Here is a 1066111-nt window from a genome sequence, read left to right as displayed (position 1 = left end):
GTTTGCTGTTACACTCGGCGAGTCGCTTAACACCGTGCCAAGCAAAATCATTTGCCTCAGCTCAGGGATAACAAGATGAAGTCTAACCTCTCTCTGCTCTGCTGCCTCACAACTCCCGTTTCAGACTCAGGAGTATAATCTGTTGTCAAACAGGGTTAGGGTGGATGCCCTATACGTGTCCTCTAGTACCTCCAGTGAGGAAATTCCTTGCAGAGATAAATTTTGGAGCTTCTTTGACTAAGTCTAGGCAACACAATATGTACCTATGAGGTTCTGTCAAATCAGACCTACGTATCTGACAGCATACATTCAGATATCATACTAGTTTGTTAAGATGATGTGAGCAAAGTACAAAGAAAAGGGAGAAGCCATTTGACACCTCTGCTAGTTAGAACCCACCCAAGACTGCTGGTTTTTATTCGTAAGGTGACATAACTTCATGAAGAAACCTATAGCGAAGTAATTCAGCCTCTTCAAGTCAGACTAGAATGTGGAGTCGGAGCTGCTAGGCTGTGGCCCTCAGGCGGGTGCAGTGACAGAATATATATTCAGTTTAATAGTAGAAGACAAAAAAAGGCAGGCTTTTCATCAGAGTTTAGATTGCCTTTCTAATAATTCCGTAGCATTTTTGTGGGGCAACAGGAGAACTACTTTGAATAAAGAAATCCTGACCTCCCAAACCTGCTTTATCCCTGCTTTACAAAAGGAGCCATTCCAGGAAACAAATAGCTGAACCTTTGGGTTGGGAGGTTTCAGTGCTTTTGGACACCTGTTACAGGACAGAGGAGCTGAGAAAAGGCAGTAGAAGAGAAGGCTCACACCCCTCTCCTATCGCTTTTGACCCAGATGAGAGGACAATCAATTCAAGACAATATTAGCACTTTAACCAAGAATTTGTCTGGGAAGCAGCCATGTGAAACGATACTACCACCCAAACCAAAAAGAAATAAAAGGCAAGCACATAAAAATACAGCCCTATATCGACCGTTCCAGTTTAGGAACTTAGCAATTCGGTCCTGCAGTCACCAGAAAAAGAAGCTGAGTGCACCAAGAAATACAGAAATTGTTATCTGAGTGATTGCATGCAGAAGGAGAAGAGCATCTGAAGGCCATTGTAAAGGCTGGAATCAATCCACTCGGGTACCACATTATTAATCCCCCTTGAAAGACTGGCTGATCTTTGCAGGTAGCGTAAATAAGCCTGCAGTCTTCTCCAGGCACGCTTGTTGGTTCCTCTGCATATAAAGAGGCCCCTTCTTTGACTTCCAGCCAGTAAAATAATGTTTTTTCCAGATAATGAGCCACTTTACATGAAGAAAATACTGTAGCATCCTGGACCCGTCTAAATAGCTTTCCACGTTCTCCCGGCTGCTCAACACCCACACACGGTTATTTCCAACGCTCGTTCCATCGCATCTCAAAAAACTCAGTGTGATTGTGATCTTCTCTCAGCCAGCTTTCACAGTTGTAACTAGATGGAGGCCAAATCATAAGACACAGGACTTTTGAGAAATGAAACTTCAAATATGCATTCATCAGCCGTTGCCAAAATAACCACCGGTAGTAAATCCCTGCAAGGTTTTGTCTTTATTCTTTAAAGATGGAAAGTGAGATACATGCGTACTGGGTACACACTGGCCATTGTAGCAGGATAGTCATCTCCCCATCAACCGCTGTGGGAAATCAGGAAACCAGGACTCACAGAAGAGTGGCTTTCAGAGTCAGAGAACATTTCTCTTCACGCCCACACAAAGCATGGTGCAGATTTAAATATGACAATTTAAAAGTACATATTTTGGCAAAATGGGCCAAGTTGGTGACTAAGTAAATCCTGGACTAGGTTTTCTCCACAGGTTTTATCATTCACTATTTTTATGGGTTTTGACCTGCATGGTTGCTTTCTGCAGCTCTCCACGGGTAATGACTTAGTCCAAACCAAAGTTGTTTTATTGCACTAAGGTGTGATACAATTTCAGTAGGGCAGACTTCGCAACATCCTTCTCTTCAAATTCTGTGATACTGATCCAAGTGCAACAAAGAGAGTTCAGGATACTTAAATTCACTGAAAAGCTATAAGAATAACTGGCAGAATCATTCTCTTATGGGAGAAGTTCTGATCTGCAGGATATAAAATGAGGAGAAAAAAAAATATCCATTCTCATCCCTCCAACTAGCTTGTGGGCTCTATCGGCAAATTTGTGTTTTGGAGAGGTTGAGATCGATACAAAAATTGATGCAGGTTTATTTCAGGATGGAATTTACACTTTTTATCTATGACTTTCAATATGTGCATTTCAGTTCATCACTGTTACCCCTCTTCTGTATATTGTACCTTACACCTTTCAAAAACTTGACTTATGGCAAAGGCAGCCATTCTGTGACAAACGCATCTTTGCTTAACGAGGCAAATTTGCTATCAGATGTACATTTTAGGCCCCTTAAGAAAGCCAGCTAACTTCACATCGTGATATGTTTCTATTCCTTTTATGCGTCACTGGTCTGCTGCACCTGTTTTGATGCTAATACAAGCGTGTTGCAAGTAGGTCTGTAGCCATCGCCTCGTGCGGCATCCCCTTGACTTGGTAAACTCCGCAGAGCACACTGCCGTCCGCTGCTAACAGTTAGGACGTGTTTTGAAGTGGTCAGGCTGGTCTTCTGGATTGAGAAGGTGACGATCCATACGTGAGGCAGATGGGCTTCTGTGAAGCATAAGAGTTGTGGGTTTTATTGCATTAGAATAAATTAAAATTGAAAATCCGCTAACAAAACAGGTATTTTGCAAAGTTGAGCACTGGACACCAAAATATAGAGTAATGAAGACTGCTCCCTTCATGGCATTTTCCTGTCAGAGCACAGCTCAAAGAAAAGCATCCGTTGTAACTGAAACAAATGCCAGAGCTGATTTCGCACGTACCATGCTTGATTTTCTCTCTGACATAGTTTCGGTTCCTAGGTATTTGTATTTAGTTTTCTCATACAGAGCTCTAAAATTCACCAAGTGAGAAACACTTGGAAAAAAAAAAGTGTAACTTGCGGTCAGATTGGGAATTACTGATCTTCTTTCCCACCTCCGGCTGTAAGGACACCCTTCAGAACAACTCTTGGTCAACGCCAGCGGTGTCGTTTGTCACCACACATCTTCTCAAGGCTCTCTCCCTGCTGGTGCTGCTCCGTCATCGTCACTTTTGCGTAACTCTTTAAGGAACAGGACCGGCGGCTCAGGCTGTCCTGCCCTGCCCCAAAATCCCCCTAAAGCCCAAGGGGCCTGTTCTTGGGGCAGCTCATGCACCCGCTCCCTCTTTGAGTGCCTGGGCACTAACCTAAGGGGTGAGGTAGATGGGGGAATGAGGAAGGGAAGCAGCTTATGCTTAGGGGCTTTGCACTCCACAGAAGTGATTTTAACTCTTAATCACCTGTAGAAATGTGAACCAGGCACTTTGCTATTCTTAGCCCTTTTGGTAACCGCTTCTGGTCAGACTTCTATTTTCCACAGACAAACTGCCAACCCATTTGAGCAGCGGTTCAGCCACACACGTTGCTGACTGCAGCAGGCAGTTTTTCTGTTCAGACTTACAACGTCCATCTTTGACTCATGCTGTCAGACGTCAATACAAACCCTATCTGCCTCAATTGTCCTTTCCCTCCTTCCTCATCCCAGAAATAGAGAGAGGAAGGTCTAAGCGCCTCGGGCAGGATTTCAGCGCAGCACCAAGGGATTCGTGCAGTGCCAAGGAGTGCGTGGGACGCAGTCCAAGAGCATTTGCCCATGAAAACGTGGCAACCAGCCTTTGGATCGGGTGTCTCAGAGAACGGGACAGGAGCGAGGTTTGCCAGCGCGCTCACTGGAGGCTAGGAGCAATGTTGTTTGAGACTTACATAGCTGTGCATGGCTGAAATAGAGAGCTGGAACAGTGCTGAGCACGGATTACTCATAGGCTGGTGATGAGGAGGATATAAAGTAATAATGACCTTAAGTGACATTAATCTAGATTGGATCCAGAACCCAGACAAAAAGATTCTCGTTTGTAACACTGTATGCCAAGCACAGAAAAAATACACAAGACAACAGACCTTCCTGCCACCTTGTCCTGCTTCTTACAGGAACACAGTAACATAGTCCTGTGCATGACAAGGTCCAGTTTTACATTAGGAAGGCTGCAGCTTTTTTAAGGTATTCTACAAAATAGAGAATAAATAAAATTACTGAGCCATCAGAACTACTACTTTCATTGTTCCTAGCTACAAAACTGAGGCTGAGGTATTTAACTCATGACTTAAGACAAGTGCAAAACCACCTTATTACTCTAGCAGTTTTAAATAAGTATAACATAAGTTTCTAGGACTTTCTTTAAAATAACCCACAGTATTTTAGGTGGTTGTTTTGTTTGCTAAAAAAAAATACATGACAGCACGACTTACTGTTGTTCTTGGACTCCACTGAAATATGAAAAGAACAAAAAGCCAACTGGCTGTTAATTGGAAATAATACATTTAATTTTTAGAAGGAAGGAATAATAGAAAACATACGCAGCTTTTCATCTCTGGTTGTCTGATCTTTCTCGGTTTTTAAATAAATCAAACCCTCTTGTGATTTCCACTTGTAATATTAGATCTTTAAATGTCTGGCTTACACTGTAGCATGAGCTCTGGTGGCTGCCAACTTGGAGACAAACTACTTTATACCAGACCTCCATAAGTTGTTAGAAAAATTAGTTGTGTCTCACTTTTAGCAGTCCTGGGTTTTAATGTGTATTTTACTTAATTGCTGTCATTTTTGCTAGTTACATGACATTTAGTGAAAGGGAAAAAACAAAATCATATTTTAAAGTTCAGAGGTTAGAGCTTCTAGGTCCTATTTTCATGTTTGAAAGGATGAGATGGTCAAAAACATCCTTTGTTTTGTTTACACCAAGGGCAACGAATTGCGAGGAATTCTAGATGAGACCTGACCACTTCTTACCAGGCTTCTGAGATGTGCTTCTGCTGAAAACACAGAAAGAAACCTAACTTCAGATTTTGTTAGCCTTGTTCGGGAATTATGGAGATTAGATGATAGGCTTTGAGCCATTAGCAATTAGTAATTAATAACTTGATTAAAAAAAGGGGGGGAGGGGGAGAAGAAGAGTTAGACCTCATCGTTTTATAAACAGACCAAAAATTTCCCATCGAAGATGCAGGCTGGGACAGACCCTGCAGTTCTTCCCAACCAAGATGCCCCTTCAGGACTCAGCAACTCGAGAACAAAACCAGCAACAACAACGAAAGAACATCCGATTAGATAAAATTACCATACGTTAAGCATTTACATGATACCAAATACACATTAGCACACAACAGATTTTTTAAACCAATACTTAAAATCACTGTCAAGTCTGCCCTCATATTTTTGTGCATTTTGTACAAAGTACAAAGGACAGGCGAGGCTTCCTAACTGGAAGAAAGAAGGTAGCCAGCACGTGTACACGTGAAGAAGGCACAACATAACTTTTATCATCTAAGTTCAAAAAGAAGTCATCGCTATTTGTGACTTTTTAATTTCATAACCATTTTTTCTTTCAAATTAGTCATTGTGAATATGATAGCAGGCCATGCCTACTGCTAGCGCACAAACAAGGACTGCTCCTTTGTAAGAGCGCGCACATCAAATGCATCAAAACAGAAGTATTTGGTAGAACTTGGCAGGGTTAAAGGATTTAAGAGACAGCGCAGTTTATTGCCTTCATCCCTCACCAAATTTGCTTTTCCATACAAATTATTAAACCAAGTTACAGGAGACTGTGTGTGGACCCGGTGTTAAAACAGAATTTGTCAGTGCACCAACGTGGAATGAAACTGTTGTTCCTACAGCTATAAAAGGGCGCTTTTACAGAGTAAGTGCCTACAACAATTAGTCCTACCCAAGCTGCATTTCTGGAAGAAACAGTTAAAACAATGATGAACTTCTCCACTTCCCCATTGACAAGGTGCAATATTTTAAGCGCACCAGTAGCATCTCCTGTTACTGGGCTAGGTGGAGCCTTCATTTGACTTGGGTTTCTCTTCAGACCCTTTGCTTTTGTTCTCAGCTATCCAATTTTCCACACACTTTACACATAAATTCTTGCCCTTCCGTCACCACTAACGTTCGTATATCCAATCTCTAAATCTCATTCAATTCAAGCTACTGTCCCTAGTGCGTTTCACATGCCTACAACATGTAAGCTGTACAATGAACCACACTTAGAAAAAAACCTGTACAAATACATGGTATGTCTAAATTTTACCCCTTCGGCTTGGTTTCACTACTTTGTGCCTAGAAATCATATCATATGTGCCAGTCTTAAGAAACTGCATTGAAGACAACTACTTAGTTTTCCATCCTGCAAATTTTATTATAAATTTAATATGATCTCTCATTATGGAAGAGGCTTGTCTCCCTATCCACTGCCTGTATCAGATCTGTATATGTACACTCCATGACTTTTGTACGACGCTTAACATTTTCTTAATTAGTAACAATTGGCTCTCCTGTTTGATGCAGGGTCACTTCCCTCAGTAGAAAATTCTGTTTCCCAGAGCATCTTTCTTGCCTCTTTCTTTCTAACTTTGTATCTTGCTGAATACCATTCTGCTGTTCTCCACTGTACACCCATGTTCAGAAGCTTCCTGCCATTTCCAGTGGGACAAGTTTTCCTTGTTCTCCATCACAGTTTGTCAGTTCAAACTACAAAACGTGGGTTTGTTGGGTATTGCTTGAAAGGCTAAGAAGCCACAAAAGCTGGATCCAAGTTATGGACAAAGACTGTAGTACCTCCTCAACTTTTTCTGTTAGCTACTTGAAAATGAATCTGAAGATGTTCAAATGTTTATGAAGAACAATTAGATTTAAAATGCTCAAGGTCTGCAAGTATTCCTCAGGGACATCATTGCAAAGCACTCTTGCAAAACCCATCTCCGCCTGTATTTCTATACTGCATCCCTTAATTTGTCCAGTGCGGCCATCAGCCTCTCATGAGCTACATCTGACTCCATAATCTCCTTTACATATTGAGATATATGTATGTCATATAAACACTAGTTTTGATTACCTATAGTTTCTAACCTCTGTTTTAATAGAATTCTTTGTTTAAATTAGTAGAATGTCTTAGAAATTAACAATACTTCTTTAAAATTACCAATCTTTCAGCTCCTTGTTTCTAAAACTTTCATTCTTTTTTGATACCATGTTGCATGTTGCATTTCCAGTAGTGCTGATCCAGCAAACACTTCAAAAAGCCAACCCAACAAAAAACCCAACTCAAAACTTCAGACAAATAAATCCCCACACTCCAGGGAAGAAAGATAATTTTCTACCTACTGTATTTTCCCTGCAACATCGATACCTTCATCACCGACGCTACTACTAACATTGCCAAACCACAGGGTTTCTAAAACTGTATCATCTAGATCTGCTTTTCACTTCTTTCTTTCAACATTTGCAATGATGGAAGATTTTTTCTTAGTGTTACTATATAAATGTGAATGCAATATTAATAGCAAGAAGTTTAATTCTGACATAATTTCATTTAGGTACAGAGGAAGAAAACACAGCTAAGTGCCCCAAAATTCTTTCAGGCCAATTTAAACCATTTCTTTCCAATATATATTAATGCAACACTTCTAAATGGCAATAATTCCATTAATTAGTTCTATTATCCAGGAAGTCTTCAAGTATTTAAACAAGAAATTAATGAAGCATACATGTAATCTTTTAAAAATATACAAAAAACCTGTATACAAAATTTCTGCAATTTTCAGTTATATTAATACTTTATCAACAGAGATCTGTTTTACAGGCTTCTGTGGAATTAAAAACATTAAGACCACTTAGTCTCAGCAATAAACCTCTGTAGAAGTGTTTTTCTTATTCATAAATACAACCATAATTATGACTACTTTTTGTAGCCATCTTCAGCACTTCTATTATCTTTACGAGACCACGTGATACAAAACAAACTGCCCCGAAATCATCAATTCCTTCCTTACGTGTTTTCAAGGTGTAGTTTTTCAATAATAGTACAAAACAGTATTTGTTGTGGCAGAAAAGAGTGATTATTGCTCTAGTTACTTCAAAACTCACCACCATAATTAAGTGACTTTTGGGAAAATTTTAGGTGGATAGGAATCAGAGCAGGCTGTAGTAACTTTAATACATGTTGCCAGTAAGAAGAGCTGAGACTACAGTAAAGTCTGAGTAAAAACAAAGTTCAGTTATTTGAATTTCTGCTTTTTCCTTGCCTGAAACTCTTCGGTTTTATTTTTGACAGATTTTATTAGCATTGATAAGGCAGGATCTATGGCTTTCTTTGCAACCTCTCCTTTCTTTGCCATCTTGTTCTCCTGCCCCTTAAGATCTTGCTCCTTTTCCTCTCTTCGGCGAGCTTTCTCTTCCAGGATCTTTTCTACTGCTTTTGTTTTCTTGAAATTTGGATCTGAAGGATCCAAATTAAACAGGGGAGAAGTAAACATGGCTTGGAATCTTGTATCGGCAACATTTACCTGAAGGCAGAAAAGAAGTACTTATTTTAGGTAACCTTTACCCGCGATATCAAAGCTTTTAAATGCAATAAAATATGAGCTGCTCAAGGAGTTGTAGCTCATGCGATTGTTCGCCATTCCTGGAACTGCTCCAGTCACAAAATCCCAGTGAGCGTGAAGTAGACAGCCAGAAGATACAATTGGTAAAACAGACAAGTGAATGCTTGTACAAATCCTGTCTGTGCCTCTATCGGCAGACCAAGGAGAGGTTTGTTGTTGAGGACTGGCCAGGATGAAAGAGGCAGTGGGTAACAATAGAACAAACATACCAATGAGTATTTTAGGCAATGAGTTGTACACACCCTTGCATAAAGAGCATCTTGCTATCTTACACAGAGTTTGAATCTGTTCCCTTCAACCTTGTATCAGAGTATTTCTTACTTTTTGAAAACAGCTTGCAACTCCCTAAAAAGGTAGATCTCTCCTTCAGACAGAGTAAGGGAGGAGAAGGATATGAAACCACCAAATTTGTCCTGAAAATAATTGATATTAACAATGAAAATAATTGATATCAACAAAGCTGAGCCTCAAAATCAAGAGTGCGCCATTACCTGGAAGTCATCTTCTACTAATTCCTTCTTTTTCATTAAAAGTTTCTTTTTCTTCTTGCTCAAATTCTGTTGTTCTACAATCTTTTTATAATTAAAATGCTTTCTCGTATCATCCTCATCATCCATCATAAGCAGGGCCATTTCAGCCTGTGAAAAAATAAGAAAGTCACATATACCATGAAATTAAGTTTTCTATGAAAAATTGAGCACCTCGTTAATGAAGTCTTTATGAGTCTACATATATATAAATGAGTTGAAACAGGTTTGTCAGGGCAGTATTATTTCATCCATAACAACATTCTTTTAACATTTTGAGGTGTAATATTAAATACAATAGTTGATTTCCTTTTTATTAGGTATAAAATAAATGCAAATACCTACATTTGACTTTCAAACATACTAATAATTTAATCTGAAAATTGTACACCATAACTTAAAAATGGATACAATTTTATATTGATATTTATATAGGAAAATTAAAATTAACATATACAAATTTAATAAATATATTTAGTTAACTTGTTCTCAGACGGAATGAAAAGCAAACATGCGAAAGCAAACAATTCAGTCTTCAAGGATAAAAGTCTACAGGATAAGGTATGAACACACAAATGTTTCATACAACGCTGATGTTAAAAGTAGACATTGAGCACTGCCCAACAGGCCAACAGACTGGGATAGCTTTGAAGCTGGAGGGACTATCAGCTCAACCGGCGTGGCTTTCGTGCCCTGACATTTCCGTGCTACCTAACCCTCTTGGGCTGTGTTCAACTATGATCTTCCAGAAATACACCATGGCGTAATCCTAAAACATCAAAGTAAGGACCATCTACCACTCTTCTTGGGTAATTTTTGTCCCAAAAGCTCTCGCTATTAAAATGATACAGTTTTCTTCTATTGCTGTCCTATGGAATTTAGTAGTTCCGCTCACAAACACGTAACATTAATATTTGCAGAATTCAGGCAATGCAACATGTGTTGATTCTTAACATTTGAAACCACTTTACCTTTTGTTTTTCAACTTCATCTTCATCTTCTGAGGTACTTTCAACTGATTCTGCCTTCTTCTTTAAACCTAAGTGCAAATATAGGACATGCCCACATTTATTCAAGCTTATGCACAAAAGTATAATTTACCTATGAATAAAACCTCTAAGCGTATCTCATTTTCTTGTAATCAATACTTAAATGTCAGATATGGAAAAAGGCTGAAAAGTTAAGAAAAACCAGCTAGACTTAAAGCAATAAAAACCTGCTGAATATTTGTTTAATTTAAGGAGGTAGCAATATCCAAATGGCATAAACAAGTCATCAAAAAACCAGTTAAAAATTGTTTTACTGTATTTTTCATAGAGAGTATTACTCCACTCCCAAGGCGTTTTAAATAGAAATTAGTTTATATGCTCATAAATGTAATTGAAGTGTCCTTCAGTTTTCAAATTGTTCATTCTTTCTACTTAAGTAGACAATGTAGTAAATACTTAGAATAAAAAGCAAACGTGTGTATCTTCTCTGTATCCAGAATACAAGTCTGCCAGCTGAAAAAGAGTACATCAGCCAAAAAAACCCAAGGACAAACAGGTTTTTAAATTTATGTGCAAGGCTAAAAGACCATGTTGTACTGTTAGCCATGCAAGCACAAAAAACCCCTTGCAAATAAGACCTGAACAGAATCACAGGAATGAAAATATGATCGACTCTGTTCAGACTGAATATTCTTCTGATGAAGCTCTTAGTGTCTTAGAATTTACTTTAGATACAAAGTGCTGATTAGACAGACATAATGAATACTAACAGCATAAACCATTTGTCAAACAACTTTTAATGAAAACAGACCCATTTATAAATCCTACAAAATCAAATTATTCTCTTTGGAATGCCTGTGGACCTTGATTAAGAAGGAGCAGGAAAAGCAGAAGGTTTCCTGACCTGAACCACACACTCTGACCTTTGAGCTTGGAATTACATTCCCAGGCAATTTATTACAGTCCACTGGGGGTACACTTAAGGAAGATATTTGGCTCCATTTTGTTAAGCCACATTTGTAGTCAGACTAGAAATACAAACATGCCAAAAAAACGTCAAGTTACATCACTAAACATACTCTGGAACAGGATATGTTTCTTGAAGAACAGTTTTTCCTCCCTTGACTATTCTCTTGACTATTTCTAAATGGATTCCAAGCTGGAAATGGATTTCTAGAAGAAATAAACCACCACCACCACCAAAAAATAAGCTATCCAGATGCGCAATGTCATCACCTCAAGAACTAAATTGTTGATTTAGTAGTTCCAGAAATGTGCAGGAAAATCAGATTCATATATAATAATGTTACCTAACCTACACAACTTATGTTGATGTGTAGAAGGGAGAAATAAATGTCTTAGATAAGACTTCAACAACTATGAAATCTTTTGTATCTTCCCAGAACTGGCTAAACTACAGAAAAGGAAACGGGGCGCAGAGATACGAATTGGAGACAATTATTCTAGATGTTAAATCAGTAAATTGCTTAGCCTTTCCACCCATCCCTGAAAGAAGGGATCTCAAATCATCTTCCCTTGTCTTTCACTATACGCAGAATCCCAGAGGTGAAGATAACTTTTCTTCATGCCTTCAGAGACTTCTGTTGCTGCAGCTGGGGGTGAACCAGGCACTAGTATCAAACTATTTGCTTCCTACTATGACCCTGTGCAGGTAATGAAAACAGCTTGGTACCCAAAATCACTCTGAGCACTAAAAACTTTGCATCATGCTGAAAGTCATTTGGTTTCAGAATTCACAAATACATCGTTTTCCTCTTTCTCCTGACGTAGTCCCTCTCCCCACACACATTCTGGAAGTCCCTTCCACCTTTTGCACACAGCTGAATGTAAAACCTATGGTAAGAGTCCTCCCCAACTGATTCCAAACCCTCGGATTTTACCTACCACCTGATCCCTGCTGCCATCATTTAATCAGATTTGGTCCACCCTACAGCAGCAGATACTCGTCTTCAATGCTATGCAGAACCAATCGCAGCTACCAGCCAGTGAGAAAAGCTTCTAGTCTCTGCTGCAAACCCCCCTCAAGCTCTTTCTCAGCTCAAGAATTTAGTTTGCAACATTTGCTTTGCACATCAAAAACTTGCCACTGCTAACAGTAAAAGCTAATCATAATTTTGAAGACTTCAAATACAGAGACCGACCCCAGACCAAAAACTCCTCTCATAAGACCTCTCATCTGTCTTACTCAGAAGCTTGAAAGTCATCCTCCAAAGCCTTGCAAAGACATGCAGTATATCAATCAATGTTACAGCTAAGACCTTTATCTTCCAAGTACAGGTCCTACAACTATACTCAGATTTTGCTGTTAACCTCTTATGTCCCCACAGTCGTACTGTGACCTTCCAGCATTAAAAAGCCATCAATTCCTACATATATCATAAATTAGATCACAAGAAGGCATTAAATGGTTTGGAACCTATAGGAGTTGTAATAATGTGTAAAGACATGTAGCCCTTTTCCTCAAAGAAGGATCGATAGAAACTACATTTAATAGTCTGAAGCACTCTGAAACTATTCAGTGATCTCCAAAAGCAGGACATTGCTCTCATGTTAATAAGCAATTACACTATTCAGCTATTAATCTTCCAACAATTTATGCTACAAACATCATTCTAAGTGAACCTTTTCTGAGACTCCACAGAAACAGATGCAGTAAGACTGAAACTGGCCAAGGCCAATGAAAGTTCTACACTTTCTGAAACAACACGTGCATCAAGGTAAAATGAAAGTGACAAATCCCATAACTTCCACTTCTCCTTCTACAGCATGCAAATTTGTTAGGCCGTTTCTCTAACAGCTCCTTACGCCCTTGCTTCCTTTCAATTGCCTCAGGTTGTCAAAAACTAACTTATACAAGACCCAGACACATTACAGCCAACAAGTGAATCCAGCACGGGAGCAAAGACACCACTGCAAAACTCTAACAGCACTGTTGCGTCCACACCATTTCTGCATTGGTCCACCTGAGTCTGCAAACATATCCTGTTATACGCTTTTTCAGCGTAATCTAAGATCATCTGACAGTCAGTTTAAGGAAGGAATTTCAATCTTTCAGGGGAATTGTGGAAGGCTTGTGAAAAATTACAATCATTCAAGTTATTGATGCCTATACCCTAGATACGAAGTTGGCAGAGCTACAACCTAGTTCAAAGAGGATTGTAACCCACTTTCCCCAAGTGGATAAGCTAGCTGTGCTTAAAAACAACTCTAGCTATGAGACAGAGGCTCTTCTGGGTAAACTTGGTGAAAGCTAGACAAAGTTGTGCTGCGTAATCATCGTTAAAGTATCAACTGGCTTTCAGCCAACAACTGTACTCTCCCTTTAAAACTTCTCCAGGGCTAACCACGTTCTGCTTTCTTCCTCTTAGTAGCTTATCAGTAATCTTGCAGATGATAGCTTCACTTTCTTAACCTTTATGTCTATTTTATTGTCCCCAAAGACTCCATTACACACTAAAAGCTTACCCTCTATATTATGGACAAGAAGGTTTAAGAATCTTTCTCTGCTGAGTCCCTCCTCCATGGCACAAAGAATTTCTTATATAATGCAGGAGAAAACATTTTATCAGAGATTTCACATAGAACGCTGAAACATCAAACCTTAGTACGATAGTACCTACATAACCTTCCTAGTTAAAAAAAAAAAAAAAAGTGGCGGAAGGATTGGCAGCTTTACGAGTCCTGAAATAACCTAGACACAACTCAGCAGGAAAGCATGGCAGAAAACAGCATTGCATGGCACTTGAAATTGTGGTATTTTCTATAAAACATGGATAGGACTCACCCTACTGTTCTGTACTTCAGATTAGTAAGACATGTACATATGCACATTAAGACACAAAGAAGTCCACGTTTTGGTTTTTAGTTATTTACTTTCTCCTGATATAAACTTCAGACAATCAGGACAGAAGCCTATGCTGGCTGGTATCAAAATAAAAAAAGTAATTTACTCTTTTTAAATGGAACTTGGATCTGAACTGCTACACTCAAAACCAAAAAACCCACAACCAAAAGAACAGACTGGTGATACTTGTAAATCTGTTGCTATCTTCTTTTTGTTCATTTGTTTTCTTTCTCCTTTTTTTTTTCTTTTCTTCTTTTAATATCCACCAGTGTGAGCCACCCTTAGGTTTTGGCTCCCAAAAGCATGGAAAGCCAGGAACTCACAGTTATTGATTGTCCCTACCTTAAAATTTTAACCAGCAAAATCATACTCAAAATAAATCTGCTGTTACCACAGCAAAAGCTAACTTAAACATCAGACCAAAAAGCCTGTAAAAAAAGTATCCTAAAAATCTAAACTGGACAAGTTATTTCCTAAATTATTACATTTCACTATTTGGGTTTCTAGGCAGCCAGAGTACACTGGTAAAAACGTGTATCTGATTAAGAGAAAAGAAAATTGATTTCTTCTGAAACACAACTTTGTTGACGATGCAAAAAGATTTGACATTTATGTAATTGACCCAAACTTCAGAGAGATCCATACATATCTGGCTCCTCCTATATAAAAGGAAACAGGCTTTGAAAGCAATGAAGTTCTTTCCTCTGGAATATTTAGGGGAGCAGATGGTCAGCTTGTTTCTAACAGCCATCCCCAGAAAGTGGCTAAATAACTGTCTCTGGTAAAAGCTAAGAGAACAATGTTCCCTACCATTCCACATATCACAATATGCCTCATTTTACAAGAAGAGGACCTGCAACCTCAGGCAAATGGCACCTACTTTATTTCACTCTGAACATGCTATCTCTGTGTTTACTCTAGCCCAACTTTGTTTCTAAAGCTCATTATTGAAAGAAAGGGCAGATTTATTGCAGAAGTCACCTGTCTTGACCCACCTGTTTTCTCAAGTTCCTCAGCAAAATATGGGTCATTGAGATCAACATCAGGTGGAAGTTCATCTTCACTCTGTTCTTTCTCAGCAGTAGCCTGTAACAAAGCACAGTCATTATTTCCATCAACATACAAACTACTACTAATGTTTCACTGGAATGAGATGTTCCTTCTATTAGTAACTATGAAGATGAAAACTGTCATACTGTATGCTGAACATCATAAAAGCAGAAGACACTAAAAACTGCTAGTAAAGACAAATCGACAATTTAAAATCTGTTTCACAGATTGAAAGCTTTTTATGTAGCTGAAGAAGGGCTATTTACATCCTCTGAGGATCCTTATGACATGTACCCACAAGCTGTGATGCACTAGCTAACCATACCAACAAATTACAGGATCACAGCATTGTTATACCCTTACTTTATGTTATACCCTTACTTTATGTTCCACAAAAGCTCTACTTGGGGAAAAACTTGAGGAAGGAGCTTCATTTTGTGCTCCGAAATTCAAAAAGATTGAGTTTGGATTTAAAAGAACAAATTTTATTATTGGAAGTATTTTGTCGTACACCTTGCCCCTTGACTTAATTTATCAGACTGAAGAAGAATATTATGCTAGCAGAAGTTGCTCTAGCAACAGTAGAATTGCACTCATCTTCTGTAAGGTTGAAGAGGTTACTCATCAAATGCCAGTTAAAACTTACCGGAACGCACAGCATAACTGAAGTTGTAGCGATTACTCTTAAAAACATTATTCTGCAACATGAATTATAGTCAGAGTAACTGAAGAATTTAGTGAAGCTAGACTCTGTATGCCACATGCTTTTCTCCTAGCATATGCACAAACATTTCATTTATCTGCCTATTTCTGCACATGACTGCTACAGGAGTCAGTTACTTCACAATTACTTTCTGCGTCTGGAAGATGAAGCAGCAGCAATTTTCATGTCACTATAGGACCATTTTGTTATTCATCCACAGAACTATTTACCAAATTTTCTCTTGCAATTTGAAATTTGAGTAGTTCTTTGTGGGTATTAATTCTTTGCCACCGCAGCTTTGGGAAGCAAGTCTGTATTATTTTAGGCTAATAATTTCCAAAACTACAATTATCATTATCATAACAACTTTGAACTGATATGCATACAGTAGCAAAAAGACCCTTCCTAACGCATTCAACAATGTAAATTGAAAAACAACTGTTATTATGACTCATTTATATTTAAAGTAACACAAGTAAATGAAATTTTGTGTAAGCATATTATGTATGATCAGTAGTACCCCGAACATCCTTTAGCTCTGTAAGTTTGATGAGGCACTCTCAGTCTTTCCAAACTAGTGACCGCTGCACATTCAAACCTTAAAATAGTACTGGATGCTATACAACTTTTTATTTAGTTTATCCAAAACAAAATAACAGCAACTTAAGAAAACAAACAAACAACTCCCCCCACAAGTGGTCAATATAAACATTACCTTTCTCTTTTTTTTAAGAATTCTTTTTTCTTTCTTCTTTTCTAGAAATTTTTGCCAGGGAGTTAGGTTATCCTTTCCTTCCAACCTGTTTTTGACCATTTCTTCAGCAGTTTCTTTGAGGCCTAGAACAAAAACGAGTAAGTTAAAGAAATGAGATGAATCTTAACTTTTTTTTCAACCGTTTCCTCCTTTGCAAAGGAATCATCTAGTTTTTCTTTAACAAGTCTGTGAAAACAATATAAATATTGCTTCAAACAACTTCTTTATAAATAAGATCAGTTTACAGGATGTATTTTTTCAAATAAAACATTTCTTCATAATAAACTGTACAAGAGTCAGAAGAAGAGCTTGCTTATGTGATAGCCAATTCCCAACACGCTTGCTGTTTCTCACAAAGGTCTCCTCTCCAGACATCAGTCTACAGATGCCACTTTTTAAGGATGAGAGTAACACAATAAAACCACCACCAACAGACATATACAGAGCCCTTTTATTTAATGTACCTTGCTGTCATTAGTTAAGATGCACAAAACCACCACAAATACCATCCAGTCATTCCCATTTTTCATGCACAGCAAAACAAAGTACAAAAGATTAAGTGAGCTGGTGATTCTGAAATGTTAAATCACTATCAGAATATAGGGTCATCTCACAGCTGGCTTCAACCTCTCTAACTGGTGCTCTCCATTTCACACAGAGCTATTATCTGGTTGTCGCTGCAGCTGTATGCCTCACTCACAATAAAGTTGCCTCACTCACACAATATAGCATCTCCATTGCTGAAACTGTGCTTCTATGACAATGCTGCAGGATCTCCCATGACCAGTGTATTTTTCATCCATCATTGTAAAAGAGAACAAGAATCTATTATTTGAATAAGTTTAAAGTAAAAATGAATTCACAGCTAGAAAGCACAGGAAAACATAAATAAATCTGAAAGAATTTCTTGCATTATGTACTGACATCAAAACATGACATGTATTAAGATAAACTAAACAAGTTATTTTCAAGTCATCTAGCCTTCTAAAGCTACTTAGTACCAGTCTGCCTTAACAACAGAAAACTACCTTAAATTAAAAAGCAGTACACAGCCGGTATGACAGTAAACCTAGATTCAGATTCAATGCTTGATGTAAATAGCTTATTTTTTAAAAAAAAGTATTTCTTAACAAGAAGCAGAGATTAAGGGCATAGACAGCTTGAAACATATCAGCCTCTCAAAGAAACAAAGAAAAAATATTTGAAAGAATGTTTTCTGTTATCACTGATTACCAGTTCAAATTGTATTAACTCCAGATCAAAACAATAAGCAGCGAGAGAAATAAACCATCCTCTTACTTGGTTAGCCACACCAAGTTACCAAAAGTAATTTTTGTATTTAGCAGCTACATGACCTGAAAGATCAAAGGGAAAGAGTACCATTCTCCCACTAGATTTGGTGAGGAACTGTAACTATTAAATCCTTAACTCAGATCTGCATCTCTTCCATATCCTTTTGTTATAGGGATGGTGTAAGAGAAGCCCTCAAGTTTGCATTTCCTGACCTGTCAACAGTTGGGAACAGTGGCTAAATACTTTGCTGAAGGAAGTTTCCTCTTTACTTTCAGAGCATGACAGTTTTCCGAGGGTCCTAGAAAAGTAAACTCCATAGAAGTGCAAGGTATCTGGCTCTAAATAATTCTCACGTAACAAGATCAGACAGTTAGGTTTGGATGTGTTGATTAGGCTTACATTAAATTCCATAATTTCGCACAGACTGCCTCTGTTTCAAAGCACGGACAAGTATGTCCTAACCTTCAATTTAGCCTTTTTGTAAATAAGCATTCCAATAGTTTCTCATCACGTGATCACATTTTACCTTTTCCAGGTGATCTTAACCGTTTGATCATGAACACGTAACTACTTGATATTTTGTGTTACTGGTCAATATATAGCAAGTTACTGAACACAATAATAGCAAAACTACCAAACATAATTGAGCCCTACTCTAGAAACAGAACGGAGTGTTCTATAACATGTATTCTTACAGTATTCAAAGGTGCAAAAACATCACCTTAAAAAAGAATCCATTAAATAACTTGAGCATCCCCATTTGACATCTAGAGTATTTAAATCCAGAATAAGCACTTTATTTAAAAGCAATCTTCATTTTTTCATGAAAAACGCCATACACTTCAGGAATGCTTTTTCAAAAGTCTTTACATCACATAGCACTTGCATGTTATGATGACAAATACTGATTTCAGGTGCAGATTACATGCTTCCAACACCTTCTTCACAGGATGGGCACTTGCAAAAACAAAATTTCACATGTAAAGAGATGAACTGATTTGCCTTGCAACACACTGGAGCAGAATTCAGTGGCAGAAAGACAGAATCCACTTCCCTGGCAGGAGGTAACAGCCTGAGCAATGAAGTATTTTTCTACTATCTGCAAATCCTTGCTTCATTCACTACACACTTTTTTTTTTTTTTAAACTTCTGTAACAAATGAGTCAGAGATCCTATAGTTAACATCCTCTTTTACGACATGGCTGATATATCTTGGGAGCGTGGAGGAATCATGTTTCTGCTTCCCCCCTCCACGCCTGATATTTGCAGTCTCTTCCCCAAATTCTACTTGTTCCAATTGTCTCTCTTCAGCATCCCCTTCTTACCATCCCAGTCCAGCCGTCACCTAACCAAATCCTACTCTCCTGCTCCTCACACCAGTTTTATTGCTCAGAAATCATACTCGGACCTCTCCAGATATCCTAAACTAGATCCCATTCTTTTTCCCAACTCCAAGGTTTCTCAGTTGGCCAGTCCCTGCTCCTCATCATTCCTTCCAGCTCTCCTCAGTAAAGAGGTACTGAAAACAGAATTCATAATGGAAAAAATGGGCAACTTTCATGGACAGTTCTACCCGTCCTCAGAAAAGCAGGCACAACGTTTTTCTGAAAAACTGCAAACACCAATTCCTGTTCTTGCGCTTGTCTACACTCCAAAAATAATTCAAAGGCCGGAGAACTGGTTACAACATGTCTGAAACATGAAGTGTGGACAAGATCTAAAATCATATTAAACCATGCCTTATATGAAGAAAAGAGTGGAGCAAAAAAGAAAGATAAAGCATCCTTCTACCATCCTGGAAAGAAGCCAGAATTAACAGTAAGTGGCAAACCATTACAGCCACAAAAATTGGGTACTAAACCAGCAAACCAACGCAGAGCCTCAATAAAGGAAGGATATTGTATAGGTTCACTAAAAACGTGCCACTAAGAAACCCTCTCATACAACAAGAACAAATATTTAGTTATTTCCAACTGTACCCCTCTTCATCTCCAAAGTCAATGAAAGCAGAGTCGTCAGCTTCCCAGAAACTGAACTACTATTCCTTTGGATATTATTTTGCAGTGGTTTTGTGGAAAAAATTACTGGTCAGGTAGCAACCCTGCAGATTCTCTCTGAAGACAGTAAATGCTGGATTAAAAAATATATGTCACATCTCCAGAAAGAGAGACCCAAAATCTCAAAGGAGGTTACAAGATTTCTTATTTATTTGCCTGGAAAATGGAATCATTTGATCCATCTGGCACAGAAGAACTTGGAGGAAAATACAGCCCTTTCTTGTGGTATTTGGCAGCCTCATGAAAGGCATTAGAGTTTCTCCACAGATTAGAATGGCTTAGAAAGTACTGTCCAGACCACTTCCCGAGAATAAGAGTGTATTTAAGTGGTCAAAAGGCTTTTGATTGCAGAAGGGGAAAGGAATTGTCTACTTTAGTTAGAATTATTAACTGTCCATAGAAAAGGCTAATTTATATCCTTATCAATTTTTTTTTTTTTTGAATGAGTCACACTAGTTTTATTTAATCTTCACAAATAAAGGCCAGGAAAAGAGGGGAAAAAGGTCATCTATATTAGCCTAACACTAAATCATACCTGAGCAAAAGGATTAAGAGTGTGATAAATACTATAACAAACCTAAGTATATTGCTTCTCACACTGGTGGGACAGTGAGGGAGGGTGGGCAGGCCAGAATTTTTACTTCTCTAAACATTTCGTTTTGAAAACTTTTGGAAGTTTAACAGCATGCAACTGTCACAACAATTAGAAGCTAAGAAGATACTTCTCTATTCTCAGGATATCTAAACAAGCAAGTCCATCATGCATGTAATACTTTACCAGAAAAAAAGAAACATCTTGTTGCAAATAGCTAAAAGGAATGGCAGACAGAAATAGAATATTTATATAAATATTATATATTATATAAATATTATATAAATAAATAACATTAGAATTTGTCACCCCCAAAGATAAGACATCTTAACTCAAGACAGTTCTCCTAACATAGCATAACTGCCTGAAAATAAACCTGTATCACCCTTGGTGGCTAAGACGTCGAGCGTGAAGAACTATAGTGCTGAGCTCACGTGCAGCTGAGCACACACTGCTTCGTGCTGCAAGAGCTAAGACTGCTTCAGTCAGAGGACATGCTAAGCAATGATATAGATTGAGATATATATTCCATAGGAGCATTTTCATGCTCCGTATAATCTGTAACAACATACAGTTGGAGTTCACTACGCACTTTACAGAGACATGATTGCCGGCTATTCGACTTCTGATGAAAACAAATTTTAAAGTTTCCTTTAAGCCTAGCTAAATATTTACATCTCATTCTTCCCAAAGGAAGAATTTTCAAGTCCAATTAAAAAAAAAAGCATGAAAAACTGGCTGAATATCATTAAGAAACGCAGTTGTGGTCTTCTCCCTCTTCACCTTGTAAAGGCAGCTTTGGGAGCTGGATAAAGATGTATAGTAATTGTTGCTCAAATCAGATATGATTAAGAAAACAGATGGATGCTTAAATATAACACTGATTTTTGTGCCTAAAAGAAACAGACCAAAGAGAGTTGGAACTACATCTAATTTATTTTTGCTGGCACTGTGGTTTATTTAAAACTATTATGATTCAAGAATAACTGAATCATTCACAAAGTATGCTTTCTATAACCATGTGTAAATATTTGTGCCAAAACTCAAATTCTTAAATTAATTCAAATCTCTGTCTTTCAATTGAAAAGCTCCCTAGATTTAACTGTTGTAACTCTCTGTATATTAAACATTTGGGCAGGAAAAAGATTTTGCAATAAGTCAAGCAGAGCTTGATAATAAAAATATTTCCACAGACATAAAATAGCTCTGAAAAAATTAAGGAGTCTTAAGAGATTATAACAAAAACTATTTTTGAATTCCCAGAATGCTCTAACTGAACATAATTAAATTGTTTTGGAATTTAAATAAGCACATTTGTTCAAGAAAAAAACCCAACAAAACACATAATAACTAATGTATTTCTCTCCCATAAGAAAGCATAGCCTCAACTGCATATATATCGCCAGAGCTATAAACTACTGTTCGGCATGTGCTGACTATGCTCCACTGTAAAAAAAAACCAAACCAAAAAACAAACAAACAAAAAAATCTCCCTTTCAGGTGTGCAGGACCTCCTCTCCAGAAATCACTAAAGGCTAAAATGTTCCCATACATAAGACTCAAAAGCAAAGTTAAGACACTCATCTTCCTTTTAGGACTTTTGTTTTGGACAAAACCATATTCCAAGGCCTAATAGGTAGTAGTGGCATCACCCGACCTCATGGAGGTGAAGAGTCTAACTAGCAAAGGCAAGTGAACACTTCATGATTTCCAGAACCTCTGCTCTTTGATAATACTCTAACTTTTTCAGGGTAAGAAATGAGGAAACACTAACATATACTACAAAATCACAGTTGCTGAACTGACATCGAATACTATAAACTACCAATGTAAACTTCATTGTGCACACATGTACATTCAACCATCATTATATGAAAAAATCTGGGCCAGTGCACAGACATCCAACTGATTCTAGACAAAGTCAGTCATATTTATCAGGATAGGGGGTGAGGGTGTGTGGGGGGTGTTGGTTGGGTTTTTTCCTCTTTTTCTATCTCTCCCTTAAAAGAGATGAAGCTATAGCAAAAGTGCTAGGAGCCCTGCAAGAAAGTGCAGTAAGGAAGGGGTTGGACTAGATGCGATATGGAACAAATCCAATTTTCTAAAGTCAAGTTCAGTAGCAAAGAAACAAGGAGCCCATTTATTAGGGAACTGGATTCCACCTCTACTACAGTTCCTAAATGCTAATATAATTTACTTGTAACATGCAAGGCACAGATTTAAGAGGCAGAGCCTTTCAGAAAACTTCTTGCTCGCCCTGTGCAAGACAGACTAAAGAAAGTTTTCTTTAGTCTCTCTTAAAACAACTTTCCATCTCCTCCAAAGAATGGTTTGCTCTAGAATCCTATGTCACCACCTTATGTTGCTTAGACTTTTTCCATTTACAGAACTTCACTCATACAAGTTGCAAGAATCTGCGGAAGACAGACTGTGTAACAACACCCCCTCCCAAATGTGTTTTCCAAACCAACACAAAAAATGGGGGAGTTTTTCTAACTGTTTAAACAATGCCTGGTCTGTATAAATACAAAACACATTCCCAGCAGCAATCGTTTCAACTGCAGTTTCCACCCTCAGTCTGAAAGGTGGCAACAACAAATCTTTGTAAAAATCTTAGAATAGCTACCTATGTATGAAAACTCAAAGAAGGGAGCCACATCAAGAATGCAAATACTGACACACTGTGGACAGATGAAGTAAAACACGACGATATAGCTGTGTAAGCAAGCACTTGTCCTACCGCACATGATATGTGCTTTCTCTAAAAGGTTTTGGGAGAATTCATATCAGAAATGATTGGAATTATATAAGCACGAGTGAAAGCACACAACTATTTTTAATGCCAGTGTATGCTTTTGAATACAGATCTTATCAAGAACTAGGAATAAAACTCTTCTATTCAGTTCAATCAATTTCACCGACTTGGTACAGACCAGAACGAGATTTAAAAAGTCAGCATTTATATTCAGCCAAAGTTATCTGAGTGAATTCAGAGTAAAATTAGTGAAAATCAGACAATTAGATCAGTATGCCTAGCTGGAATTAACACATCGGTGGTGAAGATCCAGATTTTGCCTTCTTTTCCAGAGTAGTTCTGTCATTTCAGCAAATGAAATCAAGCCTGCAACAAGATCTAACAAGTGCCAGGGCTAGTAAAGGCAGTCAGAATGAGCTCTGGGCCAGCATCAAGGAGGAGAGGCCAGAGTGAAAACCTTTCCCATTTTGGATGTAGCGAGTTGTTAAACTGGCTCATTACATCCCAGAGAAAGCACACACCAATAGACAACATATAAAAATCTGTCTGAACGTCTTTTCATCATAAAGGAAAAAACCCTGCAGACATTGGTTTTCAGATCTCAGGATGAGTTCTACTGAGATGCTATAGGGTGAAGTTATCTTTTTTTTTTTTTAATTTCCAGATGAAAAACTGGACGTCACTAAATACAACCAAATATCCCCCAACTTTTCTTCCTGGTAGCTTGCTTTGCTATAGAGCAGTCTCACCGGAAGGTCAGACTTCTCCCTTCTTTGTTCCCCCAAATCTTCAGCATTATGCAAGCAAGATTTTCAAACCATTCTCCTCTAATTTTATGCTATGTTTCCAAACCATACCGTTTTTTATTTTTAAAAGTGTAGGTATATTTTATGACTCTCTGGCAAACACATGAATTCTATTCAAAAAGATCTATAAAGTGATGAATGAAAAAGCAAGCACAAAAAAACCTGGTGAAACAATAAGCTACAAGGAACTTAAAGCTGAGGAACTGAGTTCAGTCATAGTATTTCTTCTATTTCCCTCATTGTAAACCATCTGGATTTCAATTTGTGGAAAAAAAAAGGTAAGCTTCTACTACTATAAATCCAACACCTTACACTATGTCCCTATTAGCAGGCCAATAGTGCATATCCTCTAAGTTAGTAAAAGAAAAAAATAAAGCTTACCCGGAACCCATTTAATCTCCATTCCTATATCCTTTTCTTCCTGTTTTTTCTCTTTTTCTTGGATACTTTGCAAAAGTTCTCTGTACTTGGCAATTTGCTCTTCATCATCCTTTTGGCTTTTCCTGAGTTTGTCATCTTCCATTTCATGAGCTACATCACCACCTAGAAAGAGAGAGTAAAGCTATCACAGCCTCAAGAAAATGATCAATTGAAGGTAATGGTTAGGACACCTAAGGCACATACATCATCTCTGAAAAACAATCTCAAGTATTTTCATCTATTATTGCCCCAAAAAGTAACCAGTTTTAGAATTGCCCTAGTTAGATGAAATAAAAATAGTATGTCCAGCGAAGGAAATCACTGATCAGACGCAGCATTCTTTACTGCGTTTTAAAATTATTAGTTTCAGAGTCCCTTACAGCAGGGTAGTACCTAAATCTCAAAAAATAGTTGTGTAAAGCATTTTGAAAATAGAGCACTACGTTTTAACAAATAAACCTTGCAAGAGTCTTTAACAGAGATAATTATTCAATGCCTTAATCTTCAGTGACTTGCTGAATTAACTAATGAAGCAAGATGGAAAGAGGTCTTTTTCTTCCTTTTTTTAGAAAAACACAATTACAATGTGACTTGCAATAAGCTTTTCAACAAATGTTTCAGAGAGAACAGGCTTTTAAGGCTTTAAAGATGCTGTATTTCCTTGAACTGCAGAAAACTAGGTTTAGGCAGGCTCCTTTTTTCTTTTTCTCTGGTTGAGCAGTAAAGCCGTGCTTCCTACTGTACTGAGTTGCATGGACAGCGTAACTGATGTCTAGAAAGACAGACCGCAGTTGCAAATTAACAGAGTGACCTCTGGTCTTTGCCTAAAACTTAGGTGTGACACTGTTGTTCTCTTCCACATCCCATCACTGCAAGAAGCTGGTTGTTGGTTGGGAGCAGAAATCTTTACCGCTCAGTTAACTGCAGCTGCTTTTCCACTTTCCCCATCAGTAGCTGGGATCTCTTAAAAGGAAAGCATCCGCTCACACGGCAAGCAAAAGGCATTCCGTTTTGAAGAGTGAGAAGAAAAATAAGCCATTTTGTTGTTTCTTCTTCCTGGTATGATGCAAAAAGGAGAACTACAGCTACACGGGATGGGAACTAAAGAAATCCTTAAGCTAAGAAAGGCTCCCCTGAAACTGGGTAAGTAACAGGCTACTAATTTGTATTTATTACTGTTTTTGCTAATTTCGCTAGGAGAAATTGAAGTGGCAATGCCTATTGTCATACTTTCTCATTTAAATAAAACATGCATTGCTTTTGTGAAATGTTCAACATGGCCTTCAAAAAACCCTTAAGAGCCTTTTCATTCTGTATGCAAATAAAGAACACTTGACAACAGCTGCAAGAAAGGAAAAAGAGCTGAATATGTTCTCAAAGTTTGTTCAGAGTTCAAATAACCTTGTCACTAGCCTTCAAGTATCACGCTGTATGGCACAACGTGAGGAACCACTTTCTGATGGATATTAAGGCAGCAATGCTTTCTGCCAATAGCTTGTTCAAAGACTTTCTGAACAAAACACACAAACAAACCAAAAAGTTCTGGTGCATTAACAGCTGCACTGCAAGACAAATACAATTAAGAGAAAAAAGCTTAACCTGTGAAGGAAGAAAATGCAAAAGCAGATGAAATTTAGAGTATAAAATACAAGTATATTCTTCTTTTTTAAACAGAGAGTAGTAACAGAAGTGCTAAAAGAAAAAAAAAAAAGAAAAAAGTTAAAATCCTGAGGCAGGTCCGAAACTTTCCAATATGATAGTTTGTAGGGTTTGTTTTTTAATTTTTAAATGCTATAATTCATCAAAAATATAAACAAGTGCAGAGGCTCAATATATGAAATTGCTGATTGGCAGCTGTGTTACCTGAGATCACACTCTTGTAATCATAGTGTTTTGACGAGATAGTATTCTTAGTTTAAGAAGATTATCTTGCAATGGCTCACTAGATTTTTTTTTTTAAATTTTTTTTTTAACTCAGCCTTACAGGCTAAAGAGAGTAGAAAAATTACAGCAGACATAACATTTGAAAAGACGACTGCTAAAAAACTGAGTTTCTTCTAAAGATGGAAAGATAAAATTCCCTCTCATGATGTAATGGCACACTAGAAAATTCAGCTACTGATCTGGATGCTCATGGCCATACCATAAAAATGCACTAAATGTCTCAATTTTATCCAGGGTAGTTATTCAAATTCAGACAGATACCAAAAACTCCAACAATGCACGCAGACCCGCAGAATGAAAATAAAAAGCTCTACACTCCAGCACTCAAGAAGCAAGTCTGAGGGAGGCATTATTACCCCATGATAGGAAAAATTAAATGTGTTGACCTTAGTCTTGAGCCAGAAAATAGTGAAAAAGAAAACTTTGGGGTTTAAGCCCACTTTCCCACATTCTCAGCACTCTCTGAACAAGAAGTTGTGCAAATCCCATTAGTTCATCCAAATGATAATAACAAAAGGAAAATTTAGAATTCATGCTATACAAAATAAGCTTATTCAAAGCATATCACAGTAGATGTCTTTTTGAAAGATATTTTTCAGAGAGCACATGGATACTGGAAGGAGAGAATGCGAACAGACAGGTAACAGTAAATGAATGGTAAGTATTACATTCTGGCTTTTTTACGTTTTTGCGTATTTTTTTTTAGGTTGGGGTAGTCTAACCACTTGAGTGGTGTGCACTGGACACAGTTTTTAAAATTCACTTTGCAAACCAGGTGACTGTAGCCACTGCAGCCTTTAAGCACCTGGCTGCACATCAGAGGTGACTGGGCATTGTAGAACCAGGCCTCCGATCCAGCCAGATGTAAGCCAAGACTAACATGCTTGCAATCACAGCTGGCTCCTGTCTAGTCATTTCTGAGTAGGGACACGCTGGCCTGCAAAAGCACACACACAAGTGTTCTTCAATTCTAAGTTTCTAAGTTACTGAGCACCTCCAACAGCTTGTATGAACTTCTTAGAAGGGAAGCTGAGGTGACCCCTGTTCCTGGCCTTTTTATTAAAAAAAACAAACCCAACACAAAAGCTCCTGCAAACATGGTTTGGAAAAGTATCCAACACCTGCATCAGTTATGTCAAGCTTCTGATGCTTCACAGAAAGAAAATAACCAGGTTGTGGTATCTCTATTCTGTCCCATGAAACTCTACCCAAGCTTGGCTAAATTAAACTGCTAACTCCTCTTGCTAGCTTGTCTCCTTCAGAAATATTTTAGCTATATGCCAAAACTAACCCAACAGAACTATTCTAAAAATTCAGATTATTTTCAAAGCAGCAGTTATGCCTGAGAGGGTCCAAAGTAGCTATACAGGAATAAGGGACAGAAGCTAACCCAAATAATATCCTAATCAATACATTTTTTAAACACCCATTGGATTCAGGGACAATATTAAATAATTGCATGTTCTACTGTTGTCACCTTCCACTTCTTAGCCTTCCGTAATAGTTCTAACAAATATAAACACACATGAATACTGTTCCTTTTTAAGACTGCAAGGAGGATTGTACTATCACGTGATAAAACGTTAAAAGATGCATTTAAATTTATATATGTAGTCAATTATTGTGCCAAATAAATTTCAAAATTGTAAAAAGATTTAATAAATGGTCTGATTTTATTTAGCATTAATCACTGAAAATAAGATTAGCAGCATTATTTAAAAAAAAAAAAAAAGTAAAACTCTACCCAACAACTACATGTTCGTTCTTTACACTTGTGCACCTGCGGCATCGATGCAGCAGCACAAATGAAAAGGTCTACTGTCTTTGTAGAATTTCGTACTGGAAGCCCAATACCACAAGAGTCTGTGTTCCCTGCTCCTACTGCGGAGAGCAGGGCTCCACATCGAGTTCCCTACAAGCCTGTCAGTGTTCAAGAAGTCTTTGGACAACTCTTAGATATATGGTTTAACTTTTAGGTTGCCCTGTGTGGAGTCAGGACTTGGACTCAATAGTCCTTATGGATCCCTTCCAACTCAGGACATTCTGTGATTCCGTGATTGTACACCATCGGGAACAGCTAATTAAAAATACACTGATAAAAGTATATTGTTATATAGTCTATCCAGGTATTCTGTGTGGCTGTGCAAAGCAGAACAGCAGAAAAGATGTTGTTCTTGCAAAGATAAAAAAATAGAACGAAACCATAATGCTTAACTTGAAGCATCATTTAAAATGCCATAGCTAAGTCACTGGTGCTCACCGTCAAAATAGCAATTTTGGGCTGGATTTGACGCACACCACAAGCGCTTCCTAACTGGAACAAAGGCATCCAAGTAACAGAAAATTCAGAAGCAACGTAAAGGAGATACTTTGTGCTATGAACCACAACATACCAGGTCACTGAAATACCTGACATTACAAAACTGTTGTATAATAGTAATACTAACATTCATGACACACATTTTAACTTGAAAAATTCCATAAAAAAACAGATTAGATCAGGCCAACAAAAACCTGTTTATAAATAAAACATTTTAATAAGTTAAAAAAATATGACTAAGAGTCCAGAACATTTTTTTCCTTATCACACTCCGACATTTCCATTCAAACAGCTGACATTGATTTCTCCCATTTGTGCATTTCCCACTGTGTCCCATTCCACATAATTCTGCTGGATGGAATCCTGGTTTGTATCACATAACTGCATGGATAAAACGTCAGCAACACATTAAAGACAGGGCAACATAATTCCTCTATTAATAACTTACTTTTCAAAACATCATTCGAATCTAGATGTTTCTAGGTTTAAAATTTATTAGTGTGATAAGATTACTTAAGGTCAATTTCTCTTCCTTCCCAGCAATGGAAGTGTACTTCTTTTCAATTTCTGAAGTGTGGCTAACTTATTGATGTTCGCTTTCATCACCACCCTATTACAGAATGCTATTCTCTAACATAGCGGTAGTCTTGTAGATAAAGTAAGATGGAAATGCTTTCCTCTGCATCTACTGCTCCCATTTAGTTACTTTACTAAGCATTACTAGAGAAAATAAAGCTCACAGAGTTGCAGTTTCTAAGTGCATTTTTATGTAAGATGAGAAACAAATGGACATTAACCCTGCCAAGATATTGCCAAGATGAATTTGCTGCCACATTTCCCAACTTTATAACCAGAAAAATACGTAATGTTCTTTTGCACGCTCCAAACCCATCTCTGATTGCAAGAACCTGCTATAATGCAGTATAAATCGATTTTAACATCTGTTTGAAAGACCCAATTAAGGCTTTATGACATTTTCTTTGCCTTGTAATTTAGGCTATATATATTAATTAAGAGCAGACTGAATTTTACAGAATCACAGATTGGTAGGGACCTCTGGAGATCACCTAGTCCAAACCCCTTGCTAGAGCAGGATCACCTAGAGCAGGTTGCACAGGATTGAGTCCAGGCGGGTTTTGAATATCTCCAGAGAAGGAGACTCCACAATCTCTCTGGGCAGCCTGTTCCAGCGCTTGGTCATCCTCAAAGTGAAGTAGTTTCTCCTCATGTTCAGATGGAACTTCCTGTGTTCCAGTTTGTGCCCATTGTCCCTCGTCCTGTCACTGGGCACCACTGAAAAGAGTCTGGCCCCATCCTCTTGATACCTGCCCTTTAGATGTCAGTATTGTTAGGATCCCCTCTCAGTCTTCTCCAGGCTAAACAGACCCAGATCTCTCTGCCTTTCCTCATACAAGAGATGCTCCAGTCCCCCAGTCATTTCACTTTAGAGTGAAAACAAGCAAAGTAATTCAGGAATTTACATGTTGGTCCACCACACACAGAAGATTTACGTACCTTAAAGTTAGATGACATTCTTTTTATATTCTTAAGAAGTCATGCGAATCAAAAAGCATTTGAAAGATCACAGAATCATAGAATGGTTTGGATTGGAAGGGACCTCAAAGATCATCTAGTTCCAACCCCCCTGCTGCGGGCAGGGACACCCTCCACTAGACCACGTTGCCCAAAGCCCCATCCAACCTGGTCTTAAACACTTCCAGGGATGGGGCCTCCACAACCTCTCTGGGCAACCTGTTCCAGTGCCTCACCACCCTCACAGGGAAGAATTTCTTCCTAACATCTAATCTAAATCGACCCTCCTTCAGCTTGAACCCATTACCCCTTGTCCTGTCACTACACTCCCTGATAAACAGTCCCTCACCATCTTTCCTGTAGGCCCCTTCAGGTACTGGTAAGCCGCAATTAGATCTCCCTGGAGCCTTCTCTTCTCCAGGCTGAACAATCCCAACTCTCTCAGCCTGTCCTCATAGGAGATGTTACTACTACCCTCTAAAGTTCCCTTAAACATGTTCTGCTGAGTACCTTTCCCCTCGCTATCTAAGACCTATAGCTTAGGATTATCAGAAGGCCCACAGCACAGCTTTTCTCCACTGCCACTCACATTCCTCTGGTTACCCAAGAGGAGGAAGTGCTGGAGTGAAGCAGCTCTGTACAATCTACACCTCCCTCAGGACCTTCTAAGGTCTGGAGACCATTCAATGTCCTGTCTAGGCCACACCAACAAGCACAGCCTTAGGGCAGTTTCTTCAGTATCGCCTTGCCCTGCAGAGACTTTAGGATGTGTATAGAGGGCCATGAAGAGGACAAAACACTACAGAAACCTATAAGTAGATTTCCGCAGTGAGCGTTGTACCCAATTCATTTAGTCATTAACCACTTTGCATTTCAAACTAGGACTTTTCCTCTGAAAAGGAAGCACCTCCAGTTCTATTGAAAATGATTTTATCTCAGAAATGAGGATATTAAAGTAGGTATTGCCAAACTTGACAAAGAAATATTAAGGTACCCTGAAAAAAAGAGAGAGAGGGCTAGAAGGGAAAAGAAAAAAAGAAAAAAAGAGGGAAGAAAATTATTTTACACTCAGAGGTGCAAGCTCCTATTCAGAAAGCAGCTATTCAGGCATCAATCATTACGACAACTCCTAATCACCTACCATTTGATAATTTTTGATCGGTGCTACTCAGCCTTCATAGAAAGGCAGCAGATCTTCATTCAGCACTGAATGAACAGAATAGCTACCACATTCAAATGTAGATGAAAAGTAACTCTTCTTTAACAGAATTATCATATCAGCAATAAAGAAAATATGCAATGATCTTGCTACTTGAAATCACTCAGATTATAATCACTATACTTGGGTTAATCAAACATTAATTACACCAGGTAAAGAGATTTTGCAGTACAGAAATGAAAACCAGAAAGCTGTTTTAAAGCTAGGGTGATAATACTTAAGTCAAACTCTCACTAACAAATCTTCTAAGCAAGCTGTAACTCCAAATTGAGCTAACGTACTTTGTATTGAAAAAGAATGTAGTAATTTTGGGGTATTACTAATGGTATTATTTATTTGGTGAATCAGAATCAGGTTGCATAATGAAAATTGTGGCTTTAGAGATACCATTTTAAAAACTTGTACATGTGTTTTCTTATCATGTATTAAAAAAAATCACTGGAAAAGTGTATTTAACTTAAAAAAGAATCAAAGAAAAAGGAATGTCAGGTTCCAGTAAAGAACTCTACAGCTTCCATGTTAACATGCCTAACTTACAAACCTTTTCCAAAAATTTTTTAGCATCTGTCAACGTTCTGTCATCAATCCATTTATTTCCTAATTGGAAAGAGCGAACAAAAAATATGTGCTCACCACCAATTTCCCTCCACCTTTAGGTCACAAATACAAAAAGTAAGTATATGTCACTCTTGGAGATGTTTAGCTCTGGAGGAAAGGTGGGTTATTTGGATAGAACTTGACCATAGCTTTTATACAATGAGCATAATATTGTCCCCGTAAAAGACAACATTCAAAGCATTTTCTAAAGATATGGAATTTACATATTTAAATAACTTGTGTTCAAAACACTGCAGCTAATGACCTTGTGGACATTTGTTAACGTAAGTACCTTGCTGCTGTTCTTCCTCTTCTTCACTAGATGAAGCCAAATAGGCTTGAAAATCCATGTCAAGAAGTTCCTCTTTTTTAAAAGTTCTGCTAAGTGATGTTACTCGTTCATGATCTGTCTCGTCCCATGTGATATCTACCTTAAAAATAAGAATGCCACTTGTAGAAGCTGAAACACTAAAATTAAACATAGTAACTTCTTTTTAGGGAAAATTATTTGATACCTTCCATTTAAGAAACAATGTAAACCTGTTACTGCTGTTCTCTACAACAATTAGCTGTAATAAATTTAGTTACAACTTTTTGGAATTTGTTCGATAATGAGTTTCAAGGAGTTTTAACTACATGAAAGAACGGAGAAGTCTCCTCGTGCACTGAAGGGTTCTTTCTCTAACAGCAGGTCACACAACACAAAATCTCTGTAAGTCAAATTTCCTGTGTGGCAGCAGATACTGGGTGTTGAAGCAGCCACCAACTCCTTTCCTCCTCCAGCAGCAACTCGTTCCCAGAATCGCACATGGACTGCAATGGGGACAATGAAAGTGCACAACTGCACCCTCCGCTGGAAGATGAAAGAGACCTGACTGAGAAATGATCCAGCAGAAATTACTTATTTCTCAACTAATCACTTCTCCAATCTGGTTCACTTCACGGCCAGATGAAAGTTTTGGCTGTCATGTTAGACAGAGCAGGAATGAATAGCTACAGTGAGGGGAAGCAACTGTTTTAAGCCCAGCACTACCATCAAAAAGGCTCTTGTTGAGCCACATACAAATAGCCATTTTAGGCAAATTAGAAGATTTAACTGTGAGTAACAAAGTAATTCCATGTGCAACTTGTAATAGAGGTATGATGAGGTCAAAATGTAGTACTTAATTTGTAATGAAGGAGCCAAATCTCTTTTAAAATCCAAAACTCAAGCTAATTTATGGGGTTGCAACTTGTCACTCTGTAACATGCTTACATCTTTTACTATGTTTGATGTCTTTAATTTCAAATGGTGAAGATAATCAGGAATCTTTTCCCCACTACTTACATCATTTATAAGCTGACAATAAAACTAAACAAATTAGAAAAACATCACAAAAACATTGTAAAGATACCTTTGATGTTCCCATAGCTGCAGATGTGAAGTACTTTGGCTTATACACAGCTACGTTCACTTCTGAGGCTACATCTTTTGGCTTATCATCAAATGTAACGTTATCTGGAATAAATCTTAAAGGCAAATAAAACATGTTATTCTTCAAATACACTGGGAAATCATAGCATAAACACGCTAAGCTTTTCACGAGTATAGTACATCAGCACAAAAGAATTTGCTAAAAGAAAAAGTTGGTAAGCCTGAAAAGGAAACAAAAGAAACAGACAAGTACTCCACACATGTAAGATTAACTGCCTTCTGCACACCTATTCCACAGGTTTTCGATGTTGAACACCACCACATTGGGGAAGTAAACTAAACAAATTTCAGTCTGGTATTGGCAGGGTCAGAGGTGGTGGGGCTTTGGGCATTTTGTTTGTTTTAAGAATAATCTTTTCAGAAAGCTTAGTATTAAAAATTCAGAAGAAAGAGTGAATAAAATAGAATTTGGAAACAGATAAATTAAAAAAAATCAAAACATTTTAGGAAATCCTGGTACATCTTTAGCATTAGAATTAGTAGAGAAAAAATGTTTAAAAGACCAAAGTCATGTGTAACAACAGAGTAAGATAGATAAAAAAACCCCTTTGTGCACTACATGAGAAATAACTTGGGGGTTGTTTTTTTAAAATCATTGCAAATATAATATGATAAATATTATTCAACATTAAAATACAACAAAGTAGAAGATTAGGAAAGGCATTGGAGAATTTTAAACAGCTGTGTCTAACACAGGCCCCAGCAGAAAAATCCAGCTTCTGTCAAAACTTATTATGACCTAGTAACTTCTCTTCTGCTCAGACTAGAAGGCTTTTTGTAAAAGGAAATACTAACAATAAAGCACAACTATAATTTCAAATATTTTCTTTCCCAAATGTGACTTTTGAAATATTAGCGCTTCCAGCTCATTCATAGGGGCTAGCACAGTAATCCATTGCAGCTTCATGACAACAGCAGCAATATTCTTACTCTGTTGTAAGCAATCCTGAAAAAGAGTCACTTCTGGATCCCTGGGGGGAGATAGGAAGAGCAGCACTATGTTGGTTCGTTTTCTAAGTCCTACCACTTCACTTCATTGTAGCAAAAGGTTGAAGATGCAACCAGAACATTTTACCTGACTTCTCTGAGAATAATCTCTCTATGCAGGGATTCTCTCAAACTTTTCATAGGCCAGTAAAAATGCTCAAAAAGAAGAAAAAAAGAATCGAAGGAAAACCAAACAACTCATTGAATGCTAATTCATTGACATATTTTGGTTACAGACTAAAGACAATATAGTTTACTCTGAATGATTTTAAATTGCCTTTTATTCTCCCTCCCTTCCCCAGCCCAACATAGAATAAAGCCACCACTGGAGTTACCTCAGGTCTATGAAAGAGCAGCTACTTTCAAATTCCAGTCCATCGCATTCCTCATAAATTTTATTGGCTGTTTCAGGAGAATCACATTCTACAACTGCATAGAAGTATTTCAGTCGCTTAAATTGGTACTCCCGCAGTTTTTCCCTATAAAGCCTGAAACAGTGGAAAACATCGCAATCAAGGGAGCTGGCTTTAACAACCTTTCATTTGCAAAATATTTTAATTCAGCTCATTAAAAATAGGTGCCAAACACCTCCTACTCTTATAATTAGATGTTAAACAGCAGGAATTTCCACCAATATCTACCCAGTTCTACTCAAGTAAAAAGATTAATTCACACAGTGTTATTAAGTGTACACTTTCTGTATCTGACTCTGCTTCCCACAGGTGTTGTAAGGTTAGAGTCCCTGTGCAGGACATAGAGCAGCATCTCTGTATGCCTCTGCATAGGCCACAGAAAGTAGCATTTAATAATTCCTATCAAATTGTTTGCAATTATCCTGGCTCTTAACAATGTTGATGGAAAGGATGTTCATACATAATAAGGGGACATGTTAAGAAGATAAGAGAAACTGGGAGACTGTAAGGACAGATCCTCGTGCTAGAGAAAGGCAGTGTAGGAGCGATGAGTAAGAAAGCGGTACGGGTGAGGAAAGGAATCAGGATACTAACCTGGGTAGCACAGGTGGTGGTGGTGTCATAGAAGATGACAGCAAGAGAAAAAGAAAAGTGGGTAAGAGATTGAGAAGTGGATGAATTGGTGGAAGGATGCAGGAAAGAGATCGCAGGGCTGAGGTCCTGTCCCATGAATTTAAAGGGTACGTACACAGGTCTCACTGAGGTATCTCTGGGATATCTGGATTTCTGTTTGTTGTATTCCAGAATTTCTAGAGCCCACTGAGTAGTAAATCTAATGCTTCAGGATGTGCCTTGATACACACAGCGAAGCGGACTTCAGCACACGCTGCGAGTTCATCATACAGTTCCCTGATGCACTAAGAGATTTTCTTCAAAGGGATCTGCACTTATTTTAGAAGCGTCCAGATTTTCCAAATATAGGGCAGTCCAGCAGGATGCATTATACAAAAATGGCCCCAGTCAGGCTGCCAAACATCTGGAAATTCTGGAAAAATATAAAAGCAAAACCTCTCAAGTTCCATACAGACTTTCAAGCAGAACAAAAGGAAAAAAAAAAAAAAGACATGCCTGAAGAAGCCTGGACAATGATAGCCCTGAGGAGCTCAGCCTCGTAAGACAGGGCTGCTGCTGGTGGCATTCAAGAAATCTCAAGCCGGAAATTCTTGGCCTAAGTTAAGGTCCCTGTTGGTTACGCAGATAAAAATTTTGACAGTAAGCAACAAAGGGAGTTTACTGCATGAATGGCAATTCGTAGAGGAGAAATGCTATGTTAAGCTCTCCACGCATTTGTTCCATTTATTATTGCAATGAGCTATATAATAAAAATTTTGAACTCAATTATCAAGAAGCACATTTTCTCAAGTCTCATTATAATGCATTTATTCAATGCCTGAATTTTGTAGCTTTTTCAGGGGATATTTTACACCTGATGTTCACAATTGTTCAGGCGTCCACAGGAGACTTCCACATATAAAATTTTGGAAACAGGAGTTGATTGGGATTTGCACTGAGAATTAGACATAGTAAATCTCTCATCTGAAGATAAAGTTAATACCCGTCATTCTCTGTGGTATTCTCTGGAAGATCAAATAATTCCACAGGTCCTTTTTGTTCTTCCTCTTTCAATCTCTCTTTTCCAAATTCCGAAGGATAAATCTACAAATACAACAACATAAAATAAATTTTTAACAGTGGCAGCATAATGTACACCAATTAAGAAAAAACATCTCATCAAGCTTTTTAGACTTTGCCTTTTTTTCCTCTAAAATTAGTAAAGGGATCGACTCCATAAACTTTAATTTACAGAAAAGACAGTAGAATAAACAAACTGCCTGTTAGGAATGAGAATATTTTGGGAGAGATGAAGAACCGAAGGAACCTTGGCTTCATTCATTTCACTGTGGCCCTTTTCAGAAAGGCGTATTTAACAAACATTTCTCAGAAAACTGGAGGTAGACACTAAAATTGGAAAAATATAACTTAACTGATCAGAAGTTAACCAGTTTATTAATAAACTCGAAAGTGGTGAAAACCAAGAAGTGTTGTGCAATGCTAAAGGGCTGGAAAGCATTTAGAAATAGCCGGGTTTAAGGTTGGGTTATCTACCATAAAGACCACTGAAAATTAAACTAGCCAAGGAAACATAGTCTCTCCTTAACAGCACATAGAGCCAACCTCATATAAACAAGAAGTTAACAGCTTTGGGACCTAACTCCACCATAATCATGCCCATTGCTGAAAAGCAGCATGTGTTTATTTCTAACACAGCAAGGTAAATTGCAACACAGTTTCTCATTTATCATATTAATCTCTCTTTTGGTTCTTCTACAGAAATGTCTGTCTGTGGTTTTATTTTGTAATTTTTTTTTTTAATTTTTTTTTATTTCACAGTAAAAGCCACTACTCCTTTTAGAAATCAGGTCTTACCTTAACAGAAAATACCGTTCCTCCTTTGGGTGTGAAAGAATTAAATAGAGCCAGCAAATCTTTAGCCTTCAACCTATCCCAATCCATATTACAAACTGCCAATCTACTTGTAATCTGAACAGAGAGAGGGGAAAAAAAAAAGGACATTAAGTTCATAGGTTTAATTCCTGACTGCTAGGGGAATAAACAATTCTTTAGCAACTATCCTTGGTAAAAATCAGTGTCATCAACAAACTCTGCTGAAAAAATAAAAGCAGCATTTTCCTCAAGACTTTGTATCACTTTAATTAGCAAAGGTCAGCAGCAGCAATCACCGGAGCAGATAAAAAGGACATAAATAGTGACGCAGCGCAGAGCAGACTGCACCAACCACACATTTAGGACTGCAGTTACAACATCAGCACTGTAGGATTTTGTTATCATCACGTGGTTAAGTTACAATAGCAACTAGCATCACAGTACTGGAACAGTACTAGAGTACTGCAATTTCTTATACACTAATTGCGCTCAGTTTTAAAGTCCTACTTCGCTGTCTAATGAGTTCTTGATTTCTCAAAGCGTGAGTTAAAACATTAAAAAAAGTGAAAAAAATCAGTAGCGAACCAAAGCAGTAATATTTAAATTCTGGAATTTCTGAAAAGCTCAATGCTGTTTGTTCTTTCACTTACAGATAGCTTATCTATCTACAGATAAGCCTCTGCTTAAAGAGAAAGGGAGACACCAGAGAAAGCTGCAAGTCTCTCATTCTCGGCTAATTTCATCACATGCATTCTGTAAACCTTTATGAAGAATACTTTCACAAATTGTGTCATAGATGAAGGTCTATAATTAACTCTTAACATTTCTGAGTTTGTCATGTAGCCACTTTTCACATGCAGGAGCATCATTACCTCATCTCCACGAGGGGCATCTTTATCTAGCTCGCGCCACGAATGCTCTATCTCTGGCTCTTTTGGAAATACTTCATTTAAGTCCTCGTCATCCTCTGAGCTCGTTTCAATGTTCCCTATACCTCTAGCCAGATCAGGCCCACTATCACTTTCTTCATCTTCTGAATCACTGTCGTTTTCGCCTGTTTCCCCATCGTCTTCTGGCTCCTCTTCCTCGTCTGTTTCCCCATCGTCTTCTGGCTCCTCTTCTTCCGATTCTGCATGCTCAAAATCATCACTTGCAGAAATTTCTTCCTCTAATTGGCTTTTACTGACATCACGTTGGTCACAGGTGTCTGTGCATACAGTCACTGAAAGATAAACATTAGGTATCTATTTCTATGTTGCAATTATATAGGATCCTTTACAAAGGGGAAAAAAACCTCAAGTTTTCTTCATACAGATTTACAGAACCCACGAAATATATAAGGATGCAAGAACAAATTACATCATGGAAGTGTAAAAAACCATAAATCATCAGTATTGCCTCTTCAGTTCATCTAATCTAATCGTTTTTTAGGCCTGCAATTGTATTATCAATCTCAAACTCTAAAAAAATATTATTCTGTTATTCTATTTATATGTATAGAATCAACAGGTAGAAATTAGATTTCCATAATGCTGGCTATAAGCATGTACAAGCAATATAAAGAAAGTTTTTCTTCAAGTCACCTATTCTCTCCAATGTTCTCTAATATTAATGGCTTGATGCTGCCATCCTTAAACTTTCAGTCAACAAGTGTTGATATGCAGAAACGTTTGTGGTATCAGGCCTTATACTTGCCATTCAGTTTGATAAATACAGTAGTGTATACACTACTATACATTTTACTTTTCTAACTAAACAACAATTTCAGCTCCAGAAATTAAAAGGCCATGGATGTTCACAATCTTGATGAAGAATCAGCACTGATTCTGTAAAGGGCTGACCAACTCTGATTCTTCAGCAACGCTGAATCCGAGTCAGTCAGCTATTGTATGACTGATCATGAGAAAGATTTTCCATAGATAAAACAAAAGCCACAAATCCCAGTAAATGTAGCCAAATTCTATCGTTATTTGAACAACTAACCTGATTCTTTTATTTTTCCTCCTAGGGAGCCGTCCATCCTGGGAGCTTTAGCTGATGTAGTACCACTTGGCTGCGAAGACTTCTGTTCGTTTTGAATAGAAATTGATCTTCCTCGCGATGCATCCCCTTGCTTGTTTTCCCCTTTGCGTAAAAGGCCCTTGTTTCCCTGAGAGCGATCAATTTCTGTTGCAGTTTTCTTAGAGCCCTCTTTCAAGTTCAATTTAGATGTAATTTTTTGTCCTTCATTTTTAAAGTCATTGGGTTTTGTCATCGCTTCACATGTTTGGTCCACTCCTTGTTTGTTCATTTTGCCTTCCTCCCTAGAGAGGCCATCAGCAAGTAGTTTTGCAGAATCTGCTTCTCCTTTAGGTTTAGCTTTTTTTTTCTTCTTTTTCCTTTCAGTATGTTCTTTACTATCATTTTCTGAAAGATCAGAATCAGATTCTGACAGGGCATAAAATTTCCTGAGGTTCTCTGTGGAAGTATAGTTAACAGGGCGACCTCTTTTATCTACTGTATATTTCAGCTTAAACTTCTTGTCATGAAACATAGCGCGGAATCGTTTGTCAATCTTGATTTTACGTTCTTTTTCTGGCATCTCCCAAAATCTGGGATCCCTAGTAACACAGCTAAAACGCCCATCGCTCAGTATTTCCTCTTGGGACGACATTTTTGATGCTGTTGAAGACTTGGACACCTACAATATGAAAAAAAAAAAAAACCCCACTTCTGATTAAAAAAACTGATTAACATAGATTTAGACACATAATTCAAAAAAATTAAAGAAGCAACGTTAGGTTTCTAACCTATGCCTATAAAGTTCTTTCCAAAAGCACGTACAGCATTTAAACAAGTCATAAATAGTTCTGTAACTACCACGGTCTTGGCCACAATTCTTAGCTTCCTCAGATAATGGATACACAGCTAAAAAACCCTACACTGGCTGCAGATACAGCCTTAAGTGACTCCCTATCAATCCCGAACAGACCTCAAGCAGCTTCATTGCAAGTCAAACCTCAGACTTTCACTTCCCACAGGATTAGGATATTTCACATTTTAAAACACCACTTCGGAACGAAGTCAGCAAGAGACCGAGCACTTTGGGAAGCTCAGGCCAGCGCCACCGGCAGCTCAGGCGGAAGCTCAGCGCGGCCCGGCAGCACCACCGCAGCATTAGGGCCTTCCCCAAGGCGCCCGCTACCCCGCACCGAGCCGGCTACGGCACCCTGCTCCCTCCCCGACGGCAATGACAGACACTGCCAGGCCGACCCCAGCCCACCGACCGTTAACGGCCGCCGCCTCCTCACTGCTCCTTCACGCGGACACCTACAACCACAATCCACCACGCGCCGACACAGCCACTTCCGGCGGCGCTATGGCGGCCGCAACAGGACAAACCGCCCCCAACCAATCACACGGCGCGACCGACGGAAGGCAGGTGGCGGGGCGGCAACGCGCATGCGTAAAGAGGAGAGCAAGCAGGGCGCCTCGGGGCTGGGTTTTGTCCGCGCATGCGCTGGGTGTGCGCTCAAGGCCATGGCGGCTGCGGCCGTTGGGGCGCGAGCTCTGAGGGGGACCGGCCGTCCCGTCCTGCGGGCGGGCTGGGGCGCCGGATGGCGCCGGCTCTGGGCGCTGTCAGGGCGAGCAGCGGCCGCCGCTTCTTCTCCTGTTGGCGCTTCGTCGGGTTCAGGCGCTCTGAGCCCCTTCGACCGGCGGCTGAAGCGGAAGCAGAAGAACTGGGCGGCGCTGCAGGCCGAGCCCGCCAAGTGCGACTACCTGCGGGAGGAGGTGGGGGCGGCGGCTGGCGGCCCGGGGCGGCCCCCTCGGCGAGGTCGGGGAGGTACCGGCGAGGAGCGGAGAGGGGTGGTGGGGGCCTGTCGGGGGCCTGGGTGATGCCCCGCGCCGCTGACCGGCGGGCTTTCCCCCTAGGTCGGCAGCAGGATAGCGGACAGGGTATATGACATCACCAGGTGAGTCTCGCCGCGGAGGGAAGCTGGGCAGCACGTCATATCCCACACACTGCTCTGCAGGGGCACGGTCAGGGGACGTGACTCTCGGGAAGGAACGCTGGGTTGTCAGCGTCATTCTCTGCGCTTTGTCGTAGCGGCGGCCGCGGAAGGATGCTCGCTGTGTTTAGGTCGAGAAAACGTTTGGAAATGAGCAGATAAAACTTTATATAGTCTAAAACTTAAATTAGCTTAACCGTGATTACGTTTTGTGTTGCTAAACTTGTTCTTTAGAACATTTCCTCTTGCTTTGGATGTTGGCTCTGGAAGAGGTTACATAGCTCGACATTTAACGAAGGTACCTACTCTTTGTACTTAAAAGCGTTTAAAATAAGTATGTATTTATCCCTCCTTTTTCAAATAAGTCTCTATTGTAACTTGAAGCAATCATCTAAATCTTGATGAGGTACATCTTTTTTTTCCCCTTCATATCTGTAGCCACAGGCCAAAAATGTGCGTTCTGTAGGCTGTTACTCTATATTTATTGTCACTGAAGACTAGACAAATGGTAGGGCAAGGGAAGCTATGTTCTATGACACTTCACCGTAGTCTTGAGGGAGGGATATGCATGGTTTTTGACCAATCTGTTGGATGCATTTGTTAAAGAAAAGTATCACCATGGAGATTTTTCAATGGTGAATAGTTTACCCTTCATGAACCACGGTCTGAGTAAAGGTACTTCGTTGGCTGTTAATTCTTGCTTTATATCTGACTGAACTTACACATAAAAGTGCAGAATGTGTTTTCTGTTACTCCTACCTCAACTATTCTCCCTGGGAGCAATTACTAAGTACCATGTTGGGGGAAAAAATGCTTTCTGCTTTTTACATAAAGTTTTTATTAAATGTTGAAGAGATTCCTTCAAACTTGTTATAAGCATGTTGTAAGCATTTGAAAAAATTACTAATGTCAACTGATAAAACAACTCAAATATTTGATAGACTTTTTGAATTTTCTTTTAGGAAACAGTTGAAAAACTTATTCAAGTTGATATTGCAGAGAATGCTTTAGTAAGTAGCTTTCTGAATGCTAATGTGCTTCAATTCCATAATACAGGAATGCAAAAGTGAGTTTTTGATGTTGTTTTTCTTCTAACCCAACATTAGAAAAATGCTGTAGAATCTGAAATTCCTACGGTCAGCGTTGTAGCTGATGAGGAATTCCTTCCTTTCAAAGAAGACACATTTGATCTTGTTGTTAGCAGCTTAAGGTATGTATTAATCATTTATTTACAATTTACTTTTTTGGTTAAAGATGTTAATGTTATTTGAGAGTAACTTTAAGGGGAAAAAAAAAGATAAATAGTCCATTAAACAGCAATAAGTCGTGCTGTATGAAATGTGCTAGCTTATTTGGTATGAGTATACCTTAGGAAAAACTGCTGTTCTGATGGCTCTTGTTTGTTTATTTTCGTTTGAGACAGTGTAGCTTCTCTCTTTCCTGTGTTTTGACTAACTAGTTTCTAGGACTTGCATCTTCTCAGCTTCAAAAAAAAAAAAAAAACCCCAAACAAAAAAAACCCCAAAACACAATCCAAAACCAAACACACCCCCCTCCTCTCTCCCCTCCCCCCCCCCCCATTTGTATAAACTTTAGTTTTTATTCAGTATTGCTTTTAGGGAGGCATTTCAGAACTTTTGCAGCTTGAGAAACTAGTTTGCTTCTTTGGCTTCTGAAACCTACTTAGATAATGTAACAATTTATGTGCATTCCCTAAATTTTATTTAATATGCAATTATAAAATGTACGCTTCTGTTATTTCAGTTTACATTGGGTGAATGACCTTCCTAGAGCTTTTAGAGAGGTAAGAAACTGGTTTTTAGTACTAAGAATCAATACTTGCCATTAGTTGCATTCAGAGCACTCTATATTTCCAGATCTTATCTAAATAAGAGGCACAGAAATAGCTCATGTTGTGCATAAGTATTTTTTGCAGTACTTTTGGCAGTTTGAGGAGCATCAGTTGATATTTCTACTACTCTACTGTCTCAAATCAATTTGGAATAAATAACTGTGAAACAGCATGTTGGTGTAATATGTCATAGTCTCAACACCTGAGATGGTGGTAACTAATGTAAACTGAGGCAATGCTATTGATTTTTATTGTGTTAGCTCTTACTACTTGTAGTAGAAGAGTTTTTTCTAAGTTTAACTTCTCTAGAACTGGCTTATGGAGATTGTATTATTTTTGTGTCTCAGCTATTTAATTTAAAATACAACTTTAATCAGATAAAGGCTTTTTGATTTTTAAATTAAGTAAATTCTTGTTGAGAACAGAAAACTGAAATTATTAGTGGAATAATCTGATTTTGAATTCTCAGCTCCTTCCTGCAGGTGAAAACCTTTTTCAAATCAGCTGACTTAGGAGCAAGAGCAAGGAATATTTTAACCAGTTTGGGTTTTCATTTGTTTCAAATTGGTCAGTCATTACAGTCATTCTATCACCTGCTGGTATGAGTAGGAGTACTCTACTGTTACAGAAATAATAAAAATATAAATCCAAATGCCTTCAGTATGTACTTTAAAAAAAAATAGCTTGGAAGGAAATATATCATTTTCTCTGGAATGTAAGTGTTCTATGGAGTGTCAAATATTTTTACATCCCCAGTAAAAATAACTGGCACATCGTAATGTCCCACAAAGGGGAGGGAGCTGGGGTTCTTGGCCAACTTTGATTGTGAATGCCTGTTTCCTGTTTTGGGATGGCTTGCTTTAACTAATGGAAACTGCCTTCAGCTGCTTATATTTCTTACCTGTCAGTTAAAGGCTTCTTTATTAGCACAGAAAAGGTAGCTTGATTAATACCTAATTAAAAAGCAGTTTAAAAGATTTTTGTTTCAAATCAGTAAGGTAAGCTGTTTGAAGCTTTTGCTGTTGTCTTAGTTTCATTATGTAATATGGCTCTTCTGAATATCTAAACCAGGGATCGTTGCCAGTTCCTTAGGAAAAAAAATAAAGCATGAATTTGTTGGCCTTCTCAGTAGGAAGAGGGCTAGGACTTACTAGATGAGAAAGCAGCTTGTCAACCTTGGCATTTGAGTCATGATATTGCTCTTCTGGCTACTTAAAAATAAGTAGGGGTAAACATAAGAAGAATTGCATTACTCAATCGTGCCTTCAGAAGTACAAAGACTACTGCTGGAAACTAAGGCCTCCGTTTTTCTTAAATCAAGCCATTAAAAAGTATTTATGCTGCCCTCATCTGAGAAAGTAAAAAATAAGCAGAAGCTATCTTAATCTACCTTCTTTGCAGAAGTAAATTAATTGAGGATACTGTTTTAGGAGTATTGCATTGAAAATAGTTTTACTCTAGATTTCCACAGTGTGTTTTGTGTTTCCTGATTGTAATTTTCAGGGATTCTTTCTTGCGTAAGAACAAATAGTCACTTTTCAGATGGGTTATTTATTTTGCAGTGTTATCAAAACCTTTGGTGCAGCTTGCCTTGTGGAATGCAGTCAATTTTAAAAATCTGTTGTGACTGTTAAAATGATTGCTTTTAAGTTCATTTAAAATGAAATCCTAGAAACTTCTTATATAGACTCAGTAACAAAAAACATTACTTTTTCTCTTTCTCCTGTGTTGTAGATTCACCAGGTCCTTAAGCCGGATGGAGTATTCATTGGTGCGATGTTTGGGGGAGACACTCTGTATGAGCTTCGCTGCTCTTTGCAGCTAGCAGAATTGGAGAGAGAAGGGGGCTTTTCTCCTCACATATCGCCGTTCACTGCTGTCGCTGATTTGGGACATCTGCTGTCAAGAGCTGGCTTTAACACCCTGACTGTGGTAACTATAAATAAGAGAACAATCAGAGGGAACAATCCAGAACATCAGAGTTGCTAGTATATAAAAAAAATACCATTTACAAATGTATTAGTAATGTACTGCTTCCTTCTGTGTGTCATGCACCTTGCTGAGTAAGTTTCTGAAAAAGCCTGGACTGCTTCTGTTCTCGGCTTCACTGTGATTAATGAAGCCAACTGAAATGTATCTTTGGCTAGGGGCCCAGTAGAATTTGGATGGTCGTCTTGGAGAAATGTCAAAGAATGTTAGACCTGCTTGAAAAGACACTCTTACTGTTTCCTTTAAAACCAAGAAGAAATTAATGGCATTTCAGTTAGAATTTCATTGCATGTGGGCTACTAAGCAAAACTTTTTAGAAATGTTAAGACAGTATATTCTTCTGAGAAATATGCAGTTTGAACAGAAGTGGCAGGTGAATAGTTTGTTAGCAGCTCGGAAGGCTAGCACAACGCTACTGTTTTAGCTTGATATGTTCTAAAGCTAAGCTTCTCAATTCTTTTAGGATACTGACGAGATTCAAGTAAACTATCCGGGGTTGTTTGAGGTTATGGAAGACTTGCAAGGCAAGTATATACTTTGTGGAAACGTACATGTTTTCTGTGTCAGTGATGCAGACACAGAAGAGTTTCACTGTGTGTGTTTTAAGTGCAAATCATAGAATGGCTTGGGTTGGAAGGGACCTTTGCAGGAAGGTTGGACTAGATGACCTTTAATGAGCAGGGACATTCTCAACTAGATTAGGTTGCTCAGAGCCCTGTTCAGCCTGACCGTGAATGTTTCCAGATATGAGTTATCTACCACCTCTCTGGACAACCTGTGCCAGTGTTTCACTACCTTCACTGTAAAAAAAAAAAAAAACTTCTTCCTTGAAAAAATAGAAATTAATAATAGATAAAGCCTATTGTAACAGTGGAAGCATTACTTTTTTTTCCTCATCACCAGTGAGTCAGGAGATTATGCCTGTCAGCGGATTTGTGCCTGGAAGCAGAAGTCAAAGATTTGCTACTTTGTGGTCTGCTATGAATTGTCTGCTTTGTTTGTATTCCCATTATTTGTGAAGCCTGTTCAGTGTAAGCTGCTGAAAAGCCCTGAAAGAGAGACAGAAGCATATATCCCGCATACTAACTTTTACTGTGAGCCTTCTAATTATCAGGGCATTCAGGAAACTGCTTCAAAATAAGAATAAATAGACCCTCAAATTGGAGTCATCTGAGGAATGCAAAAAACAATTGAGATGCTTAACAATTGAGTTAGTATTCTGATTGCATTTGTCATGGATTGTATAGTAGTCATTCATATGCAGTCAGCTGTAATAGAGCAATTCAGGGCATCTTCTTACTCTGGGTCAGCTGCTGTTGTTTAGAGTAATTCCCTAATGAAAATAAAACTTTTATTGTCTGCGAAAACATTCAGATGCAGTAAGTGATTAATGACATTAGAATTGTGATTATTTTATTTCTTATTAAAAATCTCTTGGGGTAGTAATTTTGGTACTTATCTGTTAAAAAAAAAAAAACCAACATGTGAGTGATGGGTGTGAAGAAACACTGTGTAGTCATACTTAAATTATACTAGAAAACCTAAATGTTTGTAGACTCAGGCTGAAGAAGTAATAATTTGAAATCATTCCTAGCAATGCAAACTGTAAATTGCAAAGCATTGGCATTAAAAGGCTTGGTTTCTTATAGGTAAGAAACTCACCTAATTATTTGTGGTATGTTGTTCTCTCTTACAGTGAGGTTCAGACGATTCTATACTTACTCTGGTTTAATAAAAATCTGTTGTTAGTGCATGACACTCAACTCATGGCATATGCTATATCTTCTTTTTCTTAAAGCTAAAACATATTTTTAGGTATGGGGGAGAGTAATTGCTCTTGGAATAGAAAGCCTCTGTTACACAGAGAGACAATGTTGGCAGCTGCTGCAATATACCGAGGTAAGTACCTGAGAGGTAATGAGTTAATCTGAAATGACTTTAAGAACATATTTTCTATGTCTTTCTGACCTCAGTGTAAAACCAAAAAACCCACAAACCACCAAGAAAACCACACCAAAAAAAAAACCCCAAACAAAAAAAACCCTCTACATTTTGGAGTAGAACAAAATACCATTATTGTAAAGATATTTTTAACCTTAATTTTAATGACAGGATTTGAACTATGTTGATGCACCAGTATGAGATATTTTTATTGTCCCAAATCTTTCACCAAGAGGCATTATCGTATTTAGTTCTGATGTTCCGAGAACTAAGTATATCTTAGAGCTGATGCTCTGTGTACTTCTTTTTCCTCTCCCTTCTTGCCCTAACAGAAATGTATGGAAATAGCGATGGCTCAGTACCTGCCACATTTCAGATCTTCTACATGATTGGTTGGAAATTCCATGAATCACAGGTAATGTGAAGCTGAACTATTTTGTGTTTGAAGGTACTTTTTAAATCACTGATGCTTTAAAAGCTTTTTAAAAATATTCTAAGTTAAAATTAGCCCTATTTTTTTTCTTAGGCAAGACCAGCCCAGAGAGGTTCTGCAACAGTTTCATTTGGAGATTTGGCAAAAATAGATGGACTTCTTTCAAGAGGGAAAAAATAGTTCTTCATCAGAAATAACAGTTGTTTTGAAGCTTCTATAAAACTTCTCACTGCAGATAGTCTTCACTTGTGCTTATTTTGTGATGACATTCTGAAATTATAATAATCATGCAGGAGGGTTTTTGGATTTTTTTTACTGCCTATGCTACATCATCAGCTATGTAAAATGGTGTTCATTTTTTGTTTCTAAATGAATACATATTGTCCCAACTTCTGATAAAATTGCTGTTCTCAAATGTAATGCTTCTTCCAGCATTTCAGTATCACAGACTGCTCCAGGTATGACTTGCAAATCTTGAGTGTATATCACCCTGTGTTATTTTCTAATTATTCCTGAAGGATGGTAGATCATAATAAAGAAGAGTACTTGGTGGTAGGTGTATTTATAAGACATCCTGTAAGAGAAAATACCAGCAAATACATAGATCTAAATTATTATGGGGTTTGTGGGTTGGAAACTATGGGTAAAAATTTGCTGTCAGTTACTGTTTGAAATTTGAATAATTGTGTATAATGAAGTGGTTTAAGTTCTGTATTATTAAAATATTTCGGGTTGCTACCCTTCACCTACAACCCTAAAACTCAATTACTTCTTCCACCCCCAAAGCTAGAAGTGTTTCTGAACATGATAGAGCTCAGCCATAAGGAAAGTTGGATGCTTCATTGTAGGTTTGACAGAATGTACGTATCATGATTTGACTTAATTTACTGGAAGGAGGGGTAAGCAGAAGGGTCACCTAGCACTGAGATGGACGTGTACATTTCAAATTAAGTAACTAGCTTAGAATTGGCGTTTTCTGGAGTTGGTATTCTTGGAGTTCCAAGGCATTTTCTAACCATTCTTTTAGCTCACAGCATTTGAAAAATTAAAGGGGGTACTTTAAGTTAAAACTAACATTTGCATGTTAGTTTCTGCATTCTACTGTCAGAGGCTGAAAAGCATGAAGTATACTTTTTTCTCCTTAGGTGTGACATGAAGCTATGACTTTTCGTGTTTATAACTGCATTATCAGAAATTGATATTAATTACAAATCTGGCCCATTAACCTGAGATGTTTAGAAAAAATAACCTACCCGATGATTTCGCTTGATTGTAGTACTGAAAGAGAATGGTGAAAGGAAAAGCATGAAGAAGGTATAACAGGGTATGCCATTCAGTCAGTTTTATCGCTGTATCTAGGCGGTGTGTCAATACTGGTGAAATGAGAGCTGCTCTAGGCTTGTTGTAAGAAGATTATCCAGCAGATGGAGTTTGAGGGAATGGTGTGGCACAGACCAAGTAGGCAAGGTAGGCAGAAGCCTTCGTACCCTGTCAAGGATTATTGAATTATGATTCAAAGACTGATACAGGTATTAAGTTACCTCCTACTGCTTAACCAATATTCAATTTTCAAAAATAACAGAAATGGTATTTAAATAAGAAACTACTCGTGCAGTGTTCAGCTGGCTAGAAGATGAATTCAAGAGCCTAATTTGGGGGTTTATTTTACCTACCAGGCTTTGAATAAGAAATGGGCAGAAGAGGTGCAAAACATCCTGATAAGGAGGGAAGGAATCTTCTGTCCTGTTCTTGCTTATAAGCCTAATCCATGATTATTCAAGGAGAATGAGCTTGTCTTTCACTTTCCTTAAGGAACAGTAACCCTAGAAAAAGGGGGAGACGAGTGGTCTGATAATCCTTATAACCCTTAATGTAAGACTAAATCTAAAAGATGAGCTTATCTCTCTGATAGCCTTCATTTTTTTTTTTCATAGTACATCACTGGATTTGATACAGGATACCACATCTCTCTACAGGTCCTCTCTGTCTTTAATAAAATTCATGTATTTCAAGGGGAAACTCTACTTTCCCCAGTGTAGGTTTCTCTGAAGTTGTGTGTCAAATGACTGTGTAACTTTATGCATTTCTGCTTTAGTAGGTTAATTTCCAGTCACTTGAGCTGGTGGTTGTGACTCAGATGTGTTAAGGGAATGAGGAGGTGGAATGTGCTGGGTAAATGTTAATTGGAGAAGTGCTCCTACTGTGCTTGTTTCAAGCACGCAGTTAAGTTACAGAAAAAAGGATGGATTTCCAGCTCTTTGAGTCTATGTTCCATGGATGGAATATATAAACAGTAAAGTAGGTAAGAATTTGTTAATGGGGGAAGGTACCTTCTGGACAGGGAGAAACAGAAGAGTAGTTTTCTTGCTAGCACTCGGAAGAAAAGAAAGTATAGATATTCAGTTAACTTGGAAAAGGGCCAGGAGTAGTAGAAGTAGGGAGTAATACAACATTGGAGCAGTGTTGGTTAGAATTAGAGGGTGTGCAGCTGACAGGCAGGGTGTTCATTTCCCTGAACAACTTCGAATAACTGCCTTTTATGTGTGTCATTAACAACTTGTTTTCTTGTAGTATTTCTTCTTCGAATTCTAGGTTACTCTGGTTTCCACAAGCCACTTTCTTTGTATGACACTTGTATGAATAGCTTTGAAAACAGTTTACTGTGAACAGATGTTTTTGTCGAATCAGACTGTTAAATCTGAAAAAGAGAATCGAAATACAAGTCTTTATAGCTTTCTGAAATTGTAATGAAGAAGAATGTGATTGCCAGTTGCGAGTCTAGAAATTATTTCAAACTCTTAAGTGCATGTTAAAAATCAGCTTTTGCAGAGTAAGTGACTTCCAAAAAGTAGTTGCTAAGGTGACATGATGTTTCTTGTAAGCTTAGTTAGTTTTAAAAATCCTGATGCATAATACAGAATGCTTTCATCTTGATTACAGAAGAAAGGAAGAATACTGAGTGATAATTATTTTGACTAATTGAAAGTTAGGACCCCATAAATAAAAAACCCAAACAATTTTAGAAGCAGCACATTTACACTTAATGAACATCAGTATTTTTGAGCCTCCAAAAGGTTCTGAGGGTCTGAGCATGCTTGTTCAGGGTCTTTGATTACCAGATCTGTCAATGTGCAGTTTTATGCAAGTCATCTTAGGATATAGGGATGAAAATGAGGCCCTACATTTTGTAACCCAAGCATTAGATTTTGCAGTTCCTATGCTTTCAGAAGATTGAGAATTTGTGAAGTTAAAACATGGGAAAGGATTCTTGATTACTTCTAATCTATAAAAATGTCATCAGCAGAAGTTCCAAAGCAAACCTTTAAAAATTAACTGTATTTTTTTTTACTCTGCTTAAAGAAAGAAATATGAATGACACTTTTTTCAGTGTTTTCTGGAAGTGAGCTAAAACTAAACTTTGTCGCTTGCGGGGGCGGAAACACACCAAGCTTTCATACGGTGTTTAACTGGAATTTCCTGATGCAAAGATCTGATCTAGTGGATTAAATTCATTAGAGCATCTTGTTCAAGAAGCCACATCAGGAAAGGTAGCATACATATTAGACCTTTGAAATCTTCATTTGTCTAACCCAAGAACTTAATGTCCACTTCTCAGAGATGTGGTCTATTTTGGTCCAGGTTTTGGAGCCCTTATTTTGGGGGAGTAGTTTGATTGGAATCTGTCTGAGTACTGAAGCAAATGTGGCCTGTATAGCTAGTTGGTTGATTTCCTGAGTATTTTAGGGACCCTCAGGTGAAGGAAAAGGAAAAAGGTGTGGTGGGGGACGGGACGGGACAAGGACACTAAAAGCCTTAGACTGTTAAGTTTTAGCCAAAGGCTGCATATCTTTGTGAAGCAGAAAACACTGAAGAGAGTGCATGTGCGTGTTGTAGGGGAAAACAGCTTGTGGCTTAAATCAAGTTAGATTGTAAGTGGTTTGTTGATTTATTAGTAGCTTGTAATTAACTGTTAGTCCGTGAATGATGCATGCAGGATTAATAGCAGCAATATAACAGATAAATGGCTGTACTAGACCCTTACAAAACCTTAGCAAACACCTTCAGATATCTAAACGTCCTACAAGTTTGCAGTTACATGCTCACCTCTAGCCCTTTAGCAGGAGGCTTGAGTTAAAAGAGCCCTGGTTACTATTTAACGTAGCTGACAGTTGTCTTAATTTTCAGCCTTTCCAGGTTTTGAGCAAGCACTCTATCAGTTTTGGATATTCTGTTCACACTCACTGCACTCGTATTTCTGTCTTAGCAGCTGATTTTTGTCCAGGCTTTTTTGCCAAGAGGCCATGTGGATTTCCCCCACAACTTGGAGCTGTTTCTTGGGGTACAAGGTACACTGATAAAGTGAGACACGCCGTCGTTCTTGGAAAAAATATTTCTGTTTGGAACCTTATGTTGGAGCGGTGATGGTGAATACTGGGGAATCTTATTTGGCCTTAAAGTGTTCGTGATAGGCTGGAATGTATCACAATATACCAGCTTTCTAATGATAATGTGTAAAATAAGGAGGTTTCATTTTTACCACGCTAATGAATCCCAATTCATGCATTTGTTTTTCTGCATTCGATAGGGATTCATAGAATCATTTAGGTTGGAAAGGACCCTTAACATCAAGTCCAACCATTCCCTACTCTTGGTGCAAGTAGCAGTGCAACTTGAAGTTGGGATCTGCACCCTAGGTGTGACTTCGGGTCATTGGCCTATTCTTTTAATATTGCACCTAGAGCTTGTGTGAGTACATCAAGAAAACAGAATAAAACTACCTTTGTGAATAAATGTATTTAGCATGAAATTTTCCATACTTCTCATCAAATATAGTTTCAAGTTTCATGGGTGACAGAACTGCAGGGACAGAAATGCATCAGATGCATTTCTGGTGTATACAAGGCCACCTCTTAGCCACGTGAGCAACCTAAAAAAGTGAATATTTTAATTAATGCATGCATTAATTTAAATGGTTTGAAGCTCTAATCTTAAACTTTTTACTACTCAGGTGAAGTGCCCTCTTACTAAGAAATTATTCTGTAGAAATACTATTCAAAATGAGCTATTTACTAAGGGAATCTAATAGATAACAGGTAATGACATCTAGCAGACATATAATAAGGTAATAACTTCAAATTTTTGTTGATATTGGGATTGCTATACTCTGTTTTCTCCCTGAACTGAGCCATTTACGGATGCATATAACACCCCTTTTTTTTTTTTAGCTCCTCCATCATCTCATCTCTACAAAGTATATGCTGCTTTAGCATCTAGGTGGCAGATGCATCCATTCTTCCCAAAAGGTACTTTAGGGATATTAAGGCTCCTTTTCTACTATGTATTCTGTTTTCTTTTTGTGAAGATGTATTAGTTTGAGTTTTAGAATTATTCACCACTTAAATTTGATGCAGAACTTACTGACACTTGATAGCGGACTTCTGATGTTCTTTCCTAATATCAGAGTTGCTTTCCCTTTGTAACTAAAAGTATAATTCCCATCAAGTACCAGTTTAGACTTGATTATGTTCCCAGCCAGTACCTTTCCTGATGCAAAAGCAGAATGCCCAATATTGCTGTTCTGTGGGAATGGCAGTAGCAAGATTTAGTTGGTGAACTGATGCTGAACTTCATAGGTAGCCAGGTTCAAAATATAAACCCAAGTCATAACTTAGTATCCATGTAACATGCATTTGCATAACATCTCATCCATGCCTAACTTCTTGTCTGTTAATTTCTTTAGTCACCTACAGTTGTTTCTGGAGTTCCAGAAAAGAGTGAAACATAGCTACTACCAAGAAGTTTGGTTAGTCACATCTCAAACCAAACATTTGTTAGATTCTTTTGCCTACAGGAGCCAACTTAGAAGGCATTCTCAGGAGGAGCTCTGGTGCAGTCACAGTGCTGTTCAGTCAACAGACTTAGAGCGCTTGTTTGATGCATGGATGACTGATCTTTGATTACCACCTTTCGCAAAACAAACTAAACCATCTGTTTTATTTATATGTGAGCTTTCCAAGGAGTAGCTTACAGTTATGGTTTGTGGTGGTTCCCCTCAGCCCCCTGCTCAGTGAATCTATTCTATCGAAAGTGTAACTTTGAATGTTGAATGGATCAGGTGATTTGCATCTATATTCAGGACATTTTTACAGCATGGTGTCTGGTACTTTTTGGTAGCAGGGAGTTTATTATCCTTTATGCAGAAGATAGAATTTATAGGTTCTATAACTCTGTGGTTAGCTATCTCAAAGATACAGAATTAAAAGACAACAATATGATTATTTATTGGCCTCCGAGATATGTTTGGAGTAGATTTCATTGTCCCACTTTGGGAAAGGATTCAGATTTATGAACACCAAGGCTTCATAAGTGAAGGGAAGTGTTTCCCTGCAGAGAGTTAATTTATCTTCACAAATATAAAACTACTCTCTCTGCACTCCTTGCTGGTATTTTCTGCTGGACAGCTTGGCTTTGTTATATTGGCTTTCCTAGGTCTCTGAACAGTCACGTAGAGATGGTGCATAATTTTAGAAATCTTGAGCATGGAAGTCTGAGTCCCTTAGCTGTGAAAGGATCTGAGTTAGATGTTACAGTACTGAGCACTGCAGCATGCAGATGCTTCTGTGCACCTATCTTTTCCGATTCTGCTTATGAGTATTGCTGAATAACTCCATTTAACTGTACTGTAAATATTATTTGTTTTCTAGCAGTTAACCATCTTGAAAACACATCAACATGACTTAGTAAGTATAACACTCGAGATGAATTTACAAATGAATCTTGGCATAAGACAAATGTATTTTAACACTGCGGTTTGTATGCCTGCTCCCTGCATATTTATTTTCAACCTCCAGTTGATTAGCTGCTTTGTCTTGTGTACAGAAAGGGCCTGTTTAATGCAGTGGGAAGTCGAGTAGAAGCCAGCATTTGCTAATGGATGCTTAGAACAGGCACAGCCAGACATTTTAAATTATTCTAACTAAGCAGTAATTCTAATTTATTTCTAAAGATAGAAGTATAACAACCCAATTACCTAGTTTCCTCACAGACTGTAATGAGTACAGTTAGCATAAAATTGGTCTGTAAATTTAATGGGCAATTTCTTGTTGTGTGGACGTTGAAAACACTAGCGAAAATGTGGCCAGCCTTGTTACAGTCTATATAGTAACTTGCTCCCATCGGATGCTTCCTTGACAAAATGCATTACTGTAAAATATCAATCAATCAAATCCGTTCAGTACGAGGAGTTTTTAAAGTATTGGCTCGAACAGGGATGGCAGTAGAGTTGAAAATTTCTTCAGGAAAAAACTTCTTTTTTTAATCTGGGTTAGCAGTAGGGGTTTTTCCTTTTTAATGTGGTATTATGACTGTAGATTCAAACTTGCATATATGTCAGGATGTGGCTAGTATCGGGGCAGTTCGGTATGTGCGGCCTCATAAGAATAGTTGGATCAGTTCTTCTAAATGTAGAATATACACCTAGTGATAAAAAATAGATGTTAATACCCTACTGAAAGGGGAAAAGGGTGCTGGAGTCCCACAGCTGATACAGAGATACTCAAACCATGATTTGGGCAGCTGCTGCTGTACACAGCAGTTGTACACTTTGTCGGATATAACCTGGTGTGGAGCACTTGAGAATTTCTAGCTGATAGAATCCAAAGGACACTTTTCCCTCCCTTCTAGAGTTGATTTGTCTATGAGGGGAAATTCTCTTTGTGGCCATATTTTCTACAGTAAGGTAAAGAAAACTGAGAAAGATACAACTAAGTTGCAGTGACCTGCTGAGACTAAAGTGGTGAAAATTATGGGCTGTAAGAACACATACTTAGTAAAAAGTAAAGTCTCTTCCACTTGGCCTGTTCCCTAGAACATGAATAAACAAAAAAAACCCCTGAAGGTTTGAAGAATAGAACCAAGTTTTTCAAAGTATCTTTTCATTATGGACTTTGGATTTCACCTCCTATGCAAGCAGGCATCACTGGAAAGAGGGATGAATGTAAGAGACTTCTCCCTATTGCAGACTTCTCGATCATGAAAATGTTTTAATTACTTCAGCAGTGCATCCATTTAAAAAGTACTTTTATTACTTTGTTCTGTTAAATGCAATGAATAAAATTATAACTGTGACTGGGAAAGTAGCAGCAAGTTATTTCTTGTGCACTAGAACACTGACTTAGTGGCACTGACTTTCCTAGGGACTTACGCCCTAAGACAATTTCTCCTACCTGATAATTTTGTAAGCTCGCTTGCCTGCCTTCCTCTTTTGCCTTAAAATGCTCACCGAGGTAATGGAATAGTGCGGCTGATCCTGGGCTGCTTCTGTAGACTGGTGGGCTACTGTGTGTACTCTCTGGCTAGCAGCCTGCCAGACGAAACAGGCAGTGTGTTCACTTTACTTGTGTTTAGGTCCATTAAATGATGTTTCTTTACATTTCTAGGATTTAACTCATGGCAATTTAAATAATTTTATTAGAATGTATTATTTGCCTTCAGTTCAGAAAGAAATGCGATCTTTCAGTTTCCTAAGTCCATGATGTTGGATGTTCATATTGTGTTTGGATTAACAATTGCGTTCTAGATTACACCCAAAGAATTTTAATCCTGTGGGACTTCTATTTCTTGAATAAACTGAAGTTAGTATTTAGAAGCAGGTATTAAAAGAATATTTTTTCTATGTTTTCTTAATTCCTGAACTCAATGTGACCCCCTCAGCGAGGGGAGAAAAGCATGGAGCAGTCCATTGCTGACCTCCATCAAACTGAGCTGTACTCTTCTAAAATAGAAATTCTTTGCGGGAGAAGTGTACTCAGGCCTTTTGTTCAGAGAGGGTCACTAAAAGGTAGGCCAAAGTTTTAAATAAATCTCTTTAGAGAGTGTATTCCTATCTTACCCAGTAAATCAGTGCATCTCTCTTCACTAGTAGCTAAAGACGAAAGATTTTAATAAAGTGGAAATCAAAACATGTATTCCTTTTGTAGAATGCTTTGAGACTGACAAAATAGAAGTAGGTGTAGGCACAAAGCAAAGCCCTGTTGCCCAAGAAGTTTCAGCTGTAAAAAATGCATGCATGGTGGGTAAGTTTGGAAGCTGCAAGGCCAGGTAACTAAACAAACGTTATTGTTTGTAAGAATATTTGCGTTGCAGTCCAATACTTGATTTTTCTCTTCTGTGATTTTTCTTAGCACAGGTTTTCCCCATCTATGGGAAGTAGAACGCTTGTGCTCTGTAATGAATGTAAATATCTGTTGAAATAGATGTCATAGGTCTGTGCTGTGTCAGCACTGTCTTCCACTTGCCTTCTCTTACGTAACAGAGAAATTGCAACTGAAGAGGGGGACAGTTACTAAATCCCATACACAACTTGAACTTTTAAGTGAAAATGAGAATGTGATGTGAAGGAGACACTGCCTGGGAAAGACACTTCAGTTCTGCAGTGCTGGGAACATGAAAAGAGTTTATGTCCGTATAACTGAGAGTTTTTCTGTAGAGTCATTCTCACAGTTTTTGAGTTGTGTATGAGTTACAGCTCAAGATTTGCAATGTAAACCCCAGCACGCTGCTGTACACACAATGGTCAGCATTCGGATTAGGGACCTACAGTGACCCCCATCAGCCATCTGTTCAGAGTCCTACATCGGTGTGATCTTACTGTTTTCCTAGGAATCATTTTCAGCAGTGTTCTTAGGGAACGGAATTTCTCACCATACTTCATTTAAAAAAAAAAAAAACAAACCAACAACCCACAACCAAAACTCCAATACAGTCCCATTAACTGCCAAATTTTTTAATAAATGGTACACCTGAGAAGAAAATCATTTAACAGTTATGAGGACGTTAAAGTCAGTATTCTATAGGCCACATATGGGCATCTTTAGATTTTTATAATGCATTTTGCAGAAATGTACAATACAATTACTCTTTTTTTTAGTGTCTGTATTTGCAGTTATTGTCACTTGCATGAAGTTGTTCTGCAGCTTGTCCAGCTCTGGAATATAGCTAACTGTGCTGCTGACTAGTTATATTTAACTTTTTTCTCAAAAGGCATAATTATTTTTAAAAGAAAGTATGAAAATCCCTGTGCTGGTAAATTTTACTCAACAATGTGGTATAAATTGACCCTCGGACAATACAATTTGTGATAGAAGGGCAATGTAACTTGAAAAGGTACAGTGGTAGTAGAGGGACGTGTGGGATAACCATGAAGACCTGCCTCTCTCACCAAGAACTATAATAGCAAAGACAAGAGAAGGAAACTAAGGAAAGACGGATGGCTCTCAACTTGTCTATTGAAGCTCACATTCAAAACTAATGACAAAGGTATTACCAACTCAAGATCAAAAAGTAAAAAGTCCTATTTTTCTTTAACCTTATTAAATAATTTAGATTTCCATATGTATTTTTCCATGCCCTGCCTTCCATTTTATATACTGTAGACAACTCTCTGCTAGTTTCTCATTTTCAAGCTGTATTGCTTAGAGGTACTTGATCGTGAATCACAACGGTGTGTTTCTTTCCATTTACTGACTGAGGGAGCGCACGTCATTTCTGGATTGAATGGTAAACTAGGTTGCCACAAATGCTTTGGGTTTAAGACCTTGACATTCATTCCCTCTCCACAGGCATTTATGTCAGGAAAACATGATTGTTTGAGCACTCATGGAAAGTAAATGCAAGAAGTGCCCCAGTATGACTAAGGCAAATTCACTGAAAAATAGAAGTCCATGGATGTTTTTCAGTACTTTCCGCAACAGTCAGAACTAACAACAAACCAGAAATTCCCTAACTGTGATCTGTGGTGGTTTTTTAATTACAAAATGAGTGGATAATGACAATAAAAAAGGTAAAAACTTGAAGATGTGCGGCTACAGAACTGGAATGTGAATAGGCATGGAAATAAGCCTAGTAGCTGGCTTGAGCTCAGGGCTTTTTTATTACTTCTGCAGATAGTAGTGGCACAGTTGCATTAAAATCTGACAGTAGGTCCCGTGAGTCTGGCTGGAGCAGGTCTGGAACTTTGACCTCCAGATTACTGAGTTGTCGCAATCTGTGTTTTCCTTTGCCGAATGAGTTTGTTACTGGTTTTAAAGCTGATGATTACTATATACCACTCAGAAAGGGAATAAAAGGTATAGCTACAAACAGTGAAGCTGGCATTTATGGCCAGTATATAAACAAAATTATTGTTCTAAGCTGCTCCTAGATAGTTACAGGGCTGGAAGTTCCCCTTTAAGGCAGCAGGCTCCTGATGAGTGTGCCTCTGCAAACGAAGAGCAGGAGGCACAAAGAATTGAACAATGAATCTTCCTCGTAGTTTCTGTTTCCCCTTGTTGCTCAGACCCTGAAGTGGAAAACTTGCAAAGTGGCTTGGAAGCTTCTGGTTTTTGCTTTTTTTCCTTTTCCCCAAATGGAATGAAAGTAGCTGTCCAGAGCAGGACATTTGTTAGATTTCTGTGTTCAGTTTGAAAGGAGAGGGACTTCTGAGGGCAAAGGCTTTGTTTTGGGGCAGGACTCAAGATAGCATTTTTGCTTCCTCTTGTTGTTACCAAAAATAAAAAAGTAGTATTAAACCAGCAGCGTTTGCAACTATGCCAGGGAAGCTGCATTGCTCTCGTGGGATTGCACATGTGTAACTACTTGAAACTCAGGGCGGGGAGAACTAAAAGTGGAAGGAGTCCCACTCCATTTATCATAGTTACATTAGCTCCAGAAGTCTAACTGGAGCGAGGATTAAGAAAATTCCCTTTCACCACTGAATGGTAGAGAGAGCACCACAACGCTCCAAATGTCTCCAGAGTGCAACTCTGAATTCAAATTTCCTGGGTTTACAGGACTGTTTTCAACTGCCTTCTCTGCCCTTGCAAATAGCTCTTGGAAGTTTGAGGGGACAGGTGGTTGAGTCATTAGAGATGTCCGTTTCCCCATGTATTTTTCTAGTTTTTAGGCAGCCCAGAGGAAGGCAACTAAGCTAGATTTTATGTAGCTGATGGTACAGGGGTTACTCTGAGATGATCCAATCCCTTTTTGGCTCAATTTATTTAATGCTGACTCGACAGCAATTACCTCATTTCTTAAGGAGAATTGTCAAAGGGAGAGGGATAGTCCATGGAGCGTCAGAGAACCAAGACTGTGACACAACTAATTTTCCTTATGACATGTATTTCGGTGTGTACCTGTCTGTTGTAGCCACTTTATCCTCCCTTTTCAATTTTCTCTCGTGTGGGAGATGGTGCTTTGCCCAGCCTTTTAAAGTATAATAATCATCTGTAAAAATTCAAACTATCAATTACTGGTTTTGTCCTTGTTAATTTTACATATGTTCAGCTTCCCATGTTATTCCTGGAAGGACCTAAACGATGTTCATTGATATGTACTAAACTGAACATGGATTGAGTGCTGCTGTGATGAGCTGTAATATAATCTGTTCTGCAGAGGTAGGAGTGATAATTGCTGATTTCAAATTTAGAAGGTATTTTGGGGGGGGGAAAGTTTTAAACTATGTTTTCTGCAGAACTCACCAAAGTTTTCTTCCTTTTATCTGGAGTTAAAATGAAGATACATGAAGAATTACTCTTTCTATGATAGGAATCCTATGATTTATAATCAATAGGAGAGAGATGAAGAAGAAAGAAAGAAAAGTCTTAACCTAAAATATATAGAGGTTATACCGAACAGAAGAATAGTATTGGATAAAAGTGTCAAAGTACAGACAGAGAACACTATGAAAAGGACTTGGAAACAGGGCATTTGGAGTGGAGAACTCAGACAGCACCATAGGCTAAACTAAAGCCTGAGATATCCATTTAGGTAAGAGTCGGAGAGTTCTAAAGCTGAAAATGAAAAGCCTGAATGTGATGTGAAAGAGAAAGGAATGACAAAACCAGGTGCCAAGGGCGGGGGTTGGTTAGCAGCCATATTCCCAATAAACTGAAGCAAGCAGGGTGACAAGCAGGAAAAGGGGTAATGTCAAAAGTATCTACTATGGTTTCAGGATCAGAGACAGGAAAACAGATTTAGAGGACAAGGTGAAAGGAAAGTAGATAGGATTTAGCAATAGCTTAGCTAAAGGAGGAATAGGTTTGAGTGCTCTGATGATGGAAGAAAAGAAAGTTTGACAGAAGGGAAAAAGGTCTAACAAACTTGAAACACTTTTTGTGTTAGCTAGCTGGAGGTGACAAGGCCCACCTTCGATTCTACTGCTAAAAATGGGAGCTGGGAGTACAGCCAGCAGAGATTTAGATCACTCAAAGGCAAAAATGACTTTTAGAAATACTGAGAATAGGTGATGTCATTTAGGTGAAAGAGACAAAGTGCATCGAAAGAACTCCCCTCTAGGCTGCAGGAAAAGGAAATTTGTCTTTTCTCAGCTTATTCTATTAGATTAAGTTGTAGGAGGAGTAGTGATTACTTCTCCTTTCTTCTTTGTTGTTATATAGATTGATAGGTGCAATCACCGTAAAGATTAAAAAAATATTATGACATAAGATTGGGATTTTGTCAGTGTCTTCGTGGTCACTTGGATAAGTCAAATTTTGGTGAAGGAGAGGGAAAAGTATGCTGTAGATTCAAAAGGTTTAGACTAGTGGAGCAATGGGGATTAGTTCACTATACATAACACTGGGAAAGTTTTGGAGAGGGGTTCACTGGAATGTCTTCAGTAGTGAAGATGAGAGGCTGAAAATGAGGTAAGAGTCAGTGTGAAGAGTGGTGTAGGCTGACTCTGTGTGAAGTTCAGGGTAAGCTCAGTATTTCTCGGCACTGTGAACAAGGTTGAGTTTTAATGCCCAAGAAGTCAGGAGAAAATAAATTTCCTCTCCCAGAGAGGATGACAAGTGACTCCTGTGGCTGCTTCTACCTGCCTGAGAGAGAGTCTGCAGCCATTGCAGACGAGAAGTCAGACGCAGTGCCATGGCAACTGCTAGGAGAGCTAGCAATTCTGTCTCTTCTTGGCGTTTTATGTTACGCTTTTTCCATCCCGTTGGTCTGAAAGGTTGTTTTCTCCCGCCCCGTTAATTGCTCGCTTTGTTAATAAGTGACTGAAAATGAGGAAAGATGTCATACAACTTGTTAGACAAAGGTAAGAACACGCACAGGGATGAAATCACTTGAGAAGGCATCAAGGGCAAAATTGACTTTTTAATGGGCGGATGAGAAAGCATGTTTCTGTTGTCGGAGTAAATATTTTACTATCTAGAAGGAAAAGTTAAGTCCAGCAGTAGGAGTTGTTATTACGTATTAATTTAAGGCTACAGCTGAGGAAGTACTTAAGGATATCTGTTTTCTTCAGGTTGGCATCTTCATATGATACAGTCCATTAGCTTTTGAAGGCTCCAATGGAGTTCCATTTGCTTAAAAATATCTTGGGAGTTTTTCACGTTGATTGGTAAAGCTTTTTGTGCCTAGGGGCTTGGCTACTTCAGGGGCTTAACATCCGACTTCGTGTCATCACTTCATAGGGGCATCATTCTTAATACCGAAGAAGCCTGAATGACTTCAGTAAAGGACCTAAAAAGACATGTAATCCTGATGTGAGAGCTCAAATGCCAGAGAACTTAGCACAGACTGTATTTGCAATGGTTAATTATTCTCATTTTTTTCAAAAGGTGAACCTTACCTTCAGCCTTCAATCTTGAGCTTCCAGCTGTTGAATTGATTATTAATTACTATATAAGACTAGCCCTTCAGAGTCAAACTTATCCAAGAGTGGATGGTGATCAAATTATATTTTAACACACTTGGATGAAGAATCAGGTAAACGTTTTTAGAACTGGTTATTCTTGAAATAGTATTTAATTGAACGAAGTACCATATATTTAACAAGGAACTCTTTTTTTTTTTTACCTGTTTCCCTCGATTTTTTTATGCTTAATATCCTTCAATTCTTTGAGGGAACAAGGCAACACTTTTTCTTTTACAGTTTTACTGATTGTAGATCCGCAGACTGTACATGGTAGATAATTTTTGATGCAAAGAATATTCATGTACGATGATTATGTAAATGAGTAGTATGGTTGTACAACCTGAGGATGTGAAAACCTGAGGATGTCCGTAGCTTTTAATATGCTTAAGGCTTCACATCTGTCTTTGTGAACTGATGCAAGAATAAATCCTTTGATGATGGAATAACTGCAGTTCGCAGTATCAAACCAAATGTGAATTGATTTCACCAATTTGGGAAAGAAAATATGCAGTACAGAGGTTCTTAAAGCAGCTTTCCAGCTCAAAAGAGCTTCGGTAAAGCCGGACAGAAAACTAGCAGTAGAACTAAGTGAGATTTTACACTTCTGCGGCACATCTGAGCAATCAGCCAGACCTAAGTGTTTTAATATGCATAATCTATTCTGTGGTTTAATGACATCTTGAGCTATTTGCTCGGAAGATTGTTAGAACCCTGGTGAACAGCCCTTCAGACTTCGGGCATACAATGAGGATTTGCTTCCGCTTCCAATTCTTCAACTTCTTGGATAGAATTTATTATTTCCCTCAATATAAGCAACTGCTAAAATTCATTATATATTATAGTACCCCTTTCTGCTAGATTTAACTCTGTCTTAAGTGGATTGCATGGTTTCCTCTTGTAATTAAGTGCAGATCAAATATTATGTTGCGATACAATATTAAAAAGGTAAGAAATGACCCCTTTTCAGCTGCCATTTTGAAACTCTTAGACAGAAGTGCTGATTTTTTTTTTTCCAGAAACATCTGGTGAATGTAAAAAGTCTATTTTCTTATAGATGTGATAGTAAAGTCAGAAATATCATAGATGAAATGTGCTCTGTTCTTTCCCACTTGAATGCCATTAAAATTCCTTCTTTGCCTATTTTATGCTTTCAGTGTCTGGGTGATAATGACTGCCTTCAAAGATTTCTGTTGGATATGGGTCATCTGGACACCAGCAAACTTACATACTAGTACAGCTCAGGGAACAGGAAAAAAATTTAAATCTAGTAGGGGCTTATGTATTAATTTGGTATATGTCTTATTTGATAAGAAAATAACCTTTTTATTTCTACTAGCTACTTAGGGTCAAACCAGTCTATGAGAATTACTTATAAAAATTCTCTTGTATGTTTTAAAATTTGATCAAGACACGCATTATGGACCCAAACCTTTCTTCATATGAACCTGCAGAGTTCCAAAACTAAATTTAACCCACTTAACATCAATCACATAACCAAGGTCGTTCAGTTAAGCCTCTGTATAGAACTAAGCGAGGGATTAGTTGTTCGAGCGATTTGATCCCCACCTAAGACTTGCATCACCCTTGAAAGCACCTCTCTCCCTTTGTTGACCGTAAGGCAGTGCAAGGCAGCCACGCTCCTGATCTAGGTGCCCCTGCTAACGCCTGAAGTTGGGGGGATATAAGCTCGGTGGTCTCCACTGAGCTCAATGTAACCGAAACGCTCCATGTAACTTGGTCCTGTATCTTTGGAGTTAAGTAATAGGCAAATATTACAGCATTTCTCTGAGTTTGATTCAGGTATGATTAAACTAAGTGTGTGTTATTAGTTATCTCAATCTGTATCCTAGGGAGATTTCTTTGGATAATACTGTCACTAATTCTAATTTATCTGGTTTCAAACTGAGTCACTAATTAACATGATTTCTGAGAGCTAAATTCTGTTTCCCAGCTCTAAGGGTAAGCAGAGGTGAGAAGAAGGCTAGCTTACTACTGCATGCATAAGAAAACCATTCCCATTACGCATACGTGCTGGCTCTGTTCTGCTCAACTCTGCCCTTTACTCTTTTGTACCTTTTTCCTTCCTACACGGGTGCGACGCAGTGGCAATGGGCCCATTCTGTCACCAGTGCTTGAGTCAAGCGACAGCGTTTTCTCCAAAAGAACAAAGAGCAGGCATCATACTGCTCTTACTTACCTGCGTTAGACCTAGCCATTATGAAGTCCCTAATGATGGCAATTTATCAAATTAGCCTTAAAATAATACATACCTTTTCCCAAATGCCATATCATTAGCATGCTCTATTTTGGCTGTCTTTGTGAAATAGTAGAAAGCTTTCTTTAAAATAAAAGTCTTCCTACCTACCCCCAAAGCTGAAACAAGCTTGATATATTGTACGTTTTTGCTTTATTTTATATGGATTGAAAAGTATTAAAATGCACAAAACTGGGTTGCCCTGGTTAGGTTCTTAATCTGTAATTTCTTGCAAAAATTGATTATTGCACGTGCGGTCCTGCTCAACAGAGATTCGTGAAGACAACATAGCCGTGGTTTAGTGTGGGAGGTGGAAAGTGGCTGAGTTTGAGGTCGTGTGAGAACAGTTACATATTTCAGTTGAAAAGACTTCCGAAAAGCAATCTGAAATGCTTGTTGCAGTGAATTGGTACGTATGGAAGATGCATTGCTTTTTGTGAAAACCTGCATTAGTGTTCGTAAGTATTATCACTTAAAATACATTTCCTGCTCTGCCCAGCTGATGACAGTATCTCTAAAAGCATTTAGCAAAGTATAAAATGTAATCAATAGATATATTTTTATATGTATGCTTTGCTTTATATTTTTGTCTTTTTGAGAGGGCAAGCCTTAGGCATAAGAGAGTACTTGCATCTTTGTTATTTTGCACAGCCTTGCGGACTATGCTGACCTAGAAAGTCAGAAGTTGTTCCATCTCCTCCTCTGACAGAAGGAATAGAAAGAAGAGACTTGCTTCCTGATTTAATTGCTTTTCTTACAGCACTGAAGTGAGAAGGAACTTTTCTCCTAGTTTCGTTCTGTCTGGCAGCCTCAGTTCCCCTTTAGTTGGAGACCTAGAACCTACTTGGATTCTACATTTGCAGGTTGTTACCTTTTTGTCGTATTTCTAGATTTTATAACTATTGCAATGTTAGCAGTTCTAACAATCTAGATTGGGGTCTCGTTATTCTGGGCACAGCAAAAACAAGTGCAAGAACTAACTTCCACTCCAAGAAGTCTTAAAATGCAATCTCCTCTTCTGTGAGCTTTTCACTTCTGTAGGCTCTGTCTGCGTCAGCACGTACCGTGGAGCAGTGGATGTGGATCTGCAGAAACAAACGGGTGGCGTTGCAGGCTCGGTGTGCTCCCTATATGAGTTTTGAAGGGGGACGGGGGGCTACAGCTGGCTAGTGAAGATCTCCTTCTGTGAATTAAATGCTTGCTCTTTGTTTGAAGTGCACTTCCAATTTAGTTTCATCTGAAACTAGTCTAGTTTGTGGACCGTTTTTGGTGTGCACTACGTGAACCAAAGCAGGTAAGTGGGGACAATCAGGAGATTTACTTTGAAAGTGCGTTCTTAAGCAAAATTAACACAGCTATGACTTTTTATGTAAAAGATGCTGTTGTAGTAGGGCAAACACATTTGTCCGGATCCAAGAAGTTCATATCCTGAGTTCCTAATCAATCCATGTATCTGGAATCCAGTTGAAACCAATGGTTTAATACCTTCAAGTGAATTCTGGGTTTCTGTTCTTTTCTGTACTCAAAACACAGGCCCTAATGACTTACAAAATAACAATCAAGGGTTCTTTGTGTATGACAGTGGCTATCTAGAGCAAAACTCAGGAAACACTGTTACAGCAGAAGGCTGAAACACATCCACATAAATAGCCAAACCAGTGTTTACTTCTGTACTGCTCCCTTTTTACCCCACACCCCTGAACAATTTTAACAAAATATTTGAGAGTGTCCCCTAAACCCTCTGTTACCCAACACATAGCTTAGTGGTTAAAGGCTCAACTTTAACTGCTATATCTTCAGTCTTTTTAATGTAACATATAATGTAACATATATAAACTTATAAACTGTAAGACCTACAGTTGAGATGACATAGCAGTACATAGTAACACAAAGATTTCAAAACAGCCGGCTTATGTCAAACGTAATGAAACCGTGCAAAAACTTGTCCGGTAACTAGAATAAATATGCAGAAGAAAATATTTCCAATGCTCTTCATTTCTCCCTTTGGTAATTATTGGACACTTTGGAAAAGCAAGAACAGTATCTTTGTGTAAGATCACTTCTTACCAATGGCAAAATTCCTGAACAAGTCAGCACAAAGTGGGTTGTTTTGGGGGAATGGGGGAAGATAGGTAGATAGGTTTCTTTGTTAAGAGATAGTGTCTTGGCTCTACTATTATTGTTGTAGCGTGATTCAGGATAACTGGCCTGCCTCCGAGCCCTGCGTAGCCAAGTACATTGGTGAAACATGAAAAGCTACCAAAAAGCCTCTAACAAATCATCGTGATTGTTTCGCTAATGGCGCAACAGCAGCTGGATCAAAGAACGAGAGAAGCAGACAGAGCCTCCGCTGTTTTTCCCTCTATGAGGCAAAAGGTAAGAATCAAATGTTGGAAAAAGTCAGAGCCAGGGCTTACGCTGGATATTATTAACAGTTTGCCCTTCGTGAAGCTGCTGATACAAGGCCAACAAGAAGTGAGAAATAATGATCATGTTCACTAAACTGTAGGGTGTTTGTTTCTGTGAGCTCTGTATTTGCTGTTGCTTCGCTAATGGAACTATTTCAAGACTGTTGGTTGGCAAAATAAGATACTTTCATTTTACCATCGCTCATGTAAACTTGATGTTCTGCTGATGTTGCATTAAGGATAAAATTATCTTTTGCAAAAACAAAATAATATAAGAAAACTCAAACTGATTATATTAACTTCAAATGGTAACATATGGTTTCAGCCATTACAAATTCAATTTCTTTTGAAGCTCACTGTACGGTAGAAACAAAGCTAAAAGTAAATATATGTGACTTAAGGTACAACATGGCTACTTTTTTTTTAAGTACACTATAATCTTGTGATTGGGGAAAATTCTAGTTAATACTTAAGTATTAGGGTCAACATTGCTCCTGTCTCTACCCGCCTGCTACCTGCAGAAGAGAGCTCATCACCAGTTCCCCCAGGAAGCTTAGTCAGCTCTGTTAAATAAATTACAATAGTATGGTTTCAAATCGTGTGATGAAACTTAACACTACTCTTGCAGTTAATATAAGGTACAGCCATTTGTAAAGAAAAAAAGTATTTGGGGAACTGGTTACTCAAATGGCCGAGCAGATTTTGCTTATAATGTCAGTGAAGCAGTTTAGGTCTCATGAGCTATGGCTCTGCTGGCTGAGCTTCGTTTCTATGAAATCTTAAACTCTCATGCTTTACAAGACTAAATAGAGTGTAAGCATAACCGAACATGAAGCCATTAAAGCTGCAAAGTTCTACAGTCGGATTAATTTCTTGGCTTAAAGCACTAGTGCGCAGCTGAAATTTGAGATGCAAGTCTACAGTGACACCAAATGCATCAAACTATATCTGGTGGAAGCTCTGCGCATTTTTTTCTTAGTGTATGTCAGCTATTCAAACCAGAAACATTTTTCAGGAAGAAGTATATCCATTTGATTTAGTAAAGATTTCACAGGCACACTTTGGAAATTTTGATGAAGAATGGGAAAAGAGTTAATTGGGTGGTGGTGAAATCCAAGTTCCCCCTCTAAGTCCTCTTCTACATTAAAAAAAAACCAACACAGCAAAACAAACAAATGAAAACCCCCTCAAAAGCTCAAGTTTTTGAACTAGTCTAGAATAAAAACGTTTTTGATACTAAACATTGGCATTATTTCCTGCGTAGGCTACCAAGAACTGGATATAGTCCAGTAAACTGGTGGCAATGGCTCAGAAATGGACATAATCACATAATCGTAAAGGCTGGGAACTCACAAATCAAACCTGCAGTGGAAACTGAGGTAGAATCTGGGTTGTGTCATTTTTGCCGTGTATTCCAAGTTTTTCAGTAGCTACCATCTGGAATTAAAAACATTAATGATGATTATGAGATTAGAAGAATAAAAATCTACAGCAGCTCCTGCAGATATTCTAGCAAAGCTCCTTCCGTGGACCCAAGGGAATAGTACTGTACCACATGTAAAATATTCTCAGAGGTGAGCTGTTTATTTTGATTTAATTGATTTTCCTTTTATATATAAAATGTATTTTTTGTAAGGAAGAAACAGTTGTTCAGAGCCTTTAAAATGGCTGAGGGGGAAAGATGAGTGCGTAATTCATGTACCATTTGCAGCCCATCATCCTGCCAAGAGGGAGGGTTCAGAGGAAAGGAAAAAAAAAAACTGCCAACACCTGTACGGTTCAAAAGAAGATGCTGGGATGTTAAATGAGGAAGAAGTAGAACTTGTCTTCCATAGTTTGAATTCTGAAATGTTAGTTAGGTATAAAGGAAAAACATGCTGAAGCACTTGACAGAACTTTTGACCAAGGCAGCGGAAGCTTCATAGTTCCGAGTGCCAATATCTAAATACAACTGCAACGTGGCACATGGTTTCTTGCAAAGCTGTAACAAACTGCTATCTTAACAGTCTTTTATTGTACAATTGCAGCTTAAATTGTTATCTAGTACAGAACTCCTTGTTGGTCATGGTGTTTTGTTTCTTTTTAATCTTGTCTACTGTAAAACTATAGGAAACGTCTCAAAGGAATCACAGGAAAAGAAATGGGTTTTTTTTCAGGTTCTCTGCAGGAGGCTGGAGCAGCCTGCCAGGCAGGAGTTTAAAAAGAAGCCTTGCTATGTGAGATGCTATGGGAGTGTGGAGCAGCTGAGGAACAGGGAATTACCATTATACAAACCGTCTAGTTCCTGGCTGAACAAGACAGATGTCTTGTAGAAACTGAAGTTACAAGCTAATGCAAATCCCTAATACGTGCGACAATGATGTGACACAGCGAAGCGGGAAAAGGCATCCGGTGTCAGAGCTCTGGCAGGATGAACCCGAGAGGGGCAGCTGTCCCGGGTGTCTGTTTGTGGGGTGCATCGGATGAAATGTAGGTAAGTGAAATTGTTTTACTGACAAAAAAACCTGGTGCTCAGAAAGTGGAATGAGCAGATCTGACTTGTAGGGGCAAGGGAAGGAGGGGAATGGCGCTGGCCAACAGGTGTCTCTTCTTCTCCCCACGTGATGCCATCCAAGGCAATTTGCACCAACCTCTCTGCAGCGGGATGCAGTCACGGGGTAGGTACCAAACTGTGCCAAGTGTGGTATCCCACTCCTTTGATAATGCAAACTTCACGGGGAAGAGCAAACAGAGATCCTGCCAGGCTACTCGGTGGATTCCGTTCAGCCTCAAATACTAGTTTCTTCTGTCTTAAGAAGGAAGAATAAATGGCAAAATGAGTGGAGAGAGCGCCCTCACTTTGGAAAAGAAATTCTTGCTCAATCCAGGAGTGGGCAAAGCTGATACAAATCTTGGTTTGATTAACATGTATATGAGTCATTTAGAGTCATTTGTCTGCTTTTCCCCTAGTGCTTTTGTCCTAAACTTGCTATTTTGCTCTGCAAAAGTGAGGTAGTGATCAGCTGCTTTTCTGTTATCCTTTGAGGGAAGAGTTCTGCAGGTGCCGAATTGCACTCAGAACAGTTGAGAAGGATCGCTGTGACTTACAAGGAGGCTTCAGGTCAATAGCCTGCTGAGGAAGAGAAGGAACAGGTTCTGATCAGAGAAAGGTAACTGCTGCTGCCTGAAAGGTAAACAGGTGCCCTTGAGGGGAGACCATAAAGGGATCACAAGTTCAATCAGCTCCAGAGATGTGGTAATCATTAGATGGGTCATTTACTTAAGTAGTTTAGAGGTAGCAATAACTATTTGTTACTGCAGAGTTATCAAAATTATGGTTCTTTTCTTCCTTCTTTTCATGGGCTTCCTTCCATTCCCAGACTGTATAGAGAACAAAACAGGAAAGCCATTATATTAAATAGCTCTTAAATAAGGTGGAACAATGAGCTTGGTTATAAGTAGTGTTTATAAATGGTACCAAAGAAGAAAAAAATCCACAGAGGACAGTCTATAGCTATTAACACAAATGATTTCCACTCACGGGTTTGGAAAGTTCTCAGTCCAAATTAACCTAACTTCTTATATTTGAGTGAGTAATGTCACAAGAGATTGACAGTCTTTCCGTTTGAGCCCATGAGTAAAAGAAGAAAGATGGGCATTCAAATCAGTGTTATCCGATGAAGGGTAGACTCACGCCAAAGAAATCTGGAAGTTCAAACTGCTTGAGAGACAATCTGGCATAACAGTCAAAACAAGTTATTCAAAGCTGCATGAATAAAGAGGATGGGTTCAAGAGGCTGGGCGGTTGATACTCATTAAAGAGAGAGCTGTTCCTGTGTTGATAAGACTAATCTGTTCGCTTAGACGTTCAGCTGGGGTGCAGAAGATGTATAATCAGTTCCAGGTTTTATAAAGACAGCCCATGCTCCCTGGACAGTTAGTTATTCGACCTCTTCTGTGGATCCTATATGAGAAATTGGTGTCATTGTTCTCTTGCTCATGGTCACGTGCTGGTAACCAACAGAAAAGATCACTGCTAAGGTTCTCTAACCCCATGCTCCATCCACTAAAAGGTAGTTCAGAGAAACAAGAATGGATGTTTTCTTTCTGTAAGCTTTGCTTATGAAATATGTTCTCACTGAAACCCATTAATCAAAGTGTAGTTTGACGCACGGTTATTTGCTTGATCTAATGTTTACTGAAGTCAGCAGAAATCTGTCACTGGATGTCTTCCCCTCCCTGTCTTGCTGTGATGCTGTGGTGGGTTGACCTTGGTTGGATGCCAGGTGTCCACCAAGCCGCTGTACCAATCCCCTCCTCAGTAGGACTGGGAAGGGAGAAAAATAAGATGGAAAAAACCCTTGTGGGTCGAGATAAAGGCAGTTTAATAAAGCAAAAGGCCGCATGCGGAAGCAAAGGAAAACCAAAAGATTTATTCTCTATTTCCCATCAGCAGACAAGGTCCGGCCACTTCCCAGGAAGCAGGGCTTCAGTAAGCGTAGCAGTTGCTCTGGTAGACAAGTGTTGTAAATAACAAATACCCACCCCTGCCTTCCTCCTCCTTTCTCTTAGCTGTTATTGCTGAGCAGACGTCACACGGAATATCCCTTTGGTCACTTGGGGTCAGCTGTCCTGGCTGTGTCCCTTCCCAAGATCTTGTCGTCCGCCCCAGCCTACTGGTCGGGGGGGGAATGTTGGAGGGACAGCCTTGGTGCTGCTCAGAGTAGCCAGAACACCAGAACACCAACTCCTTTTTAACTACCAATACGCAGCACAGCGCTGTGAGGGCTGCTACGGGGAGAATGAACTCCACCTCAGCCAGACCCAATACAGATGATTTATAGTCGGTGGACCAGCTGAAGAAAAATGCTCGAGAGTAAAAGCTTTTGGGATGAGTACTGAGGCAACAAGGATCCAGAAAAAATTAATCTGAAGAGCTACATAGTTTGTAATTTAAAAGTAATTGTAGCCCTACAGTTAAGAGACAGGGTTAGTGTAAGTACTGTTGCAGCCGTGACAGTTAAAAGGTATAAGGGAAACAAGGTTGTTTAAGTTCTAAATTGACTTTAAATGCATTTATTCTTTAATTACACTCATCCCCATAGTCTGAACTGCAGAACAGAGCTCCCAAGAAGTTGAACGCTGACCCAATAAATCCTCGTATTTCATCAGGTAAAGCAATTGAATTTTGACGTTGTAAGTGCCATTGTCTGAACTTCTAGAATTCTTCGCTGGAGACATAATCTTCATTAGATAACGCTGTCTTGAATTTGCCTTCTTTTCCCACAAAGACTGATGATGATAACCTAGAATAAGGTCTGTAGGTAAGGAACAGAAGCAGGAGGAGCACGTGGTACAAGAAAGGCTGTGTCCAGCCGCAGCCCACCCAGCTCCGCTCCAGGACAAATAATGGTTGTCTTAGCAGCTTCCTCGCTGGGGAGATCTCAATGCCATAGCCTCTAAGTGGTGAGATTCCAGCCCTGGGGACACCATACAACCTTAACGTGCAAGGACGTGGGCAATGCTGAGCAAAGCCGGGGAGGTGGTTCCTGAAATTGCAGGATTTTGTCCTGATGGGAATGAGGACCGTTTCAATTTTTGCTTCTCCTAGAAAAAAAAAAAATTTAGTGTAGTCTGCTTTCTCTGCCACTTCTGTTCAGTGATTCACATGTCCTAACTTATTTTGTTATAAATAAGAGCTACATGATAAACTTTTCCAGTCATAATTTTGGTGTGTTTAGCTCTTTACCAAATAAGCACTTGATGTGAAAATACGTGGAACGCAATTTGTAATTACTGGGACAAATTCAGTATGTCCACAGTGGGTTTTAAGGGGATTTATTATAATCTACTTGGGTTTTCTTTCTGCTAATAGTTTCTGGAGTGATTTTTATGCCTCTAAGACAAATTAACTGATGAACCTGGATTGAAAAGTAGTTTGAAAGACCAAAATTCTTAAAAGGTCTTCAAATTCTACAGCTACAGGATTTTTATGAATGAAATAAGGAGCAACACACAAGAGATCTTCAGGTAAGACACTTTCCATAGAATGTGTGGCAAGTGAAAATCTGCCTTGAAACTTCTGCCCTCGCTTAATATTTATTCTACTCTCCATTATGCATTGTCTTTAGGACTATACTTTCTACACCATATTATTGCACAGCGATAAATGTTTCAACAAAATTAAAATTTAGTATAATGAAAAATGGGAATAAGATTCCATACATTTGCTATGACTTGTCTGGTTTGTACAGATAATGAAGTATATGAAATATAATGTTATCAGTTTAATCTGTTTCTTTGGACATAACCATACTTATAGTTCATTAACAGTAACGTTTTTGCTGTGTAGGTTTTATACCAGTTAAGTTGCTTAGCAACCTTAACTCCAAGATAATGATGTCTTGCTGCCTGTGATTAAGGAATGTTTTTTTCCTGTATTCTGTTTATGATATATCTAGCTTACTTATTTTCTTGTTTGCAAACTCCAATCCTCAATTTTCATTCCAAATATAGCAAGGTATGTATACATTCCTTGAATAATTTTATATTTAAAATTCACCGCGGTCACCTACTCAAACGAATGCAAACAGCACAATAGTATTATGAAAAACCCCACACTGTACAGTAATGCGAAGAACATAAAATGGAGAAGCAGTCTATAGAACTACTACTGATACTGCCGAATAAATCCTTAAAAGCTTTTCAGCAGAAGTGCATTGCTAATAACTGTGGATAATGCTCTAGTGCTATGATTTAATTCTCCTCTTAAATAAGTAGAAAGCTATGGAACTCGCCCATATGCAATGCTGTTCTTCGGAATCGGTCCAAAAAAGGTGAAATACTGTCAGTGGTAGCAAATATTTCCTGATACTGCTGGTAGATGGATCAATTAGTTTAATAGTATTTACGGAAGTCCGTTGGACCCCAACACTATCAGTATTCCGAGCTAGTATCTGAAGAGTGGCACACGTGAAATTGGGTGACATTATTTAATATATTTCAAATGATTCTTTTAATTCCTGCAGAGCTTATCACCATGGTTACTGTGACAGGAAATTAAACAAACAGGCAAAATTTCAAATGAATCCATCCTGCATAAGATTCCGATGGAATCTAGAGTCTCATTTAAGCATTGGGAGCCACACTGAAGAGTGACAGCTCTTTGGCTAATAGTATAACCCATGCCCGCTGGAAGGAGGGGTTCTGTCCCAGGATTTGGTGTTTCTACCATAAATTACTTCACAGGTTGTAGGAAGTGGTTGGTTTGGAATGGAGGAATGGATAGGAGCTGCTGATGTAAACTGCCTGCTTCCAATAGACTGGAATTAAACCAACTATACTTCGTGGTGTAGAGATTTGTAACTGACGTACTAATATTGGTATGGATGCCGTATAAATGGAAATACATGTATGTGACAGCACCAGAACTTACAGCAAAGTAAGTGTTACAAGATTGGGACTTGTATTGAACTTTCAGGACGCTGTACCCAGTAGTAACATCGAGGAATACGCGGTTTAAATCCAAATGAGAAAGCTTGCACTCTGATAAGGGCACAGCACAGATGCTTCCTCAGTGCAAGACCTTCTATCCTAAACCCAGGAGGATGGCAAAAAGTTGCAGCATATCACATATGCCAATCCTGTCTTTGTTCCCCAACAGGAAAACATATATTTCAAATAGAATAAAAAACCAAACCCAACCAAACAAAAACCCCCAACCCCCGACAATGCAGAGCGAGCTTAGCTAAGGCTTATGGAGCTACTGGAGTCAAAAGCAAAGGACCAGCTGCCACAATGGGTAAATGGCTGTCTTTGTGCTTCAGTATTACTTTCATTCTCAATTCAATTATCTTTATCCAAGAGAGATGAACAACTCCTGTAGTATGGCTGTTACTTACCATTTTGAAGGGCTTCTAATAAATCAAATTGCTTACAGTTCCTAACTGTTTATTTTTATTTCAACAATTATCATTACTTAGACATACAGAAATTCTGATCTAACCAACCATTTGGAGGAGATTTTTAATTACTGAACTTGACTTTCCCTGCAATGTTGGGTATGTGAGGATGTTACAGAAAGCAGGAGGGGAAGGTATCCGCAATAAACAATTACGTTAATGTCTATAGTGAAAGTACTGCTACAGTAGTTTCTTTAAACTGATGATATAAAATCTCAGCATTTGTGCAGTAAATTCCTGCTGGATCAGTCCGGTATTTCTTGAATATTTTTGTAAAGAATACTTACAAACACAGAGGTGTTACCTGAATAGAAGCTGGAAGTTGTCCCATGTAGGATATAGTCCCTCTACATGAAGCATTTGTTTCAAATGTCTACCTTCCAGATGTATAACAAATTTGAGATTGTGTTTGGTGCTTGGTTTGAACTGGAAACCCTGTCTGCTCGTCCTATTGTTGCCATAGTTGCCATGGGATCTGAGGCAAATTAAAAAAGTATTCTTCACAAGGAAATTCGTGCAACCAAAATGCACAACTGTGATAAGAGCACTACCAAGGCATAACAGGAATACAGTAATGTCAATTAAAATACCCTCTTGAGTGACAGGGAATTCTGCTAAGGTTAGTTCGCATTTACTTTACGCTGTATCTCACACCAAATAAATATGCTTATACAAGTAAATCTTTGGCATCTGGAGATGATCCCCCTTTAACTGACATCAGGCATCAATTAAAACACTTAGCTTATGCTGGACTAAATATTAATCTGTACAAAACAGTACAGTGAGAAACATCCAGGAAGCTATAATTACAAGGTTGAGGCTCTTGTCCACTGATAATTATGAATGAAATTAATAGAATATGGAGCACCTGATTTCTTCTCGTAAGGAGATCCCCAGTGGGGTGCTCACAGTGGTAATGTGGACTGGCTCTGGAGTTGAAGGTACACTAAATTATAGCGAGTCATAATGGGATGTAATCTTGTCTGAATCATTGGAAAACAGCAACTAAGAATAATGTGGTATTTTTAAGGGAATCCCTATAACCCGTGTAGTTAGCGCATATGAAATCACAAAGGAGTTTCGGTTCAAAATTCTTCTAAATGATATCCGGTATGTAAGAAACTTGAGCAAATCAGAAAGCCTGCATTGTGAGAAGTTAAAAATATTTTCTATTTTTTTAAATTATAGCTAAAGTTTTTCCACTGGAAAACATTTCCCACAGGAAAACATTTTGACCTTGGTAGCATTTAAAGACAAACCTATAACTTCAACAGCTAAATGTAGTTTTCAGTGGTAGTGTAGAACATCTGAAATAAAACAGTCAAAACAACTCTCACATTATATACTCACTCAAAGTTCAAGTTGAAAACCTTCATGGGGAATCATACTTAATATTTAGTTAAACATTGCCAATTATCTCTGGAACCACGGAATAAAACAGAGCTCTCGTACTCGTCACAAAAAAGTGACATGGAATGGCCTATTCCAATACGAATGAAGCTCTGAACATAAGTAATCCTTTTAAAGAATAAAAAGGAAATACGTTAAAGGTTCAGTGGCTCTCATTAAAACTAGTTATTCCCAACACTGATCAGGAAATGTGATCCTCTTAAAATTATCTCAGAGCGGGTACTGTCGTTTTGATAATTCCACGTGACCCCAATTTATGCTGAGATTTATGTAAAAGTAAACTGCATCTTACTACTATTCAAATATTGATAAGCTTTCCAGCTGAGCAGTGCTAATTAAAGCTTTATACACTTAAAAAGAAAATTTAAAATAGTGCTTTTAGCTTGGCTTTTATAAAATCCTTCCCCCCCCAAGATGTCATACAGCAGCGGAGCTGCAGTGGCATTGCGTGCAGAAGGCCATCATAACTGGAGGGTAAATCAGGAGCTACTCTTCCATTGCATTCAAATTTCCCATGACTTGTTTTGTTGGCATGGCTAGAGCCTAATTCCAAATTGTGGGGTTCAAACGTAATTTTGAATGTTTCCCAAGGCCTTTAAGAGAAGGCATAGAGAGTGTACAGCACTGATCTGAACACCACTGGCTGTTGTTCCACCGTCTGCGAGCTAACTACAACACGTTTTTTTGGCAACAGAGATCTTGCAAGTTCTGTTTCTCCTCCCACACTCTCAGAGCAGTAGTTACAACTTAATGTGACTATTGGTAACATGAATATTAACAGCAGGTTAGGGTTAATAGCATTAAAGGAATAAAAAAAAATGAACTGGAAGCTAACTTCTAGAGATAAAACGTCTAGTTCAGGCTGACAGAGAGAGAGGGCTCCCGAAGCCCTTTGCACTTACTGAAGGCAGAGCAGGATTTACCCTGGGAGCTGCGCAAACCCAAAGGCAGCCACACCAGAAGAAGGACCAGTAAAATACTGTCAGGTTACTGATAACCCAGATCACCCCTTGTGCCAGGGCAAGGGGAGGATGGCATGGGGTAAGAACAAGGGACCAAGGCAGAGACGAGTGCTTCTTCTGGCACCAATGCTCTTGGTAATACCAGCACTGCCAATTAAAATTTATATGGAACCATAAGCCAGTTGTCTTTGCTGTAAAAGAAATTCTGCTTGAGGATTAAGCAAAAGAGTTAAAAAAACCCCCAACCCTAAACACTTTTCTCCATTCTATCACCAGCAATTCCTCTGGCTGGAAATATATTGATCTGAAACTTAATTTCTGGGTGGAAAGTACATGGTTTTGGAGGCTTTGCTTCTACCAGTCCCATGGAGTTTTCTTTTGAGGAGAAAGAGGAGGGACAGAGTATGTACACACGTGTGCATCTGTGTGTGTGCTACACAACTGCTTTGCACCTTGGTAGTCAGCTGGGGAATCAATGGGGAAGTACTTACTTAAAAAGGAAAAAATACGTGCCCTGAAACTGGTGATTTCAAATGCTTGTCACTAGCTAAACCAAAATGGCTCAGTGTTGTTATTACTTGATAAAGGTGACACTAGGCAATAGTACTGCAAAACTAAGTGGAGGAGTTAGTATTCCTTTCGTAGGGTGCTACAGCCACGAGTGCTCTCTGTAGAGTGCTGTGCATCAGACAGCAGCTCTTTATAGGAAGGTGCCGTAGGTACTGAAAGCTTTCAATGCGCGTAACTTAGATTCTTATTGAGCATACTGGATGCTTATTTTTCCCTGATAAAGATGAGTGAGGCTGTACCACCATAGGTTGGTTCTTGAATTGTTTAGTAGACATTTGTGCTGTGAATGGCTGCTAGAGAAGTACAAATTGCTGCCTTATTATGAAGAACATCTGTCTGTCTTAATCTACCTTCCCTCATCTTCAAGTTCTAAATGAGATTTTCAGTTATTTTGGTGTGTGTTTTTAAGGATTAATAGTTAACTTTATCCTGCATATCTCTTCCTTTGTTTTTGTTATGTTAAAAGCTAGAAGTACTTTAAGGTGCTGCTTATATCAAAGATTAGTACTTATAAACTCAATTAAAGCCAAGTGTAGTATTTTATTCAGGTATTGCTGTGCTTGTTTTAGTTGAATGTCACTGTTTTTAAAAAGCTTTATTTCAATACATAATGTCTTTGATAATGTCTTACTTTTATAGAGCTATTTAACGTGTAATAGTAATGCATCAATGTGATACAAATTAATAGCATTATTTATAATTTGGGCAATTGCATTAATATAACCGCATGAAGTAATGTTATCTTATTGCCATAATATTGTGAAATCATGCATCTCATTATCGCGTTTACTATGCAGTTTATACTATGCTTGACCTTTGACAGTGGTCGTACAGTTCAGGCCACAGGTTCTGTGGTCCCAGACCGCTGCCCAGGGTTCACCTGCTCATGTATACTTGAAGAGAGCAGTGAGTGCTGTCAGGGTGGTCTAGATCTCTTCCAGTTCCCCGTTTTTAACTTTTTTTTTTCTTTTTTTCTTCTTACCTTTTGATCTTCCCCTCCACCTTTTCTGTTTCCTGTTTTCTGTAATTATTTATTTCTTCCTGTATTCCTTAGGGATAACACTTCAGCCTTGGGAGCACACTTCTGCTTGCCCTTAAGAGGAGACTCAAAGGAACGGTGGCCAAATGAGAACGTTTCTGAAAGACTAAAACCAGGGTAAGTGCATAGGATATTTTCTAGCCTTCATCTACGGAGTAGCTCAGAGACTTCTTGACCTAGATATAGTGCCCTGAGTATTTAATAACCCTCAGTGGTTTTATTTTCTATGAAATTGTCCGGTCTCCCCTAGTGCTCCTGTAAGCTTTTGGCACTCACTGTACCTTTTGGCAAGTAGTTCCTTAAATCTGCTCTGTGCTACACAAAGAAAACTCTTTCACTTGTTTCCAGCGAAGCTCCTAATAGCTTAATTTGATCCCCCACAGTTTTTGTTTTGGAAGAGGCAATGAATACTTGGTCTCTATCCAACCTCTCTATACCACTCATGATTTTGCAGACCTTTATCATACCCTTTTTTAGTCATCACTTTTTCAGACTAGAGAAAAATCTGTATGTGAAAAGTTTTTAAAAAAGGAAAAAAAAAGCTTATAAAAATGTTTTTAAGACGTTTCGAAAACACTGCTGCTTATGAAAGGCACCATCCATTCTGTAGAATGACGGGCAGTATTCTGCTTTGCTCTGTGAGTAATAAATAGACAGTTAAGTTCTCTGCTTTTATGCTTGGTATGCCTCTATCCTCACTAGTAGAGGACTGTCCCTTCACTTGCATGGAAGTAATCCTTACCATCACGGAGCTGCTGCGGTCTGCCGGGCTGTTCTGCAGGCAAACAGAACCACCCAAATAAATTACAGCACCAATAATAGGTAAGATTCCCTATCTAATATCTTAGTGAAACAGCCTTAGTGATAGTTAACAGAAACAGACTTTTCAATGAATTTAAAAAGGACTGGCAATCACAATGGAAGTAATATTTTATCTGCTATCCGTAGTTACCGTTCAGAAAACGACACATTCATTGAATCTTCTTATAGACGCAAAATAGGAGTCTTTGCCAAACTTGGAAAGAACCTACGATCTCAGCACACAGCAGTGAAGTAGAAACAAGCAAGCAGACGACATCAACTTGAAATAATCAGAATTGCACTGGCAATGCAGTAGTTGGAAAAATCCAGCAGTGAATTTAAATAAGAAATTATTATTCTTTTTGGATACTTCAGTATAGATTAGATTACATTAAGGGGAAAAATACTGTGATTCTGGCTTTTATGTTTTGTAATAGAGGCAATTGGCTTTTTTTTTTTGTTGCTTAATTTTGTCATAGAATCAAAGAATGGATGAGGTTGGGTGGGACCTCTGGAGATCACCGAGTTCAATGCCCCTGCTTGGGCATGCTCACCCAGAGCAGGTTGCCCAGGACCCCATCAGATGGTTTTAGATAGATGTAGCTAATTCCAAAGCATCCTGTAAATTAGTCTGCCTCTAGCAGAGGTTTCAAGACCGAGTTTTACGGTGCTACTTGTTACTTGAAGAGCCAGAAGCTTAAGAAAAGTAAAATTGCAATTCCCAAACCAACACAATTCTTACTTTGGACCTCAGCTTTCGGAAATGTAGGAAATCTATTTATTTCCAAATTAAGTTTTGCCAGCAAAGCTAATCAGACTCTCCTGGACCTGGTATAGCTGACAGAACACTTAGAAATGGAACGACCCCTATGAAAACTGAAGTAACTTCTTGTGTTAGTGAAACTGTCTGCCCTTCTCTGTAATTTGCCTTTAAAAGAATGCATAATACTTCTGGAGGAGACAAAATGTCATTGTCACTCAATAGCTGGAGCTTATGTGAAACAGGTAGCTTAGTAGAATTAGCTTATAATTAATATAAACTTTGCTAACTAGAAGTAATTGATTTCTGAGCAGGCAGTAAAAGAATATTTGGTATAGATGGTTCAGTGCTCTAGAAGCACGAGGTCAGAAAATTCCTTTGCCTCACAAATCCCTCTGACACATATTCCAGCACTGAAAATTATTATTGACCACAATATAGATCTAAAATTTGTGTATTTCAGAGTTAAAATACACGGAACGTTTAAGAAGTCTTCATGTTTTTTTCTCTAACTGTGACTATTTCTTCATTTCGATGTGCTGACTGTGCATTTTCCCCCACTGAGTCGCTTATATCACGAACCAATCTATATATTTTTCAAACCTTTCTGTAAAATACACAATCTAGTCCCAAATGCAAATTAAGTAAACAATGATGAATTGGGCCCGCATTCAAACAAAAACCACTCATTTAGAAGTTTAAGCAAATGCTCAAACGTTTTACCATATGGAGGTACATTTAAGCATGAATTCAAAATTAACCCTGTATGGGATTAACACGCTGAACTGGGAAAGCAGGTCATGTTTGGAGGGCAAAGATGTGAGCACCCAGAAGCCAAATGTAACCCTTTTTTTTTTTACTGACTGATTCAGTGTCCTCTTTCATAGCGGCAGTAAGGAAGATGCGATTGGGGAGCGGAGTCCTCCACGCTTGATCTGCAGGTGAAGAGGTATCCCCATCTGTACGTATGCTGTACTTGCAGCTTGGAGTTTTTTAGTGCATGCGTGAAATTTTTTATACCATATGTGTGACACGAGAGGCAGAAATGACCTTTTGCTACAGTTTCCATGGTGACAACCCTCATTTTGGTGTAATTACACTGTTCATTAATACTGACTTAACTACAAGGGACATCTGAAGTGGACGTGATGCGACAAGTAAAAGTAAAAGAAAGTGAAACTTTGTTAAAGGTTGTGCTTTAAATTTTTGCCAGACATCTGCTTTAGAAAAGCTTTGCAATTCCATTGTCTTACACTGTCAGCATGCTTTACACAAGGCAAACAGCATGTGGGGAAAACAAGCACTTACAGCCAAGGCTGTTAACTTGCGGAGAGGTTATGTCTCACATTCTTAATCCCTGAATTTCATTCAGTGTGTCCTGGATATGAGAAGAAAAAGATATCATGCACCATTTCTTTCAAAACCATTTTTATTTTTGAGGTATACGTATGTTTATGTGTATTTCTAGGTATCATACATCATTCCAATTAGCAATAACTGAAATAAAATGTCACTCAATTCCCTCCTTTTATTCTTAATATGTAGGGTATAAATTAAACAGTCTTGTTATGCTGCTGTGAGAGCTACTGAGCCGTATTTGCAACATTTGTTAAGACTGAAATCCCATAAATAAAACATCTAAGAATTCAGTTTACTTCTGAGATGGCACAAATATGTTCACATATTGTATGAGCTGAAGGAATCTGGGCTTCTTAAATTGAAGAAAAATAGGTTATAATTAGGAGCAGCAAATAGTGTAATCATCAAGCACACTGTATGCATTGGCTTTTAATAAACGGGAGTAATGGCCCATTCGCTGTTTAGCAGAAGACACTTCAATAAGTATTTAAAGGTTCTGCTTTATTAGCACTAGGAATTTAGTAATAACAGATATGAGAACTCTAGTGTTACCTATGAAATCTCATATTCAATGATATTAAATATTTGTTAGATTTCACAGAAAACAAAAAGCGAAAGAAGGAGCGGTTCTGTAGTAAATACTTATGCCTTCCATTTGTATACTGTTAATAATTTTGCATCTGTGCTTTTTTTTTTTTCCTTGAATTATTCTCATTGAAGGACCTTGCTCTTCTCCAGACTAAAGCATTTGCTCACATTTATGCAGCACAATTATTTCACCCAAGTCAACATGCTTCTAGAATTTGCAAACCTGGAACGAAAGCACGTGTCTCAATAAGTAAGTAAATCTGATAAACTCTTTCCAAGTATAATGTCTGTCAAATGTAATGCAAATACAATTATTTTGCAGGGGCTTTCTCTAAGGAGGGTGGCTCGGTCAAAGTTTACTGCTTAGCAATGTGTTGTGAAATGTTACCATCTCTACACCTAAATTCCAAGCCCCAGGTGAGGCTGTTTCCCATCTCGTTGTAGATGGGCCACCGTGGTGGAGGTTCGTAGCCCTGACCACTCCCAGCAAACCAGACTTCTAGTCCAAGCGCTTGTGGTTAACGTTTGCAGACCTAGAGGACTTTGCTGTTGACCACTCAGCTAAAAGTACGATGTGAAACACCTTCACTTCAGAGCAAGACTTTGTTTTAGAGTATTTTCCAGCATTTCTTTGGCAATTATTAATTTCGCTAAACATAGTATCGAAATAGTCTATTTAAAAGTACAGATTGCTTTTGTTATGAACTATTTTCTTCTGCTTGAAACCACTATGTATCATCTTTTCAGTACCCTGAAGAGTCTCTGTCTTAAACCTGAATAGATCTCATTTTGAGCCACCATAGGGCTGTGAATTAAAATTTCTTAGATAGGCAATTTTTTAAGACAGAATAACTGAAGTCTAGTCTGTTGTTGACTTTTATCAGTCCTTACACGCATGACAGGCATGGCGTGAAAGCTGTTTTTCTTAGGGATGATTGTTCCATCTTATGCTAATGTTGCCCACGTTTTGGTGACATCCTTCACTATATACTTTGAAGAGTCCTACATTCCTGATTAAAACGCATACTTACAAATCCGCTGAAATTCTCTCAAACTATTGTTTCATGTAGTGTAAGCGCTGTGGGCATCGCGATCACTTCGATGCTTTTTCTAAAGGTTTGCCCGACTGTATTTCGCACTAGCCTGACCTAACTTACCCACATCGGAAAGGTCATGCCAGGTTTCATTCCCCGTAAGTCAGTAGAGCCTCTGCTGACAGCCTGGGGATGTATACCCATCTAGGGAAAGCAGTCATGTGCATTGTTCGATTGCTGGATTTTCACCTGTAAGAAGAAACCTTGCTTCAGTTTTTATCCTGCGGAAGCTGTTTCTTAAGGCAAGGAACGCAAATTCTGTTTTCCCCTATAGTTCTTTCTCATAGATGAGCTGACTACTGAAATATTTCTGTGGTTTCTGAAAAGCATACTGTTGTTTCCTTATTTAAAACCACATCATTTCCCACCCCCCTCCACCCACCGAAATATTGTCCGTGACTACTGATATCAGTCTTGTTAGTGCCCCTCATTGTTACTTTGTGTTTGGAGCTATTCTTGATTTACTTTTTCTTCCAGAAGGAAACTCTTATAAGAATCTTTCCTACAAAAGAAGAATCTTGTAATTCTTCAAAGAAATAAAATTTCAGCATCTTCATTATCATTTCATCAGAGTGCAACTTCTTGTGTTAAGGTAGTTCCTTATCCCGTTTTAGTTTTCCCTTTCGAGGTATTACTTGTTCAATTGGAACTTGACATTGCTTTTGAAATGGCATTTATGACCGTGGATGGAATTCGACCATCAGTAAAGGCAGTGGGTGCTTTTGTCTGCAGCAGCTACCCTTTGGGACTGAAAACCTGTTCAGGCTTCTCTCTAATGCTGCTTGGATGCAGGAATACACCATGAGAATCCAACAAGGCTCTAACATCAGACCCATTTTGACAGTTTTATACAGTTTACTTGTATTAGGCATACCGAAAAGAGTCAGGCTAATGCAAATATTATAAACCTGTAGGTATCACTGCCAAATCACTGCAGTATTTCATTTGAATAGCATAATGTGAAACTGCATCTAGAAGGTGATGGCTAATTAAACATAGAAAGAAAGAAAGAAAGAGACAGATCTTGTATGAGGCTGGATAACACATAGGAACAAGTCTCCTGGCAGAGTTGTATCAGTAAATGAATGTTTTGGCAAGAATTGCTGTTATTGGTTCATCAAGCAAAGTCAGTTGTACTAAGAAAAGCACTTTGATATCAGTCTTACTGTGTCTATAGTGGAAGGATACTGGAGAATTAATAAAGAAATAACAAAAATAAAATTCACTAGCGTTTTTATACTGGAACATTTATAGAGTGAGTTTAAATTGATTTTTTGTTAAATAACTACTGCTAGGATTTCTATTTTCTGGGTTTTCATTTCCTTCTACTCATGATTTGCATTCTACTGGCTTCCTTAATCTAGGTTTTAAATAATTTCTATCAAACTAAGATCAAACTACCTCATCTTGGTATTATAATATTAATATGCTTTGTTGTTTTCAGCTTGGCAGTCTTGTTCAAGAATGTACATCATTTATATTCAGGTAAGACTTTATTTGCATGAAGAAGTTCAAGTGCAGCAGCTTTTCTATTTTCCCTGGAACGTTTTTCACATTTTAAACATGTAACCATTCTGGATCACCTTCTCCATAGCTTGTGTAAGTCTATTAAAATCCAGTTTGCTTTAGGCAATAAACCAGCCTAAAGCTGAAATACTGACTGTGACCCTTTGGAAAGACGTAAAGAATTTAGCAGAAAAAAGTGTTGTGTCCCTTTGGCAATGTCACAATTAATTATCCTTGTGACATTGGATATCTAGCATGTATATTGCCATCAAATGGGCAGGGTGAATGAAAATGCATTCTGTTATTCCATATTTCACACAGAAACTATTTTCAAGTTAAGCAGATATTGTTATTATAGAAAGGGGAAAATTGTAAAAAATTACTGCAAAACTCAGCTAAGACAGATGTAGTCATATATTTCGAAGTCCACTGCTACTCTAGCGTTTTAACTTCTCCCAGGTGCTGAGGTGCATACCTTCTGATGCTATCTTAAGCTGTATGGTTTAACCAGAAAAAACAGGAGTAGAAAACACAATTTATCTACAGGTAAATTGTAGCCGATCTCGTGATCGTTGAAGGTGAATTTTACCTGCTGCATCTAGATATATGGCTTAGCGTTGGGGGACTGAGACTCGTTCCGTCAGCTCTACTTGAACTAACCTCATTACTCTTGGATTCTTCCCCGAGGCTATTTCTACCCCATTTTGTACAACTAGAGCAACACGAAGAGACGGAAGTTTTGCAGAGACTTGAGTCTGACACAAACTACTAATTTATCTAACTTTTTTTTTTTGTCTAAGTAGCTGCCTTTCTTTGGATTAGAAACTCACTAAGTTGTCCAATTAGACTGTCAGAAGGAGCATTTTATTATTAAGGTCTGAGAAGGCATGTTTGAGGTTTCTTTTGTGGTTTTTAAATCTGTTATGATGAAATAATATTTTTTGTAACATTTGATGTTACTTCACTTTTAGGCTGAAGTTAAATATGGGAAATGATCAGCAAGTAAGATGAGTGTCAAAACCAGAAATCATCATGAAAACTGTTTTGCTACCTTTACAGAGGCAGTCTATAATGACAACTTTTTTTAAAACTGGAATACATATTTCATACACAGAAAGCTCTTACTATTTCACAAACTACAGAAGCCCTTCATGATGAGCATAGTATTTTTCTTTCTGTTTACCGTGCTAACGTGGTTAGTTAACACTGTTTTCAAATGCAACTTAAGCAATGGCCAAAGAACTAACTGAATTATTTAATAAATACCCACTGGTTTCAGGTGGATTGTATATTGACAAACCTACTTCTTACTCCACATGCAAAGCATCACAAAAAAAGGTTCGGTCTAAAATACGTGTAAGTCTCCAACAGAAAAAGATAAGCAATAAAAAGCTTATGGAGAGCAGCCTACGATAATACTGTTCACAGATAAGAGCCTTCTTTGATATAGCTTCTTATTTCAAATAAAAACATTGAAATGCAACTGGGTTTAGGCATAAAATGAGATAATATTTCAAAAATTCACTACTAAAATAGTTATCTCTGGAAGCAAATATTTGATAAGCACTTCTTACGTACATCCCAGCTATAGCTTCACACTTGAAATTGAACGCATTTAACAAGTGGCATCTTCACAAATCACATCTCTGCGATATTGATTTGGATACTAAAAATGAGCAGATCCAAAATTAATGACCGCTTTGCAAAATGTAGTTGTACTCAAATATTGTGGGGCAACTCCAGCTGTATTTGGAGAATTTCCATGTCCCCCGATTCCTAGTTTAAGAACCTGGACTGATTTATCAGTCTTGGAAGTGCTTTTTAGTTTCTTGCCCTATCAGCAACAAGGTACAAGACACTGACATTATATGCTATTATATAAAACAGCAGCTTATTGCTGTGTAATTTTTCCAATAATAATGATATTTTTCACCGCAATGCTCTATCCTAATTTTAAGAATTTTTTGAAAATTACCACGTTCGACCATCGCATGAGAGAACGCTTACTGTAAGAAACAGTTTTTAAGACTCGGGACTTAAAAATTAGCTCTTATTTGTTCTACCCATTTCAGATGCTGTGCGTTCAAAGGTATGTCATGACTTAGGTACTGGTGCCCAGCTCCCAGAAAGATGGACAGAAGATGAGACACATTTGTGGCTCAGCTGATGACTAATAAGTCCATCTGTAGTAATATGTGCAGTTGTGGGAGGGAGCGTAATTTCGGTGAGGCAGTGGCTATTTACCAAATTCATTGCTGGGGTCTTGGGGACGAGTGCCAGGCAATGTATCCCACTGATGAGCAGGTGACACAGCAGCTGGACTTTGCTGCTGTGTGAAGTGCAGACCTGACATCTCCTGCGAGAAGTCACTTGGGAACGTGTGGCCCCTGACATCTGTGGTGGCCAGGGTTGGACAGCCAAAGAGTGAATGTGGGCGGCTGCGCTCCTAAGCACACAGGCTTATTTCTTTAGCACCTTCTGCACAGGTAAGCTTCTCTGTGGAAGTTGCCCTCTGGAGACTTGTTTAAATTGCCTCCCACTGCTCTGGTCATTTGTAAGAGCTGTAGGTGCCTCCAAGGCTATCATCTGATCTCTCTCTTGTTCCTGTCTGCTGTTTCCCCAAGTATCACCTCGGTGCCCAGACGGGACGGTAACCCTCTAAGTCAGGGCTCGACAAGAAACACGTGTCCCTACGGTGTGTCCCAGAGAGTACCTGGAATTACTGTCATTGCTTTGTAATCTTCCAGCCCTGGCAGGCTCCGCAAGTCGTTCATACAATCAAATATCAACCATGCTGTTTGCTGAAGGATGCCCACATGCAGGAAACTCGGGATGCACGCACCAACTGACCCTCACTGCCTGTTATCGCTCACTTACCTGAATGGCGTATGCTACTTTCTGCCAAGCTTGGCCAACCTCATTACTGTGGTGCCCAGCGGACAATTAAACCAGGTTCTCAGCTCCTGCTGGCCTCCACAGCATTGCTTTGGGTTGCTCCAGATACCACCACAGCTTGCCTTGAGCCTCCTGAAAGCCGCTTCCCAAGTGGGCGCTTAATGCTCCGCCTGGGAAGGTTCCCCAGCAGTGAATGTGTGGGACTGTTGCCTATCCACGCGACCTTGAAATAACTGGGTGGATGCAGGCTGGGTGTTAGTAAAATATAATGGTATTTAAAACAGTTCTTCAAATTTATTGAGAGAGAGAATGTCCCCATTTATAATGGCTATGCAACACAGTTTGTGACTGTGTTGGAGGGACTAAACCTTCATCCTGATAAATTATACTTTGAAACTCATTTACTTGTTTTGAAATGTTATTTTTCTGTGGTTTTTTTAATGTTTTCTGCTTCTGAAAATAAACAGGTTATCAGTAAGAGGGTACATTTTGTTATAAAACTGTTTTGTTTCTATTCAAAGAGAATGTATGTGGGAGACAAATTTTCTTAATTTGCTAACTAATAATGTCATTCTTTTTCTTTAGAGATAATTCTAACACCTTAATAACCCTGTAGGATACTTATTAAAATAGAAGAGATTAAATTTTAATGAGCACACTACAGACCTCTTCTTGAAAGGGCTTCCAGGAAGGGTTCACTATAAGAAAAAATATTAAATTAATTTTCTAACCTATAACAAAAGGCAGAATGTAGTACATAGCTGTAACCACCTCCATGAATAACCATAAATTAAGCATTGTTTCGCTGGTTAGCCAGCCATTTATCCCTTCGACTGCTATGCATGAGCAGGCAGAAGGTCTTCATTGTCCCCAGAAGGGATGATGTGGAGACTTTGCTATATATCAGCCTTAACTGTACCACTTCTTGTACATAAGTACTGATGGATTTACAATAAAGAGGATATCAGGACCTTCGTCAAGCTTATAGGTAACCCATGGAAGAGGATACACGATGCAAACACCTGCTGCGTTACCATACAGCCGGAAAATGGCCTGGGAGGAAGCCAGCATTGTAGAGCTGTGGTGCGAAGGCTACCGGATCACGGAGATCCCCAGAGGAGAATGGCAGTGACCGTCATTGTAGTCCTACCCAGCTCAATGCAGGAGTGAAGCGTTTTATACTCCCTGCTTGCTCTAATACTGTTAGCACCTGGGCTTCGGCTTCACTGTAGTAAACGAAATTCTGTATCCACAGTAAATAATTCACTCTCAGTCAAAATAGAAAGAGAGTTTCCTGGTGAGTTCAGCGTGAGCAGAATACAGCTCATAATATAGTTCTTGACCAACTTGAGAGGGACAATAAAACCAAACGTGCTTCCTGCGCATCAAGAAATGCTCCTGGATTATGGATTACTGATAAAAAGATTTGCACTGATTTGGGCACATTAGGAAAAGCCATTAATATACTCGCAACAAAAAATATTGTAGGGAGGTAAAACACATATTAAAGCTAACAGTGATGAGTACTACAAAAATGAAAATCGGAATGAAAACATTTTGTAAGAATTGTGATGTAAATATCCTACTTTCCTAGTATATCATATACTGTAATGTCAACGATACATTAACATGCTATTTAGTAATACAAAGCAATAAAATACAGTTGATGGGGAGGACATTTTAATTACCAGCATTCAGGTTGAGTATTATTGTGAATATCCTATAAAACCTGTACCCTCAAATTATGAACTAATTTTTGCCAAGTGATACAACATAATTAAACTAAAACCAATACAAAGTGGTGCGATACCCAGGTGATCAAAGGTAAAGCCGTTATTTATATTACATTACTGTTCTCCCCTCACACCAAACAAATGATTTAGAAAAACTTAGGTGAGAGGAAAGTCGTGAAGCAGATATGGGGTATATTGCATTAAGATGAAAGAAAAACATAAGGAAAATGTAGATACGCTTTCGCAGTGCGGGAAGCGTTCTAAGAAAAGGAGCAGGAGTATGTGTTGTATTACAGGGGATAAAAATAGAGTGTACTGCTAATGGAAAGGTGGGCAATAAACAACATGAAAGGTTAGGCAAAGCAAACAGAATGTTAGAGAAGACAAAAGAGTAAAGTAAAATCAGAAAGAAAAATAACCTGGAGAATAACCACGCCATTGCTTCAACAGAGTTGAAAGACATCCCCCACTGTCTTTTTTTTTTTTTTTTCCTCCCATGTTGGACTCTGTACAAGTAAAAGGATACAGTTCTTTTCCTGAAAACCTCACAATCCAGTGGGAAGTCCGAAATTAATGCAGTGCAAGAAAGGTATAGAGTAATGGTCGTACGCTCATATTGTTTTATGTAGTGTGGTACATCAGTTGATCAAACTGAAATTCTTTAAAGTATTTTTTAAAGACTTGGCTCTAGATGCAAATGCAAGAAGGATGGTGATAAACTTCAGCAAATCCAGCAGAAGTTGGGACAAGTTGCCCAGAGAGGCTGCGGATCCGCTATCCCCGCAGGTTTTCAGCACCCCACTTGGAAGAGCCCTGCGCACCCTGATGTGAATTCAGTGCAACCTTGTTGTAGGCAAAAACTCGGACTGGAGACCTCCCGTGGGCCCCCCAGCCACGGTGAGTTTGTCGTTCCTTCATTTTGTACTGGCTACGATTCCGTACGTATCACAAGCACGACCTCGCTAATGTTAATTAGCAGATGTACTTTTGTAACGGAAATGGGCCTCGAGAAAAGATTTGCCTCAAGTCTACAAAAGGTGTATAGGAATTGATGAATTTACAACAGGGTCGATCGGAAATGGTGAGGATAGCCGTGAAGAGATGGCATCGCTTGGAGGGGAAAAAAGCCAAAAAACCTGAAACAACCGAGCAAAGAAAAAAGATGGAAAAGCAAAAAGTTGAAAAATTACTTCAGTTATTTCTCGTTATACATGAACTAAACATATATTTTGAGTGGTGTAATTCCACTGATTTTGATGATACGTGATATCTGTTAAAAATAGTAAGATGCGTAACATTTACATTCAAGATAGCCTAGCTTTTCATCAATAACTATTCTGTGCTCGCTTTACACTATATATAATTTTAAAATTTTGACTTGTCTTTCTAATTCTTACATCTTTTATCTACTCTCTGTGCTCATTCTTTCAACTCTCAACCATATCTCTTTGCTTTTTTTTTCCTGTCTGGCTACAAAGTTGTCGTAAAAGACAAAACAGATAAAATAGCAGAATAATGAAAGTGGATGTCCCCTCTGAGATCTAGATTTCCTCAGTGGAGAATATATGACCTTCTTTCATTTTTGACACTTGAAAGCTTTCTTTAATAATGTCATTTCAGTCTAATTTTATACAGTCAGCACATTAGATGTCGGTTAAAAGTACTCCCATCTTTTATTGTTTTTCAGCAACCAATTAGTTCCCAGCCCAACTAGCCCCAGTTGCTCAGCTGTATACTGGGGATTTGGCAAAGCGTGTTGGAATAAATCACTCGCCTTCTGTCCCTTGAAGTCTTAAGAAATCAAAGCCTAGATGTGAATGTGTGCACTAACAATGGAAGAACCAAAACAACAAAATGCATCTGTTTATCTCTTCTTACAGTCACCCCACGTAAACCTTTCTAATGCCAGGAGGTTGTTTTTCTGGAAAGAAAAGCAGCAGTCATTTAAGGAATTTTATAATTAGGAAATATTTCTACTACTACTGCAGATTAATACAATGCTTTCCTCTGCGAGATGTGGTTGCATTTAATTATCTTCTGTCCTTGCAAAGCCACTTGATGATGTGACTCTCTTGATTATAAGCAGCCGTACACAGCCAGCAGAGGTCAAGTTCCCAACGGTCGTATAGTACGTCACTGGTGCTGGTTGAAGTCAATAGAATTACTTTTATGTACTTGAAGTTCAGGCTCATGGTTGAGCCCTGCTTTTTTTCTTTTTTCTCTATTCTTCTGTATTGAGGTCACTTTGTTTCATTCTATTTGTGCTTTCAATTTCCATTTTTTACTGAGGACATTGTAGGCTGGAATTCCACATTTTCAAGTGGCATACTGAAAAGTGATTTCCTGGTTAAAAGTTTTTCTCTTTATTAGGTGCTTTCTGAAATACATCTTAATTTGTTCTGATACAGAATACGACTAAAAGGTAGTTCTCTTTCCAGCAGCCACCGGCAGTGGTCTGAAAAGGCTTGTGCAAGCACTGCCATTGCTGCTACAAACATCTGAACCGCGGCAAACTCCCCGGTAGCTGAGCCCAGGGTGCCAGCCTGGCATTCCACTCCCCTCTCCATCGAGTCAGCTCCAAGGTGGGACGCTTCTCTTTTCTTCCTCTCTGAGCCAGGAACACTTCCAGGGGCAGAAGATAGTTTCAGTTTAGATCAACCGCTGTTTGGTTTTTCTCTTGTATTTTTATCTCTTCTGTGTGAAGCTGATCCCAGAGAGGAGCCCACGTTGAACATTCCTGTCTTTTTTCTGGCTCTTGGCAGCACATAAAAATTCAGGTGTCTAAGGTTCTTTTGGAAAGTCTGAAAAGCTCCTTCTCCTCTGCGTTTGCAAACATGGATTTCGATCATGGGGTATGGCTGGTGTGAACAGTAGCGTTCACCATTCTGCAGAATTATGGTACAACATGGTAGCCATTGCAGTAATTAAAACATTCATCGTTCTCACACGGTATACATCATCACACCGGATACTTCTGAACTTTAAGTTTTGGGACTCGTGCAAAGCTTGGGAACATGCTCCCCTCGTTTACGTTACAAGACTGAACTGTTAGGATACTGTTATGTTGGAACAACGTTTTCCAAAATTGTTGTCTTAAAATAGGTCTGACTTTGAAGAATCTGCAAATTTCTCTTCTAAAAGTTCGTGATGCTCTAACAAATCAAATATACAAGTGTCTAAGTACTAGAAAAGAAGAATCTTGTCAGAAGTCACTTAATAATGTGCATATATTATTTGAATAATTATCTCAAATTTTTATGTGTTTAGTATTTAATTTCTTTATTATCAAAAATGACCATTTCTAGATATAAGTATAACCTTACTTGAAATGCTATGCATCTGACTACTCATGAAATAGTACCTGTAGTAAATCATATTAACAAACATATCGACAGCACAGAAACATTCTTTTTCTCTTTGTTTGAATAGTTTCATTATCACATTGTTTGATGGACCAAAAAATCTATTTCCCTGACAAAATGGATTAAAATCATAAAGCTGTAAGAAACGCAAGAGTATATTGCCTTTCATCTTTCTCTCCAATCACCCAGTTGGACAAATGGGGCTTGTAGTTACTTGCCTCCTCTTTAGCTCATTTGCCCAAGGCAACAAGCCAGAGAAATTACAGGTAAGGATTTATCAAATGGCTTTAGTCAGTTAACTCCCTCTCTACCTGGCACTAGCCGTCTTTTTATTAACAGAACCTTGACCCAGGTGTGCCAGTAGCTCGGCAGTTCAGAAGGTAGGATGCAACTGCCAAATAAAAGCCGGATTTTATGTGCATTTAATGTTTTAAGTGCACATTAGCGTATCTGAGAGTGAACGCGCTAATAAAAAGTGACATTTTAACAACGATATTGTGGAAGCCTCGTGAAAAGAACTCAGAGCAGTTTTACCATGTGATCGGAATGGACGGGAGGAAAGACTTTGTGGTTAATGTACAGGGGCTGTAAGTTTGCGTTTGAATTTCCTGCGGCGGAAGCGTGCATTAGCACAGGGTTTAATCGAAACCTACAAGACCGCGCATAACCCACAGTTTGCTACATAAGCAAGCTTCGATAAGTCAGAATCATGATGGCTGAAATACATTTTTATTAAATAGAAATCATTTATAAACCCATTTTAGATTTTTATATCGCTCTGTTATTGGTATAAGAAATCAATTTTGTTTAATAGCTACTGAAATCATACGTTTAAAAAGGTACCTTCACATACATGAGGAAGGAATTTTCTCTTAACATGTGAAACTGTCCATAACATTCTGTTGCTTTGTTTTTTTTAAGTGAAGTAGAAGTTGGGGAAATAATCGTAATCTCAATTTAAATTTGCATTTAAATCTTTTATCAATTAATTTAAATTATATATATATTATGAACATTAAAAATACTTAAGATTAAGACATCTTCATTTCATCTTTGCCTTTTTCACTGTATTCAGTGAAAAGTAGAATAAACAGTGTAAATACAGATGAAATAAAGGACTATTTTCCATTGTACAGAATGAAAAGGACTGTTTACTGTCCTTTTCATTTCTCTTAATTTCTTTTTGTTGTTGTTGTTGTTTCATGCCCCAGTATTTAATTTTGTAGCAGTGTAAGAAGCTCTTGAAATGAATCCGTAACCAAGACAGTTTCTAGTTTAAAAAAGAGAGACAAGAAAAACTCAACTATTTTGTGTTAGATGAGATTAAAAAAATCTTTTAGGTAAGAAGATTGAAAAATTGGTTTCTCTATTGTTTCTGTTTGCAGTTTGTGTACTATTTTGTTGGTTTTGATTTTTATAAAATAATAAAGAAAATAAAAATATAAAATCTGAAAAAGGAGGTAAACATGGCCATACAATCATTACCACACATTATTAAAAAACAAATAAAAAAACCCAACGCCCCCAACCCCCCAAAGAAACAAGCATACTTTTTTTTTGGTGTGCTCACCAAATGTTAGCGTTTACTGCAAATAGAAGAGCTCTATTATCTGTTTTTTAAACATGTTTTCGATATGGTTTGTGAAGTATAAGAAAGTAAGACTTTATCCCGGTCCCTCATGTTACATGACCTTTGAGATGAACATACCTTACAGGTTAGGCGTAGTTCGCAGGCATATTTTAAACCGGTTTATGGGGCAGCAGCTTCGAACAGCTGCTTCTGCGATGAAGAAGGTATAAATTTTCTTCTTGTCAAACACTGAGGCTTTTCTCACAAAACTGCTCGGTTTTGTTGCCCTCAGTTCAACGCCCACGACCGCAGGCCCTGGCCCTGCACCGGGTTGTGTTGATGAAGATGGTGCCAGTTTGCCATCTAAGGCCACGTCTAAATGCCCTTCCCTCTTTCCCACACAATTTTTCAAACGTTTTTAAGACTATTAAGATCTGCAAGAGCCGACTTCCATTCCCATCCTCTCCATTTCTTCAGCAACTGGTATTTTTATCCTTCCTTTAAGACCTACATCTCAGACCAACCCTCTCCTTCCTCTCTTCTGGCGTGCCGTGTACCCCACACCACAGTTCACTCCCGTGGAGCCACAACCTGCTTCCTCCAGGGAGGAGTAAAAAGCTGCTCGGTTTTACTCCGCTACAGGCTCAGCGTGGGATCTGCCATGTCACTGCCTTGCTTTCGGTCAAGATGGTTGATGGCAATTGTAACGCTGCGTGTAGGTGCCTTCACGCTAGTTTGGTTGGATGATCCAGCAGTTTGAATTGAAGCTCTGGCTCTCCTTTGGTACATTTATTCACTTCTGTAGTATTCACTCTCGTATTAATTTACATTTCCTATTATAACTGTAACAGGAACTCTCTAATCAGTCATTCATTACTTTATCCATATGTTAAATGTTCATTTTGCAGCCATTAGTAGAAACCTGTATTCTGCCCAGGCTATATATCTCTTAATTGCTATTTATGGACATTTCCCAGTTTTCCTGTCTTCCTCTGTAGAACGTCACCAGCGTGTTCACTAGGCCTTGGACGGACTAAATACACCCAGAGCATGAGACAAATTTCCTATCAGTCTCATTTTCACGCTCATTGTTTCAACAGAACATGTTTAAGCCTTCCAAGCACTGCTTTAGCCTACCGCGTATACAGTTCACTACAGTTTTCGCAGAAAAATAACCTCCTATTTTGCAGCCTGATTGGTTTTCATCCAATTACTGAAATGCTGCTTTTCAGAGAAATTTTCCCACCACATTTGATACTTCCGATCGCATCTCTCAATCGCTTCTCTCTCTCTCCAAGATCACTGTCTTTTACTTACGTGCCTCCCTCCTAGTGCTTCTGCTCTTACCTTTCTGGCCACCGCGCTGGGGGTTTTTGTCTAGACGTGTCCTCCGTTCTGTTCTTCTCCATCAGCATCTCCTGGGATTTCTGTTCATGCTTACTCTAGTCTTTGCCGTAAATCGAGTGCCGTCCTTGAACAATCTCATCCATTTACATGGACAGTTAAGTGTCTGCCTAGAGGCAGAAGTTAATTACTGTATTGTGTATTATACAAATTAGTATTGCGTCTAAGCGTCACTCCACTTTCAGGACGCTAGCTGTTGGGAGATATTCCTTGCTTGGTAACAACGGGCAAACTTTCTACTTCGGGCTAAATCTCTGATCAGCGATGTTATGAACAAGAAAATAAAATGTATTTATATTTAATGTTATGTCCCTGTGCCTGCTAGTCTGTTGCAGGAAGAAAAAGACATAGCCTACAATTTGTTCCCTGCTTTCCTTAGAGTTCATTGCAGTGTGTGAGTCCGCTGCCAGAATCCAGGCAGAGCAGGATTATTATTCTCGTCGTGTGGACGTTTCCTTTCCTCCACTGACTGAGAGCCACAAACTTGTCAGAGAGAAAGTCTGATATATTTGTGCTTTTGTCCCTTTAAAATTAATTCATGGCAGGCGTTACATGTAGTCAACCAGGCAAAAACATCTTTCTTTTTCTAAAGAAATTAGGTGTGTTCCCCAAACAGCATTTCTAACGGCCGATTTCCCGTATATTATTCGAGCTCTGGCTGTGGGAATTGCACGCTTGCAGACAGCTGTGGAATGATTATTCATGTTTCATATCTACAAAGCTGAACGTTTTGTTCCTATTCGGGAACAGTGTGGAAGAGCCAGCCCAAGTTAGCTGGGGAATGACTGATGATTTTTCTTGACCTGGAGGATCAGCGATCTTTGGAAGGTTTAAGGCCTCCAGAATCAACAAGTGTAAGAAGCAAAGGACAGGTCATGCTCAGATTAAGTCAGCGATGTAATTTCTTACTGCTTTGGTGGAATCAATTGTACCACCAGCAACTGGAGGGGGTGGGGAGCAAGTAAAATGCAAAAATAATTTTCTTACTAGAATTGGAACATTTGAAGGTTTCTATTTTTAATTTGAAGCAAGTTTTACTCCAATCTTTCATCTGGTCTTCCATTTTGGTGCCGATGTAAACATCACGCTTCGTAATTTTTTTGCTTTCATATACGTCCATACTTTCTTTACGTATTTTCCAAAATCGTTGCTATTGTAGCGGCTTCTACAAACGAAACCGAAGAATACAGATGCCCTTTAAAGGAAGAGAGGGAAGTTTTCTCTCTCTCCCCTTCTGGTCTGATAAACATTGATTTATAAAATGTGGAACAGATCCCCCAGGACACTAGAATATTCAGTAGCTTGGTAAATATGCAGTGATCTAGGATATGGGTTCAAATATTTGCTCCACATCACACAAGCAAGCATGATTTAAACTAAGATCTCTTTTTTGGGGTTTTTTTTTGTTTGTTTGTTTGTTTTTTTAAAATGCCTCTTTACCTGTTGGTTTCTCTCTCATTTTTATTGTCAAGGTGAGAAAACTGTGCGTGGGCTACCAAAGCACATCACCTGGGCAAAGTGAAGGAATCAAGTAAAGATGGAAGACGATAATGTACCCTTAGAAGCTGATCTAATCTGAATATTAAAATGTGCTTTCTAAAGAGGAATCTTAATCTGATTTTTAACTGGTTAAAAGGTAAACTCCGAGCGCTCCCTGGCATCAGTAAGCGTGACAAGGTTATGGATTTTGCTGTAAGGAAGTGACCTGAGGTTAATGGCAATAGTAGAGGCGCTAATGTGTTTGATATCAGAAACTACGGGAAAAGCAGTGGCTACGTTTCTTTGTTACAGGTCAAGCAGAAGAGCGTATCATCAAAGAAAAGCCTGTTCTTGACCAGAAGGTGTACGTAAGACATTTTCTATGTGATTTAGCTGAGACGGTACATTTTTCACGTGGATCCCTGCCCATGCTTGACTTTAACCAGACATCTCCCTTCCGCCGTGAACTGCTCGTTACAGGTAAAGCTGTGCTGGTTCCCAAGGGTCAGACGAAGGCCGGGAGGATGGCCTCTGCCGCCCCAACCCCTCGCACCTCCCGCGAAGCTCCAAGTTAAGCACCTGCCGGCACCCGCCGCGGTCCGGGACCAAACCCGTTCACCTGCACGAGGAGGGGCCTTCACCTTCACGTGGACACAAGCGAAGCTAAGAGGAGCCGTACAGCTGCAGGGAAGCTTTCGTATTTATTTATTTAGGCTACAGAAGTTTGCGCGTTTGTTTAGACATGGAAAAAATTAATCTCGGTCAGGAAAATGGAGAGCGAAGGAGGCGCCGAGGCGCGTCTTCCCTGAGCTCCGGGCCCCTCCGAGGCGGACCTTGACCTCGGTGGAGGTGCGGGGCTGCGGCAGCAGCCAGCGGCATTTGTCACCGCCGCGGCGCGGGGAGATCGCCGCGCGTACCCACCACCACAGCCCCCCGCTCCCTCTCACCTCACCCCGGTTTTTAAACCCACCGTGGCAGCTCTTTCCCCGTCGTCCCGAGACGCCAGGGCCGGCTGCGCTTCCAGTCCCTGCCGCCCTCCCGGGGGACGATCGCGGGAGGGGGCGCCCGGCAGCCGGGGCCGGTTCCGTCGCCCCCCGCCCCGGCCCCGACCCCGACCCCGACCCGCAGGCCGCGGCCCCGCCGGGCCCCGACGCCGTCGCTTAGCAACGGCTCCCGCCCTCCCGGCCAATCGGCGGCGCGCTCGGTAACGGCCGGCAACCCGGAAGCAGAGGGCGCTCTGCCCCGCCTCCCCCGCAGAGGAGGCGGGGCGGGGGGGGGGGCGGTGGCGGGACGGGGAGGGGGGGCGCCTGCCCGCTCCTTCCCGCGGGGGCACCGAGCGCGGCGACGCCGCCGCCACCGCCGCGCCGAGCGGCCAGTGTCGCACCCAAGCACCCACCGCACCTGCCCGCCCCGGCGGTCCCCCGCAACCCGCCCCCACATAGAACCCACACACAACCCAGCGCCTCCGTCCGTCCGTCCGTCCGTCCGCCGCGCTCAGGCCCCTCCTGGCCGGTGTGTCCGCCGGGCCCGGTCCGGCGGCGGCGGGCGGAGGAGGGGGCTGCTGAGCGGCGTCTGCGGGAGCCAACGGGCGGCGGGGAGGGGGGCGGGCGCTGCGGGGGTGTCGGGTTAGAGCGAGGCGTGACCCAGCTGACGGGCGCCGTGCGGAGCCGGGTGGCGGGCGCGGAGCCGAAGCCGGCGGGGAGCAGCAGCAGCAGCCGCCAGCGGCGCACGGCGTCGGTAGCGGTCGGCTCTGGCGCGGCGTCTCATCCACCCCCTCGTGAGCCTGGGGAACCTGCAGCTCAAAGCCGCCGCCAGCCACACCACCATGTACCCCGGCAACAAGCGCAAAAAGCTCTGGCGGGAGGAGAAAGGTATTACCGCCCTTCCCGCCGCCCCGCACCGGGCCCGGGCCCGCTTCTCCCGCCTTTACCTCACGCTGACCCGTGAGGAGGGGTTGGTGGAGGCGGGGGGAGGGGGGGATCCCGTTCCTTTAGAGCCGCCGCCGCCTCGCCGGGGGGTGCCCGGCGGCGCTTCCCGGGGCTGAGGGGACGGGGTGGGGGAGGGGGGTGCTCCGTGCTCTGCCGTCGCCCCCGGGGCCTCCCACCCGAAACGCCCTGGAGCTGCGCGCACCGGGGTGCCCCCGCCTCTGGGCCGGGCTCTGGGTGCGCTTGTCCCCCGCCTCGGTTATCGCTGACTAACTTTGCCTGCGAGGAGAGGGGCCCTGGGGCGGGGGAGAGAGGAACGGCCCCTTTCCTGAGGGCTGCCCGCCCCCGAGTCACCTTGTGGAAGTATTTCAGGCCGAAAAGTTAAGCACGTGCCGTCAAAACGTGCCTTTTCTTTTTTTATTTTAATGCATATGTTTTCCGGGAAAGTCATGGTTTATTGGTATCATTAGCGTAATGCACTCGAGTTTAGCTTCTAGTGTTGAGCAGCTGGGTGGAATGTTTGGGGTACAGGGGTTCTCAAAACACCCCCCCTCTCCCTCCCATAAGAAATATTTATTCCTTTTTTTTTTTTTTTTTTTTTTTTTTAGGACTCTCACCCTGTGTAGTCTCAGTTTATAAAACCCCAGTGTCAAACTCCAGAGCATGAAAGCTGTGGGACAAGCATTTTATGCAGACCTTGCCATTTTGATACTTTATATTGATCACAGGGAGAGCAATTGAGAGAAATTCACACAGTGGAAGCATAATATTTACATCAGCTGGGAGGAAACTTGCCTGCTATGTTTATATACATATTTCTAGATTATTTATATACAAGGAGGGGAGGAAGAAAAACAAAAACACACCAGCGGGTCATGTTTTAAGTTTTCTGTCTTGTCTTCCATCACCCCTGTGACTGTGTGTTTCAAGCCAAGAAGGCAGAAGACCATTTCGAAGGAGAGAGTTCCCTCTTTTTGTCTGTGGCAGAAAGAGAGTGCACGCTTCTAAGGAGAAATTGTTAAAAGACAAATAAACTGATCTCCCTGTAGGTTAGCTGCTCCTCTCAAACGAAGTGAGTTTTGTTGCATACTTTTTTTTTTCTTTCAAAACTGTTTTACAAAGCATGTTGCTGTAGTGAAGGTGAGGCCACAAATTTCTACTAGATGTTTTAAGTTTCTCTTTTCAACAGAGAAGATAGAGGGAAATCTTCTCAGGCATTGCTTACGTGTGCTCAATTATAACTGACTTTCCCTGTGCAAGTCCTTAATGCTGTACGTTGTTACCTTCAAAAAGGCTGGATTTGTGCTGGGGGCAGATGGGAAGAGGTTTCTGGTAGGCTCTGGTGAGTGTTCCCGTTACTCCCACTTGTCTCTTCCAGCTCCGCTGCTGTCTGTGTGAATTCATAGCACGGTGCGTGAACTCGAACCCCTGGTAAGGACGGGCTGGATGGTGAGCTGGAAACCTGAGCTGCAGGCACAGTTTTGTTGTCTTTCAGCTGTGAGGGTGGTGGTCTCCATCAGTACGGTGACATTACTGAACGCAAACCAAAGCTCACGACTGCTGGTGAGATTTTTTTCTATCCAGGGAAGCATGTTTGTGAGCGCTAGCTGGCCAGAACTCAGTGTCTCTCTGCCTAGTGAGAACGAACAGTGTTTGCCAGTCTTCTGCTCCAGTAACTGCTTTCCAGCACCATGCTGATGATGCTGGCTCTGGGTATTTTGAGTGAGGAGGGCAGAAAAAACTTCTGTGTTTATTCTTGGTATTGCTCTTCAGCTTGTTAGCCCTGCATGACTGTTCTTACCAAGTACCCTCTTCACTGGAGAGGAAAGCTATAGAAGCCCAACTTCTTTCCTTCCTATCCAGATTGTACTTTTGAAATCAAATCTGTTGTTAGGTTTGCCTTTCCCAGGTACTCCTGGCCCCTGTAAAGCCGTCTGTGCTCGCTGGCTCCACTCTTCCCATGAAGCTCTGAGTGCAATCCTTTTCAGTCTTTTATATTCTGAAGAACTTTCTTTTTAAAAAGAAAAAGCGCTAATTGCTAAACATTGAGTTCAAACCCACTGACAATACACTTGCTTTTCTTAATTACTTTCTTGGTAATTAAAGGTTGGCCCACGTTCTCCCAGGGTGGATCTTGCTTGAGGACAGCTGAAACAGAGAAGGAACGGGACTGGAGTTGATTTCAGAGTCTTAGGTATAGGACTGGTCTGCCCGCAAACTTTCAAAGGCACTTCATAAAGCTACAGGTAGAAAACTGTACTTGCAGCTGAGGCATCTTCCAGGAGGTTTGTGTATAATAAAGACTCAGTTTAAGTTCTCGCTGCTGACTCACAAGAGCCAAGTTTTGTAAAACCTTCCTATAGAGAGATATTTGTGTTTTGAAGGCTCAGAACTGGCTCTGTAACCTCTTCAGCAAAAGGTAGTTGAACTTCCTCTGCTTGTCAGTCCCTCAAACCTGACACACAGACACAGGCTCTCTCAGGTTTGCCTTTCTGTAGTACTTGTAACCTGCACGTTAAATACTTGGTGTTTTGTATGCTTGAAGATCAAGTAGTGGAGTTAGGTGCGTATCTGTTGTGCATAATGGTGATCCTAATCACATTAGCTTTACTTTTGCATTTGTAAATATCCAATTGAAATACCAAGCCTGAATAATTGGAGAGAAAAGTTTTTGTCAGCTGAAGAAATTGGTAATACTGTCAAAAATATCAAAATAAACTTATTTTGATAAGGAAGTCTGTGCTCTAAACCTGCCTTTGGTTATTAGACTGTGCTGATTGCAGCCTGCATAATTAGGAACCTTAATTTGGAGGGGGAAAAAAAAAAAACAACCCAAAACCAACAAAATCAAGTGAAAGTGATTTTATTTCTTTTTTTTTTTTGAAGGTTTGATTTGAGAAGCAGTTTCTGTGTTCAACTTGCTCACTGTTCCTTCAACTTGAGATGAAAATATTCTCTTTGTGTCCGTCTAGTCCTTTATGCTAAAGGCAAATACTGTGGGTCTAGCCTTCTCCTACATCCCTAAAAGCTCTTGATTCATCAAAGAGCCTTTATTACTGATTAACGTGTCAAGAAAAACTATTAATATGGTAATAGTAGTACAGTGCCACTGGTAAAAACAGACCCAGAAGCTTGATTAGCATATGGGCATCCTAATATGCTCTACAGCTTCAGTTGTTTCCCCTCACCCTCCTTTTGGAGGGGGAAAAGCTCTGCATCTTGTGCTGAGCTAATAATATTAAGCATTGATGAGGTGCGGAAGGAGAAGAGGACATGGCTGCAAAAATCCGATACAGGGTCTCATGGAAGTGCCAGGTTTGTTAGCACCGTTGGGTTGTTGGGGTGGTTTGTTTTTTTTTCCTTAGAACTTAGTCCATTTATACCAAGGTCTGAAGAAGAGCAAAGTTGGCAGTAACCATCAAAATTGTACAGTCTTAGAGACTTAACTTTTCACTAGATGTCTGAAAAAAACCCCATGGTGACTTTCTCAGGAGAAAAGAGCCATCCATATGTGTTTTAGTGTGGTAGCCGAGCATGTCGGATCAATGCTCAACTAAAAATCTCTAAAGCTTCACCCATGGTGTTCACTTTAAACCCAGGTGCTGTTTTGCAGAGCTTTAAATCCAGCAGGCGCGGTTCATGCTGGTCGTGGTCTGCTTTTCGGAAACAGGGTTGGCTGGTGGACGGCAGTCGGCTTTCCGAGCGCTTCAGGTTATGTTCAGCCAAAGTTTGTCAAGCTTGCATACTTGTATTACCTACTCCTGGGTTACTAACAGATATCCCAGTACCTGCTACAGCTACTGATTTTTTTTTTTTTTTTTTTTTTTTTGCCCCAGACAGGATTAAATACTGCTGGATGTGTGTAAAGGAAATGACAGCGGTTGTCTTGTGCTGAAAGTTACATTGTTTGCAGAATGTAAAAAACCAACCAAACAATAAGGTGGTTCTTATCACCCCAACCATCTCGAAAGTGACATAACGTTTGCTTTAGCTCTAATCTCTTTTGTAACATAGCACTTTGTTAATCTTTTGCCTGCTCCCTGCCTTTACTTGCTTGTATTGGTAAACCCGTTTCAGTAACAATGTTTCAAGTTTGATCTTCCTAGCTTTTTTTTAAAGTTCTGGTTTACAAGTGCAGAACCTGAAGAATAGACTTTGATACCTGCAAAATCCCTATAAAACAACGATTCCCTACGTAACAGACTTAATGCTGTCATCCTTGAATTAAAGTGGCAGGAAGAAGAGGCGCAGTAGCGATGGCGGGGGGGAAGTCTGGACAGTTGAGAGAACGGGGGAGAGGCGTTTCTTTTTGCTGAACTGCGATGTTCAGAAATAGGCGCGTGCAGTTTTTCAGATGCACCGTGTTTAGCTCCTATTCTTTGTGACTCATTGAATCACTCGCGCTCGGTTCTCTCAAATGGGATTTAATTGCATCAAGGACACTGAGTTGGTCACTATTTGGCCAGTGTGCAAGAATATATGAAAGCTTGCAAAACTGTTTTATTTGTCTTTCCCCTAAACAGAGCGTTTGCTGAAGATGACCTTGGAAGAAAGACGCAAAGAGTACTTAAGGGAATATGTTCCCTTGAAAAATATTCCAACATGGATGGAAGACTTAAGTAAGAGCGAAAGTGATGGTAAGTAAAACAGAGGATTTCTTTTTTTTTTTTTTTTTTTTTTTAAATATAGACCATTCTGTTTTTTTCAGTCTGACATTACTTTTAGGAGGGCCGAGACTTTGAACCCATGTTGTTACTAACAGTGGCAGCCTAACATGGGGGCGATGGGGAAAATCCCCAACAAAATTTCCTAAAGCCTCATTGGTGTCCGCTAATTCTGCGAGTATCCCCAGAGTCATAACAACACTGATACCCTTAAGTGTGTGAAATAGCTATTCTCTACATGAGTCTTACTTGCCAGGTGCTCCAGCAGTCAGCCATGCATAATGAACTTTGTCTTGAAACTTAGCGAATGTGATGATATGGGGAATTTGACAAAACAGTGGTGTTCTTGAAGGTGGCTGAAAAGCAGAGGGGAAGTGCGCAAGTTGTGTTGTTTTCTGAAAGTCCAGAAATGGGAGAAGATTGGATTGAAAGCCTCTCTTTCTTATGGTTCTGCCTGCTTGCTTGGGCTGAGGAACATCAGCCTGGCCTGGATTAATTCCCCTTCTCTTAATGCGTGCAGTGTTATCACGGTTTTGGTCACCAGTAGAGTTACCGAAATACTTGCAGTGAAGGCTGACTAAAAATGAGAATCCAATTCACTTAGACTTCTGTATTCTGTATGTAATTCTGTAACAGTGCCTTGTTCTTCATCTAGTTCTTTCATCCACACAAGTGTGTGGAAGAAGGACTACTGAGCTGGCTTCCTCCTCCTTTTTTCTTTCTATGTCTTGTAATCCTACTTGGCTGAAGCTTGTGGTTTTTCAGAGGAGGATCTAACACTCTAAAGTGTTTCCTGCTTGTGCAGATGTCAGACTAGTTTTCTGACCCTTTTGTCATAATTAAGGAGGAATACTGGCCTGTGCAAACAGGTGTGTAGAGTAATCTTGTGGCTGCAGGTGAACATGGTCTTTATGATAATACTCCAGGTGAGGTGAGGCCTGGAAGTAATCAGCTGTTTTTACTAAAATGGGAAGGCTGTAACACTTATTTTAGCACAATCTGGAGGAGCTGATAGATTTGCAGATGCCATTGTCATAAACAACTAATTCTGTCACCTACTTGTAAAAGCATGACTTTTGAAGTGAAAATATGTCAGAGGCTGCTGAGCTCTTCAACACTGATGAGTGGTTGTATTGCAACAGTACCCATAGACCTCTTTCTCCCATTAGAGTAGGTCTTTTATATCTTACAACCTCAAGAAGCCCGTCCATCTAGAAAAATCTAGAAAACAAAGACTGCATAAAAATGAAAAAGATTACCCGACTACTCCAAAGTTCACTTTGGAGGCCTGCAGTGCATGGGGGTATGCAGTATATCATGTGGTTTAACTAGGAGACTCTTTATCCGTTCTAGCCTAAACTGTGTTTTTATTCTAACTATTCTGAGATTCAGTATAACGTGCTAAAATTCACGGATCTTGTATTACTTGGGCTGCTGAACGCGACAAGGTGTGGATTTATGTTGTGATTGCTGTTACACTTCACATAAGCAAAATGTCAATGTCTAATATGTGGGTACTGAATCATGGCAGTGGCGGATTTATTTTCTTGTAGCTGGTCTCGCATTCTTTTTGTTAGTACCCAGTACACAGCAAAAAATGCTGGAAGGCAGAAGTTGTGCTGAAACACTTCTCTGCTACTTGAAGCTTTTGTTATGCTGTACATTCAGGAGAAAAATATCCATAGTCACTTGGGTTTTTTTGATGTATTTCTTGTAAATAAGACGCAGAATAGTGAACTTCTAGAAGGTTAGACTGCTGAAATGCTTCTGCATTTCAACTGATCAGCGCAATTAAAAGAAATATGTACATTAATGTGACTGTTACTGCATCTGTTTCAAATTTTATTTCCCTGAAATGTTGACCCTGCTCTGAAGGTATCAAGAGCGTGTAAGAACTGTCTACCTGAGCTGAAATACTGAAAAAGTAGAATTTAAAATTAGAAGTAGTCTTGCTGATGATAACTTCTGCTCTGTATACTGGGATATATGGTGGGCAACTGGTACAACCTAAACGAGGTTCTGGAGAAAGCAAGTGAAGCCCTAGGTATGATGAAATCGGGGATGACTTGACAGTGCCATGCCCAAGGTCTGATATCTTCTTCAAGTAAAAAGGTACTTCTTGCCATGACAAACTGAATAGGTCTGAAGGGTGTCAGGGGGAAATCTTCTGTATGCCTGACAAGCCAAAGCAGCAATTGATGGAGAATGTGGAAAAAGTTCTTTACCATTTACTTCCAACACTGTATACGGTGGGGCGGGGGGGTGGTGGAAATGACAGATTGATTAGTAAAGTGTGGAGTGGCTGTTCAGGAAGAGTGATGAGGAGAAATCAAGAAAGGAGCCAAGAACAAATAAAGTGAAGCAGGTGCAATCAATCAGCTACTGGAGTAAGAAGCTGTAGGAGAAGGGGAGAGCATCTGGGCTGGCAGTAGTCTCCATAGATACTCCGCTGGAGATTAAGGGTGTTCAGTACTGCACGAATTTTTGTACTGACTCTTAGGAAAAAATGCGTCAACAATACAAAAACTTTATGGTACCCATTTTTAAATGCAAATGACTTGCTGGAGGGTCTTAGGAGATTCCAGTTAGGCATGCGTTTTTGTAAGATGGAAGTTTAACAGAAGATTATTGAAAAGTCTGTGTGCGGAACTGCTGAAACTGAAATGATCTAAAAGCTTCATGTTGGGAAAGAACCAACCTGACCACCATGATACATCTGCAGCTCTTTATTGACAAGTTTGGAGAACATACCTTAGTTTGTGGGGGAAGGTGTTTCTTCTCCATGCTTTTGTGTGAAGTTGTGTTCAGAACTAAATTCTGAAGAAAACCAGTAATGCTAGGAATAAGTTGATGCTGAGGTAGGCTGGAAGCCTTTATATCAGAGGGATGTGTAACAATGTAAAGGCTTCTGAGGAGCGAAATTAGGGAATCTGTAACAACAGCTGACAAGGGCTTTGTCTTTTTTGTTGTTTGAAAACATTTGGAAGCCGAAAGCAGCTGTGTATAGTTTTTGTTTTGCTCTTCTGTGACTAAAACAAAAGCCTACAAGTTTTGCAGGTCTCCTCATATAGACATGACTAGCCATAAGTTGATGTGTGCTTTGGCATGAAGTTTGGGCGACATTTCTGATAACTTTTGATTTGGGGGGGTGGGGCACGGTGCAATGTGGAATGCAGGCACTAAGCCCGGTGCCCACTGCTCTGAACTGAGGGAAGCGAGCCGATGCATTTCCAGAACTACGTTGTCAACATCCCTGGGTGTTGGCTTACGACTTGCCAGGCTGCAAAAGCGGACCTCAGATCAAGTATTGTAACGCTGTCCCTTTTTCTTCCACTGCTATTATTGACAAGTAGCCCTCTTTAATATCAGAGGGGATGGTAGGAAAGGGAAAAAAAAAATCTTGTTCTTGAGGTAGTTCAGTAAATGGAGCTTTCTTTGTTTTAACTACATTTATTAAGGAAATGAAGAGTTGTCCACTTAGGAAACAAAGAATGAGCCCGTCATACAGGGCTGGATAACACGTATATACTGTAATCCATCATTCCTCCCACTTCTTATCCTTCAGATATACCAAAGGCAGATGCATCTCATCTGTTACGTACTTTGAAGTTGAGTTCCTTCCTGACAACATGCAAGTAATGGACTTGTTTTCTGAAGCTCTGGAATTTGTATACTTTTATTTCAATGCTATTTATTATATTCTACTTTATGCTAGGTGCTTATCTTGTACAGCATTGGTAACTTATGTTTTGTGATGCTTGGTAAATAAATTGCCACCATGTAGGCAAACAACTAGAATGGGGTTTTTTTTGTAGTTAAATACATATATTAACTTTTTCTTGGGTACCCAGTTATTCCTGAAGATGTCTTTACTCCTCAGTGGGGAATGTGAGAGATGACTTCAGAAAACTTTTTCTTGAAAGCTATCCGAAAAATCAGGGTCCCAGGAATTCTGTTGTCACTGAGTTTCACCTGTCACTGGTGGTAGAAAAATGTTTTGTTGCATAAATGGGAGAATTCAGAAAATGGAATAAATTAATAGTTTACTTCAAGAAGCTGATGGTCCTGCTCTCTCTCACAGCCTCTGGGATTCATTGGTATAGCAGCGGTGCCAAGAAAACAGCAAATTGAGGTGATGGTTTAAAGATCTTTGCTAACGGTGAGAACTTCTTTTAATTGGATGAAGTTAAAACAGAAGGACAGAGTAGCTGTTGAGTTTTAAATTTTTGTTAAAGATTAAATGACACAAAAGGTTTGCAGGTTTTTTTTTTAAAGCAAGTCTTGAAGTATGTTTATGTGTTTTGGCAGCCTCTGGATTGTTCTTAATCTGCTATATTTTTAGAAAATGATATGGTTCAAACTGTATTCAAATTAATCTACTTTAACACTGAGGGTTTTATGTATAATGGTAAGGTTGGATTTAATAAAAGCATCTTTGTACTATGAATCTCTGGCTTTCTAAATAGTCACAGTGACTTGACACAAGATTATAGGGACAAAGCATCTAGATGAGCCACTTGAAATGCTTCACGCTGAAAAGAAAATGTGTGGTAATACTGAGCTCTGTTGACCAGCGCTTCTTGAAATGGTTAACTAACCATAGGTAATACTGGGTTCCTCAGAGCATCTCCACGTGGCCCCGTTTGATGTGAATATCTGTCCTGTGGGAACTAGGAATCAAGGTGATGATCATCAAACAGTCTTTGGAAAGTAATGCCACTACTAAGCTGCAGTGAAATTCAGCCAGACGTCTACAAGTGAGAAATAGCATCTCTCTAAACCACTCATTATTTTCACTGAGTTATACAGGAAAAAGAAATGTTCTACTAAAACATTAAGATTGTCAAAAGTTGCCCGACAATCAACGAGTTCTGTGTGTAGTAGCTATGTGAAATCGGTATGCTTTGAGACCATCCCCCCCCCCCCCCCCCCCCCCCCCAAAAAGTCCATCAGCTTGCATTATCTTTTTTTCTTATAGTGACTTTAACCACTGTCTTTAGAACAGATTTCTAGCTGAGTGACAAGGATGAAAGTAAATAGAGATGTTTTAGCTCAGTGTGATGCTTGCTATCTGTCAGTCAAAGAAAATGGTGCTTTTGCTACTGAAACTCTTTGTTTGGTGAAGTTCATGGTACAGCCGTTTTTTTGCTGAGTTCACACAGAAAACTGCACTAACTTGCATGCCACAGTTCAGGATCTCCTGCTATTAGCTGTGGCCTTGAATGCGAGTTCCAGCTTCGCCTCAACTCAGTGCTGTATGTAGTTTTGTCCTTACTCGTCATGCCTTGGCGTGCCACTCTGTTGCTCATGCTAAACATCGTATCACAAGGTCTCTCGAAGATGAGTGTGTTTAAGGTTAGAAAGCTGTGCCGTTTAGATGCACGTGGAGATCACTGCTTATTAATTGTGGTGTATAATAGGTGGGGGAGCTCCACTGAAAGACCCTATCTGTGGATTCTATGAATTGTATGAAGATCATGGTAATGAACTGGTATGAATAATTAGGAAATGACGTGCTTTTTGTGCAAGTGGCTATGAATCTGTTTACTCAGTTCTGTTGTCTGTCTATGGTATGCATATATTAAGGAAGCAGTAAAGGAACTGGAGTGGCAAAACCAGCAAACCATGTTAGCAGCTCACTAGCCTGTTGTAAAGGTGTCCAGGATTCAGCGTGCCCGCGGCATAGTGCGGAGTGACTTTAAGGCTGAGGCTCAGAGGCTGCCAGAGCAGTAGGGAGTAACTGGAGCCCTGTGCGCTCTGCTTCTCCCAGGCTCTTGGCTGCCCTTTGGGGATCTGTCCTGAACAGATGCAAAGCTGCAGAGTGGTACAAATCTGACCGTGTGATCTACTGAGCCCACATACCTTTCTGTCTTCCTGAACATATACCTCGGCTATTCTACAAAAATGGCCTTGCACAGCACAGAGATGGGGGGGGGGAAAACTCTTCAGGTGCAAGCTTGCTTGACTGTAAACTGAGAAATAACCTGGGGGTGGGTGTTGGTTTGTTTTTAGAGGCAAGTATTCCTATCTAGTTAGTGACATCTCTGATGTGAGTCGATAAAGCAGTGCGTTTAGTATGGTGGGGGGAAAAACCTACAGTAAACAAAAAGAACCAATATGTATTCAATTGACCTTGTAATTCCCTGATGAGCTGCATGCGTATAACCTTTATAGGATGGATTAGCTGTCAAAGAAATGACGCTTGCGTTACAGTTTTCTTTAAAGTGTTTTGGGGGAAAACAAAAAAATCTTCCTTTCAGCAAGTGAGAGAGATGATTATTAAAAGGCAAAAGATCAGCTCTGTTTATATAGATTAAGAACACATAATCCAGTGTGGCTAATCCTCTCTCTAAGAAAGTAAATCACTTGTCTTTGACTTCTTTTTTTAAGTTGCTGTTCCGTGACTTTTTTAACAAGTTAACTTCCACACAGCGTTAAGCTTATACGGGTCCTTGACGGTTTTAACTTTGTGGCTCTTCTGCGTGCAGCTGAGAGAACCCTCTTGTCTCCAGTGGCAGCCAGCTCCTTGAGGGGCAAGAGTTAAATGCGGGAAAGGATGCCGCGCTCAACAATAAATTACTATCCTTATTGAAGCTCCGCAAGCTCTCAACATGTTTTAGAGAGTAGTAGTAAGTGGAGATGCTAAGGGAAGGTAAGCATGTCTTTGCCAGAAAGGATATTTCTAATGTTTAAGTGCTGGTGATACGAGTCTTGACTAGATTAATACCTCCCAAGCTTCTGTCCCATGCAGTATGAGAAACGATCCCTTTTTTGTAGCTACTGAAGCTACTGTGCACTAAGTTTTGTACAGAGGTCCCAAAGGAAATACTTACCAGAGGTAGAAAGTCCAGATGATGCGGTGTGCTGTCACCTGGTTGGCTCGTTCAGAGTGTGAAGAAGGATGGCTTTAGCAGCAGTGATGCTGTGTCTAAGTTGGCATGTGCTCTTCCTCAGAAATTGCGGAGAAAGCGTAGGGTTTCTAAAGTTCCAACCCGGGTATTTCAGTGGCTGACTTGTCTCATATTCAAGACTACTAAGGGAAAGAAGAAGAATAGTAATTTTTGAGCCAATTTAATATATGTGGAGGAAAAGTAATAGGTTATACATCTTGGTTTCCAGTAATTTGTGTTTATGTACATGTCTGTCTCTTCTCCTTTAATGGTTTTTTTCCTCCCATTTTTTGTGCATAAAGGATGAGCTCCTTTTGAGAACAGGGAACTCTTCCTAAGCGCAGGTGATTGCAAGATCAAATCCCGACATTAATTTCTTGCTCTACAAAGGCAGTTTCAGTAAGTCATCTAGTTTTGCTCAGTATGGTGGCTTGGCTAAAGCCATAATCTATAATTTATGATGGATCGTGGCATATGTCCTCACAGTCTTTTGCAGACAGATGTGAGCCAATGTGTCAGCCTGGCTAGAAACCATGTGTCTATGATTAGGTTGTGGCCAAGATCAAGCTGTTAAACCGTACCCTTGTCGGGGCTTACTCGTGTAGACCTATCGCCGTGTCGACTGGTTACGTGACTTCTGGATATCTTCAAGCGTAGGTGGAAAAAGCTGATGCCTTCCAGCGGAAGATTGGGAGCCTCTTTTGATAAGATGGTAAGAGAATGGTATGGCTTCTCTTAATTTGCTATAGCTTAGATGTGACAGACACTTATGAAGGTGCTGAACTATTGCTTCAACTGGGATTTGCTGCTTGGGGCTAATAAAAATTAGTGATCACATAAGGCAAGTCTGTCAACTGCTGCTCTCTGGATGTGGGAGGCTTGCATCAAATCTGAAAATCCACCATCACATAAGGATACTGGTTTAACTCCCTCAATAAGGTAGGGGGGATCACTGATGCGGTTTAAGCTCACTGAGCTCTCTGTTTGGATCACATGAACCAACTTTCATGCATAGTTGCATTTGCTTCATGCACAATTAAACACTTGATTACACATGTGTTAAAAACCCAATCATGGGAAACCAGGTTTCCCTTTCTCGGCTCACTAGAGCTGAACTGCTTGCCATGTAGAAATGTCTCTTAACAAACCAACTCATGTCTGAATAAGTTGTTAGTACTTCATATGTGAAGTGGTACGTGGCTTTCTCTGTGAGAGGGCATCTAGCTGATGTGCCGTTGGAAAATCTGGTTGACACAGAATTCCTCGGCCCTGTAGCAAGTGCTGCGTACAGATGTGTTTCTTACAGTGTGCAGAAAACGCTCTTCTGCGCTGGAGCGAAGGCTTGACAATGCAGTTTGTATTTAAATTGATAATTTGCACAGCTTTAAAAACTATTGAAATTACAATTGTATGTGTGGTGTCATTTCACTGAAATATTTTTTATTTAAATACGGGGGGGGAAGCATCATGTTTGTGCACAGAAAAGGTACTGAGACTTCCAGCTGTTGCATGTTGGCTTGGCATGTTTGCAGAAGTGTGTTTCACAAGGGCCCTTACCAAAGTTTCCAGATGTGTTTTTTTGCAGACAGGATGCTATAGAATGCACATCTTGCAAAATTAAACCTTTCAGCCTTGTGCTGGTATAGCGTTTATTTCTGAAAGTAGAAGTAGTTTTCTACGTGCACTTTTGCACTAATAGCATCTCTAGGAGTTCATGATCAAACACTGAGTTAGCAAAGACTGCTCTATAGTTTACCAAGGACATCCTGTCCAAAAAGACTTGGTTCATCTGTAATGCAGATATGCAACCAGTTCTATACTTTCTTCATATCTGTCTTGCTTTGAAACATTTACCTGCCTTATCTTGCCCTTTGCTTTTTCACAGAGGCTTAGTTTTGCGTCCATGGGCCTTCTTGATTGTCCCTCTTGTGCTGATGGTTAGTCTGTAAAGGTGTTGTAAGTTACTTGTTTTTCATTTGCTGCACGAATATGACTTGTAGCTGAAGTTCAGCCTGCACTGGATCTATTCCTGCATACTTAATGTCATCATCTCTGTACAAATAAGGTACTCTTTAAAAAAAGACACTGCTCTCAGACAAACATATTGTCTGTTGTGGTGCTATCCTTTTGTGAAAATTCTTAATGAATCTGCGTCAACTGAAAGCAAACCCCAGACTCCACGTAACTATCACTGAGGATATGGATCAGTTATATTTAAGGAAAAAGTAGAGTTCTATTTCTGTTTTTTTCCCTTTTCTGTGTTGCTACCAGAGGTCTTACAGGAGAAGGCTTGTAAGTGTATCTCAAATAACTAAATCCAGAGAGAATAGGTGGTGCACACCAACATATGCCTATATTGACTTAAGGGCTTTGGGGTTTGGTATGTCTCTTTTTTCCAGGTAGGCATGCAGAAGAAGATAGAACTAAATCTTTCTACTAACTGCTAGTGAGTTTGGTAACTGCCTGTGAGTTTATATTACTTTCTATTTTTCAAGTCCTTAAAGTAAGCAAGTATGACTCGCAACACTAATGGGTCTTGGTACAGTCCTCTTCAAATATTGAAGATTTTCTTCTGTACCTTGCTGTTTGGCTTGAAGCCTGTGGTGGGTTGACCCTGGCTGGGGGCCAGGTGCCCACCAGAGCCGCTCTCTCACTCCCCTTATTCACTAAACAGGGGAGAAAAGGCATAACGAAATGCTTGTAGGTCGAGATAAGGACAGGGAGAGATCACTCACTAATTATCGTCACAAGCAAAACAGACCAAACTTAGAGAGGGAATTCATCTAATTTATTACTAGGCAAAACAGAGTAGAGGAATGAGAAAATAAAATCAACTCTTAAAACACTTGCCCCCACCCCTCCCATCTTCCCGGGCTCAACTTCACTCCCGGCTTCAACCTTCCCCCCCCTCAGCGGCACAGGGGGACGGGGAGTGGGGGTTACGGTCAGTTCATCTCACGGTGTTTCTGCCGCTTCTTCATCCTCAGGGGGAGGACTCCTCTCATCGTTCCCCTGCTCCAGCATGGAGTCCCTCTCACGGGGTGCAGACCTTCAGGAGCAAACTGCTCCAGTGTGGGGTCCCCCACGGGGCCACAAGTCCTGCCAGCAAACCTGCCCTGGCGTGGGCTCCCCTCTTCACGGGTCCACCGGTCCGGCCAGGAACTTGCTCCAGCGTGGGCTTCCCACGGGCCGCAGCCTCCTTCAGGTGCCTCCACCTGCTCCGGCGTGGGGTCCTCCACGGGCTGCAGGTGGAATCGCTACACCCCCTCATCCTTCCTCCATGGGCTGCAGGGGGACAGCCTGCTTCACCATGGCCTTCACCACGGGCTGCAGGGGGATCTCTGGTCCGGCGCCTGGAGCTCCTCCTCCCCCTCCATCTGCACTGACCTTAGTGTCTGCAGAGTTTCTTACATCTCCTCACCCCTCTCTCCGGCTGCAAAAGCTCTCTCCCTCTAAGTGTTTTTCTACTTCTTAAATATGTTATCACAGAGGTGCTGATTGGCTTGGCCTTGGCCAGCGGCGGGCCCGTCTTGGAGCCAGCTGGCATTGGCTCTGTCAGACACAGGGGGAGCTTCTAGCAGCTTCTCACAGAAGCCACCCCTGTAGCCCCCCCGCTACCAAAACCCTGCCACGCAAACCCAACACAAAGCCCTACCATTTCTTAGGGGAGCAAATTACCTGTGGTATCTCGGGGAGCAGGGGAAGGGAAATGCCACAAGGTAAGCGCTACCTACCAAGCCTAATGTCTTCATGCGGGAAAACATTATCTTTCATACTTGCATAAAAACTTACCTACCTGTCCCCTGGTAGTAGAAAACTAAAACTCCTGCTCCCATCTGGTAAGCAGTTGTCGCTGTATCTCATGCAGAGAGGTTCTTGAATGACAATACCGTGAAATATTTGCTGACAGTTTTGCAGAAGTTTCATAGCTTGCTGGTAGTAACTTTTTATTTCCAAGCTCCACAGTAAGTACTACAAAAAGGCTGTAATGCTCAACTAGAGAAGCTGTTGCTTAGCAATGGTGTAGGGAATTCAAAAAGCAGAGAATGTAGAGTAAGAATTGTCTGACTGCTTAGTAAGCTAATGAATGAAAACTAATGAATTTGTGGTTTCCCACTATAAAAAGCAATTTTTTTCCAACCAGTTTCTAAAGCTGAGTGAAGGAATACGGTGCTGCCGGTAATGTAAATTTTGGATGAAGGCTCATAGTGATCGGCTGAGGTACTGGATTGATTTGAACGTACCAGGAATAGCTGTAGGAGTACTGTGATATTACTGAGACACAACTCTTGCAGTGAAGGTGATCTGCTTTGTCTTAAAGGAATCTAGAAAAGTAGCATCACCTGTAATCTTATAGCTTTATAGAAAAGTATCAACTTATTTCTGTGAGGCAATGGATGGGAGTGTAATAAATTTTTTTTCTCTCAATTTTTGAACTTCCATTGTTAATTACAAGCTCTCTGTAGTAGAGAGAGGTTATAAAGTAGGAATTGAGTTGGAGATGATGCAGTATAGTTCTTGCCTCCATGTGACCTTGGTTGGCCGTTTAATGTACTTCAGTACAACTCGCGCTGCCATTCTGGAAGAAGGATCTGTATATCAAAATTCTTGGTATGCCTCAGACTGAGGTACTGATAATTGGGCTTGGGCAAGAACTTAGTAAATATGCTGTCCAACAGCATTTTCATTCCAATATATCGTCACAAAGTCTTGAATCCCTCTGAAGGCTTGTTTCGTGTTTTGTTTTGTTTTTTTTTTAAAAAAAAACAAACGAGACAGTGATTGAATGAGTTTCTTCAGATATACAAAGCACAGCTCCTTCAGGGTCACAGCTCAACCAGCAGCCGTTCCTATGGACCCTAAATCATGAAATCTCGAGTCAGTGGAAGTAAGCATAGCAACCACAGCAGCTGGATGCTGACTCACTGAGTAAACACACAAATACCCTAGAGCCTCAGCCCACTTACGTTGTGTCTTTGCTGTCACTGTGCGTGCCACTGAAGTGAGAAGACTTTGATTTATGAATTGACAATTGCATGTCCCTGCAGACCAGGTTGCATCACAAATGAGAATTGCGAATGTATTCCTTTTCTTGTTGTTCTTGTTTGTTATTACTGCTTTCTCAAACTTCGGTCTTCGACACTTTTGCACTCCATACCAAGTCTTACCTTGCTTTACAAAAACTTCAAAAAAAGGGCAAGCTTCTCCATTCTCTGTCCTTCCTCTTCTCCCAGACTTCAAGGGATTTTTTTTGCCACTCAATTTTGTTTTTGGGGGACATACAGAGCTGTGTGGGGTAGACTGAGGAAAGGTTAGAACATCACTCTGTAAGGACTATGCGAGACCTTTGTAACGCAAGAATAATTGCGTTTTGCATGAGCGTTGTGTGGGTTGTTAGGACTGACTGGTTATTTTTTAATCAATTCTCATGGTACACCACTCTTTCTGTCTTTAATGTGTAACGGTCTTCAATGGCTCCAATTCAATCATGTGGCTGAAAAACAGAGGCTTGTATTTACAACCCTGTTCTTAGGCTGCTGATAGCCACATCACTACATTAACTTGGTCCAAGTGAGTTAGTTCTGGGCTTTTTGCAGTAGCTTTAGAGTGTGGTGTAGACCTGTTGAATTCAATTACGGTGTGGTTTGTTGGATGTGGGCTCCTCAGTTAACTGGTGGACATCAACTGATGCTCACGTCCTCAGATGGGGATATTTTGTACCTCCTGAAAACCTTGAATGGGAGACACCATGACCTCCTGACCTGGAAGATGGGGCAGAATGCACCCTCAGCAAACTTGTGAATGGTACAAAACTGGGAAGTGTAGCTGATGCACCAGATGAACCAAAAAGATGATTAAAGGACTGGAATGTCTCTCCTGCAAGGAGAGGCTGAGAGAGCTGGAGTTTAGCCTGAAGAAAAGATGCCCCAGATGGCATGGGATCAATGTCTATAAACATATGATGGGAGGGTGTAAACAAGGTGGGTCCGGACTTCTCAGCGGCACGCAGCGACAGGACAAGAGGCAACGAGCACAAGTTGAAAGAGAAAAATCTTTCTGAGCATAAGAAAACACATACTTAGCGTAAGCATGGCTGAATACTGGAACAGTTGCTCAGAGAGGTGGTAGAGTCTCTGTCTCTGGAGATACTCAGACTCCAACAGGCACAGGGGTCCTAGGCAACTTGCTCTGGGTGACCCTGCTTTGAGCAGGGAGGCTGGACTTAACAATCTCTAGAGGTTCCACCCAACCTCATCCATTCTGTGATTCGTGGTGTCTGTATGCCTCATAAGCTTCGTACTTGGCTGTAGTCCTTGGCCAATCCAATTATGCCACTTTTGTAATTAGCTGAAACAGAGCATATTGGCAGAATGTGCAGCCAGGGAGAAGGTGTTGGTGTTCATCATCAAGTGCCTTCGACTTGCACGTTGTGCTGCATTTTTTGGCTAGGTAGAAAGCGATTTGTCTGCAACAGATGTTTCTTCCTTGTGCTCAGGTTCTGATCTCGTTTAAGTCCAAGAAGTGATAGAGCAAATCTGTGCTACAAATCTGAAGTACTAGAGTGCATCTGTGAATGCTTTCCCCCTGGTGATGGAACATATGGAAATAATGCTTATCTTGATTTAGATAAGCAATTGCCTTTCCTGTACAATCATCCACGGTTAGTAGGAGTAGAAGCAGGCACGTAATGTAACAGATCTTACAATCTGTCTTTTCTAATGCTCCATCAGCCTATGCAGAAACAAATGGAATGGAAAGCTGTGTTAAATGTGAAGTTAGTAATTGCTAATAGTTTGTCATTTTTAATCTGTACAAGACACTTGTAAAAACAAAGCATTAAAAAAAACCCCAAAACCACTGAAGGGAAGAGTGCACAGAGTATGTCGCAGAATAGTTGCGGTACCTTTCCCTGTGGTCAGATGAACCAGCTTTAAGAGTGTAACTCCTTTGTTTTTTTTTTTTTTTTTTTTTTTCAGTAGCTCAATAAAAGTGGAGCAGTGTCCCAATCCAACCTTTTGCTGAGGATTCTTCTGGGAGTGGAAAGGCTGGGTTTTGTCTGGGGTCGATGTTGGGACTCTTGTCCCTTGCTCGGCCTCTCTTCCCAGCGCATTTTCCAGATGGTGTTATAGACTGCTGTCGGAGAAGCTCTCCTTGTGAGGATACGTGTTTTTACTAGTAGCTGTTATAGCAGGGATGAGATAGTGGACAGACTTACTATTTATTTTTAACTTGAAATTAATTTATTTCCTTCAGCTGTGAATTCTCTAGCTGACTATAAATGATGAAATGCTCCCGTTTTCAGCTTTGTTTCTTGCAATTCAGTCTGTTACTCTTGTTTTTGTGAACTAGAGAAAAAAACACCAAGTCATCTGACTTGTTAAACAAGATTCATTTTAATAGCGCAAGCCTGTGAGCCTAGCTGCCGTAAATCCTTTTCACTTGTCCTTTCTTTGATTTCTCCTCTTATCTGCTTTTGCTCATGGAGTGCGAAGAGCCTTTTTCTTTGCCATAGGTACTGCTTTATACTATGGGGTTTTAATAACTATTTTTACTACTTTGTGTGTGCTCTACCCTTTCATTATCAAATAGTTTTAAAATGAAAATGTGTTTTTCACAGAAGCTCTTCCAGTTGTAGATATTTCTCCTCCCTTTGGTTGCAAGCTCTTTGGTATTGCTGTAGGGATTTCTGTAATTGGATGTCTGAGACCTACTTCAAAAATTAAGATACTAAACTTAAAAACCCTGGATATTTTAGCAGTGACTGAGTTTCAGAGTTCATTTTACAATGTTAGGTTTGTGCCGTCCTTTTCCATTGCACCCGCCGAGTGCATCGTGCCCTTTATGGGGGCTCCCTCTAGTGAACTGTTTTGAAAGTCCTGTTTCCACTTGGTCCTGAAGAACCTCACAAGTTTTCTTTCCGAGCACAGTTTTTGTTTACTAAATCTAATGCAGTTTTGTGCCTACGTGTAAGATGTAAGGGTCCTCTTCCTTTGATGCGAACTAGAAGGAATTGTAGGTAAAGCTGAGGGATAGGACTGCCTATTTGCTGTTACTTGGTGTTAAGACCTCAGCTGATGACCTTGATACTGCAGGAAAGATGTGGCTAGGAGGAGCTCAGAGGTGTTGGGAGCGTGGTTAAAGGCCTAGGAGAAAAAAAAACTGAAGGAAATTGAGTTTTGTGTAGGAGGGGTGGAAGATGATGGAGTAGATCTGGAGGGGAAAAATGGTAGTGGGACGAATATTTTTCAACTGTTTACGGTAAAGATTTTCAACTCTTAATATGTTCCTGAGGCTGGGGTTGGGGGTGGGAGGACCTAGAGCATTTGTGGTGTCTCCGCTGTTGTGCGCCTTTAAAACCAGCCTAAACAAAATAGTCGATCCTGTCACATCCTTACCAAAATCTATCTTCTCTGTGTGTGGATACACAGATAATTTAATGACCATTGACTTTGCTTTCTGATAGGAGCTACAGTAAGCTTGTTTGCAATACTAAAGTTTCAAAAAAAGCTATCGTTTTTGTTTGCTGTATTTGATATTTTTCAGTATATTGCTCTGCTGCCTTAGCAGATGATGTTTCTTGATTATTTTTTTTTTTCCTGTCAATATCACCCCAGAGAAGGGTTGGATAAGATCTGAATTAAGGTCACTTAGGCAGAGGAGGAAAGTTTGAGAATTATTTAGGTCAGAAAATTGGCAGAGAGGCTGAGTAGGCACTTGGGGGAAAAAAATCAAAAGTTAATCTTATGAACTGCTTTCACATTGGGTGTTTCCTTAGAGTTCTGTTAGGTCCTCACCTGCATGTGAATGCATATTTTTTGGCGTGCACGTGGGGTTGCTTTACACCTCAGTGTCTCACTTTGCATATTTAATTTCTTTTGAATTAATGGACTTGAACAGACTATAGTTATGCCTACAGTCACTTTATGATTGATATAGCTTCTCTTCAGTGCTGTTAGTGGAATTTAGAATGTCATTTCAAAAGTTTGTGAATATACCGTTTACCCTTCTCCTTAACAGTTTTTTTTATGTGCCAATTGATTCTTTGAATTCATCTGAACCTGAAAGTGCGAAATGGTTGTGAAATCTACCTGTATGGTAGATCATGGCTTTTGATGCTTTTAGTATTGAATTAATTAGGGCCCTTTATTCCAGAGGCAGGGCTGGCGTTAACTGGTCCTGGGAAGTCATCAGGGATGAAGACTCTGGGATTGTACTGTCTCAGAAATCACGTAGCCAGACTTTACGTGTACCTACCTTGTAAAATTCACATTAAACAAAACCAGTTTATTTGCTTTTGACATGCACGCGTGGTTGTAATGAAATACGTGCAATGTTAATGTGACTGCAGTTTGAGTCCACTCATAGTCTCCTCTGTTGACACAACGTACATAAATGTTTGTACAATTGTTGAGATTGAGGAAGAAAAATGAATAACAAAATTCACTGTGTGAGAGCTGGGAGGGGATCGAGGCCAAACTAATGCTGATTATCACTGCTTTGTGAGAGCTTACCATGTTTTTTGGATGGGGGTTTTTTTTTTGAGCGTCTCCCGGTAAAAGCCTTTATTTTTACTCTTTCAATGGAGATGGACGTGGGGTAGAAGGCGGGGCCAGAGTCTTGCTCTGGAGGGAGGGAAAGCCCCAGAAACAGTCTCCCCAGGGATATATAAGGATAAAAACAAAGCAGAAGCTATTGCTCATACTTAATACTGCCACAGTACTATTTCAACAGCTATTTTGGCATTTTACTAACCAGGCTTGATGAAAACTGGTAATCTGAAGGCACCCAGGCTTCTTGCGCAGGTGTTCGCTGCGTGTTGGGTTTTGCTCGTGATCCAGGATTGCTGTGGTGATGGAGGAGATGGGAGCAGTTCCTCCAGCAGGAAGGGAGCCTTCCTTCCCAGGCAGTCTTTGTCTGCCCAGCTGGATCATCTTAAAAATCTTCTAGTGCCTCTTAAATGTTACTATAGCTATGCTGGGATACCTGTGGAGGTACTTCAGAAAATTCAGTCTCTCTTATTCTGCTTGCTTCTTTGTCATGAAAAAGCCTCATATTGACAGCCACAGACGAAACAAAATAGTTTTTTCTCTTGTAGCCTGTGATGCCTCCGTCTCAAACTGAGATGGACTTTGTCATAGCCTTGATGTAGCGTGGGTTTAGTTGGTGGGGTGTTTGTTTTGTTGGGTTTTGGTGGTGGTTGTATTTTTTGTTTGTTTGGTGGTTTGTTTGGGGTTTTTTTTAGGACTGGAATATATCTGAATTATCCTGGCTTTCCAACTGTTCTGCTTTTAAAGTGCATTCCTGACAACCAATGTGGAGACAGACTTGACAGTCTGATTTGCTTGCTCTAAAAACTTAGGCCTTTGAATCTAGGGACTCAACTCCTGTTTTGTATCTTGTATGCAAGACTAGGTTACATAGCAACCACTTCAGAGGACTTATTTCTTGAGGAAGTATGTGAAGCTGTTACACTTAATGAGAGCAGGAAACAGTCTCATTACGCCACAAGTGCAAGGTAAATCTGTCACTGCTAGGATTTCTATTAATGTGCTAGCATGTACACGTGGTGCGCGTGCTTTGCAAAATACCTGATGCCCTGGAATCGCTGGTTTGTCCTTGCTGAGTTATGGTACCATGAATTACAGGATAATACCTACAGCATTTGAGTTTCTTGGCCATATTTGAAGACTTAGTGTACTTATTCACAGATCTGAGATATATCATTACCTTGGGAAGAGGCTTTGAAGTAAATGAGTGCAGCTTTTATTTAATCTGAGAAGCAGACAAAAAAGTGCGTGGTGATGGGAGACAAAGGTGGGAAGCGAGTTACTTGCAACGGCCGGGAATGACTTCACTGTCCCTACCGAGATGACTAAATTGACTAGAGGAGAAGAAAATATCCCAAATCAGATATCAGTTTTGACTTTGTTAGGAAATGTTGTCTGCCAGCTCCGGAGATCTAACAGATGGTAAAAGAAAAACAGTCGTCTCTGCTACAACTATTTGTATGATATTGGGATTACTTTTGTAATCAGCAGCATATTAGTAGACTTGTTGAGTGTCTTTGTGAACAAGACTTGGCTCTCCACGGCTTCTATCAGTGTTGAGCATCCTTCTGTAACAATGAGAAAGAAATAAAATAAGTGCAGGCTCAAATCCTCTGTTAAATCAGACTTTTATTGAAAGAAATGAGGGTAATTATCAAAGATGCACAAGGCAGCATATGCTTTTACTACTGAACTGTATGAAAGACAGCGGTTGTCAGGGCTCTTCCAAGAACTGTGGGGCAGGTAAGGGGCTTGCTGAAGAGGACATGGTAGATCATATCATTGTTATGTTGGTTATTTTTTTTTTTCCTCATGAGGTAGTGAATTTACTAATGCTTTTCCATGGGGAAGGAGTCTCAGGAGACCCACACTCAAATATACTCAGTATGTGCAAAGAGCAAGAGCTAGAGGCAAACTTGTGAAGGCCGTGGAGGATAGAAAATTGGGAGGCAGCGCCGGTGCGCGTAACATCGTGTTGTGTGGCATCTTACAGAAAGAGTTAGATGACCTTGCTGGTGAATCGACTAAGGGACATCTCTGCTTTCCCTCTGACTCAGAAACCAGTGATAATGAAAATTAGCTTTTTTTATTGTGTGGTACTTGTTCTCTTTATGGCTCTTCCTGGTGGATTTTCTTTTGTTACTTGTTTTGGTTTTATGTATTGTGCCGGCACAAATACTATAGGATCAAACTGTACTTTCTGTTCAAATTTAAATGGGTTTAGTTTAGAGATTTTGATGTCTTTTGACTTGATGCTAACTATTGTTGCAGTAACTCAGGCAGGAGGTGGATGGGAAGGATGATGGTGTGCCTTTGAAATTTGGCCAAGCTCCAGCAGGATGCTCACTGGGGAGGGATGGGGAAAACAACTGTCCTACTTGCTGGCAGAATGCAGTTACCATGAAAGCTGATAATAAATCAGACTCTGTAAATCGGTCACAGAGGCTGATTTTTATTTTAATACAGCTCAACAGCTAACTGCAGCGGTTACCTTCTGTGGAAAAATGGACAAACAGTATAATTTTTCGGTTAGAGTGATACAAAGTTCTTAATAAGATACTAAAATCTTGATACCTTTCCATGGAATCGCTTGCTTTGCTTTGGCCAAGACACTGAGGGTGATCTGGTGGCAATGGAATAGCTGCTTTAAGAGCCAAATACAGAAATTAAAGTCCTGAATATGCACACTACCTCTACGCTAGTGTAAGTCGCAGCGACAATGTATCTCTTGCTGAGGGTGGCATTGATTTTGCACCAGGCGTGTGATAGCCAACATAAAGTAGAATTGAATGAGACTGGTTATTTTGGGGTAGTTGAGTTAAACGGTGATTTCTGATACCAGTCCTTTGTGCTGAAGTTAGAAGAGGAACACGGAAAATAAATGCAACTTCCTTATTTCTGCTTACAGTTGATTGTGATGCTGACCAGTTTGAGCAGGTATGCTGAAATTTGTGGAACTCGATTGAAGTGAAGGCTGATGTGAAAACTAGAGGGCCAGATTTGTTTGGACTCCTCGTACCTTTTCACTAAATCTTCTCTTCAGGTTTTTTTTCTTACCAAAATAATTTAACTTGTCTTGAAGATTGAGAGCTTTTTTTCCCCATGTAAATTGTTACTTCAGCAATTCAGTTCTATTTCTGGCCAATATAGGAACCCAAGCCTCTTTAGACTTGGCTTGTCAGAAATAATTAATTTTCTAAACTAATAATAATTAAAAAATAAATTAAGCAATCTTTCCTTCTCTCATTAGTTCTTTGCTAATGATGTGGATGGCTAACAATGCGAGACTCTGTTAAGCTTTAGGCCAATCTGTGTTTGTAGAAGTGTTTAAGGTAACTGTACAGTTATATAGATTGAGTATAATGCAAATGAAGTGCATTGGTGATGCAAAAATTAAGAGTTTACTGGAGTAAGGGACCTATTATAACGTTGTTCAGTAACAAGTATTTGAAAGCTGATGTATGTTGTCTTCACTCCCCTCCTTCTAGTTGAGCAATTAAAGATGGCCAAGCTCCAAGTTGGAATTTGCTGGTGTTTTCATTGAGGTTTTTCCCCTCCCCACTACCTGCTGCCAGGGCTAGTTCTGAATTTTGGGGCTGTTGGCAAATGGCATGCTCATGTGGCGTTGTACGCATTCTGAATCATTTTGGTTTGGGTAAATTATTGCTTCGGTGGGAGGTTGTCTTAACTAATTCTTTTCATTTTTGATAATTTGCACCCTTGTGGTTACCGAAGAAAAGTATTTGATGGTTCTAGCTCCAAAAAAATGTGTATGTGTATACAGTTCTTTAATCAAATGGTATGTGGGCGAGGGATCGGTGCTTCATAGTAGGTTGTACTTGAAAACAAATAAAAAGCAAGCAGTGTGATTTTAGGGGAACGCTGGTGTCTTTGTGGGTTACTGGTGCCCTCTCGAGGCGAAACCGAAAGATGCCGCAGCCTGACGAGCGGCAGTGTCACTGGAACTGCTGATACCGGCTTTGGACTTACAGTGATCTCAGACCCACCTTTTGTAACCTGGTTTTACTGCGTTCTTGTTTTCTAGGTGAAAACGCTAAAGAAGATCTGCAGGGGAAGAAAAGTCTGAGCGAGAAAGTTTCTCTCTATAGAGGTGACATTACGCTGCTTGAGGTTGATGCCATCGTTAATGCTGGTAGGTGGTTAAATGTTTTTACGTTGCTATGTCTCGACAAGCCTTTATAGTGTCACGTTGCAACTTTGAACTTTGAAAAGTAGCGTAAAATTGGTATGTTCTGTGGAAGTCTGTTGGAAACTACAGATTTTTTTTTCCTTATTTCTCTATATTGCATCTGTTCATCCTGCGCCTTTACTGTGAGGAGTATTGCAAAACTGTAATAGCATAGTCACCAAGAAAAAAAAGATCTTGCATCCATCTTTTGACTTAGCTTGAGTAGCTGAGACTTCACACTTGATATTGTAGAAGGCTGAACTTTGGTACTAAACTACTGTGGTACGTTCCGGTCTGGCTTTTATAAATCAAGCTGTCAAGGTAATGTGCAAAACCTTACCAATAAGGTGACAGGAAAACTGCATTTCTGCTTCACGTGGCTTGAATTTTTGCTTTCTTGTAGAAAGGTTGTGTTTTTCAAATTTTCGGTCGTGACCTACAGAGTTCTAAATGTTTTAGTACCTCTTCTCGCTGGGTGACTATATCTCCGTGTATGCAACTGAGGTGAAGAAAGGCACACAGCAGCATTTTGTGACAAAAGAGGAGGGGGGAAATGCCTATGCAATTAACTTCTTTGTGAATAAGGTTATTATAAGCTAATTTGGCTGGCTGGGAAAGACCAATGCAAAGGTTTTCCCCCTACACACAGCTCCCCCCACCCCAGCCAAATCTTGCTTGCACCCCCCGCCACAAAAAGAATATGGTTTACGTATCCTGAGGCTGGAATTTTTTTTTTCTCCCCTAGTATTTGGCTGGCATTATCCTTAGTTGTTAGGATTATTGATTCATTTTCAAGAACTAATTTTTGGTGGTATTTATTTATTGGAAGGAAATATACTGTGGTATCTTCTCTGCGATGGAATAAAGTGCAGAGATTTCCAAGGTTGTATTGGCCAAAATTGATGTGTTGCCTTACCACACTGAAAAGCTGTGTGGAGGTACTGGCTCATGTGTGTAAAGAGTACAGAAATGTTTGCTCGTGCAGTGTAGAAGTTAGTAAACAGTGTCTCTTGGACTGTTTGATGTTTCTCTCTGCCTAACTCTCCCCTTTACAATGAAGATACGCTACTGGATTTTGTCGAGTATAGGTAGAATACTTAGTTATCTCAAAATGCGTTTTTGCACTCCCAACAACTAATGAGGATGGTATTCTCATGCATAAGTCTTTAATTAAAATCTTCTAGTTTATTGATGCACAAATGCTTTTCTGCATTTCAGACAAACAATACAGTAGCATCCATGTAGTAACACGATCCTCTCCTCACTGTGTTGGCAAGGCCTCTGAAGCTTTAATATTTTAATTATTCTCCCTTTGATTCTTTCAGGATGACATTTCCAGTAGTGCTCTTGCTGACTTCCTTACTTTATTACTCTACAGTGAGTCAATATTAGCATACTTCTCTTGATTTATATTTAGAGTCTCTCTGCTCATAGGTCTCCCTTGAATTACAGGCTGGAACTGCTTGCAGATTAGCTTCAGAATGGGAATATTTTGCTTTTCTGGATTTAAAGGGCTTTTCTTCCTTTGTCTAGAAATGTCCAAAAACCTATATCCTAGACTGCCAATGACGTTATCTACCTGTCAGTTTGTCTGCTGTCCTGGTAAGGAATGCATCAGTGGGAACAAAAATAACAGATGTAACCCAGTTAAAATCAATGCATATCAACATGTAATTTTGAGGAAAGACCTCTCAAAACCACACAATAAAACTGAGACTGGAAGACCTTAAGAGGGATGTGAGACTCTTCAAGTGTCTAGAAGGCTTGGCAAAAACAAGGAAGGTGTTTCTACTCATATCTTCCATAAGTAAGTTAAAGAGGAGTTGGATTTAGCTAGAATGAGAGATTTAGGTTAGGTACTGGCAAAACTACTCCCTGGAAGGGGCAGCGATACTCCACTGTGTCAGGCTGATGTGTAGCAGCAGTCCTAGGTCAGGACACTGGTACGAGTGGGCTTTTGAGATTCTTCTAGCCTTTTTCTTATGTAATCCTTTGTAGTTCCTAAAGTGCATAATATATTAACTATTATGAATTGTTAATATGCTTAGATTAAAATACTAACCTATAGTTACCTTGAAAAATCAAATATTCTCTATATGTCAATGTAGTAAACAAATTTTAAGTGTAAGCCTTTGATTTGCTCAGGGTTTCAGTGTCACTTTTTTTTCCTCTTTTGAAGTTAAAACGTTTAAACTTATTGTGGAGGCTAGCTGGAAAGCTAAATGAGAAGGAGGATGTTTGGGTTCAGGATCCGTATTTATGTAAAAAATCTAGTTGTTGCACTTGAGGGTTTTTTTACTTAAATCAAACATACGTTTCTGTGAAATTGTAGTGTCTTCTGGATGGTTTCTAAAAACACATTTCTGCACTCTGATGCTTTTTCAAAGAACCCCATTGTTTTTCCTTCTGCAATTAAAATTATCCCAGCCTTAAAGACATAAAGCAAAAAGTGGTTACGTCCTGTTTCTCCTGCGGAAAGCTCGGTCACGCAGACTGTATCACGGCGTAACTAAGGCAATCCCCACGTTACAACTTCTGTGTGTAAGTTGAACACAATGCAGCCCATGGAACGCAGAATAGGAGACAGGCTTTTTGGAGGTAAACTTGTGCAAGTTCTTTTTCTACGTACATGTAAAGGCTTTTGGCTACCCCAAATGTTAATGGCTGATACTCCCTAACCCAGGGCTTGCAACTGGCAGGAGGAAGGAAGGAAGAGACCTTCTTGAGACTTTCTGTCTGATTTTAGGAATTCCATTCACTGTCGCCTGGAATAAATAGTTTAACACACAGCAAGTTGTAGACAAAGTAAAGCCATAGGAAGATACAGTTGGAATGTTTTAATTTACATTGACCTATGCAAGCAACAAAATACACCTTAAGTAAAGGGAATAGTGTGGCAAATTCTGGGGCTGTGGAAGGGTTCCAGATGGTTCAAATTGTCTCCAGTTTTGGTTACAAACACATTGGCAAAACACACTTATATTTTTCTAACACCTGCCTGTGAGGGGTAAATGAGACATAAATGGATTTATTTGATTAAACAGGGGTGTGAGAATATGTGGGGTAACTTGCCTGCAGCGCTGACTTTTACAGTGATGTCGTCCTCCTCTGGGCATCCAGCTAACATTGTGATTCTGTTCAGAGTACGGCCAAGTTTATTTCTGAGCTATACCACACAAACACTTCCATTAAATTTAGCAGCTTACCTTATGCTCTGAATTCGGTTTCCCCTCTGGATTTCTCATGTATAAATGAGACAGTTAAAGTGATAACTGAATTGCTATTGTTAGGCTAACAAAGGTGTTAATGATGATCTTATGTAGCTAAATACCAAGATATCACTGATGAGCACTGCTACAAAAGGACTTTAACAGACAAACTGAATGTTGCTTACTTTCCAAAAATGTTTTACAAATATTTCATTCTAAAAGAGGACAACTATGGAAACAGTGGAAGTAAAAGGTGGTGTGTCAGCTCATTGTCAAAACAACCATATCTAAAGGGATACTTTGAAATCGTCAGAGTGAGGATCTATTTTCTGCCTTCTGAGGAGTGTGAGAGTTAACCTGAGACACAGCGTGACAGAGGAAGTAGCTGAAAAAGGGAGCTGATTTGCCAGTTTGCTAAAATAGATGTCAATTATCTACCCCTATAAATGTGTTACCCTTCCAGAATGGTTCCCTAAAACCGCCTTGCTATTGATTGTATTGCAGACAGGTATTAGTTTAGCTTGATGCTTTGCCTAAGGCGTCCTGTTACGTTAATTCCTTTCTCCCCTTTTTTTAGGATTTGGGTAAGATTTGTACAAAAATCTTATTTTTACTCTTACATCCTTTTCTGCTCTTTTAGTATTACACTGTAAGAATGCAAACAGGCTGTCCTCGAGGCATGTACTTAGTGTTTAAATCTGTGATAACTGGCCTTTTTAACAAATTAAGTATTCCTGGATGTCACTTCATCCTGATGCTAAAAGTGCTTGAAGCGCCTGGAAGCCAGATAACCACAATTAGCTGACTTCCAAATAACCCATGGGAACTGAGTTGGGGGGGGGGGGGGGATGTTTAGGGATGGAAGAGGGGGTGGTTTAGTCCCTCTGCCCCTCTCAGCTCTCTTAACCCACATTTTATTCATCCTGCAGGCATTTCCTCATAGAAAGCATTTCTGTGGACCAAATGGGATATGTGAGAAAAATAGTTTCAGATCATATAGGAATACTAAAGCCACAACATGTGTGATACCACCCCGAGTGCCTCGCCAGCTCCTGCTACCTTAATGTTTTTGAGCCGCCTTCTCCAAGGTGTAATATGGATTTAGGGAGCAAGTCTTTCTGCTGGCGGTTAAATCAGTAGTAGGTTAAATTAATAGGCAGAAGTCCAAAATAAGTGGTGTAAGTCCTGAGTTGTGACTCTTAAAAATAAATTTGTTTTCCTCTGAGTGTGCTTGCCTGCTGCCTCTGCTTATTTAAAGTCTGGGTGGTATGACGTGATGGTCTCGTGGCTTAAGTGGGTCTGAAGTAGTAACACTGGTCCTCGCTGAAGTTTTCAGGGCCTATTGGAAAACTCGGAAGCATTAGTCCACTAGTCTACCTGTCATGGAGCTTATTCTGCTCACTTCTAGGCTTCTTCAAGTATGTTGTTTTTATAAAGCAGCCAATCCCAAATACAGAAATAAGCAGTAAAAGCCTCAATAAGAATTGAAAAATAAATTGTGCGATATTTACAGTATCAGCTAGGCAGTAAATACTAAATTTGCTCTGTATTTTTAGTAAATATAGGGAAAAATACGTTGCTTTTGATATCATATGTGCAGTAACTTTTAAATCTGAAGTAGATAAAGGGGTTGCATTTTCAGAGCCTATGTACCTGATGTACCTGAAGCTGCAGTTGATCACTACTAACCTCAGGTATTCATTCACTTCTTCCCTGTTAATAAATCTTACTGGCCCAGTTCTGAGATAAGACATGTACTAATGTGCTTGCGAGTGAGTTTAATAGGAGCAAGATTGAGGGGAAAGTATTATGCAGGGGGAAAAAAAGGATTATCCTTATTTTTATTTGGGGGGAGGAGGATGTCTTGCAGAACACTAAAAGAAATGTTATTTCTTCTCAGCTTTGAAAAATATTCTTGGATATCTGTACAAAAGCATGGTACTGAGAACAGAAACATTTAATCTACAGGAAAAAATATTAAGATTCTAATCAAGTAGATATTTCTGGTAATAAGTCTATAGTGTTGCTTCTAAATGGGCAAATAGAAGGTTGCTGCAGTTATAGCAACTAGGTGGCTCCCTTTAAACTGTGCTTCAGTGCTGGAATCGTCTCTAATTGTCCCAAATTTGGGGAGAAACTATCACTTGTTAAAGTGAATATTTTTTCCATATGAGAAAACAAAAGGGAAGTAAAATCTTACTCTGATAAATAGTGAAAAGATTTATTGAAGAAAATAATTAAACCGCTTTTCATATCCCTCTTTTACTAACCTCTGATGCTGGAATTTAGTTCCTGAACCTTGTACTGTTCAAGAAGAGGTTTCCTCTACAGGAAGCCATCTGCATATGTGCAGTGAGTCACCTCAGCTGGGGATGCTGGTTTGGCAGAGACGAGCTGCGCAGGTTTCTTGGCTTCCTTGGCGTATTCTGCAGGGCCAGCCAAGCGAAGGTAGGGGAGGGTCTCTTGGTTGCTTGAAGAGGCAAGGGTATTTTTAGGGAGTGAATTAGATTACGTGACATTTTTAGGGAGTCTTTTTAACAAATTAGTAAGAGTTTGAAATGCTCGTCCTGCTGTACCTCCCTGTCCCCGTACTGGAAGCGTGTGGAATTGGAAAACGTTTGGTTTCGAGTAGGCCGTGTTTGCTTTGCTTGTTGCAGCACTGGTTTCGACTGGAGCCTCTGCATGACTCGACTTAGAGGATGAAATAGCCATTTCCATATGAAGTCTCAACTTTCCCTAATGAAATACGCCTTTCCTCCCTCAGGCTTCTGACTTCGCAAATGTGTTTAAGTATTTTAATGTAACAGTAATAGCTTTCTCAGTTTTCTTAACTGGAGATAGTAGCAGATTTTCTTCAGGACTTTTTTCTTTTCCTTTTTTCTTTTTTTTTTTTTTTCCCCCCTGGCCTTGACCTTGAAGTATAATCCGATTGTTTAATTTTATAAGGCATCCCACTTGTCTCAAGTCCAAAATTGCACATCAAGGTAGAAGTACTAAGTATTGAAACTGGGAACTGAATATATTATCAGTGAATTATGCTTAAACAAGTGTGTAAGTATAGATAGTGGCTGAACTATGCCTTTCCACATAAACAGCTTGTTAATGTGCAATCAGTCACTGCATTTGCCTTGAACTTGGTGCTTAATGAACAGGTGGGGAAAAAGGATGGATTCTAATCTGGAACAGATCTGACATCAGGCAATTTCACTGATTGCTAATCCATTTCATTTGGCAACTTAATTTATCACACAAAATTTTCATCTTGTAGCTTCTGAAGTAGAAATTACTTCAGAAGTGGCCTGTCTGAATATTATGAAGGTATTGGAGTCGCTCGCTGGGCCTGAACGAGTATTGTGTAGATATTGTGTATATATTTACTCCTTTTTATTTTATGGTGACCAGTAGTTCTTACTCTGAAGCTTACTGGAAATTACTCTTCAGCTTTTCATTCACTATAAAAATAACTCCCTTAAAATTGTTCCTGCTATTGAAAGTGGAATCAACAAAATGTAAAACCTGCCCTTAAGATGCTGATAGGATTTTTCATGGGATGTTTGCATTAGTATCATTGATTTTGGGGGGGGGGCTTGTTTTGTTTAATTTTTTTTCCTACTGAACTAAACACACATGGTTGCTTATGCTGGGAGCTTCTTAGCGAGTTCGATGTCTAGTAGTATGTTTTGTAAGCATGTTTTAAATGTTTTATCTCCAGTGTACAGATAGGGAAGCCGAGAACTTGTATTGCAGTCTCTTGCCTGGAGTCATCTGGCATCTGCCTATAACTTTCACTGTTGTAATTTCCTCTAGGAATAGAACTAATAATGCTAACAAATTGTTGCTAATTTGGTTTTCATCTTTAGTGTGAGCAGACTGCGGTGTTAATCAAAGGTTTCTCAAGTTAATTTACAGTTGGTGCAATTACACTTGTGTGTAAAGCCCCAGACTAATTTATATATAGTCTTCACTTTTTCATTAGAAAAGTCAATGTTAATAGTTGAGGGAATCGGTCAGTCTCAATCATGACATCTGTGAGTGAGTTTATTACTGCTTTCTGTGGAAAATACTTTAAGCGCGGCTGGTGAGTGGTTAAACTCACCCTCTGCTTCTGGTCTAATCTGATTTCAGTGTAGTTCTTCCCTTTAGTGCAATACTCATTTGGATGAAAACCAAAAATCTGTGCAAAGTGACAGTGATCAAAAGAACGAAACCAAAGAAAAGTACAGCTTAGAAGTGCAGTTTAATTTAGGTGGATTACTTTAGCTGCTGTCTCAGTCAAATACTTTTTGCTCTAAGGATGTGGCAAAGGCTTAAGATTGAGGAGACTGATTAAGAATGGTACTGCAGCAAGGATGGTCACAAAATACTTTGAAAATATCCCAGGTATAATTAGTATAACTCAGAACTCAAGAGCACGAAAAGAATGGATTGGCAGTCCTGCAGACACATGGCAGGAATGAACTTTTTTTCCTTGTTCTGGGGTGCTTTGGGAGGGGGAAACTAATTGTGGTGAAATATTTTCGGTATGTCAATATATTCCACCAGTGTGCTTACTGCTAACAGAGATGGCTTCTGGGTGGGTCTGTGCCTCAGACATGGGCCTGCCAAATCACCTGCTGTGCCTGGGAGCTGTGAGTCTCAGGTGATGGAATGAAGACCTAAACCTTACATGCCTGCAAGGAAAGCCTTGCCCGTCAGCCTGCCATATGGCCAGCTACTGCAAACGGATAGGCACTTCATGTTAACAGGCAGCGGGATGTGAGGCTTCACTGACTTACTGAGAAGCCATATAAAAAAAAAAAAGTGGTAGAGAAGAAAATATACTGTCCATCAGAACAATGAACTCAAAAGGCTCCTTAAACTAACATAACTGTTGACTGAGGCACAAGACATGTAGCAAGTTGATGTTCAGAGCAATGCTATTTGACTTTCCATGTTATTCCACTCTGGCACAGAAGTCTGAGTAGAGTGAGAAGAGGGTGCAGGATATCTAAGCATTCCATATCTAAAACAGGTTGCCCAGAGAAGTTGTGGACGCCCCGTCATTGGAAGTGTTCAAGGTCAGGTTGGATGGCACTTTGAGCAACCTGATGTAGTGAAAGATGTCCCTGCCCGTGGCAGGAGGATTGAACTAGGTGATCTTTGAAGGTTCCTTCCAGCCCAAACTATTCTATGATTCCATGAAGTACCCTGGCACAAAGTTAGATGGCCAACTCTGACTGAATTCAGCATAGCCTGTTAGTCTTATGATAATCTACCATAAAATGGGCAAGGTAGACATTTCAGTAGCCTCATCTAACCTGATGGTGTATAGTATGTGGATTTATTTAGCAATCTGGTCTTTGTCACTGTTGATGCTTTCAGGCCACTGTCTGTTTTACCTAGACCAATATGTTCTCCTTAGTTCTCTGTGCATCCATTGTTGAACCCATTTATTGTCTCTGATTATTTTTAGGCTCCCTGGGGCAATAATTGTCTACATAAGCATACCAGCAACACATGATTTAGGAGCTTTATGAATACAAATAAAGCGTTTCAAGTAACTCTGATCCTTTCTGGAGTAGAGACAGAAAGGGTGGGATTAGAGGACCCTACTTGCATCATTTGTGACTTGTCAGGTTTAGAAATAACTCACTGTGTTGTAGTGTTTGTGCTTTCGCTTGATGACTTCTCAGGTTTGTGCTTGGCCACTCAAACTTGGCATGTTTTGTCTCCCTAAAGCCAAGGACTGTGCGTGTTGCGAGCAGGGCACTCAGAGCTGTGTGGGCTCTGCTGGAGATCCAGGTTTACATTAGCGCGCAGTAATTAAGGGGAATGGTAACAGGCTGTGAAATGTCAGGCCGTTCACTGTCCCATTTTCTCTTCTAGCTTTTCTGTCCTCTGACACTGCTTTATTTCATCCTTTGTGGCTTGAGGGGGTGGTAACGTAAAATCCTTGCTCCTGTTAGTAGAACTTTTCCTGCGTTCCAGGACCGTAACGTGGACTTTACTAACCATCAGACCCGTGTGATTATTGGTGCTTCATGCCGTGGTTACCTTGAACCTTTTTGTGTGTGTTTGCTTTCTAGAGAAAACTGTCAACATGCTGGGAAAACACCTGCCAAGTTGGATTTCTTAAAAGGCTTTATGTTCCTGCGGTTGTGAAGGGCAAGGTGGCGTGGGATGCCATGAATGCTTTCTGACAGCAGGTGGCAATAGTGCCTCTGTTATTGTGAAACCACTTTTTGCCTCTGTACCTTAATTTTCCTGGACGTAAAATCAGTAATGACTTCAGCGAAGGAAACAAAATGCATGTATTCTAGGACTCCTTGTTGGATAGGCCATCGATACAGCTCATACTTATTAAATGTCTACTCTATTGCATTATGTGCGTTCAGTGTGTGGTTGAAATAGAACAGGAGACAGACATGGCTTGGAAGAACTGTAAGCATCTGTTTCACTTCATAGAGGAAAATATTTAGGAAGGACCTTGCTATCAGCCTGTCTCATCCTACGTTTGATAATGCAGCTGTCATCTTGAGTGCACTGATGGAGCAGTGTGGTGTAAGGAACTACTCAAGGTCGTCTTGAACAATTATGCTTCATTTCATAATATTAAATCCACTTTTAATCAGGACTTGGGGGGGATTATCCAAAGGATTGTGGGGTTTTTAAGCCAATAGTTGCAACAGTGTGTTATCAGTCAAGATAGGCATGCAACATAGTGGGTTTTTTTTTTTTTCAAGCTTTTGCATTTAAAAAAAATGCAAACCAGTCAAGCTAGTAATTGCAAAGTGCTAGGATGCAAAAGACAAGACTTCTTTGAAGTCTCCTCTCTGCAATACCTACACAATCTTGGCAGCAGGTGGTCAGCTGGTAGGCTGAGATTATCCATGTAGTGTTAATATTGCCCCCTCTTATTTCTCTGGCCGGATGTATGTTTGCTCTTTCCTGTGTTGTAACTAGAAACGCAGTGGGTGGATTAGGTTGTTCTGGGTTTGTACGGATATTGGCTCAACATGATCTCAGCCAATGTAAGTAAGACAGTAAGGTTACAATGGGAATTAGTATTTCTGTGTGTAAAATAATCCTGTTAAATATATGCAGTTAAGTATTGAACAGGGGACGGTCTACTTTGATTGGAGCAAGTAAACTTTAGGTTTATCTCATCTAACTGACCAGATGCAGAACACGGGATACCTACTCAACAACGTGGTAATGAGAGTTGATGTTCAAAAATGCTGTTGCGTAGAAGTCCAGCTAACCCCGTCTGTCTCCTCTTCCTTCTCCTTTGGCAGGAGGCATTGCTTTTGCTTAATTCTCTTAGCTGCTGAGTAGAAGACTCGTGCTGTGTCTTCTGCCCTTTGTTATAATTTCAAATTTGTCCAATGTTTTGCCATTTGCTGCAGTTTTTGGAGATGCTTTTCAGAAATGTTAGTCCCTTGAAATATAGTTTCAATTACTTGCTGCATAAATAATTATGGACTGTGAAATGCAGTTTAGGTTTTGTTTTGACCTAAGGCTGTTAGAAGCTGACTTTTCCTGACAAAAGGGAAACATTTCTGTTGCAAAACCAGAAGTTGCTTTCTCTCGGAATTCAGAATGTCTCCCTGTTAAAAATTAGTATTAAGGGTACAACTTAGCTTTAAAATCTGGACTCCAACCCCCTTTGCGTGACCTGCCGTCACTCATAAAAATTAGTAATTGCAGGTCGATACACTTCAAAGCACAGTGGAGACTTGTGAAAGTGGTATTTGCTTGTTAATCCAAGCACAGCGGCGAGTGTCGTTTGCATCGTGTGCAAGTAATAGATGCGTGTATGTTTATACGCCATTGTTCAGAGTTGTTTCTGAAACATGCCGTGTTGTTTGGATGTATGTGGGAATTGTTTTAATTATAGTCTTGAAGATGCTGCGAAGCCCTTTGCGTTCTTCAGAACAGCGTGGCGATGAGCTACCGGCGTTCCCGTACGTCTCTGACTCCTGTGAAATTTGCACTCGGAGGTGATAAGAGTGTTCAAACACGATTTTAATGTCTCCTGCTTGGATTGTCACTTGCACAACATGCTCAAATGGCCCGAGAGGAGACGTGGGTGGTACCCTTCCTTCCCCCTTTGCGGTACCCTGTCCCAAATACTGGCCCCTGGCTGCAGAGGAGCTACTCGGAGCTCTGCTGCTTCCCTCTGCTGTGCTGGAGGGCAGGCTGTCTCATAAAGAAGAGATTACTTGGCTCTTGTAGGAGCTATGTTGTAATGACCCTTGTTCTCAGATGGTTTCAGCACTGATGCCTTGAAGGCTGGGGCTTTTATTGCCTATTGTGTTTGAATAGTAGAAATTTGTGGAAAAAACACTGATTCAGAAAACTTTTTTAAGGATTACTGCTCCTTCTCTCTTTTGTCACTTGCATGTTTACGCTGCAGTAACTTTAATCTGGTGTGCAGCATGAATCGCTTAAGTATGTCTCTGTAGCACCTTGGTTTTATGCTTTAAAGTTAGTTCCTGTGGAGTAATAAATAGCAATAGTTAATATCTGGTATGCCTAGTTGGAGGCTGCCTCAAAAAGATGGTTCTGTCAGCTATATTTGATTTGTATTTAGAATGCTTTGCATTGCAAATCTATGTTAGAAATGCTTTTAAATTTAAAGTGTGAACCATATTGCTTTTTCAAGAGAACTGTTCTCTTGTGTCATGTGAAATAACTTTTTATTTAAGAAAGAGATGGTATTGCTTTCAACTCTATCAAACCAGGTTATAGAGGAGTGTAAGTCTTCCCAGTGACTTGATATGCTAGATAATATTAACTGGCAACTCATTTCCTTTACGTTTTGAAGAATCTGTGGTGTATAACTTATTTCAGAGAAACTCTACTTGGTTTTTCATCCTGTCACTATTGAAGTGACTACGTTGGGCAGCATGGTCCAGGTCACTACTCGACTAGTTCTGAATTTCTGCAAATCTGAGTCCTGATATTGCTCTTTCTGCAATTAAAATTCAATTTTATGATGGCTTCCAGAATAGTCAGTCACTGAAACATGATGGATTTTACCTGGTGGAGTTCACCAAACTATATTGGGGAAAGTAACAGAAATCCAGAATGTATGCACAACTTATTATTTCTCAAGTTCTGTGACAATTTTCATTTAAGTTGGTTATTACCTTCAGAAGTACAGCAACTGAATCTACCCTGGGGGAAGGCTGGACTAGGACAAATACAGCAGTTCTTAGTTTTGCTTTGATTCCTTGGATGAAGGCATCTCCAAATGCTAGAGGCAAGATGATTTTTGCCTTGTGTCACAGCAGAGCTTTGCTTACCGGCAGTTCTAACCTTGGCCATGCCCCAGCTAATTACAGCATTGTTTTGGTTTGTTGGGTTTTTAACTACTGGATGACAAAACCCAGGATTTCAGAGGCTGAGCGATCAGTATTAGGGCTGTTTTGCCACAGAGGGTGATTTCTCTACCTTCTACCTCCTTTCTGGCAAAAATGAACCTGCTTAGGAGGCCTGAGCTTGGTGTTTTGCTAGGGCTTAGAGCCCAAAGGCTCTTTAGGTCAGGAGTTTAGAGCTGCAGAGGCTGCAACTCTAGTTCAGACTAGTCCCCAACCACCAGTAAGAGATTAGATTAAAATAAAAACTGTTTCTTAAATTTAAAGCGAATCCCCTGACAGACAGCACAAGGGGTGTTTTCAGGTGGGACTATTTCTCTCTATTTCTTAGTGCCTCTGTCCCAGGGGTTGAGTTACATCTGGCTTCTCACCTTCCTTCATGCTGCCATCATCAGACCCAAAACAGGACTTGAGCCGGAAAGCACAGCTTCGCAATATCTCTGCCGCCGTCCTCTTCCCTCCCATCCTCTAGTGGCTAGCACCCAGCAGAGCAGCTTGTGTTGACTGTAGCTTCCCTTTTACTCTTTCTACCCTTATCCTTCATGGGGAGAAGGATGGGCGAGGGGAAGCCCGAAGGTGTTGCCTTTTCCCCTTAGAAAGGCCCTTATGAGCTGTATCAGATGTAGCCTCATCACTGCAAATTGGTGTCTCCAATGATGACCTTCAACCTTTGGTTTCAGCAGCCGTGGGCACCAGCAGCCAGTGAAGCTCTGCTCATGTATTTAAAACCACTTATTTGGGCCAGTGCTAATCATCCAGGAAAGCCGAGTTTTGTTCTTCCTTGTCTGCCTCTTTTAGAGATCCAAGGTTGTTCTGCTTTGCCTGGGGGTGAGAGTGAGATGGATGGCTCCTTGGTGTCTTTGCTATAGACACCGTGCCTCGGGAGTCTCCCCTGAGCGCCGCTGGAGTCACTTCATATTTCATAATCCCCTGCTGACAATTAAGTCAATTTGCTGGTGCAGGCGTGATGGAGCTAAGCTAGGACATGTTCCTTTTTTAGCCAGGCCATGGACTAAGAAGTTTACTCTTCTGCTTTGATTTGAATTGAAAACTGAAGCATATCGTTCCCTGTCCCTGGCTTGGAACGTGGATCACGTTTATCAGTGGCATTGCTACCCTTGCTGGACTCCTTACTCGTGAATTTATTTTCCTTTTTTTTTGTTTGTTTAAGGAGAGGAGGAATCAAGACAGGCATGCATTGAATTTGGTGCAGAAGATGGTAAAGCACCACTCCCCAGCAAGAAAGGATCCAGCCATGAGTTGGGCAGCCCTAGCTAAGGACCTGCGTCTGGGAGAGGGGGAAGGACATGACTTTAGGAAAAGGGGACAGACACTTTTCGATCTGTTCAAAGCAAGTAGTCTTTCTTGCCTGGCATGGTGTCTAACTGGATCGAAGGATTATTTTTTAAATTCTCTGGCCAAATGCAACATTTCTCCTGCTAGAAATACTGCTTTGGCTTTTTGTTAACCAACGTTATCTCACGTAGTCTTGCCAAATATATAATTTGGTTAATATTTTCTTGTTCTAGCTTGGGTCTAACTTTTCTGCAGTCCTGGAATGAATACAGTGCTCCAAATTTGGAGTTAGTCTGGTGAAACGGAGAATGATTTAACATTAAGTAGTAGAATTTGGGGTGCTTTTTGGTTGTGATGAAATCAGCTTATGAATTGGTGCTTTTTTTTTTGAGTTATATTATTTTTAGGCACAGGATCTTAGTTGGTGTTTATACACTTCTGACATAGTATTTTGTTCTCACTGCATATACTGCAACACGTAATGCATGTATATATTTGCACTCGTTGTATTTTAATTTTTTTAATTTAGCTGCATTGTAAGTGTTTTTTTTCCAGACTAGCTATATGTAAATAGTCTGCACCATCAGCATTGTATAAATACTGAAGATAAATCCTCTATAATTAGTGAGATTGAAGAGTTTTAAGTTATGATCCTGAATTCTGTGCCCTTGCAATATACCTCTTGTGAGTGCATACGATAAATCTATGAATTAGGTAAGAAAGAAAATGTGCATATAAACTGGAAATAAAAACAGTTGCACAACAGCCCTAGGCTTTAAATCAACTTTTGTTCAAATTGGTCCAGGTATTCCATGCTGGGCTAATTCTTAACAAGGTTGAGGTAAATGTATTAATACAACTTCAGTGCTGCATGTGTAAAAGTACTGGTTTTATATTACAGGAGTCTGTATAATCATTCTTTCAATTAGATTCTTTTAAATGCTCTCTTCTTTTTCTGTATAGTATCATAATTGAACTTCCTGACATGTAACGTGCATGCCTGTGTGAAGACAGCTGATGGGAGAAGGCAATGGAAAGAGATTTGAAAAATTATTTATGGAATTTTTTTTAATAATGATACAAATGGTGGCTCACTTCTTTGTTTTGAAATCCTTGCTGGGAGAAGCCGATGTGTTCGTGGATGTAGGATTTCTATTCTCCAGTTACGTGAACTATTTTAGCTTAAGAATCAGAAAACTCAATCATCTAGTACTTGCAAAGCAACTTTCTTTGCTTTGTCCTAAATGTTTGCTTTTCAAAGCGCACAGGTGACTCTCTTGGGTGCTAACACATTATTCGTCTGAGGCTTAATACCTGCATTGTATATGATAGCTTGCAAGATTTATGACAACGCTGATTTTAAATGAGGCACTTGTGTCACTGAATAGGTTTGAGTTTAAGCCTTGAACCTGGAAAAAGCTGCACAAGTTCTTAAATTCTAGTGTAGGCATAGTCACGTTCACTTTGGAAGGATTGTTCATACTTAAATTAAGGACATATACAAGTCTTGAAAAATGATGTGTTAAAGGGCTATTTCTCATTGAAGTTTTTTTCCCCTTGGTATTTAATAAAAAGGCACTAATTTTCGTTCTCTTTAAAAGCTGCTCTCTAATCACGGTAGTTCATTATTTCAGCTTCAAAGTGTAGTCTGTACAGAGAGGCAATGAGGTGTATCCACATCTAGAAATTAAGCAATAATCATGTAGTTTGGTGTTTCAACAGGCTTTGTTCATTAGTAAGTACAATGATCCATTGTAAGTACTTGCTGTAGTCATGATGTTCTTAACAGTCTGAAACTTAAAGTCTCCAGAATGGTTTTAAAAATATATATATATATATTCCTGACTGAAGCGGTACTACCAGGTGTACCAAATGCAATTGCACTTGTCTTGGTGTAATAGTAGTTGTTCTGCAGAGTCATTACGGAGAGAATATCGGAAACTGTGTGCGTAAAGCGTGTGTGCATGCGTACGTGGTTTTGGATTTACCAATAATTCATGCTGGCACTAAAAGCAAGAACAACAACTATAGACATGGCAGAATGACTGGAAAAGCTTCTTTAAATAAAAAACACTTGAAAAAATTGAAGTAAGGGGAGGAGAAGTGAAGGCACAGACAGCACCGAGGAAAACGGGGAAAGGGGAGAAAATAAAACCGAAATGCCGCAAATTAGCGGGAGGAGGAAGTCGGCACTCAAATACAGGTGGGCACGTGCGGAAGAAATTGTTAGTGCTTTGATGGGTTTGACTTATTGAAGCTCACCTTGGAAGTCCATGGACCCAACTCTTAATGATTAAGATAATGCCTACAGATTGTGAAGTTTGACGGTAAAACCGTAGGATGTGAAGAAACAGATGCTTTTAATTTATGAGAAGATGAGGGAATGGTTAGATGCGCTAAAGAGTGTGAGGCAGTGAGAGAGGGTCACTTGACCAGGGTTTTGTGGGTTGGGGCTGTAATTATACAGCAACTTGGAAGCTTCTTGGTGATAAAACCCAGGAACACTTCACTCTGAGAAGGGACTGTCTCTGTGCTTTAACTCCTCCCCTGGAAACTGCCAACCCCAAACTCTCCAGGGCAAGGGCATGAAAATGTGTGGAGTCGGCCATTCAGTGAAATTTTTTTCACCTTTCCAACCTTAGTGAAGGACTGCATATAAGTAGGTTTTGTTGATAGTGTGTGCAAGGTAATTATGAAATGCCTACATTGCGGGGGCGAGAGGGAAGTAGCCTGTGTTTGTAGTTATTTGTGGTTTGCCAACGGACTGTTCATTACAGTAACCTCCATCTACGAAACTGAACCACCTGTAAAAGCTGCTGACTTTCAGTTATGTTTTACAGTGCGGACCGTACTTGTAACGTAGAAACTGGGCAAGAAGATGCCACAGTGTGGTGGTTTTTGGGGGTGGGGGGACATCCTGGTGCAGCCCCGCTGAAGCTCGTGTGCTGCGTGTGCCGCTGTGGCTTCTGCACGCAGGTACGATGCTGTTCTCAGCCGGTAAGACAGTGCAATGCCATCGCTCGTAAACAATTAACTATCAATGTTTAAATCTGGTCCAAAGAAACGGCAAGCTGTATAATAATCACAGTTGCCTTCACATTATATTGAGAGCAAAAGGTCAGTGATCCCAGACCGATGCTGGTCTATCCTTTGCCTCCTAACAGGCATGAACTGTTTTATAAACCGAGGCAGAGTTCAAATTACTGGTCTTCAGTTTTCTTTTTTCCCAGTGAGTGCAGCACTGGATTTACTCAGGTTTTTATATTGTGGAGGCTTCGGGTCGCTAGAGTGTGCTGCAAGCCCAATCCTGCGCGGGGTGGCCTGACTGCGAGCTCGCCCTGGCGCTTTCCCAGCCGCTGGGCGACCGTGAATTTTTTTCATCATGTTGCTTTGCTGTCGCCTGGGCAACTTGAGTAAATTCCCCTGCTATTTTCTTTGCGTTACACCCTGCTTCCCTGCCAATGAATGACCTGGTGGCTTGTTAGCCTGGTACCTGGGTGCCCCAGGAGAGCATCATGTCGTTAAGCATTATAACGTCTCTACGGCCACCTTTATTTTGCTGAAGAAGGAGCCAATACGAGGTTGCCACGCTGATGGCTTATAAAGAGTTGGTATCAACAGCATTTAATTAAACCCTTTACAGGCGCTGTGTAGTAACGTTTATGGAGTTGGGCTTTTTGAGCTTTGTGGTGGTGAATGTGGGGAAGAAAATGCAGACCTGCTGCATAGGGCTTTGTACGGAAGAAATTGCACGCTGTATACGGTGCTTGGAAATGTATTTAGGTTTTTTATGAAGTTCTGCCTTTTTAGAATAAAAGTGGTCTGTTTTCCATGTTCCTGCAAGTTATTCTTTGATAGCGATGCACAAATTGAAAGTAGTAATTTTTCTTGACATTCAATGCTTTTCTGCTTGGTCAGGAAAACTTTATACAGTTGAATTCTTTTCATATTTTTGGCGAAGGCTGAGGCAGTCTGGATGTCTAGCTTGAGGACAAATCCAAAACTGTAGAAATGTAATTAAAAGATTTTTTTATTACTTCTGCTGTCCTGTCTTATTTTAATTAAGTTCATCCTCTGATGAAAATTGCACTCTGAAATACAGTGGGAAATCCATAATGTCTTCTCTTCTTCTTGGCTGAAGATCATGGTTGACATTTCTCCTCTGGGGGCATACTGTGAGTTTCTGCTGTGAGAGTAAGAGCTCGGCTGTGCAGGGAGTGGTTCTCATAGGGACAGGGCTAAAGTCCTGAGGCTTCATCCAGAAACAAAGGACGACTGCCTTCCATCTGAAGTGTGAGATTAACCGGTCCTCCATGATTGTGAATATGTACTTTTAAAGTGGTAACTTTCCCAAACCAAAAGCCTGCCAAGAAAAAACCCTGTGACATATACATTTCTATACCTATACGTTCTGCAAAGAATGAAACAAATTATAAATGTCTACTTGTTGCTTAATGCTCAACTGGAAGGCAATCTAATACAAGGGTATAAAGTCTATCTGAGCACCCCTGTATGCACAATGGGATTACCAGGAGTTACTGGCATCAGGCTATGGTCAGGACAACCTCTATTTTACCTGCAGCTGTGTGTGCTGTCGCATACTCCAATATTAATTTCAGAACTCGTTCCGCAAAGCGGGCGGGCCACCTTGTGTAATTCAACAGAAAAATGTGGGAAATATGAGTGTGGATTAGGACAGCTAGGAAAAAAATAGTCTGCTGAAGGGTCCCCTTTCCTGCCCCCTTTGATAATTTTGACTTTAGGCAAAAAGAGGTTGTCCAGCTATTTTCTGTCTCCGTTGAGCATGTGGATGAAGCGGGCAAATCAGACTGGCAGAATCTTTAAGTGGTGTTAGTGTTTTATGGCAACGTGATAACATTATTTAATCTGGAAATAGTTACGGCTGCTAATATGTCTGGAATTGGTGCCAGATGGTCATTTTCTTGTCTCGAATGATACAAGCTAAACCGGGAAAAAAAACCAAAAACCCAACAACCAAAAAAACAACCCAACCCTACAAACGGGTCTAGCAGCTTTGCTGTTCATACAATGTGTGGAGCTGTTTTGTCCGGTGTCTGTAATTGAATGCAATGAACATAAGTTTGGCACACCAACTTTCAAAAAAGTTAAAATTATCTTTTCAGGCCAGTGAGGGATGAATGCTTCTTGTTAATTTTTGCTTCACTAATGTGAGAAATAAATTATTTTTTTTTATTATTTTTGAGCTTATATGTTAGGGTTGTAAATTTCCTTGGAATGCTAGCAAATGGAACATGCCTATGAAGAGATTAAAGTAATTATACTGCAATGCTCCACTAGCAACAGAGAGCAGTCTGGGATAAAATTATTTGGAGAGACGCCAAAGCCAAGTTTGGTTCCATTTTAAGCTAAAACTAATTAAAGTTGTCAGGTCTTACAGCGGTCAAAGGTTGCTTAGCTGCTACTTGAAATAAATGAATCTCTTTCTCAATCAGTAACGCTAACAGCTACGTGTTTGCAGCTGTCTTCGTAATACAAAGAGCTCCAAGAACCTTCGAGTTCTTGTATGTTTACCTTTGCCAATGTCTATTTTAGCATGTCAAGTGGTATAGTCTGGCCATAATATGAAGTTACCTGTCTCACCAGCTCAACCTATTACTCTTTTTTTTTTTTTTTTTTTTTTTTTTTTTTGTCTGTGCCTACCTTCTCCTTTGCTATGCCGTTTCATTTGTGGGGAGGAATAGTTAGGAAGAAACTTCATCAGGAGGCTGCTTTAAGACTTTCTGCTTCAGAAAAGCTGCTCTGGGTCATTCTATATATTTAAAACAGCTGTACAAGATTCAGAAGTTATATGGATTCCTAGATTGTAAAGTCTGATAGAATATTAAATTTTCTAAAATATTCTTAATTTTTTCAAATGTCGTATGCTAAATACATTTGACCTCAAAATTCAGTTGAATGAGCTGTTGGTCGTGAAGGTAGTCATAAGTTTGCCAGTTTTAAATGGCGTAACCATCCTGAAACTCTAGATTTTTTTTTTTTTCTTAAATCACGATAAATGTATTCCTCGAGCAAATACTGGTATGTAATCATTGAAAATATGCTTATGGCACTTATGAAAAATGGAGAGCCTATACTCACTATCAGGTTTTTGTGAGAAACTTTGTAGGGGAGCACACTATATATAATAAGAATACATGATCCATATGTTCCTAAAACTCTGAAATGGTTAAAAAAGATCGAGTAGAGATTTGTTTTTTTGCTATCACACGTGCATTGATGTGGAGGTACATGTATATACTTGAAGTAGGATCTCAGCATGTTAAAACTGAAATTTTTGCATTTTGTAGTTTGGAGGTGGAAAGTTTGAAAATGTGTTTTCCAGCGTCCAACTTATACCTTTTGCATACTTGATTCTGGCTTTGTGTGATGCAAAACAGCACAAACCTTTAGAAGCCGCTTCACTTACGCACACATGCGTGTTGGGGAAGAAAAAAAAAAAACTGAGCAAGTCGTTCTTCATGCTTTTCTTATGGGTGAGATGTAAAATTTAAGCACTGTTTTGGATTGGGTTTTTTTATCATAGGAGGGCTCAGGAATAGTGCTGGGCAAATATCTGGGTGAAACTTATGCTTTTGCTTGAAGACCTATTTAGAAATAAATTTGTTTGCTTTACTTGTCCAACACTTTTCCTTCCAACAAGAAAAATATATGTTGATAATTTTTAAGAACTCATTTAAAGTTTTATTAAGTTTAGCTGGATCTGTTTGTACATGGGGAGGAAAAAGATCTGAGAAGATGTGGAGTAAAGAGGCTGGTATCAGCCAGAGCTACTTGCTGAAACGCTAGAGTTATTTCACATTTACATACCATTTCTAATAAATAAACTTTTACCTCTAAAATTTCACCTAACTCTACTGTAGACTTACCATGAAATTTAGATGTCAGGCTTGACTGGCTAAATTCCAACTGGGATAATTAATAATTTGCCCTTGCAAATTCATTTGTGAGGGTTTTTTTATTCCTCTTCCCCTCCTCCCCTGCCCTCAGCAGCTTTGAAGTGGTACGTCTAGGTATACTCTGTGTGTGTGTGTATATATATGTATTTTACCATGTGATAGCTGTTGTGCATGAGCATAATGAGGGGAATTGAGACAAGCTTGAAAGCATGAGTTGGGGTTGGATGTTAGTTGACTTTCTGTGCTTTTGGATGTCTCAATCATGATATTTCATGAAAGGCATTGGGTTAAATTGAGTTTGCATATTAGTCTTAGGAAGTAAAAAAAGCTTAGTGGCTTTTGCAGGTTGCAAAGAGGTGCTTTTATGGCTATTAACTATGTTGGCAAGATATTTTTCATATATGAAAACTGTAAACATATGAGATCAAATAGGTTGCATAAGACTTGCTTTGACTTTATAGCGTCTATGTATAATTTGAGTAATAGTGCTTAAACATAATTATGAAAGAATACTGTTTCCTTTCCTGTGAATTTTTTGTTGTTGTAGAGCTTACCCTTACAGGCGAGTTCATATATCTGTAACTGTTCACAACAAGCTTTCGACAGCAACTACACAGAGGAGACTTACTTAACCGGACTGGAATGGCAATCTAAAGCGGCGCTAACGAACCCCGTGGGATCAGGATAACTCTTAGTTATAGCAGGTGCTCACTAAGCCGGGGTTTAGCAATTTGTTGCCTCAAACTGTGAGGAAGGCAACTCGTCTGACCAGAATGTCAGTTTATGAAACTTCCATAGAGGTGACTCCAGAGTGGTCAATGTGTAATGTTCAAAACTAACGAAACCTTTTTATTAAAAAGGGGAAAAAAAAATACACGCGCGTTGAGAAAAGCGAGGAAGTGCGATTTGCTGTAATTTATTTTTCAGTAAAAGAATCTTAAAAGTATTTATGAACAATAAAAAAAAGTTATAAGCATATTAGACCGGATGCTGTCTTTACATGTTACCCTTCCGAGAGAATTACCCGCTGCTCAGCCGTGGCAGCTCCTCTGCATCTGGTGTTTGACCATAGCGTGCTGTCCTGTGTTTATGGGTGTGGGGAACTTGGGCTCTGGCATCATGCAGCAGCCTCCAAATGCCAACTTTCTTAATGCAAAATGCGTTTTAAATTGCTTGCTGCTATTGCCGTGAAATTCCTGGACCGACTTTTTACCAAACGGGTCTGTTTTGGCCGTCTCGTGCCCTGTGGGAGGGAGGGCTGGCTGCCCCGTAGCCTTTCAGAAGAACGGAGGTAGCTTCAGTGTTAAACTTCTCAACCTCTAAATCTTCTTATTGTAAAAGTGATTAGACAGATTCATAGTCAACGGGTCATAAATGGATAGTGAAAGGACTGGACGTAAATGTCTGCTCTAACATCCTTAATGGAGCAGTTAGGGATGCAGGGGGAATGCAAGGAGAAGGGACCGCAGGCAGTTGCCAGGCTGACGCGTTCTCCCTGAACATCGTCCCCTGTTGCTCCCATCAGGGAGAAAGCGCTGGGCTAGACAGACCATTAGCCTTACCCAGTAAGGCATTTCTTCCTCTTAATAGTATTTTGGAGTAGGTATCTCTCGCTCTTAAAAACTAAACGGCTTGGGCTTCTCAGGACAGGCTCATTTCCCCTCTCTGCCCCTGTCATCAGGAATAAGTTTAAATTTGCATAAAGTATGAAAGAAAAGCTTCTGCACTTATTTCTGATAGCACTGACATCCGGAGCCATTCTTCCCTTGTAGGAATAAATGTCATAAGCTAAGTCCACCTTCTCTAAATATTTTTTTTTTTTCTCTTTTACATTCACAGGTTGCCTTGTAATGACTGACAGTTCAATTATTTCAGCACCATGTAGCTATTTGGGATGTCATGGAGTGGCACGTATATTTATATATATGCACTCTAGTAGTTAAAGCCGAGCAGGGCAGTGATGTGAAGCGGTGTGCTGTATTCCTAGAAACAGGAATATCCAAGGGGCTATAATTGAGTGAGCCAAACGTGGTACCTGTTGGGAATTTGCTGTTGGGTGCATTAATAAGCAATAACCATTAAAATAGAGATGCGCATTCACATACGCACATAAGCTTTTTTTATTACAGCATTTTAATCTAGTACAGGATACGTAGGAGAAAGTATTCCATTGTTTCTGTGTGTATAGCACAGTTAAGACTAGAGTATTGTCTTGCGAAGCTCACAGTAGCTTCCAAGATCTTTTTTTTTTTTCAAAATTTGCTTTCAAAACTGCGCCATGGCAAACTGCACTTGCCAGTCTGAGTTGTTAACAATATCTAAAAACCTTACGTTAATCACTAAAACCCACAAGCCCCTGAACAAGCCAACAAATCAAAGAAGTCATGGATTAGCTTGTTATGCTGTCCTGGATGACTTGTTTTTCAGTATGCGTATGGGGATTGGTTTCTACTGCCCACCAGTTATTTAATCCTGGTTTTAACAAGGAAATTTGGTGGAAAAAGCTACTAAATCTCCTTTTCTAAAACAGAAGGTCTTTAATTGTTTATCATGGAACAATTAAAAGGAATGCGAATATCTGTTTATAAAGGCACTAAAGTTTGCAATAGCTTTCTGGTTTTCTTTGGGGTTTATTTAGGGGGTTTGAGGGCTACGACTGCCAGGTAGAAAATAAAAGACTTTTGAAGCAGAAACTGCATGCTGGGGGTTGAAAATTTTGTTTGTTTTGTTGGAATTTTAGGATTAAATTATGATTGTAAAGGAGTCAAGCCTTCAAATGGTGCCAAAACAGTAACTCTAGTGTTTAATTTAAACATCTTGTTTCATCAGTAAAATTCTTTAAACTTTCAGTAGTTACATGGCAAAAGATAGTTTTTGAGTGACATTGCGTATACATACAGGATGGTTTTTATCGCTGAATAATTCAGTGTAACTATGGACTATTTCACAATGAGAAAGAAAGTGGAGTGGTTTTGTTTACTACTGGTAAATGGTAAATACGCTCTTCATGTTTCATACCAGCGGTTGAGCAAATAAGTATTTACTGCTTTATGATGAAACACCCCCAAAGCTTCCAGGTTGCAGCTGGTGAGAGAGGTCATGTTCGTATCTGAGAGCAGATTGATCGCAACTGCCGACTCTGCTATAATTTGGTTATTACTTACCGGCTGATCGATACCGCGCAAATAGAAAAACCCCTGTAAGTTGAGGCAGAAGTGAAACTCGCGCTTTTCCCGGTCAGCCTTAGCTGAAGTGGCTGCTGTCTGTCTCGAACAGAAATGCTTTTGCTTTCATCTATGGTCTGCAGTCGAAGGACAAAAGGGGAGATTTTCAAAAGCCATAATGAGAATCAGGAGCTGAAATCCCATTGACTTGTAATGAAGGTTAGGGGCAGACGCTTTCGTTGTCCATCAGAAACTTCCCTCTTCTTTCTCAATTTTCTTTCTCCAAGTTGCTGATGGTGGATGAGATGTGCCTGTGCTACCTTCTGGGCTCCTTTAGGAACAAAAGTTGTCTCGGGTCATTTTGTTCGCTATTTTGCCTGAGCTGAAACACAGATCACCTTTCCTTGTTTCCATGAAGAGCGGTCTGTAATCACGCGCACGTCTCCGTCCCCATCCTCTACGTGCTGCAGAGCCATGTCTCTCTATAGCGAAGCCACTTGAAAGATAAAAGCACCGAGAACTTACTGCTTGGTTACTTTGTGCTGGAGCTCTGGCTACCACGAGAAAATAGCGTTAAGATTTTCTGAAGGTATCTTGTTCTGTTGTGCGGGAGAAATCTTACCTGGTGACCTGCAAAAGATGTTGCAAAGTTCTCTTTCAAGCAGTGCTGGAAATACTTTCCATGTACCTCCAGAGGGCTGTGCCTACAGGAAAGGTAGTTTAATAAGTTTAAAATACTGCTTCATTCCCTGAAGGACTGAAAAAGTCACATCCCTTTTCTCTTTGATAATATGTGACGATACTGTCGCAATTTATACATTTTTACAATACTGCCAGTCACAACCTTGGAAAAAATGCTGCTAGCATACAGAAGCATTTTAATTTTTTAATTATTTTTAAAAAACATTTGGATCTTCCTCTTCAGGTGTGCTTTTCCCATGCTGACGGAAGCTGCTCCCATGACGAGGAGTGGTCAGCACATAGACACGCGTAATTTACCCCAAAGTGCCCAGGCAGCTTTCTGTCTCTGGTACTCACAGAGTAGGGTCACAGCCTCCCTGTGTGAAGGGCTGGGGATGGAGGAGTGTTATTGTTTTGGGGAACGTACGGGAAATGCGTAGATTGATTTCTTTGAGCCTTTAAGTTTCTCGGGTACAGTGTGGAATTAAACCTAGTTTTAAATCTTGGTATCTGTGCTCTCCTAATTGTCAGCTGGATCCTCTCTCTCCGTCTCCTCTGTGAATATATTGTGTGTTTTGCGCTATAATCTCTGAGAATTTAGGACTTAAGCCGGCTCATCGTTATTTTTGATAAAATTCTTGATGCCTCCTTTTCTGTTTGGAGATCTTTGTATTTTGTGTGGTTATTATAAACATGAAACTACATTAAACTAATTTAATTATGGGGAGTCTGCAGCGAGTACCTCTATTTCCTGCATTATTTTAGGAATTGAGAAGGAGATGCATCTGTATGTAACCCTTGCTTCTTTTGAAAAAGGTCTGTGGATGCATTATGGATGAAGCTAGAGACAAAGTGCTTTTTAAAATAAGTTTATCTTGCATAGTCACGCTATATATGAATGTACAATCTATACTTATAATGACTAGACGACTGTTGTCCACCTTTTTGCTCGTGGCTTTCCTCCACAATTCAATAATCATCATCTTTTTTTATGCATGTATAAAATGATGAATGATCGCTTTATAAAACTCCGCCAATATAGCGTTGGAAAGCATTGGAAGCGATGTAGGCTCGCCATTTGTCTTGAGTTGGGTTTCACAAATACCCGCGTCCTGCCTGAACTGAGATTTGCCAAAGCTGCTCTTCCACGTGGGCTGTCTGTAGAAAAAAGATTGTTCTTGCAAGTGCATCTGCTTACCTCTGTGTGCGTGCGCGTGTGTGTTGCACGTTGATTTTTGCTTTACCACACCACCTCAGAAAACTCGGTATCGCTAGAAGCTAACATACTTTCTGTAACGTTATGGAGTCATCTACCTCAGTGGCTGTTCTTCCTAAAGGTTAGCATATATTTTTATAACCTGAACAGTTACTACTGGAAAACTAAGCTGAGGTCTCTGATTTTGGCTATTAGTATTACACCCTTCAGCTGTTCTGTCTGCATCTTTATAGTTACGTAACTTTATTTTTCGTTTAATCTTTTCATTACATAAACTTTTCTCGTTTTTAAGAACAGATTCTGAAAGCACAAGTCGGAAGAAACTAGTCTTGGGTGCTTCTGGGAAAAAAACTGAACATAAGGGCAGAAGTATGGGAATATATCACTGATTTTTTTTTTTTTTTTAAAGTTTGGAAGGGAGGGGACAGGGAACGGTTTCAACCACCTGAGCAACGTTTTCTTGGCTATAACCAGTAATGTCTTTATGCTGAAAATGGACAGTAACCTCTGGCATTATTTTCATTATCTGCATCTTATGTAACGTTTGCCCAAAACCTAAGCTGTTTTCTGAGTGTTTTGATAACTGAGAATGTGACAGAAGGTTATTAAAAAGTAGAGATCTTGAAAGTCTCCAGAATAATTAAAATGCATAAACCACAAGTAAGTAGCAGATGGCAAGCAAGTGGTTGAATTAAACCAATAACTCTTTAAATACATAACCTTAACAGCTAATGTACTGACATGGCAGACTGTACTACAATTCCTACCAGCATTGTTCTAATGACGGCAAAAGCTAAAATACAGTTTTAGAGACTATATTAAAAAAAAAAAAAAAATTATTAGCTTAGGGGGTTTTAGGTCTGATCTCATCCTCCCTCCCCTCATTCACATGGATTTTGTTCTTCAGGCTGCTGTTTCACAAACTGTTACATGGGCTGCAGAATGGAGAGGAGTTGGCACCTCTCACTTGTTGGTGTTTAAAAAAATAAAATGAAAGTAGGTTTGCCACAGAGCTTCAGTAAATACGGTCAAGGCTCAAATCACGTTTGTTGTTCAGTGGAGGGAAGAAGCGTTATTTAGGAGGCTCTGGAGTGAGTGTAGCTGAGAAAGTAGTTCTTGCATGTTTTGTAGTATGGACCTTGTCTTAACATAATCCCCATTGTTTGCTTGCTATGAACTGGTGAAATTCAGATTTACAGGGCTGGCAGAGTGAGCCCTAAGAGGGTGTTAGGCTGAGGCTTTATTTTGCTGCCTTTATGCCCACCTGGTTATAGTACCTATGTTCTTACATGTTTGTAAATTGAACTTTTTCTAATTTTGACGTGAGAAGGCAATGAAAAACATTTTCAGCTGCTAGTGTTTGTTATTTCACGGTTTATTTTGGATTTGGACTTTGCACAGTAGCTTTACCAGCTCAAAGATGTTCTTCATGTTTCTGTTCTTTCTAAGATTGGTTAAACCAGCAGCGGTATCTGGTGGATTAATCGATTGCTATGACAGCACGTATGGTATAACTGTTCTCTGCCTCCCCAGCGATGAACATGCAAACGTAACTGTGGTGTACATGTACTTGCAAGTAGGAGAAACAGGGTTTGTTGCTAATTCTTCAGTTTAAACTATAGAAGAAACAGTTAAATGGTATTAGAGCCATTAATAGTGTATGTACATTGTCATGGTAACAAGGACACCTGAGATAATGCAAGTCTAATCTGATTTTTTTAAGATAAATGGTTTAATGGAATATTACTGAATTCTTACTTACCTCCATAGCTTATTTGCTATTTACTCTTTGAGAAAATGCGTTTGCTCAGCCCACCCCCCTATCCCCCCCAAGTCCCCTTTCTTTCCATCCTTGCAGACTCCTTTGGGTATCCATGTCAGGCTGCGCTGTGGTTTGGATCAGCCCTGTGCCGATCTTCAGGACAGACGCTGCGCTCTTTTTATGTACATCACTTTCAGCACGAGGGGAAAGAAGAGGAAGAGTAAAGGAAAGGGTTGTATCTGGCCATGTGTCTATTCATTTGTATGCACGTGAGCATTAACTTTGTCACCTTTCTTTCCTTCTTTCAATTACTTCATTAAAAAAAAAAATCCTTTAAAGAAGTACTGTAGATTTTCCTGACGGTCCATATAACTTTTTTTTTTGTGGTGGTGGTAACTTTATCTCAGCAGAATTCCTTGGACTGATTCCTTGGTGTTCTTTAATGTCATTATTTCTCTGGAAGTGAGACAGGTAGCCAGGGTTTTGGAAGCAGAAATCCTTTATAGGAGAGAAGTTAATGAGACAGAGACAAGGAGAAATGTAGTAGCGGAAGCTTTCTCTGTAGTTCTTAGCAGTTTTCTTTGTGCTAGAGGTGCTCTCTGCTTCCCTTCCAGTGCAGGCTGCTGCACTCAAACAAAGGCAAAATATGGTTTAAACCTCAGGTCCCCTTGTGTTTCTGCCCCTTCTTAGGGAAAGGGGGGAGCTGGGTTGGCTCACTTATTCTGGAGAGGGACTGGCCCAAATTTGTTTTCTGTCTAAGCAATGCAGTTTCATCAAACCAGAGATATTTCAGTGGAATGATAACTTTGAAGACTTTTTTTTTCTTAAAGTTTCATATGACTTAATAAGGCATTTAATATTTCCAAATGAGAACAGGATTTGTGAATTCACATGCTTCTCTTAGTCCAATCTTATCTTTTCAAATTCAGATTTCTCAGTGCTTTTGCAAGATATCAACAACAGAAATGTCTGAATAAATTAAAACCATCTTTAAAGCAATACATGTTATGATGATTTCCTTTTCAAAATCTCTGTAGCAAGGCAAGATCATTCTCTTAGAACTGTAATGCAGAAGTTCAGTAGGATATCGAGATGCTCTCTCTATGGCGTATGTTAACAGAAAAGTAGCACCAGGTAGTTCTTTTGTTATGATACTATTAAAAGTTACGTAAATATTTCCTCTTCTCTCTGATGGAAACTCTTTATTTTTCCTTGCCTCGCAATAGTAATGCTCAACTAGTCATTAGAATATCATCGCCAGATATTTTGAATAAATTGTTTTCCTTGAGAATGAAAATTTATCAACAAATTCAAGAGTGTATTCAGTTATGCCAGATGTACAAGTAAGAAATTTGAATATGCATAAATAATTTCCCTTGGATTGCTAATGAAGTTGACAGGCAAGAAAACAAATGGCATGCATTTTTATTCATTAACCTCATTATTTAATTGAAGAATTATTTAAAACTTACTTGTGATACAATGACTACTTCTCAAACCTTATCTTTGTAGCAGGCTCTTCTTAATTGCTTTTAATTCCCTGTAACTCTTGTTTTCCCCAGCCTTTTAAAGCATTGTGCATGATCTGAATCCGGACGTGTGGGATCCGAGTTACGCTGAATCTGTTCTTCTGGTGTTCTCTGCACTTTTGGCCATATGGGTGTCTTTGTTTTTCTTTTGCGGGTCTACTGAAAAGCCTTATAGCTTACTGTAAACAAGAAAGAAACTTGTTTTTTTCCTTAATGTATTTGTTTTCACTTCTCTAATGATATTAAAATCCAGGCAAAGGGAGGAGAGAGAAAAAGGTTATTCCTATGAAGTAAGTTGGGATGAGGTTACGTGCCATTGAAAGCCCAGGACTCCTAGATGCCCGCCTTGGGCAACCCTGGAAATTGCCCTCTTGGAGTTAGGAAAGAAATTAAATAGTTTAATTTATCTTAGTATACTAAGGAAAGTATCTGTTTGCATTTCAAACATAAATACCTTGATATAGCAGCATTTTATTGAGCTTGTTTGACAGCTGTATACTGACCAGGTTGGGTTTTTTTCTTTAGATCTAATTTTCTTCTTGGCCTCTCTTCCTTGGTGCAGAAATGAAGTGATACATTTATATACGGCCAACATTGCATTGGAATGTAAATACAAAGGAAAAAATTCCTTTAAGACTGAATTTAGGTTTGACATTGCAGTATAATGAAGAGGGATGGGAATAGTGGTAGAACTTGGTCTTTTTAAATGACATTAATTTTTCTTGTAGCTGCTTTGTGCTTAAACATTTTAGCTTGATTAAAATGAAGCTAAAGGCACTCCGTGATTCTCCTTGAAATTTCCTGCTGTGCTCCTGGAAAGCTTTTGTTAACTAACGTTTGGTTAGCTGATAATAGCAAAACTGTGGCTTTCAGGTGTGTGTTAGCAGGCTGTTAGCTGAGACTCAGCGCTCGCTGATCTGCATCAGTAGTAAGCCTCGGGATGAAGTTCCCTGTTGCCTTGGCGGTGATAAATTTCCCTCTGTCGGGTTTTACTTACCTCTTTGTATCTTCAGTATTTCATACAATTAACCAAATTCTTTAGAAATACCTGTGTTTTGAATTCCAAGTGTTTGGAAATCACCATGGTAGTTTTATTCGTAAAATATGCACTTGCCTGGGAGAGGCATCCCTTAGCTGAGACGAGGGTGGTGAAGGTGTGCTGTGGGTGTGGTGAAGCCGGAGCGCACATCCGCTCCTTTCTGAGGGGAGTGCCCGCAAGGAGAAGTTGTGGCTTGGAAATTGGAATAAATTTGAGAGAGCAAAAATATCAACCGGATCATAGGGAAGACTTTGGAGCATTCTCCTGAGCAAAACAGTCGTAGCAGCTGAGCTCGGTAACGCGAAAGAAAATGCAACGCGCTGCCTGCACCAGCTCCGAGCCGAGGCACGGCCCGACCTCGTACAGCTTCTGCCTCTAAAGCAGCCAGGAGGGCTGAGGGCGTTTGCGCTTTCTGCCTTGAACAGTAAGTTATTCAACGCACACGTTTATAATTTTGGAGTGCTTAATAGTAATGGAGTGGAAACTACTTCATGGAATGAAATTTGCAACGAAGCGCTGCTGTTCTAAGGAAGGAAATTCACGTGCAAGACTGTGGATTCACTCATCAATTAACCTGTTACAGAACTGAGCTCACGCTTGATTCAACAGATGAGATGTTCAATAGCCAGGTCTTCATAAAGCGCGACGGCAAGTGACGTTTTGTGTACTCTAAGCAGGAATAGTACCCCTTTCCAGATAACTTGCCAGACTTCTTGTGAGTCGCCGGGTTCTTAAACGAGTCTTGAAACAGAGCAGTGCTGAAGGAATTCATGGGATAGGTTTATAATCAACTGATAATTTTAATTAATGTAGCATCTTAACTACTTGTCTCCAAATTAATTTTTTCCAGATGTTTAGTTTTAATGAAAGTGTCTTTAGAGACTCATGAGGAAGGTAACATCTGGGGAAAGCATTTAGGGCAAGCTTGCACGGAGGTAAAGCAATGCTCCCTTAGTCATTACCTTGATGTCAACACAGGCAATCCTGAGATTTGGACAGGTAATACATATTTTTACATATATATATATATACACACACACATATAAAAGAATTTAAAAAAATACCTGTAAGTAATGTGTTGATTTTTAAAACAAAACAAAAAACCCCCACAATTGTCGCTAGGCAGGTGGTAATCCTAGTTTATGCTGGCGACATTTTTGTGGACTCGGAAAAAAGCACAGAGGTTGTTACGCGCGACGTGCAGAAAGGTCGACTTTCAAAGCAGTCGGCTTGGCCTAAATACAGCTAGGCTTGCTCCTGTGTTATGGCAAGGCTTAGCCTATAAAGCAGGAGAGCTCATCTCAAGTACTACAAATAGGATGCAAACGGAAACAAGGGCAGTTGAGTTTTTTCTTTTGCTGAAAACTTGTAGTTTTATGTGCTTTTACGGTTCCTGTGTTAGAGGTATGTGAGCCGCTCGTCTAGTAGCCTGGATGAGAGCAGACAGCAACTGGGGCAGCTGAGGGCATTGCAAGATGCTTGGCCTGCATCTTCAACGGTCACTTTAGGAGAATTTTTCAGTCATTGTGTTGACTCTGTTCAGATGAAAGACTGAGAAGCAGAGTCTTTATGTCAATTCCTCAGCAAGCTTTTGCTTTCATACTACGCTATAGAATTATAGGACAAGTTACCTGCATTTTCTATTCATATGCAAATACTAAAAAAAAAAAAAAATCCCTTGCAATATTGATTATCAGTCTTAGATGATCTAGCTGCTGTTTCTTCAGTTTGCATGGCAAAGTGATTTTATTTGTATATGTTTCACGTTCTAGGAGAGTAGGTGTTAGAACTTGTAAATGGTAGTGCCCAAACCTTAACAGTAGTAGGAAATGCTTTCCTGAACTCCTGTCCCAGTGGGTGTGTCGAGATGTGTTTAAAGGGTTAATAAAAAATAAAATAATTTTTTGAAAAGTTTATGTTAAAAAGCGTATTTGTCCATATGTTTTAGATAGGCTATCTATATTTTTGTAGAAAACCGATATTAAACGGAAAGTCAAGCTTTGGTGGCTTTTTTAACAAAAGAGATTTGTGGTCCGGAGCTCTGAGGTCCCAGGACGGTTCCATTACTGCAATTCCACAGCGTGAGCTTTAGACGTGTCTGGAGATTTTAATGGATCACATGGGAAGTAAATCTCTTTGTACCTGCCTTAAGCCCTGTGTTACTGATACAAGATGTTGAGCTGCCTATCTCTTTCACTCAGACGCAGCTGTGCGCTTCCATAAGGCTTGGGGTTTTTTTTGAACTCTAAAGGGAAGTTTCAGATTCCATTCTTCTCCCCCGTTATAGGCGATCTGGTGCTTTGCAATTTCAGTTGTGTAATTTTATAGATTTTTCCAGAAGAGGTAATTTTTTGATACATTTCTAAATCTAATGATGCTTTTAAAAATGCTTTATGACTTTTAATGTAGTCACTTCATTCTTTTGTTTCTGTATGCCTTTCCTGTTGTTGATCAAATTTCTTTGTTCTTACTATTTAAATAGCATGCACAAAACCTATTTGCTCCCAATTGATATTGCTGAATATCGATGCAAAGCAAAATTAAACATTAGGTTTAAATAATGGACTTGTTTTTTCGTATTCCTTGTTTTATTGTTTTCTAATATAACTGTAATCAGTGAATATTGTAAACAATTCATATAACTGTGAGACAAATAAAACAGGATTGAAATTTTATGCATGACAGGACACACAGACTGTTAATGTCTAAGATGCAATTTATTTTTAATAAACCAACAATTCCCATTTGCAACTCTAACCACTCTTCCGAATGCTACTTTTGTTTTATTTGTTTTTCAGAAGTCATGCTAGTAACTTCACAGTTCTTTCACGGACACCTTAAATCACTAGTTGAACTCCCCACCCTGGAAACCTGAGACTGATGTTCTCCCTCAATAACCAGGACCTTCTCTGCTGCAATTCCTGGAAAAACTATTTATGACCAGTAATTAGTAAATCTTCAATAGTGAAGGAAGGCTTCTTCCATCCCGAGTATCTTGATAGTAGTTGTAAAGCTAGTCTGTCTCTCTTACATACAAGTGGCATGGGACTTAAGGCAGTTACTTAGTACTCTTTTTATGCTCTTTTTTTTTTTTTTCACTGTCTGAGAAAGACTTTATTTAAAAATGAAAAATGGGGGTGGGGAGGAAGTACTGGGGGAAGTGCTTAGAAATACACTCCACACAGAGCTGCAGGTAGCAGGCAGCTCCTTTCTCAAAAGCATATTTTAAATAGCAAAGAGAAGGAACCTTTGTAGAGAAATTTTGAATTAGAGGGGGAACAGTGTGATGACAGCAGAGTAATTTTTTACTACTTTTTCTCTTGGTAAGGAGAAGATAGTTTTGTTGAGAAGGTATAAGTGAAGAGGAGGAAAAAAAAAACACAAACCGAAAAACAGTGGCGGGGTGGTGGTGGGTATGATGAGGCAAAATGGCCAGCAGAACCGAAGGGTGAATGTTGGTCTGGAGGTTTAGAGAAGAAAAGAGGTTGATGAAACTTACCTGAGTCTTCAGGGTGAGGTTCCTCCAGCCAGGGATGTAAGAGCCCGTTTTTGGTATGACTTCTGTTTCAGGGAATAATGACTAGAAACTTCAGTTTCTGTAGAAATCTTAATTTCTTTTAGCATTAAGCAATATGCAGCTTATCCTTTTAAAAAGAAAATTGATTCAGTTATTACTCCTTTCAGCAAGATGCAAGTTATATGCAGTATTACCAATAAAGTTTATACAAGATGCTCTGTACTCATTGTCTTAGGTTTAATGAGCTAGGCTAATTATACCATGCCATAACTAACCAAGTAATAACAAAATTGATTTTTTTTTTTTCTACAAGATGCTCTGGGCTTGAAGTTCTCGGATTTAATATACCCATGTAATTACACAATGTTGTAGTTCAGCAAGTCATTGGAGAGTATTTGGATTGTAAGCAGTGTTGCAAGAGTGTGCAATTTCTTGTCTACTTTGTCCACACTGAGAAGTCTATACTTTGACTTCTGTGGAAAAGCCTCGTTGACTTAAACTAGACACAGACTTGCTGAATTTCAGTTGTCTGCATGTGGGAAAGAAGCTTTTCTCAATTTCACATTTTCATTTCCTTTTTTATTTAAATGAGCCAAAGGCATGATGTTTCTGTAATAATGTATTTCTTCTGTAGGCAAAATAGCGAGAGTGGAATTTGCCTCCATGTCAACTGTCCAAGTTGGCCCTCTGGTCTTTAAACGATCTTCAAAAGGCAATCCAACCTCTCCTAAAAGAGGTGCCTCACAGCTGAGGTAGATTATCTTTGGAGTTACTGATGGCTCTCCATTCCCTGTAGACAGAGATGGAAAGGGTTTAACCTAAGAGAAATATCTAATTTAGACCTTTTTCTTGGGCTAACTACATTAAACGTAACTTCTTTCACTACTTCACCACCTTTAATGGAAGTTTGCAACAACTGTCTGTTTCAGGCTGTTATTTCCGTTTAGTTGAACTGGGCTTGAGTGGATGTCACTCTCTGTTTACATCGAAATAAGTGCCGCCTTGTTGAGGAACAAGGGCAGCCTTTGAACTGGGACATCTTAACAATGTGCTTCCCGGCACATTCTCCAAGTATCCAGAGGGTAACAGTGGTGTCCCCAGGTAGACTTGGCTGAGCAGATATGGAGGGGTCACCGAGGGACTCAACTGAAGACGTGGCTGGTGGTAACCAGGAGAGCTGTCTGACGCAGCAGGAGTTTTGGAGAACTTGAGTCCGTGGGTCATGAGGCTTGCGGGTTTTTTGGTTTTAATCCGGAAGTCTTCGTTAATTGATGTGCCTTGCGCTGTCGCATTTGAGACAAACGTGTGACGCTCGGTCCTGGTAACGAGCTGTTGCAGAGTAGTTTTGCCATTAGCTCTGCGTGAGCCAACTTAGCTCTTGTGTTTGCTAACATAAAAGTCTTTTTTCTGTAGCTTGGATTAAGCTTAATGATTTTGTCATCTTTTCTGTTACCTTCCTTTAAGCAGGAAGCAAAAAACCCCAATACCTTGTAAAATAACATCTATCTTTATTTCCTTTTAAGTAAAAGAGTTTGTGGAGCAGCCAAAGCTATTTAAAATATATCACAGAAAATATCATGCAGGAAGAAAAGCCACCAAATAAGGGGACTTAGAACCATAATTTGACCAGCAGTGGGTTCCTTTTGAATGTTGACCGATTAATATCAGTTTCAAGTGTAAAACAAAGCAGAAATTGCTTCCTTTTTCTTATTTTGTGTGAAGTGATTTAGGTTTACATTTTTGAACCCACTATATTCCTTCTTGAATGAGATAAAATTAAGCTGAAGGGCAGGTTGGCCATTGTACTTGTCTTTTTAATCAGCTGAAGAATGCTTAATTTTACCAGCAGTATAATTTGTTTGGGTTTTTTTTCCCCACCTTCTGAAGAGTCAGCAGAATATAAATGATGGCTACTCTGCAAATAGGTACCTGGTATTTCACGTCATTAGAACTAACGCCTCTTGCCATAATGTTACAAAAATGCCTTCAATGCATCTGTTTTCCTGGGACTGAATTCCAGATGTTAATTTACGGTCTGCCATCTGCTTGGTTTTGGTGGGTTTGTCAAGGTGCAGGTCAAAAATACGACTTGTTTGCCATCAAGAGAATGCCAGCATTTGCAATGCCCATATCTTATGCTGAACGCTGGTCTGTAATTGCAGTCTAACTTGCCTTTTTGCCTTAACTTGCTAGACAATATGCATACATAGCATGAATCTGTTGTAATTGTATGTGACCCTTCTTGTGCGTGTACAATCTTTGGTTTCTGGCTTGCAGAACTTACGGTCTATGCAGCTCTGAATTTTATTCTTTCTGAGCTTGCGGAGTAAGCACGGTAATGCTGGGGAGCAGACGATGACCTTCTCATCTTGCACAAGTGTCGAAACTCCTCCTCGACACAGCGATTAAAAGCCGGGTGTAATCTCGATTCTATGACTGTAGTAAATGTTGGGTTTATTGCGAAGTGAAAACATTTCCAGCTATTAACTATGGAATTGTAAACTACATCTCCGTGACTGCAAAAATAAATGTCAGTCTCTCCCTTTGAAACATGGCTGAACGATGTGTGCTAACAAATATGCTAGCGTGATTTTTTTTTTCTGAAAGCCTGCCTTTGAATTAATGCGAAATTAGTGACATGTGACCTTTTACTTAAAAACTCATTACAGTTCAAATCATTATCTGATACTTCAGAAGATAAGTACACTTAATCTCTTCTGTGGCCTATGTTGATAGTTGTGTTTTTTTCCCCAGAATTTGTCTTTTTTTTTTTTTTTTCCTCTTCATGATCAGATGAAAAAGTAGTGAAGAAGGGGAATGGTTGGAGAACCAGATGTCTCTGTGCTGCTGGTTTTGCCCCGAGGACACTCGTAGGAGTTTGTGCTGCTCCAAAAGTGCTAAGTTCTGAGGCCAGGTACAGCAGACACACACACACACACACACACACACACTCACGAGCAAAGCACTGCATATGCACAACTAATAGGAGCAGTAACAACTCCTTTAATTTAGCTTATGGGCAAGTCTTCACTGTAATTAATGATATTTGAATTGCAGTAATTCCTGTTGCTGAAGCTCTTTAAAGCTGTGTCATCTGCTGGGTTTTTCACTTGGTACTGAGCGTTGCGCTATACACTTTTTAAGAAGCAACCGACTTCACTTTTGTGAGATTTATGTTTAAATGAATTTCACTTCTGTAATGTACTGCCACAATAACAAATAAACTGCATTTTGAAAATACGGGGTTATAAACACTACAGGTAGTTAAAAATACTTTAGTTCTTCATTTAGCTTCCAGTAACTCGCATTTGCGACATGTCTCTCTTTAGGTGTATTCCTTTCTTTTCTTCTGGCCAGAAATATGTTCTGATATTTTACCTTAGCTTCCCTCTCATCTGAGAGTTGATATTTGAGCCACTCTTTTGAAATGGACAATAGTCTCACTTTGAAACCCTCAACAGTAATCAGTGCTGGTGGACACCTTAACTCAACGGCAGAAGGATTAGTTAAACTTAATTCATATATATTGGTCCTGTGAATGGTGGCATAGAATTTTTTCCCTTCCACTAAAATGCTTCATGTGTAGTGTTACCCTGCAAATGAAATGATGCGAGAGAGAATTTTTTGCATGTAATTGTTTTTTAAAAGGGTAAAAACCAGTAGAACAGCAATGTGCCTCTAATGTATTAGAGAATGTAAGACTGGGTTGCAAGGACTTCTGAAAAGGCAACAAAATACTTCTATATGTCTGCTTTTATAACCCAAATCTGAGTAAATAATTGTTCGGAATAGGAAAGCACTTGCATCAGTATAATTAATGTTTACTTTCTGTACAAGAACCTAAAACTTGTTTTGACATAGTTAAAATGGAAATATATTTTTTTCTGGAAAGGTTAAAACACTGGAAAAAATGGGACTTTGTTTTCCTTCTACGGATTGACTTCCACTCTTCAGCTTCAATCTGACTTTTGTTATTCTTGCTGTTATTCCTATTATCAGGAAACTTTTAAAAACTTTCATAACCATAAAATCATATATGTTGGGCTACACTACCAGCTCAGAACCAAATCTCGCGGCAATCCGGCTAGCAGGCTTCTCGGCTCTACCTCCAGATCTGCCGCTGGTGATCGTCAGGGCTGGGTCCCTGCTTCCTCTCGCCAGGCAGCCACGGCACCGCGCTCCGGGTCCGTCTCCCTCAGCTGGGCAGGTCCCTGACTCCGTGCCTGTCGCACGCTCAGGCTGCACTTCTGGTTTCTAGTGCTGTGCCGAGCGTAACCTCGATCGTCTTAGTCTTCCTCCGTCGAACCTGTAATACTCGCTGTCAGCTTTGCTCTGTTGCACCTCCATGCAGTGGCATCCTGCTAAAAACGCCTGTGGGCGACTAATGGTTTCATGTTAAAAACCCGGCTTTGTAGCAGAGAAGTTTTGACCTGCTGTGGCTTCTCGTGTCCCTGGAAGCAGGTCAGAAAATGAACGTGTTTTCAGGATGGTTTGAGAAGTGTCTTCATATAAACTATGCTCGTGTACAGGTACTGGCACCAAATTCAGATCTCTTGCCACGCATATAGTGGTTTATCCAGATGTACGTATGTTGGTAACTGGCAGCCCTGACTTAATTGCTATTTCCAGATTCTTTAGAGCTAAGATCCACCTGTAATTCTTAGTTATGATAGTTAGAATTAAATTGGGGCTGCTAGTTATCAGGCAGAAAAAAAATAAATTATCTAAGTTTTCAGTTACCTCTGTTAAACAACTGTATGTGCTTGCAACCTCAAATAAGATGAATAAATTCTCCATGTAACTTCCACTTTCCTGCAGCGTTGCAAAATAGCATGAGGCTTCCGGTGTGGTTTTATTTTTCTCTCCTACCGTGTCCTCGCTGTATATGGCATTAAGTGTAAGCGACACTTGTTTAAAGAACTGAAAAACTCCAAGCCCTGGAACTGGAAAAGATTATCCAAAGACATGAGAAGCTTGTTGCAGGGAGTGCTTTTCTTCTGCCACGTTAGCTCTTTTTCTGGAACTTAACTATCCGGTGCTGGGTGGCAGCGCTCTTTCACTTGTTCAGGGTCTCAATGGGGATGGTGGTGGTGAGAAACCCAAGGTGATGGTGAAGGTGGAGAGGTGTCCCTGTCTCTGCTTCCTCTTGCTCCAGTTGTTTAATTTTATTTTTTTTCCCCCCCGGATGCCAGTGGTCCTAGTCCTGCTGGTTTCTGTCAGTGTATGTATGTGCATTGGCAGCCCTGATGCTTGTAACCTTTTCCATGCCTTGTCATGGCCAAGTTCTGGGTCTTGTAATAAAATCTGGTAAAGAAACCTTGTATAAGCTTTAAATAAATTCATACACGAGTAGGCATTTGTTCCAAGTGTTCAAAAACCATTTGAATAATTTTTTCCCCTGCTCCTTCTCCGTAAGTTACTCTTGCTTGTTTTCAACACCTACCAAATACGGTGTCACACAGCAAAAGGCAGACCTTGGAGGACACTGGGAATCAGGGCTTCAGGGTTATTGTGGAAGTGTTTTGCCAAGTGTCTGTGCTCACCACTAATTTGTATGGGATTTCGTATTGGATGTGAAATAGGAATTTGTTAGCCTCTTGTTTTGTATTTTGGTGCTTTTAATGGCATTTTACTTAGTCATGGTGATTTTCACAGATTGCATTTAGGTTTGTTTGGATATTTTGTTTCCTGGAGCTATAATGAAACCAAGTTTTCTTCTGTATCTTGTTACATTGCCAAGTAAGCATAAAAGTTAGTAAACAATTTTCGAAGCAGACAGCTTTTCTCTTGGTGAGCGTGAGCAGAAGTCGTCATCAGGAGCTGATAGAGCTTTTCAGTAGTGATTGTGGCACTTCAAAAACTTCAAAGTGTTCTGGTGAGGTGTTGGGGTTTTTTGGTTTTGGGTTTTTGTGTTTTTTTTTTTAAAAAAAAAAAACAACAAAACCAAACAAACCCCAAACAAGAAGAACTTTTCTGAGAGCTCTTGCTGATATTCCTAATGGTGCTGCTACCAGCCAGGCCATCGTGGTAATAATAAGAGAATCATAGAATGGTTTGGGTGGGAAGGGACCTCAAAGCTCATCTAGTTCCAACCCCCCTGCCATGGGCAGGGACACCCTCCACTAGACCACGTTGCCCAAAGCCCCATCCAGCCTGGTCTTGTGGATGCCCCCTCCCTGGCAGTGTTCAACTTCCCTGGGCAACCTGTGCCAGTGCCTCACCACTCTCACAGTAAAGAATTTCTTTCTAACATCTAACCTAAATCGACCCTCCTTCAGCTTAAACCCATTACCCCTTGTCCTGTCGCTACACTGCCTGATAAACAGTCCCTGACCCTCTTTCCTGTAGGCCCCTTCAGGTACTGGAAGGCTGCTCTAGGGTCTCCCCGGAGCCTTCTCTTCTCCAGGCTGAACAATCCCAACTCTCTCAGCCTGTCCTCATAGGAGAGGTGCTCCAGCCCTCTGATCAGCTTCGTGGCCCTCCTCTGGACTCGCTCCAACAGCTCCATGTCTCTCCTGTACTGGGGCCCCCAGAGCTGGAGGCATTACTCCAGGTGGGGTCTCACAAGAGCAGAGCAGAGGGGCAGGATCACCTCCCTCGACCTGCTGGTCACACCTCTTCTGATGCAGTCCAGGACACGGTTGGCTTTCTGGGCTGCAAGCGCACACTGCCGGCTCATGTTGAGCTTCTCATCGATCAATACCCCCAAGTCCTTCTCCTCAGGGCTGTTCTCAATCCATTCTCCTCTTTGCTGAACCTTCTTCAGATAGAATTTGTGTTAGAAAATCTTGTTTGCTGGTTGTAGTGCATCATAGTCCATTGGTTTGTAGGGACTAGATACATGGTCCTGTCAGCGACTGAGCGTGGAGGAAGAGGAACATCCCAGATTACTTAACATTTAAGCTTCTTTTTCTTTCAAGAAGTAACAAGGGGGATTGAAGAACTTAAAAGTATTGGTGACTAAATCATATTTGTTATGAAAATGTTTGGTTTGTGTATTAATAGAAATATAAAAGTAGTCATTGTTTTTGCATAAAAGCAGTTGGTACTGCTTGATGCCAGAGCGCCTGGTGCCAAAGAGAAGTTCCAGCAAGTCCTACTGAACACAAACAGCAGGGGAGAGAAAGGATGATTCATAGCAACGAAGAAGTTAGAACAGTAATAAAAAGGAAAGGCAGCTCTCCCAAACTCGGGTGAGAACGTTTTCGGGCAGGGATGTTCCACATGGTACGGTGATGCTGATCCCCGTGAAATACCTCAATATCTTTCAGCTTGCGTTGGGAACCCATAGGGAATCCGTTTCACGCCCGTGCATAGGTGGATGCAGTATTTGTCTTTGAAGGGGATAAGACTACATAGTATTAAAAATTCCTTGGCCAAACTGTTTGAGCGTTAGGGACGCGGTTTACGTGTGGTGTTGCCAAGTGCCGTTACAGGTATACATGACTTGGTGTTGTCTGTTCAGAAACACGTTGCTTTAACTCCAAGTTTCTTAGAGTTTTCACAGACAGGTACAAGAAAGGTTGAAGGGAGTGGGTGGCTTTATGGGGGCGGGCAGGGAGGGTACCAAAGTTGGAATTGAATTTTATCAAAATCCCTGAAGACTCAGCGGGGTATTCATAAGATGTGACAGAACAATCCCACGTAGGGTAGGCGCTAGCAAAGCCCTGAAGTGCCGCATCTAGGGAATGTGACAAAACGTGGCAGATTTCTAATAGTCTATAAAAATAGAGCCTGCGAGGCAGCGAGTGCCGGTGGTGGCTGGATCAGTGAATTTCTCCTCCCTTAATACCGGTGCCCTGAAGGCACCACTCAGCTCAGTTTCCAAATGGTCGCGATCATTAAAAGCAACAAGCTGCTTCAAAAGTACATTGAAATTTCGGATGCTCTATTTCAAAAACAAGAAAAGAAATTACAAGGCTGGAGCAAACAAGTCAAGATGTGCAGTATCGGGTTGTAACTCTTCTCCCTTACGAAACGGTCCTTGGTGCAGCTTTTGCGAGTGCAGCCTAACAGCGTACAATTTCATGTAAAGCGTCAGTCGCTAAAGAATACTTTGACGATAATGAAATTATTACCTTACTCGAATTGAAAAATACGTAAGGGAAAGTAGGTTTCTGAAAGACACCGATTTAGGAAAAAAACCAATTTAATGCATTGTGCAATAGGTGACGTTGCACTTGCTGTACAAATGCTGAAATACTGAATTTAGCATGAAATAATTGCATAAAACAGGTGAGTAGAATAGAATGAAACTCTCAGAGGAAATGTGAGCTAAATCAGTGACACACAAGTGACAGCTTATGAAGTGTTTATGTTAGAATTAATGATTCATGTATGTGTGTGTATATATACACAAAAATGTATAACCCAATGGTTGTAATAACCAGAAATTGCATGACGGGTATAAATCTCAGTTAATTGATATTATTGCTTTTGCAATATGAATTTATAAATTTAAAGTGTTTTAAACAGTCACTGGAATGTTCATTTTCACACAAAGTGCAAGAGTACTAATTAGAATAGCAAACTTGGAGACAATTGTTTATATGATGTCAGTATTCATGTTTAAGGCAGTACTATAAATCTGTAAGCGCTGTTTTCTGGTTAAGCCCAATTACTACACGGGCTTGCATCATTTGAAGCGCAGTAGCCTTTTCTACCGTGCATAACTTCTGTTGTACATCTAATTAGCAATAATGATAGATGCGAATCAGCTTTTTTTTTTTTTTACAAATCTGATAGTATTTTTTTGCAACAAATGCAGATAATTTCCTTTAATACAAACATTAAAATTTTCTTAGATGGCATAATGAATTACAGACAGTGCAAGTTTGTTTTCGAGTTTATTAATTGAGTAAATAACGATCGGTTGACTAGTCAGAACTGTTGCCTGTTATATCCGTAGGGTACCAAAATTACCAGCAGCTCGTTGCAGCGCTTCCCCTCTGCGAGAGTGCACGCTGACGATCTCAATTAAGTGAGGCATTTTGATAACGCTTATATAATAAGCGTTGTCAAAAACCATGTGTACAATAGCTTATTTTTACTGTGGTGTCTGTTACTGTTCTAGATTAATAAATTCTCTGGAGTAAGTTCTTCACCCGCAAGTAGCGCGCAGCGGTCACGTGTGACGCTGCTCCTGTGGCACTGCTTTTGCGTCTTTACCCAGGGAATACTACCCCCAGAGACCGATCAGGAGTTGAAGAAGAATCGGTTATCTTACAAAAATAACGCTGAAACTCATACAAACCATCCTAGAAACCTGTGGTATTTTAACTTTCTCAGCAATTAGATTGGAATTGCTATTTTAGCAGTCTTACAGGGTCCTAGGTAGTAGGACTTGGAGTTATGCTCTTTTGATATATCCTGGGCTCTTAAACATGAGAGAGATGTTGACCGTGGGTATACTTTTAATTTACAAATATTTTGGGATTTGTATCTATAAAGTCAGCTTGTTCTATAAACATTTAAAGTTGGTCAACAGTTTGCAGTATGTAAAGGGATGGTAAAATCAAGGTGTAACGGGTAGTATAAAATGCTGCTTTTCTGAGAAAAAGGCAGGAGAAGAAATAGTAGAAGATTGTTTGGGGTTGGTTTTTGTCTTTTTTTTTTTTTCTTGCTCCTGTAGTCCCTAAGCTTGGATTGAGCTTTAGAGAGCCAAACTTGAAACAGGTTAGTTTTCACAGTACTCTTTATGAAAACTTAGTCAAACCTTTGTAAAATACGGATCTTGATCAGATGAAAAAAAATTTCAGTAATGATCTTGGCTAACCTGTTTGAACCTGTTTAAAACTAAAGCTTCTGTTTTGCTCTTCACTTGAGGGGAAGAATCCTCTCAAGCATGAAGAATAGTATTTTTTCTAGTTTCACAGTGTCACAAAACAAGAGGAAACCTGTGTATTTTGTGCTTTATACAGCACAAGAGGGTCACCAGATTTTTTTTTTTTACTGCCTGCTTTTTATCCCCTTCAATGGGCAGTGACCACTAGGAAGGAATAAACCTAATGTCTGTCTTTATTAAACTCAGAACAACTGAGTCTTGGCCTGACAAAGTATTCCATGTATTGCTGGAAGAGTGAAAACAGTTTTCTGATCCTTAATGGTCCAAAATGTCCAGGAATTTCTCTCTGGAGTGTCCATGCAGATGTGCCTTAAGGTAAATCTGTTCTTCTAGCAAGATATCGGGGTGCATCTTTGCCCCCCTGTGTCCCCAAATGCCACCTTTACACCTTTCCTCCTTCTCTTTTTCCCCTGGCTGCTGGCTGGGCAAGAGATCTTGTCTGCCCTGGCTGAGACTGGTGCTTTTTTTTCAGGCAAGATGTTAACCTAGGTCTCTGTAATCCACACCGACTCACTGATCTGTTGCCAAACATCTAACTAAATACCTTTTAATCTCTGTGCCTCTGCAGTCGCTTAACAAGCTCGAAAGTTAGTCCAGGGAGGAATGATCACAAAAGTGATCATTTTTTTCCATAGGAAAAAAGATTACACTGGCAACAATTTTGCCCGTTCTGTGATCTAATACTTTTCTATCAATTGGAAGTATAACCATTTAGTATTATTTTACAAAGTACTAGAGCTCTCTCGGGCAATGATTTTATTTACCACCTTGATTTTAGTTTCGTGGATCACTGTGCAATTCGAATTCTCTCTTTCTGCTCTGCTTTTGACCCTGGTTGCAGCTGAACTTCTGAATGCGAAGGCTTGTTTCAGTTCAGACTAATATTGATTGCTACTGCTCTTCTGTGGTGTACTTGCTTCCAAACCGGATAAAATGAAGGTGGTCGTTTCTTGGGCCTGGCTTATATCTCTTGATACAACCATTTTCAAGAGCGTGATGAAAACCAGCTGGTTTTGGCTCTTGAGCGCTCTTGGCCAGTATCTTCCACATTGGAGTAACTTTAGAGGATGGGACTCCCAAAGACTGCCCGTACCTAAAGTTCTAGAAAATGCAAAAAATAATACGGATTTCATATTTTACTTTTTAAAAGCAAAATAAGGTCATTACTAATAGTTGCTAGTTCTACATTTAAGAACGTGGTTGCTGTTTGCGCAAATGATTTCTGGAATAAAAAGTCATCGCGGTTGCAAATGTGTAACAAAACGCGTGTTGTTAAAAATCTACTGAATACTCGATTGTGTGTGTTTTGCAGGAAGATGAGATTTTAAAAACTTTAATGCTGTAAAGTTCATGCATTGTCCTTGTGGTTTCCGGGCTCTTCCACTCATGCATTTTGTCATTCATCACAATTTCTCATTTCTCTGTAATGTTCTGTAATTCCTAAGGGAACAGGGGATACGGCACTGCCTGTGGCCCTGGGTCTCGTTCCTGCTCGTGCATTGAAATTTCCTTTTCCCTTTCTGAGGGCAAAGTTTATCAGATGTTTTCTGTATTCAGTTAGGGAAATTTCTGATACTTAGTTGTGTTGGGTTTGCGTGGCAAGGTTTTGGTAGCGGGGGGGCTACAGGGGTGGAAACTGGAGCGGCAGGGAGGCCAAGCAGCTAGGTTCCTTGTCTAGGGAAGGGGGAGACCATGGGCGGGTATCTAGAGACCTTCTCACCCCTCCCCCACCAGATTGTTTTCTCCAATGTCATCAACTTTCAAGGAATCTTTTCTCCTCGGTTATTCCTGAGGAGAATCTGTGGGGTTTTTTCAGTAGCTGCGTCAATTTGTGTATCTCAAGACCTTGTATCCCTCAAGCTTGCTTGGTTTTCGTAGTCACGCCAACCTATTTCTCAAGGTAGTTAAGGAATGATTTATTTTTTTTCCACTTCAGAGTTACTTTTATTCTTCTGAGGGGAAAAAGCGAAAGAAACAAAGCAGAGGAAAATTGACAATATTACACAAGCCCCTGAATATAAAACAGCTGCAGCACGTTTGTGCGTTATGGGAACTCTTGGCTTTATGAATTAACTCCTCTACCAAACTGTTGAAGCTGATTTATTACTTATGAGAAGTACTGACTGGGACTGTAAAAATCTGAAGTCTTGTATCTGTAATGCTGTCAAATAGGTGGTTACGAATAAGTTTATGAATTTACCTTTATTTTTACACACACACACCCCCTCACCCCCGGGGCATTCAAAGATAACAGTATGTCTAATTTCTCTGGGTAGCTCTATCTGTTAGGTAGCCCAGGGACTAAAATCCTTAATTTGTTGGCTGTGTGATGTATATAATATCTAGTTTGTAGAAATAGGCTTGTCAATTTAGCAGAAATGGATCCGAGATCATCAATTTTATTCCCTCCCATCTGTTAACCCAGCTTCTTTGTTTACCATGCTATGTCTAGGAAACACAAATGGAAGAAGCTAGAAAACTGATGGAAATCTTATTCTGAATCAAATCCAAGTAACCTAATTCTATTGTTGCACAGGAAATTAAAGCTTAAATCCTGGAGTTCCTAATTGATCGGTGCAAACACGTTTATCCGGGAGCCCCGACTGTAGCGGCAGCAGCGTGTTGTAGCGAAGACGGCTCAATTCCTCCCGCAAGCCAGCATTTCTCTGGACATATGGTGGGACATACGGCTCTCGCAGGACTCCGTGCCGGGGCGTTAGCTGGTGATAGGTGACGAGCTCTGGATGTGCAAGGGGGAGGTGCAAACCGCACCTCTGATGGCTTTTTCTTTCTCCAGACCGGCACGGGAAAGTCTTTTTGAATTCCTCGGTTGCTCTTTTTTTGGTTAGTTGAGAGAGAAGATTGCACCAAGGTAGCTGAGCCCATCTCCGACCCGATGTTGCAGACTGGCTCCGCCAACTCCCCGTGACAGCAGGCTCCGGGGCTCCCTCTGCCCGCTGGGTGAAAAAATTATTTTACCTGTTTTAAATGAACTTTTAAAATTATAGCTTGCTATGTGTAATGTACAGGACTTCAGCAGCATTTATAGTCAGTGTTTGCTGGGAGATAAGCAGCAGACGAAACCTTTTCACCTAAGAAAATCAATGTCCTTGTAGAGCTATATTTTAGAGATTTGTAAAGAATTAAAAAATGCTTTTAATGAAAATTCTCAAGAGATTTCAGATGATGAAAATGTAATGTAAGAGTGAGGCTAAGCCACTCCATGTACGTTTCTCGAGTTATTCTTGAAAAATCTTCTGTGCTGCTAGAGTTCTTTAAAAAAAAAAAAAACCAAACAACCCTCAAATTCATGGAAGTGGTTGGGTTTGACACTAAACCATCTGGCATCTCTATCGTTTTCCCCACCCCAACTTTGCCACACAAGCATTACATCCCTCAGATATTGGATTTTGCATTAATGTGTGCGCAGGAAAAGCTAGGAAGCTTTTTAGGGCCGTTTTCCCGCAGTGTGCTAAAGGTAGACAACTTGTGCAAATGTGTGTCTGATTTACCGCGAGTTGCACAGCTGGGGTTTAAAAGATTAGTTTTGTTTCAGTCTGAAATGTGCCTGCCTTTTGGAGAGTTTTACATCAATTCTTACAACTAGCTTTTTGGGGAGAATTACATTTTTTTTGTCCTTCTCTTGTAAAAACGACTTAAATTTTTTTGTTGTTAAAAGTTATCTCTGTTACGTCCCAATAACCAGGTGGCCACTGGCTGTATCTGGGTAGGCTGCGTGAGCGGAGTTGGCAGGTGACTGCGACAGGGGCGTCTTGACTGTTTTGAGTGAGACTCGTGTGTCGTCCAAGTCAGTGACTTCTCAACTTCCAGCAGAGTTCTGGAGCTGTGACTCTGGTCTTAGGGGTTACCATCGTTGTCCGGTAGTTTTCACAATAATGTTTGATCTGAGCAGATTAGCAAGCACGCTTTTAGCTTTTTGTATCCACTCCTTGGGTTTTTGTATTCGTCTTTTATCTTAAACCGTCTTCCATTTGTCTCTCTTTACTTCCGCTCTTGTCTTGCTGCGTACTTATTCCTCTTCACTATCTTTTTCATTGTCAATGACTTCTTACATTTTCCTGCCCTCCAAGTTATTTTAATCAGACTTTTCATTCTCTGTTTCTTTATAATCTGGCAATTTATACTTCACATTCTAAAACTTTCCCAAAATACATGTTTGCTAAACCTCCTACCGTCGCCTGTGCTCCTTTCACTGTTCATCAGGCTTGAACGTGCTTATATCCTCTCGTGTACGTCGATAGTGCTTTCCATTTTCTAGCTCCAAATACCCTGTTTCGCTCTGGTTCCCTGCTGCTCCGCTCCACTTCTCTCTAATCTTACAGAGGAGCGCCGTTAGATTGGCTTTCCGGGCAAGCTCCTTTCTGTGATTTCTCCCCGAGAGCAGAAATAAAGTCCAGCCTCTCCAGGAACCTCTGCAACTATGGAAAACCCAGCTCAGCTTGAGGACTTGTTATGAAGGTGTTGCTGATGCCCCAGATGGAGAACCTTGCCCTCTAACTCACTTGGTGTGTCAGGTGAAGCTTTTTCCAAACATGCCTGACGTAGGAAAATGTGATACTCTTTGCCATAAAGATGTATTTTACGTAATGGGATATGAAGGTAGCTTCTAGATGATTTGCGTAAAAGTAAAACAAAAACTTGAGAAGAAGAAATCTGCTACCTTTCATCATGCCTTGTTTTAGGATAGGATAGAAATTATCCACAGATCTAGGTAAATTTGAAGTATTCATCACTAAGTAATCGAGTTTTAAAGATGTTTCTCTCCTTTTTCCTCTCATTTTCCTTGTGGTGTTCCATCATAAATTTTCATTCAGATTTTTGGAGACAGTGATACTGAGAGACATGCTAGGTTGCGTTTGGCAGAAATTGCATAACTAACATTAATTTTCTTCTTGAAAACCTACTGAAGTTTAAATGCATTTGAAACTTACCATTAATGTTTGATTTTTTTCTTGGTTTTAGGTTTGATTTTTTTTTTTTTTTAACTAAAGAAGCTGTAGGCATGTTGGCTTTAGAAGCAGCACAGAATCCTGCTGCTGGGCAGAGCTTTGAGGTGGGTCTGCACAGAGCTCCTCTCCAGTGAATGTTGGAAAGCTCCGAAATGGGGGAAAAAGGGAGGTTTTATTATACAATAAACTAGAAAAACTGACTGATCAGACAGAAGTCAAATGATATGGGAAGGTGTAAGAAATTAAGAGGTGCACATACAAATCCTTCCTTGACCGTCGTGTCCTGGCAAGTGGATTCATTCTCCCAGCCTTGACTCGAATTGCTCGCTGACGTCGTGGTGGCAAGCCCTTACCTCAAGGCACGGTGTTCGCTTGTTTTAGTCTCCTAGTTTGTAATAAGGACGCGAGAAGGGTTGTACTGGTCCGTCTATGATCGACTGCAGTGGGATGCTGAGCAGAGTGAGTGTGCTGTAATGTATTTTCCTAGTAGTACTCTTTTAGTCTCCTCCGAGTAGTTCAGAGACTGCTCGAGTACGGGTGGTCTCTCTCGTTGTAGTATTTGTCATTTTTCTGCTCTGCACTTATCCAGTCACTTCTTCAGCCTGTTCAAGCTGTACTATAGTTTAACTATATATACGCCGGTTTCTTTCGAACTTTCTTCTTGCTCGTTTCATTGAATTTTGCCTAATCTTTGCATTGGAAAAGACGGGGAAAAGCAGTCCCTCGCAGTCTCCTCTGTGCTGGTCGCACCTGCAAGACCTTCACCTTTGCAAGTGGAAGATTGCTAGTGCTTTACGCTGAAAACAGTGAACTTCATCACGGCCCTGTTTTACCTCCTCCCCGGGTCACCTGGGAACGGTGAAGAAGACAAGCCCTAGCTCCCACGTCTTGGGATTTGACTGATGATACTTCTCTGGCCACGTGCTCTTCGTTTCTGTCCGCGGTCCGTCTTTCGAACTACTTTGATACCCGTGTGAGGACCTTCTCTATCCCACCGCCACCTCTCTGAGTTCAATTAATTAAACAAGATGATGGGGTATCCAGAAACAAAGTTCTTGCTTTATGCCAGTTTTTACCGATCAGCTGAGGAAAGCGTAAATATTAGTAGACATATCCGATTGTATTCCTTTTGGGGCTTCTGTTTATTTTCCTCTGCTAGATCTTTTTTTTTTTTTTTTGCTTAGCTCTTGAGCTTTTGAAAGGTGGTTTGTTTTCTGTCCACGTTTAACGTGAGTTGATCAGGAAGCGCAGTCATTTGAAAAGGACCGAAAATCAAGAAAACCTAATACGTTGAGACAAAGGAAGGAGAATGAAATCTATTTCTTCTCCTCCTTGCCTCGGCTTTCTACTTCGGTGGGAAATTGCAGTAACAATGTAAAAGTAGGGCAGCAGCGCTAGAAAGCAAGAAAACTAATTGGTGGAAATTATTATTATTTTTGTAAATAACTATGTCAAAGTACAATTCCGAATGGAAAGGCATCTGGTGTCGCAGCAGCAATGCAAATGGCAAAAATCTAATAGGAAATTACAAGACTTCTCTGAGGGATTTGATCCCTTCTCTGTCAAATGCAGGCTGCCGTACGTATTTGCTTTGGAGTATTTTATTCTTGTTAAAATAATTGTGTGTTTAGCGAGTTTTTTTTGCGGTGAAATGGCAGCCTTACAGGCAGCTTTGCAACTGCAGATCAACAGTGTCCGTATTCAGAAAGAATATGTATTTTGTTGCATTTGCTGGAGCACCAATACTGTAATGTGCCCTTTTGTCTCCAGCAGCCTGAGAAGTGCTTAATCGTCCAATTGGTGTATTCAAAGGATAACTGTAGTGCTGAGCAAAGAATTTATTAAACGAACGTAATTTTAAACTCCATTGAAAGGCTTTTAGTGAATATTTGAATCTTAAAATGGTAGGAAAAAGAAATGCCTTTTTCTGATTAAATTTCTATTTATTTTTAATAGCGGAGGGAATAACTCTCTGTTTTTACACGGCAGATACATCGTATTCTTTGCAAATATAAGTACAGCCTTTCCTATTCTGAAACGGGCTCACTGGCTTTGCCACTTGAAATGCATGTTTTGTATCTTCTCTCTGCGCCTCGAGAGAAACGTTTGTGTCTCCAAGTAAAATGGTATATTTTTAAAAGGGTGACAGATAACACTTATTTTTCCTTTAAAAGAAATAATAACAAACCCCCCAACCTATGGGCATTTTTTTTTTTGCCCCACTCTGATTCATATTTGGGAAAGGGGAAAAAAAAATGCACACGGATATCTTCAATGCATCAGTACATCCGATTACGAAGTATCGGACACGTTGAAGCAGAATAAGGGGTCATCTGTGTTTCTGGCCAGTTTCTGGCACTCTTCTCTCAATTAAATATATTAACATAACAAACAACTCTGTGTCACTGACACATGCTTTAAAAATCTTCATCTGGAGGCCTGTTCTTATTGCATTACTTTTCCCTTAAATAGCGGTGCCTAATTACGAGCTACATTAAAGCTGATATAAAAGGGGAAAAATCTGATGCAGATAAAATCAGATTTTCTTTTCATTTTATAGGCTTGCTGGGGGCTACTTTTGAACTGGAATAACAGTAATGGCAATCAAAAAAAAAAAAAATTGCTCTGACTTCAGGGGTCTTTTCTAACCGCGGGAGCTGGACAAATTAGAGTTGAAAGGACCTCTCCAATTAACATGTCGTCTTCTGCTCATGTGTCGGACAATACACTGAGTAGCCAATTAATTACAGATGTTTCAGCTTGTGTGGTTTTAGGTCAGATTGTAGGCTTGGCTCGTGCCTCTCGATGGTTTTATCTCCTTTAATAGCCTAACGAGAAAATAAGCACTCCGGCGAGAGCGGGGTAAGTTAGTGAGACGGCCTTGGATCCAAATGTCACGTTTGGACTATTGGGCAAAAAGGGGTCTGTTGCGCGCGGGAGGGTTTGTGCCGTATGGTGACTTCTTTGCAATGACCTTGTTCCTTCTGGCCAAAGGTTTGAAAAGCAAGGGTAGCACTGAGGGAATTTGGCTAGGTCAGAATCTGCATATTAAAGTGGTTTTTTGAAAATACCACAAAGGGTAATTACTCATTATTTGTCTTCATTGAAAACTTCATATTTTTGCACTTTTTTCATTCTAATAACTTTTGGGTGAAGGAGTTGCCGAACGGATGTAGCAGTCGTACTGCCCTGCCTGTTTGCAACCTCAAAAATGGCTGAACTTTGACAACATTGTCTAGAGGTTTAGAGAAGAATCCAGGTTTCTTGTTGAGGTATGGGGCTTACTGTCAGCCATTTCAGCCTGGGGCGGTATGTGAAATTTAAAATAACGTGAATGAAGGCGATAAGAAAGTAGACTGAATGTTCAAGAAGGTTTCTACGTCTTATTGGCATTTTTTTTCAGAAAGTATCGTTCTCCCAAACTGAGAGCCCAAAATTAAGGCTATTAATCTTTACAGATTTATTGTATGCCCTGCCTCACCCAAAGGCTCTGTCTCAGGAGACATACTTGACTTTTTGTCTTCTTGCAGTATGGTTGTTTGCAAGACCAGCAGTTCCTTTGACTGGATGCTGACTATAGTTTTGACTTGGCCTATAAACTATATTTTGCACCCACAGAGCTGAAATCTGTGCACCTTCTGCACCTAGATACCGTTTCCAACTTTCAGCAGCTAAGACGTTGGTTTTAAAAAAAAAAAAAAAAATGCAGCCATGAAACAGGATTTTTGGGTTTTCTGACTTTAACTTGTGCATAATATTCTCCTCTACCCTTCAAACTTTGAGGAAAGTCTCCAGTCGGTGACAGATGGCTGATTAGGTAGAAAATGCGTGCATGAGCCGTATTAATAGAAATGTTTGTGGCTGAACCGCATTAGTACTAACCTCGCTCGTTGTGATCCTGGGAGAGGTTGATAATGCTTGTTATGAAACGTTGAAGTGACAAATTAGCCATTAGGATTTTATAGCCCATGTTTTTATTAAATGCTTGTTGCAGGGCGTTTTGGCCTCAGAAATTGATGTGCCAAGGGTGTAACGGTACTTCTGTCTTCTGCCACCTGAGAATGTTATTCTTTGGAGGAGGAGGAAAAAATCGGTGATCATCTGATTAGATGCAATATCTTAAAAGTGATGTTTAGGATATCAATAGACACTTCTAATTTTGCTCGATTTAAGGGGCACTTACAACCCATCTCCTGAAGAGACCACTGGGGTTTATTTAGGAGACAGGGGTGAGGAACTCCTATCTTTCCCTGCAAGATTAGGCTAATGGACTGTTAGGGCATGGGGTGAGGGATGTCGAGCGCCAGTTCTGTGGTTGAACCAGAAAAAAACCACAAGTGTCAGAGTTGCTTTTCCCCTCTGTTTCGTCCCGTGGGGTTAGGGAACAGCAGAACATGGCTATGCTATGCTTTGCTGGCCACTGAAACCAAACCCATGTGGATATTTAAAGCTGCCGTGCTCAATAGCGGTTGCAAGCATGTGTTTTCCAAAATGTTGATTACTGTGGTGCTGGTGGAGATCCAGTGGTAATTTGGGGACTTTTTTAGTTCCTTTCTTGTAGTGCATGAGGAGCTGTAAATCTGATGGTCGTAGACACTGGACAAGGCTTGAAGTTCCCAGGTATTAAATAATATCTCTTCTTTTCTCCCTGTAACGGAAAGGCAAGGTAAAGGGCTCAGGCTGGATTCTGGATCTGTAAAATCATACTGGAGCAAATGAAACGCCTCTCAAGTGCGAAATAAATAGGTATATATTGACATCATCTACTGTTAAGCTAATAAAATATGCCTGCTGCTCAAAACCCGTTTCATTTTCTTATGCTGCACCTTCTAAATAGGTCTGGCTTCAATTTATTTTGTTGATGTCAAAAAAAAAAATTGTTTATTTGGACATTAAAAATTGAATTGTCAATTCCATTATCCTCCTCGTGCACTTCAATTTCAGGCTTATCTGCATCGATGAAGAAGCGTTCCAGGAGATTCTCTTTTTTAATTGAAAAAGATCTATTATTACTTGCAAAACCTATGTAGAAAGTTGCACAGTTGCTAACAATCTGGGATTTCCCCAGTGTATATTTTTTTGCTTGCTTAGAGTATTTGCAATTAGAAGTCTCCATCTCGATGGGATAATTAAAAAATAATTTACCACTTGGAAGGAATAGGTCTCTTTGGGCAATCTGCACTGCTATTGGTTAATTATTACTAATTTTTGGTTATCTGATACAGTTCTTCCTGACCTGACATCTGCATAATGTAGAAGCTAATGAGAACAGAAATTAAGCCTGATAGTCGACGTGTCCTCTATTCGATTTGAGAGAGTAAGGTGGAAAGAGATTAAAAATAAAATTGTCAAAGTGGGACTTCAGTATTACTGGAAACTTTATATTACGCACAAAATTTTTATGTAGATGGATATATATGTAGAGAGAGGAAGACACACGTGATTTAGTAACCCTTCAATTGCTTTTTGTCATGCTAGTTGAAATACCGACAACAAAATCTGAATATTACGGTGTACTCTGCATAAGCTTAATACCTAGTTGTTGCGGGACTCGCTGTAAAAATCAAAGTTTTCCTGTTTCTTTGCAATAAATAAACTTTTTACAGTAGCTAGGGAAATATTTCCATTGCATGATATGCAATGATGGTCTTTTATATTATTCACTTAATATATTCTGAGTAACATCTCTATTTGCAAACCGCGTCAGGTTGTGAGACTCTCCTGTTTGCTGTACTCGGTTTGCGAAGGTGAGATCCTGCTGTAGCTCGTTACTCCTCTTGCAGCGGGCTGGTTGTTACACCAAGTGGGTTTTCTACACCTCTCTTGGCTCCAAAATGTTTATCTTTGTCAATATTTATCTTTGTCAAAGTTGAAAGTATTCGTGGAGCTTATATTGAGCCGTGATGGGGGTGGAGATTATGAGATCTAACAATTTTTCAAAATACTCTGTGTGTTTTAACATCCTAGAAACAGGCACGTGAATTTGGGTAAAGGCAGAAGAGAGAGGGTTTTTCAGTCGTTAATGCAAATTTTTGTTCAAAGCAAACCAGGCATTTTTTGGTGGAGTGGTCGGCGTGAAACCTTTCCTCCTCGTTGCTGGCCAGAGGTTTGTGCCCATGCAGAACACGATTTTGCTGTTTGCCCCCCTGGCAAATCACCGCTAGCAGCTGCGGGAGGCACTTTGTGCTAACAGTGCTGCGAAGCCAGGATGCGCCGGGTGTTCTGTGATTTGGGGGCGGGCGAGGGGAAAGGAGGAGAAATCGTCTTCGGTACTTCTATCATATCCACCCCAGCAAACTCCAAGCGTCCGGGTGCCACGTCAGCGGGAGCTGTTGGGGAGGGAAAATCAATGTTCTGGGGTAGCATAGGTCAAGGGGAGAAGCAGAATTTGGGGCCCAAAAATAAATTGTGGTGAGGTGCAGGTTTGGTAGCTAAAGGGTGCATCCTCCCTGGTACGAAAGGGCTTGGAAAGGGTGCAGCGGCGCTTTGCTGAGCGAGCCCGCGGGATTGCCGCCGCTCGACAGATGGGCCTAAGGGGAGCAGAGAGGTTTGCAGAGACCAAAGTGTTACGGTTTCTCTAATGGGAACTGCTCTGTCTTGAAACCGATAGCAAAACTCCTCCTGGTATTTAATTTCTGGGGGTTTATTTAAATTTTGGTATCTAATAAGAGTCTTCAATGGCTCGTGGGCACATGGAGGCCAACGGCATAAATGGAGTTTACATGCGAAATGAACCGTATGTGATTATTTTAAAGCAAATAAAGGTGAGATACATGACAAGACCATTACGGGAAACACTAATCTGATGTTCAGCTTGGTTCTTGCAGCTCTTAGGCAGTAGTAAAAGGTTGTTTTATTTGGCTGAGACCAGGTTATTCCAATTGGTTGTGAACATGGACAGGTTTATTCAGAGACAAAAGGCCACCTAGCACATTTCAGAGGTAGTTTCCCTGTGTAGCTGTGACCTTTACTGATCGAGAGGCATTACTCTGTTCTTAAAAAATGCTCCGTTTTGCTATTGTTGACTGCAGAGCAATAAAATCATGTTACACTTTGAATTTTTCTTAATGAGAAAATAGCCGTATCCCAATTGAGAGGATTATTATGATAAATGAGCAAAATCTGCTCCCATCTCAAAAACTAAATGTGTTTTTTTTTTCTATTCAGCAGCCACACGGCTCACGAAATACGATGACAGATGCAAACAAGCAAGTTAAAAAGCCCATACAATAAGATCGCAGCAGAACTTTTAAAAAAGGGGGAGTGCAGCATATGAAACGAAGCCATCTGTCTCTGCGTTACAAAGCATTCATTCCCTTGGAGGGCGTAATTATGGGTCTGGCTTTTCTGCTGCTGGATTTTTATACAAAATTGTCCCTAAGAAAAATCTAATTGATTCCGAATAATGTAAAAATAACTTACTCGCGCCGCTGTAAATTCGCTGGAGTGCGGCCACAGAGTTATAACTTTGATTGCTGTTCTTCATCTCTGCAATGGCGTTAGGTGAGAGTAGTGCTATCTGGTGGCTTGTCATTAAAAAAAAACTTCTTTCATGTTTTATCAAGAAAAGCATTTAGTGTGTTGGAACAATTCTTTTCGGCACGACAGGTAAATTCTCAGTCCTGCTGCTTTAAGTGATAAATTGCTTTTGGGCTCGCAAAGTATTAATTAAAACTTGTAAATAAAATTGAAAGAGCAACCGAACTGTATTTCTTACTGGGGAAAATTGAGCAAACTTCAGTGTTTAGCTTAGAACTCCGGAATATAATTTTTTTACCTATTTTTAGATAAAATATTACTATTTTGAGTAATACTCATATGTGAATCATTCAGATTAGCAATCTCTTGTTCCACTTAGTCATAAATGACTTATTGAAGAAAATATAAAAATTTAAGATTTAGTGGTATAGAAGAACTGAATCAGGTCATTTTTCCTTGGACCACGGCTGAACTATAGTGCTGTCCTGAAGACGGGAAAGGTGGCGGTCAAGAATTTAGCACTGCTCTGTGTGAACTATTTTATTGCTTATGTAGTTTCACTTATTGAAAAACGATGCTTCTAAAATAAATACAGCGTAGAACAGAATCTTCTCCTGTGGAAATAAGATTGGGTTTATGTCCTTCTATTGGCTGTGAACTTTAGGTTTCCTGATGGAGGTAGCATCAAGTACAGAAGCGGCTCTGGGATGTGTCTTGGCACAAAAACTAATGATGCAGTTAAGGGAAACATTAGGAGGAGTGAAATAGGATGAACCTGAAGTGCTTTTTACTCAGAGAACTTGGGAGCATTCAGCATGTTGTTACAGAATAAAGAAGCTGGTTTATATATTGTATGTACCTATTCCACCTGAATAATTCTGTCGTTGCTCTCTGTGTTCAGGCTGCATCCTGTCGTGGTTTTCTATTCCCAAAGTTTAATGGGCTATCCACGAGAGTCCTACTCCTTGAAGTAATAATATTTACCTTCTTAAATTCCTGCCAAGCTGTTTAGCGAGGTCAGATTTGCCATCGGTTATCTCAGCAGCTTTTTATCAGCTTTACAGCCGTGCACCCTCTGCGCACGTGTTTGCTGCTTGCGCTACTGGGCTAGAGGCGCAGTAAGCCCAGGCAGGTTATGTGGGATGGAGGAGAGAGAATGGGAGGCCCTTAAAATATCAATTAACTAATCCATCTCAAATTCCAGTATCAGCTGCTGCCTGAGGTCAGGCAGACAAACTTCTCTGGGCTTACGGTAAGAAGGCAAATCTCTCTTTTCTCCCCGTACACTCAGAATCTGTTGGCTGCTGTGAAATCGAGAGTTGGCTTCGATCTGTATTTCTAATATTTGCCCACAAGTTTGGCTCTGAAACAATTTCCAAGCTTTGTTTCTTTCCAGTCGCTTGTGAAAGGTCTTTCCTTTGGTCTTGCCCTAACTAGGTTTGGTTTTGACGTCCCTAGCTGCCTTACGGTGGACGGAGAGATGCCGGTGACCCGCAGCCTTCCTTTTCCTGAAGAATTGCGTCGCTTTAGGTAGCATCCGCTTTTCTGCTCTCTTCCAGTCTTCCAGTAGCAGATGCTTATTTTAAAAACAAATATTAATACATTAGTATGCAATGCTCAGAGCGGCAATTTGAGAACACAGTTAATGTAATTTTCCTGTTCTGTAACACTTGTTTTCCTTGTATGCAAACTCTGGTGGAGCAACTGTGACAATCTTCTCAGTCGAAGTTTGAATATTAATTTTGTGCCGGCTATAGGAGCTGGTAACAACGGAGGCTTTAATAAGGCTGGCACTCAAAAGCGCTGATGCGTAACTGCCACCGTCTTGAGAAAAAATGAAAACTCTCTCACGTCACCAAGGGGCAGCTGAAGTCGAGAAGCAGCTTGCCAGCTTTTATTATCTCCTTGACAGTCTCTTCTAGTTGGTTTTGTGGGGTTCGATCGATCTTCGAGAATACACAGGGTTTCTTGCATTCTCTGCTTGAGATTTTCTTACTAATTTCCTGGTTTGTCTCTTTTTTTTTTTAAGAGGCAAAACTCAAACGCCCTTTGTGAATCTAGTGGGAAGCAGTCTCCTGACATCAGAGAACTTGGATAAGGTAGATGCTGCAGAGAACGGAGGATAATTGTTATGTAGCTTCTCCTTGCTGACAGAAGACAAGATCTTCTGTACCGAAGACGTATCAGTAAGGATTGGTGGACGTCGGACCCCATCCCATGCAGGGAAGGCACTCGTTGGAGATGATAGTTACTGTGGTTTTGCACCGGCTAATCTCAATATTTTATTTCTGTGTCGCAAAGCTCACGTTCCAGTCAACAGATAGATAAATTGATGCTTAACAGTAAGCTACATCCTTTAACAGTAAGTTTTGTCCTTTGGTGTGAATTTCCCCAGCAGTTTTTGGTTTTGTTTTGTTTTGGTTTTTTTTTAATCTTGAAGCTATACAGTTATTAATATTCACAACCGTTCTTAAAAAAACCAAAACCCCCAAAACTCCACCCCTACGAGTAAAGAGCCTCCCCACAGTGACCAAAAGTAAATGGCAAAACCCAAACCCCCAGTACTGTTCTTTAAAGGATCTTTTGCAGGCTTTGGCTGGGAGACTTTCAGTGCTACGTGCAATAGAGCTATAATTTTTAGTGCATTACTAGTTGTTTTTTTTTTTTTAAAAAAAAAAAAAAAAAGAAGGTTAATTGGACAGATTTTCAATCTAGCCTGTTAAGGAAACTGGGGCAAGTTCTGCTTGCTTTTCACCATCAGTAATTCCTTGTGGTGACTGGAGCTGCTTATGTGGAGAAAATCGCAAGCAGAATTTGGTCTGTTATGGATAACCACTAAAAACTGAAATGGCTGAGTCTTAGTGAAAACCATTGGGTGCAGATTTGGGTGGGAAAGGGACGGTATTTGCGTGATATCGTCAACGCGTTTTCTACGGGGCATTTGGGACGAGTTGGTTCTTACTCTGCTGAAGCTTTAGCGATGCTCTGATCAGTTACAGCAACGCTTGGGAGAAAACTGAAGACTTGAATTCTTGAGAAATCTGTGAAAGGATTCTCAATTTGAGTCGAATACAGTCAGGCCAAAGGATTTTCTGCACTCTTTGCAGCTTGTATTGATTTCCCGCTGCCCACGTGAAATATGAAAGCTGCAGTCATTTCTTAGTTACGTGAAGTATTGGACTAAATTCAGAGGAGGACAGATGGCTGACAGCGGAGCAGAGCTAAGCTGTACTGTAACACGTAGCTTGCTCTGTACAAAAGCAGACAGGTAAGTGATCCGGTAACATAAGTTAGGAGAAGAGGAGTTGAGGGACTTGGATTCTAACTTGTGCCATATCACTTCAACTTGGAGTGAAATACTGTTTTCATTAAATGAAGGATAAACTGCTCCTGATTTTTGGTGGAACGTGGTTTCATCCTCTGCAGTTTCTTGTGTTGTTTTTTTTTTTCCAGATATGATGCCCAAGTGAAAAAATGATATGATATTGAATATCATCAACATCATTACGCTGCAGAGCAACAAGCAAATAAAACCTGTTGTGGCTGCATGCATTAGGGCTTTCTTTACACTGATGCCTTCCTTGGTTATTGAACAATTTTGCATTTTCTCATTTCCACTTCTTAAAATCCATTGTTTTAATGGCATTTTATTCACTTGTTACTCTTCAAACACAAATTGGCCTGTGGTATTTGCACGCAGAACTCTATTGTAATTGTGTGATGCTGTCCTTTGCTCACTGGGAAAAAAACCCCACCAACTACTGAAACTTTTTTAGGAACTACATGTAGTAAATTACTTAATGCTGTAAGTACATAATTAGTCTTACTGACTATCAGAAAAAAACCCCACTTTAATACATGCTAATCTCTGTACAAGTATTTCCATAGTATGACATGATAAACAGTAGGTGTGGGTTCCCCAAATTAAGGTATATCCAATAAATGGCTATTGAAGATGGTTGAAGAATTGCTGGTGGTGGAGGGTGGAGCTTTGCTTTAGGTTAATCTTACAGCAGCTTATATGACCTTATAAATGAACCCCATCTTTACCTTCCCAGCTCTCCTAGCCTGCACTGCAGTCTATGCAAGTCCAACTGGTCTTTCTTCTGCTCTTACACGTCTCTTTTTAGGCTCTAGCTAACTTTTACAGTATGCAAAAAAGTACTTTTTATTTCTCACAGAGTTGGAAGAACAGGTAGAGAGGAGAGGTTTGCAGGTCACAATCTCCAAGTTTTTTAGAGCGAAAAGAAAGATGTGAATTGTTACCAAGCAATGAAACCATCATCCACTTTTCCCATAGTCTGATAACTTTCAGTTACTGCTAACTATGGCCTGATTTGAACAAGCCACATAAAAGTGAACAATTATGTACAACTATAGAATCATAGAATCACTGAATGGTTTGGGTTGGAAGGGACCTCAAAGCACATCTAGTTCCAAACCCCCTGTCATGGGCAGGGACACCCTCCACTAGACCAGGCTGCCCAAAGCCCCATCCAACCTGGCCTTGAACACTGCCAGGGATGGGGCATCCACAACCTCTCTGGGCAACCTGTTGCAGTGCCTCACCGCCCTCACAGTAAAGAATTTCTTCCTCGTATCTAATCTAAATTATGAACAAAAGGTAGACTATAGTGTTATACATTGCATTAGACTATAGCGTTATATATTGTGTTATAAGTACCTTGAATGGGTGAAATGTGTGTGTACTTCAGAGATCGAGTGGGTGAGAAGGAGGAAAAATAATGGCAGAGAAACTTCTCAGTAGGCAGAACAAAGTCTCATTCCCAGTGTCTTTTTCCAGTTACCTTTATACGTTTTTTTTAAGGCAGCTGCTTTCCTATAATCATGGCTATATAGAAAAACAGAAGAAACTTCAAATGGTTCTGGGCAAAAGCAAAGCTTCTTGATGCCCGTCGCTAACAACTACTGTAAAACTACAACTTTCTCTCTTTCCTTAATGATTTTGTTGGTTGTAGATGCTTGAGCAAAGAGGAAATAAAGAAATATATTTTTTCATATGCATCCGTGGTTGTTACGCACGTGACTTCCAAGCTACGCTCTGTTAAAAGAGCTTACCGGGGCCGACTGTTGCAAAGACGCTTTTACCACAGATGGCACAACTTGTGTCTGAATTCGGAAGCGAGGTTTCTGTAGAGGTCTGAGGCAAACGAGTATTTTCTTTCAAAGTGCCCTGTGGGATTCGTATCTCCCAAAGAGGAGCGTGCTGACAACCTTCTGCGTGGTGGCTGTAACGCTCACCTTGGGAAAAGGGCTGAATGGATTCCCCTGTCCCTAGAGGCGTTTAAACAGTTTTGCCTTTAACTACAGCAACTGGATATAAAATATGTATGAATACGTCTTACTATGCTTTGTGACAAATCGAAGGTCTAAAAGTAAAGCCTACTCAGATAATGGTTTGCTATATCTTAGTTGTAGGGAAAATAAAAGAAAATCCATGAATGAAATTAGTGGGTTTGTATATTTATTTTTTTCTAACTTAAAGGCTAATCTCTTTGAATTGACAACTTGCTACCTCACGGAGAAGAGCTTAGTCTTTTTGAATCCAAGGCCTTAGTCTTAGAGATGTGCTTTAGTTAAATATTTTTCATTTTAAACTATGACTGGAACATTGCAATATGCCACCTAGAGAACAATGCTGGTGCAAATACTGGGTTTTATCAATATACCTGCTGGTATGGCCATATATTGGACTTTGTGTACAGCAATCCTGCACAACTTCAGAGCTCTTTGATGTGCAGCCTTTAAGGATAAGAGATTAACCTCTTTCCCCAGTAGACAAAGAGTTCTTATTTTTCGTCTTTTTATGGGACCTTATCCAAAAGTCATCAAAGTCTATGGAAACCACCCTATTTACTTCAATGGGAATTGAATGAAGAACGTGATTTCTGTGGTCCAGTGTTTAAAAAAAAAAACCAAACCAACAAAAACTTTGCAGTAAAGTCATAATTGCATCCAGATGAGTTTCTCTAAGCAGTTGTGAAGCAGCTGGTGGAAACGCCTTGATCTGCCCAAATCCAGCATGCCACTTGTTTCTGTATGTGGGAAAATCTGACACAATCCGGAAGTAATTAGTCTGGAACCAACAGCCCCTCTGTGAGCAGTCCTTTTTAAATGAGTTGCAAATAAAAAGGCTAGAAAATCCTCAATACAAGGTGTATCATCTGCCGTGCGTTGCGGAAGGTGCTTTTATCGGTAACTTGGCTTCTCTTTTTTTTTTTTAATGTGCTTTTTTTGTGTGCATCAGGCTGTACATGCAACACATTGCACAATGATGGTTGTGTCCTATCGTTCTGTTTTATTCTGCTGTTCCACACGTGATGCAGGTTGTGCAGTCTTCTGGGCTAAAACCTCTTTTTACCTTAATGTAATGGGACACCAGACTTGAATTTTGAAGCAAGACGCTAGTTTGGTGATAAGGGCACGGGAGCCTTTGCTTTGGTCTGGACAATTTTCTGGATGGTAGCTGCGCCCTTTTTTCTATTACTGCTGAGGAACTAAGAAATACAAGCCAAATGCTCATGAATAAAACAAAGAAAAAACCCCACCATTTAAATGGTGAAATGGAAAGGAATGTGTATGCAGTGTTCAACAGCAGGTTTGTTCCTTGTGCCGCTCCTCTCTTTGCGACAGGACGCGTTGTGATTCATTCCCAAGCACAGCAGTCTTCGGGGCAGAGCATCATCCTGCCTCTGACACTGTTCGGTAGCGGCTGTTTAAAGAACACAATAAAAAAAAAAGACAAAAATCTAGTAATAGCTCACCAGAATTATGTTCCCATCTTGAAAAATGAGCCATAAATGTATCTCACCGATTTAAGTGGAATTATTTGTGCTGTTTGGAGTAAGGGAAATATGAAGGCAGCGGCTCTATATCTCTTTTCCGTGAGGTCAGTTCTGAACTGCCGAGCTATTACGGCTTGACCAGAGACCCTGAAAAAATAGGTTGGGGTAAAAGAGAGAAGCAGCTAAAAAATTTAAAACTATATGATTTTTTTTATTTTTTTTTTGAGAGACGGCATACACAAGAATGAAAGCATTCTTGGGTATGCTTTTTAATGCGATAGTATGTAGGAGATGGATTTCATAATGTAAAATGGGAAGAGGCAACAAAAAAGGAATTTGAGAAAAATGCACTGATGGAAAACCAGCAAGATGTAATATACTCTCGAGCTTCTAAAACAGAGAAACAAAATTAACTTTTTTAATTCTGTTATGACTAGCTGAGCTGTAATGTAATATAGTAAATCTCTCAGCATTATGTAATAAAATTAGTCAAAAGATGACAAAAGCATAAACAATGCACTAATGAAAAAGCCTTGCAGGACTTGTATTTAAATTGGATTGTGCCTATTTGATTTATGCTGGTGTGTAAGTACACTGGGCTCAAGTGTTTGTGGCAGCATGGGCAGTATTCTCTCGCTCTGCGTTTGCTGTTTCTTTTCTGTATTTTTTTTTTTTAAGGTTTGGAAATACTTCAGTAAATATTATAACAGCATTGTCAATTATAGGGTACTGGGAATAGATAAGTCTGTTATGCAGTCCGAGAATATAATTAGGAACAAGCAAAAAGCCATATTTTACTGTAACGTGGTAAATGATGGAATTGCTAGATTGTCTTGAGCTCGCTTGTCTCAGATGCACATAAAACCCATCAGCAGAAAACTTTTCACTTGAGCGGTATCAATGCATTTGAAGGGGAAGCATTCCCATGGCGTCGTTTAGATTGCAGGCCAGAGCTCTGCATGTATCGATATTTCAGAAAACAAAATACACGCAAGTATGGGGGTTTTTTCAACATCGTTTCTGATGGTACCTCTGATGCTGCTGTGGTTCTAATGATGGTCGCGACTGCTTTGTTCACGCATAACGTGCGTAAGCCTGCAAGCCGGGCAAACCGTGTTAGCCGCTTTTAAAATAAACCCAAAAGCAAGTTGTATACGTGAATGTTTAATTTATAGCTGTGAAAAATGAGAGGAAACAGAAGCGGCTTATCAAATTCCATACCAGTTCCTTGCCTTGTGTCTAAGCCTTATTTCTGCTCCCTCTGTCTCCTGCTAGAACTACCACTTGATGCTTCGTCAGTACGTTGTTTTCAGCTGTGGCGCGCAAGTACTGTCAACGCCGTAGGTATCCCAAGACGCTAGAGCTTAGCTCTTTGCTGTTTTGATTCGACGCGACAGATAGGTTTGAAACCCCTGTTCTGAACAGAAGCGCACGGATGTCGGAAGCTGCTCTAGAACGCAAGTTATAAAGAAAGTAGCATAACGCAGAGGGAAAGATTAAAGGACAAGTATATTAAAACAGAGTACTTCTTTGCAAAAAGTAATCAATTTAAATGAGGAAAAAAAGAGGATTGAATATAACCAAACGTAATGCTAACTGCTCCTGGATGAAATAGGATGTACTGGGGGCTCGGATGCGTTCCTGCTTTCTGAATCCTGTTTGCCTGCAAAACTATTCTTGGATTTATTTATGCCTTGCTCTCCAGACAGGCCAGGAAGCTCCGTGCGGTAGCAGCAGAGCAATTAGGGCTGCGCCCTCGTCCCTGGTGACGTGGTACGTCTGTAATCCCGTTGCCTGTTGCAGAAGGCACAACCGTGCTTTATTTTTAGGGCTGCATCTCAAACGGAGCAAATATCAGACTCGCCGTTGGGCGCTATTGGCTCTGCAGGAGGTGGGGACCTCTCGTGCCCCAGCACGCCGGGCGGCGCGGCACGCTGGTCGGCATGCCCCGGCACAGCCCATCGCCCGCCGTCTGCAAGGCGGTTACCTGAACGGGAGCGGGTGGGAGGCAGCGTCTGTCTGAAGACGCCTTCTGGAACGGTGCAGGGATGAGGTAACTCTGTAGGGATTAATGGGATCCATGTGACTCGAGTTGCTGATACCAATAAACTGATTTATGTGCTGATGGATATGACAAGCGCCCGGCCTCCTTTGAACCCTCCACCCTCCGTTTCGGAGATGCAGCGAGGTAACGCTCATCCCTTCGTGGTCTCAGTCCACCCACACGCACCATATGCATAATTTTTCCATAAAGGATGGCTGTTGGGATATATACGATCTGAATTTAAGGCAGCTGCACGTACTCTTGTTTTTCACATACAACTGTTTAGCTATATAATTTATCTATCCAAAGCTAATTGTGGAACACCTCAACGAGCTTCTCTGTTGCATTTTGAGAATGCATCATGTGTTATATATCTTTTCTTTTAAATAAAGATCCTGATACCTAGTATCTTATTTGTCTGTTGCTCAATGTCATTAGAAGTCTTGCATTTGTTAATAACAATTCCTGTGAGAGCATTTGTATTAAGTATGGCGACACTGTTTGCATACCGAGTTACAGATAAATGGTTGGCTTTTCAGAAGCACTCGTTGTTGGGTGAAACTCATCTCGTTTAAGTCGCTGGTAAATCCTTCATTAGTATCAAAACCAGTACAGTTAAGGCAGCACATGAGCATTTTTGAAAATCATGCGCTAAGAAGGTGTCTGTCTGCCAGCAGGACTGACAGGATAACAAGCTCATTTCTCCTGTTACAAAACTAGAATTTGGCTATTTGCATAATATAGAGCAGTAACACTTTAATTTACAATTCCTGAATAAGCCTTTCAGACAGTAGTTTCAGACACGCCTGAATTTTGTGAATGCTTCTCAAGTAAATTGCTGGTTTGGAGCACATTTTGTTATTTATCGGGAAGCTGAAATTATACTCAGATGCCCAAGTCCGAAAACAGACCGTAATTTGGCATTTGTGCGTAAATGGTTCCTGAACAAGGATGGTGGGGAAGTACTGAAACGATGCAGTATTTAGTTGTGCATGTAATAAGTAAACTTGGTGCTCGCATTGTAAACATATCGGTTTTGTTAATTAGGTGGCTATAAAGTGAAAAGGCTGCAGTTAATAAGAATGAAATTGAGATAAAACTTTTTTTTGTTGTTCAATATTTACGGGTAGTGCTAGTACTGGAGAAGCCCTGCTTGCTTTAGAGCTGTAAGAAACTCTGGTAGGTTTAAAAAAGGACTTTTGCACGTCCTCTACGCGACTAAAAGATATTGCCGGAGCTTCTCCTGGGGTTGCTGTGCTGGTCTTTGGGATAAAATGTAAGATAAAGCGTGAGGCGGGGTCTGGGAAGTGTCTGGCGGTGGCGTTCGTGGACTGCGTGACCCCGTCTCCCGACAGCGGGACGGTGGTGTTCCCCGATGCCAGGAAAGTTGCGTGAAGCTGAACGTAGGAGTAAGGAGGCAGATGTGCTGACTAAAGAGCTGCATGGGGAGATGAAGAGCTGAAATGTAGATAGAAGGTAGAGTCACGTACGATGTCTGTGATAAACGCGATAAAAACTTGCTGAGGAGCAGCTTGGATTACAAAGGACTTTTTGCCTCTTGCATGTCTCACGACAATTAAGTGGTCCGTTTTTATTCAACTTCTTTCAAAGGGGGTTCTAATTAAGCAATAAGTAATGAAATATGAGATTAAACATCGGCAAATCTCTGGTGGTCAGAGACGTGCCCAGGGCAAAGTCCAAAGCAGTTTTGTAAAATTTGTGTTTGAAACAAAGCAAAAATAGTTGTTATGGAATGAGGAGGCACGTTCTGTGAGTGTAAATGCAGGTTGAATTAATTTTCTCAGTGTTATGCTGAACTGAAAAAAAGTGTAAAATGAAATATGTATCCCTTTAAATGTGGTTGCTATACCATCACCGCAAATTTTTAAAAAATGCATCTGTAACGAGATAAGAAGATGCTATCAGGCACTTATAATTTTAATTAAGGTTTAACCTATTGGAGGAATATGTAGTTAAAGAATTAATTAAAATGCCATTCACTGTATAAGAGATTTCAGTATAGGAAATGAGTTAATTGCGGTATCATAGGGGATCTGTGCTTTGCAAGCTGTTTTGTGATGCTAAAAAAGCATCTTCATGTGGATGATCGGGACCTCTTGGGAGAAGCAGAAGATGATGATGGCCGCCTTCTCGGTTCAGTTTGAATAAAAGTAGTTGCTGGTCTTGCTGCATCTGTGTGTGTCAAACAGCCTTATTTCGGTTTCTGTTTTTCTTCAGGGTGGGTGGCTGGCTGGCACAAATGCTCAAAATACTTGAGATAATTGGGCATAATTCGATTGCATCATGGTAATCCTGTATGCTGCAAGAAAAGGGGCTTTAAGGTGGTTAAAATACCTTTAAAGACTTTCACACTGTCATTCCTGATAACCTTGGATCACCACGAGTTTATTTTTTTTCATTCTGCTGAACATACGAAGTTACTGCTGGAGTTCCTCAAGGATCAAATCATGCCTTTATTTAATATTTTCATTAGCAGCCTTTACAGAAGAATTAGAAGCATGCTAAATAAATTTGCCGACTCCAAAGCCGAGAGACGTTGGCAGGGCCGGGGGAGGACTGGATTATTATGTGAGAAGAACCGCTTTCCTCTGCCGTTAATTGGTTTCAGGAGAATGTCATGTGCTTAAGGACAGATGATATTAATTTCTTCTATAAGCGCAGCCTCATCATTTGGGAGCAGCAAAGAATGAAGGTGTCCTGCTTGTACTTAGGTAGATGAGTACAAGTAGCCTGGAAGAGCTTGGCTTCAGCCTAGAAAAACAAAACCTGAGAGAATATTGCTCTCCATAAGTATATGGAAGAGAAAAAAAAAAAAAGGCAGAGAGTTATTTAAGGTAAAGGATGGTTTTAGAAGGAGGCATCAGGTATAAATACGGAATCCGTTTAGGCTGGCAGGCAGGTTATTTCTAACCCCCCGTTTGGTGTTTCCCCACGGGCACGGTGCCTCGCACGTTAACTAGTCGTGGCAAACCCCAGGGTCGGGTGTTGGAAGCAAGTCTCTTCAGAGCACAGAGATGGGGGAGCTTGCTTAAAACAATTTCTTTGAAAAGAAGGAACAAAGCTTCTAGAGGAGAGGTATTTTTGAAAGGAACGTGATGTATAGGCAGCCCCGTCTTCCTTAAAGATTTACTGCTGCTCTTGGTGGTTGCGTGGACGCGCCAGACTTCTTCCAACACCTCTGAGTAGGTGCCAGTCTGTCAGATTAGCTCAACTAAAATAAACCTTTCTCCCACTCCCTGCTTGCTATCAGCCCTTTGAGAGAGAATTACCTTTTAAAATGTACTGGGGTGTTCGCTGGGCTTTTATTTGGCGGTTTTAAACTAGTTTTTAAATGAGCAGAAAGGAGGTGAAAGATGTCGGCCACTTTCAATACTGTCATTTAATGCTCTCATCCTTTGAGCCAGTGTTTGTGGAGAGATGGCTTATCTTGAGCCGTCCTCTCCTTTCCTTGCCTGTTTTCTGCGAGAACGTCTCCTATTGTGTTAAGCCAATAACCCTTTTTATATAGGTCAGCATATAGTATTAATGAGCTTTTATACCGTGGTTATAAATGTCACACACATTTCTTAGAGTAGGAGCGGGGAATAGAAAATATTGCCTGGATTTGTTCTCTTCTTTCCAACAGTAGATGTGTGAAACAGTTGACCTTCCAGTAGGGGGAAAAAAAAAATTGCTTTGATTAATCAGAACCTTTTAGCTTTTGTCATTTAAAATGCAATCCCAAAGACCAAATGTTGTGGCGCTTGCCTTCAAAAGAACCCGCTTTAGGAAAATTTTGAAAAAATGAAGTTGCTCTGAGATAGGTATTCCCGTAATGAGACAGTCTTCCAGGACAACCTGCAAGTAAGAGTTGAGAGCTTTTATTTGCCTTGTGAACCCGCAGCACGGTCAGGAATGCTCGGCTGCGGCGAACCTCTGCTTGCAGGAGAGCAACCTGAATTGTATCACCGCCTCAAGAGGCAGCAGAATTAGTGCCGATAGAGTTATAAATGTAGCAGGCTCGGCTTATACCGAGAGTGGCCGGTACGTTTGACTCGGTGTGACGTGTCCAAGTCTCTGTACGGATGGCAGGTATCGGAAAACATAATCCATAGCCCAGCAAGCAAAGTACTGGGAAAGGTACATAAGTGGCTCTTAGAGGGGAGGTGGCAGCGGCTCTCCAAGGCTCTCGTTCCTGCCTTCTGGAGCGTCAGGATTGCAGAGCGCCTCAGTAATGTCATCCTTCAGAGTTTCTACTATTTAATTTCCTCCAGCAGCAACCTCTCCAGCACAGCGTTACTCCTGGTAAGATGAGGTAGCCCTGGTGCTGTTGCTTCCATTTCTTTTTCAGCCATGGTTATCTTAGTAAACAAAGGATTGAGCATCTGCAATTTTGCTTATCAAGTGGTCCTGTAATGCTGCAAACAAAGAAAAGGGGAAGCTGAATACATTTGAAAGTAGCTTAATAAATTAGTATTAGTACTGTAAATTGCTCAGTCGTTACTTTTGGATTTTGGCTACTTAGCAAAAATTGCTTGGAAGAGCTATTAATTTTACCGTAAGAATGATGATGCTGTATACAGAGAAATATCTGACCATATGTTTGTATCTTTATCTTAAAGGACAATGACTGATGCAATTTAATTTCAAGGGGAAAATAAATTATTATTATACATTATACTTTTGAAGAAAATGGAGAATAGATGGATTTAGAGCCCTGATTTTCTCATTTGCACTATGGCTGTGCATAATACATGCTTTTGAGAGTTCAGGGTAAGTGTCATCTGAAGAGCATTCTTGAATGGAAAAGTAAATATCACAAATTTTGCAGTGTTAAACAGATGATCTGACATGTATTTGCGTGGATTTCAGTATTTCATAGCTGTTTTCATATCTGGTTAGTAGATTTTATGTTCCTCTGGCATATTGTGCTTATTTCTTCTATTGCTGTTACAGCTGAGCTAAGAATTACTGTCACGTTGTAAGGTCTCTTTCAAGTTGATTACTTGATTTTAAAAATCATTAGTGAAGAAACAATATTACAAAAAAGGACCTAAAAAAGCGTATTTTTAAAAAAGATTTTTCTGGACACAGAAAATAAATACTTCCAGGGTTTTGAGATCAGGTTGGAATATAGAAGTTGGTCACTACGGTAGACAGGAGGTTTTTTACTTTTGAATTTCCTGCCAGTTTAATTCTGATATGAAACACCTGCAATTATCATCATTGCCTTTCAGCGTCTAAGGAATGTTTTTTCTAGGCAGGTACAATGATTACTCCTGCAAAACTGTCAATTTAGCAACAAACCCACCCAGCACTTTGCAGCTTTCAAGGAACCTGCATCATCAGCATATGATCGTGTATCACAGGTATTAAGTAGCGAGCAATTCTTTTACCATTAGAGAAACAAGCAAATTGGGTTAGCCCCCAAGAGAATAAGAGTTTAAAGGTCTTGGACAACTTTCTAGTGCTGGCGTATCAATCGGCCGCTTCCCTGTTGTGCTTCAGCGGTTCAGGGAAACGCTGGCAGTTTTTCACGTGCTCTCCGAGTCCTGCGCTGAGGTCACTGGTCTGCGGGCTCGCAGTGCTGCTGTCAAAAGAAAGAGATGCTTCAGGTTGCCCTACGGTGTCTTGGGATTGATGACGGGGCTGCTCTTTGGATGGCTGTCCTGCACGTGAGCGGGTGATGCGCTATAAACGTATACCATTTACTCACATTGGGATGCATAATGCCCTAAAGTAACCTTGGTGTTCCTCTTAATTTTTCTGTTAACAGACCCAAAAGAAAAAAGAAAATTAAAAATTAAATCTTGTAGGAATTGGGTTTTCTGTCCTGACAGTGTCTGAAAATTGTTGGAGGAGCTGTGGGCCACTCGTCTTCCCGTTCTCGCTGCCATTGAGCCTGTGGTCCTTTTAATACAGGACTAACCTGCTTAGCCAAATGGTCAATGTCACGGAGATACCTTCACGTTTGGGTGTGTTTGGGGTTTTTTTGTGTGAGGTGAAGCAAACTTCAGTAATCCCTCATATGACCATGGAGAATAAATTTGATGCTGCTTTTGGGCACACTTATTCCGTATCCTCTTCCTTACTTGTTTTCAGGACGTAAGTGACACTAATTTGCACTTGCACACTACTTCTACCTTGATTACTGAGCAGGCTGGATGATGTGAAGATTAGCAAGGACGTTTTGAAAGACCGAATGCTTGCCAGTGTCTATAAAATTCCCAAATTTTTCTTCCTTGTCTGATCAAGCCCAGGTTGAGACATCAGAGGCAGCCCCCTACAAATGCAAAAGCAGTAGAAAACGTGGTCCCTGGGTTGTTTGAGATGAAAGTTCATCCTAGGTTTTTTGTTGGCAAAGGAAGTGGTAGGTATGGCTGTCCATTGACCAGACCTAGCGCAGGTATCGGCGCCTGCTGGAGCTTCTTCTGGGCGGGGGAAAAAGATCTTTTCCCCTTCCGTACCGGCATTTTAGCAGGTTGTGAGACATGCGAACAAATGTCTTGGCGGGGCTCCAGTGCCCGTTGACGCCTGGCATGGTTATTTCCCTGTCTTGGGGAATGCTGCTTCAGGCCAGTGAAGGTTCAACCATGTCCTAGATGGGTTCGTCAGTTGATGGTGACAAACCTGAGCACACGCAGACACGAGCTGCTGCTGTATTTGGACATTTCTGTGTTTATTGTCTTTAAGCACCAGTTTATGGCAGCGCTGCGGAGATTTCTATGAATGACTCTGTGAGACTACGCGTTTTATTCACAGAGTGACTCGCAAACCTCAGAGGTGACGTAGGGACTTGACCCCTCATATCTTGCTAGAACTAGTGAGCAAAAAGGACTACGAAATCTTTTTAAGTGTTAGCCGTATTTTGCTTCTCTTGAAAGTATTTTGCCATGGAAATCCTTGCACCAACCGCTTGCTGCAGAAGTTTCACATAATCCAAACCAGGCTTTTGTTAATACTTCACTAGCGTCCTTTCAACCTGCTGAATGCATTTTAATTCATTTGAAGGGATTATATTGAAGGATAAAGTTCCTCTTTATTAGCAGGAGGAGAACAATAGGTAATCTTTAATTTATATTTTTAAAAAAATAAACCAGCAGTATTTAACGTGGCAGTGAGCGTTTTCAGTAGCGTTAGGTATTCTGTGGCGGAAAAGTAAAATACCTGTCAAAAATGTGCTGATTACAGCAGCTTGCCTAGAGCTAAACTCATTGTAATAAAACCTCCCGGACTGGAACAGGGTGCCGTTCGCGCTGTTCGCCTCCTGAGTTGTTTTTGCAGCGCGTAAATCCAAAGTCAACAGCTGTCAGGTCGCAAACGGCTGAAGAGCTGTGCGGCTCCCGTCCTTTGGAGGAGGTGTCAGCCGGGCCCTGGCAACGGCGGCCGGAGCCTGGAGGAGCTGAAAGCGTGGGATTAGAAGAGCTTACATCCTTTGACTTTGTACCGGATCATTGGATTGAAATCACTTTGATAGGTGCTTTTTGAGGATTTTGCAAGGTTGGGTGTGTTTTGATTTGTTTAGGTGGGGTTTTTTGGGGTTTTTTTTGAAGTCTCTGGAACTATACGCTGGGCTTCGTGCCCTCTAGTTTCGCAGCAACACTAGTATCGAGTTTAAAGTGGACATTAAGACAATCAAGTCTATACTTACCGTATCAGCGGGGTGCTCATTCATGGGATGCAGAATATCACCTTCAAATCAGTATCAGAGAAAGAGACTCCCTTCCCCTCCCTTCCCAACGTGATGCGGTTGCTCTGGGAACACGGTGCGTTTCTTGCATGAGCAGCTCCGTGGGTCCTTTTGTCAATATAGCTGGGTTGCTCAAAGTGGTTTGGGGTTTTTTTTATTTTCTTTTTTCCTTTCCTATCAGTAAAACAAGGAATCTACCTGCAGCATACTATAGCACCCTTTTTTACCTAATCAGCATCTTAGTGTAATGTCTCTCCCTCCTTTCCCTTTTCTCCCATCTCTAAGAGCCTAAAAACTAAATTGACAACCCACTCTTTGTGCTTTAAACATTTAACGACTGAAATGATACAAATGTCAAAAAAGTCAGTTGGTAACACAGGGAAAATGGGAAGATGCCGATGAACCGTGCTGCATAAACTTCTATTTATTTCTGTGCCGAATATGGATTGAAATATATTGGGGAGGGGAGGCCGTAATTAAACGGTGCTCATGAGAGCTAACATTGGGTATGAGTTCAAACAGACCAAACCTTTAAATTTTATTTTACAAGTAAAACTGGGCATTATGGGCATTAAATATTATCCATGTTTGAAAGCTGTGTCATTTGTTCTTTGGGTTTCGTTGTTCTTTTGGGTTTTTTATTACACGTAGCATAGGATAGCAATAGATTTCAGAGCTTGGGATAATTTTTTTGGACAGAACCAGTCCCCGTTACTGTTGTTTGGGTGCATTTGGCTCCTCTTAACGCCTCTGTCGGCACCCAGGGAAAGCACTGATCAGTGCAGCCCCGTCACCCGTTGGGTCCCCGGGCCAGCAGATAATGAAAAAGACCTGAGGACTTAAAGCCATGATAAAGCAAGTAGCTATTCTTATTTTCAGTCTAAGTCAATTTTCAGTCGTAGAAATGTTATTTTGTGCTGTTGCATCTCTCCCTCAAAATTCTCTTTCATTGATCGTGTTTATTTGGACTTCATCTGTATAAATAATAGGCCGGAGGAAAACAGCAGCATTGAGAGCAGCTTCTTAGGAACACAGAATTTATTTTCTTTTCTTTTCCCCTTAACATCTCGTATTTTTAAGCTCAGGTAATAGCGGAGATTTCCACAGTAAATATTTTGCGATGTGCCTAACTTGGATTTAATTTCAAACTCTTTAAGGAGAGTTTAGCACCATTCCACTGTGTATCAACAAGTACAATTAGGAACAAAGAGGTTTTTACATGCAAATCAGTCATGTTTACTGAACAAACTCAGTGAGCTTAAAAAAAAAAAAAAAAGAAAGAAAAAGAATAGAAAGAAGACCCTGGAGGTAGTGATGGTCCTGCTAGCGCTCAACCTTCTTGACCCTTCAAGGTACTGACAATTTTCACGTAGTCCAAAGCAGCAAGATACATAACTTGAGAGCTATGGGGTCTGAGACAGCCGCCGTTGAGCAGTTTATGTCCCACGTACCGTTCCATCGCTGCCCTTTCTCCTTTACCGAAGGAAATTGCACGAGGTCAGCAATTTAGCTCCCCCAGCGGTATTCTCCTGTCCCTGACTTCTCACTTCATTTGGCCACTAAGTGCTGAATTTCAGCGGCCAAACCAACTTCCAAGACCTGGGAGTACTGCGAGGGTGGTTTTGTTTGGTTTTTTTCTTAATTTTTATTTTAGTATGCTGTGTGTTATTTCCGTATCAGGGCGAAAAGAAAAGGTTTTCAGTGGATGAAGTAGGTAACATGCCATTAAGGAGTTCTTAGAGTAAAATAATTGCTTTAAAGACATTAGGCGCAGAGATTCTGCATTATCAGCTAATGCCCTAAAATTATGTTTACTCGCCGGGTTGGCACTTTCCCCGTATACGGCTTTCTGTCTGTTAATGAGCTCACGTTCCTTACGGGCAGTATTCTGTCAGGCTTCAAAGAATGAGTGTCTTCAACATCTCTTGTGAAGATTATCGAAACCAGGGTAACCACAAACTCCCCAGATTCTGTAGTTGTCCACATTGTTGTTCAAACCGTGTAGAAAATGAAAACAGACTGAGTTTTGCATTTATTTCCTATTAGAGGAGTGCAATGCAAATAACTTTTGTTTCTGATGAATGTAGTTTAAATAGGGGGTGAGCATCTAATACCCGCAATCAAAAAGTGCATAGGGTTTATACAGGCTTGGGTTTTGCACGTGCTTCTGGACTAAGAGTTATAATGTGACTTCTTGAATCCTTTGTCAGAACATCAGCGTTCCTGGGCAGAAATGTTTACATATTGAAAAAAAAAAAAAATCTATTTATTCACTTTACGTGGTAAAACAACACTTAAGGAAGCCAAATTAACTTCACTTTACACATACAGAGCGGTAGCCTAAGTTGATGTGTAAGGTAAAGACGCTTTCTCTTACTCTCTGTTTGAGCCACTAATGCTTGTTCTAATAATTTAGGAGATGATGTTAATATAGCAGGCTCAGAGTTGGACAAAGGCTTTGATTTGACTTGGTGTGTCACCCAGCCTGGAAGATTTCCATAATTGTGTATGGAAATACAGCTGCTCGTGTGCATCTCGGAATTAAAAAGTCCCAAATTTTGAATAGGATCTTACTGTGGTGAAAAGTGATCTCATTACCCTAGTGCAATTCTTGCAGTAAAAGCAAGACTTCAAGTTAAAATTCTGCAAGGCGTTATTGTGAGGAGAGAGGGGAAAGGAAAGTTTGTGGGGAGATCTTTTTACCCCACCAGCACCTGCCTTAAACATGTGTTGATGTGAGATAGGCGTTCACTTAAAATAATCAACCAATTCACTTTTGCAGCCAATGAAAATTCAAAGATTTGAAATGAAATTATTTATGACTCGGAAAAAAAGAAAAAAAGACAAGAAAAAACCCTGAACTAAATAAAACCAATCCCCACACCCCCAGAAAACATCTGTTTTCATGTGGTAAGCCAGTTGCCTCGTAGGCATTTATCAGCGACTAAGACTACTGGAGGAAATAAGTATTGCATAAATCGGATGTGCATTTCTGATCAAAATAATTTTAAAATATTTTGCATAAATTAAAAAAGTTAAATTATGCATAATATGTGCATAATTACATCCTTTTGTAAATGATGTTCCCACAGTTAATGATTAAAGAACATCACGCAGTCCCTTGATTTTGAACAATTAAACCTTCCGCGGCTGCGTCTATAGATAGATATTCCTCAAGCTCAGCAAGGGGACAGGAGCGCGCCCCAGCACTTGGCTATGATCCGCTCCCTTTTTTTGATTACTTAAGAGGGCTGTTCAGGACAGAGTATCAGCCTATATGAATACTATCAACCAGCCTGAAGAAGCCAGATTATTTAATTAGCCCTATTAAGACGCTTCTATTTTTATAACTTATTTATGAGTGCTCTCGCTAAGCTTAGAAGGTCTGGCTTCAGGTTTCAAAAAAGCGTTTTCAGCTCCTGTTGTTAATCTTGAGGGGTTTTACGCTGTGACTCCACTATGTTTTCAGCCTGAGAAAACATAAGGGGGCTCCGGAGAGCAGTCGAAGTTGGGTAATACACTTCCGCACCCCTGGCCTTGCAGCTTCCAGGTGCAGGACCTTTACAAAGTCCATGCGCGATGGACATTTGCTCACTTCCCAAAACGCGCGTTGTGCGCCTTTGCCTTAGACCACCGATAATCCAGAGGATGGTTATTTAACTCCCATTTTGTTGAAGTGCTTGGTTTCCCCCTAGGGCAGGAGCGTTCCCCAGCCATCACTTCAAGACTACCATAAAATGAGTGTCTTGCTTGATGTCCGGTGCTGGTAAAATGCAGGCGATGCTTGTTTTGAGCTAGACGCTTTTTTGTCACCGGTCTGGTGAGATCCACGTACTTTGTGTGGTTTTTATCTAGATTTTTTTAGAGGAGCAGGAAATGATTTGATGAAATAACTATTAAAATGAAATCAAGCATGCATGTTTACCAAAAGAAAAACCTTTTAAAGCAACTGTGTCCAGAATTGATACCTGTGTCATGGTTGTACCTTCAGAGTGTTTGAAAGGGTTCTAATTTCATCACAAGGGTGGGAGTCCTACTCCGCCATCCCCAAAATTATATTAATTTGCAAAGGAAAAAAAAAAAAGTGTAAAATGTTCACGTCTGAATACGGTCAATGGGCTTTTCCTTTCTGGCTAAACCACTCTGGGCTAGTTTGGAAGAAGAAACTCTCCAGTTACAGAGTGACTTTGTGCTTTGGGAAAAAAACTTCACTGATGGCAAGTGCTGGCTTGTGGCTTGAAGCTTTTGTTGTTCTGGTATCAGTAAAGAAAGAGTTAATTAAACAAAGATCAGTCCCAAGGTGATGGTGAAACAATAGATGGATTTGGAAGCAAGGTTAAGGTGTTTTGAAGGCAGAGGGTATCCGTGCAAATTATGGTTCCATCCAAAACTATCCCAAACAAATGTGGTTTGGATAAATCCAGGCAGATGGCATCTGCCAGCTCACGTTTGAAGATCTTATCCAACTTTAGCTGCAGGTGAATATGCAAAATCGCATCCTCTTACTTAGCAGAGAAGTCTACGTACGTGCTTTAATGCATTATGTCATCAGTGAATTATTTTAATAGCGAATAAGGCTTTATTACTTTTGTTCTTGCTTTATTGCATTTGCTGCTCTACATTCAATATGTACAGCATTGGCACAATATAGCTTGCATGCTAGCTAGTGCATTAGCAGAAGAAATGGTAACCGTGTTCCAAGACCATAATACTTTGATATTGGTACTGCTAAAGCCCGGAGGAAAGGAAAAAAAAAAACAAACCAAAAAACAAAACCCCAAACCAAAACAAACCCCAACAGTTGTTGCATTTCAGGCTGTTGTACAAAGCTAGGAAATAATAGCTTATAAATGAAGCAAATTTAGTTCTGGAAGGTACCAAGATGAGACAAAATTAAATTAAATTAAATTTCCAAAGTACCAGGGGTATTTTTGGAGTAGGCTTTCAGGTTAAAACAGAACTGTGAGCAATTCAGGATAGCAATATAAATAAATAATTAAAAAAAGGGATGATAATAAAGAATGTAAAAAATACTTGGCACAGTATTTTAATATGGAGGATGCTTATTAAATTAACTCTGCACATAGGTTTAGGCAACGCTGAAAAAAATTCCACTCCTTGCTCCACAATTAAATAACAGTACACTGAAATAACAGGGAATTAGAAAATTATTGGAGATAAATTTAATGTGGATTAATGTTATTTTGATAAATGTGTTGAGTAAACTGCTCAATGTAGTAATCCGATTTGCCTACGTATATAACTGTCTAATAGAATGGATTTATGCATGGTGCTAGAGAGCATTGCATGCTGTAACTGCAGCGCTATGATAAGTAGAAGAGTCTTGAAGAGACGGGCATGACATGGAACGGAATAGAAATTTGTATAAATATCCAAAGGAAAAGAATATAGAGAGTTTAGTTTGAAATCAATCTTTCACTTGCCAAATTAATCTTATGCCTGTTGCATAAAAGTTGCTGCAGAACCTACGGGAAGATCTTGTATGCAGGGATGTGCCGTTTTTTCTGTTGACGTCGACTGCGGTAGGAGGACGCCGGCTCTCCCCGTGAACCTGGCCTGGTTCTCTGCAGGGGACAGAATCGCTTGTCCAGGCTTTCACTCTCTTTCTGGTGGAGGTGAACCAGGAACAACCGGCCCAACTTGCTGAAGTTGCTTTGGATTTGCCTACTACGGCCTTGGTGCATAAATTTCACCTCGTGAAAAGTCCTCGTGCTTAAGACTCACATGCAATTAGCTCCTCGAACGGCAACTTTTTTATAGCCCGTATGACCTTTGCGTGGCATCACCTGAGATGCGCAGTGGATGGTACGTACCATTACCAGGCTACCTCCTGCTGAGATGCCTCAGAAGAGGCGTGGGAGAGTACTCTTTGAGTGTTACTTTACCCTTCTCCCCACGCAAATTTGGAGTCAACTAGGAAAGAGATTTTCATGTAAAGAGCTTAAAAATCCAGCAAAACCTATTTAATTTTGTTATCAGAGAGCCAACGGCAAAGAACTGGTCATCTATGGCCAGTGACCCAGCCATTCAATATATCTCCGATATAAGGGGTCCCTATGTGCTTGCTTAGGGGAAAACCAGGTCCATCTTCTCCATCTGTGCTGGTTTTCCTTTCCCGCTTACTGCTCAGGAAGCCTTTTGCACAAGAACATCATGAGGCTCCACATGCTTAGCCTTGGCTTTCTCGCCCTTCCCTAGATTTGTACCTGATGGGAAAATAAGAGCAGAACAGTCTTTGTTTAGTGCGTTACGCTGAGCCGAGCACGTAGCCATTTAGCGTAACGTGCTCCTCTTGTGGATCCCATCACTGATCCATGTGAAGAAGAGGCGATTTGCGTTAAGGTCGGTAGGGAAGCACAAGCGCTGCTCCTCCGCTGCTCAGGAACTGCAGGAGGCATTTTTGAAGGCGAGGTTGAGAAAATTGGACCGCAGCACAGAGAGTGCGGAGAGGAACTTCCCTGGGCGCATCCGGAAAATGAGGATGGAAAGAGCTGCGTGTTACCGGAAGTTTTGGGTTCTGCGCAGTTAGGTGGATCCCTGGCGGGAGAATTGTTTGCTGTCTTGGTGTTTGTCACTGGTTTTTCTTGTCATCTTCCATCCTTTACCACTCTTAGGGAAACGGACAGGCCAAGCACCGCTAAAATTCTCTTAAAATTGCATTGCATTTGGTACGCATTCCTTCTTGTCTCTATTTTCAACAGTTATCTTTTTATTTGCTATTTCTGTTGAAAAAACATCCTATCTCAGAGGGGTGTAACTCCATGACTTCCCTCCCTTTGATTTTTCACACACTTCAAAGTTGTGAAAACACGTTTTCCAAGTAATTAATAATAAAGAAACCCTACAAGTGTGATACTGTCAAGTTGAACCAAGAAAAAGGTGAAGCTCAGGACCTGAAAAGTAGTAGCTTCTGAGTGGGTTTCCTATCAGCATTATTTTGAACTAAGTTTTCAACTTTATTAATCAATAAGACCAATATTTTTCATGGTTAAATGACATATGAAAAAGTGGGTATTTTATTTTTTTTTCCTTTTTTTTCGTTTTTAAAAGCTTGATACATGTAGCGTTGGATCAAGGCACATACAAGACTGGCCAAAGGGCGTACAAAGCACTTTGGTTTTTAGTTGAAGAAACAAATGATTATGGCAACAAAGAGTGGCTTGGGGTTTAAACATGAAATAGCTCATAGTTCAGTAGGAAGGCAGAAAGAAAACATGTTACCTTACAGATTTATCGAGGAATTTCTGGAAACCTGTGACAGTAATGGGCAGTATTCCTGACTGTAATGGCAGTATACTGAACACATACCTGTATACTGTTTGAGTATACACTTTGAAACGGCTGTATTCCCCAACTGTCTGTTTACCTTCGTCACTCGAGTTTTTGAGACCTTGCTTATATTGACTGGGGTTTTTTGTCCTGTTCTTTTTTTCTTAGGAAACTGCACTTTCAGCCCTTTTTCTGTTCAAAGCAGTTTCTAAGCGTTGTCTCCGTCCTCCTGCCCTTGCCTCCCAAATGCCTGTGACCATCCGTCACTGTTTTCTCTGTAATAAGCACACTACTGGTTTTGATAACCAGAAATCTATCCCTAAACCGTATCGACCCCCTTGGTTTCAGAGCCTAGCACATTTTTTTTTTAAATTCCTTGTTAGGAGTTTGATTATGCTTTCTTCCAGAGATCAATTCTTTTTTTTTTTTTTTAAACACGTGCCAACAGCTTCAGTCTCATGCATGTCATCTATTTGATTATTCTCTTTTAAATTGGATTTCACCATTGTTGAATGGATATATCCAGACAGCTGATATTGCCCATTACTACACGCAATTTTTTTGTTTATTGAATATTGTTGTGGTTTACAGATTTAATAGACCCAACATTGAAAGTTCTGTGAGTTTTTGCAACCACTTCTTGATCTTCCTGATTTGCCAGGTTCAACATTATTTTATTGATACCAAAGTGAAAAATGGCCTGTGCTTACACTTACAAGGATCTCAGATGAATGTTCTGACTGCTTGACACGGCAAGAAAATTCACTTTCACAGTCAACAAGTCATCTTACTCAGTAGAACACAAAAGTTAAATGGTCTGTAACTTCAATATTAGCAAGGAAAATACAGTACAAATTACTAAAAAATACTAAAATATAGAATTGTGGTCAGGTATCCCCACTACATTAATCGCAGCAGTAGCCTGAAATTTGAAACTTTTAATAAAAAGTTCTTAAATATAAATTATATGGCAAATGTACAGTACATTGCTTTGTCAGTCTTTTAATCCAGTGTTTTGCAGTAGAACAGCAACCGTTAAGTCAGTCTTTTCTCGTTTTCTTTAAAAAACAAAACAAAACCAAAAAAACCAACAAAACCCAAACCAGTCTTTCGTGTCCTTCAGTATCATGAGTGTGAATGATCTGAATCTGGAATACCACTGTCTCTGTAGCTCCTGTTACTACTGCTTTCACTGTGGCTGTTCTTGTACAGATTCATGCCGTTAGGTGGGAAAATGGTGTGTATTACAAATTCCTCCTTGGACACTTGGTCGTTGGTTATTGGTATCATCTGGAAAGAAGTCTCCCTGATTTCTAGGATGGAGTTATCCTTCTTGGTTCCCGCTTCGGCGTAGTCGTCTTTTCTCCGGCGTCCCTTGCTGTAGGCGCAGTTCCGGGAGAACAGGGACCCGTTTCTGTGGACGTACCAGCAGACCAGGGCCAGCAGCGCTATGGCCACCAGCGCCACCGCGCCGCCGATGATGGCGGCCAAGGGCAAGCTGGAGTTTTTGTAAGGTTCTTTCTCCTGCTCCCGGTTGAGGGTCGTGGTAGGGTTGTACATCTTCAGAGGTGCCGTCTCGGTCTCGATGCATTCGGGCGTTTCGTCGGAGAGATAGATGTTGCTGGTTTCCATGGGAACCATGCATACACGGTATGGCGATTCGGGTTCGAGGGCCGTGAGCAAATAGTCGTTTCTGTCGCCTGTAACTATCGTTTCAGTTATAGATCCAAAGGCAGGGCTGTGACCCATCTTGAGCCAGCTCAGTCTCAAAGCAGTCATTGGTAGTGCAACTTTCCAGGAGATGTGAATGGTCTCCGTGCTTACGGATTTCACAAATATTGTAATGATTTTGCGTACCGGGCTTGCTGTGGTTCTGTAGTTTTTGTTTAGGTTGGGAGTCTTGATGTCTGGTTGTTTGGTCACAGAAACCGGCCAGTGTCCCTGGGCCGGGTATAGCGTGTTTGGTACCGCAGTAGTGATTTGGATGGTGCTTATCACGCCATCGTCCTTACAATCGAACAGTTCCGCGTTGAGGTCTTTGATAGCCATTCCACGTACTTTTTCTGGTGCCTGACACATCAGTCCACGTACGTTAACTTTTAAAGGCAACGACTGCAGCCAGTCACGTACCCATTTCATTTTGCACCCGCAGTGCCAAGGGTTGTTGCGAAGAAACAGTTGTGTTATGTTGTCCAGATCATCGAAGACACCCTGAGGTAAATTGCTAAGATTGTTATTGGACATATCTAGTCGATACAACTGCCTTAAGTAAGAGAAAGCATTGGGTGGCACACGGTTGATGTGGTTTTCTTGAAGATAAAGCTTTCTTAGGTTTGTCCCCGGCAAATTTACCGGCGCGGCTGTGAGTGAATTGCGGACCAATGACAGTTCTGTAAGATTGACTAGATTCATGAAGACTTTGTCTCCTAATCCATGATTATTTAGAAGATTTCCGTCTAAAACAAGGCGTTTTAGATTTGTAAGGTCTTGAAGGGACAGCTCTGAAATCGTGGAAATACGATTATCATCCAAGCGTAGCTCTTCTATCGTTTTAGGCAAACCCCAGGGAATGGTGCTAAGGTGATTTCGAGAGAGAAAAAGAAGTCTGAGATAGATGTTGTCCCGGAAAGCTCCATCCTCGATGCTAACAGCGGAAACGGAATTATCATCCAAATGCAGTTCTTCCAGATAAGGAATTTGTGAAAGCGAATCATAAGTAATGGTCCTTATATTATTCTCCTGCAAATGCAGTTCCTTAACGTACTTAGGGAGGTTAGTGGGGAATTCATCTAGGCTGTTGTGGTATAAATATATTCTTTCCACCCTAAGCAAGTTCTTCAGTTCTGAAGGAATCCCAGCATTATTTATTTGATTGTTCTGAAGGAAGAGGGTAGTAGCATCCTCTGGGATTCCTGTAGGAATAGACGTCAAATCGCGATCATTACAATATATGAAACCCACATCACAGCGACATACTGAAGGGCATGGTTTGGCACTAACAGAATAAGGTGCCATGTCAAGTAATAGCCCTATTTTAGTCCAAACTAGGAAGATGCTCCAGGTTACACTAATCATGGTCAGGAATGATGAGATTTGTATACAGTTCTGATCTTCAACAATCTAAAAAAACCAAACAAACAAAATTATCCAGATCATCATTGAAGAAACTGCAATGAAAATTCAACTTCAACATTACAGAAGACATCTGAAACACGCATATTAAACTAAAATTCAAGCTCCTAGACACATTTTACTTTTATTTTCCTTACATCAATAATCGTACTGCTTCTTGTACCAATTCAATTAAGTTAATAGGTTATTCTGCATAGTAATTGAAAAGCACATAATCAAATACATCTGATCTGTGAGTTGTTTTGCTTAAGCAAGAAGGCCCTTTTCTAAGGATTCCTTCGCATTCCATGTGTAGAGACAGTCTTGGTTTGCAGATAAGTATAGAGCTGAAGTCACACCAGAGTTCAAGTAAATCATTCTATATCTGAAAGATAAGAAGTAATTCCTAAGCCAGCTAACTACCCACGAGCCCTTAAGTGAACTATAAAACCCTTAACCAAACCCACAAGTTTAGTGGTAGCTATTTTGGAGGTTCTAAAAAGTCCTAATGGCAAAGTATAAAATACAGACAAAAGAGCAAGGGCCAGCTAAGGACTTTTTGCCGAGGTTTTCCGAGTGCTCAACGTTACATCGTGCGTCTTACAAACACCGCAGCCTACTCTTCTTGGGTTTTGAACCGGAATGTTTAGAAAGGTGAATGTTACAATTGGTAGGTAGCTAACAACCTGACGTAGCTGGTAGAGCTACGGCTTTCTAGTTGACTGGATGGAATATTTCATTACATGCTTAATTTCATGTTTAAATATTTGTCCTTCTCAAAAGTCTTCCTACTAAGCAGTACACTAATGAGAGACTATTTAGAAGGTTTAACCACATTTTCCCATCTTATTAGTTCAAACTGTGCAGGGTAGGATAATATAAATTAACTCTTGAGACTGAAATTGTACTTTGCACCGGTAGTGTGTTTGTACATTGAGCTCAGGTAATTAGCATTTTTATAGCTTTTAAGACAACATAATTCAATTACCATTGTAATTAGGGTTGTGAGAACTTCTGCAAGATGACCTATGCGTTAAGCGGTGTCACGACCTTTTCTCTTGTGGGTTCATATATTAATTGAACTTTATTCTCTGAGGCACGAAAAGGAAAATAAATTAATATTGATCCTACCGTATTTAAAGGTATGATTAAATTTTGTGCTTGAGGATATCCAGTAAGAGAATGTCTTTCTCGCGAGTCGCTCTTACGGTTTACTCCATGGAGCTGTGTTTTTCTCGGCGGTGTTTACTCAGACGGTCCTTCTCGGTGGTGTGTGTTTCCTGGCTCCTGGCACGGTACTCAATGAGCATTCCAACCAAGATTTATCATGGTACATAAGCACACCAGGCCCGGGCGCAGAAAAGCTTCAGCTTCCCTCTAGTTTTGTCCTCGTGTAAAGTCTGTGAATGAAGAGCCTCTTTTGTTTGGTTTTAATGCCTTTAGCAGGAATTACTTCCTTTGTAACTCTTACAAACGCTTCTGTGCAGCGTAGTAGTCGGAGGTGGTAACTTCAGCGCCGCGTGATGGAAACTATTCATTATGCTGAGGCCTGAAGGATGGTAGCCTCTTCAGGAGGTCAGGAACGGGGCTGCTTTTTCCTGTCCAGAATTATCCGAGTATAAACTTTGTAGAGTAGCTACATCCTGATACATCCACGCCTCTTTGAGAGAACCATTATCCGACTCTCACTTTTTAACACTTCTTCCAAATTTGTAATGCAGGAAAGAATTCCTCCTGCGCTGCAAGGACACGAGTTACGCTACCGTAGAAACGTCAGGCGATTCAGATGGTTTTCTTCATTGGGAAAAAAAAAAAACCAAACCCAAAAAGAACACCCCACACTGCAAAAATATTATTTCCTTCCTGGAAAACTCCCCTTTTAAAGCTTTCCTTGAAATCTTAATTTCCTGCAAAAGTAAAAACAAACAAAAAAATTGGAATTAATAACAACTGGTGGACACTTAAGTATTCAGAGTTGTGTTGCATCCCCAATACAAATCATGCTATGCTTATTGGATAGATGACCAGTGCATCTTGTTTTCCCAAAATATTGGTATTTCAGCAAAATACAGAGCTCTTTAAGAACACGCTTTGCTGTTCGGTCTCATGGTATTGCAGTTTTGCTGGAACTGTCTTTTCCTTTCTTCCAATACAAAATAAAGTTATTCAATTAACAGCCAGTAACAAAAACCTTTGTAAATGACGTTTCCAACCTGAGGCTGAAACGGTTGCTTGCTTTGTGTTCCTGGCAAACTGAGGTAGATGATGATCCTATCCTTGGTTTTAAATGTACAAGGAACCAATTACCATTCAGTTTGCTAAAATATTCTTTTAGTATTTCACATTGGCAACGTGCTGATTCTGAACTGGGGACTAGCTAGGCATCTGCATCAACTCTTATCTGATAAGAGAGATATACAAGAGAGTTTTGTCCATGAAATGTCCTCAACATGCTAAGCTGTCTGAACTTTTAAGCTATTCTATTCGTCATTTTGCATGGTGGAATTGGTGCTTAGATTAGCATTTTATCTGATTTTTCCAATTTAAAAAAAAAAAGAAATATTTTCGATCTTGGTTGTTCTTATTTCTTGAAGGACTCTAATTATTTGGTTATTTTGGAATGATATATTTTAACTCGGGCTGCTTCATATCGCTACTGCAGAAAAGTATCCAGCAAGATAGCAAGTCTGTATTCCCCGAGAGCATGTAGGTACTATCTGCCTGAAACAGAAATAGTTAAATCTGAAATTAAAAAATCCTTAACTTCTACTTGCTTCTCCCTTTTGTGGCTTCATGTTGTCTGCTGAGGTGGGCACAATCCTTGGTACTGACATGCTATGAAGCAGCAGCATGCTGAGTAATGCTTGCTTAGCTCCCCCCCTATGAGCTTAACTAGAGTAGTTTCTGGTCCTTCATAAAATATGAGACCTAAAGAAAAACAGCCTCTGTGTTAAAACTGTCTTTTGCAATTTGAAGCAAGTCCATCATTAAATAGATCGGTAATACTCTTACAGCAACAGGAAATAAGCAATGATACAAAATTATTGACATAAATACAAATTATGCTGCTCCTTTTCATAGAAAAATGTTGACCATTAAAAAAAAAAGCCCCCCCCCCCCACTTTAGAGATGGTGTGACTGTCTAGTGAGGGAATGGTAAAGCCTTTTTCTCTCCTGATGCTGCTTTCGTGCTCATCTGAGCTTTGGCTTTGCACCTTGTTATCAGCAGTTGTGTAATGAAAATAGTTAACTTAAAATGAGAGACCCTCACTCTGGCCTAAATAAGTATTTTAACATGTGCTTTATTGAAGGCAAAAACTCAATCTGCGTGGCCACATTTTAGAATATAAAGGAATGCATGTTTTTTGCTAACTTATGTAACTTGGGTAACTTACACAATCAGTATTATAAAATGGAACAAAAAGGCTCCATGTTCTTGCAGTATCTAGTTTTCTTGGTCTCTATTATTGAAGTGTTTGGGGAAAGAAGTCCAGGCTCTATTCCTGAAACTTTGAAAAAACCAGTTGCTTAACAGCTGTAGAAAAAATGGTATCTCTTAAGAACTAATGTGAACTTCTGATAGACGGTATTTTCTGGAAGTATATTGTGAAGTAGGAATGTAAATTTCTTAAATAGCCCTATGAAGGCTGCAATAACTTTTAAGTATTAAAAAAAAAAAATCATAAATTTTCTTTAGAACTGAGCTGTAAAAAACAGGTTACTCTTAAGCAAAAGAGAGGCTCTAGTATGCATATATTACATATATACATATACACACGAGAAAGTAAGTTTATTTGTTTTACCTTTCTAGCATATAAACTGTTTCCTCTTTGCTCCATTTGATAGTCATCCCTTCATTTATTGCTGCTATTATAATAGCAGTAATGTGTAGGATTAAAATGAAAGCACTAAAGCTCATTAAGTTCTTGGAATTTTTTTTTTTTATCCCTTCTCTCAAAATTACATGAAAACAAGAGAGAGAAAAATAAAAGCAGGTCTCTTTGGAGAAGACGACACTGTTTCAAAAATGTGGATTAAGACTATACCCCCCACTCCCTTTTCTAAACTTAGAATAGTTTTCTTCAGGTTTTGATTGTTTGATATCTCGCACTTCCCTTTTATATCTGAAGCCATAGCTGAAAACAATGTTTTTGCATATCAAAGGCTCCAGTGATCTGTCTACAGAGAAGAAGGGAATCCTGCTGCCATGCTCCAACTTTCCCCCTTCTTGAGCCGACTCTAAATATTCCCTGACATCAAGTCATTATAGCTGATCCGGCAGGATGAAAAGAAAAGTGACCCCCACTGGTACAGACACTGCGCGTCCAGGTTTCTGCAACACCAAATCGGGAGGCTTCATGGACACATGGTTTTGAAAGAAGCCATTACTTTTGTACAGAGCCGATTTTAGAAAGTATGTGCTAAAATTCAGTTTTAAATGCAAAAATGACTTTTTTTTTTTTTTTTTTTGGTAACAGAAGTAACATTGGAGCAACTGAACAGCAGCTTTTTTGCTTATCTTTATTCTGAGTTGAATGTTTTCATGAACTTTGCTGAACTGCATGGTTAAATTACTTTTCCTGGGACACTGTGTATGCAAATGTATTACTACAGATAGCGGTAATGCCTGAGCCTCGCACGTGTACTTATCGCTGTGGTACAGCTAAGCAGGAGGACATCTTATTTTAAAATGTTCAAAGTAATTTGCGCTATACGAGAAAAACGTACCAAAGAAGAACATTGTATTTGCTATAAGGTATGGAGTCCAGCTGGCACTCCCTGTCCTGTAGGCAGGCAACAGCAAAGAAAAAAAATAAACAAAATAGTTTTGGTATACTTAAAAAGTTGGGAGTTCGTCTAAAAACAGTGCCAAAGAGATCTTTTCTTTCCAAGCTGTGATAAAACGTGAATAAAATCAAGACCTGCCTCCCTGGAGGTCACACAATGCTTATTTGAATTTCTAATCTACCTCTGTGTTTTCCGGCAGGAACTCTGGTAGTTCAGTGGCTTCTTTCTAACCATCAAAATAACAGGGGGAAGGGACACAACTCGGTATTTTTAGGTAATAAAATGACAAGAGTATCATTTAAAGGTAACATTAGAATATTCGTATTTGCCCAGCCTAACAATTTTGCTCCATCAGTGCACTTACATTCCAGAATTACCTCCTTATTTGTTTATAACCTGAAATGTATCAGAAACATAAAATGTGCTTATCATCTTTTAAAATACTTGTGAAGTCTATCTGTTGCTTATATTGCCAGTTCAGCTTACAAAGGTCATGCTGCCTCTTCAATAGCTTCACCAACTTAAACAAAAAATATATTCCACAGTGCTAATCTACACTTAAAACAATGCCCAGACTTTGTTTTCTTTAAGTGTATTACTCAGGGTTAGTTGATAGTGACAGCAAAATGCTTTCTAAGCACCCTGTCTAGGAGCTGCAATTTCCACGATCATCATATTTCAGGAAGGTGCCCCAGCCTTTTGTTTGGTGCTAGGCAAGCAGAAGGTCCTCTAGCTGTCTTTCCAAGGGGTAAAGAATGCAAAGGATTTTTGTTCAAGTGAGAGCGAGCCCTTCAGTCAGGTTGTAATCTCTGTGCTTTGGTGAAATTTAGGGGTTTTCTTCTGCTGGAGAAGGTTTTATTTACTGGGAGAAAATGTGCTCCCCCCTCCCCTTGTGTTGTAGTTGAATATAATACTGCTTTTGTCTTCCTCGTTCTAACTCGAGCGTCTTAAAAAAATGCAAATTTTGATGTGATCTTCCCTCAAATGCAAGTGAATCTCACTTAGAAATGGACTCTGAGGAAAAGCTTGACTCCACGCCTAAGATGAGCCAAACCGGTATTTGCTGTAGAGGACAAAAATAAACTACGCGTTTCTTCTGAAGTTCACTTCTAAAACCTTTCCTAGTTTTGAAGATGCTAGGTTGAAAAGATCCAGGCTGTTACGCTAGTCCTCCTCACTCTCTTGTTTTGACTACTCTGCTTCTGCAAAGGTTGCACCTTAAAAAAAGCACTTTGAGGGGGAGTGTTTTGCAATGGCTTTTTGTTTGGTGTTTTTAGTGCTCTTTGAGTTTAGCCAATTATGGCTTCTAGGTTTTCTTTTGAGAGCTGCTGCTGAGGGAACTTGCCCGTGCTTAAAATAAAAGAATAGAGAACAAACGTTGCCATTGTTCAAAAGTAAACCCCCCCCCTTTTTTTTTTCTTCCCTCCTCTTGACAAGTTTAGGTGGAATTATACCTGATTGGGAGTTCCTGGCACAAAACGTTAGGCATGTAAAAGTATTACTTAAACCCTGGATAAAGTTTCAGTAGTTTTGTTTCTTTCCCTTTTTAAAACAGTGGTTTGCTTACTGAATTTGCTCCTCAAAAACTAAGACTTTAAAAATCATGAAGCTGTAAAACTGCTTGAAATCTTACAGCTCCTGAAAGGAAGAACAGAGTTGGTGATGATATATATAATGTATTTACCAAACGCTTCTCAAGATGCCTGCCCTGAGTGCAATTTGGTCACTTATTAAAAATAAATCTAAGCAATCACATATTAATTCTTCTGTGCATTCCTGTGCTTTGAAGTGATTAAAGAAAAAAAAAAAACAAACCCACTTCAGAAATAACTAGCCATTAGCATCCAGGCTTCCTGCTAGAAGGAGACAAAGATGGCCATCTACCAACTGAAGCCACTTCAAATAACTGCAATGCAAAGTTTGCAAACTCCAGCAATTGCTTTGATTAGTCACCGTCGCTTTGCATAATATCTTTCAACTCTTAGCTACTGGTGACAAAGGAAAAACAAAGAATGAATGAAAAAAACCCAAAAAACCCCAACCCAGAAATGCATCTTTTTTTTGCTCTTGCTGTAAGATATATACACTTTACTTCTGGAGATTAAAGCTTGCTGTGAGTTTACTACAGAGTTTTTTGCCCACTGGGGGGTGGTACACGCTACAAAAACTGCGCTTTTAAGAGCCACAAGTCAGATGTTTTTTGCTGCTGTCCAGTTTTCTCTGCTTTAATTACAACAAAGTCTCCTGTTGAGAAAAACAGAGGCAGCCTCCAAAGGAGGGAATTAAATAAAAAAAATAACCACCCCCCCACACACTTTCAGAGAGTTTACAGAATCTTATTTCCAATGCTGATTGTATTAACTACAGTATTTATCTGGTCGTTCTCCAGTTAAAGTAAGATTGTACGAATGTACATTAAAAAAAAAAAAGAATTAGCATTTTAAATATACGCCAAGGGTTGTCACTCTTTCTGGTATATAAGAGAAGCACAGAAGGCAGGAAAAAATACAGCTTTTAGAAGTGATTAAATGTGGATGGAAAAATAGAAAAGCTTGATAGCAGCATGAATAGAAGGATTAGAATAACCTCAGTATATTTTAAGATAATTGGCTTTCTATAAACCCAGGTATCCTTTTGTTTATGAAATATTTGAAAACCGATCTTAAACAGGGCTGCATTGTATGGTTTTGGAATAAATTAAAGGAAACTTGAGGGTGGGTTTTTTTATTTTGAGGGAGGGAGGGAAGGGCACACTACTGAAACCTCTTAAGTATGACCTAATGTGTGGTATATATTGACAAGGAAAACACAGACTGATCTTTCTTTTTTATAGCAGATAATTCTTTTCTTTGTACACTTGAATTGACAAATGCATTTTTCACTCTAATTCAAAGAAATGTTCATTAAGACGCCATATCCCCAGGCAACAGAGGGTGAGCATAATTGATGCTTCTATCTTTTTGGGCAGTGTATTATAGGCAAGGAAATTGGGGTCAGGATAATGACTTGTTTTTTTTAAAGCCTGAACATTTTCAGCCTCTTCTCTCTATACTTTTTCGCTGCATTAAGGATTTACATGGAAATGCAATACGTGAATCTTCTAAGTGGCAGTAAGAAAATGCATTCAGCTGACGTGCTCTTTTGCAGGAATATGTTTTAATTGCGAAGTAATTCTGCGTTTTGGGGTGAATCTGGCGTACAAAATACTGCACTGTATTCAGGTAACTGGCCAGAATTGATCCCTTGAAGAAGGGAAGCCTTCAGTCCAAATTAGTAACCCATGGCTAACAGCACTCCACGAATTAGTTAATTACACGCACTCGTCGTGGCGTTTTGCAACGCTCCTCGCAACTTTGGATGCACTCAAAGAGATTAAAATTTAGGCTGCCTCAAAGAGAAGGACCGAGCCAGAAAGGCAACTGTCTGTGCAAGAGCAGAGCTTTTATTTGCCAAGGGGGGCGAGCGCAAAAAAAAAAAAAAACAACCAAACCTGGGCAGGAAAAAGAAAACAAACCCCAAACCAACAAAACCACCCCCCCCCCTCAAAAAAAAAATGAGAAAGCTGTGGCTAGATGCTGCAAGCTGTGGCAGATGCTGGGAAGCAGGACGGCTGCGTGGGGCGGCGGTGCGCGGGGAGCCGCGGGGGATACGCGGGCTTCGCCTGATCAACTAAGTTGCGGCTCCTAATTGTGTTCGAGGAAATCGGTAAAACGGCAGACTCCGGCACATCCTGCAGTCGCGAAACGGTTTCTCGGGGCGAGAATAACGTAGAGATGAGGTGTGCAAAGGACTAAGTGGAGGAAATATTTATTTGCGAGCCATTTACAAATGCATTTGCCGTGTGCCTGCAGCAGGGCAGACAATCACTCAATAAACTGAAAACAGCGGAAAAGTTGATTAAAACTAGGCGAGGACCTTCTGAATGCCAGGGGGATGATCGGCCGGCTCTTCTTCCCAAAGAAAGTGGGGCGTTTTGGAGGAAATTTGGGCCTGTTGCATTCTTTCTTAACGTATGTGCAACCATTTTGTTCCCCATCTCCTCGCCCGCAGACTTTGTGCGTGATGAGGAGAGGCAGCAGCGGGGAGGGGGCAGAAACGCTCTCGTGGGTTTTTTTTTTAAATATATGCAGCAAGGTGCGGGGGGGGGGGGGGGGGCAAGTTTCCAAACCAGGGGAGAAATGCGGGGTACGGGCAGGAAGCTTCCCCTCTCCGTTAAAACGAGGGGCTGGGGTCCCGGCACCGGCGGAGCTTGGCCCGGCGGAGCTGCTCTGCAGATCCCTCCGGCTTTCCCTCCGCCGCCGCGGAAGGTGGTTTTGCGCTCTTTCTCCCGGGGCCGGTGCAACGCTGGCACCGCGCGGCCAGTTTCGGGAGCAGCGGGCTGGCACCCCAAGTATACGGCCGGTGGAGGGGGGGCAGAGGCCGGCTGCAGCCGCCGCTGTGCCCGCGGGGATGGCCGCGGCGCTCCGCGCTCCTGCGCGCCCAGCCAGCAGCGGAGCTTCCCCGTCGCAGCGCCGTGCCCGCACCCCCGCGGCTCCGGGGTGCCCAAACTTCCCGCCGCATCCTCCTCCTTTAGCTCCGCGCTCCCCCCACACCCCAACCCGCGCAACTCCCGCGGAGAAAGCGCTTCTCCCCGCGCTTACCTGCGGGGCACAGAAAGGGGCGATCCGATCCAGGCTACGCCGCGGTAATTCCACTCGTGGCTGGGGAAGGGCGCGGGGAGACGCCGGCAGCCGGAGCCGGGCGCGGAGCGATGCGCGGTGCTGAGCGCTGCGCTGGCGCGGGGCAGCCGCGGAGCTCGGCGCGCGCCCTCAAGTCGCGGCGGCAGCGGCGAGCCGCGGGGGCGGGGCCAGACGTCACCGGAGGGCGGGGCCGGCGGGAGGGGAGGGGCGGGGCGCGCGGCGGCGTCGCTAGGGGGAGCAGCAGGCGGCGCCATGGCCGGGCGGGGGGCACTCGTACCTGTGGAGAGTTGGGGGCGTGTGTGTGTTTCTCCGTTGTTTTTTAACTTTTTTTCCCCTTTTTTTCCGGGAGAACAGCGGTGGTGCCGCTGCTGGCTGCGCTGGGAAGGAGGTGGGTGCCCCCTCACCCCTTCAGCGTTGGGACTTAAACCCCGAGTGAGCGTTTTGGGTTCCCCGGTTGGGCTCCCGGCTGGGCGGCCAACGCTGGGAAGGGAACCCCGGTTGGCGCCTTCCCCCGGGTTCCGGCCCAAAGATCAGGAGCGGTTGCAAGTTACACAAGCACTTCTGAAAGAAAAAATATGAATAAATCGGTGTCGCTTTCCTCAGCCACTGCAAAGAAATAACCACGAGCACCCTCGCTCCTCTGGCCTCGTCCTCCAAAAGCAGCGGCCGTGCCGTGGCGCCTCGCTTGAGGCATTGCAGGCGACGGTGGCAGCTTCGAGAGGTTTAAGTGTTCTCTTGAGGTATTGTTAATGTTGTTTAAAATCAGCAAGTGGATAAGAGTCACCTGGTTTTCATGCTCCACCCGGGACGGCGTTCGTTTGGAGATACCTTATCGCGCCTGGCAAGACTGGGAGGGAGGATGAGGGAGGCCTGGCCCGTCTGCAGGCTTCAGGGATTTTTTTGTTGGAAAACCAACTTTCTACTCATCTATCAAACCCAAAAGTTTATGGTAGTCACAAGACAAGCAAGAAAATATATTCCCCAGATGTTTTTTTGGAAAACCTAGTTTCCTTTTATTAGCTTACTAACTCACACAAGTAGCGCTGGGTTTGGCAGACGCAGTTGATGTTTACACTGTTGGGGTTGGTTTGGTTTTTAATTTTCCAACAAAATGGGGGTTTCTTTCAAGGCAGACTGCTGCTGCCTTCATGAGTATCCTGTTCTCGTTAGCAGTGCAGAGGGGATCTTGGCCATCTCCTGCTTCGATGTAGCGTTTGCTAGCGCAAGGACCTGATGTCCAGGGGAAGGCGAGCTCCCGAAAACCGTCTCTGCTTGCCCCAGTTGTCCTGCGGTTCCACTTTTTGCTGGTATCAGAAGACAGCAAGGCCAAGCTCCGTTAAGCCTAAAGAGAGCTCGATTTCTTTAAGGCCTATGGAAACCACCAAAAAGTTGCATTTTCTGTATCAATTTTGAATACTTAACATCTCCCTCATTTACCTTTTGGCAAAAACAAACACAGGCAAACTAGAAAGCATCAAACCTCATCCTTTCTCAAGAGAAATTTTAATAGATTTTTGAACGCCGCTCGATGTATTTGGTATTTAGATGTTTGAAATGTTACATACATGCTGTATTTATTCAACTAATTAAAAAAAATATAATCCTAGATTGATTTTCCTTGACAATGAGGGAAAAGGATTTTTTTTTTTATCGCTTCAATTCTAATCGTTCCTTCAGGAAGGTAAAAACTAATAATAAATTGACTTCAAGTTAACGTACAATTGCCTGTATTGATAGTCCTGGCAGAGCTAGCTGTGCCCTAATCATCTCAGTATATACAACTGTACTGTATATGCATCTTAATGTATATATAACAGGCTATATCCATGGCTGTATGGATACATATGTACATGTACTATATAAATATAGGCATGCTTGGTTTTCCAGCGTATCTGTGTCTCATCGTGTGGCACAGATCAGTGGGCTATGGTAAAGCAGAAGACCTTTTGAGATCCTGTGAATATCCTGTAGATTTTTTTTTTTAACTGCCATTCTGTTTTAACTGCCATTTTTTTAACTGCCATTCTGTTAAGGCTATAGTAGCATTTTTCAAAAACATCATGTATTTTGTATTTCTCATGCCTGACTTAGTTGTATTAGTTAACAGATTCCAATGTTATGTGGCTGTGCCATGTTGCTAAGCTTTAACATGTATCTGTGGGATATTCATAAAAGATCTATATGGTGAGCATTCAGCTATCTTTCAGTGGTATTCCAAGGCTGGCCCGGTGCTTATGGCACCGGTTAGAAATTACAGTAAATATTCCTGGAGAATTCCAACGGGCATGTGAGAAATAATTAGATTTTACCAGGTCACAGCTGCTCCGGAGTACTGAAAGGTCTTTAATGTGCTGTTGCAAGCAGATATTTGACTGCATTCTTTTATGTAAACTCCATAAATATACTTCTTAAGAACATGGGTAGCCTTTAAAATACTCTCCACAAAAAACCTGTTGTATATGGAGAGCTTGACCATGTTCTCCATCATCTTCTTAAAATATAGAAATTCCAGGCCTCTTGAGTTCCAGAACAGAGAAACTCTGTTAATACCGATGGAGTTACTCACATGTGGGGAATAAAAATGTGCATATGTAACACAGATGTATCAAACCCTAGGAACAGAATGAGATATTTTAATTGAATTTCTAAGTTAAAATAGTCTTTTACCTGTATTTTGTTTATAGAATTAATTAACGCTCATAACATGGAGATTAAAGTTCTTGTCAGGCCTGTAGGGAAATTACCTTTCTGAAGACGTGGCAATCTTGTTAACACTTGACGGGCTGAGAGAGTTTAAAAGGTGGCAGATGGGGAAATTCAGAGTACTTAGACTACGTAATGCTTTTCAAAGAATTTTAATGCAAGTTTATAATGCATGCTTGTAAGGTGCTATTAGGTCAACGTGATAATGATGATGCTTTTTTGTTGTTGGGTTTTTTTTTTTCCTTTCTGAGTGCCCTGATGATATGATAAGAATCGCAGTTCCTGGAACTCCCTCAGCCAAAGGTTGACCAGGATGACTCTTGCTATGACTTGACAGGTGTTTTGAATCTGCTTTGTCCTGCTGTAAATCAAATTCCAGTCATAAACGTTTCTGGGCAGGACACTTATGAAATGTAGAGAAACCAAACACATTGACTGGGAAGTGAAATTGAATCTGAGATCACTCATGCTCGGTGCAGAGCAAAGAGAACTGTCTTCAAGCATCGAAACTGAACCATTGCTGCTTTGAGCTTCTCAAGGACAGATTTCTTTTAGATAAAGCTGAGCGTAATAGTTTTATACTCAATGAAATACCCTGAAATGAACGTTAGTGGTTTTTAGCTTTAGGCTTTTATCAGGTTATATTGATTTTTCAAAGCAGGCTGTCCCAAATCCAAGCTAGGCATTGGTTGATTTGTAGAGACATCTAAGAAAAAAAAAATACTGTAATAGATGAACTTTAGTGAGATACATGTCCTATAAGGTTTTCTGATATTGACTACGGTTTTTCAGCAAATATGTATTGCAATTTGTATTAGAGTTTAATCTTTAAATGATCTGAACCATTTCAAATTTAGGATCTGATTTTGGATACATTCCTTCAAAAATAAATGCCTGTCAAATTCAGCTTTCAGCATTGTGTATGTACCTTGTCAAAGTTAGTGCAGCAGCTCTGTAACAAATGTAACAAAAATGAGAATGTAATGGTGCAAGACAGACCACAGTAAAGTTAAAAAGATAGGAAGAATCTAAAGCTAAATACTTGTTTAAAATTAGGTGGACTCAAGAGGGCTTCTTTTTTTTTCCCCGACAGAGGAATGTTTGAGAGGTAATAGTTGTAATTGTGATTATTCTTTTGTCTGTCTGTAAAGGCCAAGAGATTAGACTGCTGCACCTGTGTTTTCTGCCGTTCCTCTCCCTTCTCTCCATGCTCTCTCCCTGTTCTTCTCTCAAACTTTCCTAAACAGCCCCAGGGAAAAGCCCTGTCAACTCAGAAACACCCCTGATGCAACCACATCTCTATTTTTCCTAAGGCAAATAAACAGCTTTGCTTATCAGATCATGTGCTATTGATAGCAAAATTAAGTAACTTAATGGGGTGCTTGAAATTGCAAAGCCTATGAGTAAGGTATTTAGATATTAATTTTTTTATTGACAGAACATACAGGATTGGATAAAGAAAGCTGACTGGGTAAAGTCCATACCAAGAAAGTTTTCTCCTAATGCTTAAGGCTGATTGCTTTTTGTATTTAGAAGGCAATTTCCTCTATTTGTTAGATGTCAAACCATGAAGCCACCCCGACAAAATTTTTAGGAGAAACAGAGCTAACTCCTTCACGGCTACGAAGAATACGGAATTTTTACTTGCAAACTTGAAAAAATAAGCGATGCTGTCAGAACAGAGTAGACTTTCCGTACGCTTGACATGGCTTTGAAAGTGTGTTAAAGGAAGGAAGAATAACGTTCCCCCAAAACAACCTTGAGACTGAGATTGTTACTAGTATCTAGTATGTGCGAGGAAGAATCCTATGGAGGACAAAACTGCTGTTCTTCCCTGAGGGTATTTCTTACATTTGCAAATTCCTGTTTTTATGGGTGCAGCCTATACTGAGCCGAACAAAGCGGTAAATGCATTTTTACGCCTGCCTCTATGTAAAGGGTCCCAGTAGTAGAGAAATACTTAAAAAAATAAAAATTAAAACTTCTGAAATGGCAGGAAAAAAAAAAATTGGTGCAGTTTTGGTGTTGGACTCTTTTTCCTGGAGCTTTAATCATTGGTAATGCAACAGCTGCCCAAAGCTGGCCTTCAAGAATAGAGAGAGATGGAAGGCGGTGGTGGTCTGTGGCTTGCCAAGAAGGAGCTTGGGACGGATGACTCCTTTCTGTCCGTGTTCCTGTTTTGCCTGTTGGTGTTTGTGAACTCTTTGCGGCTCCTGCTATTGACTGTTTAGATGCTAAGCAGACATCCGTTTGGTGAAAGTTCATGTTTCTGGTTGGATTCCTTGGGTCTAGCAGGTGTATATCCATTGGAAGATTAAAACTGCTTTCTCCATTACTTGAGGAACCGGGCAGTTTTCAGAACTGAAAAATCTGGGTGCTGGAAGTCAAATAACAAAATATGAAAAAGTTATCATAAGTGCGCTTAGATTACAAGTTATTTTGAAGCGTTGGTTACCTAGATTATTTGACTGAGTGTGATTTTACTTCACAAAATTAAGACCAGTTCTGACATTAAATATCTCAACTCAAAATGAGATTCTCTGAGACAAAGAAATATTTTCGCAGAGAAGTTAATGTTCCCTTGGTGATGGATTTTATGGTGAAGTTTTGCCTCTTCTGAGGTAGAAGTTTAAACAACACATGTAGCTAAAAGAACAATTACATTTCCATATGCAGTTTTCATAAATCTCAGTTCTTCACAGCTTATACAGAAAGCTTGAAAGTCACATTCTTTCTCACAAGTTTATTTTGAGGCCACCAAAATGGTTCCTCTCCTGGTCCTTTCTCTTTGTTTTGATTTACTTCCTGATAGCCCCAGCGTTTTTGCCTCCCCACTCTTTCTTCTCACCGTTGTCAGCCTCTCTCTGCCAGGCTTTCTGCATACGCCCTGCCTCTTACCCACCTCGTCTCCTCCTCCTGCAGCACCCGATAGCTGTCCTGCACGTCAGACCCACACACGAGCCTTTACATTCCAGCTCTTTGTCCATTATCTTCTGCCATGAGAAGCTGCTGCTTCTCCTCATCCTTTGGCCCCCTTTTACATATGAAAGAGTTTCCTATTTTCTTTCCTTCTCCTATTGGTCTCAAATTAGGTGAGCAGTTTCAGAAAGGTCTAATCTTGTAACATTACGGCGGCCAAGTTCTGTGCAGATCTCTAATTTATTAGTTACCCAATTTGACTATTTAGCATTCTTTGCAAACTTAAAGCAACTGCGTGGATATAGTGCTGCTGAAGGCTTTAGGTGGTGATCTGTTATCTCTTAAAAAAAAAAAAAAGGTACACCCCTTGCTTTGCATGCAAATCAAAGCATTAGCATGCTATTTTGGCCAAATGCACCACCCTAGTTGTTTGCCTTGTTTGTGTCTAGTCTGTGTTAACATCTAGTAATAAGCTGGAGTCTGTGCATTTGCTGATTTGTTTGTGTAATACCTGGTTTTGAAATGACAAAAGGCTATGTGCCAGTGTTGAATATATGAATAACTCAAAAGTGTTTATTCTCAGGAAGTTTACATTGCCTGAACAGATTTGTTTAGTCGTAAGTAGAGGTGATTATTTTGTCTTTGTCTATTCAGCAAGAGAGGGCGTTTCAGAAATGGCTTTGCACGACAGCAGTTAATGCCGTTGGCAGAAAGTTATGAGTTGATATGGTGATTAAAAATGAGTTAACAGGAATTTTGAAAATTCCCTGGCCATGAGGAGTGCTGTTACATTTGATGAGATTCTGACTCAGAAAGAGGATATCTATGCAGAAACTTTATCTCAGTTGAGAAGACAAGCCGCTCTTGTACGAGAATCAACTCCACCAGCACCATCTGTGTGAATCAGGGTGGAAGCTGGCTTGTCTTCAGCAGCTGCTGGCTGAATGTACTGTGGAAAGCTCCTTGAAGCTAAATAAAAAAAAAAGTAGTTGTAAGGCATATGTGTATCCTTTCACGTTTGCTTTTCCTAGTTAGACATTATTAATCCTCATTTTACTTTTTACCAATGAAATTTTCTCTAGAATTCACCTGGAATGTAAAGGAGATCCCATTTACAAAGCGTTGGCATGCTCGGCAGAGGCATACTGTTTCCTTCGAGTCTCAGAAGCACATCCACGTTGGAGGGTTTCCTGAGTATTCCTAAAGCGATCCCTCTTTGGTTTTCACCTGTGCCCCAGTTGCAACACCTGGGCAGAATGACTAGGAACTGTGATGAGTGGAGAGAAGCTCTCCCCTGCCAGGTGTCTGCCCAGAGCTTGCTGGTAAGCAGGGAAGTGAGGAGAAGGCCTGACACCTGGGAATTACTTTGACCTGGTGATGGGCACGCATTGTTGAGTTGGTATGCCTTGCCCCTGCTGAGGATGAAATTCCTTGAAATGGTCAGAGGCCAAAGTTTCATGGGAAACAGGATCTGAAAGTCATTTCAAGCTTAGCATCTGGAGCAGTGTTCTACATTTTTTCGTCTTCCTTAATCCACCTTTAATCTCCTTCTTCAACATTTTTGTTCTTTGGCCTTTTGTGAACACGTGCTAATTGCTGCTACCAGTCCCAAGGCCTTGGGGGAAATGTTGGGGATTCTGAAGAGAAACAACCTGCAGAAACCCATAAAAGACCTTCAGCTCTGTGACTCAGGAAAACAAAGGCATTTTGGCTGAGCTCAGGTTGGATACGGCCATGTATGATGTGTGGCATGCAAGACAGAGGTCTCATCTGAGATGGTGATAGCAGAGGCTTTGTTACTGAAGAACAGAGTCTTTCTGACTCCGGATGGTTCAGAGAAGCAGGAGATTACAGAAGGCAGGATGGAAAATTTTGAGGTGCTGCAGCTGTGCATTTGCTGAACACTTTCATCAAGGTCTTGTATTTTATCTGAGTTCCTTGTTTTTCCTCTCACCTGAAAAGTAAGAAAAACAAATGCATCCAACCTTTTACATGCATAGTAGAGCAGGTTTCTGTCTCTCCTAAGAGTCGTCTGTGTTATAGTAGCTTTGTATCAAATTCGTTGATGGGGAAAAAGATTTTCAAAGCTGCTTAACAGTCGCTCTCCCACCTGCTCCTCCACCCTAAACCCCACAACTCCCCACTGAAGGCTTGTGGCATCAATGCCAGAGCCTTCATCTTCATTCCCTTTGGAGAGGAGTTGGAGAGAGGGTCAAAGGCAGGAGTAGGTCCGCTAAGCCAGCAGGTAAAGCAAAAGTGATGCCATGGAGTAGAGATATCAGTGATATCACGGTCTTAAGTGGGTTGGCTTTTCATTTCTTTGCTTGGTAGTCTAGATGGGTTATAAAGCCAGAATACAAATCAATTTCTAATTTTCAGGTATTATGACAAAACTTGTAGGTACGAAACTCAGTTTTGCATGTTGCTATGAAAGCAAAAACTACTCGATGGTGTGACAGGGCTAGTCGGACCTGTGATCTGAGTCAAATATGGTACATCCGTGGTCCTAATTAAAGCGTTAATTTAGCTATTTCTAAATAAGCAGGCTTTCAGATACAGTAATGTGTGTGGGAAATATTTAATTTCCATGTTTTGATGGGGAAAAAAAAAGTGAATGAGAGAAACAGACCAAGTCACCCAATTAGAACTGGAGAAGTTCTTGACCTTAACAATGTTTTTTTAAAAATCACAGAGTTCTAAAACCACCAGCGGTGCCTGAACTAGCATGTTACTTTTAGTTGTTGTTCACCTGATATGTATCTCAGTACATCTCTCGATAGATTAAAAAACACGCAAGATGCTTGTTAGAACAGCAACATGGTTTTATACATAAAACTTCAAACATTTTACATATAAAATGACCGTAGTATCCCCTGAGATACAAAGTATGATTTTTGGAAGTAATGCTTGAAACATTTGCTTTTATATTTTTAAAGCACTAAAACTCGAAGTTTGCCTTGCAAATACCAGCAGATGCAACACCCAAACTCCAAGAGAAGCTCGGGAAGAGCTGTTAACAGCTGCACTGGGAAATTACCTTTGTATTTAAATATGAGCACATCTAAAAATAACCCCAATGAGAAATGAAAACTCTATTTGTTGTTAGCTTGCCTAGCATTTGTCTTTATTTCTATTTTATGTTATTTTACATTATTGTTCGTGGATATAACAAAGCCTATTTCATTTCTTCTTGATCATTTTTCCCAGGGGATGTAGAGAGGCTCTGATTGAAATTGTAAATTCTTTAGCGAACAAGTCATGATTGCTCCGGATTGTTCAACCACAATCATTTCGGGCCTGTGCCGGGTCAGCGCTGTACTCTGTGCACACAGTGGAGCCCAAACGCATATAACAGAAGGGATTCAGCTTATGAGTTCAGTTCCCTGATACTCCAGGCAAGAGCATCTAAAATGGGTTTTAACAATACAGCCGGGCTGTTACAAAGGCTGGCTGCTACCGCAGAGGGCAGCCCCGTCTCCTCTTTTGCATCAGTGCTTGCGTTTGGCCAATCCTTTAGTTAGCTCAGCTGCCAGAAAATCACACTTACCCCCAAAATACCATATGTTCTGCCGGTGCCACTTTTCCATCCAGCTCATGGCGGAGCCGGACAAGCGCTGGTGCTTGCGTCGCTGCAGAAGGAGAGCGGGACCGTTCTCTTCCACGGCAGTTTGGTGGTTAGGTCATGCAGGCTGCGCCGCGGAGCTGAAGTTGGCTTTTGCGGTCGGCTTTAACGGTGCTGCAGGCATCATTTTCAGAAAGATGAAAAGTCAAGTTTCGAGCCTCAACAGGGACTCTGCTTAGTATCCACAGATTTAGTGGAACCTCTCTGTATGTGCATGTGCGTGGAACGGTTTCAAGTCGAATACATCAGCTGGAAGAGCAGATGATCCAGCTCTGAATGACAGCCAGTGACAGCGCACATCACAAATTGCTGCTGGCTCAGTTTCACTTATTTGTTTATTTACTTCACCATTCTGTGCTGCCTGCAGAACAACTGCAAAGCCCTGCTGCCTGCTGTGGTCTTCCACCCACCGTCGCCGTTCAAAACTGACTTCAGCGCTGCATCTGTGAACTACTTCTGCCTGAGAGCTCTCGTATAAACTCGTTCTTAGTAAACGTGCGAGTTTGGCATATGCGGCTATCAACTTTCTTATGGTTTGTGTCACCTGTCATATTACTACAAAAGCAGTTTTCGTCTTTGCTTTTTAATTTCGGAAACTAAAAAATACTCGGTTCTTTCTGTAACCTGTAACGCTACATCTACTGTATTTTAAAAAGTGATAGCTACCATAACATGCCGGAGCTGTTACTGTGGAATTACTTTGTTGTTTTCCTCATGGTCTTAAGGATTTAAATATGTTGGCAAAATGCCTCGTTCAAGGGATTGTGGTATTGGCATGGAAACTGGCACTTTCGTCAAATTGTGTGGCAGCTGTTCATTTTGTCACGACTAGCAACCCTTTGCTCTCTGGCAATATGGTGCTTACGTTACTTAAGATTTCAAGCAGAAACAGTCTCACGTAAGTGTTGATGAAATCTGCAGCATTTGTTCTGGTAGTCACCTGAGCAGCGGGGTTGCTGCTTGGTAGCTACCAAAGAGAGGGCAGTTCGTTAATCCCACGTAGCCAACGATGAAATCCACCTGTCTTCTCTTCCAAAGGTGGTTTGGGTTCTTCTCCCTCTTATTGGCAAAGTTATTAACATCGACCACTAGTTGTTTTTGGAGTAGCTGCTGGAAAAACATCTCTGTAACCATGTAAACCCGGGAAATGCCATGGGGAAATGCAGGGAACTGCCAGTTTGTCCTTCGCCACGAGATCCCAATCTGTAGACGACTGTATCCCAGAGAAACATATTCATATACGCTGGGCCAGAGAGCCGGGAGGACATGGGATGGTTTTGCATTCTCATCTCGGCCAGCAAACACACTGCTGTGTTGTGTTTGTGGCGAAAAGCAGAGGTAGATGAGAACGAAGGCAGCCGTGGCAGCCAAACCATAAGTCATTTACAAGAGTAATGATGAGGCATCGCTGTAACAGGCACTGACCTGTTGCTAGCCTGTGAAGGATTGCACCTTTCCTCTTTGAAGCTCTACAGGTTTACTAGTTTTTACCTGAAAACTTTCTAATTCTGTTGGATAGCCTTATAATACTGTAGATAGATTTACATATATTTTTTATTTGATCTCGTGGCAGGAATACGTTGCCTGGATTATAGGCATCTTTTTGAAAGCGCTAATTAAGGTTCCTTTAAAGTTTTTGGGCTTGCAGACTGAGCTAAGCCTTTTCGAGATTGTTTCAGAAGTGGGTGTTGTAAATTTTGCAGGCGTTAGCGTGTTGTTTGGAGAACAGATGTTATTCGATATCTTGAAATCATCTGACTTTTTCGGGGTTAAGAGGGAGAACGCTGCAGACGAAGAGGACTTTTAAAACCTGCGCTGTCAATTTGGGTGTCCCGTGGCCTGCCGGCTCCTTTACGTCTTTCTGGATGGCTTAGTCATCCACGCAGTTAGTGGTGTGTCTGCTCTCATGTAGGTTACTTGAGGCCTCTATTTTGGGTCTGTCGTTTGAAATGCAGTTAATAGAATATGCCTTTTAAAATTTTAAAACAATTACTTTATAATAGTGCATTGCAGTGATCTGCAGCACAGAAAACAAATTGGTTAGGAGTACAGGAGCAAATAATCTGCTAGAATAAGGAAAAACCCCACATTTAGAAGAATAAAGGAAATAGTTTATGGCTTCTAGAACTTTTTATATAATCGAGTGTGACTGCTTTCTTCCCTGTCTGTGCTCCGCACACATGTGCACATACATTTTTTCCTTACATTCCAAATGTTTCTGATCAGAGCAGCTAGTTTCAGGCAAAAATGTTGTTAGGAAAATACCAACCCTGGAAATGGCAGCTATTGAAAGATTAGAAGTGACTGAAAACAAAATCTTGTAAAAGAATTTCTAATGTAATTGTAACATAATTTGCTGCTGCTCTTGCTCAGCTATGGCATGATTAAGTACTGAATTTGAATCAGCTTTTAAAAGAAAATGCTTAGTTTCATTCCACAGCACAATTGGCAACTAAATAAAAGTTCAGACTGGATTTCCCCCCCCCCCCCAGCCCTCCTTTCACAGAGAAAGAAAAATGTACATAGAGTCTTTTGTATTTTGCAGAGAGGAAGTGTAGCACAATAGACCGTTGGAGGAAAGCAATTCCGATAATCAGTTTTCTGTACTACTTATTACAACTGGTCAGGACTGGGGTTTAATTAAATTTTAGGGATAAAGGACAATAGTGTGTGGTAAGGATGGCGAGTCAGCTTAAACTTAGAATTTCCTGGCTTTTATCCATTCCTCTGCCAACTCAGTAATACTTAAATGTACAACTTCAGATTCACTTGTATAGAAAGTAATAACTGTTGAGGTTTTAGGAGTTTTTCAAAGAATCTCTTTTGATTTCCAGAATAGGTATTTGTTCATGGGTGGGTAACAGGAGTGTGGCACCTGGTAGCGCCCCCCTTCTCTGCCAAGCTTCGGCACTCTGTGTTCGCGCAAGAAGTTGGCGAGTTTGACGGTTTGTCATTATTTTTAAAATAGACTTAAAATACAGTGATTTCAAAAGGGTAGTTTATTAAGAGCCAGTGCTTTTTGGCCCTTAAATGTTTTGTGTCAGGTTCAGAGAGGGTGAAAATAACCTGGTGTGCCATTGTGACATTTAGCGTGACCGTCTGCATAATGGAGCCCAAGGAGCGTTATCTTTTGGTATCGGAGCTGCCACAGGCACAACTTCAAAACCATCTCATCCGCCAAGGTGAAATGAAGAATCTACAGCATATCTTAAATATTAACTGTTGCATGATTGCCCTCCAAACTGCCCTCGCTATTTAACGTCTCTTCTCTCTGGTTTGTGATTTGTCTGGCTTCAGTGGCTTTGGACATTCTCTGCAAGATGAGTAATCCACTTGATAAGAGTTCTCTCACACTCTGGGTTTTAATGGCTGCAGGTAAATCACTCTTAACTTGCTGTTGGGTACGTATATTGATTACAGTCCTCCGCTTGCCCCCATTGAAGCAAATTTTCTAGGTGTTTAATTCCGTGTTGTAGAGCTTTTCTAGTGCTTTTCTAGAGCCATTAACAATTTTTTTTTTCCCCCAAGGTGGATACAGCTGCAGCAGTGATAGCTTCAGATAGCGCTCTACCACCAGACCGTTTGAATTCTTTACTGATAGCGTCCCCACTTTTGCATAATTTTTGCCATGCCTTCTTGTCAGGCTGGCAGTCTACAGACCTTTGTAAACCAGTTTTGCAGAGTTCTGTTTCTCAGACACAGCTAGAGTGTTAAAAAAATGAAAAGCAAAAAGGGCTGTCTTACAGGGTGCGTGGAATTTCGTAATCTTTAATAGTCACAAGTATATCTTAGAAGCTTGATCTGGTACTCCTGCATGTTTGTTAATGAACAAGCACCACTGTTTCGGCATCTACTTCATGGGGCATGATATTTATTAGATAATTGCCCCAAAACACTATATTGATACAGATTTCATTTACCTTCTGTGAAAGAGGACACTGCTTCACAAACTTTCCTTTTATACTTTTGTGGGCAATACACTCAGTTAAACTGGCATGTTATGTACGCGTAGTTTTTCAGCAATAACGTGAGAAATTAAAAAACCAAACAGCATGCTAAGTCAGTACATAACTTAGATCTTTTGTATCTGTCTGCTTTTTAGCTGGTATTATAGGTTAAATTTGTGGTCCTACCCGGTATGGATTGGGATACCTAAAATTTGCAAAGCTTTTAGGCTTAAAAAAATATGGTCGCAAATTAGTTAATTTTAATCTAGAATTAATTTCATTGACTAAATTGTAAACCACTTGAAAATGGAGGCACCTATGAATTTTGCTGACACATCCTTAAAGTGAACACTGCTAGCTTCACAGTACACAACTGTATAAACAATGTTAATAAGCCCAATTATTAAGACTGTAAATATTTGGATTGGTATTTGTCATAGCATTTTGTTAGGGTGAGTTCCTATACTGTGTTTACTCTAAGTCTAAGGCATATGCTGCTTTTGCACAGATGTTCAAAATCAGTATATTCAGGCTGCTTATTCCCACTTACTTTCACAAATCATTTGAAAAGGGAGGATGGAAAATGCTGACAATTTTATCAAATGCTATCACAGAAACACATTAATAAATACTTTCCGCACGCCCCCCAAAGCTTGAATTAACAATAAACCTGATGTGAGAATATGAAATTGATACGTGCTGCCCATTTTTTCCTGTGTTTGTGCTGTAAGTGGTACAGGGAAGGCTATTGAGTAATTTTGCTCAATCATGGGTTACATACTGCTTTTACGGAGACCAATTTTCTACTTTAGACAACAAAAGCTCTACTTTTTATTTATATTTTTTTAAATTCTAATAGCTGAAAAATTATTCCAGCTAGTCTTGCTTATCATATAACTATAAAGCTTTAGGGCAATTGACCTGCTGACCTTAATTCCCAGGAAACTGTCACATTTCTTCTTTATTCCTTTGTTCAGCCTAACAATGTGACCCAAAATACTACCGAGCTTTAAAGTTTCTCAGCGTTGTAAGGTCAAGCTTTGGTCGCTATAGTTACAGTTCAGCTCCGCGGGTCAGAGGGCAAATAGATTAATGATGTCAGACACATCTTTAAATGGTTCTTACACCGCTTCGCCATGCGGTAAGCAGCTGAGCATATTTGATATGACAAAGGCCTTCTTAAGTCTTGCTAATAGGAGGATCTTTGGAGACATCTGATGGAAAGGTCCTTTCTGCTGCCCGCTGGCGTTCAATATCGAGCGGCGGTGGGCATCGGTGGCGGGCTGTTTCGGTTCACCCTGTCAGAAGAATATTGCAAAGAGTGGATAAATAGCCCGCTGCTCCCCTGCGCTTTTCTTTCTGGGCATCCGATTCCTTTGTCCAGGATTCAGTCCAGTGGTTAAAAGCCCCAGAGAGGATGTAAAATAGTAAGCTGGAAGAATATATTAGCATTCTTGATGAAAGACGTGCTCGCTCCTTCATAAGCGGTGAGGTGACGCGCAAGCCAAGAGTAATGCGGTTTGTGTGTCTGCTTTCTGTTAGTTATTAATAAAAGTCCTTCTTCATACGTGTAATAGTTGCACGTATATTAAAAACATATCTAGGTTCTTCCTCTAAATAATGAGACTTTTTAAATTAAAAAAGGAAATATGGCTCGCTTGATGAATTCTATGGGTTTCTCGTGGAATGAGCCTTGGTGGTTTGGTCTCACATAGCACACTTGTATCAGAATGCAACAAGACTAAGCAGCTATATGATCATTTTCATTTACAAGCAAGAAACTTTTTCCTTTATAAGATCTTATTACTCGCACACCTGCGCTATTGCACTTTTTTCAGAGAATGATGCACGTTTGACAAAAATGAGAAGCTGTGGATGACCTTATGTCATCGCTATGTTAGTCTTAAAAAAACCACAAACCAAAAGAAAACCCCCAAACCAAGCAAAGCACTGTCATGTGTGCTGTATCCGAGCATCTTCAGCAACCCCCTGATTTTGAAATGCCATCCGTGTGAACCGTGAATTTATTCTTGAGATGGAAACCCAACTAATGGCATGTGTAAGTCATCAAAATGAATGAAAGGAATAAAAAAGTTTATCGTGAAGTATGTGAAAAAAAATATCAATATTTTTCATTACATATATATTCTATACCCTTCATCAAAATGCATTATCAGTTTATCATCGGGATAGTTGACAGCAGGAAAGTAAAGATCGTTGATGTAAAATGAATTTAGTTGAAGAGTGGGATCAGCTGATGCTGGTAGATGGAAGAGTTGTGTTGGCCTTGGGAGGGCTTTCGGTCACCTGGGGCTGTTTCACAGCCTTTTCTTGCGATCGGGAGAACCATGTAGTATTTCCTTGTCAATCCACTGGAATTAATCATAGCGGAAGAACTTGGAAACCTGATGATCAGCAAAATAAATGTTGAACTGTCAGGGCTTATTCTCTTGTGTCATTCTAGGGGAGTAACAAACAAATATTTATGCTCTTTAAAATAAGGGTCGTGAATAGATCTGCCTCTGAAAGGTGAGCTGTTTGCTTTTTGGGTAGTTTCCCTAAACCTTTTTTATCTCACCATTTGGAATTTAACAGATACCATTCCTTTCAATCTCAAGTTCCGTGAACGCAAAGTTGTTTTTATTCTAATGCTATTGAAGAATAGACCACTCTAATCAGGGTTAAATTTTGTTGTTGCTGTAAGGGGGAAGAAGGGACTCCTCATTTTCCGCTATTACTTCTCCAGCCCCGTAGTATATCTTGCAGCCTCTTTCTTTATAGCGCTGTCATTGACTTGGCCCAGTGCAGTTTCCTTTTCTTCCACAGAAAACTAAGTAGTACTCGACAGTTAAGTGCTGTTCCTCATTTCTCTTGGTTGCAGTTCCCTTCTCTCCCCAGCCCACATTATTTCACTGATATTCTCACATCCGTCCCTGCGAAAGCGTTCTGGTTTGGCACCTGTTTTTTCAGACCCCTCTGGACGTAAGTTTCAATTCCTTCAACTCTTCTGTTGTATAATTTCTTGCAATTTTATTAGAATTTTGGAGGCTTTCAAATGTCAGCTGGGTTTAAAAGCTTAACTGATATTTTTAAAGAGTGTTTCTCTTAAAGAGTAAAACATTTTGTCTTGGCCTTGGGAAAACCACGGAGTTTCATGTGTGACAGACCTGCATGTACTAAATCCCCCACAACTGGGACTTACCCCGCGGCGTACAACCAAAGTGGGAGAGGATATCTAAATGTAGAAGACTAAGGGCAGCGCTGCCAACACAGAAAAACAATTTGCATCGATAGTAAATTGTTGATAGAGCACTGTGTACTAAATGAGTGAGGCACCGCTCGTCCTTGTACTGGTGCCGTCCTGGGACGGGGAGAATTGTTTTCGGTGTTGACCTCTTAATGCAAAGATATTCTCTTCCAAGATGAAGGAAAAGCAGCTGCTGCAAACTCTTTCCACTTGTTTCCCTACAGCTCTGTGTACCTTTCAATGCTTTATTGATAGAACAGCCGAACAAAGATATTTCTTAATGTGGCAAGTACTGAGCTCACAGCACTTGTGTCCTCTGGGACTTGTCAAATACTGTTGCTGGAGTTTGATTTGGCTGCGATCATTGGATGATTGGTAACGAAACTATTCTTCATGGTCATTATTTTATGTGATTGACAGAATCATGTAATTAAGAAAGAAAAACCCCACAACCTTAAGCTTTAAATACTAGGAGCTATCATAATGCGCTTGTGATGTGGGGAAATCTGAACGTTACGTCCTTTTGTATATGGATTGATTTAGACACGGAAAATGTAACCTAGGATCCCTTGATTTCTAGAGCCTTATCGTATGTGCTTCACTAGACAGTATTAGTACCATTAGTACTATTAATATCGCTGGGAACTACGTCTAAAATGGTGTTACTATTCTGTAACAGTGGAAAAGAAAAAGGTAAGACTTAGTTTCCGTGTCCCAGTGATGAAGTGTATTAAAGGGGTTTGCATCTCCTTAATCGATGAACAGTGACTCTCCACTGGAGGCAGACTACTGGGATATAATAGAAGAATTGTAAATCTAATAAAACAAATACTGTAAGAGGAAAAAAAATGTATTGGGGATCTCTGCTACAATTTTGTGTGCCGTATCCTTCCAAGATAACCACTAAAACTAAGGAAATTTGCTAACTTAGTAGTGAGTTTGTTAGATTTTAAGTCACATATTCTGACACATGCTTTATTGTAGCTACGTGCTCTGATGTGTTTCTTCTCTTCATTAAACACCCATATCCGTCACTGGCTTCAGTGCAGCCGCTGCATGAAAAAAGGCAGCGAGCCTCTTTGCAAAACCTCCACGTGAAGCAGCTCCCTTTGCACTGCTTAAGAGGTCCCTTGAAATGACTGTGTTTTGGGTCTGCGTGGCAGGGTTTTGGGAGCAGGGGGGCTACAGGGGTGGCTTCTGCAAGAAGCTGCTAGAAGCTTCCCCCGTGTCCGATAGAGCCAATGCCAGCCGGCTCCAAGACGGACCCGCCGCTGGCCAAGGCCGAGCCCATCAGCGACGGTGGTAGCGCCTCTGGGATAACGTAGTTAAGAAGGGAAAAAAACCCACCAGGAGCAATTGCAGCCAGAGAGAGGGGTGAGGAGATGTGAGAGGAACAACTCTGCAGACACCAAGGTCAGTGCAGATGGAGGGGGAGGAGGAGCTCCAGGCGCCGGAGCAGAGATCCCCCTGCAGCCCGTGGAGAAGACCATGGTGAGGCAGGCTGTCCCCCTGCAGCCCACGGAGGAAGGATGATGGGGAGCAGAGATTCCACCTGCAGCCTGTGGAGGACCCCATGCCGGAGCAGGTGGAGGCACCTGAAGGAGGCTGTGGCCCGTGGGAAGCCCACGCTGGAGCAGGCTCCTGGCCGGACCTGTGGACCCGTGAAGAGGGGAGCCCACACCAGAGCAGGTTTGCTGGCAGGACTTGTGACCCCGTGGGGGACCCCACGCTGGAGCAGTGTGCTCCTGAAGGTCTGCACCCTGTGGAAGGGACCCACGCTGGAGCAGTTGGTGAAGAACTGCAGCCCGTGGGAAGGAGTCACGCTGGAGAAGTTGGTGGAGGACTGTCTCCCGTGGGAGGCACCCCATGCTGGAGCAGGGGCAAAGTGTGAGGAGTCCTCCCCCTGAGGAGAAGGGAGCAGCAGAGACACCGTGTGATGAACTGACCACAACTCGCAGTCCCCATCCCCCTGTGCTGCTGGGAGGGAGGAGGGAGAGAAATGGGGAGTGAAGTTGGGCCTGGGAAGAAGGGAGGGGTGGGGGAAAGGTGATTTTGAGATTTAGTTTTATTTCTCATTATCTTACTCTGATTTGATTGGTAATAAATTAAACTAATTTCCCCAAGTTGAGTCTGTTTTGCCCGTGACGATAATTGGTGAGTGATCTCTCCCTGTCCTCATCTCGACCCAGGAGCCTTTCGTTGTATTTTCTCTCCCCTGCCCAGCTGAGCAGGGGAGCGATGGAGCGGCTTTGGGGGGCACTCGGCGTCCAGCCAGGGTCAACCCATCGCACCCGTCAGTAATCTTTGTGTCCGAGCTTTCATTTACAGTGAAAGTGGAGGCACTGTTACTGGCCCGTGTCCTCCCCTGTCTGAAAATAATTCTTCTTCTTTATGGTCTCTAGGACAGCCTGTGCTAGTCACTTCAAAGGTCTGGTTTCTTTCAGGGAAATAGTTGATAGGGATGGAAATTTCCACAGTCCTTTCCTGATGGTAATAGAGGAGGTCTGATTTATGTGAGATATAATTCTTCTAGTTTTAAGTTTTACAGATCGTGAAGTCGCTTGTGTCCAGGGTATTATTAGATTAGGTATCCATTTTCTTAGTAAAAAACTTGGATAAGAGGAGGCTCAATGCGAAGATTCAGAAAGGGAAGTGTTAAAAAAATACTGAATAATTATTTTTTCAGGATATTTGGTTTTATACTAATCTTACTGTGCAAAATGGAATTGCTCAAGCACAACTTACAGTGACTTTTAGTCTACTTCCGAAGAACAACTTTAAGGTGCTGTAATTAAGCAACTTCAGCTATCTCTGTGTTATCAAGTACTGTGATTTTTTTTCTTTTTTGCCACAGCGAAGCCGATTATCCCGATTTCTTATGTAACAAACCACTGCTGTCCTCATCACTGCATAAAATTAAACCCATTGAACTGAAGTTTTCACGACTTGCGTGTCCCAAAACATTTATTTGGGAAGCTTGAAATGAAGACCTTTTTTTTTAACACGAAGCATGTTGCCCTGGACTTTGTAAGTGGCACAAAAGTAGGTTTTTCACAGTGATTTCCTAAAAAACGGGGTTTGTGCCATTGCACGTGGGGTGCAGGTGCGGTAACACAGGTGCAGTAACTTTTAAGCTGTTTACCAATTTAAGACAAATGTGAATTAAATGATGGGGGAAACTTGTAGTATCCAAATCTACTGACATGCTGCTTTTTTAATATGAAGTTTGAAAAACCCCTTGAGTGTCGTGTCTGATCGGATTGTCTGCCATTATAAATGGTGTCTGGCAGAGTGGATGTAATTTGTGTACAAAAATGAAACGAGCGCTTAAGGGTAGAAAGTACTGCAGCTTCTCTAATATAAACACAAGCATAATGCAAGCTTGCTTGTTGAGGCCTCTCGTTTTTCTGTATTAAATCTCATCCTTTACCGTGCATCGCTACTTAGGTAATGTTTCATTTTAATTCCATTCATAGCTAACGTCTTCATTTTTGTAAAGCATCTGAGATTTCCATTTTGGTCAAGAACTCTTTTCAAGTGCCCAGGAGTACTACTTGCAGCTGCATAAATGTTTTTGCACTGTAATTATGATCCCATTTCTCCAAGGTATACAAGGGGAAAAATAAAAAGGGGGCTTCCCGTAAGCCTGCTTAGATCCAGGAATGGCCAAAACAAATCAGAGACGATCAAAATAATAGTCGCAGATTTAGAGAAAGTCAGGAGTTGGCAAGGAGTTGCGGCAGGTACGTTTCTTTGCAGATGTTTAGAGTAGAAACTAAATAACGCAACATCCCTCGTATTTAAAAACCAATACTTAAAAAGTTGATTTAGAAGCAGAGTAAGAAAGAGGGAGGCATTTTTCCCTTGATAGAACAGGAGATAGGGTAATCAGCTTAGAGAAGGCTTGAAAATCAAAATGCATAAACAAAGTTCAATTTATTGTACATGTGTATCCTTTCAGCTGGTAGACCAAATTATTCTGATTGTTCCTCATCAGATTTTAGTCCTTCTGTTTCATGCTGTTTATATTAACTTCCATTAACCTACATGTTTTGAGTGAAAGTTTAAAATGGGCTATGAAAATTGCTTTCATCACTTCTCAATTTTAAAATAAGCATCACCACTGGATTACTCTGTTCCTATAATAGATTTGTTTTAATCCACAATAACGTAAGCCAGAATGACTGCGTGCTTTTAAATGGAAGTTTGAAAGTTTAATTTTTTATTTTGGTCAGTGATTTTAATAGATTTGCAGCACCCATGAGAAAGACTTGTGTTTATCGAATGCTAGAAATTAGATATTTAGGAGTTCTTGCTTTTGCAGTTGAGATATCTTGTTGCGCTTTAATGTAATGCACTTACAATAGTAAATCTATAAATTGAGTAGCCCGAACTTGCTGCCTCTATCTACAGGTTAGCTTTGAGTTTGAGTACATTTTCCGTTTCTTTTAAAATCATCCGTGATGAATATAGTCTGAGGAGCTGAGTGTATAGATATATGCATATATCTTAAGCATTGTTGTTCGCTGAATAATTCATGTGAAAGCTGCTCATAAAGCTTGGCTAGTAATGTACCTTTGAAAGGTATTACCATCAATATCTGACATGACTTTGATTTCCACTAATGATATGTAACCAGGAAGACTGCTTAATCTGCCACTGTGTATAAATCACTGCCTTTGGGTGGTCAAGGAGACCACTGTATTTGGTAGTTTGGGAACGTAAATCCCTAATCCATCACCGGTAAACTGGATTTCTAAGTGCTGCTTTCTATGTTCCGTTTGTAGGTCTTTGTTTGTAACGTATTTGATGGGTTTGGGGCTGGTAAGAGGTGAAAGTGAGCAGAAAAGCATTTGTTTAATGCTAAAATCCCAGCACGCAATGCTCATTTGAATAAGGACAACTAAAATGTAGAGCGGCAAAAGGTGAATAAACTATAAATGAGCTATGAACTGCTAACCAGCTGTTACGTTCCATTTTAGAAGCAAAACAAATTAATGCAAAGGGAAAAAAACCAAACCAAACCAAAACCCAAGGAGAACAGAAAAGGATTTTCGAAGCAAAACACAAATAACCGAGTAGCGCCAAGACTGAAGCGGCAGGCCAGCTCAACCACGGTCGCGGGCAAGGACGCAGTCGTTAATCGTTCCGTAACGCTTTGCCCTTACGCAGCGTGCGTGCACACACAGACGCAGGGTGCGCCGACATGGCGTGTTTTATTCTCGTTTCCCAGCTGAAGAAGCAAAGATGCTTTACCCAGTGCTACAGAAAGGCTCGCTACGGAGCCGAGATTAGAATTGAATTTGATCAGCTCTTAGCGAGAAGGAAGCATAGGCAATTAGGAAGTGATGAAGAGCCTGTCAATACACCTATAGAAGGCTGCGGGGCGGAAAAATTATTCTGTGTGGTAAGTGACACGTTTGGGCGACAAAATATCACCAACTTTGTGAGAAATTAGTTCATTTCAGGCAATTATGGCAGTTATCTTCACAACCACATCCTAGGCTGATCCTGTGGAGGAAAGCAAAGGGAACGAAGGGGATTAGGATTTCAAGTTTTATGAACGGTGACGAAAACAGCCTTAATGATTTTACGTAGTAAAAACTGCCTTCGGTTTCCGACTAAATATAACAGCTTTTGGGGAGGAAAACCCAAGAAGCTAGAGGATAACAGAGCTGTGAGCAGGAAGTGGGATGATCATGAAATAATGAAGCATTGCTGGAAAAATACTATTTGCGATTATTACAGAAGTTTTTCACAGAGGCCATAGGCTGGTGTAAATGAACCCAAGCCTTCGGTGTGTGTCAGGTGAGACAAGCATCCTGAAAAATAAATTACTCTTAGGTACTGTTTGACACTCCCCGACGTATTGAAAACTGGTTAAAGAATCACGAGCAGACGAGTTCAAAACAACGCGGTCGGTCAATGAATCAATCGGCCATTTGCATTTTATGGAGATTATCAGCATATATGTTGTTTCATTGCATCAGGCCAAAATGATGGATGACGAGTAGACTTGTTTACTTTGAAGATAATACTTTGTTTGAAGAGTTCAAAAAAAAAAAGCCAATGTATAAAAAGAAGTTAAAGGAAGAAAAAGGAAATAGTTTTTCTTCCTGGAAAGTGTTTTGTGCATTCAGGGGGGGGAAAAAAGTGTCCCGTAAATAAAAAAAAAAAGGCAGCAAGTGGTTATGGTGAAAAGGGACTTAGTAAAGAGCAAAAATGATGGGAGTAACTTCACTACTCAGTTGTTCTATGAAGAATAAAAAGGTTTTGTTGGGTTTTTTTTTCTCTAGTAGCAAATAAAAGTCAGATGCTCATTAAACAAACGTAGGAGTCGCTTGCTGTGCCAAGGTGGGCTCCTGAGACGCGCATAGGAGTTGGCCTCTCCAACCAGCCCAAATCTGTGTAGCATCCCGTCTCTCAGACTCGAAATGCCAGGAAATGGAACCGTAGCCCCAGGATCTGCCGAAGCACCTTGTCTCTCCCCAGACAGCTCTCCGCAGAGGAGGATGGTCTGCAGGTAGTATATGAATGGAAAATTGCTAACGGAAGCCCTCTTGGAAAAAGAGCTTCGGCTCTTGACTCTTTACATCAAGTTGAAAACTGAAGTTCTTGTGTCAAGAACTAAAAGGAAGCTAATATGAATTTTTCTTTAGAAGTGAGAGGGTGGAGGATGTTAGGTAGGGATAAAGAACAAGTATTGAACAGAACTTAAAAAGCAAAACAATAATGCGGTATCTTAATTGGGTCCTATAAAAACATTTACTTCAGTATGGCAGTTACCCTTTTATCGTTGTTTTGCAGTTCCTAAGTCATTGGAGAGAAATAATTTAATTTCTATGTTTACTTTGAAATGAACTAATGCATAATGCTAGGTTTTCTGGTTTATGACTTGGCGTTATTGCTTCACTGTATTAAAATCCTCTCTAAGTTCTTTAACCAGCACAGAACTGTTGAGAATGGAAATCTAAGAATCAGCTCTGTAAACAAAGACGAGGACAGATAATTTTTTCCCCTATGCTAAAGCAAATATTGATTAGGTCGAGTGCACGGCAATAGAAAAACTAAAGTGAAATTTTTTTTCTGATTTTTAGGTTCCCTTCTTTTGGTCCATAAGGATATTTACTTGGTTCTCACACCTTTCTGACGTGAAGTGAAATGATTCGCGTACCCCAAAGCACCAAAAATTAATAGGCCAGATTTCCTTGGTTTTAATAAAAGTGAACTGATTTTTTTAAGTGACTAATCTATGCATATCTCCTACTACAGTCTTCATAAAGTGCTTTTAGGAAGCCTTTATAAATGGAATAATTGTTTCCCTCTTTTCTAAAGCTGTGTTGGGAGGGGCTTTCTGGGAGGTCCTTGCAGCCCTCCTCGAGCATGGTTGACCCCAACCTCTCTCCTCTGCGCAAAGCTCGTGCGCTGCTCCCGCTTTCAGCTTCATCTTTGCGATCGTCGCGTGAACTTGAAACAGAGCTAAGAACGCAATTTTACACAGCCCCTTGGCTGACTTTTCCCCCCTGTTTAAACAGAAGCAAATACTCCTTCTGCTTTTGGTGACAAGGTGCTGTGTATGTCGCTGAAGTACTAGTTCACACCAGTAATTGCTACGGTGCGACGGTTTGTGTAACGAAGCCGTGATTTGCCTGGTTTTCATGGATTTTCAAATGAGCCTGGATCACCAGTCGCTGCTGATTATTGCTTTGCGGCGCAGAATTTTAAGAAGAAACAATGCAAAGATGGGGTTTCTTGTAACAGCGAGATCTGAGCTGCGTTAGGTCACATTCGAGGGAGGCTGATGAAGTGTTCTGGAGGAGCTTATTTCTGCCCATGATGAGCTGCTTCGTTGATTGAATAGGTGACTCAGTTCTTGACAGCTGTCAATCTTGATGTTTACTGCTGAGCCTCTGTTTTGCCTCAGTAAATCTTCATCTCTGATTTTCTTTTCCTTTTTTTTTTTTTTTCCCCGCTTCGTCTCCTGTGCTCGTTTAAGTTCTGGTCTCCGTGTTGCTTCATCCTTTTGAGTGGCAAACCTTTCATCGCTTTCCTGGAGTCCTCCACGTGCAAAGATATAAGTAGGCTGCTATTTTTAAATTCTGATTTTTTTTTAAAAAAATACAGAATTTGCAGGAAAGATGATATATTTTAAAATCTGAAAAAGCAGCCTAAAGATGAATAATGAACTTCCCTTTGTCCAGAATGACTAATATAAGATAGAGATATATATAAAAGATACCTCAGTTGGGAAATGGCTGGCTGAAAATCAAGATGAAATTGTCAGAATGAATATGTATGTATCTGTCCAAACAATTTTTTAAATGCACTTTGACCATCACATAAACTGAATTTCGCTGATTTTTTTTTCCTAAGGAAAAAAAAACAGAACAACAAACCCCAAACCAAACAGGAGACGGATATTTTTGAAAGTTTTCCGGAGATGTAGCCTGAATTAAATTTTTTGTACACATAAATCACAGAACCTGCTCTGCAGTTTATAAATATTGTTTTTGTTGTGTCCAGTTGTGAATTATGAATAGGAATGCCGAAAAAACGAAAAGCTACAATAGTTTCCAGACTATTGACTGAAATTAGAGATGTTTAATACGTTATTTCTTTTAGACTGACGCTCAAAGTACTGTAGTAGATTAATCTTGCAATTTTTAAAAAGAATTACAATTACATACGTCATGCCGTTTATTGAACTGAATGTCACATGCATTGTTTGTATAGGTAACACTACTTAAACGTGTTTTAAACCAGAAATAAATTTACTCCAGTGCTAGAACACTGAAGCCAGGAGGCCTCGAGTCCATCCCCAGATGTGCTGTAATTTTGTGACCTATTGCGTGCAGTCTGGTAACGTTTATTTCCCTGGCTCAGGAACGTGCGAGTAGGTAAGAAAGGTACCTAACCAAGAAATGTTAACAAATGAGTAACATGCTAGTAATTATGTGTGCGTATAATAATGGTAATATTTTGTAATACTTTACTCACCATCCCGGATGAAATTTGGATGTCATCAAGAGGGGAAGTGGGCTTGAAAGCCTTGAAGTTTGTCCATTTATTTGTAATAATTTAAAGAGAAAAGACTGCCCTTTCTGTTGCTGCACACAACAGGTCAGGCAAAGCATAGCTGCCCTACGTTTAATGGTGAAGTTCAGCATAATTTTCAGTATCTCTGAAATACTTGGCCTGGTTCTGACTTATAGGAGATGAAATTATCAGCCACACGCACAAACTCCCCCCCCCCCCGTATTCACTCAAAAGTTGAGTATGAAATTTAAAAACAACGTATGTATTCTGTTGTAAGCGTGACGATATTTCAAAATCAATGGAAAAACTCTTGTGCCTGTGGAATCTTTGAAATGGGAAAGGAGATTTTTCTCTCTCCTCCTGTTCTGATGCTTATGCGCTCCTCTGTGTCAGATTTGCAAATGTGTTGGATCGTGTTGCTAGGTGGCACAGATGATAAAAGATGAATTTTCAGTGTTCCTCTAAATGATTTTGTTTGTGGTTGATCTGTGTGTATCGGTGACTTTCTTTTTTTCTCCAGGTGGTGTGATGGTGGGGAGGAGGAGAGGTGCTAAATTCAGGTTTATAAAGTAAATAATAAAAGATGTTCACACCTTCAAAAATGTAATCAAAACGATAGTTTGGCCAAAAGCGCTGGTAGTTTTGCAAATTTTTCTAACGTGTTTATTTGAGAGTAAAGTGAGTTTTTTCTCTCTGAGTGGAAATTGTCAAAACCAGGATGACATATTTCTGGGATTGCTTTCCTGTACGTGACTACGGATTATGGTTTTACAATACACGATGCTGTTCTCTGAAAGGAGAGGCACAGAATACGGACGGTGGAAAGGGACTTCTGGCGTCTTCCAGCCCAACCCCGCGTTCAGAGCAGGCCCAGTTGGATCAAGTTGCTCAGGGCTGTGTCCAGCCCAGCTTACGATGTCTCTAAAGATGAAGATTTTGCAACCTTTCTGGGCAACCTTTTCTGATACTTAACTGCCCAAATGATGAAAAGTTTTGCCTTATATCTCAATGGAATTTCCAGTTAGTGGAAAATCTAAGGTGGCAGGTGCCAGGACGTCGTGCAGAGGATGGATAAACACACGCTAGGGTGTTTCTTACTGGTCCAGTTATATTCTGTGCGGCGCGTGAGGTTTCTTGTCAGAGCAATGAGGTAAACGGTTTGACGTTCCATGTTCAACATCTGCTCTTTTGGCTTCTCTGTTATGGGGAGAAGATTGGTTGGACTCCAGCTAAGTTGACCAGAAATGTAAAGTCATTTTTATTCCTGAAGACGCGACCATTGGGACTCGGGAATCCTCCATCAGGTCCATGACACACGGCTGCGAGAATTTTGGGTGTTGAGCGGTAGGATCCGCTGATCAGCAGACCAAGGGATTTTGATGCCAGCGCTGTCTATGACAGTCATCAACTGTCAGATCAGATCACGTTCCTGCTGTAGATGCTACTTCTCCACAGTCTCGTTATTTAAACCTAGACAATCTGTGTATGTGCTTATAGCAAGCCCTTGTTCTTTTTCGAGCAATATGCACTGTGTGTTTTCACGAAACTGCGTTTCCACAGTTCTCAAATAGCTTGAGGATGCGCTATGGAGGATACCCCCTGATCTCAAACTCATGCTTTTGGATGAAACATTTTAGTTCAAGGTAAGATCCGTCTTACCTCCTCTTAAATGTCTAACCTTTAAACACCTGAATGTGAGCCACACATCTCCGAGCCTTCCGGTACAATCAGTGGAGAGGAATACATCACAGAAAGTGGTGCAGCTTGATCAAATCAGGAATTGAAGATAAGTTAAAGTAATTGCTGTCTTAAGCCATTTATTCCTTTCCATTGTCTATAGGAAACTTTGACAGTTAAATGGGAGCTAGTTACATTAACTTGTGGAAACCTTACCTTAGGTGACGGAAATCCCACCTTTCTGTTATTCTACTGCCCTTCGTATATTCTCCTTGCTTCATTATGGATGCTGCTTTTAGCAGACAGCAGTTCTGTCTGTTTAACGTCACAAATTCAGTGACAGATCTGCTTTGGAAAGAGATTTTGGGGTGAGCGATGTGTTACGATTTAAACGATGGGATGTATTTTGATGTGACAGTGAACGTTGTCTAATTAGAAATCAGTATTTTCTGAGTTCTGAGGAAGGACTTATGATAGCACTGCGTAAAGGTAGCTGACAGCCCGCGCACGGGGGTCTGAAATTTCCGGACACAAAGACTATGCAAATGTTGACGAGACATAAAAATAAGCACTTGTGAAATATTGTACTTGCTCTGGATAGTAATAAGACCGGTTTTAGCCAAGCTATCTCCACTTGAGGCCAGCACTCAAGTGTCTGGGAAGACACTAGATGACCTGCGAAGATGTGGGGGTTTTTGTTGTTTATTTGGTGGGTTTTGCTTCCTTTTTTTAGGCGGCTGACCTTCTGAACTGCTGGCACTAGCTGTCAAAAAAATACTTATTCGAAGCATGGAGAGCGGCCAGTATTTTTGAGTTAGGAATAAAGGCAGAAAAAAACCCTTAATGTAGAAGCCTGAATCTATTTACAAGTTGGTTGGGTTGGGTTTTTTTTTTGCAATATTGTCAACTTTGTGCTTGTTGAAGAGGATTGATAGCGTGGAAACTGTTTCGTCTAAGGAGTAAAAAAAAAATTAGATGACCAGTTGTTCCTCAGAGGTAGAAAGAAAATGCACTTGACACTAATAATTTATGAGATAATTCCCTGCAAACTCTGGACTCAGACTGAATATTTGTACTTGGAGATTGGGGGAAAGTTGCGGCAGTGCTCGATTGTTCAGGAGGAAAGAGATTCTGACTTGTGGTTGGGATTTGATGTTTATTTTAGAGCTCTTCAAGAGCACGATAGTATTTGGAAGATACTTTAATAGCAAGCGGGGCTGTCACATATACATGATAAAATGCATTTTATTATGTGCTTTTGCAATTCACCAAATGGATAACCCTACGTTAAGTGTAGAATTTATAGATAGAAAAGCATTGCAAGAATATAGCTCAATATTCAGAAGTATACCATCTATAAGAGGCAATGAAAACATGTCTCGGTGCTCAGAATTGCATTCGTTCATAGTTCATCACCAGCAATTGTGAAAGTAACTTTTACTAAAATACTCTGATTTTTTTCCATATTAGATATAAGGCCTCTTAAAGTTTTATGTTTCTTGCTTTTTTTTTTTTTTTGTTTTCCATTCCATCTTCAATAACTTACAAGGATTAAGGGTTTTTTTTTTTTTCCTTTTCCTCACACATGTTTTCTTTCAGCAAGAAGGAAGGGTTGTGCTCTCAAAATGTTAACCTTTCCAACACCCTTGTGCGATATTCATGCATGAATATTGCCTCAGTCCACAGGGACGTCGTCCCCACCCCGGAGCTACAGGAAGACGTTGTAAGAACTTGGACTAAAGCTCTTGAGTCCTTTGTTGTAAATCTCGTGCTCAGCGAGGTAGATGATGCTTTTCTGCACGGTGGCAGGCTTTTTGGGGTGACTCAAGAAGTGCTGGTCGCATGAGAAGTGTTTTGACTCGAAACAACTCAAACAAATCTCTAAGGATGTAACCGTTGTGTTTCTGAATGGCAAGTGATCCAATAAAAGCTTACAGCGAGGTCTTAATTCAGTCCATGACGAAGCACCCTCTGACTTCGCTGAGGTCAGATTACATTTCACGTATTGCAATGCTGTCTAAAAATCCCTACGTTCTCATATTTAGTTTATATTTGACTTTTAAAAAGTAAATTGTTAATAATAAATGCATTTCTATCACCACATCAATATAAATCAGAGCTTAAAAAGATGAGTATGTTATGTTGTGTGTTAATATTTAACTGATTCCACAGATTTTTTTTGTGTTTATAATAAATGAAAGGTGTTGTCTGAAAGATTCAGCTCGGGATCTTTCTAGTTATTGTAAATATTCTGTACTGTACTTAATATTGGCAGAAGAGTCCTAAAGTAATTTTAAGTAGTGTCAGAATTTTGCAATGTCCTCTAAGCATTTGCAATGATATAAGAGAGTGAACCTTCACTGCCTAAAAAAACAAAAAAAAAAAAGGGAAAAAAACTACGTACCAAAATGCTATCTACTCTATTTAGATGTAAGTGTTAAAAAGCCATCCAGGTGGAACAGCCTGCTTTCTCCTCTTGGGCTGCAAAGATAAATACACGTTAAACCTGCCAACAGTAGGCTCTTTGAGTTAGGAGAACGGCTGGTTAGACCTTCTCAAATAAAAAAATGCTGAAGCTTATTATCTTATGGTTAGTCCTTCCTGACTTTGAACAACGGAAGCAAATAATTTTATTAAAAATGGAAGCGTTGCTTTTGTTGTTTACTTTCTTTCGTGGTGGTTGTCTCGTAAACTCACAGCTCCTGACGGTGCCTTAAAGATGCTTTTAATTTACCCGTTAGCAAAATCTGATTCTCGTTCTGACTACACATTTCCAGATTAGTCTGGAGATTATTGGGCTGATTTATTTTAGAGAAAAGAAGTACGTAGTCCTTTTAAACAACAGAAACAGCAAAGATTATTTTTTAGTTACTAGTTGTGCAAAAAAAGGAAAGCATATGCAGTTTGGTGTATTAGCTCGGTTTTATAAACAGTTCTGGGCGGCGAAGGCTACGGTAGAAGGGTGATCCAGTATTCTTCTCGGGGGAAAATTATCCTCCTCCTTGAGGGAAAATGATGAGCTTTGGGTTCACCTAGGTTACCTTTTCTCCTCCGTACAGTCGTTAACATCGTTTGGTTATTTTTTGGTAGTATTTGCCTATTTTCTGGAGGCTTTGTAACCAGTGGAAGCTTTTCCCTTCTGTTGGTAAGAGGAAAATGTTTATTTTTCACAGTGTTTCCATTTATCTCTTCAGCTCTTGCCTGGGGGTGTGTGCATGTGTATATTCTTTTGCAGATATGAATTGTATTTTCTGTCTAGAGATCATAAGTTTTTTTGAAAGTGAAACAAAATGATTAAACTGAAGTCAACTACATTATTTGAAGCTGCTGTATGTGTTTATCCCTCATAGTGCTTAATCCTTGACTTTGCCTCAGGCTACTAACCCTGGCTGGTTATTAATTCCTTAAAAATGCCCTGAGCCAATGTTGCCGCTGTTATAACTTCTTTGGGGCTGAAATGAAGTTGACGTTTTTTTCTCAGCTGCAGCATCTTCTTCGCCGTAATGTCACAGGATCAATTGGTTACAGCAGTGCTGCTAGTTCACCGTGCGCCTCCAAAAATGTTATTTCTCGTCCAGCATCTGTTTAGACTTCTCGAGTTAACGTTTAATCTACCAGGGACCTAACCTGTTTTAATGAACTGAATTTCAGATCTTTTGGAAATACTCTCACTATACAGATCCTGAGTGGCCCATTAGGAAGAAACCCGTGTTTGTACGATACGGAACGAAAAGAAACCCGGCGGCAAGATGGGAAACTTAGGTCATTACGCTGTAGGAAGAGGAAAACTGTGAAATTGGGGTGAAATACAATACCGCCTGAAATGTTATGAACTTCTTTCTGTATACATTTTGGGGCTGACTTCATAAACTATGTTAAAATGCTTCCAGGGAAAAAAAAGTTGGCCCAGCATGTTTGAGATTTTCCTCTCCTAAAGGTGTGGATGAGCTTCTTCCAGGCTGGTGTTTAGACTTTTCTGTTTTAATAGGAGCCTTTCTATAAAAATCAAATAACCTGCTGTAAAATTACAGATTAGCTTCAGGAGCAGCAAACCAGCTTAGCAAATTATCTCCTAGCGCTAAAGCTGTTCCCTTCCTCATCAGCTGGCAGCGAGCTGTGCGATAGCCGGCGTAGCACAGACGATCCGTGCTGCCGGACACCCAGCTTGACTCCGACTGACTCAGCGGTGATGCGGTGGGGACGCGTCAGAGGAAGGATGAGTCTGAAGGATGCGACGGTGCGTGGAGCCTCTGCTCTTCTGTGCCTGGCACGCAGCTGAGCTGATGTCCGGGGAAATTCCCGCTGCTGTGGGAAGCCCGTGGACCCAGCGCGTGGCTCTGTGAAAGCCCCGCGGAGTGGAAGGAAGGGGCAGGGTGTATCTGCCGAAATGCCGCCGACTCTTTGCTATGCTTTTATAAACGTCCACCTGTTTTTTTGGTGTGAAACATCTTCTGTTTCCATGGGTTCTTTGAGGCGATGTTTTTCAGGATGAGGTAAAACATCTTTAAGAGTGGAGGGGATCACCTAAACACCTTCAAACCCCAAAACATCCTCTCCTTTTCCCCTACCCAAAATTGTTCATTGAAAAGGAAGTTTCGTCTCCAGATTCCTATTTAAAAAATTACTGCCTTAAATGCTCATTGCAGAACTAAAATCCCAAGCCACTTCTGCCACCTTCCAGGAAACCATGCCCAGCAGACATCGTGGAAGAAAAATCACTCGATTAAAAAAACAGCAACAGAAGGAGGCTATCCGTTACCATCAACAGTAATATTTAGCAAGCTACTCCTCCCTTAGTCACAGAAGTCAAAAATAAAAAACAATTTTAAGTGTCCTGGTGCGTCCAGCCACTAGTGCATCTTCCAGCTCGTGTTATAGACCGGGCGGATAATTCTGTTTCTAATTCTCATGCGATGGACAACACAGAATGCTATTTCAATGTGTCTTCACATCAATCTATAAAGAAGGCTTAAATATTTGAATAATGTAACGAAAACATTTGGTCCGATACGTTACATTTTCTTGTTTCATTGACCTATTTGCATCTTGTTCTATTTGTATCACAGCATCATAAAGCTTCCTCTGTTCTCGTAGTGCCAGAAATGTTTCAGATTACCATTTAAATGGTAGAGTTAATCATTATAGATAATTAAAGCAAAGCCTGTGTGAAGAATCATGAAATTCTGTTAATACTAAGCCCAAAAAATTATTTTATGCCAGGTTACTGTAATGAATATAATAAGAAATAATTTCATCCATGCTCAACAGCTTTATTAACTGCAATCCTTACTTGGTATCTCACCATTTTCCCTGTTACGACACTTGTGGGAGACAAAGCTAACACGACGGTCAGCAGGCTGTAATTAAGAGGCAAGCGGCCCCATGGCGTGGGACTTCCCAAGCAACTGTTTTTGAGTCGGTGCATATAAGTTCTACTTCTAAGTTTGTTTTCAACGTATTATTTATAATGTTGTTCAATGGCGGTACAGTAGCTTACTGAAGGCGAAATGTGAGATGCATAATGCCAGCGGTATGTAAAGCGCTTCAGAAATTAAACGGAGACATCCAACTGCCTTTTCTCCAGGGGAAAGAAGAGTGTCTCCTCTCGTAGCTGCATAAATTTTCCTTAACCAGAGCACGTTAATTGGTTACGTGGGAGGAGAAGGGTCTGAGTTGGATCCGTAACGCCTCCCGGAACTCCTTTTTGCCCAGCACGCAGCACGGAGCTGCTTCTGCCACCGCCGTCCTGCAGCAAACTTTCTCCTTTGGATGATGGCGATCCCAAAGCAAATTGCATTGGGGAAGCCTGGACCCGCGTTATATGGTCTGGAAAAGCAATGGAGAAGCTAATTCAGATGTGTTATTTCTTATACATTAACAACTGTGAATTAAATACTGGAAATGAAAGATCTTAATCTTGAGAAAGTAGAACAGATTTAGTTTCAGTGTTGAACTTGGCTCTCCTGGCTGCACGGAGAAATCTGTGAAGATTTTGAATGTTTAGCAGAATTGGGCTCGGCGTCAAGACAGTCTGGAGTTTGACTCGAGCTACGCTGATCTTGTTTCAGCAGAGTTCCCCGTCGCAAATCGAGGTTCAGCTCCCTGAAACGTGCGGCACGTGCCTGCGATACGGGAGGGAAGTAGCAAAGGGTTAAGACGCAGGAGTGGCCGATCAGAATAGCTAAAATTTTCGTAGCGCTTCTTGTGTTTTCGGAGCCGCGTTTACAGCGTTTCTGCTGGCGCGGGAGAAAGCAGGGAGCTACTGGCAGGGAGACAGCAAATCACAGCTATTCACAGCGTGACCAAATTCTGCACGGCAGATGGGGGCAGGGGGGGAAGGGGGCGAGATACGTACCTTGCATTAAAGATCCGCTAGGCAGGGGGAAAGAAAAAGTGAGTCATTTTAGTCCCGTCCCCCTCCTAATCTTGCGCAGCCCCTCTCCGCTCCTTTGCTTCAAGCGCAGCCCTGGAGGCACAACCTAGTTGTTTCAAGAGGAGTTCTGCTCAGGAAAACGTTCCCTTCCTTACTCGACGGCGCTGCCAAAGTTTATTGAAAGCCTGTATCTGCTGACTCCAGTGACAATTTCTATTAAGTTTTCCATCACCAATTTCTATGGTGATGCATGAACAAAAAAGAACACAGTTTGACTTTCAACTCCAGAGCTATTTTTAAAAGGCTGGCTGTTAAAGACAAACAAAAGCAAACATTTCCTTTCTAAACTGAGCTTTTTTGACATTGAAGGTTAATAAGAGATAATATGACCAGAACTCTGATGTTTATGCACACAGTTGCTTATGGAGCAAATTAAACGATGTAATGACCTGATGACTTCCGCTTCTATCTTCCCTCAACGAACCATAACCCTCTTCACCCCTTCGCGAGCCTCTCGGCCCGTCCCTTCACCCAAAAACCCTTAAAGGGTTTTGTCTGTGAGATCCGCACCTTCCGTTACCGTTGCCAGGTGCGGCAACTGGAATTCCTGACGTGAGATTCAGGGCCATCGCGCGGCCGCTGGTGCCATTACGCAGGTGATCATTTCTTCCCATGCTAACTAATATCTAGCAGCCAAGAGAAATATTAAAAGGTACCGTGTCCATGTGCCTCAAAGATGTTTTGGGTTTTTTTTTTCCTCCTCGTATTCTCGGAAAGAAAGAAGAGGGAGAATCCTGGAAGCCAGTTGGTCAGGGAAATGCAGAGGGTTAGTTCCTATGGATGCTCGGAGCCGCGCGTGAGCCTAGCCCTCCTCTGAGGCGAGGGAGGCAGGGGGAAGGAGAGGGCTGGACGCTTTTATCGGAAGGTGCTTTTCTCACGGTGCCCAAGAGCAAGGGGCTGACATTCCTGCAGCGCTGTAACGGGAGTGGAAGAGTAACTGGATCCCGAATTAGGTGGTTCACTAATGTGCGTATTTTTTCCAGTCCAAGTAGTTCTGCCTAGTGCCTCGGGCTTCTGGAACGGTGTTTTTATGCCACTTACGGTCTCAGATTTGTGCTTTTCAAACCAAAGAAGACGCGAGTTTTGTAATTTCTTCGTCCTCTCCCCTTTTTTTTTTAAAAAAAATACTAGGTTCAGTCCAAGCAATGGTTTTGATTCTGGGGTTGGGTTTTTTTTGGAATCAGCTTAATTGTGTTATTACATGGTTAATTTTATTTGGATGGAAATAATTTAATGCAGCACATAATGTATTGAGATCCTGATTTTTTTTTTTTGTCGAGTTAACAGTCTTTTTTCCAATGTGGGCTGTGGTTTCATTACAGTAAGTTTCTGCTTTGGATGCAGAGACTTACGTCAGATTCACCAGCTGCTGCTCTCTCTAAATAGGCAGCGTGCCAGTACCGAGGATTAGCTGGGTTACTGTTTGTCCCACCAGTTGTTTTTAAAATCTTTAACTGCAGAAACATCCTTGTGTTTCATCCCTGCAACTCAGTGCCTGATGCCCTCGGTTCCCACCCTCCTTCCCCCCCCCCCCCCCGCCGTCATTCATTTTGCTCACACTTTTGGTTCTTCAGTTACTTGCTTTGGAAAATACTTTTGTAAATACATTTGTGGTTTATTATAAGCCAGCAACCTTCCATATAAATATCTTTCGCTTCTTTTCTTAGATGGTGGCTTTTTGGGAACGGGTTTCCTTCGCCTATCGCAATGGCTGCAGCATTCAGACATTGTCATTGAAATGCTTCTTGAAGGGGGCGAGTGATTCCCCCTGCGATGACCCAGGAGGGGAAAGCAGCAGCAGTAAGCCATGCTTACCTGAACCGCGCTTTGCTCCGCTCGTGGAACAATTTTGTCACGTCCTCCTCAGTCCATCGACTTCACTAATAAAACTGCACTGAAAGCCTAAACCGGCTCCTAATTTAAGCTAAACCTGCGTGTCGGTGCCGCCGAGCCGCGTGGTTGCGTTGCGGCCGCGGCAGGCGGGGATTTGCCTGAAGTGCCAAGCGGGGGTATTTCCCTGGAGGAGCTGAGGCCGCGAGCGGAGGAACCCGGGGCCGAGCGCCTGCGTGACGGCACTGGGAGCAGAGCTGCACCCCTGTTATTGTTTGCACGCTATTTCTGCGCTCCCGCGAGAGCATCTTGGGACGTATCGTGTGTTTGTCTCTACTGAGATGCTTCTGCAGGCTTCAGCTCTCCCCCGTGCCCAAGTTAATCGTGACAGTTTTGGAGCAGGCATGTCCTTTAGGGCAAATAGCAGGAAAGTTATCGGAAGAGCATGAACACTTCGATGCGTTTGCTGCTGTGCTTCTTGCAAAGACGACAGGTTTTAGCCCAAGTTCAAAAAAGCAATCTGAATTGTAACCGCAGCCCAAGCCAGAGCAGCCAGCCTGGACTTAAGGGATCTTTGTAGTTTTACCAAAAGTGATGGTATTGGGCCAAAACACACACGGGAGCTGAGGGGAATGGTGAGTTGAGTGACGAGAGGCTGCAGTGCTGTTCCTCTGCTGCAGGGCAGCTGCTTCCCCCCCCGGGCTACGGCGTTTAACTTCATTAACAGCACTAGGTTGATCGGAGCGTGCGTGTTAAGATCTACAGAAGATTTATTCTTGAAAGGGGAAGGAGCGTGTTGAGGCCTATAAGATACATGCTGTGGGCGTACAGGAGAGAGGTGTCTGGCAGGAGCAAGAGAGTAGCTTGGCTGGGGAAGAAAACACGGCAGGTTTAGGATTACGGTTTCCCTCTTTCCTCCTAAATACCCTTTGGGCAGAACGGTGCGGGTCTTTACTCTCAAACCCTGTTGTATTTTCCTAGCACTGGACTTCGGCAGGTAAATACGGCTGTGATGAGAAAAGTGTGTGGAGCTGCATCGTCTTCGGCTTCAGTCTTTGTCAGCAGCCATACCTGACAGCGGGCAGCGCATCTGTTTAGGGTGTGAGTGTGTGTCCTGAGTGAGCGAATAGGGAAGAGCTTTCGTTCAGAACTCCCCTGGATGCTGCAGATGCGCTCAGCTCTTCAGAGCCGCAGATGAGCCGCCGCGGTGGCTGGATCAGCTGTGGTCTATAGGTGGCTCTACAGCCCCCTGCGCAGTAAACATCAGTTCTTGCCGCTGCTCAATGCGTCACCTGCTGCTGCGGCGCTGCTGATCTGCCCAAGCCAGGTTGTTCCTCTTTGAGGAGCTCCAAGCCTTCCCTCCCCACACTCATCTCTCACCATTTCTGGCACAGAACTCAAAAACATCATCAGGTGATTTTTTTTTTTTTTTTAGGGGGGCAGGCACACTTTTTCGGCATTCCCACATCGGTTATCTAACGGATGTGTCCTACCCAGAGGACTGTGCGCCGTATGCCGCGAGCGCCCCCTCAATTCTTAAGCGTACTTCTTCCGCTGGACTTAAGACCACCTGAGGAAGCCAAAGTGATAATAACGGGAGGAGCAAAACCCCCACCCTAATTCTAGTTTAATAAATACTGGACTTTTATACAGTTTTTTAAATGTATATAAATATTATAACATTTCATTAATGTGCATGCAAGTTTTAAGAAGGCATTACTTAACCATTTGTAACCTGATAGTTGCCAAGCTATTGAAGGTTACTTCCTTGGGGAAATCAGTGGAGGGGTATGTCTGATTTGACTTTTTTAAAAATGTTTTCTTAATATTAGTTTCACAGGTAAGCAAGTTAACCTTCTTGTGCTCCCCTTGATGGACTCTTAGGTAGTGACCAAGCCAAAAGATTCCAGTGCTGGGGTTTTGTTAAAAATTTCAGTAGTATCTCTCTTAGTATGGCAATGCATGGGTTGTCAGTACTCTGAATGACAGGAGGAAAAGGTGATTGTCTTTGATGCTTTGAGAGCTGGGACGTACTTAGCAAGCATCCTACCTAGAAGATATTCTTTCCTTTGTCGAGTGCCATGTTTCATTTTGTAAATGACATGTAACTACGGTGGCCCGTGTCTCGTTGGCTTTCCCTGGAGATAGAAAATACAAAATCCTACAATTTTCTGGAGGCATTTCACTGTCCCACGCACCGATAGGAAAGACTGTATAAATGATGCCTGTTTAATTGTTGGAGAAGTGACATTGCCATGCTACTAAAGGATGTTCTCTGTTGAGGAGAGAAAGATGTGCTTTCTGACCCTAATGATTTAATGGATTACCTTAAAAATCAACTTAATTAGGGAAGTTAAAAAGAAGACAGTCATAAAAAAAAGTCCAAGGAGGGAAATTTAACTTTAATGGTAGCCTGAACTGCGGTAGCTGGATCACTTTAGTTTGCGTTTAGGTGCCAGTTAACAGCATGATCTCGACAAAATGATTTTATTGTTCCCCAAACCCTATTTTTATTTAACTATTGTCTGTGGTTGGTGAGCCGCTCTTTTGATGATTCAATGAACTGTCATAACGGTCCCTCTTGTCTCTGTATCCTTTTTTCTCGTTTTCCCACGCCATCTTCTAAAGCCGTGTTAGCACACAGATGATCAGCAACACATGAAGTGCTGCTTGTGGGTAACCGACTGCGGGCTAGGACCTGATCCAGCAAACCATTAAGCACGGACCTCGTTTCGTTGACGCCGGTCGTGACTAGACGCGTTCTTAAAGGTGAACATATGCGTTGGCGCTTTAGTGAATCAGTCTGCAAGGATATTTGTAAGTTAATGTCAGGACTGCCACGAAGAGGGAAAAGGTGGCTTTTCCTGAGCAGTGCTTCTTCGGTGGTGTCCAGCAGAGCTTTTTGGAGCCACCATCTGGAAATTATTTCAGGTTTTATTATGGGGAAAAATCCGACATATTTTCTTGCAGATCAGATTCATGATTCCAGTCTGACTTGACGCAAAATTTAGGTAGAGGTGCCTGCATGTGGCTTGGACAAATGCTGCATTGTCCTTGGTTGAGGTTTGTCAAATTACGTCAGAAGTTGAGAGGCCTGTGAGAGAGTTTCACGCTCTTTGTGGATGGACCCATGCAGCTTCTGTAAAGACAAGTGAGATTCTCTCCAAGATACAGAGCTACTCCTCCTCTGAAAGAAATATACCTCATCTTACCAAATTCCAAATTCTTATATTCTTATAACATAACACAAAATATTTTGTATCTGCTCATGATGTGTCTGTTGAAAGGAAGTATTCTCCTGTCTAAAGGTTGGTGTTGGTGTTTCTGAACTCGTTTGTGCACTGGGTAATCGAAGTAGGCCACCTAGCTCTTCTACCATCAAAATGTGTGTTTCTTCTTTAGACTTGAGAAGGTCGGGGAAAGTAATCCCCCATTTTCGTTGCCTTCCTGGCTGCTGTGTGCATACGTTAGAGTTTGGCTGTGTGCTTAGATATAGCGCGGTTCTTGAAATAAAATACACAGATTCATTAAACACCAGAGAAAGAAGAATGGTGCTCATTGTATCGGTACCACTTCAGTCTTCAGTAGTTTATTGTGGATATGAGGTTAAAACTCTAGTATCAAAGAGTGTTCTAAAAATATGCGTAAGTTAAATTATTTAATATAATTTTCTTTTATAAATGTCATAGATATCTTATTAGTATTGCCTAAGTTGTCTGATTTTGCTTTATACTGGCAATAAAAAAAGTTATATGTGTGTGTTGATATAGAAAGGATTATTCAAAGCATCTGGATTAAAAATAAATTCCTTCTTAAATGTTTTTAAGAACCCAGACCATACATATTTTACACAATACTTTAGGAATATACTCCCTTTAGTAAGAGAATTATAAAATAAATCAGGATCAGCCTGGTTTCTTTTGTTTAAGAAAACAAATATTAACACAACTGTGCAGCATTTTAAAAATATAAAATTCAAATGTTTGAAATCAAGCTAGCTGTAGTGTTGCCACATATCACAGATTTTAGTACGCAAATACATTAAAACATGAGAATTACGCTTTTAAACTGGAATTGATTGGTTTAAATATTATTTGAAGGTAGTGCAGAAATAGAATAGTGGACGCTCCATCGCATGGTTGGCTGTAATGGCCGCAATCTTTTTCATTATCAGTTCAGTATTGGGAAGCTGCAGTCTCGTAGAAAATTACGGCTTTAGGAAAAACGGCGTGTTTTGCCTTGCTTTAATCTCGTATGTGAAATGGTTATGGTGAGGACTGAACCGCTTTGAAGATTCCCCGGTTCTTCTCTCAAGACTTCATTCTCTGAAAGACCAGATTTCGGGAAGAGGTGAGGTGCGTCAGCTCACGTGAGGGCTCCTTGAGAACTGCCAAGACTGAAAAGCCGAGTCAGTAACCCGAAAGGGAAGCGTAAAATGGTTTGAAGAGACTATTCTGTATATAAGAAGCAATCTTGGTATTAAGCTTGTATAGTTTATATAAAAACCATAGCTTCTTGGGTGGTGCTGCTTTTGCGCTTTGATAAACCAGCGTTACTACGGTGAGTTAATCTTACAAAGTGGACTTTTTGAAACAGCACTTGTAAAAGCCATGCAAAGAGTATCCAGGTGAAGATGTTGAGTTAAATTTTGGGTTTCTTTTTGCCATTCAAGTTGAAGATGGCAATTAATGCAGTCTTCTTGATCTTTTTGCGTTTAGTCATTCAGCATAAAGCATGAAGCTCTCAATTCAAGCCTCCGTACAGCGAGTGATTGCTTCCTACTATGCTGAATAGGGCTGCTTCTGAACTGCGACTGTATCTAATCAGCAGAGAGTGGGCTGACTTCACACCAGTTATTGAAAACACATTTTCATAAGGCTTCTTTGCTGATAAGTATCCAACCAGAATTCTCTTGTATGTCGTAGTATGCATCGCTATTGAGAAATGTTTAGAAATGCATGTATAGTATCAACCGTACAAATACGGGTTTGTAATACTTCTTAGCATATTCATTATGAATTCTCGAAATGTTAAGTTATCTCTGTCCCACAGTATATCTGTGCTGAGCAAACCGTGGCTGGGGGCCAAATCCATTTTACAGCTATCCAAAACAGTCTTGTGACCAATCGATCAAGTTTACACTTATAAAATGCCCATAGTGTAAGCACCTAAGGCACTGTGCATAATCCATACTAAAATAAATACGATATACTATCTCTGAATAGCGAAGTCAGGTGAAATTAGACATGTGCCTCTGAGGTTGTAGTAGAGAAAGGAATCCGGTACTGTAGGAGGAGACGATTAACACGTGGTAAGAATGCACACAACTCGTAAGGGAGTCGCACTTTTGAGATGTGAATGGAAAATTGATTGAATGTCTGAAGGGACTGAAAGGATAGCGAATAAGAAGGTTTTATAAATGGGACGCAATCAGGCTGCTGAAACTTCCTCCACAAATTAATGTTTAGCTCTGAGGAGAAGGCTATCCTCTCCTCTATCACAATCACAATCACAAACAACTCCATGAGCTGCAATTACTACTAAAATTTACCTGCTGTTTGGTCAGGGGTATTGACTGTAAGAATGGACGACCCTCAGCCTTAACAAATTTCGCGATAGGAGCACTGTGTATCGGTAAAGTGTGTGACTTGGCAGCATCTTTTGTTAGAAAAAAGGGAACAAACTCCATGTCAGGAATGAAAAACACTAAAAAAAAAAGCGGGGGGGGGGGGGGCCCCAGGACCCTACAGTCTACAGTGGGTCTGAATACTGCAGTTTATTTAAGAACTGACGAGATGAGAAGCTTTACCCCATTTAATGATCTCGTACTCATGTTGCACCTCCCAGCATCACCTTCACTAGGTCTCTGCTTCCTTCCCCAGCAGGGAGGATGCTGGTCACGGGAGGTGGGACCAAAAGTCAGGTAGATCCATGGTTACCTGTCTTGGGCATCAAGTGGCCCGAGTAGTCCCTGATGTTTGCCTCCATGCATGAGCCTGAGCTCCAGGATCTGTTCTCCAACCAGCATCTTCACCTCCTCCTCCTTCCTGCCTCCCAAGCCCCCCATTTTTGCAGCCTAACTCCCCAAGTGCAATATCTGCTCCGCCTCCTGGTTTGCAGATCTGCCTCGTGCCCGTACCAGCTGCAGCGAGCAACCAGCAGGTTTGTGTTTGAGCGTTCAAAAGTTCAGTTTGGCTCCCCCCCCAATTATCTGCCGCTCATTAGCTTTCGCAATTTAAGTTACTGGGTTTTTTTGCCGACGTACACCCCAGCATTCGGCTATAGTAGACTGCCTGTGCAGCTTCGAGCATCCAGCTGCTCTGTGTGTGTGACAGCAGTAATGATCGAAAGAAAGCGGTGTTTTCAGAGAATGGGTGAAATAGTTTAGATAGTGCAGAATTTATTCCAATACATGAATCCAGTATTTGATGTGCAGGTAGAAAAAAAAAAAAAATTGCTTCCTGTTCTGCGAATCCTTGGCTGGATAATTGACAGCCTTCTGGAACTTCATTTCTAGCCTTTTCAGCTTTCGTTGATAAAGATGCAGAAAAGACAGACATGTACAAAAGGACTGTATATAGCGTATAATTCATTTTGTAGAGCTAGAACATCTAGCTGAATGTGCCATTGATTTATCCTGGCACTAATTCCTGGTGAGGAGCTCATTTTGAAAGTAGCTACAAGTTGGCATATTTGCAGGAGCATTGAATTCTGGCACGCAGTCGCTGTTGTATTAAAAACATGATGTGCAGCGAGTCTGGAGAGCCTTTGAAAGTGAGATATCAATAGAAGCTATGAGTTGCATTGTTATTCTCAGTACATACAGCGTAAAAAAACCCAAACAGAGTAAGCTATATGTGTCACCAATAGTGTGCAGCTTGTGGCATGGATTTTTCTTGCAAAATGTGTTAGCAAAGCTGCGTTTATTAAAAAATTGTACTCGGAGCCACTTAAAGTCCATATGGAATCTGTTATGATTGCCTTAATAACAATAGTATAATTATGGGTATTATATCTTTATAGGATTGAATGTGCAACAAACATCGCTTGTGAGCAGCAAGTTTTCATAAGAGATGACAGCTGTTTTAGAACCAAAATTATAGCTTATTTATTGTGTGTATACATTCGAGCTGGGCGAAAAATAGCAAAAGAATGAAATCTGCAAAAGAACTATTTCTTGCTAAGTGTTATTTTGCAATAAAAAAGCTAGTTGTATACTAATGAACAATAAGAATGGGATGGTTGGAAACATCTTTCTGTAAAATAAGATGTTTCAAAAGGGTCCTCTAGCTGCAGAATCTAGCAAGTATCGAGTTGTTTTCCCTTTTCTTGGAGGGAGAGGCAGAAGACGAGAAGGGGGAGCTCCTTCAGAATTGGAAAACTTTACTCAGTAATGGAAAATTGTAGTGGAAAACATTGAACTAAAAGAAATCATCACCTCTGCAAAGCAAGGATGGATGTGGCCCTGATGAGAACAGAGGGGAGAGAAGGAAGGAGCTGCTGGAGGTTCATCGTAGTTTGTATGGATCTTGCCACGGAAAATCTCTGCACTCCGGTCTGGCAGGGGCAGCGCTGACCTGCAAGCACCGGCCCCTGTACGATTACCCCGAGCACTAGGTACGGGAGCGAGTTGAGTTGAAAAGATGGGCTGCAGGAAGGTTAACTCCAGAGTAGGGTTCTCTTTTCTCACGTTTCTGTGGTTTTCCTAAACCTATGCCCATCTGAATTAGCGGTGAGTACCACCCAAAAATGCCAGGTACCTCAAGCCTTGTACACGCTGTAATTTTGGTGTTGGAAATGACGGCCAGGTCTTTAGGATAGGTTGCAAACAAAAGTATCGTAACAAGGAATATTTTAGCTGAAGGTTGGTTTTATACTGGTATTTACTTGTCTGAGAAATCTGTATCACTTAGAGCTTTCAGAAACTTTTTGAAGGTTACAGAAAATCCAAAGTTTTAGCTTGCACGTTGTTATTGCAACTCGCACCCTCTCACAGAATTGAAGGAGCGCGAGGGGGGACGAAGGGGGAAAGTTGTAAAAGCTGGATTGAGGCGGTTGGGGGGGAGAGGAATTCAGATGGGTGTCTTCATTGCTGCAGATGAGCGAGAGCCTGGATTCCAGAAATGGGGGTGGGGGGTGGGGGGTGGGGTGGTGCAAAATACGTGCAATGCAGATGAACAGGCATTTTGTGGCAAGGCTTATAAAGCATTCAAATTCAGGCACAACTACTGTACAAATACAAACCAGGGCTCTCGCATATACGGCAAGGAACTTTTGTTCCGCGTGAAGGATCTTGGCACCAAGGGAGTTTTCAAAACATTATAAGATTGTTAAAAACATATCATGTTAAAAACATTAAATGTTCCCTGGCATAAATTAACGTGAAATTTCTGGTGTGTGCTGCGAGCGAGTGTCCCATTGGTTGTGTCTCACCGAGATCTAAAACTAGGAATAAGAGTGACAGCTCGGATTTACCCTGCGGTGATCCTCTGACAACGCTGTTGGACAAATTCCCTGTAACAGAGCAAAAAGGTTGATCAGAGATAAACTAGGCTACAAAAAGCAACTTCAGCAATTCCCCAAATCCTGAACGCTGTGAGGGAAAAATAAACGTGAACGGAAATTCTGTACAGTCCCCGTTTAGGTTGCATACTGCGTTCCTGAAGCTAATGTGTCTGTGGACGCAGCGGATGAAGGGCCGTTGCCTGAAGGGCTGCTGGGTTGTGTATTCTAAAGGAAACCAAGGAGGAGAGGTGGGGAAAAGGAGAATTCAGGGAGCGGGAAGGTTTCGAGTGGCTTGGGGGCATGGTTGCTGGTATGGGCTCAGAGGCTGGGCTCAGGCTGCGTTCACCTCTTAGGTTTCATCCCAATTTAAACTCTCGTGGTGCCTCACCGGCACGTGCTCTACTTGTGTGCAACTGAGTGCAATGGGGGTCTTGGTTTGGAGGAGCTTGTCTGCAGGCTGCAGCCACGCAGACTGAAAGCGAAAGCCCGTAGAAGATGGGGTGCGCGGCCATTTTCGCAGGCAGAGGCATCGTAACAAGCTCTTCCCCGAGCTGCCCGCTCCTGTGTCTCTGCTGCTGCTCGGCACCCGCCGGGATCCCCCAGGACCGCGCATGGAGCCAGCAAATCCTCAGGAGTCTCCGGCTGCGCGCTGCTGGTGCCTTCCCGGCGTGGAAACAAGTGTTTTGCTTTGAAATCCGGCAGCGGAGAGTTTACGTGCTCTGACAATTGACATGGGCAGCAGAGAGACCTCTCTTCTGTATGGAAGAGGATTTTCCAGATGGCATCATGGAAAGAAGTACCATAGGATGGCTTGCTTTGCAAATACTTCGTAAGCTCAGGACTCCTCCTGGTTTTGTAAAAAAACCTCTAGTTTGTTTTTTTTTTTTCTTTTTTTCTTTTCAGGATCATTTTAAACATAGTAGGATGCCAAATCCTTTGAATGGCAAATACTGGCAGACTGTATCACATGTCTTTTGTGCTATAAATTATCGTCAACGGTGTGAAAATGTGACGTTGACTATTTATGCAGTGATAGTTGTGTTTAAAGACCTTTAAATTGTGTAGATCTTGTTAATCTCTCTGAGAAAGCATTATAAAATGCAGTGGAGTTTAATAGTCTGGGGTTTTATTCTGTGGCTGCATCATTTTTTATTTTTACCAAAGCTATGAAACGGTTGCTGACCTCATAATTTTATGGAAATGCTTTGTAAACTAATAGCCATGGTACTCAGTTTTGTCTGTAGGCTCTGATGCGATTTAGAGCAAAGTTTTAAAAAACATTTTGCAAATTGCCAGAGCTCGTTACCTAATGCATTGAACTACAGACGGGAAGAAATGCTGCAGTGGGTTAATACGGGTAGAATGGTTGATCCTATAGGGACCAAGCTGCAGTATCTTTAAAATGTGTACGTCCGAAGTATGTGAAGGTGTCATTTCGAGGCCCTACTCGTCCCAACGTCGGCATTTGCGTGGACGTTATTTTTACTAAATTCCAGAATGCTTTGCATAGAAATCCAACAAATAAGGTTATGTTAGACAGGAAAAGTGATTCTTTTTGTCTTCAACAGTAACATCAACAGGTTTTCCAGTGGCATGGAAGCCTGTTTGCAATTTAAAAGACCGAAGGACTACTTTTCCGTTAGGAAAATGTTGTGTGATCAAAACCTTGAAGTTCTGATGGAAAAAAAAAAAATAAAAATTGGAGCTGATGGGGAATTTTTGCTTCCAGGGGAAAAAAAAAATCTCTTTTAGCATGAAATGTTTGGATCTGGAACAGCTTCCTAGTTCTGAGTTTTGCTAACATAAGCTTGTATTAAAAATATATATGTATATCTAGAAGAAAATGTTACACTGAAACTAAAAAAGTAAAAAGTTTTTTTCTTTTTCCAGAAATGAGTTGCAGAAACTTGTGACTGTGTTGGCTTTTTTCCACTTCAGCTTGTGAAGGGGTTTAGACGTGGAATATTTGGCATAAGAGAAAATATACTGAAATCTAGTCTTTGCAAAGCAGTTGGATAAACTATTGTAACTGGATTTTAATTTTTTCATTTCAGACTTTGTAAGGTGCGCCTTACAAAACGTCCTGGAAGCATTGGGTGTTACAATTAGGATTTGAGGGGATAAATTTGTGTTACTTAAAGAGGTTTTGGATTCTAAGGAACATAATGTATTTCTAAGAAGATATGGCAGGTTTGCTGGATTCTACCAGCATTGGTTGAGCACTCTTAATATTGAAGAGTACGTCGTCTGTCCTAGTTTCCCAACTTAGGAGTTACTCCGAGACGTTACAACTATTGCTGCTGCAACTGCTGCTGTCTGCCTTTGCTTTGCGTGAAGCTGGTGTTTACGAGCAAATGAGCCGTCTACTGTGATGAACCTTTTGAAGAACTATTTTAGGAAACAGTCAATCTTTCAGCGTTATTTTTGATGATGGAACTGGCTCAAGGAAAAGAAAAAATCTTGCTGATTACATCTGCCCAAATTTTGTAGGTGTGTAATGTCATTCATTGGGCTAATAAAGGTCTTGCCGGGGTTTCCACTTCAGCTGGAAGACTTCCTTTCACTTAACTGGATGTTGAATCTTGTACGAGTAAAGACTCAACAGGTCTGTAATTCAATGAGTGTAATGCTGAACTGGTTTGTTTTTTTGGGTTTTTTTTTGCCTTCTTGGCATAGTCATCTGCATCTCAGACCCATCTGCAAACTCTGTGGTGGTGAAAATGGGCTGATTTATGCCTCTGTGACACAGTAACCCTTTATGCCAACAGGAAAGGACGTGCCATAGGATCAGACCAGACTATGTTTAAATAAAAAATGTTTCATCTGTAGTAAGAGACCCTTGCACAGAGCTAGGATCATTTCCAAAGCGATTCATTATTTTTCCATATTTGGTTATGAAGTCCCAAACATTACGGGGGAAGTTTATCTTATATAAATTGCACTGGTTATCAGGCATCAGTTTTCAGGTGAGCACTCTGGTACCAAAGCTTGTCTGCTCTTAAATTCAAGAGCGTGTCAGGGAAACTTTTGGTAGAACGTGAAGAATGACATTATTGTGGTATAATACACATACCAGAAGGGATTTGCACTGAAATACTGGTAACCACAAAGAGCAGAGAATTTTCCTCCGCCAATTTCCATTGTCGCATTGTTGGAGATGGTCCAACATGGATTTCAGGGGAGAAGCACCTGCTTGACACAATACAAGCTGGGTTTTGCTTTTTGACTTCGTGGCTTGAGATCAAATCAACGCCTCTCTTGTCCTCAAGAAATAGACATTGCAAAAAAAAAAAAAAAAAAAAGGTGCAGTATAAAAATATCTGGTTTGCTTTGTTTACGTTCATGTGAATGCCAAAAGTTAAACTTTAAACGATTGATCACTTAATGATCAGAATAATCAGTTCAGTTGAAATAGCATGCTGGTTTAAAGCCTGTTTTTAAATCTAACCTGTTTAGGCAGGAAAGGAACTTGAAAATAAAACAACTTCAGAATCTCAGTGTATTTGCAGATAAATACCCGCATATTCCCAGTGAGTAATTCTGCTACTTAAATATTCTTTGCTCTTCTGGTTCTTCTGTATCTGCCTGTGATGTTCGGGATGATTCCTGGGAGATCAAGGAGTCAAGCCAACCAACGCAAATGTAAAAGTGTTGACAGCAGAGGAGAAATCTGCTGCTTTGCAATCGTAATCTGGGGTTTGTCCGAGTTTCAGCATTGCGCAAACAACTGAAGGACTGGGAGTATGACCACTGGTTTGGGGTTGTTTTTTTTTCCCTGAACATAACATTAATGTGAAAGCAGAAAATCACACCTTAACCCAGCATAGTCCTTTTGTAATTCTTATTTACTTCTTGCTGGGTGATTAGACTCGTTCTGTTAGTTTGACTCATAATACTAATTTTAATAACGAACCTGTTCGTTTCTGTTTCTTATTCGTCCAGTCAGTGATTGGAATATTTTTGGTTTGAAAAAGAATGTAGACGCTGTCAATAGAGATTGATTTTTTAATTATGTTTATCACCTTGGCTTTGCCAGAGAGGTTGATAGCCCTTAAACATTGAGGGAAGACAAATCATGGTAGTCTTTTTTCAAAAGACAAAACAAAGAATCTTGTTTTCTTACAGATGAATATATAGAATATTTAATATAATCTAAATAAATTTCATATTGATAGCAGCAGCAACGCATGAAGAAGAATTGTGCAGATTAAAATATATTTATAGAAAGTAATATTTTCTAATGAAAAGTAATTGGTTTTATATCTTATTCTGCAAGTCTCATGTTTCAAAGATGGTATTAATATTCAAGTAAGGTTCTTTGATATTAAAATAATAAGTATATAAAAAAAAGTCTTACCTCATATTTGCTGGCTGAAATTTGTTTCCTGCAATAGGAAAATAACAAGAGTTTTCTTAATTAAGTAACGTTTTGTTTGGAATACACTCTTATTCAAATTCAGTTGTTTTCATTCTGTCATCAGTTAAAGAAGAGCTTGTAGAGGCGAGTTGCATACCTGTATGCCAAGATGATCAGGCCAAAATGCTGTAATTTGTAAAATCTTTTTGTAATTAATATATGCCAGACAAGTCCATCTTATTTTATTCTTATCAGAATCAACTTATAGCAAATACTTGCTTTACTCAAGATCCTCTGTTCCCCAAGAGCCCTTCAGCATTACTTTTAAGGTTACCTAAAAATACTAATGAATTTAAAAATACCGAAAGCAGAATTTAAGCTTATTACATTTAGGGCCTTTTTCTTCTGTAAGTGACTCAGACTCACTCATCTTTCTTTAAGTCGAGCATTTCTGGAGATTTTTCTATTTGCACACTTTGCACGTGATGCCTTCCAGGATAAGACCTGTGCCATTGAAGGTTAGTCAGATTAGTAAAGAAAAAGCAAACCCTTATGTCAAAGCTGAAGCTGGAAAGGATGTAAAAAAGATCTCTAATGTATTTGCTATAAATAAAGGACATAGCAAAAGAATCTTATTTACAGAAAGTCAGTGACTAGCTCATTCCTGTGTGATTTTGGGTGGGGATATACAAATTGATGTGAATACTCTCCACTGAGTTTCATTTTTCGTTGCCTTTGTATTTTATTTTGGTTGTGAAAATGTTGTGGAAATACCTGTTTACAGTCCCCCTCTAACCTTTTGAAGGGGTCTAAAATTGACCACTTAGGATCAGTAATGAGTTTGTGAACCATGGACAAAAATAAGTGATTTGATTATTCAGTTGTGAATCATTTAAAGGATTTTTTTTGGGGGGGTTGAGACTTTAAATAAAACTGTACAAGGTCCAAAACTGTTTTTCACTGACTTCACTTAGCAAAACAAAAAAAGATGGGGTCAGAGGAGGTTATTTTATTAAAAAACCCCCGGCGTTTCTTTGCCCCTGTGAAAAATCCCTTTGCCTCTAACTATCACAGATGATGACCTAAGGTTCAGCAAAATTCTTTGCCTGGACGCGGGGTGACTGCTGCTGTCTCACGTGGTTGCCGATCGCGCAGCCCAGGAGAGGTGGAGCAGAGAACATGGGAGCCCCAACGAGGAGGGTTAGTGACTTCTTTGTGTCTCTGGAAGAAACTGGAGAGATTGGTGCTACAGAAAACTTTCTTTTTGGAGACTTAGAGGCCATGCCTGAAGACAGAACGAATGTGAGAGAGGTTATGAAGCAAACGGACAAAACCGGCAGTAGCACGTTTCCAGGATGAGGTGGTGTTTCCCAAATGTTGTCAAGGTGCTTGAGAATCAGAAAGGTAAATTACTAATGGTGTAAATGGTTGACTAAAATGGTTTTGGTGTGTAGGGTGGCAGATGTAATGTCATTATCTTGCACACGTCTTGGGTAAAGCTGAGAGCTGCGAGGATTGTATGTTCTCAGTAAGTTATTAAGTGTAATAAAAAAATAAAACCTATAACACCTGCATAAATATGGCTAGCGCCAGGTTTGGAGCGTACAGAAGCCAGGCTTCCTGCGCAATGGGTGCTAGGCACATGAACCTTGTTGCCAAAGGGTATTGCAGATGCTTACGGTTTAAAGAGTCTGGCTGAGTTCATGGACAAGAAAGCCACTGAGGATTATTTAGAAACTAAAGCCAACTGATGAATTCCCTGAGCTTGAAAGCGTGTGGAATATTAGCAAGAAGAAGCGTATTTGGGAATATCGTGCTTGATTATCCTGTTCTCGTACTTTTTCTTGGTCATCTTTTCATGGCCTCTGTTAGAAGTACGACCTCGGGCTAGGCGGGTCTTTGCTTTGAAACGGGACTCCGGTTCTCGTGGTCTTTTCTTGTAGGACACCATCTGCCATGTCTGAAAGGCTGGTTATGAAAGTAAACCAACAAATGGCAGAAAACACAGTCTATCAGAAAAATCCCGTGGCAGTACGCGGGAAGAGGTCGGTAGACCAGTCACGTATCCATCGTGTTGTCTCACCGGACTCCTCTCTTTCTCTCTGCAGAACGACGCTGAGTTATCAACGGGAGGGCAAAGAAATGCTGGAAGGAAGATTAGGGCAGGTTTGAAAGGAATTACACAGTCTGTTTCTTATCCCCTGCTCTGGCTTAGGGTACAGAAGGCATGGGTGGGAACGTCGGGAGGGGAGTGGAAGGTCAGATAATAGTATTTGGTTTTGTTTAGTGAGTTGCATTCCTTGCTCCTGATTACCTGTCATTAGCGCCCGAGGTTGTGCACGGCTGCTCTCCGTGCCCTGGGAGCAGCGTCAGCTCTTCCTTTGGGCTTGGGGTTACGCTCTGCTCGGTTCCCAGGCTGGTGTATGGAAAGGGGAGGAACAAGTGCTTCTCCTGAGGGCAGCACCTTTCAGATCTTGTTTTGCTGCTTCCGTACGAAGTGGCAGGCTGTCTTGGTTTTGGTTTGTTTTTTTTTTTTCCCCCCTGAGATGAGCGGGCACGAGCTCATCAGCAGGAACGCTTGTTTCCTGGAAGCAGGATGTGGAAAAGGCAATTGCAAGGGGCGGGATAAAACAGGATCCAGTAGCAAGTTGCATATAAAAAGCAAAGTGGATTCCAAACTCTCTGCGAGCCTCCATGTTACTGCAAAATAAGCCTCACTGAAAAGTATCAAGCCATTAGCATGCTTACCAAATCATCCTTTTGGGCATAAATGGCACACACAGCCTCGGTTTTACTTCAGTCAGTTGCCTCGTGATACCGGCCCTCTGCCTTGGAGGGCCTGAATTTCTAGCGGCAGGCTAGGTATTGCTTGCCTTTCCTGTTGTCTTGCAAGAAGAGGCTGTATTTTGGATCTTTTTATTTTTCAGTTCCTGAGGCTGTAATTCAAAGAAGTGTTGTATGGAACTGGAAGCGTGGAGGTCTTTAACCTCCATTTCTCCAGCAATTGCAATATTAAAATAGTACAATTAGGAAAAATCCTATTAAACTTTCCACATTAAAGTATTGCATTTATATGACTTTGCAAATTTTTAGGTCGCATTAAATTAGAATTTCTACAGAACCCACGTAGGACTCAATACTTCACTGTACAGGCACAGTACAGTGTCATCCGGTCCTTACATCAGAGAAATGTGTTTCTCAACTAAGCAGGATGGGGGGAGAGGGTGAGGAGCAGACTGCAGGTTGTGGGGGGGGGGCTTCACCATATTGAATTATGTGAACAAGCTGGTGGCCTTCCGTTCGGGGCTGCTGCGGCGTGGAGGCATCGCGCAGTGGTCCGCTGGCACTTGCCATGAGTGAAAATGTCGTCTGCTTTGTCAGTAGATGCTGTCACGGGGTTCTTCTCTCTTCTTGCTGGAGGAGCAGGCAATACTGCCACGTTCAGAAGGCTGTGATTCTTTTAATTGTAAGCATCAGTTTTGGGTGGGGGTTTGTTCACGTCAGTTTTCGGCAGTCTGTTAGGACCATTAAGTTGTTTAGACCTCTAGTTGGTGACAGAGGAAGCAGCGGCATTCAGTCTGACACCGGCGATTAAGTATTTTATTCTCAGGATTGGAAAGGCAGGGTTACTTCAGAAAGAAAAATCAGAGGAGAAATATGACTACCAGTGAAGCCCAGATAACACTTGTAATATTTTAGATAGATATATGCTTGGACAAAGATTTGAATTGCAAAGATTTACGATTGTTTGTAGAGATGGGATATAAGCAGGGTTATAATATTTTATGTTTTTAATTACAACTGATAGCGCGGAAGCCAACAGCAAAAGAGAATGCGATGGAAAAACAAGTAATTAGGGTGTTAAAACAAAAACCAAAATGAAACCCAACCCTCTCTGGAGGCAATATTGTTAATAATTTTTCCATTCTAACGGAATGTGGATTCAGTTTTTTGTCCGTAATAACAGATGCTGAAATAGACTTCCTAGAATTGTGGCTGTGAATAATCATCCTCAGCGCATGTGGAAGTATGGGGGAATATCTGTTTGTAAAAATTGCTCATTCTCTGGCAATCAGTGCTTACTCATTTTAATTAGAGAGAATTTAAGATTGACTGGCATATTTTCCATATCATATGTAGAAAAATCTTAACTGTTCATGCGAATAAGTAACACTTTTTAATTTCTGTCTTTGTAATTTCTTAACTTTGTTACAATCCTGAGATTTCCTCAACAAAGTTTCCACTGAATATGACAGGACTTGGTTGATAACTCATTCAGTGACTCTTAAATATTGAGTCACTTGAAGTTAATTCATTACCTATAGGCACTGGAATTCACTGTCTAGTTTTTTGTATGTACATTATGTTAATAAGAACAGAATACTTCTTAAATAACACTGTAAATATTTTAAAATAGCTTTTTACCAGTGTTATGGGCATAACTTCTGGGATATATCCTTCATTGCATCCAGGATCTCAGGTGTGGATGAAGGGAGGAGTGCCTGCCTTGGAGCAGGAAGTTTTATCTCTCCCTGTCAAAGGAGAAAGAAAAGACACTAATTTAAAAAAAAAAGAAAAAGAAAAGTATGCAGGAGGCAGTTTCCTAGGAAGGCTGCTGTGGCTGCTGAGATAAAGATGCTTGCCAGTTCTTAGCAATTATATTCACTTTTGAATCGCCTGTTTTGTGATAGCATCCTTATTTGGTGAAGCAACCTGAAGAAACTGGAAATCACTGTATTTTAATCTAAATCTCTCATCTAAATTAAAAAGATATATGATTTTGGCCCATGAGAATGTTTTTGTTTTGTTGTTTTGTTTTTTTTTCTTCTGGAAAGGACTTTGGAAAGTGAGCCTACCGAGTTCTGCACCTTGCTAGTTTTGCTGAGCATCTCCGCTCAGCCTGACGTAGTCGCCTTTGCAGGTTTTTCGTTGACAGCAAGGATGAGGCGGCATGACGGCATTAAGAGAAATGGTCCTTAACCTCCTAATCCTTTCAGAGGCAGTGGGTTTGAAATCCGCAGCCTTTAAAGTCAGGCTTCCTGAGAGTCACGATATCAGCCAGGAATCCATCCAGCTAATGCTTTCTGTTGTTTATGGTTTTATTCGGGAAGGACGGGGTTTAGTTAGTGCTTGGCTTTCGCTTCCCAGTTGTCTAACCTTTGTTTCAAACAAATTGGGGTTGTTCCATCGCTCTCTGCAGACACGAGAAGCATCTTTTTGTGTTTGTTCAATGGGCAGTGATGAAGTGCTTTAAGTGCTCCAAAGGTTTCCCCTTTTAATTAAGTAAAACCACAACAAAATAGCTACAGCTGAACTTTTTAAGCTCTTTCCCCTAGCATTCTTAGCACTCAGGTGAAAATCATTCAAGCTTGTTTTGTGTGGGTGACTAAATGTTGTGCATTTGGGTGCAGGAGAGTGAGCTGAAGGGTAGGTGTGCCTTTTGCTTATGTTTTTCTTTGGGGCTTATTCCTCATTATGGCTCTTAATAGCTCTGAATATGTTGGTGTTTCAGTGGCAAGGGTGCTCGAGATTTCCATGTTTTGCTGTGTAAAGTTAATAAAATCAAGAAGGAGAGGACAGGACAGAGAAGTGAGTTTGCCAGGAATTTGTCTTTTTGGTTTTGAGGTGCTGCGATCACCTTTTTCATGTCCTGCTCCCCGATGGGCAGCACGCAAACCATGTTGACGGAACAAATCACCGTAGTGCTGAGGAAGGACTAAACTGCAGTAAAAGAATTACTCGGGGCTGCAAAATCCTGCATGGAGCAAACATGCCAAGTGCCGTGTAAACATGACTTCTGTATTCTCCATCGTGTCGCTGGTAATGGGTGAGAGCTGATGATAGTGCCGTGGAAAGCAGGAGAGAGCGCCCGCTGCTCTGTGACTTGCGTGGCAGTGAGTTGAAAGCTGTGCGGAGAGCGGTGGTACGTGCCCCGAAAGACCAAGTTTTTCTCTGTTTGCGTAAGCTGTTTCTGTTCTGTCTCATTTTTCTCGCAAGTGGTGTTTTGAAAGCATCGTGTTTTGTGAAGAGGATTTGAACAATTTTATTTCTGGATGGTTTATTTAAGGGAAAAATACCTTTATTCTACCCATTGTAGAAAAAAAAATAGCTGATACATGTCCACCCACTCAAAATAAAACTAGTGTGGTGAATTTGAACAGGGCCTCCTGAGGACTTCCTTTTCAAGATAGACTGCCTCTCCCATAATCACGGTCCACAAGCTCTTCTTAGTAAGAGCTGCTCGTGTTTTCCTTCAGAAGAGCTTCCAGGCTCTTGAATACCCAAGCTCTACAGACATCCACAAACCAGATCTGCCGTGGAGGTGGACTAGAGGGGCTGACGATACCATATTCCCACCTGGAGCTAAACTGTGCGTGCCGTTTTCTGCAGAGTTTGATCAGCACTAGTAAGTGCTCAGTATTTTATTTACTTTCATATTTAAGAACCGTTAGACAGAATTATTTTTCAAATATGACCGCTTGGTCTTGGTTTTCCAGATGACGTTTTATGGTGTTAAACTTCTGGTTTAAACATCGCTTATAATCTTAACTGCACAAGGTTAGAGAGCCCAACTTCGCCCCTGAGGAGTTCCTGTAGAGCAGGTGGCAGGATAGTGGCAGATTAATTTATGTCATAAAGCCTCCAATTCACTCAGTAATTCAAGTTTCCACTGTCTCCTTCTCTGGGTAGAAACTTGATGTTGCCATCGCTATTCCTTCATGAAAATACAGGATAAAAATCAGGCAAATGGTCATAAGTCAAAAAAACCAACCACCAAACCAAAACTTAGGGCTTTAATGTAAATGTTAGTTTTCAGTTAATGGCAGGAGAAGGGTTGTTGTTGTTTGACCTACTGCACTTGAAATGCAGTTGCAATACAGGATTTTGTTGTTTTATTTGCTGTTAATCACATAAGCCAGTGAAAGAAAAGATGGGGAGAGTAAACGTAATTTGAGAAGAGAGAACTGTTCTGAGACAAATCTTAAATCCTGCTGAACCAGAGAGGTTAAAATAGTACTCACCGAGCACTAAATTTAACTTTTCCAGTATTTATTTCCTGTAGGCTGATTAAATTGTCAAGTCTCAAGGGAGCAAGTTTTTTTCACATTGTGATAATGATTGGTATTCAATATCCAATTTAGGTTGTTTGTTTAATAATTCAATATTCGTGATGAATCTTGGCAAGTGAAACTTTTTGCATATACATCTGAGTTGTAGTTGAAAAATGGCTTAATATCTAATCTTAATAGTGCGTATATACATTTATATCTTACATACTTCTGCTTTTCAATAAATGGTATGATTCCGCAACACATGTATGTTTGCAATTTCATAATTATATTGCCAACATTTATGAGACACTGAGGGACAACCTTTAAATGATCTATATGGTGTCCAGTAAAATGTTCTTAAGAGCTTTGTTGTTGAGAGAAAAAAATTACCATAATGCATATGAAAAGATAATGGCTATTCTTCAATCAAGATACTTCCCGGTCTCATGTGACCTTTTAACTCCCAAGCTATCAGATAAGGGTTTCTAGTTAGCAGCTACGTTCCCTCTCAAGGGAAAGCCCTGATAAATCAATTCGAATCTGAATTTTTCTCGACTACCCAGAGGTGTGTTGTAGGTATCTTTCACGAAGGATGACTCCGAAAGATGGAAAGCAGTTGGGAAGTTGCGGGCAATATTTATCGGGGCAATGAAAAAAGGGTTATTTTCTCAAATGTGAATGTTGCTTGGATGAAGCCTGCTTTAGGCATTTACATCTGATAGCTGCTTGTTTACATATTTGCCTTCTTTCTAACTTAAGGCACTTTAATCCGGTTACTGGAAACCGTATGTGCTGAAACTGAAAGGCAAAAATGTCATATCGCAGCGGAAAGCTGGGTAGCAAACGCTAAGAGGGCAGCTTGACAGAGGAGCAGATGGAGCAGAGGGGTGGAGGAAAGCAAATTGGTTCTGCAACATAGACCTGGGAGGGGGAGAGCAGCTGAGAGAGGAGCTCAAGGAGAAAGAGGTACCTGGTAGAGGATGTGGTTGTGAGAAAATGTCACGCGTAGAGCCTTGGAAAGAGAGGAGAAATGTAGGGATTAGGTTGGGAGGAGGAAACCATGAGTGGGACTGGAGAGGCATGAGCGCTGGGACGGGATGGGTTTCCTCTGAAAGAAAACCCTGGAGACAAACAGTACTTGTTGGCCCTGACAGCAGCCTCTCGTTTGGGCTCAAGATTATTTCTTTGCTCAGGAGCAGCAGTTCCCAAAGGGTTGCTTTCAATTACGTGCTACAGATTGTGGTATTTTGGGCGCAACTGTCTTTATTTAAACATATGGGAGGATGAAATGGTCACACAAGACAATCCCTTGCAGGAGTCTCAGGCCAGAGAGAAGTAATGAGTAGTGTGAAAGTGCAGCTGCTAACGTTAAGTTCATACAAGCTGACTGAAACTTGTGCTTGTGGATGAAAGCCTGGTCTGAATCGGTCTCTGATGCATTTCCACTTACTTGTGACAGCATCTGCTGAGTGCTCGAGTACTTGTGAGCATTCCTGCTAAGGGCTCACTTCACTTCTAGCTGGGGATTTCTGCTTTAGAGTATTACTGGGGATGGAAACCTGGACTTTTCTGCTGTGCTGTTTGACTGTATTTGTACCAAACCGAAAATGCTGACATGCTCCCAAACTGCAGTAACCTCTTACTCGTCAAGATTTTGACAACTGATATCGGCTGTCCCTTATTTTCCTCCAGAGTGCAGATTTCCAGCTCTGAATATGCACGTTGTGAATGCTGTAAAGCTCACAGGTCAAACGCTGTTTCGGAACCTAGAGCGGGATATTCACAAAAGCTAACTAGATCCATCACACAGTCGGTAGAAAGAGGGAGATTGCTCCACGGGATGGGAAGTTTGGTGGCTACATCCACTGCGTGCTCCAACTTGCTTTCTAGAAGGGCTGATGACTACACAGGGAACCGAGGAGAGCAGTACATTCTGCTGAAATGATTATTTGTGAACACCCTTTGAAATACAATAGTCCAAACACCGTCACTTACAAATTCCCAATTTGCTTTCCGCTCATATGGCTTCAGCAGCATTACTTAAAGTTGGCCGCTTTAGCAAACATTTTTTGTCATTACGTTTATTTGCTATTACATTCTTCAAGCGTAAATCATGGAAAAGTAAAAGCATTAAGCGGTTGAATAGTAATAAAAATATCTCAACTCGATGTTCTGGAGATGACGTATGTACAGCCATTTACAAAAAGAGAATAAAATGGAAGAAAGAAGAAAGGAGTATCAGTTGGGAAAAATCTTACGTGTTCCTTGCAGTTTTAAAAGCTGTTGTAAGTTTTAGCAGTTTTTCAACGAAAGAAATGAATATTTTTTTCAATTTAATGAATTTAATAAGTGATGCTATACAGAATTTTTGGTATATTTTTTCTAACTGCAGCTGAGTAAATGCCTAAAGTATTTCTTGTTTAACAAAATTGAAGCTGATAATTTAGCTTTTAAAATATTCCTTTGAGATGTAGGGAGTTTTCTTACAGTTTCTAGCCTTTCAGAAGATGTCTTGTGAATAAACAAAATTTTGCATCTTTCCTCATGGACTTTGTTCCATCTGGTGAGCTTTTTAAATGATATGTTAAAGTGGAACATGTAATCCTTTTTCAGTGTATTTTTTCAACAGAATGCTTTCACATATGAGTACAACGCCGTCATAAATGGTCATCGTCCATTATTAAATAGATGATGTTAATAGGGGATTCTTAATGCATTCACCAAGCATCTTAATTAACGTTAGTCAAACCTGCTTTATACCTTGGGAAATAATGTAAGATTCAGTTCCAGCTTCTTGGCTCTTTATCAACCCCGCTTAAAGCTGCTGGCCATCAGGGTCTTAGGCCTCCCGTGCCTGTACTTAGGGTTTACCTGTTGAATATGATTTTGATGACAAATTTAATGACAGTTCATATATGGAATAATAATTTTATGCCATGGCAACGGTATCAAAACATTACTGTTCTTCCTGCACTCATTTTCTTTTACCGGCCAGAAAAGCGGTTTGTGACTGGGGACTCCGAGAGGCTTATGAAAGTGGAGAACTGATTTTTTTGGGGGGTTGGTTTTTCTTTTTCTTCACGTGATCTCAGTGTAGGTCAAAAGTCCCAAGACAGAAAGTATGCATACATTAAAATTAACTAGAACTCCCTCTAAATAAGTAAGCAAACCTCCCCAAATAACCCAGCTTTGACAGAAAGACACGTAGAACCTTTTTCTCCTCAATAGTAGCTCTACAGTTCTCTCTCGTAGCAGGTTTAATTGAGCTCACTGGGGTCGTTGGGACATTTTTCCCTCTAAAGGTTGTAAAAACACCATTCTAAAAGCACGCCATTTCTAAAAGCATCAAACCTCTCGTGCTCTGGAGGCAAAAGCATAACTGGCAGTGCGGTTTCTAAAAGCGCCGTTCGGGGCAGATTGGCGTTTGCCAAGTCCCGCGCCGGGTGGTTGCAGCAGATCTCTGCCGGCATCGCTCGTCCCTTCCCAGCTCCCGGGGGGGCAGCTGGGCTGGCTGCTCCCAGCGAGGGTGCTGGGTGCGGAGACCCACGGAAGTTACCTGTGACAGCATGAATAACTGGCTGGAGGGGAAGGTCAAAGCATCTGATAACTGGGGCTTCTAGTACTTTCCAACAGCAACTGCAAGAGGTATTAATTTTGTCTGTCAAAACGGACTAAAGCAATACTTAGGAGCTGAAGATTATTCATTTGAATTATGAAAAGGCTAAAGTTACAGTGATGGATGTTTTGGAGAATGCAAGAGGGGACTAGAGTTATATTTAAATCTGAATCCACTGTGAAGCTGTCATAACATCCCTTACAGTAAAAAGTGAAATTGCTGAGCTGCAAGATTTGTTTTCTGAAACTATACTTAGGACGTATCCAGTCTTCCGCTTCTACGGCATTTCTCAGATTAGGGAATTTAATCTTTTTAAACCTGGTTGTTTAATCAGTACTGACCCTCGTGGTGGTTGTGGCATGAGAGCTTTTCGTGCAGCTCTGAGTTTTGGCTGGGTCCCACGGGACATCCTCTGGAATTATTGATTTTGAAGAACAGGAAATACAGGTTAAGTGCATTTATTCTTCTCAAGAGTCCTTTGGGTCCACCAATGGTTGAATTTATCTTTATGAAAAGATGTTTTGCACGCCGGACGTAATGCATTTCACATCTCAGCTTCAATGAGATGGTGGTGACAGAGTATATATTAATATCCTCTCCGCTACAAAACTAACATGGATTGTTTTCTTTCTAGTTCAGCTTTTTTTTTTCTTTTCTTCATTTTAAAGAACTGTCTTAGGTGCTTCAAATGAATATAATTTTGTTCTTTTAGAGATTAATTTGGAAATTGTAATGGTGGAACATATAATCTCATTGCAGTAATAACAGTTGACTTCATCCTGCCATATGAGATGCAGTTAGTGTGGGTCTCAATGGAAGTTTTCTTCGTTACAAGAAAGGTACCCGTGATGATGATAGCAGTATCCCCCACTAACACGTACAACTGATTTTTCTGTTGTTTCTTGTAGGACCTATTGCAGCTTTTAGAACCATAATTCTTTTAGAAAGTGTCTCTCAGATACATGTCAAGAGGGATACTTAAAATTTGTAATGTGAATTGAAAATATAGATACATTGGTGTATCTTCTGGGGGGAAAAAAGAGACAGGGTTTTGGCAAATCTTTTGGCACAATCTTACTTTTATTTGCTTCTTTAGGATTAATGTTTCTTGGGGGTTTTTTTGGGTTTCTTTTTTTGTGTGTGTGTTTTTTTTTTCCTCTGATCCTCTTTTACTCTGTTTTCTAATTGTTGATCTTGCAGAGGAAAAACATTTTATCACAAATGGAGCAGTCAAAAAAGCCATCAGCTAGTAAGGAGGTACTGCTGATGGCTCCATGCATTTGGAATATTTAAATTCTTGCCCCATTTTATTCAGTGGACATTTTATTAGTGCTGCAAAAGTCAGAACCTTCAGGACTTGCAAGGTAGTTCTCTGCAGCTTTCCCCATCTTCTCAGAGAAGAAAAGTCCAGGAAAAACTTGGGAAAGGATTGGATAAAACATCCTCTTAATTGTTTATGATAAAGCAATTGGGAGTGGGTAAAAGGATACATGAGGACATCTTATCTAAGTCTAGAACTTTTAAAAGCTTTGATTGAGGTGTATTGTCCTATTAGATATACTTGATCCCATTAAGACTACAGCCTTTTAAATGTTCAAAGCCAGGTATTTCTGAACAAAGGCTGTGAATGAGTAACTTGCATTTACATAAGTGTGAGGATTCTCCACCCTGGGAGTTTGTATCTTGATATCCTTGAGTAGATAGTCCCTTCAGGAGAGCGCTGTAGACACAGATACAGGGATGGTGTGTTTGCTTATCAAGATACTACTGCTTTCTGCAGTTCTTTACAAGCCAAGGGAGTTTTTAAAGACTTCATGGCTACAGACATCTTGGCACAGAAGGAGAGACACCTTGTGAAAAGCGTCTGTGTTGTCTTGCAACACAGTGGTCTTTTTTTTTTTTTTAAAAGGCATGACATATTTCTCTAAGAACATGCATGGTTGACCTTTGGTCAAGTTTATATAGTTCACCTTTCTATGTTTCTGTGAAGATTCTGGGATGCTAAATACTGCTACGGTACTCTCTGCACCACCCCCACCCCCCAAACTCCAGTTTAAATGAGATTACTGGAATTAGTCATCTGGATGGAGAAGATTTAAAATGACCTTGATTGAGGTCCTCTAAAATTGTGAAGCAGACAGTGAAGCCATTATGGTCAAAGAGGAAAAATGATAACAAGAAATTAAGATGCAAGGGAAGAATGGACTTTTTTAATGTTTTCTGTATTTCAAAAGAAATGAAGGCATGATATTACCTTGTATTTTTCTGATCAGCATAGAAGTTTCCTTGTGGCAAGAGATAAGAGAAACATACCATGAAAAAATAACTTTTTATAAAGGGAGTTTCATAACACTAAGAAGTACTTTTGCTGTGGAAATCTAGTGGAGGAAAACATGCATACTTACCCTCTCTAAATAGTTTTATATAACTGTGTGTAACAGACTTGTTTGAGACCTTTCATCTCGGTATTTATATATAAAATAGAGCATAAGCAGCTTATGCTTTTTCTTTTACTCCTTTTCTGGTTTAGAGATCCATTCTCCCAGTGTTACTCTTCAGTTTGGTTTCCACCAGTGTTTTTCTACACTTGAGACATTTATCTCCATGTTTTCCTATGGTTTCTCCTTTATTTTTTAGAGATGTGGCAAGAAAAGAGTGTGGCTCCTAGCCTGGTTTTCTCTCCATATGCATGGAGAGCTCTCCTATGCTTGAATTATTAGATTTCTTCATTTGGTGGGAGAGAGAGAATTCCATCCTGGGTGGTGTATGTTTTGCTTCTCCATCGCTCCGTGCAGTAAGCATTTGACCAAAAGACTGATGAGGAAATACAGCTTAAGACTCAATGGAGCTACGTAGGTCCTGTGTAATCTAGGCTTCGCAATCCTGAAGTAATAAACTCTTCCCCCAGTTTCACACCTTGGAAGTAGTTTTATTCTTGGCTTGTGGCTTGCCGTTGATAGTGGTTGTCTAAGGAATATTAGAATTTGTCTTTATTTTCAGTCATTTCCTCTCCCTCACGTGCAATATCAAACTGTTGCCACCCAGTATTCTTGTGCTACCACGTGTAGCTTTTCTCCTTTGTTCTGGTGTAAGAAGTAAGGTGTTGGGTTGTTTTTTTTTTTTGGTGGTAATTTTCAGTAATTAAACTGATTAGAATTAAACTGGTGGGGAAACTGCATTTGATTACACAGGCAATACAGAGGAGGTAAAACTCATCTAACTAGGTTCCTTTCCAGCCTTTAGGCTTTTAATAGCTAAGTTAATTTCCTAGAGGAATATGGGCTGATTGAAGGAAAAACTATAATCATTAATTGCAGTAGATTTAATTTGTTTGAAGTATAAAGAAAAGACTGCCTGAGACTTCAGGGGAAGGAAAGAGCCGTGCTCCTGCGCCGTCACTTATTCCAGCCAGAGCAGTACGGTTTTTTGCTGCCCATAACAAATTCTGGTAAAATATTTGGACTGTTTGTGGGTTTTATACGTATCGGTAGGAGTGATATTCTTCAATCACAACATTACTAGAGATAAATTAACAGGCCATCTCTTCCTGCAAATCATGACCGTAAACTTACGCTATGTATTTAGTAGTGTAGGTTTCATATTGTAATCTATCTACCTGATGCTTCAGGGACGGAAGATCTTCTCTAGCTATCCACTGAACCGTTTCTTTGCTAATGTGGTTATAGGATATGAGATTGCTGTGGTTGCTTTCCAAGAGAAAACAGAATTTTCCATATTCAATAAAGTGGGTTTTTTAAATTGTCATTTAATTTCTTTCTCCCTGATGATTAGAGCATCTGACTGGTGTTCTGGGGCCTCTCTCTATTAATTGCCACTAAAGAAGTGATTTTATATAGAGCTTTAAAAGATGATTCATCTTTTTCTCTTCTGAGCAGCTATAAAAACATACTTTACCTGCCTTACAGATGTGCTTATATATGGCATAAGATGCCTGTATTATCCTTTAGCATTACTGGTCTCTGTATTCGTATAAGTAACGTTTGTACTTTGCCTAATTCTGTCTTTGTTTTCTCAATACATTTTTGAGAAGTACTCAGCTAACTCATAAATCACACTAGCAGTATTAGAATAATGAAATGAAGTGTTTGCTATGCACAAATTAGATTATAGTGTCCCTGTTTGTGTTTCCTAGGTGCAGAATAGATTGCTGAGAGTACATACTAATCCTGGATGCAGAAGGTCTATATGAAAGCTTGGTGCATCTTAAGATTTTGAATTTTCCTGATATAAAGTATAGAAGGAATGATAAATCATTAAATTACTGACTTATTGAGAATTTTTTTTTAGAAAGCTGCTGTAGATGGGCTATATACATTGCAGTGTTTGGGAGAAAAATGACTAACCTTGGACTGCACACATTTATCCTAGCATGGGTTTTGTGCTACATGTATTCGTCTCCCTTTTTGCCTTACAGAAAGACAGGTAAAACCAAAACCACAGAAGTGCTTATTTGATCAACGCTGTAAAAATACTCAATACTGGGGGGGGGGGGGGGGGGGAAAGGAGCAGCATATTTTAAAGTGATTAATCAGCTTTCTCAAATTTATCTTTGGTCTAATTGTCTGTAGAAATTGTTTGTAGGATTTCTTTTTGGCTTTGTTTCCCCTGTCTTAAGTTCTGATTAGCGAGCCACAGTGCTTTTTATTGAAGCTTTCAGTGAGAATACCTCCAACAATTAGGTGCTAAGGTATACAAAAAAGCTTTTGATTGAGTTGTGGCCCAGGCAAAGGGTCAAACTTGTTCACTTATTTGTTTTACACAGTGGTACTACTCATGAGTCAATGGGCAGACTGTTACTAGAAAAAAGAAAGAAATTGTTCGTAAAAATAGCAAGTACAAGCAGTTCTTGCGGTTTTGGGTAATGGTTACAGCTGAAAGGATTTGTGGTGGAAGTGCTTGTGGTGATGATGGTAAACTAACCACAGGCATCTTTGGCACAAGGGAGGGGGTGAATTCACGTCATGCCTCTTGGGTTCACCTAGCACGGATGTCTCCAGGTGCCACCTGACAGTGCCAGCCCCTCCTCTTCGGCCATTTAGGGAGATTGGTTTTCCACACGTGGTCTTCTGATCTGCATCCAAAAGTCGTGTCTGCTCTAAGGAGCTCAAAAATATTGTCTAACTGGGAATAACCCTACTTGACAAGGTAGCACGAGTCCTGGTTGATATGGGCAATGTTCCCGTATCTAAATGTGACCAGTGGAATTAGCAGGAAGCAAGGATGGGAAATTTTAGGGATGCCACTGGTGCATATACGGTGAAGTTATTCATTAGGGGTTGCAGCTTGACGGTTTCTCTTTCTGCACGGCATTATCTGTGTGCGACAGTGCAGCCAGCCCACCCTCCTGTTGCGCTTCGGAGAAAATGAAAGATTCTTGTCCAGCCTAACCTCAGTAAATTTTTCATCAAAGCCTCAATACAGCTTCTGCCAGATATTATCTGCTTGAATGCAGAGTCTTATAACAACAGTGCCTATTTACTGCTTTTCGTTTGTTTTTTTTTATAATAGCTTTAATCTCCTTCATCATTAAGAAGTGCCTGTATTCTTAGTGTTGAAGAAGTATCTTGAGAGTATAATAAAACTGACTCCTTGCTTTATTTCTCACGCAGCCATGGCGTACCCAAGGAGCAGGGACGCAGCTGATACGCAGGCAAATACGGCGTGAGGCAATTTTTGGTAGGCTGGTAACTGAGCAGTACGGCTCCAACCTGACAATTGTTGAGATAAATCATGAACTGTGAGCATTTGCAGCTAGGAAAGATTAGAAACCCCCAACAACCTGACAGGAACAAAGAATCGTCCCGCACAATCTGAAATCCTGTCATTGCCAGGGATTTCGTCTGGGCTCTTGGCTTTGTCACAGCTTTGAAAATATCTACAGTCCTTCACATCGTTTTGATTACTTGTGATCTCTCTTTTCTTTAAAGTTCCTGAATGGAGGTTTGTAGGCTTTCAGGGGATGTGAAAATAGTAAGCTAACGGTATTCCCGCCCCCCCCCCCCCCCCCCCCCCCCCCCCCCGTATTTTTTCAAACTTTAGATTATGTTTCTCCATTTTAAGACATATCATGGATTGTATGTTCCAGGAACAGTAAAATAGAGAAGATAATCGATCTCTCTCTGACTAAGCTGACTTACTTTTAGCATAAAAGAGGCAATTTCTGATTTCTCTGATAGAGTAAGTTGATGGCTACACTTTATTCTTAATATCTTTTATGGTCTTCTCAAGATTATTTTTGTTTAGCTTATAAGTTTTTGAAACAATCAGTGGAGATAAAGTATGGATAGCATATTTGACAATAGTATACCAAAAGATTTGGGACAGTATTCTTAAGGACAGTGTGAGATGTATAGTCCATATTTCACTGTAATGCATTATTCCTGGTTTGACCGAAATACCCAGGTTATTAAGTTCCACTTTCCTTTATAAAGGAATACATGACTGTTGTTATACAAATACTTAGCCCTATAGCAACAGTTTGGGCCTATGTTTGAAAACAAAACAAAAGTACAGTGAAATACATAAGCAGATTCTCTGTTTCTTCTGTAATGGGGCTCACACTGACCACAGCGGGAGCTGCTTCTACTTGCAGGCTCCGCAGAGAAAGGATCCTCAGAGAGGTTGCGCAACGCGTTCCTATTGGGAGCATGTTGCATTCACTCAGTTGGATACATTTTAAAGTAGACCTTACTTCAGTGCCGTACTTGCAGGCTCTTCAAATCCTGCACGTCTGCGCTGGTTGCTTGCAGGAGCTTGTAATTCATTGTCAGAATCTTCCTCCCAGGCTGCTCCCGCAAAAACAGTGCAATAACACCTTGCCTTCCTCTAACTTTGCGGCAAAATTTGCAAGTGAGGTCTTGTCTGCATAGCTGGAAAAAAGTGCGAGGCATGTTTTGGTAGGGCGTGAGGTGTGCCTCCCCCCCCCCCCCCCCCTTTCTTTTTTTTCTTCTTCTTTCTCTACTTTAAAACTGAATATTGTTCCCGAGTGTGAATACCCTAGGGAAAAAACCAACGGTGTGGGCGCTTCCTACTTTTACCCCAAAATATGCCCATTGAGGTCAGCCCTGCAGCTGTAGCCGGGGCTGACCTGGCTTCGACTGCCTTTGCGTGAACGAGCGGCAGCGCGGGGTACGCCCGCGCCACTGGGTACCTCTTACGGCTGGTTACCCTACGGGAAAATGCACGGTGCTGCCCTCAGGGCAAGGTCCCAGGGAGCTTCTTTGCAGCAGTGGACTCTGGTTTCAGAACCAGTTAGGGGTTTTTTATTGTTTTGAAGCCTGAATGTTGAGTATTAATGTTTTAAGATTGAGATACGTTAGTTTTTATCACCTTGTGATTTCTTTGTGATTTTTCAGAGCATAATTGTTGCTTTATTAAAACTTTTAATAATCAGGCATTTTCCTTCATGAAATCAAATATTATGCAATTATTTCCTAGGGAAGGAAATTGAAATGAAATCTTGTGATTAGCTATGCAATAAGTACCATACCAATGTTTTTTTTTAAAAAAATAAGAGTAAAAAAAAGCTCATCGGGTAGTGTTCTTGTGTACAGGTAGACTTGGGGAGGTTCAGAGCTGGTTGTAATTTTGAAAAGACAAAAGCAAAAAAAGCACAAAAAAACTTCACTCTAATTTTCTTCTGGTTTCCAGATAACATATTCTAGTACCTTTGGGATACTGGAAAGATGCATGATTTATATCAATTTCACTAATTATTTTGAAATAATTGTTACCAAAACTGCTTTTCTAATTGTGCAGGTAGAACCTAAGACTACCTCTTATTCTATTTTGCGTAGGCTTTTAAATATTGATGATGACTCTGCTTAAATGGTTTAATTATATACTGCAGCACTTTGATTCCCTTTAATGTTGCATTTACAAACCACACAAATGGCCCAAATTATGAGATGAAGAATTGGCTGTAGTAGACCTGAATATTTTTTTCCTCATTATTCTGCCCTGAAATAAGTTCCTGTTGCTTTACGTTTCAGCTTGGCTATATTCTAAAATACCTTGACGATGTAGAAGGCAACTTTAAGTGGTTGAGCAAACCACAAATTGACACACAAAATAGATGAAATCTTAATTCATAGCTTTCCCTTTAGCATCTGGTAGCACGTGTGACAATTTATCAGCCTGTGTTTTAGAATGAAATTTTTCCTGCTTTGCACCTTTCTCACGTTTGCCAGAAAAAATGAGAAGAACATGGAAAAATGAGTGTGCCTTCAGCAAACGGGTTCACACAAAACATGAGGATGGATGGAAAGGCCAGTTTTAGCCATTTCTAGCTCCTTCCCTTCAAACTGCAGCTTCTGATTCAACCAGTCTGTCGTCTTCTCCCTCCCGAGGATGAGATCGGCCTCATCAAACAGGTTCTTCTAACTGTCCTTCACGAGGCACTGGCGGGAAACCTTTTCCTTTTGCATCGCTTTCTTTCCTTTGATTTGGAATAGATGTTTCTGTCTAGCTGAAAATCATACCAGTGGATGGGTATGAAGGGGATGAATTTCATTGGTATGAATGCGTGAACTGCTGGTTTTGCGGGATTTCACCTGAAAATGTTTTGCGGAGCTGTGTTTGGGACTGAAGATCTCCTCATGAATACCATTCTTAAAAACAAGTTCATCTGGGTTTTTTGGATATTCCTTTAAGTTCCATTTTTTGCTGTGGCTGACTGACTTGCCCACCAAGGAGCTGTGGAGTCCTCAGGCTGCTGTGAAGTTTTGGCTTCTCTTTAAGTTGGAGCCTAATCTTCAGTCCATATGGAAGTTTGTACAGCAGCATTTAGGAAGTACTCTAGGCCAAATGCCTTCTCACATGTGTTTTTCTCGGTATGTGTTAGACAACTTCAATTTCTGTTAATTTTCTCTCGCTCTGCATTAAAGCAATTAATGTATTTCACAGCAAGGTAAAAAACCTGTCATTTTGCTCCTACTACTTTGAAGGTATGCCTCCAATGTACTCTAAAATTTAAATGCCAGACTGATGGCCGTGTGCTTATTTCTATAGTGTTTTCACAGTACGCTGATGCTGCTGCCTTGCCTACGTTGGGTTTTGTGGGTTTGGTGGTTTGGGTTTTGGTTTGGGTTTGGGTTTTTTTCACCCTTCATATCAGATGTCAGAGATGCTTTGCATATGACTGATTAAGCTTAATGGATGTAATATATAACTTTTAAAAATAGCATTCTTGCATAAATGCACATTACATATTGAGTCGGTAATGTATTAGAAGAAGAAAAATAACTGAAAAGTTATGACAGTTATTGTTTCCTTATTGAATTCAGAATGTTGTGAAGGCAATTTCCTTGACAGGATCAACTCCAGAGCACTTACCAGTATGCTGATTTTTTTTTTTCCTTAATCTACCTATGAAATAACCTTTACAAGCTTGAAATTTGAGATAATGACTACTTTATTTGCAAAGATGGAAAAACTTAGCCTTAACAATTTGTTCTTTATACAGTATTTGTGAGAGGGGAATAGAATAGCACAGGTTGTATGACAAGTAAACCACAAAGCCATTTTATTAGTTCCAAATACAAAACCTGTACTTTTGATTGCACAAAGTTTTCTGGTAGATTTTGTTTATCTTTAAAACAGGACAAATTTGTAGTGTGCACTTTCAGTATCTGGGAAAAAAGTAAGGCATGGAAAATTCGGTCCCTTTTTTTTTTTGTCTCCCACATCATCTGTTTTGCTAACACAGATGATGGAAACTTCATAAGCTGAATTGTTTGGACTCAATAGGTCATGCTTCTGGACATCGTGGCTGTTTAGAAAGAGAGCTTGAAGCTGGCACTTTTTACTAACAATAAAGTAAGACTGGGTAGATGTTCACTTCTATTTACAGAGGATTTTTTATGGGCGGAAGAGGAGGAGGTTTCTTAATACATGGAAGCTCAAGTCTTTGAGTGTGTATCGAGAAGGTGATGCGCTCTTGATGACCCATTAAAAGCAAGCAAACCCCAAAACTATTGGGCTAAACTCAGAAGTGTCTCAGGAGCCTTCAGGAGCAAAGCAGGGGGAGGCCAGGTCTTTGGCCGATGCAAGGATTGCGCCAAGGAGCTGTGGCATGAGGGCCGGGGTGCGCAGAGCAGCCAGTCCTCTGCGGGGGCTGGCCCGCTGCCCTCGCACTCAGGGTGTAGCCGTCTGCCTGAGGCTCCAGCTTGTGCACGAGCCAAAGGATTCCATCCCAGTTCGGCTCTTTGGCGTTAGTCCAGCGGGGTGAAAGCCCTTTCCGAGTGTGGAGAGAAGCAATTTGTTTGTAGAAATCTCCTGCACTGTAGAAAAAAGTTACGTAAATCGCTGCTACCCATGTGATGGAGCTGTTTCTGGTGTACTCTTGCATGCAGGTTATCGTCACACCCGCCATGCTGAGTAAAGTGTCTGAAGGCTGTGCTTGCAGAAGGCCATGTGTGTCTGAAGATGCTAATAGTGGTACTTACTGATGTGCCTAAACATTTTAAGTCGATCTTATTTTGTAGGCTGGGTGTTTTTCTGATTTCCGGTAGTCTCTGCTTTGCATCATTAGGCACTTACATAACTTTGCAAATCTGGCCCAGTCTGTTGTTATAACGTTGTTTTACTTCTCCTGATTGCTGTGGCTTTGTCTGCAAGAACGTATTTTGAGTAAAGTTAATTATAGCGGTAACGGTACGGTAGTATATTGTATATGGCTGTATTTTATTTACTATATATATACTTTGAAATTCCTTCATGATCTTTAAGCCTAAAGCTTTTTACTTTCAGGCACCAAAAGGCATCTCGTGTTAAAAATGGTTGACTGTACAAGGTGCAGTTGTTAGCTCACTCTTCTTTGTTCTCTCCGCTTTCTTGAGAAAAGATCAAACAAAATGCAGTGACAGGTAAGGATGTTTCACAAAAGATGTAGAAGAAATGTAGCTTCCCGTTCCATAAATTACTGGTACTCTGCTCACCAGCTGCCTGTTATGATGTTTTATTGATGAATAAAAATGGTGTCTGAGGCAATAGAATGTCTTGCATCTTACAACACTGCCAGTTATAAAGATGTCTTCTTGAATAAATTTCACAATTAGAAAGTATTGACAAAAATATTTAATCTTTTTTACATCAAAATAAGCTCAAACAGCTGCTGCCAAGTCAGACAATATCAAGTACTCTTTTAAAAGTATATTTTTATTATACTGACAGATGCATGGCTGCATGACATAGATGTCAATTTAAGTTACTAGTGCCATTAATACTTGACAAAGACATGCTCCCAGAAGAATTTACGTTTTTAAAATGTTGTCAGATGAGTATACGCCAACAAAAAGTAACCAGAGTTATTCAGCTATATTGTTAACAAAGCTAAAAGCATGTTATCCCCAGAGACATCACAAAAATTGGTATTTGCGTCTTTTCTATTTTCTAAATTCCACAGAATTGACAGCAGAAAAAATAATACCGTGTCTGTGAATGTCTGTTTAAGCAACCCATACATACATCCTTTTCCACTTTTTATACCTTTTGGCTTACAGCACAGGAAGATTTTCAGTTTCATTTGAGTTGAACTTCTTCGGTATTCATTTGCTGTCCACAAAATTTCAAATAATCCTGCTCCTTGGCAAGGAGACGCTGTTGTAAAGACAACATTGAGGACAATGTTAAGACCTGTGCCAGAGTTTCTGGTCTGCTTATTCAGTCAAAAAAGTGTTGGAAAGCTATATGACTTAACTCATTAAGAAGGCTGAGATTTAAAACATTCATGTCCAGTTCTTATTTGTCAAATATGCTGGTCTATTCATTATTTCATTGTGGGTATTCTGTAATGAGAAACTAAGCTTACTTTAAATTCTTTCCTTCCAGGTCTTTTTTTTTCCTCTTCCCTCTTCCCTCTCTCCCTGCAGAAGTGTTTTGGAAGGAATTTTGTTTCTTAGAGCAAGGGTGGAGTTTTCTGGGTAGACCAGACCAGTGTTCATGGAGTTTGTTTAGTAGCACTCTTCTCATGCTGCTACTCTATGTTAGCATACCAGTCTAGTCTGTGGAGGAGTCAAGTCATCTGAAATACTGAATTTCTGGTTGAATCTGGGGTCATAAACATCTCATTAAGGGCTAAATCATTATACTCGGTGATTAGAGACTGTTTTTTCTTTCAAGAAGATTTTTTTTAGAGTGGATTTTTTCTTAGAGATGAGCCTGAACTGTGTAGAAACACTTTTTACTGCTAATGCTTCTAATGTATCTAATAAAAAGAAGTCGAGAACTAAAGGGCTGTAAGCCATATTACTACTTCTAGATGTAATTCCATTTGCTTTACTGAGGCAAACTGTGAAGGCGAGATCTGTCTCTCAAAATGCAGATTTCCAGACACCTTTTAAAGTTGTGGCTATGTGCAGCATCTCCCGTGCTATGATTTGTCTCATCCTGAAGCTGCTATGTAAAATACACCATAGGAACTGGTCCCCAAATATGGCTGGTGGGCTTTTTTATTATTATTATTTTTTATTGAAGCTGATGTTACTGCTGCAGGCAAAAATATTTAAAATTAGAGTAGTTCTCACCTCTACTGCCTCTTGTGGGCCATTGCCAAGTGAGATGCTTTGTATGGGGCTCTATCAACGTGTGTTATATTTCAGTCTGACAAGCAAGTACGTAGTCTGCTGGCTGCCTGACCGCTCTGTGTCATCACTCTTCTTACTACAAATGAGCACATATTAAAATAGTATTTCAAGGTTTGTATTGTGAGTGGATTTTCAGAGTTAATGCCCAGGAATCTGTTGTAGACTGTGGTTTGTAAGGAGGCAATTTTAGAAAGGTTGGGCAGGTCGACTTGAAAGGCTAATGTGGGGAATGAAATGAGGTGCGAGAAGTCTTTACCTCACATTTCTTTGGAGCCCCCTCTTACGCTTGTTTGTTTTCTTTTACTGTTCTTTGTCTTGGTAACTTGGTAGCAATCCAGTCTTCCTCTTTCCTCCACCCAAACTCTCCTCTGACTTGAGAATCTTCTGCAGCTCTGGAATAGAGAAATAAGGAGAAGAGGTTAGTCAAGACGGATTTACTAGTTGCCTAGAAATGTTGTAACGTGTGCTACCTAAGGCTGGGCATGCCCTGAGTTAGGTGGGGCAGCTGTGCATGTGCGCAGTGTGGTGGTGTGACCTAGGGGGGCAATTTGGACTGCATCGAGTCTGAAGGTTGAAAGTTCCCAGAGTCCCACTGCTGGTTGCTCATACGGAGCCATAGTGTAACCCCTACAGCAGGAGCCTCTTTCAGAGTGTTTTACGAGACTCGATCATTCGGGAGCACTGATGGACAAAATGCAGCTGTAGATGAACACCAAGGGACTGAGAAAAGAGGCAATACTTCCTCCAACATCATATGATGTGATTACAGCCATGGCGCTGTGCTGACCTGCTCTCTGAATGCGGGCAAAAATCCCCAGCTCTGCCTGGGTGTCGTGGTTTAACTCGGCAGGCAGCTAAAACACCCACACAGCCATTTGCTCACTGCCCCCCGCCCCGCAGTGGGATGGGGGAGAGAATTGAAAAGGGAAAAAAAAGATAGGTAAAACTTGCAGGTTGAAATAAAGACGGTTTAATAGGACAGAAAATGAAGACAATAATAATAACAGTAACAGCAACAATAATAGTAGTAGAAGTAGTAGAATATAGAAAACAAGTGATGCACAACACAATTGCTCACCAACCAAAGCCAACGCTCGGCTAGTTCTCAAGTCAAAACTGCCTCCCAGCCCACCTCCCAGATGTATACGGAGCATGATGTCATATGGTATGGAATATCCCTTTGGCCAGTTTGGGCCAGCTGTCCTGGCCACGTCCCCTCCCAGCTTCTTGGGCGCTCCTCACCTTCTCGTTGGCAGGCCGCTATGAGAAGCTGAAAAGTCCTTGGCTGCTTAGCAACAACTAAACCCATCAGTGTGTTATCAACATTATTCTCCTCCTAAATCCCAAACACAGCACTATACCAGCTACTAGGAAGAAAATTAACTCTACCCCAGCTGAAACAAGGACACTGGGGAAAAGTATTCTTTAGGTGCTAAGTGACAAGTTACTTCTTTAATGGTAAGGCTTTCCCAAAGATGGAAAGAGAGGTATTTTTTATTGAACCTTTCAGGTACAGTCTGAAAAAAATGAAAATAAAAGTTCTTGCTTTTTGAGTGACACTTTACCTTTCTGGAAAGGATACTGTAAATATAATTCAGTCATGTTTTTTCCTGGCATCATAAGAAAGTTGTTTGATTTTTTTCCTTCTAGTATGCAAGTATAATTCTTTATTAAAAAAAAGTGCCTATGAATTATTACTGCAATTTCAGTAGCTGTAGTAGATGCAGTGCAGCCAAAAATCTATTTGAACTGGTTTTGCTGTTTCTAGAGAGAAGTGTGTGATGCTGACTTATAGGATATATTATTAACAAGTTCTAGAAAGTATCGCAAAGATGAACATTGTCAGGAAAACTCAAATGAGAGAAACATGATGCTCTGAGAAGCCATCTAGTGAGAGTTTGCAGTGGGGATGTTAGCTGGGTATGAGAAGAAACTTTTTTAGCACTGGAAACTTTGGTTACAGTAAGGTATAACAGTTCTTAGCGGTGTGTCTCAAATCTCTCGAAGATAATGACTCTAGAATTTGAGTCATTCAAGAGCTAGATTGGTAATTGTAGGTGCATTCTACAGTGCCAAAAAGAATAAGCTTGAATAGCAGACTCATGGCAGTAGATGACACTTTGTTACTTTTATTTTCTTCTGATATGAAGTATGCTGATTTTATCTCAGATAAACTCATTTTACTGCTGGGAAGGTGATGTTACCTGTTACAGAAGTACTTTGGAAGCTGCTGTAAAAATATGTGGGTCTGTTTTTAAGTTGTGTCTGTCTTGAATAGTGAATTTCAGTGAAGGCAGGAGCAGGTAAATAAAGAAACATTAAAGTTCAGTGGCGCTCTTTGCAATATGCCTGCACACATTTATTATTATTATCATTATCTCTTTTTCAAAGGCAATTTATATATGGCGATATTTGTTTCCTGCTAGCACTTTATAGAGGATAGCCAAGAGTCTAAAGCAGTCTCGTTATGCTATGTAAAAGCAAAGTAACTGTGACAGTGATGTCCTAGCAACGCAGTTGATTCATGGGATGTAGATACATGAAAGTTAAGGATCTCGAGCTAATATGACAGTATGTGACAGACAAAAGGGAGGATTGGCACTGTCATCTCCAAACTGTGTTGCCCTATCTCCTCTTTCCTAGCCACACCGTTCTGCCACTCGTGTATCTCTCCATGAGCCAGTTGACCTCAGTGATGTGTCAGGAATCGGAACCAAAAGGAGTAATGGATAGTTTTCAGCTGGTTTACTGAGTTGCATCTGAAGGCAGAATCCAGACAGCAAAAAGGAAGTCAGGCAGTTCTTTGAAAATGGCTACAAAAGGCTTTGTTTTAGAAACAGAGATTATTTGCCCCATTTTCCTCCATTTAATCTTCTAGAGTATTAGAACCAGGCTTGGATCAGAAAGATGCACAGGAACATCCCTCTGTTGTCTTGGTCTCAACAGTTCACTCGCTCAATGAGTGTAGGAACAACTAGTCCTAGGATGGATAACTGTCCCTGTAGTTTGCAGTTTATTTTGATTTGATTTTGTCAGTTATGCTGGATATAATGCTGTGTATTTATTTCTTTAAAGAACATTGCATTTTGAATAATAGAGACCTACTTCTTGAGTCACTCTAAGAGGATAATGTTAATGGTATATGTTGCTTTTAAAATTAGAGTTCTTGGGTATGCTACTTTGATGGAAAATCTAGCTTTTCAATGACAACAGTTTCACTGCAGTGTCAAGGAAAGCTGGCTGCAAATGGTTGAGCTGAAAGTCAAAGATGTTTGTAGAATATCTGAAAAAGCAATAAGGAAGACAAAGGAAACTGTTGAATTTTTGTAAAAGTCTCAAGAAAGTGATGGAAAAAAACAACAGCAGGGAATTTGCTGTTTACAGTCTATTTAGGAAGCAGAGGGAAATCATAGAAACAATGACATATAACAGTAGAAAGCTTGGATGCTGGAAAATACCTAATTTATTCTGTGTCTCTTGCCATCTACCCTTGTCCTGGAGCAGGAAATAATTTGATGTCTTGCTTCTCTTTACTCATCAGCAAGCAATAAGAAATACCTGTGTCCATCCCTTATACTCTTCCTTTTATATTGCGTTTTATCTATATTATGAGACAACAGGAATTTGTTTCCCACACGTCTAAAGGGTGAATACTTTACTCAAGGCAGGTTTAGAAGCCTAGGCTTTCCTTCTGGTTTTGCCTAGGCAGTGAAAGGAAAATGTTTGGCATGGTTCCAATTGTGCTAGCTTAATTTGAAGGGCCATCTTGTATCACCATGCTCTGAAAATTGCTTTCCGTAAGTGATTTACCCATTTCTGGCATGGGTAGCTGGGTGGTTGCAGTACAGAGGCAATTAAGCATACTGAGTGAAATCCCAACTTAATTGCATACAATGGTAAAACACCCTTTTATATCAATGGGGCCAAGGTTTCTCATCATCATCCTCAAAGGTCCCATGTCGTAGAAAACAAGGAAAGCTAATGAAAAGTTGCATCTTAAATGAAAGACTTTTACTTCATTTGGTAATCAAAAAGGAATGTGGTTTTTAGAATTATGAATTCAAGACGGTAATTTCATAAGGTATTCAACACATTAGCTTTAATAATTGTATTACTGTTTTATTTATTAGCCTATACGTTCAAAGATATTGCAAAATAGTGCAAAGGTAAAGACTGCGATTACAATTTACATAAATGATTGTTTTTGCAATAAATGTTTTTGGATAAGGGGAGAGTAGCAAAGTTGCTGAAATAATGGCAAAATCTCTTGTGAAACATCATCTGTTTTGGTTCCATCTATATTTAGGAAGCTCAATGCTAACGATTCTCCTTTTGTTCTTCTTGCAGCTAATTCCAGCCTTCTTGGAGGTGGAGGAGGTGAGTCTTTGCTTAATGCTGTATTTATTCTTAAATAAGTGTGAAATATATGCTGAACAAATGTAGTGTTTTAGTTGGTTATAAAACAATGTGTGATAAGTTCAAAAGATGGAAATGTAAAATTAGATGGGAAAGCTCAACAAAGTCTCTAACATTTCATATCATCAAGAGGGAGGGTTTGTGACTGCTGCTGAATCCGGTTTCCCCTCTGGATTAGACTAGGGCCGACCTGTATTTAGGATTTTTGATTCACTTCAAGGGAACCTTGAATGCGTGTTAAATAGACAGCTTTAAAAGAAATGTTAAATAATTAAACCACAGTAATTTTAGTAAATTAATGAGGCTTTATCTTCGTACTTTTTTTTTTTTTAACTCTGTTGCTTACCCCATTCTGTTTGCCAGAATACTCAAGTAGATTTCAAGACAAATCTCTGGTGCATGTAAGAGATGCTACTAACATGTCTACGAGTAAGACAGAGATGCTCAAGTGTATATAGTGTGTATTGTTTCCAAATATATGAATGTTGTTCTATTTTAGTAGATCAATGCTATTTTGCTTTTTGTAATACTGTAGCACCATGGCTGTAAAAGCTTGCACAAGTGTTAACAATTCAGGGGAAAAAAAAAAAAAAAACCACCAAGAGGTTGATCTCAGTTTTCTGCGACTTCCCCTGCCTCCCAGAGGGAAGTAAAAGAGCTTGGTTCTGGAAATTTCACAGTGCAGGAGTGGTACAGGCAGTGACTAATCTTCCTTCCTGGCTGGAGTTAAAAGGACTTGATGATCAGAGCTTACATATGCAAGGGTAAAGGAAAGGGCTCTGTAAAAAGACAGAAGATGGCTGTTGCTTGTGAGGCTTGATGATAAGTCGTCAAAGCTTTTGTTTTAATAGCCTTTACCGAACAGGCCTCCCTTATTTGTGGACCATGAAAAGGTGCTTGATAACTGCACTGGGGTGTCAAAGGAATGGTGCGTGTTTCTGAGCTGCGTGTCTGGACATTAAAGCACAGGGAAGCCTTACCTGGTAATCCTGTTGGATTAATCTGTTTCTTTGGAGTCGAGTTAGTTGTTTGCAGTATACCAATTTTTTCTTTGTTTAAAAGAAAATCCTTTAAAAGGTAATCCTTCGCTAGCCGTTCGTGTTCCTGTGGAGACGTCCGTGTACCTCGTCTCCAGTGCTTGCTCCTGGCTGGTAAAGTCAAAAAAAAAATATAAATCAATGCAAATGTTCAAATTCCAATCAGGTTCCCAGAACGCTGCTGCTGCAAGGATTTGGCTATTGACTTTCTGTGGTATTTATTCAGCTGGATCATACTTCAAAAGTTGATGTCCGTTCAGCGTGGCACTAGATAACGTGGCTCTCCCTTCGCGGCAGATGGGATGAGCCGGCACCATGGGTCAAGTCAGGATTTTTCCTGTATTTTGTGTGTTAAAAGTGAGGGAGTTTCAGTCAAGTTAATTTATTTGCAATTAAAACCACCTTCCGCGCCCCACCCCTACCCACCACTTCCTGGTCTTCTGCCCCCTCAGGGCAGGCTGAGGTGATGGCAGTGCGCAAGGCTGGGTCAGTGTGCTGCTGCACCTTCTCCTGTGCATCTCCCCTCTCTCTTCCTGCCTTGGCATCGTTTTGGGCTTTTACCACCATTTCTTAAATAAGTTTTCTCAGTGGTCTCAGGAAGCTCCTGTGGCAGGTTGAGTGCTGGTGTACAGTGGGTCCACTGAGGAACCGGCTGTGGGCGGCCTAGGGCAGCCCTGACGCCCTCCCTCAGAGGTCTCTCTGCAGCCCCCTGTGGCCAAAACACCATGAAACACAATCCCACATCCTTTATTCTCTGGTGGAAGGATAACAACATACCCTCTGGCTTATGATGCAGGTAACATATGAAATTTGACTATTTTATGGCTTAGAGTTTGCTGATGGTTGAGGGGCCGTGTTTGTGCGCTGGAGGTGCCGTGACCTCCCCTTGGCCAACGCATGCTCAGAGTGGACTCACTTAGGTTTTCCAAGTCTTTTGAGGAAAAATCCTGAGAATTTCGCTGCCAAAGTGTTCCTGAGTTTGGGCAGCCACCATGGGGTGTCTGTGGCTCCATCTTTGGGTGCATGCATTGGCCATGCCCTTTTGGAGAAGGGAAGGGAGCACAGGGTCTGCAGGCTGCAGCTTGCTCAGGGGAGCACAAGATGGAGGAAGGCCTGGCTGGTCCACCTGCCTGCTGCAGGCAGATGAAGCCCGGAGCCCCTGCCTCTTGGAAGGGATTGTTTTGTTTCCACTTGAATGTTTTTGGATTTTAAATTCTGGATATATTTTCCTTTTTCCAGAAGGAAGTGGCGGCAGCACTCTGTGTGAAATATTGCTGGTGAATTATTAAAACTTTATTATATACGTAAACACCAAAGCCTTCTTTTGATTGCAGGTGCTGAATATTTATGATAATGCATAATACCAGTGTAGTTTCTCCAATGACGGGATTCAGATCTCTTCAGTAATGCTCATTAATTTAATCTCTCTGTCACTGCTGGGGGTATTGAATACGTATCTTAGTTTTACAGAAAATGAAAACCAGAAATTTCCGCTTGTCCAAGCTTGTGCAACAGGTTTTGTGATTTTAAGCTGCTTTTGAGCTGTTCTGTGTTTGAAATCTTTCCAGAATTGAACACAAGTTAGTTTGCGAATTACTCACTATGTATGTTAAAACCATCTTCTGGAAGAGAACAGTTGAGGAACCCAATGGGCGATGTTGTCAGCAAACATAGCGCAATTAATTGTAAGCTCAGGTGCCGGTGGGTTTGGGTGGCCGCTTATCATCCCTGCGTCACCTCAGAGCCACATCAGGGCATTCGTGTACTTTGATTTCCCAGAGCCAGAGTAATGATTTGTTCTTGCATTCCTCATTTAAATGCTGTCTATTCATTTCCATGACCATTTGGAATGAAGAGATAAAAGCACAAAAGATACCAGCAACAATTTTTCACAGAACTGTTTAATCATAAAATCAAGACACCCCCAATAGAGTCTTAGGAGAAACTTCAGTTAAATATAGATGTCGAAGGTTTCTTTCTGCTTTTCAAATAACTCTGAAGTTGCCAGGATTTCACTGAGTTTGGTGAGTGTGCCTTTTTTCTTTTTCATTCTTTACTGGTTTTAATAATTGATTTTTAATTAGGAGGCATATTTAGCTTTCAGGTCTGAGTTTATCACACATTCAGTATCTCACTGCTCCTATTAACTTGCACAGAGCATTATGACTTATTTGTGCATCATGTATTATTTGTCCCATTATGTTCAACAGTGCAAAGGTGAAAATTATTAAGAAAATTACCTGCACTTGGAGGGAGTGAGGAAATACCATTTGATATTTTGAGAAAAAGTGACCCCTTTTAAAAATCTATCATGAAGTTTTGGCTGTCGAGAAATCGAAATGCCCTATTTTGCATGGCAATTTTTTTTCTTTACATTCTTTTACAGCTATGTCAAGGAATGAAAATATGTGATTTCATGCACTTTGTTAAAGCAAAGTGAGCACGAGGTGAGATTTCTCCTCCCCCTTACGGTTTTGGATAGTCTGTGGGATTTTGGGGGGGGGTTGTGCCCCACTGCCCCCACATTGTTTTCGGTTATTTTCCTCGGGGTTCATTTTTCCTTTACTTCATTTGCTGACTGTAATCAAGTTCTTGTTGCATGCTTATTTCTGGATTGGCTTGCTTTCTTTGACCTTAAATTGAGGGTCTATTTAAAATAGCAAGCTAGAGAATTTTTTTTTTCCCCCTCATAAGATTTTGTTGCCTATGCTAACATTGGGGAAGGAGACATCATCCTGTTATGAACGTAATTTTTGTCAGCTCTGTACTTGAAAATGGTAATTTTGTCTTGAAAAACTCTGAGAGGAGACAGGTCATATTCACAGTCTTTTGGAAGCATTGTTTGGACCCAGTTTAAGTTGGTTTCCCCGAAAGATCTGTCTGCTTTTCTGCTTCTCTCCGTTTCTCTCTTTTTTTTGGCCAGTGTAACTATGTCTTTTCTAGGGCTTTTGCTGGCATGGAAAAAATTAATTGCTGTATAGCCATAAGTATGTTAGTATATCTTAAATGTAGACCAGACCTACCTCTCCAGTCTGCCAAGATACAGTTTGTAGGCATGTCATTTTAAGCAACTGTTATGGCACGGGGAACTTGTATAGTGTTCATGATCACAGTAGGGAACTTGAGTTTCTCTGTAGGTTATTGGGTAGACACCATTTTGAAAGGGGGATTTGCTTGCTTTCTTTGTTCGCCTTTACCTCTGTGTTAGATTACAATAGTGGCAAAAAAAAAAGTGTTTTCTCCTGCTAGAAAGAAAGAACCACAGACTGACTTCTATCCTGGAAAACAGGTTTATCAGGTGGGAAATCGGGTATTCAATGGCTGGGGTCTTTTGCGGAGCCTGAGCACAAAACAGCGTGTCGGAGGAGACAGGCTATGTGCGAGGGTTCGTATGCCACTTCAAAATGCGAGCGGCTACGCTCGCCTACATACAAGCATCCAGTGCCACGTCAGCCCTGGGCTCCCTGAGACACAGGCATGGGTCTGGCAGATAGGACACAGGGTTGGGGCGGCATCTGCACCTCTCCAGAATGACAACTGAGGGTCTGACATGTCACTTTGGGGCAGCTCCAGTACTGCTAGGTACCGGTGTTTGAGCATCTGGGTTGTACCACTTGGGTCCAAACTGATGGTGGAGTTGTTTGGGTAGAGCAGGTGTGTAGCACAACTGTCATGGCTGCTGCTAATGCTACAGAAATAGAGGATAACTGCTGGTAGGGTGCTGCTACAAAGTCATTGGTGTTTGCCAGCCACCCCGTCTATTTGCCAATGAATTGCAGACCAATGAGTTCAAAAAGCCGGTGATTGTCCTGTCAGCAATGGCAGGAAGGAACAGCTGCCACAAACTTCTTTTCTTAACATCCCTCCCCTTGGCCAGGGGTGAAGTTTTTATTCTCATGACTGTGACTTAGGTACACTACTAACCATTTCCAGCCACCTTCTAGTAGTTCAATCTCTACCAAAAAAAAGGAGATTTCTCACTGTCTGAATAGTAACATGACATCATCTTTCATGGCAAATGAATATACATGGTAAATGAATACACATGACCCGGAGAAGCGAACGTTGTACGAGAGAAAATTGGAGGCCGGAACGAGACAACTTGCAAAGCACCCCATAGCAATGTAAAAGAAGAATATTTTTAATATTAGACTGGCCCTACACTAGCCCATTCAAAATGTATAACAGGAAGAAGACAGGCCTGTTTTATCCTGAACCGGGATGAGATGCTCTCTGTTTTGGATTTCACAGGGCTTGGGCTTGATATTTACATAATTTAAATGCAAGTGAAGCAAGGGTTTAAATCCAAAGTTCAAATTTGTGCATGACGTGCGCATAACATGAATGCATCCCTTGAGAGGAGAAGAAAGAGTTTGGGAAAGGAGCACTGACAGGATTCTTTCATCAAGAAAATAAGCATTATTATTTTGTATTTTTTTTATGTCAGTCTGTTGGCATTTTTTTGTATCATGTCAAATGCGTTTGTCAGATTGGGGGTGTGCTTGTAACAAATGGCTTCATGGAACAAATGTACTTCATCTGGGATTTCAACTAGCTTCAAAAGCTTTCAGTTGCTTTGTACACTGCGTCATCATATCTTAGGTATTTAGATAATAGCTATGAAGGTACGAAGATTTTCCTAACGAATAATCATCAGGTAGAAGAACTGATAATTTAAGGCAAATGGCCATTTGCCTTTGTTGCTAATTAATCCCTTTCTGCTAGAAGATTGCTGCTGCAATTCTGTAGGGTTGTTAAAGTGTTTTATCTCTTCTTACTATTTGCATGCTGTTCTTTTTCATCTCTGTAAATAGAGTGGGTTTGAGAGGGCTGTATCCACAAGTTCCCCCACTGTGACAGTACATCAGCCAATTAAAATTTTAATATTTATGCATTTATGTATTTCCTTCTGTACAGCTGTAATACTAGTTCCATTGCTAGCCCAGTAGCTCAGGGTAGACTGTAACCCTTTCAAGGTGTTTGGTTCAGCCCAAAATCTTGTTATTATTTATGAGCTTTTTGTTGGATCAGATCAAAGCAAATAGATTTCTCTGTAATTTAACTGCTTTTATAGAATTTATGCAAACTTCCTATGTAAGCAAAGTCTTTCTTTACAGGTCAGTTATTCTTGAAATGTTTTTACTTTCTTTCTTCAATCTGTGTATGTATGTTTGCTTTTTGCCTTCTGTTATTGCAATGGATATTTCTCTGTGAGTTTTAGTTCAGCTTTAATTAAAATTAGTGGCTTTTCTCATTTTGTAGTGCATCGAGAGATATAATGATGATAGTTCTATAAATAAATAAGCATTGTTTATTTCAAAGGACCCTTAACCCAAACTGCCATGATTGTATTTTAAATGTGTGCTCTACTCTAGTTTCTTTTTGTTGTTGTTGTTGTTTTTGTTTAAATATGATATATATTTTGCTCTTTGGCTATATGGGGTGCTAACTTCCTTTCTCCAGTCATTTTATACATTCTTGTAGTTATGGGTAATAATCATAAACAGGAAGTCTCTGGGTTGATTTTAAGTATTTCTTAGTTGTTGCCTAATTGTTTCCTGTTAATTACATTTTCCCAGCAGTTACTTTAAAAAAAAAAAAAATTGTTTTGCTATTTACAGGAACCGATACAGGTATGTGATCAGGTGTGAAGTTTCAAATGTGTACATATAGTTGTTGATGCACATAAATGACTTTCCCTAATGATTACTTTTTAAAAATACATGGTCAGCCTGTGATTCTTTAAAGTGGAGCTCCTATTCCCACCAGCGGTACGGGAACATGACTGTATGTTTCAGCCATGAAAATAATCTAAAATTTCGTGTGTCCAGGCATACTTACTCACTGCTGTCCTCAGCCTTTTAATATTGCTGCTGTGTTGACTTAATTAGACATTAGAAGGTGATGTTTTATTTTTCGCTCATCAGTTACTGAGTCCCGAGTCCACAACATCGAGCTCCCGCTTAATTGTGAGGCCTTTTTGTTTTTCACTCAGAGTGTCACACTGACTCTCCTCATTCTGTTTAATTTCATTATGAGGTAATTACAGTGTTAGGTACCCGCAACTAAAAAATGAACGTGCACAGTTTCTGCCATATATATATATATATATATGGCTTTCATATATACATACTTATACGTATGTATATCCTATATATATTTGTGACTGAATCTTGCAGTCTTTTCAGAAAGTCAGCCTTTGTGTGTGTATAAATAAATAATACAAGTATGGCATTAATTTTGTTAGACTGGGAAAGACCTTTAGTTCATGGTCATTGAAAATTTAAGGTGCTCTTGATAAAAATCCAAGCTGAAAAGGCAGGCAGTTATGTAAGGAATGTATTTCTTTCTTTTTTTCCTTTTTGTTTCATGTTATGGGACAGAGCTGCAAATCAGGCCGAGAGATCACAAACCTTCCCTAATCCACAGATAGCACATGATGCATAAGGCAATTCACAGTATGTTTGTTACGTGAATTGGACATACGCTCTAAAAATGTTAAACACTTTTTCCACATACAGACAAATATGTATATGTCTCGCATGTATGTCTTGTACGAAGAAAATACAATTATTTTTTCACTTACCAAGGTGCTGCTCAGGAATCTTGGGATACTCCTGTCGAGACTCTCCTCCTGTAGTTGAAGGTGAAGAGCACAGCTCCTAGGGTGAAAATAGAGTTTGGGAGTGCAGGCAGCGACACGTGTGGCTCTGTGCTACAATGAGAATACAGTGAGTCAGGTATTTGAGTATATATATGTGCCAGTCTACAGAAGACAGTTTTTAAAATTAAGCATTTGGTTGGTTTCCTTAAAGAAAAATCTGTAAATTGGGACACCTGTCAAAGTTGTTCAGTTTCACGCCTAACAATCTCGACAGCGTCCCTTTTGCTGAGGTACGAATGAAGCGAGCGCTGCAGTGAAGACATGTTTTGTTAGGCTCAAACAGGGGTGGTGGTGTTTTTAAATCTGTTTTTCAGATTTAAGGTCTACAGCTATTTTTCTTGGTCCTAGAACAGGAGTGCTGACTATTTGGTAGGAGGAAAATGCAAAATGTGATTTAAAACATTTCAAAACCACATTTATTTATTTTTACAGCCAATATTAAAAGAAATAGAGCAAATGAAATACAGGAGTGATGGAGGTACTTGACTTGTAGACATAGAGGCACTTTTGAATATCAGAGCATTTCCTGAAGCTTTCATGCTGGTATGCCTAAATATAAAACAAAGACCTTAAATCAGTAGAGAGCTCCTTAAAAGTATCTCTAAGCCCTAAACTCCTTACTTTCTACATCAAATGTATATAAATTATATAGGTGTGAGCAGCAAGGCATGGAAAAAAATGGCAACAACTATTTATTGATCCGTGTTGGTTATTGCTTTTAAAATGTCTGTGTGTCCAGTAAAATGAAAATACGGGCATTGCATGACACTAGCAGGTCCCCAGAAGGAGGAGAAGATAGCTGTAACTACGCCTTCTGATGTACTTGGGCATGAAAACTCACATTCCCCAAGGGTCGGAGATTGGCGGTTGTCATCATCCTTAATGCCCCACCTTGCATAATGGAAAGAATTTACAATAATTTCTTCTTTTTGTTTCTAATGAAAGTGATTACTTAGTCACCATATTTTCAAAGAAAATCTTGAATAAACCCCAGGGATTAAACTGTAGAAGCAAGCAAAACCCAAGTATCGAAATTACTGGTATCATAGAAAGGGTTTACAACTTTCTTCTTGCCATATAGGAAGAAGGATTATGAAATCAGGTCTGTGTTCACCTCTCACCTTCTATTTCAAATTTTCTGCTCTTTCCACAGAGCTTCACTACTCATAAATGAGTCGCTCTTTGCTGATCACGTTTTTCCAAAGTTCCTTTGTTCTGTGCAAAATGCTTACAGATTATAACATGCAGCTTTTCAAAAGCCAAGAAAATCTCCAGCAGAGCAGCTGGCAAGATGGTTGAGTCTTGGAAAGATCTGTTCTTCTTTGTTTTCTGTGTCCCTGTCTTTGCAGTTCTCTTCCTTCCAGTTTTGAGAACCCTCTATCAAACTGACAGTATAAAGTGGAATGAACTTTCGGCATTATTAAAAAAAAGATGAAATGTAGTGATTGCTAACGAAGGATTAAAACTCTTATATGGAAGGAACTGATTTTTAAGAGACATTAGTGGAAAACCTGCATGTACAAGTCTGTCTTTGCAGTTGCTCGTCTTTTCTGACTGGTAAAATTGGATGGTAATGCAGCTTCCACTTGTTAATTTTCATTCTCATGCTATACAGCAAGCTGCGAATGATGCTCCTATGATTTAAGAAACAAATAAAAAAGCTTCAACACCCACCCACCCCACTTCCTCCCACCCTTTCTCGGGCTTCAAGTTTAGCCTGAATCACTTTGTAGATTCAATGTAGACTTTATTTTTAAAATCAGTTGCCGAGGGGGAACAGTAAACTGAGGTGTGAAGTAACCAGGGACAGGAACTGCTGAAGATGGCTCTGATACGAGAGAAAACACATGGTGAACCTCATCCGTATGAGTAGTATTATCACAGAATCTAAATGCTCCACAGACCTTTGGTGCATTTATCCTAACTGCTCTCTAACAGAGAAGTAATGTTTCCTCCATTTTACATTTGGGAAAATGAGACAAGGAAACCGTATGTTTTGCAAAAGGTCCAAATAGAAAAGAGCAAAAATCAGCTCTCTGAGGGCAAAGCATAACTCACTGGAGTTTCGTAATGCCTAATCAGTTTTGCAAATAGGAATTTTGATTCCTCTTTGGAAGGACGAGGAATTTTAATTTTAGTACCAGTTTCATGGGTAGAAACAGGATGATATTTGGAAAAAGAGAAAACATACTCTACTGAGAGCAACTTTCCGACAATTAGACCTTAATTGGTTATACAGCAAATTCTCTAAAGGAATGGCAGAAGGACCACTAACTGGAAATGAGATACTGCTAGATAACCAGTTTTATGCTAATGGAGAGGACATTTGAATTTTGGAAGAATGTGATGTATTTGAGGCTACCACCATTAATAATTCTAAACATACAGCAATTCACTGTTCTTATTTGGTGCTTCTCTGTATTAAGTTAGAAAAGGGCTGTTTACTTTTCATTTGAATTTGTATAGTATTAATAACAAAGCATTTTAAGAACTTTTTGATGACAAAAAGAGTCTTCTGGATTAAGAATGTATGTAATTTCATTATCGACCAAATCTAACCTCTTCCAACAGCAGAAGAATTTGAATGATTCTGCCATTAAAAATGCTACCTTATGATTTTTCTTTACAAAGTCGCCTTATTTACATCTTTTTCCATTTTCTTATGTAAATGCCTTGTAATGCGTAGGGTTTTTCATTCAAGTTTCTTTTAAAGTTAATTTATCTTTTTAAAGTTCAAAATCATATTTTTGCCATTTGGACTGACAGATCCGTAGTGTTGTAGTTTTGGCTACATATACAGTAGCGAAGAACAAAATATTTTTTGTCACACTTCTACTGTTACAGTTCAGTCTGTTCCTTTTACATTATCAGCTTGTTTCTCTGGGCTTCATAGAGGCATCTGTTTTAATTTTTATTGGGCAGGGCTGCAACTTAGCAAACTCATGTAAGCTTCACAAATCATTCACAAATGTGGATGATTAAATCAATTATGTCTTGGCTGAGTGATCTATGACTGTATTATACGCACACAGTGTTAAAAGAATGTTATTAAGGTGCAAAACCAAGTACGTAAAGTTAGGAAGTGCCAAAATTCAACTTGCCTGCGGGCTCACAGTCTCTATGCATATATGTATTATGATATTGCCTCTAACTGTACAATTGCACTGTTTTTCCAGCTGGAACCTCATCTCAGTCATCCTCTTTGTTCCAAGCATAAACCATGTTTTACTTTTTGTGTACTTAAACTCTGGTCTGCAAACCAGTATTTGTTAGGGTACTTATCATTTTGGTATATGATTTCATAGGTAAATTAAAGATTTCATAGGTAATATATTTGTCTTTCCCAAAACAGTGGTGGTATCTTTAAAAAAAAGAAAAAAAAAAAAAAGAAAAAAAAAGAAAGAAAAAAGAAAAAAAAGAAAAAGAAAAAAAAAGAAAAAAAAAGAAAGCAGAGATTAAGGTCAGAATTCTAATTTTAAGGCCCAAGCTATGCAAGAGGGGACTACTTTCTGTAAAGGAATGGAAGTCCTTAAATTTCAGAAAGTACATCTTGTAAATTCCAAGAGATTCTGCAAACTGGAACTTGTACATCAACTCAGGATGTAATGCAACATCATAAATTGTCGGACTGAAACTCACCTTGATATTCCCACCTTCTTCTCCACTGCTTGTTCCCAGTGCCACTACCTGCATTTTAGAGTTTACTGCTCTCTTAATTACCTCCATTCAAAAGTCTGTTGGCCTCAATTTACATATTAAAGAGGGAATGGTTTTAGGGAGGATTTTTTACTTAGACAATTTCAGACCTTGCTCTTAAAAGTTTGCTTTGACATGATGAAGGAGCGGAGAGCCGAGAGCTGACTGAGAGAGGAGTGATGGGTCTGGAAACAAGTGCGAAGGGGAAGAGATGAGTGATAACTTCCTCTGCTGCTGGGCAGACTGTAATGTGAGACCCTGCTCTCAAACATTTGGGGTGCGGGGAGTGAGTGGCCCCTTTCCTACTTCTTACCGTAATGTTCACTTCTAAAAATTAGTCTCTGTGTCTGGCCAGTCCTGGTTTCCCTCTGCTCCTGGCTCACTGTCTGATTTCTTTACTGGGAAATGGTTCAGTTTTAGTTCCAGGCCAATTTCCCAGATTCTCTGGATTTGCGTGCCTGTGCCCTTTCGTTGCCAGCTTCACTCTTATGCCATATCCTAATCACAGCTTTAGTCACCAGTCCCTTGCATCTTGAATCATGCCATCCGCCCCTAAATGCAGGTAGCGCCCTTTCTCCTTCCTTTCACCAGTTTGTACTGGGTTGAAGGGAAAAGTGTTCTGAACAGACAGTAATTTGTCGAGCCAAATGAATTCGTTACTCAAGCAAATGAAGGAGAACTGCCCATTTCAGAGTTGCTATAAGTGAAGAAAAAGTTAACGAAAGCCTACAGTTATGGCTGTTATCTCTGTTTATCTTTTAATCACAATTTTGTTTTAAAATGGTTTAGCCCAACCTAGCTGTACCATGGTGGTCACCCCGTCTGCTGTTCCATTGCTTTTAGGAATGAAGGCAGTATTGTCGGTGTAAAAGGATAAAACCCCTGGTGTTACTACCTTCTTTGTATTTCTTCACCCATGATGGTTTGGCAATAATTTCTCCACGGGGATTATTTGCTGAAGGGTAGGGCCTCTGTTCCATCCAGATATAACCCAGCTGCAGTGGAATTTAGCCTCTTCTCTGGGCTTGCAAGCAATTAGCGCTTCAGCCTGCCCTCCCAGAGAACAAAAGATTCAGCAGAAAACTTGCCCCTTGAAATGACAGCTGGACAAAGAATTGGCAGGTTTATCGGACAATTATTTTGAGTCACTTTTTACGGAAAAGAAAAGTAGCATGACCTCACCGTGGACCAAGATGAGACCTTTTATATGTATAAGTTTATATGTAGATAACTAGTGGAACAGGTGTCAAAAAAATGAATATTCTTAATAACAGCAGGTACAGATAACGGTCATATGTGAGTATAAAGGAAATTTGCTCTGATGACAGGTCAGTTTTTCATCAGGAGCTGGAAAATTGCAAACGTATGATTATTCAAATCAGATGATATCTGCAAATAGGATATACTAAGCAAATACTGTAAAGTTCATATGCGATATTATTATCTTCTTCTCCCTTGAGAGTTGATTCAGCAGGAGCAGCTGAATTTTTTTAAACATAAAAAATGTGGATGTTTGTTTCCTTATAGAGGAAAAAAGTACCAATGCACATCAAATATTAAATAGAATTCTCTCTTTTTCAAAATTAATTCCCAAATTTGATGCTATAAAATTTTAACAGTTGTGGGAGAGCTCCCAGAAGACCCTTCATTATATCTCATTATTACAGCATATGTGAGGCCATAGTACCCTTGGTTGCCATAGTTCCTTATTTAATCAAGAAAAAAAATGTTTCATGGCTGCACAGCTGGGTAACCTTATGTATCTATGGTTTTCTCACGAAACAATCATATCTATGCCCCATACTATCTTAATGTGAATTTTGCTTCAAAAATTCATAAACTGGACTACTTTTTTTTATTATTTCTTGGCTACACCGTACAGGTTAAGGTCAGACCACAATTTTGCTTAGCACTTCTCTGAGTTTTCTTAATAAAAGGAAGGTTTCTTTCCTTTTGCAAGGCCAAATGTGACTGCAAGCTTTCAGTAGTGCAGCACAAGCAAGGCAGAGAGTCCATGCTGGTGGGTGTGACAGGTTTGCCATCAAGCATTTGATTGCATATTTAAAAAAAAACCACCCTGAATTCTTAATTAGGTGTTTTTCTTTCGTTTATGTTATTTAAAACCTAATACTTCTTATTGAACAAGTTGTATCAGGTCTCCTCTGGCACAGCTATCAAACAGCAGTTTAAATATTATCTAGCTTTAGGTGCTAGCTTTAGTTAAATATCTGCCCTGCCAGGGGAGACACTGTGAGGAAGACTTGTTTAGCTTTACAATTTCAACGGTAATGTTTAAATAACTTCACAGGCATGAAATATCCAGGAAAGCTGCTCTAGTCTCTGGGAGCTTCTTAGAGCGAATTAATGCCCTAATACTCAGGGAATATTTACAGTTTAATAATTGAGGAAAGTTGATTAAATATACAAAGCATTTAAATACCCATTTTAAGCTCACTTTAATTCCTGACAAATGAAAGTATCTTGGCATTTAGAGAATTACAACCTTCAGCAGTAGGTTTGGGCCTTACAGCCATGTGCCCATTTCATGTGAAAGAGAACATTTGGGTTCACAAGGCTATGACATACGTGGTTGCCATTTAGTCATACTGAGTCTGATCTCTCGGGGTGGTGAGATTTGAAGATTTGTGAGCACTGTTCCCCCTAACTAAGATGGTAGAAGACAACTGGAAAAGTTCTTGTTTTATTATAACTCTGGAGATCATTTCTTTCCCACATTGTGACTGCGCACACAGGCGTCACAGCTGCTGCTCTTTAGCAGGTCTGGGTAAGAGTATTCCAACTATTTTAAAAGATTCTCCATATAGTCAGAGGACAGCAAGGCTGGATCAGACAGCATCACTTTTGCTTAGGTCACTCCTGGTGGATACTCGTCAAACTCTTCTTTGTGTTCTTGCTTGTGACTCTGCAACTTCTGTAGGCAATCTTTTCAAGTGCGTCGCTATCTGTACCAGTATGCCATTGAAAGATTTTTCCCCTGGAATCTTAGGGTGTTTGTTTGTTTGTTCGTTACAGCTTTAAGCCTGAAATTAAAGGATTCCTGTTGCTTGGGGTAGGGGGAAGCTGTCATGTCATTCACATGTCATTCACAGTGTCTTATCTGTGAGAACAGCAGGTGCCTGTGAAGCAGCCCACAAGGCTGATGGTGAAGGATCCGGACACATAAGAGATTCATAAACTCATTAGTTTGTTCCAGGCTGCCCAACCTGGTTTTGCTTTTGTAGCGCAAAATGTCTGTAAATGAAAGTACACTTTCTGAATTTCTGGAGAGAGAGAGAGAGAGAGAGACAAGATGACAGCAGTACTCCTGCCTGCTCCTTTGTGAGTAAATCTCTCCTGGATGCAGTTGCCCTGAAATTACAAAAGGGTGCAAATGGCTGTCACCTCCTCATCTCTGGGAATAAATCAGACATGAGAGTTGTAGGCTTGGCAGTTAAGCATTTCCATTTGTAGAACACTGACGTACTAATGATGGTAATTTTGCATTTGTTACTACATGCCTAATCTAATTAAGTTTTTCTTCAGGTACAATTGTTGTTTTCTGCATTTAATTATGTAAGCACCAGGTGCAAATGTTAACAGTAGCTGAATTCAGAAGGAAACCTTTTATCTTTGTGCTATGCAAGACCTGTATCTTTAATTTTGCAGTTAAAATAATTCATACAGTATTTGGTTGTTCCAAGGAGTTACGTTAACAGTTCTGATTGATATACATAGGAAACACTAATGAGGACTAACAGTTTATATTACTCTTAGTTTAAATGTGTTTAGAACTATTTATGAGCTCTACATTTTTGGTTTCAGGTGTTGCAATAGTTCAGACTCCTTTTCCCAGCTATACTGCTGATTTTGAGGGTTGGCAGACTTCCCACACTCCACGACAGATCTGCCTCTGTCTATTTGAAAAGGTCTGAACTACGTAGGGGTCTGTTGTCTGAATCTGAATTTTGTGGATCACTGGTAAAACTGCTTCTGTGACTGCCTGCCTGGCTGTGAACTTTTTGCCACCGTTTCATCAATGCTTGTTCAAACATTGAAGGAGAGTTTTCAGCAGAATTCTTTGCCTGGAATAATAAACTCAAGTATTATTTTTAAAGCTCAAGTACCTGAGCTTTAAAATGATGTAAAAGACTGCTTGGAGGCAAGTGACTCGCAAATGGGTTTGAAATTGTAATGTTAATTTTCAAATAAAGTGAGCAGGAATTGCAGTAAACTTTTTCACTTGTAGATTGGTAATGGTTTTAATCTATTAAGTAAAAATAAGTAAAGCTTGTATTTTCTAGTTTCTAGTCATTGACTAGTAATCTATATTTACATAAATTTGGCATTAGGTATAATAGAAAAATTAGATAAACGATTTATGCATGTTTGTTCTAAAGCGTAAGCTATCCATAAAACATTCCCATTACTAATGAATGAAAACTGTCTAGAGAAGCATTTTTCAGCCTTTTCTAGTTTATGAATGACTATAGATTTTGTAGTAGAAGTACGGCCTGCATGTACGGTGAGTTTAAGCCTGGTGCCAGCATGCCTTCTTCTCTTAGTTACCTTTTGCGGATTCCTTCAAAGTAGGATTTTAAGCCCTCCATGGACCACAAGTCAGTAGTAGTCCCCTGAAATACACTACCTTTCATTGAAGGATCCTGTGTGATCACTTTTCATTGGGCTGTGCAGTATGATTTTACGGTTAACTGTTGAAGCATTTTCAGTGTAGAAACGTAAAGGTTCACATTTATACTGGTGTAAGATTGACAGCATCCATAGTTTTAATTCTAGATCCAGGTAAGCAAAGAAGCTGTGTCTGCTAGTTGTTTGGAACGAAGCTTTTCAGTGCTGTTACTGGTAGAGACTTCCCCTGTCCCTGCCATTGTTCTTAGAGACCTCTGTTATTTCAAGTTCCGTTTGCTTCTTACCCTTCAAGCTTTTAATTCAAACTCCATTCCTTTGATGGTCTATCACAAAATTTGTTCAGAGGCTTCCATTTTTAAGGTAGTCTTTTAACTACTACTGATTATGCATTGCATCAAAGAAAAGTGGTTGAAAACTTTAAAACCACAAATAAAATATACATCAATGGGTTACAGTAATGAATGCTAACATACTGTTTCTTCACAAAGAGCCCTTTAGGGATAGAAGACCATGTTTCAGGTGATGTGAAGAACAGTAAGCCTGACTTCTGAGAACAGCTTGCTACGGTTAGTGGTCAGGTTTTACTAAAAACTAATTTTAAAAGATTAAAATACGGATGTTTAGTATTAGTTCATAAAAGTCTTCAAATTAGTATCAGGATTAATTCTTTCTGGAAGTGAGGCCTGCACAGCGATGGGAAGAATAACTTGTCACTTAGTTGTATACTTTTTTTGCTTTTGGATTTGTTTTTCCGTTATTCCTGTTCCAACTGTTGAGGTTTTTTTCTCAAAAGTACAATGATTTATTTGGGTGATAATACACAGGCTGTGATATTTTAGAAGCTGATATCTATTTCCATGTAGGGATGCTTGGAAAAAAAGAAAATAAGACTATGTTGCAAAAAATATGCTGGCCTCATTAGGAGCAAAAGTGTCTCAAATGGCCCTTAAGCAACACTTTGGCTTCTCCAGCTTCTCAGCGTGAAAACATGTCTAAGTAAGTTATATTATTTCAGGACAGTGAACAGCTTGCTTCAGACCCAGCAACTGTGTTTATTCTTTGGTTTTGGTTTTTCTCCCAAATGAAGAATGTCACTCTGCATTGTTTACATTTACATCTCAAAACAATTAAGCTAAAACAGCTTCATAAGGTTTGGAGCTGGCTTTCTCTCAGGGAAAGCTTTACATTTAGTTTCCAGAGTCATGCAGTAAATAGACTTATTTTTGTTTTTTTCAAGCTGGTGCGATTGCATATGTGTTCATCTTTCTGAAGAGATTTGAATGCTGTTGATTTTGAATTGTGCGTATTGGCAAGGAAACTTACCCATAATTTCTGTATAGTGCTTGAATTATCTTTATGAGAAGAACAGCTAACTGATTTATTATATCTTTAGGGATATTTTTTATTATTGGGGATCTCACTGAAATACCTTTTTTGTGAAGGAGTAGAAAACAGTAACAGCTTGCTTGGCTTTGATTACAGGATCAGGTACAAACAAAATTCAGAGATTTTACTCCTTGTATATTTCCGTGTCCTTGTACTATACCCATCTGCGAAATATATGAAGAACTTTTCTAGTCTGAACTGAACTCGATTTATAACATAATTGTATTGGTTTAGTGCTTGGTCACAGAAATATTGCAATACGTAGGGAACTTCAAACAGACCTAGTGTTGCTAAGTTTGTAGGGGACCATCCTGCCCTCTTTGATTCCTTCCATGTTTCATTGACCTACTCGATACAGTCACGATGCATGCTGCTGAGTATTCAATCCAAGATTTCTTTGCTCCCTGTTAAAATAGCTGGCATTTCTTTCTGGGTAGGTAAAGCTTTAAAAGTAATTTTCCCTTAGGGCAAGCCACTGGGGTAAAAATTTAGAAAAGGCTGTAAAGCTTAAGACCTTCTCAGCTTTCTCACTTCTGGATCTTGATTCTGTTTTCTCCTTGTGGGATGAAAGAGGATGCCTGAGGTGGCTGGATGAATGAGCTGCCTTCTGTCCGCCGTTGCTTCCTCCTGCCATTCCCTAGCAAGGGCAAAGCTTTGTTTCAGCCAAGAACACAAAGCGGTTTGTACTAGATGCGCTATACGGGACTGAACAGATCTGAACCGTTATGTAGCTGCTTACATGGCTGTCTGCCATAATGACCTGCCATCCAGGGCTCTATGAAGACCACCTGAGGCATGGGCAACATAGGACATCAGTTTTGTATCCTATGTATGTTCTTCCCTATATATATGCTGCCTGGGCTCTTTGAAGCAGGAAGGGTACCTTACAGCCAGTACGGCTGTCCCTTATCCTCTGACCTGAGCGAGTTCCCTGTGAAGAGTCCCAGAGTGTTTTGTATCCCCCCTACTCGCCAGGGGACGCAGCAGGTGTGAAGCAGGGCAAATGGGGGCTCAGTCCCTTGCAGATTGAAGGAGTCCCTAATTTTCTTTCAGATGCTGGTCATGGCTCTTCCTGAAGGTTGTCCCTACAGAGCTCGGGGGCAGCCTGCTCCCTGGAATTGCTAAGTGGTGAGCAGAGACAGGCATTGGGCTATGAGAAAGGTGCTCCCGGTTCCCAGGGCCGGTACTATCACCTCTGATGTTCCCTGTGCCCCTGCTTCCTTCCCCCAGCAGGAACAAGAATGATGAGCGTCATTCCTCCACCAGTTTTGCAACCGGTGCAACCACAGTTAAGAGATTTGCTGTCAGCAGGGGTTGAGAGGGCACCGGGCAGGATTTAGCCACTGTTGCATATACAGTTCAGAATAATTTTCTGCTCCTTTGATAGTTCTTGATGTATTTTATTCAGTTCCAGTCTAATCAAGTTAAATGTTTTAGCACATTGTCCTTCTTCAGACTTTTTACAGAAGGCAAGTGTAATCTCTCTTAAAAAGAAAACAATAATTCCCCTTTCATCTTTCTAGGGAGATCACTTTATTCATGTGTAGTGACCTGGCTCAACATTTGATAACTAGCGTGTCACTGAAAGTTCCTCATTATGGTCCCAGCTTGCAGACCACCTGGAGTGCTTCATTATTAATGTGAACTTCAGGTTAAATTTTTAGATCTGTGCAGGTGCATTTGCACTGTTCATTGCAGGCTGGTGACACATGCCTCGTGAAGGGACAAGAGTACGTGAGGCTGAATGTGTCCAAAGGCGTATGGAACACTTCTTGTTTTGACACCAGCCATAGGAGGACTGTACGGACTGAGGCTCAAGCTCTGTGTTGATTATAATCTAACTTTTGCTTTCCTTGGCAATCATACTTTGATATATAGGCATTTAATCTCAGCGCTTGGAGAAAAGAAGTAGAGAAGTCAGAGAGGGGAGGATAAAGGGGAAGCCACGTTCCGGTAAAAGCCGGCAACATGGGAAAAGCTTAGTTCTTATTCCAGACATGAATGTATCTTCGGATGTAGATGATAGTTACATGGCAACCAGACACTGCAGAGCCCTCCAGATTGCTACTGGTTGTAGTGCAAGATGTAAGCAATCCTGTTGATGCAGCTAGGATGCTGAGTTTAGGAAGAATCTTGCATCTCCTTGATGGAAGCTTAATTTTGACTGGGTTTTGGGTTTTTTTGGTTTTTTTTTTTTTTTTTCAGTAGTTGCTTAAACCACCTAACCTCCACCAGCCAGCCATCTTTGCCTCCTGTAATCAAATAAGTGACCTACTGAATTAAATCTCTGATCTTAACTTGTTTGGTTTATAGTCTAAATAAATAAAAAGGTAAAAGATAACAGTCTCTAATGTCACATACAGAATACCAGAGCTCTGTACAGATGCAGGGTTATTCCTTGTTTTCCCTGAGGTTTTGTTTGTGGGTTATTTTTCCTTTTCTAAGGGGGAATTTCTTTGGGGACTTCTCTCTGGCTGTTTTTGTGTGTGTGTGTTGTTTTAAAAGAAATAAGGAAATCGCAGAAGTGGGAGGAGAGGTGGATTCATAGGAGAAATGGAGCTGGAAGGACAAAGGGAGATGGGCTGAAAAGGAAGGGGAAAAGAATGGTTTTGAGTGTGTGAAAGGCAGTGGGAAGAACAGGAAATCTGAGTGTGGGATTGAGAGCACTGGGAAACGTGGGCAGGAATAAATTGGATGGGGGAAGAAAACTCCTGAAATTTGGTGTTGTTTTCTTTAAAGATGCTAGCCTTGTTACAGTAAGATAGCCTCCATTTTACTCAGTGAGGACCAGATCTTGACATTATCTGCTTAAAAACAAGTAATAAAATACATTAATGCTTTTTTTATGACAAGCTAAAGGGCCAAAAGGTACCTCCTGAATAGCTTAATATTTTAAACAAACATCTCTCTCAAATGCTGAAGGATCAAGGAGTTTAAAATCTTATACAATTGTATATAATTTGTGTAGCTGAAATCTTCCTAGTCACTTTACTCTTATTTAAACTGAATATATGCTGATTGTCTTTTCTTTGCACATGTAAAGAGCAGTGCTCTGGTTTTCTAAGAGGGTATTGTAGCATTTACTTTAGTTGAGTTGAAAATAGCGTATAGTCTGAAAATGGGAATGCAAATTGCCTCTGGGGTAAAATTCATTTTCAGTGACTAAGGTGGTCACGATAGTCTGCTTTCAATTGAAAAGCTGATAGAAAATCAACAGATCTGATGACACTGTCACCACCACAGACTAGAACTTCATAGAAATAATAATTTGAAAATTACAATTTTATTCATTATCCTAGTCCATACAGTAGCTCTGTCCAGCTATATCTGAATGCATCAAAGCTGACAAATCAAAGTAAGGGTATTTTAGATTAATGGTTTTGCTTCTGGCCAGTAGCACTAGAAGATGAAATCAGGACGCAGCTCCTCAAAGTTTTGGTTTTTCTTTTTTTTTAATAAAAAAAAATCAGTAAATTAGATATCTAGGCACAAATTTTCTAAGTTAACTGTTAATACAGTGATTTTTGCCTTTTGAAGTTGTTTTCAAATATATGGATATACCTATCTTGTACCATTTTAAAGTGCTAAATTGCCATTTAAAAGCTGAAAGAAGTCTGGAAATTTATTGAATAGTTTAAAGTGAATTAAATATACCAATTAAAGTTATTAAATATCTGTTATAATTTTTCATCTGCACCTCAAATATTTGTGGGAAAACATCCAAGAATTTGTATGGTATATTTAAAATGTGTCTGGTAAATGTCCCACATGAAATAAATTATTTTTATTGCATTTTGGAAAAGTACATATTTAATAGTGAAATGCTTTGCTTATGTACTTATATAACTCCAGTGTATAATATGGGTCCAAAGGTCTTTAATTTATTATAAAGGTAGGACTTTAATGACAAAATAATGGCTCTAATGTATCTGCAACTTCGGGATTAGATATTAGAAAGGTATCACATCTTTCAACTCTTCCTTATGTGATGTGACATTGCTGCCCCAGACATTTTTTACTGCATGAGCAATCAACATAAATGAAAACTAGAAAGCATTCATGTTAAGACAAGAAGCAGTGCTACTTTCAATAAGGTGACTTCAGAAAACTGTCACACAGATATTTCACTGGAGACGTTCTGGTTTGACCTCTACCTCACCATTCCTTCGCGCTTTTTTTTTTTTTTTTAATGGTTAAACAGAGGAGAAGGGGTTTGTAAAAGCCCTCAAGAAAACTGACAGTTCCTTGCAGAATGTAGCTCTTTCTAATTTCCATATACTTTCCTGCAGGAGAATGGCTCTCTAAGAGCACATTAGCCTTCAACCTTGGCAGGTGTAGAAGTAAATCTGCAGTATTATGATTGAAATGTTATACCTGCTTATTCTAAAACTGACATGATAGGTGACAAATGACAGAGGCATTACTGGGTCAGGTGAAGTCTTTGTCATAATCCCTTTTCCCCTAACTTTTAGCTGGTGCAGCAAAAGAGAATCCTGTTTCAAGGATTATTAACACCACCTGCTACAAAATTCCTTTGGGAAGGACCAGAGTGCTTTGGATTCGAACACTGACTTTGAAACACGCAGGAAAATGGCACAATCTCTGCAGATACTGTAATGACTACTTTGGTTTTGTTATAAGCCAGACTTTCCACTGTGAAAATGTATTATTAAGGATATAAATGCTGTTGCTCCCATTTCAATGTAAAAATATATTCATTTTAAATGAATTCTTTAAATACCTGTGTTTCACAGGATTTAGACATGCAGTCTGCTGCAGTGAATTGTAAGGTTCAACAGTAAGGTTGAGGTGATCTCTGGGTTGAGGGCTTGCCCCTTAGTTTTGGGTAGGACAAACGGAAATCTCTATCTCCGTTATACAGGATTTTTTACTTATCTTTCTTCTCCAGCACTGCTTCATGTTTCTGTAAGTTTTACCTCCTGTCTAGTTCATCCCTAAGGCCAATTCTTCCCTCAAGACTGCCTGTGGAAAAATTATTTCTCTCTTTGGTAGACTACTCCTGTCCTACTTCTCTTCTGTAACTCCTGTACATTCAGAAGGAAGGAATACGGATGCCTTCCTGGCTGGCTATGGGGTATGTGGCTCATCCGCGGCAAGGGTGACGGGCTGGAGAGCGGAGGGCACACGTACCTGACAAGAAGCCCGAGCACCAAGTTTCACCCCAGCTCATTTCCCTTTCCCATCTTGGCTTTTTGGACTTTTTCAAAAACCAGATGAGGGAAAGGTGTGACTCCGGTTAATTGGCGAGTGGCATTGATACCTTCCGTTTCCTGCTGGAGCTGCCTGAAGCAGAACAGGCGGAGCAGAGAAACAGGAGAAGCCCCGGGCTCTTTTCATCTCAATCTCTGATTGCAGATCCCCCTGGAACCAGGGGGTGAATCTGTCCCTTTGTATTTTTGAGTGAAGCGAGTGCTGATTGATTTGTCAAGTGATTACATGCTCAGATGAGATACAGGAATGTATAGTTTGATTCATATTCAGTACCACAGCAATGCCTAGGAGTAGCTTCATAGACTACAGTGAAGATTGTAGTCATTGTAAGAGAATGTGTACATAGAAATCACCTTTCTAAATGCCTTTTAGAACCTTATTCAGCATCGTATCTTTTAGTTTGTTTTCTTTTTGGGGAATTTTCTGACCTTGCACTTGCAAAACCGGAATGCTGCAGTTTAAATGTCGGCCAGAAGGACCTGTTTCTAAATAAACAATACCAAAGTGCACTGAAGTTAATTGCCTTTTGAGGGTATATCTGTCCTTTCGAAACTCAGATGCCCGTAATATGTACTTAAGCGATGAGGAGGTTTCAAGTCATCAGGAAGAGCTTTAAACAAATACTTTGGTTGGTTGGCATGTTTATACTGTGGAAGATGTTACTCCTGTGAATATGAATCCTAGAAGGTCATCTTTCTACACAAATGCTGTCTCTCTCTTAAATTAAATCCCCCCCCAAGACCCAACTACCCATATTTTGTTCTTCACTGGCCATTTTGTGTTGCCATCCCCTGTCTGCCCCTTCACTCATCATGGCATATTATTTACAGAGTCAAACTTACACTGTTGGGAAGTCTGTAAGCTCCTTTAAGACGAGGCTGTTTTCCACAATTTCAAGCTTTGAAACCTAAATAAAGATGGCAATTTGCACAGTCTTTAGGCAATACCTAGCTGCTGTTTACTACTGTTACTGATTACTAATGTACGTCTGTTTCTTGAAAAGTAGTTTGCAATATTTGAGGCATAACATACTGTAATTTTTTTTTCTTTAATTCAGAAGAGGATTTTTGTATAAGAGAATCTTAAGAAATTTTTATGATGTGAATATATTCAAGTCGTGATTTCTGAGCTAATCTTGGAGTCTTTTAGAAATTAAGAACTTAAGGCTATTTAAAAGAATTCTTACAGAGTAGTTGCATTTACTAAGCAGCGGTTCTTCGTTTTGGTGTAAGCATGGGGATGAGGTTTTTTTGGTATTGTACATTAATCACACATTTTAACAAGAAGTGACTCTCTGATTAAGGACATTGCTTTCCCAGAACAGAAATAACAGTTTTGTAAGTTTTATTGCCATCAAGCCACTAGTAAAACCAAGTTATTTTAGAAATACTAGAACTAATAACAGCTTGAGTTCCTTTGAAGTTGTGGCTTTGAGTTGACTGTCAGCCCAACCAAACCTCTTTCCCTTGCAGTCTGGGCATCTGGAACATGAGAAATAATTACTATTTGTTATTTGTTTGGCAGGAACCTGACTGGATATTACCAGATCGAAACTTCTGGGTCTGTAAATGGAGCAAAGAATGTGTGGTCTTAAGCTGAGAAAGATGGGGATTGATAAACCAAAGGGAACACAAATATTAAATATGAGCTTGAGTTTGTTCCCTGCATTGGTAGAAACATCAGCAAAGAGGGGGGTTGAACTGGTGTAAACTAAAAACATCACTTGGTGGTAGTGGCCTGAGGCTTCAGTAATCCCTTGCTACTGACTTTCTTCCTGTTAGGGGTATGTGTGTGTATCTGTCTGTCTAAATGGAGCACCTCTCCTATGAAGACAGGCCAAGAGAGTTGGGTTGTTCAGCCTGGAGAAGAGAAGGCTCCAGGGAGACCTTAGAGCAGCCTTCCTGTACCCAAAGGGGCCTACAGGAAAGCTGGAGAGGGACTGTTCACAAGGGCATGGAGTGACAGGACAAGGGGTAATAGCTGTAAATTGAAGGAGGGGAGATTTAGATTAGATATTAGGAAGCAATTCTTTACTGTGAGGGTGGTGAGGCACTGTAAGACGTTGCCCGGGGAAGCTGTGGAGGCCCCATCCCTGGCAGTGTTCAAGGCCAGGCTGGATGGGGCTTTGGGCAACCTGGGCTAGTGGAGGGTGTCCCTGCCTGCAGCAGGGGGGTTGGAACTAGATGGGCTTTAAGGTCCCTCCCAAACCATTCTGTGATTCTATGAAATGTGTTTGTGTGTGCCTATATATATTGTGTGTGTATATATATATATATATATATATATAAAAATAGAAAGATATGAATTTAGCAGATTTCAATTCAGTTTTTATGCCCTCACTTTGTTAACAGCTGTAATAGTTGCAAAGAGATGTTGTTGTATTTACAGTCCTGGATTAAAGATGGGTTACCACAAAGATGTTACACATAATTTAAAAAAATTATTTGACAACCGTTGGTTAAAATTATCTAAACCAGCTAACTTCTGGGTCTTGCAAGAAGTGAAAAACACATTTCAACAAAAAACTTGAGGAGTGTTTTGACATGATGGATGGACACTAAAATGACTGACAAGCCTCTCAGCATGGGCCTGATCTTTTGAAGTCTGAGAACAGTATAGCTTTTGGGATGGAACCTTTTTGTTTGTTTATTCCATCTCTAGAAGCCAAGTTCTGGGTTTCTCTGAGAGGTCAAAAGAACCCTTTGAACTCCTCTCAGGGCGAAATTACATTCATCCTCAGTGGGTTATCTTCTCACTGCTGGCATGGAACCCACTTAGAAAGCAGAATCTTGTTCTGTTCTACTTGTGTTTTGTAACAATCTCTCCCAGTACCTCTTGAAATACCAATGGTAATATAAAACACTGAGATTCTTTCTGGATGGATATGGTGGTGTCTGTATGTCAATGTACGTTATTGAGGAAGCGAGGATAATTCATAGATGAATACCAGAAAATACTAAAGGATATATTGTTGCTCTGATTTCCCCAAGGCAGAGCGAAGGAGGATAATGTGTCTTCCCTGTCCCATTCCATGGATAGAGTAGGGAAAAGGGGAGATGTTTGCATGGTCTGAGAGGAAACGGGATTCTTATTAGGAGAAGGGCATGAATAAGATGAAAAGGAGTATGCGTGGTACTTGAATGTTATCTGGGTTGCTGCTGGATCATGGAAAGAAAGGGAGGCCTTTTGGGAGGAAACTGCGAGACAATGCAGCCTTTCTGGGCACAAGATCATTGTCTTGTGTCTGGAATGATCTCTGGAAATATATTTCAGGAAGTAATTTTTAAACTTCTTTTAAACATCACTGGCATGTTGAAGCGATCAATGTTTTCATTTTGTTTTGTTGACAAACTGTTTGTTTAAGAGTATGCTGTTGCAGTGAAGGCAAGCCTGTAGCGCAAACTTCCAACTGGCTGAAATGTGGTACATTTTAAGAAATCTATAGCTTTCTAATGACATTCACAAACAATAACAGGCATGATTACAAGCAAACTAAAACCAGTCTCTGCCGGTCAGTTCCCATGTGTGTAGAATTTCTCTCTGCATTGGCTGTGTGCTAAACAGATAACTTCCTTTGTATAGTATAGTAAATTTCTTTTAACAAATACAGTGTATTAAGAGGATGGCACACATCTCTCTGTTGCCAGACCGGAATGTGCAGTTTATAAAATGGAAAGAAATGTCTCTTAACCTGCAAAAATAAAAATATCCCTTGAAACACAGGTGGGGAACATAATTTGCTCCTTTACTCCATACAGATATTTTGATGACCAAATCAGATGCAGAATTCCTGTGTGTTTTCTTTTTCATTCGAGTTATGCATCTATTTCCTTAACCTAGTGTATAACGTTTCATGATACATATCATAATCTGTGTCAGAGTAATTTATTTTAAATCCTAAAAGGTAGAGAGACTACTGATGCTCACCCAAGTTTCTTTGGCACATACATGTATCTTCCGTGCGTGCTGCAAATAACAAAGAGCAAGTCATTCTCCATTTCATTAATGCACCTCAGCTTTGTTATTTGAAGTTCCTGTCTTGTATATGTAATAAGTGAAAAGGAAATGAGACTTTGGAATAGATAATGTAAACACACACCATTTCTGTGGTTTAACTGAAATGAAATGAACACTTTGTTTTGTAAAAACCTAATTATTGTTATACCTTCCATGCATTCAGACTCTAACTCTGGCCTGGCCACTGTAGTGTCTCCATTATTTCAGGCATCAGGTTTTATGAAATATGGTATTTCATATTGTAAACACAAAGGTGCTTAATTCTCTGCTGACTTTTGCACATTTAAAAAAAAAAAGGAAAAAAGATTTTCACCTCAGTCGGTTCATGTTTTTTTCCTTAGGGATAGGGACAATTTAATTCTTGGTACTTCAGATTGCATTGTGAAGGTGTGTTCTCATTACGTGTGCTGCATACAGGTAAAATAAACAGAGAATTGGGAATAAAATAACTTAAAAAATTGCAAATCAGTGCACAGGCCTCCCCGGTTGTAAACTTGTATCTAATTCTTAGTGCTTTTGTCCCAGATTATTTTCCCATCCTTCCAACTAGGAGTTCTACCAAGTTCTTGTTTCTGTCTGGTTTCCCTTCCCTGCCCCCAAGCTGTTGTGATTCAGTCCTTAGATTGAATAGTCCAGACATGTTCTTGAAAGTATTGAACTTTCTTGGCTGAATCTTCTTCTCTTTTTCTTTTATTTTTTAGAATCCAAAGTGCAAAATTTAAAATCTGGTGACGTTAGGAACTAAACTCTGGACCTTGTAACAAATTCAAATCTTTTTTCCTTTGTACTGATGCCTTAATCCTTCTTTGCATTACAAGTTCCAGAACTGAAGAGAGATTTGTATCTCTCTTTAAGTATTCAAAGAAAAGATATACAAATTACTGTCAGTTTTGACCACTATTTATTGGTTTATATTATCATACAAAACTGTGATTCCAGAATGATAATTGTTCCATGTTTTAACCCCCAGTTCTGTGGGTTACAGTTTGATAACTAAAGAGCCTGTTCAGTCAACCAAATGCCTATCATCAGCCTCACTTTTATTTTCAGTTCTTGCATTTTATTTTGAAAAATAGAAGAAATATTTTCTTTGGTTTCAAATCTAATAAAATGGCCTAGACGTAATCAGGGAGTAGCATAAATAGATTAGCTTCATAATCCTAACAGAAGGAAGTATTTGTAATGTGGTTTGTGTGTGTCATCTTTAGATGACAGAGACCACTTTGCAGGAATTGCCTTTGGTCTTTTAGTGGCAATTAAGAAGCTTTCTCCTCCTTTGCAGAGGCAAAGTAAATAAAATACTTGTCATTTTAGAAATTTCACCTACACTGTCATGACTTTTTTTTTTTTTAAATATGGAATTAGTGCTATGCTATCTAGTTTATGTCTTTTTGCTTAGGAATGATAAGTAGCATGTATGCATCTGGAATACTGTGTCCACGTCTGGGCTCCCCAGTACAAGAGAGATATGGAGCTTAATTGGTGTTTGAAGGTTTTCCTGTAGTCTGGAATAGCTAAGAACCCATCACATCTAGCAGGTACAAAGGCTTTTGTGAAGATTGGCCCTGGGTTTTTGAAGATACAAGAGTCTGAGTGATTAAAGTGAAATACCTTTCTCATGCTGGAAAAGGATTCAAGATGCCTTTTTAGCACCACTTATTTCTCAGTTTGCTTCTCGTGCACAAGAGTCAGTTTTAGAGAGGAGAGTCCAGAGAAATGTGTCAAAACCAAATCTATTTAAAACCTGATCTTTGAGAAAAGGTTGACAGACTTGCATTTGGTTTGTTCGAAAGAGAATAACGATCAATTGTTTTCCATGCCTGGTGGCTACATTAGAAGAAATAACAGCTTGATGTTGTAGCAAGGGGATTTTAATAGGGGGGAATCTCAGCTACATAGCAGTTAAATACCGAACAGGCAGAAAGGCTTTTTAAACATTGGATAGCTCAAGATCTGGCAGGGATGCCATAGATATTTAAGTAGCATCAGAGAGCGGGAGATGATGGACTGCATGACTTCTTGAGGTCTGCTCTTAATTTCTGTGAATTCTATCTGTAGAAATACCTCCTTTTTTACATCAGCATCTCAAGAGTGACTTTCTTTTTTTTGTGGGGGGGGGGGGTAGAAAAACCACAGTTTGTGAGGAGTCCTTCACTTACTTGAATTTATCTAATTGGGCATCCGAGCATAGGAAGTGTCAGATTATATAATTGAGCTTTATTCCTGCTAGATAAGGAGAGCAATGAAGAGATTGCCAGAATTGCATTAACCATTGAAAGCGTAGCCTTTTCAGAATGCTTTGTCTGGACCATCCCTGGAGCCATCCACATCTTCAGCATGCTTTTCCAGTCCAGTTGAATAGAATACCTAGGGGCCTACCAAATCTGTTTGCGTAGAATACCAGCTAGGTAGGTTTTCTGTATAAAATGGTATTAAAGTATAAAGCGTGTTGATAATAAGTGTAGGCATGTGAGAACACAAACACGTAACCTGATTCTCTTCTGCGGTAGGTAGGACCCGAGAAATATTTCGAGACTCTTTTCTCAAGCTATCCGCTACATATAATGGAAGCGGCTGATGTCTCAGTCATCATTCTAAGTATACGTGTAATTAACACTTTTAGTTTCTATCTAAGTACATATACATTCTCTGTGGAATTTAAATGGTTTTATTTCAATGACTATTAGAAACATTTTGCATAGTTCTCTGGTAAGTATGAAGTGCTAGTATGTGCATAATAATAAAAGACATTCTTACAATGGACTATAACTTTGCTAATAACTTCACTGTCAGTTAACAGATAATCACTTGTATGCGAAATCCTTCTGGGAGGTTCTTTAATGTAAACAGTTGCCTTTAAATAAGAGAGAAATTACTGTTGCCAGCCATAATAGGCTGGGATTGTTACATTGTAACAATGTTGAATTTTCATTCATAACCTGGTCCTCTTACGGATGGAACAGAGGAAGTCAAGCCCATTTAAACACTGCCCTGAAAACCCTTTATCTTGGGTTGTGTCAACAACAGGCTGACGGGTTCCAAAGCTGATTAGCCAGTAGCAGGTTTAGGTGCTACAGAAATATTTTTCTTACGCCTGAAAATTGATATGCCAAAAAAGCCGAAGGCTTGAAAACCTCTGTATTTTGCTTTGTGTCTGCTGTGATATTCTTCCCTTTCTCTTTTCCTTTTCACCTTTCATTTTTGAATTTCCAGTTTATGATTTTTAGCCTTAAATTTTGGTAAGCATAAGTGTTGTCTTCATTGTATTTACTAGAAGTTTCAGGTATCTGTTGTGAACTTTCTCAGCCTTTAAATCAAGGAGTAAGGGCTCATTAACAGCTGAGCAATGTCTTGCAGCTTTCATCGAATATTTGAATTAAGAGAGATTTTGTCATAAAATGCCACTAAGTAGTGTTTTAAACAACCTGAATAAATGTTGTTTTTCTCAGAACCAAATTGAACTCCTCTGTTATCTGGAATATTACTTTACCACGTTTCTATACTGTTATCTCTGAAAAATGGAATAGAAAGAATGAGTTTCCTAATTAAAAAAGAGAAAGCATACTGTTTCTAGAGGACTTGAATGTTCTGTATCCATCACAACAATCTGCACACTGCAAAAAAAGTCATTTTTCTCTGGGAATATCACTTTTAAAGATGACTAATTTCTAGCATGGCCCATCTAAAGAGATGAAAAATTATGCAGTCTCTAAATATTGATCCTTTGTGTACAAATATGTGTGCTTTTTCTACTACATTGTCAGGAAGACTTGAATGATTATGTGTAATATTAGATCATTGTGTACAAAGAAGAGACATTAGCTTCTTAGTCATCATCAGGAATTACATAAATTCAGTCTGTGTGTTTAGTGTGGCGTGTGTCCCACATAAAAATTCAGAGTTGGTTTACTCTGTCTTTGGCTCTACTGTGCTGCTTCATAAATTGAATTTTTTTTTTTAATGTTATAATGCTATTCTCTATAATAGTGTTTTCATTTGCTTTCTGTGAATTGAACATGTTTCCACAAGTAAAATTGCCCAAGCAAGTATTTTTATAGCTCATACAATGGTGTTATAAACTTCGGTCCCTAGTATATTTTTTTAAAGCATCAAGGTAGTTCAAATGTCCATGAGCTTTTGTTCCTATTAATAACAGTTGGGGTGATACATCCATTTCAAAGCTCGACTGAGGCAACCAGTTTGTTTTAAACTCTGTAAGGTGCTTAAGCCTTTCAAAAATTTGGGACTCGGTGAGCTAGAAGATTCAGTGTTTCATTACTTAAGACCTGAGCCCTGCAGGTTGCACCCTTGGTTTTCAGGTCTGAAAGCTTTCTGCCAGAGGCACATTTAAAAGGTAACTGTAGCAGACTAGAGATTTTTAATTTCCAATAAAATAGTATGATAGTTTATGCTGTTATTCACTCACAGTGTCAAATGTCATTAATCTTTATGTCAGCTTTAGAGGTTTAAGAAAAGCCGAACACCCAATTACAAAGTACTTACAAGGTACTTAATGCAACTCTTTAAGGAAGGGCGATGGTGGGTGGGTGGGAGTGAAAGGGATGCTTGTGCAGATCCTTTCGACTAGTGTTAAATTATAAGCAAGTACAAAATTAGTATTTAAACGAGGGATAATTCTTTTACTATTTCAAATCTTAGTGCATAAAAACGTTCATAACTTGAGAGGTGAAAAGAATCCAGATTACAAATTTTCTTTATGACTAAGTATTCTAGAACTCTTGTATCATATAGGCCCTTTTGTTAAAGTTGATCTGCAAAGTGCAAAACACCTTGCCCTTCCCTGAAATGGAAGAAATGCAGAAACCTAAAATAATCAGAAGGGGGTTAGAGACTGATGAACTCAATATCTGAGGAAAGTACTCAAACATCATCATGAGATCAAAATGAAAGGGCAAATAAAAAGAGCTTAGGTCAGCTTTTACAATGTAATATTCTTTGGCTAAGATCCCACTCTTCATGCTTCGATTTAATCTGTCAGGGCAAAAGGGCAAAGGTTGGCATGATTGCTGGGGAGGGTACAAGATGCATGACAGAGCAATTTGCTGAGTTTCTCTGGATGAGCGTAGACAAAGCTTGCACGTCTTTGCTCTTTGTCTCTCTGACAGTAGCCTTTAAGGTAGTCCTTATTGTTCACTTTTTGGGTCACTGAAAGGCATTTATAAGGTATTTGTGATGCAGAAAGCACATTAAACTGTTTTCTAATTTGTCTTAATTGCTTGTCTCACTAAATGGTTAATTCACATTTGTATGTGCTCAGCAGTTTAGAAGAAAAGGTGTTTGTTCATATATGAAATCTCCGTAATTGCCAAAAGTCAGTAGAGGTGTTGGTGGATGATCAGCATTAGACCACCTAAGCCCTTTATTCTCACTTCTCCTACTTCACTTTTAAAAGTGCTAGATGATTATTTTATAATTTGTAGCACGTTACTGGAGTTGTATTGGGTCCTTTTTCTCCTTGGGGAAATATTTGGTCATTCGAGACTGTATTTCTTGATTTTCCTTGGTGATGGCATGTTTGCCACCCTTTGTAGTGCTGTTAAAATCCTGTGCACTCAAATTGGCTTTCAAGTTACAAACAGTATGTGTCTCTCTTCAAGTCAATTAACTTGATAGTAAATAGAGGAAAGTATGTGAGCATAGATGCACATCTAAAATTTTTCTTATTGGGTCAGAACACAGTTGTTTCTAAGTCATGAGAATTCCAAAGACAGTCGTCTTTTACTGTACTGTGCATTCCTACTAATATGCGTAACTTCTAAAGAAAATGGAAAACTTCTGGCTTTTCAGGTTTGTAGATTGAGGCGTTGATCCTGCAATTGAATATTCCCAAACAGAGAAACTTTCCAAACAGATGCAATGGTCCGTTTCCAAAATTTGTCATAGATTTAGAATCAAGGTCCATACAAAATCTTCTTGGTTTAAAGAGTTGAATGCCTTTGTACAGTCTGCAGAAACAGGTTAGAGGCTTCATTTCTCTTGCTTCGTTTAATTCAACTTTATTCTGTTATTACAGAAAGAGAGGAAACGCCTTGCAAGCGTAAGTTTACCATTAGCAGAACTAATGCAATGTTTTTTATACATCTCGCGTATGATAGTAATGTTCAGTAAGTCATTCATAGGAGTAACAAATGCCTTAGATCAAGGTTAATTTTGTTAAAGAATGGCAAGCCTGCTAGTAGCCAAGAAAGCAGAGAGAAAAAGACTTTACAATGTATTTGGGCAGTTACCTAAAAGCAGTCTGCTTCAATCTATCTGCAGATTCATTCTCATTGCATGTTTGAGCAAAAGAGGAAAATGACTAATGAGACTACAGTAGGTCATTTTACGGTCCAGGTTTGTGTCATCGTATTAAATAATGAGTGCTAGGTATTTAAAGGAACCGATTAAATGCATCACGACATTCTAGATCTGATCAGTGATTACCCACAGCTAATGTAGTCATGCATACAGGACATCGGTTTGTCAACACTTCAGATTTTGGGGAATAAAGCATCATTTGTTGATTGTCCTTCATAATCATCTTAGAATCATCCTTCTTTTAATAACTGCCTATTAGTGTTTCAAGTGCTTTGTTTGTAGAGGAAAAAATACATTACGCAGCCCATAATGCTTTGGACTACTGACCTGTGTCTGGGTTGATGTCCAGACATAGAAGACAACTTCAGCAAAGGTCAGCACCTGAGCAATGGAAGCTACGTAGTTTGTGAGAGGACCCAGCTCTGAGGCTTAACCTAATCTGAGGTTTAACCTAATCCTGCCATTAATGTTTACAGGTGCCAACCAGAGTTTGGAACAAATTGAGCTGAGTAATGCTTCCCTTATCAGTTGCCTAATTTTGGCTTGTGTTTTGGGGAGTTATAATTTTACCACTCTGTCAAACATGATGGTGTCTTCATAGCTCTGAACATTTAAGACAAATAACAATTATTAAAGAATGCTAACTTGCTGGTTTGCGAAGTAGTAGTTACTAGCCATAATTTTTGTAAGCATGTCATCTAAATTCAGCCCTCTGGTCCATATGTGCCTTTCCCAGCAGCAGCAGCAGCTAATCTGTGTCCGTACAGAGACCCCTGCCTCGATGTCCTAGAGGAGGTGGGCATGAAGAACCTTTCCTGTTGTATCATTTTTCTGTTTTACACTGACTGAGCGTATTTCTGTTTTCAGAAACATCTCAGCTTAGTACAGATAGCTCCTTAAGAGAAATGCAAATAACTTACTTCAAAATCATTTGTTTGCAGAAATCACAGGGACAGCGTTTATGTTTAGATCCTTTAAATAAATGGAAATTGAGTAAACTTTTTTTTTGCCTTCTAATATTTTCTGCTACATCTTAGGATAAATCAGTATCCAAGATTTTAACTAGCTTTATTGTTTGTTATGTCTTTACTATTTTTTCTATTATTTTTGGCGTGACTTCCTCTGCTGGTGCTTATGTTGACATTTATTCTGATTAGTTTAAATGAAGGTCTTAACCCTGGCTCTATCCTTTTAGATGGCATTGCTTATGAAAGAATGGGAATGGCAATTGTATCTAACTATGCAATGCATTTAGGTAGTTTGTATTTAATGTCTGGAAAAATGTATTTCTTTTCTGAGGTAAATGAACCATGTACCTTATGTGAGAAATCCATGTTCCTACATTCCGTTTCTCAATGACAAATTATCTCTTCAGCTAGCTCTTGTGCTGTACCGAGAAGTATAAAGCTTTAAACTGTCGGTGCATTCTGACATTGTACAAGGGCTAGGAAGACTGTTCTGTGGCTTCTGCTTGTATGCATCCAATGATATGATTTCAGGGTCTTGGTCTGGGGTGTTTTGTTTTGGTTTTTTGTTTTGTTTTTTTGTTTTTTTTTTTTTTAATGAACATTAGATGATACTGAGATGTTCTGTTTCATTCTTTCTGGGTCCAGTTTGGTAAGTTATTTGATTCCTGTGACTGTTACTAATATGGAGTGAGATGAGGGCATTCAACACCTTGTAGATAGGACTTCTTTCCTGTTCTCTGTGTCTATTTTCATTTAGAAAGTTATTTTCATGTCTTTTTCTCAAGAAATTTTTTCATAGAAACTCTGTGCCCCGATTCCTTGCTCAGCAATCAAAGGAGGAAGTCTCAGAAGACATTGCCACTGATGGGTTAAACAGTGCATTCTCTTTTGAACACTGTGCTTCTACCTGAGGTGTCTCTTATGTGGGAAGCCAGGGGGATAGATTTGAGTATTTTTGGAAAATATGCTTCCTCCCTACCCCTTGCTGTTCATAATGTTAGGAAAACTGGCATGTTTATGTTTGACAAGATTGTCGTATGTGCCTTGCTTCTAGCTTTACAAATGCTTTTAATTTGAGTGGTATTTTCATTTGCCATTAGATCCTAAGTGTGATGGTAAACGAGGATCTGTTTTAATATTATGGCATGTGGAATCAAATGATGACATGAAAATCTCATCTTTCATTTGAAAAGTCACTGCTGCTCATGCCAGATAGAGTGGCTTTCTCAAAGTGAGCTGTAACAGGGAACTTGATTCTATCACTGGATATGAATACCACATCTATAGCATGGTCTTCTCTGCATGGACTTTACCAATTTCCAGCAAATCCTGAAAACATCAACCCTTAGTAGATAAAATATAAAAATTGTCTTAGTGTTTTCAAAGACCAAAATATGTAAGCTAATTCAAGAACCCCTGAATATTTGGACTGCAAATACTGGGAGCTGAAAGTCCTCTTCAGAACTGGCTGCTTTGATTTTGGGTGCTGCCTCTTTCCATGTTCAATTCAGGGAAAATCAGAGAGCCTGCACAGAGACTTTGTCTCAGGTGACTCCTACTCGAATGGGAATCTCCTCCTAGGTTAGTGACTCATCATCAGCTTTCCCGCACTTGAACCTCTTCCTGCATTGTGCTGTTGCCAATTTTAAATCTTCCTGTCTTTCCCTCATTTGTGGCTACACGTTGGAGGACTTCTACCTGCAAAGCTAACATTAAACTTGCCTATAAATGTTTTCAGTGGAATGTAGATATGACCCAACTTTACTTAATTCCTACTTCTTCCTGCATTTAAAGCCTTTTGTTGTTGTTGTTGTTGTTGACTGAAGTATAAACAGGCTGGAGGATTCCTCTCTTCCCCTTTTACAATTGTGATTAAAGAAAAAAGAAAAACACTTAATCCAAGATCCTAGCTTTCCTTCATTTGTTTTATGAGATATGCTTCAGGAAGACATTTGTTCCTACACAACCTGTTTCACTGACCAGAGAATATAAGGTGTTACGGGAAAATGGAGAGCATGTATTTGTTGGAGGCACACTGTGCATTTGGTATAAACCAGAAGTTTTTTAAGCGCTTGATGCTTGACAAATGTGTTGACTTGCCTGTCATTTGAAGAAGGGTTTGAGAGGAATAATAAAGCAAAAGTTGGTTTGCATTTTCTAAGTGAAAAATATTCATTTTGATAGAAGCAGATCCTTCATATACATAGCCTACATAAATTACGTGTAAACTATCTGGATTGAATCAGGAAAAGCCAAGGGTGATTTCTGCACTCTTACGTATCTGTAAGAGTTGGCATTCAGTTGCCCAGGCAAGGCTGTAAACATTTCTGCGAGGGTAAAACCTGGCATTGCAAAGCATCCAAATTAAAGTTAAATGCTATTGTAAGGAGCCCTCTGTTTAGTTTAAATATATGTTCCAGTTTATGTACTTGCTAATATTACATCTGTTTTCTGGCTTGCATTGGATATTTTTTTCAGCTGAAGGTGAAAAAAACCTAGCTCGACTTGGTTTGAACAGTTGTTAGTATCATTTTTTTTGGTTTGGGGATAGAGTGAGAAGAAAGAAGAACAGGGAGGCTGGAGGAGAAGTTATATTCTTGAGAGTAATACATGATAACTCCTTAAGCTTTTTGGTTATGTCAGTTGGCAACTGTAGGTTTTGACAGTCTAATATTGGCTTATTTTATGGTTATGAGCTGAACAGAAGCCTCCCTGTTCTCTTGTAAATAACTCTGAGAGCTCCTAAAGAAAATAAAAACCTGTGTCCCAAAAAACATTTATAACAATTTAACTTTTGACAGTGAAGGATGTCTGTCCCCAGTAAAACACTTACTCTTGGCTGATTTGGTTTAGTTTTAGTTTATGATGTGCCACACAAATAATGACAAATTATGTAAACTAAGCTGAAAACTCAGATTAGTTACACCTAACATTTCCTTTGCATTTCATAACCCATTGTGCATCACTTTACATTTTTATAGCAATAATTGAACTTGATAAGTAAGTGGTAATTGATGTACCAAACCTCCTAGTAGTATGGTTGAGGGTTAGCCAATAAGTAAGGCTTCTCTCTGACGCTAGAGAAATGGCATGGCATGTTTCAGATGCTTAAAGCCAATCTACCGTTAAGGCTCGAATTCAGTGTTGTGCCATTTTAGAGTGGCGTGCCCTCAGAATATTGCTTGAAAATGTAGAGAGAGTGAATGTCATGAAAGGAAAAGAAACAAAACACTCTCATGTAATTAGTATCCCCAAGGGAAGGAACCAAAGCTGTGAAAGACAATTAAAATGGCTTGTGATAAGCACAACTTTTAAACTAGTTGTTTGTGGATGTGCCATTTTGATTTCTTGTGACGGCGATATTCTGGGAATCTCATTTGAGAGGTCAAACTGAGTCCCAGGAGCTTATCAGGCTCAGACAAATAAAAGCCATGTTACAAAATAGAAAATAATGGAAGGAGGAGAGAGGAGAAGGACAAAAAAATACATGCGGAAAGGTCAGAGATATTCTCACAAGTACTGGTGACCAGTTTTCTACTGATTTGTATATTTTCTGTTTTAAGAGTGTTTGATTTATTGTGTTGTGGAAATAATACCAATTTTATAATAATCTATTCTAAAGATTAATTATTAAAGCCCATTATTAAGGGCAATATATTCTTAACCTTATCTTCAATTTAGGAAGATCATAAATAAATCTGAACAAGGGCAAGACCACTATCTAGAAAGCAGATGTGAGAGCCAAGATCTTTGGATCTTTTCCAGGCGGTTACTCTGGCCTGTGGACCAGCTCTGCATCTAATAGTAAGAAGCGGTTTTCGGGGATCCGTTCAAAGTGGCCACGTGATGCAGAGCTATGGAGAGGAGCTTCCCCAGCCTGCCACGTGTCAGCTGCACGTCTCACAGCCCTTGCTCTAAACCCAAGGCATTTGCTCTCCTTGCTCTGATCTGTGCACAAATGGCCTTTTTTTTTTTTTTTTAAATTTATTTGTATTTCTCCCATTATTGCCTGTGAAATATGCCATATCCGAATGGCGTTTAAAAAACTTGCGTGGCAAAACCTGGTGACTGTCATTTTCAGCGAATGTTTTGAACAATGCTAAAGCAATTTGGAAAAAACCTTTTAGCATACAAATTAATTTGTAATATTAATATTTTCTCATATATGAAACAAAGGCTTTGTTTGATAGAATAACAGATTTTATCTCCAGGTAGTCCGCATTTCTCTAAAGCAGAAATTCTAGTCAGTGATACAAGGTACAAGGAAGCCACTGCTGTTTCCCAGCTGTGAGTTAAAATGAAAAACATTTTTGTGTGTTCTTTTTATTTTAACTTGATTCCTCGCTATGTTTGTTCTTACACTTTTCGTTTCCTTCCTGTTATCAGTAGATGCTCCCTAATTAAAAGAAGCTAAAATGTAATGTAAATTAAGTATAGAGGAAGGAGGCAAGAGTAAACAAATGTTTATAACTAGCTTGCTATCACTCTGGGGTGAGGCTGGTTTGGATGGATGGATAAATAAAGCTTAAATAAAACAAGCTGTAGAAGCTGAGGAAGAAAATGGAGAAAGCTGGAATACTACCTGAGACAAAAAGCCTGGTATGATTCAGGAATTGGAAATATGAACTGGATCATTAACGACGTATTACCTGCCTTTCTGTCTTAAGGATATTAAGTTGATTGAATCTAGACATATCAAAATATTCTTTGAATTTTTTCTGTTAAGTGCTATAAAGTGGCAGCTTTCTGACTGAAAATGGTAACTAGACTTTTTTATTTTGTTATCAAGATGAAGACTTCGCTGTGTAGTGAGTTATTGCTTCTGACCTAGCTCCTCTTCTGCTCTGTAGCACTGAAAGTATGCTGAAGGAGGGGTGAAACATAATAAAGTAGATCTCAGCGACAGTAATTCTGAAGCCATTGACACAAATTATTGCTGCCGTAGATAGTTCTGTGGCAGGCTGGAATTACATTTGGGTGCCTGTTAAGTTTCTCCTCTCTTTTCTGCAGTTGGGCAGAACATCAGCTCAAGACCCCAAGGGCCATGTTAATTACAGCATCATTTTGCAACTGTATTTCCACTTTTTTCGGGCAGTATTAATGTCAGCAATGTATTTTAATTTCTTCATTTCAGATAGTGGTGATTCTTCCAAAAATAGTTATGTTGCAATTTTTCACGGTCAGCTAGATGATGATTTTGCATATTTATTTTTGCTAATTTTTCTCTTAACAAATACATGAAATGGTTTAGCTAGTAGTCCTCGAAGAATGAATTTGTCTTGTTGGACAGTGGCAAATATAAACTTCTTCGCACTATCCAATGTATGTGCCAAAGAGAATAACCAGGAATGAGAGGGGTATACCTGGCAAGGGTACAGAAAATGTGCTAATTACTTTTGATGGGAAAATTAGATTTTAATTTATTTAATGTCTTCATCTGATACATTCAAGGCATTTACTATTAGTAATGATAGGGAAAATCAAAAGCAGCTGCACATTCTGAGGAACCATCTATCAGAAACTGAGCTGAGATCACTAATACTTAGCTCTTCATATTATTCGAATGAGCAGCATCAGCACTTCTCTCTCTTTTTCAAGGCTTTTTCCATTCCAGTATTTCAAAAGTTTGGGTGGGATGGGAACTTGAGAAATTCTCATAACCATTTATTGAATAATATCTCTACTCTCAACCATGCCATGACATTAATAGTACTAATGTTTAGCATTGCTAAAGGAATTTTCATCATCGTATCTTAAAGGTCTGTGCACAAACAGATTGGAAATGTTAATCCCTGTGCACAGATACAAAAACCTAAGCAAAATAATTATGGTACATTTTCAGTGGTGAGATGTTTGGGGAACTAGCCTTAGATTCATCAGTTCTCTTATTTCCCATCTGTTCCTCTAGCAGCTGAACTTACAGGGATTTTTCTATTTCCCCCAGTTGTGGTAGGAGAACAGAGACTGATGAATGGGACAAAAATGCAGCACTCGAGTGCACATATTCACTAACACTGGAGTAGGGTATTGGGTGTGGATGGGTAGTCGGCAGGAAGCTGCATGGGACCACTTAGAGCAGAGATAACGCAGGAGGGGAAGAAGGAGCAGGACGCTTTGCATGCTGCTTTGCTCTGTGTGATGTGGGTTTAGGAAAGAAGAACGTCACTGAGATGAAACGGGCTCAGAAGAGAGATTGAGTTGGCAGGAGCCTGTAAAACCAGTTGCATGTGAAGCGCTCAGATGTTGGATATGTTCCTGGTCTCCCCATTCCCACCATTTTATATGCCAGCCTATCTGATGCACAGCTGTGTGTTCAACGCGCTCCCTTTCATCCATTCATCCTCTCTCAAGCACTTTTTTTAGTCTAATATGAACTTTATTGCTATTTCCCTTTACTCTTTTCTGTCTTTGTTTCCTTATTTTCATTTCATTTAATTTGGCTTTCTGATTATGCTCTTTCTTACGTCGTCTTCGTTGTTTTACTTTCCTAACAATTTCCTGGCAAAGCCCCCTTCCAGCTGTCAGGAAAGAACATGCATAGCTCGCTCAATATTTACTGACCATCATATGCGCTCTGCTTGTATGTCATATTGGCAAATCCTTCTCTCTTTTGTCAGCTCCCGGGAGCCGGGATTGACTACTGTATATCGAACGTATCCATCAGTATGTATTTGCATATTCCTAATTCTCTATCTCGCAAGCACTTGAATATTACAATCCTGTGCGGCGCCAAGCCGTTCCTCCAAAGGCTCAAAGCTCTGTCAGCTCTCCCTGACTTGAGGGCAGGCAGCAGGTTAGACACGCCCAAATCAGATCACTTCACCGTGACAAGTTATTTCAGTATGTTTACAGCCAAATCGGTATAGGATGTTTGAAAAATCTCAACCATAAAGTTTTAAATATATTTATCAGTACCTCAGGTTCCCAAAGATGATCTTGGTCTCATGTCTACTTACCGAGTCTTTAAAAGACGTGTGTGACTATACCTATAGATAGTCCTGACTTGAACGTCTTTTGTCTATTCATTACACAAATAGAATATTTTTAAAAAAATACTTCTGGGGCATTCTAAGTTATTATTTGCAGAATTAATAATGGAAAGATATTCTAAATATAGTATTTTATAAAGCATTTAGCGGCTTTAAAATAAGCTTATTTCAGTATGTAATGTAATAGCAGTACAATGTTAATTTGGGATATAAGCAAAGAACATAGGGCAGAATTGCTTGACCTTGATTTTTTAACTGTATCACTTGCATGGACGCATTATTCATTTGCTATGGTCAAAATGAAAAAAGAATCTGGAATTGTTTTCGTAGCCAAAGGAAAATATGTGAGCAGTAATAAGATGACTGGCCATGTCAAAATCTGGAATCATTCTTCAAATTTGCTTTGAAAATTAAGCTTTTAACACCAAGCAACTGGCGCTCTCAAATATCTTGTTTCAAGGAAAATACAGAAAGCAATAAATTGCAGTATCAAATGGCCACTGTAACTAAATCTTGTTCTTCCTTCAGTGGCCTCAGGACAATTGGTCTAAAGTCTCCTTTAAAGAAAAAGGCTATAATTACTGCTGCAATTGTTTGCTTTGCCTCAGATGTAGAAAACGTGCTTCCTCCTCCTTTGTCCTTTTTATGGCTATTTTAGCTTCATCTTTCAAGGTATGGCTCTTTATGTCTCCGTAGATTCTCTGTAAGGTTTAAAGACTGCGAGTGACTAAAATGTAAATTGACAGCTTTGTTGATGACATTGAACATCATCAAAATGTATTGATACTATCAAATAGTTTCTGTTTTGTTCTCAACGTGCAGAAATTGGAAATTTTACCTAACAAATGATCTGCTGATTATGCTTTTAATGATATTAAAAAGCACACACTACTTAAAAGAAATTTTAAAATCCTGTGAAATTTGGTTTTACTGGAAATTAATACTCAACGTTTTGCAGGGCTGAGGGTCTTGGCAGATCTAAGCAAAGCTGTTTCTGCACAGTTGCTGATATTTATAATCTACAATAGAGAAGAGACTGTTTTATGAATGTTGAGAAAAGATCAACACTAACACCTAACAGATGGGTTCTATCAGGAGAACATTTGCTAACAATACTTGATCTTAAAGACCTGCTGATACCTTGTGGAAAAGATTTGAAAAACGGTTCAGAATAGACTAAAGAAAAAAGCTTCTAACAACGCATTTCACAACTGTATACGTTGTTTTAATGGCCTAATTAAACAGATCTCATTCTTTGAATTAGTTGTTCCACATGTCAGTTTATTTGGTCATGGGTTCTTCTATGGAAGTATAGGTTTTGACTTCAGCGTTGTGATCTTAAATAGACTTCTGCTGCGTATTGGATTTTTTAGAATGCATATTTGGACACTTTTTGAGACAAATCATTAGATTTACATATTTAATTAAGTGAGTTTAAACACGAAGCATATTGTGAAAAGATCACTTCATTTGTGCTGAAACTTGCTGGCATTTCAAGACGGTATAGCTCTGTAAGAGAGGAAACCAGGCTTAAACAGTTTGGAACTGGAGATGAAAAAGAATTCAAAGGCAGAGAGTTGGAAGTTCATTGTTTGTAAAATATTTATTTTGCTACAGTACATGAAAGTAATGGATTTGGGGGCGCATTAAATAATTCATATTCTCTTTAAAGGAAAAAGTTCTTCTTGCTGTAATAGGAATTTAAAAATACATTTGTTGAAATTTGCTGTTAGCACAGGGCATCTCTAGCTATCTTTGGTACTCCTGTGGTTCCCAACCCAGCCCAATGGAAGCACGTTAGTGCCTCGGATGTATTCATCTCTTTTTGCACCAGGAACTGAAGGACAAGGCAAATGATGGTCTAAGATGAGGGGACTTAAACTTGATTCTCGCATTACTAAACAGTCCTACCTGGGATACCAAAGGGAAAACGGTTATGCTGTTTCCAGTAGTGTTAATTTTTATAAGTTAATTTATATACTTCTAAGATGGCTTGATCCTTTGCATACAACCATCTTCTTATAGCTTGTAAATTTACCCACTTATTTGTTCAAAATGTAATATTCATTGCTTGGTGTTTGCCAAGCTTATTAATTTTTCATATTTTTCAGGTAAAATGGTTTTCCAGTTCCCAAGAATAAGACTAGAATCATTCTTGTCCTTAAATAGCTCTAGTACTCCTGAATTTTAGAGTGCAAATTTGATATTTGGCTACAGGATAAGCATTTGCCCCCCTTCTGATGGTATATTATTACTTGGACAAGTTTTAAACAATAGTTGGATTTTCAGACTTCTCAACATTTTAACAAATATATTCAGTAAAGAGTGCATCCATGTGGAATATTGTCTGCTTCAGAGATGAAAGGGACTTTTTAGGCAACTGTGTTTCCATGCAGTTCACAAATGCAAATAATAGTGCTATTTCATGAGTATGAAAATAAGCCAAGGAACGTTATTAAGCACACAGATAATTCCATGTCAAATGTCATGACTCCTACCAGGATATTTTTATAAATTGGTTTTCATGGCTGGTCTTGAGAAGCATCTCAGCAAAAAGTAAACAAGAAGTGGTGTCATGCTGAACAGCAAGAATTAAAACTTGGAGTAGGTAGAGCATCGTCCATTCTTTGTACTGAGTCAGGCAGATGTTATTTGGGGAAAAGCAGCCGCCCATGTAGTATAATACAATGGACCGAATTAAGGCTACGCGCATAAAATTCAGATTGGCATTTCCTAACTCTCAAGTGGTTCTCCATACAATAATGGTCTTAAAACATAATTTTGTTGTAAAAGATAAACATTTTCTATGTAGCTAGTGGTATCTCTGTCAAACTGTGTGCTGAGGAGATCCATATCTGGAATATTTTGCTGTGATTACACCTCTACAGCTGCTTTGCCCCCGTTCGTACCTTCAATCCTTTGTTTTTTTCTGCTTATAGTCTATATGTAAGTGTTTGCCCTTATCAAGCATGTCTGTGAACATCCTGTTACTCTCCCGAGTGCTTCAAGTCAAGGGTTTGCAAATGTTTTCATAGTGCGGACCATGTTTTAGCTGTACTGTAGGTTGCAGATTCTGTGTATTCCACTTCTGACTTTATATACAGCCTTTCTGTTTTATCAATACTTGAGCAGTTGCTCAGAAGGAAAATAAATATTTCAGGAGTATTTTGTTCCTCTTAATGCAGTTCAACAGTTGAAGAGGACTCATCGCTAACAGATAATAGCAAGCTTATCTAGAAACTTCTTTGCTAAGCACTGGTGATCCATAGATGACATGACGAGAATCTGTGCCGTAACTGATATTTTTCCCACACATGCTGTAAATTTCAGGTAACGAGCAAAGAGTGCATTTCCTAACTTGTCTAAATTAGTTATATGCATCAATGCTTAGCAGGAGCTTTTTCATCATCACAAAAATCTGGCTCTGGGAAAGAAAGGTACTCTTCATTCCCAAAGGTAAGCTGCTGTTTGAATGGCAGACTTAGAGCCAAATGTTGCCTCATTGTTGAAAAAGCTTTGTTAAATCAAGCTGAATGCTGCCTCTCGTGTAAGCTTGAAAAAATTAAAATATCATTGACTTTGTATTCAGTAAATCAGAACTGCTGATAACAGAGCCCACGGCAGCATAAAAATGTCCTTTGCTTTTAGAAGAGAAACTGTAACTGGAAAACTCTGGTACAGGCCCTCGTTACAGCTTCAGGGTAGAGATAATAGGCTGGGATGGAGAAAAATGTCCCTTCCAGGCAAATGACAGTCATGTTTTGAAAACACCTGAAGATGAGAAATGTGGTCAGATTTATCCCTGGCACTTGCTTAACTAGCTCAGTTCTAAAACTTCATACGCACACAAACTAACCCCAGATGGTGTATTACTTAGTCTTTAGGCTTTGCTTTGTTTTAAACTTTTGATGTTTAAAATGTGTCAGTATTTCTGCTTCTTGCTTACCCGTTCATGACTGCTGTGGATGGTATTTCACCTTGATACCATACGTTTCCTGGGCTCTGCCTTGATGCTGGATGCCCATTTCTGTCATGTTGCCATTAGAAATAAGCTTTAAAATTAATTTGAGATAGGGCTCCCTTCTGTGGAAATTTGGAAAAGGCAAGGGTTACTGAGTGCAAATGGAAACCTCCTCTAGAGTATCTTTATTTTTTTTCTGGGTGATCTCCACCGTGGACGGAAGCCGGGGGACTGCACGTCTGTCTCCTCAGCTGGGAGTCTCTCTGGGAGAAAGAGCGAGCCCTCGCGCCCCAGGCAGTCTCTGGCAGCTGTGCTCTCCGCCCTGTTGTGACAAGGAAGGTTAACGTGAAGAAACCATAATTTCTTGATAAATCTGTTCATCACCTTCCTTAGAAGCAGCTACTACCAAGTTTCTCCCATTAGACTTTTCCTTCTGCAAACAAATAGTTTTTTAGAATTCTCAAGCAGTAAATGGTAAGATTTTTTTACCTTTTTTTTTTTTTTTTTTAAAAATATCCCTTGAGGTTCTCCCTTTGAAGATGAAACTTGTTAGGTCATCTCTTCTATCTCCTGGCACGTTCAGGATTGTCCCACAAAAGCAGTGATAGCTTTGTGTCCAATTTAGTGCTCCACTTCCCCCTGGAGACCAGACTTCAGACGATAGTCTAATGCATCTCAGTGGCAGCTACTCTGTGAGACGTGCCATATAAATGCCTGGATTTTTTTAATGCACTGTGTCAGCTTATGATTCATATTTAAAATAAAGATATTACTTTACCTGTATGAGTAATAACAATTTAAAAAGTAAAAAAACCCCCAAACCCACCAAAACCCAAAACAACCCTCTTTAATAATCTATTGTGGTGGGTCTTGTTAGAACAGTTTCCAGGGCAGGAATAGATTAATGGAGTCAGGACTAGTTTTGTTCGGTTTCCCTTAGAGATTCTGCAACGCTATAACTGCACAATTTGTTTGTTTGTAGAGGTTTGTGTCTCTTTAATTCAAATTAGAAAGAAAAAAAATCTAGCAGTCACATGTTTATAAAAGTTCCCCTCTTACCCTTACTTGTTTTGATTGGTAGCTATATTTTTTCCACATTTTATAATCAAAATCTCTTTTCTGTTAGAAAGTTTTAAATGAAAATTTACCCCAAAAAATCTGGTTTGTATGCTTCTAAGTAATTTACAGCATCCTGTGTCAGAAACTGTTCCAGCTGGTTAACTATATATGTCAATTATGAGCCTTATTTCTCTCTGAACTTTTCTGGACTCAGATTTTAACCACCGGACCTTTGCTTTGTTTATTATATAAAAGAGTCTTTTAATGTCAGATATCTCTGCATGTGTTGCAGGGACTGGTGGGAAGACAGCGTGCTCTCCATTTCTTTATAATTTTCATGTCCACTGGGGAAAAAGGTTTACTCGATTGTTACCCATTTCTCCTCTTCGCTTCAGATGTGGTGGTTTCCAGACAGCAGTCTCTCAGTTGACTTATCCTTGGGTTGATGGATCCTCTGTCTCGTGTGGGGCCGGGAAGCCACGCTCCAAAATCTTGGTTTGTTACATCCCAAGCAGTAACAACTGATACATTGCAGTGGGCTTCTGAACCTATTATCCTAGAGTCACGGGCCTCTGCTGCTCGTTTGATTGGGTTTAATCAGGCGTATGGTCCTATTTTTATTTTATTTTATTATTTTATTTTATTTTATTTTATTTTATTTTATTTTATTTTATTTCTTGGAAAAGATACTAGAAAACTACCTAGTATTTATGTGAATATTTACATAAACTATTTAAATTATGATTAGGGGAGAGGGAAGGGGCAGTGAGATTCCTAGCACTTAATTCAATGTTTTTATCACTGTGTTGTGATCCAGTCCCTAAGGAGTTAGTAAATAGCAGTGGCTTCAGAGTTTAAGTGATGTTTGGGTAACTCTTGACACATGAGTATTGCACAATGCTGCACCCTCGGCACCTTCCAGATATATACCCCCAGGAATGGCGGCATATGATCTCATCAAAGATTTATAAACTCGTGGGAGGGTACAATGCCAAGTGATAAAAATGGACAAAAGATGCCAGAAAAACCTGAGGAGTAGACTGGAAGCTCCTGACACCTTACATTGTAAGGGACAGACATAACAAGACAAAACCACTTTCACCAGCTCCCAGACGAAGAAAAGAATGACACTTCACACCATTTTTGTCAGATAACTTTTAGTGGAGATGAATTACAACCTAACTAAACCATACCCCCTGCTGCTGCTTCTGTGTCCAAGACAAAGGAGATTGTTGTTATGGAAGAAAAAAGTAGTCTCAGGGTCTGATTCTTTTATTATCTTTTGGGCTTTTTTTTAAGACAACAAAGAAGTACAGCTGTGAACTGATCTGATGTCAGCATCTGCGGATACAAATATTTTTTGCATGTGTATTTAACCTCAGCCTTTAATCTCTTGGCATTTTAATAGCACTTAGTTAGATTGTTACGGTATTTCTGTAAGGATTCTCTCCCTTACAGACATCCATTGCGATTTCGAAAAAGGATGCTCTGCTTCACCGCAGACCATTTTGGAAAAATCTGTGATTAGTTTGAATTTCTGTCCTAGTGAACTTGTCAACATATCTCTGAGAAATATTCTCATTCCTGTACTACTGATTTCATTTAATTTGAGTCTGGGGGGTGTGTGTGTGTGTCTGTAAAATTATTCTAGATATTGTGGACTTATTAGTTGTACAGAGTCACTAAAGACAAAATCTTAATAATAACTTTGAAGTCAAATCACATTTTTCCAACCAACTTAAAAAAAATTTAAGTCCTACAAATACAGTTTTATAATCAAAATGCTGGCAGGACTTTATTCATGGCTGCATAAATACCCCTGCTAAGATGTAGTCACGGAAGTATAGCACTACCTGTTTGTAATTTTAGATGCAGTTATATAAATTTGTTCTGTTTGTGTCACGTAATGAACTGAAGCAATGCTGCAGGCAGTTAACGAGGTTAGCTCCAACTTATAAATATAATATTTGCAGAATTCTTCTGCGTACGTTACGGCATTTAAATATTGTTATGCTGTACTGCTACTGACATTGTTACTCTCAACAATAAAATCAAAATGGGTGGTGATTGCTATTTATTTGAAGTTGAGTTTACATAAATTTTTGCAGAGATTAATGTTTTTTACAGTGTCTTTTATCAACATGAAAAATGTGATTTCTTATTAATGTTTTTACTCTGAAAAATGCAAAATGTGTTTCCTTTTCCCAGTCTACTGATCTTCCAGTCCATTCTCAGTGTTGGCTGGGCTTTGTTTCAGGGGCAGAATGTCGAGGGGACTTGTAATGTCCCTTTCCCTTTCCCCCCGCAGGGTGAGGCTCGTTTTCCAGTTCCCGAGGCACAATGGGTCCTTGGACAACAAAGTCTAGGTGCAAATCAGGTTTGCTTAGGTTGAAAAGATGCTTTGCTTCTGGCAGCTTTGCATTTTCTTGTTAGCCAGAAGTCTCACCCACTGGCCAACCTTTAGCGTGAAGTTGCCCTTTGCATTACGAACACAGCCCACCTCCTGTACCCGCTATGAATTTCCAGACTGATGGCAAACGGTGCGTGCCAGCTCTCATGTTTTGCCCAGCAATGCATTAGAAAGACACTGGCTTGCGAGAAAGAAGTATTTTCTGGAACAGAAGAAAAGCTTACAGAAAGAACAGTGCATTTATGGGTGGTTATCTTAAATAATACTGTGGCCATGTAAATGGGATTACACTGGGGGAAGGGAGAGGCGAAGTTGTTGCAAAACCTTGAACTGGCCAGAGCTGGGAAGGGGATCTGCCCAGCGGCAGAGCCTCTACACTCAAAGAGCCACATTGTATTTGGACGCGAGCTATAATATCTCACATCTTAAACAAAGAAAACTTGAAGTGATTAGGCGAGACAGAACAAAAATAAAAAGGGTTTATAGACAACCTCCTCCTTTGTCCTGCCAGGCAGCTTCCTGCTTTCAAGCTCAGTTTCAGTCGACTTGGTGCCCTCAGATAGCAGCAGGGTGATGGGAAGAAGCTTTCGGAGAGCAGGCTGCCAGCCCCATGCCTCCTGCGGCAGCTTCTGTTGGAGCGCGGGCTCCCCACCTCTTGCTGGGGTTCCCCCCTTTCCTGTCTGCTGCCGCTGGCCGGGGGGAGCCTTCTGCCTCCGGGAAGGGCCAGCTGCTTCCAGCAGCGAGCTCGTCTCCCCCTCTCCCCGTGCCCCTTCGTAGCATTTTAAGGCAACACACCGTAACTCTAAACTGAGAAGTAAAACAAAATAAAAGACTGCCTCTCAAAGGAGATTCCTTTCAAATCAAAGAAAAGATAGGGAAAATGCCACTTTTTGGTATAAAACTGCGTTCAGATTGCGACAGTTTGTCAGAATTGTTCTGCAGTAGGATTGCTCTTAAGGTTTGGATTAGATACTAAAATTTCTGGCAAAATCAGTTTCTTCTCGTAATACAGCTGTGGTTTCCCTTTTTCTGCATTAAATCTGCTGTTCTTGCCTATTTCTGAGGATACATGTGGACTGTGGTCACTGCGGATCTTGTCTGGGCGTTAGCAATAACCAAGAGCTGCTGGAGCCTGGAGTCCAGCGTAGCCTGCAAAAGCCACTGAAGAATAAACAGTGAACTGGTTAACGTGCGCCTAGCTCCGTGCCGCCGTAGGGATTTTAAGTCTAGCACAGGTATCTGTACGCTGCACTGCAGCATAGGTCCAGCAGCACCAGCTGGCTACTAAATTAAGTCCAAATCTTTCTCACTCAGTCGTTTCAGAGGACAAGCAGCCTCGCCTGTACCATGTAGCCATTTGCAGCTCCCTTTTATCAGAAATGTCCTCCTGGAAGAGCCTTCTGCAAACCTGGCACTGCTTCACTGCCCACCTGCCCCAATTTCTGTAGTTTCAACCTACACGATTTTGAGTGAATTCAGTGCTGTGAATTCTAATTTTCATGTCTAGTGTCTGTTCTTCGCGTACTCGTGACGGGCCAAGTGAATGTGAGCAATTTCAGAGTCGTCTTGGCCATGTCCTTGGCTTGTGTGTGTTGCGGGAAGAGGCAGACATTTCTCCTAAAGTATCTCAAATAATTCGTTTCCCTTGGCTATTTTACTCTTTTGTTATATGTTGTACAAGGCTAATCCTTACCAAAACAGATTTTTACTTTACTGGAGAGATGGAAATTCATTACTTCACCGTTAATTTCTGTGTCTGGCTGCTTTGTTACATCTGTAGTCACTAGGAGTTTTGCCCCAGAGCATATAATGGCCATTGTATCTTCTGCCACCCCCGACAAATGACGTCCAGATTAAACTTCCAGCGTTGTGCCTCACTGAGGACTATTTGAAAGCATTGCCATACTGATACATTTCATAGATGCAGCTCTCCCAAAGTGCTATTAATGTGACTGAAGGATTTCTGCAAGTAAGCCAAAGGTGGAAGGGCTGTAAAAGGGAGAGAGAGGAGTTGTGACATTTCTACTCATTGTAAATTCAGAATTTAACTATTGCCATGTACTGGCCTCTGCTTGGCCTCACAGAGCTTTTTTCTCTTATTATGTTGTAAGACGGTACTATATAGCTTCTCATAATACACCCATCACTGATCCCAAGTTTTACGATTTGTTATACGCCGTATGTTTTGACTACTTACAGATTTTCATTATTCCTAAATTGCCTACATTTTAAAACGAGGTGTGGGGATGTGAGACAGAATATTCAGGCACTTATCTTGACTTTGAATCGTAAACTAGATCAATGATTTTTTTTAGAAAGCAAAAAAGAGAACATTATCTACAGAAAGAATTGCACTCGTGGGCTCTTGGCAGCAGCATGTGGATCTCTTGCTTTTATATATATGAAAATAAATTCAAAAACATATATTAGGTTTGTTCGGTGTTGCACCTTGTTTATAGAGCTTTTTGGTGAGAATTATCTACCCAGATGTTTGATCAGCAAGAGGAAGCCAGTTTAAGCACAAATTAACACAGCGTTCAGTTATTAAGTATTTAATTCTCAGCAGTGGGCCATTACAAGTTTTGTTTCTCTGTACAATATAGTTAGGTATTGATTAAATGGAGGGTTAATTTATACATTGAAATATGAGAAGGTAGGACACAGCAAGGAAAAAACAGTAGGAAAAAGCAAGTAATAAATAGAAATTGTATTAGGTAGCTTTTATTGTCTGATGTTGAATAGGAGTCTTCTCTTTTTCCTGGTGGTGGCATTACCAAGTCTGCCTCTGATTTGTTTAAAAAATGTGCGCGCGTCCACTTTCTGTTGTGAGCAAAGCTGAAGCATGCAGCGGTGGCTCCGAAAGCCCTGGGGCACTGACAAGGGTCAGGGCAGACAGATGTGTTAATATTTTTCAAAATGGGGCCCGTATTTTTATCACGGCCACAAGTTCTGTGCAACGTCACGTTCAAGAGAAAAGAGCCTCGCAAATCGGTAACAAATTGAAAGTAGGACTAAAATCCAACCAGTTCACTTGAATGCCATTTGTTTATGACGGCCCCTTCACTCCACGCTATCACGGAAGCTTGTTATTTTCAACAGACTCACAGGACATACAACAATGTGTCTTTGGGGCCTATGCGCCTGTTCCGTGTTTTTATTGCAAGGCCAGGCAGCGGTGTCGTGCTAATAGGGTGCCTGCCGCTCCATCCTCCCTGAATCATCAAGGTCCCATGGCTCACTAGATCTTTATGATCTTTATGGCGTTTTATATGAGGCTTAGTCAGTGACATTGTTCCCTGGTGGCAGAAGCAGAGCGAGACAGATGGCAAAAGCCATTCTTTTGTCGGAAAAGCTGAGGTGGAGACAGGAAAATGGAAGGAGAAAGTGTCAATATAAATGTGTACGATGGGGGAAACCAGGAAGGACAGAAAAAGACAGCATACAGGGGTTAAAAAAGCAGAAAAAAAATCAGCGTCCTGTTTCTGGGTTAATGTGCCCCATTGATTTCAGAAGATCTCTATTGCAAAGTTTTTCTTTGCTCGTTTGTCTGAAGGCAGGTGATCTAGAGGTAATATTCTCACCATCTGTATTTCTTTCTAGCCTTAAAAGCTAACATTTCCTGGAGGTAAAGATATCATGCTCTGGTGCATAAAGGTTGTTCTAACATAAGCCTTTAGTTTTCTAGGGAATCTGAAGCATTTTCCTCAGAAATGGGAAACATAGCCAGAAACCACATTAATAAATGAGATGCAGTATATGTGGCTTTATAAACTCACGCAAATTTGTGCTACTTTTTCTGTCATCATGGAAATCTAAGTCACAGGTCATCAGGTTAGCAAGTACCTTTGTCGCTTCCCTACCTTCAGACTGCAAACCCCTCAGACAGATGGTGGTTCATTGCTCTGCAGCGTGCCATGGATGTGAAGAATCCCGCAGTCCGTACAGCTCCCAGTACCTGCCTTGCTATCCCCCCTCACCCTGCCGCCTCATCCACCCCATTACAGTCTTGGCCACTGCTTTCCATTCCATCGCTCCCCAGTGTGACTTTGTTTGAGATTCACTTTTCCATAAAATAATCCAGGGACAGAGCAGTTATATATATACACACACATACATATATATATAAAAGAAAAAATCCTCAGTGATTCCCTAATATCTCCATAACTAGTCTCATCACAGTCTTTTTAATTTGTTTGTGTGCAAGTAATTTTCAGCGATGCTGTTGGAAAGTCTGAGCTGGGGTTCAGTATGTTCTGGCAGTCAACTGCAAAATTGTGTTGCATTGTCTCATTCTCGATACGCTTTTGTCTATCAAGAAAGATTCGGCATTTTTGTTTCGCTCTGACTCCTTCCCCGCCACCCAGGGACATACCTGAACAGGCTGGCAGACTGGTTAGGGCTAATCCTACAGAAGTAATATAAACCTAGAAGTTTGTGAGGAAGGAGACAGCAATTTACAGTGTAAAATTGACACATTTTTAACCTCTGTATGGATACAGATTAACTATTTGGTTCAAATATTTTTAAAATGTTCCCATCAAAGAACAAGCCTGTCTCACTTGAGTCAGAAAAGCAAAACACCAGGAAAGCGTACAAGCATCTGGAAACAGTGCATTGCATTGGAAAGTCTGGGGCCGTCCCAGCTATGTTTTTTGTCTAATAATAAAATATTAGAAAATAACTCAAGTTGTACAAAGTCTAATTTTATTAGGTCTGATAGGCCTTCCTGAACCTTTTTACTTCTCTCCTGTTTTCCTTAAATCTGGATTTTTATGGAAGTTATTTCTATCCCATTCGTCCACGCTGCCCTTCCACTGACTGCTTTAAAACAAGTCAAGCTTCTCTAGCACATGTGGCTTTCCGCAGCTCAGCTATGCTCCCTGAAATAGTGATAGCTTTACCAGATCAGTTTTGTTGGAAAGACTTCCAAGCAGTGATCTAATAAACCTGATATGTTAAAATACTTAAGCATTCAACAAGTGCTTGGCGAGACAGAAGGATGTTCTTGGAGTTAATAGCCAAAGAATATAGAACACGTAGCGTCTTAGTGTGCTCACAGTGCTGTAACTCATTTTATAGTTCGCTGCCTGAAGAGGTTTTGGTTTTTTTCTGCAGTCTTGGTTTTTTCCTCAGTCTGCAATCTTAATTCCTGAGGTGCAAGCATGTACATTGGGCAGGTCAACGTTCAGAACTGGCTTTCTGCAGCTGTACGCTCTCTGTGCTTCTTTGGCCAGTGAGAATTTTACTAATACATTTACTTTAACTGAATGCTTAGCTGATGGACTCTGTCATCACCTGATAGCTTTCTGCAGACCTGGGGGATTTGGGGAGGCCAGTCGGAAGGTGGAACGGCTGTTCAGCAAACCTAAGCTTAGTTCTTCTTCCTCCCTCCCTAAAATGAACTGACTGTTTCCAAAGAGATGGATAGATAGAAAGGAGGTAAAAATCTTAACAAGACATTAAGTAGTTTCATTGAGAGATAATTTTTCTAGGAACAAATGGAGGCCTAAGGAAGACCTAGGGTCTTGGCAATGACCGTTTCACTGTTTTTATGTCTTTTTCTACCAGGATTTTGTGTGTGTACATACACATATATATAATCTCTCCTTTGAAAAAAGGGAATGAAGTTTTCCTGTGCTTGCTGTATAGGCTGAGGAGTTGGGTCATTGTCTTAGGAACCCCCAGATTTTCCTGTCTTTGCCCAGATCTCCTCTTTTTTGTTCCACTGAAGTGTTTTGCCTCTTCCAGCACTCATCCCCAATTTGTAGAAAAGTGAGGTCAGCGATGATGAGCCTGATAGGCAGGTGATGCAGCTGTTTCTCTTGCAAGACTGATTCTGACCTGTTCCTTTGTTCTGTCAAGGGTTCTTGCTTTGCTGGGAAGTTCTTGTATCCCACTGCTCTGCTGCCTCTGATGTCTGATAAAGATTTCAAATTCTTTTAAAAATTGTTATAGCTCCAGTGACTCTAATTAGTGACTATGGCACTGCTCTTCTCTCTGGGTACCAACATGGAACAATAAAAGACCATCCCTGCCCTGAAGAGCTCACCGTGTAAGGGGAGGACAAGAGACAACAAGCAGATGTAGAAAGCAAGCCCAGCACAACGGAGAGGTGATGATGAATTTTGAGTTAGGCAATAGTCAAAGCATAGCATCTACCAAGACACTGTCAAAGAATTCTTCATGCCAGCAGCTGGAAGCAGCTAGCTTATTGGATCAAGCTAATGTAGGTCTTCATTTTATGCAATCCATATCTAGGATATCATATGGATATCACCTCTAGGAGGTGGGATTGAACACCTAAAATCAATAGTGGTAAGATCACGTGAATCTTTATATAACAGTTAGTAGTGCGAGAAAGGAGGGGAAAATGTTTTCCCTGGGTCTGACAAGCCCGGCAGAGGAGAGGGGACTTGCGTGAGGAGCAATGTGCTGTGTGAGGGTGGGGAATGGCAAGAATAACTGGTGCCGTGGTTAGGGGAGTTATCTTAAAGTGGGCTTACCATGTTACATGTTAAACATACATCGTATCTGCTCTTGTTTTAAGCTCATCACAGGAACTGCACCAATTCTGTTTATGTAAGTCAATATAGGCATTGTGCTGTAAGCAGATTTTGGAAGCAGAGTGAAATATGGCAGTCTAATAAAACATTTGATGACTTTAATTTCTTATATTTAGATATGGTCCTTAATTGTGTAAGGACCAAAAATTAATGTAATGTCCTGTTTAAGAATATTTTATTTAATCTATAATCTATAACTCTTTTTCCAGTGTCTTAGGGATTATGCAGTGTACTCAATTTTCAGATATAGCTTTTTTAGGATATTAGACCAGACTGTCTGTTTTTCTCCTTCCTGCTGTCCAAAAGTTTTGGAGTTTGAAAACACTTGATTTAGATTGCTTAAAGATGTTCTTTTCCTTCTCCAGTATTCATCAGTGTTAACATTCTGCTGGTGTAATACGTATCCAACTTAAAACATCATAACAAGATCAAGTGGGTAATAGAGGTTCAAGCTGACTTGATTTCTTCCCAGAAAAATACACAAGATGGTGAAATAGAAGCCCAGACAAATAATTAATTATTGACTTCTAAAATAGAAAGGAAGAAACAAGCTACATAAAAATAATTAAGTCCTGCCTTCACAGAATACTATTTATCCACACATAAAAGGGTAGTGACCTGTGTTTCTCATGAAGAAAAGGCGATGGCAAGTAATGTTTTTCTACAAAGATTTAGTTCTGAAACATTTTCTGCTAAATTACAAAAAAGGTGTAAGTGGAATATTACAGAACACAAAACCAAAGTGGATTTAAATTAACACTAAATTGTCATGATCAATTAGTGTTTCCTATCATGTTAAAAATCTACTCTAAGTGAAGATTTAAAAAACCAATGTTTCCCTTCTCACCCTCCACTCCTGAAGAAATTAAATAACATTGACAATTCAGACGCTTGGTAGAGAAAACAACCTGGATGATTAATCTGTTTAGTTCGCTGACTGACATTTACACAGCTAATTGTGTAGTGATGATGCTTCTTTAATAGATCTGAATATTAATGGAAGATTTGGTTAAAGCCGAAAGTTGTTTGTTTAGGAATATCACTGGAGAAATAAGAATGCTTCATCAACTTCAGATTTTCATCACAGGTTTTATGACATATCATGGAACTTAAGTGCTTTTATGACTTGTAAAAAAATTGCTTCAATATTTGACATTCTGTGCTTCAAGGAATCCTGATTGGCAGTTGATTAGCCTCTTGCTCAAGTCATTATCTTCTTTAGTGAAATTAGTTGGCTAGAAAATTGCATTGTAATTCATCAAGGGGAAAGTAACGTATCAAAAGCTCTTGAGAGTATGATCGTTTTTATTTTGTATACAATATAAATTATTTTCCTAGCATGCTCTTCTAAAGTGTACTATTCATCATATTATAACCGTTTGTATTAAATTATTGTATTTGTTTTCATTTCAGTCCTTCATTGAAAGTAGGTGATACCTGTGTTTAAATTAGCTCATGAGTAATATTGAAGGATGTGCGTACAAGAGAGAGTTTGGCCTTGAATCACAAAAGCACTGAAACATGCGCTTAAAAACTTACCCAAATATGTGGAAAACTCCTCTCTTACTATATTTAATGCAATGCTAGTAGTCAGATATTTCTCATTCGAAAGGAAAACTTTCTGCAAAAATCATGTTAATAAATAATGCACAAATGTTATGGTAAAGTGAGGAAAATATGTTTGCAGAAAGAGCACCAGTTTTACAAAGTCTGTAGTGTACTGAAAAACATAAGACAATAGTTTTGTTAAATGTTCCTCATTACCTAAGTGGAAAGTATGGTGCCTGTAACACATTGATAAACAGTTGTGTATGGCGGGAGCATGGTGGAGGTCATCTGCTAGAAGCAGTGGGTAAGATTTTCCCTGCCTTGGCTTCAGGGCGCTGACTCGTCTCCTCCTAGATGCTTTCCTGCTCTCCCAGGTGACTGCGAGAGCTCACCATGCAGATACCTCTGCCATGAAATAAGACGGAGAAACAGCAATGAGACGATAGGAATTGCGTTCTTCTGAAACCGTGGGTTTCTAACTAGTTCCCTTCCAGGCACCTGAAAAGTCACATACCTAGATTGCCCAGGGCTGATGTCTGGCGATTGTCCTGCCCTGAGTGAGGGGCTGGACTACAGGACCTCCAGAGGTTTCTTCCCACCAATATTTCTGATTGCTGTACAGCATATTTCAGTGTGCTTCCCTTCTTGCTCTTGGGGTGTGGAATAAAACCAGTTTTCTGTGATGTTGCGGAATGCAGTGGAGATCATTCTCTTTTTCTTTTAGTAATTCTCCTTCAATCTCCAGCCATGCCTTAAGGTCACATTAGGCATGAAGAGATGTTTTTTGACACACTGAGTGTTGCCAACTTAATTAACTTCAGATTGTGATACAATTAACAAGGTGCTTTTTTGGTGGTGTTTTCCTGTTTTCATAGCATGCATGTTTTTAGATGTCTTAAAGCAGGATCTTGATATTAGAATTTCTAGATGAATTAAATATATATTTAATTGGAATACAAGCATGTGTGTACCATATAAATTAGCTTCTGTGCAGTGATTATCCAGTGGAAGGTAATCTCTAGCTTGCTGGTAATCTTTTCAACACAGAAAGACAGAAAACATTTTATCATTGTGCTTAGTGTTCCTCCTGTGAGATGAATGTCTGGAAGAAAACACACACGTCAGATGAAATAAGAACATTCTTTATATGTGATTTAATACCAGTTAACTCACTGGACATCCTCTAAGACCTCTAATTAAAATGATGGTTTTGTATGTAGCTTTGTCCCAGTATTGACAGATGTGTCTGTCTGCCCAAGATCGTTTAATGAATCACCTCACCATTGAAAATAATGGCAAGCTCTCATAACTTAGGTGTCTCATAACTTCTCTGTGTTTCTTCTCTGTGCTAGAAAAGGTTTATTCTTACTTCATGTCTTTCCATCTTCACTGCACCATTATCTATTCTATTGCTACTGTTGCCCAGTATCTGATAGGTGAGTTGCAAAAATCATTTGGGCAGAAACAAGTCAATCTAAATTCTATTTACTGTAAATGGTCTGAAAAAAGTGTTTCACAAAGTTGCCTCCCTAGTTTGAACGTCAGAATTTTATGCATTTTGTGTTGCATGTTTTGTTTCTTTCCTACTTTAATTATTGTTATAATAGTAAAACAGGGGTTGTTTTTTCCCCTAATGCAAAAAATTTAAATTCCTGGATCGTTAATAAAACATACCTACATTACACTCTGTACAAAACGTTTGTCAGAAGGAGTAATTAAAATTAATTAATGCTTCTGGTAAAGGCGTAATTGTCCCCTGAAGGTATCGAGCACTGGACTGGAAGATGTTTTTTAAGAGCTTCCAACTTCCAACAAAGTAAACAAAACAAATTTCTTTAAAAGAACGATTGCTTTGAAATTCGACCTGTATTATTGCAGCTTACCTCTTGAGCTTATTGATCGCTTATTGTCTTAACGAAAGGAACTCCGTAGTCTCTCCATGAAACATTACCAGCTACGAGCTATCCCTCTTGGCGGTCATGCTCTGACCGTGTGATGAAGTATCACTCCTCATGCATAAAATATAGAACAGAGGAATCGGTCATGGCTGTTCCTCCCACCCCCCAGATGTACTATTGCGATATGCTTACCAGGGGTAATGTCACAGCCTTTAATTATTTACAAAAGTCATAGTAGCCGCCAGTGTAATGATGATGGTGCTTTGCGTATCTATAGTTCTTCTATCTGAGGAATGTAAAGTACTTTACAAACATTAGTTAAGCAAGTGTTATCCTTCCATCACTGCTACTAAGTGGCCCTACTGGAATAATCAGGCTGCTATTAACTGAAGTTTCTCTCCTCTCCATTCATATTTAACATGCTAAAATAATTGATGTATTTACTGCATGTTCTTCTTTCCTTATTTTCCCTGTTCCTTTTACTTTGTGCCTTGCTCCTTTAGGGCTAGTTTTGGAGGAGGAAACTTAATTTTTAAAGAATGTTTATTCTCTAAATGTGAAATTGAAAAAAAAGAAAAAGAAATTCCTAGGAAGGTTGTTTTATAAATAGTTTAAGAGTTTGTAAGATTTTGGTCTCCAAAGTCAGGCTCTCTAAGGCCCTGTCTCAATGCGTGTTGCAGAGTAGCTGGAGAATATGGTGCTTTCTTGAATGTTTGTAGAGTTGCCAGAGCACCTTTTAGACAGAGGGGGAAATATAATTTTAAAAAATTGTTTGGCAGTAGCGATAGGCTAGCATGTATGGTTCTAAAGCTTCTTGGCAATATTGTGTAACTCTTCTGTCTAGGAAAAATATAAAAGTTGCAGACAGCTTTTATCTAACCTGACAGGGTGCAGTAAAATACAGTACTCACAGCTCAGGAGGTGCTATCTTTCCAAATGCTGCCAAAATATATTGCTGTGCCACAATACAGTGCTGCTTTATTAAACTCTCTAAACGAGAAAGTGGGATGGGATTTACACATTTCCTCTCTCATTATCCAGAAGAACCTCTGTTCTCTTTCTTAGGGAAAACCATATTCTGACTCTCTTGTAGGATATTCATTTTACGGTCTGAGACCTGGTATCACTAGTTTCCATCAAAGGTGTGATAGCGCAAAGCCAAGGAGAAAAGGTTTTCTCTTTGGCTTTGCTGATTTTTGTTGATGGACATTTTGTAAACTTTGGAGTTGATAGGTCAAGAAGTCATCTGAAGGGCAAGGCATATCTTACAGCTACAAGGAGATATGCTTCTCTCCAAGCAGAAAACCAACAGTGATTCTTTCACAGCATATTTCTGATTTCTTTCCCTGGCAAGTTGTCAGAGTAACATCATAATACCATGTCTGAAAAAGCAGAAGGGCGTGGGACATCATCTAGATTGTAATGTCAATTATTTGTCACCATTACCTGTCCTGGAAGAATTTTCAATATCTGTCCCTCCAGTTTCTTCAGTGTTTCTGAGTCTTCTGAGTTGAAGTAAGGGTATTTGAAAAGATATAACTTTCTGTTAAGTTCCCATTGTTTAATGTGGTCATTGTGCTTGACAAAGGATACTTATTTTATTGTGTAGCCAAAAAATTGTAAAAGGGAAGGTTTATGCTTAAAACGTGTAGTATTTCTTCAGCTCGGTAAAATTGACTAGAAGCATAACAGAAGCTCTGAGGCATAAGGAAAAGAAATCAAATTTCATGTTTTCTAATCTTACACACTTTAAATTCTTTTTACAATGATTTTTAAGCTGTACTGTGTTCCTTGCCTCTTCTGGGGAATCTCTGCATATGTTGCTGAGTATAATAACATCTACACATCTCTTTTTTTTCTTTTCCCCTTTTTTTTCCCCTTTTTCTTTTTTTTTTCCAGCTTTCCCTTTCAGTATTATAAAAGAATTACATTTATGCTCTTGGGAACTGTTAATGGTTTTGATTCACTAAAGCACTCTTTGTATGAACAGATAACATTTATCATTTGCTTAATAACTGTCAATTTATGTGCTAATGTTGAATAATCGAAAGTAAGATAGCGAAAACACATTTGGTTATTTAACAATGCCATTTGACTGTAGTCTTTTAAGAAAGATTATAACTATATATGTGAGAGAGACATTGGCAGTACAGGTATTTAGGAAGAATTTGTTTGTTTGTTGGAAAAAGGATATGTTTGACAAAAGCTTAATTGTTGTTTTCCCATACTTGTGCCAAGGAAAAGTACGTGCTGCACTTAGCATGGTGCTTTTATGCATTCACCCAAGTGTCTCAGCATTCGGGAGAGAATGCTCATAAAATCCTCATTTTTGAAGAAACCTTTCAGATATGCACATTTACCCTTTGCACTGTACCGTGTGGTATTGCATCCAATTTTGGGGCTTGTGAAAAATTACGCCTTGTTTTGTACGTTATAAATCCGTTTCTGCTTCGCTTTGGAGCGGGTTTTGTTTTGATGTGTAGTGAAGCGGTATCTAGACCGGTGTAACTAAATGGAGCGCAAGAATTGGAGAAACAGTAAAGTACAACAATCACACCTACTGCAGCAGAAATGGGAGCAGAGCCATGAATACCTAATTGACTGTAGTGGTGATTCTGCCTCGTACAGACATTATTTTTGAGTGTGTTTTAGCAATGCTTCAATTTTAACTCTTTCTCAAGACCAGAGTATGTTTAGAAAGAGCCATTAAAGAGTATGCTAGAGTGATGGCAACGCGGGTGAAGTTTTCATCTGAGTTGAGGAGTCTTGTGTATTGCAAGAATTGCAATCTCCTCATTGTTTGCCGCACCATGGGAACAGTTTATTTTGTCCTTGAGATTAATTTAGGAATGTATCGATGGGAATGAGAACAGTGACACTGGCTGTTGGGTCTTCCGGCTCATCTAGAGTTTACACTCTACAAAAAGCTTTACATTTGAATCTCTACTCTTCTTCCTTCCCCTTACTGCAGTCCCTCTGACTTGTTTTTGAAGGGATCAATCCCTGGGTAATTTAATTTTACTTTTAAACTACTTCTACATCAGTTTAAGTTTAAGCATATCCTGAGGCCAGTAAGTAGAAAGAGGTTTTAAGAGGAAGAAAAGGAGGTTTTTTTGGAGCTATTCTGCAATGATTTTTAATTCCTTACAGGATTCTGGAGGCATCTGTGGCCAAGGTAACTATCTGGAGTCCTATAGACAAGCAGATTGATTGGACTCCTGAATCACAAAGGCCTATTATGATATACAGATGGTGCCAAATTTTGGACTAAATCCATTGTGGAGTTACCAAAGAACATTGTCTTTTTGGGAAATGCTGCTAAAATGTGGCTCTGTGTTTGCAGGGGAGAAGTATACCTCCTGATCTGTAGGAATTAAAACTTAATTAGGCCAGATTTCTCTGAGAACCCCTAATAATTGAGTTCTCTTTTAAAACCCGCAGGTTTATGAATAATAGAAGGAAAAGATTGAACATGGCTATCTAAACTTTTTTTCTTTTCACTTTTTATTCTGTGCTTTCCTGGGGTATCTATTTGAAGCATCAAGAGAACATTATTAGTTTCACAATGATTAACTCTATGGCATCTAAACTAAGTGCAAATTCTGTCTCATGGAGCTATTTGTTGCTTTCAAGTAGGCTTGCAACACTAACTCATCTCATATTTGATAGGGAATCTGCTGAACAGGAGAAAATGTTCAGACTGAATGACTTCTCGGTCAATATTCCACCAATAAATGCTCAAGGTGGAAGTTCAAACCCGAGTCATCTTGTCAGTCACGTCCGTGATCTTTGCTGTATTTCATAAATGCTGTGACCACAGGTGCACACACTTCACTTACTCATTCAGAGATGGTCAGATTGTTGTAGTGAAATCTGGGGTTCCTTGAAGCCAAAGACAGTTTTGTCAGGGATTTCTCGTCAAACTGGAAAGGAAATATGTGATAGTATCCAGTTGTGCTTTGTTTATGCCCCATCCTATATGAGCAGGCTGCAGATTTTGAAACACTCTTATTCTGGTTTCCTTACGCTGTCTCTTGCCTACTATTAATTTATTCCCAATGTGTTATTTAATCTACTGGTTATTTGCAGATGTGTTTGACAGAGGGTTGCAAGTTTCAAAACAAGTGGGTTTCTGCACATTTCTGAATACTGTCCAGAGAGAAGCTAAAGCCTCTCTTAAGGTGGGGAAAGCCAGGGAGATTCAGCTTATTCAGATTATATAGTTTGTTGGCATCGTGTGCCTGGCCATTATTTCAGATTCAGTATAGCACGTGTGGCTTTTACCCTGCTGGCAAACCAAAAAGGTCCAGGTTGGAGGCGTGGAAGAACTGAGTGTAGAGTAAGTGAAGGGAGACCAGAGACGTGGGGGCTTTCTGGAGACAGAGGGAGGGTCTGGAAGGTATTGAAAATACTACACGTCACTTTACCCTCAGTTTCCCTCTCTGTGTTTTCCTAGTTGGTGTCCATCTCCTTTGTGAAGTACATAAAATCCTCTAATGAAAAAGCTTTGTAAAGCCTTGAGTTGTTTTGATGTGATAAAAACTCTTGCATTCAAATTACGTCTAGTCTGTAAAACATTGCTCAATGAGATTTCTATTCAAAACAAATATTCTTGTAATATCTGTATCTGTGTTGACATGCACATAAGGCATTAATGCAGAAGGAACAATATATTGGTACTTGACAAAAAAAGAATCCTATTAATTTTAAACAAAAAAATCAAGTAGGAAGTGTAGTTCAATAGACAATACTGCCTTTCAGAAGGTTGTGAATGTCACTCTCACTCTTTTACAACAGTCGGGCCAGTAATCAACTATATCCCACTGGATTTTATACAATAATATATTTAAAAATGCTTTTGTTTCGTTGTTTATGTAAATGCTTTCAATGGGCCAATAGATTTGTTCAGGCAAAACAATACTTAAACTCCAGGCATTACATGCCAGTGTGAACTAATTAAAATCATATTGTGCAATAGGTCAATAGATGAGGAAGCTGGCCTTCTAATTAGAACAGGTAGTTATACAAAAACCTTGTTCTTGTTGAAAAGCAAGAGCAAAATTAAGAAAAATTATTTAGATGTGAGGAAAAGAAATCAGAACCCTAGTTCTCTGCTGAAAGCCGTGTTAAAAGTCAGCCCTTTCCTTTTTGAATCACACTATGTAACGTATAGAGATTTGAGGCTTTACGTTGGATCTTTGCGCTCATCGCTCTGCCTCTGCAGTGCCTGCCCATGTTGTGCATACCTCAATCCTCAGATAACAAATAATAGTCTGGCCTCCACAAATGGAGGTCGGATGGGAGTATTCAGATCTGGTTTGTATTTGCTGTCAGCTTAGACCTTTCATCCTCCTTAATACTTTAGCTACGCCTATTTTTTGTGGTTCTTGCTATCACCACAAATAGGTGCCTGGCCAGACTGAATAGGTGTCATCTTGGGACTGTTTTTGAGTGAGCCTTTTGTGCCAATTATTGTTTAGCTTTCGTTCTTCCATCTTAATAATCGAAAAACATTTATTTTCAATAACATGTAGGTGTTGGGTGTTGTTTTAGCCTGGAGCATAAACATAATTAGTAAAAATAATAACAAGAAAAAGGTTTTAGATGGTAGAACAGCTTCTCAACTTTCTTCTGTAGATTTTCATAACTTCAGAAGGGTCAAAGGCAGATCTGTTTCAACCATGCTTTTGTTTTGTAAAGGAAAATTGAGCAAGGGGTTGGACTACATAACCTCCAGGGTCCCATCTAGCCTAAGTCATTCTCTGATTCTATGAAAGGATGTATGTTGAAAATAAACTACATTAATAATATTAAAGCTAGTAAATCGTAAGATGTCCATTTCTTGGAGTGAAAACCATCACCTTTCCATAGGACTGTGACGACCTTGTCTTTACAGTGTGATGCTGGTAATACTGAACATGTGGAATATTTATGGTGTGGGATTGTAAGTTAACCATAGGTCTTCTGGAGACCGTCTTATAAATCAACCAGCATATTCATGCGTTTTGCTTATTGAGTTTGAACTGAGATGCGTATTTCACAAGTACTTAGCTGCTTAAAATTTTATGTATAATGTTGTGAAGGAGGGGGGGATTACTTTTCTCAATCATCTTCCCATCAGAAGTAACTAGAACTATGACATTAGATTATTTCCGTAAGTCATCTCGATTCTCTGAAAGAGGTTCTCCATCATTCCCTCAGTTTTGTTGCTTCCTGACACTTCATCCTTAACATCACCAAGCAGGACATATTAGTCATTCTAAGACAAGGCTTGTTTATGCTTGTACCCTAGGGTGACTGCTGAATGTTTTTGTTCTGCCATTGCTCAGTTGTTTGTTAGTCCCTGTTTACAGCTAAAACCTTAAGGGATGAATATCCTATCGTGCTGACTTCTGTGTGTGGTTGGTGCCGAGTTTGAGTTTGATGTGAATTGTTACTTTGATCTTTTGAACTTTGATTCATACAGGTTGTGAGGGCTCAGTAACAAACCTGCCACCCTCTTATAATGCAGAAATTTGTTTTACTTGGGTGTGAGAATGGGGGCTTTCCCCCTTTATCTGCAGGTACACTAACTCAGGCATTCTTCAAAATCCTAAAAAAATCAAATAAATTTCAACTAAAAAACAATACTTAAAGAGTGCATTTACTTTCTCGTTTACAGTTGGGGCCTAGCATGTGCTTTTGAAGGAAATTCCCTGACTCTCCTCACTGCTTTGGTATTTAGCATCATCAAGTATCTCAGAGCACATGAGCTAGGTTTCTTTTGGGTAGAAACTAGACTGGAGGATGTGTCGCTAATGTATTCCATCAGAAAACTGACATCCAATCCATGGACCAGACAAGAACTATCCCAAAATAAAAATAAAACTAAAACCCCAAAACAATAAAAAACCCCTTTCCACCACCAAAAAACCCCCTGAAACATGTATGGTATTTATGCTACAGATTCTCAACACCAGTTGTTTTACTCCACAGATGTGCTTTTATTGGTCCTCTGTATCTGCTAAAGAAGATGTACGCAAAGTGCTAAATTTTAATAGAAAAATGTAGTGGGGTTTAATATACCCTTTGTATGGATAGCACTTCACAATGCCTCTCCAAACTTCCTTGCCAAACTCACTGTAATTTCTTTTCATAATCCTGTGTACGACTTCCTATATGCAAGCCTTTAAATAATATGAAAATAGGCAGGCAAAGCTATTTTTAAAAGTATACTTTCTCACAGTGGGTAGAGTAATATTAAGAATTATGTTGAAATTTATTCTGCATTTGACACCATTGGCATGAGCTGTTGGTTTGTTGTTTTGGTTTCAGTTTTGGGTTTGGTTTGGGTTTTTTTTTTTAAATATGGGTAAATATTCTATTCTGTAAATGTTTCTGGAAAGGATGCTGATTCAGAAGTGGAATTTATGCCCCTGGTCCATCACTGATACAGTCTTTGGAGCTTCAGTGTCTTCAGTCAGCGTTACATGTCCTCTCGCTTTATTTTTTTGGCATATTAGAATGATTACTTCTTTCTAATGGTATCAGGCTACATTTTAGATATGAACCACGTATGGTTACAGAACCAGTAAATTTAATGAGCCTGGCTTAAAGGTTCCGATGTAACTTTTCAGAAATAGATTAACTCTTTGTTATTTTTATTTCTCTGCAAACTTTTTAAACTGGAACTTTCCATCTTTTTTGCACAATGCTATAAATATACCTCACCCCCCACACACACCCCCCTTCCAATTAAAGCTGGAAAGGAAAATCTGGAGGCTTAAGTATAATACCAAATATCATAGGATATATATTGTTCAATCTTTCTACTTATGATCATATGTGTTTTCTTTAAAAACTGTATTTTTACAGATTGGACATATGCACATTTGAATATGTTTACTGCAACTTTTATGGGCTAATGTTGAGCTGCTTTTTCCTTTTAAAGTCATGTCTTAGTGCTCTTGTATTATTTCGTTAATACTGCTCAAACTGCAGAGAACTCGAGACACTTTGGGTAAATTGTTGTTCAGAATTACCTCTTAAAACTTCAGTTAATACATTATGCATCTGTGGAACACTGCTATGGAATTGATGCTGTTTACTCATTAATTACTGTAGACTGCAGCTCACAGTGTTGGCACTGTGGCTTGTTTGTTACATGTGATGATCACTTTATAAATGTCAATAAAATCAAGACAAAACCCTCTAGTACAACCGGAAGTAACAATTCAGTATTTTCCTCATTAGTTTTGGCAGCAAAGTCGTCTTACAAAGCAGTATGCAATAAAACACCAGCCAACTGAGTCCCACACTGTGGCTATAATTACATATTTTTGCTTGCTAATCAGTAGAATTTTTCTGTGTACACTATTATACTTTAATGGTTCTGTTGCAACACCAAATTTACTACAATGTTCTCTTGAAGAAAATGGCACATAATGATTTTGTATTTACTACAAGAAGATATTAAACTAAATAATACATAATGATGCTGCACAGATTAACCAGCTCTTTAGTTCTTCTGTTCCTTATCTCTCTTTTAATAGTGTTTTAGGACAAACATAAAGTTATTTGGGAGGGAATTACCAGAATTACCGAACTGGTAAATATAGCCATCTGAGTGGGATGTCTTGTTTCTGACTCAAAAACTATTAGATTGTAATTTTAAGCTGTGCTTAGTACTTTAATTTCCCTTCCCACAACTCATGGAGCATAAGGAGGGTTGCAGCCAGCTCAGATAAGTAATAAGTTCATTAATTACAGACTTACCTTTCTTGTAGGTTAAAAAAGCTTGTGTGGGATTTGATTAAACAGGCTGTTGGGGTATGGCCCTGGACAGTGAACAGCTCAGAGAAGTTCCGTGTGCAACTTTTGGATTCTGAGTCTTCCATTAACTGTAAAGGTCACTTGCTATTATCAGGCTTTGTGTCCTTCCCCTTTCTTAAACTATTTTTGTCCAAAGTGATTACACTGCAGAAAAAGCAAGTACAGTGGGCAATGTGGAAGGCATTTTTTTAATCTAACGCTCTTTCCATCATCTTGTTTTTTCTTCGGACCTTAAATAAATAAATAAATGCTGAAGAATTTTTATTCCTTTTCTTTTTATTAATGGTTATGCAGTCACTTAAATTCCACTTGATCATTACGAATATATCCGACAATCGGAGGTTAGTATAATGCTTTTCCATTTACCTTGGAAACAGAACTTTACTGTCAGAGCCAACCTGTCCAGGAGTGGAAATGGAAGGTGGGGTCTGATGATGGCAGCTTGCCCCCTTTACTACGTGTACAGTTAATTATGTGTGAAAGTTGTGCCGATGCCTCTAATATTTTTATAGATTTGTCAGATTCTGCAATGCAATCTGACATATTAGTAGAGTAAATAGTTTTTCTTCTGTATTTGATTTGCGGTATGAGTCTGTATCAGGATATGATACTGTTTTTATAGAGGAAATTGTACTTAGTGTATGTGATATATTTTGTATGCCGCTGGAAAACATTTGATATTTCAACATTGCTGAATGTCGATTGTGTCCAAGATCTTTTAAGTTATCTTTTGGCAAGCATTTGTCTTAGATGTGTTGCACACATCTCGATGTGTTGTCTTAGATTTGTCATGGCCTCTCAACAAAAGGAAAGAATATTTGAGACTTTTTATGGGTAATTAGTTCTCAGGCTTGTGTTAAAACACTGTCTGAAAGAACCTTGTTCATACATCATTTTCTGGTTAATCTTTGTTTACCTTTTTCTTCCCTTGTATTTATTCCATTTGAATTGTAATGTCTTCAATTGGATTTACCTATTGCAAGGCAATTTTTGTATAATTAATACTGTTAATTAATCTGGCTTGAAACAGCACTCCAAATTGAGAGGATGTTTCTGTGATTGCAGACTGAGAAGAAGTATCTCAACCAAGTTTTCTCCCTTCAGTGGTTCATGACAAAAGTAAATTAGCACAAGTGAAAATGGTCCAGGAAATAAGAAAGCCAGCCGCTACTCAGTAAATAATTTGTAGTATTCCTATAGCCTGTTAAGCCTTACTGCAAGCAAGAGAATATCTCCTTGTTGATACTTAGTCTTATTCCTTTGTACATCCCAGCTGCTGCCCTAATTCAGAGTTCCTACAATCCCTGGGCTTTAAGTCCCTTTTGACGTATGCCCACAACTGGACTTACTTTGCTTCTGTAACTAACCTTTCCTCTATTTCTTTCTTCATCTTCTCTCTCTCGTGCATCACTTAAACCTGCATGAAGATCCAGTGCTGTCGCATAGTCAAGCTGAACCTGTATGGGTTAGATGGGAAGGGAGGAGATGACTCTTGAAAACAAACCAACAAACAAATTGCTCATAAAAAATGTTCAGAATGTAATATTTGAAGTCCTAAGTCACAAACGCTTTTTCTTGGCAGACCTACCCATCTTTCTTTTTCAAGATTTTTAAGGGAAGTGGGGCTGTTCACCTTGCATCATGTATCTCCTTTGTCTGGCTCAGGCTCAGTGTCTTCTCCCAGATTTTCTCAAAAAAAAATTTATTCTTTATTCTAGCAGTGATGTATAGTGTTCTGGTGCTTGGTGCACCTTATAGCTGAAGAGAAACCTCACATTCTCCCATGTCTGGTTTAGTTATATTTAGGTAGAAGGCGTATTTTGCTACAGAAGCCTTCAGGCTTCAAATCCACAAAGACCTATGTGAGAATGCCTTTGCTTCCATGTTCTCTGTGAAGAGACGGTCTTAGATCACATCTCCTTGCATTTCAGTGGGGAAAAAGTGGTTAACTTTCAACATTTTTTTAAACTTTATTTTCATTCTACCTTTAAAACTCTTAGGAAAGACATGCCAACAGCCTGTTGGCAGGCACCACAGTTATAAGGCTCCCTTTTACACAGTCATTTTACAATTATTACTTGGTAGCCTGCTCTGTCTAAATCCTTGACCTGTGCCTGACAACTGCTAGCTGATCATAGTGAATAAATTTGTATAATCACTGTGTGATGACTGCTTAATAACTGTACTCCAAATATGCAAATACCTATTCTGGCTTAATACAATTCATCTGCCATGACTGGCCTGTGCACTTAGATTTGCAAGTAATGGAGCATGCCATTGCAGTCTCCTGTCTTTTCATGCAGAGCCCTAAAAAGCTGAAACCTACAGAGAAGGCAAAGATGTATTACAAAAAAACTCAAAGAAAAATAGTTATTGAACAACAGAGATGAAGTGCTTGTCTTTGTGTGTTGTAAATCGGGGCGGGGGGAATCAAACAAAAAACTTCCTTGAAGACTTTGCAGTAGTTTTTTTATTTTCATTCTCTTTTTCTAGGTTAGCAGCGTGGTTTTACTCAGAATAATCAGCAGTGTTTATTTCCTTGCTAATGGTGCTGTCCACATCAAACAGAGGACTACATAGAATTGGAAGATACAAATCCAAATGCTTGCATGAGTCCGAGATGCTCACAAAATGCTCACAAAAAAACCCCAAGGAAAAAGCATGTCCAGAGCCATACAGAAAAGGCATCTTGCTCAGGCTTGTCAGTGGCCTGAAGGGTTGGAAAAATATTCTGTGGAAGCACAAAGGTACTTGTTTAAAAAAAGAAACAAGTGAGGCGCTGAAGGAGGCTGGCATCTTGGTCGAGGTGAAGGTGGGCATTGACTTTCCTGGGTGGAATTAGAAATAAGTGTTGAGCAGAGCCTAATTTGCAAAGGGCTGTGCAAGTGTGGGGGGAAAAGTTCTGATGTCATCTGTCTGAACATTTACATCATTTATGTTCAAGGTGGTGCAAAACCCTAAATGGTAGGTTAAAGCTTAACTAATAGAATTTTATTTGTATCCCTAAACTGGGTAGTGCAAAGAGTGTAACTAACCCTCCCAATTTCATGCCCTTTCAGAGGGACACAGCTATACATTTTTTCACATGGTCTTATTCTTAATCTGTTCCACATGTTTTATTTTTTTTAGTGGGCATAAGAAGAGTCTATGATGCATGAAGTTGGACTTCACAGTTGTTTTCTTGATGAAGAATGAGAGTCCTGTAATAATAGCACACTAACATGAACAGAAGTCCAGGACAAAGTAGGCATCCTAGCAATGAAATGTAGATAAGCCCTTTTGTCCTTCCAGTCTGTGCACTATCCAGCTGGAAATGAAGTCCTCTGACTGTCCAGGAGGCTGAGGAAAGGATTTTGCAGTCACCAAACCCATTTCTTCAGGGTGATACTGCATGAAAAAAACCTTGCACCTTCTTAATGGTCAGTTTGGGAAGCTGGAGGAGGAAGTTGAGATGAGCTGAGTTGGGTTTAATAGTGTAGAATAGCCTGAACTCTCACCAGGCTTCAGCTTATCACTTCACTCCTCAATAAACAACAACACGCAATTTTTCTGCTTGCTGCAGTGAGGTATTTAAGGCTTAGCTGTCTCATTTCCATCTGTAGAAGAGTGTGGTATGTCAGGTGTCTCTAACACAATTAAAAGGAAGTGAATGGTTCTTTCACACATGCCTTAATGTCAGCATTTTGGACCGGGAAAAACTGGAAAAACACTATTGGAGCCTTTCCTAGTTCTTTTTTTCCTGCCAAAAGTGTGACATTCAGACAGGTTTATCAGACCCATGTTTCTCTGAGCCCTTATGCTGCTTGAGTGGGCTGACAAAAGTGTGAATCCTATTGACATTATAACTCTGTCTACAAAATTGGAGTGGAGCACTTGGAGACGAAGAAAGATGACGTCCTAAGAGTGAGATAAAACAAATGCTTTCTTTATTGCTTAGTCCTTTATGGAAGGAATTTACCAATCGTCATTGCTAACGTGACAGAACAACTTTTACTTGGCTTTCATATATTTTTAATATGCGTTTCTGATATCCCGAGATGCTTGACTAAAATAAAAAATCTGCCAGAATTTGTGAGTTTACTAGCGTTTTGTGTTTTTGTCAAAGTGAGAATGATTGGTTGTGTGCAATAGACGCAGAACACTTAAAGTTTACAGGTCCATGGTTAAGTGAGCTTTATTTTGAGTCATTGTTGACTTCTTCATTTCCATATGTCTTTTTGCCAGTTTATAGTTCAGACATCGATTATATTGGGTCTTTCAGCTGCTTTTGTTATGCTTGAACGTGAACAGCATCCAGATTAAGGACAGCCTTCTCTTAAAACCACTAGTTAATTTCCAAATTTAATTTCCCGCACTTTTCACCATAGCAGGCAATAACTGATGGTTTTTAATGCTAAACTTGGAGGATTTCAGCTAAACAATATTCTAAAATACAAATTTCCTATGCATGACTTCACAATAAGGCTCACGCATGCCATTGTTATGAGTAGATCTCTTTCTTGCAGTTTCTACTGGAGTAATGGTTTTATTACATCTTATTAGTACTTTTCATTGAACTCACTCTGCAGCATGGGTTAGTGGTTGGAGCTGGGAGGACCCAGAAGTTTAATTCTGGCTGCAGTGAGGCCCTTTGTGCAATCTCAAAATGTTGATTCTTAAATAAAGAATCAGAATATAGAGTATGTGAATTGCCACATTAGGTAATCAGGAGCTTAAGCATCAAGGCTTTAAACTTTCAGTTTAAATTTAACTCAGGTGTAGGCACTAAGAGTTTGTGAAAATAAGAATATTTAAGGAACTATAAATTTAGATTGTCTGTGATGAAAGGCGAACCTAATTCAGTGAAATAGCCGTCTCAAAATAAATAGTTCATCTGTGCTTTTTGTTTTTCAAATGGAGAATTTTAAGGCTAAATCAGATCATGCTTTTAAACTCCTTGAGATCTTGGCCAGAAAGTACTGTATAAATGCTAAGTATTTAAAATTAATTATGTTGGAGGCCTATAAACCAGTGCATTGATTAAAAATCTTCAGTTCATTAAACTTCCCAATGGCAGAGGCCATCTCCGTAATATAAACTGCCGTTTCTAGCAGCGGCGGCCGACTGGCATCTGTGTTGTAATCTTTTTAAGATCCCCACCTTTGTTCATTAGACCAGCAGCTGTTGTCTCTTGCTGGGCAGGATTTATTTCCCCTTGACATCAGTCTCAGAGGTGCAGTTGCAACTTTGGCAGCACTTGATTCCAATGAACTTCCTAGAGGTGCTTTACCGGTTTTCCAGAATGAGGTTGCTTTTGGTTGTGACTTGGGTTTTTTGGTTGGTTTTTTTTTGGGGGGGTTGGCGCATTTTTGGAGGGGTGTTTGGGATTTTTGGTGGTTTTTTTTTTTTTTTCCTTCGGTTTTTTTCTTTGGTTTCCGCACACATCCTTGCAATGGGCATTTTTGAAAGGTCCACAGGGACTGAGGATGTGTATACCAGAGGTGTGCTGCATTCTGGGCAAAACAGCTTCCTCTTGTGTGTCCCTAGAAATGCATCTGATATAATGACATTTTTCTGGTTTTATTCCCTTCTGGCATTCGCCATGTGGAAGAATAGTACTGCTTCATAGATAAATTATGCACAGTTAACTTTCTTAAATAAGTAAATCTCCTGAATTTCCTAGTGAAAATGAGAAATTAAAATCTGGAAAAGCACCAGAGAACAGGAATTACTACAGAAAAAAAAAAAAAAATTCTCAAAATATAACAAGATAAATCTGCATATGTTGTTTACATTGTAACTTCAATTTATCCAGACTCACACACAAGGTCACAAAAGAAGTTTGGGCCTTATTATTCCTGGAGGAATTTGTATTTTTTTGCTGTGGTATTTGATTACCTTACCCTTTTTTATTACCATCTGCACTGCAAGGCTAGTTTTGCTGAGGTTATTTTTTTTTTTTTTTTTAAGCAGCATCCCATGACACCCTTAATTCTGTGTTTCTTGTGCTTTTGCTTCATTTGCAATTTTAGGAGATTTTCTGTAAGAAATAGATTTATTCTGTATTGTACATCAGTAAATTAGCTAGCTTTTACTACATAACTTTAACTCTTTAATTCTGGAGAACAAACACAGTTGCTTTACAATAAATTAAATGAGAAAGAATTTAACCTTTTAGCAGCCTTCCGTGTGCAGTGAGAAAGATGATGTCGAAGATATCCATATTTTTGTTTAACACATTGTTTTTAGTACACTGTCATTTTGCCTAGGAGTTACATTTTGATTCTTGATTTTGTCCATGTATTTTAAGCAATTGTTTTCAGGTGACTTCTTTGTGCAACCAATACCGTTGACTGCAGTAGCTTTGAAAAGAGTTTTTCTTCATTAACAGCTTCTGCTGAATTGTTGGGAGAACAAAATGCTGTCCCTAGTGGCTCCTAAAACTTACGGATGCATGCAATGAGATTGCTAATATTATTTTTAATGAAAAAATGTTGGAGTAGTACTTTTAATAGCTTTACGCAAGCATGAACAACTTGAACCACAGAGCTAAATCTCAAGCTCCTTGAGCCGTTCTTCAGCCCTCAAAATACAGTTCCTGTATGCAAGTCTTCAAAACTAAGAAACCTCTTTCACATGCTCGTCCAGCCAAGCCGTGGTGAAACAGTAAATACAGAAACCCCATTTGTGTGGGGTCTCCACACGTGACAGTGCAGTGAATAATGGGATCACATTTCCAAAGACAGGTTGACCTGCTTAAGTCTTTGCAGTAATCTGAAAACAAGTGTTGTATGCTTTTTTTAAAGCACTTATTTTACCTCAAGGTAGACTGTGGGGAGCATCAGGCTGCCTGGCGGGCTGTGTGTTGGGAGTACGGAATACAGAAGAGAAGAGGGACCATCCTGTGGATATTTTCCACCTCGCTGGTGGCCCCGGGCAGGACTCATTTAGTATTAATGCTGTCAAAAATCCTTAGAAATAGCTTGGTTTATAAGCATGAAACTCATATCAGGAGGCATAGTATCAATAAGGACGGTTAGCAGCCCTGTCTTTAGTACCTTCAAGTGTTACCAGTACTTAGACATGCCAATTAATCATCATGCAGACCGGAGATGGAATTTCTTGTCAGTTATGATTGATAGTTTTGTCTGTGGGATTTTTCCACATCTTTCCCATAGTTGTGAAATGGCAGGTCACTTGTGTATATAAATGACCCGAAGTATAGATATGATTTCCATAAACCTGGGGAGGAAGACAGCCTGTAGAAAGAAGGCATACTGTGAAGCAGAGTGATAGCTTTGAAGTAGCATGGCATTTTTCATTGATTGTAAAAACCAGTGATAATGCATAATTCCTTATCACCGTCCCATGACGCAAGTCAGATTTGACCGTAAGGGCCTGGGTTTTTCAGCCAGTTGCACAAAGAAATTCCAGGGAAGGAACGGTGGGATATGGTTGAACATTTTCCAAATCTGTTTTGAAAAATGCAGATGAGCATCCATATATCAAACTGATGATACAGATGAAGTATACGAAACCAATATATCAAAGATTCCTCACTTTCCCATAAAAGTAATTTGGCAGCATGCCATTATTATCATGTAAATCTCTTCCTCCTTACTACACAATAACAATATATCTTTGGCCATCATTTTTCCCTCTTGAGGTTGTTGCTGTTACCTGTAATTTCCATAAAGTTTCCCTGTTAACAATGCTTACTTCTCTGTACACTTACATTACTAGTCAGTGCACACTTGCAGAAAACAAAATATCTCACGTAAATGTTTTGTGCATGCCCGTTCCATGTTTTTTTGAATTCATATAGCTAAGACATGTTTTAGCAGAGGCTGAAGTATCACATTTAGATTTGCTAATCCACTCTCCCTTTGCCAATTTTTTTTTCTTTGTTATGCAGAGTGCTCGTATTTGGCAAGATATTTTGCTGCTTGGGTTTTTGCTTTAAGGATTGTCAGACTTGTGTAATAGCTTGTATATATTATTGGAAACATAGAATATTTCTAGCATGATTTATTGAGTTATATTAAATGGAAAATGTGTATGTAGATCAGAGGTCATCTCTGATTTAATAAAGTATCGTAGAAAAAAGAGGTTATTCAGAAAATTGTGGGTGGTTTGGTGTTTGGGTTTGGGGGTTTTTTTGTTGTTATTGTTGGGGTTTTTTTGTGGTGGTTGCCCCCCCTCCTTCATTGTTCTATGTCATCAGTCACTGAAGTATGTAAAATGCTAATGTCTATGTTTCCATCTATGCCTGTCTAGAGTATTCAATCATTTTCTGTTATGCCACCTTTATACGGGAAGTATGCACGTTTACTTGTTTGGTTTTGGCAGATGTCTTCCATTTTCCTTGTCATATGTCAAAACTGGTTATGATGGAATTGATTTTCCTCCGTTAAGAATTTAATTTTTTCCCATTATGTCTTCACCTTTCTGGAGGCTGCTTCGATGGTAAAGACCTGGACATGGACCTGTGTGGAACTAGCTCCAGGAAACTAGTGATAGACCATCTGTATCGTAGCTGTATGTGCACTAAGAGCATGCTTCTTCCGTCATGAGATAGTTTCTAGATGGGGAGCCTATGTGTTGGCCGTCACAGCTATCTGGCACGCAGTATGTTAACATACTGGGTCTGTTAATCTATTACAGATTTAGTAGAAATGAGAAATCAGTGCTTCTACTTCCCTGCCAGAGGCAGTGGTTCCATTTTGCAGGTTCTGTTGTTTGGCTGTGCTCTGAGATGGACTTGGGTTAAAATGAATGGAGTTTGGGGGAAAAGAGGTTGATTTATCCAGATGATTTGGTTGAGAGGGTAGCTGAACAAATAATTGTACGGACGCTGCACAAGGAGGGTGCCTACTTGTTAGGGACAAGAAGGAGCTCAGGGGTAGAAATCATTAATTCACTGCTAATGGAATAGTTGCATGAACTGGTATCAGAAATAGTGTGGCCAGCAGGACCAGGGCAGTGATCATCCCCCTATACTCGGCACTGATGAGGCCGCACCTTGAATACTGTGTTCAGTTTTGGGCCCCTCACTACAAGAAAGACATTGAGGTGCTGGAGCATGTCCAAAGAAGGGCAACGAAACTGGTGAAGGGTCTAGAGAGCAAGTCTTATGAGGAGCGGCTGATGGAACTGGAGTTGTTTAGTCTGGAGAAACCTTATTGTTCTCTACAACTACCTGAAAGGAGGTTGTAGCCAGGTGGGTGTTGGTCTCTCCTCCATGTAACAAGGAGAATAGGACAAGAGGAAATGGCCTCAAGTTGCACCAGCGGAAGTTTAGATTGGGTATTAGGAAAAATTTCTTCACTGAAAGGCTTGTCAATCATTGGAGCAGGCTGCCCAGGGAAGTGGTTGAGTCACCATCCCTGAAGGTATTTAAAACACGCGTAGATGTGGTGCTTAGGGACATGGTTTAGTGGTGGACTTGGCACTGCTAGGTTAATGGTTGGATTTGATGATCTAAAAGGTCTTTTCCAACCAAAATGATTCTATGATTCTATGACTTGAGCCCTTGTCCAGTAGTACTTGTGAGGTGAAAGACTTCTTTTGTAAAGAATTGTGCAGAAAGTGCTAGTCCTAAGCATCAGTGCTGGTTTTATGTTAATGTCTCAGGAAATATTAATGTTGGTAAAGACCGTGGTGGTGGTGCTTATAAAAATATACTTGAGGTTTCAACACATACTGGTTTACTTATCCTGCTAGGTTTGGAAAAGCATTTAGTAATTAAGTTAAAATAATTAAATTGGATATTATGAGCACAGGATAGATTTCAAGCATTCTTTTTTCCCCTTGAGGTTATGAAATATTATTCTTGCATTAGTATCTTGGAGTCTGTTGAGCAGAGATTTGAACCAAAAGTTCAACTAAGGTAGAGTATGAAGACTTGGCATCTTGGCATAGGCAGCGCACAAGGAGCTTATCACTGGTGGCTTGGCATCCACGTTCTTTTCAAGATGAAAGTTTTAGCAAATCTCATTGAAAGTGCAACATCACATGATTCTGTAAGAATCTGTCTAATAGAAAGTATTTCAAAACGCTGTTTTCAAAATCAGTGGCACCATGTCCAGGATGAGTATGGAGTATTACAAGGAACAGTTTATCCAATTTTACTGTGTCATCTGAATATTAACTCTGGCATAGAACACCTCAAAAAAGGCAACTGAATTTTTAACACTTAGTAGAAGGCGGCTTCATTCAGATAAAGATGTTATCTGCCCCTCAACTTGGGAATACGTGGCTTCAGGGAAATACTTAACACCTTGAAAAACCAGCGATGCCCTCAATGCAGAAAGGCCAGCTGTCATTTCCATTCCAGCTTCAAAAACCATCTTGGGGTGAGGGAGTTACCTGGTCTCCCTGCATCCCGGTGGGCAGTGGATGGTCAGTAGGTATGCCGAGTGCCCAAGCCTTGTATTGCCCAAATCTTGCTGTGCTACCTTATAGCTACACAGGTTAGGCTATGAACAGATTACGTGCATCTCTTGAAAACCCACCTCCACTTGGCTTTTCAAACTTTTTGTGGTTTAATTGCTTCAAACGAGCTGTTGGGAACTGCTGTAGCTTTAAACTGGTTACATCTGAAATAAAATATTGAATGATACGCATACAGAATCATCCTTTCCTGTCTCCAGAAGTATTTGTTTAGCCTTTATACTTCAGCTTATTTTGCCATTTTTGAATTGATATTGTAGTTTATATGATGATTCTTTCTCATAGTTGAACTTCTTCATTACTGCTGACTTTGGGCATTACTGTAGTTAATATGTTCATGCACACAGTATTTCCCTTAATTTTTTTGTTTCCTTTTTCTTAAACTTTTTGCCATAATTACAGTAAATGATTTCTTTGATTGCGTGTTGAGAGGGCAGAAACGCTGTGCCAGCAGCCTTTTTTTATTCTTTCTGCTGTTACTATTCTTTTGCTGGCTCCCGAGGGTAATAAGGTCTATGCACTCTACTAATTTTCTTGCATACTTAGCTGCAATTGCAACCTTTAGTAATTATTATTTAATTAACTCCAAAGTATTGCATGAATAATGCAAAAATAAAAAATGTAAAAAAGAAAAAAGGTCAAAACAATGTATTTTTTATATTTCAAATCCATAAGCATTATTTCTTGGAACTTTTGTATAAGGCATTAATAGGTCGGTGACATTAAATGGTCTGCATAATTATAGAAGTATCAGAGGTGTGTAGTAAAAGAGTATTTGGCATTTAGCTGGGGATCAAATTTGTTTTCATAATTTGTAGGGAGAATTTCTTAGAGCCTTGAATAAGACCCTTTTCTAATATTGAAAGTTTAATTCTGCTTTACCTTTTCTAGGTGTTTTCTTTTCAGTTAGCAGAAGTCAACTAAATATTATTCTTTTGATAAACACATTGACTAAGTCTGGCAGAAAAATGTTTGTATGTATATTTGGATATCTACTTAGAGATCAGTAGGTCCGCGCGTGAATGTAAAAATGAGCAGTAAATGTTTGTGACAGTGCATTTGTGTGAAGGCAACATAAAGTCTGGCTTTTAATAAAGAGAGGTTTCTGGGTTTGTTTTTGTAGTGGATGGCTGTATACACAGAGCTGCTGGGCCCTGCTTAGTTGCTGAATGTCGCAACCTGAGTGGCTGTGAGACTGGACAAGCAAAAATCACGTGTGGATATGACCTCCCTGCAAAATGTAAGTCAGCCTTTTCTCAGCGTTTACTTTTTCTTTTAAGCACGTGGAGCTGGGTATGCGTGCTTTACTTCCCTGTAGTTTAATTCAACAAGGTATTCATTTTACAAAATTAGCAGTGGGACTTAATTAAGCATGTTCTGTAATAATGTCTTCCCCTCAAAGCAATTCAGGCTTTTCTAAACGATTATTTCACCTATGTTATCCGATGAAAACCTACATGTGTCTAAGATATAAAGCATCTTTCATGTTTATTTTTTGCAAGCTGGAACATCTCCTTTCATATGCATAATAAAGGATTGGAAATGCTTTATGAAGTATGAACAAAATATACATTATCGTATTTAAGTTCCATGGAGACAATTTTTGGAAATGTTGCATATTTCATATTCTCCATGCAGATTCCTTGATTGTGAATACTTTGAGAGCCAAGGAGATCAAAGTGATGTATTGTGTTTTCAGCTGCTACGTAGAGACTGATTGGCAATTGCTGTGAAGGCATCTGTCACACTTTAGCTTTCAGCAGAGTGCAGCTCAGTGCTGGAATGTTTTTGCACGTTTTGGTTTTTTGAAAGCGGAATTGTCAAAATTCTCATCCTATTTAAAATAGGAAGAGGGCTATTTGACCTTGTTGCGTAAATGTTGAGCTTGTCTGGGAAAAAGTAACACGATGACAGCACGTTGATCGGCCAGTCTATTATGTAAGAATAAAAATGAGTAAATCTCTGCAAGTTAGGATCTTGCAGAATAGTATATTAAGATATGATGATACAAATACCAAGAAAGCATTATGAACAGCACATAACTAGAATTCAAGATCTCCTTTTTTTATACGCAGTTTGCACTAGGAACATGGTTCATTCAAAAATATTTAGATCTGCTCTCTTAATTTGTTCTGCACATTTTTATGTAAAATCAAATGCTTACTGCAGTAGCAGGTATCTTTTTAGGTTCCTGTAGCCCTTAATGCCTTAGGTAAAGAAGAAAATTGTATTCCCAGTCATTTGTTGGCACCTTCTACGATGATGATGAGAGCTACCAATTATTTCCTTGACAGTCATAATTGCTATATACGGGAAAAATTTGCTATATTTTATGCATAGTTTTACCACATGTTAGTGCTTATTTATGAAAGGTTAATTTGAATGGAGGTCAGGGAAGTTGCTGAGAAAGATTCAATGTGGTAGTTATGATGGGTTTGTATACGACCAAAATCTTCACCAGATTCCTTTAAAATGGATAAGATTGTTAGGCAATGCATTGTAATTTACTGGGGATTTATGATGTTTAATTCTTCCCCTTTAAAAAAAACTATCTTGGGAGGGACAGAAAAGCTGCTCATCCATAGGCGCATAATTCCTCCCATGTATTTTAATCAGAGAAATTAAATAAAAGGTTTCAAAGCAATGAGCACTGAACTGTGTTAGAGAAAGGGTCATGTCTGAGGTGGGTCCTCCCTTTAAATTTTATAGCAGTTTAATGGGTCTTGCTTAAGTTAACTTTGTAGAACAGGATCCTGTTTGAAAACTATAGGAAAAATTTTTGGTTTGTTCTTTATGTAGCACTAATAAACAAAACAATGAGAAAACCCATTGTCACTTACAGTTGGAAATAAAACCTGTAACCAGACATAGAGAAAAGTCAATATTCTGCTTAATCAATATTCTTAGAAATGGAAATTGCATCAAAGACACATCTATTTGTATTTGATCATGCATCAACATGAGAGGGGGGAAGGATACACTAACCAACAGACAGGCACAGGGAGGGAAACGTACAGTTTGCATGCAGAGGCTGAGAATTAGATATTCTTGATTTCTTAGATTTTTTTCCCTTAAAACATATTTGTGTTCACCCACTGTTGTTTTCTTTTACATTTCCCTTGAGAAGCTTTTGATTGTAGGCTTATAAAATTATTGTACCTTTGAGACCATTTGTCTGAAAGTGATCAAACAATCAAGACTCTGTTTTCATATTTTAAAGAGCAACCGAGCCACTGGATATCTTTTGTTACTCTGTGTCACTTTGTCCTAATAGTATGATAATTTCACTGTGGAAACTATTTTACATCTCATTTTTGTGATGAGAGCAGCAACGTGACGGGAGGTCCGGACTCCCCCATCCAGATGCGCTGTGATGCAATTTTGTGTGTCAGCAATTTGTTGAAGGTTATAGGTGAATGGATAACTGCCAGCTTTCACAATGAGTTTACTTTTCACTTATGTGTTTGTATACAGGAGACCAACTACAGTAATCCGTTCACAGTTTGAGTAGTGCAATGACTATTTTGTTGTCCCTGCTCTTCTTGTGATTGTAGTTGGATGAATAATGTTAGTAAATGTGAAATGTATTTCCTAGCGTGATGAATTGTTATTTTTTTGGTGTTATTTAACAGAATTGTAAAATGTTACAGTCGTATTTCCCACCCCTGGGATTTTCCCATCTCTAGTTCTTGATCCTGAAATGCTTTGCTCGGAAGCAGTTTGCCGAAATCAGCAGAGCTGCTCTGGGATGGAGCAGCCGGCACGTGTGCTGTAGGAGGGAGGACTTGGGCTTTAGCTGAGGACTCCATGGTAAAGAAGATTTAGTATTCAAAGATCACGCAGCATGTTGCTTTGCTTTATAGACAACTTGGAGGAAGTTGGAATTAAATTTGGCATTTGGAGGGAAAGTATGCTTTGTTAGGAAGCTGGTAGTTGGTAAATAAAAAACACTCCAGCAATCTCCTTTATCATCTATTGTATTTTTATTGAATACTTTGCCGTATTTACTTAGGTTAAATAAGAACAGGTCTGATAAATAACTTCTTCACAAAGGAAAAAATTGAAAAATAATGTCTGACTGAAAAATGCAAAGATTTAGGGTACGGACTAGCTTTCTGTGATTTGTTCTTGTTGCATCTGAGTCAGAGATCAGTTTCTGAAATGCACGAGTAACAGTAAATGTTCAGGGAGACAATAGGTAAAATAGTTCATTTCTTTTCCCTCATCTTTTTATCTTAATAGTGTGAACAGACCAAGATTAACATGTCTATAGCCTAGAGATGTTGCTTTATGAACTTTTCAAGATCTATACTTTTGAATGCCAAAAAATAGTCTGTATGAAAATAGAAGCAAAATCAAATCGAGTTTTCTAATTACCAGTTAATGTAACATTCAGTACAGTTTTACAGAAGTCACTGTAATCACCATCTGCCTTCTGTGCTGCAAAAGCCTACACAAAGCCCCCCCAAATGCCAACCGAGTTATTTACTGAATACATAATTTGGCTGATGTCATCTATTGTTGTTTTTCAGCAAACACCTATGCGGGCACCCACGTTTTCATAGCGCTTTGGAGGGCTGAAAAAGGCAGTGCTTTTTGCTCGGAGATACTTTCCTTGAATGCTCTCCCAGACCGATCATCAGTTACTTAACTTCTGTACTTCGTATTGTTGTTCCTTTTAAAGAAAAGTTCATTCTAAATATTGTACAACTGGTCTTCAAACATTGAGCAGTACTCCGATACTGTCATGCTTTAAATAACAGATGAACAGTATCTGTTTAAAGCTCTACGAATGCTTGTTTTCTTTCTCATTTGATTAATAGTCTCAGTTGGCTCTACTGGCAGAAAATGGTCTGAATGTAAATTGTGTTTATGGCTGGATCCAAGGGTCCATAACAGCCTCGTGGCTTGTTATCTGCTTGCAGAGGTTCACTATAAAAAAAGACCCTGTCAGAACACATTAAAAAATACAGTTCCGTTCTGGAAGGTATTTAACAGGCTTAAAACCGATTGAAGACGTGGTGACAACATCCAACGCAGGTAATTGGTACCCCGACCTTGGCAGGAAAGGACCCCCAAACTAACTTTTTTTCTATTGTTAATATGTCTAGTAATAATTTCTTTCTTTGTCTGAAAAATGTTTGATAATAAACCCCCTAAACCTAGGGAAATAAAATCTTACAGCATCTAATATGGGATAGAGCCAACCATTGGTAAATTAAATATGAAAGGTGGACTTTCAGTGGAGGTACCTAGCTGGAAATGCTAGGCAGTTTCTAATACATTGGTTTCTGTTGTTAATAAAGCTATAATATTTAGAATAAATTTTTCTGTTTGCTTGATATTTTTAGTACTTTAAGCAATGTCCTTTAGGAAATACCAAATATAGCATAGTCTTCTGGTCCAGAGTCACTGTGTAGATCAGTCTGGAGTAATAATGTGAATGTGCTCTCAAAGACAATTCCTGCTGTGAAATAAGTAGTTAGGAGGAGTGCTAGTATTAAACACAGTAGGAGGACTCAGCCTTTAAATTTGTTTAATCAGATTAAAAAGTGGAGATTAAAAAGTGGAGATTAAAAAGTGTGCTTCTATTATACAGACGTAGTTTTCTGTATTTAAAAGATGACTATTTGGAGGGTATTATTTTAAAGTAAGGCTATAAGGGTAGTGATTTTAAATCTCTCCGTATTTTCTTGGAGATCACTTACAGAGCTGTAATTAAAGGGTTGATTATGCAGATGCAGAACTCCAAAACTCTACTTCAGTAGTCCAAAACTGATCAATTGAAAAAATTGGGCATAATATTCAAGCGTATTATCCAAATTTCCAGGATTCCACAAAGAACTTTGTTTGTTTACTTACTTTTAAAACTTTGGTCAATATAAGAATATGTAAATATTTTTTTTTTTCAAACAATTCTAAATTTCCAATATGTGTAAGTCAGGCAGATACTTTCTTCTGTGTGGTTCTGATGTGCAGAAGAACATTATCGTTTCATGATTGTTCACTTTGCTACCTCCCTATTTTTTCTGGGAAGAAGTCTGGGAATTGGAAAATAAGTCTGGGAATTGATAAGACAGGCATTAAAACTGAGCAATATGTGTCCAAGAGAGGATTGCTTAGAGAAGACTAACTTGGCTACTTACTGCCAGTTGGTCAAGGTCCTTGATCTTCTCCCACAATTGCTTTTAAATACTTTAGTGAAACAGATGTGCCACCAGATGCATAACTAGACTGAAATTTGATGAAATTTCAGTTGAAAAAGGCTGCTGATAAGCACAGGGTGATACAATCATTAATATAATTGAAACTTCATAAATGTTATGATAGTTTTCCAGAAGGAGTGTCTTTATACTCTTCGTCTTAGCCAAGTGGCATCACATTATTGTCAGCATTCTGCCCAAACTATATGACACCTACTGGGAAAAAAGATGCAGCCGGAAAAAGCTCTAAATCGGTGTTTCCTGAAACAGCGCTGAGCTGCAGCAGCTGTTTGCTATCTCTTTTTGTATTTCTTAAATCTTTATCATTGCTTCTGTATTTCAAACTAAATTTAAAATGAAGCAAGGCAAGTTAATGTTAATCAAAGGTCCAAGACCCCTTGTACTGGAGCGATATTTTTGTGGTTTAGATTTCTTTGGGAAAGGATTTTTAGCGCTTAACAAAACCACTTACTACGTACATGTGTGTTTTTCTTCTGAGTTGTGTCTAGGTTTCAAAGGTTTTTTTACTAAGCTCAATTTATGTATTTTATGACCATTTTGAAAATAAGTGCAATGATGTCTTTATTGTGTTTTAATTTGGTCTAATTGACTCCAGTCATCTTAATGACCTGCTATATTCACCATTAACAATAGCATACATTACATATGCTGCAAATGCAGTGGAAGGGAAATATTAATGATTACTGCTTTGGTCCTAAAACCTGCTTAGATTTTAGAGAGGGTTTTATGGTATATTGTTAAGCTTTATGGCTTGTACACCCCCCCACACACACGCATACACACACAGAGGCAGAACTTAGGACTCATGGGAAATGCGGGAGAACGCATTTATCAACTTCAACTAAACAAGTTCAAACATCTCCTTCTCTTCCAAGTCTGCTCAGGGTCTGTCATCAGTTTGGGTAGAAAAGGGACAAGTGCTGTAGCTACCAGTTGAAATATGTGGTTATGAATCAGCAAGAATCTTCCATCGTGAGAGTATATGGTCTTTGTCCTTGGATTCCAGCCTAGCTCATATGCATTTTTTAATGGATAGATTCTTTAAAATTTAATTTGTGAATGGACCGAAGTGCGTGTTTGTCAGTGCCCTGTGTAGTGTCATGCTGTGGTTAACTTACGGCATGTACTGCTGGAAACCCTCATTTCATATCAAATTGTTGAGTTAACAAATGTACACGTTGTGACTAAAGGAAATGTTTTACTATTGATCCTCGTGGCTAAATCTAAATCCTCTTCTTCTGGGCATCTTTTGTTACAATCTGGTCATTGAACACTGAACTGCAGGACAGGAGTGGGCACAGTCAAAATTAAGGGGAGGACTGAACCGTCTGAGCAATAATTGGGTCCACCATTGGCTTATAACGTGTGTAATACAATGTAATGGCAGGCGGTAGAAACTTGATGCCATGAATTTCCCTCCCTGGCCTTATTTCTGTAATTCTGGACATTTACATTTTCTGCAAAGGTCTAATTCTCGGTGTTACTGAAAGCAGTTCCAGAACTGAGTTTGCAGTGTAGTGCGGTGGCGACGGGGGCCCACACTCTTTGGTACCGCAGTTCCCTGGCGTCAGCGTCCAACGTGCTGGGGTTCATCCTCTGGATAGCCCCTTGATGAACCAGAGAGTAAGTTACAAGCTGTAAACACTTTCCTAATGCTTAATTTATGTGTAAGGTGCTATTTAAAATGTCCCCTAATTCAGTGAAAAAATAATTGGCGCTGGAATATGCCTTTCCACACTGGTGGCGTATAGTCATTCCTCAGGCATGTTGGCACTGGAACAGGGTGTTGTGTCCCTGAAGGCTAATATATTTTATTTCCTCCATACTTGGATATAGTTGGTCCTTTTTGCTCAAATAATAATAAAAAAAAATTAAAAAGTCTAATGCATAGCAGAAAAATAAACAAAATTCTGATCGCTGCAGTCAGCCGAGGAGAAGGGGTTGTAATGGGTTATAATGGAGATGTTTATGCTCCTTTAACTGCAGCGGTTGCTGCTGCTCCCACTCTAATACGTTCCCTCAGTAGCCGAAGCCTACGCTCAGTACTTGAAAAATTAATCTTTGATGCATGAGATTTTGTCTGCCTGAATTTTGCTTGTCTCATTTTAAATGGTGATAGAAATTGCTTACTGTAGTAAAACACAACATTAACCTCATAGTGTGTTGGCACTTTGTGATTTATGCTAGTTTAGTCTCTGAAAAATATGCAGCCTGTCTCCCAAACCTGGATTTAGCTTATAAAAGATGTTGGCACAGGCTTGGGGCTTGAATTGGAACACTAAATGCTGATCCTCCATCTCCCTAGGGTAGGAAAAAGGTTTAAAATTGTAGCCTCTTGGAGGTCATTAACTTCATATCATTTCTTCAGATTAATAATAATTATATTATTGTGGCTGGAATGTTTTAAAAACAGTATAGCCTAATTTTCTTTCTTGCAAGCAAAGTACAGGATTCCTTTTTGTGCTGAATCTGCATATTCCTCCACCAAAAATATGACAAATTATTTGCAAATGGAAATAATCAGATCATAGGTAATAAATAAGGACATAGCTGTTTTCATTCTACTGATTTGAAATACAGCAAAAGGAATAATATGGACATGAAAGGTGCTGTGATTTTTTTGAGTTATCCATCACTCGCCCACAAACCTCGCTGTTTACTTGAGGTGTAAAGCTGCTAATTTTATTTTTTTTTCTGAATATATTTTGAAAGAATCTTACAGATGAAAAGTGAGACTGTTTCAAGAGGAGTTCTTCACCTGTAGTCTAATTCCTTTACACCAAACTGAAGTGGAAAGAATGGGGAGGTTATGTAAAATGGTTTTTAAAAGATCTTTGTTTCACCAAGCAGAGAAATCCTGAGGCCGTTTCACATAAACTAAGTGCACAGACCAAAACATGTTTCTTTGGTGAAAACTGAGGTCAAACATTTGAAACATTTCTCTTCAGGAAGAAAACATCAGGTGTGAGACTGCAGGGCATAAAGAATATTTTAGTTGCTGTAGGAAAGAATCTAAATACTAATTAACCAGATAGTAAAAAAAAAAAAAAATTAAAAAAAAAATTAGTGTTATTTCACGTGCTGAAGATGCTGTTTCACTACTGGTGAAAAGATACCATCATCTAGGACGTTTTGCCTTCGAGTGTGGGGATCAAAATCACATGGATTTTTTTTCTTGTTGCTGTGCAGCACTAGAAATTTATGAGAAATTAGTTTGTTTGTTTAGATTTCTGATAGCATCCCCCTTTCTTAACATTGTCTTCACACTCAGATTTTTAATTTTTTTAGTTTTGTTTGAAATATTTCTTACATGTTGAAGAGGATGCAGAAGGGGTTTTTTTATTTACTTATTTCTTCTTAGACTTCTATTCTTTCCTTCCTTCCTTTGGTATTTGTAAGTTTTCAGTGATGTGTATGAAGGGATACATTTGCGTTACTGTATATCTTGATATATGCATTTATTTATCTGTATGTGTGTTTATGTTTTCTCTATGCACGCTAGTCAATGTTGCACATTATTTGTACCATTGCGTGACTTGCAAATGCTCTACCACTTACTGTCTTCGGGATAGATGGCAGTAGCTTTTAGGCTAATTAGCTGATAAGAAAATATAGGTTCTTCATGTCATTGATTTCTGGCCATTTTCAGAACAGTCAGAGAAGAAATGTTAGTTTTTAGTGGTTGCGGCACAGGGCGCTCGGGCTCGCTGTATTAGGACTGAAGTTGCACTGTAGGAAATACAGAGGAGCTTTGAAATGCATCATCTCCAGGGCACAACAGTCACTCTCATCTGGGCTTTACACCTTTCTGGATGTCTTTGAATACTAACAAAAGAACAAACCGTAAAAAAACCCCACCCAGCAGTACTCCAAGTGACTGATAATAGTTCTAGGACCAGGTTTAGGAGGAAAGTGGATTAACGCAAGATACAGTACTTTCAGTGTAAACTTTTTGGTGGCTGTTTGTGCCCACGTGCGGTTTGTAGGTGAGTATAATTTGTATAATATAATTTATGCAGTAAGAAGCCAGAAGAAAGTGTTAATTAATCAACTGTCACCAACTTTGAATTACATCTCCTTACATACTCTTTCTTAGCTATTTGTCATGCTACCAATCTCCCTTCTGGCTCCTTGGGAAAGGGAGTTCTACTGAATTCCCTTTAACCTCAGACACAGTGGTCTGAATTCTTATATTGTCTAGTGATGTATCAAAGAGATGGACAGAGAAATGTCCGACCATTTTAATGTTTCAACGTGGCAAAAAAAGAATGTGTTTGATACATCACTGCACACTTCTAAGTAAGCTTCTTTTTTAGTTTTCAGTAAACATAGTTGGTAGCTTTCCAAGGCTTTTCTAGCCTTATAAATAAATACATACATAAATGAGAAATTTATGTGAGCTTTACAACACTAAAAATAACCTCTTTGATATCTAATTATATGTATGTCTGTCTGGATCACATTTAATTTTTTTACAACGTTCATGCTACACTTTCAGAATAATTTTATACAGTGTTTGCATTAGAATTAAAACATGTAGGTCGGTTTTGAGAAAGTAAAAATACAGCATAAAAATACAGTAAGAATATTGTTTAATATCTGGTAGACTGCATGGGCTATAAACAGCAGGTCATCAAGACTGTAAACTGTTTAAAGTATCCATGAACACAAAGGAGGAAACAGTTTCTCGTGGAAGCTTTTTGTTTTAACAGCAGCATTATTAATTTTTAATTCTCCTGTAGAACTGGGGAAACTCCGCACATGTTATATGTGAAGCTGAGAAAGGGAAAAAAGCCTTGAGTCTTTGAGAGGTGTCATGGATAGCAAAATAATGTCATGTAATATGCTCTGAAAGCCCGCAGTTTTGAAAATCACAATTCATTCAAGTAAAAGATTGCATTTGTGTCAGGTGCAATTCTGTCAGAGGTGTAATCTTGTTTAAAACCACTTTTTTTCACAAAATGGAGCAGAAATGTTTCCAGGGAAGACTGTTCATTTAAAATTAATTTGTTGTAATACAGCCTTATTCATGAGAAGCTGAAAGTGAAGTTCACGCAAAAGTGACTGGGAGCCATGAACATTGTTGGATTTCTTTCAGTTTAGAGAGTTGAATGTAAACAAAGATGCAAACGAAGTCATTTTAAATTAGAATCTTACACTTGGCAATGAAAGACAATTTCAGAAAATGAGTTTTGGCTTTGAACGATTGGCTACAATGTAAGAATAAAACTGCCTCCCCATCACTGCCAGGATCCCTCCTTATTGCATGGTTTTTGAAGGCCATAAAACCTCCCCTCTTATTGTGATTTATTGTTAAAAAATATTTATTACCCGTCTTGCTTAGGGACTGCATAAATGGGGACTGCATTTGACATAAAAATAGTTTTAGCCAAGACTGATATTTCCCTCCAGATTGCAAAGGAAAAACAAAAGACACACACACAAAGCCAAACCCCCCAAATAACAAAAAAAATCTTGTTTGGGTTAAAATTTTTACAGTGATTATGGTTAAAATGCTTCCAGTATTGTCCTTGCCTTCCTCACTAGCTTGTGCTCCTGACTTAAATTAGCTCTTGTATGGCACGGCCACCACTTGGCCTTTCTTGGATTTGCTGCTTTTGGCAAGGGAAGGGACCTATCTGACAGCCCAGACTGGGATGTGGAAGAAAATCTAAATTATGTTTGATCCACTGGAATGCCACTGCGTTAGCATGAGAATAATTAGTAGTAAATAGTAAAGAAAACTTATATACAGGTTCCCCCCATGGGGAATTCAAAGGCATCAGAGAAGAGGCAGAGAAGATGCACGTCGAAGCGTCAGGGTTCTGTGAATCTTACAGGTGCTTGGATGTCCTATTGCAGCTACAGATCCACGAGTCCTCTTTCTTTATGGAACTTAAATTATGCAATTGGGTTGTCTGGGTTTTTCTCCTTTTAAAAAAATTTAAATATGCAACTATATAAGTTCCCCAGACACTTTTTGTCAAATTAGTGTCATTTGTAACACTTCAGGATCTCTAAAAGCACAGTAAGATTTCATCTCTCCCCCCCCCCCCCGCCCTGTATTTTTATTGTTGATTTTAGACAATGCTTTATTTAGCTCTTCTACCATGTGGTTTTATCAAAAAGAGCAGTTAGTTCATGGGTCAGAGCATCTCCTGTGATCATACATAGAGGGTGAGGCTGAAAATGAGAGAGGACTTTTTTAGTCTTTTTTTTTTTTTTTTTTTAGTAATAATATTTTAGGGGCCCAATGACTATGAATAAGAAATCAGGGCAGCACAAATGAGTAAATCCCTTGTATGGCGGGCACAGCATGGTCTGAAAGGAAATCCTCTAAGGTGGGACACGTCCTCACCTCATATACCGAAGAGCTTGGGGGACTTTGGCCTTTTTCACACATAGTGATGCTGTTTGGTGTGTCGAGCGTTCCTGTGGCGTATGAAGAAATTGTAGCTGCAGAGCTCCTGCTGCTGCTGTTGCTTTCCTTTTCCCAGTCACCTGAGAGCTGTGCTCATGCCTGCAGGGATGCAGACTTTAAGCGCCTGTGTAAAAATACAAAATACACCCCCACTCCCACCCCCGTGTGTAACCCACATTAGACAGGTGGGTTGGCATGAGAGCAATGGGAAAGAGAAAGTTGCCAAATCTGACTTAGGTTGACTATCTTTTAATAGGAGAGGAGCATAATTTTTTCAGTTTTTTGAATATTCTGTGATTAAAAAATATTCTTTGAATTACTTCTAACTGTACACGTGACTTTTGTATCGGAGTAATTTACCCGCCGAGAACTAACTGAGGGTATCAGTGCATTTCAAGTAATCCACTGAAGCGGTATCAGTTGGTAATAATTTTCTGTCACTGCTGTTCAGTGTCAGACTGGAAGCAAAAGTGTATAAGGCTCTGTAACCCATTATCTAATCTAGATCCTCATAAGAATCCTACTTTATTATTATTAAATAAATGGCGATTCACATTAGATGTAGGTGTGGTAAGTCCCTGTCTTGGGTTTTTCCAGCAGGTTGCCAGTGTGAGCAGTCTGAGATTTCGATATATCGCTATAAAGTGAATGAATTGTTTCCTAATCTGCCCAGTCTTTTAGGAGGTGAATTCAGTGGCTTTAAAACAGGGAAAGCTTGGGGCAGGGCCAATTGCACTGAGCCCTGCTCTGAAGCGAACGCCCCCAAGGTGGTCACCTCTCGGTAGTGCCATTTTTGGCCACGTGTGTGGTACGCATATTTATTCTGCTCCCACACTTCCCTCACTTTTCCACATTATCTAACCAGCCAAACATATCTGCCAGCCTATGGCAGAGGACTTCAATGTGTTTCTTTGATTCTGGGCCTTGCACTTAAGGATAGCCTGGAGCTAATAGTTAATACAAACCAGTGCTAATGCTTCTTTGGATTATTGTGTATTTTATTGGAGAAATTGTAACAGAGATATGCTGTTAATGTTTGGAAAACAATGTGTTTACCTACCAGTGTTTTTAAAAAATAAAAGCATCCCTGTTGGTTTGCAGTAGCTGGATGTTCAACAGCAGGAGCCGTGATTTGGCTCCAAGCCCAGCATCCATTATATCTTGCACCTTTAGCCTCCAAATTGATAAAATGGCAGGTGTACAATTAACAGATTTAACTACAGTGGCTCTTATCTAAATGCTGTGCCTGGCAAGTATATTATCCCTCCCCCTGCATTTTTCTACTTCTTCAAACTTTCCTCCCCCCTTTCCACCACTTTCTTGGGCAGTCCCTTGTAGTGGTGATCTCTCCATATTGTTATTGTGTCTTTTTATAGACTGGCAGATCATCCTCAATCAGTTCAGTGTTTTTCCAACTGTCTCTCACTCTTTCTCAGCTGTCTTTTTTTCTCCATTCATTGTCCAGTTTGCTTCTGTTTGATGTGAACTCTTTTTTAATTTTTTTTAGTGTTTACCTCTATTTCTTCTTTCCATCTAATGAAAGGAAGACTTCCTCTTAGTACAAAGTTGGGTCGAAATCTTGGGTTTCATTAAAGTCAGACTAGTTTGAATTAAGGTTTAGGGTTCATTCCTACTAAATGTAAGAGAAGCACCTGAGCTTGGGCTCTAGGGAGACGGAAGTGCTACCATTCCTGAAGCTAACCAGTCTGCTTTCATCAGGTATCTGTGTAGCCAGTCGATCTGGAAATATTATTCTGACATCTAAACCAATATGTTAATTCAGGATGTAGTTAATTCACAATACAAGTTCAATAACTAAGGATATTTTGTGTTTCATCTCAGTTATGCACCTTGCTTTAATATATGCATTAAAAAGATGATTGGCATTTCTTTTTACTGCATGAGGTGTGATATGTGCAGTACTCTCTTCTATACGTACGGGGAATACTCCATTTTTAACAATCACAACTGTTGAAACATCGCTTGTATATCATTGATCAAACCATACACATTTTAAAAAGCATTCCTTCTGCTTCCTTCCTATCAGATGTTGAGAAATGGTTGATTACAGTTTCTCAAACTTGCAAGAACTAGTCTAAGCTTGCCTTCTGATCAAATAAAGTCTTAAGACATAATGCTTTATAACAGGCCAGACTCTATGATTAAACACACAGAGTTTTAACTTGTGAATACTTGACCAAAGAAATGCCATAATCAACAGGAATAGACGGCATGTGATGATTTCCTGGGTGTGAAAATCCTCCTTTATTAAGGCATTTGTTACTTTCATGACATGAGTTTAATCTGTTACCAGTCTCATAATATCCATAGTATCGCTATGATTATCAGTTTGTTGGTTGTTTTGGGGTTTTTTTTAAAGAAACTGTGGCTTTTCAGATGGTTAGGTTTTAGTCTTCATGGAGAATTATGCATTCAACTGGTGGGCTGAACAAATATTTCTTTACCTTGCCTACTGTAACATCACTCATGACTAGTTATCCTATTAAAAGTGTCTTGAGACTTTGGTAAAAATGATGCTTTTCTCCCTTTTTAAGTGATCATTGTTTTGGAAAGCTAGAGAGACTTCTTTGTTTCTTAGCTTTTAGTCTGACACAGCATGCATTTCTTCAGTCTTTAAAATGCGAGGTTTCTGTGTAACCAAGGATTGTGAGATCCTTTCTTTTGTACACTTATGTTTGAAGGTATTCATTTGAGGGTAATTCCAAGTAAAAAGAAAGTCTCTTGTGGCACAGTGGATGTCTGCAGGTGTTCTAATCTCCTGCTATATCACTGTCTGGGAGATTTCACCTTCATGTTTAGGGAGTTCATTCAGGCTAATCAGGATTGGCAACTCTGTGCAAATGAGATTGTAAATGAAGCTTGAAAGTGGCATTTATTTTTAAAGAAAATATTTGGATAGAAGAGACTGTAATATATTTATCATTCTATTTTCCTCGTCCAGCTGAACACTCTTAACATTTTCATATTTTGTTAAATGATATTAAAAATCAAAGAAGTAAAAGAAATTGTGGTGGATCATTAATACATCCCACTGTTTTTTTCCCTGAATATCAATCATACTTAAGACATTCAGAACGTAATTGTAATGTATGGAGACTTCAATCTTAACTAACAGGCTGAGAAAGGGACGAGTAAATCAGTTTTCCTTCTTCATTTTGAAGGGTTTTCTTGAGAACAAGTTTCCGAAGGGAAGAAGGTTAAATTAGGGGTCTTTTTTTAAGAGCAGCGGGAGATATTATTAGACGCTGTTTCCCCCTGAAGTCCTTGCTAAACTCAGTGAAGTTGGCTTGAAAACTGACAGCACTTTGCCCTTCATGAGTAGCTAGCTTATCTCTGCATTTCTGAAGACTTGTGGAATTTACTAAATCCTTTAAGGAAAAACTGGGATACACTTTATATGTACAGATTTTTATCTATTTCCTTTTCTTTTACTGACATTACATGAGCACGCAAGGTCAGTGAACTAGGCACGGGCTGTCTCTGTTCCTGCACCGTGCTGGCAGCGCTGTTCTGTTCTCACTAGCACTCCCAGGTCTCTTTCTTCAAGTTTCTACTTGACTAACGAAACGTTTGCACTGCTCTTTTGCCCAGTTCCTAACAATTCCCTGAGGAGCTGTTTTCACTTTCTGTAGAGCATTTACATTTTATCTCTGTAAGAGAGGAGTTTTGGCATCTATTCTTTCTTCTACCCTAATGGGATTGATTTTGGAGTTACCTACACAACCGTTCCTACATTCCTGCATAAGTATAAACCTTCAAAATACATGGAACAATGACCTTTACATATCAGAAGATTAACTAAACTGGAGAACAATAAAACTTAGTGAAGCAGGAATCTTCAAATGATGTGGAATGATTTTTTGAAGCTTATGTCAGTTTTGTTAGAGCTTTAATTTTACATCCCTATACTTTTCAGATTACTCGACAATAGTAAGCAAATAGTAGGGTGTACTTTTTCTGCTTAGAGAAAGGAATGGAACAATTTAAAAAATGAAAATAGTGTCTTGCTTGAGAGGAATGGCGCTTGTTGTTGGAGGCTTCTAAGACCAAGAAATTTCAGTTTGCCCTCTGTTAAACATGTCATTTCAGCAACCTGAACAAAGTGGTGGCAGAAAATTTTTGCTTGGAAAGTCGTTTTGGGAGCTTAATGTAGTTTGCAGGTTTTCTTATGACATTTAGAAGCAATTGGTTAGGTTGTGGCAGTGACACAATCCTTAGTTATGCCAGCAGAGATTGGTTTTCTTTCTCTGCCTTGTGCCCTTCATGGTTACTGCAGAGTTAAATATGCTATCTGTGTAAATCTGTTTCGATATTGTGGATAGCACTATGATTCTGTATGTTCATATAGCATATGGTTGTGTTCTTCAAATCAGGGAAATCTTAAGAAAAGGAATTTTTCAAGTACATAAATGAGCACAGATCTTTCTGGAGGATAGCAATTTCTGCCATTCAAATAATTTTCCAAAATTTTTTTTTTTATTTCCATTTTTTCTGGGCTTACCCAGACATGGTTGGTGTGTGTAATTCCAAAATAATGGAAAGAATAGCATTCTGTAATGAAATGCTCTCCTTTTGGACAAAACAAACACAAAGCTGGAATGCTGGAATTAAGGCTGGAATAGTTGGAAAAAAGATGGTTTGTTAAGAGATGTATAATTTTGAAGATATTAATTCTTTGCAGCTTTAGCCATTGCATTTAAGACTGCTTCCTACAGTAGAATATTGGAAGTTACCAATTCAGATTGTCAACACAGAGTAAACAGTCAAAATAAATTAAAATTGCCCCATGGAATCACTGTCCTGAGGAATTTGAAAGAAAGTAGTGTTACTGAGATATGGTATTTTCTCAGCAGGGAAAGCAAACTTGCCTTCCCAAGACTTATCTGTCGCTCCCTAAATACCTTATTCAAAACCATGCATATTTATATTTTTTTATTTTTTTAATTATTTTTTTTTGTGATAGGCGCAGAAGTGGGAAGTCCCCATTCATCTTTCCTGCTCTCAACACAATATCTAACAAGGTTGACAGGTCTCGTAATTTGTTTGCTGCTTCTATTCTTTCATTTCTTTTTCTTCAATTCACAAAAGAACTGTATTCCAACTCCTGTCACTTTTTGTGTGTTAAATTCACTTCAAGTGAACCTACATTTAATTCTCAAATCTTCTGCTCTGAATTAGAAGGTGGCTGCACTTACATGAATAGATTTTAAGGATGAAAATAATAAGCTTCAGTAGCTTAAAATTTTATTGCTTAAATCTGTGACTACATACTAATTCTAAGCACTCTAGTGCTGATTTAAGATCTTACTAGACGCCTTTTCAGAGAGATTGCAGAACGAGTGCGTGGATACTACGCACATGGGAAAATCTGGCCACTAAATAACTCTTTAGATTAAAAAAAAGAAAAGAGACACTGTGGAGCCTGAAGAGTCTTGCTTACAAGGTGCCCTGGGTTGAAAATTCAGTCCAGCTACTCGTGGTTGCTACAAGCATCAAAATGCCTTAAAAAAAGGTTGCAGCTACTTAATGTGGTGCATTGCTTGATGGAAGATACTGCTGTCAAACCTCCAAGCGTACGTTTGCATTGCCTGGGAGTGTCACCCTAGCCGTATAAACTTTAATTAAGGGCTTAAAGCATTATGTTGTGGGGGAAGAGGGGGCAGAGAAGAGGAGGAATTGAGAACTTTGACCAAATTTAGGCCAAAAGGTTGCCTCTTAGGTCCATGCCATTTTCAGTGTTAAAATTCAGCGAGATGTAAAAGGAAGAGGAATAATGGGGTGATGAGTTGCTGCATGAAAATTTCAAGGAGGAGTTTCTGTTTTGTGGTTCTGTGTCAAGAGTTTTCTTACTAAGTGATTGTTTCATAAAATGAGTGGAGAAGTGGTTGAAAATGTGGGTATATAGAAGCTTACTACAGTAAACTGTCATTAAACGATCAAGATCATTTGCCCTGTGTAACACTTCTCTGCCTGTGATGGTTTTCTGAACACCAAATCCTGTAAGGCTCTGGGTTCCTCTAGAGCGCTGCTGAAAATCTCAACTTGCTTTACAGGTTCTTGGCACCTTTCAGGAGTGGATAGAGGAAGAATGTACCAAACTTGTTGGAACAGAGCAGTCTATGAGTGCATGGAAAAAATTCTTCCACCCATTCCATGACTGGAGATAGGGTGTGTCCCATGAAGTTTGGGATGGGAAAGATTGTTTCCCGGAGGCCATCATCGTCCTCCCGCTGCTGCCTCTCCCCAGAGTGAGCTCAGAGGCGTGCGTAGGAGGAGACCCTTTCATTATGTCTCAGGTCTGTTGTCAGAGCCCGCTTCTGTGAGCGGCTGTAGGGATCTGCTGGGGAGCTGTGCTCCTTTAATGCGTTCACATCCTGCCCCACGGTACGCATCCTTTGCATTTCACATCGTGGTGTACTGCTTGGCCTTTCAAGGAGAGGAGAAAGGTAGTCTTCCAGTCTTCGTTATGCCCCATGTCAATGGGAATAATGAAAGAATCTAGTATTTTTAATATTGGAAAGGATTTATTTATGCGTTCATTTCGGATTTCCTTATTTGTGATTCTTCAAGGCGCAAGGTTAAAAAAAATAAATTGGAAGGTACATATTTCCCCAGAAGGTCATTAGTAATGAAATAGCGAACTTTATCTTTTAATTTATGTTGTTAGTAGATGAAACTTCCAGACATTTGTCTTAACGTTTGTTTCCCTGTTTAATAGCTCAGCTAAAGGTTAAAAAAAATGGGTTGCTTCATCATTCTTTCAGCATTTGGGGAAAGCTAGTCCAGCTTTAAGGTTTCTGTACCAGTGTGCTCCAACTCTGCATGATTGGCTTCTAACCAAGGGCTTGGCGAAGCATGGAGGATCGTGGTGTATTGGAGATAACAAAGCATACCACATTATAACAATTCCCTTTCTTTTCCTTTTATGCTTTCACAGAGCAGAGGAATTTTTTTCCTAGTGTTTACTGAGGGAATCAGTGATTAACTTCCGGAAAATAAAATTATTTTCTTGAAAGACATGAGTGCTTAAACCTAATAGTGAAGCAGCAGGTGAAAAATAATAGTGAAGCTGGTTTTAATGCAGGAAGTGGAGAATGCGTAATTGAAACAGTATGATGATGAAAAGGCATTATGTGAAGCTGTCAGAAATCATTATAATACACTAATTAACACACTTTGCACTCTTAGCTTATGCTGTTGTGTGCTAATATTTCTTCTTCTTTTGCCTTCTGTATTCCTTAACCTTTTCTGTGGGTATTTGAAGGCAGGCAGTGGTATTTGCCGTATTTTGCTATTTTAAATGCTTCGTTAGAGGAACCTGCCACCTGCATAATATGGATTTTCCTCTTGATACTAATTTAATGTGTATGCTTCGGCTTTTGTTTTGTTTTCCTAATGTTTAGAAGAAAACACAGATTATATTTCAGCCTAGGTAGATAATGTCAGATTATAAAGGGAAATCTTTATTCTCTGTGTGTGACAGATACCTTCCTTTGCTTGCGGCTTATCTACCTTATGTCCTGAGTCTTTCTGGAGAAAGCCTCCTGTTGAACATAAGGAATGTAAACAACCCGGTAGATCTTCGTATCTCACAGGACTTCTGGAAATGGGTCAGTGTGAAATCACCTTGCTTAAAATGCCATCATAGGATTTATGCATTACCTGAGGAAATAACAGCTTAAATGATACTTAGGGCAGGAATTGGTTCCATCGATGAATTTCATCTGTCACACTGAATTTAGCTAATAACACTTTAGACCGTTTACCGTGATCTTCACATAGTTATGATTGAATTTTGCCAGTGCTGCTCTTCTATTCTCCCTAACAGGTCTACATATGGTGTAGCTGAAGGCCTACTACAGCTTTTCACTACCTTTCCAGGCTCCAAAGTACAGAAAGCGGAGCATAAGCCACTGTCCAGCCTTTCCTGACTGCTCTGCGCTTTGCAAGGCTCAGCTGATGAGCCTTCCACGCCCAGATGTCCCAACAGATTTAAAGCACTGACAAGGCTTCCCTCTGCTCAGATATGTTTAGCCACCTGGGTATACCTTGCCTCAGTTAATATTTTCTGAACGGAAGAATCAAAAATTAAAGATGAAAATGGAGAAAGTACCTCGTGTTGAAGTAAGCCTCGGAAGAGAGGAAACAGTGAAATTGGACTCCTGTTTCTCTCCCCGGTGATTGACTTGAGATGGGAGCAGTTCTTTCATTCTCAAAGTATTTAGCGCAATTTTCCGAGGCCAAACATGGACAAGTTTAGTACAGCAAGGGGAAAAGCTCTCAACAGAAGATTCTGTTTATGGAAACCATTGTGCAATCCATGACTTTTCTTATTCCAGTGCGCATGCCCACATACACATCCCTGCTGAAAATACCATTTGCAGAAAATACCATTTGCCTTAGGGATATCTCCAGTGTAGTGAGCATGTATAATTTCTAACGTAATATTATGTGGTAACTGTTGGCAAACTGTTCGCTCCATGATGGAAGTCAACTTAGATTTATTACTTTTTGATGTTAGGAAACAGCAGCTCTGAGAGGTACAAGCTGTCCCATGTGCTTCAGAGGCGCGTTACCATCACGTTCAGACTAGTTCCTCCTGTCACTCACCGCCTCGGACAATCCGAGGACATACGAGTTTATGGGAGGATGCTGCTTGGGGCAGGGAGTGCATACCAGGCAGGGAACAAAGTCTGGGCTCTGAAGGGGTGGCCTGGGGGATGTCACTTCCACTTAGGGGTACTGCTGGAAGGGTGGTTTTTCCATGGGCTGTGATTGCCGCAATCTATTCCTGAACTTTGAAGCCGATTGTGAAATCGCATTTCCTCCTCCTTATATTTTTGTGTAATCATTTGAGAAATCGCTAGATATGAATCAGTCCTAGTGCTGCTTCAGGACTTCATAATTTCCCAAGATCTTGGGGATAAGGTGGGACCTTCTGGCTGAGATCCTGTTCTTCACTGAGTTTAGCAAAATATGTTTTAGATAGGTGAAATTTTGCAAAAGCACAATGGAGCAAGCGTTGGCTGTTTGTGAACAGCCATTCTGAAACCCTGGCTTTTTGGTGCATGAAAGAAATATGAAGAACACAGTATGAAGAAAAGTCTTTTGGGTTTGGTATTTAAGGTAGTGTCTTCACAATAACTCTTACCCAGATTTGCACTCTCGGTTTACAGAATTACTTGAGTGGTAAGAGAATGCAAAAAATTTCTTAGATCCTCATCTCCTGTTCTAATGTGACCAGAACAATAGGGGAATGTAGGGAGACATTCCTGCAGTTTTAATTTGGAAACTCTTTAGTGCTCTGAATAACACATATAGTCTGAATTATACCTGAAAATTATAACTGCATTGGAATGCTTCTCTTTTAAAGTGAACAACTGTTTGATTTGCTCAAGTTTCTTTTTAATCCAAGATTGATTCGTGTGTGTATCATTTTAGATCGATTGATTTGCTTTTCTGTTGTCAAGGCTTGCCGCTCAGTTATTATTGGCAGCTCTGGAATACCTTTAAGATCCTCTCAGTAAATTGCACATTCATCGAGAGTGGTTTTCCATAGCAGCTGATACAGTGCGCCATATCAGTTATTTCCTACTTTAATGAGTATTTGAGTCAGAAAATAATAGGATTTACCTGGGCAAACCTGGTTCCTTTTCCACGTACTTAGGAAAGCTACTGTACCTACCAAACTTAGGATGTGTTCAGAGAAGAAACTGATAAAAAGGACATTAATATTGAATCTTTGAGATGAAACTTGCAGGTACGTAGTGCGCTGCCTGATGACAGGCTAACTTTCTGAATGTGCTTTAAGTACAAGAATTGTTTTTTTTTCCTGGTTAGACTGTGCTATCCACTGGCAAAAGATGATTTATTCCTTCCTTTTTTTTTTTTTTTGGTTAGAAAAGAAAGTACTTAACACTAACACTAGAAGATTTGCACTTATATAACAAATCTATTAGGCAGTCAAAAAGAGCCTTCTAAATCTTACTCTCTATTACTTTCACTAGCACTGTCAGATATTTATAGTAAAAGCAATTATGTTTGGTGGGGGTGGTGGTGATGGGGACAGACAGGATGGAAAGTGGTTATAAAATGCCATTTCTCACAAATGGTAGATGTCAAACAAAATGTAAAATCTAAAGGTGCCATGTAAGCTCTGTTCTCAGAACCTTTGTTTGGAAGACATGAGTTTTACTGACAGCGTATGACAGGAAGCTTACATTTTTCAGGGTGAGCTGAAATGTGTCTGAAATGGATGGCAGTCAGTCTCAGCCATTCACATCTCTGGTTTTCACGTTTTGATGCAGCTAGAATGAAATGAAAGAAGCACTAAAGAAGCACAAACAAAGTAATTGGAACCTAATCACGCTTAATTATTAGGCATGTGTTTAATTTTAGGCATATAAATAGGCCTGCTGAAGGGAAAAAGACACATTCTTTTCATTGCCTAATGCGACTTAAAAATGTACGCTCTTCAAGTACTTGGATGTTTTTGATATTTTTACAGAAGAATCCTTACAGTCATCCAGTTACATAGGATTTTTTTGTTAAATGGGCTTTAACTCTTTGTTACGTTTCCCTGAAAATAAATAATGTGACAATAGCATTAGCAAATGGAGAATGCAGCCTGTTTCATTGTTTTACTTAAGGTTTATATTCAGGTATACAACTCCTTGCTCTCCCCTTTTTCTTTAAGTACATATTTGCAGTCTGCTGTCTTTTATTTCTTTTAGAGTCATCTTGCCTTCATTAAATAAGAATGGTTAAAATAACTTCAATTGTAATGTGTCCTCCACATTTTTCTTCTCAAACTTTCTAATGATTGTGTTTTCCTGCTGGTTGTTTCTTTTCCTTTAAAGTCTTGCTACGGGAAAGATCCGTGCCTGGGGGGCACGACTAGCATAGACCCTGATCCTGCAAAGCTGCCTGTGGAAAGACAGTAGCAATGATTATTGCTGGTGCTGTCAACTACTCAAAGTAAACAGCATTAAAAATGAAACATGCACAGGTTCCAGAGTCAGAGCTGCCAAGGGATGGACACCTCCATCAACTGCTATTTTTTAAAAATAAGAAAAATATTTTCCTTTTGGGTTTCTGCTGAATTGGTTTTCTCAGCTCACCTAGCCCTTTGCTTGCATGGGAGGCCAGTTAAGAGCATCCCACGGAGGGACGTGGGCTTTACAGGTGCGCGATGGCTGCCTTTTCAGCTGGCACGCTCCCATTTGAATGAGGCAGTTCAAGAGCTCATGTCCTGAGTTCCCGCAGTTTTACGCTCAGCAACCAAGGTCCTCATGACAGCATCTGTAACAGCATCCCTTGTGCACAGTTTGCATGTAGTCATCCATCACTCTGCACAGGAAGGACTCTGCTGTGCCTGTGGAAATGCTGAGAATGTGCAAGATACTGATAACACCAGTATAGTTTGTTACTCTGACCTGCCATCTCTAGAAAGTGTTTTTCCTAATCCGTGCACTCTTCATGACTGTCCAGTTAGTCTTTTGGATAATCCGTCGGTCTCTGTGCATGCATTAAGCGCTAGAGTTTTCATCGTTTAAACAAACATACTGGACTGTGTTACCTTCTTGAAGTGTGTCGTGTTTGGCCATATGCTGGGTTTGTATCTTTAAAAGCGTAATGCCATCTTTCACATGCCCTGTGTATTGATCCACACATGAACATGACGGCGCTAGGCCAAGGACTAAACAGAAGGACCCCTGGCTGACACGAAGCTTAGCCACACCTCTCCGTGGTTTTGCTTTATTGGCTTATCTGCATGATACCAGTGGCATGAAATGTAACAAATTGTTTCTGCATTTCATGCATTTGACTCTTTCATACTTCCCCACCCCCCCCCCCACTGCAAAAGGGAGCATATGTTCCTCCCTGTTTGCATTAATGAGCCATTGCTACTATTGCTAAATGTAGCAGGTAGGGGAAACTTATCCTTATTTTCTGTTAATGACAGCACACAGTATTATTCGTTTCTCATTTAAAGAGGACCTGTTGATATATTAATACATATATTTTTTTCCTTCAGGTTGGATGTTTAATTTTGCCCAAGCACAATCACTTTTGTGGGACTACATGTTTGAAGCAAATAGAGAAGGTTTTGCTCCTGTGTCCTATATTGGTACAGGTAGAACTTTTACATGAATGCAGCTTTCTGCTTAGAGTGTCCACATCAGAGTTAGATTACACAATTACATCAGTAAAAATATGTTCACATTGTCATAGGAAAAAATACTTAAACAATAAAGAACTGTAATTTTTGTCATAAAGGGTAAGAGTTTTAAATGTCTCTCTAAGTATCTGGTACTGACTGGATGGTATTTTACATGGATGCTTTCTGTTTGCAGAATGTATTGTTAGAGCAGAAGTATGATGCATTTGAGTTTAGACTTAGGTCTACTTTTTACCTCTAGAGACATATCGCATAAGTTTTCACTTCTGAAAGTTCATCTGTGCTGACATTCTCATTTTTAACTCATTAGGAGGCCCTATAGCAGAGAGGCTGAGGTATGCTTTGCGGTCCTGAATTTATGTGCCACTGGGGTAAGAGCAGAGCCTTGAAACCTCCAGAGGACTGAGTTTCAAAGAACGTGGCAAGCCAAAAGGTTGCCTAAAATCACGTGAACCTGCACCTAACCCCATCACCCCAGTCATTTTCAATTGTTCATAGTCATATGCTTTTCGGTCTTGTTCAATAACAGGTTTGCAGACCTTTGACATCCCTATTTAAAAATGAACTGACAGCTTTCCAACAACAGCTGGTGAAGGGCACTTTTAGCTGTTCATTATGAAATGGATTAAAAGAAAGCACATGGTTTCATATTTCATAGTTTGTCTCTAAGTTCAAACTAATATTTACTGAATTTTTTGTTTCTGCTTGACATTGATTTAGCTTATATATAATATGTGCTTTTTACTTTACTAAACATTTCTTTACGTGGGAAGTGTGAAACCAACAGTCTTGGCACAGTATTTCAGTGTTGTGAGTAAATTTTATAATTGGTTGAATTGCTTTTATAATGTTGGCTATACTAATTTCCTCAGATGCTGCATCTTTGATTTTTCTATACAATTCAAAGAGACCATGCAGTTGATTGCAATTGGAATTGTTTTTGCAATTTAAGCATAGCAAATTGGAATCTAACTTGGGGTGTCCCATTGAAATACTATAGCAACTATCGGTAATCTTTCTCTATAAATTTCTTTATAAATAGGTCAATTTCTCATTAATATTCCTGATTAATCATAGCAACTGAGTATAGAGGGAAGGTTGGTTTTTCTGGAGTCAGCTGGCAAAGGTTGTACAGTTTTTTATACAAGGAAATCATTTGATAACATAAAAGCCCATCTACACACTTACACATTCCTAAATGCAAATTTTAAAGCTAATTTCCATCTCAGTACTCAAATATTTCCCTAGACTGATGGCTGACATTTTCTTGATGTTTGAAGTACAAGGCTGTGTGTTTATGAAAAATCTGAAGGCTTAAATCTTTGGTGATGGCAGTAACCATCTTCTAAGCAAAAAACATTCATCTGACTGCTGTGATCTTCAACCACTGCTATCATGCTATTGAAAGCTCCCCAAATATGTCAATTTGCTTTCAAACTTTGATCCCTGACTCTCCTCTCGAGTTCCTCCAGGGCAACATTCCACTTCCCTGACCATCTTGTATGTAAATTGTTTTCAAATGAGTGAATTAATCAGCATTGCAGAACCTTAATTGAAAATACAACTGATGATGCATGTCAGTTCATTCAAGTTAGAAATATATTTTAATTTTCATGTTCCCCAGAGAAATTAGCATCTCTTACTTTAACATTTCAACTCTTCAAAATTACAAAGAGATTTTAACCTGAAAAATGCCAAAATTACCATTGTCAAATAGCAACTTTTTACTTCCCTTCTGTCAAAACCCCCTAACCCATTTAAAAAATATTCAAAAAACTTCAAAGACAGCCAGAAAGTCAGAAAAAAGTTCCTGCCAGAAGATAAAAAGACTGATTTTGTTTTAATCTGTGGCCTGAGATATTGAACCTAAAAACACCAGTTTGGGCATATTCCCCAAGGAGTTTCCAGGTGTTGCAGAGAATCATTTCACTAGTGATACTTTCAGGAAACTAATTGTGGCAGAAGAGAGAAGTCATGAAAATAGACCATACGTTTCTGACGGAGGAAAATCTGATCTCCAAAAAAACCTGCTCAGTCAAGACTGACCTCTGCAGCCGTGCGCTGCGCCGTTTGTCCATTTGCTGTTCACGCACACCCTTTGCCTGGGGCGTGCAGTCCTTGGTGCTTCAGTAGGTTCTCCCAGTTGGAATATACCCAATGCATTTTTGGGTCTGGCTTCAAATAATGGTCTAGCAAGACTGGTGAAAGTAAATTTTCGCCTGGAGAAGAGAAGACTGAGAGGGGATCTTATTAATGCTTATAAATATCTAACGGGTGGATGTCTAAAGGAAGGGGCCAGACTCTTCTCAATGGTGTCCAGTGAGAGGACGAGGGGCAACAGGCACAAACTGGAACACAGGAAGTTCCATCTCAATATGAGGAAAAACTTCTTCACTTTGAGGGTGACCGAGCACTGGAACAGGCTGCCCAGAGAGGTTGTGGAGTCTCCTTCTCTGGAGATATTCAAAACCCGCCTGGACGCAATCCTGTGCAACCTGCTCTAGGTGATCCTGCTCTAACAGGGGGATTGGACCAGATGATCTCTAGCGGTCCCTTCCAAGCCCTACCAATCTGTGATTCTGTGAATTTGTAAATGACAATGTTAATCAGTCCTTTTTTTACCCCCCCCTTGCCTTTTAAGAGGGGAAAAAAGAGTCATCTCTGTCAGGATGCATCAGTCTCTGCCCCTACGAAACACGCTTTGATTTCCGTGCTCAAAATGTTAGCCTTTGCATTATACTCGTAGCAATTCTGTTTACTGTTTATCATGTGTAAGATATATAAGCATTGTGGATTGATCAAACACCCATGGTAGGTATTCTGCTATCCCTATTTTTTTCCAGCAAGGTCTTCCAGTGAAAAGAAGTATGCAGGTGGTAGCCGTGTGAAGGGATAGCCTGGTGACTACCACAGGCAAACATTTCAGGTCAAGTATTTGACTCTTCTTCTGTACAGTTGTACGTCTAGGTCGTTGCTATTACAATTGTTACTGTTGGCTTCAAGTAATTCCTTCCCCCATCTCTTTCAGTATATTAAATGAATAAAATGGTTCATGTGACTTGAACAGCTGTACTAGGAAGGGTTGTTTTTTTTTTTTAAAACTATTCTTATTTTTAAATTGAAGAGCTTATTAAAAAAGAAGTACTTCAGTAAGTTAAATTACTTAATGCTGCACATCCTTGGAACCCTAATCACTTCCAGATGGAGCAATTCATACTTCTAAGAGAGCACTAATTTTAAAGTGAATCGGGGTTTTGGGTATATGCATCTTAGAGCACCCTTGTACATTGCAGAGCCAAAGCCCTTAAAAAATTAAGCAATCTAGTTTTGAAAATAAGTACTTTATTTTTAAACTTTATTTAAGTAGCTCCCATTAAAAATAGATTTTATTTCCTGCTGCTGTTCATGCTGTACTCGTACACATTCTTTTGAAACTGCAGTAAACACAGAGACAGGAGAGTAGGAAATGTAATTCGGTGAAATACCGTAACCTTACCTCTGGAAAGGTAACCTCTGTGTAGGTGAGATAGCTTTACGGGTACCATTCGAGGAGTTTCATAATATTTGCTATCTTTGCTAAAAATCTTACATTTCTCACACATCTTGAAAATTCTCTTTTGACATTTATTTTCACTAATTAACCCATTTCTGTTTTGTCTTATGGGCTTGAGGATATGAATATATCTCTCACCATTGCAGTATTCAGACATCCTCTCTATAAAATCAGTGCGAAATCACAGTGTCATGACTTGCTTCTTGGCCTCTTGGGGCACTTTCTTATGACAGCAACAATTTCTTAGTGATCTAAAGATGATGCAGCCACATTCTTTCCTCTAATAATATTGCACAGGCTAGTATTCACTGAAAAAAAGGGTTAGGTACGTAGACTGGGAATGTCATATTTCAGTGAGTGTGATTTCAGAAGGTAGATGCTATCATGGTTAGCATCTGCTCATTGTTTCATTGCTTAGCAGAGGAAACGAAAGAATAGTATAACTTACCTAACACGTAAAATAAGTCTAGCAAATGCTAAATCATGTGTTCATTTTGCCGTACAGATATATGTAAAAAATCTTCATGTGGAATTCTGCAGAATCTGCTTGATGACTTTGTATGTTGGGATCAGCGGAAGGTAGGCTGGGAAAGATGGGAAATTGTGGGAAATGATAGGCATCATTTTTCTCTTTGTGCTCAGAAGGAAGAAGGGGAAGCAGCAAGGAACCTGAGTTGTGCTGGGAGAAACCAGGTTGTAAGGACCAAGTGAATCATGCCGTATTCACTGGCATGTTGATACCGAGATAACACCAAATTTATTTCATCATTTCGTGCCTTGTGACTTTTTCTATTTGCGTAGTGATCTCCTGGACAGCCAAAGGCAGGTTCCAAACATAGCTCCAGTCCCAAATCACACCCCTTTGTCCCTAAAGATGATGCGAGCAGCTCACAATGAAACCTGCCCTGGACATCATACCAGCTCAGCGTTTTGAGTAACTATGTCATTGCTTCTAATAGCGAAGGCAAAAAAAGCTGCAGCACAGCGTTTGTGGCTTCCAGCCCAAATGCAGTGCTTTCCAGTGCTTTTTTTAACACGCAACATGGTTGATTTCCCCTGGAGAGAGAGATTTTATTTAATGTCGGGTCCTGTTTAGAAAAGAAAAAAGGTGCATTTTATCATGTTTTGTGCTTGTCAGAGGTGTTTTTATTTACTTTGAAGTCACTCGCTTGAATCCTGAAACAAGCCTGGATTCTATCTGTGTTTTCTCCCTACCCACAGCCTCAGTGACTTATGGAAAGATTTTATTGTTAAATATTGGGAGATTTTAATTATCTGTACATTTACATTTCACATTTTCCTCTCAAAAATTGTCATGTAAAAAAGAATTCTACATGTGAGTGGGTCAAAATATAGTGTATACATTTCTCGATAAATTTTAGGAAGTACAGTTTTTCTGTGATTGTACGCTAATGATGTTTCCTACTGTGACAACCATTTTTTTAAGCTGTAGATATGACAGCTATGTATCTATAACAAACTCCGTGCACAGTTAGTGGTACATACACATGGAACATTTTTCTCATTTTGAATTTGTTAAATGTAACTTGCGCAAAGCAGGAAAGATTCGTGATAATTCTCTTGCTATGATAGTTGGGTGATAATGACTTCAATATTGTGAAGAGTAAAGGAAAAAAGCAAAGTTACAAAATCTTGCCATTGAACAAATAGCCAGCACATCATGAAAGCAAGCAAACCCGAGATGTTAACGTTTGGCAATCTCAGGTTATTGGACTGTTGTTGAAAGCTGTTTTCTTTCGAAGGTTTATAGCAAAATGGAAGTATTTGCTGTGACACATATTTACCAAACGTGTTTATAAAAGCTGACACTGTAAAATGATCTAAAGTAAAACCTTTTTTTTTCTGGAAGAGGTCATACTCTTGGGACACAAGATTTTATAGTTGAGTGTGTTGGTTCAGCACAGAATTTACAGACTTGAAAATTTGCTACTGCTCATTTTATGAAAGCTAGATTACAAATGAAAGACCATGTATTCATGTGATATGCAAAGTCTAGGCCTGCCTTGCCAACTGGTCAGCTGCCAGTTATAAATTATGCTGTAGGTATTTTCATGTAGAATATGGATAACATACTGCAATTTCTATGTTTAATTTATTAAAGTACAGTGCAAAGCAATATATAGTCAGCATATGCGTACTTTAACTGCACAGTAGGCATATGCTTTTGTTCTAAATGTAATCAAAATTATGGTATCTCAGATACCACTTAGTGAAATCTGTTGGCAAAGGCTACAGTTTTTATTGTGATGACTAGATTTTTACATGTCTTAAAACTAAATGACATTGCCGTAGCTCCCGATTTTGGAGACAGTGTTCTTTTCCTTGCAGTGCGGTGCACAGCTGCTTTGTGAAACAGGTAACGTGCTAAGGGTGATGGCACTCCCACCTTTCAAGTCCGTACTAATAACATAGGGAAAGACATCAAAATCATTTACTCCACGTATTTCTAGCACCTGCTCCAGGGGTGGCCATGGGGAAGTTCACAAGTAGCCCCATGACTCGCATTCAAGTGCCCTGGTGTATATTGGCAGCAGTTTTCTTGCGTGGAGAGGAACATCCCGCAGGCATGGGTATAATCAGCATATACTCTCTTGGAAGATCATTAGAGCACAGGGTATGTGGCTTAGTACAGTTTTTAAAAAATTCACATGCAAATCTTCCATTTGGATTCAGTACAGGTAAAGGGAGTAGAAGACTATTGCATGATGCCAGCCCTTGTTCCTTCATAAATTAGCTTAAAAGCTGGTGCAAAGTTATCTTTGAAGATTCAAACGCCAATTAAAGCAATAACAACATAATCAGTCATTATAACATACTGTATTTTAATGATCTGAAGAGCTTAAATCTTCTTTTTCATCTTTGGCCACACCTCCACATATTTTATTTCCATCTGAGATGTCAGACATTCAAATGATTTTCAAAAGTTGGGCATCTGTTCTTTATTTTATATTTCTATTCTTTATTTTCTTTATTTATATTTCTTTATCTATTCCCTAAGAAAATTTGAGTCTTAGGGGAAATATTTATTTATACCAATATTTATTGGTAACTGCCATTGTCTGATCTCAACTGCCTGTAAAGAAGGGCTTGTTTCACTTTTCACCTTCCCTTAAAATTTGTTTAATATTCCATTAGAGAGGGTGTTAGCCCTGTCCAGAGAAGAAGTTTTACCCTGTGGTCCTGACACATGATTGGGGAAAAAAAAAAAAAAAAAAGTCTTTTGCACTCAGGGCAAATTCTGGGTTCTGAGCCAAAATCTGTGGGCTTCTCTGGACTCTGTATAGTGAATTAAAACCCCAAATGTTTTCATAGCTATAACCTTGAGCAGTTGTTTTGGGATAGATACCAATAAATATAATGGGTCCACTGGGAAGAGACAGAGCATTTTCAGATTTATGAAGGGGAAAAAATCAATAGTCTCCCTGAGGCTGTATAAGTCATGAGTAGTACCAGTAGTTTTATGCAAAGTTGACAATATCATGAAATATAAACCCTTGGTTTGGAATTTTACCAGAAATTAAAGTGGCATTAAAAAGAAAAGTAAATGTTTTGGCATATGTATTAAGAAGGTGGTTTGTATTTCTTATCATTTTGTACTGCAAATTCCTTTCAACTGAGCAATAAAAGACAGTTCAGAAAAGATTTAAGAAGAGTTTGGTTCTCAATTCACATATCTCCTATGAATTATGTCTTTTTTTTTTTCCCCCGATTAAATTTGTCTGTGTCTGAGGAATACTCATTCTGTAAATGACAGGTCACTCAGACTGTTCTTTAGCAAACTGGGTGTAATGGAATTAGGACTAGATGCTGGTTTTGAAAAGGTTGTACTTATAATAGCATTTAATTGCAAATATTCACATCTAAATACACAATAGTTTTGTGAAGTTGTCTGGTTGCTCCCAAGTGTCCCCGGCTGATTGTCCTCCTCTGCACTTGCTGGTTGGGTTTTCAATTTGTTGTCAATATTTTGTCTCAAAAAAGGGAAAAGAAAAAAGAAACTGCACTCAAGTTTTTATATATATTTTTTGGGGGAGGGATAGGCTGTCTTGAGGCAGAAGGAAAAGCAGTTCTTTACACAAAACAGATCAGCTAAAAGAAGTGCACTACATGAGTAGCGTGAATTGCACTGTAGCATGAATTGATCTCATGTACTGGAAATTGTACTTCTGTCTTTAAAAAATGACTTCCATGAGACTGACCTATGTTTGTGAATGAAACAAAGGGAAAATTATTCTGTACTGAAAACATTCTGGTTCAGTACCATCCTTACGAGTGTGACAAAACACCTCATCCTGTTACTACACCATCAATATTTTTAGAATGATAATTTTTCATTTTCTCATATACATTGTAATATGTCCAAAGGGTAGCATTGTCCATAGGTGTTTCATTAGTAGCTGCTTTTATCGGTATGTTGGTAAGGAATTTGGGATGACTCCCGGATGGTACTCAGTCACAGTGTGAACATGGTGTGTTCTTTGAAGACCATGCAGATTGCATTGTGGAAGTTTTGTATTTATTTTCCCTCAGCATATTACAAATTTAGATACCACAGTAAAGATCACAGAATAAAACCGTAGGGGTTGTTAAATTGAGAAGTACTGGTATTATATTTCTGTTGCCCCCAAAAAAAGAAAAAGTGTGTTGTTGCTACTGGAAAACTGAGAAGCTTGAGAGCATGTGAAAGATTTTTTTTTCACTCTTCATCTACAGTGAAAAACACTTGAGGGAGATACTTGTTTTACCTATGGGCTGGAAGAGAATCCTGCTTACTCCTCGTTAGTTATGCTAATAGAGGTATAAATAAGACGACCTATGTAATCTATACTGGCATCTTTGCAACAGCTTTCTGGTCGAAGCTTTAGGCTGGGTTGCCTAACCGGCAGCCAGCTGGCGCTGCCCGCGCAGGTCGATTCATGTGGCCAGCCTCCTCCCGCTGCCTCCTTCCCCCAGCAGCCTTTGAGGTGGGCAAAGATGGCTTGATACTAGACGTGTTCGCCTCCCTGGTCCCAGACAGCTGTGTCGTGCACGGAGGATAATCCTGTGGCTCTTCCCACGTGAACGGCGCGTTAAAAGATAGGGCAACCTGCGCTCTGGGTACAGTCCCCTTCTGGGCAAGCCGGGCTTTGCGGGGCTGGCTACTCCCACCACGAGCAGCTAAGCTCGCCTTGGTTTTGCAAAGGGAACGGAAACGGGAGTTTTGCACTATGCATCTCAGGGTTTGGCTATGTCTGTGGTGATCTGGAAGATTGAATTGTACCAGGGTCTGTTTTAAATATAGTACCTGCACATAATTTAAAAAAAAAAAAAAAAAAAAAAGAGAGAGACAAGAAGTTTCAGCTGTTTGGGACGTGCACAAAGTTTGGATATGCACAAGTGGAAGTAAATTTAAACATACAGCTCCAAAGTAAACAGATATGACTGTGAATATACACAGGGAACAGATCAGTTGAGCTTTACATAGTCATTTTTCAAGTTAAACATGCTTTAATGTAAGCCATAAATTTCATCATATGAATATTTTTATGAGCTGCATTTCATCCATTTATTACTCTGGAGTTCCAGATAGTGACAACAGGTAAATACAGTGCCAGTTCACCTGCATGTTGAGACACCGGGAGCCTTCTCTCTCCTACACGTTGTTTAAGCAAGGGTAACAAATTACTGGTATCATTTCAGACATATTTCACTGAGGTTTGTATTTGACAGTGCAGCTGCCAACAATTCTTGCAGAGGTCCAGGCCGTGGGTTTCTGACTTTAGGTTCCAGTTTGGAGGGTTCAACCGTGGTAGTTATGGCAGCTTCTTCACAGTTTTTTCACCTATTTTGGGCAGATTTTACTTTTACTTAGGATCTTGACTCTCAGTTTGTAAATTAAAATAACAATTTCTGAATCTGTAAGACTGTGGTGCTCATGCAGCAATGAAGTACGCTAAAAGTAGTATACATTAGAATAATTTGCAGTAGATTTTAGACAGCTTACTGTGCATGTGCCATATTATATGCACCTGTGCTATTAAAAAAAAAAATTCTGATTGACTAAGAACCCTTTGAGAAACAGGGTTGCGAAAGGGAGCTCTGCCATAGTCTGCCTTGGGCAAAAAAAAAAATCTCCATTCCCTAAAATATTCAGGTGAGGACATGGGAGTCTACTGGGGAGACTGTGGCATGGTAAGGCCCAGATTCGCCCTATCTGTCTTTGGGTGCCTAACTGAGGGATCCGAGTTTAGTTATCTGCAAGTGTGGGTGAAGGAGATACACGTCTCTCTCCTTCCCAAAGAGGGACAGCTGAGTTGGTAATTTAGGCATATTCATTAAGCGTCTGATGGTAAGGTGGGATAAACGCCACCCATAAACATGGGCAAAAGACAGTTTGTTATTGGAAAAGTCTTTTTAGAGGATGGCAGTATGTGTTGGACGTTATGTATTTAACCAAGTCTGTTTTCTGTAGTCACTAATGTAGAATAAAATATCATTTCTGATACAGAACCCACCTTGGAAAGACATCTTATGTGCATCAAAGTGTGAGTAAAGCGGAAAAAGCTAATTTACAAGTAACTTATTATCCGCTGTATTGATGCTTTATATGTACGACTAAACATACTGTATATTTAGAAGGTAGTTTAGTATTTTTCCGACATATACCTGAGAAGTAACGATCTCTTGTTGAAAGTTTTACTGCAGAGAAGTACATCACGGCACAGTCCAAGAGCCAGAGTAGCTCCCTAAATTTGCTTTTCCTATTTCAGTCTTTTTAGTATTTTCATCACTAACTTAAAATTGATCAAGGAAGACAAGTCCTTGCAGCCATGAAATAAAGTGCTGGAAGCAGTCATTGCCCGTGCGAGTGCTGTACCACAGCAACCCTATCTGTGGCACATACCAAAGCATTGCAATTTGAATTTTGGTAGATGAAGGAACTAGCTATAGTATGAGCAGACCTGAATCTGCAAACGGTATGGAGCTTTGAATCTGGAGTGACCTTGTTTGCTAGGCATAGCACCGTGCCTGACAGCTGTATAGTAGCTTTCTAATTCTTTTATTTTCCAAGAGTGATGACATCTCTCACCCGTGTATTGATGACAAAATTGCCGTGTTTCCAGAGAAAGGATTGTGCTATATCATGTAATCTTCTTCTCTGTCTCCACTCAGAAAGAGATTATATTTGCTTTAAAACATCATGGTAACAAGAGGCTTATTCTGTAAATTTGAGAATAACACCCTCCCTCTGCCCCAAATATCCAAACCTTCTTTTTTTGACTGTTACTCATTTCTTTATTCAGGGAAATCCACTGTTGCCTTTGGTCATTGCAGCTTCTTATATCTTCTGCTAGTGCTACACTTAAAGACTTTGTCATGCCCATTCAAATAAAAATTATATGCTGAATTGGAAATGCTTTATGGTCCTTACAGTGGATAAAATATGTTAATTTGTGTAAATGCTCTTCTGAGTGCAGATGCTTGCACTGAAAGCATGCTTATCTTAAAAGCTGCATGTCTTTCATTCTGGCCTTCTTTTATATGCACAGTTTATTTTTTTTAATATGTGTCTTAATATTTAAGAAGAGTTTTTAAAGGAGACATTTGAAGCTAAGTGAAAAAACCCAACCTCCTAGCTTTTCCATAAATATTCATGGTTTCACAGAAAATCTTGTAACTGAATTGCTATTTTCTTTTGAGGTTTTGTGTGTTCTTCCCCTTTCCCCCCTTTTTCCCCTTTATGCTTCATTTCATTGCTATACATTAGCAAATTACGAATGCTAGGTTGGCTGAGCCATTATATGCTTGACATCAAGTCTGGTATGTGAAGTGTTAGTCTGCTCACTTTTGTTACAGAAGTTTTATGTATCTTAATAACGTGTGATAACACACAAACAAGTGAATTAAGCAGAGTTAATACGACGGACTATGTACTTTCAAGGTTTAGAGTATAAGCTGAAGTGTTTATTTTATTTGTGTGTCATAGTTATTTAGCTTATAAATAGAAATATATGCAAGTTGCATTTGAGGTCAACCACGCGATATTGCATTGTGTATTAATTACATTATGAAGGAAAATTTAGTGAGAAACTTGGTTTTTTAAAATCCTTCTGTTTGAATGCTTTATATTGAAAAAGATTTCCTTCAGAACTCAGCTGTTAAATTCATATTCTGAATCCAATGGTCATTTAATTTAAGCTAGATGACAGCTTGGTTCCCGGGCTCAGATATGAAAATAGACTAATTCTGATTCAGGGGAAGTTGCTTTTGTTTTATGAGATTCAGTAACTCTGCTCACTGAAGAGATGTCATCTTGCTCTTCCTATTTTTAGTAGAACCTCTTTTACTAGAAAGAATTTGGTAGAAGTGATGCCATGTAAAGCAGAAATAAATGTCTGATGCCAAGAGCTGGACAATACCTTTGCAAATACTGACCTGTTAGAAAAACGTAACAGAATATATGCCACAAAATACACTGATAGATTTTCCTTACAACAAAATACAGGCATATATAATCTTACAATCATTAAATATTCATTTTTCAGTCTACACCTGCAGTAAATGGGTATGCTATATAATACATAAAAGATGGACTGTGTAGTGTGATAAGAGTAATGAATTTCACATTTCCTGCTATGAAACCCACAGAGCCTGGTACCAACTGATCATAAATAAATGCCCAGTCAACAGCAATGTCAGTCCCTGTAAGGAGAACATCGGGGTAAATAAATCAAATGTTGTTTAGGACATTTTTCTCAGTAGGAAAGAAATACACAAGTGCTTTCCGGATGTTATTCACTGCTGATTATTCACTGCACACTTTTATTCCATCTCATTCGCTGAATTTCAATGTGTTAGACATTTAAAATTCAGTCAAATGCTGGGGAGAGAGGTAAAAATGGCAAAGGACTAGGATATTCAAATCTCACTGGAGAAGTGAGTATATAAAGCTGAAATCTGTCAGCACACTATAATAGCAAAGACCTGTAGTCCTTTTTCCCTGGTCAATAGCTTAGTCAAAAAGACAGCTTTGCATATATTACAAAGATATCTTTTAATAATGTATTTCCCTTTTAGAGCTTTACCCTTCTTCCCCTGTCTTTTTTAGCATTTTTTGCCATGTCCAATTTGCGTTCATATTACATATTCCTGTTCGAGTAACGTATATGCATGCTGTCATTTTTGCAGCTTAGACCCATCAATGGCCTTCTCTGGGGCAGAGGGGGAATGGCTTTGGAAGTCCCAAACTCACCTGTTACTGCTCGCCGTAGAATTGGAAAATTGGAAAATCGCACTGGATTGGAAAATTATTACACAGAAAGCTGTGGTTTAGATTTTGCCGTACTTTAAGTTTCTAACACCATTTCTAGGAAAGGTAATTATAGGGTCCACCAACAGAGGCTTCAAATTCAGATAGTTTCTTGTCCTTCCAGTTCCTTGAGTATGGCCATGGGAATGGAAAATCCAGTGATTTGTCCCCGGTCACGTCTAGGACTGCAATGGAATGGGAGGTCTTGAAGAACTGAGTGTAGGGAAAGGTCAATATACAAATATATTGTGAGTGTAGTAAAAAAAAAAGTGTTTGTATGTTATATATGCTGACCTGAAATAAAAATTGATACAAGTCATCCCTAGAAGCAAATAATTTTAAAAAAAGTATAAAGCACAAGCTTTACATCCTCTGGGCTCACGCAGTCTGTATCCACTGGCAGAACATTTAATGATGAAATCAGGAATGAATCTGAGATTTCTTCCTCTGCTGCAGATGAGCCACAGTGGAGCACAGGGCTGTTGTGGTCAGTCTGAAGTTTGGTGGTACATGTGTGTATTTTCTTACTGTTTCAATTCATCAGGATTCTTGTTTAGTGCCTAGGGGTTTAAGATTTTTGTCCATTCCCTTTTTTGTTAGCATGTTTGAAGCTAGCAGGGAGCCAAAGAGATGAAGAGCTCCCAAGATGAGTTACATATTTAAAAAAGTCCCACCAATGATGGCCCAAATTATATAATCGATGTATATAAAGAAATTGCCTCCTCCTACTTCTTTCAGGTGTTTTTGGGAAGAAAAGGTCCCCCAACATTTATGTGAAACACTTATATAAAATTGCCCTGGCTATTTGCACTCTGCTGCAATGCTACCAAAAGAGACGGTGTTGAAATAGCTTTGGAAATTCTACAGATTGTTCTTCAGGCTGTTTAAATGGTAGTTTCCGACTTACTGATACGCATGGCTGTGCCACAGCAGAGTGGAGGCTCCTCTTGCTTGTTATTTTGGTTGTGTGCAGTATGCATCTGTGAAACAAAGATAATAAAGATTATGTGACCTAACTGACTGTGAAAGCCAGATCTACGACCTTTTATAATGTCGCAAACTGCAAACCTGTGGAACTACCAGTGTAAATTATAATACGAACTTAACCTCTGTCATCTGTTTGTTTGGGTTCACAGTTTCCTTTTCGTTGGAAGCATATGTTACATCACCTTTACTCGAGTTTAGAGCAGGAGAGAAGCATTTCGCCCAAGTCAGCAGATCTTTGCCGTGAAGTAGATGTAGGTTATGACCTCCCGTACCCTGTTTTAATCAGTACACATGCTGCTGCTGTAGCACAACGTTTATTGGATGCCAGAGTAAAATAAATAATAATAATAATAGTAACACCACCACCAACACCACCACAACAATAATAATAATAATAAAGACAAAAAAATCAAGTTACAGTACAAAGCTTGAATACTACAGTGATGTTTAGGTTGATAACACAGTTAATCTTTCAGCTATTATGATAGTATGGGTTAATGTAGTATTAGATAGATGACTAAAATGAGTAGTTGTACTTTGTTTAAGTAAAAGTTAATAGCTAAATTGTAAAGGAACTGTAGCAGATATATGGAAGCTCAAGAATAGGAAGATCCTTTCATCTTAATAAAAGACACTTAGGACCTGAATGGGAAAATTAAAAATTAAAAGGGTTGAAGAGATAGCTATTACAAATTCTGCAATGGGTAAATAAAAAGTTGTTGAAGAGACTATTGGGAAGGAAATAAGTACTGAAAAAGAAGAAGGTATGAACTTCAGCTGATGGTGGAACAGTGGCAATGTCACTGTTAGTGACAGAAGGGATTCAACAAGAAAAAGGAATAATTGAATTTTTTTCCTGCTTGCCCATGTGAGATACTGGTTGCCTATCCAGGGTAAGATTACTGGAAATATGTAAAGTGGCAAGGACGTGAAGGGGAAAGGGATATAAAATGGCCTGAGAAAAAATTAGTTCTAGTTTATTCTGCTTTAGTACGATACATGTAGAACTAATAAATGAAAAGGAAATCGTGATGTCAAATAAAAGAGCAAGGCAGACATAAGTTAACACATTTAAAGGACTTGATCCAGTTGGTTTAATGTGTTTAAGAGCTTAGTGTGTATCCTGATGTGTCTCAGATGAAACACTCATTGATGTGCACTAAAAGAAAATAGATGAAAGACTCTCAAATTTTCAAGGCAGGTACTATTTTTTTAGCTGTGAAATCTGACTGCCAATGCATAAAGATTTCCTGTTAAGTGAAAGCAGAACAAGGAAAAACAGAGATAAAATCTCTTCCATCAAACTCCATTGTATCAAAGCATATCAGGCAAATCTTCCTCTCACGTTTGTTCAGTGAATGTTAGTGTTTGAATTTTAGAGGAGACCTTTGTCCATGAAATGTCATCACCCTTTATTTTTGTCAATAATATACTGTAGTTTTCAGGAGAGAAGCAGGAAGAAGAAGTAAGAATGGCCATACAAGCAAATACCTTACGCTGTCGTAACCAGCTGCAGAACGAAGCATGGGAATGCGCTACATGCTGGCAATAAACCGCCAAGGCTTCAGAGAGCTTTAATATCCCCCCAAAATCCTGTCATTGCCACCACATGCTGTAGCCTCTTTTTGCCACGACTCGTGGTTTTGTACAGTAGGACACGTTGACAATGGAGCAGCTGTCATTTGCTGGCTCGCTGCTACAAGTCTTTGAATCAGAAACGTAACTGGGAACAATGGCAGACTGAGTGGTGCTCTTTGGAGGAAACAATTCTGACTTCTACGCCTGGTTTATTAACATTAACAGAGGAAATACTGTAAGCATTAAAGAATTCTATATTTAATAATATCATACTGTATGCGTGTCTGCTTTAAGCAACTTAGACTACTGAAAATCAGTCTTGATTTTAGATTATAAAGAATTGTAAGCTTTTTATTGACAGAAGATAGATTGCAATTAATATGGAAATATTTGGATATATTGCATGCACACTTTTTTTTTTTTAATGTTGTAAACCGAGAAGGAGGAACCAGGGTATTTACTTCAAAAGTATCCTAAGTGACTAAGGTGCTGAATTTTTTTAGTCAGTAGTGACTTCTTTTACTGAGAGTCTCCACCCAGACGATCTTAGTATCTAGGTTAGATATGAGGTGACACAACAGAGAATAAGAAAACATTAGGCCTGGGAAAGGGAGAGGACATTTACATAAAGTAAATGAAGCTCTTTGATTGCAGTTGGTTACACAAGATAATGGGTTACTGTGGTCATTTCTTTGGGGAAGGATTTTATTTTTTTTTTGTTTATGAATAGATTTAAAGAGCAGAAGACTAATGCTATGGCTCAAACTGTTCAAACTGAAAGGGAGGATTTGGCCTAATACAGTTTGATAGAAGCATCTACTAAAATGATTCAAAAGGCTTTTTCTGAATTCCTTTGATCATGTAGCTTTCCAAACATAACCAACCTGCTCTTTGGCTCTAAAGTAGGGCATTATCAAAGAACATGTGCTACATAACATCTTGCTTCCCTGTAGTCAACCAACTGCATCACTTAGTCTTCACTTGGGAAGATGCAACATGGGTCAGTGTAGTTTGTCTCAGTTTTTCTTGTTGTTTGGTTTTTACACTCTTAATGTGTTGCATCAATACAAAAAGACACACACACACACACCAGGGACTCTCATACCACTACCTCTGGGGATGGCATTCCAGTACTGAGAGAAATTCAGTGCCACCTGCGTGGAAGTTTTCAGTACACCGAGATCTTGGGTTTAGCTGCCTTTTGCATATTGTTGTGCTTCTTTGTGTTTACAGCTCTATTTTCTCCGCAGACTCTTTTTTCTATATGCTTTTACACAGCCTAGCAGTCTGTAGACCTAACCGTGTCTTTATGACACAGCTTTCTTTGCCTTTCCATCCCCTGGGTTGCTTCCAGCCTCTTGAGAAAAGAAGTGTTTACGCTCCTTATCGCAGACAGCAGTGAACTTTTGCTTAAGCAACTAGGTTGACTGCTGCTTGTATGTTGTGCAGTTGGAAATCATAGCCATCTGCAGTAATGACCTCTGTGTCTTGGGTGTTTAATTCATGCATTAAATAGAAAGCTTTTCTGTGCTTGCTTCAGTTTTGTGATCTCACCACATGAAAGGGATTCTTTGCACTCATGAGATCCCGTGGGCATTGATCCATAGTCTTTATCTGTGCACATAGTTGCTCTAAGAGAATACAAGAGTTGGAAAGCTTGTCCTTTGGTACAATCCAGACTAGCAGGTATGTCTGTGTTCTTGGAGGATGTGTTTGATTGCCTGGGTGAGATAGTAGGTTTGTAGATAAAGTCTGCATCCAACATTCAAGCATGTTTGCCGGAGATAGTTAGCTGATCTCGCCTGTTTCCAAAGTAAACGAATGGCTTTTCATTTCTTTTCAGCAACAAGGAATTTGGGATTTCTGACACGGTATGTTGGGCTCAATTTTGGAAATAATCCAATACAAATTTTGTAATTTGTTAGAGCTAGTATGCAAACGGGTGGCTCAGATATGGGTGATTTAGGAAGCGTAGCAGCTATTTTGATTTGGAATTTGGGGACCACTGCGATGGGAATATTTTGGCAAATCTCAGGCACCACAAAGAAGATTTTATTTATGCTAAACTACTATGCCATTTATCACTTAACAACTGAAAATGAGAAGCACCAATCAAACATATTAGTCAAGCCTTAGCTGTACATCTGATGCTGTACTGTGGCTCTGCTGGCCGCAAACCATGATGGCTCTTCATCCCTAAGGTCGAGCTGGCTCAGCATGAAAGCTTTTTGACAAGGAAAGCCAGTGGGTGTCACTTTTCACCCCCAACCTCCACTGTGAATCACTGGTGTTTATATATACTTTTTCCACACATTGGGACCACTCTTGTCCAAAGGATTACGTCCTCTTTTCATAGGTGAGAACTAGTCTGTTCCAGTGTGTCCAGAGGGCTGTTGCCTTCTGAGTGCTGATACATTCTGGCCTCTTCAGATGTGTGTTACCTATTTTCAGACTGGGTCATAGTCATCACGTTTTTTCAGGGTATTGCAGACTGTGTATAACTTATGACTGGGTATGATTATCTTAGTCTTTGCTACTTTTTCTTTCAACTCTACCAAGCACAGATATTACAAAATATTTCAGTTCCTACCTTATGACATGCCCTCTTGTGGTATTTTTGGGGTAGAGGGCAAATGAGATCTGTTCCACAAATAGGCCTTATGCTGCAGTTGAATGGGGATGGCCCTGAAATTATATGCACCTCACGTCACCTACATCAGATAGCATTACAAAGGAATTTAGCTGCAGCGTCAAATCCTTTCTGATTGAGCGGATATCACTTGGGACTCTCTTCCTTGAAGACTGCCCACACATTTTCTTTGAGATCCAATCATGAGATCCTTTACTGAGGAGACACCCGTTGAGTAGCTGAGCAGATGCCTTTGTAATCTGTTTGGCTGTCTAAAGTCATCAAAGGCGTGAACTTATATCAAAAAAACATTTTGCCTGTGTTAATTTTATAATTGCATGTCTTCCTAGATTAAAACGTATCAAAGAATCTTCTACATGGTCAAGACAACAAAACCATGCCAACCTTGAGTTATTCAAGACTACCGAGCATGTTCAGTAAAAGGCATGATGTGGGATTTTTTTGCAAAGTGTAGATATCTGCTCATGCAAAAGAATTTTGCATAAAAAGAATTTCAGGAAGGCTCTCTGATGGGTGATACCTTGACTTAACTTAGTTGATGAGACCCCCTCTGTTTTGCTGCCTCCAAAATATTTGGTGCAGCGTACAGCATGTCAGACATCTCAAAACATGGCTTGTTGTCAACGCATGGAGCTCAACAGAGTCCCATCTGGGTCTCCAAAAGAAAGGGAAACTCTGCACCACCTATCTTCAACTCAACAAAATACAACTCAAGTTTTATCCAAGCTGTGGGGAAATCCTGTCATTTCTGCTTTCTTGCTTCATTGAAATGGAAAAAATAAAATCTTTTCAAAAGCAATCTTTTATCTTATTTGGCAGATATGTTCTGCCATAATAGGGACTAAATTTCAAAAACGTAGTTTATGTAATCACATGGTGCAACTCCTTGTTTAAAGAGGTAGATGCTATATATGTGTCAACATCATGGCTTGCATATGTTGTACTCAAGGACATCTTCCCTCATGTGGACTTCTCCCCTCTCTGGGGCTGTAGCATGAGTAGAATTCTAGAGCACGAGTATCGGGATTCAGAATACATTATTGCAATCTTAATGTAAAGCATAGACAAAAGTTTTATTGTCTTCATTTCTCTCCTTTAGGATAAAACATGAGAGTATTTTTTGAGCAGTGAAGAAGCATGCCCAATTATGCTATCCTGGCTTGTTAGTCACTAAGTCTTATAAAATATTTCAGGACTTCAGAAAAGATTTCCTATCATCCTCGCCTTAAAGAACCCTCTCTATTAAAACATAAAGCATTGTGGTTATTATTAAATGTTTCAAATTGGAATGATTGAGTGAATCAGCAATTGCCATTTTCCCAACAGAGTCCTTTGAGTATTTCTGAAAGAGAGTGTATCTTTTATGAACTGGATGCACTGCCATAAATTTGGTTGTTCACTAATCAGCTCTGTGTATGAAACTAAATTTCATAAAACTTACCCTCCATAATGGTTTTTCACAGGATTCACTCAGCTTCACTGAGGCTGTGATATCCGAAGACATGAAGGCAGTATGTATTATAGGGTAAATATTTCCTTTGCTTTGTAAAGAAATCTAACCTGCTCAGCGTTTGCATGTCATTACCCTGCTCACAGCTGTTTATGAACAGTGCTGCTGTCTCAGCTCTGGGAACAAACAGGTTTGGGCATGCATGTGAATGACATGGTTCATTCCTGTCTGTTTTGCAAGCCAGAATTGTGGAAGTATTTCCCATTCTTGGCTTGACAGTTATTCTCTGTAGCAAGCCTTATTTTCCCAGGCAAATTGTTGAAATGTGCTAACGAGCCTCCAAAGAATATAAAATATGTGCTCCCATGGTTGCACATTTTCTAGTTCAAAAGCTACTTCTCGCGGCAGACCCAGGTATAACACTATGAAGCCACCTGAGATCACTTGCTATGCTGTTTGCATGTCCACACCCAGAACGCATATCTAGTTTGCTGTTGTCTTATAACAGTAGCGTTGGCTGAGACCTGGATATTAAAGTAAGGATTTGGACTGATGTACCTTTCTGATATACACTCATTTTCCTTCCATAGCAAACCAATACTAATAGCTTCTTCCGAAGCAGAATATAATAAACTAGAAAGCAAATGTATATATGTAGCATGTTGCTCAATAATAATCTTCTTTTCAGAATGAGGTAGCTTAGCTTTACAAAGTTAGCCTAAGCTATAGCAACTGCAGTTAGGACCCTATATGCTATACATATATTCATTCCATTTTGCTATGTACCAGCTTCCTTGCACAGAGTGGGTTCTCTGAGAAAGTGGTCTTTGGAGGCTCACAGATGTCCTCTATAATTTTTGTTTCAGGGAAAAAATAGGTTCCTCAGATGTAACTCTTCTTTCCCATGCCACAGACATTATCTCCAGCATAAATGGACACCCGCCAAATTGTCTGTTATCCTTATGATCAGAGCAGTCTGTGTCTCTTAACTTTATGTCTCAGCAACACGTGTGACTTGCCTGATTGCATATCAGCTAGCTCGCTGTCCCAGCTTCTTGCCTCTTCTGGGTCCTGATACCTGGGGGAATATGAAGGAGGGGAGAAGGTGTGGCTGTTCCCACCACAATGCCTTGAGTCCTCTCAAGCTCCAGCTGGATACTATAAGGTATTCAAATCAAATTTTGAAAGGTTGGGGGTGACTTTTTTCCGTATTTCTACAATTCTAACTTAATCACAAAATAAGTATTGTATATGCTTTCAGCTAGTACACTCTTGGCTGTACACAGCCAAGTAAATGTGGCATATACTTGGCTTTGTAAAGCTGGGGACTTTGTCTTTTAGACATTTTACCAAATTCCTGAATGGAAAATAGCCAGGTGGTTTTAATGACAATATTCCATGTCAACTGAGCTTAATTCTTTAGCATCGGTGGTCCATTTTTGAAAAGAAAATTTCCAATGGAAAATTTCTGAAATTTTGGTTATGATTTTTTCCAGAAATGCTTTGCCCAGCTCAGTTCAAAAACTGAATGTTCAATAAAATCAAAGACACAGTGGGTGTTCGTACTTCTGTGCTTTCACAGGAAAACTTGATGACTTCACTTTTTGTTGTTTTTGTAGATCTACAGTGCTTTATTTTTACAATGTACCTGTGATTTAGGGCCCTTTCTCTGCTTTGGTAGAAAACAAAATTCACAACTTCAGTAAATTGGCAATGTGGTTCTTATTTTGTCACCTATTTGAAAGTGTGAAATCATTTTTGGCAGAAAAAAATAATGCTTAAAAATTTCTTACAAAGAAGCATTAAAGTTCATACATGAAGTATTGAGTATTTGGTATTAACCAAATCAGGACCATGCACTGCTACACTATGGTCTTTTAAAAACAAGGTGTGTTATTTTTTTCACTGATCAAGATGAATTTACCTACATTTTAATAACTCTTTGCTGACTTGGAATGTTTTACAAATTGTCATTTTTAAATATTGTTTATACAACCCTCTCCTTAATCGGACAGAAAGCAGCAAGTACACGACAGTTGTGCTTGCCCCCAGAAAGTCTGTCCCTGCAAATCCAGTTCACTGGAGCATCCATGCACACTGGCCTGAGGCAACAGCTCACTCAGACAAAACTCAAGAGGTACCAACTTCAATCGTTAATATCGGGAGTTTTATCTTAATCTTTCCATGCCCGTGGTGTCTCTTCTCCTCATAATTCCCACACCTGGGCTGCTTTTTATAGTATTCTGTGAGCTGAGTTAGCTACAAAAGGGGTCAGATCACAACCTCATGTGAATCACACTCACTCCCTGAAATGAGTTAGAGAGCTGCGCTTACCTGTTGACCATCTGCTTCTTCCCTTGTTGCACATAGAGGAGTACTTCTGCTAAACACATTCAGTACGGGTTTTTGTTTGATTTCTTTGAGTCTCTGAGATATCATTAAATATTGATCTCAAAAAAAATATGTATCTTAAACAACAAAGGAAAGTGAATTGATTTTAAACATTGACAGAAAACACATTCTCTGCTCTGTTAACAATTTTAAGTGAATAGGAATGTTTTGCAGGGAGGTTGTCTAATTTTATCTCTCCAAATGTTCTTTAGAAATGAAGAGAGAGAAAGAAAAGTTGCCTTGCAGGAGTTGAGTGCTGTCTGTAGTATAAATCTGATCTATTAGTATCTCATGAATAAAACACAGTGAGTGTCTAGTGAAAAAACTGTTCTAACCAGACATGACAGTACCACATGTTTCAGTTAAGAGTGTGAATAACTCTATTTATTGGAGGTCCAGTATAAACTCTGTATATATGGCAGACAACAGCGCACCAATGACATGTAAATGAAAGGAGAAATCTTTTCAGGGATGACTCTCTGTATTTCAGATTAAAACAATTTATTAATAAGGCATCTACAGTTAAGAGTATCTTCCAACTATCCGTAACTTTCAGAGATGTTAGCTCAGAATGATTTTGTCTCTCTGTGCAATGGCATTATAAAATGTCTCTCCAACACTTTTAGCATTAGAATATGTGTAGCCTACAGTCAAAGTGCAGTAGCTCAAAAAAGAAGTGGGATGTTTATTAGGTCTAATTGTGCATAATTTTAAAAGCTGTTTGACATCTAAGAAGAGATAAATGTTTTCACACTTTTAATGTTCAAACATGGCACACTGTCTTCACATCAGTTATGATGCTGTATCCTATGATGTGACCTTCTCTTTAGTTTTCAAGCTTCTCCTTTTTATTAATTTCCATCCTAGAAATTAAGTAGATACTCTGCTTAAACATTTTGTAAAGCATTGGATTTTTCTGCATTTGTACTATTTTACTATGTGTTAAATAAGGTGCAGGTGGTTTTGGAATTAATGTGCCTTAACATCCTCCTTGAACCTAAAATTCAAATTACATTCACATCTATATAGAGTAATACTTGTGAAGAAAAAACTCAAATTTCAAAGCATGTATACAGTTGAGGTTCAGTTATTATTCATTGTACAAATTATACTTGTGCGCTGGATCATTAAGTGTTGTTTTTTATTACAGAAAAGCTTAGATTTTCCTTCTGTATTATAAGGAACCAGCATTTATTTGCTTTCTCATGCAAGTAGCATCTTTCTTCATCAGATTTTCATATCTGATCCAATAATTTATATTTTAATATCTACATAATAATGTTTCTGTTTAGATTTGTATCTCTTCTAAGTAGAATAAAGAATAAGGATCTGATTGTAACATGTTTTATATATGCCATGAATACTTTAAGGAAGGAAAAAAGAATGACAGTAAAAAAACCCAACAACCCACAACAAAGCGGTAATGCAAAATTTTGTAGTGAAATTTAGGTGACATTTTAAGTTGTTGAATGTGGGTATTAAGCCTCTGAGGTTTACTTGTCTTAGTCCCTCAAATAAATATTTTAATTCTCACTCACAAGTAGTGACTTTTAAGAAATACTCATGCACTCTCACATTTTGGCATAACAAACTCCACCAGTCCTTCAGGAATAATGATTTTCTGCATGGTGTTTTCTTTATTGTGTTCTTCACCAGTTGCTTTCTCTTTTTAGCGGGCAGGTGAAATTGAACTAAGGGAGCAGAAGTGATTGAACACTGTTGGTGGCTGTGGTTGCAGTGGGGAGGGATTTTTAGGAAACAGATGGCTGTCTGCCAGCAATGGAAGAAAAGCCATTCATCTGAGGGCATAAAGAGCACCTTCCAACTTTGACTGCAGCTGAGTGTAAATGAGGGGCAGAGCTTTTCAGTGCAACGGGTGCAAAAAGTCAAACAGCCAGTGAATGAGAACCAGAAATCCAGAAAATGCATGTTGGGTAGGTAGAGAAACCTGGATGAAGTCCTTGGTTTGTATGTATTAGAATAAGAAGGCAGGCTGAAGAAAGGGGAGGGAAAGACAGACAACTAAATGCAGGAACGAAGAGGTATTTATAGCATCTACTTAATCAAAAAATCAGCTTCAGTGGTAGAGTTCAGATGGAAACCTAGGGAAGTGATGGAGGAAAGGAGACTACGTGAATGTTAAGGACATGCCTGTCTGTGTAAGCCACTGAAGCATTTGATCAAAAGGCAGGGGAAGAAACTAGTTGGAAGATGTCACATTTTCAGTGAAGAATGGGAAGAGAAAATCATGTAAGAGAAAAGATGCAGCAAGGGATGCAGAAATTCCAAAGAGAAAGGCATTGCTATAGCACCAATATTGATGAAAAAGGCAGGTTAAGTAGTGGAGTCTATGGAAGAATAAAAAGTTCTGCTAGTGAACAGAAAAACTTATTTTTCTACTTTAAATGAGCCCAGCGATTTTCCTTATAAGCCTCTTCTTCAAAGCTGAAAATAATGAAAGGTTGAAAAGGTTACAGCGCATTCAGAGAGCAGCAGAAAACAGTTAATTTTGGAGTATATTCAAAACCATAATGCCGTCAGTTTAGGTACGCAGTGGTATGGTAGCGGCTGAGAGAAATCAGTTAAGGTCAGAAGGAGGAGGGGAAGGAGAGAGCTGGAGGAGGCTAAGGGGAAAGGAAGAGATAGCAAAACTTTTTTGATGGAAAATGCCCAAATTTCTTAGGGCTACCTGCAGTCTTAGATTTATCAGTCATGACACTGAGTGTCTTCAACAAACACTAGATGGAAACCTTAACTGTTTTTGAAGAATAAAAACATAGAAGCATGAATCTGTCAAGTTGTAGCATCCCGTATACTAAAATAAATATCAAATTCCCACAGAGACTGAAGAAACATTTAGTGGAATATAGCACCACTGAACAAAAAAGCAGACCCAGCAGATGAGTGCAGTGGGCAGCATAACTTAACATGCCCAAAGACGTGATCTCAGGAATACAAGTTTAAAATTGCATAGTTATGAATCTGAAAAAAACCTTGAAATCGTCTGTCTTCAGTTTGAAGATGCAGAAAGGATGTTCCCTTCTTTCTTTGAAAGATAGAAATGTTCTGTTCCCCACGACAGAAATGTCAGCTTTGTAATAACAAACCACTAATAAACAAATGGAACTTGCCATGGATTCCAGGAGACCATGAGAAATACTATCTGTGTAGTATTTGCTGAAGCAGGTATCAAGTGATCCATTTCTGCTGCTGCTTTCCAGGTGATGCTTTAATGCTAGCCTGTGACAGCTGCATACATTAAAAAAATAAAAAAAAATAATAAAAGCAGCCTTAGTAATGAACGAAAAAAATATGGAGGTGACTTATTGAGACCATGCAAGTATGAAGAACATCTTGGTGAACAGGAATACTAAATAAAGTGGCACCAGTGGGAGTTCAGAAAACATAAAAAATATGTTCTTATTGGGTAGCTTGTGGACTAAAACACAATATGTAATAATGCCTTTTCCAAACATGAAAACTTAATGAGAAAAACTTGTATGAAAGTCGAGAAGAGGTTGTTTTAGGAATGTGTGTGTTTTCACACCCCGTTCTCTTGTTAGACGGATGTCTTTCAGTTATTTATCACAGAAATGCCGTATCAGATATAAATATCAAGTATTTTCCTATTAAAGAAGTCTGGTTGCCAAGAGGCAACTAAAAAAGGAATGGGAAAGACCTTAAATAGCTGTTTGTTATTCATTTATGCAGTGCTGAAAAGCCATATAGAAAGTCTAAGAAGAAATTATTTAGAGGCCCATAAAAATAAGTAAGATTTGTTATTACAAGAAAACTGCTCTTATATAATACTCATTCCACACTCCATTTGATACAATTTCAGTACTGGTCTATCTTAGTTTCATTATTTCATGGTTAAGAGGGTTCTCAAGCTAAGCCCAGTAAAAGTTGGGTGCGTCCATACTTTTCCGTGGGATCAGTAGACTTGAACTTACCAAATTCTCAGGCCATCATGGAACAGAACTGTTACAAATTATTTTTCTTCTGTCTCTAGCAGTTAGAGAAGCATCTAATGTCTTGCATCAGATAGTTTTGCCATCATAGATAGTACGTCTTATTTAACCAACTAGCTTCTGGCCTGGAACAAGGCAGAATAAAGCTATGTTTTTTAACTTCACATACCAAGAGTGAATAGAGCCTGTCAGTGGGATAGGGCCGGTTCCCATCTCTGAATGATTGGCTTTAAGGTCCCTTCCAACCCAAACTATTCTATGATTCAATGTCTCAGCTGGGAATAATCAGCAGAATGAAGTGCATCTGTGCCATCCCTCCTGAAGGCCATCAAGGCTTATTCAAGAGTGAAGGGTATGGAACAGGATGGCTCCAGTAGAAATCTCTGGTGTAGGGAAAGGTGTTGTAGACCTTGGGGGTCCCCTGGCTGGGACGGATTCTGTGGTAAGCAGATTGAAACTGAAATCATCCCTGAATCCTCTCTCTTGTTACTCAGTTTTGAGTTTGAGCTTTGGTTGGTTGGTTGGGTTTAGTTTTTGGTGGGTTTTCTTTTTGGCTGTAATAGAGGTTTTTCCAATTTCTTAAACAATTCTCTGACCTTCGTTCAAGAATAGCACATGTGCTGTGGTTCTGGCAGCAAGGACAGTGGTTTTTTTCCCCTGAGGGTTTCTGTTAGCCCTCTATCCATTGTTCAAAGATTGTTTTGATTCTCATCTTTGTCGATTCATTTGTTTATAATGCTCTGTACATTAGGAGTTTTTACTTTCATCTGAAAACTAATTTCAAATGTTGAAACCAGTAGATACTCTGTTTCCCCATAGTATAGCAGAAGAGATTAAAAACAAAACAAAGCAGTATGTTGCTGTGGGACCAAGGTGCTCTTACCTAACTAATCAGTATTCAATCATTAATTCTGTTCATTTCCAGAAAACAAAATCTCTTTCTTCAAGGTTGTAGTTAAAAGGTATTCACATATCCAGATGGCTTATGGGCATTATCATGACTTGAGAGTTGAATTAGTCTTTACATGGAGTTCCATTTTTCTTGTTTCCTTATTTGTATTTGCGTAACTTATGGCAAGGGCACACCGACAATATGCTTCACTTGAAGCTGTCCTTCATTTTTGTGTGGCATAGCAGTGACCAGCAGTGCCTGAAAACAGTAACGATATTTCAGGAGTCTGATAGGTGTCCACTGTTTTATATGTTATATAGACTTTTCCTCCAAAAACAGATTTTCATCATTGGTACTTGGCATTGCTGATAGGTTGTCAGTGGGGGGAAAAATTAAGAGCTGAACATGGACACGATAAGTGAATTTGAAAGTGCGTGATGTTGCCTTAGAAGGTTTAGAAGCAGCATTGCCTGGGTAGATTACACTGTGGGTACCGACGTTTTACATGTTATAGTAATAAATGCAGATGCTCCATCTTTATCTCTATTACACACACTGACATCTGCCATGAGTAGTATATTTGCTCGCTGAAAAAGAGCTTTTTCAGCACCCTCAATGGTGCACAGATACATTCTGAAATGAGTCTTTTTTCCACATTAGCCACATTTATTAATGACTCCGGCAGAACTTTTTTCACGTCTCCCAATTCAGAAATTTAACATGTTCACCTGCAGCATATTGTAATTCAGATCACTGCAGGAAAATTGAAGCTCAACTTTTGCAGATAGAGTCTATTTCACTGAACGTGATGGATGGGGATACAGATTCTCTGTACGCTGAATCGGTTGCAGGTAAAAGTAACTATGCTGTCTTGGACTAAACGTGATGAATGTGAGACTTGAATGCCTGGATATCGAAAACACACATTACTTGAATGGACAGGTATACCGTATCCACGCTTCTGATCTCTGCTGCATACCTATCCACACTAGTCATTTTCTTTGGTGCCTGCTGTGTGCCAGACTGCAAGTCTAGTACAGGGGGAATTCAGTGTGAATCTAAAACCCAGGATTTCTGGATAACTAATTGAGACAACATGGGAAATATCAAGGAGCATCTGTTACCGGTGCTCACATATTTTAAAATAAAAAAAAAAGCAGGGAAAGTTTCATCCTTTCATTAGTTTGCTAGCCTTTGGTGTAAGAAATAAATGTAGGCTGTTTGGCATTCAGAGTTCATTTTCTTGAAAGGACCAGCTGTTGGCAGCCGCCTCGCAGCGATGCGGGATACCTGCTCTGCTTTTCCAACTTCCCTGCTGGCCGTGTTGAAGGTGAATGGACCATTATTTGATTGGTTTGGTCCAGGAGCCGCTTCAAGTTTCTTACAACTCGACAGTCTGGAACTGAGCAATTTTCCTTGGAAAAAGCCAGTACAATCTCTCTCGCAGCGAGGGGAGACTTGATAACATGAAGCTGTGTGATCTGGTGGACTGAACAAAGGACTACTTTTGTCTCTGACATGGGCTTCTTTTTGCAGCATGTTCAGCGTTGCACAAGCCAGGCCTTTCACAGTGTACAGCCAGAGTCCAGAGAAGCTGGGCACTTGCGATTTCCACTGGAAACAGCGAAAGCATAGCAACTCTGAGGAAAGCATGCCGCTTTTAATTTAGGAAAGTAAATAGAGATTATGGAGCTATTTGGGAATAGAAGACTGATCTAGAATCAATATCTGTAGCAGCCTTTGAGAAGGGCCTTTAATTACTGTGAAAATCCAGGATGGAGCAGAAAGACTAGTACTAAAAGGATGTGTAAGAAGGGAACGGCAGGTTTCAAAGGGCTATTCAATTTGTTGAGAATTATACTATATGTTTTTCTCCCCAGCCATCCTGAGAGCTTTCACACTGTCCCTTTGCGTGCTCTTGCCAGCCAGGTGTCACAACCCTTTAAAGGTAAAAATGGCCCAAACAGAAGACTAGCGTTAGCGTGGTGTTTGAAAAAGAAAGAAAAAAAAGTAAAAGATAATTGATTCAGAAGAGAAAAGAGAGTTGCAGAAGCTTTGCTGCTCGGAAACAGCATCTCAGATTAGTTACATGGAGTAGATTGCAACTCTCAGTGACACGCTTCTTTTCCGACTTGAGTTTCTGCAGTCATTTCTGATAAAATACTAAAAAATTACTCTTAAGGCCCTCGGGGTGACGAGGGACTGTTGGGTTTTACAATGTTGATTAATAGAACATGAACTGTCAGATTGGAAAGGCAGCTATCCAAAAATGCCAGGAAGATCCCTCTGACACACAGAGTGTGAATGCGTGAGCTTCTTGAAATGTTTATTATTATAATAATAATCATCATATAAGGCTTAGCGCTGTGTAGTCCTGTGTTTTAACATGGCAGCGTTTTTCAAGTTGTTCTTGACAAAGTATATGATGACGCATCCCCACAGTACTGAGTGAATACATTTCATGACATGCCAGTTGTCTTAACAAGCCTGCTACCTTGTAATTCTTCCTTCTGCCGTTAAAGCAAAGGCCTGGTACGTGCATCTTTTTTGATGTCCCACCACTTTTCATATACCTTTTTGAAAGAACTGGTTGGGTTTTCAGAGTGTCCCTTCATTTTCGGAACAGAATGTGCTTTCCAAACAGCACAACTCTGAATTTAAATTTATACCCCAGTGAAATGGGTTGGAAACATCAGCAGGTGTTTTGCAGAACAACAGCAACAGACTAAGTAGGGACCATGCCAGGCAAGTGCACAGGGATAAGAAGTGCCAAGAAATATTTCTTTCTGTAGTCTTCAAGTTTATGTAAGCTGGCGTTAGTAGTCTAATTTGCACCATGCATGTGCAAAAGGATAAAGTTTTGCTGTCCTTCCCTTAATTATTTATCCCATAATTTTTCAGTGCATAACCTCTGAAGCCTAAACAATGAGATACACGGAGTGGTTTCCTATTGATTTCTTCACTAGAAGTCTGATGGTGTAGTAGGTGTCGTACTTGTGGCATTCAATGTAAACTTCGGAGCTGCAGATTTAACAGGTCCTGCTAAGCTAGAAAGAGACTTTGGGGCATGGAAAGACTGCAGACTTTCCGTGATGGGCTGAAACAGGTATGTGTAATTAACATAAGCATTGGGGCTAATTCAAGTGTCTTTGACTCTTTAAAAAACCCCAAACCCAATCCAAAACTACAAAAGAACCCCTCACTCTTCCTCCCACCATCAATCAGCTTTCTCTAGGTACAGAGCAGACAAACACATTCGGGAAGGAGAATTTCTCTTAGAAATGCAGCATGGATTCTTGTTGTGAGAAATGAAGGTTTGGTGGTGTTTGTTTTGTGGGTTGTTTTTTCCTTATACAAAGAAGAAAATAATATAAACATAGGAATAATTTTGCTTTTCAAAACCAATCAATAAAACTTGATTTTGCATACCGCGTACATTTGTTTCAATGGCTTAGTCTGTGTGTATAAGGGGCACATGCTATTGGTAATAACTATGAAGTAGAAAGAGATCTGGGGAACTGTATTTGGTAAAAGTACTTCAGTAGAACTGTTTAAAGATTATACAATTAAATTTTCATAAATCTCATGGTGTTTTCTGAGGTACTTTTAAATTTCAAGTGTAAAAGAGGCATTTGAATTATTTCTTTTTAATTGTGTTTACCTAGTGCCTCATGGAAAGAATTTTCCTTCAGACTTTACGGAGCAAAACAAGAAACAGGAACAGTCCCTCTTCAATAAGAATTAGAATAAGTGCTGGTTTGTCTATAGAGATTTGCAGCTGTAAATGGCTGTCATTATTAAGAAATACGTAACCCATTGTAAGTTGGGTTTTTTGGTTTTTTTTGGATAAAGTTAGAAGTTGACAGTTCAGTATGTGGTCTGAAAATTAAAAAAGAGTGCACTAGTAGGACAGGCAGGCTGTGGAAGGTTTAGTGGTGAATCATAGAAACAGAGAATCATTTTGATTGGAAAAGACTTTTATGATCATCAATCCAACCATTAACCTAGAACTGCCAAGTCCATCACTAAACCATGTCTGTTAGCACTTTTGTCTGTTGTTTAGAGATTGTGCTTTTGAAGCAAAATAACTGGAGGATATTTAAATACATTTAAGACAAAATTGTGTTTCCCAATCTAATATAATTAAGTACATTCTATATTTTTAGTAACTTACAGAGCTTTTTTATTTTCTTCAAGTTGTGCTTGGAACTATCTAAAATACATTTTTTAATGTACTCTAATTCAGACCAAAAAAAAAAAAAAAAGCCCAAACCAAAAATCTCTTACTTTTCGACAGTCTTATGGATCAGAAGAGAGAGAAGTAGAATGTCTTAAAATTTCCAGTAATGCTTGAGCCGTAGCAGCTAAATACAGTTCACTTTCTCTTTGCTTTTGAAACTTTCAAGCTGTTTTATGACAGCCATCGCAGTCCGTGCTTTATGCACACACAGAGTTTGATAAGAGGGAAAATTACAAAACTGGAGAAGATGAATTTTGCCTTGATTGACCTTGGACTCTTAATTGCTGGTTAGTGAAGAAACACTCCTTTGAAGTGCAAAAGCAGTCACTGCATTTAAAGACTTGGACTGCACAAGTGGGAAAACAATCTCTTGGATATTTTTCATTGAAAAAGTTGATCTGTAAATGATAATCAAAGAGCAAGCTATTCAAGAGTTTCTTCTCCTCTTGTTCTTTTAAATACTTTCTATTCTTATTCTGCATTCCTTATGCTGCGCTTTGGCATTTGGAGATGAATGCCATCTCATATGGTGACAATAAGGCCAATTCAGTGCCCTTCTGTAGGACATTAGACTGTATGTCCTGCTACACGTAAGGGATTAATTAAATAGCTGTGAATAACATATTTGAGACAGAAAGGTCACCGTCAGCACTTTGTGTGCTTATGCTAACCAGTTATGTTAGGAGAATAAAATGATGCATTAAGCATAATTAAACGTGAATTTGAGATGCTTCAAAGTAGAAGTGTTATTGTCAATTAATTGACTTGGCGGTGTTTTGTGTAAATGGTTTGCTTCAGACTTTGTTAATGACAGAGTATTTCCGTATTTTTGACAAAGTATTTATTTTCTTAGCAGCCTGATTCAGAGTCATCTTGTCAGGCGGCCATCCTTTGGTTGCATGATGGTATTTGTATCTCTCTATTTTACCAACCTGTATCTACTCTAAAAAAGCAAATATATATTTGGAAAAACAACATGTCTAAAATCCCTTTTGGAAGAAGGTCTCATCTCAGTTGCTACCATTTTCTAATGTAAAGATGAGCATAAGACAGAGGAAGAGAAATGAGAGAGATGGGTAAAAACTACTGTTCCTAAGTGCTGGTGAGGAAGCCGACCCCTGCATATACGTCTGTGTCTTGGCTATACTGATGACACTGCGATGCTCTCTTCCTTCATTATTGTCTTGTACAGCACTTGGGGCAAGGGGAGCAGAGTCGGGGCACAAGCGAAACCTTGCATGATTTGTTTCCCTGCCCTGATCTGAGTTCACCGCAACTGCCAGTAAATCTCTCCTGCCTGCTCTGCCCCACTGCCGTGACCTCTTCTGGGACGTGTTACCTGCTTACTAGCCTCAGGTCGAGAGGTTAAATGACAGAGGGCCTCCACCAAGAAAGGAAAGACCATCTTCTTCATGGCCCCCTGTGCGCCAGGCTTCTGCTGTACGTGCCTTTTCACGTGCCCCGTGAAGCCCGTGTGAAGCTGCAGTTAGCAGCGTAGCTTCTTCTGTACATCTTGATTGGCAGATGGGCTGCAAATGGCCGCCCCTCTTGGACACTGCTCTCTGTTACAAACTGGATGCTTTCCTTTTGATTATTACTGATATAAATTGAATACCACTATTCTGGGCGCTGTAAGAATGGATAATAAATGGCAGTCTTTGTCAGAAAGAGTTATCAGGCCAGATTGTTTTGTGGGTAAGTGATGAGGCAATAGACTGCTAATGCACAAATTGTTCAGGCGCATGGGAAATATTTAAGTACTACTGTCATGATGCTTTCTATGCTCAATTTACTGGTATTATTATGTCATACTGGTGAGTTCATCACCAAGCCCTCTCATACGGCTTTGTATTTATAATAACTAATACAATTTAGTTTGTGTGCTTTTCTTTGAAATGATTTCATATTTATAGTGTATTCTTTTGGTTGGTTTTTTTTTTTGGTTTTTTTTTGTTTGTTTGTTTTAAAAAAGAGAGAGCAGAAATCCTGACTGTTGTTTGGGAGGGTTGTTTGCCTCAGTTTTTAATATGTGCAGATGAAGATATTTATTATGTGTATTCAGCTGGCTTTTTCTCACAATGACAGGTTATCGCTTTAGTACTGTAGGGTAAGACTTTAATTGCATTCATTATATTTGGCGGAGGATTGGCTAGGATAGCCTCTAAGGATTAAAACTGTTTATCTGGGTATGAAAGAATCATTTGGCAATCTGCCAGAGCACTCTTGTTGTAAGGGGAGGTTTTCCTGTCAAACTGAAGAACCGCTCAGATAAACAGGCTTTCTGTGCAGCTATCTTTGGTGCGCGAAGTCATTAGCTTAGGACACCTGTATCTCAAAACACTTGGGTTACCTGGCCTGCATCAGATACTTGTGCTGACGTATTAAACATTTGTGTGTTAATCCTTGAGGTCATGTTAACATTCTTTCTTATCACGTTACAAATACATCATCAGAGGTTGTTTTGGACTTTTTTTCCATGATTTTCCTCCTCAGTTGATAAGTGAGTCTCTTGACAAGAACAGCTCATTCGGTGCATGGTAACTGGTAGCTCTTATTGGTTGTACAACAGGAGCCACATACATAGAGCCGTTCTCCATCTTCTGGAACTTCATGGGCTACCCAAAAGTGTATTTTCCATAATGCATGCAGAAAGTGCCACAAAAGTTGCATTTATCCCTTTTGTGCAAGGGAAAGCAGAGAATTAAAACCAATCTACTGAAGCAAGGTAAAACAAAAACCCCAAACTAGTTTATGTGTATAATGAAATAATAATAATAATAAAGAGAATGGCTTTAATAGTTCATTTTGTTCCTTCTTTTAACTGCGTCTGATTTGCTCTCTATACGAGAGAGGAAAATACGTGTTCTACTCATGCAATGGGAGATGATTTTGATAGTTTTAAAAATTAAATGCCTTTTTAGCGGAGGAAGACAGCGTTTGATGTTAAACAGCGATGGACTTCACTTAATAAATCTGAACTTGTTTTATTGAATACTGCTGAGTGACAAGTAAGTTAAACCTTTATATGTAGAAACTTGCTCTTATAGGAAGGTTCTGCAACAGCGCAAAGTCAGGCTCTTGCATTGCCAACAGAAGACTTACTGGAAAAATATTATTTCATTTATGAGTTTATGCTGCATCTTTGATGCACCATGTAAAATTAACTTTTATCTGTAGACAAGATCTAAAACGTTTCCAACAGTTCACTTAAAAGGGTGGGGAAAAAGAACAGTGTGTTAACTAAGAAGATGACATATTGCCTGAGGCAGTCTGCTTTTCTCTTGGCTCTAGGAGGAATTTGCTGTCTCCTAAAGGTCTAATTCTTTATAAGTGGGTTTTTTGGTTTGGGTTTTTTTTTTTTTTTTTTTTAAAGCTGTGGTCTTCTCAGATATTTTATGAGTGCCAGTTGCCAAAACAAAAGAATAAAAATAACGCACATTTCTGGGTAAGGTGAATCATCTGCTAGCCTGCCTCACCTTCGGTTTAAATACAGCGTTTGATCCACGTCGCTCTGGGGAGCGTTCTGATCCTGAAACAACTGGAATCTGTACGAGAAAATTGATCCGGTTTTAAAACATGGGAGGTGATGTGTCTCACAAGTGCTTTTCATTGAGAAAATGATAATCGACTAAAGTTTCAGTAGCACTCAAGTGGTTAAGCTATCGTGTGTCCCACAGAATCGTAACAGCTGCCTGCCCCAAACAAGGGGATCCTTCGCAGGGTTTGATTAGGGCCACTGGTACCACAGGTCTCGGCTTTACAAGTGTATTTACGGACAATGAAACACAGTCTCCGTCATGGTACTTTAAAGAATAGGGAATGGTAAAAAATCCTAATCTGTTAGCAAAGAAGTTTTTTCACCAAAAAAGTGACCAGACTTTGAATATAGCGTGACTTCATGAGCAGTATGTCTCTCTATTTAAAAGGCGGTCCTAAGGACTTTAATTTCGGAGTGTGCAGAACCCTGATGCTATTTTGAAAATCACCATGGGAATGTCTACAAATAATAACCATTTCTGTGAAATTAAAATATAAATGAACTTGTACATAAACACTGTCATCAACTTTAATATTGAAAATGCTACTGAGCTTTAATGTGTTTTTCTGTCCACTTAGATATTCTGCCTTGATTCATTTTCAGGCATAATCCTGGGCCTCAGCATCGGTTTTGTCCTCATGTGGGAACGGATCCAAAGCCCACAGCAGTCTTTCTTACAGAGTTGTGAAATTTGGATCTGATATCCATCTTATTTTACTGGCTTTTAAATGAGGATTATTGGGGGTGAAATTCACTTCCTTGCATGCCACAGAAAAAAACATTTTAATTAGGAATTCTGCGTCGTTGTTCTCAGCTTTGTCTTCCATGGCACCTTCCCATTCCCATGAGGTGAGCCTGAGGTTGGAAGAGGGTGAGAATAGGTCCACGTGCCACATCCTGCTGCCTCCGAAGGTTACGTAGGTGGAATAGATGTACGAGGCAGGCCAGCAAAGCTGGGCGTATGTATGATCACAAATTCTACGCATCACACACGTATAGAAAAAATAACATGGTTTAGGGATGATGTGATAAGTGCTGGAAAAGAGTAGGAAGATGGGGACGTATAAGGGGAAAAAGGGAATCGGAATGGGATTATCTGTACCTTATCTTCCCTGTGCTTCTGTAGCCCTTAAATCTGACATGCGAAAGGTCTCTTCCCTTTCTCAGGTGGTGGAACGAGCCACCTCTACATCTCTCCTACACTCTTGTACTTGCAAACTGCTCTGGCTGCTTTGGCACTCCTTCTATGGCTCTGTGTTTGTCTAATGGGTTTATGTAGCTTTGTTTTAACATAGGGTATTATTATTTTTATAATCATTATAGAATCCAAAATCTTAGAGACTTCCACAGTGTTCTTTAAAATTGGGAATAGATTTTTTTGTGTGTTTTTTTTTTTTTTAATTTCAAATCACAGGAATGCCAGCTTCTGAGATTATGAAATCCCAAGTGCACCCTGCACTTCATAATTTCTGTGCAAAATATGCAAGATTACACTTGCAGCCAAGTTCTTGTACTCAGGCACAGTCTAAGTGTCATGAGTTAGATTTTAGGGAAGGTGGTAGCAGAAACGTCATACCTTAACTCAGTATTCGGCACCAAATTATAAAAATATTACTGGCCTTTGGAAACGTCTTTCTCTTCCGGTGATGCTGTTCATCATGGTTTAAGGTTCATCATGGTTTATTTGGGCTGCATGAAAGGTTTCCCATTCAGTCCATTGCAAAACAGTAATAAGAATGCATGAAATCAGTGAAAATGATTGCCTCTATCACCTCATCAAGATTTTGTATTAGTTTAACTGGCTATAAATACTTGTTTATCACAAGGACATTGTTTTAAACTTTGAAACAAGTTCCGCAGATATTTAATCATGCGTTCTTTTTTGAGTGAAAAGGGTCTACCACTGTTTTTAACCACTGTTTTGAAGGAGACTGTTTTCATTGAAAGTTTTGTTGATCTGACTATTTGTGCTTTGTAACATACAGAATGAAAATGTTTCAGTGTATGCTGTTTGCATCTGTGATCTGCTGCATGAAATGATTAAACCACCGGGCCAACTTGTGGACTGTTAAGTGTGGTCTGTGTTCAGCATACAGACCTAGGACATTTTTCAAGTAACTGTGGAGCCCTTACTTGCTTAGGTTACCTATAGCTTACGATCTCAGAGGGAGCTCTGTTTGTTGTATCTCTATGAACCAAAAGGCCATTAACTGGAAGGGTCAAAGGGTTAATGGAAGAAATAGTGTCTGCTTGCCATTATCTTGCAACGTTCCGCGGGAAATAGGGAAAGATAACACTTGCTCCCCTGTTTCTGTAGGTGGTTTCTAAAAAGGTGACCTCACTGTTCTGTGACTAAATAAAAGATTAAATGCAAATACGGAGGCCAACAGAAATGAACTTGCTCAAACTGCTAGTGGAGAGCCATGCTCCATTAAATGACCACTTTGGTAGCATCAGGTCAAATTCTTCTTAGATGAGTAAAGGTCATAGAGATTGCATTGCTTAATTGCCTAACTTTCTTTTTGTACGCGCTGTTGTTATCCTTTCATGTACTTCAGCAGAAGAGCACTTACTCTCTGGGACTTGGGTATACAGAAGATAGAACATGGAGACAGATAAAAGGAAAGCTTCAGCTTAGTATCATATCAGTGATATACTGACCAACTAAATGATTTTCCAGAGTGTTTAAAAGTGCTTGAAAAATACTGGAAAGCATTAAAACCAAAATGTGTAGCTTTCTTCAAGACACACGCATGGTTCTTTAAATAGACAGGAATATGTATATCTTGCCTGTATGAAGGATTTCTGTTCAGAAATCTCATGAAGCTGTTTTATGTGTTATAAATTATTTTATTAATTATTAATGCTTCTTATAACCTTAGTTTTGATGCTTGGTTAGTCTTTTGGAAAAGTAGAAACAAATATAAATCATAAAGGTAGCTCATGATGCACTGTACAAAAAGGTCACTCACCGATAGAGCGGAACATTATTAAGGTGACATTATATCAAAAAAATGGAGCAGATGCTACACAAGATAGATTCGATTCATTTTTTGGCATCTGCATTGCATTTGGTATCAATTCTAGATACCCACGTAACAGCTGTGAGGCAGCACAACAGAGGTGTCAAAAGTCAAAAAGAATAAGGGGAGAGTCCAGACTGAAGGTTTAAAGAGATGATATGCTGATGGTTTGGGGTTTTTTTTTCCTTCTTTAGTTTTAAGCTTGTAAATCAGATTGGGCTTGTGAAAGCCAATGTGAACTGAGTTATTAGTCACATGAGATAGATTCAGTGTGGATGGGAAAAGCTGAATCGATGTATGAAATGTGAGTTTCTTGGTCCAAAGGATACCTAGTAGCATTTTTTAATAGAATTTTTAATACTGTGCTAAACATCAAGGTAGTCTTGATAGCCTCAGTTCAGCTTCAGTACTGCATTTCCTGTATTTGTCTCCATATTATTTTAAAGCTCCCTTAGAACTGGATTTAGAGTAAAGTAACTGACTGTGACTTCAGATTAGAATGCATATGCAAAAGCAGATGATAATGCATTGATTAAAACTACATATATGCACATATATATATATATGTAGAGAGAGTTTATCTAAAGCATATTACCAAGAGGAGTCTAAAAGAGGAGTGTCTCCTTGGGTTTTTTTCTTTGAGCCTAAACCAGGTCAGAGTCATCACTGATGTTGCTGTTCACAAGGCTATATTCTAAGTTGAATGAAGTGCAAGTATCCTTTTGATACTTCTGGCTAAAAATACTTTATGTGCATCAGTCTGCAAAGGGTCATAGGGCACGATGAGGCTGACGGATAGGTAATAACCCAAATAGCAGCGTTACGCCCAAGGCATTATGTATTCTGGCTAACTGTGTAGCTGTGTTGTTCATCCCCAAACTATGTGATTGTGAAGTCAGCTTGAGGTTGTTGACAGCATCAGTTACTGCTGTCACTCAATTTCACTAATTCTGACAAGAGAACCAGGCTTGGATAAAACAAAGGGGAGAAGAATTGCTCTCGTCTTTAACATTATTATCCCAAACAGCTCTATCCTTTTCCCCTTTGGCATCAGTTATTTTGGGTCATATAGTAATTCAGTTTTCCATTATTCTTTTTTTCATCTCCGTTACAGTAAGATGCGTTAGCGAACAGGACCACAGTCTTGTTTGCAAAAGCCCCGCTGTGGAAAATATTTGGCAAAATTCTGCCATTGTCATTGTCACCTGTCAGTTCTTCTTTCAGTTTCTTTTCAAATTACACTATTTCTTTTCCAACGCATTACTTTCCATGTATTAAACACTCCACTTCTTAAAATTGCAAGTACCTTGACTATTTTATTCCTGCACAATGAATATGGTGATTAAAGGGACATGCCACACATGTTAAACTTGTGCTAAGCACAGAAGACACTTTGGGGAAAAGCATTAGGCCGTTCCCAATTGCAACTGAGAAGAGTAAACTTGTAATATTGAAACAGTTGTTGAAAACTCTGCCTTCAGTTTGACCCTCATCGTATGGTTTCTTGCTTCACTGAACTAAACACTGTTAAACAATTGTGCATTTTTTAGAAGTTTCTGCAAAGTCTTACAACAGCTTTCTTTTTTGTTTGCTGCTGCTGTTTTGTTGTTTTATTTATAACTGAATGCTAGTCTCCTTCTTTCAGTATTTTGATTCATAATGCTTCTTTTGACAGGAAATTGCATACAGCTTGTGAATAAAAACACATAATTTATAATAACTGTTTAGTTTAATTGTTCAAGGGAAAATCGACTTGAGGTTTTTCTGTCATATTTGCATCCATGAGTTATTTCTTGCTATGCACGTCCAATAGGAGTTGCGTAAACTTAACCAACAAAATCGTTTTCTGTCTTTTCAGGTGAATAAGTACTGTTCATTAAGATAAACAATTAACTCGCTGTTATTCATTGCAAGGGAAGAAAAATTAATTTCATGTCGCTACATTGGTGATTTCATAAATAAAATTCACACCAAGTCATTGTTGAGTCTTTAAAAGATTTGAAACACTTCCTCCATTCCCCTGTAAAAGATCTTTTCTCACTTACTTTGGCTTCTGTGATCTTAAGCCAGCAGACTGTCTTTTTTTTTAAGGTTGGAGGTTAATTGGACAAAGCATTTTTTCATTCACGTTTCAAAGTCTTCTATCTGATTTTTCACTTTGTGGAAAGTCTTTGAACTTCTGTTGGAATGTCAGATCTCTAAAAAGACTTCATTCATGGAACCTAATTTTTTTTTGCCCTTCTTCAGGGTTTGGGGGAATAAATGATTTTTAGGCCAGTCTCTGACAACTGCACCACTAATTCTACCTTCTTCAATGATACTGGCCACGAGCCTCCAATAACTTGCCTTCTCTTTCATAGCGAGCGGGAGGCCTTTTTGACTGACGCATAAATGAAGGAACAACGCGTATGGACTCTGTCAAAAGTATTTGTGTGTATGGCCGCCAAAGAGGACCTTTCTTGGGCAAATGACAGAGAGAACTGGGGATTGTAAAGCCCAGCGCTGAGGTGGCTGTGGGGAATTTCTGTCAGTGAGGTAGATCAGAGCGTTGTGCTTCTGTAGCCCCGTAAAGACTTACTGGGGCAGTAGTGGCTCCGCGAGGATCAGCCATCGCCTGCAAACAGCACTTGAAAGTTGATACCTGCCAACAGCCTTGGAAGAGGGGCAAAGGATGGCGCAGAGCACCTGGCTAGCTTTTTGCGGCAAGAAGTGGAAGAACATAGTATCCCTTAAAACACTGTTGAGGGGATTGCAAGATTAGATAGGGATGGAGTAATTTTTTTTTTTTTTTTAATGTACTGCTCTTTAAATGCTGACATGGAATTTTTAAGACCTCAGGAAATTCAGACTTAATCTTTACCACGTTATGTAATTTTCAAAATTTGTCTTATGAATAAACCCTTTCACACAAAGTTGTCAGTTCTTCTTGTAGAAGAATCATATGTTTTGGAAATAATTTTTAGCATCCGTACTATTTTTAGTCTCTGTCGCAGGCTAAATCACAAGTATTTTGTAGATGCTGTGTTTTGTAGTTGTGAAAGCATCTGACAGGATAACTACTAATAGTGATCCACTTCTCTAATTTGCGTTTTCTGACATGGATCTTTTATCTTGTCTCTGAAATGGAATTTTTTTTTTTTTCCCCTTGTATTATCTGGTATGCTTTTTTTTCCCCATACATCTTTGGCACCCAATAACCCTTAGAGAATTTTGTTTAAGACAAAATAGTGACTCCAGCAGAAAATAAGTGGAGCCTTCTCCTGTGTAAGTTGTAATTGAGGTTATGGCACGGCATATTGCCTTTGGCAGAGTTCTATTACTGAGAAACTGAAACCATGATTTCGAGGCTGCTGCAGTGTAAGCAAAATGAATTAATTATTAGAGACACAGGAAGAATTAGAGGAAAAGAGAACGGCTCCTTGAGTGAAATACAATGTATTGACTTTCGGAAAAAGAGAGGAGCAGAGAAAACAACTTAGTAATGAATAATCCACAGTAACTAATGACTTCTTTGCAGATCTGCAAGAGTTTTCCTGCTGGTTGGGTTGGCTCTCCAAAGTCTATCAAATGGTGCTTAGAAAATTTATTTTTGTTACATAACTCTTTGGATTTAACTGTGACTCTCTGATGAGGGGCTTGTCAGATATCGAGCCACTAATATTACTGTCTGTAAGTTGGTTTTAAATATATTTTTAAATTAATTGCAAGAGCGTTCACCTCACAAAAAGAAAACAAGTGGAAAAGAAAGACAGAAAACTTGGGGTTTTGATAAATTAGAGAAAAATGCTGACCTGATGAAGAAAACATTCAAAGTTTTTTACTTAAAGGAGATGGAATATGCTATTGAAGTAAATCTTTACAGGTATGTGCCTCTTAACCATTTGCTGAATCAAGTCTTTCTTTCACAGCGGGACACAGTGCTTTAATTTTGAGTTCTTTCAAAGCAGATAAAAAGAAAAAAAATGTTTGTTTACAATCTTGGATGGTCTCTGTGTGAGTTTAGGTCTGCATAGAAAAATAACCAACCTGAGTCTGGATTTTCCTACACCTGCTGATGTAACTTTATACCCTATGAGCCATCTTCTAGAGATGGCAAGGAGAAGGGTGGAAAATAGGGACTATTTGACATGCGTAATATGTAGCAAACCTGGCCTTTCTTCCTTTTTGCCTGTCTCGTGCTTCGTTACTTTGTTGTTTACCTTGTCGTTGTTTCTACAGTTTTATTTTTACAATTTCTCATTGAGCTCCGTTATTTTGATCAGACATCAGTGAAGCCATTGTTCTTTACCTTCTGAGGGTCGAGGAATGCTGAAAGTCTCCCTACACTGGCAAACAGTGATTTTTGTTTGTTTGTTTGGGTTGTTTGTTTGTTGTTGGTTTTTTATCTCCTTTGAGTATCCTTGTCCATCTCACAGTTCCAAATGTCCAGTTCTGGTAGAAGGAAGGTGCTCTGTGAGTATCTCAGGTGGATCGGAGCAGGTCAGTCTCTCCTTTACCCTGATAAAGGAGGGTGAATCTGCTATCATACGGTGGTACTCCTCAGCAGTCCAGTCATCAGTGCTTACAGTGAAGCCCGCTGCCTCTTCGCTTAGTGTTTTTATGATGTGAGAAAGATTTTTTTTTTTTTTTTTTTTTTCCAAGCATACAATTAGGTCACAGGCTTGCATGGTGCTTTTAAGAGTTTGCAGTAGTACCCTTATTTCCTTGTTTTGCTCGTTAAAGTAATTTTTAATTAAGAGGGATGTATCTCTACAACTCTCGTTTATATACAGCTATAGTTTCCACCTTCTAAGAAAATCTAAGTTTGTCTGAAAATAGCAAAGGGCACATGTTGTCTTTTAGAATCTTTGATATTTCCAATACAACTGTCTGTGGTGGTATGACATCTAAGTAACCCTGATAGTAAAATAGTTAAGATCCGTGCTAGAGCAGCTGAGAGAAGAGGAAAACTTTTAAAGGCTCTTGTCCTGAAGTCAAGGCTTAAAAAAACCCCCAACGTACAACTTCTCTATGAGGTCCAAATATGCATTTGGTTGGAAGTCAGTTGTGCATTTGGAAAGGATACCTTTAAAATTGTATGCGGTGTATAATGAAATAGCGTAGATGTTGTAAATGCATGTATTAATATATTAAAGTTGGGTTCAGATTGAAATTGTTAGAATGATTGAAGTAGGGGAACAATGATGTCTCAAGTTCTTTCACTATTTTTTTTTTTAATATACTTGATATTTTTATAACAGACTCAGGTTTATATTTCTTTCCATGGTGCTAACACCCTGAATTTAAAATTATGGCATAGCTCAAGGACGAGATGGATTGAAGTGCTTTTTACTACTGACTGTTCCCAGGTAAAATGTTTTAAGCAAACTGGGTAATGGAGGTAAATTGTGTTATATGGGGTGCTGGCCTTAAAGCGATCTTTCTATTATGCTTTCTGATAAAACAAAATTGCATTTGCGTTGTGTAAAATGATAAAACAAATGAATAATTGCAGTGTGTAAACAAGAGAAAAAAGGTGCATTTTGACTGGTTAAATAAATAAAATGCAAAATCCACAAAGTTGAATAGGTTTTTACTTTAAGATATTTGATAGAGGACATCCAGTCTACTAGGAGGCTACTAAAAGAAACCAACTTTGAATTTTGAAGGAGCCTGAAAAACTGACAGACACAAGCTCAGAGCTCACCAGAAGCCTGTAGCCTTTTGTATCAAAGTGCCTGGGTCACAGTTATGGACGTGGAGTTCAAATGTTGAAGTCCCCCACAACCATCTACAAATTTTACCAGTGTAGAAAAAAGAAAATGATGCTGGCTGTACTGGATCAGACTGAAGATGTGTTTAGCCCAGTGTCATGTCAGGGGCCAATGAGAATATTCCCAAATCTCAGGATATTTTCTCATCTTCCAGTATTTGTAACAAGAGTCTTCTTCAGCCAATGGTAGAGGCGTTGGGGTTTTTTTAATAACTCTTACAAGATTTTTAGTTTCCTGAATGTCTTTTGTTGCTTTTGAACTCACAGAATGCTTCACATTTGCAGCGTTCTGTCATATTTTTTTCACTGTTTTATTACATGTTTAATGAAGAAAAGCGGTTTTCTTCTGGGGTGGCTTTTTTTTTTGGTGTGTGTCCCCCCACACCTCCCTGCTGCCTGTTTTATTTGACTCTGGTTCTTGCATTGTGAAGAGGCGGTGAACAGCTGCTACTTAATCACCTCCTCCAGGCCACTCAAGTTACTATGATCCTTCATCACAGTTTTTTAAAGTAATAATTAGACTTGATATTTTAAAATATTTTATGTTAATTAATGAGAGTGGGGGGGTTTTGTATACTTAATGGTTTCTGCATATTAGTTAGGGCTACGTGCTGAGTTCCTGGAGCCCTCAGCGGGGTTTGAAGGAAAACCTACTGGAGCTCTCTGTTATGAGAAGAGGGTGGTGTCCGTGCCTTCATATAAACACAGGTAATTACTAGATTGCCGAAGGGCTGTGTAGAGCTGCATTTTCTTTCTTTTGATTTGTCTTTTTTTACAACTCCAAGGTAATACCTTTGATCTGCTCTTGCGGTTTGTGTTGCGCCCAGGAAGCAGCCAGCGCTATATTCTCCAGGGTGAGCTTTACCGGTGCTGCTGTTGGGAGAGAGGTCCATCACCTCCATAGCAAGCATCCTTTTTGGGTAGTTCTGAGGGCTGGTAGAGACATTCTGAAACCTCCGTTAGTGGATAAGCTGTCCTTTCTAGCTGGCTTTGAATAACTTGCACAGGAACCCGCCTTAATAAATTGCATCTTAGTCAGTAGTCATAGTAGAGGTCAGTGCCACGTGCGTGCCTCGTTCTGACCTGTATGCCTCGCTTGTGTCCTGCTTGGCGTGTTTAGACAGTGTTGATAGAAACCTCACAACCTTCTCCGAATCCCTCTCTGAAGAGCAAACTTTAGTCGCCTGTGGGTGACTTATCTGGCTGGTTTCCTGCAGAAAAGAAATGGGCAACAAGATAGGATAAAACAGTGGTTTTCATAAAATCTTCATACAGATGACGATGGTTTATTTGAGAAGGATGGCAGGCAAAACAGGAAAGGGGGAAAAACCTACTGAGAAGACAGAATGGTAGTCTACGGTTCATGAAATGGACCTCAGAAGTTCTCATGGTTGTTTTCCTCATCCTGTGATAGTTCTCTTTTCATAACAGATTGCCTCTGACAAGGATATGGTGTGTTACTCCATCGATAAACTTTTTTCAAATTTCCAGTAAATATTTTTAAGGTTTTTTTTCCTTAAATGTTAATGTGATTGATAAGGTGACGTGGCCCCAGTTCACCAAAGCACTTAAGCATGGACTGAAGAGCCCTGGTGAAAAAATAGCTGATAGAGAAAGTTCTCTACTTTTCTGATTTAAAAATCCATTTTCCCTTTTGCTCATATCTCATTTTCCTGCAAATTGCCATCTTCTAGCACTAACTTTCCCTTGCCTTCGGTATAACATTGTAGCATTAGAAGAATTGGTGTTTGGGCTGGCTTTGTGGGATTCAATTTAGAAGAATTTAGTGCCGCTAAGCTGCAGCACTGTGCGCTTTCCTTCTCAATTTGGTTGTGCTTAGCAGTTTGAAAATTGGTCATTGGGCCCTGAGGATATATATGTTTACTCTGTTAATTTTGGGACACCCATGTTGTTAGAGCACAGTTGGTCTTTACCACCTAGGTAGAACATGCTGTATTCAGCAAGGCTTTTGAGCTCTCTCTCACTTGGATTTTAGGATGTCATGCCTTGGTGACCAGATTGAGAGGATCTTCATTTGCCTTTCACAGTGAATTTATGGCCCTCGGCCAAATTAAGTTCACATACTCTCCTGATGCAATATGTGCATGGGCGTGGAAGCACAGATAGAAGTTCTGGCTTTACTATAATGGGATAATGGAAAGTCTGTGGGGAATGGGACAATAATTTCCCCATTATGAATGGGCCTAGGAAATGAGTTTTCAGTTTCACTAATGTAAATCTTCTCTATGCCCACTCAATTTACTATCCGCTGTGCCTCTGGGTCTGCACTAAGAAGTGCTTCTGCACTTGTCTAGACTGATTAAGATTCATATAAATAGATGCTTTCTATATGAAATGTATTTTGGCACTCTGTTGACATTGGAATATATTACTCTCTTAGCCTTTAACAGTTGAACAAATTTAAATAAAATGATGGTTCATTTTTACAAGGTGATAAAATGAACATAATTGGGTTAATATCTTAATCTGGCAGCCTGGAATTAGATTACACATACCTGTATGCACAGAATTTGATTAGAGAAAATCAGATTTTCCATTCCACTCGCTCCTTCTGTGACCTTTGGATATTCCATCTCGTTGCCTAGAAGGAGCCAGTTCAGACCAGCCAGTCCAGATCTGGTGGTGTCACTCATTCCTCCCCTCAATTGCTTTTTGTCCGTACTGTTTTCTTAAGTCTGAGAGAACATTTGTTTTCCCTTAATATTGCTAAACAAATTTCCTGTAGAAATGGCAGTAACATGAAGCGGGTTTTAGTAATACTTTGGCAGGTGGCTCTCACAATTATTTCCTGATAGAAAAAAATAAAATTGAGATGACTTTTTGGATACTAGCTGCGGTTAGGTTGGCTTCCTAGTATTTGCTAAGCAGATTTCTTTTGCTTATCAGTCTTTGGTTTTCTTATTTTTTTTTTTTTTTTTTTTTTTTTTTTTAAAAAAAACAGTTTGCTGTTGTAAATAATGCCACAGTGGGTTTGGTTGCAAAAGCCTGCCCAGTCACTGTAAGGGCAGTGACTTCTGTCACCAGAGCTTCAGGAACAGAACAAAAACTGCCAGAACCTTCTCCTGGACATACTAAAATTATTAGCACCGCTTTCTTGCGTGACTAGAAGCTGCAGTAACATCACTCTCTGCTTCACATAAAATAAGTCAAGTGACAGAAAATAACAAATGAGATAACAAAGCACAGCTTGTTGAGTTTTGTGCATGGACTCATAAGCAATGGTCATTGTTTAACTATTTTATTGCTAATCGTTGTTGATCTGCGTATCAGTAGTTTTTTAATCTGAGGTGTGATATTTAGAAAAGATGCTTTTGTGCTGAGTATCTAGGTTCCACAATAAATACTAGATAGTTGGTTGACTAGATAAAAGATGCATAACCTGGCTTGCCGTGTTGACCACCAAGTCCAACACACACTCTCTCACGCACTTTACTGTTCACTTCCTCGTTATTCCTATAGTTTATTCTGGTTTTGGCAGATTTGGGCTGTCTGTTGAACTGTGTTGTGCTGATGTGCCTCCACCACATGCTGCTTTGTAGCCACTCCTTTTTTTCTCTTAAAACATTAAAATACTGCCCTGGGACCACCAGGTTACATTTGTGCCATGTGCTTATGATAAGGCATAGTAAATGAATCCTAATTAATTTATTGCCCCTTCAGGTTGAAACACTTATATATGACTAATTTAAATGTTGACAGCAGTTTAAAAGCTTAAATACCAATTGCTGTTCCATGAAAAAAGTTCTTTTAAATTAATCACTTAAAATTCAAATTTAATGTAGTCAAGTTTAGCAATTCAGTAGACTATTTAAATAGAGCATCAAATTAATAGATCTGGAAGCCTCTAATGTTCAAATGAACAAATTAAGCCATCAATGCTCATTATTTAGGCTTTTAAGGATAAAATAATGTCAAAGCTCAAGGTTGGCAAAAGTTATTTTTTCTAGGACGTGCTCATCAGCCCTCTGTTTTATGGTCAGGAGGTGCAGTAGCCCTTCCCCTATGTTATGAATTATGCTCCATTTTCTGTGACATGTGCTTGGATGTGTTGCAGTGGCACGTATCATTCAGGTGCTACGTGAAGCTGATTCCTATATGCACTGGCATGCACCCAAGGAAGTTTACTTGAAAAGTTCAGCTTATGTTTTAGTACGGGTAAACTGTTTCCTCCTCTTCCAAGTCTTTTTCCGCCTGTAGGTCTGTTCGTAGCAATTTTATTCAGTAGAATCAGTGACAGTAAAGTGCTGGCACATTGTTCACTTCTGGTTTTATTTTTTAATTTGCTTTTTCTTACTGCCTGTTGCTGTGCAAACTCTATGTGTGCATATCTTCTAAAATAAAACAGGTTTCGAATGACTATTGAATTCTTGAAAGTTTAGTCCAATTTTTAGTAAATAATTTTATTGTGCTTTTTAGCAGATAGCATATATTACTGGTATTATAGTATTACTTTGGTCATTGTAAGACCTATGAGGGAACGCAGATGAAAGTAACCTCAGAATTTCAGTCATCTCTAAATTCCTTATCCTGTACAAGTTGGTATTGCTGATATAGTTTCTTTCTGTGTAAACATATATTGAATCTCAGATGCTCCCCTTTATAAAAAAGTTCGTTATCATGGACTGTTGACCAATGTATGATTGCAGCTAAAAAATGAACCAAATATTAGCTTGTCTAAGGCACGGACTGCAAGTGTGTGCATAAGATACTGTAACGATGAATTAATTGTGTGTTTGCACGTTGGATGGTTCTAGACATGTTTTCTCAGCGAAAAGCTGTCACAGAACTTGAAATGATCCACATTTAGGCAGTGAAAATAATTTAGGGGCACAGAAAGAATCTTCTATACAGAAAGACTCAGAAGATTGTTTTCCCTGTAGAGGAAGGCATAGAAGACATTGAATAGTTGTTATATACAACATGGAGGTGAGAACTTGGTTTGTTTGTGGCCTATGAGGAAAAAGGTGGGAGAAGTTTAATGAAACTCTACGAGCTATGCAAAGCAAAAGCTGATATAAAGAATACATAATGTTTGATTGGTTACAGCTCTAAAGTATTAAGCCAAGCCTTTAAAATAAGTAAAAGGTGGGAGGGGAGGTGCTGATATTAGACCTTTGTAGGGGCAGTAGTTACATGTGGAGGGAAAAGCTTCTCGAGTTACTCGGTGTTCAGTCAAATGGGTACGTGTCCTTTGTCACCTGAATATCCCCAATGAATTAACACCAGCTCCTTTCCTTCTCCTCCCCTGGACTGCGCAGGAGACCCTTACCTCTCCCGGGTCAAAAGGCTTTGGCTTGGGCTAGACGTGATTTGGTTGATCAGCCTGTAAGCGTGATGTGATTGATTGGCTGGCTGCTGCCAAATGGGATGTATAGCTGCAGGCTATGGCCTGTCTTTCCCTCAGCAGATGCATGAATTTAGGTGTTTCTTTAGGCGTGTCAGCTAGCTTTCGTGATACTCTGGGAATATAATTGTCTCTTAGACTTTCATGCCTTTTCATTTTTAGTTTTGATGAGGTTGGCCAAAAGGTTCAAAAGTCACGTTTTGGTGGTGGAAGAAGGGAAACTGCCATGGCCAGAGCAGGCACATAAGCCTTCTTGCTATGTGAAACTAGACCTAAATGAGAAAACCTGGGTTTTGGAAGTAATTTAAATGACCCTGCTTCAGGGCAAAAGACAAACTCAGATTACGTTCACAATGTGGAGAAAACGTTTATCTTTAAGCATAACGTTATCCCTTAACTGTGTCCATCTGGATTTCTTGTATCTTCCTCGGAAACATCTGGTATTGGCTGCAGTTGGTGAAACGATACTGAACAAATTGAATCACTGAGATGATCTTGTCTGGCAATTCCTAGACTGCCAAGTCATTCATCTACCACTTTGTCCTTAGTTATCCTGATTAATACAGCTTACAAATATTCTTTTTCTAGGTAATTTTTTTGTATGTGTTGATAATTTATTTTCTGTGTGGTCAAAACACTTTTATTCCTACCAAAAGATGCTAAAAGGTAAATTTCAAACCAAAACGCTCTTGCATTTGAGAGCAGGAATGGCTTGTGACAGGATGGGAAAGTGCTACCTTGCTGTCTTCCTTCTCAAACGTGCCTGAAGAGCAAATTGGAACAGCAGTCACTGGCGGTTGACTATAACATATGTTCTGTGTTGATCTAGCTCTCTACCCTTATGAAAAAGGGGGGAGCTAAAAAAGATGCTGACAGGCCAGCATAGTTTTTGTGGTGTGTGATATGTGCCAAATTTCGAATGATCCAACAAAGCCATCTGCTTTCACATTTATCAAAGGTCAGTACTTATGAATTCTAGCAGCACAGCTGAATTGATTCACTGACATGAAGGTAATTATGAGCTTGGGTCAGAGTCAGGATGAAGGTATAGCAGTGAAAAATTCTGTATTTTGATGGCAATCCGTTATGCTGTCTAGACCACACTAAACTGAATTCTTGTTAAATCCTGGGTTTTCTTTAGGGTATATGGACTTGGGTGTCCACAAAAGCACCAAACTTTTGAGAGAAAATCATTGACTTACAAGAAAGAGCTATATAATATTCTTATTTTTTTAACAAAACTCCTAGAAATTGAAACAAAAAACTGGGAAACTGGAAATCATTGCTTTGAAAAGGGAAGGGTCTGGTAAGTGTCTTTCTGGCACAAAACCCCAAAAAAGCAGCTCTCAATTCAGTTCTTAATTTTAATGCTTCCAAGCATATAGATTGTATAACTATATTTGTCTGTTAAAATTCATTGATACAAATAATTTTCAGGACCTTTATGAAACAATATTTTTTCAGTTAAATTTTCATTAGCTCCTCATATAAAAGCAGCGGAATCAGTTTTTGCTCCTTTGCTTTGCACATTTGTCTCTAGTTAGTCTAGAATTTGAAGCACTAGAATCTTTTTATGAACATTTTAAAATATGAGGTCATGTGGTTTGGAAGCATCGCAGCCATATGACAACTCTTCTTCTAAGTGGAGCAATAGTAGCTTCAGAGTGAAACATGTTTTAAGACTGAAGGGATGTACTGATATCCAGATATCATCTGACGTCCTTGTGTGAGAGGCTGAACCTAGAAGATCAGAAGTTCCTTGATATTATTATATTATTATTCACTGACAGTATTCCATGATACTACGTTGCTGATATCATTCCCATTTTACAAATGAAGAATGAAAAGCAAGTTTGACCTACAGGACATAACATAAAGGGGTGAAAGGCAGCATATTGGTGACCACTACCTGACTTGTCTTGATTTATTCCAATGCCGAGCAAACTAGATTAGTTTCTTGTATCCTTTCCTCAGAGAATCTCCTGTGCCAGTTTGCCCGTGAAACCTCAGTTAGTACTTCGTAGAAGTTATTTTCCCCGTAACACAGGGTTTTTCTGGCAGTTTTCAACGACTAAGGCCCAAAATCCATTAATTTGCTCTTGAGCTTGAGTAAGTATGACATGTCCCACTCCTGCTTCTTCAGGAGGAAGGGAGAGATTTGCTGACACACTAATCTTTACTGTAATTCTTAAAGCCAGAAAGGAAAGATTTGTTTTTCTATATTGTCTTTCATCATCCTCCTTTGAAGAGAAAGCTTATATAGTCTTGAAATTCATGAAGATCTATTCCTCCATCCCAACTTGAACTCTCATAAGGAGAAAACCCTTTGCTAAGTCAACAACATTCAAATTCTTTCCTTTCAACAAGAAAATGTTCAGAGGTATTGATTACTTTTCTTCCTTTTTTTCTTTTTCTTCTGATTTGCTCTAGTAAGACAAAAGTTAAATCTGTTGCTAAGGCTCGTGTTTCCTCAGCGGATTCAGATGCTTACTGTGGAAACACATCTCATCTTGCAACCTAGTCAAACCCAAGAATATTTTGAAAGATGAACACTTAGCAGGTCACCCGTTTTCATCCTTTACATTGTAAAAGACTACCCATCCCTCTGATGAAAGTTTTCATTTTTAGCACAGAATTTGCCAGCTGACAACGCTCATTTGGCATACTTTAATTGCTCTTTTTAGAAAACCATTTTACAGCTTGGAAGATATGTCTGTGTAAAACTCCATCAGTCACAACTGAGTGGAAGTTTTGCTATTGACTTCAGCGGGGTCAGGATTGCATCCATTATTTTTTAACACTGTTAAGTGGAAAGACAGAAACTCTTCTTGTCAGTAACCATTAGTTGTGGAAGTGTGCTGGAATTATTACTAGAACTTTAATGGCCCAATAAATCAAAGTGGTTAGAGTTATGAGGGCAGCCTAAGATACCATCAGAGCGTCTGACAAACCAGGGCGTCATGACTCCTTTCACTAGTTTTCAGCATTTATTTCTCCTCTCCACACAGCTCACTGTCTACCACTTTTGGGGGGAGGGAGAGGGGCACGAAGGGAGAAGAAAGAAGCCAAACCTGCACTGTAAAGTTAAAATTCTATCCTGATAGGGGTTTTTTCATATTTCAAGGGTAACCATTAAACCATGGTTGAATACATTGCTGTAAAATATAGCTATTGAGTGGTTTTGCTTCTTAGCTTTTCCCTTTTCTCCATAAAATTTCTGCTTGATTGGCTAGGATTCAGTGAAACCTCTCATTAGGGCACCATGGTTCATTAGAGCTTAAAGAGGCATCACTGAAAATTGAATTGACTGTGCTGTGATTCTCGTGTTGCTGTGATTAGTAATCATCTGATGTTATGCTATGTCCTTTGCATGCATAAGTCTTTCTAAACTCCACGCGATTTGTTAAAGAGTTAATTTGTTTAACAGTTCAACTCTGAATTGCAGAATCGGCAGAGAAATTCTTTATACAATGACAAAAAAAATATGAGCCATGACCTTTCATTCCGAAATATTTTTGGGAAATTATTCTGATAATCTGTACAAAACAGTAATTTTCACACTTGGGATTTCTTCATTATTTTTTTGTTTGAGAGACGAGAATCTGACAATTCCTTAGACTTGCTACTGCCATTGGCCAGACTGATAGTCAAAGAGGATCAAATGCCATCATGAAAAATCAATCTTTAAATCTTTTCTCCCCATCCCCCAATAAATGGAATAATAAAGAATAATTATGGAGGTCTTTTTAATCAAAATTAGTCACGTTTGCCAGAGCACTAATGTGATTCTGCATGTGTAATTCATTGACAGTAATATTTAGTCTGTCCTGATTTGGATCGTCCAGTAAAATATAAGGAAAGAGATGGCATCTAATCTGAGAAGCTAATGACTGAATGGGTGAAAACAGTAACAACAGAAATGTTTTGTCATGTGCGGGCACAGAGAATCCTGTTTGCCTCCCTGAGAGGACAGTTGTACCTATAAAGATGGTTTGCTGGTGAAACAGGGAGGGAATGCCATGACATGTGAAATGATGGTACAGATAATAATTGACACTTGCCCTGGAGTGATGATAATGTGACTATATTTGACCTAGAAACCTGTTCCTTTTCACCCTCCAGCTAAAAATCTGACCTTCTATGAAGTTACTGCTCCTTGAAACGGCAGTGTCAGGTTCGTTTAAACAGGCAGAAAAATGTTCCTTCAAGGAACCAGGTCTTCCCTGCCTTGCTTTGGAGGTGCAGAGGACCTCCGCAGAAGAACTTCAGTGGAAGAGAAACACAGAGAAACTGGAACACAGTGGAAGAGAAACTCTCTTCCTCGGAGAGAGGAGGAATTTTTTTTGGTCTGTTTGTGTGAGACCTGGCCAAATGTGCTGGTCCAGGGCGTGACTCCAGATGCTACCGCAATACAGGTAATGACGGCAATCGTACCACACAGTGTCCAGCAAGCCTAAGTGATGCATCAATAGCTCAATATTACATTTCACACTTTTACTAGTCGTGAGACATCGTCCTGCCCTATCTGGAAACTCTCTGCTGCAATAACTTAGTGGGCGATGACCAGATTTCCCTCCTTGATGTTAAAAGAAATATTAATTAATTAATTTTCTTGGGTTTATGCATATAATAGTATGTTAATTGCCAAGACATTTAATTGCATAGCTGTAATTAAAGTGGGGAGTGAGGTTTTGAGTTAGATGAATTGGTTTGAGGAGAGCTTGCAAGCCTTTGTTGTGAATATCAGTACTGTTTAAATTTGTTATTATCAAGCCTTAGAAAGAATATTGTAGCATTATTGTTGGTATCACATAAACTTGGTCTTATCTCAAATAATAGAGAGCAAGAAGCAGTGGTAATCTCCATTTTAATCTGTGTACTCTGTGAAATGAAACATCATGCAAAATTACAGTTTTTTGTCTCTGAGGAGGTAGAGCACAGCGATACAATGACATATATTTAATCAGAAGGAATATATTTAATAAGAAGGAATTATGTGACAAAAAATGTGACTAAATGACATGGGAACTGCTTAGAGATATCAAGACACAAAATTTACACTTTCTATTCCATTTCTATGAAATGAGTGTTTAAAGGTCAGGAAGAAAGGCTAGTATTTGCATTTAAATGGAGATATTTTAAGTTGAAATGGTGATTGCTGACCTCTGTACTGACTCAAGTGGATTTTTGTTTTGTTTTTTGGACTTGGAATGAGGCAGCAAAAAAAAAAAGTAAAAATACTATAAATCAGTCAAATGCTAAAACTAGCTCTGAGGCTCTACTTTATTGCTACCTATTTGCACATCCTTGGTCTTCATCAAACTATTCTGTGGTTTGCATAGTTTTAAATAGATGTTTGGCCTCTACAGCATCACCACCGTAGAGTCTTCTGAAGGTGAATACTTTACAAATTCAAGGAATCTGACTGAGACAATACTGCAGGTAACGGCAAATCTACACGTTTAAGCTCTCTGTTATCTCGGAGCACGCACGTTTCTCAGTTTGTGCATGAGACACGCGAGAAGTTTATGCTGTTTGATAGCCTATGGCTCAGCACAACGCATACCTGAGAGAGGTGTAACATTTTCATTGCGTACTGGCGGTGCACAAACTGATGTTCCAACTCTGGAACTACACAGAAGTGCCTCATGGATGCAGGTTTGATTTGATGCATGTTTTTCTTTCTGCTGAGTCAATGCTGGTGGGCGGGATGTTGGTAACCTTTAGCTGGATACCTCCAGACTCGGCTACGTGTTTCTCCCTGGAGCAAGTAATGCTTGTAGTGCACTGTGCGGTTGGGAGCTGAGGCTTGTTTCTCGCATTAATTTGCATTGAGTGGAAATATTAATGCAGCAAAGATTGCTTTTCCCATTCTCCTCTTGACCTGTGATGGGTGTAGGCTAGGTGAAAGGTGATGATACAGCTGTGACTTCTCTGCTGGGTCCAGCTTGGGCCAGGCAGTGTTAATACAGAAGTTACAGTCCTGAGATTCAGATTCGCTGTCGTTATAATGCTGACACCCGTTCTGCTGGCAGCACTTCAGGTAAGACTTGAAGAAACTTGTCTGGGTACAAAGTTCTTGAGGGGAATTTTTACTTAGTGTCACACCACCTACGAGCGTGTGTGGAAAAAATACCACGTTACTTTCTGAGAACTGCCTCTAAGATGTCACCTGCATCATCTTCTGAGCTGTCGAGATTGGCAGCAAAATTTTCACTTATTTGTTAAAGAACTTTCTCACTGCAGGGGTCTGCTGCATTGGAAATAATGCACAGTAGATGAGAGACGCGTATAAAATGTACAACCTGAAAGAGACTTAAAAGATACTGATATTTGAAGAGAAGCCTGCTATACTTAAAACTTTTATAAGTAACTATGTATTTTGCATGCAATGTATTATACTGTAGATAATCTCTGTAATTAGGCAGCATTTAGATTGCCTGTATATTTACTCTCTTGAAATACAGGCTATATATTTCAAATTTGCTAAAGGGCGAGTTTGAGTAGTTTCAGGTATTTCACTGACGACACCTTCCTGAAAACTTCTAGCCTTAAAACCACGTGCTAGTGGCCTGTTTTTATCTTCCTGAAATATGCAATACTCCTATGAGCTATTGCGAGCTACCTGGCCAAACTGGCATGTGCTTCAGTCAGAGAAATGGAGAAAAATAACACAGCAGGAGAAGTTTTTATTACCCCTTGGTAACGATAATGTCTTAAGACTTATTGGTAATAAAATGTTCCGCTAGAAATATGAGGTTTTAATTGATCCTGCCCTTTTAATAAATCATGTCCTAGATTCCTGTTCCCACGGACTTCAGCAGGGGTGAAGGGTCAGCTGTGTTTGCAACAGTTTGCCTCTCGAAAACGGAAGAAATCCTTCTTTGCTCGGTCCCCGGTCAGGGGCAAAACAAGTTACTGAATTTCTAGTTTTGTCTGTGCTGCCTCATGAGTGAATTCCAAAGCTGGCGGGGTGACTTTTTTTTTTGCTTCCTGAAAATACCGCATTGCGGTATATCTTGGCCTTGTGGTACTGAGGTGTCAATACACGTGTTTAGGCAGAAACACACTTTCTTTTTTGAACGTGACTTTTTGAGTCTTGCTGCTCTCAAAGGAAGTGTTTCTCTTCTCATGTTGTTTCTTAATTATTAATTACATTTATTAGTTATGATTCATATTGATCATCCCTTTTCAGTTTCTGATGTCAGTTTTGCAACAAGAACCCCATTTCCCCACAATGGACTTTCTCTTTCCTTATTAATGCTGAGAGATGCCGGTGCTCGTGGCTGAGCAGTCAAGTAAATGAAAGTTCACAGATTCCTACAGCTGCGTTCCCGAGTGACAAAATCCTGCCTAAAGAGATGCTGGTTGAGTGTTGGTTTAGTCTATTTTTGCTTTTAAAGGAATGGTTTTAAAACGAATAAGTTTACTTTGTGTGTACGGACCATTACATCTGCATGTAAATAAAGTAATTATTTGATTTTCAGCTGTAAAAGGAGTCAATCTGCAGAAGAAAACTAGAATATTTTGATAAATATATTTGCGCTCTTCCCTTACTGTTACAGTTTCGTCGGGTTTTTTGCTACTTTTATTTCATCAAAGATTTGTCATATTTTTTGGTACCTGTTGATGTGGCTTTTGGGATAATATGAAAAAGGAACATGTTTTTGGTAGTAAACAACTCATTGTGCTAGCAACCGGAGCCATCTTAAGTGTTCTCACATGAACAAGGCTGACATCTCCTGAATAAGAATTTAAATTAGTTCCACTTTTCAAGTTTTGAGCATCAAACGCTTGCTTTTGACCTTGGGCTTAAACATTGTGGCTTTTTTTCCCTGGATGTTTTGGATATTAGACAGTGTGTCTGTAGAGCAACATCTTTACCTTAATTGTGTGACAGGAGATTACGCCGTTCTTACAAAACAACATGTGCTTGTAGGTGTAAAATCTCTACCTACTAAAACTACAAGTACATAGCTCACCATCAGGAAGTAACGACATATTCTGTCTTAGCTGAGGAAGGTGAGACTATTTAAACCCCAAGATTATTAGTATAGATGCTGCTTCTAAATTCAGGGCTCATTAATCAATTTTACAATCAGAGCAGCAAAAATAAGAAGCTGTGATTATTTCCATCAATGGCAGCAGTTTAAAATGTGACTTGTGTAACTAAGGTAATAAGTAGGAAATAAAAATTAAAAAAAAAAAAAAAAATTCCCAAAAGACCGTAACATTTTAAATTGAAGTTATATAACAAGCAGGAAGCAGCCAGGGAAACTTATGGTTCTTGCTTTTTGCAGAGCGAAGGGTGAACTTTTGACCCGCTGACTTAAGACTCTTGGTCTGAATTTACCTAGTTTGCGATATGCTAGCTTCATATCTTGTGACATTCAACTGGGACCTAGTTACTTCTTTACAGCTGTGGGCAAATTCATGAGTCAGAGGAATCCTTCCATTTATTTCAGCCAAACCCATTTTTTACAAGCAACACTAGCATTTTCACATTTCTGTTGGGGACATTCGCAAGGGGAAGAAAATAAATGGAGTAATAAAAGTGAGAAGATAATTGTCAGGAAAATGAAATGGGAAACGAGAGAAAGTGATTTAAACAAAAGAAGAGAGCGCCAGCTAGGAATTACTTATGTTTTCTCAGGTCTACTTTTGCTAACGTGGAAACCAACTTGCTGAAGGAATGAGAAACTCCTACACTAGCAGATGGAGAGCAGAATACATTGGCAGTGCTGCGAACCTGGTCTTGCTAGGTTCGTTTTGATGTCCCTAGCGCTAATAGCATAGAAAACAGCAATAAAGATGGCCTGTCTGCTACGCATCTTATTAAACGCTCTGCCGTTTACACGGGCGTTGAGCAGATCTAATTGATACGTCCGAGCACTAAGATTATGCTTGGCTATGAGTGGGGCAGCCGGCATTCCTGGATCCTATAATGGCCTATAGATTTTTCAAAGGCCATCAAGGAGATAGTAGGAAACTGGGGCTTCTGACAGCCCTTATACTACAAAAGGGGTCAAGAATCTTCTTATTTTTATGAAAACAACCTAAAGAAATACAGTACTGTAGGAAGAGAAGTGTATTTTCTTGGTATCATACGGAAACAGCAAGGTAGGGAAAGAGATTCTTGGTTAGTTTTAGCATCAGAAGCAGATTTCTGTCCATCAGCCGTAGCTACCCGACAGGCTCCCCAGCCTTCGCTCAGAGAGCTGCCCAAGTCCTGAGCTTGTATTTTCTGGAAAAATTGTTCTCTGTCATGCACCATATAAAGACCTATTTTGGGGTATATTTTAAAAAGTACTTTAAAGGGTACTTTAAAAAGTTCTGATTATTTTGTGTGCGTGCGTGTCTTTAAGTGGTATTTCAGAAGACAGATGAAGTTCAAATTGTGCCATCAAATCGTGCTACACTGAAGTAGATCTGTCTAATGTCAGTGAAGTCACTGACTTTAAATTTTGCATATGTGATCCTGCTGAGGTTTTGAGGTTTCTCTAAAGGCTTTTTTAAAGAAGTGGTTTTTTTATTGTCCAATACTTATGTATTTTCCAACGTTGGGAATACTCAGGTGCAGCATTACCTGTGGTCGGATAAACATGTATACCATTTAGCATCAATGCCATAAACAGCACAAACGTGGCAGTCCGCGTGCTTGCCTATGTAATGACAGGCGATTTCATAATTTTCTTTTTAGTGGTTTGGAAACATAAATATAGCAAAACATAAAGCTGTCACAATACATGATAGCGGCGGCCTACTGAGAAGATAATCATGATGCAATTAAGGGTGTTCATAGTGCTTTTTCACCACTAAATGTTTGTAAATTGAAGAAAGATGCGACAGCAATAGGGACATGCATGTTACAAACTCAGTGAAATAAGTGGCAAACACTCAGTTCTCCAGCTACCTAAAGCATGTATAACATGCAGTCACTTTTGCAATTATGAGGACCATACAAGTCTCATTTGCTCAGATATATTTATCTTTTTGTTACCTTGTATGGACACGATTTTCAAGGCAGGCTAGTCACACACTCTCAAAATAAACCGCTGTAAAAATGAGTCCTCTACCCCTCTGCAGATCTGAAGAAATTCTAGCTGAGTATTCATCTTCATAGCCTTGTATTTCCAGTTTCTTTTAAAATGCACTTTAAAAAAAAATATTTGACAAAGCTTTCAGATTAAAAGATGTGTAATGTAAGATGTACAGAGATGTATAATGATGGTTTAAGGTGACAATTTCCCCCTATATCATGTCTTTGTTGTGCAATGTCAAGAACCATTTGTTAAAATTTTCTTACTGTGAATGGATTTAGGTCCTGTGAAGTCTGAAGTCTCCTTTTTACTTCATGTTCAGCTTTTAAAAAAATCTACTTGATAAGACGAGGATTCTAACTTAGTCTGACAGATCAATGGAAATTTAAAGTTGTCTTTTCTGTCCTTTTTATGTCCCTTTTCTGCCAATGAAAATATTGCCACATGGAGATTGTCAGTCATCAAATAGCACTAGGATAGATTTCCTTACAAGTTTTGGCTGTCAGCAGTGTGTATGGAGCATAACAGAATGGTTTCAAATCCGTCAGTACCCACACATTACTCGCTAAAAAATGGGTCTTGATCTTCCCTCTCTTAATTTTAAATAATGCATTTCCCAATGCCTGCTAGATCTTTAGAGATTTGCTTTTAGATTTGCTTACAACACAAGAACCTGATGTGTTCACATGTGCTGTACGGTATTTTCTTATGCATGGCATAAATTTTGATTTAGGGGCTGGTAAATTGGAATGAGGAGTTAAGATTACAGCTAGCAATTAATGTTTAATATCAAAAAGTTTCCTATAACCCTTTTTGCATGGACCTGCAAGAAGAATGACATGCACTAAAGAGTAGATTTAATTGGACGTCAGCTTTGCTAAGCTAATTTGTTTAGAGACGTATCTGGCAAAAAGTTGTGTAGCGCGCTGTAGGTTCCTGTTCGTATCTGATGATTTTAGTAGGGCTGCCTTCATCTGCTCTCCCTTCCTGATCCGATTTCTGTCTGTGGTTGGTCTCATCCCTGTGTGACAGGCATTAGAACCCAGCCAGAGTCTTTCACTTTTGTCATCTTCCCCTTTCAACTAATTTCAATGAACCAGACTTCCATGGAAAAGAGAGGTGCCCTGGACATCTGCCACTTGCTAATTGATCTAGTTTAAGCAGCAACATCCTGATCTGCCTGGATAGATACTGAAAGCGGTGGTGGTGGGGAAAGGAATTTGAATATGCAAGAGAAAAATCATTCCCTATCCTGACAATCAATGCATGATGAAATTGTATCTTATTGTGAACTTGTCGCTACAAAAGTGGGTTGCACTTGAAGAAATACGTATCTGTACCGTACACCTTGTCAGCTAGGACAGATGATGCCCTGCCTTACTTAGGACTCTTTCAAACCCAAGTAACTTAAACAGGCCCTGAGGACACGAACCAGAAAGCAGAAAAGGTCCGTAACCTCTTTCATCCTGCTTGACCAGCAAGTGCTGCCCTGTCTCTGAGGCGGCACTAATTATATTTCTCATTTCAGCTTCATATTGTTAAATGTTGTTTTAATTAAAAATAAATAGGTAAAATAACTCTTCAGAAGTGGTATCCCAGGAACAGAATTCTTCAGGGTATTTTGCTAAAGTTAGGCTTGTTTTCATCAATTTTGCTGGAGGAGCTGGAGGATAGATGTCAATTCTGTGATCTCAGTTATGTATGTTAAAGCTAAAGGAATAGTTAAAAGGTTACAGCTAAAATTGACCTGAAGCCCGTTTGATGTTCAAATCTTTCATGTGTTCACAAGTCCTCTCAAATGAAGGTCGCTGCTTCAGCAGCAGTAGTTTCCTACTCCTGTATAACGCTCACCCGCCTCATAAAAATACTACATTCAAAGTGGAAATCATGGGGCCGTGGACTTTCAGCTCCTGGATAAGTCAAACTGGGTCCCCCTAAATAGTCCACTGATCCATTTCCCAGCAAATACGTATTTTAAAGCTGGAATAGGTGTTTAGACTGTTTATCAAGACAGGAGTTCTGTCCAGTACATTTTTTCTTTTTCCCTCAATAGCTCTATGAGGAGTACTTCTACCAATAGGTGACTTGTTACTTCTTATTAGGCCTAAGTTTTATGGTTCTTCATTCAACTCATTACACCCAAAAATATATACCCTCAGATAAACCCCAATAACTTATCTTTGTCCTTTCCATTGATAGCCTTTACAGTATGGAAACGATTAAGCCGCATGGCTACTTAATCATTCTTTAGCCAAGGAATGGGTTGAATTTTTTCAAGGACTGTTCGACGCACTATTCTGGGTAGGTCTTGTGCTACGCCAAAGCATGTCAGAAGTGTCCAGCGTTTCATAAAGCGTCGAACTGAGCAACGTGACCAAGTCCTGTCACTCGGTTGTTGCCTTACTCTGTCACCAGTGGGAGGAATGCGTGCAGCACAGAATTTTGTTTCTGCCGGGTCTTTTGCTGCTTTTCCTTAGCATGTGGTAGCTGCTGTGTATCTAATTAAGTGCTAGGTTTGGTGTGCAGTTATGAGTTTGTTCACTTCATCATTGAAAACCTGTGCCAACCCCACTGTTTTTTTTTAAAATCTCATTTAGTCTTGCCAGCCTGGAGTCTTAGGGTTTTCTTTTTTTTTCTTTCTGAACTCCCTGCAGTTTGTCTACATCGTTCGTGGGAGTCAGCGTGGTGTAGAGGTTAGGTAATAAATCTGGGTTCCTGGCTCTGGCTCAGACTTCCCGTGTGATCTTGATAAATCATTTACCCTTATTGCCTCAATTATGAAGCAAAAAGAGGTAATATTTACTTACCTCAGGGGCACTGTGAAGTTAAAATGTCTGAAAGCTTCTCTACCTATTTCTCTGACTACTTACGTATCTTTTATCTTTATTCACTTCCATATTGAACTCTGTCTTTGGTGTCTTCCCCCGGCTCTTTCCTCCCTCAAGTGGCCGTTACCCGTTTTCTACCACAGTTGTTTTCTCCGTAGCGGAGGGTAATGCTCTCTGGCTCGTGATCTGTCACTGCGTGGGTCATCCTGCAACTCTCCTCTTGTAAAGTCTTCTAGAACATTTTCTTATGCTGCAATTTTTTCGTGTTTTTTGTCCAAGCTTTGCAAAATTGTAGCTTTGTAATGTGTTTTTGCTTTGCTAGTACCACCTCATTGTTTTTAGTTAAGTTTTCCCATAAAGGTTCAAAGACACGGTGCCCTTTCTTGTATTCTACTGGTGCTTTTTTCTTTTACTTAACCTTTTCATATTTGTGTAAGAAGCATCACTAGGAAATTGTACTATATTTTCACTTAGGGAACAGTAAATTGTTCAGGAGGAATTAGGTTCTTACAAATAACGCCTGTATTCTTAAACAAAATAAAAACTCTTAAGTTTTGAGGGAGACCAGAGATGCCTGCCTACCTGAATTACTTCAACATGTGCCTGTTTGTGCAGTTGTATCATCAGTGAACGCGTATTTTATGTCCCTCCACAAGTCCCTGTCGCAGGGATTATGTAAAAGACAGATGAATAAACAATCGCGTGAAAATGAATATGCTTGAAATTTGAGTGCTATTGTTCTTGCTATTTGCACATTTATTTTGCATAATAGATTGTTAAAATAACAAACCCGTAAGATCTGCTGCTTCTTTATGTTCATTTTCCTTGGGACATGAACTGCAATCTTTCAAAGGTATTTTGCAATAAATTTGGGCCCCTTCCCCCCATATTTGTTTTTGTCATGATAGAATAAAATATGCCAAATATCTGTCAGTTTTAAGGAGATTCAGCTACACTGCATTTTAAATGAGGGTTATACCTATTCAAAATGTACCAATGATACCTAGAGACAGATTAATCAGAATTGCAGGTGAAAACTCTCTTGCTCCTGGTCATTCAGTAAATGGGGTGCGCAGTCAGGCAGATACTGTGAAATAGCTTGTCTTTTTTGTTTGTTTGTTTTTCCATCTCTCCCCACTGCTAGACAACTTCAGACTTCATTTTTTTGGTCTGCACTCCATACTGTCCCTGATAGAACTTGGAGAAATGTTTACTTCAAGTCCAGAGCCTGTTAGGAGTTGCAGGCCTAATCAGCAGACGCCATGGCAGATTACTGGACCAGCGATTCAAGCTCTTCTCTCAAGCTTTAGACATTTTCTGCAGTCCCTCAGTTTCCAGGGCATGTGGTGGAGCCTCTTCTTAACCCCAGTTCTCTCTACCTCTCTGCTTCACAGGCTTTGGGATTTAGATCGACCTACCTTACAATATCAAAGGGTTTTGAATCTCATGGAGCAGATTTAGACTTACGGAGTACAGAATCGCGGCAGGCACTTTTATTTTTGGCAACAGGTCCTTTCAGAGGTGGTTCGTTTAATGATCCTATCTCTGGGTGGAGTGCCTGTTCCTCCACAACTCTCCCGCAGTGAGGCAGTCGGATAGTTTAGCGTTTGGAAGCTCAATCAATAACATACATTCACGAGGACAGAGATCCACAAGCATTAGCGGCAGCAGTTCTTGTTCGCGCGCCAGTAACTTGTGCCTTAAACGCTGAGTGAAAGACACTTGCTTGAACTAAAATGTATGTGGGAGCTCGGTGCTCGTAGCTACTCCCTCTTCGGTAGCGTTAACTACAAGGTATCAATTAGAATAATGACTATGCTGTTTAAACAGCACCTGGTTTTCTGTTTTGAATTGGCACTTTAAAAGCCAGTGATCAAGTTATTGCTTTATTAATGCAGATCTGGTGAATATACTAACTAATGATTTCGGAATTTGATGTGATGTGAATGTTCTATTAACGCAGAGGAAAAATTAGGCTATCATCCCTGTCAAGTAAGAAACAAAGGAATGATAAATGGGGTGAATAGTTATCCTAGCTCCGTGCAGTTTCACGCAAGTTTGAGGTACCACCCTGAGATTATCATTTGAAGAGTTATTTTTAGAACGCAAAAAGAATGAAGTGAGGAAGCGCTTGCCATGCATTACATCCCCTGACTGACAATGTAACGGGACTTTCCTAGGCACACAGGACAGGAGAGTCTTGATGTTTCATCTTGAGCTTCCATCACTGGTGGTTACTGCAGTGCAATGTTGTGAATGCAAGTTAATGCCGTGATTATCAGTAAACTTGAGCTTTATTTTATTTTATTTTTGTCACTTAAAAGGCAGTAAAGCCCCCTGCAATGAAACTGCATCTCCCAAGTGATAGGAAGCTGTTCTGTAGCACTTACGCAAAGGACTGGCTTAAGGTCTTCTCTCCTTCAGGTACAGTTTAATAGAATGAATACTGCAACCATTTGTTCCAGAGATATATTCCTCTAAAAGGTTTCTTTATTGACTTTTTTTTTTTTTCAGTGTTCCCTTTCTGTAATTTCTGTGGAGTTTAATTATTAGCCCCAGGTATCCTGGTTGAAATCCAGACTATAAGAAATGGAGGTTTAAATTGAGACTTGTCTTTTGAAGTGCTGTAGAATAGTTTTAATATAGTTTCTATAATGTATGTTTTTCTGTTTACACTGTTGGGTAAATGAGACCAAAATGATAGCTTCTGTTTGAATTTTGGTATAGGAAGTCAGAGTCCCGGATCAAATGTCTATGTGATTAAAGTGGTATTGAAGCATTATTAAAAAGCTGTAATTTCAAATATTTTACGGTTTTTTCGCATATAGTCAATCGACAATGGAGACTAGTTACTTAATGTAATTCTGGTGCTTGCACTCTACTGAAGTCGAAGAAACTTTTCATTGGTCCCTGTTGGCTTTGGATCAAGCCCTTGGTTTAAAGTATTGATTAAAAAAGAAACTCAATATGAATGGGAAGCCAAGAGAATTAATACAGTGAATGCGGTGAATTAGCAAAAAAAAAAAAAAAAAAAAAAAAAAAAAAAAGGCAGCTCCCAAAAGATTGCGTCCACAAATGTAATTTGTTCCTTTGATTTGATGAATCTGGTTCCAGGTGCTTATTCAAAAGCCGTCTAAGTAGTGGCTTTGTCTGTACCTACCCAAATGCTTTTTTTTCTTCCTCTTTATTCTTTTTCTAATAACTCTGCTGTTTAATAGATTTTTGTTTTCCTAGTATTTATTAGATTGCTATGCAGTAAAAAGAAAAATATGAACAGAGGAGACTTAATTAAGGACTGCTACAGCTGTTGAACCTTAGAAGACAAAATACCGTAGTAGTGAAAATTGTTCAAGCACCCCAATAAAAGGTGAAGTGCCCACTGGAAGGAACAGTGTTGTCACTTACAATATGGTAGCCTAAGAGGGAAAATCAGAATGGTTCAAGACGTCCGCTGTATTCCTGTCTTTCCTAAATCACAGTCCCCGGTAATACAAATGCATGTTTTTAAAAGGAAAAGGGAAAAGAATTGAGTAGCTTCTCAAACAGCTCCCTAAGGTCTGCCATATCTAAATACTGTGAATAGAAATTGCTGAATAAAATGAATGCAGCCTGTTTGACAAATCATATGCTGATTTACCTGGGCTTTTATATCCTTGGGAGGATTATGTGGCAGAGAAAACAACTCAAAAATAATACAAATCCAGAAAACATATCGCAGAACTTTGTTGTGCAAGCATGCTGTGTTTCAAGTCACATTGATTGGACAGACCAATGTTTTCGATTTAGAAACTAAATTTCAATTGAGTAAATAATGTTTTATATATCCCTTAAGGTGTTTGACATTTCAACCATCCAGATTAGTAAAATAAAAGCAAATTTGAAGGATACGTAAAATTGCAGTCCAGGTAGAAAGAAGAGTAATGAACACAGTATTCATCACAGCACTGCTCACTGGGGATATGGTTAGTTTTTTATCTACAGCCAGAAATAGAGAAGAGAAGGATGCGTTTTAGGGATGTGCTCCTGATCACCGTTAGCTCTCCCTCTCTTACACAACGTGGCCTTTTTCCTGTGTACCTTTTTCCTTTGGCAGACCTACTGCGTCAGGAAAATCTATAACCCTCTCAACAGAGAAGCAGGCTGCTGCTGAATCTATCACTTTATTAGGCTGCAGGTGAGACCCCTTCCTAACCCACTGAGGCCAAATGTTCCTTGGCCTGGTCTTCAGGTAGGGAGAAAATATTGAAGACTGTCAGCGTGCAGAGATAGCATCTGTAACAGCAGAAGACCATATATTTTGGCTTTTCATTAGGTCAACCATTCCACTGGTGAAATTAAAATGGTGGGGAAATAGAGTTAAGGGACAAACGGAGGAGAAGAGGGAAGAGGTATGTATCCTGTGCTTTAGTCATCCTCAAATCACTATCCATAGCTTCAAAATGCATTTTATAGGCTTAAAGTTTCAGTCCTGCTCATGTGAAGGGCCAACGTGAGATGCTATTTTACTAAGTGTATATGCTTAACAAATTATGAAACCCATCGCTAAAGTGAGGGTCCTAGTATCCTACAGAAACATCCACATGTTGGCTTAACAGAGACATAATCATACTCTGCCAAACAGATAAAACAGAATCGAATACAGATTTATTTTCCTACCCCTGAGAGTAACCTTATTTCCAAAGAAAGAAGGAAAATAATGCAACTAATAGTAGACACGTAGAAGCAAAAGCACAGCGTCGCTGGGTGCATCTACGCTGCTAAATGGAGAGGGCGATGAAGCAACCTTGAGCGTTCCCTCAGCTCTGGTTTGCGTTGCTCCGACTTGCTTTCTCAAAGACCAAGTCTGGGGCTGGCTGGAGAGCCAACTTGCTTCAGGAACGGCTCTGAAAAGATAGCGTGTGCAAAACTGCAGCAGGCTGGGCTCCTTCTGCATGGCGTGAGAACTCCTGCTGTGTCTCGAGAAGACTTCCATTTTATGATTTGAGCTGGTCCACCTTTTTCCTGAGAGAGCTTGTTCTCATTCTCTAATGTGTCTGTAAAAGGGGGCTATTTCTCCCATTTTGACACCCAACATTTGGTGGCTTCCAGTTCTGAAAAGCCTGCGGCAATCTTTGGTCCTCAGGTTCTGCTTTCTAAACGCGTGCGCGCATACACACATACGAAAGATTAATAGGTATTTTACTATTCAGAAGTTGAGATGAGCTCGCTTTTCCTTTCAAAAGATTTGTGTTTTAAGAAGCAGTTGTGTGTGTTTGCTGGGCTTTAGTTGTTTTGTCATTCTGTCTGATCAATTAAGTTTCAGAGTCGTAGCCCGAGAAGATATATTATGTTGATGGTCAGGTATCTTTTAAAAATTTTCTTCCAGTCTGAGTTTGTCTGGCCTCACTGAAAATTCTGGAAATCACATTATGTAGTCTGTGTTTTTAGGCAGAGCTGGTCAAGAATTTTCCAAGATAAAGTTTTTTCTCCAGAGCTCACCAGTTCCTCAACAGAGAAATGTTTTCACGAAATGTGTTTCATATGGAGCTGATGGAACTAAATAAGTAACTGAGATCTACCAGTTCGTTGCCTGCTTTTTCAAATTTAACAATTTCTTAATTTTCTACCTATTTATCGAGTTGATTGGCGAGTCAGGTCTGTTTCCCTGAATCTCTGCAGTTAACATTTCAGAGCTCTCTGAGAGGGAAGAATATAGTAATTATAGTAATAGAACTCCGTAATAAATTGTGGATAAATACTTGCTAGATAAACCAACCTAAAAAATTATTTCGTTTTTCTTCATATCTACTTATCAAATCTATGCAACAGCAAAAATGAGTCTGTGAAGTTTTGAGACGCGATCAAAAAATATATACTTCCGATTTTTCTGTGCTGTTATTTTATTTTTACTGGAGAATAAAAGTGTCTCTGCATTCCTCACAATGTTGTCTAATAGAAGACCAATGAGAATATGTCTAATAAATTAAAAAATAAGTTTCATTCCTGTATTCAAAGGCGAGTTTAATGAGTTTTTCACACAGTAAACAGTAGTGAGTTTATGAACAGTCCTACCATGCTTGTGGTGAAAGCTATGTAAATTACACTGATGCATATTTATTCATGTACTTCTTGTGGGAATATATTTAGGGAGCTATAAGCATATATCAGAATTTGTTACAGGGAAGGAAACTTATGAGGAAGGCTTATTATCCCAGGAGTGGAATTAAGGTGAAATTAACAAGTAATTGAAGTTATCTTTGATCATGATTTTTCATTCCCTTTTTTTCCCTGCTGTAAGGAAGTGAATATTTTTGATGTTCAGTAGAGCAGTACAATGCTGCACAGAGAAGCATAATGCTGAATTTTCATAATAATGTTTGTAATGCAAATGAGGGACACTTCAAAAACAGGTTGATTAGCATTTCTTAATAAAATGCCAGTCTCCTCCTTTTTCTTCATTAATTCTATCAGCAGATTACATAGCTAGATTTTAACATTAGTAAATGTGAACTGTGCGGTGGCTTCTCATGATATAATTATTTGGTGGCTCTAAATAGTTTCAGATTGTGCGTTTAAAACAGTTCCTCCAGCACTAAAGCATTACAGTGAATTAATGAGCGGCTTGTCACCTCTGGGACCCTTCCTTTGAAATCCAGTCTGGCTTAAAGCGAACTCCTACCATTTCAGGCCAGCAGCTGGTAAAAGGTTAGAAAATGAATGAGCTCCAGGGACGTTGCTGAACTTCCACAGGAGCATATATTTACTTTAGTGCTGTTTTTCAGAGATCAAACCAGGGGAAATACAGAGCTGCTGTGCAGTTCCTCCCACAGGCTGCGTCAGCCAGCCGGAGTATTCCCCCATCGCCCTGCTCTCAGTAACGTGCTTTGCTCCCCTCTCCTTCCCTTCCCTGGCTTCGGCAAGGGAGGCATGGCAACATAGCAACTTGAGCAAACGAACCGCGTTCTCCTTCCTGTGTGTCATTTAGGCTTTTTCCTAATTATTTTTTGTCAGCTCCTTTTTAATTGCCAAAGCTTCCTCCTGTTCCCTCTTGTCCTGTATTTCATTTTAAAAACAATGTATTCACGTCCTTATCTCCCAAATCTTACTTTCCCCCAGTGTGTGTGTGTGTGTTCTCTTTTTTCTCTGTTGGTTCCCAATGGGAGACCCAACAAGGTATCTCGCACTCCACGCTGGGGTGCATGTTTCCTCCTCTGCTGGACACCCTTTGTGTTGCCCTTTTTTGTTCCCATTAGAGAGACTTCAGAGAACGAAATGCTTGTTGTGCTGCTTTGATTTTAGAGGAGAAACAGGAGTGACGTTGCATGACCTTTAAGTTCAGAGCATCCATAAGAGCAGTTGGTGAGCCCAAGTCTCTGCCCAGTTTTGATTCCAGATGAGCATCACTTTGCTGGTCAAATTTCTTTCCTAACTGCACAAGGCAACAACAAACTGAGTTTTCAGGGACGGTATTTAAATAATACGTGCAACTTATGAAAAGCATTCAGATTGTACAACTGAACTTGGAAACTGAAAAGCTGTGGAAGAACTGAAACTCGTTACTATCCCTGGAGAAGCACTGAATTTAGGGATACTGTAATCTGTTCTAATTTGGGTGTCTTAATGCTATTTTGCTAGTGGTTTCCAGCGTGGGGCTGTGATCAGACTGTGTAACTACCTAACATAACTCAACATCTTGTTTCTTCTAAGACTCTGCAGGATTTTTTTTTTTCCCCTCCAAATTTGAATGTAGAAATCATGTATAACACTTCTTCTTATTAAAGATGGTCCTGGAGTCTCATCTTTGTTAGTAAATCATCTTGACAATCTTTTTCCTTTCATGTGTGTTGATTTTGATTAGGTAATTCATCAAAAGCCAGTTATTAGCCATTTCTTAGGCCTTCTGTCTCAGGCAACCACTTGTCATTTTATCTGGTTGTGGATTACTGCTCAGCAATCAAGGCAAGGCTTGCTGCGCGCCAGGCAGCTCCGACCTCTCATTTCCCTTACAATACTGCAGGGAAGTTGTGTGGAATTCCCCTTTTTCATTAACGGAGTCACTTAAATTTGGCGTTTAGGATAAAACAATGATCTGCACTACTGATGATTGCTTAAGCTCTTTGCCATTGATATTGAGTCAGATCTTAACTGTTTTATAAATAAATGTAGCTCCAATGAGCTGAGTAGTTTTACAACCCAGCAGTTTAATTTGTGCGTGGCAAGTTACATTACAGAATCACAGAACGGTAGGGGTTGGAAGGGACCTCTGGCGATCACCTGGTCCAATCCCCCTGTCAGAGCAGGATCACCTAGAGCAGGCTGCACGGGATCACGTCCAGGTGGGTTTTGAATATCTCCAGAGAAGGAGACTCCACGGCCTCTCTGGGCAGCCTGTTCCAGCGCTCGGTCACCCTCAAAGTACATTGACGGCTTTTGCTGTTCCCTTTTTTGTAAATATGATTTGAGAGAAAGAGTGGCTTTTTTTTTTTTTTTTTGTTTAATTGTTACTAAATGAATTGAGTGAAAGAAATTAATTTGTGGAAATATCTTCAGTTAAAGAAAAATGTTGCTTCTTCCCATCCCGCCTTGTTTTTGGTTTTGAATTAGGACCACAGAAAAGTCTGGGTTGGAAGGGACTTCTGGAGATCATCTGGTCTGACATTTTGTTGCAAGCCTTACATGAGGTTATCCAGGACATGACCAAGCTGAGCCTTAATTATTTCCAGCAAGGAGATTCCATCACTTCTCTGAGCAATCTATTCCAATGCTCAGTTGCTCTCACAGTGAAGAATTTTTTTCTTCTATCCAGATGTACTTTCCCCTGAAGCAACTTCTGCCCATTACCTCATGTTGTGTCAAAATGCATCCTGATGAGAAAAGTCCCTCTGCTTTCTCTATAACTACTTTTTTTTTTTCAGGTATTGGAAGATTATAACTAGGTCTTCTGAGCCTTTTCTTCTCAAGCCCAGTTCCTTCAACTTTTCTTCATATGATAAGTTCTCTAATTCTCTAATCATTCTAGCGGCCCTTCACTGGACCCTACCCAATTTTTCAATGTCTTTCTTGAAATGTGGGGGGACCAAAGCTGGACACAGTATTCCAGGCATGCCCTAGCAAGTGCTGAATAGAGTGCAGTAATCACATCCCTTGACCTGCTGCAGTCCAAAACATGGTTTGTCTTCATCACCTCAAAGGTGCTCTCCTGACTCACATTCACCTTGCTGTCTGCTAGGACCTCCAAGTGCTCTACAGCAGAGCTATTTTATGGACTTGTATGTGTCCAATTTGTATAGCTGGTCCCTAACTCAACTCTCTTCTAAGACCACAGGCATCTCTGGCCTTTTTTGTTTGAGTTGTATTGGGTCCTGACTATCGCAGGAAGAAGTGCTGGGAGGGAATTACTTTAACTGTGTCTTCTGGAGGGAGGATAGGATGTGTATACACACCCCCCCTGCCCCGCTGCCGCCGCCCCCTTCACCTCAGTGCTCTGATACTAATGGAAGGGAACTGGTGTTTTAATTTCTTTATGCCTTCAGGAGCAATCTGGTTTTTGATCAGAAAGATATTGTAAGAGCACAAACTGTTTCTGCATTGCATAAAAATGCCTGCCTGGCCTCAGACACTCACTACTGGAAGTGCTGTTTGCAGAATAGTGAACTGGCCAGGCTCTCCTCCTGTCTGCCTTTTTTCTTCTCTCTTTTGCAAGCTGACCTGCTCGCTTTGCCTATCCTCCAAGCCAGGCATCCAGAAGCCAGCTCAAATCCAGAGACAGAGGGCTGTGTTAGCATGACCTCAGCTTCCTCAGCAGGGCCCAAGGGCTCAACGTCAGCACTGGCGGGGGGAGTTCCGGGCCCACCTGGACTGGGGCACCAAGCAATCTCCCGTCTGCTGTGAAAGACCTGCCGTACTTCTTACAGGGCCTCACCTAGCAAGGCAAAATGAGAGGAGGAGGAGAGAGGATGCACTGCGCAGCCTCCCTAACCACTCAGCGTTATGTTTGTTCGTTCTCTGCCGCGGCTTCCAGCAGGTCCGTTATGAAGGTTTTATTGGGTCATGGGCAGCAGACTCAGCCTTCATCCTGCTCTGTCAACAATTATGTCACAGATGAATACTGCCAAAATTTTGATCATTTACTGAGCTGACAGTTGAATGCATTTGCTCAGTGGAAACAGGGTTGAAGAGTCTTCCACGTTAGGACAGAACAGCTGAAAGAGCTGTGGGAGATCAGCGAGCTCAGAGTATGAGGCTGGGAAGGGAGGACAGCCCAGCCACAAGAGCAGCTCCACTGGCTGACCGAGAAGGAGCAGTGGTGTAGCTTCTGCTCTTGCCTGTCCTTTTAGTTGAAACGTAACAGCTACATGTGTCATCAGGTATCTGGCCAGGTTTCCACCTGGGGAAAATAAATAAGGATTTTTTAATACATTTTTTTAAAGAGATAAATAATTGCAGTTATTATTGACCGTGAAGTGCTTTATACCTGAACTACTTTCAGAGTCTGCGCCTCTATCAATGCCCTGTATTACCTGACAACAATTACAGAGGACTCTTGATAGATGGATGATACGGGGCCAACCTCCCCGTTAAGCCTGTGGGCTCTTTGCATGATTGGATTAGGTCAGTTCCTAATGGGATCTTTTTCCGTATCACAAGTCAGACTCAATACAATGTAATCAGAGAAGAGCTGCTAGAATGCTAGCACGGCTAGTTGTAATAAAGTGAAAAATCAACTTCACTTTTTCTTAGGTTGCTGCAGTAATTTATTTTAACAAATAAAAATTAATTCAGTCAGGAACCTGCTATAAAGTGATGATAGTGTTGCTGAGAGTCAGTGCTAGGAACTTCTCCTAGCTCCCTGAAAGCCAGTGGAGAACCAAGAGATGATCAGCATCGAGTCTGATAAATTGAGAAGCACTCAACATAGTCAAACTCTGAATTCTTATTAGACATTCAGAACTTGACTCTGAAAGGCTTTTTATTTGTATGGAGGGGAAAAAAAAAAAAGGAAAATATGTATATATGGCAAGTTTTAATTTAGGCTTGAAAGGACAATATCTTAACTAGGTTATTAACATTCACCTATCAGCAATGGTTTGGTCGTATGACTTATTTTAAATAAATCTTCAATGAATAAAGAAAAACAGAGACCATTTCTCTGGTAATGATAAAAGCCCAGTGCCCTTTGTCAGTAATGGAGCAGAAACAATCCTTCTTTTTTGCCATCACTTTAAGTTTCCAATTACTTTTCCTTCTCTTTTTCCTTCGTTCTGAAGTTAAAACACATTCCAAATTGTGCTTGCGTTGTTTCATAAAGGTGAAATTTCAGGTAGTTAAATGTTCAGAAACAGGACTACTTTGATTTACGTTAGCTGTCCTCCTGGGAGCGTTGCTTTGCTTCCAGATATAAAGGCTAAGGGAAGTCAAACAGTTCCCATATATTCCAAATATTATACCCCATGTGTCTGATGCTGCAACAGAGGTTGGCCCAAGACCCCAAGGGACTGTGTCTTTTGCAGGCTACTGAATTCTAGGGCAACTTGTGACTGGTGGGAAGGAGACAGATGTTGTCATATTCCGATCATGACACTAAAAAGGATCTGAAATGCCCTATTTACCCTGATGATGCCTTCATCAGAGCCAGATGAGGATCTATTAAAAGAAGGCAGTAGCTAAACCAAAGGGGAAAGAAAGCATGAAAGTATGGTCGTAAGTTTGATCCTGAAGTTATAGGAGTGCTGGAATATATTGAACAGGTAGGTGATGGATAGTAAACTCGTGCTAAGAATAGACATTGGTAAGCAAAATAACCCCCTCCGATTAGTTTCCTCCATGATTCATTTAGATTACATTTTCAGTAGGACTTAAATCTGGACTAATGACAGTACTGGAAGATCAGTTTGCTACGGGTGAGTAGGAAATTGTATCTGGAAGGGCATGGTAGGAAGTGGGATCCATTTTATCAATTTCTTAGGAAATTAAGTTTTTAATTAAAATAAAATTAATTTATCTTCCTAGAGATAGGCCTGTAGAGGCTTACATTTGGGAGATTATCATCAAACATCCACAAACAGATGGCTCCCATGTTTCTTTACTTATAACCTACCCAAGCAGAGGAAATAAAAAAATAATCAGTGCTACTGGAGTCTTGTTGGGGAGCTGCAGAATTGACAAGAGTCAAGCGTATATGTGTGTGTAGGGGGGTTCCTGCTGCTCAAAACTATTGGAGTTATTCATGACAGAGAGACCTAGAATCAGCGGTGGAAGAAAACAGATGAGGTGACAAAAGCACTCAGCTAAACTGGTTTGTCCCAATGACATAATTTTTTCACAAAAAGATACATTTTTTCTGTTGGAAAAGTTGGGGGATTGTCTTTTTCTTTTCTTTCTTTTCCCTTTTCCTTAAAAAATGAAGAAACATCCCCCCAAAAAACCCCAACGTCTCTATAAAATCAAAACAATTCCCCGGAACAGTACTGCCGATCTAGGACACTTACACTGACTTAATTTTACCTCTGTTGGGGTAAGGGAAGAGAATACTGAGAGAGGCAGCTCAGCGTTTGGTATTTGATATTTGAAAAAAGTTAATATTCTGGAAGCTGTCATTAAAAAAGCCAAATAAATATTTTTTGGTATGTATTTTTAAGTGGTAAGTGCTGTGGTCTAATTTGGAGGAAATTGCTTGGTCTCCTGTTGAGTTGGAAGCCTGCAGCAGAGCTTGGGAAAGGTGTGAAGTTCTCCATTTCAGGATCCCTCTGCTCTTTCCCCAAAATGTTCCCATCGCATGTGTTTCCATATTCCTCTTAGTGTATTTGCTAGCGTGTGCAAAATTTCCAAAATGTCTAGTTCTATCAAAAATTCTCCGTTCTAAACCAAGATTCAATCTTTTCCCACAGATGCAGAGTCTGATTTATGTTTGGGGAAGCAGAAGTTTCGTAAGTGAATAGTTTATATTTGCTCTCAGTTGGTGCTAGGCAGAGATTTGGGAGTGCTCGAACCCTCCCCCTCTCCTCATCCCGTGCTTTCACTGCCACAAAGCTAGAAACACTACAGATATGCCAGACAAATGGAAACTGCATTTTTAAGTGGGAAAGGAAGGAAAAAAAAAAAAAAAAGCTAAGATCAAATAGCATTCGCTACTGCAATTCAGTGTGAACAGCTGGGGGTGGCAGACAGAAAATGGAAGAATTCAAATAATCCTACATTTGCATTCACAAAACCATGGAAAGAGAATTTCTCTTCAAAACTACCCAATCCTGAGATGTGTGCAACCAGAGCAGAAAATAAAGACGGAAGGTAAGGCAGAGTGGAGGCAAGACTGACCAAGAATGACAGTTTGGTTAAAAAAAAAAAAAAAAAGGTGAAGGAAAAAAATAAGGGAAGCATATTGAAAGGAAACATGTTGAAGGATAAAAGCTGGCACTGGAGAGCGGTCTAATGCTTTGAGGTATTGATCCAAAAAAAGCCCTATAAGCTTTGCAAAGAGAGATGTGATGCTTCGGTTTCCCTGGAGCATACAGGTACGATAATTTTGAAACAATTTAGATCAAGGGAAAAAAAAATATCTTAAATCTAGTAGAAAGATGAAGCTTCTGTCATTTTTCTAAACCAAAGTTGTTATGCATTTCACCATACTTGCAATGCAATCCTAATCACTAGGATGTGGGACTGCAGATCTCGTTTGCTGTGGTCATCTACGTTCTGAGAATGGAGTTCTTCCTTTTGGGCAAACACATTTAGGAAATGCCTCCAAACTGACACACAATTGTTTTCTATATTAAAAAAAAAAACAAACCCAAAACCAAAACTGTAGAGAGAAGAACAGATAGACAAACGTATCTTTTCTAAAACAATATGAAAATGTTACTTGAGTTTAATCTCAATCCAAAATAGTTGCTGAGTATTGATACTGACTTAACAAGAGCTGAATGGAGCCATTTGCAGTGAATAATGGATTAAGTAGTTGGAATGTGAAGTGTTTACTAAAATAACAGTAATTATACAAACCAAGCTAATCGCAGTGAAGTTGTTGGGAGGCCTGTGGAATGCGGTACGTTGGTTTGCTGCCGTATGAATGCTGTGGGTAGGGGTTTTTAAACAATACTCTGAATTTTTAAAGGTTTGGGTTTTTTTTAAATTACTTTTTACATGGGAATATGGGAACACCAAGGAAAGCATGTTTTTCACTACTTCTAATGTCTCTTCATACCATGTTTAAAAACACCCCCACAATGCTGGATGCAACATGCAGAGAGTTGAGATTGCCTTTCAAAAATTTCTGAGTTTTTAAGTATTGTGCTGAGATTGCAGCTTTTTTTTTTTTTAAATAAACTTGCACCACAACATAATGTGATAAAAAGGTAAAGAGAATGGTTCTTCACCATCTTCTGTCTGGAGCTAATAGCTAACAGTACCTTTGATTATGTCATTACACAGATTTGCTGTTTATTATAGGAACTGCATCCATATCATTCAAATATAGCTAGAAACCTATTAAAGAACTTTGTGTTCTCAACTGCAAAACTAAACTGAGTCTGTGCCCACTGGCAAAGGCTGAAGTTTCCATTGACAAATGCGTACAATATGTAGAGACTTGGATTTTATATTTTTTTTACAGCCAAAATTCATACTTTAACGTTTTAAAGAATGTATTAGAATACTGTCAAAATGCTCTTATAATAATTTTATTCATGACTCAACATGTTTTCAAATATTTAATCTGTCTTTTGCCTTTTAGTGTGAAAGTTAATCTGTTATCTGTTATTAATATCTCTTCAGATATACAAATGCTCTTTTTCACAGATGCACACATGTGCAGCGGAACAGAGAGTTATTTAGCTATAAAACTTGGAATCCAACCCCAAGCCATAGATGCCAAATCAGAATTATTTTTTTCCCAATTTAGAATAAAAGCAACAAACCACTAACACACCATCTTTAGAACGATTTTTAAGAAAAATGTTTTTACCATTTTAATTATTCACCATTCCTCATTTTGTTAAACTAGCAGAAATCCCCCTTGTCTGAATATTGTAGGTAGGATGTGTTGTGAGAAACAAGGTGGGTTTTTTAATTCTAACAACCTGCTTTGGTTTGTATATAATTTATAGGGGAAGACACATAAAATAAGCTAATGAAATAACTGGAAATGGCTTGGCCTGCCACATAAAGGAGGGCAGAGAGCTCCCGTCCGAATGACTGTGATGAATGGTGGGCATGGGTAGATGAAGTGGTTGCTCGTGCTCAGTATGATCCATAACCTTGAGAAAGCATCCTTAATCATGACAACTATCGAAGAAGATAGAGTCCTGTGGATAGCAGGGAAAAAAACCCCCTGAGTTTTCTCAACATTTCTGTTGTTGGTTCCTGAACCCTTTTGGCGTTCTGCAACCAGCTCAAAGCCAGGAGCCATCTGAACAGCTGTCCAGCATCTATGGGATCTGCCCGGCGGGGCTGGCAACGGCAGGACAGTCTTGTTTTTGTGTGGCCGTGAATTCAGGGGCCTCCCCTCCGCCCATCTGCTGATTTCCCAAACTGAAAGGAAATTAATTGCCTTCCATTTTAGGCCCCTCTTCCAGGTCTGGTTGAAGCTGACTAATGGGTTCCAAATGTGTTAGAAGACGATTTCCATAGAAAAGGATGGAGAGGCAGGTAGATGGATGGAAATTGCCTGGGCCGTGTTTATTTTAGGGAGCAAGGATCAAAACAGAGCCCATATGTGCATTTTAAGAATTAATCTAGGCTTTGGGACTAATGCTGTGGGAGAGGAGGGGGGGATATACATCCATTCATACTGCATCTCCAGCTTTCTCATATACTACTGACAAAAGAGGACTAGGTGAAGTAGAGATCTTGCGAGAGGAGGACCAGATTAGTACCGAGCGGTTATCCAAAATCGGCAATAAACCTGGTCAGCGGTACTCCTTGTTAAAGTTCTCCTCAAGACAGCTAAAGACTAATGATGATGCAGCAAAACAGATGGGAGCTGTTAAGTCTCATCTAGGGATGGGTCCCTTGCAAGCACTTCCCTCTCCACCAGTATGAGTTGAAACCTTTGTCTTACGACTCCGTGTTTTGAACATGACTACTGTAGACTCAAGCCTTGGCAGTGTATCAGCATGTCCTGCGCGTGGTAGGAAATTCATTCTGAACTGTTTTGCTGTCTACCGATGGGTGGTTATTGAAGGCTGGGACTGTCAGTGAACTTTGGGTCAGATGAATAAACTGTTCTGGTTACAAGGAAGCATCTTGTTATTAAGGAATTGACTTCTGAGTAGTAATAATTGTATAAATTAGCATTAATTTCAAAAAACCCCTCCCATAGTATCAAGAGATTTTGTAAAACTGTTTAGCAAATGTATGCAAGAAGAATGAAATAGTAAGCCTCAGCGGTTACGCTGGATGAAGAAGTAAGGAAAACCATTACAATAACTGCATCCAGCAGTGATGGAAGGTGTTTCAGCAACTGGACTTTTGGAACATAAAAGGTGCGTGTGCATAAATGGGTCAAGATACATATCTACGGGAAAGTCACTTCTCTAATTGGTCCTGTAGTACAGATGATAATTAATTGGTGCATTCAGAAGTTTAGAAACAGAATCGAGGTGAACTCAGCTGGTTTGGCTTCAAGCGTATCCACCAAGTTGTGTCTGGCGGAAGCCAACCGAGCAGAACTCTGGCTTTGACAGCCACCCCCTTTAATTGACGGTATCCAAAGTGTGCTCCTCTCCCCCTGCCTGGGGCAGCTACCAGAGGCTGCATCAGGTAGATGCGCTCCACCGGGTTATTTAATTTCTTTTTACTGGCATTAGAAGGAATATTTAAAAACAAAAGCTGCTATACGTGAAACTCTACATATTTTCTGTGGACCTAGTCTCTTGGTGGCCATTTATATTTTAGGAACTGACATGTTCAATTTTGTTAAACTAGCCTGAAAACAGAGAGCAACTGTTTAAGACCAGAGCTGTTGACCTCATATTTCACAAGTAGTAAGATTTTATTTACTGTAGTTACTGCAGGCTTACTAAAATCTGAGGAAATTTTTTAAAATACTTTGCCATTTCTGGTACATATATGTAGATACACACATTGCTCTTGCATGTTGTTCAGATGAACGACCAAAAAATAGTTCAAGAAACATGACAGTAAACTGAAAAACATGTAAAGGCACAAGCGCTGTTTTCAGTTCAGATCGTGAGTGTTCAAGCAGAAATGTGCACCAGTTTCACAGAATATTTTTTTTTATTTTGGTTTGACATACAAGTCCTTCAGGACTTGTGGCACCAGTATTACCCTCAGAGAAGAACAAGGATTCATTTTAGCCAAAGAGTGGTTGAACTTATTTTTTCCTGTTGTGTTAATCTTCATGTCTATGTCCATGATTCCTGCCCGTAGTTTTGCTGTACTATAAAGTAGTAGTCCTTTCACACTACCTTTTATTTACAATTTTACTTAGTCTTTAGGAAACAGAGCTTTTCCTGTGTTTGACTATCTGAATCCTCCCAGTAAGGGGAAAAAAATCCCATATGATTCATAATCTCAATGATTTTTGGTTTAGGTAGTCCCCAAAAGATTTGGAAAACCTTGTTAGTATTTTGTACGGGACTTGATTGTCTCCGGAGTTATATTGCCTTTTCTTTTCTTTTGCCTTTTTTTTTGCCTTTGGACTGCATTATGCTTCCTTGCCAAAGTTAACAGATCTGAGAGAGACTGGATTGTGTTTGTAGATGTGAAGCTGCTTGGTAGGGTTGGGGTTTTTAATTTGTTTTTAGAGGGGGTTTTGTTTTTTCTGAAAAAATAGAGAATGACGAAAGATATTCAATTAAGTAATAAAATAGTTTGCAATAAAGATAGTTGAGGGTTCGTTCCCCCCCCCCCCCCCGAATGAACGTTAAATAAAAGAAACCTTTCATTCATCTGAAATGTCCACAGGCAACTACAGGGAATGATGTTTCTTACTAAGGTCCTTCGGTTGCAGACATGTACATGAAATAGGAGAGTCTGTAGACTGCACAGGGATTTTGGTTAGGACTTTGGTTATGTCTTAGAGGAGGCTACAGGACACGTGGAATCCAACCATCTTGCTGTTGCCTCTGACTCATAAATTTTCCTGAACAAAGCAAAGGGAATGTGTTTACTTCAACATCTGTAGCGGATCAAATAACTCATGACTGTGGTTGATCAAAGCAGATCATAGGCTGGAGCACCTCTCCTATGAAGACAGGCCAAGAGAGTTGGGTTGTTCAGCCTGGAGAAGAGAAGGCTCCAGGGAGACCTTAGAGCAGCCTTCCTGTACCTGAAGGGGCCTACAGGAGGGCTGGAGAGGGACGGTTTACTAGGGCAGGGAGGACGAGGAGTAATGGTTTTAAGCTGAAAGAGCGTCGATTTAGATTAGACACGAGGAAGAAATTCTTTACTGTGAGGGTGGTGAGGCACTGGAACAGGCTGCCCAGGGAAGTTGTGGATGCCCCATCCCTGGAAGTGTTCAAGGCCAGGTTGGATGGGGCTTTGGGCAACGTGGTCTAGTGGAGGGTGTCCCTGCCCACGGCAGGGGGGTTGGAACTAGATGGGCTTTGAGGTCCCTTCCCACCCACACCATTCTATGATAAATAACTCTTGTGACTACATGCTGTAGTCATGTCTGAAGGGAGGGATTTCAGAAGAGTGGAACAGTCTCATTGGCAAAAGCATAGAAAATGGGTAGGGTGAGGTAGGCTGAGGCATTAGGTGGAAAAAATCAAATGGGCCCTTTTTCACAGCACAGTGTCCTGTTTGAGTGTGTCAGCAAAATCATGGAAATATTCCATGACTTACAATAAATAACAAATAGAAGAAGAAAACAAAGAATTTGGTTTGGTCAAAAAAATTATTTGCTTTTTCTCAGTGCTGAAAACCAACCCAGGAAGATACCTACAGATAGGCTTATTTTGTATCTGCCTTTCATGCTGCTTGCATACAAAGTACATGCAGAATAATTTATTGCAAGTTTCAGAACTGATCATCCGCATAACCCTGTCAAGAGCACAACATTAACCGAGCATAGGGAGAAAATATAGTTTTGTTTTGATCTTTCCATGACCTTGCTGCTAGTGGAGATAAAAATATAAACTGTGATTTTTTAAAATTTATTTTTAATTTAATATCCCTGTAAACATAGAACAAATATTCCTAAGGCATGACAGAATTCCAAATTCCTAAAATAATATGTGTCTACTATTTCTTTTTAGACCAGAAAGTTGTTAATTCTGTCTAACAAAATGACTAAAACTGAGAGTTTCATGGAGAAGCAAAGGAAATTGGCTTAAAGGAGTTCTTTTGTACACTCATGCAAAACCCATTAAGAGAGCGGCTAATTTATACCTCAGTCAAGACACATGCCAGTAGTTTAGGTATCTCTGTCTTTTAGAAGTGTCAGGCTCGCTCTTCAACATCCAAAGTGGCAGCTAGATTTTAACTCGACTCCATTATTTCTGAACAGATTAACAATTACTTGCCAAAACAATATTGATGTTAGATTATGGACTAATAATAGGTTTTCTGATGCATGGGTTTTTAGCAAAGAGGCAGAAGGTCTAAGTTCTCCTACGAAATATTTTAATAGTTTGCATTCCCTCATTCTCCCTTGTTGGCATGTATGTGTATGCTCCCTCTCTTGCCGGTGAGCTGGAAGTGACACTTTTCAAAATAACTTGACAAAGATACTTTAAAAACTGTCGGTTCCTTATGATAATTTAATTATTCCTTTTTTCTTCAAAGAAATCTTAGTCTATTTGCAGATTCCCATGCGTGCTTTTATCCACTGCCTTTGGAATTAGAGTGTAATATTACTGAAAGCTACCAGTGTAAGAAAATCTAGAGATTGTCGCTTACCAATGTATTTTTTGGTATTACAAGTGTGCAGATTTTTAAATCAAAAAGAAATACTAAAATCTCACCAAAATCCTGATTTTTGCATTGAAACTGTCAAATAGTCAGTTAACAATATAAACAGCATATTCTATGTATTCATGGATAGCATATTCATGAATACTAATAGGCTACATTATAATTTTATAAAATATAATGCCGTACTTCATAAAATTGTGTGTTTCAAGGAAATAAATTTTTATTGTAAAATAATTTTTATTGTATGGACAGTTTTCCTTCTTCTAGAAGGTCCAGGAGAGAGCATTTTGGACTACTACAGGAAAGTTTTGATAATAGTACAGATATGCTTAACGTGGCTGAAGTATTGTGTGTTTATTCAGATTTTTTTCCAAGATTTCAGGTTAATTAAGTATAACAGAACTCCATTTGATAGCAGCAAGACCTGGATGGGTAACCATTTTGAAGAGGTAACTCTCTTTGATAATACTATTAATTTTAATACTATTCTCTGCTTCAGTGACAATATCTGTGGCTAAAAGAATATATATTTTAAAAATCCACCCAACTGTAAGGACGTCATGTTATGGGGAGCCTCTCGCACTCCTTGCTGCCCTCCTTGCAGGATGAACTGAAGATCTAGTTTGTGTTCCAGAGCTTGACCCACCACTCGTAGGTTCCTCAAGCCCTTTTACCATCTGAAGAGTTTTGTGATGTTGGCTTTTTGTTCTTTTATATATATTTGTAGACTGATTGGTTAGATTTAGTGAAATATTTGCAAAATTCCAGTCTAATTCCTAGGACAAGAGCATTACGTTGGTGACTTTTTATGTGCGCCTCCATACTTGGATTCGTCTGTATACACGTGCGCTCAAACACCATGTATATTCACATTACATTCTATATGGAGAAATCTGTATTTTTAACACCAAAGCAGTGATGGCCTTAAAATATGTATTTTTTCTGTAATATAGACAGTTTTAATTTATAGAGGCAAACACTGCAAATTGAAATTAAAAGATGACAACTTCAGAAAACAGCAATGTCACAGTAGTACGATCTCCACATAGTATGTAATACTGTATATACTGCATTATAAATACTCCTCTCCAAAGGGAATGGCAATATGTATAGGCATTTGCCTAAAACTCCATGGTAGTTAACATCTCGTGTAGCTGAATATTGCTGCAAAGACCTTTTTTAAAATCTCCAGTATTGGAGGACTCAGCTGAAAATAGCTGTGTGACATGCCTGAAACAAATTCAGACGTCTCTGCTGAGTGTAAGACAGACCTGAATACCAGGATTACAGATCCCACAAATCCTCTGCTCAGTTTTACAGAAGGATCAGGCAGTTTATGTATTCAGTTAATCTATTTTCACTTCAGGGTAATGACTTGCAGCTGTAGCCCACTTCATTGGCAGATCAGAAGCTACACCATAATATCTGTCCGACCCGTACCATTTGTCTTGGAAAGCTAATTGTTTAGCTTACGGCGTGTTTTATTCTCCCAGGCTATGCTTAAAAATAAACAGAGCCCGGGCAAGCCGGACCCTGCTCCCCTGCGATAACTCTGTGATGTCCGTGGCACTTGCTGTCCTCACTGGAAGAGGCAGAGGAGCCCGGGCAGCACAGATTTATCTCACCGGGCCCTGTTTGGGTTGTCTGGTAGGTGGTCAGTCCACATGCCTTGCGAGGACTCTTCCATAGATCCTTTTCAGATATTTACTAAAGCCAGTGCTTGGAAACCCTTCGGCTCAGCCCGGCTGGGGATGCTGAAGTGGACTGTCCAGCAGGGCAGCCTGGTGAGACAGATCTTCTGACTTGTCATCAACCAAAGCTAAGAGGAGGATAACCCAGCCTCCACAACCATGGCACCTCTTTGGGAGTTCAGTCATTTGTTTATTTTTAAAGCATCCCTCTCAAGTGACGTTATTTCGTTTAACGAAGAGCAGTTTCCTTTGCTGTTGTCTAGTATTTGCACGTATCGAGGGCCAAGCCTCTCTGGAAGTCTGGCTCTAGATTTCAGGGAAAACAAGATGAGAGCTTGGCTGCTGGTGGGCAGCACCTACAGTAGCTGAGCCATCATTTGTGAACTGTGTTCTGCAAAGTTTCATAAAATTGCAGATGCTCTAATGTTTTGTTGTGCTAAGAGGAAGTTCATTGGGGAGCTCAATGAATTTTTAAGTTTTCAAGTCATCGAATGACTTGAAAATGAGAAGGTTCTTCTTTTCTGAGAGGAAAAATGTTCAAATCTTTCAAAGCATGACATGAGTGGAGCTCAAAGAACCTGAGGTCCTCTTGGCTTGCCACGATATGTTGGCATCTGTATCATTTTGGAAGATGGGACCAAGTTATTTAGGCCCTTATGAAAATTTCACATCGAAGCTTCAGTATGCGCTGGCCTGCAGTGGCCTACTGTGGGTGGAGAGCAGGGTGACAAGGCAACAGCTTGTCTGTCTTCCGCCAAGAAGCAAAGAGTTTCACTTCCATTGAGCCAGCGTGCACCTGAAGGTGACGTGACCTTCCCACGTCAAACCATGGTGCCTGATGAGTAGGGCCTAATATTTATTTGGGTAGAAGTTTTCATAGGATCAGTCTTTCAACGTTTGCTTATGCAAACAGGAGACCTGACTGGTAACAACTGTGAAAATACACATGTATGACCTAACGTATGCACTTTACGTGCAGCCTTGGGATGTGAATTTTATATGGGTTAAAGAAATTACAAGCACATGTACCTAGGCACACCATCACGTTTCCTGCTTTGCTGCACGTATTTCAGACCTCATTAGCTTCTGTCCACAAGTAATTAGATGTACAGTCCAGAAATACTTAAGAGTGCTCTACTTCTTCTCCTATCACTTCGGCTTCAGCTCAGCTTGCTTGGAGCTCAGCATTTACTGCAAGCTTCTGCAATTAAACCCTTCCCCATGGCATTTTACCACATGGTGTCATGCTGCCACGCTGTTTACTTAATCGCCTTGCTTTGGATGGCAAGTGTTTCATTAGGAACTGTTATGAATTCGTTATAACGCAATGTAACCTAATGAGGTCTTGTCTCCAGTCAGGACAGGTTTGCCTTGCCGGTTGATACGATTATCTCGGTAAAGCCTCAGTATAAACTGGACTGGGGAGACTTTTGCACACACATTTTAAAATACAAATACGTTGTCACTAAATGACATGCCTGCAAGAGTTGGTAAGATTTGTTTAGTAGCTCAGCTGTGCAATACTGCAAGACTTTTCATTTTAAAAGTTCAAACAATTAATTTAACATGTAAACAGTAATTGTTTGGAGAGATACCATGGCTATGTAATATTAGTGTCATTCTTGTTTTATTGTGGTAAACTTAAATTTAGCATTGTGTTGTAAAGGCAGAAGCATGCTTTTAATTTGAACTATAAAAGTAAGTTGAAACATTGCCTTCCGGGTATTTGAACTGAGTCCTCGTCTTTGATTTTACTAAGAGAAAAGTTAGTGGTGGGAATTGTTTTAGAGCATGTGATTCAAATTCATTCTTTGGCAAGAACCTTGATTCAGGATTTAATCTAGAGTTTGGCACTGCTAACAAAGGTGAACTGTAATCATTTCCCAAACAGCATTGAAAATGGCACCTAAATTAGGCACTAAGCACACGCTGAATTATTTGTATAAAGATAACCTGTGCTTTCAATGCTACTTGGTAGGAAAATGCTGTGGCTCCCTTATGAGGACCACAGGAATTTTCAGTGTTCATTTCCCCATTGAGTATCCTTCACCTCCTTTTCCAGACTTTGTGTAAGTCTTTTGAGTCAGGTTTACAGTATCTGAATAGGAGTGAAATGCAGATTTCTGGGAGACTTAAGATGCTTGACAAGTGGGCAACTTAATCTTTGAAAATGTTTTTACATCTTATTAACTGTGTGTCCTCAGGAAAGGGGATTTTTTTTTTCCATTTTCTTTTTTTTCTCCCTTTCTTTCTTTCTTTGTTGACTTTTCTTGTCTCTCTTTTGCACCTTTTTCCTTTCCTATCATCTCTTGAATTTGCTTCCTTGATTACAGAAGTTTTGTAATTGTAAAACACTGAGCAGTGAATCTCCTTTGGCACTATTTTGACCCCATTCTGCAGCTTGCATATTTACACTCTGATATGCAACTTCATCTGTTACTAGACTCCAACGGGCAGCAGAAGTGGCTCTACACATGAAAAGGCCTTGGGAAGGACACAGAGTGCTACTTCAGTGAGTTCCCTCAGCAACCCTTTCATGTGTAAAGCTCACGCAACCTACTGCCGAGAGAAACAGACTTGGCAAACCCGTTTCTCTCCGCAGCAGAGTCGGCATGCAAAGAGCTGGCAGGGTTGAGCTACAGAGAAACCCAAGTGTGACACGAAGGCCAGAGCATTCATCATCTGGGCCGGAGTTTGGCACCACTTTATGGCCTTTTTTTAAAACAAAAACTAAAAACCCACTCCCCCTCCCCAAAAACCCAAGTCCCAGACCTTTATCTCCCTCTGCCTGAGAGCTGCTAGCTTATTTTCTAGAAAAGGATCTAAAGTATTTGGTGCTAAACTTCCTTTTAGATGAAAGTTTGAAGGAGCTTTACAACATACGCACAGAAATTAATGGTAGCGACAGATGTTTAAGCTTTACCTAAACGAGGCATTCTTTAGCCAGATGATATAGCTCGTTGTTATGCTGAAATACTGATCTAGAATTATGAACTCCTAATCCCTTCCTCAGGCTCCCGCTGCATGATTCCAGATGTGTTAAACCAGCGCTGCCTCTTTTCCATCCCTCTGAGTTTCATTTCTCGGATGGAGTTGTTTCGAACTCCATCTCCTCCTCCAAGACACCATTTATTGATTCGTGATTCATGAATGTCATCGGCAGTAAGCAATGCCCTGTCCCAGCACCCTAATTTTGATATGATTGTATTTATACACAAAACTAACTGTTCTTTAGCAACTGGAACTCAAATTTTTTCTCTGCCCCATACATTTCAACTAACAGGTGCCTTTACTACTTGTTGTAGTAATGCTTTTGAAGATCGATTTTAAAAAAAATGGAGTACAGGCTGACTAAAATATCAGAAGCATTAGAAAACAGGTATTTTGAAGAGCTTTCCTAGATGAAGGTGCTTTCAAACCTGTGGATAAGTTGTTCATTGCATGTATTTGATTCCAATTTAATTTGCACAATGTAATAAAATTATATTGATAATTCTGAATTATTATTATTATTAGGAATACTTATATTTAATAATAAATATACTAGATGGCCATAAATTATTATGACCCATAAGATTTTTCCCCAAATCAATGGAAATATATTGCCTGCATAGCGTAATTATAGGCTATGGATTCCTTCTTGTGCTGCTGTTCTAGGGATCGGTTAGTGGGGAAGCAGGTGTATCTCCACTCAAAGGACACCTTCGTGCTCACGTATGTGCACACACAGAGGTAAAGTAGGATTCCAGAGCTGTTTATATTCGTTTATAGCCCATTCTGTAGCATGCTGGATAGACTAAAGGAGTACATGATATATTTTTTTAAGATACAGATTTACAGTGCTCAATACCTGTCTGTCCTTTTGTTGCTTCCAAGTTCTTCCAGGAAAAAAAAAAAACCAAACCATAACAAACAGATGGGAGAAGTACTCATTTGAGTTTCATACTGCGGTATGGACGGCCTTAAAAGGATTTTATAAATTTATGGCCTCTATCATCTGAAGTTCTACTCTTTCATAGATTACAATAGGTTGGCTGCCGAGTTGTGCGTTACTGTGCTCTACTTGAGCTGTTTGGAATATTACTTTGAGAATTGGAAGGGCTCCGGGGTGCTAAAACTGATTATGAGATTTTTCTTTGCTTGACAAGATGAGCAGGTCCACGTGAAGTATAAGGCAGTTATGTGGATTGACGGCAGACAGGTTTCAATCACAGAATCATGTTGTGTTTTGCTCATCTTTGAGGTGGGATGCCAGCGAAATTGAGTTTCAAGAGGATAATTACAGCCCAATCAAATCTTCAGGTTAAGTTTAATTACTTTTTTTTTAATATTATTTTTAAAGAGATTCCTTCCAGTGACTCAGCGTATTCTGAGAGTTCTTCAGAAACTTAGTTTATAATTTGTCTTCCTGAAAATCAGAGTAAAAGGTAGTAACCCGAGCAAAAACTCCAACTGTCCAAAAACCTTAATTTTAAAAGTTGTAGAAGTTGAATAATGTCAAGGGTCCCCAGTCCTTATTGGTAAATTTTTCCATCTGTTAGTGAATGTTATTCTTCAGCATGCGTTTGACAGTGGTTTTGTGTGCCAACACCTCGGTCAGGTAGGAGTCTCAGCAGGCTGGTTAAGTGATCCCGGCTGGTAATTGCCCACCCCAGAGATAACCTTCCATAGTCAAGTACCTGACCCTCTTAAGAAATCAGGAGGTAGCTCTATGAATGGGGACTGTTTTCAGTGGTAAAATAATCCCTGTAGCTAAGCAGGATAAGCCCTGAGCCCAGGCAAAGCCCTTTTAGGAAGTTATAGTTATACATTCCTCAACAATAACACAACATTCACAATTCCCCTAGTATCATTATACCATTTATTGGTCTCTGACCACAGAGGTTGGGTAAGGGCTAGGGCTTTTCATAATCTGCTTTCCTGAGAACCATTTGCTGCAGTCCCTGGTTTTCATTTGTATGCTGGAAAGTCTCAATTCAGGCTCCTGTTGCTTGAGCTGTCCCTCTTGCCAACTGCTTTGCGCTTCCAAGTCGTGTCAACTCAAACTGCTTCACTGGGGATTGGGTTGGGCTCCTGCTCAGCCCCAAAATCCAACTCCACGAACAGGAGGTTTGGCCTTTCCAAACCTCCCTGGAAGACTTTCTGGTGTGATGTGAATATTCCGGTAATACTCAGACAATCCCCTCCCTCAGTTTTGGATGGACTGATGTCTTGCACTGAAGCCCCCAGTAGCTGGCATCCCACCTCTGCTCTCCAGGGCTGGTGTCCATCCTCTTTTCCAGTATCACGCATTAGTACAAGTTATTTCACAAGGTGGGGTTCTGTGTGAAGGTGCTCCTTGTCCTTCAGGGCTGGAAGCGATCCTTTAGATTTTGATACTGTAATGCACAGTTCTGTCATTTAAGACATTACTTTTTTTGGTTGTAATCTTTCTTTTGTACCATTCTGAGTTTTTTTCCTACTGTTTCTACTTCTCTTATTCCTACTTCTTGATTTATACCATATCTGAGTTGTAGAAATCTGAGTTTTAACTCTGAAAGGTAGCTGGTGTGATTCAGCAGTGCCCTGGTATATGAATTGCTAAGTTTTATTATGTTGAAGTTCACTTTTGGTCTGGAAACTAAACTCCCAAGGCTCCCTTGAGGAAATTCTGCTAAATTCCTTGAACAAAGTTCTGTTACTCAGAATGCCGTCTTTGCTCCTGTGCACACAGAGAAGCACCGTTCATGCTCAGAAGGTGTCATTGAGCCATATGAACGCTTGCCACCTAAACTGAGGAGAAAGCGAGGGGTTTTGAAACCAGACTGAAAGAAAAAAAATGAGCTGCTCTTGCTTAATTACACCTGTCCTCTGCTTGAGGCTTTGATCTCACCGCAGCCAAAGGCAGCCCCGCTCTTGGCTGACACCCTCCCGGGCGTGCGGCTCTGTCCCTTCGGTGGTCTGAGTCTGATGGATGTGGGAGCTGTTTCACACTGCTACGTCAGCAGAGAAGTGTCAGATAAATATTAGATTTTCCAATAACCTGCCCCAAACCAGTGGGATAGGAGCCTGGCATACTGTCTACAATAGACAGAGAAACTTTTGTTATCTGCGTGAGATGGTAGGAAGAGAAACACAAGAGCAGTGGAAAATACCGTAGCTTTTCACTTGTACGTCATCTAAGATGGTGGACTAAGTCTGGGACAAAATACAGTTGAAGTGTTACCAGTCAAGTTCCAGTTTAAGCAACCTTGACGTTTTTCTTCCAAATCCATTGTCTGGTACTGTGTAATTCTTTAATACAAAGCAGTTGTTTTCATTTTTAATGTTAGTTACAGGAAAATTTATGATGTATTTGTACTTCTCTGCAAATATTCAAGTGCTCTTCTGGAAGAAGGTATGCAATAAATAACATTGCTTCATACACAGAATGGACATTAAATCATTTAATAGTATAAGAAAGCCTTGAACTAAAATCCTTGTGGAGTTTCTGAAGGGTTTTTTCTGGTTTTTTTTAATTAGATTTTCCAATATTATGTTCTTTAATGGAAAACTTTCCCTCCTGCTAGTATATATTCCGTCTTATCTTAAAATTACAATATGGCAAAATATTTACTGTAACTGCAAACCAGAGATATACAGAAGAGAGAAAATATATCTATATTACAACATTATGCAATAATTTATAATTACAAGCCTTTTAAGAATACTGGCAAGTCTGAGTGGTTGGCAATATACAGCGGCGTTTGCGTTAACGAAGACCAAAATCAAGAAATTGGGTTGCGTTTTTAGTTGGTTTTTTGTTTGGTTGTTTTTGGTTTGTTTTTTGTTTTTTTTTTTTTTCCAGTTTCCAGTGATCACTCTCTGAATCACTTTGAACTCATCGTTTTTCCAAAAATGGGTTGCTGGTTTTATTTCTCAGTGCTCCTGGCACACAAAACAACCCTTAATGCTATCGTTTTCTCCTCAAGTAGGCTTAAAATACACATGGAGGCTTTCAAGGCTAAACTGATACAGATACCTATTCAGCAAGGACAGAGTGCAAGAGTGACAGTACCAACGCCCTTGAGCTGAAGGAGTGACTTCATTAGCTGGCATCACCCACAGCTTTTGATGATCTTCTTAGGCCTCACCCCATTGAGCAACCTTTTCACGCCCCCAGACTATCATCCTTGCAGCCCCGTTTTAGCTTACTAACAACTCATTGCAAGTCCTAAGCCTTTTTGTTTTAGGGGCATCCTCGTGCTCTGAAAAGTGAATGTAGAGGATATAATTGCAGATGTGAATTTTTTTTGTCTCGGTGACCCAGGTTACATGTCATGCACACACACACAAAAAAAAAATACTCATTTGTCTGTAGCTAGCTATTTTTCCAGGAGTTTACAAGTCAGGCTTCATGCTTTCTAACCAGCTAACTACCATCTCCCTATCTAGCTTCAGACAAATACTGAAGGTACGTGGAGGAGATCTAAAGGTAGGAGGAACTATCTTCAACTTGTCACCCTTCAGGATAAAACTGCACTTATAAATTCTGAAAAACTGAGAATCAAATTAATGTTTCCGCTTTGATTCAAACAAGGGGCGAAGTTCTCTGGCCACTGCAGAGAATCTGGCCCCCGAAGAGGTGCAGGTAACAATTTCTTCCTCGCTCTCTAATGGGGCAAGGCTGGCACTGGATTCTGTCCATGCATCGCTACATAAAAATACCTTGTCAGCAATGACCAAAATTAGATGAGATTCTTGGTCTGTAGGGATGACATGTCAGAAGATGTGCAATTTCCAGTGAAATAACTTGTATATCATGCAGCGAGATACGCCTGCACACATTCTTGTGTACGGTGCGAACACCCACAGATCTGCTTTTATTGCCTGCTTTCCTTCAGTTGAGATTCTGTGAAATCCCACTCAGAGAGGGGCACATTTTATGACTGGATTTTATTTTATTGCTTCTGCTTGTGCATTTGCTCTCTGTATTTTTGAACTTCCTATGTATATCTCTGTACGGTGTTAGAAATTTGGGAATAAATTTGCAGCTTGTCTTGGAGAAACCTTTGCAGTGCAACGCTTTGCTTCAGGAAGGCTTTTTGGTCACATATTTGCTTTTATGAATAAGTGGAAATAGGTTGAAATACTCCGGTGAAAATTTATCTTGAGTCGTTGATTTTTAGCTGTGGTTAACAAAACCATAGTGCTTTATACAGCACAGCAGCTACTTCAGCCATTCACATTCACTCTTTCAAGACATTCCACCAAGAAGGGTTTTTGGGGTTTTTTTTGGTTATTTTTTTATTTCTGTGTCTTTTAGTCCCCTCTTTGTTCTGAAAATGTGGAGTGTGGTATGTTTCAATTCCTTTGCTCCCTGGAAATGTTAAAGCCATTTGCTGTTCTAACTGATCCCTGCTTGGAGTGTTTCATTACTGACGCAATCTCGAGGTGAGCATTATAAAGTGAAGTATTATTCTTGATCTCACTGCGAAGCGGTAGGGAGTCAAACTGCAGGCAGCCAATGTCAAAATCGCCTTTTCTACAGGAATTTTTTTTTTTTTTTTTTTTTTATCGCGAGGGTGAAGTGCATTTAAGGCTGTGTTTGCTGATCTTGAAGCTCGGGATGTAACGAGTAAAATGACAGAAGAATATGACCTTGCAAAGAACGAGAGGGATAAAATCTACATGAGCTTTGGGAATAATGGAAATCAGGCACAGTCCAAATGAATGAGACCTTTAAAGGTTGCCTTTCCCTTCAAAAAGGTTTTTGATACAATATGAAGCTTCTAACAAACCCTTAAGAAAAGACAATTACGGTACTATCCATAGGGTTCGGAATTCAAGGTGTTCAAACTGGCTGCAGCTTGACAGCCATAGAAACCACTTCCCATTTAATCTCTTTAACTAGAATGAAAGAGTGTTTTCTTGCTCTTAGTATGTCGAATACTTAGTCATTAATTTGGTTTTATACTGTTTTCACTGCTAAGATTTGAGCATATTGTGGAAAATTAATTATCTTAGCGCATACCGTACTTATGAAGTATTGATTTGCCTTTTCCAGTTACAGAAAATGGTACCTTTTTTTTTTTTCTCCTCTTAAATTGAATTTATGTCTTCAGAGGAGTTACACTAGAAAATGCTGCATGAAAAGCCAGTATTTTGAAAAGCGGGGTGTATTGAGTGGATTTTTTTGAAACAAATTCCAAATATTTTGGGCAGCCTTTTTTCATAACCACCTCTTGTAATGCATCAGTCCCCAAAGAAATTACACAGGGCATCTTCAGCCGTTACAGACTGAGGAGCGATTATGTGCAAATTTAAAAATATCGATGAAGGTGTACATTGAGGGCCCGAGGGAAGGCAATTCAACAGTATCCCTGTGGCAGCTGAGGCCCTACGGGAGGATGTCCTTCATGACTAAGGTAGCAACGAGGTTTCTGTGAACAGTCACGTCGTACACTTAATTATAACGGTTATTTACCCTGCTGGTGCAGCCGTCTTTTGCTTTCTATACTTTCTTCTTATCCCTGATTTTCACCATGTTCAAAGCTTCTTCCTCTGTCCCTGTCTTCACATAACTGATTTTTTTTTTCTTTCATTCTAGAGTTGCTGTTTTTAGAAAAGGGAAAGACAGCTAGAGTTGGACAGAAGTTGGTTGTTTTGGTATGGGGTGGAGGGTTGGCGGACTTTTTTCCCCTCCTTTTATTTCCTTTTTTCACCCCCTTTTTTCTTTTTTCCTTCCTCCCCTTTTTCTCTTTTCCCTCCTCTTTTTTCTTCTTTTTTTCCCTTTTTCATAATCCCGCCCCCCCCCCCGCCTTTTTTTGTTTTTTGGAACTGAAATCTGTAGTTTCAGGAACTGTGGAAAAAGATATGTTTGCTTTAATGTTTTGTCGTATCTTTGCTTTCAACGCCGAATGATGTCTCTAGACACCTCTCATGACTGGCACCGGTCACATGTTGGTGCTCTTCTTGTTCGTCCTTCTGTAGTTACTTTGCTGCTGTGTGTAATGAACCCTCCCTCTCCCCCCATTTCTGTGCTGTGTTTTTCCTTTCTCCTTTTCTACCAGATTTCGCTTGTGATTTCTTTAGCTGACATACGAATGCTCAGAATTTCAAAACAGCCCACAGCTGCAATTAGCCATTTGTCAAGGTGTGCATGAACCAACCGGCCTCCTCGCTGCAGTTAAGTCCTTCGGTTGCTTTGCTGACGCACCACCAAATTATCCTCTTAGCTCAATGAATGAGAAAAGTCCCACAGCAATAGAAGCCCGTCTGGGTAATATATAAAACCCCATTGTGTGCATTCACTTTTTTTTTTCTTTCTTTTTCTTCCCCTCAATGTAGAGCTCTTTTTCCCTTTCATCTTAGTGTTTCTAAAGGCAATAAAAGCTTTGTCCACCAGCAGTTATAAATTTCTGGTGTGCCACACCCCCAATTCGGTGCTATTATGCTTAGGCTTGTACGGCTGGAACCCCACGAGGCATTTTCAAGTATCTTCTCCATCCAACTCAAGCAGTTCTCATCACTCCAGAAATGTCTGTCTTTAGCATCTAGGACAGAAGAATGAGCTCCCTTCAGAGCTTAATATACCTCTGCTTCACACAGAAGCTGAAGGGGTGCTGAGGTAATGTAATGAGAGCACAGGCAATCCAAGCTGGAAGTAAAATACATTTTCTCTGTGATGTGCTCAACCTCTTCTGCCCTGGGGCTTAAAAACTGAAATCTATTCTTTAATTTAGCGTTCTCCGCCTGTACACTGAAATGCCGCTAATGATTCGAGAGAGTTAACAAGAGGGTAGCAAAAATGATATGTCAGATATGTCTGAAACCATAAAAATTCTAGAGGCAAGACAATTTGACTCATGTCAATGGATTTTGAAAATATAATTTTCTGTCTACTGGAGGCCAGGGAAGAGAACATATTGAGTTCATTTGTGTCGCAGTATTTTTACAAACTCCTTATTAAATCAAACTTGAAGTAAAGGTTCGTTTTAACAACAGTTAGTGTGCTGTTACCCTTACTTCTTTAGAATGGCAAAATAGAATCATTTTCAAATTTAAAAATAGTCTGAAAAATCTAGATTGCTTCAGAACAGAGACATATTTTGTTGGTGGCTTTTTTTCTTCCTTTTTTTTTTCTGCAGCAGCAGTGCTCCTGGGAAAAAGGCCGCAATTTGTGATTCACCAGCTCAATTATTCTTACAACGGTGTCATGGGTGTCAGTTCTTCTAGGGTGGGGTTCGGTTTGGTGTTTTTTTGGTTTTTTTTTTTTTTTTGCTTTGGGTTGGGTTTTTTTTTCCTTTTCTTTTTCGTTCCATGAGCTTCTACTGGCCAAGCTTGCCATGCGTCATGAGTGCAAGGGCACATGTTTCAAGATTAATATCCATTTCCAGAAACATGGCAATTTCTCATGATTTGTGATTCATAGAGGTGGCTATTTACACCATCTAAAAAGGTTGAATAGGACATCTATTACTTAACCTGTCTTAATTTTTTTTTAATGCCATAAAGAACTTCATTTATTCAGTAAGATAGTTGCTTTTCATGACACTTTAACATCTGTTTCTGAATGATATCTTCAGCTCTGTAGAGAAATCTAAATCTACCTTGGAGTTGGAAGCTAATGCATGTTAGTGATGGCATACGATGCAATTTTAAGCTGTTCGTGTATATTTAAAATAAGATTGATTTACAGTAGTTTCTCTCCCAGGGAAGTACAACTTAAACTAATTCTTAATGATCCAAATGCATTTAAAACTGGTTCATAAAATCCTCAAAAACACAAAACTCGGAAATCTTTCAAAGCCAGTTTACTCCAGCATTACTGTCATGGCTAAAAAAGCACACTTTCCTGACAACTGACTGTTTGGTCAGCTCGTTTTTTCTTGGCATTGCCTTTACTTAGCTCACAAAACGAGACAGAAAAATCCATTGCTGCAATATATCCTTTTGGTGCGAGTCAGCCAGAGATGCACTTGGGAAGCTCTATTTCTCAGGGAACAGGTGTGCTTCTTAACACAAGGCTGCGACAAAAAGCAGCTCCCAAACTAGCCTGTACACAGCTCTGTGCCACGTGGGTACACTGGGTGCGTAGCCAACTGCCCCAGTAGCGCTTCACCCCTACCCAGTCCCTGGTGGCTTCTGGCACCATGTGCTCAGCTCAGGAAACAGTCCTGAACTTTGTCCGCATCACAAGAGGTTTTTTGGGTTCAGGGGTTTTTTTGATGGTGGGGTTTTTGGGAGGGTTTTGTTTGGTTTTTTTAAGAAATGTACTCTTGGAGGCTACTCTCATCTCTTCATGGGGCTTGTATCATATCTATTCCTCATTTTCTTCGTTAGGCTGAGAGCCTTTTCAGATGCAACAAAGCCTCCTTTTTTTTTTTTTTGGAGTGGGAAGAAGAAAAGAAGAGAATGAAAACCCAGTTAACTGGGCAAGAGATGATCTAAGCTTTTCTCCTGTGCTGGCTGGTGGGCAATCGTTATTGCAGGTTCTGGTTTTGGAGGGGATATTGCACAGGTACGAACGCGGGATGCTCAGCACAACGGACGATGCTTTGGGAGCACCAGCTTGCCTGGTAACTGCCCAAGCGCTTCGTTTAGACCTGCAGCTGGGGCTGAATCCGCCTTAAGTTGTGACAAGCGGTTTACAGCATCAGGGTGTGATGTAAACGGAGTCAAACGTCGTATTAGATCATGTTGTCCAGGCAAAGTGAAAAGTGTATTGGTGCTATCCAGTTAACAGCATAGTAAATTGAATCTGTGAAGTCTAAACAAAATTTGCTTTGGTCCCTAATTTTGAGCATACTTTTATTATTTTTAATGGAATAAAGCTGACAGGAGATTTGCGTAAGAAGATTTTACATAATTCTAATGAGAATCTGAGCCCTTTGTCAGTGCGCAACAAAATCCTAAATCGCTCACAGAATGCAAAATGGTGTTAATGTTATCCAAGATTATTGACAGAATATTTTTAAATGGCTGAATGTTTCTTTATAATGTCGTGGAGACGTTCACGGGCTTATACGTGGTCTTGTCGATTGAGTTTTTGAATATACCGAAGCCTGTTACCCTTGGCTGTTACAGATGTGCCTGAGCACAGTCGCCACAGTAGTCGTATTGTGCAACGAAGCAAACGGCAGACTTCAAAACTGGCATGTAGGTGCTGTCACCCGCTACAAACAGCTCTGATTCAGGAGAATGTCCATCAATTTAATTTTTTGTGAATTAAGCAGCTTTTAATCACCGATTCCGGTACTGAGAGATAAAAGCAAACCCTGCGCTGCTCCCTGCCGTAACCTGACTGTGAGGGAAGCACTGAGCGGGCCCCGTCAGCGTCCCTCCGAGCGGTCTCTCCCGCAGCCGCCCTGGGCAGCCCCGTCTCCTCGCCCGGCGCCTCCCCGTGGCGCCGAGCACTCGCGAACGCCCCCGTGAGCGGCCCGCTGCTGCCCCAAAGACGGCGGGACGGGCTCCCCGGCTCAGCCCAACGCGGCCGCGCGCTTTCTCCTCAGCGCGGGTCCCGCCCCCGCTGTGGCGCTGGCTGCCGCTCCAGCCGTTGCGCAGCCGTGCCCAAGCTCCGTGCCCAAGCTCCGCCCCCGGCGGGTCTTGGCGCGCGGCGCGGCTGTTTTGTCTGTTGGGGATCCGGCTGGGACCGGTTGGGGCGGCCCCTGGCCGCTCCCGCCGGGACCTCCTGCAGCCCAGCCCTGCCAGTCAGCCCCAAAACCGCGGGGGTGCAGCAGGGAGATAGCGGCTCGGGAAGTCCTTCGACTGCACGTACTCCCTTAACTGTGAAATGAGCATAGCGAGTCTCAGTAACCTGGCACCAGCTGAGAAAGGGCTGTGGTGAGCGTGGAGGCAAGCGCTGTATGCTGTGCTGACAAATGGCAGGACAGATAAAGGAAGCTGGATGAGAGCTTTATAAACCCAAAAGCAAAGCAGAAACCCTCGAGGTCCCCTCCACACTGGCACCTCCTGCCCAGCTCTGCGCTCCTGCTGCCTGTGGTGTCATGGCTGCCATGGGAAGAGCCGTCAGGCTGCCAGTGGCCGGTTAGCCAACCTCGAGGGACCTGCGAGTTGGGTCTTGTGCAGAAAGAAGCACGTCAGGCATGTCTCAGTGAAAGGCAGCAGCAGCTAGGTGTAGTTGAGGTATTTGTATTGATCACCATTCCTGCAGATAACTGCTCCCAGCAATTGCTGAGGTGTAGTATCCAGGCCTAGCTTGGTTAACTCCTGTTCATGTCTGTGGGGATTGTTGCAATATCCTGTGTGTAGCCGTGAGCAAATATAAACTTTTGCAATAGCGAGAAATACTGCGTGGCATATTTAATCCTTATTACACATCTAGCCTGTTTTCAATGTCTTTCTCAAGGCCTTTTCTGTTTTCTTTGAATGTATGACTACTGCTGAAATAATATATTAAGAAGGAAACAGAATTTTCCTACTGCCTCAGTAGTAGGCTTCAATTTCTGGGGTTCATAGCCTTGTATAAAATTTATCTTATCGGTGTTTCATGATCTGGTGACTATGTAGTAATAACGGTCACCCACACAGTGTGCCAGGACACCATGCTGTTTGGTAATGAGAACTCCTGGAGTTCTGTGAAGGCCCCAATTAATCATCATAGTGCCAATTAAAAAAGCCATTAGACATACTGTCCATTGCCATCAATCCTGCATAGGTATTCTTCCTCGAAGAGATCTATACGTAACACACTCGGATTTGCACACATACATGTACTTGTTTTTCCAGGTCAATATGACCTGGCAGAGCAGTATGGCAAAATATATTGGCAGTGGCAATGAATTTATATTCTGTCTTACATCATATTATAGTTAGATCCTAAACTTAGTCCAATCTGTTAAATCTGAAATCAGGTTTCATTCTAGTAAGTGGGACGTAGTTCTTCATGTGGCACAGTTACGCTCGAGCTTGCATTGGAGTATTGCAGTATTATCAGGGTATGATTTTAAGGCCATCATTCATTAAACCCTTTCAGAACAGGGACTTTGTTGTCCCACAGTTCCTGGTGGGGAACTGTGTGCCAGTTTGGGTTTCCAGGCACTCCAGTAATATAAATAATTGCAGGTGGAGCAGGTAGCGGTTTTACCTTACGTTGTTTATTACTTTTCATTTTGAATTCTTTTTGTCTACTGGTCATAAGCTCTTTATATTTCACTTGTTTGAATTGAGACATTTTTATACCCATTGTGTGCCCTGTCATGTTTTTTTTGCCCCTTGAAAAGACTGTTTGAGAATTTGAAGTATTTATGAGACCAAGAGGAAAGTAGAATGCTGTTTTATCCACATTAAAACAAAACCAAAAAAATTAAATAAATTAGGAAGCAGAGTTCATGCATTGAGCAAGGGTTTGAAAATTCTTAAGGGGTTATGGTTTTTTGTTTTTTCTTGTAAAACATCTGCCTAAGTTGTTCAAAGCTACAAAGCACTGAAAACCCCTGTTGTCTTGTGCTCAGCAGAGGTGTTAACGTTTTAGAGCTGTGTCCTGCAAGAGGAATGGAGCTGGGTGGGACGGATCTGTAATAAGTGCAGCACCTTTATCAAGAATCTGGAATTGAACTCAAGCTTTTTCTCTGCAGTTAGCAAATACTTTATGAAACACAGTAGCAGATAAATATGTTATCATCCTGTTATCACAGAAGATAATCTGCTACCTTTGTCTTTTGCTTCAGTTCATTACGTACCGGGTTTTTGATATGTTTGGAATTGATGATATGCCTGTCAGCATCAACATGGGCTCTGTAGCGGGATATCAGTTTGGGTTTCCAGTTTACATTAAAAAAAACCCCAACAAATAATGCAAATGACCAGTTTACATTAAAAAATAATAATCCAAGCAAACCAATTTCGATCTTTTTTCCCAGCCTTCAAACCCCAGAAATTAGATACAGAGGCTATGCATTAAAAGAAGATCAGAGAGATATAATCACTTCCACACTTTTGCTCGTCTTCTCCTTTGTATATGATCATCATCATTCAGCTTTTAATGATGTGATCATGAAGCCCAAAAGATTTTTTTGACTGCAGAAGATGATACAACTCTAGGAATCAGGCTTGTGTTGTGAAGGAGCTCCCCGTCTTGTTTTGTTGCTGAAATCAAGAGATGGGAGCCTTGCGAAGGAGAAGAGACAAGCCCGTTACTTGTCTCATTGCACGGCCACCATCGTCGTCCCTCCTGTGGAGGACCCAGCATCATCACATCAAGTAGACAGCACCTGCCGATGTCCCCGTGCCTGGAGCGAAGAGACAGAGCCTGGGCAACTAGAGTTCTTACAGCTTCCACTGAAATTTGGGGAGCGACGCTCTGAACCCTCTAAAATGCTAAGAAGTTCTGAATACCCTTAGTGGGTGGACCTGCCCGCTTTTCACATAGGCACGCGAGGATCTTGGAGTCAGTTGACCTTCATCTTGCTGTGCACCCATACCCCAGCTTTTATCCAGGAGAGGATAAAATGACTTTGTTAGATGGGAGTCAGAGAGTTTGCAAACAGCAGATAACGTTGTTTTATTTGAAGTAGTCACATGCTAGCATGCTGAGCACCGTGAAAACTAGGATGGTATTAAGAATTTTGCATTCAGAGGAAAATCCAGAGGGTGTTACAAGGCAGCCAGAAATGACAATAAAGCCAATTATTAACTAGCTTCCTTTCATTCAGTGGGAGCCCATGTTTGTCATTTATATTGGGGCAGAGAGAGGATGCAGCTTGTGAACAAATGTTGGGAGTTTAAAAGGGTGAAATTTTAAATGAGAGTCTTCATAATGATAAAGGAACATAAAGCTTGTATCTGTTAAAGGCAAATTTAAAAATGAAGCCTCTTTCCTGCCCTTCAACTTAAAATCTTACGATTATCTTAAATACCAAAATGTGGCTTCATTGTTCATTTCCTTCTTACCAGAATGTAAAATAACAGGAGCTTGAGGTTTTAGTGTATTAAAAAAAAAAAAGTAATCCTTTTTCATTATAACTTCTGGTAGTGTTTTAATTAAAGGTATTAGGAGAACCATCATGTGCGACACATTTTAAAATTCTTGTACAGTGTGCTAGGAATATCTAGGAAAGGGATTATGTGCATAAGTTGTTCACTCGCAGTGAAGTAGACCGGATTTTGTTAGTCTTGACTGTTTATCACCTGCAATTTGATCATGTATTTTTACATGGCTAAGAGGAAGAAGATCTTTGTGTGTTCTTTGCAGTTCATAATGTATTTAACAAATGGAGACTGGTTTTAGCAAAGTTCAGTTTTGTTTCTTCGTGCAGAAGGGAACTTCTTTAAAGAAAGCTACATAAACTTTTGACACACAGTTAAAGACCAAGAAAATTATTTATCTGGTTTTGTGAGTGGCTTTCCTTTCTTCCTGATTTTGCCCCACCACCTTTCCCCACCGCCCTCCCAAGTACACCCTCATAGCACGATTCAGCCTGTATTTGTATGTGCCACCTTCATTGAAGGATTTGGAAGATTCACTGACAGGCCGTGCTGTTCGGTCAGAATCGTACGGTGTTACCTGCCTGGCTTCCTGGGCTCACGCTGCGCTGCCTGAGCGGCAAGGTGTTACTCTTCTGCAAATTCCATGAACTTAAGAGGGTAATCTGACAGAATTCTTGGCAAGCATCCTCTGATCTGGTGGCTGATGTCTTACACCAGTATTCTTCCTTTTGTGTTTTTCTCAAAGAGTTTGTGTTATGTCACTACCCGGTAAAACCAGGTCTAAAGTATATTATGGCAATGACGATGAGCGATAGAGTGTGACGTACGAAAATTGCACTGGTTGCTGTTTAGAGTGAATGGGTTTGGGTTTTAACCTCCAACATTTTGAATGAGAAGAGGATGGAGGAAGGAATTGGGGAGGTTATCCCCAGGAATTGTCATGTAAAATGTATTTGTATAAATTTTGAAAAGCATAAAGTGTGGGGGTTTAGGGAGATGTTTTAAAAGTAGAATGATGTTTCCACCCACTCCTTAGCCTCCAAGACAGGAGTGTCACTGCTTTTAACAGCTGCCAGTGCAGCTGACTTGGGTTTGAATGGAAAGATCTTGTTGATTGACGTTTAAATAAAATGTTAATTTGTTTACATGCCACATGGTCCCAGTGGACTTGTTTAGATCACCAGATGCCTTGAAAAGCCAAAGTCTTTTGCCATTGTAAGGAATTTGTGCAATTTTTCTGTTTATCCTTTGTAGTATTATCTTCTTCCAGGAGATCTGATTCACATGTAAGATATATTTAAGTAGGTCTTTTGCTTTCATATTCAGTTAAAAAAAAAAAAAAAAAAGCAGGTGTCTCAATTCAGTTGAAGTTACTGGGTATAAGCACATAAACCCAATTTATTAGATGAAGCAGGGTTACTGTTCAGAGAAACAAGTGTCCCCCTGAAATAATAGCATATGCTGGCCTCTCTGCTTGGAAGGGTTTGCTACTGTTGCACTCTTTTTGAACAGTTAGTAAATTGTCAGTTAACTTTTTTTTTTTTTTGAGTTGTGTAGCTAACAGCTGATTGACTAGCCATTCTGAAAGCAGTTGTTAAAATCTTTTCAGGTGCCCCTTTTTTTTTGTTTGTTTGGTTTTTTTGTTTTTTTAAGTCCTCAGGATTTCACCTAATTACAAGGTGTGTAGAATGCCTGGGGCCTAATTCCTTTTACTAAAACAAGTAACATCCATTCAGGAATCTGGGTGTTCCTTGCATGTTTTCCCCAGATGAATGAATCTCAAATTTAGTTAGTAATAATACAGTAAATCTAAATTTATATTGCTATGAATGTATGAAAGAAAGCATAAAATAAATTCATACTTCTTCCCATCTGTGCTTGGTATAAGCGTTGATATACTCATAACGACAATTGGGTCCAAGTGTTTCATCAAAACCAAAATTTTGTCATTTCGTATTACACAAAAGCAAAGTATTTATCTTGCAAGTATTTGAAGGTTTATAGAGTCCATGTGAAGAAATTTCTGCCCATTAATGCACATTATTAATGAACGCCCCTGGTTCATTTGGGATTTTTTGTGTATAGGAAACAATTTTAAGAGACTTGTGTGTATGAATTTTTCTAAAGTGTCTGCAACAGTATTTAGTTAAGTGTAAATGGCCTGTGGAGGTTTTGCAATAGCAGCATTTCAGCAGAAAGCCCAAGGTGAAATTTTATAGAGTGTACTTTGGGTGTCCTAACTGATTGTAACATTAACTAACTAGGACTTTATGTAAATAATAGAATTATTTGAAAAGTTAGTACAGATAGATGTTTTTTATAATTTTTATTTGGTGAGATATAAAATGATGCAGTATGTGAGCTAATGTTGCTGTGCTTAGCTGTGTCAGTTCTGCTGCGCCATCTAATTGATCTGAGAACAGAGTAACAGAATATAGAGGCATCTTTTCAAAGTACCCTCAGTTACATGGTTTCGCACTAGTAGAGAACGTGTGTGCATGTATACACGCCAGAAGCATACTCTTTTTCTCAGACATCTCAAAAGATGAAACTGGAATACCAGTAATTTTTGATTACATGGCCATTGTAATCTCTTAGTTATTAGCAGTTTGGCACCCATCAAGAGCAGCTTTTTCAGCGCTTTCGGTCTTTGAGTGAACTGAAACTCTTGGCTTGACAAGAAGATATCAGAGAAGCCCAGAGAGACGTGTGGGAACTGGTTTAAAATCCCAGATAACTGGAAGAAATGACCCCTCTAGGTGTTAAGGGTCCCTACAGCAAATTTAAGCACACTTTTTGTTTCCTTGTCGATGAGACGAAAGTGGAGCCGTTTCCCTGAGAACGCAGCCACACAGCGCAATGGCATTTTGCAAGAGAGTTCGGTGAGGGTGCCACAGTAAGCAGGAGAGGACACAGGTGTCCGTCACCTTCTTCCCCTCCACAACTGCACATTAACTGCAGGCTGCTCCTGATAGAGGGGCCAGGCAGGTTTTAAAAAGAAACGAATAAGTGGGGAGAGCAAATAGCTGTCACTGCGTTTATTCCCTTTATTCCTTCTGCGAAACCAAGGGAAGCCTCTGATAATTCACTGCTGGCAAAAACGTTTGTCCAGTTTTTGCTGTCTCGTGGGCTTTCTTTTTAAGCATTGGGCAAAGTGAACAAGCGTAAAATTGAAGCAGGGACAGGAGAGAGGAGGAGAAAAGGAAGGACCAGTCCTAGAGAGCGAGTTATACAATGCTAGCCCTTAAAGCCTAGAAAAAAGCTGTTTGAAATTGCTGAGTATGAAGCAAACATCGCCTGGGTCAGCTTTCCAGCGTGACAGCAATAAACACGTGACCAATAATTCAGCCCGACAGAGGAGGTGCTCAAGAATACAAATACCACAAATGCTCTGTTCTGCTTATGCACCTAAAATGCAATACGTAAGCCTGGACTTCCCTGACAGCGTGCTGTCTCTCCCGTCTTCTCCTTTGATGAGTGTCTTCCATGTGAAAGCGCAGCCTTTCTGATCCCATCAGAGAGGAGAGGCTCTGTCTCTGCGGTCCTTTTTGCAACCTGCGCGCTCTGTGAACCATGCCATGCGTGGGGATTTGTTCAGAGATGCATTGGGACCTAACGTGTCACAGGCAGAATTGTTACAGATGAAACCCCGTTGACAGAAAGGATTAGCTGCAACTGAGAGATAAAAAACAAGAAATCATATTTTTAAGGCAGATCGTGGTGCAAAATTTTGATTATTTATTGGGCAAGAAGATAGTCAGGGCTTTGTGTTATTAGAGATTCTGTACCCTAGGAAACTGGCAGCGAATTCAGTCTGGTGCTGCCAAACTGTACTTCAGAATCTGAGGTTTCATATGAAAAAGGGGAAAAAAAGCAAAACAAACAGAAAAGCCTCTATACCCTGCAGCTGCAGAGAAAATACTCAGAATCTCACTATGACCAGAGTTGTGTTCTTGTCTTGAGTCAGCAATCAGCTTGAAGCAATACCTTTGAGAAGAGCGAACTGTGCTGGTCATTGCAGTGCATGTGAGCTATGAAGTCTGACATGTTTACACAGCAGCTAGCTCATTTCTGTGCTTTTTTTGGAAAAAAACCCTCAATGTAATGCATGCTGTTTGAGAATGTATTTTCCTGGGACAGAAGAAGAGAACCAGAAGGAAAACTTATTATTTTTCACGTAAATTAGAATTAATGTCAAACTTCCCTTCCTCTCTTCTTCTCTCCCCACACTCTCCTTGCCTCTCTCTCCTCCCCCCTCCCCCCCCAAAAAAAAAGGAAAAAAAAAAAAAGACAACTTTTCAAATTGTGGAGAAACAGAGAAACAAGGGATATTTTCTTTGCCCACCGGAAAAAGCTTTAGTCATATCCGGACTCTTGAAAAAATCAAAACAAAACCCCCTTCTTCCCACTAACTCCTACATTCTCCTTAGTGCCATATGCCCCAATTTACAATTATCCAGCTTTTAATACATTCCACTTCTACTCTGACAGCTATACAATGTACAACAGTTGCACAGAGTCAGAAGGCAAATCTGTGAAGCACAAAGAATAAAGAATTCAGTGATAGTTTAAAACAAATGTAGTGAATATGGAAGTAAATAACATAAGTAAAACTGGATACTGATGGTATTTTTTCCTTTCCGTATGTCTGTCTAAGCCTCCTGTCTCAAATTTACCTACACAGTACTGTGATTTTCCCTTTTGGTGTCAGCTCCACTGAATTTACGTTGAGAAGGCTGCAAAATACGGAGGATCTTGTACCTAGGGCTCGTGATCAGCCCGAGGAACCTGTTAATCAGTGGAACAATTGTATGGTTATATGGCTCACATCATGTTTGAGCATTGGAGCTCAACGTTAGCAAAGCACTGTAATTGCTAATAATTAGGACTGGGTAAGCCTCACAAGGTTTACTTAAAGAGTCCCCTTGTGTCAGATTCATATCCAAAGCGTATCTGAAGTATCTGAACCGTTTAAGGATCAGGGAGGTAATACTTTGTCATTGTGTAAGGCAGAAGACCTGTGTATGAAAGGGCAAGGGGATTGTGAAATAATTACTGGCTCTGCATTTAATTTGAGTCAATGAAAATGCCAGAATGATTGAAGTGTTTATGCTGAAGATCAAGGAGTTAGATTGGAATAGGGTAATCAAAACCAGGGACATCTTTCTTAAGTTTTTTAATATTTTGTAAGGAAGAGATAATGGAGGACTGTGAGAGTATGGCAAGGGAGTGTTCGAAGGAAAATCAGGATCAGAGGTCACACCTGTGTGAAGCGATGGTTTGGAAATGACAAGTAAAAATAGAAATATGCTTCATTCGACGGTGATGAATGGGTTCTTTGACCTGAGGAGGAAGACTAGAGGTGGCTTTGCACTGTGGAGATGGTAATTTGATAGTGGCAGTTACAGGTGAAAAAGTTTGCTGTTAAAAATATGGTGGAAAAAAATGACTGGTCTTAATTATGTATGGGTACTCACGGCCCTGGGCCCTGATTGCCAAGGTAGCTGTGCTTTTCTGCAGCCATGGCTGGGACACTTTCGCTTTGCCATTTTTCCATGCTTCCAGTGCGATTCTCCCATCCCTATTTTCTCCAGCTGTTCTCAGTACGCCTTTTACTTTGGGTTTGTGCTTCGCTTATCTTCAGCGCTGGAGTATTCTGCACCACTCACCTGCCCCTTTCCTCTGGTAGCACAAAACTCTTCAGTTGGCCTCGTAAAGTCGGTAAACTGATGAGCAAGGCTCAGAGAGTCAGCATTGCTATACCTGGGACCGTACATGTAGTTTCCACGACGTGGGAGGTGGGATCAGTCCTATCTTGCTTACACATCTCCTGTATCCCAAGGGCAGGGAAACATTTGCCAATGGCCTAGAACTTTGCCTCTCTGCAAGCAATAAATGCCAAGAGTCTTGTCAGCTTTTTACGTACTAAGACAAAAAGCACGTTATGGGCTGCTGGCAGCTTCTGTTCAAACATGAAGCATGGATTTTGAGGTTAGCACAGGTCTGTTTGCTTAAAAGAGGTTCTGATCAAGATGAATTATGAAAATGTCAATAAATACCACATTTTAAAAGGTAATAAACTGCCTATTAATGTCGAAGGCAGAGCTCCAGGCAAACATTAGCAGCAGCCTGAACCACCTACCTTTACGTACCTTCTCCCTCCATAGCACTCGGCATGAGGAGCCGAAGCAGCCCCAAACCCCCGAAGGGAGTTCTTAAAGGCCCAAATAGTTGAAAGTGCTTCACGGACACCGCGTTGCGGGTATTGTTCCTTTGCGTGTGGGTTTCAGTCATAACTAGCCATGCAGGTCCCTTATGCGCATGTGACATCAATCCATTTCTCGGCTAAAAATACCTGGTACATTGCAGATTAGTATGGTGCAATTAATCATATGTCTGGGCACCGCGATGCCAAGTTTTGTTTTATTTTGTTTTGAAATGGCTGTGTATGGAAAATTGGAAAAAAAAAATAGTGAAATGCAACGTTTAGCATAGGTCTTTTCTTTTGCAATTCTTTGTAAAAATGTACCAAAGATTTCTTCTAAAGACTTGAGTTTAAAATAAATAATCTTTTCATATATCAAGTCAAGGTTTAATTGCTTGCCCACCCAGTCAGGGGTTCCCCGCTACTTGCCAAGTTCCAATCTGTACGCTATCGTAACACCAATTTAGAGATTACCAACTCAAATGACCCATTTGGGGAACGCTCGTATCCATAGGTCTCCCCCTTCCCCTTTGCTGGACTTGAAGTCTGATTAGTGTTTAGACGTTGCTTTGAGATAATGATAATGTGCCTTTTAATTAGCATCAATATTTCTAATCTTTTGGGAAATAATAATGTGCTTCTTTTTTACTCCTTGACTGTTGACAGATGGCCACTTATTAAGCATCGTTAAATTCTGATATCAATCATTTTTGTGCTTCTTAAAATATGTTCGTCATTGCAATGAAATGATACATACAGGAGGAGGGTTTTTCACACCGGGTTGTGTAGACGTTGATGCAGTGCTGCAGCAGCGTTTGGTGGAGGCCTTGTTTTTGAAGACGTTACAATCTCCGAGGCCTTGCTAACTTGTCGTTTCAGTGTGTATGCACGTGGTAAAAGGGGCTCTTGTATGGAAGTAGCCCGAATGCTTATGAGACAAAGCCGCTATTTAAACATTTAGAAACTTGAACTTTTGAGAAACCTGTGCTTATATGCAGAAAACATTTCATGCATTTACACAGGAATTCATATTGTATGTGTTTTTGTGAATGCCGTGAAACAGTGAAGACAAATTCCTGTACGTTATTTGCAGCAATGCTTTATTTGACTTGATGCATTCTTGGCTAGAACCTCTAATTTGTTATTTGTGAAACTTTGTTTAATGGGTACAATTATGATCTGCATTGTGTCCTTGCTCATCTTAATAGCAGTATTAATTTGCAGGAAGGGACAAAAATTATCTTGCGGAGTTATCAAGCGGTGTTTAGGCTTTCCGAATGCTAATTAATTCAGAGCTCAAATGCTGTACCTGCTGTTTCAAAGGCTGGCAGCTTGTATTCATCACCTGAGTGACAGCTGTTCCTAGCCTTTTTTTACTCTTAAAAAGAGTGGGGAAGATTAACTCCGTCCATGCTAATGCCTGCCATTATGTTCAAAATTCAAATTTGCAAAATTTTGTCTTTAACAGATTTGCTGATTTTGACAGCATATTAAAGAAAGGATTGGCGATAGTATATTGTTAAGAGACATTGTTAAACATTTCTGCAATATTGTGTTAGTTTTTTTGGGCAGAAGAAAAAAAAGTCTCTGACATTTGATGTCGGAACCAGATCCTCCATGTAAGCTATAAGAGAAAGAATTAAAATACTGCTAAGTCAGATTTGAACATTTATAGTGAATGTGGAATCTGAAGAATTTTTCTCTTGGAGTCAAATCCTTTTTTAATATTTACTGTCAAGGAAAATATTTATTAGTTGCAATTCAATTGAATGTTCACCTAAGCCATTTAAATGTCACACAAAATAGTAAAGAACAGTTTTATATTTTATACGCTGCATTCAAAGATCATCGGGTTGTTATTTGTTAAACTAAACTCCACCGCACTAGGAAGAAATGGTAGTCTTTGGTAATAAAAAGGGGGCTTAAAGGCATGCAGGTAATTTAATTTAATTTAATCTGAGAATGAGTATCATCTGGTATAATGCAGATGTTCATAGGCAGGTTTGAGAGGATTACGCAGTTTGCCTGAATGATCGAGGAAGTGAGATGCTAATATTGGATTACAGTCCTTCTTTTTCACAGAGAAACAGATAGCTAAAATACATGTTAACTCCATTCTCTCCTGCCCCCAGTCAAAACATTTTAATTGTACTACCTTTTCTTTTTGAAGGAAATGTGAGACAAAGCAACAGTTGCCTCACATCAAAGGGTATTGCTGAACTACTGATACCAAACAAAAGTCCACAAAAGCTTCCAGTTACTATTTTAGGATAAATTCAAGGGGTTTTTTTTCCTTCTACTTTAAAGGCCTATAAAGTTTGGTATGTGTTTTGCTATATAAGTATTTCAGAAATACAGATGTACAGTAGATATGTCATAATAATTATAAAATTTTCCTTCTCATTTTGGAGACCCTGTATCTTTAGGGAAACTCAGGGTGGACTTGACTGATGCCTCTGGGCTTTGATTCTGCTCACAGTGGTTTTTATGCATTCTGATCCAGTAAATCTCATTAGACACACGTTTAACTTCCAGTATTCACCGAAAGTTCTGTTGACTTCAGTAGCAAATTAAGCACATGCTTAAATGTTGTTCAGAGCCTTAGGAAAGGCAATTAAACTAAAGAACAAAGCTATGCTATTCAAATATTTTAACTCATTAAAATCCAGTAGATTTACAGATACTGATTCACTAAATACTCTGTATTGAAAGTAAAACAATTACGTTATAGTTGCCCGGCTCTCTTGCGCAGCTTGGAACACCAGCATCGGTATATTAGCTGGGTGTTTCTGCTGTGACAATACGTTTCCTTTTACTTTTGAGCTACCATTCTATTCTTATAAATTATTAGTGATTATAATGAGTGATTGAAAATATAGTGGGAAACAAAAAGGTTTCCAAGCTTGTTTACAAAGTGTTCTTGATAATGAAAATAATTTTTAAGAAATTGTTGTCTTGTTCCAAGTTACTCAAACGTCTTTTGTTATTACACATTAACTTCAAAAGACATTTTTAGTTTCCACGCACAGGGATGATTTTTTGAGGCTTTAGCATTATTGTCGTAGTGTTCTTTGTGTGTGGACATTTTCTGTGTTAATTTATTGTGGAGTTAGATACAGAGTAATTAAAAACCAGGCTTTGGCAAGACTGAGATGTAGTCTTTGAATTAGCGTGTAAGATCCTCTAATGAGTCCAGCAAGCATTAAGAAAATGCACTGCAGTATGTAGTTCTGTCCTTAGTATGTTATTTATTAAAAAGTTCCTCAATTTTTTAGAATTTTGTGAAATAGTTTCTGTAGAGGAGATGTGTTGCTCTCTTAATCCATGGGGAGAAGGTTCTAAAATAACTCCATAATGATTCAGAAACCAGAAGATTGTTTAAGTGTTTGGGGCAGGGGGTGGGGGTGCAGCAGGAAGTTAGAGGGAAGTTTGTTGGGTGTTTTTTTTCTTTTTATTTCATTTACCATAGAGGAAATATTCAGACCAAGACTGGAATATTTTGGGAGGCCGGACATGTCACCGTTAGCTTTCCCAAGGTCCTGTCCTGGAATGGTTACTGTGTGTGCAAAATCATGAGCTCATTGAAATCCTGGAGAGAGTTATTTGGGGTCTGTAGTCTGTCTGCAACTTCTTGAAATAAATCTGAGTGATAAAGCTACATAATTGTTGCTACTGCAGCATTAAAATCTTACGATGATTCAGTCTCAGTGTGTTCACTGAGTTAGACCAAGAAACCATCGAGTCTGCTGACTCATGTTTGCTTCTTGACCTTTTGGCAAAGATCAAGTGTAGCATATGTTTTTATCAGTTTAATATCTGTTATGTCCTCAACTTGAGGATTTTACATTAAATGAGTTTGGGGACTGGGAAATGTACTAGGAGCTTACGCCATCCTCTCCGTGCATGAAGCTGGCTATTGCTGTGTTTCTAGAATGGTGTGAAAAGAAAAAGAAGGAAAAAAAAAAAAAAAGCAACACATCCCCTAATGACTAGAAATGAGCGCGGGACCAGAGCAAGCATAGATTATGCTTTTCTAAAGTGTTCTCTTAATCTCCACCTATTTTCAGCTCAGGGGTTTTCCTGAGCCTCAATAAAACCCCTGTAAAAAAAAAAAACCCCACACTTCTGATTGCATTTTAATCTTGTTTTCACTGTCTGCTCAATCCATATTAATATCTGTTTTGTAATGTCCAGTATTGTAATATCAGATTATCACTTTCAGGATTGGGTATTACTTTGTACTTACCGGATACAGTGAGCCTACACTCAGTCTTACCCTTGCTGAAGAAGCAAGTTATTGCATCACTGTTGCTGTTGATTTTCACCGATCAGTCTTACAGGTGCTGTTTTTCTGAAAAATGAGATAAAAGAGCAATCAGAAATAGCCACAACATCCAAAAGAGAAAAACCATGCTGCATCATGGTGAAATGGTACATACAGGATTTGGTTTGGTTTGATTAAAGACGACTGGAAAGAAATAGATTGAGAAAACACTGCTGTCACTAGTGTTTAAAATGTATTCAGAAATAGGCCAAAAACTACGGAGAGCTGGTGTTCACTCAAACATTTTAGATTGATTAAATACCAACTTATGCCATTTTATAAACTGGAGGTCCAGAACCGTTCATACATGTGGCAATCAGTGGGTGGCTAACAAAAGCTGGTTTTGTTTGGCCTGTGACATAGTTCCTGCTGAGGTCTATGTAATGCAGCAGGTGATGACAAGCATGGTTTATGACGTCTTTTGAAACAGAATCAAGCCACTAAATGCCAAGTTGATGTGACAGGGTGAAAACTGGAAGTTGTATTAGAAGCCAAATGAATACAGTTCAGAGGGAGGGTGATCAGAATCATTTCTAGATGACATAAGAATTTGACCCTTCAAGGATTTCTTACTAAGTATGTGAGGTAATACAGAAAGGAGGAACCTGTGTCATTGTAAATTAGTGTCCTTGAGTTAAGTCTCATTACCGAGACACCTTCAGTTTTTTAAATTATTTGACCTGCCATGGTTAATAAAAAGAAAGTTAATTTGGTGTGACATTTTTGGTCTTAGCTTGCTGCGCCACCAAATTAATTGCAATAAAATAAAATAATAGTTTCAAAAAAAACCCCCAAACTTCCTGTTCCTTGCATTTTGAATCAGTTGATGATTTCTTAGTCATTATTTATGGCCTCAGTATTTAAATTGGGACAAGTTAAAGCTGATGATTGGGTGGGGGGAATTAAGTGTTTGTTAATTGTAACTATTTTAATGTTGCTATTTAATGGAAAATACACTATTTTAATTCTTTCAAATTTCTGTTTAGAACCAAAAAACAGTGTGTACAAGATAGAAATCCACTGCAGCAAAATACCATCTTATTACTATGCGTGCTACGATGCTTACAGGTTATTGTCAATATACAGTGTCTACTGGCAAGGAAGCTTTTGTTTGTCATGGGAACAAAATGATTGCTCCTCATTTTTCTTCACTGCTGAGTTCTTTAAGCGAAAAGCATTTTGATCCTGGAATAAATATTGATTCTCTCTTTTCTCTCTCTGAGAAAATTAATTTAGTGTGAGTTATATTCACCCAGGTGAAGTAAGGGCAGCTCAGGACCCCACAGGCTACTGAAACCTGTGTCACAGGCCAGCATTCAAGAAGTGTCTTCATTACCCTTAGGTCAGCACATAGATGCTAGTTCTTTTGAAGAGTGTCTCTTGGGGCAGAGCAAGGGAGGATTTGTGGGCCACTTGTCTATATCAATAGGACTGCAGGCTTGCTTTTTTTCGAGCCAAAAAGTAGAAGAATCTATCTGCCTTCATTCCTGTCCACCTCCCCTCCTTCGGAGTGGTTCTGTAGCCCAAACGCAGGCGGTCTAGGTGAAACCAAGGGCACTAATGCATTCTGCCTTCCAGAGACAGCCTTTGGACAAGCATAAAGATCTGCCTTTGCCGTGCTGATTTTTATCGCACAGAAGTCCTTTTCACAGTGCATTGGGGGAAAAGTAGAGAAGTTGGCAATAACCAAGTCTTCCCTTTGTAAATAAGCTGCAAACATGGAAGAGAGAATGCAGAGTGTTGAGATAATGCATGGGAATACGTTTACAAAACTCAGAGAGCCACTCTTCAGCTGACGGAGGACATGCTTGTCCTTGGAGAGGGGCTCATTGGCGTATTCTTGATACACAAATTGAAAGAATAGACAAGAGCAATGGGAAGAGTTGGACAGATTCCTTTAAAGAATTGCACACTTCCACTTCCTTCTCTTTGCAGCTCTCTTAAGACGATGTGAAAAACATCTGAACCTTTGCAGATGACTACGTGTGCCTGTTGCTATCATAGTGTCTGTAGTACCCGTGTCCATGTGCATCCCTGTCAGATTCAAAGCATAAGCCTGTCTTACTGTAGAAATTATGTCATGCAAGTGTGAAATTTCTGCCGTCCCAACTTAAAACTAACTTTCATTAGTCAAATAACGATTAGACCAGATTGCTGGGTTCCCTTTAGAGAGTGATACCTATGGTGTCTTGATTTCGCCATTATAAAAGCAACAATTAGCATTCTAAGAAACTAGTTTAGCGGATTTTATTGCAACGTGATAAGCTTTGGTATTTGTGAAGTCTCTGTAAGCTTCTGACATGCTGAAGCCCCAGATATTATTGTGAAACTTGTTTCGATGTTTTTTGTGGGCATTTCCTTAATAAAATGTTTTGAATAAAGAAAAATGATAAGGATTGTACATTTCTAGCACAACGTTAACTGTACATCTCCAGCACGATGTTATCATGCTTTTGTGCCAGTCAGCACTATTGAATTAATCTTGAATTCCTGTTTCATTCTTTATTTTTGACTCCTCATATTCTTTTTTAAAATAACCTCCACCACAATAAAAAACAAACAAAAATGAGCTGACATATAAATATAACTCACTCACTACTTCTGTGCCTCAGAGCATAATCCTGCCATTGACTTTCTGAAAACAATTAGGATTGTTTGAGAAGGTTTTGGACTCAAATAGGGGCTTTCATATGGTCTGTATTATCTCTCCTCAAGGGAATGCATTTTGTTAAAGTGACGATTTATGACATTCAGTACTAATGTCAAACTTTGTTCTGCTGTATGAAGTAACATAATTAAAACACCCAAACAGGAGGACACAAACAGTGGAACGTTGTTGAATTTGTAGATATTTCCACAAAGGTGATTTAAAATTTGACGGAACAGTGATGTGAGTGTTTGAGGCATGTCCATGTGAGATGTAAGAAAAACAAGCCTTGAGCAACCTAGCTGTTTCCCTCAGAAACATTTTATCCAGAGAGGAAGATGCAATATTTATGTGTAATAGCAGCTGGGTATTTTTAGAATTATTTTAAATTCCTTTGTAGTAAGTCTCTGCATGATTAGAGAATAGATACAAATCAGATAAGGTAACAGTTTGTCCCATTTGTGTGAAGTGGTCTTCCAGGATAAAAATTACAATTTATTTCTTTCTAAATGCGGTATTCATTTGGGAGTAAATTAATTAAGGCTGAGCTGATAAGTATCTGCTGTTGTTCCACCGTCATGACGTGGCAAGACGCGAGGTATCTACATGCAAAACTCATTCGTACATCAAAAAAAGAAATAAAGTGCCTATTGTTTCTGGAGCTGTTACGTGATACTTTCAATAAATGACTTAATTCCACATTCAAAATACCCAAAGGTAGAACATTTTATTGTTGTTATTATTAACTTAGATTGCATTATGTAACAGCTCTTTCCTCATTTGAGAGCCTTTTCTCACGGTAGTGGAAGGTGGTCTCTGCGCACTGTGCCCTACCTGGTTCGCTACTTTATCCATGCTATGGCTTGAACAAATGAAGAGGACTGTAACATAAATCAAGCATCCTAAAATGACTCTCAGTTCGGGTTCCCTCAGTGATCTTCAGTGATGGGGAGGACAAATTTGGAGGGTTTATCAGTGCGATTGTGATATGAATTGCTTAGTTACTCTGTACATGCTGGAAAACTGGGTGGTTTCCTTGTTTCTCTTTGAGGGGAGATCAAAAATTCGTGCAGCAGAAATGTTAAGACTGTCAGTGTTTGGAACAGTTAAGACAACAAAGAACCGCACACGAGCTTTCCATTGAGTTGTAGATCACTGACTTGATGTCTACATGTGTTTAAACACAATTGCTTTCTATGCTTCTTCCAGTCATTTTCTGTTGAATTATTTTTCTGCCTTAAAATTAAGCTTATTGCAAAATGATTCCATATAACAACATTGAATGTAAAGATATGTGTTTCTACATGTGTTCTTTTGTATGAATTCTCTGCAATGCTATCTCAATGAGGTGGATGGAAAACCAAGTGCTAAATCTTACAAAAATGCTTTTGAATGCTATCTTCAAGCAGATATTATGAGGAATTAATATAGCCAGAGCTTAATTGTAAACTTTTCCCTTTCCTGACATTTACTTGTTTCTAGACAAATAGATGAATTGGAGCTAACGAGTTGTTCTGATCATTTATGATGTTAGTGAAAAACTAAGGCTCATATATTTTGACCCTATACCTCTGAATTAACTGTAAAAGACTGAAAGCCTAAAAGCTGATGTTTTGCAAAGACTTACAAACTACTCTAAAAGTTGCTTCATTCAGTAGGCTTCACCCTGGGGTAACAAACCACTGGTGAGCCATGGATGACTGCATGTGGAGGGAGTCTGTGAGGCAATCCATCATCCAGTGGACATTTGCTGGCACGTAGCACTGGAAGCTGAATATTTTGTAACGCTCTTTTTTTCATGCGAATCTTTACCTGTGGCTCTTACTGTGAGTGAAACTGAGCGGTAGCGTGTGATCCCAGCGAGTCCGTGTCACAGCAGGCTTTTTAGTTAGAGGGTTTCATAGCACTATGTTTGCCCTTCTTACTGTCTGCCCGATTGTCCAAATATCCACCATTAGCGTAAGAAAAGGAAATGTGAGCATGCGAAAGAGGGAAAGAGGATTTAACGGGGAGGTGCTAAATATAGAAAATAAAAAGGGAAACCTTAACCAGATTGAGGCTAAGAATGCTTACCTGTTCCAGTTTTAGTATCCCTATAGTTTTGTATGAAGAGCAACGTAAAGGACTATGGTGTTTGCAAGAATGAGGATTTGCACGTGCAACATGTTGTTGGATGCTAGAACTAGATTTTGGTTCTGAAGGTGGCTTCCAGTAGACAGTTTAGGAAGTATGATATTAAATATTTCTCTGGGGAGCAGTATTAGACTGCATGTAATTCAGCTAAGGTAGCACATTTAGTCCTTGAACCTTCATGTTTCTGTGATTTTAAAAATATTTTGCTGTATGTAGGGCTTTTTTAAAAAAGTGGATATCTAACCCAAAGGCCATGTACAAGTCTTCAAGTGTAATCTTTTCATTTTGCTTGACACTCTAGAAGAAGATAAGGAGGGAATGCTGTCAGAGAGTTTACACAGAGGATGGAGAGTGGTGGTGGTGGTGAAGGGGATAATGACTTCAGCTCTGATTTTCTTCCTCCCACTGCAACAAGGCATCTGTAGTCTTGGCTGGGTGCAACCAGCCTGCAGAAAGCTTTCGTTTTGCAGACCACCAGTAAGTCAGCAGATCATCTGGGAAATTAAAGAGACATCAGAGCCGGACTTGTGATGACCTGTTTTTAAAAAAAAAATAAAATTAGAAAGCGTGGACAGATGGTGAAGGGGAATGATGGGAAGAACCCAAGAAAGGACTTGGGTATACTTCCATCTGTGGTATTGTAAAGATAAATACTGCTGTGGTATCAGGTGCCACGAGCTGCCAGCCAGCCATAGCAACAGATCTTTGTCTTCCATTTCACATACACAGGGGAGAGCTCATTCAAAAATCAACTTGCAGCTGGCTGGCACTTCAGGGGGATCACTGACAGTAGTGAAGGAATAAGACTGGCTGGTTTTGGGCTGCGATTAGCGGAGGTCTTCTCTTATCATATAATAGCTTATTATACCATAGTATTCAGGCAAATGTGTATAGTGTAACAGTATGTCAGTTATTTTGTCTAGTAATCAGACTCTTCATTTTGTGCTGCAGAAACAAATGCCTTTTTCAATTACTTTAATATGCTACATTCTTTAAATTAGATGGTCTATAGGCAGCGTATAAACAGCACTCTCCAATATTATTTCAGAAAATGAATAGCACGTGTGATGCCCATGTTCATCTACAAGAGAAACTGCAGAGTGACATAGGCTCTTGTTATTTGCTTCCATATGAACAGCTCGGAGTAAGTGTCCGTTCTCAAGAAATACACATTTGCTGCATTTGGCTCGGGGAAGGCTGTGTGTCTATTTGACATGCTCTCAGTGGAGAATTGCTTATCCATGCCTGATCCTGACTGGTTTCACCTTCCAAAAGAAACTAGCATAGGTCAAAAGTTGGCAAGATGGATGGAAAAGTGTTTCCAGCTGATGGAAATGCTTTTGGTAACCAAGTTGGGGAATTTGAAATCTAATCTCTTCTCAACGGAAAAACAGCAAATAGTCCATGTTTCAACACGAACAACCTATTCCAGTATCTAAAGTGCTGACATACATGAGTTTTTCAAATAACAGAGACCGTGAATCAACTACTTTTGCATGAAAGGTACAAATACAAAATATCTTCTTTAATGGACGGTGGTATGCCAAAAGAACTGTCTTGTTTACTGGTTCACTGCAGTGCTAATGGCCACACCTGCCTGTGAATGTCTCCAGACTCCCCTTTAGTCTTCCAGTTCTTAAGTTCAATGATTTTTGGGATTCCTAATTTCTCATTTCTTTCTAAGTTCTTAACGTCTTCCCTTCTGTAGTTGAATCTTTCTCTCCCTTATTTGAATATTCATTGGTTCCCTTTTTTCCTTTTTTCTCATCTCAGCTTCTTTTTCCTGTTTACTTTTTTCACTCTTGCCGGTTTGCCTTGTTTATGTTCTTCCATATGCCGTTTCTTCACAAGTAGTTCCCATATTGTCCAACACTTTGAGGGAAACACGCGTTCTCAGTTGTTACCTGTTCCTCTGCGTGGAAGAGTGTGTGCTGTGAGCTTAGGAGGAGAAGAGCTTTGCCTTGTTGGACAAAGATTATTTTATTCCTCCTTGATTTTCTTAGCTGCTTTTCTTTGCCCTCCATTCACTCTGTCTGTCTCTGACTGTAATCAGAGCGTAAGGCAAAGTGAGGGCCAAGTGTTTGTTAGGTTTCCTGTTGAAATACAGAATAATGATGAGGATGTGAGTCAGAGACCGAGTAGCACTGGGCACAATAACATAGAAGTAATTTACATCTATTTCTTTATTATAATTTCCCTTTTTATTCCATTGTTTGTCCTTCTTTTTTTTCTCTTTGTACCTCTCCTAGCTCCTTTATACAACTAATTGATGTATTATAGGAGGTCTTTAATCAGACATGGTTACCTTCTTATTTGCCTGGAACAGGGAGCTCCTTAGGTATAGGAATTGTACCAGGAGTGCCAAACCGCCCTTCGTGGCTTTGCAGGGCTAATGAAACCTCTTGTTACACCCATACCCACCTTTGCACATCACAGATTTCTTAGTCAAACTGGTGTGTGCAAATTTCTAGTGTAAACTCAGAACTAAGCAATGCAAGGAGCCCTTACCAAATTGTTTTGGTAAAATCTTTAAAAACAGTTTCAACATTTGATTTCGCCTGACAAGGGCAATCAGCAAAGACAGCTTTCTTTAGTGCAGAAGCAATCTCGTTTGACTGTCTTGAGCAAATTCTCCCACTACTGACTGACTACTGAGATTAAGTGGAATTTCTAACAAATCCTGTTACAACGGGTCAAGCGCTGTCTCTCTAGTTGTACTTCTTTGCTGCAGGCCTCAGTAGAAGTTTATTTTAACGCAGCCATTTTATGGTGCTTGGAATATCTTTATACTCTGCCTTGCTGCTGCTATGGATAATGGATGACCACTTGGTTAATGTTTGATGGCAGTTACAATGCACATCGCCCAAAGTTAAGTGTCCTTATGTCTTTATACAAGAACTGACCTTCAGGGACAGTAAACATATTGTTTGGCAACAAGTTAATTACAGACTTTATCTTCCAAAAACATTCATGTCACGGGTGGGATAATTAAGATGTCCTTGCAAGTGAAAAAAGTTCTTGAGTTATAGTAATGTTCCGAAGTAGGTGTTAGAAACCGAGGTCACAACAATATTACAAGAGCTGTGTACTCATGTTATTTTGACTAAATAATTCTCTTCTTCGAGCTATAAAAATGAAAGATGGACTTAACTGATATGTATGGCAATATGTTCTGTAAATCTGTGAAAAAACCAAAGGGATTTGGGTTGTGCAGGGGTATGATGGGCAAGCAGAACTGATTGTGTTTGATTTACTGAGGGATTGATTGCTAGGGTTTGTTTTGTTTTTCTCCCCTTTCCTCCTTCTAAGGCCTGTATCCTTTGTTAAATGGTTAGGATCATGTCGGCCCTTTCTAATTTTATGATGTGAACTTCATGGTGATAAATAGCTAATTATTTGCAATTGAATTAGGCTATGAATTTAAATATGACAGAAACAGATGTACCGGTGATTACCTTCAATGCGTTGCTCGGGGGATCTAAGTTTAACATAGTATAAATACCTTCCAGAAATGTTACTTCTGAAATGGAGCAGTGCAACTATTGAAGAATATCGTAGAGATGTTAATGAGTTCTGTGGTACATGAATATCCTCCAGACTGATGTATCTCAGAAATTACATGTCTTCTGTTTTGTTCTTTTCCTGGAAGAATTCGAGGAGTGTCTACTGGTGAGATCTGAAGTTCCAGTTCTGGAGTGTTGAATCTCTAAGCTGGAAGCGTGTCATTTGGGGGAAGTTATGAAGTATTTTTTTCACAATGTACATGCAAAATAGGACACTGAGCATTTTCTAAAGATGGAGCCCCTAGAGGGGCACACTGCAGTGCTTTTTTGTGGGTGCCACTTAAATGCAAGTCTTTGTTGGCTGGCTGAATTACAGCATGATGTGCAGCAGGTTAAGTACCCCAGCATGCCTTTGTATGAACACGAAACTAAGAACGAATACACACACTGATGTAATTTAAAGATTTGAATCGTAATATCTGAAAAGAGCATGGACACTGCACATGTTCTCTTTCTCAAAACTTGATTCAGGAGATCGATAGGTCTACTAATCAGATAATTCTAAGCTACTGTTTTGAGTTTCAGTTTTTCTATTTGGAGACTTACGTTCGAGCAGAAATAAGTCATTCCTTTTTTAATGGGCAGTACAATTTTGGACAATCAAATAACTTTAGAATGAGTTTTATTTTCTTCAGTAGAAGTCATTTAAAATTAGCAAAGCATTCCCCAAGCGTAGCCGTGGTGCATGGCAGCTGATGTCATACGTTGCACAAAAGTAGCAGGAGTATGAATGAGTGAAACATACACTTGAGACCTCTTTCCATGTATCTGTTTGTGGTTAAAGTGATACTATTTAAGCATCCCAACATTAGAGAATAGTAGAAAAATAGGATCTAAGCACAAAGACTTAGATTGACGGAACTACGTCATTCATGTCTAATGCAGCACTGTTAACACTATTAAATCCCTGTATCTTTGCACTTATGAAAATGGTGTCCACAGATATAATTGGGCATGCTGTGCTCAAGAAAAGTCAGATAATCTCTTCCAATTTTCCTCATTATTAAATAGCACTGGAATGTGATTTTTACTGTGCAAATCAATTCAGGGGTTCCATATTTTGAAATTAATCTCCAGCCCTAACCCAAAAGCCAGTTCATATTTGTTTTACCTTCTGCAGTACATGAGAGTTGAGTAAGTCAGGATGTGGTATATCTTAAAATGAAGTTATCAATGGCCATTGCATGCACCATGTAACGTTTTTATTTTCATGTAAACTAGATAGTTTCTGGTGAGCCAGCTTTTCAGTTTTGCATGTTTTTACTTTTTAAATATGCGGTTTCCTCTTTGATTTCTTTTTTTTTGGAAACTTCATAGATTGTTTTCAAGTTGTTTCTGTTGTTTACCAGGTTTATTTGTGTATTCTGCTCAATGTAATATGGCTCTGCTGAATTTCATCTGAGGTGATTTTTTCTGCATAACTGTGTGCAAATAAGTGTTCTGATAATCCCTTTCTTTTTACATCAACCGGTTTAATACTTGCTTCTGTCACTGTTACATGGAGATGAGAGACTTGACCTATTTTTTAAAATGAGCTTTTTAGCTTTGTTAGCTACAGGAACACAGAAGTTTAGAATTTTTAGAATTTATTTTTTCATTAGACAGTTGCCATTAGGATCTGCTGGGGCACACGTGGATGATATTTTCCTTTTAATTGTTACCTTTTGCAATGGAACTTAGTGGAATTTTCTTTTCTTGTAACCCCTATGTGCTTCCTAACCTTGTTAGTGCTCTTCAGCGTTTGACTTTGACCTGATGGATAGGCTTCAGCTTTGTTGCATAAAAATTGCTTGGGTACTGCTAGAATTTACAGATTATTCCATTTCATGTGCGTTCAAGCAATAGGCATGAAAGTTGATTCATGTACGATTACAGTTATTTCTAATGTGACATTTACCCCAGAACTATATTAAGTTGTTAGCCCTGGAAAAAAAAGAAGCGTTTTGCTAATGCTATTCTGTATTCAGTGGCCTTGATGGTACTTGTTGCAGATGTTTCAGATTACTGTCAAAACTTCATTACCAGTGATAATATACTAATGCAGTAAGTTGACATAGGGGTTGACTGAATGACTATTGCAATATATAATTAGGTTGGTGTAATATGATACATTTCCACTGATCCTGCACAGCCTTTAAATGAAATCTGTTTGAGACTGAATTCCCTTGCTGCATTGTTACCATTCCCAGAGTGACTGGTGCCATTTTTTGTAGGATTCTTGCGGGAGGGTGTGCACACGTTAAAGAAACTCCACGTTACACAGCTGCAAATATGTTTTCTTTCACAATTTCTTTTAATATTGATATCACTGGAAATAATAATAATACCATTATAGAGTTAGCAGAACAGGTATCTCTGTCTCAGTCTAATAAATGAGATCAAAATATATTGTCTTTATATTATATATAATCCCTATGCTATATGTTACTAGTATGTACAAGGATTAAGTCATTTGAGAGCTATTGCAGTTTCTAACCTGTATAAACAAAAAATTGTTTGCAGAGATGTTTGTCTGCAAAGTGAAAAACCGAACTTTTAATGGAATCCTTCCAATAGCTGTCAGTTTCTTCCTCAGAGTTTGATAATTGAAAGGTTTGTTATTTTTTTAGAAAAGGAAGATGGTTTCAATTATCCAAAGCTAGTGGAATGTTTAACTACCCTTCTGCTATCAGTGGACTTGTTTACATTGGGATTTTGACTAAATTGAGATTGCACATATCCAGATGTTATCTGCCCGGGTGACTTTTTCATTTACTTTGGCAAAGGAATTGATGGCATATTGCTACCATCTCTGTGTCGGTTTTCATGTTATATATTGCAGGCGACATTTAGACTTTTCTTTTATAAACTTCTTCCACTAAATTGTGAACTCCTAAACTTTTGCTCTTCTTTTCTAAGGGTGATTCCTCATTTTACGGTAGGCTCATCCGCATAAAGATTATAGGATACAGAAAGTTGTATGTTGTATCCTCTGCATGACCATACGCACAGCTGAACAAATGCTAAGTTCTGCTTTTCAGTTGCTATAGTTCCTTTCTTTTGGTCTTTTACACATGGGGAATGTCATTGCTGTAAGTGTAGACTGCAGCCTTGCATTTTGCCTCATGTGGAAAGCCTGGCGTTATTAGGCTGCCCAAGGGGCAGCATGGGAACCATACCAAAACCAAGAGATGGGATCTTGATCCTACTGCAAGTTTTCTCATTGGTCAGCATGAAAAAAGCCAAAGTCCCACACAAACAAACCCCAAATCAAAAAAAACCCCCACCCTTTTCTTGTTCCTGATTTTTATCTCTGCTTCGCTGTGCTAAGGGGCAGAGATGTATCTCAAATGCATCCACTCTGTCACGTCCTTCAGCGAGATAGGAAAGGCAACGCTCTCCACCAAGAACTGCTTTCTTCCCAGCGTCCGGTGACCTATTGCACCAGTGGTTTGCGCAGAAGAGCAAAGGCTCCTCGTACAAGTAGCTTACAGCAGGATAACCTTCCACAGGGTATCAGCGGGGAATTGTAGAAAACATTAGCCAGGACTACGTAGAAGTAGAACTATAGAACTGAAAAATAGGAACAGTTGAACAAGAGTATCATTTAATGAGTTGCTGTCATGTCATTTTTCAGCACTGATGGGGCTTGGGAGCGGGTGGGGAGGGAGAAATATCCTAGCCCTGAAACCCTCTGCTTAGGATGTGCTAGGCTGAGAGGCAGCTTGAATAAAGAATTCCATTTTTTATATCTTTAGAGTGCTAAAAACGTAAAGTGGATGAGTGCTCAAGCCCAGCAGTGATCAGACAGAGCTGCAGCCAACAGAAACAGAGGTTTGAAAGTGTAAGATCCTAATCTATGTCCTAGTAAACCTTTCTGTGGAGTTATTTTACCTCTTTCAACCTCCAGACCTTCTGGTTGCAAAGTAAAGAGGGTTCATGCCGGTGCTCACGTGACTCACGGATGCATACATCTTACATTAGATCTGAATGGAGCTCCACTTATTAATGTTTATACAGACTGGGTAGATCTAATCCTATTTGCAGGCCTTTAAAATGCCAACTTTTTATTTTAAGCCTGGTTTACTTTAACTGCAGTATTTAACCTCAGAAATGTGTGGGGTTTTTTCCTCAATGGTATTTTAAAAAGTGTAAGGCTTTAAATCAATAAAAGTAATGAAAATTTATGTGATTTTTTGCATGTATGATTTAAGCAAATCTATGGTAACCATATGTAGTGGGATTCAAATCAAGCAGATTTAATTGTTGCTAATGCTGTTGGTTTGGGTAATGCTTAAAAACCAACTTGTTTTGGTAATGTAGAAGCACATGGGTTTATAATCTCCTATAGTAGCCGGGGGGGAGCGATGTCTGTAGAAATTTGTGGTAAAAATCCATGAACAGTTGATATCTGCAAATATCAGACTAGTTCCGGTTTGAATATGGGAGAAAGAAGAGAAAGGGAGAAGAAAAATTGATTATGAAGATGCAAGATAGTCGAAAGGAAATGTGACACTGAAGAGGGAGAAATGAATAAACAGTGAAACTGAACTGAAGGGTACAGGCAGGGAGGGAAAGTAAAGATGATCTGCTAAGCAAAAGAGCAGTTAGCACAGGAAAACACATCAAAACTTCAGAAATTTATGAATCGCCAGAAATGTCTCTTTTGGGCAGCTTTTGCAGCTGCTTTTACTAGTTGGAGAGCAGCTAGAATTCTCTCTGAGAACTTTCCGCTAGGTCAAATGATGGAGAGAAGTTGGGCATCTGCAGTTAACTATCTGCTGTTAATAAATTATTACCAATAATTAGATGTTTTTTAGATGTGTGCCTACAGTATACACGGGGCTGCGCAAGAGGTAAATGCAAAACTACGTCCTGTCCAATGACTTCACAGCCTCCATGACAGGTACAGAGAAAACAGATTGGACGTATCAGTGGTGGTGGTAGCTTGTAGCATACCTCTTTTTCTTGTCGTGTTGAATTTTGTAAGACAGCAGGGGTTTGCTCAATATTGTGAGTGAATCATATTTTCAATAGGCCGTTGACTCACTGTGTAACGACCTGATATCTCTACAAGATTTGTGAGACTTAAGAGAATTATTTTTAAAAGGTGGATATGAAAAACATAACATGAATATAAGTCTTATGTGCATCCTACAGCATCTGCTGGGTGGGGAGGTAGCCTACGGCATTAGCTTTTGTATAAATTTGAACCATATCACTTTTAGGGACAGGAGCAATAGCAGAGTATCATGAAAATCTGAAAGAATCAATTATCCCATGGTGCCTACTTTTTTTCTTTGGTCTCTTTAAGGACACATTCGTTTTTCGTAGTTTGTTTTTGGTTTTGGTTTTTTTTTTTTTTAGAGAATGGTGTTTAAAAAGTTGGAATTTTATTTATATAGGATGATTTTACACAGAGAGAGTAGGCCTGCCGCTTCTGGGCAAGTGAACATAGGGACAAGTGCTAGAAACCTGTATCTTCCCTCTCCCTTAGGGATTTGCAGTGGCACCAATCGGGCTCTTAGCATTTGGTTGCATTGCTGCATTGGCAGTTACGGCCTGGCCAGAAAGAAAGGGCAAGGACAGGGGAAGATTTACCAGTGCAGCTTTTCGGGTCAGCCAAGCTTCCTTCAGGAGCTCCCAGTAGATCATTTTCCTCTTTGCTCCTTGCCTTGTATATAATTAATTTGGGCTGAATGACTGTTTTTTAACTGAGTTCAGTATTAGCTGCTCGTTCGGAGAGCGGGGCCAAGCTGTCAGCCTCTGATCTGTTTAGTGTTATCAGATGTCTTCTCAATTGCTGGTAATAATTCACTTAGAACAAAAGAAAATGTGGGCTCTGCTTAAAACCTGAGATTCCCATGTCCTCTTCCTATGCAGAGCTGGGAGTCTTGAGAAGAAAGGTAATTTTGACAGGAGCAGAGCAAAGAAACCAGGATTAGTGGTAGAATCAAAAGACTTCAGAAGTATTTGGAGAGATGGAGCTCTCTGGCTGGAGGACAGAGGGATAGCGTTACGTAGAAGGAAAACCATGCGCCAAAGGACATCACAGAGGGTTCTGCTAAATTCCAAAAGGCATTCAGGAGTGAAGAAAGTGAGGCTTTGGGATGGAGGGGTGTTTGGTTTATTTTTTTGTAGATTCTTTTATCTCTTGGTATATCTAAAGTTGAGGTTCATAGGACCTCTTTACAAAGCTGTATGTTACAGATATCATCCAGACCTGGTCACTGGAGAGAGAGAGGCACTGTAACCCCGAGTGCCTGGGAGGAAGGAGCTGTGAGAAAAGGGTAGATTTAAGCTGTCGGGTTGTTAATATTTTATGGGAAGTGTTGTGAAGAACTAGGGAAGCTGGGGATTATGCCTCTCAGTAACTTGGCAGAAGAAAGAGACTGAGCTGGTACTAACTTACACCAAAGGAAACTTGAGAGCACCTGGGTGCATACCATGTCTAGTTATAACATAAGAACTGCAGCTGACACTATTTCCCTGAAAACTTGACAGGTTGAAATAACAGTGGGAGTCTTATGAAAAGAGTGGAAAAAAATATTGTACAAAGAAGTGCATGGCTGATTGCATCAGTGCCTTTATGTCAGTAAGTCTTCACCATGAGACACGCACGAAGGCTATGGAGCATGTATACACATATGGTGGCATATATATGTTTTTGCCTTGTGAGGTGTCATTAACAATAACAGCTGGTTCTTCTAAAGATTTCTAGGAATTATATTTAAATAAAATGATCAGTATCAAACTATGCCTGAAGCACACCCAGATTTTCAAACTCTAATATTCAACTCGCTGTGTTTCATTTCACGTTTCATTCCTGTTAGCAGGCAGACAGGTTTAGTTGGAAGCAAGAAGGCAGAAATTATTTTTATTTGAGGAAAGAAGGTAAATTATACAGTATGAAATGAGTGAAATTCAGAGAATTCAAGCTTTAGAATCTCAGTTATTATTTACTTTGCCTCTTGAGTCTCTGAATTGCAGCTCACAAAAGCAAAATGAAACAAAACTCTGTTACCAAAACTTCAATTTATCAATCCAAACAGAAAGTGCAGAGGTCAAGGGAGTGCCAGAAAACAGCACCCTTCACCCCATTGTAGATCAGTGAAGTCTACCGACCGTAGTTCACCAAGTCCCGCTCCATTGGCTTGACCGCTTCCCAGTCCCACGTCACAAAGTGAGTTCCCTGGTCCCAGGTGGGCCTTGGTGCGGTTTTACAGAGCTGTCTCTGAGATCTCCAAGCCATTGACTAGAAGCTGCAAAAAAAGAGTGTGCTCCCAGGTGACTTCCTCGTATCCCCATTTCCCTCTCTCTCATATTCCTTTAATTTGGGCTTTTTATCAAAATGCTCTTAATCCACTTTCTCTCGACTAGCTTCCATAATTGTTCCACCATTTCATAATTGCACTTACCTGTATTTAATATTCTTTCCCAAAGTAAATTTGAACTCTGAACAGTGTAATGCAAATGCAACAAGGACAAAATAACGTGTATGAGTTCACTGGCTGACATTTGCTCTTATTTCTAAAACAAGAACATAATTTCTTTACCCTTTAATCCTTCTTATTTTAAGTTTCATGCACAAACTTTTAGCTTTTGTAGAAACTACAAAATCAGTGCATACATTTTGAATGCTTTAGAACCAGGAGGTGTTCATATTTTTCTCTAGAGTTCAGATCCTTCCTAAAAGTGTGTCCTTAGTTCCAATTTGCTATGCTTGTCTCAAGCATGTGAATGTTGCCTTGGATCATTTGCAATGAACAGCTGCAAGGAGATCTCAGAAAGAGAGAATATGCTAAGTAAATTAGCAGTTTTAACTGCACAGCAGTCAGCAGTCTTTCATCTGCGATATTGTGTGCTTGTCTCTGAATTCGGGAGTAAGTTTCCATAGCTCCAGAAAGCTCCTGGTTTTGATGTGCGGAATTCCAATGAGCAGGAACTTCTGACAGCAGCTTTCCCCAATATTTAACCTTCACAATGTCAGTGAAAGCAAGCTCAGATTTTTTTTTTTTTCTCCCCATGTCACCCCAAAATACTTTTTTCTGCCCAGTTAACAGTCACCATGAAGAAACTCGCTGCCTGGAGGTAGGCTTTACTGATGAACAGAACACCTCCGCTCCTCCAGAACACCTCAGTATGAAAGTACCGTCCCTTGACCCTTTTTACATCAAGAGGGTAGGTGTTACAGAAACCATCTTTTCTCCATACAGCTGTTGTCTTGGCTATCACTCCTGATTTACCACCACCCTTTGATGTTGGAGAATTTTGGGGTAAAGTGACAGTCATAAATCTTCATATTGGTAAAATTCCTGAAATGTAATCGCTACATGCACTTTACTATATATTCTGCACTTCAGCGTGTTACCGGATGATGAAATTGCAGGTGTTTGGGAGGGAGAGTGGGGGTTTTTGGGTGGATCTTTTATGTTTTGGAAGTTAAAAGACATTTAATACGTCAGTGTCATTATAGTATATGCCATCATTTCATGGTAATTTATGTAAGGCAGTAAAACATGTTTGTTCCCAACTGCTTCTCCATTGTGCAGTAGCACGAACAGTTAGGATAGCTATGTGAAACAGGTTTGGAAAAAGTCATACTGTCATAAACTGGGTTTAAATTGTGTAGAAAGCACAGCATATTTTGAGATTGGGTTCTATGCAAAATTTCATTGTTCCCTCTTTAAAACACTGAGAGCAGAGAAGTTCTGCATTCATTTGGCAGATGATGAAAAAAATCTGAATTGAGCAAAACTTGTCCTATTACCTACCTTGCAAGTTATATGTCAGGTTAGAGCAAAATTAGTCCTTTATGAATACGAAGCTGGTAATAAAGATTACGTAAGATGCATTAATTTGTGCCAACTTTCAGAAACTTCTGAAGTATGCTGAGATTTTCAGAATACATAGTAGTTGCCTAGCCATCCTAAGAAACGCCGCTTTCTTCTGCTAAAAAATATGGGCAAATCTTCTTGCTTAAGTACATGCTGAGCTATAATTTATCGTCCTAAGGTGTATCTGTCATTTTACATAGGAACAGCGGCATGCTTCCCCCAATATTTTATCTGTAACCACCAGAAAACAAGCTGATTTTTGTGGTCAAAAGCAGTATTTTCATTGTGTTGGTAAGTAAAGGGTACAATATTTTCAATTGTTATGCCAGAGACATACGTTGTTATAAATACACTTTATACTTATTGAAAAGTTTTGGCTTTAAGAGAGAAATGTGTTTTGGACACTTCTCCTATCAGAGTAGCGGATGGGGTGGTTCTACATTAGCACTTCTGGGATTTATGCTGTATTTTGCACTACAAGTGTTAAAAATTACTCACACAAGCACCTGCATCTGCGGAAGAAGAATTATCCTAGACCAGTAATAGTTCCAAAATCTGTCATTTTTCTGCTAGGAACCAGGATTTGAATGCAGCATTCCAGCTGCTAATGGATATTCAGGGTCCTTCCGGATGGAGTCTTGATTAGTAGATGACAGATTAACAGAAGAGCTGTGTTTTATGGTTAGGGAGGTTAAACAAAACTCACGTTGCCTTTTGGATGGAGGGGAAGCAGGATCATTCAGAGACTTTGCAGGAAATCACAGGAAGGGAATGCCATAGTGATTGATGAACGTGGTCCATTATCAAACACTTTGTGAAAACTTTTATTTCCTCTAAGTAAATCACATAGCTCGTACAGGGCACAAGTAGAGAGTTAATTTTGTTGCGTTTTGCTGGAAATATGTCAAACGGTATTCAAGCCAAAATTTAGGAAGAGAAATTGCATAGTATATTTAAGCCAATCATGTAGTTGATGTTCCCTTTGAATTTAGCAGCTTTTCTTGTTTGGTGAAAAATATTTTGTTGGTAATGAACTTCTTATGTCAAGGTCTTCTAGATTTGTATATCCAGGCACATGAAATAGAGCCACATAAGTTACAAGCTTTTTCTGTAATGTAAATATGTAAATAGGTTGATTATTTTAATCTAACGTAGAATATTGCAATTTTCTTTTATTCTTACTAAAACAGTATTTAAGCATTATTTAAGGAAATTGTATTGTCTCACTTGCTATTAGCATTTGAGGCAGTGTGTATCCCCTAGGTAAGGAAATCCAAGCTTGGGGAATAATAATTTTGTACGTGCCATGTATTGGTAGAGTGCTCTTTTGGATAGGAAAGCTGCAAAGGTGTTCAGGCTCAGAAAAGCCATTTGACAAATCCTTCCGAACAAGAATGGTACGTGCAGTCATCCGTGGGCTTTACAGACTGCGCAGTCCCCAAGGAGTGCAGCAGCCTGGCATGTAGAAAGGGAGATATTATCCCCGATTGATAGAGGTAGGACTTGGTCTGTTGAATGGCCCAGGAGATCAGGATCGAGGTTTTCAGATTGAATAGATGTGGGCTGAGATCCACTAGGAACATAAGATAGTATCTGTGGGGGACTGTGAAACAAATTAATCCCTTCTAGTTGCAGAAATGCTAATGAATGTTTCTGAGCTGCCATGTTTTGCACAAGCTTGAATCTTTGTATGACTTCTAGGTATGCCCAGAATATGCCTATATGTGGCAGGAGAATCAATACGGTGCATGTCTGAATCACCGTGGAGGGGACCCTGTCTGTGAGTAAGGGATTGAGTTTTAAGCCATGTGCAGGCTGGACAATGGCTTTCTGTAGGCAATTATTTCAGTCGATCTTCTTAATTATGATTTAAGCGTGATTCTAAGCTTCCCATCACACTGGAAGGAACGGTGGGGAAGCTACTTGCTGGAAAGGGAAGCCATTCCCCAGGAAGTCCTCTAAAAAATATTCACATCAGACTTATTCAGGTTTATTTTGTGCCAGGTGTTCCTTTGTGCAAGAAACTGATACTCCTGGCAGTCCTGAATAATCAGGATTTACACATCTTCTTTTAGACTCTGGAATAGCTTGTAATCTGTGAGACAAAAGAGAGATCAGGCTTAGCTCCTTTTATCTGACACTGTGTTTCTGTGACCTACATGTCTTGTGGCAGATAGCTTGAATATCCTAATGCAGCGAGCCTCTCTATAGACAGAAGTGTGCTATCAACTGAAGTACGCCAAACGAAATGTTGGTTACGTGGGCGACCTGTGTAAGGATCCAAAGCAAGCCAGAATCCAGGGATTAAAAAGTGCCATTGCTCCCTTAAAGCATGCCAACCGACCAAAAGCTGCCAAAATTCAGTTAATATTCAGCACTGTTCCACTGTGCATCTATACAAAAGTTCCCTGTGAGGCTTCCTCACTCATGTAACGCAAATTGTGCTACGCAATCTGAAGTGTCGTACAAGTCCTTTAAAATTTCAGTCGAATAAAAAAGAATAACATGATAGAATCTAATGTTCAAGGACCTCATATATTTCCTTGCATGTATAGGTAGTTGAAGATAATCTTGGAATAGATGACAGTTGTTTGTCAAGAAATCCACGCAGAAAATCTGTGGTGGTTAAAGAATTAAATATATCTCATATTTCCTTGTAAGGGAGTCAGAAATTATGAAGGAAGGTAGGCTATTCTTTCCAGTCTCAGTACAAAGTACTCATCTTTTGATTACTTCCTTAAATATGAACGTTTAATGTTTTGCTCCAAAATTTTTAGGAAAGAGACTCTACTGAGTCATTAACAGCCTGTTAACTGACTTGGGTTTTAATAGCTGTGCTTCTGCCTCAGAGAGAGATGTGCGCTAGAAAAATCTCAAAATTGGAAGATTTGCCTTTCCTGCTTTTAACTTCAGGTTGGATGTAAAGCCATTTCCTAACCTCAGTCAGATGCAGCAAAAATTTCCCAGGGAGAGCTTCTACCCTCATATACGTAGACAGCAGCATTCAGGCTGGAGAATTTCACTGCATTCCTGTATTATCCACATCTAGATTCAAGGTAAAAATCCCTGGGTTTCTGCCCCCAGGAAGTTCAGCAAAATGCAAGCACATTTATACTTAATTCTGTTTGCAGCGGGGTTTTCTTAGTTGTAGTTTTCTCTCCATTATATTTTTTTTCCCCAGTTCTCTAATACAATTTATCCATTTCCTTAACATTTGATTATTCTTGCCTTAATTTACTTTTTTCCTCCTATGTTTCCTATTCTCCGTTTTTTCACTTCTTGGAAAAGTATCTGCATCTCTCTTGATGCTATTCTTTTGCTTGCCTCTGTACTCTCTTGCACGCTCTGTGTCTTTTGCCTTTTGTCTAAGTATTTTTGTGGTTTATTTGCTCAGCCTTCTCTAGGGTTTTTGCTCTGCCAGCTTTAAACTGCATGGTCAAAATGCTTCCTTTTTGAGTGAGTCAGTTAATCTGTTCTCCGCATATTCAGCTGTACTCTGTTGTCTTTCTCTTTCAAAAGGCCTATACTTATCTCTAGTAACACTTAAATGGCACTATAATGCATTAATTGTTAAAGCATCATTAAAGATACTTAAGCAACTGGCAGTATTCTTGTTTTCTGGATGGAGAAGCACAGATAAAGGGAGAGACTGTTCATGGCACAGGATTTTTAGGTGATAATTTCCTGTGGTTTTCCCTGTAAGATTCCTCCCTGCATCCGTTGCACCTTTGAAAATTTTACTTGAAACGCTTTGCCTAGAGCAGGGTGTAAATAATGCAGTGAGAAGGTACCGTGCGCTTGCTCAATAAGTCGTTCTGGGTTTCCTTGTCACGGATGGGCAGCACTGCCGGTGGTCTCCTCTGGTGGGTCGTTGGGAGAGTGACGAAGATGCAGGAACTTCCCTGACATCGTATGGGTGGCACAGGGTACCAACAGCAGCAGAATTGGTTTTCCCTTGCTAGAGTTGTAAAGACCTTTGTAAAATCAAAGGGACAATAGGTGTTTTTCAAGAGACTGGCATGGGCTTACGCAGCGTAACGAAGGGTTTCACGTGTTATTAACTTGTATATTTTTAAGGTGCTTTTAATACTTTGAAGGAGAGATGCGAAAATCTGCAACAGACATCCCAAAATCAAGGTGGGCCACGGGACTCCCCTGTCCCTCGCTGCTCACTAGGAATCCCTAGAAGGTTGGCTGGGTTTGTTCAGTTTTCAGTTTCAGGACCCACACTCAGGCTGCCTTGCACACGTGCAAGTGCTTGGAGTATGTCAGGGTCATCCTTCACGTGGAGTGAAGACATGGCAGGAGGCGATTGCAAAGTAGCCTTTTTTCAGTGCGGTCCCTGGTTCCAGTCTGTTCTAGCAGTACAAAGTGCAATAAATGAATTTAAAAGAAGCTTTTGAAGAGGCCTCCATTGCAGGGTGATGGCTGAGTCTTTGCTATTCTGTTTGACCCTAGTTGACATCTAACATTTATTGGGGCTTTTTAACTCTTAATACTTTCTCCCAATTAAGACATCCAGGCCTTGAACTTAAATGTCTTCTCTCAGCTTATGCCAGTTGATGGTCCTCAGGGTAACTCTCCTGACTAAATTGCCACGAAGGCTTTTGGAGGGGGTGGTAAAGAAAGTTTTTTCAGTTCTTTTAAAAGTGACCTCCTTGTAGAGCTGTCTTTAATTTCAGGAGGCACACGGCATAAATCCTATGTGTTTTATTGCTTGATGTAGTGGAATTTCTAATGCAAATAGGTTTTCTTTGCCTTTGAGAGGAAGTGTAACAGTAAAACAAGGAGCCTGTTGTTATATTATCACTTTGTATCAATGCGTTACTAAAGATTCCAACTGACTCAGGCCATTAGGACTGTAAAATTACCCAAGAACAGACAACACAGGCCTGAAATCTGTGATAAGAAAATGACAGAAGGTTTTCTACACATAAGTATTCAGGAGTTAAGAAGTCTTTTTAAACTCCAGCTTTTCTATCCAAACTGATTCAATCTACAACCTACAGAATGTGCAAAATTACGCTGCTCCTTCCCTTAATGACAGGTCTTCATGCCCATACCCAGCCCAACTTCTTCAGGCAGCATAGTCATTTCTTCAGATTTCTCCTGTGCCCACCATATTCCCCACCAATGCCGCTTTCAAACTTCACTCAAACGGCCATACTCTCTTCTGTCTACCACAACTTCTTTGCAATTCTTATAATTTCGGTTTGGTAGAAAAAGACACCCGGGGGTAAGGCTGTAAACAGATTTTCCACAATGGTTTCCTTATCCTGCTTCCCCACATCATCCTCAAAAAAAGAGACTTCCAGGCTGAATGATTTTTTTTTTTAGTAGCAAAATCCGTGTTTGGTTCGATTAGATTCAAACTGGGTTCCTCATCTTTCAAACTCCATATATAAAAGATTTTGAGCATTTTTTCCCCATTTTGCTATATTAGTAAGAAACTTTCACAAATGGTAATGAGGTAATAAAAGGTCTTGTATAGAAAATTTTGTCTAAAATAGAAATACAGATTTTTATTAGTTACTATTTCTAGCAGAAAGTAGCTGACTTGTTTCTGGTGTGAGGAATTGTCAGTGTAACTTGGTTGTAGGATGATAATGTGCACCTGAAGAAGATCCAAACGTTAGTGCTTCAGATTGCTACCTGTTGGTATTGCACATTGAAGGTATTACTCGGGGTACAGCAAAATCCTTAGTAGATTGCAAATAAAATCTTATGTAGATGACAACTCTGTGAATGACAAAAGATGATCTCGATGTTCATGTGAAACATCATCATCCTGGCTCGTGGTTTGAATTTTGTTATGTTCAGAAATGCAAAAACTGCAAAGATTTTGCAAATCAGGGACTGTTTAGATTTATTTACATGTGACATATTTGTTTCCTTTGTTTTGACAGCTAGCCCTACACATTTGCTCATAAATAATTTAAAAAATCAGGTCCATATGACTTCTTTCAGACAACTTCTTTAGAATCTGCTTAACGATAAGCATAAGGAAGGTTCAGATGGTTTGAATATAAGTTCACTTCTGAATAATCATGTATTTAATTGCTTTGCTAAATTGAGCAATGGCTTCCAGTCAGCAATAGTGTGTAAGCCTGTCTCTGCGTAGCTTCATGTTCAGCTGGTTTTTGAGTAGGGATATTTTGTTGACTGTGGACCCCACCATACCCAAAGGAGGTGATTGATCCAAAAGAAGGAGATGGTAGGAAGGATTGCTTTTCAGAAAAGAACCGTGGACTGGTTTGCAACATTACTGTTGCAGAATGCAGTACCTGCACTGGACACCGTGGCTTTTTGCTCTCTCCCTGTGGGCTGCTTTCTGGGGTCCACAGGTACGGTCTGGTCCATGTCCAAACCAGCACCCTCCTGAGTGGCAGCCTGGGTCTCTTTTTGCTTGGTTTGTGGCCCTAACATTGTTATTTTGGGGGCTGGTTTTGGCTTACCCCTAGAAATGCATCTGGCTGGGACATTGTTCCGAGACTAGAGATACACCATGGTTTATCATGTTACATTCATGATGACAGAAGTCCTTTCTGAGCTTGTGCATTTTTCACTTTGACTGATTTAGAGGAAGCTGGTTTAACTACTAGCACGTAAAGAAGTTTGATTTCTTCATTGCGTGAGTGTTCATTTAGCGCAGTCTCTGCCATTCTTCCTAGGGAAGAACAGTTGTGAACAATTTTAAGACTTTGGTGCAAGTCCCACTTTTTAAGGTAATTAAATGGTCGCACTTTCAGTGTTTCTTTAAAAATAGGTCTTAAAAAATCAGCAGCAAGTTTTTGTCCTTATGTGCAATGATGAAAAGAATGGTAGCTGAGCTCCCTGGGAGATGTGGAAGGTGTGTGCAGGAGCCTGGGAGTGTCATGAGTTACAGGAGACAAGCTCAATATGGGGGGGACCTGCCAAAATCTGTTACGGAGCTCTGCAGTTGTGCCAGTAAGGAGAGATAAGGGGCGGGGCGGAAATGTGTCTTTTGTGGAATGGGAGAATAATAAAAGCTGCTGCCATTTTGTGGGGAGGGGACTACTTGGAAAGGGTGGTGGGGAGAAAGGACCCAGGTGTGCTAGGTTCACAGGTGATTAGCTGAGGAGAAGATGGAAGCTGATACTGTGCAGCTGTGAAAAACAGATAAGAGCAGGCTGCAGTGCCTCAGAGAGCAACAGGACAGTGCTAGGGAAGGTTGAGCTCCTGGAATATTGTGTAGGAGTTGGATCCTCTGCCTTCCAGAGAGATCTCTCTGGGATAGGCGAAGAATTGTTGGAGGAGAGCAAACCATCACTCAGGACAGGACGAGTGTCTCTCAGGTAGGGAGATGGAAGAGAAATGCTAATGGTAACATCAGCTGGCCCTGTTTGAACTTGGAAAAGACTCAAAAAAATAGGTTTTAGTGTTGACTTGGGGTGCTGGGGAGAGGGTAGAGAGGGAACTTAAATGTTTATGAAAGGGTTTATGTGGTAGTGTCCTTGAACCAGCAGATTTTGAGGCCTCTGTTCTCTATGTTCCCATGTGCTAGCTGGATGTTAGTACTTATTACTACTAGTAGCAGTTACTATGCTGTTAAGGGAAAACTACTTTTTGAGAAAGCTATGTAAGAAGCCTTTTGTACACGCTGCAAAATATTTCATGAGTGTGTTCTTTAGGTGTGTTTTTCTGCTGTTACTTTTGCTGAAGAAAGTTAAGCTTGAATCGGTTTGGATACTGTAGTAAGATGGCTTCAGTTCAGTGAGCAAATGATAAGGTGAAGAATATATAGTAAAAATAATGACTTGTGATTTATTTATTTTTGGTAGGTACCATTTATTGTTTTCTGATATTGTGGAGGAAGTAAATTATATATAATCTAGTTCAATGCAGTTATGCAGATTCATCTGCTTTTTCATACCGTACTTAGAGTTCTCAGCAAATCATGGAATATAACAAGTGTTGATTTAAAAAGCAAAACAAACCAAAAAGCAACAACGCAAACCACTCGAGCAGAGTTAAGTGTGTTGTTATGCCCTTAATTCTGTATTTTTCTTTCTTCATGCAATCATTTCTATTATTTGGCAATCATTATGGGGTGTAGTGGAAGTGAGCTGAAACACTCTAAGCACAGAGTTGACTTTATAAAGGGATTTTTAGAAAGAAATGGGTTGTGGCAGGGGATTATTATCTGAAATACATCGGCATACACAGAGTATCTTTCATATTTAGTGGCACTGCAAAAATATTCATAATTAAATGTATGATGCATGGAGTAATTCTCATGGGAGCCATTTCATATAATTAATTTCCAATAATTGCATTACTAGGTAATATCATATCACCCAAGAAGATAAATACTCTGAATGGTAGTTGGAAAATACAAATGACTAATTCCTCAGCTCTTTAGAGAGAATGGATCTGTACAGAAATGGTTTCTTGCAGGGGGAATAATGCAGATGAAACATCGCATACTCTGAGGAAGCAGTGCATGGCTTCTTCCAGCAGGTCTTTATTAGGTGTGCCAAAGAACTCATGCTTTGGATCGAGGTATACTTAATGGCTCATGGTTTTGGAGCTTACTGGGTCAAGTGACAAAAGAATTTGGCTTTTGATTATTTTCACCTCACTTTGAAATCACAGTACCTGAGAATTCTTTGAAGTAAGTTTACTTGTGTAAGCTGCGGAATATAACATTTTTTCATTAAAGCACAAGTCTTCTGGCTTACGGTATATTCAAGTTCCTTATATGTTCTGTAATCAGGCCTCCTATTAGCTATTAAAAATGCAGAGGGCTCGTCAGAGTGCGAGAGGTGATTTACACAGCTCTTGGGCAGCTTTCTACATAGAAAACTGAGACCTTCCTTTCGTGGTGTTTTTTGAATCTTCCATTTCTCCCCACCCACTTTGCCATTATCTTGTATAGTGCTAGTAATAACAATGAATATATTGTGAATGTCAGTTAAAAGCCAAGTCTCTGTCTATTATAACTAATGAAAATATATTGAATTTAATGTACTTGGTTGGAGATAGTAGTTTCTGACAGTAAATGATTGCTCATACTAATTATGGTCGTTATCATGCAAGTACAGTGCATTCTTTAAGCCTGATGTATTACTGGTATTTGAAGCTCAAAAAAAGTTTGTGGTTTTTTAAGTTTAAAAAAAGATGGTAAGTTTATTTTCGGTGTTACTTTTTTGGCCGCTTTTAAGAGAACTGAGTCGGTTGCATCTCAGTAGGCTGGCAAGGAGGCTCTGATACATTCAGAATTACTTGGCTCGCATGGGAAGGCAGAGGGGAGGTGGCATATTGACTTGGTGGGTCTTTTTCCAAATCTTTTTATTTTACCTCTTAATTTCCACCATCTCTGTTTCGTATGCGTAGGGATGTGCTGGTTTTGGCTGGGACAGAGTTGAAGTTCTTCTTAGTAGCTAGTATGGGGCTATGGTTTGGATTTGTGCAGAAAACAGTGTTGATAATGCAGGGGTGTTTTCGTTATGGCTGAGCAGCGCTTACACAGAGTCAAGGTCACTTTGCTTCTCGCACCACCCCACCAGTGAGGGGGCTGGGGGTACACGAGGAGCTGGGAGGGGACACAGTCGGGACAGCTGACCCCAACTGGCCAAAGGGATGTTCCATATGATACGATGTCATGGTCAGTGTATAAAGCTGGGGGAAGAAGGGGGGGGGGAAGTGAGTGAGCAGCTGCGTGGTGCTTAGCTGCTGGCTGGGGTTAAACCATGACAGTCCTTTATTTTTTTTGAGCTTTAAGTTCTACTTCCAGTATAGTAATAGATGAAATGGTTCTCTTTGTGAGTGAAAGTATGTGCTTTTCTGTGATAGTATGTTTAGGTTTCTACTTCACATGCTGCTGTCTTCCTAAAAATACCAAAATAGAAAGGAGAACTAAAAAAAGCTTGAAAGATTAAATTTTTTTTATCCTAAAATAATGGAAATAAGAAATGTGTACGTTGTGAAATACAGCTGATTTCTACAAAACAGTAGGAGAGTAGAAGCACAAGAGCATGGCTTTAGCTTACTGCAGTTTTTCGTTGTTGCTCTTTGTTACCTAAGCAGGAGTAATCAGCTGGCATCACCTGTAACTTCCGACATACTTACAAAAGAAGAATTTGTGGGATTATAGCTTAAAAACTCTACAGAATGTATCTGTTACCAAGACCTGTGGTCCCAGTCTACTCATAGTTGCTGAAGAGGAGTACCTGAATATGAATGTCTTTCTAAATTGGGGCTTTTCATATAATTTTTTTCTGATTTTTGTGATTAATCAGTTCATGATAGCTGTAATTCACATACAGTAATGTACAACTCATAAACTGTCAGAATAATTACATTCTACAGCCTTCTAAAAATTTAAAAGGCTGGAAATATTTAACAAGCATAGAGAATATTTTCAGGATACTATCATGCCTTTGTCAAAGCTCCCCAATTTTACAAAATATCTCTGTGTGACTAATGGAATAGATTGCTGTTAGGATGTGAAAAAAAAGAAATTCTATTTTTTAGAGTATGTTTCACTTGTATATGATAATAAAATGCTGAATTCTGCAGTAAAATGTATTGGATTATAACATACTTGAGAAAATCTGTTTGTCAGCTGCATCCAATTGTTCAATGTAACTGCAATTATTATACAGTAAATGGGACGTGTTTTGGAGATGAAGTCATAAGAATATTTCTTTTTCCTTGCCCCTTTCCTCAAGGCCATGGAAATTCAGAAGAATTTCATTTGTGAGGTGCAATGGGTACATGCATATGCCTGTTTTAGGCACTCAGACTTTAAATAAATTCAGAATGCAAGATGAAACTGTAGGCCGTGCATTTTTAGGTATGCATCATTGGCTGTGCTTTTGCAGTTTTATTGCTCTGAAAGAACGGTTGCCTTGATTATACGTAAGTCATGAGAGCTGAATGATTCTGGCAAGTTAAAAATGTAAAAGCACCGTTTTCACTGTTAAAAAATGCAGGAGTGTAGCCACTGATATATTAAATTAAGGTAACTGCATGTAAGTGCCCAGTGTGTATTCATTTAGCATGTTGCTTGGACTAGCTGTTGGATGACTACCGGGTTGCTTCGTATTAGTGAGCAGATACAGACATGAAGAACAGAAAACATCTAGATGCAGTTAATTCATCTGTTCATCCAGCCTGAGCAGCTCTTAAAGCCCCTACAAGGCTTAGCTGCCTCTCTAATTTTCATAATGCGAATAAAATGTAGTATCTACATTAATTAGTATTTTTGGTAAGAGGCAAAAAGGAGGAATGCATTTATTTCTTAATAAGAAAATAATTATTGTATCACTTCCTTTGACTACATCAGCATTTTGCAGTAGTTTTCTTACTAGTTAATGATAATCCCTTGCAGAAAGATAATCTTCCCCTTTTGGTGGGGAAAGTTGTGCGGGGGGTGGGGAAACCACGATGAGCTGATGCGTTTGTAATGTCGGTAGCACCAAGTACTGCTCAGAACGTACATATTGATTTATGTTTATTTTCCATGCGTCTTAGGAATTCTGCATTGGCTGTTTACATGAGTAGTTAATGGACCAGCTTTTTTTATTCTGAGTGGGAATGGCCCTTCTTGATATGCTAGAAGGTCATCTTCTAATCAGTAAAGTGCGTAATTTTAAGAAAATGACTACATTTGCTATATCCAACTTAAAATTTTTATCATTTTTGTTTAAATATATTAAACTCTGCCATTTTCCAGCCGCTACTCCTCCTTAAGTAATGGAAACCTGACAGTTTGAAGGTGATAATGAATGTTTAAATGTTTAATTACCTTTTTTCCTATAGGTAGTCACAATGCTGTCCAAACCTGTTTGATGTCAGATTACTGCTCTTTCTCCCCACTGCTCACCCACCCATTATTTGTGAACAAATCATTTAGCAAATGAATATCTAAACTGCCTGGCTCTAAAAAAAAAAAAAAAAAAAGGAAAAAAAAAAAAGAAAAACTGGTAGCCAGGAAAGACTATGTAGATGCAGAGGAATTAAGTGCTTGATACTATCAATAATGGTCTGGCCATCACAGAGCTGACACTTCTTAGTTGACAAGAAGATGAAAAGAAAAGCAAGCATTTAGACCATCTGTATGTTGTTAAAGTGATTTGGGATCCAAGAAGACATCTGATTTCACTAAAGAAACTAAACATTCCGAAGAAGATAGTAGTAATATCGGGAGCTAAAAGGTGATCCTATTTTATTTTTCTCAAGGATAATGGGAAACAGCTCATCTGACATAGCTTCTGTTTTCTCTAAGAATAGACACAATTTACTGAAACTGGAAGACTTAACTGCACCATTCTCTGGGCCTAAAATATTGTAATTTTCTTTAATGAATTTTCCCTTCTGCTTTTCCCCTATGCACTCATACGCTTTGGCTTGGAATGGATCCCAGTGCAGTGTTGCTTTTTTGTACAGTTAGCCTTATTGCACCTATGTATTTCTGTCACATGCAGGCTATAAAGATTAAAATGGCGTTGTTGTTTGGAATAACAACAGGGAAATGACGCTCTAAAAAAAAAAATTAGCTGTGCCCAGTAAGGATAACTATCCATTCTAAAAACTACTGCAGTGCTCTCTTCAGGTCAGAATGAGCTCAAACATGGAATGTATCTTTCACACTTGCCAAAAATAATTCTGTGGTTGCCTAATGTCATTATTTTGCACTGATTGCAGTGAGATGTTTGGACTCTTACTGTTTGTTTCCAGACTGTGGATAGCTGATGGCTTGGTGTTCAGAGAGGTTGAAGTTTTGTGAGGCGTGAAGTTTGCTTTGACTTGATTTCTGCTTACGACATGTGTACGAGCAGAAGAGTCTTTCTATATGTATTTTTTTGAGTAGGAGTAACCCGCAGGATTATGCGTTGGTCATGCCTCTCAGATCATCTGGGTGCTAGATGACTTTGTTCTACAAGACTCACGGTAGTGCCTTTTCCAGCAGCACCTAGCAAACAGGAATGATCTCCCATGTGTCACATTATGTCAGAGAGATCATCTCTTCCAGTAGAGTGCTATGCAAGATAGAAGCTACCATTGCCTCTTCACCACTGCTTAAACAGTCCACCTTAAAGGACTGAAGTGTCATTTGACTAGAAATCCAAGATGTTTCCCACCACTGTCTGGCTTCCTCTGGGTGTTTCTCATTTGTTTGACCCATTGTTGGAAGATGTGGGCTTCTAGCATTCTGCACATGCAGCCTTTGTGAGGTGTGTATACATCAGCTCAGAGCTACATGTGTATCCAGTTGTGGAAAGTAAAAATCCTTACCTAGCAATGCTTGCTGCATCAATTTAGGATGTTTTTGAGCTTCATGTAGGTGGAGAAGAGTTTGTGGTTGATTAACAAATAAGCATGTAATTTGTTGCTATTGCCTGTACTGGCACCTGGAGATGGGGCAAATGCTCTGGAGAGATCTCATATCAAAGGTGATGAGCACAAATAACTTTTCCCTGTTGCTCCTAAATTGGTAGCAGCATCTTTATATTGGGATGCAAAGAAGTAGGTCCAAATTTGGCAATCCTGCTAATATGATCTGGTTAATACAAAAAGGAGCTTGAACTAGTGGTTTTTTGAATATCTGCATATATAGGTCTGTAGGTCCTTTTGAAAAGGTATCATCAATGGGAAAAGACTAGATTTTTTTTTTAATAAAGAAAGCTTTATTCAGAGTAAATGAGTTACTGTACTGTCAAAAAAAACCCCCCAACTAACTAACTTTTGGATAAATGCAGTAGTTCCTGGCAAGCAAGTTTTACCCAGTGTTTCAATACATCATGTGACTGGGAGGCTTCTTGGGATGATGCTCTGACTTGTCACGAACATCCCTGTTGAATGAAAGCTGGGTGGTTTGGGTTTGTTTTGTCTAAAGACAAATACTTTTTGTCACTAGCAAAATGATCGTGGTCTTCAACTGGATTATGGTTGTCCCTTGGAAAGGAAAACTAATGTTATTGAACTTAATTTTCCATTGTGAAGGAGTAATGAAAATTTATTGCATATAAAGGTCACAAGTAGCACAAGGATGTACATTTGATGGTGGGTTGTTTTGGGTTTTTTTGATCTCAGGTGCCACTTTGTAGGCTAACCTTGTAGTAGTCAATATAAAAGTCTCTTTATCAGTGTAAGATGAAATGATAACTCAAAAAAACTACTTTGGGCTGAGGTACAATCTCAAAGAGCGCAACCTGTCTGGAGATGCCATTTTAAGACACTGTTTGGTTTGATACGGTTTTCTCAATTTCTGACCCAACCTTTCAAATAATGGACCAGCTACACTGGCAACTTGTCAAGGGCTTATTTATATGTGTTGCTGGTTTTTATCTAGGTTAGATCATTTTGTGTCATCTGTAGTTGATACTTTAAACAGTTTACCTTATTATAGTTTAAGAAGAAAAAGCAACCATGACATTAGATGATATTTTAAAACATTGGTGTCCTCATTTTCAAAGGTGTAAATGCATTCAAAGAACAGAACTATGTTTTAGTGAGCTTAATGGTATTGATAGAACTTCTCTAGCCTTAATCAGTCCCTGGAGCAACTTAAATCTATATATAATGAGCATTCTGGAAATAGTGTGTCTACTGTTTGGAATCAGAGCTTACAGGTTTTTTGCTTTTGTAATTGGTGTGATGTTCAACTTGAGTAAATTTCATTCACATTAACCTTGAAGTAAGGAGCATCAAGTTGTTGATTATTATTTTTTCAAGTCTTGGGTGTTTTGTTTCTCATTTCTTTGTGCTTTTTATCATCGGAAAATGAAATGGAGTTAATAAATTTTATTTCTAACTTCTTTTATATTCTTTGGTTACAAGGAGGACTTCTATTTCAGTTGCTTGCATTAGGAAAGCAAATTAAAACCAGGTGACATCAGCTCTATTGCTTCCAAATGCACTTTTAAACAGACGCTAACAAGGCTGCTGAGTTTTATAGGCTTATTGACAGACAACAAATGAATTTCAGCCCTTTTCTTCTATTCACTGCTGCTTCTTCCTTTTTCCTCTTAGTTGCGCTTTTCTGGGCAGGCACAATAATTGAAGTGTACAGCATATGAATGTTCCTGACTGGCAGCGTGGCAATGTGATACAGGCTGCACCTGGCTCCTGACTTCCTTGCATATGAATTTGAGTCAATTGTTTTACCGCTTCCCTGAGAGAGGATTTTAAAAGGCAATAATTGAGGAAAAGTAGATTATATTTTACTGTGTTACAAGATCTTGTTTCATGAGTAAAATACTTGAACTTCATTTAAGGCTCTAAAAAATACAGTAAATATATTCTATTTTAAAATAGCAAAAATTGCTGTATAACTTCTTTCACTAATGTTATCCAGCGGTCTTCATGAATTGTTTCTTACGTCTCCCTTTGAGCAATAACTCAAGACTGGATTCTCTTGAGGCTTTTCCTGCAGATTTTTTTTGTCAATGAGCCCTGATGTACAGATTGTGGAGGATATCAAGAATGTCAGTTGTGTGGTAGAGAGTAATCTAACTGACTTCACCTCATGCCATGTATGTTTGTTCTGTTACCTGAGAGAATTCTGTTTCTTCCTTCATTGACTTGTTTTCCACGTCTCAGCATTCATTTTCTATGCCTTGATATGTTGGTCTTCCCTTTAGAGGATGATCTTGTTTTCTCTTTTACATCAAGGTGGTGTTTCACAGTTCTTCATCTTTTTAGTTTGCGGTGGTGGTGTTGGCTTTTTTTAAGGACAGTATTTCAACAATGAAAGTATATGTGCATATACATAAAAAAGATGAGCTGTGTCCAGGTAGTGATTTCTACGTAGTAAAAACAACAAGAAGACGCTGTGCTGCAAGGAGAGCCATGCTATGGAGCACGTTGCTGTTCCTGATCGCTGTTTGCCCAAAAGATGGTATGTGTGTATTGCCATAGTTCTGTACTTCTAGGCCCTTTCCTATAGATGTGGTATTAAGCCAAGGAAGAAAACAAATAGCTAAAAATGAGGCAGAGAATGTGCTGAATTTTTTGTATCATCTGCTAAACAAGGTCTCATTCTGTTGCAGACATTCCTCGCCATTTGAGCAGAGACTCATTTAATGTATTTTATGTCCTGCATACGTTCCCTTCACATCTATCATTGAGCTAGCGTTTTTCATCGCTGCTTCTGTGATTCAAATGGAGGAGGCTCTTGCGCTTGTCCTGTCGCAAAATGCGTGTGCAAATGGTCTTTATTGCAGATATCACTTATACAACAGCAATGATCCTGTTGGATGGGCTTATTACCATGTCATATAGGATACACTCTGTTCTGGTTTGGTTTTGATGTTTAGTGACAAAAGTACGTGGAAGTATGTAAGATCTCTAGTATATATTTCATCTGCAATAGATGCATAATGCGTTTTCTGGGTTTCTCTTGATTTTGTCAGTTTTCATGTATGTTCTTCCAAATCGGCGATCGTGTTAAAAGAACGGCATTAGGTGGGAAAAGTTCTCGGTTATGAGGTAAAATATTGCAAACAATAATGTTTCCATTGAAAAACTTGTTCTGAAGCACCTAGATTTTTAGTATGTGAACTTATTTTATAGATGAGTAATACTTGCAAATGTACATTTGCTTAATTTTTAATGCTGTATCATGATATATTAACAAGTCAATGTCCTTAACAGGTAAAGTCAAATGCTTTTACTGATTCATACATCATATGAAACTTTTGGTGATAGTATCATGAGTGAAATTTGCATATTACTTCATGAAACATTATGGGAAGCTGCAATTTAAGGGTGTTTACAGCAATCTGAAAGAGGCAGAATTTTTTTTGGTGGTGTCATGCCATACTGAAGAGCATTTGAGCATACAGTTATGCCATTAAATGTCATACTAGCTTTAAGGTGTTAAATAAAACAGAGTTGGAATTGTACTGAAATCTGTTTAGTTGTAGAGGTTGGAAAATTACAAATCAGGTCTGCAAAGTAGCTGGGTTTTTTCAGTTTGACACTTAGTCACTTTTATTCCCTGTTCAGCCGCATTATTTGCTAGTTAAATGCACAGGAGAATAATAATACACTTTTAATAGCTTATGCACCCATAGATACTAAAGAAAATTAGTGTTGCTAACAGAAATACTTTTTAGATCAACTGTTGGTTAAAATGTATAGATATGAATGTCAGTTGCTTGATGTATAGTATAGAAATGTCCCCTGTAGCAGATCTGTGAACTGTTAAGGTCCCCTGATCCAGTGTGCGTTGAATTGGATGAGAGATTTTTCCGTCTGTTTTGGGTCTGGTTTGCAAGGGCAAGTGGGATTATTTAAAGCATTATAATAATTTTTGGTGCAGTTCACACAATATACAAACCTTACTAATGTTTTGTACAATGCCAGGTCTGGACAAGAACCCTTCCTGGTAATCTTGCTGGCATTCCTCCTAATTAACTCTCTGATTATGGAAAATAAGCAGTAGTTTGACTTTCAGAGGGCAGACCTGTGGGTGAGCCTGATGCCGCTCCTAAACTTGAGAATACGGCTGAGGTAGCCTGTCCGTTTCTGCACTGTGGGCTGCAGCACCATTAAGCAGCTCCCACGTGAATCTGCGATGCAAAACAGGAGATAAGTTGGATGGGTGACTGTAGCCACAACTCGTTATTAAAACAGAAGAGAAAAACAAAAAATCCTACCCAAATGTTTCCTACAAAAAGCCGTTCTTTCATCTTGGGACTCCTTGTCCCCTCTCAGCTCATAGAAAGGCTGCCTTAGTCCACTGTAGTTCTTGTCTTTATTTGTTGTGTGTAAGGAACAGCCCAATGACGTTTCTGTGTAGTTACTCAACTGGTTTTATTAAACTATCAGTTAATGGGGTAGGTACATGGCTATGTGTAGCCAGAAATTGCATTTCAGGAAGGCAATGGGAAGTTTCCAGAATATTAAACCACAATTCTTTACTATTTCAAACCATGTTTGTTTGAAAAATATATTTAATTAAAAAAAACCTAATTAAGAAACTGATGAATTAATGCTCATAAAACTCTTTGGAGGTGTAGGGTGCTGTTTCCAGTAGTAGTCACTTAATCTTTTTTTTTTTTTGGGGGGGGGGGGGGGGCATAGGAATACAGGTTTGTGCCCTTCTTATTCAGAATAAACTGTTGCAATCTGAGAGGAGATGTGCTGGACTCTGTGGTAGCTGAGTGCTAATTAACATACACTTGCACGTACCCAAGGAGCTCGGCTTCACCCGGGTGCCTCGCTGCCCAACCGGGGATGTGCGTTATCAGCACTACTCTGTCTTGCTGCTTAATTATCTTTGTGTGCAAAGCTGGAAGGAGAACACAGGAAAGAAAAATGTCTTTGCACAGCAATAATCAATAAGACCAGCAGTATTTTAGGCCTCTGGTGATCACAATTTAGTTGTTTTGAAAACAATCGCAAGAAAGACTAATGATGTAGAACTTGTCGTTTGCTGATTGTTCCTGACAACTCAGAAGAAATTGTGTTAGGAATGGGATTAATTAAATATTCTGTTTATCTGATTGCATTAGTGAAGGTTTGAAATATTAAGTGTAAATTATACTACACGGTTTTAAATCCATGGCAAGCTTTACTTCCCTTCCAGATTACATCTCTTGAAGAGGTTGGGGGACTCCACGCACCCTGCCAGGTCCAGCTCCGCTGTAAACTAATGGGCGTCGAAGCAGCTCTGCAGCACGTGCTTCTGGGACAGCACTGCAGTGTGTGGCTGAAGAGATAAATGACCTATGTTTGAAAAATTACTTTGTTGTGATAAAAGCGGGTGAGGCTGGAAGTGCCAGGTTGTGGGGTTTTTTATGCTTATGTGTCAGGTTGGAGGGGAAATGCTGTATAATTTTCTGTTAGGTTTCTGCTAAACAGATTGGACTATTGGAAAGTACTCCAGTTTTAAATGAACCAACTCGTACAGTTTTGGAGTTCAAAGGCATATATATTTCTACTAGGATAATTTGGCTTTATTGGCTTTCTAAGGTGAGCGAGCCAGATAAGTGATGCTGGGTGTTAGTTGCCTCCTACGGTAGTGGTAAGTTACAAGATTTACTTTTGGGAATAAAATTTCTAGATTGGTCGAATTATCTATTGGTTTGCATACATCTTGTCCAGCAAGTAATACGCGATGTTCATAACATTTTATATGAAGAGCTACACGTAAATAAGTTAAAAGTTGGAAAACATCAAAGCTGCTTCCTTTGAGATCCCAAGTAATGTGTCTGAGGACAGAGTTGGGAGCAGAATGTGATCTCCTCTGTGAATTTGTTGCAAATATAAAATCAAATTTTATTAAGAAGTAATTTTGGCTGAACTGCATAGCAGCTGCTGTGAGGGCAAAAGCAATGAGGATGTAAAGCTTAGAAACATCCAGGTAACTCACTTAACTGGTCGCTGTGGTATGAAGTTATCGTGATTGCCCGTAGTCAGGGAGTTAGTGTGTAAAGGCTTCTGAAATGAACAATATATTTGGAATTAGTTTTGCTGACCGCCACTGCGTTTTCAGTATGATGAAGATGCAAAAAAGTGCACAAGTGAGCATATTACTAGGAATCTCATGCCTAAATTTGGGGGAAGGGGGTGTGACAGCTCTGTTTCAGTGCTTACGAGGCTACTCGGTTAGACCTATGCTGCTTATTCCAAGGAAGAAATGAGTGTGTGAGGAGGTGTGGAAAGCATGACTTAAGAGGAAAAAAAGTAGGTTTCTATTTAAAAATATAATTGTTCATTTTCTGTGTCTTGTGGGGGAGGCTCAAGAAGCAATTGGTTTAGTTTGAAGCAAAGATGCTTTTCCTTAGATGTTAGAAAACCTTTTCTAAGTTTTTAACTCATAATTGTTTAATGGAATTTCCTTTATAGAAAAGAATTCATATATACTTATCTATCTATCTATCTGAGCCTTGTAGATATGCAAATGTGTTTCTATAGAAGTTATATGGAAATGTATTTCCATAGAAGGCTTGAGACTACATAATCTCTTCCAGCTCCGTATTTCTCTGATCCTCTGGTGTTTTTTATTTTTCTTGCTTTGACCGAGATTGCTATTTGAAATGTACATTAGTAGTTATTTCATGTGGTAGGTTCTTGAGAAAGTGCACTGAATTTCATTTTCAAGCTGCAGGTGCTACAATCTGCAATTTGTAAGTCTATTGTAATTTTTGCTGTGTCCTAATAGAGAGCCAGTTAAACAGACTGTTTGAAAAGACAAAATTATAATGAAGCAAACCAATCTTCTTTCAAGAAATTTACTCCTGACCTCGCTTTCCTAGTCCTCAGAGTGACTGAGATTACCTGAGTAAATAATAAAACTATAAAAGTAGTCCTTAATAATAGAAAAATTGACAGTGTCCTGGCTACTGTGTAAGCGAGCATTGCTATAAGTGTTTATGATGTGCATGTACCTTGGCTCCCATGCACCGTGTTTTCTATTCAAGCGTGGTTTTCCTGGCTGTCTTCAGTTTTCTCCTTCTCTGGTAAGCTATTGTCTTCCAGTTACGTGATTCTTCTGTCCCTCTAACAAATCTGGGATGGAGACAGAAGGTGAATAACATAGCTTTAAATGTTTCTGCTGCCTAAAATATTAGGAAGATCCTGATATTTCATTGAGAACTTTGGCAACCGTTAATATAATGGGAATTAAATATATTTGTTTGGATCATTCTGGGCTGAGCTGCACTCACTTATTTTGCACGTGGAATTGGGCCGCAGATGTTTTCTGCAGATTTTCCGAGTGCTGCCACCAGGACAGAGCGATCTCAAGTCTGTATTATTGAGGATATGTCTTCACGGTCATTTGCAAGCAAACTTGAACAAGCTCTGAGCTGACTAGAAGCTCTCCGACAGGGCTAGTTTGCTGCCAGGGCCTGATCTAACATCCTTTTCGTCTCTGCCTGGGAAGTCAGCTTGACGAGGAGAGCAATCATTGCTTAGCATGAACAGTGAGCTTGTGTACAAAAAAAGGGTTTTTTTACTCTAGTTGTTTAGAGCCCTATGTTTTATTAGCAAGAAGTTCTTCATCTTCCCAATTGGAAGGAATGCTTTTAGAATGTAAATCCTAAAGGCTGCAGGGTTAGAACACTGCTAAATGAGATTTATTTTTTTAACAGCTCTTAACAGTCAACCAGAGAGGTTGTGGATGCCCCATCCCTGGAAGTGTTCAAGGCCAGGTTGGATAGGGCTGTGGGCAACGTGGTCTAGTGGAGGGTGTCCCTGCCTGCAGCAGGGGGGTTGGAACTAGATGATCTTTGAGGTCCCTTCCAACCCAAACCGTTCTGTGATTCTATGATTATTCGTTGACTGAATTGTTTTTAATTCTGAAAACTTAATAGGAGGAAAAAAACATGTTAAGATTTTTGAGCTGTAATTTTTGCCTCTTGACATGTTAAAATTGACAGGACCTGGTAACTTGGGGATTGAAGTAGTGCAAAAGGCTGTGCATGGAAATGGAAGCCTCAGGCTGTGCCCTACTATTTTCCCAGGCTGGTACTCATGGCGGTGGAGGTGAAGGGAAGAAGGCTCTTTTCCTAGGCTAGGTTTACTGGTTTATAGACTGGGTTTAGTGATCAAAACATAACATGTTACTGCATTTCAAAACACATTCGTGTACTTGGGGGGAAAAACAGTGGAAGGAAAATTAATGTACAGCAACCCAATTTAGTTGACATGTGCGGCTTCTTGTGCCGCTCCAATATCTTTCTCCTCTCTTCAGAGTGAGTCTGACTTTCATAGGAGCTCTCTGAAAAAGAGGCGCTTTTTCTGTCTGGTTTTCAGACAGTGGTTTTAAATTGTCATTAAAGTCGGTCGGTATCCACTTCAGCAGGACTTCCCAGGATGTGGCTCAATCACTTGTTTGGCTAGAAGTGTGTGTAGCACTCAGTGCTCCTTGCAAACCAATCAGAAACAAATCTTCCCTATACTTGCTACAGAGCAAATCATTCTAAACAATGACGCTTTTGCTGCTCCTTAGGGGCTTTATGGGACTAGAAGTCATTTTGCAGAGTCTATAATCACACGTTTGGCCTGTTCTTTACTCCTCCCCTATATAGGTTAGAGAGAACCAATAGAAAGTTTTTCTTACTAAAATGTGTAAATATCCTGGGTCAGCTTTGTTTATTGCTAAAAGGTTCAATTTCAACGCAGTGTGTGGAAAAAGTGGTGTATTGGGGCTTTCTCTGCAGTTGTACGTGGCATCAAATGCAAATTTGCAATATGTGGCGCACGGAGAGCTAGGGGATAAGGACTGGCCTGTGCTCATCTATCATCTAGGTCAAGAGGCTCGTTCTCTGGAAGCCTCTGTCTCGAACAAAATTGTTTTCCATTTTTCTCTTTACTGGTACTGTTCTAGATCTGAGATAGTGTTTCCTTTTACCAGGAACATGTTGTTTTACACAATGCTTTAAAAAAAGAGCAGAGATCCTGGTAATTATTTTCCAATCATCTCCCTTTAGTGTTTTGAGATTTATTCAGAGAAAGGAAGTTAACTTTCTGAGAGATAACATAAGCTATTGAACAATACTTAAAAATTTAAAATGTTCCATTTTTAAAATTCTTTGAGTTATTAAAAGTAAGATTTCTAGAAATTGCATACTGCTGTACATCAGAACTTCTTCTAACATATCGAACTCAATTATTAATGTTTTAAGTAAGTGGAAAGAGTCACTGTCATTTCAGTCGGAATATAAATGGGCCGTGTGGCTTATCCCGAAACTTTTGGGACTTTTTAAAATTCGAAGTGTTTTTAAACTGCTGCTCCTGTCTCCTGTTTCTTGAATGTGACTTTAGGAGGGTAGTGATGTATATGGTGACAGTATCTCTGTAGTAAGGAAGCTAAACACAGGGTGGAAGAAAGGGCTTAAACATGCAAGTGATGGTTTACAGTTACTATCTATATTTATCTGTACAGGTGGGGGGGGGGAAATGTTAACTTTCCAAACAAAAAGGAAGATGAAAGGCAGGGATGGAATTTCCCTGATGGAGAGCAACAGGGAGGGAGCCCACTATGCTGGAAAACCTAGGGAGAAAATCTCCGGAGCGTGAACGTTGGGAAGCAATTGAAGCCTTGCACCAGTGGTAATGCTCAAGAGTGTCAGTGCTTTTGTCTTGATTCTCTGATGCCTGCTCTAAGGGTGAGTTCCCTCTCTGGCGTGTTCATTTCACCCCAGTCCACAGACTTTGAGGACCAAAAGGAGAAATGTGGCAGATCACAGAGATTCCTCCTTGTGTTGGGTTTGTTCCTGCCAGGTTTGGACGCCAGAGAACGCAGCAGGGCAGTGTTTGGGCCAAGCAGGTCCATTTTCAGCTCTTCTGTGCTGCTTCGGTGCCTTGGGAGATGGTTTCTGAGCCTAGTCAGCTTGTAGGAGAAGCATCTGCATTATTAGTACTCTTGTAATTTAACAACTATTTTTCTATTTACTATCGTAAACTTTAGGTTAAGTTTTTAGGGAACATTTTAGTTGGGAATTGTGTTGGGGACTAAGTGAAATTAGAGGCGTTGTTCTGGCCACCTCACTTCTGAAACTCCAACTCAAATATAAAATATAATTTCCAAGCAATGTGCTGTTGGGTCTGCATGCAAATACCTGCCTTTGCAAGTGTTTTTAAACTTAAATTATTGGAAAGGTGTTTTTTGGATTTGCTGTTGTGGTTCAGTTAAGGCCAGCCTGCTACCAGTATGAAAAAAGGATACGTTTACATAATCCTTGAGTGTTTGCTTCTGTGCTTTGACATCCAGTGTGTGCAATATCATTTATCGAGACAATTAGTTTATGGCTTGTTGGTTTGGGAAGGCTCATCTTGAATATCAAGAAAATATTTTAGGAAAATTTTGTTTCAGCTAAAATATTTAATCAGTCACATCTTGTGATGCTTTTTTTGTGGTATTCTGTTTTTCCTGATGCACAGGAGGAAAAAAAACTCCAAACACCCCACTTGTTATTTTCTGAAAGTTTTTTTCTTGAAGCGTTCTGCTTCTAAACCATGCTTTTCAGAGTAAAGACGACAGGCAAAGAACTAACTAGTTTCCTGGAAAGTTTGCATTGATTTTAATTCAGCAATGTGACTAAGTCAGGTAAATTTATTCAAAGGATTTATTGTTATTTGCTTAAAAAAAGAAAAAGCTATTGAATCTCAGCATGCTTTTTAAAATCCAGTAATAAAATAAGTAATATGGCTGAAAAATGCACATTGGAATTAGCTTTGACACTCTATTTGCTTTATGTCTAGCTTTATCTTATGATGCATTATTCACTGGTTATATACAGACTACTTTATTAAGTCTTAATCAAATGCATTTTATCATAAGCGTCAATTAAATATTTTACTATTGTATTTCAGTTTTAAAATACTGAGCTGTTTGTAGGGGAATGATAAATGTGTAGCAGTTTGGTCAGGAAGGGACAGTTTTATATTGGCATTTTGTAAAATTAGCTATAAACTGTACTTCTATGTTCTGTTCTAAAAGGCCTGTGGATTCAGTCTGCTTTATTTGCTCATATGGAATAGCAAAAGTGAGAAAGCAAAATGGCTGCTACATGTTCATCACATTTAGCTGCGTTGGAAAGAGCATTAGGAGGCGTATCTGAATGTGAGTTAAGCCTTTTTGGTCACCGCAGATTGCGTTTGCTTTAGAACTAATAGGGGTTACACGCGCGTGGCAGTTGTGGTGTGTGTGCAATGTCTGATTTTTTTGTATGTAACAATGGGGAACAGGTAATCGTGTACAGTAACACACACAACTGCATAATGCCATAGCTAGAGATGTACATGGCTTGCGTACGTGCGTCTGCTCTTTGGAGTCTTTATATGTTTGGGTTTGCATAGATTATACTCGCAAAGATAATTTTGTCTGCCTTGAGTTGACTGGGTGATGTACAGCAACGATTAGTAGCTGGTTTAAATCGCAATCTCGGTACTTTTTCCTGCTTTCCTAGCACAACTTAGTTGTGCTCTAAAAAACTTAGATTTGAACAACTAGCCCCATGTAGAGGTGTAAGGAGACAGTAGTTTTGCAGGCAGGTTAAAATATAAGATGATAATTTTGAATTTTCAGCATCTCGGCCGAAGGCTTGCAGTATCTTCCTTACAAAATACAAACAGGTTAAATGGTTGCTTAACCGTCTCCCATATGGGAGGCAAGAATTAAGTGGTTTCCATGTCACTAATCAATTTGTTTTGTTACTCTCATAAATTTACATTTCTCTGCAGCAACAAAGACTTGTCTAACTACAAAGCATGCTTAAAAGCAACTGCTATTTCTCATTAAGAGGGACCAAAAGATAAAGCAACCCATTTACTTTGGGCTAATACAAACCCTTCATTTTTCTCCATAAATTCTGCATTAAGCTTCACTAATGCTGATGGGAATTAAGCACATGTATAGCAAAAAACAGACCTTTGAGGCTGCTGTAACAAACTCTTTCACGAACAAAATAGATGATGTTCGCTGCTGATACTTTTTTTTTTTTTTTCCCCAGGCTGACTGAACTGTTTGGTCGGAACACACATCATGACAAACAAAGCAGTATTTATAGTAGCATTAGGAGGTTTATAAGCTCAGAATCAGTGCAGCAGTTGCAGTGTTACAAGTTCTGGCTCTTTCATCTCAATTTTATGGCCCTGAAGATGTGGCATCTAGAAAAAATTAGGACATTCATTCTCGAAGAAGGGTTGGGAAGTGTATAAGTATTATTTTTTATTTCATTTGTCTATAGAGTAGAAGTTAAGGTAGAGGATAACTGACTTTCCTAGGGCGTGATGCAGTTACGTCGCAGAACTGTGAAATACAATCACGTATCCGAGCGCTTCTCTTGTGTCTCTATCGGGCTGTGCTTTGCTGTTGTTCGTATGTGTTTAATGACCAAAAAAATAACGAGCTTACATAAAGTACTACCGTACCAATCAGATTCGGTCCTGCCGTTCTCAGATATTTAAGTCTGTTTAAATGCAGCGATGCCTGTGTGCAGAAGCAGCTTCTAACTTGTAATAAAAGGCAGTTTAAATATGCGGCCTGCTATTTCTTGCATATATGCTATGAAGCGCTGGTTTTCCGTGCGTGCTTGAATGAACGAAATTAGGCCTATATAAGAGAACTACAAGAACCTTGCTTTGAGCTATGAATAGCAGATGGAACCGTGTTAGAGTTGACGTACTTGACTTTCAGCCTTATACATGATATTCATTCTGATTTGATCACTTTGCGATATAAATCGCACAGGTGTGTGGGGTTGTTAAGACAGTATAAGCTGTAAGAAACTTGGATGGCTGTAGCTTGAGAGAGGTTAGAAAATCCTCCTGTGCTGAGAGCACTGAAGTTCAGTTGCAAAATTTTAAGGGGTATTTCAATGGTAGAAACGGTGAATTTTCACTTTGCACTTCATAGTGTTTTTTTCATTAAACATATTAAAATGCATGCCAAAATGTGTTCTGACTCGGGTTGTGATGGCTCTGACTCCATCCTTTTTGGAAAAACGCACTGTGGTTGAATAGGAGGCTCTCCTAAATTCCTGCTTGAGCTGCTTGGGTTCAGTAGGTATAAAATTTTGCCTTGTTGGTAGTGCTATGGTTGGAGTTGCGTGGAAATTCTAACGATTGTCCTTTGTGAAAACGAGATGAGATCCCCGAGTCTCAATCTGGCTCAGAAGCTGCCGGGTTCCTGGCCCGAACACCAGGGATGTACCCTGAGGTGCTTGGTGCACCTCTCTGTTCAACACTGTGGTGCTGAATTTGAATGCTGGGATATGTTGATATTTATTCTGATTTCCTTAAATGCTTTGTTATTGTACCGAAGCTTTTAGTGTTTTGCCAGTGGGTTTTTCCTTCAGCTTTTCTTCCTTGACTTGTAGAAAAAGATGTCTTCAGCTCTGTTTTTGGACTTGAAGGTGCTTCTGGCATTGCAAAATTATTTTTTTTCTTTTCTATATTGAAGTAAAAAGTAGTATGAAGCTAGAGAAGTGATTGACTGAAAATTTGCTAACATGTCATATTTCTGATTCGGGTTTAGACAACAGATCTTTCTAGCTTGAATAAGAGAAAACAGTTTGTAGCTGCATGTGTGTGTGTAGATGTTAAATACTGTATTCGTTTAAAAAAACTCGCATGTTATATTGTTTCTCTGTTCTTTATTTTGAATTCGTTTTGAAGAAATGAGAATACTGCTTGACCTGTCTTGCAGAGAAATGAATGGTTATCTTTTGAAAAATGCATACAATTCCCCATAGTAAATATGAAGTGTCAGATCTATGCCACAGTCGCACTGGAGGTCTGGGAGGAGAGCGAGCTTATCACCTTTTTATGTGGCTCTGCCACCCTCTGAAGTAGCAGTGCTGTCTAGGAATTTCACCCACTATTTCAGTATGTTCTGTACCCTTATCTTCCCTTTGTGACCACCATCTGTGTTCCTCTTCTCCACCGTTAGTCCCTCTGTGGGAACTGCTCACGCTGCTGCCCGGTACCCAGTTGTGTGAATCACGTCTGTACGCACGGATACACACGTTACTGAACCCCGTGTTTCAGGTCCCCAGTATTATTCATTGTCAGTATAAACCCAAGTATAAAAGATACAAATATCAAGACTATGGCACGTCAAATAAACCTTGTAGAATATATCCTTCCTGGGAAGGTAGATAGCCTTGCAGAGGAAAGAATCCTGATCTTACTTCCAAGTACGTCCTGTGCTTGGGGATCTATTTCAGGTCTTCAAAACGTGAGCCCTCAGATCCTAGAAACATAATCTATTACAAACTATGACAGTGCTGCCCTTTTAAAATGTGTTTTAAAAGATACGTAAAAGTCTAGGAGTAATTTGCAACTGAAGTACATTTTCCCTTTGGGATGTCATAATTATTTTGGAGACTTAATTTGTCATGTATGCCCTGCTGAGTTCTTGAAATATTAGTTTGCTTTCTTGAGGTTTCTGTGATGTGCAAGGGCAAATTCAGATATCTGATCCTCTGGCTATAGCTGCTATTGATATGACAAATAGGCCAATTTGTGTTTCTTATCATGCTGATAACATAGTATTCAAATTCTTGATGACAAACACACACATATGTACATTGTGGAAGAAAATAACAAGTCTCTTAAAAAAAAAAAGCAGGATGTTTATATGAAATTTTTCAGTCATTATACTTTGAAATGTAACATTTATCTTGGCATTCAGTTTCATTCTGTACTCTTGAAGGCCCCTCTCTCATTTATTACTGTTAGCATACCAGAACAAATATCTTTCAGATGTGAAAAATCAATCATCTCAAAAATGTCTCCAGTAGTTATTTGGGTGGATTAATGCAAGGTGTTGGGAGAGTAAGGTTGAAATGAAATGTCATAATTGAGCAGCACAAGTCACGGGAGAAATAATAGTCAATTGATCATGGTTCCAGCTTGAGAAGCTTTTCAAAAAACAAAACGGGGGGGGGAAAAAAAAGCCCTCACCAAAAAAAAAAAAACCCATAAGGAAGAAACTCAAATAGTGATATACAAGACATTAGATGCTGGAAGGAGCACAGGCTTTGTGAGTTAAGCTCATCAAATACAGCAAGCAGTTCATTACTTTTCAGACTTTTGGTTGTTGGCCCTGAATCTGTTTTCAGAGCTACTTCATGGTTCTCTAGAAAATAGAAAATGTAGGCTAGTAGAGATTGCTTATTCTGTAATCTCTAGTGCCTGGGTGTCAAGTCCAAAGGCTTGCTCAGCGGGTCCATGTAGCCTTGGCACCTGCAGGGGGAAGATGAGTAGTGATGGTCTTTTCAAATGAGAGTTGCAGAGAAATAATATTTTTTGGTTTGTTTTTTTTTTTTTTTTACTAACAGTTTTAATCAGTTATCTACAAGTACTGAATTTTAGTTGATTTGAGGTAGGATAAATCCTGCCTGTGCAGCTGAGGGGAGGTTGTCCAGGTACCAAACAAATTGTAACAAATCTTTTTCCCCTGTAAAATGCTAAAGAATAATTCCTATGAATAGGAGATGACCCACACTTAGGCTACTTTCTGCATAGTCAACTGCAATTATGGAAAACACATTGCTAACTCCTGCCACGTTCTGAATGTTGTCTTCGGTGACTGAAGCTTCCATGACAGGGAGGAGGAGGGTCATTAATATATTATTAATAGAATAATGTATTATTAATAGAGCATATTTTGAAAGCAGAGGAACATTTTATTATACCAACATAACCTCTTCCCCCAGTATTCTGATGGTCTTAATTTAGTATGTAGATGATTTTCCCTTTGCAGCATACAAATAAACTTGGAGAAATGAGAGATGTGTACCCGTGTGAGGGTTTCTGGTGCTTTTTCAGTGAAGGAATGCCTACATTTTCTACTATGTATGGATCCAACACTGAAGCTGGTTTAGGGAGAAGTAATATTTTTGAAAGCTAAATGGATTTGCTTTGGGGGGTGGTGGAAATGGATTAAATTCTGGTAATGCTTGGAAACTTAGATTTTAGGGCCAGAAAAAACATTATGGCCTTGTCATGCCTAGGGCTCCACTGTAATATGTCCACTGCAGTGAATCTTGAGAGACCCGTGAGGATGTTATGGGTTTTGTTTGGGATTTTTTATTATTTATAACTTATAAAAGCTCATGACATGGGTTAGTTTAATTTGCATCGTAATGAGCCATTCCTTTTCCAGAAAGTGTCAGTGAGGCTAAAGTGTCTGTATGCAAACTACCCACGGGTCATATTCTCTGAAATCTGAGTGCTTTTGTGGAAATTGGGAAACTAATTATTAAATGCCAGTTGTCACTGCTGCAAACTCTGACTGCAAGAGAAACAAGATTCTAATACAAAACACAAAGCAGGACGTGACAGATGTTTCAAAGGTAACCCTGAGTTGAAAGGAAGGGGGGGAGGGAGCGTTGTTTGATAGTATTTTGACATTAAATTAATTCATGGATTTGAGTTATGCCCTGTGGTTGGTTTTTTTTCAGCGCAGATACAAAAGAGGGTATTGAGAGGGGAAAAAAGGAGTGGTGTGAGGTGGGGGAGCATAGAAATGTTGATTTGGGAACTCAGTATTATAGACCTTTTTCTCAACACAAGTTTCACAGACCTCTGAAGAACTGTTCTGGGGATGGACTTGTAGGTCAAAATGTGATGTTTGCCCAGGCCAATAAGATGGTGTTTTGTTAGTGACTACGTTGCAAATGTTCTGGTTATAATATTCACCGTATTAAGTTGAATGGGGAAAAACTTTGGAGTTTAGTGGTATATAAACTATTTAAGGTCAGGGATATAAACTACATTCCTTAAAGTTCATGGGCTACTTCCTTGTTTTACCAGGCACATTCAGGAGAAGAGGCTGGTCCTGTTGAGTCAGATGGCAAAATTTGTGTCAACTCTGAAGTCAGAATTTCATCCTCATTTTCTTGCTTTTTCATTCTTTCTCTTCTATCCCTCTAGAGCCATAGAAAACTGGCTAGTTGAACACAGTGTGTCTTAAAAGCAAACCATTACAAAAGATGTTACTGTGCAGGCTTTCCTTGATGATGAATGATTAAATTAACTGAGAAGGATGTGCTAACTGTTTGCTAAATGGTGATTTTCTCCTTCCTTGCCCTCAATTCACTTGTACATGGATTGATCCTTTTGACTGTGATATCCCTGCTCCGACTTTGAGATCTGCATTCATTTGGGAAAGTCCTCCAAAAGAGAGCACGGAGTGATCTGTGTTTAAATTCCGTGTATTAATTTGGATTCAGCCTTGTCTTGCCCCCATGCCTAAACACAATAGGCCTATGCAGCCGTACGTCACGCTTCTCCTTCAAGGTGAACTGTAGCTTCTGTTTATGAAAAGCATTTATAAATTAGCAAAGATGAAACAATGAAATTCAAAAACACTAACAAATTAAATAGTTTTGTTTAGATGGTAAGTAATTCAGCATGGATCATTAAAATTAATTAGAACTGTGTGCTTATTTTGAAGCTGTAAGAATTCAAAGCAGATGGGATTTTGAAGGAAAGGGTAATCACCCTTTCTGTATCTTTCAGGAGTTTTAAAAATAACTGAGTGACTTTAATAACACGCAGTCCAGGAAGGCTCCTTCAGCTGGTGTGCTAATACTGCAGCGATGCTTTTCTTTTCTATATAATGTCCCTTTAGATGCTTCACTGAGTTTTTGAACTTGCAGTTAAAGTCCAAAGCTTTTGAAAATATTAATCTTCCAATTAATAAACATGGTATGTTTTAAGTTTATCAGGAGACTTCAGTTAGGGAATGCTCACTGTTACAGAAGAATCCGTGGCACGTGAGCAGGAGCAAGTGACTAAAGAGGTAAGAATAGTAAGATGTGTTTCTTTGCACCAAGTCCAACCAAGACACAAACTTGTGCTTTCGGTATGCCATTGCCAAGCCTGGCTTAAGAAGTTGTAAGGTTGAATGAAGGCCAATATGCAGATTGCACAGGTGCTTAGTCAGTGAAGAGCAGCAGCAAAGAGAATCATTTAGGATACCCATGTTATCGTTTTACATTTTAGCGTTCATATTGCTCCCACTTCCAAACAGCCATTCTGTAATTGTCAGATATTATTTTGTCCTGGTAACTACTCTGGCTAAAGGGCACTAAGATTTTGTTCTTGATAGGATAGCAAAGCTTGGTATCTGTTATGAGTCCTGGAGGTAGCATGGGGGTCTAGAAGAGCACGAGGGTCCAGACCAAGCACCGCTGGTCGTCCCACAGTCAGGTGGTGACTGGGAAGCAGTGTGATCGTACTGGAGTACCTTCAGTGGACTGGATGTCTGAGGAAGCTTTTGGGTTGAACCTGGGTCCATTTTGGACCTAGTCCTCCGATTTGTTCCATTTAGTGGTGTTTTAGTTTTATTTGCAGAACACTCACTATTTTGAATTTGAAATATTGAGCCAATAGAAATAAATATTCCCATTGCTTCAACGTATGCCTCAGCAGTAGTGTCTCTGTAGTCTCTGACCTTTCTATAGCCTATGGTCAAGTGGGTTTTAGGCGAGCCAAACCCCTAGCTAGAAACCCAGGTATCTGGAGCTCACATAGTATTTTCCTTGTCCTACTTAGTCTTCCCGCAGTGACTATAAAGGAAGCCTTTGCTGAAGGCGTAAGCTGTCACTACATAGGTACCCGCTCACTTCCCAGAGGACCAGAGATCATAAACTAGAACTTTAAAGGTAAATCAGTGGCTCCTAAATCTTTTAATTGATACCATGTAAGTTTAAAGGGAACATTCAGTGAGTCAGCTAGGCAAATGCTAGTGGGGAGCCCTGGGAAGAACAGAGTTTTAAAATGAAACAGTTTTTACACATGAAGCAGCAGGCTAGCCCAGACTATTTCTTTTTCGGTGTGCTTGTTCCTTACATGGGCATTATCTTTTTGGGGGGGGGAAAATACAAAATCTCAATTCTTCTGTTTTAAATAATGTATGCAGCTAGTACTCCTTTAGTATGTTGGGAAATGTCTGCCAAAACCAAGATCAAGTTTAATATATTTTTTTCTAAAAGTGGAATTAAGGTAATTGATGCCAACTTTTTCCCTTGCAGTACTCATAACCTCAGCTGTCAGTTCAACCTGTGGAAGTTAACAGCAACTTGGCCCTATTTACAATTGGTATTTACTAATTCTGAAATGTTTTTAAGATTGGGGAACAGGGATTTGAATTCCATGGGATTTTTGACAGGCTATGCTTTGGTCTCGGTCCACCTCAAGAGATGCTATGCATATTTCCTTACTGTTTTATGGTGCTACAGAGTGTAAACTTGAAAGGGTATTGGCTACAACACCCCAACTTCTCTTTCTGTGAGAAGTGTTGAAAGATGTAATACAGTTGGATTGTACAAACTGATAAGAGTCAAGGGTTGGGCATGGCTTGTTCCCTATTGACCTTTGGTGAACATGTATCATCACGTGTAAACCTGTTCAGTATTTCCCTTAATGACCTGGATGATGGAATGGAGTGTGTGCTTGTCAAATCGGCAAGCATTTCAGGCTGGACTGTGAGCAGGAGTAGAATTCAAAGTCATCTTAAATTAGAGAAACAAACCCAGAAAATTGGATGACGTTCAGTGTGGATGGGTGATGTGCTATGAGTTGTAAATAGCAGAAATCACCCACCCAAACAGCAGGTAGGCAGGGATCTTGGGATTACGGCAGATCACAAGCTGATGAGAGGGGTCAGTGAGATCCTGTTGTTAGGCAAGCACACCTGATTTGAATGTAGAAGTGGGGTAATGGCCTGCCAGAGGTACCAAGTAGTTCTGACAAAGTCTCAGCTTGGCATGCTGTGCCAGTTTGGAAAGAGAATAACTGTTTGGAGAAAATCTGAAGGAGACTGGAGGTCTGGAAAACTCCGCTAGGTATTAGGAGGAGGAGGAGATGTTTAGCCTGAAGGGAAGAATAAAGGAGATGTAAGAATTTTTTTAATACGTAGTTTTACAGTAAAGAAAAAGGGAATAATCTGGTTTGCCTTTGTGAAGAACAAGATGAGCAGCAACGGGGTAAAAGCTAGAAAGTTAAAGCCTAGCAAAAACTGCCTCTTTATTAAATTAGCAAACTAATGGGATAAAGCAACATAGGAAAGTGGTGGACTTTCCATCTTTGGGAATCTTTAAGCACAGTTAGAAAAACATCTTGTTTAGCTGATCATCTTTTAAAGCTGGGAAATAACTTCCCCAAATCCCTGGCAGCCCTACTGTCAGGCTGGGCACTACATTCTGCCTCCATTTTGTGTGAATGGGGTTTGTGTCCTGGCAAATGCCCGGGTGTGTGAGCAAATGACTTGTGTTTGGGCTTGTTGAGCTCTTGTGTAATCAGTCACTTTGCAGGTTAGATGCAGAAGAAATGTGAGTGCTTACACCTCATGAAAGCGATAACAGCTTCTCTCGCAGTTAAATGGACCTCTTGTAGCTTTGTAGGAGGGCCTTCTGCTGCAGTGGACTACAACCTGCTCTGTGTGTGTAGAAGTCCTGAGGAACTTATAACATTGTCACATGCAAATGCAGATGAAATTATGAAAAACTGGCTTTTGAAGTATATCTTAACGCCACGAGAGCGTAGTAACCTACAAGACTTGTGAAGAAGTGCCGACAGAGACTAAATTTGATAGCCTTGCCCATAGGTGAGCTCCTGATGGGCTCCCTGTAGTCAGTCAGATATTCTAAAGATAGCTTGAAATGGATTGTGCTTTTATTTCATTGAAGAATATGACATGAAGTTCATTACAAATACAGCAAGTAAGAAGGTCAGACACCTTGCTGCTTCACTGAAGAGTCTAATTAATCAACTGTTGATCTATAGTGAGAGAAACAAGGTAATTAGAAAAATGGATTAACTGTAAGTAAGCTTAAATCACACGGTTTAAAAAATTGCATAGGAGGAAATCTCTCACAAATTACATTCAAAATAAATTTGGGTTCGTGAGCAGGTTACTTTTCCTTTAGAGATGAAGCCTTGTCTGTGTTAGAAACACCACCACCACAAAAAAGAACACAACCCAACACCAAACCAACAAAAATGTGTATCTGTTAGCGAAGTAAGCGTGGTAACAACCACATCACGCTTCTGGACTTGTGCAGTATGGATGTTCCTATACTGGTGGGGTAAGTGCTGGCAGGAAGGGAAGTAAGCTATGTCAGTGTAATGCATCTTTACAATGCAACCACATCGATTATTTGGGCAATAAAGACAAAACCATTTCTGGTGGGGAAAAAACTCGGAACCAAATAAACAAAAAAAACCCCCAAACTCCCAGCAATGCAATGTCTTCCAGCCCAAATCCAAGAACCAGCACGAAACAAAAATGCAGTGCTACCTCCTATCCAGAATGGTTTTGTGTGCCTGTGAGGGCTGTGTAGCTTGGGAGCGGGGGGCTGGGGACCGGCTTTACCTCTGTTCTCTTGGGCCCAGGCAATGTGAGGTCACGGTTTCTTTGTGACTCCAGGTTGCTATAAATGTAGAATGGAATGTAATATGAATAGTGTGTGAATACAACTTAGAAATGAGTCTTTTCTCACCTGTTCTCTACCTCACTCTACACCATTGCATCTCCCTCTCCAGCAGAGAAAAGAAGTGGCTCTTTCCTCAGCCTTCTCCTCATTTCTTTTTTCTTTGCCCTGTTTAGCTTGAAGCTTGCTGGGTTTAGGAAGGCAGATGGGTGTCTCTTACTGAAAGAGAGAAAAGCTTTCATTTATCTGCCTCTCCTGAACAGGAGCACGGGGGCATAAATGCTATCCTACCTGACTGGGAAACAACACTGTGTTTTCTCTCCTCCCCGACCCCGAGGTGATCTGGCAGGTTCTGTGCCGAGCCCCTCCCTGATGAAGACTGCCTTTATGGAGGGAGCAGCCCAGCTGTGGCAAATGTAAAGAGTCACAGGTGCAGCAGTTAAAGCAGTCAGCAGGAACCCAAGCACTAATTTTGCTACATGAAAGACCTGAAGGAATAGCTTGCAAGCCATTTAAGCTAAAAGCTGTAGGAGGCTCAATTGGCTGTCTCTGCGTCTCAGGACTTGACTTGTATTTTGGTGGTGCTCGGTATTTTTGGAAGCCTAGCCCAACTTTTTGGTTCTGTTGTCAATAAATGTTTAATTTTATCCATTTTGCATTTGATATGCATCACCTCTTCTCAAACCTAACCTACTTACTCAGCCAGTGACAAGGTCCAAACCTTTTAGTGTGTTGCTTTCTCAGCAACAGAAGTTACCAGCGCAGAAGTAGCTGTGGACCACAAAGCCTTTCTGGTTCCTAATGTGTGACCGAGCTCTCTTTGTGTCTTGCAGAATTTATTTCTTTTTTTGTTTCTGTTGGTCACTTGTTCCCAGCTATCTTCCAGCAGGAGCCTTGTTTTATGTGCTGATGGTGAGACGTCGTCTTCACAGCCTGTTTCCTCATATGCTTCACTTATCTCACCGCTTTCCCAGACTCTCTTGCCCTTTTCTTTCTTTGCCTTGCAACGACCTTCTCATCTTCCCCCTCTCACCCTTTTCAATTGTTCCTTTCTCTTTTTTGATCCCCCCCATTTTGTTGCATCTCCCTTGGCTGTTCCTTACTCCCCAGTGGCTCCATGTGTTTGTGATTGTTTGCCAAGTGCAGGACATCCAGTGGGGTTGGCCAATGTGTGTTTTTGCAGCTGCTGCGTGAATCCAGAAGGGACATTTTGGGTATAGAAGCTGCTGTTTGCTTGCCACTCTGTATGCATGAGTTACCATCTCAAGCGTAGGCCCCCTACAAGAGCCGAGGGAGAATGGGAAAGGATTTTTGAAGCGGTCAGCTCTTTATCCATAGTTTAGGGATTATGCCCACAGTGGGTGGGTTGGTTAGACAACTTCCCAGCTCTACAACTTTTATCTCCCCTGTATCTAGCAGTGCTGAATTCCAGTAGGATTTCAAACAGTGAACATGCTTTTGTACTGAAGTTTAAGTCAGTTATAGGTTAGATTTTAAGCCACTTTCTGTAGGGAGGGAAAGTATGCAAAGATCTTTAAAGGTCGCAGAGTGGGAGGTGATCAGAAGAGCAGACTGTGCTTGCAGCTGTGTGCGAGCACCAGGGAAGATAGCTGTATGGGCTGACTCAGGGCAGTGGGATTTCAGGGATCTGTTTCTGTTTCCTTGTAGCTGTAGTGGTTGGTGGATTAATGGTGAGAGCTCACAATTTACTAGTTACAGTGGTTTTCAGCGGTTCACTGCCCTGGCATGTCTGAGCCTTTGGGAAGTACTGTGTGGTGTTAAGGTGACCGATTTCTGAGAACTCCTAACGTAAGGAGAAGCCATCCAGCGTGATGGATCCAGTACGTAAGGTGGTTTTGGGGGAGGGAGTGAAATAAAATGAATGGCTTTGAGATTGGAGCCAACCGATGTTAAGTAGAGATCTGTTACACCGATGAGCTGGTATTGAAATCATGCAGTTGGAAATCCTCAAACGAGGTGGCCGTAGATTGCTCTCAAGTGGGAAGAGTTTTTTGTGGTGGTCTGTTCTGCGGCTGAAAATTCCTTATTTTGCAAGGTAGGAAACGATTGCAGTTGCTACTTGGGGGCGGTGATGGTGTTCAGGTTCAGATTCCCATTAGCCTTTTTCTGCCCAGCCCTAGTGTGAATTGTTCTCCTATTTTGATTCCAAAAGTAAGGTACTGAATTTTCACAATTATCTACTATCTGGAACACATGAAGTAGAATTTCTCTCTAACTCAAATATATTGTGAACAGCAAACCCAGGGGCTTCTGGTGTGAGGTTTGTTTTTTATCAGCCAGCATAAAAGGTTTCTAAAATATATTGAGAGATATGCAGCTGCTTAAAACTTAAAAATTTTGAGATACTAAGATAAAAATGTCATTTCATGGAAAATGTATTTTCTTTAGCTGCAAAGGTTATATGAAATGAAATCTAAGTCTCCGGAGCTGTAGATATTTCTGTTTTTGAGACATCCCACTAAAATTAAAGTTCAGTGTGATTTGTGATTGCTTAACTGTGCAACACGCCTTAGTCAGTCGTGGATCCTGTCATGTTTTTCAGCCAAGAATTCTGTTTATGGCAATAAGGGTAAAGTAATTGTGCATCTGAAGGGGCTATAGTAGTTTGGAGTTGATTAGCTTCTGGTTCTTCCTTCCTTTTTTATGTTTTCGCTTTCTTCTTAAATTTAAGGCGGATAGGCCAGAACAGCTACATTGAGTCAGATTTTTCCTGCAATTTTGAAATAGGACAGTTTTCTGTTTCTCGTTTTCCTAAAAATATGAAAATGTGTTTTACCAAAACTGCAAAAAAAGCCTTCTCTAAACAGTGGAATGAGTCAATTATACAATCAGTCACATCACCGTGTCTTATGCTGACGACTTAAAGGGGAGCTTTAACATCACATTGTTTTGTGGTTGGTCGTTCTTTTTCCATTTCCCTAATCTGTTCTGTTACTTGATCATTACTGAACTAGAATTGCTGGGGAAAGCACGGAAATGTCACGTCTGCGCAATGTCCACCAAATCTGGCGTACGTCAAAAAAGGTTGAAGCTATGACATTCCAGTGAGTTCAATTGCTCGACGTATCTGCGCGATTAGTGCTGCTGCGTTGAGGGGGGAAGAGGGGAATGTCGGGCTGCTGACCTTGCAACTGCAAGGTGAAATCCCCCTCTGCGCTGGCTCGGATGTGGGATGGTGGCAGCTGATTAGTCAGTCGTGTGTGCCAGTCCACCTGTAGTGTTACAGCCAGCAAATTAAATCACACTGGGTAGAACTGACAAGGGCTTTGTATTCTAGGCCAGCAAACATCAGCTTTAATGGAAACTCATGTGAAAGAAGGCAGGGCTGCTTTTTTGGAGGGGGTGTGTGTGTTCTTTTCTCACTAATATATTCTGTTCAAAAAACAAACAAAAAAAATCTCAAAACCCTAAACCTATACATATCCAGGGCTAGAATTCAGTCTTGTTTCCTGTAAAAGAAAAAAAATCAATCAGTGAGTATTCTAGGTAATAGAAGAGATAGCAGTTTTTTGAATATATAATGCTGGCTTCAATGTGCTTTTGCTCACACACTAACATACAAAAGGCGAGGGAAGAAATCAATGCAAAACCATTCCTGTAACTAAGTGGATCCCTATTAGTTTTCAGGCAATTGATTTTTAGTAGGCATTTGTGTATGTTAGCTGTTCTTTTGCTGTGAGTGGGGTGGTATTTCCAGTTAGGTTTTTAACTGTCAATGATTTCCCAAGCATGTTATGGTATTGATTACTTTCCACACAAGGAATGGGGGGAGAGGGGGAGAAAGGAAAAGGTCTTTTTCTGGTCCCGAGTGAAGGCTGAAATTTTTCTGTTATGCCATTGTTACAGATGACTTTTCTAATATGTTGATTTTTCCCAGTGCCACTGCTTTTCATGAGTAGATTTGGGTTTCTTGAAGTTTATACTGTAACCAGATTGGCTTCATGGAAAATTTCGCTGTATCATTTTAGTGATGCAGAAAGAGGCCCATATAAAGCGTAGAAGAACGGTTTCAAATTTTATATTTGAATTTTACTGCTTCTCAGGTAGTAGCATCAGTCCTGATTTGATTTGGTCAAATAAAGTCAAGGCTACTGTGTTGGAGCTGTGACGTATAGTGTAATGCAAGAGATTAATCCATTTTCCTACTGTAGGGCACAGCTACTAACTCTGCCCCTTTTAAGACTCGTATTCATAATATATCATTAAAAAGAAAATAACACTTTGTATTCATATCTTACCTGCTAAGCCATTTGAATTTCAGCAAATGAAACTGAATTTGTAAGCTACTAAAGGTGACTAAAATGAGAGTGGCGATAGCAGGAAAATCTTGCATTGCAGTAAACTGAGTCTATTGATCTTGAAATGAAAGTTCAGGGGAAAAGCTGATGGAAAAAGTAACAGAGCACAAAAAGACAAGCTGCACAACTGATTCAAATGAACTGGCTGGCTGTGAACATTAATGTGAAGGAAATGCTAATGCAAACAATGCAGGAGAAGAAACCATAATGGAAAAAAATACCACAGGTATTGTGACTTCTTGAGTATACGTAAGACACGTTTTCTTATGGAAAAAGAAGTTAGGGGTTGGTCAAAGAAATGAAAGTGGTGTGGTATGGCTGTGAAAGCAAGAACCGAATACCGAAGGTTACTCGGCAAAAACCAGTCTTTGAATATGTAATGCCTGGAAGGCCAAAACTTCCAAACTGTCAACGCTAACGTGCCATACTTGATCATAATGTGTATTGAAAGGCAAATGCAATCAAAGTCCATTATAGTGTTTCACTGAGTACAGTAAAACAATGTCAACTCCAAAGAAATTTTGAAAATGGCTAAAAGGCAGCTGTGGAGAGGATGCAAATCGCTGTTACTCGTTACGCACCCGTCAACACGCGGCTTGCAGAATGTAAAGAATTCGACTATGGGAAGGATGCCCTTTAGAAATATAACTGACTTTCCTGGAGTGAAGTATAGGGGGAAAAACTGACACGGCATCTAACGGTTTCAGGCAAGTCGGTTATATTGCAGAGTGAATCCTGTGTGCTTGCTCAGAGGTACTTCTGGGCTTGGAGTCTCACCGTATATGCAAAGGGGCAGAGTAGTTTTCCTACAAACGTGACTGAATGATGGGGAACAACCAGAGGATAATTCTGAGAACAGTAATTGAGGGTGATCAGGGCAGATGTCCATCACGTAAGAGATGCCACGTGGGAAACTTTATTGGCAGCCTTTCAGAAAAAGGTGGCAAAATGCAAAGAACAGTCAGAGTGGTTTTGTCATCTGCATAAAAATTCAAAAAATGATGTATTCATTTTCTCTGAAATCAGTCATACAACATAGCTGGTCCCCCATAACACTACTGAATTTTGTCTTCAATATCACAGACAAAAAAATACAGAGATAGAGAGGTAGGAAAGGTGATACCCAGAGTTAAGAACAAAACACAGTATTGTATCTCTCTCCAGTTACTAAAAGGGTAGCGTGACACACACTCGTAAAACTGTGTACGTATACAGTGCATGAAAAAGATGTGATAAAAATCAAATCTTTTGTAAACTAAGTAAAGACATATTTCTATACCATATTTGTGACTTTGATTTAGACTGTTATGCAGGTTTTAGGGGGCTTTATGACTGAGGGTTGAATTTTAAGGGGTAAACCTAATTGCGGCTGGGAAAGAAAGAATTGTTCTGAAGTGCTTCAATTCACCAGTCTTGTGACCACCACAAAAGCCCCCTGGGGCCCCAGGTTTTTTCGAGTGCTGATTTGCTTCTGTTTTTCATAAGCGCTTCTCGATCTTGTATGTATTCACAATGAACTTCGTTTGCGCCATACATAAACTACACGGCCACAGATAGTGAAGAAATGTGTCAGGATTTGTTTTTAAAAATGCTTTTTGGTTCTCATATAAACAGTCTGGGATGATGAAAATGAAAGACAAAGCATAACCCAGATGAAGGGTCAGCATCTGTGTAAACTTGAATGCCAAACACATGTGTGGCTGGATTGTATCCTCCACAGGAATATGTGTGTGTTATCACATGGGTTTACAGCATTAAAAAAAAAAAACCAAAAAACCAACAAACCAAAAAACAGACAAAAAACCCCAAACCTTAACCCTGACTCCCTCACTTTAACTAGTATAAATACGCCTGCAGAATGAAGAATTCAGAGCTGACATCAGATCAAATCTAGTCAGAAATCCTGAAGCAGCCATCTGTGTATCTAAGGTTGGGTCATGTAACTAGTTCCTGGCTCAAGACAACCAAATTGAGAGCAGTAATGTGTCCCCTAGCATGTTATAGCTCTAGAGTATATATTTAACCCGTACCATTCTGTAATTTCACTTTACTGTAGGAATTTAACAGCTGAATAATTAACCTGTGTTTCAGCCTCTGTGTTGTGTATTAATGTAGTTGAGCCGACAGCTTTAAGCAGAGAAAAATAAATAAAACGTATCAGGGAAACATTCTGAATAAATTCTGCTTTAATTGGAGAGGATTGTAGCATGAAAGCATGACAACAGAAAGTTCAATGCTTTAATATCTAAAATTAGCTGTCAGTATTATAAGTGTTAATTGAGTAGAAATATACTTTCTAGCAGCTTTTTGAAAATATACATTCATATGCCGAGGACTCCTCTTAAACAGCTCTGCTTTTATCCTTGAAGGGTATTGTATCAGCACAGATCAAAGTCATCAGACATATGTTGCATTACAAATAATGTATCTATTTTCTTTTTCTTCTAAAAGATATGCCAAATAAAGAGAGTTATTAAGCTTTTCAAGACAATTTGAATAAGATGAAACTTGTCGGTGGTGTTGAGCTGCAAATAACAAATAATATAATGTCAGCATCAGAAGAACAAACTGTTCCCCAAACAGTCTGTTGGGCTCTTCTGCCAATCAGACTGCACCGTGTTTCATCCTTGAATGCGATCTGTAATTCCGTTGTAACTCCCCCCGACGGTGATAAAAATACTTCAGGTAGATCTCAAGCGCTTCGGCAACTCGAGTTGTGGAAGAATAAGGGGTCCGCGTTACGCCGGTACAGGTCAGCCAGTGTTGCCTTTACCGTCGATGACGAGGACGTAGCCTGTCTGGCTTCTCGGTGAGCCCTGCACGTTTTATTTGCTGCTTCTGTAAGCGCAGACGGACTGCAGGGCGCTGACGCAGCTCGGATAAGTGTCTGTTTAACATCCAGGCCTATGAAGTATGGGTGGAAATGGATCATAAGAAGATTAAGTTCCAGCGAGCTTGCCTTGTGTGTCTCTTGCCATGTACGTACAAGTAGCAGGAGAAAATCACAAGCCATCACCCTTCAAGGATTTATCTTCCCCCTGCCCCCTTTTTCCTCCTTGCCTTGTGTTCAGAAGAAAACTAAGTACCCAGCTTATGTGTTATTTACAGAGATCGACATAAAGGAAAATAAAGCCTTTGCTGCTGCTGCTGCTGCGTTTGTGAGACTATGCAGTCGCATTAAGACATCTTCTCTTGTTTAAAATACAAGACTGGAAGGGAAAAGATGAACTGCTGTCTCGAGCAGAACTGTGCCAACGTGGTAAATGGGATGGCTGTGCAGACAAATCTCATTTTAATTCTTTGCAGAGATTATAAGGAAGCATAAGGAATTTATAAACTTTGCTGAAGTAATATAGCTTGAGTTTACGATGGTACAAGTTGGCCGTTGATGCTGATGGGAAGTATAGCTGGACAAATGAAAAGAAAATGACTAGAGGGATGAGGGAAATGTGCAGCAGTACGGCAAAGCGTGTGGTTTTGTACGGAGATGCGTTGGTTTGATTTCCAGCAGCAATCAGTTCAGAGAAGTATTTCAATTACTTTATTACAGATGACCTCTGAAACGGTCTTTAAAAATTAAGAAAAAAAAAAAAATAATCTGATTGTTTAAGCTTCCAGGGAGTTCGACTAAACCAGTGAAATCTGTGACTCTATGCAATTTTCCAACCTCTTTCCTGTATCCATAGTTTGTTATCGTAGCATTTCTGAAGAGATTCGACTCAGTCGCTTGACTGTTTGGCAAAGCGAATGGCAGTGTGAAAACATCAGCTTTTCAAAAGAATCTCTAAACAAAACCAGATAGACTTCCAGGGAGAAGGGGGGGGGGGGGGGGGGAGTAAGGAGGGAAAACTGATAGCGTAGGCTTAATATCCTGAAGGCTCGACAGCTTGTTTGGCATTGGGTGCCTGTTTTTTCGGGACAGAAGGCAGAATGGGTTCAGAGAGGGCAGGCCTGGCACTGGGGAATCTGACTGCTCTACTGTCAAGGTAGTCTGCTCCTTCTTCAGGATTACAGTTTGGAATCATAATTAAAAGTTTCTGGTCTCCTAGCATTTGGAGATGTTCCAGGGAGAAATAATAGTTTAAGTCCAGATTTTTTTGTCGTGCGCGTAGTCCAAAGCACGTTTGCTGTAGCTCCCCTGCTGTGTTTTGCTGTTTGTACAAGTTTGCGCTCTCATCCCAGATAATGAGTTCCTATTTTGCAATAACATCAGAAAGCACGGCGTTACTTTTACGGTTTTGAAATTTCCATCTGAGTTAGTTGGACAGCTTTATGAAACATCCAATTCTGAATCAGTGACAGAGGAGTATAATATGAGAGATGAATTGAGATGAGGGGAAAGTCTAGAAGTGTGGCACAAATTCATTTTTTAAGGAAAATATTATGTATAGCTCAGGTTTAGTTCCTTTCTGAAGTGGTACAACATTCTGCAAACAATAATCGAACTCGCATTTTTGCGTAGTTTGCAGTTTGACATATTTGGGCTCTGATAGTTGCATGAGGTAAAACATCCCACAAAACCAGTTGACAGCAGTTACTCAGATTGTAGCTGCAGAGGAACTGATTGTGCTTATGTGTCATAATGTGAGGGCACATCCACATATTTATTCCAGCAAAGTATGTTTGTGATTACTTTTTTCATCTCTTACTGTGGCAATGCTTTCTGGCTTTCCCAGCTCACGTATATGGGATTGTATATGACCATCGATACCACAGCAAGTTTACGTTTCTGTGCTTATGGGGCTGGATAAAAGGTTTTCCCATATGATATTTTTTTCCCCTTTCAGCAAGCGTAGGAGAAAGGGATCTGTACTTCTAGGAAAATAAATAGGTAGTGTATCCCTGTTCATTGCACTGATCCTCTTGCATGCAAGCTTGTTAGGCGAGGAGTAACTTTCCTGTGGTGAGGGCCTGAGTCTTCTCACATGATTGCATTGTAAAACCAAATTGGTGATGATATGGAAAGTTAAAATTCAAGAAGGGAATCGCTAGCCTCCTGCTCTTGCAAGAGTGGATGAGCTAGTTCAGGACGGTCCCTCTATAAAATGCATTGAATACTATGTTGACTTGCTATGCAAAATAGATGTAAATTTATGTAAATGTACACACAGAATAGCTTTGACCCTCCGGCTGTTGGCAAGATGCCAACGTGGCCCCGGGTACTACAGCACTTTGGATCTCTATATCCTGGCAATTTCCTGAGATTATATTATCATTTGATTTTTTTAATGCGACTTTCAGCCACTTAACAGTCTGATCGGTTTCCCTTTTACCACCAGCTTTGCTTGTGCAGAGGTAAACAAAAGTATTTATCACCCCTGGGATCAGTAAGTGCTAATAAAGTTGCCGTTGCTTGCGGTTTAGGTTTGGTTTTGTGGCAGGCGCGGTGTAAAAGCACTGGTAGCGTTGTACTTGCGCCCCAGCTCGGCAGGAGAGGTAAAGGTGTGAGCCGAGCAGCAGCACTGGGGTAAGAGCATCGCCGTGGCCGGGCCGGCTCAGCCTGCGCGTGGTCCTCGTCCTGGGGCTGAGCTCTGCGAGGGCTTCCCCGCTGGCCTGCGGACCTCCCGTAGCTCACAGAAACCAGCCAGCTCGGTGGCGTTTCGAGACTTTGACGTTTCCGATGGCATCGCTCGGGTTTGGTTCTGGTAACTCTGTGTTTATGGGGAAAGTGGAAATGAGAGGCTGTAACACACTCCAAGTGCTGTGGGGTTTTTGTTTGCTTTTGTTAAAAGTTGGCTACAATGTGCCAAGGCTGGCTTCCTTTTTGGAAGGAATACTGCCTGGCTTGTTACATGTGCAAATTCTGTAATTACATTTCTGAAAGCCTACTTAGATGTCTGTCTGAAGCGCGTTCTTCCGGGAAGCCATAATAATACTTGATTTAAAAAAAAAAAAAATCACTCTGGCTCATTACGTCATCACGATGCAGGACACCGTATCCTTCATGTTTGAATCTTTAGGTATTCTAGTTCCTGGCCTCAACTATGCCTTTTAAACCAATCGTTTGCTGTCCCTGGCAGAGATTTCCAGTGGACGTTCTGTGTTGGAAGCGTTAGGTTTGGGATTTTTGAAGCAATAGTTACAGATGGTAATTAATTGCTGAAGATTATCAGGAAGTTACTTTTTGCAAAAGCAGCACTGACTGTGTGGCCCTGGAATTTCTTGCAGTACAGAGGGTATTAAAATATAAAAGTAATTTCCCCATTAATGGGTGATGTTTGACTTATGGAGAAAAATGTTACTGTCTACTTTGCCCCTGGAAACTATTTCAATTATAGGCTCCCACTCATGTAATCAAATATGTAGAATAAATAAAAAGATGACAAATAAAGCATCTCTTCTCTGCATTCCAACCAGGAATTTTAATTCCTTGGAAATTAGCAGGTCCACTTGTATCTTTTAATTTTGTAGTTTCCTTTGACAGTAATGTTACAGGGCTAAGAATGTTTTCTGCACGCTGACTATTAGTTCTGTGTATTGAACCATTCTTCCTGCATTCTCATTTCCCTGTTGTTACTAGTGAACTTGCTGGTCATCAGCTTATTACAGGCCTTGGAAATATGACCAAGCCTGTTCTCACGTATGTCAGACGACGTTGTTATTCAGGAATGTGTACACATGGTGGGTTTGTGAAGCGGAAAGATCACCCTGCCTTCGTGTGTGCGTTAAAACAACATACTTAGTATCGAGTCACCCAGAAAATACTTAGAAAAACTTTCATGACATAGTTGTGAGAACAAAAACCAAAAAAGCTGTTACATCTCCTGATCAGGTCTTTCTCCTGAGAATACTTCACGGATGCCTACTTTTCACATTGGTCCTTGGCTCCTGACCTTCCCTGTTTGCAACGTGGTGACCAACCCTCTAGCTGAGCAGCTCTGCTCAAAACCGCCTGAAGTGTAAAACATTGAACCTGATGATGACGTGGGTTCGCCTCTTCCCACAGGGCTGTTTCATCTGTAGTCCTCCCCACGTATGTGGGGGATCTAGAGCAGGAATAATACAGTACGGGATTTTCTAGAAAGGTTTGTCAACCTCCACGTTGGCCTCTGTTAAGCTTTGTCACAACTATGATTGGTAGTTACAGTATTGGGATGTCTCTTAGGGGAAAAAAAAAAAAGATCTCGTGCGTACTCTTGCACTCGGATTGTGTTGCTTTTGTGTGTCTAGTAGCTCTGGAATTTCTTGTTAGCCTTGAAGGTCACTTTCTAAGTAAGCAGCAGCTTCCTTATTTACCAAATGGAAAAATCTGTGGAAAATGAGAAACCATTCCAAAAAAAAAAAAAAGAGTGAAAAGTGTAAGGCAAGTAGCTTTGAGCTAAAGATTTGGAGGTGGTTTGAAAAGGCAGATGACAGGATCTGTTGGTTTTTGAGCCTCCTGTTGGGCTTGTTATATTTTCCTAAATGTTTTCCAAATAATAATCCACAATGAAATTGAAAACAGTGTTTCTGTTGGGCTTTTAGACCTCTGATGCTAACAATGACATCATAGTGGCATTACATTTTAGACACAAACAGTGCACAGAAGCACAGAACAAAGACTGTTTGCACAAAGAGAAACCCACTTTGGTTTAAAAGGTTGTTTGATGTTTTTTTACTGCCTTGGACTTTGATTGCAGAGTCCTGTAGCATTCTGTGGGCGCTAAGTCCTCTGTAGTGCTAAAACATCCTTTGTAATGAAGAATTTCAGTGATTTTTTTTTTAAAAATAACTAACTATAGTTTCAAGTCTTGCTTTTTATATTAAATATTGAATTTTCATATCATGTTTAGACGTTTGGTTTTAGTGAGTCTTACAGGAAGAGGAGGGTTATCTTTGTAGGGTTGTTGTCTTTCCTTTCAAGTAAAAAGGCTTACAGAGGAGAGCACTTAATGTGTGAAGATGGCATTTTCACTTATCAACTTTGGTATGATCTGTCTTTGGAGCAATGTTGAGCTGAATCAATGATTATGATGGAAAAGGGAATATTTAGATTAACCAAAAATTGATTCAGTTGTGTTGCCAATCAAAGTTGTCATTGGATCTCAATTATAAAGCGATTAAAAAGCTGTTGCGCTAGTCTTTAACTTCAACGTATAATATCCCTCATTTGTAATGGTATTAATGTAGTCACTTAACTTGGCGCTGCGGCTATTGCTGCCAATAGATCAGCCGCTTTGCCGCTTTCTCAAAACAATCAAAACCCCCAGGGCCTCAAACTACTGACAGATGGAGAATTTTTGCCTTTTCTGTAGGATTGTCTTTTGAGGCCTCCAGATACATCGAACATCAGTGATCTCAGTGCATGGTCTTTAACCCTAAGCTTTCCAAAAACTTGTTTCTGCTAAGGATTTTCCCTCTTTCTTCCAGATACTGCTTACTATTGCTTCTATTCCTAGTGGCATAGCATGTGCAGTGCTTGGCTCTGGACTCTGTTACAATGAAACACCATAAATTGGCAGAATTTTCTCCTTCTTTTTTCCCCCTATTGATTTGCTTTCACGTCACCCTCTCTTTCAGAAACTCATTTTCTTTTAGACTTCACGTTAGGGGAACTGCAAAAGAAGCAGGGGGAACGTACTCGTGGTGAAAGCCATGCTTTGCTCTTAGTTGGACATTGTTAGGACCAAAAGTTTTTAAAAAAAAAAAAAAAGTTTGTTCTTTGCAGTAATGTCCTTGTGATAACAGCATTTTTCTGGAGTCCTCAGATTTTAATGACCTCAGTCGGAAGATGCACATAGGGGTCATTACGTTTGCGTGGGTTTTGGTAAAGGCTGGCCCTGGTTTCTAACTGCAGGGCTTACTTTCTCACGTGTGGAGGTGCGAGCATTTTAGAGTTTACAGAGAACATTCATTCGTGTTCGCCTCTGCCACGTTGCAGTGTTTGGGCAGGAATGTGAGATTTGGTCTTGGAGGATGATGGACAGGATAGCCCAGAGTAGGCTCTGGTGAGAGAGAATCCTGGAGGGGAAAATGAGATGGTAAAACCTGTTGTTCTTTTCAGAGCGGACCAAGTCATCTTTGAAAGTAGTTTGATTTGTTTAATTTCTTCCTTGTTGTTTATGTAGATTCCTCTTACCCCCCACGTTAATGTGAGATGGTGCGTATTGTAAAGAATAAAAATTTCAGCACTTGTTATAATGCCTGTTACACACCCGAGTTAGCCACAGTCTGGTTGATTTTATTAAAAAACTGAAATGAGGTGTTCCTTGTGAGCTGCTGGCAAGCTGCTAATTTGTCTCTCAGATGTGCGTGTCAGACGGCCTTGCAAGTAGAAATACTAACCTTCTGGATCTGTTGAGTTGCAGTACAGAAATCCTGTGTTCTTTAATTGTTCGCTTCAGGATCACAGAAGCAGAAATGCAATCTCATCAATATGCACTCAAGGCTCAAGAGCTCCATGCTGTTACATCTGTGTAATTTAGGAAGTTTAAAATAGGCTCTGCAGATGTTGGGAGTAATGGAGTATGTTGTTTACTTTTTATTCATTTCCATCGTATGTCATGCTCTATACATGAATAGCCAATCATATTGGAGTATATCTTCTACAAGGATCTCCTGTGCTTTCCATGTGTCTTGTTTATAAATATTTAACTTTTTTGTTTGTTAAATTTAGGTTAGGCAATATTTCACAAGGGTCTCTTTCGTAAGTGTGAAACGCAAATTGATTTGCTTTATAGGTACCAAATCCTTGAGTTATTGGTGGTTTTACCAATATGGATGTCTTACAATAGTACCATAATGCTTCTGAAATAAGGCAGCGGGTTTTTCAAAATATGTATTGAAACAGCCAGAAGTCAATACCGAAGATCATGCGTTGCGACTTGGCTTGTGTTGCTGCCGTTAATGTTCAACGTGCTGCAACTTACAGCTGTAGTGATACCAACAAAGACAGAAACCTTAACTGTAAACTGGTGAGTTAGCTCTTTTCTTAAAAAGATTCTCTTAATAGAAGATGAATGTGACATCAGTTTTGCTGGGCAGTAAGTCTTTTGTAATGCCTTGAAGTTTGCTTCAATATGGATCCCAATGTGCAAATTAATTATTTATTTTACACTAAGACAAGTTAGCGTATGTTATGCCTGTTACACACGGGTTGTTGGTGCCGCTTTCATTACTGCCCAAACGCGCTTTTACCGCTACGATAGCGCGTTCTTCTTTTACACGAGTTCCTATCGCAGTAGTCTTGCCCCTCTCTGACATACACACGGGTATGCGGAACTAAAGAATAAAAGTGAGATCAAATGCCGTCACAGACTTGATCTCCAGACTTGCTGTCATCTTGGTCCACCAGTAGTTTTCTGATAGGCAAATACTTCCTATAGCCGAGGGAGGAACGCTGAAAGGATGCTGTTGAGCCGATAGGTTTTCGAGAGAGTTCCTTGCATTGCTTTAGGCAAGAGTAAAATATATAAAACCAGCATTTGCTGTAGGTATGATCAAATTTTCTATTTTACTAGCAACTGCAGTTTGGGGAAGAAATGTTTCTATCTTAGCCAGCTGGAACTGCATTGGACTGTAACTTAGCATTCATTTTGGGTTTTTTGGTGTCCCTGTGTTCATAACCACAAATCTTGTTAAATTAGATCCAGCACTTGCATTTATGTGTGCAGTATATTACCCTTAAAAGATAAGCTGGTATGCATCCACATATCTTAGTGTACAATCAGACTTCAGCCTATGAACGGTCATCCTCGATGCCGAATTTTACTTATCGGTTGTGGTGTTAAACTCACTCTGAACCATAATTTTTTGATTACGTGATATTATAGGTATTGAATATGCAAACAAACGTTTGGGTTCAATTTTCCTCCATATGCAGTGCTTTATTCACACACTGAAACTAAAATTTGGGGGCTTTTAAATTTCTAAGCAGCATGCTGCTAGCACTCAATATTTAAAATAGGCGCAGAATGTAAGTAATTGTTTTATTGCCATCAACATATGTCTCTCCATAATTGTTTTGGCTTGTGCCCTGGGTGACTCTTCATATTCTCATCCCCGTGCCCCTCTTTCTTTGCTTGTTCTGTTTTTCTTAGTTGCAAAGAAATGGGGCTTTTAAAAATTTTTAGACTAAGCTCTTACTTGTGCCCTATTGTCTCCCAGGTTTTTTGGTTGTAACGTGGCCTGGTGAGGGAGGGGAAATGATATAAAATACAAGTTTTGTTCTTCAGTGTGGAAAACAGCCCTAGAAAAATTAGTGGGTGACTGACAGTCTTTTTCCTTATGCAACCCAAAGAAACCCAGCAATGATACCTCTCTAGTCAGGGACCTAAAAATGACGGCGAGTACCACCTTGAGGTTTAGACCATAAAGAAATGCTGACTTGAAAGGAGGAGCCCTGTTCCCTGGGCTTACCCCGAGAAGAATGGTGGCATGGAAAAATGAAAAAGAATTGCCAGCACCTGTAGAAATGAGAAGGGATCGGCTATTGCTTGAAGACTAATAGTACTGTGTTGCACAGTCTTGTAGTCTGCCATCCACAGACTTCCCGATGAAGTTCAAGGAGCAGGTCTCAGCTTCTAACAAATAAGTAGCGTTGCAACTTTCTTGTAATCCTTCCTGTTCCCTCAGAAAAGTATTGCATTTAATTATTCATGCTATTCAGCAGAAGCGTGTCAGCCGGAGGGTGTTAGTGTTCTGGTTTGGGTTTTGTTCTGGGCGTGCGAGGGCTCTGTAGTACATCGCTCTGTCAAGACCTCCAGTTTGGGAGCTGGTTCCCTGTGTGGTCCTTCTGGATGTGCTTGAAAAAACTGCTTTTCTCTGAGGCTGGCGAGGGTTGGTTTGGTAAAGTGAGGGTTTTTGGAGGGATGTGGGATTAGGAATAGGGGAATGGATGGCGTCATGATAAAGCTAATGGTCAAATTGTGCTCCAGCTGCGCAGTTTGCAACCTGTGATTGTCAGCAGAAAGGATGAAATACATGGAATTGAAGCTCATGAAAACATTTGTTTGTCAGAAGCAATGTTATAGGGAGGGAAGAGGGGCTGATGTTTTTTGTTAAATTGACTTTCAAAGCCTCTTTGGCATGGAGCAAAACCTGACGTTTCCATCATCGCTATTGCAACGGGTGCTGGCTGAGAGTGCCCGGATCTCCTCAAGTAAGACCAGATTGCTCTGGAGGTGTCTGTGAAGTACCCTCCGCCACAGGAGACAGAATGTCACCCTTAACGCTGGTAACGATGAAGCGCAGTAGTGACATCCACAGACAGGAGGCATGGCAACAGTACGCTTGTGACGGTACCTTTGTGCTGTGCCAAGATGCAATTCTGCCCCCAGAAATAGGGAACAAAATAATAACAGGCAACATCAGCTTCAGCTTCATTTTTTTCTCCTTTTTCAAGATGGATGGCAAAATAAGTGTGCAGCGATGCTACTTATTTCCTAATTATATGAGGAAAACGATTTGAATGAGGGATAGTAATTTCTGCTTTCAGTTTGAAACGTGCTTCTGAAGATCAAATGTTCTAATGTGTCTTCAAAAAAAGTTTATTAGTAGCTGGGGAAACAGTGCAAAAGCGCAACTATGCTTAAAATGTAATATATGCCACGTTGGCACTAATCATTTTGTGATATGTGGCATGATTCCTTTAATCACCTGTGAGAACTTTCAGGAATTGTTAACATTTTCTTTCATTTGTACAGCAATGTCATTCTCTGGGGTTGTTTTTTTTTTGAGGAAAGAATAACCCTCTGTTGGCTTATGCAAATAAATCATCTCTTAATGCACTTGAAACAGACTGATTCCCAAAGGAAGATGAGTGGCAAATCAAACTGGCTGCAAATGAAAGTAACCTCTCAGACCAGAGTTACAAATGTTTTATTCAGATGAACAAAGCGTCTTTATTTTAGCACTTTAATCCATTTTCCTTTTGCTTTTTTCCAAATCGTACTGTCATGCTGAAATGACAAGGATTGATCGTTAAATTACTGTTGCGTAATTTGCCTCATCGTTCCCCCGTAGACAGTGTTTGATTGAAAGTTCAAGTCTTTTGATGGGTATTGCTAATAGGGAATTTTTAACGTTTTGGGCAATATATTAGAATTTTTGACAAAACAGCAAACGGTTTGCTACTTGGATGATTAACGTTTAATGAGTAGCTTTGCAAAAGAATCGAACACGGTGTTTCTAATTAGTTAAAGAATTGTATTCTTAGTGCATCCCAACATGATAGTTTTTCCCCAGATTGCCTCTGTAGCTGCTTGCTTAAAATTCTGAATGTTGCCTTTAACGTGGATAGCTTTTGCAGTCAGGATTTTCCAAGTCACTTAAGTTTCGCTTCTCTATTAGTCTGCCGTGCATTATCTAGGGGATAATGTTCTGTAAATGTTTGTATAGTATTGTCATACTTTTAATGCTATAAGAATGTCATTCTTATGGTTTGGGGGGGAAAAAAAAGGCACTTTTTTGGGCAAAAGTTTTCAAGATAAGCAATATGTTTCTGCAAAACTGCCCTCCGCCAGCTGTCAGGGACTATATAACTGTATTTATACCTGCAGTGCTTCTGGTGGAAGTTTTCTTGGAAAGGAAACACGCAGCAGGTAAATGTTGAATTGCTTTTGCCAGTTTGCAAAGCGGAGGGACGATTGGCTGCCTTTTGACTGTGTGCGTAGAGCTTTTTTTTTTTTCCTCCTTCTTCCCTGAACCTCGCTTTGCTGAGTGTATTGGATCGCTGTCGCTCTGCCAACGCTGCGTGTGTTTCCATGTTCAGGAGGATTTTTGATGATCCAGCTCTCGGCTGCCAGAAGCGTAGTCAATGAACTGATGCTCCCAAGGTCATCCATAATGCGCGTGGGTGTATTTCATTGCTGTAAACTGTGTTCACAGCCATCCCAGGAAATGGAACTGGCTTTGATTTTTGGCTTTGGCTGTAGCGTCAGACAAATCTGCCTCTTCAGTTAAAGCCGGGGAGACAAAGCTGACAAATACTAGGGAAGACAGAAGTAGAAACAATGCGGTTTATCGGGCCAGTGGCTTTAATTAAAATCCCGGTGCAAAGTTTACCAAATGTACACTGCGTAGTTTATGTTAAAGTTTAGTAAAAGCACATTTAAGCACTCATTTGTTAAGCAGTTGGGGTTTTTTTGGGCAAGGGATAGTTGATGCTGGCAATGTAAAAGATTCATTTGTATCTCTAGATTGTAGTCGGCAATGTTCTTACGCTGTTGGTTTTATTGGTTTTATAATATTTACTTCTGATGCAAAGGAAACACTAAATGTAATGAGAGATTTTAAAAAGTGTTTGAAAGCAACAGAAATTACTGTAAATTAGATTCAGTTCTCTGTAAGGCAGAAGATTAAGATCCTCATATATATATGTATGTTTGTTTATGTGTGACTTTAATGTATGTGTATTAAGAAAAAAATGCATTTTTTCCTATGAATGCTCATGCAGATGGCCTTTATTTCTTTTTTATTTTTCTTTTTTCTTTGGAAAAGACAAGGTAGTTTTGTATTTGGACATATTGAGGGCAAGCTTTGCGCTGAGTTTTGCATGAATGGAAGCAGATACCAAAATCATTGTAGTCATCTGGTCTGACTTTTTACGTCTCTTCGGTGCAACAGAGGAAGCGTTTGGGCTGGATTTCCCTGATGTATAAAATCATGTGGCGCAGGCACTGCTGTTGACATTAGCCGCTCCGTAAAAGAGAGCGTTATATTTGTCTGTGTGTTCGCAGTGGGTTGCATATACTATACAAGGCACAGCCTCATCAGCAGGGCACCCAGACGCTGGCAAGTCGTGTTTATCTTGGTGGTGCTTTGGCTACAACTCCTTCGAGAGCCCAGGTAAAGCCTAATGTATCATATACCCTCCTATGAACCTTTTGTCCAGAAAGTAAAATCTTTAAGTCCCCAATGTGAGTCTGTAGGTAGCTGGGGAGATGTAACCAGACAGCTGTAGGCTGTTTTTATTGATTTCTTTACATTCAGGACCTATGACCATGCTACCTCCCAGTCAGCAGCACAGAAAGACCACGACCTTGTTCTTGATGAAGTCAACGGGAGTTTTGCTGTTGACTCAAACAAGAGCATGAGTCCAAGGTGACAGATCTGGCTGTAGATCTTAAATAGAAAAAGCCTAACACTGCTTATTTTTGGGGGGGCAGTATTGAACTGTGTAGGTTTCTGTCTTTGACATCTATGCAAAAAAGAGAGTTCTTCCCCACGGGAGTTCATTGCAAGCTAAAGTTGAAGTTGCATACTGTTGTGCAAGGTCATTTGCCGGCTCTCGTAAGGATTTTATTAACTGGAGTTATTATTTTACATGTTATAAATGAAGGATGCGGAAAAATTGTGAGACTTATTGAAAGTTTTTTTTTTTTCCCCGACAACATAGTATTAGTTATGGTTTTAAGGATGCTGAGTGCTGATGGTTGTTTAGTGCTCCTGATAATCAGCCCCATCTCTATGGCAAACAAGTTAAGTAGCCGGATGAATTAGAGGAAAGACACTGCTGTGTCTGTGCACAAATAACAGAAATTGTTTTCTGAAGGGGGTTTTAAAGATTATTTTTTTCCCAGGTTATGAGGACAGGCTTACTCCCAGTGATTTGTCCCTGCAAAGCTGTGGGAACTTCTGAACTTTTTAACAGGAGGATTCTCTCATATGACCCTGCAAGGGCCTTTTCAGCAGCAAGAACCAAGGTTATATTTTTTTCCCCGATAAGCCACTGACAGAGATATAATCCATTGAGAGGAGTTGAGAGCTGGCTAGGTGTTTTAGTATTTCTCTAGCTATGCTGGCAGTTGTTCATTAAGGCTCTAAATATGCCACCTGAGACCTGATAGAATTGAGAGCGCAGTAATTGTAACAAGATCACGATTCATCCGAGGTCCTTATCCTGCTGCTAGAGTATGGGGCTGTGTATGATTAATTCAGGGACTGAGGACCAGATATTGTTCATATTGCAGGGTTGTTGGGGTTTTTGTTTAAGGTGCAATTCATATTTTCATATTTTGTCTTGGCTGCATACAGACTTGCTTTCTGAGTTCATGGTGATCACAAAAAAGGTTTAATTTGTAGTCTCCTCTGTATCTTGCTTCACTTTTGTTTCATTTGGTAACTTGGTATGCCCCTTCCTTGGCCTTCACATCCAACTGAGGCAGCTTCTTAGCGACCAGTCCTCGTTGGTGTGATCAGGTACATTTTGTGTAGTGTGGACTCAGGAGCTTCTACAGACTTTAAGGATAACATTTGGAGAAAGAAAAACGAGGGAAAAGCCAATTCTGTGTCCCATGCAGTCTGTTCATTGGGTTTCTGCGTTGTCCCATATGCAGTCTGCTCATTGGGTTTGTATTTTGAAGGTACCTTATCAGAAGGACTAGAACTTTATTTTAACAAAAAGAGAGGGGTCACAAGCCTGGCCTATACGGAAGAATGCAACGTGGATCTTTCTTATTCGAAGTAGTTGGCTTTAATCATGTTTGTCATGGCTCAGGAGGACTGTAGAAAGCATCAACACGTGCTCTGTCCTGTTGCTGCTGTGACCTGATCAGCAGGACTGGATGCTGTGTAAAGCACTGCATTGGGTTTTTCTTTATTCTTGCTGGTATTTTAAAGGAGAAGGTAAATAACAGTATAGTGTTTCATTTATTGGACAAATAAGCAGGTGCATGCTAAGTGACTTGCCCAAGACGTGCAACCTGTGGGTGCCAAAGACTAGAACAAGAACGGGATTGTCTGATATTCTTTATGGCATATATATAATATGGGAAAAGTACTTCCTAAGCTGCTTGAAAATAAATGCAGGGGAGGGCTCTTATGGACTTGTTTATCCATAATGACCCTTGCCATTCGAGGACTAATTTTTCCAGTTTTCATTAATCTAAGAGAAAAGAATGGAGTAACTCCTTAAAAAAAATGTTGTTCGTGTGTTTGGCGTTTGAAAAAGTGGAAAGCGTCCTCTGAAAAATCCTGGCTGTTTGGAAATCCAGTTCAGTTTCAGTAGCCGTATCTGATGCCCAGCTTTCCAGTTCTGCTTTAAGGATGTGAAGTTATTGACAATCCTATGCATCCGTGAAAGGGTAAGTAAATGAATTGTTATTGAGGAGTGTTGAGAGAAGTGATTGTCATTGAAGAGTTAGAAAAATGTTAATGTCAGGATTGACAAGGAGGTAATTATGCTTCAGTAGCTTTGTATTCGATTGATGTTTACTGGCAGGGAATCTGGAGAGTATTTCACAGGCCTATAGCCTGCCGCCTCCTTATTCACATTTTCTGCCCCTGTCCCTTCTTTCCCTTCTGGTCTCGGTTGTCCCTTTCACGTCTGCACCCTTGTATGCATCTTTCTCCTTTCACTGGATGCAAAAAGATTGTTTCATTCAGATTAGAACTGAATTCAGTTCACTGGAAGTCATTATCCATTCTGATAACGTATATGGGCCCTATTCTGACGTTTCATGTGCTTTCTGTGCCTTCGGTTATTTGCGGGTTAAATGGCAGGGGCAGGAGGGAAGCTCTCAGCTTAAAGAAAGCAATGTTGGTGTCCTCTCTTCTCAACTTCCTGAGTGTTTATTAAGGTGCTTCTCAGAAACCTGCAAGCGTAGGGCTTATTTCCCACAAGGAGGGCAAAGTAACAGAGAAGGGTGACTGGGGAGTCACTGTGATGTTTTTTTGTTCGATTGATTAAAACTTTTCAAGGCTGGAGTTTGCTGTGACTGGGAAGTTGCATGTTCCATCTGGTGCAAAGCTGTAGGTTCTGACACCCCAAAAATCTTCCCAGGTCCTGGCCCTCTGTGTCCAGGAACTGGTGCCATTTCCTTCATACCTAGTAGGAAAGCCATCTTTATAAACCTGTGAATGAACAGGTTTTCCTCAGAGCCATCTACTTATTAATCTTTTGAAGCTTTTGAGGTCTTAATTAGGTGTACCTTCCAGCTGCAAGATGTGTATGGGCCAGCACCAGTAGCAAAGGACCTTGGAGACTTTTTAAATATATTTGACACAAATATCTTCAGGCTATTTATGAAACAAATTACAACAGTTGAATCTTGCCACTAAGCTGTCTGGGCAGAAGATACGGGTAATTGTCTCACTATTTAGCATACCAAAAATGATATACTCTCTGTGGTATGACGACCACTTCTGGGAAGCTGAGGAGCAATGGGAATGCCCTGTGATGAAGGGCCATTTCAGGTGAGGGACACTTCTCTCGGCTGCTCTCCAAAGGGCAGCAGCTTGGGCAGAAGAGGCCCAAAAGGTCTGAAAAGCTTGAAAGCTGCAGAGCAATTTCTGACAGAGTGACACCTTCCCCAGGCTGCAGTTGTTGCAGAGATGTTTCTGAGGAGTAGAGGGAAGAGCCGGTGCTGTTGCTGTACTTCAGCCAGCTGGTCACTTGAGTGCTCCTGCCTGTGCAGGACCTGGTTTCCTCTTCAACACACAGAGCAGCTTCGGTTCCCTCCGTCTGTAGTAGGAGACCTTCTCTCTTTCTTCAGTGTGCCGCAGATCAGCAACAGTCTGGGTTTGGGTATTTGTTTGGTACCAACGCTGCAGAGATCAGGGAGATAAAGCCAACCCAGTCCTGAGGGGACTCTGTCCTGTTTGTCATGCGTCTCCTGTGCCAGAGGTTGCTTCTTGCTGTATTAGATCGGGGCTAGCTAAACAGGAGACTGCGTCCTTTGCCTGTAGGAACTGGGGTATGAAAAACAAATGCCGGACCATGCTGAGCACCTGTAATTTCTGTCAATGGGGAGACAGGTGCCAGCAGCTCTCTGTAACTGGCCTTACAAAACACTTGGTTGGCAATTTATAGACATAAATAGCTGCAGTGCTAATTTTTAGAGGTGCTCAGCACCATCTGCTCTCATAGGACTCACCTTACTGAAGAGAAGGTTAAGTGGCTATTTAATCATGGTCTGTAAGTACCCACTGAGGGATAAGATGTCTGGAGCAAAGGACTCTTTAAGCTAGCAGGCAAAAAACACAAGATCCAGCGGCTGTTGAGTTGAAGTCAGCAAAGATCAAACAGGAAATGCAAGACATGTTTTTAAGTGAGGGTAATTAGTCCTTGGAACAACTTGGTGGTGGATGTGGCGAAACTGTCCATCACTGCAAGCGTTTAAATCGTGTCTTACGCTCTGTTGCAATCACAAGTAGTTGGGCTAGACAGAGAGGCTTGGCAGGGAGAAATGCTGTGACCTGCATCATGTGGTAGGTCACACGAGATGGTAATGTAACCCTTCCGGCTGTAAAGCAGTACACCTGGAGTCCGGGGCGCTCCACAAAACCCAACGCGACAGGAGAATTTGTTACAGTGCCTCTCCAAGTTTCACAATTAGCTTTCATCCTCCGGTGAACTACAAAAGTCTCTTTGTGTGCAGAAGATGTGTAAGCCCTACAGACGGACAGTTACATTACTGAGCTGAGAAATAAAAATGCAAGTCCCTGATCTGTGTCAAGCAGGGCAAGTTTTTCCATCACAAGTTGCAAAATTAGACAACGTATATAGAATTGAGTCCAGCCTTCCCATCTTCTTAGCTGCTGACCTGTCGACTCAAATACTTTAGGTCTACCCTTGAAAGCTAATTTGGGGGGGGGGGGAAATCCATGAAATGATTCAGCTCCAATGAAATGTGGTATTTTCATTAAAATTTCCAATTAGATCATGTGCTCAAGACCTGTGAAAATCAGCTTTGAGCGAACAGGAAATGAAACAATCGCATCATGATTCAGGCTGGAAGAAATTTTGCTATTTCATTGAAGAGATAATGCAGTTCTACAAGTGGAGGATTAACCATGACAATCTTCTTGGGGGGGGTGGGGGCGGGGAGAGGGGAGATGTTTTGTTGGGGATTCAAAAGAGAGAGGCCAGCTGGGGCAGGCAGTGAAAGGTCTTTCAGTTGCAGGGCGCGCTGTGAATAAAGATGCAGAGGATCACGGGAGAGAGCGGTGGAGGAGGGAGGGCGAGCCTCGCGCGCTCTGCCTGAGCGAGCTCACCAGCTGGGATTGCTGGACGTGGCTTATCAGGCAGTGCCACGGATGGGTTCGGATCAGCGCGTGCAGCACTCGTTTCCATCCGGGAAATGGAGCCAGAGGATGTGAACAGAAAGACCGAGATCGTACCCTCTTGCTCCCAGTATATAGGGTGCTTTACGCTAAATTAACTATGATATGTTATTACTGGAGTCCATGTAAATGCTTAGATTTGCGTACGTTGTTCTGTAGGGCTCAGGCTTCATTTTTGTTCAATTTGATGGGTTTTGGATTGCTTTCTTGACGCTGAGAACTTCGGCAATCTGAACTCCCTGAACATGTAACAGGAAGGATACTTTCTCCTTGCAGCATGAGTATTGTTAGCTCTCTGGTTTTCTGCGTTGCTAGCGATCGCCCCACAGATACACCCTTTTTCCGATGATGAACCACCACGTTTGTCCCCATATCTAAAATCTTTGTATGTGTGGCTAGCACTTCAACCACCAAAACCCACTTCAGACGATCCAGCTGGTGGGTCAGCATTGCCTGGGATCTCCTAATACATCACTCACGCAGGACGCCACCCATGACCCTCCCCAAAAAGTGACTTGAGGGTGGGCAAAGTAGTTAAAATTCAACCTCCAGACAGGTTGAAAAGAAAAAGAAAAGCCTGTCTTTGGACTCCTCAGCATTTTGGGTCTGTCAGTCGCTGCTAATTGCTGCCCGTGGAGGGCTTAGCTCCACAGGCAAAGCATTTTCCTTATCAATGTTGCCACAGAGCACAGGGGCTTTCTTTTAAAGCTTTAAAGAAAATCGAGGGGTTTTAGAGGAATGTAAGCTTCTCCTAGAATCAACTGTCACTGGTATGTTGCACTGTTAATACTAATAAGTTAATACCATATGTGCCTGGAAACAAATGCTTTTTCATTAACGCTGAGAAAGTCTGGAGGCTATTGGATTTCTATGCTTGTTTGATGAAATTACAATACATCAGTGGTCAAAAAGATGTTACATGGTAATTTAAATGACACTCGGGGCAAATCAGAGAGCAGTTTTAGCTGACATGCGTGGTAAAATGTGCAGCAGTTACAATATTTTTGGTTCCTTAATTTGTCTCTGAGGTATTACGTGGGTTTTCATTTTGCACAGGCAATTTATAACTCAAATATTTAGAATTTAGCCTTTTCAATGGTCTGGTATGCGTGTTTTCTGCATGTTTTAATCATGTCTGAAACCACTTACAGACTTTAGAAACTATACGTGCAAGGAAAGACATAACCCTCAGTAGTGGGATGATTTTGGGCAATAATCTTTGCATACAGGACTTGGCCTGTGATAGTGCACTCATCACAGGAGAACTCTGTTGTGGTCTTGATGTCCAGTCCGAGCCAAATTTGACCAAATCCTATGTTTTTTAAGAGAGCGGCTGTATTATTTAGCAACACGCTGCTTTGCCCTCCTGGTTGAACACAATCTGACCTTATGGTGGAATAAGATATGGCAAGTGTAACAAGATATAACAATAGCAGAAGGTCCAACATAATATCTTCAAAGCTTGCACTAGAAGCCTCCAAAAAGGTCTGCAGTCTTCTCCTTTCCGTCCCCTTTCCACAGACAAATATTAGAATGAATTGTTCAGTTACAGTGTGCCCAGGGGAAGGGGGCATGGAAGGCTTCATGTCAAAGAAGGAGAATATACACGAACAAACTCGATTGCGGTCAGGTAACCACAAGTAATTTGGACTAGCATCTGGCATTTTATATGTACGGGCTTCATCTGCAACTATTATCAGCAGGGGACTGGAGTGGAGAGGGAGGGAGGGAGGAAGGACCAGACTTGATTGGCTTCTGTATTCTGGCTAAGAAGATTTAAACTTTGTGGGAGACATCTGCTTTATTTCACAGAAACAAAAAGCAGCTGGGGGAAGAGGATATAAACCAGACAACAGTAAGGTGCAAGGTTAATGGGGATAGCTGTGTCTGCTGTTGAGATACCTGTGTATTTCTCTGATTAAGATAATATACGCTTTAAAAAAAATTAATCAGATCTTTATTCGTTATCAATAACGCAGTTGTAATTGTTCTACTATTGCCTATGTACCACATTTACAGGAAAAGATTTATTTTTGCTGACGCACATTTGAAAAAAAAATAAGCTGGATCAGCAGTAATAGGATAAACGGATCTGTTTTCAAATATATGAAAAAATCTTATAATACTGCCAGTAGCATCATTTAAGCGGGCGTTTCCATTTTAAAGCTGACTGGGTGAGAGTTGCTTCTGCCCGCAGATGCTCGAGCACTTAACCCATCCCCTTGCGAGCCTCGTAGCTGGACTTGCTTTGCCCGAGCGCCCCGTGCCTGCCACCAGCGCTACCAAAACCGCTCTTCTCTGTTGCAAAGTGAACAGTCCCAGTGAACTTGAGGGGCTATTGGCAAAAGCTTCGCTGACCTTATTTCAGCAAAAGTTTTCTCTTATTTGAGAGAGAGAAAGAAAAACGTATTTCTAGTCTTTTCTACGTCGCCAGACCAAGCAGGCTGCTGTTCAGTTGAATCTCTAACTACATGAGTTAAATGAGAAGCAAGCAGCTGCAGTCATGCTGTCTCCTGATGCCAGGCCACACAGAGTATTGGAGTGACTCAAAGTAATAAACAGCCAGTGCGGTGATAATTCGAGTTTGGATAATTTGCACGTTCATTTGAGAAGGGTCCCTCACATCTTTGCTGTAAAGCCCTGGGTATTCTTGCAGCTTTAGACACAGTTCAAAGGAGCTCAGAATATCAGGGTTTCACAAACATTGCAGTAACTCATGTGAGGTAGTTTCTGTAAACAATTTTTTTTTTCTGGTTAGGCAATGCATAAAGTTGCATACTCACTTGCGTGGTGTTGGGCAGCAGCCCCCGCATAGCTGTTCTCAGTCCCTCGGGATCTCTCCTACAGCTGACTGACCCGCTGCCAAGGCACAAATCGGGCGTTTCTGTACCATAGCCACCTCTGGGGCCAGCCTAGCAGGCATGTTCAGACGGTGCCCAGAGTCCCGTGCACAACAGAAGCTGCCCGTGTCCACGTGAGAATTACAGGGAAGGAGGAGAGAGCTATCCCGAGGTGGGGGGGTTGTGGGGTTTGAGATTTTTGGATGTGGCATCCCTGGATTCTGCACGGTCCTGGTTTGACTGGGAGCCCCCAACTGTGCTGAGCACTCTCCCATCATGAAGCTTTTCAGTTGTTTTATCCCGTCGAAAGTGCAGATTTATGGCCCAAAACACATCAAAGGGGAAACTTAGCTGAGACTCAATTGCCTCCGGCCAGGTTATAACGCTGTCGCCTCCCCGCAAAGCCCGGTGCAGGCTTTACCTGCGATGGTTAAATCCTGCCAGCGCCCTGGGCGGCTGAAGTCACTGCTCAGAAATTTTGGCAGCCTGAAGTTTTAATATTGTTTCTGCGGAACTTTAATGGGAAACACTCAGTGTGAACTTCTTGCAGTATGTTTGCTCAGTCATAAGCAAAAAAAAAAAAAAAGAAAAGTTTTGTGTATCTGCATAATAAATGTGTTTGTGTGTGTGATGAAGGAAGGCGCGTGTTGAGGCAAGGATCCAGGCACGTACTTCTGTTCATAGATATCCTTTCTTTTATGTTCCGATACCATCGTGATATGGTTTTGGATGAGATTAGACTCACGTGGTTCTGGACTAAATACTTTTATTATGTTTTTGTTACTATCCTAAGCATATATATAAATGTAGTCATTGAAGTATGTTTTAAAATTATATCTAAGTATTTGAGTGTTGACTAGCTTTTTATATGCTAGACTATTTTAATGACAGTTTTCCAAATTTATGTGCATGGCTATTCCTTTTCAAGAAAAATGAGTTAAATAAAAAAAATCTTGTGGCATTAGAAATGTGGGAGTTTTTCTAGTGCTCCCACTGATTGCAGTTGACAATTTCTAATGAAATGCAAACATCCAATCCCCATGTTCACTGTGAGAATTAAATATGAATGTGACATAATAGCATTTAATTCAGATACTCTTTAAGCTCTTGTTGTCTTTGATGGTAATAGAATGAGCATGTTTCCATTGGTTTGCAATGCTTTGGAGCCATTTTTCAAACAAGTGTAGGTTCTCGGTGTTTTTAATCTTAAAATATTCTTAAATATATTTGCTGCTACCAGAAATGCTGTATTTCTGTCAGTAACAAAAATCTGAAACATTTCAAAGTGAAGCATTTCAGAACTGTGGGAGGCTTTGGAAAAAGCAACCAAGTTTCTACCTAGGCTTTGTAAACCTAACAGTGGTTAAATGTGTGATACGCTTTGACAGGATGTGTAACCTGTGTGCGTTTCCTCAGGCAAAGACTGTTTTAGTGCAGGGTGCTAATTTAATTTATATTGTAACAGCTAAATTATAAACCTAGGACACAATTCATGTTAATTATGTCTCGGTTAAAACCCTAGTTCAGGTATGAGTTGTTGGGATGACAATAACAGAGTGTATGATTTGTGCGTTAAATATTTGTTGGACTCTGGCAGCGCAGGGAACCTGGATATTAACTCCTGCATCACCCCTTGGAGTGCTAAAAATCAGTTCTGTACGTGAGGTTGCTTACACCCAAGAGTAACCTGCTCAGTGAAAAGTAAACTGAGAGCCTGCCAGAAAATCCCTCGAGTCTGGGGAGGGAGAAAGGGGGCAAGAAGTTGTCGAGAAACAGAGTGGGTAGGATGGGGTGATTTGAGATTTAAATTTTTGTGTGTGTTTTCTACTTATTACATGCAAGGCAGTACGTTACTAGAGTTAGCAACTCAGAAAATGATCTTCCAGTAGAAAAAGGGCCACAATTTTACTGAATATGGGTGAAAAGAACATCATCAAATTAATCTAATTCTGCACAACACAGAGTTCGTTCCCTTTCAGGAGAATTCTGGAAACTGGCTGGATTTCAAGTTATGTTTTAATGCAACTTTTTGGCTGCCTGCCTCCTCGGAAAGTCAAGGGTCACTGCTCAATAATTGAGTATAAATACAGTCAGTGCAGTAGGTCTTCGTTTCAGTCATGCAGAACCAATTTTTAGTTTGATGGTATCGCTGTTGCATACTTTTAATTGAAACCGTTGTGAGAAACACTGACATAAATCTCATTATTATTATTATTATTCTGTTTTTTCAGTAAGCTTATGGTGCTGTCTGACTTTGTTGGATATTGCTGTGATCACCAGCACTAATATTCAAACACAGAAGTATCCTCGAGTTTGAGAACTGGGATAAGAATTACCTTTTGATGATGAAAACCAGGGTACCAGAGAGTACCAGTGTAGTCATTAGGCTGTTAATCAAATGCTTCTGCTAATGCCAGTTGTTATGAAGATTTAATAGGTTTAACATGGGGCTGTGGCACAACCCCAGCAGCCCTTAGTGCTCTCACTGAATCTAAGTATTCATCCTGGCAAAGAGACCTAATGTTTATTCCCAAGTGATTGCATACCCTTGTTCCCCAACAAAAAGCAGGGAACCTCTAGTGTATGTTGAATATTTCCCTCAAAACAATATATTTACAATAACAAGAGCTTTCCTTGTAAGTCTGACTTTCTACCTTGTTAAAATGAACAGTTGCCATGAATAAGTCATCTCCTAGAAGATAATTATATCTTTTATAAAGAGATTCTTTTAATCAGTAACTTTTTGTTGTTAGTGGCTCTTGTACAGAGACACTTAGACGCTGAAGAAGATGTCGGTGTAGTTGATTTGTAGGTCACAAAAAAGTGAAGTAACTTATACCATGTCCGTGACTTTTGCTGGGCCTCGAGTCTGGAAATCTTTGCTCTGGCTGGTACCTCACTCCCAAGAGGAGGGTGAAAGTCCCAAATAGTGAACTTAGAAAATTTAATGCAGTCAGAGAGACAAAAAGTTCTTTTTTGGCAAGGGTCAGGTTTTGAAATTCATCTACCGCTTTCTCACAGCTTGTGATTGAAATGGTTGTACAGGGTTTATCTCCCTGACTTCTGCCAACCCCCTCAATCTTAAAGGTATCTCGGGAAGAATCTCAAACATGGCTCTGCAATACCATTACTATGCAGGGAAATGTGATTTTTTTTTTTTCCCCCCTCTCCAGTTTTTAAAGACTAATGGTGAAGCACAGGGGAGACAAAAGGACGCAAGCTGTTTGCTGAGCGTCGCTATTTTGAGGAAATCTTTTCTGGTCTCTGTGTTTTCAGACAGCCCCTGCGAGGCTTGGGGGTAGAGATGTTCAGTGACCTGTCCCAGTAAGGAGCCCAGCAGAGTGAAGACTCTGGTCTTTGCCCCTTTTCAGCTGGCATCTGACTCGATGGGTTAATTTTTCTTTGTGTATTTATATGTATGAAAGTAACTGTCTTCCTTAACTGATTTATAGTTCTCTTATGGACTACTGCGATCTGAGCTCTTTAATTTGTGAGATAAGGTGATGGAAATTAATAGCAATATTTAGCTTAAGTGATGGCAGCTATAATGCTTTAGTATCAAAACATCTCGCTTCCTTTGGTCCTCCGTGCATATCCAAGTTTGTTGTATTGTTCTATATGACTTTCCCCTATAACAAACTTGGAATTCCAGAACCGATGCAAGAATGTAAGTAGCTGCATTGTATGGACACCTTTGTGTCTCCTCCCTCTTTGAACCCATCTCACTGTGTCTGCTCAGGGCAGATCTGGTTATTCCCTTTACTTTTTAATACTTATATGGTAGTTAACATTTTTGTAACCTCCTACTGCTTCTTCTTTACTCTGTAAATGTAACTTAAGATACTAAAATCCACCTGTAGCTCTTCACCATCCTATTCACTTTAAATGGGTGACGCTCCCTGTTGGAAAAAGTAAATTTCCAGGTTTCTTTCTGTGTGCTGAGTGTATTGTTAAATATTTGAATGTTCTCGATATTTAATCACTTAGGTTTTGGGTTTTTTTTTTTAAAAGCACACAAAAAAGCTGGCAATCCTTTTGTTTATTTATAAGTAGTAGGCTCAGGTAGGGTGATTATATGTTGTGTTGGTAGCAGCAGGAAAGGAATGTTTGGGAAGACTCTGAAATGTAAATTTGGTGAACAGCCTACTAGGAGGGAACAAAGGCAGGGATTATAGGAAAGAATTTGCAAGCAAAAACAGATTAGAGGGACTTTGTTTTTCTCATTAGTTTCTGTTCCTTCAGGAGATCAGCTACAAATCACCCAAAAAACTCAAGAGTCCACTTGCAAGCTCTGTGCACTTGAAACTATGCTGGGCTGCTTTTCCCCCCCTACCCCCCTCCCTCTAATACCAGACTAATTGGAAAGAAAAAGTATGTCTGCTGTGCCCGTGCTGATGGGTAGTATAGATCTGCACACTTTATGTATAAACACGCCAATATTGTTAGCGTTCCTCTGTGGGGAAATCTTGGCCCCAACTCTGCTCTGGCCTGCGTGAACTCAGACGCTATCTGGGGAAGCATATTTCTCTTGAATGTGTGTAGTAAATGGCTAGGAAAATACCTACTGATGTGAATTTCCAGGATGGACTCAGTTTCTTTGTAGGAAAAGCAGTGGCAGGACATGGATAACCTGCAATGGTTGGGGTCTTGCTCTCTGAGTACCCCAGGCTGGGGAACGCCTTTACCATCTGTGGTCTCTGCGGGTATGTAGGCTTAAACTGGATCAAGCTTTACTCTTACAATTATCGCTTCCCCCCACCCACCCATTGAAGCCTTTGGCAAAGATCCCCAACATTTGTAGGCAGCACTAGGTCTGTTTTCTAGGAAGTGTTGTAAGCAGCTTAGTTAACGGTGTGAGGAAGGAATTTTGCTTCCAGTGTCAAGGAGCTGCAGAAATCTTCTCTTCTTGGCATGGAAAAGCCACCAGGCCAGAAATCTCCTTTCTGCCTTGGCACGGTGATCAGGCAAAGCCCTGTGTCGATCACGGAGGAACACCCAATTACAGCACAGATTTCCTAATTCTGTCAAAAGTAATTTATCCAATGGCTTGGCCAGCAGTGTAATTGCAGCTTGAGATTCACATTAGGTAATCTGAGCAGACAGGTAGAACAAATTAAAGAAATAACTTGGTGGAGTGGGGTAGGTTGGCAGAGCGTAGCTCGCTGCTCCCTCGTTTTGCCTCCAACTGCATGAACACCAGTCTGAATTTCTCTGGACCTTTCGAGCCTCATATTCTGCTTTGCACTATCCCTGCTTTCATCAGGTGTTGCTTGCAAGTAGTTGTTGGGACTCCTCAAAATCTGATCTGCAGGGAGACAGGGGCTTTCTGTTTATTTCATTGGTGATGTTGGTGGGTGGTTTTTTTTTTTTTTTAAATGACTGATTCCTCTTGCCTACTGATGTCTGCTGGCGTGTGACTTCCCCCTGCTCTGCCTCTCGGTTTCCGATTCCGTGCTGAGAACTATAATCCTCCATCACCGCAGAAATCGCGAATTCCTCATTATGAGTTTACTGTAGGGTCTGCCAGAGCAAGAAGTTCCTTTTTGAAATTGTACGTAGATAAATTTTGTGGATTGTATTTTGCAACGTTCCCTATTCTGATTTTTTTTTTGCACCCTTATTTTAACTCTGAATGCAGTTTGTGTCGAGGAAGAAGGTTTGCCATTCTGTGCAATACACACACTTGCAAAACCTCTCATGTCTTATTGTACTTGGATGTTAGCAAGATAAACTAAAGCTTTGTTCACTAAAAAGCACTTATTTTGAGCAAGCTTTGAAATTTTGGTTTTGCTTTCAATTTATAAGTCATAATTAACTTTTTTGGTTCATGCATTATCAAATTAGTGCAGCTGAATTTACTATAAATGCAAATGAAGTTCCTGTTGTAAGATACATAGCAATTGAACTTAGTATTTCAATTCTTTGCTTTGCATTTGGCTCTGTAACATAAAGGACAATGTATACATCATAGAATGGGGTTGGTTTGGCATAACCAGAGGTAATATAAAGTATTGATTGAAGTATTTGTTAGTGGGAAACAATGTATTTCAATCTTTCCTTGAATGAAGAACACAGACCGGCATGATTTACATCTTACGGGACTGTAGTTCACTTTTCAACGGTCATCAGACTCTCCACAATTTTTTTGCACAACATATTGTCCATAAATGACTTTGCTACCTTGCACTATGCAAATTGAGATTGGTAAATATACTATTCTTCTTGTTAGAGAAACGAGTCTTAATAAATAGTGAAGGCTTCGTACAGATTGACAAATCAGTATTGAAAATAGTTTAGCATTCCAATCCTGGCGTGCTTACCTTTTGTTGGCTTTTGTTCACCTATTAAAAAAACCTAAAACCTACTTTTCTTTTTTTTCCTCTCCTCCAGTTTATAACAAGGCTGCCTTTTTGGCTGCTTGTGCTTCAAATAAAATTCACCTTTATTCAAAATATATAAGGTTGGTTGTCAAAAAAACCAAAAAATGCTCTGAAGATACTAGCTGGTGAGAAAAAGATAATAAACATGTCATTACTTATTCAAAAACATTAACCATACTTTGCCTTAAGCATTGTAATTGTTGTTCACGTTCTTTTCTATTGAAAAGATTTTATTCATCTTTTGTATTGACTTTATGCCAGCAAATTATACTTTTTGCTGATAATATACATGAATTCATGAAATTTGCAAGTAAGAGGCATATTTGCAGGCAACAGTCCCATGCAATACTTCAGTATTCCATTTAAAAATAAAAATCAAATAATTGCAGCATATGATAGCATAGCAATTTACATTTGTATAAATTTGGTTAGACACGTGCTCTTTGACTGTTAAATTTTGATTTTGGATCTAGATGGTTCATGGTGTGATGTTTGCCAGCCTGCTGTCACGTGGCATACAGTTTGTAAGAGAAGCCTAGGATGGGCTCCAGACTTAGATGCAGAGCTCATAAATATAACAATTCTATTTGGTTTTTAATTGTGTTGGGATTTAGTGGAATTTTGACTAAATCTACACTGCTGCCAGAATGCTGTCGTGCATTGAACTTGCAAGGACACAGTCTTTTCCATGATGTCTGAATTGAAGCGGGTCTTTCTGGCTTTAGTGACTCTTGCTATTTTACTCTGTATGAGTGCATTGTTATGGTTGTATTTGCAAACTCTCCTTGGGGTTTCGGTTTACCCTGTGCTTTGGGACAGAGAGCAACTGGCAGACTTTTTCAAAACAGCTTTTGCCATTTTGAAATATGCAGCAACCCTCGTCTCTGCATGTTGGGATCTTTCAGGGTGAAACAGCATTATGATCAAAGATCACGATCATCCCTCTAAGCTCCAATGACAGGGTTTGGGGGTCTTAACATCTGCTGTCTAACTCTTCTCAAAAATTTTGGCGTCGAGTAGGGCTCTGTACTGAGGAGAAGCATAGCGTAAGACATGAATTATCTGTAATTGTGAGCCATCCAGAGAGCCTTGCATGTAGTTCATGGCAGTGCTGTCAGGAACTTCCTATAGTCATTATTTGTTCCGCTTATAAAATAAACTGTCTTAGCGTCAATCCATCTGTGCTGGAAATGTCCACAAAACTTACTCCAATGTGGACAGAACAACAAGCTCCACATTTGCACTGAGGCAGCTGGTCCTCTGAATTTGCCTTTGGTTGCAGTGCTTTGAGTTTTGAAATGAAAATAAAAAGTCTGCTCCTGACAGCAGGCGGGTATATTCTCTGGTAACGGCTTGAAAAATTCAGCAGTCCATGGATGTGGCTGAATGAGGGGTGTGGGTGTTTTTAAAGGGTTCTGCTAAAATCACTGCTGCTGGTGCACAGTAGTTCACTTAAGTAATATAATATGAAACTAGTCAATAACTACCACTCTAAGAAATCTTGCACTGAAGAACTCTCCTGTTTGGATTATTTTTGTAGTAGGAAATATTGTTTCTTTTACCAAAATATTGGTCAGATTCTTTCAAAGGGATGGCCAAATGATGGGGGGGAAAAATAATGGAGGATATAGTCAAAGACTCGATAGCATAAATACCTGTTTCTGACTGAAAGTCAACAGATGTTTAGCTCTTCCCCGATACCAGATGTTTTTGCAGATGCCTAACTGAACTCAGAGGGACGAATCCAGCTCCGTTTCCACGTGGCACATGTTCACAACGTGCGAACACGTGAACTGGCGCAGGGAGCCTTCAAAGCCAGTGACATCTGGCAAAACCGCTGCCAGGAAGCCAAGGAGTAATTGGTACAGAACTGAGCTGAGACTCGGGTGCTTCAAGTGATCCCAGCTGGGCCATGGGCATTTTAATAAAGCAAAACATCTTCTGTCACTGGTCATTCAGTCTGTGATTCAGCAAAATGCCTCAGTCCTTTTGCGAGCACTGAAGTTCACGATTGCGAATCTTCCATAAAAATAAGGGATAGAAACTCTTCTTCTCCTTCTTTGTTGGGCATATCATCGTTTTATGTGGTGATATTTTTAAAGGCTTTGCGTTCACTGTACTGGCAACCTTTCACATGTTATGTGGTCAGTTCCTGATGTCTGAACCCTATAATTAAGCATCTGTCAATCCTATAACGTTGTCATCATCTCTAGGATGGCATTCTTTGAAATATGCTCAATGTTTTATCTTTAAACCTTGTTCTTCTAAATGCATAGCTCTGTTTCTCATGATGAAGTCGCCATGTAATTATTTATAATAATAGTATTTTTCAATATTGTTTTGAAGTGAGCATACATGTAAAAGAGTTATAAATAAAGAGTTTTAATAAACATCCTCACTATATGTTGTCTAATAAATCAGATGGTGGGTATCAAGTTGATCTCAGTTCATTCGGCTGAATATTGAGGGTCTGATTCCTGGTAAGTGGTGGGAATGCTGTGATACTGGTTAATGCCTGAGAAAAGGAAAACTGTATTGTTCATCATCACTGGGTTTAATAATGGCAATTTGCATTCTGTCAGGGCTACTGGTCCAGTTTTGTTAATTCCATTAAGGTTCTCTGATTTACGTTCAGCGTAATGCTTTTTTGATGTAAGGCTTGTTAACTATTCAAAAAGACCATGGCTCAAGAGTGGGTATTAAATTACTAGATGGTTTTGAGTGATTTTGGTACTGTTGAATTGATCAAAAACTGGTACAAAAATGTTGCTCTCCAGCATCTTGTTTTTGTTATATGTGTAGTCCACAAACACTTAGGGTGTGGTTTATTTTATTTTTAAAATTGTATGAAACTGGTCAGTATTAACTGGATTTTTAACATCACATTCCATTTTGACATCAACGTCGCTGGCAGATACTTGTACTTGCATTTGATTGACTAGTAGAATTGAAGGGAAAAGGCAGGGTTACGTGCTCTGGCCTTACGCGTGTCCTTACAGTTGAGCATCTATTGCTGATGAAATCTGCAGAACTGACTGATTTGCGTGTTGCTTGCAGTGTCTAATTTTTTATTTTTTTCACGTATAAACAAAAAAAAAAAGGATCTTGTCCCTTTGGTTGTTTTGGTATACAGATGCTCTTTAAACTAATTTGATTTATGTTTTGAATACTAGATCTACACAAACAAGCAACGTTTTAAAAAGCGTAACCCTGCTGGCTTCAAAGCATCAAAGCAAAGCAGTATCATGCCTCATTCCCTGGTACACTGCCCTGCTTTTACCCTAGCATAGTTAGCTTTATTTTCTCCGCAACAGCTTTTTGGCCTAACATGGGTAAGAGAACTGGTGAAATGAGGCAGACCATCGGACCCACATCTGAACGCAGTGGTGGCTGCCAGAGGGTTGGTCGTGCCCGAGGTCACTGCTGAGTCCCTGTGGCCTGGGCTGCGCCATGCAGTGAGCGATTTATTTATTTATTTATTTATTTTCTCTCTCTTGATGCACCAGCCAGGGAATTATTCAGTGGAGATATTAACTCAGTGAAGAGAATTGACCTCCTGCTCTTTAGCAGGAATATCAAGTCACTGGATAATGGTATTGTGTGCTTCCACTAACAAGGAGGTTGATTTAAAGTCTTATCAGTTGATGTTCCCACGTGGACCTACGCCAAGGAGCTTTTGTTGAGAAAACTACCGAGCTAAAATGGAAATGGTATGTGCTGGGGGGGAATAGCAGCCATATAAAAATATTCATAATGGTTTGTGTTTAAAGAAGACACTGCAGTATCTTTAGACGGATGCATATTGTGGGTAATAAAACAAACACATTAGGTTAACTGTTGTAGATAGAGGTTATATGCCAATGAGGCAAACCCTTCTGCCCTTCGTGTAACTCATTTACATGGCGGTGCCTCACGGACGTGATCTTGCTGTGTTACTTCACACAACGCTATTCACCCCTCGGGACCCGAGATTCATCTTTGCAGTTAAAAGGGAAGCAGAAAGCCGCTGTGCCTGTGCGCGGTCCCTCTCGTAGGTCACAGAACAATTGCGGTAGAGCTGTAATGATGGAAACGGGGCGCTTTGCTGGGTGAGTCTTTCAGAGGAGCTAGCCAGAATGGTCTTTGTCAAAGACTTGTCTGTGTATAACAGCATCCCGTATTTGAGAGAGCACGTGGATCTTGGTTTATACTCGATGCCTTTTGGTGCATCGAAGGCTGCGTTGTTTGCTCAGCTGGTATCACTGAGTGCGTCGGCACAGGACCCGGTGGCACAAACCTCGCCAGTGTGTAATCAGCTTTGAAGGATCAGGGCCCACAGGTTAATTGTGGCCTCAGAAGAATAAGTTTCTTTACTCTTACAGTCGCTTCTGACTTGCTCAGATAGGTGGTGACTATTTTGATGGCCAAGCACTTTTTCAGCACGCTGTTTACTTTCTGAATTCTTTGCTTGAAGTAGTGTAATAGCGTACTTCAAGTCAACAAATAGTTCAACAAAGATATTATTCTGTGTTAACGTTTAGTTTCAATTTTTCTACTTCTCTTTAATCTCCCCCTCCCCTTGTGCTCTCGCTTTTGTGTAGCTTTGTTAAAGTTGCATATGTTTATAACCATCTAGTAATACACACGTAGTAGATATTCTCAAATATTCCCTAACACAGTATGTCATTATTTCCCACTATTTATTGTAGGGTTAGCAAGGATAGACAGCAAATCACGCCTTGTTGATGACACTCGTCCTCTGTGTGCATGTTTGCAGAGGGGCGTAGGTAGACGTCCAGATCCATGTGGGTGTTCAAATCCCAGACAAGAACAATTGCTTTAACTGCTCACTCTTCTTCACTCATCTTCCTTAAGATACTGGTACAAAATCCCAGTCTTCCGCTAATCTCCTACTACGCCCTATATTACATTTTGTAACCACTCCATAACTTTTATGAGCACTACCAGATCATCAGACACTTGAAATCAAAGTGCTGTTTCTTTCCAGTTGGCTACACGGCGCAGTCGTACAGCATGAGTATCGTAAAGCTTTTAACAGGCTAATGGAAGAGAAAAGGGAGCAGCAAGAAAACGCGCTGAAAATGCACCGAGTGCAACAGAAGTACACCTAAGCCCAGTACTGCGAGGGGTAAAATACTGCGCCTTTCGGCTAATAATCTGGAATCCCATTATCACTGAGCCGTAAACTGAATTATTGGTGACGTACAGGCTGGATTATTCTATTGACTTTTTGTCCCGTATATCCAAAAGTTGACACTTAATTATGTTGTCCAACAGTAGATCAAGTTTTACAACAGCAACAAAAGATTAAAACGGTTTTATATTGGGGACATTCAGAGGATAAACAGCACTGTATTATAGGAGGGAACGGCAGTCAGCTGTGTTGCCATCTGGGAGAGAAGCATTGAAGTGCTATTAATATTTAAACCTTTTAGATTTTTTTAGAGTTGGGAGCGTTCCTAAAAAATTCTTTATACCTCTGTAGTAAATTTTGGTGTCAAAGGATGCTGCAAATAGTATTACAGCAGCAATTAACGTGGGCAGAACTGTAATCGCGTTTGCTTTTAAGGTATCTTCTTCAAACCCTAGTACAAGCGAGAGTAACAGACCAGATTAGGCTGCGTGTATGGCAATAAATCTACTGTGTGGCATAAACGCTCTCCATTTGACACAGAAGAGGACAGTGCTGACTCTCTTTTCTCAATCTCAGCAGAGCTTATCCATATTTATTTCAGCTAATCTTTTGATTCAATGTGGTAATCACTTAAATATCCTAATTGGCTAATTTTATTATTACATTCACTGCTAATGTGCTAATTGTTTTATTTCTGGGAAAGATGTAAAAAATGCTACTCAATATTGATTTGTTTATCTCTTGCTCCATTTATTTGTATTAAAATACAGTTTGATTTAATTCTGTATTTCAGAAGATCATTATTATACATAAGCGTGTCAGCGAAGAAGGGTAGGGGCAGAGTGAAGAGGGAGAGGCGCCATTGTACAGAAGAGAGATGAATGCGAGGTAGAAATTTTGGGTTTAAACGAATTTGTTGTACAGTCAAAACATGTCTGGCTGCATTTCATTCATCTAGTTTCCTTGCAATAAAACGCAAAAATAAAAAGCCAATCAGTAAAAAAAACTCTCCAGGGTTTTACTGTCCTGGTTTCTGGTCAACAAGGCCCAATTGCTTCTTTACTCTCTTGAAAGCATCATCCCTTTGAAAAGGCTCGCGTGGCTGTGCCTAATTGCTGAGAGTGTCTTTCTGCACAGCCCTGAGCTATGGCAGGGAATTAGCTCCCCAGAGCGAGGATGCTTTCCTGTAGGGAGGAACAGCTTCTCATCATGACGATACCGGCTGAAGGTACAGAAACTTCTAAGTCCCATCTGGGAATGGCTCCCTCCGTTACAGGCAGAAAATTCACATAACGCTGTTTCATCAGTTTGTTTGCTATCTTTTTGCTGTGCTAATTACTGTGATGGTTGTGTTAGTTACTCCATAGGCCAGTGCTCACGCTTTTGGGGGTTGAAAGCAAGTAAACGGTAAGGATATGCTGCAGTTGTAATTTTGCCTGCTAGCTTATTCCCACGGAGGTCGCGGAACTGCTGCACAGAAATTGAGCCTATGGTGAACGTAGGCCTGTGCCATTTTCCACCTTTTGTGTTTACTGGGTCAAAACTGGGAGTAAAACCCATGGGTTTGAGACTCTTGTTGTAGCGAATTCTGGAAACTTTATCCAAACGTTCAGTTTAGAGTCTTTGCAGAAGGTGCTCATGGATTGGATGCCTCTGTAGATGGGCTTCTCTTGGTTCAGAGCTATTAGAGACTATCACCATGATTAACTGTTTGTTCTTTACTCTTTCTGATATGTGGGAGGAAAAAACCTCTGTTCTGACTTCCATGATTTCTCTACGTTTTGTTGCAACGCAATTTAGACTCTACGCACGCTTAATTTATAAGTAACCCAAATCTCTTTGGGTTTTGAACTTCCTTATTTCCATGACTAAAAGGTGAGGAATTTGAATTCACTGAAACCACAGAAACCATTAAAGAATCAAATAAAGCATTTCGAAGGGTCAGCTGTATAAAGACTAGACTTGAATATCCAAATAGCACTGAACGCCCTTCTCAAACACTCTGTTCTTTAAGAAGTTACCAAAATGGCAAAGAAGCCTCCTTTAATGAGAAGTTATTTTTGGCAATTTTATTACTTGTTGGTTAAATGAGAAGTGTTGAAAGTGTGCTACCTGTTTTCTCATCGTTTAGCGCAGCTGATGAATCCCCTTTATGTGACCTTAGGGATGCCTCATTGACTTCCTTGCAGTCAGTGGCCTTTCCATGTCATCTCTGATGAATCCCTAAAAATTCTAAGACTGTTTGTGCTCTTCTTAAGGGGTGTTGGGTTCATTCTCTGAAGGAGATATCCTTCCTCTCTCAAAGTCCTTTTCACTGTGTCTAGTGAATGTAGTGTGGTTTTTTTCCTAGAAATCAAGGAGGTTGTAAGTGAGAAGTTTTCAGGATAAAATAAGTTGGACTCTGTGTCTTCATAAGTATATCAAGCACACTTCTATCCATTGTTTTACTTTATCCTTCTGCCTTTTAATGAAATAAGTAGTGTCTAAATTCTCAGATAAAAGAATTTGGGTGGGGGTGAAAAGAAGTTCATGCTGAAGGCTATTGAATCTCCTTGTATACATTTTTGTGGCTTTTAGCAAGACTGGAAACCTGTGAAAAGGATATTGTTAGTTCAGAGACTTTCAGATGAAGTTGGGTGCTAATGAGCCTTGCCTGGATTTTACAGAACCACCTACCTGTCCCCCCCTCTCTGTTTTGCAGTATAAGCAATCTTTGCTTCTATAGCAGTCCCCCACATTTAGTTCCACCCAGGACTAAATTCTTTATGTGCATTATCTATTCCTAATATGAAGTTTTAACAGTATGCACGGCTTATATCCACGGTAGTCATCTATCACTTGAAAGAAGGCTTTAATTAACAGAACCCTAATTTTAATGAGGTACTGAGCCATGATCTTGTAAATTCTGCAGCACAGAGAATCACTTAGTTCAGGTTCACTTGTAACAATCCTCAACAGCATGGTGCTTTTTATGACATTGTTTAACAGATTTTGATGTTAATTGAGAAGCCCTTTTTGGACTAACTGTGTTCTTTACCTTGTAAGCATATTTTGAATTAATTGTGTTGTGTTTTTCAAGCAATGATGCTGTTGCTTGCCTTCTGAAGAAAAAATTCTGTTATATCTGAACTATTCACCCTGTGTCTAGCCTGGCACTCCAAGGAGATACACCATGCTCAAATCCATTCTAAAAGCATCTTTGCTGCAACACCTAAGCCAGTCAAATTCCATCAATTTCACAGAAACCGCTCATGTTTAAGACCCGCAGCAAAGTAAACAGGTTAGGCCGCTTCTCCAACCTCCTCGTCTTGCAACTGCAGGGTGGGAACAAAGGGCAGTTCTGAGCAGCACGTTTAATACCCTGGCTGAGACGTCAAGCGCAGCATCTTTAAACCGTGGCACAAGACCAGAAGGTGAGAAGTGAGGCAGGGCAGGTTTGGTGCCAGCTTTCTGTATCCTTGCGTCTGAGCCAGCTGGTCCTCGTCTGATGGCAAGTGACAGCAGCACCTTGAGCTGCTTTAATCTGTGACGAGCTCCTCTTGCTCCCAAGGGGCAATTCCGGCAGGGCTGGGGACAGAAAGTAGCATTCATGAGAGCCCTGTCCCCAAAAACACTGTGTGGGGCCAAGATGGTGGGTCTGCAGCAGCGTGTAAATGTTCTCTTTGTGGTTGGGATGGCCCCAGGGCAGCAGTGCCTGCCGCCTTCCCCGCTGTTTCCCAGAGCCCTTGCTACACGGAGCATGTTGCTGAATTTAAGAGTGAATCCCTTTGTGGCTGCTTTTTTCCCTTTTTTTTTACTACTTTTTTTTAGTATTATCACTTACAAGAAGCCATTCAAGTTGTTGGGAATGTTATTTTAGTGGGACTATTAGAAAGACAAGGCTCCCCCCATAGAACCAAGAACCAGAAATATTGAAATAGTTCCCTGCCAATGGAAGAAAGGAACATCATTCTGACAGATTTTAAGCCCTAAGTATCCAATTGCTTATCCACAGCAAAATGAGAAATTCAGAAGGCTCAAAGCATGGGGCACGCTTTTTCAGGTAATAATCACACAGTAGTCCAAGTTGTTTATTATTTGATTGTGAATGCACCAAATGGCCCAGTATTTACTATTACTTAACTGTTTTGGATCTCTAGGAGTATTTTTTCAAAATAAATACTATGTTTTTAAGAAATTGATATGTTGTTTAATATCTTACTGATTTATCATTCAGTTTCTTGAGCAGATAACATTATATTCATCTCTATACTGCCAGGATTCACACCTGAAGTATGGATTTTTGTTTGCATTTGTAAAAATAGTGCATTTCATAGCATTTGAGTTCAGCATAATTGTTCGAATTCTCCATCAACCTCTATTTCATATTATCAAGGAGCTCCACCTCCAGAATTGGACTGGTGCTTTTGTTCAAATTATTAGTAAATTGTTTTGTACTAAGATCAGCAAGTGATGAGAAGTAATTTTGTCTGAAGCTCAGTAATCTTCCTATTCAAGGTCTTCTAAAAGAAAACTTAACTCAGCATTCAAGTTACTCTTCAGACTCTGTTTATTTTAACTGATGATGCATTTTCATGGTCGTCTTGTCCTACTCACGTTGTGATGAGAATGTAGAATTAGACCTTCTGGTATCTGTGGTTCATACCACAAATAAATGTAATTCTACCTGACTTGTTCATCAGCTGGTAATCGACAACATCAGCAATGGTTTCCATTTTAGTCTCAAGCTCGGACAGTTTTGTTTGTGTGTTTTTTTCAAATGTAGCAGAAGTGAACGTGCGCTTCCTTTGGCGATCCCATTTCATGGGGTGTTATTAGGAATTTCGTTCTGGAAGCGTCCGCGTGTTCTTCTCGGACCCAAACCTCTGTTGAACACTTATAACTACTCAACTAGTTTTCACAATCTGTTGTCCTGTAAAATAATAAATGGCCCAAATTTTCTGCACACTAATTAAAATTCCATTTCTCATGAATTCCTTAATCGAGAGCAAGTCATTATGTGCTTTGTTGATTCTTAAGTGCAAAGATAATTGCAATGGGCAGCATGAAAGTGGTTTGATTATTGCCTGTCGACCCTTGTGAATTCTAATAGGTCTAATTGCATAGCATCAATTCATCATCTCAGCATCACTTCTTTTTATTATTAGCTCTCTGAATTGTAATGTGCTCATAAAGAAGTGTAGTAGTATATCAGGGCTGACATGGTACCTGGCCTATTGTAATTTTCCTTCCTTACCTAATGTTACTATTGAATTAAAAGTTTATTATACGATCCCTCTTTCCAAAAACTAGTTTAAAAATTTGTCTCCATGAAGAAAAGGATACTGTCTTCCTCTGAATTTGCATTTGCAATTTCTCTGCTAAATGATAGTCAGTCCTATTTTTTTTACTTTTCCAAATCGTTCCCATAAATCCTGACCGTAATGTGTTGGCTGCAAAACATCCATCAAAAGCTTTATGACAGGGCTCTTTGTTATTGCTGAATGTTATTTAGATGATGAAGACTCTGTAATGAGGTGAAGTTCCCAACAAAAACTTTAATTCTTGAGAAGCAGGAGAAAAGGAGCACTCGGATATCTTAGAATTGAGTTCTGGAGGATGGGTGTCCTTTTTTTTGCCTTTGCTTCCCCCCACCCCCCTAACGCGAGGGTATCGGTTTACAAAATGTTATCTTCAAAGTAGCTGAAGATAGCTGTAGGCGAGACTACAGTCTTGTAACTAAAGACTACGAGGTTCTGAATTAGTAATTTTTAATAGGTTTTACTGCAAGCGCGCAGAAAAATCCTGGCTTTCCTGAAAGATGAGGTTTTTGCTAAGCCAAAGGATTACAAATTTTTAAATTATAAAACATTAACGCTGTCAGCGCTAACATGGGCTAAATTACCTATTTCTGAAATGTTTGTTTCTTCTTGAGCTTTCATGAAAAATGAAAGGTGCCTTTGTGCTCATGCCAAAGCTTTGCCTGTTTCTAAAACTTGGTGAGCGTAGTGAAATTGTCATCCTAGGCTCCTCTTCCTGCTGCGGCCCCAGTAGTATCCACAGCCTTCTCAAAGCACTGATAGCCATTGCTGCAAAGTGATCTTCTGAGTCGTGCAGCCCAGGCATCCTTAAGCACTTGACTGTGGAAAGGGTGCTAGTGAAGCAGTCGGATTTAGCTTTTTCCAAGGCGTTGCTTTCAGACATGGGAACTACATTGAAAATGTTCATGTGCATAAGGTCCGTGATTAATATCAAGTATTTGGCTTGCCTTGGAGAGAAAAAAAAAAAAATTGTGGTGGTTTCACAAAAACATGTGAAAACATGTCTATGTTTTGTTATCTTTGGTGCTGCCTTGCCTAACATATTTTTGCTTGCTTGACTATATTGCTCAGCTGGCAAGATCAGCCAAATTGCTTGCTGCTTCATGTGCTCTCATTTCTGGCTTTTTGTAAACAATAAGAGCTGACATTATTCTTGAAGCAAATGCTTTCACTGTGAAAATATCAGTATGTCTTTCCGACAACCCACGCAAGGGGATACGATGCTGTGAAGTAGGACTTTGTACACAGACTTTTAAAAATTCCACCTAATCCTGAGACTGGCGTTAAAGTGGGTAATGTGAGTTTGCAGACGGTTCCTCTTGTCCTGCAGAAACGATGCATTGAGCTTGTGGGCGCAGCAGGTGGCAAAATAACCAGTTTGCTTCAATAACGAGTGCAATAAAATTTACAAATATCTTTCTCAATATGGTTTCCCAGAAATTGAGCGGTTCCCCTCAGCAAGGCACAGCCTCGCCTTTGGAAATGGCACATTGTTCCGACGCTTTTGTCACCCTTGCAAGCTTTGCTGTTGCCACATTAGGGTTTTGTCAGAGGCATCACAGTGTTTACAAATTATTGCTACCATTTCTAGCCCCGCTCTTTCTGGTTCCCAGTTCCTAAACCGCAGTAGCCTATCTAAGAGGCTTTTTGAAACTCCTCACTTGCGATGATCATGAAATGCTTGCGACAGACTAGCGGGATGCTACGATGTTCCTTAGAGCGTAAGTTGACTGCATTTACATGTGTGTTTCTTCTACAGCAAGGTTAAGCTCAAGACTGTCCTTCAGCAGCTCTTCTAGGTCATTACATGACTTTCCAGAAGGTTAAGTATGTTTTCTTGGTTGAGCTGAACAAGGTACGACACCAGCTTTTTTCCAAGGGCTCTTCCTAGCGACATTGACATGGAGAACATTAGCAGCGCAATAAGCCTCTGCGAGTTGTTAACAGTTTGCTTTGCAACACTTTTTTTAACTTGACAAAAAAAAAAAAGGGAGAAAGAAAAATAGTTTTCCTGCTTCTTATTTTGATACGTTTTGCTCCTGCTACAAATTGAACTGTTTACAACTTTCCCTGGTGCAAAGCCGCTCTCAAGATGTTTGTCAAAGCTTGTTTTTCACTTGTATCCACGCGAGCATTACATATTGTACAAAATACCACAATTTTTGTTAAATATCCTCGTTGGATGCATTTCATTTCTCTACTTAGCTTTTGTATCTGCCAGCATTTCTGAGCTGAGCACATATTCTGGAGACTTTTAGCTCCTTTCCACCTCAGTGGTGTTTGCTTGTGTCATTGGTGAGCGAAGCTGTGACATAAGCAGGCAGCTTCGGCACCACAGCGGGCAGGTATCCTGGCCGAGCTGGTGACAGCCTGTGAGAGGGTTAATGTGAAGTACAGCATGTGTGGAGTTAGATGTTGTGTCACAAACACAATCCAGACAGTAACTGGAGTAAAGATGGGTGGTGGTTTCTTGTCAGCGCTCTGTTTACATTTTGCTATTCCGCTCCTCCAGTCCTTGTATCTCTCCGAGCTGGAAGGGAGCAGAGATCAGAAGATTTCTATGCGATGTTTCTGTGATATCTGTGAAAGCTCAGTTCTGTGGAGGGTTCTGACAGAAAACTGATAAAAGCAGGGCCAGCGCTAGGTAGAGAGCACCACGTTCGGACGCAGCCGTATCAGCCAGAACAGTGGTTTCTTTTTCCCCTTGCCCACCGTGAGGCGCATCCTGCTGCCCCATCCACGGAGGTACGGACTGAAGTGCAAACTGTGTGAGCTTGGGCTCAGATTTAAGGAGTCCCAAGACCAAGCAAGATGTAGCTGGAAGGTCACGGGCTGGTGCCCCGCTTGTGTTGGGCAAGCGTGCGCAGAACAGAGCGCTGTTAGGGCAACCGTACCCCGACCGTACCCTTGCTCGCCTCAGCAAAGGATCCGCTCTCAGTCTTGATTCAAGCCTCATGTTTACTTAAATTCTGTTAAAATAGTTGCTGGTTTTATTAATAACATAAATCAGCTGTTTGCTCATTTTGTTTGAAGTACTTTGAGAAGTAATAACTGTTTCCTAATAAAGCGTGCAGGTAGCAGGGTTGAGGCACTGAAGTTCTTCTCTAAATCTGTTATTTTTTTCTTTAGTCTGCATCTATGGTAGTCTGTGTAGATACCTGTCTTTTGATTTTTCTCTACCCCCTTAGGTTCAGGCTTGCTCATGCCCCCGTCATCTCCTAGGTTTGCTTTTAAGACGGGTTGCAGAGCAGTGAGTTCCAAGTGCTAATGTGTGTCTTGTTGCCAGCTGATGAAACTGCCTTTCAAACTAGAGAGCATCTCTGGGGAAGAGATTGGGAGGAAATGGTCAAAGGAATTTATCACGGATGCTTGGCATGTACTGCATTCCCACAAGTTGGTATCTGGAATACATTGATATCAGGAGGGCGCTTTAGCGTGGTTTCAGCCACCTAAAATTAAAATAAAATTGATGATAGAGAGCAAGATTCCTTTTCTAGGCATGAAGTCTCATGTTACGGTTCAAAGACCGGTCTGCTTATTTCGCTTATCGCACATATATGAAGCAATTAAAGTGGCACTGCCAACTTTGAAATCTAGTCAGCTTTTAAAAATTAGTTGAACTTACTTTTGGGTACCACGTATGTCCCTGTTTCCATTGACTGTGTGTGTTGAGTGAGCTTGGGAGAGAGGTGGTGATAAGTAAATTTAACTTCTTTTATCTTTTCATTGTTTTGTGATGGGCTCATGGGCTTAGCAGGGGAAACCATCTTTAAAGGACCTGACTGTAGACAAAAGTCTGTGAAATGCAACTTGCTAAAAGTACAGGAAAGGAATATTTAAGGTGAAGTACCTTGGAGTGACTGTCTATATTTTTCTTGTTAAAATACAAAAGTAGTAAAACTGAGATTTTTTTTTTTTTTTTTCAGTGAAGCCCCTTAATAGATGAAGCAATAAAAGTGCATTCCTTCATCTTGGAGATGATGTGCTGTTGTTTCCTTTGCTGGGGTTTGGATCCTTGCTATCTTTAAGTGATGGTCACTGATTTCAGTGGGGCTGCTCCCAGGCTGGAAAGCAGTTTCCAAGTCCGGAGCTATAAACACGATGTTTATTGCTTATGAGGAAACCATAGTATCTCCTGTATAAAATGCAGTCCTGTAGCACAGTTCACATGTCTCATCAGCTCTGTCTTTTTAAACTGGGAATGTGTATTTAAAAAAAACATATTTAATGGTTTTGGTCTTGTCAGTTCTAACTTTCTTTTTGCTCTGCATCCACTGTGCTTTGAGAGGTGATAAATGGTGCCAACAGGCTGCACGAGGCTGCTCTCTCTGTACTCCAAGAGCAGTGTGTCTGTGGCAAGGGAGATGCTAAACTTTCCTAGGATGGTTTCCTAAGTTCTAAGTGTTCAAACTTTAATCAGGCTTATTTAGCTACCACTGGTTTCTTTAGGAGATACGTGGAGAGCCTGTAATTTTATCACCTTTTTCTTTTTTCTTCTTAAAGATGACACACAAAATTCTTAGCAAAGCATTTATTTTTTTCTACTGTGAAGGTTATGTAGGTTAGAGAAGGGTTACATGAAAAAGATGTGCTCTGTTTTTTGGAGATGGAAGAAGTTTGTTTATTCTCAAGAAAACATGGAGAAAAAGTAAATGAAAAAATGAGCACGGTGACTTTTTGTAATGTGCCGCCATCAAGGAATAGATGTGCCACAGTGAAGTTAGGAATAGCATAAAATTTTCCTTAAAACTTTAAATCATACTTTATTGCCACTTTAAGAAGCCCATAAAACTTCCTATTAAGGAAACAATTCTTTCAGTCTGATTTTTAAAAATCTTTTTACCTGAAGTGATCTAATTAAAAAAATTTGTATCTCTTCACTAGGCAGATAAACCCCGCGCTGGCGGTTTCCTCTCGCTGCACCTGAGGTTATGCTGCTGCTACTGCGTGATTAAGGGTGGTTTCGTTTGGTCTTCTGAAAACTTCTTGCTATAATCCTTGGCCCTTTCAAACGAAGATTAGTGTTTTGTAAATGTTTGTGCTGATATTCTTAAATCCCATGCGAAGCACAAATAATTTGAGTGATTCAATAATTTCAGAAAGGGAAAGAAAGCCTCGAAGTATTGGCACAATGAGTGCTGGTTCTGACACTCGCCCTGCAAATGAGCCGGGGACCTGCTTGTGTTGAAGACCCAGTTCAAGATTTGCCATGGCAAATATGAATTTGTCAGGGCTTGGGGTTTGTCTGGTTTTGTGGGGGTTTTTTTGCTAGTCCTTTTTACTGTAGTTCTCTTGGGATGCCTTCCTTTGTTTCAGCATCCTTACAATGGTCTCAGTTGAATAATAAAATACGGTTTAATAAGAAATGCTAGTGATGTTAGCAAAACAGAATTTGCACAGGAAAAATCCTTAAAATAGGAAGTAAGGGGCACTTCCGAGAGCTTGCTGTTAAATTATTAGAGCACTCTGTAGCACTGTTTGGCATTCAGAGCAAGTAGAAGAATTTCAGTTCTCAGAGTAAAAATTTTCTGGATAAAATTAGTCTGGTACTAAGCTTTGTAATGAGGCTGAGTGTGTGGGGCGTTTCTTTTTTCTTTTTTTTCTTTCCTTTTCATTCCCCTGAAGGACGCATCTATGCTTTAATTGTTCAATGCATGAGCAGAGGTAACTAAATCAGCTTTAACAGAACTGGGTCGGACGCTGAAAAGAGCCCAAGTGTGGCAAGGGATCTGTGCTTTAAGAACCTGAGAGCATTACCTCATTTCCGATTTCTGTGCCCCTGTAATTGATCCGATTCCAAAACTAGAACTGAGGCTAACTTAACCCCCAAAATAGCTGAAATATTTTTTGCATGTTTTATGACTTGATTTGCGTCGCACCTTTTCTTAGGGTAATATTTGCAAGCTTGTTTTTCACTCAAGAATCGAGTGTGGCTAAATATACCTTGAACTTACGTGACTATCCCCTTTACCATGCGGCGTATTTTGCTTTGAATTTTTTGCAGAATGGCAGGCAAACTCTCTCTATTACTTGGTGTCTTAAGAATAAGCGCTCTCAATTTCAAGGCAGAGAAGTTTATTTCTGAGTGCTGAAAAGCCGACTGACTGAATTATTAGACAAATTAAAAACAAACTCCCTCCCAAATATCTTTTGTTGCTCAGTAAACAGAGCATCTTTGTGGCTTGTGCTTTCCTACATGTAGCAAACGTAAACCAACAGACAGCTTTAAGACATCTTTGTCTACAGCCTTGTCCATTTGCAAAGAATAATGGTCAGAGAAAGGTGGAGAGCCTTACTTGGGTCAAGGGGGTTGCTCTGTATGTGTTTCCTGAGCCACTCCACGAGGACGGTGCTTGGCGGAGCTCCTCTGCTGCTGCAGCAAAATGAGGTTTGCCGTAGTGTGATGAGGACAAAGTCTGCTTGGGGCAAGAGAGTTTCGTTTTGTCCGTTTTGCTTTCCTAGGTATATTAAGGTCTTTGGGTAGATGATTTGTAGATGACAACAAGGATAGCATTTGCAGATATTTGCTGCAAATGCTTCAAGTCCAGATTAAAAAGGAAAATGAATAGCAAGTCATGGATGTCGTAATTTCACGTTAAGTTGCGTCGTGTTCATTCGTATCACATCACGTTATGAATATCCCAAATGGAGCCGTTGCCTTTTAGCATTACATCTAGGCAATTATTTCCATCGAAGTTGTGGGGCCGTCTGTCTAGTCGCTGCTTTGACATCTGTCATTGTAGTACTAAATTGCTTTGTAAAGCCTATTACTTTGGGATGTAGTATAGTGTCTCTTAATTGCACCACTTGCTTCTCCTGCCTGAACAGAGCCTACTTTTGTTTCTGACATTAACGGCGAGGCCCTGATGGCAGAGCGATGCTGCGAGTTCATCGATGGGAGGGGAGCTACTCTGGGATTACACAGGCATACTTGGGCCTTGTATTTTATGACGAGCACGAGTGCCAAAAACGCTTGGGTTTTGACTTGTGTGACTTAATTCTCTGGCCGGCTGTTGAGGCGGTGGTGTAACCATTGCGAACAAGCTCTCTGTGTTTTTTAGCTTCCCACAGATGCCGAGCGATCGCTCTCTGCTAAATGCCGGCTATTGAGCGCAGACTTCTGCGGCTCCCCAAAGGAGCTCTCGGGCTCGGCAAATCCTTCGCCTCTCCCTTTGGGAATATTGTTTTCTGACTGTCTCTGCTGTCGCGTGCTTAAAATATACACCTAACCCATAAAGAGGGATGTTGGTTAATCATTTGCAATAAACATGTTCTTTACCTTTTTTTGGGCAGACAATGCCATTTAGGTGAAAAATGGCTTAAATATTTTACACGGATGACTTCTAGATAGCATAGCTTTTGCAGCTAGTGAAACATTTTTTGGTTCACCCAAAACAGCTATTTAATCACTGAAGGCAGCTATAAAAGGTACAAACTTCAGATTGAGCACAGCTTCAAGCCTAAAAAACCTGAGACTGTCTCTTTAACTGCTGATAAATGCAATATATATCTATATAAAGCAAACAAATATTTCTGAACTGAGGAGCTGCATCGTACGTAGCCAAGTTTTAGCATTGCATGATCTGTGAAAGATGTTGTCTTGCATTTAAAATATTCAACTTGGCTAATCTGGTTTTGGAGACACTTAGTAAATAACTTCAATTGGGCTGTGGTCCTGGGGGATTCATTGAAGCTGAACTTAAATTAACAGTTGTTTGTTACACGCTGAAAACACGCATTTTATGTGCAAGTGCATGTAACCAGAAATAAAAAATGAACAAGCCGAGCAAATTTGTATACCGAAGTGTTAGGCTACACGCATTCCTTAAGAACAGGGATCTTCAGGACGTACAAATATCTGGAGGTAGTTCTGTTTCCCATCAATTGAACCTCAGCTCACTCTTTTTCAGCACCAATATGGTGGGTGTTTATTGTGTAAATCAATTGATAAGATTTACAAATGGAGCCCTAAATGCTCGGAGTTTTTGTCAGATTTTTGAGGTTTTTATTCAATGGCACACGCAGTGCGGTAGCTTCCTTCTTTTAGAATTCATACGGTTCCTGCTGTGATTGACAGGGTACAGCTTCATTATGCGGTTTGCTAGATGGGCCGATTATGGCTATGAATGCGTGAATGGGATGAAGGAGAGAAATGTGTAATTGATTCTAGCCGTGGTCGGCTGGTTCATTAACGGTGTGAATGTGCCACACTCACGGCTGTAAGGGAAGAATTGAAACTTATTTGTACTTTTTCAGTTGTTTGGAAGAGGTCATTATGCTAATATTTTTGCCATCTAGTGTCACTCTTACAAAGAATGAGAAGAGCAAATTATATCAAAAGTAAATTAAATCATTCCTCCAGGTTGGTTTTTGAGGCACAGTCGTTTCTCTTTGTCCTTCTGCAACTGGAAGTTGTGTTTTGTCTTTGCCTGCGCTGCTCTGCCCTTTCTCCATAGCGGCGTAGATAAAAACTCGCGTGACAAACAGCACGTTAAGATGTACGGACTGACTGCTTTAATAAAAAAGACCAGAGAAAACAAGCCTCACGGACCTTTTTACGCATAGAGTTTGTATGCTACAACAGACGTTGTTCCATTTTGACTGGCCTATATGGGAGTTCGAGGGGAGAGTCGCTGTGCTTTTAAAGTGTTGATTAAATGTGCAGATTAAACTTATTTTCACTGGTGGCTAAGTAGCGACAGGGATGGTTTAAATGTCCAAGCACTTGCTGTACCTTCAGATTAGTTTGTGGTTCACATGAGATTCACTTGTCTGTTTACTTTATAGTGCTTCAGGGAAAAAGAAAAAAAAAAAACCCTTGATGAAAACAAGCAGAGGTGATACGGACGGTGCACGCACACAAATCGGGGTGTGATTGTCACGGGCCTTGCTTTGGCTGCCAGAACCTTTAACCAAATGCCTGAATGTCAAATGACCAAAACAAGAGCAGTAGGTCCTGTAACCTCTCCTTGGATCAACCACGTGTCGCTATGCGAATCTTAGAAAAGCCAGTGCAAAAATAAAATGTTGCTTTGGCCCTAAAGGAGCTCAAAACATGGTGGTACAGCGTAGATCTGTGCTGATGCTTTCTTTCGACCGCCCCACCTTCTTTTTGGAAGCATTTCTGTAGGGAAAAAATATCTCCTTCTCTTACAAATATTGCTTTAAAACTAAGCAGCTTCATTAGCGTTAAAAGCAGTTTGATCCATTGCTGTGGCCTGATCCCAGATAAGAATATACCTTCTTCCGGGTCTCTTCGCCTCGGTGCACTATTAAAAACATCAGCAAACATCTCCGCTCTGTGTACATAAAGTGATTTACGAACACAAGGATTGCAGCTTTCTTTTTAATGAAGTTTCTTATCAATGTGCTTGGCTGGAAGACTGACCGTAGTAAATCAGTAGCTTCAAAGCAGTGCTGGCAGCTTCATTTGACATAAAAATTAAAATACTACAAATGGTGAGCGTGGCATGCGCTGAGAGCTGACTGTTCCCAGTCTTACTCCCTTTACCTCATTTTGCAGAACAAAAAACCACATTAGAGGACACTTTGGGGAAATGTTGGTATCCCTTGCTCCTGTTTGACCTCATTAAGAAACGCTCAATCAGCGAAGGGGTGCTTCACGAAGGAACAGGAGCTGTTTGGTAGCAGGGATCTCTGCCAGGCTTTTCCAGCCAAACTAAATCTTTTTGGAGTTTCTCTGCATTTCCCCCAGTTTAAAAATCTTGAGGTGATGAGACGGCTTCTGTTTCATGCTGTTGTGCTTCGGCATGCACAGTGTATCTTCAGCCTGTCATCATGCTCGTCCCCATGGCCAGTGCTCCCGTCTGCATTGCCCTCTGCAATTGGTTTGTCTTCTCCTGTGGTGAAACTCATCCCCGCACGTGTCCTGTGATGGTCCTTTACCATCATTGAAGTCCAACCTGGAAGTTGTGTTTGCTTCAGAAAGACGGCGCGCTTCTCTAGAGTGGATGCCTGTTCTCGCCATGGGTAGACTGGTATGGAACATCGATACGTAGGGCTTGCGCGTCCACGTTTGTCCTCTCCAGCGGTGCCAGAGGTTTGCATTTAGGGTTGGCCGCTGTAGTGGGCGGCAGAGTAGCAGGACAGCAGTTCGGCCCCTTCATTTTCTGGTAGATAAATGCCTGTAGACCTCCCCCCTCCAGCACACCCGCTCTCTTTTGTCCTCCAGCTCCGTAGCATACAAATTTCTCTGACTCTGTGCAGCTGGGTGAGGGGGAAATGTGCGAGCAGAAAGGAAACTTCATTGTGACAGACAAGCTGGAAGATTGACACAGTCTTCATAGGTGTATTAAAGACAAATGGCTCTGCTTCAGCCTGTGAAGTCTGATCCTCAGACATCACCTGCATGGGCTGGGGGGAGAAGAGCTGGCTTATTTTCTGGTTTGTTTGCTTTATGCCTGTATAATCTCAAAGGGTTTTGCCTGCCTGCAAACCTTAACATATTGTCGAATATCTTGAGCAGAATAGTGTATAGTTGAGGTAATGTATGGATATGCTGATTTTATTGACAAAGTACAACAATAAAATTATTACTTCCCTATCTGTCTGCTGACTGTGAAACACTGGCATATTATTAATGCTGCTCTGATAGTAAAGTCTTAGTCTATCATGTGTTTCAGGATAACAAAGGGCCTAAGGAAAGCGCTTTTTGCCAACGATATGCCATAAACAGTTACAATAGTTTTGATATTTTATAAACCAATTCATAGACATCTTCAGTGTCCTGTCTAAAGAGCCACCTATGATGGGCTTGTAAAAAATTAAAACATAAGAGCAAAAAACTGCGTTAAAGGTTACCTATTTATGTGGTGTGTCTGGTGCAGTGGTAGAGGGTTGCTAACGAGGCACCGTGAAAATGCTAAATCAGGAAGTTCTGACAAAAAGATGACAAGAAAAACATTTCCCATTTACTGAGCTGAGAATTTTTAAAATTAGTGTTTAATAATGGAAGACTAAAGGAATAGAGTTAAACATTTAATGAGTGAAATGCGTCTAGAAATTATACCAAGGGGAGTTTTACACAGAAAGACTTGAGCAAGAATTTGGTACTTGGGCTGTTCCCCAAAACTTCTTGCTGTTAAGTAATGAATCAATAATTTAAGCTGTTAAGCTTCAGCTTTTAAGCAGCTGCACCTTGAAATGCAAGTTAACTGAGCCTTAGCAGAAAGAGGGAAATGTTTTATGATTCTTTTTTTTGTTCATCTTTTACACTTTCTTTTAAAGTTGGTTTTCTAGTCATTCCTTTTATTTGCTTGTTGGCTGGTGGGCGTTGTGAATTTGAAGTGCATCATGGTACCTCTGAGCTTTAGCGTATGATCTTAGTAAATGTAGAATGACCTCGATTTGCGATCAGATTCACCAGTATATTCCTTCCCCCTTGCTCTGTAATTGCCGCTTGCCTCTTTGAAAAACAAAGAACAAGGAGGGGTGGGGAAAAGTCAAGAGAAGCTTTTTCTTTCACTGAAGTTGCCAACAGCCAAGTGCTAACACTTCCAAATAGAAAGCTTCCTTGGAAAGTTTCAACCTGAAGGAAATCACTGTAGTCATGGTCTGAAATTATGGCCTTTCCTAATGCAAGTACTCACACAACCTTATCTCTGCAAGCAGAAGCAAATTCTAAACCAGCTATGCTATTTCTTTTTTTTCTAGGTCTTAATAGTTCTCGGTTTATTTTAGTAGCTAAAACGCATGTGAAAAAAGAACTCTCTTCTGAGCTCCCGGGCGAAGGCATTCTGCTTGTTTCCATCACCTGCTATCGCTCTGCTCATCAGTGGGTAAAGACTCAAAACCTACTTGATGGTTCAGTTGCCTGAAATGCTGTAGGGAGGGTTTGCTGGAGTCACTGTCTGGCAGCTGCGACGTTCAACAGAAATTATCCAATCTGTCCATCTTGTTCCCACAACTGGAGAAAATTACTGTGATCAAAATGGAAAGAAGAGTAGTTAACCTTTTATTTACTTCTCAGCAGGGTGGTTTTCTGTAGCAGTTGGGAATTTTAGCTCTGGTGGGTTTCAGTTTTCCGTCACGGCCGATTCCTCTGTGTTTCTGCGTGCCGGGATTCTCTGACATGCCTTTATTTGCGGAATTATCAATACTTTCTGGCTAATGTAAAGACAAAAATTTGGAAATGTTTAAAATGTTATGCCTCAGTACATGAGCAACCTTTTAAATAGTAGAGACAGGGACTTGAGAGATGATGTCTGGATTTAAAAAAAAGACAGCTACATTTTAATTTTAGTTTGTTCATTATTGCTTACGCTTTGGTATTGGTTGGAGGGAAATAATCAAAGACAGCTTGGACAAAGAATAATGGTGTGAATTCTGTAGAATTTGTGAGTAAATTAAAATATTCTGGAGTGTAACAACAGCAGATGTTGCTTGGAAGCCTGTCCCGTATGGGACAAACACAACCTAACCGATGGGACCAGCGGTACTGCAACTGAAAGCATTGTCCTAATCCCTGTTTGTGGTAACACTGCCAAAAAAAAAAAAAGTGCCACTGTTTACTTGCTGCTGCTGTATATTGTAAGGGATGATAAGGAGGAAAAAAAAAAAGAATGTGCCTGCCACCATAACTCTTGTGTTCATGGTTGCTATAGAAGAATGACGTTTGAAAAGCAAAGGTGCTTCCTACTAGTGAGGCATGGCGGGGGGGAATAAAAAATAAGTCATGACACCTTTTAGCTTGTAGATTTCTTTTCCAGGTTTTCTTTTTACTCCAGGCTTTTTACTTCATTTTTCTTATAGTACTTGGGAGGGTTTGATTGATCGCAGCATCTGATTTTGATGAGTCCAGAGGCATCATACCTAAGATATTCCCTGACTGTACTTTCTCTTTTTGTTCATTAAGTTTCTTCAAACAGAATATTTGGTTTTATTGCATGATGTCTCCATCTGGTCTGATGTGAGAGGAAAGCACATTCTTTGAATAACTAACACATTCATAGGTGTCAGCTTTTTATCTTCTTAAAATGGCTGTTGAGAAAAGGCTTAAATTATGAGGCAAAAGAGATGACCTGTGTATCATCAAAGTTCTGAGGGTTTTTGTAGTAAACTTTCCCAGAGAGAGGCCCTTCAAGGGGTGAGAACAACTAAGGGTTTCAAACAGTTGTACAATATTTACACTTGTACAGCTGTAAATGTTTAGTGTATTTATGAAAACATTTTATAGATCCTGCATGTGGACTGCAGGACACGTATAATAAGTGTTTAGTGCATTTTCCTCACTTTCTCCTTCAGCGTGAATACTGGTTTTCATTTTTATTTAACTATCAAAGATGTATCTTATTACATGCTTTCCAGTTACAATCATTTTCTTACAATATTATTCCTACCTTTGTGTCTAGGTGCAATACCAGAATGGATTGACTGGCGATAAATAAATAAACCACCTTAGGATCTCTAATTTTTTTTTTATTTATGTCATGCAGATGTGATCCATACTGTTGGGCCGATCGCGAGAGGCCATCTCACTGACACTCATAAAGAAAACTTGGCAAATTGCTATAAATCCTCTCTGAAACTGGCAAAGGAAAACAACATCAGATCAATTGTAAGTACTCCGTGAGAACACAATACTTTTTTTTCTCGTTTGGATCTTTGGCTTTTTGCTGTAGAATAGTTATAAATGTTGGCTTCCAGAAGGATTTCTTGCTGTATGTGATGTGAAAAAGCAAAAAATTAAATACCATTTGGCCAAAATAGTTGCTAGAGAAAAGGATGTGGTTATTTTGAGAGATAAGCAAAGTTGGCCTTGTAGTAGGTATAAAAACAACTGAACCGATAAGAAAGGGAGGGGGCTGTTCCCGTGGCTCGTTTTTACACAGTATTATTTATTAAGAGACCTAAAAAGCCACTAGTCAGGTGGATAACTGCATGCGATGTTGCTGCCTAAATAGCTGAGAAGCGATGAATTTGTTGCTGCTTCTGTCTGTTAATGTTTCTTCCTAAAAATAAAGGTATTGGTCAGGTGGCAACGTTTATAGCACCCCTTCCCCTAAATCCATCCTACAATAGCCTGCTATGTGATCTTCCATTGAATGACAAAGGTTCTTTAATTGCTTGAAATACGCGTTACACTTTTGTACCTTGGGAGGAGAGATTTTCAAAGTCCACAGAGCAAAGGAGCTGTTGCCTCTCCAGCTCTGGAGCTTGGAGTCTGTAGCTCAAACTGTGGCAGCTGAAGTCTTTAGGTATCCCTAGGTTAGTTCTGTAAATGTTTAACCAAGAAGGAAATTATCACCTGGGCATGACTTTACACCTTTTGGGTCATTTTACCTGGTTGTGTGATAGCACGTATGTTTTCCAACTTAGAACACACACTTAATCTAAAAAATGTTAACTGAACCAACGGTGTTCTGTCTGGGTGAGATGGTAAAGGAAAACCATTCACATCAAAGAAATCACAAGTGGAAAATAAAACTTTTTGAGGAGAGGGGCGGGACAGGTGTAGGGCTTTGAACTTGTTAGATGTATTCTTCAGAGCCAAAGCTGATGAATATTGCTTATTTCCTTCTTTTTCCAGTAAACTGCTCTTCACACTTTTTCTGCTGCTGAAGTCCTCTCCGTACTTCTCAAAATGCTGTCCGGTGGGCCCTCTCTTTGCCATTATCCAGCCACGAAAGAGAGGGCGTACCCAATTTAGTTGTTACTTGATATATATATTTTTTTTCTTTTAATACTATGCACATAAATTAGAACTGAAAGGAGTCTTGGAGTGGAGTGGGAAGGCACATTTTGAACTCCTCCCTGGGATTGTTTAAATGCATAAGGATGTTCCTCTGTCCTGCTGTGATTCTCACTGGAGCCAGTAAGATCTCTGTGCCATTGCTCCTACGTTCACCCTTGTTCGTGCCTTTAGGTTCTGGGCAAGTACATGCTGCTTCTGGGGCATTCAAGTCAGTGAGAATAAAGTGCCTAACACGGGGGGGTGGGAAATGAAACGGTGTAAAAAAGAATCTTGAAATAACAAAGGAAGAAACTGCAGTGGGTGTTGGTCAATGCTGGTAATGCTTTCAGCTGTAGAGATTCTGTAATTTTAGGACATTCTAGGTGGTATCTTGGTATTTAACATGGAATAATAAAGAGTGGTCATACTCATAGGTTTCATGAAAACTAGCCTGATATTTTAGTAAGAAAAGATGACCACAGGAGAAATCAGCCATGGATTATTTCCTTGCTGGTTAAGAGCTGTTGACTGTGCACCTGTTTGAGATAAAAAAAAAAAAAAAAAAAACCCTCAACACCCAGACTTGCAGAACACAGCTGCACAAGCTGAACAGGAGCCAAGAGCCATTCATTCATACCAGCATTAAGAAGCTTAGCAAGCAATATGGATTTTAAAGTCCATATGACAGATCATGGACCGTTCTGAAAGGCCCTAAGTCCAGTGATTTCAGTGATGCTTTGGGAAGCGAAGGCCACTTGAGTGTCTACCCTAATGAACAAATCAAGCCTGGAGCAAAGTAAAATGTATAATTTATTCAATTAAGGAGCAATAGATTACTGTAGAGTCTGAAGAAAAGAATGCAAAATGCAAGTGGGTTTCACAAGATCCAGTATAGTACACATAGAGGGAAAGGAAATGAATAAAAACAGAGTTCTGAGGCTTGCAGAGATGTGGTAGAGAGAACAGAAGTGCTCAGACTCGAATAGGCAACATATGAGGGTGGACTGGATTATGGTAACAGATATATTTACCATAGGGATAAAAGAAACACAAATCGGGGGCGGGGGGGATGCTTGCCCATGTAAAATAAGGAAGAGAAAATCAGCTGTGCTGATTGATGGCATGTTTTGGTGGCCTCTTTAACAAGAAGATGAAACGAGCATGGGACAGAGGGAAATGAGGAATTTAAAAATAGGTACTGAGGAAAAGCAGTATATTTATGACATATAAATAAATAGGCATTGATGATAGTAAGTCGTAGTATACTAAAAGAATTAACTGAACCAGAAAGCATCTGAGCACTAGCAGTAGTAGCAAGCGAGAAGGAAACAAGAAGGCATGAAAGGATTGTAACAGCATGAATGTGTTACTTATCCTCGAAACAGAAAGGACAGCAAGTCTAGGAATTAATACAAAAAGAGGGGGGGGCAAACATACCACAACTCAAATTGTTTTGAACATGAATTGTGTCATAGGAATTAGAATTGCTGGAGGCGCTATGAATGAAGAGTAATGATGAATGGCAACATATCAAGTTGGACAGAAGTGTGCGGGGTGACTCAGGGTGCACCGCTAAACGAGGTTTAATTTAACATCTTTATTAATGATTTTTGAGGAGTACATAAACAGCTCATTAATTACATTTACAAATGATGCTACATTAGGCAGTGTTGCAAACACTAGAAAAGGACAGAGATATATGGTGACAATTGATTACAGAGACTGCGAATATAACCTCATCCAGCATCCGCTGCAGCACCAGAAGGGAGGTTTTGCCTCCACTTGAGTGGAAGATAGGTCAGAACCAGAGCTGACAGCTACAGTGTAACTCGGCATGGGAAAAGATGAAGTAGCATATGGTGGGGGAAAAATAACTCAGTTCGCAAATAGTCAAAGGGAGAAGCGTGCTGGAAAACCGGCATAATGAGGAAATGGTCTTGAATAATAAGCCTGAAATTAGGCGTACTTACAGCAGTCACTTGTTTTGTTTCAGTATTACATATTGTTGAGCTGCCTATAGAGAAACTACGGATGCCACAGAGGTGGTAGGTTCTGTTCCAAGTGGACCAGAGAGAACAGGAATAAAATTCGGAATAGATCAAAACTCACTTATCCAGATATGTACGTAGACTTTTTTACATGCCGAGGAAGGGAAGCGATGATTGTGAAATACTGTGTAAATTGTGAGATGCAGCTTTACAGAGGGAGGAGAGAAGAATCTCATTGTGTGTATGACAAAAGGGCCATTAAATGGTGTGGCTGATAGTAATTGTGTTAGTGTCTGAGGTGTCCAGGCATGGACGAGAGCAACTCTGTGCTAACTCTTGGGGGAGCACTGAAATCTCCTTTGAAAGTGGTGTAATGTCAGTATATATAAAAAAAGAGACGTGATGGGTAAAACCAGAAATGAGATGAAGGAATGTAATGAAATGGGAGTCAGCCTGATTGCCAAGGTTCATAATCCACCAGCAGCCCTGCTGTGGTGAGGATTTGCGTTGCCATTAAGGCAGAAAGACGACCCTCGGGGAAAAAATGTGATCGTCCGCAGGATTGTTGAGAGAGAAATCAAACAGCCCCTGACGTTTGTTTTCCGCACCCATTTTCTCAAACCTTTTATGCTCAGTACGCGGTTTCCAATGCCATATCAACTATTTTCATCCTAGAGTTTGTCTCTCTCGGGTCATCTACTCCACCTACCTTTTAGGTTACCAAAGGAAGGTTTGTGTTTGTACCGGTTATCTGGCATTCCCGAAAACACGCGTCGCTTTTTCCTTGGCGCTCGTTTATGTAGCTGTGCCTCCTGTAGGACACTTGAGCTGCTCTCTGACTATTGATGGGGTCAATGGCGCTGGGTGAACCTTTTGTGTTGGATGAGTCTGTTATTTATACAATCTTCTGTCTGGTTGAGAGGATACTTGAGGCGTCGTTTCTGTTTATCTCTGCTTAAATTGGTACAGATCAACAGGAGAAAAAATATTTAAGGTAATATATGGAGTTTAGGAGTAAATAGTTGGTATTTAAGCAAATCAAGTTTCTTATATGTTCAGAATAATTTCCTAATAATGTGAAAAATTGTATTTTGATGTTGGTCTCGTCAACACACTGGTAGCGATTGCTGTCCTCCATCAGTTAAATCTCCACTGCCTGAAACACTGGGAATACATTATAGGCACCAAATCTTCCCTGAAAGAAGAAATGGTAAAAATAGTCCCACAAATACTTTTTTTCCCTGTATTGGTTTTTAAAATAAGACTTATGGGCCAATTGTTCTGGCTATCAGGCAGACTAGGGGAGTTTTAATCACCGTTTTCAGGGATTAAATTGGTCCCCTGTTTACACATTGTTTGAAATTGTTTGAAATTATTTACTCTGTGTGCTCTGACTTTTTCGGAGGACCCCCTGTCCTGCTTGACTTGGCATATTCTGCTTTGAAGCCATCTGATACCCTGGAACTTATCTGAACATGAAGCACTTCCCTGCCATGTACTTGGTTCAGGTTTTGCTTGTGGTTGAAAAAAAGGTCAATCAATTGAGGTCAGTCGAAGCTGGAACTGTAGTTAAACAGACACTTTATGAACTACACAGAAAATAATAAAAAACCCACAATGCTGTGCCTTAATTGTGATTGGGATCAGAGTGGAAAGGGCTGTGGTGTGTTTGGAGAGAGGGAAGCTGGTGCTGATCCTTCACCCGGAAGGCAAGGCAGGTTTCCTCTGGAAATGGAGAAGTTTTATTTGGGACTACAACTCTGCTGTTGTTCGGCATTGCAGTCTTCAGGATCCCTTCATGTTGGCAGGGGGTGAATTGTAAAGCTTTAACAAGAAGCGTTTCTTTAGACCGTGCTCTCTGACCTCCACTTCTAGGGAGAATTATGGCTGGGGGGGGGGCTGGAGGAAATCCTCAAAGAATGAGGCTTTGTGAGTTGCTTAAGGAGGCCTGCTTACCACCACCACAGCGTATATTAACAGGGTTAAATACGAAATGCAGAAATGTTTCTATCGCTAGAGTCAGAGAAGAGTTCATGCTATTCTAGAGCCTTACTAGATTGCTGTTGCATAAAAAAAAAAAAAAGACTCACACCAAAAATATCATTCTGTCTTTCTGCTATGAATGCCAAAGGTAGTCCTGCTCTGGGGAAAGCCTCTTAGCTGGATTTTACTTCTTAACCAACCGCCCTCCTCCATCTGTTTAAAGTATATAAAGGCAAAAGGCCATCTAGAAATATCTCAGCAGAGGACCTATTCAAGGGCTGACTTGCTTGTCTTCAGGTCGAGTGGAAAAGCCATCTTTTGGCGGCGGGATGGCTAGTGACCTGTAATGATGGGATATTTCTGGAAGAGCAGGTTGTCTCTGTTGACTCTAGATAAAAGTGCATCCCTCCTGCGCACACAGCTTATGCTGCGCTTTGGTTAGGGTTATTGCAAAAGCACGCTGAATAAGGTTGGGACGTGCTTTTTGAAATCCACACTGTGCATCAGTTTCTGGGGTCTTAAATCAGCGTACACAATGCATATAACTAGCTGTGCATACGCAGTGCTTTTCAATGAAAGTATTATTTGAGGCTTTGTTAGATAAATATTCCTCTTGCATAAATATTAGGTTAATAAACAGGGAGTTCTGACTCATATCCCTTTGCAGGTGCTTTTCACAAACAAGGGTCACTTACTTGAATTTTATTTGTTGTCCCGGTATTGGCCAAGTAAACACCAATACTAATAGAACAGAATATTTGTACAGAAACACAACCTATTAATTATTCAGAGCAACACGTAAAAAAGACTTTAAGAAAGGTACTTGCCACTTATTCATTTATAGGACTTGAGAAATAACTGAATTGTCTCTTTAATTGATTTAAATATTTGTCCTCACCTGTAACTGTGGGTTTTAAAAATAGACTTTACAGCTATGCACTGATATTCTTGGTATTTGTATTTACCTTTAAAAGGAAGGTGTACTTCTGGTAGGCTGCGCTGTTTCTTTGAGCTTCGTTTGAGCGGAGGCACATTTAGCTGCTGTGATGCCTGAATCATCAATTGTAAGTCACGGATTTAAATTTTTAATATCAGCTTCAAACCCAGAGTGTTCTCAACTCCTCCTGTTCTAAATTATAAAATTCATCAAAGAGGAATTTTACTTGAATTGTCGAAAGGCACTTAGAATGCTGTACTGTCACGTATTGGTCTAACAGATTGTTTTATAGTCTTGCCTTTACCTGCCTTGTTCTCTCACGATGCAGAGTTATGTTTTAGGGAAAAGTAAAGCAATTTTTAAAAATTATTTTTTATTTTTAAGGAAACCTATTTCCTGCTGAGAATGTTGCCATAGCAATGAGTTATAAGTCTGAAATTCTGAAAGGTTGACTTTATTCTATCATCTGGTTTTCTGATTATAGATTCATATCCATCAATCAGAAGAGTTGCTTTGGAAGGAAATTTCCGCAGCATCATAAATCCACTTAATTTGTTTCTTTGAAACACTTCCTTAACTTGTAAGCTATGATAGGACCGATCTTACTTTTTCAAACTGAGTTTTCTTTCTAGCTTAGCCTTTTTTTTTTGCTTGTTAATATTTTCTTTGATAGTTTCCAGATCATATCTTTAAAAATTGAGCTACTGCATTAAGTTTTAAAGTTTAAGTACCACATTGGCTTTTCCCATCCTCATCGGATGAGGAGGTTACGACCTTTCCTGTGGTTACAGGAATTGCTATAGCTGGCCATGCTTTTGTTAACCCAAGGCGAATCTGCTGCTGCGTGTTGCACGTGCTCCCAACCATTTTTTTTCCAAATGATCTCAGCAGATTGAATTGCAATCCCATTTCTCCAGCAAGGATTTCATTAAATGAGATGTATTCAGCCAGATCAAGTGTAAATTGTTACACCTAAACAGACACGCTCATTCAACTGAGAAAGGTTGAGGAATGATTGTAGCCCTAGGCAGAGATTCCCCGGGGAATAACCTCGTGTTTGAGGTGGATCATGTGCTCGAAGCGAATTGACAACCTCACCCTGTTGTGGGAAAACCAAGAAGGGGGAGCAGTTGTAGAGTGACAATCAAACAGGAAAGGTCTGTGAAGTTACCTATTGTGCTCCGTTAGAGCTACCTGGACTACTCTGTCCAGTATGGGGAACAGCCAGGGATGATTGAGGAGTTAGAAACAACACCAAGCGTAGTGTGAAGGAAAAAGATTAAGTCTGGAGAAGAGAAGACTAAAGTTGAGGAGAGGAAGATGGGGGGGGGGGGGGGGGGCAGGGAATAAATTAATGCATAAAATGTTAGTGAAGAGGAAAAGTTAATAAATTGTCATCTGGGAACAGGACAAGAAGTAAAAGTCTAAATTTATAGGAATGTAGAGATTATGAGGATTTTCCTAGTTGGAAGGATGATAAAGCACTGGGAAAATTTGCCTAGGAAAGTTTTGGCTCCGTCAGTGGCTGTACATGGGCCATCACTAGCATTTGTTGAAACCCGGGTTCTTAACGCATTGAGCGCTGGCGGGAGGCCGGCAGCAACAGGGTGCGGGAGCCCCATGGAAATCGGCAGGTGGCCCAGTCACTGCGGGAGCTGGCTGTACAGCGCAGAGGCAGGCAGATGGGTTTATGGTGCAAGCAGAATTCCTTTAAAAAAACGGTTTTAATTCAATGATTGTGGTTTATTGTTTTGGTCACACAGTTGCACCATTTTTATTTTCTTTTTTTTTTTCCTCCTTGCCAATCTGTTTTTGCCAGCGTGCCACTGGGAATGGTTTTCCTGTGGAGATAAATGCCTTTGCTTTCTGTTTCTCCTGCTGTCTGGCTACCCTTCTTTCTCGCCATGGAGGGCTTTATACGAACACTGAGAAGATAACCAGCTTAGGGTGCACACACAACACATGCAATAACATTGAGGCTTGTGTACGCTTCTGGTTTTTTAATAATACTTTTAAATTTTTTCTGCCACCATGCAGTTATGTATTCAGTATATATTTCCTTGGAGGAAGCAGATTTGTTTTATTTGATGCTTGAAGCATATTACAGGGTTTGTTTTCTGTGGCCAAGAGCGGCAGGAGCAGCTCAGAGGGATACATGGATCAGTCGTGAATGTTTCATAGCAACGTACCACAGAGAAATTATGGGTTGTAACAGTAATGATGGTGTGACCTCATGTGATTCTTCTTTTCTTTTTTTTTTAAAGTATGGTATGATGACTCCTGAATAGGGATATCCCTTTTTCCTCCACCCATCCCAGGTGTTCAGAAGTGTTTTGAGTACAGACAGGGTCAGGTACAGCCCCAAACCGAGGAAGTGCCGGAACTCCTGCCGACAGCCCGGTCTCAGGGTGCTGAGGCTTCGATACCACACCAAGCGGCACTAACAGAGGACAAAAGCCACTGTAGCCCTTCCACCTGCCTGGTTCATCTCCTGCCTGGCCACAGCCAACTGTCTAGAGAGCATAAAGAAAGAATAGCGGTGCTTTAACACGAGGATTGCGTTACTAGGGAGTCTCAGTTTTCTCTGTGTTGTTGTTCTGCGATGTTACTGTTGTAGCTGCTCTGCAACGTGGTGGTTTTGTGATGGGAAGAGGGAGGAAGGTTAACTATTTTTGTTGGGTTTAATGAAACAGTGAATCTACACTTAAAAAAAAAAAACCCAGCCAACCACTGAACTGGTGGAATAAAAAAGGAAATGGCTTGTTTGGGAATAAATTCTGCAAGTTTGTCTATGTGATGGGTTTAACATGTGATAATTTGCCCATCACCCTGTGGGAATCCTGTACTTAAAAAGGATGAAACTTTCTAGAAACACTACCTGTTGGCTCAATAATTGGGGAACTGTCTCATTAGGGAAGGACAAAGTGCAAATCTGTCAGACAGTGGACCAAGATGCTAGTTATGAGACAGCCCGTAAAAACTAAGGATTGCTGGAAAGTCTACACCCTAAAGTGCAGGGGAAGAGAATGATTCACGTTTCTGTACAGAGGAAATTGTACTGGGGGGGAAAAAAAAATCTTCATTTTGATTGAAAAAGGAGGAAAAAAAGTAAAAATAGAGAAATTCTTATTTGCATGCAACTCTCAGCTGTCTGGGATCAAACATCTAAGATGCTTGCTGTTATTTGAATAGCAGGTTCTTGTAATGGGAATTCAGAGTAAAAGTTGATGGCGTGTTCAACTGCCTAACAAAGACCCTAGAGCTGGCGGGCTGTGGCCATCGCTCTGTGCAAAGTCATCGTTGTCCTTCTACTTTAACTTCCTTCCATTGGCCTGTTCCCTGTCATCTCGCTTGCGGTTTGTAAGCCCCTCTTTGGGAGGGCTTGCGTTTGTTCTGTAAGGACAGTCTGGGTGTGCTGGGAAGGTGCAATCCCTGTTAGGACTCAAGGGATTCACGGTAAAAGCAGTAATGGAAAATAATAGTTGCAACAGTCAATTTTTTTTTTTTTTCCATAAACTGCAGTGACTCTCTCCTCATCACCAGAAGTGGAGTCTGGTATTAGAAAATGCTTGTTCACAGGTTTTCATGCTGGTGGAGGTACCCTCCGTGATGCCTCAAACTGTACGAAGGGCTGTCTGGCAGACAGTGACTTGTCACTATCAGATTTTTTTTTTCCCCTCGCAATTTACTGGTGAGGAAAAGAACGTGCGATGCCGCATTTTAGCACTGCGTGGTGCTCACAAGGTCCCTGTCACTTGGCGTTTTTCATCTGATAATTTTGAGACACTTCCGTACATCGCTTTTGGTTTTTTAAACATGATTGCCTTAATTTATCTACGCAAAGAACGAACTGTAGTGTGAAATTTGTATGTGCTTTTTTTTTTACTTGAAATCTGCCCATTTTTCAAATAGCAAATTAAAAAATTTATGAATTGGAACATTGGTTTTTATATTTACATAGCTAATATAAAGCAAAGAAATGGAAAAATTAAAAGCCTAAATTGGTCTGTGTATCAGATGGGCATCATAATACTTAACTAGGTTAAAAAAAAGTATTATAGCATAATATCTATTTAGGATCAGAGTAAATAGATTGGAAAGCAGTTTTGAAAAACAAACAGAAGGGGCATGCTTTAATCAACTGTGTTTGTAGGTTGTTAAATAAGTTTTCCCTGAATTGCTACTAGTCACTTGGAGCCACATACATTAAATAGAAATGATATATTATGTCATAGCTACATGTAAAGAAATAGTAATGATCAGTAGTTAGCTACAATATTTATACCCTTACCTGAGAGCTGTTTAAATATTGTTCCCGTATGATGATGTCACGTTATCTTTTAAGGCCTGTCCAGAGTAAAACCGGTATAACTTGAATAGTGTAATTAAAGTAATGTGACTGGTACTTCAGTATTTTATTCTGATGAAATACTGATTTCTTTAAATCTGAAAAACTGTTCTCACCAAAGGTAGTTCATATGAAGCAGTTTAGCAGCCTTATTTCTTTTGAAAGCTGATGGGCCTACCATCTCCTAGTGATGTCTGCAAATTAGGATGGAGAGATTTGTTCGTAGCACAGCTGAAAGCAAATATAACACATGGAGTTAGTAGTTTTGGTAAAGAAAACTATGATAGGAAAAGATGCGTATTGTAGCATGACTACCCGTGGCTTGCCAGAGGATATGATTGCAAGGGGGAGAAAATTTTTAAATTGGGATAATTACAGGAAATTTTTTTTTAATTTTCTCTTGTTATGCCTTTCCTTCCGAAAAGATTGCCACCAAAGTTAAAGCTATAAGCCGAAAACGCACATTTATGTAGACTGCAGTTAGGCTGAGCATTTACTTTACTAGTGGTCTTATTCTATTCACATTGGAATATAGAATATGTTACATTGCAAATCTTTTCTTTTTCTGAGGAAAGAAATAAGCATATTGCTGGTTTTTATAAGTTGTCATACCTTTCTGAACTTTCTCTGACATATACTGGCTGCTTTAAATCTTTATGAATTAAATCTCGACCTGTTGTGTCTGTTCCACGCAACCGTGCACTTCCAGAAGAGGAGCGGACACGATACGGTGGGGTTTTGTTCATACCAAATGACGTAGTTTGGACAGAAACCTGGGATGACGCTCTCCATCGAGAAAGCTCAGATGATGTTGGGGCAGAATTATCCATTAACGTCTCGTCCTTGAACAGCTGATCCAGACTCTGCACTTCCACAAACACAGTGCAGTTCCTTCCCCTACGTGGGCAAAAAAGAGGAAAACTGCAAGTGTGTGAGCGCCTATAGGAGAGGCGAGAGAGCACGAGCCCAACTAGTTTTTATATTTATTACCTGTCGGTATTCCTTGCTGTGGAATGCATCCCTCCCCGACTCAGGCACAGACACTCAGGCTTTGTGCAGGAAATTTTGCTAGCGTAGTAGCGATGGGATTAATCCTCCTGGTTTGTAAGCAGATGATGTTGTTTTAATATGACAGCTCTGGGCTCTTTATTTTTGCCTGCTCTGGATCCATCTCTGGCCACCCTTGTAAATGTGCTGCTTCATGTTTTGGCATGTTGGGACCGAAACGTCCCCTGGCTCGTCACCTCCCCAAAGCTGAACGGCTGAGTGCTTGCGTGATGCGGAAAGCTTCGTACCCGCCTGCCTCCTGCAGAAGGAGGAAACGTTGCCATTGATGATTCTGGATTACCGAAATATTTTCGATATTGATCTTAAATCTCCATCTCTTATTCCCTTCTCTTTTACGTCCTAAGTCCTTGTTGTGAGCGTCTTTTCCAGCTGGGTCATTGCAGATCAGGATGTTGTTTTTCAAAGTAAAATACACAATGGTGCAAAGCATTTCTTCCTACATCAGTTACACGCAGGCATTCCTGTTCAACCTTTTCTTATCTATTCTTCCGTTCTCAAATACACCAAGACTAAGTCTAGTGACAAGGACAAGCTCAAGACAAATGTAAGTCATCAAACTGTCATTTTTTTCTTTCTTTCTGCTGAATTAATGTCTCCCTTGCATTTTAATTCCCCTGTTTATGTTCTGTGGCACCATATTTGCTTTCTTTCACAGAAAAACAGTGTTCCAAGCATCACATTATTACTTACTGAAACCTTGAGTCGTTATGTTTGTTGTTGTCTGTAGTTTTGTTCCTTTTAAGTGTTTACGTGCTTCCTTTCTTTGATCCCTCAAAGTGTGTTTGATAATGTTAAATTCTACAGGACATTTATCTATCGATTTCCCTAAACTCTCTCCATCTCCTTTTTGTTCTGTATACTCACGTATCTTCGTTATTTCGCCCCTTTCGAATCATCTGCAAAATTAGCAGGGGTCTTTGACTGTCAGAGCTGCTGAGTTATATTATATAGAAGAAAAGTTGTATCCAGACCTAAGACAGCAGATACGGAAAGCTTCTCATTTATCTCACAACCGTGTCTTTTCTCCATGGCCCTGGCACAGAAATGAGGAGTGTGGCATATAAGCTGAGTTTTTGATGCAGTTTTAATATCTGAATGTTCGTAAAACAGCAGTTCAGAAAATGCGGCTCCCTTTTTTCTTAGGAAAGCAAGCCTGTAGCGCCATATCCACGTGTATTTGAAATGAAATATAAAAATTTTGCTAAAAGTTGGGAGTCATAAAAAATAGTTTCCTTAAACCACCAATCATTTGGTGGCCCAAGAAGCATTTTACTACAAAAACTTCAAGGTAGTGATGCTGTCTGACATTGGTTCATTCAAATAAGCTGCCATCTGAGAGGATGTATATCCCTCGTATTTCATGCCAGGACTTGGCCCCCAGAAGCTAATGACATTAATGACAGTTAATTCTACTTAGGCCTGATGGTGGTGGCGACTACAGCTTGTAAGCGGGCGTTAAAACAACCCACTGGATAAATTCAAGGATGCTGAGCCAAATCACCTACTGTGCTGTTGACAAATTAAAATTGCTAGTGATCGATGTTTTGAAAAGCAGGAATCGCCAGTGGTGTTCATCGCCGTTTGTTGTGCATTGTTTCACTGTTAGGTCTGTTTCCTTCATTTATAGTTGGGAGGGGAGTATTTTGCCTTTTTCTCCTGTATTTGGCCTAAGCTGGATTCATTTTTGGAAGGCCTAGTCCAGTGCCGTCAACATCTAAAGGATTTCTGTAGGCACCAGAGTCAATTGGAATAACTTGGCTCATTCAGGCTGAATACTCACAAATCTCGACGGAGAGCAGCTCTGTCATAGCTGCACCACCTGTAGTCCCTGCAATAGGTAGCTTGGATGCATTAGTACGATTTATCGTCGTACCTTTCCTTTGCAGTGCAGGTGTACTTTAAGTAAATGAAACCTTTTTTTCTTTATTATGTCCTTGTTAAGAAAACCAGCCCTTGTGTTTTCCTCAAGTGCAGGGTTTCTCTGAATAAATATGTAAAGCGTCATTTCACAAAATGACATTCTAGCAAATCCCTTTGTAGCGAGTCCTGCCAGAGGAGGGAGAGCTGAGATGGTTTATAAAACAAATACGTGCACCTCGCAAGTCTTTGTGAGGTAGTTTGGGGAGAATAATGGAACGCTACACAAGTGTCAGGGAGATTGTGGTTAAATGACAGGCTCCAGGAAAGGTGTTGGAGTTTAAAATACAAAGTTAAATATTTGCTAGTACCTAAATAACAGCCTGGACTTAATAAAAGCATTTCCAGCCAAATAAAATGTTAGATAGTTTGGGCTGAATTGTGAAAGATTTTGTTAGTTAAAGATAATAATTGCCTTGTAATTCTGACTTATGAATAGGACCTATTTCAGCAGTTAAGCCCAAAAGAGAGAATAACAAATAGGCAGGAATGCTCAGGTGTGAATGCAACATAAGCATAGGTCAGGACGAGCTGGAAAAAGCCTACCCAAGGCAAACTTGCAAATTGTACAAACGCTTTGTGGAGAGGGTCGATTAGAAGCTGATGCTTAGTTCTTTGGAGTTACGCTGGGACTGGTGGCAGGCATTGGGCAGGTTGGAGTTAAAGACTTCCTAAAAGCATATATATATAGAAAATACATCAGCTATATAACTGTTGTGTGTACTGTTAAGTTCAGAACCTACAGGTGATGATGTTTAATTAAGCTGCTCCCAGAAAGAGCTTGTGGCTGATTCCTGTTTGTGCACACGTTTTTCACCCTGGCGTGTGCTGTGAGCGTGACAGGGCCAAGGTCAGCCATGAAGTTTTCACGGAGATGTTTGTGTGTCTCATCTTAGTGTCTTCTGGTCTGCAAAAGAGTTTGAACTTCATGAGAGAAATGGCAACTGATCAAGATTAAATGCTTCTCCGAAAATTAATAAGCAATAGTGGTACTATTAACAGTCCTAAGGGCTTTCCATCAGTAGGAGGAACTGGTTTTTATGGACCAAAAAACATTAACAGTTATGAATGTGTGTCCAGGCCTTTGGCTTAAAAGGGTGTCTGGAAACCTTCTGTGTTTCTGGACTGGAGATTGTATCTTTTTTCTCTTTTTTTTTGTTTTTCCCCTCCTTTGGATGGCTCAGGAGATCTTTTTGTAAATCCTGTGGGTTCTGTGGATGTCAAGGAAAGCACTGTCTTGAAAGACCTAGAGTCAATGATCTAAGTTGATGTCAAACGATAGCTCACTTATTCTAAGAATGGCGTTTTATCTGTAAAATTTTGGAAGGCATGCAATCTGTAGATAAAGGGTATGTGTCCAATGGACTACTTTTCTATTTTTCCCAAGGTTTTTCTAACTTGTTTCTAGTGTGCTTATTAAGCTCTTCCAGAATACATTGTTCTGATGTTTTACACTGAAGAATAAATAAATCAAACCCCTTTAATGCAGCAGGATCTCTTAATAGCAAAGAGGAGGCTTGCAGCTATACCACTATTCTCTTCTGAGGTATTATCAAGAGAAATAAAACCTTTCAAGGGCTCTTGAACACAATGACATTGAGCAATTGCTGGGTACACATTGGGAAATGTTTGTTTTTACAAAAACAAAAAATATGAAATTGTTTGACTTGCAAATAGACTAATCGCAAGTGGGTTTTTCCCCCCCCCCCGCCCCGAACCGTTGTGGATGAAAAATTTGGATTCAGCTGAAGCTGTTGGAGTCAAGCTCCCATGTCGTGTGTCCAAAGTAAATCTCGTAAACTCTCAGCACCCAAAATGACTTCAGTTGGCATAACAACGGCAATCAATAAGTAATATTCAGATCTCAGGCTGGAGAAGGGAAGGCTCTGTAAATGTTCTGGTACATCACGCATCACTGTGTTGATGTTAGAAAACAGCATCAGTGGAAACGATCAAAGTGGGGCAATATTCTGCAGCAGAAGTGACAAAAATTAAAGTTTCTGCAGAAAGATTTACATGACTTCCTATAAATTTTCATTTCTAATGTGACATGAATCATTGTGTGTACTTGGTGTTTTGCTGCAGAAGTGCTCAGCTGTTGCTGCAAGCCATTTAAATATGTTTATTGTAGCTGATGGCCCCTGGCTTCCAATCAGTTCAATGTAACAAAAATGATTAAAGGCTTATGGAAAGTAATAATTCAAAAGACAAAAATGCTGGTATGCTTTGAAAGCTAACGGGCAACTTTTGCCATAAGGAGTAGCGATGGACAAAGCCCCAACAGTGGAGGAGTTGCAAATATTTGGACGTGTAGTGAGGGCTACCGGCTGGAGTTAAGCCTGCCTGGTTCAGCGTGATGCCCTGTCTGCAGGGAGATGTTTGACATGGGCAGATTTCAGATTCATGAACCGTAGCAGGTAATACAGTGTGTGCAGAGAACCAAGGCTGATCTCATGTTTGCTTTATTTTGCTTGTCTTGGTTTTAACGGGGGGGGGGGGGGGTGTCCTACCAAAGTAACACGAAAGTGCGTTGACAGGCTAACGTGTGCGAGCTTCATGGAGGAAGCTGTGTGTCGTGTTTAATTGACTGAGGGAGGGCAAAAGCCTTGGTACCCTATGAACTTGGAAACGTTCCTGCAGTTATGTCCAGCATGGAAAAAGGGATAGAAAATTAAATCTAGAGGGACTCTGATTATGGGATCACTGACAGAAACAGAAAGAGTGAAGGATAATGTAATTTAAAAAAAAAAAAAAATTTAGGTTGTCAGATTAGATGGATGATCTGGTTTCAGAACATAGTTTGAGTCACAGTACCTTGGAATTGGAAGGAGGCAGAATAGAGAGCAAGTGTTGGGGTTGTCTTATTATTTTTATTTTTAAAATGAATTCTGGGTCAAGGTAAAACAAAAGCTTGGATGTTTTGGGAGAAGTCGTGGGAGATGACCTGAAGGTTGCAGCCTCTATGAAAAAGGCCAGGATGAGAGGCTAGTGAAGAAAGAAAAAAAAATAAATGGAGGTGCTCTGAAAGGGAAGGATGAAAAGACATTAAAGTTTTAGCAAGTAAATATTTTCATGGAACTACATGGAGGTTTATTTTTTTCCTTGGAAAAGCAGATAGGCAGGTGTGGACAGAGGCAGGCTGGAGAAGAAGATGGTTCCATGCCAAGCAGTGGCAGGAGTGCCTTAGTGACCCTAGAGAGGCCGCGTACATACATAAATATTTACATGGAAAGTGAAGATTACTCCCCTCTACATGATGCAGGTGTGGTGAAACAAGTATCTCTGAATCCTAGTTACTTCCACCTGTAAGTTAGCTGGTGTGGGCTGGAGGGGTGTGGAAGTCCTTTTACATGTGGGATGTGTGTAAAAATAGTAGGGACTGCCAATGGCAATCAGAATGCGACTCATTACTGCAGCCTTCGTAGCACCGGGGAGAAAACTGCAACTTTTCCCAGCATGTTTGGAGCCAGTAATTAGCTGGTGACGCTGTCAGTGTGGCACCGGTATTTTTATAGTCGCTACGGATGAGCTGTTCTTAGGTGACTTGTTGCTCCGTTGTAGAAACTTGCGCTTCAGTCCACGCGGAGCTGAAGCAGATGGGAGAGAAACCCTAGACTTTTCCGAAGCAGATTCATAGGAACAGCTTGAGCTAATGGGACGCCATCAATGGCTGCGCACGCCGCTGAGCAGTGGGGCTCGTTCTTTGAGTAAGAGTGATTCACCTCTTGGCGCTGCTCGCGCAGCCCTCGGTACCTCATTGCGGCGGGCTGGCTCGTGGGCTGCGAGCGCCGAGGGGGGCGCGCGGTGTGCGGCTGAGGCTCGCTTCGTAGCCTGCTCTTGAGACTGCTGGAGTGCCGGCTGCTATTTCAGGAGGGAAAAAATGTTTTCTACTTCTTTGTTCCCCTGCTCCCTCTTTTCTTATAGTCGACACGGGAGGTCGAAGGAGAGATTACGAATACATTAGAAGCGTGTTATTGTAAGGTGCTTTAAAGCGTCCTACGCGCTTTCCGAACAGACACGGCTTTTCACGTTGTTGTTGTTTTTGTCATTATATAGACAATGTTTAAATTAACGATAATTATGAAAGGTCTTTTTATGATATTACCACAGTTTGTAACGTGAACACAATAGCTTAGCCTGAAGTATTTCTAATGAGGGCTTCTTTGTTCCCCAACATTGTTACCCAGATAAACTGAATAAATAGAGAAGAGCTAATTGACTTACCTTGCTCAATTTATCGGAATGCTTTTGATAACATTTGACATCATTGTATTAAACATGATGGAGAACGGAGAGTGGTGGAATGTTTTGTTCTTCCTGGTGTGTTATTTTTGGTAAGTGTCTAGGGTGCATTTAGATAAAATACGGTGCTGAGTCTGACCAAGAAAGACCGAAATATCCAGTGAATTACTCCTATTTGCATTGAGAAATTAACCATAATTAGCATTCAAGTTTTAATGATATTGTATTTGTGAAGCTGATAAGGCCTCTGGGAGTGTGGTTGCAAGAAAGTTCTATTGTTTACTATATGCAAATGTAGCCACTTAGCTTTAATTAGAGGTTGAAACCTGGAGCAATTATCAGCAGTTGCTTTAGTATTAATGAGCTTGACAGAGCTGTCTATCACGGTGGTTTAGATGATTGAGAATTAGAATATTGAATCCCAGTTGGTTCACTGTTCACAGAAGTTGCAGCCTTTGTCAAGCAAAACCATTTCATTTAGTATGCCATACATTTCGTTAGTTCCAGTCATTGGAAAGACTGAAGTCCTTATAAATGTGTATAGCTGCTATTTTCTGCATGATGGTTTGAGAATATATGAGAGAATTTCTTTTAAGGCGTAGGTTGGCAATATTTTTTTAAAAAATAAATGGTTCTAAGAGCAGTTATATGGGTGCAATATAAAATCTAATTCCTTGATATCCCAATGATACAGTTTACGATAACTGTTGGCTGATGAATTTCCTCACAAAATTAGCTGATGTCTCCTCATATGTGTTGGAGTTAGATACTTCCATTCACTTTCTGGTTTTAGTGAAGGACAACAAGAGATGTAAGGAAAAGAGAAAAAGCTTATAGTGCTTAGCCTCTTAAATGTGTTTGGTTTTTTTTATTTTACTCTCATTGTAATGGAAGCACTAACCATTAGTGACTTCTGTTGCTGCTTTTTAATGTTGGGGGTTTTTTTTGTGGAGGGATTTTTTTTTTTTTTTTGAAAAAGCAGCTTTTGTGTTGAAGTAGTAAAAGGTTTCCACAAAAGATCCATATAGAGGGGGAAAAAATAGAAAATGTCACTTGAAGTTACTGCTTTTGGTAAACACTGTTGAAAGTTTTTTTTTATTTTTGGACTATTCCTTTGTGAAACGATTCTCCCTTCCTCAAGCCTTTGAGCAAGTAGAATAGATACTTTATAAAAGTATATTAAGAATCGTATGTACAATAGATGCTTTGTGGTTTTAATTTTTTATTGTAGTTTGATAGAATGGCAAAATATAGTTGTGTGCTCTGGCAGGAGAGGTTGAAATGAACCCACTGATGATGTTTTTAGCATCTCTTGGTATTCCTTAGGACGTAAAAAGCTTTACCCTGTTGAATGGCAATGCAATGCCATTTAAACTACTGACCTCTGGGACATGAAATGCTGTATTAGTCTCATGTGTATTTAAATACTAGAGGTTGTAGGGGTGTTTTTTTGAACAGAGATAGGAGACTGGAAGCATTTACAGAACGTTATTTTATGAGATGCTATTGAACAGTCCCAAGTTTGAAAGTGCAAGGCAGGGTGAGCTCTGGGAATGGCTTATGGCTGCGGGGGGGGAAGCATCTTTTGGGGGGTCCTGCCCTGCCATCGGGACGTGCCTTTGGTTTCTTGTGTGGATGGGGACTGCTGCCCTCGCTGCAGGGTGGGTTTTTCCTTCTGCTGTGGGTTTGGGTTGCCTCCTGTCCCCGCGCTGCTCCAGATCAGCTGCCGCTCACAAGAAACAGCCTGGTTACGCGCTTAGCGTTGGAAGGACCATACTGAAAAAGGCGGCCTTGTTTTTCAGGGGGAAGGACAACTATAGAAAGTTTTGAAAGGCTAAAGAACAATGCATGTTCTAGATCAGTATCTTTGACAGCTAAATACTGCGGGGAAAATAACACGCTGAATCTCAGTCGTTTGTAATTCCAAGTAAGCCAGCTAGAGCTGCGTGGAGCAGAATTAGGAATTGGATGCAGAGACGCTGGTACCAATTTATTCCTCCAGGAAAACACGGCTTCGAAGCCATGTGCTTTTTGGTGAAACCGTGCTTTTTAATTTATTTTTGAGGTGAACAGAGTTGAGGTTAAGGGGCTAAGGCTGTATCACGTAGGCAATTTTTATTACATTGTTTTGTTATGCAGCCATGTTGCATAGGAAATGTACCGTATAGCAATATTCTTAGCTACTTCATCTTTGGGAGAAGGCTAGTTAGGCATCACCAAATAAGTAATCCAGCTGGCTGATTAGATGCCATTAATTACTAACTAGCTCTCAAATCATCACCCTTCTGCTTCTGGCCTGTGAGTCACTGCTCAGATTGTCCGTAGCGGGGCCAGCTTCGGCGTCATCGTATGTAATAGTGATCTGTAATTCACACGATGTCTGGTAATTTGATTTAGGCAACAGACCACACAGGCTACGAAAGGATTAAAGACAGCACATAAGTTACTCACCTTAATGAGGCTTGTTTGACCTGTGCTTTGCCATTTTATTATGAAACAGTGAAAATGGGATCCATTTTGCCCCTCTACCCTCTGGCGTAAGAGGAAATTAAAAAATTGCTGCATCTATCATTTCCTCATTGATACTTTCCCTGCTATTAACTCTATAATAATACCATATGTATTTTTCAGTACCTAAATTACGTACAGCGTTCTTTCTTCAAAGGTTTGTTTTTCCCCATGTTTTTCAGCAGGGAAACTGTGATTTAGCCGTGCCCTAATTCGCTCTGAAGGTTATATGTGGTTACAAGAAAAGGAGAAACTGGTGGTGGTGTTTTTAAATGCTGCTAGGCTTTTTAAGTATTTTTAACGTGTAGAGCGTTTACCAGTATTATATATAAATTCTTTTGTACGACAGAACTTACAGTAATACATATTTAACATTTGTTATCTTTATTTATGGCTCCTATTAGTTACTATATTCATAAAGATAAAACACCCATAAATTACCAGTGAATCAAAACCATGTTAAGCTATATTTACGGATCCAGTCAGGCAATGTTTCTGTTGTTATTTAGGGCTCTCGTTCTTGTTTACGTCCCATTACTCTTTTATATTTATAGCCGTTCATCAGCAACAGCTTTGTTAAAATTTTGCAAATAGGTGACACATTTTAACATTTCTTAAAGCCTTCCAGTGGCAGTATTTTTTTTTTTGGCGTGTTGTTTCACTTTTGTGTTTCAGCCACTTCACTTGCACTTCTGAAGTCTTGGTGGCAGGAAACCCGGAGAGGGGAGCTTTGGGTATATTTTGTTATATTTTATTTTCTTTGGAAAGAGGGTTAACATTAACATTTCTCTTAGGAAAGATTTTGCACGCTCTCCGATCAGACGTGAACCCTCTCAAACAATCATCACTCCGAATATAATAAAGTTTGGAAGCAGGGATTGTATTTGCTAGGGTGCCACGGGCGTTTTAAAAGATACGGTGTTATTTGTCCTAGATATAACTCTTTGGGTTTGCTTACATCAAATCTCTTTTGCACCCGCCTAAGTGGTAGCTCTGATAAGTTCCCCAGTAAACAACCCAAGGTCATTGCAATTCATTCCCACAAGTCACTTCTCGCTGCGGAGCAATCACTTCAAGGCACACGTTTGTTATTTAGCAAAGAGCAAAAGAGAGATGGGACCGCGCGGCCGCTTTAGAGCGGCTTTGATCTTCTCTTTCCGAACGACAGTGCACAATGGTAATTACGGTTCCTTTTAAAACATATTAGAGAGGTAGGATAATAAGTGAAAAGGGAATTTTCAGTCATTTTCAGTGTCGATGAATGCGTTATTAACTCCCAGTGATTTTGCAGATGCTATTTCTGCCAGATGAGCCTGACTGAGCGGTGCTTGCCAGATCAGCTATTTAAGGAACTCTGTTTTCTGCACTCAGCAAGGGATGGTTCCAGTCAAGTCTACTTGTAAATCCGAATCTGGGAGACAGGGTGTCTGTTGGGGCTGCCAGGATATTATGTTACACCAGTTCTGATTCTTTTGTCTAGAACGAGACCAAAAACCCAGCTAGAAAATTCCCTTTCTGATTAACGCAGCCTTGGCTGCCTGGCTTATTGCTGCATCGTGGAAGGGCAATGAGCTTGGCAGATGTGTCCGGGCAAGGCAGCGAAACTGAGGAAGGCCGCTAAGAGGCAGCCCCTTCCGAGACAAAATGGACCACCCCGTATGGATACTGGAGCGCCAACACCCGTGTGAGGAAGTCTTTGTGTTTTGTCTTTGTGCGACTGACTGGGGAACCTTCTGGTCCCCTTTGTTTTGCAGTGTGAGAGATTTGAATAAAGAGCTTGCATGTGACTGTGGCTCCCTCAGCATTAAAAATATGTAAATAGAGTGATCACTGGGCAACTGGTATGTTATTAAAAAAAAAAAAAGGAAAAATTTGGGCTTTTCAGATTAAAAAAAAAAAAGTAAGTTTTAAAAACTGTCCTAACCCATAGGTCTGCATCATTTTTGTTTGAAATTATCGTGACTTTTGAGACAATTCCGTCTTTAGTAAAGGCTGTAATGGAATTCCTGAGCTCATAAATAGTAACACAGCTAAGCGATCAGTTTTAATAATCCATCGGCAGTATTGCTTACCAAGAAAATGTGTACATTTCGAAATGACTTCAGCAGAAAGCTAATCAAGCTTAGTCACACTCTTTGAATGACTACCTTCTGCCTAGCAATTTTGCTTGATTTCTCATATGCTGTAAGAAATGCGGTTTTGTGGTTTCGTGGAAGATTATCTAAACTAATAGCTTTTCAGAAGAACTCTGCTGTTACAGAATGTGAGAGGATTTCCATGATCTTTTTTTATTTTACTTTTTTCCTGGACAATATTGCAGGACTAAACCTGTCTTTCTCTGTTTCGCTTGGTCTTGACAGTTGTAGCTCCTAATACGCTTTAGTTATCATTCTCGCTATGTCTGGTTGGATGTGGTGAAGGAAAAAAAAAATATGACAGCCAGTCAAAACGTTCATGTGATGCTGCAGAGTCTTTGTTCTTATTACATTAGAAAGTTGAATCTCAGATTTGTAATTTGAAATGTGTGTGCTGTAAAATAGGAGGCAAGAAAAGAATTTCTTGAGCAAACAAATAAAGCAACAGCACCTGTAGCAACAGGATGACTGCAAGCTGTTTCCCATGTTATCTTTACCATGCTGATTTTCAGTGATCTGGCAAAACATCAGTTCCGAAGAGATTTTTTTTTTTATCAGATCAGTTGTTTATGTGAACGTTTCTGAAAGAACTTCCTTGGTTCCTAAGCATTTTCTTGTATATCCTGATGGAAAATATTTGGGGGGCAGGTAAATGTAAGGAAGATTCACTTAATATTACAAGTAGGTCAAATAATTGCTTTAATAATTTTAACTTTTTGTCATAGTCAAAATAATACTGAAAATATAGAGCGGATGCTTTCTGAAAGGAAAGCTTTGTTTGATCAAATTTCTCTTGTGACGATAGTGCTCCTATTTAGAATTCACTTGCAGAATTATTTCTACTGAAAGATGACAATCAAACACGTTTTCACAGGACTTAGACTTGGACTTCATGCTCTCTTCTTGAGCACTAAGGAATTTAAATGCAGTTTAAATCCTTCCTCCTCCATTTTTTTAAAGTTTTCTTTCCTTGGATATCTTTTACCTTGATTTAGAGCCTCACTTGTTATTATTTCACTTGCTTTTTTTTTTTTCTTCTTTTTAATCCCTCAGCGTATCTGAGGTCTGGAATCCACAGAAGTGATCCAAGGGTTTTACAGTAGAGTGGCTTCAGGAGGAAAAAAGTTAGTTTCACAGCTACCACAATAAGGGCTCAGCATATTTGACATGCAATCAGCTTCTGGTTTGAGTTGGTAGCAAGAACACTTACAAGGTAACTTATGTCTTCCTGCTGTAGTTCTCTTGGTCATTTGAATGCCTAATGTCAGAATTAAAGCCATGAAGCTTGTAGTCACATACAGGTGTCAGCTGTGCACCGTGGAGTGAATTGTTTTACTACAGTTTTACTTGCTTGTCCTGTGTAACAATTTTGGATATTTGGATGGTTTAGGTTGATTGTGGGATAGGGTTTTTTGTTTGTTTTATTGTGTGGGTTTGTTTGTTTGTTCCTTTTTTTTTTTTTAAAGGAGGCAGTTTATGCACTATTCTTCTGGGGTGGCCAAACTGTTGGTGTTCAGAAACAATGATGTTCTCTGGATCTTGACTTGTAGGTGTGATATTTTGTAATCTGTACTTGGATCAGGAGACGGGAACTAAAATACTATGCATTTCTCTTGAGATGTTCTTAGGTATCACATTCTTGTGTAGTATGGGATGGATGAATTTTCATCATTTCCATGGTGTGGTATGGGAATGGGTGGATTGAAGTTGCCCGTTCCCTGTACGTCATTACTGTTAACTAAACAAATGTCAACTGGTGTAGAAGCCAGTTTCATTAATGGGATTTTGCTGTTGATTTCACTGGGATTTGATTTCAGTCTATATTAAGTTAAAAGTGCAACTGTCGTCTTTATATATTCCTTATTTTGGTCATAATTAATAAGGATGGTGTTAGATAGGGTGCTGAGGCACCTCAAAACTTAACACGCTGTATTTTGAGCCCTTTAGACCTGCGATGGCAATACACAATAATAAACCTTTCCAAATTTGTATCAGGTTTTGTTGAGCCATCTGGCTTATCCTGTAAATAAAATATGTAACAGTCAGGAAGGCATTTATAGTCTGTCTAGTATTGATGCTATTAGATTGAAATTCTTGTAAATTGAATAATGTTTTAATTCATAGTCCCTTTATCAAATGGCACTGTTCTTGTAGCAGGAGTGCCAGAAAGGTGTTAGTGAGTCAGACCAGAGAACTAGCTAACTCTCAATGTCTGCTCTGAAAGAGTGGCCAAGAGCAAATACTGAGAGAAAAGGAGAAGCATGCAGCGATATGAATATTTTTGATCTTTGTTTGCTTTTCTTAATCTCTGCTAAGCACTGAGCTGATGTTTTTGCAGAATTACGTAGAACTCCAAGCTCTTGTTTCTGAGTCCTAATAGCTAAATTACAGCTTATCATTGTGTAAGTAAAGTCAGGAATGTTTTTTCAATGTGTGTTAATTTACGTTTGTCAACATAGTATTTCATCTGCTGTTTCATCACCTAAGCAGTCAATTATTGTGGCATCTTTCCACAGCTGTTTGCAGTGGGGTTTGTTTTTCAGCTGCCTTGAATAGCTTTGCCCAGGCGCAGGTCGCCGCCCAAGGGCAGGATTTTGGGTCAGCGTGTGGATGCTTTCTTGGTGGCTGCTGGCCGCCCGTGCTGAGCCTTAGAGGGGTCGGCAAAGGGAGGCGAGGTGGTGCTGGTGCTGCGGCTGTCCCGAGACCTTAGTTTTAAGGGTTGGAACTCCTCCGAAGGTTTCAGTAAGGGCTGAATTGCATCTAGCACTGTTAGAAATGCTTTTGAGCTTCGGTCAAGCTTCCTCTGCTTGCTTTTCCTTTCTTGGCTTAAGCGTTTGAAGTAGTTTGTCAGAGGTCTCTTACGGAGTCAGAGGTGACTCACTGGCTTTTCCAAGTCCTCGTCATTGGACATGCCCATCTGAATTGGCTGCTGGCTTAGACTCATTTGGCTTTTATAGGAAAGATGTTTAGGGTTGGAAGCAATACACCTTGCAGATGTGGGGGGTGCTTTGGTATGGGTTAAGGCTTCTGACAGGAGACTCTGTTTGTTTGACAGGTCATAGTCCAAAGCTGCCAGGTTTTGTAATTTAACGCTTCTTCCAGAAATTGTACTCCCAATGGTGCTGCTGTTGGGTCTGAAAGATCGGCGCGCCTTTTCTGCTTTTATTAGTGTTTGTGCTGTTAGTGTTGTCCATGCTTTTTTCATAAATGATGCCTTCTCATCGAATGGCAAAAAAATGTTTCTGGGCACGTTTTTCTTCCACGGCACTGGCTAAAAGACGTCTTTGGTGAGCTGCCTACAGCAAACAGGCTGCGAATTTCGGTGATAGGAAACTATACTAAACTGCTGACAGCTTTTTTGAGATAAATGCCGGTGAGAGACATTGGGATGTTTGGCTCACAGCGGGGAGCGCGACTCAACAAATGAGTGCCGGTGTGAAGATAATAAAGGAGTTTTGCTTAACATTTACTTCTTTGTCTTTCATTACTGTCTTAAGAACGTTACTGTCAAAAGATTATTTGTCTCCTGAGAAGAAATGCCGCGTATTTGCGGTGGTGTATTCTTGGGGGAAAAAAATGGAACTATGTGCCTTAGGGGCAGTCCCATTAATTTGGGGTTTGTTTTCGGGGTGGTTTTTTGGGGGGTGGCAGCGGTGAGTGGGGTGGTTTTGGGGTGGTTTGGTTTTTTTAATTTTAAATATGATGTGTTAGATGTTTTTTGTAAATCTTCTGCCCAGATATGGCTATGGTTTGATCAATGTGTGCCTGGGGAGAAGCAGCACTTTTTTTACTTCTGTTGAGAAAATTTGTTTAGTCTGATGAGGATTGTCAGGAGTATTTGTATTTTTAATTATTTTATCATGTGCCTTCCAAATAAACTTTCCCCTGGAGGAAGGGGGTTTAGGAAAGCGTATGAATGGTGAGAGGACACAAAATACAAACCAGTCAGACAGGATGTGACTGAGACATGGGACTGTGTCTAACTGGTGATGTCTTGCTCTTAAACAATTAACGTTAAATAAAGACCAAAGCCCTGTCCTCCCCCTTCCCAGGCTAAGTGATGCTTCAAAAACACTGTCAAAGTGTCATATGAGATTTTATATGTTCAGAAGTTGTTTAAAGAAATACAAAGACAGGTTTAATAGAGGATTTTTTTGAAAAAAAACAAAAACAAAAACAAACAAAAAAACAAACCAAAAAACCACCAACCCTTAATGAGTGCTTCAGTCATTTAAGTGACTACTGTGGGACAGCTTATTTTCTCATTCATTGTTACACTTTATTTTCTTTGACAATTTATCTTTTGCCAGAGAACACAATTTAAACGTCAGTTTTAAATAATGGTTTCAATAATTTTCCTGGGTTTATTCCTGTTACCGGAAACTTTACTAATAGGGATTTGTTTTATTATTTTTATCATTATCAGTTAAGTTTCTTGAGAACTTAATGCAAATTTTGAAGTCTCACCACTTTTAATTTGTCCTGGAATGATATGAGAGAATTAGGAGGTTGGTGGAATGCTTGTAGTCAAGTACACACTGTTTTAAATCTGTCTGTATCTTAGAAATCTTGCAAAACGGGTGATTGGACGGCTTTCTAAGATGCGTGTAAATCCTCACTCACTGTCGGAAAGTGACAGACAGAAGGTTTTGAAGTAGAAACAGGTTGTGACAAAGCAGTTGGCAGGAATATTGGATTTTGGAAGATTCATTAAAAACTCCAAATCTGATCTTGCAGGCAGGGAAAAGCTGTTCTTTATTTCTGAATGATTTTTGAAGGACCACAGAAAGATGCAGCAGTTTAACTGCCTTATTAATCCCACTTTGCTGCTGCTTTACCCATTGGAACCGGTATAGTCAGAGATGTCTTGCTGGTTTTGCATTATAGGCTCCTACTTTGCTGGACTTGGGTGTTAACAGTTAACATTTTGGTCCCGCTGAAAGCTTTGGGGGGTTTTAACTGCATCGTGATTCCAGCGATGGATAGATTTTTGCAATTCTGCGTTGAAAGATTTGAGAAGAGGGTAGGTTTATGCAAGCCTCGTTATTTTTTTAAAATCAACTATTTCGAGTTCTAATTCAGTTTTTGGAAGGAAGCAAATGGTGATTGAAAATGTCACGGTAGTCCATTGAGGTGTCTTACTGAAAAATATGGAGAATGAAAGTGGTTGTCAAGCAGAGTAAGACAGACATAATGAAAATGCTACACGGTGCTATTTTGTGAATAAGCATTACAGAAAAAAATAATCTACTAATAATGAGAGCGCCCATATGGATGCATTTGTCTGTCTTCTTCAAATGTGGAAGAGAAACAGGCAGCACTCTGTTCCATTTCTGTTCAGAAATGTCACGGGGTTTATTGTTCCTTGCCATTTTGAAACACAGGTTGCAAATAAAACACCAGAGACTTCTGGTTCCTTAGCCTCCAGAAGAGACTCCCATTCCTGATTTGCTCTCAGAGCTCCCATCTGAACTTCAAATCCAACGTACGTGTTGTCTCTTATTTGATATTAAGCAAATTCAAGCTTTATTGAAATTGTTGGCAAGAAGGCTGTTAAGTCACGTAAATCCGTTCCCGAACTGTCCTGTGGCAGGGAGTTCCACAGTTCAATCTTATGTTGATAAGAGCGTTTGTGGCAATATGAAAAAAAGGAAAATAAAGTCATAATTTGCTTTTTCTGTATATTAATCATCCTCTCTGTACTTCAATCTTCTTCCTTGTTATGCATCTTCCTTCCGACATATGAGTACACTGAATATTTAAATGAGTTTAAAATGAGCCAGCTGGGACACCAAAAGCAGTACAGCAGTGCCGTATGGGCATTGGCACAGGCTCATTTGCTGCGTTTCGTTGCACGTAACCCCGTATGATGTAGATGCAGCCTAAGGTAAGCGATTCCAATCTTTTCAGTCCCTGTTCATGAGGGCTTTTCTAGGCAGTTCAGCAGTCTTTGAACCCTCTTGAATTCTACAAAATACTTTTGGTGGTACTGGGTGCGCTCATAAGTTCTCAAACCATCCGTGCCGACACCTGTCTACTGCATGCCTCAGTGTTTCCAGTATCTTGGGCTTTCTTTATGGCAGTGATCCCAGTTAATTTTTGCAATATCAAAATACATAGGAGCTGTTATGAAATATTTGTTATCTTTAACTCTGGGTTAACTTGATTTTATTAATGTCAGTCCATGAACTTTAGTTGAATGCTTGATGTGCTCCAATATCCTCAGACAGTTCATTCCTCTACTTTCTCGCCCTTCCTTAAGGCTAAATGGGCTTGCTTTCCTATTCTGCTGTGTCCAAAGAATTGTTTGGAAAAGCTGATGCTCTCCTATGCTCTGAGGTCAGTATGCACTCACACATGCACAAAAGTCTGCAGGGTAGGACTGGAAACAAAGGGGAGATCTTTATCAAGTGAGGGGTTTTGTTTTGGGTTTTTTTCAGATTTAGAGAAATTTGAAACATCGATGAAGCCTTTGTCACAATTTGCTATATTTCTAGAATGAGAGTTTCCCAATGAGCAATAGGTGAAACTACGATTTAAGTGAGGATAGAATTGCCAAAGCAAAATTGTTTCAGAAATACTATCCCTCATGGTTTATAGAGTGTTAGCAAATGTTGGTGAGCTCCCTTGTGCTTTAAAAATCATAGCACTCATTAATTTTCTGTTTAGATATGTATTTAAATGTACTTAAAGTGTAATGGTCATGTTTTGTACTGGATGGAAAATGTACAGCAAGAGTAAGCGAGTCGTAGATGGTCCACCACCTTCTTTATTTAGCATGTAGGCATTGCAATATATTGACTGTTACTCAGAAAATGTCGCGTTGTTTTAGAGGTGTGATATTACAGTAAAATTATCAGGCAGCACTTCGTATGGAGAGATGGAGAATATTTGTCTCGAGTTGTTTCAGTATTGTAACTACTTTAGAAGCGAGGAAAATGTGGTTATTTAAAATGCTGTAAGGCATATTCCATGACCAAACATATTTTATGGATTTTTCCCTTCCGAACCTTTCAAAAATATAAAAGAACAATGTAAAATGTTAGTACGTAGGTTGAAGGATTGTTTCTTTGAAGTTGCAGTGTTCTGTACGAACAGATAGTTTGGAAGAATTACACTTGTAATTATGATTTGTGGCCACTTAACAATATGAGAAACGTAAGAGTTGCATTGGCATGATGTTACTGGTGATACGCGTTAGAAGGAATACATCATTCTCTTCATTAGTTAGGCCAACACCACACAGCTTAAGATGACAGAGTAGGGCAGAATGACTGGTGGTTGTGACACGGGGGGACTTCTGAGGAAGCTGGGCTAGTTCATAGGAATTACAGAGGCGATTCATTCTGGGAGTGGGCCAAACCACAGAAGTTTCTATCTGTGTTATGGCTTTTCTCCTTTCTTTCTCCAACCTTTTTTATGCCTGTTTTAGTTCCTTTTGTCGTCTCTAAGCAGCTGATGACTGCTGTTAGGTTTACCGTATAGACTAGCTACCCCGAAGCTGGGAGCCGGGAGGAAAGTTGCTCTTATCCCCCAGTTTCATTTTGGATTTTTGCAAAGGCAAATATCCTATGCAATCTGCAGGAAGGAAAAATAAAATAATAATAATAAAAAAAAAACCAACAAAAAAATCAATACTGTGTGATTTAGATCATGTTTTCTGTGCTGATGTCATAACCTGGTGGGGCAAGAGTAGCAGGAACCTGAAGCTGAAGGTACTTCCATGTCTCCTTGTCATGCTCCAAACCCTTGCTCAAAGTCTTTCTTGAACCAAATGAAGTGCTTAAAGGGTTGCAGGGCTTTTGGGAAGTGAACGATGATTCAGACTCTTGGGGAAGGTCCCTCTAACAGTTTGTATTCATGCAGTCATAAATTCTTAAATTCAGTAGGTCATGTCACTGTTGTATGTCTGCTTTTCAGTACAGTGAATGCATCTGGACGTGCAATGGATAAATTCTTACCCTTGATTTGTAGGCAGGTATGTTCGGTTCTTCTCTGGCTTTTGGAGGGGTGAAGAGGAGGACGAGAGGAAGCTCCTTCCTACGTAACATGTTTAAATAGAAATAAAATAAGCAAAATAAAGTGCTTAGAGACATAAAATTGCATCTTATTCACTGCTAATCTAGAAAGTGTGAATGTCTGCGCTGTGGAAGTTCCTCCTCTTGAAGGGTTAAAAAAAAAAGCAAACAACAAACACACAACAGAAAAATAACAAAAAACCTCACCTCAAAACCAGATTTCTGAACTGACTGGGAAACTATAAAACACATGGGTGGGATCAAAGCAAAATGCAGATTGTTATTTTTTTTTTCCCTCTCCATGTACCTGGTGGCATTTTTTTTTCCTGTTTTAAGTTGGGCACTGCGTGATTTCCCGTTGGTGCCATCTTGCCTGTGTATGAGGAGTGGAGAAAATGAGGCTGGAGGTACAAGGTAGCAAAAACTACCTGTGGTTGTGTCGTATCATACCTACCTGTGCAGTGTACCACTCTTGAGAAAAATAACTTGATTTAATTTGTCATTGTTGTTTTTAAGAGTTTTGTGCATCCTCCATGAAATCAAAATACTGTTCACTGGAAAATTTAATTGCTTATCGCTGAAGGATACTTTCCAGAAAAATGTCATTTTTCAACTCCCAGCTGTTTCGGTACTGAAGAAGTTGAACAAAAGGATTTTTTCATTATATTTTTTATGAAAAAATGTTTTCACTGTTCATGCAAAAATGGTTGAATTGATTTCTTCAAAGTACCTAGAAAAATTCAGCTTAGGACATAGCCTGATAGGTGGAAATTTCAGACCATATTGAAACTGAAATAGTCTTAAATAGAAATGCTTTTTTTTTTAGACTGTCATAAAGCTACTGCTCTGCATGCTCCTCCATCTATTAGAAAAAGTCTGAGAGAATTTGGTGTAATATTAATCTGTAAAGATCCATTTAGCAAGAGCATAGCTCTGTGAAGGGATTGTGTTAAGCTAAATAACTTGCTGAATCGGGGACTCAAACATTAAGTAAAACTAACTCTTTTAACTTAAATAAATGTGTGAATATGAATAAAGGCAGTAGATGATGCAGGGTAAACTTTTAAACTCAAATTTTTAATCCTTTTTGTCCTTTTACCTTTCTACTGGTTGCAGGCTGCTACGAAACTGCTGATATCTTTGATCCAGTAGTTCTGTGGGCCATACAGATTCTACTAGTTCAACTGGTCTATGTTTTTTACAGCCAGTTTTGTAGCTGATAGTTTCTTACAGCCACTAATATGATTTATGTATCCTGTAGTGAGCAAGTTTGACAGACGGTATGAATGGATCCTCCATCTCAAAAGCTGAAACTTGGTTGGTGCACATAGATTTTCACACCCTAAATCTCTTTAATCACTAGAAAAACAGATTACTCCATTTTTTTTTTTTTTACTCCAGTCTTTACTCCAGAGAAGTTCCTGCTCCTGGGGTGTTTGTTTAGCAACATTTGAGGTGTGAAAAACCTACTGACATACATGAGGTAGGTCAGATCTCAGAAATATTTTCTCGAGGGCTCTGAAGTCACAGGTAATTGCTTCGTCAGTTACGGTCGGACAAGATCTCTGTGCAACTGCAAGAAGCTTTTATTTAGGAAAAAAGTGAGGCTGGCATTCTGGTGCAGACGTATATTTCTAGGAGCAAGAGCTGCAGGTTCCAGCTCTGCTACCTGGAGGATTATGGTATCAGTATGTTTATGAAATGCATCACACTATCCACATGGTTTCAGTGCTAAGTCATTACCTCACTGTAGATGTTACTGTAAAATCCATTTGAAATGAATGAGAGCTTGCTTAGTCAACCTGCATATTATTTGTATCTGTAGACTTGTCCTCACAAAGGCATGTTTCCAGAGCCTCAACAGAAGATACCAATTTTATGGACCGCCAGTATCAAAAATGCATTGCAGCACTTTGGAGCTGCGTATCCTTGCTGATACTTCACTAAACCAGCCTCGGCATAACTTGCAGATATCTCGGGGCTGACGTTTAAGGCAGTCTTCCAGCCCGTACCGTTAAACATCTTTTCTGTCATGCTTTAACCGCTTCCTAATCTTATTTCTCTTTTCAGCAACCTTCAACACTGTAATGCCTGAGAGATTTTAAAAATTAATTTTATTACGAAAGTACAACCAGGCTGTCATAGCTCAGTTGTCCCTCCCTCTAGATTCAGTACCGAGATAGGACTTGCCTGAACTGCATCAGACTTGATGTCCCTCCGTCCCCAACACTAACGCTGGTGTGTCTGGGTGCTTCGGAGAGACAGTTCTAGTACTGAGCTAAAGAAAAGGAGGGGAAAGCCTTTGCTCATGATTTGGGAGATCAAATTGAGGGTGTTGATGCTTCTTTACTTTTTATCCTTAAACAGAGGAGCCAGGGGCATTTTCTTCAAACCTGATGCCATTTAGTGTATAGATAACTGGGCCACTGATTGCTGACAAACTCCTCACAAATCTGTTAATAGATTTGTCTAAGCCTCTTTGCCAACAATTTCTAGCTCTAAGGTTGGGATATTAGTTCTTTTTTTATCTAATTTTGAAGGTTGATTAATTAAAATACTTGGATAATGTTGTTCATAATTGAACTGCTCGAAAGACCAGTTTTGCAGAGAATTTCTAGGTCAGTCTGGAATGAAACAAAAATCTTTTTATGACCAAAGCAAGACGTGGGAACTCTGCTTTAGGCTAAGCAAGAGCCTCATAGAGAAGACAGTCTCCTGAGCTGTGAAAAATGCATGGTTCCCTGGTGCTGCAGCTCCTCTCTAAACCTCAGGTGGTTTTGTCAGCCTCTTCCTCAGCTTCTCCTGATGTCTCTGTTTTACTTATTACAGATAATTAAATATTCATTGGGATGAATATTTGATATGGATATGGAAAGAGAGACATACTAAAGATTAGGGATTTTTTCATCACGTGGGAGACCCAGGTTCCATGTGACTGTCTGTCCAGTTCTCTCTGACAAAAGAGTATTGAGTCATCTATGTGAACTGGAGCAGCTTCCATGGGACAGAGTGAGTGAGAGACCTCAGCTCCTCAGTCTGCTAGGTAGGGAAGTGCTCTTGAAATATGTAGAAAAAGAAAATCAGCTTAATTCCTTTCATCACCTTATACCATATGTGCTCTTCTATCATACTGAAGGAACATTTACAAAGAGAATATGAAAGGAATAGCTATTGGTTCGCACCAGGTTTTAGAAGACCCTTCCTTCACGTTATTTGATTTGTGTCTCTAAAGCTTCTAGTCAATCATAGCAGAAAGCTTTATCCTCTGTGTGACAGATAAGGAAGAAACACATACGAGTTGGAAAGAGATGTCAAATAGGCCACCTCTGAAATCGGTCCGCTTCAATAAACCACCTTATTGATCTGCTGTATGCTGTTGTTGCAGCTACGTCTATGGCTGGGAAAAAAAGTCTCTTTTTTGGTAAAGTTGGATATAATATGATTGCTTGGTCCATGACAGCTTCTCTTTCTTTAGTCTCCTAAGTTCAATACACTGTCAATCAAGTATGCATAAGGTTTTTTGTTAGATGTTGAGTTGCTTTTTAATCTGGATTTAATTGAAAACTGTTGTGTATTAGTGGCACCATTTTACTCTCTCAGTGGAAGTTAGTTTTAAGATGCTGTGATGGAGTAGTCACTATCTCTGGTACCTGTTTAGAGTTTTCCTTTGGGGTTAAAAAACAAGCTTTGTAAGAAGAAATCTTGTGTTTCATATAGTGAATCAAATCAGTCTCTAAGGAATGTTAATGAGTCTAATTACCAAAAATTATGTGATGCTTGATTGTTTTACTAATTTGGGAGGAGTTGGTGTTTTATCTTGACTGTAGTAAGCAGTTTTGATGACATTTAAGAAAACCTTTTCTTCAGGGAAAGAATGAAACCAATTTTCATTTATTCTTGCATTTGCTTTTAGTTCTGGGCAAATATTTTCAGATTATTGTCAAACAATTACGGTAGGATTCTGTTTTGGTTATCGCAGAATATTAATTCCCTAAGATATTATTGTACACAAGTGAAGATTAGATAGGTTTGGGTAAAGGGCAGATGTCTTTCAGTAATGTCTAGCGGTTTTTTTGTGATATACCCTAGAACCTTTGTTCTGATCTTTTCAAATCACATGGAGAAAATATTGAATCTAGGTTAGAGACAGGCAAATAGTTATGACCTTCATTTGAGGCATTAAACCTTTGTTTTGGAAGAAAGATTTTGTTAGGCTGAAGTGCTATAGTTTGAATTTGGAATGACGGAAGCGTTGAAGTCGAGGATAAGCTAAAGCAAGTACGTTTATTCCCTCCGCTTTTGACTTAACTCATATAATAGACACCCAAGATGGTGATTCACAAACTTTTTGGAGGAAACGGCTACTTTTAGGGCCTCAGCGTTTGAGGAAAACCATCATCGTTCTTCATTCCTGAATGTTTTAGAGCTGAGACGTGGCAGTTTTAATGTGATTTGCTGGAGCAAACGCCGGCTACTGACTGTCTCGCCAGCCATCGGCTGGGAACCACTGACCCGGCACATGAGCAGCTTTGGGCACGGAGGAAAGTCTTGCATGATTTCCTTTAAAAATGAAGATGTAGCTAATATAGTGTATATTCAAGTGCTTCTCTGTGCTGCTGCCTTTGTCTCTTCGGATCCTCAGGTTCACTGGGTTTTTGATCCACTTTTTTTATTTCTGAAATTATTTACCATATCTCAGAGATGGAATTAGTGATTATACTTTTTTGTAGTTCTCTTTGTATATTATGCCCAAGGAAGTAATGATTCCAGTAGCTAAGAAGTGCGTAACAATTGCATGCCTGCAGTTAGCCTTTGACAAATGATATGTACCTTTTATTTTTTCCTCTTACTTGATTGTGCTTGGGCTGGCTGTTTCATTTGATGTTATTCTGCTCGCAGAGGCAACTTTGCTGATGTTGCTGCACCCATTTCTAAGGCCAAACATCTTTTTCTTTGTCCTCACTTACTGTGTATCTTGGTTCTGACCTTAACACCATGAATCAGATGCGTAATTGTATCTCATTACTTAAATCACCAATCTCTGTTAACTACAAAGGCTTTTTTTGCCATGACAAGACCTTTTATTATTAGCCATTATCTAATAAGACAAATCTTGACCAAATAACCTGAAAAAGAGGTGAGCTAAAATTTGCGTAAGGAGTGCCCATAAATTTAGCTGTGTTAATACTGCGGGTGGACGTGGATGCTATTTTAAGCAGAACATTGCAGAAGTAGAATTGGTTCCAAATCTTTCTTGTCGGTTTTGAGAATTTCTCTGCCAAGGTTGCTGTAACTTTTACTCTGTTCCTTTTCACTTACGAAGCTCAACGTGAACCTGAAATTAGCAAAGGCTACTTTTTCTCTCTTCCTTTAGTCTTTTCAGGCTGAAAGGATATCTATGTATCCGTACATCATTATGTGTGATACATGAATATGAATGTTATATATAACACGACTGAGATTGTGCCTGACGGATTGATTTTTTTTTAAACCAATGTTTTACTAATGTGCCATTCTGACAAATGAAAGGTAACTACTGAAGTATTAAAACACTATTACATAAAAAAAGAATATCCTAGTCCTGTTACACAATGCTGCATAAGGTAAGGAAATGTTTTGGTGCATACTTGCAGCAGGTTTCTTACCTATCGCAGGTTTTTTGAGCTTACCTCCCTCTCCCAGACAACGGGTGCGTGTTGGCGTCATTCAGAAGCAAAGAGAAATGGAATAAAACATTTGGAAGAAGCTTTGCAAGTTTGGTTGACTTGGGTTCCTTTTTGTGAAGCATTCAGGACAGGAAATATTTTCTGGCTTTATGTGTTTATCGTTGACCTATATAACATAACATGAGCAGATTCATTCTATGTGGCCGAATACGTGAGCGATTGTAATATTAGTTATGGAAAGAGAGAGAGCGCTCGGCATTGGCCAGTCAAAAAGGAATATTTAAGTTTAATTCAGCTGAATTAAATTTTTTTATATTTCTTCCATATGGATTTTAAGCTATTTCATCACTACATACAATAGGTTAGACTAGGTTGGAAAAACAAATACCTCTGTGTTTCAAAACTTCTTTGGAAACGGCTGGTGGAGACACACACGTACTGTTCCTGCGCAGCTGTGGCAGGTCCAGCCACAACCTCCTTACTTCCTCCCGAATTTTGGAGGTAGCTTTCCTAGTAGAGACTTTACTCCAGACTTTCAAAAATGTCAAACTCCCATCAAGTAATAATATCTAAGCAATGTCTAAACAGTCTCGTAGATGTGAAACACTTGCTTTTTGGAGCTTTGCATGTGCTGTGCCACTTTTAGTCCAGTACTATTGGTTTGACTGTTTGCAGTTGTGGTGTTGAAAGTAAAAATACTGGTATTTTACAGAACAGTGCCCGTTCCTTTGAAATAAGGTTACTAGATGTATGTGTCCTCTGCGTGAGAGAAGTATTTATGGCCAATGGAGAAAAAAAGGTGCTGGTGAAATTTTACCTTGCAGATGTCATAGCACCATATCATTGTTTTCCATTAGATTTAGCTGTGACGGTAACAGTGACAATAAATTGCATTTACGCGTCACACTTGGCACGCATCCATCCCCATGTTTGATGCAAGTTTGGTCAAACTGTTGTAGATACTACAGATGTAGACAAAGAAGATTAAAAATACAAAATAATGTACCTGGAATGGAGGAAAAACATGTATGAACATTATTGTATGTTGCATGTGTTATTCCACTGTTAGTGGATGTTAATTTACCTTAGTATTAGAAAATAATTTTAGTCAAGGGTCTGGTTGAAGGTTTTCAAGTATGTTAAATTCACTGAAGTCCATCACAATTCTACCCTGACTTCATAACCAATGGATAAAGTAGTGCTCTGAAGTTACCGAAAATCCTTCTCTTAATGTTTTTATGGTCAATGAGGAATACGGTGTTTTTCAGAAATTCCCTTATGGATGTGGAGGTAATGGTCTCTTAGGTACTGCAGCTGAACATCCAGTTCTGCAGTGTTTCTTGCAGGGCTGGGGTCTTCTACATGCTCCATTGTATACTCTGTGGAGATCTAAAGATGTTTGCCATTTCCTCATCCTAACCTTAGGCCATGGAGTAAGAAAGACGGGAAGACAGCAGGGTGCATAACGGAGATAAACGGATTTGCTGAAATCTCAAAACGGATTTCAGCAAATCTGAGTTTTTATCTGTTGGAGTGTGGGAAGGAAATCTATACTTCATTTTTGGCTTGGCTGGTGGTTTGAGCTTTTTATTATCTAAGTGGGTGCTAGTTTCTTCCATTCCTGTTGTCAGGCTCACAGACATGTACATGGTAAAGCCGCAAGACGTGAACTGCCCGGTAGAGTCACAGGTATGAATGGGCTTATAGAGCACCCTATCTCAATGACAAATACGTGGTTTGTGTCTTAATATATATTACCATGCTAAATGAGCTTGAAGATCACAACTCTGACCTCTGGATAACTCCCTGAAATACTTGTGCAGAATGGGTGCGTTTCTGTGTTGACTAGAGCGTCATGCTATGAGCCGTTACAAAAGTGGAATTATTTCTCCACTTGACAACAAATTTTCTACAGATCATTTTTGAGGTCAATAGCTTGAAAGTTTGAAAAAGTATCTGCAGAGCTATTGGTACTCCCTCCGAGGGACAATTAAATTAGTTACTTTAAAATATTTATGTAACTGTCACTAATGGAAATGGAGGATTATAAAAGGGAAAACGAAACACCAAGTTGGGGAAAAGAATACGTTTGAGAGAGACCTAAGAAATAAGCAATAGTGAGTAAAAGACTTGCATTCCCCTTGTTCCTCAATACGTTATAACAGTAAGATTCATGGTATCATCCAGAAGCAGTTCTGGCACTTTTACTCAATTGATAAATACACTACTGTCCGTTTGTGCAGTTGGACGTGTCCCAGAGTTGAGTGAGTATTCAGAATAAAATTGCTTTTCTCTGTGAGGCAGTAGAAAATGGAGGTGATTTTTCATATTAGCACATCTGTATGCTCCCATGATGATAATAGGAGGGGTTTGGAATTACATAAAAGCCCGATTCCTTAATGCTATCTTGTCTGTCTTTTCTGAAATAAGACTATTTGAATTTTATTTTTTTAAAGCATGTGGGAGAAATCACCTCAGTAAAGCACAGCAGAACTGTGCTGACCTAGCACAGTAGCGTGGCTCATTAAGAGAGGCTCAAAGTATTCCCATTTTGATCTCAGTTCTCAGTAATATATTGGAATCTGTAAAAGCAGATAAGATTTATTATTTAATAATATAACCTTATCCTTTCCAGTGGCTTATGAAAGGTGTTTGACAAAGCCTTGTTCAGTGTTGACTTTTTTCCACATGCACAGAAAGCAAACCGAAGTTTTAACTGCACGCAGTAGCTTCTTGATATAAGAATAATTTTGTGGTGATGAGGAAAGATGTTTCTGTGACTGTGGGGTTTTTTCCATACGAAATCTGCCTACATTTTGAATTATAGTTAGCTATTAATGAGCCACATACAGACTAAAATTAATGTGATCTTCCATTGACTACAGTGCAGTAATCTCCTGCTCTATAATTCATGAATATTTTTCACATAATCACAGAATAGCTGAGGTTGGACAAGACCTCTGGAGATCATTTTGTCCAACCTCCCTGGTCAAAGCACAGCCACCTACAGCAGGTTGCTCAGGACCATGTCCAGTTGGGGTTTGAATATCTCCAAAGATGGAGACCCCACAACCTTGCTGGGCAACCTGTTCTGGTGTTTGACCACCTTCACAGTAAGTAAGTGTAATTATAGCTGATAACCAGTGATTTTTTTTTTTTTAATGCAAAGTTTACATTTTTTTGAAAGTGTTAATTTAGGGTGAAAAGACAGCATAGACTTGATTAAAAAAAAATAATAGGAGTTTATAAATAAGTCCTTAGAGCTGTATAACATCTCCACTGTGGTTATTGACTCTAAGCTACCTCCCACTGAAATCTGTGAAAAGCCGACTGTGAGCTTAGGTGGATGCTTGCGTGACACCAGAAGTCTTGAGCCTGTGGAGATAGCGGAGTTCTTGTCTGTTTGGAGTGGGAATCAGGATATCTACTTCAGCAAGATGTCATTTAATTTAGAATTTTTTTTTCCTCTCCACTGATGAGGCTGATTAATTTATCAAAATTGCATTTTATGAAGAAATCATCAAAACAGTTCTTTCTGAGAAACTTTCCTTTCGGATGAGCAACCCAGATCTTGCTTTTCAAGTCTACGTCGGTGTGTTACAGATACTGTTTGGGACAGAACGATCAACCACAAGTTATTTTGTCATGGAACGAGTTAACTGATTTCTGATGCAAGGCTTATGAGGACTGCAAGCTACCAAGAATCATTTCTGTTTGTTAGAATGAATCCTTGAGGTCATTCTCAGCATATTAAAGCAAAGATCTTAATTAGGATAAGTTGCAGGTCTTAAAGAAATTGATTGTGATAGCTTAGGAAATTGGAAAAGATCTGAAGAGTGCTGTTCTTAGCATTGTCAGTGCTGAGATTTTTTGATTGAATTAGAAGAAGAGTCTTAATGGCTTTTTTGTGGGCAAAAGAGACAATTTTGTTATGTGTTGGTCAAAGAATTATAATTTTTTTTTTCAAAGGCTTAATCCATTGAAGTCAGCCAGAGAAGTGCACACTATTAAAATAGCTCCTGCATTCCTCATTTGCATCAATCCAAGGCTTTCCAGTTACTGTGAAGCTATAAAGCCACACATACAAGGATTTTATATATGGATAGATTTATATGATATATAGACAGAAGACCATTTAGTGTAGAATTATAGCGAGACTGGTGCAATATACAGAAATAACGTAGTTCAGGTTTCTGCTTTACATTTAAAACTATTGCCTATAATGATTTTGCCAGTTTGCTCCCATTTTGTTTAGCCTAATTTTGACCCTTAGAGAGGGAGAGAAGGGATCAAGCTACCAAAATGATAAGCAGCACTGCCAAGTTTTCCAGAAACTTGGGTGGTTGTTAGTGTTTCACTACAAGAACCTGTACATTCTTTTGATCAGAAGAGAAAATTAATTCAGTAATGTCAGCCTGGGCCCCAGCTGGCATTTGTCGACATTGCAGAACCACCACCTAGTTTGACACTTTTTACTTACCTGATTTGAGAGCAATTTAGAACTGAAATAACGGGTGTGCTTTAGATCAAGATTTATATGTACGAGCAAGGCTCTACAAAGAGCTCGCCCGTAGCTGCTGGCACTCTGCCTAGGGCTGTGTAGGAATTGCCCTCACAGATCAGAGCGGGAGTCCATCTAACTCAAAGTCAGCTGGCTGACAGCCGCTTCAGAAGAGCGAGGAAAAAAGCCTGTGGCATGCGGTTAAAAGAGATATCCCACCCGTTACCTACTGTTAATCCCCTGTTAGCAGAGGCTAGCTTCAACTCTCATGCAAGACAACATCGCATCTCTGCTGGAATGCTTATAATGCCAGCTATCTTGCATTCAGATTTATTATTTGGGGGGGTTTTTTGCGTACTGTTGAGCTGTTGTTGCCAATTTAACTCTCTTGCAGTTAGTTCCATAGTTAATTCTGTGTTGCCTAAAACCCAACCAAACACGCACCCGATTCCTTTTGCGTTTTCAACTATTTTTCAGTTTCATTCACTGCCACTTTGATCTCCGAGAGGGACTAGAAGTTCCTAGTACATATTTCTTATGTAATTTATTCTTATATCATCTTGCGGTTTGCGTGCTTTCATCTTTCTCTGTGCCTCCCGTGCTGTCCGGCGGTGTAGCGATCAGAGAGGGGTCGTGCCAGACTGGAGCAGCGAAAACGATGCCTGGTCTGGCACGCAATGTACGTCACGTACGCAAGTCAAAAACAACAGCAGGAGTCACTGGCAGGCACATCACTAGGGCAAGAAACTGCTCTCAGTTAAAATAGATCACTCTGCCTGTTCCTCGCTTCCTATTTGGTTGTGTGTGCTGGTTTTGAGATGCAAAACATAGAAACTTTTCCTGCGTATAGTACCGCTTCCCGCAAACAGGCGTGGGACAACGGTATCACGCGTGCGTTTCCTAGTTGCGGAATGGATGTGTGCCCGACATGAGGATTTTTCTCTGAAGTGGTATCTTTCTCATCGATAGTGTGTTACAAATGATTACTACTGGCAAGAGAAAATAAAGTTGAGGAATGTAGGGTGTTACTGTTACGAAAGAAAGTACACTCAGTCAGTTGCTACAATTATTTTTATACTGTAAAACATCTATATTGTCTAGCTTCACTCTTATTTTCTTATAGCTCACTTTGATTTAGAGTACATATTGAGCCCTGTTGGAATGCTGCTATACATTAGTATGAACATAAATCTTTTTTTTTTTCTTTTTGAACTAGACATTCCTGCTTACCCCAACTTGCCACTATTAAATTTTGCAATATCCTCTGCATGTATTTTCCAAGAGCCAAGCCCGTGGTGGCTAGCTATGTTTTGTTCTCGTTAAAGGTGTTAAAACCATGAAAGAGCCTATTCTTGAGCTCTGCTGCCCTGGGTTCATCTCAGCCCGTCATTGCATAATGCTTCTCCGGGCTTTTCTCCTCCTTTATAAAAAAAATGGGAGGGGAAATGATAGTATACCGAACAGTTTGTGGAGGTGGCGTGGGTTTTTTTGTTTTGTTTTGGGGTTGGTTTTTTTTGTTTGTTTTACAACTGTCCTGTGTCTGAGTGACCACGCAGTAAAGGTAAAGGGGTAACCTGGAAAACTTGAAAGCTTTAAAAATAGTTAGAGAGGAAGAGCCTTTCGCATCTGGAGCAGAAGAGGAGGACAGACTTAACAGACACATTTCCAGCTTCCTAATAGGCAGTAACAGCATGCTGCTGCTAAACCACCTCGGTTCTTTATTATTTATGGTTTACAAGTTATTTTAAAAGACCTTCATAATAATAGTCCCATTTCATTTCTGTCTTTTCTATAACCGCTTTTCCTCCACCACTTCATTTTCAGCTCCAGCATTTCAATTGCATGGCACACCGAGAACTGCTGTTAGTTGCAGTTTTATGGTGGAATACATTTACGCTCAGCAGCAGAAGTACATTGTGCGTAGATCTTAGGTAATATATTTTGTCTCACACATTGGTTTATGAATATGTTGTTTTTAAGAATGAACGGAGAGTGAGTGAGCAGAATGCGGCATTAGGAGGATGTAGCAGCTCGGCCAAATCTATCACTGACTTTACTAAGTGACAGAGGCAACACCGAGGCAATCAGTGCAACTGTCTGCTGTGCCTGCCAAGTACCTACGAGTTCTATTATGTGCCAAAAATACTTTCCCCAGCTTGCCATGTATTTACTGCAATGACTTGAGTCAAATGTGGGTGCTGGAGGAAAATAGCGAGGAGTAAGAAAACCAGTTTGGTAGTTCAATGAGAAACTGCCACTTAAGAAGGGATTAAATTATATCGACGGACCCTCTGTTGTTTATGGTGATTTTGAACCTTTAAGAATATGAAACGGGAGATTAACGGTTTTCTGGCTTGACCTTCTTCTGCTTCAGTGTGAATTCCAAGCTCTTCTCATGCTGATCATTTGGTCTCTTTTTGGCACTTCCGTATTGTTTTAAGGAATTTTATCTCTTTCTCTTTTTTTTCATTGCTTTCCCCCTATTCCTTACAATTGATTCTGTTTGGCTAAAAATAATATTAAAAATACCCTTATCCAGTCCAAATGTTGCCTTTCCTAATGAAAATGATTGAGGAAGTATTTTTCCTTTCTATTCCTGGGCACCTTCCCCAAAGATTTATTGCAGCCTGGCTTTAGTTTTGGCTGTAGTACAGAGACAGCGTTCTCCCGTGTTTTATGATCTCCCTCACCTTTCTGGTTATGACAGTCCCCTGCTTCCTCCCCCTTTTACTTGTCCTTTGAAAATACAGACCGTTACTTTCTCCGATGTCACTGCCTCAGCGATTTCTGCTAGGTTTGCTTGTTTTTTTTCTGCCATGCCAGCGCTAGCCAAGAAATCAAAGTGTTTTCCCTTTTGCCAGCAACTCTCCTTCTACTTTGTAACTCTTGGCAGGGAGAAACTTGTCCCAAGCGTGACTGTTTGTGGACCTGTAAACTTCCTTTCCCCATCCCTTTGCCAGAGGGGCCCAGCCGGACATCCGCGCAGGGATGCCGCCCTTCGCGCGCGTGGTCCTGGCAGCTCGCGGGGAGGCTGCGCCTGGGGCTCCGGAGAGCCACACGACGCGCGCGGAGTGGCGGGCGCTCCGGGCTCTGCCGCTCATCCTCAATAAGAGCAGCTGTGACAACTCCGGTGGGATCTGAGGTCTCTCCACCCATCCCTGCTCCTAGACATCTTTGCCGCCCGGGATTTGCGAGTGAAGTTGGTTTGATTACAGTGAGAACTAAATACTTGGTAGGAGATTGGAAATAAAGTCGCGAGAAGATGCGAAGGTGACGTGCTGTTGCTGTCAGCTTGGTAACTGGCGAGTCCCATCAAGGCTCTCCGGGGCGTCCTGCTGCTTTGCTGGCTGCGCCTGCATCCTGGCACGTCCCCGTGCCAAACCGCGGGCTGAAGGGCTTGCGGTGGCGTGTTGCTCGCGAGGGACCCCCAGCTGTCATCTAATCAAACTGCCAGCTCTGAGCAGGTCCGCGTAAAGCGGAGAAAGATTATTTCAGAAGCAAGAGTTATACAAACAGCTGATTAATATCACGCCCTTGGCACGGCACGGAGATTAAACGTGACAGTTAACTGGAACAAACGATGGGGCTGGGAGAAGAGATTTTGACCTGCGTAACGCTCCCGTTGCGCTGATGGCTTGTTCCATGGGACGCCGTCAGAGAGCGGACGAGGAACAAGTTGGTAGGGATGAGAGATCGGGAGATTGTTAGGAGAACCCACTGAACTGGAAAATTAAAAACAAACCCTTGTTTGTGTCTTGTGTGTTATATAGTGTGTGCTAAGGAAATGGAAAGGATGATTCAAATTAAGTAAAAAGCAAAGCAATGTCATGTCTAACACTTGAAGTCTGTCAGATTTTCCTTTCGGTGCTTGCAGGATTAGCTTATTGGCTTGTATTTCATTTGAATGTTGTTTTTATTTGCATTAATCTTGCCCACTTCCAACTTTCTCTTTCACTTACTGTTTAAATTTGCAGGATTTCATAAAACTGAAAAAATACTGATTAAGCTCTGCGTCTACACATCACAATCATATCCATGTCATACCGTCAGGGGCATATCATAACCGGGGATTGGTTTTACTCCATTCCCCGGCATCTGCAGAGCGCGCATGCTATGATAGCGATGTTTCTGTAAACAAAGCTTTGTGATTGAAACCAACCGTACTGCGCTCTCTAAATACACGTAGGGAATTGTGAAAGGAAATTACATTCGAATCCGTTGATTCAGAGTGATGTAATAGAGAACCTGTTTGGGTTTGAGCTTCTTGTTTATTACAGAAACATACAGGTAGCGTGTAAGATATCAACGCTGCAAATTCAGTCAAACACAGGTAAGACCTTGTCAAAACTGCTGAAAGAGAATGACATGGTATTTGGAGGAGCAGTAGTTCAGCCCACAAAATAGCAGCTGCAAAGTTTTTATCTTTAATGTCTCCGGCTGTGTTGCAGTGAACATGAAATCTTTGAGCAAGGAAACAATTTCAATTAACTGTGCTCAGTGTTCTGCAAGGAGTAACTGATTTGAATGAAATACCTGAAAATTACTAATAATCTCCTTCAGATCTCACATAAGGAAAAGAAATAGTGCTTCTGCAGTGGAAAGGCACTGATAAGTACAAGATAAGTTACCGAGGAAATATTTTTCCGGTAGGGCTTGGGATCCCATCTCCTGCCGAGCTGTGGGTGAGAGAAGAGTTTTAGCAGCCAGTTCTTCCATCTGTACTACAGCAGGCTGGCAGCCAGGGGTAGAGCTTGATCAACAGCCTCAAGGGGATATGGCTTACCAGCCAGTGAGTAATCTGTTTGGCCGTTTTGTGTTTTGTAGATTGATTTTTTTTTTTAATTTTTTTTTTAAACTGGAAATTGCCAAAGTAGCAGCCCACCTGCCAGCAGTCCGGCCTTTGCCAAATAATTTGTGCTGGCATCCAAATTATCTGGAAAGTCCAATTCAAAAAACAGAGCTGCAGGCAGGAGGAGAGGAGCATTGAAGACATTTTGAAATTGTTTCACGCACAGGAAAAGATTTCTTCTTTTTTTTTTTTCTCCAAAGGAACACAATTACGTTTGATTTCTGCCTCCTAGAAGCGCACAGTAGTTCCCTGCACAGTGTACGGCCTGCAGCAGGGGTGCAAAGCAGGGATTTAAGCAATCTGAGCCAACGGAGGCCTTCATGGAAGTCCTCCAAGGAAAAATCTGTGTGCTTGCAGGCACACCGAGAGTGGGTTGGATGGTTCGGTAGGCGGCCCGCCTTCCTCTGGAGTCTGTCTCTCCCCTAGCCGTATGGGCGGCAGGTTTCCAGAGCACGCCAAGCTTGGATTTGCTGAGGTTGTGCAGCTTAGAATTGTATATTAATTAACGAGAGAGCAGATTGAACTCTAGATGAATTCAGCATTTCTGTCAGATAGATGAGCTAAGAAATTGGGGTAATGAGAACGTGGATGTGGAGAGAGAAGTAAGAAACGACGTGGAAGATGGCAGCCATAGCATCATCCAGCCAGTGTGTGCCACAGAAGCTGGATCCTTCTGAAAACCAGGAGGTCCCAAGAGGCCAAAGACTGGAAAGCTTTGGCTTCAGTGGTGAAGGGCGTTCAGTCCTGCGTTATCTTTAAACATCAGGAATTTTCTCCTGCTAGTGCCATGAGACCAAAACGTTTTTTAGATGAGATGTCTTCTAGCAAATCCTAGAGAGTCAATGCCTTGTAGTAAGCAACGCTACTGATGTCTTGTGTTTTGTTGTTCAACCCTTTACATCAAAGCAGTAGCTCAAGGGACATTTCCTACCTATAAAAGAGAGAGGATGATGGGACCCAGGAAAGGTGAAGTGTCCAGGCGGAATTGTGCATTTGCCTCGAGGTCTCCTGAACCGAACGGTGCTCTGGCTTTGAGGCGAAACGTCTCCCTTGAACAGATCCTTGTGCCCATGTGATTCGGTACTGGTAGTCTGCAGGCTACTGACTGCATTTCAAACGTCTTCTGTTCCTGTTTACTTTGGACAGAGCCGAAGGCCTTCTGCAGCTAGCAAGACCCTAGTCTCTGGTACATGAAGTTTTCTAAATAAATGTCTAAGGCTCACGCTGTAGCAAACCTTCTTTGGCACACGAGCCAAGTTTTATACGCCAGCTTGTACCAGCTTGGCAGAGTATACAATCTTGTGCGGTTGGGCTTAGCAAAACATTGTATTCGGACTCGGTAAAGTATTTCAGAATGCGCTTAACTTCATCGCGGTTTAGCAAATCACATAAGAACCTTAATGCTTTGTTCAGCGGTGCGCCGTAGCGCAGGAATTTAAGTCATTTTCACAATCAGAGCTCACGTTGTTTCTTACCAAAAGAAAAATACCGGCAGCCACTTCTGATAATTCAGTTATTCAGTTGCTATGGTAAATATAGCCATTTCAAAAGACTTATTACAAGAATACTGTAGTTGATAAAAAGCATCTTATATTTTAAATATAGAGAGCAAATGAGATATATTCGAAAGGGACAATTACTTCTGCAACAGTGGGGTTTGGCATGCAGAGATTACCGTGTTCTTTTCCTCGTTGTATTGCTAGCTAATGTAGTTATTGGCTATACCAAAGCAGAATTTGTCTAAAAGGAGATATATTATTGGCAAACAAAGTTGTTTTTAATGATTTCTTTTGTTTGTATGAATTTATGGAGTGCACTTTACCAATGTTTCCAATCGCACTCTGTATTGGGCAGTTTTCTTTCAGCGCGTTTCATTTGTATGCCAGCATTGCTTACAAATAGTATATTTTGTGCCTTACTATTCATTACAGGATTGTTTTTAAGTTTTGGCATTTTCACTACTTTTTTTGTGCGTGTGTTTTTCTTTTCTTTTTCCATTTGGCATAATTATTTGCTCATGATTATTACCTGCGTAAGTCAGCTAAGCATTTCTTTGCTTGAATGTTAATCTTTCTCAATTCTTCACCCACTAAGTGTGAAGTTAATAGTATTGCTAACTGGTTTCTGTGAGGCTGCATGCTGAAAAACATTTCACATTAACAGGGTAATTGAAACCATAGCTAATGTATTGGTCAGAGTTGGTAAGCTTTCTAAAGGCTTCTCGCAGTGATCTTGTATAGAGGTCCTGTGGCAATTATCTTAAAGAATAGACAATGTATGTAGTGAGCTATTCAGACTAGAAATTCAATGCTTTACGTAGCATTTGGGGTACCGATTCGATCATTCTGCATCTTTTGGGCAGTGGAAGGACTATTGGTGGAGCAAAGTCTTACTTAAAAAGAATAAAAGGCACTGTAATTTTGTTTTGTCCTGTTATGAATGGTTCTTATGATTCAGTGCATGGGTCATGTGTGCAACCTGTGGACATACTTTGGTTTTCATCTTTTTTGCAACAAGAGTATTTTTTTTAATTTAAATGTAAAAGTTTTCAACTCATCAGAGAGTACTGAAAATCCTTATATTTGAACTAAGTATTTTTTTCCCCACCTGTTTTTTTAAATTTAAGGGTTAAGTTTGCTGCTGCTTTACTAAGGGTGAATTTGGCTTTCTGTATAACATCTGTGTTCCCTCTTTCTCTCGCTTTTAGCTGTCTACATAAGCGAGTTGTCTGCAATTTTACATGGCTTTGAGTTTTTCCCCTTGGGGAAGCTGAGAAAAATGAGAAAAAGAGGTACAATCTGTCCCTCTTAAAGTTAGCGGCAAAACTCTCGTCGTTGCAATAGCACAATATCATTCTAACCTCTGCGCTGATTCTTTTAGAAGATAGGGCAAATTGGTTGACATAGAGATTGCAAATTGTTTTGATAGATTTTACAAACTAAACCCTCATTCATTACATGAGCCTGAATCACTGGAGGCAGCAATGTGGAAAAAATTGGATGTTGTCCTCAACTTTTCTTTAAAAACAAACCTTAAAGCAAGTAAAACTGTGGAATGGAATCGATGCCGGTTCAGCTGTCCAATTGTGGGATTTTTGTTGCCAGGCCTTTGCAATGTGAACGAATAGAATAACGGGAAGCTACGGGCTGGTGGGTAGGGAGAGGAGTCTCACACATGGAGGTGGGGAAAGAGAAGGAAAAAAGGTATAAAATGACCTTGGATGGCTCCCTGCCAAAATTGTGTTTTGCCGTGTTTTCAGATTGTTTTGGGTTTCTCTGAGCTCTATCCGTTGCAGTTTTTAAAGCAGTATCTTCCCGGAAATGCCTTCTGTTAAGTTACAGTTACTGAGTACATAGTAAATACTACTCAACAAAGTACTATGTGTTACAGTATTGTCAGCATACGTTATTATAGTGGTTATTTCTGGGTTTGGACTGCTGTAAACTTTTTTATAAAAGTAATTTGCCTTGAGGGCATGGAAAACGGAAGAAATTGAAATGTGTGGTTACTTTAGCAGCTGTGGTTTTCCCCATGAAACTCCATAGTTTATTTTATGCTGTGGATGCTATATGGATCAGCGCCCAAAGTATGTCTGTGCTTCCTTTTGGCGTCCCATGTGCATACTGAGCCGAGGCGTGACGGAGCAGGCTCGGGGGAGCTCTGCGCAGAGGAGCCTCGAGGATTGCGGGGGTGCCCAGTCCTGGTTTGTCAGAGGGACGTACAGAGTCATTGCAGCAATCGTGATACTAACCCAGCTCTTCAGCACGGTAGCGTGTTTTGCTTAACTTCGTAAAACAAAGAATAACAACGTCAGGCGTGTGTAGACGCTTCCCAGTGAGCAATAAAGAAAATAAAAACTTCTAGCCCCTGGTTGTTGCCCAGAGAAAGGAGAATTACCGTTATCTGTGCATGGGCAGAGGCAAAGAGCCACATGGTGTCAGGATGGTGAGGATGTGAAGGCTTTCCATTCTCTCTGGAGCCTTTCTTCGTAGTCTGAGTCAAAAAAAAAAAAAGCAGCAGTAGGAACAGACATTGGTAAGAGTACTACATTTTGAGTAAGGACCAAACGATTTTGTCCGACAGCTTCTGTCCCATATAAAGAAATAAATATTTTCAGTGAACCAACATTAGCCCTATTGGTCCCCTTAAAGTTTCTCCTGGCCACAAAGAGCTAGCACCTAACAAGGCCAGAGCTCTCCCAGCACCTCTAGAAGCATAGTGGATACGACTTTGTCACGACCATGACAAATTTAGTCCTAATCCCGTTAACCTTCTCCACAGTCTGGATGATGGCTGGAAGACAAATAGTCACAGTCATTAGGCTGACCCTGAATGGAGGATTTTGATCAACACTTAGATGCATTATAGTAAGAGTAATGAAAGGTTTCTTTGTCATTGCTGCAGTTCTCAGTTGGGCCTCCAAATACTTGTTTTCAGGATTTTCCCTCTCCCTTTATATAAAGATCTGCTTTCAAGAAGTCCCTTTGGAAGAACTCAGAAAATACAAGCAACAAGTAGTTATTAACTGATTTTCTTGATGGTGTATGCACATATCAGTTTTGGCACTTCAGACACTGTATCTTTTCTCTGTCAGTTCCTACAAAAAGAGAAATTTGTCTTTATATCAGGTTTAGCAAAGTTCCTTTGACATGTAATTTCCAAATTTCATTGAGACAACACCTCGGGTCTGGGCTTGGGATGGGAAAACTAAGATTTGGAGTTGTTTTACAGTTCTGGTGAAATACAGTCTTTCACTTTATTGCAGCAGCTTGTCCCATCAAGGTCAAGAAAGCTTACTGCTTGCTGGTTGTTAGCATATCAACTTCAAGCAGAGCTGAAAGGTAATCTTACAGCTCAATGGGGATTTTACAAGATATTTACAGTATTTTAAGGCAGTTATCAGGAAGAAGTATATGTTTAAAAGAGAAAGGTGTTCAGGGACAAAAGGTGAAAATCTGTGCTCCTTAACTAGATGCTATTTAATTTTCTTTCTCTAGTTGTCTTCATCCAATTCAGTATGAATTTTTTTTGGAGGGGGGAGGTAGGAATACTTAGAGACAACACTATCAGTAAGGTAACATGAAGGTTAAGACCCTGAAGTCCACAATTTCCTTCCATTTTTCACTATTTAGCTTCTGGTTTGCGTCAATTTTTATTCCTTCTCACGGGCATCCTTTTGAAGAGCTAATTTTATTCCTAGATGTAACAAAAAAGCAACCAGGATTATATCTGCTGGCAGATCTTGCTTTAATAAGGGTGTTTGCTGCTGCAGAAGGTTACTGGTGCAGTCAGATGCCCGAGAAGCCACAACTATAGCCACGTGTTCCACGTACACTTGAAAAAAAAAACCAACCTCGGCTGAGTTATCCAGCAAGATAGTTGTGCACCAGTTTTTGCTTTCTGCAGCTAATAAGTATGCTAACCGAATAACAAATTCTGGATCTGTTGTGGGTGTTAATGAATATGTTGTCTCCTAAGATGAATTAGGGTGGCAGTCTGAAAAGATCCCAGCAGAATACTGGAAGTTGAAGTCGATATGAAAAGAGCGGATACTTATGGTAGGCACGCTCTTGTCTTTCTCCTGGTGAAACTTCCAAGCCGAAGTAAACTGTACATGTTAATTATTTATACTACATTTACTGTGTATTTAACTTTTTTGGTTTATTATTAACCAAAATATTGCTGATATTTAAAGAAAACCTCATAGCTGATTGTATCCTGACTTGGTAAGATCTTTGTTGTAAAGTTATACATCTTGCAGATCTCCAGGGTTGTTGAACATACCCATAAGGCTCTACTAGAAGCGTGGTTTTATACACATGCACGCATATATATATATAAAATAAAAAAGCCCAGCAATTATATATCATTGTTAATAATATAATTTATAATTGTTATTTAATATAACAATTTATATGATTTCATTAATAATGGGCAGTAGCATATGAGTAAATTAAGTCAGAACAAGATTTACCATACCTGTTTTCTTGCTAACATGATATGTAACAGTTGCATAAAATAACAATTATATATTATTTTATTAGCAATGATATCTAATTAGCAACCATAATATAAAATAACAATTACATTATTAACCATTATATATAATTGCTATATATATAGAACTCTTCAGAAGAAAAGACCGAAACCTTGTTTTTGCAAGATGAAAGTTAGAAAAGGCAAATCTTTGATGTTTATGCCGAGTTAATTTGAAAGTATCTAGTTATAGGTGAGGCTTCGTGATCACTAATAATGTCTTGGATTACTCAGTCTTTTTGTTATTGTTGTTCCTCTTCACCATGTTGTTTTTTTCATGTTTGTCAAATGTGCTTCTGACTTTTACTTGAAAACTATCCTTTTATCTTTTTAATGATGATCCTTTATTTTCTGCTTCTTACTTCAACTCCTTGCTGGAAGAGCGTAGAGAATATGGAGTTAGATTCTCCGCTACACAGATTGCATTGTATCTCCCCCTTACTTTTAAGGGACTTCAGTTGACTTTATTAAAATAAGAGACAGCAAAGGTCTTCTGCGGAGACAGTCCTCTCCCCCCGAGTCCAAAAAAGCTTGCTTTTTCACCAGAACAAAGCTGGGATATTTTGGAGAAGCAACTTGAAAGCCTTAGACATCATCTCTTACCAATTAGAGGTCTAAGGAATTGTTTGACGTGTTTTCGATAGGCAGAGATTGAGAATGGAAGAGCTGATATGCTATCAGATTAGTCAAAGATGCATTAAGAGCACAGAACAAAGCAGGTTTGTTATTCCCAGTTAAAATCTCAGATACTTTCAGCAAAGGGAAAGACTAGTCTACAGCAATCTGTTACAGCTAAAGACATGTGGGATCTTGACAGCCAGTATCACAATTGCTCAAAATGTTACCCTGGAAATCATAAATTCCTGCTGAAATTATAAATTCCATGCCCAGTCTCTCTGTTGGTCAGCTGGGGAAATAGGGTCTCTTTTTTTAAGGTTCCCTTTTCAAACAGTTTGGGCAAATCCCAGGCTTTAAGCTGCAATCGTATACATTTTTAAGCCTTTGCTGGGCTTCTGCCATAGTAGTTATTTTGGTGTCTTTTTAGCTGCCTTTATTTTCTAGCTTCACAGTTAACCATGAGCTGTGGCAAACAAACCGCAATAACAACTCCCTCGCTTGTTCGTCATGTCCATCCTGCGCCCCGCGCAGACAAGAGATCTACGCGTCACTTCCCCATTTTGTATAATGAGGTGGTTCTGTCGGCATACTCACCGCCAGACGCCCCTCTGGCCGGCACAGCTGCAATCTGCGTGGGCTGGCACGCGAGGGTTTTGTCATAAGATCTCTGGTGTGCAGGTCTTGCTTCCAGGAAAATGATGTATAGGGTCTTCCCCCGCCCCCAGTAATTAAATCAGCCTGTGATGATGATTGCATTATTGGCCTGAATGAAGAAAATCTATCTTCTAGCAGGTTGGTAAGGTAGCAGGAATGATTTCTGTTGTCCTAGGTATGAACCAGGAAAAAAAAAAAAAGCCCTCATGAATTTTGGGCAGCACTATACTGGCAAATTAAGGTAGAGGAAGCTTTGGCATAACCATTTTCTTGCTAACGTCCAAATGGCGAAGACATAGTAGGTAGAAGAGAGGTAACTTGTGTAACCATCTTTAGAGAAGGGACAACTTAGATTAAACTACCTAAAAATAGCTCCAAGAAGTAACCTACAAAAATAGGTTAATTAAATAGCGAATGGGCATTGGGAGAACAGACAGGGACTAATGTGATCATTAAGTTGACTCTATGCTAAATTTATTCAGTAGCAGAATTCATTTTTTCCCCAAGGTTAAAAAATGATAATTCAAGAGTGCAGAGAGTTGTAGGTCAGCTGATGTGAATCTCTGTCCCTCTCCACTTCCAAAGTCTTTTGGGATGATAACTATATAGATATAAAAATATATATATATTTAATAATAGGACATTGCACAATTACAACTGTAGGTGTTTCTGATCACTATCGTAATTTTAAAAATGGATATGTCTGTTGTTATATGGGAAGACACATCATATGATGGTCAGATTACGAAGATGGGTCTGGCGAAGCCTGCTGTGTCTGCAACTCAAAACAATGGGAAAACTTTAGGAGAAATGTCAACAATTTGGTGTTATTCCCATTTTACCCTAGTCATTGTTAGTTTTTTCTGAGGTATTTTGCTTTTCATGGTTGGAGCTGGAGGATGCTAATGGATATGAAGCCTGTAAACTTCAGCTGCTGAGAGAAGGTTAGTGATTTTTATGCCTGTCGTTATATTTGAAGCTATGAATAGCGGATCAGATGAGGGAAGTGCAGTATCATCAAGCCTAGACAGCCCCACCTGGCTGAGCTCAAAGGAAAGAGGAGGACAGCAGGAGATAAATAATCATTTTGCCATTTTTTTTTCCTCAGCTCGTTTTTATTGGGATCTTCTGGTTTTTACTGTGATCCAGTCAGCAGCACATCAGCTTTGGCTTTGCCATATTGACTAGCTGTGGTGCACCCACCCTGCCAGGGAAATGCTTGTCGATGATTGATAGTTATGGACTGTTCCCACGTGTAAAACGGATGAACACGTCTGTTAGAAGAAAGCTCTCTTACTGGTCTTTGAACTGGCCACAACTCCTGCAAGAGGGAATAGGTGGAGTAACTGGGGTTTGGTGACTCTGGAGCACTGATGATGCTCAGTGTTGTGGTTCAGGACCCAGCAAAGCCTGGGAGAATTGCTGAATGCCTCCCAGGGGCAGAGGGGGGCAGCTTTATAGCATGCGGGTTCATAACCAGAGAGGCAAAAGAGATGTTGTAGGTGAGCTTAATCCTGCAGAGATGATGTTCTCCCAAAACCTTGTTTTTCCTTTACTTAATATTGTTAAAAAGGGAGAAGTGCTGTTTGCGAGTGCAGGTGGTGACTGTACTGATGGTAGATGAGTGTGTGCTGTGAGGAGAGCTGGAGAAAAACTTGTGGGCGTGACCAAAAGCGGAAATAGGTAGATAGGACTTCTTGGCCATAGGGTTTACCAGAGTGGCATCAAGGTTCTGCAGAGAACATCCAATAGTCATCTGTCTGGCAGAAGCCCTCATGCACCGTCACTGCGTCGCCTTTTAGTCCTTGGCCTGTGACTCTGGCTGTTTCTTTAGGACAGGAGCCCCATCTGCTATGGGGTAAGAGCCAATCCCCGGCTCAACCTTCCAGCCTTGGCTGACTCTTTGCAGGCACGGGCACTGCCAAGCTGAGAAGTTGCCTGCGGCTGTTTGTTCCTGCTTTGTTAGGAAAACAGGATTTTAATGTGTGGGGGTTTTTGTGAGCTAACAAGATTAACTTAATGATGTACCTGATTCATGTTGCTGATTTATTACATCACGGAAATGACTCCGCGAAGCCCCAGCCTTAGGCTGATCTGTGAGGGCAGGCTGCTGAGAATGAGGGCGCCCTGAAAAAGCTGCTCATCTTGATGCTTTCAAAATATATAAACTCAACAAACTCTTTCCCAGGTGGAGCACACAAGGCTGTTTCTGCACCTCATGAAATTTGATTAGCAGAGTAGAGCTACTATGGGAAACTTCCAAAAGGATGTTGGAGGTCTTTTCCAGAAAGAAGCAGTGAAGGAGAAAATCTACAAGCATTTTTTTGATAAACCATAATCCAGCTGTGGTAATTAGATCCTAGTAGGATGAGTTCTTGTTTTTTATTTGTCTCCAACTGAAGATCGATATACAGCAAGATGTCATTGCTTCAAGGATGCAAATAGAAATGGAATATTTAATAAAGATCAGGGTAGCAAAAAATAAAGCAATTTAATTTTGCGCTTGGGAGTGTACCAAAATGCAAATTATTCCTAAAGTGTCTTGCCTATGTATTCTGCAAACAGGTGAGAAGATGTTTCCTTTTTTTCCTTTTTGTATATAGCTGGATGCTTTCTTTAATGATCTGTAACCAGACGTGGTCTGACCAAAAGCGTTTGTCACAGTGAGAACTGCTTGTATTACACTGTTCAATACAGAAGGCAGATAATGTGGCTGCCATTAATGAGCAGCTGATGGACATCAAGTTTTATTATTGAAGAAACAGGAAAGTTAGAGCTTCGCAGACATTGTGAAAGACATGCCTGATAAACTAGTTTCCTGGTGTTTGAAGCGGCCAGAAAAACCAGAATTCCAGCCCGTGCTGTACAAGCTGCTGCTTGACACGCAATGGGAACTGGGCATCTGGAAGTGGGACTTCTCACCAGTAGAGAAGCGAATCCTTGACCAGGTAACGTGGGTGAAGCATGTGTGTGCGTATGGAGCTGAAATGCTCCTTAAACTGTTGGAGAAAAACTATTGCTCTGAGGCAAAGGTTCAGCAGGGTGTTTGTGTCTTGGGCTTTTTTGTTTCTCAGATATTTGTGTGCGTCTCAAATTTACTTTTTCTCTGGAAATCATATTCTTTTGAAACATAGTTTTGAAGTGAACATTTCAAAATTGTAAAGAGATAAGTTATTTCAACAGCAGAAAATGGGAAAACTGGCTGTTGTTAGGAGGCAGCCGTAGAAGGTATGCTGAGAGCCTGAGCAGCGTGGCTGTTCTTCGACGGCTGCCCGCAGCCTGAGCATCTCCAACCCCGTGATACAGCCAGGCTTCGTCAGCCACGTAGCGTTGGGTCGGTGCTCAGACTGCAAGTCTGGAAACAAAACCTGGGACTCGGCGGGAAGCGTGTTTCCTCTGCGTCGCCGCTGTCAGTACACGAGCGCAGATTTCATTTCATCGCTGCTGGGAGCGGAGGAGTTGGCCGGACCAGCGATTGAGCAGTACAGTCATGTGATACACTGCAGGGTTGTCTTCTAGGTCAGCCAAACTGAGGGACAGGTGTGTGCTCTTTCCAAAATTTGTTCTTCTGATCTAGCTCTAAAAGGCCGGATGTAAGGGGAGCTCATCAGTGATGAAAAGAAACACACAGATTTCTCCCCAGCCTTAACAAATCTCTAGTAAAAAAAAAAAAAAAGGGGAGATGAGTCAGGCAGCTATATGTCTAACTGATACTGATTTTTTTTTTCCCCCCCCCCACATGTGAATACCTCACAGCAGTAAATCAAGTTGCTCCTATTTCAACTGTGGCTCGATGATACAGCAAATCTATTTGGGGGCTCTCACTGCTGTGGTAAGGCTGCCACAGCCATATGGTGAACGACACTGTTCTGGCATAAAATCTTTAGGCTGGCTTAATTTTGAAAACCTCATCATATTAGGTGTTACCTCTCTGCACCTCACTACTTCTTATTCTGGATTAGAGTTCATCTGCTATAGTATAACCAGCTCAAAGCCAACATAAACTTTGTATATGGTGTTCTGGCTCCTTCAGCTGAAATGCAGTCATGAGTTCATCTGAACTCCACTCTTGTGAGACCCCACCTGGAGTACTGCGTCCAGCTCTGCGGGCCCCCCGTACAGGAGAGACATGGAGCTGTTGGAGCGAGTCCAGAGGAGAGCCATGAAGCTGATCAGAGGGCTGGAGCACCTCTCCTATGAGGACAGGCTGAGAGAGTTGGGATTGTTCAGCCTGGAGAAGAGAAGGCTCCGGGGAGATCTAATTGCGGCTTACCAGTACCTGAAGGGGGCCTACAGGAAAGATGGTGAGGGACTGTTTATCAGGGAGTGTAGTGACAGGACAAGGGGTAATGGGTTCAAGCTGAAGGAGGGTCGATTTAGATTAGATGTTAGAAAGAAATTCTTTACTGTGAGGGTGGTGAGGCACAGGAACAGGTTGCCCAGAGAGGTTGTGGATGCCCCCTCCCTGGAAGTGTTCAAGGCCAGGTTGGATGGGGCTTTGGGCAACCTGGGCTAGTGGAGGGTGTCCCTGCCCATGGCAGGGGGGTTGGAACTAGATGATCTTTGAGGTCCCTTCCAACCCAAACCATTCTATGAATCCACAGTCCAATTTATACCGCTGATGGATCCAGACATTCACAAAGCCTTTCTAGTGAGTGTCTCATGGTCACGTGCATGGTTTGGAGAGTCAGGAAGGCCCGGGAAGCTGAGGCACACCCTTCAGAAGATGCTTAAAATGACCTAGTTCATGCTAATGACTTAAATTGTGCTTTTCATGAACTGGATGACTTAGAGCTCAGCAGAAATAAGTGCACTAATCATTAAAAAAATGGTAAAAAAATATATGCAAAGAAGAGTAAATGAATGAAAACTGAACAATCTTAATTCTGTAGTTTTGTGATTTTTTTTTTTAATGTCTGCATTGGCAGCCTTAAAAAAAGATGTTTAAACCTATCTTTATATGCAGAGCTTTATTACATTAGTTCTCAGGAAGTAAATGGTCTAATTGGTAGCTCAGAGAACTTATCTTTCTAAAAATGTGAGATAGAGATGGCTGAATAAAAATTGGTTTGTGTGCCGAAGGAAATGCTTTGCGAGTTTCAAATGTATTTCTCCAACACTTGTTCCCCCCTCTATCTTTAATGTTATGGCATGTTCCATAGCAAAGCTTGTTTATATGTAAATAGTTCCTTGATGGAGAAATCAGCTTAGTCGAGAATATGCAGCGGCAGGGTTTTACAGGGCCAATAAAATCTCTTATCATGATATCCTGCAGATAGGTTCATTTGAGTGGCATATTTGTAATATTTAAATCCTTGGAAATGTTGACTCTCTTTTTTCCCCCCCTCCTCCCTTGAATAAGGGACTACTTGAGACACCAGCTCACTGCAAAATTGCTCCTAGATTAGGGTCGGTTCAGTTAAGCCTATTGCTGCAGTTCTGGTAGCACCCAGAATATGGTTTTCCTAAAATGTGAAAGATAATGACCTATTCGAGGCCTATGTCTTGGGTCAGGTTCAGATTTCCATATCTGGCATGAGACAAGATAAGTGATGTCTGCCCTGAGGCACCTGTGCTGGAAGTACTTCAGGCGATGGCTTTTGTGTGCTCTTTTTCTGTAGGGTTTCCAAATGCACCACAAGTTTGGTGTGGTTATTATCCCACTGTGTTTTAACAAAATGTTAGCTGGCTGTCCTTATCTTCTGGTTGACTACAGAACAATGTTCACGTGATGCTGATTTTCACGTAGTATGCATAATCCGCTTTCAACTTAGTTTCTTCCTGACTTATTCTCTGTCAGGAAAGAAGTGAATATCTTGGTGAGATTGAAAATCATATTTTCTGTGGCTAAACGACCTCCATGTATTCAATATATGTGAAATTAACATGGTATCGACGCAAAGGCAGCTAAAATAAAACGTTTCACTTCTATCAGAAACTGAATGCGTTGTGTAGGTGCAGCCATTAGCAGTCCCATATGTGACAGGACTGACTTTGTCCTCACGACAGGAACAATTGCGGAGGAGACTCTGCGCTCCTATTATTTTTATTTGAGCAGATCGCTATTTCTATTCCGTAAAGGCCAGTTCTGCAAAACTTGAGCGCTTACGGCTTCAACACAAAGCAGCCTCAACGTCAGGAGAGGCGAGTGCTGGGCATGCCGCCCTTCTGCATCCCCGGTCGTTGCGCTGCTGATCCTGTAGCCTCTTTTATTTTGGCAAAGGCCTGGGGTGCCTCTCTGAGCATTGCGTTGCCCTCCTGCACTAGACTCTGAGCGCAGTCTGTGTAAACTACACTGCCGATAGCAGGTCCCTGCTGCGTACGGACCCTTCCCGACTTGTGCAATACGAGGTTGTCGGGGCTTTTTTGTTGTGTTGGTTTTTAAGGCAAAGAATTGTCTTACTCTAACAATAACAAAACTTGATCAGTTTATGCTGCGTTTCTCATAGTAATTAATAGCCTTGATTCGGGATTTAGACCATTACATATGGATTTCACGGCAAAGTATAGCACCTATCTTGTGGTGAAAAGTATTGTCTATCAGACTTTTTCTGGAGTAAAATGTGTTTATTTACTAGTTTCCTTTTGCATCTAAGTAATTAGAAACAGAGCAGGTAAACATTGTCTTTTTTGGCATGTAATACAGAAGAATGGACCTTCCTGTCCCTCACGAAATGAGGTAAATTATTTTGCAACAGAAAAACACTGAAGTTGTGCTGTAACTTGAATTATTCATTGGCAATAAAATTTTTTCTGTTGTTAAAGTAGATTTGGATATTAGAGAAGATAATGAGAAAAAAATTTTGGTTTTGTATACAACCGTCTACTAAATCTGTGCTAATGTACATCATCTGTCTTTTTCGGGAGTAGTTATTTCATGGCAATAGGGGAAAACAGTGAAACTATTGGGTTTGGCCATTGCTTTTCGGATTTAATTCACTTCTTGAGAATTAATTTCAAATGATCGGGAGAAGCTATTAATTACCTTACTAAGACCTTGTGTTATTTTTTTTCCCATGAAAATTGGTGACACAGCAAATGCTCACATGCCTTGGAAGGTGCTTTATAACTGCACAAGAGTTTGCAATGCTGGGTAATTTTGACCGGCTCTCAGATTTGGAAAGCTGTGGGGAGCCTCGGGCTGTTCCACAGGTGCTATGGGCTCAGCTTTGAAGGTAATGGTTAAAAGAAAGAACAAAAAAGCTCATCAGCTTCAAGAAAGCAAGGAGTGCCTTTGCGGACTGATCCATAAGCGTTTAGGCATGAGCAGACTTTGAGGCTCATTCTTTGTATAACTGACATGTGGAGAAACGCGGACAAGTGTTCTTAGAGTAAGATGCATATCCTCGTGGGCTTTCCCGTTCTACCCTCCATCATCCCCCAATTTTCCTTAATTTGGCATAATATTACAATTCCCAGACAAGGCTTTTCTGTAAATGGCAATCTGTTATGGGTGTCCTGTAACTGACCGTTCAGTATCCTGAACGATGGCACAGCTACGTCCCAGAAGCTCTCAGGGCTCCGGACCTCACGAAGGAGTACTGCGGCTGCAGGGATGGGCGTAGAAGAAGTGACGACAATTTGCCAGATCACATATGGTTTTTCTTTGAGTCGCATTACAGAGTTGGCCAATTTCTGTTCCGTACCATAATGCTAGACTTATGGCTCTGCTTGTCCTAATACAGTAAAACATATTAGTGTTGATGTTAATTATGGGTGAAGTGGCAGCCAAAATCCTGAATTATATTAAAGTGGCTTTAGCTTAATCTGTATATGTTAATGTTCTGCTTTTTAGTCCATAAAGAATTTATGGGTTGTCTTTACTGACCCCAGCAGCTGAGGAGACCAAATCAGTCACAGCTGATGCTTTTTTATTGCTGGTGTATTTAAGAGACCTGCTGAAAGACCAGGAGCCCACTGAAGAGGTAGTGTTAGCTGTCATGATTGGAAATAGGGTCAGCGTAACACCAGGTTATGTTTTGTCAAGTTTTTAGATGCTGCTGTAAAAGGAAAAGGTTACTTAAGGAATAATTTGAAGGACAGAAATGCGACAGCTTTGTGTCTCACTTGTGGTACTTTGGCAGTCAGCTGAATTACCCCAAATATACTCCATGTAGAGCTTAAAACATAGTGTTTTAATATAGCATTAATCAGCCTCCCACTGTTTCTCTGAGTGGTGCTCACTGTCATAACACTTGTAAAATAAAATCTTTTCTTCTTAAGGAGAAAAGCCGAGGACCTTTACCAGTGCTCTCCATCCTGTGGCCGCAGGATCGTTCAAGCTGAAGGCAGGGCTGCTGTCACAGCGGTCCGGGTGCCAGGGAAGGCAATGGCTGATGTTGCTTGCGGTGTATGGACTACCAAAGGTCAGGGACAACCGCTCGATAACATGTGGCGTTCAAGCTATTTCTCTTGCTTATTATTAGAACAGGTCAAAACTCGACTGAAATGTTACATGTATTGGCCTCGGTCTTTTCTGTTCGCTTCCACTCGCACTTAGCGTGGCTATTTTTGGCCAGCTCTACCTATCTGTCCTGGGCAGCATGTGCCCCACTTCGCCGAGCTAAGGATGGAAGTCTTGACTGTCTTGTCTGGCAGCCCCAGAGATTTTTTTTTTTCCTCTCCTGCTTTATTTCTGGCACTAACTAGACTAGGAAGGCTTGTGCTGCAATGACAGCCTCCCTTTCTTTGCAAGGTATTGTTGAGAAAATAAGCTCTGTTGTTTATTGACAATAGACTAAAAAAATTCACAAGATGAAGTTGATAGCCTTTGGAAGTTATGGATTAAAAATCAATTAGCAGATGAGACGTTAATACAAAGAATAGAAAAAGCTGTTCTCTTGATGAAGGAGGTTAACAGTAGGATTAGGGGGAGCAGTGTCAGGACCGGTTTTGCTCCATATATTTAACAGCATTTCCAGCAGTGCAGTAAAGAGGGCTATAATTTGCTGATGACTCAGAATGACTGACTTTATATATAAACCTCAAAGACATTAGATAAAAATTGCGGAATCCACAATGGAATCATGTAAATGACTGAAACATGGATGGGTTCTTAATTAGTTGTAACTCCTTGGGGAAAAATTTTCTGGAAGTGATTTTGGATGAATTCTTGAAAACAGTGCTGGCTGGAAAGGCAAATAAAATGCTCAGCTCTTAGGATGTGGCCAAGGATGATCTTTATTTATTTAATTATTTTTAGGGAGGTGGGTGATGTGAATGCTGCTATCAGGTGGAACGCTGAGTTACAAAAAGATATAGCAGAAGTAGTAAAGTTCTGTCAAATATTTAAAATATTATGACACTCAGTGTGTTCAATACGTTCATCAAAGGAGAGTCTAAAACATGCCTCTACACGTTTGTCGTCGAGCAAGAGGTCTATAACAATGTAAGACAAAATAGTAGTTTATTTTTTCCGATTCAGAGAGCTGGTCGCTGTGCAGGGGTGAAGTCCTTCATAAAGCCTCAGACAGCAGCACATTGGGAAGAAGCAGTGAAGGCCAGAGAGACAAAATCTTCACAGAGGAATTGAGAAGGCTGCTTTGTGGCTGGAAGCAAATCCAGCAAGGATACGCAGGGTCTGTAGTCCCTTTTAAGATTAGCACTGACCAGTGTGATACATGTTCCTTGCTTGTGCTGTGGGGAAGCAAGAGCACCTGGCAGAGCAAACTTCCCCACCTGCCGCGTTCTTTCTGGGTGAGGGTTGCTCTAAAGGACATCCACGGCAGAAAATGGGATGAAGGACTTGCTCTCCAAAACTCCGTGACTCGGACGTGGCCGAGGAGGCCAGTGGGCTGCTTCCGTGCGATGAAGACGTTCCTTCCCCTTTGCCAAAAGGGACTGCCACAGTCCCGTGCCTCTTATACAGGTCCTTTTTAGACTGATTCTGGTTCTGACCTTTGCTGACTCTGTGAAGTCTCAGGTAAAGGACGAGCAGATGTTCGCTGAGCAGGCAGAGTCTGGAGAAGGGAGGGCGCGATGAGCACTACCTGGTGTCCGGCCAACGTGTGCCGGTCTCCTTGACAGTCAGTGGCGTGCCGATGGCTCCGTGAGCTGTGTAAGCCTGAGAAAGCTTGTTGAAGACGGTGTGAATGGCCACGTGGCTCAGACCAAATGTCCATCTCATTCGGTGTCCTGCCTTTGCTTTGGCCGAGAGCTGATGCTTAGTGAGGAGCGTAAGGACGGGGCAAGCGTTTAACGGCAGTTGTCGGAACGCTTTCCTAGCCCCGGGCTTTTCATCGCTCAGGGACTTCACAATCCACAAATTTTATCTTTGTGCTTTAAACCCCTCACTGGCTTTTTCTTAGGTGACTTTGTAATATTGATTTTCGACTCCCACAAACTTTTCTCTTTTGTGCAGCATCCACTCTGCTATATGGGAGGAAGCATCTCCTTTTGTTTGTTTTGAACTTGCAGCATGCTGGTTTCATTTGATATCCTCTATTTTTTTGTCCACCTGCAAGTTTGATTTGAAGGATCTTTAGTTCTTATTGTTGTAATGTAATGTACTGTCACTGCATGCCACGCTGTAACAGCACAGTTTTTATTCTATTGGTTATTTCATTGTGGGGTTTTGCTGATGTGTAAAGGGGACAATGCATACGTTTAAGTTGAGAGGTTTTTTGGTTCAATTTTTTTTTAACTTCAACTGTTTGGTTTTATAATATAGAATTAGTGTCTTGATAATCTGTTAAGTTTAATGTAGTGTTACTTAGCGCTATATAGCAAATGATTTAGCATTTTAATTCAAGTCTACAATGTGATTATTATCCAAATATATTTCTTCTCTCACAACTGGGTAAGCCTTGACTATAATAGTAATTTTGGAATATTACTTTATTCTTGAACTGATGGTTAATAATGTCAGCTTTTAGGGACATAAACACTTTGTGGATGTGTCTCCATCTACTGGAAAAAATACTCAAAAGGACCTACACGTTTTGCCCATATATAATCTCTTCTTTGCTAGCTAATGTGGCAACAGTTTAGAAAACACGGGTGGTAGGTCTGTCAGATGTGGGTGGCAGATGAACGAGTCCCAGGTGGGGAGAGTAGGGCTTGAGGGGAGAGAGGCAGAGGGGGACAGAAAGGGACAGCGACACGCTCCTTTCCAAAGGAAAATGCGCAAAAGGTCAGTGCAAGTGTGGCGATGCCTATGCGAACGACGATAAAATCCCTTAGCTAGTTAAAGGAACATTTAAAGGCCTGGCAAAACAGATGGTGCATAAGTTAAAACTGTACAGGAGCAACTTACCTTCTGCGGGAATTTCAGCAAGACAGTTATTTCCGTAGTTGTTACTCTATCATTCAATCACAACATGCAATTACTACAGCAAACCTTCTGTCATATTGCACACGTTTTCACACTTGTCAGAGGAAAAGTCATAGATTAAACAATATGGTTTTAAGTACTGTTTAGTTATGAATTTTGTAACTGTATTTTAATGCAAGACAGAAGTGTTCTGTTGAAGCAGATCTCAAAAGAACAAGAACCAGGGGAATATGCTGAGGAAGAAAAACAAGTATCGTTGGCCGTGCAGATCCCATTAGCACAAATGGAAATTTCTCCGTGTTAATGCCTTTGCATCAGTCTGAAAACACAAGCAATTAGAGCCCCGTTTTGGAGTCACTGCATGTGCAGAACTCTCGCTGAAATCAATGGGAGCTTGGAGAAAAGACAGAAGGAAGAACCGGGGCCTTAATACGAACATTTCCCTTTTTCTTTTGTGCAATCCTTACCATACCACGTGGTACACAACCTTTCAGTTATTTCTTAAATCTCTTCCAAGTATTTCAAAACAAGAAATTGTAAAACCGGTTTCTTAAACCTTAAGCCTTTACCATCCACAGATGCAAGTTCTTCATTTCATTCGTTTTCCTCACTGCTTTGGGATTTTTCTTGTGTGGGGGTTTTTTGCTGATTTTTGGTTGGTCGTCCCCCCCCCCCCGCCCCCAGTGCTGTACTTGTTCTCCAGAACTGGTATCTATTGGGCATATGTAGCTGTTTAGATGTATATATGCTGCTTTTGTCTCTCACGCTAAATGGTTTGCATGAATGATAAAGTATTAGTAATGCAAGCGGTTGTTCCTTATAACGTTTCTTGAATAATAATGTGTCTCTGGTTTAGACCTTTTCATGTCTGTCTTTGCTTTAAGAAAAAAAATTCAAAGCAACAGCACAAGGATCTCAATATGCTTTTTTTAAAAAAAATGAAAGGGGCATCTGGGGGCAACTCAACCAGAAAAGACAAGGAAATCAAAGCGATAGCTAGATTTTTCTGTTGCATTTTGATTGTGCAGTTTTCTTCATTTAGGAAATACTTATTTTTTTTAAAAAAGAGAGAAATCATTATGTTGCTGCTCCAGTTTTGCCGCTTCTACAATTTTAAAAATATATGTACCGGTTATTTCCATACAAAACACTTTAAAATGGAAGAATTTGACAAGGCATTAAGTGTTACTTGAATCCAATACAAAAATCTGTCTGGATCATTATATTAAGCAGGAGGACATAGAAAATTAAAGTCACGCTTGCATTTAAAATTATTAACCTTGTATTTTTGCAGCAGCACCTATCGAGAGAAAGAATAAATGTCTGTAAGAGAATGAAAGCTGGAAGAACTTAGAGAAAATATACATATTTTTTTCAGGTTTTTTTTTTACTTTTTCCAATGTGTGTGATGGCCTTTCTTGCATTGACGTTAAAGTTTTATTGAGGCGTATCCTGACACGTTTGCTGACGCCAAGTAAAGCATTATGCAGATTCATTCAACTTGGTAGAAACACTGTTGGGGTTACTCAAAATGAGGAGACGTGTCAGAACCTGCAAACCTGGATTGGCCTTTCTTCAGGACTCCTCATTGTCCGAGTGCCTCATTGAACACCTTGCCACTGTGACTTTTTCCAAAACCTTCTTTCAGACAGTGTGGTGTTTCAATTTTCTGAACCAGCCCCACCGTATCAGAAATAAGGCAGCCAGAGTTGGTGACCCATTTTTGGCAATACTGGCGAAGCTTTAACTTGATTATTTGTGTCATTCGACAGCAGCTTGAAAGAGGTAAAAACAGTGGAAATAGGATTTGTATTGCAGTTGAAGTTGAGGTTTTCTTGCTGCCTGTGACGGCTCCGAATCAAGCCGCAGATGGTGACGAGGTTCCTGTAGCTGCTGCTGCTCTTGCACAGGCGCTCCAGCAGCGCTGAAAGCAAGGAAGGGCCTTAGGAAAAATCGTAAAGTGGATCTGAAAGCAGATGTGCCACAGCTGTAAGTGAAGCGATAATGGAAGCAGTGAATTCAGAACGGGGCGGATGGCAGCAATCTGTCATCTGGGGCGGGGTGGAAGGACGGAAAGGAAAAAGCTAGAGTGGGGTGACAGCCGAGAATAAATAGGGAGGGGGAAAATACAGCATTGAGGGGACTCATGATAGCCATAGCAGCGTCTGTAGAGACTGTGTTTGGGAACAGTAGAAAATAAGTTCAAAAATACAAATAACCTCCTTGGTCTTTAAAACCAGTCTCCAGTCATATTTATCGTGATTTATGTTACCAGCCCTCCTCAACAGAATTACAGTCGTGTAATCCACAACTGCTGTTATTTATTCTGGATAAAGAAGGCAATTTTGAATGTGATCTCCCTTGACATTTCCCAAGGTCTACTCCTGTCTCATACCTTTCATCATCATGTACTTCTTCAAGGCAATCAGCGGCTCTCTTACCTCTCTCAAAGAGAAACATGCATTTCAGTCGCTCGCCCTGGACCAGAGTGACACAGACGTTACAGGTTAGGGGAGATCAATTGCGTAGCCCTGCTCCTCTTCACCTGGCAGGATCTTTGATGTGTTGACAAGGTTGGAATCCAAATAAGACGTTAACCCACTGTATCGCAGTGGCGAAGGTGGCAGGAAGGAAATAAAATAGCGTCTTATTCAACAAGGTATCCTCCCTTTTTCATTTTACAATCTGTGTCAATGGCAGTTGGAGCTATTAGACCTGCATTAAAATTACATATTACTTATATAAATGGGACCTATAAATATCACAAATAGTAAAACTAAAATTGCGCCGAGGTTCAGGAGACACTATGTCTAAAACCTACAAAATTAAGGACGTTTAGAGGAAAGCCTCAACATCCATCTGCCCTTAATTTACCTCATTATTCTTGGTTGTCAGAGAATGATCTCAGTACTACATTAATGTCATTTAATGGCTTTTTCTTGCAAGGTTGGCTCAGATCTGAATCAGACCACAGTAAAGGTGCAGCGGTATTTCCTTGGGTGTGTTGGCTTAGATGAAGCAGTAAGGACAGGCTAAGCTAGTGTTAAGGATGAAGCAGTTATTGCCACTGCAGTCAGTAAATACTTTTGTTGCTGAATATCTCCTTTCAAATGTTTTTATATTAATACAGTCTTGTGAGTTCTTATTCCTGTTTCTTTTAATTTGAAACCACTATAAATGTGAAGCTAGTATTGATCCGTAGTTGTGGCACAACATTGATTTGGATCGGGGCCCTACGCACTAAATTTGAGCTCGTTAAGAACGGATTAGTAAGTGTAACGACCTGTATGCTGGAAAAGCTAATGCTGCATTAGGTATGTCCTCTCCTACCAGCCTGCGTGGGCTCGGGCCAGGCCGGCAGCGTCTGCGTCTTCTGAGCACAGCGTATGTCTCAGCATTTGCGTCCCCTGGGGTGGAAATCACCCTGGACTACGAGGAGCCTGCGCTGTGGCCAGCAGATCTGCTTTTCACAGCTGTGCTCCTGGAAATGAGACCAGCGCACAAGGATGCTGTGTAGTTGTTAATTAGCCCTTTTGAGAAACAGAGTGCATTCGCTGGCCTGGAGGTGCCTGCTCGGCGCTGGCGGGCGAGTGTTCCTGTCTGAGGCAGGATTGTGCCAGACAGACCTTTTCCTGGACTGTTTCAAGCTCTCCTTTGCCATCACACCCGTGAGGCTGACTGCCGTACAGCATGATCTCATGAAGCTGGAGAAGTCTGGCCCATCATTTTTCATTAGAAGTAATACTGTATTGAATCAATGGAAAGAATATTCCTGTGGTTAGGACTCAAGAGAAAGAGAGTTCCTGAATATGCTTTCTGGCAAACACGTATGATTTCCTGTGCTCAGGGAGAGATTTGTTTCACCTAAATTTAGCTTAGGTATCTCGCTTCACTCTGTAGTCAGGATTTCCCCACGAGACCCATTCATTTGACCTGAAACAGCTGTATTACCCTCTTCATTAAATGTACAGAGAACCTTAGACCAGAAGTCCACCCTTGAAATAGCTTAGCTGAGATGAAGCTGAATCCTAGCTTTCCTCTTAGCGATACACATGTAAGATGAGGCCAGTGGATGCTGCAGGATCTTGTGAGTAGAAACGTGCCAGTGGGGATGAGATGGCCAATACGCTGGTGGGGGTGAGATGCCCAAACGCTGCTGTGACTATGGCTTCTGAGGCTAAAGAATTGGAATCCCTTAATACAACAGGGGTTTTTTTGGAGTGAGTATGATTAAACAGTATTATTAGTTTTCTGAAAATAGTCAATATCCTTATTTTAAAAAGTAATAAGGGCTCTATCTGTGTTGTTCTTGTAAAGGAAGTGGCATATTCAAGCTGGCTCTTCACAAAATAATTAGACACTGGTAGTTCAGGGACTCTAGAGGCAAACCTAGCAACCGCTCCACGCTCTGCAGTGCCAAGAGGCTGATGCAACACGGGGCGCGCAGGTGAATGTCCCTTTCTCCTTTTTTAAAAGGCAAGGGGACGTTTAATTTCTTGCTCTTTGGCATGAAGGAAGCTCATAACTGTTCTCTACTGGAGCTAAAAGCACATCGCAGATGTGGTTCAAAATCAGTTTGTCATTCACTTCAAGCCTGGCTTTGGCATGAGTTGGTATAGAAAGGAAAAAAATAATTTAAATCTGTTCTGAGTTCTCATTTGGTGTTTTATTCTTTCCTCCTCATCATCTGCGCTTTTGCTGCTTTAATTGGTGTTTCAACTGCAATGGCTTCTGAACATCCTAGGCAGATGCTGTCTTATAAACCCAATTATTATGTTTCTGTCTATATTTTTTTTCTGTGTGAGAGGTGGACTGAAAACTGGCCGAGCTGCTGGGATTAAAGGGTTGTGGTCAGTGGCACAAAGTCCAGCTGGAGGCCAGTCGCTAGCAGTGTACTCCAGGGGCTGATAGAGGGTCCAATATTATTAAAGGTCTTCATTAGCGACTTAGATGTTGGGGCGGAAAGCACCCCGGGGAGTTTTCAGACAATACAAAGCTGGGAGAAGTGGCTGATACACCAGATGGTCATGCTGACTTTCAGACATGACTCGAGAGGCTGGAGAATTGGGCAGAGGGGATGTCATGAAGCTCAGCAGAGGGAAATGCAAAGTCCTGCCCCTGGCAAGGAATAGCCCCGTGCACTAGTACATGCTGGGGGGCGACCAGATGGAAAACAGCTCTGCAGAGGCCATCCTGGGGGTCCCAGTGGGCAACGAGCCGACCGTGAGCCAGCAACGCAGAGCAAGCCACCAGCCTCCTGGGCTGCGTTAGGAAGACTGTTGCCAGTGGGCCAAGGGAGGCGTGATCCTTCCTCTCTGCTCAGCTCTGGGCTCCCCAGCACGAGAGAGACAGCCACGGGCATACTGGAGCGACTCCAGCGAAGGTCCACAGAGATGATTAAGGGCTTGGACTGTGTTTCACAGAAGGAGGAGCTGAGAGATTGCTCAGCCTGGAGGAGAGAAGGCTCAGTGGCAAGATGTTATCAATGTGTATGAATTGCCTGATGGGTGGAAGTAAAGATGAGCATATCTTCTCAGCGGTACCCGCTGAATGGACAAGAGGCAATGGGCACAAACTGAAAATACAGGAAATCCCCTTTAAACAACGTAAGAAATCACTTGATTACACTGAGGCTGGTCAAACAGTACAACAGCTTGCCCGCAGAGGTTGTGGAGTCTCCGTCCTCGGAGATATTCCAGCCTGACTGGCCGTGGTCCTAGGTGGCTGGCTCTAGGTGGCCCTGCTTTGAGCGAGTGGGTTGGACTGGGCAATCTCTGGAGGTGCTTTCCAACCTCAGCTATTCTGCGGTTGTTTGAAACGTTCGATTTAATTTCTGAGGATTCCTAAACATAAATGGCTTATGATTTTTAAAAACGTGTACCAAACTGTTAGTCCGTAGTTCCCCTATAAGCTTTACATTTTAACTACAAATGTGCAAATAGTTTAGAAACCCCCCCAGACAATTCCTTACCCCACAACTGAGTTTATACTTGGGGGAATCAAATAAATTACCTGACCGACTTTCAGTCCAGATCTTTATCCAGGCAATTAATGGAGCTATTACTTTTAATTACTGAAAGATAATAAATTTGAAAATTTTAAAATAAAAACTTGGTGAGATTCCTCCAGTAGTGAAACTTCTTAATTCCATACTACAGTGCTCTACTAGCCTGCACAGTTAATTGTAGCAGCTGCTTTCAGTGTCTTCAAAAAATCTATTTTAAATTCATCTACGTTTTTTACATATATATATGTTAGAATACAAAGCTGCTAAAAATAATTTGTGAATTATGGATGTTTCCTCAATGTTGTTTTTCCCACATTCTCATTGTTGAATGAATGTTCTTTGGTTAACTTTTTTAATTATTTCAGTAAAAATTAAACAAAATTGTCACTCATTGCGTGAGATGAGAGACACAATTTGACAATGAGAATGTTGCCGCTTTTGTGGCAAACAGGTCATCAAAGGAAGAGCCTCCCCCGCAGCCCCTTGTTCTATTTAGTCTGGTTAACGGGAAATATTAAAGATACTATTTTGGCCCCTTTAGCATCTCAGGTGGCCTCTTTCAGTAACTGCCCTTTTGTATAAATAAACAGACTTAAAGAAAACCTGCATCTTTGTGGTAAATACTTGTCTGGAGCAGTCTTTAAGTGTGACCAGCAGGGGAAACTTGGGGAGATCCTCTGAAAAACCGACACACGGTTCTTTTGGATCTCTGTGTTTTCTGAGCTATGATGAAGTTCTCTGCGCACTTGTTACAAATCATTTTTACTAAACAGGAATCCTTCAATCAGCTTTCAGTAGCTTTGTGACAGGTGCTCTCAATAATCATTTGTCACCCAGCTGTTAGATTTTTAGTTTTACTTTAATTACGACCACGTAAAATTTTCTAAACCAGTTGTCCTTCGATTTGTGCAATGTTAACTTACATTTAGGTAAATGAAGGTGCATAGAAAAGTCCCGAGCCGCAGTAGAGAAAGAATGTTTCATGTTGGGTCTGAACGTGAACTTAACTGTAGTTGCTTGACCAGCATTTTGTCAGCACTCGGCATCATTTGAGAACAAAAGTTTGAGGCATGGAAACTTTGTAAGCTTTGAGGCATGGAAGATAGCTGGACGTGTACGTTTCTACCAGAAAAATCCCCTCAACTTTTTTTTTGGCACATGCATTCTGACCGTGCTGAACAGCTGGATGTTGTAGCTCATGAACCTGCCAGTGTGCGAACGGGGAAGCTCGTATGAATGCCTAAAGGTTTGTGTGTGTGATCTGCTGTATTCAAGAGCCTAATTTTTGAGGCAATAATTACCTTTGTATTCTTTAAAGGCAGGTTAATAAACATGCTAATATGGTCCGTAATGAAAACTGAGTTTTAAACGTTTTCTTATTCAATTCTTCCATTTAATTTTTTCCTCTTCATTTTCAGTATAGGGAATTGTATTAGAGTTTTCTATTCATAAGTGTCCTTTGATAGTTACTTGCAAAATTTGTTGTGCATTAAATTACAGTTCACAATGATGACAAATACAGAATTTATGGCAGGAGATTGACTGGGAAATAACATAAGGTTTTATTTTATTTTTTCTTCAAAATAGTAGTATAAGGAGTTTTAAAAGGCAACAGGATAGAATTATAGTTAGTGGTTTATGAAATGGTATGTTTTAGAAGTTTGATCGAGTAAAAGTAGCGAAACTTGACTCTGAATGTTTGATGTTACTGATATGTTAAATATGTACGTATATACCCTGTGAATATTTTGTGCAGCTTAAGAGGTACTATAGGCCCTGAAGTTTAGAGGTTTATTGTGCTTTTTGGAGTTAGGTGATTTTACAGAGCGTGTTATTTTGAAAAGCATCTAATGCACCAAATTTTTTTAGGAGCTTTGGCTGATCAACAGAAAAATCAGTGTAGCGGATAGAGGAATTGATGACCACTGAAAAGTAGCGCTATAACTGGGTTCAGGCTGCTTAGGCTCACAGAAATTAAGTCAGGGCAGACTAACGGTCGTGGCAAAGGGAAAGGAACAGTAATTTGCTGTTTCTCTGGGTGCTAACTCACACCGCTTGACTTAGGGATGGCCAGGTAGTGCGCTTGCGTCCCTCTCGCTGTTCCTGAGCTCTGCGGATCCTCCTCTTGCGGAAGGTGTAGGTGGTGCTATTTGCGGTTGCATACCACAAGTCAGCGTCGGCACAACAGAGATGATTTCATATAAAGAGAGTATAGGAGTACTGGGTGTTAATGCCGTGGGGAGCGGGCCGCCGCAGGTAAGTGGTACTGTTGTGCACACCTGGAGTCATGCTTGTGTGGGCGTGGACGAGCTTTGAAGGGTTTCCAGGTCTGAACCCCTCTGCTTGTACATTAAAAAGAATGATTGCTATGGGTTTGGAGTTTGTGCAACTGATGGTTAAATATAATTTTCTGCAACTAAAAGAGCTGAAAGGTTTTCTCTAAGTTCATCCAGGACCAAGCTTTTTCTGATGTTTCATATTCCAGCTGGACAACCGTAATTCAACTCAACGTGTCAGCAACACAGCGGGGCAGGGGAGGAAGGAATACAAAATGCATGTCACCAGCCAAACAAGGGAAATGAAAACCACACCGAGCTCTCTCCTGTCTTCCCATTTCCTGGCAGAGGTCCTGTACGTTCCCTGCCATTGTAGCACCTCGACCACGTGTTCCAAGTGATAAACGTCCACCACCATATTCCCTACCACACCTCTTCACCACCCACCAGATTCAAATCATAAAAATCTTGTCCTGAAAATAAATTATTCTTTATCCAAACAACTGATACCATTTTAAATTGGTTTACTTTATGGTTTAGCTGTTACTTAGTGTCATAGTGCAGTGCCAGAGTCTTCATAGCAGCACTTTATAATGCCGTGATGTACGTGCCACAGCTTCTTGGTGTTGCATGTTAAAAGATATTCATAGCATGGTACCTAAATATGCTTTTTCCCGGCAGAAAGCATAGGCTTTAGGCAGTAAATACTTCTTTTTCCCAAGGTGGACATGACAAGTCATAGAGGAAGGAAAGTAGAACGTTATTAATCCATGATGTTTTACAAAGTTATTAAAAATATATATTTATGTTACGGTGAACTTTTTGAAAATACAGATGGGATCTTCAGGTGTAAAAAGTCCCATGCAGCAGAGCTCGTTGCAGCACAGGCAGCTTTACCTTGTAACCCTCTGCTTTACCTCTGCAGTGGCCCTCTGGCATTCACCCTTGTGAATCACAGCAGAGCAGTGTTGTCAGGGCTACTCTTGAACAAGCAATTTTCTCTCTGCCCACTCACCTGCCACTTCAGTTCATGAGGCAATCACCGACTCTAAGACAAGCAATCTAGCAAAGGTGCTCCCTGTGCTGCTTTTAAGACAAGAATGCCTACTGCACAGAGGAACTCATCTTACTGTAATATTTTGATATAAAAATGAAGGCAGATGAAAAACAAAAACTTGAGTCCAACTTTAAAAATAATAAACTGAGGCGCTATGAGGGAGCACGGTCAGGTCCTCTGAGCGGCGGGAGTGGGGCATTCTATATTGAAGCAAGGATTCAAGTTTCTGCGTATTTGACATGGGGAGTGTTTTGGCACTTAAATTTTTGGAGCTTTGGGTCTTTCTTTAGTCTGGGTGTTAGTGTTTCTGTAATTTCTTAATGCTGTTAAGGTTCTGTAAGGATTGTCTTTCAAAGTGGAAGGCGAGTTAATTATTTTTGCTCCATAAAAACTGGACAAAAAGCAATAACTACATAGCATTTTCTTGGCCACTGGAGAAAAGACAGTTTCACTGGTGCAGTGCTCAAAGCCAAAATCCAAGGCGACTTCCCACTCGCTGGCAGATAAGAGGGAGAAAGTCAGAGAGGCTGTGAGTGGGTAACTCCTAGCAGCATCGGGAGATGAAGGCAGGTGGCTCAGGAGCACGTGAGGCTTCACAGGCTCTGCAGGAAGATGACAGGAAGGGAAGCAGCCCAGCCTGAGCTGATACAAGAGGGCATTGTTTTCATTGAGCAAAGGCTGGCTGCTACCTCAGGTTATGGAAAAGAATAGGGAGATGAAGAGGCAACTTCTGGAGATCACAAAGGAGCAAGCTGCTTGTTGAATAAGTCTTTTCCCAGTGTCAGTATCTGCTGCTTCTCTAGCAAAATGCCTCTATCGCAGGTCCCAGAGCGTTGGGGATGCATGGAGCGTGTTTGCTGCATGGACGTTTGTGAGAGAGGCTGAGAATGGTAGTCATTTTTAACATCCTCAAGTTTGTTCAGATGCAAGGTTCTCTGCAGTGGTGGCACAGGCCCTAGCTAGCAAGGAGAGCGACCAAAAACAAGTCTAAGTATAAAATATATGTCCACTTTTTTTCCGAGGGAGTATTTGTTACCTTGAACTTGCTGGAGAAGCTTGTATTGTTGTTTTGTGTGTAGCGCATGTAACTACCTTCTACCCAGAGATAGTGAGAACTTTTGACTTCATTGAACAATTAGATAAAAATTGTTTCTACTTGTAATTTTAGTAAAAACAAAAACTTTTTTAAAAGTTCATGAGTTTTTTGTGAAGATTCAGTAATGCAAGCTGCACGAAGGAATGGCTCCGAAGCATGAGTATTAGTTAGTCCGCTTCACGAGGTGGTGCACCGAAATCAGGGAAAGCTCAATTTGTGTTTGTTATTTTTGCCTGGCGCGTTATGCGCTGGAAGAAGAGTGCTTACCTCGCATGTGGCTTGGTCGTGGCAGAAATGACACTGGGATGCCGGTGCAGAATGCCGAGCACTTAATTTGAAGAAAGTCCTTGCTCTGTGAAAGCAATTATTAGGACTGCAGTAGGAGGCATCTGGTCATGTAGACATAGCAATTGTATTCATCTAACGTATAACAGTTAATACATTGCAGCTCAGTGTGAACAAGAACCCCTTGTTGTAGACAAGCCCTTAAGTATTTAAATACCCAGGTCCCTCTTATTGAAATGTCTTAGAGTCCAACTTGGCCTCTGCATGGTGACTATTGTAAATTTTCCTCATGAAACTGCATTACATGTCATCCTAATTAGCGCTGCTGCTGTAGCCTTAGTAAAGAAACATTAGATTAAAAAGTACCAGAGGCTGAGCGCCCACATCCTCTCCTACAGGAATTAAATCCATTTCAGTCTTACAGTATTCACGCAGCTGATTTAATTTGGCCTCTCTCTCTCTAGATGATGGCAGCAGTGTAGTAGGAAGCTCTTGCCGTTATTACTTGTGTTTTACTCCAGAGTTGTATCCGTTATGAGTGCTGTCAGGGTAGCGTTTCTTATTAACCCCGAAGTAAAGCAAACATGCTATTTCAGTAGCAAAGAAATTAAAGGTTAGTCAATAAATAGCAGTTACCAGCAACAAATTAAGACAAGAAACGTTTTATTGTGAAAATAGGAATGAATGTTTCCTACTGTGAAATTGAATTTTTTATTGAAATCAAATATATAATTAAGATGACATTATGCACGGAAAAGGTTAGAAACCTTAACATCTTTTGTCCATAAGCCAAATATTGTAGTATGTTGATATCCATGCTGTGAGTTCCCCATTACTGCTCTGCCAGTAATTTCAACCTGGCATCTAGACTAAATTGTCTCCCTAGGAGCCAAGAGGAAACACAGTTGATATGTGATCTCGGGCACGGGCCTTTCTTGAATGAATAAAAGCACTGTCACATTTTACGAAATTACATCTGCTGGTTATATGCTGTGATCATCTCTGAATGAGGGAGAGGGCAGAGCTCATCTAAGTTATGGCACGGACCGGTATTCGGAAGGAGCTTGATGGGATTTTACACACTCTTGTAGCTCCATTCAGATATGTTTCAGGCGCATGACAGAAACTGAAAGCAAGGTAATGATTATGACGTGTCTACACGCTAATTTTAAAGTAGGTATTAAGAAACAGGCACAACACGCAAATTGCTAGCTAAAGCTTGCTAAGCAGCCTCAGAGCAGTGTATTTGGTGAATGAAAATGAACAAATGCGACGCATCTGCCACATGATGCCGAAAATGCAGTTGTCTAATCTTCTCTTCTCTGAGCAAAGCTGAAAAGGAAGCCCAGTGCTCTGGAGCCTCTAGGCTTCCCTTCATGCTCTTGGCTCCAGCGGCCCCGGTAAACACAGCTGCGGTGCGAGACCTCGACGGTGCGTGCTGAGCCTGTCCCATAGTGCAACGGCCAGCCTTGTAAATCTCTTCAAGATCACCAAGAGCCTCCCCAGGTGCGTGGGGATCTGAAGCCATCGGTGGTGCTGGAGGATTGTTTCCCCTTGCCCAGCATTGTGGGGCCAGTAGAGAAGGAACCTGACTCCTCTGTTGTTCGTTCCCTGTGGCTGACAGGAGTATCTAAAGCGTGTGCTGTTACTTGTGGAAAAAAATGGAAAACAAAACACTTGTTTGGAACAATTATCTCTTAACACGTGAAACTTCAACAGCGGTGAATTTTAAAATCTGTTGCTAAACTGGACAAAAATCATCCTTTATTGCTGGAGCATCTGTGCTACCTCATCTTCAGCTCTGTAACTGTGTGTTTGGTGGTTTTTTTCCCCTGCTCCATTCCTCATTTCCTTAAAGAACTGATTCATTGTGATTTATTGGGTACAAACTACAAAGCTAAGTATTTTTCAGGATGTAAGTTGTAGTGGTTGTGAGAAGGAATGAGACTGTAATTCTCCCCCACTTTATTTTACTTAAGCTTTTTCAGAAGGGAGAGGAGGACGTATTCTTTCCATTAGACCTCTCCTTTCTTAATCACTATTCCCTAATTAATTCCCTGGTTAAATATAAAGCAAGCATTAGTTTTGAATAATGTTTTCCTGTGTGATTAAGTAAAGAAGAATTGCCTTTCTTTTGTATGATGACTCATCGCCAGGGGATCTGGAGGGAGCCTTAGGGTGGATATTTGAGACTCTGATCCCAGGTGCTCTCGTACCTTTAAGCTGTGTTCGCTGTCAGTCCAGAGGTGGGAGGCAAAGGTGATATCACATATCAACTGCACACAAAGAAAATTGTCTCTCTTGTGAAACCACGTACAGCTCCGGTTTCTCCTGGTGGAAAACTGACTCTGGCTCACGGAAATGCAAATCTCTAGACAACACGTACAGCTAGGAGCAATGTGAATTGTCGTTCTTGCTAGCACGGTGTAGCCTATAACTGTCTTTTGTTGCGCGTTGCACTTTCTCTGGTGTCCAAGCTGACCCAAGAACGTACCCTTTCGTTTCACCTAGCACCAGTTTGCAAGCCTTTGACTTGTACCGTACAGCTGCGCTGGGTCACACCTTAAACCACATGTCTGAAAGAACCGAGGATAAAAATGAAAGGCTCTGAAACAAAGGAGGAGGTTATAGTGAACAAGGGCATGGCAAAGAGGCAGGGGAGGGCAGGGTTTAAGCTGGCCAAGCTTATTTTACCACTGAAGAAATATTGTCTAACTCTACCCAGAGAATATGACTTCTTTTCCCTACTGTACTAGCTTATGGCATTAATTTTTTAGCTCAAAGGCGGTTTTAATAATGATTCTGGGTTGAAATGTTGCTCACGGCTCAAGATGAGAAAAAGAATGCGGCTTTATTAACATGGCAGCAAGGAAAACATATGGAATATGTTTCATATAACGGACATGAAAACGCCTGTGGATTGAATGCCGTAACACTGAAGGCTATAACATGTAATCTCTGGGTGTTGAAAAACAGGCATTTAAAAATACCCTTGGTTTTGATAAAAGTTTTGGCAAATAGAAATCCCACTGACTTTTTTTTCCTTTCATTTGTTTTACAGGCATTTCCCTGTATTTCAACAGGAATTTATGGTAAGTAAGACCTTAGATGTCACTTATTGCTAACTCAGTTTTTCCTGTTATTACTATTTTAAACAGTCATATTTCATATCCGATGTCTCGTCAGTCGTTTTGGCTTGCGAATCTAGTCATACTGCGTTAAATAAGAGACCCGCAGCGTTTGACCATGACTGGATACTAGCGTGCTGATAAGCGGGATACTGTCGTGCAGCAGCCCTGAGCACAACCCTTAGCCTGTGAGCTGAGGCTCACAACTGTGATTACGCTTCTGCAGCTCTGGCAGCTATTACACACGCTGCTGTGGCTTCAGCAGGGCAAAAAAATAGGGTTTTGGCAAAATTGTCTATCCAAAAGGTGAGAAAGCAAGACTCCTCAATGCCCAAGACTGGGAAAAAAGTATGTTTTCCTCAAGCAAACTTGCTAAATTAACACAAAATTGTCTTAGCTCCCTTGAGTTGTGCTTCCACGTTTTTAGTTTATTAATTTACATGCAAATTAATACCGCCTGAAGAACTGGAGGGAAAGGGGTATTATAAAAGATTGTCATTTGCTTTGTTGTAATTTTAAGGCAATCCATCACTAATAGCTGCTTTTTGGTTGACATTGTGGAAGTGGGCAAGGTATTTGAAGGAAGAAAAAGACAAAGCTGTTCAGTATTTAGAAAAAAATGTGGAGAAATTTGTGAGAGGATGTGCAAATTTAAAAAAAAAATTCATTTAAAAATAACATAGGCTGATTTTTCTTTCACTTAGGTTCAGTAAATGTATACAAGTGGTAGTAGGTTAGAGAAACAAGCTAAGCAGCAATAAATAAAAAAAAAAGTAGTCATCACCACAGTGAACCACCACAGTATGACACAGCTGCTGCTGCGTGAAAATAACATACAGTAACTTTTAGTTAAGTTAATTTGAGTTTTGACTATTCAGATACAGCAGATGTAGAGGGGAAAAAAGTGACAAGAATGTTTAGAATTGTTTCTTCTTTTTCAAGGAGCTCTTATTTAAAATTGATTTTTTTCTTGGATGGTTGTAAATCTGAATTAGGCTTCAGAAGGCAGAATCTAAATTGCTTTGGGTGCTGTACCCTTTTCTACTTGAAATGCATTTTCATTATTGCAGAAGAACCTGCAGATGCCATTTCCACAAACACTAGAAGTCACTGAATGTGAATCAGGTTTCATATAAAGCTCTGCCTTGGTCCTCACTTCAGATCCACCTCTTGAACTTTTCCTGCATTTTATTTCTGGGCTCTTTGGCTTATATCTTGATCTTTCAATCTTAACATAGACACATTTTTGTTATTAGTTTACAAAACCAGGCAAGACGTGGTGTAAATATATGGAAATTACTAGTAAGCGGAATGTATTAATAATAATAGTTCATTTTTATTTTAGAATTGGTCTAGTTAATAGAACAGGTCTCAGCAGGTGAGGAATAGTCTTCCCCGAAGCCAGTAAAGTTGGAAAGGATCTCTGGTAGGAACCTTGAGTTTTCTTTTCCTGAGGTAACGGATCATTTTCTTGAAGTTAGCAGCGATTTTTAACTGGAAAGCTGAGGCATGACTGAAATGTTATATAGTGTGGCAAATGCTGTTTCAGTAATTGTTTGCTGTTTTCACCTTTGGAAATGAATTAAGGCACATTTCTGCTAAAATACTCTGGTTTTTTGAGGCTGCTTTGTTTGTTTTGGGAATATAATCTCTAATTGATTTTACTGTTTATGTTTTAATAAATACTTGCTATTGCCCACTGAAAAAAAAACAAAAAAAACCAGCTGGGAAGAGAGGAGGAAGAACCTTCTTTCCAGACTGTGACGTACTACCTGAGAGTAGTAATTACACAGGGAACCCTAGCTCAGGCTTCAGGTGTCAATATTTTGAAGAATGTTTGATAGCAGTTGCAGTGCTAAAATTATGCGATGTGATGTGTTTGAGGTGTAAAGTACACCTAAAACCCGCAAAGCTATGCTTTCTGGTTTCGTTGGGATTTTCCCCCCTGTACATGCACATTCCTTTAGATAAAGTCAGCGTCTAGACAAGCAAGTGGATCAACTTCGTTCTTGTTGGCCTAGCCGATGAGTATTGCTTTGTTTTGTGCAGTTAACGCTGGATTATCCCAATAAAATGTTACTGAAGGACCATAGTGCCTTGATTTCTCACCTCACATTCCTACAAACGGATGCTGTCCCTTCAGAAACCCTTGGCCAAGGACTGAGTTTCACCTCCAAATGGAAGTAGACAAATTTGCAAGAGATCAACTGAGTGTATCCAATTTAAGAATCTGGATTGTGTTCTGCTCCAAATTCTTACAAATGCTGAGATTGCTTCCCTGTTCTGTTGTTATTAGGAGAGAGGAGTCACACTTCTCTGGAGAGCAGTCCTTTCCTGTTTGCATCACTGCTGAGCGCTCCTCTTCTCCCATAAAAAGGAAACTGGGAAGAAACAAGCAAGCCTCTTTCTGAGCTTTTGGCTAAGGGCAGATGGCTTTTCATGAGAGGGTGTTGGATAGAGGAAAGGTCTGCCTTTCCTCCCCAAACACTTCCCTGATGCTCCATCTCCACCCACAGTGCTGTGGATGTTCCAGCTTGAACAAGTTAAAGCCCCGAGAAGGCCGTTTGCCATTAAGGCATTGTGCCAGGAGTCAAAACTTTGATTTTAATGTGCTCCTATTTAAAGAGCGCTGGCAACAAATTCACTCCGGAGAGATCTTTGTTTTAGAAGTCTGATAGCTTCAAATGAGGGATTAAATTTTTAAAATGTGAAGCAGAAAACAACTGATGCTGAATGTTTGTAAGCACTGCAAAACAAGTAAGGGTCTACCCACAGGCACTTTGGAAAGAAAGAGGTGTTACCTTTTCCTAAGAGATCTCTGTCCCCTCTAATATGCTTATAAACTGATAATCAGTCTAAGAAAGCAAAGGTTGTGAACGCTCATATCCCCATGGGTCCTCGGGTTACTCTCTTCTGTTGCAATAAATGCTTTCCTTTATGACAAGAGGATGAAGTTTCATAAACACGACTGCTTCGGGAGGAGCACAGAGGACTCGCGTGACTCCCGTATCGTTGGGAGGTACTGGAGTATCAAATGGCAGATCCTCTGTAGCTGTTCAATAATAAACATGAGCGAGAGTGCAATCTTGGCTTTATCACAGCTTTTCTGTGATACAGGGACTTTTCTTACATGCTGTCTCTTTTCCCTTATTTCCAAAGCAACTTTACTATCTGTTTAAAAAATAATTAAAAAATGATAAAAATAAATCTACAGACAAATCCGTAGTCCACAGGGTAAAAAGTCTTATTTTAGGCTGTAGTGTGTCAGATTTTCACCTTATACACAGTGAGTCACCATTTACACATCCAGTTTCCCCATAATTACCATCTTGTTATGTCTGAGGTACTGTCAGAAGGGGGAAGGAAAAAAAGACAAAAAAAGACGACTTCAGTAGCTTTTATGGAAGAGCACCTCATTATCATGTCTTTAAGAAGCTATCCACAAATTCTGGTGTTGGCAGCCTGCAAAGTGAACAGGGATGTCTGATATGGTGCTACAAACCTTACGAGCTGCAAAATTAAAACAAGGCTCTGCAGATGGATATGAGAAGACAGGAATTTTCATGTTTGTCACGATACTCTGTTGAGAGAGAATTATGGGGCGGACTACATATGGAAGGACTTGAAGATGTTATGGTCTACGCGCACCTATTTGTTACCTTCTTGTTATTTTACAGTAATACATGGTTTGGCTTCTGTTCCTAGATACTTATGTTGGCAACATAAGCAAGTATTTTTAAATGTTATTTTAAACTTAAGGGGGGAGGGAGAAGAGGGAGACAAAGATAAAACTTAAAGAGAAATCTCCAGTTGGTATTTTGTCTCTACATCAGTGTAGCTTTATATTTTACCTTAGCTTGACTTTTACTAAAATATCATCTATCTTTTCTGTGAAAAAAGATAATGGCAGCTCTTAGGTTTTGTTATGAATGTCTATTTGCATTTCTTTTAAAAACAGAGAGAGAGAAAGGGAAAGAAAAAGACAAAAAGACCAAAAGACATGAAAGTGCAGAATGTGTCCATGGTGATTTAGGCAGTGGAAAAGCACAGGTTCACCACATTTTAAACACCTTTATTACATTGGAGTACAACTTGTTTCTTTTAGAATTAGGCCACTTATGCTTACTTGTAACTTTTGGCCTGGTCATGGCAAAACATTGCAAGATTAAATTTATTATGTGTTGCTGAAGGAGAGTCTGAAAAGCAAGCTTAGAAAGCAAGGAAAATAAAAAAATGAGAGAGTAAAGTATGCAGTGTGTATCGGAAATAGAAGCGCATAGTATGTTCTCAAGGTGGGATGCAGGGGAGGTATCACAGGTCCTCTGCTTTGTCTTGATGTGGGGATAGAGGTCCCTTGGTCTAGTGCCAGCTCGTGTCACAGCTGTCCTGACCTCCAGCGCGTCCTCCTCAGTATCCAAAGAACAATTCACCCTGCCAGTCCACAGAGGGCTGGGAGCGTATCCTTCAGCTCTTCTCCCCGCGAGGTGACCCAAGATAGATTATAGCAAGGGATTAACTGACAGGTGCGCTACTGAAGGATTATAAAAGCCCTCTGAAAATCTGAGTCAGAAGACTAAACCAAATGTTTTCAAAGGCAGAATAAATTTCTGACATGGGGCTAAAGGTTGAGGCAATCTATTTCCATCTTTCCCATCTGTTTCTTCTCATTTTCTGTTGGCGTTTCATTCCGAAGACATGTATTTCTTTAATGAGCAACTCTAATAAGGGTTGCGCTGTCATCTTTCCAAGGAAGGAGTTAGCTGCAAATTTTTCAGACCCGCTATATGGAAATTTATAATAAGTAACCATGAAGCAGTCTTGTATTTATCTCCAGTCTGGTGCTTTAAGTCCCTGTAACCATCATGATGGCCTGATACTGTACGTGATCATCAGCATTTGAATATTGTGATGTCAATTATGGTGACCTAGGAAAATGGATATTATCATGTAAATTCTCTGTGATGGGGGCGGGGGGGGGGGGAAATAATCTAGTAGGTACCATAAGGAAAGTTCCCATTAAGAAGATTGTCTCTCATTACTAAGCCAATTTTTTAACCTGATCAGCAGCTCCACATTCCTCAATTCAGACTGCATCAACTTTTTTGACACTATTCTGTGGTTTTAAGTAGTTTTTTTATAACTCATTGGGAAGTTAATTTAATTTTGTTATTTACTCAATAATTTGTGTAATGTAATATTTTAGCAAAAATGAAGATATATAACTCATTTTTTGTTGCTTCTTTTGGGACTGATCACCAGTTAACTGAGATTATTATTAAAATTAATAATAGTAACAGCTATGAAATGACTATTATAATATTCAAGTAACCCTAGAAATCTAATTACTACTTGTATAAAAATTTGTTGCATGCATTATTTAAGTGTTCTTATTTCAGACAGTGTAGTGTCCATGATACTAATTGGTCTCTTCTCATATTTTAAACAGTAAAAAAATTATTACTGGAAAATGTAAATCGATGAGCTCTCAACAGTCTAAAATTAACATTCATATGACATATTTAGCAAGTAGAAGCTCAAACTTGATTCCTGACGAGATATTTAATAAGCTCACTTTTTCAGTGGAAATTGGCATTTTATGGATATTATAGTTAGGCTATGTAGAATTTTACCTATTCTGAAGTTCTTGCTGACTGGTCCAACACTACAGCGTTTCCCCTGAATACCAGAGGACAAGCCCTGTCCTTCATTAAAATGGCGCTTAGTGACTGTCCTTAAAAATTTCCCTTTGAAAGCTTAGACTGTTGAACCCTGAATGCTCAGTTGCCTCGTGGCCTCTCTTTTTGTCTTTTCCCTCTTCTTTTTAGGAAGAGATAGAGAGTCAAAGTAGTTACTTTCTTCCTTTTTAAAACTGGCAGAAGCATGAAGAACTTAAGGCTCTGTAAAGTCCGGAAAGCCTTTGTTAGGCTCATTGCTCTGCATTTGTGTTTGCATATGTTAATTGCCCCCTTCAATCTTGCAACTTCTGCCCATGCCGTAACCTCACCTTCTGCTCTGCAAGAAACAATTGTTTGTGTGCTCTCTTGCTCTTATTTCATAGTCGTTCGCATCTTGAAGCTCCTAGCATGGCTCATGTCTAATAGCTTTTGCAATGAGCTGTATAGATATCTGGAGATATCTGCTGAAGAAAAACCAGTAACGTCTCCAAAGGCATCAAAACCTCATTGCGCTTTGGGCACTTCCCCCTTTTTCCATTTCACTTTTTGTATTTTTGTTTTTCTGGGCAAACTATTCTGCAAAGCATAAAGAAGTTGGAAAAGATCTCTGGTATTCGGAAAACATATTGCTGATATCACAAACAGGGCTTCAGCTGGTCAGATAGAATGTTTGTTTTGGTATTTGTGGTTTTCCATTCAAAGAATTAAGAATGTCTCAATTACCATGATGAAAGTTAAAACTCTGTATTGTTATATACCAACAGTATCACTTAATTCCCTTTTCTAAATTTTCCTGGCTGATGTCAACAAGATAATCTTATGTGTGTGCTCTATGGCTTTACAATCAGGAAAAGCTAAAGCTCTTTGTAGCTAATTTATTAAGAAATTACTTTAAGAAAATAAAGATATACGGACCTTGTCCTGGAGACATTAAATTAACATGGTACATCAAGTATAAATTACTTCTTGGCAAAAGGCCCAATTATTGCTACCCAAATTTTTTTTTATATATATAATCGTGCCCCTTCCCCCAGAAAAGAACACGTCTCTAAAACTAAACTTGGAGCCCAATCTGTTAGTGAATTCCACCGTTTGCATTGGCACGAGTGGAACATACCATAGCACAGCAGCAGGATGCCCAACTTCAAAATTACGCAGTTTCACTTTATTTAGCTTTAAATGTATATAAAGGAATGAACTGGCCCAAGATAACTCTTCAGGAAATTAATTTTTAAGAGGCTACCATCAACTAGTATACTAATTTGGATACCTATTCAGATAATTAAATCAACCAGTTAAGTGTGTGTATTGCTATTCCTGGCTACTTCTCTACATTTATGTTTCGTATTGAGAAGTCAGCATTCAGAAGCAAAGACAAAGATGTTTTCTCTGAGGGCTCTCTGAGGCCTTGAGTGACCTCATCCAAGTTTGAAATTGTTCCTGCTTTGAGCAGAAGGTTGGACCAAATGACCTCCAGAGGTGCTGTGGCCTTTCCAACCTGTGTTTTTCTGTGATTCCAAGATGCTTACATGTTTTCTACATTGACAAGTGAGATTCATATCAGGGAATCATACTATTACTTCAGATTTCTTGGTGAGATCTCATCAGATGCTATAGCAAAGCAGGTTTTCTTTGCAAAAGGAGAACATTGTGGTGTTGTGGGTGTCTTTTAACCATATTTGTGATTAAAGGTAGTGTGACAACCTAGCAATTATAAGAACATCTTTTTCAAGTCTTCCCCATTTGTACAGAAAATGTTGTATATGAAGTATGTTACCTCTGAGTTTTAAACACATTGTAAAAAGACAGCTAGTTTAATGGTTTCAGTCAAATTTCATGATACAACTGAGCTTCCTTGAAAGGAGGAACTTAATCTAAAATTAATCTAGTTAAAGAAGAATAGGTGTCATCTTGACAGCTGTAAAACTACTCCTGGGTTTGAAAACTTGCACTAGAGCTGATGTGTGTCGTATTAGCAGCAATTTCATTTACCCATGTGCTGTGGCGTAACTAGTCTTGTATGTAATCTTAGTTATACAACACAAACTCTCTATACTTTAGCTGGCTGAAAAAGATCTAAAAAGCGCCCAGGGTAAGATTTTTAGTCCTAGATCATCACCCACAACCATTTTAATACTGTGCGATTGTTTTATCTGACGTTTACAAATGAAAACTACTAAGTGCATTCAGCTAATATTAAATCCCACTCACAGCTTAAAACTTACTCTACAAGAACAGAACAGTCATACCAGTCTGTGCGTGTGTGTCCTTAAGTAGCTTTGAAAATCCCTGAGCCACTAAAGCTGACGAGGAATAATATTTGTGGTGTGACATATATCAATTAGTTTTACCACAAAGGTATTAAATGTATCTTTTTGAACTCCAGTGACTGCATTAGATAGTGCCTTAGGAAAACAGCTCCTCTTTCTCATTCTTTATTTCTGGAGCACAGTGATAGCTCCAGCTAGGTCTGGCCACGGAATATTGTGGAACTGTCCCTTATTTGTCCTGGGTTTTGTTCTCCACAGCAGACATTGTCTCTTAGTGTGTATTTATACAATACGATTGGCCTAGTCAGTGTTAGAGACCCAAAATACTACTCTAGTACAAATACAGAAAGTCCCAATATGCATAAATTTCCTCTACGTTACCAAGATCATCTCTCACTTATATGTTTGGTGTCTGATGGTCACTTCAAGAAGTGTGGAAGAAGTATGTGTGAGAATAGTGGGGCTTTTAGGTGATCTGAGAAAGGTAAAAATGTATTGCAAATACTTTCTCTTTCTCCTGAAACAAAAGAAAAGATCAACAGAATAGACTTGCTATTCTGAGTCTCATCGAAGTACCTGAAAGACAATTTAAAGGTGTCTCTGCCTTCAAGGGTCGTTCACTGTGTTGTCCTTTTTTTCTGCATCTTTGTTAGATAGGAATGCCACCATATATCATTGGAAAGGGCAACTGCCGCTGAGGCAGAAGAAGAATAGCAAAGTAGGATGATTCAGTGTAATGAATGACTAATCCTGTTTCTAAGCCAGGATCCTGTTTATAAGACACATTCTGCAGTTCTTGGTGGCGGTTGTGTTCATGGAAGGCCACCTTGGGCCTGGAAGAGAGTTATGCCTTTTTTGCCTTCAGAATGTGTTTAAAGCCATTGTGTGCCACTGACTGTTGGGAACACGTTTGTCTGTCTTCTGTGTGAAGATGTGATACTGTCATGGTTTAACCCCAGCTGGCAGCTAAGCACCAGACAGCTGCTCGCTCGCTCCCCCTCTGGTGGGATGGGGGAGAGAATCAGAAGAGTAAAAGTGACAAAACTCATGGGTTGAGATAAAGACAGTTTAACAGGCAAAGCAAAACAAGGAATTTGTTCACCACTTCCCATCAGCACACAGGTGCTCAGCCATCCCCAGCAAAGCAGGGCTCCATCACCCATAACGGATACTTGGTAAGACAAACGCCATCACTCTGAACGTCCCTTTCTTCCTCCTTCTTCCCCCAGCTTTACGTGCTGAGCATGACATCATATGGTACGGAGCATGACCCCTTTGGTCAGTTGGGTCAGCTGTCCTGGCTGTGTCCCCTCCCCACTTCTTGTGCACCCCCAGCCCACTCACTGGTGGGGCAGTGTGAGAAGCAGAAAAGGCCTTGGCTCTGTGGAAGCACTGCTCAGCAGTAACGAAAACATTTTTCTATTATCAACACTGTGTTCGGCACAAATCCAAAACACAGACCCATACTAGCTACAATGAAGAAAGCTAACTCCATCCCAGCCCAAACTAGCACAGATACCCAAGATGATAGTATAAAACACAGGGAGTTACTACAATGGAAGGAAGTGTCTATTACAGTGGTCTGGATTTTCTTGAGGGAAAAGGGATTTTTCTTTTTCAGTCTGAATTTCTAAGATAATAGATAGATGTGTACACATGCTTTGAATTTATGCAACTTGAGTAATTTGCTGGTGGTTGTATCACTGCATAAAATGAATTGCATGCATTGCCAGGATTGAGGCATTATTTCTCAAATTCCATATTAATAATTATTAATAAAAAAATCAGGTTGTTGTGGAATTGTTTCCTAGTTCATTAATCTATCAGAATTTGATTATTCAATTTAAGCTAGCTGTCTATATCAATGAAATATTAAACAGCTTGTGAGAGCATGTGCGGTTTACTGCAGAGGAAACAGCAAGTCAAAATTTACCTTTCTTTGAGTACTGTTCAGGAGAAAGTTCAGGCTTACTTGGGGTGAGATGTTCAGAAAAAAACGTGCACCTTGTTGAAGAGTGTTAAGTCAGAAGTTCAGTACGTCTTAACAAGGCGCCTGCAAAAATAAATGTGGATGGCCTTTTTGTGTACCTGCCAGGCAGGCAGGATAGAAGTCAACCATTTACTGAAGAGCTGGTTAGAGAGGACAGTGGGAAAAGTCACCGTCTGCTTTAAAATACACTTTGGGTCAGGTTTCTGCTCAATAGAGCCGAATTCAGTTTATTTCTGAGCTGTCACTACTGCAGAATAGCACCGGTTCAAGGGGTATTCTGTGAGAAGACTAACTGTAATTGGCAATCCATTTCTTCATTTCCATGCTACAGCCAGCCTTGACAAATTAATCACAATCAAATACAGGCTGCGGGAAGGGGGCGACCTGTGTGGCACAGAAGAAAAATGAGGCCTCATGCCGGCGTGGCAGACTAATCTTTCAATTCACCCCGTTAGACTGAACGAGGGGACTTGTTGGTGTGCCTGTCACCGGCACCACCCATAAACAAACCATTCACTCTCGGCGCTAGGGTTTGGTGGGTGTGATAAAAGTTATTAAGTGCCACCTGGCAACTTGTCGATCACTGCCGTGGGACAGGATTAGTCCTGAGCAGGAAGAGTTGCTGTGCAGTGGCTTACGAGATCCCTGGAGAGAGGGCAACGTAAATTATGTTGTGAGGAGTGATTTTGTGTCTGATCCCATAGGAACTCAAATGGCTCCTTGGTTTGGGTGGACGTGTTATGGCTACTGCCACAAGAAGTCTGTCACAGCAACGATTATTGCTAGCAGATCTGAGTGATGATAACTAGTCTGTGAAGTTGTCCCAGGCAATAGGACCTAGATTGGTTTCAGATGGAAAGGGAAGAAGGGCAGCCTGAAAAACTAGATTTACTCTGTCAGCTATGGAAAAAACTTGAGATGTTTTGGTTGATGTTTTAGTTAGCTTTCTTCTTACATACTTCTTGGAATGATGCAGCATGCGTGTGGCTTCTAGGGTTATGTTTGGAATATGAGACCATATTTTAACTGACCTGCTCATAATAATGTTCTTTATGCTATCTACTGCTATGATTTTGGGTTTTCATCTGGTAACTAAAATGGAAACAGAGCTAAATTCATGCTGAAGTCAGTCAACATACCTTGGTTTCAGAGAAGTTTATAGTGGTTTGCACTAGCTGTGAAATATTCTATTGCATTTAGAGGAATAGATGTAGCTTTTTGTAACTGACCCTATTTGCTTTGACTCTAACTTCATTGACTCCAGCAGAGAAGAAATCTGGTCCAATGTATCAGATCTTTCTTATAATGTTCATTTTGAGCAGAGAAGACTGTGTTATCTTTTTGTTGAAAGAGTATCTAGCCCCTTGGAGAGAACATTACTTTAAAGTCTGATTTGTAAATGATTTGTGTGTGTGTCTCTTTTTATTCCTTTCAATATATTACTTACGAGAGTGTGGAGTGTTTGCTTTCCTATATATTACTAGATGATAAACTGTATCTATCATTTTCCAATTTAGTTTTGGACAATGCAGCATATCACTTCCCCCCCCCCCACTTCTCTCTGTGATGTTTGAAAGAACCCTTTAACAGAAATAATGTATAATACTATTTATAGGGTAATAATTTACTGTATGTGATGCTGTGGCAGTGGGAGACTTTCTGTCCCGTTCTATTTTAATTTCTTTCTGGAATAAGAACATTAAACCTTCACTTTCAAGGAGTTGGGAAGTATCCCATATGGAAAATACTATCTTTCATCACACATTGTGACTTGTTCTGTCAAAAAACAAATACTGGTTTGCTTAGTCAAATTGAGTAGTGCTTACAAGTCACTTGTTGAGGAAGGTATTTTTGATGTGAATAACATTATGCTGATCCTGCATGAGGAGGGCCTAGTTCAGACATCCCTAAGCTAAATGAGAGCCAGTATAAATGTCAGCACATTGTTCCAACTGGCAGCTGGGTAGCATGTTTTCTGTATCCATTTTCCTGTTTCTCAGTTTTTTATGATCAAAAGCCTATTTCTAAAACGGAGAAGATGACAGTGTGAACTGGCAAGGGATGTCAAGGACAACAAGAAGGGCTTCTTCAAGTACATCAGCATCAAAAGGAAGACTAGGGAAAATGTGGGCCTGCTGCTGAATGAGGTGGGTGCCCTGGTGATGGAGGATACAGACAAGGTGGAATTACTGAATGCCACCTTTGCTTCAGTCTTTACTGCTAAGGCCAGCCCTCAGGAATCCCAGACTGGAGATAAGAAAGTAAGTATGCAGAAAGAAGACTTTTCCTTGGTCGAGGAGGATCAGGGCAGAGATCATTTAGGCAAACTTGACACCCACAAATCCATGAGCCCCAATGGGATGCACCCACGAGTGTCGAGGGAGCTGGCAGATGGGCAGATGTTACTGCTAAGCCACTCTCCATCATCTGTGAAAGGTCATTGAGAACAGGAGAGGTGCCTGAGGGCTGGAGGAAAGCCAATATCACTCCAGCCTTCAAAAAGGGCAAGAAGGGGTACCCAGGAAACTACAGGCTTAGTCAGCCTCACCTCCATCCCTGGAAAGGTGATGGAACAGCTCATTTTGGAGGTCATATTTAAGCACGTGGAGGAAAAGGTTATTGGGAGTGGTCAGCATGGATTCACCAAGGAGAAATCATGCCTGACCAATCTGATAGCCTTCTGTGATGGCATGACTGGCTGGATAGATGGAGGGGAGAGCAGTGGATGTTGTCTCCCTCCATTTCAGCAAGGCTTTTGACACTGTGTCCCATAACCTCCTCATAGGTAAGTTCAGGAAGTGTGGACAGTGAGGTTGGTTGAGAACTGAATAGCAGAGCTCAGAGGGTTGTGATAAGCAATGCAGAGTCTAGTTAGATGCCTGTAGCTAGCGCTGTGCACCAGGGGTCAGTACTGGGTCCAGTCTTGTTCAACGTATTCATCAACGATGTGGATGAAGGGACAGAGCGTACCCTCAGCAAGTTTGCTGACAATACAAAACTGGGAGGAGTGGCTGATACACCAGAAGGCTGCGCTGCCATTGAGCGAGATCTGGATGGGCTGGAGAGTCGGGCAGAGAGGAACCTGATGAAGCTCAACAAGGGCAAGTGTTGTAGGGTCCTGCACCTAGGGAGGAATAATCTTAAGCACTGGTACAGGGTAGGGGTTGACCTGCTGGGAAGCAGCACTGTGGAGAAGGACCTGGGAGTCCTGGTGGATAACAAGCTCTCCATGAGCCAGTAGCATGCCCTTGCGGCCAATGGTATCCTGGGGTGTATTAAGAACAGCGTGGCCAGCAGGTCGAGGGAGGTTATCCTCCCCCTCTACTCTGCCCTGGTGAGGCTGCATCCGGAATATTCTGTCCAGTTCTGGGCTCCCCAGTTCAAGCACGACAAGGAACTACTGGAGAGAGTCCAGCGGAGGGCTACGAGGATGAGTAGGGGATTGGAACATCTCTCGTATGAGGAAAGGCTGAGAGAGCTGGGTCTGTTTAGCCTGGAGAAGAGAAGGCTGAGAGGGGATCTCATCAACGCTTATAAATATCTAAAGGGCAGATGTCAAGAGGATGGGGCCAGATTCTTTTCAGTGGTGCCCAGTGACAGGACAAGGGGCAATGGGCACAAACTGGAACCCAGGAAGTTCCATCTGAATATGAGAAGAAACTACTTCACTTTGAGGGTGACGACCGAGCACTGCAACAGGCTGCCCAGAGAGTTTGTGGAGTCTCCTTCTCTGGAGATACTAAAAACCTGCCTGGATGCAATCCTGTGCAGCCTGCTTTGGGTGATCCTGCTTTAATGGAGGCGTTGGACTAGATAATCTCCAGAGGTCCCTTCCAACTCCTACTGTTCTGTGATTCTGTGAACTGTTGTGCATTCTGATAAGGAAAATAGAGAAATGGAAGATCTAGAACCTCATCTTAAAATACAGTTGCATCCTTAGGATAAGAGTAAATGGGCTGTTCCAGTGGTGACCAGTGTGTGGTGTATAGTTTAAGCTTTATGTACCAGTTCATTATCCAATGTTGGAAGCAATGAGTAGCAGTTTTATGCAGAATGCATATCAGCGTAAATTGCCTAGTGTAGTCTGTGAGCTGTAGAGAGTGCAATCGTAATAGCTTCTCAACTGATGCAGTTTTATGGCTTTATAACATTAATCATTTTCTTATGCCTTTAATTACCGTAAGGTAGTTATACTTGTGTCCATAATAGGTGCTAAACATTATGCCACTGATAGGTTTTGAACCATTCTTTTTGTTGTAGCTAGTAAACACAATATAGCAGACTATTATGAGTCCAGAACATATTTTTTTTTAGCCAAGTCCCATTAGGAATGTTACTGCTGTAAGACCAACAACATTCTGAGCTATACTTGCTAGCTGATTGTAGTCTTCTGGGTTGTTTTTTATTTTTTTCTGTCTTTAGGAATGAGAGAAAAGAACAATTCAGTTGCTAAACAGGCATTGCTTAATTAAGAGAAGATTATTTTTGTCCCTTTTAGAAAAATAAAACCTAGTTTCCAAAGTGAGAAAGAAAAGAGATGTTGCTGCATTTTCCACAGTACTAAATACAATACAGAAGAAAATAGTGATGCTACTTACGTGCTGACCATGCTGGTCAGTGCTCTAGGAATCTTCTATTTATTTTGCTGTTGACTTCACAAGTTATAATTTAGTAGCTTTCAGTAAAGCAATAGTTTACTGTCGTATAATAGGCTCTTTACAAAGGAAGATGTGAGATTCAAAGCTTCCTTCTAATCAAAGCTGTCAGCCATGTTGCAGGTAACGAGGGGGCATACTGGCAATGCTTGTGTCATTCCTAATGAGGATTTCAAGTTGTGGAACCTTATATCAGTCTTGCTCTAGCTGTTTAACTTATGTGCGTACACAAGGCTTTATCACCTCCCCATGTATATTTTCAGTTGATGTTTTTCAAAATTGTGCACAAGCGACATGGAAATATTTAAATGCTCTACTGTTGAATTTCTCTTATAATGCCAGTGTATTCAAAGTTGTCTCACCAAGGGCATTCAGTGATTTTCTAGTTGCAGAATTTCATGCATTTGATGATAAAGAATTAACTTCCGAATCCTTTCTTAGCTTGTTTCATGTTTTCAAGATTTCTTTTCCTAGTGGTTGACCTTCTTCTGGGTTTCCTGTGTTGATTACTTGGCATTTATGCTGACCTTAACTAAGCTGAACATTTTCTGAAGAGGGATAGAAATGTTTCTCCATCAGCACTTGTGCCAGTAAAACAGACTTGTAGTTCATAAACATATATTAAGTTTAAATGATGTATTATTTCAAGAAATCTACTTTAAAAAAATTACATTGGATTACGAATTATGTTTCCTTAATAGACCAATTTTCACAAATTATTGAAATTTCATGGTATCAAAACTTCCAGCTAGGAAGAGGTCACCTTGATATTTGCACTGAATATATTTCAGCCTTGGCTCCACACTTTATCATTCTTGGTCTCTTAAGGTTTCTCTTACCTCCACAATTTTTTTCAATCTACTTATTTTAGTATTTGTTTTTATGACTCTTACTGTCAACATATTTCACTGGTTTTCTACTTACTAAACAAAATAGTTCCCCCTGAATTTCATGTGTAGTCTTAATTTTGTAACTTTTAATGTATGATCCCTGCTATTTAGGTTACTCTGTATTTATTGCTTGTTTTTGTTGCTGCCTACTAAAAAAATTAATGTCTGTGGATCTCTAAATTATAAGGCTCCACTCTTCCCCTAAAATGTCAGAATTGATGATGAGACTCTCTTCCTCTTCCTTCACATCAAATCTAAATATCTGCTTAGTAAACACTAGGAGGTAATCATGTGCTTCAATCGAATCCTGAATTATCTGTCTATAATTTTCAGCCCGTAAAGATAGTATCATCACGTTAATATGCATTGGATGCAGTTATTTAAAAGATACTTTGCTTTAAAAAAAAAAAAAAAAAAAACCCCAACAACAACGACCAAACATCTGAGCGATGCTATCTAAGCACTAATTGGCTGCTCCAGTTCCACTGTCTGTGAGGGCGCCTGGCCTCCCACAGCTCACCCAGCCGGTTCCCTCCCCTGCCCCATGCCAGGAGTCACAGCCTCCTCAGGTCTCGCTATACCTGCTTGCGTGACTGCTCGCTAATCCGTTTCAATGCCAAGGAGCACGGCTGGAAAAAAACCCACCTAGATTGAAGCTAACCCATCTCACTTGATTTGGATCAAAGCAAAGGATGTTCACACGAACATTTCAGCCAGCCGGTGTGAGTGTGGAGTAACTCCTGGGGGGCAGAGATGAGCTGCTTGAGGCAGTAGTATCTTCACTTGTTAAAACTGGATTTAGAAGGTGACGTCTTTCCACTCTCCGAACTTGCTTTGTTAAAATTAGTCTGTGGGCTTTTTTCATTTGTTCACTGAATCTTCAAAAGTACCTCAATCCTTTTAAATCATCAATTATTTTCAGTGTGTACCTGGTGGTGTTACCCCACTCTTACATACACAGAACATGAGAACGGTACGTGTGGAAGCTGATGGGAACTGCTAGGAAACAAGATCCATATTAAAATTTCAGCACAAGAAATGTCCCAGAAGCTCACACATTCGTCGTTTCCTCCTTTGATTTAGCACTATTATTGCAGAGAAGCTCTTTCTTCAAATAAATGCTATTTGAACCAGTTTGGAAACTGTTTGCATAAGCTAGTCCAACTGCGATCCATAGCATTTTTTCCCCATCCTGCTTTTTCAGTCTGTATAGAGAAATTTTTCCCATGTTCCTATTGCAAAGGGAGCTTCTTAATTCGAGTTCATTTCCCTTCTTTTGGTGTTTATGTGAACTCGGATACCTTGCAGCAATTAGTCTTTCTGTTTGTTCAAATTCTTTTGCATCTTAGAGGTTTAATTGTAATTTCCTATTTTCTAAGGAATGCAAATAGTCCTTCTTTGACCTGTCTGAATTTTGGAGATCCTGCTTTCATTTGGGTGTCCACCACATTTTTCTCTATTCCTAGAATACTTTTATGTTAAATACCAAGTGCTGGACATATGATAGTTTTAACGTGGCTTGATTAGCATCTATTACAGTCTTTTATAGATATATAAAATTCGTTCTTATTTTTTCTTAACTGTTTTAGATAGTGACTGCACCTTTGTTGGCTTTTTGAAATAATTTTAAGTAGTAATGTTCAAACTTTCAGTGGCATAACCCTACAAACTCTGAGTCCGTTATTTTTTTCCTGTCTCCAGGTAGTTACTGTAAGTTCAATAGCTTTTGTTTCCATAAGCATCAAGCTGCACGAGATTATTTTGCAAAGCTCATATAAATACGTATAATTCAGATAAGCATAGGTATGGATCCCATTGGTTTTGACTCATCAGTACCTATAAGTTTTCTTGCTTTCTTGTGGAGGTCCTTTCTTTAGCACTTGATTTATAAAAATCAACCTTGTTTCTTGTAGAATGACAGTTGTAAAATTAACTAGAAAAGTCTAAGTAGAATTGCTTCCCCACCCCCAAATACTACTTTGACTCTTTTTGAACGAACTTAGGCTGGTCTCACCAGTATAAGTACTTTCATGCGGCCTTCATTTTCCATTCTCTGCCATTTTTTTTTTACAGTTTTTCTGCATGTTATTGTGACTTCATTTTTGCAGGCTTTCAAATTGTGGGTTTTGGTGAAAGAAAAATAGAACAGAGTATTTTGTGACAGAGAAATATATGGTAGTGTGGTGGCTTGATGTTCGCTGCCAGGCACCCACCCAGCCATTCTTACTCCTCCTCCTCAGCAGGATGAGGGGAAATAAGATGGAAAAAGCTTGCGGATCGAGATAAAGAGGGGGAGATGACTTCGCAAGTACCATCATGGGCAAAACAGACTTGACTTGGGGAAAATTAATTTAATTGATTGCCAGTTAAAATAGGTTTGGATAACAAGAGGCAAAGGCCTTCCCTGCACCCCTCTTTCCCAGGCTCAACGTCACCCCCTCACCTGCAAATCCTCTACCCTCTCCTGCAAGAGGGGTTTGTGGGGCTGTTTCTCACCCCCCCCCCCCCCCCCCCCCGCCTCCTTGCTGCCAGACACTGTTTTGTGTTTTCTGAAACCAGCTTCCCCTGAGGTGCCACTGGCATAGTGGGGGCTCTGGGCTGTGCCCTGTGGTGGGGCTGCCGGGGCTGGCCAGAACCGGACGGAACTGGCTGCACCTGCCACAGAACAGCTGGGACTCTCCTCACAGGGGTCCCACAGCACTCCACCCCACCCCCAACCCGCTGCCAGTGTCTCGATGCCTGTGCAAAATACAAAAGCAAAAACTTAGCCAGAGACCAGGAAATATTAGGAAGTTTTATTTTCATTTAGGCACGTCCTTTGCCATCTTGTCTGTGATAGCTGCAGTGGGAGGAGGAGGAGTTGTGAAATGCCTTTTTCAGTTTTAAGGTGTAGAGCTGGGAGAGGCTGTTTTCCCTCACCAGGGTAAGTCCCCTGAGGAGATCTGAAGTAAAATCTCTATAACTCTGCCTGAATTGCCCTGATTTCTCTAGATTTTGTCCCATACAGTGCTAATTTTCCCTCCTTTGTGCGGTTTTTTTTTTTTTTTTACTGGTTTCTGTCCTCAGAGATGTGGGGAAAACTGTGCTGTGGATGGTAGTGACTGCATATCAATACATCACTGAAATAATCCCGACCCGACTCAATATTGCAGTGGTATTGTTCACAATCTGGAGATGTACAGTTGTCGTGTTAATGCAAGCTATCTCCAATGTAATTGTATATATAGAGAGGACCCTTTCATCTGATAAAATTAATGGAAGTCACATTAGCTAAAGCCGCTCCATAAGCTCAACTATAATGCTTACATTCGGTTTTGATTATGTAAAAAGCTCTTTCGAACTGACCCACCTTCTTTTTACATTTCCCCTCATTAAAGATCCTTTCTTTCCCCTAGTTTGCTTCATTGCTTAATAATCAATGACATTTCTACATCCAATAAATTTAAATGCTTTTCTATCCACCTGCCACTAATATAGCTGGCACGTCACGTTTCTGAGAGGATTAGTGGTGTTTGGGTGCTGCGTGGAGATCTGCCTCGAAAGTGTCATTTTCCCCAAGCGTAGTGTCGGTCATCTCACGCTGAGTGTACATACAAGCTAAATTTAATAAAGTGCTGGAATAAACCACCCCTTTTGCTGCCACATGGCCACATTTACAAGGAAATTGAGGTGGGAGGTCAATTTTCACTTAAAGACTCAGGTTGGAGATGCCTGGGGTTTTTTAAGTGGAGGTCTCTTAATCTCACTTGTCTGGCGGGTGGTAAGAAATTTACATTTAAATTGTCCAGATCAGCTTCTTATTTGTACTGGGTTGTCGGACAAAGGAAATTTCTTAGTTTTCCATATCCTTCACTACTTGATCTAACCAACCATAGCATAGGCTCCTTCTTTTCAAATATGGGCATTGATTCTGACTAAAGTAACTGTCATTTGCATCGGCATTTCTTTCTCCTGTATCAATTTGAGTATTGTTCAAAATGACATGGAAATATTGATGTTGGTTTTTTGGGGGTTCCATCTGTGTGTCCCATCGTCCACCCCCCGTCCCCCCGGTGAAGAATGGCCTCTTGCAAAAAGGCAGGTTTAGCAGTGTTGGTCTAAACAGAAATGCTGATGTTTGTTAAGCCTTTCTAAACATTAGGAGTTTCCATTACCTGCTAAAGCAAAACACATTTGCTTGTATAATGATTGGAAAAAAAAAAAGGGGGGGGGAGGGGGGAATTGCACTGATAACTTCTCAGAATACATGCTGAAAATGCTATTTAAAACAAGTGTTAATAAGAACCTAAAGTTCATATCAAGACTAAACTGGATTTGAATTTGTGGGATTGGAAGTGCCATTAACTAGTTATTTAATTTCCTTTTTGATTGAAGTATGCAAGACTCAGTAAATGCATAATTGTGAGTGAAATGCAAATTAGAGATATTAGTAGAAATCATATTTTTTTAAAAATACTTGTTTGACAATTAATGCTGTGATCTTTTGACACACCGAAGAACCTGATGGGACCTGGGATATTTTGTTGATCGACTACTATTGGGTTTAAATGGCGACTGATGTTAGGGGCTGTCAGTCGAGGGAAATGTTGCAATAAGGGAGTGCTAATGCAGGTATATATAATTGGTGTGTGAGTGAATGAGTCCTTAAAAATTGAAAGAAGGTAGAAGAAGAGTCAGAGTTTTCCAAGAGATTATATTTTTGTATTTTACCCATTAATCATTTGTTCTATCCTCTTCAGCATATGAGGACTTGCTAAAGGGTATGAAGATGCACACTTGTAACCACTCAGGTTTGCTGAGTTGTAGTTTTAAAATTCAGGTTTTTCTTATCCTTGCTTTGAACCAGTTTCCCCCTTAATCCAGTCCCTAAAACTCTTTCTAATTGCATTTCTTCTCCTTTTGTGTATATTGCTATGATCTCAGGTAACAGAACAGGCAAAAAGAGTTTTCAGTGCAGCATTTGGAGGAAATTTGAATAGCTGTTGATGACTTCCATGTACTTTTTGTTCACAAAGTTGCTGCAATACAGCCTGAAATGAAATGATGCCTCTAGAGTAGATTGGCTGGTTGCTGATACATACAGTAGCATAAAATCAAGTAAGGTGCACTGTGACCCTTGCTGGATAAAAAGAAGGATATGTATTTCTAGATGAAGCTTATCTCTTGCCAGGCAAATGACCTTATACAGAAATGAAGCAGCATCTAGGCAAGGAGAAAAAATGCTTCCTCTTAAAAAATTAATGCATAAAATGTTGAGATCATGGCAATGATGTGTCAAGTCAAACATCCTGCACAAGCACTTGTTTCAGCAGCATTCATGTAGCGCGTGTTGAAGTAGTATGAAGTGCCCTACTGTACAGTGAAGAACAGAAGCCATTAGGCATCAAATATAAAATGCCCACCCCCACCACCTCACCCCGTTCCTCCAAAATGTACAGGCATTTTTCAACTGCAGATTATCTGGAAATATTTTTGGTTTGAGCTGTTGTAGATTTTCTGAATACAATAGCTGCCGGTCTGTGTGACCCTTTAGTATGGTTTATCACTGCCTGAGGCAGGAATGGAAAAAAAAAATCCACACTGTGAATAATATACACAAACCAAGAATCAATAATGTATGTGTTTAAAAAGAGTAAACTAAGTAGATTAAATATGCCTCACAGTATCTTGCTTTTTCACCCAACCTGCCCTATCAGTTTTTTCCATATATGTCTTTTGCGGAAAAAGATAAAAGAACATCTTTGTCTCCCCGCCCAGGAGCGAGTATATGTAGTTTCAGCTGATTTTCTTTATGTGCTCTTAGGAAATCTTTGATTTCCTTTAGAGAGGAGATAAGAACTGTGCTTCAATAGAAATAATGTCAGATTATTTTGTTTGTTCTTGTACGTGTATGGCCTTCACCAAGTTCTCTGTTGGTTTTAGATAATCCAGCTAGGTCTTTGGGTTGCATCTGTCAGAGCAATTGAATGTGGTGGAAGTGATTTAAAGGATAGAGCTGGGCTGGCAGTGCCGGCTGTTTTCTTTATGTGACTTCGTATTTTTGTCCGTTGCCTATGTGTGTTTTATTCCTCTGAAGTTTCTCAGACTTTCTATACTGTCACGTCCCTTCATTTTGCTGCGGTAGCTTGTCTTCCCTCGCATCCCTTTATATACATGTGTATCCCCAAGTCCTTGTACTTGTAACTCCTGTCACAATATGCTGCCTATTCTAGTCAAAATACTGAGAACTCCAGCGAAGCCAACAGCCCTGATATTCTCTCTGCTAAATTCAGCCTTCTTCCCCAAAACCCTGCCCTCCATTTTGCAGCAAAAGGTCCTGTGCTCCCTCCCTCTTCCCCTCTTCCTCCACCCCAATCTGCTGTGCTTCAGCGCGCTTTCCCGGCTCCCACTGTCTGTACAAAGATCCTGTCAGCAAGGAGAAGAAAGAGCCTCTCACAGCGATTTCTCCCCCTGCCTAGCCTGTAGTGGCAGATGCATTAGTAGACATCAGGGACTTTAGCAAGGAGAGGCACGTCGAGAATATCTCCACTTCAGGCGAGCCTTCAGTTAGAGTTTGCAATCAATTGCAAGATGCATTTCCATAGGGAACCAGGCTCTGTGAGGTCCAGGATCGTTACTTTATTCCTATTGCTGAACAGCAGATCTCTGGATGCTTGGGCTTCCCTCAGCGCTTAGGGGCACTGCGTGTCAAGGAGGGCCTGGGACAGTGTCATTAAAGGTTAAACATCACTGCACTGGAGCACATTTTTTTAGAAAAACTCCCAGTTTCAGGTGGAATTCAGAGTGTGCGGGTGTGGGGCGTTTTGTTTTTTATCTCTTGCAGCATTAGCAAGGCAATTCAGGAAGGTAGGATTGATTCCCTACACATTGCTTCAGTAGAGAACAACAAGGCATTTTTATTTAAATCAGTGGGTAGAAGAAACGTTTAACCTTGTTGGAACTGTAACTACAATGAAGCCAATATCCCATTGCTGTTCAATTCAGTGTATGATGGGAGATTTCACAGTTGACTAGTGCTTTACACTTTGTTTCAAATTACTTTTGCTGTATTATGTTGCCGCCCTAAAAAAACAGCTCGATTGCTATATATGGATAAGTAGAAGATGAAATACTCTGCATTAACGAGCTCATGTACATTTTGAAACCTCTTTCAATTAACGTTTCTTTGTACAACACTTGTTTCTGGAATAGCAGTTCTGGATACGGTGTATAGTGTGTTTGAAGAAGAATGATGTACTTGAGCTCATGAACAGCTGCATACATGGGTCTAAATGGCTGTGTAATTTACGCAAACGTTGCATATACGCTCTCATAGGTAGATTTTATAATTGCGAAACTACCTGTGTAAGTATATCTCTCACTTGCATTTGCATTGTATATATTTTCTCTTACCGTACGAGAATGCTAATTGCCAGAGTAGTGAGATCTTTTCCTTTTCAGTGTTGTGGTGGTATCTTTCTGCTGTTTCCCCTATTACGCTCAGCTTGAAGCCTTAATGTTCCACATGGGCATTAGAAATACCCTGACAGACAGAAAAGCTCCATCACATAGCACAGTAAACAGCGCAGCTCTAAAGCACTTTGCTTCCTAGAGAGTCGCTGTGTATTGCTTGCTATATTTTTTTTACAAGTCTGTTAGAGAACCCATTTATCCATGATGTGGTCCCCCTGCAAGCATGCTCCCTATAAATGCTGGAAAAAGGATGAACCCAAAAATCTCAACTTATAATGAAAATCTACTGACTGCTGCAGAAAAGTGAAATTCTCGCAGATATGCAGGTCTCCTGCAGAGTCCTGATATAATACCTCCTGCAGTAAGGTACTCATAGAGAAGGTCTGTTCCTCTTCAGCAGCCCAAGTGTAACTGCATTTTCACACCCCCCCCCCCCCCCCCCCCCAATATTAACAAATACCAAACAGCTTGGTAAAATCTCTTTTTTTTCTTTAGTGGAATCCTAAGACTTTGTTAGTGCAAGCCTCTGTCTACTCATATGACCTAAATAATTATAGTATACACCTATATTCAGCTGACACTTTTAAGACGATTATGTGGCAGGTATTTTCCTGATGATATCAATGTAGTAGAGTGGGAAGTGAAGCATGGTATGATGTCATGTGTTTTAGAGAAGCAGCAATGACACGGTTTTTCTTGCATCTTAGCCACCTTCTTGTAACCGACCTCTCTTCAACTGCAGCCATAAGCTGAGCCCAGATTTGCAACTTGTACAGAAAAAGCAGCTGAGTTGTAGATGACTGGATTGCTGTGCTGATCGGACAAGAGACGAGCATCAGTCAGCACAGCAATGAGCACGCACTGGGCATCTTTGACAAGCCGAGGCTGAGCCAGCCCTGTTGTCAAGAGAGCTAGTGGATCTCGGCCTGCAACTTGTCTTGGTTTTGCTGACTGGCATGAGGTTTATAATGTGCCCCAGTGTCAGCATTGACCTTGGTTGACTTAACCAGGGATCACTGAGTTACTCAATGCACTTCTGTTGCTGAAGAAGGTCTGCTTCATCATTTCAATGTTCTACCTGCTTTCTGTCACTGCATCATAGCAGAGACATTCTGTTTCTTGCATTAGTTGCTAGATGCTTATTTTGGGTTTCTTTATTAACCATCTTCTGCCAGCTGCCTCTTTATCATGTCAGTGATTGAATGCAATTGGAAATCATTCTTCAGGAACTGTATGTATTTCCTGTTGCTGCTGAAATTTTTCACTCAAGGAAAATGAAAAGGCGTGTTCCCCGCTTGAGAGGAATTGAGATACATATGATTTCTTCAGGAGAATGTTTTGTTTATGCATTTTGAAAATTTCTCATTTTCCCTTGATGTTTTATATGCATGCTAATTAATTACTTTAGCATAGATACAGTGAATATGTACAGCTTTGTTTCTTGGGGTAAGTGGGGTAACAGAAAGTTTACTGGCTTTTCACAGTACTTATTTTCATTGTCTTTCTGAGAGCCACTTTTTGAGTGGACAGCAAATCAGGTTTTTCTCTGAACGAGTTCAATAAGACAAGGTAGGTTATTTAGCAAAAGATTCATGGCTCTTCTGTTTAGTTTTCAATGCAGCTGATCCAAATGAGGGCACTTCTTTTCCAGGTTGCGAGTGTCCACAAAAATGATCAGGCTAGCAACTTGTCAGCTTGTTTATCTAATTGTTATGTGACCATAAAAAAAAAAAAAGCTCATCAATAGCAACAACCTAAGCATGTAGGTAGAATACTACCATCTCTGCTTCCAAACAGGCTAGATTTACCATGGTAATGGGAATCAACCTAGCACAAGTGATTTCATTTTGACTACTAAAATACATTTATGACAAGATGATTATATGGGATCGGTTGCAAGATTATACTGCTAGTTTCACAACTGAAGGACAAGTATTGAGTAACCCCACCTCAGGTGTGCTGGGCTGTGCACCTCATTTGTTTCCTTTTATTGTGATAAAAGTGATAAGGCTGAAGTGTTATGATTAGGCGTTGTCACAATAGCTAGCCTTAACCCATGTGGCCATAATGAAGCTCAATTATTCACATCTGTTGTGATTCAGAAAGCATTTTTAGCCCCGATAATAATACTGAGTTTCAGAACATATATGGAATAAATGTTTAGTGCCTTTTTTTTTTTTTAAACAAACCTGGGAAAAGTATTTTCCATACCATCTGGTGTTGATGATTCCCACATAGTAAATAATTGATGCATGATGGAAATGTCCTGTCATACTGATTGCAGAGAGGGCCTTCAGTACGCTTCTAGAGTGTCGAAATGTGACTGTTGAGCTACTATTTGAAGAGCTTCCTTTACATATTATTAGCCACCACTGAGAAATATCTAAATAAATGGAAGTTATTACATTTTTACAGTCATGTTGATTAGACAATGGGACTCAGATTTGATTTTTAGAACATGGGAACAGTCTGTAAACTGTTGCATCTTGATATATGCACGAACATGCCAGTGTAGATATTTTTCTGAGAAAGTATGAGAAACACGAGGAGTACTTGTGTTGATGAGCATTTGGTTCTTTTCATGATTCAAAATTAAACCATTAAAACTGGCAAATAAGAATATGAAGATTGTGATGAGCCTTTCAGAAACCATGGAGAAGGGAGCAGTCTTAAATGAATAAAAACCTGTCTAGCATTTTACGTTATGCCAACAAAAAAAGATGCAGACCTTTTCTTACCAGGATGAGTTGATTTACAGAAAACATTAGGCATCTCATTTAAACTGACGAATTATAACATTTACCCCTGCAGCTACTGAAGTGATTTTTTTGAATTGACAAGTGCTTATTAGTATTATAACCTGATAGAATCTGTTATCATCTTCAGCTATATCATATTAAATGTTGATTATTTAGTACTTATGTTTTGTTATTGGGCTTTTCATGGGGAGGTGACACTACCTGATTGTAAGCTGGACATTTTTAATAAGATGCAGCATTGGATTGAGCACAGTAAAAGAGATGGGTAAAGCTACCCGCATATCCATACAATTTGGGAGTCCCTTAAATAGATTTCTATTAATTTTATGTCTCAAAAATCCTTGTTGCGCTGATATTCATTGAAGAACTTCTAGTATACATTTTTCAGATACTGCACAGACAAATTAGGCATACAGTAACAGACACTCACAATAGTGTGAATGTTTCTCTGCTAAATCCCCCAAGCACAAAAGGCTGACATTTACACTAGTGTGTCCAATGACAGGGAATTCATCGCATAGTTTCCATACGTTGATGAAACAGGGAGACTTATGTTCTTACCAGTTACTTTCCAGGGAATAAATACAAAATGTAAGGGGAACTTTAACATGTATCTCTATAGTTACTATCTTTCTCAATTCTCCTCCACACTCTCCTCCTCTAAAACAACATATTTATTTTATATCAAATCTTTCAAAATAATTCTACCAGATCTTATCACACCTCCTCTGGAAAATTATGACCATGATAACTGCAAGTACTTGCACAGTATACAGCTTGTTTCAGCAGCCATTTCTCAGGTCAGTGTTAACAATTTCCAGGAATAAGGTGGTAAAGTCCTGGAAAGAGGTGCAGAAGCTCGTAAGTTTGAAGACCTTTAAAAGCTTTCATAGGCTGTCACCGTCGGTAATATCTGTGCAAGGACATACCAAAAGCAGTAGAGTTCAGATGAGGTATATTTTATGTGATTGGTAGTAGGATGGGGTTTTTGTAGTGGGGAGCATGAAGGCATAGTCATTCATTTTAGGGAGTGAATGTAACAGTATATACATCTATTAACAACACAAAAGAGGAGGAGAGGAAATGTCTAAGTTTGGCTGTGGCCAGACTGATACTGGTAGTGCCCAAATCAGTGTTAAACTGGCACTTGCTTTTCTAAAGGCGTTTAAAAAGGCAATGGTCCTGTCTAGAGTGTCATTTTAGCTGTGTGAAGCAATTGGGCAAAGACGTTGAGAGCTTTCATAAGTTTCCAAGGACATTACAAAGATTTTGGAGCAACAAGTGTTTCTGGAGATGCAGCTGTAATAGAGCCTTTTCCCGCCATGGCCAGAGGGACAGGCATGTGGAGACAGTCAGCACTGCCATACTTTTCAGAGTTGGCAGTGTTGAACGAGCAGAGCAAAGCTCAGCCGTGGCCATGCACGCACGTGGGATCTCTCCTTCACCCACCATGGCTTTCAAACCCTGCAGGACTTTCGGCAGACACTTGTTCCTACTAACTTATCAGGCTTGCACCCACTGTGGCATCAGCTGTAATGAATAAAACTACTTTAAAGGAAGACTCCTGAACTGAGAGGGGCACAAGAGACAGTGGCTGCTCACTTCTAGGATTTGTTGTACTTGAAGGGGTGGGAGTAGATCCTGGTAATGGATGGTGAGATGTGATTAGTGGGCAGTGCAAAATGCAGAGGGCTGCAGTAAAAGTCCAGCTCTTCAGGAACCGAAGGTAGCCTGCACAGTTTCTGCGGTGTAGCGGGGTTCATTGCCAAAATGTCAGCTTTGCCGCCAGAGGCTGTAGGAAGCCCAGCCCGAGTTAGAGGCCTGTGTGGGTAGGTACACACTTCACCTCGCGCCTATCCATGGCGTACAGCCTGCCAACCCTCCCTTTTTCTCCAGCCAAATAAACCCAGTGAAGCCCTACAGAGGCATCGCTTGCCTGTACCTTACAGCTAATGCTGCTTTGCCTTTTTGTGCCCTTGTCCTTTTCAGTATTCTGGAGGAGCGCTCACTGCAGTAACATGGGCCAGTGTCACTCTTATTACTTTACCTGTTTTATCTTTTGTGAAATTGAGCCTTTAGCCCGAATTGCCTGAGCTGCTGCTCCAGCAGTCGGTTAACTGTGAGGCTCCTCGAGCTCATTTCTCTCGAGTAATTTGATTCCCACGTGCTCACCGAGATTGCTTTTTCGCTGAAAGTGGGGAAGGGGGATGGGTGCACATATGGGAGCAGACCAGAAATGTTATGGCAGACAAATGTAGCTTGGAGATAAAAATGATGCAAAAACATGTTTAAAAAGGTCCCATCTCACTTTATCTCCCTTTAACCCAGTCCTAGAAACCAAAATGTTTTTCTGTTTGAGAATCAGAGACACAGGGTCTTTTGTTTTGGGGCAGGGTATGGAATGGGAGCCTAAATTCCATCCTGCTTTTGCATAAAGCCAGTAAGGTAATCCTTTCATTAAAATTACCAGAAACGTGTGTAAAATACTAATTAGATTTTTTTTTAAACTGGTCATAAAATACTTCTGTGGATTTCAAGACATTTTCTGAAATCATATGTGGAATTCGAGGCTTTTTATTTTGGTTGCTGAACTATTTCCTTTACATTGTGGTTACTTAGGAGTAATTGAGCATGAGTTTTCTAGATAAGCTTCTATTTAAGATTGGTTAGTATGGCAGCAGTTTTCTAAATAACGTAGAATTTATGGAAAGATTCTATAATATCACCAGTGCTTTATCACAGTTTTGGGCAGATACCCTGCTGCAAGGGAGTGAAAAACAAGCCTGAAAAGTGAATCTTGCTGGAGGGAGAATTGTTCTGAAAATAAACCATTCAGCGCATAAACAATGGTATATCAGTTGTCTGAAATACGCGTTTCTTCCTCTGCATGGCGTTCATTGTATGTCCAGGCAGATCTACCACACTCAGGGTACAGAATTTCTATGTTACAAAGTCACGGTTTGTTAGATAGGATATTACTAATTTAAGCAGACGGTCTGCTTAGAGGTCTGTTATTTTATACGATGAAAATGAGGCTGTTGGAAGTCCCTGCTTTGGGTTTCGTTAGTGTTCATTAGCCTGTGTCATAAGACATATGCCTTGATGAGATCAGCAGCATTATTAAATGTCATGAGAATATATTTTCTCCGCGGCAGTGGAAGTATCCACAGTAACACTTGTAGGATCTTAGTTAATTTTCCATCTTGGACCCGGACAAAAAGATTTCAAAAAATTTAAAAATATTGTTTATTGAGAAATGTGTGCAGCGGAAGCACATGCTAAATGTCAGTATTACTAAAACATTGACTTTTTTACATGCTACTCTTGCTGGATAGTTGTCGTCTATCACTTTGAGATAGTACATATGCTGCTGGACAAAATCCTTGCAGAGTCCAGTTACAGGAGTAATGTTTTGGGGATGTGATTCAGGGTGGAGGGATTTTGGGGGGTTTGTTTGTTTGGGGTTTTTCCCTAATCTAGCAGTGCACAAGTTCTGAAAAAGGGTTAAAGAAGATAGAAATTTGGAGGATAATGTGCCAGGTCAAAAAGCTGGACAAGTCTACTAATTTTTGCAATGTCTGCATTTCAGTTTATGGTGTGAGGGGTGATGTGTGATGTAAAAAAGGCTCTACGTACGCAGCTGTATGTCAAATTTCATGATTGTTTCTGTCTAGCCCCGTTGCTTGCTTGTACGCTGTGCCTGCAGCTCCACCTCTTCAGACTGTTCTATTAATCTAACCTACTGAGAGCTATTCATACAGCTTATGGGTTTTTATTTTTAAATCCTCACAAAAATGATTTGCTGCCCTCAAGTTAGGAATTTAAAGGAAAATTAAATTAAGGCTGCCTAAGTAATGAAAGCATCTTTAGCTTTGATAGATAGACACCATCAAAGCAAAAAGTCTGTATCCCTGGAAAGATTTCTGATATTGTTTAGTGCTGGGGGAGTTACTGTTGCTAGTATATCATGCAGCATCAAGCCTTAAATTCATATGCTTATGCTTCATGAATTCCTTAATTTCCAAAGTTATTCATTATGGTTTAGGTCATAAATTAAGGGATTTCTAGCTCAAACATTTCTGTCCTTATATGTCCTATGGCATTGGGGTCATAGCGTTGTATAGTTTTGTTGACAGATGGATGAAAGGAAGCAAGCTTTAAGAAAGCCCTTATGCCTTAAGAAACATCTGAATTTTTCTTGCATGCCATGAAATGTAAGCCGAGTATTTGTTACTGTGATATATGTGTTATATTGTTGCCTGCCTAGTATGAATCATGTATAGTGCTCTATTGTTTCTACTCTTGAGCTTTCCTAACTAGATTTTGTTGTGTTTTTGTTTGTTTTGGTTTGGTTTTTTGGTTGTGTTGTTCTTGGTTTTTTTGTCTTTTAAATCCAGCAAAACATCACTGGTCCTATTTTCAATTTGTTTAGCTGGGACGAAAAGTAATGGATGTAACCTAAAACTTTTATGCAAATCTCTGAAGAAGGGAGTTGACCAACTGTAATCCCAAAATAGTCCAAAAAATGGAGGAAAAAAATAAATCCAGATTTTTGTTATATGTGTAGAAAAATGTGTGCCTTTTATTTATCTCTCGTTTCTTCTGTCTTTAGGTTTTCCAAATGAGCCTGCTGCTGTCATTGCCCTTAACACTATTAAGGAATGGTTAAGCAAGAATCACAATGAGGTATGGAAGAAAATATAAATTTTCCAAATTTCTGTTTAAGACTATGGTCTTTGACTCCAAAACTGTGAAAAGAGTAAACATAGACTTGAGCCTCAAAGTCTTTTATTATTTATTATTTTGTCTAAGACAAATGAAATCAGGTCAGGACAATGTAGCCGGGGAAAGATTGTTATATTTAAAAGCTACCCTGGAGTTGAAGGGAAATACCGTTGTTTGAAACCGTACTGTTCGTTTCCTGTGCATTGTAATCTTTCCTGGCAAAGTAAAAGACTATTCTCTTCCTAAACTATTTCTGAGCATCAGAGTTTTCATGTAATAACGAGGAGATTCTTGGAAAGGAAATGTATATAACAGTTGTCAGTGGAAACAGCCACCAAAGGTCAGTGGTGTTCCAGGGGTCACTTTACTGTAAAAAGCTGTATGATTGTATTTTCTATTTTCATTAATTTTGGAGATTCTAACAGTTAAGTGTTTGTTTTCCCTGGAACACTCACTAAATATGCGATACAACTGTGAATTTTGAACGGGACTGGTTTTCATCCAGTGACAACATGATGGTGATTATTTTTACAAGACAAAAAAATGCTTTCAACAGAATGATCTCCCTATCTCCCTTTTTAGTTTTTGTCTTTTTCTGGTTTGAGTTCTTAGCAGGCCGATAGTTCCTAGTGTGAAATTGAAGAAATGCAACAAAGAAGTGACAGAACAAATAAAATAATCACAATGCCTTAAACTGAAGATATGCCTGTTTCCTCATGATGACAACCAGCAGATTTCGGACAGTTAGAGTTGTTCAGTATTTTTGTCTGAAAATATTTAACAAAGCATCCACTGGAGAAGCACTGGGTGCAGGGAGATAATTAGTATTTTTCCTCTAGCAATATACTTGGGGGCCTTTTTGTCAGGAGAATGTGATATGTGAGGGTATGAATTTAGCAGTTTTATGTGTTTTGTTTTGGTTTTTACCTACTTTTAATTTAAAGGAAATACTATGTTGAGATTTGAATGGTAAGTTGGGGTTTTCAAACCTGATTTCTGAAAGGTAGACTAAGGAGTGCATATGTGTTGGGATGCTGGTTCTTTGCAGCACTGAGCTCTTGGTAGCTTCCTGTGACTTAGAGATCTGAGCAGTGAAGCAGGAGTTTTGGATGGATCGTCTTTGGGTGCCTAAGTGTCATCTTATCAGCCTGTGCTCTAGGCTTATTTTTGGGAGTCTGATCTGTTAGTATGTAATTTTAACCCTTAAGCGTAAAGCTAGAACCTCTACATTTGTGCTACTTTGCCATCTTATAATTTTTACTGCATAATTTAAAACGTAGGCTAAAAATATTTTTGGCTCCAGAAGTAAGCTTTTCTCCCTCAAAAGCTGAGTATGTATTGTATATACACCCCTTAACTACTTTTTCTGTCAGTGGTCTTACAAGAATCCTGACTTCATTTGGTAGACTGCTTATCAAAAGTCTAGAAGTTTTCTCCAGGAAAACTATTTTCTGAAGTATTTTGCTGTATGATTCAGCCATTGATTCTCAGCTATAAGAAAACTTGCACTTTCAGTACATACTTCGAGTCTTCCCTTTTTCACCTTTTTGTGCTTCTGGCCTGGAAACTCTCGGATGCCCTGTGTGTCACCTTTCCCTCTTTCTGTCTTTTACTTAAGTGTATTGCTTCCATGTTTTTCTGGTTCCCTCCCTAGACTTCAGGTGAGGTCCTCCCATTGTCTGTCCTTGGAAAGCTTCAGGTCTGTTTTGGAAGAAGACTTAAGATTTACAGCCAATGGTGATTGAAGTGACAATGTTTATCATATATGTTCTTGACTGTTATCTGAGTTTTAATAATTTTTTATGTTTTTTGACCTGTGTGTGTAAAACACCAGTGTATTTATGGTTCACGCAGATTAGTGTAAACTATGAACACTGTTGGAGAGAGTCCAGAGGAGGCCACAAAGCTGATCAGAGGGCTGGAGCACCTCTCCTATGAGGACAGGCTGAGAGAGTTGGGATTGTTCAGCCTGGAGAAGAGAAGGCTCCGGGGAGATCTAATTGCGGCTTACCAGTACCTGAAGGGGCCTACAGGAAAGATGGTGAGGGACTGTTTATCAGGGAGTGTAGTGACAGGACAAGGGGTAATGGGTTCAAGCTGAAGGAGGGTCGATTTAGGTTAGATGTTAGGAAGAAATTCTTCCCTGTGAGGGTGGTGAGGTACTGGAACAGGTGGCCCAGGGAGGTTGTGGAGGCCCCATCCCTGGAAGTGTTTAAGACCAGGTTGGATGGGGCTTTGGGCAACGTGGTCTAGTGGAGGGTGTCCCTGCCTGCAGCAGGGGGGTTGGAACTAGATGATCTTTGAGGTCCCTTCCAACCCAAACCATTCTATGAATCCACAGTCCAATTTATACCGCTGATGGATCCAGACATTCACAAAGCCTTTCTAGTGAGTGTCTCATGGTCGCATGCATGGTTTGGAGAGTCAGGAAGGCCCGGGAAGCTGAGGCACACCCTTCAGAAGATGCTTAAAATGACCTAGTTCATGCTAATGACTTAAATTATGCTTTTCATGAACTGGATGACTTAGAGCTCAGCAGAAATAAGTGCACTAATCATTAAAAAATGGTAAAAAAATATATGCAAAGAAGAGTAAATGAATGAAAACTGAACAATCTTAATTCTGTAGTTTTGTGAGGTCCCTTCCAACCCAAACCATTCTATGATTCTATAATATGCATGATTCCTCCTTTCTCACTCTCTGTAACATATTCCCTTCTATTTCTTGGCCTTCTTGGCTGCCTAGCTGTAAACTTCCTGTCTTACCACAAACTCCGAAGTAATCTGAATTCTTTTTAGGTAGCTGTAGTGTACAATGTTTGGACAGTGAAAAGGAGCCCAGGCTGTCCTGACTAGGAAGCAATTGTTAAAAATTATCTTACTGAGCTTACATCTCACAGCTGTTGTTTTTTTTTTAATTTGGACGAGTATAGCTAATAGTTGTTATATTAAATGTTTCCTGACACCCTAGATCCCAAACTCACCAAGTCGAGGTCTCGTGCTGTTTGATGCATTTGATGCAATTATTACATATCAGTGAATATGACAATTCAGAGCTAATCCCCAAGAGCTTTTGTTAATTTTTGAAGGAAGTAGAGCACTAGACTTCAGTCAAGATACATTTTGAGGGTCCAGTTATCCATAGCTTTGTACTTTCTTGTACAAAGCTTTCCCTCTTTGTAAGGTTTTTCTGCAATCTACTGGCTTGAATTTTAGACTATGGCATACTAGTGTGTTTACATGTCATAAATGGATCAGCAGCAAAATAAAAATACTTAATTCTATTGAAGGTAGCAGAAACTTTATGGAGTGACAAGTATCTTTAAGAAGCATACAGTTGTTGGGTTGCTGTTGTGTAACACATATAGCAAGGTGAACATAGTTCATCTGGTTTAAATGAACTAATGTAGCTCTGTGCCAGATGTCAATCTGATCCATTTTGTATTGTGCACACTTATTCCCTTGGATTAGACTTGGGGCTTTGATTAGTAATATTATACATCACCCAAACTTTTCCCCAAAAGTAGCTCATTGTACAGTAATGGAAATGAAAGAGACTTTCTGTGTCTCAACAACATAGTCTACTCTTACTGCAGATACCCATATGATATAGTCCTTTCTATAAACTTCTGTTGTAAAGATAGAGCAACTCTCACTACACCCACTGGATATTTAAATTCTCATGTTCTAGACTAGGAGCAAAACCTTTAACAATTTGCCACGAGGCCAGCTTTTCAGAGGGCTGCCCATGTTTCATTCCTGTTATCACTAACCAGAACCGCTCCCCTGACACTGGCTGCGCTGTCAGAATGAGTCAGTGTGTCCTGCTAACAGCCTCTCCTGAACGAGAGAGGCCTCCTGCGCTTGGCTGCGCCAGACTTCAATGAATCAAAGTCAGCTTCTTCCCTTCATTCCTTCTTGGGCAATCTGCCTTGCCTTTGAGAAGTCCTGTCCAGGTTCTGCTACTGTAGTCCCAAAGATATTTGGCTGCCAGTTATCTTCTCGGTAATGTCTGGTACTGGTTGTCCTAAGGTCTCAAAATCTTTAAGCGCAGAATGTGAATTGACTGAATGAATTCAAGAAATTTTAGTGCAAGATAGAGACCAAAATGATAGCCTGCTCACTAGGAAATTTGCCTACATAAAAATACACTTGGCAAAACCAGGCAGGTGAGTAAGATGGAAACCTGACACATTTGTAAGTCTCTTGTTGTGCTATACAGCAGCAGTGTCTTATCTGCCTTCCTGCATCCCAGGAAACTGTGACAAATTTGTGAAAGATAAGGCAATGTTGTTGTTTTCTCCTCTCTACCTTCCTGTAGTACTTCTCTCCTTTGATGCTATAATGAAGATTTTATCCACAATGATATTCAAAATATAAATAAATCAGTGGCTATATTCCTTAGTCAGCCTGGGGGCCTGAAAATATAACCTAAATGACTCCATTCTTGCAAGCTGTGTTAGAGTCCTACGATGTTCTCTGTCATAGTATTTACAAGAAAAGTGATTTGCATTTAATAAAAGGTTTTCTTATCCAAGTCCATTGTTGTGCTTGACCCCTCAGGTGTTTGCATAAAAACTTATTAGCATGCTTAACTCCGATGTCACTCAGATGAATGTCTCATTACCATGCAAATGGAGTTAGCTCCTTTCTGAGGTTAATTGTTACAAAGCAACACAGAGAGAGATCTATTGTAATTTACTGAACACAGAACACCAGCTAGGCAGGGCAGCAGTTGTCATAGTCTAGCAGCCTAAGACTTAACTACACAAAGTCCACTAGGGAAAAACAAGAGTATTGTAAGTAATGGTTTGCACTTAGTTGTATGTAACACACAGCACTGTTCTGGTCTTGAAATGCAACTCTTAGTCAAACTAATTTCTGGCCATGTTTTACACCAAGGTCTGCTGACTGGCAGCCAGAGGGCAACTCTAGTTTAGAAGCTGGTAAATGGTGTTACACTGTAAGCGTAGAAATCCCTTGGAGCAAACTCAGAAGAATGGCTGCAGTCAGCAGTACTGGGTTAATTTACTGCAGACCACCTAGGCTATCTCTTTAGCAAACTGCATTTTCACATTTCACAAAGTGCTCTAAAGGTTTAATAGAATTCTTCAGAGCACAAAATAGAATTGGATCCCATCCTTTAGGAAATTATACACTGGAATTCATTTAAAAATGCATGTTAAGCTCTTTGAACAGTTCAGAATGTTTCTTTCTGGGATAATTTGGCAAGGTTTGAGACATTGCCACCTGATTTCCCATAATGGTATCACAAAAGAATTGTGACACCTTTAAATACCGGACCTCCTACGTTTTTGGGGGCGGTGGGGAGAGGGTTCTGTTTTTGCGGCGGCTATCTTTGAATATTTGCAGCGTTAGAAATTGTTACTTGCTTTTTCTTCAGTATTTCTGCTATGTTTCTCAAAAGGGTGAAAAATAAAAGTTCGGTTTATGCCTTACCTTATGTCACTGACATGAAAAGCCTCAGGACTTTTTCACTGCTCAAGAAAAGACTTTAATTTAACAGCACATTTAGTTCAAAGTATTGTTCTTTCTCTTGCACAATATCTCACAACATTTATTACGCAGTTCCCCCAGTAGAACAACAACCAGGAAAGTGCAATTGCAATATATGTTCCATTGAAATAACTGATGCAGATTAAAAGCAGATAGATGGAAAATAAATCAACACATTCCTGATTCCTTTTCATTAGAATTACTACTAAAGAGATATTTTTTCTTGTCTTGCCTGAAGTACATGATATTTAGGTCCCTGTGTTTTAGCGAGTAGTTATGCATCATCCCACTGCCAAAAAAAGGTGTATGTTTCCAGCAAAACAGGATGAGCAAAATCCTGGTACAGTTGAAATTAGTGGAACTTTGGTGTTGGGTTTTTGTTTTGTGTTTGTTTTGGGGGGTTTTTTGTTTGGTTTTGGCAGGGGGGAGGCAGGCAGGATCACACTTGTTATACTCCTCATGACAAAAATTTTCAGGAGGAAACACCTGATTTGTCAAGTTAGGCACACCACAACACGGGTGCCCTGCAACTGTGTTTTGTTTTGTACTGTGCTTTGTCCAAATCACGATGATATTTTCCACTACTGAGATGGTTAAAGTGGAATTACCTTTCCTGTGCACTGATTCCCATACACACTTGTGCCTTGGTGGTGTGCAGGGACTGGGCTGGCCTTGCCTCGCCAGCAGGAGCTGTGGACGTATGAGAGCAGGGAGAGCTGAGGAAACGCAACGGGAACCGTGGATGTGACTGGAGGGACTTTTATCCTGCTGATAAAAATCTGCCTGAGCAATTGAGTTTCAAAGGATGGGGAGGGTGTGTAGGAATTTGAGGAAGGGCAGAGCTTCAGGAATCATGCTGTTTTCTTTGTCCTCACAGAGCTTGTCACCCTGATGCTGTGGTAAGCAGGTGTCTCCTGGCCAAGAAGGGCCAGAGTAGGGTGGTGAGGGAACAGCTTCCTCAAGTGTAAAACACAGCCGAGAGGTCCAGCAGGACTTAAACTAGCTGTGTTATATGTTGGCCACCCAGGCCTAAGCCTGCTTGAGGCACCTCGGCTCAAAAGAGTTATTGTTGCTGAAATAAAAAGAGCACTGGTCTTAGGTGCCCGAGGCAGGACAGGACAGCTGTGTGGGCTGGCAGATATGGCACAGGACCCCAGGAGAGCCACTGGCCTCCAGAGGGCTATCTGTGTGCCAGGCAGGATATCCCAAGCACCTAAACTTAGTGCTTGGGTACTGGTGCCTAGTTTGGAGAGAGGTAGATGTCCTGCTGGACAGCCACTGCCTGGGAGGACAGAGCAAAGGGAGCTGCCACTGTTTTCTATTGCACAAGGCAGGCTAGTGCAGGTGCACCTCAGCTTTTAAAAACACTGGAGCTTTATTTTGGGGTAAACTAACATGATCACCATGTTATGTCATGTGCAGCTCTCTGCAGGTAAGCATGGCACCCCATGGCATCCATTTGGGTACCATGGTAGTCTGGCAGTATCTACACTACGCAGTGTTATGTTACGTAGGCATATACCTAGCAGGTGTGAGACAGCAGGGTAGGAACATTTCTCATGTCTCTCTTCAAAATCAGGTCAGGCGGCTAACAAGTTGTTTTTACCTCCTGAGCCCGTGAAAACATCAGTGCAAGCGAATTTCAGTATTTCTCTGGACTGCTTGCCTGAAAGATAATTTCATTTTTTTTTTTTATTTTTAAATTTCTCTTTCCCCCTCCCTTTGGTCTCAGCAACCTAATTTTGACTCTTCATTCTTCAGAGATAATTAAACAAAGTGGCATTTTTGAGATGAGGTCTTGTCTTTATCTTTACAGAAGGATGCAGTTGGAGACAGTGTGTCTTGGAAAATGTTGTCTGATGCAGTTTTCTTTAATGTAACCTCAGTTATATTCCCCTGGGCAGAGCAACTAAGTTTCTATGTATATTTCAAAAAGGAGTAGAGTAGCTAGCTGACAGTATTTAATTAATGAAAGCAAATATTTTTTTTTTTTTAAATTATCTAATGCAAGCAACTCCCCCTAAGATAGTATTACTTTTGGTTTTGCTTGGGTAGTTTTCATGTGTACAGTTTTACAGTTGTCAACAAAACTATGCGTAGTTTTGAAAAAATATATGTATTTATGCCTAAGGTGATATCTTTTACGACAAGTTTGGGCCTGCAGTGACATGTATTTATTTTAAAGTATATTTATTAGTCAGAAATAAAGCTCTGAAAATACAGGTTTCGATTGAAGCCACTGACAGATCCTCAAGGACAGTAAGGATGCCGATAAAAATTCAGGCGGCTATTTTGGTAGCTCTTATATGCCAGTATCATTTGATTAACATAATCTCCTCCCCTCCCCCAGCACCGTTCTCTTGGGTAGGTTAAAAAATGATCTTCTTTCTATTTCTACATTCTAATTAGGTGGTAATCATATGCTGCTCTGATTGAAATGAAAATCAGCCATCATGCCACTGTCATCTAGCTGAAGTCGAGGAAAAAATGCTTTTCAACTTGTACAAAATTAAAATGATTTACTTGCTCTGTGTAGCTGTTCTCTTGCTGGGCTCAAAGAGATTCAGTGCTGTCCCCAAAGCCCAAACCTAACTATCATCCCAACAGACAAGTCATCTTCTGAAATGATAAGTAAGCTGCCAAGGCAGCGATGCTTTCTTATATGTTCTTTAGACTGCTATTCAGGTAGAAGGCTGATAAAGCAGACAAAGCCCGTATTCATTACACATGATACTTTATTTATTAAACTTAAACAGCTTTTGTTGGTTTTGATATGGCTATTGAGAGAAAAGCAGGAAGGCATCCCTCTTGGAAAGAAATGTTAGAGCTCATGATTGCTGTGAATGTCCCATGTGACCGGTTTCTATGTTACTTGTGACTCAAATAAAAAATGGGGGGGAGGAAGTTGGAAACATGGCTTCCTGTCACCCTTTCCCCCTAAAACTGGTTAAGGATCAAGGAGATCCACTTCTATGCATAGTGTAGATGTTTTCAGTCAATGCGTCTTTGTAAAGATTTATACGCGCTTAGTGTATTGTATAAATAATGACTCCTGTAACTCCATTACAGCTAATGAGTGTCACTAATACAAGACAGGTCTCTGCATGGGTTCTTTTGTGTTTACAGTAGCTAACTATCTAATAATTGAAATTTGTCAAAGCATTTATTCTTTTTATCCTTACAATTTAATGGCAGTTATGATAACAGGAACCTGAATAGCTGGAAAATTCTACAGGCATGTAGCTAAATTAACAACATTGTCACTAGTTCAGGGTTCAGATTTTTTCTTGTTTCTTTGATTTTTTTTTTTCCTCCTGATTTCTGTACATTTGGAGTGAATACATTTGGAGTGTACATTACTGTAGTGAGCTGTGTGAAAAGACCTTAAAAAAAAAAAAAAAAACAATGTTTTTTTTCTTTCCTGTTACTTCTTGCATGACAAAAAAGATTGTGATAACATCCCTTTATTTCAGTACTGGCTTTCAGCCAGAAATCCCAATGATTTCAACTGGCTTGTCAATCAGTCCAATGCAGAAGAGGTCAAGCCTTCATTTTGGGGAGATTCAGTTATTGTTGTTACCCTTCTGGACACTCTTGTCGTTAAGTTGGCTTGTGCTTCTCACCCCATGGGCACGTAGGAATAAATAGACGAATAAATGAGGAATAGCAATCCATGTAGCTCTAGTGAGATACACGCATAAAATACTTCATGAGTTACAGAGAAATTGCTGTTCCAATCATTGTTTTGCTTCTCAGCTTTTCATATTAATAAATCTGTTATGATTTATATTTTGCCATACTTTCATGTCTGACTGATCTGTGGATCTTAGCAGGAATTGAGCTGAGATGGAGTAAGAGGAAGGAGAGGGTTTGCCTTTGGCTCTATGAAGGTTTGCAAGGAGGCTGCCTTCATGAAGGCAGAGTTTTGGGAGACTGACAGTGGAAGCTGTCTGCCAAGGATTGGTACAGCCAGGCAGTCGCCAGCAGTAAAGCCAGGTGGCCAGCTGAAGTCTGTTCCTGATGCCAGTCAGCCACCCAGGCCTCATCAGGGTGCTGGCAGAAGCCAGGGTAGGGTCCCTCTGGCCCAGCGTCGAGGCAGGGAGCCCAGTGCCCAGCCTTCTGCCCTGCAGCCTGCAGGGGATGTCTTTCATTTTGGGGGTTTCCTTCAGCTGCGGGGTTTTCGATTCTCTGAACTGACTCTCCAGTGACGTGTTCATCAGTCTTTGCAGACAAGAAATGTCTGTCCATGTGACCTGGTCCTCTCTGAGTGCCCTGGAGGTGCTTTAGCTGTGCATCCCAGCATGTGCTGGAAGCATGTGCGGTTGGGGCGAACGGCTACCAGATGACGGCTGTGCCGCCCGCCCAGCCGCAGCGCACAATGCGGTGCTAAGTGAAGCCGCTCTGCTGGCATGGGCAACGGCCCTTCCACACGAGCCAAGAGCACATGCTTTGTTTTGCTGGCACTTTCCTGGCATCCTGCAGAGCGTACGATGTCTGCTTTTTGGTGTTCTGTTTCCAATAAACTCACGTAGCTGTCTTGCTTCTGGAAAACTGCTGCTTCTGTTTGATTTAAATCCAGTTCTGTTGCCTATAATTTTCCCCAAAGCAGAATGTCCAGTGTGGCATGTGAGGGTGAAATAATAGTCAAATACAAAAATACATTAGGTGATTGTCATACTGGAGCAAGCATCGGATCACCCTACAAGAGACCAAACTGGTACAAGCTACCTAACTGTAAAGGGAATATTTCGTGAAGTTTTATGGTCTTCCCATCTGAGATTTTATCTGGCCAACTCCTACCGTCATCTCCGAGCATGTTAGCCATCAACAGTAGGTCACAATCAAATCTATACAGAATGAAACCCGCGTGGATTCTTCTAGCCGGAACGCATTCCCTGTGAGGAACAAAATGAGTTTATTGCTGCTAGACTACAGCATCTTGACATATTGTTTGAGATATATGATTCTGACATTTAATAGGTTAGATGATATTGGCCACATACTTCATAGGTTCTGTATCATACTCTATGCCTGGGAAGGTGACAAATGGGTCTGTCTATTATATATGAAATGACAGAGCAGATGAGAAGAGCACTGTGGATGTGGGGAGCATTGGCAGTAGGAACCTGTGGAAACATGGGAATGACTGACGGGCTTCCAAGATAAAATACCTGATAATTAATACAGAACAACTTGCTTAAATTCAAATGTGAGCATAGTTTAAGGGTGTGTATCGCCCTTCCTACTTAGACTTCAGGACAGATTATGTGATTCATTTATTTGGGATTAATGAAAAAAGTGAATAATAAATTAAGTGAGCTCAGTAGGACTAAACAGTGCTTCCTGAGAACAGTTTTTGAACAAAGGCTACCAAAAGACTTGCTCAGGTTCTCACCTTGCTTCTAACCTGGTCTCTCATGAGATAATAGAGTGAAGGTTAATTTTTACCACCATAGGCTGTTTACAGCTACTAAATCTAAATTGGATTCATTTATTGAAGTCTTATTTTCTTTTTTTACATTAAAAAAAAAAATGAATGTACTTTGGGACTAGTAAAATAACTGGAAAACAATTGGTGGTTAAGATAAATACGGGCTGAGGGTTAAAGCAGAATTAAGTAGGTTTAAAAGCAGTATAATTTTACAGTTGAAAGTCACCATGGCGCAGAGCACAGATTTGACTTGCGGTTATGCCTTGTAATTAACCAAGTCGGAGTGGCCCATGTCTCTGCTTTTCTGTCTGTCTTCATCCTGATTCAGGAGTGCATTTTAAGATTACCAGAACTGAATTTGGGATGCTTTTCTGAACCAGGAGTATTGAACTTTTTTTGAGCCAGTATATCTCTCTTGTCTTTGCTATTAGACTAAAAATACTACATGCTAATGCACTGCCGTACTCTTTAGTACTGCAGATTGAAATAAAATCCTAAGAACCAGCTGCTACATGTTCATCCCCATGATCAATGCACAATAAATCCAGGGGGATAGGTGTCTTTCTGATTTCTCCCTCTTGCAAGAACCTAGGGTCTTTCGTGAGCCTGTCTCCAAATGTCTGGGATTTGGTGAGGTGCAAGGAAAGGATTTTCAGGTTTGGTATTCTTTCCTGGACTCTTCTGTCTTTTGCACACACTTACAAGGGACTCTGTATTTAAACCTCAATACAGCTGCGTGTTCTCAGATTGGGGGAAAGGGGGTTATATGTGACTTTCAGCCTCTTCTGCTGGAAATTCCACCTTTCATTTTAAAGTCCCTTTGGGTTTTGTTAAGCCAAAAGGTTAAAGCGCCTTAGTCTTCTATTTGCATATTCATAGTCTTATCCTTTAGTTGAGATGTTAATGTAAAACTGTTGTTTTATTGCTCAAATACAGCATATCTGATTAATTTCATTAATTCTTTTTACTTTCACCTTGTTTTGCAAGAGTATGTGTGAAATGTCTTTTCCACGTGTGGAAAAAGTCTTTGAACTTGCGCTGCTGCTTACTGTTTTGAAGTGAATGTGCAAACCTTGCCCTAATAGGAAAGAAACTTATCGCATGGCACTTTGAATCCTCTGAATGTAATCTTGATACCCATCAGATAACAACCTTTTACCTGTGGACATTTAAACAAACATCTTCCTTTGGGACTGCATGCTAATAATATACGATCTGTATGATGATAACCTCATGATGGGGAAATGTTTCAAAAGGCACAATAGAAATGACATGCTTTAGTCCTGCTTTTGCTGTGATTCTGTTGCTTCACTCGTCTGCGTTCCCTGTTAAAATCTCTCCCTACAGACACCATATTAAGTTCATTAATATTTACAAAGCAAATATATTTCCCTTCAGACAGTTGAGGCACAACTGCCCTTGATTTTTGTTGGATAACATGAACATTGACACAGCTTTATATAGCATAAGTGCAATATCTGATTAATATGCATACTTACATTTGTAGAATACCCTAGGCGTTTTTTTCCAGTGTCATTTTTATGGGCCGTATCACACGAGAACAAAATCGCATTGTAACTACAGGTTGCTTATGTGTGTGTATGCTCCTCACGATGGGGTCGGAGTCTTCATGGGAATTTGGAAAGCGCGTGGCATGCTGTTGGTACTGAAGCTCCTATTAGCAAGGTAGAGTTGCATATGTAAGAAACTGCAGTATCGCAGATGATCAAAGATACTTGTAATTCAAAGCTCTGAGCGTAAATCCAGAGGGTAAGCTTCTATAGACTAACGCTAGTCCTCAAAGTTCTCCTAAATTTTAGCAGAGAGCACATTTTTGCAGTGAAAGAATTTTTCTATCACAGTTGCTAATGAGGAAGGGCAGGCATTAGTATCTTTAATGATGGCAGTGTTAGTGTTTGTTACAGGGGGTAAATGAAAAGGCTGAATTTGCTCCCGTGTTGAAAGTACAAGTATTTACAGAAAATATAGTTGTATATTTACTAGCGCTTGTGGTGTTGTGAGCATGGTGTTTCAGATTCTGCAAGGCTCACTTTGAGACAGAGATGTATTTGAGGGACAATCCCATCACATGGAATTTATAGCCATGGTATTACAAAAATAAATCTAGCTTGTATGATGCCTCCAAATAGCAGAAGCTGAGAGGGAAATAAGTAACTGTAAGATTTTTTCAGAGACTATTAAGAGAGTAAAGAAGTCTTTACAGGCAGATAATAACAAGTATAAATATTGTTTCGGTGCCAGATTGCTCAGTGAACTGGGATTTCCACGTAAATGGTCAGTAACCTGTCTTTATTGGCAATTTATGGTCCCCCTCTGGGTTTTGTATGTGGGGAAAAAGGGATCCCGCTGTGGTCCGATGAGCTGAGGTCTGGCAAATGAGGGCAGATGTCGAGCCATGGATAGTCATGAAGAGCGTGTATGGTTTTTTCCCTTTGGTCAGGACTGGGAGTAAGCAGGAGCAAGGTAGGCTGACACTGTCTTTTCCCTAGAGCATTGCAGGAACTTAAGGAGTGAAGTGCTGAGAAGCTATTTGATCTGGTTTCTTAGTTCCCAGATAGCCTAGTTGAAAGGGAAAGCTGCAATAGACCTTGAAAGCACAGCGTTAGCCACTGGGCTTTCTGAAGCTTGCTCCTGGAAGAAGTTGATTTTGGATGTCCTACATATCCAGAGCAGTTGCATAGAGTAAAAATGAACTCCTGATACAGGGATCTGGCAGGTTCAGTACGTCTTGCTCTCCTCTCGTTTATACCTTCTTTCCCTTTGCAATTTTTTCCTTTCAGTTATCCCTGTTCTGCCCCCTGCATGAGTGGTGAACTTGTCTTTTTATATTCTGCTCTATTGCCAGGGCATTTAACTAAGCACTTTGGTTCAGGAGAGAGGAAACAAAGACTGTACCTTTCTGCTCTGGGTCTGTCTTGTGTGTTGCAGCTGTTGTTTTTAGGTAAGGATTTCAAGTCCAGCTGCTCCTTATTGACCCTGTGGGAAGTGGCAGGTTGAATCAATTATTTGACATGCACATTCTCTGTTGGCAGGATTCTCTAGAGCCTTATAATGGCACAAATGATGTTACTTGCTAGTGTAAAAGAAAGTTACAATTGGGTATAGCAATTAATATGCAATTAGGAAGGCATTCTTTTTTCTTTCCAAGTATTTTTTTTTTTCAGTTTATTTTTAGATTTGAATTGACTGAATAGTTGAAGAACTCCTTTTGGAAAGGAGGAGGGGAGTAGTATTTTTTTTCTGCGTTAGCTTTGATTTTTTCCTCCTGCAGGGACACCGAGAAGCACAGACAGCTGTTATTTAAAACAAAATTGAACATGAAATGCTATCAAACCATTTGCTATCTCTGAACTGTAACACAGCAGTCCTATCTTTTAATGATGTATTGTTTGTTATGCGCTGCGTTACTGCTCAAACTTACATTCGTTTAGAAAAGTAATGAGATTTGAACGTAATTATAGTGTATCTCTATGAACAGTCTATGTGTGCCATCTAAGGTGTTTTGGTAATTTACTGGTTTTGCCGCCCAAAGTAGCGACACTGCCCGGCAGGATGTGAGGAGAAAGGGTTTGAAGGGTATTGGGCTGTGGATGTGTTGAGATGTCAGCATTATCAGAAATGACAACATCTGTGAGCAACAGAACAGAGCAGTCACAAACCCCCTTCAGCCTTTTGCACCACTGCCGAGGCTGCCAACAAGGGTGTCAATTTGTGCCAGCTCCTGAAGCATTTTTTTGTGATGATGACGCGCGTTGCTTTGGAACTGGATAGAGACAATCGGTGCATTTCACACAGGCCACCAAGCAGCCCCAGCTGCTATCTGCTTTCAGACACGTGTCACCTGGGCTGTGTTCGACTTAATTGTGTACAAGCAAAAAAGGACCTATGTTTTATAATAGTCTCCAGAGCTGTCACATCCCAGTTTTAGACTAGATTAATTAGCACCCATGTGAGTAATTCCATACACAGTCATTTAGAGCTGTTACCTTTTTTCCAGATTATTTTCTTCTAAATGCTCTAGAAAAGGGTTTTGAAGAAATGTTCAGTGGTTAAGGAAAACATATATGAATGTAAAACCATAGATGGTGTATAATTTATAAAGCTTCATCAAGTGAAAATATATAACAAGTACAGGGTTTTGCCGGCTGGGCGGCCTCTGCGGGCTGTTGCTAAAAGAGGTCAAATTGGATCTGTGAACTTAAAACCACAACTGTACTAATTAACGTGATAGGAAAATGTTAGGAAATGCAATATAATTATTCATAGAACTGGCTCATAATTTCTTTTTCAGTTAGTCTTCTAGCATATTGCCACACCGCAGTGCTTTCCATTAATAATGAAGACATTTTGGAGAAATAGTATTAGCAGCTGGTTGACTGTAGTTAATTGACATATTATTGTATTCCAGCACATTCTGTCAGGGACTGCTGTGAATGGCTTAAAGGCTTCTAGGGAGAAATAAAGCAGAGAATAACCAAAGAGAAGTTATTTTAACTTAACAGTTCTCAGACTCTGTATACTGTGATTCTAGGAGGCGATTTACTAAAATACGTAGAGAATTTTGATTTAGACAATAATGATGTAATGGACTTAATAAATTTTGTCTGTGGGAATAGCGTGTAAGCTCCTGTAGGAGTAGGGCAATGCACTGAGCCTTCGAAGCGTTTTAAAATCTGAGTGACTAAACTACATAAATCCATTTACTTATGGATTTAATCCAGGCTGCTTTGTCAAAAATTGAAGTAATGAATTGACAAAGAGTTTAAGAAATGAACCATATATGTAACTGCGGCATGCTAATTACTATCTTTCCCCCCTCCCAAAGTTAACAGAGCTTAAAATGAATGCATCATTCTGTTTAGGGTGAGGACTAAAGAAGAGAGCCAGAGAGGTTACTTAGCAAGCCTTTCACCTCCAGGTCACCAGTTCAAATCCAGACCATTTTGTTCACGTCCGAGAGCTTTTTGGCCTTTGCACTGGTCTGGCCTGTGTAGGATGAAATGGAGAACGTGGCTTTGGTCCCTATCACAACTGACGTGACTCTAGCTGTACTGATGAACATTATGTATTTAAAGAGTTTGATTCTGCAGTCACGGCACCCAGCTGGAGATTTTGCTTTTCTCTCCAGAGTAGCTGGGATTAGGCACAAAATAGAAAACGACAGCCTCTAGTGCTGATAGTTTCAAATGTTCATGGATGTATAAAGGAATTTCTTCTTAGATGTGCTTATTGAAGGAAATGGAAAGTGAGTACTTCAAAGGAACTGAGCTATTTGATCATGGAACATTTTATTGTACAGTTAATTACGTAAAATAGGCTGAACTGAGATGGAGCTCTTAGTGACTTTTTTGCTGTGTGTATAATTAGATACACAGAGCTGTTTCCTCAGCTAGTGTCAGTCTGCTTAGCTCTAAGTCAATTTGCATCAGCTGAGAAGCTGGACCCTGGTATTTATGGAACCATGGACTGTTTATTGTATCAGAGTAACACACAGCCAAGTTCTGTACCCTAAGGAAATTTAGGTCAAGATGTAGAAAGTAAGGAAAATGGTACTGTGTTCATTTTTTAAAGTAACGACGGGCTAATCTCAACCTTCAGCACTTTTACTTGCAGCTTGTGAGAACTTACTGCAATTGGATCTAGAAGTAAAGAACTACCATGATGTTTGAAGGATGTACTTACAATTTGGAAGGAAACTTGTGGTGGGGGATTTTGGCCTTTGTAGGCTGTGATCAGAAGGCAAAAAATAGCAGGCATGGGAAAGTTTGTCGGGGGGGGGGGGAAGAAAGACTCACCTCTAGACAAGCCTTTATCATTGAGTAACAGAGGAACCAAGTAGTAAAGGAAGAAACAATACTTGATAATGAATAACCAGGGTGCAATAACAGCACTCTGCTCATTTTTTCTGTTCTTTCAGAAGTGTTTTACATTTCACAAATACAGAAACTCTCCATATACGTGCTTCCAGATTCCGATTTTAAAAGACGACACTAAAAATAACAACTTTCTCATGCTATCAGAATTTAAGTTTGAGGCCAGTGGTAGTCTGATGCTTCCTACAGCTGAAAACACAGGGATCCCAAAAAAGTAGTGGTATTCTGTATTAATTAAATGATTTTAAAACAGTTAATCCTTCAAATTGTGCTCAAGCTGTTCATGGATATTTTTTAGCACTGTAGGCCTTAGAATGCCCAGGTTCTAGCCCTCTGCTTTTATGTTCATCATTGCCAGAAACAAGGTTAACAGAAGCATTAAAAATAATTTAGAAAATAGCAACGTCTCAGTCGTTGGGAGTAAAAGTCCTGTTTTGTTGAATTTGAAGCAAACGTGGCTATCCTGTCTTGGAGAGACCTTAATTCAAGAATTACAGGCTTCCTTCAGCTGAGACGATTGACTTTGTCATCAATATACGCAAGGTGGTGTTCCTATGGAGAATGCGCGTGACGCTTTTCTCAGCGTTCTGCACCCGATGAGTTGCTGCTTTTCTGGGCAGGACAAGAACTGCAGACTGTGGTCAGGGCTTGGGTCTGGCACTGTGCCGTGAGGTTACTGTATCCATAAATAATGGCTGTGCTCATTTTGTTCCATTCAGAATAAGAAGAAAAAACATTCCTTATGGTGTAAACAGTCAATTCTTTTGTTAGTTCGTAAATGCTGATGCTTTTTAATAATCTCAGAATGGCCACGTGATGATCAGAATTGTGTTCTTATGTGCTACGTAGGAATGGTTCATACAACTTTAGAAACAATATAGTTTCACTTTTGTAATTATGTACGGGTATTCTGTAATATCCTACATTCCTCTCTCGTGTCAAAGCAGTTTAGTTGAAAAGTTTACAATACACCTAGTGATTAATGAAGTTACAGTCATTTACCTCAGAACTAATTCTGCTTTGAAAAGGTGGTTTGCCTCACACTAATTATTTCTGTATTGTCCTTATTCGCATCACAAGCATTTCACTGCTCTTCCTCTTAACTTATTAAATCCTTCTTGCTCATGCATGAATCTGGACAGCTGGATGCCACTAATGGGGCAGCTAGTGCTACCCAGTGGTCTATAATCAACATTCTGTTGCCACACATTAGCATCACACTGCATGCCTAAAAGAACTAAAAATTGATTTGTGAAGCAACAGCTGATTAGAAAGGATTAACAAAAAGACTAGGGGGTGGTGGATATTGTGTAACGCTGCTTCCATCCTTTCAGAACCCCGAAAAGAATGGCATTTCTGATATGTCAGTGTGAACAAAATTAGATGAACCATTATCTAAATGTTTTTATCACTAATCATTTCTCAAAGACTGTTTAAAACCCACCACGTTTAATAGCATTTCAATGAAAACAGAGATGGAAATCATCATGAAACCATGACAAAGAAGATATGTCTGTTTATTTTAAACAAAACACATCAATTTGTTTTTCTGTAGTGTCAAGGCAGTACAAGATGCCATGATAAATGTATAAAATATTGTATTACTAAATATATCTTAAATTCCTTGCTAAATACAAGAGACTCCCACACATTGAGGTTGATTTGTAGTCTGTAAAGACAGAGTCTATTCTGGATGCAGAGTGAGATACACTGGAAAAATTGAAGTTGCAACAGGCAATCTGGAATGACCACTGAAAAATATATTCAACGGTTCCAGTGTAACCTGATTATACCTTCATAATAGCTCCATTTCTTCAAACTGCTCCATATGCATCATCTGCACTGGTATGCAGGACTGTTTCCAGTTTGCAGTTTTGGATGGCAATGCTTTGCTTCATTTAAAAACAACAAAACTAAACCACCCCTGCACAGAAAACACCAACCTCCCCAAAAAACCCAAAGCTAAATTATCAAAAGCCTGTGTGAATCCAACAGTTCCCCTTGTGTGTCTTTCCTCATCCCTCTTCCTGTGGACCTCAGTATATTTCTCTGTTGATCTTCTGTTCTTCTTGTGTTGCAGATCAGCCAAGAGAGGAAAAAATTATTTCTGCTCTTCTCTTTGAGACGTGATTTGGAATGGAAAGCACTGATGATATTTGCCACCTGTATTCGGCTGTTCTGAGTGCTAGAAGAACCATTGGGTTGGGAAATGCCCTTTAGTGTGGGATTTTGACAGTATTCCCCTTATTTCAGATTCTCGGCCAGCCAGGCTAAGATTGGATGTGAGCAGCAGTTTGGAGAGTGGAAATATGGCATTTCCTTGTTTTGGTAATGCCCTGAGTCCAGATATGGTCCCTATTTACCAGGAATTACTTTTGGGTTTTATTTTTTTGACAATAGAAAAGAGGATGTGATATAACTGTGTCTGGAAATGACCCATCTGGAAAAGGTTAAAAAAAAAACCAACAAAAAAACCAACAAAAAACTTGTCTTAAATATAAAAAATATTGTGCAAAAAATAGTATGCATTACCCTCTTCCTTCTGTCATATTTCCACTGGCAACTACTAAAAAGGCAGCAATGTTTTCTTTAAAAATTGGAAAAAAAGTTAAATATTAGTTGCCGCACTCTTGGTAATAAACCACAAAGTGATGTGAATTAGAGCCCTTGGTGCACTTCTGAGGTGCCTATAGGCAGAGAAACCTAATGCAGTCAAAGCGTACATAAATAGCCTACTAATGTACAAACTGCTTCAGTTAATCATTGTAGTGGACATTATTAAGATAATTATTTTATCCTTCATGACTTGCTCTTCTATTGTGCTGTTATATAAATCAATCCAATCTAACTAATATGTTTTGAGGGACAATTTTCATCTCTTCTTACAAAAAAGGTTTATTACAGAAGACAGTCTTATTAAAGACTTGTCACTTCAGAGGTCTGGTGACAATAAACTCTTGGCTGTTCATTTACTGGCAGGTCACGTTTCAGTTAAAAACAAAAGCGATGCAGGAAGTGGCATGTAAAAAAATTGGTTGTCTAGCTTGGTGCCTTGGCTGGTTCTATTTCTTGTCATTTTGCTTCAAATCATATCAAGTTAGGCTTAAAAGAATGTCTTCAGGACATTTTGTTCAACCTTCAAAAGTTCAGGAGGTGCCACTGTGACATATATAAAATGGAGATCAAGATCCAAGTGGAAATTTGTTCTTGACCTAAGTCTTTTGTTTACATCTTATCTCTTTGCTAATCATTTGTTTGATTAATTGAATATAAAATTATAAGCCGAGATCATAATTCTGTGTTTCAGCGTTAGCATGTTCTTTTCCTGCTCCCCATTTCTCGTGTGTGTTGAGAGTTGTGAATTGCCCGTCCAGGGCCGTGTGCTACTGAGACAGCTGCAGTGGTGGACAAAGGCAGGGTTTTTCAGTGGCATACAGAAGTGTTTTCTGGCAACCTAGTTACTTTGGTAGATTCACTCCGAAAAGCATTATACATGAATCTGTGGTCTGCTGTATCAGAAAGGCATCTTTTATTTCTTTTGGAAGGGATTGCATGCAACCTCTCAGTTGAAGTTTTTGTAAAATATGGTTGTTGATGTTTGACTATTTTGCATGAGGCATTGCCTGCTTAGGAGGTCTAGGAGATGCATGGAAAGATGCTCTACGTATTACTGAGTAAAAGAATCTGCTATCCTCCTTTCCCTAGATGAATGATGTTTGTATGAGGACACCTCAAATAAGGATTTGGTTCAGATCAGTCCATTGTAGTCTTTTGCTTGCCAAGTGAAAATGAAGTTGCTTTCTTTACAGCCATCTTTGCCTTGGCAGGGTGTTTGCCAGCTCTTCAGGAGGATCCTGGCCTGTGTGGTCCCCTGCAGGGAATCTGTGTCCCTGCAACACATGGTAAAACTTCAGGCTTGAGGCAAGGTGTTAGAGCAGAGTTTCCTGAGAGGTTACTGCTGCTGCAAGGATGGACAGCACTGTGTCCTGAAGTTAGGGAAACGTTTCTGGACTCCATTTCCAGGCCTCCAGGATATGGCTAATTCTTTGCTTGTGTTATCCCTTTTTTCTGCCTCTCCCTAGCTTAGCTGCCTTCCATATACACAATCTATATGAAATTTGAGTGAAGAAGGTCTTTGTGTCCTCTCTTTTGTTTTAACTACATAGGCTGCCTTAAAAACTAGGGAAGAGTTCTTAATACTTCATAGATGTCTGTGTATGTTTTGTGTTTACCTGTAAAGACTTAAGATTGATGACTTGTGAATATGTCATCAGAGATGATCTTCCTTTATCCCCAAAGAGCAATTACAATTTCAGCAACCTTAGTAAGTACTTGGAGGTAACGTATTGTTAAGTATATGCTGTAAGTTCTCTGTGATGATCCGCAGTCCCTCTCACTGCTTATGTGAAGGTGCCATATAGACTTTTGGGTCTTTTTGTGTCAATTCCTAATAGACTCTTCCTATTTCACAGGAGTATGGAAAAGGGTGTTCTCAAAAAGAAGGAAAAAAGCCACATTATATTCTTTATTTGTGGGTAGTAATAAAGAAATAAATCACAAAACATGGAGTTGTATCAAGAAAGCAAAAAAACATTGACCTAAATGTTTTTGAGATGATTGTGAACAATCAGCCGTCTGTAACTTCCACTGCCAGCGCACAGTTAAACATTATTTCACCTTTTTTGTGGGCACATGGGTCTTTCAACTATTGACTGAACTTGTCACGTGGGAGAAGAAATATGAGGAGGTCATGCTGACTTTGGAAGGGAACAAATTGAGAAGAAGTGAAACTCCAGTGAAAATCATGCTGGTGAATGTATACAAATGATTGTGTGACTGAGGTGGTTTGAGTGACTTGCACACACCAAACAAAACATTGCAGCTCATCTTGGCCTTAGCAAGACTGAAACAGTTGCCGTGTATGTGTTAAATTACCTTTTTTTGTGATTTATGGGTTCACTAAACATAATCCAATTTATCTATACGACTTCAGTTAATACCTTTTGGACTGAACTGACCCAGTTCTCAGTAATGATATGATATTGTAGTACCAGTCATGCATGAGATTGGTGACCCTATAGAATATTTGTCAATAAATTTTGCAGATTATATTCTTTCTGGGGCAATAAGAATCAATCAAGCAGTGCTAGCTGATTAGTCGGCAAGAACCAGTTCTAGATGTATGTTTGAATGATTAGAACAATGACAGTGGCAAATGTAAGAGACTATAAATAATATAATATTAAAAGGCAATTGTTTCTATGCCTTCTCTTTCTGTGAACTTCTTTATCTGTGTTTTCTGAGGTCAGTGATGTTCAGCTGTTATTTAGCTGTGATTACATTTGGTAAAGCCTTTTGGGGAGGGAGTTGGAGGCCTACAGTTTTGGGTGGATTTAGATGAACACAGATATGAAATTTTATTTATTTTTTATTTTTTGTACTAAGCCTCTGGGTGATAGTTTTGAAATTTTAGGTCTGATTATTGCCAAAACACCTACAAATTTTGCATCTTGAATGGAAAAACCCCACAATTTACTATGTGCACAATATGGCAAGAACTTTAGTGCTTAAGAGAAGGCAGCCCTAGAAAACTAGATCAAAAGCTATTCTCTGGAATTCAGGATATTAATGGCAATTTGCATCTTCAGAATGAGAGTGGAAGAACATGAGCTATCGTTTATTATTGCAATTATAAACACAATAAAAATGACAATAGGCAACAAGTTTAAGGCAGGTCTGCCAAAGTGCTCCACGTGACAGCTCCTTATATTTGTCAGCAGTTGTGTTTCCTGAAGCTTTTTTCTTCGATGAACAAATTCAGCAAATGAACGCCAATGTATTTGCATACAGCAAAAGAGTAGTGACTGGCAGTTGTTGATAAAGATGCATCGCCCTCTGGTTTTGTTCTTCCTCATTCACTTGGAGGTGAACTGGGAATGCGTAGGCTTGTTATCTCTTCCGCAAGGGTTGTCTTTGCTGTATGATGACAGCACTGCAAGACTGGGTGCTCGTTTCTCATTTTGCGAAACGGTGAAAGGAGTCAATTATTTCCAATGCTTCAGAGGCTGGTCTTCTGAAAGAATACTTAAAAAAGAAGAAACGGACTACATATTAAAGGGCTCAATGGCTTTTCTTCAGTGTTTTTCCATACCTCCCTCCTCTCCCGTTTCCCCTCCATATAAGTAAAGAAACAAAGCAGCAGCTTTTTCTAACATTCATCATGAACATTAATTATACTACTATCTTTGGCTTCCAGGACTAGGAGATTACGAGGAATGTATTAACCATTTTGGCTTTCTGAAAATGATTCATTATTAATATGGTTAAGTAGGAGTACTGGGTCAGCAAGTGAAGGGAAGTACACATCAAGAGTGTTCATTTGATTTTGGAATAAATATTTTATTTCATAAAGCTCTCTTTATTAACTTATGGGTAAATATATCTGGGGAGCATGTAGTGGCTAAGTCTTTATCTCAAAACTTCCTTTTCTGGTCCAAGCAAGGCAAAATCTTTTCAATCTTGAATTAAAAGTTATTTTGGGGAACAAAATGTGATTCATGTAGTGCAAAGTTATGAGTGAGCTTATTGATTCTGTATAATTCTAATTATTTTTTGATGTAGGACAAGATGCGTTCAACACTTTGCAGCAGCAACACTTGCGTAATAAAAGCTTTAACAAATGTGTTAGTTGTAAGGGACCTAAATGCAATCTCCCTTCTGAAGAAATCCTAAATGAAGTCCTCCTGTACTGTCATTATTATGGAAGGATGCTGCAACAAACTGATAATTACTTGTCCAGGCAGAATTATAATTTAATTCACATACTGATTCTTTTAGAAGCGACACAGAAAATATTTCTAGCAGATGCCAGTTTCAAATCATACCTAGAAACCAAGCCTTACTTTGAAAAAACATGATGTTGGATATGTCTTTTTGAGTAACATGAAAGATCTCTGGAGATACGTTGACAGGGAAGCTATTTAAATCTAGATGTACCCAATCTACTTGTAATAGAACAGTAGGTTTTCCAAACAGCATAAGAATTTGACTATAACTGTAGCACAAAATATATGAAATAATAGGGTTTTTAAAAAAAAATATATGGAGACAATACGCAAATGAAGAAAGTTTCTCACCGTTGAAGTGCGATTTCAACAACAGTGCCATTTCCCAGCTCCTGTCATTGCAGCTTGGACAGTTTATCATACAGGAAGACCTGGCCCTATGGGTCATCTAATATATAACCTGTACATCGAGCTAGAGGCTCTTATCCCCATCAGAGTATGGTAGTGTCTGTATCTCTGCAGATTCCCATTATAGAACTGTATGCTACTAAATTTCATGAGACAACTGGACCGTGTTGGTGTGTTGTTGCGTTGTGTCTTGGAAATTAAATTTCCTTTAATGAGTGGGTGAGGATGTACTATTTTTTTCCAGGTTTTCATGGGTGCCCCCCCACCCCAGTTCTCAGCTCGGGCACAGATTAATTTAGCATTTCACATCTCGGAGTATACAAATTGAATGAACAGTCTAAATATTTTTTCTTTTTATAATCTTGTAAAATTTTTCCTTTTATTTTTAACAAGAGTCATATTTAGGTGTTCAGGTTTATGAATTTTATCCGATTCATTTTCTCTTCCTTAATGAGTTTTCCTAATCAAAAGGTTAGAGTTCAAAAGCAACATAGCTCCTATTTTAAGCTAATAAACAGCAGAGTAAATTTTTAAAAATGCAAATTTATACGGCTTAGCATATTTTCTCTTTTTTTTTTTTTGTAATGGTGGTGAACATTGTTTAAGAGCATGATTTTGAGAGAGTGCCCCTTGAATCTGGACCTAACACTAACAAATTTGCCAACTTTATTTGTACTGTAGCTGTTACCGCTGTATTGCAGGAAGTTCTCCATGCTTCCAGACAAGGCATGCAAGACCTTTTGCACTACAAGGCTAATGGTAAGGAGGAGGATGTCTGCCAGTATTTTCTTCCTCTTCATACTTATATCACTGCAGTGTAACAAAAGGTCATAAATGGACAATAGAGTGGAGTCATGAGTGAATTATTCTCTTTTAGCTACAAGTATGTCACACTATTTTTATAATTTCCTGAAGGATTATTAAAATGTCCCTTGAGACCTAGAGGAAACTGCTGAAGTTTTGGGATAGCGTTCTATCCCTTTTTTCTGCATCGGTTTAGGCGGATACAGCTTGTAACTCTGTCTGAAAGATACAGATAAAACTTACATCTGGATTGTATGGGGCAGAGGATGTTGTGGTTTCAGTTCTTTGTTTAAAAACAGTTTATTTTTTGATGCTGAAAGCCTCTGTGGATCTGAGTGTGTCATGTATATATTTTGATAACTCTGAAAATTGTCTATTCTTCTTAGACTATGTGTGTATGGGCAAGATGCTCAAAAGATAGAGGATGGTTTTAATAGACATAGCTTGGTTGAAATCAATAGCTGTTTCAGTGTTATTTTTTCCCTAAAACTCTCAGTTGCCTTTTTATTTGTATTGGCCAGATGTACACACATCTCCCTTTCCTGAAGCTAAAGACACTTTTTGCACAGGTAGAACAGCAGAAAGAGTGATTGCCCACATCTAAGCAAGCTGCAGCTGACATTTTGTGTCAGTTCACACTTCAAATAATCGGTTGCAGAGTGTTTAATTTTCACTTGTCTCTCAGAGCGTTCCCTGTTGCTGGGGAAGGATTGTACTGAATTGCACTGTGCGGGAGAGTCTCCCCTTTTCCTGAACAGGTGAACTGCAAGACTGTGGCCACTGTACAAGTTGTCCTGAATTGAGCTATGTAAGATGGGCGAGCAAGCTGCTGCAGGATAATCAAAGTGTTCCTGTAGTGTCGTCTTTCACCTCTCTTTAGGAGCCATGCGTTAGGTTGTCTGGCCATGGGGTGATTTACTTTAATACTATCTGTTTTCTTCCCTTGCTAGATTTTTTTTTTACGCTTTTATCATCCCCATGTTGAGACTAACGTGAACTCTAGAAGAAATCTCAGTCAGAGGGAAGTCTCTTGGGTAGAGATTCAGGTAGCAACTGAACCCTTAAGCTTGGTAAAATCCCTACTGATTTTGCTCTATGTTTATTCTCTTATCAGTTTGAGATGCTTTTGTAATACTGTCATGGTCTTCCAGGATGCGAGGGATAGGGAGTAACTTCTATAAAAATACAGTGATTCAGTGACCCAATAAAACTGACTGAAATTTGGATTTGTTACCAGAGGTTTTAAAACTTTGCCATTAGCCCCTAAGTTCAGGATGAATGTGGTGCATACACGTAAATATTTTACATATGCTTAAGTTACTCAAGTTTTTAAGTCTTATGTCAAGTGTATCTCTTACAGCTATGAGCCCAAGTTGCGTTAACTTTCAGTGAGAAATCTCAAAAGTTTTCCATGAGAGTTGGTGTCCTGAATGACTAAGTAACCTTTGGAAATGTAACTGAAGCTCCCAGACAGTGAAGTAGTTCTGACAGTTTTACTTGAGTTGGACTCAGACACCTCGCACAGAAATACAAACACGCCTGAACTGCCAAGACTATGCCTTCAGAGTAATTGTCGCCGTATGTCCACTGTCACTTCTAGTCTAAGGTTGCTTCCACCAGTATCATCCTATGATGGTGCTACTATGTTGTAGGCTGGTTTGTGGGCACTGTGCCTAGGAGAAAATCAGCATACCTTAAAGCAAAATGATAGCGCTATTATTTTAGAAGGTCACTGAACATCTTTTTGGCATCTGGCATTTATATATTAAATGGGGAACCCTTCAAAATGACATTTCAGGTAATGAAAACTAAACTGGTGTGAGGCCTGGTACATACCGGTACAGAGCTGAACCAATGCCAAAGCACGTCAGTGCTTTTCTGTGGGATCAGTGACATTTAAGACCTGATGTTATGAAACCATCGTAGTCAGAAATTCAGGCCTTCCACTAAAGACGAGTTGGCAGTTGTTACTTTGTGGTGCTCTAAAGGCATTTTTCCAAATCTCCCAACTTATGTTTGCATCTAGAAAGTGCTTTTCCTGAAATGCTTGTAACTTATAGAGCAGGTTTCGTGGTGACTGGTTTTCGTTGCCCCGTTGGGCCTATTTGGCCATTGCAGTGGTTAACGTCCACAGTTGGCAACTGTCAGGTCCCTTGGCGTGGATGAGTGCTTTGGGGTGGCATGAAGCTGGCGTTATTTCACCATTTTTGACTGCTTCCATTAGCAGATAAGGCTGCGCTAACAGATGTGACTGGATCATGGATGGTCTCAGAGGAATCCCTGGTGTAAATTTGTTATGTCAGGTTTGTTTCCAGGTTACCCACAGCCCGTTTCCAGTAATGGAATAATCAACATTGTTTATATGAAGCAACTTATTCAAATATGTTTTATTTTAAGCATAAAGACCCTCTGAAGTAGCATATTGTATCTTTTTGTGACTAACAATGAAATGCGACTGGAGATTTGACTCAACCAAAATGAATTGTTTATAGGACTTACAGAGCAGAACAGCTCATTGAGCTATATCTAAAAACCCTCTTATTGTTAAACAGCATCTCTTCAGCAGAATATATGCAAAATATTTGACAGCTGATATGCCTTTTAACCAACTGCACTGTATTGCTAATGCACTCTGCTTCTTCCAGGTTTCTTTACTTGATTTATGGTTTCCTGAATTGCAGAGGCATCAGTCTATGCATGTGATAATTATTTTTTTTTTTTCACCCGATCTCACCCAATTCAATGAAGCTGTGTATAGAAGTGGAGATTCCCCACACACATGCATGTTCTTATAGTGAAGCAGTTATTTAATTTGTCCTTTGTTTCCAAGCAGGGAGAATTTTAATCAATATGTTTATTATTAGGGAGGCTTGAACTTAAGGAGAAATCCAATCAAATTATGTTCTCCTCATTGAGAAAGCATTTATCATTTGGTTACGCTCCTATGCAGGATGCTGGAAAATTATGACTTTTGGCAAAGATACAAGAAGCGCGTTGAAAGACGAAAGAATTGCATGGTATGCTTGCAGTCCAGTTAATGCCTATGTGCCCCGTAAATCAATGGTACAAGGTAAATATTAAGCTGCAAATCAGCTACGAGACCCCTGTTGATCATCTAATGTAATCCTGATAAACTATTTAGTTCTCTGTTGTAAGCAGATCTGTCTCCTAGACTGTCATCCAAGCTTCTCTTCTTCCTGAGTTTTAAGAAGAAAGAAGATAATAATGTATTTTTTTCCTAGGTTTGATTGCTGGGCACATGCACAACAGCTTGGGGGAATAAATCTCTTGCCTTTGTGAATCCATGAAGTGCTTGTCACTTTCTCTCAGCAGGATCAAGCCCATCAGGCAGGCAAAAGTGGCCAGCCATTTACATCTGTTTAACTCTTACTTCCCTAATATTTTATTTAAATCCATCACTCCGCAGTAGTCCTTTAAGCTTAGATGAAGCCATCTGCTGAATATGTTTCAGAGGGGAGAGAAAAGTGTGTGTGCATAGATGGGTAAACATTTTATGAAGTTACTTTATTTTTCCTCATATTTGATAATAAATGTGGATTGGCCCTCTTTTGGGAGTTAGCAACAGAGGAAATGATGAAAATTCATGATTTAGCAATCCTGTGCCCCATTGGCTGCACTAAAGTAAAAAAAATGGTTTGCAAGTCTTTGTGAACGTGCTTGTAACTTTGAGAGGTGTGTTTGGCAAATATTTGGATTATGTCTTTGTATATTATCTGTGCTTTCAAACTGATAGCTTCTATGGATTTGGCATAAAAAGGAGGATTTGATTGATTTGTGATGTCACTGTCATAAAGATTCACGCCAAGTAACTGATTCTCTAGCGTTTAACACCAGATCAAAAAAGGTAACATGCAAAGTTGTGGGGTTTTTTTTTATGAATGCTTTGTCCACAGTCTTAAACATTAGCAGTAGAAGTGAAATTATGGAAGCTACCTTGGGAGCTAAATAAGCTATAGCATTTCTTTGAGCTCTCTAAGCATAGTAGCCGCACTAGCAGTTTCTCTGTCAAAGCTTGACCATCTTCAGTGTTTTGCTGTTAACAATGTGTCAGAGACTGTTCCTTTCTCTTTCTGAGGGTTCATACCAAAGCTGTATGTTATTGCTGGACCTAAATACTTGATATAGCCTTCCCATTTCTCATGAATTTATTAGTATTCATTATGTCCTCTGTCTTGGAATATATAATCCAATAACATCCATAGCAATTATATAAATGATCATCTGTAAAATATGATTAAATAGATTTTTGCATGAGACTTCATCCTCTAAGTTTCCTCCTCCCTTCCATTTCTTAGTATAGTTTCTTAGAAGGTATGCTATTCTATTCGTCCTCTTCAGTAAATGACTTTTTGATACTGAATTTGCCTTGCGTTAGGATAGTTGCATTCTTGTCTTCATCTAAGGTTGTTTATCTCACTCTATTTTTCTTTTATTTGGACATGTTCAGAGTAGATCTTATTTTGGAATCAAGTTCCTTTTCCTTTGTTACCTCTAAGCCATTACAGATCTTGAACTGAATTTAAGTTATGGCATTAAAAAAAATCCATAGCTTTAAATTGACTCCTAGAGTCTTGAACCAACCCTGGAAGTTTGGGGTTTTTTTTCTTCTTCTATCTAGATGCTGCTTTTAAGGCATGGTACAGAAAGCTCTGCCTAGAAAATGTTTCCTTCCTTCCTCCCAGGCAGACTTCTAGCCAAATGTTTCTTGCCTCTAAGAAGACTCAACTACAGATCGTGTCACAGAGAAAGAGGAGCTACAAATGTTCCTACTTGTGTCTTTCCTCAGACTGCAAAATGAGTCAGATTCTTGGATGGAAGAACCCAGAAATTCTTGGCTTGAGCCAGAAAAAAACTTTTAAAATGTCCCCATTCTTTTCAGAATAAATGCAAAAAACCATTCCACTAACGTTTCAGCTCCATGCCCTGCTATCCCCAGTCTCCTGCAGAGCCAACTAGCAGAACTGCACCACAAGGCAGTAGCACCATGATGCCTTTTCCTGCCCACCCCCTGTTGCCGAAGGGAATCGGCATCGTTTTTAGCCACCCTCCTACCCATTGCAAACAAGAAAATGGAAGAGTCAGTGGAAATACCATCCTGGCCCCAGAAAGGAAATAACCAGGTATTTCTTATCAGGAGCCTTATTAGGGTGTATCTATTTACAGCAACATCCCTGAGTAATACGGGGCAACTTCTGTCCACATCATCGTAATGCGTGAGCTCTCCTCCATGCCCTCATGGCTTTTCCTTTGCTGAATCCTAATTTGGTGGTAAGCAACCGTGTTGGTTCGATATCTCTGCAGGTGTTACCTGGTTTTATGAAGCTGGTCTTTGCTCCTCAGGTGGCGTTGGCCACCACAAGGCATACTGCTGGGATCCATTGCCATGAGCAGTCCCTGCACCATTGTTTACGGCGCCTTTTTGTTGAATTTGATATCACGTTTTTCTCTGCCTGTCTTTTTCTTTGTCCAAATATTGGCCTTTCCTTAATTAATCTTTCTGAAAGCAGAATCAGTTTTAGGTGTTTGATGTGAGGAAGTGCAGCTTACATTCACCATCTCCTGACGTGCTGTCCTCTTCTGATGGATGTCAGTGCAATGATTCCTAGACATTTTGCCAGAAGCAGCATCTGGCTCTTCGCCGCTCTCCTCAGGCACTATATTTGCAGCTTTGAACTTGCCTCTGTATATATCACACAGTTAACATGTCACTATCTTCCATTAGCCTTCTCAACTGCTGTGCTCTTGGTTGGCAGTTTCCAAAGGCAACCTTTAAATTTTCAGTGAATTGTAGTCTCTGTGTTGTGAGTTCTTGAGAGTCTAACTTTCAGGGGGAAACCTCTCTTTTTATCTATCGCGTTGCACAGCACAGGAGTTTGGGCCACATATTCTTGTGTAAATAGAAAGGTCTATTCAGAACGGCAGGAACACTGTCAGAATTTCTGCATTGCTTTTACATGGTGTTGCTTCCTGATAGAAACAGTACTTTTTGTCTCTGCTGCCCCCAATAAATCCTGAAGTGATCTACTGCTGTATAATACACGCAAAGGGTCTTGAACTACTCTGTTTGACATCCCTAACTAACCTGAGTAATAGAGACATCAGTGTTAGTTGTGGCAGCAAAGGCCTTCTGTTATGAAATGCTTGCTTAGTTGTTATAGGCATATCAATGGGAAATATCTTCCTGTTTTACTAAATTCTAATTCTAGGTTTATTGCCTTGGCATGTGCTAATAGGCAGGTATTTTTAAGGAATCACAAGATGAAACTAATGTAGTACAGAGTGCTTTGTTTTCTCTATATGAGGATGGGTTTGAAAAATCGGTTTCATTTTTTTATGAAATTTTCATGTGGCTTATTCAGCAAGAGAGTTAATGCCTGGTAGCTGTAGAATCATTTTATTTATCTAGAATGAATTATGCATGAATTTACGCCTAATGTAAGAGCAGCACTAGTTGTGATGAGATCAATATCCATTGTGGATAAAATTCAGCTCCATTCTAGTGTCCAGTTGAAGGCCAATGTATCACTTAAGTCCTAATTTAAAGTCTTAAATGAGGCTGAAGTGTTTCACAGGTTTTTATGCTGTCCTTCTGCACAGGAAGGAATTCTAGCCAGTATGCACACACAGAAGATATATGCCAAATGACCTTGATGCCTCAGGAAAAATACTTTGTAATTGTTGCTTGTGACAATTTTGCTCTTTGCTAATGTGATTTTATTACGAATTTTGCGTTGCTTGCTCACCTTAAAGCCTCAGGTCCTGGCATCATGTAAGCACATAAGAATCTTAGCTTTCATTGAAAAAGAAAGAATTTTCCTTTTCTGGTGACTACAGACAAAACTTTCACGACCCAGTGTAAAAGGCCACAAACCCACAGACAGAGAAAAGAAACCCCAGTCTTGTAAAAACGTGAGATAAGAACGTAGAAATGTTCACAATGACTAAACCCAAATGCCAGGCTGGCCCTGTTCTGTTTCTCTGAATGACCAGTGCTTGGTGGGGATGGAGAAGAAATACTAGGCTAAACGCAAAGCATTGTCCCCCACCTCCCTGTTCTTTTCTGCCAGATTCTAGCAGGTTTTTGTTTGGGGTTTTGGGGTTTTGGTTTTTTTTTTTGGTACTTTCTCAGATTTATCTTTGTTGGACTGGCATCACAAGATAATTAACTTTTAGGGAAGTACTAGATGGGCTATGTTAGATTTAAGATGATCTTTGAATCTTTTTTGTCATGGCCCAATCCTGTCTGCAAAAATCAGAGATTGATATGTATTTGGATTGTACCGTCAGCGTGACACTTATTTGTTGCAGATCACAGAATATTAAGTATTTATTAGTGTATCACAGAGTTTTGACATAGGGAAGCTAGCTGCGAGCTTAGATAAGCACCGGGAAATGAATACCTCACACTTAGTATAACTGAGAGTCTCCTGCTATCCCGTACTCTAATTGTAAGGGATTTTACTCAGTGAATACTCAATAGTGGCAAGAGCATCTGACTATGAATGTTTATTTTCACAAGCAGCTCTTCACACTAATAGATCTTCCAACCTCAACAGGATCTGTATATGAGTTTTTGCACTTACATCAGTAAATAGTATTTTATTCTGGTTTACTAAATATGTTATTTTTGGTTTGTTTAATGTTGTTATGAAATGATCAAATGCGTCACTGAAGCTGGTCCCACTTCACTCCTGAGAACTGAACTTTTAGTTATATATCAGCTGATTCAGCATTGAAAGAACAGTCCTTACACAAAATTCTTAGCTTTCAGGTTTCGTTCTTTAAAGTTTTGCTTAAGGAGCACTGATGGCAAGAGGAGAGAGCAAGTCCTGATACAATTTAAGTAAAAAATAAATGCTAATCCGTCAACCAGATGGATTCTGGGGAATGGTGGTTATATATGGAATTGTTCTACACAGGAAGTAGATGCTCTTATATAGTTTCCTAACTCCTTAGACATTGTAAAACCTTTAACTCTAAGTCTTACTTCTCTGACATGCCTTTCTTTGATGCCCAAGAGGGCATCTGAGCCCTCACTAGCTGTGAAGGCAAAGTGAGATACGATCACAAAGCTGAACTGAAATGTCTTCCTCTTATTAATGTGCCCAGGTCTATTGCTCAGTTGATAAATAGCAGAGAATGCTTTTTTCCCCCCCCGATAATAAAATGACCAATTTCTTAAATTGGTCATAAAAAACCTCTCCTGTATTTATTTCTCAGTCTTCAGAGTATTTAGGAACGGTTCACTGGGAATATTTGCCATTCATAATTTGTGGAGTGCTAATTAGACTTAAGTCACATGGCGATGTTGATGTTACAGGGTTGAGTGAACAGCCATCTCAGCATGAATCAGAAAGTCAGCACGTGAACCTACTGTAGATAATTTTCTTCTGAATGTTGTAGTAAGATCAAAATGTGCTGTTGATGAGTAGCACTGTGAGTAATTTCATGTACGTTGAATTTTTGCGGGTAATGAGCACAAAATAGATGTTCAGAAATGTATCTGGGAATGCATGTTTGCAGAGAATGTTTTCTACCGTCGCCTATTTCCTACTTGGGCCGTACGAATTTGGGTTGGATCGATCTGATTAACATTTCCAACTGTAGAAAGATAAGTAAAATAATATAATGCAGATTTATAGTTAGTTTTCTTCTTCTGTAGTTTCAACTGTTCAAAATATAAATTCATTGTGCGATCCTCTTAAAACTTCCATGTTTTATCAATACAATTTAATCTAAAAGTCATTGCAGTGAAGTAGCCTATTGGATGGTGGTATGAAGATGGTATCATAACCAGGGAGGTTTGCTCTTAGCTAAAAATAAATTACTGTGAGCATCGAAAGTCCAGTGAGATGCTGATGAGAACTGATGCCATTTCAGGTTTCTGGCCTATGCTTATCTTGTTCCACAGGAATTCTTCACCTGAGGCAATTCTGCAAATTAATTTGGGTGTACAAGTGTGATATTTACAGCTCTGCAGAGTGTTTAGATGGAGAACAAGTGTCTGTTTCTGACTGAGGGTGGTTTACTTGGGACCTACTGCCCTGATCTTTATTTCTCGGGAGTCATAAATGGAGCGCTTGCTTTCGTCAGGCTTTGAGACCTGCTGCTGAACTATGTCTTGTTCAGTGAAGCATACCGACTTGGAGGAGGAAAATTAAAAAGGGTCATATATGTCTGTGTTTTCTTTCAGGCGTATCATGAAAACAGCCATTCTGGGAACATCATAAAAGCTTTACCCATCTGTCCATTTCAGACTGGGGAGTCTTCAGTTCTGGCATCTCAATGAATAGTGCTGTAATGATATGATGCACGCTAACAAGATAAATTTCTTGGATGCTGAAAATTTGATGCGAGTAGTGGGTTTGTGTCATTTTTTTCATAGGGAAGCATTCAGATTTATGGCTCTCCTGAGTTAGACTATGAATTCTTGCTTGTTTTTTCTGAAGTCCTTGTTTATATTGAGGTGATTTACTTACAACAAAAATGAGCTTACTGTGTGAGTTGTGTCAAGTAAATAGCAAGTTTTGATATACTGCCCTCTTATAGTTTCCCTATTAAATGTAGTATGTTATTTATGGTTATATGTTTCCTCCTCAGTGATCTTGAGTAGTAAAGTGTGTAGCACCGTGTAATAGCTATTTTTAACTTCTGAAGACCTGGTTTAAAGTTAATGCTTTCTTTTCTTAATGTAATGAATTTGTTAAATAGTATGCATACAGATACACAGACACTTTCTAGCCTTTTGGAATATATAATATGCAGTCTAGAAAGTTGTTTCTGAGAGATGGAGAGTTTTCCTTCAGTTGTTTGGTTTTGGGAGAGGATGGGGCAGCGTGGGGAGAGCACTTCGCTCCCGTGAGCACTCATCAAGCTGTACGTGCACCAGAGATAACTGTTCAGTGTTTTCAGTGGCCTTGCTCCGCAGTCACGTGTGTGTGTGTCCTTGCCCGGCAAAGTACTATAGCATGCGCATAACTTCTAGCACCTGCCTGGATACCTCTGAACATGTGATGGACTACGTTGCACAATGTGCTAAGCTCTCTGAACATGTGATGGAGTACGTTGCACAATGTAATTTCAGGCTTGTGTCGTTCCTTTATATGTTGGATGGCAGCAAGAGCTGAAATCAAATGCAGTAGCTTTGTACGGAGAATCGAAATTCAGCTGCCTGTCCAGCCTTTTATCTTATTGGTATTCTGGAGCAGTATGAAACACTATTTATTGTTATAAAACATCATATCCATATATGTAATATAAATATTTATTCTACAGGAGAAGTAGAATATTGAACCAAAGCTGATATCCCTCATATCTGCTAAGCTGTTTGTCTTTTGGGCAGCAAGGGAGGTTTAAATCGCCCTGTTTCTTGATTTCCTATCATATTACCTTCTGAGCATATTTAGCATACGTTTTATTTTTATATATGCCGTTCACCATGCAGAACATCGTAAACTACTTTACAGTCAGAGGTAAACCAGAAAAAGAATTCTTTAGTTACAGTGAGTTGCAGGCAGCCAAAGAGGGAAAGAACAGTGCATTAAGATGCAGTAAAAAAATGAAAGTTGAAATTTAAAAGTAGTAAAAATGCTAATCAGCATGCTGAAATGATTCATTGTAGCCTCTTTTCAGAGACGTGCACTGTAGTACACTGCTTTCAATGCTGATATTTGCAAGTATCAGCATATGCTGTATAGTATATGTTCCTGGTGTCTGAATGCTGGAGTGTGGCAGTGAGACAGAAAAAGAACAACTTTTTTGGGAAATAGAATTAGATCTGGGGAAAGAAAAAACAACACAGAAGCGAATGAAAAATATTAAGCGTTGTATTTATAATGATCACAAATACCTGTTCACCTCTAAGAAATCTGCAGTTTGTTCCATTACTGTTTTCAGGTCAGAGTTGATATTTGTGGTGATCTAAAGGCTTTGGCAAGCTATTTGTTTAAAGCATTTTTCCAGATGTATTCAAAGAAAGTTTTCTCTGATGCTGTGACAAAAAAAAAAAAAATGTTTAGTCCATATAAATCAATTAAAGCACCCCACGCTCGGCTTTCTTCTGCAATCATGGCTTTGCTGAAAAAGACGACGACAAACACTATGCTTAGTATGGCGTTGCTGTTATTTTAGTGCAGAGAGGCATGTGGGCTTTTTTATATAAGATGCAGTTGTGCATGATCCACTTTTGATTGCCAGTATTCTGCCAGCTAGAGAATTCTGCCAGATAGTGGTCCCCAAACTACTAGGTGTTATTACCTTTTTATTTCCTCTTGCAGATAGGCAAAAGTTAGAGATGTGATTCACATAGAATAAGAATAGTCTTTAAATTTAATCCCTGAAATAAAAAGGAACATCAGGGGAACAGAAAAACATGCAGTCGGTCTTGCTTTCAAAGTATGTCATTATCCTACATGTCTTGAATTTCTTCATTTCTGGGATCCAGCTAGAGCTCGAAGCAGGAGGGGGAAACTACATAAGAGCAGCTATTCTAGTGAGATTATCAGGCCTGTTCCATTCACTTCAGAAAATGGTATAAGTTACAACTTCTGGGCATTTTCTTTGAAGAAGCTTGGAATGTTTTGGTGCTTATATACTGTGTCAGGCAGGATACACTAAACTGTATTCAAACACAAACTTTCCCTTCAACGGTGTTATTTCAGTGTATGCTGCTTTTTCAAAACCAGTGCTTTCAAAACCAAATCTTTGTACACTTGATAATGTTCAGGAAGTTTTCGTTTCAGAATGCTTGGCTGTAAATGACAGCACATATTAGAACCTTAGCCAAAATAACAAAACAGAGTATGTAGTTTTACTATCAAATGTATTTTTCTGAGGATGTACTTTTTAACATGGAGAATTAAAAATTGCTAGTAGAATTAAAATGCTGACTTCTTAAAATTAACTTTCCATTGTGGGTTATCATAAGCTGCGTGCCTCCGTAAGTAGGGCAGACTTTTATCTTGTTTTATTAGTGTATTCTATATGAAGTTGCATAAAAGTGACATATCTGGCACCAGTACACCAAAGTTAAGTGCTGTCATCACCACGATTGCTTTGTTTTCTGAAATCAGCACTTTTTGTACCTCTTTGTCAGTGACAGGGTTTTGCCTTTGGTTAAAAATCAAACAAAATCATTTGGCACTGAAATTAAAATGGCAAAAGTGCACAGAATGCTCCCGTGGCATCTTCTGATATCACTTTAGCCTTTGTTGTTTGCAGTAAATTATTTAGCAGCAGTTAGCATTAAACTGGCACATACAGTGGCTTTGAGATGCTTTTTTCTTTGTAACAATATAAACCTCGGGAGGTGTTGGGGGGATTAAAAGAACTATCAAGACAAACCATGGTGTACTAAGAGATATTGCAGAATTTCTTCCTGACACCTTCATGTTAACTAACTGTTTAATGCCCTGAGCACGTATTCTTATGTATTATTTTAGTATTTAAATCATTGTGCCATATAGCTAGAAGTCTCTGTTCTAAAGAGGTAACAGTCTGATTTGAAGCGCAAGTGTGACAAATGAAAGGAACAGAAGGGGAAAACAGAGAATAGCGCAAACGAAATTTGCACTGCTACACTGGCTATTTGTTGCATGATTGTTTGCAAAAAGCTTATTTTTTTTTTTAATCAGCTATCCCAAGCTGCTACTTAGCCATAATTGGTTAGCTGGGGTTTTTTTGCCCCTGGCTTCAGAGTAGAGGTGAATCTTGAGGACAGATTTGAAGTGGGAGGGAGATAGTGCAGCTTGACCCAGTTTAGAAGCAATTTTTTCTTCTGGCCAGCAATACTTTGGAAAGAGATTTGTGCTGGACCACGGCATCGCTGTTTGCTGCGTGCTGGGACAGTAGGTTGGAATACAGATGCAATTATCCTTTTGTATGTCTTTGACACATAAAATTGTGACAGCAAATTGGGAAAAGTACTTTGGATTTCCTATGGTATGGAAATGATTGTCCCTGGGAAGGGCTACTTATTGACCAAGCCAGGATAATAAACCCTCTTTCAGGAATTTGTGTCATTTGACTACCCCGATCTCTTCCAGCTAGGCTTCATCTCTCAACTCTGTTGCCGCTAGATGCGGCAATATTGCCTTATTTAGTAGGAGCTACTTTCTGCCATTGTTACTTCACTTTTTTTACTCTCACTCTGTCCTTGCTGCCATCGCCAGGCTTTGCACTCCTATTTGGGAGCAGTAGCTCAGAGCCCTCCTACATCTTAAACAGCTTTTTCTTGCCGTAATGGGTTGGTTTTTCCTATTTCTTAATTCAACCTTCCTTTCCCAGCAATGGCTGATGACACCTTTCACTATAAAAGTGGTTCTCATCCCGACTTAGTTCACACGTTCAGAAGCTATCTCAAACTGTCAATTTTAGCTGCCCAAGTCGGCAGCTCTCCTCCTGGTATAGATTAGTTTCACATTCTCAGCTTAGTATAGATTAGTTTCATATTTCTGACCCAGCAAGATGCTGCCTGTCCTCAGCTACTGTCACACTCTCTGTTCTCCTCTCTCCTGGGAGAAAAACGGGTGACCACGAGAAGGCAAAGCAAGGCAGCGTTAGAGATGCTGCTTTTTTCCCCTGAGCAATGTAGTCTGACGGCTGCCCTGTGCTATTTCCTATCTCTGAGAGGTGCAGGCTTTGATTTAGTTAAGTGTCTCTTGTCCTGACCCTTCCTTCAAATAACCCAGCAGAAGGCTCCCCATTTCTGCTTGCGCTTCTCAGAGGTGTGGAGGCAATTACACTTCTGCTTTTTTTTTTTTCTTCTCCCAGAGACTGAGTATTTTTTCCTTCCAGGTTAATCTTACAGATGCTCTTCAGTTGGCCTGTGTCTCAGAGTAACTCTTAAAAGCCTTATGCCATCTCTATTCATACCAAGTAATTTCTCTTCTGTGAGAAACCCCACTGATTGCCGCGTCACTTTGAAAGTAACACATTCTCCGTGTGCACATGCATAGCATGATTGCACTCATTAATATTGACTACATCATGGAAATATGCTTCTCTGAAAAATTAAAGCTAGAACAGATGCGGTTCAAATAAAGACGTTCACTGAGAAGGTAGGGCAGAGACAGGATGCCTCACAGGAATTAGTATACAGAAATGAATATTACCATAATGAAGGTGGAAGCCAGGCTCTAAAGTCCTTACATAAATGCCCTGAAGTCGTGGGAGCCAACGTAATCTCCTTTCCAGAATTCAGAAAGACCTGATAATATGAAATGACTTCTCTAATAGCAAGGGTTGGTGATAAATCTTTTCAAATCAGGGACGACCAATCAGAAGAGTAAGACAAAGTGATCTGGCCCACTACAAACTTGTTAATCAGTTCTGAACTATATGCAGATTTTTTGAGCAAGGAAGGAAGTAAAGAATAATTAAAGGCACAGAGGTTAATGGAGAACCGTTGTCTCAGATATTGCCTAATACCTTTCTCTGATAATGGCCTTGCCTTCCTATTTGAAGGGAAAACATTAGATCTTGCCTGCATTTTGATAAAGCATGTGATGCAGTATTATGTGGGAAATTTTAATTAGCTGAAGAAGGGGGATATCTGTAGAAAATTGTATGATGACTGGACAAGGTTGTGGAGGTGATGAGATGCCTACAACAAGTAGTGGGCTAGAGAGAAAGGTCAAGGTTCTCAAACTTTCGCTGTGGTTTTGATTGTCTTTATTTCCACTGATGGCTTTGGTGTGGGACTGTTGTCGTTTAACCCAGCTGGCAGCTAAGCACCACACAGACTCTCACTCGCTCCCCCCGCAGTGGGACAGGAGAGAGAATCAGAAGAGTAAAAGTGAGAAAACTCGTGGGTTGAGACAAAGACAGTTTAACAGGTAAAGCAAAAGCCGCGTGCACGAGCAAAGCAAAACAAGGAATCCATTCACCACTTCCCATCAACGGGCAGGTGTTCAGCCATCTCCAGGAAAGCAGGGCTCCATCATGAGTAAGGGTCACTAGCCACATACAAGCTGCTATGAAGAAAATTAACTCTATCCCAGCCAAAACCAGCACAGAGAGTTTGATGAAACCAACGGAATTTGTTGATGAAAGTTGTAGGGCTTTTACTATCCATAATAATAATGGATAACATTGAAGACTAACAGAAACATGATTAAATTTGGAGGGCAGTTTTAAGGTAATACACATTATGGTTAATAAAAATTTCTGCGATATCATGTAGGTTCATCAGCTGGAAATGACAGAGGAAAAAGACTTGGGATTATTAAATCACATAGTGACTGAGAATAATGTGATGGAGCCGTGGCTAAAGCAAATTCAATCTTAGGAGGTATAGTATGAAATATTCTAGTAAAAATAGTGACATAGTCGTGGTGTGAATGACACTAGAGAAATCGGCGTGCCGTTGTGATCACTTGTGTTTAAGAAGGATGAACACAAACTGAAAGTGGAAAACACCAGGGAGAGCTTACTTATTGAGAGGAGGATAAAATTTTGGCTTGTTAAACCCAGCAAAAGCTGAGAGAGAGGATATCGTTGCTCTCTGTAAATACATCAGGCAGGTAAACAGCAAGAGCAGCTGCTGAAGCTGGAGGGTAATGCTAGCACAAGAGCAAATGGAGATAAACTGGCCACAAATGAGTTGAAGCTGGCAAGAAGGCGTTTAACTATCAGAGTGGAGAAATTGTGAGCAACCTGTCCAGCAGGGGACAAAATAGCTTTGTTAAAGGCAGAGCGTAATGTCTTTATGGAAGGGGGTTTCATGACTTGGTTGCCAGTGGGAAAAGGAGGCTGAACTCAGAGAGGTAGAGTTGTAGAGTCCAAGTTGCTTTTTGTCTAAATTTTCAAACAGGAACACCTAATGCTACAGTCTTAATTGTGTATTTAAGCAGCTGAACAAAAATAGTCTAGTTCTTTGGGGTTTTGGTTTCTCCAGGAAGTACTGGCATCTGCTTGGATTCAGTGAGGTATCTGTAGAACGCAGGCTCTCGCATAGTTACCTTGGTATTTAAACACATTGAGGAGGTTAATATCAAGAAGAACTGCTGCTGCAGCAAAATATTTAAACAACATAAATCTACAGAAGCCAGATGTGAGGTTTTGAAATCTGACCTCGTTGTTTTAACAGAAATAAAATTCTTCCATCTACTCTGTTCTTTCTTTAGTTAATATTTATAAATAAGTGCGGCACTAGGATCTGTACAGAGTTACTAAAATGGGTATGTCAGATTCCCTATGTTGTTCCTATCTATACAGGATGCTGGTACAGGGTTGTAATTTTCAGAGGGACTGGTTGCAAGTATACATTGACGTTTCTGAATGGCCGTATTCCACATTCTCAATATTTGTGGGGTTTTTAAGTGCATGTAATGGGTGAGGCTCACATGCTTTAGGAATATTAAGAAATACATTTCAAGCAGCTTTACAAAACACGTCTGTAAATTTGTACTAATTCCTCCAACGGTAAAATAGTATCTAACTGATGAACAAATCAAAATGTTTTTCATTGCATCCCCACCCCTTCCCATAAAAACCCCATACACTTCCCCCCACACAAAAAAACCCCAGCTGCCCCCAAAAATACCCCAAACCAAAACAACTCCCAGAAACAGAATTTTTCTTCCTAGAGTGGAAGAAATAAGGAAGTGATCATACAGGTAAGGTAATATACTTTACGATTCTCCAGAGTTTAAAAATTAGCATTGTACTGGACTGGAACAGAATCTCAATCAACTATTTAGATGGTAGTTAGCTAGAAAAAGGGTTTACTGCCCTATCCTCCTGGGCTGAATGTGGCAAGAGCAGAAGTTTATGCAATCTTCTGCTCATGTGATCTGATTTGATCATTGCTAAATCAAAGGAGAGCATTTTTTCCTCTTACCTTTTGTTTCTACATTATTTCTTGGTATTAAAAAAGAGATTTGAATAAGTTAATTTAAATCAGCCAAAACTTGTGCTTGGACTAGATCGCCCTAAATTTCCTGGTGTGAGCATTTATTCCAGATGGCTTACATGTTCCCAGTTTAGTATCAATGGTGAGTGACACTGTAAGAGTATTTGCTATGCCAGTTGTTCTGTCACTTGCTATCACTTGAAATCATAGCAGTAGAGATATTCAGTAAGTATATTACAATACAGCCCCAAACCAGTAACAGTTTCAAAGAATGCATTAAGAAACGTTAGCACGTTTTAGTTGCTATCCTTCTAGGTTGTTATACACAACGTAACTTTGACAGGCATTTGACAGAAAGTGCCTGCAGGTCATCTTTTGTTACAGGCTGTAGAATATGTAGAAAAATTAAAAATGATGAGAAGAGCGTATCTTATCCCATGAGGGAATATGAATGAGTCTGCCTTTTTTTCCCCAGTACCGTTTCACCCTCTGCATATTGAACTATATTTTTATTTTAGACTTTCTTGTGCTCCTGCAGCGGCTGATTGCGCACATCGTGCTGTAGCATTCCACAGAATAAAGCTCTAAACCACTTGGTATCCTGTTGAGGATGTCGTACCGTTGATATAGCTGGTAAAAGGCTGGTAGATGGTACCGTAATCCTTGGTTAGCAGAGCTACAGTTCGCAGGAACAAAGAGTAGATTGCTCTGTAGTCTGTAATAAAATCTTTATTTACAGATAGTATTTTTACAGTTCTTTTTATAAATGATTGAATGTTTTCCAATTGTCAGCAGCTCCACTTAACCTGTCAGTTAACCTGTAACCTCCTTAATAAAGGTTTCTGAGCAGAAGGCTTAACAAATGCAAATTTCCATTCAGAATTCCCAAGAGAGGTTGCTTATAGGTGAAAACTGAAACAATGATAAAAGATGCTTCCGAGGACAACTTGTAAATCTACTAAATGCTATAGTAACTGTATGTGGGATTCTATAATCAACTCTTTCAGAAGAAAAATGGAGATGTTCTCATTAAAACATTTCTATTATGTAGGCTAATAGCTTGGGTGGCGTTCTAGAGGGATTTTATTTGCTTGTTTTGTTTTGGCAGAATTGAATAATTTTAACAGAAGACATTGTTGCAAGTGAATCATCTTGCATGATAATGCTGAAAAGGGCTTTCTTGTGAATCTGAACGGAACTGGCTCAAGTATTTGAAAAATGGCATTGAAACTTTAATAAAAAATAAATGTTATTGCACTGATATGGCAAAATGTCAAGGACATATATGCACTTAAGCAGCATTAATGAGGATGAACTTTGCTCATATGCAGGGGTTTTTGATAAAGTAAAAATTTGAAAAGTCATTGTGTTTAAACCATTTTCTTATAAAATAAAAAAGTTGGGAAAGGACTGAATTTTTTCAATCTGGTGGTGAAATACAGTTCTTTTCACCTTACAGACATATGCTTCACTCTGTTCCTTGGTTCTTATGGTCCCATCCCAAATAAAATACTTTAATAAAATCAAGAGAAAAAACCCACCCATAGCTATTCCTAGAATCCTCACGGGTCTTGTAGTTCATTTTCTGAGACATGTTCTCCCATCCCTTCCTGGTTCACTTTCAGGACTGGCATTAGGAAAAGGAGCGGACTGGCAGAGGTGTGGGAGGGTCTCAGGGCAGCTCCTTCCAGTACCTCGACTTTCAGCTGAGGTGGCAGCCCAACCAGTTGTGTTCTTGCAAGCCCCAGGGAGTAGCAGAGCAAAATTACTAGAGCGAAAGGCTTTTTGGTGTTGCAACGTATTTAAAAGAGGAAAGGAGAAGAGAGACGTAACGTTGTGACAAGAAGATGTCACATCTTAACGTTATTCTCTTTCTCTCTCTGTCATTGTCTTACGACTTTTTTTTTCCCTAGAGTTTCCAATAGAGGCTTTTTCTGTAGCGGCCAGAAATCATTATCATTTGACAGCTGTTTGCCTCTGAAATTAGCTGAATAGTCTAGTGCCAGGTATCCATTGCACAACACAGAAATTGTTAATGTCGTTGGCAGTAATTAGCATGCTTGTCGCTAGCCTCGCAGGAATTGTGAAGGATTGAATGGTCAGGGGGGAATGGTCACCCCTTGAGGTCTCTGTGGAGAGACATGTTGGCAGAGCATTAAGCTCCATGTCATAAAAGTGGATGAATAGTATTTCCTTTCCAGGCTTTTGTCATTTATTTTAGCTATTTTATTTTTTTTAAATGCATAGAAAATAAAAGTCTTGAGATAGCATTAATAAGTGTTAACCTGGGTCCATTTGCATCCTGAAAGCCTGTCTCTAAGTTTCAGTGTTCAGGGGGATTTCCCCCCCCCCTTCTCTATTCTCAGTGAGTGAAATTACTTGTGCTTTTACATAGAAGTCCCTCTGAACCCGTTACAGAAGAAGGGCCAGCTCTTCTTAGGCCCATCCAAATCTCCAGCAGAGCTAAAACTAGTAGTGGTGGCGGCGGTGGCTTGTTGTCTAGAGCTGTGGTTTAGATTTGCGCATCACATCAATATGCAACAGCAAAATTAACATATAATGTTCTAGCGTGTATAATTTAGAGAGGGCTGATTTCAAGATCTGTAGTTAACGTAGCCCATTATGTCCCATTTTATGACCTGCTTTCCTTTACTTAAAAGTTTGCCAAGCGTTCGCTAGCTACAAGGTTTTTTTCCAGGATGCACAGATGGTATGTGCTTTGGACAAATCACAGCTAAGTAGAAAAAAAGATGCTGTTGTTTCAAGGAGCTTCGTAAGGATGTTGTGTCACACCATATGTAGCAGAACTGAGAAGATGAAAAAAAATGATAGATGCTTGTAAAAGAGAGAATGGATCATATGGTGGCCAAGCAAGCTGTCTTGAGAACTAGTGCCTGTCTGGGCCTGTGAATGAGTCATCTTGCATGACTTCAACAGACCACCTTCACGTGTGGGAGGAGAAATACCAAGATCTGGCTTTCAACAGCTAAACGGCTAGAGTCAGCATTAGTGAGAAAGCCAAGTTACCTCAAATCGGGTGCCCAAAAATAATGGACGTTTCTTTAGCTCGTCCTTCTTGTTGTCCCCAGTTCCCTGTCTGTTGTATTGCAATATTGCTTGTTCACCCTGCTGGCGTAAATCCATGAATGTCTGTAAAGCTTGGAGAAACACCATACTCGGATACTAGGAAAAAGTTAACATTGTTTAAGAATATTTTTAACAGCGTGCAGTTAGCAAGATGAGGATGTAGGCAAAGTCATACTCACCTCTTTAGTTCCTCCTCTTGTTCAGAGGTACAGAATATGAAACCTCCTCTTATTTTGTGAACATGTACTGGTTAAAGAACAAATGATGTGGGAAAACGTAGTACGTGATGGTATACTTGTATAATTCAACTTAGCTCTTTCCGTCTGAGTGCTTTAGCAGACTTGGTGTGTGTTTAAGGCAGTAAACTGAGCAAACAGGAAAATTTACATTTCCTATGCAGGGATATAGCATACAGAGGACAAATGTCAAGAGCAAGTTACCAAAAGTTTGTGTAGGTGCATTCTTGCAGGCAAGGGGTGGATTATCTTACTTTACTGTGTAGTGTGAGCTGCCAAATAAATGTTTTGGTCTTACCAAATGGCAGGACATATACAAGAACTGTGTGCCTGCATTAAAACTTCCAGGCTATCAAAATGATTTGTTACAAGAATGTCTCATTCATTCGCTCACCTTGCAGAGAATCCATATGATGTGGGAATTTGTTAGCAGCATGGCAAAGCCTGTGCTTACACGTGGACAATAGAAAGGGATTTGTGTGTTTAATACCTGTTGTTGCTTTTCCTGATCTGAGTTCTGAATGGCTCCAATTATCTTTTGCCTATTCAACTACAGAAATGTTTTCGTGGATACTGATGAATGAGCATTGAGTCCTATTTCCCAAGCTACAGGGAAAGGGCTGATCTGATAGGAGGGAAGTAGAATGGAGTAAGTATCATGCTTCACACACCTTGCTCCCCATCAGATCAGCATTGCCCATAGTTAGTTAAACTTCCATACCTACCAGGTGTCTACACTGAAACTTGTATTCAGTCCCTGGCAACGCTTGGAGAAGTGTCTGAAGAATATGATGAATTTGCAGGGTGTTTACTTCAAAAGTGTGATTTCTTCAGAAGGAGCAAGCAGATGACTCCTGAGATACGTGGGATATATTTTAGTGCTGTTCCCAAAATTTGAGAAAGACAAAGGGGGGGACACAAGGTAGGATGTGGGAGGACACATTTCTGACCTTGTAGGCATAACAGCAGCACAATCAAAAATGTGAGAACGAAGATACAATGCAGAAAAAAAGAAAAAAGTTACCACAAGCCTTTTATAACTCCAGAGAAATTTATTAGCATCATGTTCGGCCAGAGCCAGATCAGGAGTTGCATATGTTTATGTACCTGTTAGGTGCTCATATCTAATGTAGTTGCAGTGATTGATGTGGGAGCACTGCAGTAAGTCACAGAAGGGAAGCAGGGAGAGGTTTCCTTCCTTTGTGAAAGCAAGGAGTTGCTCAGTAACCACTCAGCACTGGTATTGTGTCTTACAGAGACATTTGCATCTCTAAGGGAGGAAAGCAATGGTTATTTTATTAGAAAAAAAGAGTAAGACCATCTTCTGGATAAGGAGAGATTAGAGTGCATTTTGGAATGAAAGATCAGATCTGTCTGGACACCTGGGAAACTTCAAAGGAGAGATTAGCTATAAAAGCTTGCATGCTCCAGGAAGATGGAGCCACGTGAGGGTGAGCTCTGACAGGTGCTGCCAAGGGTTTTCTTTTATTGGAAGCTCTCCATGGGAAAACTCTCCCTTACAGGGAAATTGTCTGACAAAACTCAGATGTAGGCGCTGTCTAGCAGATACGACCTCAGGCATAAACTGTGCACGGGGAGTGAAACTGCAATGAGCAGAGAGATGTATACAGGAGACAGTATAATTAAAGCATTGCTTTCCTTTAATTTATTCACCTATGTCTTTTATTATAAAAGTTGTGTAACCGTGCTGCTTATTTTGGACATTCCAAATAAAATGCTTTAATTTTTGTTCATCTTAAATTGGCTTTAAGCTGAAGCACCATTTTAGCAATGTGAGCCAGATGGGAAAGCTTGCGCCACGGGGGTCAGGAGAGGCAGGAGTGTCCTGCAATGAGCCTGGCACGTGTTTGTAAAATATCAGGGTGCCTGCATGAAACCAAAGTCTTCAGGGAGCATGCTGCACATGCTGCTAGTCTAAACATTATTTCACTCATCTTTTTCTTGTATGTTAGGAGCACAGTGTGGCCAAACCACTGAGCTGGGGGATATTTGGTGATTTATCTGGATTTGATTCCAGCAAGTGTGACTTAAAGATGATTAAATGGACTGAGCTTTTGGCCTGATTCTATTATAGTTTCATTACAGAAGTTTGAATTGAATGTAGTAAAAGGCAAGCTCTGCTTTTACCTAGGAGCCTTGTTATGTGGAGAGTGCCATAACCTACAATTCACAGTTTGTTAGAAAGGGTTTGGTACGACCTTGAAGTGAAAAATGTGTACATGGGTAGAATCCTATCATGCTGTTTTCTGTTTGAATTCATCCAGCCTAGAAAGGCTGAGACAAGCTGCTGATTGTTTTCTAGTCTGCCTTGTCAAACCTCTCTTTGCGTGTGTGCCATGTCTTTCTGTTAAAAGCTTTTAGGATTTGCAAGCCTTGCTTACTTTCCCAGATTTGCCAAAAACAACTATCCGTTCCTAGTTTAATAGGTATTAGCCTGACTTTACGCTTTTGCTGCTTTGATTTGAGTATTAGCTTGTGAAGCTTCAAGAATTAACGTAATAAAGTATGTTTTCTTCATTACTTAAAGGGCATTTTTAGTTTTATCGGAAAAGGTGTTTGTGCTAATTGCCTATCAAACCCTAGTATTTCATTTTTACTTTTTCTGATAACCTCCTAAAAATGCTGTGAGTTTCCTCCCTAGGGCAAACAGTAGTATCATTGAAACCAACACAATATCAAGTAAAATAGCGGATCTGTAAAATGATAAATACTGCATTACGTACAGTGTTAGATGTATGCTGTGGACTGTCTTCGCATATTTGTTTTGGTGCCTAGGATGATAATGTACAGTATCCAGAGAGGGTGAGCAATGTTGTTAGGTGCCTGTGGGTATGCTAAGCCTATGATGGGACTTGCAAATATCTATTGTCCTCATTGCACCACGCATCCCTAGGTTGTAACAGATACGTATGAGAGAACGTCGTAAACATCTCTTCTGCTTAAACCGTCTTTTTTATGGCAGTAAAACAGATAGGAATGGGGGCTTCCACTGTCCAGACAGTCACTGCAGTGTGACATTAAGTTGTAGGAAGAGACAATAGTACTATTTTTCTGTTATAGCAATATGAATGCTTGCCCAAACCACTTAGATAAATCGATACATGCAGAGTAATAAATCCTAAGCATTTAGACCAAATTAGTAGTATTTTGATCAACGCCTATTGTTTCTTTATAATATTCATCTTTTATCAACCTGTGCAGGCAAACATTTTATTGAGTCTTTTTGCTTTTCTCCACATTTCTTTTTTAAAAAGGACAATCAGCATTCGTTATTAGGAAGGAAAGACAGCTTTTTTATTTATTTATTTTATTCTTATTGGGGAAGTTTGGGAAAATATAAAAAGTCACTTTTTCCTAAAGAATGTGATGTCATCTGGCAAATTTGCACCCGCACTGTTGCAATGTTACCTTAAAGGCAAGTTTACTGGAAGAAAAAATTACGTGTACATTTTTAAGGCATATTTGTATGTACAGAGGAACTCAAAATGGTCATCCAGAAGAAGCCAATGGGTAATCACACTTGTGCTAAGGCTCCTTAGTTAAGTTGCTTGGAACTTGATTGGCCTCAGGCACAACTTACTCGTCTTATTAAGGGAGGAGGGGGAAAGTCAGTGTACATTTTCATAACCCTGAAAGGAGTCAGAAATTTTTAGGTGTTTCATCCAACCTTGGGGCTAATGCTACTTATTTTGCACTGTGTAATCATAGTTACTGTTCCCCAAGGCAGCAAAGACAAACAGTCCGGAAAGCCTGTGAAGTAGCAAAGGCTGAAGTAATGAAATACCCTAATTTTCCTACTTTTTTTAAGGAAATCTCAGAAATTTATTTTTAAGTCTGTTTTCTTTTATAAAGAGTTATACAGAGGGAGCTTATTTTAAAAATTATTGCATATATTTTTGAAGATTACCTAACCTCTGGCAGGTTTTGGGTGCAGAGCGTGGATTTTTAAGTGGATTTCACAGGAACACATCAACGTATGCCTCAAGTCATGTAAAGAGTGAAAGACATGACGTTAAAAATATGATCCTAAAAATCTACAGGAGACGTTATTTGCATCATTTCTGCTTGGAAGCATCTGAAGCTAAAGGACTAGTGAACTACCCTAAGTCTACTTTTTTTTTCTCTTGCGTTTTGCCTAATGTTGCGTACATGATGCAGTTAGTAGAATCTAACTTCTTGTGAGGGACGGACCAAACTCTCCAGGATGTCATGCTTAAAATCTGGAATGATATTATTTTTATTGCTGGCAAATGCAGCTAAAGGGCACAGAAGAATTTAGTTGTTCATGGTACAATTGTTAGCCAACCTCCCAGACTTCTGTCTTCTCCCTGAACCAGGCTTGTTTTCTTCATTAAGTTCATATAGTAACTTATTTTAAACTTTCTTCAGCTTAGCTTATAATTAAACTCCAGGCTGATAAAATGAAATGTTGGTTGAATTGGGGTTTTGCTGATTTGAGATACTTTTCTGTTGTTGTTGGTTTGGGGGGTTCTTTTGTTGGGTGGTTTTTTCCTTTACCCTGCCTGTAAATATTTTTTGGATCTCAGATGAAGGTAGAATTTGCTGTTGATATTCTGGACTATGAAATGTCTCTTGAACCACCACAGTTCAGATTCTTTTAATGTGTCCCTTCAGTATTTGCAAGAGTATGATTACGTTTTCTGAGGAAGAACCTGGTGAAATAATTGCATTGTAATTTGGAAGTTTATTCCTCCTCTTTATAGTCTGCTAATGCAGCTGAGAGGCAGCTCACGTTGCACTGAAGGCTTTACTTTGTATTTTTCTCCAGCTTTTTTTTTCTTTTGTAACTGCTTTACTGTTGATTGCTTTAAACGTTGCTTCTGTTGTTTCATTAAGATTACACTTTTTTTCATGTGTTCTTTTACAGCTTTCTAGTATTCTTTCTCATGTTCATAGGCTTCACTAAGGGCAAATCATGCCTGACAAACTTGGTGGCCTTCTATGATGGGGTTACAGCGTTGGTGGGCAAGGGAAGGGCAACTGACATCATCTACCTGGACTTGTGCAAGGCATTTGACACTGTCCCGCACGACATCCTTGTCTCTAAATTGGAGAGACATGGATTCGATGGATGGACCACTCAGTGGATAAGGAATTGGCTGGATGGTCACACTCGAAGAGTTGTGATCAACGGCTCAATGGCCAAGTGGAGAACAGTGACGAGTGGCGTCCCTCAGGGGTCGGTACTGGGATCAGCACTGTTCAGCATCTTTGTCGGTGACATGGACAGTGGGATCGAGTGCACCCTCAGCAAGTTTGCCGACGACACCAAGCTGTGTGGTGGGGTCGACACGCTGGAGGGAAGGGATGCCATCCAGAGCGACCTTGACAGGCTGGAGAGGTGGGCCCGTGCGAACCACATGAAGCTCAACAAGGCCAAGGGCAAGGTCCTGCACATGGGTCGGCACAATCCCAAGCACGACTACAGGCTGGGCGAGGAATGGATTGAAAGGAGCCCTGAGGAGAAGGACTTGGGGGTATTGATGGATGAGAAGCTCAACATGAGCCGGCAGTGTGCGCTTGCAGCCCAGAAAGCCAACCGTGTCCTGGGCTGCATCAAAAGAGGTGTGACCAGCAGGTCAAGGGAGGTGATCCTGCCCCTCTGCTCTGCTCTTGTGAGACCCCACCTGGAGTACTGCCTCCAGCTCTGGGGGCCCCAGTACAGGAGAGACATGGAGCTGTTGGAGCGAGTCCAGAGGAGGCCACGAAGCTGATCAGAGGGCTGGAGCACCTCTCCTATGAGGACAGGCTGAGAGAGTTGGGGTTGTTCAGCCTGGAGAAGAGAAGGCTCCAGGGAGATCTAATTGCAGCTTACCAGTACCTGAAGGGGGCCTACAGGAAAGCTGGTGAGGGACTGTTTATGAGGGAGTGTAGTGACAGGACAAGGGGTAATGGGTTCAAGCTGAAGGAGGGTCGATTTAGATTAGATATGAGGAAGAAATTCTTTACTGTGAGAGTGGTGAGGCACTGGAACAGGTTGCCCAGGGAGGTTGTGGCTGCCCCATCCCTGGAAGTGTTTAAGACCAGGCTGGATGAGGCTTTGGGCAACGTGGTCTAGTGGAGGGTGTCCCTGCCCATGGCAGGGGGGTTGGAACTAGATGGTCTTTAAGGTCCCTTCCAACCCAAACCATTCAATGATTCTGTGATATCCCTAAGTAATTTTGAGACCCCAAATGCCTTGCACAGCATGTTACTGTCTATATGAATGCTGCATGCAGGTGGAGGACTTTCCATTAGGTGCATCACGTTTCCATCAGGTTCTGCCAGAAAATCTGATGTAACCACTGTCAAACCGCTGGTGGTCCTCTTTGACCCTATGCTTTAGTCAGCACTGGCTCATTTAAAAAGGCTGATGACTATGATTTTCTGAAGGACGATTGAGCTTCTGTTGTCAGGTTGTATTTCTGGACTCTAAGGACCAAACACTAGCTGTATGGAGGGTACGTCAGGGGAGTTGTTCTGATTTTACTCCTGTGACTGAAATGAGAATCTAGTCTCACTTCTACTCTGCTCTCTTCATCAGAGTAGAGAAATGTTATGTTTGGTAGTCATAGGTCAGAGCTCATCTGTCTACATTGGAAAGACATTTTACACTCCATCAAAAATTTTGCAGGTTTGCAAACAGGAATAACTGTTTTTTGCAGAGAACGTGGGTTTTTTTCCAACTGCTGAATTCTCCAGTACTGACCTAGGGCTGAGTGTCCGTTCCTCATCATCTGCTCAGAGTGTGCCAAATATTGGGAACAAGGTAGCAGCTGAACTGTGAGAAACAGAATTGTTGGAGATGCTTCCTCTCCCACATCTATGTTCCCTACACGTTTTAGACTTAACACTGTCCTGAGTTTTCATTTCTTTATGTTTTATTATTAGTAAATGTCTATTCACAGTCGTGAGATGATTTTCCTTTGTGAGTTCATCAACTTGTATTGTTGCATGGCTGTTTTGATGACTACTGGAGCTAATGTTTCAGGCCCAGGAGGATGTGCACCAGTGAGTAATCCCAGCTCACTATTTGAATTATGTATACAGCTATTGGCTGCCATCTTCCATTTAACAGTGCACTTCCGGATAATGATTCTTCTGATTATAGACTTTTTTGATATATAAAAATGTACTTCTCTGACTAGATCGTAATTAAGCCAGGAAGCAAGTGTGCTTAGTTATGCTGCTCAGATATGTAGTGATTTACTATTTCAACTTGTAAACTTGTCTAAGGCCTTCTAATTGAAAGCTGTTCAAGGACACTAAGTTTATGACAATCTGTTAATCTCTTGGCATCCTCCGCGCCTCTCAATAGTGTCATTAACGCCTTCCACTACATTCTTGCCGTGCGGTTGAATATATCTGTTCTATCTTGACTGGAGTTCAGTTTACTGAGCACGGGTGAGCTAAGCGACTACCTATTACTAGTTAACAGTTGAACACTGACTTTATTTGAAAGTTCAGCGCTTAATTAATTAGACAGTGAACTTAAGATCTGGAATATGTAAGACAACCAACTCTATGTCAGTAACAGGTTCTTATTTGAATTCTGTGTTACCAAAGAGATACTTCAGGTTGAGGCTGTCCCCTAGGTATTAAAATTTTTGTCTATTTGCTTGATGAATTCTTGAATGTGATCTATCTGCCTGTCAATAGAAATGTCCCGCTAACATAACAACGTGAGTCCTGAATGCGGAGACAAGTGGGACAGCCGTGGCTGATGTTCGATCAGCTCTATTCTAGACTCTTCATGTTCACATGCACGTGCATGTACAGCTGTCTGATACGTATGCTGTTAAGCACTAATTAGGTTGATTTTTGTGCCAGTGATAATACAGAGAGTTATGAAGCAGAAGTACCCTTGGGACCCCTTGCCTTCCAGTTCTGTAGCTGGGATCTTCAGTTTGTCACTTTTGCTGCTTCTGCGCCCTATATCTTCTGTAAACAAGGGCCATGGTCACAATTCTGTCCTGTTAAACTATTGAGGGTGCACAGGGCTTGACATTCTAAGCCTTCACGTGGCAGTGACCAAACACCTCCATATCAGTAAAAGTCTTAAGTGCAGCTGAATTTTTGATCCAATGACAAATGTCTCGACCTTGATTTGCAACACTCAGGCTCCTTTCCATCTTTTTGCCTGCAATGTGCCAGCTCCCATCCTGCCTATAAAAATGGAAGCGCGTTTCTGCTATTCTTCAGCTAAACTTATTTTACCTTTGATCATCATGTAAATTTCTGGCCAATTCAGGCAGAGCTTTTCAAACCACAATCCACTGAGCAGGGGTTTTCAGTTGCTCTTCATCACAAAGCCTCGCAATCTAGCTCTTTGTTACTGGTGTTCAACTTGCAGGCCACGCTCCCTGTAATAGTTACTTGTTCCCCATAATTATTCACAGCCCTATTTTGGCTCTTTGTGAGGGAATTTGTCCGAGTATACAGTATACCGCATCTGTTGCCGATGATACCGCGGTTGCTATGTCTGCTGCCTCGATGATTTAAGATCAATGAGGAGCCATACGAGCACCTTGAAGCACTTCATTTTTGACCTTGCGAGGTCATAAGCAACAGATGAATATTGTTGCCGTATCTTGCAAGGTCATTTGGCCATATCCAAGGTTACTCCCTCTGTGTTATTGCTTTTGTGATTTGTGTGGATTAGATCTGGGAAATATAAGAGGATTGGGGATTATTTTGCAAGGATTTTAAGCCACGTATCAAGGTATACTTTTTTTAACACTTTCTTGTTTCTCATTTCTGAGTGTACTTGTGGAGGAGCTGCCTAGAAGAGAGTCAGATTCTCTGTCTTCCAGTCAAATGCTCAAACATTAATCTCCGGTGTCATCCTCCCTTGCTCCTTGCAGACTCATGTTTGTTACCGTTATCACCTCTCTTCACCAGAGGAAAGGGAAGCATGGTCAAGGCAGACTGTTCTCTATGTCTATTTAGGTTGTTGCAGAGGTGTAATACCTGGCTCTATATATCAGGTGTGCAAATACGTTTTGGTTTTTGTTCTGTGTTATGAGTAACACAGGTTGTATAGTTTGGGCTTTTGTTGAAAGCCAAGCACTACAATGACTGCAGCAATAACAAACTCTTACTGTACTGGGATTTAACTGGTACCTTGCTAATATGTTAGTTGGATTTAGAAGAATATAATTATAGGCGGTTTCCACTTTCACAGTGTATGACAGAATAGATGTTGACGGTTGAATTGCAAATCCAGTTATAATACATAGAATTGTACGTAGATCTCAGAAGATCTTGTTTTATTATTATAGGCTGTAGTATTGCTTAGCTTGGCCATCCTTTGGCCTTTTTAGCCACACAGTCTCAACCCCCTTTTCCCTCTCTGATTCTTTATTAGTTATTCCTATAGGGGAAGTCTTTTACTTTGATTTTTCAAGTTAAAATATTTCCATGGGACAATTTGTATGAAAACTCTTCAGGCAGGTTTTGTTAACACGTACAGCCCACCTAATGGTGTTTTCTCTATATAAAGTCCTATGATGATGCTTGTGATGTATCCTCATCCCACATCGCAGAACTTGCTACACTGTTGTTTTTCAACATGAAGTGTGTCTTTTGCTACTGTTGATTTTAAAATGGTGTATAGGTCAGGGTATTTTAGCTAAAGGTCCCTTCTTTTCTCAGTTCGCTATGGAGTAGTGTTGTTTTGCATCTAAGCTCTGGACTTTCTCAAGTCCTGACTTGTATTTCACTGCTGATTTTTTCAGCCTCTTTAAAGCTCCTTCTTTCCTGAAATACACTGAAGATTGATTTATATGACTTTTGAATTCTGTCCGTATAATCTGGTTGATAATCACTATTGCAGGAGTGCTATTCCTATAGATGAGTACCTTTACTAATACTGAGATAAGTATTGCAAACGCTTTCAACTATAAGTTAACACAGTTGGGTTTTTTATTCCCTATATTTCATTGATATCTAGGATTGCTTTGACTTTATGTAATTGTATACACAAATCCTGATAAATGAAGGTGGGACTACTGGGTTCCTGACAAATATTTCTGAAATAAACTGTTAGATGAGATTGTTATTTTCAAAATAACTTAAGTGTTGAATCATTTTGTTTCCTATCGGGTTTTGGCTGAGTTATTTTACCTTCCAAACTATTTTAGCCCTTTACCTTCTCAGTGGTTCAATAAAATAATTTGAGTGCTTCTGTAGTGAGAGAAACAGCTGCTTGTTACTTTCCAAAATGGAGATAATACAAGCAATCGTCAGGCAATTTTGAAAGAATTGGAATTGCTTTTGGCCAAGGCTCTAAGGCACATTTAAAACCTGCGTTCTTAGAAGACTGTGCATTACATGGGTTTAGCATCTGACATTTTCATTCTGTCTGTGTTAGGCCCTTTGAAATCTCCCAAAGTAACTTCTAAGGATTGCACGCAGGCTTTATTGAACGTAAGCTTTGAATTGCTGTGCTCCACAGCACTGGACTTCTCTCCCATCCTCAAGTGCAGGGAGTGCGTGTTTCTCTTAGTTTGCAAATCGATGTAGAAAACTTTTTTTTTTTATTTAGACTTTACTAGATGTTGAATTTTATGTCAGTGTTATAAGCTCCAGTGGTGTTTTATCTGCTGATTAGTCTTATAATGTAAAGTGCCTGGTGATGCATTGCATAGAAGATGCTATAAAAATAGTTTATGGTGTGATAGCAAGGAGAAATGTGGGGAGCGCAGATTCACTTTATTAGATGAGCAGGAGTCCCCAAGCAATCATTTGTCAACAGTAGTTAAAGATTAGTTTATCTTCGATCATTGAACCTTTAATAAACATGTTTTTAGCTGAAGTAAAATGGTTATATTGAAAATAAAGTAAAGGGAATTTATATGTTTGTGTCGGTTTTATCTATTGAGAGAAAAACTTTGAATGTGTATCTAATTTTTACACTAAATATCTTTTCCAATAACGGTGTTGAGGAAAATAAATTTAAAAAAATCATCTTTCTCAATGTTATATGAACAAAGTCCTTTCCTGTGACAAAAGCAGCTGAAGTTAAATGTGTTTGTTTAATTCTCTTTGTATACATGCATAATAGTTAACAGTAATTAAGCACAATCATTCTATATAGAGAGATCCTGTTAACCGCAAACCTAATTGTTTCTTAAAGCTATTTTTCAAGTGCAGTTGATCATATTGTGGCCTGTCTGGTAGTGGTCCGCTTGTTTTCAAGCCTTATTTGACTGTGGCCTTGGACAGTAAGAATCTTGACAAAGTCAGCCTCAAAGAACAACTTTGGGACTTGGTTTTTGTACCGCAAAGCTCTTCGCAAATATTAGCCAGCGAACTTCAGACAGCCCTGGTAGGTAGCATTGGTATTGTCATCTTAGTTTTACAAATGGGGAACATAAGGCTCAGGCAGCTTTAACCAAAGTATATGAACTCCCATGTGCCTCTTCATGTGTGTGTGTTTTGACAGACTTCAGAAGTATTAGCAGAATTCCTGAATCTTGGAAATTCCTGAATCTAAAACCTTTTAAACATTAGCAGTAATGTTACAAATGGCTATCTGTGTGACCACACTGCAAGAGCTTGGGTTGAGGCTAGAGCTATGTGCAGGAGAGACACATTTTTCATATGTGGCTTAGCTTCTGCTGAACATAATTGATTTCTTCTGTTAGCTTCACTGTGGGTTTTGTGTGAATTTTTTTTGTGAGAGCGTTAATGGCACATAATTGTTAGCTGCAGATTAAAGGATTGTCTTGGGATGGTTTTGTCTGCTTGTGTTTTAGGGACAGTTTTGCTCATCCACTATTGCTGAAGTCAATGAAATTAAAGGAAATTGGCTTTCAGCAAGAGAAACGTGTGCATTAACTGTGTTTTTCAAAATATAGAGATGTGCTTTGCCTGTAATTAGATAACCAGCACTAGTGGCTGTGACATCTGATCTTTATATCAAAGATGTAATATGAGACTGCAAAATAATTAGCATTTTAAAAGTGGAGATTACTGTGGAGAACAGCAACCTCCTGTCTTTTCTCAAATGTGTATTGAACTCTGAATATAACTGTGGAAATGTAATTGTGACAAGCTATAGAGTATTCTGATATTACAAACTAGCCTCAAAATTAAACTGTGAATCATGTCTTAGTATTGATTTCAGTAAAACAGTTCCCAAAGCCGAAAATTTTCAAGTGACGCACGTGCCAAGTTTCCATTGTTTGAACAGTGAAACGCGAAGAGGTGCATAGGCCTTTGCATCATCTGCAGAGACGGGAGAGTCTCACTGGTACTGAGAGGGAGATGCTAGGAGCAGCTCCACCTCCTCCTCCGCAGGGAACAAAGTGCCAAACAGCTGCTGATTCCCATCTATGTCTTTTGAAAGGCTCTTACTGGTGTTCATTTGTATACTTTTGGAAATAAATGTGCACATTTTTTTTCTACTCAGTTTCCATGCCTCCAACTGACAAGTAGTTTTCCATCAGCTGAGACACAGGATTTCTTTCCTTGAGTCTATTGTTGTAGCTGTTATTACTAATTTACCTTCAGAAGCAGTTTTGCTTCTAATTAGCTTAATGGAAAGGCATTAAACCAACATTTTTTCCTTTGCAGTTCTAGATATCTCAGGAGGGTGGGGAGTACAGCAGGGGAAACAATGCTACATCACTTTCATACAAGAGCTGTTTAAAGATAACTTCTGCTGAGGGCTTTTCATGACATGGCAAGTATTTCATAGGACCTGTTTATATGGTAGATATCTAGTTAATGAAAAATAAAAATGTGCCTATTAATTATTAAAAGGAAGAGACTTGCTGCAAGCTACCAAAATCTACAGGAGAATTGTTGAGAAATGTTGAAAATTTTGAGAAGAAATATAATAATGTGAAAAATAGGAACAATTTGAAAAAAGCTGGTGAATAATATAAGTAGGCTCTGGTGAGGTGAAAGAAAGAAAGAAAAAAATATTACTCCTCTTGCTGTATATGTGCCATTATGTAAAATACAGAAATTGCATATGCATCTGTCATTATTCCTGTAAAAAGATGTAAGTTTTGAATTTTGTTTTTAAGTGACTTTGCTTCAAATTCTAAGAATTTTAGTGCAATATAAACAATTTTTTTCCTGTTTCTGAAGGGAGGATGAGTAATATATGTTATTAATGAAACTGCAAAACAATCTTGTGAGTGTTCAAATTGATCAGTTATCATTTTCTTAAAATAACAATCTCTAACAGAAAGTCAGTACAAGCCCTCCTGAGTGGCATTGTTGTAATAATTGAATATCAGAGTTAATGAAATATTCAAAAGGTTTCCTTCCTCATTTTCTCTCTTGCCCGTCTGTTAGTGAGATCAGCAGTTAATGAATCTTGAGGTAGCACAATTGTTCTGTTACCCTCTCAATATATATGGACTTCCAGTAGAAAGGAAATTTTTAAACCTACAATTTAATATCTTTTCATTGTCTAAGAGATGTCTCTTGCTAAAAAATATTATTTCTATGTATTGAAAGGCTTAGAAATGAAATATGCTAATAAAAGAATATCTGATTCATTATCCAGAGAATAATTTAATGTGGGGGGGATTAGAATATATGATTCATACTAAAATGTAGTTTTCAGCTGAATCCATGACAAATTTTTCTGTTCTATTTCTGCAGTAAAAAGTAGATTGTGACTACTGTTAAATGTGTGCTTGTGAAGCAAAAGAGAAGGAACTTTTGTAACGCACTCTGATCCTCAGGGCCAAATTGGCAAGCCAGGCTATGGGATTTTGAAGACTACATTTATGTAGTTGCTTATTGTTCAGTTTACAGTAGTACCTGCACTCGCTACCAAAAGCGTCGGACACTGCATTTAGCCTTTATAGTGTAAATCCTGTCCTGGAGGTCTCCAACTTAAGAAAGGAAAAAAATAGGATGAGACAAGAGCGCTTCTCCTTTTTTCCCTGCTACGTCTGTGACAGTTTAGCGGCTCCAGTGAGCTCGGAGAGGGATTTGGGAGCCGCAGTGGGGTCTCCTGCCTCCCAGTGCCAGGGCATGTGGGTCCCTCCGTCTTTCCTGTAGGGTAGGGTACAAGGGCAGCACCAAGTAACTGGGGTACCTTCTGGGAGATTAGTCTGGTGTTCCTCGTCACGCTGCCTATGAGACAAGGAGCAACTGGCCACTTTTGTGGTTTGGTTTTTTTTTTTTTTTTTTTTAAATATTGATGTCCAGGCTGTCTTTGCACATTATCATCAACTCATGCAGTGAGACTGCACCACCTAATTCTCTCACATTGGGTCTCTCCAGACAGATTGATAACATAGGCTTGTTTTAATCTTCACTGTCTTAGAGAATCTCTGATATTTACAGCCATTGTTAAATACATGTCCTGATGAGACTTTTGTCCTGTCATTCACAAGATTGATTTGTGCGCTGATTTCTGCCGCAGCAGGACTCCTGAAGCTACTCTAGTTAGAGAAGCTGCCAAGCTGAGTTGCACTAGTTGTGTCATCATCTTCATTACTAAGAAAAGCGTTTTTCTTCAGGAAGTGTTTGCTGTTTCTCCTTTATTGATAGAAAGTACTTCTCACGTGCTGTTCCTCTCATAACACTTTCTCTGTCGTGCCAAGAGTCACGCAGAGGAACAGAAGTGCGAGTTGCTCTCAATGAAGCGGAGAAGAAAATCTTTCCTTCAGTCAGGTCTATTGAAATAGTTGTGCCTCTTCAGCTCTTTGTCATTGCCTTGCTGCAAGCGGCAGCGCAGTTGTCTCTACGCTATAAAGGACCGTGAGCCTACTGTGAGCACTGTCCACTGTTACTGCGCAGGGAACGCACGCTCAGACCTTGCTGAAGGCAGAGGAACCAGAGTACCAAGGGGAACAGTGGGGCAGGCTGGCACTCGGGCGCTGGAGCCTTGGTGCACCTACCAGGGCTCCCCTAAGTCATCTGCATGACTGTAACTCTGTGGAAGATCAAGCGACTTAAAGCTACGCTTGGGCAACAGATGTAGCATAGAAATTATATGTATCTCATCAAGATCGCAGAGCTACTGTAGTGCTATGAGAATTTTAGGCACGGTAGTGAAATTTTCACGTAAAAATACCCTTGTAATCATGTTCTTTGCAATAAAAGCTTGTATGAAGCTACTAGTATTGTTCAATGGAGATATGTGGCAAAATTAAAAAATCTTTCTGAACATTTGTGCAAATTTAAAATAGCTTAAACTTTTAGAGAACACATAACGTGTTAATAGAAGATTTATGATAAACATTTTTTCAGCCTCTCTGGGAGAGATTGTAGATGGTTTTTGATATGGGTGTCTGAAGTTGGACGCCTATAGGAACAGTCCAGATTTCAGAGGTGCTAAGCACCTACATTTCGCACTGAATATTAAAGGACTGTCAGAAATCCTAGTGAGAGGCACTAAGATTTTTAAGCAGCTCTTTCTGAAATGTGCTTGGTAAAATGATTGCAAGACAGCTAGTACAGCATTCGTGTTATGAATGGCTTGGTCTCTAGGGTGAGCGGCTGGACTCATATTTCTCTATTCAGAGACTACGTAAGCATCTAGCAGTGCCTCGGGGCATATACAGTTCTCAGACCTGTGTAAATCCCATCTGTCTTTAAGCACTGCACATGCAAAATGAATTTTAGGTAATTCTTTCCTTGTAGATCCCAAACCAATGAAGATTCATGAAATGGTGAATGCCCCTCATTATTTGCAAGCTTGTTTTTAATAATTCTGATTTATCTAAATATTTTCAGCATGGCTGTATATTTACAGTAACGGGATCTGAATTTCCAGCTAGCGAAAAGAAACCTGAAATTGTCATGACACACAGTAACGTAGTTTTAAGCAACAACCACTTGGTATAAGCTAATGTTTTAAGGCACAGTAAAAGCATGTGGATAAGACATCCCATGGAAAATAAGTGTTTTCATATAGCTCTCTAGTCCAGCTGTGAGAATAAATATATCTTCCACTTGGCGAAGCTGGCAACTGGAAAACATACTTGAGAATGGGGATTTATAGCAAGATGACAATTTAATGATATTTTTTTAATGGTTTTGGGAGGTTTTCCCCTATTCCTGATTATTATCAGAAGTACTCTAGTAAACAGAAATTGTTTGCCTAATAATTGCTAACACGTATTTTATAAACTTCTTCAACAACTTTCTCACTTTCTAAACCCAGCATCATTTAACACCAAACATCTAAATCTTCAAATAAACTGTCACGACTGGTTGTTTCTCACAGCTAGTACAAAAATGAACAATATAAGTAGGAAAACTTTCTTCAAGTAACACATTCAGTTGGACAACTGCAATGCGTAGTGCTGCTTGTCTATTTCAGAATATTTTAAACATGGGTTTTAAATGAGTTAAATTAATGGATGAAAGATGAGAAATGGTAAGAGAGGCTCTATACAGTAGGAGTGTGTTGAAGCAGACTTTTAATACAGTCATTGTAATTTCAGGGTCTCTTGTATGTTTGATGTGGTTTTTTGAGAAAGAAAAGATCAGGGGAAAATACCAGTAGTATTCTTTACAAGACTGTTGCCACCCTGTCATAATCCATGCCTTCAGGTATTGGTGTGTGTAGATGCCACCTGTGGATGAGGGGCCCAATTAAAAACAGCAGTGCACTTATCAAGTTGCTAAAAACTTTGAGACGTCATCCAATTGACTATAGCAGTTTTCTACCACTTTGCTTGTTTATGATCAATAACACTCAGCCTAGCATTTGCCAAATGCCAGCGACCCCATCATCCGAATGAAATAAGCTTTGCTCTTAGTTTGTGTGGATTGTGATAACGTAAGCCAGACTGCAGCCAGATGTTATGAGACTGTTGGCTTGGGCGTGCGGGTAAAGTTGTATACAAGTATCTCATATGGGATTAAATGTCAGGCTAGATTGTATATTACATGTCCATGACTTGGCATAAGCTTTGTCCACTGCAGTGCTTGGAAAGGCTTAGGATATGTTCCATAACAGAGAGAAATCAAATTCTCTGATCCCTTTAGGAGCCTTGAGGAAAGAGTTAGACAATCCTTCAGATGGATCTGTAGGTCTTGTACAGGACAAAAGCCCAGCAGCTGTTGTGGCAGGCTGGTCTCTGGCCCTGGCCTAGGGGCCACCAAGCTGCTACTGCTGTCTTTTACCTCTGACGTTTGACTCTTGGCCGACCGGCTGCCCTGAGCCCTATTCCCTTAGTTTCCCTTTTCCTCTTGAGCTGTGGGTGGACAAGAAGTTAGTTTTCCCTGTGTGGCATCTGTTGTTTTTGTCATAAGAAAAATGTGAGATACCTTCCTTACTTTGGGGCAAGACAGCTCTTTTTTGGAAGAAGTTTTCATGGGTCCTGTAACTACAGCCAGCCAATTCCAATCTCCAGCTTTCCCTCAACACTCTCAAGAGCAGATGAAAAGCTGCTGATTGCTCAGCTAGTCTCCAGGTGAGTTACAAGCCCTTCTGCTTGTCTCCTTTCACATGGTCACCTCTTTTATGGGATGCTGAGTATCAGAGGGAGAGTGGTAACTCACCCTGTGCCAGTCCAAAATCTGTGTTTCTTTCCTGACCGGTCAAACATCCCACTTAGCTAAACCATCATAGCTGACAGCCACATACATACTGAAATGTGTCCTTGACATCAAGTGTATTAACAGTTCTGGTCATCTCAGTCTGGCAGTTCCAGGATCGGAACTGCTTTTTTTTAAATCTCATCAATCACAAACTTTAAATTCATAGTGAAAATTAGAATGAAAATAAAAGAAAATACAGTTATTTTTAAAGTTTGCGGCAATAGTGGAAAGTGTAGTTAGCGATGCTCTGATCAAAAGCCAAATTTAAAAGTGAATGCAAGTAAGAGGCAATGAATATTGAGGACAATTCTCATGTTTATCCTGGATAGCTACAGCAATTACTGTGGCGCCTTTAATACTGGCAAAGGCCTGTACCACTTTCAGCTAAATAAAAGAAACCACAACAACGGGTAACTACTGATGCAGCACACTCATGGAAAAATTACATTTTGAAAGGTATAACAAAAGCTTTATAGACTAGGGGTTTTATTTAATAGTAAAAGTTATTGCTTATTCTTTAGAAAGTCCTCTCCAAGTGAGATACAGTATTTTTAGCCTTTGACTTTGGAAGACTTGCTGGGTGTCAGTTTTAAATCCGCCTGACTAAAAATTATCATAAATACTCATTTCTTCCATGTACTTCTGTGCATTTAGTTCAGTTACCCTCAGCCTGAGAGTTTAAAATAAGATTTATATGTGAACCTGTCTCTCCATATTGAAGAATTACCTGACACTGAGCCTTTCTGAGACTGTCTATACAGACACGTGCGTTAAATAAGTATCTGATGGAGCTCCGAATCGTTACTGATGTGGATGGAAATTATCAATGAGTTTCTGAAGAAATAAGGAAAAGACAAGAGAAATTGCTGGCTAAGTAAATAACAATTAGAACCAGAAATGTAGACCACCATTTTATGCCTGTAAATACTAGATCTGTGCGTTACTGCATCAAATAGAAGTACAGATTTTATCTGATCTGATGCAGGCGTATGATTAAATTACCTGAAGCATGTGATGATATGGAGCTTATGATAGCTTAAATTATTAGGAATGAGGGTGAAAATAGAAATAATTCCTAATAAAGCTTAATGGCTTCTGCAGGACTGTTAATTCATAAAAACAATTTTTTTACTAGTGTGATCTTGTAGAGTAAATTTATGTCAGTCAAACTCTGCAACGTGGAATTGTAAACTTTCTGAACTCAATGCTAGGTATTCAAAACCAAAACTTTCTGTATTATTTATCCCACAGCTATCAGGGATCTGTCTACCTAAACTTAATGTCAGATGGGTTTTGTTACAGCCTATCTGTAACAAATTTGCCCATTGTCTGTCTTGGGACAAGATCTATATATACATCATATTTAGTCTAATGTGCCCCCCCCCCCCACATTTGGTAGAGTTGTACCATATGACTGAATATCATTAAATGAAACAAATATGGGCTTCTGGTGCTGTAGCAAAGGAGGTACCAAGATTTCTAGGTTTATTTTGAGTGGAAAAAGGCTTAGACAAACAGGCACATAGCATTGCTACGGTGGAGAGCACTGTGAGAATGAGGAAATTGTCCTTTTCCACGGTCTGCACACAGGAGAAGCTGCTGCAAATTCAAAACCAAATAGAACTGATTTTTTTTAATTAATTGAAATACCTTGAGGTTTTTGCGCTTTATCAATATTTATTTGGTTTTGCCCTAATTTTTCTGTAGATTGCAAAATTGCTAAGAAAAAATATTAATTTAGTTCAATTTTTAATCCCTCATTACTGGCGTTATTTGGTCTGTATCCTAAAATCTGAATCAGATTGTCCCATTTGAATGTCAACGTTTGGTCAGTAGCAGAAGTGCTTTATGTCTTCTTTCACTTGTCTGACAAAGGAGCAAAGTTGTTCCCCAAAAGCTAGGGAAATCCACTTAGTATACTATGGAAGTGAATATGCTAAAGGTAAATTACTGAAAGTCCTACAGGGAGGAATCAGGAGAGAAGTCTAAGTACATAAAAATATCTAAAGTTTCAGAAGGACTAATGGTGCCTGATGAAAGCAGAAGATAAGTTTTACAAGCTAACATGAGTAATCTGCAGCTTTGTAAGTGCTACGTTGATATCCACAGCTCAGACGGAGGAATCGTTATACCTTCTAAAATATGGAATTGGCTGCCAGGTTGTGGAAAACAGAAATAAAATTTGTTGGCCTCGTTAATGTTGTTATTAAATAGCCTTGGCTTTTTGCCTATCTCTTCTTAAACCACACTAAATGGAGCTTAGAGTTATATAGTCATAGTTGAATATCCTTTCTCTAATGCATACATTTCATGTGCAGATTTTCTTCTTGGTGAGCTATATGTCATGTTCATTTGTCTCTGTGTGACAGCGTTAAAGTAACATGAATATTTATCAGCTTGATAGATAGTATATTAGAAATCAGTGTCGTTATATTAATTAAATTTAAAAAAATTAATCAGTACTTAATCTCATAATAATTTTATGTAAAGTCAAATTCTTGTATCTTTTAAAATGCTCTCCTTAATATATTCATGATTATTGAAATTGTCTATTGTTCTGCATCATACTTTGGCCAAGGAATCTTCCAAGGGTCCTACAAGCCAACATCCAGTTATTCTTTTACGTTATTAATAATGTGCAAACTTTATATTTTAATTTTCATTGGTGTGCTGGTATCGGGCTGTGTTAATTTTCTTCATAGTGGCTGGTATCGGGCTGTGTTTTGGATTTGTGCTGAAAACAGCGTTGATAATACAGGGATGTTTTCGCTATCGCTGAACAGTGCTTGCACAGAGTCATGACCTTTTCTGCCAGGACGTATTGCCCCACCAGCAACTAGGCTGGGGGTACGCAAGAAACTGATAGGGGACGCAGCCGGGACAGCTGACCGCAACTGGCCAAAGGGATATTCCATACCCTATGATGTCATTCTCAGCATATAAGGGGGGGGGGGGGGGGGGGGGGGAGAAGAAGGGAGGAGGGGGTACACGTTCAGAGTGATGGTGACTTTCTTCCCAAGTAACTGTTATGCATGATGGAGCCCTGCTTTCCTGGGGTTGGCTGAACACCTGGTGAATGAATTCCTTGTTTTGCTTTCTTATTAAACTGTCTTCATTTCAGCCCACGAGTTTTCTCATTTTCACTCTTCGGATTCTCTCCCCCATCCCACTGGAGGGGGAGTGAGTGAGTGCCTGCGTGGTGCTTAGCTGCCGGCTAGGGTTAAACCACGACAACTGGCAAACATCAAACCATTATTAGTGAGGACATACATGTCTCATTATATCCAGCTTGGTGCATACAGGGATAAGCCACCAGACTGAGTTAAGATGCCCACTTAGATGTAAAAAGGAAGAGGCTGGTCTCAGCCACGTGAGTCCAAACACCCAGGTCAGCCGTTTCTTCAGTCCCTTTTTTTTTTTTGGGGGGGGGGGGGCAGGCATAGCAGTGAAGGGCTGCCGATGGGAGGGAACGACCCACCTTGGATATGCAGATCTCTTCAGAATTTCATTGGATATCAACTCTTTTTCATTACCAAAACGTCAAACAAAATCTATGTAATTCTGATTTTTTTTCTTCAAGGGTATGTGTGTTTTAGCGTGTGTATCGTCTCTCAGTCCACATTAAGAGCTGCTGGTTCTGGATAAACATAAATATACAAGACACAAATATACAAATGATTAGAATGCAATTGCAGACACAGGGTGTTGCTGAGTCCACAGCAAACATTTGCTGACATGACTTAGAAGTTGTCCAGGATGCCATGTGTTGAGTAGGATGGAGAAAACCTGTTCATTTCTAAAAATAGCCCTACCTGGTTTTTCTTTTTTTTTTTTTTTTTTTTGTTAACAGGGAGGAGCATGGTTCTGTTCTGAATAAGGCACAAACCATTTTATTTTTCATCTGATAGTTGTTCTGTACGTTTTTCATGATTAATGCTGAACTGCAGTCTTTCTGTGCTGTGTGAGATAGCATCACCTTTGGATCTTGAGTTCCACTGAATGCTTCAGTTCCTGCTTTCTAATAAGTGGGAAAGGAAGAAGGACTGTTTGAAAACCACCTCGACATTTTTCACAATATGGAAATAATTGCAAGTGGCTTATCTAATTGGCAATCCAATATTTGCTGCTAAGATGCAAAAACCGAAGTAATATTCAGAGTAAGACATGCAGCTTAGTCCTTATCTTACTACGGTTATTGGTTTATGGAGTTATTTAGAATTTAGCTTGTGCGTTTGTTTACGATAGAGTTTCCTATTGCTGTGTGAGGCTGTAAGCCAGGTTTCCATTATTCTATGCTGTTTATACTCAGATCCTTACAAAACTTTTTACGGCCTTTAACCTAGATGACAGTGCTGGGGATTCATTACATGGCTGCCTAAGCACTTTCTTTTTATATCAAAATGATTTATATGTTCTGTACTTTTCCCATTTCCTTTTTGGAGAATGCCAGAACAGGAAGACGAGTGCAACAGCCGCTGTGATTGATACTATGCTTCTGAAGACAGATGGGAATTATTTAATGCTAGGGGACTTTCCAATTAGTTCTCTATCCTACCCGTCTTTAGAATTATCAGTTAACTTTGTATGCCGAGTTAGCTCAGCAGCTCTTGTCACAGGCACACTTAGCAGCCCCAAAAACTGAGAAGCTGATTATCATATCACCTAAGCTGGAGTGGTTTTCCAGATATTTATTCAGGAGTCACCCTTAGAATTTAAGATGTTTTACATCAGTATAGGGCCACTAACCTTGAGGAAATTTCTCCCAAGTCAAGCTGTTAGAATTGACCTTCCTTTACTAGCTGATTTTCCATTCCTGACGAGGGGAAGCAACTCTAAACGTGCTTGATATTCTATCCTCATTGTTCTACCCCAAAACTTAGCAAACAAAGTTGAAACACACAGAAGCAGAGGTTTTAGTAACTGGTAGGTGGTCAGAGACTCTTCCGTCACTGGGCTTCTGAAATGCAGCACTCCAAAGCATGGAGTATGGGAAATCCCAATATGTTTTAGGCAGTTGTGCTGTCCCCGGAAACAGCAGCTCCTGAAATCGCCGCTTTAACAAATGTATTTGGTGATGAGTCGGATGCTAGAAAATAATTGCCCTGCTTCTTAAGAGGAGGAATAAGACTGCTGTAAGTGAACACTGAAACTCTGTGCCAGTTTCTAAGCCAGACAGAAGCCTGTGCAGGCAATGGTGAATGTTGCTTCACTGTAAACAGAACACGCAAGATTTTCTCTCTAATGATAACCCAATGTTTTGCATAGTTTCCTTCTCTCCAGCTCTACCTGGTGATAACATTAAGTCACCTGGCAAGAGCATGCACTTCTAAGAATCTGGTAACTTGTAACTGTGGAAATCTGTAGAGCTTTGAAAGAACCTGAGTAGTGCAGCGACAGCCTGGCTTTACATGCTTTACTGGGAGATTGTACGCTACTATACTGGTTTTCTAGCATTCCTCTCTGCTAAAAAGCTTAGCTCGTACTGCACTATCGTTATTATCTCCCATTCAGGTTTACAGTGGCAGAGGAGATAATTGGAGTAAAACATTTTCCTAGAAATACTCTTACCAGTAGAAGCATATTTAGCAGCAATGTTTTTGTTTGCATGTAATGTACCTTTCTGCAAATATGCAAAAGAATGTGACACGCCTCTGCACTTATTCGAGAAACGAAACTACGGTTCATTAGAAACAATGTGATTCTATCTAAGAGGTATTTCTAGTATTTCTGGTAAATAGCGATCACTCTGCTGCATAGCCATTCTGAAAAGAGACATTTGCCTTTTGCGTGAACAGAGAAATATGAACACCACTGATAAATTATCTTTTTTTTTTGCCCTAGGTGATATGTCATTTATATGTAGGTATAGCTTGTGAGAATTAATTACATTTTCTTAACTTTCTACTAATCAAAGTAAAAAGACTGTGACAGGTAACGTGCAAAGGAATTTATCAGTCTTATTTTCTACATTAGATTCGCTGCTATCCTTCGCTTTATCAGAGCTGTCTCAAGCAACAAATAATATCAAATCATTAAATTCTCATTAGTGAGTAGATTGTTGTGAAAAATCTCACATTTCTTTAAGGAAATGGAGAATGGGAGTGTGTGAGTCTAGAAATCCCAGTGAAATAAATTCCTTAAAAAAAAATGCTTCTGCAAATCTAATGAATGAATGAGTGTCACCTATAGTTGGGTAGGTACTCAAGATTATTTTTTTAGCCAATCTTTTTTTTTCTTGCAAATATTCATTTTTCTTTTGTTCAGCTAATCAGGTAACAAGTACCTGCCTATTGTTATCTCCATGTTAACTCGAATGTTGCACTGTAATTGAACTCTTTCTTTAACCTTGTCACATGAAGAACTTAAGTGAATTGAAAATGTCTTATATCTTCATAATCCATTACTTATCTTTCATCGCTTAGGAGGTAAAATACACCCATTGAACTCAACTCACCTAGAAGATTTATAAAATACTAGTACCCTGAAAATTGCTGGTTTAGTCTATTTAGATTCCCACTTATTATGCAGACATACTCATTTTACATTCAACTCATCCTACTGTCCGACTGTTTTCATGCCACCTGTCATCTGGTAAGAATCTAATTCATAAGTTTTTTGCAGCAGGGGCTGTAGGCTGACTGCAGCTCTGTTGACTCCAATGGGAATTGTGTCATTGGCTCCTGGAGGTCAGGATTTACTTTGTAACCTTTACTATTTTTCTTGTCTTGACAAAGAGCGTCTTGTGTTCTAGAACCTCTGATTGCCACTCTAACCTCGATAACACTATATCAATATGTAGAAATGTATACGCTTCTGGTGGTCGTGTAAGGTCATAACTTATATCTACCATGCTGATAGGAGGACACCTGCCCCATGACAGTAAAAGCAGTCTCTGATGGATTTGGGTATTTGAGTATGGCAGCAATTGCTAAAATGCTTCTTTCTTACGGTACTTATCATAGAGAGACTTAGTGTGTTGAGGGTTCCTGACATTGATCCTGCATTCAGTGTGTCTTATACCGGGATTTTATTTTCACTCGTTTGGAGATAGCTTGTCTTTACAATAATAAAAAAAAATTATAAAGGAGAAAATGGGGGGGGGGTTGTGCTTTCATTTGTATTAGTTCATCTCTGGAGTCTGAGAGAGGTTTTCTTTCTTGTGCTGCATTGTCACTGAGAAGGGATAAGAGTCCCTGTTTAGGCAGCTGCTTAACAGTTGTCCTTAAAACCATAGCTAATGCCGTCAGTTTTTCAGAACGCCGCCGCCTCTTCCACAGCACTGTGGTGTATTTGCTCCTACAAATCCTTCCTGTTTCTTCAGCTCCCCGTGCTCAAGGCCAGTGCCTGGTAAAGCAGTCTGAGCACTCTGTGAAGTACAATTTTTAAACCATTCAGATAGATTATTTTTTTCTCTCATTTTTACTTTATTTGTCAGAACTCTCTGCATCCTATTTTGGGTTAGCGGAAAAAGTCAAGCGGTAAGGTCAGGGCCTTTTTTTTCATCTGTCTATCTCCAACCACTTAGGATCTGGCTGCAGAATTGCCCTCTAGAGCTTTAGTTTAATCTGATAACACAGGCTTATGGAGAGCCGTGCCTATTCTCCTTGAGCTGCAGGGGAGAAAGAAGTAACAGCCGAGCCGCAGTCTTGGTGCCGCAGAGCTGCGCGTGCCTTTCCAAGGGTTCATGGGCAACTACAGATGTGATGCCAGGCCAGGTTTTTAAGACTTTTTAAAGGTTCTGACTTAAAGAATCAGGGAATTGATTTTAGTAGCTAAAGGTTTCTAAAAGCACCCTACGACTTTTAATAGAGCATTGTAGGTAAACTGTCAGGGCTGGTGCGTAGTAGGTTATTACATTCTGGCTGTTTAAATTGGTTATATCTGTCTTAGGCTGTGAACACACGGAACAGCTATGGCACATTTGAATTGCTTTCCTAGATCAGGGTCTTGCTTGCAGGGAGATGTCACCGCTGTTTTTGTTTTTAATCCAAAAGAGGTTAGGTCTGGATAATATAGACTGTGTTTCAGTGTTGAAAACGTAGTCCTTCTCATATGTTTTAACAAATCCTTTTTCTGGCATGTCTTTTTATTATGACGATTGAGCATTATAAACCCATTCCCATCTGATTATGTTTGGCTTCTCTCTGTTTGCACTGTCTCTTCTGTTTGCAAGTTTGCACTTGCCTAATGTCACTCGCAATCGCAGGCAGACTCGTGCGGCCTCGGCACTTGTACACCTCCCGAATCCACACGTCCCCAGTGGTGCTCCTCTCCGAAACGGTCGTGATTGGATGCCAGGATGTATCCTAGGAGATGCTCTCGGCCTCCCAAAGCTTTGCAGTTTACATTATTAATGGCTGGGTTGTGGTTTGGGATGTTCATACCAACAGAGATCATGCAGGTCCCAATTATTTTTGCACTTGTCTCACCAATTCCCATTTACTACTCTAAGTCAGAAATTTTCTAAAGAGAAACAAAAGCGTAGGAGTGGTTATCTGTTCTTTGACACATATTTGAAGGGGGAAAAGATTGAACAAAGCTTTATATCGGCAAGCACTAAATGGAAATCGGTTAATTAGAACTGATGCTTTAGAAAGGGACATTTTCAATGCCTCGTCACTTTATATCAGGCAGCCTATGAATTTTGAATCATAGGCTGAAATCATACCATCCTAAATTTTGCTTAGATCTAACTTTTATATAAAAGAAATGTTGTCAAATGGAAGAGAGATTATTCTTCCCCCCCTCCTTTTGCTTTCTCTTCCTTCTCCCTCCTCCTCCTGTTTTTTCAGGGAACGGATTGTGTCATATTTTTTTAAAGGTCTGTTTCTTTTAGTGAGTCTGACTGCTGTGCCTTTGTTTTATGTATTATGGCATCCTACAGGAAATGTATAATTGATTGTCAAAATATCAGTGGACAAGAAATTGTTCAGAGTCAATTTATTCACATCGAAAGAGTTTTTGTGTCGACCCCTTGTTTCACAGGGTCTCCTCTTTGCTTTATTCCTGATGTTCATTATGTCAGACAAATGCTCATGTACTGAGCAGAGGTAATTAAAGATCAGGTCTGTCATGTCACGGTAGTATTTTTTTGTATTCCCAGAAAGCACTTGTACTTACTTTGTGAAAATACTGTGCCTGCTCTAAAGCTGCTCAGACTGCTTCATGGTTTTAGATCAGCTGCAGGTTTTCCTTTGGCTGCTCCAAACCATGGAAATTGAAATAAGTACTTCTGTTAATGCGACAAGCTGTGATAATACAAGATGAAAGTGCCTTGCGTTATGCTGTCCACCGCAGCCAATGTCTGTTTCTGCATTTCCTGGTAAAAATCCCCCACTCCATTGTAGCCAGGCCTTTATAACTATCAGATTATAGATAATTCATTTGTTTGTTCATTTGTATGTTTGGACAGGTAAGGAGCCACCATCCAGCAATTTAAGTTTTACCATGTCACAAACAGGGACCTATTCCCTTTCGGGAAGTGCCTGGATATCCGGGTTTTGAACGCGGTTCACCCTTCCTATGCTGTTTGCCGTTGCGTAAACAGGATAGATATGTCCCAGATGCGTTCAAGCGCCCCCCCCCAGCCTGGCACTGATGGATGGATGGACGGACGGATGGACGGACGAAGCAGGTCACCACCAGCTCGCTGCTGCAGGGAGAGGGAGGGTGTGCGTCGCAGGTGCCATTTGCAGCGTGGAGGGTGCGCTTGGCTCCCACAGGATGTCTGCTGCACGCTCTGGCATTCGAGAGCAAAGAAACGTATCTGAACTCAGCGGGAGCCCTCGCTCCTCTACAAGGCCAAACACTGCTGCTGGGGAGGACGGAGGTTCCTGACTTTGTTTCGGGCTGCCGTTGCGGCTCAGCAGGTTCCCATGGTGCCGATCAGTAGCGCGGGGAGCCCTACTCCTTCACATCAGTATGTGCCGGTTAGAACAAGACCAGAGGGGATTATAAAATGGCAGAGTGCTGCGTACAAGCACATTTCCAGTGCTGTCTTCGCCTCTAAAGAACAGGGATCAAAGTGGCATCACACAAACCTTGTTAAAAAGAAAAAAAAACCTAACAAGAAAAGGGTTCGGGATCTGACATATCTGCAGCTCAGTGTTGCAAAGCATTTTAGCATCTCTTGTGAAGTGCTGGCTGCTCTCAATTCTCACTTGGTTTAATGGACGTTCAAGACACTTAGCACCTTGCAGGAGGCATTCAGCACTGTTTAGCATTGGTCCCTTCCTAGGTCTTCACTTATGGAATAACCAGCTCTGCAAAGCAGAATAAAAGTTTATTTTGACAACCCACTGTGATGTATGGGTCCAATTACTGAAGTCTCCAGACTCATGTTGGTTCTGGAAATTTTTTTTTTTGGATAGTAGAAGTATAATCTAAAGCAAGGAATTCTCCTTTATGTTACATTCCCTCTAGGCAAAAAAGTAAATATAGGAAGGAAAGGAATTAATGGAGACTATAACTCATACTGCTTTTGTTTGTTCATACACATTACACTGCTCTGCCACGCTCGCTCACTTATTCTCATCGTTCTTTCCCGGCTGCCAGCTCTCCCTTCTCTTATCGTGTTTTTACATCAGCATAACTTTTTGCATTTCATAGGATCCACTCCTAATTTAATCTAATGCCAACAACATGGACGTTGGAGATGTAATTTACACCATCAAATTGAACGGGGGCCAGGCACTTCTCTAAGAGCTGCACCTGCTTTCTCTAGGCTGTATTTAGTGGAATTTTTCCTTTCATGTTTAATTCATATTCCTTCTGGGAAAATATTTAGCAAGCTAACAATTGAAGTTAGGGATAGGGGAACTTAGTACAGCTTGAAGTTCTGTGATGCAGATAAAACACTTTCCAAACGTTTTGGATATCGCAAAGTGAATTTTGAATTCTGTGAATTTCTCCCTCTGCTCGTTCTCATTATTAAATCCATGTTCCTCTTCATTTCCATTAAAAGCATATATTTTTCTGCTCTGGAGAGGGAACAACAACCACACAAAACCCACCAAAAAAAAGCCTACCAAGAAATCCCCCATGAACAAGAAATAAATTTTGTCTTGTGAAGTAATCTGCCATTTATAACTTACAACATAAAACATGTTTATCTACATGCTCAGAGATGTATCAATGAGAACATATAGAATTAAAAGGAGTATTATTTATGGCTTTGAGGATTGCCTGATGAGCACGTTATCTGAAGTTAATGTAATTTAGTCGAGACAACTCTCTCTTTTTTCCTGTGGTTCTGCATTAAAAATGAGCTCATGCTTATTGTCAGCAGTATTGCAGCAGATTCCTCCCTGTTTTTGACACAGATCAGTAACGGCAGTTAGATGTCCTAAGGTACGTGGGATTAGGAACAAGCCATCTATACTTAGAAATGTTGTTTGTCCTCTTGCTACCTAGTCTTTCATCCTTCCATTTTTCAAGAGCAGTTAATCCCTGGCAACAACAATATACTTTTTATTGGGCACAAAACAAGATTCTGTGACTGCGTATTAAGAGCTCAGTCCTGAGAGACAGCAAGCGGTAACAAGAGAAGTTTCATGGTCAGCGTGTGGGGCAGTGACTCCAGCAGGCTGAGGTCCTTTCTGGTGCGCTCTCAAACTCGTTGGGTTTTCTAAATCAGATAATCACAACTTCATTGTTGTCTGTAAAATGGGGAAATGGTATAGACTTACACAAACCAAAGGTGGTCAAAACCCTTTCATCTCTCAACAATGTTGTGTGAATTGTCCGTTAGAAAACTGGCATGCATTAAGTTTCAAGACTTTTTTTCCTAGAAGACTCTGAGGCAATTTTTGACAGCCTTTTTTTCCTCTTTTATGGGAATGAATCGGAAGTTTTCTGCATCACGTGTAATGCAGTGGGTCAGTGGTTTGGACTGCTACAGTATGGCAAACCTCTTTGTTAATCCCTGAGCAGTACCAAGAAGCTACCAGACTTGTGTTGGTAGATCTAAGAAAATACATGAGCTAAACATACTTGTCATTGGATTGCATGAAGACGCCTGGTACTAAACTCCTAAAAAGGCTGGGGTCTGTAACAGAGGAAAAGATGCTTTTAGAAATTTACCTTGCAATTTATTATCAAAATGATAATACCTATATGGCTGTATCTTTTACGAGGTCTTGTGTCAAAAATGATAAATGCTCAAATTGCGAGTATGAGTCTATGTCTGCTATTGTATTTCTGCTCAGCTAAACATCCAGTTAGAGCCTGTACTTCTTGGTGGCAAACATAAGAATTCAAAGGGTGAACTTAAAATTTCAGGACAATTTTTTGTTGTCTGGTGTAGAAGGAAACAGCTTGCGGTACCTTTAAAGAGCTCATTGTGGTAAAGCCAAGGAGGAAAAAAACAAAACAAAAAACCAGGAACAGATTGCTCAGCCTGTGGCTGGACTGGTGGAAGCAATCTGTGCAAGATTTCTCCAGAGGAAAAATCTTGAGACTTTGTGCTGCTGAGAAACATGGCATAGAGTGGCAAACTGAAAATTGTTGAAGAAGGAGAACCTATACTGGGCTTAAGACAAAAACAGATCCCAGAGAGTTCTGCTTTACCTGTAATTCTTCTGTTCAGCCTGCATCCTTCTCCGCAGTGTTTTTCTGTTAGAAATGAATATTCTGCTGGGCTAGAAGTAGAGTCTGCAAAGCTTTTACAACTTGGGCCTGTTATGGGAACAACCTGGTCATTTTTTGATTTAACTTTTAGTCTGCCATAAAACTTCTCAGCTGCTTGGACTTTGGCTTTATCCATATGTCCTGTTTTCTCAATATTTAGGTCATAAAATAATTGCTTAACTACTACAGGCCTATGTCAGAGGTTGTATCTTGGAGCCCCAAACCAGAGAAGGAGCAGCAGCCTTGTGGCTTTATTGAAAGTCACCTATTTTTGAAAACTTTGTGGTTCCCTTGGTTCATCTTGCAGTGCACAGTTGATTCCAGGTGGAAATTTGATGCAAAATAAATACTATGATACTCTCCTGTTTTCATGCATTAGTGGTGTTTACTTCCGTTACTGATGTAACAGCATCAGTAGCTCTGTGTTCGCTTGATGTCTTGCTCAGAAGTGAGGTATTCCTTCTCCTAGAGGAGGCACGCAGCTGGAATAAACGTAGTGACTTGTGTAAATTGTGCTTCTGCTCGATACGTTTTTGATTGTCTGGAATTTGTCACAAAATGGGAGAAAAGTGGCAACTAATGATAAAGGGCTAATGCCTTGGTTTGGCAGAGTAGCACTCTTTGCTTGCTGCCTGGGCTGGCAATGGCCAGCTGCTGTCAGAGCTGCGAGTTGTTGGGAGAATCCGCCTAAGACAATCGACTCTGGGCTCTCCAGGGGTGTTGGCAGGATGGGGTAGCCTGGATAAACGGTAAATTGAACAGTCAGTACATCCCCCTTTAAAATATTGGCAGCTGAATTCTGCAGGCGTGAGGGCTGACTGAGCAGAAAGGCAGAACCGTGGCTGAATGCCCGAGGCACGGGCTCTGTATCATGAACACCACAAAGCTGAACCGTGGCTACCAGTGTGGGAGGAAGATGGGGGCTTGTTTCATCCTCAGCCTAGAAAACCCACTTGTGATTACCACGTGCTGTAGGTTAGAACTTTTCGCTGTTGGTTTCATCCTCGCCTCCTGTTAGATGTTTGGCCAAAGCTGGTTTTTCAGAGCTTTTCCACGGGATGGCCAGAGAGGCAGCATTCTCACAAAATTACTGGTAGGGTCAGCTCTTTGTAAGCGACACGCGGGCACAGCATGTTTCTGTCAATAACATGCCATAACATATGCCAGGCAGGATTTTATGTTCTAGTCGCATCTTGCATTAAGGCTTTTTTCTTCTCTTTTTTTTTTTGTGGGGGGGGTGTGTTTGTGTGTGTTCCCCCTACCCCCTATAGCTTTTGTCTCTGAGTTGAACAAGACAGATTCTTTGGAGAATGAATCAAACAACACCTGCTTCTTGTGCCATTGAAAACAGATTCCTGATTTTGCCGTTCAGTCTTCCGTAATGCCAAGCTATGTACACGGGTTGTGAGCGTGAGCAAGGCATATCACTTGTTGAAAGCCTTATTCTCAAGTGCCTTAAGACTGTCTGGATTGTTGTTGTTCACCCTGTTCTCAGACTGTTTGAAGAAAATATCACTTTTATTTCTAATTAAAATGCCTGCAGATTAAATAGTGTGAGCTTTTGAAAGACTTCCATAGGGATCTGTGCCATTTGCAGTAGATATTGTCAAAGGAAGTCAATGAGCAATGACAGCTATGTCATCGTGTATCTAATTGCCTGAAATACATTGCTCTCCTCTCACTTTCTTTGTGCGTCTTTGACTGAAGCACATAAAGCTTAATGCATTAAGGGAGTTTCTTTCAGGAAACTATTTCTCATAAGAATAAAGTACTACAGTTCTGTATAGTTAGAAAACTGCACCAATGCTGTCACCCCTATTATTTTTTGAGAGAGAGGACTCTTGATTTCAAACTGTTGTGGGGTTTTTTGTCTGTTATTCAGAAATCTGTTTAAAGCACGTACGTGAGGGTGAGCTCTCTGTTACCCAAGCATGAGGTTTACTGTTTTTAAATCCTTGCCTTAGCTCCTAACAGTCACAAACAAATTTCCCAAAATAATTCCCACTGTCTCCTTCACTGGTCACTGCAACCTAAATTGCTGCCCCTCATTCTGTTCTGAGGTGCCACTGCTACTTCCCTCTAGGGCTTCACATCCATGCTGTGTCACCTTTTTTTTTTTTTTTTTTCCCCCTCTCCCCAGCTAGCCACAGAACTGAAACTCTAGTCCAAACATCATCTCATGTTTTGTTTTCAGCTATCTTTATTTTTCCTCTGGCTCTCCCAAATTCAGTTGTGGCCTCCTGTCTTTTGGGGATGCTGCTGTAAAAGTCATATCCTTATCTCTTGCCTTGGCCATCTTACTCCTTTTTTTGCAGTGCCTTTTTCCAGCACAACAGATGGACGTGTTCGCTTCTCTGGCCTTTTTTTCCGTATGATCCCACACTGAGAAATCAGCTCGGATAGCTTCTCTCTGTTATATTCTGAGATAAGACCTTTTATGCATCCTGCAAATTATTCCCCTTGTTCTCCCCAAAAACATTTGTTAAAATTTGTTAAACCCTTGCAGTCCTTCCTTAAAATATCCTTTGTATATTGAGTATCCATAATACTCACAAAATAGTTGACATCTCTCTGCGTCCATCTGTTGTCTCTTATCTTATAATGAGGCTGTAAAATTCAGGACTATTTTTTTTCGTGTTCGCCCAATATTTCTTAAGTGAGCCTTGCCCATGCTGATGACCTCTGAAGTACTGCAGCAGCTATTGTTGTCAGGGCCAGACAGGCTGTTGATAACTGAAGGGGTTTCTGCCTGTGCATTATTATCACAGTCTTTGCCGTTAGCATGCCCTTTGTATAACCTATTTTTAAATGACACTAGGGGGATGTTCCCAGATGGTGAGAAGACTCTGTATCTCCTTATGCTCTGCTGAAATATACTGTGCATAGCGTCCCTGTCAGGCCAGAAAATACACCTCGTAGATAACCAGCTGTTCTTCATCTGAAGAACAACAGGCTGAGATTTGCCACTGGAAGCGTAAAATCTCATCACTATCTGTATGAGGCTCAGTCTAGTCTACTTTCTGCTATTCAATGTAAATCCTTGGAAGGAAGAGAAGGAAGAAGTGTGTTCCTGGTGGATAGTCATCATTGAGAAAACAAAACAAAGCAAAAATTGTTATGGTTAGCAGCTATTGTGCTCATTTTATAGTAAGCAGGCATTTGTCACCAAAATCAGGGTGTTTAGAGACTGGTGGTGATTCTCTCAGATTCAGAAAACCATATGGCATGAAAAGTGCTGATCTCTTTCTCTGAAATTAAAGTGACAACAGTGCCATCCATTTGTATAGTATGATCAAAGACCTCTTCCTTTTACTAGCAAGAATCACATCTGTATCCTTTCATTAATTCCCAATAACAGCAGACATTCGAGGGAGTTTTGCATGAACAGTACAGTTCCTCTGAGGCATCCTCAGAATATCAGATATACTCAGTAAGCGTGGGACAACCAGGCTGGGCACGGACTGGTTGTCCAACGCGTGTCCCTCGGTTGTGCGCAGCACACAGACAGTGCTCCTGTTCCTGTGTTGCTGCAGCAAAGAAACCATCATGAATTTAAAATGAGCTGAAACTACAGTAGGTCTTATTTGGTAAGACCTACTGCAACCAATTCAGTTCCTGTTGCAGTTATTACAAGAAAATAAATTTACTCTTAAACTGAAGTCTGAAATAAATGAGATGTGGTAGCACATCATCGTTCATGATGTTTATGCTTTATTTTCCCATGATGACATTTGCTAGAGGCACGGTACAATGACACTAGATTAGGGGCAAACCAACATCATCTACACAGAGTAAAGGCATTCCAAATTCTCTTCTCCCCCCATCTTTCCTCTAGTCATAGATCCTTTATGTTTATCCATATGCCAAATTTTTCCATGTCCTCACTCTCCTGTTTTTGTTTCCTCCTCCATCATCTTTCATGGTGGAGTGCAGCCTATTGCATACAGGCTGGAAAACTCTTGAAAAGTTTTTCTGGATTTCTAGTCTATGGAAGCCTACTCATTCAGTAATGAGTTATTCCAATCGGGCAGAAAGTGTGTTACTAGCTAGGAAACCAATGTGTGTATTATCAGTACAAAAATAAGAAATCTTCTCTTGACTAAACTTAAAAAGCTAGGCTGAGCTCTGATTCCTTTGAAAACAGGACATCTTTGTCCATCTTTATCCACTGATTCTAGCAGCATTCACTAAATTGTAAGGATGGCTTCAGCTATAGTTACCTTTCTGCTCTGCTGTTTCTCGTTATTATTAGATCTATGTAGCTGTTGGGTGTGTATTATTTTTCTAAGACTGAGCAGACTGATATCATCAACCATAATTCTGTGGGTTTCTCCTGAAGCCATTACCATAATTAAGATAATGATATTTAAAGTGAATGTTTATTTCATACTACTTTGTATGGCAAAATATAATTAGATGTTTGGCTGCATATGTATATGGTTGAAAAGGATTTAGTATTTTGAAAGAGGCAGTAAGTCTGAATAAAGCAGTAGTTTAACTCTTAGAGTGACTCTGAAACTTCAAGCAAGTGTGTCATGAGCACACCATGATATTTGCTAATACTGAGTGAAAAGACTCTTAATTTACCTCCACTTGAGGAATTGTTTGTCCAGAGTGACAACTGTAACTTTAAATTTACAAAATTCCTAGAAGTCTTGTGTTAACTGTGCTGAGCTAATCTTGTAAATATTTATCTGCCTTATATTTGAAGCTAAATAAAGAACATTTTCTTATTATACGCTGCAGTGCAATGTGGGCTTTTCCCTGTAAGAGCTTGTTTATGTTGCCCACGTAGACTCTTAATGCCTGCGATCCTGAGCACGGAAGCAGATTGCAAGTGAATGAATTCCGTTGGCTGTCTTGTGGCTCTAATCCTTCCTTTTCTACTTGAACTGGCAAGCTTTGGAAGTGTTGATATCTTATGGTCAAAGTTATGTGAAAAAGAAGTTGCCTTCATGTTTCACGCTGACATTTTAGGCTTCACTTGATGCCATTAGTTTTTTCTTTCAGACAGGACTTCTATATCTTTTGAATGGTAGCAAGGATAAGACACAACCTGACAAGATGAAGTGCACCTTTTTTGTATCTCACTGAGCATGTTAAAAAAAAATAAAATCACAAACAAAAAAGTGAGTGGAGAAGAAAAGGATGACCTGTCTACTAAGTAACAACAGTACAAGTAATAAGAGGGTCAGAAAGCATGGAAAAAAAAAAAAAAGATTTAAGCTTAAGTAGTCAACTTTTTTCAAAACCGCTTGAGTGCTGATTTAATTATTTAAGTACAATAGTAACGATTTGAGTTTGATGTTAGGTAAAATGTTTAGACTATTATATCTTTCAGGAAACCCTTTCTTTTTTTTCATACTCCCAAGAACTCTTATTCTAACACATGCTTTCTTAGCCAAGTCCTGAAGGCAGCCTCACTTTTTTAACCATTTTAGCGCACGCTGCATCCCTCATCCATGTCACCTTTTTGGATACCTCCCTTCTATCAGCATGAAAAATGATTTCTCCATTTTCTGTCAATCAATAATCCATGCAAATATTTATCTTTTTCTATTTTAACACTGTTTGAACACTGGACCACATCCATTTCTGTGGAATGTCTCTGAAAGTTGTTTTTTGCTTTGCATCAGCATTACTCTTTCTTAGAGTTTCCAGTTAAAATCTTCATCTCCCATATTGGCTACATCATTCACCTGTGTCGTTGGAATTTTCTTTTCACCTCCTAGTCTAGTTTACCTAGGCGAGACAGTTCACCTATTTTTCTCTTACAAATCCCACCATGAAATTTCAAATTTAACGCATTGGCCTGATAGCTTTCAACATATGTTGCTGTCATTTTAGTGTGTATTTTGCTCAATGTTGAGCAATTTATAGCGGATATCATCTGGGCCAGCTTCTAAAGATGTTATTCTCCTCCACTTCTCTAAGTACCACATGAATATTTATTGGTAAGTGTCAGTAATAAAGGAGAATTCGTGGCTACCAAAAAGTCTTCTCACTAACAGCACACGTACACTGAGCATACTGGCTGTGTGATACCTGCTCTTCATCTTTGCCTGGGTAGGAAGCACATGGGAGCAGTCATGCCAATTCAACACCAGGATCAAGCCGTCAAAGAAACAGGTCCCATCCCAAACCCCATCAGCTCAACTGGGCTGAGAATTTGGCTCATTCTCCAGTTCAATCAGTGTGAATCACTGAAATTTTGACCGCGTTTGATACAAATCATCAGCCTCGCTGGCGGGGCTTAGCTGCGCTCTACCAGGAGTCTGCCGAAGCCCCAGACGTGAGTTTGAATGGGTGACTGCACGTGGTATGGATTTGGGAAAGGTTGTGATCTACCATCTTTATTCACTCAAATTTCCTTCTAAGGTTCAAACACATACAGATTCCTTTGACGGAGCTATTGGTAGGAAAGTGTAAGAGTTTTTCCTCTCTATATTTCACTGGTGTAACAGGGTGAAGTTGATAATTTTTTCTTCCTCGGAAATTAGTCACCTTATTACTGTAACCACTAGTCCTTACTAATGGGTCTAGTAAGATAATGAAGCCCTACTTTCTACCACAATTCAAAGCTGTGAAACAAAATGCTTGGGATAGGGATGACAGATTTTTTTTATTTTTTTAACTACAGAAACAGTAATTACTTTATGTGAAAAAACAACCTAAAATATTAACATGAGGGGGAAAAAGGGCAAATGGTGTAAATCTTGTCTGTATTTTGCTTTCTTCAAGTGCACAGGTTTTTTAAAATGCTCCTCTTTTGGAAAGATGTGGAAAGACCATTCAGAAACAAAGGGGAGGATGGATCATTTGCCATAGGGCCTGTGCCCGCTGTGCGCAAGCAGCTTGGAGAGGAACCCATATTTTTGACACGTGATTCACTGAGGTCAATTATTTCATTGGGTTAGATTTTCATAGATTACAATCTCACTTCAGGTAGACGTGGATTCTGTAACTGCAGCTCCGTTGATATATTCAATTTTAACAAGGAAAGAATCAGAACAAATATTTAATAATTGTGTGTCCTAAGACTCGATGTTTTTGTCATTACCTGCTGTTTAGATTTCAAGATAATAGATTATATAGTGCATCTCTACCTGGGCACATTAGTAGTTTATTTGGGAAAATCTCAACAGTTAAGAGTGAGGTGATGTCAGGTCTGAGCTCCTCAGCAACCATCTTTTTTGTGAAATGATCTAATTTCCAACTGGGATGAGCACCTGAAAGAGTGACTGTTTGCTCATGTATACACATGGTATATAGTAGCACAGGAGCTAGCAATGAGGTCTCGCAAAGTCTGCCAGTGTATTTTCAAAGCAGGTTGGTCATCGTAGGGATATTCTGTTCTGTTCTCAACTTGGTTTAGTCTTAAATTTCTCTGTGGTTTTACTTTGTTCTCAGTTCAAGGCCTGCCGTTAAACGGAAATCTTATTCCCATTGAATTTTATAGTGAATTCTTTGGTTTCAGTGAAACTGGTTTTATTTCCTGCGTTTAGCTGTACCTCAAAGCATTTTGCCAGATTTGGCAAAATATAGGGAAATTAAAAGGAAAGGTAAACTAAGCCATCTGTATGACTTATCTAGATAATGGACATACATGCCTCCCACCTGAAGATAGTTATATAAAAAAAATGGCTAATTCACTTGGGCTAATAAAAGGTACAATTAAGATTTTTAAAATTAGACCTGTGAAGATACTTATCTTAAAAAGATGTTTCCAGCCTTGCATTTTGATGTATTTGAGGTTTTCCTTCAATTGAAGTCAAAGATGAAGTCCCATTGAAAAACTGAAGACATTCAAAACGGACTGTACTATTTTATGGTAGGGAGAGGCATATCAAATGTTGGTCTTGTACATGTGTGTGAGAGAGGTTGTTCTCCAGAGGCCAAGCAAAAAGGGAAGGATGAGAATACTGCTATTATTACCGAATGGAACAAGTGTCCTTTAGCTCTGGTGATGGAAGGACAAATGTTTTGGAGAGGAAGGGTAAAGAGTCCAGTTCTGGTGACTTCATTAGTGAATGCATTTGCATATGAGCTTTATCTTGGTTACATATTTGTTAAAAATAAACCTAAGCAAAGGGGGTGAAGAAATACTGCAATCTCAATTTCTTGTGTTCCAAATAAGCAGGAAGGAAAGAAAAGTGTTTTTAAAAAGAAAAATCAGAAGTACTCTAACATTTCACAAAACCTCTGTTAATTTCTTTTTTTTTTTAATAGAATCAAGAGTGTTTGCAAGTCTGAGCCTTAAAATTATAAAGGATCAGAAATTGTATCAATTTCTTAAGCTATTTGTTTTCAAAGTTACTGAAATCTGACATTACTTTTTACTGACCCCTGAGTATCTGATGAGAAATGTGCAGATTACTTGCACTGGCTATATACATATTTGAGCTTCCTCTTTAAAATGTATTGTCTTTGTAGTGTAAAAGACAATTTCAGCTGTCTTATGCTACTTGCTATATATATGCAGATATTTGAAACATCCTGCACTAGCGTGTACGTTTACTGTGAGATTTCTCAGGGAATCATTCTTGACTGTGGTAACGGGCAGGTTTTAGAGGAAAAAATTATTTTGAAATATAAGGCACGTTTAAGATTGAAATGGCTTCTTTTGTGGAAAAAGCTGTCTAGGAACTTCAATGCTGGTGGTGTTTCTGAAAATATGTAGAATTCAGTAGACCCTAATAGCAGCAAATTATTTTTCAGTACGCATCTTTTAGAGTTCTGTTACTCTCGTTTTCCTCCACTTTCCTCCTTTGATTTACTGGCTTTGTGTGTGAGATTCAGTACATTTGGGCAGATGCAAGCAGCTGGAAGTAATAGAGTTAGAGCACTTTGAAAGGCTGAATTTTCACAAGTGGTTTGGGGTTTAGATGCTGGGAGTCATTATCTGGTGCTTCAGAATAACATTTAGAGAACTTGCTCTCATGGCAGAGATTTGAAAGAGGTTATTCATGGGTTGTATTTCACTTCTAAAAAGTTGAATAAAATTACATTGCATTATATTGTTAAATGAAGAAATCTGATTGAGCCATGCAGACACATTTTAGAATAATATATATTCTAATGGCACAAATCGCTACTTTTATTCCATGTATTCAGAAAAACACATGCTCCCAGAAGCTTTGGAGAGAACCTTTTTTCTTGCCAACTATATATAGTATAGTGAGTGTTTCCTTTAAACTCAAGCCAACATCCCATGTAAACATGATAAAGTTAGCTATGGCAGTTTTATGGGGGAGCAAGAATTTGTGGTCTTATATTGTGCATTTTTTTGTTGCTGTGTTTCTTTCATGGCTATCCTTTCTTGTCTCTGGAGGTTGGTTTCATTACTTGTCATACAAACAAGTTTCCCTTGTTTTATCCATGCCTCTCTGTGATTCCATGTCCTCCAGTTATTTTATGTTTGCTTTCAGTAGGCTTTTTCAATACTGACAAAATCTTGAGGGGCACCTATTTATAAGGCGCACAGTGCATTATTTCCTCATAGCGTGTCGTCGTCGTCTTTACGGCGTGTCAGATGGAGTACTTTTTTCCTCACTAACAACATAGGGAATGGAGCCACCATAGAGCAGAATAACAGGCCCGGATTGTTTCAGTGGATGTGTGTTTGTTGTAATTGCCATTCCAGCTACAGTGCACCAGTTCTCACAACAAATTGCTCTGTAGACATGGGCAATGCGTAGGACATCTGGTGTTATCCTTTCCTTAGCTGTTTCACTGTTACTTCTGTGAGTGAAATACTGGGTAACTTTTCCCACATCTGTCTATCTCTGCTCATAAGGCAGATTGCAGGAGGGTAGTGCCATGCCAATTATACACGCTCTTTGGATGCTGTTGTACGCTGTCGCTTTCAAACAGAAAACGTAAATGTGTGTGACCTATAAAGGTGCGTGAGAATGTGTACTGCATCCCTGTCTTCTGCAGAGCCCAGATAGCGCGTTACTGAGACCTTCATCCATCAGGCTTATACATCTTTAAAGGGCTTAATAGTAAATTCTTACAATTAAATTTTGGAATAAGAGGCCATTAAAACAGTTTCAGCCCCTCCTCTCTCTGAACGAACCAGAACCAGTTTTGGCCTCCTTTAACATGGGCATGTCTCAGTATAAATGAACATCAGCTTTTTAAGAATACGATCATCCAAAGTAGTGTCTGCAGGGAGCTGGAAGCTAACAGGTCTTCTGTGCTGGATTTATAGAACAAATAACAAAATACCATTGTAGACAAGGCTCTGGGATAAGGCTGTAGGGGATACGGTGAAGTCTGGAATTCTTCAAAAGAAAAGGTGAAATGTCATAAGCTACATTTACTTCTAGTAAAAATATGCACAGTTTTAGCAGAGCTGTAGCTGTGTAGGTGTTCATATTTGTAATTGTAGCAGCAGTGTGTGTTCAGGACCAGGTTTTTTTCCTCTCTTGCTCAAAAAGATAAGATATCCAGGCAGGCTTTATTGTCTAGCTCTGTCATGATCTGTTTTGAGCTAATTTGGGGTTTCTTTTTTAAATGCACCAGGCTTTGAGTGGGTCTGAAAAGGTGATTTTAGAAAGATTATAACCTCCATGCTGCCTTTGTTAAAAAAGAAAACATAGTTACTCACACTGTTATTTGAATATCTACTGCATGGATGTGATTTAAAACCCACCTTTAACAGAAGTTGCATTTAAAAGATATCACTTCCATGTGGTTTCAAAATGATATCAAGATAAATCTTTTACTTCTCTATATAGACTGAGTAGTCTCGGGGGTAATTTCTAGCAAAATTTGGTGATGATTTCTAGAGTTGATATATTCTACCTAGGGAAATAAAAAATGTGAAGTAAAAGTTGGAATCAGCAGCTGAAATGGTCTCATTTCCTGCCAGACAGTTTGCCTTTGGTTTGTTTTGAAGTTGATGTCAGTCTGGAAAAAAATAATGCTCTGGTTTTACATTGCAGTTCTTTAAAAATAATTACCCTTATCTTAGATTCTGTTCAACTCTACTACTCTCAGTTTAAAAGAAATTGAGGTCAAAAGGCCCATAAATAACCATCTGGTCAGCAACAATACAGAAGAGTGATAGTATTGGTATTTCCTACAAAATTTCAGGTGCCAGCTGTCACTTGACGTTTGCCTACTCTACTTATACAAACAAATTCATCAGGAATGTTTTGATTTCCAGAACATTTTGATGTTTGCACTCGGAGTATGAAAGGAGAAAAATATTCTTTTTAAAAGGGAAAAATAATATACGTATACACATACCTTAATCTGTTTTCCACCCAATGCTTTTGCTCCAGGAAATATTTTAGTTTTGTTTTCTGCATCCCCAGTTTAAGTGCATTTACAAGTCACAAAAAGGTCTAGCTGACAATGAAATATTCTGTGCCAGATGTCGTTTCTCTTTGGTGCTTCATATTACCATGTTGAAAGAAAAATAAAGCCCAAGTTGCTCAAGTAACAGATGTTTCTACCCATACCCACGGTCCATTTACCAGTGTTACATTAGACATTTTTCTCTTCTAGGGACCAGTCAATCTGAATTTTCCCTGATTCCAAATTCTTAGCATCAGAAAGCAAATGTTCATTACAAACAGAGCTTTTCACTTACAGACTGTGAAATTCTTTCCTGAAAGAATCAATGACTCGTTTCACTGTTCAGCTGACAAGTGCTGTGGAGATGATATTATTTGGATTGATACAATGCTGCCCAGCAGATTGCAAAATCCTTCCCACTTGTGGGGAAGTGCATGGGAACAGGTTGGGTTGGGTCCTGGGGAGGCAATGAAATGCTATTTAGTGGACAGATTCGAGTGCAGATTGCAGCATGCAGTGTATCCTAGAAAGAAGTGGTCATGGTCTGGTGGCCTCAAGATGTGATTACAGATGAGGAACATTTCTGTGGATGAGTCATCACCACTTTGACTGTCGGCACATTCAGCTGCTGCCGCTGCCAACCCACCTTGAGGTCTCGGTGTGGAGTGGTTTTACATTGAGAGTTGTTGGCCTTCGGAAACACTTTCTCCCTGGTAATGAAATGGCGTTCAGGGGACATACCGCTATTTGCATGCCCAATTCATCCTCTCTTATATGAGCATCCATTATTGGCTGGTGATAAAAGCAATTAATTGGATCCTGTGTAGACCTTTATCATGCTGCAGTGTAACAGCTCTTACGTTGGAATTGTGGGTTTATTTGCAAAGACTTCAGTGCAGGTTTATGCCAAAATGGGTAAAGTCAAAGTTCAAAATTCTGCGTTGTTTATATCAGTCTTATTTTAATATATTAAAAAGGAGCATATATACAAATATAAATATATATAAAGCTTTTTTTTTTTTACATAAAAAAATCCTATTTTAGGGAACTCTGGAAAAGCAGTTGTCAATTTGTGCTGAAGGCTGACCCCCCTCTGAGCTAGTTATTGATGGCTACCTGGTCAATACAGGTTAAGAGGCCAAAGTTGCCACAAAGGATGGTGATTGCATTATTCACTGCAATGCCACTGGGTACAGCAGCTGTGTGCTCTAGGCCAGTCTAGACTGTGGGCTATGTAAATAGAGAACAGAAATTCTGCTGCTTTCTTTAGTCTGTTTCAGAAAAAAATAAGTCATGAACAAGGACAGATAGTCAATTTTGTTGTAAGAGCAAGTGATTCTTGAGAAGAGCATTAGTGTATTTTACAAATACAATTGTAAAGTGCTACCACATGGCTACCCTATTTCATACACGCTTAAATCAGAATTCAGAACTGTTCAGATCAAATATTTCTAAAATCAAGGTCCATGACCAAATAGCTTGTAGCCAAATTGAGATGATGTTGCTTGCTTTGAGGGTATCCTAAAACTCTGTGGACAGGGGGAAACAAACAAGCCACCCAAACAGCAAATGCTATTAGCTCCAATAATCAATCCCAGAAGACATTTACATATACAATTGGATTGGCTAATTAGAAGTTAAGCTCAGCTGCTGCCAATTAGGATGTGCTAATTTGCATAGGCAACTTGATTATATAGCATTGTTAGAGAGTGCAGTAGGATTGCTGTCTGAGGAAGCAACAAGAACACCTTACTGCATTGTCAGATGGATTTAGCTGATCTGAAGTCAAAGCATCTTTGGAGTATGTAACTGACAATACATTCATAACTGTTTGCAACTTCTTCATGTTGTATTTTTACTACATTGAACTGATGCAGGATATCATTTTTTGCTGAGAATTGGATATTTAGGAAAATTTCAATCTTCTAACCTACTAGAGGGAATGCATTTGAGATGTCATGAAATAGAACTTTTATGGGTATTCCTTACTGAGAGGAGAACAGTGCAGCGTGCGATTCTGTAGAAATATGCATCATCTAGAGTTCAAGTTTCTCCAAGTTACCTAAATCCTGTGGCTTGAAAAATAACTAATCATATAGCTGGTAAGGTTGAGAGACAGCAAAAATGGTTCAATTTCAAGAAAATATATATTTCTGCAATGAGTGTCAGTATATTCCCTTTCTTTAAGGACACAGGCACATTATCCATTAGAAGGCAACGTGTTGCTCAGCAATAGTGACAGGCAGAAAATCATTGTGGTGTCATCCCACTTCATTACCTGAGCACAGAGCTACAGGAGAAAACTATATGGTGCTTCTATGCTATTATCAGATTTTTTTTTTCTTCTGTTTCTGGCTTTTTGAGTGGAATTGTGTCAATTATAAGATACAGAATATAGGACTGTATATCAAGAGAGAAAGTATTAGAAGTCTACTAGAAGTTTGGATGTAACTGCAAATTTGGTATGGTTTATTTTGGTTTCCCAACACTGGATTTCCTCTCACTGCCTACTTTTATCCTTTTGTTTAGCTGAATGCGAAATTACAAGTTTTCAAATTGGAATTTGTCTTGTTGTTTAGTTCGGCTCCTTTTCTGCTTTTTTCTAAAATAACTGCAGTCCTCAGGACAGCGTTCAGGTGGGAGCAACGTGCTGTTTCTGTGTCATAGAACCCCTCAGGCTGGTGAAAATGTTGGAAGTTAAGTAAAATTGCTATGTTTCTGGAGAGCATTAATTTTATTTTAGCAAAGAACTGGTCATTGAAGTTTGTACTGTTACATGAAAAAATCTTACAAAGAGATATTTCAGATTTCTTTAATTAAAACTTCAGTTCAAATTGTTGCACTTACTATATCAAGTCATTCAGAAAATATTTTTTTGTTTTATTAATTACAGCCAAAGATTAACTTCGCCTTTGAATACTAAATTTTTGGTTTATATGGTATGTTTAGTCTTAGATACGCAAGGGAAGTACTAAAAGCTTAGAGGCTTTAGACTTGACCACTTTAACTTGACTGCGGGCAGGTAATTACAGAAAATTGTGATATTGCTGGATGGCCAATTTTATGAAGTGAACAGCCTGTTGGAGAGTGGGCACGTGCTTTTTTTTTTTTTTTCTCTATGCTCTTCTGTGTTGCCCTTCTGCACAGGTTTGACAAAGGTCAGTGGTGAAATGGGTACAAAATCTTATAACCCTCTTTGCTCTGGAAGGTAGCGGCGTTGTTAGACAGTTTGGGCAGAGGATTTCAGGATCTGGGGGCATTAATTTGGCTTTTTTTGAGCAGTGACATTTTAAAAGTATTTAAGAAAAGGAGGGGGGGAAAGCAAGGCTAAAACAGCCAGAAGAGTTTGGTTTGGTTTTCACTGAATTTGTCATCAGTTAAACTTTTCAATTTGAGGCATTACTCTAAAAAGTGTTTGGGGGTCTTTATATAGATTTCAGTCTCTGAACAGTTACATAAAACTTCTTTTTGAGCATTGGCTTTTTTGCTTGCTTTGTTTGCATTGTGAGCTCAGCCTGGCTACACTAGCAGCCTTTGAGAACATTCGTGCATATTTATGGACTCTGAAGTTTGAAAACATCAGATCACTGGGTTACGGTGAGGCTCTGGCCAAGTAAAGGCACTATTGTTCATTCCAAATGTTAGCCAGAATGATAACATGCCGTTTCCATCGTTATTCAAATAAAAGAGCCATTGAAAGCTTTTTTTAAAAAAAAAAAAAAAATCCCAATTAAACTAAAATGTGGAGAATATAAGATGTGTGCAGAAGCGGATTCCATATCTCCTTGTGAATTGTCAAAACTCATGTTAAAATGAACTGTTAAAACAGACACTGGAGCCAGGAAGTTGGTTTTCCTTTCTAGAGGCCAAAATGTGCATGAAATAAGGGGGAAATTAGGAGGGAGCCTGAGGGAGTGTCACTCTCCGGTGAGTCCACGGTGCCTGCAGTACGGGGAGGGACTCAGTTTCCCCAGGAATGTTCCCAGTTCCTGTGGGTGCTCCCTAATCCCGTGGCTCCGACTGGAGGAGCTGAAAGAAACTGGCCCTTCCGCGACCAGGGCTTGGGAGCGTGTTTTTCTGCGTGACAGGGTTCTCTGCTGTGCCGTGTCACGCTCAAGGTCCGTGCCACGCATGGGAGCTCTGTGGCCACTGGTGAGAGTAACCCACCGTACCAGATTTTTTGCCGATGTATGGCAATAACAGGTGTAAAAATTCTCCCTGCATGAAGTATTGAGGGTATGTCTTCAGAGAAAGAAAAAAGGACAAGTACTGATTTGAAAACTAGGTGCACGAAAAGTCTTTAGAGAGAATGAAAATGTTGTTTGAAACACCACTGAGTTGACAGCTGTTCATCCTTCTGTGAAAGGTGTGTAGGAGGCTTTGACGACACACAAAAGCGGGAAGGGAGCACCTCTCTCAAAGAAAATATCTAGTGTGGCAACAAGGAGTTTAGAGGTTGGGTCCCCTAGAGCATGAATTCTGGGAACTGACCTTTGCTGCCGTATTAAAATCTTCATTAACAGTGTCTCACACCTGGCAGGGAATGGCTAACTGAGGGTTGTTCTTAAGGAGTCGGAGAAAGTCTTGGTTTGTGCAGATGCCAATCGGCAGCGCTGCGCGGCTGCTGCGGAAGAGCGTGCCCCGCGGCCACCGACACATCTGCCGCCTTCACCAGCCCGACCCCGGCTGGGCTGCCCGCAAGAGCCTTGCGGTGCGCTCATCTCCCAAGACGAGATTATCCCTTCTTGGAATCTGATCCCTTAAAGGGTAACCCTTCACTAAATTCATTGATATGTATTTTTTTCAGCCAATGATTTTCATTATTTCAGGAATATTGTTTTTTATTTCTGTCCAGAAATGAACTGTGGTATGCCAAGGCTTAACTGTGTTTAGCCATAGTTTTTCTGTTAAATCACAGATGTGTTTCTGGAGATGCTTTTTTTTAAGATTGGGAAAGTTTCACTTTTAATCAGTAATTGGAAAATTCAGTATTGGTTTATATATTCCCAGTTAATTGCTTATAGTTATTTAATAAAAAACAACCCAAAACCTTATGTTTGTGAAACTGAATATAGATACCAAATGTACGAATTTTTAAGAGGAATAGTATGAATAGAGAAGAATTTGAATTAACCCCCCCAGTATTTCCAGGTAATTAAATACTAACTTCAAACTCGGTAACTGCAAAAGCAGTTAATGAGTGTACTGTGTACATGCCAACATTGTAAATGTTAGCCTTAATAAGGTACAAGGCAATAGCAACTCGGCAACTGTAATATTTAAAAGGGAATGAGTTAGTGGCACATAATAATTTAAAAAAAAATAAATCCTTCTGTTTCCTGGGATATACATCAGTGTCACTTTAGTGACAGTTAAAGGGCAGGGTAACAAAGTAAAAAATGACAGCTTGGTCCTCAAAGTGAAAAAGCATTTGGCATGTGTCGCCAAGAAACAATGCAATGGGACATCGTGAAAGCCTGACCTCAGCAAATTGAATGGCAGAATTGGCAATGACCTTACCAGAGTACCAGGATGTCATTTGTGAGCCACTGTCTACTTCGATTCTTTTCTTCGCGGAGTAAAACTCGTTGAACTGCTGCTCTGGTTTCATATGTCTGTTACCTGCTCGCGTGGCTTTGTAAGTACTGTTACAGCATATGAATCAAACGTAGAGAGTTTTGAAGGATAAAGTATCATCGGTTTTGTTGTCCTGAATTTATCGAGGTGGTGCACAAGGGGCGGTTTTTTTCCGATGCGTGAATCTTCATAATCAATTAACTGTGCTACTTTTTGCATTTTTACATTCTGTTTGTCATATGAGAGAGAGAGAGACAGGTCTTGCTTTCTTCCCCTTCCCAAAGGGCTATCAATTTTTGTTGCCAAGGCTCTGGGATCACAGCAAACATGAGTCTGTTTCTAACGCTTCGGCTACTTTTAGTTTTTAAAGCCGGACACTGGTCAGCTATATCTAAAGGGTTTCCATCTTTGGGAAAATGGTTTTGCACTCTTTACAGCAGTTATATCAGTTCTGATGTTTTGCTCTGCTAGATATAAAATATGACCTGAAATGCTGCTCTCTCCCGGTTCACTGTAAACAGTGTATTTTAGAGCTGTCGAGTCCATGTATTTATGCTCCCATCCATGCTCTTTTATTTATCTTTATGACAAACCTTTGAAGTTCTAGCTAATAAATCAGGAATGCAGCAACTAGTTTTGAAAAGTACAAATCTTGGCAATTTTATTGGTTCCATAATTTACCCAATCTTTTGGTTAATGCCAACAAAACTGCCTAACTCTGGATGTTTTCTAAGTCAGCCGATGCATCCCAAATATAAATCTGTCTAACAAAGACCAGGAGTAAAATACCTTAAATACCAAAGCTCCGCTCAGTATTTGTATAATTGAATTATTGTGTCCCAGGCTTTTAGAGCGGTCAAAGTGAAAAGCACAGTATCGCTACCCTCTCCAGAGTCTGATGTTACCCGAGTTTTGAATATATATACTTAAAACATTAGAGGCCTCGCAAATCATTTAAACTGTTAGGAGAAGTGAATGCTGAACAGGTGCTTTAATCGCTCACTGTAAAGCATGTTGTTTAAAATATGCCTTCTGTTATCTGCTACATTGACCTTCGGGGCACATTGCAAAGGCTCATTTCTTTTCAGGGCCACGGGTGGTAAGTAGATGTGCCTGCTGACTGGAAGAGGAGGATGCGAGTCTTTTGTCTGTACCTGTACACGGTGCTCTTTCACAAACACTTCAACACTGCTTAGCTTTATGCATGCTATTAGTCACAGGGCCTGGATTTAAGTATGTTGTCTAGTGTTTCTTGAAACAGCCTCTGAATTGTTATTGCAGTTTATACGCCTGCTTTTAGACGGTTATGATGCGTACATGTAAGCGCTGGAATAAAATCAATTAACAAGGTAAACTTTCATTTCCTCCTGCACTGCTTTGTGGTAAACTTGAGGAAAAACTATCCTTTTCTGTGACTTTAAAGCTGTGAAAGAAAGATCAGCCAGTGGATAACTGTGAAGACAGAGAAATACTCTGTAAAATACAGGTTCTCTTTTTAAGCAACGTGCAAAGAAACCATTGTAGCCAAGTGAAATCGTGCTCTATAGTGGCAATATTTTCACCAAGCCGCACATCCCTTCTGGCCAGAGTTATCTGCTGAAATTCTGGGCTCCTCCAACAGTCTTGGCTTCTGCCAACCTGTAAACGTGCCTGGGTGTGGAACGAGTGGTGCAAAACAACTACCGCTGACAAGTTTTGCATCATTAACCACCCAAAATCGTGGGAGGAGAGCTGAAGCTATGACAATTGCCAGATGCCATTGGGGATTGGAATCTCACTTGAAAGACTTACGCTGATTTATTACTTAATAATTTTCCTGATGTTTCTTCCTTTCCCACCTACCAGCAGGATTGTCTGTGTTGTAAACCCTGCTATTCAGTAATGAAACCCTACAAGTCAGTAAAGTTGTATTACCTATAAAGATTGCTCAAGGGAAATTATCAACTTTTCCCATGTTTCTGGGTGGGGACTTGGGTGGTGGGTATTTAACTTTGAAGGAGGAATCCCTGGATAATTGAAACTGGCTCTTTTTGCTACTGACTGCAGCTGGAACAACCAGAGATAAAGGTAATTAATGGTTGCTGTACACATGTGTACAGTAAATCACTGTTATGCTGTGGTTTTTACCTGCATTTTTATTAACAAGAAAACACCACAATATTATTTTCAGTGAAGTTCCCAAACCCATGGGAACAGAGATTGCCATCTGGACCAAACTAGTAGTCCAGCTTATTTCACTTTCATCCCTGACAGCTGCAGAACCTGAAACTCAAGATTGTTTCTCTTTTTACGCATGGGGACATCAATGCGAACTAATTGTTCCGTCCCTAATTTTGGCTAATATTCAGTGTTTGTCAGTGCTGCTTTCCTGCAGGTGGTTGTAGCCAGGACCTGGTTTTATCTCAGTGGCAATGACAAGATTTTTGTCTGCCATTTTGGTATAACATCTGTATAAAGAGTGGCCTTGAGGCACTTTAAGGCCACTTATACATTGCTTTTCTATGTTGTAGCTTTTGAAAAACAAATTGCTTTTGGGGATTTTTTCAGAGTTGTGATATTAATTGCTGCAGTTGAGTCAAATACATCGTCTTGACGTGCAGTCAAGATGAGTTTCAGAAACAGGGATGTTAGTGACTTGGGAGTGTATGAGTATCAAAGTTTTAATGGATTTTCTTCATTTTACAGGTTTAATCACCACGCACTAGGCATGTCATTGATTTTTAGGCGTATTTCATTATTGACTCCAATCGAGAGTTCATTTTAAAAATCAACGGCGTGATATGGCTATGCGTCTTTTTGGTGTGTTCTGCAATTTGTGCAGGGCCGTGGATTGGTCATCGGGTTGTATTAAGTCTATGAAGTGGTCATGGATACAGTTTATATGGAAAACACTCTACTGCCTAAAGTCGATTCATAATTTTTGAGTGTCTGACAGAGAGAAAGAATGTAACTGGAGATGAATTTACTAAAGTGCCTGTTGATAGGCACGGCAGATTGAGAGAAGGGAGAGGGCTTTGCCACTGCTGCCGTTTAGCTGACAGGAGGGCGTTTGTGAAATGGGTGCAGGGTTCACCCTTTTTACCCTCAGCAATCCGCTGTTAACTTTGGTGCACAAAAGGTCAGTGGGACCTTAGCGCAATTCTAGGATCTCAGCGAAAGCCCTTTTGATCTCACTTCACCATCACTTAGCGTTCCCTCTAGAACTGTGCTATTTGTATTTTTCCCTGATTTCCCCATATGTGGGTGTCTGCCACCACTTCTGACGCCAGCAGAGTTTTTAGAGATGGAGGGGAAAAAACCCCAAACCGTTGAGTTTACTTCAAAGTTATACTTACAATTTTGGGTAGTAAACTCAGAGAACAAAGCAGATTTTTTTTGTGTGTATGTGTCCATAGCTTTGCTTGGACCTATAAAATAGAGAAATAGAGATTGAAGTCAATGAAATGAACAGTAAGAGGGAAAATTTTGATAAAATCATTTTGGGTAGGGGATGGTTTGGTACAAAATAGCCAAGGCAAAGGAGTGTGATGATGGATGATTAGAAGCAGATTGAGAGATTTATCCTTAAGGCAGGAAGAGGGAATGGATGGATGTAGGAAATGGTGGGGAGGATTAACTGCAGTTTGAAGAAAGGGAGGAGAGGGGAAAAACTGACGATAGTTTGTAGCAATGATTTGTATCACGAAAATAATGTTTCCAACCACTGTTTCCCACGCTGAGGTTTCGAGGGTATAACTGAAAATGATGCCCTTGTTTTAACTAAAGATGGGTGAATAAAGTACAAAATAATCAGAAAATCACCTGGAATTGATACAAACAATGAATTTTGTGCAGGCGTGTAAATGTGCTAGTTGTGTTGGGGGGAGGGTCAGAAATAGGGAAAAATAATAATATCTCATTCTGCATGATTCATGCAGACTGATTTGATTAATGACAGAGAGGAATGTTGTCTGTTTCGGGGTTTTCACATTTTAGCAACAAAAAGTATGTGTTTTTTACCAGCTTGGCATTCCCAACAGTTATTACTGTACCTCATAGTCTGGTTTAGGGAGCACCATAAGATTTAGTTGTATCACGTACAGCACAACAATTTCGGATTCATAAAAATTTATTGACTAAATCTTCTGTATTCATACGGGACAAGATTCAAGAGCATATAGCTAGAGATATATACTGTTGCTAGTAGCAACGCAGTAGAAGGAGTTGTCTAAACTCTGCCACCTGTCCATAAGATGTCTGCTTTACCTGTAACAAATTTGTAAGAAACTGCAAGTGCCTAACTGACACTTACCATTTGCAGTCCAAGGACTGACACCTCATTAATTCCTCCTGGGGCTTCGCTGTCCGTGACAGTTTTGAGTCACTGTAAACTATATGCTGAAAAATTTGCTCGTCGTATTTTACTGTCAGAAACCTTTCTTCTGTAGCCTTTCCTGTTTGTGTTACAGCAGTGTGTGGTAGAGGGCTTACTGCAGCTCCTATCTAGCTAAGTTTTCTGGAGAGATCATTATTTTATAATAAGCACATCTAAAATGAAAGGTATTAAATTTTGCAAACTCTGTTGTTGCCAAGTGTTCCATGTCCTGGTGCTAATTCGCATTATTCATCTGACTTAAAGACATAAGTCAGTGGTTTCTTATCATCTTGATGCCCTATTACTAGCTTATTGCATCTTTCCTTCGAAGAGTGACCAGTGGAAACAATAATTAGTGGGTTTTGGAGTGTAATAATACAGGTCATCATTTCATCATTAATGAACAGTTTATCCCCAATATTTTAAGCGATAGCTTGTATAATATTTAGAAGTTACTGGCTTTGCTTGCCTTGAAAACAAGCATTGAATTTGTTTGAACACCATGGATAAATATTAGTTAGAATGCCAAGAATAAATGAAGGGTTTTCTCCATGATTTTTCAGGCAGGAGTGATGCTGCAGCACAGACACTTAATCTTCTTTTAGCATTTATCATAAAGTGCAGAGCTTCTTGAAGAGAAATTTTGTATTGTAATTGTTGACAACAGACTTAAGTTGTTTTAGTGCATACATAACTTGGGAATGAATTGTTCAAATGGGTTGGGGAGTATATGAGCCAGGATTTAAGAAATAATAACATCTGGAATCCCTGTTTCACAACTTTTATTGCAAGACTGAAATATTATGGGTGCCTTTAGATAGGGTATGCGCAGCACAGACAAGACAGTATGAAATAAGACATCAGTCACTGGGAAAATTCTTTATATGAATAGTCCCCCCGTGAGGGGCTTTTATTTGTCCGAACGCTGTTTTATTCTAATGGACTTTTCTGCTCAAGGGTGTAAAGGAGGTAGGGCCGGTAATGGGAATTTATAGACTGCTAGCAGCTCTCTACTGCCGCATGGTGTGGATCTGCTTGCCTAGGTGCTTTTTTTTAGCTGGTGGAGAGGCTTTCTGTGGTGGTTGAGAGCAAGGACCTGCCCTGAGCTCTGCAGCAGAGGCCTCCTCTGCAAGGGAATATCCTGTCTGGGGACAGGTTGCTGAAAGAGACTTCAGGTGCCTAAAATCAGCTATTGTGAATACTCAGCTCCTGAGATCCTATTACCTGTGTAGATTCAGGTACTCCCAATGCTTGACCTGTTCTCAGACACATTAAGCTGCACCTGTGAAAGACCCTTGCTGTGGAGACAGAAAATAGCCATACTGAGATTGGCGGGAAATACTGTGTCATAAGCTACTGTCCTAACTCATTTTCCACGAGCTTTCCTGTATAGAGCAGGCCTCTTCCAAAACACCTAGAAGCCTGACAATGACATGCTATACTTACTACTTCAGTGATAGTATTCATGAGTTGTAGTGATAATTTTTTAAATAACTTCGTAACTAATTCTTTTAAGCAATATTTTTGCTAGGTGTGTGAATCGAGTAAATTGTTGGCAGCTTTTTTTCATTTGTGTAGTGTAACACAGCCTGATAAAAGCCCCTGTCTCAGGTGCAGCAACGTTGGAAAGAGACTTGCCAAGAGCTATATCCAAAGAACTAGCAGGTTTCCTAATGGAAAAAAGATAGATGGGGAATTCAGGTGGCTCTCAGGAACCATTACCTTGCCTGGCTACCCATGCTTTTGGTTTTGAATGCAGGCCAGGGTGTAATTAGCTGAAATTAATGCAAGGATGGTGTTAGAAATGGGGAAAGCAGCTAAACAGAGAGGAGAAGAGAGGCTGCCCCTCCCCGGTGGAAGCAATGAAGTTTGGGCATAGAGTTAGGCACGTGCATTTCTGAAGGCTATGAAAATGTGGAGCAATCGCTTGTATAGATAGCGGGTCTTTCTATTTTGCACATATAACCTCTTCAGGGCTTTCTGGCTCAGAAGGAACCACTACATCTCATCTAAATGCTAGCACCAGGATTATGTCTGAACTTTCTTTGGGCCAGAAGTCTTCTCCTGTGTCTTTCCACATCTGCTGCCATTTGGCCTCACTTTAGCCTCCTCTGTTTTCCAAATGGATTACATATGGGGCACTCACATAATGTGATCTCTATGAACCAGCCCCTTCCTGTTATATTTTCAGCTCGTGCCCCTCAGGTGTGACACTCTCTTCATAATTTGCTTTCTGCAGACCTGATACTCATTCTATATAGCCCCATCTTGATGGCCATAATACCTGAAAGAAACTTTTCACTTTAAATTGTTTATAGATACAAAGCTAAAGAGCTGAAGTGGATTTGTGACCCTTTCTGTGTAAAGCAATCTGTAGAATGGCCTGATGATTTTGAAAAACTCAGTCATCTCCATGGGTATCGGTGATACAAAAAGCACATCTAATAAGGTTTTCAGGAGCCACTTTATTACCTTATCATTGTTCCTAGTGGTAGCTTACTGTAATGGACTGAGCATATAAAATACCCCCGGGAACTCCTGTGATTAAATTGAATTTCTGGTAATGGTTTGCACTGTGAACTTGAGAGAATCATTTAAAGCCCACCTGTGAACCTTTACTTCCATATTGGAGCAGCTGTTTCACAGAATTAGTGCTGCAACAATGTGATGACTCTGGTGAGTAAATGCTTACAGCCTGGACCTTGATCCATCTCTGCTTGCTTCTATAAAAAGAAATGGGATATTCACCTGTCTCACAAATTATTGTGAGGATTGGCTGTTTGATTTTGAAGATCTGTTAAACATAATTTTTCATGGAGGAAGAACAAAGGAAGAGGCTAATTACGATTGCTCTTCTTTTTGAAAGACAAAGTAAGCGTGCATCTTTTCTGTCATTTCTGGGGTTTGCAGTTTTTTCATTTTGCATTTTATTCTTTGGCCAATTTATATGTGGCAGCATATATTTAGAATTAAGCATGCATATTTTCAAATTCACCAGCCAAATATATAAAAATACAAAGGCGATGGGATGCAGCACATGGTTTTGTTTTTCTGGCCTGATGCCCTGCTAATTGTGAGAAGCAGAGAATGACACACTGAAGACAGGTTGCTGTGTGAGGCAGAATCCACTTTGTGCCTGGAAGGGACAAGTGCATGCAGTGAAGTCCGCTTTGCGCTCTGTTGGTTTGGTTTTTTTTTTCTTTTCTGGCATAACTTATGCATCTGATACTGAAAAACTGATCCAGAATGTTTTATGACGAACCCTAGAGGCTGCATGTATGCTAAAATAGCACTTTGTATTTTGTTTACATCCCTTGCAGAAGAGTAGTATGATATAAATTACTGGTTGAGAGATTCTATTTCTGTACTTGCTTTAGACACATGCTCATTTTAAATTCCTAGTTCTGGAATCTTAAAAAAAAAAAAAAGACAAGGGTGGGGGAAAGAATCCTAAGAAAGTTTTGAGCGGAAATAACCATTGCTTTATATTACTGCCTTTTGCCCAAGCAGGCACAGTTAATGGCTTTCACCCTTAGGAGACAGGCTAAGAACTCTACGCAGATTTTGCTGTCTGAACTTGTGACTCAAGCTGAAAAAATTGAAGCATCCGCTAGTTCACTGAAGGTGCCACATGTTCACCTTGACAGCCCCACATCTTCTTTTCAGACTTCTGCTTTTTATCAGCCTTGTTGATGTTGAGCTCTTGCCAGGTGTGTTTTGTGATTAATGTGTTTGTCCCATTGAAGTGGGGGATAAACTTGAGCATGCCGGCCGCTGTATCTGTAACAGTGCTTCAAGCAGAAAGCACAGTATTAGTAAATATTGAGTCCTGGCTAGTCTTCAGAAATGGCACTTTGTCATGAGACTCAGATCTGAGTTTCCCTTTAGACTAAAGGGGCAAGAAAAAGGACAGGTTTGGAATTTGTCATTTCACATGAGAGTGAGCTGTTCTAAAAGAGGCCCCATTAAAGCGTGCGTCGTCATGTGTTGTATGGTTGTATCTCATTGTAGTCTTGTCAGAGGAAATGGTAGGTGGGTGTGCCAACACTTTTAAATGGTTATTGAAGGCTTGTACATGCCGCAATGTAATATACTTCAGCTGAAAAAAAAAAGTGAAAACTTGGGATTCTCGGTGACTCAGTTTGAACTGTTCTTAAAGCTACATTCAAGTTCATCTGACTAATATAGTTGTTACTGAGTAATGTGCTTATTAAAGCAGCTGACAATTCAGAAACGTGTGTCTGGGCAATAAGCAAACATAAAGGCAGATGACAGACAGGCCTGTGAAGGCTCTCACGAAGGTGTCTACTGAATCCTCTTGATCTGAGTCAGTACTGAGTATCCTTATGTCTTTGGGAGAGGTGTCTAACCTGTATCTTGAAACAACCCTCCAATAATGTGGATTCTGCTATTTCTGTAGGTGGTTCTGTTCCAGTGCTTAACTGAATGTACAAGTGAGGTAATTTGATCTAGTACCTTAAATGTATCTTGCTGCAAGTTCAGCTGATGAGATCTCATTTCCCCAGACCAGATGCATGGAGTGTTTGATGATCACAGTCCACTCAAGCACATTAGAGTGCGTTGCTGGAGCATGATCTGCAGTTATCTTTTCGTAGGCCGAACGCACGCGTGTGCGCACATGCACACACACGCACTTACTTCTCTAAGCCTTTCTAAATCTTTCCCCTGTGTTCTTCTCTGAAGTCTCACCAGTTTGCCTGGTGTTATCGTTTTTGTACTTCACCTGAGACCTCATTGTTGTCGGACTAGTGAGCACACCGGACTAATTGCTCTGAGGTATTACGAATGACGCTCCTGTTAGTGCACTCCTAGAATAATGTTTTTCATCCTTTGTGGCAAATTTTGCATCACATTTATTCACTTATCCTGTGATGCACACGAAATTCCTCAAATCCTGTTTTCATAGTCTGTCACTGACCATTTGTATTTATGACTTGTGTGTTATAGGTGAAATGCTTCTCATTTGTCTTTGATTTCAGACTGCTTCTCCAATTAGGCAAGATTTTTCTAACTTTATCCTCCACCATAATTGCCCTTCCTCTCACTTTTTTCACCAGCCAATTTCATATGCGTATTCATTCCATCATTAATCGTATCAACAATCAAGCAGCAGAGCCCAAAACAGAGCCACTGATGCCTGTGTTGATATGTTTTCTACTTTTGCCAGGAAATCACTGGTAATTGTTCCTGAGAGCAGGTTTTTTTCAGATAGTCCTGCACCTGTTCTGTTAAGGCTTCATGTTAACGTATATTTCTGTGGTATGGTTAGGAGCATGTCATGTGGAATACGTCAAGAGCGCGACTGAAGTCAAGGTAGATCCCATCCGATGGTTTCTCTTCAGCCCACTGTAGACCACTAGAGGACATTAGGTTGGTTTGACAGCTTTAGTTTTTGGCAGCTCCATGCTGGCCATCCTCAGGCATTTTGTTATCCTCTAGATGTTTGCTTAGGGATGGTTAAATGTGGTTTTCTAGATTAGACCCTTTCTAATTTATTGCTCTGTAATTTCCTAAATCCTCATTGTCTTGATCTTCCCCTCCTTGCTTCCTACCTGTCCTTTTGGGATTTCTCTCATCATCCATGAATTCCTCAGAAGAATGGTCAGTATTCCCCTGCGCTCTCTGGAGTGATTTCATCAGACTCCACTGACAATTCTTCTTTTCAAATGTATTCGATCTCATTTTTTTCATCCCTTTTCTTTGTTGTTGAAATTAATTATGTTAAGGGTTTGATCACAATGGGACATTTTTGCAAAGAGAAAAGCAAAAAGGCATTGAATGCATCGGTCATGTCCATTTGTCCATTACTTTAGTATTTATAAGTAAAAGACTTTTTCCTTTCCTTCATTTTTATTGCTCCTAATGTATTACAAGTTCTTTTTTTACTGCATCTTTTCTTGCAGCATTTTATATCCTCTCACCAGAATGTTGTAAAATCACTGTCAGGTTAATAACCCATTAGTTCAGTAACTGTAACCAAACAGTAACTGTTGTTTATTCTGCATGATAGTCAGGAAAATCTGAAATACATCGAAGATACTCTGTACCTCTCTCTTATTTGTTGGCTTGGTACTTTTTTTCTGGCCTACAAATAGGCTAGAAAACAAACACAAAACAAATGCACAAAAAAAGAAGGGAAATATGTCTCTAGATTTGCAATTTTGGCAGCATTACTCTGTGGAAAACTGCATGTTTTGAGGGTGGTCATCAGCCGTACTTGTATGTGCTCCTGTGAGGACCTGGAGTGTAATTGCACGTGTATTTTTCTCTGTGGTGTTTCAGATGTTTACATCTCTGGGCCATCATTTCCACCATTGCTTTGGGTTTGTCACCTCTTCCGTTTGCCAATTTGCTACTTGTTACAGGGAAATCATCTCCGTTTTATTTAGGAAGGGGATTTTGGCTTTGTTTTTCTCCTGTCTCCTCTTTGTTTTTTTCGATGGAAGGGGAAACATTTGGCCTGTTGTCAGAAAGTGACATTAGAAAAGTCCTTAAAAAGAAAGTGGTAAGAGAAGTGCATATGGCAAAAAACTATATATGTATTGTGGACGTTACAGAATGTCTGCTCTGTTGAAATCCAAACCGTCAGGTTGTGTGGGTGGTCAGAGATGAAAGGATGATCCAACAGCAGAGAAGAGGATAAAAGATAAGTGTAAATGACAGTTGAGTCTTTAAATATAGTTAAAGTGGAAACTGTGTGTTCCTAAGTGTCGAGTGTAGGAGAGGGCAGATACAAATAGGGGTGAACTGGTGAAGCTGCATCAGGTTTTGTGGCGCTCTTTTCTGAAAACCTGGCAATATCTTGCGTTTTTATACGTTAAATCCATTGAGCTTTGTTTTCATTATTTGGAAAACAAAACACAAAAACCAAACAGAATTTTACAATGGAACCGTCTTGGTTGCAGGAAATAAACACTGGACAAAATCAGGGATATAAAAATGTAGCTTATGCACGAATAAAAGGATATAATTATGTTATATAAGCTGTTAAGTAATGCTGGTGTCAGTTCTGGTTTTCAGTTGAAAATTTTCAAGAAAGCAGCACTTTGAATGTATAATTAACTTCTTCAAATTGCCTGTGAAACTATAACCAATCATAATTAATTTTATTTTGAAAATTGCATCTGTGGATTTCAGTGCATTGAATAACATCATAGATGTTACACAATTAAAAATAAAATTTTCAAAATATTGTTTTCAATGGAGAAGGTTGCAAAAGGAATCCTGTAAATCTTTTAATTTTGGATATATAGATATGTAACAGGTAAAGTTTTACTCCCTGAGTATGTTTTGTGTGTTTTGCAGGTTTTAGTACTAGTGATTGCTTTTTTAAAAAAAAAAAGTTTCTAAGTTTCTTTTAGCTCTAGCAGATGTGTACATCAAATGTTTATAGAGAAAAATATTTTCACAAAAAATGAGATCTTGTGAAGTAGTAAGAATTTTTATTATGTCTCTTTATGCACAAAGCATTTGTTTTCGAAACACTCTGGGCATATAAACATTAAAGAAATAATGCTGTATATTCACAACATGATGTGTCTATCACTTCTCTTTGTCACAATTTCTCCCCAAGTGATACTTGCAATTGTAGAGTTCCTAATAGTTTACCCAGCTTTACACTTCTGATGGCATCCTGGAGCAGTGATTTAATGTTCTGCCGGGACTACTTTCAATGTTTGGATTCTTGAAAGCTGGAACATTACTCTTGGTTTATTTGCGCTGCAGTTGTTTCACCTTCCCGTATTATTTCTTCCTTCCATCAAAGGGATAATAGAGTATAATTCTCCCAAGAATTAGAATGGGAAAAAAAAATGTCTTGTTTTCTTGTCAGAGATGCATATAATCTAAGGCTGGAGAAGAGGATTGTGATGAGCTCATAGGCCTTTTGGAAGAGCCAAGATATGGAAGTACTCTGACTTTAACGTCTTGCCTTAGTTTTGAACTGGAATACATCTTAGAAAATCCATCACTGTTTTGGCAAGGTCACTAAAGTTCTAGTTACCTCACTGTTAACTTTTGCACCTTCCTTCTAGCCTAAATTTAGTTAACTGTTTTTGTATTATTAGTAATTTTCTTTAATCTGCAAGGTTAAAGACTCTGTAATGTTGTATCAGGAGCTCATGCTTGGTTGATTGTAGAGTCAGAATCAGAGAGTAATTCGGATTGGAAAGGAGCTTGGGAGACACGCTGCCCAAGTTCCCTGCTCAAAGCTCTGCTCTGAGCTGTGTCCAGGTGAGTTTTGAATTGCTCCAAGGATCAAGATCCCACATTATAGACCATTTATCCAAGCGACGTTACAAGAATTTAGCTACATGATACTATGGTGCGTGATAGTGATGAAAGCTTTGCTGAAATGAAGGTCACCAATACGTGCTAGTTCTCCTTTGTCTTCTGAGTCATAGAAACCAACCAGGTTTGTCAGGCAAGATTTGCCCTTGATGCATGCCTGATGCACCTGCAGTCCCCTTCTTGTTCTTCATGTGCTTGGAGATGGCTTTGGGAGGATTTGCTCCATGATTTCCCCAGGAACTGAGGTGAGGCTGACTGGCCTGTAGTTTCTTGTGTTCTCATCCTCTCCCTTCTTGCACGTGGGCACACTTGTCATAAGTTTTTGAACATGATGTTGCAGTAGCAACAGGTGGCTGCTCAGCACCCTTAGTCATCGTGACCAGCGTGTCCTTTTCAGTTGCTGCTTTCTAGAATAAAGTCCTTAGGTCTTTATCCTTTGTTTCTGGATTTATGTTCAGTAGCAGTAGGTTAGAGGTTTGGGCCTTTTTGGCCTCTGCTTGGAAAACATCCAGTTCAATTTTAAAACCTGTCAGCTAGCTGATCTTTCATATATTTAATGCATTATGTTAAATTTGTAGTGTTGTTATTTCTTAAAGTATTACACAACACTGAATTGCATACCTCAGGGAAGGTTATCATCTCAGCACCTTTATTAACCCTATAGTGTGTAATGTCATCAGCGCATGTCTTGAGTTAGATTGACAAGACCATAAACGCTTTTGATTGATATAGTCCTTCTTTAATTACTTAAAAAGGCTGTGCTGCTTGTTCCATAATTTTGCCCAGGACTGATTTCAGGTGGCAGGTCTCTACCTACTTACATCACTAAGTACTCTTTTTGCTGTATTAGTGTGTTTGCTTTCTTCCAAACCTCTTGAATTTCCTTAGTGTTCAAAGAGTTATTCAAAATTGATGTTGATGGTAAAAATTGCTCCTTGAAAAATACTCTTTTGAAGGTATTGGCCTGAAGCTTATGCAGGCCTGCTGCTTTAAAAAGGTCTAACTTTAGAAGTTTCTCTTTAACATCACCCTTGGTTACTTTTAGAATGAAAGATAAATGTCATCATCATTAAATGGTATGACTTCATCTTCTGCCTTATTTTCCAGATACAGGAGAGAGAAATTTATTGAATGCTTGTACCCTTTTACATCAGTATTGACAACTAATCATTTTCATTTGCTAATCAACAAGGAAAATTGCTGCGACTCCTTTTGTTCCTAACACAGTTTAAAAAAAAAAAAACAAACCCTTTCATTACTCACACCTCCAATAATTGCCCATTTTTTTTCTGTCTGCTCTTACTTTTCCTTTAATTCCTAGTTGCACTGCATCATTACCTCTGTGAAGTGCCTTACTGATATACCATGTAACAAAAGTAATGCAAATCAACAAATATATATGCATATCTCCACGCACGATTACATTGCAAGTTGATGCGGGGCCTGTACATATAGGTAGACTTTGTGTTTTTAATGGCCACCCCTGTTTTTCACTGTTTAAGCCATTCTAAGTATGTGTGCCTGTCTATTCGTGAAGGTTGGTTTCTTTCTTCCTTGTGCCAATTTTTTTTTTTCTGCGTATAGATAGCCTTCATTCTTGATTCTGAGTTATGAGGCAGTTGATGACATATATTTAAACAGGTTTTAATTATCTGACACATTTCTTACTCAGACTCCTTATTTCTGTTTCTTGGTACATAAACATTTTTGGGTTTGGTGAAAGCACTTTCCTTAAAACTATTACAGATTATTTTCTTTGCACAATAAAAATAATCACATCTTGATCGTTTCCGTGAAGGCGTTCATGACTTTGAAATGTGGTCAGTCTATCTTTATTTTTTCGAGATGATATCTAATGCTGAATTTGTCTTTGTATAGACTTACAGAATTTTCACCTGCAGTTTTCAGAAATTCTGAGGAAACTGTCCGTACAATTTATGGCTGTATTGAAAAAAAATTATTACAAATCAATTGTGTAATATCAATTGTGAAATTACATTCATCTACTGCTCACCGTTATGCATCCTCTGATTACCTGAGCAGGGTTTATGTCATTTCCTCAGCCAAGGTAGCCTGTAAGTATTTTCAGGGAAGCAAGAAATTTGAAAGATGGATAGAATTATTTTCTTCATTATTTCTTTGTACTCTAAATCAAAAGGTATAGAAACACATGCTTTTGATTAGCTAATAAGCAAAAAACACAAACCTCCAGGCTTCATCTTCTGATATGCTAATTCTTGAAATAAAAAAGAGCAATGAAACTCTCTGTAAATGGAAAGCGCTGAACGTCTGACAACAATACACTTGCCAGAACGCTGAGAACCATTTCTTATCTCAGCAAATCCTTCCAGCCTTGACTGTCATATTAGCCAGTTTTATTCTTCATTGCTTGTCTTTGATCATCTGCTGCGTATTCCCATGGGAGAAAGTTATGCCCATTTGCCTGTGAGCTACTTGCAATGTTTAATGAGTATCTGCACGTTCTATCAAGGTTTTAAAAGCACTTCTGCTCGGATAAATTGAGCAATCCTTTCATTAGCTTTATACATGCAGACTTTCTGTTCCTCTCAAAGACAATAAGGCATTAGAGTATTTATTTTGTGGGTGGACTTGCATATTGCTGGTTTTTTTAAAGGATATTTTGCCAATGTTTTCATTTCAGCTGGATCACAAGACCTAGTTTATACCAGTTTCTGCATTACAATGTAATGCTATCTCTGAGTCTTTTTCCAAAGAGACAGCAAAAGATTACATTTGTAAACACTAGTGTGTAACATGTTAAAATAAAAGATATCTTATTGATTGTGACGTCTGACAAGTTATATATCAACTATTTCCCCAAAGGGACTAATAGTATCTTTTGGCACCGTCTGCCTTAAAGTGGTATATTTTTTTTGAACAATCCTTACAAGCAAGTGCTTAGAAATTGCTATTTTAATGCAAATCCTTCTTTTTTTTTTTTTTTTTAAATCCCGATTAATTTTCCTTGTTTTTATCTTGCCTGGTTTTCCATTTCAATTGTATGAATAGTGCATAGGTGCAAAATTGACCTAAAGAACTGCATGTAGGCATTTGCTGGGTAAATTTTGCATCCTTTGCATTATGGATGTTCATCTACTTGCATGTCTATCTTGATTTTTAGGCTGTCTGCATTTAATTTTGAGTTCCTTGGTACCTGTAAATTGTTCCAAATGCAACTAAAACTGTCCATTTGTGACAGCATTATTGATTCCTCAATTGTTTTGTTATCGTGGCAGATTATAACATTGAGGGAGGAGGAAGCCTACCTAGTAGCAAATGGATCCTTACTATTAGGACGACTGCAGCTTAGAGTTTCTATCTTCGTGATAATTAGGAATAAAAGGGAGAAACCTGGCCACTGCTATCTGGGGGGAGAAATGTTTTTTTAAGGTTGTAAGAGGGAGTTGTGTGATCGAGCACTACAGGCCCTGTTAGCCAGCTGGTTCCTGGGAAGAGTGAGAGCGCTTTTTGTGCCTGAATTCAAACGTTGAAGTGCATCTGTGGTACAAGCACCATTTAGAAATCAGGGCAACCAGAAATGGGAACAATTTAAAAGAAGATTAACTATTTCTTTTTCTTTCCTTTGTCAGGGAAATTTAATTTCATGCATAGATTAAAAAGCACTTTTTGTTATTGTAGAATGACATGAAAACAAATAATCTTTAAAAGATAAATATCAGTCGTCTTTAGAAGACATTTGGAACAAGAGTGTGGACCATTTAAAGCTTTTAAATAAAACTCAACGCTGAAGAGTCTCTGAACCACGTAGGCAGCTATACTGCTCTTTGCACCGGTGGGAACAGAGGCCACCTCTTTGCTATGCCAGCCTCGAGTGCGTTGGAACCTCATTTCTCTGTCAGTCCTCTGTGTGGAGAGCACAAAGAGCTTGTGTTTTGAAGAATAGGCTAATACCTGTAGTGAGGAACAAAGGGTAAAAATGCTGCTTTCAGGTAAGATGGAGTTGTTATTTCCTCTCTCTGTGTATCTTGCAGCCTCTGAATCAACAAACGATACCACTTCTTTCTTAATAATTGTGGAGGGCAAACAGGAAGCTGTACAGTGACTTTAATTACTAAACTTGCTCAAGATCTTTCTCGTTGCTCTGGTGGACTTGGCAGCTTGTCTTATATGTCTGCCAGAGAAGGATGTTCTCTAGATAAGGCAGATGCCATGTTGGGTTTTTATAGCTTCCTCTCTGCCTGATGAACTGAGCAAAGCTCCAGAAACCATTAATGCACAAATGTGTGTGGCTGCCGATTTCCCAGCGTGTGTGGACTGACAGCTCGACCCCAGTCCCTCTTCAGGGAAAGACGAAGTAGTCTTGCTGTAAGAAAGCAGGGGATGAAGTAAAGCTCTAGGAAATCAGTGACTATATTTTCCAGGTTCTAGAAGTACAGTAAGACGAGTAGAGTTTGGAAGGGTGTAACTCAGGGCTCAATACAGACCCTGCTAGATTCAGAAAAATGAGCAATATCACTATTAGCTAGCCTGTGTGCGGGCAGGGAGCGTGCCACTGCTGATAGTGAAGCAGCAAATTATTTAACTCGGGTAATAGATACCTTAGTTTTGAATTGAAGGCATCTTTCCTCTGAGAGCTGGAGTTATCAGGGAGCCCTGTTAGTCTGCAGGAAGTACCTGAGAAAGGGAGGAAAACTTGGACAGCAACACTGGAGCGAGGGGCGGGACTGGGACTGGCAGATGTGTGTCACTGCGCAGATGTGAGAAACTAAATGATGAGAACAAAGGAACAATGGGAATTTCTGAATACGCAGACAAGCAGGGAGTTGAAGGGAGGAAGGAACAATGAAAAGAAAGAATATGGCAAATCAAGGGGAGGAGACCTCTAGAAAGAAGGGAAAATGATAAATAATGGAATAATTTGGTATACAATAAAGATAAAGAATGGGAGAAAATACAGAGTGATTAGTCTTAAGGAGTATTATGAGAGTGTCTTTAGTGACAAAATTATGCATTATTTTCCTCACATAGACACAGTATTAGAAAAAAAGCTGTTTCATCGCAATAGATGGACGTGTTTCATCAACTGCACAAAACTGAGAATCAATAAGCAGAAATATGACAGAGTATACATAAGGTTCTTGCAGCAGGTAACATCACACAATACGGGAGAGGAAAGTGAGTTACAAAAGAGGCCATGTTGCAAAAACCTCTTGATAGGTGACATGTAGTTTTCTTACTGAAAACTCCACAGGTTAATGTTCTTTGTCCATTGAGGACAAGCTCAAATGCATCAGTTGCCTAATATTAGATCAGGGTAGTGAAACGCTTTTCAAGAACCTCCACTTCCATATCTTGAAAACTGAGCAGAAGAGGGCTGTCCAACCTGCTAGTTCCAGGTAAGATATAAACCTGTGTGACCAGCAGTAAGCAGTTCCAAAATATTTGGGAGGAAATAATATGCAATTTTTATCCAGGAGGATAAAGTAGATTAGCATCAGGTAAGAGTATGTTGTTGCAGAGGTTGCATTCCTCAATATTAAGAAAATAAAGCGAACACAGCTTTTCTGGCCATGTATGTCTTATCTGAGCATTCAGTTATAAACCACATGACAGTTTATTTACGGGTTAATTTCAATGTGTTTGTTCTTGCATCCTAAAATACAGAATAGACAACAGGACTGAGTCCAGTAGAAAACAATTTCCTTAGTACATTATAGAATGTCACAGATATTAATTATTTGTAAATTAACTGTGAACAGCAGATGCAGTGATAACCTACTGTAAGACAGGCCCACCAAGGAGGTCACCCCTCTTTCCCACCAAGCACATAGCTAGAAGATCCCAGTGTTTCTACAGCTAAGTATTCACTTATCACTAGCTGCTTTAGCCCGTGACCACATATCGGAAAAGATTCCACATTGTCCTGGTGGTCAGCTTGTTACTACTCCAACCCTAAGCGACAGGATCATCATTATCTACTCCAACGTCATTTAATGGTTTTGCAACTCGACTGCAGATTCTAAGCCTGCCTGGTAGGCAAAGGAGAGCATGTGCACAGACTAATACGTAGTCAAAATTCATTGAAACTCTATCAAAGACTGCAATGTTTAACCACGTGGAAGTTTGACAGCCAGAACTTCACCAGGCTGTGATTCAAGGGAACTCTAGTGCCATGAGTCTACAGATGTATTTCTGCATCGTACAATTCGTTTCAGTGCTGGAGCTCTTGTCCTTCTGTCAGATCTTATTAACTTGTGTAGGTTTGTGAATTTACCATCATCTAGCCAGTTGCCTGTTGGAACCTGCCCAAAGCTTGTTAACTATAGGTGGTGTTGGCAACAGAAAAATTAATCGAACAAAACTCTTTCACTCAGACTCGAAACTTTATTACTGCTCATAGTACAGAAAGGAGAAAGAGTTAGTTCAGTAATTGGAGGACGGAGCTCGTAATTCAGAAAATCCAGTTGTCAAATCCTCCATAATAAATTTAAAATCCCAGTTTTAGTGTATATTCATTGGCTGTCCTTCAATTCTGTGATATGACTTAGGCCCTTTCTCATGAAAAAGATCATTTACTAAATGTATTCCAAGTTATATGGAAACTGTTGTATGTTACAGCTGGAAATGTTTTTCCCTTCAAACCATTCAGTTACTGTATGTGACAGCTCCTTCAGTTTAATACCACAGTAGATCAGATGCACCAAATCGCTTCCAAGATAAAAGTAGTTTGAATGTGTTCATGGCCTTTAAAAAGGCACACTCCAGATGTTCATTAACTCCTTGACTACCAACAAAAGAATGATGTAAATACTGATGTAGCACAGGATTTTTTTAATGAAATAGCAATGGTCTTCAGCTACTAGCGCAGCAAAGGTTAACAAAATCTGTTTTTTCCACATGTGCTCTGAGTTCCATCTATTAACTTGGCAAAACTTAAGCTTTATAAAATAATGACAACATGCTGCTCAGCAAGCTTTATTTAGAACTGTCTCATCCTAATATTGCTCTTTAATTGTAATTAGTAAAAATAGGAAATTATGTGTCGCTAGTCACTTTCAAATTGATTTAAAGAAAGAGCAATAAATTTCAAAAATCTATAAACAGATCTTCTAATAAGACACCCTTAGCACAGACTTTTACTGATGACATTTCTGGCTGTTGCCTCAACAATTCCATAATTAATTATTAAAAAAAGAAAATTCTCTTTGATTTTTCGATACATGCAATGGCATAAATAAAACCTGAAGTTAGTGGGGTTGGGTACAAAGATTTCCTGCCTTGATTCCCTTCCTGCTAAAGATAAACATCAGTCTCAGATCCCTGCTAGCAAGAGCAGAACAGTTGATTTTAGTTGCCCTTAATTGGGTTTGCCCGTGTGCGATGGCTGACTGCAGTAATTCAACGTGGGATTTAACAGAACGTTAGCTATTCTGCTTTAACTTTCATGTGAACGCACTTGATGTGTGCTAAGAGGGCAATTGGGTGATGTGGCCCGCTGGATTTTGTAAGTTAACGTGGGGGACTTCAGCTTGCCTCCATTAGCCTGACGATGCAGAGGGGTTTGATTCTTGGAGATCTTCGATGCCCGCTGCATTTGGGGCTGACCCTGTGGTACCACTGTAATGCCAGGCATATATGATGAGATCCAGATGAAGGATAATATACAAGGAGGATACAAGAACAGTAACAATTGGAGAGATTTCATGGGATTAGGCTTCAATCCGTTCATTTGCATGGAGTAATTCCCGAGACTGTCACGGGAGCGCATGCAGGCAGGCGGCAGGCAGCCAGCTAGGGACACTGCTGCTAGCACGGACATTGCACCAGTGCTTTCCTAATCGCTTCTCACTAAAAGCTGTAACTTTCAGAAAACTTTTCCACTGTGGGAGCATCTTTCCAAAAACAAAGAACCGGGGGAAAAGATATCTAAAAAGGGAACAGTTGGACAAAAACCTTCCTCTCCTGGGCTGGGAAGAGGGAAAGGAGCTTAATATTGTTGTAGATGTTAACTGTGCTGTGTAAACATACTGTGAAACCACCCTGAGCAGATGCCATAACTTCACAATGTATAGCTGGCTAGTGGTGGAAACTTTGTAGGGTGAGTAAAATGAAACTGAAGAGAGGACACAGAACTCCACAGATCAGCATGTAGATGCTCATTATCCATTCATAACAGCCCGCTGTCCCCATGGACATCTTTCTGTCGTACCTTGGCAGGTGAACTGTGTGTTAGTATTGTTAATGTCAGTATAGCCAGTACATAATACATCGATACTTTTTTTTTTTAAACTACCTCATTCCCGTAAAACTGCTGAAAGAATCCCTGGGAATGGTTTTGAGGATCTAAGACAAAAATCTCAATATTAAGGAAATGGTCAAAGTCCTTACTTATCTCATTATACTGCCCAAATGACTATTCCTAACAGCTAATAAAGGCAGTTGTAATTTCTTCCTCGTGGAAATCTGTCTTGATTTCTTTCTTTTGCTTCTAAATGGTAAAATAAGCTGAGAACAGCAAAAGATTTAATTGGGTCACTAATTAAATGTCAGGCATGGGCTGCCTGTTAAAATCGAAGGTTAACTGGCAGTAAGAGCATTTGTGACAGAGGGGATCCAATGTCTGGAGATATGCAAAATAATAAAATCAATTTTTATGGAATATGTTACTCTCCACCCATAAAATGTATTTGTAAACTTCTTATCGCTATTTTTCAGTTTATGGTATTGCCAAACACAGAGGATCACATAGTTTCTTTCTCAGCAAGCATGCCTTTTAAAATCAGCGTATTAAAAGATACAGTAATTACTATGCTGAGATTGCAGCTATCTCAGGAGATTATTTTTGTTCAGATTGTGCAAAAGAGATAGGTTTTGTATTTTACAAAGAGATGTTAAAAATCTAATACTGAATTAAAGCCCAAAACTTTGTGCATGGGAATCAGAAGTGACCTTATGTGTGCAGTGGTACTTAGGAATTTGTGGTTCATGTGATTGAAGAACCTGACACTCTAATATATTACAAATCTCCTTTTTGGCATTGACTAATATCCCCATTTTATAGATGGGGAATAGAGTACAAAGAGATCAAGGTATGTTGACGCTCCCAGTGGGAGTTCAGTGTAGATAAAAGCTTTAGAGGAGCTATTTAGCCCTGGAAGTGTATGGAGGCTCTGCTTAGATTCCCTTACCCTGGTTTTCATCAAGGTAAATGAACCTTCATGCCGATACAGCTAGGACTGCTAGCTCGTGCACGTTTCTGGAAGAAATTTGAAAATCTCACATTCTTTCATACAGAAGAAATATGGATCTTTTTCTTTCAAGAATGAAGCTGTTGAGAATGTTTAACTTCTGAGAGTGCTAATAGAAATATTGGGAATTATAAACCATGCTTTGGAATATATATTTGTAGGTACATCCCTTTATGTATACAAACTTGTGTGTGTATTTAAAACTGAGTTTCCTAAAAGACAAGACATTGAGAGCAAATAGCAGGTGAATTTTTAAGATTTTTAAATAACAGTGTTAAGAAGCTTCGAGCCACACGATGCTGGAGAAGAGTTTATAAACCTCCACATAATAAAAGTGTATTGCAGCAATAATATTGGAATTTTACATCACAGAATACGTTTTTAGAAACAGAACAAAACCACCTTATGACTCTTACCTTGTGCTGAATGCTTCATTACCATCATGATGATGGGCAACAAATCCTTGAAGTCTTTGTATTAGCTGGGTAGTGTATTAGTATTAATTGGGTGAGACAGATCAAGTAATGCCAGAAAACATTCAAAGATGACATTCTTGTAGCCTCAAGGTAAGTTTATTGTAGGCTGAAAGCTTTTTGCCTTTATTATGTCAGACTGGCTAGTTCGTCAGTTCATCTATTGTTGATTTAAAATGGAGATCAGATGGTCTCTTTTGCAAAGGCGGGTGACCTGCTTTGATCAGGTTCCCCAGAGTTTACAGTCAAGACTGTTTCCACTTAAACAGAAAGTCAGCTGTCCTGAGGAGTTTCCCACTTGTTTATCACACAGATAGTTTTTGAGGCTGCTAGTCTACCCTCTCCCTCTCCTGTCAAAAACTCAAGCTGGTGATTGAGAATAAAGCCTTAATGTTTTACACCAAACCAACTTTTTCCAGCCTTTTCACTTCTTTTGAAAATGACTTTTGAGCAGCAAAGAGAAAATTGTGTCTTTCTCTTTGCAAAGTGGACAGTCATCTTCTTCAGTCAAGAGGCAAAGTTGTCCCTCTACTTCTTCTGAGCTGTGAAATCAGCAAAGGGAAAACTCCCCAAACCTTTGCAAAGCAAAACCCAGATTCAGGAAGGCACCTTCTCTATTTTTGCATACTCAGAACTAGATGGGTTTTATTAGGGAAGTGTTAGCTCACTAAAACTGAACTGCTAGGACTGCTACCGTAAAGGAAAGCATACATTTAAGTGCTTTCCTGGGTCAGGGACTACTCCTTCATCATGCTCAAATTGGATCTCAGAACCTGTGTGACTGCCAAGAAGTTGTTCCAATGTGTGTTCCAAATGTGCTAAGACCTCAAGCCTTTTCCCTGCAAAAGCAGAGAGGAAGGAAAGATGGGTCTTTATATGAGAAAATTAGTTATAGCACATATATTAAATGTACAGTCATTACATTGACTGGTCAGATGGATAAAATCAGCTGCCCCTGCCCCAAAATTCTTTACTCACAAACCCTCTCCAGAAGGAGTAATTGTACCCCACTTCATTTTTGTCTTTGTCCCAAAAAGAAATGGAGCAAGCCCTAATTGAGGTGATGGAGATGTTTTCTCAAATGATGAATTCTGATTTTAATGGCTGCCAAAAGAAACGCAATGGCCTTCTGCACTTTGGATTGATAGAAGTAGTCATCCTGCTCAGGTTCCCATAATGGTCTGAGCATCTGAGAGGGATGGGAAAAGAACTACGCAAAAACATTTAACTAGCTCATACAGACAGCAGTACCAAATGAAGTTGGCTCTAGGGCTCTAAGGCCATGTTAATCTCTCTGTAGCTCTGACTAATAAAGCAATTTAGGCTGAAGATTTAGTAAAAACCTGCAAAATCTGACAGTTTTTACATTACAGATCACTCAGTGTCAGAGTTTTATTCCTGCTGTGTGGTGTTCTACTTCAGGAGCAGTCATTCAGAAATCTATCTGAGATTTATTAAAGCTATCTGAGGTCCCATTAAAATATGAAGGAAGAGTGCATCTTAGAATTTAGCATGTTTGCAAACTGGAGGTTTTATGTTAAAGTCCGGCTTCTTTCAACCTTCACATTTTCTCTGTAGGTAAATCTCTCTGAAAGTTCATCCTGAAGTTGAACGAAGCTGTTGTGAATAACAGCTCTTACTAAGAGAGAGTTATGGTGTTTTGCTCAGAGGTTGCCCTAGAGCAGGTCAGTGTATTTTGGAAGATTCCATATGCCACCTGTGTGGCCAGTCTTCTCCACCTTTTTGTCCCAGTGCTCATAGAAATGCAGACTGAGGTTCCTGCTGAAAGTCACAGCTTGGGGTGGTTTGGTTTAGTGGTGTGGAGTTGGCTTTCAGCTTGTAAGATGGTGGTGCATGGTGGCACTGAATGAAAGACTTTCTGTAAAGAAGTTTTCAAGGCTGGGGGCTTGCGGGAGGAGTTGTTTGGAGGTGTTTTTTTAGTCATGAATTTTAAGCAAGTTACCTGTAAAAGCAATTGCTGTGTAATCACCGCAGTCAAAATTCAATGAAGATTTCACTAAAGGCCTCGTGTAAGTGATATGTGTGTTACATAGACAAAAATAGCTTTTTCTTTTTTTTTTCCATATTTGAAAACAATTGGTCAGACTTTTTCTAAGCTCTGGTTTTTCACAATGACTAACAACTCTTACAAAAACTGGCTAAATTTTGATCCTTTTATAGCTTCCTTCTATTGACTTGATTTTTCTACAGAGTTCTGTGAATGACTTCAAAATTGCACCAAAAAAAATAATTTCAGAAATCTTAATAAAAGACTTAGTGGCGATGAAGTGGCTGGTATAGGAAAGGTATAGGTTGATTTTCAGTCCATTTAGGACTGGATGGCTACCAAATATTAAGAAGAGTGTGTGGGGGGGGGTGTTCATGATTAAAAAGAGGTTATGGTCTCTGAATGCCATGGGTATATAGCACAGGTCTCAATCTTTCATCTGTGCACAAAAGATAGAAAGCTTGGTGTAAATATTGTTGGCTAATAATGAAAAAGTTATCTGGAGCATGATCTCTGTTTGGAATACAGATAAAAGACGGAGTATTGTGTGTATAATGCATGTGACGTTGAATTGGTTGGTGAAACAAAGTTTGCAATTAAAATCCTTTGGATCTGTGATACCAAATCTATTTTAAAACTGTGGCAAGGCATCATATGAAATGTAAGTGAATGCAGGTATTCTTCCAACATATTAACAACAGCTTTTTCCCCTGTTAAAATATTTGGTTGTGATGTTACATATGTAGTAAATGGTTTAATTAGAGCTTGTTTGTTTAGCACCTGTGAATTTGAGTGTTGAGTAGGTCAGTGCCCTATAGATGATAAAGAAATCAGATGATGAAGAGGAGAGGAGTTTGTCATCTCTTCATTAGAGAAACATCAGAGGTCTGAGTTCAGAAGGGAATGTAAAGTGAACTTTCCTCCTGATTAGTGAAGTCCAGCTGTTATTACTTGACAGTGGGGACAGATATTATAACGGGTAAACAGTAGAATTTAGAAAGGTGCTTTCTGCCTGCAGAAAAGCATGACAAATGAGAATTACAGCATACCGCATATTTAATTGCATTTACCATGACATCTAACAGATGCTGGGAGAAAATGGGATCAATAGTTTTGTGTCCCAAGGGAAGGTCAGCTCACACCAGATGTACCAGTTTCTTCCCCCTTCTTATATCATAAAAAATGTGCTGTGAATTGATTTAAATCTTACTTGAATCTCCCTAGAGAAGTATGTATGTAATAGTATTTCAGCGTTACTGACAATATAGGTACCATTCATTTACCCAAACTCATTCCACCATGCTAATGAGGTAATCTTATTCTGAAAGAACAAGCCATTAGGAGTAAAGTTTGTATACAGAAGCATAACACTTCTTAATGGGGTATATGCTGTCTTTTGCTAGTAATCACTGGGGACTTTGAAATAGGAAAGAATGCATTTTTGTCAATTGTGTTACCTTTTATATGATTTACTTTATCAAAAATGCAAAGCTTAAGCTTGGATACAGACTTAGAAACAAGAATGAGAAACGCTTTTATAAGAGAAGATGAAGTGTAGCATGATGCGTTGTGCAAAATGTCATTACTGTAGCAGTGTAGACTTTAGGAAGAGACTCAAAGCTGATGGATGGTGTGTTATCAAAGATGAATTTTGACACCTGCCTATCTTTGATCTCAAATAAAGCATCTACTCAATTCTGAGGGTTTTTTTAATCCTTGCTTTATAGGCATATTCCCCACTAGATAGCTGAAGGTCTATCTTAAAAATGGCTGTGGTTTAAGAGAAGAGATAATTAATCAGTGAGCTCACCTTCAAAATTCAGAGTGTTTAAAACAGGGAAAGTTACTATATCTCTGCTTAGATGAAAGTTAAATCTGCTGGATGCTGTCAAGCATTTAATTTGATGAAAGAATGACTTTACAGATGGGTTGGTCATTTTTAGATACCACCTGGGAATTAAGTGTTATGTAAAGGTCAATTGTATGTGTGGAAATCTGTAGTCTCGTGGTGCTTGGAAAAAGATTTCCTGGAGAAACTGTTTATTAACTCTATGGTGTGGTATGCAGCCTCATACTTTTGATCACACAGAGCAAGTGGCTATCAAAGAGAGGGCATTGCAAGGTCGTTAAATTCCTTTTCATGCTGGGTAATCATACCCTCTGTGGATAACCAGTTGCCCTGTACTCCCTGTCTCGCAGCAGGGTAAATTACAGAATCCCTACAGGTGCACTTATTGATTTTAGTGTGTCACATCTGCAGGTCAATTATTTGCTTACAGCAAATACAGGGTGTGTAGTTGGCTATTATTGGGCATATGTCCCCCTTCATCTTGCATCACCAAAATGTAAAGATGAGAAGATCCTCATTTTGTTTCCTTTCTGAAAGAGTGGCTATCTCTCAACCATTCGGTCTTGTTCTCGTTTATGTCGATTAACAATATAAATTATGCTGGCAGATTCTGTTCAGAAATGGCTGTCCTTTCATGACAGTCAGCCTTTCATGAGTTTTCCTGGCTTATTATTTGATTTACCTGATCTATGAAGATGATAAGAATTCAGGTGCAATTGATGAAGTAGTAGTAAGTAATGTTCCCTGAGACTATTGAAAACATGAATAGAATTAGTCATTGAAAGAGTTGGGCTAAGAGGTGGGGATACTGAGGATCATCTGTGATCCAATGGGTTTTGCCTTAGATGGGAGTAGAAAAAATGATTACCATAATTGCTGTTTCTGATTTAATTGCTTATCTAAATCTGAGCTTGAATAATGTTCACAGCAGTAATGGGATTCTGATATTTTCTTGTGAGTTTTCAGTGTCTTTCCAGTCCCTCACAGAGTAAGTACTCATGGTCTTTATGCGAGGTGAATAGGGAGCTCTTGTATCTTTCTTGCAAGAAAAAGTTGAAGCCAATTCCTTCAAAACATCCCCTTTTTGGCTTCTACAACCTAAGAGCAAAGGACGTAGGCAGTATAATAGGTAAGAGAGAAATCAGCTGCAAAAAGGGCAAAGCAGAGCTGAGTTGAAGTTGGAAAGGGGAGGTCGAAGGTAGCCTACTCCAGCCACTGTGCACACTCAATGAATAAGCCATATTCAGCTCTGGTTTTTTTGCCAGGGAGCGTCCTTGGAAGATGTGGCCTAAATACATTGTGTCCTTTATGTCTTGTATGCATTTTTGTCATGGAAATTAAAGATATAACGTGACAACAAGAAAAGCAATCTTTGCAAAGTGAATATGATGGGGTTTCAGTAGTTTTCCGTAATCAGTTCTGTTTCAAGCCTACAACAGAAATTGTATTGACTGAATTATAGGTGCTCAACACGGCTGACAGCCAAGGCTTTTCCCCATAAGAAATGAGGAGACCATCTGGGAAGACTTCATCATTTGGGGCTTTCCAGAGGGGGAGTATGCTTACATGACTTCCAGACTCTTCCTAATGGCTTTGTTGTTGCTCTTTTCAGCAGCAGACCTGGTGAGCAAGTTGTAAAGACATTCACTTGATGTAATGAATAGTCATTAGCTGATGTTGCCATAAACACATCGGAGGGCGTTCCTTGAATGAATGCTTCTTACTGCAAAACCCCACCAGATCTCCCTCCTCCTTAATTTAGCGTGCAGAACATGCAGGGAAAGAAAATTAGTTCCAATAATCTACTTATCCAGCCAGAAATATATATATCATCCCAAAGCACTCTGAAAATAAATGTTTTCTGTTAAAAATATTTGGAAAACATTCATTTATAGGTTTTTTGTTTTGCATTTGGGTTTGTGCTTTTTTTTTTTTTTTTTTTTAGGAAGAGGGATATGTGAAACCTTTTAAATTACTTTTGATTAGATATATTTCCTTCCTACTGCAAGAATGATTGAATTGGTTTTATTGTTTGAAAGTGTTCTTGTTCAGTTTAACGACAGTTTTCCCACACTTTTCAACTGTACAGGATCAGGACCTTTCAGTGTGATGGATTTTTCTGAGAAAGGAATGAAGTACTGTTAATCTGACCTGACGGCTTGGAGTTGCTGGATTAGACTCATAATCTGACACAAACCAATTAACCTGGTTTTACTCTGGGCTCATAAAATATTAATTATGCTGAAGTATTTTGAATAATTGAATAGTAGATAGGAGTTTTAGCAGTATAAAATTCAGGCAAATTATTTACGTTGGGGGGAAAAAAAGCCCCAAGGCTGCCAGCAGCATCCTGGGCCGTTGCTGTCCTGCCTGGTTTTTGGTTCACTAGCGGTACAAACATTGATTAATGAGTTCAGTAAAGATGTGACAAAGCTGCTGCTGCCTCATGTTTGTTTTCCCTTTTCATGACACATTGAGCAAGATATGGAATCTTGTCCAAAAGATTGTAAGTGATAAAACATTACAGTTATGGGAGAAATGTACTGTAAATGGCATCTTTTAGTTGCAATTTCTGCCTTCCATCAGCAAGAAATGATTGAATCTACTAAATGAGAGGAGGCTGCTGAGCCAGTTGGGGTATTATTGAAATGGATTTTGACATAGACTGCTGCCTAAACAATCAAAGATTTCAGCAGGGATAGGGCACAGTGCATATATCCTGTCTGTATAGCATTTCAAGCACCTTGAGGGTTTTTTCCTGGGGCTCCTGACTGCAAGTGTTTTCCTTTATGTTTGTGGTGGCTGGAATTGGTATGACTTGACTTTGTTCCCGTCTTGAAAAACAAAAAATCATATGACACCCCCAGAATATTGGAATAAGAACAGAAGTTAGTCTCGTAGCCAAGTTGAGCTTTATGAAAACAGAAATAATATGAAAGCGTGTGAGTGAGGAAGTAAAGGAGCTGTTGAGAGGAAAAGTATCTCACGCTGTAGTTAGAGTAGCCATGGGTACTGTATACCAAAAAGGGGCTGTGAATTGCTGATTAAGGAAAAAGTGCTGCAGTCCTTTAATCACGGTGATCTACTTCACCTTATGTATGGTCTCCTTCCGTATAATGGGGGCTACTCACACAGTAGGATATTATTTATTTTGAGTAGCTGCTTCAAAGCACAGCCTTAAAAATGGCAAGTGAGTTGTGAGGGATTTATAAGCAGAGAAATCCCTGAGAGTGCTTTTAAAAAAGGGCAGAAACAAGGTCAGGTACATTGAGTGCCACCTAGGTCATGCAGATGACATTAGCATTTCTCCCGAACGCACCCGTACCGACTGTACGGGATCTAAAGGGATTGATGACAAATCCCATCTTGCCACAGTTGCCTCTGCTGAGATCGCTGGGCTAAACGTACTCTTATACCAAGGCTCATCATCCGGCTGCCGCGGTTCCTGCTCGTGCTTTTTACCGTTGTTGCCGTTTCTAATGTGTAACTCTAGGAAGGAGCTGAATCAATGAGTTGAAGCAACCTCATGCCAGTGTCACAGGCTACAAAACACTCAGTGAAAGGAGTGGTCCGACGGGGAAGTTGGCTGGTGTGGCTGCACACCGAATAGCACTGCCATCTGCACTTTATATTGATGCTCGATTCATGGGCTGATCTGGAAAACTGTTTTAGCTTCTTGTAGGCAAAGCGAATTAGGAATGCTTGACAATGCTTTCAGTGTTTTTATGCTTTTCTGTGTGTTTGGTACAGTGGAAAAAAAGGTAAATGACAGATTTGTTTTACATTTCTGTAGCGGTAATAGCCTTTCAAAAAGAATGCAGCTGGAAATATTACATGGCAAAATCCTGGCACAAAAAGATAACTTCTGTCAGACGGATTTGTGTAGCATTCTCTTAATTGCTGTCAGAGCCATGATATATAAAGTTTCAAAAGCATCTGGAAACATGGAGACTCTATCAACAGGAAAATGCTTAAAAATAACATATAAAATAAACACAGCTTTTTATTCATCTCTGGTGATTTTTCTAGGAGGATTAAGATCTCTCTGACATCAGCAAGTGAGCAGCTCGTGAGGTGTATCGTTAGCAAGGTATTGCTTCTGAAGAATCTTTTTGGGCAAATGTGTTTTTATCATGAACTCTGGAGAGCTTTGGTTTCCCTTTCTCCCAGCTTTGCTCACGGCGGGTGGTTGTTGGAGTGGTGTTGCTGGGTCAGGCTGCGTGCCTGTAAGAAGAAAAGGCGTGAGGCCTCTGCAGGATTACGGGGAGGCCAGTGATCTGAGTACGACCATTATACAGGAAGGATTTCATGGAGACGTTTCTTTGCGGACAAGCAGAATTGTAAAAAATATTTGAAGTTTAGTGAAACTTCTCTTTAAAAAATCCCCAAGCAAAGAGAATACTGAAATCGTGGAACTGGCAAATGTTGCCCAGTTCTTCTGATGTTTGCATTGCTGACATTGGAGCCCGGGTGCAGTTGGCAGCGCCCAGGGGAAGGCCACAGCTCAGAAATGTTCCTAACCAGCACCCCGGTCCTGCGGTTGCTGTTGTAAGCTCCCGCCTGGCTCCTGGGAAAAGCGCGAGGTGACACATCACCACTTCCCGCTGTGGCAGGCTCTTATTGATCCCCCCGGTGACTCTATCCGTCACTTATATCCCCTGAAAAATAGCAAAAGCTTCTTCCAGGGCCACTCGAAGATGATATTATATTTTGTGAACTCAGGATTTGACAGCATGTGTTACAATCTGCAATTGTCTTTTTTTATAATAATTAGCTATCTAATTGCATGTCCAAGCCTAGTTGATGCATTTGCATTTGTAAGTAATTAGGATTTATTTGAAAGCATGCTGGTTTAATGTTTTTCTGCAAATAAAATTACAGATAAATTTAATTTGAAGTAATAAAGTAAAAACAAAAAACCAAACCAAAACAAACACTGATCAAAAAACAAAGCAAAAAAACCCCCAAACCCATGAATGATGCATATTGATCAATCCCAACTCATGCAGCACTGGCTTCTGCAAGCTTTAACCATGGAAGAGTTTGCCTTAAATTCTGTTGAACTTGCCTGCGTAAGATTTGCTCTCTCGAGTAATAGCTGGAAGCGCATTGTGGACCTGTTACAAATGCAACCACATTTGTAATAAACTTGCAGAACTAAGTACCAATTACAAGTACATACCTGCCTAATAATTTGTTATACCCAAATTATGTCCCACAGTATCTGCCTTTTTGTCTAAATGCCAACAATCTCATTTGTCTTTCTCCTAGCCTGGATGCTAAACAAAGATTAGACAGAATAACAAATGATATCATTATGCTTCTAAATGAATATAAGGGAGAGAAAATAAAATTAAGAGTGAGGCAGGAAATTGTTAATATGTTTATAGAATTATCGTTATTGCATTAGTGAAAATAGGTTTTCATCTACTACTGGCTTTCTTTTGATTGCAGCAGTCATTTGAGTAGAGCAGGATCAAGATATTACTGGCTTTTAAAGTTGTTTCTATGCAGTTGCAGGCGGGTAGATATTACAGTCATGAGCTGGACGGTGAAGATAGGTATATTATCATAAATGAAAATTTTTTTCAAAGTTCAGTTGTGATTTACCATTTCAGATGATCTGGTTAAAGATCTAACTGTAGAAGTTACTGAGAAAATATGTACTATATCTTTGTGTTTGTGTTCTTTTTTTGTTCTTTTTCTCTGGGGGAAAAGGCTTTGTATCAGAAAAGTCACTGATGGTCTTCATAACAAATTTCCGTCAGATGCCTCTTTACGCCATGGCCCCGTGATTTTCATACTGTGCTTGAAAAAAGGGAATGGTCTGAAGTGCCAGGACTGTTGTAGTTTGGTTTGGGAGTCCAGAGCTCGAAGAATGAGAGCAGATGATGAGCAGCTCCTCCTCTAAGGTGCTGGAGTGGTGGATGCTCCATGGCTGGTTTGGGTTGACGCTTTCATCTCTCAGAAAGAGAGTCTTTTTTCACAAAAAGTGGAGCACGTCTACAGAGCGGTTACTTTCAGAGAAGCATTGACTTGACAGAAAACTACTTTTCATATCTAAGGATGAGTCCAGCCTGAAACATAAATACTCCCTGACTGCGTTCATGATCAGAAGGTCAAAGTCTCTGAGGGCCTTCCCACAGCTGAGGTGGCAGTAGACCATCTTGCCTGGTTAAACTACAGTTTCTGAGGCCATGAACGTGTGTGCCCATTACAGCTGTATTGGTAGGGGACTATTTTCGCCATAAGTCTGGAAAAACCCTGTGCATTTCTAGCAAGATGCCATAGCTGTTCTGTCACTGTTTCTGCTCCGCTTCCACCAGCTACTTAATTTGTAGTGTAAAAATATTCCCATTTGTTTTTATGTGACACCGTACATGTGGTTAGACCTTATGCGATGCTTAAAATGTATGTTTTGAAAAGACTGGCTTTTGGCTTTATGGCCTTTTTTTACTGTGGGCAACATCAGCCGGGAAGGAGACTGTTTATGAAATAATATTGCCCACTGGCGGTGAAGGAAGAGGCAGATAGAGTAAGTGTTTTATGTCATTGTGACAGCTTTCAAAGCAGCTCATTCCAACAATTTAGTCCAGGAGGAAAAAGCATTAGCGTGTGCCTGAAGGAATTTTATGCTACAAAACCTACATATAAGTTCATATTAGAAAAGATTACATACGTCGAACAAAAAGGCTGAAGATCTCAAGGGGCTTCAATTTCAATACCAAGCCTCAGAGAGCAGGTACAACGAATGTGATAGCGCGCTGTAATTACAGCATTCAGAAGCCCCCTACTAAAGAACGTAAAAATGGCAGTGTTTAAAAGAAGGAGGCTTTATTATGGTTGCAAAGCAGTCAAAAATTAAAAAATGCCAATGTTAAGAGCATTTCTCCAATATGAATCCAGCTGCCTCGTGTTGCTCGTGCTCTGGATTGCCATGACATCTGCATATGCAGAAGGCAGCTGAAGGAAGGTTGTGTGGGCCACTTATTTCATGCATTTCTTACCTACACAAAAGAACACCAGAAAGTTATTTAAATGCAGCTGCATAGGGTTTTAAAAGAAGAAACTGTGATGAGGCATCCACTTGATGCCTTTTGTTACTCATCAGGGCCCTCTGCACTTCACTAAGAGAGGAGCTGGTGGCAGAAGTCAGCGTTAGCCTTGATGTGATGCAGCACTAGAGAGGCACCACAAAGCGTCTGAGATATTTGCTAGTAGACAAGCATGGCGAGATGCCGCGGTGACTTCTACAGGCACCCTGCAGGGGAAACTGCCTGGCCCCCTAACCTGGACTTTTTGGCGTCCCCTAAATATCCTTACGCCACTGGTTTTCCCACTGCCTGCTCAAGCCAAGTCTTTGCTTGTAAGGCTCCCAACTCTCTTCATGATCTTTGTACCCAGACTTAATTCTAGTCTTGCTCTCCAGCCTCATGTGTGTAGCTGCCACCTTCACCCAGTTTTAATGTGATACCGGTCCATCTCGCCTGTTTGTGTTCTCCTCTCCCAGACTACGTTTACCCACGGAGGGTTTACTTGTTTACATTGGAGCAAGGTCAGCCCCCTCTTCAGAGCTGCCGCCCTGGCAGATCTGCTTCCCCTGCTCCTCTTTCACAGACTCGTTTTCCACATGCCGTTGTAGTTTCTCGTCAGCATGGGTTTTTTAACACCATTTAAAATGAGAGACAAGTAGTTATTTTAGAATGACTTATGTGCCAGTGACTCTGACACCGGATAAACCTTCTTCAGTAATCGACATTTAGAAGTAATGTTCGTGGCGGAGATTTGATAAAAACCACCGAGCAAAGTAGAAGTGTGAAGCCCGGTGGCGTTTTGATGGTTCAGTGGATTCCCACTGCAGTCCGTCCTGTTTGATCTGGATTTATAAATATCAGAGCAGTTAATGCTACCGAGGAGGTTATTGGCTATGTCCAACCGTAAAGCTGTAGAGTAAATATGAATGGGGATGTAATATGAATAATTTGCTTAGAGCTAAGTGTTCATTCTGCTGGGTGTGTTAGATTAATTGGCAACATCTTGGTGTATCCAAACTTGGATTTCAACAAATGGAGAGAAATGAAAATAAGAAGTAATTTTAAAAAATTGAGTACTTTATGCGTTTATAGTTACATCTGGTCTGTGATTGCTGAGGTTAACAGCTGCTCCTTTTATTTTTGCAGATTTTTCAATCATAAAATAATGCCCCGTTCCAAGCAGAGGATTTTGGGAAAATATTGGAACAGATGAACCATATTAGCAAGTTGCTAACTAAATATAATAGGGGAGGTATGCATTTTGATGTATTCAATTTTGTGGGATTATGGAGTTGGCATAGCATTCAAATGGGTCCTTATTATTAAGCTATCAGCCACAGAAAATGATTACATGTAATATTATAGTTTATTTGATTTTTAATTTGGCTTCAGACAAACTCTATTACCCAAATATTCCTCTAACTATAAAAATTGGACAGTCAGTATAAGCCTGCTTCTCAGTAGGACTGAATGAATCCTAGGTGTTCGCTGGCGATATAAAAGGTATGAGTAGTTTGCAGTTGTTAAGTAGGCAGAAAGAATAAGGGATTCTCTTCAGAAACCTTGACATTTTCAAGCTCCTTTAAACAGTATGCATAGGGTAATAATGATATTTTAATTAGGAAAAATTACAGCTCCATCCCACTGCTCGAAGGGACCACTTAATAATATAAAAAGCAAGATTGCATTTTCTGTACTCATTACTTTTAAGAACTGGCTTGAACAAAGAATTTCTTTCATGGGTCTTTATAGCTCTATATTGTGGCTAGGTAGGCTATCGCCCCACAAATCCCCTTTACTGGGAACCTGCCATACCCACCAGCTCAGGGACTGAAAATGTTTAGATTTGGTGTGCTTTTGAGAGCACACGTTATTCTTTTCTTCTTTTGCATCTGAAAGAAATGACGTGGTGTAGTTAAAACAAATGAATGTGTTCTTTGCCAATGTAAAAGCTGAGAGCATGCCATGTTAGGTATCTGTTATGTCTTGCAGGACCATCACAAGGTTTAATTATGATTTGTATTTAGTATTTGTTGTGATACTTGGAAAATGCATACCCTAAAAGCACAGAAAATCTGGAAAAATTGTTTGCTTTTTTCTTTTGTAAGAAGTTTAACATTCACTAATATGCTCCATATTTCTAGACATATTCATTTTTGGTATAACTTTCATAGTATTTCAAAAAAGAGCTAGAAATATGTCTTTTCAGCCAAAGCAAGGAGCTGCGCTGTAGTTTTTAGCGCTCGGTGATAGTGTTTGAGACTTGGGTACAAAGCTGGGAAATGGACTGACGCGACCGCCTCACGTTTTACATGCACGTGCTAGAGGAGATGCCAGCAGGGGGACGTGCTCAGGAGATCCTTACTGTAGGTAGCAGTCCGACCGCCAAATTGTAGGGAAGGCTGAGCCGGGCTCCTGCCGCTTACTTTGATGCCGTGCTCCAGCCCGTTTAGCTACAGCTGAGGACGTGGGCCTGTCGGCCACGTGTTAGGGGGGCTTCCCAGGGCAGGATTTGGAACCTGGCTCAGTTAAATAGCCAGCGAATTTACTCTCGGCGCTTTGGGTTTGCATCGCTCGTTTGCGGGGCAATAACATATGGTTATTCCCAGCTCTGGAATAAACATTATCTAAAGAGCTAATGAGATGCAATAGTTGTCTTTGTCCATTACTTCCACAAATATTAAATAGTTCTTCCGTGAATGAGTAAGCTGTTCTCAAGTTAGCTAAATAATGACTCCAGGAGTCTCAACAACCCCGAAAGGGAAAAAACCCTATCAGTTCTGTCCTGTACATGCATATTATAAAGGTATGGCAATCTTTACCACCGTCTCTCTGCAACCATAGATGTTTGTCCACAACTACTTCTGTTATTTTGGCTAGAACAACATTCAACAAGACGCTCTCACCCTCCCAAGTAATGACCGTTCTGTTGAGAGTAAGCGTGTATGTGCAGAGGGCTGCTTTATCTGGAGAGGGCAGAGGAGATTGCAGTCTGGGGAGAGCATGGCCCAAAATGACAGCTTACAAGTAGCATGATGTGACACAAATATCAGACATCTAGAAAGTATGTTTCTGTTTTGAAAATCATGCAACTGATGGCAGTTTGGCACTGTCTTTTTCTGTTTGGGATGAATATGATGAAAAGGGTACATTTTGGTAATCTGTTGTTAATTTAGTATCCATGGATAATTCATAACTCAGAAATCTCACACTCTATTTATATTTTTTGAAGGCTGATACAATCCTGTTTCCCAGGTGTAATACAATCAGGGCACCAGTTCAGAAGCTGCTGCCATATCCTCTTAATTAATGTACAATTTAAAATCTGGGTGAGAATAATGGATTAGATGAACACCGATGCAGTCAAGGGAGATGTCAAACATCTATCTAGCAATGAAACTCAAAAGGCAGAAAAAAATCAACTTCAGCTTCCTTTCAAGTGTTTTCCTGGATTTTTAAAATTTTTATCTTATGAAGCAATATGAGGGGGAAAAAAACACGCCAGCATTTGCCAGAGCAGCAGTAGCTGTGCGCTTAGCACAGAGCAAAGTCTGCATTATTTCATAGCTGTTTCAAGGGAAAGCATTTTATCTTTTTTCCTATGCTACCTCAGCGTAATAGCAGTGCTTCCCATGTAGGTCAAGAGACCATGATTTTGTTGGTCTCTTTACCCTAACATCAAAAGTATATAAGTGTTAGCTTATTTGAGTCCCAGTGGGGCTTTCTTTCTGATTTTTTTATTTTTATTATTTGGGTGCAGAGAGGGTGAACAAAAGGTCTTGTTAAATATAAATTGGACCAGGCAAGAAAAAAAGATACATATTATAAAAAAAGATATGAGTAGCGCTCTGTGTGATAGCTATGTTAAGCATCAGTAGATAACGCAGCGCTTTTCACAGTAGATATCTCTGATCTTTTTGCTTCTTTCCCCTCCCTCTTTCTCCCTGTGATTACACTTCATTCCCTCTCTGGTCTTTTCCACACTTCTTAGCCTTTCCTGACCCGTGTGATATTGAAAGTACACTTAGCATCTGAAACACCCTCGTCTCAAGGATCAGTCACCCTAATGCAGAGCACTTTCTTCAGGTTCAACGATAGCAGAGCTGACTCTCAGACTCTTCTAGGGCATCTCTTCCCTGCTGCCAAAACAGACTCTTGAAGTTTGAGCACTGGTCCTGCATGGCGTGAAAATAGAAACGTCCGGGATTGCGAGGCTGGTGGTAGAGACAAGATAGCAGCTCTCCCTGCTCCCTCGACGGCCCACTTGATCTCAGCTAAAGATTTTTGCATGGCAACATCTAAAATAATCTTAAATATGCTTGCATGAACCAATGGCCTTGAATTGAAATTAACTTGGTCATCGCTGGTGAAGGTTCGGTCACTAAGATTAGAAGGAATCATGGTTGGCTCCCCGAAGGGTGCGTGGGTTGAAGGCTTTGGTCTAGTACATCCATTTCCTCTACTTAAGGCTTGAGCAAGGCGTTTTTTATAAGGACAAATACTGTGATATTTTTGTGAAATGTCAAGTGATTATTTTGTAAACTTCTCAGCAAAAATTGAATATCAGTGGCTTAGCTGAACTGAAAAATGAGAGACTCTAATCTTTGTCTTAAATGAGAGAAAAGCCTCAATAACGCTGTGGGCCCGGATCTCCAATTCATTGTAGAAGCCCGTCACAAATCTTCCCTGCGAGCAGCACTGTGCTGAACAGAAAGCTTGAAGTCACCCGTACATCCATCTGTGTTCAGCGCTCAAGCCTGGGTAATGATGTTCAATAAATGAAATTGTTTCTATATGAAAATCAAGACAATGTTAATATATACTGCAGTGCAATTGGGAAATTCAGGTTTGCTGGTTAACTCCACATGTGAGGCACAGAAACCTATTACAAACTATGAAGACGTGATAGTTAAAATGGGAGCGGGTTTGAATAGTGTATACTTGTGTCAGATTTTTTTTGTAAGTAATTGCAGGATTCTTGCCTATGCCTTGACTTCAGTTGAGTTTTTCAGATTGTTTATTTTTTTTCCCCTTGTAGAAAAAAGAAGTGTTTTCCCTGAGGTAGGCGAAGCCAAAATATTGGTTATTCTAAAATGAGAATCTGAAAATGTTCATATCTCAGCAGATAAAAATAAGCCATTAAAATTACCGCTTGGACAGAGAATTTGGCCTAAAGGAAAACACAATGGCTGGAGCTGGTCCTTCAGCAACACTCCAGATACCTCAGCTTTTGGTTTGCCAGATCATAATTTCTGTCTCCGCCATTCTGGCAAGCCCCGTGGAGACGGAGAATGGCAATGACAGAGATTAAAATTACCCTTTCTGATCCCAAATCTATTTTACTGTGAGGCTGCGTCAGGGAGGAAGTGACTCGGGAGTAAGGAAGCAGTCAGGGTGGGCGGGAGAGGATAGGCTTCCTTATTTTAGCTGTGTGACTCTGTTATGGCTTTTGTCCATGAACCTGTGGTATTAAACATTTGCCATCGATCTCTCCTATGGGCTGGGATTAATAATGGTGAAGTGAGCCGTTGCAATTTAAGCATTTAGCGTAATCCAGGATGAACGTGCCTATGTGTCCACAGCTACGCCTGTTTGGGCACGTTGGTTTTATTTGGTTAGAATATGCCAAAATATTTATTCTCAGATAAATAATGAAATGAACAGTATTCAGTTAATTTAAAAAAAAAAAAAGCCTCCTGAAATAAGAAAAAGGCCTAGTATCTTATGCACCTGCTTATACATGTTATCAAAGCAGTAAATGTATGCTTTTAAATAAACATATGAAAATATTTTATTTTAATGTATATATTAAAATTATATTCATATTACTTATGTCTCTAGGCTTTTACTGTAAATACTGGATCAGGTGCAGGGAGGTCAGCCACACTGAAATTATTTGCAAATTATTTCAATTTGTGCCGTATGAGAAAAGCACGCCCTTTCCCTTAGAGCTGCTGCTTGCTGTGGTTTTTGTATTGACTCGCCTCTCGTACCTTGAAACACGCTGACGGTAAAGACAAATGAGCAAATAAAATACTCCATAAAATATTCTGCAGGAGACTTGTCGCTCAGTGTAATGACTTTCTGACCAGTGTAGACACTCTTTAAGGGCCAGTGCTTGACGTGTCCATCTTTGCCTGTTAGTGTAAATTTTAATTTAGTGAATTTAATTTGTGTTGTTAAGTGGCAAGAATCTGTGTTATTGGAGTAATTACTGTAAAGCTATTTAATTATTGATTTCCCCAACATAGCGGACTTGACATTTTACCAGATATAATGAAGGAAAAGATGCACATTAACAGGATGGATATGGAACAAACAAGCATTTTCAATAGAGACTTAATTCATTTTAATAGATATACAGTAATTACCTAGGAAGTAAGACTGTTTTCTTCATCGTGACGTTAATGATTCAGATGAAGTGACAGAGGGGTAATGTATAGGTGTATTATGACTGTGTTTAGAACACCAGGGTTGGCTTATGAGAGTCTGGAGGGCACCAGCGCTGGCTTTAAAGATGCATAAAACCTTCAGTTTTACTCATCTTTTTTCTTTACCACTGAATAGGGCTCGGTAATAATGTGTATTTACTTTCCCCTCATCCCTCTCATCTTTTAATGTTTTCTCCATCTCCATTTGAAGTACCCAGGAGAACAGGAATTGACTTTCCTCCTAGTTGGAGAGCACAGGGCGGGTGAGTTGCGGCTGGTCTGACATGGCTCTGTCCAGAGTGGCAGGCAGACCCCCGCCTTTCTCCTCACTTTCGTCTTGGTGAGGGAGACCCCGTGCCCTAAAACGCACCCTCTGCAATTTACTTTGCTTAGAAACCTGAAGCATTGAGGCAGGGGGTTGAATGCATGATTTCAGGGATCCCCAGCCATTTTAAACTTGCTTTGTGGGCTGGCAAGCTATCTCTTTTCACACAAGCACCTGTATTGTAGTTCAGTAATTCAGCCACAGCTCTCCTGGATGAGATAAAACATAACTGCCCTTTCTCTCGGGGCACAGCAGTGCATCAAACCCAGAAGCAAACACAGAATGCTTTCCTGCACCGGAGAGCCCTATATCTCTGTATATGAGCATCCCGGGATTATTACCTGAGGCCACCATTAAGAAGAACTTGAATTGCTGCAGATGCTGCTTTTTTTTTTTCCTCTTTTTTTTTAATACGCTTTTGTTACTTTCCATTTCTTGATGCGCAGCTATAGCAGAGCTGATTTCCTGAACGCAGGCCCAGCTCTAGGGCCCGTGAAGCCGGCAGCTGCAGCACAACCCGGGTCAGCTCTGGTCTCTGGCTTAGGGAAGGGGCTCAGCTGCCACAGCCCTGTGCCCTCCACTGCACCCCCAGCACCCCCCACACCCGGGCATGGCGGGGTCATCACCACAGGCTCCAGCACGGTCCCAAATTCACATCATCCACTTTTAAAAGCAGCAGGAGCGTGGTGTTACGGAGCAGTGTTGTACTTGTTTTGAAGCTGGTTTTAGTCACGTGATAGGCCATAGATAAGAGCACAGAAGGATGTTCCAACATCTAAGGTTTATCTAGGATTTGAGAATTTTTAAACTATTAGGACATATTAACTTCCAGGGAGAGTAAAGATGCCTGTAACTACTGTGACTTCCTCTACAGTTGATGGTATCGTACAAAAAGCAAACCCAGGCGCCTGCAAAAAAAAGCAAAGAGCAATAACAAGGAGACATGGCTTCTGATAACTGTTTATTATTGCCTGGTTCTAAAATACAAGTGCCTCCAAGCAAACGGGGCTATGGGGCTTTCCTGCTTACTGAACAGTGCCTGCCTCGTGTGCATGTTATCATAGCAACACAGGGCTTTAAAAGAGTTTGGATTTTGTGTTGGGAAGCTGTGGGTCGTCTGTCTCATCTACCCAAAGTAGATAAGCTCTTAGGAGCTGAAGGAATGCTACTGAATTAATATCGTGACATATAGCAAAAAGCCTTTAAATGATTTGTTTGACAGAGACACCTGAGATCTCGTTAAGTCTGTCCCTCACTTGAATTCTACAGCTATGAAAAGAAAACAGGCTCCACAGAGGCAAAGGAAGTCATGGTAGATAATAGCGAAGCGAGACAACTGGCATTTAGGTGGTATTTCTGACCCATTGTCTTCTGTGTGTCAGGTCGGTATCTGGGCAGGTGCGCAGAGCTCCTCATGGGGTCGGGCCATGCTGCCTTCACCAAATGGGGAGCTGGCAGTGGGTGGCAGCTTCCTTTCAAACACGCACCTACAATTTCTGCTGGGGTTCAAAACTGCATAGGTTAATATTAGGAAATGTGTAACAAGGTACGGTAGGATTGCTGGCTTCTGCAGTTCACGTGGAAGTGAAATGGAAGATTTGCTGGCATCTGCAAAGGTTTAAGCCTCGGCTGAGGGAGGTTGATAGTGAAAACCACTATTATTGTACAGTGCATGGTATAAAGAAATAAAAGGCCAGATTGTAGCTAGGCAAGTTTTTTCTTTATTCTTTCAAAGCCAGCTACCCAGATCGTATGAATTACCAAGGGAAAGAGCCGGCTGTGTGCAGCTGCCGTGCCGGTTGCAGCTGGGTCTGTAGCCAGCGCTCTGCAGGGAATACCCTGCAGAAGGTCTCCGCTTTGGACGGAGATCTCACCTTTCGAACCAAAGGGAAAACCCATTTGGCCAGCACAGCCTCTTGTGGCAGACGTTTTGCATGCCTGACAGCTGAAAAAGCATAGTTTTACCCCGTGTCTGTCTTGTGATGGATCAGTTCCCTGATGCCATTCGCTGTGCTCAGCATCTGGGCTCCCTGCGGAGGGTGGTGCAGGGCAGAGCTTGGGAGGCGGACGGCGAGAGACTTGCGAAACACTGCCACCAAATGTGAAAATCGGCCTTTCGGCAGGGCCAGGATTTGGAAGCAAACTGGAATGTGTACGCTGTGAGCTTCAGGTGCTACGAGCAGGCGGGCCCGGAGCCGCAGTTCTACCTGCAGCCTGCCTCGGGCAGAGCCCCAGCCGGCTCACGGCCCCGCAGCGTGGAGGTTGTCGTGGTGGCTGAGGGAGGAATACTGAAAGCGATGTTTCTGCTGCTGCTGCCCTCGGCTTCCCTTAGTGATGCTCAGGCTCTCTTTTCCCTGACTAGTGGGAAGTAGCATTAAATCCGTTCTCCTCATGAAAAGGAAAAGATTTTTTTTGTCTCTTGTCATACACATTCATATCATTTTACTGTACTTTGTATTAGGCTTGTCTTGCAAAGTTACCTGGTCAGAGTGCTAAACTCTTACAGTGTGGCTGTGCAAAATTCTCTGCGCAGACAAGGCCTTGTCCGCCAGGCCCCACACACGAGTGTTTCAGTAAGCCCAGGACGTGACCGAAACAGCGACTAGCTCGGTAATAACTCCTGTAAGAGCGAATAGCTTGGCAATAGCTCCTGTAAGACACAAAGTCAAATAGTCGGCAGACTCCTGAAGGACCGATGCTAATGGCATGGCTGTCTTGTGAAGAGTAGAAACAAGGAGGATGGGGACTCAGCGCCATTAGTCGTATGCTGCAAGCCAGAGGCCTGTCGTGTCGGTGTCCTGGCTTGTCAACAGGTAACTGACAAACAGTAATGCCTTGGATATCGCATGTATGCAGAAAAGCTTTATTCATATCTTTTTCTTTCTGGTCATGAATATTTTAAAATAATTACACTGGAGATTTCACATTGTACTTTTACTAGTAATGCGATGATGTCATTCTGGATGCAGTAGTGACACTACTAGAATGACGACTACGGTCTCTAAAATTGATTAGATGATGATTTGTTTTCCATCCTATACGTTATGATTTAGTAAAAATCAAAGAAACTTAATGTAAATAGTAATTTGTAAACAACAAATCCTTAGCTGCTACAAATCTGCCTAAAGCTGTATCGATACGGGCCTGCTGAGAGTAAGGGCTAAATGCGATATTATAGTCCACTGGATTCGGGCTCAGCATGTGGCTGTTGGTCAACTCTATGGGACTATAGATACACTTACAAAATTTCCTCCAATTTCTGTGCAACCTAAATTGAAAAACTGTGTGATTACAAAAATTAAAAATCTATATTAATGAAGAACAGAAATGTTTTGACTAAACATCTCTTTGGAGTAATATTTGTTTTTACAAGTAGAGAAAAAAGTAAATTTTATCATTGCAAAGAACTTGACAATATTATTACACTACCTGCAACACCTGCTTTCTATACATTTGGGAAATATTAGGAAAACCCAAGTGTTTTACTCTTTGTGAATACAGGTCTGCAGTACTCAAAATAATCATAAAACTAGGAATCTCAATGTAAATCTCTTATTTCTTGCCATCTGTGTGAATGCCGGGGTTTTTTTGACAAATTCTAACCTTTACTTGAGTAGGAACTCTATCTCAGCGCCGTGGCTGAACTTCCCAGTGGTACTCAAGATAGTACACTTTTGTGGAAAAGTAATTCCACATTTTTAGGAGGAATATGTAGACATAGTGCAAAAGTTTCCTCTATTTTCAAACTTTCTAGTAATTTGAGAGCTAATCTTTGCATGTAAAATGAGTGACCCTTGCTGGATTCATTAATGTTTCCTAGAATGGAAGCAGATTTTGTAATGCTGTATGGTTGCATGTAATGTATTGCATCTGAACTTCAGCTGTGGTTCCTGTAAATTATTAACAAGAAATCCACGAGAGAAAGTATATAGAAACCATCTTCTGTAAATTAGTATCCTCAGATTGTTTTCAGTTGTTCCTTACCTTTTCCTTGACCTGTCTTATACCTGTTAAATCACTGACACCGAAGGGCCAGATTCTCACAGTTCATTTTGCACAGTTAAAGGCAGGTTTTTTAAAAGGATTCCTATTTAGACAAGCTATGGAAGATAAAAATTTAATTTTGGTATTAACGCATATGTATTGCATTACTGCCATTATTTCTATAGGCAAGCTTCTTGATTATTTTTTGATTAGGGTAGAGACTGCATCTTCTTACAGGTTAATGCATTTATAGCATAATGGATATATATGAAGAAGGAAGGAAAGATTTATATGTACTCTTAAAAAAAGGAGTGGATTTCTGGCCTTATTTTTTTGCTGTTGTGTACTAAGGTTTTGGCCTCTCTGATGTACATAAATTGTCAACAGGAAACATTGGAGCTTTGAAGGTTGAGGCCGGGGCTACTGTGATTGTGCAATCTGTTCTCATAACAAAATCGCAGCCACTTGCTCAGTCTTAAAGATCTCGGGCTTCTTCCTCCCTTCTTTCCTCAGCAGGCAAGGAAATGTGTTTGAAATGCTAAATCGTATTCTTTGAGATTTTTTTCCTCAAATGAGACTTGTAGTGTTCTTTAAGCCCTACAATTTTCAAATTGCTCCAACAATTTATTCATTACAAGTTCAGCTTGTTTTTTTGAACTTTTGGTCACCAGACTGCACCAGTTTTCTGTTAAATAATTTAAATGTTATTTAAACAGAAAACAGAGAGAGTTGAATGGTTTGGATAGAAAATCTTGTGAAGAGGCAGTGTAACGCACTTAAGAACCTCTGTAACAATAATCACTTTAATGAGCAATCAAATATGCATTCTTAAAGTCTCAAGCAGTTAAAAAAAATTTGCCATTTTGAGGGTGACATATCTCCTTTCTGTTTTGACATTCATTTGCATTAGTGTACACTTGTTAAACTTGCCTATCTAAATCCCACTCGCCAGATATTCTGGAATCTACTTAGACTTTCACCCAGGGCTCAAGTTGCACCACTCTCAAACCACTTAACACATTTCAAGTGCCTAAGTGCTAACAAAGTCTTCTCTCCATCACAGAAAGTGCTGCTATTATAGCTCCCCAAAAGTACTTTTAGGCATGCAATGGAAAATTAATAAACTTGAATACTACTAATAATGAAATAATGTTGCTAAAAACAAGGTAGGGCTGAAAAGGGGTCTTTTATTAGAATTCACTTAAAACACTTACAATCCACTTCTGCTGGCAGAAATCACCCCACACAAACTACTCTGGCCACAGAGGATAGATGAAGTTTTCAAACCTACTTTATGATCTTGAGCTTTTTTCTCCTTTTGGATTTCTGAGTTATCCTTCTCTATGTTTTTCCCTGTAGGTTATTTGTAAACAAAATAGAAATAGTAGTTTAAATAAAGGATAAAGAGAGAGAAAAGATGGTGTACCACATTTCCAAGTGCTGAACATGTTTTAAGGGAAGAACAGCGACCGATCTGCAGCCCTGGCACAGCTCTGCCTCTCTTCCATAATGCCAGAGACATGCTTCCCAGCTAGCACCCAAACTTTTCAGTCGCTTCAGCACCGAGGATTAGCAACTCCCAATATAGTGGCAGCTGAGAGTGTTTTTCTACTGCAAGATCAAATTGTTTGGACTGAATTCTGAAAATAGCTAATTCTGTAATTAAGCATTTGCTTACGATCCAGTGGCTTTAAAGACCCTCAGTGCTTAGCTCAGAAGAATGCTAAAGTGCTCTCCTGAACTGGAGCCAGAACTTGTACCCAAAGACCCTTGTTCCTCTTGCCCCCAAGTTATACATGGACAGCATTTCACTAATTTAATTGTATCGCTCGGCGTGTTGGTTGAACGTACATAGCGATACACCTGAAAGATGCCATCTCCTTTCCTCCAAGAAAAATAGTGCTGCCTTCGAAATGTACAGTAACCTGATATTGATTTGCATGAGTGGTGTTAAGAGTTTCACAATACTTTTAATCGTGATGGGCAGATTAGTTAACCTTCTTAGGAGCTTGCCAATGCCAGCGATGATTAGGAGGGGTATGTGTAACACTGTAATGAAAGGTTGTTTAAAACATTTGCTTAACACCTGAATTCAGTGACCTTAAAATGTGCCTGCTAAAAATGTGATTACCTTTCCTTCCAATTTGTGCTTAAAGATGGAGTTTTATTATGTGTTTGCTTTTGCGTTAGGATGTATCTTATTTACACTATGGCTAGAATCCCTGTCAGTGAAAACACGAGGTCCGACACAGTATGAACGGACAAGATGTACAATCCTTTTCATTATTCATAAATGCAGCATACATGGGACCTAAACAGACACTCCACTTAAGAAATGAGAGATTTATATGGATGACCCGATTCATTAATCGTTCAGAACATCTGAATATATTTATCCCAGAGGGGCTAACTCAAGATTTAATGTTTTGTCTTATTTTATTTCATGTCATTATGTTTCTTATGTGTTGTGCTTCTCCTCTGGAACTTAAATTGCTGTCAGTAAATTAATAACTCACGTTGAGACACCCCAGTATATGAATCCAGTCTTTCACTAGTATAGCCAGATTATTTTCATTGATGTTAAAAACTGGTATGAAACAGAAATAAAGGCGTGGTAAATCTGATTAAGAATTTCTTTATGGAAATCTGTGCTTATGCTACTAAAACTCCCATATGTCTGTAAAAATTGTCATAAAAACAGCTTGGAACATGTATTTTGTAAGGTCTGCTTTTGCATTTAACTTCAAACACCTCTGTTTCTCAGATTTATTACTTCTTCCGTACATTTTTTCCTTAATAGTAGCTGTCATATAAACAACATATTGTTCATTGCGTATATTATTAAGGTCTCACTGTAAACCATAATTAGCGGGGAAATTCTGAATTTAGGCTAATTCTCATGCTTAGCTTAAGTAAGAGTTCCCTTTTATTTCCATTGGATACACACCAAGACATTTTAGGTATTCACCACAGCAAATGAGAAAAGACTTGAGCGTTGATGGTGCTTTTAGTCTCTCTTTTCAAGTAAACGATATTCCAGAGAAGTTACTTACCCTTAGCGGTTTTGCCCCGGGTGTAAGATGATGAGTATTTTTTAAAGTTGTTTAGTTCAACTTTATTGACTTCTTTGGGGTCTTTTGGAAGACTAAAGTGCTGCTCAGCAAAAATACCAAAATGATGTGCTTAATAATGAGTTGCTAGCTCTCTTCTAAGGTTTTAATCCAAAATCCATTCTGGTGATGATTTTTTTTTAAAGTTATTTGCCTGATGTCCTGTGCACATGAACTGCGGTGGTTGCTTTTGGTTATGGTGAGAGGCTGGCATCATCAGTTAGTCTCCTTGATAGAGATACGTTTTGAAAGTCTGGGTTGGGAAAAATGTAGTTGATGTAGCATAACCTGCTTTTATCATTCACAGAAGCAATTCAGATGTTGTTACAAGGTAGTTATTGCATTTCTGAGCTATATTCTCATGCAGCGTTTGTCCCAGTGGTGGATCTAGAAGCTGCTAAAAGTGACCTGAGGAGCACGTACAGTGATTCTTTGGGCCTTTCTCTGCAAAGAGAAGGCAGAAGCTTCATCCTGATTCTGACCCAGCTTTCATTCAGTTCAGTTCAACCTCAGATCCATGAGGTTGAATTTGGAGCAGAATTTGGTGCTCCCATTTGAGCAAAGAAAGAAGCATCTGATGGGTTCGAGTTTGGGAATAGCAGTGCTCTTTCTTTTCTTCAACTTAGAAAAGACCTCCCACAAGTGTCAAGACCCATTTTAGCTTGCTTATAAAAGTAGAAGGTCTTCTCGTTAGGTATTGTTAACAGATCACACGTTGACCTGTGGGACAGTCCTCCTCTGAACAAGCCATGAGATGAAACTGTTAAGGATGAGATGTAACCAGCTCTGAGCAGCAGGCAGCCTTCCAGAGCCACCACATCCCCAGTCCGTTAACTGCTGCGCTTTTGCCAGGGATGAGCAGGGAGTTTAATTCCCATGTTTCTTCCCACATTAAATTATTGTTAAATTTTGAGGTATCAGTATTCTTGCCTGTCAACACGATGCAGAATAGAAGTTATATTTTCAGTTGGCAGTCACAGAAATGTATTTACTGTTTAAAAAAAAAAAAAAATCTAGTTAGCTCCATTGCTGTTCAGTGCAGCGACCCAGCAGTGGTGGGAATGAGGCAGAAGTAGATGGGACTGTTGCTGTTTGAAGGTTAAGTGCCAGCCTTCACTGTGTTGTCTGTTTTCCTTATAGACTTTTGTACAGAATGAAAGCTGTCTGCTGTGAGCAAGTAGAACAAATGCTGCGTGAATTTAATTCATTCTGAAAAGCATATATAGTAAACCACATTTGTTTACTTCATGCTGTGGAATGGGGCCTTTAAGTCTGTTTCTAATTTATTCCAACTTAGAAATATGAGGTAAATGCAGAAATCATGCATTAATAAAATCTCTTTATGTTCCCAGCTGGCAGGAGAAATAACAGTTGTGGTTCACTGAAAATGACTTTGGGCCAACACTTTTGATGTGATTTTAGGTTTTATTTTCAGCCATGCAAGAACTCTCCTGCGATGCTTTCTTTTTAGTGTTTTATGAGCAGTTAGTGTTTTTGTGTGTCACTGAAGAATGAGTAAAGAAAAACCTCCAAATTTTCTTTTTTTTTTTTTTTTTTTTGGTCAGAAAAGAACATTATAAAAGCCAGGTCTATCCAATGTTTATTGCCAGCAGAAGAGCTGGTAAAAAAAAAAAAAAAAAGTAACATGAAGGCACACATTTGCAAGTAGTTATTTATGGAGCAGGCAATGTTAGTGAATTATTTGGTTCTATCTAACAGCACAATTTAGGGGTCAAGAAATAGGTTTTATTTGTGAGATCCTTACTCCTGTGCTGAACATCAGCCTTGTTTCTGTTACCATTTCCCCGTCATTTGCCGCCCTTTCATCTCCGCTTAAAACATGCGTCCTTCTACTGTTTCTTTTCTCTATCTTTATCTCTGTGCCATTTCCTACTTTCTAGTGTTGCCTAGCATCTTTATTTCTCCACTTTTTAAATTTTTCCTCTTCTGAAACCTGCCTGTACCATGAATTCCAGCAGTTTCATGTGTACCCTATTGGCAAATTAACATTGCCAAAAAGAAAGTTCTGCTTTAAGCTGTAACTCAACAGTGTTCATGTATTTGTATTTTTAACAGAAACTATTATCCCTTGTCAATTTGTACCACATTTTGTGAATGAACTTGTTTGTATTGTGCAATATGGAAGAGGTGCATGATTAGTATGCAAACTGACCTCTGAAATATGAAAATGTACAAGACCAGAGTCTCATTTTCAATAAACTGTCATATTTCCACTGGAAATGCAGATTATTAGCCCGGAAAAGAGACAGTTCCATACTAAAGAGAGAATATTATCTAGTAATTAAAACATTTGATAGCTTTTTTTACTTCAACCTGATACATACGCAGAGTTTTTTACATATGGTAGAGCAAGATATTTGTTAGAAAGTCTATTTTGCTTAATCTTATTGCTTCTTAAATAAATGATGTTGTCATTTTCTTCTGTACTGTTAGAACACTGACATAGGCACTTAGTACAGCCCCCATCAAAACCTCTTCAAAGGCACAAGGTGAGGTCCATTGACTTCAGCTAGGTGTGACCTGGTTTTTTTTCCCCTCCTGACGGAGGAAGCTTTCCTGAATCAGCATCTGCATCGCTGTCTTTATAACCGCTGAGCCTACACGGCTAATGATAGGGTAGTTCTTCCTAAAGTAATTCTCAAACATACTGTACTACTCATCTCTACAGTCAGAGCCATTCTGGAGTCAAGGGTTGTTTGGTCCCCAAGTGTTTCATTCTGCTGCCGCAGGCATTAATGCCACGGATAGTTATTTGTCTTACTGACTGTCAAGTTAACCATCATTATTTGAAAACATTGTCTGACTTGAGCTGTATGATCTGTAGTATCTTCTTAAATATCTGTCTACAATCCTTTTGCACGATTTAACTTGGAAATGCAATCCGTGTATCAAGATTGGATTTCTTATGGGACGATCAGTGAATCGTGCTTTTGTTGTGCTTCAACATATCATGACAGAGGGCAGGTTTTTAAAAAAGGCGGGGGGGAGGGGGAGAGAGCCTTCTCATATTCAATAAATATGCACTGCGTTTAATTCTCATTCAGCAAAATGACATGAGTTTTTCTTTCTTGCCTCTATATGGAATGACACTTGTCCAGCTAACAACATTTTAATATGTCGCTTGAATTCTGCGAACATTTCTTACTCTTTAGTAAGGCTGGAACTTTTTTAAGGTATCGATTGCAGTTCTCTCCAGCTTTACTCCAGACTTCTCACAACCTTGGCAAGTGGCTTTATCTTTCTCCATCATAAATTTCCCATATGTAAAATGAATGGAATAATTCCTACCCCACAGGGATCCTTGTGGCTTAGTTCATTAATGCGTATAAAGCACTAAATAGAAAAAGGCACTACAGAAGTTTAGAATATCGCTATTGATATAGCTGTGAGTCTACAGGCATTTGGTTATTACAGACCAGAGGATGATAGGATTCACATCAAAGCCACAGTGCAAATTTGTATAAATGCGATCTACATCTGGAGTGAGAACCAATTCATACGTTATGTTCCCCAAAGAAATATTTACTCAGCTGCAGAATATGTATTGTTTTAGCGAACATCAAAAATGATGGGAGTTTAAGACACTGTACTGGCAGTAACCTAATTAACTCACTCTTGATCAAATATTTCAGATGCCAGAATCAAAATAATTACATCTGCAGTCCCAACTGAAGACAATACGCTGGGAAATAACACAGGGTCAGCTCTTGGGCTAGTGTTAAATAGCACAGATTTGTTGATTTTTGGTGGAGTCACGCTGATTAACTGCAGATGAGGGTCTGGCCTGCACTGTTTCAGCTGGAAGCTAAAGGAGAGTTGGGCTTTTAAAAAACAACTATTGTATAGTTGAGCTAAGTCTCTAAAGTCAGAAGGGTTGTACTTTTCATTGGCACTGAGTTTTGCAGAACACGCTGTCCTGGAGGAGAAATTCTGGTGGCGAAGTGTTGGTGAAGTGCTGTGTCTGTCATTTTGTCCTCTAGGTCGATTAGACTTGGAATATATCTGGCAGAGTGTGTTATTAATTACTCTGTTTATTCACCCTCAATGTATATTGTGGGTTTTAATGCTTTATTTGTTTGCTTTTCTTTTAAAAAATGTAGCATAACATGCTATCGATTATTGAGTGCGGTATCTTGCAAGATATACCTAATCTAATGCTAAACTATGCCAGGAGCTGATTTGATTGAGAGGGAAAATCTGCAAAATCCACTCAGGGCGTCTCGGTCTCTGATGGGGATCCCTGATGTCTCAGGCTCCTTGATAGTGAACTTGAGAAAACAAAGCAGAAAGAGGACAAAATCCTGGATATAGGTTAAGAAATTTTACCACTTAAATGCTTTCAAAAATTACTCCAAATTAATTAATTTTTTTAAACAGTACTTGTTCAAAATGTTGGTTAGGGAGCAATCACCATGGATGATTTAGGAAGCAGCTCTGAGAGTGCTCAACATAGATGAAACTTTCTGTCATTGTAGAAGCTGAGTCATGGCTTCATAACTTGCTCGCTTAGCATTCTGTGTGAAACCCTCAAATGTCGACTCCAAACTTTTAGACCTTCTGAACCTTTGTTTGTCAGAACATAAGAGCTTCAGAAATATCGATAGCACATTTTGATTGTTTCATTGTGTTGGACTGCCATCTCTCATCTCCCTGATTCAGTCTTTGGCTGTTCTTCCTTATTCAGGTTATCGATTTGTTTGTGCAACCGTGATATTTTATAGTATTACTTCACACTATTAAAGGACTTTATTTCTCTTGAATATTAAGTGATTTACTCCAAACTCAATTGAATTGCTGTTATGAGAGTTTGCAGATAAAGAGATGGACACTTAAGGACTGTTTTCTCTAAGAATGATTTAGTGGCAGAATCCAGGACTCTTCTGGCTGTGGGCTCTGAATTGCACGCTTCGTTGCCTTTCACGATTTCAAACACTCCCCATTCAGCCTTTTGGTTTGGTTTTTTCACTTTTGCATTTCATTATGTATTTGCTGACTAGAAGGGGTGCTGAGAAAACACCTCAGCATTTTCTGTTTTCTGTTATTTATGATGTTATAATATTTGTCACATCTCTTCCAGTGGTGGTGTTTTCAGACACCTCCTTATTGCTCTCTTCCTTTCTAAGGAAGAAAGGGCTGGGGACTTCCTAACAGCTACAGAAGTGTCCCTTAGACAAAGGTGTTAATAGTACATTTCTTCCTTTTTTTCTTGTAAAGTATACTCAGGAATGTGGACCAGCTAGTAAAATATCAACCCCTGTGTACTTCGCCTTAGGATGTGATAACATCAAAGGGTAATTTATGGTTCTGTTTGCCAGGTGTCAGTTTGTTCACAGGGCTAATTGAAGTAGTATGGGAATATATATTGGTTCAACAGTGGAAGGATCAATGAATTGATTTATTGTAAATTGCTGTCGACAATTTAGTCTTTTACTGCACTTAGCAGGCAGAGTTTATGTGTAGTGGTGCATGAATAAGCACTGGAGATTCACAGGGGCCAGTTATCCAGCTAATTCTTTTAGTGTTTTAAAACAGATTCTGCTTTTGGGGTGATCTTTTCATATTTCTTGGCTATCACGATTCAGATACGGCATAGAAATTTGTAAAATGCGGAATGTCGTGGCTTATGGTGTCGTGCTGTCATTCTCATTGGCCCCGCAGGCTCAGAGAAGAGACTTTGCATGCAAAAGAAGTGTGGCTTTTTTGTACTTTGGAGTGCCTCGGTTTTTGCTTTTGTTGCGGCAGTAGGCATGGGAACGGGCAAATAGAGAGATTTGCTTGTTTTTAAGTCTCCATTCTCCCCCTGTGGGCATGGTGCTGTTCAGCACCGAGGCAAAGAGCCGTTCAACACAGGCGCTCTGCACCTCCGCGTGTGGCGAATGTGCAGGGGTTTGTAGCCGGGGATTGCTGCCCCATCTACCCGGTTCTGCTGTGTAGGGAACTGCAGGGTTGGGTACGATGCCCCAGCGAGAAGGGCGTAGGACTGAGCTCCTTGCGTCCGCCACAGGCCACAGGGCTGCCTGTAGGCATCTCAGCGAAGGCGGTGGGAAGATGACTGCTGCCCTTCGCAGCAACAGCCACACCATGGCATTGGCCACGCCATCCCCAGACTTGGCTGTTCGCGGCTGAGTCTTCCTGTGCTGAGCTTGCTCCGGTGCCTCAGTTTATATTTAACATGTCTGCATACACAGGCTGGCTGTGAGTATACTTGCAACTGGAGGGGTGTGCATGTGTGAACATGACAGGCTTTCCCCTATATTAAGAATACTTAGATGCACATAAATTATGTATTTCTTCTAATTGATGCATCATTTAATACATCTTATCTTTTCAATATTTACTGTGTATTAATCTGTTGTTTTAATGCATTTCCAATCAACATATCTTCTGCAGTTGGTCTCCGGTGGCTACTCTGTGCATACGCAATTATTGCATTTCCTGGAATGAAATAATTATTGAAATATATTTCTCTTAATGCCTGCCTTTCCCTTCAGCTCTTTTTCTTTTCAGCTGCACCAAGAGTAGGATTTGTTATTAGACCAAAACATATTGACCTTCTTGTCATTGTGTTTTTGCATCTCCCCCCCTGATTACACCTAAGCACTACAGCTGGATATCCATATTCATGTTGTTCTACCATAGGAAAAATAGTCCATCTGCATAGACATAGCAGTACGTTCCCACCTGAAAAAGAGAGCTTTACCTCATCCATCAAACTGGGAGCATATTTTCCAAACCAGGACATCATCAGTGACACACACACTGCAGTGGTGTTCTGGGTATGTCATTTTAACATCCTGGGATGAATGCAGTGTAAAAAGAAAACTCAGAGAACAGAATCTGGGAGAGTTCAACAAACAGCGTATAGTTCCAAGGAAACAAAGATTCAAAGAGATGAGGTGATATATACGGCCACACAACAAGCAGAAAGAGAGATTTGAGATGATGTTACGTTATGCCCACAGAATTTAATTAACAATACAAGGAGTGGATCATCCTGATAAGCTGTTCAGAGTACAAAATAAATAATGAAGTGTCTGTAATTAAAAGTAGCGTTCAAAATTAACTGACCTGCGTTTCTGATGCATTCCTTACCCTTGCACTAAGCAGGAAATAGCCTGCCTCTTCGCAGTGTGCCTGTTAAAAGCCAGGCTGCCCCCAAAGTTCCCAACTTTTGGGAAGTGGGAGTGTGGTTGCTCTGCTCTGGACCTGGCCAGATGAGCACAACCTGGGGACTTGGGAGTCTGCCGGAGAACAGACTGACGTTTCCCATGTTTCTCCTGATGCAGTGGCGTGCAGCCATGGAGGTGTGACAACTGCTGCTCTGCTGACTGTAAAAAATTGGTGCGGACCAGGGAAGGAAAGAAAAGCCACTTCTGCTCCCCCCCCCCAAAAAAAAAAGAAAATAATCCCTGTGGAGCTCAGAGTGCAAAGCCTGGCTGCCTCTGTTTATGTCTAGAGCTTTGAGTGTATTGGCAAAGTTTTCAAATGTCCCTGGGTGATTTAGTGCATAAACCCCGCCGAAAGCGAGTGGAGCCGAAGGGCTAAGGTTGCTTGGGCACTTCTGAAAATGTTATCCTGTAACATTATCCTCAAAGATCAAAACACCAAATTGGATACACTAGCTTAAATGAAATTACCACTGCTTGCCAATCTTTTATCAGTCACTTTGCTCCAGGGCATCATCTGCTGTGGTCAGAAGAAATCTTTCTTATTTTCCTGTGCTGTAAATTGTACAGTAAGGGTCAAAATCTGGTCTAGAGCTCACCACTATCTTGGTTTCAGCTGAGTTGATTAGTATGTGAATTAATCTTGCTAGCAGCAAAATTTAATCTAACTTGTTCTGAAGCATCTGGCACTGACAAAGATACTGGACCCTCGGTCTATTCTAACATAGCAGTTCCTGTGTTTCAGAACTGAAGTGACGTTAACATACTTTGGATGTGAGCCCATGGTCAGTGGCCATCTATTAGCAAGATTGCTGCTAAATGCAAAAATGCTTTAGTTCCAAAATTGGTTTGAACTAAACTCGGAGCATTCAAGAATTCAGTTTGGGAGTTCGCTACCGCTAACTTGTGCCTATACGCCTAATTGCAAAGCAACGTTTAGGTGTGTCTCGGGAGATTTCCCGCTGCACGAAGCTCTGCAAATATGATCTGAAACAAGGAAAAAGCTTTAATTCTGAATTTCTTAGCTTATGACACCTCACCTTCTATCTCACATTTACCAACACTGCTCTTTGTCTTCCATCTCTACTCCAAACTTGCAGTCTGTAAGAGAAAGAAAATTCCTCCTCTTTTTCCTCAGCGGTTGGGCAGAGTGGAGGAGATGGGAGCAGAGATCCCCGCGGCTGGTTGTCCAGATCAGACAATGCAAGGAGAAGCCCCTTGGGCTCCTGTGTATTTGGAGGGGAGGGATTATAACCCAGGATGGCTTTCTCTATTTGCTATTGAAAATGGTCTTTAGCATGTATAAATAAGTAATATGTCTCCTTACCATCTTAGTTGTTCTTTTTTGTTCTTTCAACAGCTGTATTTCCTTTTTCATCTCTCTCTACATCTATATTGATTTGCCTTTTTGGCCCTCTCACTCCTCTGAAACGGTTGGCAAGCATTTCATTTTGATGCCCCCTTGTCCTCCTGGGGCTGGTACTTTTGGGGAAGGGAAGCGTAAGGGAAGGAAATCCTTCCTGGATGCCCTTGCGCAGAAGGCACAGGCCGGGCGGGAACTGTGCCCAGCCCCAGCCACCAGCTCTGCAGATTAAGCGCTGTACATCCCTCTCCTCCAGCAAAAGCTGTCGCTGCAGAGTATCTATGGCATGGAGCCTTCACCTCCATTTCCCCGAGCACGTGTGGTGCCGGGCAGTGACTGGACAGGCGGAGCATGGGGAAAAGTGGTAGCTGTCTTTGCAACGCTTACAGTAATTTCGGCTTAACTACAGGGGACCCCTTACACTTGTTTCGAAAAGAGATTTTTTTTTTCCTTACATTGGCTATTTATCAGGTATGGATGCATACTCTTACTATATTAATGTGTTTACGCTTAAGTTAATTAAGCATGACTTTCCTTAGTGTTTCCCTAGGAAATGAACAAACCAGGTATTTTTTTGCATGAATTTTACACCTGAAGGGGAAGTGCTGAATCAGAATCTACTGCAGTAAGAATAGTTTATAGCAGCAAGGCAGAAATGTCCCATATAAATATAGCTAACAACTGCCTCATATATCTGTAGAACTTTAGAAGGGTTCAGCTGATATTTTATTTAGCAATGAGATGATGAAAAAGCTGATAGAACATTAATAACGCTGAACACTTGGGCCCTGTAAAATGTCTCAGACCACTTGTCTTGAAAAGTGGACTTTTCAAACTGTTTTTGAGAGCAACAAGCTCCTTATTTTATGACGTTAAAGGGAATACTTGAGATAAGAACAATAAGCCATAGTGTACCCGTTACTGTGTATGCCGATGGTCTCGCCTGCACGCAGCGCTGAGCACCGAGAAGCTGCGTGCGCGTGGGTGCTGGAGCGGGTGCCCACGCAGGGGCCTTTGCCGTCCTTCATCGTTACTCCGTAGCGAGCGAAGAGGTTGTTTGGTTCGCGCCTGACCCTTGGTGTCTGCACCTTTGCTCGCCCGTATGCATGAGACCACCTTCAGAATAAGCGGCACAGACCTTCTCCGCCTTTTTATACTGTATGTTATAGAGCAATTAAATGCCACCTTTCATAAATATGCATTAGATACATTTGTGTTTTCCAATTTATTATGTTCGGTAGGGTGTATCGGTTCTGCATTTTAAAAGCAGTTATCCCTTTCTTTGAATGCATTTGTCTTTATGTCCTCAAAAAGAAAAAAATCGGATTAACTACCTTGTTTCCTGCTCGGTGCCGGGAATGTGTTTTAGTGACATTGTTTGGTATTTAATTAAAATAAACATAGAGAGGAGAGAATCTCCCTAAGGAAAGAAGCTGACTAATTGAGGCTTCTCTACATTAATTCAGAGCATTAAAGCATTAATGCTTTTATAAAACTGTCTTTTTGACCTGCATAGGTTCGGGTAAAATTAGAAGCTACTGTCAATGGCTCTAATTTGTCCGTATAGAAAAAATTGCGGGTGTTTCCATAATGCACCATTTTAAATGGCTTATGATGCTGCTTAAAAAGTCTGCGTGAAATAAAGTTACGGGGTTAAAGTATTGTGCTGTAAGTTAAAGTGTTTCACTTACAAATGGGTAGTGCTGGGAGTGATGGGTTGCTGTACTCAGGTGAGGAGCTGCAAATTGTTAACTTGCATTAACTTGATCACCTTTCTTTGCTTCTAGCCTAAATTTTCAAATGCAAAATCCCAGCCTTAGCAAAAAGCATTGTGTTTTATGACTGAAAGGAACTTGGTAGTAAATCACCTCTTGCCTGTGAGCCTCCTCCCACTTGCAGAGGATGCTTTCAGCAGGACACAGCGATGCTCTCTGAGGTCCCCAAATTCTCAGAGGACATGTCTCTGCTTCATTTCAGCCCTCTGCCAGCTTTTGACACGCTGTCGGTGAACCTCGAGCTATCCTCTGCTCCTGCTAACCAAGGGCAGAGGGCACCCAATGCTCTTTAGGGCTGGCATTTGGCATTCCTCTCTTCGCTCTCCCTTCTGACCTTGGCAGGACTCATGGAGCAAAAGCCACGCTAGAGCTAGTCGGCATGGATATCTAAAAGGGTCTTTATCCGGCCTTTATTTATATTTATGTTTTTAACCATCTCTGTCTTCAGGTGTAGGCTATAAATGGTTTTCCTTGATCCATTTTGGGTAGGATTTTTGTTGTCCTGTGGCTTTAAGAACTTCCATTTGTTTTGGTTCTGTTTTTAAATATACGTTTCTTTTTTTTTTTTCCCCCCAGACTACTGCATACACATTTAAGTCTTTTTTTATGTACTAAAGATTTCTCCAAATGTGAAAAGTGTTTCCCCTATGAAAAATTACTGTGAGATTTAAGAGGTAATGCTAATATTTCTGCGGAAGTTTTTTTTTTTTAAAAAATGAAGCACAAAGTGCTATGCCCGTGGGATAGAAATCATAAGATGGTTCAAAAATATATAAAAAGCTTGTCATTCTCTGATAAATTCTTCAGCTTTTCAGACTATTTTTCTGTTCAACTCAATTAGTTTCAGCTAAAGGCATCTAGAGGCATTTTCCTTATAGGAATTGATGAGACTATTTATCTGGTAATTCCTATTATTATGTTGTAATTATACATAATGATTAATTTTTCATGCAGAAAGCTTAACTGTTTTTCCTAAAATGCATCTGATGCTTTTTATCATAATACAACACTTCTGGAAAAGCCCAATACAAGTGAGTAATAATGAAATATATGGGGTTTGTGGACATTTACTAGATCAGTGCAGTCACTATTCTGGAAAACAACCAGATTTAATGGTGAATATGGCACTTAGAAGACTATACCGCATTTCATAGCATTGGTCAGTCAGACTCTTCCTGCTCTTGGTACATCAGTGCTACTCATCAATGCGGTGTCTGAGCATCATCTTATTGTTTTATGACTGTGTTTTCCTCTCTTTTGGAAGTTAAGAAAATATAATAATTTATCTTTTTTTTTTTTCCCAGTAGGAGTTAGGAAACTGACTCCCACTTTCTTTTAATTCTGCAGTAATGATCAACAAATCTAGATGTTGCTGGGTTTTTGTTTCAGTTTTCTAAGTTATCATACTTACAGTAATCACAATCCTTCTGGAGATTTTAGATGGCTTTCTTCTTTTAGTTTGTATTTCAAGAAATTGATGATAAATGACCTGTAGATCTTTTGGCAGTAATGTATTCCAGCTCTAATGAGCTGCTAAAGGAATAATAAGTGCAGTAAACTGTGTTTGTCACCGCTAACAAGGATAGAGAGGGCTGACTTTTGAGAGAAGTTGAACTAATTGACTTAAAAATAGTAGAATGGTCCCTGTGGGTGGCAGGCTACAGGCAATCTTTTTTCTTACTTAAATCAGAACTTTTAATATGTTTGTACTACTGCGTGTGCATAATCTGCCCTTTGCATTAATTATTGGTTCTGTAGCAGCTTTAGAGGGTGCTGAAAGTAATGGCAATCTTCCAGTTAGCGCCTTTGAGACATTGCTTGATTTTAAGATTAAAGAAAGTCCATGCCAGTAGAATTGCTAATAACTGTTAGCCTATCCAAATATTGCTATTCATGTATTGAAGACGAATGGATTACAACCTTGGTCCCTCTGACTCTAATGGAGCTATGCCAATTTAGATCAATTTAAGATCTGTCGCATCCTTTTAGTTTTGCTTTGTTCTTTTGCATTGTGGAAGCAATGTTAATTTACGTCATTTATGCTCTATTAAGCTGAAGTGCCGTATGTGTTGTTGTACTCCTGTGTTTGTAGCAGAGGACAAAAAAGCAGGCAATTTGATTTTTAATCTTACCTGGTTCCCTGCTTACATTTCTGTGGCTCAGTTGTCCTGAGTGTGCGTTTGTTTATATATAAATAAGATACGTGTCTAGTCAGGCTGATGTGAGAACTGTAAATGTACTTTGACAACTTCAAACAGAAGTTACCAGCTTAGTTCAAAGTATTATCGGTTTCCAGCTCAGGGACCCGTTCCCAAAATGAGAAATCTGCGCTGCGAATTTCAGAACTGTGCCAAGCGTTACACCAGCCATACCAGTTAAACAGTGACATATAGTGAATTTGTGAGCCGCTGTTACGTGGAGTCAGACCTGGATAGGGTCGGAGTTCTCCTGCTTTCTCAGCCGGGAGCGAGTTACCAAACTAGAGGTAGCTCACGTGCTGCGCTGCCCAGCTGTTGTGTTGGAATGGTGCATTTTATGGATTAGCTGGAATAAATATCAATAAATATCATTACCAAAATGTCCTGATTTGCCACATTTTAATACTGAATTTCTGAATACCTATTCACAGGATGCCGAGTGTCATAAACTCTCCAGAAATCCGGGGGTTGCAGTTAGTAGCTCACAGCCAGTCCTGGTTGTTGATTTCTTCTTGCGAAACTCGGAGGCAGATTGCCCGCAGTGGTGTAGAAATCTAGACACCGAAGCAAGGGTGGGAGGAGAGAGGATGCTAACTCTGTATAGCCGTCAGGATTTTAATCTGGAATTATCCTGAATCACAAATATCAGGCATTCATTTTCTTTGTAGACTGTTTTTACTGTTAGCCCAGCAAATGATCTAAAAGCTAGGCAGGATCTTCTGGCCTGTGTGTTTAGAAGTGTAAACTCATTTCTGAAGGCAGACTTATGAAGTTTCTTAAAATGCTGAATTTGGCCTGCACGGTTCCAATCAGAGCAGTTCTAGCAGTTCCCTTTCGTTTGCCTTACGTCAGTCCAGGGCAACGGAGGATACATTTTAGAGGCAGTATGCAGGAGGAACATACACAGGCCTGCTTGGTTGTTAACCAAATTTAAGCACATACCTCCCAAGTACCTCTTTGAAATATTACTCTCAATTTAGCTCTTTGCTGCAGGTGTCAAGCAACAAATTTCAGATCCAGCTTATGCTGACATTTGCTCTTGGGGAGAAGGAAATTAGATTTCTACTAGTCTGAAACCAGAAACAAATGTTAGAACTGAGAGCAGTTTGTTTGAGCTGTAAGTTATAAGACTGCAAAAATAATGAAGTTGGTAGCTGAAGCTGGTTTTTGCCCTTGTATGCAGGAAAGCTGAAATGATTCTTTCTTTATTCTCGGGTTTTCTCTTCTTCTTTTTCTCTAAGGTGCATGATAAAAGGAGAGACTTTTCTGATTGTAATTCCTCACTTCAGAATCGCCTGGTCTTTTCACATTTGTATCTGGCTGACACGAGAGCAGATTCTTCTTTTCCATGCAGCTCAGCACAGAGGCTGAGGAAAATCTTTCCCCAGTTTCCACAGCCAAAGAGCGTTACAGGCTGGGGCCGTGTTGGTGCCTGAAGAGAAGCAAGGAACCCATGGTTACGCAGGGAAGCTGCCCCATGAAACGGGGAAACAGGGGCAGTGAGGGACACACCGGTGAGTCCCCGGCCTCTGAAGCAAGGCGTTTTCAGGGACCCGTGCACAACCCGGTCCCTCACAAACACATCCCCGTGCAGAGAGAGAGAGGGGTTCAAAGCACCCCAGGACTCCCACTCTCATGGTGGTTTTCTCCTCACCTGGTGTAGGAACAGCTTGGCAGATCTAAGCGAAGGAAGCCATAGCAAGACAAGCTCCTCGCTTGGGGCAAGCGAGAGCATCTCACGGGTGTCCTCTGCATATGCCAGAGCTGCACTGTGTATGTTAGCAAGGATTGGGACCATACTTTCTGCTTTAAAGAACAGCTCTGTGCTGTGTTTATTGATGTTCCTAGTTTATTTATCGAGCCATCTGCCAGGTATGGCATAAAGAGTTTGACAATATGTTATGAATTAGGAGTTCTCTTCCATCGATCACATCCAAACCAAAGCTATGGTTGTCTAAAAAACAGAGGAACGGGGAGGAATAGGTCCTGCTTTTATTTAATGGAAAAGAAAAAGGAATGAAAAAAAAGTAGAAAAAATTGATAGAAACCCCTGTCTCGTCTGCACGTGGGTCCTTTAAGCAGTGTTAAGTTTCATAATTACTGTTTGTTCTCTGAGAATAATTGTCCCGTCCAACTTGTACTTGTCAGGTTGGAATTAGTCTACAATTTGTTGAATGTTAAAGGGCAAGTTTAGTCCCAAGGATGGGGGTTTTTTGTCTGTTGTTTGACCTACAGGGGTACATATGTCAGAAATCTTGTTAGTATACAGGTAACAATACTTTCTTCTCATCGCCTCATCCTAGGGGCTGATTTTCCTAAATACACATTTCTGCCAGGAGATTTAAATACTCTGGCTTTCTTCTCCCACTGAAATTCATTATAGTATATTTTCAATAAAATACACAGCATAATATATGTTTTGTTTTTTCACTAGTTACTGTAATTAGTGCCCAGCCACAGTCTCAGAGCAGATGATTAGACAGAGCATAAGTAATGAATCTTTAAATATCGTTTAACTGTTGGGAGAAGGCTTTTCCAGCAGACATTTCTGTGGTACCAAATGATGACAGAGTTTGCTGGACTTAGCCAGTGAACAAATTGACATGTCTCTTCAGAGATGCTGCCCTGGATATTGGTTCTGCTGGTTTTGTTTGCACATCCTGCAGCAGTATATTTTTTGAGACTGCCAAAAATGAGTGCTTTTGACTTTTGAACTTAAATATACTTTTAGAAATAAATGATCTCTGCTGGAGCTTTCCTTTTTCTGGTCAACAAAAGGTAGAACTTAAAAACACTCAAAAACCTCAACAGCCCCGAACCCCACCAGCACCTTGTAAGCTATTTGGATTCGGTCCTTATCACCATCGGGGGGAGGCTGATGGCTACGTCCTCACGCAGTGACTGACTTAGCCTTTATGATCCATATGATGAGCAGGATTTCTGGGAATATATGTGATAAACAGGGAAATGCAGTACAGATAAGTAGAGGGAATTTTTCTCTGCCTAATTTGGGTTTATGAACTAAAATCTGTTGTGGAATCTGGTTCATGACTGCCATCAAAATCTCCAGCAGCTTCGGAAAAATAATCAAAAGCATCGAAGGAAGCAGCTTGTTAGTACCAGAGCTTCTTGAAAGCGCATCAGATAGGTGCTTTGAAATAATTCAGGCTCTTCTGAATATCTCGGATTCATGCATGCATTATCGGGTAAAATTATGATAGTCGTCAGAGATGATGCAGTAGGAGGGGACAGCAGAATTTCTGTAGTGCTCTTTGAAAACCTCCCTAACTTCCCGTAGCCCCTGAAGGAGCTGCCTGCTCCCACAACCGGACCCATGGCCCGGAAACGCCATAGCTGCCTTTGGGCCTCCTCACTCCTGCTCTGTGCTTTTAGGGCTCAGGCACTTTCATATCCCCTCTGTGAGTCTTTTTGATGTATGCTGACACTCCTGCTGCGCTCCAGAGAGACCTCAGACCGGATTTGCACGCTTGGACGTGGGTGTTTCCAACAGGACAGTTACCTCTGCCATGACGTTGTCCTTTCTGGCATCAAGACTTTTTCCCTTGTTACACTCCAGAAGGGCAACGTATGAAATATTTTTTCCTTCTTCCTCTGGCCTTGTGGTGACTTTTACAGGACTGTCATCCATAAATAAGGAATTTGTCTTAATTTTATACCTAACCTTAAGAAGGGAAGTTTTCTGGCCCTTTGCAAATGATTATTGAAATATTTTTGACCTCTCAGCCTAGCGCGGGCATATTATCACCATTGCAAGACTATATATACAAAAATAATACATGAGGTTATTTTTAATGTGTTTTCAGCACCTTATAATTATGGATGACTTCATGTCAAATGTCACAGACTTGTTTATAAGCAAAATATTTCGAGCAATCTAAGAAGCCTCAAAAGGGTGCTTTTTAACAGAGACAGTAATGTGACGAGTCCAAAACTACAAGCCAATATCACGGGGAACAAACGCAGACAAAGTGAGAGATATATATGCATCCTTAGCTGCAAAAGCACACTGATCCATAGGCTGAACAGCCACTGGCATCAAAGTAACCCCTCAAGTTTCTTCACAGCCCTGGCACTACTGTAAAGCGTGTGTACTGGTCTCCTACTGATTAAACCCCAAAGTTTAATCCTCTTCTGTGGGCTCTCTGTGAATTCCCCCAGACTAGTTTTTTCTTGTAGCTTTTTCTTGTATGTGATTCTTTTTGTCAACATCCCCACTGTGGGGCGTCACCACTCAGCTTTCCTGATAGGAACGTGGAGCCACATCTGCCCGTGGTCAGTCATGCCAGGCGCTAATGAAGCTTAGCAAGCAGTACATCCAAAGCGGGGCATTAAGGTCATCTTAAAACTTTCCTGCTGTGCCTCCCTGAGAAGAACAGTGGCAGAGAATGTTGTTTAGGCACCTTTCTGGTGCAGGGAGCAAAAACGCTGAAAAGACTGCTGACCAGCTTCAGAAGATTAATGAGTCCTTGGTGGAGAACTTGGATATAAATCCATTTATAGGGCAAGTGAGGCGGAACTAGCCAGCCTCACGCAGAAACGGGCTGGGGCAGAGGCACAGAAATGTCCCGTTCATAGGAAAATCACAGATGGAAGATGACTGTTAAGCTTTTTGAGGTAAATTGAGATATTAATAGTACTTCACGTGATAAAACTAGCCAACGCACTGCAACCTGACTGCTTCAAGAGACGGGGGAACCACGAGTCAGCGGTAGGATCACAGCTTGGGCAAGCGGGGGGGTTACCAAGACTTCAGTGGATGGAGCTGTGCTGTGAACAGCTTCGTTGGAAGTTAGAAAGGATTAAACATAGTAAACACTAAAGGATTTAGGAACATTGTTTCTTCTTTCAAGGAGACTTGAGAGGCTAAAAATAGTAGGGGATAGCCAGAAGGTGAAGTTGAATGAGGAAAAAATTGTGCACAGGCCAGCCCATCATACGTATGACTGTGCTGTGCTGGAAGCGCCACGTACCATTGGTTTTGGGGCCCCACCAAGGCAAGGAAGTTGTTCATCTAGACATATGTGGATCGTATGGACTGTGCATTGCAAGGAGCGGAACACTGCTTCTTATAATTAGTGCTACTTAATATGTAAATTTATTCACAGAGTCAAAAATATTGTGCATGTGTTTTAAGTTGATACTTTAAAAACAGGCCGAATGAAGTAAGGAAAAGGTAATGCCAATGTATTTATCTACGCATACTCAGTATAGTAGCATGTATTTTCAGAGAGCATACGTCAGAGGCTCAGGGACAATGCACCACCCCAGACAGACACACAAACCTTCAGCACGGTGTTTGATCTGTGGTTTTACTTCTTTCCCCTCAGCTACTTAAAGGCCATTAAAAATCATACTCATTAGTGTCACTTGACAACACATCAAGTGGTTGGCTTCTAACAATGGTATTTTAGTGAAAGCTGAAGTGTATATGTTTAATTTAAATGAATACTGCAAAGTTGTTAAGATTATTTTATGAACACTACTCAGCAAAGCGATACAGCTGGGAGAAGGAAATCTAACACATAAGTGTTAGTGTGTGAAAATGATACAGAATTATTTAGCCCATTAGCTTATTAACCAGGTGCTCCTTGCACTTAGCCTTATTTTCTAAACTCGGGCTATGCCTAATATTTACTCGCAGGTAATGAGGTAATGTTGTTAGATGTAGAGGACACCTAATTCTTTCTTGGACTTCTTCCATTTTCAGGCTTAGGCAGTCTAACAGCTTGTCAGAGACATCTGGAATGTGGTTGTTATTGGAGATGGCTGAAAATGTCTGTTACAGCTTTTTGGGGGCAAAAGATAGGAGGATTTGTTTCATTTAAAATTTGTGGAAGGTATCTTATTTTCTTGGTTAGAAGCAGAAGTCTTTGGAAAATGCAGCCTCCCTTCGCTTTTATGCCCCTGGTTTTTGGGCAGAGAAATTTTAGCTTGGGATTTATAGGGAAAAGTATAAACCCTTCTAGAAAGAGAAGACACTCCACAACAAGGAATCAGTTAAAATGTCTGTCTGCCCTCACATACGTTTTCCTTCGGTACTATATCTGAGCATCGAGGAAAGTTTTGTATTTCTCAGTACTTGTAATCTGGCCTGAACTCGTTTCACTTTCTTTATGTTCGTAAAATACAACGTACTCTTATTTGTTCTTCTTTTCCGATCTGTAGTTGTGCTTTTCTTTTTAGTCGAGGCTGAAAGAAGTCTCAAGCACAACATCATAGCTGTTCCTTTCATCAGTCCAGCCCTTCTTCTGGCACATTGTGCTGCCTTTCCTAAAATACAGCTCGATTCTGCCCCCTCGTATGTGCATCGAATAGGCCTTTCCTTTGTATGCAGCCCGAGCCTTGTAAACATGGACGCTGCAGGAGTCCCTTTAATAAATTAGCTGTTAGCACATTCAAAACTTTTAAACGATAGAGTGTTTTTCTGCAGTGAGGGAGGAATTTTCATCAGATCAGAAGTTGTTCTCATCATGCTGCGAGTTACAGCTCAGGAAACTGCCACCAGTGTTATTAGCAGCAGCTCCGTAGCATGCCAAGGGAACCCAGCGATCGATGTTTAACCCTTACGCTGCCCTTGTTTTCCTAACTGGTCAGCCAAATGAGTGTAAGAGAAATCCATACATAGGCAGCGTGCAGGGAATCAAACTATTTTCTCTAACAACGGAGGCCTCAATCCTAGAAACGCATGCAATCAAAAGGGTTATTTTAGTGCAACTACTCTTGGTACTAAGAGCCAGACCCAGAGGTAGGAGGTCAGCTTGGATAGCCCATATCTGGTTTTAATTGCTTCCCTATACCGTAGGCTTTGCAAAGCAGCTGTAAACAATGTACCTGTTGCATTTGATATGATGTGGTTGTTGGAAATGGATTCCTGCAGGATTAAAGGTGCAATCACAGTGCCTGACTCTTGAGACTCCTGTGAATAACAAGTCCTCATATTGATTTCCCTTTATGGTGAGAAGTGAGGCGATCAGGGGAGATGGATATAGATAAGCATATTTCTACTTAGACAAGAGCTGGTCTGGGTCTGCTGGAAATCCCATTGCTGTGGAAGAGAAAATCCCCTGTTGCCTTCCAAGCTATTAATGTGTTTGTGATTACTTTATTAAAAATTCCTCTGCTGTTCTCCTAACACTGTCATTTATAGGGTTAACCACACAATTATCTCCTGGTATTTCCTAGCTATTTTTGTTGCCTCTTATTTATTTAAACAATTTGTCATCAAAGACTAAGTGATGCATTTAGATAATGGCCACAGGTAATTGCTTTAACAAGAGAGTCACCAATGAAATTACTGTTTTAATACCAGCCTGGAATGACCGTTCCCTGTTAGACTGTAAGAAAAGCAGTGTCATATTATGGTAAACCTCACCAATTTTAGAGGAAATCATGTGAATTCCAAGCAGACAGGAGTTTAGCAGCAAAAGTCAAGCAAAACCCACAACTATTTCTTTGTAGAAGATCCAGCTGTGTATTAGGTATAATATGCCTGGGAGTGGTCACCTCTGTAAATGGAAAACAGAAGGGGGAAAGGCTCTGTGCCTGTCTAACCTCTATTCATGCTAATGAGAAAATCCTTGGCCTGTGTTCAGTCGGTGTTGGTGTTTTTCTTGGAAGGCGAGTTGAACATTTTGCATTGGTATATAATGCGCAGTGTCTGCCCAAATGTGGTTTATGAAGTGTTCTGTGTATATCTGCTCTTAGAGATTTGGCATTGTCTGTTGGGCTTACATAGTATGTGCAATGGCTCTACCTCAAAAAAACCCCACCAGAAAGCAGGGACCCAAACAGCCTCCTAACTCATCAGCATTGGTAATTCAATACACCACACCATTCCTTGGCTGTTAAACAGACAAAAGAAGTAGAAAGGACCCCACAGCTTGAAAGCTGATGCTATTTTGGTCTCTAACAAAAGTCTTTGCTTTGGAAAAGAAAAGATGTTTGTTAAACTACTTAAGGAGTTAATTTTCAGGCACTGAAGGCAGAGTTGACATGGAAGAAAAAAAAAAAAAGAAAAAAAAATAAGGTTAAAACACGTGTGGCAAGACATTTTTGTTCTGTCAGGAAATTAAAACAATAGTTTATGGACGCTGATGCAGATTCAGCACTGAAGAAGAACGCAGCCCAAGGGGCAAATCCTCCACCTTGCCAGTCAGGGATGATCTTCCCACTTAATGTGAGGTTCTGCCCTTTCCTGTTTGCAGGCTTATGTGGAGAGAATCGGGGTTTTTCTGCTATCTTTTATTATTGATTTCCCAAAATTAGAAGTCTCTTTCTAATAGAGAGGAGGCTTAAAAGCGATCAATAGTGTTTATCTTAGGAGACAGTAGTTCAAACTGCAGTGGAAGGTGGTGTAATTCACCCTTTCCCTTGTTACTTATTGTCTCATTTAGTGTAGTACTGCACAACAGCTCCAGGTTTTAATGTTGTAAATCCCTTAATGATGCACTCACCAAATGTGTTAAAAATAATTTAGAAGTGTTAGTCGGGCATTTTTGACTATATCTCCCTCCTCCCGCACTCATATTCTGCTTGCAAATCACTACAACTTAACTATGTGATTTGTATTGGAAAGATTGTTTTTTTGGTTCATTTCACTTTATTATCTTTCAGCAGAGCTGTGACATCCACTTAGATATCTTTACTGCAATTGTTTCTTGATGAGATCAGATTGCCCACTGCAGCTATATCACAATAACAGTAAGATAAAATTCAGGCCGCCTTGCTTCCTTTTGATGAGCTGCTGTAACCTAGCTTCACAGGGGAAAAAGAAAAGAAAAAGAATAGCACATAAAAGAATGATAAAAAAATTTGCAATCAAAATTGCTCTGAATTAAGGCAGATTGAACCTTTTAAATAAACACAACATGAATAAAAGGGAAGTAGATGGCTCTGAATGTTACGACGGGGTAAAAAAAGCCCATAAAAACTCCTAAAAACAGTGATTTGTATACTTGCCTCATTTCAAAAGAGAGCACGTTTCAGTTCCTCCGATTGAAAATATTTTTAATAGCTACTTTCTGTTGCCAGAACGTGTTTAGTAGCAGGCTTTAAAACCTGTCCGTGGCTATACTGTTTACTGTAAAGTGAGTATTTTCGTTTTGAGTTGTACTGATATTCACTGAAGGAATTCTGTCTGCAGCACTTCCCCACTCACCACCTCGAATCGTGGACTCTCAAATCAAGCAACAACACACACTCATGGGAGTTTGCAACCGGCAGTATTATTTGAAGTCATTAGCTTCCCAGGTAAACTTGTTAGGTCAGGTTGAAACCTCATACGGAAAGTCTCATGGAGTTCTTCCAAGGCAAAAGGCAGGATCCTCTCAAGATTATTTTGGTGTTTTCTTGCCGCTTTCTTCTTAGTGAAGAAAGGGTTGGGATAGTGGTAGCTTTTTGAGTATGAGCTACAGCTGACAGCTGCTACGTTGCTTGCTCTGTGCCTGGCAGCATTGCTGCAGCAGGTCCCCCATATCATTGGTGTTATTCCCTAGTGCCACGTTACAGGCTTCAGTGGAAGAGCTCTGCAGGGAAACGAAGCCTAGAAATACAGATCCAAGTGGCAGTACATCCTGGGGCGCATGGTAAGAAAATGTGCATCAGAAAAAAAAGCTCATTCCCAGAGCCGTTCCTTCTGGTGCTGCTTCAAATCCTCAGAGCCCCTTCTTTGATGTTTAAGGAGAAAACGACCCATTCTACAAAAAAAAAAAAAAAAAAAAAAAACCACCTCCCTTTTCAGCACTGTAAAGAGAAAATATTAATGCAGAGACACTTAGATACAGGTGATGGCAGGAAGGATGTGACCCATTGTTCTCTTCCATGGAGGCAGAAGCGTTCAAGGTTCAAGTGGTCACGGAAAGCCTGACCCAAGCACCCTCATAATCAAAGGAGCCTGACTGAGTTCAGTATGAACAAGTTGGAGCCAGAGCAACCTTGCAAATCGTATCAGGGAGTTTCAACTAGGTCATATGCCTCTGCTTTGGCGGTTGCCTCGTTTACTTCTGAAGAATGCATAGTACACTCTACATTGTTGCCAACTCTTGTGATATGTGATGGTTTTCTTAAAGCCTGAACTTTGGAGGCATACAAGACACAGATTTTTTTTTTTTTTTTTTTTTAGCAATTGCATGTATGTGCTTTTAGTACTTTTTTAGTGTTTGTAGTTGGAAAACACAGGTGAAAACATGACTCGAGTTCCTAAAAGCTCAGAAATGACAAGGCGGAAGAGATACCCACAATTGTTAGCTTGTGCAATGCTGTGACTTTTAAGCTGTTGTCATGATTTTGGATGGGTAAGGATGTGAATATGGCGTTTACAGCAACAGTATGTTTTCAGTTCTGCGGACGGAATGAGGCACGTACGAACTGAAAGCTGCATTAGTCCCACAGAAGCTCAATCATCTATCGCTCCAGTGGGATCCCTTATTAGTAGGCAGAGTTGCCTTCTGAGGAGGAAGATGCCATCTTCATTCTGTGCAATAATTGTAAAAGAATGAAAGTTGTCCTCCCCCAAGAAAGCGTCATCTTGCCGTGGATCAAGAGGCAGTTCAAACCATCATATAACATCCCTTGAAAACTGGCATTTGTAGGAATGTCACATTTGAAATGTTATAGTTATGGGACTTCCATTATATGTATTATAAATCCACATTTTAGAGGGTTGTAATTTAACTGTATACAGTCATTCTGCTTTGAAACTTGGCATAAAAATCACAGCCCTGGAGCAGATATTTTTATAACAGAAAATACGTGAGAAAATTGATTTGGCTTTTCAGAGATTTAGACGTGTTCAAGTTGTCGCTCAGCATATAAGACTTACAGAAACGAAATTTGTTGGTGAGTTACCAGATAGAAGAACATGAAGCTTTGGGTGGGTGTTAACGTGATCCACAGCAAGTAATAATTTGGTTTTGATAATCATGAATAATGCAAATACAGAGACATGCTGTGTGGATTTTAACATGGGACTATTGAACGTTGGAGTCAGAAGCTAAATCAGTTGGAGTCGTCTCTGAGATCAGCTTTGCAGATGCTCCGTGAGTACTTGCGGGCAAAGTCAGTAGTAATGAATCCAAATAGAGACGCTCATCTCTGTAGGCACTACAGTCAGGTCCTGGCCATGTAATGGGGAAAAGGGCCACAAATTACCCTGGCTATGAGATCAAGGACTCGCCGTCCTCTTGGCGCTCGAGGTTGCAGAGAGCTGGGAATCAGTAAGAGTTATTGAAAAGAGGTGCCAGGCAGACTCATGTCTGTTATGGGAGTTGGTTGTTTGAGTTGAAATGGTTTATTTGCAACATTTGCATGAGATGTGCTTTTATTCTTTCTTTTGTTCCCCCTCCTCCTACAGCAGATTAAAAGGCAGTGGAGGGTATTACGTAAGTCTGTATTATTGTTGAATAATGTATATATCTGGAATCTTGACTGTACCATACGGATTTTTAACACCAAAAATTACCGAACCTGGAGAGCAACTGCATGAAAGCGAAGTGCCAGACGAGAGGCTCTGCTGTTGTAAATTGCTGTAGCCCCCCCGGCAGCTACCCTGATTTACACCGGGGCCAGCCCGCTCCATTCACAGCCGCCAACTGTCCTCTGCCCTCCCTGCATTTTCCCTTTTTCTGTCTAGCTAAAATGAGATAAAGATGTTGCTTTGTGAGCGGGAAAGGCTGAGCGCTCACCATGGAGCCAGGCAGAATAAGAGCAGGTGCTGAGCAGCATTTCCAGCAGTTCAGCTCCCTCTCGACAGGCTCGGCGCACCCCTCGCTTTTGGGTGTGGGGCCCCTCCGGAGCCCAGCTTGGCAGCTGCGCTGAATTGAGTGCTAGTCCTGCAAGGCTGCACGATGCTGGGAGCCAGTATGGGATCTCGCTGTGTTTACCTTATGGATAAGATATGCAGTGTAGCTGTCCTGGGAGTGGTTTGTAAACTTACGCTATAAACACTGTAAAATGTCTCATCTGTTCAAAGTCAGATGGTTCAAATATCCTTTCTTTTCTTTCTTTTTAAAAATATCCCAATTAGTTTCTCTATTTCAAGTGGAGAAAATAGGTCCAAGCTTTATAGATCAATGTTAACCACATCACATATTTCCCACTCTTGTTTTTCTTTCTCTGTGAGTTCAAGAGTAGAAACCGGTGCTGAATAAACATACTTATGGGCTGTCAAGGGTATACGAGGGTAGTTGTTAATAAGAGATGGGTGTGGTGTATTACAGACAAGGTTCTTTAAAACTCTTTAAATCTGAAGATCCGGACGGATTGGTGGAAGAGAAATTCTTGGCTAGGTTAATCCCACACAGACTAATTTATATTACAGATAGACATGTGTTTAAACAAATACAAGGCATGCATAAAATATCTCCTGATTTGAGAGTTATAACAATGATGGAGCATATCACCACCAGGTCAGCTAGGAAGCCAAAACTCTGGAAACAGGGGGCTGACCTGACTGCAGGTGGTACTCAGGCCAGCTGTAAGTCATCACTGTTCTTGTTAACTAATCAGAACAGGAGACTGGTGAGGTTTTGTTGGTTTCTGGTTATTTTAGACTTAGATTTCCCCCATGAATGTGATCATGGAGAAGCAATTTTGTGTAAGGATGGGATAGCTGAGTATATATTTTTTTCAAGGCTGATGCAGCAGCTGTTGCTTGTAGGTACAAAATGTGACTTTGTGAAAGCTTTCTGTGCCCTCACTTGGGAAAGAAAACTCATGGTCATGGCATCTCTTCAGTCACAAAGGATAAGAGGAGGAAAAAAAAAAAGCCCAGATGGAGGGTGATCAGAGGGGAGGAAATCACAGCATGGGGATAGATAATGATACCGTCTAGTTCTTATGTAATGCTTTTCACCAGGAGATGACAAAATAATTTGAGAACTACATCTCTCACAAAAGTGAAAGGGAATCCCAATCCTGTGTTGTGTCCATTAAGCCTGTTGCATCTTGTACAGATCAAAGAGAAGGACTTCAGTTACAGCTAACACTAGTGAGATGCTATTCTCACATGTTTTGGGCAAATGAGGAGAATACAATAAAATGTTTGCTGTCTCACTATACAATATTAATTACAAAGCTGTGAAGTCACCTTATACCTGGCATATATTGTGAAAAACTCAGTAATGAATGTGTTGCAGAAAATTTCCAGCTGAAACCCGAACAGGACCATTTACAGATGCTTTACTGAACAGAAGTGCCAAATCTTAGGTTAGGTTTTGGCTGTGGACCAAAAAAACTTTCCACAAGAGGTGATTATTATGTATGATTCATACAGTGAGTCCACACGAGTAAAAATAATACTGCTTAGCTCTCAGTGTTCAAAGTGCTTTTACATTTTCAAAGTGCTGTGCAAACATTAGTTAATTAATGGCATAAAGTAAGTTACATTTTTGTGCATTTAGCACTGACATTTTGACAATAAATGGTTTGGGAGACTTTATATGCATCAGTGCATTTGAGCAGCTCATATAAATTGTGTTAAAGTTCTCAATTGTATTTGAGCAACGTCTTAGTAATTTAGATACTTTTTATCTTATGATGAGCAGATAGGTAGAGCAAAGGTTATCGGTAGATAGCAACGTACCATAAATAAGGTATCTTCCTGTCCTTTCTAATAAAACGTAAATCTGCACTTACCTCTGTGGCTTGTGCGCTGTGATCTGCCGCAGAAATAAACACACTGGTAGAAGTCAGAAACCACTAAGAGCCATCATTAGCATTCCAACTGCGGAAACAGAGCTCCATCCAGAAGATGGATTTTGTGGAATTGGTGTACCCAAGGTTAGACATCAGGACTAGGTAAAGCACCGGAACATCTGTTGGCTATTTTCAGAGAACTGTCAGCCTATTACTATCTATTAAAATTAATTTAAAAGTGATCCCTTAGAGATTAATCTCTCTTTTCCCTTCCTGATCCTTATGAAAAATGTTGGCATACAGTTGACATTTATATCCCAGCAGATTTTTTTATTTATTTTTTTCTAAGCAACCTATATTAAAGTTGCAATATCCTCTGTGGAAGACATTTGTCAATTGTATCAAGCTGGCTTAATGACCTTTCATGTGAGGACATTTTGGCTGAATCGCAGACCGAGCTTACATGCCAAATCTATAATAGCGTCTGCTCTCAAGCATAGATCTTCCTTACTGGTCCCAGACTCTCACAGGTGCAAATATCCCAGAAGCGGGCTCTGAAGTGCAGCCATTCCCCGAGTTGACCCAGCCACCAGCTCAAGTTCTTGAATTCTTGGGGAATAAGTATTTTACATCAAATTTTCTTGTCTCGCTGCTCATTGTTCCTCCTGATCTCCCTTCTGAGTAGCAAGAAACATGCAGGGGTTGCGTTTAGATCATGCAGACTCCTGACTTGGTTTCTTTCAGGATGCTGGGAATCAACCATTGTGAAATCTTATGAAAATAACTCATTGCTCTACAGTCATTCTTACTTAACAAAAATGCACATTATGTTGTGGTACCTACCTAAGCGTCTCAGGCATGAATAGAGTGTAATTGTGACTGTAAGAAGTGACTTTCTACAAAAAGCAAAAAGAACTTTTGTGTAGGAAGGAGACAAATAGACTTTTTTTTTTTTAAACATATATTTTACCTGGCATCTTTCTGACACGCAGTAAGCAAATGATCCTGAGTTGATCTCCTTTTTGGAAGAGACAGTGGAGTGACCATCCTGGGAATGGAAGTGTTTATTCTAGCAGTACTGGAAATGTAATAGCTGCTTCTTCTGCCTGGTTCTGTCTTTTTCTGGTGGCAAAAAGATTATCTCCAGCATTAGAATGAGACACGCACAGTATTTGAGAAAATGAGCCTTTGTCCTTTAAAAATGGTCTTTAATAGCTTGCATTAATGAATTTGATTTGATCTATAAATGACAGATAACTTAATCGTAAAACATTTTCTTCAAGGAGAGAGATAAGGTAATATTTACATAAATGAGATTCAGTCCAGGTTTTAGTAAGAGCAATGGTTTCAGAGCTGTTTCAAGTTATGCAATGTGGCCTATATTCTGGGGGAGTCAATTTATTTTTTTAATGTTCTATTTTTTTTAGAAGGGCTCTTTTTTATCTGCAACAAACTTTTTGGATAAGAGTTTTGCAAACTGTATGTTGTTCCTTTATAACCTGGCTAGCAGGTATATTACCCCTTCACTTGGCTTCCACTACAGTTTTAATCCCTTCGGTGGGCAGTAATTATTAACTTTCCACACCAATGTTATCTCTCTCTATGTTCTCCTTCGAATGAAGAATAGAGAATATATGGAGGTGCTGGGGAGGAGAACTTGCAATACATTGCAGATGATCACAGTGGTAGTGCTGCTAATACAGGTTAAGTGAGGACTCTTCGTCCCTAAAAGCGCCGAGTTTTTGACACTTGTTGAATTTTTGGAAACTTAGCTGTAGTCAGACAAACTTGGTGTCCAGAGTGCTGCTGTTGTCTTCCCACTGACCCAAAACCCCTTTGAAGTCAACAGCTTTTGGGTAAAGAGTAACTAATGCGAATGTTAATGTAGGATGAAGGTGAGAATGGTTAAAGAAGCAATAGCAAGCAAGGGAAGTACCTAGCGCGAGCTTCCTTCAGGGACTGCTCTCAATTGCATTAGGTTTGAGGGACTTCTATGTCAAATCATGTATTCTGCAAAGCTTTCTAAGGTGAAACCTTCCATGTTCTAGGTGTGTGTATAATTTTCTATGTGGGGGGTCATCTGGCCTCTTCTGATGGAAATACCTAAATAAGTTGAATTTTAAATCAACTTTGTAAGATCAAGCCAGAATTTTTTCCTCTCTCAGTAATTTAAAAAATAACATGAAAAGCCCAAGTGACAACAGTCAACAGTTGTAAAGTACCCCAGCCCCTGAGGTGAGGTAAAACCTTTGCTTGACCTCAGTGAGAAAATTGTTGCTGTGTTTATCATGACGGCAAATTTACCCTGCCTGTAACAGCACGCTTAAAGTTATTTAAGCCACCATCTGCTGCTTCTAAGAAATGTTTCTCCTGCTCTTTTTCTGCAGCTTAAACATTTATTGTGCATCCTCAGGACTCTGCCCAGGGCTGCTCAGCAGCTCAGCCAGAAACAAATATTTCTGTCCCAGCCACGAGATGCGAACGCCCTCCTATTCCTACGGCAGGAGGGGATGCCCACCCCTGTCACAGGGAAGAGCGAGGGAAGCAGAGCTTTTGGGGACTGACAGACAGGTGGTTCCAACTGTTCTTGGACCTTGTGGCTTCTCGTAATGCCCGGAAGTCGCTGCTATCCCCTGCCTCAGCAGTGCAGCAGTAGGGAGCTTTCCTTTCCAGGGCACTGCTCTCCCTGCTGGTCCCCAGCCTCAGGCCTCCTCCTGGTGCTGGCTCTAGCATCCAAACCTAAATTACTGTACCTGTCTGAAGGGTAGGAGGTACCATCACTTGGTCTCTCTGTGTGCTTTGAAAACCTGAAGCTGTTTTATATTCAGAGTCTTGCAGCAGCCACAAAGATGATGGCAAGGAGGAGATTTATTATTTTTTTTTTCTTGAATGGTGGACTCTGAGCAAGTAGTACTGATTCTCCTGCTGGGCCTGGGAAGGAGTGGAAGTTGTATTGGTAGATATTGCACGGTACTACGACAAAACTGGCAAAACCATCAAGAATACAAGAATTTGCTGAAGTGACACCTCAGCCTCAGGGGATCTAGCAAAGAGCTTTTGGTGTTAGTGGAACTTCGTGGCATCTTCTGGGGATTAGTCTACCGCAGGTTGGACCCCCAAACAGGCTCGGAACACTCATAATCATTGGGAGCTTTGGAGTATTTAAGTCCAAATTTTACTGAAAAGAAACTGAAAAATTTTTGTTGTAAGGTAAAATCTGGTGCAAAAAGTTGGCCTATGGGATTACAACGCCCTGCTTGATTGTATGCCACAATACCGTCTTATTCAGCAGAGATCCACAATGAGGATATAATGATAACTTTAAGTAAGCCGATGATTTATCTCCTAAAAACCGCATGGTTGTTGTAAAACTGCCTATCAGATATTTTCAGAGTACTATCCTTCACAAGCCCTTATTTAACGCAGTTATATTTGCATGCATACCCTCTCTTCACATTTGCCATTTGTCACTGAGATAGCAAATTACATTCATCAGAATCCATTCATTCCCCCGGTTTCGCTGAATACAGGATTATCTTGGCTGTGTCAGCTGCCCTATGACTGGTAACTGTGAAAAATGGAGGTCGCCTTCAGATATTCCAAACATGTATCTTCAAAGGACAGTAGGTATTAAGCTGGAAAAGATTAATGGGCTTTATGTCATGGTGTTTGTGTGGCATAAAAGTGAATTGTGCAGATTGATGGATATCTTGGTAAAAACAAATGCATTTTTAAACTACTCTCTTGGCCCTTTCCTGACAAGTTTTAGTGACCATCAAAAGAAATATACTGAGACGTTGCCTTAAATCCTAGGCTGATTTTACAGGTTTTTTCACCTTTAGGAAACTGAGAAACTTTTAGTTGTTGAGCAAAAAACCACATGTGAACTATTAACTACTGGATATTTTCTAGTCTGTCTGTGTTTATATTAGAACTACAGGGCTATCATGTCTTATTTGTCATATAATCGTGCAATGTATAAGTAACTGGGACACACATAATTTTGTTGCTGACCATTTTTAAATTCCTCAGAAAATGTTGTCATAATTTCCTGGTTTAGATCCAGATTGCTTCTTTAGGACAGCCACCCTGCTTGTCCGGCAGGTGCTTTGTTCATGCAAAAAAGTAACAGCACAAACAGTCACCAGATCCAAAAAGGAAAGCTCTACCTGTCCTTGAATAATACACCGTATTAAAAAGGTATTGAAAGCACGGAGTGGATTGTCTCAAGGAGAATAAGTAACCTTTAAAAAACAACTAATGTATTAGGGAAATAGAGTTATCATGATAGATTCTCACAATACATGGGTATGTTGAAAGGATATGCCAGAGGAAAACTGGTGGTGTGCGGTGAAGCTTGTGAACTTCGCATGTGACCGTTGATGGGATTTTTATTTTTTTTGCCTGTAGCATCTTTGTTTGAGAGAGAACAGGAGAAAAAAATCCCAAGATCCTGGTCTAGTTCTGCTGCTCTTACTCTCTGTGACCTTGGGCACATCAACTCTCGACCTGGAGACAAAGATCTATCAGAAGTATCACAAGACTGTAACGCTTACCCGTGTGTGAGTTCTGTGGGTAAAAGTGCTTCTCCCCTGGAGAGTATTATGGGTTTTAATGAGTTTCTGTAATACGGGTAATTGTGCCATAGCGATAACTGCCGAGGTGTGTCTGGTACCCGTGTGATGCAGGGAGTAATTTGCCCTCATCTGTTGAATATGAGCAAAGCTGTAGGACCAGGCACAATAGACAGGGAGACACATTCTGACCGTGTTTTAAATTTATCTTGAGTTGCATTGCCAAGTGTGTTGCTACTGCATTTTGGTTTAGAGGCGGGGATTGCTGCAAAGCCTTATGTACCGTTCCTTCGGGATGCTGTTTGTGTTAATATTTTAAACTTGTAATAAATTTCTGGTGGGTGTATTGTGGTGTTTTGGGTTGGTTTTTTTTAAATTGCCTTTGGACTTTTAATTATGTTTCACTCCAAGCAAAGCATGTTTTCTGTTATGAAGTGGGATATTAAAGCACTAATAATAACTTTCTGGTTTTTAACTTCAGTCAGACCACCACAGAAAACATTCCACTCTATTTGTGATAAGCATAAATCATTTTATAATTCATGTGTTTTGTATTATTTTTTCTTTCAATGACTGCCTAAGTAATACGATGGTTTAAGTAAGAGTTGCTTCCTCACAGCTAGTCCTCAATGGGTATTTGCTCTTGATGTGATATAATAACGCTCCATTAATACCATTACTTGCAGGAGGTTTACTGTAGTGTGGATTTTTATTTAGATTTTTGCTTTGGATTTAAAGAATCTCAAAACTCAAATCCATGGAAAACAAAGAGTTTTGTCCTGAGAGAGTACGTCTTTCTCCTTCCACTAGCAGGGCCGAAGGATGATCTAGAGATTGCCTGTTTGCCTGAAGCTGGGCTCATCTGGGAGGCTGCAAGTTCAAATAAACGCGGGCTGTGTTTTGGCTCAGGTCTGCAGTGGATTTGAAGCTGGGCCAGGTGTGAAGATCTTAAGGCTGGGTGAATTGCTTTGTGAACATCATCACACAGTTCGTTGATTGTCAAATTCACCGTATCACCAGCCTGACACCTCTGCCCCACTTAAATCTTGTTATGAGGATGGAAGCGGCGCCGAAGCTTTGTATTTGCCATAAATATTTGACTGAAGTTTTTTTTGAGAGTAATTCTGCAATTATAGACCATGATGTCATGCCGAGAAGAGCAGACAGTCAGCTAGGCTCTATGCTTTAGTGGTTTCTGTGAAATTAGTAATAATAATAGGAGGCTGAATTTTAATTTATGGTCCTATGAAATGAGTAGTTTTTACAAGGCCTGAAGCATTCACCTTTGGAAGGAGTGTGTGAAAACTTCTGGCCTCGATCATGGCTCGTTTCCAAGTGAGATGCAGTCCTCTCCGCTCTCTCTTTTCGGTCAGGCAGACTGCTATCTGGACAGCTGGCCAGATGTGCATGGTGCTCAGGACAGGCGGCACCACTGGCAAAGTGGATCGCAGCTGCTGCAAGGGATATGGCAGATGGTCCCGTTACTTTACAAAGCTGGTATTTCCGTCTGTTAGTTGGTTGCAATAGGATTACCAGAGGATCAGATCGGGCAGAGGGTAGGCTGAAGGGGAGACTGTCAGCATCAAGAGCATCATTTACCAGTACTTCAAGGGGGCAGAAACAGATATCCGTCTCTTTGAAGTGTACCCCTGCATGTAGTCAGTTCCATGCATCAGCTCGGTCCTGGGCAGGGAGGAACTCTGTCAGAAAACCAGAAAAGAAAGAGATGGAAAATGGGGTCCCTGAAGATAAGTGCAAGAGATATGGACTTCAGAATGGCAAACTGAGCCCTTGCCACAGAAATAGAAGCAATTTTACACAGTGGGCAGGGACCAGCTAGGACATTCGTAGCCTGATCTGTGGTGCATTAGAAGTCTCTTCCTCCTTATTCTTTGCTTCCCACAACTGAGATGTTGATTCCACGAGAGCATGCCTTGGAAACGTGACTTAGGTGGCTTTGTTCCTACTGATCTGAGCCGCAGTCCCAACAAAGGGAAAATGTGGGATTGTGGCATGGTTGAAGGTTCAGGGCTTCTCCCTTACAAGCACTGTAGTCAAGGAGACTTAATGAGTACAGGCAGCTCTGAACTGTGGCTGTTAAGGATATGTTTGAGAAAGTGTCTGAAGATTTAGGGTAATGAAATCTGAATATCAGAAGAACTTTAATTTTTAAGGAGGCAAATGTTATTCCTGGCGTTACAGAGTATAGGCGCTGATTCAAGCACGCTGAAGTCAATAAAAAGCCTCCATTTGGCTTCACTGAGTTTTGAATTAAGTCCACAGAATGTTTGATAAACTAAAAATGTTACAGCAAGCTTCTGGTGTTCACCTCGTAATATGTCCTGGTGGGATCAGGCACGGGCGTTTCATAAAAGGGACTTGCCATACGTACAAAGAGCAGAAAGCTGCCTCATTCTCTTTGTTGTTTGTTACCATTAATTTGATTTGGGATTGGGAAACATTTTTTTACAAGTTAGCATTGTTTTTCTATTGTGTATTTTCTGGTAGGATTTAAATTATCATGAAACTTGTTGTCGCATATAATAAAAAGCAGTCAATGCCTGCTGGGTAAATGTCTTGGAGCTGGGCATGCACATGGAATACTTGGGAGTGCCGAAATGCAGTTGGGTTTATTTTCATTGAGAGTTGTTATTTTGTTAGGACACAAGGTGGCAATGACATGGAAACACTCATTAGATAAAATAGTCTAGAATGTCTTTTGATTGGTTTTTTGCTTCAAGTTTATGCTTGATATATACAGCTTGGCACCTGGGTATACATACAACTATATACGCATGACACCGTTTGGCATGTCCTGTGGATTGTGCTTGGCAATACCTCTTTATAGCAATGCATAAGTGCAAGACAAAGTATTACTGTCCCCTAAACACATAGGGAAAGAAGTCAGAGGAATCGGACAACCTGCCAGAGGCCACAGAAAAGAGCTGAGATAAAAACAGAGACATTTTCGATCCTAAAATGTGTATCGGTACAGCTGTAGAGTATAAACTCCTCCTATGTCAGTGGCTGGACACACAGATGTGCACATACACATGCAGCGTCCTCCCCCACGCTGCAGTAGAGGGAAGGGTCCTTTAGGGAACTTGGCGTGTACTTTATTTTGCTGGGAAGGCAGGGCTTTTTCCTACTCAAAGAATCCATAAAAAAGGGTGTAAAGTTGCCAGAAAGCATCAGCAGACTCTTGTTTTATTGCGGCCTTGGATGCGGTGAGGCTTGCGATCATTTCTCCAAGCGGTGCGTGTCCATCTTGCTCCATTCGCCTTCCGTGGGCAGAGCTGTCTTTGTGCGGTGGCGTCTGTGTGTCGGTGGAGCTCGGCTGCCGTGGAGGGGTGCAGCTCTCGGCTCTGCCGCGTGGTTTGTGGGACCCTCAGCAGTTTTTCATCGTTCCTGCGCTGCAGTGACGGTGCGGTCCCTGAGCACCCGCCGGCCCCAGCCTCCCAAGGAGCTCTTCTAGGCTCTTAGCGGTCTATGAATGAACTAACCCAAGGTGCATTAACCCACCAATAAACTTAAAACTCACTAGATGCAAAGTGCTCTCAAATTCATGGGGAAAAACAAACAAAAAACCAAACCCCCACTGAACAAAAAAACCAGGAGGAAATATTTTTGCTAGCTTTTTTGCATTAAGATCAATGCTGCTGCTCTTAAGACCAACAGTGCTTTTATACCCAGTGGAGGGGTTTTCAGTTCATGAGATTTGGCTGTATCCTAGTAAAATCCTGGCGTTAATGACTGACTCTGGGTCCATTCCACTTCAAAACAGCCTGAGCCCTGTGAGCCACGCAGAGCCCCAGAAATTTACTGATCCTTATCAGGTACAGCTAACAAAACTGCCGGGAAAGTATCCCCCTCAAAATTAAATGCAGCCTGGCAAGGAGAGCAGGGCCCAAGAAAAAAAAAAAAAAAAATCAATGTACTTGCAGCCTTGAGCTGTGAAGCTGCCTACTAAGTGAACAGCTCATGCAATTTAACTCCCTTCTTCCTGTGTTGCAGCGCTCTTAATTTTGGGGTTCTTTGATCCACCTATTCATAGCTGTGAAGCGAGCAGAATTTAATCAGGCTCTGACAGGGGATGGCTGATTTTAATACCGACCTCCAAAAAAGAGCTGTCAATCAAGGATGAGCTTTAATACCTTCAACTTGCAGCTCCTTTAAACTTCTGCTGCAGTTGAGCGGTGCTTGGTCAGCTGTGGAGGAGCCGGGCACCTACAAAAGGCGCTGGGGGCTCCTTGGGCACGTTCGGGGGAGTCTCTGGGGGCTACTGCCTCCCTTCTGTAAAGGGGCGGCATGAAACGTCTAATCAAGTTGGCATTTCCTAGCCACATGAGAGGAGAGATTTCCTCTTTGAACAAGGTGCGGCTTTCATAAGTGCAAATCCCAAAAGGCCTGCTGAGCTTTTGTGAGCCAGCAGGCAAGGCAGGTTTGGAGTCGCTTGGATTAAACCTTTCCTTATTGTAGCTGGAACAGGAACAGTGAGGACAAGAGTTACTTTCCATACCTAATTTCGAGTTTAGCTGGGGATGTTAGATAAAATAGTCAATGACTGGCAGGATGATAGAATATGGTTTAATTTCAGATTTACTTTCTGCCAACACATGCCATTCAATCAGATAAACACAGGATTTCAACTGTCATCACAATATCTTATGCATACTTAAAAATAGAGCACTTTTTCTCACACCAGGAAGAAATTGAACAGGTTTATATATAGTATGTATACAGTTGGGAAGCTAGAAATTTTGAAATAGTCTGCTGTTTCTAGAGAGATTCCCTATCTTTAAATTAAAGAATTGTATTAGAAGTAGTAGAAATCCTCAGGATTGCAGAATTTTTATCATTGCAACTGCACAGAATAAATAAAAGTAAAGGGAACACCTTGAGAAGTTGAACTATATAAAACGAGAGAAAGGTCCGTAGTATTTACAGCAGAGGATATGAGACTATATAGAGAGCAAGACGACTTGGAACTTCTTTGCGTGGGAATATCATTCCCCCTCTGGTTTATAAGTTTCCATCCTTGCTCTTTTGTCTGTCCTGGTTCACGTATTGGGTCTATCACTGTAATGCGTGAATATCTGCTCTGCTCGGGAGACGGAGATAGAAGATGACAATCTAGCATCACCCCAGCGCTATCCTAAACCAATTTTCACAATAAATGTAATTTAAGCATTCGCTGTCTAAAGCTTTCCTCCTGAAAACACACGACTTCACTTGGTGGAAACTCTTGTATTGGTAAAATGTGGCACTTCTTTTCACCGGTGCTTTACGTTATAAATTTGTGAGTACGCAGCTGAGTATGGCTTTTTGGCTCAAGCACTTAACCAGTATCTCGGTTCTTTATTATATCCCTTGTGAAGAGCAGCTGATGACACAGTCCAGCATATTTTTAAGATCTATCCTGGTTTGTTTACGAGGGATGCACAGAACAGCTTGTTTCTGTGAACATCACGTGAGCAGGCAGCAACAGGCAGTTTTCTTGCTCACAAATCTGCTGATATGCTTCCCCTGCAAGCACTGTCCGCCCCAGCTCTGTCCTGCTGCTTTCTCTCCTGTTCACAAGCTTCTTTCTTCCTTAATGGAGGTTATATGTAACCTGTACCTTCAGTATTTCCTACCCAGTTTGCTCTTTCAGGTTTTGTAGTCAGCTTTGATTCAGACGTGTCCTTGTTAGCAACTACTAGCATTTTCCAGCATAACTAATTATTGCCTGCTCTCATTGCCGTCTGTATTCTACCAGGCTGCTCCAAAATGAGCTCTAAAGTGATGTCCTGAGCAGCTCAGCTTAATGGTATCTTTGAAGCCAAGACTTGTACTTTGCTTTGAAGAGCAGCTCTAGCAAAAGAACAGCTTTTCTACTGAAGATAAGGGAAAGAGGACGGTTTTTTGAGAGCGTTCCTCCTGCCGCTTTCCCTGCAGGGGGGAGGCTGGTGCTTTTCTTAGCATGTGCAGAGGCGCTCTTGAGGAGCTCTGCTACGACAGATCCGCTTATTGCCCGTGGAGACACGAGGGCAGCGTAATGCTAACCAAGATGCTGAATTTCCTATTGCTTCAGCTTCATCCCTCTTTGGTTAAGCTCTCATGCACTTCAGAGGAAAAACTTGATTACCGGGTTGCGGGTCCCTCGGCTCAGCCGTGGGAGGGTCTTTTTGACTTCCCCAGCTCCCTCCTGGAGCTGGGTTTTGGCTGCAGAGGCAATTTGTGCTGGGCTATGCAAACAGATAAAACAAAGAAATAGCAAGGCTAGAGTGAAGTCCCGTGTGGGTGTTTTTCAATCTCAAAGGCTTTGGAATTCTATTTGGTTTTTGTTTGGCTTTTTTTTTTTGGTCTCTTTTAGAAAAGCCTTTCACATACAATGATCTCCCAAACAATTTATTTTAAATCATTGGTGGGTGGCGCATACATTATGGGCTGTGGTTTCATTGATATGCTCAGCCTTGCTAAGTAGATGGCATATTAAATGTTTTATTTACCCCGTGTGCTACCTGTCATCTAATCAGCTTTTGTTTTTGCTGCATTCTGCTTGTATTATAGCAAGAGTAAGTGGTTTCATGTAAATTAAAACCGCATGAAACCTTTTAAAGCCATTTTAAAATACTAAATGGTTTTGCAAATAGGTTTGTCGGACAAGGATTGGAAAAAGAGCTCTTTGCTTACCCATTTACTCTTTTGTACGCTTATTAGAAGCCCCCCATGTGACTCCTTCATCAAACATTGCATCCTAGTACTTATCTAGAATGCCAAAAGTCATTTATACTGTGCTCAAGAGTGGTTTGCATAAACAGGAGGCAGTTAGCAAAGAATACAGTTGTGAACTGCGATTGCAAATGTTATTTTATAAATTACAACACAAATGCACAATTAAGTGAAAATATGCATCCCGGTGATGTTTTCTTGCTTGCCTGGAGCATAAAAGTGTGTTGGCTTAAAAGTTTCTTTGCTTTTATTAACTATTATTGCCAATGTTTATGGTTGTGATCATTTCACTATGAATAATTTTGTTTCTTACAGGTGGATCGTATCATCTTCTGCGTCTTTTTGGAGGTTGACTACAAAATTTTCAGGAAGAAAATGGGCGAATTTTTCCCTCTAGGTAGGTATAGTAATAGAGTGCCATCTGAGTTTAAAAAATGATGCAGCAAAAAGACAACAGTTGGCATCCTTTCTTCTTCCCCGCCTAAGCCAAATATTAAAATGTGAACTTTCTTTAAAGATCAGCTGCACATAAAGGCTCTGATCCTGGACAAATGCAGACATTTAAAATTTGTGAACCGGTAAAGCTACTTGTGATACTGCTTTTGCAAAATCGAGGCCTGCTTTTGTATGCTCAGTACAGCTAGTTTCTTCATTCTCTGCCGTATCCGTATCTCCTCCTGGAACCTGGTGCGTGGCGCTGGCTGTCTTGACTCTGAGAAGAAAATGATTTGCACTAATGTATATAGCTCCTAGTGTATATTGCTTTTCCATGCACTTTGTACATGCTTTCCTCTTTCATTAACGATGCCGGTCGGGTTTCTCTGGGTCTGAAAAGATACCGCAGGGGTTAGAGCCCAACTGTGTCTGAATGAGAACTTTAAACTTGAGCTGTCCCTGTGCAAGAATGAATGGGAGAAAGATGGCTCTCGCCGGAGCACTTGGGAAATGTTAGCCATTCATCTTACGTTTCACACAGGAGGTTACTTTCTAGAATTTAAGAAAATCTGGTGTATAGTAAATTTGTTAGTCCCCCTCCCCACATATGCCTGTGATTTATTTTTATCGTATATCATTAGAAATCTCTGTTCAGTTTTTTTATCAACCTTCTCCCATTATATTTTGTTTTCTGTGACATCAGTCCTAGTATATGTGACAAGATCCAGATTTTAGTATTTTTGTTTTATCACCCATTTCAGAAGTGGCACTCACTTAAATACTCCCCATGCTGTCTGTCTGCTGGAAAGGGCCTTTGAGTAATAGGAAGCAGAGCTTTGGTGTGTTGTGAGTCTCCATTAATTCTACAGGACCATGTTGTCACAGTAGCCACAGTGGGTTTTTTCCTTTCACTTTGGCTGGTAGTATGGAAATTGTGATGTTTCTGTCTCATCTCACTAGAAGAAAGCTCTTTGTAGATGACTCTGTAATCTCCAGTTTGCAATGATTGGCAGCTGAAACTTAAAGACCTATTGAATTATTCAGGTAGCATAGAATAGTGTCTAACCACTTAATAATAATTTTGTCTGGAGCACATTGAACATGCATTTCAAAGACTGCATTCATGTCTAATCCATTCATTGTATGACTTATTTTTTTTGGCAGCGTACCCCAACACATAGGATGAAGTGGCAGTACCCTGCCTACTGTTGCTGGCTCTGTCTCTGCCCTTCAGATTAAGTGAGAGTAGACTACAGTGTCACTTTGTCAACAAATTAGAGTATTAATGCTCACCTTCATCGTTAAGATCTTTGAAATCATGGATTAAAGCCTGGTATTGTTGTTATAAATGTAAAACTCACTTGGGTTTGAAAGCCTGAGAGACAAGAAGATGCTTCAGAGCTGAAGCATGGCAAGCCCAAAGGGGAAAAAAAAGAGGGAGATGGGAGATGTGTTTCTTTTTTGGAGTTTTCAAAACCTGACATTGTTGAACTCCTGTCTACAGAGAACCTGTGTGTTGGGTGCAATGTTATATAAAGATTTAGCATTGTATTACGCCACATTATGTAGATGACCAGTTGTACCATAGTTTTAAAAGTATGTTTATTCTTATGCATGGAAAGTTTTTACAGTTTTTTTTGGTTGAACTAAAACTAGGAATTTGATACGTGACCGTAGAGAGGTGGTCATGGTGGGGACCCTCTGAGGTGCAGCAAATCCAGTGGTTTGCAGGTATGTGACTATGCAAAAGGTTGATCCAATGCTTACGCGGACAGCTGTCCAGAGAAAGATGTTTTAGTTCTCAGCAGCCACAATTTGGTATAGATTGCTAAAAGGTCTTAGGACCCGTTTTCATAGGTTCCCTGCTGCAATTTTCTCATAACTAATGATTCTGAATACCAGTTTTGATAAACCTTAATGATGCTGGTTTCCAGAAGGACCTGAGCACCTACTGGCTCGTGAGCTGAAGCTTTAACAGGAACTGGTTTAGCATCTAAAACTTTATCCCTGACTCAGTGAAGAATTTCCTGTGGTTAAGCCAGTACTCAGTAATTCAGGAGATCTGATTTTAATGGTTTGTATCACCACGGAGGTTTGGGATGCCCTTGTAGGAGTCACTTAGATCTTCAACTTGTGAGGAGACAGGGAGAGGCAGGAAAGACACATGCTACCCAGATGACTCTCCATTACTGTCCTTGGAGAAATGATCAGTACCTGGGTGTCTCTCCTGGAGGAGCGCCCTGATGATTAATATCCAGTCTGAGGCTTTCTTTGCCCTCTTGAATTCACACTTTTCTGCAGGGTACCACCACTTCAGCAGATGTCAGCTGAAGTCAGCCCCATCCTAAATTACCTATAGCCTGCTGGTGAGATCATCAGCTGAAGGTCTGGGTGGTGATCACCAGATGACCATCATGTCTGCTGCTTGTTCCTTTTTTCTGGTCTCTTGTGAGTTGCCATCTGCACTTAATGTAGTAGACTTTGGCGAGTTATCAGCGGACTATCCTGCTGTAGGGATATTCCACCTCTCTGTAGGACTGGTTTCTCGCACAGAGGACTTAATCAACATGTCTCAGTGTCAAGCAATTAGCAACTGTCTCTACCTTTGGCAATAAATTCCTGATATTTAGACTGTGGAAGGAATTGCCAAAACTGGTGGTTTTGGTTTGGTTTGAAGTGAATCTATTAATGTAGTGAAATGAAAGTCTTTAAGGATAGACTTGCCCTAGATTTAAATTGATAGGACACTATCTGAACGCTCACAGGAGAGAATAACACTGAGATATTGCTTTAAGCTTAGAGAAAAAACACCAAGACATTTTTAAAGTGTGTCTCACATTCGGAAACAGTATGAAATATATCTACTTTAATAGATGTGGACAAAAATGCTTAGAAAGAAGAATATATTCATAGAGTTATATACATAAATAGTTATTACTTTAAACCCAGTGCATTAATAAATCCAAAAAGACATCCAAGTGCTTGAGCTAGTCGAGTGATAATGAAATGAAGCTAGAGTTACACCTCAGTGCATTAGAGTAAGTGGAATATAGATATAGGGAAATTGTTCCATTAGTTGAACATATCATTAGGCCTATTTTGCTAGTGGAATGCCAAAGAAATTAGTCGAGTAATAGTACTGATATTAAGACAACTGCCAAGAGCCTTGTCATTTGCAAACTTTAAATATATAGGGAGAAGAGGCAGACTTCTAAGTAATTTCCTGTCTTAGGAGTGTAGCAAAGCTGTTCAGTAACAGACCAGTTGTCACAGTCTCATCATTTCTGATTTAATCTCAGTAATCAGTAGCCTGTACAGAACCCAAGCCAAAGCCAGTGAGCTCCAAGAGGGAGCGCCGCTTAACCTTTAACTCAAACTTAGGATCTCATTCTAGTGGTTGTCCAGAAAAAAAGTTTTTATATGTCCTGGTAGAAAAAAGAGCAAGGGCAAAAGACTGTTTCAGTAGAACCACCAACCTTCTGTGTTAAGATGGATCACTGTTTTAACATATTAGGCGCAACAAACAGTGGGGTTTTTGTTGCGGTTGGGTTTTTTTTTGGGGGGGGGGGGGGATTTACCAATTGAGTCCTATCTCCTAGTGGAATGAGATAGCCCAGCCATTCTCCTTTCAGCTATGTTGGGAAATTCTCTCTGCTTAATCTGAGGGAATGTCTTGCTACATATCTTTCAGGCAAATAAAATATCCTTGCCTGCAGTTCTGGCTCAGATGTGTAGTTCTTACATTGCTGGATTCATTGCTACTAGTATTATGAGTGAGCTTTCCGGGAAAGGAGCTGATACTCGTAACATTTTTTTTCTCTTGGAATTCATTGTTTCTTCTAACCGAATTCTACATGGAGCCTAGATATGTCCTGGTTTAACCTGTCAGGCAGCTAAAACAACCACACAGCCATTTGCTCACTCCCCCCCGCCCCCCCCCCCCCCCCCCCCCCCGCCAGTAGGATGGGGTAGAGAATCAAAAAGAAGAAGGTAAAACTTATGGGTTGAGATAAAGACAGTTTAATAGGACAGAAAAGGAAGGGAATAATAATAATAATAGAATGCACAAAACAAATGATGCACGGCACGATTGCTAACCATCCAGAACTGAAGCTCAGCTTGTTCCTGATCTGTGCCACTTCCCGACCACCCCCGCAGTTGTATACTGAGCATGACGTCATATGGTATGGAATATCCGTTTGGCCAGTTTAGGCCAGCTGTCCTGGCTGTGTGTCCCCCCCAGCTTCTTGGGCGCTCCTCATGTTCTTGTTGGCAGGGCAGTGTGAGAAGCTGAAAAGTCCTTGATTGTTTGGCAACAACTAAAACCATCAGTGTGTTATCAACATTCTTCTCATCCTAAATCCAAAACACAGCACTACACCTGCTGCTAGGAAGAAAATTAACTCTATCCCAGCTGAAACCAGGACAAGATACTAGACATTACTTTTATTGCTAAATATACATTTATAAGACTGACCAGGGAATGGTATAAGGATAGTCCCCCTTGAAAAACTGGGCTTACCAACATTTACCTTAGTGATATGTACTTCTAGGATACTATTTGTAGGAGTAAAATTAAGAGTATTTGTAAACAGTTGCCAGCTGGAGGCAAAGATAACTTTTTTTTCTCCTGTATACTGTGTATACCTAGCTACTTAATATGTCAGATAGATAATCTTGTAAGGACCTTTGGCAAATGCTTATTTTTCATGGTGGCTGTTGTATATTATGAAAGGTTTATCTTAAATTGTAATGCTTCAAGTATTTCTAAATCTACCACCTGTTATCAGTGGATTGGAGAGGGGAATCATTCTTTCTGAAAATGTTCTTTAGACAAAAATAATGTTATAAAGGGTATGTACTGTGAAGCTGCAGCATTCAAGGTTATATTACATTCTTACTACTTTAAACAGAGTAACAAAATTACTTCACTAAAGCATAGCTAAAATTGTTAGAGAGGACAGGTTTGCACTTTTATTAGACCAGTTGATAGATGGAAGATGCAAGCTTTTAGACTGTGTCCTTTCAGAGCTAATGAAAGGATGCTGAGCCCAAGAGCTTGTTCATTTTTTTTTTTTTTTTGAGCCATATCAGTTGGTGTTAGGAAAAAGAGAGAGAAATTGCTTCATCTTGAAAAAACTTCCTCTCCCCTCTATTCCAGGTTATGACATTTAATGCATTTTCTGCTTTTGTCCTGGTTGATGAAAACACTGTCCCCTCTACCCAAAGCATATGGATAAGAGCTACTGTCTTTTATTAATCCTCCTGTTCCTTCAGGAGGGTGCACAGCATCCTAGTTGTGCATAAATGTGCAAATATATTACAATTGCAGAGGAAATTCATTGTTAAGAGATCTACCAGGCTTGGAATCAAATTGGAAAGTGTCTAAATGGCTGAATGAAGGGCTTTGTATTAAAAAGGCAGATCCCCGCACTAATACGTGAGTGAACTCTTAAGCAGAGATTGTAATTTCTGTACTGGTATTGAGAAGCATCGCCCTCTCCGCTTAATATGGCAGACTTCACTGGGACTGAAGCAGTCCTCAGTGTGAGCAAAGGAATCATAAGTTAGCTCTTAGTAAGTAATCCAGTATCAGATGGGTAATTCGTTTGATAAATTTAGCCTCTCTATTTGCATTTGCAGTGTTCATGAGCCGATTCGTTTCCTTAATTCATCACCTGAATGTATTCCACAAAATATTTTTCATGGCCTTTATTTTACTGTGTGGGTAGGTGCCAAGCGGTTTACTGGAAATACCCGATATCCTTTATCTGAGGCTTCACCTGGGTAGTGATTTGCCTCGTAAGTCACGAGGCTCTGTTTTTTCTGACTGGTTCAGGCAGGTGTGCAAAAGCCACTGGGGCTTGGAGCCCCCTGGAAACGGACGTTAGGCAGGAAGATTTGGGGAGCTGGAAATCCCTTTGGCCTTCTCCTCCTGATGAGTGAAGGCCATCCTGAAGGTTTTGGTTGCAGCTACTTTTCCTGTCTCTCTGCAGATTTTTCACGCTGTCATGTTCACGGCTGATAACAGCCTGTTTTCACAGGTTTAAACTAAAGGCAGTCACACTGTCATCTCCCTTTCTTCACTGCTTTCCCTCACAAAGCTTTCAAGGCATTGTGGATGGGCTGGGTCCTTGGTGATGACACGGAGCCTAAATTTGTGTTCAGACGCCTGCTGTGGGTACACGAACAGGTCCGGGGCTGAGCAGAAGCTGGGACAGAGCCGGAGTGACTGGCCACAGCAGCAGCAGGTTGGGACGTGGTGTCACAGCCTTTGACCTGTGCCCTGGTTGTGGGCAGGATCACCTGCGACCCTGGCCTGTTTGCTGGAAGGAGCGAAACGAGTCTCGTGTCCCTGAGCCCGCAGGTCTGATGGAGCTGCAATCCACGCTGTTGTATGGGAATACTCAGGGGACTTTCTGGTTTCTTTGGCTTGTGAAACTTTTGACTTTCCACTTGGAAATCCTGCTTGGCTTTTCAGATGATGAATGTGCAATGAGATGGTGCATGACCATGCATCCCTTTCCTTTCTGGGACTATGTATCAAGCTACTGAGAACGTCCAAGGGTACCACTCGGTATTTATGCATTCACAGCCATCTGGCCTGCTCTGGACTCCATGCCAGCATTTAATGTTCCCCCAAGATTGAAAATCTGGGGAGCGAGTCTTGTGTTCAGGCAGAGATGAGTGAGGCTTTTTTGGTGGGTTGAAGGCAGCAGTGGTTTGGGAGAAGCTGTGGCACACTGACAATTTCACATGGGTGCAAAATGCTCTCTGCACCCCTTTGAGCTGTCTTTATAGTGGAGGACGTCATCCTCATATGGTTTCTGCAAGACCCCTTGCTGAAGGACTTAATTCAAAACAGTTGGGGAGAAGCACAGCCCTGCTGTTTCCCATGATGGTTCCTTGTCTCTCAGTAGCGGAGACTTCAAAGGAAGTACTACTCGTAGAGGGGAGCTGGATCCACCTGTGCACCAGAATAGGATGCTGGCTTAGCTCTAGCTCTCTCTCACAGCACCTACAGATCCTGAAAAAGTACACTCCAACGTAAATAGGATGCTGTAAAAATTGTTCTTAATCCGGAAGTTTAATATAGCCATAATGCTTAAAATATCTGTCCATTTCAAAATGTGTCTGAAACAACTTACCTCATAAAATTTCAAGCTAACTAAAAGCTAAAGGTGTTTGTAAAACTGTGAAACAAAATTTTTCTATGGCTTTTTGTCTTTATTTGCCATGGCAATGAGCGTGCCAGTTCTACCGCTCACTGGGGTTGTCTGTCTTGGCCCCTTTTATAGTGTCTCAATGTAGTGCAGGGGGATGACCATGAAGCAGCTCAGGAGTGGTGCCTAGGAGGCAGAGTGTGTGATTGATGGCTCAGATACTGTTTTCAGCATCTTGAGAGATATGCAGACCAAGAGAGGGTTCCTAGCACCTTCTAACATGGCAGTGGGTTTCCGGTACCTAATAAAAAGTTAACGTGCAGTTTCCTGCTTCAGTCTGAATCGTAATAAAACTTCCTGGTACCATCCATTCTGAATTATTTCCTGGCTGATGCTGACAAAACATTGCTCTAGACTTCGGCTGTGTGTTGCAAGTATTGGTCGCCTCAAAATTTGGGCTTGGACCCTCTGGTTGTACGTGGTTTGACAGAGGCTTGTTGGTATTGTCTGCTGTGTGGTCTGGAAAATTGTTTGCCTCCTCATTCCTGATAGCAGCAATGGCACTGCTCGGAGCAGGGTGTGGACAGACAGTGGGACCATAACCTAGTAAAGTGCTGTTGTCAGGAGCTTTTGCTTTGCTAAGTGGAGACTTCTCCTCTTTGCTTCAGTAGCATCTTGTAGACGTTTTCCTTGTCTCCTTTTGTGAGACTGACAATGGAGCCTGCGGTCAGTCCAGAAGTCAGAGGAAACGGCTGTTTTGATGTATTTGTCCGCTCACTCCAAATCCCTGAGCTCTCCAGCTCCCAGGAGGCACCTGGATAAGGGCTGCGTTGAAACAGCAAAGTGGCAGGCGATGAGGATGCCCTTTGAAGGCACCGGGGGTCATGCGCATGCGAGGACCAGGCTGCTGCGTGTGTTAACAGCGTGGGAGAGCACGGGGAAGATGATGAGTGAGGCAATTAGAAAGGTGAATAAGGAGTAAGTATTTACCATCTCTTGTAACGCAAGAAGCGCGCTATGTCCCAGGAAATGATGAATCAGAATGAAAACAAGCAAAAGGAAGTAGTTTTTCACCCAACACATAGTTAGGGTATAAGAATGCTTGCTGTGAGATGCTGCGGAGCCTGTAGATGTTAAATAGAGTTAGAAAGAGGATTAACTCAACCAAGAGAGGACTGCTCCAACAGTGGCTATTAATTACCACGGTCTATGTGGAACCTTAGGCTCAGGGAGAGACTGGTAGGGGGAGGGAAATGTATTGCTGGTCTGTTCTGTTCTCAGTCCTTCACACACGGATGCCTGGCACCAGAAGGGAAACAAGCAGAAGCTTTTTTTATATAATACCTTACGTGAATACGTATTTGATCAGGGGTATTTTCTTCCTGCTGTGCTACATATTGTGGCATCCCATGGAAAGCATTCCAAATGCATTTTATGTCATGCTCAAAAATATCCTGTCCTTTCTGGTCACTGACACTGAGTCACTTGGTGCGCTCAAGTGCTTCTAATTGCAAAGGATGCAGTTAAATTTGTGTTTGTCTCATTTGATTGCCTCTGCCTTAGGTTACTGATGAGATTTTGTTAGAAGCTTCTATTTAGAAATGTGTCACCACATGCAAAACATACCATTCTGTGTGTGACTACTACATTAGCATACATGTGGGTGAGAAATCTACTTTAGCACTTGTGTAAACAAAACAAAGTTGCTTTCAGTATTTTAGGGCCGAGAGGAAATAAAGAACTTTTGCAATAGGTTCTGTTTTTAAAAACTGGTGTATATTTTCCCAAGGAGCACCTCATTCCTTTTGTGTAAGGTAGAAGCATCTGGGAAATAGAAATCCAAATCTGATCCTGGCTGTGAGCACCGTTTCCTGCACTGAAACAATGTTGTCCAGTTCACTCGCAGCGGGAACGGCAGCTACCGCGTAGCCTTTACATGCAGCTGAGGCTCGTACGGGTATATGTGTTTTACAACAGATCAAGTGATACGGTACATAAAAGAAGCCATCTATGTGGTGACAAAAAAAACCCCAGTGCCTAACTTTTTAGGAGGTTGGTACTGAGGATTTCTATTTGATATGGCTTCAAAAGCTACAAACACATTTTACATTCAGTGAAACTCCAGTGTTGTGGGACTGGTGTAACTAAGCAACACAGAAAGAAAAACTGCACTAGTGCTGCAGTAAGGCCAGGATGTAGAGGGTGTATCAGTGGAAGGTTTTTTATAATCAGACTGAAAAATTTGATTAAACTTGCTTAGCGTCAGGTGGAGGTTTATATAGTGCCTACTGCTCTGTATGGAGGGTTGCATGATTAAAGGATGCAAATGTTCAGAAACAAAAGTAGTCCTATTTCTTCTTCCAAAGTAGAAGAACGTGGGGTTTTTTGTGAAGGATCTTTTTATTTTTTTCTTCTTCCTCTTATGAGCACTGAGGATGAGGGAAAGCTTTACGGAACATAGAATTTTTTACAAGTAGATGTGAAAAGAGTCAGGCCTGGGTTTAGTTGATCTCATCTGGCAGAGATTTCCAAACTTGCTTTTCCTCAAAGAAAACGTTCCTTTTTTTCTGTGCTATTGGTCAGTCTGTTGTATTCTCCCAGTGGATAACTGAGTTGGAGGGATTAGAACAACCCAAAGAGCTCGTGAGCTCCTAGGTTATTGCAAGCCTCGTGTGGATGTTTGGGCTTCATCAAACCCTAGGGTGTTCTCATGTGGTTTACTAAACCTAAAAAAGTTGATGCTTTTGTAGCAGAGATGGACATAGAGCCTGTACACTATTGTGAAGGTCCTGATGGGTAGCAGCAGGAGTCATAAGCAATCAAAAAGTGATTTGTCAGTTACTGAGGATTGAAAACGGATGTGAGGCACATGATTAGAAAACCCCCTGAGGATGTTTAGATGATCATTTAGATAGGTGGCCGAAGCTTTGGGACAAAGCTTTGGAAAGACAAGTGCGGTAGAGAGAAATATGGAGAGTGAGAACCCACTTGGCCTTTTCAACTGCTGGAAACCTGATATTATCACAGTTTAGACAGTTTGCGTCAGGCGGGTACCTTGACCCACACTGCCGCCCATTCCCAGATTGGATACAAGAAGCAAGCAGAGACTGCCCCAAAATGGGACCAATTTTCCTCAGTGTTGCAAGATTGTTGTGCCACACGTCCTCTGGTATTGTAGTGGAAACTGTACAGGCAAATCATGAAGTACCTGCTAGGCAAATGCTTGAGGGCAGGACCACTGTTTTTGTATAGCAAATAAGCTCACCAGGATGGCTGCAGCTGTCAGTGCTGAAAGGTTTCATGAGGTGGGGTTGTTTTGGGGGGTTTTTTGTTTTTGCTTTTTTTGAGGCATCAGTGGTATGATCACCAACTTTCCCTTCAACCTCCTGCGCAGCTCTGCCCATCCGATTGCTCTGTTTGCCAGTGCGTGTGTATACAGGCTGCAGAGGGGAGTTTGGTCAGGTCCCCCAGTGCCCTCCCAGCCCCTCCCCTGGTTGTACTGGGTACATGGAGCTGTGCTTGCAAGGAGGAGCAGACTGAGGCACGTGGGTAGGCTGGAAATCAGGAAACATCTGGAAATCAGGAAACAGCAGAAAGTGCTGAGGAAAGGATCAAATCCTGAAGGATGAGACAAGACAACTGAGGAAAGGTTAGAGGCAGGCAGGGAGGAGCTAGCAGCATGAGGGGCTGTTGGGGGAGCGCCGGCAGCCCAGGATGCAGACCCTGAATGCAGATGAAACAGCAGGCTCCTGCAGCGGGGAGCTGGCTCTTGTGTAAGAACCCTTCAATGCATGCACAGTTAAAAATAAAAGGTGTTTGTATAGCGTTGACTCTCTGCGTGCTAACATGAAGAAGAATGCAAATAGAAGCATGAGCAACAAGGAGGCAGCAGTTTAATGGCTTTGGGGATTAGCAGCGGTATTTAGAGCCTTTCACCTCTCTGTTCCTAACATAAATCTTAACACAGATTGATGGGTTTAGCCATCTGGCTTGTGTTTGTTTGTATGCAACGACTAGTGAGACAGGGAAAGAACCTGACCAGCAAGGCAAAAGAAAAAAAAAACGTATATGACACAAGAAGGCATCTTCTTCTCCAGTGTCAGTAAGAGCAGGTATGGTGCAATTATTCTGTTTCACAGAGCTCGGCAGGTATCAAAGGGAGAAGAGAATGAAAGAGTAGCAGGCGTCACTTGGTACATGACTCTACCAGAGAGCCTGTGACTTAAACAAATGTGCATGCTCTGAGCAACTTGCTCCCAAATGCAAAGCTCTGTGATCTTTAGAGATGTAGTTACCCCAGATAGCACAGGAGTTAGAGGGTGAGTTTCATAGGTTGACTCTCAACTGTAAATTATTTTATACTGGACTGGAAACTGCTCTCCCATACATCACCCATCTACTATCTTAATTTTTATATACTATAGCCCGACTCGTAAGCTGGAAAATTTTACGCCCTCAACCATATGACACATTTTGGATTAGATGGCTTCCTTGTTTCCTAACCCTTCTAAATACTGATGCGAATTTTCTTAGGGGTGGGCTGGCCCTTGCAGGGAGTCACTGTCAGTCTTCCTGTCATTCCAGGCTGCAAGGTCTGTCATTCCTTTTCCAGCAAGGTCATCTTGGTAGAGCTTCCCAAAATCCAGGGCTTTAATGGGGAAGCCATGTGAAAGGTCACTGTTCTGCTTCTCCAGACAAGAGAGTAACCAAGAGTGGGTACGTGCGTGCACACACTATAGCATGTTTTCCTAGTCAATTATTTTTCTTGAGTAAGGGTGAGAGTTACAGAAGGCCTCACCTTTGGTCTTTCAAATGAGGGAGTTTGGGCAAGAAATATTGACAATATGTCTTTAAGGAAATGTTTACTGCTGTCAAAGATTCACTCTTGGGTTCTCGTGTGGTTTTACTCAATTTTGCTTTGGGATTGACTGCCTATGGTGCATATTTCAAACCAAAGTAAACCTCTAGAAGGCTTCCTCTAGATGGGATAAAAAAACATATAGGGAACATTAAAAAAACCAAACTACTGCTAGGTATTACAAATTTAATTTATAGCAATCTTGGCACTGATTTTGCTTTATATTAGGCATGTAGAGCTTCAGTAAAAAATATTTTTACTTGCTTTTACTTCTTCAGAACCAGTAACCAAGAAACTGCCTGTAATATTGTATTTTGGGGAAAGTGAATGAATTTTGCATACAGATTTCTAAAACACTGGGTTTTAGCTCAAATAATTGGTTTTGGCATAGAGCTCTGTCAACTAAACGTGGCATTTACCACTTCAGCCAGCCACACCAAGGTCAGTGAAAGAGACCGCTTTATATTTCATAGGGAAGCACTTCCCCCAGATACATTGATAGTGGGAGAGTCAGAATTATAGACACATGAAGTGACTGGGGAGTGCTGCGTGCCAAAGTGAAACTCGGATTCAGATCTAGATTGGGATAGAATTTTCAGCGGCACCACAACGACCTAGAGATCACGTCACCAAGCGGTTGGGAGCCCAGCTTCCATTTTCAGAAATGACGTAAGGATTTTACTGCCTTTCAGCGAGACTTAGGTTCCTTTTCCCAGAACAAAAACCAGCCTTTAATTCACAATTAGTTCACAAAAGCAGTCTTTGCCTCTTCATAATTATATTGCATAATGACTTCACTACTTTTTAATAACATCAGATTTCTTGTCTCTGTCCATTATCACCAGCTTAGAAGCTATTCTGTTGCTTTGGGAATTTCGTATTCCGAGTCACAGTACTATAATTAAGAACTTCCGCAGAAGACCATGTGATATATGTATGTTAAGATATTATGTTCTGCTGATTTAGTGTCAAGTCTTAGATTAATTTGAAATTTTATCATGCTGGTTTCATTATAAACACTTTCATGGAAAGAACATGTTATTGGAAACTGAATAATTAATAATCTCTGTGTTAACCAAATGTTTTCTGAGTGATTTGTTGAAAAAATGTCAGGACTCCAGTTGAAAATCCTGGCTCTGTTGAAGTCAATGGCAGAATTCCCATTGGCTTTAACAAGACTTTTCATTTTCTTATCTCAAAAATTACTTGTCAAAGCTCCTTAAAGTTTCTGTGAACAAATATATATCTGTACAGTAGGGGTCTGTGTGCCTTTTTGATCTCCAAAACAATTGGTTGCAGAATAAGGAGAAAGGAAGTACAATGAGCAGTGACTTTTTTTAGACCTGATTCCTTGTGCCGGGCTAAAGTGTACTCAAGAGAAATGTAACCTGCTGTCGTTTAGTGGCTTCTGAAAGCTCTGGCCTCCAGATCGTGTCTGAATGAGATGGAAGAGGGAGAAGGATGGATACAGATCCACCTACTGTATATTCACAAGCATCTGTGAAAATTCTCACGCTTGTGATTTTAATGCTTATAACAAACATAATTCCTAGTGGAGTCCTCTATAACTAACTGATTGTTCTGTTCTCATGCTACTTAAAATGACGTTTCAGGCTCCAAATCTTGATGAAAGCAGAGCTTAATCCTCATAGCATGTGTGACAGCATTTGGATCTCAGCGGAGTTTATAGTGTAAAGATCTGACCTTGTAAATTAGGACCTCGATATTCCTGTTAGTTTCCATAACCATTGATCATAATATTGCAAAACTCCTTTGGGTTCAAATGGTGGTCATGATACGCACATATCCAAGTTCGAAAGATGTTAAGCTTTAGACAGAAATTGTAGGCTTGCTACAGAATTTGCACGTGCCCAAATCCGTTTAAAAGTGTATAAATGGAGTCTATATGAATTAGAAACGTAGTTCACGTAAACTTCTGTGGTCAATGAGCTCTCCATTAGATGATTAAGGCTGTGGAACATAGAATTACCTAGATGTTAACTAAGGCTAGTAATTTTTTTTTTTTTGTCATCAAAATAACTTGCAGTAAGAAATTCCTTTGTTACCAAAATGCAACTTTTTCCAAAAGGAATCTGTTTTCTTCATATATAATCTTAATAATTACAGGTGTTCAATTCTTGGCTAGCCCAAGTTTGGCCTTAAACCAAAGTCCTGTCTGGCAAATTGATAGTAACTTCTTTATGTGGTATGATTTCTGGATAACTAGTTCTCCTCTTAACAGAGCCAGCTGTTCCCGGGAAACCAAGCAAACTGAAACTTGACGAGTAAACCAAAAACTCTGCTAGAAAAGAGAATGCAATTTTATTTTATTTTATACATGCCATAATTTGCAGAATTCTGTAAATTATGCAGAATTTTATTCCCTATCTTTATTCCCTGCATTTCCTGTATCCGGTAGTAACCGTCTAGTATCAAAACCTTCCTTTCCCATCCACCTCCAGATCTCACTGCAAAATGTTAAATGGGAGGAGGTAAACTGAGATACGGGCAATTTGAAACTTGGAATATTTCATTCTGGATGTTTCCTGGTATTCTTATTAATTGTTTCCTTTCCATTTTTTTGACAGATGATGCTAATGAAGAAGGGCCTGAGCCCATTGAAGAGACAGGTGAGTAAACAATATTTTTTGTTAAAATATATCACTTCTCCAAAGCATCAACCAAACTGAAAGAATTCTCGAAACTAATTGCCTTGGTTGTGATAAGCAGTGCCGATCATTTATTGCCGATGTTATGACAGTCATCTCTGGTTTTTAACATAACATAGAGTAAACCATCCCTGATAATAAATAGTACACGGTAAGAATGGCTGAGACTACCTTTTTAATGTCATCATCTGTTATGAGCCTCTGGGTGATACTTGGTTGCTTTTTATTAATAACTAGTTTGAGCATGAATGGAAAATAATTAAAATTCTGCAGTCTCTTTGTAAAAAGGTGTGAATATAGCAATTCTTGAGTTATTTGCAATTCTGATTAGTGCCCATGATTTGTTTGCAATGAAAACGGTAGCAAAACTCTCCCGCAAACTCTTAAATATATTGGACTTCATTGGACAGTATTTCAGAGGACTGTTGTCCTGGTCGTCCTAGTTTGCTGTTTAAAACAAGTGTCAATGTTTAGGGTTTGTGGATGTGGATAGACTTGAAATGGAAATGATGGATAGATATAAAGGAAAGAAAGGCCTGAGGACCAAAAAAAGGAGAGGAGAGAGGATTAGATATCTCCCATGAGCACAAAAGTCATCCAGTCAGAAGCCTTCTGCTAGTTTTTTGTAGAGAGCATCATCCACTTAATCTTCTCGATCAGGCTTTTTGTAGCAGGCTTCCACCATGGCACCCCATGTTACTTTCCCTGCTGACCTTCTTCTAGAGGTTCTCGGCACACATCTGTTCTATAAGAGACTCCTGTGCAGTGACGGACCTCGTTTTATACGCAGCGTACCTCCCCTATTCTTCTTCTCCACCTCTCCTTCCTAACTAGCTAGTACCCATCCGTGACAGTGCACCAGGCGTGTGCACCGAGACCCAGGTCTTCTGTGACCCTGATCCCACCGTAGCCCAGTGACTGTGGAGGAACTTCCAGTTCTTCTCTTTACGAAAAGATACAGGATCAGAAAGGCAGAGATATACCAGCCAGAAAACAGACGTAAAAGCTTTTGAAGCAGTATGTTGGTTGCTTAAATTGGCAAGATTGTCCTAAAGACAAATGGATTATGATGATTTATGCAACCAGTTAATTAGCTTAGAAATTAGAAGTACTTGAAGAAGGGTGTATATGCATAGATGTGAAAACATGGATATACAGATAGATATATGTTACGCTGATGGCTTAGCACATTCTTTTATGGCTGTTCTGGCCTGTTGATTTTATTACATATAATTATAATTACTTTTTGGTGTCAAGATTACTGGATAGGAACTTTTAAAAATTTTAATACAATTACTGTGATTAATATAGTTGTACATACATACATAAAAGTAGAAAAATAAAGACCGTAATTATACAGCAAACATTTGCCAAAGATTATCCTGCAGTTGAATTTGCAGTATTCATCTAACATTACAATTTCATTTTTTACAGTTATCATGGTATGTATACTTTTATAAGCCCAATTATTTTGCACTTTTTGTCTTGTTGCTTTTATGGAGATTATGCAAATTACATTGATTTTTTTTTTTAAAGCATTTAAATTAGAATTAAAAGGAAGTACATTTCCACTTAATAGTCGGTCTTTTCTTTCTTGCCTTGCATCCTTCACAGCTTCATTAATTTAGGTGAAGCTACATAACTGCTCTGGGAAATTATCACTGAATTAAGTCATTTGAGGAAGATATTTCCCTACCTGTCTGTTTCTTTGTGCATATAAGATAGATGAGATCATAGCTTCTCTCACAGGTTTGTCCGTAGGGTGCTATGAGCTTCAACAGCACGTACTTGGTTATTTCTTTATCACTTGGAGATATTTTGGGAATCAGTGCATTGATTGTCAGCAATCAATACCTACATGGCTAAAGAGAAGTATCTTTTGTATATCTGCTCCAGTAGTGGGGCAGATACGCAGAAGTTATGCCCTTTTGACAGATTTGTGTATGAACTTTTTAATGATTGTAGGATGCATTTGTGGGAACTATAAAAAATACATAATTTCTGCGTTGAGGGGAGTTTTCATTTTTATACTCAGATTTTTATCAGTTTGAAGGATATCTGCTTTTTACTGTTCTAAGGGAAAAATAGAGTAGCAACTTCTAGTCACCACTTCAAGATATTAATTGAATAATCATTCTTCATTCCACTTGACTTCATGGGTCATGACTCCAGCAGATGGAGTCAGCAGTTGGCACCAATATTGATGACCCTGGTTTTTTGAGCTGTCCATATCCAATCTGCTTTGGGGTTATTGCTCCAATTCCTGTGCTTAAGGGAAAAAAAAAGAAATGTTGGATTCCTGGAGAGCACATGTTGCAGACTACACACGTGTGTAGGACCTTTGGCAGAGATTCAAATATTCTAAATTTCAACTAAACTCCTGTGCCTCCAACTTCCTGTTGGCTAGGTATTTCTGTGGGACAATAGCAAACCATGAAAAAACATGGAGAAGTAGAGGGATGCAAATGAGATTGTATATGTACCAATTTCTGTTTGAACAATGTAGTAGAACGAGGTGGAAGTTACAGAATCAGTCCTGATTTAAACCTAGTGGCAACAATTAGAAGAAAAAAAACCTGATCCCGGTGTGGTGTCAGCTGAAGTCAGTGGGAATATGTCTGTTGACTTCAGTGCACACCAGATTAGGCTTTGGGAACAGCTAGAGAATTAGCCGGGAGTAAGGAATAACAGATGACCAAATGTGCATATCATTGAGTGATGGATACATTATGAAAGTAATCTGTCTTGTGTTTCTACCACCCCGAAGTGCAAATATCTCGTTACATGAAGAAAGGCCTTTCTTTCTATGATTTTTCTTCAAAATAAATAATGAAATACCTTAATTACATCTGCCAAATAATCTCCATTAATATCTACATTAATACTATAAAATCAACAAGCATGAATGATCACTTTAGCGAGTTAATCACATAACATCACTGCATATATTGGATTTACTAGAATAAGAAAAACATTTAAAAACCAAAATAACCTAGTCTTATTGAGTATACACACTCAAGATCACTCTTTTTAATGGCGTTTGACTCGTGGGATTTTAACCTATCAGTTTGTTATTCTGGATACTGTATCTTGTAGCAGCTGCTGACTTAATGGCACCATTTAATTCAAAGCACTTTGATGTTATCGTATGTCACGCAGTTTGCTGTTGGAATGGCTTGAGTCAAAAGGGCAGATATAGTAATAGCAGGTATGGACCTGTGCAGTTCTGCACCTCGGCTTTCCTTTATGAATGATTTCCTACGTAAGCAAAGGGAAGGACTAGATGACCTAATAGTCTTGTCTACCTTTAACTTCAGTGATTTAACACCACGCTGTCATGATGCTTAATGTTTTAAGCTCCATTAAGGGAAGAATATTCTAAACTTTAGCTTCTGAAGGACTTTGCTTTTATACCCATAGATTCACATCTCTGTGCACAGCAGCATGCAAAATAAGCCCTAATACTGCCATAATTGTGTACGCAATTGCAGTGATTGCGTGTGGAAATTATAGAAGCGCAGTCCAGATTCCTACACAGTAGTATTGCATTATTATACGCTGACATTAGTTAATTCTCTTACCATTTAAAAAACCCACAACAACAAAACCAAAACAAAACCCACCACCAGGCACACAGAAAAGAGTTTCATTTCTGAATCCATATTCTCCTTCAGCCTGTCCGGCTTTAGTCTCCACCAGGTACCAAAACCTTTTGACCTCACCTATGTGAATGTTGCCACACTGCTCTCTCTGATTTCCTATCTAATAGTTGTTCATAATTAATGCCCTGCTGGTTATCCCATTTTTATCCTAAGCATCCTAATTAATCGCCTATTCATTACTTCAGAAGCCACAGCCAGCTAGGATGGCGGGATGAAGGATCTCGTTCACACTAACGAGGGAAGCCCTATTATAAACTATGCTGTACAAATACAGAATTTCTTTGTATGTTCCACACTGTGTGCACTCTTATACTTTTTTTATACGCTTATACTTTTATACACGCTTTTTTTTGGAGGGAGACTTTCTGGTTTTTTTCTGAGATGAAAACAGCAATCACTTGTAACCAAGGAGGTTTGGAAGTTGTGAGGGATTTGGGGAATAGCTTACTGGCAGACACACTGTGAGATTTAAGTGGCTTGTTGACCCTCTGAATTAGCCTATAAGGAAGAATCATTTCTCCCAGTGTTAGAGCTCAGAAACCTTTTTGCACAGATGATCACGATTAGAAAAGCTTTTAATGCGATCAGTTCAGACACCTGTCTAGGGGTGCTGTTTTTAAACAGAAATTTGCAGGCAAAACTTCTGTAATATTTGGCTAACTGTTCTGAAAGAGATACACGCTGTCAGAGAGGAGAAAGGGTGAAGAGTTGTATTTTGACCATAATAAAAAGACATTATTTTGAAGCCTGCACAAATCCTTTTCTGTCTCTGAAATGAGGGAAATCTGCTAAAAAGCAGTGAAATTGTGACCGAAATCTTGTTCTCCTGGGACAGTGCCTCTACATCCTTTTGTGAGCATTTTAAGGTTCTTTATAGAGTGCAGAAAGATCATTTCTTTTGAGATAGTAACAGTTCTGACTTCTCTGAATGTAAGCCTTCTCCCTCTCTGTCTTTGTGCTGTCAAGTTGGATGTTGGTTATATTATCTAATGTATTCAGATACTCCTGAAAGACCTGGCTGGACACTTGCACTTAAAGTTGATTGACATTTGACTTGTGGGACTGGAGGAAGCCTCACAGATTGGTTAGATGATAAAATTCATCACTAGAGGGGTGAGTGTTGATTGAAACACTCCTATTGATTCGGTCCCCCGATGTGAATCGTTGTCAACCAAAAAAAGGGAACGTAGCAGGTAGTTCAGAGTGGCATTGGAACCAAAGAAGCCATGCATCAATATAGTCCACTATAAATATTCAAGTTATTTTTTAAAAGAATGGGAGAGCGTTGGCAGGAATCAATCTTTAAAAGCCTGGTTATTTTCAGGATCTCTCTTTTGTATTGAAGTTCTTGTTGAACTCTATCACCGTTGCTCCTGAGTAACCCCTTTAAAGGGCTGACAAAGTGTGTCTTTATTTGGCAGGTTTCACCTTTATTTTTGCCCACAGTATTTCTAGTAGCTACTCCTACATTCTCACCATTCCAGAAATAAATTCATCTTAGCACTTGAAAACTCTTGTTTTCCTCAAAATATTGTATTTGAATTTCAAATTCAGATGAGCAAATGTGATGACATGACACATGACATGTCCTGTGTTAAGTGCTGTCAGGAAAGGTCTACCTCTTGATACCAAGCCAAACCTCAAAGCATGTTCTGCTTTGCAGTAACTCGCTTTATTTACTGATCGCTAAGGGCCCTTCATGTTCTGAACTGTATGGAATTCTATAATGAAACAGAAATTCTGTTGTAGAAGAAATTTTTAAGAATGATATTCAGTTCGGCTTTTTGGGGTAATGCTCATTCGTTAAAATTAAGCAAGTGAGATGGAATTTAATTACTCACAGATCTCCATTTTGGAACTTTTGTTGACATTTTGAGCTGTTGCTTCACGTAAATTCCTGCCAGCTTCCCAATCCGTGCCTCTTCTTTTTTTTTCGATGTAAGTACAGTAGAATAACCAGTTTCCCAGGAGCACAGACAGAGAACATTTCTGAGTTTCCTGGGCTCCATGCAAAGCCAACAATTCACTCCCTTTTTGTCTCTCGAATGAACACAATATTCCCCTTGACCCTGCAAGTTTCCTTTCCACGTCCTCTCTTATGTCTTTCACACCTCCTGTTTGGAAACTTTTGGCATTTTGGTTCTAGATATATATAGTTGTGCAAGGGTAGAAGATAAAAGGATAGTATCTACAGCTCTTAGCAGAGCCAAGTCCTTTGTGAGAACTGGGCATCTGATTGCTGAGAGCCGTTTAAGAATCCAGTTACATACAGAGTAGATGATTCTGCGGGGTATGTATGACAGCAGAAGAGACTCGAGTTTTCAGAACACGTAAGCAATTTATAATACACATGTAGGTAGCTTTTATCACAGTTCCTAATTAGCTAATTAGTCTGAGGTAATACCATGATTCTTATTTTCTCACAGCACGGCAATAGGGGTAAATCAAGCAAGGTCATATGTTTTCCTAAATTTCCTGGTTACAAGTGGTCAAGGTTTCTTTCCAGCACCACAAAAGTATGTTTTCTTCAGGCTTCTCCTCCATCCAAGCCCTCAGCTGGCCACTGAGAACTGGGAGGTGTGATGGAAAGTCAAATGACAGAAAGTCATTTCCCGTCGCGGTTCGACAGATTCAATAGGTGCAATGAACTGAGTTGTAATTGTCTGCCATTCTCTGCTTTCATGGTTAAGCAACAATGTTTGAAGGATGTTTTAATTAATGAAGCTGCTTTCATTAAATGTCTTAATTTACAAATACCTTTATGACTAATTTCCAGCTTGGTCTCCCTTTTGTACTAATAGGCTTTCTGTGCTACCAGTTTGCACCTCGAGGTCTATCACAGCAAACAAACAGTAATTTCATCCTTTATGTTAAGATGACAGGATGTTTTGAAAATGTTGTAGACAAAGGTCATAATTTTTAAAGTTTAACCAACTGATATTAAATGCTGTGAACTTCAGTCCCTACAAATAGGGGAGATCCTAAAGCTAAAGTGGCCTCAGGTACTGTTTTTACTTGGGAGGTTTTCCTTTTCCTCTGTCTTCCTGTTGCTTTCTGGATAGCAGATTGGAATGGATTTTTTTCAGCCAGAACATTTCTATCTTGTAAAGCTTTAATTTCCTTAACTTTACTTCACTATCAAACTTGCTTCCCTACCTTTCATTTCATTACTAATTTCAGTCAATATTAATTTGTTACTATGTTATAACATCGAATGGAGAATTGAGCTGAGGGGGAGAAATCATTTCATTCAGATTATTTCTCCACAGTTCCATAATGCAGTATAATATATATTATGTTAAAAACTAAAAATTAAGACATGATTAATTTCTGAAGAGATTAAGAGCTTGCGAGGAAGTAGGTTATTTTAGTATGAGCTTTCTTCACTGCTGTCACATGAAAGCTGGGGAAAGTCCACTCCAAGCTGAAAGATACCTACTAAGACTTTTGTAACAGATGGCGCAGTAATTAATTTTAATAATAGAAAGATAGATGAAATGTACTCACAGTTATGGTATCACGCACAGTAATATTTGATATGGTAAAACAATTTCAAGGTAATATATGTATGTATTTATTTTTTATGTTTAAAGGATTGGAACAAAAAGGCCAGCCTCCATCTCCCACAAAGAGCAAAGCAGAGCAGCCTGAGGACCTGCAAGAGGATGCTGAAGGTAGGTGGTCTGACAGCTTTTCAGAGCTATTAATCAATTTTGCATTTTGTGGGGAAAGGTTTACTCTGAATTTTTGGGAAAGAACTGGAAAACTTTAATTTAACACTGTTGTTTGCACACACTTGGAAAGTTCTTTTTGGCCTAGATCCTGAGACTGTAATTCTTCTGAAGTGTATTTCATCTCAAGGTAGATTCAGAATTACAAATGCTATTTTTATGTGATGGGCTACTGGTTATTGCTGATATAAAATGAGAAATTGTTGCCGTTTTATCTCTAACCTGTTCTGACTCTATGTAATTAATAATAAAAAATGTAATGCATGTTGTGCAGGGCTTGGGTCATTGTCTGGTTGGTTAAGTTGGTCAGGTAAATCAGCTACCTGCTGCAAAACAGAGAACAATAAAATTCTTGCTTTTGTTTTCTACAAGAAATTTTTGCTGTGTCCTCTTCCACTCCAGTTACGGTGTCTGTGGCTCGAGACCTTATGCTGTGTATTAGATCTATCCATGGTCAGAACTCACAGGTGCTTGAAATTATGCCTGTAGTGTTGTTCCTGTAAGACTGCTTTCCTGCACTTGAGTCTTCACAGGGCAGCTTGTCCATGTGTACAGAGGTAAATGTGGTCTATGTTGTTCTAAAATTGGATCAGCGTATCTTTTTTTAATCGGTATCTCATTGGGAGAGTTGTTAAAAGATGTTAACATCAAAGACTTATTTTCAGAGTGCAGAGTTTCACATTGCTCTCATATGTATGGAAGAGCAAAATGCCCCAATGCTGGAGAATTCCCCTTATGTGAAATAGTTAAAAGGATGAACCTTAATCTTTAATCCATCACAGTTCCTTATCATGGATTCTCTTTGACCTAATGTTCCTCAAATGACACATCTCATTCTGCACCTCAACCAGTGGCTCCGCGGTCTTCACCACTTTGACCTAGTGCTGTGCATTCAGCTCCTAAAATATTCTGACTGGGGTATAGTGTGAGTCATAAAGAGCAGAAAAATGTTAACATCTATCACTTTAAGTAACTGCTAGTAACATCCTGTCACTAACATTGTGACTGGTTGTTAATGGCAAGTACTTAAAGCAATAGCTGTCATCGCCTAGAAGGTGTGGGGGACCCAAGAAATCCCATCCCAGCTGGTCCTCTTTCCTCTCATGCTGCACTAAACCCAACTGAAAATAAAATACCAATTTTACGTTTGGATTAGAGAATTCAGCGATGACAAACCACATGTCAATTTGTATGCAGGCTAAATGGTGTGTGGGATTGTGGTGTCATTTTCCATATTCCTAAATAGGCGAAACAATAGTTTTTATGATATATTTTTATATGGAGTGTGGCTAAAAGCTTTCGTTGTATCAATGTCTTGAAAAAAAAAAAAGGCGGGGGGGAAAGTGTTGCAAAACTGTAAGGTTTTCTTTCCATTGGAAAAATAACTGATGTTGTTCCACTGTTTCTGTGCCTTACTAGATACAGTTTCCTAGTTTACTATGCCTGTCAATGTTTCCTGGTGACCTACAGTTCACTTTGTGGAGCACAAACAAATGCATTGGAAGGGTGAAGTAAATAGCATGGCAATAGAATGACTGCATTACCCTCGAGCTGTAAAATGCCTGAACTCCTTGAATTTGATGCCGTATAGTAGATTTTGCTGATGCAGAATTGAGGTCTGTAACACATAATCACTGCTGCAGAATTTAATCTAGCCGGTGACGGAGTCCTCTTCTCCTTAGGCAGGAATCAGGCCTGTAATGTTTAGGGTTGAAAAATCTAAATTTAGACTGGAAGGTTGTTGTGATGGAGGGAAAAAAGGGGTAATTAAAGTGTTTGCTGAGGGGGGCTGGGGAAGAAACCTGAATCTGTAGCGTTACCTGTGCCTCTGTTTTGAAGGAGGAGTCAAGCCGTTAGGCTCCAGACACTGAATTCCTATAAAGCTGCCGAGTGGCTAGAGTCTAATGTAACACACCTGTGAGCCATTTCCATTGAAGTAAATGGGATTTGCACACATTTGTCTGAGAACAGGATTTAGTTTCTACTGTTTTAATTATTAGCTGTTGGGTTTGACTAATTAAAAGAACTTTTAATGGGGAGCCTTGAAGATTATGAAAGCTGTGAATATGTGACATGAACCAGAACTACATGTCTGAGTACTTTTATTTAGGTAGGAGTCTGTCTTCACTTCCAAAAAGCTGCCTTTTTCTTTTTTTGTCTTTTTTTTTTTTTTTCTTTTTAAAAGAACTTCTGAGTAGCTAATACGTATAAACAGTCTCAAATAAAACACGATAAAGCCAAACTCTTCCTGAGGTCAACTTTCTTGAATTTTCCTCATGGTAAAACTGAAGTGCTTTGTGTTCAGTGTGTCTTAACTTTGGGATAGTTCATGTGCTTTAGGTGCCCCAAGTTTAAAAAAAAAAAAAAAAAAAAATGCAAAAAGCAACAAACAAAGAAACCCCAAACGAACCCATAGCTTTTAGCAATAAAAGCAAGTCCAAAGATATTTAACATAAGATATTATTTTTCTCTTGGTAACAGGACCAGATATAAAATATTTTAACAAATATACACTGAGGCACTGGAAGAACCAGACATTTTTTTCTCTGCTTAGTTGTCGGGGTCCTTTTAGACCGAAGATGGGAATACAACTTGCTATTTTAACAGCCTCATGCATGCCCTTGTGGCAGTCTGTAAAAACTATTCCACTGAGTTCAGTAATATTTCCGCCGTAATATTTTTCTCCAGCACGCCAAGCTGGTTCATTGGCTAGAGGTAATGGAGCAATATCTTTTCAGTGCATGTAAAAATCTCCACAGAAGATCACGGAAAGTAGGCTCCTTCATTATTACCCTCTCTGCAATCAAGGAAAGTCGAATAAGTGGCTGTATGTAAGGAGCTTGTTTTGCAGTAAGCTAAAATAAACACTTGACATGCTAATGAAAGCAATTTTATACTGAACCTCTAAAGTATTAACAGTGGCTGTTATTATGCTATTAGATATATTGTTCTCTGCCTTCAGACCATTGATAGAGAAAAGCAAGTGTGAACTGCATAGCAGATTCTCCTGTCAATGGTTGTACTCAGTAGTTTTTCATTGTAGCACAGGTTATTGTCTGGGGAAATGGATAGACTGGATACATGGAGAAACATTCTTTACTCCCAGGTTCCCTGCAGTATTTCAGGTTTGACATGTGCAAACATGCAGTGTAATTTTCTTTTTTTTTTTTTTTTTTCTTCTCCTCTCCCCGGGTCCTGGGAGAGTAAAATCAGCCAGTGATAATTTTGCCTTTCCCCTTGGTCAGGTGCACTCAGTGATTGAGTGATTGTAAAGTCTTCGGTGAGAAAAATGTATTCGGTGCTAAACAAAACTTAGCACGTCTTACTTCAGTAGCTTCATAACACAATTGTAAAGTAATTACGTAGACAAAATGGCAGTACTTGTCACAGCGTAGCAGCCACAAGTTAGCACAAATGCCACAGGTCACCTGTTCTCATCCTACTGATTGTCACCAAGCAAAACCAAACAATTTTTACAAAAGTCTTAACAAAACAAAAATGTAAAATGTTCCTTATTTCTCTTAGCTACCTCCCTGAATGTCCTCCTATACGTACTGAACAGCAAGGTGTGTGCAGTAGATTTTTCTTGATACTGGGAGAAGCAAAACTGTTTGCCCTTTCCTTCCTTACAGGATTTCTCAGCGAGATAGAAAACGGAGCCTGCCCAAGAGCTGCTCCGTCCAGCCTGCAGGTGATCAATATTGTATCAAAGACGACTAATACATCTAATAACAGTAGTACAAATGCCTGATCTTTCTCCTCCTCCAGGAGAAAGATAATCAATCCATGCAGCAAAAGCCATTCCTGTGTCTCCTGAGGTCAGGATCCTCTTTGCCCTCCCTCGAGGGGTGTGAAGAAAGAACTGGAGCTGTGCAAGTTGTCTTGCTCCAGCTTTTCTCATAAGCTTCTCCCAAAATGAACGACTAGATTCTACCTGATAGATTGATAGGCTATTGTCCTCACGTGATCACCTTAGCTGAGGCTCGGTGTATGTGCGAGGAGCTAGTCTGTTGGAATTGCTCATCCGGGAAGAACTTTGTCTGCTTTCTGCTCGCTTGGTGGGAAGGAGAACAGTTTGATGGATAAGCCAAGCCAGGAAGGTCAAAATGAACACAAATCACCTCTAAGATAGTTGGTAGAGTTGGTTCCTTTGCCTGATGGGGTCATCACACTATCGATCCATTGGCTTTCAAGAGCCACATCAAATGTCTGAAACATTGCTCGGCAGTGTCAGGAGTCCGAGGCTCACCAGCATACTCCTGCCTCGCTCAGTGGATGCTCTGTCCATGAGAGAGGTCAGTCTAGTGATTCAAGTACGCAGTAGAAATGAGATGAAATGGAATCACATCTTAACAACTCGTTGGTTCAGCAGGTCACGATGAAGAGGTAGGATGCTCGCTGAGAGGGAGACACCCTGGCTCCTCATCCCTTCTCCCAAAAAGTTTTTGTCCAATGATAAAAAGTGCATAGTCTTGGGAGCAGAAAATAAAACTCATTTGATGGCTTAGTCCTTTAATTGTGAGATTAACGTAAGGCTTCCCCTTCCAGGTTCTCCTTTATTAGACCACAATTTCTGCAGCTTTGCTGCTCGCTCCCTAGCTTCATAGAGAGGGATTTAGCAGATGCGCCCGCAAGAGTCAACAGTGCTTGGCTTGTGCTGCTCTCCTCTGAGGTGGGCTTAGGCCTCCCTGGCCCCGGGGGTGCGTACTGCTGCAGCTGCGTGGTACCATTGCACGGCCATGTTCAAGGCGTCTTTTCTAAGGGCCTTCTAATACTATGCAGACCTGATTGTCTCTCTCTTTAAGGTATGGATTAATATTAATGAGATTCGACTTCCGATTAGTTTTAAAATGTTCCTCGGTTTATAACAAGCAATTCTTTTATCATTTGAGAAATTGTAGCTACATTTCGTCTTTGCATCCCACAGGGCAGTAATATTCTTCAATAAATTTCTGCTCCACTCATAATCTACTAAAAATGAACATCTAGACACATAATTATACTTCAAAAACACACACTCTCTTATTCAGCCTTAAAAGTGCTACTTCTTGTTAAGATAGCTTAGAAGTTACTGTATTCTTTTTTGCCACCAAACCAAATCCTTAAATACAATTTTAAATGAAGATAAAGTACTACAGAAGAAATTCCCTGGGAAGCATGTGTATCAAACATGTCTGTAAAATGTTTCACCTTAAATGCAGATTGGTTATATTTAAAGCGATGCTATTAACCCCTGTCCTTTTTGGTTGATAGTTTCTTTTTTCATTTCTGTTTTGAAGGCCACCATCTGTCTTGACTGATTACAGCTCTCAGAATATCGGGTGATCACTTTCCACTTAGCCAGGGGAAAAACAGGACATTATCTGTATTTTTATTTGTATTTGCTCTCCGAGCAAACCCTTCTTAGAAGATTCTTTTCATTGCTGAAGTGGCTTCTACTGTTTCGTTAAATTGCCGTGCAGTGGCCACACAAGACAACTTTGAAAACGCATCTCATTTTGGCCTCTGCAGGTGATGTGCAGTCCTGTTGCTTTGACTATTTACCCATTTGGGTTTCTTTCAGCAGCCGATTGTACGTGTGTGTAAACCGTACTGGGCAAACAGTTGCAATTCCTGTTTTCACACTAGATGCTTCAGAGTAGATTTTCTTTCTCCTGAGATGAGCTAAGGTGCAAAATACTAAGTTACTAAAGTGACTAATGCAATGTTGTCAGAGAAGAATTATAGAGAGTGACAAACCAGCGTACCTGCAGGGGACTCATCTGTCAAGGAATTCATTTCTCATTCCTAACCATGATGTGAATAACAGTAAACCATCGTGTTTGTTCAGGTCCAGTATAGAAGACAGGGCTAGTCCCTCCATTCTGAAATATTAATGCAAAATAGTGCATGTTTTGCTTCATGTTTTATGTGGTTTTTAACAAGCGTGATCTCCTGCATGGCTTCTCTGTCCATTTCCTCACTTTATTACATTGCCGCGCCGTGTGATTTCATGACCTGTATGCAAAAAGTTGGTCTCATGTTTTATTTTGCCTGTGCCTTGGAAAAGAAGCTGTGCCGCAGTTTTTAGCAGCGTGCAGTTACCTAGTCTCTTAGGCACGCCAGGAAAGTATGAAGGAATAGCAAATTGGCATAGTAACGATAAAATTTGTGATCATATCGTGCACCTTCAGGTATGGGATCCCTTTCTTTCTCCGTCTCTTAGATAGGACTGCCCATAGGGCTAGGGGTCAGGGCTGCTCTTCAACTTGCATCAACTCACATGAGCGATTTCTCTCCATTTTTGTATACTGTGATAATACTTGTGCAGCACAGCGTGTGTATTTTTTGCATTAAAATGCCAATTGTATCTTTGTCCTCTCTATGGGCTGCATATGACGTCTAGGGTACGACGTCCATATTCTGGTTATGTTGGAGAGCTCAAGCTTCCAGGAGATGTCTGCTTTCATTTGTTTTGAACAGTCACAATTGCAGATTGTCAGAAATAACGATGATGCATCTTTGGCAATCAAATTCTAGATGTCTCTTGCCAGGCACCTGTATTGCAAAATCTGAGTCACGCTGTATGTCAAACAGAAGAATTACACCCAGTGAAAAACCAGCCTAGCACAACACTCCCAGCAATGTTACGTATGAAGTGGGCCGGGACAAATCTGAGTGCTCGTGTCGTCTAAGCACCTAATTTGATGCTGTAGCTGTTGGCCCGCGCTTTGTCCCCTGGTTCTTGCCTAGCCAGGAAAGGTACAATGAAGCCAAGTTACGTGCCTTGTGGCCCACGGAGGAGTGAGGTGAGGGGAACAGTCCTAGTGACTGCAGGGGGCTTTAGATTAGCCTGCTGTATTTCTCAGGACATTAAAGAGGTGAATACAATAGTGTTATTTTTAACCTCTGAGATAATCCCCACAAGCTACAGTTTTCTCATTCTTTTCCCACACTCCTCGACAATTCTTGACAAAATGCTGCATGAAAATGAAAACCTGTTATTTATTACGCTGACAACTTCGCTAGGCTGGGTGCATTGACAGCAGCGTGTTCAGGTCTGCATCTGCAGTGAGGTAAATTGTTGAAGCAGCACGGATGGAAGGAGTCTCATAACTCCATTAAACAATTACTGCAGATAACTCTTTACTAACCCTTCTTAAAATTTACCCCAAAGGGGTTATATACAAGTAGTGATTAAAACTGACCTAAATCATAATTTAATTAAAAGAAATTAAAATGCAAACTGAAAATGTTCAGTAACCTCAGGCCACCACCCTAATGATTCATTTTAATACGTTTGTAGTTCTGCAATAATGGCCTTTGTGCGTATGTACTTTTTGGTTTATGTCTGATATCATTTTGCCACTGGAATAGTCTGAGAATGGTTGCAGGCTTTATGATCTTGAGTGTATATACGGATATACATGGGCTTTCTTCTCGCATATTAGGAGTTTCACTGAAGTCAGCATATCTACTCATGTGTGCAGAATGTAACAGCTGTAAGATCAAGGCCTATATTTTTAATTTTCTCATTAATTAGTTTCCCTGTTATCCTAGAAGGACCTCCACATCATTAGTATGATTACCGTGGCAATATTTTTGTGCTGTAAAAAAGATAATTCAAAACTGGCATCTCTTATCTGCCAGATCTTGGTTTGCATTTTCGTTTGTCAGAGAAGCGTGGCCCAGCTCAGAGAGCGACTCGCAGGCCAGACCACGGGAGAGACGTACGGTCACTGGCCACCCGGAGAACTAGAGGATGCACCCAGACTTGCATGGCAAGTGCCACGCGGGGATATAACGGGGTCAAACCCAATGCTCGGGGATGTGGTGCGTACACATATGTGAGAGTGACAAACAGGATGTGAGCCTGAGGCGTTGGCCCTCTGTCTCTTTTGTTTCTACTCCAAGGAGGAGGAGGTCGTTTGAAGGAGCCTTACTCTCTTGATACCCTATGGATAATATAAGTACAGTATGCTTTCTCAGGAGTGAAAACAATTTTATTATGACCAACATCTATGTTGGAGAGGTAGAGGTTGACTGGTTTGTACTGATTGTGCGGAGTTTCTTCCTTTGACTAAAAATATGTTATCTGCGATTCTATTTTCTTCTGGAAAATGTGGGGTTTTGCACCAGGTTTTGTGATGTCTTTTTGCACCAGTTTTTGAGACACTGACTTTAGCCTCAGGTCTAAGAACGTCGCTGACTGCTTGTGAAGAAAGCTACTGCTGAAGAGAAGTAGGTGTATGAGCAAAGCTGGCACTTATTCAGCTCTGAAATGGGAAGAGCCAAGAGGCCAGCAGGCTATTAATATTTTTGACTTGCCATGTTTGTCACAAGAACAGTGAAAGATGTAAAAAGCCACGTGCCTCCAGGCTCTCGCAGAGAAAATGGGAAGAATACTAAAACCCACTCTGGTGCCGCTGCTGAGAGTTTGTCCTCTGGACTTTCACAGGGATCTTGTCCCAGCTCTCTCCCATCTGACTGCCGGCTTATTATTTATCATATCATCTGCTTCGTTTTGGGGCTGCTACTGCAGCTGGCGTATCACTGTGCATGCTAAATACCTCTCCTTAACATAAAGTGGGCAGGCACTCACAGAGTATCCGGTTTTCTAGTTTAGTTAGAAGTGCCGCTTGCTTTGCCAGCTTGCTGAGTGTGCTGATTGATCGCTGTTTAGCCTGTTTTCTACCAAAAATAAATGAGAGTATATATCATTGGGGGGTGGGGGGTGGATTTTCTTGCTGATCCCAAAGAAAAAGGCCAAGAGGAGAGAGCAAGCGCCTATCAGGCAGTAGTCAGCTTGGCAAAGGAAAGCAAAATTTATGGCCAGAAGTAGGTATTTTAGTGTCTGATGTGCTTATTTTGTTTGTACGGTGCTACTGTAATTCTCAAACTCCTGTTTTTTCAACTGACTGCCACGCCGAGGAAGAGAAACAGATGTTCCCATTTGCCTTTTGATGTGGCTCAAAATCATTTACATTTGCTGGCCTAAAATGACACGACATGTCGTTCGCCACTTTTTCTATCTCCTTTGGAGTGAGTGACAGATTGCTGTTCAATTACTAGCATAATAGAAGAGGGGATATTGTGAGGACAGCTTTCACCTAAAGGAAATGCGATCGCCAGTTGCTGCAGTAGTGGAAAGAGAAGGATGGCAGATACTGTGGAAGCCATCTAGTGGAAAAGACATTTTTATTATTAATAATGTCATGGGGAAGGCTCAAGGGAAATGCACTGGGTCTGGCTTTTCTGCCTGGAGAAAAGGAGAGCCGGGGTGAATAAAAATATGGTGAAAAACTGGCTCGCTACTCTTGTAAAATATATTTCCAGCTCTTTGCCTTGAGCATGTGCTACTTAAAGCCTTTCCATTTGCTCTGCACCCAGCTCCAACAGAGAGCAAAAATTATGGAAAGACTCTTCATGAGGAGAAGACACTCAGTGAGAGGCTCATTAGAAGGGTTTTTACAACGGAAGAAGCTGTTCATCAGACGCTTTGAGTCACTTTTCCACCCTATAGTTGGCTTTCTTATTGGCGTATTCGTACTCTGCTTCCTCCCTTTCTCCTGAGATGAAGAGATCCTGCAGGCCAAGCAGAGCTTAACCCTTCCTTCTGCGAGCCATTTACTTGAGGATCACTTGTCCACTCTTAATTTTTTAGTGTTTCCTTTTCTCTAATTCTATTGAAGTCACTTGGCAGGCACGACACATACTTTCAATATGCTGATCGAGATTAATTTTCATGTCATGATCCAGTCAGTCTGTTGGACTGGGTCAGAGTACAAGAGGTGAAGCTTCTGCTTAAAGTCTTTTACGTTTTTCTTTCTAAGGGAACAGAATGAAGTGTTAGATGGGAAACATGTTGAGAATCCAGTATATAGTGCTGTAATTATCGTTCTGTTATACCAGTTTTAAACAGTGAATCTCCAGTGAAATAATAGACTTCGGGTTGACAAAACGTACTAATGAATATGTGCTTTATGTGATCATCTGATGAACCAGATGACCATTTAAACTTTCTTTTGTAGTTTAAATTTGCTCTGAGTAAGTGACTTTAACAAGATATGTAGTGCCTTGGCAATAAACATGAATGAATCCTTGAAATACCTGGTTTTAGCCAAATAACTCAGGGTTATAGTCATATTTGTTATAATGGATGTAGAAACAATATCACCCGGAAATGTAGTTTTACGTTGTGAATGCAGTGAGGTAATTGCTGAAATGATTTTCAGTGATATATCGGTAGTTACCATTTATGCCTGACCTGCTTTTTTCTGAATGTAAAGTCCTTCTGTGCAAAGCGAAACACGTTGCACTTGGCCGTAATGAAATCCTTTATGCTCTGGCACCGCTTGTTTCACGGTGATGCAATATTCTCTTTGGATCTGACCTAGAGATTGGTAAAGATTTTTCAAGTGTCACTGCACTGTTGCATTACAGGATTGTCATGAACACACTGTTCCTTTCTGCCAGCTCCTGAGCTAGATGACTTTATCCCGTTGAAACACACCCTGGAGGAGGAGAGAAAAGTTTATCTTTTAGTACAGCTAACTTCTTATTTTGCATGCAGTTCTCCTATTGTTCCTGGACAGGCAAAATGCTGATTTTGAAAAGAGCACTTTTTGATTTCAGCAGGAGGGGAGGGAAAAAACCCAGCTGGTTTTATCAAGCCATTTTGGTCATCCATGTAATGCAATTTTTTACAGGTTAGAACTCACTAATGTGCTAAGAAGTCACTATAGCTAGTCATCTGTTAAGGCCAGTTAAAATCGGTACAAAGAGTTACCAAGCAGGCAGGAGGCCCGAGTCCCCGCAGATGGCCATCAGCCGCTCCCTGCCCCACTCTCCTCTCTCAGGTGGGGTGTCAAACTCCTGCTCCATCTCATCTCCTCCTGAGAGCAGCTCTCAGCAGGGTCAGCCTGGAAATGCTTCTCCGCTAGTCCCATCTGCTGGATGCCAGGATGTATTGCCTGCTGGAAAGAGGGAGAGCGTCATACCTCAGCATTTAAGTATTCACTGAATGCAGCATACCACCAGATGTACGTTTGCTTCTGAAAAATACACGCCTTCTCTGTTTTTCTTCCATCCACCTAATTGCATTTGGGCTACTGCTGTTCTCTTCAACAGATTCCATGTGTTAAGTAAAAGCAAGGTGGAGGCGCGAGGAACTTTAACCGTGTTGCTTTAGAGAAGCTGTAATCAGAAAAACGCAGGAGCCAGGAAAGATCACAGCAAAAAATATGTGTATCATTATCAAGCCATTTACAGGCCCGGGAATGAATTTCTTTTCTCCTAGTATATATGCTCAGCAGTCAGTTTTTCAAATGCCTCATTAAGGCTGGTACTCAGCTGTTCTTGCCATCTATCTCGCCATGCTGGGAAAGAGGGAGCGTAGCCATCGCATCTGATCCAGCATGCTGCACTGCAGCCGCTAGTATTATTAGGAAGCTAAAAGAGCCTTCCCCGTCATTGGAAATACGGACTTCCTGAGATATTTCTAATCGGGACAAGCAAAGCTTAAGAGAGCTTGATCCCGCGTCCATAGCCGTTCCCCGGGGTATTACTTTTCTCGGTGGCAATTCGCTGTTTGGTACCTGCCTTCCAAAAGGGAGCTGGAGGGAAGAAAAGGGATAATGAATGCGACTGCAAAGTAGTGGAGAAAATTGGGAATGAATGTGAATGTGCAAAAGGGGAAAAATGCTCTCAATCCTAGCTTGCATTCAAACCTCCTTTGGCTTATTTTGCTCTCTTCTTTGCAGTTGTTTGTGATGCATTTTTATACTTTGTGCTAAGTGGCGTTGTGCCTTTTGCTTTAAAATGAAATTTGGGCGATTCTCCCTCTCCTATTCTTACCTTCCAAAGGCATTAAAGTAGGTTCTGCAAGTCGGAAACACAGCCGCTTCAAGGATCTTGTGGAAATGTTACTGGAGGAAAATAATCCTCAAAGACAATCTTTATAAAATACGTAGACTAAGATCGAGCAACGATTTAATCTATTGCAAACAGTGTTTAGGGAAACATACCTTTATTGGTATACAGATATTTCCAGTGTGCCTATTGAGGTAAAAATCTTTAATCTAACCACTCTTCCGCAGCTTGAGATGTGAAAATACGACTGTTTTAAATGTAACTGGTTATTTTTGCAGGTTTTTTTCACTTTACCTTTCTATCTCTCCCCTTTTATCACGGCACCTTGCTGTAAATTAGCAGTTTTTGTGCTGAATTGGTTACAATTAATATTGCTGCTGCTGTTACCAATAAAAAGATATATCATAAATTATTTTTATGTGTTTTCCTTGATAGGTGGTAATGGCACAGAGAAGCAAAACACCAAAGAAACCGAGGCCCAGAGCAGAGAATCAGGTTTGTGCGGAGATCTTTAAAGGACTTGCTTAGGTTTTATCCACCTTGGTGAACAATAACCTTAGTCAATGCTATTGACAGAGAATGTTTGTACATTTTCACCAGATTAGCTCAAGTCTTGAGCAATTCTCCCATTGGAGACCGAAACTCCATTCATTATGAATGAATGTATTGCATTGCAGGAATGCAGACTTGCCTCTTTAGCTTACCAGCTCTACATTCTCCCTTTAAGGTGGGCTACCTCTAGCTAATCCTCTACCTAGAAAGAAATCATTTTCTCGCTGTCTACAACAGAGTAGCCCTCTGCATAGAGTAGAAATGGGGAAACAGAAATTTGGAGAAGCAGGAAGCAGGCTTCCTTTGAAGAAAACTGCTCTTCTGAAGATTTTAAAGGGTATTTTCAAGTTTTAATAAATTGTCTACACAAATCTCAGGGGTTATGAAGATTTAAATCCATACAGAAAGATATTGCATATACTGCGAACGAATGTTAGAGTTCATGAGCAGTGGGTTTTGCAGATGGCATGCTTATAAATTATAGCGAGTTCAATATTTTAAAATACAATGTCACTCTGTGTTCACAGTAGATTTTCTATTTTTTTTCTGTTTATGGTTGTATTTTTCGTCTTACTCAACTCTGTTCAGTGCAAAAGACAACTAGAATTAATCAGTTGTCAAAAGAGCTAGTGTGACAGCTCAATCAAAGTATCTGTAAATTCCCTTATTTCTTTAGGATTTCTTTTAGTGTAGTATTACACGTAACACAATACTCTTCTTGTGTGTTGGGTTTTTTTCCTCATTGTAGTGCAGGATGTTGCCTACACATACTTAATCCAGAGAGAATAAAATAGTTTTCTTTACAATTTCTTTTTTTTTTAATCAGAAGTGAAGATTGTTTTCAGTACGTGCAAGATTGAGCTGAAGAAGGCCAGCAAGTAAATGCAGGGGAAAAAAAAAAAAATTAGAAGGCCTAGATTCTTGACTTATCTTGTTTGCTTACTGTAGAGTGGCTGTTTCCAGATGAGGAATTAATTTGATGAGGGTCCTTCTTTCTGTCCTATGCATTGGGCACTATGTTTTTGGGAGTGCAGCATTTCTCTCTGCACTCCAAAGGTCAGTCTTCTACAACTAGGTGTTAACAGCTGATGCTGTCTGCAAGTGCTTGAAGTCCTTCTATGTTTCACGTCCTCTTTATCACCTCTTTGTTATGTCCTCGGGCAGCGCATAAAGCAGTGGGAGGTGAAGCTATGGGCACACAGTATTACAGAATAAAAAAGATTCCCATGGACCTCAGCAAACTTTGGACCAGGGCCCTTTATCCTCCCCAAGATAAGCATGCAGTGGTATTTTGTAAGTGCTGGAGGACAACCACGTTTCCTTTCCTGGGTTTTTCATTTTACACTAGTCCTATTTTAAACAGGCGAAGGGACCAGGGAGAAGGGAGGAACGAGTTGCTCTAAATCTAGACTCTGTTCTGAATCTCTGACTAGGCAGGGGGATGTCTTTGCCCAAGCAATACTGAGCTTTTAACTGTACCAAGTACTGCTTGGCTGTTAGCTCACCTAAGAGCTAGTACTGCTAGGAGTTCCTAGGTCAACTGCAGAGGTTCCTGTTAAACCTTGTTATACTACTGTCTGCAGATGCCAAATACAGCCCATATAGCCCGTAGCTTGTCAGCTATGTTCACTCCGATGGGGTGCGTATCACCCTGGTATTTTGATTCACAAAACAGTTTGAATGAGATACATTTCATTTTTCCCAAGAGAATTAAGGAACATGTACGTCTCTAAATTTTTACTTTGCCACTGGAGGTGTCTTAAATGCATTGTGTTTTTCCCAAAACCGTCGTTATGACTTGTTACGTTACAAGCTGTCAGAGCTGGTTTGTCAGAGCTGGTTTATCAGAGCCATGATGTACATTCTTTTGCTATCTCGTATTGGTAGTCATGTTTTGTTACTCTCACGAAGTGTCAAAGAAAAGATCCAGACGTCTAAGGTCCCAGATCCAAAAAATGCCATATTTTAGGAACACATTTTAGGTACGTGCCTAAAGATAGCGTTATGCCTACGCATAGTCCATGAATCACCTCCTCGGCCACAGGCACACGGTGTTACAGGAAGAAATTATTTGGCTTAACATTTATCCCTACAGGTTCACATAGTGACAAGCACAGAAAGGTGTACAATTACCTCGAGTTAGTTACATTCAGCTAATGAGTTGCTGCTGCTTTCCACTCTACTCGTTGTGGAGACAAAACATCATCAGGAACTTTTAGATTGCTGCTTCTGTGCCCTTTCTTGGCAATAGGAAATGACCTGATTTTCTAAGATACGCAGTTGTATGCCTAAAATGTTTCTAATCGCTATGAAAGATGGCTGTAAGGAGCAATCTCATCGAATGTTAAAGTTCATATTTGTATTTTCTAAACCAAAAGGCATAACCTTCCTCTGAGTGTGACAAATCACAAATCGTATACTTTGATATTGTGAAAGAAAATGTGGGATAAAAAATAGACGCTGTACTCTTACCCAGTCCATTACATTAAGATTTATATATTCTTATGATGCAGTAGTGAAAAAGCCAGTTATAGTGTACAAAGACCAGCCTGAAATTTTTCAGCTATTACTGTGTGGGTTTTTTGAAGTCCTGCCTCCAGCCTATCATCAGTGAACTTCACAGTTAACACGTGGAAAAACAAGATGGCAGGTGGTTCAGAGCTCTTGTTTCAAGCTAGTTAAAAATACTCAATGACTCTATTAGGGAATAAAAAATTGTCAGAATCATCAGAGGCAAGTCTTTTGAAAGAAATTAATGGCTAGAAATGAAAACAAAGGCTTATAAATGTTTTAGAACTATAAAAATTGCCAAGGAAAAGCAATAGTGCAAATTAAAAAAATCTGCTAAATTCAGGTACTAGTTTTATCTATAAACTACAATAGTTTTACCTGCATGCTCTACCATTAAAAAACTCCAAGCCACAGATTTTCAGGGACTTATTAAATTTCAGGCAAGATTCATGAAAGCTTCCATTTTCAGGAAAGCATTTGCATGTAATCATTTTGGTTCCAATGGGATTGATTCATGGACATGATTAAAGTTAAGAATAGCTTAATTGTTTTTTTCTCAAAATAGATGGATTAAATGAAAAAAGGAACCTCAAAGCAAATAGCAACACCGGCCTACCCATGAAACTGATAGCTATTCCTCTCTCTCTATTATGAGAAATTGAAATATAGACTTCATCTGGCAGTATTGTAATGTAAGTTTACCCCTGGCTTAGGGAAGACAATCAGACCAATAATGCCCAGTGAATGCAATGTGAATGGATGGAAGCCCAGAAAATCAAATTCAGCTCTAGTATCCTGCCTCAATAAGGCGTAACACTTTTTTTTTTTCCCCCCGATAAAGCGCTTCATCAGTTTCCTATCTAATGAATAACTTCTCTTTCATTTCCTTGGTTCCTATAGATGAGACGAAACCTTCAGCTGTAGCCAGTCTATCATCATCAGAAGAAACAGAGCTGAGTGAGGATAAAGGTACAGATTGTAAATTGTGTTTTGAAATATCCAGTCCCGAGCGGACATTTCATAAAGCCTTATTTTCCTTTGTCTGGAAATTGCCAAAATCACAGTTAAACAATACAGCAATAGGTAAATGCTTGGATTTTCATTTACAAAAGTCTTTGTAACGAAGTACTTGGCACCAGCTGTTCTGCTGGTAGGGGAGATGCCATGAGTTCCTAAGTCCCCTTGTTATAAGAGGTAATACTAAAATATCATGCATGACATATCAGAAATAAGCCCAAAGCTTGGGCTCACTGGGGCAACTCACAGGTGTAAAGTTAAGCATGCACATCTATCTCGGCAATATTAGCTCCCTATTCGGTGCTCTCCTGATGGGGAAAAAGAAAAACACAATAGCTATAAACACATCAAGAGGAGACAAGAGGAGATGAAGTCATAATTGAGAGGGAGAAAGTAATGTTTATCTTGTGCAGACTGTGCTGGGCACTCAGATCATTTAGTTTGTGATAAATATTTAAAAGTGTCACGGGGCCAAATGACAGGGAGTTTAGGAAACAAAAAGGAGAGATGATCTAATTTAAATGTTTCAAGCTGGGATTTTTCCTGCAGAGTTGTTGGTTTACGGACAGGAACCAGTGCACAGATGTAGTGGTTTTGATACTCTTATGATATCACACCATTAATTGCTTGTGCCGGTCTATGGGTTTTGGCATTTTTTTGTGGGGATACGTCAGGAAAAAGCCTGGATGATTTATAAAATGTTCGCTACTGGTAATTCAAAACAGGAGTTATGCTATCTATAATAAATACAGTCCATCAGTACAGCCTTCAAGAAAGACTAATAGAAAATTTTAATGCATTTCACTGAGATAACACAATTATTAACATCCATTAACTTATTTATTTTAAAAGATTTAATGTTTAATTCAGCATCAGTGCTTGACTCGCTTCTCATTTTTCTAGATAAGTGTGACGGGGTGTGAGATCTTGCCCTTTTGTTCCAAAGACACATGCTAGAGAGCCCGCATACTTACCTGATTATGAGTTCAAAGCCTTGTGCGGGTTGATTTAAGTGCTCTCTTAACTGATTGATTGATCCTGCAGGGAGAGAAAAAAGCCACAAACCCGTGCTGGAGCACTGGCTTTTGCTTTTGATATCTTCACAGATTAAAGTTGTGGCAAGGCTGGTGGAAGACAGAAATAGTGATAGATTCGGCCCCAGCATAATTGGTGATTGCCTGTCATTCGTTTCTCCTTTTTTGCTGACATTTGGCCTGTTTGTGTATCCTGTTTCTATAAGATCCCCCATCAGATGTGGGTTTTATGGTTTGTAATGTGAGGGTCACGGTGAGGCTTTGGATTTTTTTTTTTTTTTTTTTTTTGCTATCTGCAGTCTTACTGAAGATCCCAACATTTTGGTATTGCTTTGAGTGCTTTTTTTCTGACTATGAAGCCAGTGTCTTCTGATAATGCTTTTCAGTGACTGTCTCAATGGGTAACTACTCCATTTTCTTGACCTGTTGTATTATTTGTCTCTTCTCAGGAAAGTAGCCATCTTGGTGCTATAGGTCTCACTTTTCCTATAATAATCCAAGAATGTAGTGTTTTCCCCTCTTCTTTTGGGAGGTTGACGGAAGAAATAGTGCCCTGAGAAATCCAAAGGGCAGTTTCTCTTTGATGTCCTACCTCTCCTCAAAAGACGGAAAGCATCTGATAGGGAAAAAGGAGCGAGACAGACTCTCCTCCTTATATTTTGTCTGTAAAGTCATACAAGTAGAGAGAAGGAATAGTGGGGAGAAGAACATGTTTGGGGATTTGCTTGCTAGTTTTTTAAATGTGACCAAGAATTTTGAATCATAAGGCTACCGCATCCATCAGGCCATGGTTTTACATCTTTATTTCTATTAGTAGATTTTCAGCTCTTCAGCTTTTTGAGTTGTTTTAAAATGAATACTAGTGTTACAAAAAACTTGCTGCCACTTGGAAATGGCACTTTTACAAAATCCTGGCATTTCTGAAAACACCTGCTGCTCCCAAAATAATTTTCAGCCTTCAAATTGTTTGCCCACGAAGTTAACACAGCTAAAACCTGCCAGGTTCTGAAACGTACTCTTTTCTGTAGTTTATCTTCAGCTAAATGAACTGGATGTAAAGCATTTAAAGAAATTATGTGTTCCCAGTCCTTCCACCTAATTACGGCGAAGGGAGATTTGTAGCAAATAAGTCTAGGCTACATATTCCCAAAATGCATAGTTTAAACCACTCGGAATAGGAAGTTTGCAAGCCTACTATGGAAGTACAGAAGTCTTTGAAATGTCAGTTCTGGTGAGTGCACCAAAACAAGTATTTTGACTCCAGTTAGAGTTGACTAGTAGCTTTTCTGCTTATTTTTTCTCATATTTCTGGGATTAGAATATAGCAAGCACATTGAAATAGTTATTTATTGCTCTAAAACGTGGTGATATTCAAAACAGAGCGCTTGCATCTCTGCTGCCATGAAGTTCTAGTATTTTTGTCTTACCTGCGTCATCTTTATCAGTTTTTTTTAAAGGAAAAGGGGAAGGATGGGTACATGAAAGGGAATGTTTCGTGGTAAGTGTGTGGAACAGTGCAGGAATCATGTTTTGAGGGGCTCCAAGTAAAATGAAAACCTACTGTGATATTAGAAATCTCATAATAACGTGAAAGTATATCTCTTCTGTTATTCACAAAAGAAGAGACACTGTCCAGAAAAAAAGTCCACATGGGCCTAGTTTTCATGTGGCCTTTGAACAGTCTGAATTTTTTGAGTGCTCTGTCCTCAGCGAAGGGAAAAAAAAAAAAAAAAGAAAAGAAAAAAACCCAGCAGAACAGTCATATTCCAAGAATATCAAGATGTTTGATGTTATGCTGTGGAGGTATCCTCTTATTCCAGTCTGTGCCAAGTTTCTATTTCCACTGTCTGGAAATACCACAAAGAAATGTTGCAATTTTACCCTTGAAAACTTGCATGCATAACTATTAGCTCTTGAGGGGAGAGCTGACATCTCTCTAGGCAGCACCTTCGTAGCGCTTCATTACTGTGCATATGGAAGTAGATCCTTTATACGCAGCGTATTTCAAGTTAGAGATGCTTCTCTTTATGAAGTGTAAGGGCAGAACAAAGTGATTAGAGTCATTAATGTTTATGCAGCAGATAAAACACGTAGCAGACAGGCTGCACTCAGTCTAGTGTGCCTGTCCATACTAGATTGAGCTGGGACGACAAACTCATTTTAAAATGACCATATTGTATGTAGCTGTGGATTGGGTTGAACCTGTGATTATTTTTTTTTTAAAGAAGAGTATGTGTGTGCATATGTGCGTGAGAGAGAGACCGTGTTCCGCATCTTCATCTCAGTAACCTGTCCTACCAATTACTATTTAACCTGATTTAATGATAGGGCTTTCTGATAGAAAAATGAAAAAAGGAGCTGGATTGAGTACAGGTGAAGAATGAACTCCCCCTTATGCAATCATGGCAAAGTTTCTGTGCACAATACGCTGATTTTAATTCATTAGCACTTAATAAGAACTGAATTTTCATTTGAAGGTCAACTAAATTAAATAACATGCTAATTAATTTTAAAAATAAAGTAGCAATTAATTATTTCCAGGTGTTCACCAAAATCTCTGCTCCTGTGGGAGTGCGATTTAAAGCAAGTCACTGTTTTTCTACCTTCTCTGAACTGGAGTCAGATTCAGTCAGCTGGAGGGCTTATGTTGTCAGAAACAGAATTGGGTGTATGCCTTGGCTACGGGTTAGCCCTAAAAACTCACTTTGTGCAACCCAGAAGCCTGTAAGTATCCTGCCTGTAAAACATAATGGATATAAAATTCGTGTTTGGCCAGCGGTAGTTCTCACCATGGAAAAAATCTCGATATCCTAAAGACGTCAGCAATTGAGAAGGGATAAACTGAAAGATAGAACATTTCAAATGCAGGGGAGCTGTGCAAATCGACGTAAATTAGACATTGATAAGTGGGTGAAAAAGATTGACTGAAAGGCCAATATGTTCAAAAAGAGGTGTTTAAAATCAGCTCTTAAGTATATATTAAGACATCTAAATGAATGACCTGATTTTCAGGAGTGCTGAGTGCTCAGCAGCTACCAATGAAATGGTTTTACTTCACCCTTGGGCTGTGATTAGACCTGGAAAATTTCAGCCTGAAAATTTTCAATTATAGGTAACTGAAAAAGAACCTTTTTAATGGAAGAGTTTCAACACCCCCAATGGTAGCTGTGGCTCTGCATGCCAGCTGCAGTGATAACATTTGTCTCTCCCTTGGTTAGAAGGATTTCTATGAAAGCAAATTAGCTAACACAAGCTAAATGTTGTGGTCTGGGGTTTTTTTTTAAACCAGGTACATAACCATCACCATCCAACCAAGTGCCTGTTCTCCTAACACCCTCCACAATGGCCACTTCGAGCTGTGCATAATGCAGATTATTCACTTTTCCTTTTAATCTGACTTGTCTGTAGCGTTGCGCATCCAGACGGGGTCCAGCCCATAAACTACTCGAGGTATTTCTGCTCTACCCTTTGCCAGTACAGGCAGCCACAACAGCTAACGCTAATCTACTTCACTGGTTTATTTAGATCCTACTTATTTTTAAATATTAGCTGACCTGGTGCCATCCAGCTGCGCTCCCATCAGTCCGATGTGAGCGCCTACTCCTTCCATCTCCCCCCTCAACCCTTACCTTCAGCTGTGCGGCATCTTCTCTCGGGAAGGGTTTTAACCGAGGCGGCCAGGTTTTTCTCATCTTTTTTGCTGTCGCAGAGCCCTGTACAACAGGTCCTGCCCCTTATGGCAGCAGCAGGATGCCCGTGGTTATCATACCAGCTGTGCCTGGAGTTTCTCTTGTGGACAGGAGGTGAGGTTAGAGGAGATGCCCTTCTGTCTGCTCAAAGCACAAGTGGGTGGGAGAATTACTCTGTGGACCCCACCTGCTGAGATGAACTGCCTGCTCTATTACCTGAACACTTGCAAAAATATCTCTACAGGTTGTTGCACCTAAAAAGGTCTGTTTTACCAAGCCATATAAGCTTGGGCTCCAATAAATCTAATCTGTCATAAAGATAGATTAAAATGAAATCTTGGTGGATATAAAAATAACATTTTAAAGTCAAAGCTCAAGAATATCTCCCTAACTTCTCATAAATCACCATTTTATAGTACTTCATTTTAACACATTTTCCTCGGTTTATGAGGCAAAAGAATATCCTAATCATGTGGCAGTCTCCGTGCACACCATTACCTGTAATTTTAGACGCCTGCTTGATTTCTTTCACTCTGGAAATATTCCAGTCATTTTTCACAGTATCATGCTTAAAAAATAAAATGCACTGAACCTGTTTCTTTCATAATGACCAGCTTTTTCCCTCTTTAATCTTCTTACAGCTCCCTAAAACATGGTGATTTATCTATGCTGTGTGCAGGACCCAGGTGTGTTGCACATTAGAAATGACTCAGTAAATAAGCCATACAGAGAGTAGCTGGGGAAGTGAATTTTAAAAGATCATTAAAACCACTTAACATTCAGATCTTACCATTTCTCCTCTTCCTTAGCATTTGCAAAATTTTGTGTGAGCAGCATTGCTTTAGACAGTCAAAAAAAATATGAATGGCATGGAAAAGCATGGGGGTTTATGCAGTATTTAGGCAAAATAGTGTCTGATTATTGGCAGGAAGGGTAGGATTGATAGTTTATTGCAAGCTACATGGTTTTCTTGGAGCTGAATTCAGCGTACAGTTGATATATTGCAACAGTGAATGTACTTGGGGAGTATCCTGATGGGCTTGCTTAAAGTCCAGATATTTTCTTCGCGGGTTGTTAAAGGTTGGGGCCAATTCCCAGGTGCGTTTGACCGTGCAGCCCCACAAGACTGTCGTTTCAATATAACAGAGGGGTGCAGAGCCAAGCGCTCCCGACATGGACACCATCGCTGCAGCCACCAAGTAAGAGCAGGTTTGAAGGAGCTAAGGGATGCTCAGACTTCAGCGAGCACTTCAGTGCTTGATGTGCAGTAGAAGTAAGTGGCCTATCTTTGGTTCATTTATGTCACTAAACGTCATGTTTGGTTCATTCATGCATGATCAGTGATGACATTAGGAACTGTGCTTCAGTGTAGGATCAGAAACACTGATTATTTTCAGGCCTGCCTGGAGCATTGTTAACCCTTACGGTCCCAATTTGTGGTTACCCAAGGTAAATAGCGCCCAGCATGTGTTATCAAAAAGCTAAGCATACTGTGCTGCGAAATAATATCCTGACTTGGAATCTCTGGTATGACTTTAACGGATAGGTAGCTGTGTTAGGAGAAGACTGACATGGCTTTATGCTGTGTAAAAAATCAGAGTTAGTTCCCTAGCCAATTAGAGATGAATGAAGGCTTTGGGGATGGCCACAGCTTTTATAGGCCCTGGAATCGTTTAGGACTATGATACTGGCTTATGCCCAGTTGCGTAAGGTTCTAAAGGGCTAAGCGAGCACAGAGAACCAACTGAGCCCAAGAAATACCGCTACCGTACTGAAAACTTGCATGCCGAAAGTAGTATATCATCAGCATTTGTGGGATTCCCACCACTGCTTGCCAGCTGAAATGGAGGTGGCACTCTTGCCTCATATCCAGTTTGTGAACAGCTTTTGTTGACCGGCACATTTGGTCTTACATTTTTACTCTTGCTTGGCTCAGATTTTCTTCATAAATCTGGGTTTATTCCTTTGATTTATTTTATTCTTGTTAATCCTGAGAGTAAATCTAAGTTTGAACCTTTGGGCTTGAATATTTGTTCTAATATTTGCATTTGAAAAGAAGAAATCTTTGACATGGTCTTGACCTTAAAGATTTTGAAACTCAGAATCTGCATACTAATGCAAAGTCTGATTTCTACCGCTGAAATAAGAGCAATGGACTCTTACAGCGAGGCAGTAACTCCTGTCCATGTTCTGCTCTTTTCAGAAACACGCTTGATAAAAAATAACTTGTGCAAAATTATCATTGTATATGGCCGGGGATAGTTTGGAATTCTGTGCAATGAAGTTGCTTTCTCGATCCCTGGAACAATTAGAAAACTGTTTACCATCAAAATGGAAGATTAACACAAAGCTACAAACTGGTGAGAATAAGCTGTGCGGAGCCAGCTATGGGAACGTGTGAAGATGTGCCAAAAAGCATAGGTGGTCTCTAGCTGTGGTGCCGAGCACTGGCGCTCAGCGCAGCTGTGGGGTCAGACTGCCAGATGTGCCAAAGGGTGGGGGTAGCGACCGCTCCCCGCGCTGTGTGATAACTGTAGTCTGCCGCAAGCTCCGCAATGCTCCGCGACAAGCTGCAGCAACGATGGGGCACGTGCATCAGCCAAACACGAGGCTCCTTAAACTCCATTTGTCGTTACTGACCGAGGCGCGTAATTGTTCTTCTCATGCTGGGGACTGATTTTTGCACGAAATTGGAGTCATTCCTCACTGCGGGAGAAAAGATGGCACCTGTGAGCTGAGGTTAAAGGCACAGGTCTGGGCGTACTGCGCGATAGGTGTAGGATAAGACGGCTCTAAGGGTGTGATGGGACAGAGCCACGGGCAGCTCTCCCATCTGTAGCAGGTAATATCGCACTTTATCATCACTTTTGGCTGTTTGAAGGGCTGTGTTTGGGCCCTGGCTGCACGCTACTTAAGGCAGAGGACTTCTGATTCCAGCTTTGTCAGTGCAGTTCCTTTTACAAGCATGCAACTAAATCATCCAGAAAAAGTTTATGTTAATTTAGGGTATGGGGCTCCAGGCGGTGCAAATCTTGGCTTGTTTGATATTCTGAAAGCTTTGTCAAAAACTTCAGCAAAGCCAGAATTTCACTCAATGGGTTTAAAGTTTGCTTGAAAAATTCCCTACAGATTTTTAGTGCCATTCCCATTTATACCAAGAGGTCCTTCAACTTGCTTTTTGATTACACTTGGAATTTGATGAAATTCTAATTTATTTTTGCTCTGATTCGGGCTGATAGGGTAATCCCTGGTAACTCATAGCACAATGTGGCATCCTAGTAGGAAAAGGCCAGCGCAGTGGTCCAGCTGATAGTAGTGAGTAGTGGTTTAAGTCAACAGTAGGGTGAAAAAAAGTGCAGCAAGGGCAAATTTTAGCAAATTGTTCATCAGTGAGATATTCTGCTTTCAAACTTGGATTTATAAACTTATTGTCATGCCACAAAAGAAGTAGGAAGCTGTGCAGGTAATTAAATATTTGCCTTGGGGGATTATTTGCAGTTAATTAAAGCCACACACTTTCAGTGCATACCTTTTCTGCAGATTATTAAATTTGGATCAGATGTTAACAACCCAGCTTTCTCACTTATCCATCAGAGATTATTCTTGGCAAGTTTCAGGAACAGAGTTTTACAGGGGCATCCTTTGGTATATTGTAAGATTTACACTGCTATATTGTAGAAGGGGACCATCCAGAAGCGGAGCCGTAACAACACTGTCACAGTGTAATTTATTACCATGCACCATAGATCTTTCAGCACTGTTACTTAAGTTTTCCATCTACCAGCATTTTAGAAAGCGTTCCACTCTGTAACACAAATACTGATTATCTGTTACCGTTGTTATGACCTCAAGTGTACTCACCCCTGTGGTTTGCAGAAATGTCCAGTTAGATCAGCGGTGGTTTTCAACAAGGCTCAAGGAGAGCTTTTTATCCAGTGAAAGCTGTGTGTTATGCAGATGAGCAGAGCTAAAACGGGTGGCTGCGTTGCTGTGATTTCCTGACTCTGGTGGAACGATGCATTTCTCCATCACCACACAAAAACTAAGGAGTGACTGTTGTCAGAAAACGTCGTTTGACACAACAAAATAATGCCCCGTGTTTATGACTGCAGATAGCATAGCGATTGGACCTAGCTTGTCTAATGTAAGCCTCACTGTGCTGGTGGTTCAGGCTATGGCTTTGGGCAGTTCGTTCGATGGTCTGCCACAATAATGACCTTGGGAGTCCTGTCATCAAGAGAAATGAGGCTGGGATTTGCGCTGGGATTTATAGGACTCAATGTTTGTCAAGCTTGTGGAAATCCAACCATGAAAAGTGTTGTTCTAAATAAATAAGACATCACTTTATTTATCAAGTAGGTGGTTCGTGCTGTTTCTCATAGCTTTGTGCCCCTCCGTTCATTAGAAATAAAATTCTTGGTAGCGCTGCTGCTGATTGTTTTTACGCATCCTTTCTTCCTAGCTCCTTGTTTAAGGTTTGTACTGCAGGCAAAAAACTGCTCAGTAAGTGTACAGATTCTGAAATAATTGTGAAAAATTGAAACCCGTGAGTATACTTTTGTAGTATGTAAGTCTGTGATTAAACAGATAGAAAATCTGTCAGCGTATCAGAATGCCAGATATGTAGCTAGCACCTAAGGGCTGCTTGTGTCTGAAGTGAACTACCAGACTTTTCCCGCATGAAAACTGCTGCAGGATTTGTTTGTCTGTTTGTTTGCTGTTTCCTCAGACTCCCTGAAAGGCTCCAAAGGCGCACGGGAGAGTGACCCGGTGCATCCTGTGGGATGTGAACAAGATCAAGCCAAAGGTAAAGTTTTGTATCAAAATTCTTTAAGGCAGAGATAATGAACCAGTTGGAAACCTTAGTTCTTCCAGTTTCAGCAGCCAGTGGTTTTTGAGCCTGACCTCTGCCGCCTTAAGAAAATGCTGTTGGCTAGTGGAGGTTGTGTGCCAACCAAGTGTAGTGCGGTAATCTCAGGTGTCGCTGGAAAAGGCACTTGTCTCCAAATATGTGGGTTTAACCATATTGATCTCGAATGCATAGCATTGTTGTTATTGTCATCCTCTTTTTTTCTTTTCTTTCTTTTTTTTTTTTTTTGTTGTTGTTGTTCTAAAAGCCTGTGGGGTGATTCTATTCCTTCTGCTAAGTTGACTGTCAAGTGCCAGCACTTTGCAACAGCTCCTATGAGAAACAGTGTGTCAAGGCTGAGCTATGAAAGAAGAAAAAGTGATGCAGGGACAGTTTCGACCAGCCATTTAACAAACAATGCTTAGAGTTTGTTAAGTGATATTTTCGGATATAAAATAAGTCCAACATTGTTCATTTAATAGAAAAAAAAGCTGTACTTGGCTGAAAAGTACCATACTATGTGTTAGGTTCGTGTCCTGTTTTGATGAACTCGCCGTTGCCTTCACGCAGCCATTCATGCTGATGTCATTTTTCCATTTGCCATGTTAACAGGACAACAGGATGCTCCTGCAGAGGAGGAGATGAAAACTGGGGCAGAGTCCCAAAGCTCCTGCATGGAAATAGAAGGTACTGCATGTGCCGCAAAACCAAAGAGCAAGATTAACGGGCAAAAGCTCTACTTGTTTGTTGGATATTATCAGCGGTGTTCCCTTTCTTTCTCCATACCCACAAAGCTAAATCTGTGGAGCCAGATCTTCTTATGGTAACTCTAAATTCGGCCCTGAGCAGTGGAGTAGCTGGATTCTGGGTGATAAAAGCTGGCTGTGACTGTTAGAGAAAGAAGCGAACGTTGCATTTTTTGTTCCTGATGACAAGTGCTTCAGCCTTGTACGTTCAGAGCACTGAGTGCTCTGTCCCCAGTCCAGCAAAACACTTGAGTACGTGCGTCTCTGGGCTTGCGACGAGTCCCGGTGAAGGCCTGTGCTTGGAGCTAGGCACGTAGGGGTTTTGTGCTAAATCCCAGAAAGCTCAGCATCTTGAAGGATCAAGGCCTTGCTCTCAACTACAGCCCCTTGGATTTCCCCGAGACAGCTTTTGTATCTGTCCTCTCAGGGAAAAGGATCCTTTTCCTCTGCCAGTGTTTTTAATGGTAATCTCTCTAGTGTATGTTAATCCTTTTATGTCCCTTCTGAAAAGCCTTACTGTTCATCTTCTTTTTATCAAATTTATTCAGAGCCATTGTTGAACCAAGAAGACACAACAGAAGTTGAGATGCCTTTGATTCACGGCGCAGAGGAAAAAGAGGAAGAAGGAAAAGAAGACAAAGAAGGAGGTGAGGCTACTTATAAAATAGATTGAGAGAGAGAGTACAGCTGGGCTCATGTTCTCCTTTTCTGTTGTGAGGAAACATGGAAAAAGCACATAAAAGCATTTTGTTTTGGTTTTTTTTTCCTAAGAAAAATCCTTTTTTGCCTGTTCTTGAGTGTTGTTTTGATGTATTGGACTTGGATTTACATAGGAAAATAAGCGCAAAAAGGTGCACGCTCAGCTTCTAATGTGACTTTTAAATAAACACTGTTCTCATTGTTGGTTTTCTGCATTAACGTGCATAAGGCTGATTAAACAACCAATTTATGTCCATTTAAGTACCCTCTTGATCATGTTCGCTAGAAGCATCGAGAGCATTTACAATAAATGGGTATGATAATTATTTGTGAGGTCACTAATAGAGATTTAAGTAGTAATTAACTAAAACTAGTAATTCTAATAAAGAAACCAATATTTGGCGGAGGAAGACAGAGTCTTCCTGAAGCAGTAATTTTTTTGGGGGGAGTAAAGTATTTAAATCCTTAGTAATGCTTTTGCAAAGAAATGTTGAAGTTTAATTTTAAGTGTCGAACACTTCTGGGAACCCTACGTTCAGCTCACCATTTCTAACAGGCACATGGTTATATAAAAAATAACATATTATGTAAATAATTCTCTAATTGCAAAGTAACTGCAAGTTAATAATTATATCGTCATTTGTAGAGCACATGGATGAATTTTACAGTTCCAAATTAAAACGCAGACATTATTTTTATTGAAAATTCAGGTCAATACTAACTCTGTTGTCCTAATGATGAACTCCTTTTCCCAGCCACATTGACACCAACTTAATTGCAAACCTGTGTTAGTAACATTGACAGTTTTCTTCACTGCAAACCCTGGTTAATAGAACCCTTTTGTTCGTATACAGCTAAACAACATTTCCTCTGCTTTTTTTTTTTTAATTGCCTATCCAAGTTGAGATTAATCACATCGCTTTATTATCAGTCATGTTAATGGTATCGGGTTTGTGCTTTATCACTGATGGTGAAAATAAAATTGATATAATCCTTACTTCAAATCCAGGTAAATGATATTGCGCTACCTCAGTTGCAAATCCGGGTTATATAATACCAGCTCACTCTGATTGCAAATACCAAAGTAGTTATGTTAATTTCCTCCTCGTAGAAATTATTTACATTTTATTTTATGCCTCATCAAAAGCAAGTTGGACAAAATGCACTTTCATTATTTGTACGTTTCCTTCTCTTTAATACTTTAGTGTCCCCTACAGCTAGTCACTGTCATTTAGTTCTCAGTGGAGAGATTATATTTCACCATCTGTTCTACCTACTATTAAAAAATATGCAACAGTAAGGGAAAGAAGGTAATATCAGAAAAGGGTTGTTCTTGGCACTTTTCCTGCCCCTGATTTGAAAAAGTTCAAGTACTAAGTAAGTAAAAGGTTCTTTCCAAACATATTTCCAAAATACCTGGGGGCTCAGGTATTGTTCCTGTGCAAGATTCGTCTAATCCAAAGCTCGTCGAAGTTCACAGAAGGACTGTCATTGATTTCAGTGAGCTTTGGGTCAGCTCAATAATAAGAGGAGATGATGTGTTGAGTCTCCCTGCAGGGTAACAGCACTCAGGTAACTGCGTAGATACTCTGTTTAGCTTCTTCCGAACATGCTGTCTTTGGGAAAATAAACGGGTGCTTTTTCAGGGTTTTGAGAAGGGAAGGAAATTAAGGCTTTCCCTTGCTTTGTTTCATTCTTATGGGTATAAGAACATGTAGAGCACCCTCAGCGCTTGTCTTGCTTCCAGGTCTGGTGGGCACGTACTCTACCATCTGAGTTTTGAAAGTTCACCACAAAGCAAGGCGGATCTGGACAAAGAGAGGTAAAAAAAGAAAAACAGCTGAAGTTCAGGCTGATAAAATAAGATATATTCCCCAAAGAGAGACTCTTCTTAATGAAAAGAGATTACCTGGCATAAAAGAGAGAGATTTAATATGTAACGTCATTTTATATAACCCAAGTGCTACCTCATAAACTAATCCATTTTAATAATAAATAGTTTTCAGCAGCATCCACAGGACATTTGATGATGTAATGGCATCTTTTCGTCTAAGAACACAGGGAAGAAAAGCTAACATGGGACAGATAGTCCCATTAATTAGAAATACACGGATATTAAGTGGTTTTGACCTGTGCTAGATCTACATGCATAGCCAAACGTAGCAACTACTAAACTGCAAACTACCTGGTCTTTCTGTTCTACATCTGGTGCTTTTTTGTGTGTCACCAAACTCATCCTGGAGCAAAGGGTAGCATATAGCTGCTTCTCTCCCTCTCACAGGGAGCCATTAGATTAATGGGAGTCATCTGTGACCTGTGCTCTCCCCAGCACTGGAGCTGTGGAAGCCACTAAATGACCAACAAAGATCAAAGTCCCTTTTCCAACCTAAAGCTAGATTTCTGCTTAGTTACTGATTGTGGCTTTGAAGCGTGCTAGGAAATTTTTCAGTGACCTGGTTTTCCATGGAAAAATGACTGTTTCTTGCCAGTTTTGAGATGTGTCTCAGTTTTCACAAACTTCTGAAAAACCATAAGTAAGCTTCTAGTCTAATTGTGCAAATTTTACTACCAGCTCATCTATGTGTTTTGGGGGATTTTAGGGCTTGCGAGTCCTTTCTGTATAGTTTATTTGGCTTCACAGCTCCAGGGTCACACCATAGTGCGTGTATTACCAAGGAGTCGCAGATCCTGGCGCTCTCGAGGTTCTGGGGCGCTGGGAGCCCAGAGGAACGAAGAATCAAAGTCTTGGCAGTCTCATGACTGTTTCCCATTGCCAGCAGTAAGAAACAAGCCAGATTCCTCTGAAGAATTTAACAATGTAAGGCACTGTGTGTGTTTCATAAAAACCTGCTGTTGCTTTTTCCAAAATCAGTAATAAAATACAGCACGTGCCAATTTATTCCCTTTTTTTCCTACCATAACTTAAAAGTTATATATTACTGTAGAGCAACTGAAGAAAAAAGACAAACTAAGATGCCTTTTTAATTTTTTTCCAGCTACCATAATGCACTCATTCTAGTTCACAAAAGAATAATGAAAATCTGGGTTTCTTATAAGATTAGGGAATATTCTCAAATCCCTTTATTAAAAAGCAGAGTAAGTGGTGATCACTGACCTATTTGCTGACTAGGGAAGTGTACACGGCAGTCCCTTTATATGTAGACTTGGAAATAACCCTGTCATGTTGTAATGACCATGCATTCAGCATTTAGTTGTAGTTTTAATCAGCGCAGTTTTTCCACAGCACAATTAGCAGCACACGGAAATAAAACTCATGTTTATTTGTGTGAATATGTAGCCATTTCCTCCTCTGAACCTGCTCTCCCCTCTATCTTCTTATTTCCCACCTCTTTCAATCTCCCTTCGTCAAAACATTAGATATGACGATTTCCCTCACTGATCATCTCTGGAAGTTGCTTAAGTCTTTGGAGGATAGGATTTCTATCAGGAATATGAACAGAAGTAGCTGTTATTTCTCTGTTGGCTCTCCTCTCTATTCGGGCTAAAATCTTTTGTCTCCTTGTGCTGTTTGGAACGTGAGCTGAGCTTGACATGGGATGTTTCTCCACCCAAGAAACAAATTTAGAGTGGTCGGGTAGCATGCTCCTTGGGCAAAGGATACGTTTATTTTCTGTTGGACAAGTCCAGAAGTGCGGAAGCGGGTGGTTGCTGAAGCACAATCAAGGAGCAAAATGCCATAATTAATGCCTATAAAAAGGATATTGAAGTTTCCAGGGATTTAGTTTAAGAGCAGGACACAGTCCTTACAATCGGTATATCTGTGCAGTTACGTCTTAGCCTATTTGAATGCCACGTTTAGGGAACTGTATTAATCGTCTTTTCTTATGTACGAGCCGTGCAGTGCTATGGCAGGCTTGGGGAGGTTTCACAGTTTAAATCATTTGCAGTATCCCTGATTTCCTTTACTAGTCTTCTGGTCAGTGCCTGTTTACTGTGAATTTGAATTCTGTCTAATTTCTGTTCTAGCTAAGTCCAGTTTTGCTCAACAGTCTTCATTACATGAATAGCTATGTAACTCTGTAGCCATCATTTCGTCCGTTCTTCAGTGAAACAGCTAGACTTTCAGGTCATTTACCCATCTATACTTTAGCAAGAGAGATAATTTTATGGCATAATCTTGGAGAGAATTAAATATTCCAAAACCTGGAGGAAAAGAGCTCTCAATTTTTTATAGTTTCAGTCTCAGGCATTTATAGGATTTTACATGCATTGGTACAGTCATAAATAATGTCAAAATAATGACTTTCTTTGATATGACATTGTGGCTATAGAGAAATGAAATACTACTTGAGAAAGATCTTTTTGGACAAATCTAACATCTTTATTGAGTCACGGCAATTGTTTTATATTGGAGTTTTATTATTTATTTATATTCTACTATTTATTTATTTTATTTATTTGTTTTTTATTTCTTAACCAAACTTTTCAGCTTCAAGTGGAGGTGGATAAGACATTTTGGAAAAAAAAAAAAAGAGATTTTAAAATATCTTCCTTATATCTCTTAAAAAAGATTTTCTTTTTGTTTGGAAAGAAAAGAATATAAAGACATTTTGGAGGGTTGCGGCTTCTGAAGATCTAGTATAAAGGCTCCAACTTCTTTTATTCTGTTGCCCAAAGAAAAAAAGAATAAATATCATGAATCAGATACAGTGTGTCTGGTCTTTGATAACAACCCATACTGAATGAATCAGATGATATTTAGGGGGCTGTTACAGAATAGTCTAGCCCTAAATATGAAATATATCTTTAAAGTCTACTTCTGGCAGGTATTGATATTTGGCAAATTGAAAAAAAAAAAAAAAAAAGGAGTACCTTTGGACCTTTTTGCAGAAATGCTGGAAGTGCTGTGGAACCAGAAAATTGTAAATGGGTCTGTAAACTCTCATGTCCAAAGCTCTAAGCTACGCAGAGAGGTGGACTGTTGCAAAGCAAGGAGCTGGAAGTCGTTGGAGGTACGCTGTAACAAGATTATCGCTGGAAAGCCAAAGCGCTGCCTTTATCCAGGGCATACCTTTAGGTTTTAAGAAGCCTCACTTTACATGCCTTTATTTTCTCGAGAACTTCACAAGACTCAGGTGACCTTTGCTGTTGCAATATCAGCCAGATGAGGAACTTTTGTGACCAGATTCTGCTTGCCAGCCTGCTGCGGTAAATACGTGGTGGTCCAATGGTTGCTTGATCTGTATCGTCTGTGCAAAGCACTTTGCTCATCTGAAGGCTTCATAGCTGTGGCAGAAACATATGTCCAGGTAATTTCTATGCCTTGTGGAAGTAGCAACGGCCATAACTGTAGGCAGGGAAAAGAAACCTTTTAGCCTAGCAAAAGATTACTTTTGGAAGGGGAGACCGCAAGTATACAAATGGCATGTGGAATTTCATAAGCGCCCTTAAAATATCCTGCGTAGATATGGAATTGGGGTAGCTCTGTTAAAAGCTGAAGACTGGTGAGGCTGACCCACCTGCGAGTGCCTCTGTGCGAGCACGTTCTGTGCTCCACTTGGATGTTGCAGCTTGCGGAAGAGGAGAGCGTGTTTTGCACCCGGTGTCCATGGTTATATTTGTGGTGACTTTGTCAGTTCTGAACTGGGAGGTCTCCAGGCTCTTACATCAGCAAAGGGTAGCTGCTATCAGCAACTGCTTCGCTGGTGGCGAAGGATCAGAAGGATTGTTAGGAGGGAGCGTCACTAATGCGGACCAGCTTTCCTGGTCCATGTCCCCTTGCAGGCTGTCATGACCAGTGGTATGCAGCAGCAGGACCACGGAGGCGATGAGGTTCGTTCATTTTGTAAGCATGGGCCAGTGCAGAACTCATACCACATCAGGCAGCACGTGCTGCCCAAAATGATGTTCCTCCTCAGCTCTCAGAGAGGTGGCAAACGGGATGCAGACCCTCTGCAGACCTTCCCTAAGGGTGCTGCCTGGGCAGCACCGTGCGTTGGCAGGATGGGGTGGTTATTACACTCTCAATAGTCTGCTCCAGATATTGATTTCAGTCTCCTGGGGGGGGAAAGAAATCTTTTTTTTTTTTTTTTTTCCTGCCACAGAAGGAATCTGTTTCTTTTCATTATTCCCCATATATCAGATTCTAGCCTGAATGTATGTAAAGAATAGGTGGTGCAAGATCAGTTTTAAGTTTTAATTATTTTTCATCTCTTTCAATGACAAATGATATATTTTTTTCTGTGTGCTTTTCTAATAAAAAGTAGAAAACGTAAGGAATTTTTCAGCTTGAACATTCTGCCTGCTGTCACAGTCACTTTATGTTATCAGCCTTGATGGTAGGGTACAAGACAAAAAGCCAAAAGGAAAGAAAAAAAGAAACAAGAAAAGGGAATACTTTAACAATGATAGTGTTTAAGGTTTATTGTGTGTATTTGATTGCTTTCTTCATTTCATTTTCAGTAAGCAGAATAGAAATACCATTATGAATTGGCAATTTTTATTTCATTTAAAAACATCATCTCTTTGTTCTTGCTGAAGGTGTTGACAATGTGGCTTTTGTTTAGTTTAATTAACTCATGTTACAGTACAGAATTGAAACACACGCGGCATTAAATCAAGTAAAATAATTTTTAGAACTCTTTTCCATATCCAGAAAATAAAAAGAAATTTTAAAAAATCAAATCCTCTGAGAAGCTGGGGGAGAAATTGGATATTTTTAATGGAATATTTTGAAGTGCCATTTTCATTTTTATTTTCCATGGTAGGAATGCCAAAAAATATAAAGGCATGAAATCCCACTGAAAAGCAGATGCTATGAAGTCATTCTAAGTCCTCATATGTTTATAATAGTATTACATGATGTTACATGTTTTGTACTTGTGAGCTACAAGGCTTAAAGAGCTTTAAGATACTGATAATGCCATTTTAGCATATGAAAACTGGAAAGATAATAGAATCCATATTTCATGCGGTGGTGTCCAAGCCTACTAGGCTTTGGTTTTACCTCAGATCTCCAGAGAGGCAGCGGTGCCTTATGCAAACGAAATGCGTATCTCTTCCAAATCATCTCAAATAGCACCCAAGGAACAAGTGAAAGGAATACGGGAGAGACACTGACATTTTAGAAACTTTTTCCTGTAACATATTGAAAAAGTAGGGCTCGCTGGCCAAGGACTGCACTGTTACAGATGGCATCATAGTTAACAGTGTATCTGGAAATTAGCTTTAGCACCTCCAGAGAAATGGCTCCATTTTTAAATATACTATATGGGTACAGAGGCGTCTGTTTGAAGAGTGGGCTTAATTCCTGTTTGCAACAGTAAGAACTTCGGTCTTAATTTAGAATAAGTCCAGCAGACCAATGGAGAGCGGGGAGCTACACAAGGAAAGAATTCCATCTCTCCCGGACAAATTTTATGTTCTTGTGCCCTGTCTGCTGCAAAAGGAGGCTTCATTTTGTTACGTACTTATTAATTTTGGAATCCTACCTCCTTTAATAAAGTTTGTTTATGATGGAATGCGCACAGATCTGACTGAGCTGGCTCTGGGAACTGGAAATTCTGTGCTCCCCCGTGCTTACATTAAGTTTGGGTGTACCACGCTGCCCCGGCTGTTGCACTATTTTATACCTATTTCAGAAATGCAAATGGCCACTCACTTAGTGCAACAGAGAAAGAAACTGCACTTAGCCAGTGATTTTCATGAGATAGATAGATAGATGGTCATAACCAAGTGTGGAAAATCCCACAAGCAGTGGGAGTGTGGAGGGGATGATTGGGAGAACCGTCTTTTATTTCAAGTGCAGAACAGGAACAAATTGAAAGAAAGCAGCATAAGTCCTAGGATCAGGATTAAAAGATTACCTCGCTTGTTCTTTTGGGGGAGCAGGGGAACAACGTTGTTGCTTCTCTGTCAGTAGCTTTATTGCTGTAGTTGTGCCCAATGGTGTGAGTACTTAACCTTGTTCTCCTACGAGGAGGGTGGCCTTTACTCACTCTGCACGCGATCAGGTGGGTCCGGAGGCACGCTGCGTGATTCTGCTCTGCGCATCCCCACAGCCTTGGCTCTGCTGGGGAGGTTCGCCGTGCCTTCATAGGTGCCCTTGCTCCTGGCGCTTGGAGAGGAAGGCCAGTGCTGTACAAGGAGGCACTATTACACAGGGAGGGGAAAGGCGTGCCTACAACTTGTAAAGTGGAGGTTGCCTTGATAGGGCATGACCCCGACTGAGATTAAATCTGCTTCTCGCTACTGCAGACCCTGAGCAGGAAAAATCCCACCCGATCTCATTCAGGTCTTTGAAGCATTACCCTTTCCTCATACCTCTGGATCTCCTCTTCCTTTTTCCTGCCTGTTACTCGTAATTTTTTGGCAGCAAGTTTTCTGTCCCCTCATCTTTTCCTAATGCAGTTGACAGGTGAGTGTTCTCTTGAGCAGATCTTGCCATCTGGAACAGTTTTCCTCTCCTTGGTTGGCTTTCATCACATTCCACCTCCAGATGAGCATGTGAGGTCACCACCAGTATACCTGGCCCATAGTGTTAGCCCAACAGCCCAAGCTGACCCTGTCTCTAGTCACTGTGAATTATCTGCCAGGGAGGAAGCTAGCAACTATCTCACCTCCTATATCTCTCTGACTGCACCTGCATCTTAACCATGTAGTAGTGGTATCTCAACATATTGGTGCAGGAGTGCGGCTTTTTGGGACTTCCTGTCATTTAACAAAACATTCAGCATCTCCTTTTTGGGATCTTGCATGAGCTCTGGAGGTCCTTTTCTGGAGCAGCCTGTGTTCATAGCTGCAATTACACCAGTCTAGCAAAGCAGGTACTCTGGATGATGCACTTTGAGTTGCAAGTGTAGGCAACTGCAAAAACATCTGATTTTGTTTGAGATCCAAGAGAAATATGAAGAACACAGAATGACATTGTCTTTTACTTACCCGTATACTTGCTGGGATGCTTGTAATGTGATTGTTCCATACCTGATTAACACCGTTCTTTGCTCAAATGTTTATTAAGGATTTTTCTCCCAGATTCAGAATTTACTTGTGACTTCTGTCCTGAGTTTTAAAATCCATAGGTTCTGCAGCCAGAAAATTCCAACCACAAAACACCCTTCATTATTGTTTCACTGGTGCAGGGTCTTTACCCTGAAATGTTGGGACGTGTAAGCCTTCTGTCTCATTATTCCCCTTTGTGGATGCGCAGCCTTGTTTGTTTGTTTGTTCCCCAGTCGCTAAGTGTGAAGGGCATAGCTCTGCCAGTAATCATAGCTACCGCAGAGGCCAAAACTGCCTTTATTCCATTTACAGCATCCTGTCAAAAAACACTCAATACCTACATTACTTGACAGCCCTTGAAAGATGGCATGTTTACACATTCAGCATTTTCTCTGTGGAGGAAATAAGCAGTCACTTACAGGCTCATACCATTCTTACCTGGGTAGAAAATCAGTTAAACTGTGTTCTGGATTCTAAGAGGAAAAAGTCAATAATCTTTCCTCCATTGCCCCCTGGTTACAGCTAACAATGGTATATAGTTAGGGGGGTCAGGGTGGCAAAGTCACTGTCTCAGTGGCTGGAAAAAATTGAGATTCCCAGTTTGTGGCCAAATGCTATCGTGGTTACAAGGTGTTTCATCAGTTAAAACGCATTCATTGGATGTGTTTGTATGATCTGTCAGCCTGAAATGTAGCACAAAAGCGTCAAATGAGCACAAATGGAGATACCTCAGGTGCTTCAAAATAAGATGTCACTGTGCTGAAAAATCAGTACCTGACTCCGGCAGCTCGATTCAAGGAAATTAAATTGGCTGATTCTTCCAGCTGTCCAGGCAACAGAGAAGAGTAGCAGAAAAGCTCGCAGACTAAACGGGGAGGTAGTCAGCAGGGCTGTGTCTGAGGAGCTCCCCCTTGGGTGCCGGTACTCGAGCGTGGCGCCTCCATCAGCTGAGGACCCAGATGGTCCACAGAGGATGGAAACCTGAGCAGGACTTGCTCTTTTGAGTGTACAGCAGCTACAGTGCCTTTTGTTTTGCTTATTCCTGCGTGTTGAAAGGACTCCACGGGTCATGAAATGTTGGTGGTGGTTAGCTCAGTGTGCATGGGAAGAATGGAAGGGGCTTTCCCTCACAACTGCCTTGCAGGGATGTCTAGGACATGAGGGTAAGGATTTGACCCCTTCCAGCATGGAGAGGGACTCAAACTCATATTTATTTCCATCGTGCTCTGATTAGCATGGTACGAGGGCAGTGGTGAGCACTGGCACGGTCCCTCTCCCTCACTTGAGTTTGGATGCTCGTGGCTGCTGCAATCACGTCTCAGTTCAGTTGCTGGCTCTAGCTCTTGTTATTTCACTTTGGACGTTCACAGTGTCTTGGCGCGGTCCCTACCAGCACACCCAGTCCCTTCCTTGGATATCAGGAGCTCCTCTCTGGTGGTCACATTGGTCTGCAAAGCTGGATCTCCAAAAGAGACCGGAGTTGTGCTCTCATTTTCTGGGGCCTCCTCCTTGGGACAGCAGATATTTTACAGCTCCTCTTACACGACTGTAGCTTACAACTCCCACGCTGGTCTTGGAGTGGCAAAACTGGCATCCTCTGTGGTTTTGTTTGTCTTACTACTTTGGAAGGCAGAGAAATAACTGTCCAGTGTGTACTAAGTACAGCTATTGTGGTCACTTTATACAATTGTTATTTTTTTTAACGCCTGTCTCATCATAAATCTGCTTGCACATATAAACCTGGGTCTTGAACTGCACGGTCCGCACCAGGTGAGTCAGTAACTGGATGGCGGTGCTGCAGTCCCCCACAGCATCGAGGGCCAGCTGGAGCAGAGCTGTTTTTCAGGTAAGAATCCAAAAGTTTGGATGCTTTTTTAGCTTGGTTTTGAATCTTCTGGCCCTGCAACATGGGCAAGTGTGCTTAAAAAAGAAAAGAAAGAAAAAGGAAAAGTCCTTAAACAGTATTTCTAATATTGCCTGCTTCCAGCATTACGTGGGATGTGCAGGGGAATAGATTTTCTGGATGCAGCTCTGCTTGCAGATCCAGCTGGCTCTTGAAGTAAGTGTGTGAGCATGAAAAGCAGATGATAAGAAATACATATATATCTGATACCTATCTAAAGGAACCCAAGTTATCTTAGAAACTGATATATACAGAGATCACAGAATCTGCTTGTGAAACTGTTCCCTCTGGCATTAAACGCAGCCAATGTTTAACAGTACTGAATTAAAAGTGTGATAGTTTAAGACACAGGAGCTCTTTCCAAGTGAACGTTCAAGGGGAGCCTAGTGGAGAGAAATTCTCATTGAGATTTGGCCGAAGGATAGAGTTCATGCCATTTATTGTTATCACGGCTGCTACGGGATATTTAACAGCTACAGATAGTCCAGACTGGGGTTTTATATCTGATCCTGGAGACAGCAGTGCAGTGCAATGTGTTAGATCGCCGGTACCGCTTCCTTCTTTTAATGAGGTCTCCCATCCAAGGATGGATATAGCTTGCTCTTGTGCAGCTTGCGAATCTGACTGGATCACAGCACACAGCCGAAATAATTGGAGAATAATCTGCGTGTGGGAGGGAAGGAAATCAGCTGCACGTATTCGCATCCCGAAGTGAGAGTTAGCGTAGCGCTGCTTTTTGGCAGGGGTTTGGTCACAGCTTCTGGTGTCGAAACCAGCTTGCTCTTTGCTAGCCTGCACCTGTAGTCAGCTGCAGCCGTATCCAGCTCATTTGAGAGGAGAAGGCAGGGGAGGGCTCTTCATTTGGATCGCACTGGCAAGTTTGCAGCTTACGGCTGACAAAGCCATTTAGAGCAAAGATAGCTCAGATTTTGCTCCGGTGTGCAAAGTTTGCCCTCTGAATGCTGTGATTTTCTCTAGCCGGTCTTAGAGATGGGAAAACACAGATGAGCCTTAACCAGGCCTGAAGAGGCTGGAGCACATCAGCTGCTTGCCATATTGGCGAAACACCTGGGGCATTCATTTTGAAACCGAAATGCAGGCTGTTCACCTGTATTGCCAAGTACAACAGAAGCTTCCTTCTGGCTGGCGGGGTGGTATTAATTTAGAGAGCACCATCTGCAGGGCCTTGGAGAACAGCAGTCGGAGGAGAGAGGTAGAGAGGTCACCGGAAAAAGTCTCGTTCTGAGCTGGGGGCCTCGCCGCCCCTGTCTATTACCTATCATTTCCAATTAGCGGATGTATCTTGGGGAAAGCTGCTTCGACTCGCTTTCTTGCAGATGCTTTTCTTGCTAAGAGCTGGGGTTTTTTGCTGAGTCTCCTAAGCTTGTTCCGCGGGCTTTCACAGGCATTTGGAGCGGTAATAGTCTCAGTGACCCAGTAATTAAAGGAGTCCTGTACCTCCTCGCCGCGGAGAGCTGCCCCTTTGTCCTTCCTCTTTCTTCTCTCTGCAACGCCACTACCAGATGGTCGGAAATTTTTCACCCTTTCAAAAGCTTTGTGGTTTTCCCATCTCATCAAGCATGTCTCAGCCATGCTTAATTAGCTTAAGGCTTTTCAGTCCACCGTGGTGTCTCCCCCCGCCATTCACCCCCCAGGAGATCAGTTAAGGACCTGAACAATTTCAAGAAAGAACTTGGAAAGCAAATCTTTGGAGGCTAGGCATAACTGCAAGAGAATGTAATGTTATTTAGTGTTGAGGACCAGTCGTTCTTTCTTCTCTCCCTTCTGTCTGTCCCTCCCATCTATCCTTCTGTCCATCTTTGTCATTTGTATCTCGGAATATTCAGGGATGCCCCTTGGCTCTTGGGAGTGTTTGGCAGCGTCTGGTGGCTGGTGGTATTCAGAGGAGGGCTGCACCAGGGTTCTGTTGCTTTTAACCTGTTTTAATCTGTTTAGGTGCCCCTGAATAAAAAATGGCGAACATAATTGGCTAACCAGTGCTAGGAGACTGTTGGGTTGGGGTATTTTAGTTTAGGGGTTGGGTTTTTTTTGTTTTGCTTGCTTAATACCCAGACTTGTTTGAAACGAGCTTGTGCGCTTTATTTACAGATCAGAGCAGTGGAGACGAAAGCTTGGTTAATTAACAGAAAAATAAATTTGCATCTCGCTTTGTATTTGATATTGAACAGCATTTATTTCTGCATTGTCACATATGCACTTTTTATTATTAATCTCCGAGCTTTAGCTGTATGACTGCAAATGAGATTAAAAAAAAAAAAAAAACAAAACACAACTCTTTCCCTTCTTCCCTCCCTCCCTATAAAGCATGAGAGAGAGAGCTGTTTAAGCCTGTGAAGCACAGATTTTGTGTGGGATGTCAGATACCTCAGAGGTACCTGTGGACATTTGCCATGCAATTTAATTCAGTGGCTTGTGTTTCACATTTGCAGGCACATGAGAGCACCCAGCCATCAGGTGTTTGTATCACTAGAATTAAATACCTACTAATTTAGCCACTCTGGAGATAAATATTTAGATAAAATTAAAATGCCTAGCTGTAAATACCTGCAAGTGTCCGTGGATGACGGAAAATTGTGGGAGGGAGTTTCTTCACAAACGTGGAGGATGTGACCTCAATTACTGCAGTTTCCTCCCCGACCCTCCCCTTCATGGTATATATAAAGTAGATGTTGTTTGGTGCACGCTGCCCAAAGGAGAGCAGCGCTTTATGTAAGGCTAGATTGAAATGCTGTTCTTACGCTATTGCAATTCTCGGAATTTTTTTAAGCCGTCGAGGGAAATAAAATGCAAAGAGTGTGTCTAAATGAATGCACGATGTAGTTTTATGTCATGGGGAAGGCCCGCAACATTGCTACCTCCATTTGAGTAACTCAGGCTGTTGTTAAACAAAGAGGAGTGCAGCTCCCCGGTGTATTGACATTGCTATTTACAGACCATGTGGTGATCTTCGAAGTGCTAACTGGCTTTTTTTAAGAGAGATGCTGCATTTTTCTTTTATATTTGTTTTCTACGAAAAGGAATGTTAGTATTTTTACGACGGCTGGTGCTTCGTCGAGCTCCTCTGTGTAAAGATAACAAATGAGTTATGCGACCTGACATTCTCCCTGGGAATGTGCTCAGAACGAAGCAAGCCAGTGGCATTTCAAAGTCTGCTTTTAAAGTAGCTGGTTATATACTTTGTTCATCACAATTGCTAGGAAATGCCATTTCTCTGGTATTTTGTACCTTCTCTTAATTGACTGAGAGGTGGAAGAATCTTTGGGCAAAGTCCCCAGGACCCAAAGGACGCATATGCGGAATGAAATTGCACCACTTGAAGCTGCCCAGTGCTTTACTGTATCGCTGTCCTGCTTGATAGCTTGAAGTAGTCAGGAGTGCTGCAGGCTTTGGAAATGACGTGAGCTCTAACCCTTCGAGAGCGACTGCGGCAGGTACAAATTGCCGGGCACGCTTCACAATTACTGCGTCGCTTGTCCTCTCGCTGCGTTGCTGCTGGGAGTTGCTGAGGAGGCATTGCCCGGAGCAATGGGGGGCTCCCCAGCTACTCACTGAGCAGCCCCGCTGCTGGTTATGTGTGTCCCCGCGTAAGGAATAAATCAGAGCTGGGAGGATATGTCCGTAGGGAAGCTGGAGGATGGGACGGGGGGCTGGTCCGGCCTTGGCTGTGCTCAACCAGGGTGGCCGAGGACACCTGAGAGGCTGCTGCCCGGCAGCCCCCAGAGCCTTCGTGACGAGGTTTGTGCAAGTTCTGTGTTTCTACAATATACTTTGTCTTTCATCCAACACTATATATCACCAGGAATTTTGTTTTGGCAAGAAGGCAACTCTTTTTCCACGTTCCACTGGTTTCTAGTTTCTGGAGACTTCGCAGTTTTGTTGCTATAAACCGTCACGCACTGTAAACTGATTGGCCCGCTAGCAGCCCTTGAAAGACTGCTTGAAATAAAACCAGCTAAGGGTAGAAAACCACGTTTCCTGAGGCCTGATATTCAAATCACTTTTGCACTGCCCTTGGGAGGGATGGCCTTTGGTTATAAGCTCCCCTCTATCAGCGGAGAGCCGGCTGCACATGACCACAATGGCAGCACTCCAAGGACTGAACTTTAATGATAAATGTCACAAAACACTGCTACATGGGCTCACTCTGGGGAAAGTAATTCTGTGTACGGTATGTGATCTATGTCACCTGGAGTCCTTATCGTTTCTTTCAGCTATTTGCAGAGTTCTTCCGTGTTTGGGCTGCAGAAGGAGGTGCATTAATTCAGAGTTAGTAAACCCAAGGACAGGCAGAAATAAAATGAATCTGAACTTTTAAGCTTGCTATAGCAAACGCTCCGTGAGAGTGAAGAGTTGGTAAACTGAACTTAGCAAGCTTAGTTTGGGTCTGTTTTCATTATACTTTCTATTGTACCGTAATTGGTACACTATTAAGTCATCTCTTGGGTTATGAATTACTATTATATTAAGGAAATGAAACAAGTGAATAATTTTGCTGACAGGGAACATGCAGAAGAATAAGCAGGATCTTTTTAACCATTAGCGTTGTTACCATCATCATTAATCATTACCGCCATATATCATGCAACACAGTTTCTGAACTTGAACTGGTAATACCGTGCACAGTGTCGTACACGGTTGTCTCTACCCAAGGAGTGCACAGCCTAAATTTCAAGGCTTTGCATGCTTATCAGCCTGCTTGGAGTATCCGTTCCATGGATTTCCAACACAGTTGTACTGCTGTCTTATATATGCATCATCTGTGACCAGCAGGCTTCCTCCAGCTCCTGCTGGTTAACGAATAGCTCGCTTAGCTCTGCCAGAAATACTTGTTGCATGAATGACCAATACGCACACTCATAGGCGCTTCCTGAGAGCTAGTCAGAAGCACTTCCCTCTTGTTCCTCCCTCCGTGAAAATTTTTTACAAAATCAAAAAAAAATACTCATTTCCTTTTAAGTTTTGGAGGTTTTTTTTACTTTTTTACATTTTTGAAACTGAAATCTGAGAGCTTCAGTTCAAGGTTTTGGCAAGAGTCAACAACGTTTGTCTGGAAATCTTGGGCTTCTCAGGCTACATTTGTATGACTCCCTGAAAACATGACATTTCCCATAAAACTATCTGTTCTTTTAAAAGAAAAAAAAAAAAGTAATTTGATTCAGGAAAAAGGTTTTGTTAGAAATATTTTGATCAACTCCACATGTGCCTTTCCAGTCTGTTCCCTGTGCAGCGGGACCACCCGCCGCCTGCGGGACGCAGTAGATGCAGTGGCTTTGGCGTGGTGTCGGGGCTGCTGCCAACCGCCCGGTTAGTCTGCAGCCTGAGCCAGGTGCTTTCACAGGCTTTGATGGTGGGAGGCAAAGCAGCCAAAACTTCTGTGAGGTGCCACATGACGTGGCGTGGCGACTTACCCTCTCCTCCTCCTTCCCCGCGTTTGAGGTATGTTTGAGGTTTGAGTAAGGTTTTGTTTTATTCAGCTGTTGCGTTTTTGCAATACCATATTCCTTGAACAAACCTACAGCCTGTGGCTATTGTGTGTAAATGCAGATTAGCTTCTGCTGTGCAAATTCCTCGTCAACTTGTAGTGTACAGTACTAAGTCAAAGTTAGCTTTGCACAATACTCCCAAATTACGGCAGGTTTTACCAGGCTGAAGATCGGTGGTGCTCTGTGCCTAGGACGCATGAGATTTTCAATCGGTGCTCGGCATTCTCACAGATACTCAGTGTGAACTGAACCAACCCATTAAGGCGCAAGGCTTACTTCTCCCCGTCCACCCCAGATAATCTCTACACCTGATAATTGAAAGGCTACAGACTTTTAACTTAAAGCGCATCTCGTGCAGGGACCTCTTTTAGGTGCTTACAGTAGAGTAACAGGGTAGCTAAATAGGCAAGATATTTACCTAGAGTTGCTGTGAACTATAAACTCTCTGGGCAAAGACCACCTATTTTCTATGCAACAGACCCTTTCCTTTTAGGATCTGTAGTATTTAAAACAGATTCTGTATGAAAAGAGCCATGCAAGGTGTTTACTTCGTTTCCTTGCTTTCCGTATGTATATAAGAAACATTCTGTGCACAGTTCTGGAAAGAAGTTGTTTGAGTCTCCTCAGACTGTCAGATTGATGGGTTTTGGTGCACTGAAGTGTAATAAAAAATGGAAACTATAAAACAATATAATGTGAATTTTCTAGACCTTTAAACCTACTCAGGAAATGAAGATATATATATATTTAAAGAAACTCAATAAACCTTGTTTTTAAGATTGTGAAATTTGCTATTGACAGGGCTGAACACAAACGTGGTTCAAGGCCAGTGACTTAATTCTAGGTGACACCACTCTTAATCCTTTATGGCTGAATCCTTCAGGTTTATCTGTGACTCTGGGAAAATGTCTGTCAAGGCTGAAGTCACTTGCACCGGAGGATTAGCAAATTTTGCATTCTTTTGAAAGCTTCAGTAATTCCCATGAAAGTAACAGACGCCGAGGCGTTCGTGGAGACTGTGGGCAGTGGCAGTCCTTAGACCGGTGTACAAATTCTTGCAGGTCTGGACCACAGTGCGCATCTGTAGCCTCTAATCCTGACCCTCATGCTGCGTACTGGTAAAAGCTCGCTGTTGTCCTCCAGCTGTGGGTACTCAAGGGGAGAAGAGGGGAGATGTGGCTGCTGGTTGACCCCAATATATCAATTTTCTTTTCTCTCTCTCTCTTTTCTCTCTCTTTTCTCTCTCTTTTCTCTCTCTTTTCTCTCTCTTTTCTCTCTCTTTTCTCTCTCTTTTCTCTCTCTTTTCTCTCTCTTTTCTCTCTCTTTTCTCTCTCTTTTCTCTCTCTTTTCTCTCTCTTTTCTCTCTCTTTTCTGCCTGGAATAGTTGAAAGCTGTATAATGAAAAGGCTTTGGGCATCTGCAAGTTCATGAGCTAAGAAGCTCTTCATTATGAATAAATCATAAAACGTGGTCCGAATCCAGCAATCTGAAGAACTTTAGCTTGAGGAAATGCTTTTAATGTGTGCGTGTCATCCTCTTTTAGCAGGACAAGAGTCTGCTGCTATCAACTGCTAATACAATTATTCTCTTCTGGCTTAATTGGTGGAGGTCTTGACTTTGGTGCTAAGATCCCAAGTGTAAGCCTTTACGTTTTCTGGCACCACAAAGCAGGGGGATGGCATTACGGGAACGGCTAAGTGTTGCGGCGTGCCAGCCTGAGTTTCAGTACTTTTCAGTGGCGTGTGGCATTTCTGAGTATCCACAGCACTGGCTGCTGTATTCTGGCTGGCCTTCAGGATACCTTATTGTAAGGAACCCGTGTTAGCTGTCAATTATTAAGAGGATTTTAGGAGATGTTATAGACTTGCTCAATAGCTTCAAGGAAAATTATAGTTATCTTGTTAGACTCAAGAGTCTGCCAGTTTTCATGATAGACACCGGTTTTATTAGCAGTTCTGTAAATTCTATTGTGGGAAAAAGAAGGCAAAAGCCATATTGCTACTTATAATGTCACTGAGCTTTCGAAGCATGGGTTAGAGGGGTGGTGTCATCCTTAGTGCAGTGAGAATTGGCATTGAATTTTTGAGTCTCTGTTTAGGATCCCAAATAGGTGGCCTGATTTTTGAAAATGCTGAGCACATACCAAACACCTTATGAAGTGAGACCCTTTGAAGCCAGCTGGAGCTGTTGGACGCTTGGAGCTTTTGAAAATCAGGATCTAGACTCTGTTTTAAAGAGCTCCTAATGTTAGTTACCTATTTTTGAAAATACTGACCTATGTCTGCTGGCATCTAGAACAACCTCTGTGTTAAAAGTGTGTTTGATGGAGAGAGGGGATACGATCTCCAGTGCTAAAGGGAAAAATCCTGGTCTTTTTGAAAACATATTCTCTGATAAAAAACATATTGAGACAAAATGGAAAGTTCCCCCCCCCCAGCTTTTTTTCCTCCTTAAAGACTTTGGTTCAGACTCTGTGTTATGTGGTTTGTATTTTTGGCCTCCAGTTTCTATTTGATGCCTTAAGATATAACAGGACTTTGAGGAATCTTCAATAATTTGAAGTGAAGGCAAGATGGTTGACAAAAAAATGTGCCTAAGCTTTCCAAATGAGTTGCTCCAGTTTTTACCCGATGTAACAGTTATGGTCTAGTCATAAGCCAGCCTTGATCTAACTTGCTATTTGAATTTACTTTCTTTTAATACAAAAAGTCTCTGATATGTGTGAAACATAGAGTAAATTTCTGACCTCTTGTTCTCCTGCTTATAAAGTTGCCAGTGTGACCAGTACCAGCAGGATGGACCTCTTCAAACAGCAGGAATGAGGTCGTATAAGGAGAAGTATTATTAGGAATAAAGCTGTTTGGGAGACAAAAAAGCCCCCAGTACTTGCCCCCGCTTCACTTAGGCTGAGCTGCAAATCTGGTAAATCACCGGACCTGGGTGTCAACATTGGTAGATGTCAGACCTGAGAAACCTGACTGAAGACTTCTCTGGAGCAATTTACTGTGGCTCTAATGCTGCCTTTTTGCTTGCCCATGACGAGTGAGTCCTTGTGTAGGGTCCTGAAGAAGAAAAGCGCTCTCTCTTAAGTGTCCTGCAATCAGAAAGCTGTTCTTGGGGGTGTCTGCTACCTATTTTTTTAGATAACTCGCAAGCAACAAAGTGGCCTTCCTCTTGTAGTTATCACACTCCCCCGTTGTGCTCAGGGTGTTTTCCCAGGCTTTTTCCCAAACAGCAAACTGGAGCCATCACTGTAGCTAGAGACTAAGTCAGGGGCAGCACAGGGAGCGAGACTCACTAAAATCAAGAAAAAAGGAAAAAGAAAAAAAAAAAGAAAAAAAAAACCAAACAAAAAAACCCCTGGATGTTAGGTTACTGGAGAAAGAGAAAGAAATGTTCAATTTAAAGCAAAGAAGCCAGATCCCTGTTTTACAAAGCTGAGATCAGTTGGGAAGTACTCTGAGCTGTTTGGTCGGAGCGGGGGAGGATTATGGTTGTTAGTATTCTTTGCATTATGTTATCTAAATGTAAATTCCTGTCTCTGATGTAACATCCTATTTAGACCCTAGAATTTATGAACGAAACAAAGGATGAAATGTGAAAAAGTTGAGAAGAAAAATCTGCAGCTCTGTCTTTGTGTAATTCTTACTGAGAGCTGATATAAATGGAAGACAAATCAAAGGCAACAGTAGCGCCGCGCATTTTATCTCACACCCTGTGATGCATATTAGCGTTGTTTCCCATTGTGAGCCAGAAAGAACATTTACAATTTTAGAAAACACTGCATAATGGCTCTCTGCAAGGAAGAGAAGCAAGCGTATGACTGCCAGTACTGACACTTGCTTTTTCCTGGCCTGCAAAATTGCTTTTCTGGAAGCTCTGTTGTGGGCAAAATTTTTCTACCCCACGCTGTGAATTTTGAATTTGGCCTTAAAAATTTCTCCAAGAAATAGAGCAAATAAACCTTACTGATTTTGGTAATCTAAATCCAGTCTTTAGCTTTGCCAGGCAATACCGGCCAAGCCAATCATCACGTGCGATACGCTCCTAAGCTGTGGATGATAACACCCAGGCTAGTGGATGACTTTTTTCTAAAAGCAACCCACAGGAGTCATCTTTTCCATTGTACTTTTTAGTGTTTTGGAAATACTCTTTGCTTCATGGGAGAGGGTGAGTGTCAGGAGGACGAGTGGGTATTTCAAGTGGTAAACACCAGCTACGCTGTCTGGCTCCACACCTCCCTCGCTCCCCAAAATGTCAGTGGTAAAAGCTGATTTTTAAGAAATGCCACAGAAATGAGTAGAAGAGCGGGATTGCCACCACGGAGCTGAAACGCCCGCGGTAGTAGCTAGGTTGTTCTTTCAGGCTTGTCTCAGTTTGGGAGTAGGCGGCATGCGATTCCCTCTTGCAGCGCTATGATTTCAGGATTTCGGTCCTCTCGTGTCTTATTTCTACGTGCTCTGTGTTGAGAGGAGGATGTGGTTCCTGCCTGCTGGCGCAGGGCAGCCAGAAGTAGACCACACCTTGCTCTGATGCGGTTGTGCTGTTTCCTGGGGAAGCATACTCCACGTCATCATCATAACATTTTATTCTTGTATTCATCCAGTTATTGGTAGAAATTAAAAATGGCATCTACACCTAGGAGGTAATATAGCACTTGCAATACGTTTGCTTTCCCTTCCGTTCCTTTGAGGCTGGCTGGTGTTGGCTCGCTCACTGCTGTAGAGGAGCATGCCAGGCTTTCACCAGAGAATGGGGGCAGCGATCAGCATTAATGACATCCTGTGACAGCGAAAGCCATGTGAATTTCCAGAAGCCAGACTTCAGCGATGGCTTCTCTCCACGAGGCGCGTGACGCTTCCCAAGCAGGATGGGGAGCATTGCTTTGGGTAATACATCCAGCACTGCCATCTATCACTCGGCTATTCCCTTCTTTACAGAGGGAAAACAACCCTCAGCCATTTATTTATGAAAAATTGCTTACTGCCCTTGAATATAAATATATATACACACAGGTTTGCCTGTGTGTGTGTTTTATTTAAACATCCTGTCATATTTTGATCAGTCACCATTCAGGTCCGAAACAACAGCCCCGAGAACTGGAACAGGTGAGGAGCTCAGTAGCAAAATCAGTCCTTTACAGCAGATTTGTGTTTATCACCATATAGTTAAAGCTGACTGCAAAATTTTGGCTTTGAAGGAGTCAGAGCAGAGCTCAGTTTAAAAAAAAAAAAAAAAAACAAAAAAAAAAAAGAAAAAGATAAAAAGGTACATATCTTTAATTGTTTTTGAAAAATTATCATCATTGAACATGTGTCTCAGTAGGGGAAGAATATGATAAGTATCATCTATAAGGTATTTCTTGTTGAGTGCTGCCCATTACCACTTCTTTTCAAGCAAATGGGTTCTGTATTATGTTCAGCTTGGTTTTAGTAGGAAGGTAAAAGGCTTCTAAAAATTAAAACAGAGTGCTCGGTGAGGAGGTGATGAGCCTTTAGAAATGCGAGTACTCTTTCCAAAGAGCAAGACGTTTCAGCCAGGTGTGTTGTATACTCTACCTCTGGTTACCCAAATTTTTATTAAGGTTTGGCTTTTGATGCTTGGAGTTTTTTAAATAATTTTTATTTTTCATAGTTACTGTTGTATCTTTTTATCACAAAATGTTTGAAAATTACAGCGTACCTGTGAGGTCACATCTATTAGCAGAACTTTGTTGAACTTCATGTGCGTCTCCTTGTTGAGAATATTCTGGTTTATTTTAAGCTGCAAAATTTAGGTTGAGGTCTCTGGATAAATAACAGGGAAGAATCTTTCTCCAACACTGTATATTGTCCCTGCCTTTCAGGTACATCCATGCACCCTCCTTATTTACCCTTCTGCTGCTGTTCCCTGTTACTTTGAAGCTCATTCTTCATTTACGTGGCAATAGTCTCCTTGAAAAGGAATTGAACAGAATATTTTCCAAGGCTACTCTTTGACTCAGCAGTAATCTCTTTCAGAAGCAGTGACCCCAGAAATAAATGGCTGCAGCCATAAGGGTGAGCAGCCCCGCCTGTACGTTATCAGAAACTCAGGCAAAGCCTCCTTTTGTCCTGTGCGGACGGCGCGCTTTTTCACCCCACCGTCCTCTCTGCTGTGGCCGGGGAGCGGGGACTTGGTAAAAGATGAGGGTGCCTGTCTGAAAGGAACTTTTCTAACTTCCAGTCATTGGGCAGTTTGCTATTTATGTTCTCTTAGGTTCTTACCCTCTCCCTCCCCACCCTTTCCTTATAATTTCTTTTATAAATATTGTTTCTATTCACTCCCAGCACCCACCTAGTTCTCGTGCCAGCTGCTCAGGGCTGAGGACTGGCACGGTCTCTTCCACTTGGAGCGGCTCCGTTGGAGGGAAGTGGAATCTGGCCTACGTAGAAGATGCAGAACCTCTTTGCTTTCACAGAAAATACAGCGAATACAAGATTGAAATGGAATAGGGGCGCACGGTATGCACTGATGGAGAATCCAGCGGCAGCGTGAGCTATTAGGTGGTTCATGTTGGAGGGAAAAGCAAGGCCTATTAAAGCCATTGGGCTCCTGGATCGGTTCTTCACAATTAAGGACCAAGTCCTCACCCCAGATTAGCGGTATAAAGAGGAATTAAACTTGCCGTAGAAGGACAGCTGGAGACAGGCTAGTTACCTGGTAATGAGCGTGGTGAGTGTGCGGAGAAAATAATGTTGTGAAGGGAGCGGAGGAGCATGTGTCATTCTGGGAGCCGACGGTCGTTCAGCAGGCTTGCTCCCATGGCCAAGGAATTAGGAAAAGCATTTCTGAATGCCCAAACATCATTCCCCTTGGTAAAGGCTGAGCCTTAGGAGACCTGGAGATTTCCTGTGGCTTACTCGAAAGGGTCCTCCAGTGCTGTAATTCCTCGCACCTACACAGCTTTTTAGGATCAGGAAGCCAGCGATCAGGAACTGAACCAAATCACTTAGAAATTTTGCAAACAGTTAAAAGTGGCAGGGAAAATGACAGAATGGGAAAGAAAGGTCACGCCATTCCTATTCATTCAGAAACCCTTCACTTTTCATAATACTGCTAGGCATGCTACCTGCCTTATTTGTAGGCAGGGAAAGGAAGCACAAGGGCTTTGGAAGCCGTTCAGGACAGGTGATCTACTAGTTTGAATACAACCAGGCAACGTTTTAGTTGCGTTAACAGCCAGCGATTGAGGAATGCGATGAAAGCTTCTGGGTGCTCCATTTCAGACGTTCCCTGCTGCAGGCTTCTTCTCTGATGAGAGGTTTCACAGAAAGAGCGTCTGGAAAGCAGCAACGTGGCTTCTTACACAGCTAAGGCTTTGTCAGAAAAAAAAAAAAATCAAAAAGGGCTTTCCTTAAAACGATATGCCCTTGTATTCATTGAGAGCCTGCTGTGTGCAGGTTTATCCTGTTGTTAGAGAGAGACAAAAGATACAAAGAGCTCCTGATGGGCATTAGCGACTTTAGAGACGCCCAATTTGTATGGGTCTTATGAACCATATTGCTGAGAGACAATCCTCACTGCACTCTCATTCCCACCTTTAGGGAAAAGGAGGCATAATGAGATTTACTAAGAGTATGTTTAATAAAGGGCTGGAAGGGGATAGGGATAAGCGGATCTTAGACACTTTAAAATCGCGTAAAAAAAAATTGTGGTTCAGCTTGGGCTGGAAATAACAGTGGCTGGAAGCAGTGCGATGCCTTTAGGTACAGTTGCATGCACAAACACAGAGAGCTGACATGATGCATGTGACACTGGAGGGACGGGGAGCCTCATTGCACTGGGTTACTCTGGGAGACAAAGCCAAAATGCCGAAAGGGAGGGTAAACACTCCATTTAACGATGATGGGGCTGCAACGTGAATCCTGACAGCCCACGCGTGGCATTAAAAATGATGCTCAGTCCCTCCAGAAGCCCAGCAAAGCTAGCATCCTGAAATTTGCATCCTGTAGTTTCCTTTTCATCTCTCTGGTACCTAACGGCTGGGTTTGGGTTGGTTTTTTTTTTTTTGATCATGGTAGCATATTCCTGCTTTAATAGATGGAGACATTTGTTGTTAATGAAGCCACACTGAATAGCAAGAGGCACCTTTGCAGCGGTTCCGTTCCTGCAGACTCGGCGCTGTCGTGCTCGATCTGTGCATTGCAGAAAGATAGCAAGGGGGAAAACTGCCCAACAACCTGAACGTAACGAAGTACAGACGTCGATTGCTGTGTTTATTTTAGAGCCCCGAGAGCATCAGATTGGGTGGTTTTGCATATAGAACCATGCAAGAAGATAGCATAAATCTTTTATGTGGCAGAATCTGGTCCGGTTAAAAGGCTCAGTCATCCCAGATGAGGGTGTCGAACTCGAGTCAGACTGAACCCTTGTATCACGGACAGCTTCCGTTCCTAAGTGAAGCAGCATTTATAATGCCACTAAAATACAGCAGTAAACAAAGTACATGAAGGCTTGACAGTCACATTAGTAAAGACCTGCAGTGAAACGACTGGGAAGAAGGCGAAAACAGCTCTGGCTATTTGCAGAGCAGGAAAAATGGAACTGGTTTTGACAGATAAGACAATGCGGCTCTGGGTCAGAACAGCTTTGTCTGTCTCTTTTGTTGCTGCAGATGAAAAATGGCGCCTTCAAATTTTAACAGAGAAATTTGGATTCTAACGAGTCTCCATCTCAGAGTCTCGCAATTAGGGGAAGCATTTACAGCTAAACTCGAAATAATAAGTTTTATTCAGTGGGTGTGAATCAGGGAAATCTGGATTGTTCGGAATAGCTTCAATGCGGTTTTCATATTGCATAGTGACAGAGGTGACTTTTTTTTCAAGGTATATAACGTGACTAGTAGCAACGGCTCTACAAATAATTTACGACTCATGAAATTTCCCTGGTTGCAAATTGTCCATGGGCAGGGTAGTAGTCTGTTGGAATTCCTGTGGCGTGACCCAAAATCGCTGGGCAGACATGTTATGGGAGTAACGACCTTGCCATTTTGCCTGTAAAAATAGAAGTAGTTGTCTGGACTGTTGTATTATTGATAACCCTTTTCTCACTCAAATATTCAGAATGATCCTAGGGCCAGGATTTCCCACTTAGTTGCAAGACTTCTAAAATTGGGGAAGTTTTAAGATTGAAATTATCTTGGTGTTGCCTGATTGCACTGACAGAACTCATTTCTGCATGAAATCTGTTTTTCGCTGTTTGTCTTTTAAAGCTAGTCTACAACCTTATAACAACCTAGGAACTAAGAGCAGAAATCCGGATTTGGGATTCGGGGCCCATGTGACACTCCATTAGCCAAGCCTCGTGCGAGGACTCTGCCAAGGCTGGTCTTGAAGGCCAAGCTCTGCCAAAAGAGCCCGGTCTCCCAGGCTCCCTCGACAGTCAGCAAAGAGAACTAAACTCCCTTCAGGTGGGCAGCTCAGAGCAGAAACCCTGTTCAGGCACCTTCCAGGAATGATTCGTTGATTCTAGGGGTGCTATGTTGAGATTTTGCTTTGAATTACCTAGGAGAGGAGCCTGTCTCTCCTGATTACAAAGGCACTCTTCAGTACACAGCAAAGTCTTGCTGATGATCAGGTAAAAAATGAGTTTTATAGATTGCTCTGTTTTAGAGCTTCTAAGCCTGCGCAGTTGCCCGCTTTTATCACTTGAAATAGATGTAAACCTTGTGCAAAGGGAGAAGGAAGGTTACACTTTTTATTTATTAGGATTTATCAGGGGTGTGGAGAATAGACATCTGACCTCTGCACTCGGGCACTTTTAACATTGATGCTAATGTACTAACAACCATAACATCTTCATGTTAATCTCGTGAATCTGGAACTGCGTTTCTCCAGAGAAAGAACAGTGTATTAGCTGTAACCACGTGGAACTATTTACAGATTGGGACTGTAAAGGAGAAAAAGGATGAAATAACAGTACAGAGATTTCTATCTTCCTGCTATATATTTGTCTTATGCGTTTCAAAAGGCTGGGAGGCGTCTCTGCTTGCGCCATAAGCCTGTTGTCACTTGGTGCTAGGCTGGTTGTGTAACCAGCCTGCAAAGGGTTCAGGTAACGAGCTCTGTCAGGAGCGCAACTGGAAATGGTAATTGAAATTGAAAGTGGTGTCTCCCAGGCTCCCTTCCTTGTGGTAACTCTCGACTCCTGCTCGGAGACCTGAAATACCTCACTTGTTTGTGCCCTAACGTGAAGCACTCAAAACAAGGGGGTGAGGGGAGGCCTCTAGAATAAATTGGTTGTCAAGGCGGTTCTGGTATTGATCGAGTTCTGCTGTTTATGTGAAATGGGCTCATTTCTGTGTGGTACTTGGGTTTATTGCACGGCGGGGAAGAAGCTTTTTGGATAATACCCTTTCCACATGCATGGCAGTATAGCGAATGCTCCTGTCCCCCACCCACAATAATAGTGAGGGAAGAAATAAAGATTTTATTACCTAGGTTTGAAAGTTTTCCCAAAAATTGGATGGCGTGCCAGCCTCCTCCCAAGGTTTGCGGTGGTACTCGGCTTTGTAAGATTTACAATATCTTCTGTCTTGTTTGTCCCTGAACGTTGTCTCCCACTATCATTTTCTTGCTGACAGTATCCAACAATCAACATAAGCTATAAAAAACCCACCCGATATGGCCATAATGCCCTCCTAGAAGGGATGGGGAATCAGCTACTCAGTTGTGGAAAGAAGGTGGAAATGCAGAACACACATTAGTGCTCTTCGGACTATGTTTAGGGTCCTAAGCCTCTCAAAAAGTAATTTTGCAAGTTTGCCGCTGCTGCTGTTACTCTTTTCGGCCTCTATCTAGGGCTGCCCAGCCCAAGAGGCAAACCTATAGCTTTTGGTATTGAGGAGCCTTGACACCTTCTACTTTCACCCCTGAAACAGTAGTCCTAATTAGCACGTGTGCACACGCGCACGTATGCCCAAAATGTCCTGTCTTTAATTAGTCTCTGTCTTCACCTAGCGCCGTTCCAACAATCCTTTGCACCTGTCAGCTGCATGAGAGATTTCTGAATCGAAAGTGAGAAACCTTTCGGCAGCGTGGTGAAGCCAGGCATGCCGGCTAGTTAATGGGAGATCTTGGGACAGGGCCTGGGAACTTCACACAGGAGCCTTTCGGAGCTGACAACAGCAGAGCGAGTAGGTATCTCTAGCTGGTAGAGAAACTGGGAGCAAAGACGTAGCCTGTCATATCATATCTGCTTTATTTGGTTAATAGACAGTGTTTTAGAGGAGGCGAAGTTGGACTCAGAGGCATCAGCTGCCAGTCGGAGCGTGTTGCTATTTAGCAGGGATCCGGAATCCCTGCATCAGACATCTGAGTGTTTTGATGGGAAAGGCTGCGTCCTCTGCAGGCGGCGCTTGTGGTGGGAGGATTGGTGGTCAAAAACTTTGCTTTTCATAGAGCTGCTTCCTCCAGCAAATTGAGATGTAGCACAACCCAAATTTCAGTGTATCTTGCTTGATTAATGCTTTCATAGTCACCCAAATTTCATATTGATTTTGCTAGAGGAAGTCAGGCAGAGATTTTGAACATACCTTCTCAGCCTTGTACTTGACAAGCTCCTGGCATACGCATGCATTTTCACGATGGGGTGACCTGGGTTTATCCTTTGTGTGAGCGAAAAAGAGCCACGGGCGAGTGCTGGAAAGCTTAGGCCTGTTGGTGCATAAGAAGGCTCAGGAGAAAACCACGTTCGCTCTCCTGAATTCCTCAGGGAAGCGTCAAGGATTTGACGCGCCTGCAAAGGGGCCATCTCAGGCATTCGCTGATACATGGAGTTCACCGTCACAGATGTTTACATGCATTTTGATTGTTTGCACGAGGAGATGATTTACACCAGTGTGGAAGAGGTGAAGTTGGTGATATGATGATCTGCTGAAGGATTTTTGCAGTAGAAGTAAGAGCTATCAAAATGATGGGTGACATCTCCGTCGCTGTAAAGTCATCCATCGTACTTTCCCCAACGCTCACCAAAATGGCTAATTGAACTTTCCGGTTGCTGGTTTTTGTTGGTTTCTGTATTTGCTGGGTCCTTGTTTTAGCATTTTGATGCTTGGTAGGACCATAGATAGTGCGCTGAAAGTTGCCTGTGAGAATAGCATTGCCAACATAGCACGCACAGAGGAGACTAAAATCTCCATGACAATGTGTTGGCTTGCAGATACGATTAGAAGGAAAGCTGGCTGAAAACTTCAGTGGCAGATACATGTTTTTGGACAAAATAACTGTAGTGCACTGAAGTGCATTAAAAATCCCACTCTAGACTTCCACAGAAAGGGGAAAGAAGTGTTCGTGGGACTGTGAATGTTTAATCTCTGTTGCTGAAGAGATAGATGATTTCAGCTGAAGAATAAACCGGTTTTGAGATGTCTCGGTCCTTGCTACACTTCGCTGTCTCATAACAACAGCCCAAATGTCTGGATCGCTTAGCAACCAATAGCTTGATATCCTGTAGTTCAACCACAGGATAGGTACAACAGGCTTTATAGCAGCCACAAAAGCAGAGAAGTAGCGTGATGGAAATGAACTAAAAATTGGCTTCTCGGCACTCTGAATGGGAGAATATTAGGAGAAATGTGTACGAAACAGCAAACCTACTTTTTTTTTTTCCCATTTCAGATATTGTTAGGAGATTGAATCTAAGCTTCCAGACAAGCCTGAGGCAGAAGAGATAAAAAAGTTGAGTTACAGTGATAAAATGCATTTTCCTAAATTCAAATTCTAGTTTGTGTCTGACTACCCAATATATTTGAACTCTCACTGTATCTATTTTTATTCTGCTAGCTAGAGAAACTTTATAAGTGTGATTAGGTCCCCATCATATGTTGCATTTTATGAGCCGAAGGGATTCTTCAGAAATGATGAGAGAAGAATGGCAGGGAGGCAGAAGCACACACCATGATGTGGTTTTAACAATCCCAGTTAGAAAAGCGTGCAAATCGCTACAAATATTCAAACAATTATGTTCCAACCATGTTCCTCCCCCTATATCCTCTGCCCTTTCCTCTAATGGCTGCTACTATACAGCAACAGAGTCTAGAAAGGTAAAAGCGTGCCAGAAGAAAAAGGGAAAAAAAAACCCCAGGCATATGGAGTCTGAGACTTTATACATGAGTCGGGTACTGTAAGTATTGATTTTTCTCCTTCTTTGGCTTGTCTTACAGGGATGCAAGGGAAAGAGGAAGCTTCTGTGGAGCCTATGAAAGTTGACCTTGCGTGTGAAGCAGCAGACGTTTCAAATAAGGATGGTATGTTGTTCTAATATTTTAATTGTCCTGAAGTGGATAAGTAGCATGCCTTTTGGGGTTTGTTTGTACACTTCCCCTCAAAAATAGGAGTTATAATCTCTTCAGCTGAGTCTTCCTGAGAGTTTACACAATCTCTACTGTCTTGGAAGTCTGGTGGAAGTACCCTTCAGTGCCGTAGCCCTGCTTTTCTAGTTGACTGGGTTTATGTGTTCAATCGGTGTGTTCGATCTGCTTGCCTTTTAAGTAAACAATATTTTGGGCCCACTGTAATTTTGGTCTGGATATCGAATTGGCTGAGAGGTGTGTGGTGTCCCACAGGAGTCAGAACACAGTATTTTAAAAATTTCTGTGCTAGTGCCTGACTCCGTCATGGGGCGAGCGTTGGCTGTATAACCACTCTGAACTTCTCCGTTGGCATCCTCCTAGCTTGGAGCTGCTTTCCCTTTCTCCTCCTCCGCCTCCAGCATCCCTGCATGGCTCAGTCAGGTACCAGAGGGAAGGGGGGGGAAGTTCTCTCCCTAGAACATTTACTATTGATAAAACTGTCACGATATGGTGACTCAACAGCAGTTGCGGTCAGGTTTGTGGACATTATCAACCCGAGCCTCCTGACTTGGAAATGGAATTTTTTGTTATTGACCTGGGTGAGCAGACGACCCAGCTGCCTGGCAAAGCCCTGGCAAGCGCTGAGTGCCAGGATGCTGCGCCAGCTCTGCAGTGCCTACCATATTCGTAAACAACAACAAAAAAAGGCTTTCTAGGCTCTTCCTGTGCGTACAGAAGTGTTGGATGGAATCAGGGTCCCGGTTTTGGTGAGGCAAAACCCTTTATCGCTCTTCTAGATAGGCTTTTATAGCTTAACAAAGCTACATAAGGGGCTTTTTGGGTTTTTAACCAAAAGGCCCTCTTTACTGCTCCAAAAGGCAGTGCTTTTGGAGTTGGGGTTCCAGTCTCCATTTTAATATCATGAAGTGGAACCTTCTCTGTAGCAAAGACTGATTTTTTTGGATTCCTCCTTTAACCTCTTCAGCATTGATGCAGTATAAATGCAAGGCATACTTTTTTACATCTCAAAGACAAAACAATTATATTCTTTTTGATATTAGTTACACAAAGAATCTAATGCTGATTTCCTTTCTCTGATGTCAGATCATGCTGCAGCATTTGAATTGGTGACTGATTTAGATATTGACCTATAGGGAAGTTTTTGCAAGAATAGGGAAGTAAAGCATGCATAATGGATTTTCTTCAAAAAAACAAAACAAAACAAAAACCAAACAAACTAGAGATTATGCTATTACTAATAAGTGTGCAGAATAAAGCCAAACCAGCCTTCTCTCCTCATCCCTTGAACAAACCAACCAAAACCCTGTAGTCACATTAAAATATTTGAATTTCAGATCCCTGGAATGGTCTGGGCTACTTAGTGAAAACAAATCCAAATTTACTAAAAGAATATCTTCAGGGATTTCCCACTAGAAACAAAAGCGATTGTGTAGCTCTTGTAATGTGTGCCGTAGCGCAGCACAGCTGGATCAGCTGACAGCTTCTGAAATGACAATCATGATAGGTTTCTTTGTTTCAAATCTTGCTTATCTTGTAAGGTCTTCTACACATAACTCATCTCGTAACTTCCTTTTCTGTGAACTTTCTAAGTTGTATGTATGGACAGGAAACGGGTGTTTGCTAAGGCTGCAGAAAAGTACTCTGGAATTCAGAGAAGTCTTTGTTTCTCTACAGCTTGCGTTGCTATTGGGATCATATTTCAGGGCGCTTTTTCTTGCGGACATGAGTTGTGGGTTTGAAAAACTCAGAACAGAGGAAGAATCAAATTTCTCATGCTCCATTTTATCTGAAGGGTTAAGTTTTGCTGAAAAAAAAAAAAAAAGCCCTAAAATTTTTAAATCTAGTGGGTACTAGCCAAGATTTTTAAAAAGAAAAAAGTTCTATTTGACAGTATTTTTTATGTAAATCGCCTATTTTTTTTCTCGGGTACCCTTCCTTCTGCCCCAGGAGAGCTCATCGCTTCACAGCCGAAAGCACAAGCATATATCACCAAGTACCCCTTGGCAGCCCGGCTCTTGTGTTTTAATTTCATGTACCGTGTCACGGTGAAAAGTGCTTTAGAAATGCAGCGAGTTTAGACAGCTTAGGTGGATTTTGATATTGGTTCATCTAGTGGGCAGGGCCGTAACAGCGATATATTTCAGAAATTACTGTTATTTGAAAGCAGGGTGTGATTCTCCATCAGGAAAGCTGTCAGAGGGTGTGCATGTAAGCCTGAACAGGGATGTGTATGCAGAGATACAGGTTGCTGCTGGCAATCTCCATCGGCCACCAGAGCCCTGGATATTAAATTTCTGTACCCAGGATAGATTTGCTGATTAGTATTTTTTAAAGATGACAAACCCCACCTTTGGTGATTGGTTTCCTAGATAGCGTTTCCCTGCTGGCAGCCTTCTTTTTTTTTTTTTTTTTTTTTTTTCTCCACCACCAAAGCCATAAAGATTACTAAGGTAGATGTTAGTTTCCAGCGGGTATTAGGCGGATCAGGGTTACTCATTCACCTTTTTTATTTCAAGCCTGTGGAAAGCTTCATCCTGACTTGCCGACACAATAGCAGAAAAGAAAAAGATGAAGGCAGTGTCAAACCTGAAATTTCCTATTTTCTTTTCATAAGCTTGTGCAGGCTGATGAATACACCATCAGCAACCTCACCTTCACATGATTCACCAAAGCAACATAAAAGCGAGATCTCAACAGCTAACACCCTCATGCTTTTTGTGGTGTTGATGTAATATCCAAGAAACAAGTAACTACCAACCAGGTGCACGTGTTTCCTCACCACACAGTGGGTTGAATTCAAGATAGATGGTTTTCTTTCTGAGCAGTCTGGAGTTATAGCTGAATGCGCTATAGCCAAGTTAGGGGGATGCAAGCAGGGGAACATTGTTCAGGAAGTGGCTGAAGAAATATGCTTGCAAGTAAGAGTCTGGCCAAGCCCCTATTTAAATCAAGACGGTAATATTTTGATGTCATCTGCCATCCAGGTCTACGGCATAATATCCTGGGGTTGGGAAATGCTCTCGCTCTCTCACAGACGACTCTAAACTTGGTTTTGCAGTCTCCCGTTTGCCTGTCTTCTCTGCTTAGATGCTATGCTGTGACTCCTGGCTAGCTGACCTTTAAGCACGTAGCTTTCTTGCCAGGGAGAGGCGGGATGCCTTGCTGCCGATGCACATCCACCGGGTCAGCAGCAAATGCAGCGCTTTGATGGATGTGAACTATTTGCTGGGTTATTTCTTCTCCTCTTGCGAGGAACTTTCTTGCTTTCGGGGGAAAATCCTTCCCTGGTCATAATTGGAGAGCTGCTACGCAGCTCTCAGACTGAGGTGCAGAGGAGGTGCGGATGGGTCCTCCTCAACAGGCCAAAATTTAAGGGAAAACAGAGAGAGTGCAGAGCAATGTCCGTTTCCATTGCACAGAAATGTCCGTTTCTGGAATAAAAAGCCCCACGTGAAGCTGCAGAAGGGGGAGCAGGTAAAACTGAATTTAGGACATGTGCAGCCTCCTTCAACTTCAGGTGCTTTGCTGAGTCGCTGGCTGTTGTAGTGTATTACAGTAGGTGCAAAAAGACCGCTAACGTAAGTTAGCGGTTTAACACCTCTAAAAACATTGTTTAGCAGAGAAAAGGCCAGTTTTGGCTTGCGATGCGATCGGATGTAGCGTGCCTAGGGCTGACGATATTGTTCTGACACTGACTCGTGCTGGGAGGCAACGAGGGCTGTGAGTCACGTCCCCGCCGTACCCGGTGGCAGCTCTTCCATCTGCTTTTGCGGTAGGTGCTTCGCTGCTGTGTTATTTTCTGGCTAAATATAGAGGATTGTGTAGGTGGCCTCGTAGTGACATCTGTTGTTGGGGTTCACCCAGTGGTCTGCAGAAGCTTATCCTTCAGTTAGATCTTCTGTCCCTGCCGGCGTTAACGCCGAGAGCCGAGCTTAGTCACAAACGCACAGGAAAAAGCTGATAGTGAAACCCGCCGGTGCCTTAGCGCTTGCGAGCCGCCTCCCCGCTGCGGCGTGCGCGGCGGACGCGGGGTGCCTGACTGCCGTTCCCACTGCGAAACAGGGGGCCTCGGCAACTCCTCTTACTTCCCTGCTGGCGGGGGCTCCAGGTCCCACGCCTCCTCCAGGGCCCCCCCGTGCTTTCGTGTTGCCCTTGAAGCATTCCCGGGCCGTTTGCAATTTGCCCCCCTCTATGCGACGTGCTATCGGCACGACGGGGGTCAACTGCTCGTAGCCAAAAACAAAGGACGGGGAAGGAGGTGGATCGGGGCTGCTGACAGAGCCTAACCGCAAGTTTCAAAGCAAGCTTTATCTTGCGGGAGATCTCTGTAAAACGTGAGTGAAGCCTTACGGTATTTTCAGAAAACCCAGCCAGTGAAACTGGACGGCATAATGAGGCTGAGAAAGGCTGCTGTTGTCAGTGTGCAGCAGCCTTCCCTTAATGATTTTTTATTAAGCATCCTGTCTTTGCTATGCAAATGTGGGTAAAGAACACAACATCGCTAAATGCGATGTGCATCAGAGCTCCGTAATCAGGAGCGGATACTTTTCTTGTTATTCATTGCATACATCCAGGAAGCCATTACGGTATCTGTTCTGCATATGGATGCTGAATAATTTACAAATAATTCATCAAAACCCTAACAGGTGTATTGACATGATATTGACTCAGAAAGAGATCATACTGCCTGGCTGGAAGTAGCATAGTTATTGATTTTGGGGGGATTTTTCCCTCCCCCCTCCCATCTTCCCTCAGTTTCCAAATCTCCCATTGAGGTTTGAGGTTTTTCCCTGTCACCCACGTCAAATGACTTGTAATCTGCAGATACCACAACATAAAGCAAGGTTAAAGAAAGAAAAAAGGTCTCAATATAAATTGCTTCATTCAAATTCATTGCAGAACAATACTAAATACTAATCTTAAAAAATGCATGTGCTGAAGTAACCCTTTTATATTTAGCCTAGATAGGAGCAATCACACCTGCCGTAGTTTAGATGATATTTTTGTCAAAGGTCATGCTGCAATGAGATTAAGCCTTCTATTTAAATTATTTCTTATTTTTTAGTAATTTTAAATGAAAAAAAAAAAAGATTGTTTTTGTAAATGGATAGTACACAAGCGAACTAGTACATGCAGGCGTATAGCAATGTTGCCCCCGAGTCTTCTGCCAGGCTCCAGCAATTTGCAGTTCAAGGACAGCTGGAGGCAGCGGCAGCGTCTCTGTAACTGGAGATGGATCCGCGTTCGGGCCACAGCTCAGCCCCGGGTCCTGCCGGGGACTTTGTCAGAACCCTGCAGATGTTCGAATGGCAGGATCGAGACCACTTAGCCCGGCGAAGCTCTAAATCACCTTTCGGAGGTACCTATATCTCTGCCTGTGGCCTACAGCGACAGAGGAGGGTCGCTGAGCTCTTGAGCTGAGCACCTCGGCTGGGCACCAAAGTTGAACTGGGTGGATGCGGACCAAAGGGAAAATGTAAATCCAGAGGCTCGTGTTTCTAGCGATGCTGAAGCCTACACCCTGGCAGGACTGCGCGTCGGGGTTTCCGTGGAACCGCAGGTGAGGATGGCTGGCCTGAGAGACCTTTTTTGTGGATTTATGCGATAGAATTTTTACGGCAATAAATGCCCCCTTTGGGTTAGGAGCGGTTATTACTCGACATGATAAACTTAACAAGTATCGCGAATAGAATTTGATGACCGTCTCTGTTTGTTTTCAGCTGAAATGAGTAGTCAAGTTGAAAGTATAAATGATCCTACAGAAACAGGGCGGGAAGCTTAAGTAACAGGTAAGACCTTTATGGCTATTTCACACACACACACAATTTCCATTCAGTTTCTGTTTGAAAACTTGCTTTAAAAATTACCTTAATTAAAGGTAGGATTAAAAAAACCAAAACAACCCAGAATACAAACGAAAAGAAATTGTCTAATGTGGTCCATATTACACCAAAAAAATGAAAGTATCAAGTAGACTTGATTTGTCAAGTAAATATTATAGTAGCAGTCTCCAACTGTAATGGATTTAGACAGTGCACGGTCTTAGATCATCAGAAGGCAAGACAGCACCGAGATAAGGAACAGAAGAGTAACCGAGTGAACAATTTTTGGCATGGCTTAGGAAAATGACAGGCAATTTATACCGGTTGGAACCAGGCTCAGTTCTGTACGATCTGTATTCTGGGAACAACGGGTTCATGTCACGAGGGGTTTATTGCCCTTGGCTCTCCGATGCCTAACGTCACTTGTAGCGATATCGCTGAAAAACAAGGCAAAGTCAGAGAGCTGCCTTCTGGAGCTCTGCTGCCTTTTGGAGCTTTTTATAACTTTATATGCTAAATGATAGCGCTACGGCAGGAGCGTGCAATGGTGGTTGTTGCTGCAGAGTTTGTCGTAGCATAAACAGCCTCGCCCCTAGATAAAAATGAATGATTTGGCAGACAGAAGTCCCAGGTTCATCCCCAATTACAAGATGCTGTTGCCGTTTCTCTCTCAAAAGTAGTTTTAAGCATGAATGCGCAGCGCTTCCTTTGGCGCGGGGTTATCGTGAGATGCCAATATCATATACAGCGAGATGGGTTATTTATGCTTGTAATGGGATTTCATGCAGCTCAAGACCAAACATAGCAGCTTTACAACGGCGGCAGCTGTATCGCAGAGATTTAAAATACAAGGTCTTATTACCGAGCAGTAGCCCTTTGTCCTCGTCAGCGTATAGACGATGTGCTGCCGTACTGCTGGAGTGAGAAATAGGCCTGATGGGATCCCTGGTAAAAAGTACTGAAGCAAAACTAGAAGGCGCCGTCGCCGTGAAAATACGGCTTCCACAACTCTTCCTTCCCCCTCCCCTAGCTTCTGGTCGTCTGTTCTGTTCAATCAAAAAAGGAAGAGGAGCTAATGAAATCCTTGCTGTTAAAAATACTTGGAAAGGTTAATACCCTTCCTGAGTTTAAGAAAATATGTCTGGCGGTTATTACTGCTTTCCCGCAGCCTGTAGGAAGTCTGTGTTTCACGCTGCGTTTTCCCATGGAAATGAGTATCTGTGAATGTTTTGGGCTGGAGTCAGTTTTGCTTTATGAAGGCAGAGTTCACAGGAATAATACCACAATTAGCAATCAAATAATAAATCTCTTCACTTTCACTGCAAGACCTGGCTCTGCCTGCACCTTTCTGAAGCAAAGGGGCTCAAGCTGGGGCGTGCCGTGTTTTGCCCAGCATTTTAATGGCACGCGCAGGATTAGGAGCGGGCATCGAATCCTTCGCAGCTCTCTTTCGAAGTCTTCCCGACCCTGTTGCAGCTGTTTTAATTGCAAGGACGGGTCCCTGGGGAGGATTGATCAGCCTGTTAAACTTCAAAGGGTCTCGCTAGGGTCTTTCAGAGCTGAGGAGATCCCTGTGCTTACTATGTTTAGTATTTTAATGTGTTGTTTTTCATGTACGTTCTGCGGTCTAGCACCAAAGCACCCACCAGAGCTGGGGGCCTCTGATGTCCAGCTAGGTAGCACGATGCTATGGAAGACCAAGAAACCCTAATGAGTGCAGCCAATTTGCTGGAGAGATAATAGTGGCTGTTATATATAAACCGTGTGACACATACGCATGCTGCGCGTGTGACAGAAAGAGAAACCGTAGGCATCTGTGCTAGAAAGATGAGACCTGGGTTCTGTGCAGACATTTGAAATTTAGCCTTTTTTTTTTTTTTTCTTTTCTTTCCCCTGCTGCGGCGAAGGAAGGATGCAGGAGAAGAGAGACCCAAGGAAACCCGACGGGCAGGCACTGACATCCTACAGCATCATTCTTGGCAGAAAAGAGCACGCAGAGATGCTCCACGGGTTGGGAGGGAGGGAGCTTTGGGGAAATGACTCTTTGCTTTAATTTCTCTTTGTTCTTCATTGCATTTCATTCTGTAAGTCTGTTGGAAAGATACATAACTTCCCAGTTCTAACAATGTTTTGCAATTATCCCTGCAATTACAACAGTTTCTTCTGAACCATGAGTCCCTGTCTTATATTGGGTCTCTTTTGCTCCTGCATCATATCATCAGCAGCCTGTTTGCAGGCCCCCCCCCTTTTCTAGCATCTTTATCTTCTTTCGCAGTTATGGTATTGTCTGCAGGCAACCTGTGGGAGCCAGCTTATTCTCCTCCTGCCCCTCCCCCTTTTTTTTAAAACTGTTCCCTAGGATATAAACGGAGATCTGCTTCGAGAACATGAACTGCCACAAAGGATTATAATCCGCACACACCGATAAACAAACACCCCCCTTGTGCTAGGGATTTGAAAGACTAGATTCTCCAAAAATCGCAGAAATATTGACAGAGACAGCCCTGCATGTTGCCCACCTCCAGGCTTGTCGATCGGCAGCTCCTGCCGGCACCCGCCAGCGGGTCGCTGTGTCCGAACCCTGGCTGCTAGAAGAGGCGCCGGCGGGATTCCCTTGAGCGCGTGCTGGAAGCAGGATTTGTGCGTTAACTCTTTCATCCTGGTGCCTCGGGACAGCCCGTGGCTCTGCCCTTCGCCTTTCTCTCTGGCGTGGGAAAGCTCGACCGTGACCAGCCTACGCTGCGTCATGCCCCTCTGTGGGTCCACCGCGCGAATAACACGCGTGGCCTCGCGCAGCCGGCGCCCCAAACCAGTCCTGCTCTTTTCCGGTTAGCTCCGCACACCTCAAAATCAGTGCCGTAAGTATGACCTTCGGGTGCAGGTAGGCAACAGATACTTCCGTGAGCCTGCGAGTGACGGAGGGTAACAGGCGTTCTGCATTCAAGGCATCTTTAAATACGGCTCCTGGCTTTAACGACTTCACACCATACCTTGTGTGAGCCCTCATTATATTTTTCTACTGCACATGCATGATTTCTTTTTTTTTAAATTTTTTTTTTAAAAAAAGCAATTAACAGTTATTTGGATAAGAATGTCTCACCGTATGTCAATTGTTCTGCCAGCAAATGCTGCACTGAAATTTTTAGAAAAGGAACAAAAGGGTTTCACAAACATTTCCCAACCGTGCTGTAACTGAAACCGATAGACAATACACTCGATGGAAGAGCACGCAACCTGTGTCCAGGGTGTGATGTGCTACAAACTGTATTTTAAAATGCTGCTGAAAATAATTTTAATTATTTTAAGCAAAGTAATTGATTCTGTTCTTTTTTTTTTCCCCTCCAAATATCTATGAGGCCCAAAATAGTTATTTACTAGCAGGCTAAAAAAAAATAAAAAGTAAAAAACAAGGTAAGATGTATATCTATCCTCCTGTGACCTGGGTTTGTCCCAGCTAGAGTAGGTTTGGTGATAAATCGTCTGCTGGTGTAACAGTGAGTCAAATGTGACCCTAACGCACCTAGCGCTGGCTACAGCAGTTGATGGCTGCCATCAGCTGCAGGTTAATGCGAAAGGGTGTCAGGACAAACATGGATTAGAAAGGAAAACAAGAAAAGCCCCAGATTTCCCCTGGAGAGTATGGCCCCTAGAAAGGCAGCCCCCTATCTATCTCCCTGTGTGCAGCTCCAGCATGTTTGCTTCTGGTGGCATCAGAAGCGTATTTTTGTCTGCCGACTCCTGTGGTGTTTTAACCCAGGTGACGCTAGCGCCAGAGAAGATCTCAAGGATCTTCTTCATCACCCATTTCTCCTGGGGTATCAGTGGATGCATAACTGAATTGGATTGACTGTGGAAGGAGCAAATGAGCTGACATAAGCCTATGAACTGGGTTTATAATACTGCTAAGTTTACCTAAATTTGCTAGACTCCTCTAGCCCTTGTTTTCCTCAGAGCACCCTTGAAAGGGTCTCCTTGTTCCCTTCGAGGTGTCTCTTCTGCTTTTGCCATCCCTGGGGTCACGCTTGACAGGACATGTCTTTTGGGACGTGGATTTTTTTTTTTCCCCTGCTATTCCTTCACCTTGTTTCCAGCCGATTGCAGTTTTACAGTGGGAGGCCTTGCGGGTCATACCTCTACATGGTGTGCGACCCATATGTTCCTGTACGTTTTCCATACTGGGTGATTTTGATTGAAACTGCCTGTCGTAATAGGTGGAGCAGGAGTGGATAAATACTTTGGGAGGAAGGGCAATAAATGCATTGAGTGGCTTTCCTCTCAATTCCCCTTTTGTGCGGTCGCTGTGAAAAGACCAGGATTTGAAGGGCTCCCTGCATCTTGGTAAGTGGGGGAACCGGCCCCGCAGGGCTGGGAGCGAACTCGGCAAGCTCAACTTCGAGCTGTGCGAAACGCCAAGGAGATCGGAGGCGGACAGGTCCTCAGCCGGAGCGAACGGAGCTCAGCAGAGCTGCGGTAACTTCAGTCAATGGAGTATCCAGTCCCCTGAATCGAGCTCTGCTCTTGTTTCTGTCGCGCTTCCCCACGGGCAGCGCTAAGGAAGCTGTAGGCTGCCCTTAGCCGTGTATCGGATGTCCCTCTCGCCATCGCCAGCCTCGGTTTTAGCGAGGGAGCCGAAGGGAGAGCTCCGCAGGAGGCTGGCTGCCGAGATGCGACGGTTCGGCAAGGAGACAAAGACTCCTTAAACTCCTTGTGAAGAATGACTGATAGTTTTTAAAAAAATGAACTGCACAGATGCGTCACATTAGACGCTCTCTAGCCCCTGACAGTAATTTCATCACGCTTTTCATTTGCCCTTGGTCCTTGAACAGCAGCAAGTCTTTGACACCATGAACCGTTTGCCCAAGGATGCAGCGGCAAAGCGTGAAGCCCAGGTAGGAAGTGTAAAGCGAGGAAACGTAGGAGTTAAGTCCTTACAGGACAATTTGCAGCCGCGTCTGTATCTATCTATCTTCAGGTGGGCTTTGGTTTGAGTTGCTGGGGTTTTTCACTAGTCATAAAGTGAGTACGGTTTGGCTGTGTGAGTTTTTCAGCTGAGCTTTAGTTGAGGCTGGACCATGCCCCTCGATGCCGTCACTGCCGCTCCTCCTGGAGCTGCAGAAATGCAGGGAGCTCGTTTTGTAGAAGAGCAAGCATCAGACAGAAAAATCACCCCACAGGAATTTATGTCAAGGATTTTGGTTTAAACCCGAAATGTGTTTGCAGTAGGCGGGTAAGGGTAATAGCAGCCCTTTGGTGCTGGTATTTGCATACAAAGTATCAGGCTCTGCTTGATCGTTGTTTCTCCTGTGTCTGAAAGCGCTCATCCCTGCCATTAGGCACAATATTCCTCGGGCTGGTGACTGCTCCGATGACGAATGGGTTTCCTTCCATACAGACATCCAAAGGGAATGTCTGAGACAGATTCTGTAATAATGGGTCACACCTTCGCTGCAGCTAATTGTCAATCTTTCTATAAAGCACTGAGAAAGCCTCTCTGTGAATTAACACTGTTGTGCTTTACGCACTTGTATAAAAATGGGGAAAAAAAAAAAAAACCAACAAAACAACTAACCAACTTTTCTCTATATGCAGTGCATGCCGGCTTTGCTTTTAAAATGACAAACTTAACAGAGTATGTGGATCTATTTTCTCGGGGAATAGGAGTTTTTATCACGATTCATCCAGGATTTGCCTTACCCTGACATTTGTGATATAAAGGAAAATATTAAAAAAAAAAAATTAAAAAAAAAATTTAAAAAGGTAATTTTCTCAATCCAAAAATATGTTTTTACTTCAATGCAAAGAAATGTAGGCTGTTGCTTGCAAAATGTCTTCTAATAGATGGTCTAGCAGCTATATCTGTTAACACATGCCTCTTCTGTTACTCTGTTATTTACGTGCTGAATTTACCTCCGAGTCTGTTGTTTTTCCTTTTGTCTGTGCCATGCGTTGGAAAACTTAAAGAACCGATGCCTTCATACTACGATGTTTGCTAAAGCAAAACGTTAATAAAGCTTGTCCTGAAGACGAGGCGATGCTGCTTATCTGTTTGTTCCCTCCTAACCGTGCTGATCGTGCAGCGGTCATTTCGGTTGTCAGTGTTTCAGTTTGGATGTGCGACCACCAGCGTGCGCAGCCGTGTCCTCATTTAAATTTATCGTTCTCTTCATGGCGGAGTGTTGTGAGAAGCGGATACCTCGGAGGGACTTCTGGATGGCATCACCAAAAGGTAAGAACGAGGGCTTTGCAGCTTGGAGGGGAAAAGGTTGCTCGGTCGGTCTCATCGCTGCACCAGAGATGTTACAAAACCCATCCCGGCAGTTGTACCGGTACTAAATCCCTGGCATCCATCATCTGTCAAAGAACGTTCCCATATATAGGCAATCCATAGGTACTGTAGAGAACACGCAGTGTACGCTAGATGTTATCTGCCCTTTCTGCCATCACTTATTTCAAGGCAGAATGGGTAGAAGATACTGCAAAGATCAGGAAGGTGGCTTTTTTTTCTTCCCGTGGCACCGGTACAGATGAAAACACTCGTACCGACCCTGCCTTACTCTTCTTGCCCAAGGCCAAGGATTTAATTGTTGATAACCGAAGTTAGGGGGCTGGCTCTGTGCATTCAAAGCTCTCGGACAAATGGATTCCCTCTCTGAAATTTGACCTTTCCTTGCCTGCAACCCTTTGACAGCCGAATGGAAGAGGACAAGGCACAGGGGACACATGGCAGTGGGGAATGCCTGCCTTTTTCCAGCAAAAAGGACCCGACTGTCGTGTATGGTCTTAGTAGCAGTGAGCTAACCTCAGAGAAATACCAGCACTAGCTGTAACACAGCATCTCGTTGGATTCAGTTCGTCAAGAACTCTGTTTTCACTGTATCTCAAGAACCGTACAGCATAGGAGGAGGGCACAGCTTTCCCCATGCTGTAGCCTGTTTCTGCTGCAAGGGAACGTTTTTGTCTAGGGCAGGTTGTATGTGTTTAAAAGGAGAAAAATTAATTCGTTTCTCATCTAGGAGCAAGTATTGTCTGTCCCACCCTTTCTGAATAGCACAGGGTCGAGAGGACAATCACCGTGGTTTTGGAGGATGAAGAAGGGCACGCGTTTGAGGCTGCTCAGCCCCTTGCAGCAGTGTGTTTGTCCGAATGATATAAATTAGGCAAAGAGCAAGTGAGTCTGCTAGGAGGAGATGAGTGATAAACTGTCCTTAATTATACCTCTGTTGTTGCTGGCCAGATTGACACCTCCCCTTCCAGGTCTTGTTTGTAAAAGTGGTAGGTTTGTGCCTGGGGAAGTCTTTTGCTGAGCTGGTAACATCAGAAGTCACTCTAAGTCTGCAGAAGCAGAGGCCCGGTTACCACTTTCCCAGCTCAGCCTTCTCGGAGAGATTCTCCCAGAGGATTCGGGTTGTCTTTTAGGATTTCCATGCGAACCTGCCACTCCTCAGAGGGCTGTGTGCATGCTTTTAATTGGCTTTGACTCCCCACCCCCCTCTCCTCTTGCACAGATGCTTCCGAAGGGGTCTTTATGACCTTGATCTATCTCGTAGGGTGAAAACTGTGCTTTGGGATTTTAATTAGTCTTGGGGTTTGGGGTTGGGCTTTTTTTTTTTTCCTGAAATAAAAGTGTTGGGAGACATTTAAATACTCTAATTTCTCGTTCCATTAGAATTATCGGCAACCCCTTAAAGTGGCAAATCACTGTTAATTCCTTTGGAAATCACTGATAAAACATTTATCGTAATGAATTCCCGTAGAAGAAAAAGAAAGAAAAAAAAAAAAAAGAGTCCTGATGAAAACACAGCCAGTGGAGGAGGTACTCGGGGAGGCTGCTCCATCTGGTGGCAGCTCGGGGCTCATTGCTTGCGGGGGGCACTTGATTGCATGAGTCAGGTGAGGTTTCTCCCAGGGTTAAACATATTGAGCATCACCTTCTCCTCAGCAGAAGAGCAGGAGCATGTGTGCTCGGTTGATGTCGGAAAGCGGGGTGAGTGTTTGCATTTGCCGCTGAACGTTTCCACATTCCCATTGCGCCCAATGCGAAGACACGTGTTGCCCGAAGACAGCTCTGAATCCAGCTTGTCTAGCGCGAGGGAGGTCCACACACCCAGCGGTTGTGTTCATCCTCTGAGCTGAAATAAGCTTTGTTTCAATGAGTTCAACAAGCTTTTGGAGAGAGCGGTGCTAGAGGAGCTTTGCAGGACTCTCGTGATGCCAGGTAAGCATGCTCAAGACAGTCCTGGGACTGTTGTGAGATTGGAGGGGAAACAGCACCCAGTCAACCTAAATGCTCCTACAGTATAGGTTTCTATGGTCCATCCTGATGTATCTGGACACATTTCACCTAGAAACGGTACCACCAAGATGACAGAATTGAAATCAAGTTTGGTTTTCATCAGAAAAAAAAAAATGGCGTTCAGTAGGGGAGATAGAGAAAAGCCCCCCCTACCCCTTAGAAATGGTGTTTGGTCAACACGGGCGCTCATGGAAAGCAACAAGGACGCCAAGCCCAGCGAGAGTGACCTCGCTGTCACAAACTAGTGCAATGTGGGCCAGAAAGGAGCAAGCTTTTATTGACGTTTTTCAGCGCAAGCCTGGGAAGCAGCGCAACCGCTGCTGCTGTGTCTTGCAGAGTCCAAGGAGCCAGCTGGGTCTGTGCCGTGTTCTTCCAACACCTGCTCCTTTCACACCAGCTTACAAGCAGCTGCTTGCTAGAGGAGTCCTTCTGGATGGGATATGTAAACCTAAACTTGAATTTTTAATATTTTTTTTTCTATTACCCCCCCCCCCCCAGCATGCCAGGAAATTATTTTTGAAATAAAAGTGCAACGATTTTCAGAGAACAACGGAGCGCAGAAAGATCAAATTGCAAGACAGTCAACATGAGCAGCAAAGACCCACGAGCCAAGCAGCAATCCAAAGGGCATCCCTAAAACTCTCTTCTCTGCCCTGCAAGTCACATCATCTCTGCACCAGAGGGGGATTATGTTTATTTTTGCACCCAAAAGGGAAATTGGAGAGGTGAGTAGCTCGAGCACGTCCGTGCTGTTACGGGTGGTGCAGCACCTCGTCGCGGTGCTCGGGTCGGTTCAGACACCCTGAGGAGCGCAGCAAGGGAACTCACGTGCGGCTGGGAGACCTGGGGCCAGGAGCACCTCGTCCTGGGAAGGCTCCAGGCCAAGCGTGGGGACAATCCAGGCACCGGCATTGACCCTGGTCTGTTGCGATGAGGAGGCTCCTCTGGCCACTCTATCACCTCTGGCCTTTTTTTTTTTTTTTTAACACATTCATGTTTACATAGTTGCATGATAATTCAGCTAAAATACATTATTTAGATAGTATATGTTCTAATATAGAATATTAGATGTAGTATATAGAGTAGCATGGACGATGTACACTACATAATACATGCTGTGGTATATATTCTGGTTTGCATAGAATCACAGAATGGTTTGGGTTGGAAGGGACCTCAAAGCCCATCTGGTTCCAACCCCCCCCGCCATGGGCAGGGGCACCCTCCACTAGACCAGGTTGCCCAAAGCCCCATCCAACCTGGCCTTGAACACTGCCAAGGATTGGGCATTGTGCAGGATGTTTTGCACAAATCCAGGTAGACGACATCAGCTGCTTCTTCCCTCATCTGCCAATGCTGTAACCCCATCATAGAAGGCCACCAAATTTGTCAGGCATGCTTTGCCCTTAGTGAAGCTGTGTTGGCTCTTACCAATCACCTCCTCATTTTCCATGTGCCTGAGCATAGTCTCCAGGAGGTGAGACTGTGACTGGTCTATAGTTCCCCGGGTCTTCCTTTTTTCCCTTTTTAAAAAATGGGGGTTATGTTTCCCCTCTTCCAGTCAGTAAGAACTTCACCAGACTGCCACAACTTCTCAAATATGATAGTGGCTTAGCCACTTAATATTTACTTTACTATTATATAGTATTTACTATGTACTATATATTAGAGATGGTGTGTAGTTAATATATTTTAGACAGTATAGTGTATATTATTATATACTGTACATATACTGTATCTAAATCAATTAGATAAACTGTGTACTCTATAGAAAAATTATTGTAGATTGAAGTCATTTTTATACACTCTGTAAACAATACAGGTAAAGGATGTAATAAAAAGTAAATATATAATACCTTGTATGTAAATATTATGTAACCTACAGGTACTGTCTAGTATGGAGATAATATACACCAGCTCTCTACTACAACTACTGTGTTACAGAGCACATATTCTAGATAACATCCTATATACTGTTTAATAGTCAACGTATGATACGTAACAAAGTATATCCTACAACACTATCCTCTTAGTGGCATTTTATGTAGTATATATATGTAACAGACACTGTATCTGTACAACAGAATAATACATGTAGTAAATAATCACTATCCTATAATATTCTGATGTGTACTATTCCTATATAATACTTGACATGTAAATAATATAGCGAAGCTTACACTGTGTATACAATTTAGTATAAACACATTACATGTTATGTATGCAAGGCAATCTATATTGTGTATAATATATAGGGCATGTATATTATGTTGTAGGTGTTTTTTATGTAGTATATCGGTTTTAATAAAATTGAGAGGAAAAAAATTATATATACATATCTTCTGTAGCAGCTCTCGTCGCATAAAGAATATGCCCATATGTATGGAATCCACATGTATACTATAGAATATGCATGGCACACTAGGTGTTATGGAGGAAATTTATATATACAAACAGTATTTGCTAGATGATGTATACAGTATAGCTTACTTGTACTATATAACATAGCATGTGCTGCGCAGTGTAGTACATACATTATAGGAGACACTGTTTATATCATTTAAATGTTATAGTCTGTGGCTTATACTCTATAGACATAAAGCATCAGTGCTATATACTGTAGCCATAGAGTATATAGTGCATACTGTACAGAGCTTATACTATATGCATGCACCACACATATATACATGTACTAAATACACACAGCATATACTGGATGCTTAAACATGGCATCTGTAGATACTGTGCTTACCTATGGGAACTGTGAGAGATGAGAGCATACAGAAGACATATAATAGATCTAACTCTTTATGTAGCTATACACTCTATACATTGAGTTGATGCTGTATACATACGTTACATGTATACACATATTCATTCTGTGTACATGTATGCACACATTGTATGCCTACTGTATAGATATGCACAGTGTATATGTTTACACATATAAAGAGGTGTGTACTTTTAGATGAGTGGCTACGCGGGGTGTAGTGGCCCGCGTACATCCCACGCACACGCAATGTGTAGGGACAGATCCCCTCCCGCCGCGGGGACGCACACGCGTGTGTCTGTGTCTTCCATGGACGGAGCTGGTGGGGAATGAAAGAGACTGGCAGGGCAGGGAAGGTACGCGAAGATATCGGAGGGAACAGCAGGCAGCGTCAGGGAGTGGCGGAAAAAAAAAGGCAGGGGATTAAAAGGCGTGTAAGAATGGCAGTGACTATCAAAAGGCGGCGTGAGGAAGGGCGAGGGAAAAACAGGGAATGGCAGCTAATGCCAGGGAAGGCCAATTGAAACCTGGAAGTGCTGGGGAATGCCAGTTAAGGCCGGGCACTGGCAGTCAATGCCAGGGAATGCCGAGTGATGGCAATTAACGGCAGGGAATGGCAGTTAGTAAATACTGGTGAATGGCAGTAAATACCAGGGAATGCCGGTTAATGCCCAGGAGTGGCAGGGAATGGCAGTTAATACTGGGAAATGCCCATTAATACTGAGGAATGCCGGGGAACAGCAGTTAATGCCAGGGAATGGTGAGGAATGGCAGGGACTGGCAGTTGATACTGGTGAATGCCAGGGAATACAGGGGAATGGCAGTTAATACCAGTTGATACTGGGAACTGCCAGGGAATGGCAGTTAATGCCTGGGAATGCCCATTAACACCAGGGAATGGCAGTTGGGAAAGCCAGTTAATGGCAGGGAATACTGGGAAATGGTGGGGAATGCCAGTTAATGCTGGGGAATACTGAGGAATGCCAGGGAACAGCAGGGAATGCCAGTTAAGGCTGGGAAATGGCAGGGAATGCCAATTAATACCGGGGAATGGCAGTTAATGCTGGGGAATGCCAGTTGATACTGGGAAATGGCAGGGAATGCCAATTAATACCGGGGAATGGCAGTTAATGCTGGGGAATGCCAGTTGATACTGGGAAATGGCAGGGAATGCCAATTAATACCAGAGAATGGCAGTTAATGCTGGGGAATGCTCAGTAATGGCAGTTAATGCCGGGGAATGGCAGTTAATGCCGGGGAATGGCAGGGAATGCTGGGGAATGCCAGTTGATACTGGGAAATGGCAGGGAATGCCAATTAATACCAGGGAATGGCAGTTAATGCTGGGGAATGCTCAGTAATGGCAGTTAATGCCGGGGAATGCCAGTTAATGCCGGGGAATGGCAGTTAATGCTGGGGAATGCCAGTTGATACTGGGAAATGGCAGGGAATGCCAATTAATACCAGAGAATGGCAGTTAATGCCGGGGAATGGCAGTTAATACCGGGGAATGGCAGGGAATGCCAATTAATACCGGGGAATGGCAGTTAATGCTGGGGAATGCCAGTTGATACTGGGAAATGGCAGGGAATGCCAATTAATACCAGAGAATCGCAGTTAATGCCGGGAAATGGCAGTTAATGCCGGGGAATGGCAGTTGATACTGGGGAATGGCAGGGAATGCCAATTAATACCAGGGAATGGCAGTTAATGCTGGGGAATGCTCAGTAATGGCAGTTAATGCCGGGGAATGCCAGTTAACGCTGGGGAATGGCAGTTGATGCTGGAGAAAGTCAAGGAATGCCAGTTCATACCGGGAAATGGCAGGGAATGCAAGTTAATGCTGGGAAATGGCAAGGAATGCCGGGAAATGCTGGAGAATGCCAGGGAGTACTGGGGAATGGCAGGTAATGGCCAGGGAGTGCTGGGCAATGGTGGGGAATGCCAGTTGATACTGGGAAATGGCAGGGAATGCCAATTAATACCAGAGAATGGCAGTTAATGCCGGGGAATGGCAGTTAATACCGGGGAATGGCAGTTAATGCTGGGGAATGGCAGGGAATGCCAATTAATACCGGGGAATGGCAGTTAATGCTGGGGAATGCCAGTTGATACTGGGAAATGGCAGGGAATGCCAATTAATACCGGGGAATGGCAGTTAATGCCGGGGAATGGCAGTTAATGCCGGGGAATGGCAGGGAATGCCAATTAATACCGGGGAATGGCAGTTAATGCTGGGGAATGCCAGTTGATACTGGGAAATGGCAGGGAATGCCAATTAATACCAGAGAATGGCAGTTAATGCCGGGGAATGCTCAGTAATGGCAGTTAATGCCGGGGAATGCCAGTTAACGCTGGGGAATGGCAGTTAATGCTGGGGAATGCCAGTTGATACTGGGAAATGGCAGGGAATGCCAATTAATACCAGAGAATGGCAGTTAATGCTGGGGAATGCTCAGTAATGGCAGTTAATGCCGGGGAATGCCAGTTAACGCTGGGGAATGGCAGTTAATGCTGGGGAATGCCAGTTGATACTGGGAAATGGCAGGGAATGCCAATTAATACCAGAGAATGGCAGTTAATGCCGGGGAATGGCAGTTAATGCCGGGGAATGGCAGGGAATGCCAATTAATACCAGGGAATGGCAGTTAATGCTGGGGAATGCTCAGTAATGGCAGTTAATGCCGGGGAATGCCAGTTAACGCTGGGGAATGGCAGTTGATGCTGGAGAAAGTCAAGGAATGCCAGTTCATACCGGGAAATGGCAGGGAATGCAAGTTAATGCTGGGAAATGGCAAGGAATGCCAGGAAATGCTGGAGAATGCCAGGGAGTACTGGGGAATGGCAGGTAATGGCCAGGGAGTGCTGGGCAATGGTGGGGAATGCCAGTTGATACTGGGAAATGGCAGGGAATGCCCGTTAATGCTGGAGAAAGCTGGGGAAGGGCAGGTAATACCAGGGAATGCTGGAGAATGGCATTTAATGCCAGGGAATAGCAGTTAATGCCGGGGAATGATAGTTAATAGATACTGGGAAACGGCAGAGAATACCAGTTAATGCCAGGGACTACCAGTTACTGCCAGTTCATCCCAGGGAATGCCAGGAATTACCAGGGAAGGGTAGTGAATGCTGGGGAATGGCAGTTAATGCCATTTATTTCCAAGGAATGCTAGGGAATGGCAGTTAATGCCATGGACCCAAGGGGACAGGCATGGAATTGAAGTGACTCTTCAGTAATGGGAGGGGGAACCTGCAGGGAATTTAAAGGAATGTAAAAGAATGGCTTGAAAGTATAGGGAATAGCACAGAAATTAAAGGAGCATAAGTGAATGTCAGGGAATACCAAGAAATTGTTTTCACTGACAAGGAATTGAAGAGAATGGCAGGACACATCCCATAGTGGCAGGCATTTTAAGGACACAACCTGTAGTTTAAGGGACAGACAGGGACTGGCAATGAATGACAGCAAAAAAAAAAAAAAAAAATTTAGGGACACTCATGGAAGAGCAGGCAAGGGAAGGTGCCTGGCAAGGCCTTGAAGGGAAGTGCAGTGAATAGCAGGGAATGGAAGTTAATGACATAGAATCAAAGGAACTAGTGGTGAATACCAAGAAATAATGAGGAATAGTGGGAAATGGCAGGGAGATGTAGGGAACAAACAGGAGGGGTAGGAAATTAAAAGGAATCATGAGGAATGGTGCAGAATTAACAGGAACAGCTGCTAAGGGATTCTCTTCCACAGCTGTAAGAGGAGATAGCCCCTTTGCCTGTGTCTCACCCTATCTCCCCTCCCCTTCTTTAGTTAGTCCTTTATTTTTACAGTCTTCCACACTATTTCTAACCCTTGAGCCACACTACAATTTCATTGTTTTACAGTTATTATTCTTTTTGGCACCCTAAACAGCCATTTAGACTAGCATTACATCCACCAGGGAGGGTGGTGCACTTAGAGGTGTAGCCACAGCAGTGGATGGCCCTGTTTCTTTTTTGTGTAGAGTAGTCCTTCTCCAGCAAGCACACCATAGTGCTGAGTCAATTGCTTTTGGTGATGCAGAGCCATCACCTGTGATATGTTACCTTAAGAGTGGGAGTCTGACACATGGCCAGGAAAGACCCTCCTCTTGAGTCACAAAATTCAGAAAGGACACCCTTGCTTTTGCAACTCCTCCAAGAGGAGTCTAGGTGCAGCAAGGTCCCATCTTAACCCCAGATTTGGTCAACAGTTTCTGTCTAAGAGATTATGTGTGGAGCCCCTCCTCCAAGTCAACATTTGCCTGTCAGAGCCCTGTCTTGGTCAAAGTTGGAAAAAAGTAATTAAGCCAACAGATATAACAAGTCCAGAATTACCATTGATAAATACACTTATACAAACAAAAAAAAAATATCAAGCTTGAGTTCAGAGTTCAGCACTTTTGTTAACAATACTTTCCCCTGGTAACATCTGACTTTGTCAGAGGTGCAAGTCTTACCAAAGAAGTGTCCCTGCTTGGAGAGGAGAGAGGTCCAGGCTCATCAACCCATCCAGCCAGTTCAAATTCTCATCCTCACAGTAGAGGATTCTAAACCCCAGATTCATACTCTCAACAAGGTGGGAGTAACTCAGTTATCATATTGTGTGCCAATGGGCTCTTCTTGTTGGGCTGTTGATCAAGGAGGGAGTAGCATTGGTAACAGAAGCATTCTGTACAGAGGTGTAGGGGTCTCATCTTCTTTTACTAAAGCAACATTGAACTATGAGGCTTCCATCTCACCCTGGCATCACTCGGCTGATTCAAGCAAATGTTAGACTGCAAGCCATCATGCCTGGTGGGTTCTCTGCAAGTTGCTCAGCTCTTGCTTTTGCGCTGGCTGTTGCCAGTGCCAGGCAAGCACATTGCTGCGCTCTCGCTTACGTCAGACCCCGTTATCTTCTGCCAACTCAGTGGCTCTGTGTTTGGCTCCAGCAAGTCTGGTTCTCCACCTGGGGGGGGGGGGGGCTGGAAACATGTTTTATTTGGACACCCTGTTTATTTTCTCACCTCGCTGACTCTCCAGGAGATGAGACGCTTGAATGCCAAATCAGTACTTTAACAGTAAAGATTTTCATGTTGTTACAATTATGTCATCACTAGACACTCAGGAAATATTTAACACTACAAATTATAACAGCAGCATTTTGGAGCAACTAATTGCACCCCTTTGCTGAGCCACTGATGTGACAGGTCCCCCTTCACTGAACACATTCAACTACTGAACTATTTCTCCAGTCCAAGGCTCCTCAACCCTCCAGTACTGCTGCAAATCACAATAAAGACAAGGTTTCCTTACAGAAGGGACATATTCTCCATCATCTTTTATTAGCAGTTTCTAATAAATGGAAAAGCCCGAGAAGCATCACATCCTACGTAACCACCTTTTACAGACCCAACAGTGACAGAATCCCTGCTCCTACTCTGCTCCAGAGGTTTGAGGGTCACTCAATTCATGCTCTTCTGTCCAGAGGTGCAAGCCTGGACCTTGTCAAGTCCCTCCTGTGCCAGGGCTGACCCCAGTCAGAAGTGCTGGGGCTCTCACAGGGTGCCTCCTCTCTCTGCCCAGTCCCTCTGGAAAGCCTGGAATAAGTGTAAGGAAGTTTTTCCAAGTCAGATAATGCATGAGCACCCAACCATGATTAACTTATTATGACTTGAGCATATTCTCAACAAAATGCTGCTTTTATTGCATGGAAACTCTTCCTACTTAAAAATAAACATGCACAGAAAACCCCCCACTCCAAAAAAACCCCAGACAAACCCCTCCAACAATTTGACACAATAATATTTTCCTTCTTGCATGTGGGCTGGTGGCTCACAGGTCTGTCTGCAGAAATAATACAGTGGGAAGCAAGACAGTACTGTGTAGTCACAGAGTAATGACAGGAAAAGAAAGGATCCTAGAAATAGTCCAAGATTCATGTCATACTGGACTGTACAGCAATTCCACTGTTTAAGAGGTAAAAAGAAACAAGCCACCTTACACACACAGTCAGTTCTTCACCCAAAATGGAGCTAAAGGCAGGCTCTGCTCCTGCATTTCACCATCCTCTTCACAAAGCACTTGCTGAAATCAGCAACAAAAAAAAAAAATCTACCTCTGAATTAATGCTTGTCCCCATCACAGGCCCAGTTGGAGGAGGGAGAGCCATCCCTTGCTGTGGCTGAGCACAGCTCCATTTCATTCCTGTGGTGAAGCACCTGCCAGGGGAAAAAAAAAAAAAAAAAAAGAGTCCCTGTCAGTGCTGGCAGGCACTTGCCCTGCACAAGGTGCCACACGCCAAGGGCTAGGCATCATGATGGGAGCCAAGTACAAGGCATCCCCATCCTGCACACTACATGGGGTTAACGAGGCCAAGAGGGGTTTGGAAGCAGCATACAAGATCCTTTATCCAAGAGCAGGGAGGCAGAGGGCCTTTGCCAAAGCAGCTCAGTTGGCACGTTCCGAGATCAAAGGGAGAGGCCACATCGCACATCCCCATACCACTGCCTGGCTTTTCCGACAGATGCCCACATGCCATCAGACAACATCACTGGCCGACTGCCATGGTGAAGCCCTTGCAATTAGTGCCCAGCACACACCAGAGAGTGAGCACGCACACAGCTCCATCTGTGGAACCACTCTTGACAAGCCATTCGGTGCTCTTGGTCCTTGCTGTCTAGACACCAAGACTTGACCCATCATGAGACAGTTCTGCTGCTCCACTGCCGGATGCAGAGATAAGCCGCACAGCACAGCAACCCTGCTACCAGGCAAGTTGTAAGCAAGGCTGCTGTCCATCTGAAACAACCTTACTCCTCAGCCTCACATCAGCCCAGAGGAAAACCATCCCCATGGGTCCTGGTGCTTCACCAGTCAGCTGTTGCAGTGGTAAATCCCCCCTCCCCAGCCTCCCAAGACCTTCCCGAGGCCACAAAACCCACTATTTCATCTCTGAGCACTGCCTCCCGCTGCTGCCATGTGTCTCACCACAGTCCTCTGGCTGAAGCTGGATGGCAGATGAAGCCCCCCCACCCCCAGCTGACAGTCTTTGCACCACAACTTGAATAGCAGGTATTTGAGCTGGATAAGGACACAGTAGTTTTGCTGCTTTACATCACTGGAAGTGAGACTGGTGTCTGCCCCTGCATGGCTAAGCTGATTTGTACCACCATCTAAAGACAAAAAACAAAGTTTTAAAAACCTTGATAATAAAATGCTTTTTTAGGTTGGTTTGTTTCCAGGCAAACCTACTGACAAATGTAAAAAGTAGAGTTTAATTTAAAAAACAAAATAAAGAGAGGCTGCAATCCCCTCTTTTTATCCTGTCACACAGAGCAAGTATGACAAAACCTGCAATACAGAGAAAGTTGTCTGGCAAAGCTGCACACTTGTTTCTTCTCCTGCTGCAAAAGGGAAGCCCTGGAGTGTTTTTTCCTTTTCCCTCCCCAGGCTGTGTTAGTTAATACACAGTTAGACTTGGGGATAGCAAAAAGTTATCTAGGCTGCTGAGCGCCACAGCAGCACTTGAGCTCAAGCCACTAATCCCACCACCAAGCCAAGGGCTCCAAGACACCAGCCTTTGTCCAAAATTCAGTCCGAAGGCTCATCAGGAGGCTGGGAAATTTGGGTGGGAGGCTGGGTGCCTGGGAAGGAGAGGGGACAGTGCAAACACAACAGCAGCAGACAGGGATGGCAAGCCAGCCTTGGAGATCTCACAGCAACCCCAGCAGCATGACCCCAAGAAAAAAGCAGAGCACCTTTCACTAGCTATTAGCTGAAGAGATATTTGGAGCTGTGAGCAGTGAAAATGCCTCCTGCTGTTTTAGCCTCACTGTAGCTGGAAAAAATAGGACCAAGATGAATTGTTGCTTCCTTTCCTACAAAGGAGGTACCCAACACACCAGCAGTTTCTCCTGCTGGTGGAGACAACGCAGGAGACCCTGCCCACAACAGCTGACCTCATGTCAGGCAAAGGCAACACCATAATTGAAATTGAAATTATTTTTGCTAAAGCTCTGTCTTGCATTGCTGAACCCCTGTGAAAGGGAGACTTAGAGATGGGCTATGTTTCCAGGCCTGGTGCCTGAGTCCAGGCTCCAGCCTGCCCAAAATCAGGAGGCCTCCTGTGCCCTTCCCACACAGCTGCTGTGGAGCTCTACTGCTATTTTACCACCACTAGCCCCAGAAATTACAGCCAGACTTTTGGGAGCTGTATCTATTTCACCAGCTTGTATTTGGCTATATCACTTCTACCCAAACATGTTTAGCAGACCAACCAGCTACTTAAGTTTTGGCCCCATGGACTTACAAAAGCATCTAAAAAAGACAGTGTCACAGGAGAGCAAGTGCTTTCTCCCCAGAGACCTGTTTGGGTGAGATGATGTCCCAAATAGCTGCAAATATGCTGGGCTCCCATGACCCTCTCCTTTCTCAGCTTGAACCTGAACCTGGTGGGGGGGAACTTGAAGTCAGCATGAAAATAAAAGCCTGCCTTGCAGACACCCAGTTGACACAACCTAATTCTTGCTATCTACAGTCAGCTCAAACATAAACCTGTCACTCCCAGTGATGCTGCAGCACCAAAGTAAGACCCAGCCCCATATTTTGATTTACCTGATACTGCCTTTATGTCCTTTCCGTAATGCAGTATATTTCAAGGCCATGAAATATCTAGGAAACATAAGAAGGATCAGGAGCACTTCTTGGTCCTGAAAAGCCATAGACAGAGATTGTTGAAGTAGTGTCATAATCATTAAACTAACCACCCACAAACACCCTTGTTACAGACAGGCTAAGTACAAGCAGGAGGTGTCCTTGACAGCTGTGAAGAGGCACATGTTTGTGCAAGGCTGTGGAAAGCAGAGACATGCTGTGATTCACAGCCCCGTTGATAAACAAAGAGGAACAGAATTGGGCAAGCTGCATACACAGGCCCTTTCAACAGAACAGGTTTCACGAGCACCCCTGATAGCAACCCAGATCAAGAGCAGCACCAGGACCAAAAAAACTAGAAGAAAAAATTTGCCCTCTCAACATCCACATAAGCCTCAACACAACAGAGTGAAGAGGGGAGCAGCAAACAGCAGCCCCAAAGCTGGCTGAAGTGACCCCCATGCACACACTGACCCAGGGCCAGGCCCCTCCAAGGGAGGAGGCAGAGTTTCCCCCAACACAGACAGGGATGGGGGAGGCAGGGGGAGAAGATGGAGAGAACACAAGGGCAGGATCTCAGAAAACCCACAAGCATTATAGTCAAGGTTGTAGCTGACTTTCCAGGCAGTCCCACTTGACAGCTGCAGAGGGTCAAATGGCCAAGCACAACATGGCTTTTGAGCTGCCAAGAGCTCCTCAGAAGGCCCAGGTCACTGGGAGAACATGGGCTTGTAGGGCCAAGAGGTTGGCCAGCCCTGATCCACTGATGGAGTCCAGGTCCCACAGACTGGTGTCTGGCTTGAGAAACAGAAAAAGTGCTGCTAAATCCCAGCACAAACACTCACTGATGCTCTGGGTAGGTCAGGAGGTGGTTCTTCCATCCCACACTCCTTGCCTGTTTACTTTTGCTTTCCTTTTGGGGTATGACTATCTCTCTACAGTCTTCTTCACCATATAAATAAAATTTGAAGCTATTTACCTTAATCCTGCCAAGCTCTTGTCCTCACTGCTTCTGTGGAGCAGACAGTGCCACAGGCTGTGTGCCTTGCCAGAGGATGAGCTTGCTTTGCTTGGGTCACATTCACCCGCTTTCCATTTGGTTGGTTGTCCACACCTTGGGCCAAAGTCATCATCGTTGGCAGGAACAACGACTTGAAAACATCTTGTTTCTTCCTTGGAATGAGGCATCTTAAGGGCTGCGAGCCCAATAGGAGGCAAAGGGCAGAAGGAAAAACAAAAAGTCATAGAAACAAACCCAGCAGCTGGAAATTACAACCTAGGTGTGAACCTTTGGACCCAGCACAGATTGACTGTGCTGTGCATGGAAAAGAGCTGCAGTCTGTCAAGCAGGACTGCCACATGCCCTTGGCTATAAAAGGGTATGCGGTATACATTATAAAGCATAAGTGGCAGGAATAGATGCAAGAAAGTTGTTAATAGGACAGGTGAAACTAGAGAAAAGCTTGACCCCGTGGTCATTTTTCTTTCTCATAGCACTGTTGTGGTTTTGCCCCAGCCAGCAGCTAAGCACCACACAGCCACTTGCTCACTCCCTCCCCCAAAGCAGAAGGATGGGGAGAATCAGAAGGCTAATAGTGAGCAAACTTGTGGGTTGAGATAAAGACAGTTTAATAGGTAAAGCAAGAGCCATACATGCAAGTAAAACAAGACAAGGAATTCATTGCCCCCTTCCCACAGGCAGGCAGGTGTTCGGCCATCTCCAGGAAAGCAGGGCTCTGTCACACATAACAGTTACTTGGCAAGACAAACACCATCACTCTGAACATCCTCCCCTTTCCTTCTTCCCCCAGCTTTACGTGCTGAGCATGACATCATATGTTATGGAATATCCCTTTAGTCAGTTGGGGTCAGCTGTCCCAGCTGTGTCCCCTCCCCACTTCTTGTGCACCCCCAGCCTACTTGCTGGTGGAGTGGGGTGTCCTGGCAGAAGAGGCCATGACTCTGTAAGAATGGTTCAGCAATAGCGAAAACATCCCTGTATTATCAATGCTGTTTTCAGCACAAATCTAAACCATACCCTCATATTAGTTACTATGAAGTAAATTAAGTCTATCCCAGCCAAAACCAGCACATTCTCCACCCCTTATTCCATACCATTTATGTCATGCTCAGGTCCCACACTATCCAAATACATCCTCATTAACCACCACCCTCCTTCTCATTCTTTGATATAATATGCAGATATCATTCCCTTAGTCTATGGGCCACCCTTGTAAAGTGGCCACAGAGTTCATTACTTGAGGCTCCATCTGTTACAGTGGTCACTCAGGACAGGTGGGATGCATGGAGTTACTAAGCACCAAAAGCCAGCTCAGGTCACCACTGCACTTGCACTGCTTCTTTAAGGCTTGTCCTCCATGGGTTCAGGTGATTCCTGCAACATGAAACTCAAATCTCAGGTTATAACAATTTAAAGATATTTCCATTACAGTTCCCACACCTGGTCCCCTTGCAATGGGTTTAGCATTGCCATGAACTCCTCCCTTCGCCACCGCTCCGGCTCAGACTTACCAACAGACTGCAGTCCCTTAGGGGTGCACCTGCTTCAAGTGGAGCCTTATCTATGAGCCACAGTCTCTCCAGAGGTATACCCACTGCAGCATAGACTTATCTACAGCCACTTTGAGGTGCACCTATTCCAGTGCAGCCTTATCCATGGGCCACAATGCCTCCAGAGATATATCTGCTCCAGCATGGCCTTATTACCCACACCACTTCAGTCCCTTCAGAAATAAACCTGCCCCGTTGTGGGCTCATCCATGGCCACCTGCTTTGAGGTGCTCCAGCATGACCTCAAGCACAGCCACTGGTGCTTCAAGGTGTACCTGCTGCAGCACAGACCTACCTACAGCCATAGATGTTTTGAAATGTACCTTCTCCACTATGGACTTATCCTTGGGCCACAATCCCTTCAGAGGTACACCTGCTGCAGCACAGACATAACCAGACACAGATGCTTTGAGATAAACCTGCTCTGGTGAGGACTTATTCACAGCCACAGATACTTCAGGGTGTCCTGCTCCCACATGGACTCAACTACAAGTCACAGTCCCTTTACCTTGGGTTCACGCAGGAGTTCCAGCCTGTCCAGGACAGCAGCACAGCAATCACAGTGATGCCCTGACCATCCGCCAGCCCAGGCGTACGGCCATTGCCGTTATCAGAACATTCCCAGGCACAGCACAGTAAGAGCAGCAGCACAAGCAAAGAGCAGCCACTAACGAGCACGAGACTCCACTACACAGCAAGGCAAGCACAGGAGCCTGCCAGTTAATAGCCAAACAGCAATAACGGCTATCAATTTGACCTAGCACATTCCAATCAGATCTGTTGTTATCTGAAACCCTTTGAGCCCCATGTTGGGCAACAAAAGACTGTTGTGGTTTAACCCCAGCCCACAGCTGAGCACCACACAGCTGCTCACTAACATCCCCCCCCGCCCAGTGGGATGCGGAAATAATCAGAAGGGTAAGAGTGAGAAAACTCATGGGTTGAGGTAAAGACAGTTTACTAACTAAAGCAAAAGCCACACACACAAGCAGAGCAAGACAAGGAATCCATTCACCACTTCCCATGGGCAGGCAGGTGTTCAGCCATCTCCAGGAAAGCAGGGCTCCATCACTTGTAATGGTTACTGGGGAAGACAAATGCCATTGCTCCAAACATCCTCCCCCACCATCTTCATACCTCAGTTTTGCTTGAGCATGACATCATATGGTATGGAATATCCCTTTAGTCAGTTGGGTCAGCTGTCCCAGCTGCATGCCCTCCCAACTTCTTGTGCAGCCCCATCCCACTCATCAGCAAGGCCCTGTGAGAAGCTGAAGAGGCCTTGACTCTGTAAACACTGCTCAGCAGTAACACAAACTATCTCTATGTAACAAAAACATCCCTGTATTATCAACTCTGTTTTCAGCATAAATCCAGACCATACCCCCATACTAGCTACTATGATGGGAACCAACTCTACCCCAGCCAAGGTACACAATGTATTCTCCTCCCTGCGTTTTAAGATGCCACCAAGCATTTGATCTAGCCTTTGCCAGGTCTGCCTGCCCCATAGCAGCCTTGCTGTTGGGCTCCTTTATCTGGGGCAGCTTCTGCTTTAATTACAGCATCAGCTTTACAACTGTGACAAGCCACCCTTCAGTAAGGTCATACACTGAGGGCAGAGTTTTAGATGTTCGAAACATGGCAACACTTTCTGGCCAGGTTTGTAGTGCCATCAGGGCTGCAGCAGCACAGCTGCCCTCGCTGGGGCAAGCGACAAAGCATTGAAGGCAGGTGGGAGCTGAGGGGGAAGCACTTGTGCCTTGGCTTTCGGAAACCCCCCGCAGCTGAAGGTCACGCCACTGAAAAGAGCTTCTCTCCAGCAAGCTACACTAAACATTTGTCAGGCAAGTTTACAAGAACACTATCAACACAGTGTCAAAATTACTCAAGTAAGAGGCAGGGCAGAAGGCCTCCAAATGCACCAAGTCCAGTTTTGGACCCCCAGAAGGGCCAGGTTGCTCTGGACCATGTTCACAGGAGCTGGGAGAAGAGCTGGCTGCAGAGACTATCCCTGATTCACCCATCAGTCCCACAGGGCTCCTGCAGCCACCTCTCCCCACATCAGCCTGTGTGGGCTGAGATGTCAACAGCCAGCTGCCTCCCATAGCCACTCCACAGAGTTCCTTCTCCTTCCCTGCTTCTGCTCCTCCCACTTCCAGTGAGCCTTTGTATCTGATCCCCAGGTGGAGCAATAAGTAGCTAGCTTAGGTGCCCAGGATCACAACTTTCTCACCCTCAGATTACACATAGATCAACTCTTATTGTTTCCTCTCTTCCCCCATCTTTGGGAGAGGAGGCAAGTTGAAAAGACATTCTCATGAAAAATCAAGTTTTCTAAGGAATGGGTTTGCTGCCCTTTAAAATTCTCACTAGAAGACTAACACAAACCTAGAGACACACAAGGCTGCAGAGTCTCTGAACACACAGGCACTTTCTATATGCTTAATCAAAAGAGCTTTAACATCCATAACTCACTAAGAAGCAGCTAAATGCCACTTACCTGAGGCTGGCAGGAGATGGAGCATTACAGCTCCCATCCTAAAGGCAGCTTCCAGTCCAGCTCAGCAAGGCAGAGTTGACCCTGGACACCCAAGTCCAGGCTCACCTCCTCCTGAAGCCTCTTGCTAGGAGAGCACACACACACCCCAGCTGCAGCAGAACATGCTCAGACCTACCCCCCTGGGCCTTTTAAGGCTGCTGGAGGTGCAATGCACGCTGGTGCTAAATCTCCCTCAGCTGTGGCCATTTGGCCTCACCCTGCCTCGCCAGGTGGTACCTTGTTTGGGGGAACCACTTGCACCGGTGGGGCATGGGCTCTCCCAGCCAAAATGTGGGTTTCTTTTTTTTTTTTTTTTTTTTTTAAGTCTGGGAGGCAGCTCTTCCCTTTACAGCATTACCTGACAGCAGCTGGAAAAAAACGTGGCAAACATCAGCTGCAAGTGCATCCTTCAGGGCTGAGAGATCTCGAGCTCCTCCACAAACATCACGTTGCTCCAGGAAGGGCCTGAACTCCTGCAGGAGCCCTGAGGAAACCCTCTTCTAGGTTTTAATAAAAGGGACCCCACAGGAGGATGGGGCTGAAAGGTTTGACTTTTAACTACATGAGGGACAAATAAAATAAAATGTAAAAAAAAGCCCAGCACAAGGGAAATATTTGCTGCCTTGGCTTTGGTGCAAACCCCAAAGTAAGTCCTGCCTTGCCGTCCCCACGGGCACCCTGCGTCACGTCCCTGCTGCCTGGCAGCACGGCTCAGTCTGCAGTTACAGGGAGGTGACGGAGCCCTTGTCATCGAAGGTGAGAGGGAGGAGGGGGGCCAGACCGATGGATGGAGATCTTGGTCCGGAGGGCTGCTGTGTGGGGCTGAGGGCAGACAGGGCGTGCAGAGCTGAGAGTTGGGTGTGCGGTCGAGAGCATGCGTGCCATCTCATTGATCTGTAATGGCCCATGGTGGCACTTCTTTCTCTCATAAGAAAAAAAATAAACTGCCAAAAAACCCTGTTCCCTGGCAAGTACGTTGTTAGGAATGTATCTAAAATAAACATTTAAAAATTCTCATGTTTTCTTCCATAAAATTGCCTCTGAGGACTTACAAAGCCAAGTGCATTTGTGGAGTAGGAAGGGGAAAAAAGAGATTAAAATAATGACGGCTTTCTTTGAGTGGGTCTGCTTAAGAGGAGATTATAAAAAAAGCATATTGAAAAAATCCTCTTGACTCTAACCTCTGTTAGAGTCCATCTGCCGCTTACTTAACCCGCCCTGACACGTGCAGGGGAGCGGCGGTGGCGGTGCCGCTGTAGGGCATTACTCCACAAGCGTGACGGGACGGCTTTCTCCTCCCAAAGACGGACCTGACGTCCCCCACAGCGTTCCCGGCCTCCCCTCCTGCGCCTGCCTCTCTCTCACACTGAATGCATTTAAATCTGTCTTTAGAATGAAAAACAACATTTATCCAAAATTGAACAGTTTCAAGAGGAAACTCTCCTGTTACCTTCTGCAGGGAAATCCCAAATGCTTTGTTTCACACACACCAAAAGGAAGAACTCCTTCCAGGCAGTTTGTTACTTAACAGTGGCTTGGTTTGTGCTTTAGCTCGACCCAGGCCACGCACTACATCAGGGCTCCGTCCACAGGCAGCTTCGGGTGACCTGAGGTTCCATGGTGGGGCCAATGTCCTGTGCCTCGCCCCCAGCTCAAGAGCATCTGCCCGGCTTTGCTTTGGGTCCCCTTGGTTTGCACAAGCTTCCACCTACAGCTAAACCCCCTCTCGTCTGCCTCCGGGACATGGGCTGCAGGAGCCCGGCACCTCACGGAAGATGGCCATCCATCAAACCCATCCTTTGAGTCAGATGGTGCTGCCGAGGAGGGAGGACTTGGGTTGATGGGAGACAAGAGCACGTGGAGGACTCGGGCTCTTTAGGAAGTGAACCCAAAATTACCAACCCGGGGCCACAAGCAACTCCTTATTCATGAGGATCATGATACTGGAGTCCCTCTTACCTCTCCTATTAGGGCAAAAATTGTGTCACTTCTGAAAGCTGAGAGCCTCTATACATTTCTCATGCATGTATCTGAGTATTTCATGCAACCAACGGGGAATACTTGACCTTGAAGGGTGAGGGAGCGCGAGGAGCGGTGCAAACAGATTTTCGCATCCCTGCATACGTGTGCCAACTCTCGGGAGCAATGCAAGTGTTGCTGGGTTATTTACTGCCCAGCTCTTGACATCTTTTGCATTTTTTTTTTTTTTTTTAATCTCATGATTTTCTGTTAATCTTTCATTTTTTGCCAGGAACACGGAGGCAGCTGGACAGGCTTAAGAAGAAACGTGCCGTGGAGGAAACACATCTGCAATCCTCTGCAGCACCACAGAGTTGCCGGTAATGGAGCTATGCAGCTTTGCAGGACATCTCCCAACCCCGATGTGCCTGTGTTTCTCCCAGTTTCCCCAAATTCCATTGGACAGGGAGCACGTGCTCCTTTTTCTATTGTGTCTGAGGTGCCCAAGGGTGAGGTGGGGGGCACAATGACAAAACGCGTGTGTTTAAAAAAAAGTTTAAAGATCCCACCCCAAATGCTGAGCAGGGAATTTGGTGCCGTGGGATGAAGCCGTGCACAGACTCAGTTTTGACCCTGGTTCAACCCTTTGTGCCTTCCCACACCTTTGCCAGGACAGAGGGGGGAAAATTGAGCGGCTGATTTTGTTAGCGTCAAACTTCATTACTGAAATCAGCTGATAGGAAGCGTACTCTAATAGTTTTAATTTGCCTGGTAATTTATCAAACAACTGGTTCCTCAGCGCACGTGGGTCCCTCATTTCCCATCTCCAGCCCTTTGCGGTGGTGCCCGCCCGGGGGCTCGTTCCCCACCCGAAAGCCCACATCTCTTCAGCTCATCTCCCATCCCCTGGTATCCAGGGTCACCTTCCGCACCGACTATTTTATTTTATTTTATTTTATATAAATCAGTTTAGGAGATGCAGTGTTCAGTAATGCCATGAACTGATGAGGAATGCTCCAACTGCAATTATTTTTTTTGACATGGAGCACGAGGAAGATACAGACAGGTTAGAGTTACTCCACTGGAGGGTCTGTGTCATCGCACACCCCCTGCGTTCACGAAAGGCTCCCAGGGAGTTAAATTAACATCAAAGTGACATTACACGGGAGATGCTGTGGCACGGTCAGACTCCGTTTCCACCCAGCATGGGATTACATCTGCAGATTGAAAAATAATGTTGTGGAGCTCGTTTCTGAAGAAGTTTTCAGTCCGACGGATATCGAGACCGAGTCTTTTCCCACGACACACGGCCCAGGAGGAAGGACGGCTGCCCAACAAGTGCCAGCAGAGAAACGGCTCCCAGGCCACCACGGGGTGATGGTAGCTGAAGACCAACAGCACAAGCAAATGGAGGGGGGGAAGAAACATTTTAATATTAATAAATACAGCCAAGCTACAGTGAACATTTGTTTGGAAACAGTTAATGAGGATCTGGGGAAACCTTGAGCACATTTGCACTGAAATCGGGGAATATGCCTTAGAAAGCACGCTGGCGATGAGACGGCGTGGTGGTACTTAACGCCGCTGCACCCAGGAGCTGCGTACGCGGCAGCCTGCCTCCCCGCATCCTTCCTTCCTTCCTTATGTCGGATGCCCTTTTTTCTGTGCCGGATGATTTATCTCCTTGCCCTGGGGTAAGAAAAACCCATTTGTGTGCTTTGGTGTTTCTGGAAGGCAAAGGAAACATTTTCAAGCTGCAGCAATCCAGCGAAGTTGCAGGCATTTTCTGAGTCTGCAAAGCCTGCACTGCAGTGTACTATGCTAGTGCTTATGTATGCGATTAATTTACATAATAAAATTTTAATAACGATGCCTGATGAGTGCTCAGCTGCACTTTGCCCGTGCGCAACTGGGGAATCTGTGACAAAACATCCAGTGCTGAACGGCACAGGAATTAAACCAACTCCAGCAGGACCGAGCGCCGGCAGAGCCGGGCACCGAGCTCGGACCTGGCCTTGCCTCCCGTCACCTCGGGCAAACCCCCGAAAGAGGGGATGCCGGCGCCCGGGATGCTCCTCTGGAAGCAGGGACGGGCAGATGCCTGTGCTGGGGCAGGAACGGAGGGGGAACACGCTCCCCACACCCCTCTGCCCCAGGGACCACCGTGCCTCAGGGTGCCAGGGGTACCTCTCGCAGTGTGCGGCTGTATGTTGGCATACGTCCGTACAGCTCACAGACTTACTCCCCCGACATACAAAATCCTCAGAGCAAAAGGATCAGTAACTGGAACATTCATAAATGCTGTCAGACCAAGTGGAAATAAACAAACATATGGGCATCTTATTTTTATCTTTTTTTTTTTTAGGGGATTTTTTTCACTTAAAAAAGTTTTTTCTACGGGTCAAATACATTTTTGTTTCATTGAAAAACACACACCCTTCTTTCGCAGCCGTTTGCCATGACATATGAGGCAGAGGTCCACTCGGCGTGGTGCAACGGCTCGGCAATTACCCCGCTACCTGGCCACAGCAAGGGGGCCATGCTCCGGTACCCTCCTCAATCCTGCTCTCCTCTCCTGCCTGAGGGCCTCAGCTATGTCCTAGAGGGTCTGGGGGGCAGAGATGCTTCTCCTGCTGCGGGGAGGCTGTTCTGCTGGGGACACTTGAATATTCACTGCAGCACGAAGCAGGGATGCCATGCTCCACCTCGGTGCTGCAAGCATCAGTTACTCACGCAGAAGGTCCCTTGCTTTTCATTTTCACCATCTCTCAGCAAAAGTAGCGAGTGCTGGGCTAATGCTCCCCTTCCAAATTTCTGTTGCTCCCTCTCCATCTGCTTTTATACATCTATGGGCAAACCAGAACCACCCTCCAGCCGCGTTCCCCCTTGCAGCGAGCTGAACAGCTGCGTCGGGTACCCGTCCTGACATGAAATGCTCAGCGACATAACCAAGTCATCTCTAATTAAGTGCAAGATGACTGTATTCATTTAAAGGCGCTGTATTGATCAGAGCTAACGCCGCACCGATCAATCACTCCAATTTAAACTTCCTGACTCTCCGGGAATCGATACATGCAAATAAAAGCGCTAGGGAATTTAGATGATTTAATTCTTACCAAAACCGCCAGGATGAGGAAGATCTCAAGAAGAAAGCCAAGCACAGGCCCACCTGCCACATTCCGGAGGGGTGTTCCATGATGTTTTCACACTTTGCTTTTGCTGATGGCAGCTTAGGTCTTGGGGTTTGGGGATGGCAAGCAGAGCTACAGGGGTAGGGGGGATGCAAAGTTGAATTTCACTTGACTTTGTACGATTTCCTCCAGCCTCGGCAGGAGCTGTGCCCTGGGAGCTGTGGAACCTGCTCGTGACGGTCTCCGGAGGGACAACCGGAGAGGTCTGGTCCTGCCGGTGGGCAATGCCCGGCAACCCCTGCCCTCAAAAAGACCCACGCTCTCTCCTCCCCGGTGTCTCACAGGCAGCACGTGGTGGGGGAAATATAACGTGCTGGTGGATATTAAAGGCAAGGAGAGAGGTTATTGAGGGGAAGAGAGAGAGAGAGAAGAAGGGGTGAAAAAAACCCACAATTGTATAAAAAAACCTCTTAGAAAAGGCTGGTTTGAAGTCCAAATCAGTTGGGGGGGCGGGGGGAAGCTTTCACAGCTTCACAGGATTTTCAAGCCATTACAATGAAAGAAACATTTGGAAGTCATCATTGTCTCATCATCGCCCATCTCCACTGCTCACAGCTTTCAGGCTCGGTCCTGGTAACCTGCGGGTGAAGGAATCCAATTTTGAAATGCAGGATGGTCTAATTTCATCTCTTTCTTCTCAAGGAACGATGACAGCCCCTTTCTGATGGCAAGCGTCTCTCTGCTTACCTCAAAGATTGTTCTGGTCTCCCAGAGACCGCTGCTTCTCAGGACAACATCATCACAATCAGACAGTCCCTAATTAGATTCCCCACCACTCTGCTGCATATTTAAATACCAACAGAAGCCACTCAATATCTCCAACGAGCTGCTGGGAGGTAATTGGAGTGTTTCAAATTTTGACATGTCAGCAATTAAAACCAAACCAAAACGAGCAAAAGCTTTTTGTCCTTTTCTTTCCTGTTTTCCCTTTTCCCTTTCCACAGGCACGGGTACAATTTAGGGAGGACTGGAAGCTTCAGCTGTGAAACCAAAGGCAGAAGAAGTCAGCAGGCAGTTCAGGCTGCTTGCTTAGGCGTTTCATGCTGGCTGACGCCGAGGGTCCCCAGACAGGCTCCTGTTGCAGCTTAGCCATGGATTATTGCCCCTTTTTTATTCGCTTTGGAGGAAATCTGCCTTTGCAGGGGTTTGGCAACACCAGAGGAGACCCTGTGAGCACTCGCTGCCGGGGGACAGCTGGGCAGACCCAGATGCTGGGAAGGAGTAAGGCTGTATTTAGGTTTTTTTATATATATACACATATATATTTATATTTATATATACACCTACATATAAAAAAAGGCTCCTTTGACCACCAACCCAATGTCCTGTTCTGAACCGGTTCTCCAGGCAGCAGATTGGCAGCTGGTGGCCAGGCATCAAGCTTAAATAGCCTTGTGACAGGTAAAAAAACTGTGATGAGGTGTGCTAAAAGCCTATGCAATAGGCCGTCTCAGCATGCTTGGGTTGCTGCTGGGGACATTTGATGCAGATTAACCTCGTCTCGGGTGTTATTAAAGACTAGAAGAGTGGACAAAGCCAAGGGTTATGGAGCTCATTTATCTTTGTATGCCTCCCTGGGTCCATTCATCAGCTGCTCTCTTGCAGACAGTGTCTCTGCAAATGCTCCCTGCACTCGAGCAGGGCAAAGCCATATCCATCTCGGCACCTGGCGAGACAACTGCCCGCCACGCTGGGGCCCAGTGGTTGCCAGTGACTGTGAAAGGACAGGACCTACAGGCTCTTCCGCATGGTGACGTGGGTGCCTCCAGGGTGACTTTTCAGGCACCTTGATGTCAACGTGGCAGCAAAGCTCTGCTCAGGCATCTACATCCCCTCCGTGCTGCCCAGACCTGCGGTTTCAGCTCTGCAAGACAGGGATCGTTGTCCCCGTCCCCTCGCTCCCATGGGGTAGATGATGACCTGGTTAGGTGGGATGGCAACCAGAGAGCGCAAGCGTGGCCACGCATGGCCTCAGGGAAGGCTACGACTCGGATCTCACTCTTCCCCGATGCGAACTCTGGCCTCTCGGATTCTACATCTATGAGAGGCAGGTCTGCCCCTTTCTCTGACAGATGCATCTTTAAAAGCAAATGACGCTTGGAAAGGACCCAGTATTGTCAGTGTCCGGTCGGGCGGGTCAGAGACACTGTGTTGTCCTGATCCTGGATTGCGTTGTCCTCATCTGGATTTTATGGGGTTAGACACCTGAAATTTGTTAAAGGTCTGGTTTGGGGCACCTAAGTCTGCCCCTAACCCTGAAAGTACCTGTGACAACAGGGTCCTTTGCTCTTCCTTCATACCAGTGTACTTCAGTCCTGCATGATGAATTCATCAGCACACCTCCCTGCAGGGACAGCCGACTGCCTTAACAGGCACAAATCCCCTTCGGGCACCTGCGGTGTGTGCTGGAAAGCCGGCTAATTGGAGAAGCCACGAGACCCCCTTTGCTCACCCCGTGGCCCCGGGAGTGCCAGGGCCACTCAGGGCACAAGGCATGTGCTCATCCGACACGTAGCTGCAGGGCATCGCTCGGCATTCTCTAGTGGCATTCAAATATCATGCTACAAATGAAGCCGTAAGTAAGGGTCAGCCTGGTTTTTGAGATGTTGCCTCTGCAGCACTGCGAACGGCGACAGCCCGAGCGAGGGCTGGAGGCTCTGCAAGCGCTTGCAAAGATGCTGACCACCGGGGCTCGAGCGCTGGAGCACGATGACCACGCTCCATGCAATTACTCTGTTCTCCTTTTACATCCCTGTGAGAAAAAAAAAGAAAAAAAAGTGTTTCGGCTGCAGATTAAGCTTTTATGTCAAGCTCTGCTCAAAGACAAATTCTGCTCAATCCTAGCCTTTAAAAACACTGAAGCATATTCACTAAAGCAAACAGCATAAGCAAATGCAGAAATAAGGATGCATATGCATAAAACAAAGCAAAGACCAGAAAATAAGGTGATATTTCCCTTCACAGGAAATTACAGCATTGACACGATCATTTTACTGATTTGAAATACTAAACAACCGAGTCACCTCTAATTAAGTGGAAAGCTGCAATATTCATCCAAACGTGCCGTATCGATTACGGCATGCTCTAAACCCAATCAATCTTTCCATTTTAAGCACCGAGCTGCAAGTGAAGCAGCAAATACGGGCAACGCTTCCTGACAGCTATTGATAACTTCACACCCCCTTTCAAATCCCTTTCAAACACCCAGTGATCAAAAAGGTGTCAATCCCACCATACCAGCCCTCCATCGCCACGTGATCCTTCCAGTTTCCCCATCTCTCTTCCCGTCTTCCTCGCTGCCCTTATTTTGGGGGATTTGCAATGCACCCAATGTTAAATCAGTCTGAAATGTGGTGAAAAAATCCAAGTATGAGTGCTGGGCTGTGTGTGGATGTTTGAATGGCACTTCAATGCGTTTTTCAATATTGGAAGAAAAGCTACAGCTGTAAACAGCGGATCAGCTCTCAAAAGGTGATTTATTTATTCTTTAATCTGCTTTGGGCAGCGCGCATCTCCTCACTCCCAGCCCTTAAGCAGGGCGGGGGGCGCAGAGCATCCCTGGAGGACACCCCGGCTTATGGGCGTAGGATGGCCTGTGAAGAAGGATTGACCTTTCTCAATTTGGCTAATTTGGGCAGGTTGGGGATTTTTCTGGAGCGAGAAGAGGACCAGCTCGCTTGCTGACAGTGGCCTAGTCCTTAATTTGTTTTGCCTGTGACAAGCCAGTTGCCTTCAGGAAAACAGAAGAGTCTGAAATAGTCAATAAAAGCGAGTTTCCATTTCAGTTCATTGGGCCTTATTTCCTGGAGAGTTATGATCTCACACTCATCGTCCTTCTCCAGACACACATGCATCTACCCTGGCATAGGGAAAAAAAAACAGTGTTTCCCATCTAACAGATTTCCCCCTTCAAATCTCCATTCTTTAAAAAACATATGCTAGGGGTTAAGGGAAGGCACACACATACCCTTTCCCTTCCAGCTCAAGTTTAAATGAGAAGGCAGATCACAGCGTTTCTTGGACACAGGCTAGAGGAGGTCACGCCGCACGCGGTGAGCAAACCCAGCTTACTTGGCGTGGGGTCCGAGGCAGCCGTGCGCCGGCACGATCCTCACGCCGCCCAAGTCTGCGGTCTGCTGGTCAGGAACAGCAGCTTTCAGGAGAGTTTCCGTCACCCACGCTGGAGGAGAAAAAGCTGTTTCCTTTGTGTTTCAAACTGTTCCAGCTCTGCACATATCAGACAGGGCAAAAAAATAAAAAGCCAAACGCTCTCCTATCTGTCTTTACCATTTTAGGCCAGTTGCCTTTATTTGGTGGGGATAGGAATTCACTCCTTAGTCTGAACATGTGGGAGGGGTAACAACAACAACAACAAAAAAATCACCTTCTGGCATCAAGAAATAATTTACTACTTGGAACTTTTCTCTAGCTCATTTCCCAGGAATCTGCAATCTTATTAATTACTAGAGTGGGCTATAATGCCCCAGCATTATACAAGACTTGAGTCTAGAAAAATGAGCGGCATGTTATGATTTAACGTGAATACAGTTCTCTGTCAAGAAATTATTCTCTCAGTTGCAGACTTTGGTGAGAAACTTGCAGCAATTGTTTAGGGGTGCCAGACAATAAAGCGAAAAACTGTAGTTAACCATGGAGAGAAGCAGTAAATGTTTTGCTCAGAGTGAGTAAGGCATGTATCTTCCATTCATGAAAAGCTGGGAACTGGAGAGGATTTTTTTTTTTTTTTGTAAGAGTCATGTTTGCTGTCAGAGATGAAATATTAAAAAATCAATATTAATGAGAAGCAGACAGTGGAAATGCAATAAATCCAATCGTGCTGCCTGCACCATCTTCCTGAAATGCTGTTACTTCCTTTTAAATATGACAATGAAAGAGCGGGAAAAAAAGAAAAAAAAAAAAAAAACCCCAAGCAAAGAAAAAAGAAAGGGAAGGGGAGAACAGCCCCCAGCCCAAGGACTTTGCTCACAGATGGGCCGGTCTCTTTGCCGCTAGCTTGGACAAGAGCGGCACAGCTCTGCTTGCCAGGCTACGAACTTTTCAAACACTTACGCCATATGTGTACTGCTGATTGGACGTCGTCTTCCAACAAAATGAATTTCAGAGGCTCCCTCTGGTGCAAATTGGATGCGTTCTCAGCTTTCTTTAGCTTTTAAGCCTTGCGTTTTCAGCCAAAGCTGGTCCTCAAATACTTGGCGTGCAAGCTTGTAGCAGAACGAGGAAGCGAGAAGGCCAAATGGTGAAATGGCAGCTCCCCAAAGAGGCTCCTCTCTAAAGAGCCCTTCTGCTTGCATTAGCGAGCGTCTGCAGGGGGCAAAGCCGATGGCTGGAGAAGTGGGGAGTGAAGAGACCAGAGGCCTTCGATGCTAACCAAGCACGAGATCCAAGCGACTTGCATTCAAGAAACCTACAGGAAAAGGAAATTGGATAAATTTGCTTCGTTTGGAAGACCAGAAATTCTCACCAAGCTTGAGATGCACTGGAAGGTATCCTGCAAGACAGACCTAATTCAGAGCATCTTAAAAGCAACTGACAGACTCAGCTGGACTTCACTCATTCCGGATAAAGTCCCTGAGAAAACTTCTTGAAAATGTCGCTTCGTTCCAGAAAACTTCTGAGTCCTTAGCAAGCCCTTCTAGATGTTTCATTTGGAAAACAGAGAAGCTATTGATGTGCTGAAATGAGATAGCCTGCAATGATTTAATGAGCTTCCTGTTGGCAAAGTCAATCTTCGAATAAAACTACAAAACAGTAAGAAAAAGTAAGGTTCCTATTTAAAATATTGTGAAATAGGCTCTGTTTCTCATGGTCTTTACAAAGAGATTCCCGTTTCATTTCTGATCCTTCCATTAACCTCCTGATTTTGGACAAGCTATAATAACCTGCCACACAAGAAAACACTCAATTGTTAATGTTGGCGATAGCCTTGCGGAGCCTTCCCTAACGGGACTTTTGAGTAAGCAGGTTCCTCTGAACCCCAAAGACCTCACCCCCTACCTTATTACAAAGATGTCGATCCTCAGACTAGAAACTGTTTCCTCTAGTTCTACAGAAAGCTGCCAAAGCACTACAATAACTATCTGGTGATCCAGTTTGGATCAATTACAGTCATTGAATCTTATCTCTACTGCTGTCTTCTGTGCAAAGTACATCAGATCCAGCAATGTAGGCCCTTTGGCTGGCCTGAATTGATAGAGGTCCTTCAGAGACAACAAGCGTACAAGCCAATATACACCAATCAATGATAGAGTCATGACGTTTTCCTCTACATTGGGTTATTGAGTCAAGATGTCTGAGGATAAACAATTTGGTCAAGAAAGTACTTGCTTCAGGCACACAGCACCCAAAGACCAGACGAGAAATCCTGGCTCTGTTGACGCTGAAGGCAAAGCAACCCCTGGCATCAGTGAGGCCAGACGTCCTGTAGAAGGTGCCTCGATTTCTGGAGTCTTGTGGGAGGTACAACCACTCTATTAGCCATTTCCCAGGACCTTCTTGTATTTGACAGCTGCTGATTTGCCCGAGGCTCGTTTGTCACTAACTTCCTCTGCTCAGCTGTCCCATAGCCCCAGTGACGCACCACATGGGTTCCCGTTTCTCCCATGCTTTAGGAGCTCAGATCTTCTTGTACCTTTATTTATCCCTCTGTCTTTGTTCTATCCCCTACTTTGGTGATCCTTATCAAACATTTATGCTTCTTTATTTCCCCGCTGCAGACCATTTCATCTATGCTATGATGTTTTATATCTCTGGCTCGCTGCTTTCTTTTTTTCTTAGTTGCTAGACAAAAACAGTCAACATCTTATTTCATTCACACATATATGTCTTTTTATTCCCACTGTGCTCCTTTCTGGCCCACACGATCTGTCTACAGTGCAATGCTCAAGGATGCCGACATCACTCCTCAGGCACCCTTGCTTTCCTCCACGCTTTCTTTGACTGCTCAGAGTATCTCAGCCAGACATCTGCCTCTCTTTCTGTTCTCTCCTGTGGCTATTGAGCTCTAGATCATAACGGTCTGGACTTTTCTTCACTCTAGCTGATATTGTCAATCACTGCATAACCAACTGCTAAATCACACAGAAAGCATTTGGGAGGGTTGGACCCCATTTGAATTGATTTTGGAGAGCTCAATGAGCAAACGAGATAATCCATAAAAATGGTAACTGTGGCCCAAACACCGTCCCTTGCTCAGACTGTCACTGCTCATCAACACGAAGCCAATTCTCACACACTTACCACCTCTGGGTGAGGTGCCACCTTGTCAGTAAAATAAATAAGCTAAATCTTTGAAGCATGTTGTCATAAACTATGTCATGGTTGCACACGGATAATAATTTTCCAGTGATTAGGTAAAATCTCAAATCAGGTCCTAGCTCTTTTTTTTTCCCCCACAATTTTCCGACATCCTTTCAACTAGCTAATTTATTCTGAAGTGCTAGAGCAACGCTTGGTGGTACGTAAAAGCTGCTGCCTTCAGAAGGAAAATGGTGGTGCAGTGTGTCCACTAGCGCAACAGTTTTCTGAAGGGAAGAGATTTTAATGAACATATTTTACTAAATATACATGTTTCCAATGGGCTTATAAAAAGAATTCTGATTTTTGGAAAACATAGGACTTTCCAGGAAATAACACAGGCAGCTTATTTTGTCTTGGAAAGTGCTTACCCACCTTTAGTATGAAAAATTGCACAACAGAAACTTCAGTGGGAAACAACGCAGTGCTTCTGGCAGACGGCACCGGAAAACAACATCTCCAGAAAGGCAGGGGGAAGAAGTTCCTGAGGACTGCAATAAGCCCGTTTTCCTGCAGGTGTAATGAACAAAAGATGACACAAAACCCAAATCTCCCAGTTTTATCGGCTGTTGTGATTATTGCAGGGTGGGAGGTAAGGGCAACGGCCAAAGGGAAATTTCCAAAGGAGAAAATTGGGCAAATTGAGTTGCTTCACATCCCCACCAGGAAGCTCAAGGCTTGGGGGTGTGGGATTGTATTTTTCTTCTCTTTTTCTTGGTTTCAATGTTTATATCATTTTTATAAAGTCAATTTTAACAGTGTCACATTTAGGCAAGCATGCCAACACAAGTCAGGGAGACAACAGAAGTGCCGCAGAAACGTACGGACGCATGAGGCCCCATGAGGATACGATGCCAGATCAATACCCTGGAAAGTTAGCAGGTTATTAAGATAAATTATTATCATGAGATTGGTTTGAAAGTTTGCGATACCCGCAGAAATTTAAAGGCCTGCTTAAATTATGGCGGCAAGATATTACTGTTTCAGGAAAAAATCTTCTAACGGCAAGGAACACGAGAGGGAGGATATATAGGAAAAAAAATCAATAAACGCCTGTGACCTAAAGCTGGTTTTTCAAATTAGTTTTAAAGTCGGGGTTTTTTAAGGCATTGGAATCCTCAGCTTCTGTTGAATTGCAGTGTTTAAAGCATTAACATAGCGATCCCCTGGTTCTACAAGGAACCACAGGAACAGGGCAAATCTAAGATGTATTTGATAGGAAGTGAATCTCTGTGAAAAGGATAAAGAGGTATTTTTTTTATTATTTTTCTATGTAAGAAAGTAATTTTAAGGTAAAGAAGGGGGGCGTGCTATTTGACTTGAAAAAATGGTCATAATTTTGTCTCTGATGAGGCACAGGTCAGATTCATCTAAAGAAAGTCTGTTAATCTGTTCTTACTGAAGAAATAGAGTACACAGCTATTTAACTGCCTTGTCATGTGCAGTTCTCCCTCTGTTTTGATTCAGAGATTCTGTAGGAGTTACAGAAACATTGATAACAATTTAAAAAAAAAGGAAATAAAGAGTTTTCACTTATCATGAGCAGAGTAAGTGCAGCTGGGCAGATCACTTTGGAAAAGATCCTGCTGCTGCTGAAGCCCGTGGGAGATTTGTCGCTGCCCATCCCGGAGGGTCAAGTGTCACCTTGTGAACGCCATGAGGTTGATTTTCCCTGTCTACAGAGCGGGGATTGCAATTCTGCCTTTCTTCTCCGGATAAGCTCTCCTCTCTGTTTACACTGCAGGCTCTTCATGAGGGCAGTGTTATCTCCAAGTATTTGTCTGTAACATACTTACCAAAGTGGGACCTTGCTTCCGAGCAGCCTCTCCACGCTAACGTGAGTATCGACAGAAAGAAGGTACCGAATCTTGTGCTGACCAGATATCAACCACTACCTGCAACTTGGTTGGATCTAAACAAATCCCCGGCATGGTAAAGCACGGCATTGTGATGTTCTCTTGAAGAAAGAGGGTATCAAGGCTTCCAGCTGTGCAACAATACCTTACATTTTTGTTAGGTGGGATGTGATGTAGCCTTTTAAAGTCAGACTGGAAGCCATTCGGTTAACTGGGTTCGCAGTGTTTTCTTTTTTAGAGATGGAGTTTCAACACAAACCACTTTTTCTCTATTGTTTTGCTGGCTTGGTACCTCCTGGCAATGGAAACCCCTTGGGATAACTCATTTCTTGTGGGTCACGCAGAAGCGGCCTCTGACATTTAACATGTTTTGGGTACATCGTTTGGAGCGGTGGTTTGCTGCCAGCTCCCCAACCCTCCCTTCAACAACTTTGCAAATGTGGGCACTGAAGGACATCTCTAGAAATCAGCTTTAAAGCATGCACAGTGGCATCTCCTGCAAGCTCTGGGATGCCTCAGGATGTGTTTTCCAGGGTGCACTATAGACACTATCCACCCAGAAGAAATCTCTCCTCTCCATAAAGAGGAGACACAGAAAAGAACTCGATAAAACTTTTGGAGCTAAGTACTGTCCCATGTTTTTAGCTGAAAAAGAATAACTTAAAACAGTATCAGATGTGGTTGTCATAGACATTAGAGAGGGCAGTTAGGAAAGGGAGAGCATCGCAAAGGCATCCCCCACAGGTAACCGAGCAGGGCACGGCTGCACCTTGCAGAAGGAAGAGTGTTTTAAAAAAAAATTGGTTTTGTGGTATACAGAGCAGGTGTTTGCGCTGTAATAGTGCCAGAGAAAACACTTGAAATTTAAGTAAGGTTGCAGGAAGGAATAGCAGACTTTTTATGGTGCAAGAGCTGCTATTCGAGGTCAGTGATAAATAACTCCTGTGCTTAAGATAACAAAACCCATGCAGGACTAGAGATAAAATGAAAGTCTGCGCAGAAAGCGGACAGCCTTCCACATCAATCCCCTATAGGTATTACGAACCGATGGTAACAACAAGGGCTGCGTTCGTGCATCTCCCTGGGGAAAGGAACTGGAGAGAAAAGCAAAAAGCGCCAAGATGTCTCTTTGTACTGGAAGAGCCTCCATTTTATATCCTCTGCCATCAAGAGGATGTTCTTCCTCTCAGCAGAAGAGGACCAGGACTCACCATGGAAACCTCATTCCTACCTGATTAATCTGTCCAGAGGGTCACTTGCTCAGCTGTCGGGTGTATGAGAGACTGACAGGAGGTTCTTCAGGACTTCAGATGAGAGGTAGATTATCTGCAAATGAAGAGAGGACTGTCAAAGTGAGCATCGCCCTGAAGATGGTATAAGGACACGAGACATTAGCACATGAAAACAAACAGAGAATAACTTTGAAAACAAATGTTTGAAAAAGATTGGGAAGATCAAGTAGAGAAGGCAGAGTGAAAAATGCAACCATCAAGGAGATAATGAGGCATAAATGGCTGTCAGAGAATAGGAAGCTCCAGTGGGTGGATCAGATGCTCAGGACAGAAAAGTGAAAACAGCCAAAACAAGTGATGAAGGGGAAGCTTAGATCTTCAAAGAGTGCCAGGCTATTCACTGGAGAACTGAGATGCTTTGAAGCAAAGGATACAGTCAGAAGGTATTTGAAAGGGGGTGGGGAGTGAGCTGGAAGGAGACAGAGATGAAGTCAAGGGCCAAAGACAAATGACACAAAGCACGGCGCTGGCGGGGACCAAAGGCAGCCCACGTTTCATGTGCAGCAACGGGAAGCGCCACCCAAGCAAGGGTCGCAGCCTTGGCTTGTCCACGTCCACAGGGCAACGGGCATTTCTGCCGGCAGCAAATTCGGGCTGATCGTTAACAAAAGGCAGACTCGAGCAGAGACCGGAGGGAAGGTGGGATTTGGAGCAGCGATAAAACAGACCGTCTGACCAGTGGCAAATTTTAAAGGATCAACGTACAGCCGGGAGGGAGGAAAGGGCGACACCAGAAGTCTTGAATTTAGTATCTACTTGCCTCTTCTGTTCACCCGCTTTCCCAAGGGGCCGCGGCAGGCGTACCGGGAGGCCTGGTGCCACTACAGGCTTTACAGCCGGTGTAGTGAAAAACTGCTGGAGTTTTCAGGAAGCTGCCCCGCCATCATCCTGTAATGAGGCTTTTTTACAAGTGTTGATTTTCTGTCCGCTAATTTTATCCAGGCTTAATTAAAAGCAACCAGAGAGAGCAAGAGAGACAGCGGGAGGAGGAAGGGGGAGGAAATAAAGTTATTGGACTTCACGTTCCAGGGACCCAAGCACAATTTGGCAAAAAAGTGAGGCTCTTGAGAGTTTTTTTTCTATTTCTTTTTTTCTTTTTTAATGATATGTGCTAAGTTTATATTTATAGAGCTCCAGCTCCCTGGCACTGTCATTTCCAGCCAGTCTCATTACAGCTCTCGCAGTACATGGCCGTTAATACTAATTCCATAATGACAGCGGAGCACTGAAATAAAATTTAACAGTTCCTCAGTTAATCATTAAAATTAGCCTATCTCGGTGGATGCTGGATCTTCTAATGTTTCGGCGCAATGCAATTTCAGGTAATAAATGAGATGGTGAAAGAGGATTTTTAATGTGTTATCACCCCACGGAGGGCAATAAGAGTGCCTCCATCCTGGCTCAGAAATGTCGGAGGGGGCTGCGCGAGTCAATTCCTTTCCGCAATGGTTCGCCGGGCAAAATCTATTCGGACACGGCCACAAGGGATTGAAAGGTCAAAGATGGTTAAGTAAATCAAAGATAGCCAGAGCACACGGCAAGCAAACAACCGCGCCGTGCTTTTCTGATGTACTTTCGGAGATGATGCTGGGGAAAGGGAAATAAAAAGGAAGGCGCAACGCTGGTTGGGTTCATCTGCACTGTGATTAACCCCACCAGGTACAGATGCTTGGGACTTTTTTGTGACTTTAGTTAGGTTTTTATTATTATTATTATTATTATTAGTTATTTTTTATTTTATTATTCCTAAATTGGATGGTCTTGCCTACAAGATGAAATGCTGTGGCGTGACCTAGAGGTTGAAGCCGCCTCAGAACCCGTGGGGGAACATTTGAAATGGTTCAGGAAAGGGACAGCTGTCTTATCAGGTTAATGAGGAATTCTTGCCGATGAAGGTTTTTCACCACACACACAGAGGGGAAAAAAAAAAAAAGTGTTTTATCATTTTAAAGACAAGACTGGCAATGATAAAAGATGAAAATTTTGCTCTTCCTTACGAGTGGATGACTGGTGGGAAATCATTATTACAGATATTTTAGAAATAATCACCATCATCTCTTCTCAAATGTTGCTTCTTAAAAGCCACAGACAGGTTTTCTTAAATAATGGCCTCAAAATCTTTGCTTCTTTCTAGAAGAAAACCATTGAGCTAAATAACTACTAGGCTAATAAGTACTTTAACTTTTGGTCTAGTTGCTCCTTTACGAGCTACCATCTTAAATACTGTTACCTTGAGTGTTGTGGCCACACAAATCTGTCTGTGCTCCATAGAGGGGATGATTTTACTGTGGAAAATCTTAAGGCAATTGACCCTGTGGGGCTGGGGTGCCCAGCTCTGCATCCTAATTGTGGGTGCTCCCTGTGCTGGTGACGGATGGTGTTTCAAGACATCCCCTGCAAATAAGTGCGAGTTGGTCTAAGTCAGCGCCACTGAATCTGTTTTGATCTTTGAGGTCGATTTGTGGGACACTTGTGGTCCTGCTGCTGCCCTGCGTGTCCTTTTCTTTGTCCTCTTCTTCCTCTGTCTCTGCCTCCTGCCAGTAACAAGCCGACACTGCTGGCCGAGCCGGGGGGGGTGTTTCTAACAACTGCTGTGAGTCCGTGACCAAAAACAAAGCTTGAAATATTTTGAACAGGCCGATGCTGGTACACGTTGACCAAGGTTTCAAGTGACTGATAATACCACATACTGTGCTTATCTTTCTTCAGCAATGAAGCTGCAAGGGAAAGACAACAGCAGAGAGGAAAACTGCATTTTCTGGAGTCTGTGTTCTCGTCTCTCCTTTTCAGTGTTTGCACATTCTGTTTTCAAGAAAACAGAACCTTCTCTTCATGACAAAAGCAACTGCAAGAGCTCAAGTAACTTTCCCTCTTGGCCCTCCTGTCCTCCCAGGAGACATTCAGGCCCTCTCTTCATCTCAACAGGCCGCTGAACTGGGAGCATCTCCTTTTCTTAAAGGAAAAGTAAAACAACATTTTTACTGTCAGTGAGTGTCTACGAGAGGTCAAGGCCAATCATGCATCTTGTTTAACTACATGGCATTGCTTAATGTCAAAGCCAAGTTATTGCCTGCGCCTCCCTGCAGCTATTTATTCCCTACCACTAGCAGGGCAGAAAAAGCAAGTTGTGAATGGCATCACTGTGGTTTTAAGCATGCTGTGGGAAGGGAGCGGCCGTACCTGCTCCGCGACACGGCTTCACTGGGGACCCATCCCGACATTGCTCCTGGTGCCGCCGGCGCGCAGCCTGCCTCACCGCCCGTGCTAAACCCCAGCATGGCCCAGCGTAGCTTTCCGTCAGCTTCTGCGCTTCTGCTCTGTGTTTTATCCAAGGTCACAGCTCCAGGCAAGCAAGTATTTGCAACCCTTTTCTGGCTATTTGCAGGAGATTGTTTATTGCTGAAAATAAATCTTGTCAGGGTGTTAATTGACCTCCTTTCTAGTGTTTATTATCTAATTCTTCTCCATGGTTTAGAGAAAGAAGGTGTTCAATGTAATAGATATTGCTTACTTTGCCCCCGAGTTTCTGGAGGCAAAGCTGGTATTATCCTTAAGTGTTGCCCATAGCATCTGCTCGTAACAAATCTGAGCAACTTGCAGATTGAAGCCAACCTCCCCAGCAAGGCGGGAGGGTTACGCGCTCCCTTCCAGGTGGCTGCTGCAGTCTGACAGCGATCAATAGACACAGGGCCATGAAACTAAGCCTTGTGGAGGACCTGCAGAACTGCCTGCAGGTGGGACCAGTTGGTTGGTGGTTGAATTTGCTGCTCCTGAAAGCAAGGGAGATTTCCTCAGGCTGCTGCCCCGTTCCCCCTGCCCCCCGCCGCTCTTTCCCTCTGACTGCCAGACACCCAAAATACTTTTTCAAACCAAAGCAACGCTACCTCATTGGGAATGGTCCTAAAATGATAATTAAACAATGTGTTTAATGTGCAGGGAACAAGATCAGAGCCAACTGTGTAGCTGTGAGGCCTTCTTTAGGCAGCAGGAAGCAAACAAAAATACATGGAATAAGGTTAGTTAACTTCGTCCGCCTAAATGAACATTATAAGGACAAATATTCTGTTCACATGTACCCTTTCAGCAGCATGTTTAATTTGTTAAGCCCAAGTGGATTCATAAAGCGAGCCCCTTTATCTTCATTAAAACTGATGAGAATGAATTGCAAGATGTGGTATTATTATTCTGGCGTGATTCACTCCGTCCGTGAGCCTCCGAAGCATTGAAGAGCGCAAATAAGCTGCAGCACAGCCACGTTAGGCTTTGCCATCACCGCCTTGACAAACCTGAGCTGTTCTCTCCCTCACCTCAGGATATGTAAAAGTAATGGCAGTCCAGCAGCAGCAGCAGCAGGGGAAAAAAAGAAAAAAAAAAAAAGGCAGAAAGCTCTCTCACTTAAGGGAGAATTAGAGGAATTGGTTTTCTCTTGTCAAAAAGAGATTGCCACAAACCCAGCAAGCAGATGCTGAAACAGCTCTTCAGCCTTTGCAAAATATTGCTTCACGTCCCTCATTATATGACAAAATAGCTACTTAATTTTTGAAACCGCTCTTTCTAGGCTTACAAGGATTTTAATTAACATTTTCTTCATTATAGAGAGGCAGAGCTGTGTCACTTCTTGCTCTCGGATTGCCTGTAGTATGTACCTTTCTTTTGGTCTCTCTCTCCCTGGCGCTGACATTTTTTCCAGAGCTTTTCAAGGCTTTCTGAGAAAGCTCATTACTTGGGCCATCAGTCTATATTAGGCCAAAAAAGAAATTTAAGAGTAAGCAAAGCATGTAGACAGACTGCTCCAGCTAGCGGGTGCCTGTGGGCTGGGCAAAGCATCTTTGAGGCTGGTAGGCATAACCACAAGCCTTTCTTTAAACAGCAGAAGAACCAGTAAAGGTCTTATAAGAAACAGTAATGGTCCGTCAACAATGATGCTACGTATCATGGCTTCAGGAAAAGGCATATACTGGACTGTTCAGGAATTTGCATTATGTGGACTCAAGAGCAAAATGCTATAGCTGAAGGAGGAGACAGCTTCTAACAAACCCTTGCTCTCCTGGTGAAACCCTTTGGTGAAACCCTACATGAATGCAGAAGTCCTTAAACGGAAGAAGAGTCCTCCAAGGACCATGGTGCTTGGTTTCAGCTGGGTGCCAGGAGCTCACCATCGGCACGGCAGCCTTCCCATGTCAAGTACGCGACTTCAGCACTAAATGATTTTTGCCTTCTGGGACACGGCTATGGCCTGGTCACCTGAAGCAGCTTGAAAGAGTTTCATCTGATATCTCCTCAGGACGATAGCCTTGCTGCTATCAGTTCAGTGCTGCAGCCGCTCCTACCTCGGGCTTTCTCGAGACAAGCTTGAGTTCATGAGCAGATGTCCCAGAAATGGTAAGTGCTAAATGCAATGCACCCACAGAGTAGATTAGACCTACTATATTACAGCTTCATTACATCAAATCCATAACCTCACATGGGCATGAGCAGAATGATTGCCATTTAAGAAAAAGACAACTTCTTTTGGCCAAAAGTACGTCTTATCCCCAAACTCTCAATCAGATCACAATCATGGCATCTCAAATCAAACTATGAACCCCTCATCAACACCCCTATGTGCTTTCTAACCAAGGGTGACACCTGATATATACTCATTCATTCATCAATCATCTCCTTTTGTTAGACTTGTTGCTTTGAGATCCTCTAGGTAAAGACCAGGAGGAGATGAGGTCTGTGTTGAGTTTTGAACATGATCCTTACACACCGATTTCCCAGAAGAGGCACTCACCCAGCAGCACTGCTACGGGAGACATCTTTCTGCAATTCAACAAGCTGGTGCCATCGCTCCAACCCTGGATTTGGGTCTAGAGAGGGTGAATTCCTCAGGCAGCAGGGACCAAGCTCTGGTCCAGCTTGCTTCAAAGATTAAATTCAAGATCCTGCACTGCAGCAGGAGCAGTGCAGAGCACAGGGCCCCCACCTGATGCATTTTCAGACCATCTCTGTTCCTTCAGCTGCTCACAGACATGGCATGAAACAAAGCCACAGCAGGCTTTGGGCAGAAGTCTAAGGAAAATGCCACTGTAAGGGAAATGCAACAGTGGAAAGCCAGGCAACGTGTCCACACCCAAGGGTTCCCCAAGAGACATGCAGACATGACTGTGCACTGGAGGTGCAGCTGCTCCTGTGGGTGCATCACTCTCGGTGAGCAGGAATGAAGCCAGTGCCTCCGAGGCTTCGGTTCATTTTGCTGTTGAGAGGGCAGGCGTCTCCAACAGATCCTGGTAATCAGATTTTGACGAGCTCTTCCATACATTTCTTTTTCCTTCTTTCTCCCTCAATTTTGTTAAACTCCAGACAGTTGCCGCTTATCCACATGTGTCTCACTGGTACACGCTGTGACATCTGTTTAATGCGCTGTCAAGGAAGGACGGGGAGCAAAACAATCCCAGCATATTGGTTATTAGTTTTTGAGGAGCTAAAGGCTCTTTCTGGCATTTCGATGACAGGAGGAGACAGCTCTGTTCTTCTTCAGTGGGACTTATAAATATGGATATGAGGAAAACTTCAGAAACGAGGCGGGGAGAAACAAACAGGCTGGCTCTGACCTCGGGGCGGGCACTCGCTCGCTTTGCTGGGTGTATTAAATCTGTAAATAGATGTACATAACCAGGGCAAACTTTTTCTTTCATGTCTTTGCTTTTTAAAACAACGGGTAAACAAACCAAATTATTGTTTGGGTGTTTGGCCACCTCATGACTCCTTAGAAAGAGATTTGCACATTAAAATCTCATGTCTCTGCGGGAAAACTTGGTTGTAGCTTCTCCAATGGTACCTCTGGGCAAAGTTGGGTGCAGCCCTCAGGCTCCAAGGAACAGATGAAGGTTTGACGATGCCACGTCCATCCGCAGAGGGATACCAAGTGGCTGATGGGACAGCGGGGAGCGCAGAAACCTCCCGTCCCCTGAGGCAAAAGAGCAAGCAGGCACCCAGATTAACTTACAGAAATTAATAGTTAGCTCGCTGAAAGACCTAAAGGCAGCTCTTAGTACATGCAGGGAGAAGCCCATGCTGGGGAGCTTTAATTAAACTAAGCAGCTTGCAGAATAACGTTACAAAAAACTGGATAAAAAATGTGCAGTGCCAACGGGTTATTACCATAAACCCTCACCTGACATCTCCCCTGGGACGCCCTCCTTTCCCCGCCGTTGCAGAAAGCCCAGCTCCTAATCCCCCCAAACAGCTGATTTACGATGCAAAAGATCCCACGGCAGCTGATGGATGAGAAAACGGGTTGCCAGAAGGGATCCCCGCTCGGGGCTGGGAGGGGAGTGCAGCACGGCCAGGCGGCCAGCTTCCCTCTCATTACACCGGCGCTGGCTCACGGCCACGGCTCTCGGCACTGTCTTGCCCCTGGCTGGGAGCAAGGAGCCAGAATCGCTCCGTCTTGGATTTCGGAGCTTGCAGAAATTGATTTTTTTTTTTTTTTTTTTATTTTTTTATTTTTCAGACCGTCTCCTTTCAGATGGCACAGCTGAGCTCTCTCCAGATTGTGTAATTTTGTCCCTAGGCTTTTCTGAGCAATGTTGTGGCATTTGCTTGGCACCAGCATTTTTGTTGCCCTTTCTTTGCCGGCTTTCTGAAGATGGGTGCTCTTGCGCTGATCCAGTTTGGAGCCCCAGTTTGAAAAATGTAGGCACTGGCTTCAACTGTTATTTCATCGTGTTTTATGGTCACCACTGAAAAAGACCTTTTTTCATCTGGAAACTGCCTCCTCTGCTTATATAAGGGGGGTGGGACGCGAAACTCCACAAATCTTACAAATAAAACTTGATGGTATAAAATAAGTACACGCGTTCATATGCGACTTCTCTCTACTACCTGGTATCTATAATTTCACAGTGAACTCGGTGCTTTACACTACAGCACACTGCGGCTCCTGAGTGAGCCCGTGGATTACATGATTCCTCATGGGTAGGATTGGACACGTGAATGTTTGAGACAGGTCTAAAAAAAAAAATAAAAAAAAAAAAAAAAAATCAATGGGTGGATCAATGCAAATGAATATTTTACCTCTGCCGCAGCCACAAAGCATCATCCACCCTGGCTGATGGTGCCCTGACTGCCGGGGAGGGGGATCCAGGATACTGGCAGAGGTAGCTGGAGTGAAGATTTGCAGAGGAGAGGGTTAAAAATTCATTTCTGGGTTGTTTTCACTGGTCTTGATGATCGCAGGGGGATAAGTTCAGACACAGCTGGTTCAGAAGCAGCATGCAAATAGTGCCGCTTTCCCCTCCTCTGCCCCGCGGTGGGCAGCTGGGTGGACGCACCTCCCTTTTCAGGGTTGAATTGCTCTGCTGCGCCAGTGGTCAGATGGTGAAACCCTGGCAGCGGTGCTTCCTGGCCCACAAAAGCACTCATGCAAGAGATGCCAAGCATCAAAACCATCTCCTCTATTTGGCACTGCCATGCCGGGTCCGAAGGCAGAGAGCCCAGAGGACACGGGTCACGCTGCTGAAACCCCTTGGTGCTGGGCGTTACGATGTGCAGGGTGAGGTTTCCTCCACCGGCATGTGGCCCTGTGACGTGGTACGTGTTGGAGGTCGCTTTGGCCATGGCAGGGCACGTCAGAACGCAAGGGGACCGTGCCAGGCGCCCATTCCTCTGCCGCTCGCCTCCGCGCAGTCTGCGCTCTGCATGTTGCCAATCCATGGGAACTTTTAAATAATCAATGTCTGAGGGAGGGATAATTACCAGCTTTTAGCTTGCCCACTGACATCAATACTATCAAAGAAGCCTAAATGCATGCTCTCTTTTCTGAGGAATTACCACCCTGTAACGCAATACCTTTGGCTCGTATCGATCCACCCGTGGCGGATTATGCACAGCTGTTGACAGATAAGGCTGAAAATATGAAACAGCCCCCTCGAAGTGCTGGTACCATACAAAGCCTTTATTGAATAGCAATCTAAACATTCAGGCTGCTCCTCTCAGATAACCTAATCTTTTCCTGCGTTAACACCTCCACGCTGAAAGGAATCAATTATGTCTATCAGTCCATATAGATTGGGTGCTGCGTTTTTGGAAGCTTAGTCTTGTTCCTTCATTATTGGGTGATCAATATATCCTTTCAGTAGGAGCATTTTACAGTTACGTAATATAAGTTTGGCTTCAACTGATCCTCTGTGTTGTTCTTTTTTTGAGGGTTGGATTTACTTTTTTTTTGTTTCTTTTATGATTATGAATTAATTACATGAAGCAGTCCTGAAACAGAAATCCAATCTGTCCTTTCACAAACTGGGCATTCTTTTTGCTGCTTATAAGGAGAGGGGAAAAAAAAAAAAAACAAGGAAAGAAAAAAAAAAGAAAACTAGCAATAACAAAACAGAAGTCAGCCGTAAATATTTCATGTTTTCATTTTCCCTGAATTAACTGTTAGCCTTCCCTTATTAGTAAGCTACAGAAGAATTGTCATAGCAACAGCGGCAGCTCATTAAGGAACCAACAAGCGAAACGTAACCTGAGCGTGCAGAGGTGGCTGCGGCAGCCCCCTGCGCAGGTGGGACTGGAGCGATGGTCCTGTGCCCTCTAAGGGTGCTCCATGAACCGCTCTGCACACTGGCAGCCCATGGAAAAAAGGTGTCAGCAAGCTCATTACACCAGCGTTTGGGGCAGTGGACGCTGCTCCTTTTTTTTTCTTGGGGCTTCTTACCTTGCTCCCCTTTTCTTCACAAAGAGCTCTGTCATTGTCGTTGCCTCTTATTCTCTGCCCCTGTGAAGTTTCTCCAGCATTGAGCTGCAAAAAAAGGGTGCCACGGACAGTGAATTTAATCAAGAACCTTCAATAACACATAGTTCATTTTAAAAAATCATTGCAAGGAAGTTTCCAGATTCCCCAGAGAATTTGCCATATTTCCCCAAGGTCAACGTGAGATAAGCTGGTTTTTTTTTTTTTTTAAACCAAAATATGCTGGAACATGGTATGGATTTATCTAGTTTTCAGAAGGATGTTCTCAGCTTATGAAAAAACTTTCTATGTGAAGGAAAATTGCACCTTGAGTTTGGCTAAAAAAAAAAAAATCAGCATTCCTCACTGAAAATTTATTTGAAAACAAAGTACTGGGTGTTTTTATGGTATGTTTTTTCACAAATATTTTCTCCAGAAGAAAAGCCTGGCCAGTTCTGTGGGGGTTGCTTTTACATTGTGTCCAACGGAGTACTGCCAATCCCAAACACACACAAAATCCCACCGGTCAGACATTTAAACTATCATAAGGCTAGGTAAAAAAGTGTTTAAACAAACCAAAAAAAAAAAAGGTAACAAGAACTAGGCTTGTCACATGGTTTCTGACTTTTAGGATTTATCTCAGTGATGTTTCCATGCTTTTCTCTGCAAGCATGAAGGGTACCAGACCTGGAAGGTGCAGGAGACGTGGGCACTTCTTTTCTGGTGGCCAGGTATCGACAATAGCCAGACTTCTGTGGGGCGAGCTAGCCACTGTTTTCTAGGGGTTTGAAGGCATTTCCCTGCCACCCCTCCTCCTCTTTCACGCGATCACCTCTGTTAGAAGAGATGCAAAATCTGGGATGTTTTCCAAACTGTTTTTTCACCTAAGCGAGATGCTCGGTGATGGCAACGTTGAATCCATGCCCTCTGCCTGCAGCAAGGCCACCAGCAGCGCCGAGGCTGCTCTTTAAACGCTCTCTGGAGAGGGCTCAGCTCAGGTGCTGTGGAGAGGAGCCATTTATTTTTCCAAAGCTTTTCTCAGTTTCAGATAAGCCAGGGAACTACCTGCACACCTGCAGAAAGCAGTCTGTTGGAAGCGTCCTATCGAGCATGACACAGGTTGGCGATCTGCATCCCTGGTCTCCATCGCTCGGTATTCATTTACGGGCTGGATTCAGTGGAGGCAGAATACCCTCAGCTCCTGTTTCACCTGGTTTGGCTGCTTTAGGTTTCCATTTGGCGGCAGGTAAAAGGTGCACTTTGTAAAAGTTTCCGTTGGCTCTTGCGGTACGGCTGCTCTGAGTGGTTTCGCCCCGACGCCAGGTCTAGCGAAGGCTGTTGGCAGCAGCCTGCACCTCCGAGGGTCTTTCATTCCTCCAGAGCCTTCCTCACACGCACGTCAGCGTCTCGCTAATTGTTTGTTTGCTCCCAGCTTATTCATAAAGATTTAAAGACCGCCTTGCATCCCCTCAGAGCCTGGAAATAGAGGACCCCGTTTGGCTTTTCGAGTGTATCTGAGAGTGCTTTCAGGCTTCATCTTCCGAAAAGAGCCTGTGAACAACTGGATGCACAAAGCCGTTGTTGCCAGCGACGTGCCCAGTTGTCATAAGATGACGGTGGCTGCATGCACGTGAACGTCAAGGTGTACAACAGCTAGGGGAAAAGATGAGTATCAGTTGAACACATGCAGCCGTAATAATTACATTGCACTAAAGAAAATGTCAGGGAGACTCGATGAAGTGTTAAAGAAAATGGTTTTCCAGGCTTTACTGCACTAAAGCAAAAAAAAAAAAAAATTGAAAGCATGGCCCAGGAGTCATCAACGCAATAATAATTTTGTAATTCTCTCGGAGAGCCTGAGAGAACGGATCTGGAAAGGACTCTGCGTCCCAAAGCTTTTCAATGGGCAGTGGCAGAATGCCCTAAATCCTACAAATGGGAAACCTGAGGCACTTGTGCACCAAGTCAGTAATTGATATTAATATTATATGCACACTATTTGGAAACACTGCAACAGAGCTTGAATTGAGCGAGTGGGAAAAGGTTGTGTAAATGATGCTTTTCCGTAACGCCTTCCTCGGCAGGCCACGCTTGCCATGAGAAGCCTGTTGCAAGTCATGTATTCCAGGGAGGGTGAAACCGCTATGTGATGCTCTTGGGGGATCTAGCTTTGGAACGTGCCATCATGTATAGAGTAGAATATTTTCAGTAGGAAGTGACCTACAGTGATCATCTAGTCCAACCGCCTGACCACGTCATGGCTGACCAAAAGTTAAAGCATGGTATTAAGGGCATTGTCTAAATGCCTCTTAAACACTGACAGACATGGAGCATCGACCATGTCTCTAGGAAGCCTGTTCCGGTGTTTGACCACCCTCTCTGTAAAGAAATGCTTCTTAATGTCCAGTCTAAACCTCCCCAGTTTATGCCTATGGCTCCGCAGGCCAAATGAAAGGAGTACTCACAAATGCCCAGAGGTGTCTTCAACATCTTGCAGATGCCAACACGCAAAAGAGAAGCATCACCAGGAAGAGCACCTGAATCAGGAGATAAAGAAAGGTATGTTTGAAACATGGCAACAGCTTAGAAGAAAGCAACTGGCTTCCAGATTATAAGTGGAAGCAGAGAGTCTGCGGGCAGGGTTCCTCTCTGCAGCACACTGTGGGGCCATGAAGTGAAACTGGTATTGTGGGGCACCTCAGGGCCACAGGAAAAATCCCAACAACACAAGCTTGGCTGTTTTCCTGGTTTTCTTCTGTACAGGTTTTCCAACTCTATAATTGGAAACTCAATGCTTTACTTAGAGAAAATAAACTTAATGAACCTTCTATAATTAAAAGAGCTGCCTGCAGAGGGATCTGAGACATCTTAGTGTCTCCGGGAGCATCTCCTCCCAACCTGGACTGGGACATCCCTGGAATACCAGGCCAACAGGGATTTTCAGCTGGCCCCAATTTCTTCATTTTTTCAAACGGTTTACATACCTACCAGCCAGCTGCAGCGGCAAGCGGAAGAGCCAGTAACGAGAAGTGCCACATCAGCGGAGGAAAACCTCCTTTGGCATAGAGAAGCAGGGCCTTAGGTAGTCAACGGAGAGAAATATGGACCCTCAGAGGGACGGCCTCTCATCTTGAGGTTAAATGCCTAAATTAGGCTCTCCCTCTACATACCTTCAAAACACCAAGGTGTCTCTTCTCCCACAGGTACTTCAAATCTCAAGTTAGTTGCCTGAATTAGAGCCAACTCACAGTATTGCCCTCCATTGACTCCAGTGCATTTATCAACCTCCACTTTTCTACTGTTCATGATATAATTACTGCTAAACAATGACATACATAGCTATGTGGTAGGCTAAACATATAATATATATGTAAAAGTATTATATAAAATATAATAAAGTACAAGTATTGTATAACAGATACGTATTACATAGGCGCGCTAACAACATCCTGGGCACAAACCAAAATGACACGGGGGTTTCGTTGTGGTTCCGCAAGACACCCTGAATCCTACAGTGATTTACTGAACAGCCCGTATATCCAGAGCAGTTTGGTGCTTTTTGCCCTGCACTGGGTTATTCTTTGGCTAGTTTGCTTGTAACAGCTGATTAACTGTGGCATAAAACACCTACAAACCATTAGCCTTCTGCAAAGCACTTTTAAATGCACTCATCCAGTAATTTGCGACCACTTCATTGGAGGAGAAACCCACCATGTCTGCACTAGGAGCACTTCTAGCTGCATATTTAAAATTCATAAATATTTGAGTGTTGAAATTTTCTCCTTCCCAAACTTGATTGCTCTAATATTCATAGTAAGCGAACTCCAAAAGACTGGAACACATTTATTTTTACTTTTAGGCAAAGAGACAATTTCCAGCTGTATTCACCTAACTTAACCTCTCTAAGAAAAGGTCTTTCTCTCCCAAGCCTTGCTCGCAGTAAGCGCTCCCTCTAAGGGGTCCCTCTAGAGCAATTCTATCTTTGAAACCCTCGCCTCTGCAATTCACTCTAAGGCTGTGCATGCATATGACAGGGAAAATCGTCATTAATATGGACGTAATGCGCACGATTGTTTCTGCAAGGTAGCTTACAAGTACTGAATTCATTAAAATGAAAAAATAAAAAAATAGAGGAACTGGCTATACTGCTGCAACATTTGTTTGTTCAGAAAGCCTCGGTCACAAACAAGCCTGACCCCATTATAGCCCGAAGTATTTCTCAGTGCACAGGAAACTCAAGCATTGACTGAGTAATGGTTATAGCTCTCGCTGCCATCGGTGTAAACTTGTCAAAGAGGAAGGACTAAATCAAATTATTAAACAAGTCAACAAGCTGAAAATTTACCTTTTCCTCTAACGCTTCTGGCAATGGCTAAATGAACTACTAAATCAAACACATCATAGCAAATTAGCAAAGTATGTTACAGCAAAAATGAAGTTTAATGGCATACAGCAATTGCCAAGATTTTTAATCAATTCTTTGCAGCCTGGGTCCTTAACTGTTTAACAATGGAGGCATAATATAAAGAAGATTAGCTCAGAACACAAAAGAAAATTCCCTAGTGAAGTTAGCAACATGGAAAGGATTTTTTTTCCTCCCCTTCAGGACTGTCTCTACAATGCTACTGCGTTTTCAAGCTAATTTCAATTTGAGTTTCAGTACTGCTTAAATTAAACCACCAAAACAAACCATAACTGCAAATGAACATAGTCACTCACATCCCCCTACATCTTTAAAGGTACGAAATGGAAGACAGGAAAATTACTAGGAGATAATCAAATTATGGGCTCCCCTTTCACACCAACGCGGGCTCCTCTTCAGAAGAAAAACAACATATTGTGAAGTTCCTAAAACTGCTACAGCTGTTTGCAAATTTTATGTGCTTTTTTTATACCTCCATCGAATATGCAATTTCTTTAAGTTGCACTATGTTTTCTCAGAAAAAAATGTTGACTTTTCTGAACCATTGGGGTTCTCCAGCAAAACGAAAGGGTTTTCTGGTGCCCATTTGGCCCATCTGGAACCATCAAACACCAAAGCAGACTTGAGGGGTGCAGGTAACACAGGACATGTACAGGAATGGGGGCAGAAGTATCTGTGACAAAGTGGCCAAAGGAGAGAAATGATAAGACATGTATTTGCAAGGATGGAAATGTAAAGATGACTCCGTGACCACTGCTGAAGGTCTAAAGACAAAGGCATTCCTCATAGTGGGAAAGGGCTACAAGCGTGCCCTTTCTGCACCTGCTAAACTTTACAATCTGCCTGAAAAGCCAAAATAATTAAATTGTCTATGTGATCAAAAGCTGCTATGCAAATTTGAATATTGGCAAAATAAAAACATGGGATAAAAATCGGTTGTTAGCTTACATAATGTAGCTCCCTTAAGGTCATGATAACATCAACAACATTTGTCACTAACATTTGGCACCTGCCTGTTCCTCCCGGGACTCATTTTGGCAGATTTGTGTTCGTTTCTGCGCACACGTGGCTCTGTGCTTATGACAGAGGTGAGTCAAAGACCTGCCTTGGGTCCAGGGAGCGGAGGGTGGGATGTCCGGGGGAGGCTGCCACTCCGGTGTAAGGTCACCCCACAGCCCCAGGCCGGCACCAGAGGCAGCGTTGGCTCATCTGCAGATGAGCTTTGCCCGTGTGGTGTCACACTTTGAAGCTGTGCATCTCAACTCCCATGACAGGCCCTCGTGTGTCCCCAGACCACTGACTGCCCTCCCTGTGAGGACAGCGTCTGCTCATCCTCGTGCGCGTGCCGGCTGGGGTATGAATATTGCATTGGGCTCACTGAAGAGTGCTTAAATACAGACAGCAACTGTAAATGTCCTCCTAAGGAGGAGGAACGACGTTGCCTGACTTCACCCGTTGATGCTTGCAGGGATGCCGCCTGGCACCAGGCTGTACTACAAGGCGAGGGAGCAAACCAGCAAGGAGGTACCTGATGCGGCCACCACAGAGCAGGCAGAAACCGCAGGTAAAACGCCAAACGAGGAGAGGAGCAAGAGATCCGAGACCTGCACCCAAGCACAGCACCCTGTGGTCAGGGACAAGCCTCAGTGCTGCGTGTGCAGTGCAGGATGCACCAGGGCCACGGATGGGGTCAGGGCTGCAGGGCAGAGGCTGCAAACCATGGCACCCCATGCCTGCAATAATTGCGCTATCAGGAGTGCTTCTGCTCAAGTACGAACCGATGGTCTAATCAGCAAAGGCACGACTGAAATGCAAAGAGTGTGTAAAGCTCAGCATCCTCCAAGAGATCCAGGGGAAAGCTCTGTGCAATGCTGGCACCAGCTACCCTGGCAGACGTGCTGTGGTGAACAGCACAAAGTAGAAAACATCACACTTTCTCACTTTCTTCTGGAGAGGTCAACCAGGGGACGTCACTCTGAAGACCCAGGTAAGTCGACAACATAGGTAATTTCTACACAGCTTTCTGGTTAAGGGTCTCAAAGCCTCCTTCTCACGAGATCAGGATTTTTATTAACAGCCGATTTTCATTCCCACTCCTTGTGCATCTGAGTTGACACTGCATGATGTTCTTACTCTTCTGCCATCCTCTGGGGCAAGGTGTCCCTGGCCAAGACCAGTCCTGGTGCAGCGACCTTGGAGCCACTAGTGCTCAGGGTAAAAATCCTGGTTCAAGACTCCAAGTTCATTTTTACAACCATGCTGTTTACCTCAATAGTACACACATGCACGCATGTCAAAAAAACATTTTAAATATGTTTTCCACTACATCAAGACACAGATGTAGTAAGCAAAGCTTAGAGAGTGAAGAAAAGAACCAACATCACTCTAGAAAACAGCTATGAACCAAGGACAAAGGATCCTCAAAGTCAGTTTTCAGCTTCTTTAATCTGTTTTAGCATTTCCAATATCGTGGTACGGAGCGAAATGCTTCCTCCCCTCCTGTGGTCCCCAAGAGGATGGGATTTCATCTAAAAGGGAAGGATGAGCACTCACCCTGCCGGTTCACATGAGGAAGGTGTCTTCACCATCTTTAACACCAGAAGCGGACAATAAACTGGCGCACACACTACTATTTTGGTGACGCTATATCAAGTGAAAGGAGGGGAAAGGTGCTGACAGAAGACCAGGGCAAAGCTGGAGCAGCTCTGACTCACCTGAGATGCTGCTGGGCTGAGGCTGGACAGGCTGGAGGAGCAGAGAGCAATCAGTGATACCCATCACTGTCCAAACAGCCAGCTCTAAACAGGCTGGTCTCACTATAAAGTAAACGTAATTCAAAACACAGGTCCCTTCCAACCTCATCCCTCCTGCAAGTCTGTGACTGTCACAGGATTTCTACTCCAGCTGTGTCCCCAAGCACATCCTCCCTATCCCGAAGGCTGGTGCACCATCGGCTGGTTTGGTAACCGCGTTCCACGGAGGAGTAAGGCCTGGCTTGAAGAGCACACAGCGTTTTTGCTTTTTAACTTAGATAGAGGCCTGTCCCTGTAGCTGTGTAAATCGCAATCTCTAAAACAAAAACCAGGGGGTTGCCAGGACAAAGGAGGCCAGTGGCCCACGCCAAATTTTTAAGTTGACCTTATGAACTCAGTTAATCCACCACATTGGGTGTGTTATGCCTTGATATTGGAGGCAACGTCAGAAAGCCTTTCCCAGCGGCCAGCTGCACGGCCCCACAATTTTCCTGCTTGCAAGCAGTTGGAAAGGTGCTTGTAGCTCCGCTGGGTCACAGCGGATGTGCCTGATGACAGAGTGTATTCTTGTGCCTCCTGAGCCTGCTCTGGGGTGGCGCTGAGGCCCCTAATTAAGCCAGCGCTGTGCTCTGCGAGCAGGCATGGTGTCACACCAGCAGATCAGCTCAGCCAAGCTCCCCAGCAGCCCCGGGGCTCCTAGTCACCAGCAGGCAGCAACAGTCTGGGGTTAAGAGAATTGGATGTCTCCACTCCATCTCGGAGTTCAGTTATACTGAGGAAAAAAGCAACGTACCCAAACGCAGCCCGGGACGGTGGTGGCTCTAGGGCAAGAGGCAGCTCACTCTGTGCTGGTTCTGCTGGGGCTGGCTGCACCTGTGAGGATGCCCTGGAGCCACCAAAGAACACGTCCAGACATGAAGTCCTCCAGCCACAGAGGCATAAAACTGACCCAACAGCTCAGGATTGCTGTCCAGAGATGTAATTATCTTACCTTGGCTTGTGGGGAGGAGCGCTCGGACGCCGGTTTGTTCACCCCTTGCTCTTTGCCATACCCTGGACCCACGCTGGCACAAGAATTCCCAAGGCACTGAAGAAGTGGGAAACATTTGGTGCTGCAAGAGAAAAGGAGAAATATCAAAATCTATATCTTGGTGAAGCTCATCTGATGATGCCTCCTTGCTCCCCGCTTAACCTGTGCCCCTGGAATGGCAGCTTCATCTTGCCCGTCTCCCACTTGCTCATTTTTTCTCCTGTTTTGCTTTTCCCCCACGCTCTTCCCTCCATTTAACCTGTTCACAGTATTTTAAAGCTAATATCAGAGAACAGATTTTTAATTAGTATTTAAGTAGAAAAAGGCCATTTTGAAAAAAAAAAAAGTGAAAAAATTCCACTTTTCTTCATCCCCAACTACTTGCCAATTACATACTGAACATGAATATTTTCAGTGTTCCTGAAAATATTCCTGCTTCTCCCCCAAAAAGTCTCCTTGAGGAAAAAAACACCAAAAAACCAAATCTGTCTGCTTGTATTGCTTATTTTAACATCATCTCTTTTATGTTTGTAGCATTACTGACCACAGTGCCCGGCATGTGGGAGCAGCATTATACCACAGCTGTGGTCTGCCCCAGGGACACCTGGGGACATCCCAGCCACACACAGACAGAACTTAAACAACTAGATTTGTCCAGAGTAGCTAAAACCCCAAAAGAAAACCTACGAATCAGCTAAATCTCCGTGAATACATTTATTTTTTCTTTGCCTGCCTCCTCCCAATGTATTTGCACATGTCTCAGGCCCCAGGGCGGGCTTTCGCAGGAGCTCAGGGCACACTTCAGCACGTGGATGAAGCTCCTCGTGGAGCTGAAACCTTTCTATATTCATTTCTCCCACTTCTAATACCTTTTTTTTTTAATTTAAACAAATCTTCATTTATGCATTCTAACGACGAGCGATGATTCATGAGCAACAGATGTCGGCGCCGGCACTAACAGAGCAGCATTACTCGCTGCATAGTTTCAGGTGCCAGAATAACAACATTTATTAACCATCTCTACTGAGGCCTCAGGAGCTTATAGGTAGGTTTTACCGCTGGCACACTAAAAGGAGAAAGAACAACAACAGCAAAAAAAAAAAGCCAGTGAAGGTATCATTAATACAACATTTACAAAAAATATGTGTCAAAGCTTAACTTCCCCTCGATGCAGAAAATAATAGAGGAGGGTTTTTTGGGTTTTTTTCTTTTTCATTTTGATTTGTTTGGATTTAAAGACTGTTATTATGAGACTCGAGATACTTTTAAATCAATAAGAAATGCTTTGGTGCTTTTTATTTATTTATTTTAAGGCAATTCTAAAGGTATAATGAAAGGTTTTAATCTTATTTCAGAGATGTAATTAAAAAAATCTCAGCTTCTAAGAAGGTCAATATGGCTTGCTAAACAACATTGATTTTTGGAATATTACTGATGCACATAGTGATTTTTTTTTTAAGATAACTTCCATCTCTTCAAGAACTGTGTCAGATATAATTTGATTGGTAAATACCTACTCTAAATTAAACTCGCACAGTAATTACAGGTGCCTCATCACAAGTTATTGGAAAATTATTCAACATGTTGAAGCAAGTCTGAGGACAACATAACAAATTTTCTTCTACTTCACATTTTGAACTAGAAGTTTGTTTGCGAGGGTTACTGGGGACAGGAGGTCCCTGAAGTGGAAACTCAGTCCTACTCAACTTCAAGGGACTTGGAACATTGATTTGCACAGAACAAGAATTTTGCCTCTGGAGTTTAAGTCAGGCTCTTTTACCAAACTGGGGGTTTCTTCCCTGTAAGTTGGGGCTGATTATATGTTGTCTGCCTTGTGTGGCATTACTGCACTTGATGCTTAGCAAGCGCTTTGGAAGCTTTAATTGAAAGGGTTGGGGTGTTTTAATTAATCAGCATTGTATTGCCCACAGAGAATACCAAGCTTGGAGGGGGGACCGCCGCTATGGATTAGCTGTCTGATCAATCTGCCCCATTGATTTCGGTTTTCCTTAGCGGGCAAAAGACTTGGGATTAGTCTTCTGCAGGGGCTGGTGTGAGGACGAGCTCTCAGACAGTGCGGAGGACTCACCTGGATATCATTCAAACACCTTGAGTTTCAGCCTGCTTTGGCCCGCGGGTGGGGACAGAAGGTCTGACTTGACTAAGCCGCGCTTTACAACCAGAACCAGCTTTTTTCCAGCGGTAAGGCAACCCTGCCAACACAGGAACCCTGCCTGTAGCTTCTCCCACTCAGCCCTTTCATTTTATGGCTCATTTAAATGACAGCACATACCTCTGAGGGGAAGAAGAGATGAAAGTGTCATTCCCACTGAGGTGAGGGATTTCCAACAGCAAAGCAGCCCACGCAACGGGGACACCTTGTTAGCAGCTTTCATTAAAGAATAAAACCCAGCTTTGGCTCCCTTCAGTGATCCCACGCTGATGGGTACGGATCGGAAATGGTTTCATTTTCTCATGGTAAATAACACATACGGCTGCAACGATCCTAAAATAATCATCTGACCCGAAGGATACGGCCTTCAAGAATGCTGCCTGAGCGATGAGGCCCAGCTGCTGTATAAGAGCATCGCCCCCCCCTTGTTTTCGGGGGACAAGTCTGCTTTCAGCTCTCTTACCATGACCAAGGGTTACCAAGGATGCTCTATTAGCTTAAGGAGTAGACACAAAGGGATTCGTTCCAGTGCCGCATCTAGGTAAATTTATGGCCATAACCCTCATTTTACAAAGGTGTTAACGAGCACTGAATCAGGCTCGAAAGCTATTCTTGTAGCTATATACAGCAAATGAGGTGCCAATTATTGCTCCAATTTTCCAGCTGAACATAGCCGCTTTGTTGGGTTTCAGTGAAGCTATGTTGATTTTTCTTTTTACATTGTTTTTTTTAAGCACATAAATGACAACGGCTCCAAAGACAACTCCCGGCATGCTTGCAAACATTTGGCGTTTGTCCTGCAAATATCTCCTGGTTGCCGCATCCAGTGCTGGGAACGGTTCTTTGCCTGGAAAAGGCTTGCAGGAGAGAAGGGAGGTCAGGCGCAGATGTGCACGTGGGTCTTCTGGGCTCCACCGGGATGTCCCATGATGGGCACACCTGGAGTCCCTGGAGGGGGGGACTCGAACGGGGCTTTCGCACCCGACGGTGGGGTTATTCCCTGGCTGATGGGCATCTGCTTGTGTAAGCAAGGGGTGAGGGTGTTCTCACCCCTCCAAACATGTTTGCTTTGGAAGCTCCCACGCCCAGGGGGCTGCCCGTCCTCCCTGCGCACCAAAAAGCTGCGCAGCACCCAGGGTCTTGCCTGCAGCCCTCAAGGGACCCTGCGTCACGCTGCGACAGACCCACCTGCACACGAGCACGGGGGGAGCACCCACGCAAGATGGGTTTGCAGAAGCTGCTGTTCCTGCAAGAAACCAACAGCAGCCTTTACTGCCACGAGCAAAATGAAATCATCGCTCAGGACGCACAGGAGCTGAGACTGCGGGATCGCCCCAGGCCAGTGAACCTCTGCAAACGTGCAGCTGCGTGCCATCCCTCTCCTACATGCAGCCTCGAAGCAAGGCCTGGGGCAGAGTTTGAGTGTGGCATTTCAGAGTCAAAAGTCATCCCCCCCTCTCCAGCCAAACGCTGGCAAATATTAGAGAAGCATGAGAGATCTTGCTTTGCTGCAAATGGAAACCGCTAAGAGCTGTGCGCTCTTTGAGGTTCACAAGGGGCAGATGAAGTGCATCAGAAACAAACAAAAAATGATCGTCCACACTAACTCCCTGCCATTTCCACAATAAATTTGAAGTAATTCATATTCCATTCATACATGCATAAAGATGTAAAATGTAGCATGTTATCTGGCATTTCAGCCCGCTGTGCAAGCACCTGTCAATTTCAATTAGAGACCCTCCACAAAGTGCCGGGCAGGAATTTAGGAGAAAAAACACCAATATCTTGGTTTAGCTCATAGAGGGGGAAAAAAAAATATTGTCACAGTTTGTACAATGCTACTTTCTGCTCATAAAACGTCAGCTTTTTAAACCACCCTAAGTAGTAAGTCTCAACCAGAGGGATGTACATAGGAGTATCAGGTGTGCGCACACACATCTGGCCCTGATGCCCATCCCAGGAAAAAAGGTTATTCCCCTCTCACATCCCAAACTGGATTCAGCCTCGTTAATGGAAGAAGGATGAGTGAACTTTTGATTGACTTAAAGATTCGAGGCTTAACTTAGGATATGGCTGTGAGAAGTAGCACTGCATCAGACAAACGGTTTCCATGTCACCCTGAGATACCTGCAACTACCTTCGGCTGCCGCGTATGCTCGAGCTCCCGTTTCCCCCCTGAAAGTGCTCGGGTGCCATAAAACGATAATCTGCGTCACTCTAGCTAACAGGTCATGGACAACAGAAAAGGGCTTTGGGACCAAAGTCACGTGCTGCGGGACATGACGGGGGCAGAATCAGTGCCTGCAGCATTCAGGTTACCTGCACGCGCCCCCCTTTCCTGGGGGGCTGGATGGAGTAGCTCCGGAAAGAGAAGAAAGTAGGACCAGCACATGATTCTGAGACAGCAAGGGAAAGCAGTCCTTCTATAGGACAAGCCTAGTCCTAGGTTTAACTAGTAATTACGCTGGTCTTTTATTCTAGCTGTTCAGCCTTTCATTCGTATTGAGAAAAGAGATTCCTGTCAAACGGTTTGCAGCACTGCTGTTTCTTTTTTTTTCCCCCCTCTCTTTTTGATAAATGAGTTCAAAGAAAGCTTAATCTTTTAAAAGACGGTTAATTCCCTAATTAAGCATTCGTCTCCCTCTCTCATCAGTAACACCGAAAACATATCAAGACAAATTACCCATACGCAGATGCCTGGCAATGGCATCTTTTCTTCCTAAATCCCCTGGACAAATCCAGTTAACTACAGCACGAGGTACGAGAGAAAACACCTGAGCCCCCTCCTGACTTGCAGCGGGGAGCAGAGATGTCTGTTCTCTTTGCAAAGTTTTCCATCTGCTCCCTTTGATCACAGAGAGAAGACAGACAGAGAAATACGCGGTGGAGATGAACTGTAACTTACATCCTTGCATGAGGCTTCACTTCCAAATTAGGGAAAAAGAGGAAGGGAAAAAAAAAAAAAGGCCACACACCAGAGGCAGAGTTCGGAGAGGCCTGGTGGGGTGGAGGGATGCCAGCCAGCCCAGGTGCTCCGTGGTTTGGTGCTGAAGGAGGGAAGAGCTTGGATGGTTTGTGTTTTCCCTTGCCTCAGTTTTGATTTGCAGCGGGCAGGGGTTGCTCTTGCCTTATGTACCAGATTGGGAGAATAAATGAGGCTGAATCCATGCATACGGTATCAGCATTTTTGTAGGTTGCAGGCTACCTAAGAAACCCCATCCTCGTTTAATTTTGCCGCATAATTGATTTAACTGAGATGTTTCATTAAACTAGGAACAAACTGTTTGTTTTGAGACTTTGAGAAACCTCATGAAAAATACTCACCAGAACTAGGAGCCTGATGCTTTTGTGCAAAGGCTCCCATCCGATCCCTCCCGGCCAGCCATTCCCACGCCATTACTCAATGAAGGCAAAGACAGAAGCTGCTGCCCAGCCACAACCAGGGTTTGGGGTTTCTCCGGCAATGCAAGCGCTCAGCCCCATGGAGGCTCTTTCTGCACCTCCTAACCCTCAAGCAGTCCCTCACATACCTTGCCGCTACGGCCACTAATCATACACCCCAAATGCCCCAGCCCCGCTTGCCGCATTAGGGCACTGCGCTTGCCTTGCTGTCACGGAGCTGACATGGGGAGAGGGTCCTGGATTGCCAAGGAAAGACGCTGTCATCAGCCTACAAATCCTTCCCAGCGACGCTTTTAAATCCCAAGCCATGTTTTTATTTAGTATGAAGAGTACGTCCCCTCCCAGCCACCTTTCCCCACTGCAGAAGCCAAAGTTCAGCCAAAGGGACATGAGATACAGCTACACAACAGAGGAAACAACACCAAGAAGTATGTTTGAGCAACGTGATAGTCGGTGAGTACTCTCTAATTACGCCGACAAAAGAGACAAAAAGCACATATCAGCTGACACTTGGCTGCATCTACACTGTGCTAACTGGCTGCAATTAATGAGACAGCGGCACTGAAGCTAGAAAGAACCCAAGCCAGAAAGAAACCTCACTAATTAAAAATTTAAGAGAGGCCCAGAAGAAAATCTCCCCACACTCCTTCCACTCTGCAGCCAGCCTTGGAAAAGCTTGCCAGGAGAAGGGCAGGAGAAATTTGAAAGGAAAGCAAGCCCCCAAATTCAAAGTGATGCTTCAGAACTGACCAGAGAACTTGCAGGTTGTCCTTCAAGCTCATGTAAATCATAAAACCCAGTGGCAGGTGGCCAGTGATGGCCTGAAAACGAATAGCACATCTGCGTTGTTAACATCATAGGAGACAACTTGCACAGATTTATGCTCTGCTAATGTTCGTAAGGTGTTGCAAAGCAGCGAGGATAGATAATACCCTTGATGAGCCAAGAGCTGGCACAGGGTGGGACCTGCGCCGAGAGCAGGAAGGATCCGTAAGGGCGAAGTGGCACACAGCCAGCGTAGCTCCCCAGCTTCCGCAAAAACCTCATCCTGCGAGAAGCAAACCCTTGGCCGGGAGCTGGGATACAGAGGGGCATGAGCAGCCTTAGCTCAGCTCTGGTCCTTTACTGAATCAATCCCCAACAGAACCATAAACCAGAAAGGAACGTAACATAAATGGGATTGAACTGCCACACAAATTGTCTCCAAGAAAATATTAGGGTCTGATCCAAGGCGTAGCAGTCAGTGGTCATCTTTTCACTATTTCTAATGGCCTTTGGATCTGATCACTGTATACCATATCTCGTTCATTTCTTGCCAACACAGAAAGCTATAAAAAAGCCAAGAGAAATCCATTAGTTTTAGACAACAATAGGGCAATAATACTCACCGACTTCACAGCTGTTGTGGAGACCAGTAGTATTTTCAGTGCATTAAAGGACATAAAACATGTTTTAACCGCAAAGTACTATTAGTAAAAATACTCAGACATCAGAAATCATTTGCACTTGCATTACTCTAACCTCTTTAAGCTCAAACGTTAAGATCTCAACCTCCTTAGTATGTTAGATTCATATGGGAGTCGTATATAGGTATATATATTAATACGTATGTATAAAAATATACATATTACAAAAGAAACTAAAATCCTAGCCAACTAGTCAAAGCTCTTTTGCATTAAAAGACAGTGGCTTGATTTCCCCCTCAATTTGCACTAGCACAAACACAGTTACTAATCACCCACTCATTGAGTAAGCCCTGATTGCATATTGCGTTTATCTCACTGTCCGTTCTGGGATACCCATGTCACACCAATTTAGGTGCGAGTGTGTGCACCGGGGGGCAGGAAGGCATCCAGATGGGAGCAGAACTAAACAGTGCTTTCATCTCCTGCCCTCTTTTTCCTCTTTCACAGCATTGGCAGTGCTGCGCAGCCTCGCAGCTCTGCCCTTTGTCCTGCATCAGGCTTCGGAAGAGGGAGAAGAGCAGTTTGGGGTGCAGCAGGAACACAAGAAGGGCAACTACCCATCGCTGGGTCACTTCAACTCATGCAGCTGTTGCCACGCACCAAGAGGCTCTGCAAGGGGGATATACGCTGTATGCATTGGCATTGTACACCTCAGATAGGTAGAGCTAAAGGGTCACTAAGGTAAGCATTAACGTGCCCATTGCCCGCAATAAGATGCCCTGCAAACCTATGGCAGTGGGAGACCTCCAGGCTGGTGTGGCAGCAGATCTGGAGCACGGCACTAGTGACTCGCTTGACCTGCAGCCTGCAGTGCAAGAGCTCTGGTTGCCATGGAAATGATGGACCAGCGTCTTTTTTCAAACGTACTTGGGCCGGAAAAAAAAAAAACAAACAAACAAATTCTGATGTTAGTGTTCATTTTTTTTATAAGTGAGTCAAAATTCATCCCCTGTATGGTTTGACTATGCAGTCTACTTTCACCCAGTATGCCCCACTTCAGGTTATCCCACCAGAATTAGTATAAAGATTTACACAATCTTTAGAAGACTTTCTGCCATAAACTTAATTTGCCTTCTGTGTCACTCATGGGAAATCAAGGACTGAGATAATCAATGAAGTTCACAGGAGTTCCTGAATCAAAGAGAGTCTTGAGAGAACAAAGATTCTGTGTCAGGATGCACTTAGGTGTTAATTCAGGCAAATACATTATTTTCTTCAACCGTGCTAACCCACACGCTCGGTGATAATAACCTTCATGTTAGATTGCTTTGACCCATCGCCACTGCCCAGGATTTGGAGAATGATAGATTCCAGTCCTGGCTTTTTGCCACAGTAAATAAAATGAAAAAGCAATTTGTACAGCCTCTTGGAGGAAAATGACAGCGTTCAAAGGAAAGGTGCTCAAGATATAATTTAATTTAGGTGTGATGAGCTTCACACATCTCTCCTGGTTAACTCAGTCAATGAAGTTTCCATCTCATCCATTAGATTGGTTAGACTATTTTAAACTTTTTTAAAAAAACTCTGACAGAGCAGGCCAGGAGATAAGGTCAAAGATATTAATACACATGGTTAAAACAACGTAACACCTAAAAAATTTTGAGGTACCATCAGCCTGCAGAACATCCAGAGGGAATCCATACCAGAGACCAACTGAGATTTCCAAAGAGCTGAGAGGTGCCGTTGACGTAAGGGAGCTGGAGGTGGGCTCCTTCACCATCCCCAGGATCTGCTCCCCTTTTGCTGACTCTCTACTGAATGCCACTTCATGCTCTCGTAGCCTTCCTCAGCTTGGTGCAGGACCGTTTCACATAACCATGGGACCTGGAAGGAAACGTGCACAACAGGCATGTGGGGAACAGCCCAGAGTTGCATAAGAAGGTACCTAAAGCCAAAGTGAAGCAGTGACTATATATATATCTCGTATTCAGACGTGATGCAAAGATACTGCTGTCAGCCGCAGGCTTTTATATACTAAAGCCCTTCCGGTGGCACATGGACAGCGGCCAACTCTCTGAACAGGAGAAAGGACACAAAATGCATGGGGCAAAACAACAGCGGACACCATTAACATCTCTTTCTTCATTAGAGCAGCAGAATACCAAAAAAATATATTTTGTTTGTATTTAGGTCCCCACTCACTATTCCTGCTTCCTCCTGCTGGCCTCTCCAACACGAATGCTGCCTTTCCTCAGTGTGAAGTTCCGTATACACCTGTATCCTTACAGGGACCGGTGTCTTAACAGTGGGTGAAAAAAAAAATGCATCCCAGCCAAGCCCACTTGTGATTACTGCTGCCAGAGGAGGCCCAGGTAAGATGCCTGCCCAGCTAATAAATCTTTCCCTGCAACAAAATGCCTTGAGAGTGCAGAAGCAAAACAGCAATTTGACCCTGTCAAGATCCTCCGTGGCAGCAGAAGACAGTAAAACATGAGGTGCTACCTTGTTCTTCACCTCTCCCCATCTCCTTTGCCCACAGGGGACTCTGCAGCTTCCCTGTGTCTTGGGATGTCGAGCCGAAGACAAGGTCTGCCTGGGCAGGTTCAATAATTAACGGTAAGCGTTTAGTGCAAATATTTCCATGAGGCTCTTGCATTGGGCATTAATCAATCAGCTCCCTGATCTCTAATTGCCACGTTGGCTCGGGTTTTCCCTCCGTACAAATGCAAGGCTGACATCACTCTGGTCCCTGCTTGTTGTGTTTTTACAACTGGAATCAAAAGAAACCCAACCTGCTCAGCGCAGACGAGCTTCAGAAGAGACAAGGAGGCAGCAAGGCTAGCTACTGTCAGCTTATGTGTGAAGGAGAGAAAGAAGAAAGTTTGGGAGGGGAAAAAGAGGGATGTTAGTCAAAGACATTCAGGAAAAGAGAGAAACGGGAGGAGCAGACAAAATGAGAAAGCACTTGTTAAAGCGAGGGAAAAGTGGTAATGTCACCAAGGTACCAGGAGTGCCTAGGAAAGCAACCTCCCTCAGCTAAAAATGCCATTTTGAGAAAGAAGCTTGGAGAATCAGAAAACCAGGAAGGATACGTAAAGCCTCTGCTGCAGAAAACTACTTGGGAAATTTGTGCATATATTACCTAGTGATAAACATCCCTCAGCATGGAGCGAATTAACCGAGAAGCTCACTGCGCCCAGACGCTTAATTAACCAAACCCTGCACAAGCCACTTAGGGTGGAAAACAGACCAGAGCAGCCTAAACATGGCAGCAACTGACAAAGCACCTTGCTACGAGAGAGGGGTCACTGAACACCACGGGTCCGTGCTGGGCCAGTGCCGCAGGCTCTTCGCCGTGGGTTGGAAGGCAGCAGGACCGGCAGGTGAAAGGAGGAAGGTGCTTGGGTGGTTTCTGCCCAGGACGCTGCACTGCCAGAGCCTTGAAGTAGAAAAGCCTGCACCTGGTTTTGAAAGCGAGCGAGTGATAAAAGGCTTTCCGACGCTGCACAAACAGAGCTCGAACTAGCGAGTTAAGTCTGGAGATCGCGGAGTAACGTTGCTTCGGGATGAGACAGGTCGACGGGCAAAGTCTGAAAGCACCTTCCCACACCTCTGCCAACACAAATGGGCTTTTCTCCTCATCTCACTCAGCCGCCAGCAGCTTCCAGGTCTTCCAGTTGTTTATTTAATGCAGCCTTTGCTCCGTCAGCCCCCGGCAAGGGCCGAAGGTCGAACAGTTCCTCTGGCTGGTCCGTGCCGCACTGGGAAACTCAAATATAGTAAAGAAATAGGACTTGAAGACTCAGAGCAAGCAAAAAAAAAATTGTGTCCTCTGTTTGAATTTCAGGGCCATTATCTGACTGAATCAAATTGCAGTGCAGTTTGGTTAAGTAATTAATTTCTACACATGCACAGAGCATAAGAAACAAAACGCTACTGATATCCTGGGTTTCAGGAGTCTCGAGGTATTTGCCTGTTCTCCAAGCCACTGGTTGGTCTTCAATCCTTCAGCCATGAGCTTGGCTATCCCCACGCTCCGGGAAAGTGTTATGTACTCACAAATACAATTTTCTCCTATTTATATTCTTAGGAACAACCTAAAATTCTAAAAAGCTGATTTGCCAAGTGTCCAGAGGGACAACAAGCGCTTGCCTAGAGGTTTGCAGCATTCCTCAAAGACTCTGGTAATTTCCCAGGAGACAGCGACTAAACAAATTCGGCCTTTCATCTGCAGCCTCCAGTTAAATCATCTTCAATGCGTAAACTTGGGAAAGCAGCCTGTAACCTTATCTTCCTTGGTTTTCCACAGCAGACTCATCTACGCAGTGGAGAAAATCCCTCTTTCAGAAGTACCTGTCCTAAACCAAGAACTTGGCTTCAACGCCTCCATATTTCTGCAAGGGACGAGATTTTGAGCACGTTGGCTTTGGAGTTGGGTCAACTTCTTGGAAGATTCGTCTTCAGCTTCCAGGCTTACCTGCACTTAACACTGCAGCCTAAAGCGTAACAAGGACAAGATTTGGGTCAAACCCTTAAGCTCCTAACTGAAAGTAATTTAGGAGCCTATAACAAACTCCTGGAGAAGATCTCTAATTTTTAAAGAAAAACCTCACTGGCTAATTAAGCCTCCCCTCCTGAGCTCTCCGACTTCTGATTTTTATCAGTCCCCAAGCTGGATTCCTTGCATGTTAATGGTCTTGCAAAAGTGTGGTTAATTCTCTTGACGCTAATTCCAAAGCATTATGTTTGAGTCAAACATATATACTACAATAATGAGATGATCTAAGAAATTAAGGAGGAAAAAAAAAAAGGCAATCCAAAGAAAGCCTAGCTGGTACAAGAGGGGAAAATATAAATGTCTCATTGTTTTCCAATGCTGTCAGCACGAATGCCGCTGTAGTGACTTACAGTCCTGCTGTATGGAGCAAGGACGCAGTTACATCCCCGGAGGCGAGCAACGCCGACAGCACAGCCGTGAAAAATCTTGGCTCCTGTTTGCAGGGCAAAGAAGGGATTCAGAGCATCTCAACCTAAGTCAGGTTTCTGACCAAGCCATCAGGAAATATTAAGTGGAATGCATTCGCCTTTATCCACACGCCTCCCAGGGCCAAGGCTAGCGTGACAAGGTGGACGCCGACCGCGGCACTTTGCTTCTAGCAGGACAGCAAAGCCTTTTACCATCCTCACCCTTAATAGCACCGATTCGGTATTCACACCACCTGCACAGACACATCCCTTCTCCTGTTCTTGCCTCAGAGTCATTTACATGGGCTTTTCAAGCACCAGCATCGCTTATTTTTCATGCTCTCCTAATTTTGCTTTTAGGTCAAAGGCTTGGCTGCTCTGCCAATCACGCTTTCATTCATGCAGTGAGGAAAACCTGCTGCATTTTAATAGGTTCAGGTAAATCTTCCAAAGTCTGAGGATTTTATCAACTTCTGCGCTTCATCTGCTCACTGATCTCATCCTTTCATCTCACCCCATTCATTTGCTGGGAGGAGAACTCCAGCCTTCAAAACTCTCCTGCTCCCATCTTTCCCACGGCTGTGCCACTCTCTCTGCTGTTTTCTCTAATCTGATTCGGTTAGTGATATTGTTCACCTCTGATGTGTGGGCAAATCACAGCTTAATCTCAGCAGATAAAGGAAGGTTTGCCCAGCTCCCGCCATCTCTTGCCTCGTGCTTTTATCCAGGAGGAGGTTGAGAGAGGAGCAGAGAGGCGGTAATCAGAGTGCTCTCCCAAGTTGATTTTGCAGACTGAATCTGCTTTAATTATGCTCGCACATGAATTAAATATCACCCCTTCCCCCAAGCACATCCTGGGCTCTGTTTGCCAGGTGGGTGTGGGGAGCGAGCGCAGCCGATTACAGCCGTGACTCACACTCGGTTGCAAAGGGAACCGCCTCGTGCTCCTGCAAAACCTTGCACGCAACTCTCTTTTGCATGCAGAGCTATTAATGGGTTTGCGCTTACGTGGTGGGGCACATACCCAGGCACACCCATGACCCGAGCCCTGGGAGCATAAGTAATGCATTCACACCTACACGCGTGTTGTGCTTTGCTTTTTAAATGGCTCTCATAAATCAGGTTTTTTCCGATGCTCTGAGGTGGATTGATTCTAAGCATAATCCTAAAACCTGACAAACACACTTCGTACTTCTCAAAGAAATGCTCAGAGTGTCGCTGCACGAATCCCCCGGCAGCTCCCCAGTGCATATTTGCTCATCCCCTCCCCAGTGCCTTTATCTGGGACACCTGAGGGACACGTGGAGGCAACAGGGTTTGCTCAACAGACATAATATCCATAGGGAAGTAAGATACGAACCGCAAATCAGAGGCTTTATCAATACAGAGGTGGATTCACAGCATTAAACAAGAAGTAGAAAACGTCGAGGAGCTGGGAAAAATGGAAGTGGAATGAAGTTCAATATCGCAAAGAGAGGGTCACGTGTCTGGGGATTACCGAAACGTTTACTCTGTCGGGGGTGCACAGGCAAGTGCGTGTTGGGGGGTGGTATTGCAAAGCAAGAGATTACAAGAGTTTGGCAAGGGAGCTCTGCTGAACCACCATCAGCTCACGGCTACGCAGGAGGGAAATTTCCTCCTAAACGGTAGTAGGAAAAAATATTTACAGTGGAGCCAGACATGCCAATATCAGTGCACAAGCGATTGGTGCCACATTTCCCATATAGCAGTGAGATTTCTGGGGCGCACTGCTTAGCTCTTACTGCTGCTGTGAGCTTGTCTGCCCTGTAAATTATCTCTCAGCGGAAAATTATGCCTGTTATTTCTGAGCAAGTGGGGAAAGGAGAGCTGCATGATGAGACGGACGCTAAGAGAGTCTGGCCCCGGGGACGAGCTGCGAGGTTGGGTTTGCTCACATCCAAGCCTTCCTGGGCCAGCTAGCTCACAGTGCCCACCTCAACCTTCCTTAATAGGTGTTGATTCATACACAAATGTAAACATGGAAGCTCTCTTTAGAGTTTACCCAGAAAAAAAGACAGGGAAAAAAAAAAAAAGGTGGAGGGGCATTGTGCAATGTGGTTTCATCCAGCCCAATCAGGACAAGAGGCGAGTTCTGGGCACTTCCAGCCAAAATGCCCTGAGGTACGGGGAAGGTGCTGCCAATCCATACCAAAGCAGCAGCTGGAGAAAGGCAGAGGCTTTCACCAACACCGACTGCTTTTGCAGTCACCGGTCCTTTGAGTGTCCTTGGACTGCAGAGCCCACCCCTCACCTCCACCTACAGAGAAAGCTCACGGCCAGGACAAGGATGACCCTGTGTCCTACATCACCATCTGCCATCTGCTGCCAGAATTTCCCCAAATTTCTCTTGCAAATAACATTTTATCCCTAGTATGTTTACCTCGAAGCAGCTTGGCGTTACTCAAGCAGAGACAGTTCTAAAAAGTTAGCAGAACGGTGGCCGCTCTGTTTTGCTCCCAAGGAGGGTGTATTCTCACCGATCCGTGAGCTAATTCATCTGGGGAATATGTGGAGCTGCTCTGCTTTGCTGCAGAAACACGTCTTCCTGGGGGATTTCCTCGCTAGGTTTTCTTAGTATCACCTCTTGGCTGTCAGTTCTTTTCTCTACACTTACCCTTCTCCAGATTAACTTTCGGGCAGGTAAAGTCCCCAGCCAGATAATTCTGTGGTGAAATCACTGGATGTTGCAGGCTTCTGTAGATCCCAGGGAGAGCAACACGTGTGTACAGCCCATCGCTCACGGAAAAGTGAGACAGAATTAAGAAAAATCACCATAGAAAAATGAGGCCAAATCAGCCCAAATTCACCGTAACAATCTATCACAAGTATATCACAAGGGACAGAGTTTCACATCTGAAAGGGCTTTTCAATCCACATCTGAAGGGTAGTATATAAATGCTACAGGTTATTTAAGTTGGCCTTTCAAGTAGTATAAATTGGTGAGTCAGCCCCAATATTAATCATGAGATAAACATTAAGTCAACCTGAGTTCTTTTTGTCGGGTTTTTGAGCCTGCAGGGTCACATTTGTGACCATTTTTCTTTAGTCATGAAGAGTAAAGAAAAAAATAAAATGCTTTTTTGATGAAAGCTGATATTCGCACAGAACTGAAGAATTTCCAGCGCTGGGGTGTTTTGTAACCCCTGGCACAGTGAGACACACAGCAGGAGCTCACAACACCAAAACCGCTACGAGGCTGCATCTCCGCTCGCAGGCAGAGCCCTCTCGCCTTGGACCGCTTCTTCCAGAAAGGCTTTTCTGCAAGATCTCACACCATTCCCTTTGAATGCTCACTAGTCAACCTTAGGTTTGTGTGGTATATCATGACAACCACGTACATTGGGGTTTTTTTCTCCCCAGAAAGCAGTTTTTTGACGACAGTATAATAAATTATTTACAAGCTATAACAAAGCAAATTCGTGCTTAGAGACATTCGCAAACATACAGAAAAGAAACTCCTTGAGAATAGCCAGGGTTGGTATGAATCATCCTTCTCTCCAGCCATTTAATTACTCCAGGATTAGGAGTGCATAAGCAATGGTCTGCAATTTTATTAATGAAAACAGCCATTATTATTCTTTTATGTGGAGCAATGGAGCACCTGGAGGCCTTCTGCAGCTGAGCCCTTTATGCCTGCACCCAGGCTTAGGAAAAACGTGCCCTCCAACACCTTTGGATCATGACAGATTCAACTGCTAGTGAACCTGGTCTAATCATAAAGCAACTTTGAAATACTATACATTTTTAAAAAAATAGTTAAATCCTGCAGAAAACTGGCTTTGGGCATATTTGAGTGATAGGGGTGAACGTGTCTTGCTGAGAAACAGCACTTTGAAGTTGCTCCCAACTGGATAATGAACGATTAAAAGAACAAATGAGTTAAGCCAAGTAAAATGCATAGGTGTGCCCACAGCACCCTTCATCTCTGGAGCACATTGGCTTCATAAGACTACTTCAAACGGGAGGAAGCACCTCCATGCAAAGGAGCACTACGTACCAGATCTGCACAGCACCTGCTTGCTGACAGTGCTCCAAAAAGCCCATGTCAGCTTGCAGCCAAAGTGCTGCGCTGCCTGACAAACTCAGTGCCAGCTGGATGACATGCATCAGGTATGTGGCCCTAGGTTAGGAGATGCATCATGTTTGGGTAGCAAAAAGGCACCTGAAGACTCCTCTCTCACCCTCATGGGTGCTACGTGGGAAGTATCACAACACCTGGTACTTAAGCCCTTGTCCAATGGAAGAAAGGTTTAGGCCAAGCCCTTCTCCTGTCCTTCAACATCAAGATATGCTTTTCCAGGTGATGCTGCAGAGCACCCAGGCATGCTCTCCAGTCCCTGATTTAACCACTCTTAATTTTCATCTCCCTTGCAAGGCTGTCACAAGTGTGCTAATTGCTGTTGCGTCTTTTTTCCAGGCAGTGCATCGCGCACCCAGCCCCATGCCTGCACGATGGCACTGCTGGGAAGGCTTCTGGGCTCCTCCTTCTACCCCACACAGGTTGGGCAAATCCATAGCTCACTCCTCTCGGGGCAAGCAGGGAAGAGATTTCTATTTGGGAAAGCCTCCCTGAGCTACACAGCCCCTGCCGAGGTAATCTATGCAGCACCCTGAATAGATAATTAATTACACCAGAGAAAAGACAGACATTGCTCAGACATACAGGCTTTTCCTTTTTAAAATCAAGGGGATTGCAGTAAAACCAAACCAAAACCAAAACCAAAAAAGAGAACTGAGGACAGAAATAATGCCTGCCGAGCCCCTCTGAGTGACACCCAGGAGCTAAGGGATTCCTGAGTCACCTGCGGAAATGGCACCTAGAAAAAAGCACAGGCAGGACACAGAAGCAAAGATGTGTAGCCTAACAGGAATTAGATGCAAGCAACAGGCACTCCAATATCAAAAGCGTCCCTTGAGAAAGGAAACCAGTGGCTAAACGCTCTATTTTCAATTTGACATCCTAGCTTCCACGTGAGAGCGTGTCCAGAAAACACCACGCTGAACTTTGAGCAACAGAGGAGCCACAGAAGCCCACAACATCCATTTTTTTAGCTCGGGACATTGCTGTGCGACTGCGAGCAGCAGCAGGGGAGGTATAAGGAGATGGCATAATGCTTGTTTGCAGAACTTTTATTGCTAATTGACATTTCTGCAGAGGTCCCCAGACAGTCGCAGGCAGCGCTGGTTGGCCGGGCCACGGGAAGCAGTCTAACACCGCGTCCTGCGCGGTACCCTAATGGGGGCCGTATTTCTGACAGACTCCAGCAAAGAAGTAACGGGTATAAACATGCGTAAATGTGCTAAATCTGAGCAAAAGCACTTGCAGCCAATCTTTGTTCAAACAATATGATTGTCTTACAAATTGCATAGTTCCTTTAATTTCCACATTTATTGTGAGATGAGCTAAATCCTTCGGGGACCATCAAAGCATCTCATTTAAGAAATAGCAACATATACAAAGGAAAGCTTTCCTTTCAACCAGCAAGAATGGCTTCAGCAGCTCATGAAGGGCTTTTTCTTGTTTTGTTATTCTCTGCGTTTAGCTCATCCATCTGGGGAAGTAACAAGGTGTGAAGATAAACTTTGCGATCGCAGAGGAACGAACGTTGCTAATGATTTCCCTTTCAACTGCTTGCTCAGCTTTACCTTTGCTAGAAAGGATTACCTGTTGCTGACAAAAGGTGTCACCTCCGCTCAGATTAATTGCACTCACATTAATTACTGGCATGGACCAAGGCTGACTATGTGTAACATTATTTCAACACATTAAATCTAACAAGCTTTAAGTAGAGCTTGCTGTAATGGGACAGCACATGGTTCTTCCAGTTGAGATATAGAATTGCTGACCCCGTTATTCACAACCAAATAATCCTTTTAGTGTGACTCGAACCATGATAGTCTGGTTTTGAAGCCTTTTCTCTCTCATTACTTCTTCTCCCTTTATGTCTGCTTTTCCTCCCCTCCATCATGGTACATCATGGCATGTTGCCCCGAGCTTTATTAGGTGACTTGTGGCAGCCCATTTCCCAGCTAAGAGCCCTGCAGGAGCAACGCTCTGCTCTGCTGAAATTGCATCCCCTAAAATACGCTGCTTTCAGGATTATATTTCCCCACAGCACACAGCGAGTGCCTCGGACTCTATAAAACATCACAGCGCCACTGACTTTGACTGAGCCTCAGCAGCAGGCGCGGGTTGAAGATCTGAGTCAGCCTCAACAGTCCTGCTGAAGATTTTGCCAATGCAATGAGGACAACAAACCTGTCCAGCTACCAAAGTGGCCAGACAAATTCGTGGATGCTGTGCTGGTTGCAGCCCTCAGCTGACACACTTAGGGCTTAGGAAGGATGAGTCAGAGGTGCACCAAGAGGGAGGCGACCACAATTTGGTCTCCAAGGTTTCCTAACATTGGAGTTGGCGCTAGCTGCACCATTGCTAAATTTTCACTTGGTTAAGCACCTGCTTAATTAGCTATGAAAGAACGTAACAAGATAAGAAAAGAAATGGAGATAAGAAATCTATGAGAGACTGCACCTTAAGCATTCCACTCTATCTGTAGCCAAACTTCACACTGCGGCAACGTTGCAAGAATTCATTTGCCACCAGCCAGAGGGAGCACGCTGAGCTAAAGCCCTGCAGAAGATACTCCCCTTCCCACCGAGGCTCAACCCGGAGATCAGAGGAGCACAGATGAGGAAATCTACTTTCCTCACCTCCAGCTGCACTCTGCTTTGAGAGGCACAGCACCACCGAGCCCGGCCAAAGCTCTTTATGGTCTAAACCAGCAGTCCCGAGCCTAAGAGCAATGCTCACAGAGGGGTTAAAAAGGACTTTTTCCGCTAGAGCGGAGCTTGATGCTTGGTAGGACAAAACCAAGAGCAGAGTTCACAGCAGGCAGAATATCTTGCTAACAGGGAGCTTGTAAACTTAAATGATTTCTCATACAGACACAGGGCAAGACATGGGGATTAGACCAAACAGCTTAACATTTTCTCTCCTCATCTTTTTCGATCTTAATGACTCATTAACTTGCACTGCCAAAAGTACGGCTGGCCTTTGTCAGACACCCTGCTGGGACCCTGCCTCTGGCCGCATCCAGACCAGCCTCACCATTAGGAGCTGAGCAGGACACGACCGCACGGCTGCTCTGCAGAGCCACAGACTCCAAACACGACCACAGGGTGCTCACACTCACGGTTCTGAGTAAAACCTCTCCTGACATACAGCTCATCCTCTCCTGGGGCCAGTCCTGGAGACTAGTTAATAAATCAAAAAGCCAAGCCTGTCATCTTTAGGCAGGGCTTACTAAGGCAAAGCTCTCTTACAGACATTCCTCCAAACATACTGTATGTGCTGAAAGGTCTGGGGTGTCTCACAAGTACAACCCACCACAAGCCCCCAGGAGAAGACATCCGTGGGGCTGAAGGAAGCCGGCAGGATCTGCTCCGCACCCTCCATGATCCCACACAAACCTCTTCCTTTGGGCTGCCACCAGGAGCCCAAAAACCCCAAACCCCACAACACCCAACCCAGCATAACTCAGCCGCTTTGTGACATCCGTGTAGCCCCATTACAAAGGGTTTTGTCAATATGCTGGTGAGCAGCAAGAAGGTTAAATTAGTTCAGTTCATACATATTTAAGTACCACGACCTGCATTATCAAGCTCAGGCTCAAAATATTTGTAATGGCACAATTAGCCTCAGGCACATTATCTCACTAGTATCAGCAACTGTATGTATTTATTTACAAATGACACAGGGGGGAATTAAATGTTGCTGTCGCTGTTGTCAGGGAAACAATCTACTTCTAAATTTTTAATTTTTTAATTTAAAATGTTGTATTCTAAGCAGGGATAGTCATTAAAATTGTACGAGGAAAAGGGGGGAAAAAAACCTGGTGTATCTACCTACGGTGGAATTGATGTACACTGTAATTACAGCACGTTACACAGGGAAAAAAATGTGGCTTTCATGTGAGACCATGGTTATGAATGTTTCTGCACATTACTTATGATTACTGCTGCTTAAGAAGGAGAAAATAATTTATTCTGCATGCGTAAATTGTCAGCAAAAATTGCAGGTTGGAATACATAATTTACCTTGTGTACTGCAATTTTTATGTAAATACTAGGATCATCACCATAAAAATGGTTGCTCAGTAGAGACAGATTTATAATGATATAAATGGTAATTTGTGTAGTTGAATTTAATAACTAATATCCTAATTTAGTACTTTCACAGAATTGGTGGTACTGGGAATGCGCTCTCCTTGAGCGAACACCTTCTAAAACCCCCGCAGTAGAGACGGACTAGCAGATCTGTTGAGAAAATTGCTGCAATATCTTGTCAAGGCGTTTCTGTAGAAGAAAAACCAGGCGACAGTAAGAGGAAAACAGCACATTTTGAATAACATAAGGCAAGACGGCCAGTCTCCAGCTTTACAGACCTTACAATTACTGGTAATCGGTGTTTCAGCAAGGAAGAAAATCTTTTTTGAACCCACTCCTCCAAAAACCTGAATGCCCAAAGATTTACCATCCTCCGCAAATCGAAACTCACCCCCGTTTCCTACCTTTCCCTGCCCATCTCCCTGTTACATCACATTCACATTTTGCTTTTTATACTACTGTGTTATTTGTGTGGCCAGAAAACGATGCTGTGCTCCCAGTCCATACGCGAGTGGTGCGGGGAACGAGCCAAATCGCCGTGCGAAGCTGGGAACAGGGGCAGACAGCGCTCGCCTCGGGGATGCCCGCACCCTCAGGGTCCTCCGTCGCCATCTGGCCGCTGCTCTCGCTCCCACCCCACGCACCGCAGGGAAGGAGCATTGGTGATGGAGTCAGATGGAAAAGCTCAGGGTTTTTGCTCCCTAGCCTATTTGCGTTACCTGAGCTAATAGCTGGCGAGGAGGGGCTCTCCGGGGTACCCCGCACGTCTGCAGAAATCCTGGCTTTGATTTCTCAAACATGCAAACCATCTGTCGACAGCTCCAGCGCTGGAGATGCCTTGGAGCCCTCCTCCACTCTCGTGTCCTGGCACAGCCCTCTGGAGCATCCACGTGCCCTTACCGAGAGCAGCGCCTGCGCTCGTCCCGGCAGTCCCACGTACACGCGGTCACGCAGCTGGACTGGATGTTGGGGGGAAAACGTGCCCGGAGCTGGGAGATCTGCAGGACAGCTCGGTCAAACCCAACAGCCCTCCCAGAGACAGCCACTCCAGACCAGTCTGCCCAGTCTGCTCTGGCGCCGGTGGTGGCATGGGTACCACGTGCACCATCCCACCACAGCTGCACTGAGATGAGAAACTCAGAGGAAGTTTTTATAATTAACAGTCGTTTTTGTCCTGAGACCCCTTAACATGGGATGCATCCCTCTTTAATTACTGCTCCTTTCCACTCCCAGGCCCTTTATTTGTTTTCCTTTACAGCTGTGATATAGTTTGGTTTTCTCCCAAGTCTATCCCCAAATAAAAGACCTGATAACATGCGCTCTTAGACATTTTTGTGGTGGGGTTAGTAAGTCACAGCACTAGCTGTGATTCTGTAGATTAAAGCTGAGGACATTAAATAGTGGCTAATGGGTTAACCCCTTGGTGTCAATAGGTTCCCAGCTTCAGTGACTTCCATTTGATAGAGTTGGAAAATCCTTGACATTTTGCACCAAGGGGTTAATTTGAAAAGGGATGAGAGTTCAGTTTCAGTTACAAGCTTAGGTTTAATAATAAGGGAATGAAAAATTTAGGTTACCTGGAGACCAACCAGAGTGTAAAATTGTCCTTGAAGGTGCATTTCTACGTGAAGGTGAAAATAGGGGGTTTTGAACATCATAAAGCTGGAGGAACAGAGAGGAAATACAAAAACAAATGGGTACTTCAGCTTGCTTTTTTTATTTTCTCCACATCCCCAGCAATATGTAAGGGGACAGTAAACAAATTACACCAAGGGAGTGAAAAGGGATCAACACAACATGTGCATTTAATCTCCTAAACAACTGCACCTGAAATGTGATTCACCTTAAAAAGGGCCTGGGCAAAGGAACCAGAGGAACTCGATGTCCCAGGAAACCCACAGTGAAACCACAGTGCAGCTCCTTTGCCTTGACTTGTGGGAAGTCGTAGGAAATAAACAGTGAGAGCTGAGCTTCGCCAGGCAGGTTAACCTGGGGAAGGGGTGTTAGGCTTAGTTCTTGAGGTGCCCAGGTGGCACCAGCACTCTTCTTGGTCCTTTCCTGCCACCACTAGTTTCCTGTGTTTTGAATGGGTACCTACCACAGAAGGAAAGTTTCCACTTGAACAGCGAATATCGGCCAAAGCGCAGACAAATCACAGGCTCACAGCACAAATTAGTTATTGTAAGTTCAGCATATCTCCAAGGAGAGAGATACTGACCACGAAATTTTCAGC

General features: G+C 40.6%; 4 protein-coding genes and 1 non-coding gene across 8 annotated transcripts; 3 read left to right on the top strand and 2 right to left on the bottom strand.

Moving 5' to 3' along the window:
- Nucleotides 1-7587: 7587 nt before the first annotated feature.
- ESF1 (ESF1 nucleolar pre-rRNA processing protein homolog) lies at nt 7588-40793 on the bottom strand. The gene is made up of 14 exons (XM_054819733.1): nt 40686-40793; nt 39403-40099; nt 38292-38641; nt 37402-37515; nt 36530-36630; nt 34837-34989; nt 33435-33549; nt 32333-32471; nt 24389-24550; nt 16466-16587; nt 14993-15083; nt 10115-10182; nt 9108-9254; nt 7588-8517 (listed from the first exon to the last, which is right to left on the bottom strand). The coding sequence occupies exons 2-14, from the start codon at nt 40070-40072 to the stop codon at nt 8230-8232; spliced, it is 2520 nt and encodes an 839-aa protein (XP_054675708.1). The 5' UTR covers nt 40073-40099; nt 40686-40793; the 3' UTR covers nt 7588-8229.
- A 52-nt stretch (nt 40794-40845) lies between these two features.
- On the top strand, nt 40846-48368 carry NDUFAF5 (NADH:ubiquinone oxidoreductase complex assembly factor 5). 2 transcript variants are annotated; one of them, XM_054819734.1, is made up of 11 exons: nt 40846-41190; nt 41332-41372; nt 41643-41706; nt 42371-42418; nt 42515-42618; nt 43173-43212; nt 44995-45192; nt 45713-45773; nt 47065-47148; nt 47523-47605; nt 47717-48368. In XM_054819734.1, the coding sequence occupies exons 1-11, from the start codon at nt 40861-40863 to the stop codon at nt 47801-47803; spliced, it is 1140 nt and encodes a 379-aa protein (XP_054675709.1). In that variant the 5' UTR covers nt 40846-40860; the 3' UTR covers nt 47804-48368. The 2 variants fall into 2 exon arrangements, with proteins under 2 accessions (XP_054675709.1, XP_054675710.1); XM_054819735.1 differs by lacking the exon at nt 40846-41190 and adding an exon at nt 41222-41242.
- A 50694-nt stretch (nt 48369-99062) lies between these two features.
- Nucleotides 99063-991415, top strand: MACROD2 (mono-ADP ribosylhydrolase 2). 3 transcript variants are annotated; one of them, XM_054819959.1, is made up of 20 exons: nt 99063-99305; nt 103883-103996; nt 124507-124614; nt 292958-292987; nt 371785-371901; nt 615499-615620; nt 693259-693289; nt 723629-723702; nt 900721-900802; nt 915450-915491; nt 922786-922866; nt 935209-935268; nt 938550-938621; nt 938737-938805; nt 948306-948383; nt 949038-949112; nt 949720-949818; nt 979422-979505; nt 985292-985360; nt 987305-991415. In XM_054819959.1, exons 1-19 carry the CDS (start codon nt 99260-99262, stop codon nt 985351-985353), a joined length of 1446 nt encoding a protein of 481 aa, XP_054675934.1. In that variant the 5' UTR covers nt 99063-99259; the 3' UTR covers nt 985354-985360; nt 987305-991415. The 3 variants fall into 3 exon arrangements, with proteins under 3 accessions (XP_054675934.1, XP_054675933.1, XP_054675935.1); XM_054819958.1 differs by having other exon boundaries at nt 987301-991415; XM_054819960.1 differs by lacking the exon at nt 938550-938621 and having other exon boundaries at nt 987301-991415.
- FLRT3 (fibronectin leucine rich transmembrane protein 3) lies at nt 204208-217205 on the bottom strand. The gene is made up of 3 exons (XM_054819957.1): nt 217023-217205; nt 208726-209501; nt 204208-207603 (listed from the first exon to the last, which is right to left on the bottom strand). The coding sequence occupies exon 3, from the start codon at nt 207556-207558 to the stop codon at nt 205609-205611; it is 1950 nt and encodes a 649-aa protein (XP_054675932.1). The 5' UTR covers nt 207559-207603; nt 208726-209501; nt 217023-217205; the 3' UTR covers nt 204208-205608.
- On the top strand, nt 505491-505680 carry LOC129205454 (U2 spliceosomal RNA). Its single transcript, XR_008576742.1, has one exon. It is a non-coding gene; the product is annotated as a U2 spliceosomal RNA (small nuclear RNA).
- Nucleotides 991416-1066111: the final 74696 nt, after the last annotated feature.

The sequence above is a fragment of the Grus americana genome, chromosome 3 (genome assembly GCF_028858705.1).
Source record: "Grus americana isolate bGruAme1 chromosome 3, bGruAme1.mat, whole genome shotgun sequence".
Classification (NCBI taxonomy): Eukaryota; Metazoa; Chordata; class Aves; order Gruiformes; family Gruidae; genus Grus; species Grus americana.
This window is presented reverse-complemented; position numbering and strand designations above follow the sequence as displayed.

Coding starts and splice junctions, on each gene's coding strand:
- NDUFAF5 (XM_054819734.1), top strand. CDS start 40,861: ATGCGTAAAGAGGAGAGCAAGCAGGGCGCCTCGGGGCTGGGTTTTGTC. Junction 41,707..42,370: donor TAGCTCGACATTTAACGAAG/GTACCTACTCTT, acceptor ATTTTCTTTTAG/GAAACAGTTGAAAAACTTAT. Junction 45,774..47,064: donor GGTTATGGAAGACTTGCAAG/GCAAGTATATAC, acceptor ACATATTTTTAG/GTATGGGGGAGAGTAATTGC.
- MACROD2 (XM_054819959.1), top strand. CDS start 99,260: ATGTACCCCGGCAACAAGCGCAAAAAGCTCTGGCGGGAGGAGAAAG. Junction 900,803..915,449: donor GGGCGAATTTTTCCCTCTAG/GTAGGTATAGTA, acceptor TTTTTTTGACAG/ATGATGCTAATGAAGAAGGG. Junction 979,506..985,291: donor AGACGTTTCAAATAAGGATG/GTATGTTGTTCT, acceptor GTTTGTTTTCAG/CTGAAATGAGTAGTCAAGTT.
- ESF1 (XM_054819733.1), bottom strand. CDS start 40,072: ATGTCGTCCCAAGAGGAAATACTGAGCGATGGGCGTTTTAGCTGTGTT. Junction 38,642..39,402: donor AGGAAAAATAAAAGAATCAG/GTTAGTTGTTCA, acceptor TTTATCTTTCAG/TGACTGTATGCACAGACACC. Junction 34,990..36,529: donor AATACCACAGAGAATGACGG/GTATTAACTTTA, acceptor CCACTGTTTCAG/GCTTTATAGGGAAAAACTGC.
- FLRT3 (XM_054819957.1), bottom strand. CDS start 207,558: ATGATTAGTGTAACCTGGAGCATCTTCCTAGTTTGGACTAAAATAGGG.